Raw genomic sequence first — 1,096,601 nt, forward strand, 5'->3', positions numbered from 1 at the left:
CTGTGTTTTTTTAAGGGTTTTTGTCTCTATTTGCCACTGATTTTTGTTTCTTACAATAGAGGGTTGCTGCACCTCTATCTTTTTTGAGGGGTTCTCTCGCAGACCCGTGCAATAGTCCAGGACTAGATCTTTCAAACTGTCAAAGTTGATCTTTTCACAGTTTGCTACGTTCAGGGTAATACCTTTGACCTTCATACAAGCCTTTCCTCCCGACAGTTTGTACCCGTATGTTTTTGGGCCTGCCGACACAAACTCGGTGATGTGTTGATCTGGTGGGATCTCGCTCGTGAGGTCCCCTAAATAATCCCCCAGAGGGGGATTCCAGGCCCCCTCCCTTTTCACAAATATCACAGAGTCAGTGTCGTGGTACAGGCACCGCTCTTGCAATCCGTCTAGGAGGTTGTATAGTTCTAAGCGGGCATAAGCGGTGGTGAAACAGGCTATGAAAACATTGGTATTGCCAGAGACAGAATAACGGTCTTTTGCGTGCTTCCAAGATACGCACGCTGTTTCATCGTCGATAAACTCACAGGATGAAACCTCGTAGTTGGGGGAAAATAGGTACTGAAAGAGTTCGTCAGGGTCTCTCACGATGCTGGTATTGGGTAGGTTGGTTCTTTGGCCGAATTTACCCCACAGAGAATTTAAAAACAGTTTAGCAATTTGGCGTTTAGCGGGGTTTAGCCTGATCTCGTGTCGGCGTAAAAGCACGCCTTCTTTCTGGTAGAAATCGTTAACATACTTATTTTGTTTGTCTTCGTCTGTGCACCAGCTGGGATACCCTGAAGCCTCTTGTTTCTGGCGGAGGTGTAATTTTATGTACTCCGAAAAGAGTTTATCAGATTTTTCATTAAAATGCCAGATTTCATAGATTTTAGCCACCACGTACCCCTTCGCTATGGCTGCGTTCAATTCCACAGTGCACCAAGTCCCCAGGATGGCCCTCTCCTCGTCAGTGTGGGTGCACGTCTCCCGCTGCACGGTTTCCGCGCAGGTTCGGCATAGCGGGAACATAAGCTTGCCGCCCACTCTGACAGGTAACAATGGGAAAAAGAGGCCTCGTGGGGGGTACACTTTAACTTTTGCAATTCCAAAATAATTTGCAAGGGGTCCAAATTTGTCATAAACTATATTGGGGTGCCCGATAGGGTAGTCTTTCGTTTTGTTTACAGAAGGGTACAAGCTGGTAAAATCATAATAGTGGATTTCTTCCCCGGGCTTAGGTTTATAATATAGACGGATGGCGTTCGTCCTCCCCCCAAAAAGAGCATCCCTAGGCATGAGAGGCTGGGGTAACTGGGCTCGGTTTAAAAAGCTCGCAAGCTCCCTGTCTGTTTCTTTCATCAACACCCACTCGTGCTCCCAAAGAGTCCTCACTACAAAACCAAGCCGTTTTAGATAGTCGGTCTTGAGCTGCGTCTTGTAATAAAGAAACCCAAAAGTTGTCCCCGTCATAGGATTTTGTGCTTTTTCACAATGACAGGCGACACAGCCGTGAAAAAAACACCCATTAAACTCAAAGGCTGTGTGTACCCCGTCAATATTGGCATAACCGTCTAAAAAGTAGGGGCCTACCTGTAGTTCCCCACCCTGTAAAGCGTGCCATATTTGTATATGTTCTTTTTGAGAGATATACAACAGCCACTGGATAGATGGGGTCGAATATCTCTTTTTCTGTCTGTGATAGTTGTCTGGAGGGAGAAGAGCTACCGTGTTAGGCTCCAAAAACATAAACCTGTACATAGCCATGCAGACGGATGCCAGCGTTATGTACCGGAACGGATCTATACACAGTTTTATCTCAGTGAATTTACCGGGTTCTCTCTCTACTAGATCGACCTTCTCCGTCATATTCATAATTTCTTTTCTGTATAGGATACAAGCCTGTCTCAAAATTTTTACATCCTGCTGGCAGTAATACGCAAGCTCTTTCTGCAGGTCAAAAGTCTCAGAGCTGTGGTCTTGATACCAGTCGAGAAACTCTGCTTTTTCCCTGGGCATCATGCTTTCTACACCGTAGTGCTCCACACCGGGCATAGGCCCCACATAATTTTGATTTTCTAAAGTGTTAAAAAAATGTGGAAAATACCCTTTGCAACCTTCAAACCCCATCGCCTGTGGGAGCTTGCTAAGCTTCATGGGCAAGAAGTTTAAAGAGTCTATAAAACGAATGCCAAGGGCCTTAACTTCCACACACATTAGTTTATTGCCCTGAGTGATCAGTTCTATGCACATCTTTTCCTTCAGTAACTGTCTAACGCAGAAATACGCATCATAACCTTTGGAATTGTGTGCTAGGAACGTGTAGTCCCGGAACTCTTTGCCAATAAAGGTCTTAACAAACATAGAAAGACATTCGTCACCCTTAAATTCCCAGGATTTTTCCGGCTTTAGGGACATTGCAAAAATATAATTGGGAGTGTGCAACCCAGTCTCCTGCATGCATTCAAAATCATAAAAAATATACTTTTCTGATGATTCGGGCTTTCTAAGGCTGTCCATAAAACAGAGGTGAATGTCTACATCTCCAACGATCAAACCCTGACACTGCTTACAGCGCCTCCCTTTACACCTGTGCTGCTTGTCCACGTACGCCTGACACTTACCGCACAAAGTTTTAGACAGGCATTCAACTTGGTTTTTTGACGCACAGTTGACATGTCTGTCTAAACACTCTTTGGACTGACAATACAGTTTACAGCTAGGACACCTCAGCTGCACACCCATGTTGTCAGAGCATGTTGCGCTCAAGCAGAGACGGCAACGATACCTGCAAGAATGGTCGTGACAAAACTCACAGTAATTTTTTGCTCCGAACAACTTTTTCACATCCAGAACCCCATAGTAATGTTCATTGTGCAACAGGATGAAATAAGTCTTAGGGTACACGGGGCCCCCCGTTTTAAAAAAACCCCAGCCACCTTTCACCGCATACAGCACCACCTGTATGTTAACTCCTAAATGCTGTTCAAACTTTGCTACATCAGTGAGCATAACCTTTTTTTGATCTGACCACCCCAGTTTCTCGTGCAACTTTCTCGCCTCTGCTAACAATTCTGCATCTGTAGGTTTATGACCGGCCATGACAGCCAAGAGCCCTCCCGGAAAACATAGATTGGTACCGGTGTAAGTCAGGTCTACTAAACATTGTCTCTTTTTATGAATAATCTGACTACTAAGGATAGAATTTAAAACTCTTCGAGCGCCCCCACCCCTATTTTTTACAACTGTCACAACAAGGCGCAACGTCCCATCGAAATGCAATTCTCTATTGCTCTGAAGCAGCTTTGAGGTCTGGTTCAAGAAATCCTCAGCGGACAGCTCATCCCTAGTTCTTCTGACTGAAAACAAAGGGTTAGTTAAACGACGGCTCTCTAAACGTAACTGTACGTAATCATCAGGGCCTACCCTACCATTAACATCATCAAGAACTAGCTGTATCCCTCTGTGTATGGCTTCAACAGCCTGTTGAGCTGAATTTATTTGCTCAAGATGGACAAAACGAAACTCCTCACAATACACCGACCCCCCAAATCTAGGTAATTCACGTTGCCAACTTCTCACTCTCTCCATATACACCTCTGCATTTTCAGGGTTACTTGGGGGTTCCTCTACGGAACCATCAGTGGCATCTTCTACATCCGATACTAATTGAGAGTCAGACTCTGAGACGCCTCCGTGAGGGGCATTGGGAGTCGATGGGCCTCCGTCTAGATAGCACTCTGGGGAATTTTCTAAACCAGAGTCTGATTTCACCTCCCCATTTTCAGACATGCCAGTTTGAGAGCCTCTGGTAGGGGGCATCTCTTTTTGTTTTTTTTCCCTCATTACCTCTTTAGCCCTTTTTAAAATTTTTACAGCGACCCTGGCCTGGAATTTTTTGGCAGCCATCTGTTTATCCCCCAAGCGCCGTCCGCCCTTTTGTTTACACACGAGCTGATGTGCACCCTTGAGGGTACCCCTTTCCACACCTAGTCATGCCTGATCAGAGCCACCCTTTCCAGCCCCCCTTTCTTTTAGGCCCCCTGAGGATTCAGCGTCCATCAGTTTTCTGAACAAAGCGTCGTATTTTTTCCAAATCTTTTTAGAATGCCGTAGTTTTAGACTCCCCGAAGATACAGCGTCCATCAGTTTTCTGAATGAAGCATCAAACTCTTCCCAAAGACTAGAATATGGGGGATCTTTGTCAGTCCTTAGTTTTTTATTCACAACCCCTAGAGTGCCTGCTCTGGGTTTGTGAATGTGTGTGTTTCTGCACACATTCAGAGCCCCTAGAGTGCCTACTCCGGGTTTGTGAATGTGGACGTTTTCGCTCACAGTTTTCTCAGGGCTTGGTGCGGCGGTGGCCACTGAGGAACTGGAGTTGTGTTTGCATGGTTGCAATACCTTGGCATCGCAGGTGTTTTCAATCCTTGGTTTTTTATTCACAATCCCTAGAGCGCCTGTTCCGGGTTTGTGAATGTGGGCGTTTTCGCTCACAGTTTTCTCAGGGCTTGGCGTGGCGGTGGCCGCTGAGGAACTGGAGTTGTCTTTGCGTGGATGTTTTTTACCAGAGTGTTTTGTTTTGTCCTTGGGTTTGACGTAAATGAGGTTTGGACTGGGCTGATGCTTCATCTGCACTCTTGTGCTGTTTTGCGTTGATAAAGGTCTCAAAGCAGATTCCTGGTTCTTTGGTGGTTCTCGGGGAGGGGTCCTTGTAGCTCCCACTACAGCCTTGTCAGAAGGGCTGCATATGCCTGCTTGGGGCAGGAGGGGGGAAAAAAAGCATTTTACAAAAATGTAACTTTGCCAGCTTTCTCACCCACACCTATGTATGTACTTAAAATACAAAACCTCATAAATTAACCAGACTAATAAGCAAAATATATTTACCCGGCTTCATCCATCCATCTGTCACTGATACTTGTGAATTTTTCTTTTCAATTGTCTCTTTCCTTTTTCTTTTGAGCATTTTTACCCGCTCAAGTTTTGACCGTGCTGTAAAGCAAACAACATTCTAATAAAACACATGAAACTGTCTAGTAAACTTTAAAATAAAATAAAATAAAATAATATCCATTAGAGTGTTTTTTCTATTTAAAAAAGTCATAGCTTTAAAACAAAATAATCCATTTCAGGCTGTACAACAATCACAGGTTTTGAGTTTATTTCTACCACTTTGAAAACAACCCCCACAAATATTTTTTTTTTTTTAAAATACATCTCATTTTGCAAAGTAAAAACCCTGCTAATTGGAAACACACCATCACCATCAGTTTGTAGACATATACTTTTTAAAAACCACCTATGTTTTACACACACACACACACACACACAGAGTTTAAAACACTGTTTGCAACAAAATACTTTTCAATAAACCCACATGCTTTTAAAAAGATCCCTGGTTGTTCTGGCCCCCGCCCTGCCCCAGCCATGTGTGCTTGGGGTCTTTGGGGTAAGAAAAACAAGCCAAAATGTTAGTTAGTATTAGCTCCCAAATCCCTATTCAACCTATGTAATACCTGAAGTTATTAAGCACAACTACAGTTAAAAATGGTTTTTACCTTGGCCTGGTGATGAACTGCAACTTAAAGTTACTGGCTCTATGCTAAACAGATCACACTGCAATACAGATATGCACCATTATTTACTAAGATAGCATGGCCAAAAAATGGCATTATATAATATATATATATTTTCAGAGTTAAAAAAAAAACCAGGGAACATACCTCCACTTGCAGCCCAGCAGCAATTCAAGAGAGTTTCTGTTGAAAGAGACAGTCTCCAAGCTACCTGAGGTTTTGTTTTTTTTTTTTTTACACCATCCTAACTCTTTTGTTTCAAAATAGTTAGCAGGTTGATTGGATCACCCCTCCCTAGCATTCCCTTTTGTGATGGGGGGTGGGGAATAAGTTTTTCTGCACAATTGGGCTGCTTTTCTTTTTTAAGTTCAAATACTTTTTGTTCCCCCCACCCTGTAGGGCCTTCTTACAGTAACCATTTCAAGTGAGGGGCCCTTTGCAGATATCAATGAATGTCTTGGGGCTTGTTTTTGTTTTTAAAAACATGTTCTTTCATGCTTAAAGTTTGGTGGGACGGGGGGTGATTTCTAGAAAAAGTGCCCCGTGGCCTTCAACCAACTCCTGGGCCATATTTAGACTGGCCTATAGCGTTCCACCAACTCCAGGGGTTATATTTAAACTGCCCAATAGCATCTGCAAACTCCTGAGGTTTTATTTCATTTCATATTAATCAGAACTCACCATCCTCACCCACCCACCTCCCTTACTATGGGTGCACCCCCATCAAAATTAACCCTATGGCAACAAGGGTGAGTAATCACAGTCACCCTGGCTATTCAGTGAGGGGGGGGTGGTTAAACCCGTTCAGTTCAACAGAATAAGTCAACTCTATTGTACTCAACCACATGTCTGAACCATCCCCGTTTGTTTTACTGTAAACACATTTTTAGGGTATTTTTCCCCCTCCCACAACATACATTTCAGCTTTTTTTTTTTTTTGCTGTAAATGGGTCTCTCTTACACAAAAGACACAAGAGCTAGGTTCTCACAAACAATTTTTTTTTATTTAAAAGACATACAGCTCCTTCAAAACAAACCAAGATGCTCCATTAAAAAAAGAAAGAAAGAAAAAAAGACTTTAAGCTCCCTTAAGGGCCAGAGAACTTTTAACAGAAATACAAATAGTCACAAAGCCCTTTCAATAGATTTTTTTTTTAAATTTACAGCTACCAAGTTTTATATCGCATGTTTGGCACCTCACCATTTTCTAACTTAATCCTTTTAGATTTCTTACAAATAGCCTTTTTCTTAAGCAGGGTTCTGTAACTTTTTGTGCGGACCAGACGGTCAATATAACGCTCTAAGCAGGCATCTTCCGGTTTGGTCATTTTCTTTAAAACATGGTCAGGGTCTCCACTGAATTGCACAGCATTTATCAAGGTCACCCCTTGTGCTAAATGTTCTTGGGTTAGGCATAGACATTGCATAGCATAACCTATGGCAATCACAGTGTTTAATAAGCTTTCCAAACACAGCTCAGCACACAGGCCCCGGAGCTTGCAGTTTATATCCACTGAAGTCCAAGTCACACAGTCATGGTGCCGCTGGCCTGGTGCATCTATGACACAGCCCTCACAATCTTCAAAAAGCTTTTCCCTAAGACAGTGATTAAGAACAGAATAAACAGCAACGCGTACAATAGTCCGCATGACTTTGTTACGCTCACGACGTGGCACTGGCTCAGTCAGTTCCATGCCAAGCCTCCTCCTAAACTCCTCATAGCCGTCATCCTCGGAGTCCTCTTCAACATTTTGTATTGGCGTTGAGCAAAAACAAATGGGCCCGGTTCATCTTCGCTGCTTGGTGCAACGCTGTCCAGAATCTCCGGGTCCTCTAGAAAGGCATCATTGAGCTGTTGAGAGATTTTTTTCAAAAAAGAAACAGCGTAAGCACCCCACTGCTCGGTTTTTGATTTACACAATCCCTGGTTCCTAGCCCCGTTACAACCCCATCCCGACCGTCACTTCTTAAGCATTCATTTACCTGAGCGTTCATCTTGTCCACTAGTGACTTCCCCGAGCTGCGATCACCTTCCTCCTCCCGGGGGGTGGCCAACAAGAGGCCATCACGCTCATCGTGGGGCCCCACAAGCGGCTGGGTTTCAGGGTCCGGGGTATCCATCAATGGCTGGGCCAAAGGGCTCCCCTCAATTGCCCCCTCCTCCTCCTCGGAACTGTCGCTGATGTAGCGCTTTCTCCGCGGTTTGTTGAAGGCCCTCGGGGCTAAAACAAAGTCCGAAGTTCTCACGGGGGTGGTGAAGGAGTCCATGTTTCCACGATTTCTAAAACACGCGCTCTTGGTAAAAGACAGCCTCTTCTGCCCGACGCTGGGCCTTATGGGGTGATGGTGCTGCGCTCTGATTGGCAGAGGGGTCATACGCCCCTCTTCTGGGTGGTTCACCCCATCCCAGAACCTGCCCTATTTTGGTCAAATCTGCTCTCGGGCCGGCCTGATTGGTAGAGGTTGGTGGGAGGAGTTGTTAGAGGGGTCACACGAATCATTTCCGGACGGGTCACCCCGCCCCCGGAACTCATCCTAATTGGTCAAATCTCCTCTTGGTCCTATCGGAACAAAACCCCTCCTGATTGGTAGCGGGGTGGGAGGAGGAGTTGTTAGAGGGGTCACAAGACCCACTTCCAGAGAGGACACCCCCACCCCGGAACTCGCCCTGATTGGTCAAAGCTCCTCTCTGGGAGGTCCTACGGGGCAAAACCCATCCTGATTGGTAGGGGGGGGAGGGGGGGAGGAGTTGTTAGAGGGGTCACAAGACCCACTTCCGGAGAGGACACCCCGCTCCAGAACTCGCCCTGATTGGTCAAAGCTCCTCTTGGGGGGGAAGTCCTACGGGGCGAAACCCATCCTGATTGGTAGAGGGCAGTGGGAGGAGTTGTTAGAGGGTTCACATGACATACCTTGCTTCCGGTCACGTGGCAGCCTTGACCCTGGAAGTAATACCCCATGGGGCAGGACTTCCGGTGGGGGGGGGCAGAGGTCAAGGGGTGGGGTTAAAGGGGTCAAGGGGTGGGGTGGGTGTCACATGACACACCTTGCTTCCGGTCATGTGGCAGCCTTGACCCCGGAAGTAATAACCCATGGGGCGGGACTTCCGGTGGGTGGGACTAAGAGGTCAAGGGGCGGGGCTGAGGGGGTCAAGGGGGCGGGGCTAAGGGGTCAAGGGGCGGGGTCAGGGTTTGATTGATGGTAGGGCCCTTATACTACTTATCCATACAGAAATTAAACCAAAGATCAATAATCTAATACCCAATTATACTTGAAGGATTAGTCTCCATAAGGCAGAACCTCCCAGGTCTTTGTCTAGCACAGTATATCTCCACACTGCATTTTACTGAGTGCAATTGGCACAATGACATACAGATCTTTAGCCCCTGTTCCAGCTGCTATGTGCCCCTGTAGCTGGCAGGAGAGCAGCCAAAGGTTCCCTTTAACAGTGTGGAGAAGGAGTCAGGAGTAATGAGGGGGAATGCAAGGACACAAAGGGAAGGAGTGAAGCAAACAGCATTCTTCTTGATTCTCAGCCAGTGCCAAGTCCCTTATGGCAGCTCTAAGTTTTGGCCTCTAGCCAGCAAACGATTGGAAAAGCAAAAATGTACCTAAGAGCCATCTCACCCTCTCTCTTCAGCTGCACTGAGTGTTAAACTCAACACAACTGACACCCTGTCCCTACATCTGTGAATCATAAAAGAGGTACTTAGTGTACACACATCTATCATACACATTGAAAGTGGGTGAAATCTTTCAATACATATCAAAGTGTCAAACTATGTGACATAGACTCAAAAAATACATCTGCATCCTAGTGACTGCTGTCTATTATAAAATTAATCTATGTTATTTCTAGGAAGAAATGAGCAGGAATTTCACAGTTGGATTTTGCACATTTTTGATTAGCAATTTTTCTTTTAAATACTTGTGTTCCTAGTTTAATTTCAGTGTACTGCCATGGAGTAATTGTTTCTCTGATGAACATGCTGTTGTGTGCAGTTTGAGGATCTAAAAATAACCTATAGCAGAGGACTCATAGAGTTTACCACTTTCACAGATAATTTATGGAATGATTTTGCACTTCTGCGACACTCAGCTCACAATTCACGTTCCAATACATGAGGTATCATTTGGAATTTGCAACAGATTCTTAATGAAATTCTCTGAGTTTTACTTTCTAAGTGTTTTATTTTATGCTTGGCCAGAACATTGAAAGTGTGTTCACACAATACAAGTGGAAATAAATCTATTGTACAAACTTTAAATACACATTGACTTCGCAACATTCTGCCATCTAAAGTTAGTGAGGATAATACTGCCCTAAATGTACTATAAGAAGTATGTCCTTGCATTTATCTGCGAGAATTGCAATCTTCAGGAGTTCATTTCAACACATATGTGAAGCCTGAGGGAGAAACAATGTGACAACTCAGGCTGCAGTTCCATCTGCATGCTGATGACATTCAACACTGGTGGGTCCTCTCTTTTCTCCTCAGTTCCAGAGAAGTTTGGAATACATGGGGCAAAGATGAGAATGAGATAGATCACAGATGAGGGTGAACTGGCTAAAGATTAATCCAAACAAGAGGGGCTGTGAGTCTGATGGGGAGGAATCAACAACAAAGGCAATATCTGCATCCTTGGTGAAAGGAGGAGTGTTTTTCTTTTGTCTCTGAGGTTCACAATCTATGGGTCCTTTAAGATCCCTGGGTGCGTCTGTGCTTCCAGGTATCATCACTAGCCTGGAGAGCTACACACTTGTGAATTTTTGCTTCAGACATGATTAACCTTAACACAGTTGTCCATAACACTGAGTCCTCCATATTGGACTGCTTCAGTGGGATCAATTTTCAGAGTAGCAGCCGTGTTAGTCTGTATTCGCAAAAAGAAAAGGAGGACTTGTGGCACCTTAGAGACTAACCAATTTATTTGAGTTAGTCTCTAAGGTGCCACAAGTACTCCTTTTCTTTTAGTGGGATCAGTGTGGCTTTCCATTTGAAGAAAGCACACAGAAATTACAGGTAATGCAGAACACAGCTACTTCCTTGCATAGAGGTGATTACTATGTGGTTCACACTTACACATGGGTTCTGTAACCTGCATAAGCTACTGATCTCTTTCTAAAATTCAAGAAGCTGATTTGATCTATAGGTTTTAGCTTACTTTGGGTCAAAGGTAAATTAGGGACCTTCTTTTCTTAGGTATAGTCTTGACAGTTTAATACAGCTGGGGTGCTTTTGCGAGGGTGGCGATCTGTGGGTTGGAAGCAGGTTATTCTCAGTGGAGAGCCTTTGATTTTGGACTTAGGTTCCCTATTGGTCTGGCTACGCTTAAGTTTGTTGACCCTCAGGTTATGATACAAAGATCATCAGGCTTTTGCTAGAAGTGAGAGGGTGGCTTAGATGTAAAGGGCTGTTGATGTTATGGGAAGGAGAGATTTTGTTTGGGGCTGGCTTTAGTCAATTTGTTATTTGCAATATGATAATTTATGAATTTCTGTAATGTTTATTGATTGATTTATTTAGGTTTATACAAATACAGAAAACACCTATATTAAGAACACAGTGAACTAACAATGTAAACAGATGCAGCAGCTTCCTTGAAACCAAGAACAAATGAAGAAAGTAATAATAATTCCAGCTTCAGTCTTCCACCCACATTATACATATTCCAGCAGACACCTACATTCCCAGAAGCCTGGGGAAAAGATGAGAGTTGGGATTACAATGTATGTGTGTGTGTAAGAGACAGATTGCATATTTGAGGAAAGAAGCCTTGTATAATATTTTACATGTGTGCACTGTTTGTGAGTGTGTGTTTGATTCTCTTTTCCAAACTCTCTTTATTCTGACCATGTAAGCATTTTCTAGCAGTTTGTTTTGTAAATTTAGAGTGACAACTTTCAGTAAATTATCTGAAGAAGACCATAAAATTGAAATCTTTGGATTGCATTGTGAATGAATCAATGCTCTATTTCCAGGGTTATGATAATGAGTTTATTTTAAAGATGTATTGAGTGATTTGATTTTAATTCTGACATTAACATTTGCCTCATGTCTGGGCAGCAGTGAGGTTTGCTACAGTGCTTGAGAAGAAATCTGGGCTTCACAATGTAAATGAGACTCTCAACCCACAGTTTTGTGGTGACTGTGTAGAATGGTGAGGTGAAGTACTTATAGGCGGGAGGAATGGGCTTGCAGGACTGAATGGCTCAGAGGATTGACAACAGAATATGAATCCAGTATCTGTATGTAATGAGTTTGGTGTCTGAATCTAGTTCTCAGTGACAAGAATCCACATAATAAAAAGGACCTCCACAGCTTACATGCTTGTTGGAAGTCATAGCAGAGTGGCCAAGCTCTGAGGGCCACATTCTGCCTGACCTTCTATGGAAGCACAGGTTAGGTGGGGAGAGTGTAAGCTTCACCCTCAGACAGCCTGTGTAAGGGCCACGTCGAACTGCAGTGCCTGTGCTTAAGGGACCCCAAGGACTGTTCTTTCCATATCTCCCACAGGAGTATGGTGCTATGGTAGGGTGCACCAGGCATTTGTTGACCCTTGCCAGAGACACGTCTGCCTTTGCACACCCTGCTCTAGGAAACTGTTCTTTAAGAAGAGAAGCACAGTGAGTTTGGTCCTCCAGGTGTTCCCTAGAAAGGCCTGCCAGTGTCAGTTTCTCATAGAACCAGTGAGACTTGGTCCTCCAGTAACTAGAAGGATTGGGAGCAGGCAGAGACCAGTCAGGGCCCAGCATGCCAGATAAAAAGGCCTGGTGGCTGCTATCAAACATCAGTTCTGAAGAAAGCCAGGAGAGAGGGAGAAAGATAGATCCTCCCTCTGCATTAGCCCAAGAAGCCAAGCCTGGTCAGAGACCTAATTCTGACTAGGTCAATGAGAGACTTTTAATGTATTTTGTGGAATGTAAGGCCCAGGCGGGCCATCCTGAGTTAGATAGTATTTGGAGTGCTGAAATCGAGCATACCAGATAGCTACAGGAAGCATTCTGGGTCAGACTTGACCAAACTTGACCAGACTTGACCAGACTTGACTGGGCACTTGACCAAAATGACCAATGAGGAGACAAGATACTTTCAAAGCTGGAGGTGGGGAGGGACAAAGGGTTCTCTCTGTCTGTGTGTTGTTTTTGCTGGGACCAGAGCAGGAATGCCGGTCAGAACTCCTGTAAAAAGTCAGTAAGCAATCTAGTTAGATATGCTTTAGATTCTGTTTTGTTTAAATGGCTGATAAAATAAGTTGTGCTGAATGGAATGTATATTCCTGTTTTTGTGTCTTTTTGTAACTTAAGGTTTAGCCTAGAGGGATTCTCTATGTTTTGAATCTCATTACCCTGTAAGGTATTTACCATCCTGATTTTACAGAGGTGATGCTTTTACTTTTTCTTTAATTAAAATTCTTCTTTTAAGAACCTGATTGTTTTTTCCTTGTTCTTAAGATCCAAGGGTTTGGGTCTGTTTTCACCTATGCAAATTGGTGAGGATTTTTATCAAGCCTTCCCCAGGAAAGGGGGTGTAGGGCTTGCGGGGGGGGGGGGGGGGAGATGTTTCCAAGTGGGCTCTTTCCCTGTTGTATTTGTTAGAAGCTTGGTAGTGGCAGCAATAAAGTCCAGGGACAAAAGGTAAAATAGTTTGTACCTTGGGGAAGTTTTAACCTAAGCTGGTAAAAATAAGCTTAGGGGGGTTTTCATGCAGGTCCCCATATCTGTATCCTAGAGTTCAGAGTGGGGAAGGAACCTTGACACCACCCTCTGAAGGGGTTTCTCTGGGGCAGGGTTGAGACCTAGGCATAGCACATTTTACAAAACTTGTCTTGTTGCTGTCTGTTATGTACTCCAGCTACCTGCTGATCTTAACTCACCCTTCAGATCCATGCAAGAGGCAAAAAGTTATCTGCAGATGATTTCAGTGAAGACAATATTCCATTATATCATAAGGAAAGGGTTAATAGTGCAGAATCCCTCAACCACTGCTGCTACCGCTCTCACATGAACAGCGGCCGTTCCTTTTTTCCTGTTGCAGTGAGTTGGTGTACATTGACCGAAGTAGTTCTGTGGGCATTACTGCATTCACATCTGCAGCTATTAATGCCTCAAATCCCACACCACAAACAGTTTCCTCTAAAGATCAGAGAGATAATGTAAGTGATCCACTTCAGAAAGCTACTCCTTTCAATCTAATCAAGAGGGGGGAAGGTTCTGTTCTGCTCTCCTCCCCGAGTAGACCAGAAAAAAATCAAAAACAATTGTAGCAATGCAATACATGAAAGCACTTTCATGTGGCATTTTGTTACTTGTGATCATTTACTTCCAAACTACTGCATTTTCCAGTTTGGCACAGAGTTTAGCAATGCAGCATGGGATACAATTGTTTTCAGAAGAAAAGGTAGATAAAAGTTTGGTACATCATGTTAGCAGGCATTCTTATCTGCTTTTTTATAATGCACAGTGAGTAAGGATGTATGAAACCAGTGAAACAATTTGTCATGAGATTTCACACCAGGAGTATCACTAATTCATTTAGTACAATATTCAGATCCTTAAAATCTCTTTTCATAAAATGTAATGGAGGCTTTTGGGGGTTTTTTGGTTGTTTGTTTTTTCCCAAGATCCACTTGCCAGCATACACTTCTAGCTTGAAATTTAACATTTTCAGAATTTCACACTTTTAAATATTGACACCCCCCCATCCTGCCCTGAAAAGCCATCTTTGACAACTTTGCCTTGCAAATATGAGAAAAGGATAGGTGAAGCTACACATAAGCAGCAACACACAAATATATAGAATATTATGTTCGTAGACATGCACATGTAGACATAAGCCAATTTGGAGGGGGAAGGGTGGTGGAAGTAGCTAATAAGCACTCCAAGATACCCCACTGAGGGTAAGGTCTGCTGGCACCAAAATCACAAGGTACCAACAGCGGCAGATCTTACCACTGAGTGGAAATAAGCAGTATCCCATATGAGAGCTGTTCTCTATTGATTTAGTGCTGCTCTCACACAGCATGTCAGGCTTGACAAAGCCCTGGCTGGGATGATTTGATTGGGGATTGGTCCTGCTTTGAGCAGGGGGTTGGACTAGATGACCTCCTGAGGTCCCTTCCAACCCTGATATTCTATGATTCTATGATTCTATGTCCATGTACAGGAGGACCGTTTCCCCAACTAGGGAATTGGTTGCTAAACAGGAAACACAATCTTATCCTACCACTGTGCAGCTGACCCCAGAATGTCCTGCAACTGGTGTTGCAGGTGGCCAAGATGTTACTAGGGGAAAGGCAATGGAATCAGGTATGCCACTGGTAATGGGTTCCTTCTTTGGCCTTTCTGATGGTGTCGCCACTGTGAATTACTCTTCTCCAGTCCTTACAGCCCATAGAGAGTGGCATACTCCTGACAGCCAGTTGGGGAGACATGCAACTTAAGATCATTTTTGGGATCGTTGTAGCAAGGGAAGGGAATTTGAGGCAGCAGCTGAGGGCATAATAGTTGTTCTGGTGAGGCAGTAGAAAAGCCAGCCAGTTTCTCAGGAAAATCCCACAGTATATCCAAACATTACTGATTTTAACAGTAAACAGCAACAACAGGGGCAATAAAATAAACACCATGCAAACCCCCGCCTCATCACGGCAAAACTACATAGATCCTGGGAAATTGGATAGATAGTGTTATGGTATAGCTGGTGAGGAAAGGAGCGTACATATATGTATGTGGATGGGGAAGCCCAAATGGAGTCAATTCTTTCTCATTCCTCTGGAAGGTTGAGTTTAAAAGGAATAAAAGATGCTTTTGCATTATTGTCTCTTGACATTTCCTGGCCTGGGCAATCTTCTGCCTTTGTCTTCCTGTTGACGGACCTTACAGAAGAAAGAAAGGACAATAGATAGTAGTCACTAGTATCCCTCACAAATGACTACCTCAGTCTGTATGCACTATATCCTTCCTCATAAACATTTGTAGTCTTCATGCTCTACAGATCAAGTGTCCAGTACAGCTGATAGGTTGGTTTATTAACTCTGCTCTGTGTTAGCTTTATCATTTAAAAATGGCCCAGGTTTCCAATTACAAAGACAGTAGCAGATTAGCTAAGCGATAAATATATTTTTGCACAGTCATAAAGAGAGAGAAAAAATGTGGATACTCTGGGGAGGAAATCACCCACATTTTTTATTTTAGGTTTATTGTTATTATTTACTATTTTTATTAGTGTCGTGTCTAGGTGCCATCACCATGGACCAGGACCCTATTGAGCTTTTGAAATGCTTTTTGAGATTAATGATGTTCCTGTCTACAATGTTCTTGTGTTCCCTTTGGCAAATCATTTAAACTGATTGTGCCAGCCAATGAGATTATTTAGATGCTTAAAGTTACGTACATATCTTGCTGAACAGGGGTTTAAACTCTCTGTTCCTCAGTTCCCCTCAGTAAATTTGGGGAAAATAATATTTCCTTTTCTTCCACTCTTTATCTATCTTGCCTATTTAGATTCCATGCTCTTAGGTGCAGGGACTGTCTCTTATGATATGTATGTGCAATGCCTAATACAGTGGGGCCCCTTTCTCAGTTTAGATCATTGCGGACAGCAATAACACCAAAATAATAACTTTTAACACTGTAATGTGTACATTTTTAACATGTGTTTTAAGTTTATTAACATATAATATTTAAAAGATAATACTTACAGGCTGGTACCAATAGCACTTTACATGTTTCAAGGTGCTTCACAAATATGAAAGGAACTCTGTCTTGTTAAGTATTCAATATTTGAAAAGAAAATCATGACAGTTTTAGGTTACATTACTAAAAAAAAGTGATTTGTTGCAATGGATTCCTTTTTCACTATTTATGTTGCTTATTTACTTATTTTTTTGCCTTTCTGTCCTCTCAGAAGATGAAAAATACAACTCATTTCACTCCCCACCCAACATGTTTTTTAGTAAATGTCACATTCTCATATACCAGCCATACGCTTTTGAGTTTAGGTTGCAGACACTGGAGACAATTGTAACTTTGTTTTGTTTGTTTATTTAATAAGTTGCATGCTATAGTGTGCTACAGCCTGATTCTGATTTCATTCACAGCAGGGAGTCAGGTGTAACTGAGGTAATTGGAAATACTTCAGTGAAAAACCAGTGTAAGAACAGAACCAGGCCTTTTAAAAATATTTATTTATTTAATAGGAGCTTTGCCATGGACTTCAATGGAGCCAGGATTTCACTCAACGTTTCCAAAACCAGGCACTATTTAATACTCGCTTCCCTGAAGCACCTTCTGACAACCCAGTGCATTTGGTCTCTACCAGATCTCTCCCCTCATGTCCTGATGCAAGCATTTTAGATGACTCCAGTTCACTGAGTACATTTTGGTCTTAGATTCAGCGTTATAGCTTGGCTCCAATATTAATTGTGAACGGTATTTATTATATAACTAGGTATAAATATTAGATAGAACTATGTTGAATACGTCATGATGGAAAACCTGGGTCTGGATTTCCTTTCATTCCTGCATACAGGTTTGCCCATTCATTTTCTACTTAAAGGTGTAGCACTTAAGTGAAGAAGCTCCTACTCCATTGGGAGAACTTCTCCCATCGGCATAGTTAATCCATCTCTCTGAGAGGCGGCAGGGGTCTAGGTCGGTATAACTGTTGTTGCTCCGGGAAGTGGATGTAATTATACCAGTATAAGTCTGTGGTTTAGACCTGGCCTCAGTGTGTCACAGCTAAATATAAGATGGAACAAATTGTTCGGCATACATAGTTAACACATATTTCCTGGGACCATTCAAGGTGGAGTGGCTCACTAACACCCCTTCAGTCACAGAGAGGAAAGAAAGAGGGGTGAAACAGCTGGGGATGTTGTTAGATGGTTACAGATTGTGTCTCTATTAGGTTCATGATTTTTAGTGTCTAGCAAAATTATGAATTTAAGCTCTCAGGCTCATCTTTTGAAAGTGTTGGGCAGGTTTCCTTTGAGGATGAGGACTGATAGGTTAGATATAAAATGATCAGTTTGTGAAAAGTGTGCACACACAGGTGATGTGGTGTTTTTTGTCTTTGTGATTGTCTGTGCATTTAGTGCACCGAATGAGGTACACCACAAATTGTGGGATCTTGAAAGGTGTGTTGTGGGGAGGTGTTGATCATTGTATCAGTGGAAATATGTCTGCAGGTTTTGCAGCTGTTGTTCCGGCAGGGTCTGGTGCCCTTTGAGTTGGTGTGTCCTGCTTTGCGGGGAGCTTGGTTCTGATAATGAGATTGGAGAGGTTGGTGAGTTGTTTGAATGCCAGAAGAGGGGACGTTAGGAAAGATTTATTTCAGGATGGGGTCTCCATCGAGTATGGGTGTTTGATGATACCCCATTTGGGTTCCAGTGTGAGTTGCTAAGTCTAGTAGGAGGGGGGTTTATTCAGTATAGAAGCAAATTCTCTCAGGGAACTTGGGTGGCCCATTTCATGATGTTATCTACTTCTCTGTTGCAGTGTCCTTGTTTGGTGAAGGTGGTTTTGAGTTTGTTAAGATGCATACCCTGGATTTAGCTCCATCATTCCCAGAGGTACTATTTCTGAAAGACAGTATATGTGGAAACAAAGATTTGATGGTATGCTAATGTAAATTGTGAAGGCATTACTTTCATAAGTGGAACTTTCAAAAGCATTTCCACATTATTGAAAGTTAGTGCTAAAATTTTTTTTTTACTAATTTCTGTGTAAAGTTGCTGAGGCAATGGAAATATTTCCAGATTGGAAGTCAGACACTCTACAAATCTTTTGTTAGAAAATAGGGAACAATCTTTAAATTAATTGTTTAAAGTTTTTGTGGAAAACTTGTTTGTTAAAGGTCATTTCAGAAAGTCCTTTCTTAGACTGTCTTGCTGTGAAAGAATGTTCCTTTAGATTATGGTATAATAGATTATGCAGTACATAGCAATGTACCTAAATGGATATAGTTAAGCACCTAAGCCTGAGAAATGTTTTGAAGACTATGATTATGTAAAAAATGGCACATTACCATAACTGTCAAAGTAGCCATAAAGAAATGACAGAACAATATTAAGTGCCTAATTCTGCCACCCTCACTCATGTTGATTAGTACCTTACTCCATGAGCAGTCCCATTAAATTCAGATACTACTCAAAGTTAATAAGAGTGTCAGAATAAAAGCCTAAGATTATTTTAGAAGAGCCACTTTTTGTGAAGATACTTGCTCAAGTGTTTAGGGCTATTTGTTTTTATTGCATGTGTATGAAAATTCTGTGACCTAGCTGTTTCTAGCTGTAGGTATATACAGTCCTTAATCATGCAATAGCACGGGAGTGGGCAGACCGCTACACCCACTCGAAGCCATTATGAAGTCAATAACTCAGTGCCATAGTCCAGCCATGCAGATATTATTTCTGGATCAGTGCCATAAGTAGCCATGTTTAGAGATGGGTGCAATTAAAACAGGAATTATTTGTTTAGAAGTTGTCTTTTCCCCATTCTAATTAAAATGTACCGAACCAGCAGACAACAAAAATGCAGTATAATGGTAATAATGATTCATAATAATAACCGAGCTCATAGATAGCACTTTTCATTAGCAGATCTCAAACACTTTATACAAAGGTAAATATCATTATCCTTCTACAAGTGGGGAAACCGAGGCACCAAGCAGTGAAGTAACATGTCCAAAGTCACCAGGAGGCTAGTTGCAGAGCTAGGAACAGAACCCAAATTTCCTGAGCCCCATTTGAGTGCTCTACCCAGTAGGCCACACTATGTCCAGAAATGATCTATGAGAAAAATAAATTATGAAAATAACTCAAAACTCTGAGAAAACAAATTTTGATTTCAGGGTAGAATTTTATGAAATAGTAGATTAAAGGTGGTGGTGGTAGGGAGACTGGTAAATCACATTATTCTATAACTTGGATTCCAAGTTGTACTGGAATTGCTAAAAAAAGAAGAAGCTTTTCTGGCAGAATTTAAAGTGAATAATAATAGTAAAAGTACACATTCCACCTCTCACTCATGGGCAGCAGATGTAAGTGCAACTGATAAGCTAATTAAGCAAACAAACAAACAAACAACACACATCTCAACACTTTTGAATAGCTTGAAATCAAATGTGTGATTGCCTGGAAAATCCAGATTGCTCAATTTACTTTGATTCATGATTGTTTAAAAGCTGGAGTCAGTTGCCCCGTATGAAAGCTGCATACATTTTTTTCCTCTGTCGTGGCATTTTGTTACATTAATTTACAGCATGACCACAATGCTTTTTCATCACTGGAAACACCTTTAATCTCCATCTCAGTGCCTTAGAAAACAACAGATGACATTTAAAAGATCAGCCTCCTGATTGCTGATTAAATGTTCGAGCCATTTCTGTATCTGGTGTAACATAAGAGCTGGAAACTATATTTGAAGATGATAATTTGGCACATTAAGCTGGACTATTTGCGCAGTCTTACTTTTTTGTGGTATGGATTGTCCGAGTGAATTGGGTGTGCCTATGTCAATCTGAAAGCTAGAGATATGAGTCAATATAATCTGGTGACCAGTGCTTAATTTGCAGTGAAAGAGGTGCTGGGGCACAAACAATATTTTTACATTCAGAACTGATGCATCAAGCCAGAGGTGCCAGGCTTTCGAATTCCCAAGCCTAGACGTGCTGGGGCTCAGCCCTGGAAGGCCCTGGCACATATTAAGCACTGCATGTGACCCTTTTGGTATTACTCTTTTAGGTCCTGATTGAAGGCCCCCTGAAGAAAACGGCAATACTTCCACAGACTTCAGTGAGTTTTGAATCAGGCAGTTAATTCTATGATGGTTGTTTGGATGAGTGCGGTTGTAAGGGAAGGAGTGGCAAGAAGCTGTTGCTCATAGTAAGTGAAAACATAACTGCACAACAGAAATAAGATGTAATGGAATTGAAGTATTATAGATGCACGTCCAAAGATTTAGGAGTAGCTCATTCTAAGATGTTGAGACTTTCTGAATGCCAATAAATGCCGAACTCTCCAATATACCTCACATATTAATTTTATACAAAAATCATTTTAAAACTGATTTTACAAAAGACTTGCCATATAATTTAATTTTGAATTGACATTTACTCTGTTTTTATCAGCAAAACTGGAGTGTGTTTTGGTGAACTCAGAGTCCACTTAAGTTCAAATCATATCTCTAGAAATACAGTACAAAAGAAAAGCAGGATCACATGGAGGTAATTGGAGAGACTGGAAATGCAGATGATTGTCAATGTATTTGCATATGAGGCGGTTCTGTTTTGTTTTGTTGTAAGTGGAGAAAGGTTTATAACTGACCAAACAACACTCATTTCATGAGACTCAGTGGCATTTGCTACGTAGGATTCTGTGCTATTACAAAAAAGAATATTGAGTCTCGGAGCCATGGAACTGCACCCACTTACACAAGGGCTGTATCTAGCCCTTAGGGTTCACCTAGGATACATTATATAAAACCATTTCTTTATGCCCCAAACTTGACATGATTAGTAGGAAGTAGAAGAACTAATAAAAGTCATTCATTGTCCAGAGATTTTAGGTTGACAGATACTATGACAATGAGTGAAAATATAGAAACCTAGATAGATATTCTGCTGATACCATGCTCACTATAGCTGTTGCTTTGTGTATGCAGAATTTGTACCCAGGGCAATACTTTTGGCGACAGTAACGATTTTCACAAGCATTGCTTCTCATTCACTCTGTTCACATCTTCTCCCTAGTGTAGTTTTTGTCTAAGAAAATTCAGTACAAAACGCTATGCTTAAATAAACCCTAAAGTCATGTGTACCAACCCTTTGTAGTTCTGGAGAAGAATCCAGAGACACAAAGTTCCCCAGGCCAGCCTTATCATGGGAAGGAAACTAAGCCACCTCCCGAATGAATTCAAGCCTAGTAGAGGTTAAGAAGTAGTTGAATTTGCAGGCAGGTGTTCCTCCTTAGCCTGCGGGGAAGCCAGTGGGACATAACCTGCTGATTTGCTCAGGGGGTCACAGAAACTAACTGCAGACCCAGCAGACAGGATATCTGCAAAATAATCTAGGCAAGTTATCCTTAGCATTATTCTACAATGTGTTGATAGTGAACAACACCTCTGGCCTATGACCCTCGGTAAAAGAGATCTTTGTTGTTTTTCACTTATTTATTCTCTTGAACACTGAATTAATTTGAAACCAGGAAAGAGAGCTTTTGTTTCACCCATAACCCAGTGTAACTAGTGTCTGTTTCTACAGAGAGTCCCATTCTATATTGAAGCACCCTGATAAAAGCCAGGAACTTCCAAGTCAAGGGTGACACCTAGGTTTTCATTATAGTTTGCTGTTGTTTCAACCTAACATTAATGCTTACTTAAGACCTTAATTCTTTTCCTTCCAATCCCTGTACAAAGAAATGGTGAATGTCCTGTGCAGTCAGACATACTGAAGATTTGTTTTACAAAGTATATTAATCACTTTGCATATCCCTTGACCATCTGAACTAATCTAAAGCAAATTCTAGACACCCACAGACTGATTTATTTTAGGAACTTAAGTAGGAAAGAATGTAGCTAAAGTACCTAGTAATTTAAAGCATTAAAATTCACCATACTGTTATGTTATTCATCACAGCCTTTACAGGAAATGCATAGACATTCAGAATAGTTAACAGACAAACTAATAGATCTGTAGGCCACAATGCAATTGTAGCAATGAGGATTGAAATGATCATTTCCTGCTACCATTCTTTCATCTGGGCCAGATCCCCTACTGGGGTTAATGAGCACAGCTCCATTTGACTTCAAAGGTGCAGCATCCATCTATGTCAGCTGAGGATCTGGCTCATAATATCTACAGTTTTCTTATACTTCCACATTCCAAAAAGCATTTCAAGAATTATAGTAAAGAAAAACAGCAGTGTATTTTTATCGGAGTATTATAGAGATAAGGGCTAGAATCCAGGTCACATTGTGTAGTACTTGATCCCACAAGTAGTCTGATTAAAGTCAATGGAATGAGAATCTACAGTAGTATATGGATATCAGAATCTGCCTCTAAGAAATAAGATGTTAAAATAAAAATGTAATTCCTATTTTCAGCAGTTCTGCTTTAACCATCACTAGCATTTTCTTTTACAGCTAAATAGGTATTGCCTGTACAATCTACTCCCTTCTCATGCATATATGTAAATACCGGAATACATACCTGAAACTATTATCTACTTTTCAGGACTTCAAAGTTTTTTTTTACCATTTGATCTTTCTTTCTTTCTCTGTGTGCAACCTGACAGTTTTCCTAGCTAACCCCCAAAGAGTTTCATACCTTTTTTTTACTCTCTCATCTTTTTTTTTCCTGATTATATTAGTGTATCTTTTCTCCTCTTTCATTAGCCTTGTTATTTCTGTTTAACAACCTGACAAAGAACTCTTGGATAAAACATCTCCAGTTTCTAGTTTCTAGAAAACACAACTCTTTTATTTGTAATATCCCACACTAAAGCATCTTTTTTAAAAAGAAAATGTGACATCTTATTATTACAAAGATAATGTCACTACAGTACATTAGTAGTGTAGTGTCACTACACTTTAAGTTAAGGAAACGAAAGGCTCATGATATAGCCTGTATAAAGAGTTTACATTTTAATTAGACTGAGTTTTCTTTGTCCTTCTCACACTATCTAACATTAAAATGTAAGACAATATTCACGGAGACCTGTTGGTACTGACTGGCAATTGACTCTTTGGCTACATTCTTAGTGCAAAAAGAAAAGGAGGACTTGTGGCACCTTAGAGACTAACCAATTTATTTGAGCATAAGCTTTCGTGAGCTACAGCTCACTTCATTGAATGCAAGCTTATGCTCAAGTAAATTGGTTAGTCTCTAAGGTGCCACAAGTCCTCCTTTTCTTTTTGCGAATACAGACTAACATGGCTGCTACTCTGAAACCATTCTTAGTGCAATGAGTAGAAATTTAACAACATTATTGCTATCCATTTTAAAAGGACGTGACTAAAACCTGCAAAAGAAAAAAAAGTAGCCCTAAATGACAACAGAATTAGCTCTTCAAACAAACATTTTCAGTTTTAATTTATATATCATTTTTATTAATGTGCTGCTCTTGAGAATAGAGTTTTTAAAAATAGGATGTCAACAACTCTAAGGTCGTTCTCACTGTTTTCATAATCAGAGGGGGTATGGGTAGCACAAGAGAGTATCAAAGTTTTAAATGTGTTCTCTAAGTTGAAACGCAGAAAATAGCTCATCTAATATTTTGCATGTCTTAAAAGTTAGTGATGTGAAAAACTGAGAAGCAAGACACTTAAACAAGAGCTGTGCGCACAAATACTGTTGCAGGAGCAAGGTCTGTGTTTTTGTTTTTGTTGTGGTCTGTGAAGGCAGAATGCAAATGTGTACGTACCCGAGTGGTCATATGCAAATATTGTTTGCCCAAATTAGACAGTCCAATTTAGAAGTTGGATTGAGAGCATTTTTCAAAATTACTCAAGTCATCTAATACAAGAGTCATCATTTTCCAAATTCCTCATCACATTTGAAACGCTCACCCTGGTGAGTCACCCATTTTATTAAAGGTAAGTTGTTTAGGCCCACAACTCAGACACAATAGTGATGGAAGCTATGTTAAAAACCTCAGTAGATGGAAAGAAACATTGATTGATTTTTGAAGTGTGTGTCATGTTTAAGAAAGTCTTCACTAGGTAGCATGAATAGTGGTTTAAAAATATCTGCCCTATCCAAGGGGAGACATGACATTTATTATTATTAATTATTAGTATTATAATTATTTATTATTTATGAGGACTGTCAAGCAATTAAAATAATTAATCGTGATTAATCGCACTGTTAAACAATAATAGAATACCATTTATTTAAATATTTTTGGATGTTTTCTACATTTTCAGATATATTGATTTAAATTACAACATTGAATACAAAGTGTACAGTGCTCACTTTATATTTATTTTTAGTACAAATATTTGCACTGTAAAAAACAAAAGAAATAGTATTTTTCAATTCACCTCATACAAGTACTGTAGTGAAATTTCTCTATCATGAAAGTTGAACTTACCAGTGTAGAATTATGTACAAAACCCCCCCCTGCATTCAAAAATAAAACAATGTAAAATTTTAGAGCCTACAAGTCCACTCAATCCTACTTCTTGTTCAGCCAATTGCTCAGGCAAACAAGTTTGTTTACAGTTGCAGAAGATAATGCTGCCTGCTTCTTAATTATAACGTCACCTGAAAGTGAGAACAGGCATTTGCATGGCACTGTTGTTATACTTATAAGAAGCACACGAGATCTTTATAGGGAAGAAAACAGAAAGCCGCATTTATTGAGAATACAACAGTTAGCATATGCTTTCAATCTCTCTCTCACACACACACACACACACACAGAGTCCTGCCAGTTGATGTTTATAGTGACCAGTCCAGAGTCTGGATCAAAGTGACATCTTTGGTCCAAGTTTTAGTACACGTGTCTGGGAACCAAAGGTTTGAATTTCCATTAGGTATTGGACAGTATCCTACTATGACGGTTAGTATTGTTCCTGTCTTAACAGGCTCATCCCACTGATATGGTAATCATGGGTAACTGGCACTCCAGGTGGTGTCCCCGTAAGGTCCCTCTATTTTAACCCCTATTTCCCAGTGGTTTGGTATTCCTGTGATATTTGTAAGGTGAACCTTAAGTCCCACTTCCCCTTCCCAGGCATAAATATTGGTGTTTCCCAGCGGCCTCAGGATCCGATTTGTATTTTTATCATACCATTCTAAGAGAATTTTTGCAAAAAACTGCGTTACTTTGGCTCCTAAAGCAGATGATTAGCTAACTCTAGCTAATCAATCATGGAGATCCATGATTGATTAGCTAGAGTGGAATTATTCGTTATCAGGGGAGAAACAGCAATGGGCTTCTCCAAAATATCTCTAAATATCTGGGACATACAGGTCCCCAAGAACAGGGACTGCCAAACCTTATAACTGAGGTTTCATGGATTTAGAGGTAGTAGTGGTCGAGAGCAGCGTCTTATGTTCCAAATCCCAGGAGTCCTTTTCTGTAAAAAGTCCAAAACATTATTAATCATGCAAAAGGTTTAATTGTGAGACATGTACCCATTTCAATTTTCCATCTTTTTCAATACGATATACCAACGGGCTGAGGCGGTCCACTATGGAAATGGGTCATGTCCATTTTGATTCCAGGGAGTGGCCCCTTTTTTTCCCAATTTAAGGTATATAACTTGATCCCCAGTATGCTTCTGTGCATGAATTTTCTTATTCATTTGTTCAATAGCTTGAATGACCCTATACTGAAGAGTGGTTTTGTCTTCTTGCAGCCACTTAAGCCACTGTATATGTTCGTACTGTGTTATATTAGCGGTTCCCCCCCACATCTTGTGCCAGGAGGCTAGGGGGAATCATAAGGTGCATAGAGTATCCAAACATAATTTGGAATGGTGGATTTTGGTTTTTAATCTGTTGCTGCTGCGGATAGCTGCTAGAATTAGAGGCAGCTTGTCTGGCCAGTCTTTTCCGGTGTGGTTTACTACCTTCCACAGCGCTTCCTTAATGGTACGGTTCATACCCTCCACCTGACCTGAAGATTGGGGTCAGTATGAGGTATGAAACTTCTGTTTGATTCCTAAAGCTTGCAACATTAATGGGAAAATATCTCCCACAAAGGCCCCCCATTATCTGAGTCTATTATCTCAGGGGTGCCATATCTATATACCACCTCATTAAAAAACTTTTTAGACTCCACCTTGGTGCTGTTGGTTTTAGTAGGAAATGCCTCTACCCACCCTGAAAAAGAATCAATTATTACTAACAAGTATTGAAATCCTTCTTTACCTCTTGGCAATTTGTCAATAAAATCAATCTGGACCCTATGCTAGGGCCCGAGCCTCCATTGGTGCATTATGGGTTGCCAGTGAGGAGGCCGTGCTTTATCCTGTGCACACCAAATGCAATTCCTTACCCATGTTCTAACATCATCCTCCATGGTTTTCCATTCTGCAACTTGTTTTACCCTTCAAGGACCCCTTTACTCCCTCATGCATGAACTGATGGGCTACATTAATCAGTTCTTGTCTCTCCTCCTTTCCTGGAGTTTGGTGATTTACAGCATCATCCGTTGGTTCAGGGGCCTCAGTAGGGGCACCTTTAGCTTGGCTTCTAGTTACAACTGCTATACTGTGTTGCTGGGCTATGTTATCTGCCTGACTGTTCCAGATGGCTTCCTCGCTTGTTCCCTTGATATGGGCTTTTACAAGTCTGATTTTCAGGTGCCTAGGATTCTCTAGTACCCACTGATAAATCCATTTCCATTCTTCTAGATATGCAATATTTTTACCGTCCGCCACCCTCCACTCATTTCTTTTCCAGAACTGAATTCCCTTTACACAAAAGTTGCTATCAGCATAAATATACACTGGTCGTGGGGACTGCTCATATTGTTTCAGAACCTGATCCTATTGGGATCCAGGAAGTGGGCGGGCGTTTCAGAACCTGATAAATGGCATGTAATTCAGCATGTTGGGCTGACCCATGGTCCAGCTGGCCTGGAATAACTTCTTTATCTAAATTGATAGCTGCATACTTTACATACTTTTTCCCATTTATCACCATTGAACTTCCATCAGTGAATCAAATGTGCTTCTCTTGCTCTACTGTATCCAATTCCTTCAGTGGAGGTGTGTGGTGGGGCGATGCCCCACCCCCACGCCAGATTGGGCTACATCAGGCCAGAGTGGCTGCGCAAGGTGACAGCCAATCAGGGAGGGCCTGCTAGAGAGCCAATCAGGGCCAGTATTACAGTCAGCCGATCAGGGCTAGGCTAGGCCCTATATAAAGGCTTCCCAGGAAGGGAACAGGCAGTCTCTCCCAGGCCTTCATAGGGTGAAGGTCTATCTCCTGTGTAAGGAGACTAGCACTGGGGCAGCGCAGGCAGGGGGAGTAGAAGGGAACTCAAGCCTGGTACCTGCCAGGCTGCAGGCCCTGAGAAAAAGGGCCTACCTGGTGCAAAGGGGCCAAAGGGGAAACAGCCCAGGGAGAGAAGGAGGGCAGGCAGGAAGGCTGCCACCAAAGGGTCCCTGGGTTGGGACCCAGAGTAGAGGGCGGACCTGGGTCCCCCCCCTTGCACTTCCACCTGGCTGTTTGGAGTGGCCATCATGGACTGCACAGACCCCTGCCAAAAGGGGTTAGACTTTGGGATGTGGTTGGCCATTGTGGCTGGGGTGAAGAGAAGGACTGCTGATAACACCAAATCCCTGGAAGGCAGTGAGACCGGAGCAGTGGGCACTGCTGGAGGGCAGTGTCCTGAAGAGGATGCCGTGAGCTGGGAGCAACGCGGGTCGAGACACCAATCTAGGGCGAGAGACGGACGGGACACCACCAGCAGAGGGTGCACTGCATGAACTGAGCTAATTCCAAGACCAAACAGCAAGAGGCGCTGCAGTGGTGAGTCCCTACCCCGTCACAGGGTGCTTCTACTAAAGCAATTCTTTGTTCCAGAGTGATTTCTGGACAATTGAGTCAGTTTCCTTTCTCAATTTAAAGCATGTGTTAACATGTCTGGTTTAGATACCGTTTCTGTAGTTACTCCTCTGTTAATTAAAATTAGAGTCCATCGTGCCATTCGGGTGTTAGAGACTTGCCTTCCAGTTTTCCTGACAAAATGTATTTTAGTTGAGTATGGGTGCTCTGAATGGTGATTGGATCTGTGCCTGTGAGTAGCTCAAAAGATTGCACTGCCCAGACTGCTGCCAGGCATTCGCGTTCACAGGGATCAAAATTTATCTCAGCCCCATGTAACTTCCTGGATTCATATACCACTGGAACCAGCTTTCCCTCCTCATTATTCTGTAACAGTGTAGCGGTCAAGGCCATATGATTGGCAGTTAAGTGAATCACAAAAGGCTGCAATTCATCGGGGAAACACAGTGCTGGAGCTGTGAGAGCTTTTTGCTTTAAGAGCCTTAAAGCAGCGTCCTGCTCCTCTCCCCACTCCCATTTGGCCTTTTTCTTTAATAATCGTCACAAGGGGTGTGTTGTCGCAGCATACTTGTAAATGTGTGATCTCAGAAAATTAAAGCACCCCAACAGTACTCTCAGGGAATGAGCGTCAGTAGGAGCCGGCATTTCTACTAGGGCTCTCCCTGGTACTGATCTATTTGCCTCCTTTCTTGTCCAATAATTAGACCCAAATATGTGACTTGGGGCTGCACCAACTGAACTTTAACCAAGGCTACACTAAATCCTGTTTCTTGAATTAATGCTAACGCTTTTTCAGTTGTCATCTGTGTCTGTGCCTCAGTTTCCTACATATGCAAACACAAACAAAGGTCTATCTTGTGAGCTTAACCTATCCGACATATCTACCACATGCCTGTGTGTGACTGCTGGACTGTTGAGAGACCCTTGGGGTAATCAACAAAAAGTCCATTGCTGTTCTTTCATCGTAAAGGCAAACCGATCCTGTGAGTCAGGGTGTAAGGGAATAGCAAAGAAACAATTGGCTAAATCAATTACTGAAAAGTATTTCGATGTGGCTTGGACCTTTTGTATGACCTGTGTCATGTCTGTTACAATAGGAGCCGCGGATATTGTACCTTTGTTAATCCTCCTGTAGTCAATTGTTAGGCGTCTGCTTTTAGAACCGGCCAAACAGGAGAGTTAAAAGGTGAATTTGTTTTTCGGATTACTCCCTGCTGTTCCAGCTCCTGGATAGTTTGTACCAATTGGGCCTCTGCCTCCTTTGGATAAGAATATTGTTTCTGGGGATGCACTAATTCCCCAATTTTTACACAGGCATTAATTTTGCACAGTCTGTTTTCTTTTGAGTCCAGACTGAGGGGAATTTCTGGTGCCATTCTTTAATTTGCTGGGCTGATAATGCTGCGATTGGTCTCCCTCCCCCTTTTGCTAATAATATCTTTTGGTCAATTTTCCCAGAATGGGGAGGGGGAATATCAACTTTCCATAAGATACCCCTGGGCATATCTATTACTATATTATTGGTGAACAACCAATCTGAGCCCAAAATGATTTCATTAGTCATGTCAGAAGTTTGGATCAGGTTCCCAAAGGTTTTAAATCCTTGTACTGAAAAGGGGACCTGAGCCCATTCCTAACCAATGCTGGGACTGCCTTGGAAGGAGTTCAGGGTTACCTCTTTAACCTGTCTTCCTGCTTTTGGAGTGTTTTTGATGAAAGACACCACGGCTCCTGTGTCTATTAAAGCCAATGTAGGGGTGTGCTCACCCTACTGAACTTACACGCACAGTCTTCCTCCAGGGTCCCAATGGACCTTTCCTATGAACTTCCACCCTTGTGCCCCTACAGATAGTGGAAGTTCGTCATTCAGCGGGCCTCTCTATTTGTTTGCGGGATGGGGGTATGTATCGGGGAGAAGCTGCAGTGGTGTTGGTGGTGGAGGTGCACTGGGGGTTACACAGGCTACTCCCTTATGGGGATATTGTAACTTTGTAGCTTCTCTAACTAAGTCAGCTGTGGGTGCCCCATCCCACTGTGCACGGTTGGCTCTGTACTGCATCAGGGTTCGCCAGGCTAGTTGGCGAATCTCATTCTCAGTTACCTCTCTCTTCTCCCCCTTCCCTCTGTGTAGAGGGATCAGCCTGATATTGCCGGAGATCTGGGTATATCCGGTCCCCTTGCCAACCCCTATTCCCTCGTCCTCGGGATCGACCCCTAGCAGATCCTCCCTGGTTTCCACTGATCCCTTTCGTACTGCTCTCATTTGTGTATGTGACTGCTGGGTCTATTGCTGCCACATAAGAGACCCTTTTTCTTTCTAGTGGGTCGTGGTCCAGAGTGAGTGGTTATTTGTTGGACCATTCCCCTTAATTCCCACAGATTAGCTGGGTGATTATCCTGCCAAACTGCAAGTTGACCAGAGTAATATGGGGCCAAAGATGCTGCACAATTCCTAAGGACTGGACACTGAATGCTAAGTCATATATCGGGGTGGTACCATCGACTGCCATCAGGCCAGCCATTAGTTGTATCAGAGCCCATCAGGTTAAGTAATTCTCAGGGTCCTCGTTAGGCTCCTGGGTGGAGGCTACAGCTTGTGCTGTGAAGTTGCACCTGCCTATTCGTTTCCCAGATGTCAGGGCCAGGAGGCCGTCGTTGGTGGTGACTGCTATCCTATCCAGGGTGGCTCTAATCTCTGGGGCTGCACATATCCCCATGGGTAGATAGACTTCTGGGGTAGTTAGCCCTTCCCTTCCTGCAAGTAAGATGGTGTTAGTGCACCATTTAGAAAAGGTGTCTCGGTTTAGGGTCCCCAAATGATCAGCCATTGCTTTTAAATCGGTGGCTGATCCTGGAACTGTGGTAACAGTCGTGCTACCCTCACCATCTACGGGGGTTGTCACAGTGCATCGTTCGACAGCTACTACCGGGGCTATGGGAGTGGGGGTGCACCCGTCATGTAGACATTCTTGTGGATTATCACAAATGTCTCCCTCCCAGGTTTCCCCTGGACAGTGTTTGATCCCATTCCCCTGCTGTCACTGTTGCAACCTGGCAGGTTGCAAAGCCTAGCTTCTGCTTAAGCTGCTTGATAATTGATTTGCAGCGATTATGGCTTGCAGGAGCTCTGCCCTGCTCTGTTAGTTTCTTTACCATGCCCTGTAGGACCTGGTTTTCTCTTACAACTTTGTCTTTTTCTTCTACCTGTTCCAGTAATCCCTTTTCTTTTGTTTTCAGTTCCCTCACAGTGTCTTTAAGTACATCTAATTGGCGGTGAACCCCTGTAGCCATTATTTTCAGGTTTCTCTGCCTGCCGCTCACTAGTGCTGAGCTTTTCACACAGTACAGTGTTCTCTGCTTGGCAATTGGCCAGCCAGAGGAACGCCTCATTACAGGCTTCCCACAATAGCCAGAGTGCAGCTGAATCCTTTTTTGCTGAGTTTGAAGGTTTATAAATCAACAAATATTTTGCCAGTTTATCTTTTAAGTGGCCTATTGTGTGGACATTGGCTATTGCTTGTTCTGTCCGTGGGCTGTGGCCAAATTTCTGCAAGATTTGTTTAAAAGGAATGATCTCTGGCACGCACAGCAGCTTTTTTAGTTCTGCCTGAGTACTCGCCTTAGAGGACTCTTTTCGTCTGAACATTTTGTATCTAAGGTGTTTAGTTGTTTCTAATTACCTTAATTAAGATCTTATGTTTGCCCGTGCCAGTGCCGGGGCTGATGATTTTAACCCACTCTGGGCCAGAGGGAGAAACGCTAAGTCCCCGCCTGTATTGCTCGACCTTCTATCACCGACGGTTCATATACCAAATATAAAAACCCCTCCCAGGGGCAGAGCGAGAAACCCTAAGTTCTCCTCTTATGCTCGGTCTTGCTATGGCCGAGGGTGTATGCACCTATAGTTTTCCCTGACAAACAGGTCAGAGTGAGGACTCTAATCCTCCCCCTAATGCCCAGCACTTCTATGACTGGGGGTTTACCAACTTCCAATTATTTCCCCCCAGCAGTCCAGGGTGGAGGGAGGGATACTAAACCTCTCTCCTGTCTCTCAGCCCTTCTACGACCGAGGGTGTGTATACCACTTAATCATACAAACTCTCAATTTATAAAATACCAGCAGTGAATACAATATTAACCAAACTTGGTTCCCAGTATCTCTATGACCTGGGGTGTGCACACCTGAATGATCAATCAATTAGCAGTATTGTCAATAATTACAGTGCATATACTCTTTCCTGTTTCGCAATTCTCACCAAAAATCTTATACTTATAAGAAGCACACAGGATCTTTATAGGGAAGAAGGCAGCACACTCCACTTATTACAAATACAACAGTTAGCATATGCTTTTCAATCTCTCTGTCGCGCGCGCGCACACACACACACAGAGTCGTGCCAGTTGATGTTTATAGTTACCAGTCCAGAGTCTGGATCAATCTAGTGGCAAGCCAGATTGGTCACAGAGGGGAGCAGGGCTCTGTCAGTCACAATCCAATGCTCCTGGAGTGTGACAAGACAAACCCAAAGTCCCGTGGCAAAGCAACCTGTTCTTATAGTGCTTTTTCTCTGTTGAAGTCTATAGATTTTGCTGTGTCAGTTGCTGACCGGTTACTCCTTGATTGGTGTTAACATTCCAAAACACCTCTGAGAGGGTCACCCTGTCCTGGTTTCGATTTAATCAATTGTCTTTAGGGGTGCCAGCCTTCACCTCAGGGTTGTCAATTTGCCCTTCCTCAATCATGGATACACGTTGACGGTTCTTTGGCATCAACAAATCTCGATAAGTATCTTTGCTCCTCCTTTCTTGACCATCTGGTTAACAATGGCCTTCATACCTTATCTTTTCCTGATGCATGCATTCCTCATTCACACAAGTAGTCTCTTCAGAGACCAAACAGTCTTTTACAGAGACTTTGAGAATACAAATAGTAGTATTTTATATCGAGCAAAAAGATATTGCAAATTAAACCTTGCTAAGTTTTACAATCAATAACCAAGACAATTTACATTGTGACCCAGGCCTTCAATGTTCCTCTAATCTACTTAACATGGACACAGTACAGAATCCTGTCTCTTACTAACTAAACCTTAGAACAAAGAACTAAAGAGGGCCCAATTTGTAATGCATATGGGAAAACAGAATCTCATAGTCCCAGAGGGTCATTCCTTTCTGCCATTCAAATGGGGTGGCTAGCAGGATGAAATAAAATTATACATTAATTCTTATAGTGCAATTCTAAAATCCTGCTCCTACACTGTTGTAGGCGGCATCGCAAGATATTTACATGCCAGATGCGCTAAAGATTCATATGTCCCTTGATGCTTCAACCACCATTCCAGAAGACATGGTCCATGCTCATGACGGATTCTGCTCGATAACAATCCAAAGCAGTGTGGACCAATGCATGTTCATTTTTGTCATCTGAGTCAGATACCACCAGCAGAAGATAGATTTTCTTTTTTGGTGGTTTGGGTTCTGAAGTTTCTGTGTCAAAGTCTTCAAAGACTTCTGAAAGCATGCTCTACACCATATCCTTCTCAGATTTTGGATTTCACTTCAGATTCTTAAATCTTGGGTCGAGTGCTGTAGCATCTTTGGAAATTTCACATTGGTATCTTCTTTGCATTTTGTCAAATTTGCAGTGAACATCTGCTTAAAACAAACATGTGCTGGGTCATCATCCAAGACTGCTATAGCATGAAATATATGGCAGAATGCGGGTAAAACAGCGCAGTAGACATAAAATTTCCCCCCAAGGAGTTCAGTCACAAATGGAATTAACACATTATTGTTTAACGAGCATCATCAGCATGGAAGCATGTCCTCTGGAACAATGGCCGAAGCATGAAGAGGCATATAAATCATTAGCGCATCTGGAATGTAAATATCTTGCAATGCCAGCTACAACAGTGCCATGAGAACACCTGTTCTCACTTAATTATAATTAAGAAGTGGGCAGCATTACCTCCGGGAAATATAAACAAGCTTGTTTCTCTTAGTGATTGGCTGAAGAAGAAGTAGGTCTGAGTGGACTTGTAGGCTCTAAAGTTTTACATTATTTTGTTCTTGAGTGTAATTATATAACAAAAAAACTACATTTCTAAGTTGCACTTCCATGATAGAGAGTGCACTAAATACTTGTAGGAAGTTAATTGAAAAATACTATTTTGTTTTTTACAGTGCAAATATTTATAATATAAAGTGAGCACTGTCCACTTTGTATTCTGTGTTGTAATAGAAATTTATATATTTGAAAATGTAGAAAAGCATCCAAAAATATTTAATGAATTTCAATTGGTATTCTATTGTTTAACAATGCGATTAAAACTGTGGTTAATCACAATTTTTTTAAATCTCAATTAATTTTTGAGTTAATCATGTGAGTTAGCTGATTAATTGACAGCTCTATATTATTTACAAATATTTTGACTCAATTTTGCATACCACTTGTGCAACCTCTGATGTGAAACTGAAATATTTCTATTTGATGTTTAGTGAATAAGGTAGCAAATTTTCTCTACAGGAATTATTTTACTTGAGGGAAATTTTCTTATTTTCTGTGCCACTGTAGAAATGCAAACAATAATTGCTTTTCTAAGGCATTCTTAATCCCACTATGCATCTAGGTTGGTAACCAATATATTTTTAAAATTAATCTTAGACTATAGACCCTTAGCACTCAACCTGCACTGGAAAAAGTTTGTACTGTGTCAAAATTACCTTGTAGCTTGCACATGCAATTCCTTTTTCTCAACAATACTCCTTGTTCAAAGACTATGCAAATGCAAGTGATTTTTAATAGTACTTTGGAAATGTTTCTTGTTTAAATTTTGGCACAAGGATTCATTAATTTAATGTAACTAGATGCAATTATCAGACAAAATAAATACTATCCTTTGGTTTGAACAGAGTATATTCTTTGGTACTGTTTTGTGCATATCCTGCTAGATGATTATAGTGACATCATATAACTGACTGCAGTGGGTATTTTTCCATTTGTCCACAAAACTTGAGCGAAATTTTAAATTGAAGTATCACTAGAAAATGCATTGAAGCGATAGAATGGACTTCAGCAGCTAAGAGGAGGGATGTCTGCATTTCACATTTCAGGAGCGTTATCTGGAAAGTCACATCGATTCCTTGGAGAAGTTATGGTCCACAGCCAAAGATTTTGCAAGTATAAAGGGTAAGCAAATAACTATGAGAACAGAATGTGGAGCCGGTAATCTTCTTTCCCACAAATCAACAATCAATTTTAGCAACAAAAAAGTGCTGTAGTTTGCATTTATTTTGTCATTGTTAATCTAAATCCTGGAGTTCTTACCATTTTTACTCATGCAAAACTCCAACTGACTTCAAGGGATTTTTGACATAACAGGGACTCAGTAAGAACATCAGGATTTCAACCTTTAACTCCCCCCCCCCCCCGAAAGAATGGTATATTTTTCCCCAAAGAAAAACTGAAATATTAGTTATACAATAATGTCCTTAAAACACAGTACAGTGTGAGCATCAGTAGATAAGAGTAGGATAAAATATTTTATAGTCACCAGCCCCAGTATTTAAAAGGTAGATGTTTCTTACTGAGGGACAAAGGGTAGGATTTTCAAAAGTACCTAAGTGACTTTGGAAAACAAATCGCAGTCACTGGGACAACTTCTCCTCAGTCACACACAAACTGTCCCTGACTGCCCTCTAAACAAGCACATATTGATAATGCTACAGATTGTAGCCAGCCTCTGCAAGGAGAGATGGGAGGGTACAAAGAATATTTCCTAGGCATACTCCCTGAACAGGCCACAGCTGCATTTCTTGAGTATTTCTGAGTGTACGGACTGCTTCTGGCTAGTGCTTCTAGTGACATCACCAACCAAAATAAGGGTGGTTGGAAGGCAGTGAGATCACAGTTCCATTCCACTCAGTAATAGCCAGGTTAGACAGGGCTGGCTTCAAAGGGTGGTGTGTTGCTCCCTGTACACCCGGAAGCTCTGGGAAGCATTGGGCTACCATGTCTTCCAGAGGCTGCCCCAGCTGATCCTATCTCCACAACCTCTATAATGCAGGCTTATTATATGAAGATACAAGCGAGACTTTAATGTACACTTGTATTCAGGATAGCTAAAACCTCTTCTAACAGCCACATCAATTTTATAATTTGTTTTGTAGTTCATCTCTAAAGTTTCCCTACCACATATTATGCATATACCACAGTGCAGTATACTCCTGTTTACCACCCTGTAGCTGATGTAGGTATGGCAAATTACACTTACACTCAGAATGCAGTGTCATAGCCCAGATTTGTATGAATAGTCTCAGCATCAGATATATGATATACTGTACTCGGTTTGCTCAATTTTTGTGAAATGTAGGGACACACTGGAGTTGCCAAATGTTAAATAGTAGTGTCTGTGTAGAAGTTTTCATTTATGTTTCAGTGTAACGGCCATATTTTACAGTAGGCTACACTGACTGTTAATTTGGGCCCAATATGCAAGTATATTACATTGCAAATACCACTTAAAACAAAGTGCAACATGGCCTCCTATTCTACTGCATCATGAAGCATCCATTTCACAGAACTTCATCTGTTTACATCATGCTGCACTGACTTGCATCAAGCCAGGAATTCATAAGTGTAAATTTTCACATTTTTCTCCCCTTTATATAGGTGCAAAGTAAAACCACAGATTTGCTCTTGTATATGGTACATGAAGTTTGCTGGCTCAGATAAGTATTTGGTCTCTGTCAGATTATGGTGCAAACCATATGGTTTAGAGCCACTGAAACTCAGATTTGCTTCTGCAATCCGTTCTTCAAACAATAGAAGTAAAAGAAGTATGGGCATCTAAACAGATGCAATGTACCCTCTATACGTGTGCCTACCTATACCAATGCTATACATTTCCAGAGTTACTTTGAATTTAGCCAGGCACACCATACTACAGCCCAAAGGAATTGTGTGGCTAAGGCCCAGACAACACTTAATAAAGTAGGAGTTTATGGTATGTGTGTATTATAAGGCCCTGACCCTTCAAGATCCTTGTGTACTCCTGGAACACATCTGAGATCCACCTGAGTCTTGGCCCAGTAGGGACATTTTTAACAAGGTTCATATTTTTTTTAGTTTCTTTATAAAAGTGGAGTGAAAAATATAATAATGCTTTAATTGAAAATGCAGTATGTTCATCAGAAGAGAATCGCTTGGGTTGTGTCCATTACTAATAGACATATATCCTGTTTTATTATTTAACACACTCTAGAGTCTCCGTACATATAGTGGTGTGATGTGTGAACTGATGAAGTTCCATATAGCAGATGGTTAAGACACTGGATATAAATAAAAGAAAGAACATGTTACACTTCATTTTAAGTGACAGTTCTAGTGTACTGTATTTAAATTGTAGGTACTAAAATCAAAGCAATGAGCAACATGGCAAACGCACTGCAGAACATAAATTGTTACATGTATCATGTTACACTTCATTTTAATTAGGCTCTCGATTCAGACCCTTCCTTACTTTGAGTAGACTGAGCATATAAATATGGTGCAGTGTTTAGCACACACTAGATCTGCGTGCGCGATGACCTGGGTAACTATAGGTCAGTTAGCCTGTCATGAGTCTCAGGAAAAATAATGGAAAGCTTATACAGAATTCAATTAATAAGGAATTAAAGCACCGGTTTTAGGGGAAACAGGTATTATTAAACAAATATAATGTTGTTCTTTGAGATAAAAAATTTGTTTGATAAAGATAATTAAGTAGATGTAATATACTTAAACTTTTATAAGGCATTTGACTCAGTACCCTATGACATTCTCATGAAAAAAATAGCACTATACAATATCAATAAAGCGCATATCAAAGAATTAAGCAATTAGCAATTAAGAATTTAACATCTCAAAAGTAGTCATCAATGGAGAGTCATAATCAAATAAGGTTTCTAGAGGGGTTCTGAAGGGATCAGTACCAGGCTCAGTACTGATCAACATTTTATTAATGATATGCATTGAAGATAAAATCATCCCTAATAAAATTTGGAGGTGCCACAGACATTGATGAAGATGGGGCAATCCTACAGAGAGATCAAGATCGCTTGGTAAATTTAATCTATAGTTCTAATACAGCCAAATGCAAAGTTATCCTTTTAGGAAAAAGGAATGGAGGCCATACCTACAGAATGGGTTATTGTACCCTGGAAAGAAGTAACTCTGAAAAAGATCTAGGGGTCATAGTGGACAGGCAATGCAACAGGAGCTTCCAGGGCAGAGCTGCAGTAAAAGGGGTTAATGTGATCCTTGGATGTATAAATAGGGAAGTGATGAGTAGGGTTAAGGATATGACACTGGACTGGAATACTACATAAAGATCTGGTGCCCCCATTTTTAAAAGGATGTTGAAAACTTGGAGAAGGTGCAGAAAAGAGCTACAAAAAATGATTTTAGGGGTAGAGAAAATGCCCTATGATTAGAGATTTAAAGTGCTCAATCTGTGTAGTTTTTTTTAATAAAACTGAGAGATTACTTGATTACAGTGAATAAGTACCTTCATGGGGAGAAAATATTGGGTACTAAAGGGCTCTTTAATCTAGCAGAGGAAGGCATAACAAGAACTAGTGGTTGGAAGCAAAAGCCAGACAAATTTGAATATGAAATAAGGCACCATTTTTTTTTAACAGCGAGGGTAATTACCATTTGAAGAAATTACCAAGGGAAGTGGTGGGTTCTCCATCTCATGATGTCTTCAGATCAAGACTGGATGCCTTTCTGGAATATATGTTTCAGCCAAACACAGACACAAGTTATTGGATTCAGTACAGGGGAAACTGAGAAAATGTAAGGACCTCTGATATACAGGAAGTCAGACTAGATGATCCGGACTTAAACTGTATGAATCTATGGATATGATGCTTGGAATACATTGTAAATACCTTTCCTATATGTATTCATGACAAGTATATCAAGCAATCAAATTAATTATAGCATACTTTTATTAAGGAGTTATTCTTTTATTTGCATGTGCAGCAAAAAAATCTAGAAAAACAGCAGAACAGTCATAAAACAAAGGGAGGAAAGAGAGCAATGAAGACATCTTTTATAATGTCACACATAGATAAATTATTGGTAAATATGAGAAGCATCTGTCCAAGAACAAAAATGCCAAATTAATAATGCATCTTATTCCATTTATTCCTAGTCTAGATATGTATACCAGATACAGATGTTTTAAATGTGAATTTACTGCTGGTGTAAGGTTCTAGATGGACATTACTGGAGACTGCAGTCTTCTTTTGTGGCTTGATCTTGAGCAAGACTAGCTATGTGTCCCTCCTGTTTACTAGTAGTTGCAGATAGTCAACACTTCTCAGGGTCAGACTCATTGTGCATAGAATTAGTTCTCCATGGGCAATGACATTGCAGGCTTTATCACCCTGCCTGTACCCAAATGTATTCCTTTTCTAGCCAGGAGGAGCACTTTAAGGGGTGTACGACTGCAAGTTAGTTTTCTTGTCCATTCATACCTTGACCTCTCCTGAGATGGTCAAGAACAACAATAATAATAAATATTTAGCAGTTGTATAATATTTTTATAGCCTAATCATCAGAGGTGCAAATCTGTTTTAAACTGGGTGGACCAGATGCAACCAATTTATGCTGCTCATGAGGGTGCTGTGACAGCCAGCGAACACCAGGTCACTGGTAAGTGTTATCCATGCTCCTGTGCCGAAAGTTGGGAAGGAGTAACAACTAACTACCATTAGGTCTAACCCACCAGAATATTCTCCCACACCATGGTAATCCTCTATCAGCTGCTTTCAGCAGTTCTACATCAGCAATGCAGCCCAAAGCAGCAGCCCGGGATCTGACCTTATCTTTTCAAAGTTCTGTATAAATAATAGCTAAGGCTTCCATTTGTGATGGTGGCAAGTATCTACTAGGAACTGGATTGATATCACAATTCGTTCCTCATAGCCCATTGAGCATCTGTTCAATGGTCATAAATCTGGGTCAATACTGAGCTGTTCTGGAACTGAACCAGTGAGAGAAGAGTAAATAGCTCCATATACCATTGCCAGATAATGCACTTTCAATCAGGTTCATACAACTGGAATATTGTATTTATAGCTAACATTCAGGGATTTTTTTTAAAATGTCTATTGTTAATACACTACTTAGAAGCAAAGCACCATGAAAAATATGACAAACTTTCAGAATCTGTATAAAGCCTAATGGATGATTCAGGGTAAAATGTATGGGATGGTACTTCGTGGGCACTGAATTAATACAGAGAACAGAAGTTACTACAAGCCCATTTTACTCACATAGTTAAGCTTTCTTAAAGCTGCTGGAAAAAAGATTCACATGATATATACACTTTCAATACTTCCAGCTAAAACCTGTCATTTCCCTGTATGTGGAACAAGGACAGGATATAACGCTTAGTACTTTCAACTCATCAAACTCATTCTGCTCCTAGTTCAACATAGTAAATCAAGAATAAAACAACTGGGCCTTATTCTGCTCCCATTAATATCACTTTACCTAGAACAGGTTTGAGACCATTACCATTAGTAGAGTTGCTCTGAATTTACGCTGATGCAACTGAGAGCTGAGTTGGTCTAATTGTGTTTAAAACTTCAGCACTTTGAAAACAGAAATGAAGAAGTTCTTATAAAGAGTGAAAAGATGAGTGCATATACAGAGCAGGTGCATTTTGCCTATTTGTAGGCATTGTACAGCACATACACAATATTACAGCCACTGAGAAATGATCATACATTTTAATAAAGTAAAGTAATAATACTTTGCCCTTGTATCAAATATTTCATGCACAGGTAGCCAAATCACTTTACATGGGTTGAAGACTGTGCACCCTTTTTGAATATACAGTGGTTGGTTGCTTTTCCTATGGCTGCATTAGATTATAGTAGCAAAATGGAGTTTATAGTAATGAAACACCAGAACACCAGAATATTAGACAAATTATAGTGTCCCTTGCAAATGAGTTTCCTCAGACCTAAGGTACATATGTGTGAACCTCAAAGATCAGGAAATAGCTGCTGATATTACAATAAGTTATGCTTATTAAATAAAATGATACTGTCATGTAAACCCTTTTCCTTCTGAGAGTTATGCTCAGATTTCAGACCCTCCCTTACAGCACATATGATTATTTGACCTGCAGGTTATATTATCACTGAGGTTTTGTCAAAGGGGGGGGGGGTATGGTGGAGCAGAGGGGAAAGTACAAATGAGTCCAGATATTTTTCTGAACCTGTTTTGTCAAAGGTTCTTGTCACCCTTGTCACTTGTTTGAACTACAGATGGTCAGAGCAGCAACAACCTATCATCCTGGAACTCACGGGAGAATACCAATACCTACTGGAATCCCTTAAAGACATCCAACAGATACTGAATAGCTACAGTATTATTTACATTTCACTAGATAAGGGACACAGAGAGAGAAATGCTTGTCTTGTTACTTTCTATTTTTTTGCTCCCAGAATGCTGCATGCTGTCACAATCCTGTCCCTTTTTCTTTCATGGGGATACTAGTTAACTGGTTTCCTTCGAATTCTGCCAGTTGCAGTAAAATTGTACTTAATAAGATTGGCTTGGAAGACGATGTCCTCACAGTTCCTAAAGGCCCAGAATAGACTATTGTTAGTGGTTTGAACATATCCTAGAACTGTTAACATTTTGGAAAGTTTATTAAAGCCAACCTAGGGGATGTGGAAAGCAATACAGTTCAGGTGTTTTAATCGCTTAAGCATCTTTCAAAATCCCAGTATTAGCACATAAGTTTAAGAGTGTGAAGTTGACCATCAAATGTCAAACTACTCTGAACAGAATTTTCCATTTGACTTTTTTCTTTTCTTTTTTTTTTTTTTTGTATCTATAAATAGCCTCTCCTTGGCTTTGGATGAAAAGGTTAAGAGTCAGAGGAAAGGCGAGTACAGTATGTGCTTAGAGCGCAGTGGTTATTTTGTTGCCTAGGAAAATCATAACTACAGGTAGGTGTACAGCATTCTGCCTGTGAACTTTAAAATTGGCTTCAAATTGTATGTTATCTGACTTGTCAATTACCCGTTAAGAGTCTGTGGTGGAACATGCTCTTAACTCACTAGACTAAATTACAGCTATTCAATCCCCTCTCCCATCTTCCCTCTCCAGGCTAATTAGAAAATCTTTCTTTTTACATTACCCCTTTTGTCTGATGCTCCCATCATCGTCAGAAAACTCAAGAGACTTTCACCTTGACTTCATCTCTCTCTTTTCTTGTAATAGTCATATCTGCCTGGCCTCAGGAGTTCGGCCTGAGGCTTTGTGAGGATTTCTCAGACTATTAGAATGACTAACTGTGACGTTATTTGATTAAAATATGGTCATGTAGATCATTGTTTCTATCGCTGTTATATAATTGCAACAAATCTTGTACAAAGTATGTCAAGTAAGGTGTCTATGAAAAAGTTATGATTTGCTGAATGATTATGCTATTTGTATGCATGTACCATTTTTAAATCTGAAGTTATGAATACTAACTCTGCACCTGTATTTCAAATGTTTGCTCATATGGTAACACCCACAAGGTATTTAGCCTGCACATCATGAAGGGACTATTCATGTTAAATGGCCCATCAAAGAACACTTAATTCACAATGGACCATGGAAGACACCTGTCTACACTTAATGGACTTTCCTGAGAATGTTCTAACTAGAGTATGGGTAATGGCCTCTGCTCTGACTAAGCAAAGCCTGCGTGGACATGTGACTTGCCCATGTGACTCCAAACACCACCTTGTTACCTGTAATTTTCCACAAACTAGAACAATGGGTTTCCCTTCACTTGGCAAAAGCTATATAAGGCCCTGGAAAATGTTAATTTTGCCTCTTCCCTGCTCAAACCTCTGGACTATGAACTTATACTAATGGGAGCATTCTAACCAATGGATTGAGGACCTTCCAATGATTTGGAAGCAACCAGAGATTTAACAAGCCAGCAGTTTATTCCATCACTGCTACAAGCCTGATCCAAGAACTTTGCAATTATTGTATGTATTTGATTCCTTTAACCAATTTTAACTCTCACCTTTCTTTCTTCTTTTTAAATAAATCTCTAGATATTAGATACTAAAGGATTAGCAACAGCATGATTATTGGGTAAGATCTGAGTTTTATAGGGACCTGGATATGTGGCGGCTCCTTTAGGATGGAAGAACCCTTTTTTTTTTTGATGTAACTGGTTTTAAATAACCTCTCATCATTAAGTCTAGTTTCTGGGTGTTGAATCCAGGACTGAAATACCCAAGGAGGCTGCATTTCTGACCTCTTGTTAGCCACTGAAGTGAGACAGAAGTTTACTTTTGTTGCTGGTTTGGTATATCTCATGGAAGAATAACCACCAGCTTTGGGGTGTGTCTGCCCTTTTTCCCAGCAGCTTGTTCTGAATTTGGTAATCTCAGTTGTAACCCATGGAGGCAGGGTTACGCTAACTCCAAAATCTCAGGACTCACATTGAACCAGTTTTCATGGTTGCCACACAGATAGTCATTGTAAAACTGAAAGTGAAATTGAATGGGACAGAGATGATGGAATTGTTCTGGCGCTCCAATTAGAAAAAAATAGTCACAATTATTCTCATGTGATAGGAAATATAACATCAGAATTGAATGTAAATCAGCAGGAGCACTGGCAGGCAGAGGGTCCATATGACCCATCAAGCCTTGTCTATCATCCTCTACTTATCTGAGTGGTAGCTGCTCATAAACAAGAAAGTGAGGGGACAATTACATCTCAAAAGAGGAAGCCAAGAAAAATAATCTAATCCAGCAGTTTCCCAAACTTTATTGGTTCACATAACACCTTCTTAAAAAATTGTTGTGAGGTGAGTTGATGGAACATCAAGCTCTTGTACACATATCAGAGTTTGGGAACCCCTGGTCCAGACACTCGCTGACCTTCATCTAAAGAGTTAATAGGCAAGTCAAAAGAGTGGTCCAGGTAGCAAATTAAAAGGACCCCAATAAGTGGAATCTGAGAATTTAGTTCATCCCTTCCCGGCAATGTAGAATTGTTCCCTTCCATATGTCCACCATTCCCTTGTCAAATCTTGCTGTAATCGATTCAAGGAAATGTGGCTTCCAACCCTTCCACTGGAAAACTACTGCATTCCCAAAGCCGATAGGACTCATCAGGCCATTATATTCATGATGCTTACACTCAGTTTGCCTTTACTTATTTTCATGTCATGTCATGAGTTTTACAGTGCTGGCAAATTCTAATTAATTCCTTTCACCCTTTTGTGTTTATGTCCTTCAAATGATATAAATGGCTTTCACATCCCCACATAGTCTTTAATGGGCAAAATTCATACTATTTAGCTCATTTGATTTTCCTAGATACTATAAATCCAGTGTCACCAACCCCCTACTCCTTTCTAGTGTTCTCCCACCAGTTTTTAAACAAATCGTTATAATGCAGGTGTACTGGGAGCTCATGACTAGCTAGTCGTGAAGAAATGTCTACCGCAGGGATCAGCAACCTTTGGCATGTGGCCCATCAGGGAAAGCCGCTGGAGGGCCGGGATGGTTTGTTTACCTGCAGCGTGCGCAGGTTCAGCTCATTGCAGCTCCCACTGGCCACGGTTCGCCTTTCCAGGCCAATGTGAGCTGCGGGAAGTGGCACGGGCCCAGGGACGTGCTGGCCGCCGCTTCTCGCAGCCCCCATTGGCCTAGAACGGTGAACTGCAGCCAGTGGGAGCTGTGATCAGCCGAACCAGTGCACGCTGCAGGTAAACAAACCGTCCCGGCCTGCCAGTGGCTTTCCCTGATGGGCTGCGTGCCAAAGGTTGCCGATCTCTGGTCTACACTGTTTATTTGCACTGATCAGTGAAGTGACTTAATAATGAGGGTTTTTTGCTATTTAGTTTGCTAAAACTTGAAATGAATGATATCTAATAAACTAACTGGGTGGAAAAATAGCATTGTGGGCAACTGGAATATTTGCTTCTTAACATTTTCAAGAGGCTTCTTCTTCTTTTTTATTTTTAATTTAGTCTGTGTTCAGTTGATAAAACCACAACAGAAACTCTTTTATCACAGTGGGGAGTTTACCTCTCCCTTCAGATTTTGAGCAATAACAATTCTGTGGGGTAATAATTATTCCAAATGCAATGTACCATGTAAATTAATCTATTGCTTTGGTAGTACTGTTCCAAAAGCAATGCTGACTGTGAATGCTCAGAATGAGCAAATTAATTAGCCAAACTGTGAAATCAAATAAATCTCACAGTAGTGACCTCTGTGTCACTGAATAAAGAAAGACATTAAATTCCTACAGTCGCTTTAGTTGAAGTGAAACCAGAACTCTCCCAATATAAATGATGACGACTTTGGGCTAAATACAGCCCATGATGATACATTTTACATAGTAAGGAAAGGAGAGTTTGTAAGGCGGGTAAAGTCAGTACACAGGCATCAGCATGTGGATGTACAGATAGTGCTCAAAAATGCAGTAGCCAATATGTACTGCCACCATAATGGCCCAAGCAGCTTGGTAACATGGGTTGTGGTATGCAAGAAGAGGAACAAGGTTTGCTCAAAATTCTGTGAGCATGTCTGATTTTGTCTGCCATACAATGAATGCAAGGTGGTTCCGTTAGGCTTGAGTCTTTTGCTTCTGAAGACAGTAGGTATAAACAGTGCCCTTTTCTGGGCATCTCTAGCAATGTTCACTGACTTTGTGGCCTATTTCCAGAATTTGATGCTGAGCATTCACAAACAAGTGCCAAAGATTTAGTCAGATCTCTATTGTTGTGGATGAATGTCAAAGAGAACTGGAGGAGATTGTTGACTGGAGTTATGGACTTAGTGGCCGGGAGAGTCTTTAGCTGGAAAAAGAGTCTTGTAAAAAAGGCATTGTGGGGTTCCATGTCAATTGTCAGAAAGCCACTCATTTCTATATTAAACGTGATCAGTTTACAAGTAAAAAGATGGTTTTTTAGTCTGCAAACTCAACGTAAAGTTAGCCCTGGTCTACACTAGGACTTTAGGTTGAATTTAGCAGCGTTAAATCGATGTAAACCTGTACCCGTGCACACGATGAAGCCCTTTATTTCGACTTAAAGGGCTCTTAAAATCGATTTCCTTACTCCACCCCTGACAAGTGGATTAGCGCTTAAATCGGCCTTGCTGGGTCGAATTTGGGGTACTGTGGACACAATTCGATGGTATTGGCCTCCAGGAGCTACCCCAGAGTGCTCCATTGTGACCGCTCTGGACAGCACTCTCAACTCAGATGCACAATTGTTTGCCGTTGCTCTGACGCAGGGAGGGGCGACTGACGACACGGCTTACAGGGTTGGATTACAGGGAGTTAAAATCAACAAAGGGGGTGGCTTTACATCAAGGAGTATTTCAGGCAGGACTTCACGGAGGGTTCCAATAAGAAAGGTGCACCTAAGTTATTGTTCTTATTGGAACAAGGAGGTTAGTCTGGCCTCTGATTGATACATGGCTAGATTTACCTATCGGCACCTTCTTTGTGAGTGACTGCAGTGTGACCTAGAGGAATGAGTCCCCTAGACGGGGGGTGAGGGAGGGGGGTTTGCAAATGAGTACAAAACAAATCTGGTCTATTTCTTGTTTTGATACACTCCATCTATCTTTTACATCTTTGGCTGGCAGCAGACAGTGCAGAAGGACTGCATGCCATCCACATCTCACGGCTGCTCAGCAGAAGATTGCACAATAGGACTGCTAGCCATCCTTATCTCTTGCCTGCCCGGCAGAAGATGATGCAATAGGACTGCTAGCAATCTGTGTCACCTGCCTGCTCACCATAAGATGGTTCAATAGGACTGACTGCAGGACTAAAGAGTATGACCTGATCAGGTCACTCCAAATTTAGTCCCTGCGCCCATGTCTGCCCAGGCACTCCTGATCGACCTCACAGAAGTAACCAGGAGCACCTCGGACATGACGATGACGGCTACCAGTCCTATTGCACCGTCTGCTGCCACAAGGCAATGGGTTGCTGCTGCTGTGTAGCAATGCAGTACCACGTCTGCCAGCACCCAGGAGACGTACGGTGACGGTTACCTGAGCGGGCTCCATGCTTGCCGTGGTATGGCGTCTGCACAGGTAACTCAGGAAAAAAGGCACGAAACGATTGTCTGCCCTTGCTTTCACGGAGGGAGGGAGGGAACGGGGGACTGACGATATGTACTCAGAACCACCCGCGACAATGTTTTAGCCCCATCAGGCATTGGGATCTCAACCCAGAATTCCAATGGGCAGCAGAGACTGCGGGAACTGTGGGATAGCTACCCACAGTGCAACACTCCGGAAGTCGACTCTAGCCTCGGTACTGTGGAAGCACTCTGCCGAGTTAATGCACTTAATACACTTAGAGCATTTTCTGTGGGGACACACACACTCGAATATATAAAACCGATTTCTAAAAAAACGACTTCTATAAATTCGACCTAATTTTGTAGTGTAGACATACCCTTAGTGGAGTTAATGGCATGTCAAGTTGTTCTCTTTGTTTGTTTCTCAGGCAGATCAAATTAGGTATCAGTTATTCCTGGGCAACCCCAATGATGTCAGACTATGCCATCAGTGACAACTGGGAAACCCTTCAATTGATTTACATAGGCGTAACTGATAGATGCTTAGTTAGTATTCATATGGATGATGCACAAGATGGGAAAGATTCCATTGAGTTATAGATGTGTTGGATCTGCAAGCCTGCTAAGCAGTAAAGATCATTTCGGTGGGAGGTCACCAACAAAAGCAGATATGTCACAGGTCAAGTTTATATGGTCGTTTTTCATGGTCGAAGTGCACTTTAAGCAGTAGTAAACTCCAGGGTCGGTATTTCCTGGCTTGAGTACTTGTGGATCGTTGACCCAGCTGGTCATTAACTGCCAGGAACTGAATGACCCAAAGGTCTATATTTCTAATATAGACTGTGAGTATAGCTCTATACATTTAAAGCAAAAATAAATAAATGCATGAAAATTAAAAGTGTTGAAACGTCTGTGCTGAGAAATGAAGCTGAAGGCTGGCACAGGGTGTAATTCAGCACAGGACTCGGCAGCACTGGGAAGACAAAACCCAATACAGACCCCAGCAGGAAAGCAGCACTTCATTCTCAGCATTCCATTAGGTTTATAATATGGATTCTTTAAGCATCAAAGATTTTTTTCCATTAAAAGGAAGACTGTTCCTTTTTAAGGAATTTGTTGGTGATCATTTTCCTTTGGAGGCTTAATTTGTACTACATTCTCTTAGAAAAGAGTTCAGGTACTTTCTTGTGGAGCTTTATTTAATCTCTCCCAAGACCCTTCTTTGTTTAGGACTTTGCAAACTCCTAACAGAGTGAGATGCAGTCTATGGCCTGAGCAGAGTTGTTGGATCAAAAAAATCCTGTGTTTAAATCCTGGCAAATCATTTACATTCTCTTCCTCAGTTTTCTATCTATAAAATGGGGATAAATACTACTTGCATAATTATTTCCCAGGGGTAATATGAGGATTAATGTATTAATAATTAGAAAACACTTTGAAAATGAAAGGTCATATATAAGTGCTATTATCATATACATATTTTTAACATGGGACTAAAAGACTGCTTTTTTTAGATGCAGAGGAGATGAATCCAGAATAATCCCAGTTCATTTTCTGTTGATGTCTACTCAGATAAATGTCTTCTGGGGTTGAACACCTAGGGCCTCATCCTGTTCCTGTGGAAGTCAATGGAAGGATTGCTTCTCACTTCACTGGGCATAGAAAAGCACCTTTTTTTTTCAGGGACAGCTGTGGGCAATTAGCTGTCTGTCAGTGGCACAAATGTTCTCATGGTGTTTGATAAAGCAAATTTGCCATGTTTGGGTCCAGTTTGGCATAGTTCCATCCGAAACCATTTCCCTAGCTTTTTAGTTTCAAAACGTGCCCTGAATGTTCTTTTCAAGGTGTGGCATGTTTTTGATTTTCCTTTCCAGAATGATTGCTGAAATGAGGTAATTATGAGTATACACTACTGAATGTTATTTCAGTGTCTCATTTAAATATATAGAGCTTGCTTCTCCTTTTGCTTATTCCAGTACAACTCCATTTATTTACCCTTGATTTGCACCAACCTCAGTGAAGGAGAAATAAGCCCACAAAGAGTTCACCAGGACAGTGGGTTCTTCACAGGAGCATAATTTTAGAGCTAGTCAGGAACCTGAATTTCCCTTTCATGGAAAATCCTGACATTTCCAAAAATATATTGTTCTGAATTGGAATCAAAAGCGAAAATTTTTAAATTTCCCGCAAAACAAAATTTATGAAACATTTCAATTCAGGCCCGTTGAAATGTTTCATTTTGATCACGTCACATCATTTTCTTTCAATAATGTCAAATAATTGTATCTTGATAAGGTGAAACCAATTTGTTTCAATTTGATTTTCATTTCTACTCCTATTGTTTAGACTTTTATATTAGAAATAGTAAATGTACTATATAATATTAAATCTAATATACAATCATATAATATATTAAATGTACTAGTTTAATATAATATGCAAGTCTGAACAAAATGAATTGAAATAATAAAGTCAAAAAAATTCAGGAGAGCAGGCGGACTAGACCCTAAGTCTACCAGGTGAGTGATCTAACTACCAGTCTACAGAATCATTCTCATGCTTCTTTCTGTCTCGCCCAATGATTCTTTTATTATATATCCACAGTGCAACAGTTTCAACAGTTAGTACAAACAGAAGAATAACAAGCCAACTCATTTCATCCCTACTGCGATTTCCTCTGGGCTAATTAAAGTGTATTCTACTGATACCTCAACTGTGCAACTACAGGAGATTGAAAGATTTAAAGGGACAAATGCCAAATGAGTGCTGTGGTCTCCATAATGGATTGTTTTTGAAAACAGGGTTGAAGGGGTATAGATTAATATTTTGACTGAGAAGTATCTGTAAAACTTGTAGTAATAGATTTACTATCACAGATATGCAGAATGACCACCCTGCACCTTTAGGCAGGGGAGAGAGGGGGTATTTGGCTGGCTAGCTGAATGAAGGGAACAGTGCTTTATGGCTGGGGGGGAGATGAAAACTGTTGCAAAAGAGGACAGTGTGGTTGCTGACTCATCCCCTAGGAATTCAGATTTTAAAAGGGGCAGGCCTGCACCAGAAACCTCCCTTTTACATGGAGCAGTCTGAAGCATCGGGCAGTCAGTCTCCATTAATGTGTTGTGATTTCATTCCATGGAAGCAGTGCTGTGGATCTGTGGGCACAGGCTTCTTGGGTTTTTTTTTGCAGATAAGCAGATGTCCTAGTGGCCTTAAGGGTTGGCAACCAGGGTCCAGTGACGGGGCGAGTCTGTGTTGGCATGGAAGGAGAAGCATGTTATTGGACTAGCTGATGCCACTGCTGTGCGCTGAGGGGCCCATCAGCAGCCACTGTCATGATGCGGCACACATTGGAGAACATAAGGATTTAGGAATGTGTAAAGGGGTTCCATTACTGCCCAGAACAAGAAGGGAGTTGATGCAGGTCCATGTTGTCAGAATGCATTAACACAGGGTCTGGCTGGGAGCCATGGGGCGTCATCTGGGGGGCAAGGCTCGACAGATTCTAACAGGGAGGTGGCCAAATTCCTTGGGGTCATAAAAGGCTCAGCAATTTGGGCATCCTGGGGAACCAAATTATTCAGGGAGGATGGGGTTACATTTGGTGGAGGGAATTGGATGGAAGAAGACAGGGAACTGGTAGAAGTCCCCCCAAGTAGGATAAGGTCCCGGCAATAAATTTGCTGGCAGGACCTGGAGGGAAAAAGAGGGGGAGCTGGCAAAAGCCCCCCGTGTGATTATAGCATAAACATGGGGTTACCTGCACTGTACACTTTTATCTGCCAAATAGTCCCAGACATCTAATAACAAAGTTGTGGCCTAATTAAACCCATGTCAAATGTCTCCTGTCCTTCTTTTGGTATAGCCAGACAATAGGCTTTATCACTCTGAATAAAGAATTAGGACCAAATTCATCCCTGATAGAATTCATTCAGTGTACAGTACACTGCTGAACTATTGGTATAACTCTGATGTAGTGCCATGTATAATGATATGATGGATATATCTACTACTGCATTGTGATATCAGCAGTGTGTGTGTGTGGGGGGGGGAAGCATGCAGATAGTTTGGTTTTAATCCGAGTGGAAGTTTTACTTTAAATATATTAAATGATTAATGATTATCCAAATCATGATACATAATATGATATGTATTTTGGATAAAATGTAAATGTCTACAATGGTCAGAAAAATAACTAGTTAAAATTGTCACCACCTTATCCAACAGATTTGTAAAATGAGCTTAGTCTTATTTAGGCACCTAAAGGAAGTGGCCAGATTTTCAGAAGTGAGATCGGTGGGAGCTGCTGGTTGGTGAGCCCTTTTGAAAATCTGTCTACTTTATTTAGGTGCCTAAATAGGAAAATTACCTTTTTTAAAAAAAATCTGGCTCATTAGGCCAACTGTCATTAACTTTGTTTACATTGACATTTGCATTTTTAAGTAGCATGAATGGAAAATTCTCTCTATACCAACACATGTGGATGGTATTTTTCTTTTCTATTTCTAGAACTTCTTGCTTGTTGATGAGACTTCTATGCCAAAATTCAGTGGATATTCATTTTTACAACCTTTAAAGCTAGAATGGATATGCTAACAATCTCAGATCCTTAATTAGAGCTGTACTATCTTTCTCCAGTGTAAGAAGTAAGACAATTCACTCAAGCTATTTGAATCTATCCATTAAAACAGAGAAAACACCAGTGGTCTCCTGCAGTTTTTGTTTTCTCCAAATGTTAGTACTTGGCACAGTTAATTTTCTGTCGGCCATAAATAGTAAGGTTTTGATTATTTGTTTGTTTTTTACCATTCCTTATGCAGAAATGTCAGTAAGTCTTAAAAATTTTACAGACATTTTTCCCACAGGAAATGCCCAAGCAGTCATGTAGTCCAACTGTAGGTTTTATATGGGGACATGTGCTTCAAGGATATTTAATTGTGTTTCATGTTTGTTGTGGCTTTACTTTTTCTTTTCGTTTATAAATGCACATTTGTCCTTTGCAGTGGGTTTGCTTATTTGTAATTTCACTATTGCTCTTTGTCTTTTGGAAGTAACTGTAAGTCTAGAGCATAAGAAGGAAAAATATAACATAAGCATTTCCATGAGGGAACTTCTTTCATTTTATCCTCTTGCATTCCTCTTTTCATGGATTCATATTTCCTTATTTTTTTATTTTTACCTTCTAAAATCATTGGGTTTTTTTTTTCACTTTTAGTGTCAGGACAAGACTGGAACTAGAAAGGCCAAAATACCATGATATATGCTTTTCTCCCAATTTCTGGCCATAGCCTGAAGAGAAACTGCTGGAAATATGAGACAACATGTTCTCCTGAGGTTTTCAGAACAGTTTCTCAGAGCCATGAGGGGGTTGGTTAGTTTATGTAAGCTTTGGAGCAAACATTTGAGTAGATACAAACAACCTGATCTCTGAAACTTTTACGGGTTTACACATCACTTGAAAATTGCATCTCCAATATCTTTATTCAAGTGTTTACTGAAAAGACACTCATACTTTACAGTGTAGCAAAAGATCCCAGCAGTCAACTGGTTAACCCAGGTTGTAAAACACTGCTGTAAACAATATAAATCTTGCCATTGCTGCTGACAGAGAATAAAAGGTAATAGGAATTAAAAAAAAACAAACTTCTTAGTGGGAATTTTCCTTTTAAATATTCTAATCATAGCAGATCAGAGACTTACAAAATAATATGTTACTCCACGAGTGGTCTCATTTATTGAAGTCGATTAACTATTCATGGAGTAATGTTCTACTCAGCATGAGTAACGGAATTAGAATCTGGCCCAAAGAGATTTTTGGGAGTTAGGCATTGCTGTCTGTTTTGTTCTTAGCTTTATGTTTTTGAATGACTTATACAGAAGTTGTGCAGTCATCTATCTTGTCATTGAGCCTGCTGTGTTCCATCTGTATGAAAGGAAATCTTTGATCTAATATGGAAATTAATTTGGCTAATCATCTATTTGAGGCAATGAGACCAGCATTGGACTAGGACTTAGGAGACCTGGGTTATACTCCCAGCTCTGCCAGTGACCAGCTGGGTAACCTTAGGAAATGCTTTCCCATTCTGTGTCTCAGTTTCCCCATCTGTAAAATGGAGATAATGACACAGATGTTCTTTGGAAAGTGCTTTCAGAGGAACTGATAAAAAGCACTGTATAAGAGCTATGTATTTGTATTATTGTCATTCTTTTGTTTAATGTTAATAATGAGGGAGCTGATTGTACACGGTAGATGTCAACATACCAAGGTAAGGTACTCCATGATTAACGTTGAAGGCTACTATAAAATAATGAGCAAAGGATGTCTGGCAGAAAAAAATCTACCCTTGGCATGTGTGTGCTTTGTGTTTGTGTCTCTCCGTCCGTTCTTAAACAAATGCTGGGAGCTCAGTCAGAGTGTTGAATTGGTGTTATACATTTTCAAGGACAAGTACGATGTTTTTAGAATAACAGACACAGGACTGACTGAGAAAATAGAATTGGGGATTCAAAATACTAGAATACAGAATTTTCCAGAAGACTGGGCAAAATAAAAGAGGAAAGAGAAGCAGTAACACTGATAAGGGATGATACTGAATCTGCAATGGGAAATGATAGTTTGGCAGACAAAGCAAAGTTGTTTTGCTAGACCTTTAGGGTGACAAAGTTAGCTGTCATTTTTAATATTTCATATTTTACTGCATTGCTCCTTTTGCATGTGTCTTACAGCTCGTGATAGAACAGCAAATAATGGACTCAATCTTTTTCTGTGCTCAGTCACCACTGGGCACAGCAGAGATGGGAGAGCCAATAAGAAGCTGGAGGATGGTAGCCAAACATTATCCTACAGAGAGCCAGTTGCCTGTAGAGCCCCCCAAAGATCTAGGACAGCCTTAAGGCTGCTCTAAACTCCACCTCAACTTTAATGGCTCCCCAGGGGCCATCCATAGCTAGAGATTATTATAGCAGTTCACTCCAGCGTAATGTCCTCCTATTCCCAGCACACACAATGAACAGGGAGGGGAGTGTTGTAGTGGCAACTGTACTAGCTGCTGCCATTAGGAATTTGCCCCTACACCATACGAAGCCATAGAAGGTTGTTTAAGCCAGCTGTCTGACCCCTTTGGAGGAGACAATCATGATCAATGCAAATAAATGCAATAGATAAATTGACATTGAAGACATTTACAATAAAACCTGTGAAACTAAGATTTGATGTTAACGAATGTTTTAATGAATCACTATCACCACCTACATGCACACTATCTGTAATTATCAACAGCCTTTCTTTTAAGAAAAAAAGTTTCTTGAAAATAGTGTCATGACACTTTGATGTTTCTCATTGTGTTCACATGAAAAGTGTTTTAGAAGCTGTGACACTGCTGCTGTGAAAGGAAAATCCAAATGAAATAAGACTTACTTTCCTTTAATGTAATATGTTGGTGTACAGTAATTATATAATTGAAAGTAAAAAAACAAAAAGAGATTCTGATATCTGGATCTGTATACAAAAATGCACTGGCTTACATACTTTTAAAGCTTTGAGAAATTGATTTTGCATCCTTGCACAGGATTTAGCATCGTGAAAGCAAGTCCCATTTAATCATGTGCTATATAAATGCTCAAGAAAACAAAACCTGGAATGATATTCCATCTAGAGTAATACTGTAGCATTCAGCTCGTGACATGCTATGAACATGTGTCAAGGTTCTTTCCCCACGCTGAACTCTAGGGTACAGATATGGGGACCTGCATGAAAACCTCCTAAGCTTACTTTTACCAGCTTAGGTTAAAACTTCCCCAAGGTACAAACTATTTTACCTTTTGCCCTTGGACTTTATTGCTACCACCACCAACCATCTAACAAATATATAACAGGGAAAGAGCCCACTTGGAAACGTCTTTCCCCCCAAAATCCTCTCAAACTCTACACCCCCTTTCCTGGGGAAGGCTTGATAAAAATCCTCACCAATTTGCATAAGTGAACACAGACCCAAACCCTTGGATCTTAAGAACACGGAAAAAGCAAACAGGTTCTTAATAGAAGAATTTTAATTCAAGAAAAAATAAAAGAATCACCTCTGTAAAATCAGGGTGGTAAACACCTTACAGGGTAATCAGTTTCAAAACATAGAGAATCCCTCTAGGCAAAACCTTAAGTTACAAAAAGACACAAAAACAGGAATCTACATTCCATTTAGCACAGCTTATTTTATCAGCCATTTAAACAAAACAGAATCTAACGCATATCTAGTTAGATTACTTACTGAGTTCTAAGACTCCATTCCTTTTCTGTTCCCGGCAAAAACATCACACAGACAGAGAGAACCTTTGTTTCTCCCCCCTCCAGCTTTGAAAATATCTTGTCTCCTCATTGGTCATTTTGGTCAGGTGCCAGCGAGGTTATCCTAGCTTCTTAACCCTTTACAGGTGAAAGGGTTTTTCCTCTAGCCAGGAGGGATTTTAAAGGTGTTTACCCTTCCCTTTATATTTATGACAACATGTGACCTGGTAGTACACACACAAGCCTCTGAAATTTCATGGATCCTAGTCTGAGGGAGCTCAACCTATCCAACAAAGAGGTCATCTTGCCACAACAGCCTGTTAAAATCAAACAAATAGAAAAAGATTGTAAATAAAGCTACAGCTGAAAGGTACAAAGCCAACTATAAAGCGCAGAGCTTATGGAAATGCATTTGACTCTCTGCAACAGTCCTCAATTCCTGCCTTTCAATCACTTCATTCATCACTATGCTTCCCCACGTTAGCATGCCTTTTGGACTCAGCCATAGTGTTGAAGATCTACTGCAAAAAGATAGCTCAATCTTCATGGTATCATATTTGTGAAACCATTTCATACAGAAAAGGAGTACTTGTGGCACCTTAGAGACTAACCAATTTATTTGAGCATGAGCTTTCGTGAGCTACAGCTCACTGCATCCGATGAAGTGAGCTGTAGCTCACGAAAGCTCATGCTCAGATAAATTGGTTAGTCTCTAAGGTGCCACAAGTACTCCTTTTCTTTTTGCGAATACAGACTAACACGGCTGTTACTCTGAAATCTGTCATTTCATACAGGACATTAGATTAGAGTGATTTCAGTCAGTGCTGATCTGGGCATTAATATTCAATTTGATTAATATCAATTGCTGGCACCAACTTTATTAGTAAAACACTAGTGATAGAATTACCTGTATGCAAAGCAAAATGGAACCTCATTTATACTAAGAAATTGGCCCATTGTTGAAAAAAGTTATGGGAAACTTGTCCAAAAAGATGCAGGGAGAGAGTCAGAGCAGTGCTGGGTACACATGGGCACTGGAGATAAGGCCAGAGCTACAGGAACCTACACTGTGCCCTCTTACAAGTTATAACTGGTGTACTCCCCCCATACTTCAAGGATATTCTGCCTGCTCAATTTTCTGTTTCAGCAGCTCCTCACGCTTTGTCTTCGTCTGCACTGTTGTGAGCAGCTGTCTTGATTCCTTAGCTGTAATGCAGATTAACAGCCGATAGGTGGTTTGTTGTGCAGTGATCATCTTAGAAGGAGCAGACAGCCTAGAATCATAACCTGAAGCAGCTGTTCCACTCTCACTAAGTGCACAGGGTCTGGTTCCCGTACTGGGAGCGTATAATATCTCCGGCTGGTCTGGTACATTTCCATAACAGGCAATTGACCAATCACCCGCTGGCCAAATTCCAACTGCACGCACATGAGATCTCAAAAGTAAATTCAGCTCTGAATAGAAATAATGTACAGTATATCCTACTAACTCACACAGCTGTGTAAATCCAGATCTACATCCAGACCTCATTAACCGGCTTCTGATCTCCTTTACAACAGAGTTCATCAGGGGGTAACTCAACTGAGTAATGGAGGCATGCTAGGATATAAAGAGTGTGAAATCATCCTCTGGCCCGCTGGACCCAATTGTACCCTCTTTTGTTCCAAAGTAACTATTCTGACATTAGTGGAGTTACATTCCAATTGCACTAGCATAATGGAAAACAGAGTTTGCAAGCCCATTGTTTTTGGTTTATTCATATGATCTAGCTTCAAACTCCAGGACAGATTCTTTCAATCTTACTTGTGTTGAACAGTACGTTCTTGAACATTCCCATTGATATAAATTGCATAACTTATTGCATAAGTTGCTACTCAATGAGTGAAAACTTGTCCCCATTGGAGCAAATGGGAGATTTGTCTTCAGCTTGACTGGAGATGGGATTTCACTCAGTATGAGCCAGGGCATCATAATCTGGCTCTGCCATGGTTCTGGATTCAGAGGATCAGATTGCTGAAGTACTGTACTACACAAATCATCCCACTGAGATCAAAGGGCTGCCTGTGGGTATCAGGTGCTTTTCCAAGTGAATAAAGGATCAAAATCTGGCCCAAAGATCATGAGAAAACAGACAAAATAAAACCTGAACAAATGAGGTATCTGATTTTCTTTCAAATGTAATAACACAATTTTTTTTTACAAATCAATCATTATATCATCCACAAATATCATGAGATGAATGTGAAAAATACTGAGTTATATCCAAAGCTACTCTGATTTACAGCAGATGAGTATCTGTCTCACTACTTGTTATAAAGCATGTGTTATCTGCTTTAAAGCCCAATTTTGTGGTTTATGTCTGATAGCTTTACAAATATCTTTAGGTTTGCACAATGAAACCAAGTCTTTGACATTGAAAGGACAATTGTATTGGGTAGTGGTAATGAGTAATGACAGTAGATTTTATTCTTAAGAACAAGGTCTGGCTGCATCTGAAACCCTTTGTCTGAAAAGGAATTGGATAGAGAAAGCTTGACCACAACTAATGTAAGTGCAAAGAACAAAATCAGATGGTAACAGAAAATCAGAAATAAAAACAGGGGTCCTGATTCTGATCTCACTTACTCCATTTTTAACCTCACTTAGCTTCCATTGACTTCAATGGATCTCTTCCTGATTTACACTTCTACAAGACTGAAATCAGTCCTATGGGTAGAAATGCAACTTTATTCAGTTTTCTGCCCAACATTATCAATGAAGGAAATGGATTGAGTCCTGATAAGGTTATATGGACTGTCCTTTGTTACCTCTGTGGGCTCAGGTATGCTGAAATTAGGCTATATAGGCCAAATCTGTTCTCAGTTACACTGGTATAAATCCATAGGAACGCCTTTAAGCTAGATCCTGACTTGCACTGAGGAAGCTTGGTGTCACTCTGCAGATATATAGCTCTACAGCCAGCTAAACCAATTCCAAAAGGATCTTCCCTGTCTATGCAGATTGTTGATATGGATCCTCTATAGCAGCTTCTGAGACATTCACTATGAGGCCTAGACTATGAGTAACATCTGTTTACAACATAATGATGACTGTAGTGATTGAAACTGCCACTTTCTGTATTCTGCCTATTATAAGAACATATATTGCTCCTAAATGGTTCACAGGGTATAGGATTTCAGTCACCAGGAATGTCATTGTGATTTTTTATAAGAACTAAACTCACTTAAAAAAATTAAGAATCTCCACCCTTCACTATCCCCCCAACACCTCATGAAGATGAGTTACACGGTATTAATATTCTGAGGAGCTGATTTACAAGAAAAGGCCAACGCTTATTTTACTTTGCAAAGAAGAAAGAAATCTACAAGACCATATAGCTATCACATGGATATATATTGTATATCCACAATGCAAGACTAAATTATCCTCTAATTCTAATAAGAAGGCTACTTCACCCTGTCTAAATAGATTTTGAAAGCTTTGAAGACCTAGAAGGGAAGAATCCCAGGAACAGGTGTGACTAGAGAAGTATTATCTGCAGAAAGTTAAGACTATGGCTTTCATAGTGTTGTTTTTCAAAAAGAGCTTGAGTTAACCTTCGAGGGAATGAAGACCCCAGATACAGTAATTTTTGAAGGTGAAACATGAAAAGCTTCAATTTCACACCATGCAATATGTTAAACCTTCTTGACTTATTTGATACAGGTGTGTCTTCAAAAGCTAAATATTATTGGTACAAGCTGAGCTCTGCACACCCATCATTAGATCTCTAGAATATTTGTATTTTCAGGAAGGGTCTGTTCACTTGCCACATGAATTTGCCAAAGTTTTTGGTAAGATTTTTAAACACGGAATAAGACATATCCCTGGAAGTTATTTAAAATAAATATTTGGGGAGAGCTTGTTTTAATGGAGTTAATCCTCCCAGAAATGGATAACAGCAAGATATTTAAACCTGGCATATCCAGTTTAATCACATTTAGAGTCCTCTGGAAATTGAGTTTATACAACTTCTTTAATTTAGAGGCCAATATAATGCCTAAGTATTTAATCCTCTTAGAACTGATATTGGACTTAAGTCTTTTGTGGCATTTCATAGATAGGAATAACACTCATTTTAGGAAACTTCATGAGGAATTCAAATTAATAAATCAGCCACACCCAAGCTAATCCATGTAAAAATAAAGGGCTTGTTCTTTTTACCCCAAAGTTTGTTACAATCTGATGTTCCGTTGGATATTGACAACTATGACAACAATAGCACTGGCACTCTTGTTGGGTTGTGATTGGGGAATGGGTATTCCAGCGTGATGACTTCCTTCATTCGATCTAAGGCTGACTGAAAAACTTAGAGGAAAAGTGATGGGGTTAGAAATCCTCACTGCCCTCTGGAAAACCTGTACATTTTATAAATTGCTCTGGGACCTGTGTTCAACTCTGCTTTAAACTACCAGCTTACTCTAGCGAGCTATGGCTTAAATATCATTGGCCACAAGTAATATATCATCTATATTATTGATTTTCCAGATTTTCATGCAGATCTCAGTTTATCATATAGTGTTTCCAGAAACTTTTGTGTAGGATGACCAGATGCCAGTAATTTATTTCACAGCAGCCACAGAGCAACGCTCATCCTGCTTTGCCTTTATATCTATGCAATCCTATTAAAGTCAATGGGATTGTATAGAAATAAATGAGGGCAGAATTTTAGCTCTTGGTATCTATTATGATTCCTCAACCTTCTTTTTTGAGCAAGGAATGTCACTGATAAGCAATCCACTCTATTTTGTAGCACCTTAAATGGCACAGAACATAAATCTGCCTACTTCAGCAGAGGCTGAACCTCTTACCCACACTGGCCAGCATTTAATCATAGGAATAACCTATTGAAATCAATGAGACTAAACAGGGGAGTAACTATTCATAAGTGTGAGTAAAGAGTTCACAGTCTGGCTCTTAATTAAAAATAGTGTAGGTGAAGAGAACCAAAAATTGAAGTACCAAAAATAAAATTAATAAAGGCAGTTTTTAATGGTAACAAAAATAATTAGTAATATGTGCCTGTTTCCTAGGACATCCTTTATGAGTTCTGAGTAGTATCCCTAATAATAAGTAGCTCTTATCCATGGCTTTTGTTTTTTTATATCACTGAATATCTATGCAGTTCTATCTCAGCAAACAGAGTGACAGTTTGTCACAAAAGTGTTTTTATAGTGTTTGGACTTTATATCTAACAAGTTTGACCTTGCTAGGTTCATTGAATAGGAGGTTTCTGCACATTTAGTCTTTCACTAAAGAACACAAAATATTTTCCTCAAAAACTTTGTGACATAAAAGTGAAAGAGTAAATTCCAAAGCCATCCATGCAGGTAGTTTCAATTCTAAAGTGAATTCTTGGGCAGATTTACAATTAAAATCCTCATGGAATAGAAATAAAGATGCAATAGTAGTTTGTAGCATGGATTCAGCTAGGAAACATAAATCATATTCAGTTTCAATAAAGGCTTAACTCATGATATCTTCAAACATCTGAACAGAGTGCGTTAATTTAGAACAGTCTTCTAGAAATGGAAATCTGTATAAAATCAAATGTTTCTTCTGGCAGGAATGAAGCAAAACCAGAAAGGCCTTCTGGTGCTTTGCAGGAAAAATCCTGCAACTCCTGCATAGCTGCAGCACCTCCAGGTTTTGCACCCAGTGTCCCGGCTGTTGGCCCCATGCCCCTGCTGCCTGGGGTCCTGGCCACCGGCCCCACTGCTGCCCAGGGGCTCTGCTGCAGGCCCCGGGTCCTGGTTGGCCACCAGCCCTGCATCCGGGGGCCCTGGTCACCAGCCCTTGTCATAAATATAAAGGGAAGGCTAACCACTTTTAAATCCCTCCTGGCCAGAGGAAAAAACCCTTTCACCTGTAAAGGGTTAAGAAGCTAAAGATAACCTCGCTGGCACCTGGCCAAAATGACCAATGAGGAGACAAGATACTGTCAAAGCTGGAAGGGGGGGAAACAAAGGGTTCTCTCTGTCTGTGTTTTTTCTTTTGGCAGGACCAGAGCAGGAATGCAGGTCAGAACTCCTGTAAAAAGTCAGTAAGCAATCTAGCTAGATATGCATTAGATTCTGTTTGTTTAAATGGCTGATAAAATAAGTTGTGCTGAATGGAATGTAGATTCCTGCTTTTGTGTCTTTTTGTAACTTAACGTTTATCCTAGAGGGATTCTCTATGTTTTGAATCTGATTACCCTATAACGTATTTACCATCCTGATTTTACAGAGGTGATTCTTTTATTTTTTCTTCAATTAAAATTCTTCTTTTAAGAACCTGATTGTTTTTTCCTTGTTCTTAAGATCCAAGGGTTTGGGTCTGTGTTCACTTATGCAAATTGGTGAGGATTTTTATCAAGCCTTCCCCAGGAAAGGGGGTGTAGGGTTTGAGAGGATTTTGGGGGGAGAGACGTTTCCAAGTGGGCTCTTTCCCTGTTATATATTTGTTAGACGGTTGGTGGTGGCAGCAATAAAGTCCAAGGGCAAAAGGTAAAATAGTTTGTACCTTGGGGAAGTTTTAACCTAAGCTGGTAAAAGTAAGCTTAGGGGGTTTTCATGCAGGTCCCCACATCTATACCTTAGAGTTCAGAGTGGGGAAGGAACCTTGACACCCCACATGCAGGGTCCTGGCCTCATGCCCGGGGCTCCGCACCCACCCCTAGTTGTGGCCCCAGCCTCCACCGCTTTATCCCGTCCTCATCTCCCTGTCCCGGAGCCACGGCCCTGCTCCCAGCCCCAGCTGTGGGGGGTGGTGAGGTGCATGGACAGGGGTAAGAGGGGTGCAGCTCAGCACCCCCACTCCAAAAACTGTTCCAGCGTCACTGAACTCTTGCCATGTTTAGGTGAGACCAGATATCATTCTGCTGCAGGAGTTGAGACCATATACAGTCCCCCTAGCTCCTGAGGCCCAGTATTGAGACAGGATTGGCACCAGGGGTAGGACTGATAGATTCACAGTTGTATAGATTCACCATTTACTGCCCTCTGAAAGGTACTGATAGAGTACAAGCTACTGCAGCACTTGGGCTGTAATAATTTTTCCTGTGATGCTCTGTGGCCTGTGAGGGGAAGATTCCAGCCCCCTAATATCCTGTGGGACCGCCTTTGACCATCCCTGGCTCCTTATGTGTGTAATATAGATATATATTACATACATACACATATATATGTAATATATGCAACTCTTTGAGCACAGAAACCATCATCTTTTGCTTTGAAAGTGGTTTGTTGCTCAAGGCCGCAACCAGAAAATGTATCCAAGTTAGTCATAATGAAAATAAACCCCCAATATTAAGTCTTTAGGTCATTTTCATGATGCATACTCAAGCCACTGTATAATTTATAATTGTTAGGACTCCACAGCTTCTCCTCTTTATGTGCGGATCCAATGAAAAGGTTATTTTCTTTTTCTAATTCATAGCAAGTTTAGCCACTTTACAAGGTAAACTATCTACCATACCGCAATCGAGTACTGTACTTGAATGTTCCTTAATCTTTAGGGAGTTTGCTGTTAGCTGAAGCAGAATATCAGCAGTGTAATGAATAACTGACAGAAACAGCTTGTGAAATAATCTCTTTTTGCCTTGCCAATAACATATCATTTTGTTTCATATGATGCTCCCATCTCTCTCCACAATGTTTGATAAACATGGATGCAGTGAGTCAATAATTGATCTATGTAAATCTTTACCTAAATATTTAGACTTATAGGGACTATGGGTAGCTGAAATGTCTCCTATGAGGTGTTGAGCTTCATCAACTCCTAGAGATTGCACTGGGAATTGGAGATATTTAGGGCCAGCTCCTCTGCTGGGGTAAAATGGTGTAACTACACTGATCCACAATATTTTTGCATGATTGAACCTTTTGCTCTGAATTATTAGGGCTGGCATAATTTGTATGGCCTTTAAGTAAGATTACACCTTCCCAACTTGTTTCCATCCAATGACCCCAAATTTTGGTTACCCTTAGAGCTGTTAAAAAAATTCCGAAATTTCTAATGTAGATAATTTTTATAAATAAATGCCTGGAATTTTTTGTAATGGAAGTGTTTTGAAATTATTAATAGGTGTAGCCTTAAGAGATCACATTATATAAACTGAATTTGTACTTAGCAGGAACATTTTACATTTTACATGAGGCTTAAGTATAAGTTTTGCTTTGAAAACAGGTATCTCATTTTGAAAAGTGAGTGTCATACAGTAAAGAACTGCATGCTCATAACAAAATAGACACAAAGCCAACTACTCTTAAGGGGAGAAGTTTCACCTGTAGGTAGATGGGTACAGCTTCCACTGATAACCCATTAAAACCCTACGAGTGAATTCCTGACCCCCTTTAAGTCACTGGGAGATTTGCCATTAATTTCAATAGGGCCAAAATTTCACCACGTCTCTTCATCTGAATGACAAGTTTGACTCAAAGGATTTTACCTTAGCTCATTGATTTAAATAAAGATCATAATATTCATAAAGATAATCATAAAATGGGTTAAACTGAATTTATCATTTGCCAAATGAAAACTAAGGCTGATACCAATACCACACAATTAAATTTCAGTAAGATCACTTTGACTAGAGACATAACATAGCACATGGATCTATGAATGGCGGGACTCCTTCCTTCAATAGTTTACTCCTAGGTCGTGATAATGAGTACCTTATATCCAATATATTTTAAATGTGATTTCAGGACTATATTAGACATGTATCCATAACAGGAGCCAATACCTATAGTAAGTCTATACAAAGCCTAAATTAATTGCTTTATTACTAGTATATTTCTTATGCTTAGAAAATCTGAGGTAAATGTCTCCTGTGATTCCACATGCACCAGCAAAGGTTTAGTGGTGACTTTCACGTACAGTGGATAGAATTATTTGCTGGTTGCACCATTTCCTAAACACGAAGACGTTTGGGAACCATTTAATAAACTGATTTCTAACTGAAGAAGATATTAATATATGCAATTTTGTACATACTCATTATCCTCTTGTTACTATGTGAACCACTCTGATTTCATAAGTATAAACCTGTTTAACTATCACTGGGTACATTGTTAATGTTGTAATGGCTTTTGTTGATTTCATTCATTATTTTTCTGCTGCTATTTTTTCTTTTATCATCAGCCCTTTCAAACTATTGGGTTGAATGGCTCTTTCTGTTATAGGTGTCCCTGATATCTCTCTTTTTGTTTTTGGTTGTTCTGGGGGATAAAACATACCCATCCATTTTAAACAAGTTTTAAAATGGCTCACGATTGTGTGCCTCTATTTAAGATTCAAACCAATTAATTTCTTGTGTAAATAACCATTTATATATCTCACTTACCTGTCTGAACTTGCAACTAAGATAATTGAATGTCTAAAACCTGTTATTTGTGCCTACAGTTTATGTGGATTCAAACTTAGTGGCTGGATTGCGGCCTCTTTAAAAAATTGCTTCACTGAATATATGTACGTGTAAATAAAGATGACTATACAAACTCTTTATTATAAGGACAGGACAACATTGTCATTACCTTCGAGAAGGTACCTACTGAGAAGAGGAACCCAAGTCATTTCAAGGGCCCTGAGAACCCAAAATTGTCTATTCTCCTACAGCCTGGTTATCGTTGGCAGGAGGAGAAAGCACACAAGAATGTCATGTCATCGGAATAAAACTATAATGATTTACTAGTGAGCACTTCTTCCTTTAGCTTTCTTACCCCACATGCCAACAAGCAAATCTGAAGAAAACAGCTGTCTCAAGTACCTGCTGATGATGAATGTAAAGTTAGGAACATCATGATCTGATATTGGATGAAACACCAAACCCAATCTGCACCACCAAGACCTGGTTTAATGTCACTTTTACAGCTTAATCTGATCCGACAAGTTACTGAGTACAACTACAAATCAAGAAGTAGCCTTGAAGAAAATGCAGTGCATCAGTTGCATATACACTGAACCTTTCCTCAACTAATCCCTCAAGGTCCTGCCCATGGGTTCTGCCCACAAGGACATGGTCTTGCACTATATAGGATACAACCTTTCTGGAGTCCCTACATATCCTGCATAAGATGGTGAGATATAACTGTGTCTTATATGCTGCATGTGAGACCTTCTCCTCCTACAGAGGAAATGGGAGCCAGATTTGGCCAGTTATCAGCATTCGCTTCCTTCTTTAGGAAAGAAAAACATACACTCAAACAATATTTGGAAAACAAAAGTGAAAATCCCAAATGTCACATGGACAGCTATAAAATATCTCTTCAAATGACAAGGCAAACTCATTTATACAAGACAATGGGGTATTCTTACCGTGCTATCATTCAGCTATATCATTAGAGTTTTCAGAAAGCAGGAACACAAAAACATGCCTTTCATAATAACCCTATTGATATTTGAAGAAAGATCAAATACTATGGTTTTGTAGGGAAATGTGTCTCATCCTAAGTTATTGAAATGGAGATCAAACTGATCTTAGCTACAACGTCATTTTTCAGCCTATTTGTAAGACAGCTGTCAAATGGCAAAGGGATCTGTTGGCAGCATGACAACTTTTGAATTTGCTACAATATTCCCCTCTCTCTGTAATTTTACTTTTCACCTGACAAACCAATCCATTTATATGCTTATATCCTGCTATTATATAAAATCAGGGTGACAAATTGTATGTCTGCAACCCTCTTTGTTCCCATTCTACAGCCCAGTGAACATTTGTGGTGTACATCAATTTGATGGGAGTGTAGGATGTTTGGGGTTGGTGAAAAATGTTACTCTGTGTGATTCATTTCCCTGCAGCTAATGCCAGAAAAACTCTACTGAAAACAATAGTATGGTTCGGACTTTGGAAATATATTTCTTTTGTCCAGTTGTTCCTTTGTTTAAGCTGCTATCCAGATGGAATAATCAGGACTCTACAAGCAGAAACCTACCAGCAGTGGCATTATATATTATGATAGCTAAGCATCGGTAATATGTGTCATTATGTGAGTTGTTGGTGTTTTTTTTTCAGATATATGAAACTATGCCCATCACAGAGCCATTGGGCCAAACACAGCCCTGCTGTAAATAGGTATAACTCCATCCCCTTAATTCGATGGAGTCTCACCTGCTCACATCAAGATAAAAATTGGCCTTTTGGATGAATTTTGTACATGCAGACAAAGAAGATGCCAACAATGTCAGCACGCTCCTGCATAAATGCGTGTTTCAAGGAAATACCTGGGGTAAAACCTTGTCTCCATTGAAGTCAATGGAAAAACTCCCATTGACTTCAATGGGGACAGGATTTTCTCCATGACATTTATGGCATTTGATATACAATTTAAACAGAGCTGAGGGAAGCAGAGGAGAATCTCACCACCTTAAATATCATATGTTTGTGATTCTGGAAAATGATTAACTATTTTAGGATCATGTAAGATTTTCTGCTGGTAAATCTTCTTATACGTCAGTCCGTTGTAGGAAAGTCTCATTGAATATCCTGTGATAAGAATACAGAGGAGAAATTCAGTGGTGGGAGAGATTAGGGTTCATTTTAAAATTACAGCTGAAAAAAAAAACAGTTTTCCTGAGGCTCACTAGTTTTCCTACTTTAAAAGGGGGAAACTCAAAGACAGTGAAAATTAAAGTATGAGTTCATGTTAATTATGAATAAGCCAGGAAATGGACATGGGCTTTTGGTTCTAGGTGGTAAGGCCGGTGGCAGGAGTGGTGGTCAAAGCCAGACAGAGCCAGGAATGAGCTGAAACTGGGGTTCAGGGACAGCCTGTGGGTCAGAACCAGGGTCAGAATTCATAGGCAAGTCAAATGAGGATTGTAGTCAGAGTCCAGAAACAGACCAAATGTCAAAGCCAGGTTGAAGTTGGTCTAAGGATCTGGGGGTCAAGAGAGAGGTACAGTTCTGGAGCAGGTCAGGAACAGCACTGGAACAGGGTCAGAATATGGTACAGAGAAGGCTGAAGCAGGATGGAACAAAGCTTGGGCAAGGCTGGCACAGGGACAGGATTGAAAGCAGACTAGAAAACTAGGGAGCCAGTAATATTGCAAGGCAGCAGGAGGGTTCCTAGCCAAGTGGCACCGTTGCACAGATTAACTTGCAGCTCTGGCAGTGAAAGTGAAATACCTGTGCCCTGGGGTCATGACTTGAGCCCTGCCTAGGGATAGGCTGATGCAGCATGCCTGAGGGTTGAGACACTGCAGGTTTTGCTTGAGGGATGAGTTAGTGCAGCTGAGTTGCTGCAGCATGCCTAGGCAATGAGCCACTGCAGAGTCTACTGGAGGAGTGAGTTGTTGTAGCTGAGTGAGCAGCCCTTGTCCTGCTATGGATTTGTGTCACACGTGGGTGTAATCCTCTTCCTAAAGAAGTCAATGGTAAACCTTTGAAAGGACCCTTAATTGGTTAAAAAAATACACACTTATATTTTTTCCTTTGCCTACAGCGTCTTTTATCCTGGCCCTGTACCACTCCATGTTACATTACTTTAGGAAGCTCATCAGGAGATATATTTGACACTTGTAGTTTTGTAAATATCTTCCTTGTTGTTAATTCCTCAACTGAGGCCTGATCCAAAGACCACTGAATCATTAGGAGGACTTTCCATTGAATTCAATGGGAATTGGATCAGGCCCTTGAAGAATAAACTTAAAAATGACATTAATGCTCCTTTACTCCCCATTTTTTAAAAGTTTGTAATTGAAAATAACCCACTTTACATTGCCTTTGTTTCCTCTGTGAAGCTGCCATGTCATATACCAACTGTGCAGTTATCAGCAAAATACCATGCAGCATTTTGTGGTCACACAGTATATATCTCGTGTCACTTCTCTATGAGAGTTTAGCACAAAATATAACCCTATTAAAATTACAATTCATTTATCACCTAGCTCACTTCAAAGAACTCACAAGCTGCAAAGAATTTAATTAAAAAAACGATGATTTAATAGGCAGGCTCCATCTATTGTTTACTCTGGAGGTCGAGATTCTATTTAAAATTGGGTCCCACATTTAATTTAGGCTTCCACCAACCTTTTCATAGATATGACTGCTTTAGGGTGAAGCTGAATTGTAAATGTTTCATGGAGGGCCCTTTGCTTTTAGCCTACTTCAAGAATGGACCACAAAATTGAAGATGGCTTTTCATCTTCATGTTTGCAGCAATGGAGATGCAAAGTGAGTAATTACAGGTTAACCACGTCATATTCCAAGAGTGAAGAGGTGACAAGCTGAAGCAGCTGCCTGGAAAGGGTTAAGGGATCCCTGCCTGTCACATAGCTGGGCAGGATAAAAAAGGAAGAAGCAGCTGGCCTCAGGGTGTAGAGGGGAGGGTGTGTTCTCTTTTTCCTCTGGCTAGTAGAGGCTTGAGGCACTGTGGCCAGCTTTGGTAGTTGAATTGATTGATTTTGTTATTAATGTCTTCTTTTGCAAATAATAAATTGATCTCTGAGACTTTTAAAGGACTACGGTGTGATGTTTATTTCCCTTGCCAGGCTGGTGAAAGAGTCCCCCAACTTACAGAAGGGTTCCACAGAACGGTTCCACAAAAGGGCGTTAAAGATGCACAATACTGTAAATAGAATACTGTAATATTAATAGCAAAAGATAATGCAGAAGGAAATACAAAGTCCAGGGGGAACGTACAGTTCCATTTTGGGACAATTTTGAATACTTTAAACCAAGATGTTGGGGAAAGGTGTCGACAGACAAATGATTGGTGTAGGGCAAGACTGTGAAAATTATACCCGCAATGGGTAAGTAAACCCACTAGGGGCTACTTTCAGGAATATATGCATTGCAATATGACAAAGTTTAGCCCTTAATTTCATATCTTGCAATGCCACTGTATCTAAGGGACAAAATGCATTCCAGTGTGAACTCAAGTTACATTTTTGCTATCTTGCATGCCATCTTTGCAATTGCTTAGTATTACACTGCAGGGCTGATTTATCCTTTTTTTCTTTTAAACATATCGGGTGGCGATCCATTACCAAAGTTTCAAATGCACACTCTGCTTATCTAATCCACAGAGCAGCATGCACCCTTTGGTATCTATGACCTTCAGTTTTGAAGAACAGAGATTCTGGGGTCAGAGTTTTTGTCTGATTTTTTTCAAACCAGTATTACAAAATAAAAATGAAACATAAATATTGGATACTTGAGCTACTGTATTTGTTTTATTACTTTAAAAGTATAAATTAGATCAGTATAAAAATTGGATGTAACTCATTCTGAAGGAGGATATGTTAGAGGATTTCACTGATTTTCAATAATTTATTAATTATCTAGAATAACTACAACCAGCATAAGACAAGGTGTTTCTAATAGCAGTAAATTCTAAGTCACGACTGTCTGGATTACACATTTTTAAAGCTCTATCAGGAGGCAAATGAAACCCTGTTTGTACAGATGGATACTGGTGTGATTCAAAGAAGATCTTGTACATGCTTTCTATAAACAGAAAAATGTTAAACACTTGCCATCAAGAGCGTGATTTAATGTACAGATAAGGAAAGGCAATATGCCTATTTCTCACTTTTAATTGAAACTCTGATGGAAGATTTATTTATTTATTTTTTCTGCATTTGAGAAAGCTAAAAAGCTGTCCTGTCCAAATGCCATGTTTCTGTGTATTGGTTAAGCAGTAAATTTGAGTTATAGTAAAATGTTACCTAGGTTTTATGGTAAAAGACTTTTTTAAGCCATTTTTCTTTGAGATTCTATCTCAGCTGTTATAGTTATATCCAACTTTGTAATAAGGACATTTTTTGAAAAGTCTGTCCACACTGCAAAAGGTCTCAGGAAAATGTGTGCACACATGATTTAGATGTCCAAATCCATGATATGTGTATTGTTAATGCATGGCAACCCTGATCTGCTTTATCAAGAGATCTGTTTGTCTAAGTCAGTGATGTGCAAAACTATGTATGAATTTTTGTACACACACATTGGAAAATGTGTACCTATTGTGAATAGAAAGAAGTAAAGGGAAAGATGAGACTGTCTGAAGTCATTTTATATTACTGTTATACTATCTATCTGCTGAGCAGATAATGGGGATATCAGATTTTAAAGTTCGTGAGTCTTCATTCTCGGCATTTTAGATATTATTGGGAAGCAGTTAATAAAAAAGGGGAGGGATAGGAACTATTTTATGACATTTACAAACCATCAGGATAGTGGTTACTTCATTAAATCTCAATACAGAAATCAGAAACCTTGAGGAAATGTAATTAATTCACAAAACGTATTTCAATACCATGAAAGGCCAAATCTACCACTCCGATAAATGTGAACAGCATATTGACTTCAGTGCAGATGAGCCTGGTTACATTAATGTCGTACTTCATCAAAGAGCCCAGGTTAAACACAGAAACCTGAGTTAAAGCTGAAATTAAAGCTGAAATACCTGTTGTGTTTTGTATGTCAGTAATTCAGATCTCACATGGTGATATTCCTGTTTGTGCAGAGTGCTCTAATATCGCTTATGTCCCATTTGACTCCTGAAAATGGGATTAAAATGGTGAATATGCCCTTAGCACGGAGATTCATTTCACCCACAATTTTTAGAGATGGCAACAGTAACAGTACAAAGACAGAAAGTGAGGAAGAAAGAGCAGTTACCATCATTATTATTTTTTAATATTTATGTGCTTTGGTGTCCAGAGGCCCCAATCAGGATAGAGATCCTAAGTACACATCTAAACACGGGATCCCTATCCCATTTACAGTTTTAGAAAAAGATTACAATTCAAGACAATGGGGTTATTTCAAAATCATAAACAATTATTACAGAAGTTCACTAAATGAATGTGAGGCCATATTTTTGGAAATCATGTGTTTATATGATAAGATGGATAGAAGGGAATTTTCTCTGAGACACAACAAAGACCAACCTCAAATTATCAAACTAAAGATCTTACCTAGGGACAAATTTTATAACTCAAATTCACACAGAGACACCTTACTCTTGTGAATAGTCCTACTGGAATTCCAAGCTCTGTCACTGATTTTTTATAAGTCCCTTAGGAACATTGTTAAGGCCAAAATAGGACTACTTGCAGAATAAGGTACTACTCAACATGAACAGGGATCTAAGGCTATGTCTACACACTACCACGGTAAGTCGACCTATGCTATGCAACTCCAACTACGTGAATAACATAGGTGGAGTCGAAGTACCTTAGGTCGAGTTATTGCGGGGTCTACGCCACAGGGGATTGACAGGAGAAACTGTCCCATTGACTTACCTTACTCTTCTCATCGGGGATAGAGTACAGGGGTCTACTGGAAAGCAATCTGCTGTCTATTTGGCAGGTCTTCACTAGACTCACTAAATCGACCACCGGTGGATCGATCTCAAAGCTTCAATCCCAGCTGTAGTGTAGGCCTGCCCTAAGGCTAGATTTCCAAAGGTGTTTAGCTGCCTAGAGGGTTTTCAAAGGGGCTGAAGCTGGTTAGGCATGTAACTCCCCAGTGTTCATCTTCAGATGCCTAAATAACTTTAAAAATCAGATGTCTTCCCTTCCTGCCATAGCCTAGAAAATTTGAAAAACAATGCACCAAACTGATCCCTGGTGGAAATCCATTGATTTAAGCAGAATTATGCCAGGATGAATTTGGCCCTGTGAGTTGATGACCTAATTTAAATCCTGCCAAATTGCATCATCCATTACCTATCTGTAATAAAAAGAAAAACACTTTTTTTTTTACAGCCTCCCTCTCTCTCTCTCTCATCACTTCTTCCCACCTGCCAACTGCTAGTCAGTTAGAACGAAATAACTTTATGGTGAGTATTTTTTAAAAATTTCTTCTGCTTTTTTTATCTCTGTTATTCCTGTCTGTAATCCAGTCCTGCAAACTTTGCACATCTAAAACTCCCACTGACTTCATCGTGAGTTGTGGTTCTAAAAGGACTACAGGACCAAGCCCTAGATAGCTGCACATAGGAAGGTGTCATTTAAATGTGCTAATTTTGTTCTCATCAACATTTGACATGGAAGGTGATGCTGAAAAAAAGGGGTCAGATTCTAATAATGATCAGCACTTTATTCCCTGGGCGATCTCTGAGAGTCACAATCTCTTCCATGATTCCCTCTTGCTTCTAGAGGGCAAGCAACTTACTTCATCCCTTTACTGGGCGCAGATTATTTCCCCTCTTGCACTGACTCGGTTCTGCTGGTCAATGCGTTGGAGAAGGCTCCCCCGACACGCACACTTCATGACATTCCCAATCCACTTACTCAGGAGAGAGTACAGGGCTTGCAGCCCATACTGTGCCCCTGATGACTGGGAGTCAGGGTGAGCCGAGCTGTAACACGGATACACAAGGTCTTCTTAGCCTTTATTTACTCTGCACTGCTGCATATGGCTGTATCTCAATGCAGTCCCAATTCCATACATTAATTGCTCATTTAAGGGGCAAAAAAGGGGTCAAATTTCTGGAGGGAGAAGTAGAAGGACACTGGAACTGAATCTGGGGGTTGTGGTGGGGGGATGAACTGTTCAGGAAGGATAGGAGAAGGGAATGTAGTGGCCCAGATTCTCAGTCAGTATAAAACATCATATTCACTAAAGTCAATGGATCTACACTGATTTACCCCAGTTGAAGATCGGGCCTGATGTATTTAACTTTAAAATATAACTAACAATACATGGAATCATCATTACTCTGATCATCTTGCCATTACGCTGTATGCTGTTCCCCAATACCTTATCTAGCTTTATCTTTTAGACTTCACTTTCTTTGGGGCATGGGACTGTGTTGGAAATCACCTAGCACATTTTGTGCGCTACCCCGTATCTCAATGACAAGTAATGGCAAGGATTTACAAAACTACCCCCGCACAGTGCCTGACCTTACCAGGTTCTGAGTATCATTCCCTTCAGTGGGAGTTGAGAGCTCTCAGCACCTGGCAGGCTCAGACCCCTATTTAGCAGGAAACAGTTTCATGTCACTGGAGGTTTCCGTTGCTCAGCTGTCATGGAGTTTAATCGCGATTTGGAATTGCTTGTCTGGGTGCCTGTTCTATGGCTTCAGTGGGTTTCTGCAGTGCAAAAAGCTGCAGACCATTACCATTTCTGCTGAATAGATCCATAAATTATTTACATTACCTTCATATAGCATCTTATTGACTACAGCATTGTAAAGTACCCTATTAATGTTTTAAGCATTTCACTTTATTTTGATACAAGTAAATTATTTAGGAAATGTTAAAATGCTTTATGCTTTGACTAATGAGTAGAAAAAGTGTATACTGCATCTTATTTTAATTGGCTGTTTACCATATCCTGTGGAAATCAGGCATTTATTATTTCAGACTTAATTAACTATGCATACAATCCCTGATGGATATGCATCCAGTTCTTCCACTTGATTTAGTCATTAAGAGACATAAATGTGCAGATTGCTCTTATCTGGAAAAAAATCTATTTTGAGGGAACTAGGTTAGTATCTATGAAGTTCAACATTGATCATCCTGATGTATTCAGTTTACTAAATTAATTCAATACAATACGTTAAATTTGGGATAGTTTAAATTGATTCAAGTAGTGCAGAACATCCTCAACTTGAAGCTGATGATGTCTTTGATTCTCACTTTTATCTCCCATTAAAAGACAGAAATGTTCTTAAATTAATAGTAACCTGAAGATTACTTTCAATCACTGTTTATATGATGTTATATGTACATATATTTCTGGAATGTGTCAAAATACCTTCATAATATTAAAAGTCTAGATTTTCTTTTGCTTTAAGTTGCAGTGCAGGGGCCTAAGTGATGTAAAGATCTACATTATTCCCCTGCACCATTTATCCATATCACAGGTAGCAGTTTCCTCTCGTGCATAGGTGAGCAGGAAGGGGTTTAGGAGGCCAGTGCACCAGGGGAGGTCATCTGCATCAGATTTTGTATTCAGATACCAGACCAGGGTAGGAATCAGGAACCAGATTGTGAATCTCTCATAATATGGTGCCTGATCTGTTCTTGGGACAACACAACTACAAACTGTCTCTTACACTGGGCTTGTGGCAAAAACACAATTTAGCCCAATGTCATTATTCTTTGTTTTATTACTGTATTTACACAGTGTCATGGGTCTCCTGGGTGTCCTACTAACAAAAGTTAGCTGAGATCCCTGCTCTAAGCAGCTTACTCGAGGTCTGAGCAAGATTAGTGAAAGTCTGGAAGTCAATGGCAGTTAGATGCTCAGAGTGTTTGAAGGATAGGATCTTTGACAGAAAATACATGGGTCAAACAGCACATTAGACATTGCAAAACTGTAGGTGGGGAAGGAGAAAGACTTGGCTGACAAATACAGGGAAAGGAAATTGTAAACTGTGTAAAGTATTTTTTTTCCTTTTTACTGTATCCACAAGCTGCTGTCATTGAATTGTCTTACTTTTAATATTAGAATAAATAAATATTGTACAAGGGCCAGACAAGGGAGTGGCCATAGGTAGTGCCCAGGTAGGAATGAGCAGTTAACTAACCAACATCAGTGATGTTCATGACGTAGAAGAATGTATCAAGTAGAGGCTGTTGGTGTGGAAATGGCCCAGAGTCATGCATCGGTAGAAGTGATAAAGGATGTCTAAGGTAAGTTAGTAGAGCACTGGGTATAGGAGAGGTTGAATCTGAGTCAACAGACAAAAACCCAGTGACTCAAGATGAGGACATGGTTGCAGTGCCAGGAGAGGAAGATGACAGTGGCTATATGGACTTTTATGAGTGTGCATCTTTTTAACTACACAAACAGTATTAAACAGTAAGGACCTAATTCATGTAACCCTACTCACACTGAGTAGTACACTGATTTTAATGGGACTGCTCATAGAAGAGCATAGTCAACATCAGTAAGGGGGGCAGGATCTAGCATTAATGAACCAAACATTCAAATCTCTGTCTGATTCTCCAATACTCCACGCCATGAGTTGTAGTTTAGACTAGGACAACGTGGATGTAGAACACTATCAAATCAGAATGGCAGTGGTTTATACTCACTTTTCACTATGTGAATGACTACATAAGGTGTGGGGCAATGGAAAATCAGGTCACTTGTCTGTTATAGAAGTTGCACGGTATTGTGTTACATTATTCGAAACAAATTAGTCTTTCCCAGTCATAATGTTTTAGTAGTTTTCTTAAGACCATCCATTCAAGAATTACTTTCCAAATTACCACACATGCTTCATGGAACTATTGTAAGCAAGCAAGGCTACTATAGGAATCCGCATTAACAATAGGTGCACTCCAGATTGCATAATCAAACCTGTAAACTATTGTTTACAATTAAAATCAATTAATGAACTCTGGCACTGATGAGCTGTCCTATCAAAGAGCCAGAAAGTTTTATTTCATACCCCAGTTCAGGCTTTCTCTTCATAAGTGTAGTAGTGCATGGCAGGGACCCTTTGGCTCCTGCCTCTGCTAGGTCCATAAAGTCACTTTGAGACCTTGGGATTAGTAACCACTGGTGCAGTTTTATTCACAGGTTTGTTCCCACCACCATTTCACCATGTACAGTTGGACCTTCACCAGCTGCGGGAGGGAAGAGCTACCTCCCTGCTTCTACTCCATGCCTTTTCCCTTCCTTTCTGCTCCCCCTGGCTTCCTTCCTCTGAGGCTTTTACATAGCTCCAGGCTAATTAGGTGGCAGCTCGCTCTGCTTCCCTAATTAGTGACAGATTACCTCCAGGCAGCTCTAATTTATTCCCCTAAATGGGAGCTGGTGTGACAGAGGGCTGAATCAGCAACCCTTTGCCCAGTACCCTGTCACAATAAATCATGGAGCCTAAAGTCTGGTCTCAACACCCCACTCACTGACCCCTCCCTGATGGACCAGTCTCTACAGTCTGGAGAGACCAGGCTTCGCAAATTTCAACAAGCCAGGACCAAACCACATCCAGCCAGCCAGACTCTATACTAACCCCTCCAAGAGTCCTCAAACTGGCAACTTTTGAACAAATGATCTGAGGTTGCCCCTAGCAACCCAATGGGCCCTCACAAAGTCCTTAGGTTTCAAGCTACTATTTCACTTTTACCAGCATATTTTATATCCCACCTTCCTCATACCTAAAATAATACAGACATACATATGTCTCCACATATGTGAACATGGTTTTATCAGAATTTGCAGATTCGGTAACATTGGAAAATTTTGTGGAAACAATAAAATTTTGCTGAAGTTCCAACAGAATTTGCCTGGTTTCCTGCCAGCTTGCACACCCAGATTACCAGTAGCCACCTTGGGAGGGTGCTGGTCTCCCGGGGTTCATGAATCCAGGACAGCCTGCCCATGACTCAGGGTTCAATTCACTTTCACAGGGAATTTTTATATTTTTGTTTTTAGTCCTGACTGGAATGAAACCAGATTTCAAAATATTGATATCTTCCAGGATGTGAAATTACTTTTCTCCATACAGCTCTAGCCCACATCCTACCAACACGTGTGCAAGTCAGTAACACTGACACAGTAATTATGGTCTATTAACATTACTTACATACACAGCAGTAAAGGCTTGCAGAAACAGACCTAGGTTTGTTTGAAAAAATGGTTAAAAACTATCTACAGATCCATTAAAGAAGCAGTCCTTCACATTTAAATCTATCTATCTAAGGTACTTATATGGCCTCCATTACTGTAGTATTTGAGCGCTGCACAACCTTTAATACATTTTTCCTCACACCACTCCTGGAAAGTAGGGAAGTGCTATTATCCCCAGATTACAGATGGGGGACTGAGACACAGTTTGATTTCAATAGGAGATAGGTGCCTACATGCCTTTCAGGATGTGGGCCAAAGAGACTAGCTGACTTGCCTAAGGTCACACAAGAAGTCTGTGGTGCAGCAAAACCTTGAGCAGCACAACCCAGGTCTGTTAAGGCCTAGACTAGTGTCCTGATTACAGGACTATCCTCCCTCTCTAAATCACCTAATAACATCAATAGGAATGTTGGATGTATATTTGGAAATGAAGTTTAAGGGTGATATAGGGTAAAATCCCCTACTACAGGGTTAATTTCTTTCTCTTTTGTCTCTCTGTCTGCTTAGTATTCATTCAAAATACTACAGGAATGTTCTTATGATATTTCAAAAACAAAGTGCAGCAGGTAATGAAACCATTGGGGAACAAAACAGAGCAGGTTGGGCTAAATATAGTATGACTGGAATTCATCATTAATAATATTATAGTGACCTTAAAAAAGTGATAGCTTAAAGAAGAGAAAAGCAACTCAAATCACTCTGAAGAACCTACCTCAGAAGAAGCAGGTCCTCTGTGTTGCACTGACACACATTTGGATGGTGTGTTTTAGCAGTTATATCTAAAACTGCAGAAAGCTAAGTATTAGAAGCAAATGCTGTATGGGCTGCCAAAGCAGGACAGAGGGAAAGAATTTAATTTGAGGTTTTTTTATTTCTTTCGAAGAAAATCTATTTTCTCCTCTATGGGTTCATACAAGCGATGGCATTTGTGGTCAGATCCAATGCCATTTCTTCTGAACTTAAGTCTAGTTCATTTAAACCAATTAAGGAATGAATGTTTATTTATTTATTTGTCATATTTCCTTTGGCAGGTATATAAATTTTTAAGGAGCTGAATTTCAAGCACAGTGCATGTCTCTGGCTCTCTGATAAGACAAATATTGATGTATGTGTTAATTTGATGTAATAAAGGCTTTTTTTGGTCTATTTTCCACTTAACACTACTTTTGATCTTACACAAATAAAGTACAGATGGCTATAATATTATTATTATGTAACATTTTGCTCTATATTTATAATTAAGGTACTGCACATTAAGGTACTGCAGTCAGAATGAGATTTTCTGAGACAGAACAGATAATTATTTGGATCACTTCTTTATCGTAATCCTATACTTTTGTTAAAAGAACACTTTGAAGTTAAAAATTACATAAGTATGGGAAAATATTTTTTTAAAAATCTTACCTATGTTGCTAAAAACATCCTTATTATCCAAAATGATTTTTTTTACACCGTGATTTTACAGTTAGATCTATTAGTGTAGCTCCCTGCACCCCGAGGAATCCAAATGACTTCAAATAATGCTCTAGTATCTGAAATGTGTGGAATTTGGTAACTGTAAAATATAGGGTTTTTTATAGAGCTAGTTTGAGCCTTTAGTCTTAGCCCAGAGTAAAGGGCAGACTATAGTCAAGTCATTCCAGGAACGAATTGTGACCCAGAAAGCCACAATTTCTCAACTGTTGCTCTCATTCTCTGCGGAGGGATTACTTAATGCCCTTTCAGGATACTGTTTACTTCTCCCAGTTACTCTGAGTAGTACTTCTCCCATTCCTGGTCTTACTCTGCCCACTTTTTCTGCCAGGGCAGGGTGTTGGATGAGACCTTGCAGCTAAGCACCTGGACCTTAGACAAGAGAAATGCAGAGAGAGGTGTTATATGCACACACACATTTTCAATGATGAGAGAAAGACAAGTTCAAACTGGAATAGGTGTAGAGAAGAGCTACTACAATGATCTAAGGAATGCAAAACCTACCTTAGGAGAGGTTACTCAAAGAACTTGGCTTGTTACGCTTAACCAAAAGAAGGCTGATGGGACTCTGCCAGTGGTTAGGGGTCTATTACAGGAATGGGTGGGTCAGTTTCTGTGGCCTACAGTGTGCAGGAGGCCAGACTAGATGATCATGATGCTTCCTTCTCACCTTAAAGTCTATGGGTTTATGAGAAAGATGACTGAACACAGCTAAGACTCAGGATCAGGATCAATGTTAAATCATAGAATCATACAACTGGAAGGAACACAGAGAGATTTTCTAGTCCCTGTCCCCTGCACAACTAAGTATTATCTAGATCAGCGGTTCTCGAACTTTAGGAATCCAAGGACCCACATTTTTATTTAAAATTTTTCGCAGCCCCCCAAGGCCCTCGCTAAGCCCCAGGCCCTGCCCCCACTCCACCCCTTTCCCCAAGGCCTCATCTCACCCCACCTCTTCCCACCCTGCTCCACACCTGCCCCTCCTCTTCCCTCCTCTTTCCGCCCCTTCCCGCAAGCACGCCCCATCCCCACTCTGTCCCCTCCATCCCAGTGCCTCCTGCATGCTGCTGAACAGCTGTTCCCCACCATGCAGGAGGCACTGGGAGGGAGAGGGAGGAGTTGAGGGAGGGAGGAAGAGGAGTTGATCAGAAGGGCAGGCGGACACCCTGGAGTACCCCAGTTTGAGAAACACTGATCTAGCTCATCTCTGACAGAGGTTTGTGTAACCTGCTCTTAAAAATCTCCAGTGAAGGAGATTCCACAACTTCCCTAGGCAATTTATTCCAGTGCTTAATTACCCTGGCAGTTAGGAAAATTTTCCTAATGTCCAACCTAAACTGCCCTTTCTGAAACTTAAGCCCATTGCTTCTTGTCCTATCCTCAGAGGTTACCAAGAACAAATTTTCTCCCTCCTACTTGTAACAGCTTTTATGTACTTGAAAACTATTATCATGTCCCAACGTTCCCCTGTCTTCTCTTCTCCAGACTAAACAAACCCAGTTTTTTCAATCTTCCCTCATAGGTCATGTTTTCTAGACCTTTAATCATTTTTGTTGCTCTTCTCTGGACTTTCTCCAATTTTTCCATATCTTTCCTGAAATGTGGTGCCCAGAACTGGACACAATATTCCAGTTGAGGCCTAATCAGTGTGGAGTAGAGTGAAAGAATTACTTCTTGTGTCTCACTTACAACATTCCTGCTAATACATCCCACAATGTTGTTTGCTTTTATTGCTGTTGACTTATAGTTGACTTATACTATAAGTCAACTATACTGTTGACTTATACTGTTGACTTATAGTTAGCTTGTGATCCACTATGACCCCAGACTCCTTTCCACAGTACTCCTTCCTATACAGTCATTTCCCATTTTGTTTGTGTGCAACTGATTGTTCCTTCCTAACTGGAGTACTCTGAATTTGTCCTTATTGAATTTCATTCTATTTACTTTAGACCATTTCTCCAGTTTGTCCAGATCATTTTGAATTTTAATCCTATCCTCCAAAGCACTTGCAACCCCTCGGCACTTGGAATTGTCGCAAACTTTATAAGTGTACTCTCTGTGCCATTATCTAAAACATTGATGAGGATATTGAACAGAACCGGGCCCAGAACTGATCCCTATGGGACCTCACTTGATATGCTCTTCCAGCTTATCTGTCTACTCTCTGGGAATGGTTTTCCAACCAGTTATGCACCCACCATATAGTAGCTCCATCTAGGTTGTATTTCCCTAGTTTGTTTATGAGAAGATCATTCAAGATAGTATCAAAAGCCTTACTAAAGTCAAGGTATACCACACCTACAGCTTCCCACATTCAAAAGGCTTGTTACCCTGTGAAAGAAAGCTATTAGGTTGATTTCAAAGGATTTATTCTTGACAAATCCATGCTGACTGTTACTTATCATCTTATTACCTTCTACATGTTTGTAAACTGATTGCTTGATTATTTGCTCCATTATCTTTCCAACTATTGAAGTTAAGCTGACTGGTCTGTAATTGCCCAGGCTGTCCTGTCTTCCATGACTTTTCAAAGATAATCGCTAATGGTTCAGATATCTCTTCAGTCAGCTCCTTGAGTATTCTAGGATGTATTTCATCAGGCCGTGGTGAGTTGTCTAAGTATTTTTTAACTCATTCTTCCTATTTTAGTCTCTGATCCTACCTCATTTTCACGGGCATTCACTTTGTTAAATGTCCAATCACTACTAAATTTTTTGATGAAAACCGAAACAAAAAATTCCTTTAACACATCTACCATTTCCACATTTTCTGTTATTGTTTTTCTCCCCGCATTGAGTAATGGGCCTATCCTGTCCTTGGTCTTCCTCTTGCTTTTAATGTATTTGTAGAATGTTTTCTTGTTGTCTCTGCCTTTATGTCTCTATGTAGGTTAATCTTGTTTTGTGCCTTGGTCTTTGTAATGTTGTCTCTACATGCTTGTGTTATTTGTTTATATTCATCCTTTGTAATTTGACATAGTTTCCACTTTTTGTAGGACTCTCTTTTGAGCTTCAGATCATTGACGATCTCCTGGTTTAGTCAGGATGGTCTCTCGACTTACTTCATATCTTTCCTACTCAGTGGGATAGTTTGCTCTTGTGCCCGTTGTAATGTCTCTTTGAAAAACTGCCAACTCTCTTGAGCTGTTTTTCCCACAGACTTGCTTCCCTGGGATCTTACCTACAGACTCCCTGAATTTGCTAAAGTCTGCCTTCTTGAAATCCATTATCTTTATTGTGCTGTTTTCCCTCCTACCATTTCTTAGAATCACAAACTCTATCATTTCATGATCACTTTCACCCAAGCTGCCTTCCACTTTCAAATTCTCAACCAGTTCCTCCCTATTTGTCACAATCAAATGTAGGACAGCCTCTCCCCTGGGGGCTTTCTCCACATTAATGTGTGTATCCCTGTTCTCTTTTAACATATTAGAAGGCAGGGAAGTCTTATTGCTGCAAGTTACATTAAGTCTGCAATATCAAAACCAAAGCCAGGGTAGAAGAAGTTGGCAAGAATTCCTGATGTAACTGTCTATGATTTGAATGGCCACAGGGCCAGGACATAATACCAAGTACAAAAAAAGCACTCTGTGATACTAAGCACTTTACTACAGATGTTCTCAGGCTGGGAGAGTCTTGCTGTTATACAGACATTTTCCAAATCCCAGTGCAATAACCTGTAAGCCGTATTGTTTTTAAACAGTGCAGATGTGGTAGACATACTCTTTAGCCTTTTGTACACATTTTATTGTGTATGGTTGAAAAGAACGAGTAGACATATAATGCTGCCTTTTTCAAAGTAAGATTATATCTCCATATATAACTTTTTTACAGATCTTCTTGTTCAGTTGTGACTCAGCATTCATTAAGATATCCTCTTTCTAAGTGTAGTGCAACTTGTCCCAATGGATTTGCCTTGCAGCAGGCTGACTGGAGTTCTGCTGGAATGATAAAAAAGGAAAAGCACACAACTTTTACTCTAACAGCCTCTCTCTGTCTGCAGTTTCTTTGAACATTAGTAGATGCTTCGGGTCTTGATTATGAGGCTATCTAAGTCATGCTGAATCCCCAATAATATGCTCAGAATTAGCAATGGGAAAACTGGATGTGTGTTGACTATATAGAAGTGCAATAAAAGTCTGCTTCCAAAATGTAAATCTTTTATCATGAGAGACAAGATGGGTGAGATTTTATTGGACCACTTCATTTGGTGAGAGAGACAAACTTTCGAACCACACAGAGCTCGCCATTGCATAGACTCTTTTATCATAGCAGGTTACGAATCCATATAATGCCTAAATCCATTGAGGGCAATAGCAAAACTCTCAGGAACAACCATGATGTCCTAACTCCCACTGAGTAGAATCTTACTTGACAAGTGACCCCATTGACTTATCAGACAGCTGGTAGATCATTCAATGTGAATAAGTTGTTCAGAATCTTGCCTTTAGATTGTAAATGTTTTGGGATGGGGACTATCTTTTTGTTATGTGTGTACAGTGCCTAGCACTGTGAAGCTCCCATCCCGGATTGGGCCACTAGGCACTTCCACAATACAAACAATAATAATTAATACCATTCATTTAAACAAAAGTTGAATTTGTACTATAATATAGTATCTATATACATATATAGTATCTATATACATACTAACTTTTATATATGTACAAATCGGTCCACAATTTGGTAACAGCTGGGTATCAGTGATGGACTGAAATCAAAATATTCTGTGGAAACTGTCAAATAGCCACAATCTGATAAGCCACTGCTTCGGGGAAAGCTCTTCACAGTAATCCTCAATTTCTTTGGAGTGCTCACAGGTCACAGGGCACTCATACTACAGTGATGAGCACAGTTTAAGAATAGAATAGGTGAGGCAATACTCACCCCTACTTCCTGACAAAAAAATGTTTTCAACCTGGTTGGCACTTGGTTTATCTGAAAAGTTGCTTCCTTCATATTTTTTTTTCCTGCCTCAGCTCTTGCTTGTTGTCAGGGAGGGATTTATTGAGACTGTCATTACAGCTTGAATTGATGTCCATTATATGTTTAACATTCTAAGGGTCTGATGCTGCAAATAGCTTTTAGAAATGCCCACATTTAAATGTTTGCACTATCAGGCCCTTACCAGAGAGCAGCTATTTGAAATTTTAAAATGGTTAAAATGGCATTTGGTTATCCTATTTTATGAACAAAGTGCTCACAGAATATGTTTACAGCACAGGCCAGGTCCACTACATCTGGGGGAGACAAAACTCCCAATGAATGAAATGAGAATTTTGTTTATGTAAGACCCTCTGTTGTTATTCTGTGCAGCAGTAGCAAATGGTCACAGAAGTACAGAAATAACTGGGAATGTTTGCCTTTCAGCATTATTCATCTTGCAATTCAATATACAGAGATCAGCAACTGAATAAAAGCATTTAAAATACAGGGCCTGCTTCTAATCTCACTTATACTGGTGTAAATCAAGAATAATTCCACTGAAGGCAATGGAGTATAAAACTGGTGTAAATAAAATCAGAATTAGGACTATATACTATAACCTTACATTTGCATGAAATGTATTGCTAAAAATGTTTACGGATACCGCTATTATAGCTAGCTTATTTTCTTGCACATTTAATAGATCGAAGGTGTCCAAAGTAATCTTCTAACATGACTAAAATAAACAAGTATATTTATTGCCACATAACTTTCAGCGGGATTGATACCCTTGTTGAATCTGAATACAAAAATAGTGATTGATTTTTGTTCTTAGTTTAATAAAAGGAATCAGAAAACACTATAAAAACATGCATTCATTTAATTTGACTGACACCTTCAATTTTGGATATATATTCTAACTAATGGAATGAAAATTGCAATACATGAATCAATTATATTTGTTCAGTTGTCTGTTTGCAAAGTGAGAACAGTTCAAATTATCTATGATCCCACTGTCTATATATCATGGTATCTTAATTGACAACAATACCATCAATACATTTGTTTTTAATGAGGAGCTTATCAGCATGCATACATAGTTCATTTCTGATCTATTGTTATTTGTAGAAGCGATATGTTTGTATTTAAGTGTCTCGAAACACAGTCCCCACATTTTAAATTCAGGACAATAGGAAGAATTTGGTTGACATATACAAGGATTTACTGAGATAATTAGCAACCCTATTAATATGATATTATTATTGTGTCATTATTATGTTGCTATTAATAGAATTATAGCAGCATATTTTTGATTTAAGAATCCAGGCTGTATTATCAAAGCCCTTTCATGGCAATGATGGGCCCCAGCCCTGCAAACACTTCTGTGTTGACTTGACATTAAGCACACAAGGAATCTCACTAAAATCATGATGAAACATGTGTGTTTGCAGGACTAGGGCCATAGTTTTGGGGAGGTTATAGGAAACAGGTTACAATCTTTCATTGGGATTGGAAATATATTTCACAATAAATTAAAAAAAACAACACTTTGAACCTTTTGTTAGTGGTATGGGCTCTTCCTTACAGTACTTACCTATGGATTAACATTCTGTGTTTGTAAAGAGTAAATTTATTGAAGCTTTCTGAATTTCACATTTTGATGAAAAAAAGATATGCATTCTCCCCCTACCCCCCCCATTTTTGACCAGCTCTATAGTTTATCAATTTGATATTCTGTAATTATAAAGAACAAACTTTCATTATTCTTTATTAACCTATTTACTTGGTGTCTGTGATGGTGTTTATATCCCGCTCTGGCACTAAGAGAGTTCACTTGGAGTGATAGAGCTCAATTAAGGCACATGATTGCACCTGGATGGTGGATCAGGATGAACTCCAGCTGAGGGAAGAGCTGTTGGAGAGCATAAATGGAGAGGAAGCCCATATGAGAAGGGGGCTGTAGAGAGAGGGGGGAAGATCTCTGTAGTCCCTCTCTGCTTTGTTAGAGAGTGAAGGAAAGACCTAGAAGGAGGTAGATGTGCAATAAGCCTGGGGAGGAACTGTGGGAAAGGGCCTAGGCCCGAAGAAATCCAGGGAGGTAGCAAAGAGTCTAAGGGTATGTCTACACTACGAAATTAGGTCGATATTGTAGAAGTCGATTTTTAGATATCGATTTTATACAGTGGATTGCGTATGTCCACACTAAGTGCATTAAGTCGGCGGAGTGCATCCTCAGTACCATGGCTAGCATCGACTTACGGAGCGGTGCACTGTGGGTAGCTATCCCACAGTTCCCACAGTCTCCGCCACCCATTGGAATTCTGGGTTAAGCGCCCAATGCCTGATGGGGAAAAAACATTGTCACGGGTGGGTTTGGGTACATGTCGTCAGTGGCCCCTCCCTCTGTGAAAGCGACGGCAGACAATCGTTTCGTGCCTTTTTTCTGCGCAGATGCCATACCACGGCAAGCATGCAGCCCGCTCAGCTCAGCTCACTGACACCTCCGCTGTTGTGTCCTGGGTGCTACTGGCAGCAGATGGTGCAGTAGGACTGCTAACCATCGTCATTCACCGCTTCCGCTGCAACTCTGTTCTGCTGCTGTTGTCTCAATAGAGAATTTCTCCATGTTGTCTGTCATGGGATCCCAGGTATGTGTGTTCTTTCTCAGGAAATGTGTGCGGTACTAACTGTTGTCCTCCACCGCTTCTGCTGCAACTCTGCTCTCCAGCTCTCATGAATCCACCTCGCAGGTCCTCTCGTTGTTCTCTATAAATATCTATTCTTATGGCATCCGTCTTTAGCCACCGCTTCCGCTGCAACTCTGCTGTCCTGCAGACACCACACCAGGGCAAGCATGGAGTCTGCTCAGATCACCGCGGCAGTTATGAGCGTTGTAAACACCTCACGCATTACCCTGCAGTATGTGCAGAACCAGAACCTGCAAAACCAGGCGAGGAGGCGATGGCAGCGCAGTGATGAGAGTGATGAGGACATGGACACAGACTTCTATCAAAGCATGGGCCCTGGCAATTTGGACATTCTGGTGACAATGGGGCAGGCTCATGCCATGGAATGCTGATTCTGGGCCCGGGAAACAAGCACAGACTGATGGGACCGCATAGTGTTGCAGCTCTGGGATGATTCACATGCTTAAGGGCACTTTCATGGAACTTTGTGACTTGCTTTCCCCTGCCCTGAAGTGCAAGAATACCAAAATGAGAGCAGCCTTCACAGTTCAGAATCGAGTGGCAATAGCCCTCTGGAAGCTTGCAATTCCAGACAGCTACCGGTAAATCGGGAATCAATTTGGAGTGGGCAAATCTACTGTGGGGGCTGCTGTGATCCAAGTAGCCAACGCAATCACTGAGCTGCTGCTATCAAGGCTAGTGACTCTGGGAAATGTGCAGGTCATAGTGGATGGCTTTGCTGCAATGGGATTCCCTAACTGTGGTGGGGCGATAGATGGAAAGCATATCCCTATCTTGAGACTGGACCATATTGGCAGCTAGTACATAAACCGCAAGGGGTACTTTTCAATGGTGCTGCAAGCACTGGTGGATCACAAGGGCCGTTTCACCAACATCAACGTGGGATGGCTGGGAAAGGTACATGACACTTGCATCTTCAGGAAGGGATTTACTTCCCAGACCAAAAAATAACTGTTGGGGATGTTGAAATGCCAATAGTTAACCTTGGGGACCCAGCCTACCCCTTAATGTCATGGCTCATGAAGCCATACACAGGCACCCTGGACAGTAGTAAGGAGCTGTTCAACTATAGGCTGAGCAAGTGCAGAATGGTGGTAGAATGTGCATTTGGACATTTAAAAGCGCGCTGGTGCAGTTTACTGATTTGGCTAGACCTCAGCAAAACCAATATTCCCATTGTTATTGCTGCTTGCTGTGTGCTCCACAATATCTGTGAGAGTAAAGGGGAGACGTTTATAGCAGGGTGGGAGGTTAAGGCAAATCGTCTGGCCACTGATTAAATGCAGCCAGCCACCAGGGCGATTAGAAGAGCACAGCAGGTTGCGCTGCCCATCACAGAAGCTTTGAAAACCAGTTTCATGACTGGCCAGGCTACAGTGTGACAGTTCTGTTTGTTTCTCCTTGATGAAAACCCAACCCCTTGGTTCACTCTACTTCCCTGTAAGCCAACCGCCGTCCCCCCTTCGATCACCGCTTGCAGAGGCAATAAAGTCATTATTGTTTCAAAATCATGCATTCTTTATTAATTCATCACACAAATAGGGGGATAACTGCCAAGATAGCCTGGGAGGGATGAGGGAGGAGGGAAGCACCAGGTGGGGTGGGGGAGGAGGGGAGGAGGGAAGGACAAGGTCACACTGCACTTCAAAACTTATTGAATGCCAGCCTTCTGTTGCTTGGGCAGTCCTCTGAGGTGGAGCAGTTGAGTGCCCGGAGGGCCCCCTCCCCGCCGTGTCGTTGGGCGTCTGGGTGAGGAGGCTATGGAAGTTGGGGAGCAGGGCGGTTGGTTACACAGGGGCTGTAGCGGTGGTCTGTGCTCCTGCTGCCTTTTCTGCAGCTCCACCATACTCCAGGGCATATCAGTTTGATCCCCCAGTAGACTCAGCATTGCATCCTGCCTCCTCTCATCATGCTGCCGCCACCTCTCATCTTGCTCCTGCAACCTCTCATCTTGCTCGTCCCTCCTGTCCTCGCGTTCACTTTCTGCTTTCCTGGACTTTGACATTGTTTGCCTCCACGCATTCTGCTGGTCTCTTTCAGTGTGGAAGGACTGCATGAGTTCTGAGAACATTTCATCGTGAGTGTGTTTTTTTTGCCTTCTTATCTGCGCTAGCCTCTGGGATGGAGATGATGGGGGAGCGTTGAAACATTTGCAGCTGTGGGAGGAAGAAAGGGGAGAGTAGTATTTAAAGAGACACATTTTAGAGAACAGTGGGTAGACTCTTTCATGGTGAACCAAGCTGCTAACATTACATAGCACATGTGCTTTTGGTACAAGGTCACATTTGCCTCTTATATTGAGGGCCTGCCGGTTTGGTGTGAGAGATCACACACGCAGGGCCGGGCAACAGAATTCAGCTTGCAGGCAGCCATGGTAAGCCACAGTCTTTTGGCTTCTTCAACATTCATAACATGTGGAAATGGTTTCAAGCAGCAGCACCCTCCTTTCCCATACCAAGCACCTGTTGGGTTGGCCATTTAAAAGGAGGGGCTGTACTGGCCGCGAATGCATCCCAAGTCTTCAGGGCAAATTAATCATTAAACATGCTTGCTTTTAAACTATGTATTATATTTACAAAGGTACACTCACCAGAGGTGCCTTCTCCGGCTTCATGGTCCAGGAGCCTGTCTTGGGAGGGTTGGTAAGGTATTGGCTCCAGGGTGATGAACAGTTCCTGGCTGTTGGGGAGAATGGTTTTTCTGCTTGCCTGCTGTGCGCTATCCTCCTCCTCCTCATCCTCAAAATCCTCATGCCTGTTGCATGAGACTCCCCCCTTGCAGGTGTCCACGGACGGGGTGAGGTAGTAGTAAGGGGCCCCCCTAGAATTGCATGCAGCTCATCATAGAAGAGGCATGTCTGGGGCTCTGACCTAGAGTGGCCATTTGCCTCTTTGTTTTTTTGGTAGGCTTGCCTGAGCGCCTTAATTTTCACGCGGCACTGCTGGGGTCCCTGTTGTAGCCTCGGTCCATCATGCCCTTAGAGATTTTTGCAAATATTTTCACATTTCATCTTTTGGAACAGAGTTCTGATAGCACTGATGCATCTCCCCATACAGCGATCAGATCCAGTACCTCCCGTTCGGTCCATGCAGGAGCTCTTTTGCGATTCTGGGACTACATGGTCACCTGTGCTGATGAGTTCGCCATGCTGGCCAAACAGGAAATGAAGTTCAAAAGTTCCCGGGGCTTTTCCTGTGTACCTGGCTAGTGCATCTGAGTTGAAAGTGCTCTCCAGAGCGGTCACAATGGAGCACTCTGGGATAGCACCTGGAGGCAAATACTGTCGAATTGCGTCCACACTACCCCAAATTCGACCCGGCGATGTCAATTTCAGAGCTAATCCCCTCGTCGGGGAGTACAGAAATCGATTTTAAGAGCCCTTTAAGTTGATAGAAATGGCTTTGTCGTGTGGACGGATTCAGGGTTAAATCAATCTAACGCTGCTAAATTCGACCTAAACTTGTACTATAGACCAGGGCTAAGGAAGTAGACTTATCTGCTCACCACAGGGACCCTGGAATGGAACCCAAAGGTGATGCAGAAACACCTTGATGCAAGAGAGTGAAGAAGTTTAAAGTTGGAGCCAGACCTCTGAAGTGAAAGCCCTGAGAAGTATGTCTCTGCCCAAGAATGGAAGGACAGCCCTGCAGAGCCCAGGAAGGCATGAAGAGTCTGCAGAGGAGAGAGCCAGGGTAGGGTGAAGAGTTAGCTTTATTTGAGTTTAGTTTATTGGACTGTTTGGTTACCCCAAAACGGTTGGGACCAAATGTGACTTGGTCAGAGGGCTGAGTCATGAGAAAAGATGGGCAACAATGGGGCCAGAGAGAGTGGCTGTTGGCGAGGTGCTAGAAGAGGGGAGCCTGCTATGCCACACCCAGCCACAAGTGGGCATGCTAGCAGTGAGTCCATTTTTCTACAGTGCCTGCCACAGATTATATATGTATGCTAGAGGTCAAAAAGACCAAAGTGCAAAACTTTAAAAATCACTTAAAGAACCAACCAGCTCAAAAGAATAGCCAAGCAGAAATAAAAGGCCAAGTTTTGTGTCCGTTACCCCTCTGGAGTTACTTCAAATTTATATTTGAACAGTTAAGAGGTGAATCTGATACAAAAAGATTGGCACTCCGAAAAACTTAGTGACACACTGCAAATGTTAAAGTAGGGGGAGAAGGCGCAGAATAGACAGGAATAGGCCAACCAAACCAGTCTGGACTTACAGTGTGCCCTAAAGACAGGCTGTACAAGATTCTGATGAATCTCCTGTTGTAGAACCTAACCCAGTGCCCATCGAAGTCATTGGAAAGTCTCCCATTAACTTCAATGGGCTTTGGACCAGGTATAGTCTGTTAAAAGCCAAGACCTCTTTACTGAGCAACTTCAACCTCTCAATGTTGCTGAAAGAAACTGTAGATCAAGAATAGACCCACCTTGGTTAAAAGGCGGTTTCAGTTAGCATCATAAGGTGAGGAGGGTTTGTTCACATGCTTCACAGTTAGATTATTAAGGGATCATTCATCAACTATTATTATGATTTTCCTTATATACAAATAGAACCTAGAAGAGAAATATATTTACTAATGATGTGGGCAAAGAATACTTGACAATTTGAAGGAATTTAAAAATAGATGGAATACTGTATAGCGAGCATGACTGTTTCTTTCAACTAACCTCTAACAAGGAATCATGGCAGCTGATGGGTTTCATTTACTTTTTATAGGTTTTCCTGTGTGTGTGTGTGTGTGTATTGTCATGCAGTTTGGAAAATCAGCTTCTGCATTTTTAGAAGGATGCAGTGATGCACAGTGTGTCATGGAGGACAGGACTGAGTCCCTAGTGTGTAGGCACATCTGCTGCATTGACATGACAGACTATCATGTCTCCAAAGTATCCTTTGGCTTCTATTGGTACAGTGATCTGGGAACTAAAAAGGAGCAACATAACAGAGCATAACAGATGCGCATGATCCATTGCAGTCTACTGAGTAACTAATACCCTTTTTGGAAATTAGTAGGCAGACCAAAATAGATATTTACCTGATAAACTATAATACCATCAGTGTATTCAGTATATAATGTATATTGCTAAAAAAAAACCCTACATATTTTCCCAGTCCTATGGCTATGGCTACATGTCAGTTTCCATTCACTTCCAATTTGAAGTCTCTCTCTATATCTATATAGATATATAAATGGTTGCTAAATCAATAAAATATATGTAAATCAAGATCTTAGTAGGATTCGAAAAGAAATTGGACATTACAGAAAACAAAATATTCAAAATTACATAAAAAAGATCATCGTAAGTTATATATATCCTCATGCTTCACGCCATAAGGCTAGTTAATGGAATTTAGGAAGACTCTTTCTTGGTAGCCAGGTCATCCCATAATTGCCTGTGGGAGAGTTTTTTCTGCACCTTTCTTGGAGAAGCTTGTCCTGGCCTCCGTCAGAGACAGGTTAATAGACAAGATGGATGGCTGCTCTGAGTAAATGTAGCAATTCCATTGTTCCTGTAGTCATGACTGAGCCCCCTTTCTTCAGCTATGGCTGAGGACTGCCTACCACAGCTCAGGAAAGCAAAGATCCATGCTACCAATCTTGGAACTGCTGGGCATCAGGTTAGTCCTTAACAAAACTAGGAATAGCCTGAAGGGATAAATATTGAGGTCCAGTGCTACTGGCATAATGTAGAATTATCCTGCCCATACCCTTCTTCCCTGACCATGCCCTCTACAATGGATGCAGAGAGGATGGTTGGTGTACAATACTGGCTCTACACCATCAGAAGATCCTCCATAGGCTGAGTCTTCCCCCCCATTTCCCTCCCCCCCGAATCAGCACTGTAGGAGAGAATTGGCCCTTGATACTCAAGTCTTACTTTCCTTTGCTGTTCTTAGTTTCTTCCATCACACATAAAATATGATGGGTCAAATTCCTGGGGTAGTTCTATTGATTTAAATGGAGGGGTAGGTTGAATTTAGCCCCGTATGACTCAGTAATCTCACGTTCCAAAGCAAACCAGGATAAACTAGGCATCTTTTCTCACAGATGTTGTAGCTTTCTGGGGCTGGGAGGTCCTCTCTGCAAGCCTTTTCAGAAAACCTTTCCTAGCCAAGGACACAATTTCTTGAACCTCACAGACTTTTCAGTCCCCTCTGGCTTCTGTCTGCAAGAAGGAGAACGCTAGCCCTAAGTAACTGGGAATACCTGGAAGACTCCTGCTGAAGTCATGGATTTTACTGCTAATACAACATACTCTTTTCATTACTCTGAGGAGACTGAATGAACTATAATGATAGTTATCTGTCTGCAGGAGACTACGCACCGTGTGCTTACAAAACAGCCATCAAAAATCATTGTAAATCATTACTGGTATTCTTGGTACTTCAAGCCAAAATGCATAGAAATCAGTTTTTAATAAAATGAATTATGAAATGCTTATCAATCACCATGAAATCGCTGTGTGCACATGCAGCAAGGAGAATTAGCAATTTATTTATTTATAGGTTTGTCTGTTTTTTCCCCCTCCACCTTAAAGAGAAATCACAGGAAAGGATGAGTGGCATGTTTGTTTATGAAATTGGCCAGAAAGCATTATTCTCACTTTGATTTGCAGTGGCTAATGAGTTACATAATTTTTAATCATAGATTTTCAGGCTTGACACAATTGACAAGCACATCCTGCATGTGTTCTATCCTGCATGGCATAATGTAAGCTGTTGTGTATGTTAACAAGAGAACAAAGGCAATGTGAAAAAGATCAATGTGCCATGAGAGAATAAGACTTCTTTGGCAAACAAGCTGTGGTGTAAATATCTTTTGGTTTCAGGATTAGCACAGGGTTTTTTTATACAAACAGAAAGATTTTATTTGACTTGGAACACAGAAGAGATGGAGGGTGTGGGAGAGGAATGAAATCGGATCTCCTGTATTAGGGAATTGAATGCTAGCAATCATCTGAGGTACAGAAAACATAAGATCCTAAAATCCTATATTCCTTCAGGATGATTTTTAAGACACTGTGGATTGTACTGTACAGGGAGATGTCAGCAAACCAGTAAAGTGCCGATGTGCCTAACCACTATGGCTTATTGCTAAAAGCAACCAAGTCAGCAGTCTGTAAATTGGCCGTTCAGCAGGCTCAGCTTCGGGGCCGGTGCAAGGATGTTTCGCGCCATAGGCGAAACTTCCACCTTGTGCCCGCCCTGCCGCCTGGGAGCCCTGTGGCAGCTCCCCCCCAGCCCCGCCCTGAGGCACCCCCCCGCGGCAGCTCCCCGCTGCCCACTCTCTCCCTCCCTCCCCTCAGCCTGGCGAGCCGTGCGGAAACTCCCCGCTCCCCACTCTCTCCCCTCAGCCTTGGGAGCCATGCGGCAACTCCCCGCCACCGCCCCTCCTCCCCTCAGCCCGGGGAGCCAAGCGGCAACTCCCCGCTGCCCCCTCCCCTCGGCCCAGGCAGCTGTGCGGCAGCTCCCCGCCCCAGCTCACCTCTGCTCTGCCTCCTCCCCGAGCACGCCGCCGCTTCTCCCACCTCCCAGGCTTGCGGCGCCAATCAGCTGTTTGGCACGCAAGCCTGGGAGGGAGAGAAGCAGACCGGGGCAGCAAGCTCACGGGAGGAGGCGGAGCAGAAGTGAGCTGGGGCACGGAGCAGTTCCCATGCACCGCCGCCACCCCGTTACTTGCTGCAGGCGGCCCTCCCCGCGCCCCGCTGCCCCAGCTCACCTCCCCGGAGCATGCTTTTGGCCGCCCCCAACCACTTGGTGCCCTAGGCGACCGCCTAGTTCGCCTAGTGGTTGCACGGGCCCTGCTCAGCTTGACCAAGGCAGGAGGGGAGGGAGTTTTGGGTGCCACAGAAAGGGCAGCTTGACCCTGGTCCTTCCTGTTAAAAATTGTGTTGAAGTTGCTGATACATGCATTTTAGAAGACCAGGATGTGCGGCAGGAATGTTTATTGGGGCCTCAAGACTGCAAACTCTGGAAAAACCCACACTTGGTTAATAAATAATCAGAAGGAATCTCTTGTTTGACATTGAAACTGCTTATTTAACAAGTTTTCTTTAGGGGACATGTCATTCTATTACTAATGTATAAATAAGAGGGAAAAGTTTGAGGTATTTGGCCTCTTCTGGACTCTCCCTCTGGATGCATCTTGCAGTCCCCACCAGCAGACAGAAGATTTGGCCACCGGAAGCCTGCTGCTGTGCCACTCGAGAGCCACAGTCAGCTTTGGTAATTATCAAGGGTTGGGGGTGTTTTACTAACCTGTTGTGGACGTTTGTATAGGTGCTTGAGACTAAGTGAAGTTTAGCTTTAAGTGAAAGCCCTCTTGTGTAGTCCTGTTTGTGCCAGCCTTCTATCAGTTGGACGACCGTGTCTCCCCCGATTTATTTCCTGACACCACCTTGCACAGAGTAAAAGTTACTGAAAACTTTGGGTTGAAAGAACCCCGGGTAACAGCACATCAGGAAACATTAAAAAATGCACAGTGACAAACTTCCTGAAATTTATTTCCCCTCATTAGCCTATCAAGAGCATTTTTTTTCAATTATAATATAGAGCCAGATATTCAGAAGTTCCACAAATTTCCACTCACAGGGCCATATTCTCAACCGTACTTTACTCCAATTGCACTGTAAATATGATGGAAATCTACCCTAACAGGCTATGTGGGGGTTCCTCCCATCTATGGTTGTTGAGGACTGGAGGAGTTGCAGCTTGATCCTTGGTCCTTGCTCCCAGGGGACTGCTCCAACCTGGAGTTGCCCCCAGGATTGGAGGAGTGCAAATGTTCCATAAACCCACATTCCTTCATCCTCTCTGCCCCACCTTCCAGTGGGCCATTGGCAGTTATATTTTGCCCAGGAGCCCCTTCTGCTCCAGGAACTTCTAATAAGTGGCCCCTGTAATCACCACTCAAAGAACCAGGGCTTCTTTTGGATCTTGGAAGACCAGCAGAATTTGGGGGCAATACCACTACCATTTCATGAAGGGTGCAAAGCCTCCACCTTCTTTTCTATGTAGCTTTTGGTAAAGAGTCATCAGGAGGAGTTTCACAGTCCTGCCACCCCAACCCTCATACCCCTTCCATCCAAAGGATATTTCTGTGAAGAGGAACCTTTCATGCAGGAAGGTTTCTCTGTGCAGGGGGCACTCTGCACCTATATGATTTGCATCAGCTCACGGCCCAGAAAGGAGTGGTGTAACAGGAGCCAGGGACTCCTTATTTATAATCGCAGATCTGTCTCTGATTGTCAAGTCACTTATCTTCTTTGCCTCAGTAAAATGGGGATTATAATGCTTACTTACGTACATCACCAGGGTACCTTGTGGATTAGTTAGTTAATATCAGCAAAGCACTTTAAAAAAGAAAAATGCTATCAGTATCCAGAGTAAATGACTAAGTATATATTAGTATTCCCTGGACAACATCTTGCTTGATCATCAGGTTATGAAGTCAGATTTCTTTATAGTTTGCCTGTTAATACAAGACATACAAGAAGTCATTTTGGTCTGGAAAATGATCTTTGTCTCTATTGTCCCAACCACTCAGATCCAGTGTAAGTGGAATTGATGGTATGTGTTTCCCATAGCACTCACTCATAATGCCATTGACATGTGTTGGTGCAACTTCTGTAATTTATCTAGGTATTTAATTTTACTTATTCATTTTCAGCTGAGAACAGAGGAGGAGGGAGTGAGAATCTGCTTGTGTGGGTGAACAGCAAAGGTCAAGGTAAGTGAAATGTTTGAGAGGAAAAACAGGCCTGTTAAGTTTTTTGCTTTTGATTTAGCTTTGAAAGTTACTCAGCATCAGAATATCAACTTGCTTTGCATTTTAATCTCCATAAATCCTATCAGGATGTGGTAAGCGCTGCCAAGTGCTATCAGAAACTTGCTGCTCTGTTGCCACTATTTCTGAAATGACAGCGGAAGAAGGGGTGTGGGTTTCTGGCCACCTTTATCAAAAGAGACCACAGGCAGGTGTAATTTGTAAAAATTGAGAATTAAAGTATATTTCTAAGACCCAGCCAGCGACCTTAATACAACATAATAAAAGGGGCACTGACGGCAGTATGTGACGATAAAAAGATTGGGCATTTTTTGTTGTTGTTTTTACAGGTAGCCTAATGGAAATAGATCCTGATTACTTTTGACACATGTTAATGGTGCTTGTCACATTCTCTGTATTTTCATCATGACATGCATAATTTTTGATGACATGTGTCACCTTTTGTATATTTCTTAAATATATGTTATTTGCTAAAAATATACAAGATATTGGCAAAGTATGCATACCAACAATTGCATAAAAGCATCTCACAACAGCAAATGCACCAGTGATTGGCAGGAAGAAGATACGGTTTATTTTTTAAACTAAGTTACAAAACATTTCCCCCCCCAAACCCTTTTTTTAAAAAGGTGGCTTTTAAAGGTTATCTGGGGGGGGGGGGGGAAGGGAGGGGATGATACCAGGGAGAGAAAGAAATAGTTGGAGCTTTTCTGGCAGATATTTGCCTTTTCCTGCTGTGGAAAAGCTGTAAAATGCTGATACAATAATGTGGTAGTCATTGATTTATATGGTTTGGCAAAAGCTAGGCCAGCTCCTCCGAGGAGGAAAGGGAACAGGAGAGACACATTTCAGTCTGGCATTGAGAAATGGCTGTTCAGCATTCGGGATGTGACCTTCTGCCATTTGAAGTGTATGGTTGATATTATTCTTACTCTGGGAGAAGTAGTCGGGGATTACTGGATGTTTTAATATCCCACAATGCACATAAAAACTGGGGCACCTGGAGAAATGGCAGGTGACCCCTTTTGCATCAGAATGGATGACTCACTTTGACTGCTGTTCTCTTAAAAATACCTCTCAACAAATGTAACTGTCTTGTATACCTTGTACTGTATATATGTACATATAACTATAGGGACACATTGTCCAAATAAGATCCCATTTACTGGCTTGTACTGATTTTTGTTGTTGTTACAATCACTTTCTTACCATTGAACTACAAGCGGGACCAGAGATACAGAGACTAACCCCAGAATCAGATTACTGTCCAAACTCCCCCAAAGTTTAGAGGAATTTGGTGCTCCAGTTTGGTCCATTATAGAAAGAAGATCTAAAAAATGAAGGTGGGATCAAGACCCAATCTTTCCCAAAGTTTAGGTCCATTATTTCACTTAGCACGCATTGTTACTACCTGGCCCTGTAGTGCTCAATGCAGTCACCAGTCAGTGATGAGTGAGCCCAGTCGCTAGTGTTTCCAGGCCAACTGGGTCTCAGTAGATTCCAGGCACTATTTCCAGTTCTGAACTCTTAGGGCACACGCTTGGGCTCAGCCCTCCTGTCTGATGCCTTTCAAGAGGCACTGTCACCCTAGACCTTGAAACCAGTGTCTGAGACCTTCCTATGTCCCCCTGCCTTCACTGCTTATACACATTCCCCCAGAGCTCCACCGAGGCTGTGGTCACCCTGGAATTCTGGTTTAACCCTGTCAAGTACAATGTGGTAGGAAAGCAAGGAACACAAGTTTAGCAAAGGAATATCTTAACCATGGTGATTTTACTCTTAAAGCACCTGAGAGTTATCAATCTTTGAAAATAACAGAAGTCCTGAGTTGCACCCTCACCTCATCTGATCTCACCCTTCCTGTCAGTCTGAGATGCATTAGCATTTCAAGTTACGCAGAGTCCCTCCTTACCTCTTTCTCCTGCAGGTCCTTCTTACATGTTGTGATGGGCACCCCCTGCTCAGAGTAGCAGCTGGCTCTCAAGTAGAGTTTCTGGTCTCTGTGCCAGGTGCTCAGCTGAGACTCTCTAGCATTCTCCCCCACCCCCTTTTGTCATGCTTGCTCCACCTGCAGGCCCTTGTGTAGGAAAACTATTGTTCCATGAGAACAGGCCAGCAGGCAGAGACAATCAATGTCGATGGCCCAAGATTGCCATCTGGTCCTTCAACAAGTATCAAACACCTGTCCTCAGCAGGGCAACTGTCTGTAACAATAGGCAGAACCATAGGTTGTCTTTGGGCATGTCCAGGCTTGTATTCAATACATAGTACACAATGGAGTTCATAGTTTGATATTGACATATCCCACTCTGTCACCCCCATCTCCAGCTTTAAGCCTTGGAGGAATACTGACAGATTGTAAAAGAAATAAATTTTGCAGAAAACATATACAGAAGGGGTGTAATTTTCAGTCCCAAATAAGCACATATTTGACCAGTGAAAATCTCTATGGAAAACAAAGCTTAGTATTCAGTTGATACATTTCTGCTTTTCTTTATTGACTATACTGTATTATCCTTTTGTTTAACTGGCTAAATATGGAATCTGCAGGAAATTCTGATACATAGGGATGGGGAATCCACTTCAGATAAAAATAAGAACTTCTCTGAACCACTGCCCAAAACACAAGCTGAACTCCAGGAAAATACTTTTTCATTCAGAAAGTTGAGATAATATGTTGGTACTCATTACCTTTTATGTTAGGATTTTGTTGTACTCTGGGATATAGCCAGGATTGGAATGGAACGTACCAATAGTAAAGTAGCAAAGTTGAATGATCAGGAGTGTGGGCAAATGCTTTCAATCTAATGGATAAAAGGACCATTCTTTCCAAGTAACTGCGCTATAAAGATTAGATGGAATGACAATATTGACTATATTAATAGAAGCAAAGGTATACTTTACAAGATAGTAAATTCTAGCCATACAAACAAGATTTCTCCTTATGGGAAAGTACTATAGAATTTAGTAGCATATGAAAATCTTTCTGTAGAGCTTTTTTATCATGGATAAATATACTGTTACTTCCTCAAATCTGGTTTTAAAAGTCTATAGGGGTTTAGAGTGATTTCTGCAGAGCCCTTTTTCTTCTGTTCCTTTTCAGGTCCCAATTCAGCAAAGCACGTAAGTATATGCTTCACTTCATGCTTCTGAGTAATCCTATTCTTATGCAGCAAAGCACTTTAAACACGGGCTTAATTACTTTGACAAATAGGGATAGGATTACTCACATGTAAGTAATTTGCTGAACTAGAGCCTAAATTTTGTAGGACATTTTGATAAAACTTATGACAAAAACATGAGGATTTATTATAATTTGATTGGAAATATGTAGCTACTGTAGTTCTTCACATACACTTCACCAGTAATACCCATTTACTTATTGAATATTGAAAAATGGCAGTTATAGTGTACAGTAGGCTGCACATTATAAGTAGTTTTTGAATAGATGAGGTTTTAATACTTATTTTAAATACCTCCAAAATATTATTTTGATGTAGAGAACACATACAAGATCAATAGTTAGACTCTACATTTAATAGTCTGAGCATATGTTGTAATGCATACACATCTCCTTGTGAAATGAAACAAAGTCGTTGTGCACGTAGAGTAAGTGGCTGGATGATTGAATGGAGCTAGCAGAAGAAGTCATTGTATATTAGCCTTACAAATGAAAAAGAAATCTTATAATGAGTGAAACTGGAAAGGATCTATCAATTTGGTTGTTTGACAGGAAACAAGAACTCTGAAATTTACTTTGCTTCCTCCCAATGAGTGTAGGTCATGCAAGAAATTCATTTTGAAGGGATTCGGCACGTTCCCATTAATTATAGTCATGCTTATAAAATATATGATGCTTATAAAACAGAAATGTTTCTGGGGGGGAAGGGCACTCGTTTCATTGTTATGGACTTTAATTATATATAACTGAGGCTTCTAAAGACAGGACTGTATTAGTAGGTTGGAGCAGGAGGTGCACAGACCACATAGCAGCGCTTGGAGGCGTTACACCTGCGCAGAGTAAGAGGAAAGATAAAGGTCTTGATTCTCCTGTGTGATGGAGCTTTGCTCAGTGCACCAGGGAGTGCTCTCATGAAGCCACTTCAAGGTCTTTTGTTGTTAGGGCCTTCCCATCCCCAGTGTGACTTGATGCTTCTGTGTAGAGCTATGTGAATAGCTGAGTTTTCAGTTCACCATTTGCAATATTGTAGCCATGTTGGTCCCAGGATATTAGAGAGACAAGGTGGGGAAGGTTATATATTTCACTGGACCAAAGTTTGGTGACTGCAGAGGTGTTAACAGGCCACTTCACCTTGAATGGTCTCTTAGAATATGTGTTAACTACTTGTGCTAAACAATCTGTTCCACCTTGTATTCAGCTGTGACACTCTAAGGCCATGTCAACTCTAGCAAGCTTACAAAGGCACAGCTGTACTGTACCAGCTGTGTTGCTGTAAGAGTGCTCATGTAGCTGTCCTATGCTGACTGGAGAGAGCTCTCCTCTCAACATAATAAAACCACTTCAACAAGTGCACTACCACTTATGGTGGCAAAGCGTATGTCATTTTGGGGGTTTTTTTTCACACCCTTGAGCGACATAAGTTTTGCCGAAATAAGTGGTAATGTAGACATAGCATTAATACCTTTCCCAGACCTGAAGAAGAGCTCTATGTCACTTGGAAGCTTCTCTCTCTCACCAGCAGAAGTTGGTCCAACAAAAGATATTACCTCATCCAAGCTGTCTTTTTTTCAAGTCACTGGCAGGTCTGAAAAATTTGAAAAAGAAATTTGTTTGGGTCAACCCAAAATGGATTCTTTGATAAATCAGAAAGTCAGAAAAAAGTTTCAGGTGGAACAAAATGTTCAGTTCAACTTGAAATGAGACATTTTGCTTTGTTTCCAGGCATTTTAACTGTTTTTTTGTTTGTTTTTTTAAATAAATGCAAAGCGAACTTGGAAACCAAGGGCTAGTTTAAAAAAAAAAAAGAGGAGGAGAAGGTATGCCCCCATTATGCCAATGGCTGGGGCACTCACTTGGGATGTGGGAGATGCAGGTTTGAATCTTCACTCTGGAACAGACACTTAAACCCAGATCTCTTCCCTCCTCAGGTGAGTTCACTAAGCTATTGTGTGTTCTCCGGTGGTGTTTTTCTCCTGTTGGAACTGTATAGATAATTAAACATGCATTGTCTCAGAGCGTGAGAATGACTCTATGGCCTGGTGGTTAGGGTACTCACCTGGGTTCCAGTTTCAGTGAACAGATAAGTTAATAATACTGTGAGAAAGATTTTTCACAGCATGTTTGAGCAGTACACTGGATTATGTTACTACAAAACTGACTAGGGATTACACAGCTCAAGTCCTGATTCTTCTCTCATTTGCACCAGTGTAAATCAGGTGTAACGCTACTGAAAACAGTGGACGCATTCAGCTGTATAACTGGCATAACAGACAAGAGGATAAGGGCCTGAGTCATCTTGAAATTAATATGCAGATTTGGTCAGAACTACCATGTTGCTTAGGCCAACAGCTTCGAACAAAGTGTTGCTTTAAAAAAAAAAGCATGCAAGCATTCACACTTTAAAAATAGATACAAATATATAGGTACTGTATAGACTAAGTGCAAGGTAAGTTTATATTATAGAGCCATGAACACTGACTAAACAATAAATTATTTTTAAAGTTCCAATATTGAGCTCTAGAAGAAAATCAAAAGTGCTTTCCTGCTGTTCTTTTCAATATTCATGTCATGTTTTATTCTGAAGTTAGATTCATCCACACTCTAAAATGTACTCTACTTTTATCTTAAGTATTGCTATATCCAAAGGAACAAAGAATGTTTCTTATCAGCATCTTCCTGCTGGACTTCCTAATGCATTTGATTTCCAGCTATTAACCCAGGAGACCTATGTTCACAATCACTTTGTGGTTCTTAAGACCCTACAGGTTTAGTGGTGTATAGACATTCTTACAAAGATTATTACTTTATTTTGTACTGAACAATGTTTGCCAATATCCTCTTGGCTTGGGGCTGAAAGATGACTAGAAAATCAACCAGCTAAACCACTGGGGATCTAAATTTTTCTCTTGCCCTGCTATTTGCTTTCAATAAAACCCCAGAAACATGAATTTTCAACAGCATCTCACAATATTTTAAGTGGGAAATATCATGGTATCATCACACTCTGGCCAAAAATAGTTAGATGAGCTCGTTCAAGGCTTCTTGTAAAAATAAATGACAGACTCATCAGCGGGACACATTCTGTTCTCACTTATACCTGAATAAATCAGGAGTAACTCCATTGAAATTAATAGCCATGTTGGAGTAAAACTGACATATGTGAGATCAGAATTTAGCCATAGTGGGAGAAGTAGGGCCATTGCAACAGACAGGCTTTGCTAGAATATACTGTACAGAAATTCTACAGATCAGAATACATACCCAATTCTCAGCGACTACCTAAAATGTCCAAATACAGATATTAACCTACTAATAAAAAGCAATAACTACTTGTAATATTATTTTTTTAAACGTGCTTTAAAGATGAACCTTAGTTATAACAAACTCCCAAACTTCATACCAACATGGCATTGTTTTGTTTTTTTCTTATGATTGGTATTTACTTTAATTTTCTTAGCAGAAGGCCATGCCCTCCATCACAGGCATTTTGATCAATTTTGCATTACCCAATTTTATCCAAAGTCATAAGTCATATGTTAACTGTTTTTCTCCTGATGTGATTACAGAGATATTTTTTCCTGCCATTTACATTTATGAGATTTATGGGACAAACCCTTTTAACATGAATAGGAATGAAGCATTTAAGGACCTGATTGAGGAAAGGACACTTATTCAGAGAAACACTTAAACCTGTGTTTAAGTCCCATTGAAGTCACAGGCTTAAAGGTAAGCACAAGCTTAAATACTTTCCTGAACAGAGACTAAACATGGTTAATTACTTACCTATATCAGGAACTACCGGCCCTATGCTAGAAATATGAGTAATAAATCATTATGCTGGAGGATTATGCTTTCCTTTCCTGCCATTTACATTTATGAGATTTATGGGACAAACCCTTTTAACATGAATAGGAGAGGAAATATCATCTTACATTAATTGGTTCCTTCTAATCCTAAACTCTAATACCCATGGACTATAGCAACTCTGTGTCACAGAACTGGTTTATTTAATATACACACACATATACCAGCTCATTTTTGGTGTTGAGATCCACGTGTAGAACTTGGTGAATATATCCAACTGCTTCCAAAAGCTGAAATCACTTTATTCACATCCATTTTGTTCACTTTTTGCTCACTTGAGGTTTGCATTACTTTTTTCTGTGCAACCCTTGCACATGCTGTAGAAACACCAGTCCAGCTTGAGTGGGACAGGTGGCTCCAGAGCTCTTATAGAAGTACAAAGCCTTCGTATGGAAGGTCTTATGCCTCTAGCATGTGTCTCGAAATCTGTGCATCTTAATTGGGCACCTAGAGGTTGTTGGGCAGAACCTCCTGTTTGTTTCACAGAATAATCCTCTCCCCAGGGGCTGACTTGCTATTATTTGTATTGCAGTGGTTAGGAGCCCCAGTACTGTATCAGGACCCCACTGTATAAACAAACAAAAAAAGATGGTCCCTTCCACAAATTGCTTACAATATAAGTAAAAGAAAAAAGACAACAGGTACATACATACAGATATGTGGGAAGTGCATGGGAACAATAAAACAATACTAGTCAGCATCACAGAACACCAGCTGCCAAGCTACATAAAAAGATAGTAAGTAGTCATCTAAGCTCTACCTACAATATAAGCTCTACCCCATGAGAAGCCAAGAAGAGACATCATATCACTATGTACTGCTCCAATTTGAGCCCTGCATCCCCCAGGTTGTTTTTAGGAGAATCTCATAGGCATTTCCTTCCCATTCCCTCCCCTCTTTCATATTTTGGTTTCATTAGAAGAGAAGATTTTCTCATTGCACTACTTTTTCACAAACTACAGGGATATACCAACTGGATTCAAACAGCACATGCTTTGTCAACATTCATGTAATATCAGTAGCACACTCAGCTTGAAAAACTGCCTTCATATTTGGCTTTCAGATCTGATTTGGCAATCATATATATATATATATGGATTTCATTCCTATTAGGATCATAATTCTGACTGAGCCCAACATTTGTTTCCCGACATTTTCGGGGGGTGGGGGGAACCCTCAACTTTCATCTAAATATAGAGAAAAGCTATTCTTAATACATACATGGCATGTTCCTCTGCATAGTTTGCACTTGGTTATGAATGGCTTTTTGTGTTCTAACTGCATTACTGAAAACACTTTCAATGTGCTGCCATAAGATTAGTGGACATTTTACCCATTCTGTGAACTATACATAAATCCCAGAACAGCGGCAGGAAAAAAGCAACATAAGCTCAAGCAGAAGGTCTCCGTTTATTGGAACTCCACAAACTGCACGCTTGAATGGCTCCAGGGTAACAAACTGCCATACCTGCCTTTATAGACATGCAAAATCAGAAAAAGCAGATGTTGACCTGACCTCCATCCAATACATTTGTGTTGCTCTACTGATCTGTATTTATTTGTGCTCTAATTATGTTGCTATCTTTATTTTTGCTATTTGTATTGTTTCAGTTACTTGTAAGGCACTTATTACCCATGCTGCCTAGGTGTGTGTTATACCCACTAAAAAGAGCCAAGAGTTGGGGGCACATACTCTGCCACTTTTCAGGGCACCCAACTCAGTTTCCTTGAAGAAAACTGACGTGGGGACTCTTCAGTAGATTAAATCTCAGAGGAATCTAGCACCAATCATTGTTGGAAAACTTAGAGGAAGAGATGCATCTGGTATCTCAAACTTGAACCAGGCCAGGCTGGAGTTCAAATTTATTTCAAGTGGGATTGAGAGCATGCTACCAAGAACGTCTTACTATGATGCTCTTGGTGTTCACATTACTGATATCTAGTCAAAGCTTTTCTCTCTGAGCGGAATCCAATTTTTGAGATAGCTGGGTTCCAGAAATGAACTTGCAGCCAGTTAAGATTTTGAAGAACATATGTGATATGATGTCTTCAGTCTAACTAAACTGTGGGTAGTAGTTGATTGCAATACCTAAAGTTTCCAAGTGGCATTCAAAGCTAGAAGAGCACTGAGGTGATAAAAGTATGAATTGCTCTGGTGTGCTCTGCATCTGAGAGAAACCTCCTGGCCAGCTAGAGATTAAAGATGTTCCTGGTTGCTGCTGCCTTGTCTCCTAGGATCAACGCGGGCCACATTAAGTCCACAAGATTTTGAACTACCTTGGGAATAGGAAAACAAATGGAGGGAAGAGTCTTTACCAATTCCTCATAAAGCTTCCTTCAGCCAGCCAAGCATCATTTCCTTTTTATTTAGACTGAGCCTCAGCCATCTGGCTTTCAGCCAGGTCCTATATTACTCAGGCACTTAGAGAACAGGGAGACAGTTCTGTCAGGGTCCAGTGAAAAGGAGATGGAGAGCTGAATATAATCAATCTATTGATGACATAGTAGGCCATACTGTCTCACAATTTCCCCTGGTGGTTTCTCATAAACATTATTTGAGAGTAGTGGCAAGTTAAAGCCCTATAGTACTACACAGCTGAGAGAACAATTGTCCTGCACTGCTGTTTGCAGTCTCTCTGAAAGGTACCATGTCTCATAAGACGTAGTGACACATCAGGGTCAATGGTTTCAAAGCCATTGATGCCAATGCAGCATAGATGTCTGGCCTCTGTCAGTTGCCCTGAGGAGATCATGAACCATTGTAATTAATGCTGTGTCCCCATAGTATAATCTGGTTGGAAGCCTAACTGAAAGTAGCCCCGAAACATTGCAGAAATGCCAGGAGTAGCAAGAGAAGGCTAGCCATTCCTTTGTCATTGTACATACCTGGGAAGGGAAGGCTAGAGACTGGATGCTAACTAGTGAGGTTGTCGCTATCTAGCATCATTTCTATAAGCAAGGGTCAGAGCTCAGCATGTTTAAGAGTTGTGCTCCATTAGGAGGGAAACATGTAGCCATCAGTACAGGGCCCAGCAAAAAAGGACAAAGATCCATCTTATAGGTAGTTGTGTGAATCTCTTCTAGTGTATCGAGGACTTTGTATTGTGAGAACAAATGAAACGTAGTCAGTGAAGATGGGGAACTCCTTCCTTCTACCACTGGAACTGCTCCTGTGACTGTCAATATTGCCCTGAATCTTCTAACAGCTCCTCTCTCTCAAGTACCTTTAGAGTTCTTCACAGAATGAGACTCTCACCTCAGGGGCTTGCTGGACAGTTTGGGTTTGGGTTAATCAAGTAGTTCCACTTCCTCAAACAGTTCTGCTGGTCAGATCTTTGCAAGTGGAGGTGCAAATGAAAAGAAGGAACACTTAACCTATTCATTGACTTCAGTGAGAGGTTGAATGTACAAGAAATTGAGGATTGGGCCCAATGTTTTCAAATACTATTTACATAAAAGCAATGCTTCTTGTTGCTGGCTTAGCTAATCAACCCAACACATAAAAAAGACACTCTTAAAGGTAATATATTTCCAGTGAGCTGATTTTCTGTCACTGGGGTTTACTTTCTTTCTCTTTCTATAGTCTTAGTTACAAAGCCTATCTTATAATTACACCATTAGGGAAAAGTGGTTTTCTTTTTAAAGGTTTGAGTATATTTGGGTTTTGTTGTGATTAAAGGGGTGATTATATTTGGGAAAACTTTTGAATCTATTGTTAGTTTTCTTGGCCTGTGTGAAAATGGGATTGGGTTTTGTATTCATTTTACAGTTTTAAAACAAAGCAAGCAGGTGAAACTTACCAGGTAGTTAGGAGAAATAGAAGAGCCTGAAAGGATTATTATACTCATTTTGTGCAGAGGTTAGTGATAGTAAATAAAGAGCAGTGGAAGATTTATCCAACTTTGTGACTTTAGAACCAAATAACAACAAAGAAGGATTTAGTGAGACGATTGTGAGTAGGCAGAGGGAAAGTCTTTAGGTAGCACCATGAGCAGGTACAGTGTAGCTTCACACTTTGCACCTTGCCACCCTGGTTTCTTCACACACCTACTTCTAACTATGCACATGCTAGCATAATCATTCTATCCATGGCTAGCACTACACATTTTGATGCCCAAAGAGGCAAGCCTCCCCTGAAAGCTTTCTCTGGAGGGCGTCTTGCCCTCAGCACTAGTCCTGTTTTGATTTCTGCATGGCATTCTGCTTTGGAGAGAATATGTGCAGCTTCTCCTGCTAGGAAAGCACTATTCCTACAAGCTTCACACTTTTATCAGCTGTCCTACAGTGGCCTCCGTGCAGAGCTGTCTCTCCCAAATTTCTTAGCTCTGTAGTAAAAAAAGATAGCGAACATTGCACAGATACATATATCCATCCAAGTTCCCCTCACTTTCCCCCCCTTTTCATTTTATCCCAGTTAAGTTGATCTTTTTTTTTTTCATCCACCAAGAAAGCAAAAAATCATTTTGTGTTGCTGGGTTTCCTCACTTACTCTTGCTGGAGTTGCTCCCTTCAGCTTCCTCTCTGGTTGGCCCCACCTCTTTCTCCTCATCTTCTAGGCCACCAGTGGTTCATGGAAGATCAGAGATTTCAAGAGGTACAAAAGAGGCTAACGAAACATCAAGAAGACTGGCAGTTGATGAAGAAAAACCTGATAGTTTGCTAGGATCTTGATTCTTCTAAGAATTGGATAGGACAAATCAGGTAAAGTCAATCTATCCCTATTAACAGAAGGATAGACTTTTCTGAATGAAAAAGGAAACATTCTTCACTGCAGACTGAAGCAACAGCCAGAAGGCTCCTAGTTAGCTAACCTCTGATCAACAGCTCACTTTATAATAAAATAATAATAATAATATAATATGCAAAATACCCCAGACAGCTCCTTGCTCTCTTAAAACATACCCAACGGATTCTGCAGACCCTAGAAGAAGCAGTTATCTCAAAATAATATTAGGTAATAATCCACTTGGGTGAATGACACTATTTTTTTATGTCTATCAACTGTGCAGGATTTTTTTTTTCAGCCATTCCAACTTGGTGTGAAATATAAACTGCGTGCCAGATATGGGCAGATGCATTCATGCCAGTGTGTAAGCCATCTGTTGGCTAAAACTCCACTCCAACTGCTAGTTTTGTGATACCGATAAGAAGAGGGATCCAGGAAAAAAGGAGAACCCCACCCCCAATTTAAAGAATTTGTGTAATCTTCTGATTTTCTGTCCCATAAAGAAAACCATGGTCTAAGCATGGTAAGATCTTTTTGGGGACATCTTTCTCAAAGCAATCAAGACCTGTTCTAAACTTGTTTAGCCTCCCGTGAAGATCGGATTATGGCTCCCTTTTGATATTTTGGTAGTACAGCATTTCAGATTACCCAGGTGATCCAGTACGTTCATTCCTTTCATATTTTTCATATGAGCCCTTTTCTGGAAATGGGAAAGAGATCATTAAATGGGTCTTTCAAAACCTGGATGAATGTTCTGCTTTTGTAGTCTGTTTTACAGATAATCTGCAATATTTAAGAATAGTAGTTCTCTCCACTTTGATTTATTTTGCACTGCTTCTAAAGACAATTCTTTCAAAGGGAGAGTTACCTTCTAAATTAGCTTTGCAAAGATCATATCTATAACCCATTTAAAACAGACACTATTGTCTTTACCTGAACAAACAGAATTAGGTCACCAGATGCATTAAGTGCACACCACAAATGATTTTTCTTCTGCTCAAACACACAGAAGCCAAGAGAAATGTGAAATCCCACGTGGACATTTTGTGCTTAGCATAAATGAAATGAATGAATGCTTATTGTTGGAATGAGGGTCTGTGAAGCAGCAGTCTTAGCAGCAAAATAAATCACGGAAAAATGTTGAAGTTGTTCCCTGTAAAATTACAAAATGTAGTCAGCACAAAGAGAATGGAAAGTATTCATATTTTGCCTTAGCCTATCAGCATTAACACTTCAGAAAAATCTTGAAGCTCTGGGATTTAGTTGTGCTCCTACCAGTAGAGTGGCTGATTCTTCACCAGAACTATGAATCCCCCCAACCTGGCTTGTGGTAAAGGGACAACACAGAAAGGAAAGCTGACAATCCCACTACTAACTAGCCCAACGTGACATTTAAAATTGCTCACATCACAACTACCATTGTGATTACTGAGCCAAACACTTCTAAAAATGTCAGAGATGTAGGAACTTCTTTGTTTCATTTTGGGAATGCTGAAATATATCCAGGAGCTTTAATGTCTAGCCAATTTGAGTACAACTATAGAAAAGAAACTAATTCTTTTACAGCATTGTGCTGTTATCACTGATACCTGCGGGAAATAATCTTGTATGTATATACAATCTAATTTTTAACTCACTGATAAGGTGAGTGCCTCAGTTCCTCAGGCATTGTTGAAAGTCCCACCCAATATAAATACGTGGACAGTTAGAACCAACTATGTACTTGTTTGATGTTTGGCATTTTTTTTCCAATGAGACAGATAGCTGAATTATGGGCCCTGATTTTCAGAACCTGCACCAAAGTGAATGCATCATTTTGTGCATATTCAGCTAATGTGTGCAAACAATATATGAAATAATAAGTCATTTGGGGGTTAAACCCTAAGTGCCAAATTAGGAAGGTAGGAACACAGTGTGACAAATCAGGACCTGCAGCACAGCCAGTCTCCAGGTGCCCTAACAAACCCATCTGGCCTGTAGTAAGCTGCCTGATTGACTACAGTACATGATTGGTGGGAGGAGTCAGCAGACCTGCTCTTAGTCCCATTAGCAGCAGTTTAGTGGCTGCTTAAAGCGTTTGCCCATGGCTGTGATAGCCCATGCTTTAGATTCAGCCTTGGCGCTATCCTTGCCCCATGTAACCTAGCTCTGACCTTTGGCTTCAGTTTCTGACTTCCGATTTCAGATCTGTCATCTGGCCTCTGACCTGGGCTCCTATACCAGGCTACCAATGCCTGCTCTAACCACTGGGCTTGAAGCACAAGACACAAGTGCCCTTGTCCCGCTCACTGACACACAGGTATTTCCATTCTGCCATACATACCTATCATTTAGTGGCTGGCTCATGTATAAGTGTTCTTATCCCTTGTACATACTATGAAGAAGTTCTCATTATCTGTATAAATTCCTAACCCTTTTCTCAATCCTACCATGCTCTTGGTATCAATTATATTTAGTAGCAATAAGTTCCTACTAGTAACTTTAATGGGGTCAGAAAGGGTATCAGTAGGGAAAGAATCTGGTCCTACAGCAATAAAACAGCAGAAAAATAAAGACTATTTTTTTCTTCAGGTTATGACTTCGCTGCTTGTTTGGCTGAGCAGATTTTTAAAACGAGTGTGCAATCCAAAATATATTGGTTAAAAACAATTGCAAGACAAAAATAAAGTCATCTAAAACTTAGATTCTGTGCTGAAAATTGCAACGATTTGCCAGAGAGAAATCTCTCTATTTTTTTTTTGTTAATTACTGAAAAGTTAGGGACAGATTCTACAACTCTTACTGAGGCTGATGAGTACCTTACTCTGCATCTAACCCCATTGAAATCACAAGGCATAACTTTGATTGTGTCCTTCTCCCTCCACCCATTTTATGTCACTTGTCTTTGGAGACTATAACGCTGAGATCCACAAAGGGACTTAGGCATTGCAACACTGAGCATTGCAGTGCCTAACTTTTAGGTGCCTAATAAATCCCAGAACAACACTGTGATCCACAAAGCTGAGCAGATGCATAGAGTCACTATGCAATGAAGGGCGAGAGATAGGTACCTAAGATTGCAATCCATAAAAGCTAGCATCCTAGGTGGCTCCTTGCCTAAAATAGCCAAGATACCAATGAAAGGGGTATGTCCTAAGGCCAGCCCTCTCTCAGAGATAGGTGCCTATCTCTACTTAGTGATCCACAAACAGGAAACAGCTTCCTGAGATGCCTGAGATGTTTCCTGAGGGAATGAGTTAGGTGCCTCACTCCACACATAATGGCCAGAGGAGGAGGAACCCACCCTATAACTCTTAGCCCAGTGATAGAGCACTTGGGATACAGGAGGCCAAGATTCAATTCCCTGCTCTCTGCCAGAAAGGAAGAGAGGATGTGAAAACCCCCACCTTCTTCTCTGGAGAGGTGCAGGTTGGGCCCCACACACGAGATAGGCCTGTCTCCCCTGGTTTGTGGATCACTATGGGGCTTACCCAGCAGTTAGACATTCATATGCCTGAGTGAGGCAGCAGTACACAGGCCCACAGGAAGAAACTCATATACTTTAGGGAACTTTTATCCTGCAAACTTATGTGCTGAGTGAGTTTAGGAGCCTACAGGGTTCAATAGGAGTTTTATGGGCTACAGATGAGCTTAACACTGGGGTTTAGGCACCTAAATACTTTTGTGGTGTGGGGCATAAGTGCTTCAGTAAAAATGTGTTCGTATGAATTTCTACAGCACCTAACACAATGGGGCCCTTAGCCAGCGTTCAGAGTGGAGATTAATGAAACAAACTGCATTAGTGAATCAGCAGAGTTTAACATGCCTTTCCCTGTTAGCAGGTATATAACATTGCAGATTAACTCCTACTGATTCGCTGAGGTAAGTGTGATTCACTGAACTCTACCCTGGCTTGTCCTGCAGTGTTAGCTTGAGTTAACTCCTCTTGAGCTAGCCTCGCTCACGTAAGAGCGGCCTCACTGCAAAACTTGACCTTCATAGAGTGTTTCTATTAGCAACATAGAGTATCTGAGTCCCCTTTGCATTACTAGCACACGTGTCAACACTACTCAAGCTCCAACCAGCACCTCCTGATGGGGCAACTAGCTCAAGTTGAAAGCACCACTTAAGTTAAATTAGAGATCTTTGTGTCTGGATGGAGGTGGGTTACTGGCAACACTCGAGTTATATCTCAAGCTAACTAACACTGCAGTGAAGCCAAGCACTGAAGCTGAGAGTAGCCCTCCAGAAAGGAAGTTAGTGTCTAGGACAAACAGATCTGTAGTAATCTGTTGTAGGGCAGCCAAGACTAGGGAGAAGGGTTTAGATTGGAGTTTGTTATTTTTAGTTACTTTTGGGAACAAAGTCAAACATCTGAGCCATGAGATAGCGTAAGGACTCCACCACTTAAGATGAGCTACACTGGTTTCAAGAAACAAGGGTGGGAAAGGAGAATTTAATCTGCACAGGGTTTGGCTCAGGCACACAGTGGTCTGTGTGCATTATTATGAATAAATCTTTCTGTTATTGTAACACCCAGAATCCCCAAACAGGATTGGTGCCCCATGTGCTAGAGTCTTTACAAACATGCATGAAAATGGTGTCCATGTCCCCAAAGGCTTGAAATGTGGATGATCTACACTTTTATGCACATTGTACACACTTTCATCTTTTCCTTGGCAATTGTAAACATATGAAGAAAGTACTACCTAACTGTATGTCCACTCTAGAAAAGGTGGTCAGTGCAATCAATGACCTAAGGCTGGAGCAACATCAATGATTTTCCCAGATGTATAGCAGGCATTAAAGCTGCGAGAACTTTGAACAACCAGCAACAACAGTAGCAGTGTCTAATATAGGGCTTGATCCTGCCCAGGATTGGGTTGAAGTTAAGTGGAAGTTACTGCCTCTAGAGATGGCAGGAGCAGCTCTAAAGTTTATAAAATGGTGGGTTCATTTTTAAGGCAATAAAGAATTTTTAGAGAGGAAAAAAAGATACAGGATTTCTTACTGAGACCAGTAATAGGATAGTGTCTGTAGATTTTATGACTTGCTAATGGGTGGGAATCGCTACTTCTTTGGTGTTGAGATATGCCATCTGGGACCAATGTCCCACTTTACACTAAATAACCCAATTTCTGACTGGGGTTCCGGGTGGGAGAAGTATCAGGAGTAGAATCAGGAGGAGGCCGGTGATCTTCTTTGCACCGGAAGAAGAACAAAGAACTGGGGAAGGGAGTGAGGATTGTTATGTGTTGGCCACTGGAAGCAGGACAGGATTCTGTACTGGGACTCAGGATGGGTCCGAGGAGAGGGCCTCTGGGCTCAGGACTCGCCCAGATGGACGTCTCTGTGCTAACCTAGGGACTTTCTATGCTGTTAACTAACAAATCCTTCTGTTTTACAATGCTGGCTGTTTTGACTGACAGCTGCAGAATTCAATCCATACCTTATATATACGTTATCACTCTTGACCGTGTGGATTAGTATGGTTTTGTAATTAACAGGTGATTAAAAAATAACAGTGTGAAGGGAAATATAGAAAGCTGGGAACTCACTTTCTTCTATGTCACATGAACAGGACATGTCCCCTCCCCCCTTCTATTTAATTATAAGATCATACAATGAATGAAATGTCTGCAAAGGACTAGAACAAGGCCTATGCACTAGTTAAATCCCACAAGCCTTGTGTTGGCCCACTCTACACAAGGGTTAATTTTGCCCAGTCAGCGCTTGAAATTCATATAATGCATGAATTACTGAAAATTGCCAGTCCTTGTTAAACTCGATGTGCAAGATGTCTGTGCTTCATTGTACAGTATGATAGATATAACTGACTTTTCTGATGACCATAAGAAACTCTTGGGTGTAAATCCTTGGTGGTAGTACAAGCAAGAAGTCTGGGCTTATGTCTCTTCTTCACTTTTTCCTGTTGTGACTCTTTTCACCTAATGGGACTTAACAGAACTGATACGAGTCACAAAATTTCCATTGAGTTCAGTGGTGACAGGATTGGGCCCTTATGGTGCATTTTATGTAGACTCAGGCAGATTTACACTGGGCAAAATGGTGTTTGGAGGTCTCTTGGCTAAGTGTTTTAATGAAGAGTTAAAGAAAAAACCTGGCACACTTGCTCATCCTTTTTCTATTGGGAAAATGCTTCTTAAGTGGTGGTGTCAGGTCTAGTCCATTCATCCATCCAGGCTTTTGTTTTATTGTGTCTAGGTGCATTACAAATTCTAAAAATAAACACAGTGAAAGATACCTCTCTCTCTAATTAAATGTCCCTCCATCCATTCAAGCTATTTTGCCTGTTTGAACATTCTTTCACTTGAAAATTCATTGAAAGAAAATACTCTAGGAAGCACAAGCATGGCCAGAGCAAATTTATTTTTAAATTCCATTGACTAATATGGATTTTTTTCCCAACTCTACTATTTCATAGTAACAATGCAGCAGATAAACAGAAGCAATGGTAACTATTTAATAATTGATATTACAGCAGCCAAATTATACCCCGTGACTAGTGTCACTGTTTCAAGAAGGGTGTTTTCTCCTGGGAAGAGGGCCAAGTCAGGTATGGGAGTCCTGGACCACCTTTTGTTTCAGTAATATATATTAGTTTGATTAAAGTTAATAAAGCAAGAACAGATTTAGCAAACGGAACGAATGTTCAGAGATAATTTCAGTTATAATGAATGAACAAGAGATGGGGAGATGTAATTACAGGAATCTGCTAAAGTCCTCTAGGGTGAAATGAACATGACCACAGCACACTGTACGAGGAAACAGAACAAGCAACAAGACACAGTTAGTAATAAGATACTTTAATTACCCAGAAGTAAATTGGGAGCAGCCTGTGGTAATAGTGCCAATATGTTTATAACAATGTAGAGCTACGGCAGGATTTTCTAAAACCAGTTGGTAAGCAGTCAGCAACCGGGATGCAGAAAATATATAAGGCAAGTAGTAGTATACATTCTGCCACTCTTCCTCACATGGAATAATACCTTACTACATAAGGACAGGTTTCAGAGTAGCAGCCGTTTTAGTCTGTGTTCGCAAAAAGAAAAGGAGGACTTATGGCACCTTAGAGACTAACAAATGTATTTGAGCATAAGCTTTTGTGAGCTACAGCTCACTTCATCGGATGCATACGATGAAGTGAGCTGTAGCTCACCAAAGCTTATGCTCAAATAAATTTGTTAGTCTCTAAGGTGCCACAAGTACTCCTTTTCTTTTTACTACATAAGCATTACCTTTAATTTCAGTGGGACCGTTCATAGAGGTGCTACTCAGCATAAAGATATTCAAGATATGCAGGCCTTAAATGACAAGAAATTGCAGATCTTTAAATATTTTCTATAACTTTATGTTTACTTTGGACTAATAGTTTTAAGGTCAAACTTGGGAAGAAATCACAGCAATAGAGAGCACTAGTGGCCAGACATGGTTTTCAGCATTGGCAACTGTGGGAACACTTGGTCACCTATGACGAATTCTCACTTTTAAATGTTGCGACAACACTGAGTTGTGCTACTTTAATCAAAGACAGAAACCTTTGATCAATAAAAGGGAGGGTTTTAAAAATCATCAAACGTATTCATAATTTTTCAGCTTTTTCTCCTCCTAGCAGCACTTCTTTCCCCCCTTCCCCCGACGGAATGAAGTAATTTCACCATGACTGACACTCGTTAATTTTGCCATTGTAAGGATGTAAACTGATTCTTACAATACCAATTACTGAATAGTCACTATTCGTTCTGTTTTAAAACACCATAAACACTGGTAAACAGGTTATAGTTATTATATTATTGATTGTGTCTGTTTAAATGTTGTGCAATTATTATTCAAGGTGTTTGGGGGATGAGGTCACTTTCATTATATCAGTGTTAACTATCTAATCTCACAATGTCTCTTATATTATCTTCTGATGGAATATGCCCCAGTGCAACATATAATATTCAATCAATTCTTACTTTATATAGGACTCAATGTCTGGAACCCAGATTAAATGAAAAATGCTGCTCTATTCTGAATCATGTTTCTATGAAAACAGCACGGTGGAGTGGCATGTTTCTTGTCTCTCAAGGATGTCTGTATCAAATGTTTTCCATTTACAAATAAAGGGTTTTTTTTTGGTTGGTTGGGTTTGTTTGTTCATTTTCCTAAATGCTAGGCCTTCAAACACACCTTGGGCCCTGAGAGTCAAGCTGGGTTCTTTACATCTTGTGTATCATCACTAGCAATAAGGGTTCTGCAGCTTCTTGGTTGCGCCTGAACAACACATTGGTCCCAGAAGCGGATTAAGGTTTCCTGGGGCCCTGGGCCAGAGTAAGTGCCCCCCACTTCCTTCCACCTGTGATCCTGCCCCTGTTCTTCCCCCTACACATGTGACCCCATCCATGGCCCCACACCTTTCTTCCCCTTCTGCAGGCCATGTTCCACCCAGGGTCCCCCCCATTCCGTGCCCCCAAGACCAGAGAAGCTCTGTCCCACACACCATGGCCCCAGGCTCCCCCAGCCCTGAAGCCATGGCAGGTAGCTCCTCCAGTCCTGGGGCTGCAGCAGGGGACCTGGTGCTGGGGCTTCCCCTACTGCCCCCTGCTTCTGTTGGGGATGGGGTTGGGGGGACACTGGGCTGGGGGCTTCCCCTGCTGCCAGGGATGGAGTCCAGGGATGCTGGGGGCTTCTCCTGCGGCCCCCCAGATGCTGCCAGAGATGGCATCCGGGGGCACTGGGGGCTTCCCCCGCCACCACACCCAGTCACCTGGGGGGATGGGTCAATATCCCCATGCTGACCTGATCTGCAGCTGCAGCCGAAAGTCACTCCTTGGCTCCCTAGTCCTTAAAGGGGCACACACCTTTTCCACAGATTTCAGAGTAGCTGCCGTGTTAGTCTGTATCCGCAAAAAGAAAAGGAGGACTTGTGGCACCTTAGAGACTAACAAATTTATTTGAGCGTAAGCTTTCGTGGGCTACAGCTCACTTCATTGGATGCATACAGTGGAAAATACACCTTTTCCAGCAAGCCAGACTATGGCCCCCACCACTTAATGTGCGGTGAGGTCATTCTTTTAATAACTGAAATAAACTCCTATGTCAACCATGCACAACATATGGATTTAGTTCCTTTGTTCCCTTTGTTCAGAGTTTGTTCTGATGATGTTCAGATAATTTTACATTTAGAAAGAAACATCTCATGCCACTGGCTAAGTTCATGAACAAGGAACAACTGCAAAAACCTAATTATAGAAGCAGTTCATGTGGTGATACACCTTGACTGGTCTATCTCAGGTGTTTCTAATGTGCCTATCTCTACTCTAACCTAAGTCTGTTCTACAGCTAAGACTTAGGTCAACCTAGCTACGTTGGGGGGGGGGGGTGAAAAATTCACACCCCCAAGAGATGTGGTTAAGCCAACCTAAGCCCTGGTATAGACGCTGCTAGGTTGATGGAAGAATTCTTCTGTTGATCTAGCTACCACTTTTTGAGGGGGTGGATTAACTACAGTGATGCAAAAACCTCTTCTGCCACTCTAGCAAGTGTCCACATTACAACCACAGCAGCACAGCTGCAGAGCCGTAGCTGTGCTACTATAGCATCTGTAGTGCAGACAAGTATACAGTGTTTTTACTATAAATGGGGCACCCATAATTTCGATACGGGTCAGTCCTCAGAAGTACTTATTAACTTTTGAAGCATAAAATAACCAAATAACAGAAAAACTAAACAAATACAAGTACAGAAAACAATCGTTACCTGCAAATTGTCTTTTGCTTGTAACAATAATAGACACAATCTCATGTGTGAAAGGTGATTTTAATTTTTTAACAGCAAAAGTATTGTTCGCTTCTTTTGCTTTAACCTGCAACATTTTTCACCCACCTCTTAGCATAATGCCTTGTCTTTCCCTGGTGTGATCATATAATTAAGCCACAGTGCAGTGTTTTTGACACATCTCTGATTTCTATGACAGCAGATTAAAAAATCATATGTAGTGAGAAAGGGAGATGAAAACTAAGAAAAATGTTGGAGCTCAATGCAATTTTATTCAGTGGATGGAATAAAGGATGACAGAATGTAGGAGGGGAGTGCACAACAGAAGCATTCCTGTGTAGGAGGGATGTTTTTCAATTTACTTTGCTTCCCTCATATCAAATGGCACAGGGTACAGGTACCTCACATTCGAAGAAAGGAAAGGGCTAATAGCCCATTGTGGTAAAAAGAGAGGTTGTACCCTGAGGCAGACAATGGCCCTGATTCCACAAGGCACTTGAGCAGATGCCTATCTTTAAGGTCCATATGCTTAAAGATAGGCATATGCTTAAGAACCTGGCTGAATCAGAGCCAAATAGCCCTCCAGGTGGGACTCATAAAGGAGCATTAGTAGAAGAGGTGGCAGTAGGATACTGGCTATTTGGGGAAAGGAGGGCTAGAGTTGCAAAGATAAGTAGCTCTCATTTTTAGATGTCCTGCAATTTACTAAACTGCTCAGCTGCTGCCTAATCCTGTAGGTACCTAACCATTCTTAGCACATAAGGGCTTTATTCACAATGGGGCTTAGCTGCCTAACTGAGGCTTTAGACACCTAAATCCAGGATCAGGCACCACTGGTAAACACACAATCCCCACTCAGCTGCTAGTGAACCCTCTAGATGCCCCAAATCACTCAGTGCCTATGTTTTTTTGTAAAAGTTTCCTAGAGACCTCTACTTCTGCCTCTGGGCATGCATGATGCTGCTTCCCACTAGGCACCTTGTTGCCTATTTCCTGCCTGAGAGCAATTTGTGAGATGGGGGAAGATGCATGTTCCTCCCTGTAACTCATCAGGGGGACCTGATCTGGTAGGTGCCCTCAGAAGCCACGTAACCCCCCCACATACCAGCTGGGAAGAAGAGGAGGTGCTTCCTCAGAACTTTTTGCCCAGTGGCTAGGCTATACACCCAGGATGTGGGAGACCCCGCAGTTCAAGTCCCCCCTCTGCCTAATGAGGAGAAGGGATTTGAACAGGGATCTGCAACTTCTGAGATGAGTGCCCTAAACATTTGGCTATGGGATATTCTGATGTGGGGTTCCCTCTGTCTCTGCTGATGAAGCTCATCCACTGTGGATAAATAATTAAATATTAATTGAGCCTGAGCAACACTGAGAATGACTTTCTAGCCTAGTGGTTAGGGCACTCAGTTGGGTGGCCCAGGATCCGGTCCTCCTGCTTCAATGACACTTTAATTATTTATCCATACTGTGAAACAGCTTCAACTGGAGAGCCTGAGAAAGACCTTAGATGCCTAACTCCAGGAGAGGGTTCACAGCTGAGAGACACAAGCAGAAATAGGCATTTCCCTCCAGCCTAGGCTTAGGCACCTGTCTCTGTGAGAGTGGGTTTAGGACAGACTTCTGTAACTGGCCACTCCTAGGGGCTAGCTTAGGCAGCTTCCTGCCTAGCATACTGGCTTTGTGAGTTGCAATCTAAGGTGCCTATCTCTCCCCATTCCTTGTATAGGGAGCCTAGGTACCAAACTCAAGCTTTGTGGATTACATTTGCAGTGGACTGTTCCTGTGGTTTTCTGGGTGCCTTAATGGTAAGTGTTGCAACGCCTAAGTCCCTTCACGAATCTAACCTAGAACCTTCTTCATCCTCATGGAAGGAAAGTTCAGGCTTTGCTAGGCCCTGAAATGGAGGGCCAGTGGTTCTCTTTCTCTCCATGGTTAATCAGAGGCAGAGCTGCGTGGTAGAAGCAGTTGAAAAAGGGGTGAACAATAAGGTAGTGTGTCCCTTTAAGGTGAGCCTTGCACCAGTAAGCCCTGTTCTGAGGTACAGCCCTGTTAAGAACAGGTGTTTGGGCCTGGTAGAGGGACTGATTAGAACTAGCTGGGAAGGGGTCAGGTGATTGCCTCATGGGCACTGTTTGCTATAAAGGCTGAAAGAGCTCATTAGGGAGAGAAGCAATAAGAGCAATGGGAAATAGATTAGTGCCTGTGGCAAGGGAGCTTTTAGATAGATGATCTCTGGGATGATTGAGGAAAAGATGTCAGAAACAGGGAGGCTTTGGGGAGAAAGAGTTCTGTGTGAATCCAACAGATCTCTAATTCTGAGGTTTGCTGAAGGTTGTTGGTGCAAGCAATAAATGGTGCTGTGAAGGAAGGGCCTGATCAAACTCTGGGTGTGGTGTTTAATCCTTCCTGGTCTGAAGTAACAGGCCAGCAGCCTACAGGATGTTTCAGGCCCAACTAGAAATAAGATGTTAATAAAATCCTTGTTTAATGGTGTAACTATGAACATCTGTGTTCTCTGGCATTTTGTGCTGGAGACTCCCGGTATAACCACTGCCATTAAAATACTTTTTAACATGTTATTAAAGATAAAGAGGAAAAAGGAAAAACAGTTAAAGCATTTGAAATTCAAAGTATTAAGCCTTTCATTTTAACAGTCCCTTATTCTGTTTAGCTACAGAGAGTTTTAGAACTTCTTCCCCTACCCTCTCCTTTGAAGTCTTTTGGATGATAATAATTAGGTTTGGTTTTGGGGTGGGGATATTTTGGTGGTAGGGGTAGAGATGGTCCAGAGGAGTTGTTGCTGCTGTTAAAGTCTGCTTCTAAAGACCAAAAACAAGACAAAAACATACAAGAGGAGACAGAAAAAAAATATCAAAGTTAGAAAATACAGCTTCTGTCTCTGGTGCTGACTTTTACTTGCACCTTAGCAACTAGAGAAATGTTTTGGCACAGTGTAGTCTTATCAGCCATTCCAAGAAGTGGCAAATGTTGCCAGCATTGGGATGTTTAGTACATTGCTCTTAGCTGCGTCGCTGACCGTTGGCTCAAAGCAGTGTTGCAAAAGATAGTTTTAGCCAGTTAATCCAGATTCTTACTGAACAGAAGAGAAAAGGAGAAACAAGATGGAGAAAAACTGGGAGACTGGGGTTGGGGTGACAGCAGGAACCCACGACTCGCATCCCAGGTGATGTTCTGGATTTAGCTGAAGCCATTGGCCACCTCTGGTAATGTCATTGGTTCCCTCTCATTGTCTCAGCACTCTAAGGGTGCCTTTCAGGATCCGGATGATAAAGTCCTGCCAGTGTGATAGTGGGGTCCAATGAGACAGTCCGGGTGACAGCCATGATGATAAAACATGCTCCTTTTAATCTATGCTTCCCCCAGCTCCCATTAAGAGACACCTAGATACACAGTGTCCAAGAAGTGGTGGCCTCTATCCAACACCCTTAGCATGAGACACATAGCCAAACAACAACACTGGACTCCACACTAATTCAGAAAGGATGAGGCCTAATTAGGTTCTGCAGGCATGAGCAGAGTAGGCACAGAAACCTGACAGAGGGAGACAAAGTATGAAGTTGAAAGGAGAAGTCTGAGGTAATATTTAGACTCCATCTTACTATTACCAAAGGAAGTGACAGAATAATAATACTAAGGCTGACATTGTCTTTGGTTTCCCAAAGTTTCTTTTGATAATCCTTACAGTTTTGTATTTTTTTCTTGAGGATTTTTCTTTCAAAGGTAGAGGAAATTTCTAGACAATTCACCACAAATTTATCTGCACTGATTCACAGTGAAAACAATTCTCACATCATACACAGAGGAGCGCTTAGGAAGAAACACATAAGAATTTAAAAGGCTTGTGAATAGCTTTATCTCTAATATGCCCCTTACTGTGCAAAACTGTGAATTCCCTATAGTTATTTTTGCATCCCTAAGCCATGCAATATACATCCTATGCTGGCTCAGTGTGAATATTACATATGTGTGAAACACAAATAGATTTGAGCTACACTAAACCTAGATAAATCTAAACTTCAGCCTTATTGTAGGTGGAAATTAACGTTGTATAAAACAAAGCACTATTCACATAGCTTTTATATTGTACTTGTACAATGTCCCAGGAGAGAGAGAGCATAATTCACGTGTCTCCAGGGTTCTGTTGTCTGTAATAAATAATGCTAATTGAAATATTCATCACAAAAAATTAATCAAGGTTTATAACCTCTTGGAATTCATACAACTTGCTGTAAATGAAATATGAGAAGTTTTCCATCTGAGATCCAGACTGCCTCCCAAAAAATGTAAGACCTGGAACTATTGAAGAACTTAGATTTTTTTCCCCTTGTATGTTCATCGTGTACTTGATATTAGACAATAAGAAGTGCATTGGGTTGAGCTGATCATGATTTATTTTACAGTGATCTATAAAAATTTCCAAACAACACTGTAATTTGTAAATGATCTAGTTGGAAACTGCAGTAAACTCCTCATACACTCCACTCCCCATACACTTTTTTTTTTTTTAAAACAACTGGAGTGCAATATATTTTATCTGGGGAAAGGAGGAGCTTGTTGATGCAATATTAAAATCCACAAAGTGTGCTGAAACCAGATTAAAGTAGATAAAGGACCTGATACTGCACCCCTAGACTCAAGCAAAACTCCCATTAACTAGGCTTTTTCTCTAACCACTGGTCTACACTAAAAACTTCAGTATAACTATGTTGCTTAGTAGTGTGGAAAACCCACACCCCTGAGCAATGCAGTTATACTGACCAAACTCCAGGTGTAGACAGTGCTATGTCGACCGGCTACCATCTACGCTAAGCGCTACAGCAGCACAGTGAGTATAGACAAGCCCTCCGTCAAGGACTACAAAAGGAGGCCCACTATTAGTAAATTAGTTAGCCACAGATCTATTCTCTGAATGAAAGAAAAGGAGGACTTGTGGCACCTTAGAGACTAACAAATTTATTTGAGCATAAGCTTGATTATCCTATGAAGTGAGCTGTAGCTCACGAAAGCTTATGCTCAAATAAATTTGTTAGTCTCTAAGGTGCCACAAGTACTCCTGTTCTTTTTTGCGGATACAGACTAACACGACTGCTAGTCTGAAACCTGATCTCTGGATGAAGTTTTCAGATAAATAAAACATCTATCTATGTATCTTATACTATATCCATCACTGCAGTTATGGACATTCACAACATTTTCTTAAACTGTGAACTCCCTGTCTTACGTGCTTGCCCAGTTTCTTGATCTTGGGGATGGCACTGAAATATAAATATTAAAAGGGCCAGATCCTAAGGTGGTGTAAAATACTGTCCATGGAGCTACTTGAATCTACACCAGTTGAGGATCTGTCCTTCAATCATAATAAATTCCTTATAGCAAGCTTCAATATTATTTGGTGTAGCTGGCACTGTTCCCTCTAAGCTGTGCGCGTGCACACAGAACCTAAACCCCGCTCACACGGCGAAACACCGCCCGCACAACAATTTGCACAGGAGAAATTTTTTGCGTACACGGCCTGTCAAAAATTAGAGGGAACATTGGTAGCTGGTGTCTTTCAGGCAAACTGCATCAAAAATGTTCTATGGAGTTTTAAGTTAATATAAAGAGCAGATGGGGAGAAATTAAAAGGGATAATCAAGGAAGGAGAGATGAGAGATAAAAATAGATGGAGCTGGTGAAGCATGGAAGTTGCAAACAGGCTGTTCCAGATGCCAGGAGCTGTGGAGAAGAGACATGTCTTATCAGCACTGGTGCAGAGAGGGCTACAAGTGTGAATTTGAGTGGTGAGGGGATGTACATCTGAAATATCTCCACACCTGTTTTCCTTCGAGCCAATGCTTAAGTGGAGCACCCACTGGTGACAGAAAATGCAAGGCATAACAAGATCATTATTCCTCAGACTGCCATGCGTTAGCCTGGCTGATCTTTATATGATCAGAAGATAGGATGAATGATAATAGGGACATGGGTTATAAATGGTAAAATTTATTTCAGAGTATTAAGTCCACATTGGGTGAGACAAAAATCAAACACAATTTTAAATTCTTCTGTTCTTAGAAGTGACATGGTGAATTAAAAAGAGATGCATTTGTTCATGCCCCATATCATCATGTACTCTGAGGTCTACACCTTATTTACCTTTGACTTATCCTGGCTGTATTAAAAAGAAATGGATTGCTTAAAATGATATTTATATCCAGATAGCATGTTCACAATCTTGATAACAACTGAGGCATATTACATAGCTATGTAGGGCAATAAGCAGGCCACATGCTGCTAGACACCAGTAACTCATAGTTAAGGGTGTCTTTCAAAGGCCATCGAAGCCAGTTGAATTCTTTCCACTCACTTCAGTTGGCTTTGAATCAAGCCTGATCTACTCAGTGTCATCAAGTAGGGGCTACTGATCAGAAACTGTGGAATGGACTGCTAACTGCCCTACACCCTCCATGTGTGGAAACCATGTGTATAGCTCTGTCACCTCGTTTCTGTACTGTCATTAGTATCATTTGTTTAACTTCTTAAAATTCTGGGCAGATGTCCAGTTTTAGCTAAGCAGTCAGAACTCATTTACTGGCAAGCTGGTGTTGTTCATGTATTTTGGGGCTCTATTCTTCTGCTCTAGCTCCTGTTGAGTAGCCCCTTATTCTGACTGTAAGACGATCACTAAAATACTTCTGGCAAAATGTGGCTCTTGGATATTTTGGTTTTGCACAACAATTATTTTCTTTTGAATATTCTCTTATTTAAATACTACACTGGGGCAAAGTTCTCTCGTGAGGTAAGGCCATAAATCAAACCTAAAGAATATGTATTCACCTTGTGTCCTCCTTTGTAACCTAAGCAGATGTTTTTTTAGGAAAATGTTCATTTCTTGTAGCTTCACTCCTGCTAGTCCAGTGCTTGAAAAATTACCAGGTTAGGAAGAAATTCTTTCACTTATCTCTGATGAGGAGTTCTGCCTTTCTGAAATCCATGGCAAACGCTGGATACAAGTTTAATCTCCAAGTTACAGGCAATTCTACAGTAGATGGCATTTCTATTTCCCCTTGAGCATTCTCCATAGAACTATCCTCTGCCACCTACTTATTGTAAGTCATTATTATAAAGAAACAGTGTCATTGTCAGGTAAGTTGTCTTCTCATTATTAATTGTTCTCTCAGGATTGTTTTTAATTATAAAATGAGCCAATTTAATCTTCTTGTGGGTAATCCTGTTCACCAGATATTCAATCTAACTTTTGTCTTTCCTTCAAGTGTTTTGTTACCTTGGATTCAATTTGCAGCTAATTCTAGGTACAGATATCCCGACTCTTTATACTGAAAATACCTACTTTAAGTAGTAGGCAAAATATCTTCCTGGAGACATTTTAGACTGGAGAGACCTTTGATAGTATGAATAACTAAGTTTCCCTATCAATACAAAGTTTAGACAATGTATGAGTATAGCAATCAGATGACATTTTATGGCCATTGTCATTAATGTGAAGTATATTAATGATGTTATAAAGTAGCATTTCCTAGTATTTCCTCAAATTCTTGTTAGGTCTACCCATAAATTTCTCATAAGCTATAAATATTCAGGAAGGAAAGCCAGTTACCATATAATGACCTCTAATAGGCACTATGAATGAATTCTGTACTGTGTAATAGCCAGGCACCTGTGAAAAATGACAAGAGGATGTAATCTATATATTCTATATGAAGCAGCTTACTGTATCTGCAAAGAACACTAATTATTCTATGTAGTCAGAAAATTAAAATCAGAGTGCATCTACCAAAGATGTGGCTTGAACTAAGAAATGTACATTACTGGTACTTCTTACTCAGTAATCAGTATAGTAATTAGTTTTGCATTTAATCAAATTGTAAGACCTTCAAAAACTCAACTAGTAAGCAAAGAGGTTTTTTATTTAAAAAATATTTTCAATGCTTAAGTGATCAGAGTCAATGAATAATTTAAAGCAAAAAATAGTCTAAGAATATTAGAAAAACACTGTACCATATCTGCAATCAGTCAGAGAGAGGGAGTTATCTAAATGCAGCCATTGCTGAGCTGATAGAAGGAATATATATTTCAATAATTTGAGTGCCTATTTTTAATATGCAGTTAATGTACTCACAATAGTATTTTGAAAATTGTTATGTATTCTTAGGCTTTTTTTTCCCTTCCCTCTCACAAGTAACAAAAACGCAGCCAGATCCCGCTCCCATTGAATTCAATGAGAATTTTGTCATTGACTTTGATGAAAGCAGGTGTCTCAAATTAAGGGCCTGATTTTTCAAGTGTGCATTCCTGTACCTGAGCTCATGCCTAGGGATCAAGTGGGCCAACTCTGTGACAGAGCCACAAGGTTTACATAGCTATTTTTAATGCACTAACTTGAGCTGGCTAGCGTGAATCTGTTCAGTGGGCTGGGAGTAGGTGCTGTGGAGGGATGTTCCATGAGGTTAAGTGATTGTTTTATAGATGGTATCTAGGGTGACCAGACGGCAAAAAACCTAGAGCCGGCCCTGGTGGGGGGTTGAGCCTGTGGCTGTCCCCACCCCCACGTGTCCCGATATTTTGTTCTAGTCATCTGGTCACCCTAATGGCATCTCACTTGGCAGTGGTCTCCCTACATGTTCTTCTTAAACCTTCTCTCTCTTAACATAGATTCTGTATGCTACAGGGGGCAAACCCTCAACCCTGTTCCCAATCCACACACCTAGGCTTGGTGTATGGAAGTTGCAAAAATCCTGCCACTACCATGCTCCCTGGCCACTGCTTCAAGCTCAGTAATGCAGGGACCATTCTGGCAGTGAACTCCTCTTCTGGGGAAAAAACTGATTCCCAATTCCTGCTGTTCTGTGGAATTTAGAAGTTTCTCCCTGTGGATGCTGGGAAAATTTCTCCCTGTGGCTGCTGGGCACCAATTTGTCCTCAACTGATAATAGAAAGAAAATATGATCAGCATAGGAGTGATGAAAGTTCCATGCCTCGTGAATTCATCTCAGGGTGAACTATCATATATTTAGGGAGGTGAGGAGAACTTTTCAACTGTATTCTTGCAGTTAAGGAATCATCAACAGCTTAAAGACTATGGGCTAGAAACCTGCGATGGTGTGAATCAGCATCGATCCATTGATTTCAATGGACTCTATTGACTTACACCAGCTGAGAATCTAGCCCCATACATTAAAGGTTGGCCATGCAGAGGCATGTCAAGGCTGTAGAAAAAAGCTTACCGTGATTTGAATCAAAGTAATGAGCATTCTAGGGGGACTATAAAGAGAATTGAATTCTTTTTAAAATTTATGGGAGCCCTTTATCCTTCAAACACCACTGAAAGTGAATGCTTTAAAGATTGTAATATTCACACAGCATTCAGATGTTTTAGAGCCATGGAATGACTCTCTTAATCTTTATCACATTTTATTTTAAAATAAAATTTTAAAAACCTACAAACATAAGGTGTTTTTAATGGCAGGTTCATCCTCAACATTTTAGTCTGTGGACCACAGCTTCGTTTATTTCTGTTGATGTAAATTGTATCCTATATACATGGTAAAGCATTTGGGGCTAGATTGAGACACTGTTATTCAGACATGAATAATCTCCTGCTATGAGTTTGTACTGTGACTAGCACAATGAGATTCTCAGTCTCAACTGGGGACTTCTAGATGCTATTGTAATACAATAGCTTTCAGTAACTTTTACAACCCTGCAGGCTAATGTAGTGTTCATGTCATTATATGTTTTATTGTGAAACATGCCCAACACTGGTGAAGCGCAAAGATAAATACATACATATATACATACATATATACAGTCGATGGGACATGAACATTCCGAAGTATAGTAAGAAAATTAAGATCCTGTATTTCTTACTTGGGTAAAACTGCCTTAGCTTGGTGAATTGCACTGAATTGCAATAGCTTGGTGAATTGCCTTAATTTCAATGGGTAGTGTATAATGATCAATAATATGGACATTAATTGTCTAGTGAAGCATACAGTGTACATTTACCATCTGTTCAGGATAACTAGCCTCATACTTTTTAAAGTTGTAAATGAACATAAACTACTTTTTTTCCTTGCACACTGTCACATTTTGTAATAGAACAGAATTTTCCCCCAACCGCTGAATATAAACACGTTGCACTTCCTGAACTGTTAACCTTGCAAAGAATAGACAATCATTTCTGAGAATTATGAAGTGCTGAGGTGTTGATCAAACTGCTGGTAGGCTTGTGTAGCTGGGTATAATATCAAGGTTTAACGTATTTAATTGAAAAGTGCAAAGTTGCACTTGGATCTCTATCAGTAATGCACAAAAATCCACACTTAAGCAATGAATTGCCTTTTTGTGCACATTGTCATTACATAAGTCCTGAGTCAATATATCCTCTTATGAACTGTCTGTGCCCAGTACATTTTCTGATTTACTTGGGTGTTATGCATTGCTTATGTGCAGGGAAAGCCATAAAAATTGCGATTATTAGTCACTATTCTCCTTTTCTGTTGTGAGTCATTAACATCAATTACTAACCACTGCATTGTCAATTAAGACTATGGCATGCTGCTATTCACTGCTAATGTACTAATTGTTATCAATTTACTGCTCCAATTATGTGGTCATACACTTGCCTCAAGGTATATTGTCTTCCTATAGTGCTGCTGAGGAGAAAGAGTCTACTCTGTTTACAATGTAAAAAAAAAAAAATTTTTTTAAAAGACACTTTGAATGAAGCAAATATGTAGTATATGATTGCAATGTATTTTGAAAAAAATGCTTCACAGAATTTTATTGTATTAAAGATAACTGAATTTAAGAAAAGGAACTATATTTTTAAGTGAAGAATTTTAAGTCTTCCTAATCATGCTTGAGAATTCCAAGGAAATACAGGTTTTACCTACAATATAATTAAATTCATAAGTCCACTCAAACTATAGGGGTGTATGTGTGTATACACACACACACACACACACACAATGTGTGTGTATTTTGCTGACTCATTATATCTGATTGTCTAGTGCAGGCTAATAATCCTTGAATTATTAATGTTCTCTTGTTCTGACATGGCTGAGAAGGAATATGAATGGTCACTTTGAAATACAATGTACTGTAGTCCCTTTGCAAAGCAGTAACAGATTCTGACACTCTGCAGTTTCCTTTTGGTTAGAAATAGGGCCTTACCAAATTCAGGGTCAATTTTTGTCAGTTTCACGATCATAGGATTTTAAAATCAGAAAATTCATGATTTCAGCTATTTAAATCAGAAATTTCAGCGTGTTGTAATTATAGGGGTCCTGACCCAAAAAGGAGTTGAGTGTGTGTGTAGGGGAGGGTCGCAAGGTTATTGTAGAGGGGGTTGCAGTGCTGCTACCCTTACTTCTGTACTGCTGCTGGAGAGTGGCAGCTGCTGGCTGGGAGCCCAGCTCTGAAGGAAGAGAAGTGAGGATGGCACGGTATGGTATTGCCACCCTTACTTCTGCGCTGCTGCCTGCAGAGCTGGGCCCTTAGTCAGCAGCTGGCACTCTCCGGCCGCCCAGCTCTGAAGGCAGAAGTAAGGGTGGCATGGTATGGCATTGCCACTCTTACTCTTACTTCCATGCTGCTGCTGGTGGGGCACCGCCTTCAGAGCTGGGCACCCGGCCAACAGCTGCTGCTCTCTGGCCACCCAGCTCTAAAGGCAGCACAGAAGTAAGGGTGGCAATACTGTGATCCCCCTAAAATAACGTTGTGGACCCCCGCCCCCACAACACCCTTTTGGGTCAAGACCTCCAGTTTGAGAAACGCTGGTCTTCCCCCGTGAAATCTGTATAGTATTGGGTAAAAGCACACAAAAGACCAGATTTCACGGGGAGAGACCAGATTTCACAGTCCGTGGTGCATTTTTCATGGCTGTGAATTTGGTAGGGCCCTAGTTAGAAGAGAAACGTATTAATATTAATATTTTGGTTTTTCACACCCCTGAACGACATAGTAGACCAGACCTCAAACATGTATTTTTCATTCCTAGACTGAAATCACTACCCTTAGACTGCATAGACTAGTTTAGGTGTTAACCTTCCTTTTGGGCAGATGCCCAATAACACAAAGGAACCTTACACAGGTGTGACTACAACTAGTGTCCACTGGAGCCCACTCCTTTGCTAGTGCCCATAGATAAAAAAAGAGAATGTTTAACTCACACAATCTTCTTAAACATCTGAATATGGGTGCTGAACCCACCTCTCATGAGGTGAGAGTCAGGCTTCGTCTACTCTACAGAGTTAGGTTGACATAAGGCAGCTTACGTCGACCTAATTATGGCAGTGTACACACTACGGCCTTGCTCCCACCAATGTAAGTGCCCTTCTACACTGACATAATAACTCCACCTCCACGAGAGGCGTGGGGCTTATGTTGGTGTTGTCAGGGTGACGCAGTGTCGGTGTAGACTATGTTGCTGACACTGGCGGTTGGCTGTCTGTCTTGTCCGTGTTGGAGCCATGAAATTGACAAGAAAACTGGGTTGTCACCCCAGAGCAGGTGGGGGGCACCAGCTAGAGCCCAGCTGCCCCATAAACTCCTTGCTTCCAATTGGGCAGCACCCATTCTGTTCCCCATTGGGAGCCGGGCTGCCCCTGAGGTCCCAACTCCCCCAGCCCAGGTGCTGCCCGGGTCCCGTGCTCGCAGCTCCAAGCCATTACTGCAGTGATTAGTTTCTAGTGTAGTCTACTTTTAGTTTCTAGTGTAGACGGCCTCAGAGACACACCAACATGGCTCCAAGGATCTTTGATGTAACTTGATCCAAAAAGGACTAAAGCAACATTTAAGTACTTGTAGAATGCGATTTTAACACACATGGTTAGAATGAAATATTTAAAAACAGCATTGACTAGGTCTGGTCAAAAAAATTTCCATCATAACTACTTTTCAATGGCAAATCAGGTTTTGATTGAACATCATTTTTTGCAAAAAGTATTTTCCATTGAAAATGTTGATTTTTTTCATCAAAAACCCACCCAAAATATTTTCAGTAAAATTCAGAATATTTCAATGCTGATATGATTCCTCGTGGGGGTTGTAATATGAGTGCTTTGTATGCTCATTCTCCTCAGAGCTAGACTACGCAGCCAGACTTAATTTTTCATGTTGCACTCTGGCCGTGGGGCTCCCCTTGTAGCCTGTCTTCCCTCACGAAGAAAGGAAACGATGGTGCATCATAGGAGATGTAGTATGACCCGGGAGCCTTTCCATAAAGGAGAATGGGATCATGAAGCACCCAGAATACAACTCCTGTGGGACACTGTGGCAGGATTTCCAAATAGAAATATTTAAGTGGTCATCCAAAATATTTAATTCTTTGTTTTGTTTTTGCTGAAAAGTCAACTTTAACAGGAAAAGAACCCCTGCTTTCTAACCAGCTTCACTATCCAGACCTACACATTTCCTGTTTCCCACTGAAGCAAAGCGTTTTGTGACATTTAATGGCAATTTTTTAGTAAGCAGTAGCTCTCATTAATTGTTAGAGAGAGGTTTTTTTGCATTGTTCTTTATAAGGGGAGTTCAGAACAAAAGCAGAGGAGAGAAAGTGCTGTGGCCTTTCTTAGTGCTGTATACAATTACCCTATTCTATGCACCTCTAATGGTCCGTATACGTTAGATTTTACGATATATCTGTCTACTAGGCTTTAATTTATGTCTGGCTCTATAATTCTGCACCTGCTTCTAACTTTCTCATCTAATGACATTTTAACATGAGAGTTATTTTCCCATTAAGCAGCTCTTACAATAGGAAATGACCCTTATACTCCACACGCTACTTGAGGGAGACAGTGTTTACAGACCTGTGCCCTTTGGTAGCTGGCTTCTTCGCTTTCTGTTGACAAGTCCAGATCTAATTCCAGAGCTATTTTCCAGCTAAACAGGTGCAGCAAGTGCACTGTATTAATTTAAATTCTAATGAAGGGGAATGACATTAAAACCATTTGGTTTAAAATCAGCAAAGGACACCAGTATTATGTCTTCTCCCCCTCCGCTTGGGAATCAATAGCTTAGCATGGGAAAATTCAGAAAAGGGGGGTTGTTTTAAGATTTTTTAACCTGATGGGCCAAGCTCTGCTCTCAGTTGCAGCAGTGAATCTACATGGACTTCAGTGGAATTGCAGGGGTGAAATCAGAATAGGATTTGCTCCATTAACTCCAATTTTAGTTTCCTGTTTATCTGCCCTCTTAGCTATGTTGCTGGATATGAATTTCCTCAGGGGAAAGTCATGTACAGTGTAATAGAGATTAAACCTAAGGGGTTTTATAGATATTTAATATGTTTCTATAGAAATTTCTTTAATAAAAATATAGATTTCAATAGAGAATTCTGTCCTTACTCTAGATATATTAAGATATTGTATTAAATTCAACAGCACTGGTACAATTTGCTATTAAAAACCATAAGTTGATTTTAAAATTCTGTATTAAGGTTATAATTTTCTGTTAAAATCTACAGTATAGTCCTACACCAAAAGACTGGGCAAAGCACATTACTGTGCTGTGATTACCCTCCTGGCTCTGAAAGGGTTAGTGTGGGCCTGAGAGGTCAATTATGCCCCCTGGCTCCACCTGGAGGGTGGGCCAGGCTTAATTAAAGATGAAATCTAGCTGGGGAAGGAGCTGTGCTTTGACCTATTGAAAAGGGAAGTGCAGATTAGAAGCGGGCTGCAGGCATTCTATATTGCATGCAGTGCATTTATTACAACACCTGTGCATGTTACAGATAGCTTCTAGTGAAAGGACAGTTATGCTGTGAATGAAATTAGTGGATGTAACTGTCAGGGCCAATTGTAATGATGCAAGTACCAAACAAATATACGAGGATTTTGGTAGGCGAATTGTAGCAGGCAATGTTAGCACTCCATAGGTCATTTGAGTTAAAGTGTGCCTGCAAAAGTTGAAAGACCAGAGGAAAATGTCTGACATCATCAAAACTTTTAGTCATGGGAAAATTAGTTACGGATGGGAAGTCTCATATTCAAACGTGGCTTTAGATTTATTTTATAAACTTAAGGGTAACAAAGAGACCGTAGGTATTAAAAATGAAGTATACCAGTAGACAGATGAAAAGTGGAGACAGCTGTGGCAAATATATGCCGATGGGTCCAGCCCCTCCCTCCTCCTCCCCCCAAAGAGTGGGGGCAGCATATTGTATACCAAAATCTGGAATTAGTACATCGAGAGGATTAGTCCATTTTGTAGCTGTCATGACAGCCGAGCTAGCAGCAATTGTGTTAGCAGTAAATTGGCCCTGGGATGAATGCCCAGCAGTGGAGGTCATTTTTTCAGATTCAATCTTGAGCCTCATGGCGATACAAAAGGGTGTCTCAGGACATATAAGTAATTTAATCAATGAAATTATATTTCTCAGAAAGTTAGTGCAGATGGGGATACATGTAGCTCTAGCTTGGATGTTCGCACATATCGGGATAACAAGGAATGAAACGGTGGACAAAACAGCTAAACAGGCTGTAAGAAATGGAAAGATTGGCATAGAAATACCCTTGTGTAAACAGGAATGTAAAAACCTATGACACAAAAGTTTAAAAGAGGAATGGGGGGGCGGGAGGGAGGAAGAGGGTTTTTTTTAATTGTGCCCTAGAGTTGAGGATAATGACATACTTCAGGGCCTGGATAGGAAAACGAAGTGCTTTTGTTTAGAGTACTAACTGTCCATTGTGACTTACACAAAAATCATTTTTGAGACACAGACACAGCAGTGGACTATGTGAGCTCTCTAAGGTGGAAGAAACAACTGAACAACTTTTATGGCTATGCAAGCGTTTTGATAAAGAAAGGGAAAAGCTTTCTGATTAATTTAAATGCCTTAAGGTAATAAAAGTTACATTATGTGATTGAGTAAACAATATTGGGGAAATGGGGTCACATTAGACAGGTGGTGTTACATTACCTGAAGAGCACAGGGCAGAGTGAGAGTATATAAACTGCTAAGTATTTAGGAATAATAGTTAGTGGAGGCTATAAACTATTCATTCAAGTCTGCTTCACCATTAAAACAAATAGAAAAAGAAAGACGGGGGCTGGATCAAAATCATTGGAGTTGCTTTCTGGCACTAGAGAGATGGGCAGGATCAAGGAGGAAGCCCAGGGGAAGGTGGGCCTTGGGATCCTCTCCTGAGTGGTGAAGTCTGTTTGGAGGCCAGGAGATGCAGAGCTCACCCACCAGGAGCAACCAAGTTGATAATAGGGCATGATCTGAACTTCCAGGGAGAGAACCCTGAGAGACATTTAAATGAGGAACAGAGAAGGACAAAGGTCAAGCCTGAAGAGGGGAAAATGGGGGATTACATCTGGGATTTTCTTGGGGAATATCAGGGGAGATTCCTCTGAATCCTGTCTCTGAAAGAAGGAGGAACATAGAGAGGCTGTGGGAGAGGTCTGTTGGCAGATTATGGTAGGAAGAAGTTCAAGCAGGCAGCAGCATGGAGTCTGAAAGACCAAACCTTGGCTGCTCATTAGGGAGTCCCTGAAATGGAATCCAGTGTAGTGGATGGGCCTGCAGTCCCCAGCCACTGAGGAAGGTGGTTTGAGGCTCCTGAGAAGATGAGGACAACTCGGAACCTGAGTAAAGGGTACGAGGACTCGGGGGGGGGGGGGGGGGACCAAAGATCTTTTGTAAGTACACTGGACTGTGGTTTGTTGGACCTTGTTACTCTGGAAGGAGTGGGATAAAATGTGACCTGGCTGGACAGCCAAGTCACAGGAAGAAATGGACCACCATGCAAGTGGAGGAACAAGCAATGCAAGGGGAGGAAAGCCTGTTGTGTCACCCAGCCATGATAAGATGCTCTATCAGTTAGTCCACTCTTCTACACCTTCACAATATAACTGTAGGACTGTAGCATCAGCATACATGCACATTAGCTAGGCTTGGCAGAATTCTATTTTTATTTTTATAATTTTGATGGCTATCAATGTTTATTTGTAAGTATTTTGTAAAAAAATATTATCAATTTCAATGTTCACAGTGGTGGAAAATTATGGGGCAGTCAGAAATGGGGTGGTTAGACAATAATTATTTAATGACCGTAAATGTAGAGATTCAAAAAACTAAAACTTTATAATTGTTAAAACACAAATTTGTCAACATCACATCAAAATATATAAAGTAAATATTCTAAAATCAAACACTAAAGGAATTCTCAGGCAATGTAAGAAAAATGCTGCTTATATGTAAATCTCAATTACTATTGATGGAAACATTTTTTCTTGATTTGTGTGGGAATAGTGAACTCGACATTTACTACCAATAACAGATAAAAATCGTATCTTTCCAAGCCAACAAATAGCACCGGCTGAGTCCTAGCAAAAAGCACAATGATATAGGCTCAGCCCCAACAAATCACAATGAGAAGAACAATTCCTTTACTCTTGAATTTTCCTGTATATTATTTTAGATCACTCTACATATACTTCCAAGCTTACAGATCCATATAAATAGTCTTCTCCCAGGAAAAAGAGGCCAAAGGAAAAAATTGTCTGCAATCTCCCAGCCAGAACATGGGATCTCCTAATTTTCCAATACATTTAACTTTGACTCTGAGTCCCACATAATAGTTAACATTCTTCTGGGTGAAGAGTTAATGCAGCTCTTTGAAGGCTAGCTACTGAGTGATAGGAGATGCTCACTGCTACCCAGGAGCTGAGAGTGACACCTGTAATGTGCTCCATCTCATGCTGACGGAAGTAAAGATCAATGTCCAATCCTACAAAGACTTAAGCACAAGCTCAACTTTAAACTGTAATCCCATTGAGACCCATATGCTGTTCAAGTGCTTAAAGTTAAATTCAACAGGGACAGAAAGTCTCTCCCATGTGGCAACTTTTGGCTGACTTATGTGAAATGAGTTTATTTTTATTATCAGTATTACTGTCAGCCTAGGAACTCCAGTCATTGACCAGGACTCTGTTGAACTAGGCTCTGTACAAACATAGACCAAAAAGACAGTCCCTGCCCCAAAGAGCTTACAATCTTAGTATGAGACAAGAGACGACAGATGGCTACAGACCATAAATATGCACAGCACCTAAAGTGCCCTGAAGAGCTTCAAAACTACATTCATACCAGGGTTCACATTCCTCCTTTCTTGAGCTTCCTATCTTGGGTTTGCTTTCTCCACTCTGCATCGGAAGGTGGGTGAACAAAGAAACAACCACCTGTAACCTTTCTCAGAACACAAAGAAACTGTTCTTAAAGAGAGAAACTCTTTTTAACTTGAATTTCAGTATTTTAATGGTACAAAAATCTATCATTGATTCTGACTGTGACTTTCAAAGTGAAGAAGTATAGAAAAAAAGGGAGGAAAGAGAAGCAGAGAGACTATAATGAAGGGGAAGAGTAGTGGGGAAGGACTTTTCATTTTGTTCAGGTCAAAAATTGAAATAACTGTTGCAGTTCTCTGTTGTGATACTGAGGCTGCAACAATGGCACAAGTAGGCTGTAATACTAGTGTATCCTGCCACAGGGGAATCCTTGTGACTGCCATGTGACCCCTGCTTTGTCAGCAGCTTGTTAGCAAGGCAAGAATACTGCGGTGGTCCAGCTATTGCTGGGTCCTGGAGTGGCCCCTTTGGTCATGGCCAGCTGGGGAAAAGTGAGAGCAGCCCTGTAGAGGTCTGAAAATGGATTGGCCTCATCAGTAAATCTTGTGCAACACTACTGACTTTTGGGCAGTTACACTGGGAGCCCATGAGGTCTTTTCTTTTTACTTTAGTGGGAGATGAATATGTATTTGGGTGCCTAACGCCACTGAAGCATTTTTGCAAGTTGATTAATCCACAAAAAGCTTGTAATTATCTGAGTGTCTCCCTCTGGACTTCTGAGCATGTGTTTGTGTCTGGCTCTCTCTCCTCCAAGCATATGCTATCCATTTCCCAAACCTATTACAAACCGATAAAAAATGACTTTTGCAGAGTCATACAACAGGAATATATTCTTTCATAAGCAATGTGGTCTTTGCTTATCATGTTGTTCCTTACTTTACATGGGTAAAAATTCCATAGCAACACACTGATATAGTTAAGGGTAATGAAGTACTGTACTGATTACAAGAGAACCTAATTAAAGACACATTTAAACATAACTTCAACTCTTGTTGAATTATGGATGTGAGGGAAGAAAGCAGCATTTAGAATGATGTTATAAATATAATTGAGGAAATGTGTGGAAGAAAACCAACTGTGTGCTGACATTTTTGATGAGCAAATAAACAAGATGTTTTGTCTATTACTGTTGAGAGTAAATTGTGAAACACCTTTACCTTTGAGGATATAAAACTAATTAAATCTCAAGCAAATCTCTTGACCTATCAAATCTTCTAAACATATATTGCTCCCCATAAAGTGTACATGGTCACCTTTAAAATATCTACATTTGCCAACCAGTTCCCAAATTATGGTATCCGAGAGCTTGATTCAGTGCCTATTAAAGTCAAAAAGAGTTTTTCCGCTATCTTAAATGGGTGTTGGATCTTGGTCTGAGTTTGCAACTATGTACTATTTTAAGACACACTTTAATATGAGATGCCACATTGTGGTAACAGATTAGTAAATTATGATATATTTTTTTCAAATGACAACAAATGGAGTTCAATCAGTATCTTATCTCATTGCTATAGGAAGACCATGGATGCTATTCTCTTCTAGTCAGTTTCTTAGACCACAACCATCATTGTGGTATGTAAACACTTTCTAGACTTAGAAAATTAATCAAAGACACTAATGTCTATAGAATCTTTCCTCTCCATGTTTTCCCAGAGGGGAAGGGGAAAAGATATATGTACAGCATGTACATAGAGAGAGTGTCAGAGACTTATGGCTTTGGGGGTGGCTGGGGGTTTTTTTGGAAGCAGGGGGAAAGAAGAAGTGGAAAGTGAATAGAGTGTGCCTTACATTTAGACAGGAACCCAGTGAGGTTGTGGTATTTCCTAGCTCCTACAGGAAATCATTTTATCTTTTCCCTGTCTCTGTGTCATGTCCATCTGGCCTAATTACATTTAAAAACGAAGCTTTGAAACAGCAAAAAGTGTCACATCTCTGAATCAGATGTGGCAGGACCCTGCAGTCTTTCCAGAATGTTTATATCCCCTATGACAGAACTTTTTATTACAATAGCTGTAATAAGTGCATATTAGCTACCTCAAAAATGTTTGAAAATATTCAGTCAAATCAAATTTGAGCTCCTTTGTATGTGCTTTCTAGCAATATTTTAGCACCCATGATTAACAGCAGCAATGTTCACGGACACAGGAAATTTAAGCAAATTGGCGGAAGGTCAACATGGAAGAGGTCTCAGAGGCTACCGCTACATAGAGGTGCCATGACTCTGATTGGTTCCATGCATCTGGAGCAGGTAACTTATAGTTTATTATATGTGTAGCTTAATAGTCAAGAGTCAAAACCCAGCAGTTTAGCAATGGCACTGGCAGGGTTTAAATTTGAGGAGGTTTCCAGGGTGCTGGAGAAGTAGGTTAAATGTAAGGGTGGACCCAATTGACTCCCTAGAGAGATAGGACCAGGTGGAAACGGAGCGCCAATGAATAGTGCTGAATGAAAAATGCAAAAAAGAGATGCAAAAAACTTGTTATTGCAGGGATTAATCCTGGAAATAGAAGCCCTGTGTAAAGTAAAAGAGGTACACATTATGTAGGAAATCTTGAGAGAGAAAAGAATGGGCTGAACGAGCAAAAGGAAATATACGTGCCAGGCAGTCTAACAAGGCATTTTTAAAACAAAATGAAAGTTGTTAAAAATTAAAGAGGTACTTTAAATGCCTATGGAGAAAATACTTGGCAAAGCACACCAAAAGTTTAAGTGACACTAAAATGTTTAAAAAAAATAGGAACCCACTGGCATCCATAAAAAAAATCTAGAGGGATTTGTGTTGGGTTTTGGTTTTTTTTGTTTGTTTGTTTTATCCTCAAACAAACAAACAAACAAAAACCAAACAAATAAAGGCAGCAGTTTGGCAGGAAAGGAGAGCTGGTAACAATTACTCCCTGAATGCTTTTTCCCCCGAAAAGCCTTCACAGTCATTCTAAAGAAAATCGGCCCTTCCCCATAAATGTGTATATAAATAGTCAGTTGTTTTTGTACCTACAGTAGCATGCACAATCTAACTTAAATTGTCTAGATATAAACAATTTAGTTAAAATAACTAAAGGAAATAAATTTTTCTGTATGACTTGGCTGCTTCCAAATGTACTAGTAAAAATGTAATACAATCCCCCCTCCTCCCAAAGTAATAAATTGTCATGCTAAGTTAAAAAATAAATGAATAAAACAGCAGTTAAAACTGTCAGCAAAAGTTAGGTGTAATAGTAAGCTTACTAAAGTGTCAAATAACTAAAATACAAAAATAAAACAAAATAAAAAAAAGTTGTTAAAATAGAGCAATCATCAAAGCCCAAGTCAAAAAGTTATCTTGCCTGTAAAAAAAACTTACTGAAAGCTTAAATATACAAATAAAATTTGCAATTTAAAAGTGTAAGCAACTTAAATGTGTCATCTGCTTATAATTTGCAATTTACAAAAGGAAAACTTCAGGGCTGTAAAATGATTTAAAAAAAAAAAAGTTCAAAGGCTCTACTACCAAGGCTAAGCACAGCAAGCTGAAAATATTTATTCAGCCTCTCGTAATAAACTGTTTACAACATAGCGAGGGACTGCACATTTTTTTAAAAAACCTTTTTAAAAAATGTATGTGTCAAATAAATTCTCTTGTTTTAAAAAAAAAACAAAAAACCCACTAAAAACCCTCCAAATCTTTCATTCAAAGTTGTAAAGCTAACATAGACGCTCTTTGAGCAGCAGCCAACGGTTTCTGGCAGACTTAATTTTGTTAATTAACCATTCGGGTATCTCAATACTTTTACAAAGGTTAACTTTTTTTTTTTTAATTAAGTTATAAAATGTTAAATATAAATGAGTAAATAAAAATAAAAACCCAAAAGGTGGCCAAAACCAAAATAGTAAAAAACAAACAAAACCCCCTCTAAATTCCTTATCAGTAATAAAGCAACCGCTAAAAAGCTGCAATCATATTAATATGTCTTAATAGAGCAAATGTAATATTATTGCAAGTAAAAAGTAAATTATAAAATGTGTAGCCCTATGAATAGGGCCCTACCAAATTCACGGCCATGAAAAACGCGTCACAGACCGTGAAATCTGGTCTTTTGTGTGCTTTTACCCTATACTATACAGATTTCACAGGGAAGGGAGACCAGCCCTGAGTTGCAGGGGGAGGGAGGTCACAAGGCTATTTTAGGGTGGGGGGGCAGAATATTGCCACCCTTACTTCTGCCACCCTTACCCTTCAGATCTGGGCAGCTGGAGAGCAACAGCTGTTAGCCAGGCACCCAGCTCTGAAGGCGGTGCCCTGCCAGCAGCAGAACAGAAGGAAGGATGGTAATACCATACTGTGCCACTCTTACTTCTGCAGTGCTGCTGGCTGCAGCTCTGCCTTAAGAGCTGGGCTCCCGGCCAGCAGCCGCCGCTCTCTGGCCGCCCAGCTACGAAGGCAGCGCCGCCGCCAGCAGCAGCGCAGAAGTACAGGTAGCAGTCCTGCAACCCCTTCCACGATACCCTTGCAATGCCTTCCCCCCACCCACACACACACACACAACTCCTTTATGGGTCAGGACCCCTAAAATTACAACACTGTGAAATTTCAGATTTTAATAGCTGAAATCATGAAATTTACAATTGTAAAATCTTATGACCATGAAATAGACCAAAATGGACTGTGAATTTGGTAGGGCCCTACCTATGAACTATGTATACAGTAAAAGGTGGGGAAAGAAATGTAAACAAGACATCCTATTTAATAAAAATCCTATAATTGCTCAAAAAAGGACCACTATAGCTTGGGGGGGGGGGGTGGAGGGCAGGGTGTTTGTATTCAGATGGGTGTGTGCTTTGAAAGCAGAAACAACCCACCTACAAGGAAAATCAGTAAATATAAGGAGCAAAGTCCAACCACCAAAATCCTATTCAGAAGTTCTGTTTAACTGTGGTATAAAATAAATGGAACTAAGGAAATAAAAACTAAAACTATATGGTGGAGTTTTATAAATAAATAAAGAGATTAAAATATCCTAAATTGGAAATAAGTCCAAATGGTTTAGGGTTCAGACCTATTAAGGAAATACTGTGCAAAGATGTTCAATTTCTTTGTGTCAGTGTTATTAAATTGTACCAATCTGCAATTACCTGAGGTCTATGGCCATGACTTGGGTCTGAATTCTTTCTAATTTAGTTGTCCTAAAGAGAGGAAGGATGGTCTGGTGGTTAAGGCACAAACCTAGAAATTTGGGTTCAAATCCCTATTTTGCCACAAACTTCCGGTATGATCTTTAGGCAAATCACTTAGTCTCTCTGTATCTTAGTTCCCCATCTGTCAATGAGATGATAGTACTTCACAGGGGTGTTTGTGAGCTTAAATAGTGTGAGGTGCTCCAATATTGTGGTCATGTGGCCATTTAAGATAGACCAGTAGGTTAGACTAGTGGCTCTCAACCATTCCCGATTACTGTACCCCTTTCAAGAGTCTGATTTGTCTTGTGTAACCCCCCAAGTTTCACCACACTGAAAAACTTACCGAAGACATAAAGATACAAATGTGTCACAGCACACTGTTACTGAAAAATTGCTGACTTTCTCATTTTTACCAGATAATTATAAAATAAATCAATTGGAAAAAATATTGTACTTACATTTCAGTGTATAGCATACAGAGCAGTATAAAGAAATAATTGTCCATGAAATTTTAGTTTGTACTGACTTTGCTAGCGCTTTTTATGTAGCTTGTTCTAAGACTATGCAAATATCTAGATGAGTTGATGTACTCCCTGGAAGATCTCTGAGTACTTCTAGGGGCACATGTACCCCTGGTTGAAAACCACTGGTTTAGCCTAACTTGTTTTCCTTTCATCTCAGATGGTTGAGCACAGCTTAAAACTAGGGAAAATATTTACTAAATAAAAATTAGTACATAACTACACTGACACCAAAATATTTTTTTTTCCTTTTGCTAGTGCAGACTCTTGATTTCTATGTCATGACTCCATAACAGGTGTAACTAGCAAATAGCTTTGAGCTTGCAAAAAAACAACAACCCTGCACTATACTATTGTTGGTGGGGTGATGGTAGGAAAAAGAAGTGGAACTGAAAAAGTAAAATCCACTTTCCATGAGAGATTTCTTCCAAATGCATCTTGTCCTTGTAATCAGCTATATGCAAACTAATCAAGGGAGGTCTTGGAACCAAAAAGTCTCTAGAAGCCTCTGAGAAATACTCTCAGCAATCTCTAAAGGGGTAGTGTACTCAAGTCACCAACTGTTTGTGTGGTTTGCATTGTAATTACTTATCAGGTAACACTATGTTGCTTGTTACAAGGAAGGAAATCTAGCCAATAAGACATAGGCATCATTAAGACAAAATGCATCTGGTTCTATCAAACACGTTTGTTACATTTGTTAAGAGGATCTATTGGCCTCTGATCTGTTAAAAGATCTATCTATTTAAGCAACTAGATATGCAGATATGGAGGAAAATGTGCAGACAGAAAATTAAATTGTATAGATCATGAACATCTCTGAGTTGATTAAATTGAATGAGAGTGCATTTCCTCTTTCATATGGAAAGAAGCTTAACATAAAAAACTAATCCTTTCTAAGATAAAGTTCATTAACACAATGATTATTCATTTGGCTTTTATAATGATATTACTGCTTAATCACCAGAACATTGCTTCTTGTGCTCGATAGGAATCAGCAGGAAACATTTGAAGAGACAGTGCTGGTGTTAATGTGATGGCAGACGGAATGGAAATCTCACTGCTCTTCATTTCCAAAGCAGCAACGCATTCTTGATCAGGTTTCTAAAAATCTACCCATCAAACAGCATGAGCTTTAAACCCTCCGTTAAATGTGGAGTAAAGTTATACAGCTCCAAAGCCTCAGGTTTCCTGTTCTCCACAGTTAATGTGTAAGGTTTCTCTGGGGTGCATTTTCATTATTTATTATTATTTTTTGGTTTGAGCAGCACCCTAGATTAAGATTGTAATTAGAAATGAGGCCTTATTGGAGTAAGTGCAGTACAGTCATACAGGACATGATAAGGTCCCTTGAGTTTATAGTCTAAATAGATGAGATAGACAAACGGTAATAGACAGATGGATAAATAAAATGCCTGAGGTGCTTGTCTTGTTAGTTACTACTTTTTGGGTTGATTTCCCTGCACTGTCCCAAATAAATCCCTATGCCGAACTACCTCAGCTAATATGCTGCACCATTGCTTATGGAATTTCCCTTTCCTCCACTCCATAGATGTTTTTTTATTTTATCTTTATCTTAGTTTATTGTGTTCCGTTTTAATGTTTGGCTGTTAGCCGCTTTCATCTTTCATGGTAGTTTCAACTCCTAACTCAATGAATACCAGTGAAAATGAGGTAGGATCAGAGGCTAAAATAGGGAAAGAATGAATTAAAAATTACTTAGACAAGTTAGATGTCTTCAAGTCACCAGGGCCTGATGAAATACATCCTAGAACACTCAAGGAGCTGACTGAGGAGATATCTGAGCCATTCGTGATTATCTTTGAAAAGTCATGGAAGACGGGAGACATTCCAGAGGACTGGAAAAAGGCAAATATAGTGCCCATCTATAGAAATGGGAATAAGGACAACTTGGGGTATTATAGACCACTCAGCTTAACTTCAGTACCTGGAAAGATAATGAACAAATAATTAGGCAATCTATTTGCAAACCCTTAGAAGGTAATAAAGAGATAAGTAAGAGTCAGCATGGATTTGTCAAGAACAAATCATGCCAAATCAACCTAATAGCTTTCTTTGACAGGATAACAAACATTGTGGATAGAGGGGGAGTGATAGATGTGGTATATCTTGACTTTAGTAAGGTTTTTGGTACTGTGTTACATGACCTTCTCATAAACCAACTAGGGAATTACAACCTAGATGGAGCTACTATAAGGTGGATGCATAACTGGTTGGGAAACTGTTCCCAGAGAGTAGTTATCAGTGTTTCACAGACAAGCTGGAAGGGCATATCAGATCCGCAGGGATCAGTTCTGGATCCGGTTCTGTTCAATATGTTCAACAGTGATTTAGATAATGGCATACAGAGTACACATATAAAGTTTGTGGATGATAACAAGCTGGGAGGGGTGGCAAGTGTTTTGGAGGATAGGATTAAAATTCAAAATGATCTGGACAAGCTGGAGAAATGGTCTGAAGTAAATAGGGTGAAATTCAATAAGGACAAATGCAAAGTACTCCACTTAGGAAGGAACAATTAGCTATATACATACAAAATGGAAAATGATTGCCTAGGAAGGAGTACTGCAGAAAGGGTTCTGGGAGTCATAGCGGATCGCAAGCTAAGTATGAGTCAATACCGTAACCCTGTTACATCCCAGAACGATGTTTGCTTTTTTTGCATTAGCAGGAGCCTTGTAAGCAAGAAATGAGAAGTGATTCTTCTGCTCTATTCTGTGCATATTAGGCCTCAACTGGAGTATTTTGTCCAGTTCTGGTCGCATGTTAGGAAAGATGTGGACAAATTGGAGAAAGCCCAGAAAAGAGCAACAACAATGATTAATGGTCTAGAAAACATGACCGATGAGGGAAGATTGAAAATATTGGGTTTGTTTAGTCTGGAGAAGAGAAGACTGAGGGGGGACATGATAACATAAAAAGTTGTTACAAGGCAGAAGGAGAAAAATTGTTCTCCTTAACCTCTGAGGATAGGACAAGAAGCAATGGGCTTAATTTGCAGCAAGGGCTGTTTAAGTTGGACATTAGGAAAAACTTCCTAACTGTCAGCATAGATAAGTACTGGAATAAATTGCCTAGGGATCCTGTGGAATGTCTCTCATTGGAGATTTTTAAGAGCAGGCTAGACAAACGCCTATTAGGGATGGTCTAGACCCGGGGTCGGCAACCTTCGGCACGCGGCCCACCAGGGTAATCTGCTGGCAGGCCGTGAGATGTTTTGTTTATGTTGACCGTCTAAAGGCAAGCCTGCCCCCCTGCCTGCCCCTGGAGCTCCCAGTGGCTGCAGTTTGCTGTTCCTGGCCAACAGGAGTGGACAGTCAGCAAAAACAAAATGTCTCGCAGCCAGAAGTTAATTACCCTGATGGGCCGCCAAAGGTTCCCAACCCCTGGTCTAGGTAATACTTAGTCCTGCCTTGAGTGCAGGAGACTGGACTAGAAGACCTCTCAGGGTCCCTCCCACCCTTTAATTCTATGATTCTTTGTTTTGTGGGAACATATTGGGTTTGATGAACTCCTGATGACCACTAGGAAAGTTTCCTGCCAGTTCCTCTGGCAGCCTGCTGGGGAGCCCAGGCTTCCAGGGTTCATGGCTCTGGGACAGCACCACCATCATACAGATTGCCCCTGGGGTAAGGTCCGCAGATATTCTAGTGGCTGTAGCTTTGGGGCAGCCCCACCATGCAGACTACCACAGGGCTTCCCAGGCTGCCTGACTCCAGCAGTCTGGGGAGCCAGCTGGCCAGGGAGTTGGGCAGCAAGCTGGCCCAGGAGCCTGGAAACCCTGAAGTCCCCAGCCTAGGGCAGTCTGCATGATGGGGCTACTGATCCTGGAAGCCCTAACAGCTGGTGTCTGAAATTGGCATGGCATGACATGACAATGAACATTTTATGGAATAGTGGGTTGTGTTACAAAGAAAATGTTTTTGGTCCAACTCAAAATAAACTCAAATTTGAATTGTGAAATTTTCCCATCAAAGAGAGATCCTGAGTTTCAACCTGTTCAAATAGAGAAAACTAATGTGAGATCAAACTCAGATGAAAATTGTATTACATTTCCCTGTGTGTTATTTAAATTATAGACAGATTAATGCGAAAAACAAAGGTTCCCCCAATCCACCAAATTCATATATATCTACTTAGCTGTACATATGTGCCTGTTTGCTTGGCAGAGAAAAACGTATCTATGGTTTTTAACCCCCATCATTATCCTTAAATTGACCCCCCTGTCCTCAGGTAAACTGTGACAGGTGGCAGCTTTACTAGGGAGAAGTGCCTGGTCATGCAGGGTTGTGTGTGTATATATATATATATATATATATATATATGGTGGACTCTTGACCTTGAGATCCGGATTTCCTGTGGAAACAAAAGAAGGGAACACTGAAAATAAATTATCCAGCAAAAGCCCAGTACAGTACAAGACATAAGAAGTTATTACAGCCAGTCCAAGTCAATCATTACTGAGGGACCTATTCCACAGACCTGCAGCCAGATTTTGTAGCTTTGCTTCAATTGCGCTTCAGGGAGAGTGGGGGAGTTTCCATCATATCGCTCCTTCTCGAGTTGCCAAGTTGTGACATTCAGAGGCAAGGAATACATACAGTAGGGTAGATCATGCCAGCTATGTACTGCTTCTCAGCAAATTCTGTGACATGTCTAACAGCGCCATTTTATGATAGATATGAGAAGAAATGGAAAGTTGTCTATAGCTGTCCAGTAGGTCACATCCCAACAGTAAATACTAATCACAGATAAGTGTAAAGCAAAGCAAACGTACTTGAGTCTGTACAGACTCAATGCTTGAGGAAAAGTTGCTGGTTAAATGTCTACAAGTTAAAAACAACAGATATCAAGTTCCAACAGCATCATCTAGTGATGGGTGAATGTTCTTAATTAACAGGTTGGGGTTTTTTTACAGAGTTTAAAATAGCTTCATTTTTTGAAAGGGAATACTTGTGTTCTCTCCATAGATATATATTAGTGCACATAAAACCCAATAGATTTTGAGTGAGCAAAAGGGAATGTGTAGGAATTTGGAAGTGCTGTGCCTTTTAACTTTCATAGATTTCAAAGCCAGAAGGGACTGTTGTTATCATCTAGTCTGACCTCCTGTGTAACACAGGCCATAGAACTTCCCAAAAATAATTTCGAGAGCAGATATTTTAGAAAAACAATCCAGGCTTGATTTAAAAATTATCAGTGATGAAGAATCCACCATGATCCTTGATCAATTGTTCCAATGGTTAATTCTCCTCACTGATAAAAATGTATGCCTTATTTCTAGTCTGAACTTGTCTAGCTTCAACTTCCAGTCATTGGATTGTGTTCTAGCTTTGTCTGCTAGATTGAAGAGCCCATTTATTAAATATGTGTTCCCTTTGAAGGTACTTATAGAGTGTAATCAAATCACTCCTTAACCTTCCCTTTGTTAAGCTCGATAGACTCACAGAGCTTAATCTGCCACTATAAGGCATGTTTTCTAATCCGTTAATCATTCTCCTGGCTCTTATCTGAAACCTCTCCAATGTATCAACATCCTTTTATAATTGTATAGGCACCAGAACTGGACACAGTACACCAGCAGCAGTTGAACCAGTGCCAAATATAGAGGAAAACTACCTCTCTAGTCCTACTCAAGATTTCCCTGCTTATGTATCCCAGGATCAAATTATCTCTTTGGGGGACAGTGTCACATTAAGAGTTCATGTTTAGCTGATTATCCACTGCAACCCCCATGTCTTTTTCGTAGTCACTGCCTCCCAGGATGGAGTCCTCCATTCTCTCAGTATGACTGACATTCTTAGATGTGTATACATGTTCCTAGATGGATACACTTACATTTAGCTGTATTAAAACACATATTGTTTGCTTGCTCCCAGTTTACCAAGCGATCCAGATCACCTTGTATCAGTGACCTCTCCGCTTCATTATTTACCACTCCCCCAATTTTGTCAGCTGCAAGTTTAAGTTGCTTTAGCAAAATTCAAGATGCCTGTTGTTTTATTGGGAGGCAGTGTGGCCTCATGGTTGGAGCCCTGCAGTGGGATTTGAGAGACTTGGGTTCTATTCCTGGCTCACCGGCTAGGTGACCTACACAATTCACTTCACTTCCCTGTGCCTCCATCCCTCTCCGTAAAATGGGAGTTATGATACCAGCCACCCTGGTAAAGGACTTTGGGGAAAATTCTATTAATAAGAGTCAAGTATTATTAATATATTTTAATGTTCTGATCTTGTGCTGGGACGATCAAGGCATTGGATGTTTGTAGATGGCCTGTGTAGAACCCGGGTAGGTACAAAGGATAGCTCCTGGGTATCCATATTTAAAAGAGTCATTTAGCTATCAGGGTCTCTCATCACTAGCTTAAGCTCCAGATTGTTATGAATATCATAAGCCTTTTGTATTGGGTCACTTACCATCTGTATTGTGCTATTGAAACTGGAAACTGCACAAGACCATAGTTTTTCAAGGATCTTTTTTATTTAATAAACACAGGAGGGAGAGGGAAAGGAACCAGAAAATGGCCTGGTTCCTTTAAAAGGGCTTTCAATGGAATTCACCTTCTGCTCACACTGTCAGCTTTTAATTACAGTCTGTGTCACTTCCTGAAGTTCCTGTTCATGTTCCCTGTGGCTCATTTCATGGTTGCACGCAGCAGCAGGATGGTAAGTAGATTTGTTGCTCGTGTATGTTCACTGTTCCAGTGGGAATGTAGGATGCAAACAGTAAAGGAGATTGTTTGAAACAACACATTTTTGCTCTAATTGGAGCAGTCACTATCCAAATTAACCCATTAAAAATCATTCTAGAAAGCTATATGGCATTAAAGCAGGCAAAAATGAACAGCTAAAATAGAAACTAGAAGCCAGACCAGGTAGCAGTAATGAAGGTCCAGTAGTTAGGGCACTAGATGAGGTCTTAGAAGACCTGGGTTTAAGTCCTTATTCTTCACCAGACTTCTTGTGTGATCTTTGGCAACTCACTCAATCTCACTGTGCCTGAATTTACCATCTGTAAAATGCAGGTAATTGCAGTTCCTTAGCTCATAGGAGTATTGTGAGGATAAATGCCTTAAAGATTGCGGAGTGCTCTACTAATGTAATGGGAGCCAAATAAGTTCACTATATATGTAGTCCAATAGGGTTGTGCCTCTTTTCAAAGATTCCTCCCACACCTATCCACCTTATGCTTTTATTTCCCTTTTCTCGCACCCTCCATAAAACATACTTTTTAGAAGCTGCAGGGATCTTCAGAGAAGCTCCATACAGGCTACGTCCCTCAGTGAAGGAAATAGGAATTGGGAAATAGCTGTCCATTGTCTGATGGCCCCATTTTTTCTCCATAACCACACACTCTAGAGGATAAAGGAAATTTTATGCTGGGATATACCACCCAGGGCCTCTGCTTTTTATTATATCTTTGCTTATTTGGATTTATAAAAACACAGCTGTTGCCTGCCTTACATTCTGGGTACCCCTAACAATTAATTAGAAACAAAATCAATACCATACAATCAATGCAAACAAAACAAGACTGAAAAGCTTAACAATAGCTAAATGAACAGACGGAAGAATCCCATGTCCCGTGCACCGCTACAGACTAGGAACCGAATGGCTAGGTAGCAGTTCTGCAGAAAAGGACCTAGGGGTTACAGTGGATGAGAAGCTGGATATGAGTCAACAGTGTGCTCTTGTTGCCAAGAAAGCTAACAGCATTTTGGGCTGTATAAGTAGGGGCATTGCCAGCAGATCAAGGGACGTGATCGTTCCCTTCTATTCGACATTGGTGAGGCCTCATCTGGAGTACTGTGTCCAGTTTGGGGCCTCACGCTACAAGAAGGATGTGAAGAAATTGGAAAGCGTACAGCGGAGGGCAACAAAAATGATTAGGGGACTGGAACACGTGACTTATGAGGAGAGGCTGAGGGAACTGGGATTGTTTAGTCTGCAGAAGAGAAGAATGAGGGGGGATTTGATAGCTGCTTTCAACTACCTGAAAGGGGGTTCCAAAGAGGATGGATCTAGACTGTTCTCAGTGGTAGCAGATGACAGAACAAGGAGTAATGGTCTCAAGTTGCAGTGGGGAAGGTTTAGGTTGGCTATTAGGAAAAACTTTTTCACTAGGAGGGGGTGAAGCACTGGAATGCGTTACCTAGGGAGGTGGTGGAATCTCTTTCCTTAGAAGTTTTTAAGGTCAGGCTTGACAAAGCCGTGGCTGGGATGATTTAGTTGGGGATTGGTCCTGCTTTGAGCAGGGGGTTGGACTAGATGACCTCCTGAGGTCCCTTCCAACCCTGATATTCTGTGATTCTATGAACCATTACACCTGTCTTTGGTACTTGGAAAAGCACCAAACTGTGCAGGATTGGCAACTTTTCTGTGCTTGAATGGACTGGATAAAGATTTTTTTACTTCTGAAGAGAGAACGCTGATAGCAGGTGATATTCTACACTACAAATGTTCTTCAAATACAAACAGTTAACTATTGACATTGATGCTCATAGGCAACTTTCTTTCCCAGGACATTTCTAACATAAGCACAGTTCTTATGGCAGAAAAGACTCTTTAATCTTCAGTTTATAAGAAAATAAATGTTTTTTGTCTCCGTTCATTGCCCATCACTGATACCATGAAAGTGATGGTGCAGGTTATGTTTGTGTACATAAGGTCTTGAAGCACATATATGTTGTTTAAATTACAAATCTGGGAAAAAAACACATGTGTGTTAGTAGCTTTCCATCTCCTCTATGAAGAATTAAATAATAATGGCCAGAAGAAAGCGTCATTTCATGAGCGCCACTGTATTTTCCTCTTTTCACAAGTCAGCTTGTAACATCTGAAGAACTTACTCATGCATTACCATCCAGTTCATTTTTATTACAGCAATGGCTTTGCTATAGATAAGCTCGGAGGATGCAACTGCAATTTGGGTTTCTTCCATATTCCATGTATTTTTCCAGGTTTTAATCATTATATAACACAACATCAGGCTGCATGGTTGCACTTGCCAAAATAAAATTGCCAAATCCTGCTTGTCAAAGTTTTCAAAGATTTAAAATTCAGATAAGAGAGACTGAGATATTGAACAGGATCATCAGTCAGGATCATTTAAGTTTCACACAATAGAAAGGGGCTGGTTTATTCTTTTCTTTTAAAATTTAGTCTTTTTTCCTTTTTTTCTAACTTAATTCCAAGCATTAATATATCTTCTTTATAACTGATTAACCCCCTTTCCTCTTAGTTGTAAGTGAAAACTTTTCTGCCATAGGCTTGGGAATCTGTAGAAGAGAAAAGGCTGGAATGTGGTGATTTTTCCAGCTACAATAATCATTTTAAAAAATTGTTTTTTTAATTTTGAAAGGGCTATAAAAGTTAATCCTGCCATATGGCAGCTGCTGCATGCAGTAACAGAGCAATAGAGTGGATCTTTGATAAGTTTATTGAGATAGCCCGGGCCAAGAGTCTGGCCCTATGGCAACTTTGTACTGCTTGAGTAGTGCAAAGCAAATAGAAAGCTGCCCTAAAGCATCTCTGGATTCCCTTTGACAGTCTGCATATGATACAACAGATAGCTCCAAATATTTTACCCTTTTTCTTTCACAGTGTAGTTTTTCAGGACCACCCATTCATTAGTACCAGGGGGAGAACTGGTTATTTGTAATATAATTCAGTAGGATCTACATAATTTTAGGTGCTTAGAAGCTTTTCCACAGTTCTGTAATTTCATTTCCTAAAATAGATTGCTGTATCCAGTCCATATACAATTAAGCATCCATCAAAGACTGACATATTTTTAACTATCTATGTAATCCACTAAACTATATCGGTATGACATCAAGGGATAGTATAAATCAGGAAAATGTTGGATTATAGGATTTAATCAAAAGATACCTTAGTAACGTTAAGTCAGACAGTAGATGCATCTTCCACTGTATTGCTGGCACGAACAAAATTAACCCATCACATGTGCCATGTCATCAACTGTAGGATTGTCTCAGTCGGAGATTTGGGATGAGAGCATGCAGGAAAATTTGTGGGAGAACAGAAAGGAATTATCGCTTGTCTTGTGTCCATTGACATTAATGGCAAACTCTCATTGACTTCCCAGGCTCAGCAAGAGTGGGTTGGAATCAATAGATTGGACATAGAAGAGAGCACGTTTTCAGTGTCATGTATCTAAAATCCCATTTTCCTTCACTGTTAATAACACCGCCATCCTCTCTGTCATTTATACATTCATATTTACAGAGATTAAGACCAGAAGGGATCATCAGATCATCTAGTTAGACCTCCTAGATATATCAAGCCATTAAATGTCATCTAGTTATCCATATATTGAGCCCAATAATTTGTGTTGGGCTAAAACATATCTTCCAAACAGGCATCTAGTCTTGATTTGAAGATATGAAGAAGTGGAGAATCCACCACTTTCCTTGGGAGTTTGTTCCACTGTTAATCACTCTCACGGTTAAAAATGTGCGCCTAATTCCAATTTGAATTTGTCTGGCTTCAGTTTCCAGCAGGGGTGAAAGCAGGCCAGTATGGTGTACTGGTAAAAAGGGGCCACCAGTACCGTACGCAAAAAGGGGCCCATATGCAACTGACGTTAAAGTGCTGCCGTGACAGCGCTTTAATGTCGTTGCCCCTTTTGCCCCACCTGGGCTGCCAATGTGGGGGGCAAAAGGGGCAGCTGGCCCGGTTCTAGCAATTTAAAAGGACCATGGGCTCCCAGCGGTGGGCCAGGCAGCCCAGATGGGCTGGCTGGGGGAGGTTAACACCCCTCAGCCCCGCCCGAGGCCCTTCAGCCCAAGGCCCTGCTCCTTCTAGGGGCCCGTAGCCGGGCCACCGTACCAGTAAGTGCTTAATGTTACTTTCACCCTTGGCTTCCAGATATTGGTTCTTTCAATAGATCGCAGCGAGGTATCTAGTCTTATACACATGGAACCTTGACCCAAAATCAGGGCCAAATGTTGGGTTTTGTTGTACCTGTCTGCACTAGATGTAAGAACCTTTTAGCACATAGTAATTTTTCCCCTTGAAGGTACTTGTACACAGTAATTGAGTCACCTCTTAAAAAACATGTTAAACTAGACAAGATTGAGGTCCCTAAGTGTCTCATTATAAGACATTTTCTCCAGCCCATAAATCATTTTGTGTCTCTCTTCTTCATGTTCTCTGATTTTTCAACATGTTTTTTAAAATGGCAAAACAAGAAATGTACACAGTCTTCCAGTATTAGTTTCACCAGTGCCATATACAGAGGTAAAATCACCTCCTTACTCCTTCTCAATACCACTCTATTTATACACCCAAATATTGTATTAGCCCCTTTTTCCAGAGCATCACAATGGGATCTCAGGTGAGTTGCTTTTCCACAATGAACTCTAAATCCTTTTCACAGTCACTGCTTCCCATGATACAGAACCTCCTGCCTAGTCTGTGAGTGGGACATTTCTGGTTCCTAGGTGTATAACTTTGCATTTGGCTGTATTAAAACTTTTTTTTTAAAGAATGGGCCCATCTTACCAAATGATCCAGATCACTCTGTATGACTGCCCTGTCCTCATCATTATCACTCCACCAGTCTTCAGCATTCACGAATTTTATCAGCAGTGAATTTATATTTACTTCCAGATCACAGATGAAAACATTGAATGGTGTTAGGTCTAGTACAGAGCCCTGCTGCACTGCAATGGAAACACCCCCATTTCATGATGATTCCCCATTGACAACTACTTTTTGAGATCTGTCAGTTAGCCAGTTCTTAATACATTTAATGTGTGCTCTATTGATAGTGTACCGTGCTAAGTTTGTAGGGCATCTCACCATTGACTAATCCCTCTCACAATATATCCAGCAGCGTCCAAATCCTGCTGCTTTATTCTCTATAGCATTCTAAAAGCTGATCTGTTCTTTCGATTCGCACTAATGAAACTCGTGTCCAGGCCTTCATCGTCTAACATCATGAGTATTATAATCCCCTTTTTTTGGATTCCCTGTCATCCACATTATCCAACTCCAGTCCATACAAAACACAGAAGCTGAGATCATCTCTCTTGCCCATCTGTCTGATAACATCACCAGATCTTTGAATCCCTCCAGAAGCTCCATGCCTTTCAGTTATTATTATTATTTATTTTATTATATTTATCAACAATATATAAGGACCAACCTGCTTTCGTTGTGTATCCTAAACTCCTACTGAGTAGCCGACTAATAGCTGTAATTTTCTCTAAAACAAGAATAAGGTCTCATTTAACATTCCCTATTTTGTTCAAGTCAAGAGTTGGTGGTACTATCCTCCATTTTTGGCCGAGATGTGTTTTCTTCCATGAACAGGGCTCTAACTTGATTGCACTTCTTCAGAAAGTAGATAATGGGCTATAATCGTGTTAACCTCTCCTAAAGAGTACATTCTCAGCTGGTAAGTGGAAGATAAGGTGCACTATTTTAGAGGCATGACCCATAGAATTTGATCACAGAGGCACGATTTCAGTGTGAACCAGAGAAGAATCTGGCCCAATGTAGTCACAGTAAAACCAAAAAAGGTCTCCAGCAAATTCTGAATTTTTAACTCCTACTACCGTAGCTGACCTGCTCTACTGGTTGAGTGTGAGTGGAATACTCCTTTTTTAAAAGGTTAGAGAAACAATATTTATTCACTCATAAACAATCATCTAATCAATGCATATGCCTTAGAGAATAAAAACTTTATTCTGAAATAGAGAATATCAGAGTCCAATGAAGGAGAATTTATTCAAGTATAAAATGTAATGTCTCTCTCCTGCAAGCACTTATGCACATGCTTAACTTTATTCTCAGGATTAACCCCATTGATTTCTATGGGACTATTCATGGTAGTATAATTAAGCATTTGCCTAAGTGTTTGTGTAACGTGTCCTGTGTGTGGTTGTCTGTCCCATCTAGTGGCACCAAGACCGCTTACAGAGATATTAATGAGTCTGCTCTAGAGCCTTAGCGAAGAGTCATATGGCTTTTAGCTCATGCAGTAAATGTTCATACATTTAGCTCCAGAGGTCCCAGGTTCGATCCTGCCCACCGACGACCAGGGTCTGTCAGCACTATATTTGCAGGATCAGGGCCTAAGTAAATATAAAATCAATACAAGTATATTCATACTTTACTTTAAACAGTAATAAAAGCAATAATTTTAATGCACGAATGCTCAAAATTCATGGCAACAGGGATTAACACGAAAAGAATATATATAGTAAGTGCAAAAATATTGAAATCCAACTATATTATATATACATAGATAACATCTGTGACTCCAGTTGCAACAAATGTAAGTTATCAGTGGAGGATTTTGTTTGTGTAATGAAAAGTAAAAATATCATGAGTTCAAAAACTTTGAAATTAACATTTGTTTTCTAAGGCAGCTCAGATGGCATAGAAAAGAAAATTAAAATATTTTAGTGAGAAAGCTAAATATAATCCTCAGAACTACGGCTGTGTCATGTCCATGTGTTTCCTTCCTACAGCTGAATAGGTGTATAGTCTGTAAATCATTATCCCCCTCCATTTCTTCATAAAATAAAAAAAAGTGCCTGGGATGATAATACGTTTCATATACTAGTGCAGTCTCCAATGCGGCTCGCTGGTGGCCTTATTTAAGTCAACGGAAAAGACTCCTTTTGACTAAATGGGCTTTGGAGCAGCCCTTTTCTGGCCTGATCCTGTACCCACTGAATTCAGTGGCAACGTTCCTACTGACTACAGTGGTGCAAGACGAGGTCCTAGAAAGACAGGTTTGGTTTTATATTATCAAGCAGGAGAAATGCATCAACACAATGCATTCTTGATGTTGATACTCCTACTTAATCTACCCAGGATGCCTTTGAAGCTGTTTCACCCTTTCGGTGCCATTGAACATACTTAGGTAATATACCCTTGTGTATTATGTCATGAGATATTTCCTGGATCCTCAGATATAAAGACACAGAACATAGATTGCACAAATAATATAGACCTAATTCCAATGAACAAGGCACAACATTATTGAATGTTCCACAGTTATGATGCTTGTGTTGGGCCATATCTAATGCCAACCAAATGACTCACGTTGACATCAAAGGGCCTTTAGAGTCCTGCCAAAAGTACATACCATAATTTGGATCATGGTTCTCATTGTTCCAAAGCTTTGGAGTCTGCAGTTGTGCTTGTGGGCATGTGAGCAAGGAAAAGCAAACACACAGTGGAGCATTTTCCAATGGATTATGACAAATGGGCATCATTTTCTATTAGCAAAAAGTATTGTAAGAAAACTGGACTTTTTGTGACCATAATAAATGTTACAGTTATGGTGTTAGGGGACAGCAGGTTTGGGGTATAAAGATATCAAGTGCCTTAAAAAAAAACAAACAAACAAAAAAAAACAATGGGTGGGGGTGGCGGGAGCCTGAGAGAATGAAAAAGGAAAACAAGAAAGCAGTGGGGATTTTTGACTAGGCCCCAAACAGTGGGTATATGTGCTTCCCAAAATAGGTCACTTTTATTTCATATTTAAATTTCATCTCAAAGGTGGAGTATTCTTTCTTTGCATTCAGCTTTTTACATCTGATACCAGCCAGAAAGAAATTTCTGAATGAAAAACCCTTGGTACCTTAACACTGACAATCCTGACTTTTAATGAGTGGAATATGGCTGAATGAAAGGCCAGGAAGGACATAAATAGACTTCGTTAAATCCTGCTCATATTGACCATAAGACAACAATTTGGTTCACTGACTGTTTGTCAGCCCCCTCCCTCTCAACACAATCTCTTCTCTCCTGTTCTCTTCTCCCCCTTTCCTTTTTCGGGCAGGACAGACGGACAATGGATAAGGAAAGTCAGCATAGGGTCTCTAGCAACATCTTTTCCAAGAAACTTTGTAGGAATGATGGCCTGGATCCTCAAAGGTATTTAGGTGCCTCACTCCTATTGTAACTAATGGGAGTTAGGATCTCAGATGACACACACAGAATGAGTGTCCCATCCTTCTAACCTTAATCACATGCTTAGTGCTGTTGAAATGAATAGCACAGACAACTTATGTGTCAATAGGTAACAGGACTGTGCCTTAAAATTGCAATATATTATAAAAAGTACTATTTTCTGCATCCATTCCATTAATATCAATCTGCAATGGAAAATCTGTAATTAGCATGCTCTGCTGTTCCAGGGTAGATGGAATCAAATTTTATTTTTCCTCCCATTGCTCCCCCAACTCAGCTTTGCTTGGTAGCCACATGGCATTTCCTGTCATTAATGCAGAATGTGGAGATGAGTTCATGACAATTGACACCTGGCTACGCTGGAGTGCTTTTATGTCTTTGGGATTATTATTGAATATTATTAGTTTATTTCTTGCCACAAACCTATGGCCTCTAATGTTTTAAATACTCCCCTGAGTAGAATTGCTTGGATTCACAACATTCCTGAGCTCAGGGACATGGGGAAAAGGTTAGCTTGTTCATAAGACATGAAGTTCACTCCTAGGCCTGGGGTCAGTACAAGTTTATGTACCGCTTATGTCCTGTTTAAGCCCTATTTTTAGATCTCAAGTGAGACTTGAGTGGTGCATTCACCTTAGTTCTCGCTTTTGGCACTGGGGTGAATTTCACTCAGGGTGAATTTCACTCAAGGTGAATTGCACTGAATTTCCCAAATTATAATCAGGGTAAAAAGTAAAACATTACAGCAGAATATTAAAAATAAAGTGAGCCGCAAGGCTTGAATATTTGATGTTTTAATATTCATTAAAAAGCAGTAATTATCTGATTATATCTGTCAATTGTGGAACATTAGCTTGCTTCAGCCTTTAAACTTTACAATTAATTTTTGTACAGATTAATTAAAATAAAAAGAACTCCACTTTGTGTGGCTTTTTTATTCACAAACTTCTTTTTTACCTGAGTCTGTCTGTCTTTTTTCAAACAAGTTGCTATCATTTAAAGTAAACCAGACACCTCCCAAATGGAACAATCTCTTGAGAAATGAGATTCTACAAGAAAATGAAAATGTTTCATGTCTCGCTTTCATCTTCTGAAAGGTTACTTTAAAAAGTTAACTCCAGAGGAAAAACAGATGTGTCCTGAAATTAAGCATTCAAAGCATCACTAGGAAAAGCCCATTGCACTTACACAAATGATGAACGAAAACATGTCCTGAAAATAACATTCAATTCCACTATTTTAGGCATGAGACCAAGTATTGTTTTTTTTCTTGTTGAAACACAACAAGTTCAGCACTACTGAGATAATGTATTCATCAAACATAGGAATGACTTCTGAATTTAGAGTGTAGGGTCCAATCAAAATCCCATTGATGTGGTGACTTCCCATTGACACCACTGAGAGATGGATTGTGCTCTACATTAGGTCAAAGCAAAATTGTCCTTCCTTTTTGCCAAAGTCTTACAAAATATCTGTACATATATATTTTTAGTGAAACTGATTAGCTCATAAATCAGGGACAGAAATTTGGGGCCTGAATTTTCCCATTTGTCAAAGAGGGATAGTAATGCTTACCTGCTTTCTGTAAAGCACATTGAGCTCTGGCAATGGAAGCTGCCAAAGAAGTTTTAGATATTAGTATGTAGAAATCATCGCTATCACTGAAGTGCAGCCACCAAAGGGGTGGATGCACACCGGGCATTTATACCAAGAGGCATATACAACACTACTTCTCAGATAAAGACATGTACACTAATTTATCCAGGGTAAGCCTCCATAGGAAAACAGATAGACAGTCCTATGAAAATTATATAGACTGAAAACAATATGTAATTATCTGGTCTTGAATATGTCCATAATACTCGGGCTAATATCACTCGAATCCTAAGAAAAGAGTCAGGCTCTCTAATAATAACTAATCATAAAAATGTAGGGACCTCAAGAAGTCATCAAGTCCAGCGTTCAGGCAGGACCAAGTAAACCTAGGCCACCCCTGACAGGTATTTGTGCGGCCTGTTCTTAAAAACCTCCGATTATGGGGATTCCACAGTGTCCCTTGGAAACTTAATCCAGAGTTTAACTGCTCTTATACTTAGAAAGTTTTTTCCTAATCTAAATCTCCCTTGCTTCAGATGAAGTCCATTACTTCTTGTCCTACTTTTAGTGATTATGGAGAAAAATTGATCGCTGTACTCTTTGTAACAGCCCTTAACATATTTGAAGACTCTTATCAGGTCCCCCCTCAGTCCTCTTTTCTCAAGACTAAACATGCCCAGGTTTTTTTAACCTTTCCTCACCGGTCATGTTTTCTAAAGCTTTTATTGTTTTTATTGCTCTCATCTGAACACTCTCCAGTTTTTCCATATCTTTTCTGCAGCGTGGTGCCCAGAACTGGACATAGTACTCCAGCTAAGGCTTCACCATTGCTGAGTAGAGCAAGACCATTACCTCCCATTTTACATACAACATTGCTGCTAATGCACCCCGGCATGACATTAGCCTTTTCTACAACTGTATCACATTGTTGACTCATGTTCAGTTTATGATCCACTATAACCCCCAGGTCCTTTTCAGCAGTACTACCGCCTACTTGTCATTCCCCATCTTGTAGTTTTCCATTTGATTTTTCCTTCCTCAGTGAAGTGTTTTGCACTTATCTTTATTGAATTTCATCATACTGAATTGAGACCAATTTTCTGATGATTAGGCTTGGCAAAATTTGGTTTTCATTTTTTAATAATTTCAGCTGGAAACATCACTATAGGGTGGTGTTTATGTGACCATCGCTTATTAGCGCAGTAGTGTCCAGGAAATGGACCGCTTATGTGGATTGGTCTAGGCTGAGGGTGATGGTGGGATGGAAATTGTTGAAATCATGGTGGAATTCCTCAAGGGCTTCTTTTCCATGGGTCCAGACGATGAAGATGTCACCGATGTAGCACAAGTAGAGTAGGGGCATGAGGGGACGAGAGCTAAGAAAGCATTGTTCTAAGTCAGCCATAAAAATGTTGGCATACTGTGGGGCCATGTGAGTACCCATAGCAGTGCCGCTGACTTGAAGGTATATATTGTCCCCAAATGTGAAATTGTTGTGGGTGAGGACAAAGTCACAAAGGTCAGCCACCAGGTTTGCCATGACATTATCAAGGATACTGTTCCTGATAGCTTGTAGTCCATCTTTGTGTGGAATGTTGGTCTAGAGGGCTTCTACATCCATAGTGACCAGGAGGGTGTTTTCTGGAAGGTCACCGATGGATTGTAGTTTCCTCAGGAAGTCAGTGGTGTCTCAAAGATAGCTGGGAGTGCTGGTAGCGTAGGGCCTGAGGAGAGAGTCCACATAGCCAGACAATCCTGCTGTTAGGGTGCCAATGCCTGAGATGATGGGATGTGTGCTAATAAGCGATGGTCACATAAACACCACCCTATACCGGAAACCTACTGACCGCTATACTTACCTACATGCCTCCAGCTTCCATCCAGGACACACCACACGATCTACTGTCTACAGCCAAGCTCGAAGATACAACCGCATTTGCTCCAATCCCTCAGACAGAGACAAACACCTACAAGATCTCTATCAAGCATTCTTAAAACTACAATATCCACCTGCTGAAGTGAGAAAACAGATTGACAGAGCCAGAAGAGTACCCAGAAGTCACCTACTACAGGACAGGCCCAACAAAGAAAATAACAGAACGCCACTAGCTGTCACCTTCAGCCCCCAACTAAAACCTCTCCAGCGCACCATCAAAGATCTACAACCTATCCTGAAAAATGATCCCTCACTTTCACAGATCTTGGGAGACAGACCAGTCCTCGCTTACAGACATCCCCCCAACCTGAAGCAAATACTCTCCAGCAACCACAGACCACACAACAAAAACACTACCCCAGGAACCTATCCTTGCAACAAAGCCTGATGCCAACTTTGTCCAGATTTTTATTCAAGTGACACCATCATAGGAACTAATCACATTAGCCACCCCATCAGGGGCTCGTTCACCTGCACATCTACCAATGTGATATATGTAATCTTGTGCCAGCAATGCCCCTCTGCCATGTACATTGGCCAAACCAGACAGTCTCTATGCAAAAGAATAAATGGACACAAATCTGAGATCAGGAATCATAACATTCAAAAACCAGTAGGAGAACACTTTAACCTCTCTGGCCACTCAGTAACAGATTTAAATGTGGCAATTTTGCAACAGAAAAGCTCCAAAAACAGACTCCAATGAGAAACTGCTGAGCTTGAATTAATATGCAAACTAGATACCATTAACTTGGGTTTGAATAGAGACTGGGAGTGGCTGGGTCATTACACATATTGAATCTCTTTCCCTATGTTAAGTATCCTCACACCTTATTGTCAACTGGCTAAATGGGCCATCTTGATTATCACTACAAAAGGTTTTTTTCTCCTGCTGATAATAGCTCATCTTAATTAATTAGCCTCTTACTCCACCTTTTCATGTTCTCTGTACGAATATGTATATATCTTCCTACTATATGTTCCATTTTATGCATCCGATGAAGTGAGCTGTAGCCCACGAAAGCTTATGCTGAAATTAATTAGTTAGTCTCTAAGGTGCCACAAGTCCTCCTGTTCTTATTTCAAGCCTAGTGTTTTGGCCTATAGTTTAACATCTCAGCTGACAAACAACTCTGATGATACAATGCCCACTAGAACCATGCTGGGGCTGTGCTTTAGTACTGACTTAAAGGGCATTCATTCATTAACCCATGTACATTCAGCACAGAGATTTTCCAAGGAGTTTTGTCATCTAGGTACCAAATCAAACCAGACCCGGCTTAGATAATGAGATCTGACAAGATCAAAGCCAAGGGCGGTATGATTGGAGGCCAGTAGAGTACACAGAAGTATTTATACAATGCTAAAACTTGTTATTTGCACACCTTATTAAATTGTACCAGTAAAGAAAGCAATTTCTATTATTCTTTTATTCTTCATTAATTTGTTACATTAAATTACATTACATTAAATTTGTTACATTAGTTACATTAAATTTGACCGAAGTGTTTGGAAGTTCTGTTCATGTCAAGGCATATATTGGAAACCAAGATCTTGTTCTGACTGCAGTGCATTGATAGCATTGTCATGAACAATAGCATAATGCAAAGGAGAGGAGATGATATCTATTGTTGTTGCTCTTGGTGGCTAGGTCTTTATGCATTTTACTCCCACATTAAAAAAGGTAGCGATTCCAAAGTGAAATTTCTCCTGAACATAAACAGAGAGCAACAATTATGTACACATATAATGCAATAAACTATTTTCCCTTTTTGCTCTACTGTAGTTGTCGTATAGAATATAGGTAAAATGATACTTGATGATTTTTTTATATCCTTTTGGTTGAACAAGCTTTGTCAAATATTAGCAAGAGCGGACTACCTTGTTATCCGTACAATTGGTGATTTCTGCAAGCAGCTGGTTTTGTGTCATCTCATTATTTCAATAATTGCCCTGGTCTAATTCTTACACTTTTTGTTTCTGACTGACTTGTGGTAGAATAGCTACAGTATAATTTTGAGCTTGTTTTGAAGAAATAATGATGGGCCAGTTCTTCAGCTGATGTAAAGCCAACATAACTTAATTGGGCCATTCCTGATTATGTATGTTTAGCACAGAAGGTGCTCACCTCCTCCATAACCATCCAATAAAGTGCAAGCCCCTGCCTTATATGTTGTTTTTTACATAGACAGCTTTTCAAGTGATTTGTGGCATTTAAGCAGAAGCACAGTATCCACTTGAATTCTGGCAAACTTTCTCTTGAGCTGTCTATGACTTCATGCAACATGGAAAGAGAAGTAGTCAAGTCACCCCTTAAAATTGAGAGGGTTGTGAAAATAAAGTCTTATTTTAGCTGTCATGTATAGCCTCTTCCATTTACACTAATCATTTCTTCAGAAATTCTTTCCAATTCATTTGACATCTAACATGAAAACTAAAAATAAGACAAAAAGAAAAGGAGTACTTGTGGCATCTTAGAGACAAACAAAAGGTGCCACAAGTCCTCCTTTTCTTTTTGCGGATACAGACTAACACGGCTGCTACTCTGAAAAAAGTAAGACAGGGAGGTTAGGCATTCGGGATCTGCAAATAGAGGAAATGGCCAGAATGTAATATGAAGGTGGAACACTACTCATAATGGAAAGCAGGTTCATTCCTCCCTCTGCTCCTTGGTTTGTAGAGGCCAGCGATGTTCAATTTGTAACCCAATAATAAAGAAAAGCACCAATACCCTTAAATTATTCCTGAAATCTTTACAGAACCCCATTCAGAAATCAGGAATAAGTGTAGTCCATTGAGCCGAGAGAGAGACAGAGAGATCTGCTCATTCCTTTTCCTTCTGCTAAATGCCAAAATCTGCTGTAAAATGCTCTAATCCAAACTCAGCCCCTTTGTCATTACTTCCATTGTCTGTCTGACTGACTGTGAGTCGCACTGAAAGAGAACAGCTGTGCAACTACAAGTGAAACAAGCAGAGTGCGTATTTGCAGTGAAACAGATTGAGTAATCTGGCAAAAAAAAAAAAACCAATCGCGTGGCCAAATTCTGTTCCTAGCTGCATTTGGGGGTGTAAATCTTGTGATGCCAGTGGCTCCACTCTTGCTTCAGTCTGGTGTGAGAGCGGGATTTGGCCCAGGCACAGCAGAACAAGGCTTAGCTGGAGTGCAAAAGCCAGCACAATTGCTATACAGAAACAATAAGTAGGTTGGCAGACACTTTCTTTTTGCTTTCAATGATGAATTACATTGTCTGGTCCCTTTGTCATGCTTGTCATTCAGACTAACGCATGAATATTCACGTTTTCATTTGCTAGTGGGGTTGTGTGTAAAGGAGAAGTAAACTGCTTTTGTTCTGAGCTATTGAGCTAGAGCTCCGCTCACTTTCACAGGTCTGAAACCAGGGTAACTCTATTGACTTCAGGAGAGTTGTTCTTGGTTTATACCCAAGTTGTCGAAATCTGAGCCACCCCCACTGTGAGTTTCATTATTCGCAGAATAAATTATGGTTTTGGGACAAACATATGTGAGTTAATGATTATTTTATTATTATGACCATTGGGTGCATTTCTAAGCCTGCATTCTGTGCATTTGGGTACCTGCAAAATGAATACAAATCATCTCTCTAAAAAAGAAGCACCATCCCTTGTTCCTCCCTTTTTAAGACACTTTCATAAAGCTTTAGAGGCCATTGCATTTGCATTTCTGAGAATTTGTGCATGCTGAGTTGCCTCTTCATAGACTTTATAGCAAACAGAAAAAATAACAAAAGAGCGTTTAACTAGTACTACATGGAACTCAAAGGGCCAGATCCTCAAATCCACTGGAGTAGCTGCACGAATGTTAATCCTGGCTGGGATATGCTTCTGAAAATGCTAATGAAGCATTATGCAAATTATGCAGTAGCTGACATTGCTGTGCAGTTGTCTAAAGGAATGGTTCCTGGATACTGTACTGTATTCAATAGTCCCTTCCTGAACAGGACAGTCTAGTTCTGTTCAGGTCCAGGTTTCTGGAGCTAGAGAGCCATGGAGCTCCCTATGCCTGTATATTTACTGTGATGAGCCTGTTTCTGGTGACTCCTACATCATTTTGTTTCTTTAATGTGTATTATGGCCTTTTGAAATTTGACAAATAGTCAGCTATACATAATCAGATGAGATGAGAGAATAGCAAAATGTACCCTGATGTATGTGACAGCGAGAAGTGCAAATATAATGGCAAACATACAATTAAATAATTCAAATGACAAAGACGTTATGTAGTAATGGTGACTAGTAAAAATGCATATTATTTTTTTCTTCTGCTCCTCTCTCTTTGACTTTCTTTTAGCTCCCTTCGTGCACTGCCACGTGTAAATGCCTGTCGTCCTGCTGAAGTAAAAGATGGCTAACAGCTCTTTTTCTAGAATCTCAATTGATAACCTTGTAACATATTAATCTCTTAATATACCCTTTAAAATAATGGATCAAAAATGTGCAGCGTTTAATGTTTGCTATGCCCTCAGGAAAACCTTCTCTACAAGGTGTGTAAAGTAGCAACCTCATAAAACGAAATCACCATCCGTCTCTCTCTGCCTCTCTCTCTCTTAATGACAGATGCGTGTGCACACACACACACATAAACACATACTTTTTAGTGGTATAGGACTGAAGCCAGGAGAGTCCCCAGCTGCCTGTTTAGTACAGCTTTAACTCCTCCCTCCACTGGTGGAGAGGCATAAAAGAGAATTAATTTGGATTAAAGTGGTCACATGACTTGCCTTGGATCTCACTAGGCCTGATGCAGAGGCCCGTGAAGTCAGAGAATCTTTCCATTAATTGTCATGGGCTTTGGATCAAGCCCATTGTGAGTTTGACCGGGCAGGAACAAAATGCAAACAGGAGTTAATGTGATGACTATATAGGTCTCACTTATCATAGATTTTAGATGGGATGTGCCAAATTTTATTTCTGATGTTTACATAAAACCAGGTCATATTTTAAGGTCAAGTGGCAGATAAACATTTCATGAAACACATAAGGACAGGTCAGATCAGAATAAGACTAAACATGCATCTTTTAAATAAATATCTTCATTGCTTGTGATTTCCCCAGTTTATGTGAGAGTAGTTAAATACATGGATAAAATGCCAGTAAATAACTGTTGACAAATCAGAAAAAGAAACTTGCTAAAGAACAAGTGCATAATGGCTAGGACTAGACAAATGTCGTTGGAAGCAACGCAATAAAATGTTCCAGCCAGAGCCAAATGAAATAAAGATGAGCTGCCGAGCAACTAGTTATTTTTGCTAGGGGCTTGTGGGCTTCTGAAAAGTGATCTTATCTAGTGAACAATCAACTTCCCTCCCCAGGAATTCAGATTAATTTAATCAATTAATAGAGTTTCCATTTTAGCCAAACAGCAGCAAAGTAGAGTTTTATGTAAATTCCTCAAGCTTTCTTTTTACCCCTGGAGAAAAATAGGAAGTGACTAGATAATGGGCTCTTTTTTAAAAAAAAAAAAAAAGTTAACTAATATTTTTTAAAGGTACAAAAATGACCACATGTGAGGTATTTGATCTGCTTCAAATGATGTGTAGACATTGTTATCCTGAGGCTTAATATACTTGGACTGGACACGTCCAAGAATAAGGCTGAAGCTGGTAGATGCATGCCTTTAAACTAAGCACTTAATCTGTAGCTGAAGCAGTTCCTGCAACTGTACCCGCTGTTCTCTAAGGAATGTAATCTGAGCAATAAATGTGAGTACCATCTCCTGACATAATGACTGTTTCCTATTACCCCAGTGGGACAAGGCAAAGACACTACAGCCTGTAAAGTGTTAACAGGTCCCAGCTGGTCATACGGGTGCTCAGGGTAAAGTATAAAAAGAAGGGGAAGCTGAGCCAAAGGAGAAGGGTGTCTCCTCTCATTGGGGATTATTGCCAAGTGCATTTCAATGTATTTGCTTTTGTTGTCTGACCATTTGGGGGAGGGGAAATAAAAAATCCCTAAGGAAAGATCTATATAATAACTAGTGCTTGAAGCTTTATTTCCCTTTGCTGGCTATTGAAACTGTCCACCAGTATATATCCAGATTCCTAAGCCGGGAGAGAAGCACTAGCTTCATCATGCCTAGTCCTTTGAGTAAGAGGATTAGGGAGGTACAGTGTTTGATTTTATTCTTTTTCCCCTCTATCTCCCTGTATGTATATGTGTAAGATATCCCATTCAGATTCCTGAGCAGGCCACCTGTATGGAAGGGGCCCTCCATCCGTGGATCTGTGCCTTCTGCACAGAATGGACAGGGTCACCTGCCTCTGTAGCACCCCTATTTAAGTTCTGACAGGGCTCACCATGGTCTGCACCCCACACAGAACAGGAGGTAGAGCTGGGTAGCCTGGAGGGAAGAAAAGACTAAGCCATGGGTGGGGGTTGTATGTAGTTCTCTCCAGCTGCCATTACACAAAAAAGACAATACAGCTGTATTATCATTTCCATGAAGCTACCACATGCCTGTTTCTGGCTTCCCCAGGATCCACCAGGCTTGAGGGACAGTTCTATAGACTGTTTCATGAGCAGGAAAATTATACACTTCTGATAGAATGACTGGGGAGGAATCCCATATGGACGTCTTCATAGAGCTTTTTTTTTAAGGCTGGGACTTAAGAAAAACTAGAGGAAAGTCTGCTTTCATAGAATCCATCCAGTTTTACACTGAGCTGGGATAAGACTTTTAGAGTTTAGGCAGCGGTGTGTGCAGTGCAGATATCACCATGCTGTGCAGAAATCCACAAGAAGGTTAATGTAACCGTTTTTGTGCATCACTATCTAATTTCTTTGCCTTAAATTATGAAGCTGTCCAGTAACCTGGTACATAGGTTTACAATTTAGAACTATTCAAATTAGTGTATATGGACATATGACTTTGCCTTAAAAGCTGATGTTTTTATCTTTGCAAAATTGGAGAATTTCTTTTCACAGTGGTTCATTAGTGCCATTTCTTTCGATGCACATATTCACCCTTTCCCCTCTCTTCTTCCTACCTCCCTGCATAAGATTCTCATTGTGCTTTGGATTTAAAAAAAAAACAGTATGGCAACTTTTCAAGCAGCTTTTATATCAAAACTATGTGAAACTTTACATTTTCCTTTGTTTAAAAAATTATGATTTTGATACCATTCAAAACTGGCCCCAAAATTATGCAAAAGCTCATGTACATGAATGAATCTTTTAACGTCCCTTATCTGAGTTTCATGTTAGTAATAAAACCCCAATCCAGGGAAATTTCACTGCTTGCCATTTGTTGAGAACATTAGCTACAGCTGTAGTGATCATGAATGGCTTATACAATGTCAGTAGTTTTGGTCTGATTTCAACTGATTAACCCTGAATTCTCCATATTCTCCTTGTACTATAATTCTTTCACATCTCAGCCTGTTTGGTATTATGTGTGGTTGTGTTGTTTTTTTGATATTTTTTCCCACTAGTGTGTTGTACCGTTTATAACAACTCAATTAGATCATCTCAAAGTCTACTGTTTCTCAGTAAGGATCAAATCAATTTTCTTAGATTTTCTTCCACAACTACACTCTTTGTGATGTACTTTCTCTCTGCTTGTTCTAAACGATTCCTTTTCAAAATCCGCTATATTCTCCTCAAGGTATTTTGTAACGACCAATCCAATGCTTGCCCTAGGTGAGGTCAGACCGGTGAGATCAGGCCATCTCTGTTGATTTATATGCAGTTCCCCTAGCAAGATACCAAAAGCATTCGGCTGCCTTTTTTCATTGCTGCTATACTCGAGATTGCAAGGCTGTGAAATATCCCTTACATTATGGCTGTCAGCTTGCTTTCTCATTTATCAATTACCTGTACTAAATTTCCGCTTGAAGCTTTTAATCCAAGACATTTTTTTTGCATTAGAAAGGAGGTGGTCATGCAATCAAATGGTATATTCAGTGAAATCTTTGAGAAAGAAGCCAACTACCTTATTCATCACTGGTGAAAAGCTATTACCCAGATTACCTATGGTGAGACTGCTAGAGTCTGCTCCAAGAAGAATCAAATGGTAAAGGTTGGTTTTCTCAAATCACCAGTGGTAAGACACACCCAACACTTTCATTCAACGCTACACAATAAATCAACTTCATTTGATTTTGTACCCATTTTACCCTAATCACCAGTCAGCCAATTCAGTATCTGCCTTGTGATCAGATTACCCCCTTCGTATTGGAGCATTTATCTCAGGAAGTACAGGAGTTCAGCCCGGAAAGATTGGAGCTCCAATAAGCTGCAGGAAACTCTTATTCATGTTGTGAAGGAAAGGAGAAAGGGCTCCAAAGCATATTGCTTGTGGCTCAATTTATTGAATCAGATGTTGCTGGCACAGTTTATTGCTAGCAAAAGACTGATCAAGGGCAACTGTCAGTTGATGTCATGAATCCCTCCCCCTGAGTTCATCAGGCTCTGGGATTCTAGCGATTCTTTCTTATACGGCGGGGTTGGCCTGAAAGGAAAAGGCTTCCTGACCTTACCGTGGCTTTTCAAGGTTTCCGATCTATGCTCACTATGCCTTACAGTACCTCCTTCTGAGGCTCCAGGTGAATTAGGTATATTCTTCCTTATCACTATGCAACATGACCCATTCAGATTCAGTCCTTGTTCAGCTAGCAACATATCTGGGAAAAGCCCTGCCTAAACAGCAATCTTCTTAAAATATCAGTTGTTACATACCACACAGAGACTACGTGCTCATCACCCCCCAAAAGTGATTGAAATGAAGAACAGAAATCACTTCTGAAATGGCTAAAATAGTTTCCTCAGGGTGACAAGGTCTTAAAAGAAATCAACTTCTGAGCAGCTGGACTACAAGAATCTATATTCATAATAAAAAAAATCTACATCAGATCAACATTCATCCATATGCAAAAATAAAAATACATTTAAACATCTCATGACCAGTGGTCCCTATTGTGTTGCAAACAAAGCAGTTGAAATATTGTATTAGGACTGGGTGACAGGCCAAGCAATTCTTCCTTTGGAAATTTCTGCCCTTGACAGAAAAGTTCCTTTCAAATTTATCATAATAACAATGAAAATCATTTTTATATAGCATCTGTATCCATATAGGCAATTTTTCTCACAATAAGTATCCCAGTTCCTAGGTTAGTGACTTACCATTGGATTCACCCTTTCTCTGTGTGTCCTGTTGAAGCCCAAAGGAAGCTCTGCTGGTCACTTAGGAGTGGCTATTGTGTCTAGGACCAATTCCGAGAGGTGATTGTTCATGTTGGAGAGGTAGCCACTTGATACAGATGATTTATCATTGAAAAATACTTGAAAGCCAGGGTGGTTGCTGAGGGCAGATGATCTCTTAATAAAGCTTGGACCTTTAACACAAGCTTCACTGTAATATAAATTCCAAAGATGGTTGGAAAAAATCCAACAAAACATTTTTTGTCTAAATTTTCCAATTTGGTAAACTCAGATTGTTTTGCAGAGGTGGTTAGATTTCACAAAAGTTATGCAGAACCGAGGCAGGTTGCTAGGGAACTGCTGGGGAGCCTGCGTTTCCAGGATCCATGGGTTGGAAGTTGGGGCTGCATTCCCTTTCATGGAGAATTTCAAATTGTTTTGGCTTTTGTTCCAAACTGGATTAAACCAAATTTTGAAATATCATAATCCTTTGTGAAACGGAATTACCCTTCTCTGTCCAGCTCCAGCAAATTCTTTTTTATTTTAGTTTGTTGTTCTTAGATATAAAGTGCTGCATAAGTGCTCAGGTAGTTTTGCTTAAGGTTTATGGTGCCTTTAACCTCAAAACCACTGATTTCATTGTCGAGGTCCAGGTCCAAAATGGCTGCAACTTGTTAACAGCTGGACAGTGTTTGGGGGTTCATGTGAAATCAGTTGGTGATCTTAGTCCAGTTGTCTGTAGATGTGTCTACATCACGTAAACCCACAAAATGGGCTGCCTTGCCTTGCTGTATACAGTCTTGAAACTCAGAAGGGAGGGGAAGGACTGTATGGCCATGGAGCGTAAACTAACTTCTTCTTCTCCTAGAGTCTCGTCCATTCGAACTGGAATATAGGGCTATGTGGGAGAAGTTATCCATTTTGTACCTGTTCTGTGAGTGAACGGAGGGCTTCATTTTCCAGTGCGATTCATAGATTCCAAGGCCAGAAGGGACCATTGTAATCATCTAGTCTGACCTCCTGTATAACACAGGCCATAGACTTCCCTAAAATAATTCCTAGACTAGAGCTTTTAGAAAAACATCCCATCTTGACTTAAAAATTGTCATGTTGGAGGATCTGCCATAGCTCTTGGTAAATTGTTCCAATGGTTAGTGTTGCCATTTTGGCCCCTTTCTTACTGCTTACCTGTACCTTTTAATTAAAAACATGCCATTTTGTTCATTAAAATGCCAGAAAAATGCACATACAAAGCAAAATGACTGAATTACACCACTAGGAAATGAAATAGGGAGCAGGTAGAGTGTTATGATGTTGGCAACAACAAGGTTCCAGGATGCCAGACAATGAAGATAGGAAAGTTTAATTTTAAACAGTGGGAATAAGAGACTGAGTGACTCAGGGAAACAGGGACTGAAGAAGAAAAAAGGCCTGGAGAAAGCAGCTGCAACAAGCAGAGCTAGCGACGAGGGAGGAAGGAAGGGCATAGGTGCCCACATGCATTATTGCCAGTTTGACAAAGACTCCAACATCATCACAGTGGGATTTGTTCCCTTCTATATCAAAAAGACAGCTGCAATGCAATCTGCTGTTTGTGTAGGAAAAGTGTTAGTGGAGAGCAGGACTATGCACTCCTGGGAATATTTGCTCTAAGAAGACACTAAAACAATAATCATAAAAAAATGGAGGAAAAATGTGTGAAGCATGCAGCAGGCTACCAAATAGTGGGGAAGATAAGGGTACAGCTGTGAACCCTTCACTTCTAAAAAGATAGGGAGGAAGCACTAAGAACAAGCAGGCACAGGAAATCTGGGGGAACCAGATTGGAGCAGTCCCTCCTAGAACCTTTGAAAGGGACTGGATTTACCTCTTTTAACATAAAGAGTTAGCCCTAATGAATTAGCCTCTCAAATAGGGTATGAACCAACTCAGTGACGTCAGTGGAAAGATTCCCATTCACTGGAATGGGTCTAGGATGAAGCCCATCAATGAGCCTCTCAAATAGGGCATGAACCAACTTAGTGAAATCAATTAAAAATTCCCATTCACTGGAACGGGTCTAGGATGAAGTCCATCAAGGGCAATGCCAAAAAGGGGCATTGTTAAGGCTGACAGGCACAACATTTGATTTTTGACCTACTATGTTTTGGCTGCATATGAAAGGCCCTGGTAATATCTCTTTTTTCAAAGCAAACACTTTCCTAATCCTTTCCTCTAGGAAAAATAAAGATGTGAGCCCAGCTTCTGTGAGCTTCCTTATAAAAGAAAAAAAGACAGATAAAGAAAACGGTTTTGGTAGTAATAAAGTAATTATAATTATAATTAGCACATATTTAGTGCTTCACATTTTCAAAGCACTGTACAAACATTAGCTAATGAATATTTGGTAAGTAAACAGATTTCAAGCTTCCAGGAGAATTATTATAAACTGTGAGAAAAAATATTTTAAAACATTCAGGTGACTTGTTCTCATTGTTCCTATATTTATAAGAAGAAAAGGAGTACTTGTGGCACCTTAGAGACTAACCAATTTATTTGAGCATAAGCTTTCATGAGCTAAAGCTTATGCTCAAATAAATTGGTTAGTCTCTAAGGTGCCACAAGTACTCCTTTTCTTTTTGCGAATACAGACTAACACGGCTGTTACTCTGAAACCTATATTTACAAGGTGAGTAAGCATTGCTTCACCTGTATCTTAATTATAGTAAGAGATTTTTCTATTGCCTATTATATTACTTAAACTTTTCTGTCTTGAACAGGATCTTTTCAAAGTATATCATGTGGAGATAAGGTAAAGCTTTTTAAAGCCCTTTATTGTTGTGGGGAGCAAATATTGAAATAATGAAAAGCATTATAATGATCCTAATGATAATCATACTTTTCTGCACAATAGTGACTTTCATCTGAGCTTTTAATATGCATATTAAGACCACAATAATACAAGATGCTTTGTGGAAGCATAATCCTGCATTTGCAAAGAACTGACAGGATCAGCACCTAAGATTAAACTTCAGGACAAACTATGAGGTAAGTGAGGAATATTAGAAAGGTCACATCTCCTGACACTAAAATGCAGCCATTTAACAGCACATAGCAACACTACATGGAATGTGCCAGATGCTCAGCTGGTAGGTGTATCTCCATTCATTTTAATGGAGCTACTCCAATTTACACCATTTTAGGAACTAGTCCACGCTAGATCACCTGCCCAAATTGTGAGTCTGATCTGTATGTTTCAATGTGAACAGTAATACATGTGTTAAAGCTATGTGAGGGTTGGGGTGGAGTTCCCCTCTAATTATTGAAGACTTACCCAGCTCTGAAGTATCCAAATCTGAATGTTTTACCTCAAATTCATCTCAAGGAGCTGATCCTTCAGTCTGATACATGAGGGTGGACCCTCATATGAAACACTATTGACTTTAATAGGAATGTGAATGGATGGACCCTGACATCAATGTGTATTACTACTGAAGCCACTGAAGCTCCACACAGGCACAGGGGTCCACATGAGTGTCTTGGACTGCAGCATCAAGGTCTATGTTAGGAGGTTAAGAAGTACACAAGAGTAAGCTGCATTAAGAGCCAGACATGTTAATGCCCATAGTATTTTGTTGACCTCAGAACATACAGTATTTACCTTTCTTAGTGCTGGGACTACAGTAAGTACCATGGTAAGAACTGAAATGTGGTAAATATTCATTTTTAATGGTGCTCACTATATAACTAAATGAAACTGCAGAGGTAATGTAGGGGAGAGAAATGTAATAACTTGAGCTGCTATTTGGTCAAGTTACTGAGATTGGCACCATCACTCTTATGAAAGTTGCCCTGGGGTTTTAATCAACCACAGCAGGTTAGGAGGATTTTAATTTTACCTCTCAAACTCAGTACGTCCATTGGTTCAGCTACCCCTACCTTCTATTATGCTGACATGCTGGGCCTCATTCTCTTCCTACTTAAATCAGTGTAAGCGCATTGATTACAAGTAGAATTATTCTTACTTTACACTGCTGCAAGTGAGAGAAAAATTAGGCCCACTGACTCAGGAGGAATAGTGCCACAGACTGAATCTCCAACACACCTCTCTGAATCTCCAACACACCAAGTATTTACCTAGTCCAAATCCTCTTGGCATCAGAGTCTGAGGTAGGTAAAGACTTATTGTGGGGTAATTCTTGATGTGAGTCTCCAACCTCCTTTTTCTTCTGCTGCTGCTTGACTTCAATATTTTTTATCACATATAGTTTTTCTCCCAGTCCCTGACACACAATTCCATGCTAATGGTTCCTCTGATTCATTCGTATCCTAGTCTTCTTTTATTACTTGTACACGCTTACCTCTTCCTAATCAATTTTCTCCTTTCTAAATATCTTCAGCTTTGGCAACTATACAGTAAGCCTTTTTCACATGAAGTGATTAAAGCATTCAACTTGCTTGCTTTCTTCCTTCAACTTGTCTGATTCAGTTTATGCTCTGAGCAGTATCTGGGCAGTGTGTATTTCTTGTTAAATTCTCCCGATTATGGGTGATCTCTATATTTGTTTCTCTTCCAATTGTTTCTGCTTCACTATCCATGAACAATATGTAGTATTAACACGTGTTAGCAGTTTGCGGGAAACACTAAGCTACCCTCTAGCTGCTAATACATACGAAAATGACAACTGCCTCTCTTCTCAAGGATTTTACCTTGTGTTAGTTACCATGTGGTAACCAACATAAGGTAAGAACACATCTTTTTTTCCATATGCGTTTGTACAGTGTCGACCATAGTGAGTCCCTAAACTCATTTGAGAACTCCAGAAACTACTGTGATATAAATAACTAGTAATAATAATACGTACCTTTTGCATTTTTCAAAGGGTAATTTAATTATATCCGTGTCTCTTTTAGGCAGATAGAGCTAAACAAGTTCAAATAAAATAGCAACAACTAAAACCCTAAACAAATAAACTGAACTGACCTGAACAGCCTGGGTTTTTTTAGCTTTAAAATACTTAGTAAACAACTTTACCCACTATTTTTTTATTTTTGTTTCTTACCTGAGTATTTTTGCATGCCATCAAGGCCCAGGATGTAAAGAAAAAGTACTACAGTGTAATTTATAATAATAACAACAATAATAATGATAGTGTGCTCCGCTCACGCCAATCAAAAGAAGAAAGCACTGGACGTTTCATGCCAGTACTTGATCTTGGGGCTTCTCCAGCCTAATTTTGCCTCTAAACTTTGAGGGACTTTACCTGGTCTCTCAACCTTTTCACATCTGCCTGTCACAATTGTAAGGACAGAAGAGAGTGTGTTACATTATTGCCTGAAGTATTACAAAAGAGAAAAATCCCCAAAACTTAAAACTGAAGAAAAAAATGTACAGGGGGAGACAATCACATATATGTTGAGACTGAGTTTCAGTTTCAGCCCTTAGGCTTTACATAAGAATCTTCTTTTTTTTTAAAAAAAAAGAAGCCTGATTTTTATACCTACTGAAAAGATGCTAAACTTAGCTAGTAGGCATCTTCAGCCTGCCCTTCAGCAGGGAGCGCTGATTCATCAGCAGTGGGGTTTCCCCACTGCGTTCTGCCCAGATCTTCTCCTTAGCATTGTCAGGCCGACTGTCAGAGAAGAAAAGACTTCTGCCTCATGTCAAAGGGCTGGCACGCATCAAAGTGATAACACTTTTTTACCCAGAGAACCTTTTAGATGAGGTCCATGAAGCAATAAAGTAAAGGATGATAAAGAGGAAAATGTTGGAGGTGTTGGGGGCTTTTTGCACTAAAATTTGGCATTAGAAGGTTGTTATTTTATCATTTTTCCCCTTTTTACTTAATAAAAATTCCTTGAACTTCCATGAACTGGTTTGCTTTTTGGGTTTGAGCCAAAGCCCACTGAGGTCAACAGAAAAACTCTTACTAACTTCAGTGGGCTTTGAATCTGGCCCATAGAAGGCCTGAGGCTAAAAATTTAACATGATTCAAAACCCCAATGGGGGTTACATTTGTGTTTTTGTTTGTTTTTAATTAGTGAAATATATATGAAGTTACTGAAGGAAAAATAGAAGCTGAACTCATGAACAAATGCTCACCCAAGCAGTCCAATTGACTGCAATGGTTGAAATGTGCTTAATTTATACTTCAGTAGGACGACTCATATGAATAACTTTCCCAGTCTGGTTCTAAATGTGCATGAGCAGGCCCATTGCTTTTTTAAAAAAAGCTGATTTCATACTAATATAACCCAGAGAGTAAATAGATTTCAGAACATACAAGTGGCTACTCAGGTTGAAATTATACTGCACGTGAGTTGCAAAATGGTGATTTTTTAATGTCACAAATATATGTAGGTCTCTTTCTGCCTAATTCTTTTAAAATTATGACTATCTCAGCTTTGGTGGAATACTTGTGAATTGAAAGCTTACGTTTCATTGCAGTGAGTGTAGCTGATTTTCCTTCCTTTTTCTGAAAAGCTTAAAAATGTTTTAATAAGCCAATATACAGGACACATTTTGGTTTACAGATTAATATTCACTATAGAACACTCCCACTTTAATCACAGGTTCATTGCAACTGTAAAACTTGAGTGATACAAAATAAGAAAACAAAATATAATCTTTATCAAACGTGTCACAACCTAGAAAAAGCTAAGAACCAAGTTCCAGTGTTTTTTAGATTATAGAACTCCAGCACCATTTTCAGCTGTCAAACATTCAGAAAACTTCTCTTTAACAGCTTTGCACAGATATTTTCCCCTTCAATCAGGCATGAGGAATCCAATTACTTAACATTTGAGCTGTAAAACAACAATATTTATGTGATAAGGCAAAAAGGAAACCTTTAGCAAAAGGGTGGTTTTGTTGTGTGTTTGAATTACTTACATTTCATGAAGAACAAGAAAATGTAACAAGATGAGCAAAATCTCTAAGAAAAAGAATGGTGGATTAAAAAAAACAACAACCCAAGGTAAATCCATAAATTTACCATAATTTCTGCAGTAATTCCTTGTCCTTCCCTAAATTTACTATAGGAAATGCCTTAAATACGGCAAATATTGAGGTTATCTAACTGCAAATACTTAGTTATCCAAGGCAATTGGAAAGTGTTAATGGCCTATTATTTTGGTCAAAAATTAGAACTTATGTCATAATTTATTATACAAATTGCGTGATTCAAGGTGAATGTTTGGATACGGTCGTATTTGTTCACTAAGATGAAATTAAGTGAATTAAAAATAGAGGTAGGCTTGAATATAAATACCCTACTTCCTCTAAAATAAGCCAAACTACTGCTAGGAGTTTTCAGCAGCACTCATTTAGGGTGAATAGTGGCATCAAAGAGAGGTATAGTTAAAGTGCACATGAGTTGGATTCATTTCCAGGTGTTCATCTTAACAGATTTCCTCCTAAGACGAGTACATAAGCAGTGTATTTAACAACACTTCAGTTGAAATACACCTGAAGAATGGAAATTGAATACACTATAGGTAAGTTGTCTCTCTAATTTGCCCTCTGTAGGCATTATTGTATCTTTAGCTACTTCACTCAGGAGGGTCACTGCAGTGGAGAGGGTACCTAGGATCTGATCTTGCAAGATGCTGAATGCCTCCATGTTGTCATTATTATTCTTTCTGTTGCAGTAGAACGTAGAAGCCTAATCAGGAATTGGGGCCCTCTTGTGTTAGGTCCTGTACAAACAAGTAAAACAAAGACACTCTAGAATTAGGACAAGATTCAACAGGGGGCTAAACACAGGGTAAAATGTGAAATCCTGGAAGTAAATGGGATCAGGACTTCACCCATGGGTTTGGGATAGGGGACAAGGTACAGTAAAGATGACAGTGTCACCATGTGTCCAGGGAGGTTTGGAACTCCCTCGATACCCATGATTTCAAAAGGACTTGAAGGCACTAAACAACTTAAAGATCAGGCGCTTAAATCTATGTTTCTAGACTCACCTCATTTTGGGATGCACATGCCTCAAGGATCTCAGTCAGGAAGAAGAAAAACGCACCAGGGTCACTGCCTTACAAACACTGAAGAGCTTGACAACTTCTGGTCCAGCTGTAATTAACACAACTGGTACTTGTGCAAGTACTGTAAAACTTACCACAAGCCCCACAGAGAGCAATCTATTAAATCATGTCTAGGGAAAAGTTAAAATTATCCACCAAACCCTCTCCTAGTGTAACTTCATTGAAATCCAATAAGTCACTGTTATATTCCAAAGGGGACAAAAGATTACTGTTACTTTGAAGGGATAGCATTGCCAAGACATGCTGCTCTTTCTTCTCAGACTTAAGTGTCTGTTGGTTTAAATTTCATTAAATATGGAAGTCTTTATTTTTAATTAGCTGTTTCTCTGTGCTTACCAGTATTTATGGAGGTGCTTTCTGTTAAAGTCATGAAGAGTGAAATAAGAATAAGAAAACAAAATACTATTAATTTTGTTCAACCATGTCTAACAACTCAGTAAGGTTTCAGTTTCAGAAACTGAAACTGTTTTTCCCTTTTTCTTTTAAAATTAAAACTGCTATTTCTTGTGTTTCTTGACTGTTGAATATCAGATGAAGACAAGAGGCTGGTAAAAACACATGGTAAAACATGGTAAAAACACAAAAGGGGGCTAAGGTGAGGAAAATCCCCTGTGAGAATCCCCCAAAACTGCTCTGTTGAGGGTTTGTGCCTCCCTCCTCTCCCCCCCCCCCCCTCGCCCACCATGGGTCATGGAACCAGCCCTCTAACCCTGCAGCTCTTCTGGGGTGAGCAGAAGGCCAGAATCATCTATGCAGCATCCCTGCAGACACCAGAATCCTCCTGCCCCATAGCAGCATTGATCTGCTGGAGCTATGACACAGAGAATGTGCCCTGGAGGCTCCTACAAAATGGGGGTCTCCACGGTGGAAGGGATTCTGTGGAAAAAGACAATACACATGGGTCAATGAGGGGGTTGATATGCAACCCCCTGGTCCAGCCACTTGCCCTATTCTGATCCAAACCCAGAGATGACCCTCCACAGGGCATGGAGGAAAGAATATTCCATCTCTGTCAGCTCCATGTAGTCAGGATTCTGCAGGGTTTGAGTGGGAAATGGGAAAGTTGAGGAGCAGCATGGTACTCGTAGGAATATAATATTTGTATATCCATGCAAAAGTCAAATACTGTTTCAAGCAGCATTAACTTCTATTGCATGCCTTCATCCTTCTCACAGATAGGAATACTGCTTTCAGGAGAGTAAAAGAGGCCTGGCAACACTACAGAAAAGCCAGAAAATTGTCTGGAATTCCTTTCCCTATTAATGACAGGTTTCAGAGTAGCAGCCGTGTTAGTCTGTATCTGCAAAAAGAAAAGGAGTACTTGTGGCACCTTAGAGACTAGCAAATTTATTTGAGCATAAGCTTTCGTGGGCTAAAACCCACTTCATCAGATGCATTCAGTGGAAAATACAGTAGGAAGATATATATATACACAGAGAACATGAAACAATGGGTGTTATCATGCACACTATAACGAGAGTGATCAGATAAGGTGAGCTGTTACCAGCAGGAGATAAAAACAAACACACACCTTTTGTAGTGATAATCAAGATGGGCCATTTCCAGCAGTTGACAAGAACGTGTCAGGAACAGTAGGGGGGAAAGATAAACGTGGGGAAATAGTTTTACTTTGTGGAATGACACATCCACTCCCAGTCTTTATTCAAGCCTCATTTAATGGTGTCCAGTTTGCATATTAATTCCAATTCAACAGTCTCTCGTTGGAGTCTGTTTTTGAAGTTTTTTTGACCTGGTCACTCGATTACAGAACTAAAAGTCACAATATTACAACGAAAAAACTTCAAAAAAAGACTCCAACGAGAGGCCCAACTATTTTCCCATGTTTATTTTTCCCCCCTACTGTTCCTCACACATTCTTGTTAAATGCTGGAAATGACCCATCTTGATTATCACTACAAAAGGTTTTTTTCTCTCCTGCTGTTAATAGCTCACCTTATCCGATCACTCTCGTTATAGTGTGTATGATAACACCCATTGTTTCATGTTCTCTGTATTAATGTTATGGACCATTGTGGGCCCAAAATTGCATGTAATTTCATGGGGGAAGGTGACCACAGCTCCTCCAGAATCTAAGAACTGTGCGGGATGGTTAGGCAAATTCACTCAGGCTGTAACACCTCCAGAAAAGTACCACCACCTGGAGAGGCTTGCATATTCTAGTTAAAACTGGATTCTCCAGAGACCAACAGACAAGGAAGGGGATTTTGGATAAATAGCCTGAGTTTAAATGGACTCAGGTCCTTCTTTCTTAGCCGGCAAATGGACAGAGCACTCTGTCCGAAGGGAGCCCCAATCCTTCCTAAGAAGTATTAGAAGGACTCTGGCCTACTGAGGCCCCATAAGACTGATGTGTGACCTCTGGTAAGCTTTTAGCATGCATATAAGCTCTTTTATATGTTTTCTCTGTTATGTTTCCCCTTTTGCTTATAAAAGGTGGTGTGGTCATTTATAACTTCTGGCAAATTATAGCTCTTTGAAGGGCAAAGAGCAGAAAGCAAAGTACAGACGCTGTCCTGTTTAGGCAGCCTGGCATGCTGGGAATATCACAGCCTAGGAAAACCCTGCTCGAGAGAGAGAGAGAGAGACATGGGTCTCTACCTAAGAGAGGAGATGGCTGAGGAGCCAGGTGCTTAGAGTGAGTGCCCTGAAGGGAGAATGGAGGAGGAATACAGGCATAGTTGTCATAAACTGTGACATATATATTTTTTAAAAAGAAAAAAACACTCTACCAAAACAAAACATTCTGCTGCATACACTTCCACCCGTTCACCTATACCCCTCCCCTTGGGAGTGGATGAGAGAACAAACAATACGTGACAGACGTCCATCACATCACTTAACAAACTAAATGAAGGTGCTCAGATAAAAGTGTGGTATAAGAGGCTATATAAAATAAAATAGTGGCTGCAAGCAGAAGTGAGTGAGGAGCAAAGACTTATAATATTTAAAGGGGTTGCCTGCAAGTGTTTGGTGGCTAATTAAATTTTTGCTGTTGTTGCATTTGGGGGGTAAGATTTGTGTGACTATGGCACTGGTGAATTTCTAATATTCGTGCACTATTAGCTTTAATTTTGAGGAATCCAGACTTAAGAATTTGCAGGTATCAGTTATCACATGAAATCCAATTCAGGAGGGTACTAAAGCAGGTCCCTAATTATGGCCCCAATCCTACAAATATTTATGAATATGCTTAACATTTCTAACATAAGAAGTCCCATTGAAACCCATGGATCTACCCACAGTAGTACAATTAAGCATGCACTTAAGTGTCTGCAGGATCGGGACATATAAGCATGTGTGTAGCATTGACTTCAATGGGACTACTCATGTGCTAATCAGTACGAATATTTCTAAGTACCTTGCTGGATAAAATCTTTGTTCAGCATATCTCTGATACTGAGGTGCTATTTTTCATTCTCTTGATTTTATGTTAATAGTAACCTATTAGTAATAGATCCATTTTTAACTCAACTCATGCCTTAGCCAGAGTTTAAGTTGATGCGGGGGGTTAATTGTGCAGAAATTTTTTTTTAAAATTGCTTTCACTGGTTGAACAGATGGAGCTGTGAAGCCATGAGTGTTCTGTGTGATAATATATCTTGCTGCTGCCTGGCAAAGTTTTGTTTTTTAATTTTCTCATTTAACAATCCGCACACTTAAGAAAATAAGAACCTTGATTTTCTGGAAATTCTAACTCAGTTTCAGTGTTTAGTAACAGCTTTGGACAATAGCTAAAATCAAGGGAGGCGCTGCGCACCCACAATTCCAGCTACATTTATTGGGTCCTTTGGTTGATCAACATTTATAAAAATCATACCTCAAATTCATATAAAAGCATGTAAAATATAGATTTTGGTTCTCTGTCCACTTTAATATGCATGTGTCATTGCAACAATAGAGAACAAAGATTTAGAACACGGAGACGGGGGGGATATATCCTCAGCAGGTGTAAATTCCATTGACTTCAATAGACCAATGACAGTTTACAATGGCTGAAGATCTGCCCTTGTGTCGTTATCAATAAGAAATTTGCACACACATATTTATGTACCCCTTTGGACAGTGGTGGGCCCCCCAGAGGCCGCAGGTTGCCCACCACTGCCTTTGGACATTCACATACATTTTTTACATAAAACTTCATATCTATGTGGTATGCTACTGTTACTTCCAACACATGCCATTTGAAAAATAATGTCATGATATCAGGTGGTGTTTGAAAAATGTGTCTACATTACTAACAATCACGTTGCTTCTTGAACTAATGAATAACTCATGAATATATTTGATTTCTTTATAAATATTTTAAAATCATTTTTATTCTCATCAATAGAAATGAGCTGCATTGTTTGCAATGAAGTCAACACTGAAAACAAACATTATTTAATCATTTTCTAAAATAATATTGTATTTTTGCTGTCCTTTTTGCTCTTCAACTTTTCCAGTAGAGTTATATGCTGGGTTTCCTTTTTTATTCCTTCCAATTTATTAAAAGAAATGAAAGGAAACATAGATAATGTATCTGCAAACAAAATTCAGGATACTAGCTAAACTGAATGCAGCGATTATCATTGGAAAGTCAGCATTTATCAGAAGTTATCTGCCAATTATTTGAAGTATTTCATAATAGTTATTTCTTTTAAGTAAAGCTGAGTGAAATTTTTTCAGGAAATCAGTTATTTGCTCAAAAAGCATTTTCAGGTCTACTGAAACTGTAAAATGTTTTGTCCCAATGCAAAATGAAACTTTTTCAGTTTTTGTTTCAGTGAAGAAAAACTGAAAAATTGTCATTTTGGGTTGACCTGAAACTTTCTCCCTCCTTCTCCCCAGGTTTGGCCACTGAACTGAAAGATCATTGATTCATCCAGATCAGACTGTAAGTATAGGCAAATACTGCAGTATCTCAAGTATCCCAGTGTGGTAACTGTAGGAAAATGTTGATTTATTTATGGCAACCACTGTGCATATTAAGGACTGCTTAAATAAAACACTTTTGTGCACTAAACCAGACATATAAAGAAATACAGTGAATCTGAAAAAAACTTCACAGGAGGCAGAAGTAAACTGGTATAGAAAGTTGACCAGACTAACACAGATGGTACCTGTTTTAAACTTAATACACTTTGTGCGCAACAAATTTAAATCTATTTTAAAGAACAACAGGGTCCTTCAGTTAAAAGAAAATACATTAAAGGGAGGAAATTTGGAAATTCAGAATAAAGATGGTGTTACCAAGTAAACTGCAGACTTCCTCTACTGATTTCATTAAACCTCATTTGCTCGTAATCCTAGTAAACCTATGAATTATGTTTGGATTATGGCAATTGATTACAATGCAGCTGTGCATAGGAATAACAGTCTGCCTGAACATAAGATGGTTGGTTGGACAGGCAGGTTTTCCAAGTGTCACCTGATACTGGTTTTCATGTTTGAGAATATAGAAAGTTTTATTAATCGCTTTCAGTTGTGAGGACTTTACTAAGACTGTGAAATGGAATTTAGCTCGCTTGAACCTTTTTTTTTCCACTAACACGTCCCTAACGATGGGTCTTTGATAGATACCTTATTAATGAGCACTGGGTAACGTGGACACCAAGCATAGCACGCTCTAACGCTGGAAACAGACCAATTTCAGGCTACCCTTTCATAGTCTGATCATGCTTCTTCCGCTCTAATTCTTTGACTGGATAAAGGAACTACCCTATGAAGGAGTTTCTAGTATGCCACAAAGCAACAGATTGTCATGCATTAACAAGTCAGAGATCTACCAAAGAGATTTGTATTATTTTCCTTCCCAGAAAAAAACTTGTTTATGGGATCAGTACCTAGGCATTAATTGATGTTGATATTACATCTACAAATGAAATGTATCTTGATCCCATCATACAGACTTCAGAAATGGGAACAAATCTTCAGAAGACAAATTAGTAGTGAGGCCTAATTTAAGGAATAAAAGCACTGATTATTTAGCAGATGGATTCTGTTTTATTTTTAATTTTAGGGGGAAAATCCTATAGATAAATTTGTTTTGTTTCTCCCAGTGGAAATTTTTGACTATTTAATTAAAGGCCTCATTGCCCCATCATTAAATTCAAAGAAGCATATCTAATGCGAGCACTTAAACGTAATGTCATTCATTAGTCTTTAATGAAGAGAAACTTATTCTTTCTCTGAAGAACAGCTGTAAAAATAGTGCCTGTTTCATCCATAAAATTATGTATTATGAAGATTATTAATGTGTGTAAAATGACTATAAATTTCCCATGCATTGTGTAGATGCTCCCCTCACTCCTCCACTCCCCCCCCCACCTCCGCCCCACCCCGCCATCAGCTCCATTCATGAAAAAGGTTAATTAAAGCCAGGGCACCTGGAATTCTGCAAGACTTTGGTCAATATTCTGTAACAAGGGGTATAAGAATTCTATAAAATCTCAGTGACAGTGATAACATGAAGCTAGCTGTTCCACCACACTGCGGAGATCACTGGTCTGTCTTTTAACTTGGATCTAGCTTTCATGATTTAATGACCACGAAATCCACTATTAGAAATGGGATTTATCTAACCCTTTTTTCATACTATGCTCTTTTATATATACGTGGAAAGTGACCGATATGTTTACAGCATTACCGGGGGGGGGGAAGAGGGTTGGATATGAGGAGGGAAACTAAGTAGGATCTGGGATGTCTTTCCAGCCCCTGTGTTTTCTACAGAAATAATTCCAAACAAGTGCTAGTGTCTGTTATTCTGCCATTTCTAGAAACCACAGAGCCAAGATTTCCCACCTGCATTTGTGCATCAGTGTTATGACTATGGTGCTTAGTTATTTAAGCACCACTTTGCTACCATCTTGGTTGATGACACAAAATAAGAAGCTGTGACTCTTTTCATGGCACCCAGGGCTGTGGGTCATCTTGTCACCACTTGCTTCCAGTACAACGGAGTTTTGCCTGGGACTCGCTAACACAAGCAACCTATCAGCCACTGTCCTCTGAGCCACACCAGCCCTTGCAGGCTGACAGTAGACGCATCCCAGCCTCTGGGGTCCTTTCAAAGTGTCCCCTTTGATCACTGGATACCCTGAATCACTGATCCAGTCCTTGATCACTGGATACCCACAGAAATCGCAGATCCTCTGTTTCCAAAGGAACAGTGTACCACAGTTCACCAGTTTCACCTTAAACCACCACTCCTGTAATACACACAGAACTTGAGTTCAATTATAAAACAAACAGGAATGTTTTCAAGAAAGAATAGAGATTCAAATAAAAGCCAGTATAAGAGATGGGAACAAATGGTTACATATAACATCATAACAGGTACTTTGGAACCTAAACTTAAATAACAAGATAACCTCCTCTCTAGGGACGTTTTCCTCATCTATTAGCCCTGCAATGCTAACCCCTGGGCTGTGGAATCACTCTTTGGCCCAATGAATATTTAAGTATTTTGTACAAACTGGGACAGCTTCATCAGGTGAGAGTGAGAACGCCAGAATACCCTAGACAGGGGTGAAAGTAAGTCGAGTGACTTACCGGTACGCTGGGGCCAGCTCTGGCCCCCGGAAGGGGCGGGGCCTACGGTGGAAGGGGCGGGGCTGAGGGGTGTCAGAGCCAGCCCCAGCCCACCCTGTAAGGTAAGTGCCCCCCTTCCTTCTCCCCCCTCCCCCACTGGGGTAGCAGCAGCAGCAGCCCAGGGCTCCAGGGGCTATTTAAAGGGCCTGGGGCTCCCCTGTTTCTACCTCCCCTGTCCTTTAATTAGCCGCCGGAGCCCTGGGGAAGCAGTGGGGCTCCAGCGGCTATTTAAAGGACCAGGGCAGCAGAGGGAGCTAGAGCCCAGCCCTTTAAATAGCCCCCGGAGCCCCCGCTACCCCAGGGCTCTGGGGGCTATTTAAAGGGCCTGCGGCTCCCCTGCTTCTACTGCCCCGGTCCTTTAAGTAGCCCCTGGAGCAGCGGTGGCAGGGCTCCAGTGGCTATTTAAAGGGCCGGGCCAGTAGAAGCAGGGGAGCCCCGGGCCTTTAAATAGCCGCTGGAGCCCCACCACCGCTACCCCAGGGCTCCGGCAGCAGGGCTCTGGAGGCAATTTAAAGGGCCTGGGGCTCCACCCACTTCTGGGAGCCCCAGGCCCTTTAAATTGCCCCCTGGGGAAGCTGGGCTGCCCCAGTACGGTGCACCAGCTCTTGCAGATACGCCGTACTGGGGCGTACTGGCTTACTTTCACCTCTGACCCTAGAGCAGTGGTTCCCAAACTTGTTCCAGTGCTGGTGCAGGGAAAGCCTCTGCCGGGCCGGGCCGGTTTGTTTACCTGCTGTGTCTGCAGGTTCAGCCAATCGCGGCTCCCAGTGGCCGCAGTTCACTGCTCCAGGACGATGGGAGCTGCTGGAAGCAGCAGCCAGTAGTCCCTCGTGCCCAGTACAGCTACTGGAAAAGTCTGTTAACGAGTCTGGGGATGGAGCGGGAATCCTCCAGGGACATCTCCATGAAGCTCTCCTGGAGGTACTCTGAAAGCCTTTGCACAAGGCTTCTGGGGAGGGCTGCCTTTTTTCATCCCCCACGGTAGGACACTTTACCACGCCAAGCCAGTAGCAAGTAGTCTGGAATCATTGCAGTACAAAGCATGGCAGCGAATGGTCCTGGGTTTTGGTCGCATTCAAGCAACATTCGGTCTATATCTTTCAGTGTTAGCCTCAGGAAAGTGATATCATTCATGGTCACCTGGTTGAAATAGGGGAATTTTTGAAAGGGAACAGTAAAAGGACCCCGTTCATTCTGGGTTGTTGCGCTTGGCTAAAAGGGATCATCCTGGAGAATAGCCACACGGTGGGGGGAGGCATGAAGGGATCATCCGGGAGAACATCCATGTGGTGGGGTGGGGGGAGGTGTGTGCTGCACATCCACCCAAAAACCGCAGCCCCTCCTTTTAAATGTGAAACCCAACCAGCATTGCTTGCTATGGGAAAGGATGGTGCTGCAGTTTGAAACCATTCCCACATGTTATGAAGGCGTAAGAAGCCAACCCCGCGTACCAAAAGGTTTACCATGGCTGCCTGGAAACCGAATTCTATTGTCCAGCTGTTTGTGATGTGTCACCATGCTGGCAGGTGCTCAATATAAAAGGCAAAATGCGACCTTGTACCTAAAGCACATGTGCTGTCTGCTGTGAATTGCTTGATTCACTGTGAAAGAGTCTCCCTTTTGTTCTCAGAAATGTATCATCTTAAATTTTACTCTCCCTTTTTATCTCCCCCCAGGTGCAAATGTTTCTATGCTCCCCCTATCATCTCCATCCCTGAGGTTACAGCAGATTAGAATGTGAAAAAAACGCATTTGCGATGACATGTTTTCTGAGCTCATGCAGTCCTCCCACACTGATAGGGCACAGCTGAATGCATGGAGGCATTCAGTGGCAGAGGCCAGGAAAGCATTAAGTGAGCGCGAAGAGCAGAGGCAGGAGGTGATGCTGAGGCTAATGGGGGAGCAAACGGACATGATGAAGCATCTGTTGGAGCTGCAGGAAAGCCAACAAGAGCACAGACCCCCACTGCATCCATTGTATAACCACCTGCCCTCCTCCCCAAGTTCCATATCCTCCTCACTCAGACACCCAAAAACATGGTGGGGAGGAGGCTCCGGGCACCCAGATGGATGGCCCAAGCAACAAAAGGCTGTCATTCAAACAGTTTTGATTTGTAGTGTGGCTACAATAAGCAATGTGGCCTTGTCCTTCCCTCCTCCTGCACCCCACCCCACCCGGGCTACCTTGTCAGTTATCACAATTTTTTTTAATTAATAAAGAAAGAATTTATGGTTTCAAAACAATAGTTACTTTATTTCCTTTGCCAGCTGTGATCAAAGTGGGGGTGGTGGTTGGCTTACAGGGAATTAAAATCAACAGAGCGGGTGGGTTTGCAGCAAGGAGAAACACACACAACTGTCACACCATAGCCTGGCCAGTCATGAAACTGGTTTTCAAAGCCTCTCTGATGTGCAGCATGCCTAGCTGTGCTCTTCTAATCGTCCTGGTGTTTGGCTGCTCAAAATCAGCTGCCAGGCGATTTGCCTCAACCTCCCACCCCGCCATAAATGTCTCCCCCTTACTCTCACAGATATTATGGAGCACACAGCAAGCAGCAATAACAATGGGAATGTTGGTTGCGTGGAGGTCTAACCTACTCAGCAAACAGTGCCAGTGAGCTTTTAAACATCCAAAGGCACATTCTACCACCATTCTGCACTTGTTCAGCCTGTAGTTGAACTGCTCCTTACTACTGTCCAGGCTGCCTGTGTACGGCTTCATGAGCCATGGCATTAAGGGGTAGGCTGGGTCCCCAAGGATAAAAAGAATTTGGTAGCAGTTAGCCAAGTAGCTTCTGAAAGCATTGACACACCTTTACATATTGAGAGTCTGATTCTGATCTCACCCTGACATATATCGTGAGTAACTCCATTGAACTTGCTGGCAAAACACCACTGTAAAACCAGTGAAAGTGAGATCAGAATCAGTCCCCGAAGACCCAGTACAATACCAATTCTTCCTAGATCTAATCCCATATTACGTAACTCTCAATTTCTCTTTAATTGTATGACCCCAGTGTACCCTGCAGCACACCAACATTTATGATACTCTTTAAATAAATTCTATTTAGGGAAGATTGTGTGGTTCAGTGGACAGGACCCTGAACTAGGAGTCAGGAAGGGCTCTGGTCCCAAGTCTGCTTCTCAGCTGCTGTGTATTTGAGGCAAAGAGAATTGTCTATTTCCCAATCTGTAAAATGGGGGTGATACCACTTACCTTTGTAAAGAGCTTTGAGATGTATCAATGAAAAGTGCTAGATAGGAACCAAGTAATTACATCTCTGAATACAGATATGTATCTATACAGCCTGGAGATGAGAAGGATGACTAGAAACTGTGGGAGCACTTCTAAGATAAACATGGAATTATGTTTTCATTTACAAATAGCTGTGGTGCATTTGCTAAATACGTCCTGCTTTATAAGATTCTGAATACCAACTGGGTGTTTGTTTAGTTTGATGGAGGAGAGCTTGTTGAAAGCCTATGTTTTTTAATGTACTATCTGACACTCGTGAGGTTTCTTTTTTGTGTGTGTTTTAAGAATACTTCCCTTCCTATTTCACTATAAGATGTCAGGTACCATCACTCATGCTATTTTGCATTAAGGAATGGGGTGCAAATGTATTCACTGGCACACCTGATAAGTTATGTTTTTACTACATGAAGGCAAATCTATGTACTTTTCAAACAGCACTGGCAAAAAAAAAATAGGATTTAGAGCAGTTCTCATTTCATTTACACCCATAAAAGCTAGTCTGGGGTTACTAAGTGGATGTTGGTGTAAGACCAGAATCTGGCCCACTTACTTCTTTATAGCTTCTGAAGTAAAGAAGTCCTGCTTGTTTCAAGACCTATTCCTTACTACACAAATTACTTCAGTCTTATTGTCCTTCCCCTGCTGCACCTAGCTTGCCTTAAACCACCCACAGCTGAGCAAGAGAGAGCCTATGGTGATGCTTTTAGGGAGTGGTTGGTGTGGAAGGGAAATGCATTACAAATTCACTTTTCCTGGATCTGGCAGCATCTTTTCTTTCCTGGTACTAATCAAGTAAGGTACTTTCTATTTACTCAAAAATGTTGTATGTGGGATAATCAAAATAAATTTAAGCCTTTTAATCTTAACTCAGTTACAGCAGTATTACAAAAAGAAAAGGAGGACTTGTGGCACCTTAGAGACTAACAAATTTATTTGATGATAAGCTTTCATGAGCTACAGCTCACTTCATCGGATGTATTCAGTGGAAAATACAGTGTTTCCACTGAATGCAACCGATGAAGTGATCTGTAGCTCACGAAAGCTTATGCTCAAATAAATTTGTTAGTCTCTAAGGTGCCACAAGTCCTCCTTTTCTTTTTGCGGATACAGACTAACACGGCTGCTACTCTGAACCCTAGCAGTATTACAGTTACTTGTTAATTGAAGCTTCCTCTTTCGGTGTTCATTAGCTGGGAAGTTTTGTTTGGGGCTCAGCTCAGCTCCTGAGGAAAGAGCTTTTGTCCAGCTACACCTAAACACCAATTTCTCAGGAGCTCTGCTGGTCCTTTCAAGTTAAGGGAGAAAGTAAAGAAAAGGGACAAATTCTCCCTGCTTTAGGGATGGGTTAAGAGAACAGCACAATTTCTTTCAGAAGAAGGAAAAGGGGAATAGAGAATTATATAAATGATATGTATTGCTGATAGTTTGAGACAGAGGTCCCAGGTCTGGAAAGGGATTGTTAAAGGGAAATATTCATACATACAGGAGAGGAAGAAATTAGGGTTACTGTGCAGACCAGAGAGATCCTCATAAATTAACAGTAACACCACTAGAGAAGACCTGGCAATCGCGTAGAGACTTTACCAATTCCTCTGAAACTGTGGCTATCCTGGAAAGGAGGTGAGGGAGCAAGGAGTAGGATGCCATGTCTTGCCTAAAGCTTTGACCTTTTAAAGTCAGTTTTGTTATGCTAGATGTAACTAGCGCATGTGCTATCCTAGACTCTCTCCCCTCCTCCCCAACCCCTATTCACCACTATCCTACCATCCTTAATACAACCTATTAGTATCTCTGGAGACTCTTAAGTGAGCAAATAAAAGGAGAAGTTGATAAAGAGAATGGGAGAGACATAACAAGAAATATTGTTCTTTGGAAATAATGTGAGCCCTATCCCCATGAGACTTGCTGCTTAGTTTGGCAGCTGCAAAAGGATAGTAGTGAAGAGGTTTGGATTATTATCAAACTATTGTGTGCTAAACTACAATGAAGCTAAACTAGAGCTGGTGGGATTATTTGTGTTTGCAAATCAATGTAGAAAATGCCAGAATTCACACTGAATATTATTACAGAATAGCCATTACAAACAGTGATTGGGCCCTGATCTCGAAAACTGATCCACACAGTTCTATCTATTTCTCTCTCTATAACATTAGACCCTGGTGCCCATGCAGAGTCATGGAAGTCAATGGCTGCAGCAGTCTGCCCACGCGAATCAACTTTTAGGATGAGAACACTAGATCCTGTAGAGTAGGGTGCTACAGGTTTTCTATTTATTTATTTTTATTCAACCATATTTACATCGGCTCAAATAATTTAAAAGGTTATTCATAAATAGCTTGATGACAATATTGCCAAAATCCATGATGACTTGGGGTAACTCTAAGCTGAAACATTTGAGGTTTGACTTCAAAGGACTTAAGCAGGTGCCTAAATGCTTTTCTGAATCAGAGCTTAACGATTTAAATGTGTGAGTAAGTGCTTTGTTGGATCAAGCTTAGAGTTCTTGGCACCATACAGGACTGAGTCCTAAAACTATCTGGGCCAAGTCCTCAGCGAGTGTAAAGCAGCATATCTCCATTGACATCAGTGTTACTTTTTTATGGTTTCCAGCCATCATACTTGCGCATGAAACACCTTGTCTTTGGCTGGAAGTGATTGTTCACTTTTGTAACATCCTTCTTATTCTAGAAAGTTTATTTCAGACCTCTCACGTTCTGTAGATGATCATGATTTTCATCAGTTTCATACCTGGCCTTTCTGCCAGTCTGTTTCCTGGCATTTTTGGCCATTGCTCAATTCTCAATATTTGTGGGTTTTTTTCCTTTTGTTTAAATGAGTTCTCCGATGTTCTAACAGCTGTTTGTTTGTCATTTGGAACTTGTATCTAATTATTATGTTTGCTCTCTCGGTCTGCAGCTAACCTCTCAACACCTTTCCGTTCATAATCAAAGCAGTGTTAACTGACATTAGAAAGAAAATTTGTCTAGCATTCTGAACATTGTAAAATACAAAATTAGTTGATGGGGAAATTGTGTCTTGCATTGTGTAGCTGTTAATACAAGTAGCGTTAGTCGCTATGGAATATTCTAATTTATGGCTGTCTCTAAAGAATATATTTGCAATTAGTATCTTTATTAGGATACTTATTTTTATCTTTTGGAAATATCATTTTAACTGAAGCCAGCTATGCCCCAGAGAGGAAGATATGTTTATTAAATAAATGAATAAATTAAACCTCACTGTCTGTAACCATGAGGGGAACTGGCTCATACCACATGGGCATCTTTATAGATCTTATAATCTACTATCTCTCTTAAATTCATCCAATTATTGAGAAACACAATTTCAGTTAACATGATATTGTCTTGCTGTGAAACGTATGGACAGGATATTGGAATTTGCTTGTTTTTTAAAGCAAGTAGTTCATTAGGAATAATTAAGATAGAAGAAACTGGGGTATTAAATTTTCATGGTGTGCTGTCAGCTAGATAGCTCTACTAAAGGCAAAAGCAATACGGTCCCTCAATTAATACATTGATCAGTTGGTGTTTAACATAATGGAGATGCTGCTTTTGAGACTATTGCAGCTGATATGGGTTGGTTTTGGCATCTTTCATGAAAAACTTAGTAACTCTAGAAAAAATAAACCGCATAATAGGGTTGGAGGAATGCAAATCAGCCCAGAATGCAACTCAACTGACATTGTATCCATCAAAGGGCAGAACTAGGACAAAACCAGGCTGATTTTTTGGTAACACAGAAGGCCCATTCAACAGAAATGTCCCACAGCCAGATTGACTGAGTGTACCCATGCATCACGATGTTGCCATGATACACCCCTCCTCACGAGGGATGAGGAGACAGGGCAAAGCTACTATTATAAGTGGAGATTCTGTCACCCCACAAGTGTCTGCCTGCCCAGCCCTATATTTGAGAAGCCAGTACTGTGAGGGGGACCTGGAGTCCCTTCAGGGAGGAGTTCAGAGGAGTTGCACAGGGTGGAAATCGGGCTCCGTTCTATCTGAACAGAAACACTTCTTGCTCTACTGCTGGATAATTTCGGAATGATAAAAAAAGACCTTTACATCAAAATTGCATTCTTTTTTGGCCCTTGGATGCCATCTTGCACCACCATGGAACTAAAGCCAACGCTTTTAAATATACTTCTCCTCCAACCCCCATCAAAAAAAGAAATACATTTGAACTATGCTTGAAATAAAGACATGGAGTTTGCAGGCATTTTGGCAGCCACGAGGCCAGGTTGTGCTTCTGGAAAAAGATTTCTGGGAACCTATATTGCCTGAGATGTTAAAATTCTATGTGTATGAGTACACCAATCAGACACCTGTGAAGTCACAAACTCTGTCGTTAAAAAAGAATTCCTCATCTCATATGAAATGCAGAGAGATGGCAGCAGGGAAAAAGCCGAGCTACAAATGACTGAAGCTGATGGAGTTCAAAATATGTAGTGTTGCCAACTCTCATGATTTTGTCATGACTCCCAGGATTGTTTTCCTTAAAGCCCCAGCTCCTGGAGTCAAGTGGAGATGTGATAACTTCAGCCTTCATTCTTAGAAAAAAAGAAGCCCGGGTGGCTGAGGAGGAAGCTTTAAAATGAGACCCCAGTAAACCCTAAAGGCTCAAAAAACAGACGGCAAATTAAAAGAACACAATCTATTATTTTTACATCATCTCATTGTTTTAAAGCCATTCTCATGATTTTTGGTGAGCCTGACTCATGCTTTTTGAACATTTGGGGTTGGCAACACTGGATATGTCTTGATCACCCTGAGAAGTGAGGTATGTGATGTTAACTGGTCACTAGTATTAGGGCTTGTCTACACTTACCGGGGGATCGACACACGGCAGATCGCTTGCCTGTCAACTCCTGTACTCCACTGGATCGAGAAGAGTAAGGGGAGTCGATGGGAGAGCGTCTCCAGTCGACATCGCGTAGTATGGACCCTGCGGTAAGCCGATCTAAGCTACCTCAACTTGAGTTAGGCTACTCACATAACTCAAATTGAGTAGATTAGATCGACCTTTCCCTGTAGGGTAGACAAGGCCTTAGTGTTTCTTTATTCAGGTTATGAAAGAAAATAAACCTTGATACACACTTTACTAGCTTTAGTGAAGGCAATGACACGGTTATAGATCAGCTGGTCCTTGTCCACCTACACACTGTGAATCAGTAGAATTCAAACTGACTCAACTGGTTATTTTTATCAGCAGTTGGAGTCTGCAAATTCTCACTAGCAAAGTCTTGGCAGGTATAATCATGAAGTGTGGGTTTTTCTTTATGGGTGATCAAATGCAAGGCTGTTATTACCGTACCCCAGAGAACCCTCGCAGTGTGTAAGTCATTACTTAATTGGTTCGTGTCCTGTTTAGTCAGCAGCACATTATTATCATTAGGAGTATGGCCATCTGCCACGTATCGGCTTTTTGTGTAGGCTGGGGGGCATCTGCAAAGCCAGTCGTATGGTCACAGTTCTGCAGGTGTGGTGAGAAGATACTTAATGAATCACACTTTGGCTCTGAGCCAGCAAAGCAAAGAAGTCTCTTCAGCCTTCATAGCTGAAATGGCTTACCTTACACATTTTGCCATAGAAAACCCTAAGGTAGCAAATTATCCAACTTAATTCTAGCTTTAAAATAGCACAGACAGATACATATCTGTATGCATAACCACATGGTCTCCTGAATCTCCTCTGGTATTCCACTGCAAGGGAAGTTAAAATAACATCTGTAATGTTTTGTTATCCAATCTAATGAGATTTAATGTACAAATTGCTTCATAAACCTTTATGCAACAAAAGATTTAGGATTGCTTTGGTCTTCTGAATAGTATTTTGGGGCCTACAACTGAGTTCAGTCCTGCAAACTAAAGATCTCCCCCTCAGCCCACTGAATTTAAAGGAGATGATGGAATCTGAGGGGGGCTCAATATCTTAGATGATCAGGCCCACAGACTATAAAATTTCAGGAAACTGCATTTTTTTAATCTACTTTAAAAAATAGATAAGTTGGCAATTCCTTTGTAGAAAGTAAGTTTCCTAGATATACTGTGTGTGGACTCCCCTCAGGTTGGCATTCAATATTTGGCCACAAATAAATGTTTCTCTGACACACAACGTATATTTGTTTTTAATTAAATAAATAATACCAGGCAAATTAGATTACCAGTCAAGTCATCAAATCAGAGATGTTATATTCTCAGAACATAACATTGTGCCTCACAAATTATCTCCCAATCCCACCTGCTCTCAGATCTTTATAGCTTGGCTATCTGCTTTACTATGATTGCTCCATAGAAAATAAACAGATGGGGCTGAGAAAAATCCAAAAAAATAAATGGGGTAGAAACTGCCTCAGGCCTTTTGAACAGCATAAGAGTGTTTTTCAAGAAGGAGGGAATGGGGTAGGGTGGTGGGGGAACCTACACACCTGCTGAAACATTATATATAAGATTTAATTTTTAACCATATTAAAAAAGAGTTCTAGCTCATTTTAGAGAAAGGAATTCTGTTTTCTTTAGTTGTTGTTTTTTTTTAAATTGGATAATTGCATGATCAATATTGGTATTTGAAACCTATATTAAAATGAGTGAAAATCCTTCTAAAGCAGGAGACTGTATATATTCATTTTACTAAGTTTTTCAGTGTGGTGATCTCATTAATTAAATTGCTTTTCAAAAAAAGGCCAGTTCCACTGATACATGACAAAGATAAATTATGCCCTGGAATGGCTTATATTGTCCAGCATGTGCATGCCCTTTATGTGTTGACTTCCACTTAAAGAAAGCCTAGCTTAACCTGTTTTTTTCCCCTATGCTCCCATGATGCATCAGTATATTGTCTGAGGGAAGAATGCTCTTCCTCTGTCTCTGGCATTGTTTACTGACTCTGCATCAGAGGTGACCTTACTAGTGGCCTTTAGAGATGATTCTTCTCTTGTCAGTCTTTACCTATTTTTATTAACTAATTTACATAGGGGAAAGAAAAGAGAGAAGTAAAATTGTGATTATTTAGTGACTGACATCTCATATTTAGACCAAAAAGTAGGATGGAAAAATCAAACAAACCAGATGTAGAAAAGAATACTGTGTGGTGGATTTTTAGAGTGTTTTTGCTTTTTTACTTGGTGGGTGTCATTTTTACAGTTTATTCTGAATAACTACTTAGCTGTGATGGTGGGGAAAGGGTACAGGAGAAATAATATTAGCTATAATATGATTATTCCAGTAGGTAGGTTTCAGAGTAGCAGCCGTGTTAGTCTGTATTCGCAAAAAGAAAATGAGTACTTGTGGCACCTTAGAGACTAACAAATTTATTTGAGCATAAGCAACAGTGGTATCAGGCATGCACTGAAGCTTCCACCCCCATCGATTTGACGGAAACTATTGTTTTATTTCAAATAAGAAGCACATTGTGTTGGTGAAACTGCTTTAGTTAGGGTGAGATTAGTGCCCAAGGGTCAAAATCCACCCTCTGCACAGGCCCAACACCATGATTATGAACCTCTTTAGTCCTACTTAGAGGTTTTAAGTGGGAGTTAAGAACTTTGTCATTCTAGAAGCTCTGTTTGGCTCCCTTGACATTATGAATTGTTAAGATGCTCAAATAAATTTGTTAGTCTATAAGGTGCCACAAGTACTCCTTTTCTTTTTTCCAGTAGGTAGGTAAATCCCATCTTTGTCCGGGGCCTGGAATTCATAGACAGAAATAGCAAACGAGTGTTTGAGCTTAACAATTCATTCAAGGCCAAGTTTATCTCTGGTGCAAGAAGGTGTAACTCCATTGAGTTCAATGAAGCAATGCTTGTTTTTGTGAGGCCTGAAGTGGGGCTGTAGACTATGGCTTTTCAGTGTATTAAAGGTGAATCTTGCCCCTTTTCATAGAGTCCACACAATGCATATGCATCATTCTTTATGTGCAGCTTTTGTGGTGCCTTGGGCCTTGTGCTGGCCTCCTGTGAATGAATTTGTTCCTTAATGTTTAAATTTCACATACCAAAGTATCCTTGTGTTTCTCATAATTGAGAATAATTGCATTTCTCATCATTCTCTGAGTCAATCAAGCCAATATAATGTCAAGGGAGCCAAACAGAGCTTCCAGAATGACAAAGTTCTTAAGTCCTACTTAAAACATCTAAGTAGGAATAAAGAGGTTCATAATCATGGTGTTGGGCCTGTGCAGAGGGTGGATTTTGACCCTTGGGCACCAATCTCACCCTAACTAAAGCAGTTTCACCACCACAATGTGCTTCTTATTTGAAATAAAACAATAGTTTCTGTCAAATCGATGGGGGTGGAAGCTTCAGTGCATGCCTGATACCACTGTTGCAGATGCATGATAAATAGCTGAGATAGAACTGAAGATCAAATTAGTAATCTCAACATTATATTGCTTTATCTTGAGATATGAACCTCAGTCATGTGACCAGGACATCTTTGAGAGAGTGGAAAGACGCAGAGTATGTATGAGAGCTATGAATGTTTCAGGAAGTGAAATTTAAGGAGGGAAGTACTAAAGTTCCCCAACTTTCCTTCAGTGGTGGTGATCTAACATTTATATGCAGGACCATATACGTGCATGATACTTTACAAATGTAGCATGATGAGCAGAGCTAGAGAAAGAGGGTTTGGTTTCAGGAGGGACCTACTCTGGAGTAACACCAGGACTCCAGACCCCATGCTGGGGTGAGGTCGCTAACAGACAAACTCAAGAGCTTTAGTATGTAATACTGGTCTCTCAACACGTTTAATAAAGCTCTCTTTATTACAACTTGCCAGCTAGCCAGTAATCTCTGATTGCTAATGAAACATCAGTGAGAAAAAAGCCATGTTCCCTGCCCCTGACAGTCTACATGAAGGGAAGGCAGATATGATGGTTACACATCATACTTTTAGAACCAGAGCTTCTAGGTGCAATCATCACTGTCAAGAATCCACCAACGGGCACAGCATAACAATGAGGCCACAGAATCAGCTCCTATTTTATATTCCTTACATTCCTCTTGAAGAAAACCTCTCTTACCTGCTCTGAATTAGTGAAGCAATTTTATGTGGTCCTCAGTTAATGCAATGGTAAAGCATACGTTAGTTAACAAGCAGTCAGCATCCCGTGTGACAGCTTCATGTCATCCTTTGGCATAATTAAGCCATGATCGATCTCTGTGGTGACACTGAAATTGGAAGAGTACAGTAGCAATCATCCAGAGGGATTGAACCAAAGCACAAGGCTAGCTGTTGAGATTACAGATATGGGTGCCGTAGGCGATGAAGTGATCCAGAACTAAAATGTCAAGCCTGACACCCAAGGGAAGGAATTAAACAATACAGATAAAAAATGTGGGAACTAACCAAGCAGTCATATGTCCTCAAATGAAAGCGAGTGTATATTTATCTTGGTGCTGTTCTAACATTACTGTTTCATATAATCATGGTCTCTATTTGCTTCAGGGATGATGTGGTTGGTTGGGTGGGATTGGGTGCATAGAATGTTCTAGAAACGTGTCTCTAGGTTAAGAAATGGTCCACTCCATGGAAGAGTTTTAGAACTACTACTGTTGTTAATCAAAGTGGTAAAAAGGAGACACCAAGCACACATTTGACCTGGCATAGGGAGGGAGACCAAATGAACATGGTCATGGGTTTTGGGGGCACGAAAGATGACACCTATATAAGCATCACAAATCACTGATGTTAAAGCTTATTGCGTTCTTTGGCCTATATTAGGTCTCTTGGACACTGGCCCGCATTAAGGAAGCAATGAAGTGATGCACAGTGCCAAGAGGCGCTGCGAGAAAGCCCAGTTGCTCTATGGGCTGCACCATATTTCACACTGTACATGGTCTTGCTTGCAGGTTGGTGCAGACAAGGTGGCAGATCCATGGCACTGCCTACATGGATGAGCAAGAGGAGTAGTGGCTGCTGACAGGGACTGCAGTTTTCACAGACTCTTGCAAGGGGCATGCACAAAAGGGAGAGCGGGTTCTCAAGCACTCTCCCCATACCTGTGCACTCATGCAAGAGCCTGTCAGAATCAATGCCTTTGTCCCCTCCCTCAGTCTCTATATGAGAAATAGTAGCAGCCAGGAGAAGACAAATGCAGGACTCCTTGTGGAACTAATGAAGCAAGAGAGTAGACAGCAAGGTTTAAACTGAAGAGAGTGAGAGGATCTGGCTGAGAGTTAAGATGATATGGGGCTGAGTGGTATGATGCTGCTGATGAGGAAGGCTTCACGTGCCAGTTTGCATCATTATGGAGCCTGCAAGGAAAAACCAACATCACGAGTGTGCAACTTTTTTTCTCTTTAGGTCAAGAGGGCAGCTGCAGTGCAATCTGCTGTTTGTGTAGAAAGAGTGCCAGTAAAGATAAGATTGGGAACGTCTGCTCTAATATGCCACCTGCAAACTAGCTATAATGTGGCAGAGACATCTGCATGCAAAAATCCCCTGGCCAGTGTATGTTCAGAAGACAAATCACCAGCATGCTAAACTAATGTTCTTAATTGAGATGAGTGAAAATCAAAAAGTATCAGAGCATTTGAACCTGAGGTCTTAATTCAGTATGCCGTAGAGATAAGAGACAGTGATAAAATGCAGATCCAAATCCCAGTTGAGATGTAGGCCACAGAGTGGTCATGATGTGTATATACACAAATGTATGTACATGAATCTGTGTACATGTGTGTGAGAGATTATTTATACACACCCCAGTCTCTATTTGGTACTGTTATTTTATTTTTATATTTTTGTTGAATTTTTAGGTAGAATACAGTAATAAATTTACAACATTTCCCATATAGTAAGATACCTACTGACCCAAAAGGGAGCCTCCTGCATACACTAACTACTGTGAGTAGTAAATGTTTACAGGATCATGTTCAAAGACCACTGATAATGGTGACCACCGATAATGGTTGCAAGTCTTCAGTAGTCTATGATATTTCTGGGGTGCTGATTCCAGAATTTACACGTAACTCTTCTACTTTCCCTTCCCTGTTCAGATTCAGAATCTAGGTTTCCATTATTTATTTATTTATTTATTTATTTATTTATTGTATCTGAAGGCCACAGATGGATTGTACTGAATGTTTCATTTCTGGAAACAAAGGGAGCAAAGTTGAAAATTTGAGCATGACGAGGCCCAATTCTGCCACCCTTACTAATTGTGAGTAGTAGCACCTGACCAATCTGAGTAGTAACACGAATTGGAGCTGGTTAAAAAAGAGGGTTTTCTCCTCCCCATTAAAAATTTCTATAAAAACCATTTTATTTTTATCTCCATCTGCCATTTCCAGCTGAAATTCAAAAACCACACCCCAAAATATTTCCATTTGGAAATGCTGTCATTGTGCCACATGGGACTTGTAGTTTAGGTGACTCAAGCTCCCGTTCTCCCCTTTTTTCAGGTTTTCTTTGTTAGACTACATAGCCAATGATTCATCCTCTTCTCCCCTCTCAGCGAGAGGAGGGAGTACCTGGTTATGGCGCATAATGGGAGATATTGCCCAGATGGTGAGCCTACCCAGGAGAACAGATGAGGACATGAGCCATTGTGGCAGCATTTCCAAACTCAAATATTTTGCCTTTCAGCTGAGTTAGTTCAGTTTTGGGGCATTTGTTTTTTCAACAAAAAAATGAAATTTTCTGCAGAAAATATTTTGCCAAAAATCCAATATTCCATCAAAAACAGTTTCAATGGAAAACTTTTGACCACTCCTAATGTGGACTTCAATAGACTCTTTTTTGTACTATGGGCACCAGGGTTGGGAACAGCCATGCAATTTTGAGCTGGGTCAAAATTTCCCTTAAAATTAGATTTGTTCTGATCTGAGACTTGATATGGGTCTATCTCTAGTTTTTGATTAACATGTAAATTGTTCTGTCTGAACCGGAAAAAGATCTTAAATCAACAGATTTGCAAATATTCAAATTTAATTTGGGTTCAGTTCCAATACATATTCTCAGAAAAAAAAATCTATCCGTAAATTTCAATTTTACAATCACACTACCTAAAATCCTAGCAAAACTTCACATCACGTGTTTGTGACACACCAAAGGAAAGTCTATGGTATGAAGAAGTGTTCTAATTAATTGTAAATTAACAGATTTAAGGGTTTCTAAGACTATTCGGTATAATAGTGATACAATCAGTGCCTGGATTTAGTTCAGAAGCACTGAAGCTGCAATATTCATTGTTTCCCAAACCATTATTTTTGCTCTACTGAACAACAGCTGCTGTATGGCAGTATTTTAAGCTATCCTGTTAAAGATCCATTCACTGATGCAAATAGGAAATGTTATGTCTTCTATTACTTTTGATAGATCTCCTGTGGATTTTTTATTTACAGTTAAATATAAATCACATGTGAAATCCCTTCTTGTAAATATAGCATATGTACAAGGAGTAAATCAAGTCGATACAATCTATTCCATTGTCGTAACGCATCTCCTATGTGGAATACATAAGAGAGTGATAAATAATATTTCATATATTACTACACCTGTGTGATATTTCACTAGAAACTGACAGATCATGGGAAAGCAACTGCTGGAGAATTCTTAATGAAAGGTAAAGAAAACTAGTCATTTGGGGATTTTGTACTGTATTTAATACAGCTGAACATGTCGGTGTCATAAATATAAAGGGAAGGGTAACCACCTTTCTGTATACAGAACTATTAAAATCCCTCCTGGCCAGAGGCAAAACCCTTTCACCTGTAAAGGGTTAAGAAGCTAAGATAACCTCGCTGGCACCTGACCAAAATGACCAATGAGGAGACAAGATACTTTCAAAGCTCAGGGGGGGATGACACATAAAGAGTCTGTCTGTCTGTAGAGGCTTTTGCCAGGAACAGATCAGGAATGCTCTTCATAACTCCTCAGAACTTCTGTTAAGATAGTAAGTAATCTAGCTAGAAATGAGTTAGATTTCCTTTTGTTAAATGGCTGGTAAAATAGGTTGTGCTGAATGGAATGTATATTCCTGTTTTTGTGTCTTTTTGTAACTTAAGGTTTTGCCTAGAGGGATTCTCTATGTTTTGAATCTGATTACCCTGTAACGTATTTACCATCCTGATTTTACAGAGGTGATTCTTTTACTTTTTCTTTAATTAAAATTCTTCTTTTAAGATTGCTTTTTCATTGTTCTTAAGATCCAAAGGTTTGGGTCTGTGTTCACCTATGCAAATTGGTGATGATTTTTATCAAGCCTTCCCCAGGAAAGGGGGTGTAGGGCTTGGGGGGATATTTTGGGGGAAGACGTCTCCAAGAGGGCTCTTTTCCTGTTCTTTGTTTAACACGCTTGGTGGTGGCAGCATAGGGTTCAAGGACAAGGCAAAGTTTTTAACCTAAGCTGATAAGAATAAGCTTAGGGGGTCTTTCATGCAGGTCTCCACATCTGTAACCTAGAGTTCAGAGTGGGGAAGAAGCCTTGACAGTAAGGCTAAGTTATCTTTAGGCACATCCCTGGGTAATGGGTGGAACACTGGAAGAAACTGAGACGCATCCCTCAAACACAATTATTTCCAGGATTCCCCTGTTGCATTGGAGTAATTTGTGACATCCATTTCCCCTCCTTCTCCATGCAGCTGGCCAACTCTGTCCAGGAGGGGAACATTTGGATGAACTTCCTTCAGCACCTAGAGTTCACATCTAGGTAGCCCTAATGCCTCCCAGTAAGGGCATGGAGAGAGTATTAATCCTGTCCTTTTCCCCGCTACTCCTTTACATGACCGCACTAAGGCCATGTCTACAGTACAAAATTATGGTAACCCAATTTACATAGGCATATAGCGACCACGGTTATTAAGTCACTTGTGTGTGTGCACACTTGGCTCCTTGTGTCAGCGTCCTCACCAGGAGCGGTTGTACTGATTGTATTGTCAGCATGAGGGCATTGTGGGATGGCTCCTGAAGGCCAGTAACAGTTGACGTAAGCAACCCAGTGTCTACCCTAATGCTGCACTGACCTAATTGCATCAACTGTATCTCTACACCACACAGGGAGGGGATGTTACTAAATTGGCATAGAGAGGCACTTATGTTGGTGGGACCAAATATAAGTGAAGACACTTCCACAGCTAGGTTAACTCAAAGCAGCTTATGTCAACCTAACCATGTAGTGTAGACCAGGCCTAAGGTTATTCCAGCCTCAGCTCTGGATGCTGTAGGGAGCTCAGCCAGATGCTTCCCCCAAGGGGTGAGTGGATGAAGAATAGGCAGAGCCACAGATCACTTACTCCTCTTCTTCTCCACCTCCCTCTGTCCTACACACACACATACACACACATACATGTTAGTCAGTGGAGCTGGCTAGCTGCAAGGGGTGTGGAGAAAGTCTGCTAGATCCCAAAAAGGGTTTAACAAGTCTCTACTCTTCTCTGTCTCCTTCTTTACCCCATCCCACCGCCCCCCAAAAAAACACCTCACACAACAGCAAAAGGGTCTTGTGCAACAAATATAGAACAGAATGAGTTTTAAAAAACTCTGAAATTTATAAGTCACAATTAGAGGGGAAGAAACCCTGTTCTCTGAAAAGTCAAGCTCAGAAAACCAAGTGTACCAACTGAAACACAATATTTTGTGAGGATCTGAAAATGTATACATCTGTCCCCCTCCCTCCACACCCCCCACACATGTATTGTGCCCCTCTGTACTCTATATACAAAGATGCATAGTATAAACATAGGCCTACATTCTGAGAACAGCAATTTGACCTGGGTGAATTTTGAAGTGAGGTCAGTGTCCTATTGTACATACATGGCCAGGTTCTGCTGTTCCACTATTGGTTACAGATCGAAGTAGAGCTGGGCTGTCAGGTAGCTGGTTACAGCTCAAACCTACACCTCTGCCTACCACCAGTGCAGGTTAGAGCAGCTATGGGGCTGCTCTAAGGTGTGCTGACAAGCAACTCTCCACCAGCTGGGAGTAGCGGGAGAGCGGCATGTTCTGATCATGCCTCCTCCCTTAACCCTCCTTCTTGGGGCTATGGGGACCATAGTGTAGCACCTGGTTACGCTGCCTGTACACCTTCAAGAGGAATCTGTTTGAGGAGATGTTTGTAGCTTTTGTTCCCTTTGCTATATGGCAGTTGAACAGGCCAGGGAATGTGCCCCAGTAACTGGAAGCCATGGTGAAAAGAGTTTTAAAGTACATCCCTAAATGTTTGTTCATGGGGTAGGCTCCCTACCCCCACGCCCCTCTTTAAAGAAGGGCTTTTTAACTCAACTTGGAGTTCTAATTGTCAAATAGTGTGCAATATTTTAGTAGATTACAATAGGAAGGATGCATGTAGTGTAGTTGTAGCCATGTCAGTCCCAGGATACTAGGAGACAAAGTGAGTGAGGTAATATCTGTTATTGGATCTTCTGTTGGTGAGAGAGAGAAGTTTTCGAGCCACACAGAGCTCTCCTTTAGGTTGTTTTCCCAGTCCTGAAGAAGAACTGTGTGTAAACTCAAAAGCTTGTCTCTCTCACAAACAGAAGTTGGCCCAATAAAAGACATTACCTCTCCCACCTTGTCTCTCTAATAAGAAGCATGGTCTAGAGTGGGACTTAAGAACCCCGGGTTCAGATCCTGGCTTTGCCACAGGCTTCCTGTGTGATCACTGCAAGTCACTTAATCTCCCTCGTGTTTGTTTCCCCTTCTATAAATTAAGATTAATACTTCCCTGCTTCACAGGGGCATGGTGAGGATAAAATCTCTTTGTGATTGTGACGTGCTCAGATACTACGCTGGTGTTACGAATGCCTAGCTAGAAAAAAGAGGCAAAACGTATCTATTCACCAATTGCCTAAGTAACCAGGGGCACATCCAAACCACGCACAGGTGCCTTTGCCTGAGCATTTATTGGCATGCATGAGAACTCAACTTGTGTGCACAATTTTCTGTAACTGCAAACACAAACCGAGCCTGGGAGATGCAAGTGACACGCAGACCTCGCTTCATGAAAATCTCTTGGGTTACTGCTGCCGCTAAATGACACATCCTTTGCTTATTATATATTATTATTTCCAAATTTATTCTCAAACTATGTAGTGTGTCATTAGTATTCATGTATTTGTGCCTCCGTGCTGTATTTATTACTAATCTAAAATTAACCCACTGTTATATGACATATTTAAACACTTGCAAATATTCATTCAGTGGTAGATGTCCTCTCCCATAAAATATTGAGGTTCAGGGCTGTTCTTCTTGTAACATTAAATGGACACAAGTAATTATAAAAAAGTACATTAGAATAATGACTGGCTGTGCTTAAAGCTGGGATATTTTTCAGGTTTAGCCTTTTAACAATCACTTGTTCCGACCGTTCCCCAGAAATATTTTCATTAGTCTAATTAGGGCAGGCAGTGAAAAGATCAGCTTCCATTAATTTCAGAAACAAGAAAGGTCAGTGGAGAAAATTGTCATTTGAACTCGTCATTTTAGCTTTCCAGATTAGCACAGCCATTCTTTCTGCAAGTGCAAATGTCGATGCATCAACATTTATATTACAGGGTGCAGGTAAACAGATTATTACAGTTTTGGGCTTTCATAACGCACAATTGACACATGATTGCAGTTCCACAAAGAGGCCAGAACACAGCAGCACACAGGACCTGCTTGTATCCATGGGAAATGGGTAGTAGAACTATTGCCTCAACATTATCAATATACACAGGCTGTCAGGCTGGTATTCAAACAGCTGCCATCTCACGTCCCTTGCTGCCAGTGCCAGTGCGTGCTGTTGGAAGAGGAGAGAAGGGGTATACTGTGCACATACTTGTCCTCTTAAAAGGATGGATCTAGGGCTGACCAAGTAAGTGGCAAACTCTTCCAGTTGCTTTTCCTTTACATCCTTGGCGGGATGAGGAGAGTCGCAGAAAGTGAAGTTGCGAAAGGCTGCTGTTGAAAAAGAGCCTGTTTCTCATGCACCGAACAAACTGTTTCAAATTGGCTATCCATGCGACGTTATAACACCCACTATTCTGACAAGGCCAAGGAGACCTTTGATCATTTGCTAAGTAAATGCTGGTCAAGCAAATTAAAGTTGCCTGGGGTGGCTTTTCCATGTATACCGAATGTATCTTAGATTTCTGTTCTCTTTCCAAGTTTAGCTACATAGCCCCCTCTGGCAACTTTCCAGAAAAAGTTCGAGAAGGATTCTTACCAGTATGTGTGGACTGAGAGAGCCCACACAGATTTGGGGGCAAAGCTAGTGCGAAGCCAAGGGAATGCGTTGCAGTAGCAGCACAAGATACATTTTGAATATTGTGAATCCAGTGACCTAAGTAAACAGAAAATTGATAATCTCCTTCTAGCAAAGGAGACACAGGTAACGGAGGAAATTAGCAGTCCATTTGCCTTCCTGATAACTGTGGCTATAACACTGCCAGTAATGAGTCCTTACCAAATTTGGCCCTGGCAGGTAAAATTGTACTTGCACCACTTACCATTAAGAAAGGAGTTGATGCTAATTTTATCACCTGTTTCTGAAAAGCAGACAGATCCTTTGGTTTGTTTTAAATCCATCTGAAACTCTATGGAAGGGATGCTCTGAAAGTAAATGCTCTTCATAAATGTCCTACCATAAATGCCCTACCGTAAATGTCATGGTTCAGTGAACTACCTGGGTTATCAAATATAATGCCTGTGACACTACACACAGGATTGTAACCCCCAAGAGCTGCAGTACAATAGAACAGATCCTCAGCTTGGAGTATAGCCTTCAGTGAAGCTGCACCAGTTTACACCAGCTAAGTGCCTGGACCACTAATTTGTGCTTCACCCCAGCAAAGTACTACCCAGAACTCAGTCCAGAATCCAGTTTATAAGAGGTGGTATCAAGGATAAGAACCGGAAGGACGTGGTTGTTCCTACAGTTATGTAAAACTTCCATCCTGAAACCTGAATTCAGGTGCAATTCCTCTAATTTTGGGTCTAGTACCAGTAGCTTTAGTGGATGACAGCTGAATTTCGAGTGAGTTTGGCTCAAGTTTTGTTTGCTAAGGATTTATGGAAACCCGGTAAAACTCAGTGGTTTAGATTTTCTTTGAGATTTTTTTAGGTGTGTTTGATCCAAAACTCAATTTTTGGTGGGGGTGGAGTGGGGTTAGAACCAAAGCAAATGTTTGCCACATATCCCTGAAAAGTCACCTATCCAATTTCCCATAGTTCACGTTATCATCCTTTTATATCAGTGGATGCTAGAGATTTGCGGGGACATAAGTTGAATAATTTACACTTTGAGTGCACGTTGCTGGCAAAGATATAAGAAGCAAAACAGTGTGATTTGTACAAATATGTCATCTGTGGCTTTTCAAAACAAGAGCAATAAGCACAGATTTGGCATATTCTAAAAAAAATTCATCCCTGGTGTAAGTGAACACAAATCTTATTGAATGACTGTCCTGGGTCACGCAACATTAAGTCTGAAAGTGGGGTGGGGTGGGGAGAGGAGGAGGGAAGCAGGGTTGCTTTATTTCATATATTCCCATTAGCTGTTTTACCTACTTCACTGGCTCTTTGTTTAAATTACACTCATTTAGGACCAGGTTCTGATACCTTTACCCATGGGCATGTTATGTCATGATGATTGCATTGGCTCTTTGTTGAGTAAAGTAGTATTTCAGCATGAGTAAGGGTATCTGAATATAGTCCTTGAATGCCACAGTGCTGCAAGTTACACTACTTGTCACATAGGTCTGTTTTCTGACTAATTTATAACTAGAGCTGGGCAAATACTTTTGCACAAAACTTTGCATTTCTCAAAAAAAAAAAATCAGTGATACCAAAACTTTTGTGATTTCATGTCATTTTGCCAAATTGTTTTGGTCAATACAACAGCAAAATCTGGGGAAAAAATTCTGATCAATTTTTTTTCTATTTGTCACAATTGAAAAATCTATTTTTTGCTCAGCTCTACTTATTACTTACATGTATTCTACACCATTCTATTAATTGCAAGTGGATGGGCTCCTCTGACTTCCTTGGGAGTTGCACCCAACTCCTCCAGGCTGCTTTTATCCAAATTTCTGCTGCTGTTTGAAAAAAAAATGCACAGTATCTGCGAAAATATTTGATATTTTGCACCAAATTGGACTTAACGACCTTGGGTAATGCTAAGCATCATGTTTTGTTCTGTGCCATTTTTGTTTTTGTTTTGTTTTTTGGTTTTTTAATTTGCACACAGCAATATCCATTGTGCTCTGACCTAATCTCTCGTGTTGGCTCCAATTCCTTGCGGTTGCTTTAAACGTACACAAACTATTTCACCCATAGGAGGGACAAACATTGGAAATAGCTGGATCATGCAATCTTTTTTAGCAGGCATAAAATAGGAAATAAGCTTAAGGTTGTTTTTATTTGTTTTTAAAGCCTTCTTCTAAATTGCCATAAATTAAATAGATGTTGGACAGGTCTAAATTATCTCTCTCTAGCCATGCATATTTTTTAATGAGAAGATATTTCATAGGATGCAACAGACATATGGGATATTAAAATTTCTCATGGTCAGCTACTGGCTGTGGTCAGGAAGGGCCTTTTTATCTTTAAGAATAAGTGGATTGTGATGGGGTATATAGGCTCCATACTGAGAAGGAGGGATTAATGAAGGCCAGTGGACCTTGTCACCAGTAGCAGATGTCAGGAGTGGAGAGAGGAGTTAAAAGGAGGAGACCCAGCTCTTCTTCGCCAGGAAGGGGAGCATTTTCTCTTGCTGAAGGAAGTGTGGTTTCAGCCAAGAGACTGAGACAGCTTTCTGTCTAAATGAGTCTCCCATAGCATGGGATTGTGACAGGCTGCACCAACTGCACACTGGGCCAACCGGGACAGACCAATCACTGCGGGCCCGGGAGGCCACGCTCCCTTTCTCCTGCTTCGCATGCTCTAGGTGGAAGAGCCAGATAAAAGGAGGCATCCTAGCTCAGTCAGAGCTGGCTGCAAAGGAGGAAGGATGTGGACCTCAAGTTCCTGTAGAGGTGCTCGCGATGCTCCAGGCGGTAGAGCCCAAGGACGTGGACTACACTGTGGACGACTCACTGACTGTGGACAGGTTCACCGGGGGAAGGAGACCAAAGCCCTGAGGTAAGTGGGAAAGCGGGATACCGGGAGGAAGCACAGGCAGGAATGTCTGTGAGGGGAGGGCTCCTGCCTCATACTGGGAATGAGGGGCGATCAACAGGTTATCTCAAGTGCTTATATACAAATGCACAAAGCCTTGGAAACAAGCAGGGAGAACTGGAGGTCCTGGTGATGTCAAGGAACTATGACGTGATTGGAATAACAGAGACTTGGTGGGATAACTCACATGACTGGAGTACAGTCATGGATGGTTATAAACTGTTCAGGAAGGACAGGCAGGGCAGAAAAGGTGGGGGAGTAGCACTGTATGTAAGGGAGCAGTATGACTGCTCAGAGCTCCGGTACGAAACTGTGGAAAAACCTGAGTGTCTCTGGATTAAGTTTAGAAGTGTGTGCAACAAGAGTGATGTAGTGGTGGGAGTCTGCTATAGACCACCGGACCAGGGGGATGAGGTGGATGAGGCTTTCTTCCGGCAACTCACGGAAGCTACTAGATCGCATGCCCTGATTCTCATGGGTGACTTTAATTTTCCTGATATCTGCTGGGAGAGCAATACAGCGGTGCATAGACAATCCAGGAAGTTTTTGGAAAGCGTAGGGGACAATTTTCTGGCGCAAGTGCTAGGGGAGCCAACTAGGGGGGGCGCTTTTCTTGACCTGCTGCTCACAAACCGGGTAGAATTAGTGGGGGAAGCAAAAGTGGATGGGAATCTGGGAGGCAGTGACCATGAGTTGGTTGAGTTCAGGATCCTGACGCAGGGAAGAAAGGTAAGCAGCAGGATACGGACCCTGGACTTCAGGAAAGCAGACTTCGACTCCCTCAGGGAACGGATGGGTAGGATCCCCTGGGGGACTATCATGAAGGGGAAGGGAGTCCAGGAGAGCTGGCTGTATTTCAAGGAATCCCTGTTGAGGTTACAGGGACAAACCATCCCGATGAGTCGAAAGAATAGTAAACATGGCAAGCGACCAGCTTGGCTTAATGGTGAAATCCTAGCGGATCTTAAACATAAAAAAGAAGCTTACAAGAAGTGGAAGGTTTGACATATGACCAGGGAAGAGTATAAAAATATTGCTCGGGCATGTAGGAAAGATATAAGGAGGGCCAAATCGCACCTGGAGCTGCAGCTAGCAAGAGATGTCAAGAGTAACAAGAAGGGTTTCTTCAGGTATGTTGGCAACAAGAAGAAAGCCAAGGAAAGTGTGGGCCCCTTACTGAATGAGGGAGGCAACCTAGTGACAGAGGATGTGGAAAAAGCTAATGTACTCAATGCTTTTTTTGCCTCTGTTTTCACTAACAAGGTCAGCTCCCAGACTGCTGCGCTGGGCATCACAGAATGGGGAAGAGATGGCCAGCCCTCTGTGGAGATAGAGGTGGTTAGGGACTATTTAGAAAAGCTGGACGTGCACAAGTCCATGGGGCCGGACGAGTTACATCCGAGAGTGCTGAAGGAATTGGCGGCTGTGATTGCAGAGCCCTTGGCCATTATCTTTGAAAACTCGTGGCGAACGGGGGAAGTCCCGGATGACTGGAAAAAGGCTAATGTAGTGCCAATCTTTAAAAAAGGGAAGAAGGAGGATCCTGGGAACTACAGGCCGGTCAGCCTCACCTCAGTCCCTGGAAAAATCATGGAGCAGGTCCTCAAAGAATCAATCCTGAAGCACTTACATGAGAGGAAAGTGATCAGGAACAGTCAGCATGGATTCACCAAGGGAAGGTCATGCCTGACTAATCTAATCGCCTTTTATGATGAGATTACTGGTTCTGTGGATGAAGGGAAAGCAGTGGATGTATTGTTTCTTGACTTTAGCAAAGCTTTTGACACGGTCTCCCACAGTATTCTTGTCAGCAAGTTAAAGAAGTATGGGCTGGATGAATGAACTATAAGGTGGGTAGAAAGCTGGCTAGATTGTCGGGCTCAACGGGTAGTGATAAATGGCTCCATGTCTAGTTGGCAGCCGGTGTCAAGTGGAGTGCCCCAGGGGTCGGTCCTGGGGCCGGTTTTGTTCAATATCTTCATAAATGATCTGGAGGATGGTGTGGATTGCACTCTCAGCAAATTTGCAGATGATACTAAACTGGGAGGAGTGGTAGATACGCTGGAGGGGAGGGATAGGATACAGAAGGACCTAGACAAATTGGAGGATTGGGCCAAAAGAAATCTGATGAGGTTCAATAAGGATAAGTGCAGGGTCCTGCACTTAGGATGGAAGAATCCAATGCACCGCTACAGACTAGGGACCGAATGGCTAGGCAGCAGTTCTGCGGAAAAGGACCTAGGGGTGACAGTGGACGAGAAGCTGGATATGAGTCAACAGTGTGCCCTTGTTGCCAAGAAGGCCAATGGCATTTTGGGATGTATAAGTAGGGGCATAGCCAGCAGATCGAGGGATGTGATCGTTCCCCTCTATTCGACACTGGTGAGGCCTCATCTGGAGTACTGTGTCCAGTTTTGGGCCCCACACTACAAGAAGGATGTGGATAAATTGGAGAGTCCAGCGAAGGGCAACAAAAATGATTAGGGGTCTAGAGCACATGACTTATGAGGAGAGGCTGAAGGAGCTGGGATTGTTTAGTCTGCAGAAGAGAAGAATGAGGGGGGATTTGATAGCTGCTTTCAACTACCTGAAAGGGGGTTCCAAAGAGGATGGCTCTAGACTGTTCTCAATGGTAGCAGATGACAGAACGAGGAGTAATGGTCTCAAGTTGCAATGGGGGAGGTTTAGATTGGATATTAGGAAAAACTTTTTCACTAAGAGGGTGGTGAAACACTGGAATGCGTTACCTAGGGAGGTGGTAGAATCTCCTTCCTTAGAGGTTTTTAAGGTCAGGCTTGACAAAGCCCTGGCTGGGATGATTTAACTGGGAATTGGTCCTGCTTCGAGCAGGGGGTTGGACTAGATGACCTTCTGGGGTCCCTTCCAACCCTGATATTCTATGATTCTATGACACTGACGGGGAAGCCAAACCGCCGCCAGCTGAGGAGATGCCCCAAACGCAATTTGTGGTAGAAGCCGATGCCTGAATCCCTAACTGGGAGCTCCCTGGCTTCATAGGGCCCTGGATCAGAACCTGGTGGAGAGGGTGGGGCCGGGTTCCCCTATGACAGGCCACCAGGTGTGGCTACTGTCTGCTCTATATCCCAGTCCAGAGGTTTAGAGGCCTTAGACTGTTTGTTTGTTTTGCCCTGACCAGGGACTACCGACTGATTGTTGTTCTGCCCCATCCAGGGGGCCAGAACTCCAGTTTTGATTGTCGGCCCCAGCCTGGAGGCTCAGGGGACTGGAACCCTCCTTGCTGCAACTTCCCAAATTATAGGAAATCCTGACAACTGGGAGATATGATATACCAGCCCAATACTGGGCCAATGAGGCAGCCTGGCTTGGCACACGGAGCCCCCATCGCAGGGATGACCAGGTCTAGGAAGACTGATTAAAGGACTGGTTCCATGAAGACAAGAAGAATGGGCTTCTGCCAAAAGACTTCTCAGATAACCCTAGTTTTGAGTTTATAGTTTCTCTTTTGGGGGGGAGGGAAAGGGGGAAGCTTTAATACTTGGAAGGCGCCGACATAAATCATGACCTGGCCAGAGGGCAGACCATAGGGAGCGGTGTACCACCAGAAGACCAGAGCAATTGTCAGCAGGGAGACAGCCACTACCCCATGCTTATCTACAAGGTGCTCTTTCACATGGATCTTGCAGAAAATAAAAATTTTCCACCATTCAAACCCACTGGGTACATTTGGGTGAAGGAGGTACTTTCACTATAATCAAAATCCATTTCCCTTCGCTTACCTCCACTGCATTTCCAAAGCCTTTTAGGACTACGTGGTAAAGATTCCTAAGAGAAAATTCTTTTCATGCTGGTAAGATGTGTGCAGGCCAGATAGCCATCAGGTATTGCTTCCTGACTATGTCATAACATAAAAGGGAAATCTATGGGTCTCCCTCTTTGTATTCCAGGAAGACAAAAGAGCCTCAAACTGTAGAACAGCTACAGAGAAAGACAGGGCCTGCATGAATAAAACGAAATCAAAATGTAGCTGAGTAAGTTCATGTCACAGAAGTTAATTTATGACAAATTGTGGGATTCTTTAATGCCTCAGCATTTGGAGTTCCTTGGAAATTATGAGAAAGCATTGAATATTTGTATATGTAAACAAAAATTCTTTTAAAAGTGAATTCAGGTTGGCTAATTGTGACATTTCTTTTCCACCATCGCCAATACAGACTGTTAGAAAGAAGGAAATGTGAAATTATGGGATACCTCTTAACCTAATACAGTTCTACTGACTATGATAAGGGAATTTCTTCAGTCTCTAGCAGAGAAGGAAATGCATTGTACCCAACCACTTCACAGTATTACACACAACTCTAAGTACAGCCTCAGCAACAATTGCAAATATTCAGTTCTGACATACGTATGCAAGTTCAGTGTATGGTGTGATGCATATTTCTGAAGGAAGTATGATTTCAAAATTAAGTGTTTATATTCTATACTAAGCCATTCTGTAAAAATCAATTGAGACACACTGTTCCTATTTCCCATGATGGTCAGACAGGTAATGGATGAGAGATCTGTTGACCACTTGTCTCCAACCAGTGTATCATTTGGTAGCGTATGTGATTTCATTGGAAGTATTTGTACTGATATTTTGATATTCTGTAGTTCATGATCACAACACTTGAAGTTAAAAATGATTCACCACTTTAAAAAACTCCAAAAATATATGCACAAATGAATATGTTCTTAGCACTCCAGCAATTGAGGTTGGAAGGCCTGCAAAATTTAATTTTGCAACAGTCCAGATTGCACGATGAGTAATAAACTGTAACACTTGAGCCAAGACTGAGGAATTTGTCCCTGACTTGGAACAATGTCGTGTTTTCCATTGATCCAGTGTTGGTCTGACTGAAACTTTAGCTTTCCAAGGTCTTTTGCAAAACAGAGAGTTCCTACCATTACTGTTTTTAACAGTTATTATGCAGCCAAAGCAACATAGCTACACTTGCACATTATTTTATAAACATGAATAAGCCGAGTACCTCACTGCGTACATGTCAAGATCAAAATCTCTTCTTAACACACATAGGTGGTTGGGTAACAGTTGCAAATGTGCACAAGGCTGTCAGGGGTTGCCTTTGGAATTTATCGGGTATATACACACTTTTTTGTTACAAAGACTTTTTAATTTTCTTCTTTTTAAAATGATTTATACCAAAGCTGTGTGAACATTATGATGACTTATCTGCTTTAAACCTGTAACAAATCAGAGTTACAACTGAACTTGCATCTTCTATTGCCCTAGATATTGCAGGCCACATAATCTTCAGGGCTGGTAGTCCTCAAATCTATGGTAAAAGGCTGAAACATCCATGCTAGTACTGATAGTCCTACTGATAGCCTTCCACAAAGTTAATCATGAGACCTAGTTGATACACTCATGACCTACCAAGGGTGGATGCAGCCTTGTTGGTATTGCTCTGCTCCTTTTTATTGCAGAGATCAAATGGTGGGCCCTCTCTTGTGGCGTACTACATATCTCAATCTTATTTTCTCTCTCATGCAACTTATGGCATATGTGAAGCTGCTGGGGAAGACAATGTGGATTCTGGTGCTATTGATTCCCAAGTCCATCTCCTATTCCTTAAATCCACACAGTGTGGTGGTTCTGTTGTTGCAAAATTTGAAGGAAATAAAGATCTGGGGGAAAAAGCTAGCTCATATTCACATAGGCTAAAGTAGTGCTGACTGGAAGAGAGAACTACCTTGGAGTAACTAGCAGGAAACTTCAGTTCTCCTTCTATTAAGAATATCTCTCCTTATATTGGTTAAAAATCTTGGGGTCCTACTACACCAGTCCCAGCTCAAGAACACCTATATATTGCAGAAACAACAACCATAGATACTTTCTTCCGCATTTTGACAAGTCAGGAAGCTATACCCATTCCTTTAGGTGATTTGTGCTTTTGTCACTTTAAGGCTAGATTACTGAAATTTATTCTACATTGACCTGACCCAGAATGCCATCCATAAATTAAATTAATCCAAAATGCAAAAGACCATGTCAATTCTACCCCATGTAAAATTCAATCTCCTGGTCCTTATCTCAATATAATGATAAATCTTTCTAATCTCTTCTGTAGCCCGGTTCTCTGCAACCCCTAGGCATTTTGCAATGGATTAATGAAAGAAACTTCAGATTTAGCAATGAATCTTCTAAACTGCACTCTTAATTAGAGATGTGAAATATTCATAATGAAACCTGAAACCAATTAAACATTTGTCTGGTTTTAATTGGTTATAAACTCCAGTTTGACCTGGTTCCTAGAAAGGTGTGTCTAATGTGCCCCCAAAAGGTTTGTGAACTCATGGTTTTGCAGTGAAATCAATAACTCTCAGGATGCTATAGGTACATCCATATTTTACAGATAAGGAAACTGGGGCAAGACAAGATGATATCTGTAACCCCAGTGTCACACTGTGAATTTATGACAGAGCCAGCATTAGAATTCTAGTCTGACTTTGCGTTGAATGCTTGAGCCTCTGTGTCATGATGTCTCCCCGACATGGTATAATCATTTGAGCTGCTTGGAACATTTTTGACTCAATGAAATTTTGAGTTTTAAAGCTGTCCTCCAAAGTGCTTGCAACCGCTCCTTGCTTCGTATCATCTGCAAATTTTATAAGCATGCTCTCCACACCATTATCCAAGTCATTAATGAAAATATTGAACAGTACCAGACCCAGGGGGAATTCACTAGATAAACCTTTCCAATTTGACAACAAACCATTGATAACTAAAACAAGACACACCTGATACACATCTGGTTTTCAACATGTTACACTTTAAACAAGCATATTAATAGAAACTGGTAAATGGTTTTTTGAACAGTATAATGGCTTCTGTTTTCAAATATATTTACAGTAGGTTGAACATTCATTGTCATGCAAACATTTTGCCACTTGACAATACTAATACTTGTTAAAAACTATGTTTCAAGCACTATTATGCCATCTAAAGTATCAAAGTGCTGTGCTAATATTAGATTTAAATAGATTTACAATATCTCTATAAAGAAGGCAAGTGTTATTACATCCACTTTACAGATAGGCAAATGAAGGTACTCTTAACATCCATTGGTTTGATTATTTTTTTTGGTCAAACAAGAAGATACTTAGATGATCCCAGCAAGATGCATCCTTGCACCAGCTGAGAACAAGACAAATGCAATGGTGGGGTAATGTCCAACATTCAGAGGAAGGTATGCTTTTTCCTAAAGTCTGTACAGCTGAAGTAGAAGGAAGTAGATCAGGCGACTGACCATGAATGAGATTGGAAGATGCAATTTTGAGGAATGTAAGAAGCTTAAACCATACCATAATGGCTCTTGCCAAAGGTGGCTAGAAAGCTGGCTAGATTGTCAGGCTCAACGGGTAGTGATCAACGGCTTGATGTCTAGTTGGCAGCCGGTATCAAGCGGAGTGCCCCAGGGGTTGGTCCTGGGGCCAGTTTTGTTCAACATCTTTATCATCTTTATGATCTGGATAATGGAATGAATTGCACCCTCAGCAAGTTTGCAGATGACACTAAGCTGTGGGGGAGAGGTAGATAAGCTGGAGGGTAGGGATAGGGTCAGAGTGACCTAGACAAATTGGAGGATTGGGCCAAAAGAAATCTGATGAGGTTCAACAAGGACAAGTGCAGAGTCCTGCACTTAGGAAGGAAGAATCCCATGCACCTTACAGGCTGGGGACCGACTGGCTAAGCAGCAGTTCTGCAGAAAAGGACCTGGGGATTACAGTGGACAAGAAGCTGGATATGAGTCAGCAGTGTGCCCTTGCCGCCAAGAGGCCCAATGGCATATTGGGCTGTTTTAGTAGGACCATTGCCAGTAGATCGAGGGAAGTGATTATTTCCCTCTATTTGGCATTGGTGAGGCCACACCTGGAGTATTGTGTCCAGTTTTGGTCCCTCCACTACAGAATGGATATGGACAAATTGAAGAAAGTCCAGTGGAGGCCAACAGAAATGGTTAGGGGGCTGGGGCACATGACTTACGAGGAGAGGCTGAGGGAACTGGAGTTATTTAATCTGCAGAAGAGAAGAGTGAGGGGGGATTTGATAGCAGCCTTCAACTACCTGAAGGAGGGTTCCAAAGAGGATGGAGCTAGGCTGTTCTCAGTGGTGGCAGATGACAGAACAAGGAGCAATGGTCTCAAGTTACAGTGGGGGAGGTCTAGGTTGGATATTAGGAAACACTATTTCACTAGGAGGGTGGTGAAGCACTGGAATGCGTTACCTAGGGAGGTGGTGGAATCTCCTTCCTTAGAGGTTTTTAAGGCCCGGCTTGACAAAGCCCTGGCTGGGATGATTTAGTTGGTGTTGGTCCTGCTTTGAGCAGGGGATTGTGCTAGATGGCCTCCTGAGGTCTCTTCCAACCCTAATATTCTATGATTCTAAGAAGACTTCCGAAGAACTGTTCATGATGGAAATCCATTCTATGTGCCACCATGGCAACATCATAGCCACGTGCATCAGTCACTACTTCTGAAATGAAGGCACCCATAAAATCATAGAAATGTAAAGCTCAAGAGGTCAAACCCCCTCCACTGAGACAGGATTAAGTATACCAAACTATTCCTGACTGATGTTTGTATAACCTGTTCTTAAAAACCTCCAAGGACAGGGATTCCCCCGTCTCCTTAGGCAACATGTTCCAGTGCTTATTTATCTTGAGGGTTAGAAAGGGTTTTTTTCCCCTAATATCTAACCTGAATCTCCATTGCTGCAAACTAAGCTGATTACTACTTGTCTACTACTTGTCCTACCCTCAGTGGACATGGAGAACAATTGATCACCGTCTTCAAAACAGTTTACTTATTTGAAGACTGTTATCTCCCTGTTCAGCGTTCTCTTCTCCAGGCTAACATGCCCAATTCTTTTGACCTTTCCTCATTGGTCAGATTTTTGAAACCTCTTATCATACAGTGCATCAGTGGCAGAAAACAGAATAGTCCAGAAGGAGAGGGAGAGTAGATGGGGCAGCAGGGGGGAAGTCCGGGGACGGTCAGGGGAAGGGAGCAGGGGGTGGTGGATGGGGTAGGAGTCCTGGGGAGGGCTGTCGGGGGGTGAGAAGCGGGGGTCAGATAGGGGTCAGGGGCCGGACTACACCTGGCTGTTTGGGGAGGCACAGCCTCCCCTAACCGGCCCTCCATACAGTTTTGGAAACCCAATGTGGCCCTCAGGCCAAAAAGTTTGCCCGCCCCCTGGTCTAAAAGCTAACAAGTATTTCTCTCTTATGTAGACATTTCAATGAATATTTGCTGTTGATCATTCAAATTCCATTGCCATTCCCGTTTAGAGCAAATGGCATAAGCAAAGCTCTATCAGACACACAGTAAAAGTTGGTGGGCACAAAAATTTGACTCCTTTTGGTTTGGCTGTAGGTCAGACTGTGATGCCCTTACTCACACTTTCGAGCAGTCGCTCTTGTGATCTATCCCATTGAAATCAAGGTGATGGCTGAGGCCTCACTGCAGGCACTCTAGAACAGGTTTTGAGCAAATGGATTTTATTGCTTAGGAGCATAGATTCTACAGAACTCAAATAATTATAAATGCTCCCTTCCCCTTCCCCGCAACAGCTGCCTCTTTAAACTAATGCCCTCCTTTCCTTTGTAAGGACTTGGAGAACTTAAAGGAACAGTGATAGCTTGACATCTTCCCCTCCTCCCACCACTTTCTTTTCTACTTTTGAGAAGAGAAGCAAACAGCTCCCCATAACAAGCACTCAGGGGACCATAAAGTATAAGCCCCCGGTCTGGAGAACATAACATAAGAGTGGCCATACTGGGTCGACCAAAGGTCCATCTAGCCCAGTATCCTGTCTTCCGACAGCGGCCAATGCCAGGTGCCCCAGAGGGAATGAACAGAACAGGTAATCATCAAATGATCCATCCCCTGTTGCCCATTCCCAGCTTCTGGCAAACAGAGGCTAGGGACCCCATCCTAACTAAGATCATATTCTGAAGCTATTCTGAAGTGCATTGTAGAAAGCACCTACACTGCTGAGAAACACCCCTACTCTTGCCAGCCTTGTTCATGAATTCAATGACAACGTCATCTAATCTCCAGCAAGTGGCTGCTAGTATGCCCCTCCGGGGGTTTCACAAGAGATTATAGTGCATCTCTCCCCCAGCCACAGTACAGTGGGAGTTTTTCCTGGCAAGTGTGATTATGTAAGAATAAGTATTACTATGATAAGAAAACCTCCACAGGCTCAAAACCTGTGGGTGGAAGTGAAAATGTACAATGTGTTACTAGCAGGCTGTCTCATCTTTTTTTTTGTTTGTTTGTTTTTGCTCAGCCTCCACCACACAAACTCTATCCCATTTCTTTTTAATCATGCAGCTGAAAAAGACAAGTATAAGTGTGTGTGGAGGTGCTTTTCCCTAATTAGAAAGCAGGCAATGGTTGACTGGAAATATTGATGAGAGAAATTAATACAAGATGTACAAATTACTTCCTATACTTAAAGAAAATTGGAGTTGTGCTTCCAGCCCCCTTTGCTTCAGTTTTTTTTTTAAATTACTATTTCATCATGTTCCAACTGTGTAATTAGCACTTTATAAACAAATAAGGAAACAACATTCCTACTCCAAGAAGCTTATGCAAACTAACTCAGACACTGACAAAACAGAGCAGAGGCAAATAGCCATGTGGTATTCCTGAATGAGCTGATGGTGATTTAAAACTCGAAAGCTGAAGTTAAATATCTCTGTGAAGTTTTAATTACAGAATTGTTTAAAATACATTACCATTTAAAGATTCCATGTGAATTAATGTTATATATGTCTGCCTGTGGTTCGATATTATCCTAAAACTTGTGCTAAACTTGTGCTAAAACTGCAGAAGACTGTATTGGGGGTCTTAAAATACCTTGATGCACAAATGTGCAATGACTTTCTTTAGGCCTTTGTGAGCATGTTGCAGAAACGTGTTTATAAGCTACATACTTTCCTTATCCACATGTAATCTTCCTTTTAGAAGAAAACCTAGCATTTCAGTGATTTGTTCCAATGAACATCCTTTTGAAAGGAACACATTTAGCATAATACAGTCACTTATTTCCATAAAAATATCATTTCTGTGATATATTTTGATGCAAATCAACCTTTTCTGGATGTATTCAACTATTTAGAACAATTGGAAATCTGCGGATCAGTTGGGAGCATCTATAAAGCTCAACATGTTTGGATCCTCTTTTAGCAGACTGGGTCTACCTTACCCTCACTGGTGAGCAGTCACTCCTGTGAGCTATCCCATTGGAGCCAAGGTGGTGGTTGAGGCATTGCTGCGGGTGCTCAAGAACAGGGTAGATTTGAATTTTGAGAAGATAGATTTTATTGCTTAGAGGTATAGGTTCTACAGACCTCAAATCGTAATGAGCACACTCTTCCACCCCACCCCCCCACCTTTTTAGTTAGACTTACAAAGAATAAAATAATTGTTCAAAGATATTATTATTGCAGATTATCCACTTGGCTTTACTTGAATATAATAATGGGGTAACCCGCAATAAATGGTAACTTTTTAAAGATAACTATGATATTTATCTGGGGTAGAGGTTTAGTGGGTTTTTGTTTTGTGGAGTTTCTTTTGGAGTATGCATGTTTTCAATTGCACTTAGACTTACACACACACACATATATAAAATAAAGGCTGGCACAGGCAAAAAAAGGTCACTAATTAGGCATTATGGCCTCAAACTGTAGCCTGAATGGTACAACATATGACATGTAGATGGCTAATACAAGGTTTAAAAAATGATTGGCAAACGCCTGGGAAGAAACAACCACAGTAAGAAGGCAGCTAATTGCTGTACTTTCCACAGAACTAAAAATAAATCGTAAGGCAAGACAACAGTGAGACAGTCTGCATGCGGCTATACGGAGTACATGGTAGTGACACTTGCAGCAAATGCTGAACATTTAAAAAATCACTTAAATAGGCTGGATCGCTCCACCCCAGAAAAGACGACATTCCTTTTTATCTATAGTACCAGCCCCATATTTCCTCTCTCCCCTTTCAAAAAGCCATTATCTATAGTCTGTATTTTAAAATAAAGACCAAAATGAAGATGGTCCAAAAGTGACAAGGGGGCAGATTCTCTGCAGTTATCACTCTTCTCTGCCACTAAGTAGATGCTATGGGGATCATCATCAGGCAATGGATGTATGCTAGAGAATTCTCCTGTTGGAAGAAGAGAAAAACTCCCTGCTAATATGAGTGTGTAGGATCTGGGCCCTGACCCTGCAGTCTCCCCTGCACCCACACCCTGCCCAGTGGAATAGGGGGTATGCTGGGGGCACAACTATGTGGTAGAGCTCCATTTCACTTTGCCAGTCCTCCACTGGAATAGGCTATTAAGGACCCTATGCCAGTGGAATGATTTAGAGCAGCCTGGGAGCTGCTCTAAGGACATGTCTACATTTGAGATAGGAGGTGCGATTTCCAGCTTACATTGATGTACCTGTACTAGCTCAGCTTGAGCTAGTGCCTAAAAAGAGCCATCTGTCTTCAGTAGCATAGACAGCTGCTCATGCTAGCTGCCCAGAGTACAATCCTGTGCATTCCTTGGGCGGCTAGCCCAAGCTGCTGTCATGCTCACCCTGCTATTTCTAGGGGCTAACTCAAGCAGAGCTTAATGCAGGTGCCTATACGTGAGCTGGGAATCACGTGTCTCACCTCAAATGTAGATGTACCCTGCATCACGCTGTGGCCAGAATCAGGGAGCTTTCCACTAACACCCTGACAATATCCCATCCCCTCCCTCTTGGGCCCAGGTGAGATCGGGACCAGGAGAGTATCTAGTGCAGGGCTGCAATTCTGGGGGACAGTGAGTAAACTCAGTTTTCATTGGCAGTATTTCCCAGCTGGTCCTTGGCCTCTCACAGGATTGGGCCCTAAATTTATTCACACAAAACTAAGTTGAGTGCACACGTGAGCATTTAAAAACAGATGTGATGGATGATGGCACAGAGGAAAAATGCTACTCCTGCATCAGTATCTCTGAGAAACTGGCTTCCATGGGAACAAGGAATGTTAACAGGGGACAGATGGATAAATCAATTCCAGCACTCTCCTAACAGTTAGATATTCAACTTTTTCCCTATGCTTTTTCGCAGATTCTCATTTGCTAGATCAGGACACCTGGAGCATTTCTAAGAGCTCTTCTCCCCTTGTTCCACTAATAGCTAATGCCTATCGGAAGCATACTATTCACGAGATTGTCAACAAATGTTCTGACTTCCTTCTCATCTGTGTGGGATTCAATGTGTTTATTTTGGTCTCTTATGCCCAGCATGGCTTCAACCTTGGCTATCTGAGAACTAGCCTCTCTGCCTATGGAGTGCTGATGTGAATGAGTGTTGCTGTAGCCATGTCGGTCCCAGAATATTAGTAAGATAAGGTGGATGAGGTAATACTTTTAATGCACCAACTTTTGCTTGGTGAGCAAGAAAAACGTTTGAGCTACAAAAAGCTGAAGAAGAGCTCATATAAGAATGGCCATACTGGCAAAGAGCCATCGAGCCCAGTATCCTGTCTTCTGGCAATGGCCAACACCAGGTGCTTCAGAAGGAATGAACAGAACAGTTAATCTTAAGTGATCCGTCCCCTGTCGCCTATTCCCAGCTTCTGGCAAACAGAGGCTAGGGACACCATCACTGTCCATTCTGGCTAATAGCCATTGATGGAGCTATCCTCCATGAACTTATCTAGTTCTTTTTTGAACTCTGTGTGGCTGGTAGGCTTGTTTCTCTCACCAACAGAAGTTGATCCAATAAAAGATATTACCTCGCCCATCTTGTCTCTGATATGAATGAGGTCAGCTAACAGTCCTAAGACTGAAACATGAAAGGGCTGGTGACAGAGCATTCTCATGGAGGGAAGAGGTACTTCCTGGAAGTAGATACCCACACTGGATCTGAAAGATCTAAGTTTTTTCACTTGTGACAGGGTCCAGGTCCCCTGATTTTTATGGAAAGCCACATTTCATAAAATGCCATAAACAAAAACAATCTGAATCCAAAACATTCCCATTTTAGCATGCTCTTATCCTAACCAAGTGCCCTGTACTCAAGCCTAAAAAGATCAGTACAATTGCTTTCCCTGATACTTAGTGAGCCTTCTTCCCTGATATTTAGTAAGCCTTCTCTGTCCCCTGAATAGTTGTAATAGAAGTAGATTCTTCACTGACAAGAAAGCATGGGAAAAAACTATTGTTAAATGGGTAGTAGGTGCAAAATATGGCTCGTATGGCCATCTAAAGAGGCAGCTTCCAGCTGCTGTTCCCTTCTCCCCTTGCAACTAAACTAAGATAAGCTTCTCTGGTAGCTGATTCACTGCCCTGGCTCTAGCTCTAATTTCCTCAACATCTGATGAGTAGCAGCTCTAAATCTGTCAATATGAAGCACAAAAGGATCCTACTGATGGTCCAATACTATGCCTTTCATGGATGGTGCCATCAATCTCATGTCGTACACATCCATTATTGCTAACAATTTATATTGCATGTTCGGTAACTCCTACATGGTGCTTTGTGACTTTATGCTGCTGTCCAATATACCACCATCTTTGTGCTACATTTATCAGACTTAATATATGTCTGGAATACATTTTTGGGACACCATCTTTATCTCTAAAGTAGCTTGCTATGAGGTATTCTTTATTTTTCCGTATAAGTATTTTGGCACACCTTGAATTATTCCCCATAGTTTGATTCTCTTCCTGAGAAGCAGCATTGTTCATTAAGACTGTCATAAATGCTCACAAATCAATATAAGCTTTAGTGGAACAGCTCAGCATTGCTAAGGAAGCAATGCACTTCCTTAAAGCTTCAACAATGCACACTCCCTTCCTTTGACTGGGCTACATCTGGTTATCAAAGGTTCTTAGCTTCTGAAAGATCCCAACTGCACTTTTCTGTACCCTTTTGTAATAATGAAATATCAGCTGACCCCCACACTGATGTAGTGAGTATCCTAGCAGATTACACAAAGGTAGAGTTCAGGAGCAAGATGTGTGCATCTATTATATTAATTATACTCCCTACTAATACTAATGCTGCAAGGAGACTACTTTTTCTTTCTTGATCTGCCCGCATGGATCTGATTTGCAAAATGAATGCCTGGGTTAGGAATTTCAAAATGCGTGGTCTGCTCTACTGCCAGAACTTCTGGGGAAAAGCCTTTCGGCAGCTGTAATTCTCAGTTGCTGGTGGTGACATGGTAAAGTAATTGCATCTCTGAAATATTGTTTCAAGGTGGCAGGTAAGTCAATAAGATGGGACTTTGTGTAGATGTTAGTGGCATATATACCACATAGAATGCAAGCTAGCATGGTCTCATTGCTAGGGTAATGAACTGGAAGTACTGGGTTCTATTCCTGGCTCTTCCAGTGATCTGCTGCTTTATAACTGGGACAAGACACTTAACCTCTCGGTGTCTGTGTTTTCCATGCCATCCTTTGTGGGCTGTGTCTATTTGAATCGTAAGCTCTTTGCGGCAGGGACCATCTCTTGCTATGTGTTTGAACAATTGGGCCCCGATTCTGATTTAGGTCTCTAGTAATTCAAATAATAAATAATTTTAAAAATAAATAAATCTGTCCCTCCCTATAAGTCCCCATACAATTTCAATATCTCAGGTATTGTGTACTGTGTTTCATAAGGATGCAGAAAAGATGCAAATATTTAAACACAAATTTGAATATAATTTTCCAGACATTACATAATAGCTCCATTTACCTTTTTAATAAAAATTACAGTAACTCACATTACCATGTTATTCCTTATACTAACTAGTAGTAACATTAATTAAATAAAAGGTGAAACTGTGTAGATTTTAATGGCAACCACTATGTGTTTCATAGTATTGATACTGCAATATTTTGGACTATCATTGAGAAATATTTTTGTACTTCTGTGCTAGTTTGTCTTTAGTAGTTTTGGCACATACAGTATATACTTAATTTTTTACCATTAACAAATTTGACCCAAGGTGTTCAAAAATTTTTTTTCGTAGAATGTATACAATCAGAGACATTATTTTCAGAAAATGGCCTTAAATAGGAATGTTTATGTTCACTTATTGCTAATTGCCAAATATTAAAATATGTCTTTGTTAGCAAACCATTCCAGCACATCTGCAATGTATTATTTGAATGGTGTTACTGCTACATAACTCTGCAGCATACTTTTAGAGATGATTGTTAATAACTTGCTTATTAAATGTCCCTTATACTCCTTGGAAGACTGATGGGAGGAAAATGCATCTCTGAGTTTGTCTTCTAACAGCTACAAATGGATTTGTCTTTACCTTTAATATTGACATACTACTACACTTCAGCATCTAACTGTAACCTACCATTACCTGAATGAGGCTTATCGGTTATTCATAACCTGTAGAAGGATGTTTTCACTTACTACTTTATAATTTTCATTTTTTTTCTCTCTTTGTGGTTTGTAATGGCCTCTAGAGAAACCTTTCAAATAAAATTTCTTTCATTTTTTGCTTGGCACAAATGTATTTTTCCCTCTGTTTTTGAGCTGAAATAAACATGGTTCTATTTCTGTCCTTTTTTGTCTCTATATTGACAATAGACTTTCTTGCTCAAAATTGCCTTTGTGGCTGCTGGCCCTAGGGAAAGTCCAAGAGGTCTTACAGTTCAAGACTGTTCCCAATTCTGTAGGGATACATCACTCTTCCTAGCAACCACATAGGATGTGGTTTTACGTCACTAAGTCAATGGGAATTTTGCAGTTGACTTCAGTGGGAGCAAAATCAAGCCCACAATGCAAATGTTGGCTACTCACCTGTAAAATCACAGGGCCTACCTGTGACAGTGATCTATATCTGTGTGTGTGTGTGTGTGTGATCTGTGTGTGTGTGTGTGTGTGTAAGGTATGTAAATAGTTACGGTGCCAGCAGATGGTGCTCAAGAACAAGTAGCATAGTTTCTGGCTTCCTCTGTGCAGATTTTTACTTCAGCTCTTAACAAGGCCCAGTCCAATTGCCAGGCTAATGGCAATTATTTTCATTGGAATAATATTGAAGGGACACAACATTATCATTTCAAGAGGTGAACAGTGGGGTATCTCAAGATTCCATGGTAGGGCCAGTGCTTAATGCCTCTATTAATGATCTGCAAAGGGAATGAGCAGTGAGGTAGTGAAATTTGAGGATAACACACAGCTATGCAGGTTATTCAAGTCTAGGGAGAACTGTGATGAAAATTCAGAGGGTTTTAGCCAGACTGGGTCAATGGGCAACAATCTGGTAAATGGAAGTTCAATATTAATAAATGCAAAGCAGTTCATGTTGGAAGGAAACCTTTACAATTTTCTTGCACCTTGCAGGATTCAGACTCTTTGTATCAACTCAAGTATGGGACCTGACTGTCATTGTGGACAGCTCTATTTGCAGTTGTGGTCAAAAATGGAAGCAAGATGTAAGAAAGTAGAAGGGAGGAGATGGAGAGTAATATAGAAAATATTGTAATGCAATTATGTAAATCAAAATAGTCTCTCCTGGAATACAGTGTGCAATACTTGTCACCTGATCTTAAAAAGGGTATTGTAGAGTTAAAGATAGTTTAGAGAAGAGTCCTATATAGTGATAGACTCAAGGAGCTTAATCTATTTAGCTTAACAAACAGAAAGTTAAGGGGTGACTTGATCACAGTCTAAAAGAGCCTACTCGGTGAACAAATATTTGATAATGCTCTCTTCAATCTAGTAGACAAAGGTATAACAAGATCCAGTGGCTGGAAGGTGAAGCAAGACAAATTCATACTGGAAATAAGAGGTAATTTTTTAACAGTGAGGGTGAGTAACCATTGGAACAATTCACCAAGGGTTGTGGTGGATTCTCCATCATTGGTGATTTTTAAATCAAGATTGGATCTTTTTTAAAGAAATGTTCTAGTTCAAAAGGAATTATGTTGGCAGAGTTCTATGGCCTTTTTTTTTTTTTTATAGGAGGTCAGACTAGATACTCAGAATGTTTCCTTCTGGCCTTGGAATCTATGAATGGGGACTAATGATTAGGGGCCATGGGGAAAAAAACATATATGAAGACAGATTGAAAAGATCAAGATTTTGTAATCTTAGGAGATGATAAGAGTCTATAAAATAATGAATAGTCTAGACAAAGAAGATGGGGAAATTTTGTCCTTGTTTCATGTAGAAGAACTAGAGGAAATGCAATGAAATTTAAAATATGGCAAATTAACTGATACAAGGCAATACTTTTTCACACAATATGTAATAAGTTCCACAATCTAATTGCCACAAAATGACACTGAGGCCAGGAACTTAGCAAGATACAAAAAAGGGATTGGACCCTTAAATGGATGATAACAATATCCAGAATTATAATAGTGTTTGTTAGAGAGCTTATTCCTTCACTCTCCCACTTCCCTGGTCCTTCTCGCATGAACAGAGAGCAACAATACCCGAAGTCCGAAGGTGCAAACAATTCCATGTTTATTGGGGTGAACTTCCAGCAAGCTTAAATACAAGTTCCTTTTTCCTTATTTTCGAATCCCAACTTACTTCCTGTTTGCCCCTAATTTATATAGTAATATTCTTAGCTATACCTTAACCAATCATTCTACTGAAATTTAACTAACCAATCCTAACATATTGTAACATGATTAGCTAACCAATTATATCCCACCACCTTAATTAGATTACACCCAGCAAAATTAATTATACAGCTGACAGAAACAATCACAGAACCAGACAGAGATTATACAGACAAACAATAGCAAAGTGGGAACTATAATGACAAAACAATACAGAAGTGAGGATTTCACATCCCAGCTATTGATAAGTGAGTTCTTCCCAGACAGGATGCTATCAAACTAAGTTTCCTTTTACATTTTCTAGGCACTTCCCTTTCTCTGGAGGTGATAGGAATTATCAGGACAGGATTGTATTCAGGACAGGATTGTATTCAGGACAGCCCAATAGCACCTTCTTTCAATGTGACTAGTTTGGAATGTGAGGATGTGACTGTTCGCTTCCTGGCTTATGGCTGCCTCTGCTGCTTAGCCAAAGGCCTTAGCCTAAGCACAGGGCCTTAAACTGTCACAGTAAGAGAAGGCCCTTACACCAGCAGACAGTGATTTTGATTCTTTCTTTTATACCTCTAACTAGCCAAGTAATAAGAATACCCCTAAATTCTTAAAGTACAGGCCTTTACAGACAGGCCTGAATATCTATATCCTAACAGTGTTAATATAAATTTTATAGTGATATTAATCCCGATGGTTTAGGACTTCAACCTCTCCATAACTAGTAAGGGTTAAGAGGTTTTTTGCATTTTCCTCTGGAACATTCAGTGCTGGCCACTGTCAGAAGCTAGATAAAGGATTAGATGGACCACAAGTATGATCCAGTATGGCAAATCCTATGTCCTATGATTATCAATTCCCCTGTATCCTGACATCAGTTCTCCCTAACCAGTCATCCAGCACTCCATTGGCCTGAAGATCACATCTCCATGGTCGATCTCTCTTGGGAAGAGAAGCCATCCCTTCAGCTATACTCCTGCAACTGGATCCACATGAGACCACACAGAGATTGATTGAAGTCAATGGAACACCAAAAGGTTAGAGGCATGTGGATCAGATTGCAGACTTAGAGCCTAGACATGGAATACTAATGAATTTCTGGTGCAGCACTTAGGATGGAAAGTGACTTCAAGTACTTGGACATTTTAAACTTTTGCTGAAAAGGCAGCATGGCATTTTTGATGGATGGTTAAACAACCGTTTTTTCTTTCCTTCCCCAGTATCTACACCGTTTCCCCCCCCCCCCATCTGCCCATTTTTATTACCCACCCTCACTGTCTTTTTATCCCTGTACCAACATGCTTTCTGAATTTAACACAATGGCCACAGACAATGTTTTATTTTTCAGTGCAGTCCTGGATGTGCACAGTTAGTGCATGAAATTGATTTCCATCAATAGGCCCCACTAACCAACCTTTGGACAATCCATGACCACAATCACCTATGATAAGTGTTTCTTTAAATATATTAACAAAATATTTTGTTTTCCATTTAAAATGTTTACAAGTAGTAAAGTATTCCACTGGCACTAGACTGTATATTTATTAGTCAATAGCTGACTAATAGGTTTTATTATGCAATGATTTTGTATTTCTTCTTCACATGACATTTAGAAATGTCAGCACCTTATCATGCCAACACAGTCTGAATGTTGGGTGTGCCTGTGTTTAAACATATTTGCTTCTGATTTACATTTTTCCACACATGTTTTATAATTCAAAACTTCCCTTTTGTGCTGAACTCAAATGACTGTTGAACTTTTCTTTTATTAACTGAAATAATGAGGTGCATAGTGTTAAAATGTAATCTGAAAAGTTCACAGCAGATAATAGTTTTCTATATAAATGTGGTTCTTTAAGTACTAAGATCTAGAGGTAGGTGTCATCTTAGAATCTTAAACACAATTAAAAATAATTTACGGCACTTGAACTGAGAAGCTGCAGGGTTTTCCTGTGCTGTTTTTTTTTTAATGTGTTAATTTACAAATTACAATTATAATGGTACCATTTATTTGCAAATTACATAATTTCTATTATAAAACCCCTAATTTCAGGATTTGGAAATTCAGTGATAAAATTTAGCTTTGGACTCAGACATGGTATACAGGCATTTTTGTTCAAAGGGCTGGGAGGACATTTGGATGTCTTGGATGAATGCAACAAAAAAAAAAAACCAGGACTGGATTCAGATGCTGTGTTGCACATTTTAAGATTAAAAACAGTCTTTTGATTTTACAACTCTAGTTGAGTAAAATCCTGAACTTCTTAATTCAGGCAAAATTGCCACTGACTTCCCTGGAAGTTTTGCTGAGGTAAAGAATGAAGAATCAGTAGTGGATTTAGGTGTCTTCCAAAAAATTGGATCTTGAAAAGTGAGTGCAATCTACATACTTTTATCCATGAACAGTGGGAACATAAATATGAACATCTCAAGGCTGTATGGAGAGTCTAAGGATATTAAATGAATTGTTTGGTTTCCATCTGTGACAGATATGGCCATTTCCTGCCATATCCTTGGGAGACTTGACTGAATTAAGTTTAAATATCTTTTGGGATCCATTGTATTAAATAAATGGTTTATATATTATTCTTGGCCAGGATTGTATCTAATCTTGCAGGGGGCAGATCTGGCAAATGTGAGACCTGGGTATTCAATGGACTATAGTGAACAACATGCTCAACAATAATGGACTTTTGAAACAAAATATTTAAGTGCTTTTCTTGGAGAATATGTAAGGGGAGGTGAATGCAAATTCCCTACCTTAGGCTAGGCAAAAAACCCAGCCCTTTGAAGCTACATACTGAGGAGTGAGGCATTGTCTGCTGATCATCATTACCTAAGGCCAAGATCAAAGGCCGAAACCGTATAAAGGAAAGATTGAAATTTTCATGGTGGTTCTGATTCTGATTTGGAGAAAGTTATGAACACGTAAACATGGGGAAAACCCAGTTGTGAGTTTTGAAGGACTGACAACTACCGGAACTTGAGCTAAGAGTTGGGGGTGATCTCTGGTAAGCTTTATAGTATGTGTGTAGGGGTTTTCTTGGCTTTTAATATGTTTTCTTTGTAATGCTTTCACCTTAAGAATAAATATACTTGCTTATTAAGCTCAGTGTTGTAACTTGTAACTGTGGGCAATTAAAAGGTTCATAAAAAAACAAAGTGCAGATGCTGGCCTTTCAGATGGTCTGGTTTGCTGGGGATATCACAGTGTAGGCAAAGAACTGTGCAGCCTAGAAAATCCCCAGTCTGGAGGGAGAGAGATCAAGACAGGTGATGGCTGAGGAGCTGGGAACCTAAAAAGGGTTCCCTCATGGGACCATGGAGGAGAAATACATATGCTGTTGCCCTGAACTGTGAAACCATCCATCTCCTAATATATAAATGTCCACATTACATAAACCCTCCACCATAATTGGCATCTTTTTTTGGCCAGGGGCCAGAGATTGAATCTATCTGGAGAAAGGAAAACTCCTTAGCTTCTAGAGATGGTTTCTGAAATAAGGGTCAAAGCACATTGGCAGAATACCAAGGTGCTTCTTCCATTCCATCCCTTTTCATTTATGGGACTTCAGCCTCCAGGACTTTCAATCCAGCACCTCTTCATCAGCCCTAAAATTACTTAAAACATTGACTAAAAGATTTATACTCCCAGGATTCAGTGTATTAGTGTCATAGTCTTTGAAAACATTACCATTTATGTTGTCACTTATCTGTGAACTCTAGAATATTTACGCATTATGCTGCAGATAATGCTCCTGCAGAAGTTTGTTACAGTCTATTGCTTTTTAAATCTCCTTTGAAATGCATATTTGGAGTGTAATCTCTAAATGAGTGTGAATAATTATTTACATGAAAGGAGCTGCTATGGCCAGTATATGAGAATTGAAAATACATTTCCTTTATTTAGAGCACTGTTAAGAAAACCCACACACAGGATATTAACCTACATTGTACTAGGTAAGCAGAGTTGTAGAAAACTTGCTTTAAGAAACTGTGAACGAGCTAAATCTTGACCGGGTTTCAGGCTTTGTTACAAATGAAGAATTCACCCTTAGTCCATTGTAAGGTTTCTGAACCCAGAATTGGTTTCAAGCAAATCAGGTCTTTGTTTCAAACAAGAAATGAGGTAAAACCATGCGTTTGTGTGTGAAAATGCTGTTTTATCTGAGTTTTGCTTTGAGTTTTTTGGGATCATTTGAACCTGTGACTTAAAGTGAAACTCATGGGTTAGAAGCCCACACAGATCAAAACAGAAGAACATATCTGCACAAATCCCTGTTCACTGCAATCACTGCACTACAGGAAGTGCTAAAATTAAAAATCCCCTGAGCACCTAGCAAATACCCTTTGCCTACTAAAGATAGCCTTGGTATTTAATTAAAGGTCAAACTGAATTGTACTGCAAACCTGGAGGATACTCTGAAGTAGTTACTTAAAACAGGGTTACCTAATGAAGGCTTCAATATACAAGTAAAAGTCATTTTCAAGAGTGTCACAAGCGACAGGATAAAGAAGCCACTGCCAAGTGAAGTTGGGTGGTGGGTTCTGCATCCTTAATCCTGTGGCTTCACCCCAGCCCTCAGATATCTTGTCCTGACATTCTGTCATAGAATAAACCTCTCCAGAGCCATGCAATGCAGGAGATGTACATCTCCACATGCACGGTCACAACAGGATGCACGATGAAACTGCCATGGGAGGAGAGAACCGGATATGCAACATGGTACATATGTTTGCCAGACTCCGTAGGTCCTCGTTTATCATTTTATATGTGGACATGATAGAATGGTTAAGGATTATTCCAGCTTTTACATTTTACTTGGATTGGCTTGCCAGTGTGTGTTGCAACCTTTATGGTAATTAAACATAGGTTTTGTGTGTTTAATTACTATTATCACACTATGTACTGTTCTTGTTATGATGCTCTGAAACTGGCATTCTGATTGTCAATCATCTAGTACAATTACATAGCTTCTGAAGGTCGGTCTGTAAGGCACTGGCCAAAATGTCAGCCTTATTATTACAATTGATCTTAAAACAGTTTTGTAGCTGAATTTGTCATCCTCTCGATGAAATATTTTAGACTATTGTCTAAACAGAATGCATCTGAATTTTGAGCTAGGGCCTTTGATTTGTGACGACTTTTGTCCACCTTTAACTTTTTCATGAGTTTATTTAGAACAAAGCAGGTAGCCTTGTTAGTGATGGGTTATAAAATATGCACAGAAAATGTGCACGGGTGAAATGCTGTTTAAGCAAGTAATCTCTTTGCACAGATGTCCCATGATTTACCTATTGCACATTATTTGCTTTTGCTCACCACCCAACTGAGGGGAATGTGATGTATTTCACCAGTGTTTGCAAAGATGTTGCATGCTCAGCTGGGCTGTGGTGATGTATTCTACACATGTCCTTTCTGAAAAATTCGGAAGCATTTTCAGCGTTGATTTCCCTTAAGAGTTATTATACCCCACACAGATTGGCAGTGCAGTGCCACAATACCTGGATTTATGAGGCGACCTTGGAGACACAGGCACTCCCACACTGAAAGCACTCAGAGCTAAACCTGAAATATATAATCTATATATATTGGATTACTGAGCACACGTTACCATTGTATAAATCAGAATGAGATTATGCAAATAATAAATAACATTTATGGAACATCTCATGAAATACAGTACTAGAATTCAATCATGTACTGGTCAAATGCATCTACCAGATCTGGCTCTCATCCAATCTCATTTCTGGAGTTGATTTCAGTGGAAGCAGGATTGTGTCCCTTTTAAATCCACTGTGGGAGGCTGATTAATTTGATTATCGGGTTTGGAGTCTGTCTATTTAGATTATCCTCATAGATGCTGAGCAATGGCCACTCCCATCAAAGACCGTGGGGGATGCTGCTATTCAGCAGCTGTCAGGATTGGGCCCATAGCAGAGATTCGGGGGTAGGGGTGAACCCTAATACTGTGTGATTCTTTCTTAGGTACTGGGGAACTCACACGTGCTAATGTTTTCCCTCCCACGCTGCCTTTTGCAGTATCCCAGACTGTGAAGTCTGAGGACTGCAATTTGTCTGAAAGAGCTTCCTTGCTTTCTGACAGAAAACTGGTCAAGTTGTTGTTAGGATCCTCACTCTCCTAGCTGTTTGGGGAAAAGTCAATTGATTTGTTTTTAAAGTCAGGAGCTGTTCCAATAAGGAGGTGCTGATAAATGGCAATGAAACTGCAGAGCGGAAGCATGTGGCGTGCAGACCTAGGAACAGCAATAAATGCAAACCCAACCTGCACTAATGTTAATTGTCATTTGGTTTATATCAATGTGCAGATTATTAAGCCATAAAGCAAGGCAATGATCACAGAGGGCAGCACTGGAGATAATTAAATATATTCGGGGTTTCAGTTAATCCACCAAAACCCAGGGGATGCACAGTTAAGGTTAAACACCCTGTTTGCACTAATGACACTGCTTGCACAGTCATTAAGAACATGCACTGAACTTAGATTGCAACTCAGGTGTAAAGGCAGGTCCCCTACAGCTTTAAACACAAATTTCCTTCCTTTTTATGTCTTGAAATAACTTTGAATCTCCAAGTAGCTGTTGGCTTACTTATTTGCATTGCAGTAACAGCTAGAGGCTCTAATCAGGATTGATATCTTTATGGTATCAGATGACAGGACCTACACACAGGGAGAGACAGTCTTGCTCCAAAGAGCTAAATGTAGATAGAAAAGAGGGGCAAAGGGCAATGTAGAGGGATATACCATATCTGCAAAACAATCACAGTGATGGAAAACACCATGTATGTTCCACTTTTCTTGTCTGAGTTGATTTTTCTTGGGATTCTTTTTAAGCATGTGACGAGGGGTCAGGTTGGGGTGATGAAGAAGGAATGCAGGTAGGGATGGATTCATGGGAGTAAGGGAATGGGAAGGACAAAAGAAGAGGACAAGGGAGATTGAAGGTGACTGGAAGTAACGGGGAAGAAAGGCTGGTGAGAGGCATGGAGGGCAAAGGAAGTGAGGCTGGGAGCAGAGCAAATAGCCAGTAGGTAAAATAGAAAACCACATCCAGAGTTGTAATTTACGAAGTCAGTCTGATGACATCACTAATGTTCACAGGTGTAAAGCAGCAGGATGCTTTTTGGGGTTCATTCTCTGCTCCTTCTGAAGGGGATTGCTTCTGGCTCTTGAGGCTTGCTTAGACTGCAAGAGCTGCGGCTTATACTTCCACTGAGCCCAAGAGGGTGCGGGACGTGGGCTGCATGGGCAGAGCTGGTTGAAAAAAAATTGACACTTTTTCTATAAAACGGCCATTTTGAGTGTTTCATGGAAATGTATCTGTTCCAACAAAAAAATTAATTCGGAAGGGCTTCTCCCGTCCAGGGTGCAATTTCTCAAGACAGACACATACAGAGAAGAGGAAGAATCCATAGCCTGGCAGTTTGGGCACTGAATCCAGCAGAACAGGGACTTCAACCTGAGTCTCCCACTTCCCAGCCAAATGCCCTAATCACCAGACTATTGGTTATTCCTGTGCCTGTTGCTCTCTCTCACTTTCTCTTGTTTTCCCATTAAAATTTTTGAAATGTCTCATTTTTGTTTCTATGTAGGAAAAAAAAACAATCTTCAAAATGGAATTGTTGTTTTCTGGCCTCCCCTATGCCTAAGGCCTGGTGCCCAGGCATGTGCTCTCATGGTCATTAGGTCTTGGGGAGGGAGCGCAGGTGAGGGAAGGAGAGCCAGTTGGCCTCACCCCTTCCTCCTTCCCCCAACCAGTAGTGCTGCTGGTCATTTCGTTTTGGATAAACTTTAGGGTTTTTCAAGGTATATCTTATCTGAATAGAATCCAGGCCTTTTTTTCCCCAACATCAAAAGAAAAAAAATTCTTAATGTTCTGAAATGAAGCCTCTGAGTAAAAGTAAATAGAGAAATAAAATTTTGTTTTGTTTTTAATTAGGGTGGGAACATAGACTTGGAAGAACTTGATTTTTATTTTTTAAAAATTTCTCAGGGTACTGTATGTTCATTTTAAGCAGTTTTAAAAGATTTTTTTCTATTTAAATGTTCACGGTAGTGCAAAATTGTGGGTTTTAAGTATTTTTTAAAAATTTTAATTGATATAAATGTTCACAGTTGTGGGAAATTAAGGGTGTGCGTGCCAGGCAATCATTATTTTAATAGCAATAAACATTAAATAAACGTTAAAAGTTAAAGCTTTATAATCATTATAACACAAATTATCAACATCACACATCGAAATGTACAAAGTAAATATTTTAAGTCAAACTCTCATAAATTCTGAAGCAGCATTTTTCTTATTTTGCCTATCTGTAAATAGCACTTGTTAGCCATGGAAATTTTTTTTGTCCCTTTGTGTATGGTGAAATTGACATTGACTGATAAATATCTGAACCCATCCAACCCTAAACTTAGTCCAGTGGATTGGACATCAGCCTGGGGGTTTGGAGCACAGGTGTGTCTATTCCTAGCTCTGCCGCTGAGCTGCTGTGACTTTGGCTGTATGTCTGCACCGCAAAAACAAACCCTGCCACAGCCAGTCTCAGAACTTGGGTCTGTAGTTCTCAATATAGCCCTGTATATGCTCTGGCTCTTAAACCGGGCCAGGGATGGGTTTTAGAGTTCCAGCCCAAGCACATACAGCTACGTGGCTATTTTTAGAGTGAGCCAGAGTCTGTAGACCCAGGCCTCCAAGTCTTGTTGTTGGGGGTTTTGTTTGTTTGTTTGCTGTGTAGACGTACCCAGGTCACTTCCTCTCTCTAGTCCTCTTTCTCCTCTTTGTCTGCTGCGTTTAGACGGTAAGCTCTTTCGGGCAGCACCCAGCAGCCCCGGGTCCTGATCTGGGTTGCGCCCCCAGATGCTACTGTCACGTCACTAATAATCAGTGAGCTGGGAAACCTTCCAGAGTAACAGCCGTGTTAGTCTGTATTCGCAAAAAGAAAAGGAGGACTTGTGGCACCTTAGAGACTAACCAATTTATTTGAGCATAAGCTTTCGTGAGCTACAGCATCCGATGAAGTGAGCTGTAGCTCACGAAAGCTTATGCTCAAATAAATTGGTTAGTCTCTAAGGTGCCACAAGTCCTCCTTTTCTTTCTGTGAAACCTTGAAAGCCTTTTCTCTGCGAGGAGAGAGTGGAATGACTCCTTCTGCCGCAAAGTTGTAAACCCTGCAAGCAGTTGTAATGGCAACAGGGCCAGAAAGTGCGCTGGAGCCAAGCAAATCTGCCTCCCTCCCGTCAGGTGCATGTTAACATGCCCAGGGAGGAATCCCAGCCGAGAGCCCTTGCACCGTTCCCCCCACGGAGGGCACTGGAGTGGAGGAAGAGGAGGAAAGGGGTTAATGGAGGAGCCGCTTGTAGTTAGCGCACACGCCTGCTCTTTAATTCTCTCCTCTCCCCCCCACGCGGGCGGCCAAGGCTCAGGGTTTGGAGGGTGGGGTTTGCTCAGCGCTCCCAAATCTCTGACGTTCAATGTTACGGCCAAAGGCGGCTCGGTTTAACAACATACCTCCGGGCTGCAGGGCAAAGCGGGGAGGTAGCGCTCGGGCAAAGGACGCTCGGCTCTTCAGCGGCACAGAGCCGAGGTGTCTCGGAGCCGCCGCCAGGGCCGGGGCCGGGGCCGGGGCTGGGGCTGGGGGGCAGGAATCCGACTGCGGCTCACAGCCTGCCGGAGCCCGCTCTAAGGTAAGCCCAGGACTGGAGCCGGGATGCCGGCGAAGCTGGGAGTTCAAGGCGCCGCTGATCGCACAGGCGGCGGGGGGGCGGCGCTGGGGGAGCTGCTCCGAGAAGGGGGAGGGCGGTGTAAAAAGGCAGGCAGGCAGGCCGGCGGGTGCGTGCAGAGGGACCGGAGCGCTGGCTGCGATGGGCAGCGGCTGCCTGGCCCGCACGCGGATCGGAGCTCCTGGGGCCGGGCTGGGGCGTCCCGCGGGGGCCGGGCGCGCTCCGCAGACGCGGGGCTGTCCGCGGGCGCGCCGATTGCCCCCGGTTTTCGGAGGCGGCTCTAGCCCGTGCTCGTGGCAAGCGGGGTGGGGGACGGGCAGTAAGTTTGGTGGTTGTCCGGCCGCGCGGCTTCCTCCGCCCGGCCGGGGCTCGCCCGGGTGAAAACGGCCCCAGCCCACGTCGTGTAGGGTAGTAGTGCCCGCAGCTGCCCGCTCGCCCGTGGCCAGGCACCTCTCCTCGGGCAGTGATGCTGGACGCTAACGGTCAGGGCGATTTCCCTCTATCCCAGCTAGGAGACTTTTTGATTATTATTATTTTTGCCCACGAACAGGTTTGTTATGGGAGGGCAGCGAGGGGACCTGCCAGGGTTTGATCCTGCGGTTTCACGGCAGGGAGGCAACAGCGTGCGGGGTTCTGAAGTTGTGTATTCGCAACGGGACTTGTGAAATAGACCAAGGGCCCCCTTCCCGGTTGTCTCGTCTGTCATCCATCTCCCCAGCCCGATCCTACGCGGAGGGCTTACCCGGAGAAGTCAGGATTTTCCGATCAACTTTGCTAGATAGCGGCTATCTTTGCAATACAGCCAAGGCGGCAGGTCCCCATTTCCCCTCAGTCAATGTGATAAGAGACGGCGGAGCAGCGTGGTGGACCGCGGCGAAACAGACACTCGGATGATCAACCCTGAAGGGAATTGCCTCAGTTCTTCCTAACGCTTCAGGGCTTGGGACAGCACTTTGTTAGTCTCCAAGGTGCCCCAAGTACGCCTCTTCTTTTTTCGCTGTTAATTTATCTCCCTTGAAGCAACAAAAAGAAAGACAGACAGACAGACGCGCTAGATCCCTGACATGCCGCAGCAGCGCTGAGCAAACCCACTTAGGGACAGGAGCCGGGTGCAAGTTAATGTTTCGCAGAAAGCCAGGCTCTCTTCTCTGTTCTTCGCAAGTGCGAAACCAAATGCATGACAAAGATCGATCAAGCCGGTGTCCTTGGGAGATTTTTAGATACAGAGGGCAGCTATCCGAGCAATAGGAGGTGTACGAGGGGGGTGGAGGGACCAGCTATTTCGCTGTCTAGTGGAAACCTATGCATAACTTTTGCTTGTTGCAAACGAGGGTTTCTTGATGTTTAGGGGTTCAGGCTGCTCTTGCTTTCCAAGAGCTGGTGTTAGCTTTCCGTGTTATGAGCAACATAATGCAGCGTGTTGTTTTATTTATCCCAGACAAGAGTGACTTGCTCTCTAACCTACAAATTAGACGACGTTGCTTGCATAACAAGTGGATTTAGTTGGTATCTTACATACTAATTGTAGATCGCCTTTTAGAATAAGTGAAAGCAGATTTCTGCAGGAAGAGATAAAGGGAGGCTTGGGGTCTGCGGCAATGTATTTGGGGTTTTTCCTTAGTGGCTAAAAGAGGGTAAAATATTAAAGAGCTAGATGCCACAAGTATTCATATAAAATTATTTCCTCTCAATCTTTTTTTGGTATCTGTGCTCATTTTAAAAGTATCTATCCTTGATTTGGTCCATGATCTTTATGCTAACAGATAAGTTACTGGAGTTGTATGCAGTAGAAGTTGATGCAGGCTTCATATTAACACTCTCACGTTATTTTTGAAATCCTTTATTAAATAGTTATGGGGGGGGTGTTTCTCTTAAAAAAACAAACAAAACCTGTTTCCCCTACTGGGGATGCCACAGGGCATAAGATCAGAGCATGTTTAACCAGGCTAGTTTGCCATCTGAAATAATCCATTCATTTCTCTAGCTATCAGTAAGTCTTTCCAGCATATCTTTCTATGTTTAGATGTCGAACTCAAAACCACCAGTAAAATCTGGTGCTGGATTCAGGGGGAAGAGGGGTGCAGGGGAGAAAAATTCCCGATGCTTCTGCTACTTCACTCTGCAGGCAACTTTTTGTCTTCTTTCTGAGCTCATCAGAGCTTTTGTGTCCTTGCTTTGCATTTGGGAGTTACTGAATCTGCCTAAATAGCGTCTAAATAATTCCTTAAAGTCCCCCACCCCTTAAGTGTCAACCTATGCGGATACCCCCCCCCCCTTCTGTACTTCCTCATTTAGAGGTATGTAGGCAGCTAATTTCCCCCAAAACTCCTGATTCCTTTTCGGCAATGGCTTCCAGTAGCGAGTGCACTAGTATATTGGTTTCATCTTCACAGCGACTTTGTGCACACCAAAAGCAAACTAAGGGCACGATCCAAACACCACTGAAGTCAATGGGAAAGACTTCCATTGACTTCAGTAGGCTTTGGATCAGGTCCTAAGTGAACTGTTGGCAGGATGAATTCTAAATTTGTGGGAATTTGTAAATAATTGTGCATGTGCTTAGGTTGTTTGAAGATCATGCTTAAGTATTGCATAGCAAAATCATACACAAAATGCCTAGATTTCTTGAACAGTTTGATTTGGATGTATTCAGACCAGCTGGGATGGTTAGAACTGAAGAATTTGGAAATCTCTTGCAGTTTAACTTCAGAGCTCTGTTGTAGCCTCTTTCATTTTCCTGATGTTTAAGCTTTTCTTGGATCCCTGAATGTATCTGTTTTAGATGTGAATGGTAGGCGGTGAAAGAGCTTTCCCTGAACTAGAGGAAATCCAGGGAGCTTTGCTTTAGCATAGGGAAATTTAATGGTAAAATGACACTGAGTTCCTTTAACCATGAACTTGCATGAAAAATCTAGTCATGTGCTATTGATATTTGGAATTCTCTACTGGAATTGTGTGCAGCCATTCGGTGCCTATATATGTTGTGATGTGACACCAGTTACAACTGGTGGCCTCTAGTCCTCTTTCCCATGATTTGAAGGAAGGGTGTTTGACTCATATCTTTTCGTAATAACTCAGGACATCACTCTTTATGATGGGTAGTCTTTGAGATTTCCACCATCCTTTGCTGTGACTGGCTTATTTATATTTGCAGTCCCTCTATTGTTGGTTTTCTGAATGCTGATGTTTTACTGTCAGCTGAGAATCACTTGTGCTGGAGTCAGAAATAATAGCACTGCAAGCCACAAAACAAGTGGTGTTGCTGAGTTCAAACAACTCGCAGAGTGAGTGTGTGACCTCCATGACACATACGCCTCTCAGTCACCTGGAAGCAAGAACCTCTATTAGTTCCTGAACCTGAGTCTCCTAGGTGGATACAAATGTTTGCTGTTGATCTTCAGGATTACTTTTCAGTCTTTTTTTTTACACTTATGACACTGTTGGGTTAAAATTCCTATATTTTATTTTTTAAGAAGCAGACAGATTTCCTTATCTGTGTTATTAGTAACACCTGTGATATTAAAAAAGCAAAACTCATTTCTACCATAAACATAATGCTGTTAATGTTTTTTTCATTATTTTCAGCTGCATCCATTACACATGCCATTGTAGCTGTGTTCATGTTCTGGGTCCGTTTAGCTATCTTGATCTTGATGTAAACTCCTAGTGCAGCATGATGCTAGTGTAGGGATATGCCTATATGTGCTTACATTGAGATATATCTCAATAGATGCTCCTACATGGCACAGATAGTTTTTCCCCTCAATATAGCTAGTAGAGGTGAACTCCAGCAGGGTGGGGGCATAGTCTTGACTTCAACTAGTTACACTGAGGTGAAAACTATCTGTGCCATGTAGGAGCATCTATTGAGATATATCTCAATGTAAGCACATATAGGCATATCCCTACACTAGCATCATGCTGCAAAGTTTGGGTTTCAGACACTACTGGAGAATATTATTTCTTTAAAAATAAAATATTTTAATTAGAATAATAGAATCAAGGAAATGTAGGGCTGGAAGGGATCTTAGGAGGTGATCTAGACCAGCCCCCTGTGCTGAGGCAAGAACAAGTAAAACTAATTGAAATTAAGAATAATCATTGTCCTATTTCTGATGATTATGGATTTTGCAAAGTCTGGCTTTCTTACCACATCTGTACTGACCTGATAGTGTCCCTTTAAATATTGTTTCTAACTCACTTTCATGTTAGCTGTGATCTGCTACTTACAGCTATACACTAGGGTGGTGGTAATTTTGAGAAGTGTTTGGGGAACCAGATGGGAATTTTCCTTCAAACACAGGAATTGTATACTGTTTGTTGCTGCATGAGTGATGTCCAGCTCTGGTGCAAAGGTAATCACAAACACAGAAAAGTAACATGAATCACGGGAAATACACAGATGTCAGCTTTAAAACTCTAAATCAGCCAAAATATGAGTTGTACACATTCTTATTGTCATCTGTTACGATAGTTACTCAGATATAAACATAAATATGAATGTTGTGATGCTAGTGATTCATTCTTTTGATTATTCATTAGATAAATACCTAATGATGACTCCTAACAAATTTAATGAGTTACATGGCAGTATATAATCACTTTCCATTCCCTTAATAATACACCCCCTGCCCCCTCTAAAAAAAAAAAATAATTGGGGATTGTGATGAGGTGTTCACCCACACCAGTCTTGAAACGGTTAAGGTAGGCTAGATGGGCCAATTAACAGCATAGGCTGCACCTGGAGGGAAGCCAGGGCTCAGTAATAATTAAGGATGAAGCTAAGCTGGGCAGGAGCAGGTGGGGCTTCAATAAAGCTAAGAAGCTGAGAACAGAAGGGGAGTTGCTGGGGAGAGTAGTCTGCAGTCACTCCCTGACAGGAGAGAAGTTTGATGGCGATTACAGGGTCTGGCAAGAAGCCACAGGGAGTGGAGGAAGCTCAGATGTAGGAAAGAAGACTGCCTGGAATGGCAGAGGGACAGCTTGTTCAGAGAGGTATTTGCAGACCCCAGAACACGGGGACTGTAGGGACCTGGCCAGATGGTCAAGTCACAGAGAGTCCTGGCGGGTGAGATTGAGACAACAGGCTGAGTGACTGGTGGAAGAGGCATCCAATCTTTGGCAAACTAATCCCCAGATGAGCCACAAGGAGGTGCACCTGTGGTGAGTAGCAAACCTTGTTACAAGGATATAAAAACCTCAGATGCCAATGTTAGGATATGCAAGTTTCACATTTCCTGGCAGAACGTGGGCAACAATATTTCACACATGAGGCAATGGTTGCAAGACGGTCTATGCTGTACTGAGGTAGTAATTTTGTTCTTTGCTACTCCCTCGACCTAAGCACTATTTTTTTAATCTTAATCTGAGGAACTAAAACCTATTTTAATCTGATACCAACAAAATAAAGGCAGGGATTTTAGAATTGTTGGGTCACATTACTGAAATGGTGGCCTTTGTTATCAACCGATTCAAAACCTGTTAAACATTTAATGATTTAATAATTATGTATAGGTAGCGTACTACCCGCCTGGTCAAAATGAGCAGGCTCTGGCCCTAATAATATAGATTGGGATTTTGTAAGGAGCCTAATGCACCTACCCCCCCCCCCACACACACACACACAAACATCACAGTGTAGGTATAATTACTTGAAGGCTTTAAGTAGCATAAGATCATCACATTGCTACTCCATTTAAAGAAAAATTGGCTAATTTATTCTTAGCAATTATGGCCTATTTTCTTGAATACCTAATCTTTTAAGATCAATGTCTCAAAGGTAAATCAAATGATTGCATTAAATAGCTTGAAGGGGTAAGAACTTGGTCTTACAAAATTCATTGTTCTGTTAATTCTTCCATAAAGTCCCAGTGAGCCACAAGCTGAGACTAGTACTAGATAAAATTTCATTAAGAGCACAAGTTTTGGGGTAAAACAAAGTTTTTTGTTTTCTTCTTTTTTTTTAAAGAATACAGTGGATTCTATATCTCCATATTTATATTGTCAAAAACAAACAAACAAAGTGATGTTTAACAAGCAAGCAAAGCAAATATTCAGGGAGAATCCATTCAAATGTAACTTTTAGTTTAATTAAAGGTTAACACAAGAGTTTTTAGAAAAAGAAACACTCTTCAGTAATGACTTCATAGTTACCATAAATACGCTCAGTTGAAATGAACCTTATGTAGTAGAGCTCAATAAATAGAATGATACATTATGAATCCACATCAAACAGGTGTATGTTAAGGACCAGAAGCTGACTATTACTTAATCACCCTTTTCCCTTCCTCTCACTAGCCAGATCTGTTCCCCTTCTGACCTGACCCCCTGCCCACCTCAGAGAATTGGCCTTTTTCCACATTCTACTCCAGGAGTTCTAGAATGTATCCTATGATTGAAGCCAGAGCACCCAAGAGTTGAGGACAGTACCCAGGAAAGTAGAGATTGTCCTATGTGATTCCACAAGGGGCCAAGTCAAGCTAGCAAGGCCTCTGATGGGCAGAATAGATGTTATGCTGGAGAAGAGGTGTTCTTATTAAAATTGATTCAAACCTTCATTTGAGTTTGATGGCTGGTCTAGAAGGTTTAGGCCAATTCTACTTTATTAGTAACTCGAAGCTCATTTGCTCATCTGTGATAGGGTAGTCCACCATAGAGGGCAGTAGCTTCTAGTAGTCAGCCCACTCCACCACCTGACTTGAATCTTTAAGGCTTGAGAAGTGTCCAAAAGATACATGTAGAGACTGAGTCCTGGGAATGAATGAATGGAGCTCAGAAAAAGAATCAGGCTACTATCCCTTAAAGGGACTCAAATCCTGCAGAGCATGCAGGGAACGGAAAAGCTCCCCTCTAACCCAACCACCTGGGAAGAGGTTGGGAGAAGAGGAGCTGTATAAAGGCTGCCTCCTCCCTCACAGCAGGGTGATGCTGACAACAGAAGGCTGGCTTGCTGTACCCTCCAGAGTGGACAGCTAATTAGGCAGGGCATTCAGTGGAGGGGAGCTGGCACAAGGCCTTGCAACTGAGTAACCAAAGGCAAGAGGACTGAGAGGCACACTCCCAGCTCCAGGGAGATGGCTGAGAGAAACGTCTATTCAAAGGCGAGAGCTACTGACTGCTTTAAGGCAAGGCACAAAACTGCTAGCAGTACGGTCCATCCACTGAGAGAAATGGAGACTGGCTTGTAGGTGACATCTCCTGAGCTAGTCCCAAGAGAAGCTGTAGGGAACCACAGAGTATGTCTACACTGCAATTAAATGCCCACAGCTGGCTTATATCAGCTGAATCTGGGGCTCAGTCTGTGGAACTGTAAAGTTGCAGTTTAGATACTCAGGCTTGGGCTGGACCCTCTTCCCCACCCCACGGGATCCCGGAGCCTCATCCAGGCACTAGGGAGTGAGAGATTTGATGACACCGCCCCTAAATCATATACAGTACAAGGTAATTGTAGGCTTGAGACAATATATGCCATGGCATTTTATTTATATAAAATATTTAACTGGATTTATATATTTCCCATTTAAACCTGATATGCATAAGGCTTAACAAGTAATTTTAGTCTTAAATTAGAGGACTAAGATAATGAGCAAACAGTCAAGTTTATTTTGTTTCTAATAGAAAAAATTTGCATTACAAATGGTAATTAAACCTTCATGTACTGAGTGGCAGTAATATACAAGGGTTTTTTAAACCAAACTTTAATATCCGTCTTATTAAACACTTCTTATGTAGGTGATCACAGGGTATTATTGCCAATACTTACAAATAACATCAAAACTAGACAGTTGTTCACATTTCCATATATATGCTTCTAATAATATATGGGTGTAAAGACTTAAATAGCTATCTGTGAAAGTCCACAGAGCTTCTGAGTGTATGCTGCACGCATGTTTTTTCATGATATAGTTAGTTCATTGTTCTGTTCTCCAGCCTTTGTCTTTTATTATCTATAGCTTCAAAAAAAAAGTTTGACCAGGTGCCTTTCCCAACTTGGTCTGCGAGTGCAGCCCTCACTTTAGAGTCCAAACTCTCCTCCTCGAGTTTGGCTTTTATTAATAATCAACAGTATGATAAAGTTCAATTCAAGCTGTGTTTAGCTGTTGCCCTTCAAATGTGCTCAGCCCATTGCCTTGATCTTCATTCTCCAGATAGTCACTCCCACCTCCATTATACCCAGGTTAGATGGTGACTCGCTGCTCTCAGTGAGTCAACAAAACTTGCAAATGATGCCAAGAGGGTTATTGTCTGCAATGTATCTCGGCATTTGATTAATGTGATTAAATACTTAGGCCAAATTCTGAGCTGATTTAAACCTAATGCACTCCCACTCCAGTTAGTTACAACTTCTCTGGACATAACACTGTAAATCAGGGCAAGATGTGGCCTCTTAAATTTCTATTATTTTTAAGGTGAATTTACTCCTCCTGAAAAGTGACAGTCTAATGTCTCTGAAATGAAATCTTCTATCTAGCCACAGGACAGGCATAACAGAGTCATTGGGAAAAGCCATGTTGCTTCATCGCTGTGCTGGAGTGAATATCAGTAGGGTTCAGAAGTTATTTCTGTTGTCAAGCCTCTTAAAACCTTGGCTTTTTTGTGAGACAATCAAGGATGTAAATTTTGCTAGGGTAGAAGCTTGTCCACTCGGCACTGGAGTGAGACCACCACTGAACCCCTGTCATCAAATAATGATGTTTTATCACTACTGGACTGTTCCGGTCAATGGGGATGAACGCTCTTTATTCCAGTCTTTTGAAATGAACTCCTGAACAACACAGAACTCCTGGTTTATAAAAGAGTTGCTTGTTTAGCAGCAGAGCAGAACGCTTGCCTAAGATGGTTTTAGTCTTGTGAATGACTTCTCCTATTTAATTGTACGTGTATTGTTGTTGTTCAGCTAGGAGATATCTAATGCCCTCTGCTGTGCATGTATGGCTAGAAGTAGAAATCATCATGCACTGCAGGAGGAAAAAATATATTTCAAATAGCATCAACTCTTGGCACCATATGAAACAGGATTTCAAACCAGCCCTTGATATATGCATGTCAATAGGATTTTTGTAGATATAGCAGATTGGTAATTTGTGCATGTAAATTATTTTGAATTACAATATTTTTCATTATTCTGAACATATTTGAGTGACCATTTCTTCCAAATCATTATATAAACATGTTTTTAATCCAAAAGAACCTTTGCAATATTGTTCAGTGTTTGCAATTAACTGGAAGCAGCTTGTCAGGTTTTTTTTTTTCTTTGAATCATGTCACTACCTTCATTTTTAAAACACGTGTCCAATTCAGTGGGCAGTTACTTTTGCATGTAATCTCTGTTTGCACACACACAGTTACCCCTATTCCACTAGATGGTGACAGCCACTGCATAATTATGGCATCATCTAGTCATTGGCAACTGGATTATGGCATCATCTAGGCATTGGCAACTGGATTTGAGGCCATCATTATAGTGTGGTTATTTTACAAATCGTCCAGCTTTCGTGGGATTGTGCACATAGTGGGCAGTGCCCAGACATGGATACCAAATTTCGTATCTCTCATGGCATGCACAGTGCTCCAAGGAATCCATGAGCCACTGGGTACACACAGAAGTTTCTCTTTAGGGCAAGGTGCTAGGGGGAGAAACATTTTTTTGAGAAAAAGGACCTGAGGGGAAAGTAATACCATGTAAAGCAAACAGCATCCTCCTGTTGACCAGCAAATAACACAGACAATTCAGCTTTTCCTACACGCTGGCTGACTGTTTGCCCCATATTCTTGAAGCCTTGGAAGCAGACTTGTCTGCCTGGGCTCAGCCAAAAGCTCATGGCTAATTTACATATACATGCAAACTGTCTGCAAATTTGCATTTAATCCCTAACGGTGTATGTCACTACCCAACTCCTCCACCAGAATCCTTAACTTTCCCCAATATCTATCAGCTACCCACACACACATCCTTCCCCTTGCTCACATTCTATCAATTTCCCTATCAATTCTCCGTCAACCCACAAATCCACTCTCCTCCTTCATTACCCTTCAGTTCTCTGCCCCTGGTTGCCCCTCACCATTATCCTCCATTACTCACGACCTCCTGGGTGTTGAGCTAGTCTTCCCAACAGCAGACGCTTCTGTAGTGGTATGACTGATGGCTTAGATTTCCTCACACTGCCCCTGCCTTTGCTGGCTGTTCAGCATTCCTCTCTTTGCTCCTCCATAACTTTTTTTGGCTTTCATTGAGAGGGAAATGGGGGAGAACTCAGAGCAGGCAAAGAGGAAGTATTAGATACTAGCCCAGCCCACTCTTGTAGCTGGCAAAAAGAAAAAAACAACATGGAAGGATCAATGAGTCAGATGGGGCCGGAAGGCTAGAAGTTGAGCAGGCTGCTGTCAAGGTCACCCTAGCAGTCTTGCTGGAACACGAATGAACAGCTAACAGTTCCCAGAACTTGTTCTCTGGACCAAATGTTAGAACCCATATGAAATGGTGACAGCAAACTGGGTGCTTGTTATGAGTGCACATTCCTACACAGGGATCCTGTGCTGAAATGCTTAGTACTGAGTCCTGGATAGAGCATAGTGCTAGTACCCAGGCTCTGAACCTACCTTACTCACTAGCTAACTAGTTGTAGAGGCATCTCCTCCTGGGTACTCACAAATACACCCGTAGCGTATGTAAGGGCCAGCCAGGTATTTCAGAAATCGACGTGGGCATGGGAATACACTGCTCAATTCACAGGAGGCAGGTCACATCAGCTCTCCACAGGAGTTAAAGTGGCACCCAGTGTCCAAGCCATGAATCTCCCTCAGTAGACCAGGAGAAAGGTCTGTGGACTGGAACAACACATCTGTGCAAGGTCTATTGGGCAGTTTGTGGTGGAGGCTTCATAGCCTCTTCCCTTCCCTCAGTGTTGGCTGGAAGGTCCATAAGATAAAGCAAGGGGCTGCAGAGATTTCTCTATGTCTCTCTCTAAACTCTCCTTCCCCCCCCCCCCCCCCCGTTCTCTCCAAAACCTATTCTTTTGTGGTCTCCCTTTTAAAAAATAAAAAAGTTTTGCTCATCCTTTCCACACTCGGCTTCTTTACCTGGAAAATGGGGAAGATTGATGTGCCACAAGAGCAGATATTTCCACTTGCAATGGGCATTCTGTACTGGTATCCAGGACTTCTCAGTTAAGTACCTGCTATGAACGGATGTTTCTTGCAGGAGTAAACGACACCATAAGAGGAGCCTCACAGAAATACATCCAACTTTTTCACGCAATTGCTCTCCATTTCTGTTCCAAGTCAGGATAGTTCCCTGCTGTTTTTCCTAGTGTTTTGTGTACATTCTGCACAGTGAATATTAAATGTACATATTAGACATTTAACACATTTTACTGGGGGGAGTAGGCATAATGTTAAATCGCTTTTATATGATATGCTAATAATACACTTTTGAATGAAAATTGCTCAGGTGAATTTAAAGTTTGACATGCTGCTTGTAATTACAAATGTAGGGGAAAAACCACTCATCAAATAGATCTGAGAATGAGGGAGCACAGATGTAGAGTGACTCAATATTTTCTAAAGTCAAGGTGGGGCAGGGGGAAAAAGCTAGTACTAGAATCCTGCAAAGGTCAAAGTAATTTTTTACTCCTGTGACCATGGGTAATCCTTCTATCATTGATACAATGACTGCAAAATCTCTTTTCACCACTGATTTACTTGCTGATAATTTAGAGGAATTTTAAAAAACCCCAAACCTTTCCTCACCAATTTAATTTAGTTTCAGATCCCTTTGAAGAGCCAGAGGTTCTAAAGACTTTGAAAGTTGTTTTTCTGAACTATTACTGCTGCTAGGGTCTGACCAAAAGCCCACTGACATCAATGGGAGTCTTCTCACTGATTCCCTGGGCTCTGGATGGGGCCCATGATGAAGTTCCTAGAGTTTAAGTAACAGCATCACAGTTTTAACTCTTGTCATTTGATAAGAACAAAACAGAGAACAGAAAACTTGACCATAACTTGCTGTTTTCAATTACAAATGGTTTTTTTCTCTTTGTTCCTTTTGATGCAGCCTTTCTTGTGGGGTGAATAGTATAAACAGCCAATCATATACACGTGTGCTATTGAAGCAGGAAAAGGTATCCAGCGCCTCAGCTGACTTAATTAGCCATGCTCCTCCACAACACCCCCCTCTTCCCCCTGCCGGGTCTCTGATATCACTGCCTGATGTTTGTGAAGGCTCTGATTTCTCGCAGAAAAAGGTAATCATGGTGCATAATCACACCCAGTTCAGCTTTTCATTAATGGAATGCTATCACTAGACTCTTCTGTGGCATATGTAGTAAAATTTCTAGGCTATGTAGGAAATCATTTGCTAGGTTTATAGTTAGCCATTTAATGCTTTAGTATATAAATTTCTAGAGTTTGGGCTAACTGTAGCTGCATTCGTCATTGTTGCAGAACTCTGACAGTGAACAAAAGGTGCTGAAGGGAACTATAACTCATGCAATGAATTAATGGATCCCAAGTTTAATTTTTTTTTTTCAGCTAAAAGGGAGCTTGGAGCCATGTAGTACTTATACTAAAGACTGAAGATACTTGACAACAAGTTGTATTAAGCGCAGGGTTTTCCTGCCCTATATTTACAAAATAGGCGAATGTAGCATATGTTGCAAATGTGACTCTACTGGTGATTATGGCAACTTTTGAGCTATGTATTTTTAATGTTTTAAAGGCATCTTGCTATATATGACATTTTTAAAAGTGGAGTTTAATCATCTCCGATCAAAAGTTGATGCTGTAGCTTTGTGCGTGAAGGTATGTGTTCACTGACCTCTTTTAAAAAGAGGATTGCTGTTTAAACGATACCATGTGGCTGTAAAATTTTCTTCAAGGTAGATATATAGGTCCCAATCCTGTGAAATACTCAGCACCTCCCAGTAACTTCAGTGGGAGTTCAGCACCACACAGGAGAAATTTCGTATCCCACGGAATTAGGCACATAATTATCTACGCACTTAGTAAGAGGTTCACGCTTGATTCACCCTCTGAGATGCAGCAGTGAAACTTGCAGGACCTTCCATCCACAGAGGCAGCTATGTCCGAGAAAGCATTCTCACTGGTGGAAGGACAAGTCAATGGGGGATAGAGAGGAGTGGGGAGTAAGCATCTTTAAACTCTGGCTGAGGCTCCATGAGAGGTCAGCCAGTTAAAGCTCTTCTTACAGTGTGCACGGTTAGTGCATCTCCAGAATACTGTGGTTCTGCCCATTCCTGGCCAGCTCCACCTGTTCTAGTGAGCTATACCAGCTGGCTACAGACATGCACCTCTTCCTGCTCTTGGGAACTTGGCCCTCTTTCTCTAATGGGCCTGCAAATCAAGGAACATACCATAAGCTTGTCCTAAAAAGCATACAACCGACTTTTATAGCAACTTCGCAGGTCCATAGTCCTTGTGTGTGCGCTCATGAAACAAAAGCAATAGAGGTAATATGCTGTTCAGTTAAAAAGCACAATAACTTCTAAAAGTCAGAAATCCTAGAGCTTTATGCATGATTTCATATGTAAAACTTATACCCTAATTTGTGATCTAATCAGAATCACACTGTTAGGTAATGTTAGCAGCTATACCATTTTGTAAATTGACTTGATATAGAATAAGTGGTTTTGGCCTCTTTGATCCTCTGGCTTAATGTTATGTCCCTCCCCCACCTTTTTTAATTCTCAGTGAGTTTCAAGGTCAATCTGTATTTTGCTAGTACATAAAAGTATAAAGTCTGACTATACCATGTGAGGCAGAAACTGACAGTGTGCGCCAAAACCAGCTGATGATGGTTCAGGAATATATACTCTTTGATTTGTTCAGTCCAACATAAGAGGTTACAATGTAGCTGAATAGCACACCTCGGGGAATCTGGAACAGTGTAAACAGAGTACTTGGAGTAGATTAAGTGATACAGTATGGTTCCTGAGCAATGGTATATTAAGGACCCTGAAGAGACCATCTGCAATGACTGGCATAAATGGGCAAAAGTGCAATATTTGCATTGCTGTTTCTTTAATTATATTTAGATATCCTCCTTTTGTAAACACTTACCTGAATAAGCAAGTCTCTGAGCCTCTGGTTCCCTGTAGAGCTGTCTGCAAAGAGAGAAGTAAAGGAGCATGGAGGGTATGTGAAAAGAAAACGAAGCAACTAGAGACCCTCCTGATAGTGCTCCAGGAGAAGGAGAGACATGACAGCCGCAGGGAAGTGAAGAGATGGAGAAGGGATGATGAACATGGGACAGAGCAAGAGGCAGGGGGAGGAATGCAAATGAGTGATTAGGGATTGGTCAGTGGACTGAGAAAATCCCTACATTGTTGTTCTGCCATCACTGACACCTGTGTCCTCCCTGCTAATCCTTTATTTATTTAAATGGAGTATGAAGAGATCTGGTTGGAAGGGAAGCCCCAGTCCCACAGAGAATTGAACCATGGATGCTTGCCATCTGGCATCTCAGCTCTTAGGGGAGACTCCTGCAGAAAACTTCTCCATGAGGGTCTCGATGCCAAAGAGGGGATTGCTACTTCAAGCAGCATTAATGTAGGCTTAGAAATCTACATGGATGCACTACATCGGGAGGGGAGAATGATGATGATAGTCTCATCGCAGCCCAAGCCCACTCCCTCACCCCAGCACAGATTCACCCTTATTGACCTCTTCTGATGGGCTTCCACAGGGAAGGGGGGCCTGTGTGGCAGAGACATCCTCTTCCCTTACATAAGCTAAAGCAGTGGTTCCCAAACTTTTGTACTGGTGACCTCTTTCACATAGCAAGCCTCTGAGTGTGACACACACACCCCCCTCTTATAAATTAAAAACACTTTTTAATATATTTAACACCATTATAAATGCTGGAGGCAAAGCGGGGTTTGGGGTACAGGCTGACAGCTCATGACCCCACATGTAATAACCTCACAACCCCCTGAGGGGTCCCGACCCCCAGTTTGAGAACCCCTGAGCTAAAGAATATCAGCAAGTGCTCATGAACCCCAAACCAACAAAGTACTTAAAACATCTGCTTAACTTTAAGCATGTAAGTCATCCCATTGACGTTAAGTGCTTTGCTGGATTGGGAACTCATGCCATCTTACAAAATGAGGCTATTATTGTGCATCCTTTGGGGCGGGGGAACACACCAATATGATATTACTCAACTATAATTCAAAACTATATCCTGTACATTTAAAACATAAAAAGAGGGAAACTCCTTCAAATCCTGTTCAACTGCATTTCTAATGTGGAATCTGAGGGTATGTCTACACTACAAACCAAAACCCTCCCACCTTACAAAGTCCTAGAGCCTGGGCTCTAGCCCAAGCCTGGAAGTCTACGCTGCATTTAAACAGCCCCGAAGCTCTGCAATCCTGAGTCAGCTGGCAGGGGCCAGCCGTGGGTGTCTAGTTGCTGTGTAGACACCCCCTGAGTATACTCAGAATCCAAAATGTACTGAGGACCAAATGCTTGGCCAGTTCCTTCCATTTCTCTCCAAGTTCAGGGAAGTTCTTGGTGGCTCCACTAGAATTTTTGTTGTGAACACATAGTTTTCTGGCTGTTTTGTGGACCAACAACATCCCCAGACAATATTCACAGTATTTAGAGAAAGGATGGTTAGTTCTGATGGCCTGTTTGTTTGCTATTCAGTAGAGAATAAAAACCATTTAATATTATTTATTAGTGTATTTCAGTACTATTGCACGAAATATGGAATTGCTACCACTAGAAAAGTAGATTATCTTTTCCTGGATAGTTAATTTCATTTCATTCAGCAAAATTTGATTCATATTTCTGAAATACTGCTGCCAAACAGCTTTCTAAGCAAAGTTGCAGTGCAAGACAAAATGAGATCCGGGTAGGGAGAAGTGAGACGACATTGTTGCAATTGTCCAAAGGGGATGAATGTAAATAATCTCATAGATCAAACTTAAACTGAGTTCAGATAGTACAGAAATAACACAATCTGTCAACTTCAGGGTCACACTTCAGAATGGTACTTCTATTCCTGGATTATCCATCTTTTGTCTGTAACAGACATAAGATGTTAGATCCTTACATTACAGTGATAAAAATATGCAAACTACTTAAGGTTGTATTGGTCTTCCCACCAAAACCCCCCCAAACAAAAACAAAACCCCACACCTTCAAGGATTTATAAAATAGTTAAGCTGTTACAATTTTCCCTCACTCTGAAATGGCAGACACTGTCTTAGTCCAAAAGTGACTCTCTAAAAAAGACAATTATCAAAATTAGACTAGGTCATTTATTATGTTAAAAGATGGAAGTTCATAGTTCTGAAGTGGATTAAGAAACGGCTTATGTCTATATTATCTGTCTCCAACCCGAGCCTGAGAAGGAGTCAGAATTTACCAATGTACATTGCCAAAGAGCCACAATAATATGTCAGCAGTCCATCATCAGCTCCCCCACCCCACTCTCAGTGCCTCCCAGATAATGGCAGCCCCGCCAATCAGTGCCTTCCGCTCCCTCCCTTCCCAATCAGCTGTTTCATGGCATGGATGTTTCATGGGGGGAGGAGCGAGGGCACTGCAGGCTCAAGGGAGGGGGTGGGAAGGGGTGGAGTGGGGGCAGGGCCTGTGGCAGAACCAGGGGCTGAGCAGTGAGCACCCCCCAGCACATTGGAAAGTTGTTGGCGAAAGTTCCAGCCCTGGAGTCAGTGCCTATACAAGGAGCCACATATTAACTTCTGAAGAGCCACAGGTTGGCCACCCCTGACTTAACCTTTCAAAATGGGCAGAAAGGCACCTAATATTAACTTTTTAATTCGGCCATGAATAGCGTTATAAATCTATATCCTGCCTAATTAAAATAAGAGATGGTCTTGAGTTGCAAAGTTTTAGTGTCTTTGCATTTTTTTATTTTAATTTTTTTTTGCTTTGGACACATCTTTAGTATATTCCTCAAATTTTCAATTTTAGCCATTGGAATATGTAGGATAGATTATCTCTAATGAAGAGTCTTTTAAAATTCATTAATCTTCCTATATTTGAAGGACTAAATTAAACTTCAAAATTTAAGAATTGAGTACCTAATCAAATACTTGGGTTTCAAAATGTATTTTATTTTTCAAAAGCGGACTTACACATGAGGAGGAATAAACACCATAGGAAAACCTAATAATATACTATAATAATAACTAGACACTAACATATCACAAACTCTTACATTACAGTGGTATAAATCTGCAAACTACTTAAGGTTTTGCGTAAAACTTATTTTTTTATAATATCTCAATCCAAGTACAGCTCTCAAATCATTTAGATTGTTTCAGGCAGCCTTAATAATTAATTAAATTCCAAATAACACAAGACTGTAGTTCTCCATTGGAATTTACTCTGGTCATGAAAATTGTATCTGGCTCAGATCATCTCCTTTATACAATAGTGCAAAGAACTCTGTCCTGCAATTGAAAATTCTACCTCATGAACTGTATTTTTAAAAAAAGAAAAGGAGTACTTGTGGCACCTTAGAGACTAACCAATTTATTTGAGCATAAGCTTTCGTGAGCTACAGCTCACTACATCCGATGAAGTGAGCTGTAGCTCACGAAAGCTTATGCTCAAATAAATTGGTTAGTCTCTAAGGTGCCACAAGTCCTCCTTTTCTTTTTGCGAATACAGACTAACACGGCTGTTACTCTGAAACCTCTATTTTTAAAGTCACTTAAAGTGAACCATAAGTCTATGATTACAGGTAAAGCTAAGCACTTGTGTGTTTTCCGTATTGTGACAGAATGTACCCCTGTATTCAAACCCTACCCGTTATGGGAATAAGATTTGAACAAAATATGCCTTGTAGGGTATCATTTGAAAACTAATAACTTGCTGGTCAATAATACTGTGGTAAAATATATGTATCCAAGTTATAAAGTAGGTCTGCTTGACTGAGGACATTTTAAACAAAGGGATGTGTATTAACTTCAATTTATTTATAAGCTTTAAAAAGTCTTCAGACAGCAAGACAAAGAAAATCTGCATTTCATTATACAAAGGTGAAAAGAAACAGCATGAAGCCGCCTCCCTCTACTGGATTCCATGTCTCCTTGCTCTCAGCCGGAAAGAACTTCAACTAGAGGTCATGCTCAGGAAAATGCTTGTAAAGGGTGGCTAACTTATTAAAAATAAGTGACAAGAAAACCCCAAGTTATCTCCTCCTATCCATCTCTCTCTTTTCACCTAAGAAAACAACACACACAAAAATCCTAGCCATTGCACTTTGGGGACAGATTCTGGCCTGAAAGTTTGGTCAGTAATGTACTGAAAACATGTGGTAATTTTAAATCTATCTCTTTGTAGGTAAACTTGTTTTGTTCTTTAGTGAAAATTAATCTAGCATTGTGAATTATTGGGGTAACTTTATATTTTTTTTGCCACAAAGGTGGCAAGCCTTTGTGTACAGATTTCTTTAGTCCTCTAGAAAACACCTGTTTCTGCCAGTTTCTTTTCTTTGAGTTTTTGGGTTTGTTTTTGGGGGTCGGGGGGGGGGGAAATGTGGTGGCTGAAATCCTATAATTTAAATTTAGGGAGAAAAAAGCTTGGCAAATTTTCCTTCTCAGGGATTTACACAAGTCTCCCAAGGTCTCTATTACTGCAAAGTATATTTTGTGTATTAGTTATGTAAACAATGTGTATAAATGACTGGCACCACTTATGCAGGCTTTCTATGAACTTTATCATGGTTTCCAGTATACTCACCAATGCATTAGGCACAGTACAGAAAATGTACGAAGACGGTCACCGTCCCACAGACCATATAGTCCAAAAAGAGTCAGACAAAGGGTGGAGAGATAGGGATATAATATATAAGAGGAGGAGTCAGTGATATAGGGCCATGTCTTGAGTAATACAGTGGCTTGTTTTGTGGTCTTGTGGATGACATAGGAACATAAGACATAAACCTGGAAGGGAACTCTTGGGTCATCAAGTCCAATCCCCTGCTATCACACACAACACTATCATATAATCCTGTTCACAAATATATCAAGCTCCATCTTAAAATTAGTTTGGTTGTTTTCCCCCACTTACTCCTAGCTCACAGCTAAGATGTTCTTTGTGTAAACATGATGTGAAAAGAAGCACAGAGTTGATAGTTGAAGAACAAACAGTATACCCATGTCCACATCGCTGGCAGAGAAGAGGGGCCTGGAGGGACCATTTGAAAAAAAGACAGGAGGGAGGCTATAAAACAAGGATAAGAAGCTTGAAAATGTAGTGGGAGAAGAGGAGTAACAAGCATGGAAGAAGAAGAACTGGTTGGATAATTTCCAACCTAATATTTTTTTCTGTCAGAAAATGCCAATTTGTCAATCGAAACATTTTGCCTTTGACAAAAATTCATTTTGGAAGACAAATTGAAATATTAAGGTTTTGATAAGCTTGAAATGTTACAACTATTTTGAATGGCATATTTCAATTTTCCATTTCAAAATGACTGTCTTTTTTTTTATTGTGTTATACTACATCATTTTTTTTAAAGTCAAAAATTAGAATGAAGCAAAACTGAAATGTTCAACCCAAAATATAAATTTATTAATTTCTGTGCATGGGAAATTCCAATTTTTTTTTTGTTTTTCAACCATTCTGGAACAGAAGTAATTCTGAAATTACATAAATTACCCACAAAACAAAACAAAATCCAGATCCCGCACAGCTCTGCATGGAATTTAATCCTAGTGACTTTTTAGTATGGACTGAAAAGGACGGGTGAGTTTTACAAAGACTGAAGAAGGGGGGAAAACATCCTTTTTTTAAAAAAAAAAAATCACGAGAAGTAATCTCTTTGTGTTCCAACACACAACTGTAGAGGAAAGGATTAAAACCGTTTAAACGTTTCTTCTATCATCCTTATTGGTAGTTCAGAATCTATATCAAAATGAAACGTTCCCTTTCAATAAGGTCAAAACCGTTTCATAATTCCCTGGTAATCCATTTCTATGGAACATTTTGATTTTTGTCAAATCAGCATTTTCCAAAATATTTCATCAGGGAATTTTCTAGCTCTACTCAAAATGTTTCATTTCAAGAAGATGAACACATTTTGTTTTGACCTTATAATTTTGTTTATGCTTTTATATTAAAATATTTTAAGATGATTATATTATATAATTACATTTTAGAGAGAGAGAGAGAAATACTTTATATTATAATGGCTTGACATTATCAAAACAAAATGTTTCCACTTTTTTTTTAAAATTTCCATTCCATGGGAAACTTCTGACTTTCTCATTCACAATGAAAAGAGAAAACATTTTTGAAATTTGGATTGTCTAGCAAAATAAGAACATAAAAACAACTCTACTGGGTCAGACCAATGGTCCATCTAGTCCAGTATCCTGTCTTCTGACAGTGACCAGTGCAAGGGGCTTCAGAGGGAATGAACAGAACGGGGCAGTTAGCAAGTGATCAATCCCCTGTCTTCCAATCCCAGTTTCTGGCAATAAAAAATCCCTTTTCTGACCAGTTGCCATTATGACTCTTGGACTACGGCTGCGCTACAGAGCTTACAGCTGCACTGATGCAGCTGTAACGCTGTTAGTGAAGACGGTCTAAGTTGACGGGAGAGAGTTCTCCCATCAACTTAATTATTCCAGCCCCCATCAGCGGTGGTAGCTATGTGGGCAGGAGCAGAGCCGTCCCTTGGGTGGGGCAACCGCTCTGGGCCCCGTGCTTTGGGGGGGGCCCCGTGGGCTGGTGCTATTGGCCGGCGTGCTCAGTTCCAGAAGACATAGGCATGGGAACTAGGGGCGCAGGGGATGCTACAGCATCCATCCCTCCGTCCCAGCAGCTGATGCAAAGCAGGGGCCCCAAGCCGGCGGGGGCTGATTTGTCCCAGGCTCTGCACCCCTGGCCCCCCCATAGGGACAGCGCTGGGCGGGAGAAGCTCTCCTACTGACAGCCCTGTCCAGCTGGCGCTTAGGTCAGTATAACTTACATCGCTGTGGCATGGGTTATTCAGATCCCTGAGTGACTTAACTTATACCAACCTAAGCTGTAGTGTGAACATAGCTTCAGATAACACACTGAGTGTAATAATCTGACAGCAAATTCCTGCTTCTGAAGCAAACAAATATACAATTAACTCAAAGTTGAAACTGAGTTTGGACTGTACAACTTTTCAAAGAATAGTTACAGTGCATATTGTATAACTCTCTCTGTTTTTAGAAGTAGGAGTGAATTGATAACATAAGCTATATCAAGTCATAAAATATTTTCTACTGCTTTTACAGCTCTAGCCTTATCTCCCAACAGATCAGGGTAGAAGTGCTGGATTTGAAGCATGCACCCATTGGCATAGATTAATTAAAAAAAAAAAAAGACAAAGTTAAACCAAAAGCAAAGGTGAGCACTGTGACTGCAAGCTGGGATTACCTAATGGTTACCATTACTGGTCTTCATAAGATACTTTCAGATGTTAGCAACATCATTAACAGACATAACAGTAAAATGGAAGTTTCTTAGTGCCATCCCTTGGTACTGAGACATGCATTCACACTGGAATCACCCATTCTTCATTATGGTAATGATTAATGAAGGGAAATAATGTATTGAATATATGACCTTGTTCTGTTAAATTTCCTCCATCCCCCAAACCTACTGTCACTCTTTCCCTTCATTTTCAAACCTTATCATTTAGTATTCCAGGTATCAGGTTTGATCCATCCTTCAACTGTCACTAACCTGGCAGATACTCTAAACGTTTCCTGATATATATTCTTTGCAGCTGTCAAGGTTCCTTCCCCACTCTGAACTCTAGGGTACAAATGTGGGGACCTGCATGAAAAACCCCCTAAGCTTATTTTTACCAGCTTAGGTTAAAACTTCCCCAAGGTACAAACTATTTTACCTTTTGTCCCTGGACTTTTTTGCTGCCACTACCAAGCATCTAACAAATATAACGGGGAAAGAGCCCGCTTGGAAACGCCTTTCCCCCCCAAGCCCTACACCCCCTTTCCTGGGGAAGGCTTGATAAAAATCCTCACCAAATTTGCATAGGTGAACACAGACCCAAACCCTTGGATCTTAAGAACAAGGAAAAAACAGTCAGCTTCTTAAAAGAAGAATTTTAATTAAAGAAAAAGTAAAAGAATCACCTCTGTAAAATCAGGATGGTAAATACCTTACAGGGTAATCAGATTCAAAACATAGAGAATCCCTCTAGGCAAAACCTTAAGTTACAAAAAGACACAAAGACAGGAATATCCATTCCATTCAGCACAACTTATTTTATCAGCCATTTAAACAAAACAGATTCTAACACATATCTAACTAGATTGCTTACTGACTTTTTACAGGGGTTCTGACTTGCATTCCTGCTTTGGTCCCGGCAAAAACAACACAGACAGAGAGACCCCTTTGTCCCCCTCCCACTCCAGCTTTGAAAGTATCTTGTCTCCTCGTTGGTCATTTTGGTCATGTGCCAGCGAGGTTGTCTTAGCTTCTTAACCCTTTACAGGTTACAGGGTTTTGCCTCTGGCCAGGAGGGATTTAAAGGTGTTTACCCTTCCCTTTATATTTATGACAGCAGATCATGCAACAATATGAGAATCTCACTGTTAGAACTTGGCAAATCATTGATTTGATACGACTTTGTTCTTTCTATTTTGAGTTGTCTGCAAAAATTAGAATTTTTAAATGGGTTTGTTGTTTGAAATTTTTCAATGAATAATTCCTGGCCCATAGTTCATTTGTGAACAGGTATTTAAAATAAAAGTTATTTTGATAAGAGACATAAGGGGAAATTCTTCCCTCAATTACACAGGTGTAAATGCCTTTTTGATTTTTGTTAACTGTGGCATTCTGTTGACTTCATTTATTTCTGTGCCAGCAATGCCCCCTGCCATGTACATTGGCCAAACCAGATAGTCTCTATGTAAAAGAATAAATGGACACAAATCAGACGTCAAGAATTATAACATTCAAAAACCAGTTGGAGAACACTTCAGTCTCCCCGGTCACTCGATTACAGACCTAAAAGTTGCAATATTAAAAAACAAAAAAACAGACTCCCACGAGAGACTGCTGAATTGGAATTAATTTGCAAACTGGACACCATTAAATTAGGCTTGAATAAAGACTGGGAGTGGATGGGTCATTATACAAAGTAAAGCTATTTCCCCATGCTTATTTTCCCCCCTACTGTTACTCACACCTTCTTGTCAACTGTTGGAAATGGGCCATCCTGATTATCATGACAAAAGGTTTTTTCCTCCTCCTGATACTAGCTCACCTTAATTGATCACTCTCATTATAGTGTGTATGGCAACATCCATTTTTTTCATGTTTGTGTGTGTGTGTATCTATCTTCCTACTGTATTTTACACTGCATGCATCCGATGAAGTGGGTTTTAGCCCACGAAAGCTTATGTTCAAATAAATGTGTTGGTCTCTAGGGTGCCCCAAGTCCTCCTTGTTCTTTTTGACTTTTCTTAGTGATTCAAGTTGTATTTTATCTCCAAGCTCTTCTGCATAATAAATGGGCAACAGCAAACCAAGGTAGCCATTACCTCCCAAGATTTTGTTTCTATCACAAGATACTATATTCCTTCATTACATAACAAATTCTTTTCTAGGCCTTTACTCCATTTGTTCTTTCTTGATTAAAAAATAGAGCTGCATGGGAAACCGTTTTCTTTTCTTTGAAATTTCCTGTTCTGAACTGGACAACGTCAAAATCTCAAATATTTTCATGAACCAAAATTTAAAAATAAAATTAGTTCAGGTCAGCTGAAACATTTTCTTTCAGTTCAACCATTTAAAAAATACTGGAACTAGTGTACATTTTGAAACATGAAACCAGAATTTTTTTTCTTTTGAAAATGTCAAAAAAAAATTGACAATTTCAAAAGTAATTTCAAAATGTTTTCAAGTTGAGAACTTCATGAAAGCTGACTCTTTCCTGAGAAGAATTTCAGTGTCACTGTGAATCAGCATTTTCCAACAACAAAAAAAAAGTTTAGTTTAAAAATTCCTGACCAGGTCTAATAAATGGGCTAGATGGACCTTTGGTCTGACCCAGTATTGCCTTTCTTACGTTCTTTCTTAATTGAGGGCAGAAGCAATAACTGGATAAATATTTTAAAGGAAAGAACAATAATCAGTCCCAGGCCCATAGATCCAGGGATGCAGGTAGACTTCTGTAACTTGCATAGCTCCTTTGGGGCAGGAGCACTGGTAGTTATGATGTTGGTGGGAAGGATTTAATAATGGCAGGGGAGGCACTGTCATTAATGGGTGTGTAGAAAAGGCTTTTATTATATGCAGTTTGGCAAAAGGGATTGGATTTTTGCATTTTATCCTCCAAATGATTAAGTCATGATAAATTGTTGGGTGATAGGTGTCCTGGATTCAGGCCAGGGTTTATAACCTCATACTGGCACATGGTTTTAGGCGACAAATCTGAGGGACTATCCCAGATTGAAGTGGTAATAGAGAAGGTTTTGGAACAAATTGGTAAATTAAACAATAGGAAGTCACAAGGACTAGATGGCATTCACCCCAGAGTTCTAAAGGAACTCAAATGTGGTATTGCAAAATACTAATTTTGGTGTGTAATCTATCACTTAAATCTCAAGTACCACTTGACTGGAGGATAGCTAATGTAATGCTGATTTTTTTTTTTAAACGCTCCAGGGGTGATTCTACCAATTACACACAATAAGTCTAACCTCAGTACCAGGCAAATTGGCTGAAACTATACTAAAAAATAGAATTATCAGATGCATAGATGAACATTATATGTTGAGGAAGAGTCTTCACTGCTTTTGTAAAGAGAAATCATGTCTCACCAATCTATTAGAATTCTTTGATTGGTGTCAAGAAGCATGCAGACAAGAATGATCCAGCTGATATCTATTTGGACTTTCAGAAAGCCTTTGGCAAGGTCCCATACTAAAGGCTCTTAAGCAAACTAGTCTGTCATGAGATAAGAGTCTTCTCATGGGTCAGTAACTGTTTAAAAGACAGGAAACTATGTACAGGAATAAACAGTCTGTTTTCCCAGTGGAGTAAGGTAAATAGCAGGGTCTCACAAGGATCTGACTGGGATCAGTGCAGTTCAATATATTCATAAATGATCTAGAAGAGGGGGTAAACAGTGAGGCAAAGTTTCCAATGATGGAAAATTAGTTAAGTCCAAAGCTGACTGTGAAGAGTTACAAGGGGATCTCACAAAATTGGGTGACAGAGCAACAAAATGGCAGATGAAATTCAATGTTGATAATTGCAAAGCAATGCACATTGGAAACCAGAATCCTATCTATACAAATTAGTCTAAATTAGCTGTTACCACTCAAGAATGAGATCTTGGCATCATCATGGATAGTTCCCTGAAAACATCTGCTCAACATGCTGTGGATGTCAAAAATAGTGACAGTGTTGGGAATCATTAAGAAAGTGATAGATAATTAGACAAAAATATTATAATGGCACTATACAAACCCATGGTACACCCGTGCCTTGAATACTGTGTAGACATTTGGTCATGCCATCTCAAAAAAGATATATGAGAATTGGGGAAAAAAATGTTTAGAAATGGGTTTATAATCATGATTTGGAGTATGGAACATCTTCCATCTGAGGAAAGATTAAAAAGACTGGAACTCGTCAATTTAGAAAAGAGATGACTAAGGGGGATATGATAGAGATGGTAAGATCATAAATGGTATGGAGAATGACGGGATGGATCACTCAATAAATTACCCTGTTCAGTTCATTCCATCTGAAACACCTGGCACCAGCCACTATGGAAAGATAGGATACAGAGCTAGATGGAACATTGGTCTGACCCAGGATGGACTTTCTTATATTATGTTCTCCTTTTCCCCCACATATTTACAATTACTTTTATATACATTGTCAGTATAAAAGTAATAATGCATTATGTTGGTGTCATTTGTACTGGGACGGAAGAAAGAATTAAAGCACATCCAATATTTTTGGGTAGTTTATTTGTCACTCTGATAGAGCGACTCCTGTGCCCTCAATAGAAGGTTAGTTTGGCGGCAAATGCTTGTGGAGAGAGAGAGAAAAGAAGCAAAACTTCCTGAGCTCCAACCTTAAATGCAGAGGCAAATTGTCTCTTTATTTTTAAAAAATAATTAATTAATAAAATACAGCATGGTAAATATTCAGAAAACAATGTTCTCTCGAGACAACACAGACAAACTGATTTAGAAATCCTAATTGACAGAAACAGCTTGCACTATTAAAATATATAAGATATAAAATATCAATGCATCAGATGAAGTGAGCTGTAGCTCACGAAAGCTTATGCTCAAATAAATTGGTTAGTCTCTAAGGTGCCACAAGTCCTCCTGTTCTTATTAAAACATTGTGCACTATGTTTTTATTATGCAACATTAATATTTCATATATGAACAACATCTTGTTTGGAGGAGAGAGACTTCCAGAAAACCCCTTGAGACTCAATGAATCTTAGTTTCAGCTTTTCCTTGAGCAGCCTAGCAGCACAATAACTTTTGGATGCTTACTGAGTTACCCAACTGTTTCATCAAGCCTAAAGGCAAATGAAAAGTAGTATCAACACTCAAACAAAAAGGAAAGGAGGGCTGGACGCATCCGATGAAGTGAGCTATAGCTCAGGAAAGCTTATGCTCAAATAAATTTGGTCGTCTCTAAGGTGCCACAAGTACTCCTTTTCATTTTGCGACTACAGACTAACACGGCTGTTACTCTGAAACACTCAAACACTAATCATGTCTGCTCATAAGGAAAACTCATGATTCAAGCTTCTCTTCTTTAAAAATAAACATTAATATTAAACAGGTAGGGTTCCCTCCCCCCCCCAAACATACACTGTGCTTTAAATATTTCAATTTGCAGAACAATCTCCTAAACTAACAAGTTTATTGTTATGGTTGACTAATGAAACAGAAGTGTAGCAATATACTTTAAAAAAATCCCCTACAGACTAAAGGCATTCTTTTGTTAAAAAAGATATACATTGACAAATGAACAGACCAGGGCAAAACTAGCGGCTTAGTTCTCAAGGGTCCATGAGACCTTTTTCAGTTTGATTTGCATATGTTTGCAGTCAACTGAGTTTTGAGGTTCAAAAGTTAAACATAGCCAAAATGGTCAAATTTAACCCAGCGCTGTTTCAAAACCATACCAAAAAGAATTCCCTCTCAAACCATAAATTAGTCCAAGTTCAAGTTGAAAATCAAGCCAGGCTTGCTCAAAATCTGGACTAGCTTTGCTGAAGAGGTAGATAAGTGAGTTTTGCCTGGTTTTATTAAAAATCTGTCTGAAATGTTTGTAAATTACACAATAACTCCCAAACAAAAAATACAAGCACAGTGAATAGAATGTACATAATTTAAGTAGTGGTTAATATTCAGTAATGGTAATGACCTCAATATTGGAAGTGCTGTGATGTGTATTTCTGGGAAAATTACATTAGTCCTTGACCTTTGCTTACTCATTATTTTGTCTACACATAATTAACACATTCATAATACCACATAAATGCCACTTATTGATATTGTCCTAGGGGCAACTAGTTATCTGGAAGGAACATGGACACATTAACATTTACTGACTCATTTAGCTTGTCTTCCACTTTAAACTGAAGAAAGCCCTTTGTCAAATCCTATAAACATGTGTATTAATGAGGCAATATTGGCATAAGTATAGCAAGACAGTGTTTGGGATTTTGTCAGACTCAAGCAACATTAATTTAAATGTACAGCTAAACAGTGTGTGAGCCAGTACTGTACTTGTGGGGTATAATGATATTTGGTTTATCACTAATGGAGACAGATGGAGATTTAGCTGAGTTTGTGATCTGCCTATTAATAGGTCCCACATAATTGACTTATTGATCCAGATATTCTTAACAATCATCCTGGAGAAGAGAAACCAACAATATGATTAAAGAGACTTGCCACCTGTAAGTAGGCATATAGGGTTAGATCCTCATTTGGTGTAAATCGGGATAGCTACAGTGACTTAAATAGAGCTCTGCTGATTTATATCAGTAAAGAACCTGACCCATAAAGTTGAAAGGTGTGCCAGATTACTGACTTCCACTTTGAAATGACAGTGGTGCTTGGAATCATTCAGCAGCATAGATGCTTATTCAGGTTACCCATATCTTGAGTTGGGCACCTCCCAGTCTCAATGAATCAATAATAGCACTTCTCTTCTTCCTTCCCCTGAGCTAGGGCTCTAGTCCTGCACAAATCCTATTGTGGAAGGTTAGGTGATGTGGGGGAGAGTGTTTGCATCATCTCATAGGATTGGGCCCTTCTGTGACTGGTTTAAAAAATCAATTTGTAGAAAGGAGTAATAAGAGTGTGGAATCTCATGAGACCACAGCATCCATAATGAAATGCCAAAATAATAAACTGAACAAACACTTCTATTCAATAGCTGTAACAACTTGCAGTAAATTGTTAAGCCATGAAATCTTAAGAAAACTTGGCCTACTGCTTATTTTAATACGAGGTTTATGGACACCGAGAGCATGGAGTTGCATCCCTGATCGTCTTGGCTAATAGCCATTGATGGACTTATCCTCCATGAACGTATCTAATCATTTTTGAACCCAGTTGTACTTTTGGCCTGGGAAATGAGTACCAAAGGCTGACTGTGCGTTGTGTAACAAAGTACTTCCTTATATTTGTTTTAAAGCTTTCTGCCTATTAATTTATTGGGTAACTCCAGATTCTTGTGTTATGTGAAGGGGTAAATAACAAACTTTTTCTCCACACCATTTATGATTTTATAATCCTCTATCACAGCCTCACTTAGTCATCTATTTTCTAAAGTGAAGAGTCCTTGTCTTTTTAATCTCTCCTCAAATTGAGGCTGTTCCATATCTGTAATAATTTTTGGTGCACTTCTCTGTACTTTTTTCCAGTTCTAATATATCTCTTTTTTCAGATGGGGTAACCATAGCTGTATGCAGTGTTCAAGATGTGGGCATACCATGGATTTCTATAATGGCAATATGATATTTTCTATCTTATCGTCATCCTTTTCTTAATGTTTCCTAACATTCTGTTAGTTTCTTTGATTGCTGCTGCACATTGAGCAGATCTTTTCAGAGAACTATCCATGATGACCCCAAGATCTTTCTTGAGTGGTAACAGCTAATTTAGACCTCATCATTTTGTATGTATATTTGGGATTCTGTTTTTCCAATGTGTGTAACTTTGCGCTTATCAACATTGAATTTCATCTGCCATTTTGTTGCTCTGTCACCCAGTCTTGTGAGATCCCTTTGTGATATTCTATTCTATGAACTCTTCACAATCAGCTTTGGACTTAAGTATGTTGAGTAATTTTGTATCTTCTGCAAATTTTGTACCTTCACTGTTTAACCCCTTTCCAGATCGTTTATGATAAAGGGAAGGAAGAATGAAAATGGAAAGTGGCTCCTGCTTTTCAAAGAGTCACAAATTCATCAATATATTTTAACACAGGTTAGATGATTTCAAATGGCATAATGGTCCTCTAATTCTCTATTTAGATTTTAGGGATTTGATCCAATATCCACTTATGTCAACAGAAAGATTCTTGTTGACTTCTGTGGGGTTTGGATGACTTCATAAGCTCTCAGGGCAGAGACCTTGTCTTTATATCTGTGTAAATTGGATCACACTGTTGTCATGACACAGAAAACAAATAGCAATAACGATAATAGTCTCCTATAAACTGCTCGCTTGCATGCAAAAGCATCTGACAAGGCTGTGACCTATTCCTTTAAATCAGGAAGCGGGGGATGACCTTTCCGATCGCATTAAATCATTGTTTTTAACAACATATGTTTTTGACAAGGCTAAATAAGAATATTTATACAATGCAAATTAAACTGTCACTGTAAAGATCTCATAACCTTGGATTTGATGGTCCCCTCACTGATCCTCTACCATTCCTTGGGAATTTCCACCCAAAAGGGGGAAGATAGGTTGGAAAATGCCTAATCTTTTTGCTCAGCTTCTCCTGTTGTCTTGACTATGCTTGGAAATTGCCAGTTGCTGACAGTGGGGGTTGGCTACAAGTGCAGTTGATTATGTTGTAAGTACAGACAAGGACAGGCTATATCTAGCACAGGGTCAGAAAGCATAGTTAGGTCCTGCTCTGAGCAGATTCAATCTGGTGACCTGGGCTGGGGTCATTACATGTACATGGGCACCACCCCATGATTGCTATCAGGGGTGAAGCTGCATCAATGTTAACAATGGTATGGGATTTTTCAGAGGAAAAAGCTAATGTAGATGCAGCCATTGTGGAAGAGATTCTGTTCTAATGCTGGGGTGTGAATCTGGTGTAGCTCCACAGAACTCAAAGGAGTTACTCAGGTTTTGCATTGATGTTAATGATCACACCACATCTTAAGCAGTGGTTGGAGGGCATTGTCTGGCTTGCCGGGGAAAGGGGCCTATCGCTTTAATGGTGGGGAGTGAGAGCAGAGTGGGTCAGCTTGGTGACACTGACACATCCCCCAGGGACTGGAACGACTGAGGAGTTGATAAAGTGTAAGCCAGGTGGGAGAAGCCCCTTTTCCCTGAACCAAATGGAGCAGCACCCACCCTCCCACTCTTGGAAGTGGCAAAATAAAACACAGTCAGGACCCTTTGTGGTCATCACGCTAGCCGCTCCTCTCTAGGGGGGCTGGGAAGGAATTTTTCCTGTCACCACCAGATTGGCCAAGGTGGAGTGTGTGTGTGGGGGGGGGGCGGAGGGGGGGTTCATCTGCCCCGCAGCGGGTTCGGGGGGTGGGGGAGATTTTTACAGTGAGTAGGGAAAGGAGTTAGGCTATGATGTTGCAACTCATTATGTAAATGTGGGGTGGTTGTCCAGTGAAGGTACTGCATAGGGAAGGGATACAGTGATCAGATAAATGACTTGGAAAAGGACTTAAAGGAGCAATATGGTGGGGGGTGGAAGGGTTTGGAGCACCTATGACTGGCACAGAGGGAGCCAGCCCACCATCCCCTTCCTTTATAGCACACCTTAATCTTTGTTTGAGGGTGGGGATGGTAAGGTCCCAGCAATGGGTTGGCTGGGGACCAGGATGGAAAAGGGGTGGGGGGGGGGTGGAAGCCCATGGGAAAATATTGAAATGATCATGGAGTTACCTGCACTGTACACTTCTATCTGCCGAGTAATCCCAGACATCTCATAATAAAGCTGCAGGCTGATTAAACCATATCCTGCATCTCCTATCCTTCTTCCAGAATAGCCAGACAATGACTAGAGTCTGGTCCAGTGTCTTTGTGAATACTCCTCCAAACTAACTTCTAACATTTAATAATTCACTATATTGTATTTCGTGGCATGTTTTTCAATCAAACATAATTCTGGATTCCTTTTGGAGTCCTAGCAGTATCATGCCCAAGCAATATAGTATATTGCATCATAATCCCCAGATGACAAGATATCTGGCATTGTGGAAGTTTTATTCATGAGGCTGGGGTATTTATGCAGCATCTCCATCAAAGCCACATTACCTAGCATTTTGTTATTAGAAACCCCAGCTATTTGCATCTTAATGGCATGCACAGTTTAATTCCAGGAATACAGTCAATTGTATACCCTCAAAAATTGTTGTTCATTGTTTAGTTTACTTGCATTAGCATTTATCCCTGTGCCAGACGATCATTAAGCCAGAAATGTTAACCTTTCTTATTCTTTCCATTCTGGCAGTACCCTTGGTGTCCTGCTGATATTTTTAATGCAAAATGCCAGTACCTGGTGATTTCCCCAGAGGACAATATTCTTGGTCTTTTCACATAACTCCTCCTAATTACTGCTAATATATTTTGTAAATTATATGGCATATTTTGGTTGTTTCTGTTTCATTGAAATAAATATAATCAAGTCAAGTTTAGCAACCATATATAAACCAAGACATTTTTTCCTCAGGCCACTGTCCATATATGCAATAGAATAGAGCAAGTTAGAGAAACAGACGCCATAGAGACATACCTGTACAAAGCTTTCGCCCTTGTAACAAAGGGATTTGCTAGGCTGCAGTAGCTTGTCCTGCATTCCATCCTACTGAAGCATTGCCCATAATTTGTCTCTTGCTATCTGCCTTTATATCTTTTCAAAATCCATGAAGAGCATGTGTACCTTCTTGGCATGCTCCCAGTTGTTTTCAAGGACCTGCTTTTAAGATAAAATCAGGCCTGTAATGCTCTAACTTCCACACAAAAAGCATACTGCTCTTTCAGAAAAGTGATGCTTGTCAGCGATGAGCTTCTGTATTTTCCATTACTGTAGACTTTCCAAAGATTTTACATGATTTCCTGATAGCTGGCAATCTCCAGAATGACTTCTTAAAAAGAAGTTGCTCTTATAGGTGTCTTTCCCTGTAATAACTACCTAGCAAGCTTGGTTTGTCACCATAAGGCGACGCCGACTCATTTGCTTAGGAGGCAGTGTGGTCTAATGGACAGACTTCTGGACTAAGGCGTCAGGAGGCGTAGGTGCTATTCTTGGCTTTACAGTTGACCTGCTTTGTGATCATGGGCAAATCACTTCACATCTCTGTGTTTTTTTTCCAACATGCTTTGTTTCTTGTCTATTTAGATTCTAAACTCTTTGGGGGAAGGGACTGTCTTTCTCTGTATCTGTATAGCACCTAATCTAATGGGCAACTGATCTACATTGGGGCCTGAGGGAGATACCCATACTACAAAAAATAAATGGTTAATTCTGGAGATTGGTTTTAGGTTCAGCTAAGGTTGACAGCAGTGCACCTTGGAGTGTCCGACTGCTAGACTCAAATTTATTTCTGTAATTATATACGGAACAGATATTTTCTGTAAATCCTTCCCATGTTCTCAAGTTGTGGCCTTAGCTAGCTACATGACCCTGAATTTCTGTAAATAATTCCTGGGGGTGGCAGGGGTATGGGGGGACTATCTTTTTGTGGGCTCTGTGAAGAACTGTACTATCCCTTTAAGGGACAGGCTGGAACCTATGGTTAGGACAGCATGGGGTGTAATCAAGGAGGCCCTGTATCAGGGCTGAGATATATAAACAGGAAGAGGAAGCTAAGGGAGAGAGGAGTAGAAGCCTTTCAGGCTGCAGTGGTTTCTCCCATGCTCCAGGAGACTAACCTAATCAGACTCAGAGACTTGGTGTTATGGATGTTAAGTCTGGAGGCTCTGAACCAGTGTCCTGAAGTGAGAACCTTATCAATCATTTGCTGTAATTGCTCCTGTACTGGACTCTTATGAAAAAGGGGGCTTACTACTTTGTTAATGTGTGTTTGGCTTCTCCTTGTCCTGGGCTCATAAACTGAACCTGTTGCTGCCCCACCTGAGGAAAATTCAAGTGGCGCTCCCTCACAGTGCAACACCAGATCGCAAGGGGGTTCATAAGGACTGCCCACACCTTTACAGGGCTTGAAATTCTCATGTGGCTGCTTGATATATATAACATGCAGCAAATTCATCCACTCTGTGACCTTCATATGCATTAATTAATCATGCCTCGTGAACTTTCTTCCTCTCTTTTACAAACACCTGTTAAAATACAAGTACAATAAATACTGTTATTAGGATTCATAAGGTCTATCTGCTAACCAACTGTGAAAGGTCTCCATTTTATTTCCAAGGACCTTAGTGTATTCAGGATTCATGTGGACCCTGTTCAGCATAGTTTTGTGCTTTTTTTCCCCTCAAAATGTTTGTTTGATGTGCAGACTGCAGTTAGTCTGTCATCACCATTCAGCCTTTTCGTTTGGTTGTGCAATGCCTTCAAGTAGAATGGAAAAAAGTATCCCCTTACTTACCTTGAAATTGACTGTAATCTCCTTTCTCAGGTGCTCTTTTCTGTTTCTTCTAGGTGAATAGCTAGGAAAACAGCCAAACACATTTTAGACCCTTTTGTTTTGATTTCTTTTACTGAATGATTTCAGATATTTTCATATCTCACCATGACAGAGATCAATTCCTGGTTTTTGTATTTGATATTTTTGTCTCCCATGAAAATAATAGACTCCATAGATGAAGAATGATTAAGATGTACATTTTTAAAAAGAAACTTTAGCCTCCCCATAAACAAATAAATTGCAACCTGAATAATCCTACAGTGAGTTCAGTTGAGATTAAGTAAAAAAGCTACTTGTATGCTTTCCTCTGTTTCATTTCCTAGTAAATCTTGTCAGCTGGAGACATGTACACGTGGCTTATTCCCTTTTATGAAATAAGTCAGTTCAGTTCTGATGTAGTAAAGGTATCTCAAAAGAAGAAGAAGGTGGGAGCCAGTGCCTTCGCTATTAGAGACATCATATTCCTATGCCCTACTGATCTGATAGCAAGCAGGGAATGGCATGCATTTTAATGATCCTGCCTGTATACCATCTCTCAGAGGATTATTGTACAGCCTTCCCATGATGGGTGCCGTTAGGAGTGACTGCAGTGTGAAATATCTCTGCATGTTGGTAAAATGTCACGTTATCGGTGAAAGCTCTCTCGAAAGCTGTGGCTGTCATAGCTCAGTGTTGACCTTTTTTAATCTGGACAATAATAAGGTCAGTTTGGTGCAGCATGATGGTTCCATCAATTAGTTCAATCAGACTCCTAACAAGCCTTACAGCCATACATGTTCAACCTCTGGGTTACATGTATTTGCTAGTTAAATGACCTACAAATCAGGGTGCTGCCATTTCCTTCTTTATGATTGAACTCCATGTCGCCATCAGATTTCTCAGTCTCCCTCTCCCCTCCACCTTCATCTCACTCGCACATACAGTCCCTCTCCCAAGCTGGCCCATATGCTAGTACTCCTCTTGATTTGGTCCACCATGGCTCTGTTGTCTTCTCCCTTGTTTCTGCTTAAAACACCCCCTTCAAAAGACCTATCAATATTAACACCGTCTACCTGTTAGGGGATTTCTAATGCTGCTGTCGGTTTAATAACAGTGTGCTGCATACAGGGAGCACACTGGTTATGACTTTTGCCCCACATTCATAAGCACACGGGGCAGAGGGTTGCCTGTGGCCTACATTCTCCATGCAAAGGCACACTAGGCTGAATGCACTCTAGTCCGTCATAATTGTAATTGCTGAATCATGAAACTGAGGTTATGTATAAAGTTGTGCAAGCAATAAAAATTGATCCTGTATCATTTAAAGTGGGTTCTGATCATAAGTGAACTATGTAACAGTTGCATAAGTAAGCGTTAGTGTTAGCGTTGCAGAGCCAGCACCATTATAGGACAGTGAACTGGATTATTTTTGTCTTGCTATCAGTGGAATTGTTAGCTAAATTTTAGTTTAGTGTTGATAGAGCCCAAACAAACTCTTCTCTTGGCTTCAGGAACATAGGCTAAGTTTGCAGAGTTGGCAAGTTGAAAAATGTCCTGTTGCTTGTTCAGATTTGTTCTAAAACTCACTGACGGATAATGCACATGTGCCTCCGCTACGCGGTTTGTATAGAATGTCTTTTTGAACCGTAACTTAACTTTTGAAGATTTTATGGTGGCCTTCCATTTTCATTCTTGTTATGTTTGGGTTTTGGCAGGCAAGTTGCAAGCTGTTGTCACTTGGTACCAGTGGAATATTATATGATCAGGCACATTCATTCAGTATGTTGAATAAATAATAGCAATTTTGTTTTAGATAGATTTTTGGTGACAGGGAAATGAAATACAGTTAATGAAAGACATGGCTTTACAAAGGTGATGAAGTCCACTCGTGATAACTGAAAAATGTTCATACTCACTGGCAAACAATTTTTGAAGAGTTAGGTGGCCAAAAAAGAGTTCTCGGATATAAAGTCTTGAGTGCTACCTGCTGTCCTTGTTGATGTGGGCATTGAGTTTTAGCAAAAAAAATGCATAATTAAAACTGTGTAGTTGGTAGGGGAATAAGGAAGCTAGAAACTTAATCCAAGAAGCACCAATAATTAGCTTTACTAGTCTCATTCATTCAGCATGCACTGAGGGTCTAAAATAATTAGTGTTTTGGTTTCTGTTTTATAAGCATACAATAACGAAACACGAAAACATGTATTAATATGCAGAGGATTCAATATGATAGATCTTTACTTCAGTGTGATGCAGTTAAAGATCTGTGAAGCATTCCATTATTATATAAACTCCATACAGTTTAACAGAATGATCACCCCAGGTACAAAGCCTCTTGAATGCTTCAACTTGATATGAAAGTTTTGACTTAGGAAGAAGCTATCTAATAAACGCTGGGGGTGAAAGTTCATGTGGTGGAAAGTATTTCCAGAGGGTCTGGAGACCTTTGGTTTTTGTTTTTATACCAATTGTCTTTCCAAAGCTGATATGACATACTGCGTCAGTTAACCTGTACTGATTGCACATAATTTGTGCCTATTTTTAAGGAAAAGAAGATGCATACACCAAGAACTATACTTCTTAAGTTTAACTATACTTCTTAAGTCTAAGGTTACCACCCCAAAAATCCTAAGGATCAAATTACAAAAGCACTCAACATTAGCCTAAAAGGGAATTTTACCACTGAATTCAGTGGGAGCTGAGTTAAACCAATGCTGAATGCTTTTGATAACTTAACTATTTTATGTTTAAAATGTAGCCCCACCCCACAGCACAATTAGAGGTGAAGTCAATGTATCTTTATGTGGGTCTGTTTGAAGAATCAGGCCTTTATTTCTAATAGCTGGGGATACCTATAGTACCAGAAATATATATTTTTAAATGTTATTCATTGTGTACACTCAAGCTGTACACAGCTTGGAACATAACATTCTAGCTTCTGTTACGATAAACTGCTAAATATTCAGTGCATAATAAATGATCAAACAAGCACTAATTAGGCAATTCTTCACCACCTGCCATATAAAAATGCGTAAAAGTGCAGTTTTTGTTCTGTGTCTGTGCAGTGCCTAGCACAATGAGGGCCTGGTCCGTAACTAGGGATCTTAGGTGCTATGGTAATACAAATAATAAAAAGTAATAATGCTTAAAGACCAAATGACTTGATTGAGGATTACCAACGCTTTACATGGTAATGGGAAACTGAGTTTCAGTGTTGCCAACTCTCGCGATTTTATTACTAATCTCATTTTCTCCGGTATTTTGTGATATCTAAAGCCCCGGCTCCTGGAGGCATGCAGTTGCAGAAAGAACCTGAATAATATGAATTGAGTGCACCCTAAAGGCTGACAAACCAGAAGGCAAATAAAAAGAACCCGAAATTTACTATTCTTTTAAAATGCTCATGATTTTTGAACCAATCTCATGATTCTGGGGGAACCTGACTCGTGACTTTTCAACTCACAGGGTTTGCAATACAGTTCTTACTATGTAAATCAGTCAATATATTACTTTACCACATAGATGCAGGAAATCGTACATAAGTGCCCACTCACTGCATTATTATTTTTTAATCCAGACAAATGTTTAAGGCAAATGGAATCCCCCAAATAAACTATATCTTAAACTCCTAGTGATGACTATGCCAGGAGTTCCTTGCTGTAAAAAAAACATGTTCAGATTTCAGAAACTGAACAAACGCAGACTGGTATCCAGCACGTACTAGCTGTTTCATGTAATCCAAAAAGCAACAAAACCCAGGCATGGATTGAGTAATGAGAACTATGCTCAACATAGGCACTAATAAAAGAAGAAATAAACATCATTACAAGGTCAATGTAGCTAAATTGGTATCCTCACTGTATTATAAGAAAGTAATGAGAAACACCTTCAGCCACAAACAGAACTCAATAGAACATCAACAAGCAGCTACTGCAGGCATCCTTTATTTAGCAAGGATCTGCCACGACATGCAGAGATTCAAGAATAACACAGACACAAAGAAATGTTTAAAAGGAGGACAAACAACTTCTAGTAAGCAGCAAAAACAACCATCCACATTTTTATGCATAGATTGTACTTTTTTTCCCTGTAAGCTGGTGAAACAATGAAAGAAATACAAGTCAAAACAGCATTTTGGTGGCATGCCGTTGCAGACAATTGGTTGATAGCTGCAGACGGCCACACAAGCGAAATGAAATTGAGTACCAGATGAAGGAATCTGAAATGAAAGTTAAAGATAAGGTTGCAGAAATTTCTCTCTCCAAATGAAATTGCAACCGTCGCCTGTTGCCAGCAGCACTGAGAACGTAACAGATAATGACAGAAATTATGCAGGAAAATTATGGTGGAAATAATATCACAATGTGAATGTGTGAACTCAGAAAATATTGTCATTCTTCCCCTCCATATCACCCCAATACAGGGCACAAGCCATCATGTTTAATGCATAATGCAGTGATGTATTGAAATAAAGATAAGTGATTAACTATGCATTACACTTAACATCTAACATAGTACTCAAAGTGTAATCGCCCTAATTTGCAATTGTTAATCTCCTATCAGTTAATTTACACTGCACAAGTAACCATCTGATTATCTTTTTACATAACTGTATTTACACAGTAATTAAACTGTAAGTAATTAGCATGTAATTGCACATACTTATTTGCACCTTGTAAAGGGAATGGTGTATTTAGACATCATTAAATATTTGAATTTAAGGGAGTTGTCCACAAATCTTTCACCCTTCTTCCTTACCACGCTCTGTCAAACAGCGACTATAGAAAGATTGTTGTGGCTGATGTTTTGGGTGGGGCCCAGCTTGAGTACACGTCAAAATCAGGGCCCCTCAGACTGTCTCAAGATAGGCAGCCAAACATTAAGGCACCCAAAATCACTGGTCATGTATGAAAATCTTGGCCTGAACCTACATGCCATTTTAAAATAATTGCCATCCCTCACGGCACCCACCCCCTGCCTAAGAAGAGAGGTGAGACTGCTAGATCTGTTTGATAGAATTCCCAGTGTAACCCACGAGGAAGCCTGGATGCAATAATCTCTACTCTTGGCATGCAAGAACACTTTCCATGTAGCATCTATAACAAAAAATATTACCCCATTAAGATAATACCTACTAAGGGTACACTCTATGACTGTCATCAAGGGCAATGGTGGCTTTCATGTCCAATATTTCTAATGGGAATTTTATTCCCCACACACACACTTTTCATGCCGTCTACAATTATTCTGCTGGCAAGACTTTCTACAGGTGCACTGCTCCCTACCCAGGAGTGACATTTCAGAAAAATGGGGAGGGGGAGAGAGAAAGTTCTGTCAGCATAAAGAGCATTCTATGTAATTTATATTATATCCTGTGAAGTTGGCAGGAGCAGTGAGTGGGGCATATAGGTCTATGAAAAATTGGGGGGGGGATAAACTGAAGTCAGGGGAGGCAACTGCTCCCTTTGCCCGCTAGCAAATGCTGCCCCTCTTCCTACTCTCCCACACCCCGGTGACAGTGCCCTTGTAAAATTAGCATTTGCCAACAATTATTGTAAAACTATATCTGAGATCAATTTAATTTTTTCTTATGCTTAGAATAGGAAGGATCTGTGGTAACAGCTGGTATATATTGGCTTTATAATAACTTCTGGGCTAGGTTTCCCTCACTGTGGCTTCTGCAAGTTGCTGACTGTCCCCTGGTGGGAGTGCTGAGTACCTTCTGTTCCCATTGACTTCATGGAGAGTTAAGAGTGTCCGGTACCTTGGAGTTCAAATTCTGACTATGCCCCTACCTAAAGGCCAATTCAGATTAGAGATAGGCAAACACAATGAAGTTTGAGGTATTGAGAGAATACTTGGGATTCACAGAATGAGTTTGAGTGGCATGGAAAGCTGTACGACAATATTATCATTAGTACAGCCAGGTCTCCTACCAGGCTGGAGTTTTGTAATGAACGATTTTTCTCTGCTCTGCTGCATAGAAACCCCATGTATTTAATGAAGGATTTGCTCTCTACTCCTTAAAAATCATCTGTATGAAAGAAAATCTTTGTCAACCTCTTCCTGTTCCTTTTATCCCAGCAACAGGATTTCACTCAGCCATGACAGACTTTCATTGTCTGGAAATCTAGGGATGTAGTAATTGTCTTATTATTTATAGAAATGCTCTGAGGGCATTAATCCATATGCTCTAGGTGCCTTAGATGCAATTTAAAAATACATATTAAATGCAGCAGTAGATTTATAGATAACCTACCACCAGCCAAATTTAAAACTCAAATCATCTGCCCATCCAGCAGGTCCCATCACTTGTAATTCCTGGTATGGAAATAAATCCATTGTTGCCAACTCTTGCAATTTTATTGCAAAATCTTGAAATAATTGTCTTTCCCTAAAGCTCCAACTGTTGGAAGCAAGAAACTGCATGACAATCTGCTTTCATTTTTAAAAAAAGTAAGTTACTAGCCCTCGTATCTGCATCAGAAAAGAATGAAAATGTGAAGTGAGTATAGCCTAAAGGCTCAGGAACCAGAAGACAAATGAAAAGAGCTAAAAATGTATGTGTTTATTTTTTGTCTTATTTTTAAGCCAATCTCATAATCACTGGGGACCTAGCTATGATTTTTGAGCAATTGGGACTGGCAATATCAACCATGAGTTTGACTAGAAAGCAAATTTACATTTATTCAGGCCAAATGGAACTCTCCATTTTTAATGGGAGGCTTAAGTGAATCCAAAATTGGACATAACACATTGCCCTGCCCTATTTCAAATAGCTTTCCCATATGTATTCTTACACATTCTCTCTCTTTCTCTTTCACACACTCTTAAACATCACTTGTAGCAGGCAGCTACATTAGTATACATAAAGTATACAGAGACAAAGTGGGTGAGGTAATATCTTTTATCGGGCCAACTTCTGTTGGTGAGAGAGATACACGCAGCTCTTCTTCAGGTCCAGGAAAGATACTGAGAGTGTTGCAGCTAACTAAAAGATCAAACAGATCGTTTAGCGTAAGTAGTTAGCGCATATTCTAAGGCAGTGGTTCTCAAACAGGAGTACGTGTACCAGTGGGGATACACAGAGGTCTTCCAAGGGGTACGTCAGCTAATGTAGATATTTGCCTGGTTTTACAACAGGCTACATAAAAAGCATGAGCGAAGTCAGTACAAACTAAAATTTCGTACAGACAATAATACATTGTTTATACTGTTCTATATGCTATATACTGAAATGTAAGTACAATATTTATATTCCAATTGATTTATTTTATAATATGGTAAAAATGAGAGAGGAAGCAATTTTTCAGTAATAGTGTGCTGTGACACTTTTGTATTTTTAGGTCTGATTTTGTGAGCAAGTAGTTTTTAAGTGAGCTGAAACTTGGGGCCATGCAGGACAAATCAATCTCCTGAAAGGGGTACAGTAGTCTAGAAAGGTTGAGAGCCACTGTTCTAAGGGACCATTCAAATATGAAGTGACACATTAACACCCCTGTATTCATAGGACAAAAGAGGAGCTAGTGGATTCCAGATTATTGTAATAAACCATAAATCCAGTGTCTTTTTAAAACCATTTGAGTGTCTTTTTAGTGTCTGAATTTAAGCTTCCAGGCTCGTCTTTTGAAAGTATTGTTGTTGAGGTTTACCTTTGAGGATGAGGACTGATAGGTCAGGTACAAGTGATCTCTTTGCGAAAAGTGTTCACTCTCAGGTAATATTGTGGGTTTTGTCTTTTTATCATTTTTCTGTGTGAGTTCATTTGAGAGCGTAGTGAATGTCTGGTTGCACCCACATAGTTGTTGCTGGGGCATTTAGTGCACTGGATGTGGGACACCACATGCTGTGACAGGCAAGTGTAGGACCCATGGATCTTGAAAGGTGTGTTATGGTGCATGTTTATCATTGTATCAGTGGAGATATATCTGCAAGTTTTGCATCTGTTGTTCTGGAGCCTCTGACCCTGCCAGAACAACAGACCCTGCCTGACCCACATCTAGTTGGTGTGTCCTGGTCTGTGGGAAGTCTGCTTCTGATGATGAGATTGAGGGGGTTTTTGAAGACCAAAAGGGGGGGGTTCAGGAAAGATTTCTTTCAGGATGGGATCCCCATCGAGTATGGATTGTAGTTGTTGATACACAGTATGGTGTGGTAGGTGACAATTGGGGTGTGTGGTCAGAGGGGTTTTTATTTCTGTACTGAAGCTAATTCTCTTGGGGTATTTGGGTAGCCCGATCCATAATGCCATCTGCTTCTCTGGTGGAGTGTCCTGGTTTGGTGAAGGCAGTCTGAGTGTAAGGTGTATTTTCCAGACTTTCTCCTTAGAGCATATTCTGTGGTAGCTGAGTGCCTGGCTGTAGATAACAGATTTCTTGGTGTGTTTGGAATGGTTATTGGACCTATGATGGTAGGTGTAGTGATCCCTGGTTTCATATATAGTTGTCTGTAGGGTTCCATTTTTGAAGCTGATTGTGATATCCAGGAAGTTGATGTTAGTGTGGGAGTGTTCCAGAGAAAATTTGATTGATGGGTGGTGGAAATCTTGGAGGGAGATTAAGCCTTCAGTCCAGAGGGTGAAAATATAATGAATGTATCTCAGGTATTGGTTTTTTTCGTGCACTTGTCCAGAAATTCCTCTTCAAGGCGATACATGAAGAGATTGGAATACTGGGGAGCCATCCAAGTTCCCATGGTTTGGACAAAGTGTTTATTGCTGAATGTAAAATTGCTATGGATGAGGATGAAATGGATGACCTTGGAAATGTGTTTGGGGTGGCTAAGAGTTATCCATTGTCTTGTAAATATTTGAGGCAGGCAGCTATTCCATCATTGTGAGGGATGTTGGTGTATAGGGAAGAGACATCCATGGTGGCAAGGATGGCATTCTGAGGGAGGTTGTTAATGTTGCAGAGTTGGAGGAAGTTGGCTGTGTCCTGAAGGAAGCTGACAGTGTGTGCAGTGAATGGGTTTGAGGATGGTTTCTATGAGTTCTGATGATCCTTCAGTAATAGAGCTGTGGCCAGGTACGATGGGTCTGCCTGGGTTCCTTTGTTCGTGTATCTTGAGAAGCATGTCGCATTTCCTTGTGATGGGTTTCATAGTCCAGGTGTTAACTTGGCAGCTGTCAATGTTCCTAGACAGATGCAGTAGCAAATAGTTGTGCTATCACATGTAAAAATTTAAAAAATGTCAAAAGTCATGGATGTTGCTTTAAAAACAAAAATAAAATCAATGGATTCTGTAACAGTTGAAACAAAAGTACAGCCTTAATCATCGAACTATGGATAAAATGGCTGGAGAACCAGGTAAATTCATGGTAGTACTACAGTTGTCACATATAACATGAAATGTCATATTTGCTGTTTGATCACTGAACAATTTTACTACATACATGGTTAAATTGTAGATTTGTGACCTATATAAAATGTTTATTCAAACCACTATCTGCTAATCAGTTAGTATATTATGGAGTAAAACTCTTGAAGATGCAGATATTGGGCTCATTCCCATTTTCATAGAAGTCAATTACACAACTGTAATTGATTTCAACAAGTCCAGATTGAGACCATAATGACAGGTCCCATCTCTGATTCTACCTGGTTTTCCCCCCTAATTAAATGTAAGAGCAGCAGAGTTATACTTGCCTGTTTTTAAACAATGTAATGCATTTTTATTAGAGCTGGAATTATTGGAATTTTTTTTCCTGCAGAAATCTGTTACTTTTCCTCTATTTTTACACTTTAGATATGTTAGGTTTTTCATTTAAAAAAAAAAAAAACCCAAATTTTTTTCAAGGAAGGCAGACTTGACAAAATGAAAAGTTTCACAGAAAACAGCTGTCTGTTGAAAATTTTCCGTACATTTTTTTTAAACAGCCTTAATTTTAATCTTTCCCAAACATAAAGGTCACTCATTTTCACTGCAGTGAAATAAGGACTTCACAAAAAGGAGGGTTTGATTTTTAATTATAAAAATTAATGGGCAAAACTGAGCTCTATTTATTAAGCTGTACTAGTTTACTCCCAAGCTGAGTTTGACTTTAATTAGTATGCAATCATGTTATTAAAGATTGTCATAATGCATACATGCAAAGCAGCAGAATTAAGGTTTCACAAGTATTCTTAACTTTGTCACCTTCTAACTTTTCAGTACTTGATTTAGCAAAATTAATCTTCAACATATTTTATATATCTAGAATATAGATACAAATACAGACTGAATATAACACTGTGCAATATGCCTTCATAAACATACTTGCATACACTCAACTGACTGTATCTATAACATACACAATATCATCTTGATATATTACTAACATTATACCCTATGCACATATAAATGTAGGGCCTAGGAACACTGTAGGCAGATTATTCTTTATGCTTGCCCCCAAAATGTCTATATTTGAAATAGACTCTATGGCATCACTTGTGCTGTGAGAATAGAACATATTTTCACATAGCCAATCATTGCACCGTAGCCACAACAAATCTGTTCTAGTAATAATAAATGCTTGGAGAAACAATGTAATTAACCAACTGGCTATTTTGCCATTCAAGGCTGCAATCGAGTGACTAGCATTGCAGCTAGCATATCAAATATACACCAAACTGTCAGACCTCCTCAAGCATATGTTTATGCAGGTGACAGTCAACTATGACGCTCTTTCTAATCTCACTAGGAGGAACCTGCTACAACACGTAATAAAAGCAATAGGTATCATTCTAAATGAAGCCTGGGATGTTCATCACATCGCCCATAGCCTTCCTGCCTTTCATAGATATCCTTTTTTGGAGATCAAAGTCCCACAGCTTTATTGCAATACACTGTTGGTAACATAAACATGTTGTTTTATTCTAATAGGTTCGGAAATGTAACTCACTCACTAAATAAAACACAAATGCTGACGATCGGTTTGTAGCTGAGTAGGAGAGAGCCACAATAAATGTAAGTTCTTCCTTTCTGTAGCTTTAAACTGTAATTATGCCCCCAAACCCCTCATGATTACGCTGTGGAGCATGTTACAGTACTCTGCTGAAGAGGTAACATGTCTACTTGTAAAACTGCATCTCACCTCTTTCTCTAATGTCCTGTGGGTCCCCTCACACTTTAGGAAATAATTGAGAGTTTTTCCACAGGGGGGGAGAAACGCTTCTGAAGTGCAAATGATTATATATTTTTGTTACTTCAATAAAACAAAAGATCAGACTTATTTAAAACTATTTTTTACTGTACACTTGCCCCTGGGCTATACACCTGTGAGGCACTGAATGTGAAATTCTTCTGTGAACACCTGAAATGGAATTTCATGATTAGTGTCAATGGGATCAAAACCTAGTGTAGCAAAGTGTTCTAATATATGGAAAAAGAAAAGGAGGACTTGTGGCACCTTAGAGACTAGTTAGAAACCTCCTTTTCTTTTTGCGAATACAGACTAACATGGCTGCTACTCTGAAATCTAATATATGGAGTACACATTAGGATAGATATTCTGGGTACCCTGGATACATGGTTTAGATTCCTAACAGGGTTGGCTCAGCCCTTCTTCCTTCCAAAGAAGATGAAATTACTAGCAAGGAATTTACCCTGTGGGTAATTATCAGGTTAGACCTTAAAGAATTAGGTCATGTCTGATGTGCAGAGATATTAAAACTCCCAGGGCACTTCTTGTTGGGTTTGCCTTACAGTCCTAGCCTCTTCTCCTCCTCTCAATTGTTGTACAGTGTACTGTGTACCCTTGGGTGATTGTCTGGGTCTTCAGAAGGAGCTTGGTAATGATGTATATAGTTTGTGAAGCAATCTGTAATCTTTGTGACCTAAATCATTCTAGGTATTTATATGGTCCCTATAGCTGGTATCTGATAGCCTATTATTCTCTCATGGTTGAAAAATGTTGTGTTAATAAGAAATGTTTTTAGTTTAAAACATCATTAGTACATTTGAAATTTTAGCACTAACTTCTCAGCTGCAGCCTCTCTTTCTGCATGCCAGCTTTAGCATACAATCTTGCCCATTTTGCACAGAAGCAGACTGCATGTGCCTAGGTATTGTAAGCCGTACTGCACAGGCAAGAATAAAAATTTGGCTCACATCATCTAATGACATGAATTACTTTTATATACAAAGCACAGAATGAAGGGCTTGAATATGCTGTCACTAGATCAATGGCAGTAGGATCTTGCCCCAATAAAATACTGTATGTGCGGTTGACCCTATTAATGCCTTCTAGATTATCCAATGCAGATTAAGGGCTAAATGCTGCTTTCCCTATTCATACAGGCAATCCATTGATTTCAGCTATGCTAACTGTCTGTGTAAGCAGTGCAAGACTTAGTGGTAAATGGTGAAGAGGACATCAGGGCAAAACAGGTGAATCTGAGTAATATTCTTGCAATTGTAACCATTAAACCAGTTCTTCATTAGGAATAGATCTTGCAATCCATGGAGAGTGGGCAAGTATACAGAAATCCAGGAAGAGGTTTTAGCTAACTATGGGTTTAATATTTTTCTTTCCCCCCCCCCAATTTCCCCTAAAAACCCATACCATTTATTTGTGATGCTGTTACAATAATTGAACCAGTCTTGGAAACAGAAAAAATCCAACTTACCAATTACTACCCAAGACCTACTTTATTTTGACAGGTGTCATAGCTGGATAGCTTAGCTTGTTCTAATGTTTGAAATGGCATGGTATCACCAGGACACAGACTAATAGCTTTCTGCACCTCTGCACGTGGATAGATTACATTGCAGCAGGGTTCCCGTCCCCCAACCACTTTTCTTTTTTCCTAGTCATAACCAAGCAGTCTGAAGTTAGTGAATAAATTTGTAGAATATTCCCAGGTACTTTACGTGTCTTGTTAACGCAGCAGTTTCTCTTCTGGAAGTTGCTGGGGGAGGGGTGGGAGAGGGAGTAAAAGCAGAAAGATCATTTCCTACAGGAGTAGGTGCCTATGGTGATTTATGAAGCTCACAAAGAATTACAAAATTCATTCATCATAGTTTCTGATATTTCTCTGAAATAATCCAAATATAAAAATAGCTGAGATCTAAAATGAAAAGTTGTCTGCCTACCATATGTCCAGCCTTCCTACCAGGCTGTGATAATACTTTAGAATATATTTAGGAAACCTATCATGATCAGAGAGTCAGAGGGGCCATGTTCCCTGGAGAGACAGGGAATGCAGGGAGTGAGGCCAGAAACAATTTAGCCATATGGATAGAGCAGTCCACAGGGTTTAATGAAGTTCCACGGTTTAACCTGACTTCAGCAAATTCTTTGCAAATGAAACATGGTGGCAACATTGGAACGATCAGTTTTCTGCAGTGCAGCAGCGGTCAGAAGCCCTGCGGAGCCCTGGATTTTGCAGACACAGACCAAGCCCACTGATGGACCTTTTGGAAGGTAGAGTTTGATTTGTATGCAGACGTGACAGTGCAGTAGAAAAACAACAGCAGGAAAGTAAAACTATTATTTTACCTTATTGGGGAACACGTCCGAGTGGTATGCATCTCCTGAAGCTCACCACTGCCTCAAGTCTCACAGCAGCTATAGGAGCCCTGGGACCTATTCTTTTCCAAAGCAGAATAAAACTGTGGAGCATCACATGTTTTTCACTAGAGATGAGTCCAAAAGGGAAGGGATTAGACCCCTCTTTTCCTGCCTTATGCACACTGACTGCTACATGCAATTTTGGGGAATTGACAGAACTCCCTAATTTGGGACAGGATAGTCTGCAGCACTTGGGATCACCAGCTGCAGGAGTAGTTGCTCCAGGAAGGTAATCTTACATTAGACAGGTGCTTAGATGTAGGGCTTGCAGTGGAAACCAGAAGAGAGAAACTGAAAGCCCCAGGAGGCATCAGACCCCCAGTAGTCCATGCAGTGAAGCCACAGTAAAGAAGAACAGGGGGCCAGGTTTCCATACCCATAGTGAGATGCATTTACTGCAACAGACAGCATGAGCAGGTAAAGAAAAAGTGCCCCACACTAGGACAGCATTGCAAGGAATGTGGCAAGCTGAACCAGTTTAGCAGTACGTGCAAGAGCAGTGGAAGGTTTCAGAAAGATTTTTAGACTTGTGCACAAGGGGGATGGCACATCAGACAGCGGTGATGACGACACAACTCTCTCCTGGAGTCTGAGAGCATATCAGGTTCAGGTTGTTGGGATAGGAAAGCAACAAGGGACAACACCAATCTTTGTGCATGCAACAGTGTTTAATCAGGAACTGCCCTGTGCAATTTCACTTGGATAGCGGGGCTTCCTTCAATATGATTCCTTGGGTGAAATAGGCTTGAATGCACCCATTACAAAGAGCAGTCACAATCGAAAAATGTACAATAGGAGTGTAATGCATCTGTAGGAAAATGTGACCTCATAATAACTAACCTGAAAAATAACAGATGGTACCAACTGATGTTTGTGGTGGTTGGTGGTAAGCACACAGCTCCCTTTTGGGGACTATAGCCATGCAAGCCATGGATCTGATCAGGGCGTAGCATCAGAATTGTATAGCTGCAGTGCAAGAAACAACAAGGAAGGGCAGTCCCATACACAACAGACAATTAAAAAAATTCTGAATATATTTTTCAAAAGCAACAGGTGTGGCAGCTCATGAGATGGGATTCTGAGTGGGATTGGGCAAGTCCCCATCAACAAGCGTTTGACATCCTGAAACAAATGATGAGAGTGCCCTGTCCTGAAGTACTAGCAACCAGGAGAGATCCAGTTGTGATGCAATTGGGTAGAGCATTTTTTCAGGAGCAGCTGTCAGTTGCTTATGCCGGCAGAAGCCTGTCAGACTGAACACAGATACACCCAAATACTATGGCCACCCAGTAATAGTGCAATCAGACCAAAAACCTGTGCAGACAATCACAGCAAAGCTCCTGCTTAGTACACCAAAGAGCTGATGCATGTCCAGGGCAACCCGGTAGAGACTGGAGATTGTCCAGGATGTTTACTGGTGTGTGTTGACACCCTGAGCAGGGCACATATACTCAGCATCAGCGAGTTGGGAGGAGGTAATCAGGTGCAGCATGTTAATGGATTTAATCTCCCAGTTTCAACAGTGAAGCTCATAATCAAAGAGCCTGTGGGAAAGGATGTCCAGCTACAGGGATCAAGAGAGCAATACTAGCAGGGTGGCCAGAAAATATGTCCATATTTTCAAATAAAAGATGAGGGCAGAGTGCAGGATGAAATCATATTTTGAGGACAGAGAGAACCATTCGGAGGCCAACTCCACATGGAGGGAGGAGACTCCACAGATAGTTTTGCTAGACTTGGAGACAGGTGACAGGGAGTCAGAGAAAGGTCATTCCTAGTGTGGTCACCTGTTGAGGAAACCAAACAGACTCAGCTATTTTTTGAGATAATGTTTTAAAAACAAGATTCTAATTCAGCTTTAGGCTATTAACCTCTGGCTGAAGGGATATGGGGTGGAGGTCTGGGAGTCAATCATTTTTGTTTTTAATGCTTATAATAAAATATTTGTGAAACAGGGAAGATGTATCATGACCAGTGGAAATGGAGTAGAGGGGACCATGTTCCCTGGAGGGACTGTTATTGACAGGATACCAGGAAAACAGGATCATGGGGGAGTTAGGCTGGGAGCAACTCAGCCACATGGACAGAGCAGTCTGTCGGGTTTAATGAAGTTCCACTTATTTAGCTTAATCTGCATTCAGCGTCACTCTTCGTGAATGAAACACACATGTGCTTGTTTCAGATGATGTCAGTTTCAAGGATGCAACGCTGATGTGAATAAACAGCTATGCCTGCTAAATTCGTTTATTAGTTCTCTTTTAGCATGTGGGAGAGGTAGTGGGAACTAGAATTGACCTGAAGAAGAGCAGCAAAGTTAGGACTGTTATCTTCTGATATGGCCCTCACCACTGTAATATTGGAGTGTTTTACAGTCCTATCCTGACAACAACTCTGTGATGGGAACTGCTTTCCCAATTTACAAATGGGGAATTGAGTCTCGGAGAGGATTAAGCAACTTGCTGATGATGGCACAAGAAATTTGTGATTGAACCAAGAATTGACCTGTCTCCTAAGTTCTAGACCAGTGTCATATCCCCTATAACACCCATCCTACCCTATTGATATTGGAGCACATATAACTTACATAAAGAATGAGTGTGAATATAATACATAGTCTCACTGGAAATGAGAGACTTCCAACTTCTCTGTGAGCACTTGCTAAAAAACCATGAATATCTTGAGATATGAAACATTAAAATTGTGACTTTAAGTAGTGGAAAGCTAAAGGTTTTAAGAGTTTTATGAAAGTTTTTTTTTATGGCTTCATCTTAGCTCTCTACAGATGGTTACATATGGTAACCAAGGCACCTGCTTTACAGAAGAGAGAACCAAAAAAGTGTCTAAAAATTCCTGAAATAGTTTTTCTGGCATGTACAGAATGCACAAAGGCAAGGAATGATGTACAGGTTTTATCCCCAAATCATGTTTTATAAAACCTTAGTAGTACGCTTTTTAAAACATTGTTTATCAGGACAAGCATTCAAAAGTTAGGCAGAGGGCAACCTTAATTCTGGCATTTCCTACCTGGCTGGATTGTGATCAGTGCAGTTGGTATTTGTGGAGTTCTGTGAGTTTAGAGCATGCCAGTGCAGAGGGATGTTGGAGATTTTAGTAGTAAGCATCTGACAACAGGTGGCTCTCAGAGGCTTATGACTTCTGGGTGGATTTTGATGGAAAAAACAAAAGGTATCTCTTTGACACCAAGATGGAGGTGTTGCAGCTCTTCAAAAAAAATGGTTGGGAGAAAGCTTTAATGTTCACAAACCCTATCTTTTCCCTAAGCACCTTCTTAGAAAAGCCTCGACCACTTTTAGTGAAACTTGCCAAAACCAGTCAGCCAGCGGCAGAGAGGAAACATGGGAATTTTAGCCTGAATGGTTAAAGTTTAGCAAAATTATAAGCAACTGAAAACAGGAGTTTAGAATGGAAAGTGACGTAATACACATTTTGTCTTTTGCGTGTTGAACTCATATACAGCAGGATCTGTGCACAGAAACTACAAGCTCAATCCATGCATGTGAAAGGTATTATCCCACTATCTATTTATCTGAGCTATCTCTTCTCCGTTACTTTCCAGTATTGCATGAATCCTCCTGAAGGAACAGTATGACTGAAGTTGTAATCTCATAACATGAGGTTTCTGATTAGTGGCAGAATTGCACTGAGCAATAAATCCCAAATGCTGTCTCATAGGGAGTAAGATTTATTGTACATCAGTTGCTAATGACATTCTCCCTTGCTTTGGAAATTTTCATGAGGCCTTCACTGTCGCTTTGTGCACTATCAATTTTATTATCATTCATGATGAGTCTTATTTCCTTGCTTGCTTCCAGTGCACTGTTAAGGGAGACTGAACTTAGGAAAAATAAAGAGTATTCAGATAGAACTATATTAAATATTAGCTCAGAGTGAAAATTAATGTAAGATTTGACTGATGGTTAGAATGGGTGTTTACTGTTTTCCAACTCTTTTAGTCATGATAACTTTTGCAAAGTATTATTATCCGTCTGGCCCAAGCTGTTGCCCAGTATTTGGGGCCTTCCCTGTTGTTTCCTTTAAGAGGAGAAATTAATGACATGAGCTTGGTGCAACTGGTGTGGTGGGCTTTTTCTTTTTTTCTTTTTTTTCCAGTTCTGATTTTGTGTTTGCAAAGAGTATACACACAGTCATGTTTCCCTGAACAAAGTAGAAACTAACAGCAGGCAGTTTCCTTGCTCAGAAATCCAAGTCTGCCTTTCCAGCCACAACTGTGGCCAAAAAATCTGTGTCTCTGCTTCTTTCCAGAGCCATGCTCATGACTGCTTCCCTCAGTTTCTGTTGGCTTTCTTCATGCTTTCTGCCACTCACAAACATAGCTGCAATCAATCCCCTGTGTTCACTGGAACTAAGAGTAATGGGGGTGCTATCACAGCCCCTGACTTGAAGTGGTTTCCGTTATACACAAGGTTTACAGTTTCAATGGCTCCCAGCACCCCCACTATAAATATTGTTCCAGCACCTCTGTTTACAATCAGTCCCAGGGAAATCTTTCAGGGTATGTCTACACTGCCATTAGACATTCATTGCTGGTCTGGATCAGCTGACTTTTTGGCTCTCAGGGCTCAGGTTTTATTTTGGTGTAGACATTTAGGCTAAAGCTGAAACATGAGCTTTGGGGCCCTCCCACCTCACAGGGTCCTAGATCCTGGACTTCAGCCCGAGCCTGAATGTCTACACTGCAATTAAACAGCCTCTTAGCCTAAGACCTGTCTGGCCTGTGCCATATGGCTTGGGCTCACGTGAGTATTTAATGTGAATGTAGCCATACCCTCAGCTTAACTCTGTTCACACTTGGCTATGTAGCCTAGTGCCCTAGGCAATACCATTTTCTTGTTTTTGGTTATCGCTACAGAAAGAAGCATTTAATTGCTCCTTCCATTTAGCTTGAAAAGAGTGGTTAGCACACTAACCAGCTTTAGGCAGGTCTGTGACTGATGGCAGCCATTTACACCTTCCAGCATTACAATCTATAACAGTGTTTGTATTGTGCTCTCAAAGTTGGCAGACAGCACAATTCTAGTAATGCAAAACCAAGACAAGACATTTTTCCCCCTGGGATTATGTTCTGTGTCTTTAATTGGAGCTCTCTAGTTGCTGGTTGTTTCACATATATATATTGAATCGGGCATCACAGGTTCCACATGGAGTGGACAGAGCAGAGAAACTGCACTTCCCAAATACCCTGTAGGAAATGAGAAAATCCACTGAGCTAGGAGTCAAGATATGAGTTCCAATCTCACGTCTACTAACCGCTGTTTACATTACTGTACACTTCATAGCTCTTACTGAGCTAGGCCATATACCCTTGTCTTAGATGGTAGTCCAGTATTGTCTGCCGTTTTACAACAAGCCAACTGAGAAACTGCACAGTCATTCCAAGTGGAACTTGGAATATAACTCAATACCCCATGTGGAAAATGAAAGTGTTATCCTCTTATCCTTTTAGAATCAACGTGTCAATTTATGTGCCTGGCTGGTGCTCTAGCCCCTGGACCATGATCCTCTGTCAGAGCCAGGAATAGAAACTAGAATTCTTGATCCTCAATGTTCTATTCTCTAGTAAGTGTTGTGTAAGCCACTGGCAAAGTGTGGTATATCAGCTTTAGTGTCCGGTCCATAAAGAGGAAAAAACACTCTTTTTGATCAAATGATAGATGTTATCCTGTATTTTTTTTTAAAAAAAGTTTAGATAATTAACCTCCTTTGAAATGGGCTTCACAGTTTAAAAAAAAAATTGTAATATGTCACTTATGGGATGTCATGTAACAGAATCCAGGCATTCCATGTTTAATTTGTCATATTTGAATTACTTATATCGCACATTGGTAGGTTTTATGGTTGGCATGCTTCCCATACACACATGCAGCTCCCAGTGACATATATGGAAATTGGCCATGGGTACCAGAGACAGAATTTGACTCCAATCATAATCTTTGAACAAATAATATTTTTGGGTGATATAAATTAAAAATCCAAAAATGAAGTTAAATTGGTAACTTGGCCCCTATAATATTGAACACAAAAGGTAGTTCAGAAAATAATTCATTAGAGGGTGACTTTCTTAAGTCTTTCCAAAGTTTTGAAGTATTTGGTCCCAGGTTTTGCCTTGGCCTGTTAGAGCGATGGCGTTGAAATTTGGAGTTGCATCTGAATTTTGTCAGAAAGCAGAGTTATAGGGAAACAACATTTGATTGAGGTTTATCTGCAGGACAAATGTGATACTTAAGTTGAAATTTGTAGGGCTATTTTCACCACGTGCATATGAAAAGCAGTCTGATCATTTCAGGCATTGTTGTCAAGGTGCCCACATTTTTTTTAAATTATGCAGATTACCAAAGACACAGGTTTTTTTGTTTTCTGTCATTTCATGGCTGTTCCAATATTAGAGCCAAAGGCCCCGTGGGCTAAGTTCAACCCAGAGGACAGCTTTTGTTCAGAGCACAAAAATTAGCATGGAAGCTGAATCACTCTTGCACTCCAAGGGAAAAGCCTGAGCCCGTAGGTCATACGTCTCGTGGCCAAGAGATGTGGAAATGCTTCCACAAAACGTGTAAGTGCTGTAATTAGCCTACAGCATGAAAAGGTCTTTCATTGATCGTATTAACCCATAGTTCTTAGGGGCATTAATAAAGGAAAGAAACTACTGAAAGCAGTAAATGTTACTGCCTTTATGGATTGCTGGAGTCTATTGTCCTATTTTTTGTTTGTTTGTTTAGGAGCTGCTACAGTAGGTTCATACAAACTGTTACTTAAAAAACCAAAAGGGTCCTCTGTCTAGCACCATGGAGGCTTATCCGAAACAAACAAATCAGACTCAAAGATCGACTCTGCAGCTCTGATTTTCACCAGGGTCTCAACTTAGCCATAGATTTTTCTTTCTGTAATTATAGACCTGGAATTACCTGCAGGTGCAATTCCATGAGGGCATTTTAGAGCACACAGACTTGATTTGTTTGTGCAATAATACTATGGGTCAGATTGCAGTAAAAATCAACTAGCTCTCTCAATGTCGTGCAACATAACATCTCACACTCTGCTGTCTGGTGTACGAGGATGCTTCCAGAAATGGAGTAGAGGCATGGAGATTTTGGTGTGAACTAAAAGATGTTTGTTTCACCCAAAGCCAAAAACTGCCACCGAAGGACTGTACTCCTTTAATGACTTCCTTTAATATCAAGTGAGTCAAATGAAAGAACGTTTGCCTAAAGGAAGCATTAAATAAAGTTGAGCTATAAACTAGAGGGTTGCACGTTTAGGCACTGACTTTTATTTTTCTCCAAGGATGCTCCGCCTCTTTCCCCAAGGCTCATGCCTGCTGCTCTCCTCCCTCCCCAAAGCGCCTTTTTAGACACCAAACAGCTGATCAGTGGTTAAGTCCCTCGCCCACACTCACTTCTTATACAGTGATGGGAGGGACACTTATTTATTTTATTGGAGTGAACTTTTCAAATTTTGTAAGATTCGATGATGATTTTACACGTCTATGTCCCGTGACCCAGATATATGAGCTTGCAAAATTATTTGGTAAATTGGTGTAGAAAGCAAACTGTTCTTTGTTTTGTGGAAGAGAAGGCAGGTGTGTGGGAGAATGTGGGTGATCTGAGATTGCAGCCCCTACTTTGTAGCTTTGAAGCGTAGCTGAGAACAAATTCAAGAAGTCTTAAGAAGTAAAGAAACAGTATTTTTAAAAAAAAACAAAAAAACCCAACTCTAGACAAATTGAGAGAGATGGAGCTGTTGTGCCTGGCAGGCCAGAATGTGGGTGTGTATCCATCTGATCTTATCACAGAAAAGTGAGAGAGCCATGCTAAAATCTCAGTTACCAAGCTAGTCATTAGTGACAGTAGAACCTTGATAAAATGTTTAACTAGCATTAAATATTCAAGGCCTTCATTCAGAGTAATCGATGGACTGGGTGGATGAATATATTAGCTGGCAAAGAACCACAAAATCATCACTTCAAATAAGCAGAAGTTGAATTCTAAAGAAATGCAAAGTGGATGATACAGTGATGTCAATAATTACTACAGACGCTGTCATAAAACATAGATTGTTTAGGCATTCTCCTGAGTTCTTGACATCCAGTGTCCTGTTATACTGATCTTACTAAGAATCAAAATCAAATACACACACGTAGTCATGATCAGGAAAACGCTAAAAGATTCTTAACCACTTTTTTCCCCTAAAAACAAATTTGAAAATCAGAAAATTGTAGATGTTAGAAAAGGAAAAGATCTGATGGCCATCTAGCCAATTACCCTGCTATCTCAAGATTTTTGCCTACTGTATATCTTTCTTTCTGATGTGTTTTCCAAAGAAGATGTACTGACTTGCCATGAAAAATCTTCTTTGCATTGCATCTTTGTCTTAGTATGATATGTTTCTTGGGCAAAAGATGTAGAAATGCAACAGTTTGGAAATAGAAATACAGAATCACGAGAAACCCGCATTTGTTCATGAAAAGCTGTAGACATTTTGGACTTTTGGAAGTTGTGGATTTTTTCCCTCCTTTAACTACCAGTGGGTTGGCTGGAATTTTTCTTGCAGAAGGAAATAGGGCACTTCAGAGAATCGGTCAGCATTGTTCTTTCTTTGGCCAGAGGAGGCATTCTCTCTCCCCTTCCTTATAGGCCAATCATGGAGATGACAATGACTGTTTTGATGCTCTAGAGAGTGAAAGACTAGGATCAGGAACTGAACACTGATCCTCCTAGAGAGCAGAGCTCTACCACTTGCCACCAGGTTGGCTGCTACTTATTAGATATCTCATTAAAAATAAAGAAGAAAAAAATACATCAGCCGATTAAAATGATAGTGTATGAATTCTGACTGTTCACTGAAGACTGGCTACCACCTGATGCAATCCATAACCCTCTGTTTCTCAGAAAACCCATGACTATTGGAAGATGCTGCTAAAGTGACAAGAAAAAGTTAAAACAAGCAAAGCAGAACTAACTTAATCAGCAACAATTCTCCATTTTTACCATTGGAGTCTGGCATACTGTTAAATAATCTTTTATGATAAGTGACTGGGTTGATGTACTGTATGAAAATAAGTCAAGAATCACTTACCTAGCAGTTCAGAGATTAGTGTATCACTTAGAGGAAATACAAAATGATGTAATGCATTTAATTGCATTTAAAGTAGAAAGGAGATTAACCTAATTTGTTCTAATCCAGACTGCATTCTTTAGCAATCATTCATTTTTACTGACAGATATACTTTAACCTGTTTACACCCACACAGCAAAATGTTTCCCTAAGAACAGTTTTTCAGGTTCACGCCTCTCTCTCTTATTTTCAGTATATTGGTGTGTATTGAGCTTAGCTCAATGGAGAGTGAAAGCCCACTGTAAACAATAAAGGAGTTAAAAGTTCAAGATTATGTGGCTAATATCTTCAGTTTATGAATCAGCCTGTAAATCATGTCTACATTTCTTTTGACACTTTCTAAAGATGATTTTATTTGTCAACATGCAGTCAAGCAGCTCAATGTTCATTTCATTTGTGAAGCAAATGACATTGAGAAAATTTCATTTTAAAACCTGAAAATCAATAGAGATTTATAATACAGTTCTCAAGCTGATGATGTGTGTTCTACTACCTTTAAAAAAAACATTTTCAGCTATCGCATTTTCACGTTTAAGGAGTAACAAACCATCAGATCTTTGTTTTGACAGCATTTTTCTTCGAAGTTAAACAGATGAACGCTGGGAGAGCTACTGTGCCGATTGGACTTGGAGTCCTCTTTCCATGAGACAGATTGCACTTAGAGCGCTTTTAGAGGGAACAAGAAATGTGCTTATGACAAATACATATAGGATTTATATTTCACCTCTGAAATCATATCTCTTCAGTTTAGTTGTCATCATCAATCTATTGTGTTAATGACTATGTATGAATTCAGGCGTAGGAGGAAAGCCAGGGATTCAAATATCTGAGAAAAGTGTTCGTAATTTATCAGCTACAGCTGGTAGGTGAGTAAAACACGGTATTCCTTTTAGGCAAGATGATTGCTTGCTGTGTGCACCTGCACAGGGGAGTTAACCATGTCATTGTTCCCCTTTGATGGCTCGAAGGGCAAGGGTTAGGCAATGTTGTAGGTAATCAGGTAAGGGTAAAAAGAAAAGGAGTACTTGTGGCACCTTAGAGACTAACCAATTTATTTGAGCATAAGCTTTCGTGAGCTACAGCTCACTTCATCGGATGCATACTGTGGAAAGTGTAGAAGATTTTTTTATATACACACAAAGCATGAAAAAATACCTCCTCCCACCCCACTCTCCTGCTGGTAATAGCTTATCTAAAGTGTGTAATCACTGCTCTGTAACAGTAACAGATGGCTTTTTCCTGGAGCAAGAAGGCAACCAGGAAACAAATAGTGACTGCATCAAAATTCATGCCTTGGTCTGCTCTGGGGGCAGTGTGGCTACATGACTCACTTTATTCAGGGCGGGTAAAAAATATCACAATCTAGCCGTTTATTAGGGAAATAATTGACAAACGAATGGTTACAAAAATGAGTCACTTACTGCCATAAATCAACTCTCCTGAATCTAAGAAAAGAAAAATATAAGCCAGGGGATGCATACTGTGGATTAGAAGGCAAAAAATCACTAATGAATAGAGCTGAATTAAATCTTTTGGAAGAATGGCTTGTTCCTCCCAAAATGCAGTTTAGAGTCAACTGAAACAAATTTGCCAAATTGTTCTACCAATTTCTTGAATTTCACAAGGGAACTTAAATACCAGTCACAAAAGGAGATGGAGGTAGCACTGGCAGCCAATACCCACTGGTTAAGGCGCTCACTTGGAAGGCGGGAGATCCACGTTTTAATCCCACTGAGTCGCAATTCCTATCTAGTGCATCTCATGAGACTGTGGAGCTGTATTCCACCCCTGCACAGAACAAAGGCTCTGTCTACCCCTAAGTGTTGCATGCACTTTGTGAACTTGTTGGCATTTGTCTCATAACTTATTTATTTTTATTATGTTTGTTTTTTATAAATAAAGTGAAACAAACAAACACAACCTGTTCCAGGCTTCCTTCATGGAACTGAAAACTACAGTTCTTACAGTTTTTATGAGAAGGATGTATAGGGTCAAATTCTTGGCCTTGCTTTGGCCCATTTGCTTAAACAACACAATGGGGACTTAAAGTAATTGTGTCGAAAGGGGTGAGCTAGAAGGAGTGTCTTCAAGCTAGTTATTCCTGCTCTGTTCAATCTAGGGATTCATCAGATTCCTCTCACATGCCAGAAACTGAATCAGCCCTGGCATCAGTTGTATCCCACCCATAGGTACAGAGGGCTATTCCAGCACACTTGAGGATTCAGTCCCTATAGCCGAGTGACATCAGCATAGTAAAGATACAACAAATTGCTGGGGCAATGATTTTTATAACTTAACGTCTATAACAATAGCATGAACAATCTAGTATGTAATTAGCCATGACAGTAAACATACTAGTATAATTCCTAACAGTGCATGTTGTATGTGATAATCTGAACTGCTGGATTCAAAACTTCAGAAATGCCAGGGGGGCTATATTCTTTTCATTGTCGTCTGAGCCCCTCCTACAGCCCTAAGAAACTTTCTCTACTCATCCCATCACTCACAATCCATGTATGAGCAACTCCCTCAGGAGTCAGTCAGTGCCACTCTTAAGTTGGCCAAAGAATTGGTCTCTCTCCCTGGGCCAGAGCCTACTGCATTCACAGCATAACAATGGGCAAAAAGATTATATAAATTTTCTGATGCCGATTACCTCTAACTAAGTACTTTACAGTGAGAAATCACAAAAGAAGAGGGATAAAGAAGGATAAGCTAGTGAATATGGTGCCTGCCAAAGACCTGGGTTCAATTCCTTGCTCTACCACAGACTTCTGATATGAACTGAGGTAATTCTCTTCCTTTCTCTGTGCCTCAGTTCCTCATCTGTATAATGGGGGAAATAGCTGTTCTCTACCTCACAGAGGTGGTATGAGGATAAATGCAGTAAAGACTGGGGATTGGATGGTGACTGGGGACACACAAGTGCCTGAGATGTGAATGTGCATCTTTTGTGGTATGGCTTCCTGTTGTTGAAAAACTGCAATCTGAATAATGTCAATATAAACACAAATTGCAATCTACCAGAATTGAGCAGATGCAGAGTGCAGCGTAAAGATTTCTATTGCCAACTGATAACATCAAATGGTCTTTAGGCTGTCATCAGTAGCTCCCAGTAACTAGCCACCAAAAAGCTGCCTTCACCTGAAAAATAGATTTTATTTTTTGTGCAATTAAGCAGGGGTTCTGTGAAATGAAGCGGTGTCTTCCGTTTAATTTTTCCTCCTGAAGTAATTGTTCCTTTGGAGCCTGTGTTACTCTTTTATATAAAATGAGAATCACTTAAAAATGAATCTTTTTCGTTTCTTGGAAGAGACAACTGAGAGAACAGAATTTACAGGTGGTGACTGGGGAGCCACGTTAAAGAACTGTCATTCCCTTTAGCTTTTGGAACAATGTTATATCTGCATTCTGCAGCTCCTTGCAGTGATTTTGAGAGAAAGGCATACAGAAAATTCTGAGCAGCTTAAGAACTCCAGGATGTGTTTTGCGCATTATATAGTGGCATCTAGGAGAGTGTTATGTTTGTTTCACGGTAATTTCATAGTTATTAATTCCAGTGTGTTCGTCACCTGGGTATGAAGTGAGTGTTCGAGCTGATTGGAAGCTATGACTGATATTTAGTCTAAAGCAAAATTGCTTGGGGGTTGCTGGTTGTTAGTGGTAATGTATTAGGTTTTCAAGTGTGGAAATCTGCGTTCAGTGTGGATTGTGAGGATACAAGTACAATTACTTTAATCACCATCTCAAACATGTGTCTATGGCCACATCTACACTAGCCACCGGATTGGCGGGTAGTGATCGATCTATCAGGGATCGATTTATCGCATCTAATGTAGACGCGATAAATTGATCCCCAATCGCTCTGCCGTCGACTCCAGAACTCCACTAGGGCAAGAGGCGGAAGCGGAGTCGATGGGGGAGCGGCAGCCGTCAATCCCACGCTGTGAGGATGCGAAGTAAGTGATACTAAGTCGATCTAAGATATGTCGATTTCAGCTACGCTATTCTCGTAGCTGAAGTTGCGTATCTTAAATCAACCCCCCCCCCCCGCCCTAGGGTAGACCAGACCTACCAGAGCACTATACTGTTTGGGTTAGAGCGGGGTGAAATATTTGCAGTGAAATTAAAGCACTATAAACTTGCCCCTCTTCCCAGTTTTCGAGTTGCCGTTTCCATGTAAATGGCGTGCTTTGCATGAAATCATCCATAGAAGCAATGCTTCTGTTTTGAAGCTGAAAGTTCTTCGGCTTTGACTATTTCACACTGCTAATAATCTATTGGTAACACACAGGCCATCATGACAGGAAGAATGACTAGTTCCCTTCTCTTGCTCCACCTTGTATTTTGTGGCCTAGCTACAATGGCAAGTGCAATAAGAAGACAGTGTGTGGTGGCAGTTTTTGTCCATTCATTTCCTCAGCTTGTTTGTGAGGGGGAGATCCTTGAGCAAAGGGAATGTGGCTATGACACAGATAAAACATGCAGGTAGCTGAACAGAAAACTGTGTAATATACACAAAGGTCAATGGAATGCCTGAGAACTTACATGCTTGAAAGTGTCTATTGTTGTGTTTATAGACAGACACATACAAACACAGGTACATTAAAACATGTAGGTTCTAAGGTTTTCCTCTGACCTTTGTGTATTGTTTCATAAATAATATGAAATTAACAGTTGAATTCAGGGAGAGAGTGAGGGAAAAAGATTTTAAAAAAGAATAGGAGAACGGAGGGAAAAAGGAGAAATGGACAGAGACCACTCAAGACAATCTGCTGCGCTCGGCAAAATGTCAGGGTGCTGCCCCCCTTTTTATTGAGATTCTGAACTGCATCAGAATTTCTGTGGGGGCACAGTGAGCCTTTTTGGTAGTTCGGTGGTTATGGTGGAAGTGGCCCCGGGGGAGAGGCGCCTTGCAGCACCACTCCCTCACCTGCCTGGCTAGGTAGCCCAACCACCGCTGCCTGGCTAGGCAGAATCTGCCTCACTAGGCAATTACCTAATTTGCCTAAAGCTAGAGCAGCTCCTGGGAACAGATATTTAAGGAATTATAACACTTCGATCTAATAATTTTTCCTTCATGTAAATGTTTTCATTTCCAAGTATATCCTTGAAACTTAAAAAATTATTCTGGGCTCAAATCTGTCACCTTGAAAAATATTTCATTAAATGGACTCCGTTATGGCCAAATGCTTTTTTTTTGGCAATGAGCAAAATCACAATGCTCAGGAGTGAACCTCACCCCACTTTAACAAGCTCCTTTTAAGGAGCAAGTGGACCTATATGCTTTTCATCTCCTTCTTGTACGTCTAAAGCAACAATATGGCCTGGAATGGTGAGGAAGGATAATGACCCTAAGCCCAGAACAGACGGGTTTGAGAGGAAGATGAGTAATAGAGGATGACATGCCTGTATCCACAGCAGCACCATCCTGTGTTGGAGGGAGGCCAAGGAGGAGCCTCAATCTTCTATGGAAATCTCCCTGAGATACATTTCACCCCTGTCACCTGTTGCTCATATTAACTAATAAGTAATGAGATCAGGTAGTTAAAGACTGCTGCTATAGGAGAACGAAGAAGTGGGGCCAGTCTTAGGGTGTGGGCAATCAAGGCAATTGTTCTGGGCACCCATCTCTGACACCATCAACTCAGCATCTGCGGGGAGGGAAGGGAACATGTTGATCAGTCATTCAACCAGTCCACCTTAGCTAGGCTGAAAGGGCGATTCAGATAAAGTTTTCCATCCTGGGCAGCAAGCAACCTAGGGCCAGAGTTAAGTTTGTGTGATGTTTTCTAATTCCATTAGTTTTTGTATCTGATGTAGTGTTTTGTCATTCATCTCTTCTCCTCTCTGCTAAATGTAAATTTATGCTTGCACCTGGCCAGCAAGTTATCTGTTTGTCAGGCAGTCATTCATCTTTGCCCTCTAGGGTTGTGCTATGGAGAAGTGTATCTGTGGCGGAAACGAAATAAACATGACACCAATTAATGAAACAATAAGAGGATTTCAACTGTTAATATTTGAACATATACACCACAAAAAGTTTGTGAAACATATTCCTCAACAATGTGTATCTAGAGTGAAATGAGAAGTTCCTTGAGGGTGTTTTTTATTTTTTTAAGTTTAAGTACTAGTTAATGAAGCGTTCATATAACGGAAAATTGGTTGCAGGAACACTAGAAAAATTCAGGACCTATATGAATGCAAGACCTCAGCTCTCATCATTCAGAGCTACTTCAAAAGATTTTGTGGTTATTTTGGAACTTATTTGTGTTTTAAAGGGCACAAGCTTAGGGGAGATTTTTAAAGACACAAAGGGAACTTGGGCTTTCAGCTCACATTGACTTTCAACATCAATGTCTCTTTAGGCGATCTGTGTACCTTAGGGTGAAATGCTGGCAGATTCCTGTGAACCCAAGGTTATTTGAATACACAAGAATCTACACTTCAAATTCCAATAATGAATATCTGCACCTCTGGTTATAGCAACTCGTTCACATAGCCATATTGGATCTGGCTCTGACAAACACTCCTATGCTCTGGAATAATTTTCTTCTGACTGTGATGTAGTTGTACAATTTAAAGTTTCCATTGGCACGAGTGTGGGATGCCCTTGGCTTTACCACCAGTGAGTAATCCATTCATTCTAAATTCATGCTGATGGAAACTTTAGACCATGTACCATGCAATAATTTTGCCCTCTTTTTTCATATAGAGATAAGCAAATAAAGAATATCCTTTCAAAAGTTATTCTGAGGTCACAAAACTCTCTTAAGGAGTACCAGTTTATATGTGGATCCTAAGGAATGAAAGCTAATTCTCACTTGTATACTTTGACTCTAGTGTAAGTGTTGAACAATGAACACAGAATAGTGACACTGTTATTGCCTGAATCCCAGGAGAAATCCTTCTAAGAAATGTTTCAGGCTGCTACTGCAGATCAGTTTCAGAAGTATCCCAAAACCGTGAAATGAGGAGTGGACTAAGATCACTGTAGACTAAACTGATTTATGTGAAACCAAAAGGAAGTCTTAAGTAAACCAAGAGCAAAACCAAGTGCACAGTAGAAAATATAACTACAAAACGAAAACATGTAATGTCTGGGAATCAAAAGGTGTAAAAGATAGAACATCAGAACTGATTTGTGAGCTTAATCTGGCAGTTTTTATGCAGGAAAATTCTCATCCAAATCCAGGCTTGGCTGTCCCTTATAGGACATTACTTGAAATACAAGCTGTCATTTAGCATGTTGGTAAATATACAAATCTTGCAGAATCTAGCCGAAGAAGGCTACGAGATTTGCAGTTTGTTTTGATTAATTTTAAATCATTTTTAGATAACCCATAGGGTAGATTGATTTAAATCAAAGCAATTTTAATTACGATTAAAATCAGTGTTTACTGCTTCCTGATTTAAATCATGTTTTTTTCATTTGTACTTTTTAGTTATTTTCCTAAAGAAAGGTTGATTCTGACTGGTGGCTAACAATCAAAACATATTGATTTGTGACTAAATATAGCCTTTACACATTTGGTGCTTCCTTTTGTAAACCAGGAGGATATATTTATTTATATTTACATTTATTTAAGCAGTTGTATAACTTAAGTTACATTTATTCAGATTCTTAATGTTTACATTTTTATTATGTTAGAAAATGCTGAATGATGTATTTGTTTACTAGATTAATTTTTTACTTCTGATGTGTCTATTTGGTTGGAAATGTAAATCCAATTAAAATGCACAAAAACATTTATTTTTAAAACTAGTATTAAATAATTACCTAAAATGTCTTGGATACATAAGAAAAAAGTTTATTAAAGTTTTGCATTTAAAACTGATTTATCAGACAAAGGAAGTATTATTTGTGGTTAGTGCAATGAATTGATTGTTTCTGGTAACCATGTCCTTAAGTTCTTAGAACTAGTAGATCTCATTCTCTCACACCTAGTTTTTAGTTAATAGATTAGAAGAGGAAAACAAACTTTCCTGCTTTTGTCTCCCTTGGTTTCCTAACTTTGAATGAACTAGGACGTCACAACAGACTATTACTGAAAAAATGCTTAATTTCCCATTTTTAGCATATAATTATAAAATCAATTGTAATATAAATATTGTACTTACATTGCAGTGTATAGTTTATAGAGCAGTATAAACATGTCATTGTCTGTATGGAATTTAAGTTTGTATTGACTTCACTAGTGCTTTTTATGTAGCCTGTTGTAAAACTAGGCAAATATCTAGATGAGTTGATGTATCCCCTGGAAGACCTCTGTGTGTCCCTAGGGCTATGTGTACCACTGGTTGAGAACCACTGATCTAGATTTAAGACAGTGTAAGCAAGATCAGAATTTCCCCCTCTTGGGTATGGGAATATTTGGAATTCTACTCAAGCCATGAATTCTAAAAGAAATGTATTTTTAACTGCAGATTCTTTAAATAAATGACAGTCACAGTGAATAAATTGTACCATATACATGATTTCTTTCACCTTTAGTTATATGCATTCTTCTCAATGTCAAGGGATAGATTCCAAGATGCTATATATCTACATAGCTCCATTGACTTCAGTGGAGTTATGCTGACTCAAACACTGGCTGAGAAACTCTCAGTCAGTCCTCAAGAAAAAGTCTAAATGCATGTGCTGTGGTAGATATTTGTAAAATGTGCCCATTACATTTCAATAGAGAGTAGCAATGTATAATTCCCCCGCATGAAATTACAGCCAGCAAAATTGTTTAATAATCTAGGAATTTAGAGCTTGATCTTTTTTCCAATGAATTAAATGGAAGCGTTCTACCAGAGACTTCAACAGAAGCAGGAATGGGCACACATTCTGGTCACTATATTGTTGAAAGATATAAAATTCCTTATTTCTTTCCCCTTCAGTATTACGTCATGACATTAAATAATGCAACAAATGATACCTACCAGCCTCTATGTATCAAACTTTCATTTTACAAAATAAACAAGCAACATTTTCCGTATTCAAAGCAAAAATAGCAGACTTGGTTTGAAACTGAGTGAGGCACAGTGCATAGAGTGAAGGTGGTGATATCAGTAGCTCCAACTCCATTGATATCAATGGACTTATACTAGGGCTGAATTTGGCCAATGACTCTTAGTTTTCGGCTATCTTGGAGAGTCAGAGTTGACAGTAAAAAGGGGTCTGCACTTATTTCTAAATAAATACCCACCCAAATGTTGTGTATGACAATTCATATGACAATTTGATAAGCAACATTAAAGGTTAACATCCAAGTTTGCAATCCACTCTATGGCTTTTGATGAAACAGAATGAATCAAGGCTATTTCTCTGGAGAAGGCAGCAGTTCACTAGATGTTCCATGGTTTGGATGTCTTCTCCACATGTGCATACTGGCCTGTTCTTCATTTGTGTAGTAAGTAATTGCAGCACCCATGTGAGGTTCAAATGCAGGTTGCTGTGATCCATATTGTATGTGGCATGGTGAAACCAGGTGGTGGACTGTAGGATCTGTAATCAAGTCTTGATTCTTGACATCACCGTTTTCTCACAGCTTCTGACACTTGTCTTTTGGTGACAGTCCCAAAGCAATGAGAGTTTTAGCTGTTAACCAGAAGTAGGTTCCTGGACTTAAGGTGGCATCTCAGGGTTTCTTTGAGATCTTCATAAATGGGCAAGACTGAGTTCATTATCACAGAGATGTGTTTTCATATTAGTGCTGCTTCTCTTTGGAGGGATGGTGGTAAGATATGCATGAGGACAGGAAACCAGCCTGTGACTTCAGCAGTCTGACAATTCTCATAGCAGTGTTCAATTGCACATCGACAAATTTCATATGTTTGCTACCTGCCCATTCTGGCATGCAATATTCAGCTGTTCAGAAGATGAAGGCCAAAAGTGGCTGTCCACAAGGTGTGAGCTCTGCTTCCCAACTGATCCTGGCTAGTTTGTGGATTACATTGTTCCTTTATCTTGGCAGCCGTCCTCATCAGATGCTGTCAGCATGTGAGGCTATGACCCAGAATCACTCAGCTATTTGAGGAAGTCCTTGTGCCTGAGTGTAATGTTGAGGAAGATCACATTCAGGCACCTCTTTGCATGTTGGTTGCTCTGGTAGAAAATTGAGACACCGGGGGGTGGGGGTGGGGGTGGGGGGAGTTTAGGGTTCAGATCAGAGCTGCCATGACCAATAGTACTCCAGTTTTTTGTAGGTCTTCTGTGAAGATGTGTTCCACTTGGGTGAAAATGCTCGCTTGAGTCCTCCATGTATCCAAATTTCCGTAACTGGGTCAATGATGTGTCACTGATATAAATATTAAAAAGCAATGCTGAAAACATGGATCCCTGTGGGAGCCCATTGTTCTGTAGTTGAGGTCTGCTGTTCTGTTCCATTAATTATGTGTGAAACTTGCTGTTGGTGGCATGACTGTCAGTAGGTGCAGCGTTGTTCTGCAACACTGTTTTCAACACTTTTTTTTTTTTTAGAAGCAGGCCACTGAAGTTATACAAAAGCTGACTTTTGTTAAGCAACTGATATTTGCATGTCCCAGGGCTGGGTGCTATACTAAGTATATTAGAAACGTATTCTAAATCCTTATATTGAAATTGTTTCTGCATCTTCTACTTTCTACTTTTCAAAATGGTTTCCATATTTTCAAATGTTCCAATTATTTCCTGTCATGGGGTCCACTCACCGCATGTGGTGCCGCCTCCAGGTGATTCTGGGGATTAGCTCTTGCCAGGCACTGCCCTCCTCTGGTGGTGTCTCTACCCGTCTCTTTCACCCTGCTCACGTTCCTGTTTGTGGCTTGGCCCTCCGGCCAGGTCACTAAAGTTCGCCCCTTTTGGGGAATTCAAAATCCTTCCATACCAGCTGTCTGGCTAGTGTCTCCAAAGTTCTGTGACACTTTCCAATGGCTGGTCGGATTACGCAGCCCCGCCCTCTACACTGGGTTCCATCCCGAGGACCCTATAACAAGCAGCCAAGGTCTATACAATCCTACCCCTTACTGTTGTTTCCCTGGGCTTCTTCCTACCTATCTGGCTTCCCGCTCTTCCTGGGTTTGCCAGCTCAAACTCCCTCTCCCCAGGGAGTGAGTATAGATATTTCATAAAGCCCCCTGCTGCCTGCAGCTCGTGCACTTTATACAAGCCCCTCCTGTTCCTGCTCATTTCCAGTTCTTGCCCTTTTCCCTGTCTCCTTCTTCAGGTGCAGCCTGGGCAGTTAATTGGCCTGCCTAGCCACTTTAACCCCTCCTGGCCTTGTGTGGGGTGGGCACTCCATCACATTTACCCTAAACCAAAATTTGAGCAGATGGTCATTTGGGTTAACTGACTACCTGCAGAGTTAGAACTTCCTGGGACCCGCATGGGCTGCAAGGTAGAGTGATCTGACACCCAAACTTTAGGGAGTTGGGCCTACCCATTTTGGTGAGCTATAAGCTATGAGCTGTGATCTTGAGGAACTGTAAGTTCTATCCATGCAAGCAGTGGAAGTCTGCCAGTTTTGGCAGACTGAGAACGTTCGTGCAGCGAAGGAAGCTGGGTTTTACTGGGAGGACTTGGCAGGCTATAAGAGTGTGTTCAGTCGACAGTTAAGTCCAAAGCTTAAGTTCAAACAAGTAGAATTCTTGAACGTGAATGTAAGCTACTGAGTGCAGTGAGTGGTAGGTCTGAGAGTCATATGCCACCGCCGAGAGCTGTTCAAGAGAGAATTAACTCAAGTGGAAGGGAACTGTGAATCATAGGGTGGAAAAATCCAGTGGAGTACTTGGCCTAACCTACTTTTTAACTCCCTTTGTTACTTTGTTCAATTAACCCTTCGGTTTTCAAATTGTTCTTCTTCTTTTTTTTTTTTTTTTTTTTTTTAATTTTAACTTTCATAATCCAAGAACATAGATGTATTAGGAGAAATGCAGGAAGAGAGAGGTTAGTTTTTGGAATAGGGAAGGGGATGACTGCATTCAATTGTTTATGCTTGACTATTGTCATCACTGTATATATTTATTTGGTGCGTATGACAACTTACATTTACACTTTCACAGAACACTTTTTGCAGATTGGGTAACTTTGCTTCCCATCATACCTTTGTAAACTTATTTTCCAGCATTTCAGTTTTATATGGTATTTTCTCTAAAAACAGAAAAGCTATTTAGTACCAAATCCTGAAGTCTGTACTCAGTCCTGACTGAAGGCAAATTACTATTGACAACGAAAAGTTTAGCCCTGAGTAAAAATTAAGGACGTAGGGATCTGGCCCTTGTAATACTTTGTCTCAGCTGCATAGAGAGACATTTGGGCACCTGCATGCAATAAGTCCTGTATGGTATAGTCTCATCCTCCTTCATTAGCAGCACAGCACAAGTGTGTTCATTTAATTGTCCACTTGTCGTCTTATCTTCTGGTACAGTTTGAATTGCTAACCTGTAGGTTGCTGTTTCATGTTGTTGTAATAACTGTAGATTATATTCTGTTTTGTACTTGCAAATAGCTCTACCCATCCCTCCCCTCAGGTAAAAATGATGTAACACACACAATTAATCAGTTTACTGATAAAAATCACTATGTCTTATTTTTGTATGTATTTATTTTTTTCAGGTTATGGTGAATTGAATCAAGACTACATACCATGCACTGGAGTAGGTAGAGCATTTATATTTTAATATTTACTGTTGTCATCTCTTATAATTCCTCTTATACCCTGCGTTTCACCATAGATTCTCAGCTTTCGAACTACATTCATTTATTGAATGATAGTTTAATTGGTAGCAAAGGCCCTCTTTAACTTCTGAAAACTGAGTGGAGAAGTTTGCTTACTGTTTACCTAGTTAAATGACACAGGATCAGTAACATAGGTATAATTTTTGAGTTCTAGTTTATATTGCATAAATTAGGATTAGACAAAACATAGAGCACTCATGTAACTATTTTCATCTTAATTGCCTCCTTCCCCCTCATTTTTCCAAGAGTAACCTCGTTTGAGATTCCGTGTGTATATCTGATAGAATGGCCTTCTCACAGAAATTGTGTTTTATGTTCAGGTTATATTTTCTGTCCCTTCCTGTGGTTCTATCATAACATTTCTAAACCTGATGGTTAGTAACTCATTGAGAACGTAAATTAAGAGTGTGTTTATTTTAATCAACTTACTTTTAAATAGGTCATATGAGTGTAAAATGCTGGGTGCTCCGCAAAATTACATCACCTAGGTTTGAAAATTTACTAGTTTGAGATGAGATTTTGGCCTCTGTGTTTTGAGTTAGGTCTGGCACGCCAGACCACCCATTGATTTCAGTGGTGCAGGGTAAGGATTTAAATCTAAATTTCATTGTGAAAGAAGTTAGGGGCCCAAGTCTGCTCCCATTCAAATCAAGATTGGCAGAAATGAGCTCATTTTGGGTCAGATACTGTATCCTATTCTATAATCTATTTTTCACCTTTTCTAATATTGAGGTAGTCAATTTCCACTGTTAAATAGCTACGTACTAGGAGTACTCATGGTAGTAAGTATTGCATTCAGTAATTTTGTTGGATCTATATAAGCCTCTTCAAAAGTTGTTCTTTGAGTCATATTTTGGGAGATGGGTATGAATTTGCTTGTGGCATTCTTCTAATCTGAGATTTGATTACTCCATCTCTACTGGGTAGTTGCAGACAGCACATCATTAAAATATTTATTTTCTCAGTTGTTCTCCTTTTCTAGATTTGAATAATTTAAAATGTTTCTCCTGGGCAGCTTGCATGTTGTGTAGAATGCCAATTGAAGAATTTTGTGTATTTATTTGAATCAAAAGAGAATTCAAGTGACTTTGTGTAAACAATGTGGTCCTGTTGGAAATTGGATCCTCTTTCTTAAACTTGCAAAGTTATTTTTTTTCTCTTTTCTTTTTAAATATTGTTTGATAAATTTTGCTCCTGTGACACGTCAGTTTCTAATTGTCCAAAAGAAAGAGATAAAGGAAATTTAATCTGAAGGAACTATTAAATTTTGCCTGAATACGAACAGTAGGATCAAGATTTATTTTATGAAAAAGATATCCTAACTTTGCTAGGTCTGTGTTTTGCACTCTGAATTTTCAAAACATCAATTTAATACAAAGAAAAGTTCTGGAACAGTAATAGCTGTGCTACTAATGACCCACAAACATCAATAAAACAACTGCCCTATTTACTTACCTTCTGTTTAGCAGTGCTAAACTAGATATTTTTACACGAATGCTGTCGGTTTCAATTTGCATATAAAATGTGTTCCATTTGTATTAAATACGTCCTTAACCAACATATTTTTTTCCAAATTTAATATATGTGCCTAGTAATGTAGTTTAAAAACAAACATTTAGTCTCTAAGATCATTTGGCAACTGCTGAATATTTGTAGTCTAACACTTATATGTACACACGCTTGATGTATTCCCTTAATGTGACGTTATAGCTGGTTTGTGATAGAAGTGTGTTTTTCTGTGGTTCAGTACGTAAGCAAGATGCTCAGTATCAGGTTTTCATTTTCCAAAAAGGGCCCAATAAGTAAAGATTTGTAGGCAAATATTTATAAACATACAATTAAAATAATGTGGAATCTGTTCCTTTATTACTTGTTGAGGTCAATGGAACATCTGCCTGCAAACATTAATCTTCGAAAGCTTTTAGCTGCAATGCTTTGTATTCAACAACTAAGTTGTCAATGTAATTTAATTAGAAATATTACCAGCAAACATACTGTACTGTTGTACACGAGCTTCAGTGCCATCATTTCCTGCTTGGAAATGCAGGACAATAGCTCTAGGGTAGGAAACTGTAACGGATGCATATTCAGTTATATAGCATACATAGCAATCAGTTATTGAAAAGATCTGAGACTATTTTTTCCCCTCAGTATTTATTGGCAAAGTGATAATTCTGGGGTGAAGGAGCAATTGTGGCAGTTGACTATTAATAATTGTCACAGACTGACTAATATTGCATTCAGTTTGGAGATATTTCTCTATTAGTTCAATTAGTCAATGTCCTTAAATGGACTATTTAAGATCTAGATCTCCTATCTCTTTCTGTCTTCTTCAAAGGCACTGGGAGCTTTTGCTGTTCCTGTAGGCTTCTCAACCCCACTGAAGAGAATTATTCTCCTCCTAGGACTTCCTTGATCATTACTAGGCTCTTTCTTTCTCTCTCTCTCTCTCTCTTCCCTCTCCCCCTCCCCCCTGCAACATCCCCATCTCCTCTTATTTAGGGTCTTTTCTCTCTCCCCTACTTCCGTTCCCTCCTAGTTGTTTTCATTTCTCTTGCCAGCTCTCCCTAACGTTACCTTTAGGTACTTTTTTTCTCCTCACTATTCTTCTTGAAAATATTTGTTGGATTTCTGCTGCTACCATTACTCACTCACATGGCATTCTCATACCGGGGCTGTTCATGGAGGGTTAGTGTGAGGTTCTCAATATGCTGCTGTTAAAAATGCAACTTTCAATGTCTTAAACTTGTCAATAAATAAACACACGAGGCATTTCTTTGGCCTGGTTAGACAAACAATTTTTAAACCAATTGTTTTGAAGTAATGTCAAAAATCAGTAAAACTATTATCTGATCTTATAGCTGTGGAAGTTCTATCAGAGGAAGTGGGTTCTATAGTACTTCTTCTAGCTGTTAAATTAAAAGGTTATGCACTACTTTAAGCACTGTGTCATTTTAAGTCTTTCAAAGACAGGTACCATTAAATGAGACCCAAAGATGACCTATTACTGCAACGTGCTAAGTTTCTCTTGCAAGACAATGAGTTTTCTTTACTTCTCATGAAGTTGCATTTCAGAAGAGACCCAGAGGAAGCTTTCTGTGTCCACAGCATACCCGGATTGCATTCCTCTTGACATATACGCTTTGGACCACACTTGGTCACAGTACAACGGTGTTTAGCATTGGGGTTATTATGACTTGGAGAATGAGGGAAGGAGGAAATCTATCGGGGGCAATGCTCATTGTTTGGTGTTAATTCAGTAGTTTTATACCCACCATGGTCACGGGGTGAGATATTTGAAAGAGCTCTGTGACTAGTTTAAATTGAAAGATGCGGGTAGCTTTCCAAAACAGTGTATCTTGGAAGTTTTCTTATATTCCTTTGACTGTTTAACTGATTTGGGGCTGATTATTTCTTTTGCTGTTCATGCAGGCTTTTGCATTGATCGCTGCAAGCCTGGCTTTCAAAATGACTGCCCTTGAGTTATATGGTATTTACTGTCCTGATAAGAGTGCACAGTGCTCAAAATAACACCAAATATCTATTAAATTAGCAAGTGTACTTACATGTTTATGAAATCAGATGGAAAAACAGTTTCTACATCGGAGCGAATCCACTTTTCTTCACTTGGTTGATGTACAGAGAGATTATCATGGTCTTCCGAGAAGGTTAAGCTGTCATCTAGTTAAATATGTAGTGAAAATAAACAATGCTGTGAAAGCTGCTGCCACTTGTGATTGATACTGACGACGGATGGTCGTTTTAAATCGTGTGTGTGTGTGTGTAGATGCACACAAACTGCCCATTTGCCAGACATTTCAAGGTTCCTTCCTTAGATTATGATGTAAGCTGGGTTTCTAGTTGCATTAGACATCCCTTCTGTTTAAGGGGAAAGTAACCGCCATGCTGAAATAGCACTAACACTGGTGCTACAGGATAGGTTGTGGTGATTTATTGCCCACTTATTACATGACTGACAGTGTTATATTTTGGACAATAGGGGGTCACTCCTATGAGGATTGCTTTTCTGTGACAAACAGCTCGTGGCTCTGGTATGATAATGGTGGAGGCATATTGTTATACTTTTTTTTTTTAAAGCACTCATTACTGTGATAGATAAGCCCTTGAAGTGCATAATAAGGTTTAAGTAATTGTTAAAGGTGGTCTAGTCCTTCCAGCTTTATTTCTATAACATCACAGGACCCTGGCGCCAGCACACTCAACCCTTCTCTTCATGTGACACCAGCAGTCATTTTTCCAGTGTTGTTACTATGTGTGCTAAGCCCTGGTTGAATTTTAATTCCAATGCTTGAACAAGAGGGAGACTGAATAAAAAACAGTTTTAAAGAAAAGGCCAATAATGTTTATATCCATTCAGTAAACATTATCAATCAAAGTTCTCCCAGCTTTATACCGCTGTTTCCTTAACAAATACATGTATGCTATGGCTATTTATCAAATCTGGGAGTTTAGATGATGAGCTTGAGCACTCTCTCAGGGTAACAATAAAAACAGCCTGTCTGCAGTTTTGTTGAGTGAGCACTTGAAAATTGGCAGAATAAATGTGTTGCTCTGACATGAGGAAGAGCCTCTCAGAGCTTGTTTGTGTTTTAAGGTTGGTAGCGTGCTCCCACTGCAATCTCTGACTGATCTTTTGGAAAGTACCCTTTTGTAGTACGGAAGTCAGGTCTTGTTTGGGATTTTGAAGAAATGTACATCATGTCTACTATCGCCTACTAAAAGCCCTATAAGTAGAGAATCTTCCAATGGGTGTAAAGGTGGTTGGGGCTGAAAGCAAAGAGGTCTGTCTGAGATAAACTACATTTATTAAATGAAAGAGGGAGAGAGCCTTAAACAACAATGCTATAGGTAGCTGCTGTCATGGGCACTGTTTAAAGGGAATGAAAAACTGCTTCATGGAAAGAATTACTGTACTGAAAAATGAAATGTTGCATCACTGTAAGCAAGCATGTAGTATTGGTTCTAAAGGGCATGGCAAAACAATATGTCTGGTGCAATAAGAAAGATGAAAATTGCTACAGGAGCTGTTATTTCAGGTATTACATCCATCATCCCATGTCTCAGGACTGGAGATGACTCAAGGGACAGTTAAGTGAATTTAGTGCTCATGAAAGATGCCAGTCCTGGAAGTGAGGTTCTCTGTTTACTCACAGGACAGGTACAGCACGTGCAGCACAGATACAAGGGTTTGCCAGGCTAACTTGTACCTGACCAGAAAGGATACACTTTTAGGACTGAGGAAAGTGCAGTCTCTGGGTATCTTTTAAGACTTGCAAGCAGATTGCTAACTTATATTTATTGCCATAGTGATTTGGGGTGCCTTACGAACTGAAATGAGACTGCTATCTTATTTCCTGAAGCCTACCAAGTAATCAACAACTTTTAATGGTTTGTGACTTGGGATGAATGAACCCTAGGGACTTAGATACCAAACAGTATCAAAAGTACAATACCATACAATATCATACCATAGGCACATAGCTAGATACAGAGAGATTTAAGGTTTTGCATATCTCACAAACTAATTTCAGTTGCTCTTTTCCCTTGTACTTTAAATCCATTATTTATTTTTTTAAAAGAGAAGGTGCACTTTTCTAGCTAGCAGAGGTTAGGGGTCTATTACAGGAGTAGGTGGGTGAGGTTCCGTGGCCTGCAAGGTGTAGGAGGTCAAATAGATGATCATGATGATCCCTATGTATTAGGGGGAGAAAATCACCTCTTCCCAAAAGTTAGACTCAGTGGCTGGTTGGTATTTGGCGTAGACCAGGGATGGGCAACCTTTGGCACACGGCCCATCAGGGAAATCCGCTGCTGGGCCAGGCCAGTTTCTTTACCTGCAGCGTCCGCAGGTACGGCCGATTGCAGCTCCCACTGGCCGTGGTTCACCGTTCCAGGCCAATGGGGGCTGCAGGAAGCAGCACAGGCCAAGAGATGTGCTGGCCGCCGCTTCCCGCAGCCCCCATTGGTGAATTGGTGATCTTCATAAGAACGGTTCCATGTCTTACTATTCATCTGCTAAGTCAACTAGTTCCACTGCTCATTTTAATTTAATATTATTCAAACTACTACCTGTGAGTGCTTGTTATAGGTAAGAAGAGTCACTAAACTTTGTGAGTCAGAATGATAAATTCAGCCACTATTCCCATCTTAATAAGAATGAGGTAAAGGTAATGTCTGTATTCCACATTTCCGTAATTTAAATATTCTCAGAGTTAACCAGGGCAAAAAGCATTAGTAATCTACAAAGCCCTTTTCAGAATGAAAGAGAATTTAGAGGCAGCAGCAGCTTGATCAGAATCCTGCATCAAAATGAACATGAAAGAGCTTTCTTGGGTGTGAAAGGCAAGGCAGTCAGAATTGAACCATAGCAAATTTGAATGCAAAAACCTTGCTTGGTGCTGCAGAGTTGAAAGAGGAATCTCTTCTTTGGCTGAAGCAATGGCTGTCACAATTTTAAATATTAAAAGAAATAATTCTCTCAAGCTTCAGTACAGGAGAGAGAGGTTGTAGGCAAACTAATTGAAGAAGGTATGGAGCGCAAAGAAATGAAGGGCTAAAGAGGTAAGCCAAAGATTTATTAAGATTTATTGGCTCTTCAAACTAGTGACCAAATAAATCAAATGTTCCTAATATCTATTGTAAGAATTACCAGGCTGGATCATACAAATGATCCATCTGTGGTTAGATGTTGATAGATGTTTAGCTCTGTGTGTGTGTGTTCCCTCTGTTTGCCACCCCAGCCCTACGCAGACAGCTGACACAGCAGACCTTGAGCGAACCGCCCAATGGCTACAATATCTGTTAAGGGATGAGGCCACCCTGCCAGGTTTATTGTCAACGAAGCATGGTACTAGTATCCCACAGTCTCTACCGGACCACTAATACACGTATGCCCGAAACAGTGGACCAGCTCAGTAAACAGCGGGCCTTTTTGTTCCTCCTTAGGCTAGACAGAGATACTCCCTCTGAGATACATTTTTATCCCCTGATACAAACAAGTTAGTACTGCCCCTCTAACATAGTTAGTTACTGCCCCCTGATGTGGCTAGTTATCACTCATCACCTTGTACATTTTGGTTCAATCAAAACAACTCTATTACGTACTGTCATCCTGATCTTATCTTTTAGGAGGGGTCAGTGTGTTCCTGTTATCCTTGGGGAATGCTTTTGTACCATCCTTGATATTGGGATGTTCTGGTACCATATCGGGATGTATTTGTGTGAATACTCTGTGACTAGCACTTCTTAGGAATGTGTACTTCTGCAATATCAACCCTGTTCTTGCCAGATTCTGTGAGCAAGTCCTGCCTCATACCAGGCCCCTGATACAATGGCTTATGTCTCAGGCTCTCTTCCTACTACACCATCTAACCCAGTATCCTGTATTCTGACAGTGGCCAATGTCAGATGCTTCAGAGGGAATGAACAGGGCAATTATTGAGTGATCCATCCCCTGTTGTCCACTCCCAGCAGTTGTATGTATTATTTGTATTTGACCAGGATCCTACTGCTCTGGGCACTATACAAACAGAGAACCAAAAGACTGTCCCTACCACAAAGAGCTTAGGTTTCAGAGTAGCAGCCGTGTTAGTCTGTATTCGCAAAAAGAAAAGGAGTACTTGTGGCACCTTAGAGACTAACCAATTTATTTGAGCATAAGCTTTTGTGAGCTACAGCTCACTTCATCGAAAAGTACTCCTTTTCTTTTCACAAAGAGCTTACAGTCTAAGCAGACAATACTGTCTGAATCCTGTTCGCTAGGTAGCCTGCTTTCTTTTGTGTGTGATTACGTATTGCAGTATGAAGATACTGCTCATTCATAGATGGGAGGATAGAAAGGCAGAGTCATACTAGGAGGTGCCAATTAACTGTGGCAAGGTGATCAGCATCTCAACTCCTTAGTTAATGAGACGCCTGTCACCTCCCAGATTCAGGCCCAGAGCCAAATTAAAAGTAGCCGTACCTTGAAATGAAAAAGGGAAATCAGGTTTCTGAGATTAATAGTGTTTTCTGTCACTATAAATTAGATCGGCTTTACAAGCTTTTCAACAAGCTAAATAAGAATGAATGTTTTTTGCCACGGATAGTAAACCACCACCTTATCTGTCATTCTGACCAGTTATTAAAATAGTTTCCTTTTGCTATTAATTCTCCTGTTGTTAATTGCCTTGTACATCTTGACAATGCCACTGGCAGTTTGTAATAGCGTCAATTAACATTTAGGAAATTCAGCCCAGTCACCCATTTACTCCTAATAAACATTAAACAGTTAAACAAGGAATGCTGGTAAATGCTCAAGGAATGCTCAAGGAATGCTGGTAAAATGCATTGACATTGTGTTTTCCAGGTTACTCCAGAGTACCTTACTCTGCAGTAAATCTGATTTTGGAATAAGGTACTATTCAACAGGAAGAATAAGGGTAGCACAGTTGGAGCCTTTGCTATTAAGAATAGCAACAATAACAATGCTTGAGTAAATGACTTCACTTTGGTTTACAAGGGCAAAATTTGGTCCCAGTACATTTCAGCTAGTATGTTCTTAAACATCTCTAGTGCTGACTCCTCTACCATCCTCTTTGATTAAAACAAGGGAACAATGCATCAATCCATCAGTTTAAAACAACATACAAAAATCCTTAGTCAAATCTTGGAGTCTGTTCTCAGTGTTCTTTTTGAAGCCAAAGTTACCATTGCAGCTGACGGGAGTTTTGCTTGGGAAAGAACTTGAGGATTTGATCCTTTAGATCATGTTTAATTTTTTTTCCTTTTTCACGAACAGATTATTGATCTAGTTCTGCCACAGTAAGTTCTGTAAACAAACACCCTTCATTTCATATACTATTTGCTTTCAAGTAATTTTTCATTGCCCCACTTTTCCTTTTGCCTCTGATAAAAGTATATAATTACTTTATCTTCTGAAGTTCTATTTACCTCTTTCACTAACAATGACCCAATTCTCACTGACTAGGAGTAGCCATATTGATAGCAAGGTGCCACACGGCCTAAGAAAGGACATCAGAATCAGGCCCTTGTTTTGCCTGCAATATCTAATTGCTACCTTATACTCCTGCCTTGTTACTTCCTCCCTTTTCCGTTTAAGGTACAACTCCCTGTCACCCTTCAGATCTTTCAGAAGTTATCAGTACAGTCACATTGACCTTTCCATTTTCCTTCAATTTTATCTTGTAAAAGAATTGCTTTCCACTGATTGCCTTTGCTGTAGCATCTTGACTGTATTCCAGGCCTTCTCTATCTTTTTACTTCTTACTATTTCCACCCATAGAATGATGCACGCTAGTTCTTCTAAACTTGCTGAAATCAAGTGCAATATGTAAACTCCCCAATTTGAATATCTTAATGCAAGGCCTGATCATGCATCCAGTGAAGTATATTGCAAAACCCCACTGATTTCAGTAGTGCAAGATCGCACTCATGGTGTTCAGCTCATAAGCTCCTCTTCACCAGCAGCTCGAGGATCTCACTTATTTCCCCTTTAGTATGTAATCTAAAATTCCATTTGATCTCCTCACTCATTGACACATGAAGTTATCTTCTGTACTGTCCAATAACTTTCTTGATGACTTTACTCTTAACAATAGTTCGAGCATCCTAGAAGGTTCATTGCTTAGTTCGTATGTATTTTTGGCCAGTTTCAACTCTTGATAACTTAAATTTACACTGGAGTTAACTGCCCTGAGGCCAATGGAGTCACTCTGGATTTATAGCTTGTCTCCCCTCCGCCCCCCAGTTGGCTTTCCATTGTGATGTTTCCTGGGTTACTTATGGTTGTGAGGAAGCCTTGTCTATACCTGCCGGTGGTCAGCTCCCCAACCCCACCAGCCATGGGCAACAAAAGTACTCCCCTCTAGGCCAATGCAGGCCCTGCTCATTCTCTATAGGTTAGTGATAGGCACACTCTAACCCTTGAGCCCCCCGAGGGTGCTCCTGGAGTGATCAGCTGCTGGTCCACTAGACACACTCGAAGATCAGCAGCTCCCAAAGAGGCAGTACAACCCAGCTTACCAGTTTCCCTTCAGATCACTGCTCTGTGTAATACATGCTGAACTTAGATATGTTTGTCATGCTGTCTGGAGTGGCTCACAACTGTGAGTGCCTACCTCAGAGCAGACTGTTGGAAAACATGGGCAGACACCCCAAACTGTTGCTATGTTCCATAATTAGGTTTCACCAAGCCAGTAACAAATGTGACGTCCTGGATCACTATAGCAATTTTACCATGGTGTCACAATTCCCTTAGACTCTCCAGCCTATCTTGCCACCCAGACAAACGGGACTTAAACACCAAATCACACCACATCCAGTGTTTTCCCAGTCCCAGGAGACCAGTCACTTACCCCAGATCAGTTGGTCCTCTGGATCTTACAAGACAGTGCCGGTAGCTAATTCTATAAGAAACTAACTGAATGAGTATTAGCTAGGAAAAAAGAATGAGGGTTATTGAAAGGTTAAAGCTGGTAAAATATATGTACAGGTGAATCAGTTTGTAGCTCCAAATGGTGGCAGAGATGTAATAAACTGTGAGTTTCCCCAAAGTCTTCAGGGTACTCAGATTGTCTCTAGGGATCTCGACTGTGCATCTGGCACACTCCACTGTAAGAGTCCAGACAGTCAGAGATAAAGGATCTTTCTTTGAATCCATATTTATATCTTCTCACTGAAGACAAACTGACAGTCTCTCTATCCATGTGGGCTTTTCCTCTGATGACAGGGAGTGAGGAATGCACTTTGAGCCTCTGACCTCAGGTCATCATCACAATGGCCATTTACTTTGGAATTAACACCTTGGCTGACAAAGTCCTTCATTAGCATTCTCCCAGGCTTTTCTTGATGCCTGAGTTCTTTAGTTACAGGGGGATTTACAGTGTAAAAGTTTGATATTACATTCTGACAGGAACAGATATGTGAAAACAATGGATGTAACAGCCCATTAGTTTTGTGAAGTCTAAAAACCCAAAACACTAATCGCTTTGATCTATACTAATAGACATGTGAATTGACCTGAATACAGGTTTCAGAAAGAAAAGGAGTACTTGTGGCACCTTAGAGACTAACCAATTTATTTGAGCATAAGCTTTCGTGAGCTACAGCTCACTTCATCGGATGCATTCAGTGGAAAATACAGTGGGGAGATTTATATACACAGAGAACATGAAACAATGGGTGTTACCATACACACTGTAAGGAAGGTGATCAGGTAAGGTGAGCTGTTACCAGCAGGAGAGCGGGGGGTGGAGGGGGGAACACCTTTTGTAGTGATAATCAAGGTGAGCCATTTCCAGCAGTTGACAAGAATGTCTGAGGAACAGCGGGGGTGGGGGGGGCAAGGGGAGAATAAACATGGGGAAATAGTTTTACTTTGTGTAATGACCCATCCTCTCCCAGTCTTTATTCAAGCCTAAGTTAATTGTATCCAGTTTGCAATACAGTCTAGCATGACCTGGGTCAGCCAGCATCACAATGTTGATGGTGAAAACAAGTAAAAGTTTATTTAACAACGTATAGAGAGATGAAAAGTTACAAGTCAAATAGTGGAAACAAATGGTAATATGTAAAATAAAATCACAACATGCATCCTACAGCATAGACTTGATTAACAAAATATTGCCTTGTCTTAAAGAAGCTGAGCTCACCCAAAGTCTTTGCAGCATTTTCAAGGCAGGTTAGTTAGAATCATAGAACCGTCAGCTTAGGAGGGACTGCAAGGGTCATCTAGTCTACCCCCCTGCCAAGATGCAGGATTTTTTGTGTCTAAACCATCCAAGACAGATGGCTATCCAGCCTCCTTTTGAAGACCTCCAGTGAAGGAGAGTGCACGACCTCCCAAGGCAGTCTGTTCCATTGTCCTGCTGTTCTTACAGTTAAGATGTTAGTTTGACCCAGCTGTCTTAAAACAGAATACACTTGCAGTTTATCTCCTCATTATACTCCCAGTTATACCCCCCCAATTCCATTGTCTTTACCTAAAAATGGAATGCTCCCTGCTGTTTTTTTGTTTTTTGCTGCATATCTTCTCTCATGTGAATTCACAATCTCTTTGTTTAGCAATGCAAATAGGCTTACACTGTGAGACACACAATGATCAGCCAGAGAAGAGTCTACTACCCCCTGCCTACATAAAACCTGTTTATCACCTTATGACCTGTCATAACTCTCAGATCTTAAGTGTACAGTTTTCATAATAACTCCTTAAATACCATCTGTACATACATCTCACAATGATTAGGATGACTGGTGCATTATTGGCTGTTGGTAGAGACCTTATGTGGCCCTTTGGTGTACTGTTATATAGACATTTGACCCGGAAGGCCCCTATAAACCACCATGCACCCATTATGCCCTCTGCTAGTTGGCACTAATGGGTCCGTGGGTCAAACCTTTATTTTGTCTTTGTTTGCTACTCATTCCTGTTTTACTTTGTTTGATTGTGTAGCCCCACCTTCCTTGTCAGTTCATACGCTAAATCTCCTAGATAGACTTTAAAATTGGGAGAGCAGTTAATCCGAACCCACTTGAAAAGTAAGAAAAGAGGGAACGTCTGAGTTCTGCACCACGAGACCCCTGTCACAGGGGAGGAAGTCTGAGCCAAGGATGAACTTCATTATATGCAATCCTGGAACCAAAAATGCCATGGGCCCATTCAGGAGGGTGATGCCTGATTGAATTATTCAGTGACATTCACCCAGCTGGGCAGAAATGGCATGTGGCATTGCTAAGGCTCCCAGACTCATGTCTCATGTTTGACATGTCCTCTAATTGCATTACTCAATTATTTTCTTTCTTTCTGTGTTCAGAAGAAAAAAATGTCAGCACGGAATAAATTATTCTAGAAGAGTCTATACCAAGGCTCCAATCCTACAATAGAATTTCACGTGAATCATTTTTCCCCACTAAAAATGCAAATTCAGGGAGACTGTAATAATTCATGAATGTGAGTTGGTGTTAGTTGTGTTGGCTGGTAAATTGTTTCAGTTGAATAAAGAACGATACATTCAGAAATATTGAAAAGGTTCGTTTGGGCATTTCTGAAGAGAAATGTTTTGACTTTTTTTGTTTCAGAAAGAGGTTTCATTTCAAAATGTCACAGTTTTTATTTTAAAAAATGTAAAAGGTTAAAAATCTCAAAACATATTATTATATGGGGAAGGGGAACCACCAAACCAAAAAATCAGTTATTTGCACAGCTCTATCAAGAACCCAGTTTAAAGATAAGACTCCACACAGATGTAGCACTGCAAACAATTGCAGTATCTGAGCCCTAGACTCTATACTTTTGGTTGGTCATTGAGAATATGGAAAGCTGCAATTTATGATTTTCTATAGATGGCTCATGTTGACTTCGCCCCATTTTCCTGATAATCACCTACCAGTTTCCATTTGGTACTCGATACAACCCCGTGTTAATGTGGTTAGAATGTGTTTTAAACTGGGATCGGAGTGTCATGTCTATAAAGGTCTCTGATCTTATTTACCTTCTGACCCAGAAGTGTGTACGTCAGCCAGCTCTTCCAAGCTGCTCAGATACAGTTTGCAAGAGCTAGAAATAATTATGCAGTGTGTTGCAAGTAACATGAGGCAGGCGGTATTCTAGCTCTCTCCTTGCAATGGACAGTTGTGAGTCGGAAGTTAGTGGTTTAATTTCCAAACAAAACTGTTTACCTTGAAGATGTCTGGGTATTCTCTGTTTGTACAGTTTTTTATTATTGTCAGAACTGATCATCTAAATCTGCATCACTGTATGTGTGAGATGCATGCTAAAAGTGATTTTATTATTTGAATGAGTCTCCAACATGCTGTCGTCTTCATTTTATTTTCATTCCCTTCTCTTTAGTGCTTTCTGCAACTTACTGTAACTCACAAATCATATTGTCTCTGCTTATTACCCAAGCACATCTCCAGCTGGTGAAATGCAGTTTCTGCACTGCTATTTTCAGGTCCTTTTTCTTCATCATGTCCTGAGTTTACTCCATGCATTTTTTTTTAATATACCGGTTCCAAGTATTTTTATAACCCCCATATACAGCATATTCCATGAAATTGTTTGTACAAAATTCACACTCTAAACTAAAGTAATACACCCAGTGGTTGCTAAAAAAGGGATGCATTATATTTCTCTTCTGCTGCTACAGCCAGATATGTTTTTCACTTTAACTTCTATTCCAGCTTCCGCATATAATTTTGAATTCCAAAGCCATCTCTGTACCAAAGCATTCCTATCTTGTGTAGTATTTTGACTAATGAGGTGTGGCTAGTACCAGCTTGGAATTTCTTGTACATTGCAACCAAGTAAAGTTCCTGTTAAAGGGACAGAAGAGGCAGTGAACATAGCGCCAAAGAAGTAAAAAGCACATTCATTTTCATGTATTCATGTGTGAAAAGGATGAGAAGTGGCCTAGGACCAAATTAATTAACTGTTTCATTGAGTGAAAGATGTCAGTTAGGAATTGATAATACCTTCCATCTGAACTGCTTCATGAGTAAAGAACAACACCTCCATGTTAGCAAGTGGTTTCTGAATGATACTGAAATGTCAAAGTATTGGGCACAGTTTTAAGGTTTGGTCTTTTACTTTTGAATGTTATCTCTTAGCAGAGTTATCATTTCCAACTTTTCAATTAAGGACGGCAGCATCAGCAGACTGACAAGTTTTCTGCTTGAGATTACTGACACCAGAAGGACCAATGCCATAGAGTAAAAGGGAAACTTGTGATCGCTGTTCTAGTTCTTGGCTTTGGATGCGGAGACATGAATGAATGAGGCACTGTTCATTATTAGAGAACTTTAAGTGAACTAAAAGCATCTAACTGCATGGAGAATATTTAATGATCCTGTCCCTGCACCATGCAAAGGAGAAGGAGAAAATATTAAGAAAAACTGGGCTGGTGGAAGGATCTCGTAATGGTACTTGGTCAAAGTCAAGCTACAAAGTGAGTTGCAAGGCACCATTCAATGGTAAAGCACTTGGGGAAAAAGGAGGCTTTAATAATCAAATGTTTTTACTATTATTTCCCATAAGAGGCTTGAAAACAGCTCCGCTTCACTAATGTTTTATATCTGTGCCTTAAGCCAGTAAACTGTGTTATGTGTCCTTGTTCTGTAGAAATGCAATTTCACATACTGTAGATTAGGTAACTTCAGTAATCGTTTACTGATGTAATACTGCCCTCTGCTTAAGAAATGCCAAACTTCATTGAACAGTTATAAGCCTGTTTTTTTTTTTAAAAAAAAGGAAAGAAAATATCTGTAAGCAAAAAGTGAAATGTTTAGAGATGGGCATTTTTATCTGGAAATTTGACCCAGGCCCAGATGTGGAGTTTGGATTCTGGAATCCAGGTCTGCAACACAAAACAAAGTCCATAAATAGCATTACTGTCTGAATCTAATATATTAAAATTGGATCCTATTACTAATATTGTGTCATGTTCTTTTGCATGACTATAAAAGTATTAAATTTGTGTTTTACAGAGGCTTTATGCCAGAATAAATAACATAATTATGAGTCCATTAGGAGCTTCTTGATTGAGAAATGTCATTCTGCATAAGAAAGCAGGTAATTTACTTCTGTATGAATATCAGAAGGATTCATTGTGATTAATGTTGTTGAAATAAATACCAAAGGGACAAATTAATTTTTTTGCTACTCATCTGGGATGACCTAATGCACTTCTTGGTTCTGCCTCATTCTGAAACCGAGTAAAATGGCCATTTCAGAATAATGTACATAAATATTTTTCCCTTTTAACCACTGCAGGCATATTAATATAATGATAATAATATAGTATTAAAATGGCCCATGATAATATCCTGAAGTCTCATTTTTAGAGATCACTGGACTGTAGTTGTTACTGAGTCACTGGAAAGGAAGTTCACTCAACAGTGATCCCACTCTGGCTAATTAAAGTAACAGGTTCTGAAGAAACCTCCTTTTTTTCTTTCCTTAGTGGAAGGAAGGTGAATACACCAAAGATCAACAGGGTTGGGAGTGAAAATGGGGGCTGGGAGGAATGGAAGATCCTCCATGAACTGAGAGAATTGTATGTATGCACAGTGTCACCTTTTCAATGGCATCTCCAATTTGTTTACTGTGAGTGCAACTCTGCAGACAAATGATGATAGGTACTGTGGTTGATAAGCAGGTTGCTAGATCCTATAAGCCAGATTAACTCCTATACTCTGTAAATATTTTTCTCAATTCCAGCTGAAGGTGCAAAACCAGAAGCCATTTCTAAAAGTTAGTGCCAAGAGCACAGAAAGTACATGTGATCCAGTCACACTGATTATGTTAACACCATTTACACAAGGAGAAATTTAATCATATTTAAATATGTAAACTCCATTTGACCTTTTATCTTCATTGAATGTGACTTTCACATCATTATTGCTGGTACTTCTGCACTGACCTCATTTACATATACTGGTGTATCCCTGTCATTATTTTGATTTAGAAGGAACTAAAAAGGCACCAGTCCTAGGCTCTAGGCACCCATGATATTATTGTGGGAAACCAAAGATCTATCAGCAAATGCTACTGTATATTTAGGGCTCTACCAAATTCACAGTCCATTTTGCTTAATTTCATGGTCATAGGATTTTAAAAATCAGAAATTTCATGATTTCAGCTATTTAAATCTAAAATTTCACGGTGTTGTAATTGTAGGGGCCCTGACCCAAAAATGAGTTGTGGGGGTGTCACAAGGTTATTGTAGGGGGCAGAGTCACCACCAGCAGTAGTGCACAAGTAAGGATGGCCTGGTATGGTGTTGCCACCTTTACTTCTGCGCTGCTGCCTGCAGAGTGGGGCCCTCAGACAGCAGCCAGCACTCTCCGGCCGCCCAGCTCTGAAGGCAGCAGCGCAGAAGTAAAAGTGGCATGGCATGGTATTGCCTCCCTTACTTCTGGGCTGCTGCTGGCAGGGTGCTGCCTTCAAAGCTGGGTGCCTGGCCAAGAGCTGCTGCTCTCTGGCCCCCTAGCTCTGAAGGCAGCAAAGAAGTAAGGGTGGCAATACCACGACCCCCCTTAAATAACCTTGCAACATCCCTGCAACTCCCTTTTGGGTCAGGTCCCCCAGTTTCAGAATCGCTGGTCTCCCCCGGGAAAGTATACTGTATAGTATAGGGTAAAAAGCACATAAAAGACTAGATTTCACGGCGGAAGACCAGATTTCACGGTCCATGGTGCGTTTTTCATGGCCATGAACTCGGTAGGGCCCTACATATATACACCATTCCAAGATAGCCACAGTCGGGCATCAGCCTCCTCCACACAAGGCTTGGTAAAAAGGTGATCTTTGCATTGTGCCCTGAAGGTCAGCAGATAGAGGTTGTTTTGGACAAAGGGAGTACAAAGTCCAGGGTCCTTTATAGAAAAAGTTTCACCAGGAGCACCTTTCCTTTCAAACTGAAGGAGCTCCCTCTTGGGCATCTTTGTGAACCTCAGCTGTGGCAATGTGGCACAGGGAAATATGTGATCTCTGAAGTAACAAGATCCCAAGCCACTTAAGGTCAAAACTAACACCCTGAGCTACAGAAACCCACACGCAACCGCCAAAGACCTCAGAACAGCAATGTAATATACTTGCAATGAGAGATCCTGTTTGTCAGCAGGCTGTTGAATTCTGCATCAGGTTTGCTAAATTGATTTAAGATGTAGCCCCCAAGTAGAGCCTAACCTAGAGGTGACAGACTTATGAATCACTGTACTGAGGGCCATATCTGAAATAAAGGTCACAGATACACAGGAGAATTGTTCTGATATGTGGCTATGCAGCAATAACTAGAAATCTACTGAGACTTCCAGGTTGCAAACTCAGATGAAAAATGTCAGGCAAACGCGTGCAATCAGAGAGACAGATAAAATAATCTATTTGCAGCTTGGATTTGCTTTCTTCATTCCACCAGACCAACTCTTTTTTTATCTTGGCTGAGCCTCAGTTTGTTAGCTCTCGGTTGTACTTCAATCTCGGCAAGATACTGGACCAAGGCACTAATCTGCACCATTTAGGCTGGAAGAGAAAAGACATGTTAAAACAAGTGTCGTCAACGTACTGAATGCACCACAGCCCCTCTTCTTCACTTCATGATCTCATGCCTATTAAAGTGAATGGGAAGATTCCCACTGTATAAGCCCCTACGCATCCTAATGACCTTATACACATTTCTCCCTTGTTCAATAATATGGAACTTTGTAGAAACCCACATGTACAATATCCAGACACTTACAGAGCCAGGCCCTCAGCCAGTATAAATCAATGAAGCTCCGTTGGCTATTGCTTTATATTGATTTATCCTGCCTGAAGATCTGTCCCATGTTCTGTCAATGACTCCATGTGAAAAGCAAGCCAATTTCTAAGCTCTTTTTTATGTCTAACTGAAGAGAGTACAATGAGATGACAGAACTAAAACTGGGATGCATATGTATTATATATAAATATTAGATGCAATATTATGTTCTGCTTTTTTTTAAAAAAAAAAAATCTGTTTGGCACTCTGTGTTATGGAGGGCCTAATGAGGTCCATAGTAAGTGCATAAACTATCGCTGCCTTATGTGGTACTGCTAATTTATGCACATCAAGTTTTGAAAATGTTATAGAATTCTTCAGAAGAGAAAATTTGCAACTTTGGTAAGTTAACCCAACTCTTTACCCAATTCTGCCAGCTCCTCCACCAGACACATGCTGTAGTTTATTGAAAACTCTGTTAAAATTGTAGGCTGTCACTTTAAAATTAAGGGGTTTTCCTGATCTTGCTTGCAGGTTAAGGGGCTCTCTAGGGGTGTCTATAAACTGGGCCTTGGAACGGTCAGTCTGCAGACAGCCTTCCTGTAGTAAAGTTGTGTGAGTTGTGCCTCTCTGTTTTAGGGAGCAGCCTTCTGTGTCTCTCTCTGGAGTTCTTATATGTTATCGTTGTGAATTCTAAGAAATAAAGTAGTGCTACATTGCAACCTTCCAGCAAGAATATTTATATATTTATGTAACTTCTCTACATGTATGCTGTGAACATAACACACACTTGCGTGCAAGGGAGGAGGAGTAGAATGCCAGCTAGGAAAGGATCAAGGATAATTAATAAAACAATCATGTAGACCAAGTGGTCGAAATGCATAGGGGAAATGATTAGGAGAATGAGGCCTTTATTGCTTCTTACCTATTACTAGAGCTGACTGAAAATTCACCACCTGAAATTCATTGCATGAATGCAGCATCCATGTATTTCTAGCAAAATGTATGTGAGGATTCATCCCGCTAATTAATTTGTCCAAAATTATTCCATGAACATCTTTTCAGTATTGATGTGGAGAAGGAAGCAATGAGACATTAACCTTTCTCTGGTGTATGTTGAGGCTGCAACTTTATTAAACAATCAACCAATGAGGAACTGGTCCCCAAATTATCTGACAGGGCAGTAACAGTGCAGATTTTAACTGGTCACCAATGACCCTGGATTCTATACACCTGTGGAGAGGTATGAGGGCAATACTCCCTCAACATCCCCAAGCCCGCCTGGGGACCCTGGCAGGAACCAGAGTTCTCCCACACACCCAAAGAGTGGGGAGAGAAGGACAGGGTGGCACTTATGTTCCCACTGTTCCAGGTCCACAAATTACATGCCCCAGTTAATATGGTGAGTCTTTTTTTTATAAACTCTGCATTGATCATGAATATCTGACATTTCAGCTGTGCTGCTTAGCTGTGGTGATAAGTCAAACTATTGTTCCTGGATTGGATGCGCTGCAAACACTTCTGGTTTGAATCCCTGCATTTGCAAATCTAAAATTCATTTTCTGCAATATTTGCACACAGGGCATATTTAGCCCTAAGTCCTGGAGCTGACTGCACCTGCATGGAGCCCCACTGAAGACAGTTTATCCACCTGAACAGAGCCAGTTGCAGGATGAACACGTGCAAGTATTCAAAGTGTAAATTCTTACCGGTCATCCAATCAAAGAACAAAAATAATACCATGTGATTCGTTTGACCTGAGTGGAGTTCTGTGGGGGCACCCAATTCGTCCATGCAGATTGAAATGTAGAATCAGTGCCTAAGGGATTATTGGCCTCATCCAGCTGCCATTAAGTTAGCGGAAAGACTTTTTGATGTTAATGGGAGTTGGGTCAGGCCCTATCTCACTGACTCTAAATCAAACAGACTTGCAGGGACCCCCCTTCCTTCTCAGAGATAATATGTATCTAATACCTAAAGATAAATAGAAACTATCACCTCAGAGTTTCAGGAGAGCTATAACAAGTTTAGCTACACCGACCGCTGCCAACATTTTGGACACATTAGCTTCCCTACTCTACTGTAATAGGTTAAATTACATTGTTTTTCCTCTAGGTATTTATATAGCCCTCCATTATTGGTTATTGAAGTTATCCATTAGGGAAGTATTACTATCTCCATTTTACAGATGGTAAATTTAGTCAGAGAGAGATTACATGACTCTCTCAGGTTTACTTAAGAAGTCTGTGGCATAGCCATGAAGAGAATCCTCAGCTCCTGTGTCCCAATCTAATGCCTTCACCACAAGACCATAATTTGTTTTAGGAATTTAATCTAGATTTTTTTGAGCCATATTGTTCAGTAGCAAAGTGTTCAGAATTACACCCTTGTAATTAAAACAAAAGCATGAGAGGAAGTGAAATAAATAAATAAATAAACCCATAAAATGAGTACGTGCTTACAAAGCTTCCATTTAATCAGTAGTTATGTCACCGGTGATTGCAAAACTTTACCACATTAATTTAATCAGAGAGGTTTTTCCTGGCACGTGGGCGGCAAGCATACTGATTAAGTAATTTCTATTCCTGGAATGAGACAGCCTCCCAGCAGAGCAAATCTGAACAGTTTGGTGACAGTGCAATATGCAGTAAACATGTAAGCGGCCCCTTAGTTTGTTATCAGACCCAAGACAAAAACATAGCTACTGCTGCAGCTCATTAACAAAGAGAGCTAGTCCAAAACAGGAAGTGGCACAATTTAAGTGCATGTACGTGATAAAAAGGAAAAGAAATGAGAATATACCAGTACTTTCTTGCAAGGTGCTATGGGAGATTGTGGGGTTATTTTCTGGCTGGGAACATATTTTTTAAATAGTTTTTCAGTTTAGTGCTATCTTAGGATACACATCTTTCCTTTCTGATTTGTATAATATACCTTGGCTCCAATATTTTGCCCTTCCTAAATAAATGGAATTCCATTTGATGTTAAGGAGTTTTCTATGCAGATAAACAGAAGAGAGCATCAGAGACAAAATTTACTACATAGGTTGGACAGGACAATGTTTCTGGCTTAGCGGTTTTTTTCCAAATTGTCTAATGGATTTTGTCTTGATGTGCCTAAAGACTAACGTGCCTCACTCATGTAAATATAATGGACCAGATCTTCAGCTGGTGTAAATCAGTGTAGCCCTACTGACATCTCAGGTTCCAATCCTTCTCAAGTGCCGAGGTGATAGGTTTGGTTTAAGAACCTAGGTGGGCCTGAATGGGACAGTTCATGAGTTCAGTCCTGGGAAAGAATGTCTACAACATCTCAAGGTGGCAGTGCACAAGTCCTGTTCTCTGGCTGTCTGATCATCTCGATCGCCAGTGGAGTCCTAAATGTATAAAACCATGTAGGGATGTCTAGAGTGGAGTGTGTGTGTGTCTCAACAAAAGAGGTTGGTACAATAATAGATATTACCTCACCCGCCTTGTCTCTCTAAGGATCTATTGGTCATGTACTTCCTATAATTGTCTCTATTTGTCCCCAGAATACTGGGGCTTAGGGCAATTCCATCAGACATGAATGTACTCCCTCTAGCACGTGTCTGAAGCATTATTATAAATTCTATTTAAACTTCCTGGACTAAGCTTCCAATGATAGATATAGTACCTTTACAGTGATTTTGCTTCATTGTGTCCCAAAGAAAGAAAGTGGAAGCCCATTCACTCTTTCATAGTCAGTTCTTTATCTGTTATCTTCCATTTTTTCATGAATCCACATTTTACTTTTGTTTTCAAATTCAATACAAGGAGACCCAAAATGGGCAATGTAAATGATTAGAAACCTGGGAAAAAAACTTCTGTGTGAAGAGAGATGGAAACGATTGGAACTGTTTAGTGTGGAGATGAAGAATAAGTGGGGACGTGATGGAACAGTCAGAATAATGAATGCCATGGAGAAGGGACTCATATTCACCCTTTCTCATAATGGAAGATCAAGGGAGAGATTCACTTAAATGGATAAAACTGATAAATAGAATTAACTTGTGGCACTCACTGTCACAAGATACCACTGGGATGAAGAGCTGCCTAGGATTCAGAAAAAAAGGGTGCAGAAGTTATATGGACAATGAGACTACTGCAATCACATTAGATAATAGCACTTAAAAAAAGAGAAACTCCAAATACAAACTAACTACTTCTAATTGAAGAAACATCTCTATGGGCCGGTAACAACATAACTCCATAACTGTACTCTGCACAGTATCCTGCACCTTTCTCTGTAGCATCCAGTACTGGAGAGACATGATACTGGACTGGATGGACCACTGCTGTGGCCCAGTTTGGTAATTCCTCTGTTCCTGTGTTCATAGAGCCTCTCTATAAATGTCCTCATCCTTCAACATTTGCTGTATTATCTCAGTCTCTCAGGGAGCTATAAGAGTTGTTGGATTAAAAGTGGAGTTGTATCTAATAGGTGTTAAAGATGAAGGAGGGCAGCTACCTTTAGTTCCAACTGGTAAAGGTACTGACCTGGAAAATAAGTCTAACACAGGCAGTTAGGACATTTATTTGTTGTCCTCGTGGTTTTTTTCATAGAAAAATAAGTGACTCATAAAGTATTTTGGGGAAAATCCTGCTATTATTTGGATCTTCTTCATATGCTTCTCTGTAGTAGTTTAGCAATTTGGAGATTGTCAATGAATCTGTCAAGATGCGTATGATTTCAAAATGGTATATCAGTCCTTTCTATGGGATTGTTATTTGTATTGCCAGAGGTATTTTAGATTTAGGGCATGGCCAATCTGAGCAGTGGAGAAGCTCTTATCTATCATGCCATGCCTCCTGGGTTGTTGTCTGCAGCGGGGATGAGACCTGGGACCTCAGGTTCTAAAAGCATGAGCCTCTACTGCCTGAGGTAAGAGACCAGATCTGTTAGCTAAGGTTGTAATAGACTCATCGACCTCTCTAATATGGTCGAGCCACCACCAGAAGTAGATAGAATGCCACACGCTGAGTGGGTGCGGGTCACTTATCCAAATACATACAAACTGGTAATAGAATTCAGGACTTACTGCAGTTTAAAAACAAGCCTTTACCAGTTGTATGAACGGAGAGCCTCCATTGGGTGGTGTTATTAACTTCAAACTTATCCTCTGTGGAGGCCACCCCTTCAGAGTAGCACAGTCTCAGACACTTGGAGCAGGTCTGATTCCATCCAGCAGAACGCAGTGGCATACAACTGCTATTGCCAGCTAGACAGATTAGATCAATTGATTGTACATGCTATCTGTCATTCGATCTGTCTAATCATCTGGTAGTTTGGGAGGTCTTTTTATGTTCTAAAGGCCTGATTCTTATCTTCCTTACACTGGTGTAACTCCATGAAAATCAATGGACTTACAGTGCTGTAAAATGAGTCAATGGGACTACTCAAGGGCTTACACGTGCAATAAATCTTACACACAAAATTAGTGTTTCATGGAACTAGAATGTACTTTTAAGTTCTTAGATGGCAAATGCCAAATATGAAGTACACTTTTTGATGTGTTTTTTTTTATTGGACAGTTGAAATTTGCTCCTGCTTGAAATTCTTATTCTGTTTCTTAAAAAAATAAGTAGATGAAATATATGTCATGATCCACTAAGCTCTAAATGAACTGAAAGTACTTTCAGTAGGGAATGAAATTAATGTAGACTATAACTCAAGTTCCTTCTTCTACTGTTCTGTATATTGACAGGATGGTACACTGCACTTCTTTAGCATCCCATGAATTAAGGTAGTCCTGAAGAGGTATGAAAATTCCAATTTAGACACTTTTGAGTTTAATTTATATGCATGAGACAGTATGAATTCAGACTTGACTCTAGTATTCAAAGAATTAGAACAGTCAAATCATTCAACTGACCATGTTCAAAATTTCCATTAAGTATCACTGTCAGCACTGACTCTGAGAGCTGATTTCTGTCCACGTTCAAGGAAAAAACCTTTTTTACTCCCATCAAAATCAGACATTTCTGTCAACTCAAGACCACATATTATGGAGTTTTACAGAGGAAAATATGAACAGTCCAGCATGTCTTCTGCACCAGCCACCATAAAATTTGAACACTCCAATCTTATGAAAAGCAAAATTCTTATGAAAGCAAATGTCGTGCTGTTTGTAATGGAACTTCGGTCTTTATAAAAAAAAAAATTGTGACCGGATTTCAATATGGTACTTTGGGCTTCTTAAGTGTATGTGTCAATCTTTCCTCCAAGATAATTTTCCCTGAGCACTGTGCAAATTGTATTTAGGGCCTGATTCAAAGCCCATTGAAATCAGTTGTATCTTTTCATTGGCTTCAATGGGCTATGGATCGTGCCCTTAAAATCTTTGTTTTGTAAACGTTTCTAAAAAGTGAAATCTTCTAGAATTTAGATCCAATTCTTCAAAAGTGCGCCTGTCTAGTCCAGATGCATAAATTGGGTACATGCATTGCACATGCCTAATTTGGACACAAATAGATGCACAATTTGTTCATGCATATTTGAAAATTTAGCTCTGTTTTTCTTTTGTACTGAGATAAGGAGATGAAGTTGTGAAAGCTGATGTGGTTATAATTTGCTTAAATATAAAAGGGAGGTGTACTGTCGTGACACACAATATATATAATGGAGAATGTGAGTTGTATCAAACATATACTTGATAACATTGCTTCTTTTTTTGTTAAAAGAGATAAACATTATTAATGAGTGAATTGGATTAGATAAAATTAAAAGTAACACAATTTTTTGAAACCTTGAAATGGGCATTGTATGAAGTTTGGAAATAGTTTGATTTGGTTTTCTTCTTCCTTTGCATTATTTTTACCTCTGCTTTCCAGAGACAGAGAGAGCGAGAGAGCATAAAGGACATTTTTATTTGATGACTTACAAACTGGCTGCAACCTGGAAGGACCACAAATCTCACAAGAAAACATGTCCTTGAGATTTCCAGCCCAATTTTTTATAACCATAAGGTGTTGAATAATTCCCATAGATTGTGAATAAGTCTCTGAATTTTCTGGGTGTTCAGCTGGACTGAATCCTGAATTCCAAATCTTTAGGGTTTCATTCATCACTATTCATTACAGTATGTCATTCGGGTCAATAGCGAACAGAGAGAAATTTATGAATATTAAGGGAATTAATTATGTAAAAAGCAAATGAGGAAGTTTTTCAAAGTTATATCAAGGTTGCTCTCTCTGGTATGTATCTTATGCAGAGCTTAATATAAGTTTCACAGTTTGCAGACTTGTTGGAAAACATGCAGATGGAGTCTGAAGAGTGTCTGTGAACTCTACCAGTCTTCCATAAAGTTATTTTCATTTTCTCCAAGTTTTTAATTATTTTATGTCACTTTAAATAAGCAGCACATTACAACTTGTTGAATCAGATGCAGGAACCCTGGTTGGCTTCTGGGAATAGGGAGGCTGTAAGGAATAGGGATTGCTGTAATTGTGTCTCTGTTCATCTCAGACACCCAGCAAAATTTCAAGAGTAGTCCCTAGGGCCCTGATCTTGCAAATTACTGCACTTGAGAGTAGCAACACAGCCATACAGAGCCCTAATGAAGTAAATGCAAAGCATTAAATACACCAGTGTAACCAGCACATTTTTTTATCAAAATCATAGAAATGTAGGACTGAAAGGGCCCTCAGTAGGTCATCTAGTCCAGTCCCCTGCACTCAAGGCAGGATTATAGTAGAATCTCAGAGTTAGGAACACCTTGGGAATGGAGATTGTTTGTAACTCTGAAATGTTCATGACTCCGAACAAAACATTATGATTGTTCTTTCAAAAGTTTACAACTGAACATTGATTTAATACAGCTTTGAAACTTTACTATGCAGAAGAAAAATCTGCTTTCCCTTTATTTTCTTAGTAGTTTACATTTAACACAATACTGTACTATATTTGCTGGTTTTTTTTGTTGTTGTTGTTGTTGTTTTTTGTTTGTTGGGTTTTTTTTGTCTCTGCTACTGCCTGATTGTGTACTTCCAGTTCCAGATGAGGTTTGTTATTGACCGGTCAGTGTGTAACTCTGGTATTTGTACCTCTGAGGCTCTACTGTAAGTAATAACTAGAATATTCCTGATAGGTGTTTGTCGAACCTGCTCTTAAAAACCTCCAATGATGGAGATTCCACAGCCTCCCTAGGTAATTTGTTCCAGTGCTTAACCACCCTGACAGGAAGTTTTCTCCGAATGTCCAGTCTAAACCTCCCTTGCTGCCATTTATGCACGTTGCTTCTTGCCCTAGCCTCAGAAGTTAAGCAGCACCATTTTTTACCCTTCTCCTTGTAACAACATTTTACATAGTTGAAAACTGTTCTCATGTCCTCCATCACAAATACGCACAGGTTTGTGAAAATCCCAGTTTTCATTGGGAATAAAGAAATAAAATGACAGTAGAGAATTTTGGTCTGACATAACTAAAAGTATTTACATCATACTTCATGCTGTAATGCAATCAAAAGGTCTTGATGGAGGAATGACAAAAAGACTATGTATGGCTTGTGTTATGCAGGTGGTGAGATGATTATAATGGTCCCTTCTGCCCTTAAACACTGAATCTATGTTTTCTTGCGAAGGGCAGTAATTAAACTATACAAGTGAGAACATCATGTTACAGAAAAAAATATAAGGTTTGTTGTTTGGTTGTGTTTTTTGTTTTGTTTATATCAAAATAGAACCAAATGCACTTTGCTTTAAAGCTGAGAAAAGAAATAAGAAAAAAATGAATTATAGTTGAAGTCAACAGTCCAAGTTCCAGCCATTGCATCTTGCTCTACAGACTAATAGAGTAAAGTTCAGGGAAGAATTTGAGCTCCTGGCTTACAGGGATTGGATATAATGTGGGGGTTGCCTCATTTGACAGCTATTGGTATCAACAGCTATCTCATTTCTAGAGTGGTAGTGGCATCACTTCAGAAAGCTCTGAAATGCTGCTCTCCTCACAGAGCAAGGACTGTAATTTTCATGGAAGAACTATTATAATCAGTCTAGACAAGTTATTCCCTATAGCCCTTGTCTGTAGAGCTACAGAAAATTATTTTCTCAGACATGTGATATAAACATCTAGTTTTATTCTTTGTTTTAATGTAGGTGAGAATTTTCTGAGGCATCCCTCTTTATTTCTTCAGTGTGGAATATTCTTGGATCCATTTATTGTTTCTTTTAACTCCTCCAAACACCTAACTGTTCAACTTCAGCCTAATTACAAAAAAAAATATGAATCTCACATTGGTTAGAATGAGGGAAACTAGATGCCAACTACTGGAAATAGAAGGAACAGACTCAGAGGAAAGGACCTCAGAATATGAGAAGAGGCCACAAAGGAGGACTACTCCCTCAAATCACCAGGGACTATAGCGGCAGAGCTATGGCACCATAGCTATACTGGTAGGACCCCACAGAGTAGGCATTTTTCCATCCCCGTAGGAACTACACCTGCCTGAGCGACGGAAGCTAGGTTGATGGAAGCATTCTTTCTTTAACCTAGCTGTGTTTACATTAGGTGTTAGGTTAGCATAGCTATGTCACTTGGGGTGGGGGAGGATTTTTCACACCTCTGAGTGCTGTAGCTGTGTTGATCTCAGTTTTAAGTATAGATCAGGCCCTCGTCTCTGCCCAGACCTATTTAAAGACATGACCCACTTAAATCATCTTCTAGACAGAAGGCCTCAATAGTTGGGTGTTGTGGAAACATATTTAAAATAAAATAAAATGAGTCACCACCAACCCCCTTTTCTGTTTAAACCTGGTTGCTGTTCTCTTGACCACTTTTGCGAAGCTCATCAGCCAGTGTATCATGTGACAAGATGGGCTGGCTCAGAGGACTGGATTCTGCCTGACCCTTAGGCAGCTGCACTGCATATGTGATTGGAGGGGGAGAACAGAAGGAAGTCTTGCAGGCAGCATAAGGAACCTCCTCAGCTGTGAGCTAGGCAGAATAGCAGTTCCTGTACTCTAGGAAGCACAGGGATAATTTCCTCACTGATGCCCTGGAGGCAGGAAGGAAGAAATGTCCTTATTCTACCCCTTCCTAAATGCCAGTCAGCTCCACTGGCTGGCTGTTTGGAGGGCTAAGTGTAACCCGTTTAGCGGTGTAGGAGCAGGTATGCAATCTCTGTATATCTGGGGAGTGTTCTGGAATGGTATAATCCTTCCTTAAAATAGCATTTAAATAATTCAGGGCCTAATTCATGTGTTTAGTACCTGGGATGTTAAGTGGAATATTTTGCAGAGTAAAGCACTACTCAGCATGAGGCAGGTGGCAGAACTGAGCACCAACTACTGGCTAAGCAGACCATCACAAATCCTCATTGACTAAGGCTCTCGTGTTATCCCAAGAACAGAATTAGAGACACAACATGTGTAGGACTAAAGTCACTGCTGTGCAGGGGAACCATGGGTATTTTCTGCTTAAGGGTAAAGTTCATGCTGCCAAAGTACTGAACATGAAGAATAAGTGGTTGTCATCTGTGGCTGAGAGCCAGAAGCACCCTTTAATGCAGGGATTCTCCAGTGCTCTGTACATTACAGCTAAATTAAAGAAGACAAAATAATCATAATGAACATATTTTAAAATTAAAAACAAATGTATTTTTCATGCCTTCTGAGTGAGAGTCTGTAAGGGCCACATGGAGGGTCTTTTACCAGTGACCATTCATTATTATTCAAGGGACTTAGAGAGACAAGATGGTTGAGTTAATATATATTTTTTGACAAATAAACAATATTACCTCATCCATCTTGTCTCTTTAATATCCTGGGACCAACATGGATGCAACAACACTACATATTCAAGGCAAAGGCCGATTTAAAAAAAATACAGAAGTAGTAGTGTCAGGGTACGTCTACAGTACAAAATTATTTCAAAATTCTATTTGAATTTTCGGAAGCGATTTTATACATTCGGTCTTGTGTGTCCCACTAACACGCGTGAATTTGGTGGAGTGCATCCACAGTACCCAGGCTAGCATTGAATGTCAGAGTGGTGCACTGTGGGTAGCTATCCCACAGTTCCCGCAGTCCCCGCCGCCCATCGGAATTCTGGGTTAAGCTCCCTGTGCATGATGGGGCAAAACCATTCTCGTGGGTGTTTCTGGGTGTGTGTTGCCAGTAGCTCCTCCCTCCATGAAAGCTATGGAGATTGGTCTCCCCAACATGCGATGAGATCCAGTACCTCCCGTTTAGACCATGCTGGAGCTCGTCTGCAAATCCAGAACTGCATGGTCTCTTGTGATGGTGGACTCTGCATGGTCGCCTGTGATGGTGGACTGTGCCGATTGGTGACCAAACAGAAAATGAAATTCAAAAGTTCCCAGGGCTTTTACTGCCTACCTGGCTAGTGCATCGGACTTGAGAGTGTTGTCCAGAGCAGTCACAAGGGAGCATTCTGGGATCGCTCCTGGAGGCCAATAACATTGAATTGCGTCCACAGTACCTGTAACCCGGAACTGCTATCTCGATTTTAGAGCTACTCCACTTTCCGAGGTGGCGTACAGAAATCGGATTAAAGAGCCCTTTAAATTGGGGGGAAAAACGGTTTGGTCGTTTGGACGGAATCTGTTTTATTTCGAATTAACTCGGCTAATTCCGAAATAACCGCATACTGTAGACCAGGCCTCAGTGTCATTAAGAGTGTGTCTATGCTACAAAAAAGCTGTGTTCTTAATTTGGGTTAAATTAGCAGTGTAGACATACCAACTCAGCTTTTAACTCAGGTTAGCAGCTCGAATGCAAGCCCAGGCCCTGTAAGGTTTGTAACCTGAGTCAACTCCCACTTCGGGCTGGCACATGCTGCCAGCCTCCATCGGCCATTTGTTTGAAAATTTTACAAGCACAGTCATACTTTCTCCCATGCTCCTCCTCGTTCTTGAGAGGAGCTCTCCCTAAACAACTGCAAAGCTACCTCTTTGTCCTCCTTGAAATCCCTCCTTAAACCTTGCCTTTTCTATTATGTCTACAAAAAAACTTGGGAAGAATTAAGCCATTGTTGTACTGATACAACTGCAAATCATGCTGACCAGTATTGTCTCTGTTTCCATGAACTCCACTATCTGTGTGTATCCATCTCTTGTCTTGTACTTGGATTGTAGGCTGTATGGGGCAGAAATAGTCTTTTTGTTCTGTCTTTGTACAGCACCTAACACAAAATGATCCTGGTCCACAATTGGGGCTTCCAGGTGCTAAAGTAATACAAATTTATTAATAACAGAATAATAAATGTCAAATATCAACTGCCTGTTGTGATCAGTTCTCTGGAGGTTTAAAATATATATGTTCACAGAATGCTTTTCTGTTATCTAATAGTTTCTAGAAAATCTCCTCCTGGATATTCCACATGAAGAGAAAAGGTTGCATTCATCTGATGATGATGATTTCATTTGTGCAAATTGATTACTCAACTCTAGCATGTCTGGGCTGTGATTTGTAATGGCTGAAATCTTTCTTTGGTCATACAGTTGGAGCAATGTACCCTTTGATTCAAAGCACTTACCTATCTTTAGTTACCTATGGTAAGTCAGGAAATAGTTGTGAATACTCATTGCCTGTTGCTGCAGCTAATCTTGTCCTACTGCAGTTCTGGAACATTTTAATTTGTACTTCAGGCTCTGGATAAAATAGGACATAATGTTACCATATACAAACCCAAAGCGTGATTAATAGCATGGACATAAAATAAACCTTAATAGCTCATACCTTTAACTCCTGCTTTGTTTATAGATGTGCTTCTTGACTAGAGTAGTGTCTTGTTTTGCATAATTACAGTTACCTATTTAAATGAAGGCAGAATTAGGTTGCCATCTCATTGAATTCAATGGAAGTGCTCAGGCATAAATGAGACCTAAATTTCAGTCCGTGTGAATGTCCTAATGATACGTCTGTTGTCCATTACCTGTGACAATGTCATTTCCTCCATGATAATTAAAATAATATTGTGGCTCCTCTTCCACCCCAGTTCCCCACATCTGGCACCCATTATTCGTGCCATAACAACATCTAGAGCTTTATATGTAAATATTTAATTTAAATTTTTATTTATTGCTCCTCCCCCATACCCCAAATATTCGGAGAAGCCCCAGTGTACTTAGAGATCCCATTGTATGATAACTCTCCTTCTGAGCAAACTGGTTACCTAAGGAATCTCTCAGTGCCCCTTTATGGGATTGACTGTCCACAGTCTTGAATCTGTGCAGTCACTTTCTCCTTTGCAAAATGTAAACCACCACCATTCTGACATGCTAGCATTTTTCCATCCATTTTGCCCTGATGTAAATTTCGAAAAGAGGTGTGGAAAATCGAGCAAAAGGTGTTGATCAGTGCTGCACTAAAGCACAACCCTTCCTCAGTGGCTGAACATTCTGCTTTTGTGTATCTCTCTCAGTTCCTTCCAACCTCTGGGGGAAAAATTGAGTGCTGTCCAAAAGCCCTGAGTAGCAATAGATTCATCTGTTGGTATTGAAACTGGCCAGCCTCAAGCTTTGTTCTTTTGCTTGGAACTAAATTTGCATGGTGTCTCTTGCAACGTGCCTTCTACCGCTCTGTGGCCATTTAGTGTGAGATGAAGGCACTTAGCACACCCAAAGAGGTGCGCAGCACCTTGCAGGTTTAGTCCCTGAATGAAGTTTGGATCTTTGTGTCATGTCCTATGTTTTATACACTTTTATAAAAGAGAAATTAATTTTATGAAGTACAATTATGCATACAAATTTTATTGGAAAGTTTAAAAATAAAAAAAAAAACTATAGACACTGATACTAGAAACCATGCAATCAATGATTAAATGGAATAGGTAACTGCAACAACTTTGGAGCCAGAACTTTCAGCTGGTCAAGATGACAAAACTCACTTGTAAAGCAACAGGATTGTGCTTTCCCATTATGAGGCACTTCTTGCACTGCAACTAATAGGCCATCATCCTGTAACTTTGAAACTAGGCGCAATTTAAGCGTGGCAGTAGACTTTGCAGTCGACTTTGTTTTTTAATATAACTGGTCTGTGAACAGTGACAGACCTTAATTGGCTTGACATGAATTCATTAAAGAGAAAATTGTGCCAAGCCATGAAAGGTCAGTGAATGAGACCCATAAATATTGAGGTCAAACAGCAAAGGATACAGCTAATAACCATCTGTTAAAAAGTTTTCTCCGAAGAAAAATTATACAAGTTGAAAATTAGCATTTGTTTTTGAAAGACTATGACAGATAAACATCATCCTTGCACAATGTCACATAGTGAAGACCAAATTTGGATGCTTACAATTAATCATTTAAATCTGTGTTTACAATAGGGGCAAAACATTTAAGCCTGGCTGCCTATAATTAGGCACCTGAATCCATATTTATGTGTTTATTTAAGCAGCCTGAGTTTCTCAGAGGCACAAGTCTAGATGAAGCGAACGGGAGCGGTGAGGGCAGGCTAGGCTATTTTGGAACTGATCCAAAGTTCACTGAAGTCTATGGAAATACTCCCAGTGAGTTCTGTGGGGTTTGAATCCCAGACCATTGTTTGTGTTTACATATGGACGTAGGTGCCTAATATTAGGCTCTCACATGTGAAAATGTGGTTTTAGCACTAGAATAATACTGGTCTAAATTATTTTCCTAGTAGGGAAGGTACATATTTATTTATACCTATTTGGAATTGATACGATAGTGAAATTAACTGTAAATCTTCCATTTTCCTAGTTGCTGTTTTTAAAGTTCTTATTCAGTTTAACTTTATTGGTTCACTTAGATGCTAAAGATTTCTTTTTTATAATACATCTGTTCAAAAGTTGTATTAGTCATATGCTTTATAAAAAGCCAAGGTCTAATAAATTTCTTCAATATTTATTTAATCGTTTAGAGATGTTCTGAACTAAAAATTGTAATTAAATATTGATTAAACAGTATTAAATCTCTGTAAAAATATTTGAGGGTTGTTAAATATTGAAAAAGCTTCCCAGGAAACTTTTGCATCATCCGGCATTTATGTTTTTCATAGTGAGCGAGCTCCACCTCCAGCCACCAGAAAAGAGTACTGGGCTCCTCAGGGCTGTGCAAACCAGTCATGGTAAAATCCATCCCCATCTGGGACTTGTCTGGGTTATAAACTAGACACTCATGCTAAGCTCATGAAATAGTTCAGCCTTTTGAGTGAACCTACCCTGCTTTGTGATTTTTGCCTTGAAACTTGCAATAAAACTGAATTTTCACCAGTTTCATCTCACTTTTGATTTAACTTTTTTGGAACTCATTCAAACCCAAAATTCAGAGTGAAACTCAAAGGTTGTGCAGCCTCACAACCCAATTCGGAAGACAAGGTTTGAACTGTGCTCTGTACAGCAGAGCAGCAATTTTTTCAAAGCACCCTTCCTTTGTCACTGACTTTGTCGCACGAAGACCTTGGCATACAGCGTATAATCCAATGGCAGCTTTCAAAGGAAATCAAAGACATAAAAAACAAAGACCCTCTAGTCAAAAGTCTGAGAACCCTCCCGAAGTTCTACTTTCAGAAGTAATAAAAGCTTTCATCATTTCAAAATTGCAGCTACCGGTACACAGAATGAATGGCAAAAGAGTCATATGGCCTTCCATATTAGCTAGGGCTCAGGAAGTATTTAGGGTAGATAGGGAACATGCATATATTAACTTTCTGGGCAACTTGATCATAAATGTTTTTAACGTATTTTAGATTATTCATTTTGCATAAAAATGTCTAGGGGCTGTTCACCTGAAACTGTCAAAATGGCTGTGTGTGTGTGTGTGTGTATACAAAGTTTCTTGCTTTTAGAGCAAATTTAAAAAAAAATACAAATAGATTGAGTTTAGAAAGAAAAGTGTGTGCGTGTGTGTGTGTCTACACACACACACACACACACACACACACAAAACAAGAGGACCATATGGCATAATATATCCGTCCATCCATATATATTAGAGAGAAAGAGATTTTATGGTCCTCTTCTTGTACGTGTGTATACATACACACACACACACACACTTCTTTCTAAAGTTAATCTATTTGCACTTCATATATGTTTTTAAATTTTTGCACTAAAAGACATGAAACTTTCATAATGCTGATGAAATTTGAACAAATATCTTGTAAAAGTAAATTGGAACACCGATTATTTTAATTTTGTTTGTATTGCTTACTGAGATGTATTTTAGACAGTTTTAAAATAAAATATTCATTAATAGTATTAGAAACATGTAGTCCTTTAGTCTGGTATATCTAAATGTTCATTAAATGTATTTCAGATATAAATGGTACTGTGCCTGAATTCAGCTCAGAGCACTAATTAGACATAAAAGCTTTGGTTACGCTAATGTTCAAGTACTTGTTTAGAATGTAGTATTCTCCATCATCTTTACCGTGGATGTCATTAAAGAACATTAAAGTTTATCAGAAAGAAGTGCTGACACTGACTAGAAGTACTATTAGAGATCTAATAGTTATCTGAAGATGGAAGTAGGAAGGCTGAGCTTAAAAAGCTTTTGGGTAGTCAGCAAATTCTTATGACAAAGTTCAGTAAAATTGAAATGGCAAAACTAGCTTTGAGGTTTAGTAGGGGAGTTTAAAAAGAGGGAGAGAGGACTATTCAGCAATCCTAAGTGACAAATATTGTAAGCAGAACTGCTTTTGGTTAATACATGCTATCATTTTTCAGAAAGAAAATTTCACTGAACTAGAAAATTGGACATTAAGGACCGAATTCTTTTCTGAGATATGCACAGTGTACTCTGGATATTCTGTGTACCTGGACTCTGATCTTCTTCTTCGTTCCCTATATTCCTGGAACTTAGGAAATCTGAAAGGACAATTTTGTCCTGAAGATGTACAAAATGCTTGCAATTTGTGTTATAATCATCCCTCCCTCCTCTTGCAAGTCCTTTTTCATACCAGTTAACTTCAATAACAGTTTTGTCATTATAAATATCCGGTAGGCTGAATATTCTGAATTGCCTGTAATATTTTGCTGGGTTTGACATAACCATAGCAAGCCAGTAAACAGTTCCCAAATCAAGTGGTCTCCTTAAGAATTGCCAAATGGGTATAGGGAAAACTTAGGTTTAAAATAAACCCTATGTAGAAGCATAGATTTCTTTTGCACTTCTATTGCTTCGATCCATTTTAGAAAAGTATTCTGGAACCTGAAATACTAGTTTGAGGCCCCTAAAATAATTACAATAGCTTTAAAATGTTTGCTATTTGAAATCAGGCTTTTTTGCCTTCCCAAAGCCATCAAATATTTAACTCTTCACATAGCCTACATCCTATGCTGGGTCTCCCAAATCGATATGATCCAAATATAGCAAGGGATGCCACGCTTCACCTGCAATTGAGGGCAAGTGAGTGGAGAGCCCAGCTAGGGGGATTCTAAATGTGCTCGTGAAGACATCCATAATAGATTTTCTCCTCCTCCTCCTCCTCCTCTATAGGCAGAGGGAGAATTGGCCATGCTGAGAAGCTTGTTGAGTAGATTCATGTGTAGTATGAAAGGCTATTAGAACAGCAGGGTAGCTTCCCAGCCATGGCTTAGATGGGTCTGATGGACATTCTGATTCAGAGGATTTCTTCCTCTAACCCTGATGTGCTCCAAGCAGTTCCCTCAGAACTACATCCCGTTATTTGTCTTGGCTCCATTTTCAGGATATGGCCCATTCTGTCTTTAAGCAAGAACAGCAACAATGGCTTGGGGCTTAAGTTACAGCATGTAAACCCTGAATTAAGCACTGCAGGGAACTTGTTATAACAATTAAAAAAATACTTGTCAATGAAATCAAGCTGCTCAGAAATGGCTTTATGATCTGCAGGATGCCAAATAAGAATGGACCCCCAAGCTCCAAAATGGGCTTGGATAGTGTTTGGCTCACCACCCTCGCTCTCTAGTGGTACAGAGGCATGTTTAGTTGAATGTTGTCTTCTCCAGCACTGCCAGAGAAGGAGATTGTGCTCATCAGTTACCAAGTCCATGTGTGGCCCTCAGAAACATTAGACCCTATACAGTTGTGAGCTACTGGTCAGTGGGTTACACAGCAATATTACTTATACATAAAACTACTTACGGAAGGTGATGGAATCTCCAGTACTGACTATATTCAAGGCTAGACTAGACCACCATCAGAAAAGGTTAGTTACGGAAATAGTTAAACCTGCTGTGCTATGATGCAGTTGAATCAGCTGAGCTGATCCAGTAGCACTACTTCTAACTAAAACCACTCTCTGAAGATATTTGGCCTTTCATTGCACTACACGGTGACTTTGAAATAGCGCTAAGACTTCATTATTTTCATGTCATCCTATTTGCATTCTATACTTGCATTCTATAAATGGAAAAGAGCAAAATAGATTATGAATATCTCTAACAGTGTTTTTATTATTATTACTTAACAGTAAATTACAGTATAAAGAAGCGATTTCAGTGCATTGTAAGTTATCCAGAGGTCTTAGTTCTGGCACAGTTCCATCAACGAACTCATGTTTTTTTCTTAGATTCCTCTTTGTCTTTCCAGAAAAGCTTAATCATAAAACTAGTGCACAAATGTAGTTTATATCAAGTCAATGGTGTTCACCAAGTCAGGTACAGTATTCCACTCCTGACCTCTAACAAACTGAATAATTGTGTGGGGCTGTTTTTGTGAATAGTACAGGTGTTGGTCAGATTTCTGAGCGGATTGGGCTTGTGCGAAGGCATCCTTGCACCTTTGTCTCTGTGTCAGTCAATAAAAGTTCATAGTCAAGAAGAAAAAGCAAAATAAACACCATGAAGTTGACCACTGACTATGCGACATGGAGTCATGAAAGCAACCGGATGCTTTTTTAGTACCTGTTACTGTAAAATAAAATCTCTGTAAACAAACACTAATTTACCTCTGTGATGGAGAAGTAAACAAAAATCTATATCAATTTAAGATATTATGCACCATGTAGGTTGTGTTCATAAATAATCCAGTTTACGCATTTATTAAAGTATAAATACATTTTTTATAAATCTAGTTGACATTTAGGTATTTTATTAAACATGATAAATGCCAGAGAAAATTGAATTACGAAAGCTTGTAACATGCTTTACTACCAGTTTTGAAATTATGCCTAGTTGTAAATAGACCAGCTTTATATCAAGAATAAATCTGTTGAAGCCTGGGGAGTATTTTTTTCTTCTTTCATTGCCAGAGGCTTGACCTTTTTGTTGATGGCTAGTTTTTAACAGCTTCACCTTATAGTTTTATTCCTTTTGATTCACAAGAAATTTGATTATCTGCCCTGAGCCGTAGTCATAATCACAGCAACAAAGAGGCAAGCCATTTAGGGGATAATACAAAATGTCTTCAAATACTGATAGAGTGAGAGTTTGGAGGAATCTGAACAAAACTCTAAATCAGTTGTGATGCCATAAACATCTTGCAAAATGTAAGTGCTTCTCTAAACATATGCAATCCTTTCCCAATGTCCTTCAAGCCACTAATATCAAGAGCTCTGAACCTGTTCTGGGTTTCTCCCCCGCATGCCCACAAAAGAAGTGTCAATGAAATGATGTAATTACCTCCATGAGGTGTGGTCCTTTTGGTGCCAGCCCACAAGTTTCTCTATTACTACAAAACAAACTACACAATTTGTAATATACCTATTGTTTTAAACCTGTTGCCATGATCATTTTTCCTGCAGGAAGTTGATATCTTGTTTGGCTTATCAGGTTCTGGGTACCTAAAAATGTATCCTCTCCTTCCTTATGCCTTCCAACAAACACCGAGTTCGTAGTTTTTCTTATTTACATGTAAACCCTATAGGTTTTCATCCACAGAGAGAGAACTCATTTTTTCACGAGTGTATATTTTTCATTGTATACATTAGTGTGGAAGTGGTGGAGGTGGGAACTCTACAATTATTCTACTGAATAGGAGAATTTTCCTTTTGATGAGATACAGTTGCACTCCACGTGCACATTACATTTATGGTTACTTCCTGTTTCCATGGGGCTTTATCAAAAGCCCACTGAAATCAATAGAAAGACTCGCAGTCATTCAGTTGTCTTTGAATTATGACTGAATTTGCAAGAGCAATTCTATAGCTGAAATGAGACTAATTTTGTAAGGAAGTCTCACTCTATTCTAGGTGAAGCCCAAGAACGTTTCTCCAGAGAGTTGTAACTGAGAATGGCGTTTAGCCCTTAGTCTTTTAACATGCCATTCAGCAGTAGCAATATAAATCTGTGGAGTAAGAACGGTAAAAATCTCTAATTCTGCTGCTGAGTTTTCTTATTTAATTTAGTTGAAGTTCCAATTCAAGGAAGCATCCCTATCCAGGGCAGCACTTAAGCACATGTTTAATTTTAAGCACATTAACTGCTATCATAAATAAGGATGAACTTAAGCATGTACTTAACTGTTTTCCTGAATTGGGGCCCAGAGAGATGAGGTTTATGGAATATTGCAAAGACCTTTCTGCTTATTAGGAGGAGTATTAACCTAAAATACATTACAATGGTATAATGCACTATAAATGTGGGCCAGATCCTCAACTGGTGTAAATTGGTTTAGCTCCACTGGCTTCAATGGAGCTCTGCTGATGTTCACTATCTGTTGATATGACCCATTGTGTGTGTGTGTATGGGTGTTCATTCAACATTTTTCAAGCTTGAGAGTCTAAAGTTAGGCAGGTACATAAATGTCCAGAATGTTAGCGGTGCTGAGCACCTGCAGTTTTTGTTGGAAGTACAAGGATATAGAAGGTACCACTTAAAACCAAGCTACTTTTTATTTTGGTGCCTAAGATTTAGCTCACGATTTTGGAAGTGTTGGATATAGTTTTGAAATGATTCCATGTAAATTAAAATACCCATGTTACTTCTTGTCCCATCCCCCATATTAACCAGGGTAAGTAAGAGGGAAGGAAAGGGGCATTCATTTATTGACGTTGAAAACACTTACCATCTTTTCACTTCAGTTTACAGTGTAATTTAGATCTTGCACTGCTGGTCTCAGTAATTAGGAAAAATAATGAAGTGCAAAAGCCAGACTCCTCATATGACCTGACCCAGAAAATGAGATGACGTAATGTATAATATCTTGACATATAACACACCAAAATATTTGCGTGTGCATGTGAGAGACTGTGTAATTTACTCATTTAGATTTCAGTCTTCTGCAAGCTTCACAGCAAAGGGTGACCAAAGCTGTGGACAACGTTGGCACCTTCCCCTAATAAATAACAGATCACAGCAAAAAAACCCTTATGCAGCAGTGAGTGTCAGAGCCCAGATCAACTGACTCGGCTTTGGGGGGCTTGTGCTGCCAGGCTGAAAACTGCAGTGTAGACTTGGGGGCTGGGGCTGGGCTCGGGCTCTGAAACCTGGTGAGGATCTTGGAGCCCGGGCTGCTGCCTCAGCCCAAACTGCTACACTATTATTTTTAGTGCCACAGTGCAAGCCCCACAAGCCCAAGTCGGTTGCCCTGGTCTCTAAGAACCAATGCCGTGGGGGTTGTGGGTTGTGTAGACATACACAAAAACGGTTCTCACTTCATTATTTTGTGGGTGATCTGACTCATAATGCTGTCTGAGGTCCAATTCTGCCAGATTTTCTAAACATAGGGTACTGTCCTGGCACAGGGGAGTCAGGTTCCTCTCATTCCTCCACAGTCAATATCTTTAAAACTGAAAGTATCAAGGTGACAATGAGCCATGAAGATGACAAATGCAAAGTCCTTCTTTGGTTGCATGTGGCAGATATATTCTGGATAGGGTAGAATGCTAAGTATAAGATTTGTTTTTTATTTGTGGTTATTACATAAAAGTTTTTTTTAATCCATTGACCCTTTAGCTATCACTTCAACGTCATTATTGTTAGCTTTAGCTGTGAAATGATTCATCTGGTACTACCCTCATTTTTATTGGCTAGTAGCCATATCACCTCAGGCTGTGAACATATCAAACCTAAGCTAAAACGAGCCAATTCTGGTTAATCTTTAATGTAAAACCCTTGAGGAACACGCAGGCTGCTGTATGATGTAATGATGGTGATTCAGAACATGGCTGTCTTCGCTCTTGATACTTTCCCATTGCTCCCAATATGATTTTATGGGGCACTGTGCTGCTGGAGATGTTGTTTTTCAAATGAGTCCTAAAACAATGGCCCTGAATACTTGATCATTCAATATCCCATGACATTTGTTTCCAAGAAAAGAGGTATCTCAACCTTCTTACGTTTTACATAATTAAGCTCTACCTACATAAATCTCAATAGGTGGTTTCACTAGCACGTGGGATAAGTCTTCACATCTGCCATTAAAACATTATAGAGCAGTGGTTCTCATCCTGGGGTACATGTAACCCTGGGGGTATGCAGAGGTCTTCCAGGGTGTACATCAACTCATCTAGATATTTGCCTAGTTTTAAGAGGCTACACGAAAAGCACTAACGAAATCAGTACAAACTAAAATTTCATACATACAATGACTTATTTATACTGCTATATATACTATACACTGAAACATAAGTGCTATATTTATATTCCAAATGATTTATTTTATAATTATATGGTAAAAAATGAGAAAGTAAGTATTTTTTCAGTAATAGTCTGCTATGACTCTTTTTTGTATTTTTATGTCTGATTTTGTAACCGAGTAGTTTTTAAATGAGATGAAACTTGGGGTATGCAAGACAAATCAGACTCCGGAAAGGGGTACAGTAGTCTGGAAAGGTTGAGAGCCACTGTTATGGGGTATTGCTGCCCTGTGCTGTCAAGTACTTGCCAAATTTAATCTAAGGATCCACTACATTTTTGGCGGGGAGGTGGGGGTGAAGTGATTCTTATCGGCCGTGCACACAGATATGAACTGTACAAACAAAATATATTATGATTTATTATAGGTTCTCACAGTAAATTTAAGATATTGGTATAGGCACGGAATAGGGTGAATGGGCTGTCAAAGCAATGGTCTCCATTGATAAAGTGGAATCTCTAGTTATATTTTCAACATCTTCAAGTAAAAATGAGACTATAAGCCAGGCTTCCTTATTGTACATTAGGGACAAGCAAGTGATAGCAAGAGGTAGATTTCCCCGTCAGCTTAGGCCCTGATTGAATTGGGAAGACCTACAGATTCCAGCTGGATAAGTGTTTGTCAAAGCTCTAGGCAGCATATTTTCGACAGGCATGTCTACCACAGGTTCATTATCCACTTGGTTTGGTGTTTCTCTTTTGTTTGCTGCCATTTGTTGTTTTGTTTATGTGCCAAGATTCAAGGCTGTGTTGTCGAGAATTAATAAAATGGTGTCGTGAAGTTCCAAAAGCGAGAGAATGCTCTGGTTTAGTCGTGCGGAGGAGCACTGTGTTTATGCTTTTCAGTGAGTCAATTGACCTAGAATATTTTCCCAAGGAGGTAACTGTTAAGGGATGAGGAGAAAACAAATCTGGTATTAATTCCTTGTCACTTCCCCCCTCTTAGAAAATGAAAATGGGAGTACAAGTGGGTTTTCTGAAACTTGTTTTTTCTGGTGTCTTTGTCTTGGGCAACGGGGGAGGGGGGGGAGGAGAATAAAGTATATTTCTAGCTTCTTCTGGGATGCTGGTGATCACATGAGTGTGTCTAAGCCCTAAGCCTAACAATACTTTTTTATACTGTTCTGCTCATTGAAAGCTTCCCCTTGCAAATACCATAGATGTGATCAGCATATTCTCTTCAGCCCTTGTGCTTTTCAAAAGATCATGTTCAACAAAGGAATAGCCTTCGTTTCTCACATAATGTAAAATGCCTGTCACTCACTATTAGTATAAGTAATATCCTCCATGATTTAGGAAGCTACTGTGTAGACATGTATCCTAAAGGAACAATCAGCATGGCCACCTATTCACTGCACTGCACCAGAAATCAGCACGCATGCTGCATTTTCCTGTCATTTTCATTTTGATCGTGTAATTTTCAACTCACACAATGGCAAGACCTATCAGTGTTATCACTGTAAATTATGTTGCGCTTTCTTCTGACATAAGTTTCCTGTTTTAACCCCACTATTACCCCTCTACTGAGTGGCAATGTAACCCACACACCTCCTGGGTGTGGTGTTCTGTCCCCTCTAGTGGCACTGAGACCACTTAGAGAGAAATTAATGAGTCTGCTACAGCCTTAGCTAAGAGCCATGTGGCTTTGGGCTCATGCAGTAGAGGCTCATGCATTTAGCTCCAGAGGTCCCAGGTTTGATCCCGCCCACCGACAAGCGGGGTCTGTCAGTGTTACAAGTAGGAGTTCATCTGGGATCAAACCTGGGACCTCTTAGCTAAATGCATGAGCTTCTACTGCATGAAGCCAAAGCCACATGGCTCTTAGCTAAGGCTGTAGCAGACTCATTAATCTCTAAGTGGTCTCGGTGCTACTAGAGGGGACAGAACACCACACCCAGAAGGTGTGTGGGATAGAGCAGCACATGTTCAGGACCCTACAAGTTAGCTTCCTGTTGAAGAAGAAATCGGTGAAGTGTGGCCTGGGTATATTCTAAGTGGAACTGTCTTTATTTGCAAACAAACATCAGTCCTGAAATAAGATGATTAAACAGCATGCAAGACCATCCCTCCTTCCAGGAATCTGAGCCCAATACCAATGCCCAGTTCCCAGGGATAACCCTGCCTCAAGAATTTACTCATCTGTCCATTAGAGGTGAAAGTTGGTAACTTTGTTTCAGTGGGGTTGTGCAAACTTCCTTTAGTTTCAACCAATATATGTAGGCTCTCCAACCATTACTATTGCACGGTTTCACTCTCAAATACAAGTTTAAAGGGACATTCCTGCCTCCAAACTCACAAACTGAAAGAAAAACTCAGAGCAAACTGGCTTATTTCACAGCTAAGCCATGTGAAACCAGAAATCTTTCCAAATTCTCTTGAATGTGTGCGTAGGTATGCTCAGAACTGTGCCACTATATTTTAAATACCTGTTATACAGGGCTGGGTGAAAATTTTGTGTAAATATTCTTTGAAAAAACGGTCTGCAAATGTAAAATATTTTTATTTGGATATTCTGCTGTAGTGTTTCATGGAAGAGGTAGTTTGGTGTCCTCATATCCCCATTTGTTCTGGGTCGGGCTCTCCAGCTGGACTACATCTCCCATGATGAATCATGGCCGTGGATTCCCATGATGCATCATGTCTCCTTACAAAGAGGAGAGACCACAGTGCATCCTGGGTGGCAGAAGTCATGTGACAGGGGAATGGAAGCAGGAAGCATCTGAACTACAATTCCCATAAGGCACTGTGGCATTTGCAAATCAAACAATTTTGGTTTTGGATAGGGTGACCAGATGTCCCATTTTGAAAGAGACAGTCCCATTTTTGGGGACTTTTTCTTATATAGGTGCCTATTATCCCCCACCCCCGTCCCATTTTTTCACAGTTGCTATCTGGTCATCCTAGTTTTGGACAATATTTAGTTTGTCCTCAAGTCACTGAAAAATTGAAACTTTGTGCACTGGGGGGTACGTTTTCTGACCATCTCTACTCTCTGACTCTTTACCTAACTATACCATAGTGGTTGATGTTAGATCGCATCCTGAAAGCAGAACTTATAGGGAAAGATGCTGCTGCAGCAACCTTGTGAGTTAAGATGGACTTCTGCAGGTTAGTGCAGAGTACAGTCTTGTGAGTTAAGGTGGACTAATGGCAGATTATTACTGTTTGAAAGGGGTTTTAAAACTTCATGCTTATTCTCATAGAAATAATTGTCTCCTTTCTTTCTTTCTGTGAACTTTGTTACATTTTTTTCCTTGTATTTTCATTTTCCAGTTTCAAAAGCATATGAGAAAACTATGAACCAAATATTGGTAGTAATATAAACCACTTCTCTTGATGCTGTTTAAATGTAACTCTACTGAATTAATTGTATTGCAGTAAGTGATTGGTTGGTCTGGATTTACAGCAGTGCAGATGAGATCAGAATCTGGCCCACTGCATGACCTGTGGTAATGTTCTTTCTTTTATTTATGTTGCTACCTCATTAGAAAGTTGAAAGGAATAAGGAAAAAAACGTGTTACATGAATAAAGCCTTAGGTAAATATTAGTTGTTAACCATGTGGCCAATCCTTTCACAAGCAATAAGGCTGCTTTGCAATGGCCATACTTGATTTGTAAACAAAAATCATCATCTTCTCTGTTTGCATGGTTTTTGTAAATCATTTAAATTGTGAATAACCTAAAATGGAGCCAGGCTTTAATTTTTTTTTTTTAATCCTATGGAAGACCATAGCTTTGTTGTTATCATCTAACAATATATAGGCATTATCTCAATGTTCACCACCCACAAGCCCGTGGTAGCTGCAGTGTCTTCCTATGCTTGGGATATGAGACACTGTGATCTGCAATCACTGCAGAGTGGCAAACCTTTAGTTTATAATGGCTTACCCTGCAGTGCAGCAGGCCCTAAACAGAGAAAGAGAGAAATGGCAGGAATTTTCAAAAAAAACAAACAAACCCCAAAACCCAAAAAACTTATCTCCATTAAAATAGTATTAAGGGCTGATTGGAATTGATGAAAGAAAGGGGGTTCTAATTGCTGCCACTCTGTTCGTTACTTACCCTGTCTTGCCTGGCTATTCCAGCATGCATGAATCAGAAACCGTTTTAAGATTTAGCTACAATTGATTTAGTTAATAATGAATTGTCTGCTTTGATTTGAAATATGTTGCTCGTATCTTCTGAAATCAGCTTCTTAATATTATTTTTTATATCCGTTTTGTATTGGTTAGTTTGCTGCATTATTTTAATTGTATAACTGAAATAAAACATAAGAAAGAAAGTGCATTAAATTCTGCTTACACTAGAATTGCTAGGGGTTGTTTTTATTAAAGTGTTAGCAATTTCCTTAACATCATAGTACCTGTTAATGGCATTTTGTGTAATGAGAACCCTGCAGGTTGCATCTTATTCTGACAATGGAAAAGCTCATCACTTAGTGAGAATATTACACAAGATCCTGGTAAGACCGGAACATCATAAATGCTTGGAAGTGAATTGTTTTGTAAATCTTTGTACTCCAATTCAAACCAAATTTAATGTGATGTTTTCAGAATACCCATGAAGTAATTCATAGTATGGAATGGAATGTGTATGTGCATTATCATCTGTTATGAAAGTTGCTAAATGCAAGCAGTGCTACTCTCCAAATATAAATAAGCTTAGTTATAGTCTCATTTGGTTTCAAATGCTGAAAGAACTGAGACCACCACATGGTGAAATATGAGGCTATACATGTAAGTTCTAAAAAGGAAGTACAAGTTGATATCGATCTTGATATGCAGCACACAAGAATTCCCCTAATGTCTACAGATTGGTACTCACAGACCTTAAACCTGACTTAGGGGTCAGGAATATGTGTCAGTTGGGGCTGTAGAATATCCCCCCATACTCATGTACACAGGTGGACATAGTTGACACGTGACTGAATGTTCCATGTCCAAGTATTCCTGTAAACTAGAGTGGGCAACACATGTTGGGCCAAATTTTTTTCATGGGAAAATGCAGATTCAGTGTCATGAACCTCTGTCGAATTTGCTGAAGAGTTTTGGTTAAAAAAGATCTGAAAAATTGATATGTTTCAATTTTTCAATTCGAAATTACTTTTGTTTTGAATTTTATTTTGAAAGGGTTTAAAAAACTCAAAGCATTTTTTTTTAGTTGAACATTTTTTTTCTATCCCAAACTACTTTGTTTTTGACTTTTTAGTTTGCCTAAACATTTTAAATATTTATTTCTTTTTGTTTGGGTGAACCTGAGACAACCTTCCCCCCCCCCCGCCCCACCCAGTTTTTTGGTTTAACCAGAGAACCAAAAAAATCAGTTGTTTGCAAAACTCTGCTCTAAGCTTAATTTGCAAACTGGACACCATTAAATTAGGCTTGAATAAAGACTGGGAGTGGATGGGTCATTACACAAAGTAAAACTATTTCCCCATGTTTATTGCCCTCCCCCCCCCCAACTGTTCCTCACATGTTCTTCTCAACTGCTGGAAATGGCCCACCTTGATTATCACTACAAAAGGTGTGTGTTTGTTTTTCTCTCCTGCTGGTAACAGGTCACCTTAACTGATCACTCTCGTTATAGTCTGCATGGTAACATCCATTGTTTCATGTTCTCTGTGTATATAAAATCGTCCTACTGTATTTTCCACTGCATGCATCCGATGAAGTGGGCTGAAGCCCACGAAAGCTTATGCTCAAATAAATTTGTTAGTCTCTAAGGTGCCACAAGTACTCCTGTTCTTTTTGCGGATACAGATTAACACGGCTGCTACTCTGAAACCTACTCTAAGCTTGTTTCTCAGTTTGTTTTGGTTTTGTATTTGGCAGTGCCTTGTGTTGCCATTTTCACTGTTCTTATCCCCTCACCCAGCACAGTGAGCCAGCAAAACACTTAAGGCATGCTTAACTTTATATATATGAGTGGTCCCAGTGACTCCAGTTACTTCACTATTGGGATTCCCTTCTTTAAGGTCCATTCTTATGTTTATTGCCCCTTCATTCTGGAAGGGCTCCCTGTTTTGGCAGTCAACACAATCTTTCATATACACAGTATTAATCTCATTGCAACTTGTATAACAAACACAGTAAGGGTTGGTTGGTTAGCCAGAGGAGATCACCGAGGCAAAAAGAGGAATTACAAGAGTGGGACAAGAAGAGCATAGGGAATGAGATGGAGAGTCAGAGAAAGTGAGTGCAGCGATTTAGATGCCTTTAATGTTTGGATTGCAAACGAGAGGCCTGAGCCTCTGCCCCAGTGGCCTAATATGACCTCAAAGCTGTCTGGCAGAGGGGAATCCTCTGATGGCAAAGTGAGCTTCGGGGGATTGTCTAGGGTGGAAAGTGGGTCTGACGGGTCAGAGGCGGAGTGTTGATTTCTCATTGGTGGAATGGTAACTAGGGTACATGCTAGAACAGAACATACCTATGATTCCTCTTACTTGTGTAGGGGCTGATTTGGGTCCTAGACTTCCCAAGCATGGGATGAGGAGTGTTAAAGGGGGTTTAGAGAACTGGGGGATTGAGCCCATTGCTTTCTTTGTTTCACCAGCTAAATAATGCAGCCTATCTGGACATCAAAGAGTGTTCACCGACAATGTATAGATTTAATTTTTCACTTTGAAGCTCTACAGGTGGTGGATGCCTCATTAGACTATCCAGTTCCTTCTTCCTTTAAAAAGGGTGGAACATACAGAAGAATAGTTCAGCTACCTGGCCAAGCTTGTGGAATGGCTCAGAGGGGTGTAAAAGATTAGATTAAGGATAAACCTGCTCCTTTTGTAAGTCTGTGGAAGGAGCAAGCGCTTTCTCATGCTGGAGAGCTCCCAAAATGACACTTGAAACCATCTAAATTGTTTTATTTGTTCTTTAAAAAAGTGTGACTGCACAAATTGCACTGAAGTATTGTGTATCTAAAAGGAACACGCACACACACATGAAAAAGCACAAGATCAAATCCGCACAGACACACCCCTGGAACCCCGACCTGGGATATTCTATCTACTACCCAAGATCCATAAACCTGGAAATCCTGGGCGCCCCATCATCTCAGGCATTGGCACCCTGACAGCAGGATTGTCTGGCTATGTAGACTCCCTCCTCAGGCCCTACGCTACCAGCACTCCCAGTTACCTTTGAGACACCACTGACTTCCTGAGGAAACTACAATCCATCGGTGATCTTCCTGATAACACCATCCTGGCCACAATGGATGTAGAAGCACTCTACACCAACATTCCATACAAAGATGGACTACAAGCCGTCAAGAACACTATCCCTGATAATGTCACGGCTAACCTGGTGGCTGAACTTTGTGACTTCGTCCTTATCCATAACTATTTTACATTTGGGGACAATGTATACCTTCAGATCAGCGGCACTGCTATGGGTACCCGCATGGCCCTACAGTATGCCAACATTTTTATGGCTGACTTAGAACAACGCTTCCTCAGCTCTCGTCCCCTAACACCCCTACTCTACTTGGCGCTATATTGATGACATCTTCATCATCTGGACCCATGGAAAAGAAGCCCTTGAGGAATTCCACCCTGATTTCAACAATTTCCATCCCACCATCCTCCTCAGCCTGGGCCAGTCCACACAAGAGATCCACTTCCTGGACACTACAGTGCTAATAAACGATGGTCACATCAACACTACCCTATACCGGAAACCTACTGACCTCTATGCCTACCTACATGCCTCCAGCTTTCACCCTGACCACACCACACGATCCATTGTCTACAGCCAAGCTCTGCGATACAGCCGCATTTGCTCCAACCCCTCAGACAGAGACAAACACCTACAAGATCTCTATCAAGCATTCTTACAACTACAATACCCACCTGCGGAAGTGAAGAAACAGATTGATAGAGCCAGAAGAGTTCCCAGAAGTCACCTACTACAGAACAGGCCTAACAAAGAAAATAACAGAATGCCACTAGCCATCACCTTCAGCCCCCGACTAAAACCCCTCCAACGCATTATCAAGGATCTACAACCTATCCTGAAGGACGACCCAACACTCTCACAAATCTTGGGAGACAGGCCAGTCCTTGCCTACAGACAGCCCCCCAACCTGAAGCGACTACTCACCAGCAACCACATACCACACAACAGAACCACTAACCCAGGAACCTATCCTTGCAACAAAGCCCGTTGCCAACTGTGCCCACATATCTATTCAGGGGACACCATCACAGGGCCTAATCACATCAGCCACACTATCGGAGGCTCGTTCACCTGCACATCTACCAATGTGATATATGCCATCATGTGCCAGCAATGCCCCTCTGCCATGTACATTGGGCAAACTGTACAGTTTCTACGTAAAAGAATTAATGGACACAAATCAGATGTCAAGAATTATAACATTCATAAACCAGTTGGAAAACACTTCAATCTCTCTGGTCACTTGATTTCTGATCTCAAAGTGACTATCCTTCAACAAAAAAACTTCGAAAACAGACTCCAACGAGAGACTGCTGAATTGGAATTAATTTGCAAATTGGATACAATTAACTTAGGCTTGAATAGAGACTGGGAATGGTTGATTCATTATAAAAAGTAACCTATTTCCCCTTGTTTATTCCTCTCCCCCCCCCACCGTTCCTCAGGTGTTCTTGTTAAACCCTGGATTTGTGCTGGAAATGGTCCACCTTGATTATCATACACGTTCTAAGGAGAGTGATCACTTTAGATAAGCTATTACCAGCAGGAGAGTGGAGTGGGGGGAGAGAAAACCTTTTGTAGTGATAAACACCCATTTTTTTCAAGGTCTGTGTGTATAAAAACATCTTCTGTATTTTCCACAGTATGCATCCAATGAAGTGAGCTGTAGCTCACGAAAGCTTATGCTCAAATAAATTGGTTAGTCTCTAAGGTGCCACAAGTACTCCTTTTCTTTTTGCGAATACAGACTAACACGGCTGTTACTCTGAAATATGTATATATGTGCAAGTTTGGGAACATGCTGTTTCAAGCCTCTGCTTACTTGCTGATTTGAATGGCTGAATTATGAACTATTCAAAAATGAGATTTTAAATGGAATCTGTGATAGACTTCTGACTAAAGCTATGCTGTGAGGCAGTGCTCTATCCAGATTATAATGTGATGTCAGTTCAAGTAATAAACAATATAATAAAGTGTGTTTCATATCTTGTCTATCCAATAAGGTTAACATCATAACTGGCCTTTGAAGTTGAAAAGACTCATTCCGCAGTGTTTATAATTCTTTGGAAAGACAACATGAATTTAAAGTGTTTGTCGTACTAATTTATCCATTTAATATATTTAGATCAAGATAAATAACACATGTAGGCACATGTCACAAGCACTTAGTCCTGTGCATGTCACACTCGCTAAAGTAGCGAACTTCCAGTGTTTTGACTGGATTAACACTAATGTCTCCAGTGAAGTAGTAGGGATTTCATTTAGCTAGGCATCACCAATTTCAGATATTTAAAATTTTTTTTTTACTTGAAGGGCAGCTTGAGACTTCATCAAATTAAAACTACATATACTAAGAAAAATCAATAGGTACATTTCTGCTCTAGGTAGTGCTCCTCACCTGAAAATACTGTCAAGCAGAACACCAGAGGTTCCAATTGCTGGGTCCGGGTGTGTGTGTGTCTTTCTCCAAAAGCATTATAGTGCCACCAGCTCATGTTACATTTGAGCGCCAAAGCATTCCTTAACAGGTTATTCTGAGGAATATAATTCTGTTCTGTTGGGCAGCCATAGTTTACAGTTGCTTTCAAGGCTGCATTCTATTTAATTTGTCAATTTTTCTCAGACAGTGTAGCTGCTGTGAAAGAAATTGGAGCTGTTACACTGTGTGCTTTGATACACGTTGTAAAATGCAAGGTGGGAGACAGTAAACCAAACACAGCATGCCAGTAATTTCTTTAAAATTGCTGATGTTCCAGCAATGTGATTCCATATCCTAGTAAGCTGTCACTGCTTCCCCCCAAAAAGGATAGCACCGTTTAAATGTTTCCTTTTCATTTGCATTGACATTGTGGTACTGTATATTAAATGAAATCCTGGGCTGTGGTTGGGAGGTTTCACACAATTTCTTGTCTCTAATGAGACAAGTCTCTTTTGTATGTGATAATACAAGTCAAATCCCAATAACTAAATAACTAAGTTCGTTGATCTTTCCTGTATTTTATGAACATGCCTAGTAGTTGTGACACTTCTACATAAACAGGAAAATGCTCTACAGCAAAGGGATGGCCAATTCCAAGCTCTTTAGAATTTTCAAAGCATAGAGTGGGAATTCTCTTCTTTTTTTCAGACAGACAACTTTAATTCATGGTAGTAACAACAGGCAACAGATCCACAACTGGTTTAAATGTTCATTGTAGCCAGTACAAATGATAAAAAGACACTGGATGTCAAGCTTAAAAGCATGTCAGATGTTTCCCAGTTGCTGGGGTCAAACAGTCCCTGACAGAGCAAGGTGGTGACAGATTTGTCATATTGCCATTTACCATTTTGAAGCAAGGTGCATTAACACCTTATGTGAAAAATGTGAACAGTGCAAAGCAAGGATACAGTAGTCTGCAATGATCATTGACAATCTTATATGTCCCACAGGTAACCACGTTTGTGGTTCTGGGGTTGGTCTGACATAACACACACATATTTATCTATAGTATTTAGAACATGTGAACAGCCATACTGGGTCAGACCAAAGGTCCATCAAGCCCAGTGTCCTGTCCTCTGACAGTGGCCAATGGCAGGTGCCCCAAAGGGAATGAACAGACAGGTTATCATCAAGTGACCCATGCCCTGTCACCCAATCCCAGCTTCTGGCAAACAGAGGCTAGGGACACCATTCCTGCCCATCCTGGCTAATAGCCATTGATGGACCTGTCTTCCATGAATCTTTTTAGCTCCCTTTTGAACCCCATTATAGTATTGGCCTTCACAACCCCTCTGGCAAGGAGTTCCAGAGGTTGACAGTGCATTGCGTGAAAAAATACTGTCTTGTGTTTGTTTTAAACCTGCTATCTATTAATTTCATTTGGTGGCCCCTTGTTCTTGCATTATGAGAAGGAGTAAATAACACTTCCTTATTTACTTTCTCTATGCCACACATGATTTTATAAACCTCTATCACATCCCCCCATAGTCGCCTCTTTTCCAAGCTGAAAAGTCCCAGTCTTTTTAATCTCTCCTCATACGGAAGACGTTCTATACCCCTAATAATTTTTGTTGCCCTTTTCTGAACCTTTTCCAATTCCAATATGTCTTTTTTGAGATGGGGCGACCACATCTGCACACAGTATTCAAGGTGTGGGCGTACCACGGATTTATATAGAGGCAATATGATGTTTTCTGTCTTATTACCTATCCCTTTCTTGATGATTCCCAACAGTCTGTTCGTTTTTTGACTGCCACTGCACACTGAGTGGATGATTTCAGAGAACTATCCACAATGACTCCAAGATCTCTTTCTTGAGTGGTAACAGCTAATTTAGACCCCATCACTGTATATGTATAGTTAGGATAATGTTTTCCAATGTGCTTTACTTTGCATTTATCAGCATTAAATTTCATCTGCCATTTTGTTGCCCAGTCACTCAGTTTTGTGAGATCTTTTTGTAGCTCTTCACAGTCTGCCTGGGACTTAACTATCTTGAGTAGTTTTGTATCATCTGCAAATTTTGCCACCTCATTGTTTACCCCTTTTTTCCGATCATTTATAAATATGTTGAATAGGACTGGGCCCAGTACAGATCCCTGGGGGACACTACTATTTACCTCTCTCCATTCTGAAAACTGACCATTTATTCCTGTCCTTTGTTTCCTATCTTTTAACCAGTTACCAATCCATGAGAGAACCTTCCCTCTTTTCCCATGACTGCTTATTTTGGTTAAGAGCCTTTGGTGAGGGACCTTGTCAAAAGCTTTCTGAAAATCTAAATACACTATATCCACTGGATCTTCTTTGTCCGCATGCTTGTTGACCCCCTCAAATAATTCTAGCAGATTGGTGAGGCATGATTTCCCTTTACAAAAACCATGTTGACTATTTCCCAACAAATTATGTTCATCTATGTGTCTGACAATTTTGTTCTTTATGGTAGTTTCAATCAATTTCCCCGGTACTGAAATGAGGCTTACTGGCTTGTAGTTGCCAGGGTCACCTCTGGAGACCTTTTTAAAAATTGGTGTCACATTAGCTATCCTCCAGTCATTTGGTACAGAAGCTGATTTAAATGATAGGTTATAGATGACAGTTGGTAGTCCTGCAGTTTTACATTTGAGTTTCTTCAGAAATCTTGGGTGAATACCATCAGGTCCTGAAGATTTATTACTGTTTAGTTTATCAATTTGTTCCAAAACCTTCTGTAATGATACCTCAATTTGGGACAGTTCCTCAGATCTGTCACCCAAAAAGAATGGCTCAGGTTTGGGAATCTCCCTCACAATCCTCATCCATGAAGACCGATGCAAAAAATTCATTTAGTTTCTCCTCAATGACCTTATCGTCTGAGTGCTCCTTTAGCATCTCGATCGTCCAGTGGCCCCACTGGTTGTTTAGCAGGCTTTCTGCTTCTGATGTATTTAAAAAAATGTTTGCTATTACTTTTGGAGTCTTTGGCTAGCTGTTCTTCAAATTCTTTTTTGGTCTTTCTAATTATATTTGTACATTTCATTTGCCAGAGTTTATGCTCTTTTCTAGTTTCCTCATTAGGATTTATCTTCCACTTTTTAAAGGATGTCAAGTATCAGAGCGGTAGCCGTGTTAGTCGGGATCTGTAAAAGCGGCAAAGAGTCCTGTGGCACCTTATAGACTAACGTCTGTTAGTCTATAAGGTGCCACAGGACTCTTTGCCGTTTTTACAGGATGCCTTTTTGCCTCTCACTTCTTCGTTTACTTTGTTGTTTAACCACGGTAGCTCTTTTTTGGTTCTCTTATTATGTTTTTTAAAAATCGGGGCATACATTTAAGTTGAGCCTCTATTATGGTGTCTTTAAAAAGTTTCCACACAGCTTACAGGGATTTTACTTTTGGTGCTGTACCCTTTAATTTCTGTTTCACTAACCTCCTCATTTTTGTGTGGTTCCCCTTTCTGAAATTAAATGCTACAGTGCTGTCCTGCTGTGGAGTTTTCCCCGCCACAGGGATGTTAAATTTAATTATGTTATGGTCACTATTACCAAGCGGTCCAGCTCTTGGACCAGATCCTGTGCTTCACTTGGGACTAAATCAAGAATTGCCACTCCTCTGGTGGGTTCCGGAACTAGCTGCTCCAAGAAGCAGTCATTTAAGGTGTCAAGAAACTTTATCTCAGCATCCCTCCATTCCAAACCATTCAGGTTTGCCGAATCCTCATATGTTGACATTGACATAAGATTCCTTCATCAAATTGTCATAGTTCTATGGGAGTCAGTGAAGCTACAACTACTTATATGAGCTGAGGATCTGCCCCTAAGAATCTATGGGTAAACTCCAGAGTCAGGTGCCCTATTGTACTACCTGCTGACTCAGCTGTCTTTGGGGTGTGGGAAGATTATGCCTGGCATTGAAGAACTGAGGAGTTCCAGGCGGCTGGAGTGATAAATCGACTCAGGTGAAAGCAAACGCGACTTGGGCCTCCATTTCTCTGTCTTCCTTTCCCCAGACAAGCTGAATCTTTTATAGCAAATTTGTCAGATTTATAGAAAATATACTGTGTAATATTGATGAGCATTGAAAGTCCTCTTTAATATCTACAGTATTTGAGACTGCATACTTAGTTTGGTCTTTTGGGGTGGATCTTTTGTTAGGAAATTCTACTACAATCCATAGCGTAAAAATAACAAGCCAGGATGTATTTGGCAGCAATGCTTTCAAAACTCTATAGTGTGGATTTGAATAATACAGAGAGAGAGCATGTGGAATGCACACTGTTGAAAGAAAAGTGAAGTATGACTTCCATGAGTCAGATCAAGAGCTATGGAGATTTTCCTTATCAGACTATCCTTCCGAATTCATAGAGAGGAAATACATGGAATTCCAGAGAAATGGTAGTTGAACTTTTGAAATGTTACAGCACTAAAGAAAGGGATGTTCAATGAGCTCTAGTTATTATGTTAAAATACATTTTCTTAAGCCTTTGCTATACGGGTTTGGTTGTCTCCACTCTCAAATTCTCTGTCTCTGCGTAGATAAAGGAACGGGAAAAAAAAATCTGTTCACCACATCAGGTGTGATTATAAATCTTCTGTTACTAAAATTGCTGTATTCCAAACAAAGTGACTGGAAAGTACAGTCTGATAGTCTTCTAGAAACCATTTCCAACATGGACTCATGTGGGGACATATTATATTAGAGCCAGATCAGATAGTCCAAAATACGACAGATTGTATTTTCGTTCTGCTGCTTGTTAGGAAGTGCTGCTGTTGCTGATTCTGTGGCACACCTGCTACCTAATGTACCAGCTTGTGGAATGTGGATGATTGCACTATTTCCTCTTTAATTCCACTGTGACAGGGGTCCTGCTTGTTGATTTGGGGTGCCCCTGTTGGCCATGTGCGGGGTTGATACACCCCATCACCCAGTTTGTTGGAATTCCCTGTTAAGCAGATGATTTCAGTCAAATGGGTCCTGGCCCCCTGATGCGGTCACTTAAACAAATAGTCCGTGGGTCCCTGGGCGGGCAAAACAAACAGTCTGGAGCCCTTCAGCTTCCTGGCTGGGGCAAACAATAGTACTTAGCAGCAATCAGGCTGCAGCCCCTGGGCAGGGCAAAGCAAACAAACAGTCCGAAGCCCTGCAACCTGGCTGCGGCAAGCGATAGTCGTTGGGGGGTGTGGTAGGGGAACCCAACCCCTCCTGCTCCACTGAGTTCCGACCCAGGGCCCTGTGAAGCCAGGGACTCCCTAGTTAAGGGTTTAGGCAGCAGCTTCCACTATATCCCCTGGGTCACTTCCTACAAGCTGTATCTCAGGTGTCGCCTTGGCTGGTGGTGATCCAGCGTCCCCGTCAGTCTCTGTAGTCAGCAAGTTATCCACAGTGTACTCCGGGTCCATGGGCTCTGCTGCTTAGAGCATCACTGGTACCTCTTGAGGAGCCCCCAGGACATGTCCTTCCTCCTCCGCAGCCAGCCCCGACTAAGCGGGGCTGCCTCCTTTTATCTAGCTCTTCCACTTGGATCATGCACAGCAGGGGAAAGGGGGCCATGGTCTCCTGGGCCCACAATGATTGGTCAGTCCCCGTTGGCCCAGTGCGGGGTTGGAACACCCCATCACATCCACTTGTTTAGTTACTCTTCTGCTTTCTTCATTCATTTCTGCTTCTCTCCTTACGTTGTAAAAAGAGAAGTACAAAATTTGCACATTTCTATCATCCTATTTTATAGTTTACTATGAGGAACTTTCACCTACATGCCGATTAGTCTAAAAGTGTCCTGTATTCTGTATCATAATCTAGGATTAACAGAAAATGGTAAATTTTCTCTAAGTTTGTTGTAACCATCCTCATTGATTCTATCCTACTCTGTAGGATACTTCAAAAACCCAAAGGAGGTTGATCATTCTCTATGAAATTCTAGATTAATTTCTGTAGATGCTTGTTATATTTTTGAATTTCCAGAGAGCCTCCATAGTTTGATCCCAAATAATTCTAGAAGACTTTTCAATATGGAAATTAAAGCATAGAATCGAATTTATTGAGGGGATTGCTTCTGATGTTACTGCTTGTATGTACCTGTTTTTTCTGTTTTAATCCCTTGTACATTTTCTGTATGCCAGCACAGAGGCATTGATCATGGAATATGGAGCCTTTCACCTTGATAATACAGTTTCCAAACAGTCCCATATCAGGAGTGATGACTGCCCCCACCCCAAAGTTTAGCATCTAATGGTTGTTCAGTGGTTTGTTTTTAAATTAGTTGGTAGTTCTCAATTTACCTCCTAGCTATATTTACATCAAAGTAGCAATCATCACAACTGGCAGCAATTTGGCACCTTTACTGGCAGCCACATCAAAGAGACCAATTAACGAATAGTGCCTCAGAACAATTTTAACGCACCTAAAGATGATCCCTAGAGGGTTGCTTTGGTAGACCAGTGTGAGGAAATTTGCACTACTGCCCTATCTCTGGATATATAAGAAGACTTCAACCTCCAGGACTGTCATTCCAGCACCTTTCACAAGTACTACATTATCTTTAAAAAATGTATAAATGAAAAAAAAGAGGGAACATTACGTGGATGCTTGATGTTGAAGAAGAACTTGTTTCTAGTATAACGCACATTCTCAAAAGTTATCTTAAAGCAACTGTTGTTTCTCTAATGCTTTTGAATCCAAAGTCAGAATGCTTTTCTACCATATAAGTGAAAATGAGGCAACTTAAACCTGCCTGGAGGTTGGAGTAAATTCTGTACCCAAATCTGTGTGCATTATTTAGTATATCTTTTATAGTCTTGGTTCCAAATTCAGGACTGGTGGAAACAGATGCAACTCCTTTGAAGTTAATGGAATTGGACCAGGCCTGAATTTGTCTTATAGTCTTTTGTTTATGATCTCTTCCTCTCTTCTCTCTGTGAAATTTCCATACTGCAATTTCAGGTGACTATGCATCTGCCGGCAAATTGATGTGTATCCAGAGTTTGTTTATTTCTTGCTGTTAACCTTCATAGTGTACCTTTATTGATATAGATACGCTCAATGGTACATTAATTTTATACAAGTTATCAGTAACTGTTCCTTTTTAATTTACTATGGTAATATCTACTACAGTATTATGCTCCTTGTGTAGCACTTTACTGCAGTAAATTATCCTGTAGCAATTATCAATATGAATTCAGAAATGTGCATGCTGCCATGTTCTAAATCTATTAATGCTACTGCTCAGAACAAAGCACAAATCTATGGTTAGTTGGGTGTTTCTGTGGGATGTGATGAGTATATTCATAATAATGTTTGTTATCTTTTCACTGACTGGATAGGAACACCATATACATATTGGTCTGAAGGAGCATTTTAATGAATGATATGAGTTTGTTCCCTATTAAAATATTACAAAAGCTATGTTGAAAAAATTAAGGTTAAGCACTGAAAAGTTAGGAATGTCAAAATTAAGGTCACCCATGCAACCTTAATTCTGCCTCCCCTGCCTTATGTGTGTATTCATTACAATATACTCATTAATTACATGAAGACATGGTGTTTTTTCCACAAGTCTCCTGATCTCGGTCATCATCTGATCTCAGTCTTCTCCTCCACCCCAGGTTCCTTGTTCAAGTCTCTTTGGCCAGCCAGTGTGGATGAAGGTGTTTATGCTTCAAGCCCTGTCTACACTAAAAATTTTTTGCCCAACAGCTAGGCTACGTCATTTCCACAAGTGTTAACAACATTGAAGGTCTTAGTATATCTGGGCCACAGGCTGTGATTAAAATTTGCAGAATCTGGCTCTATGCGCCCTACTAGATGTCTTCAGTAACCTGTGATCAGCACATATGATTCAAACTATCAGTAACCTTTTATTTTAAGTCTGAAAATACTTGCATTTATATTCTGATACCCATATGTTTCAACTTGTTTTATTCACCTGCTTAAAGAACTAAAATCAAAGGAAAGTATGACTCAAAAGCTGAGGGCTGAGCACTGTACAGTATCACTGAAGCTTACAGTCGTGAGTTATATGGTTCAGCTCCCTCTGCTGCTATATGGGTCAGGAATTGTAACTCTGGCTGCACAGAGCTCAAAAGCCTCAGATTTATAAGCCAAAGCATTATTGGTCAAGGCAGCTCTTGCAAGAATCTTGAGTGATTTTCAGTATGAGCAAGTATACTCCCAAGGAATCAAACTGTCCCAGTTTAATTTCACGAGCATACATGCAACTCTGATTACTGCTAGTTGGAATCTACTGCTGGAAAGCCCTACAGTGGTATTAAAACTTAACTCTATTACATGGCCCCGGATCAGTATAAACAGGAAGGAGAAATACAAGAGCAAAGGAGAAAGAAAAATGTATAGTATGTGAGTCAGCCTCTTTATATGTGCAATGACCTCATCAATGGGACCTAATACATGAGATCTTCTGTAACCACTGTGACAAAGTTCCTCCTCTGCCGTGGTGGGTCCTGCGCTTATTGGCGGATTTTGCTCGCCTCAGAGGTTCACGGCATCCCCCAGTTTGGCCACTTTCATGGCTCAAATTTGCTGTTCACTCAGTTAGCCTCATCGCTGGCCAGGATGGGGAAAAGGAAGAAGAACAATCCCCGCAGTCTCTGCTGATCCACCTAGTGGATCAGGGAACAGGCCAGAGACCTTCCTCTCTGGTGGAACCCACAGTCCAGGTCAACTCTTCCGGTATCAAATAGGGAGCTGGGGGAATGGAGGGATGGGGAGAATAGGGGGAACCCGGGCCTGCCCTCTACTCTGGGTTCCAGCCCAGGGCCCTGTGGATTGCAGCTGTCTACAGTGGCTCCTGTAACAGCTGTGTGAAAGCTACAACTCCCTGGGCTACTTCCCCATGGCATCCTCCCAACACCTTCTTTATTCTCACCACAGGACCTTCTTCCTGATGTCTGATAATGCTTGTACTTCTCAGTCTTCCAGTAGTACGCCTTCTCACTCTCAACTTCTTGCACCTCTTGGTCCTAGCTCCTTGCACGCACACCACAAACTGAAGTGAGCTTCTTTTTAAACCCAGGTGCCCTGATTAGCCTGCCTGTTTTAATTGATTCTAGCAGCTTCTTGATTGGCTGCAGGTGTTCTAATCAGCCTGTCTGCCTTAATTGTTTCTAGAAAGTTCCTGATTGTTCTGGAACCTTCCCTGTTACCTTACCCAGGGAAAAGGGACCTACTTAACCTGGGGCTAATATATCTGCCTTCTATCACTCTCCTGTAGCCATCTGGCCTGACCCTGTCACTCCACTCAAAGCTTTGACATGACAGTCATTGCATCTCTCATCCTTTCCTTCTCAGCACTGTTCTTCTTGTGGCAAGGGGACACCAAGAGCCAACTCTCCCTCTCCTTATTGGAGGAGTTGGTCAACCTTTTTGACAGGTTTCAGAGTAACAGCCGTGTTAGTCTGTATTTGCAAAAAGAAAAGGAGTACTTGTGGCACCTTAGAGACTAACCAATTTATTTGAGCATAAGCTTTCGTGAGCTACAGCTCACTTCATCGGATGCATACTGTGGAAAGTACAGAAGACGTTTTTATACACACAAACCATGAAAAAATGGGTGATTATCACTACAAAAGGTTTTCTCTCCCCCCACCCCACTCTCCTGCTGGTAATAGCTTATCTAAAGTGATCACTCTCCTTACAATGTGTATGATAATCAAGATGGCCTACCTTGATTATCATACACATTGTAAGGAGAGTGATCACTTTACGTAAGCTATTACCAGCAGGAGAGTGGGGTGGGGGGAGAGAAAACCTTTTGTAGTGATGATCACGCATTTTTTCATGGTTTGTGTGTATAAAAACATCTTCTGTACTTTCCACAGTATGCATCCGATGAAGTGAGCTGTAGCTCACGAAAGCTTATGCTCAAATAAATTGGTTAGTCTCTAAGGTACCACAAGTACTCCTCAACCTTTTTGGGAACTTCTCCCCTTTCAGCCTCTTGGACAAGCTGCAAATGAATCTATCTTGACCGTTCTGACAGCCTAGCTCTGTGGCAGCATGTCACGCTTTGTAGTGGGTGTTTTTGCATATTCAGGCCCAATTTGTAGATATTACTGATAATAGATTCATAGAAGTGTATGGCCAGAAGGGACTTCGAGAGGTCATCTAGTCCAGCCCCCTGTGCTAAGGCAGGACCAAGTAAACCTGTGAGGTGTTTGTCTAACCTGTTCTTAAAATCCTCCAGTGACGGGGATTCCACAATCTCCTTTGGAAGCCAATTCCAGATCTTAACTATCTGTATAGTTAGAAAGTTTTTCCTAATATCTAAACTAAATCTCCTTGCTGCAGGTTAAGCCCATTACTTCTTGTCCTACCAGAAAACCAGAGAGGCAAACGGCTGCTCCGGGTCAGAGCCCCAAACATGCCGCTTCTATGATGAGCTGCATGCCATTTTAGGGGGTTCAGCCACCACTATCCCAACCGTGTTGTTTGACTCCTTCAATGGAGATGGAGGCAACACGAAAGCAGGTTTTGGGGACGAGGAAGATAGCTCACAGCAAGCAAGCGGAGAAACCGGTTTTCGCAACAGCCAGGAACTGTTTTCTCACCCTGGACCTGGAGCCAGTACCCCCCGAACATACCCAAGGCTGCCTCCTGGACCCGTCAGGTGGAGAAGGGACCTCTGGTGAGTGTACCTTTTTCAACAGTATACATAGTTTAAAAGCAAGCATGTTTAATGACTAATTTGCCCTGGCATTCGCGGCCAGTACATCTATTGGAAAAGTCTGTTAACGTATCTGGGGATGGAGCGGAAATCCTCCAGGGACATCTCCTTAAAGCTCTCCTGGATGTACTCCCAAAGCCTTTGCAAAAGGTCTCTGGGGAGGGCAGCCTTATTCTGTCCACCATGGTAGGACACTTTACCACGCCAGGCCAGTAGCACGTAGTCAGGAATCATTGCAGAACAAAGCATTGCTGCGTATGTTTGCTGGCATTCAAACAACATCCGTTCTTTATCTCTCTGTGATATCATTAGGATATCAGGAGAGTGATATCATTCATGGTCACCTGGTTGAAATAGGGGGGTGCTTTTCTTAAGGGGACATTCAGAGGTGCCCATTCCTGCTGGGCTGTTTGCCTGTGGCTGAACAGAAATGTTCCCTGCTGTTAGCCATGCGGTGGCGGGGAGAGGGCAGGGGTTAGCCATGCTGTGGGGGGAGGCAAATTGCAACCTTGTAATGAAAGCACATGTGCTATGTACGTAATGTTAACAGCAAGGTTTACTGTGAAAGAGTGTACCCATTGTTCTATAAAATGTGTCTTTTTAAATACCACTGTCCCTTTTTTTTCTCCACCAGCTGCATGTGTTTCAAGGATCACAGGATCTTCCCCTTCCCAGAGGCTAGCGAAGATTAGAAGGTGAAAAAAATGCACTCACGATGAAATGTTCTCTGACCTCATGCTGTCCTCCTACACTGACAGAGAACAGACGAATGCATGGAAGCAGACAATGTCAGAGTGCAGGAAAGCACAAAATAAACGTGAGGAGAGGTGGTGGGCTGAAGAGAGTAACTGGCGGGCTGAAGAGAGGGCTGAAGATGATAGGTGGCGGCAGCGTGATGAGAGAAGGCAGGATTCAATGCTGAGGCTGCTGGAGGATCAAACTAATTTGCTCCAGCGTATGGTTGAGCTGCAGGAAAGGCAGCTGGAGCACAGACCGCCGCTATAGCCCAAGCTGTGTAACCAACCACCCTCCTCCCCAAGTTCCATAGCCTCCTCACTCAGCCGCCCAAGAACGCGGTGGGGGGGCCTCCGGCCACCCAGCCACTCCACCCCAGAGGATTGCCCAAGCAACAGAAGACTGGCATTCAATAAGTTTTAAAGTGCTGTGTGGCCTTGTCCTTCCCTCCTCCACCACCCCTCCTGGGCTACCTTGGCAGTTATCCCCCTATTTGTGTGATGAATTAATAAAGAATGCATGAATGTGAAGCAACAATGAATTTATTGCCTCTGCAAGCAGTGATCAAAGTGGGGAGGGGAGGGTGGTTAGCTTTCAGGGAAGTAGAGTGAACCAAGGGGCGGGGGGTTTCATCAAGGAGAAACAAAGAGAACTTTCACACCGTAGCCTGGCCAGTCATGAAACTGGTTTTCAAAGTTTCTCCGATGCGCACCGCGCCCTCCTGTGCTCTTGTAATTGCCCTGGTGTCTGGCTGTGCATAACCAGGGGCCAGGCGATTTGCCTCAACCTCCCACCCCACCATAAACCTCTCCCCCTTACTCTCACAGATATTGTGGAGCGCACAGCAAGCAGTAATAACAATGGGAATATTGGTTTCGCTGAGGTCTAAGCAAGTCAGTAAACTGCACCAGCGCGCTTTTAAGTGTCCAAAGGCACATTCTACCACCATTCTGCACTTGCTCAGCCTGTAGTTGAACAGCTCCTTACTACTGTCCAGGGTGCCTGTGTATGGCTTCATGAGCCCTGGCATTAAGGGGTAGGCTGGGTCCCCAAGGATAACTATTGGCATTTCAACATCCCCAACAGTTATTTTCTAGTCTGGGAAGAAAGTCCCTTCCTGCAGCTTTTGAAACAGACCAGAGTTCCTGAAGATGCGAGTGTCATGTACCTTTCCCGGCCATCCCATGTTGATGTTGGTGAAATGTCCCTTGTGATCCACCAGAGCTTGCAGCACTATTGAAAAGTACCCCTTGCGGTTTATTACTCTCCGGCTTGGTGCTCTGGTGCCAAAATAGGGATATGGGTTCCGTCTATGGCCCCACCACAGTTAGGGAATCCCATTGCAGCAAAGCCATCCACTATGACCTGCACATTTCCCAGGGTCACTACCCTTGATATCAGCAGAGCTTTGATTGTGTTGGCTACTTCCATCACAGCAGCCCCCACAGTAGATTTGCCCGCTCCAAATTGATTTCCAACCAACCGGTAGCTGTCTGGCGTTGCAAGCTTCCAGAGGGCTGTTGCCACTCGCTAGTGAACTGTGAGGGCTGCTCTCATCTTGGTATTCTTGCGCTTCAGGGCAGGGGAAACGACTGTCGGCCATTGATTTCACAGAGGGGGGCGGGAGCAAATGAACAGAAAACAAATCTGGTCTATTTCTCGTTTTGATCCACTCCATCTATCTTTTACATCTTTGGCTGGCAGCAAACAGTGCAGTAGGACTGCTAGCCATCCACATCTCCTGGCTGCTCGGCAGAAGACTGTGCAATAGGACTGCTAGCCATCCTCATCTTCTGCCTGCTCAGTAGAAGATGGTGCAATAGGACTACTAGCCATCTTCATCTCCTGGCTGCTCGCCAGAAGACGGTGCAATACGACTGCCTGCAGGACTAAAGAGAATGACCTGGTCGAGTCACTCCTATTTCAGTCCCTGCGCCCATGTCTGCCCAGGTGCTCCTGACTGACCTTAATGAGGCGGCCAAGAGCACCAAGGACATGATGACGATGGTTATCAGGCCTGTTGCACCGTCTGCTGCCACAAGGCAATGAGCTGCTGCTGTGTAGCAATGCAGTACCGCATCTGCCAGCACCCAGGAGACATACAGTGACAGTGAGATGAGCAGGCTCCATGCTTGCTGTGGTATGGCGTCTGCACAGGTAACCCAGGAAAAAAGGTGTGAAACGATTGTCTGCCATTGCTTTAACGGAGGGAGAGAGGGCCTGATGACATGTACTCAGAACCACCCGCGACAATGTTTTTGCCCCATTAGGCATTGGGATCTCAACCTAGAATTCCAATGGGCGGCGGAGACTGCGGGAACTGTGAGATAGCTACCCACATTGCAACGCTCCGGAAGTCAACGCTTGCCTCGGTACTTTGGAAACACTCCACCGAGTTCATGCACTTAATGCACTTAGAGCATTTTGTGTGGGGACACACACTATCGACTATATAAAAATGATTTCTAAAAAAACAAATTCTATAAATTTGACCTAATTTCGTAATGTAGACATACCCTCAATATGCCCAGTTTTTTTAACCTTTTATCATATTTGTTGCTATGCTCTGGACTCTTCCCAGTTTGACCACATCTTTCCTAAATTTTGGTGCCCAGACTTCGACACAATGCTCCAACTGGGGCCTCACCAGTGCTGAGTAGAGCTGGACAATTACGGCCATGTTATGCATAAGACACCACTGCTAATACACCCCATAATAATTTTTTTTTTTGCAACTGCATCACACTGTTGACTCGTGTTCAGTTTGTGATCCACTATAACTCCCACCTCCTTTTCAGTAGCACTGCCACCTAGCCACTTATTCCCCATATTGTAGTTCTGTGTGCTAATATGACATCAAGGGATTTTTTAAGAGAACAGATAAGGTGCCATCTGATTTAGCACAGAAAGATACATATCAAGGCACCCAACTTGTTCCCCTTGCAATCTCCCTCCTTAATCTGTTTTACCAAACATGGCTTGATGAAATTCTGCTTGGTGGGTCAAAAAGTTGCCACAGGAAGACTATAGAGGATGTGGCTCTACAGATCTTTGTGCTCTCTTTGCCTGTCTTATTGGAACAGTGCAGCGGGAAACTAACAAAGCCATTTGGGAGAGGTACATTGGGCCGGTCTCATATAGATGTCAATAAGGTATAACACCATTGTCCAGAGAAGTACCTTGCATGTATGCTGAAAAAAGTTTTCACATTTGGAAACAGAGTGAATGTACCAAAGCAGTAAACAAGTATCTTAATTAAGGTTAATGCCTTGTTATATCAGAAAATAGAGACTTTAGAAAATGTTAGGAAAGTCTCCAACATCTACATATAAGGTACACCTTCAATGTCCAGAGGAAGGATCTTTTAAGTTATTGGAGCATCAATGCATCAGAGAGCACTCCATTAAAGTGAATGTGTTGCCATGTGGATGCTTGGACATGTTAATCTATTTGCAAGGCTTGCCCCTAATTCTGAATTGCTTTTTCTTATATTCTTTGCAAGTATTTTATCTTCCCCTTTAGTTACCTAAGGATATGTCTACACTGCAATTAAAAACCTGTGACTGGCCCATGCCAGCTAACTTGGGCTTGTAGGGCTTGGGAGAAGGGGCTGTTTAATAATGGTGTAGATGTTTTGGACTCAGGCTGAAGCCTGGGCTGTAAGACCCTGAGAGAGGTGGGAGGTTCTTTTCTTATCTTTGGTTATGAACTAAATCATTATTAGAAGTAGTAATGCTATTACAGTAGCATGAAGAATCTTCAAGTAATATTAGGGCCTCGTGCTGCGTACCATATGAACACATAGGCTTACATCTACACTACAAGCTAGGGGTGTGATTCCCATGCTTCTGTACATGTACTCACTTTAGCTCTCATAGAACTAGGGCAGTGGTTCTCAGCCTGTGGCCCATGGGCCGTTTGTGGCCCAATCGCCACACTGCTGCAGCCCATGTGACATCCTCAGGGCCATACAGATAATATTGAATGTGGCCCACAATGGTAAATAGGTTGAGAACCACTGAACTAGGAGGAGTATAAATAGCAGTGTAGCCATGGTAGCATGGGAAGTGCAGCAAAGATATGGAGTGGAGAGAATTCATTGTAATAGCCCTTAGTTCACTGAAATAGCCTGTTCTGTTTTATGTCATTTCTAAATCTAGATAATGTACTATGTGTTGGCTCTGAAAAGAACTCTGATTTTGATCAAGTTTGGACGTGCCTTGAAATGACCTTCATATATAGCTGAAACATCATTCAAATAAGAGAAGTATTGAATCATCCAGTACAGAATAGTGGCCAATGTGGGTAATTTAGTCTGTGTGCTTTATTACCTGTGCAGATATTCAAGTTAGCTACTTCCTACGTGAGATAGAGGGCACGTACCTGCAGGAAATACTATGTTTCGAATTTCCAGTATATTATTATATCACATCTCATAAAGTGACATATTAATCAGCTGTGATGTGACACAAATTGGCACAGAACCAGAAAATGCAGAATGACAGGTTTCCATTAGAGCTGTGCCAAGGGTTCTGCACTGTTGGTGAAATGGGCAGAAATTCATTTTCTTCACTGGATTTGTGAAAAGCCAAAAGCCTGGCAATTCCCCCCTATCTTTTCCGATGGGGAAAGCTGTTCCTTGCAGGCACAAAGCTTGTCTTTCTGGTTGCTGGAGTAGCCAGCTAACAACCTGGGCTAAATAAAGTAAAGCACCTTTTCCTAAGAATTATTCTCTCTCCACCAACACCTCTAGAGTTTTCCTGCTTTGGGGCTAAGTTGTGCCTTGAAGGCACCTCTTGTGTTAGGGATGGTGCAGAGATGAACTGGGAGTTCCTGTAGGCATCGTGTCTCAGGCAGCCACACAGCACTGTGACTCTTTGGCATGGTGAACTGTACAGTCTCCCTCGTATGGGGCCACCTTCACTGACTGGAGCTAGGGTGACCAGGTGTTCGGTTGGGTGGGGCAGGGTCGGGGCCTCGGGAAGGGGCAGGGCTAGGGTGTTCGGTTTTGTGTGACTAGGAAGTTGGCAACCCTAACTGGAGCAGAGGAGATCAGAGATCATGCCCCACTTCTCGCTCTTATTTTGGGGTTTTAGGTCCCACAGCCAGTAATAGAGACCCCAGCTTCTTGCACTCAGGGAACAGAAGGTCTGAGAGTATGTGGGTGTGCAGGATGAGGGATGGCTCTTTTCAGGCTGTCTCTCTCTCTCCTTCCTTGTGCACCCTTGCATGGCCAGGCCCAAATGAGTTATTACGAAGACTCTGACTCCTTGTAGAGTGAGTGGATTGTCCATAAACTAACCACAGTCCTTGGGTAGACTCAGAAAGAAGGTCTGATAGACCCACCTCCTCAATTCCAAATAAGTCTAGAGCGCAGCCACAGATGGATGAAGCTCCCTATCTTGTACTCTGAACAGGCTTCTAAAAAGGAGTGGGGGAGGGGTTCTCTACCAGGATGACTCTCCTAAGAGGAGCTTTAAGATTTCACAAAGCACCTCTTAGGCCTATGGTAGAATGAAGCAAATTAAGTCCTTCCCTCTCACAGGCAGCAAAGGAAAAGAAAACCCAGAATATATTGCAAAATAAACAGCAACCACAAACAACACTTCTCTCTGCCATGCAAGATAATTCTGAGGTGATTCTTAGTTCATTGCCACACACACCGGACCCTCGCTAGAATGCAGGATTTGGGATCCATGCGCAGTACCATGGGGACTGCGTTATAGTGGGGACCACGTTAAAATGAAATGCAATTAAAGTAATTAAATTTGGGATCCATGGTCATGACCGTGTTAAATGCGAATTTGCGCTATATATACACACGTTCTAGTGAGGGTCCAGTGTAATTAATTTACTACTAATTACAGGTAATCTACAGTCCCTTCTATATCATAAGAGAGTTAATGGCTTCAAGGCTATCCCTCGGGAGATGCGGGGCCCAGGAGATAGATGCTGAGTTTCTATCTGTCGGGGGGGGGGGTCCCCCTGAGGTCCTCCCCCACTCCACCCCTTCCCCCAAGGCCTGGCCCCACCCCACCTCTTCCCCGCCCAGTCCCACCCCCTCCCCCCAGTGAGCTGCAGCCTCTCTCCTTTCCCCTAACCCTCCAGTGCCTCCAGACACAGCGAAACAGCTAATAGGGGGTAGGCGCTGGGAGGGAGGGGGAGGTGCTGATCAGCGGTGCCTGCTGAAAGGCAGGAGGCGCTGAGGGGAAAAGGAGGTTGGTATGGGGGCTCCGCCTTGCCCCCCCCACCCGCCCATCCGCCATCTCACCTCCCCGCCCATCTCCTCATGAAGCGCGGGGTCCGGAGTGGTCACCCTGATTTGCCGTACCCTAGGGATGGCTCTAAATGGCTTAAATGGTCGCTTGGCCAGAGTCTAAGTAAATAAAAATATTTTGAGGGGAAAATATTTATAGACAACCCCTCCTCCCATTCATTAGTACTGAAGAAGGAACCTGTTTGGGATAGTTAGTTCTGCTGGTATAAACTTCTTGCTTGTGCCTCAGAAGACTGTAGCACCTGCCTGCAACTCAGCTAATCATAGAATTATAGGACTGGAAGGGACCTTGAGAGGTCATCTAGTCCAGTCCCCTGCACTCATGGCAGGACTACGTATTATCTAGACCATTCCTGACAGGTATTTGTCTCCAATCTCCAATGATTGAGATTCCACAACTTCCCTGTGCAATTTATTCCAGTGCTTAACCACCCTGACAGTGAGGAAGTTTTTCCTAATGTCCAACCTAAACTTCCCTTGCTGCAGTTTAAGCCCATTGCTTCTTTTCCTATCCCCAGAGGTTAAAAAGAACAATTCTTCTCCGTCCTCCTTGTAACAACCTTTTATGTACTTGAAAACTTTTATCATGTCCCCTAATGGGGGAAGAGAAACCCATTACACTCCTTCGTTGCTTGGAATGGTCTGTGGAAGTCTCTAGTTCTGTTTTATTTCCATTTGGCATTAACTTGCATGAGAATCCAGCTGGAGATAGATGCATATAAAATGAAGAAACCTAAGTCTTTAACATTCAGGGTTTTTTTTTTGTTTTTGGTTTGTTTTTGTTGTTGTTCTTTCTTAGACAAATTACTTGCATGACATTGTAATCAGACCAGTTCAGGATGTTTGCGGGGGGGGAGAGGGTCTAGATAAGGGACAACACATTCCAGGAGATACATTTAGAAAGAGAGGAATTCTTGCCTTTGGTGCACAGTGAGGCCTGAGGCCAAGTGCCTTCTGCTCTTGAGAAGAGAAGGTGTTATGCAAATAACACATGTCCTGATATGTATTTGTGCTTAGAACATGGCGTGTTTCACTTTTCTGAGTGAAAATAAAGAGTTGCTAGGGCTAAATAGCACTGGACCACATGATTGTTATCCTATAATGGGAAATTTGACTTCAGTGAGAAACGGAGGGTGCTTAAATAAACAATTAAGTAATGTCTTCTTTTCTATGCATTTGTTCTTCTCCCAGTCATCATAGTATCTGACCACCTCAAACCATAATGAGTTTATCAACACAAAACATCAGCCCTATGATGTAGGGGGGTATTAATATCTCCATCCCGAAGAAAGGGAAGTGAGGCAGAAAGATTAAGCAACTAGCGTAAGGTTTTATAGGAAGTTTGTGACAACAGGTCTCCTGAGACTCACTCCAGTACTTTTGCCACAGGAGCATCTAATTAATCTTGAGGTTCACATGCATTCTCATCCTCTGGACACACAACTTGTCCAACTGTCAGTTATTTCACTGAAGAGCTTCCAAGGGTTAGATCATGTAAGAACATAGCATGGCTTAGTTATAAAACTTCTTGGAATAATGAATAGTTTAAAGTGGCATGACTGGCTGGGTCACATTGACAGCTGGCTATGTGAAATGAGTATCGCAGGTAAAACTGCTGCTCAATAGTCTAAACTGGCAACTTCATGTTCACAAACAATAAATACCCATTTTCTTCCCTGTAATGAGTTTTTATGCAACAATGTGAAAACTCCAGGGACTCTTGTTATCAAGAGATAATCATATTCTGGCAGTGGCAGTTATCATACCCAGGTTTCAGAGTAGCAGCCGTGTTAGTCTGTATTCGCAAAAAGAAAAGGAGGACTTGTGGCACCTTAGAGACTAACCAATTTATTTGAGCATAAGCTTTTGTGAGCTACAGCTCAGTTCATCGGAAATAATTTGTTAGTCTCTAAGGTGCCACAAGTACTCCTTTTCTTTTTATCATACCCAGTAGATGTCCCAAGGATGTGATTATCTCCTGATAACTCTGTAGCCTGTTATGCTTTGTTGTTTACTTACAATGGAGAAAGTATCTGTAATCTTTGTATGTAGTTCATATTTATTCATTGTGATAATGATAAAGGAATAAAGTGACCATTTACTTGTTAGTGTCAGGCTTTGTGATTAGAAGCCCAAATATATTACATTTGTTATTGCAGAAAAGTAAATGCATTTAAATATAATTTCTGTCCTGGTCTTATTTCAATAACTCTCAGTGTTCATACGGTTTTTACCAAGCAAAATTAACAGGAATTCTGGAAACAAATAGATATTTTAATATCTGTATGACCTTTTGTTCCCACAGCAAATTCAGATTGGTTCTCAAATGCCTTTATAGCAAGCAATTGAAATTTCTGAGGCTTCCCGCAATTTATCATGTGCTAATAGAGTGTCTTAAGATTAAATATACCTAAAATAACATACTGGATTTCAATAAGAAAGGGAGAAAGCCATTTTGAAACTATATTGGTGTCTTTGTGAAAGGCAACGTGGACTGGGAGTGGATAGGTTACTGCACTGAAAGTGGGCAGACCAGAATTTTATTCCGGCCTCTGTCACTGCTGAATTTTTGTGACCTTAGGGAAATCACTTTCATAGAATCATAGAATATCAGGGTTGGAAGGGACCCCAGAAGGTCATCTAGTCCAACCCCCTGCTCGAAGCAGGACCAATTCCCAGTTAAATCATCCCAGCCAGGGCTTTGTCAAGCCTGACCTTAAAAACCTCTAAGGAAGGAGATTCTACCACCTCCCTAGGTAACGCATTCCAGTGTTTCACCACCCTCTTAGTGAAAAAGTTTTTCCTAATATCCAATCTAAACCTCCCCCATTGCAACTTGAGACCATTACTCCTCGTTCTGTCATCTGCTACCATTGAGAACAGTCTAGAGCCATCCTCTTTGGAACCCCCTTTCAGGTAGTTGAAAGCAGCTATCAAATCCCCCCTCATTCTTCTCTTCTGCAGACTAAACAATCCCAGCTCCCTCAGCCTCTCTTCATAAGTCATGTGCTCTAGACCCCTAATCATTTTTGTTGCCCTTCGCTGGACTCTCTCCAATTTATCCACATCCTTCTTGTAGTGTGGGGCCCAAAACTGGACACAGTACTCCAGATGAGGCCTCACCAGTGTCGAATAGAGGGGAACGATCACATCCCTCAATCTGCTCGCTATGCCCCTACTTATACATCCCAAAATGCCATTGGCCTTCTTGGCAACAAGGGCACACTGTTGACTCATATCCAGCTTCTCGTCCACTGTCACCCCTAGGTCCTTTTCCGCAGAACTGCTGCCTAGCCATTCGGTCCCTAGTCTGTAGCGGTGCATTGGATTCTTCCATCCTAAGTGCAGGACCCTGCACTTATCCTTATTGAACCTCATCAGATTTCTTTTGGCCCAATCCTCCAATTTGTCTAGGTCCTTCTGTATCCTATCCCTCCCCTCCAGCGTATCTACCACTCCTCCCAGTTTAGTATCATCTGCAAATTTGCTGAGAGTGCAATCCACACCATCCTCCAGATCATTTATGAAGATATTGAACAAAACCGGCCCCAGGACCGACCCCTGGGGCACTCCACTTGACACCGGCTGCCAACTAGACATGGAGCCATTTATCACTACCCGTTGAGCCCGACAATCTAGCCAGCTTTCTACCCACCTTATAGTGCATTCATCTAGCCCATACTTCCTTAACTTGCTGACAAGAATACTGTGGGAGACCGTGTCAAAAGCTTTGCTAAAGTCAAGAAACAATACATCCACTGCTTTCCTTTCATCCACAGAACCAGTAATCTCATCATAAAAGGCGCTCTCTGCCTTAGTTTTCCCATCTGTTAAATGGGAATAATAATGATACTAAGCCAACTTTGTGCAGGTCTATGACAAAAAGTAATACAGTATATACTTGATAATTGTTAGCAATCATTTATTGTTCGTACGTATACATTATATTTCAGACTGGAGACCAGCTGTATATTTTTAGGCAGCAGACACATAGCCTGTGTTTGTTCTCAAATTATTTCCACACCCAAAGAGATTATTATAATTGAGGCTCTGATAATCCTGCGCAGTTTGATCATACGGAAATTCACAGCCAGTTGCGGCCGTGAGCTCAGATTCATCCCCTCTTGCACAGCAGCTAGGGAATCCATGGGTGTTTCCTAGCTTCCAGGCAGTGGATTGGATGCCACATAAATTTGACTACATGGTTCCTGGGACTCCCTATTTCCCATATATATGCCTGTGCTCACTGCAGCAGTCACAGGCAGCATGAGCAAGAGTCTTTCTGCTGCTGTGAAGGGTAATCCCTGAGCATCCTGTCCCTTGAAGAATAACTAAGGATTGGGGCTCAGTGGTACTTATTTTTCCCTCTTCTTTCCTTCCCCCACTCCCCCTGAAGAATTTATCGAGGCAACTGACTGGCTGTCCCTGAAGACCTCAAGTAGCTTCATCCCACCAGCCTCAAGTTGGAGCAAGGAGGCAGTTCAGGCCAGAGGCTGCCCATAGGCAACAAAGTTAAGGTCTTGGGGCTTTCAGAAAAGGAATAAAGTGGAGGAGGAGGGGTGGGCTGTGCAAACAGCACTAGCTGAGATTCATTGCCTGCTTGTAAACCTGGGCTAATATTTGAGGTTGCAATCAAACACTAGTCTAAATAACCTCTGATACTTAAGCACAACAGGATCTTTCCCTAATCAGGGTAAAATCAATAGAGGTGCTACCAAGCTGCATTATAGAATATAATGGAGAACTCAGTACTTCCATACTTTTTAAAGACTACCTATAGAATTCTAAAGCAGGATGTAATTGACTATTATGTTATACTGTAGGGTTTAAAATCTATAGAAAGGTTATCATTTTCTGTTAAATTCTCAGAGGAATTTTCTGCTTTTCATCACCCTGTTCCTCTCCTCTTTTGGAGACCCCTGCTGCTTTCCCTTCAGTCCTTCCCCCTCTCTTTTCTTTTTTTTTTTTGAAAAGGAAAGAAATACTCCACCATTCTACCCCTTCAGGGATTTTACGGTACTAACGATCATTCACTACGTTTGTTAGGGACATCACGTGGAAAAAAAAATGCTACTTGAAGCAGAAAATATGTACCCTTTGGGAATTCTTAATGGGTGCACTTAGGGGTAAATCCTGCAGCAAAGATTAGCAGAGATGCTTCCTAGTACACTCTCTGCCATAGACATCTTGCCAGCCAGGGAGGATCCCGCAGGGCATTCTTGGGGATTATACAGCGGGGCACGTTTTTGTGCGACTTGAACACGAGCAGCCTGTATCCTTAACTAGTCCTTGCTGTTGATATGAGTATATGTATTAATCAGCCAAAGCCTGGAGAGCCTCTTCTCACTCAAACAGCACACAACATTTGCTTGTCATGCCTCTTTCAAGCACTAGAGATGGATCCTGCGCTGTTCTGCATGCATGGGGGTGAAGGTGAATGTGTTTGGAAAGAGCAGAGATTTAGTCCATAAGCACAAGTTATGCTCTGAATGAAGTCATATTCTGAAAAGACTGTCATCTTTTGGGCTATTTCAATGTGTAGCACTTGCTGCAGTTTTATCTACAATGTTCTTACTAAATAAAAAGAAAAACACAAGGGAAAAAAGTGGGGAAAAACCTACACCTCATTCATTCTATTACATGAATTGGCAAAAAATTAGAAAGGGGAATTTTTTAAAATTTGGTTTTAGTAAAATGAAATGAGACAAATTTCAGCTGGAAAGATCATTTTCTGGTTTCATCTTCAAATTTCCTGGGGAAAAAAATATTCAAAATATCCTCCCTTATATGTCCCTCCAACAATATTTCCCCCATTTTTTCGAAAGGAAAATGTTTTGGTCAGAAATTTTCAACCAGATCTAAAGAGAGCTCTTCTGATGTCAGGATTTCAAAACTGATGCTTAAGTGTCTAAATCCCACAGTTTATTCTGTTTGTTTTGCATAACTCAAATGCCATTTGAATTTCACTTAAGTGTTTGCAGAATGAGTTTTTGTGTGAAAATTTTTTATTCTGTCATTATAATGCCAAGCTTAACAGATTCTTAATAGCAGAAAGCCTGTACACTTGAGTAGCTAACAAATTACATTTTCAAATATCTTTGGGAAACAAAAAGACTAGATGTCACTGGAAGACTGCGATTAGTGCCGCTCCTTTAGCTAATGCCTGATGAAAAATGCTGATTCATTACCTTTAATCAAATTACTGAATTGGGTGTATAAATGTTACTATGTTTTCTTGTTGTTTTTTCAGTGTTTAAAAATTCTGTTTATCTTGTATATTCCTTTTTATCTTCTTCAAAAAGCATGTACATCACCTGTTTAGAACCACTTTTGCAGCCATTATATTTAGTGGGGCACTTTTAACCACGTTTCTGAGGAGTGCCTGCTAACCAAATTCGGCAGTGGGCTCCGAGAGCTCCACTTGGTCACTAAGAATGCTATTGTTTGGCTCAGTGAATATGCAAATACTAAACAAATAAATAAGCCACTTGGGGCCAAATTCTGTTTTTGGTTTCTCTGGTGTAAATCTGGTGGAACTGCACTGAAACCTGGAATTACTTCAGATTTAGTGCATCAGTGCAAATGAGAGCAGAATTTCACCCAGTACGTTTACCCTGGCCTGTTTATCATGCGCAATGTATATAGCAGAATATATTTCTATATATACATACATATATATATATATATATATGTATATATAGATTGGATGTACAATTTTCACAGATTACATAAATGTAATTGCGTGTAAAATTCAGCTGCAGCCAAGAAAAGATGAAGCTCTAAAGTAGTATAGGGAAAATATCTTTACACATAGGCTAATTACCATGGATTAGCAAAGGCACAACAAAAGCTGCAACTGTGAAGATGTTTAAAACAGGAATTAGACATGCACTTTAAAAGAAAAAGAAATTACTGGGTATTAACATTAGTAATATAGGTAGATGGATCATGACATAGTTTTAATCCGATATAAAACTGGTCCACGCTGTTTTGATCTAGATCCAAAATCATATTTTCCCTTGAGCTTTCAGGTGTCCAGATATACAGAGTTTTGACTGTGGCCAATCTCTAGTTGCAGACATAGACTTGTGCACATCAATAATAGAATCATGCAAGATCAGTGAGCTCAGAGAGCCGATGTTTTCATTCCTTTGAATAGTGCCCTGCACTTGCATGCTTGTGAAACAGAAGGGACCTCCAATGTCCAGTTAAATTGCCTTTGGGATGGCGCATGGATATATTTCAGTTGTGTTGTGTTTCCTAAGTTAAATATGGCTAGCTTGAAGTTAATCATTCATTCATCATTTGCCATGGGGCCCACCTTGAAGGACTCCCTGTGTGGTAAACAAGGGTTAATTGTAGATAATATTATAACCTATACAGGTTCACATTAAGGGCCAAATTCTGCTCCCCTTACTCATGCTAAACTTCTGTTGAAGACAGTCTCAGTCTACATCTGTATCCAGATGTCTATCTTAGAATATATATTGTGTTCATGACTCAGAGTTCATGACTGTCACTCCATCGTACACAACCAACAGTAGAACCTTAGTTCAGAGGCAGGCCCACAAGTGGAAAATGTTCAAATTATACAGATAACATGCTTGGTTATCAGATAGGAAAATGTCATCCACTTTCTCTTTGGGCCTTTACACAGAGTAAGACAAAATTTGTTTCCTATGAGACTCTGCATCTCTGATAACATTATTATACTCGGTGGTGATATGACAGGGATCATAAGGTGAAAAATAGACTCACTGACACAAAGTACCATACTGAGATTGTTTGTACTGTACTTGAAATGCAGCATCTGTACTAACTTGTTTCTAAAGAGGATGGCAGCAAAGCATGGTAATTGTGTGAAACAAAAGCCAATTGGTACCCTGTAAAAAAGGTGGTTTCAACATGAAGAAGACTCAAATGCCCTACACAGGACTTTACAGGGTAGGAGGTCTTAGCAACAAAACCAGACTGACCATCCATTGAATTGAGTCATAAAAGATTAAAGTTTTAAGGCTTTGTCAGGGATAAAGAAAAAATATGACTTGGTTCATTAAGCAAAGAAATTCATGAAGACAAGCTTTGGAGATAATGCTTGTGTTGCTGATTTCTGGGTGTCAGCTCAAAACCATTTTTCTCTTGATAAAAGATATAGAAAGTGAAATTAGATTCTAGACGCATGTGAAAGAGACAGATGGCATGAAAAAGCACTATTAAATCTGCCTAGACATTTAGGAAAAAAAATGTTACTCAATGGAAAGACATGCCCTTTCATTGGCAGAAAGTGAGTCTTATTACTTAATATGCAATGCATCAGAAGTCATCTGTTGCAGTTACAGCAGATAAAGAAGATACTGTACAGTCATTGATAGGATTTATGTTACGAGTAAATGAGACCTTATTATTTTAAGCCTCAATTCCATTATTGATTGTAACATCCTTATAATAAATCAGGTAAAAGCCTGTATTTAAATTTCAAAGACTGCAGATTCCTTTTATAATTATAATTTCTGTGTGGCATGCATCTTTTAATGAATGTTAAAAGGATATTGTTCCTCAGATAATAGCCACTTATTCATAATTGTCCAAGTAATTCAATTGTAAGTTTGGCATATCAGGTGTTGGATGAATGTGCATTTACCAGTTGTCAACATAGTGTGATGTTTTTCTGATGCCTTAAAATATGTCCCTTGTCTACACTCCTGTTATATAGAAATCCAAATCAAAATTTCATTATGTAATTATTTCTATTTGCATTCCTATGGCATTGGGACTCATTATAGATATTTTTAAACAATGGAGTCAATTAATCTGCCACAATTTCCCAATGTATACTTCCCCAGTCTCTCATAAGAATATTTTCCCAATTATGTTCCCCAGTCAAACACTTGAATAAAAAAGATAAATTTTATACCATGCCTTATTCTCTGAACAGCTTGGTTATTTGTCTATGCATCTTGAATAAGACCTATATTAGAGTATGTGATCAATCTTTTAAAGTATCCAAATATTCCTTGTGGCCAATATAGTTTCCCCTCCCCATCACTTAATGAAAATCAGAAAAAATATAAAAACAATTAACTGAAAAAAAAATGCTAGAAGTATTTTATGGCTAATACATACATATAACATGCATGCACAGTTTAAGAAAATAGGGAAAATCATAACCCTGTACTTTGGGGTACAAGCTGGGAATCATTTAAATGAATTTTTTAGGTTGGGTTTTTGGGGGAGTTTAGTCACATAGACTCCACTAACAGTGAATCTTTTATTCCAAACATGGAGTTATGGTCTTCTCATCTTTTCTAAACCAATTTTATTTTTCTTCATGATGGTGTTGAGATTTACCCTTACAATGACATTGGGGTTGCTTGATTTTGCTAAGATAGAGTATTTTAAACCACTTAGAATCCACATAAAATATTATTCAATATGTATTAGGCATACTTTGTGAAGTGACAATGCCTCCAATTTCTCCCAGTTCAAAATAGCTACTAGTTAATGAGGCAAAGAATTTCAGGGATACAGGTGAAGAACAAGCTTCCATAAGAGAAATCCTGACAATGATCACCATATTAAGAAAAGCTGCAGAAGCTTCCTATTTGATAAAGCCTTCCCACCATGACCAGAATGGCATTCACAACATCAATCACTCCTTCACCATCCCCCTTAAAATAAACCAGGAAAACATAAATAAACAAACACAAAGTAAAGCTTTCTATAACCTAAAAAGGGAGACGCGTCAGAGACTAAAATGTACTGGAGCTTCCCTACTTCCAGTTCCACAGAGAGCTCAGATACTGTGGTGATGGACAGCAGTACAAAACTCTAAGGGATTGTCTACACAGTGCTTTAATCCATACCAGAAGGGTATACCATTTAGTATGTGCTAACTGGCCCATGTGAACTCTGCTGGTACACAGTAAGAGTTCCCTAGTGCATATTCATGTAGTCCTGTTTCAAACATTATTATGTTAGTGCTCATTAGGGAACTTGGAGTGCACCCCAGCAGTATTCACATAGGTCAATGAGCATGTGACTAATGCACTATGTAGACCAGGCCTAGGACACTTGACTGATTAGATAGATGATGACTTGTTTTCACTTTTGATGCAAAAGGTATATCAACACTGTTTATTGTTGTTTTTGTTCACAGCTTTCTTCATTTGTTAATCCAAAAATAAAGTTGCATAATAGTTATTGAAAGTATTTTCAGAAACAGATGACAATATAAGGAAAAGACAACCTATGCTACACCTTTAATTATAACACGGGTTTCCAGATTAATATATAGCAGTTGAATTCATGCAGGAACAAGAGCCTATCCCACTTGACTAAATGCTCCCTCTGCCTCTAAAGAAGTTGCTCCAACTCAATTTTGTTTGTTCCTAAATAAATATATTACATTCAAAAATAATATGATGCTGTCATGGGAGAGTCCATTGATGATGAATGGCATTTAATGTGGATAAATCTGTTCAGGCAAGGCATGATTAAGTCTGTGATCAAGGGCTTGAGTGAGAATTTTTACAATTAGCATTGATTAGGAAGATTGCATGATAATTTATGCGTTATTCCCTATCTTTACCTGGGTGGAGAATCAAAGTGTTGAGAGCAGTTCTTAAACTAAAGGGGAAGACACTAATATTACAAGCAGATTTAAAGGTGTTTAGCAGCGATGATGTGATCTGATCCATACATTACGTATAAAATTCAGAAGGAAAGCCATCCAACTCTGAACTCCTAAAAGACTGCATGGATTTTATGGCCCCCTTTATCTCCCCTGCTGATACAGCTTCCTGTAATCCATCTCTCTGTTTGTTATTTAGCATGGGGACCTGAAATGCCATGAGGAAGAAGCTCAAATCTGCAGGCTCAGATATATTACTTTCAGAATATATATATATATATATATATATATATATATATATTCCTTATATATATAAGGTCTCAAAGGCTTCTTATTAAGTCAATTTATATTTCCTCTTTAGCATTTGGAAATACTTTGTATCTATTCCTTCTTTTCTAACCCTATCCCACAATAAACCTGTACACTCCCCAGACTGCCAGTGTTTTTGTTATGATTGCAAAACATCAATTCAGGGCTTACATTATATACCTTATTAATTCCATATTCTGTCTATGTAAACCTCATCAGAGTGGTATAATTTAGGTCGCTAGCATTGCCTTTATTCAGTTCAACTTTACCAATAAGTTTGAAAAGGATCTGGTCCAGTGTTCGCTGAAAACAATGGAAAGACAATACAAAAAGAGTAAAATACAGTCACTGCCTGAAAGAGTTTACAGGCTAAATATATTTTAAATACAGCGGTCAGAAAGTTTTCATTCTGCAGGAAAATCCAACTTTTTGAAAATTTTTCTTTCCAAATGAGAATAAAAAACAAAAATTTACCATGAATAAAAAAATCCACACAAAATAATAATAATTAAATATTTAAAACCATCAAATATGTTTATTTTTATGTCAGCCATTGCAGTATTCAAAAAATATTAAACATAATATGTAATCTACATATAATAAAATATCAATATAATAGTCAAAACTACATAAATTAAAATTGTAAAGGCCAAATGAAATGTTCTTCCTTTTTGAAATGAAAGGAGAGAGTCAAAGTCCAACAAAATGTTTAAATTTTGGTTAAATTTTGAGGTTTTGACAGAAAACCATTCTACGGAAAATGTTTTCAATCAGCTCTCATTTTCAGTTTACCCCTCCTAGAAGCCATATTTGGCTCAGCCACCCAGTCAGTGTCTTATTAAACCATTGCGTTTCTTTATTCAAAAACGTGTGAATAGGAATAGGAAGGAATTAAACCATCACTCAGGAGTTGTCTTCTGTACATTTCCTAGCTACTGTTAGGTGAATTGTTTTACTTCATTAAATTTAGGGAAACCCCACAGAAGTTTCATCTAAAATAAACATGGCAAACTTCAAAAAATAAAAATCTGTAATAGACTTTACCCAGCCCCTTGCTACTTGTATCCCCTCCTGCACACACAGAGGAACTCAGCATCATTACAGTCCCTGCATTCAGGTAAGCAAAAAGATTGTGGGTCCAGTCCTGCAAGGTGTTGAGTACTCCAGCCCTGATTATGTGCAACACAAAAGTGTGGGTTTAATTTTAAGCCTACATGTAACCCACTCACTTCAGGAACTTAAACATGTGCTTAAACTGGCTTTGTTGTTTTGAGACCAGCGTGCTCAGCATCTACCAGAATTCAACTATCAGCACTAACTCTCTCAAAGGGATCTCGGAAGGGGGCCAGGCCATGCTTCATTTCACTCCCCGTCTGCACCAGTCAGTAGCTTTGATGTAAAACTCCTGTAGAATTCAATAGAAAATAATAAACTTTTATTTAGCTGGTGGAGTTTTTTTCCTATTACTACTTGATAGACAATCCATTAGGGAATTATATCCCTGGTATAGAACTCTATAGAAGGTTCCAGAAACCTACAGAGGGGATTTCATTCCTTGTTCAATCCTACAGGATTTTTTAGCGTAATTTCTATAGAACCCAACTAGTTTCATCCGTCATTAATTCTATAAGACAGTAGCTCATGTTGCACCCCAATAAGGTGTGGTCATGTCTGTCTGTAACACTGTTTATGTACTGATAATCACCGTGATTTCTAAGAACCTTACAAATTCTGAAACCAAACCCATTAAGGATCCACCATATCTTTCTTTCCTCTCCTTGGCTGGTATGTGATGTCCATTTATCTTAGTGGGCGTAGGGAGGAGAGTCAAAAAGGTGGGCTTCATAGTTCAGTCTGACGATGGTGTGGCTTCTGCATTGTCAGGCAAGCTTCCCAGGAAGCTGAATCCCATGCAGAATCCCATTTACTCTTGTGACTGATTTGTTCCATTGAAACATACATGGGACCTTGATAATGGGATCTCAGGTGGCTCGGCTCAAACAAAGGAGGGCTGTGAAGATAAAGACCCAAATCTGTCACCTTTGTTTTTGAAAGGGAGCCAGTGCAGAGAGCAGAGCACCAGGGCAATGGGTTCTAAGCAATCTGTGTCTGAGTCCTTTCATCCACAGCAGGGCACACTGTCACCAAGGTGAGGTCATCCTTATAAGGCACTATTTTGCCAGTAGTTTCCTTCGATTGACATTGGTAGCCTCCAAAGATCAACCCAGTTTAAGACCATATACCTTATAATTACAGCACTCTTCATCAGGAATATCAGTATTTCTGAACTGCATATTTCTAGCTCTGCCTTCCCCCCTGTGGTTGTGTGCTTGATGTTCTAAAAATGTTCAAGTAACAAATAATGTTTTCAGAGGGCAAAAATAAAACGTTTTGAGGCAAATGAAGAGATAGATAATAATGCTGGTTCCTGAGATTACCTTATGCCCCTGCTTTGGGCTTTTGACAGCTTAGACATCTATAACCTGACATGTTTTACTCTCTGAGACATGGCAAAAATGAACGTGCTGTTGGATTTTCTACTTGCTCTTAATGAGCTTAAAAAGTTCTCATGGGGCCTTTGATATAGCAGAGAACTCCATTTTTTTTAAACTCATGTTTTTAGTTTTTCATATATTTCTCCTGATAGTAGAGTGACTTTCCCCCATTGACACAATATTAGCTGCCTTGCAAGAACAGCATTAACATGTCATAAGGGCAATGACTGAACTGATGGAATCTATGCTCCTTACCTCATTTTGGCATAGTTTGGTATAGTCAGTTCACAGATGAAAATAAGGCCTTTTCTGAGCAGCTTAGGACTAAAAAAAAAGTTTAATTTTTATTATCAGTTCTAATTCAAATCTGTAAATAATTCAATACCTTTATGATTCTATTTTGGGACTGGCAAATAATGTTAAAGGCACAGAAACAGAGCTGTAAAGCCTAATCAACAGGTTTTTTCCCCACGCTCCTTTTCTTTTCTCTCTTGAGACTTAAGAATTTGATTTTTCTCTGCAGCAGATTAGCTTCCTTCTGTATTTCTTCTATTTAAATACTGTATGAAAAAATTAAGACAATTATTTCAAGGAAACATGAAACAGAAATGTACCTGATCAAATTTGACAGATAAATTTGCCATATTTGTACATGCTTTCTGTGGATTCTTTTTTATGTGTACTTTTTCATTTGCAATCATACAACTGTATGAAATTAGGAATTGGTGTCATGTGCATTTTAATTAATTTTGATAATTAAAATGCCAACGTTTTAGTAGATAGCCAGTGAACTATAATCAATGGAAATATTGGATCAGAAATCTCTGATCTTACAGCAAATTTAAATGCAAACCTCTCTGTGCACAATTTATGCACAGGGTCAAGATTTTCTCTTGTTGGTACCTATTCAATCCTACTGAGACCAATAGAATAGCAGAGAGGTGTACATCAGGGCCAAGGAATTTATATCCGATAGCTTTCTGATCTTATAAACGTGCGTTGCCCTGATTATGGCTCGAAAGGTTCTTTCCCTTTAGCAGCAGGGAAAGCAGTTTTTCTACAGCAGTTGGGTGCAAGGAAACAGATGGGTCTCTTGTCTCCAAACCCCTCCTTCCAAAACTTTACCTAGATAGCCCCACAACACTGATTCAAGATGGAGGGCTGCCTATCCTCGTACCCTCTCTGATGCCTTCCCTTTGTCCTCACAGGATTGAGATGAGGGTTTAATGCACGGGGCCTGATTCTATGTTGCTTCATGCTTTGTGTAGTCATCTGCAGCAGTGCCAAGTGAGTGCAGAGTGTAATCTGTTACCATTCTGATATGATAACATTTTGTACCTCTTTGGTCTGGTGTAAACATACAGAGCAATAGAGACTCGGATCCACTAGTAAGGAGGCATATCCCTTAAAATGGAGGGATTGTGTTTAGAGATTAGGACCAGTTCAAGATAAACTGGGGCCCTTTGCTAAGTGATTCAGTTGTTCTAATATTCCTTTCCCACCCATCGGTATTAATTGTATAGTCTGCTAGACAGTGGGAAAGACTTATACAATAACTGCAGTTACACTAAATGGTTGTGAAGGGGAGAATAGATATTGTATCAAGAACTAGGTAGTATGCTCCTAAGAGAGTTAAGAGAAAATGTGAATGAAGGTTCCCTGTTTAAAGGACCCGAGGAGCCTGTCATATTCTCCTGCCAGGACTGGAATCAGAGAAGACATTCTGTTTTCCCCAGAGATTCAAGTTATAACTGTAGGTTTCCCAGTCAGGAAATAGCAATTCTCACTCAACACCACATGGCACTGAAACAAGAACAATGCATATCCCATTGGCAACTTTGCCCTGTGGGGATGGGGCACCTTGTAATAGCAGATCTGGAAGCATCTAAAACTAAACCAGTGTTCCAGGGAATGGCATACTGTGCGTCAAGAAATCCTGGAGGCTCTACAGGAGGGAGCTACGGGAGGAAATACAGCTGCATACACCGAGCTGAATGGTTTCCAATTACTATTTGAAAATGATTTTCTCCCAGTCCGAGTCAATATTTTGGCTAGTTGAGAATCTGTTATTTTGTTCACACAACTTTAACTATTACCAATACCAGGTGAAACAGCAAAATCAAACAGATGGATATAGCCTGAAAATCGATCGATTTCCCTGAAGTTTGAATGAATAAATTATCTATTCTAGCTAAGGAAGGAGCATAACCTGCAAATGTGTGATCTATATGATGCAGTCTGTACACATGGAAGCCATCTGGAGGCTGAGTGAAGTGCCAAAGGATTGGATAAATTGGATGGAGTTGATGCTTTTATACTAAAGCCTTGAAAGGGAACAGAAAAAAAAAAAAAGCTTCAGTTCATCCGACCCTATCTAAATTCTCCAAACGTGGGGTAAAGTAACAGACCTGGTAAAATGCTTCCTTTTCCAGAATCTATACTACCTGCTGATCAAATCCTCAGCAGCTGTAAGTTGGCATAACTCTATTGACTTTGAAAGAGTTATACTGACTTACACAAGCTGAGTATCTAGCCCAGTGGAGAGCAGAATCTCACAAGTGCAGTAAATGAATAGGATGAATTAAGGTTTCAGAGATCAGACTAGGAAAGTGTAGGTCTGTCTTGCTAGATTTCCAATTGATACGGTGTTCTTAATAATCTCTCTTAATTCCCAAAGCCCCATGAATTGTGTGAAAGACAGAGGGCATGATCACTCGAGGAAACCATAACAGATAATACCTGAGACCTCTGAATAGGTGCACTAATCAATACTGGGTTAATTTAGTTTGCATTAAAATGTAACAAATTGCTGCATCTATGACTGGATGTCTTACAATTATGCTAAACATCAAGTTGCTTCCTGAGTTCTGCAAGAACTGAATGGAATCAATGAGTATTATTAGCATGGATTTTCTACTGCAAATACAGAAGACTGAATGGCACCCTGTGGGGACATACAAATGCAGAACTAAATATGATCTCAGCTGGAGCTCTGGTGCCCCAGTGCAGCACATTGTGGAGGCTGAAGCAAATAGAATCATCCTCAATCTAGAACAGTACCTGGGAAACCAATACAAAAACATCCACGTGAGATAAAAGCAGGTAATAGCCAATATTATAAAAAGCATAAGAAAAATCCTTCAGTGGTAGGTTGTAAGTACCTGCTTGGTTAACAGATACATGAGGGCTGCTGAACCCTTGTGTCTCAGCCATGCTGTGGCCTGTTCAGAAGTTGGGCTAAAACTTACCATAAAAGGTCAAGCTCTCAAATATATTGCAGAGATTTCATCACTTCCTATTTTACTTTAGAGCTGCCTTTGAAATAAAAAGGCAGATTAGTCATTAGATGAAAGTTAGCTAGTTACTTGCTAAAAAGAACTGAGGCCTTATAAGATCCGTAATTGCAGTCATCTTCAAACAAGACGGAAAGGAGCCTTGAGGAAGGGAAAGATTAACGGTGTTGGTAAGAACTGAGCCCAAGGTATGTATACAATGTATCAAGAGTGGTGGAAGGATGAAGCTGCTGAATAATCTTCTTAATCTCATCAATACTTAATGGGGGGAGGGAAATGAGAAGGGTGGGGAAAAAACACAAGTTGCCAATGGCAGTGAAAGAAAAAAATATGAAAGCTACCAGGAGGGGCACCACTTAAAAGTAATTGTGCCCTGATTCTAGTAATTTTGTAACAGAAACTTACATCATACTGTGATTCTCTTTATTTATTTATTTATTTATAGTATAAAGTAATGAAATAAGAAAGAGATTTTGCATGAATATTTTGAGGAGTAAAATACTGGGACCATATTTACTTAAAAGCATTCAATCACTCCATAATATCAAAGAGCTCCAAGCAACTCTCCTCCTTTCCTTCTGCTCCGTAAAACACCTTGAGCAGTAGTGGCTAGCTCTCAGCTGTTTGGTTCCCAAAATCCTATCTCATCAGTGAAATAATAGTTGAGTTAAATTTTCTGTCAGCTGTCAATGTAGGGAAGAAAGGCAGAGTCACAATAAAAATGAGGTCAGGGAAGATACTATAGATCCCTATCTTTGTCCGTGGTTAAGTTATCTTCAGAAAGACCCGACTGATCAACCAAAAAACAGCAACAAACTCTACACACAGGTCTTTGCTGTAACATATGTTGTTCACTGTGGCCCCAATCCAACAGAAACTCACACTTCGTTGTCATTTTCTTTCTTGTTCATCTTGTGGGCCTTTGGGGGCATGACAGACCCGGGGCTGAATGCAAATCATGCACAGTTAGAATTGTACCAGCAAAACAAATAAATAAGTTATTTTAAAATGTTTTTTAAACAAATATTGGAAGCTATATTTCTACAATTTCCACTTTTTCCCAGCCCATTTTTTATAATTTATACCAATATAGGAAATTCCTCCAGGACCTCCATCTTCTTATACATGATATTTTAAGTCAAGAAACAACTTAGTCCAGCTCATAGCTTAGCTTCCTCCAGACCCGGGTCCACTTCAGTGGTGGTGTTCACAGCAGGTAGGCTGCAGGAGGAAGAGGCACCCTTGAAGCAGCAGTGCTTCAAAGGGAAACTATTGATTCTCTGAGCAGCCCAGGCTCAGAGCTCAGCTACCCAGAAATAGCTGGTCATCTTCAGAGTGGACTTTGACTGCAGGAAGCTGAACTAAGAGGCTCCTAATTCACTATCTTGACTTTAAAAGGTCCCATTTCAATGATGGTTGGGGAGAGAATGACTGAGGAGATATAGGCAACTGTCTACTTTCAAATCACCTCTTCCCTCCTCCCATGGCCCTAGCTCCTGTTTCTGCCCAGGTTGAAGTTCTCTATTCTAAAAACTAGATAGGAAAAGAAATCACAATTACTAAGATGATGAATAAGGGACCTAACCAGTGCTAATTATGCAGGCAAACCTCAAGGTAAATGCCAGCGCCCAAGACAAAGTACAAGCTCTTTTGTGAATACAATTCACTGTGACAAAATCATGAGGTTTAAAAAAATTATTAGATCTTTCAGAAAGTAGATGTTCAGGAACATCAACATGAATATTAATGTCTCCCATAAAAGAGCTTTTGTGCCTGAAGTCCATGTTCATACAATCAGCAGAAAATTCAAAATTAATCTTTGGTGTATGATAAAAGACCAAGATAGAACAAAAGAAAAGAAGAACCTAAAGGAAAAAAAGTTAGGCACAGAAAAAAATAATATCCTACAAAAATACCTTGTTCATCTATAGCCCCTTATGAAATAGGCTCTCCTCTCTTTACCCTGATGATCAGAGACTGTACCAAAAGAGAGATTTAAAAACACCTCTTATACAAGTCAGAGCAAGCCACCCATTCTCTGACTCCAAGGACCTGATCTGAATCCCGTTGAAGACAGCGAGAGCCTTCATGTTAACTTCAGTGGGCTTTGAATTAGGCCCTATGCGTCTAATTTATTTTCAAAAGCAAAGCCATAAATTATGGTGATAGTGATTCAGTACTTAGAGAATTTATATTATGATTTTAAAGCAGGGTTTTGTTTTTTTCATTTTGTACTGCAGACACCACCACTTGGTTGGGCATAAACCATTGATTGTGTACACAGATTTCTTTGTCATGTCAATCACCCTATCATGCTTGTGCTGCTTAAACACGTCAGGAGCTCCAGACAAGGTGAGATACCTCTCTTGCCCCACACCCCAGACAAATGGCCATAACCTATTCAGGGATAAATAAAAACTGAAAGGCTTGGCAGTGTGCAACAGCAGCATGATCAGGAAGTGTCCAGAGCTAGGACATCTGGGAATATGTTAACATGTGGTCCTGGAGAAGGTCCAGAAAACAGTCCTCATGTGAATAACACAATATGGTAAAGAAAAATGCAGTAACAGAACACACATCTCTGATTTTCATCTCAGCATTCCTCAGTCACAGCTCTCCAACCTGCAGATCGAGCCGACTTGCAGTTTGCCAACCCTCTCCACAAGCAGAACAGGGTCTTGCCCCTGCTTCGTGGGTCACTAGCAAGGGCTTGCCTCTCTTCGTTGGTGCTGTGACAAGGGCTCGTTTTGGCTTTCCAGCACAGCAGTCAGGTCTCTTTCCTGTTCCCTGGCCCTTAGACAAAGCATTAAGTAAGACACTACACTGTATTCCTACATAATACATAAGAAATTGAATGAAAATAACATTTCTTTATATTTTATTCTCATTCAAGACTTGATTAGTAAATCAGTATGTGAGAAGAGAACAGAATAACTGGATCCCGTGGTTTGTCATTGAAGCATTGAGATTAAAGTAGTTCAGGACCTCTATAATCAGAACACAGAACTCAACCCACACTAAGATTTGGACTGGGAAAAAAACAATGAACAGTACTGGGATTTTCTTCATAATCATCCTATGATTCTCAAGTACGGTAAGGCAGTAAAACTATATAAATGGAGTATGTCTACCCTGGGCCCGATTGTCGTCTTCCTGGTGTAAAAGAGGAGTAACTTCATTCAGTCTACTGGCGTCACAGTGGTGCAGACACTAAAAGAGGGAATCAGGGACTTAGGAGTGTGGATTTTTTTATTTTTCTACCCCAGTCAAGTCCTTTGCAGTAAATGTCAGGAAGCAGCAGTTATTTATGGATGTTAAAATTATGTTAATGAAGCAAATCTTTCAGTACTCAAGGGGCCACTGGGTACCATCCATCCTGGGCTGTCAACAGAAGCCAGGGAATGGAAAGTCCACCAATGCCGACTCAGGTCAAGGAATGAGGAAAGTGGTTGTGTTCCATGCTCCTCCACTTCGTTACAGCATTTGTTTGGGATTTTGTGGGTTTAGTGAGGTGTTATGGGGTTTTGAGAGCTGAGGTGGAGAACAATTGTTATGTGTGGCATGTTTCTAAATGGAAACATGTCAGCTGGACAGGAACTAATGGCTGGGTACCATCCCCCTCTGCAAGGCTTCAGTCTCTATCTGAGGGATGCATTCCTTGGAAACTCTGCAAATTCAGACCCCTTGAATTTTCTGAGCACGTCCCCTCCTTCCGTATAGAACAGCAGTATTTGCTTGGTGTAGTTAGTATTCCATTCCTTCGTTCAGTCAAGGATGTAAGGAGACCCCGTGTGGGTGACTTGGGACTCGCCAGGCTGAGTTAGTCTGCTAGGTAGAGACCCAATAGCTGTGGATCAGTCTGTGTCTAATAGCCTCAGTAAATAATCACTGCAATGCTGTATGGTCCTCTCAGCTCCCTTGTGCAAGACAACACTATTAGTAGTGAACACTGCTATATGGCAGAAGACCCACACCTTCCAAAAGTGGTAACTGCCCTTGCAATTACTTGTAAGATCAATAGGTCTAATATGCCTAGTAGAACAGAATTATATTATTTCCAGGATTGCATGATCAATCTATTGTAGCCCTTAATGACAACTGGGAAAGTGAGGGTGACTGTCAATGTAAAGTATGATGCCACACACAGAAGCAATCAGTTCTGTACCATTTAATTCAGTAATAGCCAGTAATTTACAGTGAGGCTGTATTGTTTTAACAAACAGGAATACTAATGAAATCTAGTGGCTTCTATCTGTTTGAATTTAGCAAGGTCACTGGTAAGAGTTCTTTTATTGTGTTTTAATTGTTTTTTTGTGTGTGTGTGTTGGGCAGGGCCTGGAATGTATTGTTAGTGTGGGAAAAAGTGCTAATACATAAAATTAATTATTTTGTTATTGGTCAATATTATTAATAGCTAAATATCAACATACATACATGAATATCTTCTATATTTTGTAAATTGCTGTAAGCTTGTAAAGATCTTTAGAACCCTTCAGAATGAAAAGTGACACGTAAATCTAAACTATTATTAATAATAGAGGCTCCCTAGCCTTCACTTTACACCAGCTGAGAATCTAATCTGTTGTTGTGAAAGTAATCCAGTTACACCATCTGTGACTCTAGTCCACATTACTGCTTCTGGTGCAGCCTGAAGCCAGGACCTATAGAAATGTGAAATTTACTTTCAAAATCTTATGAAAACAGAAATAGTATTTTTCAATTCACCTAATATAAGTACTATAGTGCAGTCTTTTTATCATGAAAACTGAATTTACAAATGTAGAATTATGCACAAATAAACCTGCATTCAAAAATAAAAGGATGTACAATTTTAGAGCCTGCAAGTCCACTCAGTCCTACTACTTGTTCAGCCAATCATTCATACAAACACATTTGTTTACATTTGCAGGAGATAATACTGCCAGGTTCTTGTTTACAATGTCACCTGACAGGCATTTTCATGTCAGTGTTGTAGCCAGAATCGCAAGATATTTATGTGCCAGATGCACTGAAGATTCATATGTCCCTTCCTGCTTCAACCGCCATTCCAGGGGACATGTGCCCATGCTGATGATGGGTTCTGCTCAATAAGAATCCAAAGCAGTGTGGACTGATGCATGTTCATTTTCATTATCTGAGTCAGATACCACCAGCGCAAGGTTGATTTTCTTTTTTGGTGGTTTGGATTCAGTAGTTTCCACATTGGAGTGTTGCTCTTTTAAGACTTCTGAAAGCATGCTCCACATCTCATCCTTCTCAGCTTTTGGACAGCACTTCAGATTCTTAAACCTTGGGTCGAGTGCTGTAGCTATCTTTAGAAATCTCACATTGGTACCTTCTTTGCGTTTCATTAAATCAGCATAGAAACTGTTCTTAAAATGAACAATATGTGCTGGGTCATCATCCGAGAGTACTATAACATGAAATATATGGCAGAATGCGGGTAAAACAGAGCAGGGCACATACAATTCTCCCCCAAGGAGTTCAATCACAAATTTAATTAATGCATTATGAATGTCATCAGCATGGAAGCATGTCCTCTGGAATGATGGCCGAAGCATGAAGAGGCATATGAATGTTTAGCATTTCTGGCATGTAAATACCTTGTGATGCTGGCTACAAAAGTACCATGCAAATGCCTGTTCTCACTTTCTGGTGACATTGTAAATAAGAAGAGGGCAGCATTATCTCCTGTAAATGTAAACAAACTTGTTTGTCTTAGCGATTGGCTGAACAAGAAGTAGGACTGAATGGACTTGTAGCTTCTGAAGTTTTACATTGTTTTGTTTTTGAGAACAGTTATATAACAAAAAAAAATCTACATTTATAAGTTACACTACAGTACTTGTTTGAGGTTGATTGAAAAATACTATTTCTTTTGTTTATCATTTTTACAGTGCAAATATTTGTAATAAAAATAATATACACTATGATTCCAGTTACGACACAGAATACAATATATATGAACATGTAGAAAAACATCAAAAATATTTAATACATTTCAATTGGTATTCTATTGTTTAACTGTGCAATTAAAACTGCAATTAATTAATTGTGATTATTTTTTTTTAGTTAATCCTGTGAGTTAACTGTGATTAATAGACAGCCCTAGTTGCTATGGCATTTTGTTTCTTTGTTCTGGATATCTTTTGAAAGGTTACTGTGTATAGAAATGATCATTTATAAGAGTAATAATAACCCAGAAGGTCTGTGGTTAGTGAAGTAAATTTTGCCACATTCTTGGGTAGCTGATGGGCTGTGGATTCACCTCAAGCTGCAAAGCCTACTTGAGTTACTTGAAAAGAGCTACATGGCACTTTGAGATGTCATATTCACTCAGCCTTTACTCTCAATTGACTCTTACATCTCAATTATTTCAATTTGCTTATGTACCTCTTACGTATAGGGACAAAGTAGATGTGTAGCGCGTTGTGTTGTGTAAGTTGCAAGTAAGGCAGAAATACCATAGTGCATCATTATTTTCTGGTAAATGAAACTCATGTTAGTGGTTCTAGCCACTATATATTATCCCCTACAATTTGTCCAGGACCAGACCAGCGAATCCAGGGCATTGCCATGACAATATAAAGCACTGGAACCTCATTCTTTTATATAATTTTGTTCAGACCTCCCTCCTTGTTGTAACATCGCAAACAGGGGGAACTGGTTTATTTTTAGGTGTACAAGTTAATAAGACAAATAGTAACTAAAATGTACCAAAAACCTCCATTTATTTTTCTTTTCTTTCCTTTTGGAAGCAATAACCAAAAACACTTTGCACTTCCTTTTACATGAGAATTTTAAAACACATTACAAACATTGCTTATGACTTGTAGTAGGTCCATGAGGTACCAACGGTTAGTCCTGTATTTTGACTGTAAGCTCTTTGGGACAGGGACCATCTTTTTGTTCTGTGTTTGTACAACACCCTAGATCAATGGGATCCTGGTTTCCGACTGAGGCTCTGAGGCACTGCCACAGCACAAATTATAAATAATTGTAATAAATCTCTGGAGCACGGACCATCTTGTCATTATGTGTACCAAGCCTAGCGTAATGGGTACCAAATCCTGGACTGGAGTATTGAGTGTTAATGTAATATAAATAATAAATACTGGAGTATTATATGTTAATGTAATATAAATAATAAATACTAATACTTTACTTATTTTGCAGATACATAAACTGAGACACAGAGAGGTTTGAGTAAGCTACCTAAATTCAAACAGCAAGTCCAAGCTAGGGCTGAGAGTAGAGTACAGCCATGTTGACTCAAAGTGCTGTTCTAATCACTGTACCAAACTCTTTTCCCCCTTAGACCAAACAGACAATGAATGAAGTATGGTGATTAATGATTTTTTTTCTTGAATGCACTTATTTTGTCAAACCAGAGATTGCACAAATTCTGTTGCTTTCCGATACAATTTTGTATTAATTTGCTTTGCAATACTCATTGATTCTGTTACATTAATGAAACAATATAAGTTCCATTTTGTTGGCTAAATTAGCACTTTCCAATCCCAGCACCCAGAACCAAAGACTGAGTTTCCCTAATTGAGAGATTCCCCAGTCTGGTCCACAGACAATTTGGTGGTGTCTATTAAGAGTAGGCTAGTCACCTGAAAAGTAGGCATGTCTTCCTTATTTCTAGCTGCTAAATTACATCAAAAGAAATAAAAATGCATTACATACTTTCCTAAATTTAGTTTCCCATGTACAGAGTTGCTGTAGTTCCCACGCAGGTATTATATCATCATGAATGAGAGTGGAGGTGGTAAACAGGACAATTTCTCTAGTGGGATATTGTTCACACAATAATAAATCATATAAATAATAATTAATATAATAAAAAAGTTTGAGAACCCCTGACTTAGATCATAAAGTGTTGAGGTTAGCACATCTGTGATGCCTGGAAAACATGAAAGATTAAATAGATGCACTGTACATTCTTGAGTGGAACTAATGCAATGTAGTGTGATTCAGGAAGCTAGCAATACGTCAGGATGCTGGGATTTTCTCTTCAGTGTGTTTATGTAGGATTTGCTACAACTGCAATATGCGGAGGGTGATGTATTGTGTTCATTTTGTATGCTGTGTATAAGTTTGCTATGGTAAAAGTTGAAGGAATACACTTGCTTGAGAAAGTGTCTGCCATATGTTAAGATTGTGTGAATTTAAATCCCGTTGGGATTATGGTTTGTTTTTTGGTTTTTTTTTTTTAAACACGTCTTTTTAAACTAACTTCTCACTCCCAATTGCCTTTAGCATCGCATCCTCAAATATGCTTCATTTCCTTAAAACACTTCAGTAGTTCCTTTTTGGTTGAAGAAGAAAAATAAACAGTACATTGTCTGATTTTTCATTAAATTAATGTGTGCATGTAGGTAGTCACATGACTAGAGAATCTTGGTATTTTGAGCTCTGTAATTGCTATGTATAAGGCTTAACTCTTCTGCTGCTGGGCACGACTGTGTGTCTGTGCTGTCATTGAAACAAGTTAGATGACAGGACAGTAGATATGGTTAGTCCCAATGGGCTAGATCATCCCCCACCATCCATATCATAGGTTCTCAAACTGTGGTCCGCGAGCTCCATTCAGGTGGTCGGTGGATAGTTCCCTCTATCCCTTTCAGCTGCACATGAGAGAATGAAGGGCCACCCACCTAATTAGTGGAGCTGTGCAGGCGTGGCTCCATTAATTAGGTGTCTGGACCGTGGAGAAGATGCACATGTAAGGTGAGGTGTGGCCTTGGGGGGAATAGGGAGTAGGTGGGAGGGGGCAGTGGGGTGAGAAAAGGGGCTGGGGGAAATTTGGGACATGCAGGCTGTGGCAGCCAGAGAAAGAGGCAACTTTCCCCAGCTCCAAGGCTGTGGCTGCCAGGGAGACATGGCCCTCCTTCCCAGCCTCAGCTATGTGGCTGCTGTGGTGGGGGAGAGACCCCCCCCTTCCCAGTCCCAGGTCAGGAGCTGCTGCAGTGGGGGAGAGAGGGAGAGACCTCCCCTACTTCCCAACCCCAGCTTGGGGGCTGCCGCGGCGGGGGGAGAGGGCACATCCATCGCATTAGAAAGGTAAGACTACTGATACTAAAATATGAGTTGTGTGCTTTTATTTGTAGAACAAAATAATGTTTATTATTATTAAGTTTGGTTTTTTTATATGGCACTTTTATCCAAAGCGTTTTACAATAGTTAGCTAACTGTACAAACAACATTTGGAAAGATCATTAAGTGATCCGCTGAGACCCTCAGCAATTTTCAAGTGGCCCATGAGAAAAAAAAGTTTGAGAACCACTGATCCATATGATTAGAGAGGATTCAGATCCGCCTCATCTACATGGGGTGATGGCTTTATGGCATCACTTCCTTCCATCCAATTTCCCTATGGAATGCACTCTGCGTGCTCTGTACAGATGGGGAAGATGAGGAGATAGGTAAGTTGGGCTCCTTATGCAGCCCCATCTCGCCAGAAATCATAAAGAAGGAGCAAGCAGGATTATGATGAGGATCTTGATGCTATGCGCAGAAGCCTTGAGACTAAATAGACTAAAATAATAAAATAAAAAAGCCCTAGATCTTCATCCTAACTGGTGTGACCACACTCACCCCCCCCCCCACCCCACACACACACACATTTCCCAGAGTGCGACAGGGACAGGTGCTAGCAAAAAAAGCCAGGAGTCTTCTTCTGAAAACTTATTGCCGTGGCTGGGAAGCATTGTGAAGGCACTGTGACTCCACAGAGAGACCTGCATGTTTGGAGGGGGCCAATCCCATCCCTGGCTGTGACAAAATGGTAGGAATTGAAATAATTCTTTCTCCCGGTTAGTAACAGCCAGATATCATGTTCTCATCAGATATCTGCTCTACTCCATGCGGATTAGGCCTCAACTGAAGTATTGTGTCCTGTTCTGGGCACCACATTTCAGGAAAGTTGTGGACAATTGGAGAAAGTCCAGAGAGGAGCAACAAAAATTATGAAAAGTCTAGAAAACATGACCTATGAGGGAAGATTGAAAAAAGTGGGTTTGTTTCATGTGGAAAAGAGAAGACTGAAGGGGGGGACATGATATCAGTTTTTAAGTACATAAAAGGTTGTTACAAGGAGGAGGGAGAAGAATTGTTCTTCTTAACCTTTGAGGATAGGACAAGAAGCAATGGTCTTAAATTGCTGCAAGAGTGGTTTAGGTTGGACATTAGGAAAAACATCCTAACTGTTAGGGTGGTTAACCACTGGAATAAATTGCCTAGGGAGGTTGTGGAATCTCTATCATTGGAGATTTTTAAGAGCAAGTTAGACAAACACCTGTCAGGAATGGTCTAGATAATACTTAGTCCTGCCATGAATGCAGTGGACTGTACCAGATGACCACTTGAGGTCCCTTCCAGTCCTATGATTTTAGGTTTGTGTGTGTTATATCTAAACTAGTTAGAGGGGCTTTCTCACTTCAAAGATTGCTAATTAAGATATTGTTGGGAATTATGTTTTTATCGGTGTTGCAAACAAGGCTAATTTTTCAGTGGGAAATTGGGTTTTTGGATAAATTAATTTTTTTTGCTAAAAACATTTGCTTTTCACAGAAAACTTTGATTTTTTTTAATGCAAATGCCTAAAACTAGGAGTAGACCTTGAAGCAGTGGTGGGCAACTTGTGGCCCATCAGAGTAATCCACTGGTGGGCTGCCAGACAGTTCATTTACATTTGCACGGCCGCCTGGAGCTCCCAGTGGCTGCGGTTTGCCGTTCCCGGCAAATAGGAGCTGTAGGAAGCGGCGGCCAGCACATCCCTGTGGCCCGCGCTACTTCCCGCAGCTCCCATTGGCCGTGCAACCACTGGGAGCTGTGGGCGGCCGTGCAAATGTAAATGAACTGTCTGGCATCCCACCAGCGGATTACCCTGATGGGCTGCGAGTGGCCTGTGGGCTGCAGGTTGCCCACCACTGCCTTGGAGCATCATGGAAAATGTAATCCAACCATGGAGCCCACCCCAAAGAGAAAAATGGGAGAAGGAGGCACCCATCCATACAACTCCCATGAGGCATGTGTTGAAAAGTCCCTAGGAAAAAAAACATATTTTTTGGCTAGTTCTAGTTACGACCTAATTCTATCATGTTAAATTTGGGCATTTTCAAAACATTTTGGCCTTATTAAATGTATGACCAAACATAATCTGCTGGATATCAAAATATAAACACACATGAAATGGAGAAAACACATAAAGAATTTGAAACACAAAAAATAGTAATACACTGCTAGTCACGTGAGATCAACATGATATTTTCTTAACATTTCGTTCCTTTTGATTAATTCCTTTCCTTTTGGCTTTTCTCATATTGATGTGTGATAGAGAACCATTTATCATATATATATTAGGTGTCTCTTTCCAACTTGGTTCTTGAATATTAACTTTAAAAATATCACCTCTTCATACAATCAACATTTTCTTTTTCTGACATGACTGGTTTGGAACATGTTTTAAGATTTTTAATCCAATATCTTCCTACTTCAAACACCATTCATTTTCCAAATACTCCATTTACTGTATCTATCAATAATCACACTGGGATTTTTTCCCTTTTAATTTGACTTTAAACCTGAAAACATTTCTTTGCAGGGTGGACACTAATGAGAACTGTATGGATGTATGCTGCATCTTCAATGAATGCTTTGTTGTCTATACAGAATGGATTGAAATGTGCTCCAATTTCAAGAACACTCCACTCATTTCATGGTGCTACATCACGAAGAACTGACAGGATTTATTGACATGCATGTGCAGATAATCCACATATAAATTCCCATGGTCAAGTTAATTTATCCTGAGTTCTGTTCTGAAATAGGAATGAGAAAAAGTGAGATACTTGGGCTCTGATTAAATCAACACAAGGTGAAAGGAGCATGTTTCATACCCTGATGGGATTCAGGAAAATGCTGGAAGGTTTAAAAAATGGAAAAACAATTATTTGCTTATGCTCTACCTGACTGTAACACCCTTTGAGAGAAAAGCTCTAGGATTTGGGAAGCTGTGATACAGTATAGTAATGCACTGCATCTTTGAAATGAAAATTAAGAGAAATGAGAGCCAATACATGGGGTGTCATCTTCTGTAGAGCCACAGACTTTCATAAACAACTGCCTTTTATTAAAGAAAATAACACTCTCTAAACAGTCACTCATTACTAGTTTAATCAGAAATGTAGGTCTGGAAGGCACCTCGAGAAGGCATCAAGTCCAGCCCCTTACTGTGATAGAACCAAGTAAACCTAGTCCGGGGGTCGGCAACCTGCGGCACGTGTGTCAAAGGCGGCACGCAAGCTGATTTTTAGTGGCACTCTGCTGCCAGCCAGGGTCCGGGCCACCGGCCCCGCTCAGCCCGCTGCTGGCTTGGATGGACGGAACCCAGGGCCGGCAGTGGGCTGAGTGGGGCCGGAGGATGGAACCCCAGACCGGCAGTGGGCTGAGCGGCTCAGCGCGCTGCCGGTCTGGGGTTCCATCCGCCGGCGCCTGCCAGCCGAGGTCCCAGCCGCCGGCCCCGCTCATCCCGCTGCCAGTCTGGGGTTCCATCGGGGGGGGGGGCCCTGTCAATGTAAAATTTATTACTGGCACGCAAAACCTTAAATTAATGAAGGCCTGGCACGCCACTTCTCAAAGGTTGCCGACCCCTGACCTAAACCATTCCTGACAGGTGTTTGTCCAACCTGTTCTTAAAAACCTCCAATAATGGGAGGTTGGAAGCCTTCCTTGGAAGTCTATTGCAGAGTTTAACTACTCTTATAGTTAGACAGATTTTTCCTCATAGCTAACCTAAATCTCCTTGCTGCAGATTAAGCCCATTACTTCTTTTCCTACCTTAGATGGACATAGTACAACTGATCATCGTCCTCTTTACAACAGCCTTTAACATATTTGAACATGATCATCAGGTTCCTCCTCTGTCTTTTTTTCTCATGACCAGGTTTTTTTTAACCTTTCCTCATAGGTCAGGTTTTCTAAACTTTTTATCATTATTTGTTGCTCTCCTCTGGACTCTTTCCAATTTGTCTGCATCTTTCCTAAAGTGCTTCCTAAAGCACCCAGACTGTGACACAGTACTCCAGCTGAGGCCTCACCTGTGCTGAGTAGAGTAGGACAGTTACCTCCTGTGCCTTACATATGTCACTCCTGTTAATACATCCCAGAATGCCATTAGCCTTTCACACAACTGCATCACATTGTTGACTCATATTCAATTTGTAATCCACTATAACCTCCAGATCCTGTTCAGCAGTAGTGCCGCCTAGCCAGTTACTCCCCATTTTGTAGTTGTGCAATTTATTTTCTTTCATAAGTGAACTACTCTGCACTTGTCTTTATCAAATTTAATCTTATTGATTTCAGACCAATTCTCCAATTTGTCAAGGTCATTTTGAATGTTAAACCTGTTCTTCAAAGTGCTTTCAACCCCTCCCAGCTTGGTGTCATCTGCAAATGTTATAAGCATATTCTCGATTGCAATATGCAAGTCATTAATGAAAATATTGAATAGTACCAGACCTATGACTCACTCCTGCAGGACCCCATTAGATACACACTCACAGTTTGACACTGAACCATTGATAACTGCTGTTTGAGTATGGTCCTTCCAACAGCTGTACACCCACCTTAGAGTAATTTCATCTAGACCAGTGGTTCTCAAAGCCGGTCTGCTGCTTGTTCAGGGAAAGCCCCTGGCGCGCCGGACCGGTTTATTTACCTGCCGCGTCCACAGATTCGGCCGATGGCGGCTCCCACTGGCCACCGTTCGCCGCTCCAGGCCAATGGGGGCTGCGGGAAGGGCGGCCAGCATGTCCCTTGGCCTGCGCCGCTTCCTGCAGCCCCTATTGGCCTGGAGCGGCGAACCGCAGGCAGTGGGAATCGCGATCGGCTGAACCTGTGGACATGGCAGGTAAACAAACCAGTCCGGCGCGCCGGGGCTTTCCCTGAACAAGCAGCGGACCGGCTTTGAGAACCACTGGTCTAGACCACATTTCCCTACTTTGCTAATTAGAATGTCATGGGACTGTGCCAAAAGCTATACTAAAATCAAGATGTATCATGTCTACAGCTTCTCTTCTGCATACTCGGCCAGTAACCCTGACAGAGAAGGAAATTAGGTTGGATTGACATGAGATCTGTTCTTGATATGCTGACTGTTCCTTATCCTATTATCCTCTAGGTGTTTACAAACTGATTGTTTAATAATTTATTCCAGAATTTTCCAGGATATTAAATTTATGCAGACTGGGCTGTAATTCTCCAGGTCCTCCTTGTTCCCCTGTATTTGCCCTATTCCAGTCCTCTGGGACCTCACCTGTCCTCCATAAATTCTCAAATTAATTACTAATAGTTCCAAGATTGCTTCAGCTCGTTCCTTATGTACCCTGGAATGAATTTTTTCAGGCCCTGTTGACTTGAATTCATCTATTTTTTCTAAATATTCTTTACCCATTCTTTCCCTGATTTGGCTTGCATTCCTTCCCCCTTGTTAATATTAATTGTGTTGAGCATCTGGTCACCATTAGCCATTAATCTCTATATTTGTCTTTTTTTTTTTTTTAACAAAGACCACTTCTTTTCTGGAATTTTCAGTATAGAGCAGAGACATCGAATGGCTGGGTAGCATAACTGCAGCTATATATCAATAAAAGGTGAGGGACAATTTTAATTGCTTGTGGAAGGGAAGATCAGCATTTTGTAATATAATTCAAACTGTACATACACAAAAAATGGAATTGAGGTTAAATGCTAAGAAGGAACATCTGCCTTGTAAATACAGAGCATACAAGTCTTCCAAATAACCTCAGAAATTCTCCTCTGTTTCTCTTTCTGAATGTGATCTCATCTCATGAAAACCATCTGCAACAGAGATGCTAGAGAGCAGTGATGCCTAATGGACAGAATATTGTACTGGTCTTTGGGGACCACAGTTCTACTTCCAGCTCCACCACTGGCCTGTGGGCTTATCTTGGACAAGTCACTTTAACCGCTTCGTGGCTCAGTTTCCCCATCTGTAAAAAAGAGGATAATGACACTGATTTCCTTGGTAAAGTGCTTTGAGACCTACCTATAAAAGCCCTTTATGAGAGCTAGGTATACTATTATTTGTTAACTTCTGGGTCACAGCTCGAGTGGCCTTCCATTGCTGTAGACTTACGCACTGATGTTAGACTAATATCAACCAAGCTTTTTGTGTGTTCAGGCAAGTGCCCAATATCAGTTGTATCAATTAGAACCAATAATCCCTTAATTAAAATAATGGTTTGAGTGAATAAAAACAAAGCTTTAAACTCTGTGGGTTCTCTCCTGAGATCCAAGATTTTTCTGATATTTATTTCCATGTATTAAGGAGAACCTACTGAAAACCTTAGGCTCTGGGACAAACTTTAAAACCTCCACATCTAATCCAAAAATATGATTGCCAGTTCATCCTGAACACATCTTAATGGAAGAAATAGAACCAGTGAACCAGATACCATGATGATGGGCATGGTATAAAAATCAGAATAGGTGGACTGTGAACTCTCTTCCTTTCCTAAAGCCGTGACCACCTCAGACCTCTCAAACCTCCTCAAAAAGTCTCCTGAAATCTTGGTCCTCCGCAGGAAGAAAATCAGATTATCTCAGAACACAGGTGAAATGAACTCCAAAGTTAAGGTCAGTGCATGGAACATGCCCTGCTACCAGTTTCTAACACTTTTTAACCAAGAGGCTTGTGCACTTGTCACTGTGGCAAATATCAAATGTATAGGCAGGTCCCAAACAATTTAGGGCTTTGTAAATCAAAATCAATATGGATTATGCAAAACCTTCATTGGAGTAATAGTGCAGCAGTTTTTCTTCAGGAGCTACCACAGTTTTTAGTCTATGACCCTGTGTGTGGTATATGAAAATAGATCTCTTCATGTACCTATTATATATGAATGTTAATTGTTGGTTATTACTCCTTTTATTATTAATTAATAATATGGGCCTGATCCATGGTTCCTTATTCAGGCCAGACTTCTACTGGCCTCAGTCGGGGGGTCAATGTGAGTTTTGTGTTAATGTATAAAATTGCAGCATCCAGACCTAACTTGGTAAATCTCCTTTGTATTTAATATTGGCCTGATTCTGTGAGGTGCTGCTGAGCAAAATCAGCTCTCTAAAGTTGATGAGAATTGAGGGTTGCCAGCACCTCACAGGATTGAGCCCCGTATGCTTTCCATGGATTGAGTGTATGCCAATGCTTTTTTTATAATCTTTGTGAGATCTTTTTATAGACATAAATACCATGGGTCAGGAAAAGCACAGATGCAGTGATCTTATGATATTTTCCAGTATAGTCAAGTTTAATGACATTTGAAAGAGCTAACTGGACTGAGGATAAGTATGATAGGGTGACATATGGCAAAGTAGATATGGGCTTACCTCCTACTGCTTGTATTCATGTTTGATCTAAGAAGTATAGAAGGAAATCTGCCTAATGAGAATATTTGATTCCGGCTTGTTTTGCATCTTTATTTCATCTGGGAGAGACCTTCTCTTGAGCAGCGAGTGGTTCTCCCAGCTGAAAATTGGTATCTATCACTTTATGAGTTTGTGAGAAGTAGGTGTTTTGAAAATACATTAATGTGCAAATAGTTATATGCATCTGTAGCACATAGGTGCATACTCTGCACCCTACTGACTTGACAGTTTAAATAAAAAAGCACGCCAATGTTCTATGAATAATAGTTCATTGGACAAAACATCTTTGCTAGTATTTGAATTACTATAGACCAGTTAAGGACTTAAAGTTTTGAGGAAGTTCTTATTTTGTATCTGGGTGCACTGGTGTTCTGTCAAATAGTGTGAATAAGCATCTGAATTTGTGTTAGCAGAGTGAATGAATGAATAAATAAGTAATACTGGAAAGGAAATGGATACCTTCTCTTGTGTATAATAGCTCACTATGTCTGATTGCATGGTTAGCTGTCAGTCTCCATTGATGAACACGTTTATGTAGTAAAGAGAACATTTACGCTATAAGGGCCAGGTCCTCAGCTGGTGGGAATTGTATAGTTCCTCTGCTGATAATGGAACTTAGCCAATTTATTGCTGGAAGAGGACCTGGCTAAAAAACTCTGTCCTGCACAGACCACTATGTAGAATATCCCACAAGCTTATCAAGAAGTTAGGAAGATTGTGAATCTGAGTGTCATGAGACACCCTTGATTTTTGTTTGGGCTTCCTTTCTATTTTTTCAGACACTGGACTGACATGCATGCTGGTATTCAGTTCCTTGTTTTCAGAATTTGAGGTGGGCCTGTGGGTGATTTCTTTTTGAACATATCCTACCAATGATTAGAAACTCTCCTGAGCAGTGGTGCCAGGATATCACAAACTCTCAGAGGGAAAAGCTGAGAGCTTCTAGAGGGAGAGTCATTTGTGCTATTACCTAGTTGGGAAATACAAAATGAAAAATGCTTTCGCTGGTATATTTCCATATATATATATATATGGAATTGACATATATATTAGGGCTGTCAATTAATCGCAGTTAACTTGCGCGATTAACTAAATAAAATTAACCGTGATTAAAAAAATTAATCGAGATTAACCGCACTTATAACAATAGAATTGAAATTTATTAAATTTTGGGGTTTTTTTTCCTACATTTTCAATACTGATTTCAATTACATCACAGAATAGAAAGTGCTCAGTGCTCACTTTATATAATTTTTTATTACAAATATATGCACTGTAAGAACGATAAACAAAAGAAATAGTAGTCTTCAATTCACCTCATACAAGTACTGTAGTGCAATCTCTTTATCGTGAAAGTGTAACTTACAAATGCAGATTTTTTTTTTATTACGTAACTGAGGTCAAAAACAAAACAGTGTAAAACTTTAGAGCCGACAAGTCCACTCAGTCCTCCTTCTCATTCTGACAATCGCTAAGACAAACAAGTTTGTTTACATTTACGGGAGATACTGCTGCCTGCTTCTTATTTACAATGTCACCTGAAAGTGAGAACAGGCGTTTGCATGGTACTTTTGTAGCTGGCATTGCAAGGTATTTACATGCCAGATATGCTAAACATTCATATGCCCCTTCATGCTTCTGCAACCATTCCAGAGGACATGCTTCCATGCTGATGATGCTCATAAAAAAATGTGTCAATTACATTTGTAACTGTACTCCTTGGGGGGAGAATTGTATGTCTCCTGCTCTGTTTTACCCGCATTCTGCCATATATTTCATGTTATAGCAGTCTCGGATGATAACCCAGCACATGTTCGTTTTAAGAACACTTTCACAGCAGATTTGACAAAACACAAAGAAAGTACCGATGTGAGATTTCTACAAACAGCTACAGCACTTGACTCAAAGTTTAAGAATCTGAAGTGCCATCCAAAATGTGAGAGGGACGAGGTGTAGCGCATGCTTCTAGAAGTCTTAAAAGAGCAATACTCTGATGCAGAAACTACAGAACCCAAACCATCAGAAAAGAAAATCAACCTTGTGCTGGTGACATCTGACTCAGATAATGAAAATAAACATGCATTAGTCTGCACTGCTTTGGATAGTTATCAAGCAGAACCCATCACAAGCATGGAAACACGTCCTGTGGAATGGTGGTTGAAGCATGAAGGGACATATGTATCTTAGCACATCTGGCAGGTAAATATCTTGCAACGCCAGCTACAACAGTGCCATGCGAATGCCTGTTCTCACTTTCAGGTGACATTTTAAACAAGAAGCAGGCAGCATTATCTCCTGCAAATTGTAACCAACCTTGTTTGTCTGAGTGATTGGCTGACCAAGAAGTAATCCTGAATGGACTTGTAGGCTCTAAAGTTTTACATTGTTTTATTTTTGAATGCAGGGGTTTTTTTGTACATAATTCTACATTTATAAGTTCAACTTTCATGATAAAGAGATTGCACTACAGTACTTGTATTCGGTGAATTGAAAAATACAATTTTTTTTGTTTTTTACAGTGCAAATATTTGTAATAAAAATAAAGTGAGCACTGTACACTTTGTATTCTTTGTTGTAATTGAAATTAATATATTTAAAAATGTAGAAAACATCCACAAATATTCAAAATAAGTGGTATTCTATTGTTGTTTAACAGCTCAATTAATAACGATTAATTTTTTTATTTGTGCGATTAATCACGATTAATTTTTTTAATCGCTTGACAGCCCTAATAAAAATAAAATATTGTGTGGTTTGACTATAGATGGATAAGCACTGAAACCAAGTGTGTACATACACAGACACACATTGTAATTATCCTTTTGTATTGCAGTAGCACCCAAATATGCCAGGTGCTGTACAAACACATAGAAAGTCACAGTTTCTGCCTCAGAGCCTGCATTTTAAAGGGGAAAGGAGAAGATTTTCAAAGGCACAAAGGGCAGTTAGGTGCCCAACTCCAATTCAAAATCACTGATAATTGGGCATCCTACTTTCTTAAATACTTTTGAAAATCCCCTCCAAAACACATCATCACAATGATTATCTTACTGCACACTTGCATAATAAGACTCTAGTCTAACTCATATACACACACCTTTCTTTGTAAGCTGCTTAACTTTGCTTCTTAAAGATTCTAAGCATGATACTGAAAAATATATTAGTGAGTTTGCCATAGACCCAGAGGTCTAATAAATAGGCTATACCATTTTCCTTCCATTCCCTGACTGATTTAAGAAACATGTTGTTCGCCTCACTGCTTTTCTTTTATCTCCCCTCTTTCTCATGTTTCTGCATTATGTTTCCTCCTTCAGTCTGTGGCAATAGCACTCGATGCTGATTAGACGGTAGTCAGTCCATCCCAAGGCAGAAATTTTAAGGTCATTTCCTCAGGTTCTTTATTGCCTGCCCTGCTCGTTTCCTTGTACTTGTGTTTCAGGTTAGCCAATTATATGCAGTTATTTTTATGATACTTGCCCAGCTTTACTAGCCTTAATTTCTTCTTCTCTTCATTTCCAGTAACATAAGCGGTCTCTGTAATCTAGTCAGAGCTGAAGTTCATAAAAGGAATCCCTTAAACTGACAGTGTGAAATGAACAATCAGCCACACTCACATGCAAAAGAAAAAGAAGAGGAATGTTTATGGGAACTAAGTAAAAGCAAGTCATCATGACTGGCGTGGTGATGCTGTTGCATTACATGCTGCTGCCAAGGGGGAAGTTACCAGGATTTGTATACAGTTTGGGCTCTCATTTCCATTTTTATATTTGTTGGGAATCCAAATTTTAGCTGCCTGGGCAGTGGGGAACAGAAATCTTAAAGAGAAGACTGGCCTGAGATGTGATCCTGTAAACCCAGGATCTGAAAGATCAGGCCCTTCATTTCCAATTGGGTGGGGGTGTGGCCACCAACTACCTAGGCCTACTCAACAACTTTTTCTGATTCGAGGATAATCCTGTTATTCTTCATCTTAGTGTTAGTTGTTTGTTAGTATAGTGCCAAATCATACAAACCTTTAATAAAGAGGAGTTTGCAGAATTTGGCCCACTATTATTTATAATTATGATTGTCTCCAAGTTGCTGCAATGGTGTTTTAGGAAAAGGAATGTAGAAAAAGATGACAAGTGCAGGAATTAAAACATGAGCTTTCCTATGCTCAACTGTTCGAGGTCCACACACTGTTAAAGGTCGCCATGACCAGCAAAATAAATTCCCTTATTATTTCAAATTCAGTTCCTGGTTCTAGTTTGTTACACTCCAAATAAATACTAAATTAGTGCCTGAAAGTTACAATTCAGAGTAAAGGAGCAGACCCTTATTATAGCTTTAGGAACAATAAAAAAATAAGAACGTTGAATATAATTTGAGTGTAATTTAAAATGGATGTTGGAAGGCAGCACCAGTCCACTGGAAGCATCTAATTGAACTTCATCTTCTAACAGCAGCAAGATGATGATATAGCATAGGAATACACTTTCTTAAAAGACCTTTCAGCAATGTTGAAAATGTATGAGATAAAGTGTTGATTTACAGTTTTCTTGCCTTGTTCTCTATAAGAGATTGTGAGGGATGAGTGGTATTTTATCAGAGCTTTGGAGCTGTGCTCCATCTCCACTCCAGCTCCAGGCAAAAACCTGCAGCTCCACTGCTCCGGAGCTGCTCTGGGCTCCAGCTCCGGGCTCCACTCCAAAACCCTGTATTTTATCATTATTTAATGAGACCTCAGTTCCAATCCCAATATTATGATAGCTCCTATGGGTTCCAGTCGGGATTGTAGCACCATTTTAGTACATGTTGTACAAACACACATAGGAAGGCCCAGTCCCTGCTCCAGAGAATTTAAAATCTGTGGCCCTGAGCCTGCAAGATTCTCTGTACAAATGCAGGAGTCTGCCCACATTGAATAATTTACAAATCCAGGGGTTAAATTAAGACAAGATGCAATCACTGAGCTGCCTCTGCACGGGGGAAATATGCTGTAGTAGTCTCTATGTTTCCCCACATAACAGAGAGCTCCAAAAGGCAGCCATTTTCCCTGGGACAGAATGCCCTGGCCATGCTGTGGTACCACCCTGTCCTAAACACAAGGCTGTGTCTGAATCTAGCCCTTAGGTTGCAGTTTATTGGCTTCGACATACTATACATAGAAAGCCCAGATAATAGTTAATACGTTTGTTGCTCCAAGGAGTCTGTGACAGCTATATATCTGTAAACAGTAGACCCAAGTAAGTTGTAGGTTGAATTTTCCCTCACTCACTTGGTCAGTAGGGATTTTAGTGAGGAGAAAGCATTAGAATCTCCTTGCATGGATGTCGAGTGGAAGCTGTGCTTTGCTATTTAAGTGGTTTGCCATGAGTTGGAGAGGTTGGGATCCAGGCTGTGTTATCAAACAGGCAGCATCTTTATGAGATACCAATTTGTCAGGTTCTCTAGATATTAGAAATGTTTTCAGAGGGACAATTTAAAGCTTGACTATCTTGTATTTTTCTGGCTGACAAAAACAATTTTAGTCCATGTAAATGAACACTTTGCATATCTGTGTACAAATGGTAATAGTCATGGATATTAAGGTCACAGAGTTTTTGTCCCCACACAAGCTAGGAGAATTGTATAAATGTGATCAGTGCCTCAATACCCCTCATGAGAATGATGGCATACTGTTCGTTTCCCTTTCACATCAAGGATAGACACTATAGGCGTTTAAACCTCAAAGGCTGAAACATCATGAGACAACTGATTTTTATGCATACTGAAAACAATAAAAGTCACTTCAGCATTTCAGGGACTGAAATATACTAAATAGGTAAAGGGCTTGCCTTCTAGAATTTCTTGTATTGATTTATTTCAATTTATTTAAAAAGTGCACCCAGAACCCACCATCCAGTGCTCTAGGCACATGCATGTTTATTATGAGAGCACAGCAGCAACTGAGACCAACAAACTGAATCCACCAGACCCCACCAAAAACCTTCATCCTTTCCTACCGCTCCCACCCACCTACTCATCCCTCCACCTCCCGGAAATGTCTGGGAGAATAAATGGGTCATGTAGCATGAGTGGTACACACTTTGCTGTTTAGTGCACTGCCCTGGCCCATGTACAGGGACATAAGGAGAGAAAGCTCCATGCCATCTGTCCTCACTCACGCAGGGGTGGGCATAAGCTAGCTCTCTCGCATGTGTACGACAGGCCTAATTTTCAAAGAACCATGACACAACTACAACTGGAGTTGTGGCTGCTCCGCATCTCTAAATCTGAGCCCTTCTGAGTGGCCCGTGAAGCCTACATAGGACACAGTAAATATATTCATAGAGTTTAAGGGAAGAAGAGACCACCAGATCATATAGTCTGATCTCCTATATATCACAGGCCATCAATGCCACCCAGCACTAAACCAAACAACCAAAATGTGAGACCAAAGTATTACAGCCCGCAGGAGAGAAGCCGATTGTGTACCACAGGCAGAGAATAGGAAGGGCCATCATGCACTAGTGCCTAAGGCCCCCACAATGGCAGGGAAATAATTGAGAGACACCCAGATAATCCTGACAAGTGACCTGCACCCACATACTGCAGAGGAAGGCAAAAAAAAACAATCAAACAAAAAAACACCTCTGAGGATTGGCTCACCCCGTCCAGTGTCCCATCTCCAGCCATGGCCATTCCTGATTCTTCTGAGGAAGGAAATTTAAAAACAACAACAACAAAAACAGAATACATTATGCATGGTTGGGGAGGGGCAGGGGTAAAGGGGCTGATACCCTGAAGCATGAGCTTTTAGGAACATAAGACATAAACTGGACGTGAGCCCCAAGGCCGTTGAGTCCAGCCCCCTACCATCACAAGCAACTCTGGTCATACAATCTGCAGTTAGCACATGGAACGACATATGTGGGTAAAGATAAGCACATGTGAACAGCTTTGCAGGACTGGGATCTTAGTGGCCTGATTTTCAAAAGTGCTTAGCACCCAGCAGCTCCTCTTAACTGGTCCTGCAAGTCCCATAGGAAATCAGCCAATCTATGAGGATAAATAGATAAAGTTCATTAGTTGATGAAGTTGCAGCCTCAAATGTGCCTTTAATTTTCCCCTTAGTTGTGGCCTTTTATCCACATCAGTTAAAACTTCACAGCTGCCCTCCAGCTGATCTGAAACCAATATCCGAAAACAGCTGATGCCCTGCCTTAGCAAACTTACTCCTCCAGCTTGGCAGTGCAACTAATCTTGTGCCAGAAACAGACATTTGAAAAAAAAAAAAAAAAAGTAGTCCAGTCATATTGAAATGTGTTTTCCTGTAGCAGCACTAGCTGTTAACAGCAATAGCTGTAATGTTTTGCTGGATGAAATGACACTAAAACGAGAGTCTGGGCAGCTTAAAACAATTCAATTAAAGTAAACAAATTGCATTACAAATATACACACAGCGGAAGAGATACACTCTCTCTTTAAACTCTAAACTGGAATTTGATAGGCAAATCTCTAGGCTCTCAGAGAGCATGTTCATATTCAACCCACATGCTATGGTGCATTTACTAGTGTGTCAACAGATATGTTACATCGGGCACAGACATCTGACAGAGACCTAGAATCAATTTTCATCCATTTCAGTTGATTATAGATGCCGGCTGTTGTGATTTCCAAATCTCAGGAGGTGGATTAAGGTGGGATCCGTGGATATACGTGGATCTGTTCTTGGTGGTGGGATGGATCAAACTTTGGATTCAGGGAGTCTTAGAGGGGAACACTGCCAGAGGGGACTGAGGAGCAGGAGGTACAGAGCAGGGAGCCAGGAATCCCACAGACACTTTAGCTGAGGGATTGTGAAAGAGCCTTTGGTTGCATTGCATCTGGACCCCAATCCAGCACTGACTCCATTCCATGTTTTCCAATTTACAGCTATATTTCCAACTTAATGAGGTGGGACAGACGTGTTCATGAGGTACCTTACAAAAGAAGTAAAGTACACGTCGCACCACATACAGATCACAAATGAAATATTTTACTGTATCCCATGTAAACATGTGCACATAGAATTTGCTGCAAGTATTCCAAAGTATATGAGAGATGAAATTCTAATATAAGGGAACCAAAATTGATCCCAGGCCTGACTCAGTTGACTTCAGCTGAGTTACACAAGGGATTGCATTGGCCCAAGAGGTGTGTGTTCAAAGCTTTTATAATTTTGTTTGAGCAGACAGGAATGTGAATGCATCGTATTTTAAAGAATTTAAAGTTCTCCAGTTCCTGAAAAGCTCTTTAAAGGTCAACCTAATTAAGACTAAGTTTGTCTGTACCAATATAAAGTAGATACTATTATTGGAAATTCATTGCAATCCAATATATGGCATTTTCACTTACAGCTTAAAGTTTTGCAAGCTTAATTTGGAAAGAGCAGAAATGATCCTTTTGGTTCCCTGATGTCTTACTTAAAATGACATTTTTATCTATTATCATGATTTTTTTTGTTAAGGTTGAAACAAGTTTAGCTGTACCTGATGTATAACAGGGTGCAATAATTAAGCAACTATATACATACTCTTGAAAATGGGGAGTGGACATACATAGACTGGAGCTCCATTATATTGGAAGCAATGGAAATTTTGAATCAACTATTGTCAACAGCTGTATTTACTTTCTCTGTGTATGTATAACATCTCACAATTCAGGGTACTCCCTAATAGCAATATTTCTTTTTTACATTTTTTAAAATTTCATGACACTTGGTATGAAGATATGTGAGCTCCGTAGCTCTTGTCAGAACTACAACACAATGAAGACCTGCAAATTCATGACACTATCTAAATGACAAGTCTATATATTTGTACATCAGTTCCTCCTTCGCTTAGCTGATAGCTACTGCATCTTCCCCAAACTAATGGTACCATCACAATTATACAATAAAGGGCGTACAGGAAAATGCTTCCTGCTTTGCTGCAGAGACAATAAAGAATTGTGATGTCAGGGCTTGGCAGATAAGCAAAGGAAGAGATGATGTTCAGATAGGGTTGGAACCAAAGGCCATTGATGGCAATGGGGAGTCTTTCTCTCACTTTAGTAGGCTTTAGATCAAGCCCATAGTTTGTGGTTTTGTTTTCTGTTTGGTTTTTTTAGGAAGTGGGTTTTGCATCTATCCCTCCCTGCAAACAAAACCAGAATAATTAGGCTTTGTGTAGAGGATGGAAGGAATGAGATCTATTTGAGCAGACCATGAGGTTGAAGAGCAGGCTGATCCATGACTCCAGTTCCAGCCTACAAACTGGAACAGTGGCTGCTACCATGCTGTTTCCAAAGCATGTGGGCTTTGAGCCTCTATATCCAAACAATTATGGCTCTCCCAGTCATGCTTCAGCTTGATTCTGCCAGCCTATTCAGAGCCCTCTTCTACCCTGCAGTATGCCAGCAATGCAGAAGGCCCACTTGTGTGGTACTAAAATAGCACTTCCGTGGCTTAAATAAGGCATCAAACAGGACCTTCATTCACCCCTCCTGAGATGGGATCTTAAAATATTATTTTCAGCTTTCTTAATTTTAAAAGGTATTAAATAATTCAGCTTAGCAATTTAATTTTCTGATTGTTTTCTTTGTAATGACCTGGCTCTGATTTCATGCTTGAGGGCAGGGTCTAAAAGATGCTTAGCCAGGAAGGAATCAGTAGCAGCCGCTAAGCAATATACAGAGTACTCCTGACCCAGTCTTGGATTGCTTACAGAGCAGCTCTAAGCTGGGTTGACTTTTTTATCACCACCTTTACACTATTTTTATGATACGAAACTGTAAGGATTTTTTGTTATCTAAATTCCATAAAGCGAGATGGCACTATAAAATGTAAAAACTATAAATCATCCATTTCACTGAGTTTCTTGGAAATATTAAATACTTTGGGTTTTGTCCAGATGTTCTCCTAGCTCTAGTTATGTCTGTCCTAAATATATCAACTGGAAAAGAACAGCTGTTCCTGCAATGCCAGAACTCCACTCTTTCAACATACTGTTCAATAGTTTTCGTTCTTCGGCTAACCTATTTTTGTGCCAGGCAAAATTGATCCCAAAACATTTGTACAACCTTACAGTAACAACCTCTCATTCCATACTTTTCAGGGCAAAGCATCCCTCCATATCAATGGATATAGAACACACGCAAACTCGGTTACTAAACAAACACAGTTAGAAATACAATAGCTGAGATGTCAAGAACAGCTGAATGTCAACAACAATAAATTACAGCACAGTATATATGGCTGAAGGTGGGGACAAGAGGGAAACCCCAGCCAGTGTGTCCTGTTCCCCTCCTCAGGAGCACTTGGAGAACATATCTCACTGGTACTCCACATCTTTTATTGGTTCCTGGTTACTTTTGGCATCAGATCAAACCCCTTAATCTTAAATGCTGCAGTAGTTTGGAGCTTGGCTGCATCAGGGTCATCGAGACAGCTGTACTTTTCTGGGAAAATGCAGATAAGGGTATAACTCTTGAGAACTAGAGATAAGGTGTTCTTGTCCAAGTGTGCTTGACTATGGAACAACCTATTGGAGGAGATAAGAGCTCAAGTGTGATTGTTAACGGGGCTTGATTTTCAGGTGTGCAGATTTTGATCAAAATTACTAGGAGCAGTGAGTGCTCAGCAGCTCTGTAAATGATACTGTCATCATTTTTTTGCAAATACATTCCTGCTAAAACTGGAGAGGAAAAATTAAAGTAAAGGAAGTGGCTGCCTCGAAGAGTTGTGCGAACAATATGGGCCACTCTCTATGAATCTTAATGACTGTATTTGAAGCTCAGACTATATTGTGATGGAAATCTTTGATACATAACTACAGTATCGCATCATTCCCATACATGACGTGGTTGGGGTTAATTTTTACTCTTTAAAAAAAATGATTCAACCAATTCATAAATCTTGTTGCTGTCTCCTTGTTGCATTGGGATTCTGTCCAGCTGTTGCTACCAGTGCTGTCCTTCAGCATGCTGCTAAGTTGTGTCATTGCACCTTTATCCCTACTTGACTACTGAGTTGTCTTTTATGATCGCACCCTCCTTTTGCCTGTCCATCCTTGTGAAATGCAGATGGAGAGTTACAGTACCAGTGTAACTAAAATAGAAAAATGTACCACTGTAATACTTGAATTCCTGATACACTGTCCAGTGGTTTTACATGCAGCAGATTAAGATTTTTACCCTGATAGCCTTGCTATCTGATAGGTACCAAATGGAGTGGCTTGTTCACTATCTAAGCATCTGTAATATAAATACCAAGTTGTGCCTTATGTAGAGTACATTAATTGGATGCTCAGCAGTGCCTGTCTGTCTCAGCCTCTCTCTATCTCCCTCTTACTCACACACACATGCCCTGTGGTGGCCACGCGGCTGTGTTTTTGCTGTGCAGTATTACGGCTTTTTCCTTCAGCGATGTGATGTCTGCCTGGGAAAGGTCAGGTTGGTGTCCTTGTTGTTCGCGGTGACTTTCTTTTTGATTTTCAGAAGAGAAAGCAAGATCAGTGTTGTGCTGAAAAGCGCAGCAGAAACACGAGTTGCAGCAAACAAAGAAATTACTCTCTGTATGGTAAAAAAAAATCTTGTAACACTTTGTTTATTGTTTTGTTTTGTGTTTTTAACAAATGCCAGGCTGGTGGAAAATTATATTTAATCAAAATTAGTATATCATGAGCTGCTAAGTATGGACCTATGATTTAGCAGAACCTGTTGGAGTGGCAGTGTGGTACAGTATATAGGGCATTGGAGTGGAAGTCAGGTCATCTAGGTTCTATCCCTGACTGTGCTAGTGATATCTTGGCATCTCATTCACTGCCTTGTGCCTTAGTGTCCCCACCTGCAAAGTAGGGATAATGATGTTTATCTTCTTTTGCAAAGCCCTTTTATTTATTTCAGTGTGCAAGTAAAGTTGGAGGGGTGCTCTGTGGCGGATATATTGTCTGTACTTGCCTGTCCATTATTTTTCCTAGTAAATGAAATATTTTCATTGCCGCTGGAGGGGCAGAATAGCTATGCCTGTAGTATCGGGTTTCAAATAGCTAGCCTTGCTGGATCCAGAGGTTTGTATACCCTCCGGGAGGAATATGCTCTTCATCCTTCCATAATAAAAAAAATTGACTTCCGTGCAATATACTATAGCAGGGTATTAAGAACCAAGAATCTGTCTGTTACGCATGAGTCTTAAAAATCTTATGGCACTTCTGGTAAGAGTAGCACTTTGCCCCGTTGCCTTTAGGTGCAGGTTATTTTTCTCTCCCCTTTTGTGCAGCATGCTGTGCATCGGTTGGTGCCATCTACCCTGGAGACAGATCAATTTTAAGGTTCACAGGTGTGTGCGTGTGTGTGTAACTGTAAGGTACTTTGGGATCCTTTTGAGATGAAAGGCCTTATACAAATGTAAAAATATATTATTTCTAGAATATACAATAATATTCAGTCGCCAGGGTAATTTCACCCAGGTGTGTGTTTTGCTGCATGTGCAGGGGATCTCTGTGAGGTTCTGCCATATCGAAGTGCTTTTATTCAGGGATTAAATGAACAGTCTCATACTGGGAAAGTTTTCTAGTGTCGGAAATGAAAATGTTCTTTAACTACAGTGTGTGGCGCAGTTCCGATGTGCAGACATATCTATCTTGGAGGCTTACTAATTTCAAATACGAACTTAGAACTCCCATGGAATCGAATGTAGACAAGACTGAAGCACAAACAAATATAGTACAGGAGCCAGATTTCCTGAGCATCCACAGGACCTATTTGGGCCTGGATCCACTTCTGAGAACCAAGCCCTAAATGTTTTTGTGTGTGTGTTAGTGCTCTCTGTTTACACTCTTCCATCCAGTATACTCTCTGCCCTTCCACAACATTCATTGCTTAACATGGCAAAATGATTACTTATTAACAGTACCTAGGCAGGAAAAGCTGGTCTTGTGGTTAAAGCACTGGACTAAGACTCAAAAGATCTGATTCAATTCTTTGTTCTACCAAAGACTACCTTTGTGACCTTGGCCAAATGACTTAATTCTCTGTATGACAATAATCCAGCTGCAAATTGAAAATGATAATCCTTCCTTTCCCTGTCTTCTCTATTTACACTGTAAGCTATTCGGGGCAGAGACTGACTCATGCGTGTACACAATGCCTACCATAATAGAGCTGCAATCTTGGTTAGACTTCTAGGCACTCCCATAAAACAACCTGAGAATACTGATAAATTGTTATATACACTTCAGGCAACCAAGGGATAAAAAGACATTCCTTTCCCCAAGTAATGTGTATTCTGTGCAGCTGAACTTAAATCTGTCTTGTACTGTGTCTATGACTATAGTGCATGTTGTATAAGAATAAATCATGTCAAATCAACCTATTATCTGTCTTTGACAGGGTAATAAGGATTGTGGTTATGGGGAAAACTGTAAATGTGGTATATCTTTAATTTAGGAAGGCTTTTGATATTGTCTCTCGTGACCTTCTCATAAACAAACTAGAGAAATACAGCCTAGATGGAGCTAATATAAGGTGGGTGGAAAACCAGTTCCCAGAGGGTAGTTATCGGTGGTTCATAGTCAAGGTGGAAGGACAAAGTGAGTGGTGTCCCCCAGCGACTGGTCCCAGGTCCGGTTGTGTTCAATACCTTCATAAATGATTGAGATAATGGCATAGAGATACACTCAAAGTTTGAGGATGATACCAAGCTGGGAGGGGTTGCAAGTGCTTTGGAGGATAGGATTAAAATTCAATATGATCTGGACAAACTGGAGAAATGGTCTGACGTAAATAGGATGAAATTCAATAAGGACAAACGCAAAGCACTCCACTTAGGAAGGGGCAATCAACTGCACACATACAAACTGAGAAATGACTGCCTAGGAAGGAGTCCTACAAAAAGGGATCTGGGGGATCACAAGCTAAATATAAGTCAACAGTGTAAAACTGTTGCAAAAAAATTGTCCAGGGATGTGTTAGCAGGAGTGTTGTAAGCAAAGACACAAGAAGTAATTCTTCTACTCTACTCCACACTGATTAGGCCTCAACCGGAGTACTGTGTCCAGTTCTGGGTGCCACATTTCAGGAAAGATATGGGCAAATTGGAGCAAGTCCAGAGGAGAGCAACAAAAATGATTGAAAGTAAACATGACCTATGAGGAAAGATTAAAAAAATGGGTTTGTTTAGTCTCAAGAAGAGAAGACAGAGGAACATTACAGTTTTCAAGAACATGAAAGGTTGTTAAGATCCTAAGAACAGCTATACTGGGTCAGACCAAGGGTCCATCTGTTCATTCCCTCTGAAGCACCAGTCCTACACTTCTATAATCAGATATTTAAAATATGTCATAGGTAACTATGATACAAGCCAATTTTTTTCTAGCTTTTGAAAGAATGTAAATACAACATATTTTGTATTACAGGGATAAGGCCACTATCAGGATAAATGTCTTTACAATTGCTAAGATGCTTGTTGCTAATTTATTTATATGCTCAGACAGCCATGATGAAGACATCTGAAGGAAAAACTTATTTCTGCATATCTTATTTCCTAGTGGGTATCAACAAGACACACGAGAAAGGAATGGCAATTTACATTTACTGCATCCGTGCTACCATGTCTCTCCCAAATGATCCCTAACAACATTATATTATTACACATAGATTGTAAACTATACAGCATTGCAGGAATCACTTTACCCAGTACAGAAATGCAGCTACCTCTAGGGTGAAAAGTGACATCTGTTGAACAGCACACGATGACTCTACATAATGCTTTAGGAGAGACAGGGAAGAATAGCTTATTCAACTGATATTACATGAGGAATTTAGGATGGCAGAGCGTAATTACTGAAACAGAAATTTGACTAGAACAATGGGGCTAAGACCTCTACTCTTGGGAAAAGAGCCAGGAGATATTTAATAATGACATTTGGTCAGTATTTCAGTTTTGTCTTATCGAAAGACTTGGAAAGAGCAGAGAGTTGATTTCTTGGTTCAGAGGTCCTAGTTTCCAAAACACCGTGCAGATACGACAAATTGATTTTAAATTGTTCTGGTAATAATGAATGAAGACTGAAGTATAATAAGGTCAGTCTCTTAAACATCTCAGTTCAGAAAAATCCACTTTTCTATTTGAACATACATTTCAGCTCAGCAGCATGGCACGGAAATAGTAAATGATATAAGGTAAGAAATATGATGCTGTTTAGAGGAAATGTAGATTATAAACAGATTAAATATTTAGCTGACAGAGAAAATTTCCAGGGTTAATTTCAAATTTAGCCTGGCATTTTGCCAATCTATCTAATGCTCTCTTAGCAATGTGAGGTTCAGTTGACACATCGCTCTCACTAGAGTTGAATATAATTTGAAGTTAATACTGGAGATATAGCAGTGCTTCATTATACTTTTTTTTAAAACTTGGCAGCAAAGACAATGCAGATGTAGTAATTACCAGCAATTTTCATAGATAACACAGTAAAAAAAAAAAAAAAGTCAGCTGAGCACATGAAGCAGTATAGATGTTCTTTAATTGGAGACATTGCATTTGCAGCTTTATTCATGAAGCACACATTGTCTGTTCCTAAGAATGGATGAACTTTGCTCAGCTCAGTATGTGTGTCCATTTTTTTAGTCTGAAGTTTAAATGACACAGCAGTGGAAGCCTATCATGAAAATCATTGGTATTTTCCAAGAAAAAAATCCACGCTGGTGACACACTGAACGCTTTTGATTAATTTAAATCCTCTTTAGCAACAGAATGGTATATTTGATGTGCACATGCACACTCTGCTGCACATGACCCTCATCCTTCAGTTTTCATGGAGGCTACTTCCCTTTTAAATCAACAAGAATTCTACCCATGTTAGGACTGTAGAACTTGACTATCTGTTAGGTGATAGGAATAGGGATGCATATATGTAAGTTGTGTATATGTGTATAGATACAGTACTTGCGCTTCTTTTTATATGCATGTGTAGCTGCATCATATTCACAATGAGGGGAGAAAACAACTCACAGGATTTTTTAATGGTTTCTGTAGGATGGCAGTTTCACAACTAGATATGAGAAAAATAAGGCAGTGGTTTAAAACTAATCTGTCAGTGGGGAAGGGTGATTTTGTCAGATGAAGGAAAAGATTAAATTATATTTAATTGGTTTAGACTTTACTTGAATAGAGTCTGTCTACTAAAGAACCACTAACTGTGTTTTCAAGCTCAAATCCTTGCGTATGTTCTATGTTCTCTGTTGTGGCTTTGCTTTTACCTTCTGACTGAAAATGTATATTATTGCTTTAATCATTTACTGTGCCAATTTAGCAATACACTAAGCAAGTGTTGTATTATTTATTCATTTATTTAAATACCTATTTTAGTAGTGCAAATGTAACATCTGAGTGTGGGATTTTCAATGCTGCTGGGAGGGGTGGGGTTTGAAAGTCTAATTCCCATTAAACATATTGGGATTTGTGGGTAAATCTTCAAAAGCATCTAAACCCCATTTTCAAAAGAGATTTAGGCACTCAGGAGCCTAATTCCAATTGACTTTCAATGATACTTAGGCTACCGCAGCACCTAAATCACTTTTTAAAATGAGGCTAAAACTCGTAAGTCACTAACGGCCAGATTTTCAAAGGCATTTAGGCACCTAGAGATGGAGAGAGATACCTAATAGACTTTTTCAAATGTGCCTAAGCAGGTTAGGTACCTAATTCCCATTGACTGCAATTCACTTCAATGGTATTGAGGTAGCTAACCTGCTTTTGTGAATTCCACCAAGTACCTATCCATATCTTTAGGCTAAATACCTTTGAAAATCTGGCCCTAAATCACTTTTGAAAATTTTACACTAGATGTCCAAGTCCTGTAAATGGTTTCAAAAAAATCTCAGCTTTAAAGTCTGAATTCAGGCAACACAAGCTTTCATTTGAATGAAGGGCTAAGAAATTGTACATAAAATGGCAGGATGCGTGCACATGACAGTCAGATTGAATTCCTACCAGAATCTTTGCAAATGGCATCCGTATCTTTTATCATATCGAGTGACAGGAAGTACAGATGCGCAGCTACTAATGACTGTGTGAATTCAAAAGCTACAAATTGACCTCAGGTTTCAGAGTAGCAGCCGTGTTAGTCTGTATCCGCAAAAAGAAAAGGAGTACTTGTGGCACCTTAGAAACTAACAAATTTATTTGAGCATAAGCTTTCGTGAGCTACAGCTCACTTCATCGGATGCATTTTGTTTAGAGGGGAACATTATTAAATCCACAGAAAAAAAATGTATCATAAATAGAATTGCTAGTGAAGATAAATAGTCTTTGATAAACTTAGACTTCTAAATTCACCTTAAATTTGTTTCTTTGAGGATGAGATTGCTATTTCTCACAGGAGGTTTTATGTTATGTTTCTGTCTTCCAAAAAGACGTAATGCTTCTGCTGAGGTCTCCTTTGCTGTTGCTCTCTATTGTTCTTGATGCCTCTCCCATTATATTGTACCTGCTCTGCGAGCCTCTCTAGAAGGCAGAAAACAATGTTTCTCAAGAACATAATGTGAACTGAATTGGTTTTAAAACTGGACTGTGCTAGATTAATACCCATGTTTTAAACCTACATAATCTTGTTCAAAATGAGGAGATTAGAATGCCATTTAGAAATTCTTAGTTCACATACAGTAATTTGATTTATAAAGCTTATACCAGGGTCTTTCTTAGAAGTCCCTCTTCCAAATGTATGGCCAGTCGTCCCCCCCCCCCCGGTGCTGAGTGGTTTCTTAGATGTGCTGAGCATTATCATCTCCTGTTAACTTTCTGTATATATAAATTATATATGTAGTGCCCCCTCTCCACCCGGTTACCTTCTTTAATGCCAATCTGCTTACAGGTTTTGATGGACAGGTCTGGGTTCTTCTGGATCCCGCCACCCACTCAGCAGGGTATATCTTCTTTATTTTTTCCTATGAATTTATTTGGCGGTGCCTCCACTCCCGTCGCTCCTTCCTGGCAGGGTCACCAGGGCAGCTTGGGAGGAAAATTCTAACCAAAGGTAATCCCCACTTGTCAGATAGTTGGAGACTTCCAAGAAATAACACAAACACATACAGTATATTCAGCACAATAATTATATTAAACAAATATAACTTAACAGGGTAAAACACTATTTCTAGGTTCACTGGTGCCCATGCTGCGAATACCTGTGACTTCCTCAATCACGTGACTTGACGTAGCAAATGTAAGATCAGTGTCCCGTTGGTACGCGTACTTTGTTGGGGGCCTTGATGACCTATGACCACAAAATTCTTCTCTGCAGTGGTTTAGCAGTGCGGCTGACTGGGTTCAGTACAGCCCAAAGGACTCACAAGTGGGAGAAGGTGGTAAATCCCTCTACAGGTTTAATATGCAGCAGGTTATAAAAATCCCCAAACCCTTACTCCCTGGCTTAAGGACAGAGTTCAGGGAGTAGGGGGGGGTCCCCAAAACAAATTCCCTGACTGACTGAAAGATGGTGTACCCACAAACTCCATGAATGATCCTCAGGTTCAGAGATGACTCTGGACTCCTCAGACACTGCAGAGGGGCTGATCTCTGCTGGCAGGGATCCCCGTCAGGCAGGAAATAGGCTGCTTCAGTCTCAGGATTTCCCCTCACCACGAAAAGGGGTGCAGGGTTCCAGGTGCAGATTACACAACTGTACTAAAATCCAAACTGTAGTCTCCTAGCCCAGTGTCCAGACACACACACAGCAGGCCTGGACTAGGAGACTGAGCAGAGCGGACCATGTGGCGACTGGTCTCACCTACGGAGCTGGAGGGCTAACTCAGCCTCGCTGGGGAAGTTTCCCAGCAAAACTCTACAAACTGGGAGTCATCAGTGGAGAGGGAAAAGCCCAGCTGAGGGATCTTGCTTTCAGGTCCCTAGAGGCCAGTTTTCAGGGGGAACCGTGCATGCAGGCCTGGGACTCACCAGCTCCCCACACAGCCAGTCCTGCCCTTGCTGCCCTAGCTGGCTCCAGACTGACTCAAAAATGGCTTCTCCCCTTTCCTGGACTCCCTGGGAAGGGCCTCTCACTCCCTATTGGTTGCCGGGCAGACTCTGAGTCTGCCTTGGCTCCCTCTCCCTACCAGGGACAGTGTGCCTCTCCCTCAGCTGCCAGCAGGTGGAGCCCCAGGAAGCTAGGTAATCCCCTTGAGGGTTACATACATAAAATAACCTATTTCATGGAACCATTTTTAGATCATGCTCACTGACATGTTTAGCACAGGATCCTTATTAATAACAGTTCAACTCTATTGGCCTAGTTACCTTACATTTAAAAACCAGATACAGATAATTAGGTATCAGTTGCCTGTTAATAGTCAACACATGCTTTCGATTGAATGAAACTCTCAAGATTGAAAAATGTTTCAGGCCTCCACTTACAAACATGCAGAATTGCACATGTATTTCCACTTTTCCCCCCAGATCATTCCCTGTGAAGTTATTCTCCTAAACTCTGCCTGTCTGAAATGCCAAACCACATGCCATTCATAGTGAATTGTGCAGACCTTCATCATATGATTGTCCCTGTCCTTTCTTGCATACTTTGCTCTGAAGTGAAACGGTATGGAGTGTTAACATTTAAATTATCATCGTTAAACTGCAGAGTTTAACATCCCTGTTAATCTAGGCTGTCAATAGCTCAGGCAGATACGACTGGTTTAAATTTGGTTAATTTAGAAAGCGCTGCGGACTTCTTAAGTTTTTCAATCCGAGCGCCCACCACAGAAACTACTGCCTCAGCCAGTTTGGCTGGTCACTTGAATCTGAAATGTGTAAACACTTGTGTGCACACTTTAAGATATATGGCACCCTGCAGGGCTTTACATTTTGAGCCTACAAAATCCAACATAATCTTTTCAAAACAGACTACATAAACAAATAAATAAATAAATATAAACAGAATTAGGACAAACTTTTCAAAAGCTCCTGATTGATTTAGGAGCCTAAGTCACATTTTCAAAAATGACTTAGCCCAATGTTAAGACTTAGGCACTTTTGAAAATTTTACCCCTACACAACATTCTCAAAATCCAAACAAGAAGTGTTTTCGTCTCAACAGCAGTTTCAATTTGTTTTTAAAAATGAATCAAACTGCTTGGGAGTGCTTTTGTGAGATTTGAACAATGCAAAATTAACTCTGAACAAATAACCTGGAATTCAGCAGGCCATTTTAATTTCTAAATCAGAGGTGGGCAAACTACGGCCGGCCCCTGAGCTCCCGGCTGGGGAGGCTAGTCCCCGTCCCCCCCTACCCCGCTGTCCCCCTCCCCTGTAGGTACACTGCTGTGCGGGCAGCGCAGCTTGCGCCCGCCCACCTCCTAGGCTTTCCAATAAGCCTGTCCTGCTGCTCTGAGCGGCATGGTAAGAGGGTGGGGGAAGGGGGGTTGGATAAGGGGCAGGAGATCCTGGGGGGCAGTCAGGGAAAGGGGGCGGTTGGATGGGGCGGAGGTTCAGATGGGGATGGGGGCGGTCAGGAGACAGGGAGCGGAGGGGGGGGTTGGATGGGGTGGGGTCCTGGGGGGGTAGTTCGGGATGGGGGTCCTGGGAGGGGGCGTCAGGGGACAAGGTGTGGGGGGGGTTGGATGGGTCGGGGGGTCCTGGGAGGAGGGGACAGGGAGCAGGAGGGGTTGGATAGAGGATTGGGTTCCGGGGGAGGGGGTGGCTAGGGGTAGGGGGGTCCCGGGAGGGGGCAGTCAGGGGACAAGGAGCAGGGGGGGTTGAATGGATTGGGGGTTCTGAGGGTGGCAGTCAGGGGGCAGGAAGTGGGAGGGGGCGGACAGGGAGCAGGGGCCAGGCTGTTTGCGGAGGCAGAGCCTTCCCTACCTGGCCCTCCATACTGTTTTGCAACCCCAATGTGGCCCTCTGGCCAAAATGTTTGCCCGCCCCTGTTCTAAATAATGGTTCCTCGTATATTGCTTAGAGTGGGAGATTTTGCTCGGAGTCTTGCCAAAACTCAGATTTCAAATGAATCCTTTTTAAATAGCATGAGTTCCAAGAGGCATTATGTTTTATGGAAAATATAGTGTTGTTCAAGCATATTTTGTGGCTTTGTAAAATATGAAGTGCCAATCAGAAGACTTAATGGCTGTTATCTGGCCTAAAACTTTAATAACAGGTGTTTCTTGCAGACTTTCAATAGCTAGTCTCTGATATAGATGGCAGCTTTATCTTTTTAAGGATTTAATTTTGGCTTTCATGGTAAAGTAGCAGTGGACATCATACTAGCATTATACAATAGTTACAATAGAAAGACTATCCTTATTTGGGTAATTGGATATCGGCCACCTATTCAAATAAAATAGCAGGTATCCAGTCCAAACATGCTAAGCAGATAAGAGAATGAACTAGAAGACACGATAAGAGGGTATAGAGTGGTTTAGTGTAGTCTTATGTCAACTCGTATTTTATTTTTCTCCCAGATTAAATCTACATGATAACACCCTCTATAACCGTTTATTCATATAATCCTAGTGTCCGTTATCAAAACATTAATTATTACTCATTAGTCCCTGTAAACACTGAAAATTAAAAATGGCTTTTAAAAAGAAATAGAAATTTCTCCATGTGAAAATATTGATCTGACATGGGTTTAGTTTAGACCAATGGTGGGCAACCTGTGGCCCGCGGGCCGCACACGGCCCGTCAGGGTCATCCACAGCTTCCATTGGTTGGGAACGGCGAACTGCGGCCACTGGGAGCTGCGAGCAGCCATGCAAATGTAAACAAACGGTCTGGCGGCCCGCCAGAGGATTACCCTGATGGGCCGCAGGTTGCCCACCACTGGTTTAGTCACTCTGAGCATGCCTCATTCAAGCAGGTTATAAGGCTGGTGGGCCTATTATTAAGGTTGCCTGATATCTCCTATTATAAGATCCAGGTTTCAGTTGCTTATAACTTAGCCCAGGGATCGGCAACCTTTGGCACGCCGCCCGCCAGGGTAAGCCCCCTGGCGGGCTGGGCCGGTTTGTTTACCTTCCACATCCACAGGTTTGGCCGATCGCAGCTCCCACTGGGCATAGTTCGCTGCTTCAGGCCAATGGGGGCTGCGGGAAGCGGCAGCCAGCACATCCCTCAGCACACACCGCTTCCTGCAGCCCCCCCTGGCCTGGAGCAGTGAACTGCAGCCAGTGGGAGCTGTGATCAGCCGAACCTGTGGATGCAGCAGGCAAACAAACTGGCCGGGCCCGCCAGAGGGCTGACCCTGCTGGGCCACAAGCCAAAGGTTGCTGATCCCTGACTTAGCCAAACTTTTACAGTTTGGGCTGAACCTTATCATGGTGGACATCTGCCTCAGGGTGAATTGTTTTGAAACATTTCAGCCAAAACAGTTCAGTGGTTTCCGAGAGTAAGGCTATGTGCTTTTAAAAATGCCACTATCTGTGTCTTCAGACACCTAAATACTTTTAAAAATCTGGCCTGTCACTTTTGAAAATGGGAATTATGCGCTTTTGAAAATCGCAACTAAGGTGTGCTTGAGAAACCAAGATGAAGTGGTTAGCCTACAAACCTCTTAGTCTGTCATTTTTCATTGTTTCCATGTTTGGGCTTCACATCAGAAGTCATGAAGAAAAGGAAGAAGAGGCTGGGGGCCAGACAGACTGGATTGGAAAATCAGTCCATGAAGGGACTGCATGTAAGACAGCAGGAAAAAGAGAGCATTGAGAAGAGGTTATGAAGACTAATGGATCATTGAATGGCCATACAGCATTTCTGGGATAAAAAAGAGAGATATTTGTGTTGAGGATTATTATCAGCCTTAACATCCAAATTTCTGAGTACCTGAGAAAGTTAATTTTTTATAAATTTAATTTATGTTCTGAGATTTCATTAATGGCACCTATATTTATTTTGACAGAAATGTCGTCGTATACCATACCTCTTCTGCAAGGACAGAAAAAGGAGTTAATTTTAAACCTAAAGTAGAAGTTTTAACTTTTTTCTTTGCTCAGGCTTCTCCACTGTCATACATAAATCAGTGGAATATGAAAGAACTAGTAAAAGTGACTGTATCCTTCTGGGGCTGTAATTTGGCTCCATGAATTATTAATTATTGGACCAGTATAGCATCAGCTCTTCGGAACTCAATATAAATGTAAAAGGCTCACCTTATCAGTCATAATCTAAGGAGCAGCAGTAATGTAATTCTTACCATTTAGCACTTTGTGGTATGTTGAAAAGGAATAGGATATTAGACCATTTAAAGTTTCTGAAATGTAACACAAAGTAAGGAAGTATTTTTTCTTACCTCTGTGAAATACTGTAAAAAGAGATGAATGTGCGTGGATTTCTCAAGGTTTTTGGACTTGTCCCAGTGATGAAGCTCTTTCATTTGTGAGACAGTCTGTGGTTGAAGGAAACTGTCTGAAAATAAAGGGTTGAAGCTACTTGTATCCACTTGTATGTGAGATGAAAAGAAGAAATACTCTGTCTTGAAATTAGGCTAATGAAAATGAGAGTACAAAGACATCTGATACTGTAAGTACAATTTTTCTCTATAAGAAATGTAGTTCTCTTCATTTTTAACATACAATATTGGAAGGGTGTGGTGTGCATTAATTTTGTTCAGTGTTATTTAATAGAGGCTTAAAATGTTGTTTCACTCTAGTACATATTGCCCATGTAATATTTAAACAGTCTGAAAAGAAATTAGAACTTAAAATTCTTCATTCTTTTTCTTATCACAAAATTATATTTGCATAGGACACTTACAAAAGGATCAAAATCTTGTCCTTCTCAAACATAACCTACCTTTGACAGTATCACATCTGAGTGAAATAGCTATTCATAAACTCTCAGCTTCAACATTTAAAGTGGATCTGGGTAAAAATTTCAATACTCCAGTTTTTATATTGTCAGTTGAGAACTAAAATTAAAAAAAAAAGGAAATATTTTTTTCTTCACATATGAAGATAATTTGTAATAAATTAACAAGGAAAGAGGCTTACATGTAAAATATTATAGTGTTGCCCCTTGTTTTAAATGTTTTGTTTTAATTTTAATAGAAGATAGAAATGGAATGAATGAGAAATTGGGTCAACATTTTTTTAAAATTACAACTCTTTCATCACCATAACAGTATAAAATGTACATATGGTGATATTATAGTGAAATTCGATTGTGAAATTTTAACAGGGACAGCTGAAAGAGTATAGCACATTGCATAGTTAGTACCATTTGTACCTTATTTTAAAAAAATGCTTCCATCTGTTGATTCAAGCAATTCAGACAACATTATTAAAGGAGTAGTTCAGGGTGGTGAAGAAAGTGCATATAAAATTGGTTCTCAGAAAATTAATTACTCCATACAAGATTTCAAAGGAAGTATGCAAGCGCCTACACTAATTATGGATTTTTTCATGATTACATAGAACAATGAGTCATTTGGTATGTGATACCATATTGGGAAAAAAAGTTGAAAATATTTTTTTAATCTTGTTAATTTTTTCTGACTTACTGTTATCCCCCAACTGCCTCTGAGAGTGTAGAGTCTGAAAAAAGAACTGATTTCCTGCTGGGAAATATATGAACATCATTAACAGCCATATTTCTAAAATATCTCTATTAAAAAAGATAATTTTCAACATAAGCAAACGTGGTAACAGATTTTGATTCACCATCTGCAGTCCCTAAGGCCCTGTCAGGTGCCTTGCTGCTATTTAGTATCATCTTGCAAGTACCCCCTTCAGAAAGCACTTCTTTCTGGAGTTCCATTTTCCTGCTGGAAAAGTTAAATCAGCCATTCTGTGATATTATACCTGGAACTACTGCCATTGTTTCATCATGTCAAATAATAATAATAAAAAAGTGGAGGGGGGGGAGGAGGAGAGGAACTGTGCAAGTATAGGTAGCTAGTCTTTTAAAACTCTGCATCTATATTAATTAAAGCTGTTCTGTAAAGTATCCATATTAGGACCACATGCAGGCAAAAATACATGGATCACAAACACGTGCTGCAGAGATTATGCATGCAATCTACAAGATAGAAGAGTGAATGTCTTAAATCAGACATGATCATTGCATTAAAGCAGCAGTTCTCAACTTTTCAGCGCTGAGAGCCCCTTTTATCTTAAAAAGACATCAGCTCCCATTTAGCCTGGATTTAGATGAGACCCTTCTCAAATTTAGCAACATTGGAAGGGCAGGATAGTTGTGACTCGTGACATCCATACATGACCAGCTGGGAGATCACAACGTCCAAACTGAGGATCCCCGTTTTCAGAGCTTTCGTTGCAAGCTGTCTGAAGATTCAGGCAGACAGCACCAAATTGGTGTATGTTCAGTTCATGTTTCCAACACCCAGGTTAAGAATGACTGCATTAATTCTTGAATAATTGATCTTGGCATGCCCTACACGACCCCTGTGTGATCCTTGCACTTTTGCTACTGTGGGACATATTCTGCCCTTAGTGTTAATCCGTATGTAACCTATTCTAATTGAAATCAAATCTGTCCCATTTACTTCAATGGGAGCTGCATTCGCTTATGTCAGGGCTGACATTGAACCTCAGTGCACCACTCTGATTGGAAGGAGATTAAATTAGTTCTTTGTCCATCTGTACTATGAAATGCTGCTTGCGGAATTGTGGAAGGAGAAGTTCTAAAGTTTGCTTTGCTCAGGCTGTGAAGCAGACGGTTTTTCTTTCATTATTAACTCAACACATAATTGTGCTGTGGTGAGGCACAACCTGTTAAAATAACTTCTGCATTTTATTTCCGCTATAGGCAGTGGAAGAGGGCATTTCATTAATTATAAAATCTTTCAAGGCAAGGTGCATTTGTATGCAGTGTGTTGAATAATTTAATGTGGCAAAGGTAATTAGGAATGATTTCTTCATGAAGTTAAACTTTTTTATTATATCAATTTCCACTATGTTAAAAAGTCTTGAGGGGCATACAATGTGTGATCTGAATATTGGGGGCCAAATAGCAGACCAGTCCTTGAGCTACTTCCAAATTAGCTGGTCTCGCTTGTTCAGTTGCAGCTTACGTCTCCCATAAGCCATTTATAATGACAGGTTTCAGAGTAGCAGCCGTGTTAGTCTGTATTTGCAAAAAGAAAAGGAGTACTTGTGGCACCTCAATGACTAACACATTTATTTAACAAATTTGCTAGTCTCTAAGGTGCCACAAGTACTCCTTTTCTATAAGCCATTTAGAACACCTTCATATTTACGTCAAAGTCAGATCAAGGAAATCAAAATGTTAAAGGAATGGGTCACTTCTTTTTTGTGTTGTATACCTTTATTTCCAGTCTTTGACTATATTCCTGGTCAAACCAAAATACCTACTATGTACCTATATTTCCACTGTTTTATATCTCTAATGGCAAAACGGTCCTGTTCAGCTGCTGTACAAATGCAGAAGCACTGTTGTGTGCCTACAGCCATTGCATAATGCTTGTGCAGGCGTGAAGCAGGCTGACCAGAGCACTTGAAGAGGGTCTGTTTCATGCCTGACATATGCCTGCAGCCATCATACTCCTCTGCCTATGAAAGCATGAAACTGGCCTGTGACAGTAGCTGAACAAGTCCTCCTTCATGCCTGTATGCTTTCAACTGCCATATTCTCCTTGTGTATTTGCAGTATCTCCAGCAACCCTGCAGATGAAAAGAAAGGCCAGAGTGTCACTACCATTGTGTCTCATTCACTCTTACTCAGAATAATAGAAGGTTCCTTCTGTCAGGCAGTTCTTTATTGTGGGGGAAATCCTGCCCTTACTTACCCACCTGAGTAACCCTGCTGAACTGAGTATACTCACAGGGGGAGAAAGCTAAGGCCAAATTTGGCCGTAAGACTAGAGGAGCATTTCAAACTCTATTTCCTGCTTTAGTTACCTGGGTTAGTGGCTCACATAATATTTTTAGCTCTCATGTGGGCTAAGTTAGAGTTCCAGAGTGTGTTACAGATGAAAGAAGCAAATAAATTGCTGTATTTTAAAGGATAAGTTTAAAGGTTCTCCGCAAATCATCCTTTTTAACATTTAGATGCTTTGGAATATTTTAAATCCAGTTTAAATCCCATTTTCAAAACAGAAGTAATCATTTAGAGTAATAGATTCCAAGGCCAGAAAGGGATCATTGTGATAATCTAGTCAGACCTCCTGTTTAACACAGGCCATAGAGTTCCCCCCCCCCCCCAAATTCCTAGTGCATATCTTTTAGAAAAACATCCAATCTTGATTTCAAAATTGTCGGTTATGGAGAATCCACCACGGCCCTTGGTAAATTGTTCCAATGGTTAATAACCCTCACTGGCAAAAATGTACACCTTATTCCCAGTCTGAATTTGTCTTGCTTTGACTTCCAGACTTTGGATCATGTTATACCTTCCTCTCCTAGACTGAAGAACCTGTTGCCGGCACAGAGTGCCCGAGGCAAGCAACAGCTGGGTTCGTTGCCCGGTATGCGTCGCGCCAATGACCACAACGGGGTAGAGAAGCAGAGGGATTTATTTGGAGCTCCAAATAGGGCGCAGGGAGACTGAGCTGTCTCAAATCCTGCTGCAGTGCAGCAGATTCCAGTATACATTTTATACCTTTGCCTATTTCACTACACAAGCTTATGCAACCAATTACCTGTTGCCCCGTACAATACCGTAGCCAATCAGCTAAAGCAGCCAGTTGTGTTTTTCCTCAGTAGCATTGCCCGAGCCTTGCCTTATTTGGTCCTATTTGTTACTGGTTTTTGCTAAACATTTCTGCCTTATCTATCTGTTTCCCAGGCCGAAGCTGGCCTTGGCTGGCGAGCCATGTGCAAACCTGTCTGTTTGTGTGCTAGCTTCCTCAGTGTTATGCAGGATCACAGAGGATTCAAGGAGCAAAGGGGCCTTGGTTTTTCTGGGCCTAGAGCAGGAGGGCTTCCTCGACACTCGTGGTCTTCCACCCTCCCGAGTTACCTAGTGTAGTGCCCAGTGTCCCCAACAAACCTATTATTAAATAGTTCCCCATGTACATACTTTATAGACTGTAATCAAGTCACCCCTTAACCTTCTCTTTGTTAAGCTAAATAGATTGAGCTCTTTGACTTTATCACTGTAAGGCATGTTTTCTCATCCTTTAATCATTCTCGTGGCCCTTCTCTGAACTATTTCCAGTTTATCAGCATCCTTCTTGAACTGTGTGTACTAGAATTGGACACAATATTCCAGCAGCTGTCACACTAGTGCCAAATACAGAGGTACTCCACTCCTACTCAAGATTCCCTTGTTTACTGGTACTCCTGGTACTTTTGGTAGTCCTCTGCCCCTACTCTAGATTCCCCTGTTTATGCATCCTAAAATCGCATTAGCTTATTTGGCTACAGCGTCATATTGAGAGCTCATGTTCAGTTGATTATCCACCATGACCCCCAAATCTTTTTCAGAGCCACTGCTTCCCAGGACAGATTCACTCATTCTGTAAGTATGACATACATTCTTTGTCCCTAGTCATATACATTTACATTTAGCCATATTAAAATGCCTATTGTTTGTGCCCAGTTTACCAAGTAAACTACTTCACTCTGAATCAGTGGCCTGTCCTCATTATTATTTACCAGTTCTCCTCTTCTTGTATCATCTACAGTCTTCATCAGTGATCATTTTATGTTTTCTTCCAGGTTATGAATAAAAATGTTAAACAGTGTAGGGCCAAGAACTGATCCTTGTGGGACCCCACTGGGAACACACCCATGCAATGATGATTTCCTATTTACAATTACATTCGGAGACTTATCAGTTAGACAGTTTTTAAGCCACATAGTATGTGCCATGTTAATTGTATATCGTTCTAGTTTTTAATAAAAATGTCATATGGTACCAACTTAATGCCTCACTGAAGCCTTAAGTACATTACATCTACACTACTACCTTTTATCAACCAACCTTTGTAATCTCATCAAAAGAGATATTGAATTAATTTGATAGGTTCTATTTTCCACAGACCCATGTTGATTTGCATTAATTACTTACTTTCCTTTAATTCTTTATTTATCGAGTTCCATTATCTCACCCAGGATTGATGTCAGGCTAAGAGGCCTATAACTACCTGGGTCATCCCATTTACCCTTTTTAAAAATTGACAGAACATTAGCTTTCTTCGAGTCTTCTGGAACATCTCCAGTGCTTACAAGAGTTATTGAAAATCAGTATTAGCAGTCCAGTGAGCTCGTTGGTCAGCTCTTTTAAAACTCTTGGGTACAAGTTATCTGGACCTGCTGACTTTAAAATGTCCAACTTTAGTAGCTTCTGTTTAACATCCTCCAGAGATACCAGAGGAATGGAAAGAGTTTTATCATCAACATATGATGAGACTATTTAATCTGTTTTCCCCCCACATACAGAACAGAAATATTTATTGAACACTTCTGCCTTTTCTGCATTATTACTGATAATTCTACCATTTCCATCTAATAGTGGATCAATACCATTGTCAGGATTACTTTTTTCACTAAAGACTTGGGAGCCCAAGTCTCATTGAAAGTCAATAGAGTTTAGGCTCCTAACTTCTTAAGTCACATTTGAAAATGTGACTTAGTCTCCTAAACTATTTAGGCACTTTGTAAAATTGTTCCCTAAGTCTCATTGAAAGTCAGTGGGTAAAATTGTAAATTGCTAAGGCTGTGGTTGACAGCCCATAGTCTCTTCCCTCCAAACTGTAAAGGGAAATCATACCTCACCAATCTATTAGAATTCTTTGAGGGGGGTCGACTAACGTGGACAAAGGTGACCCAGTAGATATAGTGTAGTTGGACTTCCCTCACCAAAGGCTCTTAAGTAACGTAAGCAGCCCTGGGATAGGAAGGAAAATCCTCTCATGAATCAGTAACTGCTTAAAAGACAGGAAACAAAGGGTAGGAATAAATTATCAGTTTTCAGAAAGGAGTGTGCATGTTCTTTTGGGGCACACATAGAAGCACACACACAGTTTCCCCAAATGTGCCTTTGAAAATGTACATCATTGTATGTAACTTCCCCTTTCAGCAGCTAGGCATTAATGCTTGATGGACTAAACTCCCCTTCTTGAATATCATTTAAATCTGTATATTTTTAAAAATATTTTTTAGTTGGGTCCAAAACAGATTTTCCCTAGTTTTCCCTTAGTCCTCTTAAAGGTAAATTGCACATGCCTGGATCATTTCTTTACCTGTATCCAGAACTAGCCCCACGGCCACAGAAAGCTTGGGAAATTTAATATTTTAATCCCTCAAAAGCAATTTTGTAGGGCTGCAAAATGGTAGCTAGATTTTCAGTTTTTCTGAGAGGAGACAGACTTTGAATGTAAAGTATGTTGGAACTCCTCAGGACAAAAAACAGCTGTGAGGCTGTAATCTAATAATACAGAATCAGCTGAAGATGAGGTCTTTGACATGTGCACTGCTTGTAACTACACCTGAGCAACCCCTGTATTTTTTTATACATATTGTTAAAAGGGACAGGCACACATGGCTGCCAGAGTAGCAGGAGGGACAAACATCTTTCCACCACTATTCTGTCTGAACTGAATCCCCTAGTGAATTGCAGGAATGGTGTTCAAAGCTAATGTGATTTATAGCCTCTCGTATTGTCCTGCCCTTAACTATAGTGGTGCTTAGTGGTTAGCCCACCCCTATCATGTGGCATTGCCCTTTAAGGTTTTAAGAGGTGCAATATGTACGTGTGTGTGTTTGTCTATAAAAGGATCTAGGGGATATTGACAGAGAGGAAGTGATCCTGGGAATAAGCGGTGTTTGGGAGATAATCCCATCATTGTATCTTTAAGGGCTCAAAGCCAGCAGCCTTGCAGAGGAGACAGGGCCAGGCTCAGCTCTTACCCAGACAATTAGGGATGAGCTGGGAGAAGGGAATCAGCATAAATGCTGACTCCTCCCTCTTTGCAGGGTGTAGACACCAGCAGGGGACAGTTGAGGGATAAAATGGGTAAGGCCCTGCAGCTGGCTAAATCACAACCCAGTGAGCTAGGGATTCCTGTTTAAGGAGAGACCATTTGGAGCACAAGTCCAGCTCCTCAAAGGTGGGGGAGGTCCAGAGAGGGATAAAAGATTTTGGGTAGCATTTAGCTTTGTTTGTAGTTTTGGATTTCTAGTGAGGGGCCAGGGAGAAGTAAAAGAAGAGTGTGATTCTGTTTGACTTGTAAGGACTTTGCTGCCAGCCCAGGAGAAGCTGGGTGAATGGACTGCTGGGGAAAGCCAGCTTGGGGCCTGGCCAGTTACAGCTGGACTTGGATACCTGAGAAAGGGAATGAATGTCTGAGTAACCTGGCTGGAGGGCTAGACCACAGAAGACTCAGACACAGGCAGCCAACAGGAGGTGACCAAGGGTTAAATACAACAAACTCACAGTCAGCCACAACGGGGCACCAGCCAGGGTGTTGCTTCTGTGCAGATGGGACTTTCTCTGGGGTGGGACCCCATCACACATATGTATTTCAAAGTTGGAGGGCCAAATTCTCTTCTCAGATTTACGCTGCAGATCCCTGAAATTTGGAGTTCGTTGTACTTCAGAGGAACTAATGGCAGCCTCATCTAGGCATATCTCACTAAATCATTTCCCTGACATTGCAGGGACCTCAGACATTGGTTTGCCTTGGTCTTTGTTGTACTCTGCCTGTGGTATACAATAGTTTAGTCTCCTGAGTGTTTCTATACTTTTCTCTAATTCTACTTGTTGATCTTGCTGGGGAGGCTTCGTGGGGGAGGGGGTGTTTATTGCCCTGCCATAGCCAGGAGGTCAGACTAGATGATATGGTTGTCCCTTCTGGCCTTAGAATCTAGGAATCTAATCCTATGGGAAGTACTAGTTTTCAGGTATCCTCCTAAATATGTTACTCCTCAGAGAGAAATATTTTCCTTGTCTGTGATGACAACTGTATCAAAGGGTGCCATCTTCCTGTATTGGAGAGTTTGATTTTCTTCAATTAATAAACTGTTCCTATGATTCTGCTTGGGAAAGGTGGGCCTGAAAAATTTACAAATTGACTTTGGAAAGAATAATTTATGCTGTCAGGCCTTTTTAGATACATAACCAATAGCGAACTAAAGCAGTGTTTATGCTTCTTTCATTTGAACAAGACATCTGAATGCAAATTTGAGCATTCAAAAACACTGAGTAGATTTAGAACGTAGTCTGGAGGATTTGGGTGCAGAAGACCAAGGGTTGGATCATGTTCATCCAGGAATGGAGCTATCTTTATTAGTGAAAATTATAACACTGAGAATGAATATAGTGAACGGTTTCATAAGCCCATGTGTAAGAGAGAAAGCAGAGATTGTCCCCGCATAAAAGGAGGTATTTGAAGCTTTGTGCATTTTTGGCATGTCATTCACCCAGTTCTCAGCTGTTGGATGCCACTTCATTTCAGCTTTCCTCCACCCCAGGTGCTCAAAGGCAGGGCTATAATAGTGGCAATAGAGGAGAGAGTGCAGCTGGACTCTGCACTTCGTGGAACAGGGTTGAATTTCAAACTGGGGAGTGTTTCTGTTTACTTTTCTACTATGTTAAATTATTTGCCTTCCTGGTTGTAAATATTACACTTGAAGAAGAGACCTTGCTGACTGTGACTGTTTTTATTCTGCTGAGACATTCCTTTAGCATACAGCAACCTGAACCATGAAATACTGCACAACAAAACATTGAAACGGCAACGTGCAAACATTTAAAGCTTTGCAAGCTTGGCTTGAACATGCATACAGAAGTTCAGACCCAAGTTTTTTCCAGAGCCTTATTGGGAAAGGGGCTGAACAGCTTGTGAAAACAGCTGTTCTGACAAGTTCCCCATTGATCGTTACTGCCTCCCCAGCTGATAGGGGCTGGAAGCACTCATTCAGCAGGTCCTAAGAATAGACATATTTTTAAGGTCTTGCGCTACCAGGATCCCAAAGCAACAGTTGCCCATGCTCACTTCTTCCTACCTCTGTTGAAAGTGATTTGGTCCAGAGTGAAAGAGAACACTCTGACCTGGCTCACTACAGACAGCAGCAGAAACTCCCCTACTCCTATCAAGGCAGAGTTGTTCTAAGTGTGGTGGAGTGAACTGCACCATCCTATATGTTTCAGTGGGGCCTCTGGGTCACAATTTTAATTTAAATATGAAATAATAGTAAGTGGGAATAACAACCAACGTACTTCAGGATTTAAAATGGTAGAAATACTAATACCATGAACAGGTAATCTGACAGATACGTAGCATTCCTAACAGGGTGCCCTTGGTAATAATTCCAGGCCATAAATAAGATCCTAGACATCCGACTAAGTGTTAGGATTTGAAGAAGATGAGAGGAATACAAACCCATAGAGTTAGGCATCTAAAGTAGATTACCCCCCCCCCCCCAGCAGATTATTGCGCAGTGAAATACATCTCTAAATGAAGACATTAAAAATAATTGTGCTTTGATGGCTTTTAGATCTCACAAATTAAATCCATTTAGAACGTCTTAGCTTTTCCCCATACCAAATTACACAGCAGAAAACTGTCTTATTCCATGTTCCAAGAAGTAGAGAGAAATATGTACTTTATGGGCCTAAGAACCTTATGGAAATGCATTTTGCTGGAATGGAAGTACATAAGAAAATGGATGGCTATTATCCAGCTGTAACTTCCACTATTTAAATGCAAACAAAACAGGAAAATGAAATGCAATTTTTAGTTTAATCTACTTTCATGAGTCTTCTGGGAAGCCCAGAAGTATCTGAAAAGAGCCTCTGGGACCTGCTGGGTTTAAATATGGATTTTGAAGTCTGTTCAGAAATAAGTGGTATGCTACATTTGGTCTAAAAATGAAGCTTAGCAAGTGACATCTGTGTTTAAATGAATATACAGGAAGCACTTTGGGAGTTGGGGGATGAGGGGAAGGAATGTGCCAAATTAACTGTTCACTTTAGTGATGTATTAACCCTTTCTGTTGCCCAGAGTTCAGACTAAATTTATCCTTGGCCCAATCCATTCTAAAAACAGCAAGTTAATATAAGTACTTAACTTCACACCCACTGTAGATTTCTTAAGTGAAGCTACTGTGATAGAAACCGTTAAAATATACAACCGAATGCATTGGACATTGGCCACATTATCAGAGATCATCCAGGAGGGCACAGTGAAACGTGATCAAGATGAACTGCAATGAAAGTGGTATATAATTGTCCTGCCAACAAAATAACTTCTAAGGAAAGAGATGTAAAAACAGGTACTTTATGCTATGCAAAGTCATACTTCTAAATGTCAAGTATGGTATATAAAGTGTGGTATATAACTGTCACACTTAATGCAATACTAAATGCTTCTCTAATCACAAATAACTTCCATTCTAAGAACAGAAGAGTATGAAATGGAGTCTGAAGTTAATATTTTCTATAATGTTAAGCACTAGATTGGCCTGGGACATCTCTGCATTGATGTCCTTAGAGTTACATTTCCCTTGAGACCAATTACAAAGGTTCACAAGGTTGTTTTTATTTTCCTTGATGCCTTTTTAATGAGGCCTCCTAGTAAACAGCACGCATTATTGCTTTCCTGTTGTATTCCTGTCTGCCGCCTTCAAACATTTATTACTAATACATCTGGGAAATGATTTATAAATTAAATATTAGGAAAATGTGTTTTAAAAAAACAGTAGTAGTATGGAGGTATAACTTATAATTCTCATATGGGGGGAATCATGCCAGCAGTTTGCTAATGGAAGTGCAGAGAAAGTCTCTGTTAAAGGACTGTCGTGGTTTTATTTAATAAATAGAGCTAATAGGCGGAGAGGATTTTTAGTGTATGTATTTGGACCTGTGGTTCATTTTAATAAAATGTGGATATGAGAGCTAATTTTTGTTTAGAGCGGCCCATGGATAATTAGGAATGAAGCTAGCATAAAACACACACACACACCCCTGAGAGACATTTACAGTGTCTCCTATTTGAATTTAGAATAACAGTATGATACTTTGCAAGTACATCATCTCCATTTTCTGAGAAACTGAAGTTAACCTTTTCCTTGGAGTCCTAAAAGTTAGCAGATAAACAGGTGCACCGATATTTACAATGTTGAGGCCCCTCAGCTCCACCTACTCCCACTAATGGGAGTTGTGAGTCTTCATTACCTCTGAAGATCACACCACATATTTAGTTAGGTGCCTAAACATGGATGTAGGTGGTCCCCAAGTCTGAAAATTTGTCATTAATTAATCTTCTTAAACACTGCTGCGTGGCAGCGTTGTTGTTCTCCAAAGAGTCCACCTGTGCAGGATTCTCACAGCTGACTCTTAGTGCTTTAGCGCGTGACTGACAGAATTCACTAGAGGGCAGCAGGACAAATAGCATTCCAAGTCACCTACTATCATCTGCTCTGGACAGTATAAAGTCCTAGCCGTGGAATGGTCCAACCAGCTGCTTCTTGATTGTGCTGCCTCTTCAGTCTCCAACACTTCTAGATTGCAGAGACATCTTCTGAGGTACCCTCCATTACCTGGCAGTTGGGTTTAATATGCGTGTATGCTCAGTGTTCAATCACAAGAAGACAAAGTGAGCCAAGACAGTGCAATATTCAGGCTTTTATTCCTTCCTTCACCTCTAAACTCCCTCCGATTCCTTTCATTTCTCCCTTGGTTTTTAGTGCTTTTGCAAGGGGAGGAAATCAGTTCAATCCACTCTGTGCCCTTAACAATAATATATTAATGACATTGGGAGTCTGCTATTACAAAATTTAAAGAGGTGTTGTCCATTTACTATGTCATTTAAAGGCATTATCAGAGGGCTTTATATGGTCTGTTCTTTTCTATTAATTGCATATTTTTGGTCATGCATCATTATACATTTACCCTATGTTTGATACAAGATGCTTCTCAATGTTATAAAGAATTGTACTTTATATTTATGTGGGAGCTCCAGTCATGTGATATACTACTTTGACCATTTTGATCATTTATATCTTAACTGGTTCATCCCATTCATTTGGCATATTTATGGCTATAATACCCTGTGATGAAAACAATAGGTTGGCTAGCTAATCAAGATGAAAATATTGAAAAGGTCAAAGTGAAACAGCATAGTGCCATAATTCACATAGTATAATAGGTACTACATTCTTATGAGCGCAGACCATTACCATAACATTAATCCATTCAAAGCAAAAAGAATTGCAGTAAGGAGGATTAACAATTTAGATTTAACCAAATCAAGTTGTCTTCCACAGATGTTGTCCAGGGAAGAATAAGAAGATTGAATAGCTCTGATAAATCTCTTGTGTGTCTTTTTTTTTTACTACAACTATATTGAAAACATAAGAGGTCCATAATTAAACCAGACTAATAGCTGTCTTTATATTATGAGGAGAACAGAATGTTAAAAATTCGCAAGACAAAAATTGGAATAATTGCACTATGGTGCAAAACTATTTTCTTCTTATAAAGATCTTTAAATTACACCATGTGAGTAAAGACAATGAAATTCATGTAACCCTTTCACATCAGGGAATGAAAACAGAAAATTATAACAAATTAATTCTTTCTTCTTACCAGTTTTAAGATTCTAATCCTCTATATTCATCCTCTCAAACCAAGTCTGAAGGTGCACGTCTTTAATTCTGCTATTTTTCAAATCCTCTCTCTTATGCTATTGTGAGCGGTATAACTGATTTCAAAGATGATTTTGTATGGAGGTTAAAACAAGAATGATTCATCCAATCCATTCTGTGATGAAGATGTTATTATCGGGGAAATTAGTGGACTGGTTTTCTTGAGGTTAGCCTCTCTTCTTAATTTTTGGAGTGAAAAGTGATTCATATCAAATTTTCAAATGGCAAATATTTTCCCCTCTGAGAAGCTGATGAACGGTGTGTGTGAATGTGGATGTGTATTAGAGGGTTATTATAATTAGTTGTAGGGGTATTTACATTAGAAGGCCAATAGTTTATTTTTTAACATAGTCTGTTTAATTGAGTGGCAGGTTCTATCAGTGTAATTCCATTGATTTGGGTGGAATTATGCCAGTGTAAAATTAGAGTAACACAGTGGTGAATCAGTGGAGTTTTGATTGATTTACAATTGCATAGATGGGATCATAAGGGGGGAGGGATAGATAGCTCAGTGGTTTGAGCACTGGCCTGCTAAAGCCAGGGTTGTGAATTCAGTCCTTGAGGGAGCCATTCAGGGATCCGGGGCAAAAATTGGGGATTGGTCCTGCTTTGAGCAGGGGGTTGGACTAGATGATCTCCTGAGGTCCCTTCCAACTCTGATATTCTATGATTCTATGATGATCAGTCACCAAGAATTTATGGTCACCCCAACACGTGGTATTATCACTTTAAGATGTTCAATTGACTTCATAAATCTGTGGCTAATTTGCTTGCTACTTTTGTCCCAAAGACTTCAGAATGGTGCAGCTGATCTATTCCATTTGTTCTCACTGTGTGGTTTGATTCTTGACACACATTTTGTTGCACTTTAGGATTCTCAGACTTTCCTTGTTCAGTATTATTTAGTATGTATTGCTGCATGAACACTGATTTTAATTTTACCAAAATAAGTACAGTAAAGTGTTTTCATATTATGATTTATTACCAACTCTCATGTTAGCAATGGGGATTGTGGTTTCCTTTATTTCCTGTGCATGGCATAATTAATTTTGTATGTTTATGTGGAGACCCCTTTGTCAGTTATTCATAGTTCGTCGGTGATATAATACAAGCACATACTGAAATGTTTCCTGATTTAGAATGAATAAACTGTCTTAGTATTTATTGCAATCCATTGAAGTGGAATGCAAGGCTCCTTTTTGCCCCGGACAGCATCAGTGGCATAATCAGGATGAGTTTCACCACGCATTTTGGCAGATCTGTGTGTGTGTGTGAGCGAGAGAGAGAGACCAAGTCAATCAAAAGGTAGACAACATTCTGATCTCTGATTTTCATGGATCTGTGTTCATGGATTTAGCCATCAATCTACTTTCATTCTGCACTTTTGCTAAATGAGGATAATGTTTAACTTAAGAACATAAGTGCAGATTTTTCCTCTGTGTGGGGGGGAAAAACCCTATTAACGGAAAAGAAATTCTGTGAAATCCTCCTCAAAGAGTTTCCACCGGATCATACAGTTGTCCATGTGTTTGTATCTCCCTGTCTTCTCTCCATGAAGTGGGCAGAGTTTGGACCCAATGAACCCAAAGAAGCCAGGGCTGCCTGTGTACAGATGTCATGGTAATCTGCAGCTCTTTTACCCCCTGACAGACGGAATGCCCCTCAAAGCTGCCTCCATTTCTTCCACTACCACCCTGGCCCCCTGCCAACACACAGAGGGCGGGATTAGTTTATAGACTTGGGTCGTATCTGCGCTTCTGTGAATTCCCTGCTGGTTTCTGGGGTGACAAATGACATGCATTGAAAACTTCATTACCATAGCCCCATGGCAAGCTCCTCCTCACACATAGACCCATGACCCTATGGAGGCCTCTCTATGGGGGTGCAGGATGAAGAGTATGATTGTTCAGAGGAAGCTGACTTCCCCCTTCCCTCCCCGTGCACACCCACCTTCTGCCTCCTAGCCAGAAATCTACTGGATTTTCATCCCCTTTGTCTATAGGGCAGTTTGGACAAATCTAGTCCAGAATACACTTCAACCACATTTGCTCAGTCCCAGAGGGAAAAATGGCATGTTCAATACATGAAATTCACTTATTATTCTGTATCTAAAATTCTCTGGTCAGTGTTTCAAATCTACACAGCAACTGTCCTGAGCAGAACTGGGCAGCTCCTGCAAAAAGTGTCCCTGACCCTTCATTTTAATTCTTAAATAAATTAACTTCAGTTGTGTTTGTGTCCATTTCATATTTGCTTTCTGAAAATATTCTTATGCATGGGGTTAATGGCAAGAATGTTCTGCAAACATTCAGTAACTATGAAGTGAACATTGAAGAATATTCCTGGAAAGCAACACAAAAATTAAGGATCCTGAGTATTTATCCAGGTAATCTTATACTGAGAGTTTTACACATCCAATCATGGAACAGCAACATTGCACCTTACCTATGGGTCTAATCAAAACTAACCAACACATTGTAATTCAAATATTGAATACTCACAGTCATGCATACTGCTCATGAATAGTCTGTAGACCACAGAGAATATTTGCTAAATGATTTAAATATTAAAGAAATCTGAGAAAATCATAAGATGTTTGTGGACAATTTGCAAACAAAATTATGAAATTTAGCTAATAAATTATTCACTATGAATAATTTGCACAGTACATGAGGATTATTCTATATCTGGCCAAAAATTGGATGTCAGATTTTTGTTGAAAGATGCCTAAAATCTAATTTAGATAGATAGCTATATTGATTACTTTCTTACTTAAGCAAAAGCATTATGTTGTTCCAACAAAAATCAGGAATAAATCATAGTCAATACATTGGCTCCATAATCCTAACATGAGGGGCCTCAGACGGTGTAAATTGGCATAGTTCCATTGACTATCATATCAGTGGAGCTACACTGATTTACGCTAGCTGGGGATCTTGCCCACAAGTTTTAGAAGGTAGTTTAGGAAGAACTTTAGGCATATCCCTTATTTTGAGATCTGCTGTTGTAGACATGTATGAGATGTGGAGTGAGAGTTCTCTCTGCTTTTGTGAGTTTAGCAGACTACTTGAGGGATCAGCACTTTAACATAGTTTTGCATGCCCCTCCAAAGCAAAAGGCCATTCCACACTCTGGAGATCAATAGAGTGGAACAGCAGGCAGCCCTAAGCCAGCCCTTAACGCTGGTATTTTTCAATTATTGAAAACCTAGCTCCTTGATTTGAGAGCACCGAGAGTCCTGAACTCCCTTTGATTTTACTGGATATTGGAGGATGCTCAACACCTTGTAGAACCAGTTCCTAAAGGAGAATTTATGAAATGTAAATAGAGACAATGATCAGCCATTTGAAGGAGAGGGGAATCACTAGAATAGCCATTTAATCATACATCATGTTATGCCTTATCACATTTCATGCTAGAGTGTTGACTCTTTCTTCTGGTTTCTGATCCCTAGCCTTCTCAGCGTGAGTGACCATGCCAGGAGCAAATATATTTGTACTGGTATTGATTGTGTTGCTTTGTAAAGGGTCCTTAATGTTCTACTCAAAGCAAAATAGAATTCTTTGAATGAAGGGAGCAGCATAGTTTGTGCCTCTGTTATATATGATTGCAATTTATACTTTAGTTTTGCAGTAGCCTGCAGTATTACACAATTTAATCAACTTATGCTCATATATACTGGGCATTTAGACTATTTCTTTATTTGTCAGGCTCATTGGATCTGGCTTCAAAGTTCTTCAACAGATCAAGAATATACGTACATATTTCACAGAGCATCTGGTTAGCAGAGCTACCAGCTTCAACCACCTCGGAAACTATAGCAGCCATTAACACATTCTAGCGAAACAATAATCCTCATTTTAGCTCTTTCCTCCCTCCCAATGTAGTGTAAAAATGCTGACATCTTGAAAGAGAGAAGAATAAGAACAGTGGGGGAAATAGGGAGGCATGGGATGAGGAAGGAGAGAAACTGGGAGTGCACCCAGAATCCCTGGAATAGGGGGGAGAATGGGGGGAAGGGGGGAATAAGGGACATACAGAACCTTTAGGATGGGGGGGGCACTCAGAACTCCCAACAGAGGGTGGACTAGGGAACATGCAGGAAGGGAGGCATGGGGGCACACACAGCCCCTGGTATTAAGGGAGAATGGGGGACACACAGAAATACCTGATGGGGGGAAATGGGGGGCACACAGAACCCCTTGTTAGAAGGGGGCAGAATGCTGAGGAAGAGAATGTGGCACACACAAAACCCTATGGGGAAGGGGGAAGAATGAGGGATGGGCATGGAGCGGGAGGGAGGACATACACACAAGCCCTGGCATTAAGGACGGAAGGTGAGGCATTGCTGGGAACTCTGATGGGAAGATGGGAGCATGGCACACAGGGACCTTGTTGGGGAGAATGGAAAGATGCAAGGAATCTCTGGGGCCTGTAATCTGCTCGCCTCACAGAAGCTACAAAGTGTGCGACACCCTTGTTGTGAATTCAGATACAACTCAGCATGAGAAAGGGAAACAGAAGCTGGCCAAAAAAGTTAACGAGATATTTGTGAACCTTATAAGTTTGACATCATTCAGTTCTAGCTGTGAGGATGGTTCCTTTATTATCCAAACATGCTAACACGTACATCTCTAATAATTAGTGTTGACATGGGGAAGGGAAGGAAACAACAGCTTGGAAGCAAGCCCTCAAACCATTTATTTCCTCAGACTCCTCTAACCAAAAAGCTGCAAGAGGCTTCTTAAACAGCAGGCGCTCAGCCTAAAGGCATTGAGTCTGGCAGGGCTACTGACACAGGGAGATTAAAAAAAAACTGAGAGGAACAGACACAGCTGTAGCAGTTGCTTTAGGTTATCTATGCCTACCACTTCACAGGAGTATTTGTAGCCAGAGCACCCAGTGTGGAGGATCAGATGCATCTCCTGCTGGGAGATGTCTATGCCTGTGCGCTGTGTTAGAGTTCCAAAGTAATTTGCTGTCTAGTAATAAGAAAGGAAGACTATGCAGCTAGGATTTACTCATCTTCTAATTGTGCCATTGCCAAAGTACCAGTTCCTCTAGACCTTTCCAGCTATAAGCAAAATTCAGTCCTCACTTTAAACTTCATGTGACCTCATTGAAATAATTGGGCTTCACTGGAGGATAAGTAGGGGCAGAAGCTGGCTCTGTGTTGAAAGCCATTCTGCAGCAGAAGACAACATCAGTATAATGTGACTGTTTGCCATTTGGTTGAGCACTGTACTCTGTGTTCATCATCCACAATGGCAGCTTTAGTATAAGCGGTGAAAGGTCAAAACACCTGCTGTAGATGTCTGATGTTAGTCCACATGGCTGCTCAGAAATGTGAATGATTTGGATAGTCTACCTAAATTTACCTGCGGAAATATACTCGATCTAAAACTTACTTGAGGAAATATGTAAGTATATGCTCCTACTATATTTAAAATAAACTTTGAACGTTTTTGGTAGTAAACTTCACCATGTATAATAAATAATTGATTCAGCCAAGATAAAGATTACTATTTGCAGGGGCATTTCTTCCTGGCATCTCATTTGTAACTGAATTTTAAAGCCTTTTTTTTTAAAGGGTTATTTTGATGAGTTTTTTTTTTCTCCAGATATACTAGTTTTGAAAAACTGATTCCTCCTAAGGGCAGTCAAGTGTCAAATGCAAAGTTATGGATGGTGCCAGCTGCATTTGGAAGCACACGCTCCATTTATTCATTATAGCTGTGAAAGCTTAGATGCGCAAACATCCAATGCTGTTTTGTGTACCTGTCACTTTAGTGCTTTTAATGAACATTGATCATGTTCATCCAGACATATATTTGAATAAAGCAAATAGGCAGCAGTTTCTGAAAACACTGCATGAACTTTTCTTTTTGCATAATATTTTAGAGAGCCCTCAAGAAGTACCTGGAAAGATGTTCTCTTTTTTTCGATAAATTATAGGCAAATATAAATCCCAGTAACATGCTTCCCTCTTAAATATATAAATAAATAAATAAATAATCATTTACAGAATGAGAAATAGGTTAGCACAGATGCACTTCAGTCTTCTTGCTAAAATTCATCAACAGTTTATTTTGTGATTCACTTGTACACGATGAGGATGGGTTTAATCCCCATGGAGTCACTTTATAGAGTAGCTTGCTGTGAAACAAATAAGTTAAAACAAAACACCTAGAACTACCCTTATAAATCCACACTGGTGCAAACATTACATAATATTCCCTTGAATTATTATTATTTTGCTTGAATTTGAGAATCTGAACTTCGTATTGGTAATTCCTTTCTTTTTGGTTCTGCTTACAGGAAGCACTCCTTAGCAGTGTTCATATATGTGAGGGTTCTGTAATTTTAGGCAAAAATTTCTACCTGTTCACTTATTTCATATAATATTTTGTCACACAGGAATTCCACTCTTCAGCATTAGACATAGTTTATCTCAAGATGCTAAAGATGCAGGTGTTTTGCTACTACATTTGTACTGGGATTTGTTGATCTATAGATTGTCTGTGCTCTGGGGCCAAAAAACTTGGAGACAGATGTGGAAATGTAGAACTACCCAATAAAACTATTTGCAGACAAACCTAACAAAGTGACTTATATTAGAGCAGGTGCTTGCTGATAACTCTAAATTACTACCTAAAAAGATTTCTCTTCCAGTGGTCAATAGCTGGAAATCAGTCAGTTATCCGGTCAACTGTTCAATCTCTCTGGCCCACTATAAGCAAAGAAACAGCATCTTTTGAGTATCAGCTTTGTTTGCTGGTATTCCAGGATAAAGGACAGAAATGACATGTATAAAAGAAGAAAGAGGGATAAAGAAAACAATAAACTTTTATTGGCAGGTTTGATTAGTGGCCCTTGCATGAAAATAATCATGCATCTTTCTTCTGCAATTGACCCATAAAACCTTAGCTGAAATGCCTTAGATAAGAATTCAGAAGGTAGGTGTGTTGAACATTGCTGTTGTGATAGTGCAATAAGTTTTGCTGACATTTAAATTTAAGGCTGGTCTTCCATTACAAACACAGAGTTGAACCCCTCCTCTGAGATGACCAGAAGTAAACCAGCCCCGACCACACTTTTTTTCTGGAAAGTTTCAGGTAAATTGGATGAGGTATTTGGGAGATATTGGACTTCAGAGTAACATATCTTGCTATACATTCTCCTAAATCTTCTTATTTTACTTGACAGACCTCCAAATGGCCCGGGAGTGCCAATAGTATTTTAATCTATTTTGCTTGGCAAAGACTGCTGCCTTTGTCTAGCTGTAGTGTGTTTCTTTATGTAATTATTTAATGAAGAGCAGGTTGTACAGAAGTACCACGCATGCCTTAGGAATGCTGCATAGTGTGGCTGATCCAAAATAGGACTTAGGAGGTAAAATTATTAAGGACCTGTGATGTAGACATGTACTGTACTCCAGGAAGCCTGTAATCAGCAAACAGAAGTTTTCTAAACCACACGTGCCCAGAAGATGAGCCACTTAAGTGGAGACCACATGGATTAGAGGAATGAGTACAGGACTGAGGGTGGCAGAGGCAGGTCAGCAGTGAAAGCTTTTCAAAAACCTACCTTTAAATATTATTTAGGGGCTGATCCTGTGAGTTCCTGAGCAGGACTGGGCCCTTAGAATTCACAGAAACCCTTTGATGTAGATAACTACCCTTCCTTACTTGTATAATTGGGTACCCTGAGACTGACAGAGTAAGGGACTCTGCATTCCCCTTGTTTACAATGCTTTCATCTTTTTTGTTTTTTTTTCCAAAGTATAACCTTTGAATTTCTTGCATTTGAAGAAATGTTGACGCAATATTTCTGAAACTGTATAGTTGAACTCCCTATTTCTGTAGATCTTGAAGACTGATTGATCACAGTCTACCCTACAATGGCTTCTGTTTTAACGACAGCTAATGCTGTCGTTTCCATTTAATTTTTTTTAGCAGAAAATGCAGCTGCTGCAAAATCAAAATTGATTTTTTTATTTATTTTACCATTGGGAAAAATGTAACAAAATATTTCATTTGGGTCAGGTCAAACTTGGTGAACAGTCCCCCAAAAGGGCCATAAGTCTAAGTCCATACTATCTTTTTTTGCAGTTACACATCACACTTTTGGGGTTCTGAATGAAAGATACATAAATATTAATTCTCCAAATGACTGCGTAAGAATGCATCAGAATTGGTGGAAAAGTGAACAACAAAAGGTTTTAATGATCAATTAGATATGAATCTAAGAGTTTGGATTTTTACACAAAGCATGTTAAAATGTATGTGTAAAGCTCTTAGGTCTAGAATTGGTATAGAAATCTCACAAAAATAGGCTGTCTTGAGATTTCTAATAATTTTAGATTCTGGCCAGTTTGAAAGTACTTTTTTCATTTACAGGTTCTGTTTCTGTTCCCAAATGAAACCAGGATATGGACAAGTGTGTGAGGAATAAAAGCAAATGTTAAATAATTTAAAATAAATAAAATTTGGGTGGGATTTGTTGGAATATAGACATTTTCACAGTGGAAAAGTCAGATGATCCTCCTAATTAGCTAACCTCTTGCTGACAGCTGAATTTTTAGCCTGATAGAACAAGTCAAATTATTCACTGTAAGTAATTGATCTGATGAATTTTGGCATTTTTGTTTGAAGAAATTATTTGACACTGCTTTTTTTTCATTATTTTAATCTGTGCTGTAGAGAGTCGACCAGCAATTAATTTATTCAATGAAAATCCCTGTCAATTTTTCAATACATTTTATGAGAATAAATATTTTTAACATTCTTCCAGAGGCCAGCACTCTGCTTTTAAATGGTTCATAATGACACTGATTTAAAATTTGATAGACAATATTTTTTCCAAGTGATTTGTCAGAAGAATTCCTTTTAATTTAAATAGCTTTTCCCCTTAAGCCTCATGTATTGTACTTTCTACTGATACCTAATACTCATGCTCAGATATACTGTCAGAGCACTGACTTTCTGGCTTGTCATCTCTAATAGGAAAAAAGGAGGAACTAGACTCCTCCTCAGAATAAGGATGCTTAATTGGCCAGCCATATGTTTATTCATTCCAGGAGTCATTTGAGCATAGCACAAGTAGATTTCAAATGAAATGGAATCCACTGTTTCACGAAATATTGTGGAAACTCATGTTCCTGCTTTTGCATAGTAGATAGTGCCTCCATAAATGTGTGTTATAATTTAGGGAATCTGTCTGTGTACAACTTGTGAATTCCAGCTTGATGATATGAACTCTCTGTATCCTTCTGTGTTACAACTGTAATGTGCTGTGCTCTGCCTCATACTGCTTGTGCTTTGGAGACAGGAAAGTGGTGCCTGCATGTCTGCCTATGGATAGGTCTGTCCTTAAAGACTATCAGCACCTGAATAGTTCTGGCCAGGAAAATAAAAAATAGCCAGGGCTATGTCTACACTACCGCGGTAAATCAACCTACGCTACGCAACTTCAGCTACATGAATAACATAGCTGGAATCGACGTACCTTAGGTCGAGTTACCGCGGGGTCTACACCGCAGGGAGTCAACGGGAGAAAATCTCCCGTTGACTTACCTTACTCTTCTCGTCGGGGGTAGAGTACTGGGGTTGACTGGAGAGCAATCTGCAGTGGATTTGACGGATCTTCAGTAGACCTGCTAAATCGACTGCCGGGGGATCGATCTCAGAGCGTCATTCCCAGATGTAGTGTAGACCTGCCCTAAGGGAGTAACTGAATCCTAGATAAAACCAGTTTTCTCCAACCTGTGTGTGTATGTGTGTAAGTGTTAATGGTAGCATTTAAAAACTCAGAGAGACTAAAGCAACCAGAGCATCTGGAGGAGTCTGCACTACTCACAAGACATAGCTCAGTGGTTCTCAAACTTTTGTACTACTGACCCCTTTCACATAGCAAGCCTCTGAGTGCGACCCCGCCCTTATAAATTTAAAACACTTTTTAATATATTTAACACCATTATAAATGCTGGATGCAAAGCCGGGTTTGGGGTGGAGGCTGACAGCTTGTGACCTCCCCCTTATAATAATCTTGTGACCCCCTTAGGGGTCCTGACCCCCAGTTTGAGAACACCTGGCATAGCTAGTTGGAGTGCAGGAGTGTGCCTATGGACTCTGCTCTGTCTCAGGAAGCTTAAAGCACATGGCTCCAGTCTTAGGACCTGGACACTGTAGTATGGTGAGTGTCCAGAGGTGGGAGCTCAGCAATGGCTGTGAGAGAGCCCTGCACACTAATGTCTCCGTACTTGTGAAAAAGAATCAGATTTTCACAGTTTCATGAAAAAGCCAAAGGATTATTTTTGGCAGTGCATTTGGTTTGTGTGTGCCTAACACGTTTTGTTGAAACAAAAGGTCATTTCTACAGGCAGAAAAGTTGTGGGTTTTTGTTTGTTTGTTTGTTTGGGGTTTTTCATTTTGTTTTGTTAGAGGAACTTTGTTTAAAAAAATAAAAATTGGCAAAATTTGCAGTGAGCATGGGATTTTTTTTCGGGGTGTAAATATCATTAAAATTTCAAGATTTTGTCCTCTTGGCAGAATTTTGGAATTTCATCATGAAAAGATAGATTTGAAATTGCCAACATTTCCTCCTGGTTCAATGCATAAATATTTGCAGGAACAGGATTTTCTCAAAATGTTGGGAGGGTTTTTTTTACAAGTGAACAACTTTAAAACAAAACAGTAGTTTGGAACAGCTTTAGTCTCCATCCTTGAGTTGAGGCAATTTGCTTAAAGTAAGCCAACATTTCATGCACTGCTCTTAACACAGTGTATGTTGGCTATCACTCAGATAGTGGTTGTTAGTAGCATGGCATGTTCCTGTGGCTGCCGTCATTTTAGCAAATAATTTGGAAATATTTTAGTATGTAATACAGGGATCTTGTCAGTTGATGGACTCTTCTAATGTCATGGACATGTGGGTAACCTTCAGAGCTTATCAACATTGGACATAGCAATGGTTTTCTTTCTTTCTTTCTTTCTTTCTTTGTGTAGCTGATGTCATTAATCTCTACAAGGTATTCTGACCTACTCAATACATCAGGCAAAATGCATTTCTAGTGCTGACTTCTGTAGTAGGTTGAAATGCAGAGTTTTTAAATGAAGGAAAACACTTCAAAGTAACTGTGCTGTATCCTGTGTCTATAAAGGAGGTCCAGCCAACATATATGGGGTCACTGAGAGAATTTATAGCTGCCTCAATGTCATTTTCCTGATGGTGGTATTTTATTTTAACATGTTCTCTCTTCCAAACACTTCAGTCTTGTTTTAATGACTTAATATATTCCCCTTTCCATTGAAATAAGTGCAGTATATGGCCTCTGGTAGAACTTTATGCACAACTTCTATGAATTGCTTCCACGAGCACTTTATTCCTTTGCAAACAATGACAAGTCTAAACACCTTTCATGCCCATTTTTCTCTTTCCTTTTGTAGTTCTTCCAAATTAAGAGCTGGTCTTTTCAGAAATTTATTTAACGGGGTATGAAAGCTATTATTTATAGCAACATCATACCAACAGGAGAGGCAGTAGAAGATGGATACTCTTTGTATTCAGTACTAATGGAACTGATTAGCGTTTTTTGTCATAGTGGAAGACCCCATAGGGCTTGGATTGACTGTAGCTGTGGTGTTCTGTATTCTGTTTCTCTGCAGTTTCAAATTGTTCCAATTGTTATAGTGAGAGACAGAAAGGAATATTAAACATAGATAAATGGAAGTTAAGTCACAGAGTGCTCAACACATGGCAGTCCCTTTTATAGTCCGCTTGTTATTATATGAAATAAAGGTATATATTCTATCCTGCTTCTCAAATTTCCCTATGTAGCTGGAAGAGAGAGAGATCAGTTAGTGATAAAGATAGCCTATGGCAGTAGGTTGATGAGACTGTCAAGTCAAGTAAGAAAGCAATAAAGCACACAAAAATATTAAAATATTTTGATTCTTAGTGGGTTCTATTTCTAATCTTTAGTTTCTGCTGCCTGAGGCTCCCACCTAATCTACAGGCTAAAGAGAAGACTCTGAGACCCTGCTGATACTCAATCTTTAATACAATATACCCTTTCCCAAGAACTTACATAGAGTGTATGTTAAACCTTTCAAATCTTTTATGACTACAGAGGGGAAGGGGGAAAGAATGACAACAAAAGCCTCAAATCAAGTAACTTCTCAAATCAACTAAAACTGTATTGAAAATTAAAATAATATACAATAATAATGAAGGTGCTATTGGTATTCAGTTGATAAGGTTCTGGTCAGCCAGTTAAGATGGAAATGTTTCAGGACACACAAATTTGCTCATCCAACATTCAATAGCATTTACAGCCAGTGCAGGGAAAAGAGAACTTGTGCACGTTTTTTCCTCTGTGTGGCTTTGAAAGAGTCACATGGAGAGACTGAAAAGCCAACTAAGGAGAAATGTATAACATTTTAAAGTTCTGTCTCTTAGTGACTAGTAAGCTATGAAGAGATCCTCAAAACCAAGTAATGCTCTGAGTGTGTGAGAAATAAATCATAACCTGTCTCACCAAAGACATGAATTTGGTAGAATGAGGCATACTTGTTGAGCTCTTCTCTGGAGGACAGTTGTATCTTATTTTTAGTATCCTATCACATGCCCCTTAGAGAGACACTGTTGCTTGTAGGGAGAGTTCAAGAAAAATGGGAAGATTTACCTTCTCTGAAATTATCTTGCAGGATTCAGACTCCTGGAATTTAGCTCCTTAGTGTGAGACGACCAAGAGGACATACCAAGTGAGCTTCCGCAGGGGTCTTTCCTTGGTCCAGTAATATTCAATAATATGGTTACAAAATTTGCAGATGACAACACACTAGAAAGACTTGCAAGCATTATGAAGGACAGTATTAGAATTCAAATGATTTTGATAAATCATAGAATTGGTCTGAAATCAGTAAGATGAAATTCAATAAAGACAAATGCAAAGTAGGAAAGAATCAAATGCACAACTACAAAATAGGGAATAACCGGCTAGGCAGTAATACTTGAGAAAATGATCTGGGGTTTACAGTGGATCACAAAATGAATGAGTCAACAGTGCAGTGCAATTGCAGAAAAGGCATATGTCATCCTGGGGTGTATTAACAGGAATGTCATATGTCAGATATGAAAGGTAGTTGTTCTGCTTTATTAGGCATTGACGGGACCTCAGCTGTAGTACAGTCTCCAATTCTGGGCACCATGCTTTAAGAAGAATGTGAACAAACTGGACAGAATCCAGAGGGGACTAACAACCAAATATGAAATTTCTTGGCTAGGTAGGGTAGCCTTGGGAAAGATGAATGTTCTCCCAAAGTTGTTGGTTTTGTTTCAGTGCATCCCCATTGGAATCCCTGACATGACATTAAAATTCATATGGACACAGAAAAGACAAAGGATGAGTTCTAAAGGTTCTATATAAACCTACGAAGTGGTAGTGGACTAGCTTTTCCTAATTTGACTTCTTATTATGTATCACAATTAAAAGATGTGATCAATTGGGTTAACAATAAACCATCCACACATTGGATAAAATGCAAAGAAGACTGGATCCCAAATATAGCTATTTATAGCAATTGTTAGGTTAAAAAGAAATTTAGGTCACTGAAAACGAAATTAAAAAAATCACCTTTTCATCCAGACCACCTTAGTAGCTTTGGGGTAATTTTTAAAATTCCTGTCACTCAGGCCCTCTCCCTTAGCTACTTCCATTCATAATCAGGAATTTAGCTCTAGAAAATAGCCAAATAGCCAAGCGACTATTAGTTTTTGGTAAGAGCTGAGATTATTCAATTTGGACAGCTGTTCCTGGGTCCTGATTTGAAATCATACCAAGATATCTATAATAATGTACATAATATAAAGATCCCGTATTTTCAATATTTATAAGTCAAACATTTTATTGTGAAATCTGAATACAAGTTGACTCTGCCTACACCTTTAATCACATCTGAAGATTTGACCCTAGGCAAGCTGGAACAAAGGGTTTAATTTGTAAGATAATATACAATTTTGACGGAAAAAAGATATTGATAGGAAAACAACCCACATGAAAATATGGGAGAGGGGTTTGGACAAAGAAATTGAAGGTGAGTGGATCTCAAAATGGGAAAAAGATATATATCTTTAAATTGTGTAGTTCACAAAGAAAATGTTTATAAATTACTGTGTAGATGGCATTTGACTCAAGTTAACAGCCATCATATTTTTGCTACTAGGGATGCACTCAGTTGGAGCCACTTGCATATGTGGTGGCTATGTCCAAGAATTAGACTATTTTATTATTATCATTAAAAAGATCATTTTATAACAAAATGCGAGCTTCAAAGAGAGTCCCAACCTACTTTCTTATTGCTCCAGTAAAGGATCAGCATTTTAATAGGACAAATTAATTCCTTTTTTTTTATTGTTAACAGCAAGATTTTGTATTTCATATGATTGGAAAAATGTGACTTCTCCTCCTGTGGAACTCTGGTATAATAAAATAGGGACTGTCCTTGTAATGGAAAAGCTTTCATACGAAGTATGTGTACACACGCGAACAAAAAAAGGATAGGTGTTTAAAAACTTGATCACTCTCTTTAGCATACTCAGAGGAAGAGGATGCTCCATCCAACAAGCCAGAATCTTTAGAAAAGTTTTTAGAATATTAACCTGATCCTGAATAAGTAATGTATGATATAGTCAAGTTTTTGTTGTAGCTATGTTTTAATAAAAGGGAGGGGGTTGTTGTTTTTTTAAAGAAGTTCAGAAGAATGACCTATGAGGAAAGATTTGAAAGAACTGGGCATGTTTAGTCCAGAGAGGAGAAAGAGAATCCCATTTGTACTGTATTGTTCTCTCTCTCTCTCTTTTTTTCTTTACTAGACAATATTACAGCCATTTCACCAGAGGTAAAGTTGGAAATTATTTTTTAAAAAGTAAATAAAATAAGTAGGTGATAGTTATGATCAGAGAATTAGCTTTAGCGTCCACAAGGCACCATTGAAGTCATAATGGGTTCCAAGATATATTTTCATTTAGAAGCTATATTGCTTTTCTTATAAAGTACTGCTTTAACCTTTCAATCAATTTATCTTTAACATTTCATCTAGAGGTAATTCTGAATTTGTTTTGCAGGTCAGACTATAGCAATAGCTTTGTTTTTGCACTTCGAAAGAATACCAGAGAGACCAACTTTGTATTGCCTTATGCAGTTTCATATTATGGTTCTGACAATATATTAGAACCAAGAAGGGAAACTCCTGACAACTTTTCGCTAGAGACTTTCCAAGATGCTGCTTTTGTGTTGATCCATGTCCCCATATGCGTCTACAAAATAATCTTGGTCCACACATGAAAGGAATTATCAATAATAATATGTTTTAAACTTAGGAGTGACTCAGAAGGTGGCACCCTTCCCTTTGAGTCGGCAATGTACCATTGACGCAGAAAGGTGTTAGTCGGCACAATGTTGCTTGGGGTGCCAGCTTCTGGATCAGATAAGGTGTCAAACTGGGGAAAGGTTGTGGATCCTTCCCTCCCCCAAGCAAAACACTGGTCCAGCTTTTTTCAAAACTTTTTTTTCTTCAAATAGAAGCAGTCAGATATGTGTGTATATGCTGCAACTATCTGTTTACCTCCCGCCCTGACACCAACTCATTCACATGAGTCAGACACAACGGCCTTAATCTGTGTCTGCACCCACATGTCAGCTTGCATGGGTCCAATTGCAGGACTGGAGCCTTATTTTATATGGGTTCATCCCAGGATCCTGGTATTGACAAATTTCAGTTTTTGTTAACTGCATAGAATCTCCCTCCTTTCTTCCCCCATTAATTTCATGTAAGTAAAATACAGTTCATCTACTGCCTTGCACTTGCATAATGTTGCTCTGTGCTGTTAATCAGTTGCTGCATTCCACCTGAGAGATGGCTACATTTGGGGTCCCCTCAAAGGAGTGATATAAGGAGAGTTCCCTCCCACACAATGTCCAGTATGGAAGAGGGGGAAACAACACTTTCTCCTTCCCAACTTTCACCCTCTTTTCTCCAACCTTGGAGTGGGACAGAGGGAGGAAGGTTGTGAGGGTGCTGGGGGAGAAAGGTTTCAGGCTGTTCAGTGCAGCTCAACACTTTCCTGTCTTCCCCATTGATCTACTGGCCAGATGATGGACTGAGCCAGGAGGGAGCAGCTGATACTGCAGTAATGTCATTGTGCTTGATAGGCAGGTGGCTGCTCTCTGGAGCCACAGCTCCCTTCCTTAACTCTTCCTTCTGCTGGTTGTGAGTGCAGCTGGGGCAGGTAGAAGGCTGATTTGGCCTCGGAGGAAAGACCAACCCTTCCCAGCAGCTCCAGCTTCTCCTCCTCCTTTCCACCTTCTGAAGGAGGTTCAGGATTAGAGCTGAAGGATGGGCACAGGCTGAAGGGAGGCACAGATAGCCACAGACTTAAGAATGTAGACAAGGGGAAGGATTGAGAGAGAAACCCTGGGGAGGAAGGATGTTGCAGGGAGCACAGGCTATGGGGGGAGGCCTGGGAAAATGAGGATGTGTGGGGAAAAGGGAGGAGAGAGTTGGAATTTGGAAGGAGGAGCAAGGTGAGCAATGTTTGGTTAGTGGTGGGGAGGGAACATGTATTGCTGGGGCTGTCTGTGATAGACTTGAATCACTGAATCTGTATTCCCCTCTCTCTTCTCCCTCCCACCCCTCACAACAAACTTTGCTGGTAAGATTTGGTCACTAGTGATTCCCGTAAACATAGAATCAGATTAGGCCCTCAGATAAACCTGTACAGCCTTGATCACTTCAATAGGGTTGAGACCATTTAAGTGAAAGCAGAACTTGTCCACCGTAGGTAAATCAGTTTGAAAGTTTTGCAACACCCTGGGGTACTCTGAATCAAAGGCATTACATACAGTAAATGTGCGGTATTTGTCCCATAATGAATCTGAAATGTGCCAATTTGCTAAAGGCCAGCAAGAAGGCGACTTTCTTAGAATACTTGCTGTTTTCAGCCAGACTGTGTTATCTATGTTTAGTGAGTCACAGTGGTCCAGAATAGCACAACGTATTACACACACATTCCCTCTGCTCCCGCTCAGATACCCACATTTAGATGTGAATTTCTGAATCTCAGAAGACAGTTCATATTTTTTTACCCCAAAACAGTCTTCAAAAACTAAATCTCAGCAAAAGTTGAAACAGGCATCTAAAGTGCAAGGCTTCAGTAATGCTTTTGTTTTGACATTTTCTGCCACTCAGTTATTGAAGCAATTTATTTAACAAATGTATAAAATACATCTGGAAAGACTAACTGTAAAAACAAACAGCCAGTCCCTGCTGCTGCAGAGCAAACAAAACATTGTTTGGAGGATTTGTCCATTTACTGTAATTGGTACACTGGCTCCCTCCCAGTTACCAGTGACCCATCCTAAAGAGAATAGGAAATGGTGCAAGAAATGGATATTATAGTCTAATTTGTCACCCAAAGTCTACAGTGTCTCTCAGTATATTCAGGCTCTTGTGTTTCTTGCCTCTTCCACCCACTCATGGCCATCCATCCTCGTCTCTTTGGTTGTCTTCCCCCCATTAACCACAGTAATGTAGCTGCCCTCTCAATAGTGTGGTAACACTAACTACCTTCAGGGTCCCTCAATCTCTCTATAAGTCTCAACCAAAGCTCTTGAAGCAGAGAATGCAATAACCAAGCAAGCTCAGCAATAGAATTAGAGAGGGTAAGAATCCTCACTGAGCTCTTTGGAAAGTTCTAGATGTAGCACAAAATATTTTTGGATGTTTTCCCTTTAAATACCTAGATCAGAGGTGGGCAAACTACGGCCCATGGGCCACATCCAGGCCGCGGGACTGTCCTGCCCGGCCCCTGAGCTATCGGCCAGGAAGGTTTGCCCCCGGCTCCTCCCCGGCTGTCTCCCGTCCCACGCAGCTGCGCAGCGGGGCTGCGAGCGCCTGCTGCCCTGAGCAGCATGGTAAGGGGACAGGGAGTGGGGGGGTTGGATAAGGAGCAGGGGATCCCAGGGGGCAGTCAGGGGATAGGGAGCAGGGGGTGTTGGATAGGGGGTGGGGTCTCGGGGGGCCTGTCAGGGGGCGGGGATGTGGATAGGGGTCGGGGCAGTCAGGGGACAAGGAGCAGGGGGGATTTGGATGGTTCAGGGGTTCTGAGGGGGCAGTCAGGGGGTGGATAGGGGGTGGGGGCCAGGCTGTTTGGGGAGGCACAGCCTTCCCTACCCAGCCCTCCATACAGTTTTGCAACCCCAATGTGGCCCTCGGGGCAAAAAGTTTGCCCACCCCTGACCTAGATCGACTTTTTTTTAAAAGTTTTGTTTAGCAGAGGCACGTACAGAGGATCCCAGATTCTGATCTCAGTTACATGTGTAAATCTGGAATAATTGCCTTGAAATCTCTGGTGTAAATCCCGAGCAGAATCTGGCCCAAAAAAGTTTTTTCTCACTAAACTGAGAAGTTTATATCTTAAAATATAAATGCAAACAGTCAGGCTGAAGACTTCTTTTTGGTCATTATATTCTAGGCTTGTGGGGTCCTTTAGTCTGGGCTTTCTCTCTTTGGAGCCTCCTCTTTCTGCTTCCAGGCCTCTTTTCTTTCTTCTCCGCACTCCTACCACACACACAGTGTTTCATCTGACAGGTCTTTTTCTGACACCCTCTTATGCACTCTACCCTAAGATGCCTCTGCTATTTCAGTGTTTCTGTTCCCATCACTTCTGGAACTGGCTGCTAGAAACACTTCTCATACTTCTTTCACTGCTTCCACCCCTCCTTTTCCCTGTGACACCATTTAACCAGCCTACAAAACTTTGGCTGGCTGAGTAGGTACAGGGAGCTAAGGGAACTATCACTCAAACTCTCACTTTCCCTTGCCAACCAGCCTTAAAAGGAAAATGTTATAAATAGAAGCTGAACTTCATAATATTCAGTTCTGTTGAGAAATTTTGAACCAACAATATTGAAGTGGTTTTTAAATTCCCCAAAGCAAGTTCTTACCATCCTTTGTAAGAATCAGTGTTGAAAAACAAACAAAAAATCCGTTTGCTAATGGAGATTTTCCTTTGTAGTATGCCTGTCAGCAAAATGGATTGCTTGGAGAAAATAACACTGCCTGAATATTTCTCTTTAGCTGGAAAAAGTCGTTAGGGTTTGTTGCTTAAAAATGAAAAAGCTGTCATGCAGCTATCTACTGACACCTGTCATTGTCCAAAGAGAGGATACTGATCTGTATGGACCATTGGTCTGACCCACTGTGGCCACTCTTATGTTGTGAGGTACTTTCTTTAAAACGATGTAGAAAAAAAATACAGAATGTTTCCCTTCCTGAGTTGATATTTCCTGTTGTGCGCTGTCTTTTGCTTGGTCACCTTTTGAAAAGGAACTCAGGGGAAAATACATAAATTAAAAATTAGTACATATTCTTGAACATACAAACTGAATGCTTAAAACAGTTTTTTTTTAAACCCAACTAACCAAAACTCTGCAAATTCACTAGAGATGACTGAACCAATCCTGAAAAATGTAGCTGTCCCCTACCTCTTCTCCCTCTACCCTATAAATTCCTGGGATTTTTTTCCCCAATTGTGGAACCAAACTTGAGTCAAAGTTCTCAGATGTTTGGCTTTTTCTTTTCTCCCTACTTCAGGGTTCCAGCCTGAATTAAAACCAGAAGTGATAAAATAATGTGGGAAGCTTTTTCACGATATTTTATCTAGGACTGTGATGTGTGTTTGATAACACCTTCAGCAAAGGACTTGTGGTGCAGGTGAGTTTTATCTTCAGTTGTGCCAAATTTTGCCCTCTTAAATCAAAGGAAGAACTTTAGACTATGGTCAGAATGTGGCCCTATGTTGCTATTCTGAGAGGCTTCTGGTACGTGCACAGTTCCAGTTATGTATGTTGGGCCAGATATGCTGCTGATGCGAGTAAGGGCAATCCACTGAAGTTGGAGCTATGGCTGCTTGTATTGTGGACATGCCCCACGTAATCAGTATCTGATGCACACAGTTGAATAAACATACTTTACCCAGTCACACATAATATCTGCACAAAAATTTCACAATCAGTCACAAACTGTAACTGGTAATCATTAGAGCTGCACAACTTGCCTCTTTTGCTTTACAAGGATCTGTGCAAACATTCATTTAAGTCTCAATCCACATAGCTGAGCTCAGCGTCCCACACCTCGATTCATCCTGTTGGGTGTAGTTTGACACACTCAGGCCAATACAGTCACGTTTATTAATTCAAAACTTTATTTGAATCAAAAGCGTTTTTGCAATGAACTACTATTAAAGCAGTAAGAGATACACAGAACAAAAGAGAATGATCAATTAACTTCTCCTGGGGCTTCAGAGGTTCATGGTGGATTTCTCCTACAATACTTCACCTACCCACATTCATTCTAGTATATATGTGTATATCCAAATTACATATTCATTAGGTCTCTTCCAATTGGCATTAAGCATTATATATCTTCCAATTAATATCAGGAATGTACACAAACTTTAGACATTAATTGTTTCATTGGTTAATTATCATCAGTCATATATAAACCATATATTAAAGAGACAAAGTAGATGAAGTTATATTTTTTTATTGGATTAAGTTCTGTTGGTGAAAGAGACAAGCTTTTGAGCTGACACGGAGCTCTTCTTCAGGTCTGGGAAATGTACTCAGAGTGTCACACTGGAACTGAAGGTTTAACATAAGTAGCTGACACCATGGAATATGGGAGTGGTGCTGCATACTCCAAGCTGTAGAGGAGGCAGGTATGTGGGTGAGGGCTCTGGCTGCATTTAAGGATTACTGGATTTAAAGACAGTATGGCCTCAATTCATTCCCAAAGATGTCCCTTGCACCATGAAAGAGCAAATAGCATGGTTCTGACACGGAGGCATCTCTTGGCCAAGGTTCATCAGTGCTTGATCCAGGCTTGTGACATCTATCGAACCTTTCATCCAGTATGATTCAGATTTCATGCTTTACAGTCAAACCCAAAAGCAGGTGAATGTTTGCAGCTTTCACTGAGAATATATTTCTCACAGCTCTAATCATAACTCAGAAAAGCAGAGACACTTGAGTCAAACATTTGAACACTCAGTTTGAACTAGAATTTTATTTTAACATCTGATTTCATAGCAGCAAATGTGCTTTCCATAAAAATTCCTTTCATGTTCACACTCCACTTTAGCTACAAACAGAATCTGTCTATGGCTTTTGAACCAGAAATCATCTCACCCTTTCTTCCTGTCTTTGGTTCCAAAATATAGTGTAATACACATAACATGTAAAAATTAGATTTTTTTTCCCTTGCTGACTCAGGCAGAAAACATAATAATATGACCTGTTGTCGATTTTATTTTGCTCATATATAGTGTTCTTTGGATTTTATTTTATTATTTTTAGAACGTGGCTATCCCATTAAACTGACACTTCTCGTAAAGGTCTGTTTGTCTTCATGCCAATTATTCTTTTATTCTCCTTCTGCTTCCCTTCACTAGGATTCCGCAAATGCACATCTTCCAGCACATTATTCTTATAGTTCATACCTTCATCCTCAGTTTCTTCAAATAGATTCAGTATCTGATGTTGAACTTTTCTCTGAATGTGAAACATCCTCTGCTATTAATAAATAGGGCAGAGTTATCCTTAGAGTTAATACCTGTACTGGTAATATAAGCATGTGTTCTGTTTCTTTCCATTAATGAAGTACATGGGGATCTGTATTTTCCTTTTTAAGCAAGACAATTATTAAATTTATCTTTGGACTCTAAAGAGCAGCAAATAACCCTTCCTCACATGTTAAAATGGATACTTATTTGGAGAGCTTCTTAGCTTCTACCATCGGAGGCACGAGATATATGGGTATTAGGAGTGCTAACAGAAATATTCCAACAGCTACAGCAGCAGCAGGCTTCTTAGCCTCTTTAGTTTGAGACACTGATGAATAGTTTAAAGCAAGCAGGAGACTAAATGAGCAGCCTAGCCACCGTGCCGGTGGATTGTACATGTGCAAATGATGTCTTGGGGGAAGGAAAGTCATTCAAAGGGATAGAGGGTGGAGTTGCATATGACACTGTCTAAAACACTCTACAGTCAGCCAGAGTACCTACACTGCAATTTTGTATGTGCAACAGCATTTATTTATTTTTATGGTCTCAAAGATGGGCACTTAGTTTAATATAGCTAATTAGGTATCTGTTGTATCTGAGGGACTGATGGAGCAACAACCAATATGACCTTTTGTTCTGCTTCCTAAGTAATAAGGAAGTTACTGTGGGTAGAGTTGGTTTAAACAATAGCCACCGAATAATTTATTCACCTAAGTTAAATATTTTAAATAAATATACTTCACTTTTTTATTACTCACCCCACTTACATCTCTATGGAAATAATTTGTGCATATTAATTATTAAGTAGAAAAATTATTAAAATTTTCACATCAAATGTTTGTATTTTTGCCATTATCTTCAAACTAGGAATGCCACCATGCTGGCGGATTGTATATGTGTATAGATTCTTGCCGGTGTTGTTTGAGGGAAAGGAAGATCATTCAAAGGAATAGAGGTTGGAGCTGCATATAGACCTGTGGTTGGAGTAACCTCTAGCGTGGTTTGGCTATAGCTTCGATCTCAGAATACAATCCCTGTCAATACTAATCAGAGAAACGAAGCTAGAATCAGGCAAGCTACAGTTTTGTTTGAATACAATCATAGTTAGCACAGTTTTAGCCCTAGTACAGAATGAAAGGAAAAGGTTCAGAGAGATAGAAATAAGGTAGAGAATCTGTACATGATCTACAATAATCTTTGGTTTTCAAACTACTTTTTGGTCCTTTCTGGCTTCCAAAGAAATTGCAATAAAAACATGAATAAATAAAAATGAAATCTTCCATCTCCTGGAAGCTATTCTAAAATAATCTTTGTAATTTGTTTTGTCATTTCGAATAAACCCTACTGGGGGAGAGATGTTATTTAAATGCACAATATCGTTTACTGTTCAAACTAAGAAAACTAAATAAAACCATTTGTTCACATCTGCAGGGAGAGCACATTAGAGACAGAAATAAACTGCAAATATCATTCGACAGTCCTATCAGCACAAGGCCAATCCAAGTAGTTAACATGCTTTAAAAAAAAAAAATCTTTTTCCTAAACAAGCAGAAAGTTCTCTCAACTGTCTTATAAAATCTCTGTGCTCTGTTTTTGTTCCCCTTCAGTTAGACAATACCTCCCTTTTAGATTACTGATTTGAATCCAGCTGAGGGGATGGCACGAAAAGCTGTCACTACCTAAAGAGTGTTCAGAGGCCTGTGTGATATCAGCTTTTTTTCCTTTAAAGATTTTTACATTTCATATTGGCACTGATCACCATTTTTGTTGCTCTCTAGATAAAGCAGCTGCTTCATAGCTGAAAGAAAATGTGGTAGTCTTAGCCTAACAGCATTTCTGGCAACTTCTAGCCCCCATAGTTAAAATTACTCCAAGGAACCCCAAAACACAAGAGAGCCACAGCCATGGGCTTCCGTCAGTCAGAAAGGCCATCCGTGGATGGCTTACTAGATTATGAATAACATGAATGTCAGGAAAAATCTGTGAGAAACTCTCACCCCTAAAGACCAGTTTACCCTTTCAAGTTCATTACCACAACAAACAAGAGCCAGAGACTTCCCCAGCTGAATCAGAGGTGTGTTTTTGAATCCCCCTTGGAATTTATCTATAACTGGTACAGCTGACTGGAAAACAGACTTTTCTTTCAATGGGAAATTAAAAAAAAAAGTTCCAAAATGAAATGAAAAATTGAAATTTTGCAATTTCCCATGGAACAGGAATTCAAAAAAGTTATTTAGAAAAAGTTATAATGGTCCTTTGTTTAACTTTTGACCTTTTTAACAAGGTTCTTAGTCTAGAAAAAGTTATAGTTAGGCTTGGAAGAATTAGAATTCTTTATCTATAAATGTCACTAGACGTCGATTTCTCCAACCCACACAAACTGACAAAAATATTCCCATTGATGGTCATTGAAATTTACAAATAGGCAATGTAAGAAAATGCTATTTGAGAACTTCTTAGCGTTTGATTTAGGGATATTTATTTTGTACATTTTCACATATGATCATGAAAATTTATGTTTTAACAGTTATAAACTTTTAACTTTTTGAATTCTCAGCATCTGTCATTAAATAATTATCTCATGGCCATGAAAATTTAAATTGATAAAAATAAAAAAGCATAAAACTCCTAATTTTGTGCAACTGTGATTTTATATTGATAAAAAATTAAAAATCCTTAAAATAAACATTGATATTATCTGTTGAAATTATAAAAAATAAAAACTGAATTCTGCCAGCCTAGTTATAATAATGCTTTGTTTCACTTTTGACCTTTTCAAAAAGGTTCTGAGGCTTCTCAAGCTAGCTGGAGCCATGGCAGATGGCCGGGCAGCTTTGGAGCCTGGATCAGTTGGCTGCCCAGGAGACCACCAGGCAGGCTGCCAAATAGCAGGAGAGCCACAGAGCCGGGAATGATTTTCCAACAGAAAATTAAAATTTCCTAGCAACATTTAAAATTTTCACATGGAAAATTTTGATTTTGTGGAAAGTGAGATTTACCTCAGAAAATCATTCCAATGGAAACTTCCTGACCAGCTCTAGCAACTGGTGATCTCTCCTCTGTTTGTTTACAGGTTTTTCTCTAGCTTTCATCTCAATATTAACTCTACACTGAGTCTAAGAGCTTGGAACCACCTCAGTGGTTGACTAAACTAGAATACCAATACAAAAACAAACAAACAAACAAACCCAAAAACCACTCCAGAACTTTGGGGCAGTTCTGATGCAGATTAAAACACTGTATGTAACTCACTCACATTCTTTGTGGCTGTGATGCTATCCAGATGAAAGAGCAAATTTATGAGTGCACTTCATTTTACTGACAGTGGCAAGACACATACTATAAGAACACTAATATTCACCATTGGTGTGTTAGGTAGTTGTTATCAGGTAATTGTTTGGCTTTTGTTTGCCATAGCGATTGCCAGTTATTGTGAGGCAAATTCAACCAAGACTGCATTTACTGCAATAAGAGAAAGCACAATGCTGTTTGCAAAACTGTACTTTATAGAAGCCTGGCATTGCAAAACCAACTTCTTTGTTATTCCATATCTCAGAACAGTTGGTGCATTATAATGTACCTGCAAGTACCAAATGCACTTTAGTGATTATTTTTCCATCAACTGTAAGCATCCTTAGCTCTAGGAAGAAATATCTCATTATAAATGCAACATTGCCAATCAGAAATGTGTAGTAGATACTAATTTTCAAGTGATGGCTCCTTACTTATTCATTCCCTTGCTGTGATGCATTTGGCATCAGTGCAGGCTGACACAGCTAGTCCCTCCTCTGTTTGTCAGTGAGAGGGGTCCCAACTAATGGGAGTGAACTGTGTAGCCCTCTTTCCCTCCTCTGAAGGTCAACCCCTCCCTCTTCTGACCAGGTTCAGAATGTGTACTGAAAGGTGGCTCGCTGCTTTGTGTGCTGCTAGGATTGTATGTTCTTTGTTAGCAGTCCTTTATTTTCAGCTCTTTTACCAATACTTATTCAGACCTGGAGCAAATGAGGAAAAGCCAGTACTGTTCCACTTGCAGTGTGGCATGGAAGAGCTAGGTCCATGGCTAGGTCTTTCTGCCCAGTGCTGAGGTAGTTTCTTCTTCCATGCATTTAGGTGAGTCTCCCACTCATCTGTGCTTTTGTCAGTGCTCAGCTACGCTACCCTTATGTCAACAGCCATTCACTTCCTAAAGTGTGTCGGGGAGGGAGGGGGATAGGTATGAAAGCTCTGATGAGCCTACTTTACATCACAATAGCAGCCAGATATGGAACCCCGACAAAGAAACCCAGGAACACATCACTCACCATCCCCGATCGTTTACATTCACAGGGAGGAGATTTTCTTACTTGATCATTCCTTGCTATGATTTGGTTTTACTGATGCCCTTGCCCTTTGGTAATGGTGAAGCATCCTTAGTTAATTTGTGTTGTGGCCTATCTTAAGAGCCTGATCCAAAGCCCATTTGACTCAATAGAAAGATTCCCATTGACTTCAGTGAAGTTTTGGATCATGGCCTGAGATTATTACAGCTCTGGATCATCTGGATCTGTTGGAGTACATAGGAAGGACTGGCCCTTCCTTAGGCACCAAAATCTCTATTGTCCTCTAAGTCACATTTGGTTGTCACCTGTCTACCTGATGAGCAGAAGATTACTGATAACTTTTTCCAGACCTGAAGATGAGCTCTGTGGAGCTTGAAAACATCTTTCTTGTACCAGCAGAAGTTGGTCCAAGCAGAAGAAGAAATATCCATTAGCTTTCTCAAATGGAAGTGCATCACAGAAGAAAATGACCAAAAGGTAATTGTACTTTTAAGATCCCTCGGTTGGCTAATAGGTTGGTAATGAGATATGAAACATTGCAGCTTGAGATCCACCCCAGGTGAGCAGTAACTGCTGTTTTTTTTTTTTATCTAATGTGAAATAAGTTGATGGTCTCAGTCCAGTTTTGAGTGGATAGAGCTGGTCAGGAATTTTCTATTTAATTTTTGTTTGTTTGTTTGTTTGTTTGTTTGTTTGTTTGTTTGTTTTGACAGAAAATGCAGCTTCTGCAAAGTCAAAATTTTCCATGGAAAATTTTAGTGAAATCTTTTGTTCTGGATTAGTTTAATCTGAATCAAGACATTTGGTTTCTTGAAATGAACTGAAACATTTTGTCATTTGGACATTAAAGTGTATCTGCCAATGGTGCTGCAGTGAATCATGAGATGATCATGCCCAACATTCTTTCTAAGACCACATTTCCCATAATGCATTATGGTCTCACCTCTGACTAAACCATTATTACTGAAGTGTATAATGGGACATGTAGTGCAACCAGGGATCCTAGCCTATAGGGAAGAATTACAACATTAGTCACCCAAACTGCAACTCCCATAAGGTACCATGGCACCTGAGGCAGATGGATCTATAAACTGCAAAGCCAGAAGGGATCACTGTAATAATCTATTCTGACCTCTTGTATTACAAAGGCCATATAACTCCCCCCAAATAGTTAATAGAGCACCTATTTTAGAAAAAAAAATCCAATCATGATTAAAAAATTGCCAACGATGGAGAGTCCATAACCCTTTGTAAATTGTTCCAACATTTAATTACTCTCACTGTTAAAAATTTACACTTTATTTCCAGACTAAATTTGTCTAGCCTCAGCGTCCAACCATGGGATCAAGTCACACCTTTCTGTTTTAGATTGAAGAGCCTGTTATCAACTATTTGTTTCCCAAGTACGTAATTATAGATTGTGGTCAAATCACCCCTTAACCTTCTCTTTTTTAAGCTGACTAGATTGAGCTCCTTGAGTCTATGACTATAAAACAGTTTTTCTAATCCCTTAATCATTATCATGGTTCTTCTCTGAACCCTCTCCAATTTATCAATTGACCCTCTCCAATTTATCAACATAGAATTCTAGAATTGTATACACTAGAACTGTACACAGTATTCCGGCAGCAGTCATGTCAGTGCCAAATACAGAGGAAAAATAATCTCTCTACTCCTACTCAAGATTCCCCTGTTCATGCATCTGAGTATTGCATTAGCCCTTTGGGCCACAGAGTCACACTGGGAGGTCACATTCAGCTGATTATCCGCCACAACCCTCATATCTTTTCAGAGTTACTGTTACAGGATATGGTTCCCTATCCTGTAAGTGTGGCCTACATTCTTTTTCCCTAGATGTATACATTTACAATGTAGCCGTATTAAAAGCATATTGTTTGCTTCTGTCCATCTTACCAAGTGCGCCAAACTACTCTTTGTCAGTGACCTGACCTCTTCGTTAGTTACGTCTGCCCCATTTTATTGTTATAGGCAAACTTTATCAGTGATGATTTAATGTTTTCTTCCAGATCATTCCAAAAATGTTAAATAACATGGAGCCAAGAACTGATCTCTGCAAAACCCCACTAAAAACACACCCATTTGATGATGATTCTTGGTTTACAATTATGATTTCAGATCTATCAGTTAGGCAGCTTTTAATCTATGTAATGTGTAGCATGTTAATTGTATACTGTTCTAATTTTTTAATCAAAATGTCAGGCGGTACCTAGTCAACTGCCTTCTAAAAGTCTATTACATCAACACTATTACCTTTGTCAGCCAAATTTATAATCTTATCAATAGAAGATATCAAGTTAGTTTGACAGGATATATTTTTCAAAAACTCACATTGTAAGTAATTTTATTACTCTCCTTTAATTCTTTATTAATCAAGTCCCATATCTGCCACTCCATTCCTTGATTGATGTCAGACTGGCAAGCACATAATTATCTGGTTTGGCCTGTTAATATTTTTTAAATATTGGCACAACATTAGCTTTTTTTCCTGTCTTCTGGAACTTTCCTGGTTTTTCAATACTTATTAATGGTGCAGTGAGTTCCTGAACCAAATCTTTTAAAACTCTTGGATGCAAGTTATTTGGACCTGCTGGTTTAAAAATATCTAACTTAATAGCCACTGTTTAACATCTTCCTGTGATACTAGAGGAATGGAAAGAATTTTATCATCACCATATGTAATCTGATCTTTTTCCTCCAAATACAGACCAGAAATACTTATTGGACTTATTCTGCTTTTTAATAATGCATTTTCTGCATTATTGATCATTCTACCATTTAAACATTTTGTTTCTATTCAATGTAATGAAATGAAACATTTCAATTCAGCAATGTTATAACATTTTGTTCCAATTGAAATGTCAAAACAAAGCATTTTGACATTTCCAAATTGAATTTTTTTTGTAACTTTTCATTCCATCAAAAAAATTAATATTTTGATTTTTCATCTTGAATCAGCACACAGACGCACCTGGACACACACATGCACAAAGTTTAAATACCTGAATTTCGCAAAGGATGGAAATTCTGATTTTTCACTCAGCTCTACTGAATAAATGTCCGCTTCTTCACAACTGCCACTAATCGATATCCTTGTTGGCAGAGAGACAAGGTTGAACACATACAGGAAAAAAGAAAAACAAAATAATAATGGAGTAATAAAAAGTGTACTATGACTAATTCTCTCCACCTCTATTCAAAATGTATGAATGTAAGTTTATGGGAGGGGGGAGTTGAATTATGTTGAAAAAAGTATAATGGGGGGTTAAGTTTAAGTAAGGGAAGAGAATGAGTAAGAAATTATAGTGACACTGCTAGGATCATCATCTGAAAGAGAGCTCAGTTTACTACCAGTAGATCCTGTTATCTGGAGATTAAAGGAAGAAACTACAGTACTGAGTGGGGGAAGGGGAGGAATACTGCAGAATACCAGCCTCAGAATACCAGCCTCGGAAAGAACTTTGGCCCCAAAGGATTTGGATATGGCCAGGGAGCAGGTGCCCTTGTTCATGCTCAGTGAAGGAGTAAAATCCAAGACTGACCATGATTCACCGAGACTGTTCCTCTGCAACAAGGCACAGGTTTAGCGTTACTAGTTACTGTGAAACTGACACAAGTCAATTATAATATTGCTTAGATCGAGCTTTTACCAAATACTAAAGCACTACTTATTTCTCTATTTTTCTTGCGCACCACATGTTAATGAACACTATATTAGCACTAAGAAAAGGAGTACTTGTGGCACCTTAGAGACTAACCAATTTATTTGAGCATGAGCTTTCGTGAGCTACAGCTCACTTCATCGGATGCATACTGTGGAAACTGCCAAAGACATTATATACACAGAGACCATGAAACAATACCTCCTCCCACCCCACTCTCCTGCTGGTAATAGCTTATCTTTAAGAGAGTGGTCACTTTGGATGGGCTATTACCAGCAGGAGAGTGAGTTTGTGTGTGTGGGGGGGGGAGGGGCAGAGGGTGAGAAAACCTGGATTTGTGCTGGAAATGGCCCAACTTGATGATCACTTTAGATAAGCTATTACCAGCAGGAGAGTGGGGTGGGAGGAGGTATTGTTTCATGGTCTCTGTGTATATAATGTCTTCTGCAGTTTCCACAGTATGCATCCGATGAAGTGAGCTGTAGCTCACGAAAGCTCATGCTCAAATAAATTGGTTAGTCTCTAAGGTGCCACAAGTACTCCTTTTCTTTTTGCGAATACAGACTAACACGGCTGCTACTCTGAAACCTATATTAGCACTGTCATTCCACTTCAATAAAGCTTTGCATAATGTGAAAAAAAACAAAACAAAACAGGGAAAGTGTTTATGCAACACAGGAAGTTTATGGAACACAGGAAAAGAGTTTATGGAAGAGAGACAGAAGGCATAAAGTAGAGAGAGGTTTAAAATCTGAAGCAGGGGGAGCAGAAGAAAGAGAGAAACAGGCACTAGACTTGCAGCAAAGTCAAGTATGAAGTAATAGTCATTTGTTCTAGAATAAAAGCGATACACTTAAAAATGAAGATGGACTCTAGAGGTATATTTAGAAATGCTCCCTAAAAATACCTGTTGCCTGTCGTGGCTTCTTGTTCTTTGATATGCTAGTAATAACCATAACACTATGGTCAAAGCATGAAAATAAATAAGTAAGAAAAAGAAATAATTGACTCATAATTTCTCTCTCAATGCTGTTCATTAGGAAAACAGGGTAGGGAAACAAATGAACATACATTTGGAATTTGATTAAATAATCAATAATATTTATAGCAACAATAAAGAAAAATACTGGAGTAAGGGAATTAAAGTGACCTTGAGTCCAGGTACATTATTGCTGTATAGGTATTGTTTGACTTTAATTTTTATTAATGTAGATAATGGCTTACACAGGCCTTATGCCTGCATTACTTGCGCTCTAAAATTTAATTAGATTTTTAGAGCGGCCGTTAATGTCTTCTCTAGGATTATATAATTCAGTGGCAATACCAGCAAACTTCATCCATTTCATTTCATTGTGCTCTGAAAAGAAGCAGAAATGATGTACTTTGTCTGCAGTACTGTTAAAGAGCCTTTCTTGTAAAGTAAGTAAATAAATATGGTCACAGTGATTGCTTGTTATCCTTGTGACACAGTTTGAATGGAAGCATGGAAGGCAAAAGGCCTTATTAAAAGAAAATATTTTAAAGAATGTTTTCAGAATTAGGATTTGCCCCCTGCCCCTTCTTTTAAATTCACATTTTAGCGCCTGATCCAAAGTCCATTGAAATCAATGGAAACAGGTCAATTGACTTCAGTTGACCTTGTATTGCAGTCCATATGTAACCCATGCCTGCTCGATGTGGTGCTCTGTCCCCCTCTAGTGGCGTGTAGAACATCTAGAGATTAAAGAGTCTGCTGCAGCCTTAGCTAAGAGGCATATGGCTCATGCAGTAGAGGCTCAAACACTAAGTTTCAGAGGTACCTAGGTTTGATCCCATCATGCCAAAGCTCGGGGCCTGTCAGTGTTACACATATACAGCAAAAATATAGAATTGTATGAATTGTCTGGGAAGGAATGAGGAAAATCAAATGAAATATATTCTTCCCATGTATTCTTCACTTACTGTGCCTTTTTGCAAGCATTTAAGTTATTTCAAATTTTACCAGCAGTTTTGTGCAATTATTTAATTTTTTAAAATTCGTTCTAACTACAGAAAGAGCATATTTTCCTCTGAAAATGGAAAAAAGGCATGGGATCTATATTTATTAATTTATTTTCAATTATTACAATAAGGATAAACTAAAAACATTTAAAAAAAAATCTTTTTCAAAATTGCTGAATGGCGGCATAAATGCAGATGTGGCCAAAAATGAATGTAGGATACATTTACACTGCAGATATCAAGCACTTCCTAGCACAGGTAGACAGACTGAACTAGTTCCACGCAAACTAGTGCGCTAAAGATAGCGGTGTAGCTGGGGTAGCATTGGCAGCAGTTCGGGCTAACAGCCCAAATGTGTACTTAGGAGTCCAGGCAGGTACTCGGGTGGCTAGCCCAAGCACAAACCTGCCTGGAGCCCCTATGTATGAACTTGAACAGTCATCCAGAGCTGCCCCCTGTGCTACTGTAACCCACACACCTCCTGGGTGTGATGTCCTGTCCCATTTAGTGGAACCGAGACCACTTAAAGAGAGAGATAAAATGAGTCTGCTCTACAGCCTTAGCTAACAGGGAGTTGGCTTTTAGCTCATGCAGTAGACGCTCATGTACCAAGCTCCAGAGGTCCTAGGTTTGATCCCACCCGACTGGGGTCTGTCGGTGTTACACTACCATAAGCTGTTAAAAAATACATGATGAGGAAAGGTATAGAGTAATTACTACTTCACATCTTTACTTAAAGACAGCCTAGACAATAGTGATATCACCCATCCAAGGTGACTTTAGACAGTGTCACTGCTGCAGTAATTGCTTAGAACTTCATCGGTATTAGAACAATATATTGGAAGATGTATAGAGCTGGCCATTAGCTGCTGTTATGCACCTTCTAATGAGGAAAATTAAACAGCGAGGGAAGGAGGGCATTTTTCAGGCTTTGTAAGATCTTGTCAGCTTAGTTCTTCTTCATCGTGTCACGGTAATTATCAAGAGTAGATATTAACTGGAAAAAAATGTGGCAGAGTAAAAATGAATGTTAACAGATCAAAAGAGTGGCTGTGTTAGGTAAAGAAATTATAATGATAAGTGACAGTGACCTAATTCCTGGAACAATTTTCCAGTATAAAATAATCTACTAATTTGTAATTATATGATTAACTCACCAAGAACAAAATCAATCATATCAAAATCATCAAATAATGTATCAACTTGCTACAAGTTTTTCCACAGTGCCGTGAGTGCTGTGGAACCTCCTCTGTTGCTTCCTTTGAATTCTCCTTTTGAATTCAGTGCTGAAGATTAAGATGCAAATTCAGAGGGCAGCAGCTCAATTGTTTGACATTAGAACTAAACAGGAAAGGGGCAAGGACAAATGCACCATCATGGACAAAATCATTTCTAAGCTTTGAAAGAGAAAGATTAAGGGCATGTTTGGTGAAGGGTATCCAAGGGTACTGTGGGTGCAGTTTGGAGCTAAAAGAAGAATATTCCACCATGATTTCAACAATTTCCATCCCACCATCAACCTCAGCCTGGACCAGTCCACACAAGAGATCCACTTCCTGGACACTACGGTGCTTATAAGCGATGGTCACATAAACACCACCCTATACCGAAAACCTACTGACTGCTATGCCTACCTACATACCTCCAGCTTTCATCCAGACGACACCACACGATCCATTGTCTACAGCCAAGCTCTATGATAGAACCGCATTTGCTCCAACCCCTCAGACAGAGACAAACACCTACAGGATCTCTATCAAGCATTCTTACAACTACAATACCCACCTGCTGAAGTGAAGAAACAGACTGACAGAGCCAGACAAGTTCCCAGAAGTTACCTACTACAGGACAGGCCCAACAAAGAAAATAACAGAACGCCACTAGCCATCACCTTCAGCCCCCAACTAAAACCTCTCCAACGCATCATCAAGGATCTACAACCTATCCTCAAGGACGACCCATCATTCTCACAGATCTTGGGAGACAGGCCAGTCCTTGCTTACAGACAGCCTCCCCAACCTGAAGCAAATACTCACCAGCAACCACACATCACACAACAGAACCACTAACCCAGGAACCTATCCTTGCAACAAAGCCCATTGCCAACTGTGTCCACATATCTATTCAGGGGACACCATCATAGGGCCTAATCACATCAGCCACACTATCAGAGGCTCGTTCACCTGCATATCTACAGGTCACTTTGGATAGGCTATTACCAGCAGGAGAGTGAGTTTGTGTGTGTATGGGGGTGGGGGGGGGTGAGAAAACCTGTATTTGTGCTGGAAATGGCCCACCTTGATTTTCATGCACGTTGTAAGGAGAGATTGTGTGTGTGGTTTTTGGAGGGGGGTGAGGGGGTGAGAGAACCTGGATTCCTGCAGGAAATGGCCCACCTTGATTATCATACACATTGTGAAGAGAGTGGTCACTTTGGATGGGCTATTACCAGCAAGAGAGTGAGTTTGTCTGTGGGGGGGCGGAGGGTGAGAAAACCTGGATTTGTGCTGGAAATGGCCCATCTTGATGATCACTTTAGATAAGCTATTACCAGCAGGAGAGTGGGGTGGGAGGAGGTATTGTTTCATGGTGTCTGTGTATATAATAATGTATTCTGCAATTTCCACAGTATGCATCCGATGAAGTGAGCTGTAGCTCACGAAAGCTCATGCTCAAATAAATTGGTTAGTCTCTAAGGTGCCACAAGTACTCCTTTTCTTTTTGCGATATCTACCAATGTGATATATGCCATCATGTGCCAGCAATGCCCCTCTGCCATGTACATTGGCCAAACTGGACAGTCTCTACGTAAAAGAATAAATGGACACAAATCAGATGTCAAGAATTATCACATTCAAAAATGAGTCGGAGAACACTTCAATCTCTTTGGTCACTCGATTACAGACTTAAAAGTGGCAATTCTTCAACAAAAAAACTTCAAAAACAGACTCCAATGAGAGACTGCTGAATTGGAATTAATTTGCAAACTGGATACAATTAACTTAGGCCTGAATAAAGACTGGGAGTGGATGGATCATTACACAAAGTAAAACTATTTCCCCATGTTGTTTCCCTCCCTCCCATCCCTGTTCCTCAGTCGTTCTTGTCAACTGCTGGAAATGGCCCACCTTGATTATCACTACAAAAGGTTTTCCCCCTCCCCCCGCTCTCCTGCTGGTAATAGCTCACCTTACCTGATCACTCTCCTTGCAGTGTGTATGGTAACCCCCATTGTTTCATGTTCTCTGTGTATATAAATCTCCCCACTGTATTTTCCACTGAATGCATCCGATGAAGTGAGCTGTAGCTCACGAAAGCTTTTGCTCAAATAAATTTGTTAGTCTCTAAGGTGCCACAAGTCCTCCTTTTCTTTTTACAGTTTGAAAGGCAGGTGAACCAGAGCTGGCTGTAAACACAGGCGGTGCAGCTGGTCATATTACAAATGCAAGGATAAGGGTAATAGGACTCAGAACCCTGAGGGGAAGCTGAGAAGGAGGCAAGAATGGGACTGAAATTCTTCCTACTGAGTCAAGAAGCTATGTGGCTCCCCCACTGTTGTTCTGCACCCCTAGAAGATAAACACACACAACAATCAGAGCACAATGTAAAAAAGAGCTAACAGTTGTCATGTTTGGAGTAGTGCTCTGCAGAAATCTTGAGCTAATTAGAAACTTCTTTCCCTGTAGAAATACAACCTTTAAAGAACTAAACCCCGCCCCCCAAAACTGGATTCACTTGAGTCAGAATATTACTGTTATTGCTATAATACTGTAATTAGACATACTGTAAGCCATTTAGAAATAGAAAACCAGACAGATTCAAGTGCACTTCACCATAAATATCTAAGAGCAGTGGCTAAATCACTAAACGTTAGATGCATTGTATCGGTCGGCAAGTGCAGAGACAAAAATAAAACCTGTAAATACAGCATGGAAACAACAAATCATTGTACAATTAAGTATATTTAGCAGACTGTAAAGCTGGTGGGTTCGTATTCTTCTACTCGAGGAAAAAGTATGTAGTTTCATCATGCTGAATACAGTGAACAATGGACTGTGCTAGACAAATTGTTTAGGAAACAACATGCTAATGACTGTACCGCACCTTTAAGCATGGGAGGGGGGAATTTGGTTGGCTGGCCGATTGAAGGGAACAGTGGTTTATAGCTGGGTGGGGGGAAAGAGAGAAAAACTGCTGCAAAAGGGGAGAAGGGGCCAGCGTGGCAACCCTAACTCAGCCCCTGAGAACCGGATGGGTGGAAAGGTTTAAAAGGGGCAGCTCAGTGCATGATGCCCCCTTTTACACGGAGCAGGCTGAGGAAGCACCTGCCCTCCTTCCCCTTTAGGTGGTGAAATACCAGGTTTGGTCAAGACCTGCTGTGGGCATTGCACTAGGTGCCCCTTTTTAGGAAGGCTGGGAAGGAATTTTTCCCTTACCACCAGATTAGCACAGGTGGAGTTGAGGTTTTTTTGCCTTCCCCACAGCGGGTTTCAGGAAGGGCTCTGTTCATGCATGGCATAAAGGGCGGTAGGCTATATGTCGCAAGTCATTATATAAGTATGTGGCAGATGTCCAGTGCAGGTACTCCAAAGGAAAGGTACACAGTGACTGGATAAATGGCTTGGAAAAGGACTTAAAAAGGAGGTGTTCATTAAAGGAACAGAACGGGGGTGAGGTCAGGGACTCTTATGATTGGTACGGCAGGGAGCCAACCCCCCTTGCTTATAGCCCAGCAGCCTATGAGGCAGGGGTGGGGGTGGATGATAACATCCCAGCAGTGGATTGGCTGTGGGGACACAGATGGGAAGAAAGGGAGAGCTGACAGAAGCCCCCTAGGTAATTATGGAATGAACACAGGGTTGTCTGCACTGTACTCTTTTATCTGCCAGGTAGTCCCAGACATCTAATAATAATGTTGTAGCTTGATTAAACCCATGTCAAATGTCTCCTGTCAAGAAGTTCTTAGTCATAAAGGCTAAGACACAGAATTAGTTACACCTAAGCAAGGGAAATACAAGGCAATAAGAACAGGTTCTTTAAATACATTAGCAGCAAGAGAGAAAGATGAAAGAAAGTGTTGGCCCTCTATTTAGCAGGGAGAGCTAAAAGTGATGAGATCAAAAAGGTTGAGGTGTTTAATCCTATTTGCTTCAGTCTGCACTAAAAAGGTTAATTATCACCAAATACTCAACACAATTAATATTATCAACAAGGGGAAAGGAATGAAAGCCCAAATAGGGCAAGAACAGGTTAAAGACTGTTTAGATAAATTATCTGTATTCAGGTTGGCAGGGCTTGATGAAGTTCATCCTAGAGTACTTAAGGAACTAGCTGAAGCAATCTTGGTGCTGTTAGCAATTATATTTGAGAACTCATAGAGGACGGGTGAAGTCCCAGAGGACTGGAAAAGGGCGAACATAGTATCTATCTTTGAAGAGGGAAACAAAGAGTGCCCAGGGAATTACAGCCTAACTTGGATATCTGGAAAGATACTGGAACAAATGACTTTAAAAATCAGTTTGTAAACACCCAGAGGATAATAGGATTATAAGGAATATCCAACATAAATTTCTCCAGAACAAATCATGCCAAACCAACTTACTTGACATGGTTTACTGGCCTAGTGGATGGGGAAATGTAATAGAGGTGATATATCTTGATTTTAGTAAGGATTTTGGCACAGTCCCCCATGATGTTCTCCTAAGCAAACAAGGGAAATGTGGTCAAGATAAAATTACAATAAAGTGGGTATACAACGGGTTGAAAGATCGTACTCAAAGAGCAGTTATCAATGGTTCGCTGTCCAACGGGGAGGGCATATCTAATGGGGTTCCACAGGGGTGAGTCCTGAGTCCGGTACTATTCAATATTTTCATTAATGACTTGGCTAACGCAGTGGAGAGAATGCTTATAAAATGTGTAGATGACACTAGCGTGGGAGCGCTTGTGTAGGACAGGATTAAAATTCAAAATAAACTTGGAAAATTAATCTGAATTCAACAAGATGAAATTCAGTAAAGACAAGTGTAAAGCACTTCACTTAGGAAGGAAAAATCAAATGCACAACTACAAACTATAGCATCACTGGCTAGGTGGGTAGTAATACTTAAAAGGATCTGGGGTTACGAATATGAGCCAAAATATGATGCCTCTGCAAAAAAGACTAATATCATTCTGGGGTGTATTACTGGGACTGTTGTATTTAAGTCACTGGAGGTAATTGTCCTACTCTACTTGGCACTGGTGAGACCCCATCTGGAATCCTGTGCTCAATTCTGGGCACCACACTTTAGGAGAGATCTGGTCAAATTGGAAAGAGTCCAGAGGAGAGCAACAAAAATGACAAAAGGTTTAGCAAAACCTGACCTACGAGGAAAAGTTAAAAAAACTGGGCATGTTTAGTCTTGAGAAAAAAAGACTGAGGTGGGGACCTGACAACAGTCTTCCAATATGCTAAGGATGGATATAAAAAGAACAGTGATCAAATGTTCTGCATGTTCACTGAAAGCAGGACAAGAAGTGACGGGCTTAATCTGCAGTAAGGCAGATTTAGTTTAGATATTAGGAAAAACTTTCCAATGATAAGGATAGTGAAGCACCGGAATAGGCTTCCAAGGGGGGTTGTGGAATCCTCATCATTGGAGGTTTTTAAAAATAAGTTGGACAAACACCTGTGGTCTAGGCCTCAGCACAGAGGATGGATCTTGATGACCTCTTGAGGTTCCTTCTAACCCTCATTTCTATGATTGTGTGATTAAGAAAGAACTTTATTAAACGGCTAAAATGTCCAAAGTGCTGTCAGAGAAGTGAAACAAAATCCTGAGATTGCTTTGAAATTGTTACAGCAATATGTGACCAGCCATTATTCATTTAGGAATTAAATGACGCAACAGTAGACAACCTCATTATTCAAAATAGAAACAAAGCTACTGTGCACTTACAAGAGTCGGTAAGAAGACTTCTTTAATTTTCAAATACTTCTAAATTTGGTAATACGATACTGTAAGATAGAAAGTGTCTGTCTTCCTTCCTCATCATTTTCACTCTCTGAAAGTTCTATGAAAGCAGCTTAACTTTACTGTCTATGTTGCTTCAGAATAAGATGCTCTTGCAATGAATCTGATACACTTTTTAGGAAAGCTTCCCTTCAGAGACTTTGTTATAGGTTTGAGGTCTAAATCAAAATTACTTTAAATTCAAAGATATCTAATCTGTAATTTGCAGACCTTTTAAAACCATGGTTGATGCAAAAGGGCTTTTCTAGTTGGTATTTAATAGAGCTGAGTTAATAATTCATAATTTCATAATGTATTTTATTAATTTTGCCTCTTTTTCCTGGAATGTTCTCAAAGGATCTAACAATTATCTCTAATGTATTTGTTGTCTGAATTTATTCAATGATGTTTTTCTTTTGTGAATATCATGGCTTGCTTTTTCAGCTGTATTGCTTTGTTTTAATTGTGTCTCTATTCCCTGATTGGGTGAGCGTAACTACAGCAATAAGGTTTTTCTTGTGAAGGTTTGCAGAAACTGAATTTAAAATTTGCTTCTGATGAGTATTTTAAGTGTGTAAGTTTAGCATGCACTTTCTGTGAGCATTCTTGTTAGCAATATCAATTGCACACAACATGTATGGAAAAAGGGTGCAGACCCTGCTGAGGTGAGTTTTGCTTAAACATTCAGATAAATATTGCAGCAAATGTATGCTATTGACACATCTGTATTATTTAAGTGAAACCAAGACCAGAGAACCCCAGTAACAGTCAAAATATTAAGAAAAGAAGATCTTACTGTACATACTGGTCATGGAGCTCTTTGACTTTCTGAACTGGAGAAGAAAAACACTGTAGGGAGGGGCTCTTTTCCAGTTGCAAACAGGAGCTTTACATGATCTCCCTGACACCAGGTTTCCTTGGTGAACAGCTGCTGGATTGTGATAGTTAGACACTATATATTAACACCTAGTTCATGATCATAACTCTCAAATAATCTAGTGAAGCCCCTCTGTTTTCTTGGAAAGACCCTTTGTCCCCTTTTCATTCATGCCTTTGATATATTTTCTTCCTGCCAACAGAGGAGATTTATATCAGTTAAACATATATATTTTTTAAAAGCTAGGAACTAACATGATGCTTACTGTATACCTAAGCAGCCCCATAGCCTTGGGGTTTTTTGTTTGTTTGTTTTTATCTTCTTCCCTCCATTGCCCTTCCCTCTTAGCTCCATCGCTGTCTGTGTCTTATCATGCTTAGATTGTAAACTGTTGGGGCAGGAAGCAGGTCTAGGCTTGTCTACTGTGCTATATTCAAATGTTAAAAGACTAATCATATTTAATACGTAATCTGTGTCCTATCACAAGTTTGGAGGAGTGTACGATACTGAGAACTTTCCAACTGTTCTTGTGTTTGCATCAGAAAGCAAGCACATTTACCTCACTATCTCAAATATTTTCCCTCTGGGAGAGTTCCCAAAGTGTTCAAAGTAAAACAAAATCTCTATAGTTATCATTTTAAGTGCTCTGGAACCATGCAATACTGGTCACGTATTGTTTTTGTTCTTATCTGTTTTGTGGAACCATTTTATTAAACTAGTTTTTTGCCCACACGTTTTGAACTGTCATTGTGACCTGAAATCAAGTTTGGTGATTCCTAGGCCACCTACCAGCAACCGATGCTTTCTTTACCCTCTGCCATCACCATTCTTCTTCCTGATGACCATGTTCCCTTGTGCCAGTTAACACTCCGTCTCTCAGCACAACCCTAACTTTTTCCATGCCACCACTCACACTTTGAGGGCACATTCACATACGATAATTCTTTTGTAATGATTAATTGTGTCTTTTAACTCACAAAGCCCTTACGGAATTTTAGAAATGAGTTCGAACAATCATTTATTCTGATATGTATTTACAAAGTAGATACTGGAAGCATGGGCTAAGGGTTAAATACAAATCGCTCACTCACCAAGTACCTTTTTCCACAAACTAGCGGTTAAGACTAGCCGTGCTGCATGCACACGGACAATGGTAGTAGTTGCAGAACACTCAAACACTGATCACCACCAGCTGACATAGAAAAGCTACTGCCATCTCTGTCGATACCAAGCATACCAAACCTGTTGATATCTTGATGTTATCAGATTCAGCACACTTTGTTGTCATCACAACAGCAACATCTCACACCATCTCTGTTGCTAAGTAATAGCTATACATACAGGGATACAGGGAGAGGGGCAGAGAAAGTGACCTCCATTTCCTTGTACTTTAAAGGGAAAATCTGGTTCCAGGCGCGTAACCCAAGCGGTTGGACTGGGCTCTGAAGAATTCTGTAGGTGTAACTTGGAAGGATCCTCTCTGAATTTATGATGGAGGTAGTAGTGGAGGGTTAGAGGAGCCACCATAGCTTCTGTGACATCACCTCCATGTAAGGATCAGCATAGTGTCAGAGCCACCGGCCCAACTCCACTCCAAACCCTGCTGCATATGGGCATGCAGAAATCGCCTGTAGAGCTCGGATCTGTGCTGCACAGAGGTGGGCTCTTGAACTCCTGCTCCTCTCAGTGAAGCAGAACTTCCGTGGTCCCACTGCCCTTTCACACATGCTGAAGAGGAACAGAATTTGGAGCCAGGGGTAGTATATGGATGATTTGAGGCAGAGGTGGAAGCAAGCCATAATATTAGAATATCTGTAGAAAAATTTGCATCCAAAATTCATAGCTAGTATAAAATACTGCTGGACTTCATGTCCTCATGGATACCACCAAAATTCATAGTGGTCTTACTTACAAAACTCAACATTCTGAAAGCGTTTGGAAATATATGTCAAAGTCTCAAAATCTGAGTGGGTAGGACATGTATCAGACTTTTTTTTTTAATGTGATGTACTCATTTTCCCTATTTATTTTTCCCTTTACTGAAATTCATGAAGTCCCAGGATGCTCTGGCTGAAATCAAACTACACAGACATGTTGTTCTGGGAACAGATAGCTCTTACCCAACTGATGAAAATCTAACCATACAAGTTGCTAATAAGCTAAGTCCACCATAGTGGCAGGTGCATTGAAATGTGCAGTGTTCTAACAAATAATTTAATTATATGGTATATACTATTGTATGCATATATTTGTTAAATTAAAAGTTCAGCTCATAGGCAGTGGAGTTACAGCAAGGCTGAATTTGGCCCAAGGATTGTGTGCATGCTTCTTATTATGTGGAAGTTATTTCTTTTAAAAGAAATGCATTAATGAAATAGAATGAAAAAACTATATATGGACTTAAAGTTTCATGGCTTCATTAAGTGTAAAGATATTAATTGGCCATTATCTTTTCTCCACCTCTTATGAGCAGTATATAGGGGTCATTTGGAGTGGAGGTGCTAGTGAAATTTGCATGCAATTTGCAGATTAATTTTTAAAGAATTAATTTTCTCTGCTAAGACAACACCAATAAATATTAGTGATTTCTTTTATGGTGGTCAGGGACAAAAGGACGTTTAATGACTTTCTTGTGATAATGAAGATCCTTACATGATTTTGCATAGTCAAAGGTATTTCTTGGCTGGTCTTTTTCATTAGTACTTTTTATACATTAATGCAAATGAAACAGTGACTATTAGAATAAATTGCTGGGTGAAGGATTATAACTTACTGTTTTGCTATATTAAATTCCTCCAACATACTGCCAATTTCCAGTGAATTTTATCAAATTGGACCTGGTTAGTATATTAAGGTTGCTTTTGGTTTTTATTCTTCGCCATATTTGATTTGAATAACCTTTTTTTAGAGTAACACACTTTCTTGCAGCTAAAGCAACTAGGAGGTGTCAGCAATAGATTTTCCCTTTAAGTATCAAATCTGATAAATGGATATCCCATGGTTAGGAAAATTACATACACTTAATACCTGAGGCAAGTGAGTTGCAATCTCAGCAAAAGCTTAAATGATAACCCTGCTTCTTGTAGATGCAAAAGGGAGCATTAACACTTTCCTAGCAGCATTCGTGGTAAGGAATTATTGTCATCTCCTTTGTATATTCATGGGGAATTTACAACAAAAAAACCATGGCTGGTGACTTTTAACAGAATGTTACAGGAATATATATTTTAAAGAAATAATGTAGCTATAATCTTATTAATCCCTGCACATATGCACAGAGAATTTGAAAATTGGAATTACTCAAGTTTTAGAGGTTTTTGATTACATTAATTAGTTGTATACCTTACCCCCACACATACATTACTCTAGTTGCATTAATACTGGCTTGAGAATGCCATATCCAAGGCAGATCACATCTTTCAAAGGAATGGCTATGGCATTTCCACTGACACCTTTATTTGAACTGTTGTGTAAAGGTCTTACACACTAGTGAGGTTGTATTATGCCTGAAGCTCTACATGCCCACGATGGGAACATGTAAGATCTCATAGGCGAAGCCTGTTCAGTAGTTGGATGGGAGATCTCTGTGGAACTCCTGAGATTCTCGATGAACTGCTGTTGGTGATTCTGTTGCTACTCTTTTCTCTGAGTCAGGACCATGCCAAAAATGTCTGATCTGGTGTTGGGGGCCGCAGTGCTATGAGAGCTATCCTCTTTCAAATGAGGCATAAAAGTGAGTTTATAATCACCTGTAGTCATTAAAGTTCTTGTGACACTTTTAGTACTAGTAAGTATGGGTGTGATCCTGCAAAGACTAGCACATGTTCTCACCTGTACCTGCTGCAACTAATTACGTTGGCCTCAGTCTGACTAGTCACAGTACATAAAGTTAAATGTGTGTTAGCCATTGCAGGATTGGGGCCCAAACTAACCTCAGTCTCCTAGGCAAAATTCAGTTTCAGTAACTACATGGTACTTACTAAATTCCCTCTGTGATTCAGATATGATATTGTTCACTTATCGTTCTAAACCCTTGAGTAATGCTTCTGTGTGCTGTTTAAACTGTCAAATACCACCCCAGCGCTTGCCACATGGTGAGTGCGAGTCCATTGTAGTTTGTAAAGACTTTACTGTCCTATGCCCTGAGACTCTAAATAAATGTTGTTTTAATTAAGAGCTTGATCATAAAGGGGGGAAAAAGAAACTCTCATTTTAAATGGCAACCTACAGTAGAAGACAATAAAAAGTCAACATCTGTCAGCAGTCTTCGTAGATATTTTTTCTAATCTAAGCATAGGGGAAAACGGTTGTATTTTCTAAACACTATTTAGTAAACACTGGAAAATACAGTGGCTGAAATTAAACTAACAATGTTAATAAATATTTTGTGTATTTTAATCATTTTTTTGTGTGATGAAGTCTCATGGGCTGTAAAGTAGACGCATACAATTAGAAAAGCAACATTCAGGCACATAATTTGCATGCGGCTGGGATGAGGATCTGTGCAAAGGCCCATTCACAGATATGCAAAGGAATGCCAATTGAAAACTGAATTCATTTAGGATATAACATCCAGAGAAGAACAGACACATTTTTAAGGAAGAATGAACAGAGACTGGGTGAAGATCAAGTTGTTTCCTATTCACACTAAAGTCTTTGTCAGAAGAATATATTAATGTTAACGTATTTCCTGTTCAGTGCACAGCTCAAGAATGCAGAATGTCTCTCCTATATCATAGGAATTACTGTAGTGGAACATGCTACTATGATCTTTTTCAATATTTAGCATTTCAGTTGTCTGTCTAAACTTCTTTTCTCCTATTACAGGCAACTCTGAGAGGCTGAGGTATATATTCATAATATAGAGGCAGCTCTGTACTGAGTGATGATAGACATCCAGAGTCTTGCAGGTCAGCACCCTGTTGTAGGAGAATCAGTGATGCAGAGTATATTATTAGTTTGCTTTACTTACAAATTGCCTATCCCTGGAGCAGAGGTGGTCAAACACCATGGAAATCTCTTCTTTCCAAAATTGCAGCCCAACAACAATGCCCACTTCTGAGGGAGAAACTCTGTCTCAAGAATTAACTCTACTCAGGTCTTGTGTACACTACAAAATTAAGTTGACTTAAGTTAGGTCGACACCACCAAAGTAATTACTGTGGTGGTTCATGTCCACACTATGCCCCCTCTGTCGGTCGTGTGCATCCTCACCAGGAGCCCTTCCACTGACTTAACTGTGTGGGGCATTGTGGGGCACTAACAACTGGAGCCCTCCCAGCCCTATGGCCACAGCCCAAGCTATCAGTCCCTCACAGGGCTCTCAGCTGGCGCCCCACTTCTCCAGGGCTGACAGCTGGAGCTGTGAGCCCCGTGTGGGGCAGGCTGTCAGCCCTGCGGTGGTGGGGCTCCAGCTGTGAGCCCCATGTGGGACTGACAGCCAACAAGCAATGTAAGTAATGCAGTGTCTACACAGACACTGTATCACCCTAACTACATTGACCAAAGCGCTACGCCTCTCACAGAGGTGGTTATTAGGTCGGGGTAGTGGGCAATTTATATCGGCGGGAGCAACCTTCTAACGTAGACATTTACAGAGTTAGGTCAGTGTAAGCTGCCTTACGTTGACCTACCTTTGTAGTGTAGACAAAGCCTAGTGTAGACAGATTGAGCCAAAAGTATATTCCTCCGCTGCTCGTTACAGCTTTCCCTACCCCAAAGAACCGGCAACAACAAAATTAACAGTACATTGTTGCTTGCAAGCAAACCAAAACAAAACACATGTGCACACACACCAAAACTTGTAAGACCATGCACAAGAGTGCCATCTGGTGAGTACTTCAACAACAGTATTAATTCCTTTTGTTCTGCTTAACTAGGCTTGATATTAAAGATGAAAATTGTAGCAAGAATATATCACAAATGTTTTTTGGACAACAGATGTGTAATAACATGTTAACTTCAAAGTCTTTAGTATTGACTCTCCAGTCCACATATGGGAGATTTGAAAATGCAACTCCCTTATATAGTATTTATTTTTCTATTGTGGTAGCATGTAAATAGGCTTGGAATCATTAGATTTTTATTGGTAAATGTTGGTAAACATTGATTTCACTGTACACACACAAGCTGATGAAAAATATTTCCATCAAAGATCATTGAAATGTACAGATAGGTAAAGTAAGAAAAATGCTGCTTGAGAGCTTATTAGAGTTGGATGTAAGGGTATACAAAATACTTTGTGTATTTTGACATGTGACACTGACCCTTTGCGTTTTAATGGTGATAAACCTTTCACTATTTGAATCTTAATGTCTATTGTCATTAAATAATTATTGTCTGATTTCCCACAGGTGTGAAAATTGAAATTGATAAAAACTAAAAAAAGCTTAAAACTCATAATTTTGTGCAACTGTCAAAATTGAAATAGATAAAAATGGAAAAAGTTCTTAAATATTGATATTGTCTGTTGAAACTATAAAATAAAATAAAATAAACTGCATTCTGCCAAGCCTAACATAAGGAACCCAAGCAGGGATCATGGCCTCATTTTTATTAGGCAACCTACAAATTACTAACACAAAGGTAAACCCTGCCCTATAGATCTCACAGAGTGAGTATTTTACCTGTGTAAATAGTCAGTGCATCTACAGAAGAACAGACCTTCTTAAGAATAAGTTGTTCTCAGAAGACACTTTCAACCAAGGCATATAATACACCTGAGTTTCATCCCAAAGTACTCAAAATAAACTCTCCCTTTTCACCTCAACAATTTTGGGAATTATAAATTGCTACATGTGGAGTAAATTCTATTAATAAATTTGTAATAGGAAGGGAAAGGAAACTAAGAAAATGGTTCACAAATAAACATTTAAGTTCAGCCTTTATAATTTTAATATTGGTCAATTCCCATCTTTGCCATTGATTCATCATAAGATCATGGGCAAATCACTTAGACACACTATGCACTATGCCTTAGTTTCCCTGTTCGTTAAATGCTATGACATCACCTATTGGGTTCTATTTCCTGTTCTGACATCAACGTTCTGCGTGACCTATCTTGAGTTTTTTTTCCACATCTGAAAGCTGAACTTATACACTCTCCCTCTAGGCTACTGGGGGGCCTTTTCTGAGAAATGTAATAGAAGAAATAATTTTACCAGGTCACATGGTTTCACTTTTGAACAGGAACCCAGTCTGATTGAGAGATTGACGATAACATTGTCCATAATCTGAGGGTTTTTTATATCAATGCTCCTGTTCACAGAGAATCCTGTCTAGTTTTCAAGTAATTGCAATTTCTTAAATAATTTACTATTCTTGCCCTTGAAACACTTCTCCACTGACCAGCGTCAAAAGGCTGTGCTACCCAACGGCTCTATAAGAGACATTGTTCCTTCTAGAGTAGCTGCTGGGTTGGTGAAATACCACGTTACACCCAAATCAGGAATGTGGCTATATATATTGTACAGCACAGTGTAAAGAATACTATGAGTGTAGCAGTTTGAAAATCCTAAATTTTTGGTAGGTAGGATGCTTATAAAACTTCACTTTCCTCAAAATTTGGGTTCTCAGTTTGGCCTTCAATTTTGAAGAAACAATGGTGATACAGTTTTTTCCTCTGATTTCCAATAAAGTAGGGAGAGCTGGAACAGTAAGATGTGTAGTAAACTTTGTCAATTTGAGAAATAAATTACAATAATCCTCCTATAAATCTGGAATACATTTTCCATTTTATAGTTTGAAAACTTTCGTTGGAAGGAGTTGTGTTCACTTTATTGCTCAAAAGTTTTATCATTTGAAAGTGACTCAGTACATCAATTCACATTTTGTTATGGACAAGGTCAAAAACATCAAGTGTGCAAGTACTTTGTAATTGGCTGTCTGTTGTAAACACCAGGGGACTCAATCTATTACATGCACTTCAGTGCACTAAACCAACACTACATGAAGCCATCAGAGCATAGAATAGGTTTGCTAATCTCTCATAGTAATTAATGCAGGTGATCCTGCTCATGTAAAATGGACAATCATCATATGATGGACTTTTAAAAAAATCACTGAAAGCATTCAATAATCAAACACATCTTGAACCCTCATCAGACATTAAGGAAAATAAATTTAAAGAAGAAAAATCTCTAAAGTGGAAATTCTGATCAATAGTAATGTTTCTCTGGACCATAAAAAATTACTGCAGACAAACATCATGGAGTTGATTTTTTTCACAAGCACTGTTATAACTCCAGTTGATATTCATGGAAGGTACATGTGCAAGGATAGAAAAAGAGACATCTCTGACCCTGTTTCAAACCACCTTTTCAAGTCAGTGGAAATTTTGGGTGCACAAGGAATGTAGGATCAAGCCCAATGTAGTATATATTTAAAAAGTTAAGGTCATTTTACACAAAATAACAAAAAATAGGGAATTCAAAGTTAAGACTGACACTGTTCTTAAGAGGTTAAGGGTGTGGGAAGGGCAAAAAGCACAAAATTATGGTCTAAAGAATGATTTGACAGCCTTCAGTTTGATTTTTTTCCCCTTGTTTGAAACATCGGACTATTGTCTCATTGTTTCCTTGTGCTCCCTCGTTTATCTTTCTGTACTTGCTTCTTGTCTCATGCCTTACTTTTAGATTGTAATTTCTTTGGGGGCTGGGACAGTCTTTTTTGCAATGAATTTGCACAGTGCCATGGACCAAGACTGGGGCTCCTACTTACTACTGCAGTACAAATAATTAATAAAAATAATACTAAGTGGTAACTACAGTGGATATTGCCTTTCTCTCTTATCTAGTTATAGTATTTTTAAATACCTGGTACATAAACTAATTCTAATGTATGTTGTTTTATGCCACAACTAACTTCTCGTTTGTATACATATTTCAATTAGTAATACATGATTTTGACATGTTTATTTTAAATGAATATTATTTAAATCTAATATTTTAAACTGATTATCATGCTTCAGTTATATCAATAATTATTTATGTCATGAACCATAGTGTCAGCAGAATTATCATATGTTATACATATTCCATTGTTTACAGGTTATTAGTTCAACACTCCATAAAAAGATCTATTGTGTTACTCAGCTACTGCAGATTTTCCTAAAATTAAAACATCCATATCCCATTACCAATCACTAAATCATCTGACACCTCATTTAAAGGTGCCAAAGTACTTAGTCGCTGTCTAATTTTAACCTTGACATTTGGACTAAATGCCAATCTTTCCTGTTTTAAGACTCAAATCACTGGTGATCTTTATATTTTGTTCTGTATCATTTATTACAGGCATATTAAAAATACCAAAAAGTTCATTGTATTAGGAAACTGCAACAACAAAAACTTATATATATATATATTATATGAGTGTGGCAGGGTGCTGCTACAGAAGCCCTTAATCAGCTCCTGCCACTCTAGCCCCAATCAGGGAGAATGGATTGGGGCAGGGTGAACCGCCCTATGTTTGCCTGATTAGCTGACCACACCTGCCAGCCTCATTAGCAGGAGCTCTAAGGCTGTCAGGAAGTGAGGGAAAGAGGGGTGGAGACTAAGAGTGGGAGGCCGGGCTCAGAGGGAGTAGGAGCCTCCTAGTCTGTTGCTGGCCAGGCCTGTGGTAGGCCAAGCAGTTGTAAAGCCTGTATATAGTTGGAAACTGGTGGTGGGAAACTGATCACGGATAAAGAATATGGGTGTTGCACCAGACTGAAAGGTCCCTGATTCACGGAGGAGAAGGGCCCAGGGGCCGAATCTGGAGGGGCCAGTGTGAACCCCATTACAATGAGAAACACTGATGATCCATCTGTTGTACCTTTCCCCTTTACATTTGTTCTGAACCAAAACTTTCTGGTGACAATGTTATGATTTTTAAATGCTGAATTCCCTGCAAACCTTTTTCAGTGATATAGTTAATCAAGTTGTTTGGATGTGTTGAAAGCTGTCATGTATTTTGGTTATCATGTAGACAAGATAATCCACTAGATCAAAGGTCATTTTGTTACGTATGACATGTCCAGTGATTTAATCTTCATCTAGTCTCCTACAGCCTGATCCAGCTCCCGTTTTAGTAAATGGGACTTTTCCAGTGAAATCCATTGGCAAAATCCTCATTGACCTCAGTGAGAATAGGATCAGGCCATAAAATATGGTAGGACTGCAGATTTTGAAAGCTCCTGTGAACCTGAAAATGCCCTCATTGTTTTGTGAAGTCTATCAGAAGAAGTAAACCCACCTCTGTATTCAAGAGCATTTGAAGCTGAGATGACATGTCCTCCATATCTTTATTTCTAAACATAGAGCTAAATTATCAAAGCATAGGGTGACCAAATAGCAACTGTGAAAAAATGGGACGGGGGTGGGGGGTAATAGGAGCCTATATAAGAAAAAGTCCCAAAAAACGGGGCTGTCCCTTTAAAAATGGGACATCCGGTCACCCTATCAAAGCATCATGTGCTGTTAGCCATGTAACTCCAATTAATAACAAAGAAATTTCAGCAAAAAGAAGTCAACACTACACTTTGAAAATTAACCTTATAACAAATTTTTTAAAAAACAGAAATCTGTCTACAAAGCTTAATGGATGGCTCTGTGTAGGCAGGTTTACTATTTTGTCAAATACTGCACTGCGATATATTCTCCTCACAACAAACATTTCCATCTACACTACCATAGCCCATAGCCAACCACACTTCCTCTTGAGAACTATAATCAAGATGTAGTGTAGAGAGTCAGTAAAGTAGAGGTTCTACTTACAGAGTAGGGTGACTAGACAGCAAATGTGAAAAATTGGGACGGGGTGGGGGCTAAAAGGAGCCTATATAAGAAAAAGCCCCAAAAATCGGGACTGTCCCTATAAAATCGGGACATCTGGTCATCCTACTGATAGACTCACACCAGACACATCTGTTCTGACTTGAACAGGTCTTAGTTTCACCTGCATTCATAAGCATAAATAGTCTCTTTTTACTGTCTTGCTTTTTCGGGATTTTTTTGTCAGTTGCCTTTTTCCTGTGTTCTTTTATTCTCTGTTCTTTTCTCTTTGTTTTGGGGAACTTTTCTTGCTTTTGTTATCCTTTCTGCTATGCTTGTTTTTAAAATCTGTTTTTTAATATATACTTTTTCTGTTGTCTACCCTTTCTTGTATATATTTTTTCTTCCAGGTCTTCATATTCTTATCAACCGTTTCCTTGCTTCCATTTGTCTGTTCTTTGTGCTGGCTGTTTTCATTCAAGCTTCCTCTTCCTGGCCACAAAGAACACAATAGGCCTTTCTTAATAATTTTCTTGCTTGAAAGTAATCCAATCATCTTTCTAACCTGGACCACTGCTATCTAAAGCACATTTCTGTGTGTGTTGAAAGACGAGAATCTTAATATATGAAGGGACACTGCCAACTGGAGTATTTTTAAACTTTTTTTTTTAAATAAAAAGAACTTATTTCTGAGAGGACACTCTCTAAATAGTGTTTCATTATTTTTATAAAGGTTTTGGGTGGGCCCTAGAACAAAACACATGAAGACCTACCAGACTCCCTATCTTGTCCTTGTTGTACGCTCTTGTCAAGGTTCCTTCCCCACTCTGAACTCTAGGGTACAGATGTGGGGACCTGCATGAAAACCTCCTAAGCTTACTTTTACCACTTAGGTTAAAACTTCCCCAAGGTACAAAATTATTTTACCCTTGGATTTCCACTGCCACCACCAAACTTTATCTGGGTTTACTGGGAAACGTGGTTTGGACACGTCTTTCCCCCCAAAATCCTCCCAACCCTTGCACTCCACTTCCTGGGGAAGGTTTAGTAAAAATCCTCACCAATTTGCATAGGTGACCACAGACCAAACCCTTGGATCTTAGAACAATGAAAAAGCATTCAGTTTTCTTACAAGAAGACTTTTAATAGAAGTAAAGGAATCACCTCTGTAAAATCAGGATGGTAGAAACCTTACAGGGTAATTAGATTCAAAACATAGAGAATCCCTTTAGGCAAATCCTTAAGTTGCAAAAAAGACACACAGACAGGGATAGTCATTCTATTCAGCACAGCTCTTTTCTCACCCATTTAAAGAAATCATAATCTAACACATACCTAGCTAGATTACTTACTAAAAGTTCTCCATTCCTGTTCTGTCCCCGGCAAAAGCAGCATACAGACAGACACAGACCCTTTGTTTTTCTCCCTCCTCCCAGCTTTTGAAAGTATCTTGTCTCCTCATTGGTCATTTTGGTCAGGTGCCAGCGAGGTTACCTTTAGCTTCTTAACCCTTTACAGGTAAGAGGATTTTTCCTTTGGCCAGGAGGGATTTTAAAGGGGTTTACCCTTCCCTTTATATTTATGACAGCTCTTATTTCAGTTTTATTGTTGCTCCTGCTGTAATTACTAAAACATCTTCTTGCAGGGCCTGTACAAATGAGCAGTGCATGAGACTGCACCAGAATAGTGAGTGATATCATGCTAGTACATGAGACAGGAAGTGTAACTGACCATCCTCAGAACAATGGAATGGACTTTTTACTGTTCAAATGCACAAAGTAAGCAAACTTGAGTGGGGGGGGGGGAAGGAGAGAACAATGTTTCCCTCTCTGATCTTGTTCAGTTATAGTAAGTTTAGGAGGTTGCTTATAACAATAGGCACAAAAATTACAGATTAAACTATGATTTTTTCCTTTCTTTTTTTTAAATCTAAAAACTTGTTCCGCGATCCAAGACATTTAGCAAAAATGTCACAAATAGTGTGGTATGTGGAGTTGCATAATATTCTAGGCACAAAATTATTGAGTACCTAGGACTGTAAAAACTTTACAGGGTACTTGTCACAACAGCACTATAGTGTCCTACCAGTATTTCAGTTTGAGTCTACCGGGATACTGTCAGACATTGAATGTTATAGTCTGGCAATTCAAGATACCTGTCTGGCATGTATGACCACTTCATGCAGCAGGGGTTGCAGAATTTTGTGATGTGGCGTATGCATAACATGTGCATGAGTGTTGGTTTTTGCAAGTTACCTAAACTGTGCAATGGCACTATTCATTTAAGACACAGCGTTGTATAAGAAAAGATAATTATTCATGCCATGTATGATGTGTGGCACAGTATTGTAATAACATATCACATTTTAAATAGGCATTTGTTTCTGTTGTGTTCTCTTACCCAAACAATTTAACTTCACCTACTCGTTGGTATGGCCATTCTCCTCTTTTATGAAAATTGACCAAGACAAACATATATATGTGTCATTCGTGGAAGCTCCCCTTTTTTGTGGGCTGGCATCATACCACACGAAACTAAATTTAGTACAGAGGCCATTGCCGTGTCCTTAAATGTACAAATAATGCCAAATTACAAAGCTCAGGAGTTTGGATCTGATAACACATGGATATTGTCTTTTTGGTCTTTATCCCATCTGTATTTATTTGCAGCATAAACTTCCACCTAGGTCATTTTCCCTCACTTAAATCCAATTTTTGTGGACCAGGATTTAACTGTGGATGGTTCCACTACAGGTGGGTTATAGTCTCTGCATCTTTTCTTATATTAGTATTTATTTGTATTGTTGCTACTAAAGGCCATAATCAAGAAGGGGTTCCACTGTGCTAGGTGGGCAAAAACCAAACCCAAAGAAGTTACAATCTAAGGCCTTCACCCTGCCAGTTTTTATCCATTTGCCTAACTTTAAGCACATGGTTAGTCTCACTGGGGCCTGAACTGATAAGCAGCGTAACAGGACAAACAGGGTGGGAAAGTGGTATGCAATTTTTAAAAGGGCACGCACTTTAAATGTAATTAAATAGGAATTGATTCATTAGGCAAATTTGACAATTAATATGAATTAGAGTGCCTGGGTTGTGCAACATTATGAACATATGCACTTTTTCAGCTTAAACAAAAATGCAAAACCAGTCTGATACTCTTCATTCATCCCTATCCTCCTCTTTAACACATTTTTCCTGATAAAATGCCCTTTGTTAAGGTTACTTGAGCATGGCTACCACTGCTGATGTATAAAAACTCTGATAACATTCTACATTTTTAGGTAATGTATTAATCGAGGTGCCATATACATCTCTCTACTCATAGTACTTTTGTTACCTGCGATGCCGATTATGTTGTGACTGTCTGACTCATACAGCAGCGATTGTTTGGGTTACTTTCATACAGTGAAATAATGCAGACCCTTCTTGCTGCTTTTCCTGCTGTGCTGGATTTATGCGGTAGCAAAGAAAGTGCACCAATGTGTTTCTGCTTGTTTCATCTCATCATCCCCGTCAGCTTTTGCTCAAGGTTTTTGTGCTTGGCTTTGTGCATTCTCAACATGTCATTCTGATTTTAAATACTCTTCACCACAACTAATACTTCATCTGTACTCCAATCCTATTTTTTATATATATTCTTAATTATTCTTTTTTTTAGACCAATGCCTCCTTTCATCAATGGAAAACTGCTAGTATTTCTTCCTCTTCTCGATGCCTCTCCACAATCTTCAGTGTCCTTTGATGTCACAGGTCCTACTACACACCTTCCAAACTTTTTGTGCTCCTTAAGTATATCTCCCTTTCTGTAATCTCTCTCTCTCTCTCTCTCTCTGTAGTCTATCATGTTTATCCTTCCTATACGTGTCCTTCAAGTAGCCATTAGTATATTCCTAACACAATACAAATTGTTTCTGTCCCCACAGTGGTCCTAAAACCCAATTGACATCAGTAGCTCTCTGTATTAGAATATTACTTCCCTAGCAGTGTTTGAACGGGGTGAAATTGAAGCCTGTACAGAGAGCCTGATGCCTCTGTGTCCCTCTAAAGACCTGAAAATAGGACTTAAGTGGTGGACAGGTTTACATGGGGTCAGAGACCTTGTCTGTATACTTGATGGTAAAGCGCGATACATATCAATGGTGCTGGATAGATCATGAGAAAACACGTCCCAGTGGTTAAAGCAAAGCATATGAATCGGGAGTTCTGGGGTATGTTCCTGCCCATATCACTGACTCACTGTGTCAGAAGAGCAACTTTTCTGAGGCTCTGTTTCCCCAGCTAGCAGGGACACTGATATTTATAGAGTAGTCTGTGACTTAATGAGCAGAAACCACTTTGAGAATCTTTGATGAAAGGTGCTTTAGAAGTGCAAAATGTTGTCATTTTGATGGGTTATTTTTAAACTAATAGAAAAGTACGGGCCCACAGTAAAGGACTCAGAGGGTCTGTGAAATCTTCCTGGGAAGCAAGAGACATCTCTATTACTTACAAGTGTTTCCTGTTCTGAGGGACCTGGCAGGAAGCCTTGTACTCTTCAGCTGTCTCCATTGTACATAACACTGCATTTTGTTTCTGAAGTAACACCACTTTTTAATCTGATATCCAATACCTTCAGGATGGAAGCTCTCACCTCAAACCACAACTCATGTATTTGAGCTGTCTTGTAAGTTTGACATTCTAGTAATATCACACGTTCCATCCTGTAGTTGTCCTCAGACAGTTTTAAGAATGTACAGTGAATCACTACCACTTTGTTCTCTTATAGGCAGAATTTAGCTATTGCAAATTAATGGTTATTATTTCCTTATCACGCCTGTCACGATAGGTCAAAAGATGTACCAGTTGCCCGGGCACCAGGTAACTAAAACAACAAAGATTCAAGCATACTTAATGAACAGGTTCCAAAGAAAGATAAGATCTTTGTGTGTACGGGACAGAGAGAGGCAGGCTAGGAGGCATGGTTGGGGGAGGGATACGTAGGGCTAAAATGAACAGCACTGCTCCCAGTCCTTGATTATAGCTATGGGACCAGTGCCTCTGGTGTATCTTGGAGAAACCCTTTGGCTGCTGTAAGTTATGCTGATAGACATCTTGGCCCCCAACAGCCCGTGGATCATGGAAGGCAGGAAGGTGATGAACAGCCACTTTCCCCATTCCTCAGATGCTCCAAATGTGAGCTGGGCACAGCTAAGAATTCAGCCTTCCACTCCATCTTCAGTTAATGTCCATGTTTTAATGATGTTTAGCCTGTTTTGCTACCATCATCCTTAAAGCATCAACATTTGCATCAGAGATGTGATAGCTTCAAGATGTCTGTAGTACACACAAAGATCCTTTCCATCACTGGGGAATGCCACTGAATTCAGTAAGCACAAGCAGATCAAAATGTGGGGAAATGAAATTCTTTCCTTTGCAGTCTTTAACGATAAGTAAAAGGTCTTTCCAAACTAAGGCGGTTGCAAAGCAGCTTTGTAAGCTCTTCAAATAGCTACACTTCTAAAAATGTAATATCAGAGTATGGTTCTGCTCTAAAAAGAGGTAGCAAAAGGGACAATGTGGAGTTCCAGGCTTATTGCATCTCAGTAAGTTCAGTTTACAAGTAAAAAGATGTTTTTCTTTTCTCCAACTGCTGGCTCTCTATGAGATCTGAAAGTCACGCTGTGCTCTTTCTGGCTTGTACATCTCCAACAGCAATAAAGAATCTGCAGGACAAATTCTGCCCTTAACTACACCTGTGGAACCCCATGGTTTTCCAGGATTTCACAGGTGTAACTGACAATAGAGTTGGCTCTGCAGTTCCTCTGAAAATCAAGAGTGTAAAGAACAAGAATAGCTGAAGGGAAAAGCTCCAACGAGGGAAAGGATCTAATTAAAGTTGTACAAAAAGTTGTGTAACTAGAAGTGAAAGGTGAAAAAATAATCAAGATAACATTTAAGCTGAAGAAATGTATTGAGCATGAGATGTATTGGACTGTAGAATATTCTCCCTAGGGATGTAGTGGAAGGCTCTTTACTTGAACATTTTAAATGAAATTGGCTAAACACTAGAAAACAGACTGTAGGGAACAATCCTGCATTGGCAGAGATGCCCCAATACACACTAAAGGGGAGAAGGTAAACGATACACTTAGCTGGATGTTTTACTGACTAATATGTTTACTAACTCCTAGGATTTAAAAACAACAGCAAAAGTAGCCGATCGCAGTTAGTGTGTTTATCATAGGATTTTTTTCTCAGGACACAATATTCCGAAATTCATAGGCTTTTCGAAGTAAGAGATGCATAAGACCATCTAATTCAACCAACTCATCTCTAGGCATTTGACGTAGTCCACCTAACATGCTGTCTCCATCTCTAACTTCTATGATTCCATGATCAACAGAAGCCATTTGAATGTAAGAGTCCTGAATCAAGCGGAGGGACTGAATGACACAGGTGACTGATAATGGGATAGAGGGCCTTTGTGCCACTGGATATGTGCTGTCCAGAGGTTAAAGCATGTGGATGAGACAGAATGGTGAGGCCTGTACTCTTCGATAGATCCCATTCTCTCTGACTACGCATTGCAACATACAAGGCCGTCAAACCAGGCATCTCTCCTGGGTACTATAGTCTCCCACTAACATACCCACATCTCTGGGGAATGGCTATTATCACACGTTTTTTCTTTATATAAAGGGAGAATAATTCTATTTTCTGAGAAGTTGACTATGAAGGTTATCCTAGCATCAAGGAGATAATAAGCAGGGAAGGTTGAGATTTGTCTGATTCTTAGGAATAGAGGGCTGGATGTCAGGCAAAACAATGTCTGGGTTTAATGAGAAAAATTGCCTTTAACCAAACCATCATGAGACATCAACATGGAAGCATTTAATTCATTTCACCCTCTTATTCTCATCAGACTGTTGAGAATACGAAGAAATATCAATCCCCCAGAACACAAAACTCATTGTTACCTCATCCTGTGGATTTAAAAAAGATGGAAGGCCCCAGCCTCTATGTGAGGACTACTATTAACAATAAGCAGGTAAAAAGATATGGTAACTATATTTTCATATTAACATTCTTACAACTCAGGGTATTTGTCCTAGGAAGTACTGTTCTGCAATACTAAACATTTTGAAATAGTTACTGTGCTCAGGAGATTGTTTCCAAGAGATTTACTGAGGTTTGAACTAGTTATTTCATAGCTATATTTATATATACGCATATTAAAAAGGATGATGGTAACGGCTCATTTTGCCCATATCAGTCTTATTTACTTTTAACAATCTCTGTAAAGCATTCACATTTTTAATATTCAGATTAATTTCCATGAGCAATTCATCATTGTGAAACCACATGCACCCCAGCCATTAACTCATGCAAAAATAAACACAAACTTAACCATAAACTTTTCAAAATGGTAGAGCTTTTAACATTAGAAATGTTGAGCCAATGAAAATACGCATGGAAGGATTTTGCTTGGTTTTTTTTTTTCCTTGTAGAAAAAAAGACTTAAATTTGCACCAAATTTTAAATTAAGGGTTCAGTTCATCACACATTTATGTCTATGTGACCAGTTGTGATTTAGGTGGTGGTGGCCCGGCTTTGAGCAGGAGATTGGACTAGATGACCTCCTGAGGTCTCTCCCAACCCTAATATTCTATGATTCTATGAGTTGGGTTTCCTTAGTGGAGAAATTGAACAGAAGGAAAATCACTTTTGCCACACAGACACATGCAGAACTAACATGCCAGCTACATATAAATGGGCTTTTACTGCGCCAAAATGAAAGCAAATAAATTCACTGTGGAATTTTAACCACTGTTAGGAGGGTGAAACACCAGCACCATTGCAGTCCCCTTTAATTATTTCCTTTATGCACTTTTGTGTGCCTCGGTGTTGGAGGCTTGCCCGTATCTAGGCTTTTACTCTTCTCCTTTCACAACTCACAAGTATAATACAATATTCGTTTACTGTAGTGGGGTGTGAGTGTGAGAGCAAGAGAGAGAATTTATGAAAATGCCATTTGCTGCACTGTTTTGATTCCCTCTCACAGGACAAACAAAATGGTGAATTGAAGACAGCTGCCACATCAAATTATCTGGCTCCCAGCCACCACTGCTCTCTTCTTTGAATCTCCCTCTCTTCCCTCCCCCCTTTTTGCCCTATGGTTCCCTTTCATAAGAAATACTTTACAAAACATGCCAAGAAGAATGGAGGCATTCTTAAAAACAAATTGCCAGAAATAAGGGAAATATGCCTATGAACCAGACATCCTTAAAACAAATACACTACCCATAACAGATTAAATGAGCTCAAAAGCAGTTACAGAAATTAATATAGAATTGAACAGCCTTTAAGATAGTCACATTTTAATTAAGTTGAATAGGTTTCTATAGATTACACAACAGATGATGCAGTCTCACCATATGGTGTAACACTCTTTCCATTCCATTAGTATCTCTGGAGGATGTTACACAGAAACTACTAATGTCAGAGATTTTTAAATCAGCATGGTCGGATAACTTGCATCCAAGAGTTTTAAAAGAGTTGGCTTTCTGGACCATTAATATTGATTTTCAATAAGTCTTGGAGCACTGTAGAAGTTTCAGAAGACTGGAAGAAAGTGAATATGCATATTTTAAAAGGTTAAATGATTATAGGCCTATTACCGTGACATAGATCCCAGGCAAGATAATGGAACAGCTAATATGGGACTTGATAAATAAAGAATAGAGGACGGTAATGTAATAATGCAAATCAACATGGTTTTGTGGAAAATAGATCCTGTCAAACTAACCTGATATCTTTTTTTTGATGAGATTAGAAGTTTGATTGATAAAGGTGATAGTATTGACATAATATACTTACACTTCTATAGGGTATTTGACTTAGTATCACACAACATTTTGATTAATAAACAGAATGATATAAAATTAACATGGCACAAATTACATTGATTATAAACTGGCTAACTGATAGGTCTCAGAATGTAATTGTAAACGGGGAATCATCAAGTGGGACTGTTTCCAGTGGTGTCCTTCAGGGATCAGTTCTTGGCCCTACATTATTTAACATTTTTACCAATAAAATCATCACTGATAAATTTTGCAGATGACACAAAGATTGGGGTAAATAATGAAGAGGACAGGTCACTGTTTCAAAGTGATCTAGATCAGTGGCTCTGAATCTTTCCAGACTACTGTACCCCTTTCAGGAGTTTGATTTGTCTTGCGTACCCCAAGTTTCATGACATTTAAAGCTATTTGCTTACAAAATCTGACATAAAAATACAAGTGTCACAGCACACTATTACTGAAAAATGACTATTGTCATTTTTATCATAACATTATAAAATAAATCAATTGGAATATAAATATTGTACTTACATTTCAGTGTGTAGTATGTAGAGCAGCATAAACAGGTCATTATATGACATTTTAGTTTGTACTGACTTCACTTTTCACATAGCCTGATGTAAAACTAGGCAAATATCTAGATAAGTTGATGTACCCCCTAGAAGACCTCTGCGTACACCCAGGAGTATGCATACCCCAGGTTGAGAACTACTGATCTAGATCACTTAGCAAACAATATGCATTTTAATATGTCTAAATGTAAATGTGTGTATCTAGGAATAAAGAATGTAGGTGATACTTGCAGGATAAGGGACTCTATCTTGGGAAGCACCCAAAAACTGGGTGACCGGGAAACAAATAGTAGATGTTGATAAATGCACTGTACTTGTAGACATGCCCTTATTCCTGCCTTGAGTGCTGGGAATGGACTAGATCGGGGTTCTCAAATTGGGGGTCAGGACCCCTCAGGGGGTCGTGAGCTGTCAGGCTCCACCCCAAACCTCGCTTTGCCTCCAGCATTTATAATGGTGTTACATTAAAAACACTTTTTTATATATTTATAAGGGGGGGGGTCGCACTCAGAGGCTTACTCTGTGAAAGGTTCACCAGTACAAAAAGTCTGAGAACCACTGGACTAGATGATCTATTGAAGTCCCTTCCAGGCCTGCCCTTTTGATTTTATGATATCCCCACTGCTACAGTGATCAACACCCCTCACAACACACCTTTCAAGATCCATGGATCCTACATGTGCCTATCACAATGTAGTAAATTATAACAGAAGAGACTAAATAACGTGTATAATGGGTCTATGGTAGATGACAGGCAGACAGACAGCCGGTCAGTGTGGTGCATGAAAGTTACAGAACAAGGAGGTAACTGCAGAGAGGAACTGCAATGAGGAACTGCAGAGAGGAAAATGGTTCAATTTTTTTGTGCATTAAAAAGGAGAACTACCCTAGAGCCACTGGAGGGGAATTCAGCAGGCAGGATTAAGGCAGATTTACAGGATAGAATGAAGGAAGCTTGCCCAGTTGCCTTCTGCTCTGGGGGTAAATAGAGGATTTAAGTTTTCATATCTGTCAATCTGACACATTTAACGAGCATGAAATGTCACTAATAATATTTGTGAAGTGGGGTTTACTGAGTTGTTGCAAACACTGGAGCAGACTTACACAAGTAGTGAAGACTACTTCACCGCATCTGCTGGCTGGGCTTGCTTCGTTGGTCAAATCCTGTAATCCTTAGTCAGTGGAAATTTAGGAAGCATAAAGACCACTGATTTTGGCTCTTCTGCATCTTAGCTCAGTTGAGGCTCAAACTCATGGTTTGAGCATCTTTCCAGGCTGAGGCAAAAAGAAACTCCCCAAAAGAAAGTTAGGCTTGCAGGAGATGGGCTGAGTCTGTCTCTGCATAATGTATATAACTGAAATAAACATAGTATTTGTAAGACCCTTGTGGCAGGCAAGCAAAATTATTTTTCAAAAGCAAGAGCTAAATACATACACGGGGCAGTAATAGTTTTCTCTGAAAAATAATTAGGTCTCCTTTGTCCTAGGAATGCTTGGGTCCTTGAAGGCTGTACCCCCAGTACATAAGATCAGCTCACCACTAGCAAATTTGGACACCTACATGGGCTAGCCAATCCTTTCAGTTTCATTCGGCCTCCCGTTGTCAATGTACTTTGCCAATTAAAACACCAAAAGCAATTAAACTGTCCATAATTATCCCTGATACCAAGTTGGCTTTCTGGGCATTAGCCACAGCATATTTTACAATCACTTACACTTCAAATACAGCAATCAGTAATTCTCTAAAATGCACAGGCTTAACAATTAACCATTCAAGTTCTTGTTTGCTGGAAAAAGCGAGCAAAGAAATTCCATACCATACACAATGAAACAATAGCTGGGAGCTAGCACAAATCCTAACTTTGGTATTAGTGCATTAACATCAGCCTCAGTTGAAGTGGCTTTTAGGAATGAGAGAAACAACTGACTGTCATAATATTATTTAAATTGAGGGTAGGTACCATTTCTGGTAATGGATAGTTTAGAATTCATAGATAAAAAGGCATGATAAATAATACAAAAGAGGCCGAATCATTCATCTTAGCATTGCCCTATAGAGACTTGCTGACTTGCATTAGCTTTCATTTGGCATACAGCCTTGTTTTGGTTTTGCAAATTATTTTTTTGTCTTTGGTTATGCAATGAAATGTAGTTGTTTCCTGATTTTTATTTATTTATTGATAAAATGAAGAAACTCTTTACCTACATCAGCTGTTCAAGGTTTGCTGATAGTCTACCTGGAAACTGTTAATTTGAAATAAAGGGATTTTTATTTTATTTTATTCTTTGACAATTGTCATTCATTTAGGAAGTCATTAAAGAGGTAAGAGAGAAAATATTCCCCTCCACAGGCTGATTCTTTCTAGTTTAAAACTGCATAGGATGATTTCCCCCCCATTTTATTGCCAAACTAAGTTCCATTTTGTGAGTCCTCCAGTATGATTTTCCACTTATGCAGAATATCCTTTCAGTAGGTAGTTATGATGTTTTGTGGAAGCATTTGCTGAAGTTCAGTAATTAATGTCATTCTTGACCTCTCATATTTACTGTAGGCAACTCAGCAGGATCATAGAAGACCATAAATAAGCAGAGTGCTTTGTTTGAATGGTTTCCTATATATATTGTTCCTGATGAGTAATGCTACAATGACATACACAAAAAAAAATAAAATAACTGGAATCTAACATTAAACAAAGTTTAAATGATACTTTTTCAGCACCCTCAGCTCCACTAATCCAGACTGGAAGATCTGTCTGTTTGATGATGCACAGCAGCAGGAAGTGCTTGTGACCAAAACTTTTAGTGCCCCTCTGCTTCTTTCCCTTATCTCATTCTACCATAAAGAGACAGTTCCAGTTGTTCCTTCTGTACCTCCCCGTTGCCCTTGTTTTCCTTTACAGAATGTTTCATGACTTAAGTAGACAAATGCAGTAGTGAAATAGTGATCTTCAACTCACTATAATTAAACCCATTTGCCTTTGTGGTGTACAAGACCCCAGTTCCCCATTGGCCTAGCATACAGGGCACCAGACACCATGCAGATTCAATTGCTACATCCCACAGTTAAAGTAGAATGCTGTAATGAGAGATGGTACTTTCACAACCCTAATCCCGTATTAGTAGACTGTGGTGTCACGGGGCCGCTCTCCTCCAAGATGTAATCCCTCACCTCTTTTCCCCCCTTTACTAGCCAGTCAATGATTACTTCTGGATCTACTGGAAATTGTGATGGTGACTCTTCTCCTTGTTAGGCTAAGACTCATCCACCCTGATTCCTATATCAGAGAAAGTGGAAGATAGCATGAGAGGTCTCCTAGTGTGAAATACTTTCTGGTAAGGGCAAGCCAGTCCCTTCTAGCTTTCCTATGTAGAAGAGAGGGTATGATTTACCCTAACAAGAATAAAAGAATTAGAGCTAGATTCCTTTTTATTTTCACCCCCCGCCCCCTCCCAAAGCCTGGTTCTTGGAGGCAGAGAAGAGAGAGAGAGTGCATTACCATCTTTTAACTCCTTGGCAGTGCTCAAAATACAGTGGTCCCGGCCACATTAGAATCTAGATGGCTGGGCCGATAGGAGTTTTAGCCTTTTGGAGACTTCCTGAACGCTCTCCCCACCTCCCAAAGAGATGCTTTGGTAAGCCTGCTAGTCGTACCCAGCATATGGCATCACAAGGTCCAAGAAGTGGCCAGTTCTTTTATGCAAAACAGCTTTCTATCCATCTAGATTGATATGTTGTGATATTCAGTAACAATGTTTAAAACATGACAGCAGAAAACATCCTTTTTACTATCTCCAGCCATGTGTAGCCTGTGCAGAATAATCAAGTGATCTTACTGTTGTTATCCCATCTTCCTTCCCGCCATATCATTAGTCCCCTCATATGTCATATGGTATATAGTTTGGGAAGAGATTATACCACCACCTTATTTTGGGAGGTGCCTAAAAAGCCTTTTGATGTTGACAGTAATTAATGAATATAATATTGATAGACTAGTTTAAGTTTATTTATATTTTATTGTCAAGTCAATCAATTTTACAGGAAAACATTGCAAAATACAGTGTCTGGGCATGTTGAGCTGTCCAGTTTTAATTGTATGAACATAAAAATTGATCACCCTGGAGCATTATAAACTATTTTTTATGGATTGGAAATATTTTCTGTGCATAAATACTAATTCTTGTAAACAAGTGTCTATCTTGCTTTTAATATTTTAAAGTCTTTTAATTGTAGGCATAACTGGTTATCCTCTGTGATAATTATGGCCTTTCCCAAAGGCATCAAGTGTGAGAATTAATTAAAATGGTGGCATTCTCTTTAATTTATTTGGAATGCCATCTTCTGCAGAGGTATAGAACTCAAGAGGGGGGAAAAAGATGTTTTGCTCAAAAAAATAGGAAACAAGCTGATGCAGACAAGGTGTATTCACTGGGGAATATAGATCAAATAGAAGATACGATGAGCTATTGATCTCTGTCTGGATCCCCCATAATACCCTTCCCATAAAGCTATGAAATATTGCAAAGTAGTGAAGACATCAAGAACCAGGAAAGTAAATGAAACACTTTCTTGGACCGATTTTCTTCTTCTGAAGTAGCGGTGGCATGCTTTGAGTTTTGTGGTGGAGAACATCAGCAGTTCTACAATCTTGTTGAAAGTCTTGGCAATGCAACGTCAGAAGCTAGAGTTACATGACAGCATTGGTGACGATGGTTTGCAAAGCAGCCTACTCCATTATGCATACTGCATTGTCAGCTTTGATGAAGTATGCCACATTTGCAGTTCAGGCCCCCCTGAAATTTTGTATTCTTTGGCCATTGATGAGGGGAGCCAAGTAGAATTCCAGTCATCAACTTGAAGAGAAGAAAGGTGACCCTTCTGAATTATACTGATACAATAAAAACAAATAAGGGTCAGGTGTGAGTGGAAGAGATGCCAAGCCAAACTCATCTTTAACAAAACAGCTGGCAAGTCCCATGTTCTTTAGCTGCATCAAAAGTGGCAAAAGTGATCAGAAACAGCAGACAAATTTTCAGGGAGATCATCGACAGCATATTTGACAGCAAAAGGGGGAAAGCAGTTTACCTCTCTTCTTCTTTATTTAATACTGGTATTGTGGTAACACACACAGTGACCATGGTCAGGATTGAGATCCCATTGTTCCAGTTGCTGTTCAAACACAGAGGTAAACATGCCCAACCAGCTATAAATAAATGTTTGCTGCCTCTCTAGGCACGTCTGCTGAAGTGTAATCTGACTACCCTGATATTTATTTGGCCATCATCATTTAAGTGCGTGAGCACTTGTAAGAGAGAAGGCACCTGGAAATAACTTTTCCAGTTTTCTTTTAAAATGCGAGGCTTTCGTCCTTGACTGCATTCAACTGGGTCTATGAAATGCCCCCAGCGTCACTTAAGATATACTTTGAGTACATGTTGGTGGTTATAATTTTTGCTAGAGGTGCTTGTAGTGTCTGTGTGCCTGTTATTCTTTCATTAGTTTCTTTGGCACTCCCAGACATCCAGGAAGATACTCTGTTTTATATGATATACCTGACATCTACATGGGACTTCAGGAGATGGACGAGGGTGAATGCTATGTCTTCTGGCAATTTGCTTATGAGAGCATCCTTCCAAAAATCAAAATCTGCCTGGGGAGGGATTTTTTTTCAATTCTTCCCAGGAGAGATGGAGAAGTAATGTTAACGGTACATAGTCTCCACTTTCAGACATGCCTGCTTTTCCCCTTGTCCCACTGCTGTTGCTGGTTCAGCAGGTGGAATCGATGTGCCTGTTTCTCCAATTTCTTTTGTCTTGTCCAACATTCTAAAAAAATGATGTGTTTTAAGATATATACCTGACACATGAGATCTAGGGAAATGGATATGGAGGATGTTGAAGATATAGCCTCCAGCATTTTGTTCACAAGAACATCCTTCAAAGCACTTTTATTTCTGTGTGGGGTTGAAGTATGGTAACCCTCTAGTATTTGAGATATAGACTAAGCATTGTTGACAATATCCCTTTTGAGAATATTTGATTCCTAAATCAGTTAACATCCTGAAATGGGGTTTCCTTCCACCTTTGTGGCTACATACAAGTGTTTTTCTTTAGTTTAAAAGTCACTTTGCATTTTTTTTAGTAGCAAAACTGGCAATATGAAGCAACGGTTCTATGGAATGAATGTTTAAGGAATAGATGAGTTTATGTCTCTGGTCAGATAATTTTAGAGCTCTTCACTCAATCAAAAGATTGAAGCTCAGTAATTACTGAGATTTTTGTTTCAAAATATGAGCTTCTCCATACAGAATTGGCCATATTCACTCTGGGTGAATGTAAGTGCTGGCCAATGAAATTGCCTCCACTTAACATCATAGGAAAAATTGGGCAAAATAATCTACTATCTTAAAATGAGCATAGCACCATGATCTTCAATGGACCTCTACCAATTTGCCATTGCATCTTTGGGAAGAGACATATGGGTGTAAATTTGCAACAAAACAACTTCATCCTTTTACTTATTTTCAGCAGTAGAATCTAAGAACCATTGTATCCAGACCAGTTATAAGCATTCCAAGAAGGATTCTGGAAGACTGGTTTACAGTGTATTCGTTTTATATGTGGCTCTTTTCAGCAGTTAGAGGTAACACTCGTTGCCAAACACGGGGTTACCACCAGCATCCAATTGACCTTTCTTTTATCAAGAATATCTGGAGGAAGGAATTCTGCCCAGTACATTCTTCAGAGTTGGCAGCTCTGAGTTGGCAATTGGAGGAGCAGTGCTATGATAGTTGTCTGCCTTCTCTGGTTGGAGGGTTTGATGCAGAATAATATGTTTAAAACCTACTTCTTATGCCTACAACACAGGGATAGATAAATGCCTTGCAGCTCCCCTGGTTTGAGAGTATTAGCTGAGAGTTTTCTCTCTCTCTTTCTCTTTTTTGTTTTGTTTTGTTTTGTTTTGTTTTATTTCTGCAGGAGCACCTCCCTTCTTTTTCTTTTAACCCATTTTGTTCCACCTGGCACACCTTGGGCCTCTCTGTTCCATTATGTCCCCTAACTGTCAATAAGAAGCTCAAAGACACTGAATATACATAGGATTCAAAGATAATCCGAATGCTTCCTTGCATGTAGAACCTGCTGCAAAGCCCACTGAGGTCAGGAGAAGGACTCTTATTGACTTTAGTGGACTTTGCATTAGTGCCAGACTTTGAATATACACTTCCACTCAGTAAGGCAAACTATTGGATTTGAACACTGGTCTGTTGACAATAAGGGTAGAGCAGTTGGTCTGAGGTGAGTGGCATATGCTATTAGATTAGGAATCAACCATGAGGAGAAATTTAATGTAGAATCTTGTTTCCGAATTACGTGGACTGGGAGTAAAAACAATAATGATGTGCATTTATATATGGCGCCTTTTGTCCAAGCATATCAAACTGCTTTATAAATATTAATTAAGCCTCAGAACACCTCTGTGGAGTAGGTAATTATCATTGGTGGAACCATTTTACATATAAGAAAGAGAGATTAATGGCCTTGTATTCCACGAACCTTTATTTTACCAAAATTAGACACATGACAGGATGCTTAATACTTTTTTTCATGCCGTTGCCATAGTTGCCTTTGAAAATTGCATATTTCTGCGTATTCATGGCACGTCGTGCATCTGTCTGTCCATTGGTACAGGCAGATACCTGACGTGTGCAGGCTGCTGACGTGCAGTCCTGAGCCTGACTTTTGGAATATCAGACCTGAAGTGATTTGCAAGGCCACATAGTAAGTCAATGGAAGAGGATCAGGAACAGGAGCCCTGATGCTGGTTTTCAGTTGTCTACTCATCAGACAACATTCGAGACAACTGACTGATTTATACAATGAGAAAAAGAGATCACTATCCAAGGTTCAAGGTGTGCCGGTGATAGGGTGGCCAACCCTCCCAGGAATTAAAGATTCATCTTTAATTAAAGATTATGTCGTGCGATGACCCTTCCAGGAATATGACCAACCAAAATTGGCAACCCTAGCCCGCAACAAATTACAAGAACAACAATAAAATTGAATAGCTGCTTTATTCCTGGCAGCCAGCAGAGCTCAACCCCTATCAAAAACACAGAACTCTTTTCCCTGTGGAAACCGAACCTCACTTTTGGAAGCATGCTGCACAAATAGACATGCTTGAAGATCAACAGACTTGGGCTTTTTCAGAGCAGGAGCCTAAGCTTGACTCGGATTTGAATGTTCATCCCTCAGAAGGCTTTACCACCCCCACCACCCGCTTTATTAAACAGATTGAGCACCTCCGCTGATCACAAGTTTGGCACTTCATCTCTAATAGGGAAGAGTCAGGTAGGAAGGTCCCAATCCATGTAAGTCCTTGTACATAAGCTCCTTGGGAAAGGATCCATTTTTTTTGTTCTTTGTTTATACAGCATCTGGCAAAGTGGCATCCTGGTCTCTGACTGGAGCTCCTAAGCATTACCACAGTATCAACCATATCACTTTCTAACTTCCTACAAAGCAATAAATGTAAAACATTACCAATTCAGCTAGCTCTTTTTATTATTTTTATTTATTTCAACCCATCTCTTTTAACAATACCTATGCACTTCTTGTTTGACAGCTTTCGATTGGAGGTCTGTCTGTTTTTTTCAACCTTTCCCTAAGTAAATTATAAAGATTCTAGATTTTATATTTATTATTTATTTTCTCATCAATGTTGGTATTCTACTTTCAATAAAGAAATAATTATTACATCACACAGTTGAAGGCTTTGTATGATTCTGCTCTATTTTTCTAATAATTTTCCTGCCAGGGGATTACACTAGTGATTGATGGAGTTTAAGAAAATTGTGGTTACTAATTATCACTTATATTTTGAAACAAGTGCAAATCACTGGGCACTACAGTGTATCCAACCCAAACAATAATCAAAAATGAATCGAAATAACTACCCAGCAAATAAGAATTGAATAGAACTTAAAATCAATTAAACCATTTATTTTCAACTTTATTACTGAGTAAATACTTCAGTATATATTAATTTGCTTCTCTTTTTATTTGCTCCTGTGGTCTGCTTACTAATATGACTGAGATGCACAATTGCTATTTAATTAACCTTTTTTACGGTCTGCATCTCACATACTCTCTGTGAAACACATGGGCTGAAGTTCCCATAATGCCAAGAATAAAAATAAGGGACTCGTAAGCATCAATCATTTAGCAAGTAAATTCCCATCAAGCCCAATATCTGAAATTTTGGGCCAGACCCTCTGTCTCTGTAAATCAGAATTCAGTTCAATTCACTGAATTCTGAGGAGCTATGCCAGTTTACATCAACTGAGAATACAGCCAAAACAATTTTCACCGAAGGTGTGGATTCAGATTATTGCATGTAAGTTGGACCAGTGTCATTTTCATTGTTTCACATTGAGCAAATGAAGAATTATTCACTACTTGACATGCAAGTGAAGGCTATTTCATAAAGCTGAGTTGTATATTCTACTCTTCATGTTAATAGGGGTACGTATACTCCCATACAACACAGCGATATTTTTAGCCTGTCTGGGAACAGGGAGTCATTTGTCTGTCACTGCAGAAAACCTTGGTCAAAATCCTGACTTGGGTCACAAATGAATGTTTTACTTCATCTTGGCTCACAGAAGACTCTTTCTGAGGCCCAAATCACTGATCCCACAAAACACTAAGAGACTTCAGTTGAAGTTGGTAGGACTCAGAGTCTCAAGAGATTGTGCCATTGGATAGCAGCATGACAATGAATAAGGTGTCCTGGGAGTTCTGTGAAGAAGTTTTCATGTGGTGGGCTCAGTTCTTGGCTGGTGTAAATTACTGTGTGCTGACCAATGTTTTCTGTTTACTTGTGCTCCCCGTCTGAATCCATCTCTTGTCTGCTGTCTTATTAATAGATTGTAAATTCTTTGGGGCAGAGGACCATCTCTTTGTTCTTGTGTTTCTACAGCATCTACCACAATGAGGTCCTGGTCCATGATCAGGACTCTGAGGCACTGTGGTAGTACAAATAATTTATAATAGTGTCTGCTATCACTCTGCCTTATCCTAACTGTTTTTCTCAACAAATAGAAAAGGGTTTTTTTAAAAAAACTAGTGTTCAGTAACCAAAACCACTCTCACGACAGCATACCTTACATATTGATGTGTGATGATGGAGAAAACACTTTCCAAGAGATGAATTTTACACCAACTTTGAGCACAGTCTTTAAATGGCTAGAATGGCTCACTTTCACAAAATGTGGCAACTGGATATACTACCCTTTTCCTACACAGCCTTCTTATGAACTAGTAGATTTGAAACTTAAATAAAACATGCCCCCCAAAATAAAACCACAGTATATTAACAAGAAAAATACAAGTACAATAGTGCTCTCGCTTTTTAAAGAAAACTAGGTCTGCTTCTGATTCTTGCTGCAGGACTGTTATCTTCAGTGAAAAGGCTCTTCCCCACTAGGGTCAGAATTCACCAAATCTCTGTTCCCCAAAGATTAAACCTGAAAAGGATATAAATATTATACAGAGAAGGGGTGAAAATGATACTGCAGTGTGTATGGCACCATATATTAGTTAAATAGGGCTGCAGAGAAGACCTGACACAGACTTGTTGGATTATAACAGCATAGTTTACTGTATATGTAAAGCATCCAGTTTAATTATAGGGATTTCTGTAATCATCTTTTATGTGGTCATAGCAGACATAAAGCCCTCATTGAAACCGGTGAACAAGTATATATATATATATATATATACACATGTATCTGTTTTTTTTAAGGTTTGACACACTTGATCAGTGAATAAAATTGATTCCCTAATCAGAATCTGTGTTAGGATATCCAGTTAAAGATGTGTGCAGCTCTCTCTCAGTATGCATCTTTGATTCATGTGCTAATTGTGTAGGTCCTTTGGGGGAATACAGCAGTGAAGCAGTGTACTTCCTGATTAATGCTGGGGAAGAGACATGCAGTGCTCAGTGGATAGCAGTTAAGCATCTCTAGTCCCAGCTGAGAATATGGTTCCATTATCTCCCAGCTGCATAGACAATCCATAAGGGCCTGTTCCGACTGGCTGATCAGCGTAGTGGAAGGAGTGACTTGCTGAGAGCTGAAATCTTTGTTTGATTTGCTGTAAAATGTAAAGAGAAGCTGGGACATTTTACTTTACAGTTCTGTAAGTACCAGTTTTTCCTCCATAGCTGCATGTGAATGTGACTTTGCCCGATGCATTTGATTTTCTATTCCACTGCTCTTTGTTGAATCTAACCGGTGAGACAGGGTATAATCTGTTTAGAGCTTGCAGTTTTCTTTGGCTCCTTTATACAGGCATGTAATTGATTCACTTAGGCAAATTAGTTGTCTTTTTTTCCAAAATGCTTTTTATGAACATTAAAGATCTTGTTACATAGGTAGTATTGTGTTGTTTCAAAGACTCGTGTGAGACCTCTTAAAGCAGGCATTTGAGTCTTTTACAGGTTTTCTGTATGACCAAAGATTATTTAGCTGAAACAGGTGCTTGTATTCTTTATTATAATGTAGAAAATACTTGTTGACAAAATAGTTCATTCAAGCTACCAGCTTTCGGTCTTCCCCACAAACTGTATGGGGAAAGAAGGGGAGTGAAGTGTTCAGTGAGTTGCAAAGTGCTTTAAAACTTTCTTTTTAAAATGTACGTGCATATGTATAATGGAATGTCTGTGGTATTGGTTAATTTCACTTAAATGTTGAGGATTGAGTTAAAATATAAGACAACCATGTGCTATATACAATAAGAATCTCATTTTGTTTGCAAGGCATATTGTGAACACAGATCTGACTAACTGAAATTTGGAGTAGGTGTTTTATTTATTTTTAGTAAAAGATGCAATATATCAACATGCTTTATATAGCCCAGATTACTGTAATATCTGAGCATCCATCATGTTAATATTTGTCATTTACAAAGGTGCATTAATCTAGCACTGTACTTGCAGAACAAATAAGTTTTTGTAGTGACTGGCAAATTATAAGTGACAGTAGTGGCATTAAAATTAATATCAGTATTAATATTATTTTTTCTGGCTTTCATGGGCTTTGTCTTCCAGTTCTATACATTTATATAACATGTGGCTTTACATACAGTGCCCTTGGACTTCTTGTGCAATAGGGCAAGCCCTGGAATAGATGAAAGTAATTCAAAATTGTTCTGATTTGAAGGGTAGAATAGTCAGACAAGTTGAATGAAATCCTATGATGCAGAAGGTACATAAGGAGTGCAAATATTTTTTTTCTGTATAGGCAATAAGTCTCAACACTGAGAAAACCATAGGCTGTGAAGTATGAAAGTGTCTTGCTGGTGAGGATAGAATATGTTCTCATTAGACTTGGTTGAGGGGAACAGCACAAGAAAGAGTAGAGTCACAATAGATGGCTATTTCTGGTAGTACAGATCTTCTCAGATCCTAGGGATCCTGGGAGAAAATAAGGAAAAAATAACATTTAGTAAGAGGAGATGCTAGAGAATGAACACAGTATTTCCATGTGCCTTCCATATGCTGGGATTTTAGTGTGGAGGTTTCTGCTTCCATGGAAAAGGGTAAGTCTGAATTAAGTATTGCAGAAAACATGTTTAAGGTTAATTGTTCTCAGCAACTGCCTCCTAAGCATTTTTTCCCCATAATTGAAAGAAGAACTTGTCCTCATTTCAAAATAGAAGGCATCTCCAAGAGCCCCGCTTTAAAAAACGCTACATGGGTGTTATGATAGTTTGTTTCTTTACTAATGGTGTTATTTCAGCATTTCTTCAATGATTATGAGCACATGCAGCATGAAATGTGATATTGCTCTGATATGCGTTAGCTAAACCAGTGTACTTAGTTATCTGTCAGCCTTTTGCAAATATGTATGTTTTCATAAAAATGAGAGCTATCATTTTCATTCATCTCAGGTTTTTACACTGGGAGATTTGTTTGCTTGAACTTGACCTCCTAGCCAAACTTCACTAGCACATTTAAAATTTATGCGGGAATGTTCACTATTATTATTTAGCCTCAAGACACAGATATTTTGAATATTAGTGAGCAGTGTTTGCCATTACTGATTTTTGTAATGTTTCTTATCCTTTTGGGAGATTTGAAACTTTAAGCATCTGACTGCAACGGTGATGGCGTCGTCCGAAGCAGCTTGCAAAATATTCCCAAAAGGAGCTGAAATGCACCCATGGAAGGCACAAGTTGAGTTACGGCACATTGTGCAGGATGTGGCATATGAGGCAACTAACAATACATAGTGCTAGCACACCTTGCAGGCAGGTGTGAATTTGAAACAAAAGGTTTTGATTTTGGTCCAGATTTGCTTAAAAATGTATACCAGGGAGAAGAGGGAATTAAAAGAAAACTGCAATGCCAGCAATGCTGCAGAACAACAACACAGCAATTATTATTATCCATACCGAGTGATCAAGTGCCGGGGGGTGGTTTTACTGGTCTTGTAAATAATAATGCTTAAGCTTACAGCCCTGGGTCAGCAAGATACTTTTAAACATGTGGGTGATTTTTAAGCAGATCGGTTGAAGTCAATGAGACGCCTTATGTGCTTAATGTTAAGTTCATGCTTAAGCACTTTGTTGAATCAGGGCCTTGTATAGCACTTTCCATACGCAATTCTCAAAGTGCTTCCCAAACTGATGAAATAAGCCTCCCAAGGCACCTGTGCTATGGCTCAGCATTATTATCCCTCTTCTACAGAAGTCGAAATTGAGGCACAGACTCACTTGGGAGAGACTTGCTCAAGGTCACAATACAGCAAGTCTGTGATGCAACCAGAAGTGTAAACCTTTGCATCCAGTTTCTAGTCTCCTGTTCTAGCTACTGGTCACTTCTGATGTCCAAAAACAAAACAAAACCACTTGTTGTAAGATTAGGAACAGTGCTTGTTACTTTGATCATCTATATTTTTAGTGTCTCTCCACAGCATTAATTTCCATATAAGACAAAAGAAACTTTAAAAAGTACTGATTATTGCAACTTAAAGATCTGGCATAAAATTGCCAGAACAATAATAGCATCCATCTTTTTCAGAGATACAGAACTTGCTGAATGCCAAATGAGTCATTATCCATTTGTTTCTCAGAAGTGGAGTTGTACATGGGGAATTTTATTTCTCTAATTTTAAGCTATTGACATGACAAAATTAGGTCAATGCAAATTATTTACTAAAAATGTGAATGTAACACATGATTTGTTGCATATTACAATCTCTAATCCTGTAGAAGTTTTAACTCTGAAGCAACTCAGATGGGCTAATATTACCCCCCTCCGACACCCATTACAGCCACCCCGGAAAATAATAACCCTGGGAAATACTTATGATGCATTGATTATGGATTTATAGTAACTACTTTCAAACCTGTGGTTCTTATAGGACCCTACTTTAAACATATAGTTACTGACCTCCAATTGTTGCTTCATCACATGAGGATATTTTAGAATGAGCATTTGTTAAGTAACTGCAAGAGGATCAGATTACTGTGATTTACTTTTCCACAGGCTAATTTGTTGAAAGAAAGAAAGAGCTAGCTAGTGGAGAGTGTACATTTGTTCATGTACTTTACACACAATTGGAGACCATAAGAAATTATTTAATGAGCGCTTCTTTAAATTATTTAATGAGCACTTATTTAATGGGCACTGATTCTCACTAACATTCAATGCTTGTATGTTAATGTGTATGTAATATAAAACAGGACAATGCAGTATTTTCTGGATGCTATGCATACAATTGTATGTAAATGTGCACAAACTTCTTGAGAGAGATTGGCATTATTTCAGGTTTGCTCTGCTGCACTTTAGGAATTCTAATTTCACCCCGATTAAACTTATATAGTGTAACATATTGAAGCAGGAAATAGTTAATTTTTTATGAGATCAATGCAGTATGTGAAAATCATTTGCTTTTGGTTTCCCAAGTATCAGTATGCTTGCTGGACAGCACAGAGCCAATTAAGCGAAAGCAGCTATGCAAGATTATTGTCATTGTATTCTTCCTCTCCATCCAGGCAATGAATTTCCATATTAAAGTATAATATATTCTTATCCACATAGTCTCTCTCTTATGCAGAATAGAATGGTGACAGACAGGATTTCTTTACACTGTTAATTCCTTAGCTGCAGTCTTATATATTTTCTTCAGTGGCATCATGCATTTGGGTTTAAACCAATGAATGAGAAGATTTTGAAAGTGCAGTTCAATATTGGTTAGTTAATAGTTCCAATGGTGTACCAGACAGTTTTATTGTATTGTATGAGAAAGCTATAAATCATAGATAAGACATGGCTGTATTTACACAAGGACCCTTCTGTTAGAGTCCTTTTTTTCTATAATTAAAAGGAACATATTCTCAAGGAATGAATAAAGTAGTAGTTTTGTTTATAAAGGAAAACAGATTAGCTTGTTTTTCAGCAAGGGAAAGCCAGTGATTTAATGTTAAGAGGAAAGCATCAGAAGAACTGCAAAGAAATAAAATATATCTTATGGCAAGATATAGAATGCAGTGCTGTAGATTTTAGAGGCGATGGCAGAATCTACAGAAGCTGACTATCTCAGGCAGTTGGCAGAAGGGACTAAAGAAGACAGAGTTAAGACTTGCCAGAAGGAAACCCTATCTCGGTGGGTAGATTCAAGTGCCCTGCAAAGGAAATGTAAATAAGGCAGTAGAATCTGAGAGTTCTGTAGTCAAGTGAAATGCACAGAAACAGCTTCAAGCTGAGGAGGGAAGATGTGGTGTATGTGGAAAAATATCAAATATAAGACCACTGGGACAAATTCAGAAACAGCTGCCGCACGCATTGGTAAGTTACTGTGTAAATGATTATGAAATTTGAACAGCGCGTAGTGAGATGTTCAAAAGTGTTGTTGCCTCTAGGTGCTTTTTGATGCCTTAGCGTGTTAATAAAATTACTGTGATATGCTTTTAAAAAGATTTTTTTAAAAATAAAAACTACTATTCTGTAGGAAGTAGTTAGAGTGATACTATAAGTGCCCTATGATTCTGCTTTAGAAACACGGAATCTCCCTGCAAGGTTGTGTGAATGTGGTTGCTAGATAGGCATTACTAAATAACAGTTTTCAGTGTTGCAATGCTGTAGCCATGTCATATGCTGTAGCCAGTATATTAGGGAGACAAGGTAGGGTAATATCTTTTATTGGACCAGCTTCTGTACATTTCCCAGACATGAAGAAGAGCTCTGTGTAAGCTCGAAAGCTTGTCTCTCTCACCAACAGAAGTTGGTCCAATAATAGGTATTACCTCATCCACCTTGTCTCACTAAATAATAGGAAATTTGTGTATATAAAGTACGCTTGGAGCATTTTATTGTGAATGAGTGATTCAAAGTGAAGTGTGTGTGTAGGTGTAACTATACCACAACTATGGAAAATGTGTTTAGTTAGCAAAAAGACAATTTCTAAACCATTTGTCTAAACCTTCTCTGAGTCTGAGAATCAAAACCATATCTGGATGCTATAGACGTAAAATATTGTTTGCCTTCTGGACATATTATTAATGAGCAAGGTCAGTCATTAGGCACAGTAATTTGGAAGTGGTTTTCTTGTTCTGCTTCTTTGGATTTTTGTACGTTCAGGCACCTTTTAGAATAGAAGAGCTGCTTGCACAGAAAGAATTTCATGACACGAAAAGAAATCCTTGGGGCGGCTCTCAGAACAGAGTAAATATTGTGATCGAATATGGTTTCAAGGGAGTGTAAGTGATGTATCGTGCAAAAGCAGATTCTGTAATTCAAAGTGTTCTGTTTTCATCTTCAACTATTGATACATGTATGGAGTGGGAAGATGCAATGGCTAAGAGATACTTCGGGGTCCCGCACAGTCCCTTCCCTGGCAGTACCTACTTTGGGAAAACCACTTTACCTCTCTTAGATTATTGTGTTTCTTGTTGAAACTATGTAGAATACAGTACACTTAAAACATTGCATATGCTAGATAACTCTATAACTACACTTATATGAGAGAAAATGCTATGTCACTATTTTACAGTAAATGTAGCCAAACTATTGAGGATAATATTTAACAAAATGTCCTATTTTGAAGGTTAATGCTTCCCTGCAAATTAGAAAACCTGTGTAAAAATACAAATGAAGTATTTTTTTTATCTTGGGAAGTTACCATATAGATGGAGTAATATGTTAAATGTGTAATAAAAGTGGTGTACAAATCTAGATTTTTCACCAAGTAGATTGACTTCAACGTATCTCACAATATCTTCTTTATATGTTTCATAAGATGAAATTGGTATCCTACTTGAAGGACTAGATAAACATAAGAACATAAGAATGGCCATACTGGGTCAGACCAAAGGTCCATCCAGCCCAGTATCCTGTCTACCGACAGTGGCCAATGCCAGGTGCCCCAGAGGGAGTGAACCTAACAGGTAATGATCAAGTGATCTCTCTCCTGCCATCCGTCTCCACCGTCTGACAAACAGAGGCTAGGGACAATATTCCTTATCCATCCTGGCTAATAGCCATTAATGGACTTAACCTCCATGAATTTATCCAGTTCTCTTTTAAACCCTGTTATAGTCCTAGCCTTCGCAACCTCCTCAGGCAAGGAGTTCCACAGGTTGACTGTGCGTGAGTGAAGAAGAAGGTCCTTTTATTTGTTTTAAACCTGCTGCCCATTAATTTAATTTGGTGGCCCCTAGTTCTTATATTATGGGAACAAGTAAATAACTTTTCCTTATTCACTTTCTCCACACCACTCATGATTTTATATACGTCTATCATATCCCCCCTTAGTCTCCTCTTTTCCAAGCTGAAAAGTCCTAGCCCCTTTCATCTCTCCTCATATGGGACCCGTTCCAAACCCCTAATCATTTAGTTGCCCTTTTCTGAACCTTTTCCAATGCCAGTATATCTTTTCTGAGATGAGGCGACCACATCTGTAGGCAGTATTCAAGATGTGGGCGTACCATGGATTTATATAAGGGCAATACGATATTCTAGGTCTTATTCTCTATCCCTTTTTTAATGATACCTAACATCCCATTTGCTTTTTTGACTGCCGCTGCACACTGTGTGGACATCTTCAGAGAACTATCCATGATGACTCCAAGATCTTTCTCCTGATTAGTTGTAGTTAAATTAGCCCCCATCATATTGTATAATTGGGGTTATTTTTTCCAATGTGCATTACTTTACATTTATCCACAAAGACTACAGACAGTTCCCTGAATTCTTTTTTCAAGTAAAACTAAGCAGCTACGGATAATGAAGAGCTAGTAGATTATCCCACATCTGTCAGGGAGTATTCACCCAACAGAGTGAAGAAATGACGTTAAAGATTAGGATAGTTGCTAAATTGAGCAGAATAAGCAGCATTGCACTGCACTAATAATAGAAATAGTGCAACAATTTTAATCTGTGAAAGATGTATAGTTTTAGAAAGAAAAGCAACATAGAATAAAACCAGGTAGCTTGTCTCATAATCATAGATTGGGCTACACTAAACTTTTCTTATGTGAGGTTGAAAATTATGAACCTAAATGTGGGAATTAGCAAATACTGGTGTAATGTGTTGGCATAACAAATTTAGGATAATATATTTGTACATTCATTAAAGCCAAATGCATTTTCTGATGAGCAAACAAAACCTCCTTCTCCTTCAACATGATTGTAAAGGCTGGGCTAGCTGGGTTTGTGGCTGATTTACTAAATTTTCAAGATAGTTTTACAAAGCTGAGTTTTATTAGAGATGGGCCTAAACTGTAAAGTTCAGCTCTGGGTCCACACTTCCCCAAGGTTCAAGGGTTTTTGGATGCAGGATTTCAGCTGAGACATCTAGACAGTTTATGCATTTTGGATTCGTTGCAAAAATGAACTAGGCGGGAAATTTGAAGAAGAGAGTTTGTGAAAACTCAAGGTTTAATAAAACGTTAGACCTAAGTCCCATTTTCAAAAGTGACTTCAGCACTTAAAAGCCTTATTCCCATGCACTTTCAATGACATATAAACTACTACCTGCCTAATGGCCAGATTTTTAAAGGTATTCAGGTGCAAAAAGATGCAGATAGGCATTAGTGGGCTTTTCAAAATCATTTAGGTGCCTAACTCCCATTGATTTCAATTTGTGTAAGGTACCTGTTTGCTTTTGAAAACCACACTAGATGTTCAAGTACATCTTTAGGTGTCTAAATACCTTTACTAATCTGGCAGTAAGACTCTGGAAAATGGGACTTGGGAGCCTAAATCTCTTAGGTACTTTTGGAAGTGTTACCCAGAATCTTTTATTGTATATTTATTGGCCTTACGGAGAGAAGAGTTAAAGTGTTTCAGTGAGTCTTATGAGTCAATTTCTTTCATGTATGATGTCCCTTGTTCTACTCTTAGGCTGAAGATTAGGTCCACTGTGTCCCTAGCTAAATTTGTGGCGATTGTTGGCATGAACTATGTTTCTGTGCAGAAAAAGAGTTCAGAGGCTACAGTATTATTGGTATTGCCTTTGTGATTGTTGCATTTGCCAGTCACAGTGGTTCTGGGGTTTCCCAGCACCACACTGCGCAGGAAATGCATTAGTTTCTCTAGTAATTCTCTAGTTCCTTCTCCTGGAGGTCTGCTAACCACTAGTGGGAGTTGTGCTTGCAGGGAGGTGGCAAGGTAGGGATGCTGTAGGTAGCAATCTGTGGTCTTGGGGTTGTATTATTCTTCATCTTGGGATGGTAGCTATCACTTTACAGGTTTCAGAGTAGCAGCCGTGTTAGTCTGTATTCGCAAAAAGAAAAGGAGTACTTGTGGCACCTTAGAGACTAACCAATTTATTTGAGCATAAGCTTTCGTGAGCTACAGCTCACTTTGAGCTGTAGCTCACGAAAGCTTATGCTCAAATAAATTGGTTAGTCTCTAAGGTGCCACAAGTACTCCTTTCCTTATCACTTTACAGAAGACAAGCTGCTGTTGTCATACTTATGTGACAGCTCTGCTGCCCCCTGGCGGACAAAGGCACTGGCCCCCAGATCAGTGGGTCTCCACTGCCCAGGCGGTATGCTGGTTAAAAATAGTAAGGCTGATAAGCACTAACGGATACAAACTATACTATTTCCAACAAAAGCAGAATTGATACTATACACTATAACCACCTTGATGCATATTTTATTCCACAACTTTTTGTTTTACCACTTCCTGAATTATTTTAACTGAGTAGCTTGAAGTCCTGCATGAGATTTGAGCTAGCCATTGAAAATGATTTATAGCTGACAGCTTTCTTTTTGCAATGCCCAGAAATCGAAGATTCATGTAAGATTAATAGTGATGGAAGGTGCTGACATTGTTTCTTCCAATGGTAGAAAAGTGGAGTTTGGTATCTTTATATAGAATGCACATCTGAATTCTCACTAAAAACCCCAAATTTTCACTGTCAAGGCTATTTTTAGCAGTTCCCAGTAAACAATCTGTTGAAACTGACAGCTTTGTTTAACACAGAAAGGACATGAGTGACAGAGTGGTCCCTGATATTAAAAGACTAGGTCACTGTAAAATATATATTTATTACATATTATGTATCTAATATTGTGGTCTAAAGTAAAGGGATGGTAGGTAGATTCTGATTCCCTAACTCACAGTAAAAAGAAACACTGCACTCCACAAATAGTCCCACTGAAATCAGTGGGATAACTCATGGGGTAATGTGCTATTATATGAGAGCAAGGCTATCTGCCCCTAAATGTGCACCTGCTATTTTGTGTTTTTGATCACTTGTGGTCTCTCAAGTATTCAGACTTAATTTTGCCCTCAGCTATGGAAATTAAGGACTAAATTTTCTCTATCATTTGTGCCTACCTGATCAGAATCTCCATTTCCTGACACATTCTGGCTTTTGTGGGCATATGCGCTTGTGATTACAGATTTTAAGCATAAATAGAAAACACTTAATGAGCCATTTTGAAAAAAATCAACAAACAAGGCAAAACCTTATGTGACAGGTAAAATTACAACGTTTATAATGTTTCCAAAATTGGTTTCTATCTCTATAGGGTCATATCCTCAGCTGGTATCAAATGGGATAGTCCATTTAAATCAAATGAGCTATGTCATTTTACACCAGCTGAGGATCTGACCCATATTCTTTAAAATAAAAACATACCATATAACTGTTTCTTAATAGCCTGGAAACTCCTTTTATGCTAAGTGGCAGATTGCCTGGTATCAAATTGATGTAGTATTTTAAAGGTAAAGATCTATACACAGAGTGTTAACAAGGTTGTTGCATTTTCCACAGAGACACTAACAAATGATGCAGTCTTAAATATCAATTGATTTAGAATATCTTTTAATCTTACATCAATATTAGGGCTTAGTATAACTCTTCCACAAGATATCTACGGTGTGATCTTTCAGAGTAGCAGCCGTGTTAGTCTGTATCCATAAAAAGAAAAGGAGTACTTGTGGCACCTTAGAGACTAACAAATTTATTAGAGCATAAGCTTTCATGAGCTACAGCTCACTTCATCGGATGCATGCGATCTTTGTACTTCATGTTAGAGTGCATCTTACATACATCCTATGTTATGTTAAATATCATCTCTTTCATAAATGATCAGAAATTTTTATCCATTTGATTGTATTGTTGTTGAGATTTTTCTAGTCAGAAACATGTATCTGTTGCACTGGTAACCAAATAGTCAAGCAGCCAGGACTTTAGAAACTTGCTTTTGTATTGTGTTTTTCAGTCTTACCACCAGCCATGCCTCCTATGCTATCAGTAAAGAACTATGTTCTTCTCAATTCTCACCAACCTATACCAGTTTCCATACCCAGATCAAGATTTTCAAGCTAGATTAGTGATTTTGGGTCCCCAATTTGGCATACCTTAAATGGGTCTGATTTTCACAAAGTGCTGAGAATCTACCCTCTGAAAATTAGTATCTTGGAAGGTGTGTCTTGTTAGGCACCAAGAATAGCTTAGTCACATCTGAACATCTTGTCCCAGTTTTTAGGTTCTACTTTTATACTGGGCCTGCACATTCTTGGAGGACACATGTATTATGAAAAATCCATTGTGCCTAGGGATGGCTAAACTCATGCTGAATTTCAAACCCACTCAGACCTTATAGGTTTAAAGGTCTTACTTGATTGTTTGTAGCTTATAATCCACTTATCAAAGACTGGTGGGGATGGAAAGAGCAGAGAAGAGTCTTAGGGGAAAATATAGGGAGAGTGATTTTTTTCTTTAAAAAAGAGGAGGAGATCGAATGGGGAGAAGAAAATGTAATGAAAAAACAAATACAGTAAACATCTTATAAATAGCATGTGGCAGTGAAAGCTGTGTGCTAAATTGTTTTTAACATTCACCTTTGACCACTTCACCTGCATGTTCTCACTAATCCATCTCTTTTGCTACTACAAAAACAACAAGGAGTCTGGTGGCACCTTAAAGACTAACAGATTTATTTGGGCATAAGCTTTCGTGGGTAAAACACCACTTCTTCAGATGCAACCTACAGGGTACTTCCAACATTCCAAACCTATGAGAAGCCTGTAACAACAACAAAAACTTCTTCTTTTCATGTAGTAGAGAAATGTTTCCTTTCCCTCAAATGTGCCAGTCCATCATACCCCTTTAAAAAAGAATTACACTGGTCTGAGGGCCAATTCAGATAATGTGCTGGACCAGTGTGAGGGTTAAAATCCGATTTCTCACATCGTATCAGGACTAGAAACAGGAGGTTTTTTACCATGAGAATGAGGATGTTTCCAGCTTTCCCTTGAGTTGTACGGCACTTGATTCTCGGGTGTGAATTCCCAAAATATCAAACCTTAAACTTATAATAATAATAATAATAATAATAATTAATAATTAATATATACACAAAAGACATTTTCTATTCCACATTTTCCTCTCCTGCAAAGTCCTGTACAGTTGAACCCTATAATAACCAAAGCACTTTGAACGTGGAGGAATCTGACAAATCGTACTGCTACAAATTTACTAACTCTCTCTAATTTTTTTCCTGTAAAATATGTGGCACATACAGAAGACAGGATGATGTGACAGATTTTACTGGCAGTCACGCAGGCCCTTCCCAAATAACTCACTCCAAGCTTCACCACTTGTGTGTAACCCTTCCATCTCAAACGGCTGCCTGAGTCTCCCGCCCCACAGTGACATATTTTGCTATATATGGAAGGCCAAAACAGCTTAATACATAGCACAGATTTCCTTTTCACTAGAAAACTGAGTTGCTTTTTCAGTTGACCCACCCGCAGATTTAAACTACCAGAGAGAAAGGTGTGCAAACTCAAGCAAGTTGGAGCTGTTTTCAACTCGCTGGATCTCCTACCGTGAATTATGATTGTTCATAAAAAGCTCAGTTAATGAGATCTCATGGCTTTTAGGCAGGTTCAGGCTGCCATCAGATTTACTGGAATATTTCTTTAGTCTTACTGTAGGGGGAGAACAATTTCTCTCTCTTAGAGATGGAAACAACAAACTCTGACTTTGGAATGTATTGTGTATGCTCTTGGTCTGGAGTATGTTTCTTACGGGAAACTTTATTTTCCCCTACACAGTATGTTGTGTGAGCTGACCAGGGTCTGTTTGGAGCTTTACATCCTGTGGCTCCCAATAAAAATGTTTATTTTTCTTCTGCATATTACATGACTCATTGCTGCTAGTAACAACTCTAGGGATAGAGAGACACTTACTTCTCCCTGCAATAGTGACATGATGACAGCTGCATGGGAAGGGGTAAAAATAAAGTGAGTTTTCAAAGTTCTTCAGATGAAGGTATGTTCAATGCGATAGTTTAATGAGAGTTGCTTCAGGTGACAGATTTTGGAGCTCTTAGGGCATATCTACACTGCAATTAAAAACCCACGGCTGGCCTGTGCCTGCTTCCTCAGGCTAGGGGGCTGTTTAATTGCAGTGTAGACATTTGGGCACAGTCCAGAGCCCAGGCTTTAGGATCCTGCGAGGTGGGAGAGACCCAGAGCTCAGTCTGCAGCCCAAGTCCAAATGTCTACACCACAATGAAACAGCCCCATAACCTGAGCCTCACAAGCCCGAGTCTGCTGGCACAGGCCAGCTGTGGGTGTCTCCTTGCAGTGTAGCCATACCCTTAGTGGTGTGAAGATGAAGGGTCCTTTTTGGACCACACACAGGGCTATGGAATGTGACTTTCTTATCTAATGTGTTAAAGGTCATTTTTCGCTATCTTCGATGGTTCATGTTGCAATAAAATACTCATCTGACATATGAAAGGGGCTTGTATGAGTCCAGAAGTGTGTGTGTGTGTGAGAGAATGTGCAAAAAATGGAGGAGCAGTCCTAAGTCAGCCTTAATTTATGCAGAGCACAACACAGAGTGTCACAAATCTTGGCAGAATTAAGGGGGTGTCTTTAAGATGAATGATTCTTTGTAAAGGTTTCCGAAGAGCAATATTCCACACCAAATATTTTTAGTACCAGGAACTTGTGTTTCCTTTTCTACAGGGAAATGTTTTCATTGTGGTGAGTGTAAGAAGATTCCTCTTCCGATTTCCACTGAGTCTCTCCACTTCCCCCAATTAAGACAAAACTAATAAGAGCAAGTGAGGCAGGAAGAACTCAAAATCTTGGGAGAGCTCTCCAGAAAGAAAAGTTCTGTAAAGTTCTGCTCCAGTTATTACCAGTGTCCAATGCAATGGTATCAATTTGTGTTTTTCAGTAGAGCACTCAGTAAAATGGGAGCCATTGGGTGCTCAGCGATTTTCAAAATCTGGTCACTTCATGTAGGCACCTAAATAGGAATTAAGCGCTTTAGAAAAATTGTTTCCAGAGGTGGTTCTTGAAAATCATATAGTGAATGCATTTGTGCTGCTGCATAAAACAACAGTGAGAAAAAGAGTGTGTGATCCACGTATGTATCCAGAGAACAGTATAAGAATGGAACTGCTCAAAACAGGCTAAAATAAGAACGGCATAAAACTTCACCCTAAATTCAAACCAGATTTTAAGACTTGAATGTATTTTCTTTAACAACTTGGTTCTGGCATGGTCCAGACATGCTATTGTGAGAATACAAAATGATTAACTTTATGAAGGCGGGGATACCCTGGGTATTAAGAAGTTCTGATTAAAATAACTTTCTATTTTATGGTCTCAATCACAAAAATGGCTTTCCACTTTGTTTATAATTCTCCTCATGATTGCATTATAACTATGAGCTAACAGTTACTAGTTTAATTGTGATGGGACTGGAGGCAGGACATTTCAGTAAGAGGTTCTTGACCATGGAACTCTCTTTCGTTCACCAAAGGCCAGATCTTGTTCTTTCAGGTAACACTGCAAGGCCATTCTCTGGCTACCCCAAAAGAAGGACAGGAGACATCTGACATGGGTTTAATCAGGTCGCAACTTTATTATTAGATGTCTGGGACTACCCACCAGATAAAAGTGTACAGTGCAAGTAACCCCATGTTTATTACTGAAGTACCCAGGAGTTCTTACCAGTTCCCCCTCTTTTTCCCTCCAGGGCCCTCCAACAAATGGATTGCCGGGACCTTACCATCCACCCCCCTCATAGGAGGGTTACGGTTGGCTATACTAATGGGGGGTTGGCTCCCTGACGTACCAATCATAGGAATCCCCAACCACCCCCCATTCGCTCCTTTAATGAACACCTCTTTTAAGTCCTTTTCCAAGCCATTTATCCGGGCACTGTATACCTTTCCTATGGAGTACCTGCACTGGACATCCACCACAAAGAGACACCAGCAATTAGCTTGGCTGACACCCCTCCCCCAAATCCAGTTGGGTTCCCAGACATCTCTTACTGCCCCCCTTTTATATTGGCCAAACAAATGGGCTCCGAGGCTTTACAAGGGAACCCCATTGTAGTGGGGTGACCCTTTTGCAGCAGTTTTCATTCCCTCACCCCCCAGCCATAAAGCACTGCTCCCTTCATTTGGCCAGCCAGCCAATTACCTCCCTGCTTAAAGGTGCAGGGCAGTCATTTGTTCTTCCAGACTGTTCTTCCAGAAGAAAACAAGTTGATGGTTTGGATGTCAAGAGGAGTTTTCTTAAGAGGGCTTTTCGGGAGAGGCCATTTGTTGACCCTAACTATTATTTTGACATCGATCATACATGAGCCCAAAGCACTGAATACACATTTGCCTATAAAATGAAAGAGAAAAACATTAGTGAAACTAAAAGATATTAGATTTCACATGACTTTTCAACTGTACAACACACTATGTGGTTATTCAATACAAATATATACCTATATCTATATCTGTCGGTCTGTCTCTATATATTGATGCTTCTAAGCATTTATCCCTTTGGGTATATATGTGCACTTTTGTTTTCCTCCGGTTGCTAAGAGATATTTTTCTTACAAGATTTGTCACTATTTTTTATGATCTGAAAATGGAATTGGAAGAACTGCCTTTCTGTCTATGACGTTTGAAGGACTATTGAAAAGAGGAATTGTTAAAGATTTAATGATTTGGTACTCAAAATACCATAGTAAATTAATTTGAGGGTGTTTTGGTCTATATTTTTTAAAAATGTTGGATGAGATGAGAAAATATTTTGCCAATCTGTGTTATTTCTGTACCGTGGAATAATTCCCACTACTGTACATCTGTACTGGGGTGATTTCATTTTAAATTCCAGCAGTTTGATTAATATTTGCTCAATTCACATGTAGCAAGGCTCATCAAGTGAGCTTCAAAACGTAATAATGTATTGCAGAAGAACTACCTCCAGTTTCCTCTTTCATGACACTTCTCTTAGGAAAAAGTGATAAATTGTCCCGTTAGGAGCAAAATTCTGACTAACTGGGCCCTTTGGTCCTTCGGATTCACAGATTCTACTCTTCAGGCCCTCTGCTACCAGACGCGCATTCCCATGGTGATGGCTTGCATCTTTCAGGGAATATAACCACAGACTCAGCGATGGGCCTTCAGCATGTATTTCATCTTTTGGCAGGTAGCAGTACTGGCAGACTATGCAGGGGGGCTTGGTTTGCCAAAGTGCAAGCACACATTAATGATACTTTCATAATAGTGTCTATATATGCTGGTTTGGGGGATGATCTGGCTCAGCATTTATTACTTGCTATGAGTGTAGCCATTTCTGTGTTTGCTTCTCCAATAAATTTAAAATATTTCTGCTTGTAAGTGGGTGTGGCCTCCCATAGTGCCCCTGCTGGACAAGTGTTGCACTGCAAGGGATCCCTGCATCAGTTTTCCTTCCTGAGGTGGGTTTGCTCTCCACACGCCAGTCAGTTCTGGAGAGGTGTCTTAACCCTCCAGCCAACTCACAAAACAAGTCTAAACTAAAAAGATCTAACAAACAGAAATGTTCTTCTGCCCTTTGGGGCTTATCTTCAGGCTATGCTCTGGGCCCTATTCCTAGCTCCCTTCTGTGCTACTTCTGAGAGTCTTTCTCTGGTCTGGGCTAAAGTGCTGGCCCCAGGCTGGTTCCCCTGGAGTAACCTTTCCCCTCCGAATCCTGGCTCAGTGCCTTCCACAGAAGCCTACCTGCCTGCTCTCTGTGGTTCCAACTCCCAGACAGATCTCACTGTCAGTCCTTTTACAAGGCCCAGGTATCCATTAAGCTACCATCTGGCTCCCCTTAGTCCTTCCCTCTTAGGCTGGAAGCAGCTGCTGAAGTCACAGGTGTGGCTGGCCCCATCTCCCCGTAAAGAGGCCAGTCACCCTGTGACACTGCTGCATTGATTGAAGCTGAGACCTTTTCAGTGAATTTCAGGGTCTTTCAATTGTAAAAGTCAGAGTGAGAGCTGCTGCAAAAGAAACCAGAAAAATCTGGTAAGCATTTTGAAACCAAGCATCTGCCCATCTCTAACACTGACACACTTCAGCCCATGTGATTATCACTGAACAGAGTTGCCTGCTGTGAGTTCACTGTCATTTTCATTCTCGTGTGCAGTGACTTTAAAAAAAGAAATAGGATTCTTCCTTATACCTTTGTAACCTTATGCCAGTTCTGCTCCTTTGCCATAGGTCTGTGAATTCTTCTCAGGGCGGCCATATCCCCCGACACTCTTCCACTGCAGAAATTGAACACAGCATATCTGCAATACATATAACATCTCTCGCGCGTGCGTTCTCTGAAAACCCTGAATCTTATCCCAACTTACTTCCTGCTGCTCAGTGCCTGACTCATGTAACACAACTGATCTGGCTATGTTACAAGCATCATTTTTATTGAAATATTTATCTTACTCCTAGATTATCTGTGAGTTTTCTGGTTCTCTTCTAGTAATACTTTGAGTTCCCTCTGAAGAGATAGTATAGCCATGAAATATTGAGTGGGGGGTTGTTCTGGGAATTCCTTTGGATGCTGCCTTAATTTAATAAAAAAAGTGGATAATAAAGGTGCTTATTTAATTTAATTGTAGAGTTTACCATCTCTCTGTGTTTGGTCCATTTCCTCTCTGTATATTATCTGCACACACAGCAGCAGTTTAGCTGATAGACTGTTATTTATCTCATGGCAATATTTTTTCCCACTAAATGCAGATAATATAACTGTTTTCACTATGGGTCTGATTGTAGTAAATGGTTTTCCATTAACATCAGTGGTCTTTGGATCAAGCCTTAAAATGGGTTACTCCTACCCCCATTCCTACTGCACGATATAGCTACTTATGGTGGTTGTAACTATTTTAAGAGGAGAGAAATTAAAATACTATCACTGTGATTTTAAATAGCTGGATTGAAGTTTACTATATGCAGTAAATTCTTATCTGGCTACTCAAAAGATCACTTTAATGTTATAAAATGAAAAAGCAAGAAATACAAAGAAATAAAGATAATCAGAATCACAACCCCCATAGTGAAATGAATTCCCCTACGCTGGATTCCCAAGCCTTCCGCTTTAGCCTTGGCTCTCTTTCATTTTAGAGCCTCTTCTTTCCATTGTAAAGGTCACTTTGTTTCTTGTGTCACGGCTTCCAACACCCACACTCTCTCATTCATTCCCTTCCTCCCTCTCCCACCAAGTGTGTATTTTTATCTCGGGTCCAAGGTCTCCTTCTATCTCCCACAGGTTTCTGTTTTGCTTCTAGGTTTCTCCCTGTGTCTGCACTTCCTGCTTCATGTGCTTATTCCTGTCTTCCCTAATATTGATTCTTGTCCATGCTGTCCAGTCACTCTTAATGATTTTTGACATATTTAAGGGAGGAGTGCTTCCTTGTGCAGTCTACTCTGATTCTCCCCTGGCAGGATACAAGTAATTCTCATCACAGTCAATGAGTTATAGCTGTATCCTGCGAGGGGCCCACCTGAAGAATCCTTTTGCGTTTAACCTGATTCAGCTCTGGTTTCATAACTGATGTGCCCTACTAAGAGGATTCTGTATGAAGAATTTCCTTAATGAATGCATTGAAAAATCTCCCCATTTGATTATATTGAAACATTTGACCTTTCCAGCTGAAGACTTTTCCTCCAATGGGCTCAAGGAATTATTCACCTCTCAGAGACTGTTTTAGAAGGGATTATATAACCAAAGTAAAAACTTACTTGAGGCATGAGGTGACACTACCGAGGTCAGGCATTAAGAACATTCTGTCTCTTTCATGCTGCAAAACCAAGAACAGAACCATGAGCTTCTAAATAGTCTTACTTTATAGCTTGCCTTTACTCTTGCTGTTGTGATAATTTTTGGAAAGGTTAAAGCCAGATCTTCAATTGATGTGAGTTGAGCTACGCTGATTTACACGAGGGGGGCATCTGGCCCTGAGACTTTAAGGTGATTCAGGGAAGCTTCAGGTCAATGAGTTTCAAACCTATAAAGATGAAGTGGGTGAAATGATTAAACAAATGTATCTTTTCATTCCCTTTTTTAATTCTTAATTGTCTGGCTCCAAGTTTGAGGTTTGAATCCCATGTCTAAAATCATTATTATACTTCCCTGATGAGTTGGTATTTGGACCCTTACGGCTTTTTTTTTAAAAAAAAAGAAATTAAGTAGTTTTAAAATATTTGGTCCTTAAACCACTAAGGAGTTATGTCAAATGTTGAAAATATTCAGTCTGGGTTGACAAATATATCTACACAGGATGAGCCATAGAAACTATTGACCATGTCAGGAATTGAATTGGTACTTAAGGCCTGTAGATAAAGAACAGATGAATGCTGAAATGTTAAAAATTAGCACTCATAGATCATATTAAACCAGAACTTTGATGGGCAATAGAGAGGAGCATTTCTACTACAACATCACAGACATAATCTGATAGATTGTTGGAGCACTCTGTGTTTGCAAACAATGGCCACTTTAGTCCCTCTATAGGGAAGTAGCCTACGTTTTAGAATGGAAACCCCATGAGTTTGCACCCACCAAATTTCCTCGTAGACTTTAAGGCCAGAAGGGACCATCATGATCAACTCATGACCTCCTGCACATCACAGGCTACGCAAGCTCACCGATCCACTTTGTAATAGGTCCATAACCTGTGGCTGAGTTACTGAAGTCCTCATATCTTGTTCTAAAAGCTTCAAGTTACAGAGAACCCACCATTTACTCTAGTTAAAACCAGCGAGTGACTTGTGCCTCATGCTGCAGAGGAAGATCAAATAAACCCCAGGGTCTCTGCCAATCTGACTTGGGGGAAAATTCCTTCCTAACTGCAGATATGGCAATCAGTTAGACCCTGAGCATGTAGATGAGACCCACCAACCAAGATACCCAGGGCAAATTTTCTGTAGTAACTCAGAGCCCTCCCCATCTGTGGCTGTTGGAGATACTTGCTCATAGCAGATGCAGATGCATCATATGCCACTGTAGGCAATCTCATCATACCATCCCTTCCATAAATTTAGCAAACTCAATCTTGAAACAAGTTAGGTTTTTGCCTCCTCTACTCTCGTTGGAAGGCTGTTACAGACCTTCACTCATAAGCATTTCACCTGTGGAAGATGGGGGAAGGGTTTGCCACTCCACAGTGTGTTTAACCCACCAAACCTGGGAATCCATTGAAATTCAGAGGGACTTGCCTCTTGCCTCCATACTAAGCCCTTATGCCTGTCAGCTCTGCCCCTTTCCTCCTGTGTCTTCCCCACCATCACTTTGCTGTCTCCCCACCTGAACAGCTGGAACCCAACTCCTCCAGCCACTCTGAGCTTGTCTTCACTGCAACTCTGAGCTCAAGGGAGAGCAATCACATTGGGCAACAGCTGGAGTTACACAGAGTGATTTGATTAGCAGCACAGAGTCACTGGGCTAGCAGAGTGATTGGATTAGCTCTTAATGAACTGTTGCTGTTACATCCAGTCTGTCAGTTTGCAGATGACACTAAACTGGGAGGAGAGGTAGATACGCTGGAAGGTAGGGTTAGGATACAGAGGGCCCTAGACAAATTAGAGGATTGGGCCAAAAGAAATCTGATGTGGTTCAACAAGGACAAGTGCAGAGTCCTGCACTTAGGACAGAAGAATCCCATGCACCGCTACAGACTAGGGACCGAATGGCTAGGCAGCAGTTCTGCAGAAAAGGACCTAGGGGTTACAGTGCATGAGAAGCTGGATATGAGTCAATAGTGTGCCCTTGTTGCCAAGAAGGCCAATGGCATTTTGGGACATATAAGTAGGGGCATTGCCAGCAGATGGAGGGACATGATTGTCCCCCTCTATTTGACATTGGTGAGGCCTCATCTAGAGTACTGTGTCCAGTTTTGGGCCCCACACTACAAGAAGGATGTGGAAAAATTGGAAAATGTCCAGCGGAGGGCAACAAAAATTATTAGGGGACTGGAACACATGACTTATGAGGAGAGGTTGAGGGAACTGGGATGTTTAGTCTGCGGAAGAGAAGAATGAGGGGGGATTTGATAGCTGCTTTCAACTACCTGAAAGAGGGTTCCAAAGAGGATGGCTCTAGACTGTTCTCAGTGGTAGCAGATGACAGAACGAGGAATAATGGTCTCAAGTTGCAGTGGGAGAGGTTTAGGTTGGATATCAGGAGAAACTTTTTCAATAGGAGGGTGGTGAAACACTGGAATGCGTTACCTAGGGAGGTGGTGGCATCTCCTTCCTTAGAAGTTTTTAAGGTCAGGCTCGACAAAGCCCTGGCTGGGATGATTTAGTTGGGGATTGGTCCTGCTTTGAACAGGGGGTTGGACTAGATGACCTCCTGAGGTCCCTTCCAACCCTGATATTCTATGATTCTATGATCTCTAGCTTGAGCATCAGCGTCCCTGGAGCTTCAACCCACTCTTCCCAATGGGCCAGCTGGCTCAAGCTTAAAGCCCCACTTAACTCAAGCTAGAGGTTTTTTGTGTGTGGACAGGAGTCAAGGAAGGGGTAACACCCAAGTTATAACTTTGAGCTAACTGTGCTATGAAGAGACACCCTGTGAGTGACTGGGGTGGGGCGGGGGGGGGGGGGCGGAGGGAAGGCAGGGTTCAGGAGAGCTCTGGAGCATGTCAAAGATGTAGGACTTCCTCCAGCCAGGAGCCACACATTGTCGCTCAAGGAGAGAAGGGGAACATGGAGCCCGAAGCTAGGGATAACAGAAGTGTATATTTCTCTTCTTGCACCCAGAATCTATTATACATAAATCAATGATGCATTCAGGTTTGCTTTCCTTTATTTCCTTTCATCTGCTGCACATGACAAGAAAACCAAGGGATTAATGTGACATCTCAACAAATCCTCACACTGCCATCCAGCCATTCCTGAAATTCCATGCCGTTCAGATCATTTGACATTAAGTTCTCCGCTGCAGAAATACTTATCCGGCCACGGGGTTGCTCCCTCCAATAATTGATACTCCAGAATGGGAAACAAAACAGTCTTCGATGCCCCCTGCTTTAGCATACCACAGCTGGCTGCAGTGCACTTACCAGCTTGACAGCCTGTGGCTATGAGGGAGCATGCAGACAGTCTTTTTTTTTTTTTTTTCCTAGCAGGAGCCAGCGCTTTGTGCAAGGATGTCTTTAAACAAATAAATTTCTTCTGTGAAAAATGAAAGAGGCAGAAAAAAGCAATAATATCACATAATCTGCATAGTCAATATGTGCAACTGCAAGCATGTTTTCAGCCCTCTAATAGACCATCATAAACATGCAGGATTTTATGGCATTCAGCTAAAGAATAGCTTACATAAATCAGATGAAATGCAATTTCTTTGTTTGCATTCTGAAGTTTATTTCCTTTTATGTTAGTAATTAAATCAGGGGGGAAATACTGCATCGTGGAATGTACCAAAGCATAGCCATGATTGCATGAGGATACCATAGGAATGACCTCCTTTTGCTCTGGACACTGTGTAGATTGCATCTTTGGACTGCCAAGCAAGACTCGCATAGCTGAGACAGGGTCATCCAGTCGAAAACAGTTTGGCATGGTTGCCCTCCCAACTCATCCAAGGGGCTTGGTGCCAAAAGAACTATTGACTGGCTAGTCAGGACTCAGTTGTGCTTTTGAAGTCATGGGCCTTCATTAGGGTGTGTGCAGAGGTTTATTGCCCCAGTGGGATGCATGTTACAGGAGGAAAACATTTCCTGGAGCTCCAGGTGCACACAGGAGCCTCCATCCCTAAAAGGGCTGCTGGCCTCTCCTTTATGGTTGGCCAGCTACTGTAGCTAGTGGGGAAATAGGATATTGGTGGTCCCATTCCTCTGAGGTGGCTGGGTACCTATTGCTATAGGGAATGGCAGTTACTTTCAAATAGGTATTTTAAAAATGTGTATAGATTTGAAATGCTAATGTTACTCCTATGTCTAGACAGACCAGTATGCTGTTGTTACTACTGCCCAATTCAATCCCCAAACCTCTAACAGTAACATGACTCCTATGGTTGTCACCTGAGAAGCAGGGTTCTCTTCCCTCTATATATTGTGCCACAAGGGATTTGCTTCTTAAGCAAGGTTAAATCAGCTAACAACACAGAGCATGGCTAAGCAATTCCTATCGGGAAAGGATGAAGGTCCTTTTTGCTCTTCAGTTCAAAGATACTGAAAGTTCTTTAAGCCATGTTGTAAATGTGGGAGATTTGTCCTTGATCTGCCGCAGGGGATTTGAGTCCTAACAATCTAATGATTTCTAAGACAGTGAGCTAGTCCTTTCTGTGCCGACAACGTTCAGGACTGGATCTCCACACAATTGTTTACCTAGAGGTCAACCAAACACATTGAGAGGAAAAAATATGCCTTTCCTGGTAGGATTTTGACACATTTGCTACTTAATTGTTTTAGATTTCCTAGGCAAGTAAGTATCCCACAATCTCTGAAGTATACAAAATGGCAAATATTCACATTTATTGCAAACAGGGATATGATGGCTATGCTTTGAATTCTATGTGTGTAATCCTAGCCCCATTAAACTCAATGGCAATATTCCCACTGGTTTCAGTGGGCCGAGGATTTAACCCTGTCATTCTATTACTTTGCCATACCATCATCTCTGCTAATGTTATTTAATTCCATATTAAAAGAAACTCAGAATTGCATTAGGGCAATTTATAATTGAGAAATCAGTAGTCAGAAATTGGTGCGTTTAAATAACAACTTCAGTGTTTATTTTGCCCTCATGCATAAACATAATATTTTAATAGCATAAAATGAGTTGAATATAATGTTAGGTTTAATAAAAGTACAAATAATTGTATTATATTAGACTTTAATTTTATATTAATAAATATTTTATGTAATCACTGACAGGAAATGTAGCCAATAATACAAACTGGAATTTCTTTTGCAGTCTCAAACTGTTAGTTTCAGTCCAAGAAATAGTCTTCAAACTTGTCTGCTTTCATAAGTCTTAATGAGATTTGCAATGTTAGTTCACAAGTTAATTTTAATTTTTGTATTAGAAATTCCATTGTTGCTTCTTGGATCTACAGAAGTATCCCACAATATATTGTGCATTTCTATACAGAAATTAGTTTTTTGAACTAATTGAAGGTTGAGTAGTTCATAAAATTGAACATCTCAAAGTTACAGCAGGTCGGGTGCATAAGCTGCAGTATGGCACACTGCATCTATTTCTTCAAATCACTGTAAAGTGATTTCCAGTGCACCGAAGGCATCAGAATGTGAAGGGATGTTGGCTTGTTCTTCATCACTTCCATTGCACGAGCTTTTTTTTTTTTTTTAATTGTCAGGAAAAATGGTTCGTATGACTGGTCGGGTTTAAGATTGGCATTCATAAAATCGAGGTTCTACTGTACACAAGTACAAAATTTATAGGAACACTCCTCTGACTGATATGTCTTAAGTCATTGATATGTCATTGTTATGTATATAACATTAAAATATTTGGGGGATGAAAAGTATTAGAGAATGCAAAAAAAAAACAACAACCAGTAATAAGGTACATGAGCCCTTGCTACAAAACAAAATTCAGTAGATGAAGGTTCATACTTTGCCATTTTTCCTTCTTTAGTACATCAGCTAGATACAATTTGCAGGGGGGGGGAAATCTGTATCTTTCCTACCAGGAGTATTTATATTTAGAGTGGTGGTAACATATGAGTTAAAGGGACACAATGGACACAAGTATCCCTCTGCTACCTGAATTTTGTACCTGCTATTGTTATAACAACAAACACCAAATAAGCTTACTACCACAAAAGAGATTAGAGAGAAAATAAAAAAAACAACAAACTTTTTTCTCAGTTTATTTATATGCATTTGATGGCAGTTCTTATGTAGTCAGTTTCAGCATTTCCCCTGTATAGTAATTCTGTGCAAACTCAGGCACACACAAATAAGGTGACTCACTTGAGTAGTCGCAGTGAAACGGATAAAAATTCCTCAGTGAGACCCACCCATGTCTGTAACTGATGGGAGCGAGACTGGTTTAACTTGTGTGCCCACTACATGGAACAGTTTCGCTCTGCAAGATTTGACAGATGCTGAGGTGAAAATGAATGTACCATTTTTGTCTCCTGCTCAGGTCTGACACACGACTTTAAGAATTCTTTATTTAATTTACATGGCAATCAATTGGATTTGATTGGTTCCATTAGCTGAAGCCAATGGAACTACTGACATGAGTAAAATGACTTCTATGAATGTGTGTTTGTAGGGTCAAGCTTTAGTCAATTCCTGTGCTGTGTGGCTTTTTCACACAACACTGAGATGAGAAAAATATTTTTAACATAAAAATATAATGGGATTGTTAAATCACAAAACTTGGCTGGGGGATTGAGGGTCTGCTGTAGCAGCTGGAACTCAATTTCTCACTTTTTTTTTTTAAGTGACTAATTTCAGAGTTGGCTATGCCCTTTTACAATACAATTGGCCTCATTTCTGACAAAATTAAAAAAAAAAAACCAACAAAGTTAAAAGACATGATTGTAATGTAAAGTGTTTCCTACTAATATTAGGAAATTTACTGTAAATGTCAAAATTATAAGGATCACAGATAATACTGACAACTCTTCAGGAAAAAAAGATGTACATATTGAAAACTTTGAACTTGTCGGGCTTAACCTTTTCGACACCTGTTGTCAAACCTTTGTCAGTAATAACCTGTTTGGAATATTTAAAAAAAAATGTCTTAAAGACATTTGTTATAAATTAATTGACAGCCAATGACAGAGGATGTAGTAGCCAAGATGTTTCAAACAAGCACAGAAAAATTCACTGTAAATAGAACCATGCACTAAGGGATTCTGAATTGATGCCATGCAGAGTTAAAGGACTCCTTTAATCTGCTAATTAACTTGGAATGAGAAGGAGCAGCTTTTACTTGAGATTTGTGCCCATGTGAAATATACGCTAGCTACATTATGCATCAGAGATCTTGCAATGCAATTCTTCACTATTTTTAAATAAAATGTTGAGACCATAAATGTGCTAGTTACAGTATATGATTTTAGACTTTTGTTTTAAGCTTAATCGTGGCTGAAGAAAATATTTGGTGCAAAGTTTAGACTGATAACATTACCCCTGCCATGCTAAGTTGAGGTGAATGTTAAAGCTGTAAAGAACTGGAACAATAGTTGTGATGTCTCTCTCTATGCTGTCCTCTGGAGCTGCAATAAATTGGTTATAAGATTCTGAGAATATCCAAAATGTATTTAAAACAAAAAAGTACAGTTACCTTTTTTGGAATTTGAACAACATTAATACACAGGCCATGATAAGAGGTTGACCAAACATGAATGGGTCTTTTAAAGGTAACTACAGAGTAGGAATAAGATGTTTTAATTCTTGTATGGAAAATTCAGGTATGTTAATCATGATACTATATTAAAATCCTTTACCAGAGCAAGGTTAAAGTTTGATGTTTTAAGGTAACCTGAACAGTTATGTAAAATGCTAAGACTAGTGGTCATAAAAATCATAGAAATTATAGATGGAAGAAACAACAAATGTATGGAGCCAGATTTTTAGCCCCTCTATTTTCAAGTGCCAATTTTAACAGATGTGGCTCACCACATCTGAAACATTGAACATAGTCCCAATTTTTGCCTGGAAACAGCTCTCTGTGTGCACAATTTAGGAAATGATGATTTTATGTATGTGGCAGAAGGGTGGCCAAGGGCTAGGGCGTTAGGGTGCTTGCCTGGGCTGTGGCTCAACTTCCTTCTCTGCCACAGGCTTCCTGGATGACCCTGGGCAGGTCACTTAGTCTCTCTGTGCCTCAGTGCCCCATCTGTAAAATGGGGATAATAGTTCCTTAGCTCACAGGGGTGTTGTGAGGATAAATAAATTTAATATTGCAAGGTGATCCAATGCTGTGTACTATATCAATAGATGAAACAGGTGTGCCTGCTTTTGAGATTGCAATTTATGTAGAAAAGCAGAAATGAAGGCCAGTTTGAGTTTGACTGATTATTTTGTACCATTAGTTCATGTCCATCACTCTGCCACTGCAGGATGTTTGCTACAGTACTTTGTGCAGACTAATTTCTTATATTGCTGTTCAAGGAGTGGTCTCTTTGAAGAACCCAACGTCTTAGGGTATAGTTCTTTTTCAGTCACTTGCTGATTTGACTTCAAACCATGTGTGACTTGAAACAAAACTCCCTTTCTCAGAATGGAAATTTGGATGTCACCAAGCATGCTGTTCATTGTGAAGATTGAGGCACAAATAGTTGCAGATTAGTTCTAGGACAGTGAAATAATTTCACGGTATAAGAAACCTATTGTGCCTGATTTGCTTTTAGGTGGTTTGGATGGATTTTGTTGTAAATATTGCCAGAATAGTGTGGAAGTTCTGCGTTATTAGATAAATTGGAAAAACAGAGCTTGGTGACTCATTGGCAGATTGAAAGCAGAGCAAGCTGTCATGTGGAGACACCTGCGTTCTGAACCACACGCAGCAATTACAGCACCAGCTTTTGTTCCTGATTTCAGGAATATCAATTTTATCATGAAAGGAGTGATGGTGCTTTGTGCTTTGACTTCCCATTGGTGGTAGATGTACTGCAGAGTTGGCGTACCTCTTGAAGGAGAACATTTTCCTGCATTTCCAGCTTGATTACTGCAGAGTTTGAGGCAAATCCTGTGTAGGTGTATTGTCTGTTGTAAGGGAACAGGAGAAGCACCAACTAGATATGACACATTTTGCAACTTTTCCTGTTATGAATTGTGCCCGGACAAATTATTTTCATGCATGTATTAATTATCCATAATTATTTGTTGGATAATTACTTCAAATCATTTTAAGCCTGTTTTGTTGCTGTTGTGAGTATTCAAGTGGTTTTGATTAGATTTATAGGTCACCTGGTATATTTCTGTTCTCTGACTGAATAAATGTAAGTGTCAGAATCACATTTCTGGTGGGTGGGAGAGGGGAGAGAAGCCTAGAGGATTCTGATTTGGAGATATGATTTCTGCAAATATCCTGCCAGGTCTCCTTAAAACTAATTGATTCGAAGGATGTTCCTGCCAGTAAACTCATCCATTAGAATTTTCCTAAAATGTAATCACAGAAGAGTTGAATTTGTTTAATACTTTGAACAAATTCAATTTTTTTTTCAGTGTTCACCCAACTTTGAACTCAAACAATGTTAATTTTATGAAAGGTCGCACACAGCTAAAATTTTGGGCATGGCTGTGTCAGAGGATGCTGAGAGATAAATCCCTCACTATTTACTTCTGTTTCCAATTGCTCTGAGAAGCCTATTTTTGTCAGTCAGAGAAAATATATGGCTCACCAGATGCCATTAGTTTGAAAAATAAGGAGGATGTCTTTTTGTCTGAAAGGAGTAGAACTTTAATGGCATCACAGCAGTAATGAAGAGCTAAGCTGCTAACCTTATCTTTGAAAAAGTCTTAGGGTGAAGACACTGCTATTCACTTACAGCCATTCAGATTCAGAAACAACCTTTTACAGTAAACTCAGAGGGAAAAAAAATTCCATAAGGAAATAGTAAGAGTTACCAGGAAGTGAGATTTTTGTTCCCCCCTGTAGCAGGGTTAAAAGCAGCCCTTGAGAGGGCTGCGGCTGGGAAAAGCTGAGTGAGGAGCTGACCACAGCTGTGGCCAGCTGAATCCGGGCCCAGATGGCCCTTATAAGAGGACTGAGGGCCAGAAGCTGGGGGAGTCTCAGTCTAGCCCTGGAGTGGGAAAGGCTAGCTGCTGGGGAGCAAGGTACCTGAGGTGGAGCAGTGCTAGGGAAGGGCAAAGGGAGCTGGGGAGCTCCAGCCTGGTAAACCCCCAGGCTGCAGGCCTCGGTGAAGGCCTACAAAAGGTAGTGGGGCTGCAGAGGGGCAGCCTGAGGACAGGCAGAGGCAGCTGGTCCTACCCCTTGCCCAATGATGAGTGGCCATTACAGACTGCAGTCTGCCCCAGTGAGCGGGGGCTAGATGGCGACTGGCAGTAGCTGCTGACGCAAGGTGGGGTTAGAGGGTTGGGGTTACTGCTGGGGCAGAACCCCGAGGGAAAGGGGCACCAGGGTCTGGAAGGGACATGGGGCCAGCGTCAGGTGAGACACCGGCCTGCAGAGGGCGCTCCAGGCTGGAAGAGCTAATTCCCAAGACTACCAGCAGGAGGCGCTACACTGGTGAGTCATCGCCTCGCTACACCCCCTCCATGGGAATAGGCACTTTTAACAAAATAGTATAAAATATTTTGACCCACAAAACTTAATTTTTATGTTTGAGGACCTTTGCTGGCTACGCATGATCTTGTGTAAATAGACTACATTGACAAGGAATATAGAGTATAATGTAAGCTGCAAGACTTGAACTTCTTAGAAAAGTTTAAAGAGAGAAAAATCATCAGTAAAATTAAGTGAATTTTATACTCACCGGAGGTGTCAGGATTATAGCACTGAGGGTACAAAATAGGCAATGCATGCTTCACGTGCCATCACCTTAATATGCCACATTCCTAGTGAGAAGGAGCCACTGCCAGCAGAGACAACCTGTAACTCTTGATGGTAAGGGTGCAGAATTTAAAGGGGGGGGGCAAGTGACTGCCCCACAAGTTGCCTCTGGCTCCTTTCTCACTCCCCCTGCACTTCCCACACCCGCTCCAAGCCGGCACCACCTTGCTTCCACTTTCCTCACAGCTCTTTCCACACTTACTTCTCCCATAGCCTCCCTGCTGCGGGCACAGTGCAGGCTGGAGCAGGCTCCGGATACCTACTACCAAGCAGGTAACTGCGGCTGTGGGCGAGGAAGGGACAGGATTTGGAGGGCTTCCCCATGCCCCCTTTGGCAGAGCTGTGCTGCCAGCCCTGTCTCTCTTCCCTGCTCCTAGCAGAGCTCAGCAGGAGCACTAGCTGCTGGAGCCTTTCCCAGGCATGTCTCCCCCCCTGCAGCCACACACCGCCTGACTCCCACCCAGCAGAAATCTGGGGGACCAAGTGACCCCGCGTGCCCCTGCCACGCATCACCTCTGACTGCCAGAGATGGTCTAGCTCAGCATCCATGACCATTCAATTTCTTCACCGACAAGATCGCTGTTTTTGGTGATGGCATATTTTGTGGTGTGGACTTAGTAGAAACTTTTTTTCCTACAGGCTGTTGAACACCCACTGCATAATAACTTTGTATACAACTTACCTCTCTTGGTCCAATATCGCAGATGTATAAATATCTTTGTCACTGTCAGTCCCTTGAGCCATCTTTCCTAGGGAAAGAATTCAGTGGAATTAGCCACTGAGATACTGGTAATTTAACTCCCACTACTTAAAAAAAAAACCCAATCCTTGGGAAAAGTAGGGCAATAGGCAAAGCTAAACTCCACTCCCACTGCCGAGTTGTATCTTTCATTAAACATTAAACACCAGTTCTTGACACAGAACAGCAACTCTATGGAAAGACCTCCAAAAATCTCTCATCTACTGTATTGTACAGCACCTGATGGACTATTTTGAATTATTGGTGGAGGGGAGACAAAACAGTTTGGAATATACCTGCTTGTGTTGAGGTGACTTTGGGACAAACCTCTCCTGATTTCTGCTGTACTCTCCTGATTTCCTGTACTGTTTCATGTGCAGAATTCCCGTTGGCATCCATGAGAATGCTACCTGAGAATATGCTTCCGTTACCTCCTCTGTGGATACAAGATCTGCTGTATGGCAAGAAGAGGTCCATTTTATTTCTTGAATATAGAGCCTAACCTCTTCCATGTGGTACTGTGCTCCAAGGTTATAAGGAATAAAGCTTGCTGTCTCTAAAATCACCTTCTTTAGCGTGTTTTACTGTTAATTCCTTGGGTATACAAAATATTTATTTATTTTAAATTTGCCAAACAACTAAAGGGATAATCTTATTATGCATGCAGCTGGGAATTGTTTGGAGGCTAAGGAAAAGGTTGGACTGTCATTCCATAAGAACACTGTTTTTTCCAGGGACTATAATGTAATTTATAGAAAATGCTAGGCTATGAAATTCCACTCCTGCGCAGCGGGACGCTTCTGAATTCAGCACGAAGTTGTAGTGGATGCTGACGTGCAGGTGGTGTGCAGAAATGGCTGTCTTACATAGGAGGAAACACTGTTTTCTCGGTGTAAGAAGAGTGGCATGTTAACTGATGGTGTAGCCTTGGCAGAGCACTCCATCTCTAGCCGCATATGGGCATGTTTCAAAGTTGAACCTTGATTAAGTCCCATTGATGGATCCAGAGGCAACTACATTAGTCACCCAATTGTTCTTGCCGTGGGAGGATTCTTGCTACAATGTTGGACCTTACCACTGAAAGTAAGCAAGCAGGAGCAGTGAAAATGGAGGGATCTGCGGTGGTGTGTGGGTCCCTTAAAAGGCTTTAATTAGTGGGATTTTCTCAGTGGTACCTGCACTCTGATCTGAAGTGTGTAAAAGGAAAAGTTGTACAGCTGGGAATATTCAGCTTCTCTGAGGCATACTGCTGCTTTGTATCATGTTTTTCTTTGCAGGCAATGACAATAGGGAATACTACACCAAGCAGAACTGTTAGCAGATAATGATGATGATGATTTGGTATTTTTGTTACAGTGGTGGCCAGGGCTCAGATCAGGATTTGGACCCTTTTAAGATAGGTGCTGTACAGCAACAGAGACAGATTCTATCACTGCAAAGATCAGATTGTTTATAATCAAAGAAGATACATACAAAGTGATGCGGGCAGGAAGCCTTAGAATATATACACATATTTCTCCCTCTTTTAAAAGTTGGTAGTTACATGGCTTAAAAGAGTTTTCTTAACTGCCCCTGCACCAAACCACTGTACAACAGGAGTATATAATATGAGGCCTCTGTGTTCCACAGAAGCAAGCAAGAACAAATTATGCTCACATTCTGTGGATCGCAATGCACCAGACTGGACATCATCTTGGTTACCAGACCATCCTTTCGGTGAGCTATGCTGCTGTTAGTTGGAAGCATGTTTATTCTCTTAATCTATTTTGAATAGTCTAGTTGTTTATATAGCCATTGAGGAGCAAGTTTAAGCATGATTCTGTTTCTATAACTGGTGCCACCATGCGGAATTCCCCGCAATATTTTGACATCATCATCTGATAAATTGTTTCTTTGTAAACCACCATAAATTTAAAATGAATAAATTCATCCTGACATATGGAGAGCATTGCATGCAGATGGAGCTGAATGTACCACAAGACTGTTTGTTTTTTATATGTTCACTCGCTTTCCTCGGTCTTCTAATAGTTCAATTAGTGAATGAAGAAGAGTTGTAGGAAGTGATGGTCTATTTTCTTCAGTAATATGACTGAGTTTGTGGTAGTGTTACTTAGCCCAATCCTGAGAGATGCTGTGTGACTCAGTAAACTCAGTCAAATTTGATGGCAATCGGAACCTCAAAGGATTTGGATCCATTGTGCTGTTCTTCTGGGAATATTCTTTTCCTGGGCTGTATCCCCATGGTACAGAATAGTAGAAATGATACTAAGTATCTCTAGCTTGGATTTGTTTGAGGTGGTGCAATCGAACAGGAGCCAGCTTACTTTCTGGCAGTTGCACACCTTTTCATTTTCTTCAGATTATGATGACTGAGCTTTGTGACAGCCTATGGCAGATGTGCAACTGTGAGATGAGACTTCATATACAACGCATGACAAAGACCGAAAAGGTCTGACAAATATAAATGACTATGGTGAGTTGGAAACTCGTTTGTTGAGGTGTTAAAACTTCTTGAGATGCAATGAAATGAAGTCTCTATCTAGCCACTAAAAATAAATGCCCAGAGGAGAAAACTAGACAGCAAATTTGAGGGTTTTTTTTAAGATATTCAAATTTATGTTAAAAAGAGCATCTCTCTTCCATTTATGATGAACACATTCTGTAAATGGGTTACATATAAAGTTGTATATCGTTTGCTTTATCAACCACCAGATATTAAAATGCATTTTATAATGGAGTTTTGAAGAGGATAATTTCAGCAAATGAACTTGAGATATTTCAGTATCTGACAAACATGCCGTGAGAATAACAAGAGCGCGTAGAATACAGTGAGAGATGTCACTGGTACTCTCCCATTACCTTCTTCTCTCCTAACTATCTCTCTTTTTTATTTATTTTATTGATTGATTGATTTTTGTGATGTGAAAGGGCTGTCTCTAAAAAAACAAATTTTGCATAACTTTTTTACATCAAGATTCACAGCAACACCTACAACAGTGAGAGGGTTAAAATCAAGTCCTAGGTTTTAAAAAAAGATTTAGGCACTGTATATCAAGAACATAGATTTCTGTAAAGACTTGGATGTTGTGGGACATACATTGTAGGCAGCTTCTATTTTGGTACATCAGGTTTTGTGTGGGTCAGTGATTCCACCTGTGAAAATGAGTATGTACCATTTAGTGACACACAGTCTACATTTTCAGAGTAGCAGCCATGTTAGTCTGTATTCGCAAAAAGAAAAGGAATACTTGTGGCACCTTAGAGACTAACAAATTTATTTGAGCATGTAGTGTCCAGGAAGTGGATCTCTTGTGTGGACTGGTCCAGGCTGAGGTTGATGGTGGGATGGAAATTGTTGAAATCATGGTGGAATTCCTCAAGGGCTTCTTTTCCATGGGTCCAGATGATGAAGATGTCATCAATATAGCGCAAGTAGAGTAGGGGCATTAGGGGATGAGAGCTGAGAAAGCGTTGTTCTAAGTCAGAATATGAACAAGAGGCTGCTAGGCAGCTCTCCAACACCACTTTCTACAAGCCATTTCCCTCTGATCCCACTGAGGGTTACCAAAAGCAAAATACCATTTGCTCAAGAAACTCTGCACAGACAGACCCCTAGAATCCCGACCTGGGCTATTCTATCTGCTACCCAAGATCCATAAACCTGGAAATCCTGGACACCCCATCATCTCGGGCATTGGCACCCTGACAGCAGGATTGTCTGGCTATGTAGACTCCCTCCTCAGGCCCTACGCTACCAGCACTCCCAGCTATCTTCGAGACACCACTGACTTCCTGAGGAAACTACAATCCATCGGTGATCTTCCTGAAAACACCATCCTGCCCACTATGGATGTAGAAGCCCTCTACACCAACATTCCACACAAAGATGGACTACAAGCCGTCAGGAACAGTATCCCCGATAATGTCACGGCAAACCTGGTGGCTGAACTTTGTGACTTTGTCCTCACCCATAACTATTTCACATTTGGGGACAATGTATACCTTCAAATCAGCGGCACTGCTATGGGTACCCGCATGGCCCCACAGTATGCCAACATTTTTATGGCCCTCAGCTCTCGTCCCCTAATGCCCCTACTCTACTTGCGCGATACTGATGACATCTTCATCATCTGGACCCATGGAAAAGAAGCCCTTGAGGAATTCCACCATGATTTCAACAATTTCCATCCCACCATCAACCTCAGCCTGGACCAGTCCACACAAGAGATCCACTTCCTGGACACTACATGCTCAAATAAATTTGTTAGTCTCTAAGGTGCCACAAGTCCTCCTTTTCTTTTTACAGTCTACATTTGTGGCCTACTCCTTAAAACTATTGGGAAATTGTGGCTCCCTACTTACAGTGTGTTTCATGAAGAGAGGATCATGTTAACGCTCTGTGAACTACACAGAATGCCAGTCAATACCTGAATGAAACACAGGCCCTGAAAAGCCTTGCATTGTTTAAATCGTGGACAGTTTTGAAGCCACCTAAACCACCTCTTCCATTGTTACCAATTCTTACTAATTATTCCTGAGTGACATTATTTTGGCCTCTGTTGCCAATGTGCTCACAAAGTTGTCTAGCCTTCACACAATCTTGATGAAGGAAAATGAGACAGACAGACTCTCCCTCACACAATACCTTGTAGTCTAGGGGAATGTACACTAACCTGACTTCTGGACACATCTTTTCCACTAATATTTGTTAATATTTCTGGGATCTTCATAACTTTATTATGAATCAAAGCCTTGTGCTACTTTGACGGTAACCATCTTCCACCCATTTCACAGATCAGAGTGCTCCCACAAGGATACTTCAGGCATAGTTAGGAGTAGGACCCACGTGTCTATATAAGAGCTAAGTCTCATTTGCTTTGGCATACAGCCTTTCAGAAGGAATGTGCCAAATTTGGTGCTTCTGTAATTGAGAACAACACAGTATTGACCTTCTATTGTACCATTTATAGATGTTTGGCTGCTATCTCTGATGCTAGCAGATATGATTAAGTGGCAGGGGCTCATTTTTTTTATATCCAGAGGTCCCAAGTTCATTTTCTTCTCACAACCCAAACCGAGGTCGTGTTACATTTGGTTATGATATTCTGTCTATAACCATTAAATCACACTCTGCTTCCAGAGCCAGGAACAGGAACACTGATGCCCAAAATTTTTCTGCTGACTTGCAAATAGTAGTGTATCCCATTGGCAAAGTATATGTTGTGTTTCCTTGTACTGGTGATCCACATATAAGAAATCAGCATGTTTTTATCCCACCACTTATGTCTCTAGTGAAAGTAGATGTGGTATGTGCTGTGGATCTGAAGGTTGTGAGCTTAAGCCTTATGGAGGACCTACATGGACTTTAAAAAATTATACTCATAAATTTAAATGTTAGTACAAGGACCAAAGAGTAATAGCTGAGATTATTATGTCTGCCAAACATTGACTTAAGAAATGATTTTGAATGTTGTGTTAATATTTGTTTTGTTCTTGCAATTTTATTGTTTGTCTTTTGATTAATGAAAGCTGTCCCTTTAAGATCCTGTATTTGAGATTGAGAACAGTGTGTAGGAGATTATCTCTGTGTGTCCAGAGATTGGAAAACCCAATCTATGCAGGATACATTGTCAGAACTTGATTTAGTAAAGGTCACACCTTTGAGAATGTGGCTTGCTTTCTGGAAAGTTACATTAATACTTCCAGGGGACTGGATGCCTCAGTATGCTGATAACACACTCTAGAACCTTTCACCTGAAGTTCACTAGTTTGTATTCTGCTTAATTAAGCAGGAATGCAAAGTTGTTTCCAACTAATGGGTCTTTGGTGGTCAAAAATTAGATCAGTTTTGTGGTTCCGAGTTCCAGCTCTCTCATCACAAATTCACCACTGTATTTTGAACTATACTGCAAGCTCTTCAGGGCAAAGACCCTCTCTCACTATGTGTTTGTACAGTACCTGACAAAATGGGGCCACAATCTTGGTTGGGTCTTCTAGCAAGAGCTCCTGCAGGCCAAAACTGCCTTATGCTAAATTTGCAATTTGGCACCACTGTAATTGTTACATACTTTCAGGGTGGACAGAGTGAGTTCAAAAATCAGAAGATAAATTTTTAAAAACAATTTGTTTACAAAATCTCATGATTTTGAGACAAACTCATGATTTTTTGGATTCAGACTCTCATGGGGGGATGTGGCAATTGTGAGCAACTAAAGTGCTTGTGGTGACAACAATTTAAATGAAAGGGTAGGTTTGGGGTGACAGGGTATGCCCAGAAAGGAGGCCTTGACTCTGGAATTCACTTACTTCCCTTGGTTTGACAGAGCCTAGATTTGTGACCTTCAGGAAACTCTGAAAAGATTATCTATTTCCCCCAGGGTTTTCCAGGGATGTGCATGGAGTTCAAGGAGGCAAGGGAAAGAAAAATAATGATTTGTGGGGACTTTGCTGAATTTTTGAACGTTTGTAGTGATTCTACAGCACTAACATGCATAGTCCACACTTCTTTAGTTGGGAATAAATGCTGTTATGTGTACAAATGAGGAGAGAGTGCCTGCACCCTACAAGCCAAATTGAAGGTTTATGTAAAACAATGTCTTTCAGATTCAGTTCTGACTAATATTCTGAAATATTAAACCAGGAAGGATCAGATAAAGTGTCTATAGGAAGTAAAGTACTCTCTCTTAAGGTCTGATCTGACATGAGCGGTCTTTATACACACAAGCAGCAGTGGGACAAATTGGGTAAGTAAGAACTACTAATTGGAGTAAGGATTTAGACCCTCAATAATTATCACAGCAACTGAATGCTTCTGAAATAACTTAGTTCATTTGTTCCTTTCTCCCTCATTTCTTTTCTCAGCAAATTAGCAAAAATAAATACAAAATTAAAACAGCACAGGACATTTGATTACAGAACTCAGAAACAACTCAAACTAATGAGGTCTTTATTCTCAAAAGTGATTGGTTGGGTTTTTTGCGTAATTCAGCCATTTGTTATTCTCAACAGGTAACCAGAACTACTGAAATTACTTGCCCACACAACATGTCCACAATGCTAATTAAGGAGCTAGGTTTATGTCCTGATACAAACTGAAACTGCGACCGTGCAATGGTGCTGATTGTTCCTACATTTTTATAATGATAATTGTATCATGCTCTGTGTAATAGTGTGTCTTTGGAACAATCACACGTTTCCAAAGACAAGGTTTTTTTTTAATCTCCGAAATCCTACACACGTTTATTTTCAGCCTTTTTCATGAAAACAGGATGAATTTGTATCTGTTCGTGGTCTATTTTGAACAGTCAGCAATATTTTTAATTTAATTGCCAACCAGCTACAACATTTGACAATATTGATTGTATCATGTGAATATTTCACTATTTTTTTCTCTAACCGTTTTGGCAGCAAGTAGCTATTGAATAATCTATGGAAGCTGATAGAATCAGGAGGGTAAATATTAAATTTATCCCACAAATTCTAAGTGTCTGTCACATTAATGTTTGTTTTAAGTTTGTGTCAAACAGAGGAAGAAGGCGGCATGGAGTCTGCTGTTGGGAAGGACCTTGCCACTAAAGCAGGGGCGGGCAAACTTTTTGGCCTGAGGGCCACATTGGGTTTCCAAAATTGTACGGAGGGCCGGTTAGGGAAGGCTGAGCCTCCCCAAACAGCCAGGCGTGGCCCAGCCCCACCCCCTATCTGACCCTCCCTCCCCCCACTTCTCACCCCCTGACAGCCCCCCAGGACTCCTGCCCCATCCACCCCACCTTGCTCCCTGTCCCCTGACTGCCCCCTGTCACCTCATCCAACCCCTCCTCTCATTCCTGACTGCCCTCCCCAGGACCCCTTCCCCATCCAACCACCCCTTCTTCCTCCCAGTCCCCTGACAGCCCCCGGAAACCCTGCCCCTCACTGCCCCCCACCTCCCCATCCAACCCCACCCCTTCCTGACTGCCCCTTCCCCCATTCAATCCCCCTGTTCCCCACCCTCTGATTGCCCCGACCCCTATCCACACCCCCGCCCCCTGACCACTCTCCCCGAACTCCCCTGCCCTCGATCCAGCCTGCCCTGCTCCCTGCCCTTACCGCGCTGCCTGGAGCACCGGTGGCTGGCGGCGCTACAGCAGCACCACCCAGAGCACCAGGACAGGCAGCCCAGGCTCTGCAGCCCCGCCACCCATAGCATTACGCCAGCCGCACAGTGAGCTGAGGCTGCGGGAGAGGAGCCGGGGGCTAGCCTTCTGGGCCAGGAGCTCAGGGGCTGGGCAGGAGGGTCCCGTGGGCCATGGTTTGCCCACCTCTGCACTAAAGGCATATAGCCAACACCTATAAAGACAGGAAGACTGTACAAGGCTGAGCAAAGTACCAAAGGAGGCACTGTGATCTAGCAGCTAGAGAAGGGGATTGGGAGCCAGCTTTCCTGGGTGCTGCTTTGGTGTGTGATCTTGGGCAAGTCTGTTAAACTCTCTGTGCCTCAGTTTCCTTACCTTTAAAATGCTAATATTAAATCACCGTTGCAAAGAACCTTTAGTTCCTTGGATGCAAGTACAAATTGTAATAACTACTTTCTCATTTATTAGTACAGCATTATAAAAAGGAACATAAACCGTTTTTAAAAGCCGTTGGTAAGTATCACGGTGAAATGCACTATTTACATGTCTTGCAACATAATGCTCAAAGGACTGAATCCAGACGCTCCATCCTTTTGACATGGAGGGCTCTGAAGGCAGCATAACCAATGCAATTCTATAGGATAGAAGGGTTGACATGCCAAGAATCTGCACAAGGTGCCTTCACAGCCCTGTGCTCCTTGGGGTTGTGCTCTACAGGACCCTTTCCATACCTGTAGGGTGATTATGTTTGAAGGAAGAATGGGACCAGACCAGGTCGCTCTGTGACTGCACAGATGCTAGCCATTTACCTGTGTGTGGTGAACAGTCCACAGAACACTGAGGCTGCAGTAGTCGCTATTGAGAGGGTCTCTTTCTTCTCTTCAGTTTGTATGGGAGGAATCTTCACTCCTAATAGAGCATTGCTGCACCAAGCCTTTGTATTCCTGTTTGGTGGGGACCAGTATTTGACTCGTGTTGCATCCTGAATTTCTGAGTTTGAAAATGACTGTATTTCTGACCAAAAAGACGCCTGGCTTTAAGGGGTTACGGGTATGTGGCTTGAAAGCTAGTATGGAAAATGACACTTCAGTCTTTGTGCTCCTAACTGCACTCAGGTGAGAGCTGTGAAAATCATAGCGTACTTGCCACTTTAAATCTGACAACTCATATATTAGGTTTTGGAGTGTTTTGTGCTTACCTTTAGCTCTTCTTTTGTTTAGGTGATTAAAAAATGCCTGTTGCTGTCTGTATGTGCACCATGCTTCATTACCAGTGATTTATTTTGGAGTTCAGAGGAATTGGCACTCTGTAGCACACCAATGGGTAGAAGAAAAACAAACGTGAGATGATTGCTAAGAAACCTTTCTTGCTACTACTACTTCAGCTGAGAGCCTGAGGGCGTTTTGCAAATTTTATTTCTGAATGTCTGCAAAAGTGGAGGGTCTGTATGCTGGACTCTGGGCACTAACATTTTCATCAAAGATTACAATGCTTTCCTTTACACTGGAGGGAAAAAGGGAGTTCCCTCTATTGGTGTTCTCTTTCGGTACAATGTGAACTCACCAGCCCAAGTGCCCTGAAGGCTAAAGTCCTGTTTTGTTTTGTTTTCAGAAGCATTAAGCACTCACAACTACAGTTGAAATTAATGAGAACAATGTGTGCTCAGCATCTCTGGAAAACCAACTCCTAAATGCCTCAACAACTATGCACATCCTGTTTCTTCTAATACCTTATGCTCAAAGCTTGTACAGTCAACTTTCTTTGTCAAAATCCAATTAGGAAAAAGGTGCCTTTCAAAACAAATTGCTACTGATGGTGGCATTACCAAAAGTAAGGATAGAAAAGCATCTGCACAAGTGTTTCGAGGTGGGGTGTTTCAGAGGGGATATAATTAGAGTTTAAATCATGAGGCTCTCATTTTTATATCTTTAAAAAAATTGCACGCTACTTTGACTCCATTGATATTTCCTCTTAAGAATAAGAATTCCTTTTATGAGTGTTCAGGTTTGTTGCATTCCTTTGCAAAAGTAATACCAAAGGCTTTTACTCAGCCAGAAAACATAGAAATTTGAGATGGGAAGGATCTTTTCAATTATCAAATTCGTTGCCCAGGCTTGGTTGTTTCCTGTTCTAAGGTGGTAGTCATAAAACATGTACCAACACTTTCAGCACAAACACAGCTGTTGGCAATGGGCCTACTGGCATAAATAATAACTACACATGTGAGAAAAGGTTTTCAGGCTCAGGCTCATTGATATGTGAAATGGGAGAAGAATCTGCGATTCTAAGTATAGGAAAATAAAGCAGTATCTAAGATACCACCATATTGTGAATATCGATGAATATTAATTCTAATGGTGTGCTCACGCCTCCCCTCCCCCCTTACTTTTTACTTCCTCTCATGATGGGGCTTGCATTATTTCTATTGGAAGATTTTCCCACAGCCCATTAGATGTCACATTTAGGGACCAGGATAGGTACTTTATCACGCAATGCCAATGTTGGGCTGGCATGCCAATAATCCAAGTGCCTGTTTGCAATGGGACTTCTGGGAAAGCTGTTATATAGTATCAGGAAGATAATGCTTCTAAAACTGTAATATCATTCCAGGAAATAATTGCTTTCAGCAACGGTATTTCTGGGAATGACATCAAAACACGGTACTGGTCCAATAGAAATTCAATATCTGCAAGCACATCCTCAAGGAATGTATTCTAAAGTAATTGCTAAACCTGATGTACCCCCCACCCCCCGTACATGCATAAAATTTTCTTTGAGGTTCGAGGAAGTCCTGAAGGAGACAAGTGCCATATGTAGGCTGGTCCTTAATGTCACAAATGATGAGAATTTCAACTTTGATTATAAAAAGAAAAGGAGTACTTGTGGCACTTTAGAGACTAACCAATTTATTTGAGCATAAGCTTTTGTGAGCTACAGCTCACTTCATCGGATGCTGTAGCTCACGAAAGCTTATGCTCAAATAAATTGGTTAGTCTCTAAGGTGCCACAAGTCCTCCTTTTCTTTTTGCGAATACAGACTAACATGGCTGCTACTCTGAACTTTGATTATGTCATGCTGGCTGGAGTGGTTCATGGCATTGAGTGCCAAACTCAGGGCAGACACACCACACTGCTTGTATATTCTATAATTAGATGTCACCAACCCAGTAACAAATGTGAACTCTGAAGCACTCTAACAGTCTTACCACAGAGTCATACAGTCCCCTTGGGCATTCCAGTTTGTCATGCCACCCAGGTATGCTGAACTAGTGATTATTGATCTTTACTGTATGGCAATCAACTAAGATTAAGGTTGTATCCAGTCCCAAGAGCCCAGTCACTTACCCCAGGTCAATTTGTACCTCAGATCTCACACCAAAGACAATGGTTGTAGAAAATGAAAGAGTTATTTACAGGTTAAAACAGACAACATACATAAACAAATCAGTTGCAGATATGGTTCCAAAAGGTGACAGACATGTAGTAATCCGTCAACACTCCATGTGTTTTAGGGTTAACCCAGGTTGATCTTTGGGATCTCTGCTTCTGTTTCCTAGCTGCAGCAAACAACAAAGAGATGAAGAATTTTCATGCCAGGTATCTTTATTTCCAGAATTCAAAATGATGGGACAAGCTTCCTTGCACATAGCACCTTCACCCCTGTGAGAAGGCCATTAACCCAGTCTTTGTATTGTGATGTGTTACTACCCCCCACTTAGTATTGATAATCTTCCTCCGTCTGCCCGGGCTCACAAATTCAGAGCAGCAACGTACAAGTATTTTATAGTTTAAACACTACACTAAACATTAAATACGTCTTTGCAATACGTATCTTGAACACGCAGATGAGCTGGTCTGGTTTCTAGCTATGAATTTGTCCGTGCTCAGCTGAAGCCTACAGCCTTGGCAAGAGCTGGCACCTGGTCTACCATCATCAGAGATTACTTCAAAATACCTCTTCTTTAAAGCAGATGATCTCCCTTTGAAGTCTTCTGATTACATTGAAAATGTTGAAATAAGCAGAATTTTAGGGAGTTTTTCACATTTTCCATTGTATTTGATAAATAACTGTGCTGAATACTAATAAATATCTGTCTCATTATTTTGTTTTCAGCTAAAACCAGGACAGGTAGTTGTGGTGTTAAAATGATTTTATAGAAGGGAAAGAAGCTGCCATCTTGAATGCCCTTCTTAAATGTTTAGAAGAAATTTATGGTAATAACGTCATGTCAGTCAATGATCTACTTTTCTCTTTCTTTTTCCTGTATACTGAAAGTTTCTATGCAAGTTTTGAAAATGTGAACAGAGATATATCTGCATGTTGTGGTATAATATATACTTGGAAGCCACCTTAATACTTCATCCCGTTAAGACCAGACACAGCACAAATATGAAAGGTCCCAGTTACTCCCCTGTGTGTGAGCACCCCCAATTTCTGGAAGTAGGATGGCAGTACTTGTGACTGCCCTGGCACATTCTGGGGTTTCTACCTCAAGAGGAGGAGTAGAAATTGCAATATGAGCCACATGAATGACAGAGTGCTATTTGGCTGCTTTCTGATGCCTATGGAAAAATAGGGAAGAAAGCAAGCCAGATCTCCAGGCATATAGTTCCAGTTCTGTCAGTGACTTGCTTAGCTATCAATTTGATCGAGTTACCTACAAACAGATCCCCAAAGTCCATTAAATCAATGGAAATCCTTCAGTAGGCTTTTTGGATGACACTTCTAGCCTCTATTCTCAGTTCTTCATCTGTAAAATGGATGCTATAATACTTCCTTACCTGACAGGGATGTATGCAAACCACTTGGAGAGTTTTTTGGCTTGAAATTGGTACTGTTGTTGTTAACCTTTCTAATAAAATGTGACTGGTGAATGTGATCCAGGAACCACTTTGTGCCAACTAGCATGGGGCACGGAAGTGGGTGTATAGGGTACACGGATCTCCTGGGTCTGGTATGTCCACTCTAGGTCACCAAAGAATGTCATGTGAGGTCTCAAATAAAAGCCACTCTCACACTGGTTGTCATTTCGAAATGCATGTACAGATGTTGTGTAAGGAGTTATGTATATACAGTGAAAATTATGTTCTAAAGTCTCAGTGTCTAGGGAATGATCACCAGCAAAGATGAACAAGTTTTCTGTCAGATATATATATATTTTTAATCTAGGGGGCTTTTTACATGTAAATTAAGTATTGTCAAAAAGAAAAAGAGGACTTGTGGCACCTTAGAGACTAACCAATTTATTTGAGCATGAGCTTTCGTGAGCTACAGCTCACTTCATCGGATGCATACTGTGGAAATTGCAGAAGACATTATATACACAGACACCATGAAACAATACCTCCTCCCACCCCACTCTCCTGCTGGTAATAGCTTATCTAAAGTGATCATTAAGTTGGGCCATTTCCAGCACAAATCCAGCCCCAGGATTCTGGAGTTGGTGTGTGCCTATTGCTACCTGTGCTGAGAGAGTGAGGTGCTTATGTCACCAGGGGCTGGTGGTTTCAGGGAGAGGATCCACAGCAGGCACAGACCAGACTTCTCATGCTAAAGCCAGGTGTTGGTGAGGTGTCTCATAAATCTCAGTACCCCTGGGGATCATCATAGTTAGTCTTTCTATATGCTAGTAGCTGTGTTTTTTGTGGCATGTGTCTGTGGGCATTGGAGATATTTTTCTGGCAGTATATTAAGTTAATTATAAGTGTTATCCTACCGCTTGCGTTCTTAATTAGGTATCAAAGGAAATACTACATGTAAATTACTATTCTGCTCAAGTTCCACTAAGCTTATTCCATGAAGTGAGAAGAATAATCCTAAACCATTGAACGGCCCCAGTATAGTACAAGTTTTACAAATAATACCTTATACATAAGGATCTCTGCTTATTGGTGAGAATACGTTGTTGGAAAGCCAGAATGCTAAGAAGAAATTCACAACATGATGTTGAGCGTAGGGCAAAATTCTACTCTCAGTTGCACAGATGTAAATTGAAAATATCTGCCTTGAGTTCTGTGGAGTTACCCTGTACTTCTGTTACTGTAACTGAGAGCACAGTTTGGCACATAGAGCATAACTAGTTTTTTTAACCTAATATGAAATCTGTATTACGAAATTGGATACTTTTCCTCATTAATTGCTGCAAGAGAGAAACGGCTTAACATTGTAGATCAATTCAGAGGTCAGTCACGACATTTTTTTAAATACAATTAATTATTAATGCCCTAATAATTCACTTAAGATGTTATTCATTTCATTGATCAGCCCTTCCTGCTTATCTACAACCAGTCTAATCATCATGCATGTCAGAATATCTGAATATATTCAGTTAGTCTTCACCCTCTTCGAATTACATCTTCAGATCAGAAGATAAGGGTTCTTAGTCTTCTCAGCACATTGAACCTGACTTTATGAGAAGAATCTTATCAATTTTAACTCACAAAAGCAACCAGAGACCTCTAATGATACCACTTCCCTTTCTATTAGTCATGCAGTTTGTCTTGTAAACATGAAGGCCCCTTAACTTCCAGACATCAGTGATATGAATAAATGATAAGAATGTATGATTGGGTGAAATTATGTATGTATTTTTAGTATTTAAATGCCTCCTGTGGTTATTTCTGGAGAGGGGCCCTTTGTAGAAAAGGGGTATTTTCTCCTCCTAATTTGTAATGGAGATTAGAGTGCCAGGAAAAGATCAGGTTTCATTTGGAAATACTTAGATGATAATTCCATTGAAGGTTTCCAGTGTGTTTCAGGTTCCTTATCTGAGCATCGGTAATTGTGCGGATGCTTCAGAAAAACTTCCCAGAGGAGGGGCGGGAAGAACAAAGTCGTGCTCTACTGAAAATATATTGCCTTGATACAAATTGATGTGACTCTCAAATGTTTTACAGCACTGTAATCCTTAGCTGGCCTGATGGTCTAGTGCGGGGTGGGTAAACTATGGCCCAGGGGCCATATCTGGCCCTTCACATGTTTTAATCCGACCCTCAATTTCCCACCAGGGAGTGGGATCCGGGGCTTGCCCCGCTCCGGTGCTTCAGCTGGGGGCTTGCCCCGCTCCATGTGTGCCGTGGCTCCGCATGGCTCCCAGAAACAGTGGCATGTCTCCCTCCACCTCCTACATGTAGGGACAACCAGGGGGCTCCGCATGCTGCCCCCACCCCAAGCATCGCCCCTGCAGTTCTCATTGGAACCACAGCCAATGGGAGATGCAGGGGCAGCATCTACAGACAGGGCAGTGCACTGAGCCACCTGGCTGTGCCTCCGCATAGGAGCTGGAGTGGGGACATGCCGCTGCTTCTGGGAGCTGCTTGCGGAAATCACTGCCTGGAGCCTGCATCTCGACCCTCTCCTGTGCCCTAACCCCCTGCCCCAGTCCTGATTCCCCTCCTGCCCTTCAAACCTCTTGGTCCCAGCCCAGAACACCCTCCTGCACCCCCAACCCCTCATCTCCAGCCCTACCCGAGAGCCCATACCCTCAGCTGGAGCCCTCACCCCCCCTGCACCCCAACATCCTGCCCCAGCCCAGAGCCCTCTCCCGCACCCTGAACTCCTCATTTCTGGCCCCACCCCAGAGCCCACACCCCGAGCCGGAGCCCTCACCCCCTCCCGCACCCCAACCCCCAATTTTGTTAGCATTCATGGCTCTCCATACAATTTCCATACCCAGATGTGGCCCTCGGGCCAAAAAGTTTGTCCACCCCGGTCTAGTGGTAACACGACATGCTGCCATGCAGAAAATCTAAGCTACAGTGTGGAAATTAGTCCAAAGCTGACCATGTCACTGCAGGGTCATGAGGAGGAGAGGGAGTGTCCTGGCTCAATAGGTAGAGAGAAGGCCTCACTACCTCTGGAGACAGTCTCCTTTGTACAGAGTGATATTTATGATTTCTGGAGGTAGCTACATTTTGCTTTGTTCAGTTCAGTTGCTGAAGTACTTTAAAGTTGTCAGTCAGTAAAGAGGGATAATAGTAATACTTTCATCTTCAAAGTGTTTTACACAATTAACTAACTAATAACAGCACCCCCATGAGGCAAACAGGTGAGTTTACAGATGGGAAAAGTGAAGTAGAGAAGTTCAGATGACTTGCCCAAGGTAACAGAGAAAGAGGTGGATGCAGAACCAAGATTATGTCACAGGAGTCTGCCTTCCAGTCCTATGCTCAGATCACTTAGACCGCACATCTCACAGATATAGTGCTCCTCTGCAAATACGGAAACACACTCTGTAAATCCTCTTCTTTGTTCTTCAGATCCATAATTTCTAATTCCTGCTCCCCACCCCCAACCCACCTGGACTGACTTTATAAAACAACAATTTCTGTTTCCCTCCAGGTGTCAATTTCATTTAGCTCACATGGAAAGATACTCTCATAGTATGAAGAGCTGTAATCCTAAATCTCATTGTAATGTGTCTCTCTTTTTTCCCCCCCACAGATTAAAGGTTGTGTAAAACTTAAAAGAAGCAGCATTTTATTCACTAGTTATTGGACGCGATCCTCCTTTGACCTCGGAAACTGAAAATGAGGTTGCTATGGGAACTGCTCGTGCTGCAATCATTCATGTTGTGCCTTGCAGGTAAAGTGTCACTTTAAAACTTTTTGATTTAAAAATGCCACTGTATTTCACACTAATTCAAAAGTACACCAAGTTTTATATGTCAATGATAAACCAGCAAAGTAAGACTCCACTCTGTGAACTGCATTAGCAAAGGCTGCTGAACAGACCAAAGCAACACTCTCAACCTGCTCCTTTAATATTGATTAGTATCTCCAAAGCTAGACCCTGCTATTTCAGATACCACTTCTACCCATTTTTAATTGAGTTGCTGTTGACGAAAGCTATCATTTTGCCCATGTTCCATGCTAAGCAGTTCAGTGCTCAATTAAACACTGGTATAGTATAACATTAAATCCTTTGAGAACAATATTGAGAGGAATGATCCAAATAATTTGAATAATATGATGCAACACTGTACTCATCTTTTTAACTGCTACAGCACTGTTGTGAGTGAACTGCAGAGTTGTCGGTATTTCAGTCCTCCTTCCTCCCTTAATGCAATCTAACACTCCTTCAAATGCTTGATCCCTGCCCACCATAGTCCAGATCCTCTCCCACCTATATTGTCATCATCTTGTTTTTCCAACACCAAGGTTGGGTAGGCCTGAGGTTATGAACAGACCCCATCCACATCTTTTTGAGGCATAATTTGAGCCTGTTTGGTGTTGCCTGGATGGTTTTATGTTATACCACTGTCTCCTTGGACATTCTCAGCCTCTCTCTCTTCCATTGACTCGTCCTGAAAGAACAATTTTAGGCAGTGGGTAATGGGATGTTTTACCAACATGGCCAACCCGTTGTAGTTGGCACCTTTTGATGATTATAGTCATGCACTGCACTTTTAGTCTTCCACGGATGTCATCGTTTCTTGATCTGTCTAGCCTTGTGACACTTAAGATATGGCACAGGCACTTCATCTCAATTGTTTGCAAATTTTGCTCCAGGTATTTTTTCAGTACCCATGTTTCACAAACAAAAAGTAATGTGGGTACAACGAGTGTTGTATGTAGTCAGGTTGTAGCTCATATGGACGCTCGTTTTAAGATCCACACACTTTTATTCAGGCATGTGAACATTGTGTTGGTAATAGCTACCCGCTTGTTGATGTCATCTTCACAGCAGTTGTCATACAATGAAGCCCAGCTAGCAGAAACTCTACTTGTTCAATGTCTACACCATTTTAATGACAAGTTTAGCCTGTTTCTTGATGTTATCATTGGTTTTGACTTTTGTTCCTTCATTTCTAAGCCCCATTCTATGGCTGTTCTGTACAGGTTACTTGCTGCTTCTTGGTTGTATTCCTCTATAAACACAATAACTATGATATCTTCTGCAAAGTCAAGGTGATTGATAATTTTCCCCACTGCAGGCTCAACGAGTGTTGCTGAGGGAGTTGAATAAGATGTTTTCTAAGTGTACAGTAAAATTATTGGACTTTATATGCATCCCTGTCTGACTCCAGTTTTCACTTCAAACCACTCTGTCAGCTTGCCGCTGACTCATACTGTATGCCAAGCTATGTTATACAGACTCTGCAATATTTAAATCAACTTGCTGCTAAAACCATACCACTTGATTACTTGCCACAGAGCCTCTCTGTTAAGACTTGAATACTTAGGCATTCGTTGACCTCTGTGTAACTCCAACATTTGATGAAAAACAAGTATCTGGTATGTCATAGAACATCCAGATCAAAAGCCATCTTATGATTCAAAGGATTTCCTCTGCTCTTTTTTTCGTTTGGTCAAGAATCACTCTACAGCAGTGGTGGGCAACCTGCAGCCTGTCATGGTAATCCGCTGGTGGGCCGTGAGACAGTTTGTTTACATTGACTGACTGTCCACAGGCACAGCCGCCCACAGCTACCAGTGGCCGTGGTTCGTCTTTCCCGGCTAATGGCAGCTGCAGGAAGCGATGGCCAGTATGGCCCTACGGCCTGCCACTTCCTGCAGCTCCCATTGTCCGGGAACAGCAAAGTACGGCCACTGGGAGCTGCGGGCAGCCGTGCCTATGGATGGTCAATGTAAACAAACTGTCTCACGGCCCACCAGCGGATTACCCTGTGGGGCCGCAGGTTGGCCACCAATGGCTTAGATTGTATTATGGTAGCAGGGTCGTGTTTCCCTTGTAGTTTAATGCTCATTATGCGTGATGAGACACATCTAAAGATTTTAAAAGAGCTGTAAATATTTTCTGATAGTATGAAGGCATCTCCTTCATTCTGGGCATTGTCTGTGCTTCCACAGTAGATGGTTTTATGGTGCTTTATGGAAAGTTCACCACTTCCAGTCCAGTGTGTCTCACAGATGCCAAAAATGTCTATGGAAAAAGACGTCTCTCTAGTTATGAGTTCTGCAATTAAAATTCTGACTTTGTCTCATTCATCCACCTATTTAGAACTATAATCCTCCCCAGCAAAGAGGGATAAATTGATTTCCCTTCCCTGTCTCCCAACCTTCTCTGCCCTGTTTCAATGTTTTTCCTGCCTGCATCTGTGCAGTCTGTTCTCAGCTGACCTTCTGACCCAGTGCTGTTTTCTGGTTTGATTGTCTGCTCAACAATATGTAACTGGGAAATGAGTGCTTTGCGGAGTGTAGGCCTCAACTAAGTGAGAGTTTCTGGGATATGACTTCTTCCCAGCAAGAGTGCTATACACCCTAAACCCCTTCAGTGGGAAAATCTCCAAATCCCACACTCTGATCCCTAATTCTCCCCTCCACACCTTTAAAACAGCTAGTCTCCTAGGTATTATCCACTTGGGACCTATCCAATTTCTTAAACATTAATCTTCAAAATCACTTTGTACACTGTATTTTTGCAAAATACAAGCCCTACTAAATTTCATATTTTTTTCTAGAATGGAGGCCTGCTTTTCCACCCCCCTCTCTCCAGAGATATGTAACTTGCCTGAGAAGCAAAAGCACTAAGGCAATACAGCCAAGCATGCACTCTAATTCAATCAAACAAGCCACTACTTTGCAAACAATGGATCTGATTCTGATCTTGTTTACACAGATGTAAAATAGGAATAGCTAAATTTGCATTATACTACTAAAAGCAGTGTGAGTGAAATCAGAATCAGACCCAAAATTGTGATGAAAAACACATTTAGAGGTAGAACAAAGGATTGCTCATGAATGATAAAGAAATACAGTAAGGTCATTTTGAATCTTCCTCCTCCCTCATTAAGTCTTCATTGATAGGTTTCTCATTACACAGTATTAATATTCTTAAACACGTGCTTTGTTCTGAATGGGGGTAGTTAGGTTTTAATTAATGCTTTTTGTCATCTTGTTGTTCATCTTGATTGCTCTAATTTATTCACTGCTTGATATTCAGAATTCTTAAGTGTTTTCTTCGTTAACTTGTGTTTTCCTCCCTTTTTATATTTTTATGTTTCTGTGTTACTTTTGAGTATTCTCTAAAAGCCAGTTGGAAATATGTTTATTCTCTTATACTCAGGACCACTGAACATTAGGCCACTTTGTCTAGGTGCCTAAATATTGATTTAGGTACCTAACTTCAGGTACCCACATTTGAAACTTTTGGCCCAAGTCTCTTAAATGTACTATGACAATTTCAGAGTAGGATGAAAACTAGTTACAAAGTGTTATACTATTCCATAGATGGTACTAGAAATTCTAACTCTAACAGTGTGTCTTAGGTATAGATCTAGTATAATTTAGTGTAGGTATAGATCTAGTATAATTTAACTGCTACAGCACTGCTGTGAGTGAACTGCAGAGTTGTGGGTATTTCTGTCCTCCCTCCTCCCTAAATGCAATCTATGTTGTTTATAAATAATAATAATAAATTCACCCAATCTCACAAACCACAAGAATGCATGTTTATTTGCTATCATTTCCATCCCAAAAACTCATAAATAAAGAATCTGTTTCTCCATGAAATATAAAGCAATTCAGTAAAATAATATTTCAGAGGACTGTGTTTGGGTTTTTAGGCCTGATGTTTTTTCCATTCCTACTTTTCCCATTTAAGATCTAATTTAAATGAAAACTGGCCTTAACACAGATTGTTCTGCAGCAGCAGTTTTTCCCTCTTCTCTGCTTTGCAGTGAATTTCCCAATGACATGGTGTCACATTCTGTGTTCCAGTTAAGTTGCACTCACCCCAGGAATGGAGTGGGTGATCTCAAGTTTTGGGCACGTTTTATTTCAGGTGACGAATATATGAGGCTTGGTTTTATGGCAAGAGAGAGAGGTGCTGCTGCTTTGAGAGAATATTTGTAACTCCTGCATTATTGTGTCTTTAATTGTTTGCCAAAGATGGCCAAAGCTTTGGATAGGGACATCCTTTGATGTGGAATTTCCCCTTAGAGTGAAATCGAAAATAAATAAAATTGTACTGTCCTGGGACTGTTCTAACTTAATCTCAGCTGTAATGGCCCCCTGTGGGCCATTCTGCGACAGAGAATAGCCACAGCCTGGTTTGCTCAGGCCATGACCCCATGATCCCCATAAGGGGGGAAATATGACAAAAATGTAAAATATGACATGGTTAATTAAAAATTGTTAATTAGTATGACAGTGGTTAATTACTAGTTCTACAGCTCCCTTACTGTATGATGTACATTACAATACATAAAATACGCTAAAAAACCCACCACCTATCTCAAAAAGCTTGCAGTCTTTATTTTATTTGATGTATTTTTAGAGCACCAACCATGTCTAGGCACCAAAATAAAGTAGTTAAAATATAAAAGTACTGTACTCTCCTGTTCCTAGGGAAAGGTATACATGATTCAGGTTCCCTTCAAAGTATCTCTCAGTAAAACTGAGATTTTCCCAAAAATATGTCCTAATTAGAAACTAACAAGGCTCCCCAGTTCCTAATTCCTTTAATTGATTGATTGGGATTTAGTCTCTTGGTTTTATGGATAAGCCTTCTTCATCACTACAGAGGGGGAAGGAAAACTTACCTTCCAAATGTGGCCTGGACCAAACGTCATTACTCTCCTTTTCTGGAACTCCTTGTGATCTCAGAACATTGTTTTTACCTGTGAAAACTTGTAAGACTCTGCATAGAAAGACATATAGGAAGAAAGAGTGGTGTCAGGGAATCCCACTATGGAATTAGCACCATGAATCAAATCAGACTTTTTGCGTTAGTTTAAATTTTCAAAGATTGTGTATCGTTTTGTTGGGCTCAAAAGAAAGTATTTTTTAAAAGTCCCATGGTGTTAGCTAGAAAGCTTTGTTGACTCCATCCCTTCAAAAAAAAAAAGTTCAATCAAATCAAAAGAATATAATGAGGTAATTTTCAGTTTTCATAAAAATTATGTTTAGTACTGTAGTAGTCTGAGATTAATCCAACCTCAAAGTCTAAATCTGAACACTCCTGAATCTTACTGTTCAGAATACAACTTTGGAGCTAAATTTTGAAGCCTTTTCCCGTCTCTTAAAAGTAATTAATTCATTCCAATTTCCAGAAACCATCTTTTTAGCACATTGCCAATTGTCATTTTAGCTATCCAGTTAGGAAATCAGCTACTTACCTACCTTTCTGGTCATTACTATGAGCTATAAAGGTCAGAATTCTTAGCTCTTCTCTCACACTGGGGAGCAGTTGCTCGCATGAGCAGTGTCACTGAAGTCAGTGGGACTATTTGTGTGAGTAGTCATCAGTGTAAGAGGCTCACAGTCTACTTTAATATTAACTCTAATGATGCAATGAGGAGTGTTGGAAAAAAATAAATTATATATAGACCAATCCTGGACTGTATTTAAATGTTAGCTACAGGTGAAAGTCTATTAATTCCTTGAGCTATCTAGTCTCCCTCATATCCTGCACTGCTGAAGGTCCACCTAGAATGAAATAAAACTCCCAACATATCCTGTTCATATACATATGAACTTGAACATATACAATATAACCTTGGATCAGTCTTCAAAGTTCATTTTTACTTTGATCATTCCAAGATCTTGTTCTTGATCACTGATGGCATTTTCCCTGGACATCATAACTAATGCCAATTGTGACCTCTAACCTGGGGTGCCCTTTACAATGCTTTGCTGCTGTAGCTTCCAGCCTGGACTGCTCACAAACATCCCCCAGCATGTAAATCACTCCCAGTTAGGTCTCTGTGTGTGCTGCAACCAGCCAGCCACACCTTGGCTCTTACCAGCCTTGGTTATGCTGCCAGGTGACCCCCAATCCCTGCCCCAGTCTCAGAATTTTCCCCAGAAACGTATGTAATGTTCTGCCCAGCCCTCTTCTGGACAACACAAATATTTTAAGTCCGTTATTCCTTTCAGGGAATAATGTGCCAGTTTATTATTTCAAATAGTTATTCAGACACCTCAGTTTAAATACACTGTATTAGATAAAACAGCAAAACTAATTTATTAACTACACACAGAGATTTTAAGCGAGTACAAGTAATGAGGCATAAAAGTCAGAAATGGTTACAAGAAAAATAAAGATAAGATGCTTACTAATGGCTAACTTAATAAACTATATTCGATTCAAGCAAAGTTTCTTACCTCATGCTGCAGCAAATTACTGACCAAACTCTCATATCAGGATCCCTTCCCCAGAGTTGAACACCTGCTTCCTTTGTCTCTGCAGGTATAGTGAATGAGATAGCCAGACAAAGAGAAAGAGGTGTCTTAGGGTATCTGTCCCTCTTTTTATCGTTTTATCCCCCCTCCCTTGAAAAACATTTCCAAGTGAGAACCAGTTTATGTGGAAGGATATTCCCTGCTGGTTTTTTCACCTGTTTGAACTTCCTTTGCTTTCCTTTCCTGCTGGATGACTCTGTTTACTGCTTAAGTGCAAATTAAGGCAACCACACATTCCTTTGTTTAGGAGAGACATGTTGCCAACTTCTGTTTGGGCAGGGCTGTGAGGTTAGGAACCATACAAAGGAATCTTAAAACTTCACATATAATGTTGCCACAGATATTTTACAAGGACAGTCCTGACCAGGAAATTATGAGTTTTCAAATGAGACCTTACAAGGCATATTTTGTACAAAGATTATTTTAATAGTGTGTAGGATGTGAATACAAGGGTGTATTCTGTCACACCAATATTCTTAAAGACTCTGCTATATTTTCTAGAATCTTTCCTTGAATTGCCAACTTTGCAGAACTGCACTCCTCATAATTATATTAATACTACAATGCCAAACAATCCTTTATGCTAATAATTGTAACCCAAGGGGGAATGGCCCATAAAAAAACATTTATCAGGCTTTAGCAAAGATCCAACAATCTCTTTCTTGGAAAGTATGATATAGCCATATGTCACAGAATAAAATATATGTGGATAGGGATGGGAAACTGAAGCTATGGTATAGAATGGGCCATGTGAAGGCAAAGAGATGATACCAGGAATGTATATGGTCCAGTATATCTGCCACGTATGGCAATTCTCCATGCAGAAAATATCTCCCGCACATCCCCCAGAATTTTCTAAGCATTAATGCACAAAACTAAAGCAGAAGAATGAACTAAGGAAAAAATTGATTGTGTGTTGACTGAAACTTTGTAGTAATATACGGCTGTAAATCCTGCATATAAAAATGACACATTCTACTTGGAGATGATATTCAGATGACATGTGACCTTGAAGAACTAAAACCAGCCCACAAAGCAAAATCTTCCAAACCCCATTGCAATTTAATTAAAATGATCAAAGCATAAACAAATGATAAATTCCACTCATGAGACTAAACTGAACCCAAGTCAACCAAAACAGTAGTAATAAAGAACGACTAATATGAACCATAAGAGAATCTAGGGAAGTGTTGTGATGATAAACAAAATACATCAAGACCTCACAGACGTAGCCTATAAAGCTGAGGTAGCAAGATGAATAATCAAAATGCAAAGCCACCGATTAAAGTGTAATACTCCAATGTAAATGACACCAACACCAGAAATAAATTAACACACCAGAAAAGCACTCCCATTGCTACAAAAGAAATGAATGTCAAGACAACCAACTAAGCATAAACTTGTGATTCAGGAGCAAAGCACTGTAATAATTTTCAGGGAGCATGAAGATTAAACTTTACAGAAAAAAAAATCAGTTACATCAGATAGGTTCTGATTTGAGTGAAATGATCAGACTAATTTTTACATATGGTACCAGGCCCTTCTGACCTTAGGTGAAGCCCCACAATTCATGGGGGCATAAAAGATAAAATCAAGTTCATCAATCATTTGGATCGTTAGTATTCAGATTAATATGAAGAGTAAGGAGAATGAGAGTTGATAGCTCTACTCGTGGAGTGGTGGGGTCTGTGTTACTTTAGTTGATTCACTCAGCTTTTCTAGGAATGGTACTTTTGCTTACTGGGTGGCATATTGTCTAAAGTTGAATCCTTTTAATGCAGTTTTATTTATTTTGTTAGCTTCTATCATTTAATGTTTTGAAAATTCTTGGTTGCCACCAGCAAGGGACTTTCCTAAAAGGTCATTTACCTCTCAGATGGTTGCTATGACTCATGCAGCATGTAGAACAAAGCAAAACTCCCATTGATTATATTGGGGCTGGGATTTCACCAGAGACTTTTTTTTTTCCTTGAGATGAATTTGTGTGCTCATGAAGGATGCTGGATTGACAGCATTGAATACGGAGGCCATCTAATTTATCCATAAAGGAAATAATACAGGGCAAACTTCCCCTCCCCTGTCCCAGTAATGGACTGTATCCTCAGGTGGTGTAAATTGCTTGATTGCCTTCTCTAGAAGCAAAGGCACAGATTCACTATCTTCTATAGAGCAATGACAATTTACACCATCTGAGGATCTGGCGCAACCTGCCTAAAATCTGACTAGAAGAGGCTAGTACTACATATGGTAGTTCTTCTCCATGCGTAATGTATACTTGACCTCAAGTTCTCAACAAAGGTGCTTCTTGAGGCGGTGGATTGTGTGATTGTTGTCTACCAGTTCATTTAACATAGGCCACCAAGGAACCAACAGACAGTAGAAGCTTTAAGTCTGTCTTCCTTTCCAGGAGAGTATCGTCATGGATTATGGCAAAGGGGAAACTAGGGGAAGTGTATTTGCAAACATGCTTGCCAATTGCAGTACAATTTTGTACATGCACTTTTTCTTTTCTTTTTCTTTTCTTTTTCTTTTCCTTTCTGTTTCACAAAAGAAACATAGGCATTGCCAAACTAGATCAGCTATGAGGTCCATCTAGTTCTCTATCCTGTCTCTGACAGTGGCCGGTACCAGATGCTTCAGAAGAATCATAGAATCATAGAATCATAGAATATCAGGGTTGGAAGGGACCCCAGAAGGTCATCTAGTCCAACCCCCTGCTCGAAGCAGGACCAATTCCCAGTTAAATCATCCCAGCCAGGGCTTTGTCAAGCCTGACCTTAAAAACCTCTAAGGAAGGAGATTCTACCACCTCCCTAGGTAACGCATTCCAGTGTTTCACCACCCTCTTAGTGAAAAAGTTTTTCCTAATATCCAATCTAAACCTCCCCCATTGCAACTTGAGACCATTACTCCTCGTTCTGTCATCTGCTACCATTGAGAACAGTCTAGAGCCATCCTCTTTGGAACCCCCTTTCAGGTAGTTGAAAGCAGCTATCAAATCCCCCCTCATTCTTCTCTTCTGCAGACTAAACAATCCCAGCTCCCTCAGCCTCTCTTCATAAGTCATGTGCTCTAGACCCCTAATCATTTTTGTTGCCCTTCGCTGGACTCTCTCCAATTTATCCACATCCTTCTTGTAGTGTGGGGCCCAAAACTGGACACAGTACTCCAGATGAGGCCTCACCAGTGTCGAATAGAGGGGAACGATCACGTCCCTCGATCTGCTCGCTATGCCCCTACTTATACATCCCAAAATGCCATTGGCCTTCTTGGCAACAAGGGGTATAAGAAGGTATAAGCACCCCTCCGCAAGCAGATGTGGGATAATCTGCCTCCCATATTAAGTCTCATCCTGCTCTCTAATAATTCCAGACTGCCTTAAACTCTGAAGCATGAGGATTAATATCAATGTCTAAATTATTACCATTAATTGTAACTCTGGATATTCTTGTTGTTCATATAAATGTCCAATCCCTTCCTGAATATTGCTGAGTTCTTGTCATCATTGACCTACAGTAGCAAAGAGTTCCACAGTCTAATTACACATTGTGTGAAAAGTGTTTTCTTTTATCAGTTTTGGACTTGCCACCTTTTAATTTCATTGACTGTCCCTCTGCTCTTGTGTTATTAGGCAGCCAGAGAGAACAGAAATTCATGATCTACTTCCTCTGTGCTAGTTATTATTTATATGCTTTTATCATGTTGCTGCTTATTGATATCCTGTTTAAGGAAGTCAGGTCTTTATTCATACATTTGGAGTAGGACCTTTTTTGTGTGCAAATATGAGTATTCTACATGTGACCAAGCATATTCACCTGAAAGTTTTGCGATTGAGCTCCCTCTCTCCTCCCCACCCTTCCACGCCCCATTTTATAAAATACACAGATATTGTGTGTTTGGCAGTGAGGATGTTAGACCACATGGAGAAAGAGAATAAGGAAACCAATAACTTCTAAGAAGAATTTGTTCGTTCCTGTAATTTCTCCCTCTCTAGTTCTTCTGGGACATTTGGGTTTCTAGACTTGTTCATAACATTTACTCAGAGCACTTTGCAAAGCAAAACTTGTCAAGTAAAATTGTTTGCCTTCCTTTCTTTTTTAGAATAAAGCTCATAAACTTATGCCCAAATAAAAGAATCCAAAAGAGACAACTTATTATGCAGTTTTATGATAATGCTTTTGTTTTTACTAAGTGTGTTTTGTCATAGGGAAAATGCTATAAAGAGTTTATCCATTTAGTATTTCTGAGTGATCGGTTTTAAAATTAAAGTGGCCATTTAACAGACTTCAAAGTGTGCAGGCCAAAATACAAAGACTTGATGTGTCGCATCATGAGATTTATATTTGCTCTATTGATTAAAATGCACGCAGAATTTTATTTTTACTCTCCAACAAAATAGCTTGGTAATGAAACCTATTGGATTGTCTGTGTAAGTCTTTGGTTTATAATCAATGAAGTGATATGTATAAAGATGAGTTTGTTGTCATTGGTTTGTTGTATGATAGGGCCTGATCCTGATAGGTGCTGAGCACTGCTGCTAGCTCCCAGAATCGTTTGTATATATAAAAGGAAAAGAATAGCTGAAACTTGCGGGGAGAATGGCAGGGATAGGGAAATTATGTTGGAACCCTGCTAAGAATTGTGCCTAACATGAAGGTGGCCGTATAGGGGAGTAAAGGAGAGTTAGGATTCCCCCTCCCCTTTTGAGCTTCCCAGATCCTAGCTCCTGGCGCTGAGGAGCAGAGGGGTTGTTCCAGAGGTGCTCCTTCCTTGAGAAAGTGTGTGGTCAGAAGGCAGAACCATGGCACCCAGCCCCCTATATGCACTGGTGAGTGGAGGTGGTTAGATGCATGGAAGAGAGTATTTTATACCCCGTAAAGGGGTGTCACAAATTACTTCCCCATTAGTACAACATGAGAGCCCTGGAAGGAATACTGTCCGGCTGAGCAGTGTCACTGCCTGCCCTACAGATTGTAGAGGGCAGGGATTAAACTGAATAGATGCAATAATTATGAAAGCTAGAGAAGATGAGGGGGATACATAGTTAAAACAAGGCTACTGCAGAGAAGGAGAAAATGATACCAACGTAAAACAAAATAAGAGAATTGTAGTGAACTCTTACTACAAAATGAGAACCTCTTCCTCCTGTCACACCCTAACTCCATGTTGGCAGTTTTTAGTGGGTGTCTGCTGGGTTGTGTTGTGTGTTCTCACACTGTGGTTGTGTGAAGCATTATGAACACTTTCCTTGCAGTGCATTTTCCTTTCTCTTGATGCATGTATTTTCTTTCAAGGCATGAAGTGGCACCTTTACTCTTATGCAATACTTGAGATTAAAAATCCTGTTGCGCTATTCAATTTTTTCAGTTAAAAATCTTTGCCTGTCACCCAGAACATAGCTAGTATTTTTGCAGCACTCCAGACCATTTTCAGGGTCGCATTCTCAGTAGTAAAGTCAGTGGAGTTATGCTCATTGACACCAGCTAATGTTCTGTTCCTCCAATTCTAATTTCGGTAGCGATTTCCCTTCTTCTACCTGTACGTCTAGTAAAATTGTCTTCTGTAAACTTGGGTTTCTGAAGATAACCAATCTCCCAACTCTGGGGACACTTTGATACATAGATCTCCGGGTATCTCTCAGACGTAAAATTAATGTGTCCTCACAACACTCCTGTTAAAACTGTTGTACTAGAAGGAGACTACCCGTATACAGATGGATAAGGTGTGGCCCGTATTTTCAAAAAGGTGTGTGTAGACGTGTGCACATTTAGTATTTTGCCCCTGATCACACAACAATTCACACTCAGCAAAGTGAAGGTGTGATTATAGCATGAGTAGATTTACCCATGATAGCTTTAATCTATCTAACACTGGTAACAATAGTAGGGAAGATGTGCTGGCACAGGCTTTAGCATGGGCTAGCAACCCATGTACGTACCCAGGGTCCCCAGTGGGTTTGTACTTGGGGGTCTAGCCCACACTGAAACCTGATCTACTTTATCTTCACTATTATTATTATTTGTGCTAGCTAGATTAAAGCTAATATAGATATGCCTACCTCTGCTGCAACCACACCTACACCAGACTCACCCTCAATGGCAGAGCCAGGAATTGAATCCAGGAATCCTGACTCTTCACTCCCAGATCTAACCTCTCTTCAGAACTCCATCCTCAGGAACAGAACAAAACAATCCCACCCCACCCCAAACCAGTGGCAGATTAGCCACTGTGTCCAAGGGCCCCAGCCAATTGGGGGACCCCAGAAAAATAGGCGCCCCCATGACCTGACCCCACTCCCCCCCCCCCCCAGCAGGAGCACCAGGCAGGCAGAGCGCTCCAACCCTGTGCTCCAACCCTGTTCCCCCCAGGCAGAGTGCCAGCGAGGGAGTGGGGAGGGACTGCAGGCAGAAGCAGTGGGAGGGTCTGGCCCAGGGTCCCACAAAACCCTAATCCGCCAGTGCCCAAAACACAAGCAACCAAAATGCCTACAACTTTTCATTTTATCATAACATGTGCATTCTTTCACACTGGTTAATAGCAGTTTGAGAGCAGATATCCGTTATTCTCCACCATGAAAAAAAAATCGGAGGCCTACACACAATAAGTCACATATGGCCAGGTTTTCAAAAAGCCTCATCACCAGATTTTTCAAATATGCGGCACCATTTGGGCGGGGGAAGACAGATTTTCCAAAGTGCTCAGCTCCCATCAGTTCCTATTATGACACTTAGGGCCAGATTTTAAAAACGGATTAGCACTCTAAGTGCAAAGCTCTTTCAGAAATCTAGACCCCTCTTCTGGTGTCTAAATGTGAGCTCTTGAAAATGTGGCCTACAGTATCTCATGCCTATGTTGTTCTGTTACTTTATGAAGCATATGCTATTTTGTACAAAGGGTGTTTATTTAACATTTGAAACATAACTGTTAATGGTGATTTTGTTGCTTATCACGGCACTGTGTCCTGTCTCTGTATTGACCTGAGTTTCTGCAAGATGTCTGACTACAACTTCTTGGGTTTGTGTCCCTTTCTCTGCTTATGCATTAGTTCATTAGCATACACAGCATACCCTTTTTATTAACACCAAATGAACAAAACAATATTGCAGTTCTTCATAAAATGGTGAGATGTGATTTCCCTGCTGCTCAGCAGCTTTCAATTAGTCTCTTTGGGTTTCAGTTCTGCCACAATGTCTCCACTGGAAGTCTTGGGACAGCATCAGTTTCCTGTGGCTATGGCAGTGAGTTTCACGGGTAATCGGCCTGGTTATCTGATGATCTTGTGTCTGATAAGTCCACATCCTTAGTCGTCTCGGCAGGCGGTATCATTTTGGTGTGTCTTGGTGTGACTACTGGGATGTGCCCAGTTTGATAGGTAGGTGGTTTTGCTGATAAGTCCTGCACTGTGTGTGGAGGTAGCTCATCTGGGATGCTTATCACTGGTACTGGTAAGAGATGCTTACGGTTCCATCTCAACAAAAATTCCTGTTTTGTTTTGATCTCATATGATCTTGGAGCAACCAGCTTAATAACCTCAGCCTAATCTCCCTGGGAACCGTTATTCTAAATTTTAACAGCTTCTCCAGGGTGTAGTTACCTCAGGCACATGGAGGTTTTGCCACAGTGGAACTTTTTAATACCTTTACGTCTTTCCCCGTCCTTGTGCACTCAATTGTGCATCTGTTCCTTAACTGCACCTTGTTTCATCTTCAGATGAGGAAGTTTAGTTCTTATCTGATGTCCTAGCAAAAGCTCTGCAGGTGACTTACCACATTGTAATGGTACTGCTCTGTGATTCAGCAAGGCAAGAGGAGGGTCTTCTATCACGTGTTGCATTTTTAAACAGCCACCTAATCATTTTTATGCCACATTTTGCAAGCTCATTACCCATGTGGCACAGCTATTTACAATGTCAGTGATGTCATCATTCATGCCTGGCCAATAGAGTGCTTACCGTGCCCTTCTTTTGCACTTCTCTATACCCAAGTGCCCTTCGTGAATGGTCTTTAGCGCATTTTTTCTGAGTTCAAATGGAATCACAATGCTCTTACTTATGACAAGGACATTTTCAACCATAAACAGCTTGTGCGTGAAAGAACATACTGTTTAGGCATGAATTGTGTTTTCCCTCCAAAGTGTAGAGCATGAATAATGAACTGCAGCATCTCATCCTTCACTGTAGCACTTTTTAGCTGTGCCCATGTGTGAGGTAAAATGGCTTCTGAATATTTTGTCATGTTGATGGGAATATCTCTCTGTTTCAGTTTCTGGATCCACAGCTCTCTGAGATTCATCTCAGATCCTGGATACCATACCTACCATGATTAAATGATTTCCCAGAGTGAATTCAATGACATAGTCATATTTTAGAAGCTTCATTAGAAGTCTCTGAATTCTAGGCAGTTCCTTCTTGAAATGGTTATCAACAGTTTATGATCTGTTTCAATTACAAAAGCTATTCTATAAATGTAGTTGTAAAAAATATTACAGCCAAATACTATTCCTAGTATTTCCAGTATTCCCTTTTCAATCTGTGCTCTGTATTTGTGAAAGCTCTCAATGCATACGCTGTAGGATTACAGCACAGCCTTTCTTTTGAAGTAGCACTGCACCTAATCCATCCTTAGGAGAATCTGTGGATAACTTTGCAAGGCATGAGATGCCAAAATATTGTCGGGTGGGAGCACCTGCAAGTAATCTTTTCAGTGTGTTGTATTCATTTTCACGCTCTCTAGTCCAGTTCCTATACACACCATTAAGTCACAGTTTTCTCACATTTTCTGTTTTATCAGCCAGGTTATCTATGAATTTGCTGAGTCAATCACAATACCTACACACCTTTGTCAGTCTTTTTGCTTTGGGCTTGGCATCCTATAGATGGCTTGTACTTTTGCTGGATCTGGACTGACACCACTTTCTGACAGGATTTACCCAAAATAGAGAAGTTCTGTCTTCATGAACTGGCACTTCTTTGTGCTCAACTTCAATCCTTCCTCTCTGGCAATCTGCAGAACTTTTGCCTACCATGTATTGTGTGCCTGTTCTCTAGTGCCCCAGATGAGGATATCATCTATTACACTTTAACACTTTCAGTGTCATCCAGTAAATGTTGCATTGTTCTATGGAATACTTCAGGTGCAGAGCAAATGCCACAAGGTTTGAAGCAGTATCTGTTGAAAGGAGTGTTAAAAGTACACAGCTGTGAGATCTCAGCGGTCAAGGACATTTGCCAAAACCCATTAGACGCATCTAGAATCATGAAAAAATTGGTGCCTGCCATCTCTCCCAAGATTTAATGTTTGTTGGGTTTCAGAGTAGCAGCTGTGTTAGTCTGTATTGGCAAAAAGACAAGGAGTACTTGTGGCACCTTAGAGACCAGCAAATTTATTTGAGCATAAGCTTTTGTGAGCTACAGATGAAGTGAGCTGTAGCTCACAGAAGCTTATGCTCAGATAAATTTGTTAGTCTCTAAGGTGGGTGACACAAGTACTCCTTTTCTTTTTAATGTTTGGTGGGTAAGTGATAATGCTCCCTTATTATGTTAGTGTTTCATTCCTTGGGATGGAGACACAAGCACTAAGATCTAGATCTCTTTTGTATAATCACCAGCGAGGGCACCCAAGCTGTTGGTTCCTCAACTCTTTCTATTACTTCCATGGGTAGGAGACATTGCAGTTCTTGCTGGAATCTGCCTCTCCTGGCTGCGTGTATAACAAGGTTCCTATCCTTCTTCAAAGTAATTTTAGGTATGACTAGCAGCTTTCTCAAGCCTTTGAACACATCCGTATATTTCTCTACTAAGGTTTTGATGCCTTAAGACAAGTTATGTTCTATATTAAACAGCTGGCATACCAGTCCCCACTGTTGAGATGATTCCAGGCCCAATATAGATGTTTTGTCTCATGTAACAATAACAAAGGTGTGCCTAGTCTTTTCTTTCTTGTGTATCAGATTGAGCTGGCATCTGCCCATCACTGGAATAGGGAGTCCATTGTACACTGTCAGGATGCTTGCCTCATTCTCCAGTGGGGGCTTGTATTTTAAAGTTTGCCACGGTGTCAGCCCCTGTATCTACTTTATATGTGATCTGTGAATCATTACTATTAAGAGTAATGAGCCAGTTCTTGTCTACTGGCAGTCATTGCCGCATGGCATCAACATATACTGCCTCCTCACTGGAGCTATCACCATATTCCCGCATTGCAGCCCTGGTTTTCTGTGGGCTGCATTGGTGAGCAAAATGGTTGTACTTGTGATGCACTCTGCACTTTTGTCCAGATGATGGGCATTGTCTGTTCCCGTGTTTGGTTCCACACTTCCAACACATTTATTTGGGCTAGCCCTGCTATAAAATGTGGTGGTGTTGGGTTTTTTGCCCTTTCTTATATTGACTGTTGTCAGTGTACCACTTTTTTGTGTATGTTTCCTTCTTGTCCTCCTGTAGAGTGACTTCTTGCAAAGTCTCCCTGGTATCCTCTTTGCTTAAAGCCTGCATTTGCAGTTTTGCCTGCTCTGCTGCTTTGCAGATATTTATGTTTTTCCAAAGGTAAATCACAGTCTTTCAGGAGATGCTCCTGCAGCACTGCATCATTGTAGACTCCCACCAGCCTATCTCTAATTAAGCAATTGTTTAGGGGCCCAAAATTGCAAGATTGGCTCTTGTGCTTCAAGTCTGTGATGTAATCGTCAGTGCCTTTTTGTTTTCCTTTTCTACTTTTGTGTGGAAAAAGGAGTCTTTCATGAGTTTCAGTCTTTCTAGGTGTGCCGTGTGTCTCAAATTGTCCTCAGACTTTATCAAAATTTGCACTGTCTTCTGGGGAGAGCTGGAAGCTGTAAAAATATCTAGAGCTTCCCACACCAGCTATGGTTAGCAGTAAGGCTACTTTCCAGGTTCAGCTCAAAAAGCCTGCATCTATTGCTGTCATATAAGCAAAAAAAAAAAAAAAAACCCACTGTTTAAGCCTCTTCCAAGATTCCTCCATGTTCCAGCGGTGGCTTTAGGCTATCAATTTTTTTTTTCCGTCTGTGTTGCAGAGGAGGTGGGTTTCTGGAGCAGGGAGGGGAGTTCCTCTGATCTGTTCTTTAGTGTAATGGCTGCTTGAAACAGTCCCTCTCTCCTTTATATGCTGACTTTAGATGTTTTCCGAACAGTGTTCTCCCATCAAGTTCTCTCCCACTTCCGGTACCATGTGAAGTTCTGCTACTTTATGAAGTGTACACTCTTTTATACAAAGGATTTTTGTTTACCATTTCAGAGTAACAGCCGTGTTAGTCTGTATTCGCAAAAAGAAAAGGAGTACTTGTGGCACCTTAGAGACTAACCAATTTTACGATGTCCATCTGTTTACATTTGGCAAGGAAGATGATGTCTGTCTGTATTACGATGTCCATCTGTTTGCATTTGGAAAGGAAGATGATGTCTGTCTGTATATAAAAATTGGTTAGTCTCTAAGGTGCCACAAGTACTCCTTTTCTGTTTACCATTTGAAACATAACCGTTAGTGATTGCTGATCACTGCACTGTGTCCTGACTCTGAGTTTCTTCAAGATGTCTGACTATCACTTCCTGGGTTTGTGACCCTTTCCCTGCATGTGCATTTGTTCGTGAGCACAATGGGCACAATACCTTCTCTCATCTGAAATTGTAGTGAAATTCACAGAGCACCAGTGCAAGGCCTATACACCACTCAGGCAATCAAAATAGGGTTTAAGTGGGACTTAAGCACTGCAGTCCTTGTGCTGGTCTTCTAGACATGGGAGAATGTCAGCATTAGGGAATAGTGTACCATCAGCACCTGTCCAGATTTAATAAATCCAGCTTCAGACATTCGGTAGGATGATATCTTTCACAAAGTTAAAAATATGCAGCTCTGCATAATCATTTATCCCACCCACACTGGATTTTTTAACATTGAAACATGTACGTGAGAACAGAGATTCTGAAACTGGAGACAGACTTTTAAGAGGTTATATTTTCAATGTAATTTTCAATACTGTTTTTCAAACATGAAAATATTCTGTCAACATCATCTCTGGACATTCTCTCTGACATGATGGTACAATATAGCCAAAGACCTCAACCATATATTTCTCAACCCAACAATAAAAAATGATGCAGACCAATATTTTTCAAACATACTTCTGTGCTTCACAGAAAAACTCCAGTGTATTTTCTAGAATCCTGTATTTTCATACCAAAAATCAATGTAACCAGATCAATGAATTCAACATGTAAAGGGATTGATTCTGCCTTTAGATGTATGGCCATGACCCACTGAGAACATTGTATATGAGCAAATGCACATGCTTGTATCGGAAAAGTTTCCAAAGTGAGTAAATTAATTTAAGGCAATGATTTTAGATGGGTACAAAGTCCATGATGCAGTATGTGCATAACAAAATATAAGAATATGTTGCTTAGGTACATAAGCCAAATGTTTCAGAAGAGTGCAATATTTAAACTAATGTAAGCACAAATTACATGAGGAGGAATCAGACAAAATGTATATACAGTATTTTCGGTGTACCCCAATATACCAAATAAAATATAAGGAGATTTTAAAAGGCACAAATGGAAGTTAAGTGCCCAACTCCCATTGAATTTTAGTAAAATTGGAGTGCCTAACTCCCTCAAATGCCTTTGAAAATCCAGATGAATGCTTACGGAACCTAGTGGAATTTATGTTTCAGTACAAATGGAGACTACAAATATAAGAGAAATTCTGCTTGTGCCTTTAGATAAGTATGAACCACTAACCCATGAAGTACTGTTGTACTAGTGCTACGTAGTTTCCACACCTCCTCCTTCAGTGTTGACAGTAAATAGGAAATGATCAGTTTTAATTATAGGTTTCAGAGTAGCAGCCCTGTTAGTCTGTATCTGCAAAAAGAAAAGGAGGACTTGTGGCGTCTTAGAGACTAACAAATTTATTTGAGCATAAGCTTTCGTGAGCTACGGCTCACTTCATCAGGAATGCATCCGATGAAGTGAACTGTAGCTCATGAAAGCTTATGCTCAAATGAATTTGTTAGTTTTAATTATATAATTATTTTAATTTATGTATTTCCAGTAACTCCAGTACCTGACTGCCTAGTTAATATTTGTATAGCACTTTGAACAGGTAAAGCATGGTATAACTGTTTTCATCATCATTAGTTGTCTAGCATAACAGCACCCCATTGTATCAAAACACCAATGGCTTTGCGATGCATAATCAGGTCTCACAAATATCAACGAGAGCTGCTTTTATGAGTTGAGATCATGATGTGGCCCTTAATAGTCAATGTTTTCCTGAAGTGACTTGTCATTTCTACTCAACAGCAAAGGGTGACTTCCATAAAACAATGTATTTTTAAAAGTAAAAGTGAGGCAAAATAATGCATGAACACCTACAGAAACAATGGCATATTTAATATGTGATTGCAGTTTTGCCACAAAAACTAATAAAAAAATACCCATATTTCCCACCCAGCACTATCTGGAGAAACTATAGAAGTTAAAGAATATTGTCACAAGTACAGCACGCTCTGCTTTGGGTAAGGTATAAAAATTGGTGCCTAAAAATATGCCTAAAGTTGCCTCCAATGGAAGATGCTAAGTGCTTAGCACTTTTGAAAATTGGGCTAGTTATTTAAGCATTTAAATAAGGACTGAGGACCCTAACTTTTTTCGGAAAATTTTGACTTTTTAGGTACAATCAATATAATTTTTTTAAAAGACTTTAGAAATGAACCATTATGTCTTACTCAAATAAGTACCATCACTTTAATTATTTGTTTCATCTTGGAAACGGAAGGTAGGCTTTATTACTTTTACATCTCCTACTTAGGTTCTATTTTTTTTCCCTCACCAACATTTCTTGTAGCTGTACGTATTTGAACAGGCAGGCTGCTAAAATATTATTCATGTCTTGGTTACCTCAGGAATTGATTTTGGTAATTCACTTTTTATGGCCTTTCTTACGAGGCTATTTCTAGGTTGCAATGTGCCCACAGTCCAGCAGCTTCTATTCTGCCCCTTTTTGGGGTAGCAGGCAATTTATTTACCTCTCTTTGATCAGGTCTCCATTGACTCCCGGTTTTAACCCAGATTGTCAAGTATTTTTACGTTAATATCACCAAACGGGCTATGGGTGTGTGCATGTACATCATATCATAAATAGTGATATTATTAAAAAAGTATGATCACACATTCTGGAACACCTTGTTCTGATAAAACATGTCCTGTGGTGTATAACTAATAAGGGGGGGGGTGGAATCAAAGTATTTCTCTGAGGCTTTTTAATATTCTAATCACAGTGGCGTTGACTTTTCAGGGACAATTTTAATCTCACTATTTGGCACATCTCTATTTTAAATTAAAGTTGGAAGGTGAAAATGTGTGTAATATTTTGGGCTGCAATAAAGCCAGAGTGCATGACCTGTCTATAATTATTATTTTTCATGGTTCAAATAAACCAAAGAGACTTGAACGGGAATTCAATGTAACTAGACTTGGAAGCTGAATAGAAAGGTTGCTAGCAGCTACTGTAATGTATATTAGTTAAATTAGTTCATATATTTATGCATGTAGTGATTTGAAATTTGTACAAACATATGCACAAAGGATATTCAGTGGTTCTCAACCAAGGATACGTGTGCCCCTGGGGATATGCAGAGGTATTCCAGGGGGTACATCAACTCATCTAGATATTTGCCTAGTTTTACAAAATGCTACATAAAAAGTATTAGCGAAGTCAGTACAAACTAAAATTTCATGCAGACAATAACTTGTTTATACTGCACTGTATAATGTAAGCACAGTAAAATGAAATGTAAGTACAGTAAAAGTTGTAACGTAAGTACAGTAAAAGTTGTTCTATCCGGCATGTTGGGGAAATGTGGGGTGGGGCGGTAAGTGAAAAATACTGGTTAACTAAGAAGGAGGGAATTTGGATGTAGGAGGAGGTGTGGGTCGCAGGCCCTGAGAGGGAGTTTGGGTGTGGGAGGGGGCTCGGGTTGGTGGCACGGGATGCCAGATCTGGGGGGCACTCACCTCGGGCAGCTCCTCACAAGCGGTGACCTGTCCTGGCTCCTAGGCGCAGGCGCAGCAGGTGGCTCTGCACACTGCCCCTGCCCCGCCCTGAGTGCTAGCTCCGCAGTTCCCGTTGGTTGGGAACTGCGTCCAGTGGGAGCTGCGGGGGCGGCACCTGCTGGCAGAGGCAGCGTACCAACCGGATTATAAACCGGAATTTCAATGAAGATAAGAAATGTCAATTTATAGAGCTTTCCGGGTGGTGAAGTGCCAGAAAAATCAGCTTTTACTGTACAATATTTATATTCCAGTTGACGTATTTTATAATTATAAGCCATTTTTCAGTAGTAAGGTGCTGTGACACTTTTTGTATTTTTGTGTCTGATTTTGTAAGCAAATAGTTTTTAGGTAAGGTAAAACTTGGGGGTACGCAAGACACATGAGATTCCTGAAAAAGGTACAGTAGTTTGTAAAGGTTGAGAGCCACTTATCTAGATAATTAAAAAGAATGTGCATGTTTTTCTGTGTCATTGAGTTGCATAGTTAACATACTCTAGGATTTCAAGGCAGAAGTAATAAATACTTTAAGGTGAAATTCACATGCTGGCCCACTATCAGCCATATGGAGGTCAGCAACTGGGCAGGCCAGGGGATGGTTCATGGAATTTATATTTATGTGGATTGGCCCCAACACACTGCACAAGTGATAGGGAGAGAAAGCAACCTTTACTGTAGCTCATAGGCTACAATGGCAGGTTGCCCAGGGTTGGATGAGTATATTTAACTTCCCAGCCCACTTGTAAAAATCCTGGTTATTTGTTGTTTATGCGGGTAAAGTAATTTTGCCCTTAATGTGTTCGTGTGTGATATTTTGGGCTTTTTCCCCCCCCAGAATATTATATTCCTTAATTCCTTGGTGTTAGTTTACAAACACTTCCATTTCCATGGAAACTGCAGTTGTGTTGCGTGCACCTCAGAGCTTTTATCTTCACAAACTTACAGTTGAACATGGACACACAATGAATATAAGACTTACTATTGCTATGTGTTGTTCCTTGAGCACCATACACGTGGGTGACACAATACAAACGTAGAAATCCCTGCCCCAAAGGAGCTTCCAGTCAAATCAGCCGCAATTAATACAGCGGTCAGGCAAAAACCTCACGTAAGTTAGGGCACAGATTTTCAAACAGTGGGACACACCAAGGAATATTCGGGGGGGAGAGGAGAGGTGACGCCAGGCGGCTCGAGCTTCAGTCTATTCTGGTGGGGCTCACGCTTCAGCCTGCAAGGACTTGGAGATGGAGTACCACCTCCACCCCCTGACTTGCCTCTTTTTGTCTGGGTTGGGGGGAGGCACAACCAAAAATTGTAACTCAAAGAGGGGGCTTAGCTCAAAAAGTTTGAAAACTGCTGAGTCAGGGCAAAAGTAAGCTTTGTTAAATGAAAGATCATTATCCAGTTGACACTTGTTGAAAGTTGTTGTGGAAGGAGTGAGCTAAAGAGGAAATTGTGGAGAGGAAAGAAGAAAGTGTGGCTGATTCCCACACAAGGGGTCAGAGATAATTTCAAGCATAAAGAGGGGCATGGAAAAAATTTAAAGTCAGGAGTTGGAAAAGAGGTAAAATATCACTTCCCAGAATAATAAAATATATCAATCGACATGTGACCCAGGTCACAGATGAGTTTAGCCCCAGTAGTATTCCCTGTTTGTTGGCGGGGGTTTTCATTGGTTAACAAACTTTATTTTTTGTCTCGTTGGCAAGGTCTGGTCATCTTTTAACTTTCAATCATGCTTCATCTCTCAGCCCTCTCCCAGTAGACCCCAGGAATATAAAGAGCCTGCATATACCACAAAAAGAGTGTTGGGGGTAACTGTTCTGTTACCCCCAATGCAGTTAAGACATGGGTCTGACTTTTAGCATAGACTCAACCTGTGTCCCAAACTATGTTACAGCCTGTTAAACACGGTTAGATCCCATCAACATTTTAAGTTTGTTTTCACTATGTCTGGGGACAATTCTGTTATAAACAAGGGAGGTTGTCGTGATGATAAGACTTGCTACTGTAAAAGTAATTGCTTGTGGCAAGAAGAACTATGGGTGATCAAACAAAGGAGGCCAAACATCGCAATTTGCAGCTGACAACATGTAGCAATTTGAGATCAAATCACATAGTGGTTCCACCAATATGAAGCATTTTATAAGATTTAAAGACCTCCCAGGATTAGAGTTACTCCCCTTATTAGTATAGAAAGCTTTTTTTGAGGGGTTTTCAGATGCAGTACAAAATACTGTGCAGAGACAACTGCCTAAGGAAAGCTACGCCTGCATGCTGCTGATCATTGTCTGAATAAAACAAATTAGGGGAAAGTGAGAATGAACATAAACATTAAATATTCCCCAAAAATGATGATAAATGCTTATTAATAGTGCTCACCATTCCTTATTGCTGTGGAAAGGCATTTGTTTCTTTTTCACAAAGAGTTTTCTAAATTACAACGGTAAACTTGGTAGCTATAATTTTAAAAAGTGCCAGCATCCTTAGATAAAACACACATTAAACATTTTCATACCAAACATGCTTCTAAATTTACAGTCATAACAGATTTGTCTTTCTTTTAATTCCTTTTAAAATGGGGCCAGAAATTTTATTTTCTATATAGAAAGTTCCAGTGGAAAAAAACCATGCCCACCCCTGCAGTCTTTTTTCCCCCTTCAATGAGGAAAGAGAGCAGTATCAGGCCCATCATGAAAAAAAGATACATGGCTTCCTATATGAACTTGAGCAAGTCCTATCCATTTTACAGGGGGTACTCTAATAGCTAGGTCAGTTACAAGAACAGATAGGCATATCTCAAAAGGTTCTGGCAGTTCCGTTCAGAAAATTACCCTGAATCCATATGCTTATCTGGTTGGCCTCTTGAATCCTCAAAACTGGGCTAGTAATCTCATGAGAACAGACAGACTTTTTTTTAAAATCTAATTTGCTTTACATTCTGCTTCTGATCAGGACCCAAATACTTCATTTTCTAGTGCTGTTCAGAAACCAGGAAGTACACACATGTAATATGGCAGGAAAGTTATCCAGCCTTTATAGATTTTGTACAATTTCCATTTCAATTTGGGGCTAAAATTCAGGAATTATACTCAACTCTGTTAGACCATCTGTTGACAGCTCTGTCTCAGGGTTCTCTGGTCCTCGTCTATCAGCAGCTTGCTGTATGACCTTGAAGAAGTGCTATCCACTTTACAAGAGTACTGAGAGTCATAATTAATTAATGTTTGTGAAGTGCATTGGTTTGGATGTAAGGCCCTGTAAAGGTATCACCGCTAATAATAAATATTATGAGTCATTGTGCCGCATTCTCTGGTATTCCTGATACACAGAGGGGGGAAAGATGATATGCAATGCTAGCATGAAGCACCCATTTGATCACATATCATTTAATGCAATCCTAACCAGGCTATTTACTAACACAGCATCAGGGCTTCACTAAACTATGCTGGTTTGTAACAGCCACTCACGGCAGAATACATAACCCAGGATTGGTGTAGAGGAGTGTTCATTCCAGTCAAAACCCTCTTTCAGATGGTGTCACCCCCTTTTCCATTAAGCCAGCAACAATGTGTGTGTGTGACCTACATCAAGTAACTCCATTGCATTAAAGTGATCATTCATACAACTTCAATGGCCAAAATCCTCCAGTGGTTTAGCACAAAGTCTCTGACCCATAATTTCCAGCTTGTGATTAATGCAACACGTATGAAAGTACCTATAGAGAGAGGCAACAGCATTATAATTTGCCCGGCTTTGTTTTCCACACAAACTGCTAAGTATTTTGTGGTTCTCTCCTATCGGTCCCAAATCTATCTGGACGTGATTAATGACATCTTCTAAGAAAAAAGTATTGATCATGATAAAAATATACAGAAGATCTTTTGTAAGAAAATGTTCACACTATTTGGTTGCATATTGATCCCTTGTGTATTATATATGATGCCTCTTTTCATTTTAGTTTCCTTGCTTTGAAAATTAGTTGTGTGGAGATTGAAATTAAATCTGTTAGGGAACCATAACATAGCCTCCTCTCAAATTAGGTGAGAATAAAGATGCAAAGTATCACTCTACTGTTAGTAAGTACCAAGTGCCATAGCATAGGCATTGTTGATTGCTATACTCTTAGGTAGTTTAAAAGTTCGGTGTTCCCTGGAAAATCTGAATTGTGTGATGGGATAGGAAACCATCCTGTAATCCTTACCCAGTCATTGAAGTAAATGGTAGTGCTGAGAGAGAACATGGTCCAGGAGATGCAGGACTGAGAATCATGAAATCTGGTTAATTCCTGGCTCCAACACTGAGCATCTGTGTGACCCTGGAGAATACCCTATCTCTTATTGATTTATATTATTAGCTCTTTGGGGCAGGGCTGTTGCCTAAATACAGATTAAGGACTGCAGGATTGGATCCATAATTTGGTCTCTCTAGAAAAAGTACCATTTAAATTCATTGCATGTTATAATGCAAAGTGTTGCCAGCTCTATTGCCGGTTTATTTAATGTGGATAATTAAGCTTTGTGAGCCTTTTGGTCCCTACCCCCATCTTGAACTGCTAGGGAAAAAAACAGTACTCCTAATCAGAGTATCTATGGCTGTGTCATGGCCACTTTAACTTTGTCTGATTTCCCTCACACATAAAGGGAATTACTTTACTTGTTCTTTCCATTTTTTTTAAGTCCACCATTTATAATAGTAACAATAATCACCAAGGGCACTTAATTTCAGTTAATAACTATTTGGGTTCAGGTCCCTTGACTTAGGCTCATGCACTGGTCTCCTCCAGCTTATCATTAACTGTCAAGGAATGCAATTGCCATTGGTCATTATAGCTTAAATAAAGATCTTTCAGCCATGCAGTCAATGGATGTGTCACTTCCAAGGAGGATGGAATGAAATGGGAAAAGGGGCATTTCAACCCTGATAATTAATGATACTGTAAGTGTGAGGAATGATAGAATTGTCCTTTTTCTGACACTATAAAGTGTAAATTTATATCAGCAGAATATGGCTGGCTAATATTATCTCATGGGGAAAGCAAGTGTTTCCTCATATTCTTTATTTAGTTGTTGAGGGGCCTTAGACCTTATACTGACTACAACTAGGAGTTTTACATTAGTTGGGATTGCATGATTTTTTCTGTTTGTCGAAAGAAAGAAAGAAAGAAAGAAAGAAAGAAAGAAAGAAAGAGAAAATAAATCCATTCCATCTTCATTGGCCCTCTTTGTGGCTGGAGGAGACTGGAGAACCTTGGAGCCATTGAGCAGGACTGCTGTACAGCTCCTCATAGTAGATGTCGTTCCATCCTATCAGCTAGAAGAACAGCCACAGCCATTGTGCTGGAGTTTGGGGCTACCGAGTCCACAAAATCATAGATTCTGTGGTCTCTCTCTTGGCCCACCCTCATTGTTGTCTTTCACGCCAGCCTAAGTGGGTGTATGACTGCTGAATGACTGCTCCCCTCATATTTATGGCATGTAGCCTGCTATGAGAGTTTGCTGGCACTCTGCATCATGGGCTGGATTCACTGCCACTTTTGGTGCTTAAATCTCAGAATCAGACCCCACTGGGATTCACAAAACCCCCCACTCTGCTGTCCCTGGACTCTGTAGGTGCCTAAAATCACTCTGCACCTAAATTTGTGCAGTAGAATTTCCTTGTCTATATTTCAGCCTCTGAACATGTACACTGCAGCCCACACCAGCATCTGGAGGCCTAAGCCCTAGAGCAGGGGTAGGCAACCTATGACACGCGTACCAAAGGCAGCACAGAAGCTGATTTTCAGTGGCACTCACACACCCGGGTCCTGGCCACCGGTCCGGGGGGCTCTGCATTTTAATTTAATTTTAAATGAATCTTCTTAAACATTTTAAAAACTGATTTACTTTACATACAACAATAGTTTAGTTATATATTATAGACTTATAAAAAGAGACTTTCTAAAAACATTAAAATGTATTACTGGCACGCAAAACCTTAAATTAGAGTGAATAAATGAAGACCTGGCACACCACTTCTGAAAGGTTGCCAATCCCTGCCCTAGAGTGATTCACGTACTGAGGAAAATAGGCATTCCTTTGCCTAACTCACCAAGGGTTCCCTGTCCAGTAAGCGTGCTCTGACTTCACCTACCAGATCAGGCCCCTATAAGTGAACTTACACACAGAGGCTTAGCCCTGGTCTACACTAGGACTTTAGGTCAAATTTAGCAGCATTAAATCGATGTAAACCTGCACCCGTCCACACGATGAAGCCCTTTATTTCGACTTAAAGGGCTCTTAAAATTGATTTCCTTACTCCACCCCTGACAAGTGGATTAGCGCTTAAATCGGCCTTGCCGGGTCGAATTTGGGGTACTGTGGACACAATTCGACGGTATTGGCCTCCGGGAGCTATCCCAGAGTGCTCCATTTTGACCGCTCTGGACAGCACTCTCAACTCAGATGCACTGGCCAGGTAGACAGGAAAAGAACCACGAACTTTTGAATCTCATTTCCTGTTTGGCCAGCGTGGCAAGCTGCAGGTGACCATGCAGAGCTCATCAGCAGAGGTGACCATGATGGAGTCCCAGAATCGCAAAAGAGCTCCAGCATGGACCGAATGGGAGGTACAGGATCTGATCGCTGTATGGGGAGAGGAATCCGTGCTATCAGAACTCCGTTCCAGTTTTCGAAATGCCAAAACCTTTGTCAAAATCTCCCAGGGCATGAAGGACAGAGGCCATAACAGGGACCCGAAGCAGTGCCGCGTGAAACTGAAGGAGCTGAGGCAAGCCTACCAGAAAACCAGAGAGGCGAACAGCCGCTCCGGGTCAGAGCCCCAAACATGCCGCTTCTATGATGAGCTGCATGCCATTTTAGGGGGTTCAGCCACCACTACCCCAGCCGTGTTGTTTGACTCCTTCAATGGAGATGGAGGCAATACGGAAGCAGGTTTTGGGGACGAAGAAGATGATGATGATGATGAGGTTGTAGATAGCTCACAGCAAGCAAGCGGAGAAACCGGTTTTCCCGACAGCCAGGAACTGTTTCTCACCCTGGACCTGGAGCCAGTACCCCCCGAACCCACCCAAGGCTGCCTCCTGGACCCAGCAGGCGGAGAAGGGACCTCCGGTGAGTGTACCTTTTAAAATACTATACATGGTTTAAAAGCAAGCATGTGAAAGGATTACTTTGCCCTGGCATTCGCGGCTCTCCTGGATATACTCCCAAAGCCTTTGCAAAAGGTTTCTGGGGAAGGCAGCCTTATTGCGTCCTTCATGGTAGGACACTTTACCACTCCAGGCCAGTAACACGTACTCGGGAATCATTGTACAACAAAGCATTGCAGCGTATGTTTGCTGGCGTTCAAACAACATCCGTTCTTTATCTCTCTGTGTTATCCTCAGGAGAGTGAGATATAATCCATGGTCACCTGGTTGAAATAGGGTGCTTTTCTTCAGGGGACACTCAGAGGAGCCCATTTCTGCTGGGCTGTTTGCCTGCGGCTGAACAGAAATGTTCCCCGCTGTTAGCCACAGGGAGGGGGAGGGTTGAGGGGGTAGCCACGCGGTGGGGGGAGGCAAAATGCGACCTTGTAACAAAAGCACATGTGCTATGTATGTAATGTTAACAGCAAGGTTTACCCTGAAAGAGTGTAGCCAGTGTTTTATAAAATGTGTCTTTTTAAATACCGCTGTCCCTTTTTTTTTCTCCACCAGCTGCATGTGTTTCAATGATCACAGGATCTTCTCCTTCCCAGAGGCTAGTGAAGATTAGAAAGAAAAAAAAACGCACTTGAGATGAAATGTTCTCCGAGCTCATGCTGTCCTCCCACACTGACAGAGCACAGACGAATGCGTGGAGGCAAATAATGTCAGAGTGCAGGAAAGCACAAAATGACCGGGAGGAGAGGTGGCGGGCTGAAGAGAGTAAGTGGTGGGCTGAAGAGAGGGCTGAAGCTGAAAGGTGGCGGCAGCGTGATGAGAGGAGGCAGGATTCAATGCTGAGGCTGCTGGAGGATCAAACCAATATGCTCCAGTGTATGGTTGAGCTGCAGCAAAGGCAGCTGGAGCACAGACTGCCACTACAGCCCCTGTGTAACCAACCGCCCTCCTCCCCAAGTTCCATAGCCTCCACACCCAGACGCCCAAGAACGCGGTGGGGGGGCCACCGGCCAACCAGCCACTCCGCCACAGAGGATTGCCCAAAAAACAGAAGACTGGCATTCAATAAATTTTAAAGTTGTAAACTTTTAAAGTGCTGTGTGGCATTTTCCTTCCCTCCTCCACCACCCCTCCTGGGCTACCCTGGTAGTCATCCCCCTATTTGTGTGATGAATGAATAAAGAATGCATGAATGTGAAGCAACAATGACTTTATTGCCTCTGCAAGCGGTGATTGAAGGGAGGAGGAGAGGGTGGTTAGCTTACAGGGAAGTAGAGTGAACCAAGGGGCGGGGGGTTTCATCAAGGAGAAACAAACAGAACTTTCACACTGTAGCCTGGCCAGTCATGAAACTGATTTTCAAAGCTTCTCTGATGCGTACCGCGCCCTCCTGTGCTCTTCTAACTGCCCTGGTGTCTGGCTGCGCGTAACCAGCAGCCAGGCGATTTGCCTCAACCTCCCACCCCGCCATAAACGTCTCCCCCTTACTCTCACAGATATTGTGGAGCACACAGCAAGCAGTAATAACAGTGGGAATATTGGTTTCGCTGAGGTCTAAGCAAGTCAGTAAACTGCGCCAGCGCGCCTTTAAATGTCCAAATGCACATTCTACCACCATTCTGCACTTGCTCAGCCTGTAGTTGAACAGCTCCTGACTACTGTCCAGGCTGCCTGTGTACGGCTTCATGAGCCATGGCATTAAGGGGTAGGCTGGGTCCCCAAGGATACATATAGGCATTTCAACATCCCCAACAGTTATTTTCTGGTCTGGGAATAAAGTCCCTTCTTGCAGCTTTTGAAACAGACCAGAGTTCCTGAAGATGCAAGTGTCATGTACCTTTCCTGGCCATCCCACGTTGATGTTGGTGAAACGTCCCTTGTGATCCACCAGAGCTTGCAGCACTATTGAAAAGTACCCCTTGCGGTTTATGTACTCGGCGGCTTGGTGCTCTGGTGCCAAGATAGGGATATGGGTTCCGTCTATGGCCCCACCACAGTTAGGGAATCCCATTGCAGCAAAGCCATCCACTATGACCTGCACATTTCCCAGGGTCACTACCCTTGATATCAGCAGATCTTTGATTGTGTGGGCTACTTGCATCACAGCAGCCCCCACAGTAGATTTGCCCACTCCAAATTGATTCCCAACTGACCGGTAGCTGTCTGGCGTTGCAAGCTTCCACAGGGCTATCGCCACTCGCTTCTCAACTGTGAGGGCTGCTCTCATCTTGGTATTCATGCGCTTCAGGGCAGGGGAAAGCAAGTCACAAAGTTCCATGAAAGTGCCCTTACGCATGCGAAAGTTTCGCAGCCACTGGGAATCGTCCCAGACCTGCAACACTATGCGGTCCCACCAGTCTGTGCTTGTTTCCCGAGTCCAGAATCGGTGTTCCACAGCATGAACCTGCCCCATTAGCACCATGATGCATGCATTGGCAGGGCCCATGCTTTCAGAGAAATCTGTGTCCATGTCCTGATCAGTCACGTGACCGCACTGACGTCGCCTCCTCGCCCGGTATCGCTTTGCCAGGTTCTGGTGCTGCATATACTGCTGGATAATGTGTGTGGTGTTCAATGTGCTCCTAATTGCCAAAGTGAGCTGAGCGGCCTCCATGCTTGCCTTGGTATGGCGTCCGCACAGAAAAAAGGTGCGGAATGATTGTCTGCCGTTGCTCTGACGGAGGGAGGGGCTACTGATGACATGGCTTACAGGGTTGGCTTCAGGGAGCTAAAATCAACAAAGGGGGTGGCTTTACATCAAGGAGTATTTCAGGCAGGACTTCACGGAGGGTTCCAATAAGAAATGGTGCACCTAAGTTATTGTTCTTATTGGAACAAGGAGGTTAGCCTGGCCTCTGATTGATACATGGCTAGATTTACCTCACTGCACCTTCTCTGTGAGTGACTGCAGTGTGACCTAGAGGAATGAGTCCCCTAGACGGGGGAGGAGGCAAATGAGTACAAAACAAATCTGGTCTATTTCTTGTTTTGATCCACTCCATCTATCTTTTACATCTTTGGCTGGCAGCAGACGGTGCAGAAGGACTGCATGCCATCCACATCTCATGGCTGCTCGGCAGAAGGCGGTACAATAGGACTGCTAGCAATCCATATTGCCTGCCTGCTCACCATAAGACGGTTCAATAGGACTGACTGCAGGACTAAAGAGAATGACCTGGTCAAGTCACTCCAAATTTAGTCCCTGCGCCCATGTCTGCCCAGGCGCTCCCAGCCGATGCGGCCAGGAGCACCTCGGACATGACGAGGACGGCTACCAGTCGTATTGTACCGTCTGCTGCAACAAGGCAATGGGTTGCTGCTACTGTGTAGCAATGCAGTACCGCGTCTGCCAGCACCCAGGAGACATACGGTGACGGTTACCTGAGCGGGCTCCATGCTTGCGGTGGTATGGCGTCCGCACAGGTAACTCAGGAAAAAAGGCCCGAAACGATTGTCTGCCCTTGCTTTCACGGAGGGAGGGAGGGAGGGAACGGGGGCCTGACAATATGTACCCAGAACCACCCGTGACAATGTTTTAGCCCCATCAGGCATTGGGATCTCAACCCAGAATTCCAATGGGCAGCGGAGACTGCGGGAACTGTGGGATAGCTACCCACAGTGCAACGCTCCGGAAGTCGACGCTAGCCTCGGTACTGTGGAAGCACTCCGCCGAGTTAATGCACTTAATGCACTTAGAGCATTTTCTGTGGGGACACACACACTCGAATATATAAAACCGATTTCTAAAAAACCGACTTCTATAAATTCGACCTTATTCCGTAGTGTAGACATACCCTTAGGAGTGAAGGGAGGACCTCCCTCAGAACCTTTAGCTCAGTGGTTAGGGTATTCATCTGATGTGGGAGACCCCCAATTCAAGTCTCCCCCTCATCTGAGGAGGAGAAGATATTTGAATGGGGATCTACCTCCTTTCACTGAGTGCCTTAGCCACTGGACTATGGGATATGCGGATGTGGGACTCTCTCCTGTTGAAGCTGTGAACACATAAGGAAAGAATCATGGGGGAGTGGAAAAGAGAGGAGAGCAAGAGTATGACACTGAAACCGGATGGCTAGAGCACTCCCCTGGGAAGCAGGAGACCAAGGATCAAGTCCCTCTGTTCCAGTTTTTTTAATATATTATCCACAGTTGAACAGCTTCAGCAGGAGAGACTGAGGGAGCCCACATAAGACTAAACCATACCTAATGGTTAGAGCGCTCGCCTGGGGTAGCAGAACGCACTTCAAGTCCCTTCTCCCTCTCAGGTGGGGCTTGAACCTTGGATTTCCTACATTCCAGAGGAGTACCCTAACCACTGGGTTAAAAGTGATGAGGGAGGTCCCTCCTCCTCTTTTTCCCCACCCCCAGCTTCTTGCTAAAATAGTGTAGATGCCTTAATGCCAAGAGAAGATTGGCAGCTGAGAATCCCAAGCAGAGGTAGGCATCTCCCTGTAGCCCAGGCTTGGGGGCCTATCTCTGAGAGAGGGGTGGGGTTTTGTGCACACCCCTCAGCTTGAAATGTCCCATTGGCTAGTTTAGTCAAAGAACTTCACAGTGTGCTGGCTTTAATGAATCCCATTCTAAAGCACCTATCCACATTCATTGTATACGGAGTCAAAGCACTGAACTCAGGCTTTGTGAATCTCAGTGATTTTTCTAAGCACCTAAAATTAGTCATGGCAACACTCAGCATCACCACAGACAAGTTCCTTTGTGAATCCAGCCCCATGTGTAGATTTTACCCAAAAGCCTGAATCTGAGAGGGTGCTTGGGTGCCCTCACTGGCTGCTGAGGGTTTTTAGCCTCTATCAGGATTAAGCCCTTAACATGAAATGAGATCCTTATGTATTCGTGCAAAGGAATGTTATCTCCCAAAATGGCAGATATGAGGGTTGTTCACAATAAATATTATTTTTCATGAATACACCACAAAATGATATACTGTAACTCAGTCATTTGAACGTTGTTTAATGCTGGTTTATTGAAGCATTTGTCAAGTATTGTGACAACTTGCACACTGAAATTTATTTACCCATGACAGGCTGCACTGAGTCATTATTGCAAGTTTAGAAAAGTTTTCTTATAAATTATGATGAAAAAACAAAACTTGTAAGTTATCACCTCAGTGCTTCAGTTTGTTTCTTTATTTTTTCTTGTGCATTATTTTTATTTAGCAATAAAGTATACAGATTTAGCATCATAAATCAAACTAAGACACAACTGTTAAATAGTCTATATCATATTAATTAGGCACTGAAACAAGGCAAGCATTACAACCATTTATAATCGAGTACTATACAAGTGGCTAATCAATGAGAAAGGCAACTAATTAACAAGCCGGCAGTCAGCATCTTGAGCAGAAGTTGGTGACTTTCAACTTAATTAAACTTTTCAGGTGCCAAGTGGAACGGGTCCCATATGAGATTAAAGAGGCTAGGACTTTTCAGCTTGGAAAAGGGAGACTAAGGGGGGGGATATGATAGAGGTATATAAAATCATGAGTGGTGTGGAGAAAGTGAATAAGGAAAAGTTATTTACTTGTTCCCATAATATAAAAACTAGTGGCCACCAAATGAAATTAAGGGGCAGCAGGTTTAAAACAAATAAAAGGAAGTTCTTCTTCACTCACGCACAGTCAACCTGTGGAACTCCTTGCCTGAGGAGGTTGTGAAGGCTAGGACTATAACAGGCTTTAAAAGAGAACTGGATACATTCATGGAGGTTAAGTCCATTAATGGCTATTAGCCAGGATGGATAAGGAATGTTGTCCCTAGTCTCTGTTTGTCAGAGAGTGGAGATGATGGCAGGAGAGAGATCACTAGATCATTACCTGTTAGGTTCTCTCCCTCTGGGGCACCTGGCATTGGCCACTGTCGGTAGACAGGCTACTGGGCTGGATGGACCTTTGGTCTGACCCAGTATGGCCATTCTTATGTTCTTGTTACTGGGATTAAAAAGCAAACATATAGGAGGATGATCATTCTGTTTCTGAGTTCAGTTGGTCACAGTGATATTATAATGTTAGCTTGATGTCTCAATTCTTACGGATCTGTGATCTTCTTGAGCATGTAATGCAGACCCAATGCCTATAGTTTACCAGTAAGAATGTTTCCAGCTTCATTTTTGATTGGCACACACAGTATGCCCCTTGCCAGAGAGAGCAAATAAAAATAGTTCTCTCTGTAATTGAAGACTCATGGGTAGATTCATAGATTCCAAGACTAGAGGGGACCATTGTGATCCTCTAGTCTGGCTTCATGTATTACACAGGCCGTTGAACTTCCGCAAAATAATTCCTACATATCTTTTAGAAAAAAATCCAATCTTGATTTAAAAGGGAGGATGCTGGATTGTCCGTGGAAATGGAGAGGAAGGAACAGGGGTTTAAGATATGAGGGGCTCGGTTCTTGCCGTGTGAAGCTTTCACTAGCAATGGTAGATCTGGGATAATACATTAGAAAGCGAGTCAGAGATGTGAGACAGGATGGTAGGGGAAAGACTGGGGATGAAGAGAGAGATTTATGAGATGTTCATATAGAGGCATTAGCGATAGGTGAGCTCAATAGGTGAGCTCCTTAAAGCCTAAAGTATGAAGGAACAGTGAAGATGACCAAAGACAAAATCCAGATGGACACCAATAGATAGGGAGCCATGAGAGGAGATAGTTAAAGAGCAGCTGGATAGGTTTGAGGATAAACAGGATAGCTGGGGTCCTTGAAACCAAAAGAGAGTAGAGAATTATTAGCAGAACCATGCATAAATATATGCAGAGTGGCTGACTCCAGACCATGAAGGTTAGGTACATCCAAGTGCTTGTGGAGAAATAGCAAGTCTAATACATGGTGGAGGAGAAAACTGAACTTTGTTGACAATGGCTTTCGTAATGTGTGCTCCTAAATTGGTATTGAAAATGCTTGCAGTGTTAATGTAGAGAAGACTAAACTGCTTTCTGTTCTGCTTCAGAAAGACTGACTGAAACTTTGTGGATCCATTGCTGAGAGCCATTATCAGTAATAGTTCAGTTCTCTAGTGTAGCCAGGGCTGAAATGTTTTTTGTAAAGTGGAGCAGAACGGATGAACATTTAACTACTTGTTGATTTAACTCTAGTCTCACACCTAGGTTAATGGGAGTTTTACCAGTGACTTTGGTGTAAGCAAAGTTAGGCCAATGCTGAGAGCTTTTGAAAATCCCCTTCTCTCCATTTACATTTGTAGATTCCTACTGCATGCTCAGTTGGAGTTGCATGTTTTCTCTTCTGTCTCTTTAATCCTAAATTGACAGCGTAGCATATGCGTGTTACCTTCTAATGAGTGCCTATATAGTGATACGTCATCAGCTTGCTTGGAGAGACACAATATATCATTTCCCCATCAAAATTCTGTGAATTTTGGATGTGAGCCAGGCATTCATGTGGTTGGAATGGGGTTCAATAACTTAATAGGGTCAATGACAATTACTTTAAGTTATATTTTATTGCTCATCTAATATGTGTCTCTCACAAACTTTTGGAAACTTGGAAGTGGCTTTGTAATAAGATAGGTTTCAGAGTAACAGCCGTGTTAGTCTGTATTCGCAAAAAGAAAAGGAGTACTTGTGGCACCTTAGAGACTAACCAATTTATTTGAGCATGAGCTTTCGTGAGCTACAGCTCACTTCATCGGATGTATCTGATGAAGTGAGCTGTAGCTCACGAAAGCTCATGCTCAAATAAATTGGTTAGTCTCTAAGGTGCCACAAGTACTCCTTTTCTTTTTGTAATAAGAGTTGTCATGTATAATTTGTAAAAGGTAGATGTTGAGCCTTTTCCATAGTGTCAATTCTTTGCCACTATACTACAAGAAAACAGAGGTGTGGACTCCTCTCAGGATATCAACTTAATTGGGGTAAATCAGAAATCTTAGGCATTAACAAATATGCCCACAAAACACCTTTTCTCAAATTGGGACTTTCAGTGGCAATCCTCTTATATGAAATACTTAGGAATACTGAGTCCCAAAAATATTCAGAACATCCCTAAGATAAATATGGAACAAATTATTATGCATGCAGCTAACAATTTGGGGAGATGGAGTTCGTTAACCCTCAGTTTGTGGGGTAAAATGAATACGTTGAAAATGAATGTCCTTCCCAGAATGTTGAATGTCTGGGATCTCTCTATTTCTATTCCTCAAACTTATTTTAAGAAATTCAGTATTATTTTCAGAACATTTTGGGGGGTACAGGTAAGAAACATAGCCTGGCTCTGAACAAATTACAGTTCCCCCTGTCTCTGGGAGGATTTTGTTTTCACAACTTGGAAAATATCATATCTCCTTTTTATTAAACCAGGCATCTAAGTGGCTGTTAGATATGACCACACAGACCCCACCTTGGGTTCAGATTCAACAAGAATTGGTAGACTCTTGTCTCCTTTCAGGCATTATAAAGTCAAATTATTATAGATGTGATGGCTCCAGAGCTCCCACAATAATGTCTGTGAGGCAAGCTTTGTCAAACTTGGCTAGAAAGTTCTGCTCCCATTCATTTTTCCATGTAGAGGTGGTCCCATGGTACAATCCTATCCTGGAAATCAGTGGCAAAACCTTGATGTGGAGGGATGAGGATGGACAGAGGAATTATGACTATGTCACAGCAAATTGACTATAATAAATTGTAAACAATTTGTAGGTCTTCAGCAACAATTTATCTTGGCCTGCTCTGGAGCATGGACATATCTTCAGCTAAAGTATTTACTTACAAATGTATTTGGACTGGATGCATTGGGAACCCAGAACCTCGAGAACTTTTATTTTTGAGGAAACTTGCATTTTCTTGGCCATCAGTATCCTTTTACACTTTTATGGCCCAAAAACCTGTCCCAAAGATTGATCATTTGAGAATTGCTTGGAATAGAGATTTGGATACACATTTTATAGCCAACCCATTGAAATACAATTGTATCTAATGTTTTAAAAAAAACATTTATAGACCTGAGACTACAGTTTATTCATCAAAAGACACTTGTTTGAATATAATGGCCCCCACATAGACTAACGGTAATGGGCCTCATAAATGCTAACCACTCTTGGACATGTAACTCCCTTTGTGCTACGTTAGCTATTATGCTTTGGAAGTGCCCTTGTATCAAGAATTTCTGATATGTGGTGGGTCAAAGGATTGAGTCGATATTGGCTGCTAAGTTGGAGCCCTCCCCTAAAGTTTCATTCTTGTATATATTCCTGGTAACAAGGTGGCAAGGTTCCAACGTGCAGCTTTGGTCTCCAAAAAATGAATCCCGCAAAAATGGAGAAGTCGATCTCCACCAATTATGGATGCCTGGCTCCATGATATGGCTGACCTTGCAGCTGACAAATGACTATCATTGCACAGAAAAGAAATGCCTGAAAAACGCAAAGCAATTTGGTCTGACCTTTTAGAAGTATATAATGAACATAGATTCTGAAGATAGATATGCCGCTTCCCCTCCCCTCCCTTTATCCAAACTCTATTTATTTATTTTGTGTATTATGATGAATTTGGTGTTTTGGAATATTTGTTATATTTGGAAAAAAATACAATTAGAAATAAATTAAAAAGAAAACAGATCTGTGTGCTTATATGTGCAATATAACCTGTTTATCTAGGGATCTGTATAAGCAAGCACTTGGAATAAGCAAGATTTAATTTTTTGAAAATATGTGAATGGGTGAAATAGGAAAACTTGAGTTAGCAAACTTTCCCTTCTGAAAAAAAACCCCACCCAGTTTGTTGCAAGTGGAAGGAAAAATAAATGAGCACGCACACAAAAACCTCTATAACGATCACATGTGATGTGGAAAGAAACAAAATCATTGGGTTGATCAGAAAACTCTAAACTTAGAATGACAGTATGTGCTTGGATCTTCAAATCAGGGCATTGACTTCTATCAAGTTGTGCCAGTTTATACTGGCTGAGGATCTGGCCCATACTTTTATAATGACATCACCTTACATTTCTACTTTCTATTGTCTTGCTTCTTATCAGTTTTCTATGCCTTAGGCCTGGGCTACACTGGGCAGGTGGGTGGGGGGAGGTTTCAAACTAAGATACACAACTTAGTATCTTAGTTCGACTTACCTGGCCATCCTCACGGCAGTGAGTCAACCGCGGCGGCTCCCCCGTCGACTCAGTTTACTCCTCCTGCTGAGGTGGAGTGCAGGCATCAATTCGGGGATCGATAAATTGATCCCCGATAGATTGATCACTACCCGCCAATCGTAGTGAAGATATACCCTTAGTTTAGTTATGCAATAGATGGATCATATTGTACATCTATCTATTGTATTCACCTCACAGCCTGAAATGCCCCAGTCTTTTCTATATTTTACAGATTACTGGATAAATAATCTCTATTAGTTAGTTACCACTACCTTTCTGTTTTAGGTGTAATAAACTGCAGGGTAATTCAGGTCACCCATCTGCAGTGGTAGTTATCAAAATGTGAATGGGGGAGAAAGGTCAAAGGGAAAGTAAACACTGATGTGTGCAAACAAGCATGGTGGATGTTAGTTTCCAAAAGTGTTCTTTCTTTTGTGCAACTTCTACTTCATTAACAAGAACAGGGGGTATGAATGATAAATCACAGAAGCTTTCCCTGGTGAAATGGCAACAATAGAAACAGCAACAATAACAAGGTCTCTGGGTTACATCATGGGAACTGGGAGTAGAGAACAAAATGCAATAATACGGTATCAGCACTGATGAAACATGAAATTACTGCACCCAGCAACTGAACAAAAAACAAATTGCACTAGGAGCAGAGTTGAATAAGAAAATGCAGAACATGACAACAGTGTGTTATAAACCAGTACGGAAGCTTTTAAGACTTCAATCATGATGACTGAAAACAGGCATAGATAGAAGCATTCTGAGCTCTTCGCTGCTACAACACTGGAAACCTGACCACATTCTGCTTTAAGTGCAAGGTGCATTTTTGTCATTGCATTCTCTCTAGTGGTATGTACTTTTTTTTTTTTTAAAGTCTCTACCAAAACACTTCACTAGGTACACAGTTCTCCACTTGGGGAGAGGATGACAGAGAGAATGAACCACGTGACACAGGCCAGTCACATCAATTAGTGCACTATCAGGATTTGGTCAGATTCTACAGTGAAGAGGGAGGTATAAGAACCTATATAGAATCGAAAAGAATGTATCCACATTGCAAAAATACACTGTCATCTATTGCGGATGCAAGTAATTCACCTTATTAGTAATCTTGGCACTGAGCCCAAGAAATGGATGAGACAAGAGACTGTACTTTTCTCCTCTAGAAGTAGTAAATCCTGCTCTGCAGGGGGAATATCGTTTAATAAGACTGAGTTCTTGTTAAAATGAAAGCAAAATACTCCCTTCCTGCAGGACAGGTAGAATCCAAGGTGCCAAAATCTATGCTATGTGTCTCAGGAATCAAAGCACAGAAAACACAAGTCAGTCTGTTGGGATCCTGGAGATGGGCGGGCAGAGCCTAAGGGGAGAATCCACAAGGTCCGGGATCTCAATTAAGTACGGGGCACAACTAAAGATAGAACAGGAATGGGAGTGAGGTCACAGGGCTAAACTAAGGGAACAGGACGGGGACTCTGAGCAGACAACCCCGGACAGCACCCACTGCTCCTCAAAGGCGTCAAGGGAGCCAGCGGACGCCGCTCAGAGGAACTCTGCCCGAATGCCTGAGACCAGGGAGAAGCGGAAGTAGGCCCCACAGTCACAGAGCAAAGGTGGCTTCTGACCATGTTTGCATTTCCCATATTCTGGTCTGATTCAGAGGCCAGTGCAGCCACTGGAATAAGTTAGAGCATCTGTGAACTGGAGCACATAACCCTTGAGCCACTTCCCCACCCCACCCACAATCCTCCCCTTCCTACCTCTAGTATGGCCCTGTACGAGGGGGGGGGGTCTGCCTCTGAGGGCCCAACGCTTGATGTTATGCCCCCTTTACAGAAGTGTAATAAAAGGGCCACAATCAGGTCCAGTATTGTGCCACAGAGCTCTGGGATGAAGAATAGATTTTATTCTTCAGGGATGTCAATCTTTCATGTTTAATTCTTTCAACCTTTTAATGACTGCTAACATTACACACACACACACACACACACACACACACACACACACACACACACACACACACACACACACACACACACACACACACACACACACACACACAACTCTATTTTAACATTTTATGCTGACCTAGAAAGAAATCGTGGCACTTCTATGACAAAGATGTTCTCGCTGAAATGATCATTACAACCAATAATAAAGTTTGCTTAATTTTTCATAAGTGTATTACTGTTTTCTCATTTAAATTTGTTCTGAATCCTGTGGAACCAAATGTACCTTAAATTACATTTTTTAAACTTAGTTGGAAGCTCTCTGTTTTAGTTTATTCTGAGAACCATCAAAATCAGTGTGTGTGTGCGTGCGCGCGCGTGCTCGCGCTTCTTTTGAAATAACCTTGCTATGCATAAAATATACTTATAGTTTCACTTTTTCATAGTGATGCAACGTTAAAATCTGTCTATCAGATGTTTGCAGATTGATGTGTGAAAGGTTGTTAACCTTCTGTTAGGTCTTACACATTTGAGTCAGCAGCAGAATTTGCAGTTCATGTGTAAGGTGCTGTTGTTAAAAACTATCACACAGCCTTTCAACACAATTTTTTTTAGCATTTCTTAATGCGGCACCCAATTACTGGTAACAAATACCTCAAGCCCCTGTCACAGTGGAATTTAGAGATTATTTGGAATCTTTAACTGCTTGTTTCTAAAATTATTGCCTTTTGAATATAAGAGAGAGGGAGAGATACACATGAACAAACATAGCAATTAATGAGTATTTTGCAAAAATTGATAGAAGCTGCAACATTCCTGTAAGAAACAAAATAAAGAACATTTTTAATATTTATCAACTGATAAAATGTGGCCCTACAATTGATGGGATTATTCACATAAATAAAGATCTGCACATGCTTAGAGGTTTGGAGGACTGGGACTATGGTGAACACATTTCAGATTGTTCATCTTGGGTTTTAAACTTTAAAATATAACAGTGAATACTTTGGCAATGAATACTTTTGCATTCTTATGTAATTGGATGTATTACGTATGTGTTAGAGGTACTCCAGTGATGGCCAGGATATAAATGGGACATTAGACAGGGAGGTCCAGGACTCTGAGGTGGGACTGAGCATTCTCTGAGATGCTTGGCTGGCTGGTTCTTGCTCATATGCTCAGGGTCTAACTGATCACCATATGTGGGGTTGGGAAGGAATTTCCTCCAGGTTAAATTGGCAGTGACTGGGGGGAGGGCACCTTCCTCTGTAGTGTGTGAGTGTAGATCATTTGCCAGGATTGTCTGGGAATTTCCCACTTAATCATTTCTCTGCTATCGTGAGAACCTCAGACACTGGTGCACCATGTCATCCCTATTCTCTTCTTGTGGCACATAATAATTTAGTCTCCTGGGGCTGTAATACTTTGGTCTCATTTCAGTTCTTGGCTATAGTGTGTGGGTGCTGGGTAGGATTGGAGGCCTGTGATATACGGGAAGTATGACTAGATGATCTGCTGGTGCCTTCTGGCCTCAGACTATATGACTCCCACACTAAATGAAATATGGCTCATCCAAATCATTTGGAGAATGTCTTCATAAGGTGTCTTCAGCCCCAGCCCTCTCTGGTGAAATCCAACAGTGAACGAAGCGAGTGTGGCTCCCATGGGTTTCATTTGTTGGTGTCGTCACTTACTCTGTGGCTGAATGTGGCTGTTTTTGTTCAGGGTTAAGAACCTCACCACATCTGGCTTCCCTAGTTGATCAGAGTCTGATCTGATTAAAGCCAAACAGATCTTTAAGTTTCATATATTTTAAGGCCAGAAGGGACCAATATGATTATCTCATCTGATCTCCCAGATAAAACAGGCCATTAAATTTCAATCAATAACATGTGCATCAAGCCCTTAACTTCCTAGCTGAGATAGAGCATATCTTTCCTGCTGAATTAACCCCCAGAAAGCTTGGTCTGGGGCTATGGTCTCTGCTCTTGGTGTTGCTCAGATTTGGGTTTTTTGGTCCAACTTGTTATCGTTGATTCACTGAATGAGTCAAGTGTTGTCAGTGAAACAGGATATGTTTGTGGGGTAAAAAAGAAGAAAAATGTTATCCTAGGGATACAATTAAATCTGTTTGGTATGATGGGTAACATGGCACCAGGGTTGTTTCTAGGCCTAAGGTCATTAGACATTCCTGGCTCACTCCCTTTATCAATTTGTCCCCTTCTCTTTCTCTCCCCTCTTGTTCCGCTTCTACCTCATCCCTCTATTTTCTCCCTCTGAATTTTTTTTAAGTCAAATATGTTGTGGATGCCTAGATCGATGAATGGTCTTACTCCACCAGGGCATGGTGATTAGAGAGCTATTGGTGAGTTCTCCAGTGGCACCACCAGGCTTCTCCTCCAGGGATGTATTTTATCGATGTTCTACTCTGGAGACAATAGAATGGAGACAAGGATATGCCTGACAGTTCTTCCAGGACTGCAGTTAGTATAGAGAGATTTGGGACCTAAGTACCTTCTCTTTGCTTGAGTGGTCTGTCTGATGATTACGGAATTTGTTTCCTGCTTTTATTCAGACAGGATCCTGAACTGTGGCTTAGTGGATAGATTCATATACTGGCCGTCAGAAGCCCTGGGTTCTATCCCTTGCTGTGCTGTATGTGTACAAGGATGTTGGGCAATTAACTTTACCCACCTGTGACTCTGTTTCCTTTCCTCCCACTTCTCTGTGTGTCCTCTTTAGATTGTCAAATCTGTGAGGCAGAGGTTGTCTCATTTTGTGTTTGTACAGCACCTACGACAATGGAGCTCCTGTCTCCATCAAGGCCCCAAGATGCTACTGTGTTATAAATAATAATAATAATCAGAAATCTGGCACAATTTTATTTTAAATTGAAGATTTCAAACATTTAATATGTGTTTGATCCTGATTTTAATTGTTTTTGTATTCTAAAATAATTTGAGATGATATTTAATGATAATAGTATCAGAAACTTCACAACAGAATATCTTCTCAAATTGTTCTATATGGCAAATGGGCCCTGGGAAATATCCCAGTCCAACTGTGCAGCCCTCACCTAGAAGTCCTGGTACTGGCATCCATGGAGGCATTAACATTGTCTTCTGACCTCTAACTTTCTCTTAGTCACCACTCCTGGAGGAATTCTGCTCCAAAAAATTAAAAATTCTGCTCACAATATTTTAAAATTCTGCATATTTTATTTGTCAAAATAGCACAATATAATCACACTGGTTTCAATTATTTTGGTATTTTTTTAAACTACAAACGCTCCCCGGGTTACGCAAGTCCCGCCTTACTCAAATCCGCACTTACAGAAAAAGTTCCGTAAACTAGAAATAGGAGGATTTTTTTTGTTGTTGTTTTGGTTTGGTTTGGGGTTTTTTTGCGTAATGGTCAGGTATATGTTTCTGACTTACGCAAAATTCGAGTTACACAAGGTGTTCCAGAACGGAATGATCGCGTAAGTGGGGGAGCATCTGTACAATACAATGGATGGGGAATGGGAGTGGGGAGCTTTAGAGGAAAACCCCAAACCCCTTTGGTCTAATAGTAACGTAGCTAGGTTTGACCATTTATTTCTAGTTATTAGTCAACAAATATATGCAGCCATATGTTCAGTGTTACACCATAGGCAAGTGAAGAGCATGTGAGGTCTGGTGAATCAAACTCACAATTTATATTGGCTACTGACCATCTCCAGAAAAGTCAGTAGCAAACAGTTCATGGAGCATATTTTGATAAGAAATGTTTTCAGTCCAAAAATTTAGACCAGTTCTAATCACTAAAGCACCATAAGCATTTATAAGCCATACTGTCCTTACAATAAGACTCCTCTACACCACAGAAGTCATTTTTCTGCAGGGAAGCAAATAAATCTACAGGGGGCATGAATTCTGCACACACACAGTGACACAGAATTCCCCCAGGAGTAAGTCACTATATTAACAGCTCTCAGTGGGAGGCAGATATCATGAAGAAACATGGAGAAAACATGCGTTTTTGGTTACTATGGGCTTTTTGTTACTATGGGGAGGGATAGCTCAGTGGTTCGAGCATTGGCCTGCTAAACCCAGGGTTGTGAGTTCAATCTTTGAGGGGGCCATTTAGGGATCTAGGGCAAAAATTGGGGATTGGTCCTGCTTTGTGCAGGGGGTTCGACTAGATGACCTCCTGAGGTCCCTTCCAACCCTGATATTCTATGATTCTTTAGTCCTAGTTGATAGTGGAAATAAATATGCTGACACACTCTGTACAAATGATATCCTACTCATTACCATCGTTGCTTTTTGTGAACAAGAGAATACAGTGGTTTAAAAATGATTTAAATTGTTTCTGAGGTCTTTGGAGGATCTCATGTAAATTCATTAGTAACTCTGTAGTTGCCCACATTGCATTTAAAGTAATGAAAAATGTATTAGTTTCACTATACAAATGTATTGGCATCCACTGTGTAGTTAAATGAAAAATGTATTAGCTGAACTATACAAGTGTATTACCAGCCTCTCCTTAGATTGATATATGATGCTTAACTTCAGCTAGTCCTTCAAGTATAAATATTATTTAAAATATACAATAAATACTGGATTATAAACTGCTTCCTTTGGTTTCTTTTAAGTGGTCGAAACTATTTGTTCATAGAATATTTGCATATGACAGTCAATATAGTTATCTCCCATCTTAAAGATGGTTGAATAGCAAACCTCCCCAAAAAACAAACAGTCTCTGATTTGTGAATATTCTTGTGAGCAAAAGTACAGTTTGCTTTGATATGACTGATGAGGTCTTTTTTTGCTGAAGAGGAGAGGTATCTGTGAGTATTCAGAGGTATTTGTGAGTATCCATAATCCTGAAAATGCTTGTGGATCCCAGAAGTTTCATGAATTAGTGTTGCAAGTGTTTGTTTGTACATTTGAATTAGACGTTTATTCATTCTTCATAAATTATTTTTCCATTTCACTTATCCAGTCAGTGAGCAGAAACAACACCATGTGAGTTAGGTGAACAATAACAAATAAGCTAAAGTTAACAGTTTGTGGACATCTCCTAGGCTAAAAATTATTTGTTGAAATAGTTATGAATAGCAGTTAGATTTTCAGAACCCAGGACTAGTTCACAACTAAAGGAAGAACTTGTCTGTATGAACAGTCTTAGTTTGTCTCCTACGTCACATCTAAATTCTATACAGTATATGTCAAAAAGTGGATTTTCATTTTTACATAAGGTCCAATCTGGAGAGATTTTAGATTAGTCCAGATTCGAGGTGAGGAGACCTAGCAGGTGCAGAGTATGTGTGAAGGGAGTTTTCAATACAATGCACCCACAAACTACCCTCTCCTCCCTTATGTGATGAAAGTCGTGTGTAATTTAATAGAATATGAAAACTTCCTCTTGGTATTTTGGACTATCCTATATATTTTAATGAATAATTATATCCTTGCTACACATTGAAAAACATGTAGAGAAGATGTCACTCTCTAATAAATTGTATAGGTTTTATGAATAATTTCTATAAAACCCTATTAAGGGTTCTATCCTGTCAAGATGCTGAACACTCTCAACTCCCACTGAAGTAGGCAGGAGCTGAAGATACTGAACAACCTTTCAGGAGTGTTCAGCACCATGCAGGACAAAGACTTTATAGTTTCCTATTGGTTTCATCCCAATTAAAAATTTTCAGGACTTTTTCCATAAGGCCCACTCTGCCAGGGAGCTTGCAGCCAACTAGGGCCGCCCAAAAAGTGGGTGTTGCTGGTAGAGAGGGAGGATTGGCCAAATCAGTCCATTGGAGTGCTGATTTGGAACAGCTTCTCCAAGCAATGCTGCTGTGGAGTCCTGAGTTTCCACAGTATGAAGATGTTCTTCACCTGTGCAATTCCTGGGAGAGGGCAATGTGAAAATGCCAGCTGGAGTGGGGGAGGTGGGGAATCCCCCAAGGACACACTGACTCTGCCTGGCTCAGGGAACGCAGCTTGCCTCACTTCCTTGTGTCAGCTGGAAGGATCAAGCCCTGATGTCTTATGGTAACTTCACTGTGTTTACACTGGTTCAGTGGGTTGTCATGTGGCCCTAATAGTTCTCATCAATGTGGTCATTTCAGCTTAACAGCACACATATCCTTACTGTCCTGAGAATTTTTTAACAGTAGCCTGCCTTTCATGTAGACATTCCTCCAAGGGAATTTGCTCCCTGGTCAGTGGGTAGTTTTCTGCCCTTGTCAGTCTATATGGTTTTACCTGCTTGATATGAGTCTCTTGTAGTGACAGCTTTACAAAAAATTGGCTAGTTTACTTTCTGAACCAGCAAAGGCCACTGATAAAGTAAACTTGGGATTAGTAGGGTTTCATCTATGGTGAGGCATGTGGAGATGATACCTTTTGATATGCGGTCCAAAATTTAATTCCCAGGACCACTTAGGTAGTAGCTTTAGCAGGATCATCTGCATGTGTCAACTGAGCAGGATTTGGCCCTACGCGAGTTAAATTGCCTTGCTAAAACAGTGGTTCAGATAAATATGATCTATGGAACAACAGCTTCCTGGGATGCAGCCTTTGTGTGAGAAACTTGCATTCATGGATGTGAAAGTGCACATATCCTGAATTTCTGCCTTGTGCAGCTTCTGTGTATTATGAAGCTGAAGGTGACTAAACTGTAAAAGTCACTGAGGAATGTTACTGAGGATATGAGCCCTATTACTGTGCCAACCAAGGTGCATAGTTACACTATACTGTGTCTGAGTTTTACTTCTGCAGTAAGCTGCATTGAGATGATCACTGTACAATATGGTATAATCTTCGTTATTACAAGCCAAACTTAAATGAAAGCCTTAAACCCAGAGCTAATTGGCCCGTGTAAACACGCCTTTGTGGTATGTAGCACTGACATAGATCCTGAGAATACTAGTGTAGCTGTATGATTATGTAGAACAGTGGTTCTCAACCAAGGGTAGATGTACCCCTGGGGGTACACAGAGGCCTTCCCAGGGGGTACATCAACTCATCTAGATATTTGCCAAGTTTTAAAACAGGCTACATGAAAAGCACAAGTGAAGTCAGTTCAAACTAAAATTTCACACAGACAATGACTTGTTTATACTGCTCTATATACTATATCTGTGTTTCTCAACCAGGGGGTCATGATTTATTTTATAATTACATGGTAAAAATGAGAAAGTAAGCAATTTTTCAGTGACTGTGTGCTGTGACAATTTTGTGTTCTTATGTCTGATTTTGTAAGCTAGTAGTTTTTGAGTGAGGTGAAACTTGTGGTATGCAAGACAAATCAGCCTCCTAAAAGGGGGAAAGGTTGGGAAACATTGGTGTAGAACATTTCATTCAAGGACTCCAAAGGTCACTCAGACTATAAATGAAGCTTCACTGCATCCACTTTGTAGTGACACCTCACAGAAGTGTAGAGTTGGGGGGCGGGGGAGTTGTATTTTCTTTGTTAATTTCTGTGGTTTCTAAAAGGAGTCCCAACACATACAATTGGTTGCAACTTGGAGAATCTAGGGTTCAATTTCCTCTTACTTCTCCAGCTGTTCCCCAATTAATCCTCGCTTCTTTCTGCCCTGACCTTCCTTGGCATGTAGCTGAGTTTATCTGGGCCGTTGTCATTACAGTACTGAAAGTGGTATGGGGAGGAGGGAGAAAATGGAGCACTCGGTATCACACATCTCAGCCAACACCTGCTCCTTAATTTAGCAAAACTGACTTTTATTTTTTCTATACTTTGATAGCAACCCAGGATACAGAAAATATGGGTCAAGTATGGAATCATTTCTAAGAACACCTGTGGAATGAGAACTAGCTTTAGCACCAGCATCCTACCCTGAACAGTGAAGGCAGCTATGCAGGGAAGAAGATGGGAGGGTTTTGGAAATGCCTGTTGTGAAGAAAATTCATCTTCTTTAGAGGAAACTCACATACAAATATTGAAAATGAATGCAAAAAAATGAGCTGATCAACAAGCAAAGACATTGTTTATGCATTCATTAGCCCATCTGTCCAAAGGTGCTGCATCATGTCCTGCAGTGATTCATTCAGTAAAGTATTATCCCATATATCGTATGCCCTTTTAGTTAATGGGAATCAGCTAATAAATGGTTCTGACACAGGAAAATAAAACTGAAGGATGTTCTTATGCAGCATGTTACAGGTTATTTTGTTGTGTAGTTCCGTGTCTAATAAAAGAAACTCCCTCTTCTTTGGTAGAGGTGGGTGTGTTGCAGCCATGAACTGCAAGACTGGGGCACCATTTTTCCTCATGCAGGAATTGCCCTCATATGTGAGAGGACACTTTGTGAGTTTCAAGTCATGGTATTTTCTTTGAATTTTTATATTCAGGTGGTATGGTTCTCTCTGCACGCACACAACAGGGGATCTGCCCTTAACCTACAAGCTGTACTTCCAGCAATCTTTCTTGCCCTGTCTGGCCCAGAAGTTTCTCCATGGCTTGGAAGGGAAGCAGCAAAAGTTAATATACAGGCCATAGGCCTGTGTGTTGAGGAGGAGAAGATCCAGTGCCCTGCCCCCTTCAGTCCATGGTGCTTATGTAGGTGGGGGAGAATGGAGTGAGCTGCTCCTGGGACAGAACCCTTCTCTTTTCAATCTGTCCTCTACATGTAATCAAATGAGGGGACCTGGAGGCAGTTAGCTTTTCAAGGATAGTTAACTGTGTCCACTGGAGCAAAAATGTATATCATAAATCCCAGCATTTCTCTGTAAAATGAAATCTGTTTTTCTATAGGGTGAAGAAAATCCAGCCAGAGGCAAGGGTTTGCAAATGAGTAAGGGAACATTTTCACCATTTTTTTTGTTCTCTCTCTCTCTTTTACCTCCAAAAAAATCCTTTAAATCTCTCTAAACTTAGCAGAAAAAAACTAGTGTTTGGGAATCTTTCCTTCAACTGAAAGCAAGGCAGGCAATAAAGAGGTGAAGAATTATGACTGTTTCAATAAACTAAAACTTTATCCCATTGGAAAACTGACAAGAATATTCATGAGAAAGATCAACTAGAACCATAATCTGCCTGGCTGCTAATGTGACTTGGGGTTAAATGTTTACATTCAACACATACATTCAAAGCAGGAGTGTAGGTGTGTGGGCTGGCTAATTAGGATGCTGTCATCTTTCATTAAAGAAGTGACGCTTTAGTCATAACAACTTAATGCATTGTGGTGCTCCTCTTTTGGTTGGCGGATCAACAGTATCAAAGATCATGTTAGATTTTCCTCAAAGTAATGGTGCAGTGATTATTTAACTTTTCAGCAATGAACAGTGACATGTTACCTACAGAGATGAAACAAGAAATGCCTGTAAAGTGACTGTAATGTGTTTGGGTACAACTGCTGCTTTCAATCTCCAGATGTGCAAGATGACACTAGATTGCCTTTTCCACTGATGCACATACAGTGGAACCTTTTCTTAGTCACGTTGGATACAGTGAAACTCTGTGTAAAGGAGCATCTTTCCCATAGGAGTAGTGGGGGCAAACTAGTTTTAAAATGGAGATTGATACATTTGTGAATGGGATTATATGACAGGGTGGCCTGTGATAGCAGGGAACTGGACTGGATGCCCCAGAAGTCCCTTGTAGTCCTCTGTTCCTTAATACAATTTAAAAGTCAAAAGTTATTCCATTACAAAACAATCTGTAAATTCACAGTTCCTTTTATAGTTCACTACCATGCAGAATGTTGTGTATGGGGAAGGAGTTCAGGAGGAAAGGCATCTCCATAAAATGGACTGGATGTTTTAGGAGAATTGAGAATAGGCCTTTCACTTCAGGTGGTGACTGAGAGGGAATTTGCTCACCAGTTGTCACTTGAGTTCTCATTTTAGGGCCTGATTCCCATCTGCTTTCAGGTTATCAGATAGCAGGTATGACCAAGAGAGGATTTTTATTCATGCTCAGTGGTTTACAACAAAGGGTGTAGATCTGACCCTCGCTACCTTGATCTGTGCCTTTGTCACCTCAACACTAGACCACTGCAAAGAGCTCTATGGGGCTCTTTGCCTTGTCCATTTGGGATCGGAAGCTAGTGCAAAATGCAGCAGCCCCCCCTTGTTAACTAACTGAAGTTCATCAGATCTGGCATGGAAGAATAATAAATGTTTTCCCTCCTCCTCCCCTAAACAACAGCAGCCCTACTCACTATTCCCGTTTCCCTTTTCTCCGTCCAATTGGGCCCATCCAAGGGAGCTACTCCAGGGGTAGTGGGGTCTCAAAGTGGGAGGAAGAACAAAACCCCTTGCTGTGGGTATTTCCATTCTGTTTAATGAAGAGAGCATGCCGGTGGCAGAGTAGAATGGGACCTATTGAACTCCAAAATGTTAATTTGAGGCCATTGAAGGAACATCTCTTGCTTTGTAATGGGGAGGAGCTCACAGGACTGGAGGTAGGTCTGACAAGGAGGTGATGAAAGGGGGTCAATTGTACTGGGGTGCTGAGCTTGGGGGTGGGGGTCAAAATGTCTGTAACATCCAAGTAAATAAAGTGAAATAGGAGAGGTGGGGGGCCCAGTGAACATGATGTACACCGGCACCAAGTTTCTCTCAACTGGCATAGCTCGAGGTCTCTATCCCATCCCAGCTTCTGGGTGGAAGCATGGTTGTGTTTCTGTCCTTAATCTGCTGCCTGTCGCTATAGAGTTGTCCTCCTCAGAGTGCAGTTATAGTCAACTTCGCTATGAAAGAAGTCTCACTTCCTTGTCCCAGTACTCACTGGAGTTAGAGAAATCTTTGTGCCAGAAGGACCTTTCTCTTCTCTTCAGGCAAGCTAGTTTATCCCACAGCTGTAAGCCAGGAAGACCCACTTAAAGCCTATTTGAGTGGTAGGTTTCACCTACAAAGAGCAGCAATTCTGGTATTTCAAGGGGAGGGAAGCGAGGGGCTTCAGGGGAGTTCTCTGTGTTTCCCTCACTCTCTTTGCACTCCATCCTCTGATCACATACTGGCCCTGGAGCAATTATTTTTTTATCTTGTTGATTTCTTGATTTATTTTTCTCATATATTTACTGTTTTAATTTTTTAAAAATAGGTGAAATGTATGTTAGTGAATTGTTTCTCTACTGTATTGTACTAAATTTTATTGTATTTTTATTAGAAATGAACAATTTGTAGCAAATAATTTATTTGATGGATTTCACCCTGTTTCTGTTCATGAATTGTCTGAAAACAGATTGGGACATTCTCAATTGTTTAATTATTTGTTTTTGTTAATTGTTTTCCCAGTAATTTCTGCCGTTTGTTCATGAGCTGTTTATTGTAAATATTTGCTGTTGGGTAGTTGAGTTTTATTGCTTAGTGTTGATTGGAAACACAGGTCATGTGGTCTGTTTCTGGTAGGATCAGTAGAACGCTTAGTAACAGGTTTCTGCTTTGAACAGTAAAGTTTGAGTTCAAATTCATTAATCTGGAATATTCTCTTTAGATGTGGTTTCCTTGACCTTCATGCAGGGAAACTCATTTGCTAAAGTATTTGTGAAAAGGATGCACACATACAGTCAAATCAGATTGGTTTAGAAATACTGATGAAACCACAGACAACTTTCAGCAGTATTCACCCATCTCTGACTGTTACTTTTTTACTAAATGGGTAAAACTTATTTTAGATTGTTATATTTTAATTTTCTATAATTAGCAGCCCTGCTCTCTCCCAGTATCTCCTCTGTTACCAGTGAAAAGGCCATTTCCATTCTTCTGACTGTGGACAGTATATTTTGTTGACCATCATCATATATGTAAAAAGAAAAAAGAAAAGGAGGACTTGTGGCACCTTAGAGACTAACCAGTTTATTTGAGCATGAGCTTTCGTGAGCTACAGCTCACTTCATCGGATGCATAGCATATCGTGGAAACTGCAGAAGACATTATATACACACAGAGACCATGAAACAAAACTTCCTCCCACCCCACTGTCCTGCTGGTAACAGCTTATCTAAAGTGATCATCAAGGAGGGCCATTTCCAGCACAAATCCAGGTTTTCTCACCCTTCCCCCCCCCCCCCACAGACACACATACAAACTCACTCTCCTGCTGGTAATAGCCCATCCCTCTTTGAAACCTCTCTTTATAATGCGCATGATAATCAAGGTGGGTCATTTCCAGCACTAATCCAGGTTTTCTCACCACCACCACCCCCCCCCACACACACACACCCCCCTCCAAAAACCACACACACAAACTCACTCTAAGTTATTTAAATGCCAGATTTTAAACTACTTACTCCCGTTAATGAACAGTATGTTGAACAAGAAGTCCTTTGATTGCAAGAGGCTTCTTGTGCCAGTACCAGTTCCACAGTTGGAATAGGAGAGTTATAAGCTGGCCCAAAGTTATCAGAAGTGTCTCTCTCTAAGGAATTGTTTTCTCATTTTTTCTTTGCATTCTGTTAAAATTCTCCTGCACCCTTTTGTTTTATCAGCTGTGCAACAATAACAGTTAAAACGTAAGCTGATTTTCCTAACGGGATCATCTAATATACTGTACTGGTAGCTGTTTCAGGATCACTGAGCTTACTGTAAATGTCAGATTACTAAGGATGTGTGCAGTGTCTCATGTCTCATTCAAATGTGTTCTTTTTTATGTTCCTGGATTTTCTAAAGTCAGATAAGGAAAAACAAAGTTTTCTGCTGAAAGTCTGGTTTTGTCTCTGAAAGCACAGAATGTTTTAAAGATCAGTGTGTTTTGTTTACATATTGTCTATAGCTGACATAAAAAACTGGACAAGTTGTGACAGTGTTTTAGTATATACTAGGAGACTAATAATGCAATATTGTAAATCAGAAGTGTAAGCAGGATTCCTCTTTAGAAGGTACTCTTGACAAGATCTTTGAAGAGCATTGTATTATTAATGCTGACAATGACTGCCTATAAAATATACCTTTTGCCTGGCACTTTATTGTGCTACAGGTGGTTATTTAAGACAATCAATTTACAAAGAACAATTTATTCTTTTTTCATGCTGTTAATGCAAATTGGTATGTAATTAGATTTATATACTGAATAATCTCATTTGCATATCCAATTAATTCTTTCTGTTTTAATTTGCTAGGGTTGAATTCACATTAGTAGAAAAAATAACACTTAAATTATCAAGGACTCAAATTTTCCTTTGCTATAATTTGTTCAAGATGTTTCATTAAAAGTTAGTCCCGAGCATCCTTTTTCTTTTTAGGAGGCTACTAAATAAAATAAAATTAAAAAATCCAACCAAACAAAAACAAAAAACCAACCCTATGTTATAAAAACATTAAAGTTCTCTTTTATGCTGACCAAAGCAAATACATTTTGAGTTGAGGTTATTTAAACAACCCCACTGTAGCTTGTAGGTATAATAGCTATGGATCTGAGCCTTCACCCTTGAGGTTAATGATAAAACTCCCAGTGATTTCAGAGGGGGCTCAAGCATCGTTTTTCTAAAGCAGTCTTTTCAAATCACGAATTTCTAAATCTGTACTTAGAAATCTAAATAAAAATGGCCTGATTTGCAGGGATGCTGAGCATCCACAGATTCCCCTGGCTTTAACAAGACATGAAAATGCTCATTACCTGTGAAAATTATGTGACTTTTGCTTAGGTGCCTATATATATTTTTAGGTGCCAAACCTTAGGACCCTGTTTGAAAATACTGGCCGAAGATTTGTTCCCCACACCCTTATTACAGTATTGAAACATTGTGAAAAAGAAAAGTATCTTCCTCTGAGTTGCTTTGGATTGGTAGGTCATTTATTAAGACTGGAAACCTTATAATTCAAGAGACTATGATATCAGCCTAACGTTGTGATATTCCATAGTAAATAATGTTGTTTTGTAACCAAATATATTAATCTAGTTTAAAGCATTTTAGAACTCTATCGTATTTGCATTAAAAGCACCTGAAATATTCTGAGTTTTAAGGCTGGTTTTGTGCTTTTATTTAAGATCAATTTTAAAAAACAACACTTTTTTATATTATAATGTCAATAAAATAAGTATCAAGCTACCGAGGTTATTGGAAATAGCTGTAAGGAGAGTTTTGTTTCAGAAAACATTATCTGATTTTTATAGTTCAAGATTTTTAATGGAAATATTGTTCAACCCTGAATGAAAGTAGCAAGGGTATTATTCTGCTGTAGGTACCAACCATTGCCTCCTCCCAAATCAGAGAATACTGTAAAGAATGAAAAGGTGTTCGCCTTTTTCATTTGTCTCTTACACTGACAATACATGCACTTCATGCAGTGTCTTGATGGCTTCTGGGTATTGTAGGAAGTGTGTGATTTTTATAGTTGCTTATATTGGTGAAAGACAGAGTACTGAAATACTCCAAGAAACATTCTTAACACAATGTTTCTGGTCTGGACGGAGTCAGGAAATACCTGAAATGTCATGATAGTCTGTACTTGTGAGATTTCTGGCAGTCAGCATTTGTTGCTTACTATTCTATTTCCTCCTTGCCACAGGTTCTAATCCCCCCAGCTGAGTGGAATGCTGCAGGAGAATCTTGGGCTGTTTGTGCGTAGAGGCCAGAGCAAAAGTAGGGAGGGAGGGTGAGTGCTTTCCAGAAGCCAGTGCCCTCTTTATCTGAAGATGCATCAGCACATCATGTTTTCGATGTGTAGATACGAAGTTCTGCTTCCAAGTTACTCTTAGTAGCTTGTTTATTTAGGTTGGGGAACATGGACCTAATGGGCCTATAAATAAAAAACAATTCTATTCTCTGTGACATGACTAACCACCATGAGAGGTGAATGGATTGAGTTTTGTTATAGAACAGATTTTTATTTCATAGTACTTTTCATACACAGAGTATCTCAAATTAATGGGATACTTGTAATGCAGTGAAAGTGTAGGTAATTAAAGTTGTGTCTAAATTCTCGTCCAGACTAGGATGTTAGAACCTATTGTACTGAGATTGGGAATGATGGTCCGGACAATGTAACCTAGTTGTTTCAAAAGTGACTTGATGCGTTTAACATCTACGTGGGCAAAAGGGATATCACTGAGCATCTCATCTGAAGAAAAACACCTGTACCATGCTGTAGTAATAGCATGTCAGTGTTATATACAGTCTAAACTTTGGTGTGCAACTTGAGCCTCTGACCTTTTGTCTGAGAGGTGAGTGAGCTACACTGATTTTGTGGATTGAGCGCTGTCACCACTGAACTCTTACCATGCATAGGTTAATGGGATCGGAAATGTTACAACTTTCATGCTTCTCTGAGTTGCTGTAAATGTGTTCTTTAAAAATAATGAACTTTCACAAATAAGGGTGAGATGTGGGAAGTGGGGAAAGAATAGGGAGGGGCAACACTTAGTGATTGGGAAAATATAAATGCAGGGGAGAGGAAAGGAAAAGAAGAAAAAGTGAGGGAGAGATGAAAGGGAGGGATGGAACCGAACTCAAGGCACAAAATGGGTAGGTACAGTGGCTGAGAGTGGAAGAAGAAGCCGGACACAGTGGGGAAAGGAAATGGAAAAGGGAGGGGAATGCGTTGAGGGGGGCACAGACACTGGGAGGGAATGAGTCCTCTTGAGGGTAAGCCGGGCTTCACATCATACTTCACATGATGATACTTCTGGGGGTTGTATGCTATGCTTTTGCTGCTATGTCACACCTCATGTAGATCCTGGCTATGGCCCTGCTACAGCATATGTCTCAAGAACAAGAATGTAGTCGCACCAGTACTGTTAATTACTAGGCTGGAAAATGCTTGGAGTTTAAATAGTAGGCTAAATTATATTGAATGTGTGCAAAAATGCATCTTGTGTTCCAGATTTCTTATGACAGGAGTACTGAAATGTAGCTTAAAGAAAAAAAGGCACCACTTTTCATTTCAAAATCCCCCTCTGTTTTCAAAGGGAAGTTTGGATGTATAACTGCAGCTGTTGGATCTGAAAGAATCCCCCAGTATTTGAGGTGCTGGATGACTAGTGCTCACCTGATGTACTCTAAGGAAGCTTTCTATTTTTAACTTTTTTTAATGGCAAGTTGATTCCTCACCTCTGAGTGCCCTTCACCTTTGTTAGACTGAGATTGATGGGGAAAAGTATCGCTACTGTTCTCATAGAAGTTGAATTGAGTCTTAATTTCCATTTAATGCACTACAGTATTCTCACATTTGTCTGACATTCTCTCTCCCTTTTTATTTGCTTCTAGCACGTAGAATACAGAATATTAACTGTTCTAGAGGAGAAAAAACGCCTCTGTAAGTTTTGGGGGGGGGGGGTATTTTACCAACTCTTGACTTCCAGTTTTGCCTGCATATGGGCCCTGATTGAATGCCCACTGAAATGAATGGAAAGACTCCCATTGACTTCAGTGGGCTTTGGATCTGTCCCATGAAGAGAAAGCTCATTTTAATACATGTAACTCCCAATGGTACTAACTTTGTACCCATTGAAGGGAGAATAAGCTTTAGGGCACTGATCCTGAAATCAGATACTCATACACAGATTCTTTGGGTTTGTCTAGGTGGTGGGGAAGTTCACATCAATGGAGTCTCAATACTAATGCACACTAATGTGTCACACACGAATTGGGCCGTGAACATACTGCTGGAATGCATTAAAAGTTCCCTACTGTTTGTTAACATAGCACTGTTAGAAACGGGACTAGGTTATTGTGCACTAGAGAACTTTTAATGAGCACCGGCAGGGTGTATACGGGCCAGTTAGTGAGGTATTGGTGCGCATTAGAATTCACACCCCACTGAAGCGTACTGCTGCGCTGTGTAGACAAGCCCTTAGTCCCCCATGGAACCCCTGGAAGATAAGAAGGTCTCCCACATTATTCTGATTGCAGGATCAGAGTTTAAGATTGTAACGGTTTGTACAGATTGGAAAAAAATAATAAAGCATCTTAAATAACAATCCAAGAAAAAAGGTAGCATAGTAATATTTAATTGATTCCAAATATTTCCTAAGGTAAATTACAATGGATAGCAATTAGCAATTAATTAATTAAATTAATGGCAAAGATATCTCATGTGGTTAGCTACATCCAGTGCACAGAAATAAAAACTGCTAAAGAGGACCATGTGTTTTACTATTGCCTGCATCTCCTACCACTGCATCCATTCAATGACATTGTGCTGTTTCCACTAACACAAAAGGTGAAGTAACTGCTGGAGTGTTCCTGCCTTGCAGGGAACAAGGAATACCTTATTTGTGTTCCAGCAAGACAACAGGAAATCGGTGACAGCTATGAATAGTACAGAACAATTTCTGTATGCCAGTCTTATTTGATGTGAAACACTTCACCTATTCCTACTTAGTAATAAAAAATAAATTACATAATGGGACCAGCAACTGTATTAGCTTTGGAGGTAGACACAAGAAAGGAATGTATATAGATAAATGTTGTAAAGTACTTGACCAAACTACAAACACAGCTTTCAGAGTCTAAAGAATAGAAAAGACTATAAACATTTCTACGTGTCAGAAAACTAAGCAAAAATGACCTCTAGCTCTGAGGCACTTATTGAAAACCTATTTTAAATTGAATACACAAGCCAACATAATACAGGCTATTTGATAAGAAACATTAGAGAAATCCATAACATGAGGCTTTTTATTATAGGTTTATTACATCAATCTCTCCAGTGGGTAATGGAACTTGTAAATATACTCTTATGTAGGAGTCTCCTTGCGGGCTTTTTATTCATGCTGAAGTAAGCACAGCAAACTTATTTGCTGTCAGGGTACATTGAATTTAAGATTAGTATTTATTTTGGTTCTAAAGAGGTTTTGTTTTTGTGAATTGAAAGTTGGAACAGCTACATGAAAGGAAGATAGAACTACAGGGAATGCAGGAAGTAAAATAGTTTTCTAAGTGTTCTGTAATCCACGGTTGCACACAGGGTGTTGGTGTATATATGCAGCATTTGTGTGGTTGTGTATGCAGCCTCGCTTTTTAATATTCTTCCGGTTCTGCAGGAAGAAAATATTTTATTGTTGTTTTTGTTCTTTAGGAACTCAATGCTTTTCAATGGAATTCACCCAGCAGGTGAGGAAATCACATGTGGGATTGGAAAAATTTTAAAGAGCAGGACTGTGTGTGTGTGTGTACATACATCTGTACTGTTATTAATGGAGCAGCAATGATGCTTATAGTGACAATTTCCAAATACTTTTAGTTAAAGTTGTAATGGAAAATATTTCAGCTGCTGCTAGCTTTAACAAACTATAATCTTTCAAGTTGAAATTTTCCTGGTTGGGCTCAAAGAATCATATTTTTCATCTAGTCTGACCATCTGTGTATGACAGGCCACCAATGCTTGTTTTTCAAACATTAAAGAAGCCTAACCATTTTAAAGAGTTCTAGCACATCCATAGTTTCAAGTAGGAAACAGTAATTTGGTAGGGAGATATTTCTGAGGTCAAATCAGTGTCTTTCTTTGTCCCTATGAAAACATGGCGAGTTTGAGTTATAAGCCACAGAAAATTGCCATTTGGACACACACAGTCAAAATCTCTATAGTTTCCTATTTTTTTCGTTCCTTATTTTTGCTGTTCCTTATTTTTGCTGAACATTCTAACTGTACTGAATATGCTCCCTGAGCTCCAAGTGTCTCCTACAACCTACATAATAGGTAAATGATACCTATAGAGCTTAAGCTCAAAAGAGCCTCTCCTGTTTTTTCTCCATCAGAATATATTTTGGCCTGGGGGAGATGTACTGGTCTGGGAGCCAAGAAACCATGTATTGGGGGTTAGACTAGATGACCCTTGAGGTCTCTTCAGACCCTATGATTCTATTATTCTAATTTTAGTCTTGACTCTCCCAGTGGCTGGTGTTAATAATTCTATGCATGTCATAGTCCTTATTATTGAACAAATCTTCACGCCCTACTTCGGCAAGCAGGCAGGCATAATTTCCTCCCTTTTACAGATGAGTTGAAGATTTTCAAAAGTGACTAGTGATTTTAGGTGCCTCTGTTTTTGGGTGGCCACCTTCAGGCATTTTAAAGGGGTGGTTTTCAGAAAGCACCGAGCATCCACTGTCTAAAGAGTCAGGCTCCTTTAAGGTGCCTCTATTTGGACACTCACATTTTGAGGAGCTTTTTATGATAGATAAATAAATAAATAAATAAATATGATAATTTATAGCTCGAATTATTATCGTTTGTGAAAGCTAACAATTATTAGTCGCCTTTCGAAATTTTGGCTAAGGTCTGAGAGATTGTATAAGGTCACTTCTGACAGAACTGGCAGTAGAACCCAGCACCTTAGCATGGTAGACCCAAGTCTCAAACTACCTTTCATAATTAATATTTCAAATCTATTTCTTGGGCAATAATGTCTGTAAAATAGGATACTCTTGCCTATCTTGCAACCATTAAGAACTATGCACAAACAGGCATCATGTAAATGCAAAGCATTAGTAACAAACTAATAGCACCCACGTGCTCTAATTCCTGGTTCCTTGCTCTTACTACTAGAATATACAGCCTCCTTAGCAGGAACAGAATACTGGAATCCTAATTTCTAGCACGTAGTTGTGTATCTGACTGGCAAATTAGGTGTCAAATTCCACTTTCGGTGACTGGTGCACAAGGATGACAGGTTTCTAGTGACACCGCTAACTGATATCAATTAACCTTTTAGTTCAAGTGGTAGAGACCTGCAGTGTGAAATAAAGATCCTGGATTCACGCTTTTCTGATAACCCGTGTTATTGCAATGATTTTTTTTCAGATTTATTTATTTAGTTAGTTAGTTTATTTATTAAAGGCCCCTGTGAAATTCCATACAAAAATTCCATTAAATGAACACTCAAGCACTTTAACGTAAGGATATGCCAGAAGTAAGGTTGCCATGCAACCTTGATTTTATTCCTTTATGTAGATCATAGTTATTAATTATGTCATCACATACTATTTTTTTCCTTGGGAACTTTGCCTCATTGAGTGTACAGGATGGATGGGGAATGAAACAAGGTTGTGTAATTTATGGGGCCTTAGGACTGTTGTGTAATTGCCTTTGGACAAGGTTGTGTAATTAATGAGGCCTTAGGACCTCTGCCTCGTTCATTGCAGAAAGAGAAAATATGGCATTGTTATTAAGATACTGGTCTAGGAATTAGAATCACCAGAAAGGTGCTGGGCAGCTCTCAGGATTTGGGTTTTATTTCACTTTATTGTCATGTAGAACCAGATCCTGCGCTGAAGTGAACAGAGCTTAATAGATTCACATCAGCTGAGGATACACATCTTTTGTGTATGCTACATGTACTGCTCAGGTAGCCATTAAGAAAATCAACATTTACAACATGTTAGTATCTGAGAGGCATCAGTTATTTCTTCTTCTAGGTTATTTTCCTATGTTATTTCTCAGAAATCACAATGAAGTATCTATTAGTAAATGCTCATTTTATTTAAATTGTAACTATTGGACGTATATTTGCATTTTAATATATATGAAATTCCTCTGAGATGATATTATGTGTATATTGATATAATAAAAAGGTTGACTAAAACCTTATAAATTTCCTCTGAAAGTTTATGTAGATGTGTAAAGGAGAAAAAAAGAGAGAGAAGCAAATTAAAATTAATCAAAAACACTAAACCGAAATTGTTTCTCCACAAAATTTAAGTCATTTTATTAGAGGATGAATCAATTTATTTGCAGTTAATTTAGTCTGTGGACAAAACTGCTTAACTGCGGGATGTTAATTGTTAAAGGGTCAAGAGACATGATAAATAAAGTGTCAGCAAAGTTAACAAAAAGAAAAGGAGTACTTGTGGCACCTTAGAGACTAACCAATTTATTTGAGCATAAGCTTTCGTGAGCTACAGCTCACTTCATCGGATGCATACTGTGGAAAGTGTAGAAGATCTTTTTATACACACAAAGCATGAAAAAATACCTCCCCCCACCCCACTCTCCCGCTGGCAATAGTCCATCTAAAGTGATCACTCTCCTTACAATGTGTATGATAATCAAGTTGGGCCATTTCCAGCACAAATCCAGGTTTTCTCTCTCCCCCCCTCCTCCAACCCCCCCCCCCACAAACCCACTCTCCTGTTGGTAGAGTGGGTTTGTGTGTGTTGGGGGGGGGAGAGAAAACCTGGATTTGTGCTGGAAATGGCCCAACTTGATTATCATACACATTGTAAGGAGAAAAGAAAAGGAGTACTTGTGGCACCTTAGAGACTAACCAATTTATTTGAGCATAAGCTTTCGTGAGCTACAGCTCACTTAGTGATCACTTTAGATGGGCTATTGCCAGCGGGAGAGTGGGGTGGGGGGAGGTATTTTGTCATGCTTTGTGTGTATAAAAAGATCTTCTACACTTTCCACAGTATGCATCCGATGAAGTGAGCTGTAGCTCACGAAAGCTCATGCTCAAATAAATTGGTTAGTCTCTAAGGTGCCACAAGTCCTCCTTTTCTTTTTGCGAATACAGACTAACACAGCTGTTACTCTGAAACCAGCAAAGTTAACACTTACCACATTGTGGCAACTTGGCTATTGCAGTTAATTCCTAATATAGGGTAATGCTATAACACATGTACTCTGCAATAACTTGGTAAATATTTGTTTTGTTTTTATTTTTATTGGAATATACTTGAATATTCTGCACTTAGCATGATGTCACATATGCCTTGCAACCTTCTTCATTCATCATGTTTTCTGAATGCTGTTTGAAGTCCTTTATATTTGTCTTATCTACAGAACTGAAGTTTCTCAGATCTAGTTTTCATTTGTAGTCAGCAGAAGATGTAAGGTTCTTAATAACCACTTAGCATTAATATTGTTCTAGATACAGACTTCCCACAACCCCTCCCAAGAGCTCCTTTTGAGGGAAAAGTAGCTGATTGCTACTTCCACATTAGGGCAATGGCTGAATGCTACACTCTGGCCTTAGTTGAAGTTTGTGGGGGGCATGAAGAGTGTTGCCCCTCCATTATGGAAACCTCGGGTAGGGGTGGAATTTGCCTCACCCCCACATGTGGCCCCATTGGCAGGACTGGAGCTGCCCGCCCTAAATATAGATGTCAAATTACATCTATGCTGAAGCTGTAGTGGTTCACACTTTTAGTTCAATCCCCAGTGTATCAGCCAAAATGGCAGCGGTCACACAAATTGGGGCTTGTCCAATATCCGAGCTCCTGTGGCCTCAGTGCCACAGGATGAGCTTTCTCTGACTGTTGGTGTGTGTGTGTGTGTGCGCGCGCCCCACGTTCCCCTCAATGACTGATCCACATAAAATCACAGAATCCTAGAATATCAGGGTTGGAAGGGACCTCAGGAGGTCATCTAGTCCAACCCCCTGCTCAAAGCAGGACCAATCCCCAATTAAATCATCCCAGCCAGGGCTTTGTCAAGCCTGACCTTAAAAACTTCTAAGGAAGGAGATGCCACCACCTCCCTAGGTAACGCATTCCAGTGCTTCACCACCCTCCCAGTGAAAAAGTTTTTCCTACTAGCCAACCTAAACCTCCCCCACTGCAACTTGAGACCACTACTCCTTGTTCTATCATCTGCTACCACTGAGAACAGTCTAGGTCCATCTTCTTTGGAACCCCCTTTCAGGTAGTTGAAAGCAGCTATCAAATCCCCCCTCATTCTTCTCTTCCGCAGACTAAATAATCCCAGTTCCCTCAGCCTCTCCTCATACGTCATGTGTTCCAATCTCCTAATCATTTTTGATGCCCTTCGCTGGACTCTTTCCAATTTTTCCACATCCTTCTTGTAGTGATGTGAGTCTGTCACAGCCCCCTACTAAGGAGCATGGCTCTTTAGTTCAGGCTGTAGAGACTCATGGCTTTCAGCTCCGGAGATCCCCAGTTCAATCTTCTATGTTGGCCAAAATGGTGGCCATCACATTTTCATACTGTTAGGAATGTCAGTACTTTCTTCTATTTACTCATATTCATTTGTATACTGTCTTTCAAGTGGATGTCCCCACCACCACAGTGCAAACCTCCAGAAGCAAAGATATAACAAGTCATAGGTAGGCCATCATTAAGCCATATATTTATACCCAAAGCACAGTTGCACTGACAGTAACAAGACTTCACATTGTCACAAGAGAGTGTCTGCAACTGATAAGGAAACATGCTACCCACAACATAATCTCTCTCTCTCAGTATAATACAAATCTTAATTACAGTCTCAGCAACATTAGCAAATATGCAGGGTTGACATGTATAAACAAGTTATGCCTGGAGTGGGCTATAAGTTTACGTGGGAAGCATGAGTCCAAAACTTAGGTTTGCCTCTACAATACATAAATCAGTTCATAAAGCACTGAAATGCAGCTCCTTTTTTGATGGAACCTGATAGTAAAGTAGGTAATTAGTGTTCAGCACACTGCAGAACAATGTGCATGTATGTGGGAGAAGGAGTGGAGCTGAAGGTGGAGGCATTTTTTGGCAGGGATCCTAGTAAAAAACCCCTATTTCACAAAAGGGACATCATTTATGTCAATAGAAAAGACAGGACTGGATAGTCTCAACGATCATTTCCATTTTCCATGAGACTCTTGCTGTTTTAAAATATTTTATCTGAAAGATCACTCGTGAATGAAGCAGAGAGGTGTGTCGCTATCCTCATTGCATTTTGTGGTTGTAAGAAGTCTGTTTATGTCAAACCTGATGTTTAGACCACTAACCCACCCATGTACACCAAAGTCATGTTCAGCTAGCCCTCCATTCTATTTAGAATATGCTTATGAACTTTTTTTCAGCTATAGTACTGATGCCATATCTTTGCTCTGTGTTCATTGCCTCTTTACTGAGAAATCTTAGGAGATCTCTGTACGAAGATGTATTCTAGAAACAGTGGCTGTAGCAAAATTAATGAGCGTTGAGGTGTTAAAAACACCATGTGTTTATGTGATAATGCTGATGATGATGTGGGTCACAAGTACTATAGTAGTATTTTCGTTAACATTTAATGAGATATCATCATTACAGCCCATTCAGCTTTCACAAGTTAAATGATTTTTTTAAAATAATTAAAAATGTATTAATTCTCTTGACTTTGAACTAGTTGTTGACGATCCTCTAAGTGCGTTACAGACTTTTCTTCTGCTAACAACCAAAATATTAATGGCTCTGATACCTTTCATTTTAAATTCTGTTTCATATACAGCAGGTTGTGAAACCAACAGGTCAAGAAAAACCCTTCTGAACATCTTTAATTTTCTGCTGTTTTCTGAACATTGTTCTAATGAGAAAACAGAGTGCAACCAAAGCAATCTATACACAGTTATTCTTATTTTAATTACTTTGTTTGAATATTCCTCATTATGACATGGAATGGCTTACTTTTTAAAAAAAGTACAGTATAAAGTTAAAACTAAAGCACTCAGACTAAATAAAAGACTACTTAGAAAAGTTCTTATTGTCTTCGAGGCATTTGAAAAAAATAATCTATAGACTCTGTGTAGTGCAGTTCTCAATCCAGTATAATCCTAATTTCAATATAGAGAAACCTATTATTTAAATTGTAATTAAAAAAACTTGCTGAAGCAGTGCATACATTTTGATTACCCACTGAGCACTTTACTCACTGAATAGGAAATTATATTTTTCTTTAATAGTCTTTCTTTTAGCTTCTATGACTTGTAATTTAAAAAGAAAAATAAATGAGACACACCACTCTCCAATTGGCATGTGACCACCTGATAAAATACTGCAGGTAGTCATAAACTCTCTGACTAGCAGCGTAGGTGTATTAAGATTCTTCAGCTTTAGTGCCTCATGAATGTTTTGTTTCTTGTGTTAATCCCAGTAAAATATGTCAAAGGGTAACATTTGTTACTTTCCATTGAAATTCTAATCCATGACTTTGATGATTTCCTAAGATCTGCCAAATTACCACAAATATACGGTATTTAGAACTAGTTTACTTTAGAAGGACCACACCAACCCAATAGAAATAGCATTCCTTATTATACAATAAAACAAATATGTTTGTTGTAAGGTAATAGAAATTTCTGACTGAAACTTTTCTTCTGAAGATATACATATCATCTCCCTTGCATTTCATTTGTTAGTGTGCTGCCTTCATTAATATTTGATCTGATTTTTATCTGTGTATCAATTTTATTGTGATACATTTCTTCAGAGATTTTCCTTCATTACAACATCAAAACAAGAGCTTCCACAGGGGGCAACTAGCTGTGTTCCATCTCTTGAGATACAATTATTTTGTGTTTATCCTTAATGCCTTGGGGGTATGATGATGTAGGAAATCCTCTATGCAGCATATAAAAGAACCTCCTTATTTGTTAGTGCTGAAAATAGCCTTGCATCATACCTAGGTATCAGTTATTAATTGTACTGTACAAAAGTTCTACTTTGTGATTAACCTGGTGCAAAGATTTCTGTAGATTTGATAGAAAGTTCTACTTTGTGATTAACCTGGTTCAAAGATTTTTGTAGATTTGATAGACCGCTGTACATCTGTTACTCTTATGCTTGTTTGTAAATAGTTTAGATAGGAAGACACCTTTTCTCTTTCCTGGCTTTAAGTATCTAAAGCAATTGTTCAGGTACTGCTGGATTAAGTTTGAAGTGTAACTTGAAGTATGTATTTGAAGTATCAGCATTAACATTAATAGTCTTTCCACTGGATGTGTGTCCCCTGTGACAAGAATGACCATGAATGGGATCCAACTTGTTGGCTACCTGAACAGAGAGGTCAAGGTTTGAATGGACCACTGAAAATGAACAACTCTTTCACCTCTACAGGTGATACCACCGGGTTAGAGTTGAAGCACATTAGCAAGACAGCATTAGGAAGTTTAAATTGCCAATGCTATACCAGTTGTATGGATGACATCACTTTCCATGTCATACATCTTGACAGCTTTTATGAGCTACATTATACTGAAAAAAGGGGGTAATAGTGATCACGTTTCTATATTACACAGAGGTATTGTGAAGATTAATTACAGTTTATAAACCCTTTTGAAGATTAAAATATTTATATTATATGTGCAGAAGGGATCCTAAGCATTCAGATACATTTTAAATTTATACCAGTAACTCCATGGAAAACTGAATATTCTGAATTTACACTGGTGTAACTCAGAACATTAAATTAAATGTTGTGTTTGTGTGGGATGATTTTGTGTGCGTGTGTTTACATTTAGGTGGGTCCAGGTTCTCCAGTCCCTCTACAATGGAACAGCGATTAAAGTAAGTGGGCATGTGAAAGGGTCTGCAAGACTGGAGTCCATAAAAGAAAGAAATGGTTGATGGAATATTACTGGACAGTGTTGTGAAAACTTTCCTGTGCCTAAAGCTACTTTGCTCATACTAAGCAGACATAAAGAAAGAGTGCGTGAATATGCCCCCAATCCCAAATAGGGTATTGTAAAGTGAAAAATCCAGAGAGAATGCTAAAGAAAGTCCTCTTAAGATCTAGTGTTCATAGGTTGACCACAAATGATTCAGCATTGTTTGTAACCATTCCAAAGGTTGTCCTGGCAATGTGCATTAATTATTGTACATCTGAGGAAAACTGAAGTGCCTTATAGCTGCTTCAGTTTTAGGTCACAGTAACTTTCTTAAGATTGAGGCCTGCTCCTCAGACCGTGTACATTTGTGTAACTCCAATTACTTCAGTGGAGGTACGCAGATTTACCTCAGCTGAGAATCTGGCCCCATGTCCAAACAACATATATCAAATAACATAAATCCATTTATACATCTTAGCAACTTGGAGATTATAACACTGGATCCTGTTTAGAGGATTGAACATTCGGGAGAAGTGGGAAAAGCTCGTGAAACTTTCACAATCACCCACAACCACACGCCATCAGTTTTTGAAGCTATGCTGCGATATATGTTGGCCAGAGCATCTGAACAGGGAACTTGATATAGTGAAGAACAAAATCACACAAACTTTGCTTTGATATGGCACTTGGCATAAGAGATATTTTTTGTCTTTCCAAATCACTTCTCTTTAAATTCCAAGCAGACGGCTAGGGTCTTTGTGGTGGTAGGCAGACATTCTAATCAATGAAAAATCAAAGAGATAATTGAAAACTGCTGATGCCTAGTTTTGCACCAATGAATGAATGAATAAAGATGAAGAGGTTGCCTGGCAATTCTTCCAAATGTGTTGAAATCTGTGCATAAAAATATTTCTTTATTGTGCCTGCTTTTGTTGGGCGGTAGACTATAAATGCTGTAAATAATAATAGAGGGCAGGATGCATGGTTTACTTTAGGGTGTAATATATCAGCCTGATTTGTGTTATGAAGCAAGCGTTTAGAAGCTGAATTTCTCTAGCATTAGAATATAATAGAATGGACATAAACAGTAGAGCTGGCTGGAAAACAAGAATCAGGCAGAGTAGAGACTTTAACCTCAGTCTCCCACCTCCCAGGTAAGTGCCTTAACCACTGGACTGTTCTAGAGTGAATGAGAGAGAGAGATTCCATCCTGGACCTGGGGAACCTTCTCAATGAAATTTTTGTCAAAACCAATGGTGAACTGGCATTTTTTAATGAATAAAGTTTTGTAAAAAAATTCCCAGTTAGCTCTAATAAATAGATACACTTCACCCTCCAAGTTCTCTGGTGGGTATCTCCCTCTCCTCTGATGATTTTCCCCACAGCTTATTACAGAAGCTTTTCCAATCTGAAAAAAATTTACTCCTGGGCTCAGACCTGGAACATCATGTTTAATTTGTAGTACAGGCATACGCTGAGTTACATACATCCCAAGTGAGGGAGTTATAATCAAACTATTGACAGGCCTATTGACAGGCCTCTCCCTCCAAAGCATAAGCATATTGGTCCCACTGGTAACTTAAGTATATAAAAATATATTAATATTATCCAAAGTAATTGTAAATTCAAATAAATCTTGGGAAAGACCGTGCTTATCTCCCTTGTGAGCCTTCCTTATTCTCCCCTTTATTGAAATTCAGTAGGAAAAATGCAAATCCCAAACTCTATTTTTGGGGAATCTGTTTACAATTTAATTCAATGGCAGTCTTTCTATAAAAGCAGCTGTAATGTCAATAAAAGGGGTCTGTTAAAAGTGTGACTGGTTTTACAATGATCTGTATAGTTTTAAAGGATTAAAACATGAGGTAAATTGATTTATACAGGGAAAAGCAAAGTGCTTTTTCTTCAACCTACTTCTTTTAATCTTTGCTTTGGTTGATCAGATCGTTGCTGTTTTTCTCAGCATATTAAAACTGGCTGTTTTAAGCATGATCTAGGACAGCCAACATGAAAATAGTGGGTTTAAGACAGGTCAGGTGAAATCAGTGAAGACGACCTGACTTTCCAGGTATTGCCATGTATTATTCCAAAACTGTGATTGTGGCTCAAATAATTAGAAACAGTCCACTTAATATAGCATTTACTTGAGTGATTAAACCCCAGTATTCAATGGAGAGATTAACCTGTGTGAAATAAGGAGAGAAGAATCTAATCTAAATGGTGAGCCCCTGAAATCATTTGAATCTGTATTCCTCCCTATCATCTCAACAGGGCCTGTCCCACTCTGCTCCCTCTTTGGACTTTAACAGTCTTACCCCTCTCTGCAACCCTAACTCCTCAACCAACCTACCTGTCCTTAAAAGAGCTTCTTTATACAACACAGTAGGTGGCCACCTGTGAACCAAGCTTGGCCAGTCAACCCATTTAAATTTGGTATGCTTCCTTTTCAGAAGTGTCTCCAGTTTAGTCGGCTGACCTATTTAACAGCTAGTGCTACATTGCTTACTAGTCTGACCTCCTCCCCTCCCCTCTCTTTTTGTTTTAAAATTAAACAATACATTTTTCTGTAAAAAAAAATAAATAAATCATCTTTCCATTCCATCCATTACATTTTCGAGGATGTGACTATAACACTAACATGTAAACATCAAAGCAACTATATAAGAACAGACATACAACAGCCAAAGGGTGAGATTTTCAAAAGAGCCTAAGTGAGTTAGGCACCTGCCTCTCTTTGAATTTTCAATGATGCGTAGGTGCCTAAATCACCCCGACTCTTTTGAAAAATACCACCCAGGCCTGATTCTCCCGCCACAGGATACAAGTTGCCTATTACCCCTATTTTCCAATGACCACTCCTGCAGAATCAATTTAACTGAATTAACCTGAGTTCCTTTAAAAAATAACACTCTCCCTGCTGAAAAAGAGAAATTTCAAAGACCCATGACTGTACAGTTATTATCTTATTATAATTATTTATTATTTGTAAAACAATACCACCTAGGAGCCATTATGGCTCTGGAGTGTATTGTGCCAGGTGCTGGTACAAAAATGGTCTCTGTCCCAAAGAGTTTACAAACTCAGTATAAAATAGTTATACATTTAACTTGAATAATATACATTTAATTCATATATGGCTGTAGTTACCTATCAATAATTGAAGCACCACTCAGTTTTGGAGAGGAAAACCAATAGGGGATCCCTGGAACAGTTACATTGGTTAGCCTTGAGCCATGAAAGATGCAATCAAAACAGAGTGGTAAAGGCAGGGAGTTATAGAACTTGGGTCCGCCCCCAGGGGCCCAGAATGAGAGAGACAAAGTATTTATACCCATCACAAAGCAGCCATGTGTCTTAAAGTCTCTCTGTTTTTGTGGGGGTGGGGGAATCAGGGTTACCAGAAGTCAGAATACAGTTCATTGGTAGATCTGTGGGAGTGTTAGCACAGAATTACCGTCAAGTACTTTTAACCAAATCTGGAAGAGAGAGAGAGAGCAAGAGAGAAGATGAAGACGAAGAACCCAAGTCAATCAATCAATCAGACACTACATGCTTCTTTAATCATAAAATGAAATAGAGCCAAAGAAAACACTTCCTTTTTGACAGGTGGGTATGATGAAATTTCATCACACTCACTCACTGGTATCCTGTTATGGTGTCCTCCCAAGAACACTGTTTTAAGTGCTCCTATTGTTGTCAAGGCAAAACATGCAGGTAGAACTACATGGATTTTTATTGAATTGGTTAACTACCATTTTACTTTTCACTGTGTATAAATTTAAAAACCTGCTTTTACCATTAAAACATGCATGTTAAAATTAACAACACTCTCCTTTTAAAAAAATATTCCCAAGATTTCCATAATTGCGCCGCAGCCTTCCTTATACTGGATACAGCCAAGTATATTTTTATACCAGTCACCAGCTCACAATTCTTACATGTAAGCACTAGTCCTCTTAATATTTTACAAGTATAAACATCCAGGGCCTAAAGCACTCCTGGCGTATCCTGTTGCCTTATTTGAAGCAAGACCAGTAATGCTGTAACTCCGCAGTATTGTGTCATGTTTTCCTGCTATATTTACAAAATATGCAACTATAACATAGAAAAATATATTTTGGCTGCTCTGTTAGGTAACAGAATACAGCACAATTGCAATCCAGTGAGTGCAAATTAGGTTCCACATCCTTCCGTGTTAAAGAAACGTGCCAGACAGATTATCTAGTACTTGCTCCTACCCAGGAGAAGTATTAAATTACTCATTGGTAATTTTATCTGCTTATTCACAAATATTTGAGAACTGAATCCCTTGGCTAAACCTTTCTGTAAATAGCAGGATACAAAGTTGGCAGGAATCAGCTTTATTTCTGATGGTGCCTGATGTACTTCCACCTGACAACAAAAGCATCAGGCTCTCCACTGAAGTGATTGAAAGAGAATTCCTTTCCCCTTGAGGATTTCTGCAAAAAGTTGTTCCCTTCAATTAGTTTAGAACCTGTGCATATATTTTAAGAATTCAATTTAGCTTTCTAACCATTAGATGATACAGGGATTAATGGTTACTCCAGTCTCCAGTATTTTACAGCCTTGTAAGATGGTTATTCCATAACTTTTATTGACTAATGTTTTCTTTAGTGGAAAAATAGTATCTGTAGTCTGGCTTTTGTTTCATCTGTCAAGAGAATACTTTCCTTAAGAACCCTCATGTTTATTATCTAGAGATTTTTAGTTTAAGGAGCTCAGATGACCTAAATTGTCATGAAAGCACATAAAGAGAGATGAAGACTCTCAGCTAGACAGGAAGCTGTTACATCAAAGGTAACACCTTGAATTGTACCCCAAAATGAATAGGAAACCAGGACAGTCCCTGGAGAAAATCGATAATTTATCTAACAACATTCTGCACTGGAGGAAGCTCCTGAGCGATCTTCTAGAGTAGCTCCAAGTAAAGTTCAGTGCAATAATGCAGCATGGAAGTTACATGGATTGCTGTGGAGAGAGCCAGATCAGATAGGAAAGGCCACATGCCAATGAAAAAGATGTTCTTGGTTATCAGTCCCAAATGATACTTTGGTAACAGAAGTCTCCAAGGGTGCCCACAAAATCAAAACTCTTTGACAAAGAACGAACATACTTTCTCAAAAATAGAGGCAGGAGCTACTTGTAAGCCCACAAGCGTGCCGTCACTCTTGTTAAGACTGAACCACAGCCAGTTTGCCCCAATCCAAGTTCCAGTCCCCTAGTGGAGGAGGAGCTCATGAGAAACTTGTTAATAGAATAATTTCTGGTGTATACAAGCAATAAGCTTTGAGTGACAAAAACTCAAAGCCACAATTCATCAGATATGGAACATGACTTGCACCTCAGTGTAGTATCTACAGACCATCAGTGTGACCCGTGAGGATGAAGAATAGACAGAAGATGGTTAGAAGCCACTGCGTAAATGATTGAGAACAATGACAGTCTTGGAGCAGGCTACTAGCAGCAGAAAAATCTCCCTTAAAAAAATAATGAATCCCAACTGGATCCCACTGTTCATTGACTGACCTCCGCAACTTGAACTATAAAAAGCCCTGACCTGGAAGAATTAACTATAAAATGTGCAGTAATTTACTTGAAACTCTATTTTCACTAGAGATGTGCCTGAACTCTGATGCTAAAATAAATGTACAATATTATTCAAAACCAAATGAAACAACTGACCCCTTTTTAGTTTTAATATGTTAGGCAAAGATATCAATTTGATGAAGTCCGACTACAACTGGTAAAATTTACAGCGAAGAGTAGTACATGAATGGGCACATATACTTTGGAACAACTTCTAACTTGACCTTCTCTTCCTCCTCCCCACAAATATGATGGAGTTTAAATAAGCCTTGGCATAAAATTGCTATAATACTGTATCTGTTTAGTTTGGTACTATATATGTTAGTGGAAGAGGAGCTCATGAGACACTTAATAGTGTATATAAGCAATAAGCTTTGAATTAATTAGGTAGATAGCATAATACCCTCAATTTTTACTGTATGTATGTTTGGGAGAGTGAAGAAGGTCAAAAGGGAAGGAATAACCAGCAATTGAAGAACCAAGTTTCAGAGTGTGGGTTTGGCTTGGTTCTGATCAGCCCCAAAAGTGTGGATGTAATGTCCAAACTCCAATGATGTTATGACAGTCATGGGAACAACCCAAACTGATAAGAAGAGGCACATGTAAAAGAAAAATAATAGATTAAAAAAACTTTTAAAACTTCTAGATCCAACATCTTTAATTTGCGAAATAAGCAAAGGTTTCAGTGGAGTTTTTGACTTTGACTTAATTCACCTATTGCTAGCTGTAAAACTCATACAGCTCAGCTGAATAATAGATACATTCATTCTCCAGCTGCTTTGGAAGTTGCTGCAGAAACTGCTGTATAATTTTGCTTCTATAAACATAATCCATATTTATGTCTGTTTCTCTTCCTGAAGTTCTTTGTATTTTTTCTTCATCCTATAGTACCACTAGAGGTATTGCTATAGTTAAGGGTTTGTATTTGGAAGTTCCCATTATACTCCTGTATTTCCAAGGATGTGCAGCTTTACTCTAATGATTTCCTCTAGGCTCAAACTTAACTAATAAGACATCAGCACAGGACTGATTTTGTTTTTTAAACTACTTTTCAGAAATGTCCCTTGAGCAATTCCTAACTTTCAGAAATTGAAAACAACAAATGACTTGGTCATTAATAAATATGCTGTGGGGCCTGTCTCTCCTTGATAACTTATCTCATGTTAAGGGACTTAGAGATGTCTCCTTGTGTTTTATGTATTCTTAATATGCAGTGTATTTATGCATTTTATCATTGTATCATGCATTGTATTGGGCTAATATAAGTAATCCTAATGGAGTAGTGTGAATATATCTGCTTATTAGCTGTGGTCAGCTGCGGTGTGCTGACTATATGGATGTTTGGTGTCAGAACATTTGTGTCAGTAATCCATAAACTCTGTGCTCTTGTCCTGTACTGAAGCGAAAGCATCTGTGATCATGATCATAGTGTGGAACTATAGGGATGACACATGTTACAGTCTAATAAAAAAGTGTGTGTTGCGGGGTAGAAAATGTTGATATGGTTCATTTGACATTTTAAAAATGAAACATTTTGATTTCTCAGGCTCGATTCCCAGGGAGACTGAGGCACCAATCTCAAAATGAAGGAGGAGGAGGAGCAGATGGTGGTGTAGTGGTGACCCTCTATAACCAATAGCCCAGTGGTTAGGGAACTCACCTGGGATGTGGCAGACCCACAACTGAAGCAGGGACTTGAAGTCAAGTGTTCCTTCTCCCAGGCTACTGGCTTTTCTGGGGTGGGGCACTCTCAGTACCTGTTGAAGACATTCCACTTTGTATAAATAGTTAAAGATTAATTGGAGTAAGGACTGTCATTGCCACCCCCAGGTGAGTACCCAACTCCAAGGCTATAGAGTCATACTCATTCTCCCTGGCTCAGTGAATGATGGACTCTGCTCCGTGACCTTTGAGTAAAGCCCATTTCTATTGGGCTGGATGTATGTTTTGCCTTGTCTTTGACTTTGATTCAAATATTTCAGACACTTAATTTACTCTCATACAGTGGTCTATCCATTCCCACATCCATTTCAGTGCCGGAACTCTTCCACAGCTAAATTAACACTGGAATAGCTTTATTTGCTCGCATCCTCAGAGGCTAAGGAAAACTATGGATTTTTTGTGGTCCTGTTACTGATGGCAAGGTATATCTGACAAAGTGTCAACTGGCTCAATGACGTACATCACTTGTTAGACAGTTCTCGCCACTCCACAGCTGCTTGGACTCAGCATAACCGTGATCTGTGGAAAGTGAAGGAGAGACAAGAGAGGAGATAACTGGGGGAGCTTCTTGGAGTATGGTCTTCTGTAGGCCTTTGTTCAGAGTTGCAGAAGTGATGTGACTGACGTCAAGAGGAATTGCTTGTCCTAACCTACAGAAACCACCAGCAACCACCCATCCACCTGTTTGCCATTTTACTAAGCCGAGTGTCTCAGCTTCGTAATACTCCCTTCAATTATCTGTGATGAATTTATTCTATTCTCCATGGCTAAGATATATCAGCTGTGGGTTGGTGTCGCCAGACCCTTTGTCTTTGAGATCTGTGGGGTACGATGATATTGATCAAATATCAAAGGATTCAAATTGGTTTTTGATGAGAATGCTCATGGTTGCATGTCTGATCTTGACCATCTTGGTTTCTTAAAAGCAAGTGGTGTGGCTGTGGTGCAGGCATTATCCGCAGTTCTGTTAGCAAGGGAAGCATGCAAAGCATCCATAAGCATGCAAAGGTTGGAAAGCCTCCCCCATAAAACAGCTCTTTATGCAGGAGTGTTTCCATCCATTTTCAAATATAATTTCATTTTTTTTACTGCACTGCATCACCCCAAAAATGCCTGGTGCAACTTGTTTATAAAAAACACCCCGATTATTATTTATTTATTTATTGTATTAGAAATGTCGTATGTGAAATCTCATTCTTATCAGTTAAATATTATTAGCAAGATATGTTTGTGCATTTGATGTAATGAAGGTAATTGAAGTGATAGGCAAAAAAAAAATAGAGAGAAATTGAGAGTTTTAGATCTTTTCTGCTCTGGAAGTCTTACTACAGCTGACTCACCTTGAAGAGCATTATGTTGTGTTAATCAGTGATGCCCTTCAGCTGTCCAATCTATCTGGTTTTTTATTTTCCTGAAAAGAGTTACTATTCCCAAGGCACAATTTTGTCTTGCAGAAATACCGATTTGTAACTGTATGAAAATACACTGGCATAGGTAGTTAAAACCAATTCCCTAGGAAGAAAATAAGGAAAGGGTTTTTATCATTTAAACTGGATATATTCCAAGAATTCTCTCTTCAATTTTATTAGCTTTCCCTACAGTATGAAATATTCAATTAAACTGTCTCTCAAATTGGCCATAATTTTCAATGGAAATTTTAAAAGTTCCACTTAGCTAACAATATCAATCACTGAGTATAATGTTCAGAGAGAATAAGAACGGCTTCCACCTGTTCATTTGAAATAAAATGTTTAACCTCAGTTTGCTCTAAACTCCCTTCAAGTTTCATTTTAATAAATGTACAGACAGACAACAAGTGCTTAGTGCTTAGCAGCCTCCTGAATGCTTTCTTATTTTGCCTTGGGTTTTGACTGCTGGATACAAAAAATGTACTATAGATAAAAAAAACAAAAAGTTTGCAGGATCTTCATGGTTTCTTTTAACCAAATGTTGTATTAGATTTTTGTGAAATTGAGGAAACCTCTAGCTTTAAAATTGGAGTGGACCACCCCATGTGTAAAGGAAATATGAGTTTCATATACCTAAAGAGTATATAATATCTTTTCATACAATGCATTAGTGACTCAGTAACATATGAAATAGTACACTTTCCTATAACTTAAAATATCTGAATATGATTTATTTATGATTGAACATAAAACGGAGATGTCAAATATAAGTTCCATTATAGCATTTGCATATAATTTCAATACCACATGGTATTTCCACATGGAAAATATTCTAAAGAGCCTCCTAAAGTGTATCTTTAAAATATATGTGCATATCCATTTGAGTCTGTAAATTCCTATGCTTACTCTCATGAAATGGGTAATTGTATTCATAAATGTAAGATTTTGCACAGGCAAATAAGTGCACTTGCAATTTTACAGGTACATATTAGGAGGATATAGAAAATTTGCCCCAAACAGGTTTGCTTCTACCATATTTCCTGCTATTTGTACACTGTTTATGGCAAAGCAAGTAGAGGGAGGGTCAGACAAAATTGACCTGAAAGTTTAAATAAATAAATAAAGGTTGGAGGAGAAGTGAGAGCTGTAGGGATATCACAGCTGACTTCAATATTCTTATTAGATCTTACAAACTAACAAATAGCCAGCCTATAATGGGTGACTTAAACCAAAACAAAATGAGGTTATTATGATGCCATTAAACCAGTATCTATGCTTTAAACTCATTACTGAACTCCTTGTGACTTGGCATCAGAGTCAACTTTTTCGGGACATGGCCTGATGGGGATCACACTTAGATCCCCCTAAGTTCAATTTTTTTGATCTGTGTGATAGATTTATGGCATAATCAGAGGAAGCCAAGTCCAGCACTTGGAAGGTTGCCCTGATGCTGATGATGTCAACAGGACTCAAATGTATATATCCTTGGGCAGATCCCTGTCTGAGTAAAATATCCGAGTCTTTCTGTGCTTTCTGTGCTTATTCTGTGCATTTTTGCAGAAAATTATACAATATTAACTCAGGTTTCTTCCATAACAAGGAGTAATGAAGCTTCAATAAAAGTAGCTGAGGTGAATTAAATATAGAGTGGTGGAGATGGGTGGAAGAAAACAGGGAAAGGGCTTTGCATAAATGGAAGACTTAGGTACATAAGAGGGGAGGATCGTTTGAGTACAGTACATTGAAGATGTTATAATGCTAAGGGAACATTAAAGGCATTTCTCTACATAAGATTAAGTTACATCTCAAAGATAGTGTGAATAAAGTTAGGCTAGAAGATCACTGGGGTGAAACATCAAGTTGTAATAAATCCATGAAACAATGAGATGAAAAATTCTGACTACAAAAAAGTAAGGACTTAATATGCATGGTATAAAAGTTTATTTTTCAGTCCATGTGGGTCCGCTAATCAAAAGGGAGGATCAAATGGTTATAAAGTGTCTTAAAGCTCAGAAGAGGTTTGATTCTGAGTAGCACTTAATTCATCTGTGCTTTTCCAGTCCCTCAAAATGCCACTTTCCACAAACAGCCCTGCCACAGTAGTTGGGGGACTTTCAGTCATGCAAAAGACAGATCTGTGAGCAAAGCATCCAGAAACCAGTGTGTGTTTTAGGGAGGGAATAACAGATGTCAGTTTTCTATTAAACAAGAGGGCAAAACCTGTGATGCGCTCCAACAAACGTTGAGATGGGGTGGAGCTATCCTCATTTTCCAGGCAGCTTAGCTATTCTTTCCACAGAGCACTCAGCCACCAGGTAGCAGTTTGTGAGTCAAGTCACGTGGCACTAGAATTATCACACAAGTGAATCTTGCTCCTGATGGTGACAGAAGACTTCTGGCTTGGGTCCCCTGTAGTTGTAGGTTAAGCGATCTTTCTGGGCCAGACTTGTAAACATAAATTCAGCTCCTCTGCAGAGAAGTAATCACTTTGTTGGGACTCCCCTAGCGCTGGTTGGAATTTTTCTGATGGAACCGTTTTCCATCCGAAAATGCTGATATATCAAAAGTTGAACATTTTGCAGAAACATGTCAATATCAACAAAATTTCATTTTGAGGACAAAATGAAAAAAAAATTGTGATAAGGTTGGAACTTCCTGTTCTGACATTTTCAAAATGGAACATTTCAATTTTTCACCTCAAATTGATTGATCCAAGAGGATTTTTTTGTTTTTGGTGGGGGGGTTGTTTTTTTTTGGTCCCATTTTGGAACAGAATTGGTTTCCCAAAATTGTGAAATTTCCCTGAAACAGAAAACCCAGTTCCTGCCCAACTCTAGACACCGGTGACATGGGTAAAACTTTGTACATTCAAAAAACTGAAAGTAGGCAACGTAGGACAAGATTTTTTTAAAATTCAGATAAAGAAATTCTTTTTGATAGAATAAACTGAAATTAGTAAAGAAATTTCCAGATGGGTTTTCCAATTACTTCATTTACTTTTTTATAGTGAATTTAGTGTTTCTGAAAGTTGATGGGTTGACAGCCCAAGAAAACCATGGCTTCTGGGTATCTATGGAACAGACAGTGGCTCTGGACTGGGCTCTCCTGCAGTGCCCAGCGAGTATGTTGGAACCCAGACATGAAGGGTGAAAATGTAGATACTTTCCTATGTCCACTGTGTACCTGGGACCTGATTCTCAACTATTTCTAAGCCGTGCTTGACTTAGTAGACAATGTGGCTGCAGGGGGCAAATTGCTGCTCACTGATCCACAGCTGTCCGTCCCAGTAGAAATAGAAGAGCAAGGGACTTTCCTCTGCAATATTTATTTCTGTACACCGTCAAAGACAGGATATTGGACTCGATCCAGCCTGGCAGTTCCTGTACTACTGTGTTTAAAAGATAGTTTTTCTCCTAAAATTCAATGTAATTTTGTGTGTGTTGGATGAAAGCCTCACAAGCATTAAAAAGCATGCTCCTTTCAAAGGAGTCAAAACCTTGATCTTCGCTTCTGTTTATTTTTGCTGATAGAAGAAGAGATGTCTTTTGGAGGTGAATCACTGTTTGCAACTGGCCTTAAGCTTAAGCTTGCTCCATGTTCATTTTGGGTCAGCTGTCTCTGTCTTGAGTAACAGATGCAACTCAAAAGGAATCTATTATTGTGAAAATACATAAACAGAAAGCATAGCTTACACATGAAGGGTATTTCTTGTATTTTCACAGAAAAGTAATAGATCTGTAAAGACTAACACAGACCAGACAGTAGATGCTGGAAAGTAAAGGATCAAAGAGAGCACCATGAATCATATGGTAGTAGATCTTTGTAAACTTAGGTACTTTGAATCATCATTTTATAGGCATAAAAGCCTAAAAGAAAGTATAATTAAAATAATCTTATAAATGTTCTCCCCACTTAGGGCTAGATGTAAAGCTCACTGAACTCAACAGAAGGACTTCCATTGATGTCAAGGCTCTCAACCAGTAAACCATGTCCCATGGCCACTACTGATATTTAATATTATTTTAATGATACCCACCACGTGGTCTGATAGTCTTTACAGATCTACCCATCTGTCAATCTTTCAGCCAGGCCTCTATCAAAATATATAGATCTATAAAAACTAACACTATCTTTTTCATTATCTTTATTTTAACAATTGCATCTAGTAAACATATACTTAGATAAGTAAGCCTTTTTGGTGTATGTTTGTACAGTGACTAGCCCAATGGGGCTCGAATCTGTGATTGAGATCTCTTGCCATTATGGCAATATAAATAATCATCATTTTTGTGGTGAATTTAAATGCCCTTGACTATTTTACAATAACAAGCATCGTGTAACAAACCTCTTCCTGCAAAAGTCATAGTATAGTAAAATAAAATGTATTTGCCTCATGATATACTAGATACTGTATATATTAAATTCATTTTTTAACCAGCAATATTGTAATTTAATCAAGACTATCATATTTATGGTGCAAATAGTAGTTTCCACATACAAGAGACAAGACAGCAATTTTGTTCTGTTTATTAATTGCTGAGTATTTAGAATTCTTTGGCCCAGATCCTCATCTGGTATAAATCAGCGTAGCACATTTGTTACCAGATACAATCAGAGGATCATGTCCTGGTTTCAATAATACATTGGATCGTGGCAACAAGACTATGTAGGCTATGGACTAAACAGTTTGGACTTGCTTATCTTGGCTACCCACAGGCAGTAATTGGCAAGAGAAAGAAGAAGGAAGAATAGCCACTCAGAAATAAATTTGAGAAATAAATTTAATTGTGCATCGTTGTAATTTTTCTCTCTCCCTTTTGTTCTACTTTTATGCTGACAGCTGCTCCCAGAGTTTCTCATTTATTTTGCTTAACCAATGCAATTTTCTCTTTTGAAAGCCAAGTAGTATTTTTAGCTGTGTCTGTTGTTGTTGTTAGGTAGCAGAAAAGTTGTTGTTGGTGGGGTGGAGTGGGGATTGGGGGTAAAAGACAAATGTTAAAAGGTGTCAAGTGCATGTATTTTGGTATGTGGAAAGCAACTTGATCTCATGATCTGTAATCAACTTACACTTGATGTCATTTTGTTCTCAGCTCCCATGGGTTTGATACAAATTAATTACATCAATTAACAAAATTATTTTACCTAACTGAGGCCATTACTGCCTTTGAATTCTGTATCTTTTGTGTGTTGTGACTAGTTTTCTAACTACCCAGTACAGTGCTTGCAAATGATGTAAATAGGCTGCACTTATTTCTTAGCAATACAGTGCCAAATCAAATGTCTCTAGACATTTATGAACCAGTATGGTTGAAGCTTGAAAACTGCTGTCTCGTCTGCTTTTCAAAATTGGTTCACTGGCAGAGGATGAAAGAGCAAATTATTTAGGCATCAGTCCTACAATCAGGTCCGTGCAATAACATCCTCTTCTATGGACCCTCTCCAGCCGTGCTGCATTGCTGTTGAACATTTGCACAGTGAGGTATTTATGACTCTCTGGCACACTGTGGTTACTTGCCCCACCTTTCATACCAGAACCACATCAGTTCCTCTGTAGGAATAAGCCACTAAACAGCCTTAAAAATTACACTTTGGCATCAGCCATCATATGTCCCTGGGGTCTGACAAAGACCAGCAATAAAGAGACAAGTTTGCTGTGTGCCTTTTTTATTAGTTTGAGTATCTGAGCTTAATGGCAACAATCCCCTTTTAAACATGAGGTATATTTTCTTGTGATCTTGTGACCTTTAGTATGATGTGATGCAATGTAAACTGACACACCACACTTGAAATAATGTGAAACAACAAGACAATGTGACTCAAGTACCTCGATGTGGTGTAACATAGATAATGTAGTCGATACAGTAGATATCTGCATCAGCATGGTTCACTGACTAATAGAATTATGAGGGGATAGTTTGTCTTTTCCCTATTCCAGCATGATTGATCAGTCTGTCTATGATATTTCTAGGCACCCATCACTACACTATCTGAGCATCAGGACAACACATCTATTGAAATTAGATGCTTAAAAATGCTCATTTCTGTATTTGACTATTTGGGACATTGGAGAAATTAAAATGTCCTTTAATTTTTGTTGTAAATCCAATCAGTATAAAAATTGAAGCTGTAATCCCTATGGGCCAGATTGCAATTCCCTTCCTCATGCTGCATAATTTACCCCCTTTGAAGCCTATACAACTACTCCAGGAGTAAAGTACCTATGCATATCAGAAATGAGTAAGGATATCCCAATCTCATCCTGACGTGGTGGTGATTATTATTAGTTGTTGTTACTATCTTTCTTTTTCTGCCAGCAACAGTGAGCTGCACACAGCTATAATTGAAGGTAGAGATTATGTGAAATGTGTTTTGAATAATATATGAATCAGTCGGACATATTTAATATGTATTTAAAAATAAAGATAAATACAACAGGTATTTGCTTAGAGCATCCCCTTTTGTGTTGAGGAGAGGAGATTTGGGAAATGTAGCTCCTTGATAATCTTTGCACAGTCTCTCTCAAATCATTACATAACACAGGCAGAGTTTTCTTTCTGAGGTACTTGCTATATGGTTCTTCTGACACCCCTCAAAACAATTCAGTAGAGTTCCTGAATATATGCTAGAATTATTGGTTACCCCCACCAGCTCTATGCTCTCCCAGCTGCCTGGCCATGAGTGCCATGCATCCACTGAGATACATCTTCCTCACATATGATTGCTTCAGAGTATTATATCATAGTATTATAGTTCCTCTGCTCATTTCCAGCCTCGTTGTCACTCCTTTATGTGACTCCTTTTCTCCCACTCTCTCCAATTCTCCTGAGAGTTCATTGAGGAGGTAGTAGGGAGTCAGAACAAGGTGGAGGGGTAATACCAGGAAGACTGGTCACCTAACCTCATGTAAAAATTATTTAAATTGTTAATTGAGTTGAGAATCCTCATCCTTAATTAGGGGATTAGCGCCTCTTAGGAGGCTTCAAGTTAAATCCATACTTAGGTCACAATCAGTAGTGTAGTTGAGAGTAAACGTGTGTAAACAGAGTCTACCTCACTTCTCATTTGTGGAATACGGAGATTAGGTTATCTTCTTTTCTTTTCTTTTTTCTTTTTTTCTTATTCCCCAATGCAACAGGAGCTCTCCAGGTTCTTGTGCGTGAGAGTAGTAGTGTAGTAGAGTGGCCTGTGAAGATCCCTATTGACTTAGAGGGAGAGATCAAACTCCTTTTAAGGTCAATGAAAAGCCTCTCTGACTTAAAATGGAGTCAGACTGGGCTTTGTGACATCTAGCAAGGAACCAGTATTTATGATACTGAATAGCAAAATTAAAAACAACAACAACTGCTTGACAAAAGCAAGAAGATGAATTATTTTTGAGAGAGAAAAAATCAGAGTTTACTTTATGTTACAGTTATTCTAAAGATAATATGAAATCACTCAGAGACATGATCTATGATGGTAATAAATTTATGTTATAATACAAACTGTGTGTGTATATATCATAAACAACATTGGTGTTACTTTTTGAAATACTGTTTTATGTTTAATTATGACACAGTGCTGGTGATCCCACAAGAAGTTCCTATTAATGTCTCATAAGAATTTAAGAAGCTCAGAAATTGTCTGGATCATTGTAAAAATATGAGTCCTTTACAACATTTTTAAAAAGTCCAGTTAGGTCACAATGGGAGTTTGCCCTAATTAGTAGTTTTAAAATATATTTGTAGCCTGATTTAGTAACTACTGGTCTGTATGTTTGTGAGAAACACGAGCCGTATTTGGCGTTTCCTATCAGCTATATCTAACATAACTCCTAGAAAACAATAGAAGGAATTGTGGGTAACAATGAGTCCAACAATATACTGATAGATTTTTAACTCAGACATTGACTATGAAATCAGGACATTGTGTGGTTCAGATAAGCATGCAGAATTCAAGTGCTTTTCCAGTTCCTATCCAGGCTTATCCATCAAAGCTCTTAGGTAAGGTAATTAGACCGGAAATCTTGTGATAACTTTTTTGTGAGTTTTTTTCTTTTATACTTTCAAGTTGAACTTAGGTCAGAAGTACCACCTGCATTTTCTCCCTCACACAACTTAAATTCTGCTGCCAATTTTAGTTTAGGAGCACAGAAGCCTGAAAGCAGAAGGTGGGGGATGAAAAGTTAACTGAACTTTTTTAGCTCTTCTGAAAGGTCTAGCAGTCAACGTTTGGCTAAAGGTTTGGGTTGCTTTTTAGTTTCATTGAACCAGTTCACCTATATCTCTTAGCAATGCTCACCTTTAGCTCCATGCATAATAAAGATTAAAAAAAAGAAGATGGAGAAGGTTAGGAGAGCTCCTGTTGCATCGGGGAATAAGAAGAAAAGAAAAGAAGGAAAGGGCCGGGGGGAATGAAAGGATTAACAGAAGATAATAGCATGGAGAGTAGAATAAATACAACCCTAGCTAGGTTTTCATCCACACTCTCCCTCCCTAATTTACTGTAGAATATTAAGAGGCTACAGCATTCTTTGTATTTCATATCGGGATGTTTTGATAAAATATCTTCACTCGTATACACCAATTTAGGACATTTTTAGTTTACATTTCGGGGGGGGCAGAGGGAAAACCATACATTTATTTCTGAAAAGTTCAGAGCCCATTTGCCATGAGCTGCACTCAGCCATTTCTGAGTAGCTAACCATACAGGCACTCGTTCTGCAATAAACTTGGGCCTGGTCTACACTACAAACTTAAATCGACTTAACTACCACACTCAGAGGTGTGAAAAATCCACACACCCCTGAGCAGCATAGTTAAACTGATCTAATCCCTGGTGTAGACAGCACTAGGTCAATGGAAGAATTCTCCGGTTGAACGAGCTATCATCTTTCAGGGAGGTGGATTACCTATACCTATGGGAGAAACCCTCCCATCAGTATAGGTAGTGTCTACACTTAGGTGGTGCAGCTGTGCTGCTTCAGAATGTTAAGTGTAGAGATGCCCTTACCGTGGGTGAAGAGGTCTGTCCATGTGGAGTTCATTGCACGATCAGGACCATAGAAAGAAGCAGTATATGGATCTTCTACTTAGCTCTTTCACTGCTGTGTTGTATACCAGGTACATGAAACAAAATGATCTTATGGTAATTGTTGAATGCTTATGATAATAATGATGAAAATATCATAACAGTTGATGATAATAACATAAATAAGGCTACATCAGATGGCAACTGTTTGCTTGGAGCTGTACAAGACAACAAATAAATAGAGACAGTGTCTATGTCAAGGATCTGATAATATGAAAAGTATTTTACAATAAATACTGTGTGGCCAAAGAACCCCTTTGAAATGCCAGTATTTTAGTGAACTCTTTCAGTACAAAGGGGTTTCAGTACACAGTGGGTTAACAGTACCCAATTATCATGCAGGATTTTATCAGACCCTGTAAATACCTATGAACCTACAACTCACATTATTTTAAATATTGCATTTAAAAATGGTTTCAAAATAAAATGTTTCTTAAAGATAATGTCTACATCAAAGCATGTAAACCACACACACAAGAATAATACATTCTAATTTTAATAGAAGTATGTGTGGGCCTGGAGGGATGGGCCAGCTCACAGTCAGTTGCAGAACTGGGGCCTATGTGAAATTCAGATCTTTCTGCTGGTTATGTTTGTGATCCCTTTCGTGAAAGTCCAACAGTCTGTGAAAAGACAGCAGTAAAAGAGATTGTATGATTGTAGAATAAATCTTTTGACTTCTTTTTCCAGTAAAAGTGTTGTTGCATGGTCATTTTTAGGGTGAATGATATACCAGATGCACCTCTCTTTAAGACTTTTCTTTATATTTGTTATATTAAGATATTGTACAATACCTGTCACATTTTTGTTCCATGTAACACAGATGACAGCACGCTGCATGGTCCAGTTTTCATTCAGGAACCAAACAATGTGATTTTTCCACTGGATTCTGAGGAAAAGAAAGTGAAGTTGAGCTGTGACGTAAAGGGAAATCCTAAACCAACTATCAGGTTTGTTACATATTTTGCTATTCTTTAGCATGCCTTCTCCATGATCGTGTCTCTCCAAGACACATGTCTGCATGCATCCCACCCAGACAAGCTCTATCAGAATTTGGGGTGTGATGCATCTTTATCTGCTGTGTGTTTTGATTTTGAATTGATACAATAGTTTACCCTTTTGTATCACTTTTAAAATCCATGAAACACACCAAATACAATAATGTAGTTAATTTGAATCCTATTCATTTATTGCTAAGGCTTCTTAAGACTTGCTTTGACACATTAAATGAGATATTTGGGATTAAAATCTTTATGCAATACATTGAATCTACCTAAAATCCCCTGAACTTTAATATGTTTAAAAATCTGGTCCTTACGCCTTCTTTTTTGCCACAAAAATTGCACATTAATGCTGTGTGCAAATGAGCAGTGTGAGGTCTAACTTTCTGTGCACAGTCATGATAATTTCACAGTAAAATCTGTCCCTTAAGATCTATGTGCTTAACTATCTTAAAAATCTGTAAAATTTCAATAATGCTACTTATGGTTCCTAGCTTTATAATGTGCTTTGAGAACCTTGGATGAAAGAAGCTATATATATGAAAATATGCTGTTCTGGTGATGCTGTTGTTATTACATAGAATTAATCTGGTTGTCTTAACCAATTTAACCTGGTGTCTACCTCCCCGCCCCCACCCCCCATTTTGCTCTCTAGTGTAAATGCCCACTTTGAAACTGATTAAACTCATAAGACCCCAATCCTGTTGCTGTCTTCTGGCAATACTTAGCATTTAATGCAGTAGAATATGTTGATTCTCTCATGCAAATATATTCAAATTCCTTCCCCTAAGTTCCAATACAGGGAACTGCTCTAAGGATCTAATCCTTTATATGTTCCATCATGGGCTGCTAGAAATGGCAGTTGTAATTGGCGAGAGTTTTTTAGAAAATTTTGATGCCCCAGTTTGTTAAAACATCTGCTGTGAGTGAGTTTTCTTAAATTTAAAAGCAAACAAACAACTAAGGCAGAAAAAGAAAAGAAGTTGAGTGGTTCAAAAATTCTGTTTCTGGGGCTTCCCCTTGCAAAATGATTACTTCCAAAGACTAACAACATCAATAACAACAGCCAAAACAATAAGAACATTAATCAAATCAGTGACTGAAATATATGTTAAAGATGTTGCTCTATAAGTGAAATATTAGAACATTTCAATGTGGTGCAGGAAACATGCATTTTCATGCTGGGTTTAAAAATAAGAAATCATGGGTTGTAATTTTTTTCTGTATTTACTTTTCATGTTGCTTTAGAAACGTACAGAAATATTGGTTAATGTTAGGAGAATTCAACTCCTGGAATTTTTATACTGTAGGTGGAAGTTAAATGGAACCAGCGTTGACGTCGGTATGGATTACCGCTACAGTGTGGTGGGAGGCAGCTTGTTGATCAATAACCTCAATAAAACCCAAGATATTGGAATGTACCAGTGCATAGCAACAAACTCATTTGGAACCATTGTTAGCAGAGAGGCAAAACTTCAGTTTGCTTGTAAGTAGCGATTACAACCCATGGCAAATACTGAATTCTTGCAATATAATGCTGGAAAAATGGTAAGATGATGGCTTTTTTTTTAACCTCATCTAATTTGTTATTCATTATTCTTTGTCATGGTGCTTGTTTTGTTGAGAATATATCTTGACTAAATCTGAGTGAGGATTGGAAATGTTCTATTTTGTGACTAGTTAACTAAATGGGCGTACAGCACAGAATGTGTATATCTGCCTAGCGATAAGAGACAGTGGATGTGTGAGTATGTGGCAGTAGGAAACATGCTACTAACACTTTTTACAAGTGAATAATAGAAATGTTCAAAAGTGATTTTTCCCTCCAATGGAAAACAAAGATTTTAAAGCTTCAAAAGTACCCAAAGGGACATGTCCTTCAGAAGCAGCAGTTCCATAATGGCAATTTTTATCACTCCTGTGATAGAAGATCTAGTGGGAGGTACATATCTGACAGAGTTTTTAAGTGCTGATGTAACACACCTCCTGGGTGTGGTATTCTGTCCCACTTGTAACACCGATGGACCCCGGACCTCTGGAGCTAAATGCATGAGGTTCTACTGCATGAGCTAAAAGCCATATGGCCCTTAGCTAAAGCTGTAAAGCAGACTCATTAATCTCTAAGTGGTCTCGGTGCCACTACATGGGACAGAACTCTACACCCAGGAGGTGTGTGGGTTACACTGACACTGTGTACGGGTGTATATATACACAATATTGAAATTAATATAAAGGTGATGTGCAATACTAAGTTCTTTATATGTGCTATTTATGTATCATGTACATTGATTTATTTGATCATTTTAGAACCACCAAAGTTGCTTTTGATTTTTTTAAAGGCTGCTTTATAATATTTATTTAAGGCCTATTCAGCACTTTTGACACACCTTCATAGATGAGGAGAGCTAAATAGGTTTTTATGGGCTTGAACCTGCATTGTTTGAAGCCAGTAAGAATTCTGCATTTGCCTTCATAGAGTGCAGGATGGGGGTCCTTTGAAAGGAAGACCATGGATAATAAAGAGCCATGGCCAACCTCCTTGGCTAGCAGGCATAATAGCACTGAGGGCAAGTCCCTCCTCCTTCATACCTGTAAGCTCTGAGGGTATGTCTACACAGCAGCTACACACCCGCAGCTGGCCCAGGCCAGCAAATTTGATTCATTGGTGGGTAGGCTTCCTGGCTTGGGCTCAGGCCCAGGCTCTAGGACCCTGCAAAGTGGGAGGCTCCCAGAGCTTGAGCTCCAGCCCAAAAGTCTACACAGCAGTGAAACAGTGCTGGAGCCCGAGTCTCGCGAGTCCAAGTCAGCTGTCACAGGCCAGCAGTGGGGCCTTGCTACTTGCTGTGTCTACTTGCTGTGTAGACGTACCCTGAGAGACTTTGTGCTGTGAAAGGTGCAAGCTATACCTTAACAATAATTTTCTTCATGTGCATTTTTGGTCAGATCTTAGTATTTCTTAAGCATAATTTACCTGGTAAGGGAAAGCTAGACTTTTAATATAATGCAATATGTTTAATGGACTGTCTAATATCTACAATTAATGTGATCCTATTCTGCAAGTAAAAGGGGTAAGATGCCAAATTTGTGCCAGATTCGCTGCACATAAAAAGGTGATTTGTAATGAGAAACAGAGCTGTGGGAAGCTAAAGTCTTCCCTCTCCCAGAGTAGTTAACAATATGTTATTAGTTTTTCTTATGATCTGCTTGTGTTTTTCCATGACTGAAGATGCTCTTTCACTGTAGAGCGCTAATGAACTGCTTCCTCAAAACTCATCTAATAACGTTAGATTTCAGTATGTCAAGGGGATTGTTTCATAAATATTGTTTTGGGCCTGCTTCTCTGCATATCACTTGCTTCACAGCAGCCCAAATCTTACAAATCAAGGACTTCCAATATCCATCAGGCTAAGCCTTTGCAATGTCATTATTCATAGCTAAGCACTTGAAAACAGTTTGTGCTATAATCGTATCATTTATGAAAGTCAATAATGATTCAGCTTCTAACTACCTAGAGGGTGAGAGCAGGTGTAGTAAGTTAAGAGTTCAGTGATGTAAGGCAAGGTCCTGCTCCCATCAAAATCAATTGTCAGACTCCCACTGACTACATGAATGGGAGCAGGATATGCCACTATATTCATTAAGCCATTTTGTATCAAATGACCATTAGCTGGTAATCACAAAAACAAGGCTGTATTTTAAAAAACCAACCAATCATAACATTGCATATTTATTTTCAAACATGGAACCTTAATGTCTATTATATTTATAATTAATTGATTTATCTTTCTTGACAATAATAAATCTGGACTGTACTTGGAGTTTTGATAGATGACCAAGCATAAGATAGGCTTGACTGATTCTTAATTAAGAAGGTTGCTTTAAGATGCGAAGTTTGTTTCTTAGCACTTAAAATGGTGATGGATGAGTGTTTGGATAAATAAATTGCTCAAATTTAGATCAATTAGATTTTAATCATGTTAGGAACATTTGGATTGGAGATGGGGAGAAAAACAAGCATTTGTTAAGTCAGACTCCGCTCTTCAGCAAAACAGTAAGTCATTCCGAGTTATATGAGCAAAGAGATTGCAACCAGAACTGGCTGAATTCTGAAATACCCACTGTAGTTTTAATTTTATTACACACGCTCTGCCTCTGAGAAGTGTGAATCTGTTTTAATAATGCATGTTTTTGAACACTGACATTCCAAGATATGTGGATGTGCCAGTGCTATTTAATACAACAAAATCAACAATAAGAGGCACTTGTTGCAGGAACTGGAAGTCCTAGCTAATTCAGAGCACGTAACCTCTTTCCCTTATACTTTTTTCTGACATTATCATTTTTGAATTGCCCTCTGTAGGTTTTTTATGGAATAATCTAAAATTATTTCCTAGCAAGAATCCGTTCTAGCAGTTTGAAGTGTCTCAGTAAAGTCCATTTGCCCTCAATCCCTCTCTCTGGATTTTTTCTTTTTACCAGGGTCATTTACCCTGAATTTAACCCCTTTGTGTGGCATTTGGAGACCAAGAAACTTGCTATTATTGCACTTGCAATCTCTGCCCTACCTGCAGCTCCAGCAATTCAACTGTGGTCTCTCAAGCATTGTTACCGTTACATGTTATGACATTTTTAGCTGTGGAATACCATTTTGTTATAGAGTCCAAGACTCAGTTGTTTTACCAGCCAGCACCTTTCACTGCTTTGTCTTTAAAATGAACAATCCATTTTTCTCTGGGCTGCTCTGTATTTATGCTGTTTGTTATCTCGTTCTTATTTGAGAGCTAAGTTATTGCCAGCCCTTTTGAGACTAATACTCGCTTTTAAGTGCAAGGGTTAAATTCTGAATCCAGGGGCATCATTAAAAGATGTTCATTCTTATTTCAAGGGCTAAATTATTCTTCTCTAGCCTTTTCACTGCAGATTAAACTCTGAAATAGCTATTCAGCCTCTTGTGGAGGTCAGAGAGGGTCAGCAATTTATTCTTGAAATATGTATTTAGGTTACAAACTAATTATGATGAAAGTGCTAATATATGCCCCCAAATACTTGCTTTGTTATACATCATTAACATTTCAAATTTGTTCCTTTTTTTCCTGACATGCTAGTTGTCTCTTAAATTGAACACATTTTCAAAAAGTAAGGAGTCTGCTACACCACACTAATGGAATATGGATTAATGATTCTTTAAACCCTGTGTTTGTAGCAGTACAGATTCACAGGGGGGGGAAAAGCCTTAAACTCTTAATATGAGACCCAACAATTGCTTTTCAAAATGATATATGAAAATACACTTAAACTAAATTGAATTGTGTGTTTTCTCTTTTGTGGAGGAGGGATAGTTTGACAATTTTATTTGCTGTACAGTAACTTGTGTTCAGAAATAAAGGGCCTGAAATCGATAGGGAGTCTTGCCTAGGTAAGAAATGCAGCCCCTGTGCTGTGTTTTAAATGTATTCACCTATTCAAAGATAACATTACAAATTTTAACTATGGCCCCAGTCGCGCTTTCATGGAAGTCAATGGTAAAACTGCTATTGACTTCAGTGGCGTCGGATCAGGCCCTGCTAGCACATGACTGCATCACAAAGTGCCTTATCCTTCAAGGTACTGAGCATGGATTACACCTGAAATTCTTAACTCCGCAAGTATTGTGCCTGATCCAACTCCCACTGACGGCAATAGAAGTCTCGCCGCTGATTTTATGGAGAGTTGGATCAAGGCCATATGGCCGAGTTTAGGAGTGAGCCCTTTGAGAAGTATTGTGAAGGGGGAACACTGTTCAGACTGTCCCTGGGTTTAGGAATCAGTAGGACCAACCTATGGTTGAGCAGATATTTGGAGGGAGAGTGGGTGTCTCAAGACAGGAGCCTGAGGAAGTCCTTGGGCAAGATGTGCTTCCTCCATGTATACGTCACAAGATATTTCTATTAATTTTTAAATCCAGCCACATTCAGAAGTGTATTTGTAAACTGATCATCTACTTTCTGCTTTAGAGTGCCATAATGTATGTGTATGAATGTGTGTGTATGAATTTTCATTTAAACTAAGGCTTCTTTCAGGAAAGCTCCGCTTGGGGAAAAAGTACAGGGAACTTTGAAGCTTGCCTCCCCCATGTAAAGCCTATGGTGTGGCCAATCACCACATACACCAAAGAAATTCCACTTAAAGAAACACAGTTATACCTATGCCTTGACACTGCAAACCCTTTTTTGATGTGTAATAAGGAGCACAAGGCTGTACTCTGGTGCACATGGGAGCAGAAGTTACACATGGGCACAAGTAACATTGAATACAGGGGGCTTGATCCTGCACAACACAGGTGCAGAGTGTTGTACATATAAGTGTAAAGTAATAGGTAATGGGCTTGGACAGGAAAGTAATAGGTAATGGGCTTACACAGGGAGTGTGATCCTAGCACTGCTGCATGGCACCAAGTAATTCCTAGATACTAGCAAAAGTAAGATGGAAGAGGGAAGTATGTAACAAAACATCTCATTTCCATGCTGAGGATTGTCCTGTCAGTCATGGCCATTTTTTATCCTCACCTCAGGTTGTGTGTATGCTATTAACAGTAATAACAGCAAGGTGACACTTGGGCTTAAGATTTATTTCCACTTATCTGGGGACTCTGCTAGTTCCTAACCTTACCTGTACATAGTTACCCCTACTCAGACTTGTCCTGGAGTGCACCAGCCTTGTGCTGTGTGCTTTGACTTGCAAGATCAAGGCTTAAATGTTGTCCACAACTTTTCTAGAAGTAGGTCTCAAGCCCCCTAGCATGCATGCTCCCTTATTCTCAAGAGCATGGGGTACAAAATACTTGGACCAGTCTGAGCGCTTAATTGCTGTTCTGAGCATAAAAATTAGGTGCTCAGCTAGCCACTCCTCTCAATGGCCTTTGAATGGGGTAGCACCTGTGTGACTGAGAGAAGAATATAGGCCCCGATACCAGTTATAAAGAGACAATTGTTTCAGGATGCAGGTCTCCTACTGCTACATAAACACTGAAGGAACATTCTGGGGCACGTGTGCAAACTACTATAGATGTGAAGACAAAGAGGAGACATTTGCTTTGTAAGAAGGTGATATTGATTCCGTGGAAAGATTCTTTAACAATGACTTCATTATTGTATCAAATGATTGACATCAGTTTTATCATTACATCAGATGGATATGCAGTAGAGTGACGGTTGTTCACTGTAATATTATTAAGTTGCCATATTGTGATTGATTTGAAAAACTGAAAAAAGCAACAGCTCTGTTGTATGTTTCAACTAATTGGAGCCTAGCTCATATGAGAGGCTAAACCTACTCTTGGTTTATTGACCTGTTGGCGTCCCAGAAATCTCCAACAACTCATGCTTTGTGACCCCTTCCTAGCAGAAACCGTACTGTTGTAGAGAGAAACCTTCACGACAGAGCTGACGACCCAGGGATAAACCCCATATCTATCCCCTGGAAGAATCCCAACTATCACATACGTTTTGTCGAGTCTCTTTCGATCCAGCCATCACTAACCAAAGAATGACGATGAAACAAATTCAGTTGCCTTTATTTACCCTGAGTAGAGTCTGGGATGACTTGCAAAATAAGATACCATTCAAAATGAGTAAAAGGATTGCAGAATCAGTCCCAAAAAAGAGGGTAGCTTAGAAGGGTTGGTAAAAAGCTGTGATATTATTTCAGTTCCTTTGCTTTTGTTCACAAACCTTTGTTAAATTACTTTTTTTTTAAATTAAATCTGTTGTTTTAAAATCCATTTGAGTTAGTGAAACGGAGGTGGAGGATGACAGTAATATCTCTGTCTCAAACACACACTGACACACACACTCTGGCATGTATAATATAATATAATCTTACATTTCAGATAGCTCACTTTATTTTCTGTGAAGCACACAGTCTCCTAATATGATAAACTTAATATCATATTTTATTTCATTAAATGCTCAACCGTGACTTTACCACCAGGCCCGAGTAAGGTGCAGTGCATCTTAGCGCTGCCTCAGGAGCAGCCCAGGAAGGAGATTCTGACTCACTCTCATAGTCTCCCTCCTGCTTGAGCTGCTACTCTGGGGAGGCAGTAAACTGCAACCAGTCTATACCCAAGCCACTGTATGTTGCCTGGCACAATGAGGATGTGCAGCCAAGGCTCTGCCCCGTTCTGCTGCCTCCCACCTGCCTGTGCAAGGGGTGGGATTTAGCCTACTCCCTCACTGCTACCCAGGATGCTAGTAGCCAGCAGCGGGATGCAAGGGAGGAAGGGGGCCCTGATGTTGCTATGGTAGCCAGGGTAAAATTTGGCCTGAAGTACCTGAATTCTTCAACAAGATGTACAGCTAGACATGGAAAGATACAAAGGCAGTAGCTATATGCAGTAGCTTTGATTTAAAAATAAATAAATAGACTACCCACAAATTGGGATTTATTATAAACTGGCCATAAGGTGAGCCAGATGAATACATTTATTACAAACTGCAGGTTCTCATCACATGATGATGATTATGCAATAAAAATCTAGAGGGACAAAAACAGCATACAGTTCATTAATCGTGTAATAGTTTTGCTTCCTTTAGTTATGAGTAATACTTTTAAGGTTGATGTGACTGAAAGATGAGATTGTATTTAAATGCATGTTTCTCTATTTTTGTCCTGTTTGTTTTAGCTTTGGAATATTAATATATCCCACTCTGTGTGAACAGCCAGTGCCACTGGTCCTGCTGCACTATCATTTAAGTCCCAATTGAGTCCCTCTGAAATCAACACGATTTATTTAATCTGAGTCTTACTTAGTCATTTTCCCTTTTGTTTCTGAGAGTCTTCCACATGGCAGCAGGGCAGGGGGAAAAACACTTTGAAAAAGAGAAGAAAAGCAAAGAAGATGTAATTGCAAAAACACCTAAATTAGCAGGAGAACTCGGATGGGTGTAGTGCCTCTGAACTCACTTTTTGTTAAACTGACTAGATTTCATGTTGATGCATCCCTTTAAATGTCAATCCATAATATTTCTGGGACTGAAGTCTAAGGCTTTGCATCCTTGCATCCCTTCTTTTGGTAGAACTACTAAAAGACTCAGGATATTAAACCTATGTCATTCTTTATGCTTGTGTGTCATTAAGATTCTGCCTGTCGCTTACCCAGGTTTGCAGTGCAGGGAAGTATGGAGGGTTGGGAGGGTAAGAGGAGTCTCGCTTACCCTTTGGCAGTCCATATATGAAGACTTTTCAGTCCCTGTCTTCAGGATAACTGGGATTGCTCACTCTCTGTTTCTCCAAAGATGCCTGGCACCCCTGAAGGGACTGGAAGGAAGTGAGGTTGTGTCTGCCCTGTACTACACACCAGCCATTGGAAATCAGTCATGAAAGGGGGTAGCAGCAAGTGCTCTGACTCTGCATATCTGGAAGCTCTTCCTTGAACCAGAATGTCTCCCAGTGCTCTCCCTGGGGTAGTGCAGCACTGCACGGCAGGGCTGTGCCTACAAGGAACCCATAGTGAGGGACCAGACTGACTCCTCTTGGAATCAGTGAGGGATTATTATTTTCTCTTAGAGCCCAATCTCTGCTCTCATTGATGTCAGTGGGAGTTCTGCTATTGATTTCAAGCCTCTAATGAATTCCATTGTATATTACATTTTACCTTTGTTGCAGTGTAAAACAGGAAAATGTATGCTAATTTGTTGCATAGTACGTTTTTCACTCAAATTATACGTGTCCTTCATTGGGGGGAGGAGGTATTCTCCAACCAATGGAGTCTTTTCTGGGTGCACTTTACCTACCTAGTTCTGCATCAGATACACTGTAATCTTTACTTGATGTTTTAAATGTAGTTCTCAGCACATCTTTTTCACCAGCTCCTATATCCAATGACCGTCTCCTCTCTCTCAAGCAGTTGTTTTCCACATATACAACCTACCCCAAGCAGGACAAGAGAGCTCCTCAAAATAATGTTTGGCTAGTTCTGATTGAAGAATGTGGAGAGACAGGTTGGAGGATGCCTCACGAGATTGTGCAATTCGACACACACCCCATCACCAGCCATGGCCAAGTCAGTCAGCTCTTCAGAGCACTTGTACTCTAATCTTGTTAATAGCAAAATTCTCATTGATCTCAATGGGAGCAGGATAGGCCTAGATGTGTAGTCATGTTGCTTAATGCACTACTGGAAAGCATTCAGATTAGTACTATGATGAATGCGGTATCTGAACCTGGATAGAATAGAATAGCTTCTACCAATCGAAGACCCAGTCCTGCTCTCCTTAAAATCAATAGCAAACTCCCATTGACATCAAAGGGAGCAGAATTGGGCCCTTGAAGGGAAATAATCCTCAAAAATTTGCCTACCAGCTGAAGCTAACAAATGTAAAATGATTTGCAGATGTTTATGGTAAATGTTTTAGTATAAACTCTCCAAGATGTGTTCATTCATTATTCATATATCGTCACACCAAGTACCTTAAAGATGAGAATGGGCGGGGCGGGACAAGAGAGAGAAAGCAAAGCTCATGATACTGCAGATGGTACAGGTGAAATGTGCACAGCAAAGGAGTTGTTAAGAGCAAGTACAGTGTTATGTGAGAATGAATTGCATTTGGAAAACCTGGTGCACTGGGAATAGCAAGAGTCCAAAACTAACACTTAGTTAATAGCACAATGCCAAGAGAGACCTACGTTGCCAGCCGTGCTTGGCAACAGTGAACACGCATAGTCACAAATATACTAGATGCAGACAGACAGATAAAGCCAAGTTTTATTTTGCTGCTGAGCCGTAGGTAACAGGCAAATTCAGAAGAGGTTTATTTAACAAAGGGGGTGAGGGGGAAATCACATATTGGGCCCTCCACTATGCTCCCCTCCACTGCATAGTTCAGGAAAGAGAAGGAGACAGAGATGGAAGGGAGATGAAAATTGTGGGAAGAGGAGTGGAGCAGAACTGATGGATGCGCTCTCTTTGAACTGCCAGCGTCACTGTAAAGTGCCCCCACATGACTGGGTCCCCTGTGAGTTTGGGGAGTATGGCTGGCAGAAGGAGGAAAGCACAAATAGGAATAATAGGATTGAAAAACAAAAAGAATATTAGAAGTGCAACATGTTAGGCTGTGGAATAGTCCCCCAAGGAGAACTCAGGAGGCTTTCTTGCTGTGGATAGCTGAAACAAGACTGGACAAAATCCTAGTCGTACAGCAGGGAACAATCTTGTATTGGCCTCGAGGTGATGGACGGGATGGGTCTTTGGATCTAACGAGTCTTTTCTCTAATTTCTGTTGTACTATGAGCCACGTACAGCTATCCTAGGCAGTTTGATTTCTTTGGAAAAGCACAGATTTCCTGTCAGACTGTAATGCTTCTTCCACCCTGATGTGTAGAAACTGAGGAACAGAGTGAATGGAACACTGCTAGGAAGTGAGATGTGCAGCTCAGGGAGTGACAGGGCCAGGATAGCATACAGAGGAATATGTTCCCCAGGCAGCTGACCTGAGATATACTTACTTGAGGCTAGGATTCCCCACAGATCTTTGGAGTCCCCACAGTTCACCGGAGAAGGTGTCCATTGTGCACACTGGGGATATTTCTTCATAACCCCTGTCAGTTAACCGAGAAATGTTCCCTGGATCAAGAGGGCTTATCTCCTGAGTGCATATTTATACTGTCTGTTGTAAATATGGATGCTCTTACTGGAATTGATTCTGACTTCATTTATACTGGTGTAAATCGGCAGGGTTAAATGAGGTCAGAATCAGACCTATTTTTCCTATAAAAGTTTAATCCTTTTAAAAACACTACTAAGTTAATTGCCTCAGTCTCCCGGCAGTGAATGCCACAGGTTTTCCACAGTTTTAAATCTGTTGTCTTTAATTTATTTGGGCATCCCCTTTTTCTAGTATTGTGAGAGAGAAAAAATAGTAATGCCTTGCCCATCGTCTCAATGGCGTTCATTGTTTTATAACGTTATGGTAGGCTACCTCTTATTGTTTTCTTTTCTAAGCTGAAATAGTTCTCATCTTCTAAATATTTAGTACAGAATTCATTGTCTGCTCACTTTCCTTATCCTCTTCAGATTTTTTTCTACTTTTCATTATAACTTTTTTGACATTGGGAGAATAACATGAGGGGGAAAGGAGTCCAGGAGAGCTGGCTGTATTTTAAAGAATCCTTATTGAGGTTACAGGGACAAACCATCCCGATGTGTAGAAAGAATAGTAAATATGGCAGGCGACCAGCTTGGCTCCACAGTGAAATCCTTGCTGATCTTAAATTCAAAAAAGAAGCTTGCAAGAAGTGGAAGATTGGACAAATGACCAGGGATGAGTATAAAAATGTTGCTCGGGCATGCAGGAGTGAAATCAGGAAGGCCAAATCACACCTGGAATTGCAGCTAGCAAGAGATGTTAAGAGTAACCAGAAGGGTTTCTTCAGGTATGTTAGCAACAAGAAGAAAGTCAAGGAAAGTGTGAGCCCCTTACTGAATGAGGGAGGCAACCTAGTGACAGAGGATGTGGAAAAAGCTAATGTACTTAATGCTTTTTTTGCCTCTGTCTTCACGAAGAAGGTCAGCTCCTAGACCACTGCACTGGGCAGCACAGCATGGGGAGGAGTTGACCAGCCCTCTGTGAAGAAAGAAGTGGTTCGGGATTATTTAGAAAAGCTGGTCGTGCACAAGTCCATGGGGCCGGATGCGTTGCATCCGAGAGTGCTAAAGGAGTTAGCGGATGTGATTGCAGAGCCATTGTCCATTATCTTTGAAAACTCATGGCGATCGGGGGAAGTCCCGGACGACTGGAAAAAGGCTAATGTAGTGCCCATCTTTAAAAAAGGGAAGAAGGAGGATCCTGGGAACTACAGGCCAGTCAGCCTTACCTCAGTCCCTGGAAAAATCATGCAGCAGGTCTTCAAGGAATCAATTCTGAAGCACTTAGAGGAGAGGAAAGTGATCAGGAACAGTCAGCATGGATTCACCGAGGGCAAGTCATGCCTGGCTAATCCAATTGCCTTCTATGACGAGATAACTAGTTCTGTGGATGAAGGGAAAACAGTGGACGTGTTGTTCCTTGACTTTAGCAAAGCTTTTGACACGGTCTCCCACAGTATTCTTGCCAGCAAGTTAAAGAAGTATGGGCTGGGTGAATGGACTATAAGGTGAATAGAAAGCTGGCTAGATTGTCGGGCTCAACGGGTAGTGATCAATGGCTCCATGTCTAGTTGGCAGCCGGTATCAAGTGGAGTGCCCCAAGGGTCGGTCCTGGGGCCGGTTTTGTTCAATATCTTCATAAATGATCTGGAGGATGGTGTGGATTGCACCCTCAGCAAGTTTTCAGATGACACTAAACTGGGAGGAGAGGTAGATATGCTGGAGGGTAGGGGTAGGATACAGAGGGACCTAGACAAATTGGAGGATTGGGCCAAAAGAAATCTGATGAGGTTCAACAAGGACAAGTGCAGAGTCCTGCACTTAGGACGGAAGAATCCAATGCACTGCTACAGACTAGGGACCGAATGGCTCGGCAGCAGTTCTGCAGAAAAGGACCTAGGGGTTACAGTGGACGAGAAGCTGGATATGAGTCAACAGTGTGCCCCTTGTTGCCAAGAAGGCCAATGGCATTTTGGGATGTATAAGTAGGGGCATTGCCAGCAGATCGAGGGACGTGATCGTTCCCCTCTATTCGACACTGGAGAGGCCTCATCTGGAGTACTGTGTCCAGTTTTGGGCCCCACACTACAAGAAGGATGTGGAAAAATTGGAAAGAGTCCAGCGGAGGGCAACAAAAATGATTAGGGGACTGGAACACATGAGTTATGAGGAGAGGCTGAGGGAACTGGGATGTTTAGTCTACGGAAGAGAAGAATGAGGAGGGATTTGATAGCTGCTTTCAACTACCTGAAAGGGGGTTCCAAAGAGGATGGCTCTAGACTGTTCTCAGTGGTAGCAGATGACAGAACAAGGAGTAATGGTCTCAAGTTGCAGTGGGGGAGATTTAGGTTGGATATTAGGAAAAACTTTTTCACTAGGAGGGTGGTGAAACACCGGAATGCGTTACCTAGGGAGGTGGTGGCATCTCCTTCCTTAGAAGTTTTTAAGGTCAGGCTTGACAAAGCCCTGGCTGGGATGATTTAATTGGGGATTGGTCCTGCTTTGAGCAGGGGGTTGGACTAGATGACCTCCTGAGGTCCCTTCCAACCCTGATATTCTATGATTCTATGACATGAGGTAATGCTAAGCACGGCATCTGGTCTTTATTGCTCACTCATCATATACTGCTTCACTGCAGGCCCATAAGGGCTCTTCCACAGACACAGACGGTGGTTTGTTTCTGTTCCTAACAATGTAAATCACATACTGTGTAACCGTGGTCCACGAACTGTGTTCGCTCAGGACGTCTGACCACTAAAATGTAGGAAGTTTGGGGACTTTACTTATTAATAAATATAGTATTGAGTCAAAGCCTATCCCTTCCTGGACTGGTGTGATGGACTGTACCTGCAGAAGAGCCAAGCAAGGTCTGCTTAGAAGCCAGGATCATCGCTTCTGGGACTATTTTGGCAGAGGCCATTGCTGCAGTGGCTCCTTCCATGCCATTCCAGAAAGTTAAGGTTGTAGGTGAAGAGAGACAGGCTGGGGAGGAAGCCGGGATGGAACCTGTATAAATCCTCAAGTTAGTTGCACAGCAAGGGCTGGGGACAAACAGCCAATGAAGCTACATTACTGAGTTAGGGTTACCTTAATGGTTGTGGAGCACCTGGAGGGGAGGTTTCCCTCCCTCATAGATCTCAGCCCAGTTATCTGAGTTGTTTGCCTGTGGCAGCATTTACCCCTTAGTACTTATATTTTGCAAGGGACTGCATAAACATGAGCTAATTAATCATCAGAATTTATCCATGGGGCAAGTGATATTATTAGCCCCATTTTACAATTGGGGACACTGCGACACAGGTCTAGCTCCCCCCACCCCCCAAATAATTAGATTGGGTTAAAAATCATGAGATTTTTAAAAAAATCAAATACAGTGATTCTTTGGTCTGCTTTCTGATTTTTGAGCCTAAGGAAAACCTTCAGTCCAATTAGTATGTAATAATTTCATTTTGAAAATTTAGTTGTGGATGCACCAAAAATGTAGGTGTCACCCTTTGTATTTAGAGGAGGGAGATTCCACTTACACACTTCTAATGTTTTGGGTTTGAGGATCTACCATGCTGTCATTCTTCATCTTCCCCCAAGCCATCTCCCACACACATTTGTCTCTCTCCCAGCTATCCCCAGCCTGGGTCATGGAGAATTAAGGGAAGCCATCACCGTATACTTCTTAAGGGTGAGATTGTTTAGACTGTAGAAAAGCTGTTGAAGCCCTCCCATTTGAAACATTTAAAACTAAAATGGACAAAGCACGAAAAGAATAATTCTTCACTGGCATGGTGATGAAGTAAATTACCTAATAGGGTCCATCTTTGACATCTATGAACCAAATAATTTCTAATGGAAGTTTTAACCCTCCATTTTAACATCTCTTGGGTGTATTCTCTAATTAGATACAACTTTAATACAGAAATGTATATGCTTCTGTTGCTTGGCTTGTATGCTTATTATTCATACTTAACTCTCAGAACTGATTTTGATATTCAAAGGTATGTGTTCAGCCACACAGCCTCTCTGTGGTGGATGCAATTTGTGCCAGCAACACTTCTGCCAGCAACTGAACAGTGTGCACCAACAGGAGTATTTGCACTTTGTACCACCTGATTGTGAGCACAAACTAGGGAGTTAGAGATGCAAGTATTCAAACTTGCACCTGCACTTCATTTCTGATGGAGCCAAAATGGTGATCCTCGCATCCACCAAACAGAGGTTGTTCCTAGGGCTGGCTAAATATTTGCTACACAACATATATATTTCCTAAAAAAAAAATTAGTAACATTTTATGGGGGGATGGAAGGGTTTCTTGAAAAATCTATATTTTGGTGTGATTTTTGTTTTGATGAAAGTGTGGGCCACAGGTCTGATATCTTTATGGAAACTGCTGAACTGTAAATTCCCCGGACAGTTTAATCTAACGGATCCACTCAAATTTTGTGGGCATTTTCTCTATTCTCTAGCGTGGCTCCTTTCTTTAAAATCCTTTTTGATTTCATTCAGATCCATTATAGAAATTTTAATTTGCTTTAACCAACAGGATGTTTTTTTAAGTGCAGGAAATAGCTAGAGACCTATTTCTCCCCTCCCCCCGCCATACACACACACACACACGCACACACAGAGTTTATTAAAGGAATTTGTTTTATAGAAATGCTACTTTGAAAATTATTACTATGCGTGACTTAACAGATAGTGTGCAGCACAGCACAATGCAATGGCAGTAGCAAAAACAATAATAATACACTTGTAATGAGACTACTTTTGGGGTTTGACCTACCAGTCCCAAAATAATTTCACTATGATAGTTGAAAACGAAAATTACTCCCAGCATTATACAATAAAGGATTTTCGCAATATTCCCAAAGCTGTAATGATTCCTGTAATATTTGGTGGTAGACCAAATCCCATAATTTTTGCTATTAGTTGCTAAGAAACAAATTATAATTGCTGCTCAAATTTTTTATTGTTGTAGCCTCTTATTGCCCTGAAGTGGATTCATTTGCTTTCTGAAGATTAAATGATCAATGAAGTAATTCTTTCAAGAACAATTAATAATGAAAACATTTGCAGAAAGCCACCAACGCCTCTGCATTTTTCAGGACAAAAATAAATAAATATATAAATAAAAAGCACAACAACAAAACTCCCTAATTAATTTATTGACATTACCGTATGAAACTGAACGAAGCTTTTGGCACATCTGAATGAAATCAGTTCCAAGGTGGTAACTGTAATTTCTGGCTGCTGAGAAAAGATGGTGCCTTTAATAAGCAGTAATTTAATTATCAAACCTCTTGGAAGTCGTTATATTGGGTGAAAAAATAAAATCTGGAAATTAAGACCTTGTGAGCTGGTGGTTCTCTCACTGGCCCAGAAAAGTTTGGCAAATGATTGCCTGAATTAATCTCAACCTTGAACTTTTTTTTTTCCAGATCTGCCAGCAAGGGGTAGAAATCTAGTTCTCCAGGTTCCTCCCTATCTCTTTTCCTTTTTTCAGTTGTTTTCTGTGGCGGTTCTTCTCAGTATCCGTGTTTTTCACCCAGGCATTGAGATCCCACCCCACCACCAAATATGAACTGATGGATTTACTGGCCCAGGAAGTTTGGCAGACAGTTGCCCAGATCACCTCAGCAACCAGATGGTGAGGGAAGCAAGTCATTTTAGAGACCTGGCTATACTGAACGTTGACTGAGAGAATGCAGTTCATATGCAACTCCCAGATAGATGGCCAGTGGAGCCTAATCCTGTAGGGATCAGTCAGGAGGAAGGGCAAAGAGCTGAGTGGAGTGAATAGGGAGGTGTTAAGGAGTAAATTGTGTCCAGAGCCAAGGGCCTGAGGTGAACTCAGGTGATCGTCTGCCAGACTTCCTGGGCCTGTGAGTGTCCATTGGCTCAGGAGCTCTGCTACCCAAATGGCCAAATTTTATAACAGTTCATGGTCCACATAAGATTAATGTATCTCATTAAGATGTGCATCATAGTTTCCTTGGAAGGTTTGTGAAAGAAACAGAATCTTTGGAGAGCTAGCTGTATGACCCTCAACATACATAGCTAGCCCACATAGTGATCTAGTCATGAACTCAATTCAAAATCTAGTTCATCAGGATGAACAGCTGATACAACACTTAGTGCTATTTTTTTTCAGTCATGGGTTGGCTTTTAGCCCCCTCTCCCTAATTCACATTGACTTTCATGGGATTGTGGGGCTAAAACCTTTGCAGTTCTATGAAAATGTTGGGGTGTTATATTTTTGATTTTCTGCGCCAGCATTTAGACTGTGCATATAACCACTGCACCAATGCACATAACCAATGCACCTTTGCCCCCTGCTCATAGTCTCCATTTTTTCACAAAATCAAAACATGTTCTTTGAGCTACAGACTCCTCCAGGAAATAAAACATCACATGCATTTTCTAAACTGCAGAAGCTGTTTTCTTTCTTTCACTAGCCATTGCCCAACAGAAGGCTGATCCACCCATCTTACAGCTCAAGAGACATCCCTTCCTTGGTGACTAATGTCTTTGACCCACAGCCAATAAAAAGCTGCTTATAAACATTCAGTCACGCCTGTTTCCAAGCAATAATCAGGCAATCAGTCACTGTGATATACATGGTGCATTTTGTACCATCAATAAGACACTGTGAGGTGAGGCCCCTTAAAAATAAACTTCATTTTTTGTACAGTTTGTCCTTTAGTTGTTTGAAAACCCAGATGGACGCTTACATTGTTCACATGCTGACTGCCTGACCAAGGCAATCTCACAGCTGAGCACAGTTTAGATGATCCAATTTGAATGGCCTCAGCATTTCCATGTTCTTGCTGATCACTCAGTGCCTAAGCTGTTCACAGGGTAATTTCATGAACTAGGCTTCAGATGAATTAAGAATAAAGACCAGAAGGTTAGAGACAGCAAACCCTGGTATCCCTGCACATGGCCGAAGAATTGCATTATTGCAGCATCAATGCATTCTTGAGCAGCAGCAGCAGCATATGCAGAAACAGCTCCCCTCTCTCAGCAGTATCTCTAAGCCAAGCACAGTTGTATACAGCCTGGCTACAACTCAGGAACCCGACATTCACTTCCACAAAGCTGACATCTACCGCCCCAATACTCCCAGGCCCACACTGATTACATGCCATTGGGATGTAGGTCCAGTCTGTCGAATGCAGTGGAGCATGTTAGGGTCTTTACTGGTTCCTTAATCAATACGAAAGCATCAGTGTTGTGAAGATGGGTCTGGGCCTGGTTTACAGCTCTCCACTATGGTACGTGCAGGGCCAAAGCCGGGGGCGGGAGGAGAGGGAAGCTGCAGCATCTGACACAATTTTGAAAGAGCAGATCTCCTCCTTGCACTGTAAGCTCCGTGGAACAGGGAGCTGTGTCTTCCTATCTCTGGGTGTACTCAACACTTAACAGAGTAGGGCCCTGATCTTTTTTTTTAATTGCTATTGTTTGTATTACAGTAGGACTTTGGTGTTCATCCAGAATTGGAGTCCCATTGTGCTAGGTCCCGTGTGATCGTGTTTGCTATGATGCAGGAGAGTATGTTCTGTAAAAGATGACTTGCAAACTCCTCCCCTGAATTTCTGCTCATGCAAATGCTTCCAAATACACATTTTCTTCTTTGCTTACATCATCATTTCACACACAGCTGTAATAGGCACATTACTAGTCTTTCTGGTATCGGCTGTACAAACTCTGCACCTTTTCAAGCACATACTCTGATGAGTAGGAAGACATTCTAAGCACCATCAGCTTTTTTGGATGAATAGAACTAATATGCAGTACATTACAGAGGTTTGTTTTATAACCTTAATGAACAAGAAACAGAGGTGTAAGGATTAATATCCAGTTTGTTTCTACTTGAGGGTTATAAATAAGATAACTGTGTTATTACTTAAAACAGTGGCAGGATGTTGGTAAATAATCGGCTCACCCTATCTCAAAGCTAGTACTTTTGTAGGCCCCCTTTGATATTCAGGAAATGGTTTTCAATTTATATCACACAGAGAGGCTACTATTGAAACAAGAAAACAATGCACAAGGGAGTGTTATGTCCTAATATAGATGCAGTCTAAAGGGACAATCACAGAAGTAGCTACTCAAAATGTATTGGATAACTGCCATCAATGTCTTTCTTGTACCTGACAGAGCGATATGTTAAATAACCATGGGCCAATGTAAGCTAACCAGTTTGTTAAAATATGTGCTTTAGAAGTATAGCCAGAGATGCTGCAAAATGGAATATAACATTCGTCTGTCCGAGCTATCTTGGTGTTTATAAATTACATCTATAATCTGTGAATGCTGTAGTGCCCACATTTCAAAAGTGGCCTCAAATTCTAGAGGCCTCCATTTCTGGCTGCCAGACTCTCAACTGCTGTAAATTGAGGTAGCTCCACGGAAGCCAATAAAGACAAGTTAGCTGCCCTGATTTACACCATTTGAGGATTTAGGCCCCAAGTGGGCATCCAAAGGTGGAAGCACCCAAAACTGAAGGCAAGTTTTGAAAATTTGGACCTAAACGCTTATCCTGTTGGATCCCTAACATAGCACTTGAAATATGCATTAGATCGGGGGTGGGCAAACTTTTTGGCCCGAGGGCCACATCAGCATTCCAAAACTGTATGGAGGGCAGGGTAGGGAAGGCTGTGCCTCCCCAAACAGCCTGGCTCCTGCCCCCTATCCACCTCCTCCCACTTCCCACCCCCTGACTGCTTCACTCAGAACCCCTGACCCATCCAACCCCCCCCTTGTCCCCTGACTGACCCCTCCCGGGAACCCCCACCCCTAACTGCCCCACCAGGACCGCACCCCTATCCAACCCTCCCGCTCCCTGACCCCTGACTGCCCCGACCCCTATCCACACCTCAACCCCTGACAGCCCCCCCCCCGGGACTCCCACGCCTATCCAACCCCCCTGTTCCCCATCCCCTGATTGCCCCCCTGGTTTCCCTGCCCCTTATCCCACCCCCACACACACACTCCCCGCCCCCTTACCATGCCGCTCAGAGCACCAGGACTGGCAGCTGCGCCGCCTGGCTGGAGCCAGCCACGTCGCTGCTCAGTCTAGAGCACTGGGGCAGGCCAGCGGCCCTTGCAGCCATGCTGCCTGGCAGGAGCTCGCAGCCCCGCTGCCCAGATCGCTGGCAGCGCAGTGAGCTGAGGCTGTGAGGGAGGGGGAACAGCAGGGGAGGGGCTGGGGGCTAGCCTCCCCAGCCGGGAGCTCAAGGGCTGGGCAGGACAGTCCCACGGGCCGGATGTGGCCCACGGGCCGTAGTTTGCCCACCTCTGCATTAGATTGTTTTATAGACAGCACAGAGCAGATGGTCTCAAACCTATGAGGGGCCAGCTTTATCCTTTCACACTTGTTACTCAAAAATTCTATTAATCTTTCCTTTAGTGAAAAATAGCCAGATGCAATAGCAAGTCCAAAAATAAATAAATAAAATCCGTGACCTGTCTGAAGTTAGAATTGAAAGAAGACTACAAGTAAAATAGGAGTGAGGGAGATTGCATTGATGGTTAATGACAAATGTTATAGTTAGCAGAGATTTTACAGTATACTGAGAGATAATGGACTGTGAAGTGAGTTCCCCTACCTGAGCTTTAATCACATTGTCTCTTGAAAGTGCCTGTTACAAAGAGAACTATTGTTATTGGAGCACTTTCTTTCAAAAAAGCTGTAGTCATTCTTAATATCTAAAATGACTGGCTCTTCTGAAGACAAGGTGAGGTGGGGTGAAGTAATATTTTTTATTGGACCATCTTCTGTTGGTGAGAGAGACGAGTTTATAAGCTTACACAGAGCTCTTCTTCTACTCAGAGGCTATGTTTTAGTCATGGGTATTTTTAGTAAAAGTCATGGACAGGTTACAGGCAGTAAACAAAAATTCTCAGCCCGTGGCCTTTTCATGAGTTGTAGTATATACCCCTGAGTAAGTCTTGGGGAGGGGACTGTCCTCGGGGTGCTGAGGAGGGCTGGGACCCCTGCTGGGGCTGGGGGGGATAGACAGTGTGGGTGGCCCAGGACCCGCATTGGTGCTGGGGAAGTGAGGGGGGCACTTGGCAAGGCTGGCTGGCTCCCTACCCGGCTCTGTGCCTTCCTGGAAGGGGCGACATCCCTCAGCTCCTAGACGGAGATGCAGCCACACAGCTCTGCTTTCTGCCTTCTCTGCAAGTGCTGGCTCTGCAGCTCTCATTGGCCAGGAACCGCGGACAACGGGAGCTGCAGAGGTGGTGTGTGCAGGCGGCGGCAGCATGCAGAGCCCCCTGACCGTGGCTCCCCCTAGGAGCTGAGGGAAGTCGCTACTTCCAAAGCACCACCCAGAGCCCTCACCCCGTCCAATACCCCAGCCCTAAGCCCCCAACCCAAACTCCTGCTCCTGCTGGCGGGGGCAGTGGCCATTGCAGAGGTCACGGAAAGTCACAAAATCCATGATTTCCAGACCTCCATGACAAACTCGCAGCCTTTGTCATAGCTAAATACAAGATGGAACAGATTATTTAGCATAAGTAGTTAACACATATTTCAAGGGACCATTCAAGGTGAAGTGGCTCGTTAAAATCTGTCCAGTCATAGGGGGGAAAGGTTGGGGCAGGGCCCGGGAGGACCAACTGGGGAGTTGTTAATGAGTTATAGATCATTGTAATAAGACATAACTCCAGTGTCTCTATTCAGTCCATGATTTTTAGTGTCTAGCAAAGTTATGAATTTAAGCTCTCTGGCTCTTCTAAAGTTTACTTTAAAACCTGGCATACCATTGAAATTTAGATATACTAGAAGCCTCAGTAAAAGACTTGAACATTTCAATGGCATTCTAAGGTGGAATCTGACCTGATTACATTTTGTGGTGATTGTTTTCACATGCGTTAGACCCAGTTCTGAATTGTAAAAAATCTCAGGGGAAAAAAATCAGAGGCTTTTTTCCAGCCTCATTCATCTGCCATACTTACTTGAATCAATGTGATCTCCGGAACTGATATCACTTCTTTTTTTCTGGTTGTTTATTCTTTTTATTAAAACAAGTGAAGTGCCATTTCTAAGTAGAAAATAAACCAAAGAAATTAAGATACAAATTACTTTTTTACCTATGTTTAGATCTTTAGTCAGTGTAAATCCCTTTAATTAATTAAATTAATTGGGTTGCACAGGGTATATGAGTCAGGATACAATTTGGAAGGGTTTCCAAAATTCTGTTCTTTGAGAACATAGATTTGTCAGTTACTTCCATATTTATTTATTTATTTATAATTGTTAATGAAGTTAAGGCCTCAAACATTTTTTCTGCCCAATGAAGTCCATGGAAAGGCTGCCAGCAACTTCAGAGAGCTGTGGATTGGACTCGTGTTGCTTATTAAACTGACGGTAAAATAGCACTCATTTGAGCACAGCATAGCTAGGGCTGGAAATGTGAAAAAAAAAATTTGCAAAGCTCTGCTAATAGACTTTATGAGTTGCAAAGCCTGTTGCTATTTTCAGTTGCTAGCCACACTATACATTGTGTTGAATTGTGACAAAGTATTATGATTTACTCAGATTGCTGCTAGATTGAAGTGAATATAAAACTTTCCATTTTTTTCTGTTATTTCTGAAGCACAGATTTGATCCCAGATATTCAGGACAGTTTTCACTTTAAAATAAACCAGCTGTCTGTGTTTTTAAAGGTCATTTGGTCACCACAGCCTTAATCAACCAGTTACAAATTCACTAACATTAACTAATGACTTCCTGCTCCAGTTGTATATACATATATATATTACACACACGCACAATTATATGTAAAAATATGCTAATCATAAAGAAGCCAATATAAAACTTCAATAGTAAGACTGAGGAAGGTCAAGGTGATTTTTACCTTTTGCCTGTTTACCACAACCTTGCAGAGAATCTCATATTGTACTATTATCAGTGAAATTTCCTGTTCTCTTCTGTCTCATTCCCAAAGCCTATCTGTATTACCACCAAGTTAGTTCCAGTTCATGGCCCATTTGGCTGTTTACTCCTAGATTATTAGAGACTCAGTGACGTTTGTCTGAAATCTAGCCCAGTCTTTGAAGGAAAAAATAAAGAAATAAAAAAATGGGTCCCTTAAAGATAAGTAGCCTGTTGTGAATATTAATGTCTCCTTAGCTGTGGTGTTAATCCTCTGAGCATGACTATATTTACCAAATATTTTTCTTAGCCTTTTTGTTTGTTTGTTTATAATTCAAAATACAGGAGTAATTGAGTAATATAGATTGGTAAGTAGCTTTTATTAGATTGCTCATCTTTGTATACATGGAAAAATTTGTGTTATATTTATTGACTACAGTACATACTCGGTTTATTTATTTTTGCAGTAAAATAGCAGGGATACCTAAACAGAAGTAGCAAATATATATACCATCAAATGAAGTTATTTTTTCAACAATAAATAGAATAGTCGAGAAATGCAGATGATACTGTAAAATACAGTGTCCCCAGACTGCAGTAACTATTCAGGGATCCTGATTATTCAAAAGGAGAAAACTGAGATGTGTCCTAACTGAAGGGTACTGACTTTTCAAGGAAATGGAGACTAGTGATGCTGGAAAACCATCTGAGCTATTGTGTGTCAAATATAAGACCAAAATGATATGGCTCAGGAACATTGTTGCTAAATGAATATACCGGTAATTCTTTTAATTCTTGGAATGTCTTTAAACATGATGAGTATTCAGAAAGGTACACGAAAGTCAGCAATCAGAACAGTTGGTGTAAGTAATTTCATCAGGAAAAAAATATTGTGGGTTACAATAGGTCTCTCAAAAGAGAGCATAATGACCTTAGAAAAGCCCTGTCTTCCTTCCATCCTACAGAATTTTACTTAGTATAACTGTTTTGTTATATAAATAGCTGTTGTTTAAAATGCCTGCAAGCTTCTTTAACATGAATAGAATGAAGTTTAGTACTGATGGAAATATATATATATATATACACACACACACCTATATAAATGATGTGTGTGTATGTATAAAATACACACACATTTATCCATAATGATTTGATTTGACTTGAATTGATAGCTAAGAAAATCGTTGATATTTCTAAGGCTTAAAAAAAATGAGACCTTTCCTTGTCATATGTCATTATTATAGTGTTGCCAAGTCTCCAGGATTGTCCTGGAGTCTCCAGGAATTAATCTTTAATTAAAGATAATGTCTTGTGATGAAACCTACAGGAATATGTCCAACCAAAACTGTCAACCCTGGTTATGAAGGAGAAAAAAAGAACACAAAATCATTGAAAAAAATCTTTTGCAGATCATCTTTATGACCTACATATTAGCACATTCCATTCTAATTTTCTAGAACCATATTATCAACCTTGATTTCTATGTACAGCTGTTGCTAGCATCAGTGAAAGTTATACATAAAGATCAAAGAGATTGGATGGCCCTTAATATTTAGTCAAAACAAGCCAGAATTCAGTTACCCTTACTATGTCTGTGCAAATTATATTATCTTTGTGTATCTGCATTTTCATTTTGTATATATCCATTGTTTTCAATTTTCCATTTTCAATGTTGATAAATGCAAAGTAGTGCACACTGGAAAATATAATCTCAACTGTACATATAAAATGATGGGGTCTAAATTGGCTGTTACCACTCAAGAAAGAGATCTAGGAGTCATTGTGGATAGTTAACTGAAAACATCCGTTCAATGTGCAGCGGCAGTCAAAAAAGCAAACAGAATGTGGGAATAATTAAGAAAGGGATAGATAATAAGACAGAAAATATCATACTGCCTCTATATACATCTATGGTACGCCCACATCTTGAATACTGCATGCAGCTGTGGTCCCCCATCTCAAAAAAGGATATATTGGAATTGGAAAAGGTTCAGCAAAGAGCAACAAAAATGATTAGAGGTATGGAACAGCTGCCTATGAGGAGAGATTATTAAGACTGGAAAAAGAGATGACTAAGGGGGATATGATAGAGGTCTATAAAATCATGACTGGTGTGGAGAAATTAAATAAGGAAGTGTTATTTACTCCTTCTCATAACACAAGAACTAGGGGTCACCAAATGAAATTAATAGGCAGCAGGTTTAAAACCAACAAAAGGAAGTATTTTTTCACACAACGAACAGTAAACCTGTGGAACTCCTTGCCAGAGGATGTTGTGAAGGCTAAGACTATAATAGGGTTCAAAAAAGAACTAGATAAGTTCGTGGAGGATAGGTCCATCAGTGGCATGATGTCCCTAGCCTCTGTTTGCCAGAAGCTTGAATGGGCAACAGAGGATGGATCACTTGGTGATTACCTGTTCTGTTTGTTTCCTCTGGGGCACCTAGCATTGGCCACTGTGGGAAGACAGGATACCGGGCTCAGTGGACCTTTGGTCTGACACTGTATGGCCATTCTTATGTTCTTATTTTTCCAACAAGGGAAGAATAATAGAACTATATACAATTTTCATAATGAAACCTTAAGTAAACAAAATTTGTCAGGTCTTTTCATTACAAAACTAAAGCTTTAGTCAGATTTGTGAACTTTTTGGTTTTAACATGTGTTTCATCTAAAGCCACACAAATTTCTGTGGTTTCAGTTGTGATTTGGATTGGTTCAGTTTCTTTCAGATCTTAAACTGAAATTAAAATTCAGGCCTGTGAACTCACCTGAACCAAAACTTACACAAACCCCTGGTGAAAAGCAGTCACCATCTTTCTTAGAGATCAAGTGGGCAATGTATATAACTTTAAAACTGTTGGGATGGAATACACAACGCCAAATGTGTGTATATTGCATTCAGCTATTTAATTTTTATTCAGCTCTGTCTAGTGAATCGAGCACAGGACAGGGATCCAGGATTCAACTCTTAAGATGACTTGCTGTGACCCCTTTGTTAGGTCATATCACCTCTTGGAGCCTCAATTTCTCCATTTTTCAAATGAGGATAATACTACTTGTCCATATTTTAAAAGTACTTTCCAGTTGTATTTGCATTAGTTAAAAGATAGCTTGTGTTGGACCAGGCTATCTCTGAAGTATAGAACCCACCTGCATCTTTTGAATCTGTCTCTCCAGGATTTTAGACAGTGCCCACCAACATAGTATCGAAGTGCCTCCATGAGCATTTAGGGCTATATCTTGCCAGATAGTTGAGTGGTGGTTTTGAAAGTTCTCAGCTCCCTTTGATATCAGTGGGAGCTGAGGACCCTCAGCACCTTGTAGGATGGTGCCTTGTGGATTGCGGGTTTTATTAGGACATTCTAATGAATTGAAAACAAACAATGTAATTTCAGTGCATGAACTTTCTTTCCTTCCTTTCCCATTTTATTTTCTGGGAGGGGAAAATATAAAAGAATGACATAAATTGTAAGTTAGGGACAGTGAGACTCTAAACACATGTTTGTCAGGATGTCTCTTGCCAGTTCCTTTTGCCCATCTGCAACAAAACATGACTACTACTTTATCATTCACTAGAATAGAAATAGGAGCAGAAAGAATGAAATGTCTGCTATTGAAATCTGGTCTTGGGTTGGGCCAGCAGCAGCCCAAAGTAACAAGGTGTGGTACCACACAATCCAAAAGGTTTGGTGTGCTGAAGGAGTTCTCAGAGGACCCTTAATAATGTGGTGTAATCAAGCAGAAGAGAGGGTTTGAGTGCTTTTCCCTGCCTCTGATGAACTCTTCTCTCTTTAGATACTGCTAAATAATCTTTGCTAGAAATGATCTTTCAATGAAGGTCATGAAGATACCTCTGAAGAATAGTTTGATTTTTAAATGCATTAAATTGCACTAAAATAAAAACCTAGGGAAGGTAATGTCCAGTACTCCACAAACATGCATGGTCCTCACTCAACGTCCCTTAAACCCCAATGAAGCAAAGCACTTAAACCCATGCTTAAATCTCATTGAAATCTATGGGAGTTAAGTGCATGCTTAAAAGTTTTTCTGGCAGGATTGTTCATGTGCTCAAAATTAAAGAATATGCATAACTGCTTTGCTGAATGAGAGCCATAGTTCAGATTACACATGTTGAACACTACACTATACTTTAACAGAAACAAAGGAGAATCATTTCCAGCAGATACATTTAGCATGCACCTGTATGTGTATTTGTCAGCTTGTGCCTCCTTGTATCCTGGTTATAATAAAGCATTTTGCTTCCATGAGTAAGCAAATGAATGAATAAATTTGCAAGGCCCTCAACCTTGCTGTTTGCAAACACACTTACTCCTTGTCATGGGGAAGAGGGTGTCAGGAATATTGTTAGATGCCCTTGTTCCATCCTCAGTGCAAGAGAGTGTTATAATACAAGCATTTCTGTACAGTATATTATTATTGTTATTATTTATTTGTATTTGGATTACCATAGGGCCTAGTAGCACTAGTCATGGACCAGGACCTCACTGTGCTAGATGCTGTATAAATACAGAACAAAAAGATGGTCCCCAAGGAGATTATAATTTAAGTATAAAACAAGAGATGGATTCAGATGTACCTGGGAACAATGAGACAATACTGATGATAGACAGTTATACTATTGTCAAGTTATACTATTGTTAAGTATTTTTTTGGAGGCATCAAGGCAAAGGAGAATTTTCTAGAGGGATTTGAAGGAGGATAATGGGGTAGTTCTGTGGTTGTTTGTGAGGATCTCCTCCCAAGAGTGTAGGAAAGGATAGTAGAAAGCAGAAAAGTGCCCGTCTGAAAACTTAACAAGTGGGTGGTGGAGGCTGACATCATGGGATGATTGAAGGTGACCATCGACAGCTCACTGAAAGACAGGGTGGGGAAAGACCAGGAAGGGCCTTAAAAATGTTGACCAGCAACTTATGACTGATGGGATAGAGAATAGGGAGCCAAAGGAGGGATGCAAAGAGAGGGATGACATGGTCAAAACGATGGGCTAGGAGAATGGTCTTTACAGCAGTGTTCTTAAGGGGTATGAGCATAATTGCTTTTATCAAGACTAGAGAAAAGGATGTTGTAGTAAATGAGATGTGAGATGAACAAGAGTTTTAGCTATGTGGATAAGAAAGGTCATATGTTACAGATATTATGCAGAAAGACTCTGCAAAATTTAGACATAGTCTGGATGTGAGAATCAAGAGAGAGATTTGAGTAGAAGTCGACACACAGTAACAGGCCACAGGAATAGACCGCTGATGTTGTCCACAGTGATCGAGAAAGGAGAGGTAGCGGGGAAGGCTTGGGAGGAAAGATTAAGATCTCTGTTTAAATTTTATATACATTTTGATTTTATCCCTCTCACTAACCCTTCATATATTGCTTGCTTCTTAGGACCTGATCCTGAAAAGTCATAAGTATGTGCTTAACTTTAACCATGTGCTTAAGTTCCATTAACTTCAATGGAGCTAACATGATCAAGTTAATTCATTGTGGGTCTTAGATTGCAAGTTTCTTAGGTCAGGGACTTCCTTTATGATTGTATAGATCTTAGCACAATGAACCCTTGACACAGATTGAATTTTCTGCATATTATTGCAATAAAAATATAATGGTTAATAATAGAAATATTTTACAGAAATATTAATTACCCTAGAACAATTAAACAAGAAATTACATATTCAGTTTAGTAATTAGCATGTTTGGTATTCAATTAAGTAAAATCCCCAGTATTTACTGAAAGGCACCAATGCTTTCATTTAATAAAACGGAGTTTAATAAAAACAAATCTGTAACAGAAAATAAAAGTGTTCAACCTAGAATCATAGAATATCAGGGTTGGAAGGGACCTCAGGAGGTCATCTAGTCCAACCCCCTGCTCAAAGCAATCCCCAATTTTTGCCACAGATCCCTAAATGGCCCCCTCAAGGATTGAACTCATGACCCTGGCTTTAGCAGGCCAGTGCTCAAACCACTGAGTTATCCCTCCCATCTTATACTGCCTCTTGTTTAATGCACACAGTAAAAATCTCATAACAACAGTATTTTCATAGGGGGTAGGGGAGTTGGGGGCCTACCCTCTTGAAACTTCTCCTCCCCCCCACACACCCCCAATTAAATTCAAATCCCAGTGAAATTTCTACTCCGAAGGTCAAATTAGAAAGCATCCATCCTAAGACTTGTAAACTATTTCTCAAATCAGTGACTCTAAAAATTATTCATTAAAACACAAGCTTTTAAACTAAAACACTATTAAGCCCTGTATCAACAGAGCTTTTTTTCTGAACTACACAGGCAGCTGTACAGTCCTGACACCACAGCAAGGACACAGGCAGAAGCACTTAATCTTTATGTATTTGTGAAAGGGATGACATAAAACCCTGCTTTTAAGAAGTCAGCCACAGGTTTTGTAGAGACAGTGTTTAGCAATATTAGATCCATAAATATCGAGAGGCAAGTCTTGTCTAGTGTTTTGAGAGCAAAAAGCTTTAATGTTTTTGGGTGCTAGTCATCAGTTAAAGTGCTTTCAGCCCACTTTCTTGTAGACAGGCTATGATTTCCTTTAAGCTATGTCCTCTAAACTCTACAGCTTATTAAGATGGCCTGGAGTATGCTATTTTTTGTATTTTTTGCGAATACAGACTAACACGGCTACTACTCTGAAACCTGCTTTTTAAAGGCTGTGTTATGAGCCAAATTAGAAGATTTGATAGTCTACATCTAGTGAAGTCACATTACTCCATATGCACCAATGCAAATGGCTTCTTTCTCCATCTGTTTGTGTATTTGTGTCCAGGATATGAAAGCATGGGTCTGTTGTGTGTATTAGAGCTATGCAAATCTGGTGAAAGCAATTTGGAAGACTGTGTATGAGCAATCTCTTGATAGAACATGCTTTATCCAATCTAAAATGAGCAGATATGCCAACCTCTTTGGTCTGTGCTTTCAATAATATGGCATTTCTGACTTACTCATAATCACTTGGGGCTGCATTCTGTGGTCCTTAATCAAGCAAAATGTCCATTGATTTTGTTAAGGACACCTGAATTTTGCCTTAAAATTCATACTTCATCATAGATCCAAGATATTTTACATCTGAAAAGGTTATACACTATTGGAAACATTTAAAAAAAAATAGCGGGTATACAAACACAAACCATTGAATATCAATGGGACTTGTGCTTCTAAATCTTAGGCAGTTTTCAAAATCCCCTTGTGTTTCTTGGCTATTATATACCTGAAAATGTAGCTAGGTAAAGTACTATAATTTAGCCTTTGCCTAGTTTAGTAAATTGCCATATTAATTAAGGCTACATTCCCAGGAAGTCAGGAACAATTGTACTTGGGCAGCTAGACTGAGCCGTTGTCCATGCGATCATAACCATACTGCTATTTTTAGCATGTAACTGGAGCAGAACTAGCATGTGTCTGTCTACCCCTGCTGGGAACCAGCCTCCCAGATACTGTGTAGACATACCTTTGAGCCAAGTATAGCAGAATAATAGCGTCCAATATTTTGCTGTAAGCCCTGAATCATGTTAAATCGGGATTTAACAATGTATAAAGAATTTATTTATTGATCAACTTTTGATCAAACTAGCCAGAGACATAAAGGGTAACAAGAAAATATTCTACAAATACATTAGAAGCAAGAGGAAGACCAAGGACAGGAAAGACCCATTACTCAAAGCGGCGGGGGGGGGGGGGGAATAATAACAGAAAATGTGGAAATGGCAGCGGTGCTTAATGATTTCTTTGTTTCAGTTTTCACCAAGAAGGTTGGTGGTGATTGGACGTCTAACGTAGTGAATGCCAGTGAAAATGAGATAAGATCAGAGGAGGCTAAAATAGGGAAAGAACAAGTTAAAAATTACTTAGACAAATTAGATGTCTTCAAGTCACCAGGGCCTGATGAAATGCATCCTAGAATACTCAAGGAGCTGATTGAGAAGATATCTGAGCCATTAGCGATTATCTTTGAGAAGTCATGAAAGATGGGAGAGATTCCAGAAGCCTGGAAAAGGGCAAATATAGTGCCCATCTATAAAAAGGGGAAAAAGGACAACCCAGGGAATTACAGACCAGTCAGCTTAACTTCTGTACCTGGAAAGATAATGAAGCAAATAATTAAGCAATCAATTTGCAAACATCTAGAAGATAATAAGGTGATAAGTAACAGTCAGCATGGACTTGTCAAAAACAAATCATGTCAAATCAACCTGATAGCTTTCTTTGATAGGGTAACAAGCCTTGTAGATAGTGGGGAAGCGGTAGACATGGTATATCTTGACTTTAGTAAAGCTTTTGATACTGTCTTGCATGACCTTCTCATAAACAAACTAGGGAAATGCAACCTAGATGGAGCTACGATAAGGTGGGTGCAAAACTGGTTGGAAAACCATTCCCAAAGAGGAGTTATCAGGTTCACAGTCATGCTGAAAGGGCATAATGAGTGGGGTCCTGCAGGGATCAATTCTATGTCCGGTTCTGTTCAATAGCTGCATCAATTATTTAGATAATGGCATAAAGAGTATACTTATAAAGTTTGTGGACGATACAAAGCTGGGAGGGGTTGCAAGTGCTTTGGAGGATAGGATTAAAATTCAAAATGATCTGGACAAACTGGAGAAATGGTCTGAAGTAAATAGGATGAAATTCAATAAGGACAAATGCAAAGTACTCCATTTAGGAAGAAACAATCAGTTGCACACATACAAAATGGGAAATGACTGCCTAGGAAGGTGTACTGCAGAAAGGGACCTGGGAGTCATAGTGGACCACAAGCTAAATATGAATCAAAGGTGTAACGCTGTTGCAAAAAAAGCTAACATCATTCTGGGATGTGTTAGCAGAAGTGTTGTAAACAAGACACAAGAAGTAATTCTTCTGCTCTACTCTGCCCTGATTAGGCCTCAACTGGAGAATTGAATCCAGTTCTGGGCACCACATTTCAGGAAGCATGTGGACAAATTGGAGAGAGTCCACAGAAGAGCAACAAAAATGATTAAAGGTCTAGAAAACATGACCTATGAGAGAAGATTGAAAAAATTGTGTTTGTTTAGTCTGGAAAAGAGAAGACTGAGAGGGGACATGATAACAGTTTTCAAGTATGTAAAAGGTTGTTACAAGGAGGAGGAAGAAAAATTGTTTTTCTTAACCTCTGAGACTAGGACAAGAAGAAATGGGCTTAAATTGCTGCAATGGAGGTTTAGGTTGGACATTAGGAAAAATTTCGTGTCACGGTAGTTAAGCACTGGAACAAATTACCTAGGGAGGTTGTGGAATCTCCATCATTGGAGATTTTTAAGAGCAGATTAGACAAACACCTGTCAGGAATGGTCTAGATCAGTGATGGGCAACCTGCGGCCCACGGGCCACATGCGGCCCATCAAGGTAATCTGATTGCGGGTCATGAGACATTTTGCTGGTGTCGACCGTCCGCAGGCACGGCCCTCCACAGCTCCCAGTGGCCACAGTTCGCCATTCCAGGCCAATGGGAGCTGCGGGAAGTGGCAAGCCGCAGGGATTTACTGGCCGCCGCTTCCCACTGTGGCCACTGGGAGCTGCGGGGGGCTGTGCCTGCGGATGGTCAATGTCAGCAAAATATCTTGTGGCCCGCAATCAGAGTACCCTAATGGGCTGTACGTTGCCCACAACTGGTCTAGATAATTAGTCCTGTCACGAGTGCAGGGGACTGGACTAGATGACTTCTCGGGGTCCCTTCCAGTTCTATGATTGATTTAAGCATCTGCTGCTCTTACGATATATCAGAATGAATAATTATTTTTCATATAAGCTGTAAATTTAAAAAAAGGAGGTAGAAGTGTAGTAGATAAGAAATAACATTGAAACTTCATGTCCCAATCATTATAAAATGCTTTAAACTTAATAAAAAAGAGTTAACCAATGGAGTATGATGTTTTGACAGTGCATCATTCAACCAAATGCACAACTGTGCTTATTTCTGCAAGATACAGTCACATAAATTGGCTTTCTAAAAGACATGTAGACACCTGTCACAACCAATTTGAATCATTTTTCTACTATATTTTTTATTTTGTTTAGTAGTTAAGAAATATTCCTCGAGTGTGTAACACTCTTAGTTTCGGAAGTGGAATAATTACAAAAAGCATTCTGGATTCTAAAGATATGCTAAGCATTTTTTTATACAAGCTTAAGGAGAAACAACCATGGAAACACTCCCCTGGCAAACAAAGAAATGCAAACCAGAGCTTAGCTTTCATAAAAGATAGGAAGCTCTTTGTCAAATCACCAATGACCTGAGACATGCAGCCTCCTTAGGGAAGTCTTATTGTTTTCATTCTTGTTTCCAGGGTGTCTGGAGTTCAGTAGTTGAATTATTTCCACATTGCAGCCAACAACAGGAAGCAAGTGGACCTAGTATACAAATGCTGTAAACATGCCTGACTTCAGATTTTCAAAATTAAGCAATTAGGTGAGCAGTAAATGAAAATGGGTTTAAATACTAACAATAGAGGTCAAACATTACATTATCTGTGTCTCATTCTACCCATGAATTCTTAGTAAAGAGTGATCATCTTGCCTTTTGCTTGCTATTTGGTGCATTTCTGATCTCTGCTATTAACTGATGTGACATTGGCATAAAAGATCAAATTGTGATTTTCAAGACCTCTCTGGAGGTAAAAGTTATATGCTAGAGTTTCCAGATTTTATATTGCTTTAATCCCTGGCCATGTGGACCCTAGTCATTCATAATTAAGGACAAATACAGCAACCCTGGTTTGCTTATCATTTAATCTTCTTAGCCTATAAATATTGATGATTGTGCTTTCTGTGAATGTTAAAATATGGAGAAAATATTACCTACCCCGGCCAAAGTTGGATAATTATAACCATCAAATGCCATATGTTCCAAGTTAACATCTCTGTATGAAGTTTACTGAGTAAACTACAGAGGCTTGTGAGGTTTTTTAGGGGCGTTTTGTTTGGAGCAGGGGGACTTTTATTCCATCACATATGATGTTTCAGAAGTGAATCATGCAGTACCCTATATTAAATGATAAACTAGAAGGAAAAGTTAAATGTGTTGCGATATCATACTAGCTGCAGCTGGCAAGTTTGACTGACCTTGGACATTTTTCAGAGGGTTAGTATAGTCTAATAATCTACTCCAGACTGTCATCACTTCATTCTACCAAAATAGGGTGCATTCATAAAAGTAAGAAGTTTCAATATGGCATGTTAATAAAGGTCACAGAAAAAGCTAGTATTGCACTAAAAAGAAATTCAAGTTTGTACTAAAGGAAGGTTGTTAATGCACGCATGCTAATAATATCTTGCACGTATCTGGTATGTTTCATCCGAGGATATCAAATCTCTTTGCATATATTAATTAATTAAGCCTCTTTTGAGGTATATAGTTCAAGTTTTATTATAACCATCTTTACAGATGAATAAACTTTGACCCTGAGAAGTTAAGTGACTTGCCGAAGGTCGCACAGTGAGCCAGTGACACAAATCAACATTTTCTTCACGGACTAAATATATCACAAATTTTCTTACAGTCGCATGGGTTCAATGACGGTTGATTAAGGGTGACAGTATTATAGAGATGATGTAGTCTAAGCAGTGTTCCTCAATTTTTATAGGTTGTTTCTTCATGTTTTGAGACTTATCCAAAGTAACGGTGGTGTGCCTGTGACTAATTTTTATTAATTTTTGTAAAGAAACCAACAGTAAAAAGTACAAGAGGTAAATGACCTACAGCACACATTATCAAATACCGCATTTTCACAGGATAGCCAATAAAATTATGCAATTATGCAATTTTACAACTTGTCAAAACCGCAAGACCAGACCACACAAAATCAGACAGTATGACACAGACATAACAGGTTAAGAGTCTAACTGGAACAGATGCAGAGAAGGGCTACTAGGATGATCCAAGGAATCCTTATAAGAGGAAACTCAAAGAACTTGACTCGTTTAGCCTAACCAAAAGAAGGCTGTGGGAAGATATGATTGCTCTCTATAAATACATCAGAAGGATAAATACCAGGAAGGGAGAAGAGTTATTTAAGTACCAATGTGGACACAAGAACAAATGGCTATAAATTGGCCATCAACAAGTTTAGGCTCGAAATTAGGTGAAGGTTTGTAATCATCAGAGTAGTGAAGTTTTGGAATAGTCTTCCAAGGGGAGCACTGGGGGGAAAAAACCTAACTGATTTCAAGGCTCAGCTTGATAAATTTATGAAGGGAATGGTATGATGAGACTGCCTACAATGGCATGTGGCCCATCCTTGACTGCCAATAGCAAAAATTCCCCGCGACCAGAGATGGGACACTAGATGGGGGAGGGCTCTGAGTTATTACAGAGAATTCTTTCCCAGGTATCCACCTGATTTATCTTGATCGCATGCTCAGGGTCTAACTGATTGCCACATTTGGGATTGTGAAGGAATTTTCCCTTAGGAGATTGGCAGAGACCTTGGGTATTTTTCACATCTGCAGTATATGGGGCACAGGTCACTTGCAGGTTTAAACTAGTGTAAATGGTGAATTCTCTGTAACTTGAAATCTTTAAAGCATGATTTGAGGACTTCAGTAACTCAGCCAGAGGTTATGGGTCTATTACAGGAGTGAGTGGGTGAGGTTCTGTGGCCTTCAGTGTGCAGGAAGTCAGACTAGATGATCACGATGGTCCCTTCTGATCTTAAAGTTTATGAGTCATAGGTAACAATATATATATGCAGTGATGAGCTGCCAAAATCTTAACAACGGGTTCCCTCCTCACATCACGAGGGGGTCGTTGCCCTCCCCCGCTCCCCAGGACCCCTGCCCCATCCACCCCTCTCCCCTGTCCCCTGACTGCCCCCAGAACCAGGCAGGAGGGTCTCGTGGGCCACCGTACTGGGTGCCAACCCCTAAGAGCCAGAGGCACCTGCCAGGGGGAGAGGTGGGGAGTCCTGGAGGTGCTTACCTGGGACAGCTCCCAGGAAGCATCCGGCAGGTCCCTCTGGCTCCTAGGGGCGGGGGAGCGTAGCTAGGGGGGGAGCAGGGGGAGTGGCCGCTCCCCCACTGATCACATCAAAAGTGGCGCCTTAGGCGCCAACTCCCTGGGTGCTCCGGGGCTGGAGCACCCACAGGGAAAATTTAGTGGGTGCAGGGCACCCACTGGCAGCTCCCCGCCCGGCCCCAGATCACCTCACCTCTGCTCCGCCTCCTCCACTGAACGCGCTGCCCCCCTCAGCTTCTTCGCGCCCCACCCCGGCTTCCCGCGAATCAGCTGTTCAGCGGAAAGCCGGGGAGGGCTAAGAAGCAGGCGGCGGCTTCCCACTCAGGCCAAGGGTGGCGGAGGTGAGCTGGGGTGGGGAGCAGTTCCCCTGCGCGCCTCCCCCCACCCCCGGGTTACCTGCTGCGGCGCGGGCAGCCCTCCTTGCGCCCCTCCGCCCCAGCTCATCTCCGCCTCCCTGTGCCTGAGCCTCCCTGGGCCTGAGCGGGAAGCTGATTCACGGGAAGCCTTGGGGGGAGGAGAAGCAGGGCGGGGCGGCACGTTCAGGGGAGGAAGCAGAGGTGGAGCGGAGGTGAGCTGGGGCTGGGGGTGAGGCGGGGCGGGGAGCTGCCGGTGGGTGCTCTGCACCCACCAAATTTTCCCCTTGGGTGCTCCAGGGCTGGAGCACCCATGGAGTCGGCGCCTAAGGCACCACTTTTGGCCGGTTAAATTTAGAAGCCCTTTTAGAACCAGTTGTCCCTCACAGAACAACCGGTTCTAAAAGGGCTTCTAAATTTAACAACTGGTTCCAGTGAACCGGTCCGAACCAGCTCCAGCTCACCACTGTATATATGTACACACACACACACACATGACATACACAAATAGGCAAAAAAGAGAAGGAGGGGACCAGGGAGAGTGAAGGGGCAGGAAGAGGAAGGGAAAAGGCTGAGGTGGAATGGAAGTCTGTTTTGTTTGAGCTATCTCAGCATTCTTTATCAAAATATACAAAGAAACAGGATCCAATTTCTTTTCAGATTTATATAATTGCTCTTTACATCAATAAGTTATTATATTGCTGCTAACTCAGACAGGACTGGATACAACTGCTCTCGTCTGGGCATATGTCTAGTCCATTTTTGTAAAATCATGCCTTTTGTAATCATTATGCCCTCCAAGAACCTTTGTGGTGGAATTAAACCCATTTTAGTAGATCGGTACATAATCTAGGATATAATTTTCAGATGAGATTTGGTTGCTGAAAGCCATGCTCTCTTTTCACCCTTGTGTCCACCTCTTTCCATAGCTGCCTGACCATTGAACAGTCCCACAGCATATGCCTCACAGTTCCTTTTTCTCTATTACAGCGCCGGCAGATGTCGGAGGGGAAGGCCCCCATCACGCACAGCCTCTCTGGTGTCCAATACATTTAAAACAGCACCTCTTGCTGTTTTAGTTGTAGTCTTAGGTCTGCACAATGTAATTCTTCTTAATATATATTATGTAAGGCAATGGACCAAATTTGAAGGAGATGTATCAGACCACCTTGCACTAACTTAGATTCCCTTATGCTCACTTAGTTGGTGTTAGAGCTGATTAAATCCATTTTACTGATATCTAAGGGAGTCTAAGTCAGTGTAAATTACACACCAAAGAACTGGAAGAAGGTATAGTTAAAGTAGTGTGGTGGCTACTTTAACTTATACCTCTTTACACCCTCAACTGGGCCATAGATGTATGTGCAACAATCACTCACCCTCCCTTAGACATCAGTGGAGTGAGAGAAAGTAGCTCTAAGGGAGTTGAAGTCAGTCTAATGGGATCATAGTTATTGTAAGGGAATTTAAATTACACTTCACCCCTGAATCTGGCCCTATGAATGAATAGCCAAGGCCTGAATAGTTAATTCTTGATGGAATCTACATTGGCATAACATACACATTGAGGGGAACTTAATTAGACTCCCTTTAGGCTTTCTTAGGGTTATGATTCAAATCTGAATTTGTAACATTTGTGAGTTCCATGTCTACATCATGGAAGACCTAAAGTATTCTCCAGCTTTCCTCTTGCTGATATTTAATAACATCAAAGGTTTTGAATTGTTAGATCAAATTCTGCTCTTGGTTACTCTTGATATGCATCCGTTTAACTTGGAGCAGAATTTGGCACAATCAAGAAATGCTATTTTAATTGGTGTTGCTTGATTTTATTTTAATCTGTGTTCCTCATTTTTGTAATTTGCATCACATAATAAATTAAAGCTCCTCACTAAAGGCAAATAAGTTTATTTTTAAAAAATAAACTATATTTTCCATTGCATGCATCCGATGAAGTGGGTTTTAGCCCACGAAAGCTTATGCTCAAATAAATTCATTCGTCTCTAAGGTGCCACAAGTACTCCTCGTTCTTTTTGCTGATACAGACTAACACGGCTACCACTCTTAAAATACATGGTTCATCTTTTCCTCCACTATTTCCTTAGGAATTTTAGATGCAAAGTCAGGGCATGCCTTATTTATAGGTATAATTATAGATAAGTTTTGATCTCTACTATGCAACACAAAAATGCAACATAATCAGCAAAAATATATCTCCAAATGAACAGCAAAGCCAAAGAATGCCAAAAGATGCAATTTGCAGACAGAATCAAGATTCATAACACAATAATTTTCTAATGATCAAGTCATCTTTCTTTCAACCATTCTACTTTACCATTATTCTTTCAACCAGCTATACGACTAGACGTGGTCCTGTCAGCACACTCCCATCCTAAGCAAGAACAGGCTGAAACAATACATGAAAGGGAAAACCTTTATGGAAAACCAGAAAGTGGTGCTTTCAGCATGTGATACAATATTTTGAATCAGCACTGGGTCAAAGCTGCTGTGTTTCTGGACATATGTTCTGGAGAGAGACAAAAACAGGTCTTGGACAATCATGGTCATTGCAGATCCTGTGGCACTTTTGCTAAGATTGACTATGTTAATCCTGGTGGCATACCGATATTCTGGTTATTTACTGCCTAATAATCTCCCCTCTGCAGTGTCAGTTGGAAAATTTACTGTTTGCTTCTTAATAGGAATGTGATATCTCCGTGCCCTGTTAAATATTTGGTACCTTCCAATGGCTGATGAAGCGATCCTCTGTCTGGTTTGTATAGCCCTTTTGGTTGTTATGAAATGAATGTAAACTCATAATAATTTCCCTGTAGTATAGCTTTCACCCACCAATATTATCATTTCTTAACAACAAATTTGTGCTATTTTGGAACGCTCAGATTAAATAGAACCAAAATTCATATATGCATATTGATGTTAATTTGGTTTTTTTAAGCAAATTATAAAAAAGAAACTCTGTCTTATTTAGTTTGTTATCAAAGCTCTAAAATAAAAACCTGATTTGAAAGTAGGTCCCTGATTCAACCCTTTCTTCTTCATCTTCTTCATTTTTTGCAATCATTAAATAATCACAAATTATGGAACAAGACAGTGCATAAGTTACTGATGCTCAAGGGCCATAGAAATTTACACACAGTGTAATTTATGCAGATTTTATGTACCTACTTGATTTGTATTTCTTTATTCCCTACATTTTAATGCTAACATAAAAATTTTATTCTCAGGAGTAATTTTCAATTACCAGTTCTTTTTATTCCATTAAAATGTCCACTTAGTGGAATTGTGCAGACACACAACAGTTGTACATGTGAGGGCTCGTTTTTGGGTTTTTTTTTCCCCCCAATACAGTAGTTGATTTTTTGTTGATATTTGGTTTGATGAAAACAAAAATATATGATAATTAATACTCATTTGAACAAAATACAGCATAAATTGTAGTTGCTGATCATGCAAGCAATCTGTGATGAGTAGGGCATGGGATTTTGTACACATATTCAGGCCATCAGTCCATCAAGTTAAATATCCTGCTTTTGACAGTGGTCAGTATCTGAGAATAAGTATTATATTCAGAATGAGTTCCCACTTATTTTTTATCATCTGCTAAACCAACCGTGAAATGCAGTGTCAGGGTATAAAGCTTCTCCCTTGATCACGTGACTAGAAAGGGTATTTCCTACTCCTCACACATGACCCTGCTGCCACAAAAAAATCTGGATTATCCTGGGATACCTCGATTGAGGGCCTGATCTAATGAAGTGCTTGAACACACACACAGCCTAATATGGTATGATTTTTTTAATCATATCGGGGTCCCCAATTTTAGTCACATCGTATTTGTCTTACATATAAATATTCTTATTGACTGGACGTACAAATATAAAGTTGACTCCCTTCTTCCACAATAATGGTAAATAAATAAATGAAACAAAAATATACTCAACCCTTTTAGTTAAATCCCCAAGCAGCAGCATTCCAGTATTGGTCTCACAAATGTAAAATCACCTTCCTGTTCACTTCTGCCCTGGGTATACATCCAAGGATCACATTAGCCTTTTTTTTGCCACAATATTGCACTTGGAGCTCAGGGTCAGTTGTTTCACCACTATGACCCCTAAATCCTTTTCAGATTCACTGCTTTCCAGGATACCGTCTCCTATTCTGTCATTATGGCTTGCATTCTTTGTTTCTAGATACGTAACTTTGCATTTGGCTTTATTAAAATGCACTTTTGTGATGAAGTGGCAAGTACCTCGATGGCATCATAGTCTTATTGATGAAGACGTTTGGGCAAATCGTAGGGGCTGGTTGTATTCCCAAAAATATGTGTGTCTCCTGACTTCTGATTAGTGGATTGGGGGAACCACATGTACTTACCCATAATGAAGGATGACATAGCACACCTTGCACTGAGCTGATCTCTTATTACATTACCAATATCTTATTGGGTGTGGAAGGATTGTACTGTATAGAAGGTGGCTTTCTATTATCTGTGGATCTCAATATCCAGTACTACCAATACGTTACACGGAGAAGGTGCTGTCTTGTAGAGATATTACTTTCATATAGTACAATGTACCCAGGTGGGTTTGTAAGCAGATGAGCTAAAGATGGTGCCTATCCATGGGCAGTCAAGGGCATCACAGAACAATATGACAGGTTTCAGAGTAGCAGCCGTGTTAGTCTGTATTCGCAAAAAGAAAAGCAGTACTAGTGGCACCTTAATTGGTTAGTCTCTAAGGTGCCAGTAGAACAATATGAGTCACTAATATATATCTCCTCTTGATACTATAACTTACAAATTTGAAGTAGATTGTGGTCCTGATTCTGATCGCAAACCAATGTAAATCAAGGGTAATCACACTATGAAGTCTGTGGATTTAAATCTGTGTGATCAATGTCATTGAGGTCAGAATCAATCCGTAAACCTTTTCTTGTAGCCTGAATGTTTTTTCCCCCAGTCTTCAAATAAAGCATTTTTTCTGTTCAGTTGTTTGCAAAGCCTCATTTAAATTTATTTAATTTCACCTTCACTATTGTTGATTTCTGTTATGTGAAGACATCTTTTATTTGTTTAAACAAAGAAAATTGTTTAGAAACCAATATAATCAAGAATTCATTGGAGATTTATACCGTATAATGATTGAAGCCTATTTCTTATATAAAGCTCACATAACCCTTTGCGGTTGTGATATATAGTTTAATTCTCAATGTCATGCTTGGTAGCCTATTAAGTTATAAAACTCCCATGGTAAATGAAGACCAAATAATTGTATGATACATCACTGACAGCGTGGTGAAAGTACTACACCACTGGTAACCATATCTGTATATTTTCATGATGCTTAATGTTTTATTCATCTCAGTCACTTCACATAATTTGAGTTCTTCTCACTGGGAAGTTCATTTGTTTAAGACATTGGGAGCATTAACATTTCTTGTATCTCAGAATTTTCATTTTAAGCGGAGTTAATTATCCAAAGTCTTTTTATAAAGAATATTTACAGAAAGTTAGGACCGTGCCTTTTCTCTATCAACACAGCTGATCTAAGCCCATCCAACTTGTGTACGTCTTCATGCCCATATTACCAAAGCTCTACTGTTACCTGCTATCTAAGTGCTGTAGGAACCTGGGCATTATATTCTGTTTGGTAGCCTGCTTTCTTAGAAGGGGAAGGAGTTATCTTGTGTTGCTGCGGGGCTGCTGGCTGAATCATTTTCTTTGCTTGCCACCTTCTGGCCCCTGTACTGTGAGTGTGTGTCTTGCTGTGCAAAGTCGAAGAACCTATGATGCACTGTCCAAAAATGAGTCAACTGATGTCCCCTTCCTTCAGTGTGGGTTTCAAAGAAAGGGAGATGATGTCATCATGGGAAGGGGATGCTGTGGATTGGTGAAGTCTGTACAACTTATGAACACTGATTAATATTGTGGAGTTGTACTATGAAAAAGTGCTTTATTATGAGTGCCTATATGTATATGGGTCCACCATTGCTGACAGCGCCTGTAGCATGTAGAAAATGAAGGATATTTGTGGTTTTAGATGTTTATTGTTTTGTATGATCTGTAGTCTCCTGTGCTTTGCATCATTAAGTATAGAAGAGGATAGTAGTATTAGACTGTACTCTCTGTGTGTGTGGACTGCTTCTGCATGCCCCTGAGAGAGTTAAACTGTAAACAAAATCTTCACATCTTTGGGGTGGAGTTCTGGGAAAGGGGTGTGCTTAGGTTGCTGGGGATCTTGGGTGTCAGTGCTGGTCCTGGAGGCCCCAAGCAGGTGGGCTGAGGATCCTCATTTCCAAGAAGGGGTAGCAGACTGGGAGTCAATGCCCAGAAAATGTGCCAGAGAGGCCAGCCAAGGCCTTCACAAACACACCTCAGGGGATCCAGAGCACAGAGGCCTGGCTTCCCCTCACAGCTGTCTAGTGTGTGTGGCTGGCAGGAGGCACTTGCTAGGATCTGTGACGGGGGAAAGAAAAGAAATGGGATATTTGAAATTAGTTTAAATTTTAGGAGCAATAGGAAAAAAAGAAGATGGTGGAGAAGAAAAAGTTGAAGAGATGAGAGATAGGAAACTTGGGTCAATGGCAGACAGAAAGGCAGAGCACAGGCGGATCTTGGCAATAGGAGAGTGAAGCATATGGAGAGCGTCAGCAACAGAAAGGTGCGGACGGGAACCAGACAACAGAAAATGGGCCGCAAGAGTGAAGAGATGTAAGAGAGAGAGAGAAATAGGTTGAGAAAGAGTGGAGCAACAGGGGCTGAACAAGCAACATAAGGAGCAAGACAGGAGAAGAAAGTGAATTATATTTGGCATGGCAAACTGCTGCAGATCATGTATACCCACTTGCTCCTAATTTAGAAAATGCCCCAGTATGCAATATATATACTATCACCTCACTCAGTGTAGATCTAAGAACTAGCTCTCATGAATCATGCAGTTCTGGTTGCCCTATCTCAAAAAAGGTATATCAGAAATTGGTACAGAGTAGGGCAACAAAAAATGATTAGGGGTATGGAACAGCTTCCATATGAAAAAGAGATTAAAAAGACTGGGAATATTCAGCTCTGAAAAGGGACGACAAACGGCAGATCTGATTGAGGTCTATAAAACCATGAATGATATGTAGAAAGTGAATAGGGAAGTGTTATTTACCCTCTTTACATAGCATTAGAATCAGGGGTCAGCCAATGAAATTAATAGACACCAAGTTTAAAACAAACATTTGGAAGTACTTCTTCAGAGAATGCACTGTTAACCTGTGGAGCTCATTGCCAGGGGATTGTGAAGGTCGAAAATATAGCTGGGTTCAAAAAAGAACTAGATAAGTTCATGGAGGATATATCCATAAATGGCTATTAACCAAAAGAGTGAGGGATACAACCCCCTGCCCTGGGTATTCCTAAATCTCTGACTTCCAGAAGCTGGAACTGAGTGATAAGGGATGGATCTCCTGAAAATTGCTCAATTCTGTTCATTCCCTGTGAAGTATCTGGCACTGGTTACAGTTGGAAGGTGCAATATTGGGCTAGATGGACCATTGACCTGACCCAGTATGGCCATTCTTATGTTATTATGCATTGTGGCAGAGCCGTTGCGACTCCATAGTTAAGCAATGGTTCGGTTTTGCACTCGATGCAGGACTTCACCCTCTGTTTTTGTTTGAAAACCACAGCATAACCACCTCAAATTTTCAGCACGTTATCTCAGAGTGAAGCTTGAATTTTCTAAGGAGTTTCAAGTAAATCTGTTAATTACTTTCCTAGTTCTAACTAATTAAAAATTGGCTAAAAAAGTTCATGTTCTGAGTCTCATGACTTTTAAGGGCTCATCTAGTTTACAAAGCACAAACTAGAAAGTCAGAATACTGTAGCAAGAGCTCTTTTAGAGTTATGTAATTATTTTTTTAATTAACTAAAAGAAAGATAAAATCTTCCTTATGTTATCTAGAATCTGAGAATTTGTGGGCAAGCCAGACTGTAGCGAATACGTGACAGGTTAGGAGTGATAGTCACTCTGGGAAATATACATAGCTGCACCATTTGCACTGTAATTCACAGTAATCTGAAGTTGCAAAGGCTTATTTTCATTTCTTCTCCGATGCCATCCCATTGATCTTTATGGTAAAAAGTAAAGAGAATAGTTTCCCACCTACTCTTCATGGAGGGGTGGAGAGGCACTAGAAAGGTGTGTTGCCACTGATTGAGGATAGCATAAATCAAAGGAATAAAATGTATGAGTGCCACTTATGCAATAAAGCTGCTTCTGGGGAAATTTTCAGCAAGTGCATTTAACTTTTGTATGGCAAGTGGTCTTGCTTCCATGTATTGATTGTTCAATTGTGCAGAATTTAATTCTGAAATGGAACATTTTGTAACTATTTGAATACAAGTTTCTAGGCAGTGTCTCCACATTGCACAGCATCAAGAGTAAAGCAGAACCTCTTTAATTAGCACTTCACTAATCCATATATTTGTATAAATAAGTCAAAAAAAGCCAAAATTTATCCTCACTTCTCACAAAAAAATGTAATAGCAAGATACTATGTACCACAGTAAATCCATATGTATACTGTGGAGATGCATAAATAAAACAAAACTATGCACTTCAAAATAAGGGAATGAAATATGTTTTGTGATGCATCAGCCTTTAAGTTTTATTCATGTTTGTTCACTTAGGACTAGATTGAAAATCCTTCTTACACACATTAGTGAAAAGTTACTCACAATTGAAGCCAATTGGACTACTCATGTGAGTAACAGATTCACAGTAGGGCCCTTATTTACAGTGTAAGGCTGAGTAATGCATGAGCATTTGCAGGACACAGGCCTAATTTACAAAATAGTAATTTGTAATGTTAGCGTGAGTGATGAATGATCGTCTATATTCATAACCTGAAACTTACCCGGAAATGAGCTCTGGCCACTATTCTGTCATCTCTCCGCAGCTCACTCAAGTGGAGACATTTTTTCCCCTGGTTATAATCATTTTCTTGTCATAAATAGATTACTGGCTGTTTTGCCAACAAACTGATGTCCTCTGAGTGATTTTCTCACACCCACAAAGAAGCTAGAAGACCAGCTCTGGGTTTAAACTTACCATTATGTTGTGTACTTTTTTCCCATGCTGAAAGAACTAGAGTTACCGGTGTCATGACAAATGACCTAAGAACTTTTTTCTAAACCATCCTTACCAGCAAAATCGCCAAGAGCAGTAAATCAGAATATTAAAAAAAATTCTCCCTTTGCAGCCAGTTTTAAAATTAAACACCCACAGAAGTGTTTGCAGGATCGGGGCCTGAAAACTGTATTATGTACAGTCTGTACCGTGCCTTTTTATATAATGCAAAATTAAATACTTCAGTCTATGGTGGAGGAATAATTGAATAGCTGAGTCACAGCTTAAAAAGTCTATTACTACATATCTGCAGGACTTTGACATTATAATACTTTTAAAATTTTCTTTCCAGATAGATGGACACATTTTAAATACATACATCTCCCTTGATGAGTGGAACCATGATGCCTTTTCCTTGGATTTTTTATCATCAGTACTAATCATTACATTTTTCTCCAAATGGTTTCATTTGTGCAGTTTTAACTTTGTATTTCCCAGATGATGATATTAATTGGTAGTAAAAGTGGTTGTGGTAGTGTCATTATTATTTGTTAAATACATGTGTATGTATACATATGCACACACACAGTTTTTGCTTATTAAATGCCCCATTGTACAACCCTTACACATGTTGGTGACCATTACTCGTGCAAATAGTCCCACTGCGGCCAATAGGACTATTTCAATGATTAAGTTCTCATCGATATGAGTAAGGGTTGAAGAGCTAGCCCCGGCTGTACAGTATTGGTAACTGCAAATGTTGAAGCCTGGCAAAAAAAAACAAACCTGATATTGGCTTAAAAATCATGAGATTTTTTCAAAGGGGTTCTTTTTATTTGCCTTCTGGTTTCTGAGCCTCTGGTTTGTCCTTGCTTCATGTTTTCAAACTTTTCTCCACAACCACAAAGGCTAGAAACTTACTTTAAAATAAAATAAAAATGAGATAATGTTAAAGCTTTACTTGTTGACTTGAAGAGAAGTGATGTTGGTGAAGTCTTATACCTGAGCAAAGATGTCTGTGTGGATGAATGAAATCACAATGAAGTGAACTGACTGAAAAAGATCTCCTGAGTCATCTAGTCCAATGACTCTCAACCTTTCCAGACTACTGTATCCCTTTCAGGAGTCTGATTTGTCTTGTGTACCCCCCAAGTTTCACCTCACTTAAAAACTACTTGCTTACAAAATCAGACATAAAAATACAAAAGGGTCACAGCACACTATTAGTGAAAAATTGCTTCCTTTCTCATTTTACCATATAATATAAAATAAATCAATTGGAATATAAATATTGTACTTGCATTTCAATATATAGAGCAGTATAAATAAGTCATTGTCTGTATGGACTTTTAGCTTGTACTGACTTCGCTAGTGCTTTCCATGTAGCCTGTTATAAAACTAGGCAAATAGCTAGATGAGTTGATGTATCCCCAGAAGACCTCTGAGTACCCCCAAGGGGTACGCACACCACTGATTGAGAACCACTGATCTAGTTAGTCCCCCTGCTCTGGGGAACTGATCCTGCAACCCCTACCCACATGAGGAGCCCTAGTGGACTACCTCACATGTTTAAACCTGCAGTTCAAGCCCCTGGGGCAGAATTGCCTTGCAACAATCTCTTGAGTCTGTTTTGAAAATCACTAGTGCTTTTGTTATTATGTATGCAAACCTCCCTTGGCAGATTATTCCATTGTCAGACTGGTTCTACGGTTAAAAAAATCCTAATATTTAATTTATTTTCTCCCGACTTTGGTTTCAGGCCATTAGTTCTTATGTTACCATCCTCAGCAAGAATGAAGTTCAATCATACATTCTTTGCACAGTCATAACTAGTCAGTGGGAGTTTTGGGGAGGATGAGGAATGCAGGACTTGACCTTTAAAAGCACCACTTTCCCATTTGTGTATTATTAATTTTAAAGGTATATTTTTGCCTGCTTGACAAGACATCACCATTGTTTTTTTCTCTAGGCTACAACCAAAGTAATGGAGTGTGAAGGCATTCTCTTCACCCACAACTGTCTGTTGCTTGATTCTCAGCATTCAGTAACTTCCCAGTTAAGGAATATGACTCCGTTTTTTCTTCCTTATTTATGCATGGTTTTGTATTCTGCATTGTTTTTGCTACGTATGTTCCCAATCTTTAATCCGGGTTGCCAGTATGAACCTCTTTCTCCCTGTGGAGTCCTACCGCAATGGCCCAAATTATGATGACACATTATTTAATTTGGATCATAGCTTTGAGACTTATATGTTACTTTGATCTTCCCTAAGGGTCTGATCATGTAAAGGGCTTAGCCAATTGCTGACTGGCCTCAATTTACTTATCATTGCCTCAGTCTACTGACTCCAAAAGGAACTGAGACGTGTTGATATTTTGGACTGTTATAATTTTTACAACTCATTCACAGTGTTAGAGGGCTTTCCCTTCACCCCCTTCCCTGGTTCTTGTTATGCAGACGGAAAGCAGAAGACCAGAAGTCCAAAGTGCAGGCAATGTGATGTTTATTGGGGTTTAGTTCCAAGCAAACATATTTTGAAGCCCTTCACACCAGTCAGGCTTATCGCTATACGCCGAGAGAGTTTTCCCTTCACCCCCCCAACTACAGTTCTATACGCCAATAGAAACCCTTCTTCTAACCCCTAGCTACGCACACCGATGGAGCTCCCTCGTCCCAGTGTTCTGTTTCCAGCTCTGATGCCACAGAGCATTTACCCAGTGTCCCCCTTCCCAGTTCTGAAGCTGCAGAGCCTTACCTGTGTCCCTGTTCCTCATTGCCCTGTTCCCAGTCCCCCATTCTCCCATTCTGCCATTACCATTCTCATTCCCCTTCCCACTCCCCATTCCCACTCCTTCTTCTTAGCAGGCCCAAATATACCTGCAACACACGACCCTAGTCACACCCCTTATAACTTATGGTCATTTTCCATTCTGGAGGGTCATGAGTCGGGGTCTTCATCCCATCCATTTTGTACCCCATGGAAGGGGTAAGGAGTGAGGTTGTGCTCCTTTTAGGGGCAGGCATTCCTCTGGTCTTTCAGTATTTTACCTTCCGCCCCAATCTCCCCTTGCGCCTCCCGACTAGTTGCTTGACCTTGCTTTGAGATAAGGAGTTGAGGCAGATGTCAAGTGTGCGCTCATATAGTACACTCCCACCATACCCTGTAACACTTTCAGCTCCATCCCTTATCTGTCTCATTGTACTAAAAGCCCCATCTGGTTTTGGGAAATGCAACACACAGCATCACTGTCCTTTGTTCTTCGCACATATTAGTAAGGATGTAAGAGTATTAAAAGTCAAACCCAAAATTCTCTCTCAGGCTAACAAACAGGTTTATATACTAACCCACAGCAGTGCACAAATTTACTTTATCTCCCTTCACAAGCCATATACCTTCTGAATATTGTGCAATGTTATTCAGTCATTTAAAAAATAGTAAAATGTATAGCATAAGGACACAGCAGAACTGTGCTAAAATCTGTATAAACCTTATAATTAATTGTTGCCCATTATTTGCCTTCTGATTACTGTTTTTACTTAGGTTGTAAACTCTTTGGTGTCGGGGCTGTCTTTTTGTTCTGAATTTGTACAGTACCTAGCACAATGGCGTCCTGGACCATAGAATCATAGAACTGGAAAGGACCTCGAGAGGTCATCTAGTCCAGTCCCCTGCACTCGTGGCAGGGCTAAGTATTATCTAGACCATTCCTGACAGGTGTTTGTCTAACCTGCTCTTAAAAACCTCCAATGATTGAGATTCCACAACCTCCCTAGGCAATTTATTCCAGTGCTTAACCACCCTGACAGTTAGGAACATGGCTGGGCTCCTAGGTGCTACCACAATACAAAGAATAATAAACCCTTGCCTTGTCCCCAAAAAGTCTCTTTGTGATCGGGCATAGCACTCATCCCAAGGCGTAAGAGAGAACGAGGCCCCAACCCTGCAAACAGTTTGCACATTGTGTAGCTTTACACCGGAGGGTAAAGGTATGTGTATCCATAACTGTTTTGCAGGTTCAGAATCTACGACACTACTGTGAGATTAATACCTGAACAGCACTGTGGTTAAAATGAAAAATGGAGTCGTCTTAATAGCAAAGAGCACTATCTATGGACCTGTTTTAACTCTTCCGTAGCAAAAAGATCTAAAGGGGATAAAAATTAAGTATAATTGTTTTCACTTTCTAACAGTATAATGACATTCCTGTTGTTCACTTATCTCAGGTGTATTTTCTGTGTTTTTCTGCTGCGCCAAACAGCAATTTTGAGATCAGCAAACAATGGCTCAGCTGCACCGAAAGGAAAAACAGAATGGAAATTTAAAAGCAAGCCACTGTATAAGATAAAAAGGCTACTGGGGTGACTCAATATACTAGAGCTCTTGCATAGAATTCCCATGGCAGCTGATGCTGCTGATCAATATTTGGTGCTGCTAGTTCGGTCACAAATTGTAACCTCAACAATTAATAGTAACTTTCTCAAGCTCACTGTGCAAGACAGGGAGAGGGGGGGCACATTTTCACAGTGTCTAATACCTCCAGGAAAGGACAGGAGAGAAATGAACTGAGGAATTTAGTGCAATAAAGCACTGTACAGCTAACATACGTTGGTGGATTAATGTCAGTGTTAGCAGGGAGCTTCACCATGGTGAATCTTTCCATGTTCCGAACTGCAGATTTGCATCCACATGTGGGTTGCATGGGACATGGATAACAAAGACTCATCCAAAAGGGAAAGAATCATAATCTGTGGGGAAACAGACATGGATTATAAAATAAATGAGGATAAATAGCAATTTATGGCAATAATTTCTTTCATTGTGTGTTATAACGTTATCTGCAAAGCATAATACATTGTCAGTGTTATCTCAAAGAGTTTACTTTGCCCGAGGTGAATGTCCACCAGTACCAGTCCACAATCACCCAAATATTTACTGAACCTTTTGCTTCCTCCAATGTTTTGCTACGCTAGGCAACAGCCTGTTCTGCCTGTGTCTTAGGAGCAGACTTCTACAAATATCTTTTCCAAACTGATGTTCATTTTGTATCTCCCTCAGAAAATAAAATAAACAGCCCTAACATATGCAGTCCTTCCAGAAGAGAATACTAATGCCATTTCTTGCACTCTTTCTTGCTAACAGACCTTGAAAACTTCAAGACAAGAACAAGAAGTACAGTGTCAGTCCGACAGGGTCAGGGAATGGTACTGCTGTGTGGACCACCACCGCATTCTGGAGGTAAATCATATTAATAATACTATTTTCAATATTCAATGGCAATTTGCAAGTTTCTCTGTCTCTTGCTCCAGAATAGGGTTTCAAGAGTTCTTAAAGTTTCCATCCAGGGAAGAAGCAGGTGATAGTGTTGGACTGAGAGAATGATCCATCCTGAATGGTTCTTGCTGGGCATACAGACACCTGGGTAAATCTGCTAAGAACTTGGTGTGATAAACCCAGACAAAGGAAAAAGTTTTATCATCTAAATGCATGCATGGAGGGAAAGAAACTAATGCAAATACCAGTGTGTGCCAAAGTGGAGCAGATGAACCTAGATTACATGGAGCCCATAGAAGCCCATGCTCTGTATGTTTGGTCTTCTGCAAATTTTCAGTAGGCAGAGAGGGTAACCAGGTAGAAAGAGGGTGGATCACATGTTGAGCCTCTTTCCATTGCATTATTATTTCATTCACAATAATGAATTTCACCCTCAGTGCAAGAGAATTTATATCCTGTGCACCAAGTTTAGCCCTGAGGTGCAAATCCCATTGAAGTCAATGAGATTTGCAACTACCTATTCCAGAGCTAAATTTGACCCTGCATTATGTGGTTCTAAGGCTTTAAATAATGTGGGGAGACATGAAAGGATGTTATCAAGTTAGTGTAACTTCCAAATATGAATTACCTTAAAACATGGTACATAACATCCCCTATATTCTAAATATATTCCTTTTATAAAGAAATATTCAACAGTCTTTAACAGGGAAATGAAAAAGAACACACCACAGTAGCCCAAGTGATTTGTTCTCTTCTGACAGTGTTTGATAGCTATCAAATCCTCGTCCATGATGGGAATCAGCATCATCGATGCTGCTGTTCAGACAAGTTAACAGGGACATTTCAATAAAAACTCAGTGTTTCCTCCGTGGCCAAGAAAGTGGTAGATGGTCCCAAAAAAATCAAGTTTCTAAATGGATTTTATAAACTATGAAGACTATAGCAATTACTTTACTACAACGTCGCTTTAAAAGGGGATGATAAAAAAAAGTTTAGAAAATTCAAAGCAATCATTTTCAACTAAAATTTTATAAAGATCTCTGGTTATATCCTATGTAGATATGTAACGAGCGGTGCCAAAACTATCTTGGTTGGCTGGGTGTTTATACATGTGTGTTTCTGTGTTGCGATTCTCACAAATCAAGCATTGGAAAGATAATTAGTTAGTTGTCTATTATATCAATTGATTTGATATTGGACTTGATTGCAGGCAATGCATTGTGTGCCCAATAGTCAATGAAGTGTGTCATACAACTTCAGTGTATTGTCACTAATCACTATGATCAACAACCGTCTATTTTGGCTGGGTATACACCTAAGTGGTATTTCCAGTAATCCACATATAAATTTTCAGGTAATTTCTCTCTCTCTCTCTCTCTTTTTTTTTTTTAAATTGTAATCTTGTTTTTAAATCTATGTGCCATTTGCGTCCTCACTCATCAGCTAAAAATTGCCTAGCAAACCATTTGCCACTGTGGTGTTTTTACTGCTCAGACACAATGAGGCAAGTATTTACTGAGCCCATTTGCTTTTGCCCAGCTGTCACGAAAGCTTAACAAGTCTGCCAGCCTCCTTTGGCCCCTGGGCTTCACAATCCCCACCTAGACTGACACTTGAAAGAAACAAAATTAAAAAAAAATAGTTTGGAAGGCCCCTGGGTCTGATACTTTAATGACCTGTGTGATCTGCTACTGCTCACAAATCAAGAGAGATTTTAATTCTGAATATCATCTGTAAGCCTTGACCAAACCTTTTGAATCAGGATAAACCCCAGGCAGAAATCCCACTGACCTCTATTGAGAAGAGTAAATATTTTTTGCACCAATGACATTGTTCTGCATTTTAACTTGTGGGGCGCTCTGAAGATTTTCTTCACCAAAGGTACATTCAATGCTGTCACTGTATGGGAGAGGGGGAATGCCATGACAAGGATAACCATCTACCTAGTTTCTGTAACTAGGACACCTTTCGCCTTCATTTTTTTAGGCATTATGCTTTTCCTTCAGTGTATAATATTATCATCAGAATTACAACTTCTGGAATCTCCATGGAAGTACCCATTACAGGGACATGGTTGTTACATCTGCAATCTAAGGCACTTTGTTCCTACCTTAAAGGTTACATTTGGGACCTACCTGCACCTGGACTGTGCCCCATTGGGGCATCTGCATTTATTAACTGCTAAGTACTCAAGTATATAATGGAAGGATTGGCTCTTGTCAGCTCATGTAATCTGGTGTGCCTAAGGTTTTATAGAGATCCCACATTCCAATGCATACCAGCTTACCCAACTTTTCAGTAGAGATGTGGGGCCCAACACAGATGAAACGAAACCTGCAATTTTAAGGTAGAGGGGCTGTTACTGGAGGGTTCTGCAAGGAAAAAGACCCTGAGGTTGTAGTGGTTGGCATTTGAAAGGTCAGAACTAAGTGTAAGAGGTTGAAGGGTCCGGTAGGAACTTTTCAGTAAAATGTACCCTGAGCTGACTTCTATATTACAAGCCTGTTACCCAATTCATATCCCGAGGTGCACAAAGCCTCCGTCACCTGCCACCCACTACCAACTGCTTCAACTTTTCTCTCCCCCCAGCTACAAAAACCTTGTCTCCCTCCCTGTGACAAGTTTCCTGACTTGATTTCCCCAACTGCAGGTTACACCTCCCCTACCCCTATGATGAGTCCCCTTTAATTTAAAACAAACAAAAAGAATTATTTTTTCACACAACACACAGTCAACCTGTGGAACTCCTTGTCAGAGGATGTTGTCAAGGCCAAGACTATAACAGGGTTAAAAAAGAATTAGATAAGTTCATGGAGGATAGGTTCATCAATGGCTATTATCCGAGATGGACAGGGATGGTGTCCCTGGTCTCTGTTTGCCAGAAGCAGGGAATGGATGACAGGGGATGGATCACTTGATGATCACCTGTTCTGTTCATTCCCTATGAGGCACTTGGCATTGGCCACTGTCGAAAGACAAGATACTGGGCTAGATGGACCTTTGGTCTCACCCAGTAGGGTCGTTCTTTGTTCTTATGTTTACTTTGAATTTAGCTCTTGACAATGTGACATAAATTGTTTTGCTCCTCTTTTGGTCACTGTTATTTAGCCCTAGCCTCCCAGGTGCTCAGAAACCCCTTCATCCCAATTTTGGTGCAGTAGTCTTGGGAGGAGTTTTTTGTTTTGTTTATTTTGATGGGGTTTCTTTCTCTTCTGGACCGTTTTAGTGTTATGATCATGTTTATTGCCATGCTGAAATCAAAGATGCGCTGAACTTTGCAGGAGGCTGATACTTGATCTGCATTCAAATCTCTGCTTTTTTCTAGAGAAATGGGATTTAAACAGATATGCTGAGATACTCATAAGAATTACGCATCTATTATAACCGTACCAGTAACTGGTCAGTCTTTGAACCCATTGCTTTGTAAAATTGCTTTGAACAAACATTACTCTAATACTTAAAATTGGCTTCTTAAAGATATAATAGTTTCAGATAGTTTCAAGATGTATGTATGCAAATGCCTCTATCAATTTATTTATAATGAGTTCACCATCATAGAGAGAGGCACTGTATACCAAAAATAAGAACAGCATATTACTGTCTGAAGGCACCATCTTCCCCCATTATACCCCATTCTCTCCTCCCTCCTTCCTCTCCCCGTGCTTTCTGTGTGCTCTATGCAGTTAGTTTCTGTGGCTGTATATTGGTTACCTAGGAAACGGCTGTAGGCTGGAATTTGATTGAAAATGCTACTGGACTGAGTGTCAGAATTGTGGCCTGTGTTTCAAGTAATGCATGAGCGCATGTAAAATCTTGACAATTTTATTATTATTTGTAACATAAAATAACGTTAAGCACTGGTGCCAAATCCATCCATGGTGTAACTACATTGGTGAATTTGGCCCACTCTCCCTGCATACACCCAATGCACACTCTCCCATAAAACCAATGCTATCATCCAGTCTCTCTCCTCACATCATGAACCCTCACAAATTATCACCCACCCCTACCCTGACAATATCATCACCAAGTAAAGGGGCTGCCATTTCCCATTAGGGGCAGGTAATGGGGAAACTTATAAACAAGAGATAAGACACAAATAATGCTATTCCCAATTACTCTCTCCAATCCATCAATTAATTCAGCTGCCTTAAAATCAAACCATGCTCCTTCCATACCACCCCAATGAGTCCCATCTCACCCTTACAGAGAATTGGTCTACATACCAACTCCTCTGCCACGAAGATTAAATGTGTAAATTAATTTAGCGTGAGCAATGGGAGGGTGAGGGGAATTCCAGGTTATGTGCTGAGGTGGGGTTTTTTTTATTTTTTATTTGTTTTTTATTTTTTTTTTGCAGTGAGGAATTTTGTTGCTATTTTGCAGAAAAAATGGCTGAGATCCAGATTGAACTGTCAGGTGGATGTGTTGTGTGTAAGTGACTCAAAGACCTTCTAATGTAAATGTATTCAGTGATGACAGTAACACTCTAAAGAGCTGATAAAGTTATTTCCCATTACTCGGGTCTGAATATATACAGCATGTAAGGAAAGGCATGTTTTGGTGCCCGTGAGATAAGGACACTCGCTTCTGGTGCCCATCAAGTCAGAAGACTGAAGGTATTATTACTAGATTCACTGTTAGTTTAAATTGGCACAGCTCCGTTGTCATCAGTTGGCCTGTGCCAGCGTACAGAAGCTGATGTTCTAAACCGCTTTCAATAAGAAGAAACGTTATGAAAGGCAAAGTAATTCCAGTCTCTTCTGATCTGGATCCTGGTAATCTCACTTGCCCTGCATGAAGAAAATGTCATCTTCTTTTTTTTTTTAACAGGACCTAATTTGTATTTAATATAATTCACCCTGATCAGCAGGAAATAACCTGAAGGAATGGTAGAATTTTTAGGCTGCCAATTGCACATTGTTTCCCAATTGCACTTTAGTTAGCCAACTAGCTTGCTCACAATATACATTGGAAACCTATTAATGATTACTGCACAATTACTGCAGATATCTCCTTTTCCAACTGTGGAGAGATAGAAATGAGTATGAGAATATCTGATGTTCCTGGTGGATACTCTTTCTAGGGATGTTTTATTAGTGAAAAATTATAGCAGCTTCCATCCCAAGGGATCCCAAAGTAGTTTTTACAAACTAAAACTATAGAGATCACTTCATCCAACACTGTAGTTCTGCCATCTCTGGGATGTAACACAGCAATTGTTTAATGCTTTACTACAGCAATACACAGCAGTTTTAGGCAAGACGTGAAGAATACTATATGTAATTGAAAATACAAGAGCAATTTAGAGAGAGAAAATACAATTATCTGATTTGGAATTTGATTAGGACACTGTGCTTAATGCCATAGCCTGGCAAATAGTGCCATGGACCTTTGATTTACCTGCTGAGGACTAGGGCTGGCCAGAAAACAAGAAATCTGTTTCATGAAAAATCTTGAGATGTCAACATTTGTTTTCCTTTCACGTCTAACTATAGACATTTTGTATTTTTTCTCAAAAAAAAAAAAATAACCCACAAGAGAGAGACACCCCAGAATGCCCAATGGTGCAGTAGTTAGGAAGTGGGAGACCCAGGTTCAAGTGCTTGTTCTACCTCATTCAAAATAGGGAGTTGCATCTGGACTTCCTAAGGTAAGTGCCTTAATCACTGCCCTATTGCCTATTTTGAGGTGAGTCTCTCTCCAAAAAGCTTTGGTTTTGACAGATTGGCATTTAATGACAAAAAAACATTTTGTCCAAAAAATCCCAACTACCTCTACTCAGGACAATGGTTTTACATATCATAAAAAAGACCACAGTGCCCCTTAGCACTGTGATTTAGATGGAATAGCACCATCTAGTGAATCATTACCACTAGCACATCCTCAGCTATTCCTTGGAGAAAACTCAGCCATGTAGTGGCCCAGCCCAACCCTCCTTCACTTGGGAGATCAGACAGGGTGAAAGCAGTAGATGTATGGCACCGGGACAATTTTTTCCCCTTTGTTTTATCGTTAAGAAAAACTATTAATGGTTCATCCTTTTTAAAAAAAACAAACCCCAAATGGTTCTACTTCTTTGCTTTCTCCCCTACCCTCATTCCTTTCAGCTGTAGTTTGCTACATGTATGTAAACAGAAGTTTGGTCTTTGGGATATATCTGTTTTTTAAAGGGATTGTAGCTGAGAGCAAAATTATGTTGGATTTCTTGTGCTAGTTGAGCTTTGAGCCATTTTCTACCTTAGAGATGCTAAAAAAAAAGTCAGCTGTCTCTGATTAAAATGCTAGCAGTAATTTATCTTAATGTGAGGCAAATGATTAACAAGTATTTTCAGCTTCTTAAAGGGGACCAAATACAGTTCATACATAGTCATTTGGACTTTCCAGTGCAAGATGCATTGCAACAATTCTTATTTTAATACAAGCTGGAAATTCACTGAATGAATCCAGTCCTTTTTTCCCCTCCAGCTGAAAAAAAAAATGTGTATTTCTTAGGATACATTTTCAGCAGGGAGTCAGTATTTTGTCAGGTCAGTGTATCATAGTGTTATATTGTGTTAAGCAGCATAATGATGCGACATGCTGAAATGCTAAAATGCTGGCTGAGTGCTGGAAATTTGGAAATAGACACCTATTTGGAGGTGAGGAATAAGGGCAGGAATGGATGTAAATCAAACATTTGGCACTGTCAGATGTTCAGCTCTTGAAACATTACATAAATGGGCACAGAAGATTAGCTTGCCATATTTATAGGACCCTGTCTTTTAGAAGTTCCCTTTTTTTCCCTTTCCCCATTTATTCACTCATACCTATTAAACGAGTATAAAATAGGGAAGTAGTAAAACTAAGAATAATAAAAAGCTACCCAAGTCGTCATCTTTGTTCCTTAGCCATTTATCCTATCACATTCATGTATTTCTTCCCAATACTTCTCAGTTCTCTCATCATTAATAAGTCCATTTCTAATAATTCCTTCATTCATACCACCACACCTAGATCCACTGATATTGCTGACAAAGTGCTTTTTAAAGATGGACATTAACAATGGCAACGGCGCCAGTAACTTCCATTCTCCGGAGGGGAATCACAGTGTTGAATACACTCTAGGAAAGAGCAGGATTGTAGTAACTACTTCAATCATTTTACATGGTAAACACTTCAGACAAAAGACTACATCTACCTCTGTTTTCACAGCACCTAACAACACTGAGTTCTGATTGCAGCCTCTGTGTGCTACCATCAAATTAACTAGTCAATAATAATAAATCGTAGTGTCTCCTGCTAAGTACATTAAAAACCAGTGGCCGTTTTAGGAAATGTTTGGGTGGCTTTTTTGATGAGACAGGTTGTGGGTATTCAGCATTTCTTGGGATCAGCCCTATAATTTGGAGGTAGCAAAAATAGTACTTATAGTGCTTTACATTTTCAAAGTACTGCTAGATCAATACCCTCTGAAGATGAGTACACTCCATAGGGGATGAGACCCCCTTGGAAATATTTGAGGGATTCTTTCCCTTTAAATGAATTCCAGTACAAATCTCCATATTTAATATCTTTTCACTAATTCATGTCGAATCAGTGCTAATACACTGGTACTTTATTCTGTGCATTTATGGAAATTGGGACATTTAACTGTCACATTTACCAGATGTATGTTGTTGCTGAGTGCTGCATTACCTACTATACAAATAGTAATTTAATTTTTGAATACTTGCTAACAATATCTCTGCCATTTCATTATGAGTCTATAGATTAAACAGTGACATTGAACTGTTTAAATTTGAGCCAGCTTCAATTGCACTGAACACTAACAGCCTCTTTTTGTAACTCTTGCAGCCTGTAAAATGTAATAACTGCAGGGACACAGGACAAACACTTGTAGTAAAACCCACAGGAGTGGGATGGAGGGCCCAGGAAAGTTCATGAGGTTGTCCTTTTGGTGTTCTTGATGTATGATCTCCTTTCGGGGCAGTGCACATAGGAAGATGGGACAGGCAGCTTGCCAACATCAATGACCCATGGGGGAGTGTAAATTCCGCCACCTGCTTCTCTGACCTGTTCTGTTTTGGGGTGACTCCCTTCCTTCTGGAATCAAAGCACTGCAAGAATCAGATCTGCATTGCCTGCCCCACCTGTATCTGTGCTATTCTTCGTCTCCATGAGGAGAGGACAGTGTGGAATTTAAATACATATCAAAGCATCAGTTCTGGTTGATTTTGCCATCAGTGTTCCTGCCATCTGCAAATCCTGTCAGAGAAAGTAATTATTGTGTGCCCTTGATATGTTCCTCCCATCATCGAGTCCTGACAGAGAAGAGTTAGCTGCTGCTGTTGTTGTTGTTATTTATTACATGCAAAAGAACTATATTAAAAATTATGAAGGTTGCAAAGTCAAGCACTCAAAAATTAGGAAATGCCAGAATTAAGGTTGCCTGTGCAACTTTAATTCACCCCCTTATCTGCATGCATTATGATACTGTCTTTAATTACATGATCATATACAACTTTTTTCCACAGGACCCCAGCCTCATTTCCTATACAGGATTGCTGAATGCTGTGTAGTGAAGGGGGCTGTTGTCTGGAGTACCCCTACATTATTTGTTTGAGAAGTTGGAAGGTGTGTAGTGAATGAGGCAGGGTACTGCAGAAAGAGAAAAGACAGTTGCATGGTTGAGGCAGTTGAATGATGCCCTGGAGAACTGGGTTCTGTCCCTGCCTTTTCCATAGAGTTCCTGTGAGATACCAGTCAAGTTACTTAAACTGGTCTTTTTAGGGGTGATCACTAGTTGTATGTTCCTCATATTCTGAATGCCTGACTTCAGACCCTGGGCGTGATTTGCAGGAGTGCTGACGACTGCAACTGAACTCAGCGGGAACTCGGCTGTGAGTGTAAATAGTGCTATATAATCCAAAGTACTCTGCAAAATCAGGTCCTACGTGTATCAAATTGGGCACCCAAAATTAGTGAATACATTTTACCTTTCTCTCTCTGTGCCTCCATTCACCATCTGTACTAAGGATATAAAAGGTTAATCGGTTAACCAGTTAACCAATAAACATTAGGTTTACCATTAACCGGATCTTAACCGTTTACCCTGGTGGCCAGCCAGAACTGTGTTGGGCCGGTGGACCAGAGGAACCCTAGCCTCGACAGGACCCCAGCCCCGGCTGCTGCGGGCGGGCTGGCATGGACCCAGCCACCACGGGCGGGCTGGCGGGCCGGACGGGCTGCGCAGCGGGACTCCAGCTGCAGTAGGCTGGGGCAGCCCCGGCTGCAGCAGGTGAGCTGGGGTGAGAGCCTGGCCGCGGTGGGCCAGGTGGGTTCTTGCGGGATCCCAGCCTCAATGAGCCGGGCAGGCTGGGACGGCCCCAGCTCCAACCGCACCAGGCCATGCTGGAGCGGCCCCAGCCACAGTGGGCTGGGCAGGCGGGACCCCATCCCCAGCTGCGTGGGGCCATCGCAGCCCACAGCGGGACCCCAGCCAGGCCCAAGCCCCAGCCAGGCCAGCGGGACTCCAGCCTCTGCCACCCCGCACCGTCCCACCTGAGTGACCTCGGTTAATGGTTAACCGGTTAAACGATGTAATTTAAATCATTTAGTCGGTTAACATTTTTAACCGACATTTACATCCCTAATCTGTACGGTGGGAGTATGAAAATAATTTTCATTATTGTGCGTGAAGCACTCATATTCTATAGTGATGAGCACCACAGGAAAGCCCATGAGGAAATTAATAGTTCTGTCTTCAGAGCCAGGCTTGAATAATGTGACGTAAATAAGGCATGAGGCCATGCATTGAGCAACATGGAGAGTACAAAATACGGACTGTCTGTTCTGTGCACTGAATGAGGCAGTGTTGCTGCACAAATACACAGTATGAGATCAAATTAATCTATACCCATAAAGGGGCCAAAGTAAGGTTGCACAGCCAACTTTAATTCTGGCAGTTCCTAACTTCAGAGTGCTTGACTTTGCAACCCTAATAATCTTTTAACATGGGGTTTTATGTGTGATTTCGTGCCTCTTAAAAAAACCAGAAAATTATGTCGTGTGGCATCATATTGATACCCACGTAGATCATTAGCAGGGGTGAAGTCTTTAGATCTGCCACACCGACCTCTGCCGCTTAAACTAATGGAATAACTGATAGCAGTAGTAGGTAGTTATTCTCCATGTAGGCCAGCTCTAGAGGGAGATGGGACATTTTGCCAGTGGGTTTCACAAATATCTGCTGACAGAGGAGGGTGTAATTCAAGACTCTAGAAATGTGTGCATTCTAGTGGGCACAGACTCTTCTGACCACAGGCATTGACTTTTATTTTTCCCTGTGGGTGCTCCACCCCCACTCCACCCTGAGGCCCCACCCTTGCTCCGCCTTTTCCTGCCCCCACTCTGGCCCCTCCCCAGAGATCCCACCCTTGCTCTGCCTCTTCCCACCTACCCTGAGGCCCCTCGCTGCTCTTCGTCCTTCCACCAGCTGCCCAACAGCTGATCTGTGGCACAGCTGAACAGTTGATCGGTGGCCCCACCCCTATTTTTTTTCTGTGGGTGGTTGAGCCCTGGAGCACCCCGGGGTCGGCGCCTATGCTTCTGACCATTGCCCACAAGCTTGGCCCTTCCGCCCTATTCCCCTTAACATTTCCATATCCCAGTCTTGTCTCTACCCTACCACTAGCTCCTCATCACATTCCTATTCTCCTTGCCTACCCAGGCCCAGTCTTCACTCCTCAGGCTTCTGATCCCAGTCCCTGTCTCCTTGCCCAGAAAATCCTAGTCTTACCCCTGCACACCTCCCATCCCATTCTTCCCCAAACTCCCACTCCCAGTATCCTTGCCCAGCCAGTCCCATTTCTCTTCCCTACTCCCTGATGTGTTTCTGTTTCCCTCCAGTTTCCCATCCCCCCTGCCCCACATTCCCCATGCCCACTAGTTCCCAGTCCCAGTCTCCCTCCCCAGGTTTCTCATCCAATTTGTGTCCTCGCCACCCTCAGTTCCTTACCCCAGGCTATGCCCAGCCAGTGCCTATTCTCCCCTTGTATCTCCTGGCTCCTTGGCAGTTCTATTTTCCCTCCTTCTCCACACCCCACTGGCTCCCAGACCCATCCCCCACCTGTTTTTTCATCTGATCTCAGTTTCTCCCCTACCCCATTGCATTCCCTGGTTTCTCAATCTCTGCACCATGCAACCCTCCAGTCCCAGGCTCCTTGTTCCAATCCACTATCCCAGTCCTCCCCCACAACAGCCTAGATCTGTCTCTTGCCTCCCCCTGAATTTGAAGCAGATGGTTTCTTTCTCCATGCTACCTAGGTACCAGAAGGAATTTACTGAAGACACAGGAGAGACAGGCTTCCTGCTCTCAGCCCTTGTGCCCAGCCGCATCCCGGCCCAGAACAGCTGTTACGGGGGAAGGCTGGCTCCATCCCCATATCCCTGGGCTGGAGCACGCCTCAGTCATTCTGTGAATACGGCGCATGTGCTGTCCAGTCATGTGCAGGAAACCTGAGGGGATACAGCATGATCGGTCACTCTCTGAGGATGGTGTGTACACAGTCTGGTCACATACAGGAGCTGTGAGGGGTGGAGCAGGCTCAGTGAGGTTTGCAGCTTCAAAGCTTTTAGCTGTTAGGCTCTAGAAAGTCTCTACTGAGCATGTGCGAATTGTGATTTTTTTTCAAAGGCTTATAACTTTACCAGGTCTGGACAGATTTTCATGGGGATGGCAAGCAGCACATCTGTGGCACAAAGGCCACCCACATGACAGATTTCATGTGGCTGCTGCAAAGTATGGGGGTACTAGAGCTTTCCAAAGAAAGGATAGCCGGGTTTTTTTTATTTTTAATATTGAAAACATTATTTTCCCTAGCCTCATTCTCATAAACAGCAATACTCTTTGGGCTGAAATTTTCCAGAAAGAGTCAGCCCAAGGTAGACAATTGGCATGGAAAGTTTCAGCCCAAATAATTCAAGTCTGGTAAAATTATAAGCAATGGAAAACAGGAGTTTATAATTGAAAGTAGAACCCCACCTATAATTATTTGTATTGCGGTAGCACCTCATAGACCCAGTTGCAGATCAGCATCTCATTGTGCTAGACACTGTACAAACACAGAACAAAGAGAGTTCCTGCCTCAAACATTGTGTAGGGAGCTCCCACTACAGGCTTTTGAGGAGACTGTGGCTGAGCCACAATGAGTCATTCTCCCCCTCTTTTGCCTTTAGGGCTTTTCTTCCCCATTTTTGTTTCATTTGCTCACCTCCATGCCTCTTGATAAGAGGAGCCACATAGGCCTATTCCCAACACTTGTGGGAACATCCTATAAAATAATAAAGATGAGGCTTCTAAGATGTTATAAATATTACTTTAATCCAGCTGTAGAATTCAATAGCAAATTCCATAGATTGGTTTATATGTTCTCTCTCTGTTTTATTTATGTGGTTTCCCATGGCCATAGCACCTCACAATATTAAAGGATTTAGCCTCATAACACCCAGCTTAGATTCAGGAGTGTTGTTATGCCCATTTTATACATGGAGAACTGAGGCACAGAGCAATTAAGTAACTTGGGCAGCATCACACAGGAAGTCTGTGGCCGAGCTGGGAATTGAACCCAGGTTCAGTACACCCAAAGCACTGAACTATCCTTCCCCTCCCATCATTTCTTTAGAAATTATACCAGATTATCAAACAGCTTCAGTGGAGTTATGCAGATTTACACCAACGAGAGGATCTGGCGTAGTATTTTCGGTTAAATGCTATAGTATTTACCCATCAAAGAGACTTTAAAAAGATCATTCTAAATTTGTATCCAGAATCTCAGAGGAATTTCAGTGCAACACAACCCTGAGCTAAACCTGATCATTTCATAGATTGATTGGTGTTGTCTGAACATTGACAGAATTCAGCTATTTTTATTCCACCTTGTTCTGTTAGAACTATAAAAGAGGTACGTTCTACTAATTAAAATAGAAATATGCACTCATGTGTTCAGTTCCGGATGCTGGAAATGAAGCTCATACATTCGTATGTAGTCACTTATTTTCCATTTAGGAGCCTAGCTTTAGGTACCGAATTTTAAAACATTGGGGTTGATTAGTAGGGCTTTATTTGGAAAAACAAGATTTAAAGGAAAATGAGTTGACACCTTGTCCTTCGGAATTATTGTATGCATACATGTTACGAAGATCCACTTGCATATTTCCATCTTCCCAAGGGGAAGGGAGTTATTAAAGATCAACCTGTTCAAAGAACTCTTAACTATCTCAGAACATTACTTTTGATGGAATTGCATTTGTAAGCTCTGTGCCTTTGAGCTGATATGTTGACAGGGAATTATTTTCACATCTTTTTCACATAATGGATGAGCTGCTAAAGGTTCTCTCTTTTTTTGTTCTCTCCTGACTTTTTCAATAGCTGAGAGAACTTTTGGTTCTGTTGCACAGCTTAATCAAGTAGAACCACCTAAATTTTAGCGTTTGACAGAAGAGATGGCAATTTTGATTTCATCTCAATCTCAGCCTTTCATGCTATATGGTAGGTAGTGAAGTGCAGCTGCCAGCCCTGTTTTCAAAATACACTGTGAATTACAGCAACAAAGTTCTGCAGAAAAGTCCTCAGCACAGGGTGTCATTGGTTGGGGAAACACACAGAGCTGGCCTTACAAGTGGCTGACGTGGGTGACTGCCCAGGGCACCATGGTCAGGGGGGAGCCGTGGTCAAGAGGATGCTGGCACACGGGCAGGGCAAGAGGCAAGTGCACACCGGCCAGGTTCCACTCCCCACTTGTGGATGGCTTTGTTGGCGCACACAAGGTCTTGCTTGGCAGAGGGAGTGAGTAGGCTGGGACAGCTCCCACATAGGGGAGGAGCTGAAGTTGTGAGGGGTGTTGTTACAACTTGTGGTTGGGAACGGTCTGTCCCAGGGTTGAGCTGTGGGAGCCCCAGGAGGCCTGGGGGAGCACCTTGCAGGGCAGGATGGGGCCAGGACTGGCCATGTGCCGGTCTGCACTGGACTGGGGGGTGAGGAGAGCACCCGGGGGAGAGATACTTCCACCCTGTGTCTCCTGCACTCACCCCAGGCTGCCTGGCACACCTAGGGTGAACAGATAGCAAGTGTGAAAAATTGGGACAGAGGTGGGGTGTAATAGGTGCCTATAAAAGAAATCCCCCGAATATCAGGACTGTCTCTATTAAATTGGGACATCTGGTCACACTAGACACAGCCTGCATGCCAGGGTAGCTGCTCACTCGCTCCCAAAAGCCCGTGGATCAGGGGAGGATGAGGTGTGCCCAGGCTAGTGGTAAGCGCTCCTGGGGGCACACAGCAGTGTCTGAAGTTGGGCAGCACTGAGGAACAGAGGCAGCGGGGCTCCCTGGGCAAGTTTATGGCAGTTCAGGGAAACAGACCCTGTGCCAGGTGCGTGCTGTGCTAGGCTTCAATTCGTCCCTCGCAGCCCTGCCATCCCTCCAGCGCTTCACACGGTCACCAGCCTGATGTTCTTGCCAGGGGTGCCCGTGCAATGGTCTCTGCTGAAGGGTACACACAGTCCCGACTGTAACTTAAAGCTTCTCCAGTAAATTCAGGTGTGTGACCATACTGTGTATCTGTACTTGACTCAAAGAAAGGGTGCCAAAATACAAGTTCGCCCAGGGCACCATTTTCCCTAAGGCCAGGCCTGAAAACACATTTGTCCTCACCTGAACTTTTTGGAAAACAACGACAGTCATTTCACGGGCTGAAACCAATACAATGTTTTTGGTTGTAATCATGAGGACGATGAACTGTTGTGTGAAATGAATTATTTTTTGCCTGTGCAATCATCTCTGCATGGATCATGTCCCAGAGTTCTCCCTCACTTACCCAACTCTGCTGAGGAGGAAGTAGGGCGGGGAAGGAAAGCAGGAAAGTTGAGCAGGACTGTTCAGTTGGACTCCCTGCAGACAAGGGTAAGGTACCACTCAAAATAAGAAGGGGTATCACAGTCTAGCCCTTTGTCCCTGGGACAAATCCTGGGTATCACACTCTGGCACCAAATATTTGCCTACCATTCATTACCTCTCTCCCATCCACCAAAAATAATGGTCACACAAGGTGCCATTTATAAAGGATTTATAAATTATTAATAGCCGTCTCAACAAATGTTAGAGTCCAACCGATCAAAAAGTTGTTTATAACAATGGCTAATAACCATTTGTAACACCTTGTTCTGATAACGTTTATAACCATCTGTTCATATGCTGCTGATGTCTGTAACATCTCGTCGTCATTGTTAACCCTTTGTTAACCATTTATACATGGAATCTTAATATAATGTGTGGCCCAAAAAACCCAAGGTAGTCAAAGAGAATGGGCCAAGGAAGTAAGAAGTAGAGTGAGGAAATAGCCCCTCTAGTCAATATGGAAGATCAAACATGCCAGTCAGTGTCCACGGGGAAATGAGAGATTGTTTAAGTGTACTCAGAGTGGCATTAATTTATCCTCCTTTCTCTGAAACCCTCATGCAGGGAACATGGAGAAGAGCTTGGAAGAATAGGTCCAGCCATGGTTCGCTGTGACCTGACCTGGGATTCCTACCATGTTATTTCTAGCAGTCATGGAGGAGTGGGATGCTGTATTCGGAAAAGTGCTATTTTTTTATGTCAGTTGGGATCAGAATTCTGCTTATTTCCTTTGTTTACATAGAGAGGATCACAGGATGTCCATACATTTTCTATTTTTGTGGCTCTCATCTCCCCTAACAAAAGTTTTTGAAAAGGAATTTTTTCTGCAGGAAAAAATCTGTATATGTCCAAAAAGGGACTTTGCAATGAGCAAAGTCATTAGAATGGGCCAATTTAGAACAGACAAAACCAAAGCAGCCTGCATCAATTACCTGAGTTTAATATTAAAAGTTATGCTAAAAAATCACAGTGTTCTATTCGGTCAAATTAATGGAGAGGCTTGATTAGCTGGTTTAACTGCTGAATCTGTGAAAAATCCATTGTTGACTATGGAGGAGATTGGAATGAAAATGTGATCATTCCTTGGTGCCTGGGGGAAAAAGCAGCTATCACTAAAACTGCTTGAATTAGCACTAATGAGAGAGCTGCTGCCTTGAAACATTTAGGATCTCAAAAGGTGAACTTTCATCTGTGCCATTGAGACATGTGTTTACTGAGGTGCATGAAAGATGCAGTGAGGGAAGACAGAACAGAACTGGAGTTGAAATAGCTAAACAAATCCTAGCCAAATGGCAGTGTGGCCTATTTCAGAGATCTACATGGGGACAAATGAGCTATCTTGTGACAAGAGGACCACTTCGCACACCCACACACACTCCACATTAAACTAGCACTCCCACACCCATAAGTTTAATATTGTCATTCTGGGTTACACTTCCTGGAAGCTGGTGGGCAAAACCCTAACCTTCATTCAGAATAAATGTAAGAAAACAGTCAGGCTCTTTTATACAATAGATAGCCGAAACAGTAGAAGACACTGCCCAAAACAAGTCATGCTGAGCTGGTCAGAGGCAGAGCTATGTTGGTAGAGGTTTTTCGCTGGTAATCATTTGTTGGAGGTAGGGGTGTGTGTGAGAGAGAGAGAGAGTGAGAGAATGAGAGAGAAGATGCAACCAGAAAGACCACTGAAGGAGACCGAGACGGCACCAAGGAAGCATCAGAAACGGATGCAGAAGAATTGGTACCATGACCCTGAGAAAAAGCTAAGAGAAAGAACTTTGGGCTAAGTGCAGGCTGGAAAGGGGCTTGGAACTGTGAGCAAAAAACCTGTCTCCTCATGTTCCAACTGTGTTTAGGGAAACAGGATTTTGTGTTCATTCTTTGTAATGAAACATGATTTGATCCATCATGGATTCTCCCCCACCCCCCAACGAAAACAACCCACAAGATCCTACATTTTGTCCAACTGCATGGATCAAAAATAGTTACAATATTAGAGACTGCACCCAACACAATAGAATCCTGGTCCATGACTGAGATTCCTAGGTGCTATGACAATACAAATAACTAATACAAAAAAGTGCTCTCTAGTCTGGGGAAAACATATTTGGCTCTGAAAGCCATCAAGTGACATATTTCAGGCAGAGAACCTGCTGCAGGATTTGCTGCTCCAAATCCTGCACGCTTCACTATGAATTTTTGGGCCAAATCCTCAGCTGCTGTGAATTAATGTAGCTGCATTGAAGCCAGTGGTTGAAATCCTGTGTACCAGGTGCAATCATTTATCAACAGAACAAAATTAATGTAAGTTATCTCATTAGATACTAGTATTACAGATTAGCCTGTAAACAATGAGTCAGAATCAAGAATCCATTGCTGGACAGTCCTGCAGCATTTGCATCAGGGCAGTATTTGGAAACAAATACAAGCTATAAATCATTTACCTTTTTGTACTTTTCATTGTCTGTTCCTTTATGAAAATCAGTTTAAAAAAAATTACAGAAAAAGAAGGCCATTGCTGAATGAAATATGACATTACAGGGTTAGGAAACCGTACCATCGAGCATAATTCTATATTCTCTCTGATTCAGCATGTTGAAGAAGTGTCCTGATCTGCCAGACAGGTTTCTTGAAACTTAAAATCACTCATAAAAAAACTCTACTCTAATTTAAATTGGACGGGTTGAAAGTTGTAACTTCCATTTAAAGTATATGGTCCATCATTTATGTTTTATATGCAGTGTGTTTAAATTATTAAGATCAAGAAGTAAAAAGCTTCTCAGGAGATAGACATGGATGAGATTAAAATTAATCCTCTATAATCCTTGTTTTAAAACTGCTCATTCAGTGTGTTTACATGTTTATCAATTTATTTAAAGGTGGGAGGGAAATAGATTAATTTTTTTTGGTTTTGGAACTTCTTTTTTAAATGTCCCATCACATATGTGTCCTTTAGCATTTTACTGGTCTATCACCTGTTCAATTCTGACAACATTACAGTTAAGATTGTTTTGTTGTTGTTTTGTTTTAATTGGGAATTCTAAGAAATTGTAAAACTCTACTCTTGTTTACACTGGTGTAAATACAGTTTACTTTGGATTTACACTTCTTTAACCGTTCGATCTTACAACCCTTACCAAAGTAAGTAATTCTGATTTCAGTGGGGTCAACTTTTGTGAGCTGGAGTTGCAGAACTGGGCCATAACTGAGAGTAGAATTTAGCTCAGATGTTTGGAGCCAGTTGGTGTAATTGAGTAGCACCTTTGACTTCAATGGAGCTACACAGATTTATACCATCTGAGGATTTAAAAATTTCTATTTATGAAAGGAGGGAGTACATTTGCTTACAGTTTCCTCTTACAGCTGCCCTATACCTCTGCAGGTTTAATATATATGATGTTTTGGTAGTGTAACCCCGCTATGTATAATTTATGCATGATTCTTGTAGATTTTTACCCTTCAGTCACTTAGGAGCTGCAACTCTTCATGCAGACTAATGATCTCCTGCTGACTGACTGCCCACTTGCAGTTTTGTCTTCAGCACATCTGTCAGTGCAGCTTCCCCAGGGATCTGTATTCAAGTTTGAAACTCTGACACATGTGCATTAACAACCCAGTGACTTTTCTTGTTAATAACTGACTAAATCTTTGAAAACAGCAAGTTTCCTACTGAACACTTACTATTTTCCTTTATATGCCAGTTGGGCTGTTGGACTGTCACAAGATAGACAGCAAGGGAAAAGACATCTGGCATATGTAACTCATGCTGCATTCACAAAAACTAAAACATAAGTGATTCATCTCCCAGGTAAAGACCCTGGACAATATTGAAATAATAAGGAACAAGACATTAATGGATTTTTTTATTCTTTTTTGGTGATGGTTCATGACAGGGTTTAAAAACAAACAAATATTCTGAAAGTTGGGCATGTGCTTAACTACCTTGCTAAACTGGGGTCTATACTGAATGAATATTGAAGGGAGGCGACTAATGGCTGAAACCTTTCACCGCTGAGTAAATAGACGCAGTAAGTTATGTTAAGTTATGACCATTTTGTGGTCTATATACAATATATTAGAGACCTGAGTCCAGTTACTAGTGTACTTTTGGTCACATCACAACCACACACCTCCTCCCATAATAATTTGAACTTTGCTTGGCAGTCTCCCACAGAGATGTCAAAAAAGGGCAGAGACTGTGAGCAACCTTCAGGTCCTCAGAAGCAGTCCTTACAGAACACAAAGCACATGAGTGGGACAGTTGTCTGTGTACATGTACCCACATATTATATATGCAAAACACTACACTGGTGCATCTCCAATCTTGCAATTAGATCTGCTTGCTCCTGTAGAGTCCCATTTAAGTTAACGGATCTGACAGTACAGTCGTTTATGCACATAGAGGTAGTGTGTTAATCCATGTGGAATAAGACGAAGGCAAAATCTGACCTCAATTAAAAAGCAAAATCATGAGCAAGGTCATGGCACTGTGAAAACCCGAACTTTTACATTCCCTCTGTGTGTAAATGTGTAATCTTAATATTGTATGAACATGAGATAATTTCCATGATTTTTTAAAAAGAAAACAGAGAAACTGCCCAGCTTAAAAATAAATAAAGTTTTAACCCCCAAATGCAGAGTTTTTTCAGAAAACAATGTGTCTTAGTAAAGTCTAAATGTAACTTTACTTACAGCAATTAAATCCAGCTCATCGATATAATGTTATTTTAGCATGCACGTTACAGTAGCATCAAAAATGTAATGCAATAATAATATCTATACAGATATCAAATATTTTTGGTAGTCTGATATTTCCTAAAAAGGACATCTCTCCCATACTGTTTTGCTAAATATTTCAGCCTTAGAGTTGATATTAATACACTTCAGTAAGAAAATTCTCCACAAGCAACTTTCTTTTAAAGGTTTGATCTAATCTCTTATAGCTACAATAAGAGGCTGATCAAAGGTAGTGAAAGCGTGGTATTAAAGGATTAGCTAGGTCACATTGAAATATGTTTTAAAACAAGAATGGGGCCTTTAGATCAGGCTCAGCTCGAACAAGCATACAAAAGTAGGGCTTTAAGCTAACTCTCCATGACTTTTAATAGAAAACAAACTGACTGATTAAATCTGTGAATCACTCTTTAAAGTGATATTATTTATAGTTTATATAGTACACATAATAAGCTTGGGAAATATAAGTAATGGTTGAATTATGTAAAGGACAAATATATTCTAGAGTTAAAAATCAATTTCAGTATCATTTAAGTACATAACTAACTTGAGGCATCTGGACTCTCTTTTGACTTAAGGCCACAGGTAATTAGCAGCCACGGTCTGGTCCTCCTAATCATTTAGTCTGTCCTATCTTTATTCTTGTTCTCTCCTCTTCCTATTTACTACTGACAAGATCTACCATTGATACACCTTATCTCTGCTTGGCAGAATGGGATGAGTGGTTTCTTTCTATGCCACTCTGTGGACCATATCATGCTATTATTCTTTTAAGGAAAATTTCCTGACTAAAATTAATGAGGAAGTGCAGATCAAAAACAGAGAGAACCATATGGCCCCATGTATAGTTCAATAGGAAGTGCTGTGAAACCATCTTGGCTTGAATAGAAGAGCAAGTATTTTCACATAGAATGTAATTGCTAATATAGGGGTTTTGATCCACTCATGAATGCCCTGTGCTGGTTTTGTGGCCATGACTGGATGAAGCTGTATGACACTGTACAGTCCCCATGCAGTAAGGTTTGCCTGAAATCATTATTTTAACATTAAGAGACAGTTTCACACGGAAAGACACAAGGGGTGCAATTTGCAACACTTGTGCCCATTGTAGTAGCCGTGCTATGTGGGGTTTGGCTCGAGGGATACCTACCCCCAGAAGTTCTGTTAAAGGAGATCAGCTTTAAATTCCACAGACCTCTCTACAGAGTACATCTGCTGACTGGGCCTGTCCCATCCTCTCCCAACTTTGGGGTCTCTGTTCCACCCAGATACAGTCCCCTCCTCAACAGAGTAGGGTTTTGGACAGTATTAATAATTATATCTCCACTCTAGGGGAGACCCATTGGTCTAGTGCCAGGAGCAAACTGAGCCTAGCTGAAACTAGACCTGCAAAATATGTGCGTAATGAAACCGGCAACCATTTTTTAAATTTTTTAAAAAATTTTATAACAATCCAAACATTGGGACTGGATCATCAAATGTTTCCGAAATCTTTTTTTTTACAAAATCGGGTTGATTTTTCAAACAAACTTCAAGCAAACAAATTCTGAGAATCTGAGACAATTCATGGTTATGACCCAGAGTCAGACCAAAAACTGGTGTCAACTTTGGTGTGAATTGACACTGGAAAAAACGTTTGCTAATTGAAATTACCAACCAGGCTTTTCACAGCTATAGAATTACTTATCTTCTGGGCCACTGACCTTCCTCTCCCCTCCAGTTGGCCCCAGAAATTAAGTAAAGAAATTAAGTTGAAAACCCAGAGAGTTAGATTAATTGAGGCTGAGACAATGTTCCCAGAAGATACAGGTTCTGGAGGCAATTTCTGGTTTGTTAGGTCAGCGTACCTGTGACAGACTGACAATATCCTGTGTTATCCTGAATAAACCTTATGGAATTAAGTTAAACTTTGGTAAATTAAATTTAACATCTTTGGAGTTCATTGTATTAGAAATACAAATGTTTATGTACTACTGTGAGATTGTATAGAATTGCTTTAGCAGGAAGACAAGATTAATTCTATCTCTGGCTGGTAGTAGGAACTTCAGAAGTCTTTTTTGGAACAATATGTATGAGGTGGACTTCTAAGGAAGTATTCTGGGGGAAGGGAAATGCAAGTTCTCCCCCCAGAAACCAACTTTTGGAAGAGAGAGACCCATTGTGTACTAATTACCTCTTCTGAAAACTCCAGATTAAAGACCCCTGAAATGTATAAAGAATGAAGTGAACAGGTTATGAATAAGGCCATGATTTAGTCACAGAGGTCATGGCAGTCACAGATTCCATGACTTTGCCGGAGCTCTGTGACTTCTAGGGCTTCAAGAGGAGGAGGCGGGACTGTGCGCCCCTGCCCTGCAACTGGGGCTGGCTGGAATCAGGAATGCAGCTTCCCGGGCTTGGTAGGGTCCACGTGCCCCAGCCCCGTGGCTTTCACCGGAGGCTGCAGCTGGGGTCACATGCCCCCCATGCGGCTTCCCAGGGCCATGTGCCTCCCCTCTCCCCACACTGTGGCTGGGGCTGCAGTCGGGCGTGTACCTCTGTCCCGCAGCTGGGCCAGCGCTGGAGCAAGGGCTGTGTGTCACCCATGGCTGTGACCCCTGCTGCGGCCACTGGAGTCGGAGCTTTGCCCCCTGCCATGGCCCGGGACTCAGCCTGTTAGTCTCCCCCCATATGGGACTCCGTTCCTCCCCCTACCTAGCCCTGCCCCTGGTTATTTTTAGTAAAGTAACGGACAAGTCATGTGCTCCATGGATTTTTGTTTATTGCCCATCACCTGTTTGTGACTTTTACTAAAAATAACGGTGAAAAAATCTCAGCCTTAGTTATGAGCGTGCTTGTTCTGAGCTGAAGCTATGATGAACTGGTAACCACAAGGACACTCCTAAGGTGCAGGGTTGGAGGACTTATCCTGTCAGAATCCATGTTAGAGTTTGGGTTAACTCTGGTAAGCTTATTAGCATGCATGCAGATTCTTTTATTGTTTTAATACATTTTCTCTGTGATGCTTTTACCTTAAGAATAAAGTATGCTTGCATAGGAAGCCTGTGTGGGTACATATCTGTAGCCCTTACACTTGGTATCTGTCTCTAAAGAAAAAGCAAGCCGTTGTCCTTGGGCAACCCGGCTGTGATGGGAAATACACGGAGAAGTCAGGGACCTGTGCAGCCTGGGAATACCCCAGTCAGAAGAGAGAGGGATGCAGGTCTCCACCCAAGAGAGGCAACAGATGGGGACCTAGAAGCCTGAGGGTAGGTTCCCTTGTTGGGCCACTGAAGGGTGCAGTTGCCCTGAACTGTGACAGTACCCATGCAGTTCTTATCCATACAGTTTACTCCCAAGACCTATCTGCCTGTATGCTAGGCTGGCAGGGAAAAAAATCTGCTACCCATGAGAAGTTTCTGCAATAGGTTTGTGTATTTAGCTGTAATAAATACTGTACAGAGGACTTTCAGTCTCGTAATATTTTCCATTTGGTCGTAGATGGAGGCGACTGGTGATTTTTCTCCCTGAGGGAACTTTTAAGTTAAGACTGTGTCAAAATCCCCAATGGGATGTTGGGGTAATAATCGTTAATGTTTATAGTTGCTATAGCAACTAGGATAGCAACCTGTTTGTAGGAGATAAGCTAGGTCAATTATTGAACAACTGTCAAATATTTAACCATTTTAGAGATATAGAAAAGCAGAGATAAGGAATGGGTCAAACTGATTATTGACCAGAATTCATGTAATACCGAAGTTCTTACACAGTCTTAGTTCCTTAATGAAAATATAATTAATCTGTGTATTCAAATTATTGCAAGTGGGAAAAGATAGGTTTAAATGCAGGAACACATTATAAGAAAAATGTGTGTGTGTGCATTTGTGTGTGCATAATATGTCTCTCTCTATATATAATATACATATATTATGGTATAGCATCTCTTCTATCACTTATTACTGTGAACTTATGATACACACATGATTAGTCCCGCTGAAGTCAAAGGGGCTACTCAGGGGGTAAATTTAAGCATGTGCATAAGTGTTTGCAGGACTTGGGCCTATGATATTTATATAGATCTTTATTATAAATGTTTCCCATCACATAGGCCTTCATCTTGCAATTTTAATTCCTTTAAAGTACATTCCAAATTTCCTAATTATTTAATTCCCTGTTTTGCCTCCTGAAACCCTCAGGTATGAGGCAAGTCCATAAAGAGGTAGCAATTATTTTTTAAATATGTTGCATAAGTGCTACATTCCTATTGGAATACACCTTGTATCAGTCACCAAAAATCTTCTGATGTTTTACTTATTGAGGACCACATCATATCCTTTTACATAGAACTGGTCAAATACAGTAGTACAAAAAGGTGATTCCTGGATTTTTTTAGGCTAAAAGTAGTATATTTTCTCTACTGCTGTTGTGGGTTCTTATTATTTGTTGTTGCAAATAGTCAGATGGCCGCTGAGTATCTGTGAAAATATTCACACATCCTGAAAGTTGTATAAACTTTAGCTCAAGTAATTATTCTTCTGAAAATGTGTTATTTTAATTTGTCATCCTATTAGGGGCCAGAAACCTGGAATGTGGCTTAGTGACCAATCACACAGCATGGTTAGTGCATAGCAAATAGTCCAAGTGAAGAATAAGTGAATAAATTGATGGTGTTAAATTTGGTTCCTCTAAATTATTAAGCAGATCACTTCCCTTCACTTCTTGACTCCTTTTTCCATTTACCTGGGGTCACAGGTGCCCATAGTTCTTTGCCACTCCTTTCAGTCCCTGTCATGTTTTCAAAGGTTTTGGAGTTCCACCCCTTTTGTCTTCAAACTTCTCCTGACAGTGTCTTTCCAGTGTATCCTCAGTCTTCCACATTGTTTCTTGCTGTCTTCTTCGTCCCATGCTTTCTTTGCTGGTCATTCTTCTCCCATTTATATCACGTCCCACCCAATTCAAACATGCACTCTCCAGCCTATCACTCAGATTCCCAAGTTGATCTTCCATGTGCCCTGATTTCTTCCATGCATGCTCTGTCTACCCTTCACTTACCTACCATATTCCTCATTATGTTGTTTTTCCCTGTGTCGTCTTCGTTCATCTCTGCAAGATCCACCATTTCCAAACCATAGAGCAGGCAGGCACAAACACATGCAGCATATGCTTTTCCTTTCACTTTGTTACTTAATTGCCACCTTTTTCACTACTGCCCATGCACATTTGGTTCTTCTTTTAAGGTTCTCCAGATCTCTCTCTAATGGCACTGAATGTACTTCAGAAGTGCACAGATTCTTTCTTATGATCAGCTTCTTTCCTCAAACATCAGCCAGCAGGTTTGTCTACCTTCCCTAACTGAATAACGTCAGTTTTCCTTGTGTTTACCTTCAAACCATGATCTTCAAACACCAATGCCCACTCTGATACTGTATTTACCAATTCCTCTTTGCTGTCAGCCAAAAGGGACAGATCATCAGCAGACATTATTTTCCTCTGTGTCTCCACAGGCTTGTTTCTCCTACTAATTAAGTCCATAGCCAGGATGAAGAGAAGCGGATTCAGCACACTGCCTTGTCTCAGTTCCATGGTTATCTCAAAAACTCTCTGAAATTCCACATATTGTTACACCTTAGCTCTTGACCCTCTATCATCTCCAATTCTTGCAGGCCCCCTCCCATCCAGCTCACTGCTCCAAACACCAATTGCTGCAGAACCAAGTGATATGCTTTCTTGAGATCAATAACTGCTACATAGCAGTTATGGCCTCCATTTATCATGCTTTCAAACTTCTGTCTCATTGCATATATTGTATCTATAGTACTCTTTCCCTTCCTAAAGCTATGTTGCTCGTCTCCTAAATTTTCCTCCATCTTGCACCTCAATCTTGCCTCCAGAACTCTCTCAAGGACTTTGAGAGGCTGACTTAACAGGGTGATGCCCCAATAGGTGTTAAAATCATTTGGATCACACTTACTGTTCAAGAGAGGCACCATCAACCCCATTCTCCAGTCATCAGGGTTGATCCCAGTAAACACATAATAATCTATGAAGACACTCTACTCCAGTATCTCCAGTTGCCTTGATCATATCAACAGTTATCTCACTTTCACCATCTACTTTACTATTCTTCATTTTATTCTATCTCCTCTAGAGCAATCTTTTGAGTTGTGTAGAGAGAGTTGTGAGTGCAAGCACCACTGACAATTAAATGATTAAGCAGCTATTTTTAAAAGTTAATACATGGATAGAAATTGGGGGAATCAGCTAATGAATAATCTGTGAAAATAGAAATGGGCTAAGCTCACAACAAATATTATTCACAACTAATAATATAGCTAGCTTTATTGCCACAGAACAGTTCACCGGAGAGAGGCAGAGAAGCCAGAACACTCTACAGCAGCAGTTCTCAAACTGGGGGTCGGGACCCCTCAGGGGGACACGAGGTTATTACATGAGGGGATCATGAGTTGTCAGCCTCCACCCCAAATGCTGCTTTGCATCCAGCATGTATAATGGTATTAAATATATTTTAAAGTGTTTTTAATTAATAAGTGGGGGGGATCACACAGAGGCTTGCTATGTGAAAGGGGTCACCAGTACAAAGGGTTGAGAACCACTGCCCTCCAACAACCCTTGCAGAATTCCAGACAAACACTCCACTCAAGTGAGAAGGAGCTTGGGAGGCTGGAGACAGGGCAGAAGTGTGTTCTCCAAACCTCACAGATTGGTAGCTCTAACCCCACGATGAAGCCTTGTCTTTTCTTCTCCTTTAGTTACATTGTGCCAGCAGTTGCCATACTGCCCTTGGGTCAACCCTGTCTTTATCTAGAGAAGTACTAATTCATCTGCCTGGCTGAGAAGAGAGTATTCCCTGGACAATGCTCCCAGACTTCGGTCCCCCTCCTTCTGCCCTAGAACTGCAGAGCCCCATCTGTACAGTGGAAAACAGAAGGATTTCTGCAGGCTCCCTGAGTAGGACCAAATGAAGGGAAACATCACTGCTTTCCTGTCCTGCTCCTTTTATGGTTTCTCTGACAGCTTCACTACTCATGTCTCTCTTCTCTGAGGAGTATACTGGTACTAGATCAGCAGTGTATCTTTTTTTTTTAACCTGTGAATGCAAGTTGTAGCAGATTCTTTGAAAATTCAGTGATAATAAAGTAAGAGATTGTCCTTTTATTAAGGGTCTGATCCTATGAGATACTAAGCCTCCTCAATTTGTGCTGAAGTTAATGGAAGCCCAGCTTTTTGCAAGATCTCCTCTTTTATTTTAAAATTGAATGAACATCAATAGTGAAGGCCAGTTAAGAGAGAGAGAGAGAAGGCGTTAGTGCTTTAAAGTGTGGATTGAAACAACCTCAGAATAGGTCACATTCGTCCCCACACCATATGCTTTGGAGTTTGTCTGGTTGTAATAACAAGTGAATATTGACAGCTGCCATATTTGTAACTTTGGGTATGAGCTTTGTGAGACTGTGTTGTGTGACTTGGTATGCAGTGTTTGTTCAGGGTAATATCTGGCAGTAAACAGCTATATTCCAATCCTCTTCAGGTCCCCTCCCTCCCAGAGCCTCTGAACTTTTTATGTTACAAAATAGATGATAGTGTAAAGAAATAAAAGTGAAGAATAGCAACATTTGGGAGAGGGAATGGAATGGTAGATACCAGAAACAGCTGGGATGTATGTGATGTGTCAGTTCTGTATTCTTGTTACCTCTGTTTGTTGCTGCTAGGGGAAATGCAGCAAAATACCGGCTCCTGTTACTTTGTTACTTTGTTAGTAAGTCTCCATGGAAATTACTATGGAAATTCAAGCAAGCATATTAAATATAATGTTAAGAGTCTGCTTTCAACCCTCCATAGCCAAGAAATTTTCAGATAAATCTGCAATGGGCCCTTTTGCTTGGTATCCTTGAGGCTTTGCCATGATAGCTTACAGCACAATATATGGTCTTCTGTCACAAGCTGCTGTATTATATGAATGGCAATAACATATTTTTATCCATTACCTATAGCTTAGCAATAATCATCATTTATGAAGACAAATGCAAATCTGTTCTCTAGCCCCAATACCACCCAACTAATATCAAATATAATTCCTATGTATATGGTTACATACACATGCTTGATATATCACTAGTGTGTGTGTGTGTGAAAAACAAATGTGATCTGTGATATAGAGTTCAGTACTTCACAGGAGCAAAGGGAGTTGTTCTTAGGATCACTAGTCTCAGCGCAACATGAGCTGTTCTCTCTCCTGGAAGACAGGAGTGCAGTACTAAAGCAGCGGGTGTGCTGCTGGTCTTAGGAAGCCAGTGGGAATGAAGGGAACTGAGAACCTTGCACAGCATCGAGCTTCAGGAGCAGGCCTACAATTTACAGTGGAGGGGGACAGAAGAGATGACTCCCTTCATATTCAATGAAGACATTAAAAAAGCCTTCACTTCCTCCTCCTCCCAGCCCACACTCTGTTTAAGAGCCCAGTTTTGCAGCATCTTCATGCTTGGAGTTCTGCTAACGACGTCCCTGCCGACTGGGGCTGGAACTTCTTATCCACAGGGAACGACTGCATTTAAGGGGTTTGAGTGTTCATGTAATGTGAACATGTTTGGGTTGGAGGAGGGATTTCTGCAGGAGAGTTCCACTCATGCCCCTTTACTCCAGCTAATCTGCTTCTCCTCTTCCAGTTCCTGAACCTGCCATTAGGTTTGCACTGGCAATGGGGAGTGAGAGTGAGATCCCCCTTCCCCCTGGCCATGTGTTCCTGTACAGGCAGAGACCCAGAACGGAAGCAGGCAGATGAGGGAGAAAGGGAACACAGACACAAGTGGGAGGCACCCCATTAGGGCACTTTCAGGAAGGCTGCAGAGAGTGTAAGGCTATGTACACACTACAGCTTAGGTTGGCGTAAGTTACATCGCTCAGGGTGTGAATGAGCCACCCCACTGAGGAATGTAGGTTACACTGACCTAAGCGCCAATGTGGACAGCGCTATGTTGGCGGGAGAGCTTCTCTCACCCACATAGCTACCAGCGCTCACGGGGGCTGAAGTAATTAAGTTGGCAGGAGAGCTCTCTCTCATTGGCTTAGAGTATCTGCATTAGCAGTGCGACAGTGGCACCGCTGTAAGCTCTGTAGGGCAGCCATAGCCTAACAAAACTTGACTGTGTTGTGGGAAAGGAAGCTTCAACCATCTCTACAGTGGGAAGAAGTCTGAGTGCCTGTTGCAAGGGTAGAGGGGAGTATGTATCTGCATCCCTCTTCAGGGGGAGGCTTCAAAGCCAATAATTGTTAATTTGTTTTCAGCATTGTAAAATAATTTGTATTATTTATATGACGCGCCATCTCTAACTGAAGGGTGGGTGGAGTGGTTTGCTAATCTGATTGGTGAAGAGGCTGTGCAGTCGTGATAGGTGCCGGAGACAATTATTCAGGTTGAAAGCCTTTTTCTGTCTGTCATACAACAGCTTTAATCTAAGACACTTTAAGGAGAGAGAAATACATTATTTGACATTTTTTCCCCTCAATTTGATCACATGCTCACTATTGCAGCAGCTTGGAGACTTAGCCTGCTTTCCAAAGAGTAAAGATATTTTTGTGTACAATGAAGACAGCCAAAAGAATTGTCTCTTTCTGCAGAATTCAGCAGGGAGAGATTACGTATTTTGCAGACTAATGTAGTGAACTCTGTTACAATGGTATGCCCTACAGTGCGATCAGTGTCCAGACGCTGTGTGAATGGGAGCATTAGAAATGCACAGATAAGATACATGGAGATAGAGCTTTTGGGTACTGCCATAATATGAATATTTCATAACAATCTCTAAGCTTAAGTGAAGTCCCTAGTGGGGTAAAAAGTCTTTTTAGGGTGGGCTTTTTTGTTTTGTTTTATGTTTTTAATTATATTAATTTTAAGTTTGATTTATTTCAGGAGTTTTTGCTTGTTTGTTTGCTATACTAGCAATAATAATAAGGTAGATATTTTCCATTTAAAGTTCATAGCTCGAGCCATATACTATCTGAAGATAAAAATAAATAAAGATATTTCATACTGAGGCCTGACCCCTGTTGAAATTAATGGGAGTCCTTCATTGACTCCACTGGTAGCTGGATAAGCCTTCCCATACCATTCTCATCCCAGCGTTAAAGATAGTTTTTAAAAGGTGGTTAAGGTATAAATATCCCCATTCTACCAATGATAAACTAATCACAAACAGCCTAAATGATTTCCCCAAGATCATACAGTGAATTTGTAGCATATATATCTTTTAAGATCTGTATACATTCTTCGTCTATATTAGATTTTACAGCAAATGTTGCAAGCTCTGTGATTAAAAGGGAGTCCCAATTTTTACCCACTTGTTGAGGATGAAATATTAGGTGATACTATATAAATTAGGGGAATTATTAATGATCTATCTTTGTAACTTTCAGTAAAGCCTGTAAAATCTAACGTTGCATATTATATATAGCACACTGTTCGTATTAAAAATGATAAACATTCCCCATTTTGTTGTTAATATTCATTTACATTTTTTCCTCTTCCATTTAGCTTTATGGTAAATGAAATCTTGATGTTTTAATAGCTTTTTTCATAATCACTATATAGACCTTTTAAATTTGCTCAGTGGCAGACCTCTCTTAATGGAAAATGTATATTTTGTCTAAAAGCAATACCAGAAAGAAAGCTGTTTTTGTATGAGACATGAAATGTGCATTTTGTGTTCACTAAGAGAAAAAAAAAAGGTTTAAATTACATGGGAGCTTGAGAGAACATTATTCTGGCAAATCATCTGTCTAATTAAAATTGTAATTCAAAGCATAAGTTCCTATTCAGCTTTCAGTAACATTTTTGACAACTTTGTAAAAGTTATTATTTGAGAATATTTTGCAATTAACAGTAACGTCCTTTAAGTGTGTATCTTTTCCTAAAGTAGAATGTATGCTGCCGTGTTGTCCTGGGGATGTACTGGGGATTACGCTCTGTTTCATATAGATTCTCATCAATTAATTAGAAATGCAATCTGCCAGGGCTTTGGGCCATGCCCCATATGCTGGGCCATGCCACATAAACAGGGAGTAATGGAAATGTGAAAGGGGAAGAATATATACAAAAATGGGGAGACACCTTTTTAACTGTTCAAGGTTTATATATTCAGTGATGTGCTCTAAGCCAAAAAGTGCCACGCACTACACGATGGGAAAGTTCAATGCAAAGAATATATTTCCCAAATGCTCTTTGAAAATATTGTGGGCCAAATTCTGCTCTCATTCACACCAAAGTAAATGCAGAATAGACACTGAAAACCATAGAGATAATCCGTATTTAATGGTGTAACTGAGAGCCACTTTGGCAGAGCCAGGCAAAAATTTTTCGATCCATAGTTTATTCTCTAAAAGTTCAGTTTCAGTCAACCCAAAACTATCTCTGAATTTGACCCACGTGGGTGAGGTAATATAATTTATTGGACCAACTTCTGCTGGTGAGAGAGACAAACTTTCGAGCCATACAGAGCTCTTCTTCAGGTCTGGGAAAGGAACTCCCAGCCTCACAGCAAAATGCAAGGTGGAACAGATAGTTTAGCATAAGTAGTTAGCTCAGATTGTAAGGGACCATTCAAGATAGAGTGGCCTGTTAACACCTCTGCAGTCAAAGGACAAAAAGAGGGGGTTAATGGTAATAAATCATAAATCCTGTGTCTCTGTTCAGTACAGGTGGTCTTTGGTTCTAGCAGAGTAATAAGAAAAGGAGTACTTGTGGCACCATAGAGACTAACCAATTTATTTGAGCATAAGCTTTCGTGAGCTACAGCTTATGCTCAAATAAATTGGTTAGTCTCTAAGGTGCCACAAGTACTCCTTTTTTTTTTGCGAATACAGACTAACACGGCTGTTACTTTGAAACCTAGCAGAGTAATGAATTTAAGCTCCCAGGCTTGTCTTTTGAAAGTGTTGTGCGTGTTTCCTTTGAGGATGATGACTGATAGGTCAGATATAGAGTAACCCACTTAGTTTCAGTTGGAAAAAAGTTTTTCAGGGTCAGCTTCAGAAATGAGAGAGAGACAGTATGTCTATGTGTCCATTCCTTTCCTCCCCCATAACCTTTAGCCCAGTGGTTAGGGCACTTGCCTGAGATGTCATGTGGGAGCCCTAGGTTTGAATCCCCATCCGAGAGCTCAGATCTTCTCCCTCCTGGTGAACATCCTAACCAATGGGCAATAGTCTCTCCTATTGAAGCTGTTCTACTTTGTATTCATACTTATATATACATTAAGCCAGAGAGAGCAAGTAAGAACAACTCTATAGCCTGGTGATTAAAAGCACTCACCTGGGAAGTAGGGTATGTGGATTCAGCTCTTCTCTCTGCCTGATTCATAAGTAGGGATTTGCTATATTTCTAGTATGACTGAAAGTAATTCTCAGTTTGGGCAGAGATTTGAGTTTCTGGAGAGGAATGTGGAGCCTGAGGTATTCCTCAGGTAGATATGCTTGATTATGTGCCTGCCTTTCAGGAGAACTGAATACTATGGAGAAGTGCATGATGATACTCATGGGAACAGTACTTGTCACAGAGTAAAGAGAATCCATGGTTGCTTACCTAGTAGCACACCCTTGAACCAAATTGAGAAAATAATTGGGTGACTCCATCCCTAAGTTCTCATGCACAATGACAGGACCCAAGTATCAGAGGGGTAGCCATGTTAATCTGTATCCACAAAAACAATGAGGAGTCCAGTGGCACCTTAAAGACTAACAGATTTATTTAAGGTGCCACCGGACTCCTCATTGTTTTAATGACAGGACCATTTGTCCACTGGCATCCCAGGCACCTTGCTGCACCTATAGATAACAAGAATATCTAATAGAAGACATATATACACATATAGAGGCACTGGACTTGGACTCAGAAGACCTTGGTTCAGTTCCTGGCTCTGCCACTGCTTTGCTGGGTGACCTTGGGCAAGTCAAGTCATTGTGCCTCAGTTTCCCCATCTGTAAAACAGGATAAATAATAATGACCACCTTTGTAAAGCACCGTGAGATCTACTGATGAAGAGTGCTCTATAAGAGTGACCCATCATTATTTATTTATTATTTGCATGTACAGAAGGTTTTTGTTGTCCAGGGTATTATGAGTGTCCTAGCAAAGTAACTAGTCTTGGCTACAATGCGTATATTTTCAGGTCATCCTGGCTCAGCTGGCTTCTGAAATCCAGAGCCATGGACTTAAGATGGTTATTTAAGTCAATCTAGCATGCAACAAGATGCAAGACATTTAAGAGAGTATGAGGAATGTTAAATTACGTATTCATAAGTCATATAGTTATAATTCAAGGATTACATTTAAAGAGGAAATTGGCCAGTCTCAGTTCTCAGACAGATATAACAAGAGTCACAGAGAACCAGGCCAGTGACCAAGAGAACCTTTGCCAGCCTGAAGATCACTACAGTGCTTTAGCTTGCACCATGGAAAGAGCATCAGGTGTTCACAGTAACATCCAAACTATATAAAAGAGCAAGAATGGGGTAATCCATTTTTCATCAGATTTAGCTCTGTCAGAGAATGAAGACTGAGCACACCAGCAGCAAAACTGTTCTCTCACATATACAAATGTTCCTAAAGAAACTGCACTTTCTACTTATATTATAAAACCTCTGTGAGTTGAACGAGATGATACTAGTAGCAAACTAAGCATGCATCTGAATGTAAGGTACTCTAGAGTAGCCAGACAGGAAATAATGACACACATGATAAATCGAATAAAAGGCACAGACATCCCAGTATGAGAGAGCAAGTGGATGCTGCTAGCAGAAAGAATACACGGGCAGACAGATTGATGAGGCTGCTGATTTCTTCTGTCCTCCACCATTGCCCATTGCTGTGGTAAAAGATGCCATTTTGCACTGTGTCTGTATCATGCTTTACACATCTTTCTGTAATTCTGCATCTCTACACCTCCATCTGCCGTCATTCCATGGAGATCACACTCAGGCCATGTCTAGTGATACTGTTTCTGGTGACAGGTTTCAGAGTAGCAGCCGTGTTAGTCTGTATTCACAAAAAAAAAAGGAGTACTTGTGGCACCTTAGAGACTAACCAATTTATTTGAGCACAAGCTTTCGTGAGCTACAGCTCACTTCATCGGATGCATTCAGTGGAAAATACAGTGGGGAGATTTATGTATAGAGAGAACATGAAACAGTGGGTGTTACCATACACACTGTAACGAGAGTGATCACTTAAGGTGAGCTATTACTCCCCACTCTCCTGCTGGTAATAGCTCACCTTAAGTGATCACTCTCGTTACAGTGTGTATGGTAACACCCATTGTTTCATGTTCTCTCTGTATATAAATCTCCCCACTGTATTTTCCACTGAATGCATCCGATGAAGTGAGCTGTAGCTCACGAAAGCTTATGCTCAAATAAATTGGTTAGTCTCTAAGGTGCCACAAGTCCTCCTTTTGTTTCTGGTGCGGAGTGATTGCCTTTGTCTGCTTGTCTCTGTAGATTCTCTAGTGGCAACTTGTGTGAGAGAGTTCTTCAGCAAAACTACAGGTATATCACAGGCCAGAAGAGACAGTATCTGGGACAAGATTTTCAAAAATGAGTGTCTTACATTGGGTTCCAAAATCTTTATTTAAGTAGCTTAAATAAGTGGTCAGTTTACAAAAGTGTTAAGTGAAGTAAATGGGAGTTATTGGATGTTCCAAACTTTGGAAAATCAGGCCATTTATTTAGCCATCTAGGAATGAATGCAAGAGCCTAAAACTTCTTGTTTTTAAATCCTGGCTGAGATTTGTTAATGGGTTATTTTTGTTTGTTTCTTATAGTGTATAATATGGATTTGTGATCAATATACTCGATTCTGAAATGCAGACATAGTCCAAGCTGATGTGGAGCGAAATTGTCACGCTCAGGCAGGTAGTGAGGGAATCTATGAAGGTGATGAAAGAATTGAAGTAAAGGGTTCCTATCTTTTGATATTGCGCCTGAGTAGAAGCCAAGAATGTTCACAGGGCTTTGAACTGGGATAAAGGTTAATGTCCCTTAGATCGGGGGTTGTCAAACTGGGGATCGGGACCCCTCAGGGGTTCACAAGGTTATTACATAGGGAGCTGCGAGCTGTCAGCCTCCACCCCAAACCCCGATTTGCCTCCAGCATTTATAATGGTGTTAAATATATAAAAAAGTGTTTTTAATTTATAAGAGGGGGGTCGCACTCAGAGGCTAGCTATGTGAAAAGGGTCACCAGTTCAAAAGTTTGACAGCCACTGCCTTAGATGGATGTGTTTAAAATGTATATTCCACCTGTATCATGCAGTCTATCACATTCCAGTGCTGATCACTAATCCATAACATAAAATTAAATATGTTAATACTAATAATGTTAATATGTTCTCTGTTATTGCTGTGTGCCCAAGCTTTCCCTAAAAACTTATGGTATTTCCGGTTGTCGGTGAATTTTGATGGCTAACTAAATGAAGTAGATTCTTAGGTACTACTGTGTGGTACATTTCTCTGTGATATGTTTATGTGACTTCCATTTCTGTGACTATATGTCTCTGCACTTCTCTTCCACCATTTATTTTAGCTGTTAGAGAGCTTATTCCTTCACTCTCCCACTTCCCTGGTCCTTCTCGCATGAACAGAGAGCAACAATACCCGAAGTCTGAAGGTGCAAACAATTCGATGTTTATTGGGGTGAACTTCCAGCAAGCTTAAATACAAGTTCCTTTTTCCTTATTTTCGAATCCCAACTTACTTCCTGTTTGCCCCTAATTTATATAGTAATATTCTTAGCTATACCTTAACCAATCATTCTACTGAAATTTAACTAACCAATCCTAACATATTGTAACATGATTAGCTAACCAATTATATCCCACCACCTTAATTAGATTACACCCAGCAAAATTAATTATACAGCAGACAGAAACAATCACAGAACCAGACAGAGATTATACAGACAAACAATAGCAAAGTTGGAACTCTAATGACAAAACAATACAGAAGTGAGGATTTCACATCCCAGCTATTGATAAGTGAGTTCTTGCCAGACAGGATGCTATCAAACTAAGTTTCTTTTTACATTTTCTAGGCACTTCCCTTTCTCTGGAGGTGATAGGAATTATCAGGACAGGATTGTATTCAGGACAGGATTGTATTCCTAACAGCCCAATAGCACCTTCTTTCAATGTGACTAGTTTGGAATGTGAGGATGTGACTGTTCGCTTCCTAGCTTATGGCTGCCTCTGCTGCTTAGCCAAAGGCCTTAGCCTAAGAACAGGGCCTCAAACAGTCACAGTAAGAGAGGGCCCTTACACCAGCAGACAGTGATTTTGATTCTTTCTTTTATACCTCTAGAACTAGCCAAGTGATAAGAATACCCCTAAATTCTTAAAGTACAGGCTTTTGCAGACAGGCCTGAATATCTATATCCTAACATTAGCCAGAGTGAGACCAAGCTTCTCTCAACAACCTAATGTATTCCCCACCTTTCGCTTCACCAGTCTTTACTTGTGCTTGAATTTACCAAGGGCTCCCTTGAATTCTGAGGGATATTATAGAGTTTTAACATGCTGTTCCATATCTGTATTATCTTTGCTTCATTGCTCCAGAGCCTTAGAGCAGATCCTAGTATCTTGTGACCTTGTGCACAAAGAAGTTCATTCTTTGACAAAAGGAAATCTGCTTTCCTTCTCTTGGAATGCGATAAGCTTACTGCTGTTGCACTGAGCATCCCAAGTATGTACAGAAGCACGAACAGCAGAGTAAGCTGAAGTCACCAGTTTTCCTAAATCAGCAGCATACATGTGTATATATAAGGAAAAGTTCTTAACATGAACAGTATAGTGAAAAAAGTTTCTTATTTAATGTCCTGAATCCAGTGAATTTTAAAAAGTTGTGGAAGCCTGTGATCATGCCTTAAAAGTTCAAAAATAGCAGTTTTCCTCTGTCCAGTCTTGAAATCCTTGCCAAAGTGTGAATTTGCCAGCAGTCTTAAATTTTTTTGACAAACCTTTCTCTCTTTTGGAAATGCGTGCAGTCAAAGCACTCCCCGCATGGAAAGTGCATCTCCCTAGGAAAAGAAAGATATATAATGTATAAAGGGTCAGCTTCTCGGCTGGTATCAATTGACTAAAAACCAATCAAGCTTCATAGATTTTCACCAGTTGCAAATCTGGGTCAAAATGTATAAAATAGTGCACCACATTTAAGAGATCTAGCTTAATGTATTTTAAAAAGGCAAATAAAACATTGTATGCAGTGTAGTAAAACATTGTCTGTTACCCAAAATTACATGAGAAGGGACCCAAGTTAGAAAACAGCACATCACATTCAGTCCTGAAAGGATACCTGGTATAGTCTGTGAGAAACCATGAACTACTCTGGATACAATCTTTACACTGTAAGGCACCTTGTTATAACCCACATAAGTGTTTCAATCACCCACCAGAATCACCAAATGCTATCTCGTACTGTATTTTAAGTGTCTGTTTACTCAGATGTTACAAATTGCCTACGGCACAGGAACTGTCTGTCACTTCCAGAGCAATTAGTATGTGAAACCTTATCAAAAGAAATCTGTCAAGTTTGAAAAGACATAAATATTGCGCAGGGATCTCTAAGGAAATCAAAGTGAGTATTGTACAATATATATGTATTGCTACAGAAGGAAATGTACTTAAGGCTTCTCCAGTCTGCTTTATTTCCCATCCTTTTTATTATATCACTTGATTCAAACTCACTGTAATTCTACAATAATAAAAAGTCCCCAGTTATTTTAGAACAATAAAATTAGAACTCTTAATAGTATCACCCAGTTATTTTCAATACTACACAGCACATCTGACTTGATAATGCTGCCTCATGCCTTATCACTACAGCAGTTATTAGTTATACAGCTGTAGTACTGTGCAGTGTAACTGTGTTAGAATCAGCATAAGGCAGAGATACTAAATCATTAGATCTTTAGTAAGGCTGAGATTTTCAAAGGTGGCTAGTGATTTGGGGTTCCTCTTTTTGTATTTTGAGGGTGGGGGAGGGAAACCCAACTTGAGACAACTTAAAGGAACCTGATTTTCAGAAAGTGCTGAGCATCCAGCCTCTGAAAATTTGTCCACTTTGCCTCAAGATGGGCTCCCAATAATTGAAGTACTCAAAATCACTAGTTGGTTTTTAAATCAGTCTTCCCCATTGCATACAACATCCACACAGTCTTCTTCACTCTTGTATCTGCTTGCCTAGGGTTTCTAAACTCACACTGAATTGGAGTCAAACAAAGTGCTGAGTATCTTATTCATTGACTGTGCTGTAGTTACTACATAACATTTTTGTCTTAGACTTTTCCTTATTTTGCGGGGGGGACCATGGTCTGTGGAGATTCACTCAAACCTAAAAGCTGCTGTTTGCATTCTAGAGCAGAAATGTTTGTCTGTTGTTGGATGCTTCTGGGGGAAACGAGTTAATTGTTCACCATGAGTAAATTAAAAAAAAAATCTAAATACTTGCAGGAAATAATAAGCCTGCTGAGAAGTGCTACCTTGTTTATTCGAAGTATCCTCTTGACATCAGCATGGGGTTACTTATAATTAGATGCACATGTGTAAATACAATGATTAGATATTCCCACATAAACGTAATTATATCTTCCAAGAGGTCGAAGCAGATATTTTATAATCCTGTCATTAAATAAATAAATAACTAAAATGAAAACCACAACAAACTGCATACCCCCTCCTATGTGTGTAAACACTGGAACATTAGGACAGAATGTATTTCCTAAAGTACATAACAGTACTTGAGGTCAATTACAATTATGGCTCATTAGAGTATTAAACTAAGAATATGCTGTTTACTATAATTAATGTTCCCTTTACAAAGCTACAGTGATCTTTCCTTACTGTAATTTCTCAAACATTTTCAATGTTTAGGTATCAGTCTTAGACAAATATAATGGGGTTATATTACATTAACCTAACTTATAAACTCTGCAATCACTTGCAGTATGTCTCTCACTGTTTTTTCTTTTGCAAATAACTTCCAAAGACATGTTACAAATTAAAGTATTATCGAATTAGTCACACTGAAGATTATAGCTACTTAATTTAGTGTATTAAAAAATTCCAAAGTATAAAACCGTACAGTTCACAAGAACAGAGTAAGGCAGATTCCACCATAATTTATCTTGAAAGGAAAGAATAAATAAAGTTCAGAGTATTCTTCATGACTCAGGAAAAATGAGATTGTCACGGGGTGGTCCCTTGTGAGTCCTTTTAGGCCTTTATCACAGATCACAACTTCTTCAGGTCTCCTTCTCCACCACCTTTATTTATCGTATTCTTCCAGCAGGCCACAGCATATAGTGTTGCTCACATATATTTACTGTTCATAGCCAGCTTCCCCACTTGCTTCTAGCAAAGGGAACCCTACTAGCAGCAGCAGCAGTCAGTCCTGCCTACTTCTGCCTTCCTTCCGGCTACCAACCCTTCCCACGACCCTTCCTTCCTGTCTGCTTATGTGGGCCCAGTTGTTGGGCCTGCTTCTACCCACTTAGCCACTCAGCTGTATCCCCATTCAGTTGATTATCCTCTTCTGTCAACTGCCTGTCTTTTAATCAGAACTCAGTTAGCGTAAACAGATGGGGATTTGAGTGACGGAGTGCTGAGTTAGTTCCTGAGTCAGCACACCCTGTTACAGATATGTTCTTGGTGACAAAGGCATAACAATTGTTCCACACTTAGTTTCCATGTGATAAAACGTCCTGACCTGTCAAACCATTAAGCCTGAATTCTCTGCGATATGGTGGATGATAAATTCAAATAAATGGAGGTGGATCCCAATGAGTTATGTGCACATACAAACATAGTCACCCACAATTTTGATGCGCCGTTTTGGAAGCGAAGATGTAGAATTTGCTTGTGAAAGCTGGTTCACAACAGTTCTTAAAGGTGAACTACAAAGTAAGTTTCCCTGCCAAAGACAATGGTTCATGATAGTTCTCTATTTCATTTGCATAATGGTGGAAGGCCTGATCCTGGTAAGTGATCAATGCAGAAAGACATTTGTGGGGCCTTGACTTGGGAATTCTACATGGGCATGAAAGTCAGCCAGCAAGGTAACTTTGCAAGATTGGGACCAAATGCTATGGCAGCAGCTGTATTATTCCCTGTTATGCTTTGTGTCTAAAGTTTTCAACACTTGCAAGAGAAAAATAGAAGCCTGGACATAGGTCAGTATAGGAGGAAAATATATTCAGTTTTAACCAGTTTCTTTTTAAATGTGTTAATGTATAAATTTTTAAGACTACACACATGTTTTATTGTAGGTACAGGATATCATGGTTCTTAAATTTGTAAAAAAAAATTCAGATTGCTTTTAATTGATGCTGTGACATACAAAGCTGATATTTTTTGATGAAATTCTTTAAAAACTGAACCTTTGGGTATAAATCAAAGAAGTCTCACAAAAATCAACATTTCAATTGATGTAAAAGTCCACTAAACAAGACCAACATTATCTATACCCAAATGTAACAGGTTTTCTTACTATTTTTTTCCCAAATTAATGACTAGTCCAGAAAAAAGAAGCGAGATACTGAGACACCTTTATTCTATACGGTACTGTCTATCTGCATTTCTGCTTCTTTACAGTTTATGCAAGGCTGCTCTTGAGTCATCTTTGCCATAAATAGCTCCAGTGCCTGCCTCTGCTACAGCTCATCACTTTTCTAAGCCATGTGAAATTGGCATGATTCTTGACAGTTTCAGAATAGAATTAGAGAAATTCTCGTTAATTTCATTTTGTTCTGGTTTGGAAAAGTTGAGGGGCAACAGAGGCATTGGAGCTATAAGCTGTCTGGCTGAAGACTCAGAAAGACAGCACTGCACCAGTACACGTATGGAAGATTATATTCATAATTGTACAAACAAGACATTTTCATTTCATTATGAGTTACTGTACCCTTACTATAAGTACAAGAGACAGGGAGAAATTCATTTTCAGAGTTTCAGTTCTGCCCTGGGATGGAACCATATTTTAAAATTAAAAAAGCATTATGTTAATAATACCTTTTACTTCTAGAACTGACTTATGCATGGATCTTCAATGAATATCCATCATTTGTGCACCAGGATAATCGTCGCTTTGTTTCTCAAGAGACTGGGAATTTGTACATAGCAAAGGTGGAAACATCTGATGTGGGCAACTACACATGCGTGGTGACAAACACTGTAACAAATAATAAAGTGCTGGGCCCCCCAACTCCTTTGATACTGAGAAATGATGGTAAGATATCTGGGTTTTGTTGTTGTTGTTTGTTTGTTTGTTTGTTTTTTTGAAGCAATCATTCTGCAAATATTAAGAAATGGCCTGAATTTTTATTCAGAGTAAAGATAAATAATTAGTCTCAACTTTCTAAAGTTCCACTGAGAATTTGAAGAATGCACAGACTCAGTTTGCAGTTCTATGTCATAGAAATCAGTATTTTTTAAAGCTGTTGTTGTGAAAGATACTTTGTCACTGGAAGATGCCACAATAGCAGGGGATTGTTGTAAAATAAAATACAAACTTGGAGACACTTGAGCAAGGACAGGGAAGAAAACAGATTTTAGTGGATATGCTGCAGTTTTGCTCATTTTATACTGGCCAAAAATGATCACACAAACACTTTGCTGTTTTGGAAGCTATTAGCTTAGGCAATAGTTCCCAGTAGAATGAATGCTATTTTTAGTAGTCAGAGGAGTGGTACAAGAAGGGGAAAATAAGTAAAGATTTCTAAGTTTATACCACAAATAGACCTGTATCACATTAAGTTTTTGAGTAGATACGTAAATCATATTTTCATGATTGCTTGCAGTGTTTAAATGATCAAGTTAGCCTTAGGAAGTCAATAGAGTAATGGATAGCAGAATTTGGCCCTTAGCTCCCATATAGGTTACCACAGTGCACGAAAGAAAAAGATGAAAGCTTAAAGCTTCCATTAGCATCTGCTCCATATGAGGAATAAAAATAGCCTGTATGTTATTTAAGATCTTCAGTAACAATATTTTACACAGATCATACAATGCTCTGCTTCCAGTGACTTCAGCGGAAGTAAGATTGGGCCCTGTATATGCTGCTGTTCTTGAAATGGAGCATAATGTTATGATGCTTACTAGTGGTACTGACTATGAAGCACATCGCCAAGGGCTTTGCCTTAGCAAATCATTCCTCTGCACACTCACACTAACATATTTACAGGGTCCAATTGCCTTCCTAAACATACTCCAACTCCTTTGAGGTGTACTCGAGAGTTTATTATGGACTTGAAATTTTAATTGAACTGCTGAGGAGCCCTGGAAAACATTGCATTAAACAGGAAAGGTGCTATAATGTCCATTTAGCAAAATATGGTTAGATTTCCCCAGGCGCAAAAGTTAGTATCTTTAAGATGTGCTAAATTTTGTATTTTGAAACTAAGCTTGTCACTAACATTGTGTGCAACGTCTAAAATCATTTACAACTTGGTTTCTAATACAACAGTTAGTGATGCAATAAAATCTGGACTTAACATGCTATGATGCATCAAAAGAAAGAACACAGCACATTTCAGAAATATAAAGAGCACAAATGAATGAAATAGAAACCACAGAATAGCCACATTGTATTTAAACTGGCAAATATGTCTTCCTTGTCTTTTGGATTTATGCCGACATGTCCAGCACATCTTAATATAGGACATATTATTCTCATTAGACTGCTGTATCATTAAATTAGCAGGCTAAGAGGCCTATTCATCAACAATTAATGTCCCAGTTACATCTAATTTCAATTAGAATTACATGGGAAAATTTCACAATGTACCTCTCCCACTTTACTTAAAATATACTAAACTGTTATTTATCTATTTACTGTACATTATATATGATTAAACATGCAACCATGTAGCAGAATTCCTGTCTATGGTGAGGTGGAATAGGAAGCCTCCCCTCCACACACACATCCGAAAAGGAAGGTTTGGGGTTTTTTCCCCAAAAAATATAGGCTAAGTAGGGATGAAATGCTCTCCACCTGTAGAAAACCTGAGGTGGAGATCCTTTCCACCACTTTGGCTCTTTTACGCTGGGTTGAAGGGCCTTAGCAGCATAAAGAGGGCCTTAAAAACCCCAGTTCTGCCTCGGGAGGATTCCCCCGGCACAGGCGTTGTGGAAGACAGGCGTAAGATTGTCTCCTGAGGCTCCCCTTGCAAACCCTGGTGTAGGGTGTGGGTCAGGAGTGGAGGTTGGGAGAGCGTGTCTGGGACAGGGCTACAGCACACTTTACAGCAGAGACTCCAGGTAGCACTGCATCCTGGGACAACAGTGCAGCCCCCTGGGGCTGTCTAATTTATGCCAAGGGTCTCACCAGCTCCTGGAGCAGCCCAGGATCTCGGGGCAAAAATGTGGCCTAAAGACACCTTAGCCCCTTCTGCCCCAGGGCTACCAGTTCTGTGCAGTGGCTCCCATTCTCCCCCTACACTGGATCTTAGTTCCAGTCACCTTATCCAGCCATTCCCAGCCTCCCTTTTTCCCTCCAGCTCCTTGTCCAATCTCAGTGTTTTTCCTCAGGCCAACTGGCTCCCAGTCCTGCTCATTTCTATCACCGGCTCCCAGTCCCGGTTTTCTTGCCCAACCAGCCTGAGCCTCTCCTCCCTAGTTCCCAGGCCCAGTCTCCTTTGGCAGATATTTTCAACAAACACAACAAAATCATCCTGAGGCAGACACCCAGAATAGAAAATTTCAGTCCAAACAGTTGAAGTTTCGCCAAGTTTTAAGCAACTGAAAACAGGGTCTTATGTTGGAAACTGTCAGGCAGCCTTAAAATGGACAGCACTATCAGCTCCATCCATATTATAATCTCCAAAGGCTGAAAACTATTGGGCCTAATAATTCAAACTGAAATGCCTAGTTTAGTGACATTCACTTGTGAGTTCCCTGATACTTTTATGTGTCTTGTTTTGGTAGTAAGTGTTGTGTATTTGTATTGTTAACAAACATACTTTGTTCAGATGACTGATTTCATGTGGCAGTTGCTTTTTATATAATGTAGAGACAATGCTCATTTAAGCAAATGGATTGAAGGAAGGTGATGTAACCTGTTGTTGTATCAGAACAGATAATATATAGGTCAAGAAGTAAAAATGGATTTGATGTAAGTCTTAGCCCACACACACACTTACCCTGGGCATTTTTGATATAAAACAATCCCACTGTGAAAAAGCAAAGCAAATAGCCTCTCCGGCTTCTTCTTGCTGTCATTAAACTTGCACCATGCAGTACTTTTTATAAAGCAATGACACACATGGCAATACAGCAAATACGAAAAAAAGACCACCAGAACTACTTCAGTATATTTGATTTACTCATCAGAATTAACTCTGTGGGAACCTGTGCTGCCCAAATTCTGAATCAGTGTGTATTGGTAGCAGTCATTTTTCTTCATCAGGTGTGCTGTTCCCTATCTCCAAAACTGCAGGACTGCCCCCATTCTTAAACCCCAGTCCTGCATGGTGGCCTCCCAGAGAGAAACAGTTAAGATTTAAATTACGATCATCATTTCGTTTATAATCACTATCGGTGAAATTATATGTACCAGTTTTAAGACTCTGCAGTCAGTAGAAATCTGGCAATTTATCATAAATTTAATGGCTTTTTTATGTGCACAAATTTTTAAACACAATTTCATAAAAATCCTGCCATGTTACATTATTTAATAAGGCAGTTAAAGATCAAGAAATTACTAGTACAGTATACGATCTCTAAGCATCTAAATCCTTGAAGTTAATAGGAGCCCTGATTAGCCCCCACTGCTTTTAAAACTTTTTCTAGTGGCTATTTGTTCCACATTACATTATTCAAAAGATGGTGATCCTACTTTATTATCTCTTTCCGTATTTTACAAGATACCTGAAAAAGAACTAAATATTCAAAAGCAGAAAAGTAATGGAACCATGAAGAAATTTAATCTTAAACAGATGGAGGGGAGCTGTGATGCAGATTTTCCTCTGGCAGTAAATGGGAAGAGAGCCCACAGTACTAGGCTGTTAGAGACAGGCCCTGTTTTAAATGAGCAGATTAACTGGGCAAGTAATGATGTATAGAATGGCTCTGTGATAATGCAAGAACACTTGAGAATGTATTACAAAAATTCAGCCACACTTTAGCATCTATGATGTGTTCACAGGGGTGATGGGTGAATATGAGCCAAAAATAGAAGTGCAGTTCCCAGAAAATGTTCCATCTGCAAAAGGAACAACTGTGAAACTGGAATGCTTTGCCTTGGGAAAGTAAGTTTTGGTTCATTATTATTACTTTAGCTTACCCGGGTATAATAGTAGTGTATGTTAGAGTATGCTTTTTTAAATCACTTGCTTTATTTGTAGTATAGATATTTGCTGACTTCCTTTACATGGAAGAGATTTGTCTTAGCTTAACCCGCCATGAAAAATGTGATTGGTAAGGAGAAGAAAAGAGACAATTTATTTTGTAAAGTTGCATCTAGGTATATTCTGTTACTAAGGTTCTTTTGGCACCTGAGAGGCTCTGAAAAGTGTCACATGTTGCAATTACCATACATTTTCAGCACATATATGGGGAAGATGGGAAAGTGGAGTTGTTGGCACTCATTCACGGACTCCTGCTCACCAGGCCAGTGCAGACAATGTGAATGATGGGCTAGCTGGTAAACCGATTAAAAAATAAATTATGGAATCAGTGACCAAACTACTCCAGTTCCTCGGCAGAGTATTCACCCTGTGGAAAGAGAGGTCATCGTATATGAAACAGAGGGAACTGATCAGAGAAACAGTTATCTTAATCAGGCCAATACTATACCAATATGGGGCTCAAACCTGCTCCCTCTGAATTTCAGTGGGAGTTAAGCTTAGGCCCAGGAAGACATAAAATCAAAAGAATAGCATTGTTCACTTTCCAAGAGAAGTATCAGGAATACACAATTGAGATTTTGGTGATCAAATCAAATAATTAAAATTAAGCCTGTGAAGTGCTTGTTGAAATGTTTTCAAGTGGGTAAGCAGCTCTCACTTAGCAACATGCATAATATATCAAGATGGGTGGATGTGTTTGTGTAATCACCCTCTAGTGACTGACCCACAGAGAGAATAAAGGACCTATTATTGTAACCAGCGATTGAACATGCTCTTCACCTCAAATGAAACACACCTGTGTTTTTGGAGTTAATGGATCAAAGTTCTAGTCCTGATTCCCAAAGTCAGAAGGGAAGGTGGGGAGAGGTTTATCTAGGGATTGTGTCTGTTGCTTGCAGTTTGGATTCACAGCACACTATACTTAGTATATGAACAAAACTATTGCTTTTAGGGAAACAGAACTTCTACTGGTTCTACTTTTTAAAATATGAATTAATAACCCAGTAATGGGATGTAGCTTTTACTATGAGGCTCTTTTGCTTTATTCTTATTATCAGCCCAGTTCCTACTATTAGCTGGAGAAGAGCAGATGGTAAACAAATACCCAGGAAAGCCAGGAGACAAAAATCGAGTGGAGTTCTCGAAATCCCAAACTTTCAGCAGGAAGATGCTGGTCTGTATGAGTGTGTGGCTGAAAATGTGAGAGGAAAGAACATGGCACGAGGGCAGCTTACATTTTATGGTAAGCAGCATGACAGCTTTCCTGTTTTTTTATTGCCGCACAAGCAATGTGTTGTAAACATCTTGTCAGGATGTCATTGGGTTTTTTTATGGTTTTTTAATTATTTTATTTTGCCAGCAGTAGTGCTCAACAAGTACAATTTGAAATAAAATAAAATCTTTCTGAGTAGGGCATATTGATTGTGACTAAAGAAGTGAGGGAAATGAAAACATGCATTGTGGAAAGGAGACTGGCATGGTAACACACAGAAAGCAATTGCAAAGCAATTTATTTGCCTTTCCCTACAAATAGCTGCAAACCTAACAGTCCTATGAGGCATTCTGGTGGTTATGATTTGTGATTTATTATGAGAGCTGTGTGCTGCCCTTCATTAATCATTGGTAATTGCTCTTAACTGGGCTGTTTTTAGAAGGGGTTTTGGTGGTAACACTACACAGACTGAAAACTGTTGGTGATTAACCAAGTCAGTGCTTGATTAATCCTTCCCACTCCAAAGATTGTCTGTATCTGCTCCTGTTAGAGTCAAATCATGGGTATTGATCTGAGCATGATATAAATGTCAAATTTCAAATGCATGGGCCTAGGATGACCAGATGTCCCGATTTTATAGGGACAGTCCCGATTTTTGGGTCTTTTTCTTATATAGGCTCCTAATACCCCCCACCGCCATCCCAATTTTTCACACTTGCTGTCTGGTCACCCTACATGGGCCTCCGATTAAGCTTGTATTGGTGCCTCTAATCCTAATAGAAGTGTCTGCAGATACATGATCATCTATTGGAAACTCAGCCCCAAATTGTGTCAGCCTTTAGGAAATGAACTGAGCTTGCAATTGCAAAGTTTGAGTTGGTCTAAGTTACATTAGATTTGCTCATTTTGGATACAAGGGCAAATCATGTCGTGTTTTTTAAAGGTAAGAAAGCACTGGCTAAAAATGTTCATGGTTTTGGATTTATTTTCATTTTGGTTATTTTTTTGGAACCTGCAGAATATGCAAGTGTGTGCGCACACACACACACACCAGCGCACACACACAGAGAGTTGTCCTTGCTTTACACTCCCAACAAGCTTCAAAAATCCCTGTGTCATAGTTACCACTCTATTTCCAGACACAGCTTCTTCTGGAGCACGTTGGTGTCCTCCACTGAGGGACCAGTTGTTCAAGCGTGACCCAATATTCTCTCTCTTGCACTGGTACTGAGCACAGTTATTCTTTAGAGTGCCGAGCTCTGTCAGCCTGGGAGGCTGGATTGAACTCAAGACCAAATCTATAAAAGAAAAGGAGCAGTTGTGGCACCTTAGAGACTAACCAATTTATTTGAGCATAAGCTTTCGTAAGCTACAGCTCACTTCATCGGATGCATACTGTGGAACGTGTAGAAGATCTTATTATATACACAGAAAGCATGAAAAAATACCTCCTCCCACCTCACTCTCCTGCTGGTAATAGCTTATCTAAAGTGACCACTCTCCTTACAATGTGTATGATAATTAAGGTGGGCCATTTCCAACACAAATCCAGAGATCCAGAAATAGAGACTGGGAGTGGCTTAGTCATTATGCAAGGTAGCCTATTTCCCCTTGTTTTTTCCTACCCTCCCCCCCCCGACGTTCTTGTTAAACCCTGGATTTGTGCTGGAAATGGCCCACCTTGATTATCATACACAATGTAAGGAGAGGTTTCAGAGTAACAGCCGTGTTAGTCTGTATTCGCAAAAAGAAAAGGAGTACTTGTGGCATCTTGGAGACTAACCAATTTATTTGAGCATAAGCTTTCGTGAGCTACAGCTCACTTCATCGGATGCAAGGAGAGTGGTCACTTTGGATAAGCTATTACCAGCAGGAGAGTGAGTTTGTGTTGGGGGGTGGGGGGGTGAGAAAACCTGGATTTGTGTTGGAAATGGCCCACCTTGATTATCATACACATTGTAAAGAGAGTGGTCACTTTAGATAAGCTATTACCAGCAGGAGAGTGAATTTGTGTGTGTGGCAGGGGGGTTTCATGTGTCACCCTACATGGGCCTCCAATTAAGCTTGTATTGGTGCCTCTAATCCTAATAGAAGTGTCTGCAGATACATGATCATCTATTGGAAACTCAGCCCCAAATTGTGAGGGGGGGGAGGGCGGGGGCGGGCGGTGGCGGCGGTGAGAAAACCTGGATTTGTGCTGGAAATGGCCCAACTTAATTATCATACACATTGTAAGGAGAGTGATCACTTTAGATAAGCTATTACCAGCAGGAGAGTGGGGTGGGAGGAGGTATTTTTTCATGCTTTCTGTGTATATAATAAGATCTTCTACGCATTCCACAGTATGCATCCGATGAAGTGAGCTGTAGCTCACGAAAGCTTATGCTCAAATAAATTGGTTAGTCTCTAAGGTGCCACAAGTCCTCCTTTTCTTTTTGCGAATACAGACTAACACGGCTGCTACTCTGAGACCAAATCTATGTTCCCCACCACGACAGTACAGCATGTCTCCACTGCATTGCTGGCACAACCTCTGTTAGATTATAAGCAGTAAGCATCATGAATTTGGTGACCTCAATCCAATTCCCAGTGGACAATTGTCCACATCACAAAAGCCACCACCACAATTGCTGTCACTTGTCATACTTATCAGCAGTCTTGGCAGAGAAGGTCAGGATTTTATGGGATGACGGAGACTGAGCTACCCGCTTATCCCTAAAACCCTGTTCCTCCAGGTCGGGGTTGAAGCACATGGCAGTGCAATGCTGGGAGGCTTGTTCTACTCCTGCCTGTGCGCCTGCCTTTTCTCTGGGCAAATAGAGGCATTCAGTCTCCAGAACTGTTCCTCCGTGACCAGTGACCAGTGCAAATTCCACTGTTTATTTGGAAGATATTAAATTAAAATATTATCTTTTTTTTTTATCCCTAGTAATGTCATTTTGAGGCTGGCATAATCTTTCCAGTTTTCAAGGACACCTTTTTTTGTTGGCACCCATTTAACGCTGAAAATGTAGACCGTTTTCACAACATGGGCCCTGAAACTTGACCCTGAGTTTCATATAAAGGCTAAAATTTTCATCCTGAAAGCAACTTTATGTAAATACCTCATATGAGTGGTGCATGAATGAATGAAAGCATAGTCCTTTAATCCTTTTTCTTTTTAAAGATGGGAAATGTTATATCTTTATGGAAATATAACTAAGGTTGTTACAGCTTTTCAAGTTGGTTCTAGTGGGACAAACGTTCACAGCCTAAAAAGAGAAACACTCCAGAGTATTTGATATGGAAAATCAGACTTGTCACTTACTTGCAGCATTGCTCAGGGAAATGTTTTATCGCAATGCATGTCCTCAGAGATTAAAATCTGGCTCTAACAGTGTTACTCTTTTAAACTGAGTTATCTACGTCTGTGAACAGGTGGAAAAAAAGAAAATGAAATTTAAATTTGCCTGCTTGCTGTAGATAACCCAGGCATACCTCCTTTGTCAACCACTTTTGGTGCTTCAGAAAGTTGTCAGGAAAGGCTGACTTTTATTGTATTTCACTCTTGTATCAATGTTTATTCTTTTGTGTGACTTTTCCCTTTGTTAGCATATCAGTGACACCAAAGTTGTTTGGCATTCTCATTGCTGCAGGAAAGAATAATTAAACATGACAGATGTATTCTTCCATAGATTCCTCTGTTTTGAGACACTAAAATATGTTGTGTTGTTGTTTTCCAAAGGCATTCCTGTTATCCAGGTGTCCTACTTCATTATTAGAAAATGTACCAAATTAATATAATTATAAGTACTCGTATTTCTCGACCAAAAGTATATGGCAAACCCTGACTTAAACATTGCTTTCCTTGTTTTTTTTTACCATAAGAGGCTATCATAACACACACACACAATACCTAACCAGGTGTTTTGTGTCTGAGATTAACTCCTGAATACGAGTGAATTAAGTTTGGAGATGTACCTCTCTCTTTTTTTTTTTTTTTTTTTAGCCCTTATGTGTTGCTTGTCCATACAACACCACAGTAGCAGTCACAGGTATGTTGTATGGTGTACCTGGCTTTGCAATCTGCTCCCTATTGAGCTGAAAAAATGAGCTTTCATAACAAGATCTAGTTTTAACCTCTGCTGCTGAAGAAGGTGTACAAATTCCCTCTGCAATGCAGTGAGCCTTTAAACTTGAGCCTATTACCAGATCCAGGGCTCCCAGATGGTAGGAATGCATTATTGCCATATCATTTGGACTGGCTCCTGGGCTTCTAGCTTCTGCTTTCTCATTGAACTGATTGAACTTGGACGTAAGGTTCCTCAGAAGTCAGAGCAATATGTTTTGACCAAAACATTTATGAAGTATTCACTTTAACCTGAATTCCATTTTTAATCTGACGGCTCAGAAATTTTAAACTTGATAACCTTACATGAAGCAAAGATTTATATATTATGCAGAGGTAAAAACCCAACACTTTTAGGGTTTTCCAAGGAGACTCTTCTGAGCTAATTCTAAGAGAGAGCTGCTTTTCCTTTCACAAAACTGGCATCAAGATAACTTTTTTATTTATTATTATTTTTTATTATTTGCCATGGCTCCTGGGATGCACAGTCATGAGCCAGGACTACACTGTACAAACACGGAACAAAAAGCAGTCTCTGTCCCAAAGAGCTTATAGTCTAAATATAAAACAGGAGACAACTTTGGACAGAGACTGATGGGAGAACACAAAGAAACAATGGTGCTGCCTTTTCAACTACTATGATTAAAAACATTCCTAGGAAAAATGGGCCAACTACGTCCCTGCTATAATTCTACTGAAATCAGTGAGCATGATTCTCCTCTGTCTTGCACCTAGTGGGAGCAAAATGCTACCACATCATAACATTACATTCCTTAGAAGTGTAAGTGACTAGAGCTGGGCATAATTTTTTAACTGAAACTGTTTTCAACAAAAAAAGCTATTCAGTGACACTGAAATGTGCCCTAAGTTTGTGCCAGTTTTGACGAATTGGGTCGAAAAAACAACAACAAAAAAAATGAAAAAGTCACAGTGTTTTGTTTTAACATTTCTTAAAAGAAATGTTTTGAATTTTTGATTCAGAATGACTTTTTGTTTTAGAATTTCCTTTAATATTATTTTTTTAAAAGTTAAAAACTGCTTAAAAAACAAAACAATATTTTTTCTGTTTTTCTATTTGCTAAAGATTTCAGTTTTGCGTTGATCTGAAACAATTTTTTTTATTTTTAGAATTGCCAGCAAACTTAAAAATCAGTTATTAGCAAGCTCTATAAATGACAGAAGTCTAAGTTTATTACACCAATGCTATTACCTTTGGTGGATACAGATAATAGTGCTGGCATAATATACTTCGACTTCCATATCGCATGATATTTTGATTAAAAAAACAAGAACGCTACAAAATTAACATGCTACAATTAAAGGTATTAAAAGCTGGCTAACCGATAGGACTCAAAGTTTACGTAAACAAGGAATCATCATTGAGTAGGAATGTGTCTGGTGGAGTCCTGCAGGGGTTGGTTCCTGGCCCTCTGCTAGTTAATTTTTTTATCAGTGACCTCGAAGAAAACATAAAATCATTGCAGATAAACTTTTGAGATTACACAAACATTGGGAGAGTGGTTAATAATGAAGAGGACAGGTCACTGATACACAGTGATTTGGATTGCCACAATGATTTGGATCGCCTGGTAAGCGGAGCACAAGCAAACAATATGTGTTTTAATAACCCAAAAGGGCTTATCATAGAATCATAAGACTGGAAGTTGACCTGGAGAGGTCATCTGCTCCAGTCCCCCATGCTGAGGCAGGAGCAAGTAAATCTAGACTATCCCTGACAAGTGTTTTTCTAACCTGTTCTTAAAACCCTCCAATGACAAGGATTCCATTTCCACAACCTCCCTTAGTGACCTATTCCAGTACTTACATATCCTTATAATTAGAAAGTTTTTCCTAATATCTAACCTAAATGTCTTTTGCTGCAGATTAAGGTCTTTTCCTATGGTCAGTGGACATGGAGAACAATTGATCACCATCTTCTTTATAACAGCCCCCCTCAGTCTTCTTTTCTCAAAATTAAACATACCCAATTCTTTTAACCTTTCCTCATAGGTCATGTTTCCTAAACCTTTTATCATTGTTCTTGCTCTCCACTGGACCCTCTCCAATATGTCCTCATCTTTCTTAAAGTGTGGTGCGCAAAACTAGAACACAGCTCCAGTTGAGGCTTCACAGTGCTTAGTAGTGAAGAACAATAACTTCCCATGTTTTTGATATGACACTCCTATTAATACACGTACGCTTGATATTTCTCTTTTTTGCAACTGCATCACATTGTTGGCTCATATTCAAATTGTGATCCATTGTAACCCCCAGATCTTTTTCTACAGTACTACCACTTAGCAAATTATTCCCCATTTTGTATTTCTGACCAATTCTCCATGTTATCAAGGTCATTTTGAATTCTAATCCTGTCCTCCAAAGTGCATGCAATCCCTCCTGCTTGGTGCCATCCACACATTTTGTAAGCATATCCTATTACCCAAGTCATTAATGAATATATTGATTAGTACAGCACCCTGGACACAACCTTGAGGGAACCTACTAGATACATCCTCCTAGTTTGACAGTAAACTCTTGGTAACTACTCTTTGAGTCTTTTACTCAAGGAGCTGAATCTATTCAGCTTAACAAAGGTAAGGTTAGGGGGTGAGTACCAGTCTGTAAGTATCTACAAATATTTGATAATGGGCTCTTCAGTCTATCAGACAAAGGTATTACACAATGCGATGTCTGGAAGTTGAAGCTAGACAATTTTTGACTAGTAATAAGGTGTAATATTTTAACAGTGAAGGTAATTAACCATTGGAACAGTTTACTAAGAGTCATGGTGGATGCTTTATCACTGGCAATCTTAAAATGAAGACTGAATGTTTTTTTTAAATCAGGTGCTCTAGTTCAAAAGGAAGTATTTGGGGGAAGTTATATGGCCTGTGTTTTGCCAGAGGTCAGACTAGATATCACAGTGGTCACTTCTGGCCTTGGAATCTATGAAGCTATGACTATTCAAGGTGCAAAACATGTTTTCAGCTCTGATTTTTACTTCCACACTGCGGTGTAGTCCTGAATGGACAACTACCAGCATGCCCCCGCCACTCTGACCTGACACACATGTTGGGCGGTGGACACCATTTTGCTCTGCATCCTCCATGTAGTTTGAGGTCATGCTGTGTGGAGGATGCCATTTTGAGAACAAAATGTCATCCTCCACATGGCAAACGTCCCAGTAAGCTGTTCCAGTGCGAACTGGCCCCACGCCAGCTGAGCAAATGCACTCAGCTTTGCCATGCACCTCTTTTACAAGTCCCATGTAAAACAAGTTTTCATGGATAGCAAATAATGTAAAATACAGAAAACAAATGGCTACATGATGTCTTTAAAAGGACTTTTGCAAGTGAAATCAATTTTCAGAAGTGCCAACTCCCATTTTTAAAAAGTGATGTTAGCACTTGAGCACCTAAACCCTATTGACGTTCAGTGAGACTACGTGTTTTTTGAAAAATTTACCCAAAAGTGGCTTAAGAGCCTAAATCATTTTCAAAAGTGAGTTAGGCATTTCAGAGCCCCGCCACCCGGAGCATTGCGCTGGCAGCGCAGTGAGCTGAGGCTGCGGGGGAAGAGGGGACAGCATGGGAGGGGCCCGAGGCTAGCCTCCCAGGCCAGGAACTCAGGGACCGGGCAGGAGGGTCCCACGAGCCAGATGTGGCCCACGGGCCGTAGTTTGCCCACCTCTGCCCTACTGTAACTGTGGTTCTTTGAGATTGAAACAGGGTGGCTTGCCTCATGGGCTGGAGAGGCTGGGGATAAGCCAACCTCCATTACAGGATGATCTCCACCTGAGAGGAATCAGGTAATTCAAGTACAAAAAGGAGCAGAGGTTGCAGTGAAGGTGGGAGCCCCAGGAAACTCTGGCTATATTTGTACACACTGCAGGGAACAGAAAGTCTCTGAGTCAGCAGGGGAAAGCTCAAGAAGCAGGAAAGAGTGCAGAAAGCTCTTGAGGCAAAGAGGCCTGAGAGAGACCCTGTCCAAGCTGGGGAGAGACTCCAAAGGCCCAGCTGGGAAGACCTGTGAAGGAGGACAATTTCTAGGCAGGAGATGCTGCAGGAGAAGCAGAAAGGCAGTCCCGCAGGGAGCTGGGTTTGTGCCCAACTGAATATGGGATGAAGACTGTGTGTGAGTTTGTGTTCTACGTTTGAAAGCGTTATTTTGATACTGAACTGGGTTTGAGGCCCAGAGGGCCCGTACGTGCCTAAGAACTCAATAAATAGGATCTTAGGAAGGGATTGTTTGAACTACCTTTAAACTGAGTTTTTTAAAGGATCCTGAAGAGAGTAGGTAGTTGAGGCAGGGTGCTGTAGAGTGACCTCTGGCCACTGGGGGGTGCTTGGGTTACAGAGATTGTTGTCAATGCAGATTCCATGATCATCCTCCATCCCCACTTTTCAGTGTTCTCAGTGACATGGTCTTTGGATTGTGAGGGATCTGAGGGCCCTGCACCATCCTTTATGCCCTCATATGGGAGCACTGGGAGGCTTGGGGCATATATGTGACCCTGATGGTAAAAAGACTCCAATTTTGTGAGCATAAGGTACATGCAGTCCTATAATGGAATCCACACTGATGACATGATGAATAACCACAGTTATTGTAGGGTAAGAAACTGTTCTTTATAGACTGCCCCTTTCTCAGAGAACTTACAAATGAAAGCCATGATCCTGCAAACCCTTATGCATATCCTTAACTTAAGCACATGTGTAGGCCTATTAGCTTCAATGTGAATAAAATTAAGTTAATTTAAGTAAATGCTTGCAAGTCTGGGGGCCTGAATGTGCATGACAGACAAAGGGAGTGTTAAGCTGTGTCTACAGTAGAGACCTCACAGCGGCATTGCTGTACTTATGCCGCTGCACTGCTGTAAGATCTCCATTTTGGCCACTTTATGCCGACAGGAGAGAGCTCTCCCGTCAACATAATTAAACCATCCCCAATGAGCAACTGTAGCTATGCTAGTGGGAGAGCGTCTCCTGCCAGCGGAGGGAAGCAGCGGCCAGCACATCCCTCGGCCCATGCCGCTTCCTGCAGCCCCCATTGGCCTGGAGCGGCAAACTACTATTTCTACTTCTGTGATATTATAGTATTGACCAAAAGGTCCCAGTCAGGATTGTGCTGGTGCTGTACAAACAGAGAAAAGACAATCCCTTTCCAGAATGGGTTACTTTCTCCAGACACAAACAGCTAAAAGGGTAGGTGATGAGGATACAGCATTCAAGCCAATGAACCTGCTGAAGTTTTGTTAGACAGCTTTGTTAGATAAGTGGATTATCATTTGTTTTTTATTGAGGGTAGAGAAAAGGAAACAGCTTGTCATCTGCCTTCACATGGCCACTAAGAATTCTAACAGATTAGGGATGTATAAATTAGCGAGACTACGTTCTTCTTTGTCCCATATAACAGGTGTGCTTAATTGTCCCTCATAGGGGGCAAACATCATTCACTGTGTAGTGCTTCAGAACAAAAAAATGCTTTATTGTTAATTATTTTTTTCAACTGGTTTAGTTAGTAGTAGTGTTCAGCTCTCTGCTCTGATTCCCAGGTTCACTTTTAGCGTCTTCATAAAGAATAGATACAACAATAGGCAGTCTTCTAGCCCTTCAGTAGAGTATCTGCTGTTCATGATGAATTACACAGCCTGGGCCAGGTCCTCTGCTGCTATAAATTGGCTTAGCTCCACTGAAGTCTATATATAGCAATTGTGAATCTAACAATATGTGTATTAGTCGCTCTTTTGCTCCAGACACATCTTTGCTAGTTTTGTCTATTTCATCTTCAAACTTGCTTTTAACCCTTTTAGTGCAGGTCCAGCCTTAGCTGGGTCTCCTTTTTGGCACTTGCAATTTGTGCAAAAATTGCAAACTCAGCTTAGACTATTTAGACATATAAGTGCCAGACTATATTATTTGGGTTAAGGTGACCAGGTACCTGGCTTTTGACCGGAAAGTCTGGTCAAAAAGGGGACCTGACAGTGTCCGGTCAGCTCTACTGCCAGAACACCCAGAGTCCAGTTACCGTGGGTGGGGGAGGCAGGGTGGCGCTGGGTCATCACCCACACCAGCCCCTAGTCACCTAGGACCCCCTCCTACCTGCGTCAGGCAGCTGTAGCTCCCAAGCCCGGCAAAGCAGGTGAGTCCCTCCTGATCTGGGCGGGGAAAAGCAGCAAGTGAGGGGAAGGAGGGGGGAAGATGCATGGATAGACGTGGGGCCTTGGGAGAAGAGGTGGGGCAAGGGTGTGGCCTTGAGAGGAAGAGGCAGGACGAGGGAGGTTCCAGCACAGCTGCTGGAATGTCTGGTTTTTAAATATTACCAAGTTGGCAGCCCTAATCTGAGTATAGTTACTCACTTAGCTGTCTAAATGTCCTAAACTAAACCTTTAAACCTTTGAATGTGGTAAAAGGTAAGCAGGGCTTTGGAAATGTGTCCCTTAATCTCTACTTTACATTGTACCTGCCAGAGACTGAGCTCCAGGCCCTGATTCCATCACTTGAGATGGATTTCTTTTCTTTAAAGAATACTCGTATCCATTCAACCGTTTTTGTATTTTTTCTTGCCTTTTTTTCCTTTCTCTCAGAGATGTGACATATGCCAATTTCTTGTGATGTTAATATTATTCTTAAATTAGCTTCCATGCTGCTTTTATGACGTCTAATGACCTAGCTTTTCCCCTTCCGGAGTTTTCAGGGGTTTGGAAGAAGCTCTACCAACAAAGAAGCAGCTTTTTCAATATAGCTGCCTTTAAACTAGCAGCTGTTGCCAGCACAGCCCCATGTCAGTCACAAATCAAACCTCATCACACCCCAGACCTACATAGCTATGACATTAAAAGTTTGTAATGCACACCTGGCCTTACACCCTTATTCTTTTTTAAAAAAAAAAAATTAGCCTGTTTGAAGCTTTGTCTCACTTTACTGCTTCTTTGTATGATCCCCAATGGGAGGATGTCAAAATTTCATTATATTATGGTAGCTGGTGCTGATGGCTCAAACACACCTACTTCATGAACCAGCCCTGGTGTTTTACATAAGACTAAATTAGGAGAATGTCTTGTATTCTCTAGAACAAGTGGTTCAATGGAGAGTTTGACCTAATTAAAAATGTCTCCCAAAGAGAACCACAGAACTGCATTCCTGTGAAACAATGGGCCCTGCTGTTGTCACTGAGATTTATTATTGACCTACTAAGCTTTCACAATAGCTGTCTGCATCATAAATAGCATTACGTTAAAAAGTTTAACCAGTTCACATAACTAGAATGGATGAACACTGGGGTATCATTCAAGTCTGTGGCTCACGGGTGCTGCACAAGAGATTGAAATGAATAGCTTCTGTAGCTGATTGGATCATTTCCAGCATCAGAAGTTTGAGTCTCGATGCAGTTATTTGCATTAGGATTTAAGATTTTGTAACCCGAATAAAATAAAGACTGGAATGTTCTAAAAGTAGGGATCTGATTGCTCCTTCCAGTTCATAAACACTGGCTCAGTCCTTCAGTCTAGGACTGGACAGGCAAAAAGCTGCCATTTGCATGGGTGAAATCTTTGCTTATGCAAGGAATGTAAGATTGATAGCCACAAAAGGAAAAAGAAAGATCTAAAATCTCACCTATTATAGAATTTGAGTTCTTATAATTTCACTTGAGACAATTTATATATGACATTCCAATATAACTATGCCACAGAACAGACTGTACAGATTATGTAGATTTTCTTCATTTGATTATTTTGTCTATTTTTTTTAAAAGAGCAATTTGGGGTTTTTTTGGGAAATGGGAAATGAACAAAACAAAAAGGAGGTTTTATAGAGTCCTTTCATAACAAAGGGTATCCTAAGGCTTTCTTCAAAGTTATGAGTTAGATGCTAATAGTAATAGTAGCCATGTAGACAAATTGTGCAGTCAGCTGTAACTTGCAAATAGCATTAAATCTTGGAACCTGTTGCACCGAGAGAAGGAATGTGTGCCGGAACTCATTACTTCATGTCTTATTCAATACAGTGCTAGCAGTTGCCACCCATCTTGCTATGTTTCACGACCTCCCCTTTTTATGACTCTTGGGATGCATGTAATGAACAAGCCTAAAGTATAACAGTAGGAAAGGTAGGAAGGGGTAAGCCTTGTCCACCTCTCCATTTTTGGTTGTGAGGTCTGTTTAAGTTCTACATTAACATTGTTTCACCATATTAAGTTTGCCTTTCTGCTTTTGTAATCCCCACTGAGTATTTCTGTGGTGTATTTAAAATTCTATGCAAATTTCTGTGTTTTTTTCTCTTTGATTTGTTGTTTATAGACACAGTGGGAGGGGAAATATTCAATGTGGCACATGTGGAATTAGGTGCATATCTGTTATGAACAGCAACATCATTTGAGACAAATTCCCCAGGCAGAACATTAAAAAAGCATCCCAGCTCTTTGAGGTTTCTTGCGTCTATCAGCAGGAACACATAAAGACAGACACAGCAGTATTTAAAGTGTAGTGATGTCAAATTTCCATTCAATTTAACATTTGGTGTTTGTTATCAAATTTGTTTTTTTCATCTATTCTGTCAAACCTTTCTCTGTTCCCTCATCTCAGGCTAAACGGGATTTATAAAGCTGTTGTCTTTTGTTTGAGAAATCCTAATGGTTTTATCTGATTATTGAGGGAAAGTATCGAAAAATATTATTCAGGTTCTTGGAGACCTCTGCTGGTAATATTTTTTTAAATCCTTTCAGGTTGTGTTTGTTATTTTAAAGTAGGGCAAATCTACCTTTAAGAAAACCTGAAACACATCTGATTTTAGTACAGTCCTGAAGCTCAGACTGAGTTTTTTGAAACGTTCACTGGGGTTTTGTGCCATGGACTAGAGACAAACCTATGTCAATGTGGTTTTGTGGAGATAACATAAACTCAGTGGTTTTTCAAGGTTTCAAGGAAAACTTGAGAGTTACAGCAGAAATTTGCTCTCAGTTTTGAATATGGATAATATAAGGGTGTGAAAACCTACCTAACACAAAACTAGAAAAAGGTTTTCAGACACCTGCAAACAACAAATGCCAGTTTTCACAGAGATCTATTTAGAAGATTAAGTATGTGAAGTGAGTACTTTAAACGCTACTGTATTAAGGTCCCGATCCTCTGAACTCTTATTGACATGAGATGCTTTTTTCTACACATGTATCCTTTATTCACGAGTAGCTCGGGTTTTGCAGGATCTGTCCCTAAACTAGCAAGGGGCCAAGATGTGGTGTTAGGATCTGAACTTAGATCTGAATAGTGCTTGAATATGGCTCCTAACGCTCCCAAAGCTTAAAGGGTTTTGATCGAGAGCTGTGACCCAGCAAGCCACTTAGGCCCAGTTTGTGAAAACATCAGGAAAGCACTAACTTCAGGCATGCCAGCAGTCCCATTTATTTCAATGGCACTTCTCATGTGCTGAAGTACTTCATTTCTGAAGATGCAATTTTTTTTATTTAATACTTATATTAAAAATAAAAGTTGGGAAACGAGGTCCTGATCCTGTTCCCATTAATTTCAAAAGGAGCAGAATTGGACCCCTAGGGAAAAAATCCCCAAAGCAAATCCAATGGTATTAAATATGTGATTCTTTGAGGAAAGCTATTTGGGGGGTTTGCTGGCATCTAGAAAATGGACTCTTGTTTACAAACATGTGATTTTATTCATTACTTTCTGCACTGCAGCACCACCTAACTGGATTCAGAAAATAAGTGATGCTCACAAAGCTATAGAAGAAAGCATCTTTTGGGAGTGTAAAGCAAATGGGAGACCAAAGCCTTCATACAGCTGGCTAAAGGATGGTGAGCCATTGATGCCTCGGGTAAGACTATTGCTGAAGTCTAATGCCTTTGTTCTTTGAACGAGGTGGCCTTTTGCAGAATGTTCTACAAGGATTCTGCTGATTTGGCAGCTTTCTCATGTCTGCATAGTTCACTGCCTTTGAAATAGAAGTGCAAACAGTGACTGAGCCTTAAAATTCAAGCTAGAGCATATTTTCTACCTTCATGGGTCAATGCCATTATATGACATTGAGTTCCTGTATTGAAGAAAAATAGTCCCTTACTTTCTGTAGGATGATGGGGAAGGCTTCAGGACAGGTTCAGAAGAGTTTTATATTAGGGAAAATAGGGTATATGAAGCAATTATACTTTTTCAACTGTTTATAGCTCTGTGGAACGAGTAATTCATAATACTAATCTGATGGTTGAGAGGCCCCAGTAAAATCAGGTACCATGGGGTTTTAGGACATAAAATGATTTTCATTTGATAGTTTTCAGCTGAACTTCAAATGTTAATGAAACTTTGGCATTTCCTCCAGTCTCTAAACAATAATCCAATTTCTCTTGTTTAGAGTTGTTCCTGTATAGGCGACCAGAGACTTGACCTGCCATTAGCAGTGCCATGAAGAACTGCCTACAGATTAGCAATCCACAGAAGTGGGGGATAAAGCTCACTCTCCCACCGCCCCCTCCTTTTCTCACTAGAGGGCAACTTTGAGTCCCATTATTGTCTCAATTATACAGCAAAACTAAAGCAAATTACTAAAGGGTTATCAGGGTAGCCTGCATTTTTCTCCCTCCACTTAATGTGAAAGGACATGGCTGCCTAGATTTGATCAAGTCCTAATAAAGATTGCACAAACATTAAATTGCCACCCTGCAGCCAAGTAGAAAGCCAATAGCTCTTTATATTACTTATTTTTTAAAAATGGCAGAACTCCCGGGGGGAGGGAACATTTTGCTGTACTTATTAAAACTGATAATATGAGTGCCATATCCTTAGGCTGACAAATGATACCATGGTCTTTTGTTCCACATGCTAATTTTACTTCATGCTGGTCACTAGCAGATGGTCTTGTTCTTAAATCACGTTAGTGGCAGAAATAAAGTAAAGGATCATTAAATTATTAACATCTACATTTTTTTCCAGTAAACTGTAGCTGATTTTAAATGTTTCTCTCTGCACTACCTAAGATGATTACTATTCCTATTAACCTTCAGAGGGCTACAGGCTAATAACTCAACTGTTTTAAATGTTCTCAAGAATGTATTTGACCATGATACACTACCTTAAAACAGAAGTGCATTTTTAGATTCAAGTTTATCTCTTTGAAGGGGATATTAATCTGAATGGTTTAGGTATTAAATCAATGAGAACTCAAGGGAGAGTCCTCCCATTTAAATTGCATTTACCAACTACAGTATTGGTTTTTCCATTTAACGTCTAACCTGATATAAATTTAGTTGACAGACAAATAGATTGTAGCATGTAAATTGTTCATATTACTATTTTTTTCTTGTCCCCTGTGATATAAGAGATGACACAGCTGCTGTAACATAAATTCTAAGGTGGGGTTTCCTTATTTATTTTGTTGTTCTACAGGACAGAATTCAGATAGAACATGGAGCACTTACAATAACAAATGTGAATCTGTCAGATGCAGGCATGTATCAGTGTGTAGCAGAAAACAGACATGGAGTCATTTTCACCAGTGCGGAGTTGAGTGTAATTGGTGAGTTTCCTTTCCTAAAAACCGAAAATCTCTTGTTACCTATACCAATGTTGCTAAGCTTAAATGTCTGAGCCAAGAGTACATCAGTATACCTCTGGCACCAAGGAAACAAGTGTAATAACAATTATTGAGGCAGATGGTTATACACGGAACAAAGAATTCCTCACATCACTCCATCTTGTTGTTAATACAGGTACCTGAGCATGGAAAATTGGTGGCCTACTACCCACCTCTTGGTGTTTAGAAGCTCCTATATCAGCCTTTTAATAAGACAGTGGGAACCAGTGATAGTGCAGTTGGGAACTGATCCATGTTGAACTCAATAAGTCTGTCTATTGAATACAGAGTCTGAATTTAATCCTCTTTAGGAAACTTTGCAAAACTTTCCTCTTTGAATAGCCTTTTCACCCTAAGAATGACACTCACAACGCTGACACCCTTTTCAACCCCTAAATCCCTAAAACACCTCTACCTTACACAGAGCTTTGACACCACAAAAAGGGAAGTGCCAGAGACTCCATAACATCCAGTAGGGACTTCATTATTGCTACTGATTTTATGTGGAAAGCAGTATAAAACCCTCAGACAGAACGAGACAGACTGACTTCAGTGGGTCATGCCCATGTTATATATCCATTTCAGTGAGCATAATGACAGCTATAAATTGTGTCAATGTATTGCAATAGTAAAACTGCACTTCTTCCTGTATATCTGCTTACAGTCAAATTGTTCTATGACTACACCACAAGAGGGTTCCACTGTATGCATTTTTGTTTTGCGACAATCTGCTATGAGTACGCACTGAGCAGCTCATTTGCCAAATGATTGTCAATCCACACATAAAAAGTGTTATGCACTCTGAGGTCCATTCAGTAAGTAAACCCATTGGGCCTGATATATTGACCTCTATTGCACTGGAGTACATTAAGAGTAACTCACTGAAGTGGAGTTACTCCTGGTAAAACTGAAGTAAGCAAGAGGAAAATCAGGGTCATTTTGTGTAATGCTAGAGCAAGTCCAGAATAGAGACAGGCTGGTTGTTGGTCTTGCATATTATACAATTCCATTTAACCAGGGATTTTGGCTATCCCTTCATACCATGCGATAAAAAGAGTTTCAAATAATGAGGAGCCAACCAGTCAGTTTTACAAGGATCCATGGACTGAGCCTCAGACCATCACTTTGAACTAGAAATCTTGTCTCCTTATCTTATCTGCAGAGGGGGAAGCTGGAGCACAGAGAGACTAATTCTGATTCTCCTCTCACTTATCCTGTTGATAATCAGGAGTAGCCCCACAGTATTCATTGGCAGCATAAAACTGGTGGGAGATCAGGATCACCTCTAAAGGGACTTCCAGGAGGTGTATGTCAGAGTCAGGGATAGAACTCATGTCTCCAGACTCCTAGTTCTGCACTGAATTAGAAAGCTGCCCTTCCTTCCTTCCTTCCTTCAGCATAAGCTTGTGAGTAGCTAATTTGCTCTCTTACAATGCTGGGAAAGTTCTTTCCATCAGAGAGAAAAGAGGGAACCAGTAAAGAGGTCAGATTACATGCAGCATTTCCAAGGGGAAACTAGAGTTTCTGATTAAACAATCTAGTCTTAGGAGTTTTCAAAGAGAATGTGCAGTACCGTTGTTTGATTTGCTTTGTCCTTAAGAACAAGGCATGAGGTATGTTCTGCACATCACATTTCAATGTAGGTCATCCTTTTATCAACCTGAGAGATGCCTACATAGAAAAAAACATTTTCATCTGGAAGTTTGCTGCTCGAGGAAAGTACAATCATGTTCAACAAATTAGGCTTCACAGTGATAAGATTTATTGGGCATGTTGCCTACTGTATAAAAGAAATCCAGATAAACCTACTGATGCTTTTCCAGTCTATTCAGAACTATTATAAAATGAGCCTTGTAAGGTAGGCAGAAACTAGCATAAGATAAAGACCCAGATTCTTCCCTGCATGCAGGCTGCACTTGGTATAGGGGGCATGTCTAGGGCTTACCTGTGCCCCAATAATCTCTGGATGATAGAATGGCCTCTTGGAGCTGTTGGCAGCTGAAGTCATTTAGAGTAGCCCTGAAACTGCTCTCTCATTCCTGTGGACTGGACAAATTCACAACAGCCCTAAGATCAGGAGTACAAAAACATGGCTGAAAGTCACTTTTACTTTTCCAGTGTTTGGCTGCAGCCGAGGCTCTAGGCCAGTATATTGTGGAGTTGGTGGGTGATCCTAACAATAGCCCCCAGAGAGGAAAGAGTATAGTGCAGTGGCTTCCCATATCGACACAGGAAACATGAGGAAATGGGCCAGAGCAATAGCTTCCCATATCCACACAGGAAACAGGGATGGATTTTAGATAGCTTTTACCCTGATGCTTCACCTCTAAGAAAATCCAGATCTTCAAGGTCAGCATCTCTTAAAGCAGCAAACAAAATCCCTGTTTCTCTATTCTGTCTGCCTCTTCAATAAATCCCTGTGCTGGTATGACACTCTGCCTGTCTGATAGCAGTCCTATTCTGCATTATACCCCATTTCATCAGGGCCTGTGCAAATGTAATGGGTAAGAAAGGAGTGCCCGGGGTCTTTACATACAGTGTTTTACATCTTCATCAAGCTCAAATATAGAACAAGTCTAAGAGAGCTGCTCATGCATAACTAGCAAAGATCTTAAAGAGTTAGCCTTAAAAACCTTCAGATTGAGAGAAAGATATGGTTAATTCTAGATTTGCTTTGTTCACATTAAGGTTGCAATGACTCTGTGCTGTTAAGGAACTGATCCTCCTTCTATATTAAGACCAGTTCTTTGTTCCAGATAAATGCTTGAAATAGAAGGACTAGTAGAATACTGAAAAACCTGCTTTACAAATATATTGGTAACTCCAAGACCTGAGTTCAATTTTCTGTGATTCCTAGGGTTATATTATCTCTTCACAAATAATTAGCCTGTTGCTCAGTATTCGGTATCTTATATGTAAATCATAGTAGTTTCTGTGTGGTTGTCTCTCTCTCCCCGCCTCCCCCCCCCCCCCCCCCCCAAAATGACAAGAATGATGATTCTGCAATGAATGTGGTGTTCATTATTTTCCAGTTTAGAAAGTTACAGCCATCTCATACCATCCGGGAGCAAATGCTAGTACTGTGTGTCTCAGGCTACTATACATAGAACACATGTATGCGAGTAACAAAAGTGAATGGTCAATGCAAATACTTTGCAAGCAACCCATATTCTGAAAATTAGTTGTCTAAACTGTTCAGTAAACATTTATAAGTAACTGATCTACCCAAAGATTGATTTCCAAATTATTTGTCCCCTGGGGGACTAACATGAAGGGGAAAGGAGTCCAGGAGAGCTGGCTGTATTTCAAGGAATCCCTGTTGAGGTTACAGGGACAAACCATCCCGATGAGTCGAAAGAATAGTAAATATGGCAGGCGACCAGCTTGGCTTAATGGTGAAATCCTTGCGGATCTTAAACATAAAAAAGAAGCTCACAAGAAGTGGAAGGTTGGACATATGACCAGGGAAGAGTATAAAAATATTGCTCGGGCATGTAGGAATGAAATCAGGAGGGCCAAATCGCACCTGGAGCTGCAGCTAGCAAGAGATGTCAAGAGTAACAAGAAGGGTTTCTTCAGGTATGTTGGCAACAAGAAGAAAGCCAAGGAAAGTGTGGGCCCCTTACTGAATGAGGGAGGCAACCTAGTGGCAGAGGATGTGGAAAAAGCTAATGTGCTCAATGCTTTTTTTGCCTCTGTCTTCACTAACAAGGACAGCTCCCAGAGTGCTGCGCTGGGCATCGCAACATGGGGAGTAGATGGCCAGCCCTCTGTGGAGAAAGAGGTGGTTAGGGACTATTTAGAAAAGCTGGACGTGCACAAGTCCATGGGGCCGGACGAGTTGCATCCGAGAGTGCTAAAGGAATTGGCGGATGTAATTGCAGAGCCATTGGCCATTATCTTTGAAAACTCGTGGCGAACGGGGGAAGTCCCGGATGACTGGAAAAAGGCTAATGTAGTGCCAATCTTTAAAAAAGGGAAGAAGGAGGATCCTGGGAACTACAGGCCAGTCAGCCTCACCTCAGTCCCCGGAAAAATCATGGAGCAGGTCCTCAAGGAATCAATCCTGAAGCACTTACACGAAAGTAAAGTGATCAGGAACAGTCAACATGGATTCACCAAGGGAAGGTCATGCCTGACTAATCTAATCGCCTTCTATGATGAGATTACTGGTTCTGTGGATGAAGGGAAAGCAGTGGATGTATTGTTTCTTGACTTTAGCAAAGCTTTTGACACGGTCTCCCACAGTATTCTTGTCAGCAAGTTAAAGAAGTATGGGCTGGATGAATGTACTATAAGGTGGGTAGAAAGTTGGCTAGATTGTCGGGCTCAACGGGTAGTGATCAATGGCTCCATGTCTAGTTGGCAGCCGGTGTCAAGTGGAGTGCCCCAGGGGTCGGTCCTGGGGCTGGTTTTGTTCAATATCTTCATAAATGATCTGGAGGATGGTGTGGATTGCACTCTCAGCAAATTTGCAGATGATACTAAACTGGGAGGAGTGGTAGATACATTGGAGGGCAGAGATAGGATACAGAGGGACCTAGACAAATTGGAGGATTGGGCCAAAAGAAACCTGATGAGGTTCAATAAGGATAAGTGCAGGGTCCTGCACTTAGGACGGAAGAACCCAATGCACAGCTACAGACTAGGGACCGAATGGCTAGGCAGCAGTTCTGCGGAAAAGGACCTAGGGGTTACAGTGGACGAGAAGCTGGATATGAGTCAGCAGTGTGCCCTTGTTGCCAAGAAGGCCAATGGCATTTTGGGATGTATAAGTAGGGGCATAGCGAGCAGATCGAGGGACGTGATCGTTCCCCTCTATTCGACATTGGTGAGGCCTCATCTGGAGTACTGTGTCCAGTTTTGGGCCCCACACTACAAGAAGGATGTGGATAAATTGGAGAGAGTCCAGCAAAGGGCAACAAAAATTATTAGGGGTCTGGAACACATGACTTATGAGGAGAGGCTGAGGGAACTGGGATTGTTTAGTCTGCAGAAGAGAAGAATGAGGGGGGATTTGATAGCTGCTTTCAACTACCTGAGAGGTGGTTCCAAAGAGGACTAGACTATTCTAGACTATTCTCAGTGGTAGAAGATGACAGGACAAGGAGTAATGGTCTCAAGTTGCAGTGGGGGAGGTTTAGGTTGGATATTAGGAAAAACTTTTTCACTAGGAGGGTGGTGAAACACTGGAATGCGTTACCTAGGGAGGTGGTAGAATCTCCTTCCTTAGAAGTTTTTAAGGTCAGGCTTGACAAAGCCGTGGCTGGGATGATTTAATTGGGGATTGGTCCTGCTTTGAGCAGGGGGTTGGACTAGATGACCTCCTGAGGTCCCTTCCAACCCTGATATTCTATGATTCTATGATTCTATGATTCTATTTTTCAATAGAAAAAAAGTGGCACGTTTCATTTTAAAATCGGTAATTAATATTGTTCTCAAAGAGCAATGTGACCAACTCTGATATATATAGTATATTAATATGTAGAGGTCCTTACTGTGTGTCTTCTATTTTGAAAGGTTTTTTGGCACCAGTGTTGTTTTTCTGGTTCTTTGATCGTCTCCTATATAACGTATTGTACTTTCCTCTATGCCAAAATGAAACAATCCATCTATGATCACACATAAAAGGCAAGACAGCTCAGATGTTAGTTGACTCACTGATTCACAGAAATTGGAGATAGAAGAGTTGTCTTAGGCCATATAGTCCATCCCCTAATCAGCATGAAGTTATTCCTTATCCTATATTCTTTTTGCACTGAAGGCAGAGTGGATGGCAGAAAATTGAGTGGCAGAGAAGTGAGCTGTAGCTCACGAAAGCTTATGCTCAAATAAATTGATTAGTCTCTAAGGTGCCACAAGTACTCCTTTTCTTTTTTCAAGAAAACTGAATTTCTCCTGGGTTCCACTATCCAGTTTTGTGCCACCCTATTGCTTCAGGAGCATTGTAGACATAGGCCTAGTTTGACTTCTATATTTGGGGGGGGAGCTCCATTCCAGACAATGGGGCTATGCATGGGTGAGGGGGGGGGAATTCCGTGCCTACCCGAGGCTTGCAGTTTCAGGGATGGAGGGGGGCAATACCTCCCCCCTCTCATCCCTCCCCAAACTACAGCCATTATTTTAGCCATTATGTGTAACATCTACTTGATCTACAAACAGTGAATTAAAACTCTCCTGAAGTAGCGGAGTGACATAAAACTGGAGAGCCAAGCCAAATCTTTGGGCTCACTTCTAGAATTATATGCCATAACATGAAAACGTTTTTAATTTTTGCCACAAAGCATTCTGGCGGCCAAGTTCGATATATTATCAAGCAGGAATTATTTGCCAAAACAAATAAGCAAACAAAAAACCTGCATCCGAGAAGGGAGTTGTGAGGACCATCATGCATTGGAACAACAGCAATAGATTTGAAAATAGAATGCAAAATGAATGTCATAACTCTTAAAAGCCAAACATGGTGCCAAAGCGTTGTATTCAAAAGTATAACTGTATGAAATGTACTGTGAAATGAGCTCTAATGTGATTAGTACACATGTAAAATAATCATATTGAATTAGTATACTGCATCGTATCTTAGCTAATACAGTAAGACATGTAAGATGTAAAAGTAACTTTTTTGTAGTTACAAAAGTAGCAAATTTAGTATGTTATCAGTTGTGGGGGAGATGAGGTCTTTTCTAATTTGTCCCATTTTGTAGGTGTCACATTTATAGGGCTGACTATTTTTTAAACTTGGATTTGTGCATACATGTTAATTATAGTCAATATAGTATGTACTCCATAATTCAGTTTAATTCTGGAAGTTTGTTGAAGACATTTTAGCAAACAAAATTTACTGTATGCTTAAAGATAATTCAAATCACAAACTCTGGGCTTGGCACTCTGTATTAAGTCCTACTACTTTCCATTATACTGCACAAACTTTCCATATTAGGCCCAGCTGACAGGCTATACAGTGAGCATGGAGAGAATAGATCATTGTTCCAGGTGGTCTGTGGATATGTGAATGAAGTCTTCCGGGGACACCTACAAAATGTGTTTTTTGTTTGGTTTGGTTTTTCCACGCCTGTGGTTTGAATTATAAAACATTTTTTTAAATAAAACTTGAATTTCTACTGAAATGGACCAAACTTTCAGCAAGCTTCCTTGCATCTTCCAAATTTCCAGACACTTCAGTTTGTATATGCCGGTGTAGGTGATTGTTCATGCAAATGGGTGCATCGGTAAAATGTGCAGATGTATTTAAGGAGGCCTGAAGTAAATGTTGCTGTGTAACAAGATTTTTGTTCCCCAAAGCCTAGAAGGCTTACAGATCGAGGGGGAGGGGGAAAGTGGGAGCACCAAATTCAATCAAAAAGCTTCATTTTGGGTTTGAGACAGGTTGACAAAGATGTATTTGGTCAGCTGAAAAATATTTATCAAACCCTTTAACTGTCACTGTGGGTGTTAAGTTTGATTCTGAACACAATGAACATATTTATATACTATGGGGCTTATTCTGACCTAAAATTCGCTTTATACAAATGTAATTCCTCTGACTTCATAGTACTTCTAGCTTATTTAGTGTAAAAGGAGAATCGGTTCTTGTATCTATACAAAACTATGCACCTTATTTGAATATAAATGTTACTTTTTCTGACCCTTTAAATTATACTATTAGCATGTCAACATCTGCCAAGAGCTCCAACATGATGGAAACCGAGATATCACTTTTATTTGGCATTCTTTTAAGTATAAAGTAAATTGTGCTATCTCAGAAGCCGCTCTGGAGTAATTGTTTACAAATGCTGACAGTTTAATGCTGATCACGGTATCTACAATAAAAAGTGTTAGAACAAGAAACATTTATGTAAAAAAAAAAAAAGCTGAGAACCTAACATAAATGTCCCACTAAATTCCCTGAGTCACTCAACCCCTCTTCAAACCACAGCATTTATTGTCCTTTGTTATGTGTTCCATTCCATAATTATGGCAACAGTCACCTCCCTGCATACTATTGTGTTATGCACACACAGTACTGGGGAAGAAATCTGTAATCTCCTGTGTACTGTTAGGCATCTTAGCATACTTTCATCATCACCACACACTGTTATATTATGTACATGGAAGACTGACACCCACTGCACATATAAGTATTTCTGATGTGAGCTTCTCCAAATTGCACTATATAAATGGAGCCTGATTCCTAGCTGGTGTAAATCAGCAAGGTTCCATTGACTTTATTAGGGCTACACTGATTTACACCAGCTGAATATTTGGTCCATGATCTTTAGGTTTCATTACCAATAAGTTTTGCTATTAAATATATCTTTCTAAATAAATTAAGCTTTTAAGCACAAAAGTATCTATTTTCCTAAGCAATCTGCATGTGTAGCTCCTGATGTTGATAATTACGGAAGTTACAAATGTTAAATTGGTGAGAGGATACACCAAAATATTCTAATGTTAAAAGAAACCCGATTGGTTCTTTCCAGAGTGAATTCTAAGTTGCTTCTACTTTTCTTTTTCAGCTTTGGGTCCAGACTTTTCCAAAACCCTCTTGAAAAGATTAACTCTTGTTAAAGTGGGCGGTGAAGTAATCATAGAGTGTAAGCCAAAAGCTTCCCCCAGACCTACTTATACTTGGAAGAAAGGAAAAGAGATCCTAAGAGAAAACGAGAGGTAAACTCTTAAAGTAACCATTACTTTTGTTAGCTTGCTCCAACCCAAGGGCTTTCAGCAATGAAAGCTAAAATGGTCATTAGTAGCTTCCTGGAAATGAATTGCAAATAAATGTAAAAACACCTAGCCCTGGTCTACACTAGGACTTTAGGTCGAATTAAGCAGTGTTAAATCGATGTAAACCTGCACCCGTCCACATGATGAAGCCCTTTTTTTTTTTTTTACTTAAAGGGCTCTTAAAATTGATTTCCTTACTCCACCCCGACAAGAGGATTAGTACTTAAATCGTTAAATCGGCCTTGCCGGGTCGAATTTGGGGTACTGTGGACACAATTTGACGGTATTGGCCTCCGGGAGCTATCCCAGAGTGCTCCATTGTGACTGCTCTGGACAGCACTCTCAACTCAGATACACTGGCCAGGTAGACAGGAAAAGAACCGCAAACTTTTGAATCTCATTTCTGGAGACTGCAGGAACTGTGGGATAGCTACCCACAGTGCAACGCTCTGGAAGTCGACGCTTGCCTCAGTACTGTGGAAGCACTCCTCTGAGTTAATGCACTTAATGCAGTTAGAGCATTTTCTGTGGGGACATACACACTCAAATATATAAAAACGATTTCTAAAAAACCGACTTCTATAAATTCGACCTAATTTCGTAGTGTAGACATACCCCTAGTTTTCAATCTGTGGTATTTGGGGTGGGAGAGCTGCTCCTCTTGTGTTCATCCCAAGCTCTGTATAGAGTTTAAAAAAAAAAAAAAAGCCCTGCCAAGAAGCTTATCCACTAAAGATATAGTCTAAAGAGCAAATATTTTGCCTTTGGATTGCTCCAAATAGCCATAGTTCTTCAAAAAGATTTCCCAGAAGATCCTCTCCCTGAAACTCTCAACTGCAAATTATTATCCCCTTGTAAATTATTCAGTCTCCCAGCAAACAGCAATTATTTGGGGTAAGTAACTAGTTTGGCAATTGTAATGTCTGACTTGGAGACAGTACTTTCTGAGTGGCCAAGTCACATTTATTTTATACCAAGGATGATATTTGCAACTGGCCTCAACATGGCCTCTAAATTTGCACATGCACATTTCGCACATGCAGTCAGGTGTTGGTACTGAATGTTTTTATATCTGATGGCTTTATCTACCCAATTTGTGCAACAGTTGTGCTTGCAATTATGCACAGGAAAAAAATTGAAACCATTCTTTGAAAATTGGTCTCAAGGAATTTATGAGATAGTGTTACATGCCAATTTTGGTGGCATTCGCTCAATGAGCAGATTCCTGTACTGCTAGCAGATAGCTGAATTTTATAGCTCTTAAAATTAATGCACATAATTCTATGTGTTTATTAAAATATTGTCAATGAAAATATACTTAACATTCAAGACTTCTGGTACTGTTGGCTTTTCACCTGCCCACAAGGATGATTTTATCCTTCATCCTTCAATTAGGCATGGACGAAATCAGCAAATGCAGAAGTGCCCAAATACTACTTTTAAAATATGTACCAACCTTTTTCACAGCTTAGACTGGCTCAGGTTTGGTTCACCTGAAAGTCTAGCCTCATGCTTTGTTTTATCTGAACTGCTTACCTGTAATAACCCCATTCTCATTGCAAACATTAGAATGGTATGTCAAAATTTAGGCTCATTTATGGCCAGATGCTAAAACAAGCGTGCTCATTGCCGTGCAATAAAACAAGGGTGTTCATTGCGTTGCAATATCTGACATTTATTTATTAAGCTATTGCATTATGTGCTGTTTGCTTTGAACTCTCAAGATGCCATTTTCAATAGACCAGTCATTTTGCCCCACTCCCTCTTTAAAGTCGGCTAGACTGCACATTTAACCCATTGAAGTAAGTGCAAGTTGTTCCTGGATGAGCCCAGCAGAATTTCATTCAGTCTTATCCTGTGGATAAAGTATAGAGCTACCTCCACCAACTAGAATCTGAGGCAAGTCTAGATTAAAATTATAAAAAAGTGTTTAGGACTCACAATGTATTGGGTTTTAAAACGGAGATATCTTGTTCTTCAGACAAAAGACTTTAAAGAGAATAGAAAATGTTGAACAATTAAGCTTTTACTGTCTCAGAATTGTGAGCTCACTGTTCTCCTTGCATTCTGCACTAGCCAAACTCTGTATCTGAAGTTTGTATAAGCATCACCTGTGCACATTTTCTCATGTGTGCTGATGGTGGGGTGACTGAGGATTGGTTTATTTGGACAAAGGGCTACTATCTAGAAGGGAAAATATACGAATATATATTTCTCATCTAAATATATACTCTCACTGTGATACAATGCTGACCAAACACAATTCTTTGGACTTTAACCTTTCCTCCCAGAAGAAAATATGAACTAAAACATGAAAACTATACTTTAACTCCTATAGTTACTATTAGAAAAAGTTTAGATACAGAACAGTTGGAGTTGGAAGGTAATAGATACCATCTGAATTTAAGCAAGGGTGGCTCACCAAAATATTTCATGAAGGTGAGATCATTTTGGCTTCTAATGGGAAAAAAATAATCAAATACATGAACAGTTCAGCAGGACACATTAACTATAGTATATTAACTACTCATTCATAAAAGCCTTAGCAAATCACAGTATCACATCTGTTCCATGTAACTAACTCATATTCACCAGAGAGAGCCAGATGCAATTGTCGAAAAAATAGCAAAGAAGATAATGATGACTAATGCAAGATCTGAAGCATGATATCACTACATTCTTTCATATGGACCCAAATAGAATTACTGTTCTTCCAATTATTTCTCCCAGCCCTAATGCCTTAATAAGACATTTTTCCTTCTAAGTTTCCCATACTGTATTTATTATTATAAATACATGATAGCCTACCTGTCCAGATGTAAAACTGGGTACCATTGGGGATGCTGGCTGCTTGGAAATATAAAAAAGTCTCTCCTCTGCAATATTTCATTTATTGTTAGAATGAAATTCAAACTCAAACTTTTTAAAGTCACTTAAAAACTTTTGGGGGGAGGGATAGCTCAGTGGTTTGAGCATTGGCCTGCTAAACCCAGGGTTGTGAGTTTAATCCTTGAAGGGGCCATTTAGGCCATTAGGGATCTGGGGCAAAAATTGGGGATTGGTCCTGCTTTGAGCAGGGCATTGGACTAGATGACCTCCTGAGGTCCCTTCCAACCCTGATATTCTATTTTGGGGGGAGGGATAGCTCAGTGGCTTGAGCACTCGCCTGCTAAACCCAGGCTTGTGAGTTCAATCCCTGAAGGGGCCATTTAGGGATCTGGGGCAAAAAGTGGGGATTGGTCCGGCTTTGAGCAGGGGGTTGGATTAGATGACCTCCTAACGTCCCTTCCAACCCTGATATTCTAGGATTCTATGAAAATGTTGAGATGTTTTTTTCCCCTGCACCCACTTTTCATTTTTCCATACCATGGGCTGTGGTCCTGTCCCCTTCCTGGTGTTTCTGAATGCATGCAGATCAGATCTCGAGTCTTGCAATTACTTGCTTTGGGGTGGAAATATGCAGTTCTCTACACAGTGAGTTAGTGTGCAGCAAGCCAGGGTGTGAATCTACAGTGCACTATCCTGCTGCATGCTAACTGACCACATGGACCCTGCTACTGTGCACTAACAGTTCTGTAGTATGCTTTAAGAATGAGGAGTACTTGTGGCACCTCAGAGATTAACAAATGTATTTGAGCATAAGCTTTCTTGGGCTAAAACCCACTTCATTGGATGCATGCAGTGGAAAATACAGTAGGAAGATATAGATACAGATATATACACACACAGAGAACATGAAAAAATGGGTGTTGCCATACATACTATATCTTCCTACTGTTAGTCTCTAAGGTGCCACAAGTACTCCTCGTTCTTTTTGCTGATTCAGACTAACACGGCTACCACTCTGAAACCTGTAGTATGCTTTGACATACTAGCCATGTAGACAAGCCTTTAGACCAGGTCCTGAGTTCACTATCCCATATATACTAACCATTTATCACTCTGCAGGTCCAAATAGATTTGTGGACATCTGCTTGATCCTCCCTTCAGGAACCCATGGCCAGTGATATTGAACAACAGCCTTCTTCACACAAAGTACTCTTATTTAGCAGCTGGAACAGTATGTCAGAGAAAAATAGATCTTAAAACAACCAACAGTCTGCACGGGTATTTAGTCTTATCTAACCTTATGCTTCCCCTCAAGCTATGTTAGATAGGCTTTCCCTATAAGGTACAGGAACAGAGACAATCCAGCTTTCATTCTTCTAGCAAAGCTCAGATCCTCCAGTGTGTCTCTCTTTGACTGGTTCAAGAAAGCTCCATCCCCTTTCTGTGTAGGGTTCGGAGCCCACTTACCATATTGGTCAATAGTTTTTCTGCTCACAAGCCAAGATGTGGCATCTTCTGGTGTTTCAACCTGGGTTTTTCCAGGCAGCTGGATCTCACACTGAAAGGCCACCTCCAGTTCACCCAGCTGCAAAATGGGTACCTTATGCATCAGGTTACGGCAGTCAAAGACAGTTGGATGAGGTGCTGGCCACATCACTCCCTTGTGTGCTATTGGCTGTGAAACTGATGTGCCTTAACCCTGTCAGCTTGATGAGCCATTGGCTCAGGGGAAATTTGACTTCTGACTTTGGATCTTTCAGCAGGGCCTGTCCAGGAGAATGTCCCTGCACTGGCTTCTGCTCCATTGTTTGGGAAATGAAACCCATTCATTCTCAATGGGTTATAATCAGAGGCCTGATTGCTGTCTCCCCCTTGCGGGAGGGTGTTGAAACTGCCTGATCCCCAGCTTAGTCTAACATTCCATCTTAGAAGTCAAGCACACAGACCGCATTTTAGATACAGATCAAAATAGGCAATTTAATACAGAAGCCTTATGGTCATATTTGATTACAGGGCACACCAAGGGTGAGATTGTTTGCTTTGCCTCTCAGAGACTCAGCACAGAACTCACAGCCCCAGAGGAGGGGGAGGCTAAAGTGGCTTTAAGCCATCTTTGCATCTTCACAATCCAGTTGCTAGATCACCTCTTCCCCCCTATGTAATTTAGACAGCTTTAGGGGCCTAAGTTACAGCAGCCACCCTGGCTGCCCTCTCAGCAGCAGCAGTGCTCAGAATCTGTACAGCCCTGCCATGCCCATCCTGCCTCAGCTCATCCCTATGCCAGGGTTTGCAAGGGGATCGTCATAGCACAGTCTTATGGATATCTCCTGTAGTGCCTGTGCCAAGAGAATCCTTTGGCAGGAACCAGGGCATCGTAAATCCCTTTATGTCACTGCAGCTGTCTTATCAGGCCCAAAGGGGCCAGAGCAGGAGTGAGTCCTGGGTTCAGACTGAAACTGAAAATACTAAAGGTCCAAAGGCTTGTGGTAAATCTTCCATCAACTGGAGCCTTTAAATCAGGGATGGATGTCTTTCTCAAAGATATGTTCCTGTTCAACCACAATTTATTGGACTTGATGCAGGACTCATTGGGTGAAATTCTCTGACTTGTGTTATGCAGGTCAAAGTAGTTGATCATGACGGTCCTTTCTGGTCTTAAATATATTGAAATCTATGGAAAAAAGAGCATAAAGAGTAGCTGTTGCTGAGATATTTTCATCTGGGCTGGAAGCAGAAGTTTTGGGTAGCATGTGAGAAAAGCTGTTCCCACAAAATTTCTAGCCTAGTCAACACTGAAGATTTGTGAACTTTGGACGAGCATCTGAACTTCTGGATACTTCTCCTAGCTGAACCTCAGCTCTGATGCTGTGGAGGTTCATTGGTGTGGATAGTCCTTCCAATTCCAAGAGGAATTAAAAACAATGTTAATGTGCCAGTTCCCTGGGATGCTTTGAATTCTGCCATATCATGGCAATTGTTCAAGTTCCTACCTTGGGGCTCTTGTGACTTTGTAGACAGAGTGTAATATTAGGGAATAACGTCCAGAGGCAGAAATAACATGCATCACGTGCTGCTAGGAATCCTGTTCTGGGGGCTACTGCTGTCCAGGAGGAAGAACTAAATGTAATGCTTAGTGTTTGCCCAGAAGGCACAGCCTATCTTGAAAAAGAGAGCTTTATTGCTTTAGGTTTTGTATTCTTCTCTGGAGGCAGAACTACTGTGTTCTGTGTCTTAATGAACAACCTGCCCTGGAGGTATCTCTGAGTGGTGTTTGAGAGCTCTACCATTGTGTTATTAGGAATTCTGCCCTGGGGTACAATTATATTATTGCAATCATTAAAGGCAGTTCATCTCCATAATAATGGAAATCCTGCCTTGGAGGCATAACTGCATCAAAGTAATGTTAGCAGCCTGGCTCCAGAACCTAAATTATATATAGCTATAGCATAGATATAGAAATGTTGCAAAATCAGCTCTGGAAATAAAGACCGCTCCTACGTAGCTATGGATCCAGAGTTCATTACCCGTTCGTGGTGCTACATAAACATCCAAACACATTATTCACAGCCCAGAGCCTATTATGTTCTATGGGCAACACATAACGTAATCCTTGTGCCTAACCACATTACATATGGCTGAAGCATCCCAGTAGAGGATTTCCCTAACCTGGGGTAACTCTTAGTAATTCAGTGCTACCACAGCAGCTCCCATCCTCCAAGCGTTCGGCGTAAGGGTTATGGCCAGACATCCTAGATTCTGGCAATTTGTGGTTCTCAGAGTAGACCCTTGAGACTCTGCGCACCTGGCAAAATGTAGAGTAGGCTTGCTGCTCTACCTTATGCTAGATAGGTCTGTGGATCGGGAAGAGGAGGTTGCAAACTTTTGCACCACCACCTTCCTGAGCTCTGCCAAGCAATTTGGCCCTATAGTTTTTCAAAAGTACAAGTAGACTAGCAGCAGGGTCTGAACCAGATCGACAGATCCCAACACCGTGCGGGGGAGAGAGCAGACGTGGGCCCTACCTTTCTTCTCCCTTCCCTACCCTTTTGGAAACAGAGCCGGGGCTCTAAACATTGAACAGTTAATGAGAGCTTTGGTCAGAAGAAAATGCTAAATGAATCGTGGTAACTATGGAAACTGAGCCATGTTCAGTCGCAGGGCCTGATACTGCTCTCAGTTACACCAGTGTAAATCAGGAACAACTTCACTGGACTGAATAGTTACCCCAGTGGGAGGCTGGTATAAATGAGAGGAGATTCATATTCTTAGGGAAAACTCTTCTCTTAAACTCTTGCACCTTTCATGCAAGTTTTTGATTAAGCATTTTATGTTTCACCATATTCCCTATTTGTGACAATCATTTCTTAGCATTAAATGCCATATACAGTGTTAGGATATAGATATTCAGGCCTGTCTGTAAAGGCCTATACTCTAAGAATTTAGGTATATTCTTATCACTTGGCTAGTTATAGAGGTATAAAGAAAGAATCAAAATCACTGTCTGCCGGTGTAAGGTCCTTCTCTTACTGTGACAGTCTGAGGCCCTGTTCTTAGGCTAAGGCCCTTGGCTAAGCAGCAGAGGCAGCCATAAGCTGGGAAGCAAACTGTCACATCCTCACATTCCAAACTAGTCACATTGAAATAAGGTGCTATTGGGCTGTTAGGAATACAGTCCTGTCCTGATAATGCCTATCGCCTCCAGAGAAAGGGAAGTGCCTAGAAAATGTAAAAGGAAACTTAGTTTGATGAGCATCCTGTCTGGCAAGAACTCACTTATCAATAGCTGGGATGTGAAATCCTCATTTCTGTGTTTGTTCTATCACTGTAGTCCCCATTTCCCTATTGTTTGTCTGCATACTCTCTGTCTGGTTCTGTGATTGTTCCTGTCTGCTGTATAATTAATTTTGCTGGGTGTAAACTAATTAAGGTGGTGGGATATAATTGGTTACATAATCATGTTACAATATGTTAGGATTGGTTAGTTAAATTTCAGGAAAATGATTGGTTAAGGTATAGCTAAGCAGAACTCAAGTTTTACTATATAGTCTGCAGTCAATCAGGAAGTGTGGGGGTGGGGTGGGAAAATGGGAACAGGGAATGGGGGTAGGGAATTGGAATCATGTTTTGCTAAGGGGGGGAATGGGAACAGGGACATAGGTAAGGCTCTGTGGTGTCAGAGCTGGGAAGGGGGACACTAAGGAAGGAAATTGGAATCATGCTTGCTGGAAGTTCACCCCAATAAACATCAAATTGTTTGCACCTTTGGACTTCGGGTATTGTTGCTCTCTGTTCATGCGAGAAGGACCAGGGAAGTAAGTGGGTGACGGAATAAGCCCCCTAACATACAGGAAGACAGGGTTGGGGTAGTCATGACAGACTTGTTCCTACAGGGTTTCTGAATCCTCTCATAATAATTCAGTTACAATGTTAGATAGATTTGTTACCTAAATTTGTGTTTTAAAACCTTTATTTTTCAGGTGATCTTATTATAGAAAGATTTACATTTATTTATAATTACAGTATGGTTCCTGCAGGGAACTTACTCTGTTATAGATGGAATGCCTGTTCTGGCTCTAGCATACATGGGTGTAAATCAGAAGTAACTCCACTAAAGTCAGTGACTATAGTGGTTACTCTTGGTTTACAATATAAGAAAGAGAGAATCAGGCCCTGGGTGACTACAGATAAATCCAGGTGGTCTATAGAGTGCTGTCAACTAAAGCTATGATGTTCAGGCACAACCATGCCCATATTTCAAATTGAGTAAGAAAACCCTATAATTTAGGTAACTACCCACCTGAGCTATGTAATTATATCAGAAAGCATATTTTTAAATATTTGTAAATATATATTCCCCTTCATTATAGTATAATCCTCCATCGTCCAAATAATTATAACGTTGCACAGGCCAAAGAGCTTGCAAGCAGTACCATATATGCTAAATGGATAAAGTTTGGCACCTTCAGCCAAAGGAGCATTGCAGTTAGTACAATATGATTTATTAATCTGCATTACCAAACTCACTGAAGCCTCACGGTTGGGTTTTCTTTCAATACCTTATTGCATTTGTGTGTGTTTGTAATATATGGAAAGAATATTTGTCTGAACTGATCTTATTCCCCAGCATGTACCTCGCTGTTGATGGGAAATCATGTCGCTGTTGAGGAGTGTTGGGCAAGGATTAGAACATAGGTCTTGCATCCAGAAGTTATGCGTTCCTTTTCCTGCTCCATCATGGATGGCCTGTCACTATCTCTCTCTTTCCCCCTCAATTTACACCCTTATATATTGGGGATAATCACACTTATGTACTTCACACGGGGGCAGGGGTTTATGGGACTAAATGAAAGTTTGCAAAGCACTGGCAGTCTTCAGATGAAAGGCACTGTTTTAAGTGGTAGGTATTCATTTTAAAATATCGGTCTCTCTGTACACACATCAAAGCTTATTACTTTTCCATGACCAGACACAAAAAAAAGAATTTTTAGTAACTGTCTAAATGCCAAATTCTACTCCCCACACATTTCTGCATAGCTCCAGTAAATAGCCTTTGTAGGGATAATCCAAGAAGGGTTTAGTTGAAGGAAATCTTCCCAAAAGCCCCAGAGCTTGTTGTGGGGGTGCTGTGCAGCCATTCCACTGATGTTTCTATAGCCTAAGGACAATAATGGCACATGAGAGCCCTGTACACCCCCCTATCTGAAAGAATTTAGCACTATGGAACTGCATAATGATGAATCCGCTCACTGCTCTCCACCCCCTAACTCCTGCTGTGTACTGCTTCTTAAGATAGGCACTGTAAAGCAAATCTCCACAGCACAAAGGGTGTACTCGATCTGCTTTCATGGCAGCTCACAGCTAGTAGTCCCCACCCCCGCCCCCGCTGCAGAACCATAGTGAATCAGTTGTGATTTAACACCTTCCATCCCCATGAAGGAGATGACCGCATTTGGCCCTTACGCAGGCTAGGATTTGGACGTGCTTTCTTTCTCCAGGTGTAGGTAAGTGAGAAATCTTGTCTTCCCTTTTCAGACTTAGAGCTGTGCAATATGCAAAGATGACAAGAGACCCTATCTTATGTCTTGCCTTCAGATTCAGTCATTCATCCTTTTCCCCTTCCATCACACATTGAGCCCCATGGTCTATTGTCAGTTATCCAGTTTGCCAGCTCATATCAAAACCAGAGCTTGAGCGTTTCCAAACCAGTTAATATTCTGTTAAAATAATTAATATTTGAAATCCACAAATGGGGGGCTGGTGTTCCTAATGTTTTCCTGAAAGACACTGAATATTAAACTGATGCTGCTACCAGACACACACGCACAGTGGCACAGAAAACTAACTTTCCTTTTATGCCAAAAAAGATTACTCTCCTCCCATTCTGGCTCATGTTAAGCTCCTTTACCATTAGAATACTCTCCTTTGTATGAACATACAGTGTGTGAATTGTTTATTCGGTTCATTTGTAAGGGGGAAAAAAATCATAAAAAGTAAATGATGTTCAGGACTGCTGGCAAAGAATGTGAAAGTGTCCAATTAAACAGCCGCTCACAAGGACTTGTATAATAACAACATCTGTTATCTTAATTAAACAAGTTTCTTTATAAAGGGGCCTTCACGGTGTGCTTTGTTACAGCACGATCTGACCTAGATACTCTAGGTGTGCTTGCTATCTTCATGGGAATTTTCCCAGTTGGTCCCATTTATGTTGCAGCCTTGACAAGCTTGGTGATATATGAGCGCACAGACACAAAACTGTATTGTTTAAGTCCAGAAGGTTTTCTTTTTTATGAAATCTAGTAAAAACAAAGAAATGCAACATTCAAACTGGTCTTCTTCTGAGCGTAGGTAATGCAGTGCTTGGAGGTCTGGCGCATCGCTCCTTAAATTTATACTTCTGCCATATGAAGGCTTGAGGGGACAAGCTAAGGTGATACAGTAGTATTTTCAAATATGCCTGAGGACCAGATTTTTAAAGATATTGGGAATTAGGCATCTATCCCTAAGTCCAATTTTCAAAAGTAGCTAAGGAGGCTACATCTCACTGAAAGTCACTTAGGCTCCTGACTCGCTTAGCTTGGCTTTTAACTTTTACTGATAGTGCCAGCACTGACATTTGGATTTCTTTGCATTGTCGCCTTTGTGTCACAGACCATCTTTACTTAACACTGAAGACCACAAATTGTATATGAGTCAACACTGTGATGCAGTGGCAAGAAAGGGAAATGTCACTGTGGGATATATTAACAGGAGTGCCATATGTAAGACATGAGTGGTGACTGTTCCACTGTACTCTGCAATAGTGAGGCCTCAGCTGGAGTCAGCCCCAGCAGAGCCTTCCCAAAAATGTGGGGCCAGGGGCTCTGCCCCCTCCATGCCCTACCCCTCCCCTTCTACCCGAGGACCTGCCCTTGGCCAAGCCAGAAGCTGGAGCAGACCGTGAGCCACAGACCCTCCACCTGCCTGGGATGGGAGGGGGGCAAACATCAGCCCCCAGTCCGTGTCCCCACCCTGCGAGTCCCCCGCCTAGGGCAGGTGGAGGGTTCATGGCTCCCAACAGCTGTCTGCACGGCTCTTACCCCGACCCAGCTCTGGCTGGGGTACGGGGCCTTGGAACCGCAACCCGGCCATGTTAAGAGCTATTATTTTCCTTGTTGGGCCTGTCCTATAGTAGGACCTACCACAGGACAGGCCCAACAAGGAAAGTAGGCCCTACTACGGGACAGGCCCAACAAAGAAAATAACAGAACACCACTGGCCATCACATACAGCCCCCCAGCTAAAACCTCTCCAGCACATCATCGGCAATCTACAACCTATCCTGGAAAACGATTCCTCACTCTCACAGACCTTGGGAGGCAGGCCAGTCATCACTTACAGACAGCCCCCACAACCTGAAGCAAATACTCACCAGCAACTACATACCACACCACAGAAACACTAACCCAGGAACCAATCCCTGTTACAAACCTCGTTGCCTACTCTGTCCCCATATCTACTCTAGCGACACCATCAGAGGACCCAACCACAATAGCCACACCATCAGGAACTCATTCACCTGCACATCTACTAATGTTATATATGCTATCATGTGCCAGCAATGCCCCTCTGCCATGTACATTGGCCAAACCGGACAGTCTCTATGTAAAAGAATAAATGGACACAAATCGGACATCAGGAATGGTAACATACAAAAGCCAGTAGGAGAACACTTCAATCTTCCTGGACATTCTATAACAGATTTAAAAGTAGCCATACTTGAACAAAAAAACCTCAAAAACAGACTTCAAACAGAAACCGCAGAAATAAAATTCATTTTCAAATTTAACACTATCAATTTGGGCTTGAATAGGGACTAGGAGTGGCTGGCTCACTACAAAAGCAGCTTTGCCTCTCCTGGAATTGACACCTCTTCATCAATTATTGGGAGTGGACTACATCCACCCTGATCAAATTGGCCTTGTCAACACTGGTTCTCCACTTGTGAGGTAACTCCCTTCTCTTCATGTGTCAGTATAATAATGCCTGCTTCTGTAATTTTCTCTCCATGCATCTGAAGAAGTGGGTTTTCTACCCACGGAAGCTTATGCCCAAATAAATCTGTTAGTCTTTAAGGTGCCACTGGACTCCCTGTTGTTTTTGTGGATACAGACGAACACGGTTACCCCCTGATAAGGGGACATAAGTCTTCAAATAAGTAAAAGATAATTATAAAGAGGACGGTGATCAATTGTTCTGCTTGTCGTCTGAGGGTAAGACAAGAAGCAATTGGCTTAGTTTGCCACAAGGGAGATTTAGGTTGGATATTACAAAAAACTTTCTAACTATAAGGATAGTTACACCCTGGAACAGATTACCTAGGGAGGTTTGATGGTTGTAAGAACAGGTTAGACAAATAACTGTCAGATCTAGTTTCAGAGTAGCAGTCGTGTTAGGCTTCCACTGAATGCATCCGATGAAGTGAGCTGTAGCTCACGAAAGCTTATGCTCAAATAAATTTGTTAGTCTCTAAGGTGCCACAAGTACTCCTTTTCTTTTTGTCAGATCTAGGTATCCTTTATGCTGCCTCAGCATGAGGGGATGGTCTTAGAGGACTTTTTGAGGTCCCTTCCAGGCCTACATTTCTATGATTCTGTAGTTGTTTCAAGGCGTCCTACTCTCTGCTATAGTTATAGGGTTTGAGTAAAAAGGCTAGAGTTTATTGAGCATTTCAAATAAACAAGAATCCCAGCACTTTAAATCATTTAGCATTTACATTTTGTCGACACCATTAATAGCACATCAGTCACATACTGAGGATGAAGTAGTATTGGATATTTCAGCTCTCTTGGTATCCTTACTTCATTGATTCACCAGTGAAATGACTTGCCCAGATTACCTCATTAGCTGGGAGCTGAGAAAGGAATTCAGTCCTTCTGCATAAGCACAGCAACCCTGAGAATACTGCATAGTCAAAACAAGTCAAGGACCGGAAAGAGACTCTTTTTGTCACTTGGATGGAGTCTTTCTGTAAAGAAAAATATTGCTTATTGCAATACATAAAAATGACAGTATCATGTAAATTAAAGTTATCTTGTCAAAACATGTATTTCTTGATTTCAGATTTCTTGCTGTCTAAAAATACATGGCTGATTTCTCTTGCCTTGATTCAGGAAAGTGCTTAAGCACATGCTTACATCCATGCTTAATCATATAGCACTTATGCCTGTGATGAATTGCTGGTCCTGAAGGATGCTGCTCTAAATTTGGGCTTCTAATTGTGTCAATTTCACTAATGTAGCGTGAAACCTTGACCCTATTGAAGTCCAGTGGGGCCAGGATTTCATCCTTGATATATGTGCACTTAGATCCTAATTCTGCAAATGTAGCAGTCTGCCATGTGGAGCTCCTTGCAGGATCATGGCCTCTGTGCACTCAGATCTGTGACAGGAGAGAACGCAAAAGCTCCAGAAGAGTCCATTCATCTCGGCACCGCTACAACCCAGGAGGTGTCGGCCAGAAGCCAAGTGTTCAAACTGAGAATTTCAAAGTAGTGTGTGCAGTTCAGACACACGTTTTGCTGCAAAAATGATATAATGTGAATCAGACTCCCCTACTCTGCTTTGAAAATGTCAACCGACATGCTCAGTTGGCACTCTTCTAACTAAAGTTAGTTTGTGGAGAATTAGCCATAAGGTATGTTTGTGATTTTTAAATGATAGCAGTTCTTGGGCTCACTAGCATTACTTAACCGTCAAATTGGACTTTTAGAATTGTCTCTGAATAGCCTGGATTTTATGGACTTAATTCATCCCCATTGTGCTACTACATTAGTTTTATCCTACTGCAATTCACCTTATTCACAATAATGGCCATATTGACTACTTATATTAGAAGAATTTGGCCTGTTATTTGAAATCTAACTTATTTTTATTTTGACAGTGTAATGTATACAACCCCCTTTTAAAAAAAACTAGAGCTTCTAAAAACTCCCAAATAACTAGTAGCACTACTCCAAAATAGGAAGTTATCTGCCAGTTAGCCAAACTGTTGTTTTTGTGTTCATTACTTTGCTTACTCAATTGAATGTATTTTCTTCGCAGAATTGGGTATTTTAAGTTAAGCAAGTAGGTCCATATTCTGTAGTGATTTACCAAAACAGTTTAAAATTTGGCCCATAACTTTAAATAAACATATATACACACCACTTTCTGCTTTCTCTGCAAGGGGTAAACTGAATTAAGTGATAGAAAGGTAGAGATTTTTCTGTTCAACTTTTATTTTTTGGAACTTTTGATCCTTAAAGAGGTTTAACAACTTTGCTTTTCTAGGGGGAAAATATATTAATCAATGTTTGCTCCCAGGCTGTCATTTTGCATGCCAAGAACCGTGTTTAAAAAATAAAATTTTAGGACTTCCTCACAAGCCACTAAAACTAGAAGGATTTTGTGTAATGGAAATTCTGACATTATATTAACTACAGTTCTATATAACTGTACCATTTTAGTAAGGAAAAAATGCAAAGCCAGATAAGAAAGAGAATGCAAATTGGTTTTCCCTAGCAGTTTAGATGTTTCTTGAGTTAAAGAGTATTAATACAGATTTGGGGGAGAGGGGTTGGTTGCCTTGAACCTACTTAATTATTTCTTAACTGCTCTGAACATCAAAAAGAAAATGACAGTAGGATAGAAAACACATATTAGCCACACAGTGCCTGTATGCAAACAGAGATGATATTAGTTTCATATTGATAACTTGACAGATGTAGTGTAAGAATTTGTTTTGGACATGTAGTCTAGTGGCATTCCAGAGAAGACCAAAACCCCAAAGGAAGTTTCCAACCATTGTCTTGCATTGATTGCGTTGGCTATTTTTTTTAATAAAGCACCTATGCAATTTCTTTTAGGCAGGCAGGTAGCCAAATCATCAATAACTTGTCGGTTTTTCATTACATCCTGCCTTGGTAGAGTGAAAAATGACACTGTGTAAATAGCTTTCTGAGCTTTGAATTGGCATTACAGCATTTATCTTAGTTCTCAAAGAGGTGGCTTTACCTTGTTTGAACATGTGAAATAACTGGCCTGTCAACTTATTTTAACCCATTTACTGCAAAAGAGAGCTAAAATAAAGAATTTAACTACTTGATTGGACAGAGAGAGGTCCAAAATTACTGGGTATCCTGTTCTTAAAAGGAATCATTTTAATTGATTATTTCTCAGCAGAACCTGTGCTTCTCTGTATTTTGTTCAGGGAAGGATCAAAGTGTAATGTCACACAAGCTCATGGATATGTGTTCAACACTTTCAATGTAATTTGTGGCTTTGTGGAGTTTCTTTGGTAAAACACCTTGGCTGCCTTTTGTACTGGTTTAGCTCAGTTGGCATTTGGAGGTGACTCTGAACCACTGCTCTGATGAGCAGCCAGAAGTGAACCACACAGGCTGATCCATGAGATTCCTGGCCTTGGCAGTTGCCAAGACTGCTCAGAGTTCTGAGGAATCAGAACTTGTCCAAGAGTAGGTCCTGCAGTTCCACACGAGACATTTGTGACACTGTAGCTGCCCATTCCTAGGGGCAGATTCCATGGGCCAAATTCTGCCATCAGTTACAGCCATGCAATTGAACGGAGTCAAATGGAACTTTGTGCATTTAACCTAAGGGCAGTATTCAAACCTCTCATTCCACTTTGCCTTATCATACTTGTGACAGTTGAACCATTGTAAAGGCTATCAAGAGGCTATCAATAACTGAATATTTGGCTCCAGCATAGGTCTGGGGGAAAATGTTTTGGATCAACCCAAAATGAAAATGTTTCAAAATTTTGATGAACCACAATGTCTAAAAAACTGTGTTGATTTTGGGGTTTTAAAAACATTTAAAATGCTTATGAAATAAATTAGGGGGAAAGCCAAAACAAAATGTTTCAGAAATGTGGAAACAAACTGTTCTGACATTTCCAAATTTCTTATTTTTTTTTACCAAAACAATTCACCCAAACCAACCTGAACTTGCAGATTGTTTCAGTGGACCTGTATCTGCATTTTTCAGCAAAATAAAGTTTTTTTGCATGAAAAATTTCACCCAGCTCTACAAGAGTCTGAGCTCACTTTATTAGTGAATTGAATGAGTTCCAAGATTTCCTAACATGGAGTCAGGTTTTGCTTCGCAAGCTGATTGAAGATCACTGGTTTATGGAATTACTTTAAAGAGGTTGGAGTCTAAAGGCCAGACTCTCTGCTGGTGTAAATCAGCATAGCTCCATTGAAGTCAGTGGAGCTATGCTGGTTACGTCAGCTAAGAATTTGGCTCTAAGAATCCACCCCCACTTACAGAAAAATGTATGTTTTATTGGTTTTAAAGATTCAGTTTTAATCCTCGGATTCAATCCATTTCACTCACCCGAAGCAGCACATGATTATTACTCTGAGTTTAGGACAGAGAGGCTACAAATCAGTGCTTTATTTATGCAATTGTTTTCAATTATCACAGTATAGATCTTCATTACATTGAGCCCTCAGTGGACAGGTTGGATGGTATGCAGAGAATGAGGCAGAAAATGAGGTGTTGGGTACATCTTATCTCTCTCTTACACTTCCATTGACCGCTTGTGGGTGAGACACGTTTCTCTTTGCTTTAGTCTTCTGTGTTGCAAGTATTCAAAAAAAAAGTAACCATTTTGTTCTAGGATTTGATTTAGTGATATCTTGAGCACTTCCTAAGGGGTTGTTCAGCATCCTTCACTCTTGATTAATGCCCCAGTTCAACAAGTTACTAAGAACATGCCTAACTTTAAACGTGTTTTTGCTTCAATACCTTGCTAATTTGGGGCCCAAGGCAATGAGAATTGAAGGCGCTTAGCGCCTCTCCAGAGGAGCTCACGGTATCAAGCACCTAATGATTTGCACTTGTAGGATCATAGAAACATGGAATCCCGTTTTGAAATTATGAGTGTGTTCTATAGTCCACTATAAAACCAACACCATTTGGTGCTGCGTCCACTGGAACCTTAAATTATTACAATACCAATTTCACTTTTCTCCTGTGAAGGGCATCTCCACAAAGGCTAGAATTTGAAAAGCAGATAAAAATTCACTGCATTAAAAGTTGTCAAGATTTGTGTTTCGCCATAGGTAGGGTTTTAAGCTTCCTGTGAAACAGGGTGTGGCTCCCTCCTATCTGTTATTTAAGCTTGCCGTAGCACTTGCTACAATGAAGGTCTCCTTCTACTCTTAATAAAGCTAATTTCCCAGTGAAGCCTCTTCCTAGAATTACTTTAACATTATCTGAACTCTTCATTTAGTGCCATTCTCTCCTCCCTCCTCCCTTTGTAAAATAGTTGCAGTGGTCACAAAAATGAGCTCGATCTGTCACCTCATCTCACCTAGCACGAGGAAATGGTTTATCGTAATCATCCACAAATTCCATAGAGAATTATGAACACGATCAATTTCTATGAGGGGACTGAGGTCTAGACCTCCCCATATTAAATTGTCACAATGTCAGAAGTCTGATCATCAAAAAGGATATTGCAAAGAAATTGCAATGATATTTATCAGGTTTTTTCATTGACCCTTGAATTCAGTTCTCCATCCCCATGGTAGAATTTCAGAACATGCTATCAAAATCAATCGGACTGAAGTAGGCTTACTTCATACCCTCATAATAAGAGCTTATCTACAGGGGAACGCTCAGGAAAGTTAAGCCTAACTAACCCAGGGCTGGACTACACTGGGAATTTACCTCAGCATACCTTCGTCGCTCAGGGGGTGAAAAATTCACCCCCCTGAATGACATTGTTTAGCTAATCTAACTCCTGGTGTAGACAGCGCTAGGTCAACAGAAAAATTTTTCCATTGACCTAGCACTGTCTACACCAGAGATTAAGTTGGCATAGCTATGTCTCTCGGGGTTGTCACACCCCTAAGAGATGAAGCTAAGTTGACATAAATTCTTAGAGTAGACAACCACCCAGAATTAAAGTGGCCTTAATTTAGTTGAGTTTAAATCACTTCCAGAGGTTTAAAGTGAATTAAACTAAGCTAAATTAAGGCCATTATAATTATGAATGAGTGTGTCCACACAGGAATTTAATGCGTTTTAACAAATCCACTTTAAATATCCACCTTTAGCTAATTTGGATTAATTTTTCTGAGTGTCCCCATGTTGACAAGCCCAAAATGTTCTTTGCATAGGACAGTGGTTTGTTTTCATTATAACTTAACCATCCCACAAACTATACAATTAATTATTTCCTCAAATTTCATAACTTTATGGATATGGATATTTGAACCTTATATGCACTTTTTTGATGTAGCATTTTGTGTGTATCCTTTTGTGGTCATTTTTCCATTCTTTGAAATTCTGATCCATATGTAGTTTTCAATAATTTTTATGCCAAACTTGCTACAGTTAGTTGGAAAGTAAGAAAATATAATAAATATACTTAGCTTTTATGAACACATACAAGTTCAACGAAAGCTAATGGGAGTTGTGTACATATGTTACTAGAGCAATACAATTTCCTTTTGAAATTTTTTAAGTAAAAGAAAAGACATTCTAAAAATAATTTGAATATATTGTTAATCAACATCTCTGCAGTTTTACAAACGCCACATGTATCCATAAAGACCTGCTTGCCTCTTTCTTGTTCATTATATCGAACAGTCATTTTGTGTCAAGTCATTGTCATCAACACTGGACTTTAGAAACATGTCTATTAAATAGTGCAAAAAATGGATACTTGCCCTACCAAAAATAAAAAAGAAAGAAAAATAAAAATTAGAAAACTGCTCTTTGGAAGCAAAGGTGCTTTCTGCTTTTTTTATTATTATTATTATTTTATTTTATTAATGCTTAAATGCCCTGAAATTGTGTGTTCAAAACTTACCTTTCTTTTTAATTGGAGAATGTAGTGTTTTTAAAAGGGGCTGGATTGATAGCCCTGGAGAATGAGGTCCTCACTTTATCCCCAGAAGAGTTATAACACTAGGAATAGCAGTGCAACCTTTGCCATCAAATGCTCGACTGCTCAACTGGAAGGTCCATCTGTAAGTGTCATGGAAAAGTTCAATGTCCAGGCCTCTAAAGTCTAGTGAGAACATAAGAACAGTCATACCGGAGCAGACCAGTGGTCCATCTAGCCCAGTATCCTGTCTTCTGACAGTGGCCAGTGCCAGATGCTTCAGAAGGAATTACTAGAATAGGGCAGTTATCGAGTGATCCATCCTCTGTCGTCCAGTTGGAGGTGGGCAGTTGAATTTTAGGGACACCCAGAGCAGGAGTTCCATCCTTAACCATCTTGGCTAATAGCCGTTGATGGACTCTCTGGTTTCCAACTAATGCTTATTTAGGGACAGATTGTAATTATACAATTTACCCTGAGTAAAGGGCAGTGTGTGGTTCCATACAAACAAGTCTGAGTCGAAGTTCAGTCTTTGGCTCCACCTTGCTCCATGGAGGAAGTAATCTACCCCAGTCCTATGCCAGCTGAATCAAGATTTGCACACTTCCCACTCCTGCCTGTGCCTTCTGTGTGAGAGGAAGAGTGGCAGCCGCAAGGAGGTGCTTTCCTTTGGATATCCCACCTACTGGAGTAAGCAGGCATCTTCTACTCTTATTCCCATGATCTTGTCCTTAGTACGATCACTTATTGTCTAGGAATGGCACTCCTCAGTTCATTTTACAGAGGTCACCTAGCACATTCAGACAATAATGAATTTGTTAATACCAGCCTAAGCCATATTTCAACCAGTGACCTGGAGCTGACAGGCTCCATAGCCACTTGACCTATGCAGTGCTCTGTATTGTCAGAGATGTTTTAGTATTGAGCGTTTCATGTATATTATTCTCACGAAATGAGAGGAAAAAGTACTAAAACAGTGGCCTCCAACCTTTTTACGCACAAGATCACTTTTTGAACTTAAGATCAACCCAGGATCTACCCCACCCCTTCCCCATGGCCCCGCCCCACTCACTCCATTCCCCCGACCCTCTGTCACTCACTTTCCCCTACCCTCACTCACTTTCACCGGGCTGGGGCAAGGGGTTGGGGTGCAGGAGGGGGTGCAGGCTCTGGGCTGGGGGGTGGGTCCAAGAGGTTCGGAGTGTGGAAGGGGGCTCCAGGCTAAGCCTGGGGCAGGGGGTTGGGGTGTAGGCATGAGGGGTGCAAGCTCTGGGAGGGAGTTCGGGTGCAGAGGTCATATGGTCACATTGCACCTAATCTCATAGAATCCACTGGACATTTTATGAATTTTACTTTTTATTAGTGTCATTTGTGGTTTATAGATCCAAAATCCTTCAGGGATTGTCACAAATCAGTGTAACATTCTCAACTGTGGGATGTGCATTGGCTGAGCCTGGGGCGGGGGGTTGGGGTGCAGGAGTGAGGAGTGCAAGCTCTGGGAGGGAGTTTGGGTGCAGGAGGGGGCTGCAGGCTGGGGCAGGGGGTTGGGGTATAGGAGGGGGTATGGGTGCAGGCTCTGGGCTGGGAGGCACTGACCACAGGCGGCTCCCGGCCGGCAGCGCAGCAGGTCTCAGGCAGGCTCCACTCCCGGAAACGGCTGGCTGCTGGCACATCTCCGCAGCCCCTGGTGGGAGGCGGGCAACGGGTCTCCCTGCGCTGCCCATGCCCACAAGCGCTGCCCCCACAGCTCCCATTGGCCTGTTCTGGAGGCAGTGGCAGTGCGTGGCACCACCTCCTCCCCCAGCAGTCGCAGAGATGTACCAGCAGCCAGCTGCTTCCAGGAGCGGCACGGGGCCAGGGCAGGCAGCCTGCCAGAGCCTTGCTGCATTACCAGACTTTTAGCAGCCCGGAGAATGTGATCGACGGGTTGGTGACCACTGTACTAAAATATTTGCTCATCATGCAAGTGTTGAGTGTTCTGTCCTCCTCCTCATCATCATTACACACACACACACACAAGTTGGATGCGAGTTAAGTCTGCCTAGTCAAAGTAATGACTAACCTTCTAGCGGCAGTTTCACCTAAAGAACCCAAAGCTGTCAACAGACTTCTTAACATTGGGCTCAATTGTGACATTTCTCAGGTGGTGTTTGGTGGGTCACAAGGGGGTGGAGGGCAGAGAGAGGAACTGGGGCCTACAGACAGTATTGCCTCTGACAGGCAGCATGCCTCCTGGATGCAGTCAGAGGCACTATGTGCTTACACCTTCCTAAGAAATAGTGTCATTTTCTCTGGGCTGTTAAACAGCTGTTGCTTTCCACACTGGCAATGGCTACATTTCAGTGACTATTAAAATTATCCCAGTGTACTGTACATAAGGCTAAATTATTCCTCTCACCCTGTGAGTGCACTATAGCGAAAGATAAGAGTTATCCCCTGCAGTGAAACTACGCAGGAGACGGGTATAATCTGTCTCCAAGTAGCAGAGAACTTTTCTTAGGGGAGGGCTTAACACCCCCACACCCGCACACACATACACCCCAAAATTTTCAAAAATGCTAAAATTAGATTCCTAAATGCAAGTGTAGATTCATTCATTCATTCACATACACACAGTATTCCCCTAATCCAAAGAAACTGATTTCAGTAACTTCTATGCATTTTAAAGGAAAACATTATTTATTGTCAAGTGTTTCTTTTCTACAATGTTTTCATAATTAAAAAAAACAAGATACTGATTCTACATTCAAGGCTCAGCTTTAAGAAATTCATGTAATGAGTTTAAAATCTGAGGAAATAACTATATGTCTGGGGAGGGGGGAAAGGATTTCTAAAGTACTTTTCTCAGATATTCTAGCATGTTATCATAGTATTTTTGATGAGTAATTAAATATTATGTTTATGTAGTTTAAAATGTGTCTTTGGAACTTTAAAATCCATGTTAATGTCAATTATAAGTGAAGTGGGTAATCTGTCTTTGTACCGTGGACATTTTTCATTGAAACTAACAAAAAGAATGGCTTGTATTTGAAAGACTATGCCTTTGGGCTTCTGTTCAGATGGTATCAGCTGGAACAATAAGCTGAGAATGCATTTACTGCTTCTTTTCTAATCTCATGAATGGTTCCAAAAATGGGTTGTGTCAGCAGCTGATTCACATAGAAAATCTGTATGAATGTACATATTTTTCCACAGAGAGGACTAGAGCTTGTCATTCCAATTGGTAGAGCTGTTAGAGCAGGAGGCTGGAAGTCGCAATTCTTGGGGTCTCTTTAGTGCTTCCACTGAGTCTGAGTCACCTTGGGAAAGTCACTTAACCACCGTGACTCGGGTTACAATTACTTTTGTGTAAAAATGGGCTTCCTAAAGTACCTCAACTGGACTTTGGATAGGCTGAATGAATTAGTTTTTGTAAAGCACCTTGAGATACTTGTGTGGAATTCACTTCACCTGCATAAATCCTGAGTTTATTGGGCTTATATAGTAACAATGTGATATGTGTGAACTCTTCTCCCCAAACCATGGCCTGTCTGCTGCTCCTGCTAAAAGCTAGAGTAGTAACTGTAGCTCTTCCTCCCCATTGAAAATGTGTTTTGTGGTGATTATAGCTACATAAATGTGGATCTTGTAGACCTTCCGCTGGCTAGTTTCCAAGCCCCTTTCCTCCCACCTGCTGCCCACCTCTCACCAGTCTGTGTGAGGCCAGCACAGAGATCTTTTCTAGTGAATAGGAAGAGTGTGAAGCAATCCTGTGCAGCTTCTCTGCTCACAGCCCCCAGCACCGAGCCTTAGCTGTGCCAATGACTCTGCACTGGCCCTCCACATGTGGGTAAATTTTGCCGATTTAAATGTAAACCATTGCTGTTGTATATTAAACTCTAGTGTCAGAAACATAACCAGAAGGTATACTTTTAAATGGATGGCTCCCACACAAGAACCCAGTTTTAAGAACAGACAAACTCAACAGGCCAGTGAAGGGAAAATGGGGAGTGGTATTGATGATACAGTTAGTGCCACAAACAGTCATACCTTGGTCCATGCTTACATCCCCCATCCCAATGCAGGCTGTGTGCCACTCCCTATCCCCAAAGAGCCACAGTGACACCTCAGGGCCAGTCTGGGGACATGTAGCTGTTTTTAACCCTTTCTACTATAAAAATAAAATGAGGAGCTGGAGAATTTTGCCATAAGAGCTCGATTTCAGTAGGGACTGAGAATTCCTATGTGTTTGTCATGCCCTCATGTCCCACTGGGTTCAACGGGAAATGGGTGAACTCAGCATCTTGCAGCATTAGTCCCTTCCAACCTTAGATAATCCTCCCAATTCAACACAAAGGGCCCCATTTAACACCAAACATGCTTATATTATGAACAGTGGAAGCTATGAAAAATTAGTTTTCCATGGCTTTGCATGCACATTGGCTACCCAAACACTTATTTTCATGAATTGGTCTCCCCAAATTTATTTTTTTAATTATTTGAATCACCAGAGATGGTGTAGTGTCACCATTGTAGTGTCATTGTAGGGCCTCCAATGGGTGGCTGAGTCTCCGGGGTGTGTGTGAATTGTGCAGCTTGTACCTCTAGTGCAGGGGTGGGCAAACTACGGCCCGCGGGCCAGATCCGGCCCCTCAGGGCTTTGGATCTGGCCTGTGGGATTGTCCCCCGTGGTGCCGCGGGCACCACGCCTCAGAACCACGCCTCAGAACGTCCCTGGGGTCTGGGGGCGGGGGGCAGAGGACTCCATGCATTGCCCTTGCCTCCAGGCACTGCTCCCCACCCCCCGCAGCTCCCATTGGCCGGGAACAGGGAACTGTGGCCAATGGGAGCTTTGGGGGAGGTACCTGGAGGCGTGGCAAGGGCAGCGCGTAGAGCCCTGTGCCCCCTGTTCCCCAGGGGCCGCGCAGGGATGTGGTGCCGGCCACTTCCAGGAGCCGTGCTGCATGGGGCCAGGGCAGGCAGGCAGGAAGCCTGCCCTGGTCCCGGTGCACACTGCTGCCACCCCGGAACTGCTTTAGGTAAGCGGCGCCAGGCCGGAGCCCGAACCCCTCCTGCACCCCTGCACCCCTGCCCCCCAACTCCCTGCCCTAAGCCCCCTGCCTGCACCTCGCACCCCAGCTCCCTGCCCTGAGCCCCCTGTCTCATCATGCACCCCAACTCCCTGCCCTGAGCCCCCTGTCACACCCTGCACCCGTCCTGCACCCCAACCCCCTTCCCTGAGCCCCCCATACACCCCACACCCCTCCTCTGCCCCAATCCCTTGCCCTGAGCCTGTTCCTGCACACCGCACCCCTTCCCACACCCCGCACTCCCTCCCGCACCCCAACCCTCTGCCCCAGCCCTGCATACAATTTCCCCAACCAGATGTGGCCCTTGGCCAAAAAATTTTGCCCACCCCTTCTCTAGTGGATCCTCTGAGACTTGTGCAGTTCTCTGGGAATCTGTGGCTTCTGGCCTGGTGGCTGAGCATCTGTGGGGAAAATGCCTCCCTCCCAATGGAAAAACTTCTATGAGGCAAAGGACTTTTTTTTAAGTATTTGGTAAAATTAAACCAATTCCCTAATGCATCTGAGTGACAGTGAGGGGTGTCTTTCACTCTGAACCAAAGGCATTTTCATTGGGGAGGGGAATCTAAATTTGAAATTTTATTTTGACTAATATTAGCTTTCGCAGCAAAACATGAGAAATGTCATGCTTCATGGGGGAAGCTGCATTTGGCAACATATTGAGGAAGAGTGTCTTGTACAATTTGTACTTATGAAGTACAATCACCTGGAACATTGATTCAGTTATGTAGGTGGTAAATTGGTTAGAAAACTCTGAGGTAAACTGAACCCTGCATGATTCAATGTAGCTGGCTTCGGGAGTGCTCTGAGACCACAGACGGAAACCAGAGTTAAAATAAAATGAAACTTCCAGGAGGTCTTTCTAATTAACAATCACATAGGGTTGCACTGAAAAAACCGGCAATCAGACTTTTTTAATATAACCAGTTCATCGCTAATTCCTGATACGTATCTCCTGCAGAACACAAAATGGACTTCCTTCAATGAAGTGAATTGTGATTTAGGAACTTATTTCCACTTTAATTATACGATTGTCAGTAGAGACAGTCTAGTTAAGACTGAGGAAGATATAAGCTATAATTTTTCCAGGTTATTGTTGAGAAGAATTGCAAATATTATTCTAAAAGGAAAAGAAAACCTTTTTACTGAGAAGGAGGATCTGCAGCAGATCCTCAGATGACATAAATCAGCATAGTATCACAGACAACTGCATCAATTTACACCTGCTAAGAATCTGTCCTCTTCCTTTTTTTTATAATGAGAATAACTAATGGTTTAAGTCACTATTATAGAATACTTTAGCATGGTTTGTAACTTGAACCTGAGAAAAGTTACATGTGAATATTCCCAGTGATTTCACAGGGTACGCTCACTGATTTCATATGTATTTCGGTTATTGGGAATACAAAAAGCTCTTTGTTATCATCATCTCCTTAGAATTATGGAAGGGCCTTTGTCATTCTGGAATATTTAAATTTTCCAGAAAATGCAACTCTTTAGCAAAATGTCCGGTCAACAGATTTAATTAGTCATTATAGCCAATTACTTGGGTGATTTCACAGTTCTTTCCAGATTGGTTGCCCATCAGGTTCTGAGGTTCTACGGTACAAAAAATAACTGTCACCTGGGAAGGAGATGATAAGAGGTGACCAATTAAACATGGGATTTTTCACATGATGGTTGGTTTGTCTTCTGTTTACAAAATAGCAGCTATCCATTTCACTGTGAACAACTATACATGTAATTCCCTAAGGGAAAAGCACATACTCTCTTTGCATCTATCAGACTCAAATGAGAAGTGAAATCCTGACCCCGCTGAAGTCAATGGCCGTTTTTCTGTTGACCTTGATAAGGTCAGCATTTTACCTGAGGAGTTTTTTTTTTTTAGCAAATGTAAACTCTGAGATTTAGTTACAGTGGTCACTATTAAAAGACCTGTCAATTGTCATAGACAAGTAAGTGCAACATCCAGTGCCCATTGAAATCAATGGAAAAATTCCCAGTGATTTAAATGGCTTTCGATCAGTCACTAAATAACATTACCTTAGTATTTGCAGTAATCCCTGACTATTTCCCACACTATATATAGGGAAGTGTGTGCTGAGGTAACTATCTGCTTAACTAAAGCAAAACTAACAAGTCTTTAAGACAGGTTTCTGAGAGGCAATTGCGTGTGCACAATGCAGGACTTAGCCATCTATTGCCTAGTTTTTCATTCAATTCTGAGTTTAGTTTGATAATGAAATTGAAATACATTCTAACGCAGTGCTAACAACAACTGGCTGTCTTCCCTGTGGTCCTATCTAATGTAATGACTGGATTACATAACTGTGAATATTGTTCAGGTCCCTCATTTCTATTTCTCAGTTAATAATTAATATGATATTCAAGTGGTGCTCAGTGACTCCCACAACCGTAGTAGCATGGATTTTCCGCATACCACAGATTTTAAAATGGGCAGAAATGTCATATGGTATCCAATCATCCTGTCAGAATGATTTGATCAGACCAGTCTATAAGACTATTTTCTTCCCATGCATTCCCAATCTTAGGCTTTTATACTGCCATCAGTGTCTGAGCCATCTTCCATGTAAAATCAGTAGCAATAGTGAAGTTTCTAGTGGAATTCATGAAGTCTCTGGCATTTGTCCCTTTATGGGGTAAAAACCTTGCTTGGGGGATTTGTTTGTTTGTTTCGGGTGGAGAACTATACTGTGGTAATAATTTTTGACCCCTGTTCTGCATATACAGTTTTGTATCAATGTCTTATCTGCCACTTGTTAGGGTCTGATCTGGGAGATGGTCATCACTGCTTGTGAGATGGTGAGCACTTTAAACTTCCATTGATTTAGCGTGTGATCCACTTTCCATAAAAGTAAATGGAACTGAGGTAAATGGTATCTAGATTGGGCCATTAGGGCAAAACTCTGCTACCAGCTTTGTACAATTAAGGGTGCAGAATTTTGCCTTCTGCCTTCGCTTTGTTAGTGATTAATTTCACAACCATGGTAAAGAATGGGCATAAATGCAATATTTGATCATTGTTGTTTATTTATTTATATAGAATGCAGGGTACTAGGAACTTTACACTCAAGTATGAAGACAAGGTCCCTGTACCAAAGCATTTACAGTATGTGTGTCATATTCTGAACCAACCCCTTTCACAATATGTTGAGCAGTCACTCACAGTCTCACAGAGTTCAGTAGCAACACATTTGTGAGTCATTACTCATCACTGCGAGTAAGGGATTCACAATCTGCCCTGTAAGCATTTTGCAATCTCTGCTTATTTTACTGAAATAGATTAATGGCTAATACTTGTGTTATGGGATCACTTTAATAATCTCAACCTTCTGCTCAGTTCAATGGCAAGAAATAGAAAAGGGTAACAAACTTTGACAAGGCTATTAGATAGAAATAAATTAAGAGAGATAATATGGTAAATAATAAAATGCACCAGAATCATACCAGATGCTGAGCACCTCCAAAGAGGTGCTCAACACCCTCACCCTTCCATTGAATTCATGGCAGAATTGGGTCATGAGTTAGGTTAAATAAGCTCTTAAAATGCTTTAGGGCCTGATTCTGTCTGTAGAATTATGGCTAGAGACTGAACAGATAAATTGCTAGGAATACAGTCTGGTCTGTCTGATCAGCCCTTCTTTTTTTTTCCCATAAGGTTCAGAGGATGGCCAGTGAGCCATTTATCATACAGGCTGAAACACAGGTGCATTTAACCTAAATCTTCCCAGAGAAGACAGATTACCTTTTAGAAGAATTCTGTCACCACAGTCTCTTTTCAATAGCCATGTCAACCACTGCCACAAAGGCTGTACATGAAGGGATCAATGGTAGTTTTATCTGAAATTGCACTCTGTGTGTGTTTCTTCCAACTGACATTCATTTAAATTCTTGCTCGAAGACATCTTTTCTCCCTGTAATAGAAAAAAGATCAGACATTCTAAAAATTGTTTCTTGGGGAACTAAAATTTAAAACATTCACTTGGCTAAGCAGGAAATATTTCTGATTTATGTGTTTAATCAACAGCCAAAGCAAGTAAAGATCTGCTTGTAATTCATAAATTGCAATACTAATATTATCACATAAGCAGCAACATAACTGATTTAATTGCAGAAGAACTAATATGCCCAATGTGGACAAAAGCCACCATATAATTGTGAGTAGTTTGCTCTAAAGAAACCATCCTACAAGTCAATAATGATAGCCCAGAAGTCCTGTAGCCTGTGTCCATATCACTTCTTTATAGAAGGTAAAAGTGTTAATGTTGCACACTTGGCCCACCATATGCACTGCCCCCATCCCACCCCCGTTCATCTCACAGAGCAGTAAAAAGAGGAATGTTGAGAGTCGTATAAGCATAAATACCTGCAATATCATCACTCTGGGTAAAATCTAATTTTTCAAATATTGTTCCATGTACTTTGCAGGTTAGTAAATAAATCAAAGTGAACTGTGTTAGCATTTTGCATGCCAGCAGAGCACCTACATGCACATGTACAAGGGCATCCTTCTCCCTAATCGTTGCAAGGTAGGGATGATGCTGTCAATCCCTGGCCAGCAAAGGTGTTAGATTTAGTGTTTGGATCCCTTATAGATTTTTTTTTAATTAAACATACAGCTTGGGACAGGTTTTTACAGTAAATAATGCAAGGTTGGGATTTCTAAGTGAATACCAGATTGAAATAGGAGTTTGAAACTGAAGAACAGATCGATGGCATGTTTTGGTCAAAATGCATATCTTCAGACACACAAAAGATCTGTCAGATTTCCTCTGAGGTTTGGTAAGGGGTTAGCACTGATTTCCAGGTTTGTGATGAGTTTAGGAGGTCCTTTTCCTGTGTAACTTTGGGTCATCAGACAAATGATGCCAGAGAGCCACTCCTACCTCCTGAGGTGTGGCTCAGGAGGCAGGCTGCCCATTTATATAACCTGATCCTGTTTCCATAAAGTCAATGATAAAAACTCTCATGGACTTCAGTGGGGCAGAATCTGGTTCTAAATTTGTTACTCATTGAAAAATATAACTCCTACTGAAAATTCTGCTTTCAATATTTACATTTTTCTTTCTTACATTCTTCTTTCATAATTCTCCTTTGTGTGTTCTCCTTCCCAAGGTCCATGCCAGCCAAATGAACAAATGCCTTAAGACACTTTCTTCTCTTGCTTCAAAGACAGTTAAGGGCATTTGCTCTCACATGGGCTATACAGCATCAATGAGGAGCTGTCATGAAAACTGTGTATGACTCAGTTTTGGGATAGACCTCTTCCTTAGGGTGACAGGATGTGTGCAGGTTTTGTCATTTGCTCCTGCTGTAGGGGAAGAAAAATCTGCATTTTTACCATCTCCCCAAGCTGGTTTTGATTTACAAGAAGAACAAGGTCAACTCTTCAATGGTTAGAACCCAAAGCCTCATTTTAAGAAATAGAGATTCAATTTATCTCATAAGTCCAGATATGTTCCTACTCTCGATGGATCTGAATCTCTAGTTGACAGCCAAGACCAGCAGCTTCTGTACATTACAGATAATGTAATATGTTGCAATTAAGATGACCTATCTTTATAAAGGGGTGCTGAAGTACTTGTCTCTTCTTTATTTTTCCACCTTGATACTTTTATCTTCTTTGACTTTTCTATGATATTGTCAGTGATTAAAAGGCAGCCTACAGGTCGGTCAGTTTCACTAGCCTATGCAAGAGTAGAAGCAGATATACATTTTCAGTTCTTATCTAATGTTACCAGGATTCATGGGAATTAGTAGGGAACCCGATGCTCAGAATCAGATTAATAGTTGCAAGTCAGTCACTTGTTTAAAATTTGGAGGCCTTGAAGTATATCAAACCCAGAACCTGGAAAATCCAACCTGGACAACAAACTGACTTAAAAATTAAAAATCATATGAGCATGAACAAGGACAGTTTAACTAGCCTCAGTGGAATCTTTCAATCTCCCTGATACTCATGGAAAGAGCAAGTAAATGTGGTTAATCTGCCTAACCAATTATTTGCGTATAGTCATTATCCTTTAATCAAATAATATTATATTATTTACACAGATAGTAAGCATCATGCAATCCTAAATATTGGGTAAAGGCAGGATTGAAGTAGATTCTAAGGGTCCAATTCTGAAAACACGTTAGATTAATGAGAATACTCTGTGAAATCATTGGGAGTATTCACATGTAACTTTTCTCAGGTTCAAGTTACAAACCATGCTAACGTATTCTGTAATAGTGGCTTAAGCCATTAGTTAAAAAAATTACTGTGTCCAGTCCTTTTTAAGAGGACACTAAATATGGGTATTTCAGATATGAATTATTCATTGTTAGGATGAAAGTGCTCTGCAGCCTGCTTCCTGTGACGGTTACCTTCACAAAACTCTCTGCATAGGCCTGATTTCACTGAGAGTATGAGTGTCTTCTACCAGAGGAGTTAGAAATACAGGTTTTCACAAATATGGAGCATTTGAAAAAAGTTAATAACTGAAATGCTTCTCTCAATGGGCGAGACCTGACTTTTAAAGGGTGCTAAATTCTTCATTGCAGAAAACCCAGAAAATCAGCTTCAACTCTGACAAGCCCAACCTCTTTTTGGTTGAATCAGGCCCAAAGTTACCAATTTTTGTCTTTTGCAGTCATGGGCAGTGGGTAACATAGGCAGGGGAAGGCTGTGCCTCTCCAAACATATAAATAACTAGCCATGCAAGGGGAAAGTCCGATGTCTAATCCTACAGCATGTAGTAATACCCATATTTAAGAGCTATGTGCCCGATCAAAAGCCCATTGAAGTCAATAGAAAGGATCTCCTTGATTTGAAGGGTTTTGGATCAATTTTAAAGATTATTATTCTGAGCCTAAGTAACATCCTAATGTATGTATTGGCTTTGCCTAATAACTTATGGTCACTATACAAATAAAACTTCAGCTTTTGCCACTCAGCTGTCCAATATCACTGCTGCCAGGTTGCCATGCTGCTGCTGAAGCATTCTTCTTAAATTCATTCTTCTGAAATATCTGGCTTCTGCTGACTTTAGATGCTGCGGGGAATTACACGTTTCATAAATACCTGCTTAGCACTTTGCAGATGATGGGAGAAAAGAATAGGAGAAGAGAGGGAAATGAAGAATGGTGAATAAGATAAGGCTGGCAGGCCTTTCCAAGAGGTGAAGTTATGATGAGCCTGGTGGTTTCAGTAGCATTATACTTGCTTGATGTCAGCAAAGTGATTATTGCCTGTTGAGTCTGGATAGATATTTCTATAGCCCTAATCTGTCCCTTGTGGATCTTTAGGATAAGAGTAACTCTTAGGGGCCTAATCCAGAGCCTATTGAAGTCAATGGAAGTCTATTACAGAATAATATTTAGATAATACTGTGCTTATATGGCTCTGTATAAATAATAATGATTGACAGAGACTGAAAAAACCATGCACATTGAGTTGCAATAAACAAGGCAAACTTTGTGGAAACTTTTTACATTTTCTGACCATGTTGCTAGACACCTATAACTGTAAATTAATTGCAGATGGTAGTACTGTTAACACACTCTCCAGGGAAAACTACTGTTTTTTTCTTACTTTCAAGTTTGAAGCAGTTTTAAAGGACTATTTAATTTGGAAAAAAAATGTACTCAGCAATTGACATTTGATTCTCCGCTAAAGTAATACATGCATTTATGGAAAATGTTGCTTTAGTTAACATCGTTCCTGGCAACTAATTAGAAAATGTGTTGGTGGGTATATTTTAGAACAAAAAGTATGCTGAGCAAAGCTTCATTTAATTTGAACTTCTCATCTTGAAAGAACGTTTTTAACCAAACTGCTGAAAGTGGTTGATGAAGACATGTTTTCTTTCAACGCAGTTAGAGAGCCTTCAAAGGCCTACAATGAGCTTTTTCCCTTGTTTTAATGTGGCTACATCTACAAAGAAAACTTGTGAAGCAGTGGAAGTCATTCCTACTTTTTGAACTCTCTCTAACTAATTTCAAAGTGCTGAAATAATTGTTCCTGTTAACTTCCACCACGTGAGCCTCATGTTAAGGGGCAAAATGTATAGGTTAGAAGAGTACTTTCAGCAAAATGGACCATGAGGCCCACTTAATCAATGAGTCACAGTTTAAACAGTAAGCTTAAGGATCTGATTTATTTAAAATACATTTGTCTTACATAGGTATTTGTCTGTTTTAATGTAAATCCTTAGCTTGAAAGTAAAAGGGATTACTTACTGGAGTATGGTTTCAGAATTAAGAAGGGTGTATTTACAGCTATTAAAATGCAGGTGGAGCGGTGTATGTAGGTACTTAGTGGACTGTTGGCACTTTCATATCATCATTAAGAGACACCGTCAGTTTTGAGAGCTACCCACATGAACCTCAAAATTGGAAACAGAAGTGACATAGATCCTCATTCAGTAAAGCCGCATTAACATCCCCCTCCCCACGAGTGTGCACAAAGCTGATATTAGACTCACTGGCATCATCCAAAGGTCACTTCTTTGGAAGCTGAAATCCAAAATTCTTTTCAAGTGATCAGCAAACTAAATTTATGCCATGAAGGAAGCTCATACAAAAAGAGAAAGGGTAGCATTTGGAAGCCAGAGAGAGAGAATTAGACAAAACTCAAAATTAGAGCCATTTGAACACTGGATAAAATTAAAATGCATTATTCATGAAATACATTATCTGATAAATAGCTTCCAACTAGCTCTATGCGAAATAAAGATCTATGATCCATCCCCTTAGGAGCATTATGCCAGTACTTAATAGCACTTATCTAGCACTTTTCATCCACAGACCTCAAAGGGTTTTCCAGCATACATCTGGGGAAACAAATACTGAGAGGGTAATTGACTTACCAACTGTAACAAAGCAGGTCAGTGGCAAAGCTAGGAGGAAAACCCAGGTTTCCTGACATACTGTTTGTGCCCTATGGACTAGGCAGCACTGCCTCCTGAATTCAGTCCTATTCTGCACTTAAAGGAGTCCCATCAGACTCTCTTGTTCACCCTTGAACTTGCCTCATGCCTTTTTTAAATCGAATAATCACCTTTTAAATAAATTTGCTCCATCTGTTCTGCCCCCTGAGCCACACTTGGCTCTTTTCAGCCACGGTCTCAGCTCATGTTGCCCCCGGATGCCTTTTCCAGCAGACTCAAGAGCTTCATTCTCCTGTCTGTACAGCTTTGGCTTCTGTTGAAAAAGTGAAACAATGAACACTGACACACAAGGTTTTTTTTTTTTTCCAACATATTTTTTTTAATTCTAAAAAAATTAATTGAAATACACAATCATTTTCCCTTTTTGGTTTCAAAAATGTGATATTTTTAATAATGTTCCTTTCATCCCTTTCTTTGAGTTCTGAAAACCAAAAATAAAATATAAGATTATCAGCTTTTTGGGGCTTTTGTGTAGAGCAGGGGTGCTGCGGGCTGGGTTAGGTGGGGGGAGGGATGTATGCTGTGGCTGGAGTGAGTGGGTGGGATTCTCTTTTGGGGGCTGGAGAATATTTTTTGTTCTTTGCATTTGTTTCTTTATGTCTATTTGGAAGTTTTAATGCATGCCCAGGGCATCTTCAGCTTTCAGAAAAACACTTCTAGCTCTGTTCTTAAGACTTGAAGTGGATAATAGCACCAAGTGCTTCCTTTGAAACAGCTGGTGCTGGCCTCTGCTGGATTTAAGATATTGCACAAGATGGACCGTTGGTCCAATCCAGTATGGCAATCTCTATGTTCCAATATACAGTTCACGTCACACGTACATTGATATGTGGCAGTATACAAGTAAAGACATGCGCTGGGGCTTATAGTGGATTGCAGATTGAACATGAGTCAAAAGTGTGATGCAGTCACTAAAAAGGCTAACGTCATTCTGGAGTGTATTAACTGGAGTATCGTATGTAAGACATGGGAGGTTATTGCCCCACTCTACTCAGCACTCGTGAGGCCTCAGCTGGAGTATTATGTCTAATTTGGGTTGCCACACTTTAAAAAAGATGTGGACAAATTGGAGAGTCCAGAGAAAAGCAACAAAAATGATAAAAGGTTTAGAAAAGCTGACCTGTTAACATTCAGTTCTCCAGATGCCCCGTGCTGTGCAAGCAAGGTATAACACTGCATGGTGCAGGAATTCTTTTGCAAAGGAGAGAAAGTTTACAGGACTTCTCAAACCATGATTGTACAGGCCAGTGCTGCCGGACATGCCATGAAATGAGAGTGCAATGAAAACATCCAGGTAGTAGGTTTTCAATAAGCAGAAAATTCACCCTGATTTTTGGTAAATTTTGTACCCTTATTTTAGAAGCCACAAAGTGTCTTACAGAAAAATCAAAGAAAGCAAGTCAAATTTTGTAATAACACTGTTTTGCAGTATTAAGTAATTGACTCTAGACTTTTGGGTGTAGCATGTGCACCACATGCTGCAAGAGTTGTTCCGGTGAGCACTGACTATCAAAGGGCAGATTCACATAAAACCTACACGTGCTCCTAGTGTGTAAATTAAAGTTGCTCTCAGGTAAAGACACAGAAAACTCAAGTAAATGATGCATGCAGTATTTATGAATTGGGCCCTAAGAGATTTCTGTCAATTGAACTCCCTCTGTAACTGGCAATGGACTGTGTACTGTTCAAAATGCAAATAATTGATACAGACTTAAAAGAATATTATGCTATCTTAAAAAAAAACCCTTCATGCCTGATTGTCTTTCCAGAATCAATATTATGGATGATGGAAGCCTCCGAATTGTCAATGTCACTAAGGCAGATGCTGGAAGTTATTCATGTATAGCAACAAACCACTTTGGTACGGCTAGCAGCACTGGAAGTTTGGTGGTGAAAGGTAACAGCCCTTATTACACAATACTGATACCTCCTCCTTCATCTCTGATAGAGAAAGAAGAAGCCACACATGTTCCACACTTCTTAATGTCTCCGATCCTGCGTGGTACTGACTCCCAGCAGCTCCCACGAGTCAATGGGAGCAGTTGCTACACATTCCCTTCTGCTGTATGGCTCTGTGGAGTATACAGAGATTGCTGATTTTCAAATATCAAAGCTTACCTAATGCCGTTCAGTATCAGTGAGGCCAAAGATATGTTAACAGTAAAATCTGTTTGATGTCTTGAATAATATTTATTGCAAGTTGGTACTATGTTTTGTGATATATATAAGATTAAACTGAATGAAATATAGGAACATAAGAATTGCTGCCTGGATCAGACGAATGTTCCATTAAGTCCACTGTCCTGTCTCTGACAGTCACCAGCACTAGACCCTTCAGAAGAAGTTGCCTCCCTAATGACTAATTATGAACAGTTATGCACTATTGCCCTGATCCAGCAAAGTTTTTGAACTACATGCTTAACTTGAAACCCATTAAAGCAGGGGCGGGCAAACTTTTTGGCCTGAGGCCACATCAGGTTTCCAAATTGTATGGAGGGCCAGTTAGGGGAGGCTGTGTCTCCCCAAACAGCCAGGTGTGGCCCGGCCCCCGGCTCCTATCCGACCCCCCCACTTCTCGCCCCCTGATGGCTCCCCCGGGACTCCTGCCCCATCCACCACCCCCTGCTCCCTACCCCCTGACCCCCCGACCCCTATGCACACCCCCACCCCCGATCACCACCCCGAACTCCCCTGCCCCCTATCCACACCCCGCCCCCACCACCACCTTACCGCGCTGCCTGGAGCACCGGTGGCTGGAGGCACTACAGCCGTGCCGCCCAGAGCACCGGGTCAGGCCACGGCTCTGCAACTGCGCTGCCCAGCTGCCCAGAGCGTGGCGCAGCGCACTGAGGTGGAGGCAGAGGGGGAACAGCAGGGGAGGGGCCGGGGGCAAGCCTCCCGGGCCAGGCGCTCAGGGGCCAGCCCACCTCTGCATTAAAGTCAGAATATCCATGGAGGAAGTTTTTTTACCCTAGGCAGTTAATGGCTAGTTGATGTCCTTTAAAAATGTTTATCTAATCTAATGAAACTGCAGATGTCTAATTCTTTTAAAAGTCCTGGTAAACTCTTAATACATGCAGGCTTACAAAATAATATGCAACTTTTGCCCGTGCAATACAGCTTTTTATTTTCCAAAATATAATCAGTGTGATTTAACACGATTTATTAATTCTTGCCACTGGGTGATATTCTTTATACATCCCACGAATCCCAAGTGTATGCCCAGAAATTCTCTCTCAACAAATTTTTAAAAAAAGTAAACATAAAATGTTTGATCAAAGGATTTAAAGTTCAAATCTGTTAAATGCAGTGACACTGACAAATGTTTTAAAGTTATGCACTGTTATGAGAAGTTGCATGTCTGATGAATTATTATAGGCAACAGGTATATAGATTATTACACTGATAAACACTCTCCATCTCTCTCTTATTTGTGGAAAATGCTATGCTGGATAACAGATCAGGAGAGATTGATTTATTATTTTGTAATCAATCACAGAGCTCTAATGCTGTCAGTTTTAATTCTCCCATATATTGGCATTGATGGACAGTATTGGTTTAGAGGCTCTCCCTATCAATTATTTCTATAGTATACAGAGACTTCTTAAAAATGCTTTTAATGCAAGTTTAAACGGGTGCTTTTTATAATCAGAGTGGGTTTAAGCAATGAATCCCAGGACAGCTGGCCCTAAGAAACACAGTGATCCCCCATGTTGCTTTACCTGCTACAAACCTATGTGTCAGGTTTCAGAGTAACAGCCGTGTTAGTCTGTATTCGAAAAAAGAAAAGGAGTACTCGTGGCACCTTAGTCTCTAAGGTGCCACAAGTACGCTTTTTCTTTTTGCAGACCTATGTGTGTGTGTGTGATGCAGCACCAGCATGTTCATGGAGCAAAATCGTCCCTAAAATGCTGGGTGTGCACCTGTGTGTGAGAATAGGAACTTTCCCAATTATATTATTAGATCTTCTCTCTATCTTTAATTTTACATGCTTCTCTTTATATTAGAAAAGTTTTTAGGTATATTGGGGCGATCTTCAGCTGGTGTAAATTGACATAGCTCCAGTGAAGTCAATGGGCTTCATGGAATAACACCAGCTGAAAATCTGTCCCTTTGTGTTTTGTGCTTGATACCCTTCACTTTTTCCCCTTGGAACCTCTAGATGTTCAGTGTAACATTCTGTCACTTCTGCGATACCATCTCAAAATTCAGCAGTCCTTTCCCAGGTAGAACTCCCATTGATGAGGCTGGTACATATTTAGGAATTGAAGAGTCAGGCCCCACAGTAGGACAGCACCTGCATAATGCATATTTCTTCTCTTTCGTTCATGTACCTTTGTGCAATTTTTATTTTAAAATGAAGGCTCTAGGGGGACTATATTATGTCTTAGAAATAAATTGGACTTAACATAGTCACTTCCAGTTTGTGCAGCTTGTACAGCATGTGCCTCAGCAGATATTAGTCTCTTTGAACAGGAAGTCCCTAAGGTTAGCAGTAGGTCTGTGTTTAAGATGACTCTGGCTGTCAGAGTCATGTTAAACATTAATCCCTGTTTTCCTCAAGCTGAGGCATAACAAATAAGTGTGATTGAAATTCTGGAAGTTCCCAAGAACAGGACAGCAGGAATAGTCTTGCCCAAGGTTCTGAGCACCTCCTGTAAGGGGCAGAAGGCTTTGTGCCCCACCACTGAAGTCAGCGGGAGCTTAACACTTCAGCAGGCACAGGAGATAGCCCTGAGTGACCTCTGCTCCTTTTGATTTTAATAGAAGCTGAGGGTGCTCAGCCCCTTGTAGATTTGGGTCCCAATAGCTTTTCCTTAAGGAAAAGTCTAACTGTGAATCCTTTGTAAATTAATGTACTAATTTAAATACATTATTATTGCATGGAAAACATAAACAACAGAATATAACAACCGACCTTTTATTGGCACACAGGGATACAGTTCTTAAGTCCATTATGTTAGTACAAGAAAGCAGATAGGCTAGGAATATGACTGGGTGGCGCAATGGCCCTTCCATGAACTATGACGAAGTTGCACTCACTTATATCAGCAGTGAAATTGACCCTGGGCTCAGATCTTAAAGATGGTAGCACCAAATAAGTGTGAATCCCAGTGTGTGTGAACCCTCATTTGTGCACATCTCAAAACCACCATACAATTTGACACAACTAACCCTGGCGTCAATCTCAGGTCAGGAGAGGGGCAGGGCTAGACTTGAGACATTTGTCAGGCATTGTGGTGGCTATATGTGAGAACAACGCTTGCCCAAAGCATAGCCAGGTCAAGTGGGACACAGAATTTTCTTGGGGGCCAGTCCAAGACTGTGGAATGAACTCTCCCAAGAACAAAGGACCATCATAAACCTCACCACTTCTGCTCCTAGTGCAAGGTTCATTTCTTTGCCTTTGCCTTCTCTAAAATAATGTTGCCCCTTTTCGACCAAAGCAGCTGGTCAAAGTTCAGGGCCTTAAAGATGTTTCAGTTGCAAGTAGAAATCGATGGAGTCTGATATTTTCTTTGATGCAGTTTTGGTTATTTATAAGGAAGGTTCAAAGTCCTGTGTCTCTGAATGCAGAAGGAGCCAATAACAAAAGGAGCAGTTTCTTAGTTTATCATAAAAAGAAAAAAGAAAAAAGAAAAGGAGTACTTGTGGCACCTTAGAGACTAACCAGTTTATTTGAGCATGAGGTTAGTCTCTAAGGTGCCACAAGTACTCCTTTTCTTTTTTCTTTTTTCTTTTTACGAATACAGACTAACACGGCTGTTACTCTGAAACCTGTTAGTTTATCATGCCAACAGTAGATCTTAGCTTTGTCCATGGTCACACTGTGCTTACAGGCTCCTGCTTGGCTTTCTTGCCTCTTCTGTCTCTGTTCTTGTCTGGTCTCAGTTTCTGTGTGATATCTTTTCCCCCTTCCCCTCCCCCCAGACATCCCCACCCAAAACAATACTCAGTCAAAAGCTCTTGGGTGGGTTCACACACATCTTTTGTCTGACACAGGGGCTTATGGTAACAGTTATGTTAATTGAAGGGTGGTTTCACACCTATCCGTCTCGGTGGGGTTTTAATTCGACCCATAACAATAAACAGGGCAATATGTATATTTATCAAAAACAACCAACCCCCCTACCAAAACAAGACACTCCACTATATGTGCTTCACCCCCCGGGGAGCAGATGAGAGAACAATCCATGACAGATGTCAGTCACGTTGCTCCATGCACTAGTAGAAGGTGCCCAGATACTACGGTAATGAGAGTGGTATTAGAACCTATATACATAGGTGCTGGAACCAGCGCTGCTGGGGGCACCACCACACTCCCTGGCTTGAAGTGGGGTTTTCATGATATACAGGGTTTCCAGTTTGGTTCAATGGCTCTCAGCACCCCGACTATACAAATTGTTCCAGCACTCCTGCCTCTAGAAATATAGAAGCACACTTTCCTCACCTCTGTGGGAATTGTAACATACTGTTTTAAATAATAATAATAATTAAGAGCTCTGTGTTTGAGGACCAATTTGACTCTAGTCAGCCCTAATGAGGGGTTACATAGATGTAAATGGAGGCAGAATTTGCCCTTAAGTTATGTCTACACTGCAGCTGCGCACATACTTCTCCGCATGGGTAGACAGACACGAGCTAGCTTGCTAAAACTAGCCGTGTGGCTGCAGCGGCATGTGCTGTCGTTCGGGCTAGCCACCCAAGTTCAAACCCGCCCAGCCCTCTGGGTACATACTTGGTGGATAGTCCAAGCCACACGCCATGGCCATACTGCTATTTTTAGCATAAGCTAGCAGAGCTAGCACATGTCTGTCTGTCTGCCTGCGCTGGGAAGCATGCTCCCAGCTGGTGTCCAGACAAACCCTTAGGGACTGATTCTGATCTTACGTGATGTATATCAGAACTAACTCTATTGAAGTCAAGAGGGTTACACAGGTGTAAAACCAGCATAAGTAAGATAAGACCCATACCCTGGGTCTTTAGTTTAAATATAATTGATACAAGGTCTGATTTTCAGAAATGCTAAGACCCATATTTCCAATTGAAGTCAGGTGCACCTCCACAAATCAGGCCCTGACTGTACATCCATAAAAGGTTAATATTTAAAAATATTACTTTGTTTAGCTGATGCTGTTGAAAAGTAGTAATTTTGTAATTTAAGAATTATCTAATTCTTCCTTCTTATTATTATTAGAGACAGCCTGTTTGCTACTTAGTGCAAGTGTATATATTGCATCTGGTCATTGTTTATTGGTCACATGGTTTAAGTATCGCTTCACATTGTGTTAAGGTTATAAGAGATTAGCAAGTATTATTTTTTCATCGTCAGTGCTCATTAGCAACTTGATCCTATTAACATTAATAGGACCTACACATATGTAATAGTTGGGGGGGAAATATTTCTGAATGCCATATTTTAATTCAATTTTGTGGTCTACAAAAGGGCTAATTTGTCAGCTGATGTGTTCTCTGACCTTAAGATATGTTTTTATTCTTTTTGATCTCATCATATGTCATTCATTAAAAAACCGTGAAGGTCATACATCAGAAGACATCTTTTCTAACCTTTCTGGTTTCTTCCATTAACAATAAGCATTTCTCTTTTTTAAATCCTATTTCCTTCTTTCCTCCTCCCCCACCAAATTTGAAGAGAGATGCCAATAGTGTCACATATAGGGTGAGCAAGGACGGAGGATTTGGAGGGGGAGGGGAGGAAGGATAATATCTGTTACACCAGATACATGGAGGCTTAAAATAATCTCTGGTAAACAACCAGAGAGATGAATAAATATTTGTATTATGCATCAGTAGATGTCTTAAAAATATAACATTCTGACAGGTGCCCATAGGGCTGTTTATTAACATGCCATTGTCAGAAATTCTGAACTTCAGTGGTTTCCCAGACCAATCAGAATACATTTTTGGTTTGTTCTGTTAGTTCAAAGTGAAAACTGTCCTGGCTTTTGAGACTCAAATTCTTGCAAACCTTGCATGTACAATTTGACCTTTACATTAAAAACCAGGGATTGCATCTATACGGATAGGGAACAATTCAGCGATATTATTAGGAGATGTGTAGAACACCGGTTGTGTTTACATGCAGCATATACATATTAATTTTCAGTCATTTTTCCATTTTTGCTGTACCTGAGGCTAAATGTTCCAATTCTTCCATGACATAAAAAGACTTAGTACTAGAGTGTTTACATGACGAATAGAGTAAACAGTGTTAGGCATATACTGTCGAATGCTGGCTTATTTGTACTTTAATGCAGTCACATAAGTGGCTTTTTATAGAGGCAGCTCTGAGCTGCTGGAGGACTAATTCAGATTTTAATGGCAACGCTGAATACATTAACTATAGAGAGACTCTGGGAAAGGGAGCTTCTCTAGCTACTACAGTAGCAACTTATTTCCAATGAGGTAGCTCCCCTGCGCACCACAACTACCAATCCTGACTCCTGTCTTCTGCCTCTTTCAACTTCACATTATCAGAGTGGGTGCAAGCAGCCTGCTGGAATGGTTCCCGTGAGCCTTGCATTGTCAATGGCTAAGGGAGGACCAGCTTCCTTCATCTTCCCTGAAGTGTTATTTTGTGTCTTGTTTATGTGCACAAGTCGGATACCATTTTCTTGCAGAATGGCTTAATTACCAACAGTTCCCTTCTCACTGGGATAGCAATAACTAATACACAAATGAAGTTTCTCTGGCAGGCAGGGGTTCAGGAGGGAGCCGTGTAAACAAGCTAATAATAACATAAATGCAAATGATATTGCTACTGCTCCCTTCCCAAAATAAGACAATCCTTCCCATACAGCTTGGTGCTTATGAGTTACACTAAATACTTATGTGAGTTTGTGGCAAAATTACTTTGACGTACATGATCCTCTTAATATGATTTAGTCTTGTAGCTTTGGAGAAATGGAATGATCATATCAGTTCTTAACACTCAAACTATGTAAACACATGCAGTGTATATCTGTTTTGGTATAGCCCTCTGTATCATATCAAATCGCTTCTGAGTCTGAAACAATATTGGTTTGATTGTCTGGCCAAGTTTGGTGGTATATGGCTTCACAGCAGAGGCCTTTTCACTGTTCTAGCTGGAAATAGTGATGCTGCAAGTATTATTGTTCTAATGGTTCATAAACTGTGATTACGTTGGGGAGATAGGGTCAGGTTCCTCACTGTACTGCACCTCGTACTACTCAGTGTATGTAAAACACTACACGTTCCCAATGGTAATGATTTGCATCCACTTTTCCCTGGTGTAAATAGCTAGATAAAGTTCAGGACAGGGGAGAATCTATGGGGTTTGTAAGTAACAGTCTGGTGGGAGTGGCTTTATCACTTTCTGGTGTCCGATATCACAGTAGGTAGGGGATAAAGTCAGTATGTTTTGTAGACTGATAATCCAGAGCAGATTATAACAATGGTTCCAGTACTTACATGCAACTAGGGCAAGGACAAGTTCTAATTACCTTATTTACCTGTTTCATTTTAGGAGTAGGTTTCCAGCTACCATCATGCCAGCGCTCAAAGCAGTGAATGGCTTAACAGATTTAAACCGTTGTTTATTTTTGTTTGTGTCTCAGACTAGCTTGCATCCATCTCATATTGGCTGCTTTCGTTTTCAGCTATTTACCTCCACACAGGAGTAGTGAGCAACGATATTGCCAATAGGTGTATTCCCACCCTGGAATAGACTGAGATAGAGGTCTTTGTCAACAGCCTCAGCTTTCTCCAGCAGCTCGGGTTTGGATTCTTTTCTTCCACCTGCAGCAAGAACATTACTTTGCGGATACACTGATTTAATGACCTATTTTTAAAATCATGTGGTTTGGCAAAATTCAGCAAATTCCTCTGAGGAATATTTACCTCCATGGTCTGAGAGCTTTTCAGGGATTCCGTATCTGACAATTCATGGATTATTGTAATACCTTTGGTAATGTTCAGACTTGTAGTTCAAAGAGCATTGTATTAATCAGTATTGATACAGACTTTATTATCCCACATAAACCATATCCCTGGTCTGGAATGGTCTTACAGACATTAACTTGCAATCTATGACTCTTTTGTATTTCACATGCACCTTTTGTTTGAACACTTTGAAGTAAGTGGTCAACTTGCTGCCATGTGCCAGGCCGAGAGAATATGTCCCTGCCTCGCATTTTATACGTCCCTGCCTCGTATTATACCCATAGGACCAGTGTGGATTTGCACTATTATATCTTGTTTTAGTGGATGTGAAATAACTATTTTCTCACCTTCAAAAATTAAGAATATGCCATCCAAGACGGAGCTGAAAAGAACTTAACTGTCTTGTTCCAAAACTTTGCTACACTAGAAAAATATTGCTTTCTAATGTCTGGCCATCTATCCAATATTGCATGTTTCAGAAATTTTGTTCTGAAAGTGATTGGCGCTGGAGAATTTAGTGTTTCTTCAAGTGATTTAATTTTTCTATAATAGGGTGATTGGGCCAATACTAATGATCACACTTGCAATCAGATGTAATTTCTTTTCTGCGTGTGCATAATGCTCTTCAGATTGGTCTGAGTGACTTTGTTACATTCAGTAGTAATCAGCCTTTCTGAGGCTCTATTGCACCAAGGCCGTTCATAGAAGCATCTGCTTTGCAAGGTCAACTTTTCAAATAAAAACTCAGGAAAACACTGAACCGGGTTGGATTGCGAAAAGGTCCATCATATTATGGAAAACAGTGTCATGTTCTTTATCTTAAATGGAATTCATTGACTTGTTTTAGTATGGCCATGGGGGTGCATTAATTTCAAACAGTCTGGTGCAAACTTTGCCAGCCACAGTAGTTAACTACAAGAACATGATGTAACTCTGCTCCTTTATGTGGTTGTTTCATGTTCTTTATTGGAATGATTTAAACTGGATCGGTTTGATCCCATTTCCATCAAACAATGTTCCGACTAGTTTACCTCCAGTACACACAGCAATCTTTTTTCCTGGGTTCAGCCATACCACCAAGGCTGCTTAAAAGAAGGAGCCTCTTCTGCATTGCATTGCAGTAGAGTTTTTAGACCCTTGCAAATTCTTCATAGGTCTCATCACTCTTGCATTGTAATTCTTCTCATTGTGGGATGATGCTTAGAGTGTCAGAGTTACATGTTGTCAACTGGATCTACAGATATCCCCAGTTTAATAACTGCAAGATTTAAACATGAAGCAATGGTCTCAAGTTGCAGTGGGGGAAGTCTAGGTTGGATATTAGGAAAAACTATTTCACTAGGAGGGTGGTGCAGCACTGGAATGGGTTTACCTAGGGAGGTGGTGGAATCTCCATCCTTAGACCCAGCTTGACAAAGCCCTGGCTGGGATGATTTATTTGGGGTTGGTCCTGCTTTGAACAGGGGGTTGGATTAGATGACCTCCTAGGTCTCTTCCAACCCTAATCTTCTATGATTCCAGGTCCATAATTGAAGATGCTTGAGTGTTCATAACAAAAATCTCAGTCCTCAGCATGTCTGCATTTCTGCTTATATTTGTACCTTGTACTTTGTCATTTAGTTCTATAGCCATAGAAACTCTTACTTGTACAATGCAATGGAACCAAAAGGCTGAATTTGCCAAATACATCATGTACTTTGATATAACGTTTCTTTGGGCTCTCCAGTGTCAAGTTTAAATCTAACAGTAAGAGATCAGCAAATGCTTGGCCTGTGCATGACTGATCTATTTCTCAAACATTAATGCTGACTATATCAATACAAATGTGTTGTGTTCATTAACTGTCCTTTATCATGTATTGGTCAAAAATATACGTGGCTTGGTTTGTGTCATATCTACATGGCTTTCCCAAGTTTTTCAATGTATTACATTTAGAACAGTGACCACCATTTTCTGGGTATATTATTTCATTGGTGGGGCATTAACTACAACATTTCTTTGCCTTACGGATATACAAAGTGCAGATTTTCTGCAAGAGTTTGGGCTGTCTTTCTGTAGCCCTTGTTTTTTCTTTTTCTTTTTCTTTTTCTTTTTTCATCACTGACTGCACATGCATTTTATCACTATGCATTTCACTAGCTATTGTTTCCAGTTATGATTGAGGTACTTCCAGGGACACATCTATATCAATTGTTTTTCACTTAGGGGGAGCTTGAGTCCTTGATCAAGAAGATATTCCCCAGGAGAGAATTTGCATCGAATACTTTACTACCTCTAACCATTTCATTGCTGTCTGCATAGTATTAGCTACAATGTTTGACTTAAGAATTCTAAATCCTGGTCAAATGTCTCTTTGCATTATTCCCCATAAAATATTTGTCTGAAGACATAAGGTATATTTCATATTTACAAGGTATATTTCATATTTACCAGAATAAGATTTTAGAACCTTAGCATCTTCTTCACACATGCTCTGTGAGTTATGACCCAGTTTTTCACCATATCAATATAATAAATTGCTGCTTTTTTCTTTTCTCTGAGATCTGTTTTGAGGTGGTGGTGCTTTGTGACATGCAGTTACTTTACATTTCTTTCCCAGCTGACTGATGTACATCATCCAATTTTAAACTCCTAAAAAAGTTCATCCTAGCACCAGCCAGGAAGTCTGCTTTGAACTGTGAAAGTTAGTATGGTCAGACTGTCATTTCCAGGAGCCTTGATAGTTATCTCTGACTCTGCCATTGAGAGGAGAGCAAGTTTCAATGGCAACTTAATGTTGAAATAGAGGGGGATAGGCCTGTCATGCTGCCTGGTATGGCTCACCACTGAGAATGCCACATTCAGGGCAGACACACCCCAAAACTGGTGGTTATTCCAACATTAGAGTTCACCAAGATGGTAAAAAAACTGAACTCTTGTATCACCACAATGGTTAACAAGAAGCTAAAAACACAGTCCCCTTAGGCATCCCAGTCCCTAGCTTACCACCCAGACAACTGGACTTCTGCGATTATTAAAACCAGAAATCACATATAAAGTTCTTCCAATCTGAAAGGATCAGACATGCACCTCAGGTCAAAATATACTTCAGATCTTACCCAAAAATCACACTGATAGCCAATCCTTTAGGAACTAAAAACTAAAGGTTTAATAATATAAAAGAAAAGGAAAGATAATTATTAAGAGGGTAAATGAATCATGTAAATTACAGTTGATTTCAGAGTTTGTAGATCTGGTTAATACCAGTGATGTTAAATCTGGTAGGTTGCAAATAAATTTCTTTAGATCATCCAAAAGATTAGAGTCCAAATGACATTTTAGCTGTAGTCTGTTAGAGTCCTTGCATGAATTATTCAGGGCAATCCAAGAAGTTACTTGGACATCTCTGTCCAATGGCCTAAACTCTCCCTGTTTAAAGTTCAACAGACTAGAGATGGCAGGATCTTGCCCAAGGTCCAGTATTTATAGCTCTCCGGCAGGCTGACAAGCCTTCTGACAGAAATTGTCACAACAAGTTGGATCTTCATTGTTAAACTAGAACCCTTCTTTGAAGTTAACCTTCTGCTTCCCATGCATAAACAAACAAACCAGTTACTGTACATTGATTTACATAAGGTAATTGCTGACCATTCATTATAACAGGCATGGATAATTGATGACCATCAGTTATTATCATTAGTCTCGTGCATTATATACACATCTTTGGTTTTAAGGCTGATTGAGTACAGTCACATACATCACGTAAAGAGACATGAAAATGATTTAGCATCTACAAGCTGATGTGGTGACATTGGTAAAGTTCTAACAAGATATAGGTAAACACGGACAAATACATTTAGCATTTGCTCTTGAGTCTTATCACTACACATGAACAAGTTAGTGATTGCTAGTCTAATTAACATTTCTTTGGTACCCACACACAAGTGAATTATCCTGATTACAATGCCTATAAGGGTCATACACAGGTTAGCTGGTTTGCCAGTGTCACAATACCCATTGAGAAAAAAGCATAGCTTCCATAGACCAGCAATCAAAGAGAGGCAATTTGGGCTGCCCGTGGTTTGGTTTTTGGTAATTATATTTGATGGCACACTGTGTGTTGTCAACTAGTATCAGAGCCAAAACTATTCAGTTACCCATCATCAAGAACTTTGAAAAGGTCAAAAGAGGGGGGGAAAGACAATTTCAAAATATTTTGTTAAGTAATGGAGGACCATTTTTATGGGGACTCATCATACATATGTAAGATCTGAGTATTCCATAAAAATTAATACTAGTTTAAAGAAATAATTTTGGGGAGAGAAATCCCAATTTTGGCTTAATAATGGTTTAAAAAAAGCCCCACAATTGATCTCACGTTTCAGCAAATCCAGATTTTTAAAATTCTATGGGGAAAAATACAGGGGATATAGAGACATTTGACCTCTGATTTATTCCTGGTGTTTTTTGTGTGTGGTGTTCTTGTTTAGTTTTGGAGTAGAAAAATAAAATTGATCTCCACTTTGTTTGTCAGTAGAGAGACCATCTCTGTGCATTTCTTTCTAAAGAAAACTGTAATAGTGTTCACATAGTCTGTTGAAACTAACCAATATGTGTAAGTATTGAAAAATGTGTCCTGTCTTCTGACTCACAAACAGTTAGAAATCAGTAATGAACACTAAATTTTAGCAATTAACAAAAGCAATAACGTTTGGCCATAAAACTGCAACTGAGTACATTCTCCCTAATTGGACTGTTTCCAATGGCACCAATTATTTTCTAGGATACAATTAAGTGTCTTCTAGTGGGATTAAATATGATCCAATGCATACACTGTATGAAAGAAAAGTTTTTAAATGAGAAAGTTATTCATTTCACTGATCCTTCTTTGTCACCTCCCCAAATTGTTGTAGCCATACCCCTTGGGGCTGTCGTGCTGGTAGTGGATCTTCTAAGGCAGTGGTTTTCAACCGTTTTTCAATTGCGGACCCCTACAAATTTTTGAATGGAGGTGTGGACCCCTTTGGAAATCTTAGACATAATTTGTGGACCCCCAGGGATCCATGTCTGTGGTAACAACAACCTTTCGTGGACCCTCAGACATAGTCTGCGGCCCTCCAGCCGTCTACGGACCACTGGTTGAAAATCACTGTTCTAAGCTAAGCCTGGTCAGTAGTTGGATAGAAGTGAAAAATGTGTTGTTGATGTCCAGTAGGTATCATTTTGCAAGAGCAGTTTTACAATTTCAAGCAGAATTCCAGTGTGTTGCCTAACTGCATTTCCCACATAGTTTTAATTGGGGTAAGTTATTCTTCACATCTTCTCCTAAATACAGTAGGTTGAATAGTCTCATTGTAGACCACTTTGGGATCGTCATTGTGAGACAAAAGTCATTTCCATTCCAAATCACATATGTAGGGTCAAATATTCAGAAATCGTCTTCAGAAATCAAAATTTGTGGGGGTATGCATTTTATGCATGCAAAACTTGCATTTAATAATACTTAGAACTTAGACATCTCCTTTCACCTGAGGATCTAAAAAAGTACTTTGGAAACATTGACTATGGTTCAGAGAACACCCTTCTGAGGTAAAATAAATTGCATTTTTTCAGTATCTCCATTTTTCAAATGAGTAAATTAAAGCACAGAGATTGCAAATTGTCCAAGGTCACACAGCAGAGCCAGGATAGAACCCAGGATCCATGCTATAACCTTTGAATCATATTCCCTTCCCCCCTCAAATTTTGCAAACACTGTTAAGGAGGACTGCTGAAAATGTGGCCCACGGAGTATAAAATGTGTGCGTGCCATGGAATGTATGATCCTTACCATCCTCATGGTTCTTGTGAGAAGGTCTTTTACTTTTGGTTTTCTTAATGCCAACATGACAAGCAGTACAGCCATGGACCATTAGCACTGTGTTGTAGTAGAGAAAGGTCAGTAACTTTCCATAACATTTGATAAAGATTATAGCAAGCATAATGGCTTACTGAACATTGCCCTCTTTTAGGGCCCCATCCAACTACAACCGAGCTTTTCCATTGACCTCACTGGGAGCTGCTTCAGTCCCATAATTGGTTAAGTGTATATTGTTATAAAACTGCATTCCTTTAATTTATGATCATTGCTGAACACAAAGTGCTTTGTGAAAAAAATGTTTGTTTCTTGCCCTTTTTACATTTAAGTTCAACTCCGATACCTAAAGGATTTAAAAAGTGAATAGAACACACTCAGGCAGCTAAATTGAAGCGTAAAGTATAATACTTTTCACTTAGGAAAGGCTGCTCACATGAAATAGATTCCTTTTTTTCTTGTAAACACTTACTGATCATAACAAATAAAACTTGTCAACATAATATGACTGTTTAGCCTCATTAAACTTGTAGCAGACACTTATTTTTTTCAGGCAATTCAAATGGTCTTCCGTAGTACTGATTCAGTTTAATTGAACATATTACCATGAGCAGATAATAAGAAATATATTGAAGATATCCATCTGGCTTGCATTGAAAACCTTGTGCATTTAATTCTCCATGGCTGTCACAGGCCTTACTAATTGCTTCATTTTGGCTGTTTTACAATCAGTATGATTTAGCCATTAATGTGATAAAAGTCTTACTGGAGAAAAGCTAGATATTAAAAAGCATAGATCTCTGACCTACCTCACTTGCCAGTTTTGGACTTATTTCTAGCATTATTAAAGTTATATTTTTAACAGCAGAAATAAAAATATATTGACCCCTTCTGAGCTTCTTTTTTCAGTTCAGTTTCTTATTTTGCCTATCCCACTCTGATTTAGAGAAAGCTGGGTGCTGTGAAATGTCTGTTCTATTAAATGTTAAATTCAGAAGGATTTTCCTCCCCCATTTACTTTTTTAGTCAATTAGTGGTTTTAAATGAGGTAATTGCACAGATAAATAAGCATGTCAAGACAGGAGCAAGTGTCTTGTGTTTCTAAATATTTCTATGTCAGTATGTAAAACTTGTGGGGAAATGACTTTAAAGAGGTCAGCCATTTTTCTACATTCCCTGTAGAAAAGGAGAGGTTTTTCCATTTGACACCCTGTATTTTCAGCTTAAGGCATAGCTGACAAATTTAAACAAGCTCACATGTTAAGACTAAGAATTATTACAACCTCTTCTACCATAAAAAACCCCATTAAAATAATTCATGAAAAGGTTCATTTTAGGAATTTACTTACCCTTGCAGAGAAAGGAAGAGGTTCAAGAGTTCTCACTTAATTTCACTGTCAATAGATGATTCAGTCGATTTGCCTGTCGTTGAAGATCAAATCCATACAGCAGTTCAAAAAGGAGATGACCTGTAGGTTAAACACAAATGCTCAATGAGATGAAAGAAGGTTAATTAACACTTTTTCATCAACTTGTTCCAATTTAGTTTAACATGATCCATTTCAGAAAGGTTACAATATTTTGCAGTTTTCTGAATACAAATGAAAGTTCAATGTTGTTAAAATGAAAGCATTCTCAAAGCACACATAGTGGTTTTTTGATATATATCTGATGCCTACTTACATCTGCATCTGAGCGTGTATGTGTATGAGCACAAAATATCAAGAATAAGTTACTTTGAACCTGGCCAGATGGAAGCTGTTTTAATTTCATAGCTAGGGAAGTCATGTAAAGAGCAGCAAGGGCCAGTTAACTGAAAATTATCAACATGGTGAGTGTGTTTACAGTAAAGCGGATACATTTGGTTTATCATCCTACCCACTTCCCTCAGCTATCAGTAATAGAAAGTAGCTCAACTTTTGATTCTGACTTAGGGAAATGAGAATGTTTGTAACTTATAGCATATGAGAGAATCTTCGAATCCAGCAAGTCAGGCAGCGACATCGTGGGAAGAAGGCCACAGATGCGTTTGACAGATTTAGTCAGTTGGAGGTAGCTGCAGGGTTAGAACAGGAGTGATGAGCTGGCTAACCTTTCCTGCATCACTAAGCTCTGACAGTTAATGATTTGTACTGCTAACACCAATGTCTGCAACATAAGAATAAAAAGAAGAGTCCATTTCTAATTGGATGCAGTAGGCCAGATTCTTAGTAGTGTAAATTTGAGTAGCTTCATGGTCTTAATGGAGCTACATCAATTTACACCTGCTGAAGATCTGGCTCAGTGAGTTTTTATGTTTGTTTGTTCCTTTGACCGTTTTGATTCTTATAAAGTTAAATGTGACAGTTGTGCTGCCATGGCTTAAAATTCCTACTGTCCCAGAACACCCCAGTGCAGGAAAAACCCTCATCATAGAGGCTAGTCAAATGATGTGAATTTCAACTCTTAGCATGTCTTCCTACTCATCCACTCTAAGGGGTGTGGTTTGTCTCTTTCCAGAGCAGGCAGGGAATGGACCTCCAAATGCATCACCTCTACAGGAATCCCACAGATCTGGGGAGGGGGCAGGGTAGAGAAGGCAGGGACTCTGCAGTATTGCCTCATATCTCCTTTGCCAAGGCAGCATGACTTTCACAGGAGGGAGAAATTGCAGACAGGGTCACCATTATCTTATGCTGCTATTTCCCTGATATTCTAATGGGAAAGGACACCACAGAGAACAGTACAAACCCTCCCTGAATATGCAACCCTGTCTTGGAGGAAAGGGAAAGCTTGTCATAGAGTCAATGGCTGTCAAAGTGTGGGGAGCAATCTGACTCCCATCCATTCATGTTATTGAAGGAGACTGGAGACCTAAACCTAGATGTTACACACATTGAAAATGTGACTGATTATCTCAGTGCCTGGTGATAAGCCAAAGGGAGCAATATGGGGGCGGGATGGGGGAGTGAAACGGACAGCAGTGGCAAGAATTTTTCAGTGCTGAAAATTGTACACAGTGAAATTTGAAAACAGTGACTCTGAAATCAGAGTAGCAGGAAGTCTCTTTCCAACATCTACATTACTGATCTAATGAGAAGCATTATGTAAGAGCTGGGTATTATTATTATTATTATTATTATTGTATTTACTAGTAAAAAATAGAGAGACAGATGTGATATAGTGATTCACTTGCATCTCAACACTGGAGACCTGAATTAATATCCTGGCTTAGGTACAATAGAAAGTGATCTTAATGATTTAAGGCTAGACATAAGTTGTCCGGATAACCAAACTGTCTGATATATTTCAAGATGACTGATCTTCTCTCAAGAGCACCATGAATGTGAATGGCAAGGAGTGGTGTTGCAGCTAATGATTAAAGGGCATCAGCAGGGGTAGGTAGGATAGCTATTATGGTAGCTACCAGCACTGGGCCAAATTCACCCATGGTTTAACTGCATTGAAGTCGAGATGAATGCCCCAGTATGTCTTGGAGCAGGTGCCATCTTCTCTTTATATATTTATACAGTGCCTAGCACAGCTGAGCTCAGATCCCTTATCATTATATATACCCAATGCAAATAATAAGTAGTTTCAGCCAAACCTAGTGCCTTTAGTTTCTCACTTTTATGAACACTAAACCCACTCTTAAATTTAATCATTGAAAAAAATCTTGAAAATAAAGTTTGAAATACGAAAATTATTTTACATGTTGGCACACTATATGTTTCTCTCTCATTGTATATCTTTATAAGTTAGCTCTTGAGTCATATTATGAAGTGATCTACATAAGGAAACCTGTGATTGATTTGGAGTAAAAATTCTGTGAAAGGAGAGCAACATTAGAGATGCTTTCTAATAATGCTTCATATTGTACTTCTAGTCAGGAGTGGGAACCAGAGATTTTCTGCAACCTCTGAAGAAGAGATGATCTTGAGAGTTTTTTATTCTACACATGATTCTTCATTGATCCTTCCACTTTTCTCTCACATCAATGCCAGGAAGTTATCAGTAATAGAAGAAAAGCTCAGCTATCAAAATAAAAGTTTGCTGTCTCAAGATCTGTCAATGGGACAAGGAAACATTAATCAGTACCGTGCAGGATTCCCAAGTAAATTGAGAAGAGGTTATCATCTTCACCAGAAAAGAAATTAGTCTCTTCTGAGCATGGAATTTTTTTAAAAGAGGTTTGTTTTGGAGGGTTTCGTTTGGTTGGGCTTCTTTCAATTCTTGGCATTTGGTCCTTTTAGAAAGATGTGTTTTGTCTCCTGTGTTGCGTGCAGTAATAGGGCAAAGGATCAACAGAATATAGGATAAAGATGTATTTCAAAATAAGAATTATCTACATTTATATGATGGTATTTCCCTCTATTACGCAGTCATGTCTCAGGGCCTGCTTGCCATTCTCCGCTTGGTCCATATACAGGCAGAATTTAACTTTACATGGAAGGCCTGATCCCAAACTTCTTATCTTTTTGTGCAAGTCCAAAATACATTGGGTTGGAACTAAACAAAGTGAGCTGTAACAGCCACAGGTTGTGTTATGACCTACACTTCTGCATATATAACAGTAAGTTAATATATCCTGCAGTCTAGTTTGTCTCTTTATTGTACTGCAAAAGCACAGCATAGCTGATTTCTCTTTTTAGTGTGGTTTCTAAAAAGCTTAAGGGTCTTAGACTTGGCACTTGTGTTGAAGAATCATTTCTCTCAGGGAGCTATTTGCTAACACTTCTACTAATTTTCTTCTAATTATAAAATAGTGGCAGCAGATGCTGTTTAGAGGAATACTCTGGTTGAAGTCATCTGCGAGATTGACTCAACAACCCAACCTGCAGAGAAACCATTGCAATAACTACAGGCTGTTGCCACTCATTGCTGAAAACTGAGGTGGTCATTTTTCTGGAGAAATAACTGTAGGTCCCAGTGTGAAACTCTTTGCTTTGTTCTTCTTTTACACTGTCCTTTGTGTTCCTTCACAGATTCCAATATACGATAATAGAGAGAATTTGGCTTCCAGTAACATCATCAATAAGCTCTGATGGTCCACTTCCTGTCCAAAACCATTTTAAGGTGGGAACAGGGTTTTTCATATACAAAGATGAGGATGAGGGAAGGAGAGGGAAATTGTGCATCGAGAGAGAGATAAAAGATTTGATTTTCAGTTAGAGCTAAGCAGTGTAGCTCTCTTGAAGTCGAAGAAGCTAAGTCAATTTACACCGGCTGAAAATCTGCCCGTCTGTGTTTTTAGTTTCAGTGTAGGGCTGTGAGTTTTGTTCAACTTGCTAAATAGAATAAATTGAGACTAGGAGTCCACCCCAGTGATAGTTCTGTTTAAAAAAATTAATGTTTTGTGGCATTCAGTACGCTGCATCACTGAGGGAATCACAAATAGAGAAAATAAATGAAAATTGTTTAACTAGTATGAAAATACTTACTGTTCTTTATTTTTGGAAAGTTTTTCTTTATCCCCTTCATCCTCAGGTTGCTGAATTGAGGGCAGCATTAGCTAATTTCACCCTCAGACATTTACGACACTGAATTTCTGCTGGACATTTTCAGCATATTCCTTTGATTCACATACTATGGCCGAGACTTTCAAAAGTGCCTGGTGATCTTGGGTGCCTAGCTTGTGACACTGCCTAGGGGTCTGGATTTTAGAAAGGGATGATAAGACACCCTTTGAAAATCAGGTACCTCATTGATACTTCCAGTGGGGTACCCAAAAAAGTGAGGCATTAAGAATTACTAATCACCCCTGTAAATGAAAGACAATATGTAACTGTATTTAGGTATGTCAGCAGGTGGCACTGTTACATAGTCCTGGATGTTCTTCTTCTTAGTGTGCAAGCACTATTCAGTCTTGGAAAAAATGATTGTATTATTGTTATGTAGTTTCTTCTTGTGGGACCTACGGCAAGCAATAAGATGGAGCTGCTCTCTGCCTTAATCTTGCTAGTTAAGGTCAATTCTTGTGGCAGAGTTGCCCCTTGGGAGCCAGACATTGGTGTTCAGAGTGAGATGCCGGAAAGTGGATTGCTTGTGTGCTGTTTGTGACCATGGCTGTTCAAGGACTGATGTATCTAGTGTAAAATAAAAAAGTTGCACTAAGACAATATCTAGACTCCACATCACTGATGTCTCCTCCACCAGGAAACCAAACTTCAAGTCCCTGATATCTGCTTCTGCCCAACAGAGGACGATAGATAGAATTTTGTCTTTCACACCTTGAAAAAGTTTGTAAAACTTGCAACAAATTGGCATGAAATCAGGAATGTTTTATTTTTTTAAATGTGCAACAGATGTCCTTCAGTAACCCAGTACAGTTCAAATGAAATGTTATGACCAGTAATTGCGTTATTCTGGGGCAAAACATGAATTTTTATGAAATAAACATTAGGACTTGACTCTTAGCCAAATGGAAGAAAAAGGATATGTTTTCCTGTGGCTTTATTTGCAACATGAATTGAGATCTAAAAGGCAGGTGTGTGGACTTTATATTTTTTACTATAACATCTGAGAGACAAAATACTTGTCCATTGAGTATAATCCCCTGTTGTCACCCCCTAAGACATGTACAGTCAAAATAATGGTACCAGGATTTGGGCAGCTAAAAACCGGGATAATGCTCCCCACCCGCTCCCCATCTACTAAAACAGAGGTGAGCAAACTACGGCCCGCGGGCCACATCCGGCTTGCCCCTGGCCCCTCTCCTGTTGTCCCCCCTCCCCTGCAGGTACGCTGTCGCATGGGCAGCAGGGCTGCGAGCTCCTGCTGCTCTGAGCGGCATGGTAAGGGGCCAGTAGTGGCATGCGGCAGTGGGGGGGTTGGGTAGGGGGTTCTGGGGGGCAGTTAGGGGACAGGGAATGGTTGGATGGGGCAGAGGTTCTGGGACAGTTGGGGACGGGGAACAAGGGGGGTTGGATGGGAGTCCTGGGGGGCCTGTCAGGGGATGGGGCAGTGGATAGGGGTCAGGGGACGGGGAGCAGGGGGAGTTGGATGGGTCGGGAGTTCTGAGGGGGGAGGTCAGGGGGTGGGAAGTGGGAGGGGACAGATAGGGGGCAGGGGCCAGGCTGTTTGGGGGGGCACAGCCTTCCCTACCAGGCCCTCCATAAAGTTTCACACCCCGATGTGGCCCTTGGGCCAAAAAGTTTGCCCACCCCGTACTAAAAATTACATTAATAATTATATATGTCTTACAAAATAATACAAAGTACAGATTTATAAAGAAACTTCATTACAAAATATAATACCTAAGAGTTTTGTCTTAATGAATAAAACTGACACAAAGCACAGCTCGAGGTTTTTATCCATTTCAAGGAGCCAGGTACAACGGTTAATATTTTACATCAGATTAAGATAGCACAACATCTGAGCAGGTAGAGAAGGAAATGAGTGAGAGAAGATGGGGAAAGGGAGATACAAAAGAACTGAATAGGGAAAAAGCAGAAGAGAGGGGTATCCCGTTTTGTCTCATTATTATCTTGTGCCCTCTCCCCCTCCCCAGTCATATCTACATCTTGTCTAAGACCAGGTCTACACTAGGAAATTAGGTTGATATAGCTACATTGCTCGGGGTTGTGAAAAATCCACACACGCCCCACCCCTGAGTGACACAGTTAAACTGACCTAATCCCTGATGCAAACAGCGCTAAGGTGACAGGAGAAGTCTCCGTTGACACAGCTACCTCCTCTCGGGGAGGTGGAGTGCCTAGACCAACAGGAGAAGCCTTCCTGTCGGCATAGGTACTGTCTTCACTGAAACACTACAGGGGTGCAGGTGCAGCATTTAAAGTATTGAGCTGCCCTAATCCCTAGACTGTAAGCTCCATGAGGCCGTGGATATCTGTTCTGTTTTTACAGCGCCAAGCACAGTGGGGCTCCGGTCTATGACTGGGGCCTTCTGTGGCTACCATCATACAAATAATAAGTAATAATAAATTCTCCAACTTCTTTTGAGATTATTGGTATAGCAATATATATAGTGATTGGTTCCAGCAACTTCAGCTTTCTGGGGAATGGTCATCAGAAAAAAGGATAGTGGCCATAAGTGGCTGAAAGTACCATAGTCTGTATAGTAAATGTCCTGGAAGGCCTAGATATTTGCCTATCCCTTCAGCCCAGTGACCAATTCATGGTATGACATCCATGATACTAAGGATTAGAAACTAATGCTATACCATGTTTGCTGGAAATCCTGGTTTTCCATTGATGTCTAATGGTATTCTCTAGCTTTGGTGAGCCCGGAGTTATTAGACTTTAAAAATGGTTTATTTTGATGTTACTGTTGCATGTTCACTAAATCCTGAGCTTTAGAATAACTTCTTGGCCTGCACCCTGGGTATGGAGGTAGCAGAGCAGAGATAAATGTTGGGGCGTGATGGGCATGTAGAGAAATGTAAGAATACATACAGCTCCATACAAATGCGCAAACTATATCAATCACCTTATAGCTGATGTGTTTGAGTGCAGGCATATTAGTTATATTTTATTGCTCGCCTGTAGTGCCTTGAAAATTTAAGCCAGCACTTCTCTATATTTACGATCATTATCATTCTAAACATATTTTAAAACGCCACAAATCAACAATCTCAGCAGGCTACATTGTTCAAAATGGCAAAATTCTTTTGGATGCTGTGCATGTGACAGTAGAACACACTGCATGTCATCACATTTCTGCCGTAACAAGGGCTTGTTTCAGGGGGGACCGATGATTGATCTTTGAGTGACTTGTAATTTATCAAAGACCAGATATGATTGCGTCTGTATCTGATTAACCTTCCTTGTAAGATGGCCATCATTTTTTTAATGACAGTAGATTATTCCATACTTGCAAAGATGGATATCAGCTAGTATTAATCAATAGCCCACAAAAGGTGACACCTTGAATTCACTGGATTATCTGTAAAGTCTGTCACAAATGGTACAATCATTTGTCAAATATACCGATTTCATATAAGGTACTTCTGAAGTGAAGTGCCTTTTATTTTAGTGCAAAATACAAAGCGATACATGTATAGCAAAGTGTATGCTTTGTTTTCCTACTGTAATCAGGCACCAACGCTGACTGCTATAAAAGAGCAAGTAAAAATTTCTCTGAGTGACAGATTTGATTGTCATTTTCAGACCCCATTACATAAGATTTTCTTTGTCACATTTGTACGGAGAGAGCTTGATTTAATAAGATAGCATTGCACAGGATAAAATGGAGGTTAAAATGAAGTATTGTTCCCTGTTCTTACTTAAGAAACACTCTTTGTGCTCTCTTTCTGGACCAGATATATTTTAATTTGTTTTGTCTTTATAGTGCTATAATGGTGCATCCCTTCCCGGTATTCTTTGATCCAATTCCATTTTTAATTTGTTTTCAGATTTAAATTAACCTTCATTTACTATTCAGCCACACAAAGAGTGTGTATTTCAGTATGCAGAAATGCTTGTCTGCTGATTGACTGGCTGGTCCCTTTCTTGGAGATGGGAGGCATTAATTCCTGGGAGGGGAACTCTTACATCATGTTTAGACAGTTTTCAATCTATGGGAAACTTTTTTTCAATGTCATTTTAAGAAATGCGTTAATATGTTGTACCAAAACTGCCGTTCAGGTATGAATGGAGCCAAGAAGAAAACTGCCACTTTTAAAAGTGAACAGATGGACAGCTTAGTAGGAAAAGCAATGGAACGGTATTTTGCTCACATTTTACTTAAAAGGAAAAATTGCCCACGTTAAAATGAAATGGATGCTTCCTAACAGAAAATGGCTCAGGAGACACTGTAACATATATCTAAAAAGCTATACAAGCTTTCCGTTTATAAAATGTGGTTCTAATGTAGCAAAGACTAAACATGTTAAAGTTGCCAGGGTTGTAATCATGCAGACCCCTCTCAGGAAAGCATTTAAGCATGTGTTTGATTGTGGAATTGGGGATGAATTGCTGAATCAGGACCTTTGCTCCTTCAGGAAAGACCGCATTTCTCCCCCTCCAAGCCTCACTCCCAATTATATACATCGCTATAAATCACTGACATCCATTATTACAGAAAAGTATGGCAGAAGTATATAGCAACACTATGGGTTAACTTTTCAAAAGCATCTAAGTCCTATTTTCAAAAGTGACTCAGGCACTTAGGAGGTTAAGTCCCACTGACCTGTCATGAGAAATTTTACTCTATATCTAGCAATATCATACTACTGCAGAAAATAATCAATACAGTAAAATGCTATACATTTTCTTATACGGGACATGCCTTACAAATCAATTCCTTTGCTTGTGAATACACACGTACAGTGGTTCATTGTACAGAACACATGGAAACATATACTGGTATATGAAAAGAGCCAGCCTCAGTCTTACTGATTATATGTGGACCATTATGTGCTGTTGCCTTCCTGTAAGATTAACAGCATATAAGTGAAAGCAATGCAAGTGGATGCTGTGATATTGTAAAGCGGAAGATTTTGTTTAACCACTCACCTTTGCTCTGACCTTTCCCTGTTCCTTACTAAAATTAATTTTGGCCATGCCCCATAAACTACTCAAACAATCCATTAGCATAGCTGTAGAAATTAGCATAGCAAACTACCACATGTTAGTTTAGCTATTCACCGGTTATTAATCTTCTCAGTTCAGGGTCACATTATCCTGTCTTCAGCATTTTTCACAGTGTCTGAAGATGTCTAGAATGTTAAGAGGTCCCAGAAGTTTGATAGTCACCAAGCTTCAGATGCTTTTGACTTTAAGTCAATTTGCAGTTCTTGTATAAATGTTGCATTAGCAAATACAAAAAGGCGGGGGGGAGGGGGGGAAATGTTGCCGCTTGTCTGAATATTTAGTGTATTCCTATGGGTGATTTCTAATCTTTGGTCACATATCAAAAGCAGAGTGATTTAAATGCTACTGTTGATTTATATTGTCTCTAATATAATATAGATCTTGTCCTGCAAGGTCTTTCATAGAAGAGAAGAGACCATTATGACCATCTAGTCTGACCTCATACATAACAAAGGCTATAAAATGTCACCCATTAAGAGACCTGCATTATGTCCAATAATTCTTGGTTGAGCTAGAACATTCTATTGTAGAAAGTCATCCAATCTTGATTTGAAGACTCTAAATAATGGAGCACATACCACATCCCTTGCTAAACTGTTCCAATGGTTAATTATCCGTGCTGTTGAGAATTTGCATTTTGTTATGTCTTTGTGGGATGCAGGCATATGCTAGGGGACTGGATGATGCTTATAGATTTTTAGGGCCAAATTCAGAGGTAACATAAATGGCAGCATAAGTTTACATGTCACCTCATCGTTGTAAATGGGTGAATTTGGTTCAATCATTGGAATTTACACTTTCATTGTGTTTTCATTGTGTCGTTATCCTGGTCCTATTTACCTGAATGGGTAGGTATTCTGCCTGTGTTACATGGATGCCTTAGGCTTTTAATACTTCAGTTTAATCTGTATCTGCTATCTCACATTGCCACTCTTAAGGCAGTCATTATTTTCTTCAAAAGTTTGACAAATTTTATGATGACACCAAGACTATTGTTGAGCATATTTGCATGATAACCCAAGCTTTTTTTCTGCCTGATCAAAAAGGACAGTGTGGCATTCGACCTTCACTGTCTGCACAGGCAAAAATGTCACCTACTTGTGCATGTTTGAAAAAACCAAATCAGTGTGTCTTTTTACTCTCTCTTTGCTGTCACGGTGCTGACTGTTATCGGTCTGCTTCTGGTGGCTTTTCAAACCACTTCATGTGGTTCCCCATCTGCTTAATCTCTCTCCTTGTTTGTCAATATGCCCTTTTGTCACCAGCATCCTGCTTCTGGACCAAACTACAACTGCAAGTACTTCTGGTTCCATCACATTGTCACCTATAGAAACAGCAGAAGACATTATCTAATTTATATCCTAGCTAATTTATATCTAAACCCTGGCAGACACCCAAATAATCCTTTCCCAGAGAATTAGTCAGTTTGTACAAACTAACATGACAAGGGAAAAGGCCACTGAATTATTTACATAATGCAATAATTTAGTCACAAACCAAGAATGACCATAAACACCACTCATAAAATAGATCACCACTGACTCCAAATAATTTCATTTTCTCTCTTTTCCTCCTTTATTCTACAGTCCAGAACTCAGGTGGAGGTGTACCCAAGCCGTTACAACTTTGTAATCCTCTGGTCCTTTTTTGAAAAATTCTGACTTCCTTTTTGCCTAGAACAAACCTTGAAAATATGTTTTGAAATCACACACACCCTTCATGTTAGGTTTCCTATTAAACTTACATTCAGGTACCAGGTGTGGTTTAGTACCAATATTATGCAATTAAAATATTCCTGGAAAATGGTGAGATCATCTCTTATCTTACTGGTATTTTGTTACCCTTACAAGACAACCTAACTTCTTAACCCCTGATGTTGAAGCCAAAAGTCAGCAAGCAAAATTTCAACAACAATACCAGAATGACCTAAATCTGAAGGTGAGAACATCTGCTCACTCAGGTGAGATACACATGCTAGGAACACTTTAAAATTCTGCAACTTACACAAAGGAAGATAAGACTCAGTCTTACTTGAAACCAACATAATGCTCTACAATGCAGGGCAAAATCTAGGGCATACTGGTTTGGTATGCTGCCCATTATCTCCCTTCATAATGGATTTCCAAAGTCACACACATCCAAGGCCAAAATGAATTGCCTAGGAGCAGTTTCTGCTATATCCATCTAATCACTGGTCCTTGCCAATTGAAACTAAGTAATGGAGATCTTTGAACAGCTACTTATGGCAAAAATAAATAAACCAAACAAAAATATTTCAAAAATCATCCCCAAAATTCTGGGGTTATAATTTATCTTTAAAAATTGAATTTAAATCTAAATCCTTGTAAAGTTGCATGAGTGCCTGTGCATAAAATAAAAGATATATGGCCCAGAACTTTGAAAGTTAACTCTGATGTTTGCATCACAAAATCAGGTAGTTAAATGGGTGGGGATGAATATTTGCAGTTGAAAATCATTCCAGGTCCACAATTGCAAGCACAAGCGTTTGTATCTACAAAAATGGATGCGGAATGGAGGCCACAGAAAAAATATAGCCCTGTATCTGCTTTTGCTGTGGGGGCATCTTGTATGTACATCAGGGTCAATTGGGGCACAAAAATGACTCAATATAATTTCCTGAACCAGCCTTTCAGTATTGTTAATCAAAGTAAATTCCTCCGGAATCAACCAATCAAAAGTGATACCTTTATGCATTTGGGTGGAGTTTAGTAAAAACTGTGGTCTATTATTCTTCCTATTTGCACGGGGGAAGGAAGGGGAGGTGTTCCTAACATTGTTAAATACCTGAGGCCATAGAATGGCTGGCCTCAAATTTATAGCTACTGCATAAATCCCCTGACCCACACAAAGGATGCTAAAACTTTAGTGAACCTTTTACCTAACCCTGTTGTGTCTTATCTGATTACTGTACATCAACAGCAAAGGCAACATTCTGTCCATTTTCAATAGTGTTGAACTTGACCCTTTGTGCTTGGCATTGCTTTCCTTTGTCTTAGCTGCTTGCTTGAAGCATCTGGTAATTGAACATAAACCCCTGCACTTGATCATTCATGCTTGAACCTGAAATTACCTTGTCATCCACACTGGCTTTCATTAAAAATCTAACAATGACGATACACAGTATCGGAAGTCAGCACCTTGTGTGCTGAAATGGCCTTGGCCTATACGGCATCCTTCTTTCCAGCTCAGAACAAAATCTTCTTCATTGCATTCTCCAGCAGCCACTTTGGCCATTCTGTGCCAGAGCTCCTCGGGCTCTCTAACTCAGGCATTGCCTCCAAGTCTATTGCTAATATGTGGGTACCAAATGGTACCAAGGAGCTTGAAGAAAATGTACATGAGTTACCTGAGCAAAGACTCACTTTCTTTCTTCCAGGTAAAGAGCCAGACCAGGTTTGTTCTCCCTCCATGAGCTAGCTTCAATTCTTATGTATGTAAAACACAGGAGTTAACTGTCCCACTCTGTTTGGCACTGGTGAGGCCTCAGCTGGAGTACAGTGTCCAGTCTACTCTAAGAAACACGGGTACAAACTGGAGAGTTTTAAGAGGCAAAATACAAGCTGTCTAACTATAAGGGTAATTAAGAACAGCAATAGGCTTCCAGGGAAAGCTGTGGAATCCCCGACACTGCAGGTTTTAAAGAACAGCTTAGACAAACACCTGTCAGGGATGGTCTAGGTATACTTGGTCCTGCCTCAGCACAGGAGGCTGGACTTGATGACCTCTCAAGGTCCTTTCTGGCCTTTCATTTTGTGATAATAGTCTAGTCTCCTGAAGTTTATAATACTTTGATCTAAGTTTGGATATTGGGTTTAGTGTGTGGATGCTGGGTGGTGTTGATGGCATGTGATATGTAGAAGGTCAGGCTAGATGATCTCGTGGTCCTTTCTGGTCTAACCTCTGACTCTATGAAGCATTTTGGGGATCTGGGTCTTAAAATATACTTATACGGTGCTAAGCATAATGCTATTCTTCTGGAGATGTTTAATAACAGCGGGGAGCAGAGAGAGACCAGACTCCTTATGAACCCTGTCTGTGCCATTCTTTACATCAGTCCAATGGGGCTGTATGACGAAAGCATGTGATCAAGTGCAGCGTTGTTCTCAAACTGTGGGTCGGGACCTGTTTTAATGGGGTTGCCAGGGCTGGCTTAGACTTGCTGGGGCCCGGGGCCAAAGCCCGAACCCCACCATCTATGGCTGAAGCCCAAGCCCCGCCTCCCAGGGTCAAAGCCCAAGGGCTTCAGCCCTGGGCAGTGGGGCTCATGTTATAGGTCCCCTTCCTGGGGCTGAAGCTGCTGGGGTTTGGCTTTGCCCATCCCCTCCTCCCCCCGCCCCCTACCCCACCCAGGACAGTGGGGCTTGTGCTTTGCTTTTGCCACCCACCCACCCACCTAGTGCAGTGAGGACTCAGGTGGGCTCAGGCTTCGGTTCCCCATTCCTGGGGTCATGTAGTGATTTTTGTTGTCCGAACGGGGTCGCAGTACAATGAAGTTTGAGAACCCCTGATCTAGTGATTACAATATAGGAAGGGGGGCCATGGCTCCTGGGTTGTTTTTTTGTTGAGCACTTCCAGTGACTTGTGTAACCTTGAGAAAGTCATTTTGGCAAAAAATGTAAACGTAGGGACTTGAAGCTAAGCATTTACATCTGTATTTAGGCATCTAAATAAGCTGTCTGGTGCTCGAGGTGCTAAAGCAATGGAAATGGTAGGTGCCCATTGTTATGATGGGGGACGTTTGTACAATGCACCCCACATACAGAGGAGAGAGAGAGAGTCCCCACCCTGAAGAGTTTATAGTCCAAATAGACAAGGGTGGGGAAAGGGAAGTGCTATTATCCCCATTTTACAGATGTGGAACTGAGGCACACAGAGACTGATTTGTCCAAGTGTTGCAGGGAGTTTGTAACAAAGCCAAGAAGTGAACCCCCAGCTCACAGGTCCCAGTCCTGTGTCAATATCACAAGGCTTGTCTTCTTCAGCCCAGTACCTCTGAAAATCAGATCACTTGTTTAGATGACTAAATACATATTTCGGTCCCTAACTTTAGAGACCCACATATGAAAACATTGGCCCTACGTCTCTTTGGGACCAATCATTTGAGATGCTCAACTCCCACTGAATCACAACTTCTTTTGTTCGTCTCAAGTCCTGAGCATGTTGCAAACAGTATTCAGCCTTCTGGAGTTTAAAATACTCTATCCTCCCACCTCATTCAGGACTTAGGATGCTTCATCCTTTGTTTGCTAAGCACTTTGATGTCCTTGAATGAAAGACATTATGGTTATTAACATTATAGCATTCCCATCCCTTCACAGTCTAAGCACACAACATTGCCAGGTTGGAAGTGAACACACTTGAAATGGGACCCTGTGTGGCGGTGCAATGCAATGGACCAGCAAACCAGCCTAGCTCTAGTTAGAAATCCCCAATTCATTTGAAGTCTTTTTGGTCACTAGGGATAAACTGTTATTCACTGTGGTGTCATTCATTACTCTGTTGTTGCTCACTCGTTTCATTCAGCAGCTGACACTCTCACATTGGGCATTGACTTTAAAACAATGCATCCGTCTCTGACTGTCTGCCTCTGATTTATTTATGTTGCTTATTTTGTGCCACAGCAGATTGTGTCCCACTGTGTCATGTATTCTAGATCAACGTGACACAACACAGCACTGCGTGATCTACAACAAGCAAATATGGCAATATGGAGCTGTTTATTCTCAACAAACAATCCCTCCTAATGGACACAGAATCAATTAAAAAAAATCAGGGCAAGCTGGTTTCTTTTCAAATTGGATAATTTGTTCCCCTCAAATATCGGTGATATATACAGCTGGGCGGTTTGTAACTATAAAATGTGTAGCAACTTCCCGAAATGAGACATGAAAACCAAATAGTGCAAACAGCCAGAGAAGATTTTCTTCTGGTAGAATACAAGTGACAAAAGCAACAGTTACAGCAGGCACATTGATGACAAATGCTACCCACATCTTCTCACTTTGAAGGTTAACAGGTAAACTCTTGCTAAAAATATAGTCCAACATAAGCAAACTAAACTAATGAGAAATACAGCAGATTCTGGTAGCCTGCAATCAACAGTAAAACGAAGAGAAACAATGCAGATCAAAAGATAGGTCAGGAAAGCTTGAATACTCTCTGAGGGTTCTTTTGTATGTATTATGGGCCAGATCCTTTGCTGGTGTCAATTGGCATAACTTCACTGAAATCAATGGAATAGTGCTGATTTACACTAGTTGAGGATCTGGCCCTGTAAGCATATTCTCTTCTCAAAAGATCTAAGCTTTCAAAACATAAATGATCTCTCAGATATAGTTGACATGCAAAGAAATATTGTATGTAAAATAGGAAAATGAAGTTTCCTTGACATGATAAGCACTAAAACTGTGGTCCTGAAAATTGCTGACTTGAGGGGAAGAAAAGAAAAAAGCAGCTTTCCTCTTCTACTAAGCTTTCAGTGACACCTACAGACAAGAGTGTTAACTACTCATTGACCGTATTTGTAGCAGTGAGTCAGATCAAACTGTAAATCTCATCATTTACTCCCTGTCCTCTCAATACTTATCTAGGAAAGCCTTTTTATTAATTATGGTTGAACTCCATCCCTCTGCAATGGGAATTGAACTCTTTCATTGTACGCCAAGGCTGCATTTGGCCCTATGTATATTAATCTATGATATATACTTACATATATGCATACAAAACATGCTATTTCACTCAGTTGCCCTTTTTTCTTAATCTGTCATTAGTTCCTTTTCACAACTGGAAAGTGGGGAGGTTTTTTTAGCCATTTGGTGTTTGAAGAAAATAAAAACCTCTAGAGAAACTGAACATTACCTTTTTCAATTTAATATGCAGCTGTATTTCCAATAGTATCCGTGCAGTAATGCTAGCTGAACTTTCTCAGAACTCCCATTCAACAACTTTGATTGCTCTTATGTTTAAAGCCATACCAAAGTGCACAAGAAGGCTTCCAAAAGCAAATGTTCACTTGAATCGCAAATAAAAAAACCTTTCCGTTTGACCACTTTTTAAAAACAATTAGCTGCCCTTGGAAATCTTCCTCTGTGTAAAGGTTACTTAACAAAGATAGCTGAGGAAAATAATCTGTAGTTAGGAGAACATCATGGTGGAAAAACAAAAAAACCCCGCTCTGCTGTAGTATATAGGTAAATGGTTCATTCGTCTTTCTTGTATAGTAGCTAAGAGCAATAGAGAATGAATAACTAAATAGTTATTTCATAGCAAATTTTGACTAGCTCATAAAAATCCTTGTTGTAGCTAACTTTGAAATATGGAGGCTAACCAGAACAAATTTGTTGTCATTGACACACTCTCTTTGATTAAATAGGTGCTTCAAACTATGACTTTTAACAATGCAAATCAAATAACTTTGATTACCATTTGGCCTCATATTGCCAAGGTCTGCCACTTGACTGTCCTCAACTGGCTTGTGCATAACACTTTCCATTTGCTGCTGCAACTAGGACTATTAAATAGAACTTTTTTTTACTTCTCCAGTCTTTGAACACAGATTGGTAACCATTCTCCCCAGAGTGATTTGTAAATTGCATCACAGAGGGCTCACATTCATGCTAAATATGACTAGGGTCAAAGTCTTGCCTGTATTCCACTCAGGTGTGATTTGTCATCAGGCTGTATCAGCCGTTCAGTGAAAAACTGTATGTTAAAATATAACATCACTGTGCTTCTCGACACTAAGGGATTAGGAACCTGAGGCAAGGGCACCTGTAGCTCCTATCGATTTCCACTGGGATTATGTTTAGCATCTCTGAAAGCGTGTGTGTGTGTGTGTATATCAGCAACCAGTCCGTGCCCTTCCCTTCCCTTTTGTAGTGATGACCTCTTGCATTTTTGCAGGATGTCACAGGGAAGTGCAGACTAGACTCAGCAAAAACTAGCCACTAATACTTGTGTAGGGCCCAATCCTGCAAGATAAATTGTAGGACTCTAGTAGAAGCTGAAGGTGATCAGGACAAAAGCTGGGTGGGCAAAAGAGATTTTTCAGTTTGTTAAAAGAACAGGAGTACTTGTGGCACCTTAGAGATTAACAAATTTATTAGAGCATAAGCTTTTGTGGGCTACAGCCCACTTCATTGGATGTTAGCAATTCCAAAAAGTTAAAAAAAGAAAACAAAAACAGTTCAGGTCCACTGAAATATTTTGTTTTGATAAAACAAACATTTTATTTTGATTTTGAGCATTTTAAACCTTTTAGATTTTTTTAAATAAAATTACTGGAAATTTTGAAATGAAAATATGTTTCTAACTGAAAAACTAATCATTTTAACTGGCCATTTCAACATTTTTGGAAAATTTTATTGACTTTTTTCCAAAATAAGAAAATTCAGCAAAATCAACACAAATTCAAGAAATATTTTGGTGTCACCAAATCTGCATTTTTTAAACTAAGTAAAAAGGTTAGTGCAAAAAAAATTTGCCCAACTCTGCTCATAAACTTGTAGGAGACACTCATTTCTTCTCAGGATCACACCCTTAAACATTTTATAGGATTTTTGGAGAGGGCTGAGGGAGTTCCTGTCTAAACGATTATTGTAATCCTGATAGGATTTTATTGTAGCATTAATGATGTGTTAGGACATGTAGAGCCTTTGATAGGTGGGTTTTTTATCATTATTATTATTTGAAATTATTCGGTGGATGGGTGGACAGAAATGGTAAATTAGGATTTCCTTTGAAATGCTAAGTGCCCTCAATTTCCATTAACTTTACTTCACAGGATCAGGCCCACAGGGAATTTTGCATGAGTGTAGCAACACCAATGTAACCCTCACTGGTACAAACCCTAGAGTAACATGCTTGATTGCTGTAAAGAGTAGCTTGAATCATGTCTGTCTTAATCCATTCCAGGGGGTTGGGTGGAAACCAATGTACTCAATCCTTTAGACTCTGAACCTCTAGCTAACATATAACATTTATAATGAAACACAATAGTCAGTACAGATGTTGTAGGCTTACTTATGGTAACACTACACCTGAGTTGAGAGGCACCATACTGTATTTCCTTACCTGTTCTGCTAATTTTCCTGCTACACATTGTGGAAATCTGTATTACCCAAGTCTTCTATTCTTTGTATTTATGTAGTTAGTGAACCAACAACAGTCCAACTTCATTCTAAAGTCCATAGGGTTTGAAAGCATGCCTAACAAAGTCAGTGGGATTCTTTTTCTCTTGACTTCAGTGGGGTTTGAATCAAGCCCTAAATGCCCAGGTTTTAAACGTTTACCTTTGGATTAGATACATCATGTAGGAGATGCCTAAACAATAATTTTATCATCCTACTGCGGGAGGCCAACCCAGTTATCCCAGCAATCTGCCAAGCTACAGTGCTCTCAGACCCTATTAGATTGGGCTCCTCAGGTGAGTTAGGTGGCCAGATGCCTATTTTCCCCAGCTTGTGAATCACTTTGGGGCATAGGCAGATGAGCACCCAGACACCCACAGTAGGGCAGCAATGTGCATGCTCAGAGACAGAAGCAAAAACAATTTGGGAACATTTACTGCAAAAACTTAGGTGCCGAGTGAGTTTAGGCGTCTACAGGGTTTCAGTGGAAGTTTTGTGCATCCCAGCCCCTGAAACTGGGACTTAGATGCCTAAAACAGACAGATGCATAACTTCTTTTGTACATTCAGGTCCTTGTCCCCTGGCCTTGTCTTTTAACAAGTTGTAAAATGTTCAGCAGTGTTTATGCATAACGTTTGCGTCAATGCCATGATGATAAATATTCCTTAATATCATTACATTAGTGATTATTTAGTCTTTGACAATTAGGTATATGGTGGAATATTTGCTTTGTTGTATCTCTGGAAATGCCTCTTGGATTCTGTTACCTAAGTATTGAAACATCTGATATCTTAAGACAGAATGAGAAATCCTTCATAAAGAGCTGTTTGGGAGGAAGAGTCACTGCTATTTTAAAGCCAAAATAATTTTTTTAGCTTCAAAGGCATGTAAATCAAGGGCGGGTTGAGAGGAAGTATCTGTTGAGAGCAGTATAAGCTTTGAAATTTTAATAATGGTAAAATTCATCCTTGTGCAAGGAGCCAGCATACGGCTTATGCATCACTTAAACTCTCCCATTTAAGAGGAATGTGGTGCATAGACCTTGTGTGGGCCCTCTTCAAAACAAAGAATTTCACCCAAAATGAATGGACTTAAGAGCATCAGAATTTGGAAGATGGTAAACAGATGTACCAAACAAATACACAGTTTGTGATAAGAGCCATGAATAAAGGAGATTCTGAATGTATTTAGTTTAATTTTAGTATGTTCTTGCTTCACTTTGATTGCTGCTGCTTTAGCACTCTGGATGATTCAGGCAAGAAGTGCATGTTAGTCCATGAATGAATGGTATCAAGGTAGTGCTCCGTTTGGGGAATACTCGCAACTTTTTTTGATAACGCTCGTGAACCAATACATTCGCTGATAAACCTTGCAGCATGTATTCCCAGATAAAAGGAAAGTGATCAACTGACAATGGTTATAATAAAGGGAGGATAAACAGGTTCTGATGAAATATTCTCTGATCTTTGGCCCCTCCCCTAAATTTGAACCAAGCCTTTCAAATTTGATACCCCTTCTCCCCGCCCCCTCTCCACATCTGGTCATTACCTTTTTATTTTCATACACTTCTCCCTACACTTCCAGGGTGCAGATGGAAGCAGACATCCTGAAAGATTTGCAGGTGGTATTTTCAACTCAGCTGAAAACAGAGGGCTCAAGGGCCTGTTCTTACAAAATTCCCAGCCCACTTTTACAAACTTAATAGTTCAATTGTTCCTTTAAGCATCCTCCTAACTCTTAAGTTCTTCTCCTAATTGAACCTCTTAACTTTTTAAAAGTTCACTCACCAGTAAAGAGGTTGCAACAAGCTGCCTAGTGTTGTAATCAGCTCTTGAAATCTGTGTATTTCTAAAGGAGAAGGGAGTCATTCTTCTTTTTTGTATTCTCTGTTTGTTGTATACAGATCCAACACGGGTTGTGGTACCACCTTCCAGCACAGATGTCACTGTTGGAGAAAGTATTGTCCTGCCTTGCCAGGTATCTCATGATCACTCGCTAGATATTATGTTTACTTGGTCGTTTAATGGACACCTGATAGACTTTGAGAAAGACGGGGATCACTTTGAAAGAGTTGGAGGGGTAAGTATTAATATTAACTACCCCCAAAAGCCATGCATATGTTATACTGAGACACAGTAATGACCATGGATAACTGAGAAAAGGACTGTCTACACAGAATCAAACTTAAAGGGAAAGATAAAGTAGTGATATATCCCTGCTAATAGTGAGAACTGTATCTTGCGTTTTACTGACTATTAAGCAAAGCATTAAATAGGTACTGTATCCCAGTTTGTAGTAATTCATATATAGCCCAATATGACTGGTATTTCTCAAGGTCTATTTTTCTGTGGATTCTTGAGGGACATATTTTATGCCAATAAATCCCACTAATGCTAAAGAGCCCTACAATACATTGGCAATTCCCTTTGCGTAGAATAGATTTCTTAATCTGCCCCAAGGTGAATAAATTGCTTAGCGTTCTCCTCCTTGCTGAAACAGCAAAGTATAAATTGAATGTAATTGTAAAACTCTATATTCACATAAAAAGTAGAAAGAATTTGGGGAACACACTTTTCTGGAGCTCTGTAACCTGTTTGATTAGTCTTTGTCATTGTCAGTATATTTCTGTGCCCTCATAAATCAATGTTTGCTCACCCTTGTGCCAGTTTACATCTGCAAAATAAGTATCCCCCTCTCCTGCAAACTACAACAGTGTTGCCTCTGGGATCAGGTTTTCTTTCAATGTTTTACCATCTGATTTTTCTGTTGTTGTGATATGGCTGGCTGGTATTAGCACCACTTAATACTACTTTGTTTATCTGAAATCTAAACTGTGACACCAGATAATGCAAATATTTTCAATGACCAAAGAATATGATACTCGTAGGTTAGAAAGATTGTGTCCATGAAAACATGGTATTGAGTAAAAGAGCAGGTTTGATAAGAGTTTTTTAACCATTTTGTTCACATTCAAAATGTAAAGTATCTCATTACAGAATAGACTATGGGATTAGGAAAGCATCCATAAAAATTCTCTCTGCCTTATGAGTTACATTATTTCATTTCAAATTCAAATTGAATTGACCCCACACCTTTCACCTCTAGGTCACTAGTCAAATGCAGCTCCCAAAGTTGTTACTTTCTGATCACTGCCTAGCAGCCTGTGTGAAATGTATCCATTTTCTTCTAGAGTTGTTTGGAGCACATCAGAAAACAACTGCCATAATCGGCACTAATTAACACTTTTGTTAGCAGCCCCCATGGAGAGTCTTCAAGCTAAATGGGCATAGGGCATGAACCACCCTCTCCTGTCTGCTGAGGCGTGGTAAATTGGTGTGACAGTGTGGGGAAGTTTGCCCAACTGCTATCTGTGCCAAACCTCTTCTGTCTGTCAGTAGAAGGCTTCTGTCTCCATGGCTGTGAATCTAGTACCCTTGTGGCCATTAAACTCACTGAAAAGACCTCCATGCCTTAACCTTATCATTTTCTTTTGTTTTTAAAACAAAAGACGTTGGGCCCATTCCTGGTCCCATTGAAATCAATGGGAATTTTCACATTTAGTTGAATGGAATCAAGATTTGGCCATTTTTATAGTATTAACGGGTCATACTGTCTTTTCTCTTCAAGGATCCACTGCATGGCAGACAGTGCAGCAGGAAGAACACCATGAGGCAGCCAATCTTTCTGCATGGTACCTTGTCTGTGACAGTATGTTTGAGGTTTAACTTAATAGATGTAGGTTGGTATTTTCAAAGGAACCTAAAGGAGTTAATGCATCCATTCAATGGAAGTCGGGTGCTGTTTAGGGATGGGCCCTTTTGAAGATCCCAGCTGCAGAGAATATAATAATTGTCAAAGTCACTAAGTTGAAGTCATTTCTCAAAGGCTAAAGCCGTAAATATACTTTTGCAGTCAAGGTCCTCTGTATGAAGATGACAACCTCATGGTGCTTTTGGTATTCCTGCAGTGGTCACAAGCAGGTTTCCTCATGGGCCCTGTAGGAAAGAAAAGTGCTTACTACTTCAGTACAAAGTCCTAGAGTTGCCTTTGAAAAGAAAACAAGGGAGCAAGGCAGGAATAGAGTCCATTTCATTAATCACATCAGTACTTGGCCTCTCTACTGAGATTATTGACATAGGTATCTCATTTGAAAGAGGATTTAGTAATGTGAATCCACACCCAATTAGAATGAGATCTCATTATATGTGGACTCATGAACAGCCATCCTGAGGTAATAACTTTCAGTCACTAGTGAGGATCAAACTGTTGACCTAGAGGTGAAAAGAGCCCCTGAGTCATCCAATGCACCTTAACATCTAAGTTCTTAACAGTCATTGAGGCAATCTAAGGCACTGTTGTCAGTAGTTTGAAATATGAATAATACACTCGCTGCTTTAATGTGTTTTCACCTGTAATTGTTTTAATTTTCACACTTTTTTGTAATACCAACCATCTCTGGAAGTCCTTACAGATTGGGTGCTATAAAATGTATGTGATTAAGTCAGGGCCGTCCCTAGGGAGGTGCAGGGCCTGGGGCGGAAGTGACAAATCCATCACTTTCGGGACTGACCCATCACTTCCGGGACTGACCGCACTGGCCCACGGGGCCCCCCAAAGCATGGGCGCCCGGAGTGGTCGCCCCGATTCACCATACCCCAGGGACAGCCCTGGATTAAGTCATTATAAAGGAGGTTTAAAATAGGAATAACAGATCCATGATTCTCTCCCAACAACCAACCAAACTTTTGGATGTTATTATTCTGATTGAAAAGAATTGATAACACAGATGAAAAGTTTTCACCCCTTAAATTTTCAGAGGGGTAGAGCATGGGTTGAGTTGTTGTGTGTGACTTCTTTTGAGGTCATTTGGACCCACAGGACCAAAATCCCTCGCAGTTCACTGAAAATATAAGGTTTAGGTTCACTCGTGTTTCATTTGAATAAAAAATTTGAGAACTGGGTTGTGTGCAGTATTTCATACAGAGATGGAATCCATCTATGCTATTTTTCACATTTCCTATTTCATCTAGTTGTACCCACTCCATTTTGTGCGGGTCTGTTGAGGGTTTAATCTAACCTAGTTGCAACAGAAAAAAAATATTTAATTTCATTTTTTCCCCTTGTCTGCTTGCATTCAATGTAGCTAACAGAAAAGATGGAAGAAACCAAATATGTATTCACTAGAAATAGTGGAGGGAAAGAAAAAGGTTTCCACATGTGGCTTTCATGGACATTTCACAAAGTTAGAGCCTCTTCTAGACTTTAAACAGAGTAATGGTCTCCATTTACATTTGTCAGATGTGAAATTTAGTGCTGCAGGGAAAAGCAAATGCAATTTATGAGCCTTGTTGTTATCATTTTGAGGGGTGGTGAACAAAATGAATTTGAAGATGCAACGTATCACTCAAAGATCTGCATTCTAGGGTACACAGCAACAGAGACAGCTGTTTCTAGTGATTACACTTGACAGGGCTACAAAATTTCAAACTTTTTATTAATATTCTTCACTGAAGATACCATAATCACAATCTTAAATTGAGATTTCTAATGTACTGAAAGCATTGTGTCTGGTGAAGAGTATAGAAATATTGAGATACATATACGTACATAAACATAATTAGTTCTATTCAACTGTTAATCAGACATGCATTAGTGTTGTTCCATGCTAGGTGAAGCAAGATTTCCTTAGAGAGTGCTGTTCTCATGATCTTTAATATATAAATGGCGGGCAGTCAAAATGCTGGCTGTAAGACAAGGTTGTCAAACTATATGCCTCCTAATTTAGGCTGGTTTTCACCTATGAAATGGCTGTAGGCGGAACATAGGTATCTGAATACCAATTAAGTCTATAAATTGGATGGCTGGAGAGATAAATAAGGAATCATAGAGAACCTGCCTCACATAAGTTTTGTCACATCATTTTAATGGTAAACTGTCTACCTGACCCACCAGACTCCCCCATCCCTTGTAGAAACTATAATTTTAGAAATGCTACTGCTCTTATCTTCAAGGCAGGTTCACATATTTGTAATAGGCCACACAGCTTCCATTACTAATGTTTTCATCAGCCGGTGTAAAATAAATCCATTAGTCACAGTGTCCTTCATGTGGTAATGATGTTTAGAGCTCATTAAAAAGTAATTGTAACCACTTTTCCCTACTTTATCAGCAGGATTCAGCTGGTGATTTGATGATCAGAAGCATCCAGCTGAAGCATGCTGGGAAATACGTCTGCATGGTGCAAACAACTGTGGACAAGCTATCGGCTACTGCAGACCTGATTGTAAGAGGTATTTGAATTTTGTTGTTGTTGTAAAACTACTTTTTACACTGTCTGCTGTTCTTAGTAATACAATGCATGGTCTCAGAGAAATTCCCAGCACCTTATCATTATTGTAAGAAATAAGCTACGAGGTACCACACAGTACATTTTCCAAATACTGCACACAAAAATCCTTCTATGTGTGTTTATATAGCCATCACAAAACTTTCATAACTTGCAGAAACAAGATTTTGTATTGAGTTACTTCTGCAGCTGAAATACTGTAATGTTAATTTACTAAATTCTTTGCTGTCAATACTGCATTGCTTCTCCAGATTAATCATGATCTAGTAAAACGACCGTCATGGTTAACTTTGAGATCAAATCTTTAGTGTGCTTAGATGATCTGTGAATCTGGCCTTTAATTTGAATGTATTAAATCTCTATTCTGGGTCATTGGCATGAATATAGCCTGGATTCAGTGTACAGTTGCTGTGTGGGGAAAAATAATTGTTAGTTTCAACCAAACCAGTTTCTAAAATGCCCATTCTGCTCATGCAAGGTGCTGAGCAATCTCAGTTCCTACCAATTTCAGCGGCAGTTGAGGATGCTCAGTTCCTCATAGGAAAGGACACTGTCCCAAAACCCAGACCTGCAACTTGCTCTAGTTGCCTTTGTTAGGTTGCCTCAGCAAAGCAGTTATGAATGGGATTGGAATTGAGATCCAGTTGGACTCTCTCCCCACTGAAGATGTCCCTCTGGGTCAAGATAAAGGCACATACATTTTGGGCAGCGTGAGGAGAAGCTTGCATTCTTATCTGCCAATGGAAGACTTCAGTTTTTATTGCTGTCTACCCAATGTATTCCACAAGCTTTCATTTCACTCCAAAAGGAAAAAGAGAAAACTGTGTAGCAAGGGCTAAATCCTGCACCCCTCACCTATCGGCAGTGGCAGTTTTGTCAGAGTAAAACATACAAGATTAGGCCATAAACCTACCGTCACAAATGCACCCCTGTGTATAGATGGGAATTCCTGAAATCAACATCCTATTTTATGAGTTTAAATATGTTTACTACTTTAGGAGGTGAATGCTGAAATTCTTAACCACAGGCAAGCTGTCAGAGTCTAGCAGAGGAGAAATTATTACTGTCCATTTAAGAAGACAACCATGGTTTTTCAGTCCTTCCCTGGTAGGATAAAAGACACTATTGCTGTTCTGAATGTTTTCTCTATTTAATGAGGATGATGCTCACATCAGCACTTAAATGCCAATAAATTAAACTACTAAGTATTTAAATTAGTAGTATGTGAAGTTCTTAAGTGATATTGCGTACTTCATTTTACAGGAGACAAATTCTGCTAGGAATTTGTCAACACCATTCTTAGAAGAAAACATATTCTAAAAAGCCCAGTGAACACAATGAATGATTTAGGTCTTTTGTTCCTAACTCCGAATTTCTCTTTATTCAATTGGCAAAATAGTTGAGAAAAGCTACACCTATGGGAGGAATGACTGTGACATTCATGTTTTCTCCTCATGAATCTATCAACACATACTGATGAAAGCTGTTGATGAAATGGCATGTGCCAGATCATCAAATCATTGTTTGTGACGGCATGTGTGAAGCAAAAACTCATTAATTGCTATACCCAACATCCCCTGTCCAATAAGGAAAGCTATTACCCCGTATCCCCAGAGAGCTCAAGTACTACAATTACATTGCTGTTTCATATTTTTTGTCTTTTATTGTTTCAGATAAATATTTTTCATAAACATTTCAAAACAGTCTGCTGGTGGGAACATGAGTTAGGTAACTTCCCGTAAACCAGCTCTGTAAGCAGTCAACAAGAACATGATTCTTACAACAAAATGACCACAAAGATAGCAGAAATAGTGACCTTGCCACCACAGAAAACACCAGTCTGAACTAGGGTGACCAGGTGTCCTGATTTTATAGGGACAGTCCTGATTTTGGGGGTCTTTTTCTCACATAGGCACCTATTACCCCCCACCTCCTGTCCCAATTTTTGACACTTGCTATCTGGCCAGCCTAGTCTGAACCTTTTCCTAAAAGATTGTTGTCCCATGACAACTATGCACACTCTTGTTGATTCTGCCTCCTCGATTGAAAAGTAGTGCCATTTTTGTTGCTAATTGTACTGATCTTACCAAAATAAAGAAATCATTCAAACTTAAGTGAAGGGGGAAAAAAGGCTAGGGAAACTATGGGAACTTTCTGTGTCAGGATGGGTGAAACAAAAAGCAGGTAACTTATTGATAAGGGTTTATGCATGCCACAAAGGCAGATAAATGTATTGACTAAACATTAGGATGTGCGACTAGGAGCCATAGCTCCCGAGCTTCACTTTTAGTTCTGCCACTGACCCTTATGAGTAGTCATGTATGTCCTCAGCTTCCATATCCATTATTAGGCTGAAAAATACCTATTGCACCATTGTGAGGCCATACTGAGGGCCGTCCTTACTAGTAGATCTGGCAAAAGTTTCTCAGACTAATAGTTTATTAGACCACTGTCAAGGTTCCTCCCCCACTCTGAACTCTAGGGTACAGATGTGGGGACCTGCATGAAAAACCTCCTAAGCTTATCTTTACCAGCTTAGGTCAAAACTTCCCCAAGGTACAAAATATTCCACCCTTTTGTCCTTGGATTGGCCGCTACCACCACCAAACAAATACTGGTTACTGGGGAAGAGCTGTTTGGACACGTCTTTCCCCCCAAAATACTTCCCAAAACCTTGCACCCCACTTCCTGGACAAGGTTTGGTAAAAAGCCTCACCAATTTGCCTAGGTGACTACAGACCCAGACCCTTGGATCTTAAGAGCAATGAACAATCCTCCCAACACTTGCACCCCCCCTTTCCAGGGAAATGTTGGATAAAAAGCCTCACCAATTTGCATAGGTGACCACAGACCCAAACCCTTGGATCTGAGAACAATGAAAAAGCATTCAGTTTTCTTACAAAAAGACTTTTAATAGAAATAGAAGTAAATAGAAATAATAAAAAAAAAATCCCCCCTGTAAAGTCAGGATGGTAGATACCTTACAGGGTAATTAGATTCAAAACATAGAGAACCCCTCTAGGCAAAAACCTTAAGTTACAAAAAAGATACACAGACAGAAATAGTTATTCTATTCAGCACAATTCTTTTCTCAGCCATTTAAAGAAATTATAATCTAACACGTACCTAGCTAGATTACTTACTAAAAGTTCTAAGGCTTCATTCCTGGTCTATCCCCGGCAAAGACAAAATATAGACAGACCCACATACCCTTTGTTTCTCTCCCTCCTACCAGCTTTTGAAAGTATCTTGTCTCCTCATTGGTCATTTTGGTCAGGTGCCAGCGAGGTTACCTTTAGCTTCTTAACCCTTTACAGGTGAGAGGAGATTTCCTCTGGCCAGGAGGGATTTTAAAGGGGTTTACCCTTCCCTTTATATTTATGACAACCACCAAAAAAAAACCAGTTTCAGCTTAACCTGTAACTATTCATAAACTATTGGTATAGTTTTGCCTATTCCCAAACAGACAGAGAATGAGGAAGAGGTAGTGGTGATGCTATTCCCCACCTGACAACCATTAGCCCAGTGGTTAGGGCACACATCTGGGATGTGGGTTCAAATCCCTGGTCTGAAACAGACTTTCTTTTTATTCACCAAAATATTTCTGATTCAGTTCAACCCAAACGAAAAATATTTTGGGTTTTTTTTTCTTGAACTGCCACCAAACTGACAAATCAGTTATTTGCCAAGCTCTACTTACTAGAGGTTTATGTGGAGTCACACCACCACAGAGGAAGCTGTTTGTGATGACCGGGGCATGGGTGGTCAAACCGCTTGATTCGAAGCCAGGATCAGAGTCATAGGTGTTGTAAGATGCCACCAGTATGGTACTCTGCTCTGTTCAATGATGATAACAGTTGGTTGTGTGCATGTTCCCTCTGTGTACTGCCCCGGCTCTGCGCAGATAGTTGACACAGCAGATCCTGAGAGAACTGCCCACGGCCCCCTAGGCCAGACAAAGACATCCACTCAGGGATGCATTCTTATACACAGGTACAAACAAGTTACACATCACTCCTGACACATCAAGGTACAACCCCTCTACGTATTGGGGTGCTGCCTCTCTCCTGGTACATGTTGGTTCAAACAAGCAACTCTATCCATCATATTACCCTTTTGACCCTGTCTTTTAGGATGGGTCAGCCTGTTCCTCATTATTTCTGTAGAATGTGTTCGTACTGGACTGTTCGGGTGCCATCCCGGCACCTGTTTATCCTGTTAGTACTTGATACCCTTTAGATATGTGAATACGTCCAATTAACTGCCTTCTTCTTGCCAACTTTTGTGAGCAGGGCCTGCCTTTGGCTCACAGATTAACTTTGCTTTATGTTAGCAAAGTCTTGACCATTACTTTACTTCAGGCCTCAGTTCTCATACCGAGCCTCTGATACCAAGGGTTTATGTTTCAGGTCCTCATCTTACTACAGTAGGTAGAGCAAAAGAGCAGGAAGCTGGAGTGAGGTAGGAAAACAGAAATTGAGAGCAGAGGAAGATCTGGGATAAGGAGGACAGGAACCAGGAATTAGGCAGGGTCCAAAGTGGCAGCCAGCCAGGGATTCACCTAGTTGCTCAGATAATTTCTTGGGCCTCCTGATGGCTTAAATTGCGCATCTGAGCCAATCTGTGGGGCCAGACATCTCCCCCAGTCAGTAGATTTTGTGGGCGTGGCCCTGAGTGAGCTAAAGCTCTGCTAGTCCTCTTCTACACTGGTTTCAGTAAGCTGCCAGAAGGCCACTGCAGTCTGGGCACTACCAGGGGACCTGTAGGCCCATGTTCAGGCCCTCATGCTGTTAAAGATCTATATATCTTCCAGAAGAGGGGAGTCATCCTTTGGAAGGTTATGGTCTATACTCTCATAACAGCAGGAGGGTCATGGCTCTGTTACTTTCCGCCCTTCCATACTTATGTTGGAGAGGCTACCTCCCAAAACGACAGCATCCCTGCATGGTCAAGAATGCTGGCTCTTTCAAGACCTCCTTGAATGATCACATGGTCTGTGCTTTGTCTAGATGAGTTTCCTTCTCACTACACTGCCATTTTGTTCATTTTTTTTTCCTTTGCATAATAGGCAGAATGACCCTTACCACACAGACGCCACCCTATACCTCCCAAAAATAAAAATAAAATATAAAAACCTATAACAAACAAATAAAACAAAAAACACCAAACCATAGTTTGAGCTCCAAAAAGGAGGTAAGCCAGAGACTCCATGAAGCCTACTAAGGACTTATAGCTACCAATTTTCAAGCAAGACACTCAGATACTATTATCGTGGGTGAGAGTATAAAAACATAAGATAGATTTTTCTGTTCTTCCCTCTCCCCCTTTACTGGGGCATACAAAAAATTTTCCTGTGGAGAGAGCCACAAAGATACTATGGGGATAGGCATGGAGAAAGAGAATACATCCCATAAAAGTGTGTTAATAAATGCAAAGAAATAAAATTTTAATAAATGTACAATATAGCCATTCAAATTAGGTTATATTAATAACACAGATTAGATATGGTGTGTTATTCACATCTAGAATTCAAATAAATTAGGTACCTTATGTCAGAGGATACAAAACAAGAAAAACTGACAAGATAATACTGAACAAGCATACCCATGGCATTGTATAAATAACAAAGAAGCTACCCATCACAGGCTTAGAGTTCCATTCTGAAGCCACGTAATGATAGCGTCTCTTGTCTGTGCATGCTGGCAGCTAAAACAAGCACACATTGCTGAAGTGATGGTGGATCAATATCTTAATTTCATTTTCTCTTCTCTCCCTTCTCTCCCAGCTGTGTCTCTAGTTTTCAATAGATTTAATTAGTATAACATGGAAGAACGTCTACAATGTTATCAAACTATCTTGTCTAAGGAGAACTGTATTCTCCCAGAGTCTTGGAAGTAAAAAGTACCGCAGCAGTTGCTTTAAAGTTTGTGTTATTGGGGAGGGTTTGTTGTCTAATTTGTAAGACACTTGACCAGGCTGGTTGCGAAAGAAGCAAGTCTTACAGCAGGTAATCGAAAGTGATATTATATTGTGTATTTGAATAAGGTACGAGGTGAGAGGCCTGAATCTGTGCAGTGTTGGTCTAAATCATCTAGATTTAAAAGCTGGAAAATCTTGTAATTCAATTTCTACTGAATTTTGAAATTTGAAACACATCCACCAATCTTACAAGTCGGCAAAAATGAGGTGGGAGAGAGGGAAGAGGATTGTGAAAATGTAGTATGGGGTTTTTTTTTTATTTAAGAATTTTGAAATGTCATTGAATTTTTAAAAATTTCAACCAGCTCTAGTAAAGCCTTCTCTTAACCAGATTTTAAATAGGTCTCTATCTGTATCATACTTCTGCCTTCCTTCTTTATAGAAAGAAATCAGAAGTTTGGGGTCTTTGGCCTTTCCTGTGCACATACACTCTCAGCCTATCCAAATCATGGCTTGAGTTTGCAGGAAAGCTGTCTGTTTTATCACCAGAGGAAACCCACATGGTTATCAAGCAAAGATTTTCCAACTTCAGTAGTTAGTAGAGAGGAGGAGTCTGACTTCTTGGAATTAGGAGACCAAACTTTTGTGTTTCTTCTTTTGGACATTTGGTTCTTTAGGTTATTTCTTTTCAGGTCATTGCTATTGAATACTTTGTGATAATAGCTGTTTCACACAGAGCGCTGTACAAATTCTAAACTAATTGCATTGGATTATTACTACAGGGAAATGATTGAACTAGATATACCATCACTTTAAAGCCCTGATTCTGCAAATCATTTAAGCATGAGTTTAAGTTGTCTAGAAAGCACTTAAGCACATTCTTATGTGTTTTTCTAATTAAATTCTCCCCTGTAAAGTCTACTTCAGCTGTAGCAATTCTCTTCTATATGAGCTACACTGCCCATGCGCTGCACTGCTGGTCTGCCACTAAGGTCATTGGTAGGTCTGTGTGGGGCTGGTTCTGGGGCTGGGCAAACTGGGCGGTAGCCCTGGGCACCAACTTCCTTGGGGCTCCACCATGCCACTGGGTGCTTCTTTTCCCCTCTGCTCTGACAGGCTGTTTTTGCTCCACTCTGATTAGCCAGCTGTTTTTGCTCTGCTCTGATTGGCCAGCCTTTGTTTTGCTCTGCTGATTGGACAGTTGTTTGGCTGTTGTGGGTTTTTTCTTAGTTTTGGGGGAGTTTTTTTGCTATACCTCTGCAAAGGGGCATGTGCCAAACACATTTTTCACCCTGGGCAGCAAAACAGCTAGGGCTGCTCCTAGATCTATGTGCTAGAGGCAAAAACCACAGAGCCATACCATTCTAAGGCTGAACTTTCTGTTTCTGAATCTTAAATGAAGAATAGAACATTTCTTCCTTCACATGCTATATTGTGTCATCTCAGTAATTTCAGCTGAAATGTTTTGTATGTATTTTATAACAGGTCCACCAGGCCCACCTGAAGCCGTGACAATAGATGAAATCACTGACACTACAGCTCAGTTATCCTGGAGGCCAGGAGCAGATAATCACAGCCCCATTACTATGTATGTCATTCAAGCAAGGACCCCATTTTCTGTGGGATGGCAAGCAGTGAACACAGGTAAATGCAGAAGTCAGTAGTAACTAAAGCTGGCCGCGAAAGAATTCTGTACATGTAAAAACTGATCCATCATTACACAAACATACAGGATGAGTAAAGTTAGCTATGCAGCCAGAATAACTCATGCCTCCAGCACAGTGATTACAACTGTTTGGGAATTTTTCACCAAAACTGTTTTGTCTGAAAACGCCTATTCAGTGAAACTGAAACTTTTTCCAGGAACCTATCCATTTAGATACAACTTGTGTCAGAAAAGGTTCCTCAAGTCTGGGAGGGAGAGAGAAACAGACAGATACAGACCCACCCACCTGTTCCAGGATAGCCAATAGCCTGGTGGTTAGGGCACTTGCCTGAGATGTGGAAGATACAGGTTCAAGTTCCTGGCCTGAATCAGGAATTCTCACCTGGGTCTCCCACATCCTAGGTGAGTGCCCTGACCACCTGGCTATTATGAGGTAGTGTCTCTCTCATTTTTCACAGAAAAACTTCAGAAGATCTTGGGTTTGTCTCAAGGTGGAATGGGAAAAATGGCTGAAATCTCAAAAAGTTTCATGGAATGGGAAAACCACTTCCTGTCCAGCTCTAATAGCATTACATTCGGTCTTTCTTAATCCTTTCCATGATTTGCCAACCTTGCAGTGGTATTACTCAACCAGTTTTTCTCATCAGTTTTTTTGCACTGTATTTTCGGGGAAATATTTCTTTCCATTATTTCATATATTACACAGTGCTACGCTGGTGATGTACAATCATGACGACAACAATGGTACTCTAAAGACATCTTTCAGGTGACAGACAGCGTCATCCGGAGTACCGTCTCTTTTGGCGGAATTACTTTCCCAACAGAGGAAGAACAAAATTCCACTGTATATTTGCTCATTCTTCAATATGTTCATTTGATTCAGCAAATTCTTGTGAAAGACACAATTTATAATAATTGTTTCAACTGTTGTAAGCAAAAAGTTCAGAATGCTACAGTATGTATGGAAAGCCTTCTCTACACATGAAAGTTGTACTGTTTTAACCAAGCCCATATAGTTAAAACTATACAACCTAGAGTGAACATAGTTACACTGATATAAATATGCTTATACCAGTATACCTATTGCTGCATGGGAGGGGAAATAAGCTATAATGCTATAAGGCACCTTCTTATATAATGCTATAAGGCATCCACACTAGGGTTTGTGTCAGTATATCTCTATTAGTTAAACCAATAACCACCTAAACAAAATAATCATATGGTACAAAAACTGTGTGTAGATCAGGACTAAGTTGTGTTACCTTTTAATGAGACTATATAAGGATACGGTGGTATTTCTGTGAGGATGAAAAGTCAATTTCTAAAGCATAGATTTCCTTAATGCCTGCATATTGTTTGTATACATCCTGCTTTGCTTCCCCATACTAAGCATTGACAAAAGAATAAAATGGGAAAACACACTAAGGGCCCAGATTCATAGTCCTTAACTGTTCTGCTCTCAAGGTGATCTTCCATTGTTTAATAGGTTTCAGAGTAACAGCCGTGTTAGTCTGTATTCGCAAAAAGAAAAGGAGTACTTGTGGCACCTTAGAGACTAACCAATTTATTTGAGCATAAGCTTTCGTGAGCTACAGCTCACTTCATCGGATGCATACTGTGGAAAGTGTAGAAGATCTTTTTATACACACACAAAGCATGAAAAAATACCTCCTCCCACCCCACTCTCCTGCTGATAATAGCTTATCTAAAGTGATCACTCTCCTTACAATGTGTATGATAATCAAGTTGGGCCATTTCCAGCACAAATCCGGGGGGGGTGAGAAAACCTGGATTTGTGCTGGAAATGGCCCAACTTGATTATCATACACATTGTAAGGAGAGTGATCACTTTAGATAAGCTATTACCAGCAGGAGAGTGGGGTGGGAGGAGGTATTTTTTCATGCTTTGTGTGTATATAAAAAGATCTTCTGCACTTCCCACAGTATGCATCCGATGAAGTGAGCTGTAGCTCACGAAAGCTTATGCTCAAATAAATTGGTTAGTCTCTAAGGTGCCACAAGTACTCCCATTGTTTAATAGTTTCAAGACTGCGCCTATAGATCAAGAGGCTACTGTTATTCAATGACTGAATAAGTGTAATTGCTCTTAATGTCCAACTCTCACTCTCCTAACCTGAGGGTATATTTCAGTTCCAGATATCATTGATGGCAAGACATTCACTGCAACCGTGGTGAGTTTAAACCCTTGGGTTGAGTATGAATTTCGAGCAGTTGCAGCCAACCTCATTGGGATTGGGGAACCAAGCAGACCCTCAGAGAAAAGAAGAACTGAAGAAGCTCGTAAGTAGTAGAAAGGAAGCCCAATAAAGTCTTTTTTAAAAAGCACCTTGCCATAAGCAGTAGGTTACCTCGAACAAGATTAAGAAGTATTTTCTATATGACAGTTTCTATAAACTATATTATCTAGTTTCTCCTCTGCCTCATGGTATAACATTCACAAAGAGCACACAGAAATAGAGTAGAATAGAATTAATAGAAAAAATGAGGCCCAAGATGGGCTTTATTCCATGCTTTCTAGAAGTACATGACTGGGAACACTTCACCCAATTCCCCCCATGTCCTGTATAGCCCAGCTGACAAAGGGCATTTGAGGAGAGGTGAATTCAGCTTCCTCTGAAGATACGATGGATCACTGATGTGAACCAGTCTAGTAATTCCTGCGTTGTCCCACATTTGTGCTGAGGAAACACTAGTAGAGTACAGTATGATTACTTTTTTCTACAGATCAGAGGTGAGTTTCTGGTCTACTCCTCTCAGGTACATCTACACTTCACACTCCTTACGGTGGAGTGTAGAGGACATACGTTTCACACCCTTCCAGCATGGGTATAAATGGCAGTATATACTGAGGCACTGCTTAGGCCCCTGAACTCTTACATTAGGGTATGTAATCTATACAGCACTGTACACATCCAAGCAGTGCCTCTCCCAGCAGTGTCGTGTCTCACTGCCAGAGTCTTTCCCTGTCACAGAGAAAGGCTCCAGCAACATGGAAAGGCTCTGGCAGTGGGGGGAAGGCAGCCAGGAAAGGCTCTGACAGCTCCCCACTGCTGGAGCCTTTCCCCACTGGAGTGTGGAGGCAGCTTGTTTTTTACTGTGGTGTGTAGCTACGCTACCTCTACACACTGTCACTAGTGGTGTGCAGTGTAGATGTAGTTTAAGAGGCAGAGCACAGAATTTGCAGTGCAGAGACAAAGAAGAGACTTAGGTAGCTTTAAGTCATCCTGAGGCCGCCTTGGTCCTGGGCCACTCCATGTTCAGACAGCTCTGGGGCATCTGTGAGAGTTATAGTGAGGGCTGGCCAGAAAAAATCAATTCCGTTTCACAAAAAATTTCAAGGTTTCTTTTCATTTTGATAAGGAACAAAAATAAGACCTTTTGAAATGTTTTTCACAAAAAAACACAAGAGACAGAGAGCTGTGCTTGCATGTCAGAATAGCCAATGGGCTGGTGGTTAGGGCGCTCACCTGGGATATGGCAGAACAAAGACTGAAACCTGAGTCTCCCACATCTTAGGAGACAACTTTCACCACTAGGCTTTTGGCTACTCTGGGGTGGGTCTGTCTTGAAATTCTCACTGAAACCAATATATTTCCATGAAACATTCTGGGTTAGACAATATGGTATTTCCAACAGAAATAATTTTTGTCAAAAAAACTTCAACCGGCCTTCGTTACTGCAGCCTCTGTGGATTGTCCTCTACGCCACAGCACTGCCCATAATCTCTGCAGCACAATGTGCTATGATCTCGTTCCTGACAAGCCACACTCCCTGACACCTTTAAAACTAGTGCTCATGAGGAGAGCCTTAAAAGGCAGCCTTATAGCCGTCTTCTACAGTGTCTGCGCCAAGGGGCTTTCAGAGCCCCTTTATGCCGCTCTGGCCCTTTGACCTGCCCTAAAGGTCTTGGAGCAGGGTTGGAGACATCACCCCAGGCAATTGTCACGAGGACTGTTCATTATGCATCCAATCTTGTAGTTCTTGCTCTGTCTTAACTCAGGAAAAATTCCTACTGACTGCAGGATTTGGCTCTAAATTGAAAAGCAGGAATCAATATTGTGAAAATAAATGGACCTTGTTATATGGAAAATAAATATTTAAAACAAGCAATTAGCAACTAGATACATGGATAATAGTCTATCTCACTTACAAAAAACTAAAAGTGTTCTCTGTGCTCCTTTCGATAGTCAGGCTCATGGTCCCAAAAGGGAAAAGTCACAAGATGCCAGTACTACATGTGCCTCTTTGTTTCTCTGTTTAAAATGAATCAAACTTCTAGCTTCAAAATTAATCACTTGTGCTTCCATGCCACCTCCTGTAACATTTCTTTTACACAGTTCCTGAAATCACCCCGGCTAACGTCAGTGGCGGTGGAGGGAGCAAGTCGGAGCTGGTCATTACCTGGGAGGTAAATGAAGTATAAATCAACGGGAGAATTAATGCATCTGTTTTATAAGGCTGGACGATCGAGGTGCTAAAGGAGCACTCAAGGACGATAAGGCCATTGCGGAGAAACTAAACGAATTCTTTGCATCAGTCTTCACGGCTGAGGATATGGGGGAGATTCCCAAACCTGAGCCATTCCTTTTAGGTGACAGATCTGAGGAATTGTCCCAGACTGAGGTATCATTAGAGGAGGTTTTGGAACAAATTAATAAATTAAACAGCAATAGGTCACCAGGATCAGATGGTATTCACCCAAGAGTTCTGAAGGAACTCAAATGTGAAATTGCAGAACCACTAACTGTAGTCTGTAACCTGTCATTTAAATCAGCTTCTGTACCAGATGACTGAAGGATAGCTAATGTGATGCCAATTTTTAAAAAGGGTTCCAGAGGTGATCCCGGCAATTACAGGCCTGTAAACCTGACTTCAGTACCGAGCAAACTGGTTGAAACTATAATAAAGAACAATATTGTCAGACATACAGATGAAAATAATTTGTTGAGGAAAAGTCAACACGGTTTTAGTAAAGGGAAATCATGCCTCAACAATCTACTAGAATTCTTTGAGGAAGTCAACAATCATGTGGACCAAGGGGATCCAGTGGATATAGTGTACTTAGATTTTAAGAAAGCCTTTGACAAGGTCCCTCACCAAAGGCTCTTACGCAAAGTAAACTGCCACGGGATAAGAGGGAAGGTGCTCTCATGGATTGGTAACTGGTTTAAAGATAGGAAACAAAGGGTAGGTATAAATGGTCAGTTTTCAAAATGGAGAGAGGTAAATAGTGGTGTCCCCCAGGGATCTGTTCTGGGACAAGTCCTATTCAACATGTTCATAAATGATCTGGAAAAAGGGGTGAGGTGGTAAAATTTGCAGATGATACAAAATTACTAAATATTGTTAAAACCCAGGCAGACTGCAAAGAGCTACAAAAGGATCTCTCAAAACTGGGTGACTGGGCAACAAAATGGCAGATGAAGTTTAATATTGATAAATGCAAAGTAATTGGAAAACATAATCCCAACTATACATACAAAATGATGGGGTCTAAATTGGCTGTTACCACTCAAGAAAGAGATCTTGGACTCATTGTGGATAGTTCTCTGAAAACATCCACTTAATGTGCAGTGGCAGTCAAAAAAGCAAACAGAATGCTGGGAATAATTAAGAAAGGGTTAGATAATAGGACAGAAAATATCAAGTTGCCTCTATATAAATCCATGGTATGCCCATATCTTGAATACTGTGCGCAGATGTGGTTGCCCCATCTCAAAAAAGATATATTGGATTGGAAAAGGTTCAGAAAAGGGCAACACAAATTATTAGGGGTATGGAACAGTTTCCTTATGAGGAGAGATTAATAAGACTGGGACTTTTCAGCTTGGAAAAGAGACGGCTAAGGAGAGATATGATTAAGGTCTATAAAATCGTGATTGGTGTAGAGAAAGTAGATAAGGAAGTGTTGTTTACTACTTCTCATAACACAAGAACTAGGGGCCACCAAATTAAATTAATAGGCAGCAGGTTTAAAACAAATAAAAGGAAGTATTTCTTCACACAACGCACAGTCAACCTGTGGAACTCCTTGCGAGAGGATGTTGTGAAGGCCAAGACCATAACAGGGTTCAAAAAGAACTAGATAAATTCATGGAGGATAGGTCCATCAATGGCTATTAGCCAGGATGGGCAGGAATGGTGTCCCTAGCCTCTGTTTGCCAGAAGCTGGGAATGAGCGACAGGGGATGGATCACTTGATGATGATTACCTATTCTGTTCATTCCCTCTGGGGCACCGGGCACTGGCCACTGTCAGAAGACAGGATACTGGGCTAGATGGACCCTTGGTCTGACCCAGTAGGGCCATTCTTATATAGTGTGCAGCACATGACTGATGATGATCTGCTCACACCGATTTTATCCCATTGTATTTCCATTCTCCAGTGGAGATACTGCTGATTTACACCTGTGTATGTGAGCACAAGACCACATTTATTGAAAAAGTTCCTGCCTTTGATTCAATTAGACTAAAATCCAGCCTGTTCTTCCATGGAGGCTCTCTAAGCAATGGAACTAATGCATATTTTTTGTTCAAGGGGGGTGGAGCTGGCTGTGGGTCGGCGGTGCAGGATGTGTGCACTACAGTGTGTCAGTGAGCTCCACGATGATCCCTGCACATCAGCACAGACAATGGCAGAACATGGATGGGCTGGGCTAGGGGGTGGAGAGAGAGAAAGGATCCTCTTGTCCCCCATCCCAGGAAGCAGCTCCGTGGCCTGGGAAGCGGAGGCAGGATTCCTCCACTCTTGCTCCTCTGCACACCTGCCCATCATCTGATCTGGTTACTCAGGCCAGCCACTCCACAGAGAATTAACCTTGGTGTATAAAATAAGTTTCAAGAGGCCAAATCCTGAGAGGTGCTGATTTGCTTGATGAGTTGTAGGTGATTAGCGCCAGGCTATTTTTGTTGAATAACAGTAAATGATCTGAAGGTGGCTCTAATGATAGTGCATCATACAGAACTTGCATTAGCGGTTGATTTCAGTCTATCACAAAGCCTAGAGAAGAAGAAAGCACAGATGAAAAATTCTTGAAGGCAATTGAGGGTGAAATATTCATTGTTTTGACTGCTCTTATTTTCATATTGGGGTGTGATGGAGTGAGTTAAACTAGCCATTAATATAACTAGATTTGATACTGCCCACACTCAGCACTTCTTTTGAGCAACCTGGCAGCCGAGAGTCACCAGAGGTATTTTTGAAGATTATTAAAAATCTGCAAATGTGTTTTTATCCTCACTGCATGGCTCAGTGTGTTGAACCTTATCTTCCCTTGGACTAATTAGTTTCACTGAATCCCTTAAAGACACTCAATATAAGTTTTTTAAAAAAAAATATTAGAGAGATATCAAAACCATCATCCATGACTTTGAATCATGCTTTGAAAGTATCTTAGTTTAGGCTCCTCTAAAATGATCAACACACAGTCATTTTCTTTTCTTTTTTTAAAAATCCATATAACACTGATTATGGAACACTCACTTCAAGTTAAGGAGTACTTGTGGCACCTTGGAGACTAACAAATGTATTTGAGCATAAGCTTTCGTGAGCTACAGCTCACTTCATCGGATGCTTATGCTCAAATACATTTGTTAGTCTCTAAGGTGCCACAAGTACTCCTTTTCTTTTTGCGAATACAGACTAACACGGTTGCTACTCTGAAACCTGTCACTTTAAGTTGTTTTATTTTTACTCTGATACTCAGAAAAATCACATAAGCACACACTTAAGATCCATTGGCTTTAGTGAGACTAAAGCACGTAATTGTACTGACTTGGGGCTTTTATTGCTTATGTTCCTTTTCTAAGGTTAAAAATATGAAGCTAGGCAATTGCAGCACGTACAAAAGTGACCTGAAGGGGACAAATCTCTTCATCTTATGTGATACATCATTTGCCTGCCAGTCTCCATCACTTTTATGACATGTCACTCACTGCTATCTTACAGCTATTAGTATACTTCACGTTATGCTCTTTGCCTGAAAACAAGCTACGTACCATGACCAGGAATTTGGAAACTGCACAGAGAGTAGCCAGAGGAGCATACAAGCTAAAGGCTTTGATGGTTATAAAGTCAGAGATCTGAATAATAAATACACATGGTTGATGTCAGTTTGTATAAACAATGGAGCCACATGTTAACTTAGATATGCAGATGAGAAACTCACTGAAACCAAACAGGAGCTGATCTGCAGATTTAGTTTACCTGGGATATGCTACAGAGAAAGGTGCTATCACCGGGCTGCAGACAGCCCTAAGATGGGTAGACAGTTGTGTCTGCAGGTATGATGTGACTCAGAATGTTTTATACAGGAATTTCTATATGAATTTGAGGAGCTGCCTTGCAGATCTTTGGCGAAAAGATGCTCTGGCGTAATTATTAGCTGCACCTACTGGAGAACTACAATTGTTTCCTGTTTGGAATATGCCATTTATGAGAGGTTTCAGAGAGGGTTTCTTAAAGGGAGCAAACTGAGAATGGAAAGCATGCGAGAAGGAGAAATAAATCCAGGGAATACCTGACACTACTGATTATTCTGTGTATGATCTGCCCTCCTTATAGACAGTGCCTGAAGAATTACAGAATGGAGGTGGCTTTGGTTACGTGGTGGCATTCCGACCCTTGGGCACAGTAAGCTGGATGCAGACTGTAGTAGCTTCTTCTGATGCCTCCAGATACGTGTTTCGAAATGAGAGCTTGCCGCCATTCACTCCCTATGAAGTTAAAGTGGGAGTGTACAACAATAAAGGGGAAGGTTCTTTTAGCGCTGTGACAGTTGTATATTCTGCAGAAGAAGGTACAGTATGCTGTGCACTGCACTTCCTTCCTTTGCACTGTCTTGAAATCTGATGCATGAGGCATGCTGCTAACTGTTTTTGAAAGGGTTTAGTATCCCAGGTGGACACATCCGTTGATTTCTAATCCTTGCTCTGATTTATTATAAATGGTGAGTCACAACTAATTCTTTTGATAGTCATTAAAATAACATTAGTCACAGTGAAATCTTTTGATATTAATGGGAACGTAATATGTAATTTTGAAAGAATTCAACTGAGATTTAACAGGAATTAACGTTCACTGGTTAGAAAATGTTTCTCTTGTCTTAATACCAATACGTCGTGTCCTGGTTTAAGTGCCCCAATGACATCTGATTATTTATTACACATTGGCATAATGAATTCATTCCTAGGTCTGATGGATCACCATTTTGAATTTGAAACAGTATTTTTAGCTGCTTAACCCCACTCTCTTCTAGTTAGTGGAGTAAACCCTGAAGTTTGTAGCAAAGTTAACCATAGAACCTACATTGAGACCTTTGTTTCCCCCCCATCTATACATATAGAACCCACCAGAGCTCCAGCCAGCGTCTTTGCCAAAAGCCTTTCTGCTTCAGACATTGAAGTTTATTGGGCCTCTCCACGTGAGAATCAGAGTAAAGGAAGGATACAGGGTTATGAGGTATGAGAATAAAATATGATATCAGGCTGGAACTGACTTAATACTGTTCAATGAGGAGATCATAGCAATATATAATTGAAGGTCACCTAAACACTGCTTCTTCCAAGGGTATCTGCTGGCCGATGATGACCCAAAGCAGTGCTTGCTCACTGTTTTCTCCCTGTACACGGGATGTCTCTTTTTAAGGTACAAAGGAAAATATATATGTCATCCATGATGAAAATGGGTAGCAGTCTGTTGCAGGGTGGGGGGGGGGAACCTGTCTTTTCTAGGGACTTGTGGAGACTATAATAGCCCACAGTAAGTGCTGTTCAGTTGAAAATTGAGATCTATAAATTGTTTCATTTTCTCCATCTCAGAGTCCACTGCAGGTCAGAAGCACTGACCTCTGGGTTTATGAACATTTCCAGTTGTGGTCTTCTCTAAGATGGAGAGAATGGCAAGATTTACAGAGTGGAGCAGGAACACTGTCTTAATATGATTCTCACTTTCAGGATGGTGAATGACCCTGTTCCATTTGACAGTAGTTAAGGGCGTGTTAACCATAGAGATAAATTTTACATTATTAATCTCGGGATTTCGCTTACTGCAGTACCATGGCTATGGAGAATTAAGACATGGATAGGCTCAATTACGCTGACTTAAGTAGGTAAATGTACATATTCTGTTTTTTCAGGTTAGATGTTGGAGACATGAAGATAAGGAAGAAAATGCTAGAAAAATCAGGACTCTTGGTAATCGAACATCTACAAAAATCACTAATTTGAAAGGCAATGCATTATATCACTTAGCCGTCAAGGCATACAACACCGCAGGGACAGGACCCTCCAGTGCTCCAGTCAATGTCACTACCAAAAAGCCCCGTGAGTATTCATTGTGATAGATCATGGTCTAACACTGGGATGCCAACAAGCACTTTCCTTGTTGGCATTTTCCAGGTCTCTCTCTAGTTTGAAGGTGCTGTGAGATTTTTTTCTGTAGCCATGTTCTTCCTGCAAGAGCTTTGTGGGGTTGAGGTGGTGGTTTGGGTTTTTTTAAACAACTCTACTGAAATTATTGCTATGCAAGAAAGCTAAACATTCATATCATCATTCAAGGTGGTGCTCTCTCTTCTGGTCATACTCATGTCGAGCAAGCAACTGAGTCCCTTTTCATTTATACCACTGTGTTGTGTAAGACCTGCTCTGACCTAGAACACATACCTTGCTGCAACAGCTCATTAACTTACCAGAGCATTCGGGTTTTGTGGATGTTCAGCTACTGTGGTGAGGGAAGCCATAGAAGTATTTAGATGGATTAAGCCAGAAAACATTGCTACATAACCATATAATACTTTGTATATTTTAATATAGCACCGAGTCAACCCCCTGGAAACATCATATGGAATTCATCTGACTCCAAGATTATACTGAATTGGGATCAAGTTAAAGCACTGGATAATGAATCAGAAGTGAAAGGATACAAAGTGGGTAACTTCTTAGCATGGGTACATAAGACTGGTTATTTATCTGTATTAACTGCCTCTTGACAGTAGGCCTGTGATGAACTCATCAGATTCAACTCCCCTGGGATTTTCACATTGACTTTTGGGTTAAAGTGAACTATCCATGAATCCGGAGCTAAATTTAGAGTTTGGAATAAAATCAGAACTCAAGAGTAGGGTGAACATACGTCCCGGTTTGACCGGAACAGTCCTTTTTTTAAACCCTGTCCTGATCATCCGTTGGCAAGAGCAAAAGAGACAAATACCCAGTTTTGCAAAAAAAAAGTGGGGTGTGACCACTAGTGGGGCACGGAGGAACATCCAGGGATGATGTCCTGGGTGAGCGGCTCCAGCCAAGCCAGCCCCACACAGGCGGGGAGTGGGGGAGTGGCTCAGATGAGCGGCAGGGGCCAAGGGGGGTGAGCAGCATGGTCTGAGGGGGGTGAGCCGTGCAGGCCAGCCCTGAGTGGGCAGGCAGCTCAGGCTGGTCCTGCATGAGCTGGAGGAGGGGGGTGAGAGGCTCGGCAGGGGGGTGGGGTCAACAGCGCAGGCTGAGGGGGTGAGCAGCATGGGTTGGCGGCTCATGGCCCGTGGGGGGTAGGGCAGGGGGTTGGCCAGGTGCCTGATGCCAGCCCCACATAGATGTGGGGGCAGGGATTGGCCAGCCCCATCGGGAGAGGGAGGGCACTTTGGGCTAGCCCCAGGCAGTGTCCCTTTTTCGCTTTTGGGAAATATGGTCACCCTAGCCAAGAGACTTTTGTGTTATTTGCACAGCTATCCTGACCCAAGCAGGAACAACGATGTACACAGTTACATAGCCCATTATAACTATGTAAGGACATTCAGAAATAGATACAAAATCAACACGTAGTGGGCTTGTTCTGTAATTAGTAAAGGGCATTCACCTCCAGAGATTCCTATCTGTGCCAGAAGGAAAGCGATTTAAACTCTAGCCAAGGCTCTATGGGAGCCCCTCTGGCAGAAGTGGTGAATTTTCTGGGCTGTACTGGCCAAAGCCAACATGCCAATTAGGGGTTGTGGGCAGCTTGCACCACTGTACCCCTGCCCTTGACAGACTTGCTTACTGGGGCCCACCAGTGCCTGAAATAAGCCCACTAATTGCAGCAGACAAGATTAAAGTGCTTGTTTGATGGTTCAGCTTTGTTCATAAAGCAGAAGGAAGGAGGGCATGACATACCAGTTAGTAGCAATTTTGGTCCGGTACAAATTATAAGGAGAAAAATCTTGGGTAGAATTCAGTCCTGGAACTATGCCATGCTACACGAGACCTTACTTTGGCCTGAGGAAGCAGCAAGTTACATTGAGTTTCAAGCTCTGCAAACCTTTTGCAATGGAACCTGAAACTACAGAAAATTTTACAAAGTTTCAGGTTTTGTTAGGAACATGAAACTCAAGACAGATTCACTTACCTTCATGAATCTGGGCCAAGTTTCATGCATGTCTGTGCTAATATTTGACCCAATCTAGACCACATTTTTATATGGGCAAAACTCATTTCCATCCAAACCCAGCAAATCTCAGCAGTTTTGGCCACATTTTTGAGTTCAAAATTCAACCAAAAGTCAGCCTGAAATGGTGGAAGAGAGGCCCTCGTGACCTTTCCAAAGCCTTCTCATCTAGTAGTGTGTCTTTTTTGTATCTCCTCTTTTTCTTTTGTGTTACAGTCGTACAGCCACATTATTGCACTTATATGCAGAGAGCAAAACCACTTCTTTTTTTCTGGAAATATGCTATTTTGTGGCAGGGTTTATAGTCTAAATAAGTAGAATTTCCAGATCTTAGGAAAAGACAGAAGGTAAATCAAAGAAGCAATTTATTCTGTGAAGCTGCTTGTGACACTACATCAAATACGCCAGTCCAGTTTTCTGAAGCACTATAATAAGATGTTATGACATCTCTAAATAAGCCAAAGGATTTATTTTAGTTTGATCCTTAGTAAGGACTAAGGTGATACTGAATTTGATGTCTCTGGTGCCCAGAATTTAGAAAGGAGGCTTAGGGATCTTTCTAATTTAAGGAAAATCATATTCAGCTCCTTGCATTTACAAAGTATAAATTAAGGTGTCCAAATGCTACATTAGAGGAGAGGGAAGGAAGTATCTGCAGAGGAACTCAGTGATTCTGAATAAAGTTGGCATGTGCCTGGTTAGCTCTTTGAATGGAAGGGTGATTTATGCCAGGCTCATCTGATCACAAGCCACAGCAGGATCGCTTTTGTTTTTTATTTTCCAGTCGAAGTGCTCTTCCCTGCTACTCCCAACAACCTAGTGAATAAAGAGCCCAGCAGCAGCACCTGTTCAGAACGATTTCTGATGGCTGACCCATAAATTAGATGGCCCTTTTGAAGCACACCCACCTGGCTAAAGCTGGCTGTGCTGGAGAGCTTCTGAAATTGCTCCAGCTGATGGGAAAATGAAGTTTAATCAAGCTGACAGGCAGAGGTGCTCTGCCAGTGACAAGGGCCTCTGCTGCGTGTCATGTGGCATTATGACAGGTCTACCCATCAGAATTCCAGCAAGAACCGTGTTCTGCAAGCTCCCTCCGTAGTTAGCCCTCAGTGCCCAGTGGCTTCACATCAGCACAAAGTGAAGTATTCACAAACGTTGCTTCCTAAAGCACCGATCAGGTTCAGATCAACACATCTGTGAAATCTGTCATGCTTCTGGTGATAACAGAGACAATTCTGTGGTACTCTAGGAAGGGAAAGAGCAATAGTAAATCTTCAGGTTGTTATGGAGATGATCAGTTCTGCTATTTCTCTTTCCCCCTCCCACCCCCATTCTCCGCTCCAATGTTTTGCAGGTTTTATACAGATGGAACAGACAGAGCAGCACATCTGTAATCGAAACGAATAAAACATCTGTTGAGCTTTCTTTGCCTTTTAATGAAGACTACATCATAGAAATAAAGCCATTTAGTGATGGAGGCGATGGTAGCAGCAGTGAACAAATCCGAATTCCAAAGATATCAAGTAAGAATGTTGTCATTTGGGGGTTTGTGCTTGTGTTTCCAGACCATGGAGCATGGATTCTTAATGGATCAAGGGCCCAAATTTTCAGATGGCATCCCATTGCTTGCACGCTAAAATTGAGCTCTTGCAGGCACTGTGGCCCACTTGGCATATGCAGATTATCAGCTGCAGCCACAAAGAAAGGTTTTGTGCAAGCAACCCGGAGCGTTCAATCATAATGAAGGCAGGCTTCAAATTTGCCCAATTCCACACGTACGCAGGTAGGTATGCTGAGAAACAATAAACCAGAGAGGAGACTGAGCTTCAGTGCTCATATTCAGACCTGAACTTTCCCAGAATTTGGGGGCATTCAAACCCAAGGTTTAGGTTTGGCCCCAACTCAAGAATAAACTACATGCAACAGCATAGTAAAAAGGGTTATATTTTACTGAGCATTTCTAGACTGACACGCTCATGTTTTTTTCATTTGCTATTACAGGTTTTGATAGTCTCTTCAATATCAATATATTGAATCTGTTGTTTCACGTCAATTTATGATCAGAAAGTGTCCAGTATGATGTGCAAAAATGTATTAATTTATACTGTCACCTTATATCAGTACTTCACTGTATGTTGTGTGCATATTTACTTATTTAGGGAAGTGAGGCTTTATCTCCATGTAGAAGCTGATATTTTCATTTTAAGTAGAGAAAGGAGTAGTTATTACAATGCACTGGTCTTATAAAATGCCTATGTTCCGCCTTCCCAAGTGATTTCAATGAGTGATGCTGCAGTTGGCAAACTGATTTAATCAGGTGGCTGGGGGAGTTTATGGCCATGGGCCAAATCCTGACATCATTACTCAGTCAAAACTCCCACTGAAATAGGGATGGCAGGATTTGACACATACCATGGGAAAGTCCGGAGAAAAGCCCCAATCCACCTGAGATGGCTGAAATTCTCCAAGCAGGATCAGAGCTGATAGGGCAAGACATCAAGCTGAAAGTTTAGGGAGGTATTGCTAGGCTGACTGTTTTTGCAGGTTCTTTAAGCCTGACCCTGGCATAAATTTGTCAGAGGGGAGTGTGTTTATGGATGTTCTGAAGGGAATTTTTAAGGCTGTGTCACTTTTGCTTGTGGTGTTTGACTAGGTTTGAATTTAAATCCAGATTGGTGGTTTTACTGGGAATCTTTAATATTTCTCAGAGTTCTGGATGCTATACTGTACTCATTCTAAGCCATTCTAAGGGCCTGATTTTGCCCTTACTTACAGAGTAACTCCACCGCAGTCAGTAGAGTTACAGCAGTGTAAAAGATAATAGGCTACGATTCCGATCTTACCTATGTAGATATGTACCTTACTCATACAAACGAGTCAGGAATCTAAGTGTCGGTCACAGAAAATCGTAAGATCAAAAGCCAGTAACGTGCATGCTATTTTTCTCTGATCTAATATGGGAGTCACAAAATATATCAGACCAGATTCCAAGCTGGTATAAATCAGCTAGTTACATGAGGATCTGGCCCATCATGCCATGTTGGTATAGTGTTTGGTAACTTGAACTTTGTTCTATTCTAAAGAGATATTCCCTAAAGTAATAGAATTTTGAATGTACCTGGAATACAAAAGGCTGGGGGAATTCAAGTACACTCCATAATGCAGAATGGCTAATGAAAGTAGTAGGTCCCACTAAATAAACAGAATCTAGAAGGGGAGAAGAGGTTGGTTAGGTCCAAGAAAGAGAAATTCCATCCCATCTTCCCCATGTTCCTCAGACTGGGACTGTGAGATTTACAAATCTTGGGCATTCAATATGCTTGGATTGATTTATTTGGGAGTTTGACCAACCCTGTGCCTGTACTCATGATGTCTCATCAGAAGGCTGTTGTAGTAAGATCCCTAGCCCAATCTGCAAACATACAGTTTGGCTAACCTTTGAAGGAACTCTTGGGTCCGTAGCCAAATTTACTTTGAACTCTGGACCTTCGGAGGTCACCACCTCCTCATTTGTGGTTTGTTACCCATTTTGCTGTCAAATGCATTTTGGGTTCATCGTGGCAGGATTTAATAGCTGCGGGGTGAATCCTGCTCTCCTTACTGTTACTTTTTTCTCTCCTTTTCTCAGATGCATATGCGAGAGGATCTGGTACTTCTACTTCAAATGCGTGTACGTTGTCAGCCATCAGCACAATAATGATATCCCTCACAGCTAGATCAAGTTTATGACAAAAATTACATAAAGGACTTCCTGTTTATAATATAAGCAACATTTAGCTAGTTGTTTTGAAGACACCCAGTACTAAGTAATATTGTTGTTCAAGTACATCTTACTACTGGAAAAAAAATGTTTTATGCTTCTTTAGGAATGGCATTATACAGTACTTCCTCAAAGCAAATATAGCTTTGTTTGAAGTTTCCTTGGAAACTCTGCAATGCACTGAAAACATCTGTAATATGATGTTACCAAAGCAGTTTACATATGTCCTTATATGCATATTTTTTATTATATATTTAGTGTTTTATAGAATTTTTTAAAGTTAACATATGATGTAGATATTAATTTTTCCTCTGCTATAAAATGCTACAGATAACACTATCATAAAAAATATTGTTTGGAATTTTTTCCTTTAGAACTGAGAGTTCAAAGTTGTTCTTAGTAAATTGGTTACAAATTGATTGTACAGTTTTACAAGGGTACACATTGGGAGAACTGTTTAGGACTTGGTTCGTAACTCAAGGCAGCTGTATTTAAACGGCAGTTATGATGGTTCCTATGTTAAATCAAGTGCTTATGATATTTATTCATTTTGGATCAGATGAGTAAACAAGATAAACTTGAGCTAACCTTCAAGAACAGCTACAATCTTCAAAAATAAGTATACAGATTTTTGTTCCTAGCCAATAATTTAACATCATATATTAAGCTTTCATTTTATTGTATTTAAGTAGCTCTGTCTTGATCATAATTAACATTAAATTGAACATTAAAGTTGATATTACTTAGTCGCAATCTCTTCCTATAGTAACATAGACCAAAAGTTACTGCAGCAAAAGAAGGATCAGATTCTGACCTTAGTTATCTTGGTGTAAATCCAAAGTAATGCCAGTTTAAATCAATTATTTTACTCTGGACTTACACCAAGGAAATTATAATCATAATATGCATGTCTTTAAGATTTAAAACTAATTCTGGGTTCCACTGTCTGAATATGTATTTCTTTTCAGTGTACATTTTAAATATAATTCATAAATCTTCATAATTTAATTCCAAAGTTATGTTTGTTTTTATAATCTCTTTTGAGTGTAGATCATAAACTGAATCTGACAGATGTATCATGTTTCTAGTGAATAACTCTCTAAAGTATAATTTTCATATTCATTTGCAAAGAATCTTTGTGTGTATGGTCCCTCAACCGTTCTGTGCTAGGAAGTCTTTGTTTCTTTACAAACTCGTCATGCAAATATAAAGTCTAAGTAGAATCATATTGGAAAATGACAATATCAACAGAAAAATAACTCTTCTTGAGAAAAGGACTGTTTGTTACTACGGGAGAATTTTGTAAGTCCACTCAGAGGGATCAATGCTGGTAAAAAGGCAATGGAATTTTCTATACAAATTTTCAACTTTAAATGCGCTGCAGTGCTTTATTTTTTTCCTGATAGCTTAAATTTGCCTGTAACTTGTCTTTTTTGCTTACAAAATACTACAAGTTAACTTTTCAACCTTCTAAATATATTTATTCAGTAACTCATCATTGGGATTCCACTTGTGTAAAAGTCAGGGGTGTTAACCAGAGAAATATTGTCAATATTTCCAGCTGTGTTCCTTTCTTAGTTTGATATGGTTACTTCTATGTAAACAGAAAAACAAAAAAACCCACAAAAACAAGAAAATGAAACAAAAAAAAGCCGATGTAGTTTTCTCCCCAGTGTAAATGATATTTATCAGTGATCTAGCAGATGTAATCTTTTTTTAAAGGTATTGGTAATAAATATTCTGTCATTTGTAAAGATACTGGTCTTCCAGGAGCATTTTTCCTAAATACCTGTTTATAATTTGAGACAAACTTCAGCACTGGTTATCTCGGATTGCCACTGACTTAAAAGTGGGAAGCAGTCCAACCCAGAACTAAGGGGAGGCAGAGAAATCAAATTACATGAAGTCTCTAGGCTTATTCTGCTTCCTACACTATAAAAAAGAGTATCTGATGAATTTTGGATGATTCCAAACTCTTGTGTTGCTCTGTGACCTTTCAAAGCTTATGTGAACTAGTATCATAGAGTGTTTACTGATGGAGAACCTCAGTTAGCATCTCATTTAGATATGGAAAAAAGAAACAGATGAAATGTTTATCTTCACAAACCCATTTAACACTTCTGACATTTTTTGAGGAAGGACACAAGCTACAAAAGTTCAGCAGGTAGGAAGGAACTGCAGTCAGAACAAGTACAGATGCCCAATTTGCTGATAACGTTTGCAGATAGCACAAATACAGTCCAGAGGATGAGAGGACCTTTTTTCTGGTGCCTGTGGGGATATTAATTCTGTACATAAGGATATATAACCTTGATCAAGATTCCTGCTGACTCTTGGTATTACTGATGAAATTTTCTTCTAAACGTTCATCCAGTTGTAAGTTATACACAATTCCAATGAACCTTCACCAGGAAGGCTATTGCTTTGTGGTTTACAATGTACATCAGGGTAGTCAATAGGTGGACTGCGGGCCAAATCCGCTTTTGAACAGACCCTAAAATCTTTTTATTTACTTATTATTATCATTATGCTTTTTTTTTTCCTGGACCTTGACTGTACCTTTCCCAAGAAATTTGAACCTTAACAATTGACTACCCCTGAATTTGATGCGCAGAGTGTCAAGAATGTATATGTCATCATCTGTACTGTGAGGGTTCTCTTCAATTCAACACTAGAGAGGCTAACAGTTTCTTTGATATCAGTAGTATCCTCAGTTTGTCAGTGCTGCTGGATTTATGGTAATGGTAAATTGAAAATGGCATTAAAGTCATGAGTTGGCTTTTATATGGCCCATACTGCAGTTTCATAAACTCAGTGTTCTGCTTGTGAACATGATCTCTGGATCTGGATACGTGCTCTCACTGGATGCTGTGTGTTAAATTTACTAGTAAACAGACACTCCTCAAAAGGGTGTGGAGGGGAGTTAATTGCAGCCCTTATGTGGATTTAAAGAGGAGTCTCTATTGAACGGACCAAGCAAGAGGCCCAGGCAGAGCAACAGGCTACATAAGCAAAGGTGCAAGATTTCCAAGCAGATCTTCCCAGTTTGATGCTAGCTGGTTTGCCACTCAGTCCAACACAGCTCTTCTTACAGACTCCAACTTTCCAGTGCTCAGTGAACAAGCAAGCAAGGGGAGAACTCGATATGCACAAGCTTCCCACCATCACATATTTCCAGCAGAATGGGGTGGGGTATGAATATCCTGCTGTATTACATTTCTAACATTGAATTTCGGGTGCACCAGTGTGTGAAGGCAATATAATTATAGCAGTCCAATGACGCTGTACATTTTCAAAGGAGCCAGGCTCCACTTTGTGACCAAGGGAGCTTAAAAATCAAATGGCCTGGTAACTCAATTTTAAATTTGCAATATTCAGTCAAGGTCAGTATTTAGTGGTAGGCATTCCCTATGCTGACTCTCCACCTGATGTTATCTCAGATATTTTTGTGTTGATGTATATGATGAATGTATTGGGTTTGTGCATCCTAATTGAAGGCAAAATCTGTGTGAAGTATTCACTTGGGTGTCTAGCACAAATGTACTGAACCTATTTGTAATCCAGATCTAAAAACCCTGGTATAAACAGGCCCAATATTTGCTTCAGCACAGTTGCAGCCACCACGCCACTGGTAAATTTGGCCCATCATCTCTGCCACATTACACTGTAACGAGGCAATAATCACTAAATGACGATAGTTCAATTAACCATGAGGGTTATGAGTGTATTAGAAATTTTTCAGTGACTCAGATTACTGTCCTGTGGCTTAAATTGCTAAATGACAGTAAGGAATGACTTGCTAGAGAGTTGTTTTATTGTTCTTTTTAAATAAATAGCTAGTCCCTTTAAGCCACAAGCAAAGCCTCCCAATTTACATCTGCATGAGATAGGCAGTACTGTGATGTCAACAACAGCAAATACAATGGGCTAGATCCTCAGCTGGTAAAGTTCATGATGCTATGTTGATTTATATCAGGTTAGGATCTCATCCCATTACAAGAATAAACCCAGTATAAATCGGTGCTGTAAGGAGGGGAAAATAGTGATTGCCTTGAAAACTACTTAGTTCCTATCATCCGATACACACAAACATTTTGTCTTCAAAGGGAAATTTACATCTTGAATATCTTTGACCATGTAATAATAATATTTAGCTCTTTCCTACTGCTGTTCATCTGCAATTCTCAAAGCATTTTACAAAGGGATGTGAGGTCATGATGCCCTTTTTTACAGAGGGGGAAACTGAGGCACGGAGAGGCACAGTCACACAGTTAGGCATCTTGATTCTCAGTCCAGTGCCTTATACACCGACCACACTGTCTCTTTCAATTATATTTACAAACTTGCCTGATGAGACTTTATTGCTAGAATCTTACTGGAAATTGTGTGGTTTAGACAAGACAACAACTCTCTGGAGACGGGTTTCAGACTGGTAGCTGTGTTAATCTGTATCAGCAAAAAGAATGAGGAGGACTTGTGGCACCTTAGAGACTAACAAATTTATTTGAGCATAAGCTTTCGTGGGCTAAAACCCACTTCATCGGATACATGCAGTGGAAAATACAGGAGGAAGAGATATGTATACACAGAGAACATGAAACAATGGGTGTTGTCATACACACCATAATAAGAGTGATCAAAACACCCATTGTTTTAGCCCACGAAAGCTTATGCTCAAATAAATTTGTTAGTCTCTAAGGTGCCACAAGTACTCCTCGTTCTTTCTCTAGAGATGGGATACCTGGATTTCAGAAGAGCGCATACCAGTGTAGATACATGGATATGCAGTATTGCTCACCTATGGGCAGAACGAACAAATCTAGATGCCAGACCCTAACAGTTTGTTGCTGGACATATATCTTTCATGTTATATTTTATTTAAGTGCATTTTTCCAAGAGCAAGGCAATGGCTGTTGTCCCCACACAGCATTTATATTCTATGGGATAGATTATGATACCCTTACTCACACTGCATAATACCTTGCACCACAACTAGTGTTGTGAGTAAGGTTTTTGCAATCTGGCCTCTCTTGAGCAAGCGAGTCATTTCTAGAAGTACTAAGCATCTGGAGCATTGTTTCTGGCTTTATGAAAATCTGTACACATTCTTGTATGTTTTCATCAAATCTTTCAAAATGTTTGTGTAATTTCCTCATGCACCATCCATCTGGCTCTTGTCAATAACACTAAAACTTGAAAGATTGTCTTTCGTTTTTATTTGAGACATTAATCAGAAACACAAATATTTGTCCAAGTACGCCAGCCTAATATACCTGTCTTTTATGTTTGATCACATTTTTTGGCTACATCACTAGCTTGGCTGGTAAATTCTGAGCATTCCAGACAGTTTCTAATCACTGAACCTATAGTAATACAATGCAAAAATTATTTAAATACACTGCATAATCCCTGCTGTAGCCTTCTGTTAAAAAGGGCTTAATAAATGAGAGAGAACTAGATTTAGCATTTTTATAAATTAGGATAGTTGACAGCATAAAACAAATAAAATACGTCAATAGCCAATGTATTCTCCTCTGTTTCCATTTTAAGCTTCTGTTGATCTAATACACTCTGCTTTTAGGCTGTTATATCTTGGCTCCTCAGATCCATTAAAATCACCTGAAGGGAGATTTTTAGGCACAAAAATTCAAAGGAGTCATACCAATTTACACCAGTTTGGGAACTGGCTAATTAAAGTAAAAAAAAATGGGGAATCCTTGTGGCACCTTAGAGACTAACAAATTTATTTGGGCATAAGCTTTTGGGGGCTACAATCCACTTCATCAGATGCATGGAGAGGAAAATACAGTAGAGAGGTATAAATACACAGCGTGTGAAAATATGGGAGTTGCCTTACCAAGCACCTATTTAACAACAGCACCGGACAGTGGTGGCACTAACTTCCTGATAGTATTAGGAGAAACTCTGCACGTCACCACACCTCATGAGCATCAGCAAAACAAGTTCCCTTTCAAGACAAAGTTGCCTGCGTGGTTCTGAGACGCAGGTTTATTTTACAGTGTGCTCTGTGGATTACACAAGGCAAGCATACAGATTGCAAGGGAGGCAACAAGATTAAACTAAAAGAACAAACACTGGCTTAAACTCTGCTTCATTGGGGTTGGACTGGTGCAACTGAGAGCTGAAATGTGTAGTGTACAATGTAGGCAATACCAGAACACCCTATTGATTAAGGCTGGAATTCTCAAGGATCCTAAGGGAGCTGAAATTAATGGGGAGTTGGGGGCCTAATTCCGTTTGGCTTGTTCAGAAATCCCAGCCAAGAACAATAATATTTCTCTGCGGGTTTCCTTTCACCTTGTCACAGGGTGGCTGGCTGCCGTAAATTAAATAGATCCAGCTTCCCTGTGCCAGAACAGATGCTCCCAGGCTGGCTAGTTAAGAGGGCAGCGCAACACTTGGGGCTATAAAGGCTCAGGGAGAATCTAAGAGGAAGAAAGACCTGGTGAGTCGAGGTTGGCGGAGTCAGTCAGGAAAATGCAGGTGAGAACTGCCAAGTGTTTCCTGAAGGGGGCTGAAGGCAGGAGGAGCATCGGAGGGAGGTGCTGGCTGGTTCTAAGCTGAAGAGCCAAAGCTGAGGGATGAAAGCAGGGGAACAGCAGTGGTGCTCACCCATTGATGTCTCCACTCTGCAGAGCTGGACCCAGGGGAACAGTGAGAAGGCTGGGGGAGCAAGCAGGGCTCCCTGGGTGAGGATGCTCTCCCAGCAGAGAGACTGTGGAAGTTTCCAGTGGGAAGAGCAGGGTTGCACTTCAGTGGAAGATGCTGGGGTAGCTGTCCTGGAAGAGGGACTAAAAAGGACTGACAAGGAGCCTAGGTGTGGTGGAAGATGCCAGAATGTGGTATGTGTTACGCTAAAGGCCAAGAGGATGTGTGATTTTTTTTTAAGAACTATATGCACTGATTGTGATAAAGGGACTTTGTGGGACTTATGTTTTGGACTATTTGTGTTACATTTTGTAATAAACAGACCCCCAGAGGGGTATTATTCAACCAAGAGAGCCTAGCATGGAGTCCCTGGTTTACCTGAGTGGACAAACTGTGATGGGTACACATGTTGTACCACGGCCTGCCACAAGAGGGCACTCTAGTCAGGACGACTTTATGAAACATCCATATCTATTTGGGAACAAATTTTCCCATGCCCTCTACTTTTCCATGCCAACCTTTTGCAAGTGCAACTGACTAAGACCACAGAAATGGGCATGATCCTGTTTTATGCACAGAGATCCGTTTGTCCAAAGTTCACTGTCTGTGGCTACAGAATGGATGTGCTCCTATTATTACAGGTGCATTCAACTGTTCTCACAAAAATGAGCATGTGAAAACAGAGACTGGGGCTGAAAACATAGTAACTGAAGGTCTTTGTTTCCCTCGCTCTTTTCGGGATATCTTCTATCTTCACATATTTATAGCCTAGGAAGTGTGCCAATGTGCCTAGAGACAGGATCTCACGAAACTTACTGCTCCAAACAGGGTTCCTTTTCAGAGTGGAAAATTATTTGGTCAGGTGAGAAACACCATTTTCACCATTTACTCTAACACTCAGTTTTTGGTTTGGGCAAATGGCCAGTCCTCAGATTAAAGGCATTCCTAGCACAACAGGACATTGCTGAAGATATCTGGCACTCAAGCACAGAAATTGTGAAGAACATGCTCGAGAAGAAGCCATGAGAGGGCACAGGACATGCTCCAGAGAGGTGCTGAGTGCCTGCCACTCCCACTGACTTTGTCACTTAGGCCTAGAATTTGTTTCATCTGCACAAGCAGCATTTTCAAAGTAATTCTGACAATTTAAGTGCTGACAATGTGCTCGGCCCTGTCTGCACACGGCACGTAGTACAGATGGGCTTGATGCTGATAGACTAACCATTTCATAATGTTTGAAAGGGCAGCTACCAAGAATCTGTTGGCTTCCTGTTTACGTGTGAATGTGTGACTTTTGTTAGTTTTCTGTTGAACTTTATAGATGTTGTGCTAAATGCTTTTCAGTATGAAGTCACTCAGTGTTTGAATTTGGCACACTGATAGCATTGCAGCGCACAAAAGCTATAATCCTGATGCATAACATCCGAGGTCGCATTGATTGCAGAAGCAATGAATTATCTGAATGCACATGATCGCTTGTAAGTCTGACTAGTTGTGCATGCAAAAAGATAATTTGCATGTGCAGTTATCAATTGCATATGCAAAGTAAGCAGCTTATTTGGATGCCGCAGAAGGTAACTAACCTCTTCAAAATCAGTCTCTCATGACCTAACAGTTTACAAGCTCTTGTAATTGTAATTAAGGAAGACCAGATGAGCCTGAGCTGCCATATCCTGCACCTTGTTCAGTCTGAGCCTGATCTGCCATTATTCTGCACCTGTTTAATCAATTACAGCAGTGCAAAAAGAATGCAAATACAAAGTTTTACACCCATTTTGCAGTACTGTAACTAACTGCACAAGGTAATGGAGAATCAGGCCCTCATGTTTGACCTCTGGTTAAATACTATGAAACAGAGTTCTGCACATCAAATCTCACACACCATTAAAGCAGTTCTAATTACACCTCCTCCCCCCCCCCCCCCAAAAAGAAGAAAATCCACATTTTAAATTAAATCTCCGGGTAGTTTGCCTAATTAGGTAGTTTGGATGTTCCCTTATCCATAAGTTGTTAGTATTTGCTTATACTTCCACTGATATTAATTACACTTTTTACATATATTAAGACACAGGTCTTGCAAACTGAGAAGCTTACAACCGAAGATGAGTTCAACAAACATAGGATGCTAAGGGAATGAATATTAAAAAAGGGAAGGCCGGAGGGAGGATGGATTTCATAGTACCAGATATTAGAACAGCTACGGCAACAAAGGATGTATCATAATTTAGTTCCATGTCGGGGGTTGTTTGTCTGGGAAAAGAGTTTTTAAAAAGGGAGTGGAGGGCAAGGAACTTGCGTAACAAAACACAGATTGAGCCACCACCTCTTGAAAAAGTTCTTTCACTGTATTTTGATTTTTGAGTCTTTCTGGCCCTGTCCCACCTGAGCTCACAAAGAGCAAAGACTCAAATGTGATTTGTATCAGAGTGATAGCTCCCTAGCCCCTTTCTCAGAACATATGGTCCTGGGAACAAAAATATGCCAGTTATCGGAGAACAAAAGCAGCAATAGGAGACGAGTTCTTCAGCCCACTCTTACAGGAGTAGTTCCACTTGGCCAAATTCAGCTTCGATGTAAGTAGAAGTAGCTTCACTGAGGTTACTGGAGTTCTATCTCTTAGCTGCCAAGCAGAAGAGGTCTTTGGCTCCCACAGAAAGGAATTTATTTTTTCATGCTTTGATAAGAAATGCTTACAGAATGTGTGACGTTCCCCTCTGGTGTTGTCTGGACCAGTGATCTGCTAGGCCACTCCAATCCTTGACTCTGGGAGCCAGCCTTACCCTGTTCTGCTGTGAGAGCCCCCACGCCTGGGCTGTTCACGCACAGCCCCTGGCATGTAAGCTGCTCCTTGGATTGTGCAGCTGAATGACACTAGCCAATATCTCCGGTTCCAGAAACTGGGCCGGCTCTACGTTTTTTGCCGCCCCAAGCAGCAAAAAAAAAAAAAAAAAGCCCTGCCGAATACGCCGCTGCCGGAGAGAACAGGACCATCGGAGGGAGCTGCCGCCGAATTGCCGCCCACGGCGAGACCTGAGTCAGAAGAGTTGCCGCTGAATTACCGCCGCGGGAAACAACGGAGAGGGGCTGCCACTGAATTACCACCGGGGCTGCTGCCGGAGTGCCGCCCCTTCAGCAGCGCCTCCCTAGGCACCAGCTTGCTTAGCTGGTGCCGAGAGCTGGCCCTGCCCAGAAACAACCCTCGGAGCATCCGTCTTGCAGTGTCCAGTTATGCCCACTGGACGCTGCAAGCTTATATAAGTTTGTCTATTTAACAAATAAATTGATACGTACCAGGCTTGTTCTCCCAAGGAGGTCTCTGACACATTGCAAACCAAACGCACTGCTTCAGGTAGAATAAACAAACAGATTTATTAACTATAAAGTTAGATTTAAGTGATTATAAGTCAAAGCGTAACAAGTCAGATTTGGTCAAATGAAATAAAAGCAAAACGCATTCTAAGCTGATCTTAACACTTTCAGTGTCCTTAAAAACTTAGATGCTCTTCAGCCAGGCTCTCCCCTTTGATCAGCGCTTCAGTTGCTTGGTGATGGTGGTGTCTGTAGGTGTAGGTGGAAGAGAGAAAGCATGGCACAATATCTCTCCCTTTTATCGTGTCCTTTCTTTCCTCTTGGCTTTGCCTACCCGTCCCCCCTTCAGAGTCAGGTGAGCATTATCTCATCGCAGTCCCAGACTGCCCAAAGAAGGGGGTGACTCCCTCGAGGGTCTAACAGATTCTTTTGTTGCTGCCTGAGCCAGTGTCCATTGTTCCTGTGAGGCTGGGCTGTCCCATCCATGCCCTGACGAGGTGTGAACTGCCTCCCTGTTCTTGGAGAGTTTCTGTCTGGGCTTGCTTTCAGCCACGAGGACACATTTTCAGCCTCGTAACTATATACATGAAGTGATAACCTACAACATCACTGTAACAATTACTATAACATCACTATAACAACCATGCTCAGTGCATTATGAGGCTTCTGAAGACACCCGACATGAGAAACTTTGCACTGGATACCACGCAATCGTTTTATAAAGATGAACATGGGGGTGTTGAGTGCCCCCCCGAGGCACAGAGCGTCACAGACTGTACTCACTTTTTTCTTAAAAAGTGACATATTCGTATGTGTTAGTTTGTAATTAAGCAACTTAACCGCTTGGAAGCAACACATTTCTCTATCTTTGAAGCGCTGATGATGGCGTGGCCTGAAGGTCCATCCACTCTAAGCTGTTGTCACCTGCAGTAACACTCCTGTTAATTTCAAGATCAGGAATGGAGTAATATTTCAGATTATGAATCTTCGAGGACCTCGAAATAAAGGTCTTCAGTATAACTTCCAAGATCTTCAAAGCAACTTCCGACTTCTGTTTCCGTTTCACTGGTATAGGTACGTGCTCTCTGAAACACAAACACTGCTTTTAGCTACCAAATGGTAGGTGAAAAATGCTTTTGAGCTCCAGTTCATGACAGTTCAAAGTTCACTATGATTAAAAACACACAATTCAAAAATATATATTTATGCTTGAGATTTAACCTCTGAAACTGGTGTATTCCAGGAGCAATGCACCCATTAACTCACCCAAGCAGTATGAAATTTTGCAGGGTGCGAAGTATGTCTCAGCAGGGGATAAATTGTGTAAAAGTTTGTATCACAATTAACCCCGTTGCTGGTTGTGGCCATTTTGCTGAGGCATGTCACTTTTGTCACTGGCAATGTGAGATCCATTGACAAAGGTCACAAATCCAGCTTTGTATAATATCGCCTTAACTGGCAGAAGAAACATGCTAAAGCACGGGCTGTGGGGAAAATGGCACTATCTTACTCCACAGATCTGCCCCAGGTGTATTTGGTGTCCTACCTAATTATTTTCGTTGCAAAATCAATGCTTGACTACCATTTTTAACTCTGTCCTGTTAGCACTGCAGAGCTAATAAGGCTCCGAGAGGAGCAGTGTGGTGCACCGTACCAGCATACAAAAGACTTGGGGTTCTATTCCTGGCTTGGCCACTGGCCTGCCGTAACCGTGGACAAGTCCTGTACAATCCTGGTCTCACTGACTTCATTGGGGATTTTGCCATAACTTCAGTGGGACCAGATTTTCACCCTTTTGTAAAGTGACAATGATACTTTCCCTCCTTGGTAAAATGCATTGAGATCTATGGAGGAAAAGCAGGATGAATAGTATTAGGAGAGAGTGAGCGGGCTATCCATTATTTAAGAATTCTCTATATAAGAATGGTGGTGCCAAATTCTGACCTCTGAACCCCAAATGGACTTTCACAGGTGTAATTATGGATAGAATGTGGCCTTCAGAACCTTGATACATGAACCAGAAAGAACACAGTTGGACTTTCATGATCCCAAGCTAAGTTTATAGGGCTGGCAGAGAGATAAAATATCTGTTTACTTGTAAGTTGAACAAAGTTGCCTTGGAGTCATTGAAACACAATAAATATGGAAACTGTGAATTGCCATTTTTACACAGGCCCCTTTCTGAGTTGAACCACACCCTAGTGTTAAATATTTAAGAACTGAGGGGCAACACTATAATTGCACCCATTCTGGCAATCTCAGCAGAGACACCAAAATTGATCTGGTCCCATCAGAACAAACTAAGGCATGTCAGTGGGGTGGGAGGAAATTTGCACTGCTAGCTGCTCAGGTTGTATTGTAGTCTATTGCTGAACACCGGCCTTCTGCCTCTAGGGCTCTCAATCTGGTTTCGTTCACCTGCATTAAATGTACTTTAAATAAAAAGATTGCTAAATAAACCCCAGTGCTGCTCTCAGTAATGTAAAATGCTCTTTGTCTCAGTTCACTTTTTCTAAAGATTGCTTAGCTGCTATGTTAATATTTGCTATTTCTCTTATTCTAAAATCAGTTTGTCATACCCAGTCATGTTATTTTCCACAGTTGACTTTACTTTAATTAAAAACAAACTGAAAGCTTATACAATAATCTCTTAAGCCTGTTTCCTTGATCAGACTGTGGAATAACAAAGGAAAACTTTTCAGAGGGCGGGGGGAAATTAGAAGCAAGTTACTATACAAAATTCTCCATGAAAAGCCAAGGCCAAGTTACATCTTATCTGTAAGGCAATTACATTTTTTCAGGAATAGCAAACATAAGAAGGCATAAAAACTGCTTAATATTAAGTCCAAAGAATCTCTCATCAGTTTTCACAAAGTAAATCAGGTCAGAAGACAGAAGTTACATGGTGTTTGCATCCGTGCCAACACAGGGCTATCTATCTATGGTACTTCCATATCCCACATTAGTGTAATATCTGAGTGCTCACAATCTATAATGCACTTATTCTCACAACATCCTTGAGAGGCCATTATCCCTATTTTACAGGCGGGGAACTGAAACACAGAGAGACTAAGGGTACGTACATTGCAATCAGGGGTGTGATTGCAGCTGGAGTAGACATATCTGAACTAGCTTTACTCTGGCTAGCTTGGGTACCAACGGCAGGTTGCAGCCCAGGCCCAGAACCCTGGGTACCTACTCGGACAGCTAGCTCATGCTGCAGTCCACGCTGCCACTAGTACTAATAAGAAAAGGAGGATTTGTGGCACCTTAGAGGCTAACCAATTCATTTGAGCATAAGCTTTCGTGAGCTACAGCTCACTTCATCGGATGCATACTGTGGAAAATACATCAGATGTTTTTATACACACAAACCATGAAAAAATGGGTGTTTATCACTACAAAAGGTTTTCTCTCCCCCCCCCCCCCACCAGCACTCTCCTGCTGGTAATAGCTTATCTAAGGTGATCACTCTCCTTACAATGTGTGTGATAATCAAGGTGGGCCATTACTCTGAAACTAGTACTAATGGTTCACTGCCATTAGTACCCGAGCTGGCTGGATTAAAGCTATTCAGGCATGTAACGTACTACGCTCATACCTCCGATTGCAGTGCCCTGTTTGACTTGCCCAAGAAGTCGGTGGCAGAGCAAGCAATTAAACCTAGAGTTCCCAGCTAGGACCATAACCACTGGATCATCCTTCCTCCCTAGAATGTTACCTGGAATACGTTCTTTAGTGCTTTGTCCATTCAGGTTTTAAGTTTCCTATGGGATGGACTTTTCCAGCACTTCGCATCATTCCTCCACCACATACATCTTGCTGTCAGCAAATGTTTCCAGATAAATCTGCCTAGGTTTTCCCTTTCTTCATTTCATCAGATTAGTCCTAGTTACATCACTTGTACTATCCTGAACAAAGCTGCCACTTGAACTCCACTTCACTGTTCAGGAGACAGCTCCTTTCCCCACTGAAGCTATGGCATCATCTGTAGCAATCTGGGCTCACACTGGAACACAGTAAATGGACTTTGTGGGCACAGCTTCCAAAAGTGAATTCTAAATCGTAAGTGCAAATCCTACAGCTGACTAGGCAAGCTGGCGCTCTGGCCTTCCAATGGGTAACTTGCTAGGCATCTAAGTGCCTGTTTGCCTGAGCAAATGTGTGATTTGGGTGCACATTTACCTTGAAAATCTGGCTATTTCTCTCAAATCCGGAAGGAATGTATATGGCTTCCCCTGTGCTACCCAGAAGGAGACACTGCAGCAGTTTTCCATTCTGCCTCACATTAGAAGGTAGTAGCAGGCCACATCCACTGCTCTTCCCCCCCACACCCACCCACACACATACACAACTGCAGCCAGCCCTAGTCTAGCTACAGATATTTCTTCAAGCAAGCAAAGTCTTCTACCCAGGCATGGTTCTTTTACCAGGATTTGGCCTTATACCTTTAACTTTGTGGCTTATTTTTAGTGTGTATTTAATATAGTAGAGCTATGTAATACATAGGGCCACCCTTTAGGATTTCACACAAATATACAATGCACAAACAGGGCTCGGTCACAAGTCTTCTCTAAAGTCAACAGATCTTTGCTAATTTAAACCAGTTTGAGAGTCTGGCCACAGTTGCCATAATTGCACACCCAAACTCACCAACTGCAGGTGCAAATGGCTCATTCCGTTTCTAGCTCGGCTTTTTGTGCTTGCAGTTAGGATTGTCTGAGTTATTGCATTAATTGCACACACAAATTATGTGCACACATTTCTGCATGCACTAGTCTGGAAATGTGGCTCACAAGTAATATTTACATGGGAAGTTATGAACAGCAGGAAGGGAGTTCTTAATCAGAGCAATGTTAGTTGCTCTCCAGGAGGACAATACAAAAGAAAGACATACTTAACATATGTCTAGGAAAGAGGCAGCAGCCAAAGACTGTTAATTGTCTTCTCTGTGCAAATAACGTAAATACATTTCTTTTACCTGATAGCTTTTATTTAAAAACATATTTTTTAAACTGTTTTGGGGTGTTGGAATTGGTGGAAATAGTCTGCTCCATACGTGATACCTGTGGAAACAGTAAAGCAGGTTTATGAAAGAAATCAGTTGGTTTCTTCACTCTACCATGATCAACAATGGTTTGATTCCCAGGGACTCTATTGTCACATACACTCAACTCACCTGCCCCAAGTCCTACTCAGATTGTGACTCCTGCCCCAGGGAGGAGAGCTGGGGGGCTACTCACCTGCTAGTAAATGGCTGAGGCCAGAGCAATGAGGGAGGAGACTCCACTCACCCCTAATGACTGGCCAGAGCAGCTGGCCTAGCATGCTGTGGGTAGTGAAGTGCCACTCAGTGGAAAAGAATGCAATAACTTACGCTTTCCCCAGGGCAAAGGGGAGGGAATGTGACTCGGTGCCAATAATCTGTTCTCTGAGGTGCTGGGATGGTGCCACTGTAACCTATGTGCCTAATAGAGAGAGATCTCTTTAAGAGATCTATAGAGGAGGGGGGACAGGGTGGGGGTTTAGGAATAACTGGGTCATTGGTGCTTGATAAATGCAAAATTAGCAAGCCACACCCAGAAGTTCCTGAAATTGGGTGTAGTTTGGGGTATGCTCAATAGGTTCCTTGTAGCTGGACTCCATTGCGGGTAAGTAGTCAGGGTTTCTGCTTTGCAAAAGCCCATGTGGCCCGTATGCCGTGTACCCTTTGGGTGGACTTCACTTCCCTTCTCCAGTGCCTCAAAAAACCCATCTCCCCTAGGAAAGCATATGGAGACCTAGAATTCAGTTGCTGAAGATTTTCAGCAAGGCTTGCACAGGGTCAACCTCCCCAAACCAAGTCTAAAAGGAATGAACTTAATTCTCAAGTACTAACTTTATATAATCTTATAATGCTAAAGAAACATAAGAAGAACAATTTCTGCATTATAACAAGGTTACTTTAATCTTCACAGTTATACACAAACATAAATAAAACAAAGTAAGGCTAAACAGGTCAGTCCCCACAGAAACACAGTGAGAAGTAACTCAAAAGCTTAGGTTGAGTTTATCAGAGGCTCAGTTACAGTCTTTGATCACCAAAATGAAAATCTACAGTATCTGCTGAGAAAAAAGCACTATCTTGCTTTCCTAATCAAATACGAGGATCCCACTGCACTATGACTTGCAGAGCCCGCCAAAGATGAGATTAAAATCCCGCAACCCCCTATGGAACAGTATCAAGATCCTTACACCCAACTTTGATGCTGAGGCTCAATGTTCCACTTTCACCCAGCCTGGTAATCCACCCACTCTGCAATATGGACACAGGCTCACTCACTTGAGTGCTGATAGTCCTCCACTACCTTCCCACAATTCCCCTTTTCTGCCCAGGACAGACATGATCCTGTGATCTCCGTGACAAAATTATATCCTTAATATACATGATCCAATTGTCCGTTCCATCACATGCTGATATGATTTAAGTGAAATGACACTGGTTTAAAACCAGTGCAACAATTAGTGTAGTCTCTGTTGATTAGATGCTCAGCTAGCATTACATCTGCACCACTTTCATCTGTGTTGGTCGGGGTCAAGGTGAGAACTGCCTGTTTCTGTTTCACTCTGTTATGTGCTGCTTAAGGAAGAGGCAGTCCTGTACCTTTCCCACTAAGCTACTGATCGTTTTATTTTATCACCACTGTCTCAGTTCATCTGGTTGGTTGAACTCTTCCATGACCATCACTTTGCCCTTTTCAAAAGCCTCTTTGGTTCCTGCCAAGCTCTTATTATCTCATTATTCCTTCTGAGCAAATTATCTACAGTAAATTCCTGCTACTAACTTATTCCCTTTCATGTCGTCCACTTGGGCACTTAATTATACCCCACAGATAGCTCCTTCAAAGTCTTCCATGACTATCATGCGATATTGTAGTTGGTAGACAGGCCCTGGCTAAAACGGCCACTGCCTCAGTAGGTAAATGTTACAACACGTATTTGTGCTTAGCTAATTATTTAGTGATGTGATGATGAAAATTACAAGTCACAAAAGGGAAGACTTGGAATATTGAAAACACAATGAAGTCTTTTCACTGTTGTACAAGCTATAACTTATGCCTGAGGTGTGTGGCCAAGGAATCATTGGGAATGTGGGAGAAAGAGGGTTTCCTAAGAAAGAGATTTCTAAGGGGACCTAGGCACTTCCTCTTCCTTACCAAGGAGAAAAGATGGAACATTCTGCAACCTATTTTGAACACGGCGTCACAAAATGATTTGGAATGTGCATGTCGACCCCTGAAGTGTGGCTCAGCTGGAGTCACTCGGGGGGGCAGCTGCAGCTGGGGATCCAGCTAAGGGATGGGACACAGCTGACTGGAGATAGTACTGTTGTACATCCTGCTATCATTTCAGCTCTTGGCAGATGAGTTACTTGTACCACAAAGGGAATATCATCACAGCACAGTTAACTCGGGAGATTGGCAGCCGGTCTGAGCACTTATGTGGTCCCAGCCCAGGTGTGAGCAGCCATGCTGCAAAGCCCCCTACCCTAGTTCCTGGGTATGTCTACATTGCAATGAAAGACCTGTGGCACGGCCACAGCTGGCCTGGGTGGGTTGACTTAGGCTGCAGGGCTATAAAATTTGCAGTGTAGATGTTGGGGCTCAGGCTTAACCCTCCCACCTCATGGGGGGTCTCAGAACCTGGGCTCCAGCCCAAGCTCAAACATGCTATTTTTCAGCTGACCTGGACTCTGACACTCGGAGCCACGGGGTTTTTTTATCACAGCGTAGACATACCTCACTGGTGCTGCACTCATGCGTGTGTGGCTAGGACTTCAGAGACCTATCCCATGTTCACTGAGCTGAAGTAAGCTGACCTGCTCTATAATTCCTCCCCAGTGAATTGTGAGAGAACATGTCTGTCCTGGGCACAAAATGGGAATTGTGGGAAGGTAGTGGAGGACTATCAGCATTCAAATGAGGGAGCCGGTGTCCATATTGCAGAGTGGGTGGATTACCAGCCTGGGTGAAAGTGGAACTGGAGTTCTAACCCATACCTCTAACCATACCAGCTAGCCCAGGTTTAAGTCCCCATGAAATTTGGATTGGAGGGTTTTGTGTGTGGCTAGGAGGGAAATTAGGGCCAACTCCCAAGTTAACTCTGTACTGGGAATATACAATGAAAAAACACCCCCCTGAGCGGTCCAAGTTTCAGCACTGTAAAGTGGCAGTGTAGACAGTGCTACAGAGCTGGACCCGTGCTCCCAGTGTTGGGATCTATTCCCCCCGTAGAAGTGGCTTTTTTACAGCACTGGGCTCTTTCCCAGCACTGGAGCTGCTATGGCAGCGCTTTAACATCGGCTGTGTAGACATACCCAAAGTGATTCTTTTTACAACCTGTGCTTTTAGTTTGACAAAAAAAACTTTGGGGGAAGGAAGTCAGCTGAAGACTCATCAGGTGAGCAACTAATTTAGGAGCCATTAAAGAAATTAACAGGCAGTTAGTGGATTCAAGGACAGTGCTTGAATTACTGGGAGCATTTTTATTGTGAACCTAATGGTTGCTGCTTGATATATCTCTTAGGGAGAAGAGTTTGTAATTACATTATTGATTCTTTGAATCATCATTGATGAACTGACTTCATCATTGATTTATGATTCTCTTCCTTGATTTCTGAATACTGTCACTGAAATCCAAACTATTTCTGGCTTTGTTCACACAATGTCTTTGGAAGGTTGGCTACAAGGGCATCCATGGGCCCTAATATTAAAAAGAAGCTGCTATAAAATACTTGCCAAACCAGTCCTAGAGAATAGTTAAATGATAATGGGTATAAGTCCATACTGGCTTGGTTTTCTGGTGGTGTTGAGCACCTTTGCCACCCAGCGAAGTCAGTGAAAATCAGGCCACATGTACAGGTGCCTAAATATGGATTTCAGGTGCCTGGTTTTCGACCACAAGTTTGAAAATATTGGCCTTTGTCTTTAACCATGAAAGATGGTTTCTCTGAGCAGCTTTTGTTGGGTCTCAAGGTGGCATTCTTCTATGGAGATAAATGGCCACCAGGGTCCATCTTACTGAGGACTGAGCAAAGTAGATAAGGTAGCTTCCCAACAGTCCATCTCACACTGAGACAGTTTCAGTCCCTCTTTCAACACATGGCTTTGGAATTTGAGATTAAATTGTTCATTCTCCTAAACTTCCTCAAATTCACTGAACAACTATTATTATTTAATCAATATTCTTGATATGTATTAATCATGTTTAATACCAAAATAAAAGCCCTTTGAGTACCGAATAATGCATTTAAGGATTCCTCATGCAAATGTAATCTAGGCGAATTAGTTATTGCCTAAGCAAAAATACTTACTTTCTGCATATTATAGCAATAAGCAATGCCATGGAACATATGGATACTATAAGCGCAATGAGAACCGTGTAGGTCTTGGAGTCTACAGGAGTCCTTGGCTGGTTTTTTCCTGGATTTAAAAAAAAAAAAAGGATGATTTTTTCCCTTTGAAGAAAACACATTGGGAAAAATTCTTCCAGTAGATAAGCCCTTGGAACCAAGCTTACTTCATTCAGTGGGTTTACATGGATGTATCTGAGATCACAATTTATATCTCTCCATATAAAATCTTTTATACCTATGACTGGGGAACAATCTGTAGCAAATTAAGCATTAAGAACTTCTTCCACATGGCTAGGTTTCAATTTATGCATAGAAGAAAGCAAGCAAGCTAAGAATTGGCATGAATCAGGGCCACAGTCATTATCAGTGCAGTGCACCCTGCTTTGTTAACATACTGAGTTGTGCAATTCCACACAACAGGCAAATATGTCTGAGGCTGCAATAAAGAGACAGTTTGCTTATAATCGTGGTCACAAAGAACTTGTTTTCCGTTAAACCACCCTTCAGTTATTTATTTTAATCCTTTCAAGCCAGGAGTTGGATTTTCCTGGCTTAATAGCGAGGGCCAATAAAACACGCAGTGAGACCACCAATTTTTCTTTGAAGTCTGTTGTTTATCCTCCCTCAGGAAGAATGTCACTGCTCCAACTGCCTGGGGGCAGAAACACCTATTGTATTAAGGACAATGTGCCTATTTGACAAAGGTGTTCCTAATGTCACATTTCACCACTCTGAGCTATATAAAGAAAACATTTACCTTTGAACATTTAGATTTTAAAGTTCTCCCACTCCCCGTATGCCTACGAGAACGGCACGCAGCCGATATCAAGGTGACAGAATGACTGTCACTGAATAATTGAAAGGATATAAATTGGTCAGCAGCACAATACTCAGGTTTCAAGAAGAAATAATATTCACCTTTGGAACAGATTCTTTTCTGTGCAATGAAGGCCTAAGTGTCTAAGCCTGCAGATCTTATGGGAGGAGTCACCCTGTAGTCATTGTAACAGCCGTGTTAGTCTGTATTCGCAAAAAGAAAAGGAGGACTTGTGGCACCTTAGAGACTAACCAATTTATCTGAGCATAAGCTTTCGTGAGTTACAGCTCACTTCATCACTTCAGTATGCATCCGATGAAGTGAGCTGTCGCTCACGAAAGCTTATGCTCAAATAAATTGGTTAGTCTCTAAGGTGCCACAAGTACTCCTTTCCTGTAGTCATTGGGACTATTTTTGTGGGTATGGAGTGCTCACATGAGAAACGATTGCAGGATTGGGGCCTGTGCCATTGCAGCTTGTCGACCTGGGCAAATGTGCATATTAATTACTGCCATTGATTTAAATAGTTTTTTTTTAAATTTTGGTTACAATTATACTTCCAAGAAAATGAGGTCTAAGGACAAGCTGTGCTCGGTGCAAGTCTGGGAGGGTGGGGTGGAAAGTGACACTAAGATGCATTTACATTTTCTTAGTCCTAAAACTGGAGTGAGCTACTCCTGGTTCCCAGCACATAGTAGAGTAGTCCTGAAGCTTCTGTGTCTTTTTTTGGCTGCCTGTGATCCTAAAGAGCCATCAGATAAGGCAGGAATCAGGAATGCAAATTTCTGTTTGTAAACAAGAAAAACCTAGCAACCTTAACAGACACTGAATTAAGTTTGTTTTGGGGAATTTCCTTGGGTTTTTTTAGGTTTTAAATGAATAATCCTGGTGAGACATCTGGGTACATTTTTAGTTTTTTCATCAGTTTGAATATGTTTCATGTTTGCAATTAGTGATGCAACATATGAGGTTGCAAGTTCAAGTTCTGCAAAAAACATGTGAAACCAGCTCTCCGCGGACTCACTTGGCGCATAAACAGTTCATTGACGTAGGCTAGTTCATGTCTAATAAGTTCTCCACAGACAAGCAGACTAAAATTTACCCAGTTATCCTCTGCAGATCCAATATTTGCCAAAGTTACCAGTGTGCTACCTGAGACAAGGCAGTATTTCCTCATACTTCAAATAAGAAGTAAGGGCCCAGCTAATGGCAGGTGAAAGAACTTAACACAGGGCCTTAACCATGGCAACTCAGATACTGTGCATGTGGAAATTGTAGGGCCAATTTTGACCCTTGCTCCAGTAGGTTCTCAAACTGGGAGGGCATGGAATGTATTCGGTGGGGGGCGGGGAGAAGTTTTAGGAGAGCAGTGGCTGGGCAGTGCAGAAATAAGGGTGGCATGGTGTAGTATTGTCATCCTTACTTCTGCTTTGCTGGTGGTGGTGGTGCTGCCTTCAGAGCTGGACGCCCCACCAGCAGCCACTGCTCCCCGCTCTGTCCTAAGAGCTAGGGTGGCCATATATGTATTTGTGGGCCAGGAACAGGGTGTGTGTGGGGGGGGGGGGGTTTAAACTACTACAGACACAAAAAATGGGGGGTGCAATCAAATAAGTTTAAGAACCATTGGCTTATAGGACCTATAAATGAGTCACAAAGGGCTGAGCCCCAGAATGGAAACAGATTAGGGCTGATGTAAGCAACCCTATACTGACTTCCTTCATTTTGTGAGCACAGCTTGGTCAGCACCAGAGCATGAATTGTAGTTGCATAGCACTGCTATGGCCCCATTTCTGAAGGACACTCTGTTATCAGGAGCTGGGTGAAGGTACCCAGTGAATTCATTAGAGCCAAGTAGGCAGATTAACACATTAATGTTCATTAGATAATAGGTGTAAAGGCATTGAAGAGTTTGGTAAACAGGAGAGAGCAAAGTGAAGAACATTTTTTTAAAAAGAAAATCAGGAAGTAAAGAAATATAACTCCAAAGATAAGAGAGCGAGGGGATGGCTGAGAACAAACAGTCGATAATGTGTTATGATATGATAACTGCTACTTCTATGAGAATATGTTCAGCAATCAGGAAATGCAGTATCAAGTGGATCCGATCTAGACAAATTAATGCCTTCCAAAGATACTAACCTTCACAGACTCCCATGGGAGTTCAGGTAACTTCTAATAAGGAGTACCTGACCTCACCATTCGCTTTGACTTTTGGCATTAGCACACCAGCACCCACATCACTGGGCGGGGGGAAGGGGCGGGGGAGGCAAGTATGTGTCAAATTTAAAGAATTAAACAGCTAGCAGGACATGCTGATTTCTTCCTGTGTGACACATGTCAGATCCAGCTGTGCCAGCTCAGGCTAGGATCTTGTCATATTTCACTTGGAGAGCAAAACTGCCCCAGGCTAGTAATTATATGGAGACACCTAAGGAAACTGCAGGTTACTACAACAGGTAGATTCAGGAGGTGGCATTAGTTTCTCTGAAATAGTATTGCACCAATCATGTCTACACTTGCCATTTAAAGCAGAAAAAGTCCCTTTTTTGCGCAAAAACCGTGGGAGCATCTACACTTGCCAAAGACTTTTTGCAGTAAAAATCAGAAGTTTCACCGCAAAGAGAAAAACATCTCCACGAGAGGCATGCAGCTCTTACTGGTGATGCTTTTGCGGTGATGTGCAAGTGAAGACACGTTCTTCCTGTTTACACAGCTTTTAGCCTCCGCAGGATATCCCACAATGCTAGGTGACCACTGTGGCAGCAGCTCTGCTGCTGTGATGCCAGGTAAACAGACATCCACTCCTCCCCCTGTAAAGCCCCGGGAACTTTGAAACTCCCCTTCCTGTTTTATTGCAAGTGCTCATTTATCTTCTGGCCAGGTGACAATGCCTGCTCCACTGAGCAAACGATCCCCTGCTTGGAGCAATGCTGAGCTACTGGAGCTGATCAGTGTTTGGGGAGAGGAGGCTGTGCAGGGACCCTGGGTGCCCCGTGATCACCTCCCACCCTTCCCACAAGACCCATCGTCAAAATGGAGAGAGCTGCACTGTGGGATAGCTGCCCTGATCCGCGATGGAAGTGCTGCAAATGTAAAAACTCTGACGCCTTTGGAAGTAAGTGAGTACACAAACCAGTGCTTTTCTTTCACTGGTTCACTATCACCATTGAAACTGATAGTGCAAAAACTATGCAAGTGTAGACCCAGCCAATGCGCCAACATTGTATCAGTAGGCAGGAAGGAGCGCTATACACTCCCCTAGGACCATGATTTCAGAGGTGCCAAGCATGCACAGCCCTCATTGACTTCAAAAAGAGTTGTGGGTGTAGTTCAATGAATCCTTTTCAACCAGCTCTAAAATTTGAACCAGTCAGTTTCACTTTCTGGTTCTCATGTATTAGCAATACAATAGCATTTGTGTTCACTGCACCATGTTTATTTTTAGTAAGCTGTTTTTATTGATTCTTTTAATTAAAACCTGAATTTGGGATCTACACTATTTTCAAGTGTTCTTTCAAACAAATTTTTCATTTATCCACAAATATCTTTATGAATGGAACCCATATTCTGGACTATCCAGACGTAGCAAGGAGTAGCAACAATTAAAGGGTCAATGTACGTCCTCAGATACACTTGCATGGCTTCCACTGAAGTTAATGGTAGCTGTACATGTGCATGATTAAACAGAATTTGGCCTTCAATAACATATGTATTAAAGTAACTATTAGACAACAAAGACAGTTTGATTCTTACCAATATAACGAGGTTCAGTCCAATCACTCCAAAATCCTTCGGTACACCATGATTGATGATTAGCTCTAATCTGTATGGAGTATCTGCAGGTGTCATCAATCCTTAAACTGAAACTATTTAACTCGGTTTCCAATATCTGTTAAAAACAACACAACTCTGTCATAGATTTCTTAAGACTAATAAGGTCAAGAGAGCAACATTTAAATTGCTCCAGTTACTAAACTTCAGAAGTAAATTTACAATATTTGCTTTAGGCATAGATATAAGCATTGTTACAAATTGATTATTGTGTTTGTTCTTCTTTTAAATTAGTTTTAATAGCCTAGAGGTTGATGTCAAAGACATGATTTTCACACAAAATCTCCATATTTGTGGGCACAATTTTGTACCCACAATTAATTACATCCACCATTTTCCCCCTGCAATTCATTCAGGCCAAAATTTTCAAAAGTAGTCACTAGTTTTGGGGGGTCCAATTTAAGACCCTTACTGTTGGATTTTCAGAGTTGCTGAGCACCTGTACCTTTGACAGAATGGACCTGGATGCGTCAAGATGAACATCCAAAACTGATGTACATTTTAAATTGTTCTATTGGTGTTTTCCAAGCTAAAATGTGGGTATAATTCATTGTAGGCAAAAAAAAAAAGTGCTCCATAAAAGAAAGCTGATTTAAAAATTAGGGGTGAAATCCTAGCCCCATTAAAGTCAGTGGGAGTTTTGTCATTGATTTCAGTGGGACTAAGATTTGACGCTAGATCTGTAGATTTTAGAGGATGGTAGTTGGAGTGCTGGTTACATGCATAATTTGAAACTCAAAAGATATCCATGAACCAGAAGACTTTTTCACTAGATTACATATGAGACATATTCTAGACATATAAGAAAGACAATTCATAGGTAAGTTCTATATAGAATACCTCAACTTTCAACAAGCAGTTACCTGTTTGTAAGCCATCTTCCAGTTGTAGATGTTAAGTTCATATTTAAAACATTCCTTTAGGAAAGAAGAAGCTGGCATTTCCCACTTGACCAGAAGGTTGTTTTGTTTTAAAGACATGGTGACATTTCTAGGAGGATTTACTTTCTCTAGAAAATGAATAAGATACCAGTGTATTACCCATAAAACAATTCTCTTGGCAGGAGGTTGTTCAAAAGTTTGGCTATGGTTTGGATCTGGTTGAATTTACAGCCCACGAATTTCACTTTGAGTTTGTTGTATGATAGGAAGGGGTTTAAGAGAACTGAATATATCAGTGGAAAAACAAACATTGAAAAGTTGGTAAAGCCACTGATATATTAACAATTACTGAGTAACTGACCTCCTTTATTAAAATCCTTTACAAGATTTTAAAAAACAACAACTTTCAATTATTTCATGCCTTGTAAGATTCATTATTGACAAAGAGAAGGTAAGGAGATTTTTTTCATGCAAAATAGGTCTTGTTGCTATAACCTTTTCCCCCTTTTCTCCTTAGCCTCCACCAGCTTTTGTCACCATATATCATTTCATGTTGCCTTATTTTAGGGGTTGGATGATGACCCCTAGAATTGTGTAAATGGAGGCTGCCCTCCACACACAAATCTTGCCTCTACCATGCCAAAGGTGCTTCTATATGTCCTGCTGAGTCTATCTGTGTTGTAAGACCTTCCTGTTTTCCAACATCCTTTTGGTAATATGGTGACCGGAATACAATACTTCAGTGTATTCCAGGCACCATGCTGCCATAAAGTTTCTGAAAAATTGCAAGAAGTTCAGAGAAGAGCATTGAAACTGAATATGTGGATACCTCTAAGAAGTAAGTTTAAAAAGTTCAATATGTTTCTCTTAGTTAAGCAACATATGAAAGGAGATGTGATAAGTCTATAAATAAGTGAAGGTTGTACAAACTAAGATGGGAAGGGAATTATATAAGAAGATCCAGGGAGTATAAACTAGAGTAAAGGGATGACATTAAGAAAAGGAAAAATAACCTATCAGGAAAAGCTTCCTTCCGATGAAATGTGTTAAACTGTACATTAAAAACTGCTAAAAGCTGCATTGCTTGGGACATTTAAAGCTAGACTGGATAAAGCAGTAAAAAAATACTGTGGGAAACCATACTTTGGCAGGTTTCAGAGTAGCAGCCGTGTTAGTCTGTATCTGCAAAAAGAACAGGAGTACTTGTGGCACCTTAGAGACTAACAAATTTATTAGAGCATAAGCTTTCGTGGGCTACAGCCCACTTCATCGGATGCATAGAATGGAACATATTGTAAGAAGATATATATACACATACAGAGAAGGTGGAAGTTGCCATACAAGCTATAAGAGGCTAATTAATTAAGATGAGCTATTATCAGCAAGAGAAAAATCGTTTATAGTGATATTCAGGATGGCCCATTTAGACAGTTGACAAGAAGGTGTGAGGATATTTAACTTAGGGAAATAGATTCAGCATGTGTAATGACCTAGCCACTCCCAGTCTCTATTCAAACCCAAGTTAATGGTATCTAGTTTGCATATTAATTCAAGCTCAGCAGTTTCTTAGTGGAGACTGTTTTTGAAGCTTTTCTGTTGCAAAATTGCCACCCTTAAATCTTTTACTGAGTGGCCAGAGAGGTTGAAGTGTTCTCCTACCGGTTTTTGAATGTTATGATTCCTGATGTCAGATTTGTGTCCATTTATTCTTTTGCATAGAGACTGTCCGGTTTGGCCGACGTACATGGCAGAGGGGCATTGCTGGCACATGATAGCATATATCACATTGGTAGATGTGCAGGTGAACGAGCCCCTGATGGCATGGCTAATGTGATTAGTTCCTATGATGGTGTCACTTGAATAAAAATCTGGACAAAGTTGGCATCAGGCTTTGTTGCAAGGATAGGTTCCTGGGGTAGTGTTTTTGTTGTGTGGTGTGTGGTTGCTGGAGAGTATTTGCTTCAGGTTGGGGGGCTGTCTGTAAGCGAGGACTGGTCTGTCTCCCAAGATCTATGAGAGTGAGGGATCATTTTTCAGGATAGGTTGTAGATCTTTGATGATGTGCTGGAAAGGCTTTAGTTGGGGGCTGAAGGTGACAGCTAGTGGCGTTCTGTTATTTTCTTTGTTGGACCTGTCCTGTAGTAGGTGACTTCTGGGTACTCTTCTGGCTCTGTCACTCTGTTTTTTCACTTCAGCAGGTGGGTATTGTAGTTTTAAGAATGCTTGATAGACATCTTGTAGGTGTTTGTCTCCATCTGAGGGATTGGAGCAAATGCGGTTGTATCTTAGAGCTTGGCTGTAGACAACGGATCCTGTGGTGTGTCCTGGATGGAAGCTGGAGGCATGTAGGTAAGTATAGCGGTCAGTAGGTTTCCGGTATAGGGTGGTGTTTATGTGACCATTGTTTATTAGCACAGTAGTGTCCAGGAAATGGACCGCTTGTGTGGATTGGTCTAGGCTCAGGTTGATGGTGGGATGGAAATTGTTGAAATCATGGTGGAATTCCTCAAGGGCTTCTTTTCCATGGTCCAGATGATGAAGATGTCATCAATGTAGTGCAAGTAGAGTAGGGGCGTTAGGGGACAAGACCTTTGGCAGACAGATAAATTAGGGGAACTAATAGGTTATTTCCATCTTTTAGTTTTATTGTCCTTAAATTTAAACCTATTAAAATCACACTGTTAAAATCATCGTATTTCCCCTAGTTCCACACTAACACCTCCAGTTTCAGAAAACATCCATGCTAACCCTTAAACTAGCCCACATCTTAAACTGGACCATGTATCATTCAAACCACCAATGAACTTCAGCAAATCTTTAAACCAAAATGCAGAGCACGTTTGAGTTTTACACCAGATTTTTTTAAGATTTCACTGCAAACATTTCACCAAGATCTAAGAAGCTATAGATATTTTAATGTGTAAAAAATAAACATATTTACTCACGAATGGCATTTTGATTAAATATCTGTTCAAAAGGTTTGATTGCAGTGCCATTGCTTGACCCATTAATGTGTATTACGATGACTTCGTCAGTTTCACTAGTCTTTATGTAAGTGTTTGAAAATCGGCAACCAATATTTCTCTCCCATTTGTCTTTACTATATTCTTGGCATTCTTCAGTGTAGTTGTTATACCTAAATTAGATTAGTTTGTAAGACATTATTATCTTAAGGAAACCTACAAGGGTCAAAAATAGAAGCAGGCACTTACCTGTAAAATAGAAAGTATTTGGTATCTTCTGGCGCCACTTTGCCAGCGATCCAGGCGCAATGAAGAGATGCAGTATTATTAATGGCAGTGTAAATCACACAGGACAAGTTAGTGACTGATGTCTCAACAGCACCTATAGCATCAGTAATACATAAAAGGTTGCACTTGTAAGGTAATACGTGCTAAATATTTACTAGCATGTTCTTACTACTCATGATTATAAAATAACATAAAATACAATTGATTACAGTCTTTGGTTCCTTGTATATGTATATATTCTATCTAATCTGTCTATATAAGAATATTTCTCTGTCTATATATCAAATCTCTCTCATGAGTGGTGAAGCAGTTCATCCCAAACATTACAAATGTTCTCTTTATACCACAGGACATCACCACGTATTCTGTGTATGCCCCTCAATTACGGGAAACAATGTTTAGAAATGTTTTAGAAAGTTTTAAAATATTTTCTCTTAGTCCCATTCACTTGAAGCAATTTCTTTAAACCCCATTCCAGCAAAACCCATAAGCACATGTTATACTATATTTAATGGTCTATATGAGGACAGCCCTACTTCATTCGTGATATTACGGAAATTGCAGATCTTGCAGCTTCCACTCCAATTTGTATTTTAATTGGCTTACTTTGCACAGTCCACAATTTTGCATACATTTTGATTATGCAATTAGCACTGCACTAACATTCAATGCCTGTAAAAGGCTAACGTGACTGCACTCAATTTCTACAGCAGTTGTGTTAAGACTTTTAGTCTTCTGAGTTTTATATTGTACCTGTCACTGGTTTAAAATGAATGTAATATAGTTGCAGCAAAAAAGGTTGTTATCAAAACAATGAGCAGGCATAACATAATACTTCAGTGTTGATATCGTTCCAGTAATTTTTTCATAAACAAATAGGTCTACTTTGGCTTTTCCAAATTACTGCTATTAATAAAGGTCCATTATTACTTTTCCACGATTTTCCATGTCTTGTTCGCAACTCAGCCGCAATTATTTAAAGTTCGTCCCACAATTCAAGTAGGGCCTTATATACCAACCCAAAGAGTTAAAGGTGTTAACATGACCCTGTAACTTTCCAACATGAAACAGTTTTAAGCAACCTTTAACATTTGGTAAACAAAGACCTCAGCCTGCTAAGTACCATGGCAAATACATCATTAAAAACACCTTTTAACCTGTTACTAAAGATAGAAAAAAGAAGGGAAAACAGTTAAAGCATTTAAAATGTAAGGTATTAAGCAAGACTTTCATTTTAACAGCATCCCTTGTTCCCTTTTCATTTACCTATAGAGAGTCTTTAGAAGGAAAACAATCTTTGTTTGACAGTCTCTTAAATGGTCCTTTTTGGGGAAAAGAAAAAAAGTTAGTTGAGAAGGGCTGGAGCTGCTGCTGCTGTTCTTTTTAAAGTCTGATCCCATTTCCTAGAACACAAAACAAGACATATACACACAAGGGGAGAGACAAGAACAGGAAAGATAGAAAATGCAAATTTGTCACTGGTGTTAACTCTCATTTGCAGCATTACTGCTGGAGAAACACAGGCATAGCAGTCTTATCAGCCACTCCAAGACGCGGCAAACTTGTACCAGTGTTGGACTAATTAGGCATTGCTTTTATCTGCCTCTCTGGGCACAGGCTCACAGACATATTGGAAAAATATGCAGTCTTGGCTAGCTAAGCCTGACGTCTATTAAACAGAAGGCAAACGAAGAGATAGGGTAAGAGATAGGAAAGAGAAGAAATAAGGTGGGACGAGCAAAAGATACACAGGCGGGGAAGAAAACAACACAGTCTCAGACCCCAGACGGTGTCCGGGGTTTAGCCAGAGCAGTGGGGGTAGTGATATCATCTGGGTCCCTCCCTTTGGCCAAGTCTGTTCAGAACATCTCTTGGTAGTAGGATGACAAAGACCCACGGTGGATCCCAGAGTTCCAGTAGGCGGGGGAGGGAGGAAAGCCATGGTGGTGAAGTTTGCTTGTTCCTGTTCTCCCATCTTTCAGTCACCGGTTGTTGGCAAACAGCTGCTGCTTGATTTTTTTTTTATCCTAAAGACTTTTCTTTTAAGGCGCCCAAAAGGGAATGATGGGCAGAATAGCCCATTTCCTCATTATTTTGCTTGCCAATTAGGCCTAATTTCCAAAACACCAATTTTGGTTCCCTGAGTTCTGGTCCCTGACTTTACCAGGCATGAGCTTAACACAGTGCTTGAGTTATAACAGTAGGCTTTTTAACTAATTCTGTCTCCCTTTTGTACCTTTCCCCATCAACATTTATTGTTATAGGCTACTGTGACATTTTCTGAACTTTCACTCACTTCTTACAATTGAGCTCACAATTAGGGTGAATTTGTAGGCCCAATTATTACTACACATAATGCATAATTTTAAGCCTCTCAGTGGTCCCATTGACTTGTAAGGGCTTTGAATCAGGCCCCAAGAGTATAAGGCTTTCTCAGGCAGTTTGCATGATGTCTGACAAGTATACATACATACATACATATGTAAACAAACCTATCTATCTCTAAATAAACATTTCAAAAATCAAAAGATTCTTAAAATCACTTCCATTTCCTTCTTTCCCAGAATTGGTTGAACCTGTTTGCATAAAGGAAGTCAGACTAGAACAGACACAACACTGCCCTTCAGGCTTTGTGATGTAATCGGCGCATTTAGACTTGAGCTGTCCTAAACTGTCTCTAGAGCAGAAGTGAACTAAATTATTAAATAAGGGGGGATTAGATGATCTCAGCTACTGTCTTTCAAGAACTCTGTTGTAAGGATTATCAAAGTTGTACAGCTGCAGAACGTATTCCAGGCTTGGGGGCTTCCAAGAGTGAGTCTGGCTAGCACAGACATGACAAGAGCTGCAGAGAGATTGAAATCAGATACGGATTGGAAAGGAGATGGAAAAAGCAATGGAGATAACTATGATTCTCTGGGGCCTGTTTGCTTAGCTTTTTTGTAACACAAGGCTCTGATTGCTGATATTGCTAGATACCAGGCCAACAATGAAAACAATGCAGGATAGAGATGAGGACAATTGGGAAAATGAAAAGTCTGTAGGAGACGAGTACAACAGACTTCTCTCATGGAGAATTCAAAATCCTAAAACAGGAGTATGTTTTCTAAAACAAAGGATGGATGGTTAGATTTGATTTAGAAGAATGCAAGTCCATTTACAGGATCAAATCTTACAACAGCAGTGTAACCTTCTACATGCATCCCTACCATCTAAAGTGCCTCTACCTTGATCTGTAGGGATCGTTTCTAAGGCTGAGAAATAGTGCCCATCTCCATTCAGTCCTGTCAGCATAGATGGACAATTAGTTAAAACTGTGATGAGGAACCAACTCTACTAGAAACCAAACAGGGTTCCCCAACTTATTTCACGCAGACCCCTGACCAGTTGTTAAGTAGTAGTAATTAAAAGTCAGCCAGTAACCTCCAGGTGAAAAAGGTTGTTATTCTGTTACCAGTCCCCTGAGCCAATGAGTCTTCCAGGATAGGCATCTTTCTGTTCTTTTCATTTCAGGATCTTACACATTCTCATGATATCTCTGCACACTCCCTGATCTAACAAAACCACTACTCCACCTCCTCTTTATCAATTATATTAGCCAAACCAGGCCTATCTTAACTGATACCCTAAATCTCAGCCATCTTCTGCTCCTTGGGACCGTTGTCCCTCCTGAGGGCCTAATTCTGATACCCATACTCAGATCAAATAGCATCTTGCTCCACAAGTAGTGCCGCTGACAAAATGAAGTCATGGAGTTATAATCAGGAGTAAGATGCTATTCAGTGTGAAAAATGATACTGGAATCTGGACCAAAACTATTGTATAAGAACAATGCCATGTAGAGTAGGAGATGTGTCTTCCTTCTGAAATTTTTAACCTGTCATCCTTTTCATGCTTTCTTGTCTACAGACTACAACATAACATAAAATTACATTTGTAACACATCTTACCTGGTGGGGCTTGGAGTTTAGCTGTAACCCAGTTACTTTTTATTTGTGAGTTGGTATAGAGAAGCAATGTCCGTATACGTGCAGAAAAACCATTATGAAGCACAGCCATACGGGTACTGCAAGTTTTCTTTGTATCATACTTGAAAAATAAACAATTTATTAGTATCAAATGCACTGAAACCTGACCTAGGTTCTCACGCAGAGGACCAGCAAAGGTAGGTCTCCTAACAAAGGTGGTCTTTTACTAAAGTTCAAATCATATGGTATTTGAAGGTACTTCAAATGTGTTGCTTAAGATGGGGGATTGCCTACTGGAAATGGGTTAAATGAAGGTTTCCAGGTACAGAATTTTGGTGAAACATGGATCCAAATACTAGCTATATACTGGCGTCAATCTGCAATAAATGCAGTAACATCAGTGGTGGACTATACCATCCAGGAGCAGTGCTGATTCAACACCTCTCCCGGACAGCCTCCATTGAGCCAAAAATTAAAACTACCCTCACTTAGTAGAATTCCTTGGGAATCGTGACAGAAGTACTGACACCTGCTATTTCCTGGGGTTAATCTCCCTTGCAACAGAGTTGTTCCCACAGACAGAGAGAGAGATGGATCTGGTCAACGGCTAATATATTTGTTTACGACACTAAACCAAAAGTAAATCTGATGAGCCAATGTATCTGAAAGTCATATCTTAATCAGTAAATCTTGGGTTTGAATTTAATATAGCACATTTAATCCAGCATGTATTAGCAATACTTTACACTTACCACTTCCCTCTCAGGAGTCATAATTTCCACATCATATCTAATAGTGTAGTTCTTTTCTTCTTGATCAGGGTTTGGTTTCCATTGCAAAAGTACTTCTGCTAGAGCAGAGACTGTGAGAGTGAAGTTAACAGGTGGGAGAACCTGAACTGTTCATTAAGGGAAAAAACAAAATAATTAATGATATACTAATGAATAAACTAATAATAGTGAATAGTGAGTAGTTCAGAGCAATAGCTACTTACAAGTAACTATCAATACAGGAAAATGGTTACAGACTTCACTTAAACGTTAGACTTTATTTATTCAATAGCTTCTTATAAAACATGTTTCTTATACTTGGGCAAAAGGCTGAGAGATAGGAGCAAATAGATTATTGAATAGGAATTTAATTGAAACCTAACCAAGATAAAACTATTATGAAAACCAGATTACTTTAAATTCACAAAGGTGAGTAACCTACTATCACAGCTAGTTTGTTTAAAAAAATATAGTTTTGGATCCTTCAGGATGGATGGATTCCCTGGATGGATGGATCCCTGAGGTCCATTTGTGTTGGCCCAGGGTTATCACCCACAGATCAGTTTGCACAATCAGGGCCTTACAAACAAGATGGAATTGAGTTTTGTCCCTAGGAAAAATGTATATTAAAGCATACAGAGAGATTTAATTTAAAACACAAGAATTTATATGTATAGGCTTTCCAGGATTAGATTTTTATTGGTAAATGTCCGTATACACCGCTTTCACTGTACGCACACACAAACCGACGAAAAATATTTCCATCGGTAATCAAAATTTACAAATACGCAAAGTAAGAGAAATGCTGCTTGAGAACTTATTCTTGTTTGGTTTAAGGACATTTACTTTGTGTATTTTGACATGTGATGTTGACAGTTAGTGTTTTAAAGTGTATTAAAGCTTTAACTTTAATAACAACACCTGCTGTCATTAAATAATTGTCTGATACACACACCCATAATTTTGCCCAACTGTGAAAATTAGAATCAATAAAAATTGGAAAAAATGCTTGAAATAAAGATTGGTATTATCCATTGAAGAAATTAAAAAAATTGAATTCTGCCAATCCTACATATATGTGTGGAACATATTTATGCTGAACAAGGAAATAAGGCATAAATATTAGCAAAGATAGAGGAAGGATGGGACTGACAATTTAGAAGAACAAGGTGACAGAGACCTCGGGAGAACAAATCATGATGGGAGAAAAATGTAAGCATATAAATGGCAAAAGAACAAAAGCTTCAAGTATCACTAGGAGAAAATTACTTACTTCCTTTAGCTTGCAATAAGTTTGCCTGAAATGCCATCATTGTCCAAAGGAGAACTGGAAAAATGCTCACCAGGATGGCCATATCCTTTTGGTAATAAGTGATAATGGTTAGTTATCATACAAGATGTAGCCCCTTACCTATAAATTAACACACACAAAGTTTGTAGTGTAACATCTGAGGTGGCTACATGCAAATAAACAAAATTAAGGAAATTAAGTTGTCACCTTATAGTGCCTATCCTCCACTCCTTCCCCTGCAGACAGGGCCATCCCTACCCATACACAAAATATGCAACTGCGTGCTGCTCCAGCCCCTGCTCCGCATCTTCCCCATGCCCCCCCACTCTGCCCCAGCCCTGCCCCCACTCCACCCTTTCCCCAAAGCCCCCGCCCTGCTCCATGCCCGCCCTGCCTCTTCCCGCCCCCCGCTCTTCCCCAGCCCCACCCCCATGCCACCCCTTCCCCTGAGGACTGCAGCAGGGGTCAGGCACACCGTGCATTCACTGTGTGGCAGGAAGTTTAGCGACCCAGCCCCAAACCGCTTCATTCCACTGGCTCATGCTGGGGGGTGGTTCCCCTTTGCCCCCCAAGCCTGTTCCTGCCCCCCCATGGAGGCCTGAGGCCCCACACTCCGCCCCCTACCCCCCCGCAGGGGGGCTGAGTAGGGCACCAAAATGGCTAGGGATGGCCCTGCCTGCAGGTACACATCTTGCCATTACTAAATTTCTGTCCCCCTTCCCTGTGCAGCAGCTGCTGGCATCAGTGTGCTGCGAGCTGCACCCCACAGGGAGAGGCAGGGGCAAAATCTGGAAGCTTAGGGAGGGGCTACTGCTTTCCGGAGTGGGAGACTGAGGGTAAAGGTTGCCTCTGCACACACCACAACCTTCATTCTACCCTCTTTCCCTTCCACGTACACTATTTTACTAACTTACCCCATCAACACTGTTATTGCTAGATGTGCCTGAACCGTTACTTCTATGTTCTTGCGGTTTCTAATAAAACAAGCTAGCAGGCTAGCCCTAAAGGTTACGTTCTCCAGGGACCTACATGTCTGTGTTTATTACTGGGTGTAAGAGAAGCCATTTTTGTTTGCATGAGACTGAAAGAGTGATTACTTTTAATGTTTAGTAAACAGCATGGTGTGCTGAGGTTAAACTTGGTTTTTGTGTGTGAAGTACAGAAAATCTGTTCGACTGATCATTCACACATAACCCAGTAAACAACAAGGCAGTACTGACCAGCAGGTTCCCAAACTTTCATATGATGGACTGCATCTTAAGAGAGAGACTGTCTCACTAAGAACATCCTCAGGCATGACTGCATTCCCTCCCAGTCCGACTCACATAACTTGTCTACGGCAACTACAGCAATTCCTTACATGGAAAAATAACACTGTGAAAGTATTTAGTGTATTTTAGCTTCTGTAAAGTGATTTAGCAGCTGGAAGTGAAAAGAGCTAGCATCCTGCGACCTATCAGTTTTCCATGACCCATCAGCAAGTACTCTGCAGATCCCCAGTGATCCAGCAAGTGCAGGTTTGGAAACTTCTGCTGCAGAGTAACTATTTTTAATTTTGAGTTCATGAAAACAAGGTGTTGTGTAACATCCAAGTCCCATTCCATTCTCTATGTTTATATCCTGTGGGGAGCTACTTATTTGCTGGTCAGAAAAGTGAATGAGTCTGGTTGGACCTGTGGCATTTCTAACTGATCAGTCTCAGGGGAGCCAAGCTTGGCCTCCATCTGCTACTATGGAGTTGGAAGCAGATTTGGCCTGATACGTGATGCCCTTCTGAGATCCATGGGAATTTCAAAGAATCATGCCATGGCCATCCACATGCCGGCACAATATCTCCAAGACCACTTGCCCTCGATGGCAATATAGCTCCTGAAAAGCCATGCATCTGTTGATTTCACCATTGGCTGTAATTAGTGTGGTGCCTGTAAGTCAACCTAACATAGGTTGACTTAGGGCTGTAGTGTAGACATGCCCTAAAATGGGCTATTTAATTGTTGCCTAATCTGTATGTAAAGACACAGAAATCATACCAATAAAAAAGTTTTTATGTAAGAAAAGACCCAGTGGGTCTTGCAAAAATATGAAATATAGCATTTCTTTAAAATTCCATTTGCAAGCCTCATACAGATTTTCAGTTTTTCTTCTTCCATAAACATTACTAAAGATACAAAAATCTACAAACAATGGCTAGATCATATTTCTTCTAAAACGCATTCAAATTACTGAAAAATCACATACAAATCCTAACAGGGAGGTCTGAGCCTCCCAGAGGCAATGCAAGAGTACTTACTGTTTAGTTCTGGTATTATTGAAGCCGATGTAATCAGAGTATTGAACTGGATTTCACTTATGATTAAACTTTTTAGCTATGGGAGGTGCTTTATTATTGCTTCATAGCTGCAGCAGTACCCTTATGTAAGGTTTTAAAGAGAGCTTTATATTTCTCTGAGTAAATGGGGAGCACAACGCTGGCAATCAAATTTTTCAACCGTAGGTGCCTAAAGTTAGGCACCTGAGTTCATCTCTAGATTTCTAAAATGCCCAGCTTGTCAGATGTGCTGAAGACCCACCTCTTGTACTGACTTCAGTAATTTCAGAACATTGACTTGGACGGAGGCTGCTGGTACTTAGCATGCCTGCAAATCAAGCCATCTATTTAGTAGCTGAAAGATGGGTGCCTAACACCCAAGTTTGTAAATTTTTACCTTGGAGTCAAGAGATCTGGTTTCTAATTCTTCTTCCACCACATACTTTCCCTGGGACCTTGGAAGGACACTAGGCCCTGGTCTACAATACAGAATTACTTCAGTATAAGTACATCTCTCAGGAGTATGCATAATCCAGCACTATGTCGGCAGGAGAGCTTCTCCCACTGACATAGCTACCCTCTCTCCCAGAGGTGGATTAACTAAGCCGACAGGAGTTTTCTCCCATCGGCTTAGAGTGTTTTCATTAAAGAGCTATAGCAGTGCAGTTGCATTGGTGCAGCTGTGCCAAGCAGCGTTTTAAGTGTAGACCTGCCCTAAGATTCCTGGACCCTCAATTTCCCATTTGAAAAATGGGAGAAAAATATTATACTAATGCAGATCAGTTTACCTTGACTGAATCTTATGTTGTTTTATCCTTGAATCCTTGTGATTTTAGCTCCAAATCTTTTCCTTCCTCATTTCTTTTTATTTTATACTTTATTTTTCCATCACCCCAGTAGAGAAAAATTAATTCTTTAAAGAGGCATTTCCATACTCACGTGATACTACAAACTTTTCAGATATGTTTATCATTGTACTTCATCATTTACTGGTCGGTGTGTATGTGAAATTACTGAAAATGTAATCAAACGAAAATGTATGCAGTGTAGTTGTAGCCGTGTTGGTCCCAGGATATTTCAGAGACAGGGTGAGCGAGGTAAAATCTTCTATTGGTGTTAACAGGCCACTCTACCTTAAATGGTCCCTTATACTATGTGCTAACTATTTATGCTAAGTTTCAGAGTAGCAACCGTGTTAGTCTGTGTTCTCAAAAAGAAAAGGAGTAGTTGTGGCACTTTAGAGACTAAGATGCCACAAGTACTCCTTTTCTATTTATGCTAAGCAATCCATTCCATGTTGCATTTTGCTATGACATTGGAAGTACCTTTCCCAGACCTGAAGAAGAGCTCTGTGTGCCTCCAAAGCTTTTCTCGCTCACCAGCAGAAGTTGGTCCAATAAAAGATATTACCTCACCCACCTTGTCTCTCTGATCAAACAAAAGTGTCATTTTAAATAATTAGACAAGGTGATTAGATATCCACAATAGCATTAACAGCCTATTCACTAATAAGCATAAGTATTCACACTGAAATAAGAGGCAAGCAAATTTTGATTATGAATGGTATAAAATAAATACTGTAGAAAATGATAAATAATATCTTCCGTCTTAAAAGACAGCAAAAAGCCACAGTTGCAGAAAACATCTGCTAGAAGTTAAGGTTTTTCTTACTTATTAGCACAGCTGCAGTCTAGTCCACTGTCAAGAATTTACTGACTGGGAGCAGGTTCCAGACTCTCATTTCCCAGTGCACGAAAGACAAGGCAATCTGTAAAAGGGATACCCATTCGCTCCTCCAAAAAATGTTCCTTGAGGTTCCCAGCAGAATCCTAAGGGTTCCTTTCAGATTCTTAGCTCTGTTTCTGAAAACTGGCCTCTGGGCAGCTCTCTTCGTGTTTCTTTTATAACTCTGCTCTGTGTTTAAACGCAACTCTGAGACGTACGTTAGAAATGATGACGGATGATTAATTAGGAGACTGCAGAAAAAAAGGGAACTGTGCATATAACCACAGAATGAAGAGCTTTCCTAAGCAATGAAATGGCTTTACTTCTACCTGTGTTGGCTTAATTATATACCATAATATGGACTATAAATAATTTGGCATATAGCAATATGATACAACACACCACAATGATTTTTGTCTTTCATACAAACTGCATCCCGAAATGCTCTGCGGGGTTAAAGAATTCTGGCACAAAGTTACAATTAAAAGTGACAGCAGAGGAAATGAGAAATTAAGAAGCAAAGGAAAAAACAAATGTAAAGAATTGATTTATAGGGAAGGCAACTCTGTCATTATCAATAGAAAGTTTCTGTAAAGGAGTAAAAAGGAGGCTAGTTTTAGGGCTGGTCTACGCTTAAAACTTATACTGGAATAGCTATGTTGACAAACCCACCCAGTATAGATGCAGCTACACCAACAGAAGAGTCCTTCTGTTGCCAAACCTAATATTATTTGAGCAGGTAGTGTTCCTGCATTGGCAGAAAAAACTTCTCCATAGCTATGCCACATCAGCCTGGTCTACACTTAAAAGTTAGGTTGGTATAACTATGGCACTCAGGGGTGTGACAAATGCATGCCCCTGAGAGCTGTAGCCTGTAGTTATGCTGACCTATCCCAGGTGTAAATGTGGATTGGATAGGTCGATGACAGAATCCTTCCATTAGCCTAGCTATCGCCACTCAGGGACAGATTCTTAGTCTTCTTACCATCTTAGACAAGTCTGACTGAAGGCCATTATATATATCAGATTTTTTGGAAGAGTTCATTTATACTTGCAGGCATTCACTCTTGCAATGTCTTTTAAGTGTTCAATGCCAGGAAAATCTTTCCACAGCAAAATGCTACTGTGTCAGCTGGCTTTGCGTAAAATGTGAGACAAAAGAGTCCATTTATATGTAACAGTGCCTCCCATTTGCAATGATCATTTCAACACCCTTGCTGCTGAGACTGAGCTTTACTCACAAAGGAAGCCAGGCAGCCATCTCCCAATGACTTTCAATGAATTTTGGATGTGTAACTCCTTCCGGCTCCTTTGAAAACCCCAGCCTGCCTTCATGTTCTAATGAGCCAAATTTGTCCCTTTACCTCAGTCAGGAGTGTCTTTCTAAATTTCTAAGAGGAAATGTAGCCATTTTTGAATCATTCCCTCTCAGTAAAGGTACACCAGATACCCAAACTATTATGCAATGTCACAGATCATTGTTGAACAGCTCTCAAGTTTAACACCAGAAGTGGCTCCAGTTCGTTACCTGAAGTGATCTCTGTAGTTGATGTATGAGTTATAGACCCATTAAGGTCTATATAGACCCCACAAGGCTCTGTGTGGGTGGACACATTTTGCAGAATTGGGGCCTATGTTTGTAAAATATTTCAGAATTGTAAACATTAGTTACATTTCAGATAGAGTTCTATTAATATTAAAGCGGCCTGAAGATTAGTATGAACTTGTATTTAATGAGGGAATTTTTCTGAACACAATTATAAATGTATTCTTTTGTAACCTTAAGAGGGAGGTCACATGCTACATTTGCCAGAAATCAGAACATTTGCATTATGATGGTTCAGTGAATAAGAAACAAGCAGGGCCAGGGTAGGTACTAAGCAAACTCCTGCGGTACTTTTCTTTGTGATTGTCTTAAATGCACCAGAGGATGGACCAACACCAGCATCTTCCCAAGCTGATTATGGCTTAACGACAAAATTTTTCAATGGACCCAAACAAGGTCCCACTACACCGGTATATTCCATCTAAAGCCTTAATGAATGGTTTAAGTGAGGCATAGTGCCCTCTGCACTGGAAAACATAGGACCATCAGGTTTGCAATACTAGGACCAGTAGCCTCACTACTGTCATTATTTCACAGGAAAGCAGAATGTCCATCACCTAATGCACCTCAGAAATTGTGAAATGCTTTTCAGGGGAAGAGATCCTTCTGACCTTGGGGCTAACATTTAATACCTGGAGTATCAAATTCAATGGGCTCTAACATTGCCTTTGTAGCTATAATTTTGTTTTTCTGGTCACAGAATTATCCAAGCCATTATTAAAGCCAGCTACAGCATATAATGTTCTGACCTCCTGTATTAGTGAATTCAGCTCACTGACTAAACACACTGTGAAGGATTATTTTGCTTTATATTAAAAGTACCGGCCATTAATTTCAAGTGACCCCTTGCTCTTGAGATCAAAGGTAAGGAGTACACTGGAAAGCTACTTAGCTAACAACAGGAAATGAATCCATGAATTTGTGGACTCTGAACTGACAGGGCCAGATGCCTTATATTCTTTTATAAGGGACCACATAAAAAAACCAGGACTGATATTTAATTTTAAATACCTCAACTAAGTGCGTATATATCTTTCACAGTATTTCTAATGTACCCGTCCCCACAGTCTAGGCTATATGACACTCAAAGCTGTTACAGTGTTTACATTTTCAAAGTTTTGTTCAAATAGTAATTAATCATCAAAATTATATCATTTGGTAGGTAATATGCAGATGAAGAAACTGAGGCAGCAAGGTTAGGTGACTTGCCCAAGGCAAACAATGAGTTACAAACAGAGCTGAGATTAGAACTCAGGGAGCTCCTGGCTTCCCATCCTGTGTTCAGAGTACTAGCTCATTATGCTTTGTAGTTTACTGTTCTATCGCTTTTCAGTCTCTTTCTATACACATATCCTCATAAAAGACTTCTAACCATCTTTACTGTCCTTCAATGAACCTTTTGAATCTCAGCTAGATCTTCAAATTGAGATACCAAAACTGAAAACAACATTCCAAATGGGAATGTGCTACTTTATTCTTTGTATTTGTGATGTATTGAAAGCTGTATTAAAATAAGATGCTATCATTGTAATTTTTAAAGGGTTTACTGGTCCTGCTTGCAGGTTTGAGGGCTGTACAGGGAAGCATGTAATCCGGGTCTTTCTCAGAAGACAGTCTGCAGAAAGCCAGCTTTAAGTGAGTTGTGTCTCTCTGTTTTAGGGAGTCACCCACTTTGTGTATCTCTGTTTTTAAGTTTTTGTGTGTATTGTTCTGAATTCTAAGAAATAAAGTAGTGTTACACTGCAACTGTCCAGCAATAGTATTTTATGTTTTTATATAACTTCTATATGTCATATAAAAAATATGTTCAGTACCTAGAGGCTCCAAATGAGATTGAAGTTCCATTTTGCTACGCACATATAGTAGGAGATAGTCCCTGTCCCAAAGAGCTTACAATTAACAGTTAAACTATGTTCTGCATTATTTCTATCCATAATGCATCCAGGCATGCTGCACACAGGACCTCTGTTCTGCTTGGGCTCTCTCTACTGAAATGTAAGGACTAAAGACATCGGAAATTTGATCCAACTGCATACATCTCTACATCCAGGCAGGGCTCCGCCAAAGGTAAGCAGCTGCAACCAGGCCAATCTAGCTGGAATTCTAGTCCTAAGACTTTACCACAGAATACTCGTCATGTTTACAGCTCATCAGCAGCGTGGCCAGCTCTGGTGATATTGTTGTGAGACCTGCAGTACTTTTTCTTAAAGTTCAGGCTGCTGGAATCAGGGGACTGTATGTGAATCTCAGCTTTGATTTTTTTTTTAAATGTAAATTTCTAGCCCTTATAGTTGCATAGTAAAGCACCCTAAAGGCTCAGAAAGTCCAAGGCAAATAAACACATTTTTTTTTAATCTCATTATTTCTAAACCAGCTAGTCATGAGTTTGCGGGACCTGAGTCATGATCTTTGAACTCTAGGGGTGGGCAACAGTGCATCTGTATGAATTAAAAGACAGTATGGAGTCCCTCATCGGAAGTTTTTAAGAACGGGTTGGACAAGAATCTGTCAGAGCCAGGGATGGCCCAGGACGATGAGGCAGGATGATGGACTAGACCTCGTGAAGTCCCCTCCAGCCACTACATTTCTCTGTTTGGCAATATACTGTAGTAAGATGAGGCTCTGAAACATAAACCCTTGTATCAGAGGCCCAGTATGAGGCCTAAGGCCTGAACTAAACTAATGATCAAGACTTTGTTAACATAAAGCAAAGCTAAACTGTGAGCCAGAGGCAGACCCTGCTCACAGACGCTGGCAAGAAAAGGGCTGATGTTGCAAAAATACACATACCCAAAAGGTACCAGAATACTTAGATACTTGCAGATTCCACACAGATAACAAGGAACAGTCTGACCCATCCTAAAGATGGGCAAAAGGGTAATATGATGGATAGAGTTGTTTTGTTCGAACCAACATGTACAAGGTGAGAGGCAGCACCCTACTATTACATTGTAGACAAACTTAGTTAAATTTTGAATTAAGTTTGGGTTATTGAAAACAAACAAAAAACTTTACTATGTTAACTAACAAAAGTTGTTTAAGTCGCATCCCACAGACCAAAGAAACCAGAAAATATCACACCCTGAAGACACCAGAAAATATCAGTATACAGTGAAGAAACTACCAAGCATCAAGAAAAGAAAAATGAAGTGCTTTATAAATAAGAGACTGGTCAAATACACCTCTATCTACCATATATGGACAATTAAGTTAACTATCAGCTAAAAAGCACTAGCTGGACCAGGATAAACTGTCATTTAATTTCAACTTGGTTACTGTGTAAAAACAGCTGTATTATTGCTGTACTACCATATTATCGTTGTACTGTGGTATTATTTCTGTATTGCGTTATTGCTGTACAACATTTACAAGGCTCATAACCTTGCTAAACTGCTTAACCAACACACAGGTAAAAATCATCAAATGAATGGCAGCAAACAACATGAAGGCAAGGAAAAAACAAATTGGTAAAGAAATTAAGTTGCAATGTAACTACAAATTGGGTAAACAAATTCCCCGTTAGTACCATTCATAATGTGCGTTACTGACACTGCATCCTAACTAACATGTTATTCGAAACAATCTTATTCAGTGTCTGGATATCAATACTACATCCTGACACCGCAATATTTGATAAATTGGTTACCATCCATTCAGTAGGTTATCTGGAAGACAGCATCCACAAGAAACAAGTGGATCTAGGTCAAGTACTGGTGTATCACAGAGCAGTTCAACCAATAGAACAGAGAAGTTAGCCACTTCTGTTTCCTGCCCAGTGAAGCTTACCAAAGGGTGACAGCCAGTAGTAAGGGTAATCTATAACAAGGATGGACAGTACTGTGTACGGGTTTCAGAGTAGCAGCTGTGTTAGTATGTAGCCGCAAAAAGAACAGGAGGACTTGTGGCATCTTAGAGACTAACAAATTTATTTGAGCATGAGCTTTCGTGAGCTACAGTTACTACTACTGTGTAGTAACTAATTACAATATATTTATATAGAAAGGCCTCAGTGGTAGCATCACTACTTCGAATTTCTGTTTTACTTCTCATATACATAGCACTGTGGGACACATCACAATCCCTGCCCCAGTATTTCAAAACACTCAGCCGACTACTAATAATGATACAAATGGTAACTGTAATTGCCCTAATAAAAGTGGGTTGCTACCTGCAGTACCACAAGGGCCAAATTATAACACCAGATTGGAAAAGAATTGTTATGCTTGGATATAAACTGCTGTTATATGTACATATACATACATATATGCCCGTATACACCACAAATATATACACCATATCCATATTATTCACATATATTAATTATTTGGGAGTGCCTCTAATGCTCAATCATAATACTACATTCCTCAGTCATGGTCCCGGGCCTAACATTCCCAGGCATTGTCAGGGAGCACATATGTACTAGCAGAGCTATAGACATCTGATCCGGGGAGCTAGAGACTGTGTTTCATTTGGCAGTAAACCTGGCCGGGTGCCTTCGTACCTTATCTGAGTCTGTGGTCATTGGGTGGTTCTTCTCGAGATCCGTTGTGCCAGCTGATCTGCGAAGAGCTGGGACAGCACACAGGGAGAACACACATGCACGCAGATGACTGTTATCAACATTGGATAGAGCAGAGCACCACACTGGTGACGTCTGACAACACATACCTATTAGCGTACAATGTATGTTTCTTCTGCCCACCTTACCCAAGAGTGTATGGAGGTTCTCATGCTACTCTGCGGGCTGGCTTCTGATTTTCTAGTGCGACGGATGAATGCCCCAATTAAAAAAAACGAAATCAGTGAATATCTAAAGAGAAAGCCACAACCCCCCCCTTTTATGGACAGCTACATAAAACTCAAACGCTGCTGAAAATAACCCCACCCCCAAATGAAATTAATAAATGCCAAAAAACAGAAGCACTGTCTGTGGGTTAGTGACAGGATCGGTCAAGGTGCCCTATACAGGTGAATAGGGCAAGTGACCAGCTGTGGGGTCCCTCAGACTAGCCCGGGGGCACTTTTGCGTGGGGATTTATTTCACCCACAACAGGGATGCTCACAGGAGTGGGAGGCTCATCGTGACCTCCCCCAGCCTGGCCCACGGGACGCTGAGGCGATCGGGGGCGGACGACAGCGTGGAGCTGGTGCAGGTTGAAAGCTCGATGCTGGCTGTCGAGGGGCTGGGGGGTGAGATGGTCTAAGTGCACTAGGACACTGGGATGCAGGGCCCACAGTCCCGCGGCCTTCGCCTTTAGGGGGCGCTGGAGTCCCCAAGCCCGCACCTTCCCCAGGGGCCGGCAGGGGCGCAGAGCTCAGCAGCCCGCACCTCCCCCAGGGGCCGGCAGGGGCGCAGAGCCCAGCAGCCCGCACCTCCCCCAAGGGCCGGCAGGGGGCGCAGAACCCAGCAGCCCGCACCTCCCCCAGGGGCCGGCAGGGGGCGCTGGGCCTGTCATCCTCCCGCCCCGCGACTGGCTCCTCCCCGCTCACGCGCCCTTCCCGGAAGAGGCGGCCTCGGCGGGGGAGCTCGGCACGGCGGCCGCAGGCTGGGTAAGGCCGCCGCCTCTCCCCGCCCCCGCGCGGTCCAAGCGCCGGGCGTGCTGGGGCCGCTCCCTTCAGGCCGGACCCCGCGGCGCCGGCCCCGGGCCCAGCGACGCCCCCCACCTTGCGGCGGGCACCGGGCAGGGGAGGGGCGATGGGTCCCGGGGGCAGCGGCTGCCCGGGCTCCTGCCGAGCCTCGGCCTGGGGAGGCAGATCCCGGCGCCGTTTGCACGGGGCCGAGCCTTTCGCTCGGGGCTGCCCCGCTGCGATGCCGGCCCCGCGCGGGGGTGGCAGACCCGACCTGGGGCCGCCAGTGCGGCCTGTGGGCAGCCGGCCCCCTCGGAGCCCTGCCTGGGGGGGGTCCGGAACCCCGGACTCAGGGGGTCTTGGGGTGCAAGGAGAGTCCCCCCCCCCCGCACTGCGCGCCGGGCCGGGGCGGGCCGGGGTCCGGACTCGGAGTAGCTCTGTGTGTGTGTGGACGCTCTAGTTCTGGAATCAACCTGTCAGAGTCGGTTGAGCGAAGCCGGAGCAAGGCACCGTTCGTCTGGCCTGAGCGCCATTTAGTTTCCCATTTGTAAAACAAAGGGGGTGATGCTTCCTTATCTCCCCCTGAGCAGACCTGCCTTGAAGTTCTGGAGGCGCTCCGGTGCTGTGGCGGTTGAGGGGCGTATTCACGTCAAGATCAGTCGTTTGCCCCTTCCCACCTTGTGGAGAAGCTGCAGAGAAGGGGAGCTTGGCTTTTCCCCCCTCAGCTATGGGCTCTGTCCCCACTTATACTGGGTCCGTTCCTTCTCCTTAGATGTGGTGCCAGCTGTTCCTGCCGCGCTGCAGGGCGGGTCTCCACCGCTTCCCCCTCACCCAGAGAGGGGTCCGGGTCCAGGGACGGCACCTGGTCACCATGAAGCTGGAGTCTCCGGAATTCCAGTCTCTCTTCACCCCAGGGCTGAAGAGTGTGGCAGGTGAGAGATGCTTACACTTCCAAAAAGAAGAGGACTTGTGGCACCGTAGAGACTAACAAATTTATTTGAGCATAAGCTTTTGTGAGCTACATCCGATGAAGTGAGCTGTAGCTCACGAAAGCTTATGCTCAAATAAATTTGTTAGTCTCTAAGGTGCCACAAGTACTCCTTTTCTTTTGGCGAATACAGACTAACACGGCTGCTACTCTGAAACCAGCTTATACTTCCATCCTCAGAGGTGACTTCTGGTCAAGCAAACCTCTGGCAGTGGAGTTCGCTGCAGCACAGGAAACTTAGGGGAGCGGGGAGCTGATACGGGGGCTGCTGGTCCACCCTGGTTCCAAGCCCCCACCAGCTAGCTCCAACGGGCTGCTCTTTCTGCAAGCAGTGGACAAAGCAGACCGCTGCCAAACAACGTTATAAGGGAGCATTGTGCAACTTTAAACGCGCATGTTCTCTAATTGATCAGCAACAAAACAACGTTAACCGGGATGACTTTAAGTGAGGAGTTACTTATGTTGTTTCCTTGTTTGCATTTCATTCAGCTAGAACAGTATAATTGGCACATTGGTCAAAGCCATTTCAGTCAGTTTTTAGTCCATTTGACATTTTGGTTCTCATGTGCAGGTATTGTTAAGGATTTCAACTCTACAAGGGAATATTTATCCTCAAAACTCTTTTAATTGAAATAATAAATGAAAACATTTTTATTCACAGTAGGTTTATAAACAATGAAAAAATCAACAATTTTGTTCCTAAATTAGTATGTATTCTTGTTTCTTCTGTCTTCATTTTACAATGAAGCGGTCTAAAAAAACCCTGCCTCACTTTAGCAAACTTGGACATTTGAACACATTTTTATGTATAATACGCTCTTTGTGTGTTTCTCTTTTCTTTATAGTTGAAAACAAATCTCCCTTCTTGAGTCTGACTTTTTCTTTTAAACTTGGGGTGGAACAGCTGATTTTGGCACCACTGAATAAATATGGTATTGTAGTTACACCTCTTACCTTGAATTGAGATTGCATCAGTAAATCTGTCAAGAAAACATGGGAGATTGGGAAAACTGCACTGTAATAATATTTACATAAATTTTAATGTGTCACATGCTGGAGTGTGGTAGTAATGTACTGACCATGCCTCTCAACTTTAAAGAGGGTGTCTTTTGAAACCTTATTTCAAAAAATATTTTAAATTCTAGTAAAATTAACATATAGCCTGAAAGAAAATAAATATTTTGTTTCTAACTCACAAATCTTGCAGATACTTTTATTTCAGTGTATTGCAAGGCTTGCAGGGACCACTTTTCTAAATTAATTGAGGAAGTTGGCCCTTCTTGGTAAAATATTAAGACTACAGGGAGATCTGTACTTTGCCATATATTCTTTTTTTACCAATTTCAAATATGACAATCATTTGTATAAATTCCAAAGAAGACAGTGCTCCTCATAATTTATGTCAAGAAGCTGCTGAAGGCAGCAGATTAAGTTCTTTAGTTCTTCAAGATCATATCGGCATTTCTTCACATTCTGTGTCCAGTGACAACAGAAGTCACTACTGAACCATTACTAGCAGTAATCTTCAAACCAGTGATACTGACTGAGTCTCGCAAGTCAGAAGTGGCTCTTTAATGTGTCTCCTGAAGCTCTCATTTTGCTGTGAGACAATGAATTCATGCTACTGTAGCTCTTTTGGGTAATGTTGATCGCTAATTTGGGTTCTGAACCACTGAGATCTGGGTATCGCTGCTTTAAACTGTTGTTCGCATGTTTTAATTTCACATGGACCCAATGGTAGAGGTGTGCATGTTCAGGCACTTGCACAATTATTCTTGTTTAGGTCCTCTTGTGCTATTCAAACTTTATAGCAAGTATAACCTTATGCAAATTTCAGTAATCTAAATATTTATTTGTTGAATGCACAAGGCCTATATTGTCTTTCTTTGTCTTTTATGCAAAACAAGCCTCTGTTAACGTGATGTACTGGGCTAGATTTTTCAAATGTGTGCATGCGATGTCATGAATGCAAACATATTTGCATCCATACATGGTCAGTTAGGCAATCAGCTGGCTTGGTTTTATGCGCACATGACTAGTTGTTTTGGTTTTTGGGGTTTTTTTTATATGCAATCCTGGTATTTGTGCGTATTTAACATTTGCAATATCTTTGAAAATCTGCCCCAATATGCGTGAGTCAAATCTACAGCTGGTTAAAGAGGGATATTACATTTTTAAAAGAAAATATTCTTACCATGATTTTTTCCCCTCCCAGAGTTATTTGAAAAGGAAAAGTATGAATTAAGAATAGCGGGAGGTGCTGTCAGAGATTTATTAAATGGAATGAAACCACAAGATGTGGACTTTGCCACCATTGCTACACCTACTCAGATGAAGGAAATGTTCCAGTCTGCTGGTGTTCGTATGATCAATAACAAAGGAGAAAAACATGGAACCATTACTGCCAGGGTAATCACAAACTAGGTTTATGAATCTTGTAGGCTCTTAGTAGTTAGAAAAAATCTGTTAGATAGTCCATCCCCATATAAAAGCAGGATATATTTTCCCCAATACAGGGCTTATCCAATAGTAAACTGCTGCTATGCTTGATCTTAGCCAAAGTACCATTGCAGTTATTTCCTCCAAGATTTGTATAATTATTTGGCTTCTGTTTTCTGAACAAAAGTATAGCACCCCAAGTAGCATGAGAAAATTAAAAAGGAAACCTTATCGAACGAACCTTACCTAAAGGCAATGAACGTATTCTGATTTTTCTGTTCATTGTACCTTTGTATAGAAGGTGGATATGCACAAAGAAAATTTAACTCTTGTACATTGATTCCTTTTCCCTATTGTGTTTGAAGATAAAACAACAATATTGTGTGAATTGCAGCTCCATGAACAGAACTTTGAAATTACCACACTTAGAATTGATGTTGTCACTGATGGACGACATGCAGAGGTGGAATTCACAACGGACTGGGAAAAAGATGCTGAAAGAAGAGATCTTACAATCAACTCTATGTTTTTAGGTAACTTCTTCCAAAAATAAAATACCATTTCTGTCTTAATGTTGAAGGCAGTGTTTCATCTAGGCTTTTGCCCAAAACCAGAATTTGCCTCCATAGCTAATTTGGGGGTTGCACAAATGGGGGAGGTCTGACCGATCAGAGGATATCTTGGCTTTCATGTCTTCTGACGTGAACGTTTTCTTCATAGAATCATAGGACTGGAAGGGACCTCGAGGTCATCTAGTCCAGTCCCCTGCACTCGTGGTAGGACTCAGTATTATCTAGACCATTCCTGACGGGTGTTTGTCTAACCTGCTCTTAAAAATCTCCAATGATGGAGATTGCACAACCTCCCTGTGCAATTTATTCCAGTGCTTAACCACCCTGACAGTTAGGAAGTTTTTCCTAATGTCCAACCTTAATCTCCCTTGCTGCAATTTAATCATTTACCCAGTAATAGAGTATTGTGTTAAAACTAAGTGTATAATTTCTGCTGCTTTAAATCAACTAAAATTGTAGGCTGTTTTTACATGTACTTAAGTACACCTTTTAAAAACACTTTTTCTTTACTAGGTTTGGATGGCACGCTTTTTGATTATTTCAGGGGTTACGAAGACTTAAAAAACAAGAAAGTAAGATTTGTAGGACATGCAAGCCAGAGAATACAAGAGGATTATTTACGAATACTGAGATATTTCAGGTAATATTTTGCTTTTCTAAATAAAGAAATGAATAACATTATAGTTATTTTCAAACAAAATCTTCACAAGAGTGTTATATTCCACAGCCAGTTGGATAAATAGAAGCTTAGTGTGTCATGAAAAACACACAGGCCAAACTCATATAGTGCCTTGTCCTCAGTAAGATGCTGAAAATAGGGACTCATGTAATTTTGGTAATGATTTTCCTTCTGCCGTGATAAATAGGGTGATGGGTCTTACCACACTTGTTTCTGCAACCTCATGTCCCAGTTATTAACAAAACATGAAGATGGAGAAACAAGACTAAGTCAGCTTTAGAACTGTGGAGTTAATTAATAACATGAAGCTCAATTTACTGGTTACTCAATGCATCTAATGTTACCATGCCTAGAAATTTTCAGTGATCAATCAGCTTTTCTTTTGTGATCGTCTCTGATTCTGGACATCTGCTGCCAAGTTCACTACAGTGGCTGGGAAGGTTAGTGTGTGTGTAATATGATTCTTCTGTTGAGGAATGGGGAATGTTGCCATCTGTTACAGGGGAAGTAAGAGTAGAGCCAACATGGCATTAAGCTCTCGGGAATGGTTTATGAATGACACGTTATCTGAGAACATGCAGAGAGAAAAGGAAAGCGGTATTCTGAAGACACAAAAATTGGATAATCATTACAAGTTTAGAAACTGCTTGGTTCACTGGGAGTAGGTCATAGCAGTCAACAGCCAGCTTTTCAAAGGTATTTATTTAGCTATCTAAAGATGCAAAGAGGGACCTAGTGGAATTTTCAAAAGTGCCTAAACAGATCAGGTGCCCGACTCTTGTTAGGCTCCTAATCTATTTAGGTGCTTTTGAAAAACCCACTAGACACCTAAATACCTTTTGAAAATCTGGCCCTAAGAGACTTCAGTTCTGTCCCAAGATCTGCCACCAACTTTCTGTAAGACCTTTTGCAACTGCACCTCAGTTTCATTTGTAGAATGAAGTGATGATGCCTTTGAAAGTGTGGTGTGCTTTGACATCTGTGGATATATAAAGCACTCCAGAAGTTCTAATTATGTAAGATCAGTTGCACTTTAATACTCCATGAATACTTTAAGATTAGGACAATTAATATTGCCCTGAGGTAATTTTCTGAAGAGAAGTAATAAACAGGAGAATCGTTAAATGTAGTAAGATTTAGAATTTCTTATTTTGTAGGTTTTATGGAAGAGTAGCAGAAAAGCCTGGTGACCATGAACCTAATACTCTGGAAGCAATTAAGAAAAATGCCAGAGGTTTGGCTGGAATATCGGGAGAGAGGATTTGGGTGGAACTGAAAAAAATTCTTGTTGGAAACCACGTAAATCATTTGGTTCGACTTATGTATGAGCTCGATGTTGCCCATTATATAGGTAAAGTACAATGAGGGTTACATAAGAATTGTATAACACAAATAACTGCAGACCAGCATATTAAGATGGCAGTAGTCTCCATAGTCATTTGTGTCATCGTGCAGTACTTGATTAGACCATTTCTTCTGCTGATTTGCTAGTTCTTTTGTAACACTATTTCATGATACTTTTTGTGTGTCCCCCTTCAGGATTACCTGTTAATGGGAGTTTAGAGGAATTTGACAAAGTCAGTAAAAATGTTCAGAATCTGTTTCCAAAACCAATGACCGTTCTGACATCACTGTTCAAGGTGCAGGATGATGTCATAAAACTCGATTTGAGGCTGAAAATCTCAAAAGAAGAGAAAAACCTTGGCCTTTTTATAGTGAAGCATAGAAGAGACTTAATCAAAGCTACAGATAGTCCAGAACCACTTAAACCATATCAAGACTTCATTATAGATGTAAGTGCATTTCACGTCACTGTCTATTTTATTTCTCATATTAAACTCAAAGCTCTCACTTAAGACAGACAGGAAAAGAGGCAGCATCGTCCAACGCAGAGGACCCTGGACAGGGAATCAGGACTCTTGCGTTCTATGCCCAGACATTTTACTGACCTGCTTTGTGATTTTGGGTTAGTTACTTCACCTCTATACACCAAAGTTTCCCCACCTGTAATAGAGGGATCATGATACTTTCCTTCCTTTCAAAAGTACTTTGAGGTTTGTGGATGAAAAGTGCTATACAGAGTTAACTATAGTTTACTCGTGAGGGAATTCTGCGTCAAAAATTAAAAATTCTGCACATAATATTTTAAAATTCTGCATATTTTATTTGTCAAAATAACACCATTATAATCACACCAGTTTCAGTTATTTTGGTAATTTGTTTCAAAATACCTGTCAGCAAGTATGGCAGTAATAATACAGCCAAAAAAAAAATTATTCAGGAAATGTGTTTTTGGCAAATAGATTCCTTACTAGGCAAATTAATACAGAACTTTTTGGAGTAATTCATTTAAACTACAATATAGAAACATATTTCTCATACCCCCCAGAAGCCGTGCAACAGCTTGGGGGAGTCAGGGGCAACGGAGGAGCTGAAGAAGAGGGAAGCAGCCTGGGAGTGAACCTGGAGGGTTGTTGAGTGTGGGTGGGAGAAGTATGGAACTGAGGTGGGGAGGTTTGGGGGTCAGAGGAGGAGTTGTTAGGAAGTTAATTACTATAATAAATCTATCACTTGCAACATAAAACACCAAGGTTTGATATTTTGAGACCCCCTTCAGAGCTGCCATTCGCATGGGCACCTGTATCACACTTTGATACCTAAAAAAGCCAAAATTTCCAAATTTGATGGTTTGTGTTAGGCTCCTAAAATCCATATGTATGCGCCTTCTTAGAAGTAATATCATTTTTAGCAGTGCTGAGCTGCCCCAACTCCGTAAGGTAGCAGCTTTTGCATGGGCCTATCGGTCTAACTTTAAGGCAGCCAGGTTTGAAATGTTGGAGTTAAACATCTGAAAGAAAAGTTTGAGTCAATGCTACACAATTCCTTGTAAACATATCTGGGGAATGGTTTGTTAGTTTGGCTGTGGCTGTCCCAGCTGATCTCTTCTGCTGTATCAAAACAGAAGAAAAAAGGTTGACTTCAAGGGACCCTAACCATAAAGAGCTTTATAGATCAAATTCAACCATTTGAATTGTGCACAAAATGAACTGGAAGCTGGTGCAGTCTCTGAAAGACAAGTATAATATGTTCCTTGTGAGAAGTACTATTAAGTAGGCAGCCAGTCCCATTCTGCTACAGCTGAAGCTTGAATAATTTTCAAGTGTAGCCCCATGTTGAGTACACTGCAGTACTCTAGGGTGGAGGTGAGCAAGGCATGGATCACTCTGGTAATAGCCTCTTTGCCAATTATATACCGGAAATAATGGCCACTACTACTACTATCTGGGTTTCCAGAAGCCTCCAAGGATCTGCCAAAATCCCCAGGTTGCAAACCTAAGTAATAAAAGACAGGCTCACTCACTTGGGATGAAAAATATCTTCTGATTTGTTCCACCTTCCCCAAAATGCTAAATCCAGCTACTTATCTGAGCCAGTCTGGTAGCTACAGTGGCACTATTGCAAGTGCCAATCTTGGTTAGATGTTGGGGAAAGCTAATCAACTGCACAGTCAAAATGGAGATGTTATGTATATATTAACTTGTCCATTAGGGCCTTACAGGCTGTCAAACGAGTGCCAGTTGTGGTGTCAGTTTGTGATGTTGAGTAGGAACAACATCAGCTGATCTGAGACTAAGCTGTTTTCTGACACTTAATAATTGTTGTGTGTTTTTTGTTTTGTTTAAGTCTAGGGAACCTGATATGAACTCCAGGATCTGTGAGCTTCTAAAATACCAAGGAGAGGAGCATCTTCTAAAGGAAATGCAAGAGTGGTCTGTCCCTTCTTTTCCTGTCAGTGGCCATGATTTAAGAAAAATGGGAATTTCTTCTGGAAAGGAAATTGGAACAATGTTACAGCAGTTAAGGGATCAGTGGAAGAAGAGTGGTTACCAAATGGATAAAGAAGAACTCTTAAGTTGTGTAAAGAAGGTGTAAAATGTACGAGTGGTAGGGTTTGATGATTTAGTAATACACATAATTGTATTTACCTTCTTACAGGAAGAATCAAAATATTTGTAAATATAATGCTACTACCAACCAATATTGCATTTGAGTTCCAAGACTTTGACACTGAATTGTTTCATGTTCAAAATTCATACTATGCTCTGAATGCAGGAGTTTAGCTCTGCAGTAACATGGGACTTTATTTCTGCCAATCTGACTGAAAACTCTACCTCTGTTTATGTTTAAATGGTAAATAATTAATACCTGGGTTTTTTTTATCTCCAGTGTTCCTAATGGCAAGTAGAGGTGACACAAGGATTTTTGATATTCTGACTTAGCTACAGACAAGGTGAATGACTTCTGTGCTCCAGATAAAAACCTCTTTAATGCATTATTTTTGCCTGGGGGAGTCTCATATTCCTAGACTAATGAGATCTAAATATTTTTTGTAGTCAAAGCTGAGTATCAGCTTGAAAGTTCACTTCAGCAGTTCCCAAACAAATGATATCCTATCATGTGAAACAACCCTGTTTTCCTAAAGCTTTTAGTTTTTATCTTAATTCCGAAATCAACTTTAGATTAAACGGATGACTAGTCTAAATTGATATCATAAATATCTACTTGGGTATAAGTACTTTTTATATCTTCTGATTTTTCAGTCATTTGTTTCTCATTTTACAAGTATACAAATTTTTGGAGCCCCTCTGTCCTTTTTCCTAACGTATATTTTAGTTTTTATACATGAAATGAGGAATATTAAAGTGTAACATGTAACCACTGAAAACTAAAGCAGATCCAGAGCAGCTAGTCCAGATTTCTCCTCCCAGTGTCAGGTAATCACATTTTGTCACAGTAAAAGAGAACCACCTCCTATTCTCCTTACTGATTAGAAGTAATTCCCTTCTTACCTTTCCCTAGAGTCACAGATATCAAAGGGAGTAAAAGGGTTAGGGTGTGTTTCCTTGACATACCCTAGGCAAAGTGAACCTGAACCGCGTACAGGGGTGTATATGTAAAAAATGTCTAGCATTTGAGGGGATAAGAAACTGACTGTAAAAATATATTTACTACCATAATCCCCCCACACCTCTCAAAATAACTGACTTAGGGTCGAGTTCCTGCCACCCTTACTTATGTTTAGTGTCATTCAATGAATAGTTGAATTGAAATTAGTGGGATTAGTTCAGGAAAATAGACAATGACTCTAACATTAGATGGCAGTAAAATCAGAGCAGTTTTACAGCAGGACGTGTATTTGTGTACTTTTATGTAGCTAATTATTATGGGGCGGGTTGGAATTCCAGTTACTTACACAGTCAAGACATGATACATTGTTCTGTAGGTATTTAGGGCCAATGATCAGAAACTGAGGAGAAAACATAAATCCTTGAGTACTGTATTTTCATACTAATAAGAGCATGGTTGTATTTTATTAGTCTGTTGATATGCTTGCAAGCGTTCTACCTGTACAATTTATTAAAGTATTTTTTTTAATTTTGCCTGGGAAAACAGGATACAATTTAGCACTGAAGTAGATTCTTCCTTCTAAGGAACTTAGAACACTTTACAAACTTGAATTAATCCTTAAAGCAGCCCCTTGAGGTAGCAACTCAGTGCGGCAGCTTTGAAAATTCTCTTTTCAGGATGAAACTCTGAGGGAGGGTTTGGCATCTTTGACTTTTCCATCCTTAAACTTCACACTCTCAGCAGATGGAGAAGCAAGTTGCTTTGAAAGTAGTGTGATTAAATACAATCACTCTGTTTTTTATTGCAGCCTGATTAGCATCTCAGATCAAATAGCCCAGTTAAAATTCTTATTAAATTTATGGTCCCTACCTCAGGTTCATTGAATGCTCAACATTACTGTTTCACAGAATTTGGAAGAAATTAAATTAAAAGATGTGAAACTGTGAGACATCAATTTTCATATCTGTAAGTGACTATATAACATTTTAAACAAACTGTATTCTATTAAACTCTACAAAACATTAAAAGCTGCTGTTAATAGCTCTATTCAGTATGAAATTTTATTATTTTCAATTCCACAATTAAGCAACAAAGCTGTTGCAGAGATCATGGTCAAATTTACTTTAAGTAGTGCATTCCATAATAGTGGCTTAATTAAGTTATATATTACTATATTCATAATTTGTATTAATTTGTAAAGTTTCATATAAGTCACATTAAATCGGGTTTGGTGCACTGTGGGCCATCCCTGTTCCCAAATACGGTGCCCCTTTCTCTGAGGTGGCTGCCACCATGATGGTTGAATGGATTATTTCTCATGTTTCTGTAAAGCTGGAGTAACTAAGCAAATTCAGGCCTGGTCTATACTACATGGTTAGGGTGACATAAACCGCCTTGTGTCAATCTAGCTGAGGCAGTGTCTTCACTTACATTTGGCTCCTACTGACGTAAGTGTCTCTCTAAGACTATTGTAACACCACCTCTCTGAGCAGCTTAGAGTCACAGTCTATCTAATTTGGTCAACACGCTGTCAGTGTACACACTGTTAATTATGTTGACTGTTACTGGCCTTCAGAAGCCATCCCACAACGCCCCACTCTGATGATACAAGCGCTCCTGGTGAGGACACACACTGCTTTCACAAGGAGTCAAGTGTGCATACACACAAGCAGTTTAATAACTGCAGGGGCTTTCTGCCAATGTAAGTTAAGTCGATGTAATTTTGTAGTGTAGATATCCTCAGATTTTTCATACCCGGCCCCACCCCCACCCCACGGTGTGGAGACAGGCGTCTTCATTTGTTGTCCTGTGTCACTGAAAGCAACTGATGGTTCTGTTCTAATACACCATATTCCTTTTATCCTTCAAAAGAGCTCCCAACCACCACGCAGCAGAGGTAGATTCCTCATGGAGAAAACCGGGAGGAAGAGTTGAAAGTGCCCTTCCACTGTCTCTTCCCTGCAACTTTTCTGCTTTCTGTCCCTTCTGTTTTTTCTTGCAAAGAGTCAGTGCTGCCGGGCTTAAGCAGGGGTGGGAGTAGCTATAAACAAGGCAATGATACTCTGCTTCTGTAGTCTTCCAGCGTCTTGGTAGGCGATGACTAACCATCCCGGGATGTCCATTAATGGGATGCTTAGAAAAGGACTAATATTTAGAATATGTTACCAAGGATATCATGCTGAGGTAGCAACCATCATCTCAGGGAGAAGGGAGTTCTTTCACTCAGGATCCATAGCACAGCACAACAAGATGGATTCAGCCTCGCTTGGTGCAGAACTTCGAGGGGGCTCCTGCCCTCAGCAATCAGCTCATCTGCCCTCCATCTTCTCCAGATACCTGTTCTCCCCACACCCCCAAGGGACAAGAAAAGACTACCTATATGCCACCACCTCAGATAAGGAACTGCCTGAGGAGGGCAAAATGGAGAATAATACTAATTACGTATCACCAAGGTGAGTTGTGAGGTTTATTGAATGTATTTACTGTGCTTTGTGTAAATATCATTAATGTCCCAAATGGGCCTGAACGCATCTCAAAAGGAAAGGGCAGAGCCAGCAGGCTGGGAGCAGTATTATCACTACATGGGGCTTTTTATGCCCCCTGAGAACTCTAAATGTAAAGGCTTACTGGAGGGAGGTTAGTAGGAAAATAACTGTAAGGACCTGAGGCTTCTTGGAGTACATAGAATATAGGGTTTGATTTCTTTAGAAAACACATAGCACATTGAGAGCCAGGTATCATTGGTTGAGTCCAGCACTCAAGCCAGTGACATCAGTACTGAGCAGAGGATGAGCAGGGCAGCTGAGGCCTGGCTTGAGTGGGAGTGTTCACAAGCATGCATGAGTGGCTTCCAGGTAGGGTTGCCAAATTTGGTTGGCAGTGTTCCTGGAGATTTCATCACATGACATAATCTTTAATTAAAGATTCATCTTTAATTCCTGCCGACTCCAGGACAATCCGGGAGGCTTGGCAACCCCCACTTCCAGGGCATTCTTGTGTCATCCCCCCCCCCCCACCACCTTTCTTATTCACTTTATAGCAATACTTAGTACTTACATAGGGTTTTACATTTCGAAGTACTGTACAGACATTAGCTAAACATTTCAGACTTGCTAAATTGCCTGTTAACAACCCATGCAATTCACACCTCTAAATCCTGACATCAAAATGACCTGCTCAACTCCAGGAGCTTCCAACTGGAGCTGAAGTTTTACACATAAGGCTAACACCAGCCCATAAAACCAGTTTTCCAAACTTTTGCCTTAATATTTGTAATCTGAGCCCAGATGATTTTTTTAAAATCAAGAACATATTGCTCAAATCGTGTTTGAGTTTTAGAGCTGTGGCATTTGAAAAAAACCTCAGATACATTTTTTTCCAGTTCAAACTTTTTCCCCCCCCCACCAAGTTTCATTTTAGTTCAAACAGCCCATGTTGTTCTTAAAGTCTAGTGCGGGGATCGGCAACCTTTGGCCCGCAACCCGCCAGGGAAAGCCCCGTGGCAGGCCAGGCTGGTTTGTTTATCAGCCGCGTCCGCAGGTTTGGCCGATCGCGGCTCCCGCTGGCCGTGGTTCGCCATCCCAGGCCAATGGGGGCTGCAGGAAGCAGCGCAGGCCAAGGAACGTGCTGGCTGCTGGTTCCCGCAGCCCCCATTGGCCTGGAACGGCGAGCCGCGGCCAATGGGAGCCGCGATCGGCCAAACCTGCAGACGTGGCAGGGTAAACAAACCGGCCCAGCTGGCCAGGGGGCTCTACCCTGGCGGGACGTGTGCCAAAAGTTTCTGATCCCTGGTCTAGTGCTAAAATAGGCTTCATTAAACAAGGGGATATATTTCAAAGGCACAAATGCCATTTATGTGCCTAACTGCCACTTAAAGTCACCCCGCTTTGTAAGGAGGTAGCTGTACACAGCCCCGTTTCTTGCAAGGAATGGGCGACTGATGCCAAGAGAGGGGCCATAGTTGTGAAGACTCCCACGTGGTGATAAATGCCACCTGGCAGCACTGCCTTAGGCACCTACATCTCTTTGAGGGATGGGGTTTAGGACACACACCCCTCTCTCGGCAGCTGCTTTAGCTTAAGCCAGAGGTTCCTAAACTGCCCCCGCCCCCCGCACGCACTACCCTGGCCCATCCCCAGCCTCAGCCCAGCTCCACACCCATCACAGTCTGACTGCAGCTTCACGCCAGCCCGAGCCTTGACCCTGTCGTGGCTCCATTCCTGGCCCCGGGGGGCAGAGGCTGCGGGCGGGCGGAGGTGGGAGCAGAGCCACACCAGTTGTGGGCCTGGCTGCATCTATGCTCCACCCCCAGCCTCAGGCCCTGGCCCTGCTTTCGCTCCCAGCTCCAGCCTCAGCCCCCTTACCTCTGTCTACCTCGTGTCTCCCACCCCCCCACTCTCCGCTCCTTGCCCCGGCTCTGGAGTGGGGGGGGCAGAGATGGGTGTGGTAAGGGGACGGGGAGTCCACAACACTCAAAGTTTGGGGACCAGGGGCTTAAGCAGCTCCCTGAGAATCATGTTGGTTTTCATGAATCCCAGTCTTAGGCACCGCCCAATGTATTATGTAGGCACCTAATTCAGGGTTGTGGATTTCACCAGGTGAAAGGGCACCTAAAAGGGAAGCATGCAACACCCAAGGCGCCATGGTGCATCTAGCCCTAAATTCCCATATTTTTCGCCTGATAAACAATACGAAAATTGATATTATGTACACGCGTGAGTGACAAGGCCACGCAGAACACAACCTTGGTTGTCTTCAGCCTGAATGTGAAGTGTAGCACTGTTCGCTAGTCACATGCTGTACCTAAGGAGCATATGGCCCCCTATTATGGCCCTGCAATGTAGGACAGTGTAGTAGGGTTGCTTCATGCTTCAGAGTCAGTCAGTGGGCCAATTAATGTATTGAAACAAATATTTTCCACAATCTCCATTATCTTGCATGTTTCTTGGTGAAGCTGTTACTTGTAATCAGGGTTTGGCTGGTCTTCTGAGCTCAGCAGGTTCTGACCAGGTCTACAGCAGGGTGGGCACAGACTCTTTACAAACCAGGAAATTTCACTAATATATGTACCACATTATGAGGCAGCAGGCATGGTGAAACGGTTTCAGTGGGACATGCCTATTGACAAACCCTCCCAAGAGTACATGGAAGGCCAGTATCTGTAAACTCAGCACAGCAGCTAATATGGCCCATTATCAGTCACTGCATCCATCCAGTTCCCCTTTAGTAATCTCTGTGTCACGTGACAATCCATATGGATTTGTAATCAGTAAATCAAGTTTCAAGTTGGGCCTTTAATTTAAAATAAACTTTTGTTGCTCTTGACTGTACCATGGGGGTTGAGCAACCTGAGGTGGTTAGTCCCTCTGCAGTCCAAATAACATTTAGGGTGCCCTAATGCCTATATTAGACTACTCCTTTCCATTTCAAAATAGCCGGTCTTATTGCTGTAGCTTTGTAACAAGAGACTAGGCATGAAAGCTCTTTTTGCCTTATTGCTAATAGATGAAGGATGCAGAGAAAGACATGAAGTCACACTTGCCCTTTTTTGTACTCGCTGAAGTAAAAAGTCTGTTGCTTGTACCTTGCTTTGTCTGTTTGCAGTGACAAATAGGCTGCTTATAATAGATTCAAAGCACCCCAGTGCTGCTGAGCAATTGCTCCACCCTCCAGATTAGTTTTATAGATGAGGGTGACCACAGAAAAGCAAACACTTAAGTAAAATTTACACTCCAGGCCAACCCTTTCTTTCAGCCAGCAGGCAGTGAGTGCAGTCGCCTGCTGCCTGTTTCCGCATATAGGTAAGGAAAGGAAGACGCAACCAGTAGTAAGTATTTTTATGCAGTCTTTTCATGGACAATAAACCCGTCTTTTTAGAAGCCTAGCTGTAACAAGCTTTTATTTGGGCATGTGTGCTATTAAGAGCTCTACTAGGAACATTGCCCCCAAGGAGAGGGAGAGAGAGTGTGTTTTGGGGGTTGGGGGAGGTTCCAGCGCTCAGTGTCCACGTTTCACAAACGAGAAAGTTGGCCACCCTAGTTGCTGGGGCTTGTTTTGACATCCTTTCCAGGGGAAGAAAAGTTTCAGGGGATCTGTATTCCACAAAGGAGGGTCTGCTGAGCAAGAGGCAGCACAATCAGTTTGACTGCGCATCCTACGCTGAAGTGCACGGTGAATTTTACCACACTGTACTCCAAAGCTGTGTTTTCAGAAAGATGTGTTACAACAGCAGTTGCCCAGCCACAATTCATTAGAGCTCGGCATTTATGCCACATGCATTACTGTAGTGTTTCAGTGATACCAGCCATCAATCTGCAAACCAGCTAGTGTCAAACATGCCTGCCAACTCGCTGCAAAGGCCTTGAGGCGTGAGCACAGCGGAGTCAGGGGCTCTATACAGTGCAAGGGCCTGGGTTCACTAACCAGTGGCGACAAAGCAGCACTTACACATGCAGTTACGTCATTTTGTTTGTTTTCAGGCCTGTAATTCATTTGCTTATGTGTGTGTCTGTTAGGCTTTAAATGTTAACTAAATCCCTTCTTACGGGTTAGGCCCACATAGCAACCTGTAGCTTAAGAGCTTGGCTAATGGTATTGATTCACATTTTTAATGGGCAAACAATGTGCTTGGTGCTGGAAGAGACAAGGAACGAGTGGAGCTTTTATAATAGTCATTATGCTAAGTGGAAAAGTATACCACTGAGAAATGAATTATTGGGCGGTGGGAATCAGGGCATAAAGGAGGTTAAACAAGTTATCAGGTTGCATAAGGAAAATAAACTCCATGTGCAAGCTGAGATGTCGCTTTCCGAATAGGTTAACCCCTAATCTGACTTAGTGACAGCTAATATTTAGGAGTTGAGCTGAAGGAAGGCAATATAATCTATTTCACTCACAGAAATTGAGCCTAGTCCCTCTTGTAGCCTCATTTTCTCTCTGATAATATTTCTGCACAAGGGCTGCATTAATGAGGATTAGAGTTGTTCTTCTGATGAGTTTCTGGCAATGATATTAATTTACTTTTTAAGCATAACTCACAGCGATGAGTGTTTCTTCGATTTAACATTTTTATCCTTTTCCATTACTGAGGGAGAGAGGAGCAGCTCTGGCTAACAATGCACAACGAGATGGCCGTTATTGCCTCAGCTTTCTGTTGGGCACAAATCACAAAGAGAGCAAAAAATACATACAGAGCCAGCTTTCTATATATGTGCACGCACACACACACTCTCTCGCTCAGGTAAAAGTAAAGTCCCTCTGAAGTAATTTCAGATAACTGAGCAAACAGCGTCTGGTAGGCATCATACATGCCTTTCTTTCAAGACACATATTGCAGTCAACCAGCAACCCTTCTATTTTGGGTAGACAATCTCAGCCAACATCATCCAATCCTCTACCCTGTGTAGTTAATGGGAAAGAAAATTTTCTGCCCATCCTGATATGCCGGGACCAAGGAAAGCTATCAAGTCATGTGATGTCATCATTATCTCCCCAACAAGGGCAGGTTAAAGAGAGGCCCATGACTGGTGAGATTATTGGAGGTGAATTTGAGCAAGTGCTTAACAGCATGTTTTGTATTTACACTGGTTGTGATTATGGCCATACATTTTATTGACAAATCACTTAACCTTTCTGTGCCTCAGTTCCCCATCTGCAAAATGGTGATAATAGTTCCTGTGCCCGCAAGGGCTGGGGGGTGGGCAGGGGGAAGATACCAGCAAAAGGAGGACACTCAGGCCTAAGAATAGTAAACTATGCTTTATTGACGGAAGGAAGAACTTATGCTCCAATCTGCGCGGGGAGCCCCTAGGACGCACAGAGGGGGTGCAGGGGACTCTGGCCGTTCGGGACAGCTGACCAGGCAGGACTCCGCCCTGGGAGGGGAGTCCTCTGCGGCGCTATATTCTCCACACTTATCTCGGGATTACATGGGGTCAACAGCTGGCTAGATTTTTATATGTACGATTTATGTTTATTGCATAAAGTGACTCATTTACAGGCAAAAATATGCTGAGCTATGCCACAATGTCTTTTGGCAGGGTCTGTCGGACAAAGTTCATTGAAACTGCCTGCATCCTTCGCTTACATCCAGTCACATACTCAGTCCACCACTTAGCTCCTTGCCAATCTTCCGCAACCTTGCCCCTACACTTCCCTACCATGCAGAGGAATTGGGAAGATAAATGCCTTTCACACCCACCGACACCATGGCAATGGGATGGCCTAACACGTACCTACAATAAGGTGTTAAACTCATTCGTTGCAGAGACTGAATTCCATTTTTAATATAGTTTACAGGCTGGGATATAAATTCAGGAGTTCATATTGCCCTCAGCCCACAAAAGATCTCCTGCCGCTGGCAATGAGAAGTTAGTGCAAAGATCAAGGATAGAATGCATTTTGTGTGTGGTGAATTAACTTTAGTTACTACCATTATTTGTGTGTTCAGTACCCTATAGTCACAGTATCACTCACCAGAGAGAAAATCTATTCTACATTAGGACCATTGCTATTTCTCTTTCCCCGCCATCTTCCGTTCTCTGCTCCTCTCCCTTGCTTTCTCTCTCTCAACCTTTTACACCATTGCACTGCTTTCACTGCAGCAATTCCCCTTGCCCCAGGCTATCCGCTAAAATGCTAAGCAATTAAATAGTTAGTGCTGGTATTGTTGATAAATTGTAGAGTCAATTACTTAACCACAGGTTGGTTTGTTAGTTCTTTATGAAATATATGTAAGAGACCAAATAACCAATGCCAGTCTGATTTATTAATATGGTACAGGAAAACGGTTCTATAATGATACCATTCTCTGAAGAGCAGACTCGTGCAGCGAAGTTACATTCACCTTATGCAGAAGGTGTGCTCCCCAAGTTACACATTTCAGCTGGTATTATTTAGATAGTTTTACAAGTTACACATTTCTTTACACGTCACTAAAATCCAACCAATCAGTTTGTTCCAGTTCCCTAAGCTGTTGTTCTGTTCCTTCCTTATCTTTGTTTTGGATACTAGCATTCCATCTGTGAAGATCCTTCCCTAGCTTGTACTAAGACATAGAATGAATATATCTTGATTTTGACAAGTTTCCTATCTGCCTGCACCATGTGCTTACTTCAGCAAATACAAGGTGTTATGGGATACTTAGCATGAGTGAACAGGATTATGATATAGACCAGTTTAGGCTATATCACCGTTACAATATTTGGGCTTAATGTTATTGGTGCTTAATGCAAATATATATATGTATATACATATAGTGCAGATAATAACATCATTGGGCTCCAGGGTTGACATTCCAATGAGAGTTGGGGTGAGTTCACACATCTGTCATTGTTTCAGGCTATCTAACAGACTGGGGTTAGAAACTTATTTGTCTCAGCGTGTGGATGACGAAAGGGGAAAGCCTCCTGCGTACTATTCCTGACTTTGCCATTGACTCACTCTGTGACCTTCCTCAAATCATGTCACATTGCTTTGCCTCAGTTCACCTGACTCACATCACATAATACCTATCTTGCTTTCAGGAGTGGTGTAGCTTTATTGCTTTGAATATCTTGAGATTCTATGGCATTTGGTGCGATAGAAGTGCAAGGTAAAGTCTTTTAGGGTAGCAACCATCTTTTGTTGTTGTATGTTTGTACAGGACCTAGCACAACAGGGTCCTGGTCCATTACTACAGATCCTAGGTGCTATTGCAAGACAAATAAGAATAATATTATGACTGTATTGTTTGGCTTCCTAAATTGCAAATGTTCTTTTGAAGAAAAACATACTCTAAGACATCAAGGGTTAAATCATTACCATTTTGAATTAATAAGGTATGTTTGCAGCTACCCAGACTGCAGGCTAGTGACAAAAGCAGCATTTTAATTTTTTCCCCTACTCTTCAAAGTCTTATCTCTATTCCAAGCATAGACTTCAGCAATGAACAGACACAATTTGATTTATGAAGGGACTTATGCTGCATTTGCAATAAGATGACGGTTTCTTTTTACAGACAAATCTGTTGCTCCTACATGAGAAAATGATTATTTAAACCTAATTTTATTTTATGTTTATTTCAAACTTCATGCTCACTGAAAGCGAACAGTATTCCCCAGGTATTGGGCAGAATCATTTTACAACAAATACATTTCTAATGCAATTGTAGTTTATTTTATCACAAGGACCACACCGTACATATTCAAACTTACTGAGACTGTGCTAACATGGCCCCAGTACATTACAGCTCAAGTGACACATGAATACAAAGTATCAGATGAAGGCAAGTTACAATTGGCAGGCATGTGATGGTTACATTTTGTGTTAATCTCACTTTTCTCCCAGCATTTGTTCTCAGCGAGATGCGTATAGTTGGATTTGTTGGTCTGCTGCAGCCATTTTGCACAAGATGGTTTTAAAACAGCTAGTAGAGAATTTCCCTTCTCTAGGGTAACCAGAGCTAATATGGAGTGTGTGTGTGTGTGTGGGGGGGGGACTGTCAGGTACTTGCAAGGGCAGGAGGGAGAACAGTGGAATGTGGTGGTCCATTATGGACCTTATGCCACTGACTCAGCTAGAGTAGGCCCACCTTCTTGTTCTAACTTCCACCAGAGCCAGGTGTCAAAGAATGAGAAGGCTGCAAACAACTCTCTGCAACTCCCACTCTCCTCTACATCCCAAGCACAGGTGGAGAATCAAGGTCATGGTACTGATTGGTACGCTCAGTGAATGAAAATAAAGACGCGGTTTGCAAGTTTGGTATTGATTATTGCTCATTGTGTGACGGACAGCCTCCCTCACTGCAAGGTAGTTTCTATGGGGTTTTTCTTACCTATGGCTGCATTCCACTGCAAACAAACAATATAATGAATGCATAACACTTATGTTTGCCTCAGAGCTCAGATTTTTGAGCTGTATTTTTAAAGGCTATGGGTCAGATCTTCAGCTGGTATAAATTGCTGTAGCTCCATGAACTTCAGTGGAGATTTATCAATTTACAGGATCTCAGGCTCTGGCCCTATTTGTCCAGTTAGTTGAATTCTTTTATTTACTTTTTGTATTTTTTTAAATTGAAAGTCTATGGGATTTGGCTTCTCAATAACTTGAGCACTTTTGGAAAATTTTACCCATTGTCTTTTCGATGAAATGTAGAACATGGCCCTCATTATTTATGGTCAGTGCGGATGCTATGAAAATTTTCACAGAAGGGCTAATCCCTCTTTTTATCTTGGGTAATTATACTTTTCCTATATAGGTATGCCAAATAGCTCATAGACAGGTCTCTTGCCTCTGTCCTGGGCCCTGAGTGCTAATCCTAGTTTCTTACTGAATCATTCGACTACCTTAAGTAAGTCACTTCCCATTTCCCCATCCATCAAAAGGAAATAATGATACATTAGCCGTGTTTTAAAAGCAGACAGAGGTCTACACCTGAATAAACACTACATCACTGAGTACTAAAATCTCCCACGTGCTTTCGTTTCTGTAAATTATTCTTTACTTCCTAAACTTTTGTGAAGTCCTGCTGTGCTCTGTTAGAATTTGTTGTGTTTCATCTCAAACGCTGTTATACTTCAATTTGGAGTAAGAGTGATTCCTCTATAGCTTGCACAATCAATGTTTGTGCACTGGGATCCATTTGGCTGAATGTGAAGGCAGAACATTATCCTTATTTTACTTGCCCATCTGGTATAGACATGAAGGCTCATTAACTTCTGTAGGATTCTCATAGTCTCAGTTGATAGTTTTTATGACAATACTAACCTTTTTGTTCCTATATATTACAAATGGAATTACTAGTAGGTGAAGAAAATGTGCACAGAGAATAAAATACAGATTACAGCCCTTTATAGACAAGTGCTACCGTATTCAGACATAGATGAAGCTTTTCAATCAGGTTGTCCTCTAAGTCCTCTAAAAGTCATATTTATTTATTTTTTAAAAGTCACACAAACATTAAAGAAGTCATATAACACGCTGCCGTTCCAAACCCTTTGTAATTTCTCTATGGATTAAGTAAAGCCTGTGATCATATCTTTATCCTTATCTAGTATTTTATCACTGATTTTATTCAGGTAGTTGACCTTTCTTATGAGCTTCAATAAATCAGCAAATCCTATAGAATACTGTGAAGCATGACTGGTTATTGTCTAATAAGTCTACCCTCTCTTCCTCCCCCTCCCCACAAAATCCTCTTCGAATTCCAATGGGATAGTAAAGATTGTTGCTTTAATAGAATGTTAGTGCTAAAGGAGCTATCAGTGCCCTTCATTATCAATGTGTGTAAAAGGACAAGGATTTAAAGTCTTGACATTTTAGGTAATTTCTTCATAACACAATAGCTCTTTGAAAGTCTGAAATTCAATTCAACATGCTCCCCTACCTGCATATAACCTTAAGTACAAGTTGAACAGCCTCATTTAGTCATAATATCTTTAGACAACAAGCTCAGGATCTGTCCTCTTCATATGGTACATGCTTACATTTCTATGCAGAATCTATCAACCCATGCCCAACATAATAGCTATGCATTTGTCACTAGCCCCTAGCGGATTTGCACAATGCTGAAAAACGTGGGATCTCCCAAGGAAGAGGGGCAGACATCTTAAATTTGTATGGAGTCAAGCATCTGGTAAGGCAATCAACGGCAACTTGTTTATGAGAAAATGCATACACAGGTTTTCTTGCATGCTAGATCTTGTGTGGGTGGGGAGAAGTTAGAAATGCATATAATATGTAGCACTGAATAGCTTTTCAGCCATGTGATTATAAACTGCTAGAATATACTAAAAATAGCAAACACTTTCAGTCTACATTCAAAGTATGACCTGAAAAGCCTCTGCAGAAACTTAGTCATACACCAGCATTGGTGAAAACATTAACAAACAGGAACTGGGCATGATTTACATTTCAGACTTACTGGTATTTGGCAGTAATACTAACCACGCTCCATTATAATTCTTGCCAGGTAACTGGAGAAAACTCTTCCCACTATACATCAAGTCCAGGGGTAAAATTTTCAGAAATGCCTAAGCAAGATACATGCATGCCTCAGAGCCATTTTCAAGCGACTTCAGCCCTTAGCTCAGTGGCGCCCAAACGTTTCCTGTCTCCCCTCCCACCTTCATTACTGCACAGCTGGTTCAGCAGTGGAGCTTGGGCTGAAGGCGGAGCTGGGGGCAGAACTGGAGATGCTTTCTGACAGAAAATTAGTTCCTGGCCTGTACTTAGAACAAAAATGTCAACAGCTAAACCAAGTTACTCTATTTCTTTAGGTAACCTAGCCCAGAGCATAGAACATTAGAGGTGAAAAAGCTCAGATTAGACAAGGTCCAAATGCTCCTGGTTCATGTGGTAGCACACATTTATGAGCATACTGGTGGGTTCATATCTAAGCTGAGAGTCTTTGCTCTGGCTCAGTTGCACTTGATGCAGGACTTGAGCAAGAGGTGGAGCAATGGTGGCTTTACATCATTTTTATATTTCTTCCCATCCTGGAGCTGGCTAGTCCCTGTGCTTATCTTAGACATTCAAGATGCTTGTAACAGTTTTTAAGGCTCTACATTGGGATTTATCAAACTTCATTGCACTGAGACCCCCCCCCCCCCAACAACAAAAATTACTACACCACTCCAGGAGGGGGAACTGAGCTTGTCCAAGCCCTGCTGCGCTGGGGTCAGGGTTGGGGAGGCCTAAAGCCCGAGCCCCACCACTCCAGGCAGGGGAGGCCTAAAGCCCGAGCCCCACCACCCCAGGCAGGGGAGGGACGCAAAGCCAAAACCCAAGGCCTTCACCTTGTAACTGAACCCTGATGCCCAGGACTGAAGCTGTTGGGTTTCATCTCTGGCCCCGGGGAAGCTGGGCTCAGGCTTCAGCTTCGGCCCTAGGCAGTGGAGCTCAGGCTTTGGCCCCAGGAAGTCTAAACCAGCCCTGATGACCTCATTAAACGGGGTCGCGACCCACAGTTTGAGAACCCTGCCCGACAATTTTGCCTCATCTTCCCTGGTCTTATCATATCCTCATTCCCCTCCTCTCTGCTAATTCTGCCAGGCTCAACATACCATTTGTCCGCCTTTCCCATATTTGTCTCTGAGCCTTTTTCCACACAACTCCCCGTAGATGGCTCACTTTTCCTGAACTTGTCATAGCTACCCTCTCCTCAAAACTCACTTCTTCCATGATGCCTCTCGAAAACTAGCTGCCTAAGTTATCTACTTATTTATCTAAACTCTCTGTTAATGAAGGATTTACTCATTTAAATGAAGATAAACGGTGGAACGCTAGAAGAGAGATAAAAATTGGAATTGAAGCTAGGGATTGCTTGGGTGGGTGGAAGTAAAGGGCTTAGAGGGACCATCTTTTCAAAAAGGCAAAAGTGGGACCCATGTAGGAGCCCTGCCCCCAAGGCCCCACCTCTTCCCCCAACCTCCTGCCTCTCCTCTCCTCTTGAGGCCCTTCCCCCTGGCCAGGCCAGAAGCTAGAACCAGGCAGTGGTAAGAGCTGCCCAGGATCCTGGGCTGCTGTGGAGAGACCTGGACCCTCCACCTCCCCTGGGCAGAGGTCTGGCATGCTCGAGATGCTTGTGTCCCTGCCCCCTAGGGAGCACCGCCCAGGGCAGGTAGAGGGTCTGGGGCTCCCGAAAGCGACCTGGAAGGCTCTTGCTACTGCCCAGCTCCGGCTTTTGGCTTGGCCAGGGGTGGGCCCTTTAGGGGAGGGGGGAGGGGAAGAGGAGCAAGGGCAGGGCCTCATGGCGAGGGGGGCTAAGGCTGCTGGGAAGAGGCTGGTGCCACCCCGAGCCTCAGGCAGGCACTGGAGGGAATCTGGGCCAAATGCTGTCTGGAGTCATTCAACCCAGGACCAGGACTTGAACTCTGCATTTCAGAACCGTCCCACCCAATTCAGGATGGGTGATCACCCTAAAAGGGCTGATGGGGGAGGGGAAGGGAGGAGGGACTTTAGTGTTTCATTTAGCCCCCCCTTCAAAAAACAAAACAAAAACAAAAACCCAGTAGAATTACCGAGCCATGTGTGTACCATTTTGCTTATATATTGTATGACTATCTTACACCTTTTGTCCTTCTGTGCCTTTCCAGTCTGCATGCTCTTTGAAGTGGAAACAGTGTCCTCTGTATTTTGGAATACACCTAGGGCACTTTGAATAACACCACAATCTAAATAATAATACAAAACCAAATGCTATCTTTCCTTCCCAGCCCAAGCACCACCCAAAAACATGATCCTAGGCATTTGTTTTGAAATATATTTGAAAGAGTTTTATTTTTCGCAAATGTTTGCAAGCAATGAGATTTTCTGAAAACTTGTTTAAAAAGGCAGACAAAGGAACAGTTAAAGAGAGCGTGTTACCCTACCTTCAACTTTACAAAGAAGTTTTAAAAGTCAGATGAAAAACAGGTGGATGAACAAAATGTTTCATGTACAAAAATAGCATTATAAAATAAAATAAGAGATATAGAACTCCAAAACACTCTAGAACAGAAATAGCTACATGCAACAGAAAACATTTTATTATGGTTCTGTTTATGCATCTAAATTTAACAGAAATTATTTTGAAATTTTGATATTTGTTAGTGAAATGGACTTTCAGATCAATGTGGTGTCTTAGTGCTACCGCAATAATGACTTTAAAAGAAGCAACTGAATGAAGCTGGAACAACTGTTTTCATGATGTTTACTGATTTGTTTAGTACTTGGTTCTCAGAAGTATGTAATCTCTGTATTTGAATAACTTACTGATAACAGCTGACAATCCTAACATTGCAGTAATTTTTCCTCAGAAAAGAAAACCCATTTTTCTAAGCATAGAAAATTCTAACTAATGTACAGAACCTTTTACAATTCTACATCCATACTATAAAAGACCTACTGTACATATTAAGGATCCCTACAGTTGTAGTTTTTTAATGGCGAGGTGTCCCACAACAGAGTTTACCTTCTTTGCAATTAACCTGAATCACATGTTTTCAACTTAGAAAATGTCATGAACTTTGTAATGGCAAACATTACACAGAATTTTAGGCAGAGTGAAAAACAACAACATTAAGTTACTGCTAAATTAACTTCTTAGTGATCTCACTCGATTATATTAGTTTTACATTTTTATATATGCACAATACCAAAAATATGCCTATTTCATGCTAAAATATTGTCTCACAATGTTATTCTGATCCTTTTACTTGAGGCAAACTGATACAGACCTAGCCAAAAATAAAAGCACACTATTAGGTTTGATGATAGCCGAAGACAACATCCTTTTTGAAAAAAATCACTCACCACAATTCAGTGAATATTAACAGTGAATGACATGATTTTCAAAAGTGCTAGGCATCCACAAAGCTCAGTAATGTCAATAGGAACTTCAGGTGCTTAGTACCTTAGGAAAAAAAAAATAATCAAACTAAGTTAGAAAAAACACCCTCAATATAATTTGAATGACTATAGTACAGATAATTCACAGACTCTTGCTCCTTTCACACGAGTGCTTAACATTTAATCTTTTTGAAAGCTGATTCTAAAAATACAAATAAAATCTAGAATGCTTTAAGAAAATGAATCATCTTTCACCCTCTATTTGTTCAGAATTTTGTTTAAACTAATATTGCTTTTCACCGCTCACTGATAAGTTAAGAATGTTGCAGAATAAAGTAAAATTTGATTTTACAGATGTATATGTGATAACTAAAAACATCACAGAAGCACAGAGGTAGAAGGCTTCAAGGAATTAAACCTGAGTTACACCATCATTACTCTCTAGATATCTAACATAATAAAGTTTTCTAATACCCTTTCAGCATATAACATCTTGTATCACTTGAAAATCTTTTTTTGGCTTCAGTACAACACACCATGTCAACATCAGTAAAGTCAGTTGCTTATCTCTTAAAGATATTTGTCCTTATTCCTTTACTGGAGTAACATATTAATGCTACATACAATAAACAAACATGGTATGTGGGGATGGATGAAGCATTTCATAAATATAATCTTAAACATTTTAGTATAATTTTTCTTTAACAATACAAGTAACCGCACATACAGGATCTCTAAGATTTACTTTGAACAAATAAAGAGTGAACAGAAGAGGGGAATATATATATATATTTATAGAAGAAATCTGTCATCTTCAGATTCTACCATCAAAGTGCATTCTGAAAAAACAGCAAAAGCTGCACCCTTTTTGGCACCCTTTTCTGTAGCACAGTGTCTCATAAAAACAAACCTGCCTTTGATTTCTGCTTTATTTAGAAACATTACTCCTTTATCAGGAAAGAATGATGATAAATGCACAGCCTTTCACTTATGATATGCAAACATAAAAAGCAGTAAAGGTATGCTGCCTCTCCCTAGTCAAAATACAGATGTGAGCAATTTCCAGTGTGAAGTATTTCACAGATTACATCACCAAACTTTAGGCATGTATACAAGGTAAATTAATTTCAGAGGGATATTGTTTAAAAAAATGTAAAACTATTTAATTTTATTGACTGAAATTTACTAATGTATTATGCAAACAAATGACAATGTATTTTATGCACTGGAATCAACCTGTACATTTTATATTCATAATTTAGTTTTTATACGATTGCTAATCAACATGTCAAACATGCTAAGTATATGAAATAACTGATAAGGACAAAACAAGTAATACAGGATTCCTTTAAAAAGGAATTTTATACAGTAGTTGCTTTAGCAGCAGATATCAGTAAGTGCTTGGCTTCTACCATTTACAGCATCACTACAAGGATGACATTAACCAATGCAACATCAACCAGTACAGAGGTTTGGACCTGACACACTCTTTGATACTTGTTTAGGCAAACATTTGAAAAAAAGACTGTGTGAACGTGGAGTATTTCATATAATTGGAAACAAGGATTTCTCAGCAAAATATACTTGAAGTATACTAGTAGCCAATATCCCACAAACAAAATTTGATATTTACCATCATACATAAATTGTATGAATCAAATACTGTTTAATCGTGCTTTTTTTTGCATATCTTTTAACCTTACTTCAATTGCAGTAATCATCTTCTTAAATTATACAGTGGCAAGTTTGAGTAATCTGTTTCAGCATCTATCTGACATTCCTAGAATCAGATGCATTTTCTGGTCTCTCACTGTACTTCTCTTCCCAGTGTCAAATTTAAGACACAACCTTCAATTCCCAGTATATCTGGAAACAACAGTACCTTGTCTGTGCACCAAACCCAAAATGTAATGATGCTTGTCTTTTTCTTTGCTTTCATTTAAAAAAAAAAAAACGTATTTAAGCAAGCATCAGAAGCCGCATTGACCATGTTCAATTGAGAGATACTGGCGGCTGCTTATTCACTCCAAAAACAGGTTTACTAGATTACAGGCAAAGTAATGGTGTTCTATCGTGGCCTGATCCATCTTCTGGAATTCTAGGCAGGAGAGCAGATCGGGTCAATCCCCAGAATCTTTGAGGAGACAGATCTTTTTTAGCAGCTGTGAACTTCCACCCCATGTGATTCCCACAAATTCTGCACTGGGCTATAGTCCATGCATACCTAAAAAAAAAAAAAAGGAAGTGTTTTGGCAGGAGTCACATCATTCATGAGAACATTTTAATGGAACTGGAACAGTTAAATAACTCAGTAAGAAAAAAATATCAGTTTTAGTTTGGGATTTTCAAATGGGTTTATGGGATTCAGGGACCCAATTCTCATTGATTTTTCAATAGGACTTGGGCACCAAACTCCCTAGGTCTCTTTGAAAATCTCAGCCTTTAAGATTATTATATTGTCCACAAAAGTACAATAATAAAAGCATTTTATTTCACTATATATTTCAGTAATATGATTAATTATTGTGTGCCAATACAGGAGTGTCAAAAATGCTTATCATAATAAACTTAAGACATAAGGGATGGTTTTAAGGATATATTTAAAGGAGAATGATTTTTTTGAGTTGCTGATGGATTTAATAAAGAATGAGGCATCTAGTTGATAGAGCAATGGAATCTTTCTTTTTAATAGCTTCAAAAGGAAGAAAACCAAAATTCTGCTGCCTCCAGAGGAGAAAATCTGAGAGTGAGAAGTAAGGACTAACTTCAGAACAGATAATATGAGTCACTAGATGCCTTCTGTGATGAATGCATGAAAGAAAAAAGGTCCTCTGAGACAGAGGTTCTCAACCTCTTTCTTTCTGAGGCCTCCCCAACATGCTATAAAAACTCCACGGCCCACCTGTGCCGCAATAACTGGTTTTCTGCGTATAAAAGCCAGGGCCAGCGTTAGGGGGTAGCAAACAGGACAACTGCCTAGGGCTCCATGCCACAGGGCCCCCCGCAAAGCTACATTGCTCAGGCTTCAGCCCTGGGTGATGGGGCTCAGGTCCCTGGGCTTCAGCCCCATGCCGTAGGCTTTGGCTTTCTGCCCTGGGCCCCAGCGAGTCTAATGCTGACCATGCTTGGAGGACCCCTGAAACCTGCTTACGGCCCCTCAGGGAGACCTGGACCCCTGGTTGAGAACCACTGCTCTGAAAGATCAGTCAGTGAACTGGTTTTTCCATATATCCTGATGACCGCCCATCTACATCACTCACCACTGACAGGTGGACTTGTGTTCAAAGGAGAAGCAGGCAGCAAGGTGAGAAATGGCAAATTTAAATGTGTGCAAATTAGTCAAGTACCCTGGAATGGCTATTGTGGTAGCTATCCATTTGTTTAAGTCAGCAAGTGAATGCAAAAACAGGGTCCAATTCCTTTAGGAGACAACAGATTACCATGGAGAGACAGACTGGTTTAAGGTGATTTAAATTTTTATGAGCAAATTATTTCTGATAGTATTGTACAGAAAGAGGCAGAAAACAATTTATGGTTTAAAGTTAAGGACAGAGTTGTAGAACACAACCTACATTTCAAATTGTATGTGAATTATGACAAGCTTACAAGTGCAAGTTGTTTTTTTTTTTTTTTTTTTTTTTTTTTTTAATTATTCTAAAATACGCTTGTCTATTCAAACCAAAAACTTAAATGGTTCTGGGAGGGATGGGCGGCAACTTTAAGGGAACCTAAACTTCAGTTGGAAGAAAGGATCATAGTGGTTGCTTAAGAAAATAACAGATAAAGGACAGAAAAAAACCCCCAAAATCGCACCACACCCAAAATGTTATATCCCGAAGTTTTTTAGGGGAGAGCTCAGGACAAGGCTGTGGGTAATGGGGGGAACCCTTTGATGTAGGAATCCAATTACTCAGATGCAACTCTTACTGGTTGCAGAAGCTGAGATCAACCTTTCAAACAATGTGCACTATCTAAAAGAATTCATTACTGTAATTTTATTTGAGAAATTGATCTGTATCACTTTACCTTACCAAGACTTGTTCTGTGGAATAACCTTTTGAAAATAAAAGTCCATGGATAAACCATGAACAACTCTGACTGCTCTAAATTTGTTCAGTTTCCCCTTTGATTCTTGGCAGGATCTGAGACAGTTCCTGCACCTGTACATTTTGTTTTCCTCCTTGCCCTCTATCTCCTTCAAGTTAGAAAAACAGGATTTATTCGCATCTTTCACCTGCTGAAGCGTACACACTTTTTAAGTGTTCAGAACTCAAATAGCTTCAAAATTAGGTTATTATTCCAGCAGTGCTACAGGTGCTAAAGAGTTTATTTAAAAAATGATTCAGGAATAAACACCTTTGTTATTTTGAAAAGTAAGTACCTTCCTTCCTCAAACAGCAGAATTATATCACTACACATTTAAATCAGTCTCTGGATAAGGTAATATTTCTATTTTTCGATTATTATTAAAGCATAGCTGACGGTTTGTGGATTTTTCTAAATATTCTATATAGGAACAATTCCACTTATGCATCACGTTTTCTGTATTTGCCTCTAAATTTTTTTATCACCAAAGATATCTGCAGAGAAACAATATGGCTTTTTTCAGAATTCATCTGTTTATGCTGTACAATTCCCTGTTTAAAATTTTTGTAGGGACAAGACTGGTCCCTACAGAAATAATTATAATATGTTTTCCATAAACTTGTCTATGTCACAGACAGAGAAACTCTTAGGAAATAAATATCCCACTTATCTGCTCCAGAAGCTGGATTGTGTTTAAATATATTATTTAAAGTTTTCTATTTTATTTTAAAAGCTGGGTATTCAAAATCTCCAACCTACTTAAGAAGCTACTAGTCCAGTTATATGATTTATATATGAGATTTTCCTTGTAATTTTTTTAGACAAGATGAGTAACATGACATGGTCTGAAATGACCAATACGCTAAATATTCTGCTTGGCATTTTGCATCAACTACACTTGTAGGGAGGGTGGTGATGGAGCATCAAAGATAAACGGAGGAGATTGAGGGAGAACAGAAGTAAATTACACTTAATCCTTTTCAGTGATCTATCAGATATTTGATAGTGAGGAATCAGTAGTCAGGATTAAAGTGTGCACCACTTAAAGTTTCTAATATGAATAAAATAAATACAAATCTATACATTTTAGTCCATGAAAGACAGAATTCCCAACCATAAGCAATATAAACAACCAAAATAGTTTAAAACAAGGTCCTCAGATTTGTAAATAATCTCTAGTCATAATGAGAGACTGTCACAGTTTACTATGTGGAAAGTTCTAGGGTTGGAGATTACATACTGAAGACAATTCAAACTGGGGATGGAGGGAGGGAGGGAAGAAGTAACAGTAGTATCATTCTGGAGACTGAAATGTTTTTAAAAAGAATGAAAGACATGATCCTACAGCTAACAGATTTTAAGATGACAGTTAATGTCACCTGACACTTTAGCTGCTGGTTCTTTCGCCATCTGCGTGAAAGACTGTAAGCCCTTTGGGGACAGAGTATCTATTTTACAATGAGGCCCTGATACCTACCTGACTGGGGTCATTTGGTACTACTACAATACAAATTATAACACTCCCTATTATATATAGTTATTTATCAAGATGCGGGTTGGGTAATTAAAAGAGAATTATTCAAAAACAACTTTTAAAATGTGGCAAAATGTATGCACAATTTTAAAGGTACAAGAGAATTTTCAATACGTTTTGTCTAACTTGTCCAATTTATTTTAGATTAAGAAGGAATACTAAATTTACTTTTTTCTTCATTTACAGTAGTTAAATCATCATTTTTAAAGAGTTTAGAAAATAATGTAATGTCTGCTTCTCAGCGTTTGAAGGCCAGAATGCATTTAAATCAGAATTATAAATTTCTATTATTTGCTAATAAGATTTCTGAACTGTATTTTGTAATACTGGAGTACATTATTAGTAGAAAGAAATACTGTTTTACCCAGGAAACCAACTGTGCTCTGTAGAAGGTCGGCCACTCAGACTCAAGTTGCAGGCTTTGTACACTGTAAGGGTCTCATGGACATATCCATGAGGATTTACATATGCTGCCATGGGTCCACACAGGGATAAACTACAATGGATAAATAAGAGCCAGTTATGTACTTTGATAGTTTCCCAAGACATATATCAAAAAGGAAAACAGGGCTGAAAAGTGTTCATAAAATTAAAACAACTCTAATTAGAAAATGAATAGAGGAAGGAAATTGCCAAATGCTTAAAAATATTTTGCATAAAAAGCAGTCTAATATGCTTGTAGACAAAATTTATTGAGTTACAGTATTAAAAGATGGAATAAAAATAGGTATGTGCACCTTCATTACATGAGAGAACATTACCTGCCTCCACTGAGTAAAAACTTACAACAAATAGCAACACTACTCATCCTCTTAATTCTGCCTTTAAAATTGAGCAGTCAGCAAAAATAAGCATTTACCACACTAATGTCTCAATTTCAAAAAAGTAGTTAAAAAAGACACCCCACAAATGAACACAGCAGCAGCTAAGCGTTCCAAAATCTATCGTTTAGATAATTATTACAGCTGCTTATCACACGGACAAAAACAAAACAAAAAAACCACTATGAAGAACCTTTGTTAAGCCAAGAAATCTTTTAACCTTCAAATCATCATAGGTGATAGACAGATATTAGTTATCCTGGGTGAAGCTGGAGACAAGGCCACCAGCAGTGGTAACTGTTTTCAAGAAATACTATATTGACATACCTATTAATAAGGACAATGCATAGGTCATGCATATAAGAATGAATTGCCTACTACAACTCTTAGAATGATTTTTAGACTGTTTGACATCACGTCATATCCAATGATACATGTCTTCCTTGCTTCACAACATACTAATAGCACATCTATGATACTCAAATCACATACGGTAATCTGAAATCAGTGCTTGTTAAAATGTGGAAGTATTATGCACAACTGAGATTTTTTTCCCTATTACTTTTGAATTAGGTTAATCAGATCTGAAATATTACAGTGATATACAAGAATTTAGACTCCAAAATTCACCATAAGAGTACAACCCTACAGTGGCTGGGTGCTGGGCCAGATAATATAACATGGACTTTCAAACTCCAACTTCTATTATTCTAAAGTCATCATAAATAACCCTTTTGTTAGATGTCTGTGGACTGGATGATGTCTGAGTTTATTTTATCTATATTGTTTTACACAGAGAATTTCCTGTGAATATTTATTGATCAGCTCAGAACAATCTCAGAAGAATAAAATGCAAAGAGAAAATGAGAGTTGTAGGAAGAGCAAAACTATTAATACATATCCAATTTTCATTTATTGTAATGTTGACAAAGTACAGGAATTGCGTGTCTTCCAAAGAAGAGACTAAACTAATTAAAAACTCACCTGAATATTTCATTCTTAGTTGTTATTTCTGTGTCTTGACATTGCTTACAACAAAGAGATGTACACTTCAAAAGAAAAACAAATACACTATCATTAGGACAACTTTACTCACTTCTGCATGTTTGTCATCAAAGTAACATAATCACAAGCTTTTTTGTTTTTGTTTTTTAGAAGAAAAGGTCTCTGACTATGTAACTGTAATAAATTAGGAAAAGGTCTATTCTTTCAAGAGCTTTTGAAAAACTAATACTTCTAGAGAAATAAAAAGATGTTGCTATTTAATATGTAACACAGAAAAGGAGGACAAGTATAAACATGAGCTTTTAATTTCGGCAAAATGTATTAAGTTCTGAAATACTGGGAGAGAGTGCTTTTAACTTCTTCAAGAAAAAATATTTTTAAAATTAAATGGATTGATTCCCTCACCATCCTTCTTCTTATTACCCCCTCTGAAGTACTGTAACAGATTAATCTACCACTTAAAATTACTAGAAAGTAAGCTGGAACAGAACAAAATTATTGACCTTTCCCAGAAACTAAACCTGCAAAAATCAGTTCATAATAATACTTTATTCCCAGTATAAATTTTTGGGATGTAAAATATTTCCTATCTTTTTTAAAAAAAGAATAATACTTTTGAAATTGTCAGTGAAACAATTTAATAAGTTTATGAAACAAAATGTTGTTCTAACAATATTCACTTAAAACAATTTATGTAAATCACAGTTCGTACTTTTGGTTCCAACTAAGTTCTGACCCCTATTCCTCATGTCCTGCTCACCTCAGCATGTTCTCCTTTTGTTTCCTCTTACTTATGCCTTTTGGGGGGCTTTTTGGTGATGTGCACTATACCCTGAATGACTTCCCTCTAATAATATGCCAACTGTCATTACTTTCCTTCCTGTCCCTCAACACCCACTTCTTTTTGCCTGACTTCCCCACCACTAACCCATTCCTGTGTGCCATCTTCTATTGTTCTTTCATTCTACCGCACTTATCTTAAAATTATCAGAATTTAAGCATCAGACATCACCCATATTCTACTTTATTTTATTCTTTGTCCATCCTTCCCCTCTTTACCTGGTGTTTCAATCATTAGGACTGTCTGATTTATAATGTAAACTCTCTGGGGAAGGAATCATGTATGTATTATTTCTGTATAGTGCTATGCACATTTTTAGCGCTATATAAATAAACTGTTTATTTTATAAATAAACTGTTTATTGCACTCATAAGAGCAGTGCAAGTTTTATTCACAAAACGCATTACTAAGGCAATATATTTCACATGCATTAAGGCAACAGGCCAGATTCTGACCTCAGTTACAACACTAAATCAAAAATAAATCAGAATTTGGCTGATTCCATATGTAATCAATTTAGTGGCCTTATATTATATATTACTCCAACAGTTAGAGAGATTTATATAATATATTTTTACAGCTGGATCTTTACATGTACACTTGTGTCCTATATTGTTGGGCAAGGAAAGACTATAGACTAAAGTCAATGCTCTATAGTTCATAAGGGCAGTTCAGGTCTCCTAGTCTCTTTCAGGATTTATAAAAAGATGTACCTAATGCTGTAGATGAGCAGTTCTTGGAATTACATGAGTGTTAACATTAGAACATTTTATAATTTCAGCAACAGGAAAGGGGTGGCTAATCTCCTAAATGATTAGAGAAATCCCATCTGAAAATTTTCCCAATGCAGCCCTAAAAATCACAGAAATGAAGGGCTGGAAGGTATCACAGGAGACGATCTAGTCAATCCTCCCATGCTGTGGCAGACCAAGAATGCCTAGACCATCCCTTGCATAATGACAGGTTTCAGAGTAACAGCCATGTTAGTCTGCATCCGATGAAGTGAGCTGTAGCTCACGAAAGCTTATGCTCAAATAAATTGGTTAGTCTCTAAGGTGCCACAAATACTCCTTTCCTTTAGACCATCCCTGTTTGTGGAATCCCCATCACTGGAGGTTTTTAAGAACAGGTTAGACAATCTTTCTTGGTAACCTATTCCAGTATTTAACTATTATTATAGTTAAAAAGTTTTTCCTAATATTTAACCTAAATCTGCCTCACTGCAGATTAAGCCCATTACTTCTTGACCTATCTTCAGTGGACATGGAGAACAGTTGATCACCGTCCTCTTTATGACACCCCGATGAGCCATGGGCTCAAGGGAACTTTGACTTAACATATTTGACAACTGTTATCAGGTCCCTCTCAGTCTTCTTTCTCAAGATTAAACGTACCCAGTTTTTTTTTTAACCTGTCCTCATAAGTCAGGTTTTTTAAAAGGTTTTATCATTTTTGTTGCTGTCTCCAATTTGTCCACATCTTTCCTATACTTCACCTGAGGCCTCACCAGTGCCAGGTAGAGAGAAAAATTACCTCCCCTGTCTTACATATGATACTACTCTTAATGTACCCGAGAATGATATTGGCAGTTTACACAACTGCAGCACATTATTGGCACATATTCAGTTTGTGATCCACTATAACCCTCAGATCCTTTTCTGAAGTATTACTGCATAGCCAGTTATTCCCCATATTATAGTTGTGATTTTTCCTTCACAAGGGAAATACTTTGCACTTGTCTTTACTGATTCATCTTGATTTCAAACCAATTTATCAAGCTCATTTCGAATTCTAATGGTCTTCTCCAAAGTGCTTTCAACCACCTCCGAATTTAGCGTCAGCCACAAGTTTATAAGCCTACTCTCCACCCCATCATCCAAGTCATTAATGAAAATATTGACTAATACTGGCCCCAGGACAGAGCCCTGTGGGACTCCACTAGGTGCGGCCTCCCAGTTTCACAGAGAACTACTGATAACTACCCTTTGCGTATGGTCCTTCAACCAGTTGTGCACTCACCTTATAGTAATTTCATCTGTATCACATTTCCCTAGTTTGCTTATGAGAATGTCATGCTGAACCATGTCAGGAGCCTTACTGAAAATCAAGATATACTATAGCTACTGCTTCCCCACCAGTAACCCTTGTCAAAGAAGAAAATTAGGTTAGTCTGGCATGATTTGTTCTTGACAAATCCATGTTAGCAATTACTTATTACCCTATTTTCCCTAGTTGCTTACGATTTGATTGTTTAGTAATTTGTTCCACTTTCTAAGTTAAGCTGGTTGGTGTTTAATTTTCCAGGTCCTTTTTGTTCCCGTTTTAAAAGATAGGTACTACGTGTGTCTTTCTGCAGTCCTCTCGGACCTCACCCATCCTCCATGAGTTCTCAAAGATAATTGCTAATGGTTCCGATATTGCTTCAGTTAGTTCCTTAAGTACCCTAGCGTGAATTAAGTATCCTAGCCTGCTGCACTGAATCTCTCTAACATCTAAACATTCTTTAACTAATTCTTTCCCTATTCTGGTTTGTGTTCCTTCCCCCTTGTTAATATTGATTGTGTTACGCATCTGATCACCATTAACCTCTTTAGTGAAGACTGAAACAAAATAGGCCTTAAATACCTCAGCTTTCTGTCATCTGTTATTAACTCTCAAATGCTCCTCTGTGCATTTCTCATAGCTCTTTCATGTGAAGTTAGTACATGTACACTAGATTGACAGCCCATCTGAACACACAGCTATTGTAATTCCTGCGTTAGATAGTCTTGGTTAATTTTTAGTTCCAGAAAACCCATGTAAAAGGGCAACAAAAGACAAGTTTTAAAGCATCTTGGAATCCTGCTGCTTATCAGGGTAGTAGATGTTTGAATGTAAAAATCCTTTTAGTCCAATATTTATATAGTCTTATCATTGTAGGGATATATCACACTTTAAAAAGCACCAAAATCCACTCCACTTATCATGGCACAGCAATATTTCATTAATGTATGTTTTACTGTAAATGCTTTCTGATTTTTGAAAGAATGGTACTAACTGCATCAGGCTTCTAGCACCATCTCTTGGCTGGCAACGTACAATGAAGTGTTGGAACATCATTTTAAAAATATGATTGTCATTCTTTCAAGATGAAAAAAAAGCCAGCAAGTACTTTAGCGCTAGGAAAAAAAAAGGATAAAATGCACTGCGAGTCTGCTGCTAAATATAATGGGCCAGCCACTATCAGTGGAGCACATATTCTATCAAAGTTAAAAATAAATAGGAAAAATAAAAAAAGTTCTAAAAAATACCACCTCTTAAAAAAAAAATGCTGCCATTTCCAAGTTATATTTTGTTATAGATTATACAAACTCTACTCTTATTACCTGGTGACACTACATCAAAGTACCGTAAATTAAACATAAATAAGATACTTACTTTGTTCATAATATCTAATTCACACCGCAGTCGCTGAATAGCGCTCCCTATTTTAAGCAGCTGAATACGTAATGAATCATCAATTGGCAGGCAAGCAGCAACTCTGTAAGAAAAATCTGGAGAAAAGCACCATGCCTGTTACAATGTAAGAAATAAAAAAATAAAATACAGATGCCTTTTATTCAGTTCTCTATGTCTGCACAATGCTTTTCTAAACAAGATTGTACTAGCAAAAATATACACTTTTCACACACTGTATCCAAGTGGCAATGCAGGCTCTAATATCAACGTTTGCTTAAGTGTTATATCATGGGAAGGATAAGCATTTTCTGTGTGCATTCATTTCCGAAGGTCCCCTCCACCAGATTTGTAAACAGAACAAAAACATACTCAACAACAGTCACACGTTTCAGTCTTGATATACTCAACTGAGTTTTATTTTTAAAAATTATATAAAAATCAGCTGCCTTTAACCAGACCTTGGAATTTATGCTGTCATAAGGTAATGGACTTTACTGTATTCATTCTTGTTCTTATGTCATCAAAAGCACCGTTAGACCACAGGACAAGCACAGGCCTGATATACTACTACAGTCCCATCTCATGGTCAGTCAGAAAATTCAAAAGCTGGACTTTCCAGCTTTAAACATTAATTTCTAGCAGGTCAGGAAACAAGTGCTAAAAGTGTGTTGGAAAATTTTTGGTAAAGGGGCTTTGTTAATGGACTAGTATGTGCTTTCACTACACAATCTCTTCCCAGTAGTAGTCGTGGGCTAGCCAGCAAGAAAAAAAAAAAAGATCATTACCTTTAACAAAATACGAGGGGAGAAAATACAAATTTGCTGAAAACCAAGCAACATAATTTTACAATACCTATTGGATTTGATGGAAGAGATTCATCTTTAAGATTTTCATCCCACTCATGTAGTTGCCTCTTGACTCTTTCCATTAAGGTTTCCTTTCATTAGAAGAAAAGCGTAATTTAAATACACATTTTTTCCCCTTTAAAATAAAAGCAAAATGGGGAGTGAGCTATTGGCCTCTAGTGGACATTAGCTTTTAAAAAGCTTAGCACAAAGACAGTTTATCTACATGTCTACATATTTTAAGCTAATAAATTAAAAATCAGCCTAGGTTTCCCATCAGGCAAGGTGGGGATACTTCTCAGAAACAAGAGATCTGATCAGTTTTGGAAAATAAATTAACTACCTTTAAAGGATTTCTATGCTATGGTAGTATCAGGGTGGTTGGCAGCAGAACTTCCCCCCTCGCTCCCCTTGTGACCAGATGCATAGTCCACTTTCCCTCCACAGGACACAAGGAGTGAAATCCTGGCCTCACTGAAGTCAGTTTCAAAACTTCCACTGACTTCAGTGGGACCACAAGATTTCACAGACGAGGTAATACACTAACAGCCAGGGCTGGTACTGCTAAAGTTCTTCACAGGATGCATATTCTGTTTTGTTTATAATGATTGTGGTAAAGATTGAGCAGACTTTATTGGGAGGGAGGGGAACAGCTGATTAATTTAGTGCTGATTAAGGATTCTAAATGTGTATTTTTTTTTTTTTTTTAAACTACACTGAACCTTTCAGTACTGGATCAACTATTAGGGTAGGTCACATTTGGTGGGGATTCACAGTTTCTACTAAAGTCACGTACACAGACTATAAGGTAGCAAATAAAAATCCAAGCTACTGATTTGGAAATAAAAACAAAAATTGTTATTGTGTTGAGTATTTCTGCAGCAAATATGTGTAAGTTTGTTGAAGATATTTTAAAATGTGTGTCATTTTGGCTAATGTTTTGATAATGCCGCAGTCAGTACTTAAAAACACAAAATAAAAACAGATTATATGGTTTTGTGCCACTTAATAATGAAATACCCAAAAACATAAAATTGATTACAGATATCTGGGTAAGATCTGGTTTATACTTACAGCATCATATAAGGAGTAGAGCCACGGAGGCCAAGAAGTCAAACTAGCACAGTGGAACTTCCGCTGAAACAGAAAACATAACATTTACTTTTGAATCATAACATTTCTGTAGATCTTGTTCAAACAGATATGGGGGAGGGAGAGGAGAAAATAATCTGGGAAGACATCTACTTATTTAAAAATGCCACGAATTGTCAATCAACATAACACCACTGGGGACTTGTTAGCACATTCAATCCAAAAAAAATCTCAAAATATTTTGCAAATGCATTAAGATACACAGTACCCACATTGCAGATTTACAAACAAACAAACAGAGATTAAATCTCATTTAATGACAAATAATCAACACACAGATGTGGCCTTTAAAGGTACATAATCACCTTCAAATCTAGTCAGTTTTATAAAAAGTTATCAGTAGTTTCAGGTAGTTTGCCTGCCCATTAGTCCACTGTTAATTTTTGTGGGTTTTACAATCACTTTTTTTGTAGTTTAAACATATTTATCCCTCTCCTGTTGTATATGAATGATCCCCTCCAGCAATGGGGGTTAGGAGGGGAAACTGACTGACTACACAGGGTAAACAATGAAATTATAATAATGAAATGCACATGCAAACTAAAAAAAATTGAGAACAATGGGCCAGATAATTAGCTGGTGTAAACTGTCTCCCTTACTTCAGAAGAATACTTTTTAAAGAATTAGCAATGGTAAGTGTTGCTTGTAAAAACAGCAGGTAGAAGTACTCACATAGATGTTTGATTTTTAAGTTCCCAGTGTCCCCAAATGACAAGTTAAAACACACACAAAAAATATCTGTGGACAAGCCAGAAACAGAATCCAGATCACCTGAGTCTCAGCTCTGTAGTAGTCTAGTAAGTAGATCCAAAGAGTGCTTCCTCATAGTAAAACAGTTGTTGAGTAAGGACATTTCATATTAAGTACAAAACTGTGGTCAAGTCACAAGTCCATTGCTATCTAACTGAAGGTATAATGAGTAACATTACTGAAGTGTCTTTTTTAAAATCAAATAATAGTTGCATTATTGATACCATGAGTGTGGTACAAGACCCTAAAAAACAAACAGAATACAGGTTTCAGAGTGGCATCAGCAAAAAAACCGAGGAGTACTTGTGGCGCCTTAGAGACTAACAAATTTATTTGGGCATAAGCTTTTGTGGGCTAAAACCCACTTCATTGGATGCATGCAGTAGGAAATACAGTGGGACAGTGGTTCTACAATGGGAGCTGCTGGAAGCGGCTCGGGCTGAGGGATGTATTGGCCGCCGCTTCCAGCAGCTCCCATTGGCCTGGAGCAGCGAACCGCGGCCACTGGGAGCCGCGATTGGCCAAACCTGAGGATGCAGCAGGGAAACAAACCGGACCGGCCCGCCAGGGGCTTTCCCTGCGCAAGCGGTGGAACAAATTTGGGAACCACTGCAGAGGGAAGATATACACAGAGAACATGAAAAAATGGGTGTTGCTATACCAACTGTAATGAGACCAATTAATTAAGGTGGGCTATTATCAGCAGGAGAAATAGATGTGTGTGTGTGTGTGTGTGTGTGTGTGTGTGTGTATATATATATACATACATACACATACATATACACACACACACATATATATATATTTGGGCATAAGCTTTCATGGGCTAAAACCCACTTCATCGGATGCATGCAGTAGAAAATACAGTAGGACAATGGATCCCAAACTTGTTCCGCTGCTTGTGCAGGGAAAGCCCCTGGTGGACCGGGCCAGTTCGTTTACCTGCCCACATACACATACACACACACAGTTTGAGATGTAGAACAAATCATAACCACAATGATTACAGTAAAATTCTACAAAAAGAAAAGGAGTACTTGTGGCATCTTAGAGATGAACAAATTTATTTGAGCTGTCAAGAGTGACCTGAATTAGCTGAGTTGTTCTCAAATATGAAAACGAGTAACATGATCACTTGATTTCTGCTCTAAAGAAACAGCACTACGACATACAGAGTGGATTCAGAGAAACAGCATGAAAGGGAAAAGGCTCAGCGACATCATCTCTCTATGTTCAACCTGTCCAACAGTAACACACTTTTTTCAGTTGTTCAAAAAACAAATCAAATCTCTGCAGTGAATGCTTGTTTCAAAGAATTAACAAGAGAATGAGAGAGATTAAGATATTAGCAATACTGAGGAAGACACAGGCTACTTCCTGGGAATTAATGATTCTCTATGAAGGCTGATGCCCCAACAAAAAACAAGGACCTCTATTATGACTGATTTCTGCAGTGAAAATGCTTTGGTCATTACACACTTAGGGACCTTTTACTGAGATATTGAACTCAAGTACACAAGACTGGCATTTTATTTTATTTCTTTATTTAAAGGAACTAGTGTGGGTGTCTTAACAGTTGCACCTACTGCAATGGTCTAGCTAAAAATCTGTCAGCATTTAAGTATAAGCCCTTATTTTCAGGATATTACTAGGTCAAATAATCTTCCTTCAGAAATCTTGGCATGTGAAGGTACCAATGCAAGAATTCCTTGTTTGTTTTTATTCTAATAATTTGAAAACTTTATATTGTTCACTAGCATATGAGAAATGAGTACGGTGGGTCTCTGTCCATTTGCCAACAGACAGAGGTTTACACGCCAAAAAACAAACACCACAACCAGTCCTAACTGGTACCTTTGGCCTCGTCTACACTAGAAAGTTTGGTCGACACAAGCCACTTGCATCTACCTAGCTCTGCATGTCTACATTTCAATTTGTCTTCATTAACATATGCTCTCTATTAAGCCAACACAGTAACACCACCTGCCTGAGCAGCGTTGAGCCATGGTCAACATACTGAGGTCGATGCAGCATGAGTGTAGACACTGTGTTGCCTATGTTGACCCTGACAGTCCTTCCAGCAGCTGTCCCACAATCCCAGACACTAACTACTCTGGTCACAACTGTGAACTTCACTGCCCAGGGGTCATGAAGAACAGAAGCCAAAACCCCCTTTAAAACCACACAAATTTTTGAAATGCCTTTTCCCGATTGTCCATCGGGGCAAGCACATCTAGCAGCTATCTGTTGTTCGGTGCAGCTGCCCAGATGACCATGTCAGCTACATGTTCTAGACATTCTCCAGCTTGGAGCAGACAGGACTTATTGGCGTCCTGGGCAAAGAGGCTGTGCAAGCACAGCTATAGTAACATGGACATCTACAAGCAGATTGCAGGGGGATGCAGGAGAAGGAGTACAACTGAGATCAATACCAGTGCTGTGTGAAAAACAAAGGAACTGTGGCAGGCATATCAGAAGAGGCCAACAGTCGATCCAGTGCTGAGCTACAGACCTGCTGCTTTTACAAAGAGCTGTATACCATATTGGCGGAGACCCCACCACCACCCCACACACCACTGCGGATACCTTTTAGGAGCCCAAATCACAGTCCCCGGACATGAACAGCAAGAATAAAGATGGGGGACTTGCAACTGCAGGTGGGAGGGGGGAGTCGAGCTATGCCGCAAGCCAGGACCTGTTTGAGATTCTACCGACGTCCAGTTAGTTACGGTAGTCAAGCATGGGAGAGCCTAATGCAGGGGAAGGAATCTCCGGTAATTATGTAAATTTATTTCCCATTACAGTGATGGTGCCCCCATCAATAGAGTTTTCAATAATCTGACTGATAAATGGACCATAATTTAAAAAGAAAAAAAAAAGTGATAGGTATGACATTTTGAGCCGGAGTATGCGAGTATACAATGGATTGAGGCCATTGTAGGGGACATTGTTATTATTACAGTATTATCTGCACACATTGTGAACCTTTAATTATAACATTTTCTAGTAGATCCTTTCCTAGAGTTCTCTAACACACTCAGAACAGCAGTGGAACAAGATAGTTCGAGGTCAGTTAAAAACCCATTGTCCTAATGCTCTGGTGGTGAGAGCTCAGATCTGGATGACAGACTTGATCATCTTTTAGAGTCAGCAAATCTGGAACAAGAGGTAGTCTCTCATAGATCCCTGCTGAAAAACATAGAAGGTCTGTGAGCCACTGCTATGTGGGAGCCATTAAAATGATCTTTGCCTTGTCCTGTTTTTTTTTCCCCCCCCTTTGAATCCAGCATATTAGGTTTATAGCAGAAAAGGCACAGAAGAGACACTGGCTCCAGGACATGAGGAATGCATCCAAAATATGTCTCACTGCTTTCAAACAAGGCTTTTGACATTTTGCATTCTATTTGGCTGTAAAGAAGTGGGGGTGTCCCTAGTGTGTGGAGATTTCCTGTATCACTGATGTTTTCAGTAACCACTCATTGATATCTACTGTGATTTGCATAGCTAGTCCATCAGATTCTTGTTCTTCCCTGAGAGATGCGTAACTGGAGGGTCTGCAGAGAATGCACCATTCCCACAAAACCATTGCTTTCCTGCAAAGATGAGTAAAACTGAAAAGCCCTGCTTGTTTATATAAAGGATTGCAGTGATGTTTCCATAATTACATGGACAACTTTGTGCTGGAGATGAATAAAAAATGATCGTAATGTCCAATGAATGGCTCTGAGCTTCAGAAGGTATATGTGTATTTCTGTCTAAGGGGAATTGCAACAATCCCACACTGTGAACCTGCTGCAGTGAACACCCCATTTTATGTTGCATGCATCTGTAGCACTTGTTATAAATGGAACAGGAAGACTGAACAGCAAAGATGTTGCAAGATTGAGTTCACCAATTTAAAGATATTAGCATTTTCTTTAGAATGGAAAGCTTTTGATTCACCGTGTCTGTACCCTGTCTGTAATTTTTTGACAGTCAATATTGTAAAGTACTAATACTGAGATGTACGCATGACGCTAGCAGGCCAACGCTAGTTCTTGCCCAGGCTGCAGGCATTAGCTAAGAACTGACAGCCTCGCAGCTGGGGACCAGACCAGGTCACCAATGTGTTAGTTTTGCTCAAAATACATATTACTCTTACAAGAACGTACAGTAGAACTTCAGAGTTACAAACTGACTGGTCACATGCAGTCAGGCAGTAGCAGACACACACAGTGAATACAGTACAGTGCTGTGTTAAAGGTAAACTACTAAAAAGAATAAAGGGAAAATTTCTGTGCTTGTTTCATTTAAATTTAGATGGTTATAAGCAGCATTTTTCTTCTGCATAATACAGCTTTGAAAGTTTACTAAGTCAATGTTCAGTTGTAAACTTTTGAAAGAACAACCACAATGTTTTATTCAGAGTTACGAACAAACTCCATTCCTGAGGTGTCGTAACTCTGAGGTTCTACCCTATATTAAATTGATATATTCTCCCAAATTTTTTTATAGTGTTAGCAAAGTGCATTTGACTAGTAAGGCCAGAATATTGGTCCATAACTTGTGAGTGACTTATATGCAGGAATTTCTTACGATTGAGTATTAGGGCTTGGCTATACTTGCAAGTTACAGCACAATAAAGGAGCCCCAGGTGCACTAGCTCACTACCCGCCCACACTGGCAAGGCGGGTAGAGCGCTCTGACCCCGCGGCTACAACTCTGCTGGTACTCCACTTCGGCGAGTGGAATAACGTTTGCTGCGCCCCCGCTGGAGCGCCACAGCGTCGGTGTGAATGAGGTGTTGCATTACTGTGCTCTGATCAGCCTCTGGAAACGTCCCATAATCCCCTTAAGTCAAGTGGCCACTCTTCTCATTGTTTTTAAACTCGCTGTAGGAATGCGGATATGCTCTTTGAAAGCTCCGTTTCTGACAGCTGGCTGCTTATCTGCTCCAAGACAAAGCAAGCTGTTACTGTGGAATGCTGTGCGTGTGAGAGAGAGGCGTGGGATAAGGGGTGTCAGCATGCTGTCTTGCAAGTTCAGACAGCAGCAGACATGTTCTCAGTCCCCCAAAACCCACTCTCTCTCCCCCCACATACACACAACACACTCCCTGTCACACTCCACCCCCCCCCCATTTGAAAAGAACATTGCAGCCACTTGCATGCTGGGATAGCTACCACAATGCACTGCTCTCTGTGGCCATTGCAAGAGCTGCTAATGTGGCGACGACAGTGCGCTTGAAGCTGTCAGTGTGGACAGACTGCAGCGCTTTCTCTACTGCGCTCTGTGAAGGCTGGTTTAACTCAAAGCACTCTACATCTGCAAGCGTAGCCATACCCTTAGACTATAAGCCATCCAACTCTGTGAGAAAACAGATGTCCAGGAAAAAGACCCCCTCAAACTACCAAAAGAGTCTACAGAGATATAAGCAGGACTGTTTGGTAAGGAACAATTATTATTGCAGATACTTTCTGCAATGATGAAATGGGGATCCATTAAAAGAGGTCTTGGGGATTGCCAGTTGTCAGGAATAGTGATCTGGTTAGAATTCCCTTTTTGCTTATCCATCATGTAGCCTACAGATACCATAAAGGAAATTCCATAAGTAATGAGGTAAACAAAAACATTAAAAAACATAACATATGGCAAAAATCAATCATAGGAAAATATTTTTTCCATCCACAGAAGGGGTTTCTCTTTGTTTCATACCCCATAGAAAAGACAGACATATTGGGAATTAGGTAGGGAAATGAAATCTGCCATCAACACACCAGTTACACTGGGGAGAGACACAAAGGCCAGCTCTTTAACTTACACCAAGGGTGGTAATATATCTTTTCTTTCTGGATGGTGTTGAACTAATCTCTGATTAAATCTTTGATCAAATAATTCCATTTGAGCCTGTTATTTGACAATCTCAAATGGTTATTAAATTCAAACATGCAGCAACAGCACAGACTGATTGGATTAGCAAAGTGATTGGATTAGCTACTGTAACTTGAGCTCTTGCATTATTAGCTTGAGCACCAGCATCACTCAAGCTTCAACTCACTTCCCTGATAGGCCAGCTAGGTTGATCTTAAAACACCTCTTAATTTAAGGAAGAGGTTTTTGTACATGGATGAGAATTGAGTTAGTGGCAAGACTTGAGTCACAAACTGAAATGTTAGGTTCTTTTGAAATGTTTACATTGTAGATTATCCCCAATTTCAGCCATTGGCAAAACTGCAATGGTGCAACTCTGCAGCACAGGGAAGGAGACAGGATTTTCCCCAGTGGAGCATACTCTGGGGAAATGAGTGAAATTGAAGTTAAATTCCTGTCAGTCAAGACCAACACCTTATTAAAGTGCAATAGCAGCTTCTCCTCTCCTCTTTTTTTTAAAAAGTGAATTAAATTCTAAAAGCTACATTACAGCAGCATAAAGGTGCATCTTTAAAAAGGAGAGAAGGAAATAAAATAGTTAAGATTCTCATAGAAACACTTATTCATATATATTATGCTTTCACTAGTTATTAGAACTTACAAATAGAGCACATGCAACACAGAAACCTTTATTTGCCTACGTTAACTTTATGTTTTGCATCTCCTGACTTAAATATGTAACCTTAATGTTGCATTAAATCAAATTAATTTTCTAAATTTAAATTTCAAAATACGTAATCAAAAATTATATACTAGCTCTTCTGAAAATGAAATATTTGTGTTGAACATATGCCAAGAACAATGAAGCAGCATTAAAAATATAGAGAGTTTGTCCAAAACAAATGGATTAAATACAAATATTGTAGTTCTCTGGTAGACATAACTTACTGGGCAGGTTATTAGGCACTGAAGTATGCAGAAATATTTTGTATATAATTACAGTCATGGGTATCCTATTGAGAACATATGAAGAGATATGTAATTACAACATGAACGTGCTTTATTTCAGCTTCTTAGGTTTAACTACCAGCTTCTCAGGTGGGAGAATCGAGATGCAAGGAATCTTAGGAGCACTACACACCTGATTTCTTTTGATTCCTGCAGAGGTTTGGTCTTCAGAAAGTCTGGATTTGCATTTTCTGTTGATGAGTTACTTTCTCCAGGTGATGAACTCTGGCCATAAAGCACATTTTTTCACTGCAAAAGTGTGGGGCAACCTGATTAGCATATGCAGGGAGGGAGGGACTTGCAATCAGCTATGCCCTGCCTTCTTTCTGATTCATTTCAATACTGAAAGCGAAACAGGATAATATTTAAGCAAAAACGTGTTAAGCAAATATCAGTTTGGGATATTCAGGATTCTTGAAAAAAGAAAAGGAGTACTTGTGGCACCTTAGAGACTAACAAATTTATTTGAGCATAAGCTTTTGTGAGCTATAGCTCACTTCACTGGATGCATGCTCACGAAAGCTTATGCTCAAATAAATTTGTTAGTCTCTAAGGTGCCACAAGTCCTCCTTTTCTTTTTGCGAATACAGACTAACACGGCTGGTACTCTGAAACCTGTCAGGATTCTTGAGTTATTCAGCAAGGGGCATATCATCATCATTTGTATTGGATTAACACTTAGGGGCCTCTGATCTTAAAACATGACACTCAATTTATTTAAAAAGACCAAGAAACTTCTATTTCTTGTATTATATATTCAGCCTGTGAATTAACCTCATTTATAAAATTTCCTTTACAGTATTTAGTAGAAGCCAGTAAAATGCATTCAGCCTATGAGATTGTCATCTATGGTCTAGGACACGGATTGGCAACCTTTGGCACGCAGCCTGCCAGGGCAAGCCCCCTGGCGGGCCGGGCCAGTTTGTTTACCTGCAGCGTCTGCAGGTTTGGCCCATCGCAGCTCCCACTGGCCATGGTTCGCCACTCCAGGCCAATAGGGCGCAGGCCGAGAGATGTGCTGGCCGCCGCTTCCCGCAGCCCCCATTGGTCTGGAACGGCGAACCGCGGCCAGTGGGCACTGCGATCAGCTGAACCTGCAGATGCGACAGGTAAACAAACCGGCCCGGCTCACCAGGGGGCTTACCCTGGCGGACTGTGTGCCAAAGGTTGCCGATCCCTGGTCTAGGATCACCACTCCTAACATGAGCGGAACAACTGTGTATTTAAATACAAAAAATTAAGCACAATGGAACCTCACTGATTTGCACTTTGTTAAACTGCACAGCTGCAAAGGGAAAGTAGACGTCTAAATTTGCTCTTCAGTGAGGAAGTAAACACAGAGGTTCTGATGTTGGGGAAGTCGCCTCCCTGTGGATAACTACAGGAACACAGTGTCACCCATGGATTACCTCTCACCCACATATCAAATGCCTGGAAGAAGATTCGACCACGAGCAGATGCTGCTCATGTTCTTCCACTGGTGCGTGTTCTCAGTGTTCCCATAGATCAATAAAGCCACCAAAAAAAGCCACCTCTGCCCTTCAGCTGAATTTACCCAACCACAGAGAAAAGACAGGAAATGATGGCACTCTAAAATTTTCCACTACAAATCAGCTACCACGTCCCTCTTCTCTCCGACAGCCAAACCAAAGCCATGGCAGTAGCACCCAGGCAGCAGCAGAAGCAGTAGAAGCAGCACTGATGGCCAACAGTTTTCAAGTCAAAGCTAAACCCAGGGCACGTCAAGAAGCCCTTCTATTTGCCCACAAAGATCATCATATCAACTTGCTGGCCCTATCCCCAGCTCTCAGTATTCTACAAACCTCACTAATCAGTGTTAGATTAGTGAGGTTCAATTATGTACATGATAAAGAGTCCAGTTTAGAAAAAACAAACCAGGTACACTTACAGAAATCGCCAGAAAAACAATGCAGAACATTAACATGAGCAAACTAGCAAATGTTTATGTCATGTGGGATCGTTTCTAAAGCGTTACTAAAATCAAGATACATCACAGGTACTGCTTCCCCCATCCAGTAGGCTAGTAATCCTGTCAAAGACGGAAACTAGGTTGGTTTGACATGATTTTTCTTGACAAACCCATACTGGCTATTTTGTTTAGCCCTATTATGCTGTAGGTGCTTACAAACTGATTGTTCAATTATTTGTTTCAGTACCTTTCCAGGTATCTAAGTTAGGCTGACTGGTCTATAATTCACCTGAAGTACTAGAAGTCAGGGTGATAATGAAAGAGGAAAGAAACTGATGGATGAAAGGAACTGATATGAGAAAAAAAAGTAAATGTTAGAGAGAGGAACTAGAAATCAAGCCCTTAGATTTAATTCTCATTATGTAGCAATCACCACAAGCTCCTAACACTGACCATCCCAATAAATAGAATGCATTTGTAAATATGTCTTGGGAGCCTGGGATTCTTAGCTTACATTTAAAAAAAAAAAAAAAAAAAAAAAAAGGTTTATGTGCCACTATAAACATTAATAGATTTCATATGGACTTAGCCACATAAGCTATGCAAAAAAAAAAATAAGAGTGCCCACATGGGGAGTTATGCCAGTAGAATTATAGCAGAATAACTGTAATAGTATAGTTCTGCTGGTGAATTTCTACGTGTAGGCAATCCTTATACCTTCCCAGCAATTTAGCAAGATATACATATACAACATTACTTCCCCCAAAGCAATGACATGGTAATTAAAATAAGACATAACTAATCTAATACAAAATGTGTATCTGCCCACTGCTGTCCGCTGATAAACAACCCACACAATCTGCAGCAACAGCAGAAGGTTGACATATAGGGTCCCAGTTTGTGCATTTTTCTTTAAAGACACACAGATAGAACTTATTGATTTTTGAAATGCCATCAAAAATAAAATTAAAAAAACAATTAGCTTCTGACCTTTTGATATTTCTGCCACCATTGATGTATATGTTGGTCCTGCCACGCTGTAGGTTTGGAAGAAGGAATTATGTGGCATCTGTTCAGGGATTCCAGCTGTACTGCTGACATAGTTGAAGGCAGCACTCGCTCAGGAAGGATTTGTACTTTAGCCTGCTGGATTCTGATAAAGAAAAAAAATTATATATAAAAAATTTAGAAGAGCAACAGTTTGGATTCCACCGCCTATGTAAATATGTGCAGAAGAACCAACCTCGATGCAGCAATGTAAATCTTCAAACATGAAGCCATCTCATTAGATTTTTAAAGTTACTTAAATCTCACTTGTACAAATTGAACTATTGTTGTGACTACATAGCATAGAACTTATGTACAGTAACTCCTCACTTAACATTGTAGTTATGTTCCTGAAAAATGCAACTTTAAGTGAAACGATATTAAATGAATCCAATTTTTCCATAAGATTTAATATAAATGCGGGGGTGGGGTGGGGGTTAGGTTCCAAGGAATTTTTTGGGGGGCAGACAAAAGGCATTATATATATACTGTACTGTGGTTGGGAGGTGCCCCTGGCTTACCCCACACAGGCACAGCGCACTGCAGGCAAGGACGCTAGGAAGCACTTTGCGCAGCAGCAGCTTCCCCCCTAGAAGAACAGGCGCCAACTTTGCCAGCGGATCCTTCAGGCCCGCCTCTTCCTGTCCCCGCTCCACTCCAGACCCACTTCTTCCCACCCCCACTCCACCTCCTCTCCGGAGCACGCTGCATCCCCGCTTCTCCCCCTCCCTCCCAGAGCTTCCCTGCCACCAAACAGCTGTTTGGCGGTGCTTAGGACATTCTGGGAGGGACGGGGAGGAATGGAGATGTGGCACCTCCCCGCACCTCCCCCTCCCTCCCAGAAAGTCCTAAGCGCCGCCAAACAGCTGTTTGGCAGCGGGGAAAGCTCTGGGAGGGAGGGGGAGGAGGCGGAGAAGAGGAACTTGTGCAATGGTCCCTTGTAAAGTCGCTGATCTTCCACAGAATCTTACAAGCAGTGGACAGAGCAGGCAGCCAAACGACATTATAAGGGAGCATTGCACAACTTTAAAGGAGCATGTTCCCTAATGGAGCAGCGACGTAACTTCGAAACAACATTAAGTGGGAGGACATTAAGTGAGGAGTTACTGTATTTGAAAGCAAACAGAACATAGATTAGGGTATCTTACATCTTTGCTATTTTCAAGAAGTGCAGTCCACTGAAATTTGTTCCAGTTAATAAACAAACCACCAGAAGCACTTTTAGGTGCTGAGTGTATCTGACATTTTCAAAACATGCTGAATAAAGTATCACTGTTTAAAAATAGTTAGATTTCTTAATCTCTATTTTTTATTTTTCTTTAAACTTAATGAATATTCCTTTAACACATCTTTTTATGCAGGAATGTGGAAACTACCATCTAAAACTGTCAGCATGGTTACTTTCTTCCTTTCCGAGTTAGCTTCCTTTATCATGAGATACAAAATAAGTGTCATCTACATTTTTAAGGGCATAGTTTATGTATCAGAATTGTGATCAGAACTGAAGTCAGTTTGGAAGTAGAGTCACAGCAGAACATTCTACCATCTCAGCATTATATTTTTAGTTTTTTGTCTCCAAGTTAATTTTGGTATTAAAATAACTGTCAGATAATACATATCAAACTCTCAGAAAGGAAGTTTAGCTGAAAAGCAGTTTCCTTTCTTTAAACCCTAAACGTTATGTGATTAGCTAGAGTTCAAAATCAGCAGAAATAGGATACAGATGGTAATCATCTTTTAGTACCCCACCTATACACTAGGTCACCTACTCCCCAAAAAGGCCACTGTACTTTAAAAAAAACAAAAACCAAACCACCTACCAGGAGTACTGTTTAGTAGGAAAGTATTTTATATGTTCTGTTCTCTTAACAGTATAATGCACCAAGAATGCTAAAATACTAAAATGAATTTGTCAGCTTGAAAGTGTGATTCCACATGTTGTTTCAATTCAACAACAAAAAAAAAAAAGCATCAGACCTAGATTTCTGCTTCTTTTTCTGGTATATTTAATGAGTACTTTCCCATTGCATATTTTTAGAAGTGCTGCCTTGACCCACAAATGCAGATCATATTGTAAAGTGGTATTTTAATATTTACTGAAGATAAAGAATAGGATGAAGGTGAGCAATAAAAAATAAAAAAAGAATGGCACCCTTCAGTTTTTGATAGTCACTTCATGTGACTTAAATACAGTAATAAAAAGGTTTTAAAAGGTTCAACATAAATATACGTAAGTAACCATTGATTTTTAACTGTGGTTCAAAGGTCACACTAGGGAAGCTGAATACAGCACACTGGAGTTATTAACTATGTTGGAGTTACATCTATGTTGTACAAGCTGTAAATGCAGGCAACAGTTTCAAATATGAGAATGCCTCCCGAACCATGCAATAAAGCTGAACATATGTTGGAGACGATATTACAAGATCTGAAGCACCCCAATAAATTCAATCTTATTTTTAAATAATTTTTCAACCCTACCTTGAGTTAGTTCTAAAAACCTAAAAAACAAGTTCCTTAAGATTTCACATTTTCTTGATTAATATTTTGCTGTGCGATAATGAACTTTCTAAATCACATGTAGAATGTAATTGCCATAGTAAAATATTCTAGCAGCAGAATAAAACAGCTGTATCTTTGCCACCTCCAGATATTCAATTTTCATAACAGATGTGGTTGCTACCTTTGTTAACTATGTACTGCCATCTTGTGTTCAAACAATAAAACTTTCTTGTTTCAAAACTGAAGTGATCAGTGACAGAAGCAAAAAAATTAGATGGTTAGGGACAGCAGAGCAGTACTGGCCTTTGTAAACGGCAACACATTATTTAATCTTTTACTTAAGTTTACTCTAAAGTAACAGAATGATTAGTTAATCAGATTGCTCAATTAGCTGATATTCTAATGCCTCTTTTTAAAAAGAATGTTGCTGTGCTGAACAATGAATGCAAATATTTATGTTGTTCCTTTTAAGTGGGTGGACAGGAAATCTCATCTCTAAATATAAATTTTTTAACCAAAATATTATTTGTATTTTGCTACCACGCACAGCCCTCAGTAGGGCCTGTGCAGCACTCTGTACAAATATATAACAAAATACAGTCTCTAACCCAGAGTGGTTACATTTTAAATAGAGACAAGCTCCAACAAGGTGTAGAACATAACTGGAGACATAAATGCTGGAACTAGCGGTGTGGGGGTGCTGCTGCTGCACCCTCTGGCTTGAAGTGGCTTCCATTGTACACAGGGTTTACAGTTTGGTTCAATGGCTCTCAGTACCCCCACTATACAAATTGTTCCAGCATCCCTGATAGGAGGAGAAATACATGGGTTACAGCAGGTGGAATACGGATGTTGCATATATTCTCAATTGAGTGTACAATTTAGAAGTGTCTATTTTTTTATTTTTTTTTTTTAATAAGCAGACAAGAGGTCTTAATGAATCACCACCACAGGCCACCAACCTAGCCAATATCATTACATAGTTTACCATAGGCATCATAATAAAGGACAGAGAACTTCCTTGCAAATTGATTAGGGAATAGTGTTTAATGCATAATGGGCAGCATTGAAGAAGGTGAGAAGTGATTATGGGAGAAATGACAAGCTGGTAAAAGGCTGACATGATTGGTGGAGTGAAGGAGATGGATCACAAAGCAGTGAGATAAGATAAGAAATGGATTAAGTTCTGGGAAAGCTAAACTGTGAACTGGTGAAGTAAAGGAACAGAAGTTAGTGTTTGATGCAATAGAAAAGGAGGTGCCAACGGAGTAATTTCACACTAAATGCCCAGAAATGAGACTCTGACGCAGAGGGGATGCAGGGTGGGTCGTGAAATACAGTCTGCATCACGTCTGTAAGATCCACAGTTACAACAAATACCTGTTTCTTCTTTGAGTAGATGCAGCTGTGTATTCCAATTAGGTGACACAAGCGGAAGTGTCATGTCCCCCAGCTGCAGCAGGCAGGGCTCAGAGTCTACCTAAACTCAGACCTCACTACCAAAGCTTGCATCCGCTGTGAAATATGAGGTTATGGGGTAATGGTTCATGAACGAATGTATCAGTGATCACATAGCACCCTTGCATATGTCCAATATGGAAACGTCACTGAGGAACGCTATGGACATTGCTTGAATCCTCATAGAATGAGCTCCCACCCACTGAGGGGACGTATGCCATCTTGATGCAGGATGTTATCCATTTGGAGATAGTCTGCGAAGATATTGCTTGAACCCTCATGTGGTCTGCATATGACACAAATTAATGATGCAAAGCATGAAATGGTTTAGTCCTGTCCAGATAAAAGGCTAAACATTGCCTGACATCTAAGGTATGGAGACACTGCTCCTCTGGAGCTGAATGCAGTTTAGGAAAAAAACACAAAAAACAACAAAAAACAGGTAAATATACTGACTAGCTCAAATGAAACTGAAACCACTTTAGACAAAAAAATTGGGTGTGGTCATAAAGTCACCTTGTCTTTGGAGAAAATTGTGCATAAAAAGGATCTTCCATTGGAGCCTGCAACTCACACAATCTCCTTTGTGGATTTTATTGCTACCAGAAAAGTCATTTTCTGACAAGAGTGGAAAGGGACAAGATGCTAGGGGCTCGAAAGAAGGACCGATCAGACCTGTTAGGACTGTGTTTAGGTCCCACAGGGGAACACGCTCTTGGATGAGAGGATGTAGACAAAGGATCCCTTTTAAGAATCTTGTTCCCATGGCACTGGAGAAGACTGATCTTCCCTGAACAGGGAGATGAAATGCCAACATCACTGCCTAATGCACTTTCAGCCAGGCACCTCCATCCCGATTGCAAGATGGGCACCAATCCTAGTACCCATAATGCTCCATCAACTGCCCTCGATGCAGGTCAGACGCTGGAGAGAGGGAGGATGATGACCCCGACTCAGATGCAGAGGAGCCTGCAGACCCCAGAGATAAGGATGAACGGAGACCAGAGGCAGCGAGTACCCTGTCTGACTCATCCGTCATCCAGAACGAAGCGATGCTGCCAATGGAAGTGGTACTATTAGTATCAAGTATACCGGTGTCGGTCCCGAAGTGAACAGTGGTACCATAGTGTTTGACAGTACCGACACGGAGGGTGGTGAAAGTCACCATGGTAGCATTTGTGGTGCCAACTTAAGCGGTACCAAGGCCCCCTGTACCGATACCTGTACTGGCACTGCTTCCACAACCTGTGGAAGGGGAACACTGGGGTGCGGTGCTAACAGCGGCTCATTCAATCTCCAGGGCTATCGTTGACACGGCCCTGACAGAGTCCTGGACCAAAAGGCAGAGGAGGTACGTACCTGCCGGATTCACCACCACTGTGGAACAGTTGATACTAGCATCTCCCTCATCAGCACTGGACTCAATGGACACCTGGAGGCCAGAACCGGAGTCAACCGGTATTGATCACTGAGCAGTGGAGATACGTCTGCAGGTTTTGCATCTGTTGTTCTGGCAGGGTCTGATGTCGCTTTGAGTTACTGTGTCCTGTTCTGTGGGGAGCTTGCTTCTGTTGATGAGCTTAAAGAAGCTGAGATACCCTGTATGGTATGGGTTCCAGTGTCTGGTGGTAGGTGATACCTAGGGGTGTGCGGTCAGAGAGGGTTTTATTTCTGTATTGAAGCAGGTTCTCTCAGGGTATTTGGGTGGGCCGTTCTACCACGCAATCTACTTCTCTGGTGGAGTGTCCTTGTTTGGTGAAGGCGGTTTTAGTGTGTTAAGGTGCATGTCCCGGACTTTCTCCTCTGAACATAATCTGTGGTATCCGAGTGCCTGGCTGTAGATAACAGATTTCTTGGTGTGTTTGGGGTGGATCTATGATGGTAGGTGTGGTGATCCATGGGTTTCTTGTATCTAGTTGTTTGTAGGGTTCCACTGTTAAAGCTGACTGTGGTGTCCAGGAAGTTGATGCTAGTGTGGGAGTGTTCCAGAGAAAATTTAATGGACAGTAGTGGTTGTTAAAGTTGCGATGGAAATCTATGCGGGAGTTTAAGCCATGTGTCCCTAACTTAAAGCATAGCTATTGTTTAAAAAAAGATCACTATAAATATAGCACCTTCTTACTCAACCAATCTGAGCCCTGTGAATATGCCAAATAATATGGGCTTACTTTAATGCTAAAAACAACTTTTTACTACTTTTCACTCATGTTGGCTGTATTGGCTCTGCACTGCTATCGGAGTGAAACAAAACCGATCACTAAATTCTGAATGGAGAATGTTTGTTTTTGATAAAGGTATATTAGCCAACGTGCCAGAGATGTGATTTTGCAGAGTTACTGGCCAGAAAAATAACCCCACCATTTCAAAAATCATATGTCAGAATTTAAAATTCTCAATTAGAACGGTTAGCACAAAATTTTAAGAACATTTAAAATGCAAATGAGAAAAAGCAAAAATTATTAGAAAAAGTATGTAGATACATAAGAAACAACATTAAATCAACATTAAGGTTGCAAAGTCAAGCACTCAAAAGTTAGGAAATGCCAGAATGAAGGTTGCCTGTGCAATTTTAATTTTTCTTGTGAGTATGTGATACAGTCTTTAATTACATGATCACATACAGTGGAGTAGCATCTTAAGCAGGGGTTAGGTTCTAAAGTCAGTGTGCAAGGCGAAAATCACGTATAGTCAAAATTACCCTTGAAAATCTCTTAAATCGCCCATAAAGTACAGTATACTGTACATGGTTTTGTGTATACAACCTGTACAGTAATATGTATAAATGTATACAGTAATGTACCGTGTATAATAAAGAGTACATATGCAAAATATAATTTTACAATACTGTATTTTTAATTACAAGGGGTAATTACAGGGGGGTTGTCAGGGCTTGATGTTGATCCAGGAGACGGAGGTGACGGAGAGCAAGTTGTAGATGAAATGGTTCGCTCTGGTTCAGCTCGAGAAGTTGATTGCGTAGGCTCATCTGCTACCGGTTGTTTTTCCTTGAAAAACATGGTGATCGGCAACTGTTGCTGTTGTCTCTCGAGCTGCTCAAACATTTCTTGATACTGTCTCAAACTGTCCGTAATACGACGTGTGATTTTGAGGCTTCGTTCCATAGAGCGATCGTATTCAGAAATTAAATCATTCAAATGTTTCGCTGCTTGGAACACTTCAGCAAATTTTTGAAGATTCCAACTTGCTGGCTCTTCCTGTTCATCATCATCTTCTGTAGATGATTTTATCAGTTCCTCTAACTCTTCGTTAGTCAATGTTTCTCTATGGCTCTCAATTAATTCTTCAATTTCTTCCTCAAGGATGTCGACGAAGCCATCACCACCAACTTGCCTGGCCACCTGAACAATGCATTTCACTTCTTTGTCAATGGTCGGGAAACCCTTAAAATCATTCACACATTCTTTCCATAGGTTTCGCCAACATGCATTGACTGTTTCAGGCTTGATTGCATCCATTGCCTGTTTAATAAAAGTGATGCAATCGGCAATGTTGAAGGACTTCCAACATTCTATCACATTAAGATTGTGATCGGCATCCATTGCACTACGTATCCGTGAGAACATAAGCCTCGTGTACGTGGCCTTGAAACAGCGAATCACGCCTTGGTCGAGAGGTTGGAGGATGGAGGTAGTATTGGGCGGGAGAAACACTACTTCTACGTCATTATGCGCAAACCGGAGTGCCGCAGGGTAGCCAGGAGCACTGTCTATGATCAACAACACTTTAAAGTCAAGTCCTTTCTCTTCGAGGTACTGCTTGACCTCTGGAATGAAACACTTGTGGAACCAATCCAGAAATAATGCTGCCGTCACCCAAGCCTTTTTATTTGATTGCCAGAACACAGGCAGGAGATTTTTGTTCTTGCCTTTTAGGGCACGGGGATTTGCAGCCCTGTAGAGCAAGCCTGGCTTTATTAAATGCCCAGCTGCATTGCCACAAAACAACACAGTCACACGGCCTTTAGCTGCTTTGAAGCCAGGGGCTTGTCTTTCTGATTTCGAAATGTAAGTGCGGTTGGGCATTTTTTTTCCAGAAGAGCCCAGTCTCGTCAGCATTAAAAACTTGTTCCAGAAGATAGCCCTTTTCTTTTATGATTTTCTTTAATTGTGTGGGGTAGGCTTTTGCTGCCTCTTCATTGGCAGATGCAGCTTCACCAGTAGTCTGCACATTTTTGAGGTTGAAGCAGTTCCTAAAACTGTTAAGCCAACCTTGGCTGGCTTTGAATTCCTTCTCATCAGAAGGCTGTCTCTCTTCGGCGGGAAGTTTGAACAGCGCATAGGGGCTAAGAGCCTTTTCTCACAACGTGTTGCCATCGATAGGCACACGTTTACAGTTCATGTCCTCCAGCCATAAGTTTAATGCCTTTTCAGTCTTCACTGAAGTCTTATCACGTACCTGGCTCGTCACCTTAGCAGTTATTGGAGCACTTTTTGCCATGGCTTGACAAATTTCTCTCTCTCGAATCTTGATGGCACAGATGCTAGATTCGTTGCAACCATATTTACACACCACATCGGAGACCGACATACCGTCTCTCAATAAGTCCAACACAGCCAGTTTTTCCTCCAGTGTTGGAGCAGATCACTGTTTCTTCGGTTGAGCACCAGATGAAGTAGTTGGCTTGCATTTAGAGGCCATGTTGTACGTAAAATACATAGAGTATCTTTAAACATGAGAATCACACTCAGTGCGGCGAGATGCTCACACTATGAGAGGCACGCAGGAACTGAGACTGACTGAGGGAACAGCAGATTCACGTCTCCCATCTCATGCTCACTCTGGGGCATACGCTCATTGAGTGGAATGGTGGGCGGAACTGCCTGCACTATTTACAGGTATCTTGTTATTTTTCTTTTTTTTTGGCCGAGTGCATATAGTTGAATTCGTGTAAGTTAAATGCACGTATGATGCGACTCACCTGTAGTACTTTTTCCACAGGACCTCTGCCTAATTCAGTGCACAGGATGGATGTGCTCACTTATTGAGCAGCTATTCAACATTTTATTTTCTCCTCACTGTTCATCGAGTAGCCTCAGGCCTTATTTATTGCGCACTAATTCCTCCCTGCTCTGAAGACAGAATTAAACTTCCTCATTGGCTTTTCTATGGTGTTCATCATTATAGTGTCTAAGTGCTTCATAAACATTAATGAATCTATTTCCTCAATACCTGTGTGAGATGAAGGCATATCATCATCAACATTTTACAGATAGAGAAACTGAGACACAGAGATTAAGGTCAACAGTATCCACTAATTTTTGGGTACCCCATTTGAGATTTTTTTTTCCCCCAGAGTATTTACCATTATATAGCACTTCATATGTTCAAAGCATGGGCCCCCATTAACATCAGTTGTAGCTAAGAGTCCTCAGCACCTTCTGCAAATCAGACCCCAGAGACTTAGTCAGGAGGACAATGAGGAACTCACAATCAGTAACCAAGTTTTGTTTAAGTGACTTGAGTAACATCACACAAACTCCGTCAGAGGCAGGGATAGAAACCAATTCTCCAGGGCAACACTCAGCTGACTTAATCATGATATCATTCTTTTTCTTCCTGAAATCCCTGCCTCATTCACTATAAACCTTCAAACATCTGCCACAAAGCAGAGGTGCTACAGACAATAGTCTCCTTCAACCCTGATTCACCCTCAACGCAGGCCCATTCTCTGCATTGAAAAAGGCAGGGGTCCTCTGGAAGAAATAGTCTATAATTACATTATCACATACTATTTTATAACATATGTGCACAATGGGGATATGTGCAGAGATGGAATTTAGCTGCTAAAATCTAAGAAATTGCTACTGAACAAGTGAGAACTGCGATTTTGCAAGGGCTCACAACTTGACCAAATCTGGGTGTGTTTTCATGGGGATGGCAAAAAGCACATTCCTGACACAAAGGCCATGCCCTTGGCCAAATTTCAAGTCCTTGTTCCAAAGCAGCAGTGGGTAAATCTTTTAAAAGAAGAAGTTGCCAAAAAATGTTAACACAGCAGATCAATATATTTTTCCTTAGCCTCATTTCAGAAAATGGATGAATCATTTTGTGGTAAACATTTTGTAAAGTTCTAGTTTACTGAAAACAGGGTCTTATAACAGGCAGCGTCAGGCAACCTTAAAAATACAGCCTGATCCATAATGACTGATCAGTTCAGTGACCCTTAGAGGCATGATTTCCCAGCACTACAGTTAAAAGTGTTGCATTGGGAAGAGCAAATTTTCTTCAGAGGGAAAATTTCTTCAGAGTCATATTTTACCAACCAATTATAAAAAGTGCTGGAAGTCACTAGTTTTGCTGAACACAGAGATGCATATATTATCTACTTTCTTACCCATCTGACTGAGTTCTTATTTCAAGCACCTTGAACCTCTGTCTTCCTACTGCTTTCACTTTGACTGTTTCAATTCCAAACTCCTGTTCTTCTCGGTAGGCATATATTTCAGCTGTTGTTCCAAAATGTGCTTCCCTTTCACGTACATTGCTAAAAAAGAGAAGAAGATACACATTACCTACCATACAGGTTACAGTGTTCACTCAACTTAACCCTCCCACTTCCATTTTTCACTCATTCATCACTTTCTGAAAAAGTCTCCTTTAGGGCTGAAATTATCCATGCTTTGTCTTAGCCTAAAATTGTTTTGTTTGGTCTTAACTTTGAGGAGGAAAATCTCTTCAACTATCTGAATTATTACAAAGGGGAAGCAATATTTGTTTTCATTTGAAAAAATAAAGTCTGTTTTTGTTAATTGTGCGTTTACCAATGATTCAAAAATTACTTAGCAAAAACCCCTTCAGACTCAGCACACAGCTGATCTGTGAGAATGATTCCTCCAAGACATAATGGTAAGAAAACAAACAATTCTGTGTTTAAATTTTTGCTAATGAACATACTAACAAATTCTTAAGACTGTATGGTTCTGAAAATAGCTTCTCTTGCCCCCAGTATGATCTAGTAACATCTCTAGTGGATAGGGGGGAAAACCTGCACTTTCTTAACCAGTCTCGGCAATCCCTAGGCAGGGATACCACACGGTGGAAGAAAAAGAAGAACTTGATTCTGAAGTGAGGAACCTTGGTTAACACTCCCAAGATCTGACCAAGATGGCTGGAGTTGGAGAAGACCTTTAGATATTGAGGGGCTGCAGTGGCTTCTCCCCACATCAGCTACTGCACAGAAAGCAAACCATACTTCTACTCCTTTCTACTCCCTTGTGGAACATCTCTTTGGCTGGTGCAGGTGGGGGTGAAAGAGGGAAGGAAGGAGGAGTGATTGCAATTTGACCGTTTTAACTAGGTCTCATGGGGACTCCCTCAGCTCTCAAATGGAGGTGGGGCAAATGGCAAGGAGAGCATCTCTTCAGAGTACACTGCCTATGACAGGGGAAGGGGGAAACAAGGGAGAAACTGATGAGGAGCCAGTTAGGAGTAAGGGGGGAAAAAAAGAAAAGGGACAGCTAAAAACCAAAGCAGTGAGAAAAGCCTGACATCTTGGCAGTCACAGGAAGCTTCTTTCTCTCTTTTACACACCCACACCCACCCACCCACATAGTAGCTCCAATATCTCCTCATTTGCCGTAGCTCTATTTGAATCATGTGTCTAAGTATGTTACATATAAGTTATGCAGTACTCAATTTGGGGAAAAGCGAATCAGAAATACATTCTTTTGATTACACAGGCAAAAGACACTTTTAAATAAATAAAGTTCTAGAAAATAAGAAGCTAACCTCTGGTTTGTGTCCTTATGTTCCAGACCCTGAGACTTTTATTTTAAGCAAAGAGGGGCACTGCATTCAAACATCTAATGAAATCAATAAAACAGTCACATAAAAAACCCCCAAAATGTATTTCCCCACCTATTTCAAAGGGGATTATGTTTGTGATGATGTCATGAAACAAACTAATTAAATCTTTACATAATTAGGCAAACTTGGTTTTCTAATACACAACTCTATAAGCCATTAAAGCATGGAATATATTGCAGAAGTGTTTCAGCCATCTGTTTTTAATATTCTGCCCAAAGAAATCAGTGATAAAACATAAGCTCCATAGTATCAGTAACTACTGAGTATTTTACCTGTATGCAAGAACAGCAAAGGTTCTGTCTTTCTGAATTAAATTCCGCACCATGCTAACCTCTTGGGGGCGAAAAAGCTGAAGAGGCAAGGTTTGTCCAGGAATCAACATCACCACCACATGGGGCAACACTGGAATCACTTGACAGCTGTCGTCATCATGCACCGTTCTCCCGTGAAACTCTTCCATATCAGAACCCAAATACTGTAAAGCAAAAAATAAATATCACAGCATATTACTTTTGAGAGCTATAAGAAGTTATGGTACTTAGTAGGTATAAAGCAAGACCAAATGTCTAGCCTGAGGAGATGACAACATAATAGTATTTGCAAAGTTTCTAAAAATATTGAACAATGCAGGAATAAAGATTATGAAAAAACTGGTTCTAATGTACTAATACAGGGGGTCTTTGTGGACTGCATCTTAATATTAATAAGGCACCTTCCCTCACACTCACAATCATGTATACCCATCTTACATTTGAGATCATGGAACATTTCTGTGGCAACTATACCAATTGCTTAAATGGAAAAGTAATATTAGGAAAATATATAATGATTTACCAGGTAGAAATGAGCAAGAGAACCACGGCCAAATGATCAGTCAGTTCCTTGCAGCTCATCAGCAAGCACTCCATAAGGAGCTTCTGGCCTGCAAACTGCACTTAATTTACAAAAACGCCCATGGATTTAGTAACATGCTAAGACAAGTGGAAGGGATAGGAATAATATATGTAAACCATGTTAGCTGCTATGATTTTAAACCTCATGTAGCACCTAATGTAGACCTGGTTTAATACCTTTAAAAACTTCACTGGTTTTCGTCAACCCCAGACTACTGACATCCACAATCAGTTAGTATGTTTTAAAGGTATTAAACACAGTCAGCACCAAGATGCTAAGTAACATTTAAGATCAGTTGGCTAACATGTTTCTTTTTTAAAAGCACCTTTTTCCTTAGTCTAGACAAGGCCTAAAGGGTACTTAGGGACTATTCATGGTAGTAAAGCCCTACACTCAGTAATTAACATTTACATGATCAAGTACCTATAAAGGACAACAGTGCAGGAATCCTGTAACATTTTAACGTCAAAGGAATATTTTACAGGTTGTTCTGCTGGCCTTATAATAAACATAATTTTGCATTTTGCTATCTAGAGATGATGCCCATTCAAGTTTATGAAAACTTGAGTTTTTACTGTGTTTGATTTTTTTTAAAATGCCTGGCCCTTTTTAGCATGTAAAAACTTTGAACTATACTTAAACTGAAGATTTTTCAATTAGTTCTGCGACTCTGATATACTTTTGCTGGATGTGTGAAGTCTGTTATTTTCAGACAGAACTGGCACACCAGAAGCTACAGCTGTGAACACTTACTCTTACTGGTTTGTCAAAATGCCTCAACCTTACTCTGGAAGACCCACTTATGCATGAGAAGGTGGTGGCTTCAAGTAGCCATTCGATTCTATGCTGAAAATAAGGGTGACAACTGCAGCCTTTCATAATTCTTAGGATATAATCCCTGATCCACTAAGAATATGATGGAGATCACCAACTGGAACTGCGCTAAATTAAATACCCACCATTTGTTTCTTCTAGAAGTTCAAGTTAGTCATATGTACCTCCTGCCTCTATTCCATTACTACCAGAACTAAAAGGAGGGATTTCTAGGACAATATTTGAAAGAATAATCTATGTAACCTGACAACACTAGGAAAGCCACTGCATCTATTCAGAGCCTTTATTTAAATCCAAGCCTGTACATTTACATACAACTGGATCAAAACCTCTTCACAAGGATGCTTAAGATGCTGTGGGAGGCACATAGAAAAACCACATACCATATGTGATGTTGGCAGACTGGTGTCAAAATTAATATTTGGCTTTTCAGCTTCTTTACTATCTTGATCTTCAACTTCCATTTCAAGGTCATCATCTTCCTCACTCTCTGCTAGCAAGCAGGAAACAGAACGTCAAGAAGAAACATCATCCAGCAAGTGTTAAGCTGCCTCGAAAACTCAAAGCATTAGGAAAAAGAGGATACATAGCATCCCTTGAATATATCCTTCCATAGGCAAATAGTCTTCATATTTATAAATTGGTGAAAAACAAATGTGTTTTACTTTTATGGGAAACTATTTTCCTGCTGTTGCACAGAATCACATTTTCACAGAAACAGTCAAGTGCTGGTAACATGTTTTCAAGGTGCCAAACAGAAAAAGGCACAGCAATTATTACGTGAACCAATATCATCATCAAAGATGTCCAACTATAATACAAAGTAGTACTTTACCTTAATTCCAAATTTTTACTCACATTATGTAAGGAAATGAATTGAGGGGACCTACAAAACTAGGCTAGTTTATTACATTTATAGTACTTTGAAATTTAGACAATTGCACAATAAAAGTTAGTAGTAGTATCTACACAAAATGAGTTAAAAGAAATATCAAGTACTACACCCATTTGAAGCCCTCAGACAATATTTCTGGCCAAGTTTTTTTTGTTGTTGTTAACCTCTCTCATCATTGTGTGAAACACCCACACAAATCAGCAAGCAAAACTAAGTTACTATGAAGGGAAGCAATTAACCTGATTCTTTAGAAATTGCTGTCAAATACAACAGTAAACAACATGTAAAACTGGAGGAAAGTAGTAATCTCTTGCATTACAGTAATTATAAGATGTTACTTCGAAAATATTTTCAGACAAAAGTGTGACTTTTAAGTTTGCAATGTCCTTTTTAATCCTTCACTTTCATAATTTATATGCAGTAAATACATCTCCTATATAAGAAAAGTATTTAGTGATTCGGTGCTCAGAATAGCTACTTCACTTACATAGAAAACGTGTTTAAAAATTTAAATATTTTTCTACTGTAATAAATGTAAGAGCCTACAGTGCAGAAAATCAAAGTAATAAATGTCTCTATAAACTGCCAACTAGTGATCACTCTAGGCATGACCACTGACTACATAATTGCTACTGTTAGTTTATATCCATATAGTGCAATGAGCTAATTACACAACACTTCTCTTTTAGTTGCATGACACTCAGACTTTTTCTTCAGAAGAAATGAAAATGACCTTTACATGATATAGTCATGCCTAGCTTTCATGTAAGCTTTCTAAAATAGATTTGCAGGATTCTAGCAATAAATGATGAGTAGTGAATCGATTGTAATGGTGCTGAAATACATCACTCAGATCTTGAAACACAACACTGTATAACACAAAGGACCTAATATAAGGGTTATGACAGATATTTCTTGCTCAGCTTTCTTCTTTATAATTGATATGTTCTTTAAAACAAAGAAAACAAAACCAAGTAACAAATACAAACCACAAATATTAACAAAGATCAGCAACTGCATCTTATTTCGAAATCACAATAAGAGGTCAGACTTATAAAAGTAAGGTGTCTCAGGATGAACAATTCTATTCTCAGCAATGGAAGTGTAGGCTACATAAACCTTCCCTTACCAAGACTCTATTTGTTTTCAAAACTAGAGGTAAAGGGGCACAATTGGAAAGAAACCAACAGCCTTTCCAGGACTCTCATGATGCATGACACCCTGTATGTCTTTTAAAATGTGTGTCTGTAAATGATCTTAACATAAAGTAAATATTGAACAGATTGCAAAACACTGAACATGGCATTTCTCAAGTTCTCCTCTTCATCCATCACAAGTGAATGCCACAGATGCAAGCTTTTCCAAGGGCTTGGTTGATAGTTTTCTATATGTTCCACTGGACAATTACTACTCCTGGGGGAAATCTGCGCTACGGCATGTGCGCATAATTAATGAACCACGCATACTTTTAATTTTTTATGCAGAAAAAAGCTTCTGCCGAAATTTTGCTGCAGTTCCGCCTGTTGCTTACCACGGGGCACTGGGGCGCAAGAACAGCAGCAGCTCCCAGCAGAAAATAACTTCCACAGTTCTGCCTTTTGCCCACCTGAGGGCGCTGTGGCGATAGATCACAGCAGCAGCTCCCAGCCAGCTAGAGAAGAGAAAGAGCCTGCCTTTTTTACAGCACCGGTCAGGTCAGGTCAGGAGATAGGGGCTATGGGGAGACTGACAACATGGGGTGCTGGGGAGGGATCAGACAGGGGCTTATAAGGGCTGGTGGGGGAGGACAGACTGCAGCAGGGGCTGAATGGGAGTGGAGGCGCAGGGCCACATGGTGACGGGAGCGGGTGCAGAGCTACATAGGTACAGAGGGTGGCTGAGTGGGGGCACATAGACACCCACTCCCCATCCCCATGTGGCCCTGCACCCTTTCCCTGTCCCTATGTGTCTGAATGGGGGTGGAGGGACATGTGGACAGGGGGTATAAGGACATCTAGGGGTGCAGGAACATATGGAGACAGGGGCAAATGTGCCTGACTGAATGGGAGAGGCTAGGGGTCAACCAGGGTCTGCATGGGGAAGCTCCCTACAATCCCGCCCCTCCACCCCCAAAATCCTGTTCCATACTTTTCCCACCCATACCCAAAAACCCTCCAAATTCACACCCACGCTCCTTCCCAGCAATTTACTTCCCTCTCCCTCAGCTCCTCCATTACCCTTGACTCCACCAAGCCTTTGCACTGCTTCTGAGGGGCGTGGGAAATACAGTTCTGTATTGTAGTTTAAATTAATTATTACTCTGAGTTCTGTATTAATATGCCTAGTAAGGAATCTATTTGTCAAAAAACATTTCCTGAATCTTTTTTTTGTTGTCTGTATTGTTACAGACATACTCGCTGGCAGGTATTTTGAAATAAATAACCAAAAATAATTGAAACTGGTGTGATTATATTGTATTATTTTGACAAACAAAATATGCATAATTTTAAAACATTGTGTGCAAAATTTTCATTTTTTTTGGTGCAGAATTCCCCCAAGAGTAAACTACATTTGAAAATGTTGTGCTAAATATATTTTACATAACTTTCCACATAGGAGGACATGATCTGATTTGTCTGTGTTATGAACCCTGCACATATCACATTTCTCCCTCTCATATGAATATTTTAACATGCTGGCTCAATTCTAGGTGCAGAATGCATACTAATAGGAAATGACCAGGTCTGACAACCCCCTAATCTCATTTCCTATATTGTTTTAACCATATTTTGGAGCTCTAAACACTTTGAACAATAACTGGGAAGATGTCTAACACATTTAATTTCTACTTAGAGTTGTCTCCCACTGTCTCCAGGGAGAAATCTTGTATATATTATAAAATCAATTGTATTCAAGTCAGCAATAAGCCCACCTTTTTTAAAACTTCATACCCAAAAGATATTTGCTAGTTGATGCCTTCCATCTAAAGATGATATTCTGGTTTAAATGAACTCTCATTCAGTTATATCACTAAGTAATGGGTTTTTGTGGGTTTTTTGTTTTTTTTTTTAATTATAAAAGAGGCAGGGAGAAAAGGAGGAGATGCTTTGTTTGTTTGAAACAGAGACTAGAAAGCAACATTTGTAGATTAAAAATCAGTTGTGCCCTGCAAAGTTTTGCATAGCATTGCCAAAATATATATCAACTGCAGTGTGCTGGCCGAACGAGCCTGGAAGCCTATGAGGAATGATGACTCATTTTACTGCAGTAGCATAATGTGAACATTGAAAGAGCATCAGTGTCTTTATTTTTCTACAAAATTTTATCACAAAAAAGTGAGAGGGAAGGCAGAAAGAGCACATCTTGCCTTCTCTTACCTAAAAGAAACTATTTAATTTTTCAGTTGAAAGTAAAATGTGACCTTGGCATAGTTTTAATACACTAAAAGTCAGGGCAAGCACCCAAGATAACATTCAAACCATATGGCAGACCTTACAGTTACTTGGTAGAAGGCAGATCACCAACCTAGGTACTCAAACATATCTCATCAATCACAAATATTAATGAATTTACTCTCAATGCCTTTGTGAGGTAAGAAAGTACCTCATTTTATAGCTGGGAAAAGGAGGTACAGGGAAAAGATTAAAGTAGGCATTTTCAAAGGAGTCTAAGGGAGTAAGACACCTCACTCACTGAATTTAAATGGCAATTAAGCACCTAATTCTCTGGGCTTATCCACAATAGGAAATTTACTATTATAACTATATCAGTCTGGCTCCCCATGTGGAATGCCTTTCTCTAGATTAATTTATACCACTTCCAAACCAACATAAACTAACCTGGTGAAAGGTTTCAGAGTAGCAGCCATGTTAGTCTGTATCCGCAAAAAGAAAAGGAGGACTTGTGGCACCTTAGAGACCAACCAATTTATTTGAGCATAAGCTTTCGTGAGCTACAGCTCACTTCATCGGATGCATGCAGTGGAAAATACAGTGGGGAGATTTATATACACAGAGAACATGAAACAATGGGTGTTACCATACACACTGTAACAAGAGTGATCAGGTAAGATCCAGCAGGAGAGCGGGGGGGAGAGGGAGAAGGCACACCTTTTGTAGTGATAATCAAGGTGGGCCGTTTCCAGCAGTTGACAAGAACGTTGACTAAAATGTCTCCAACGCATCATCAAGGATCTACAACCTATCCTGAAGGACGACCCATCATTCTCACAGATCTTGGGAGACAGGTCAGTCCTTGCTTACAGACAGCCATCCAACCTGAAGCAAATACTCACCAGCAACCACACAACAGAACCACTAACCCAGGAACCTATCCTTGCAACAAAGCTCGTTGCCAACTGTGTCCACATATCTATTCAGGGGACACCATCATAGGGCCTAATCACATCAACCACACTATCAGAGGCTCGTTCACCTGCACATCTACCAATGTGATATATGCCATCATGTGCCAGCAATGCCCCTCTGCCATGTACATTGGTCAAACTGGACAGTCTCTATGTAAAAGAATAAATGGACACAAATCAGATGTCAAGAATTATAACATTCAAAAACCAGTTGGAGAACACTTCAATCTCTTTGGTCACTCGATTACAGACCTAAAAGTTGCAATTCTTCAACAAAAAAACTTCAAAAACAGACTCCAGTGAGAGACAGCTGAATTGGAATTAATTTGCAAACTGGATACAATTAACTTAGGCTTGAATAGAGACTGGGAGTGAATGGGTCATTACACAAAGTAAAACTATTTCCCCATGTTTACTGCGCCCCCCACCCACCCACTGTTCCTCAGATTTTCTTGTCAACTGCTGGAAATGGCCCACCTTGATTATCACTATAAAAGGTCCCGCCCCCCGCTCTCCTGCTGGTAATAGCTCACCTTAAGTGATCACTTTCGTTACAGTGTGTATGGTAACACCCATTGTTTCATGTTCTCTGTGTATATAAATCTCCCCACTGTATTTTCCACTGAATGCATTTGATGAAGTGAGCTGTAGCTCACGAAAGCTTATACTCAAATAAATTTGTTAGTTTCTGAGGTGCCACAAGTACTCCTTTTCTTTTAACATGGTGAAAGGCATTCATTCCACAATGTGTGTCCTCACATGGTGCCACAAGTACTCCTTTTCTTCCCACATGGGGAGTTATAGCACTATAATTATAGTGGTTTCCTTATGTTCGCAAATTACCCCATGTAGACAAGCCCTTAGGCTGCTTTAAAATTACTATCTTGAGTGGGTCAAGGTCACACAGGAAGTCTGTAGCAGGAGGAGGAATTGACTCTCCAGTTTTGGGCCCCACACTACAAGAAGGATGTGGAAAAATTGGAGACAGTCCAGCGGAGGGCAACAAAAATGATTAGGGGTCTGGAACACATGACTTATGAAGAGAGGCTGTGGGGATGTTTAGTCTACGGAAGAGAAGAATGAGGGGGGATTTGATAGCTGCTTTCAACTACCTGAAAGGTGGTTCCAAAGAGGATGGCTCTAGACTGTTCTCAGTGGTACCAGATGACAGAACAAGGAGTAATGGTTTCAAGTTGCAGTGGGGGAGATTTAGATTGATATTAGGAAAAACTTTTTCACTAGGAGGGTGGTGAAACACTGGAATGCATTACCTAGGGAGGTGGTGGAATCTCCTTCCTTAGAAGTTTTTAAGGTCAGGCTTGACAAAGCCCTGGCTGGGATGATTTAATTGGGGATCGGTCCTGCTTTGAGCAGGGGTTTGGACTAGATGACCTCCTGAGGTCCCTTCCAACCCTGATATTCTATGATTCTATGATGACTCTAGATCTCTTGAGTTCAGTGGTTTAATCACAGACCATCCCAGCTTCACTGCTTATTAGTGGGATTTACAGTGTTCAAACTGAAAGTTTCTTCTTGGACTTCAAACTAATACAGTAACTCTTGAGCTACTGATAAAGGTACTTGCAGTTCTCCTTGAATCAGTGCTCAGCACCCCTGTAAATCATATCTATGATTTACATAAATCATATATTGAATATCCGATTCTCCTTTTACATGGGTATGGACTTGATCTAAAAGATAAAGTTTCCATTCCTAACTTCTAACACACATTCAATATTTAATTATTTTGCCCTTCTGTGCTGCCTGGCTGATGTTTAACTTCTGCACAGTCCCTGCTGTAAGCAAGCAGCAAGCCAATACTAGACAAGTACATGACATATGAAGGTTTAAAGATTGCAGCTTCATTTGTAAAACATTGTTTCCTCTGCATATCTTACTCCCTGCTTAAATACTGATTGCAACTACATGAGCAGCAATTAAAAAAAAAAAATCAGAGAACGCCTCCCATTTCTGTCTAAGCTTCCTCAATACACACAAACAGAAGTTAAAACAGTAGTAGATGCTGCCACTGCTCCTTCTTCTACCCAAGAGCAGCCCTCTGCTGGGGCTATTCTCCTGGAGGCAGATTCAGAGCACCCCTGAAAGCAGGAGGGATAGCAGTACATTAGCATTCATAAACACCACATCCTAACACAGCCTGTCTTCCTTCCCTGCCTCCACACCTCACCCTCCACCAAAGAACCTGTTCTCTCCTACTTTCCCCTAATCTGATCATGCCTGGTCCCCCACTGAAAAACACCTCTTTTAATATCATGTCCCTCTATTAATTATTAAAAAGAAAAGGAGTACTTGCCGCACCTTAGAGACTAACAAATTTATTTGAGTGATAAAGTGAGCTGTAGCTCACGAAAGCTTATGCTCAAATAAATTGGTTAGTCTCTAAGGTGCCACAAGTATTCCTTTTCTTTTTGCGAATACAGACTAACACGGCTGCTACTCTGAAACCTGTCATTAATTATTATTATTATTTGTATACTATCCTGAGCCCAATATACAGCAATCCCTCCTCCACTGCCTAAGTCCTCAGGTTCCCTTCCTAGTTCTCCCTCCTCTGCTCCCGGAGTCCAAGACCCTTCCCTAGATCTCTCACTTGCTTCCCCACCATACCAGTGCCGTAGCATTCCACTACCTAGCCCCGCTCCCTATTCCCCAATGTTGTCCCAGGCTTCTGGACCTTGGTGGCATTTCCAGAGGCCCAAAACAAACGGTACCCCTCTTTATTCTTCCCCTCCCTGCGCCAGTCTCCTGCCCCCTGCTCCTCATTGCAGCTCCATACCCCGCCATGCCACAGACTCCTGCCCCCTCACCATATCCCCCTTTCCCTCTGTGCCACAGGCTCCAACAGCCCCCTCACAGGCCCCTGCCCCCCACTGCAGCCCCCTGCTCCCTCATGTCACAGACCCCTACCCCCCACCACAGCCTCATGCCACAGTTCCCTGCCCCGCATCCCACAGGGCCCTGCCACTCCCTGCAGCCCCTTGCCCCCCCCAATCCCACGGGGCCCTGTCCCCCCCGCAGCCCCTTGCTCCCCCAATCCCACGGGGCCCTGTCCCCCCCGCAGCCCCTTGCTCCCCCAATCCCACGGGGCCCTGTCCCCCCCACAGCCCCTTGCTCCCCCAATCCCACGGGGCCCTGTCCCCCCCGCAGCCCCTTGCTCCCCCAATCCCACGGGGCCCTGTCCCCCCCGCAGCCCCTTGCTCCCCCAATCCCACGGGGCCCTGTCCCCCCCGCAGCCCCTTGCTCCCCCAATCCCACGGGGCCCTGTCCCCCCCGCAGCCCCTTGCTCCCCCAATCCCACGGGGCCCTGTCCCCCCCGCAGCCCCTTGCTCCCCCAATCCCACGGGGCCCTGTCCCCCCCGCAGCCCCTTGCTCCCCCAATCCCACGGGGCCCTGTCCCCCCCGCAGCCCCTTGCTCCCCCAATCCCACAGGGCCCTGTCCCCCCCGCAGCCCCTTGCTCCCCCAATCCCACGGGGCCCTGTCCCCCCCGCAGCCCCTTGCTCCCCCAATCCCACGGGGCCCTGTCCCCCCCGCAGCCCCTTGCTCCCCCAATCCCACGGGGCCCTGGCCCCTTGCGCCCCCCCATCCCACGGGGCCCTGGCCCCCCCCCGCAGCCCCTTGCGCCCCCCCATCCCACGGGGCCCTGGCCCCCCCCCGCAGCCCCTTGCGCCCCCCCATCCCACGGGGCCCTGGCCCCCCCCCCGCAGCCCCTTGCGCCCCCCCATCCCACGGGGCCCTGCCCCCCCCCCCCGCAGCCCCTTGCGCCCCCCCATCCCACGGGGCCCTGGCTCCCCCCGCAGCCCCTTGCGCCCCCCCATCCCACGGGGCCCTGGCTCCCCCCGCAGCCCCTTGCGCCCCCCCATCCCACGGGGCCCTGCCCCTTACCCCTCGCGCCCCCCTCCAGCCGAGCTCCTCTTCTCCACCCCGCTCGCCCAGCCCGCCCCTCGCTCTCCCCCCGCGCAGGGAGCCGGCCCGGGGCGGCGGCGGCAGCGGCCACTACCGGGTAGGAGCTGCAGGTGATTCCCCATGTTGTTGTCGGGCTCTCCGCCTCCTTCCTCAGCGGCCATCGCTGTTTACCCGCAGAGGAGCCTGGGACGCCGCCGGGGAATCTCTCCGACCCGCCGCCGCGCCACAGCGACCCCTAGCGCCCAGCGGGGCGGGAGCCGCGGGCCGGGCCGGGCCGGGCCGGGGCCCTTCCTAGCGCTGCCGGCGGCGGCGGCGGGGTTAAAACGGATCCGGCGCGAGGATCCCGCTCAGAGCGCGTGGCCGGCGGGGCCCCTTCCCGGCAGCCGGGCCGGGGAGGTCCATGCCGCCTGCGCGGGCGCGCTGCAGGCCGCAAACAGCAGCAGCCCCGCGCAGGGGGAAGCAGCTCTCTCCCGTCAGGGCTGCAGGTTCCCGGCGCCCCCGAGCACCCTGGACTTGGGAAGAGAGACGGACGGAGCCCGCCACAGGCAGCCTGCGGCGAGCACGGCTGCTTTTGGCATCAGGTGGTTCCTAGCGCTTCCACGACGGAGATTCTCTCCTCTGTGCTGAGGGGTTATTTGCTTCAACCGCAGCCAGCCCTTCCCCTCGGTCTCGTTATCGTGGCTTCACTCCATCTGCTGCCTTCCCTCGCCCCCTTACTTCCCCCCCTTTCCTTGCTTTGGCTTTCCACTGAGCTAATCCACTCTTTGCAAAAACACCATCCACCACCAAAATCCACCCTCCCCATGGGGAGAAAAATTGTGGCACTAATAAGATTTGGGCAACCCATCACTGTATGTTAGATCCCTCTAGGGTGACGACACAGCAAATGTGAAAAATTAGGACAGAGGGTAGGGGATAATAAGAGCCTATATAAGAAAAAGACCCACAAATCGGGACTGTCCCTATAAAATTGGGACATCTCGTCACCGTAGATCCCCCTCTCCTACCCTTCCTCATTCCTGGCGCTTTTGATTGTAAATTCCTCAGGGCAAGGACTGTTTGTTATTTTGTGCTGTGTGTTTAGCACACTGCAGCCCCAATCCCAGCTGGCCTCCAGGCATTGCAGTAATACAAATTACTGGTCTAGCTGAGCAGAAGGCCTAAAGCAAACAAACTGCAGGGAGCAAAGTGAAAATGTGGGAAGCCATGCTGGCCTGCTAATTCTTTGTAATGTTCCAAAATAAGCCCCTTTTTCTCTCCACAGCTAAAACTCTCATCTCCGATCTTGATTTCCATCACTTCCTTCTTTTAGTCCTTCGGGATACCCATCTCCCTGCCACAATTTCAGGGTAACTGAACTTGTATCATCCCTTTGCAGTCCACTCCTGGAGTCCCCAGTCAAGTCTCAGGCCTCTAGCTGTCAACTATCTCTGTACAGGGACCTGTGTCCCACTCCCTTCTGACCAGGGGTTTTAAGACTGCATAGTTCCCTGCCATACACTGAAATATCTGCCACAAGCCAATTTGGAATGTGCTGTACTTCCTGTCCCAGGACTATGACCAGAAAATGCCGGCAGTTATAAGTTACCACAGAGCTCTTTCTTTCTCAGCAGAGTAATTTATTCAGGATAGAAAACCATACAGAGAAAACAAAAGTCCTATATGCTCATTAAATGTATCAGAAATTGCCCACTGGTCTTATGCAGCCCTCGTAGGCCAAAGTCCTTACACCATCCAGGGTTGAGGTCACCTTAGGACCAAAAAAAGGGCCTATTTGCTGACTCAGAAAGAAGACCCTGAGTTGTTAAACTCAGCCTTTTATACAAAAAGTCTTGCTTTGTCTCCCAGCCTCTTGAAAACAGATAGCCCTCGTCCCATAGTCCCCAGGTGGTCAAGCTTCAAAGCCAGCCTTGTGATTTTGCATTAGTCACCCCCTAGTGATTCCCAGAACACACAAATAAACATCACTTGCATTCTAGCAAGAGCTATGAATACTCTATAGCTCATACTGTCTGGCCCAGTCAGTATAGTGGCTTTTTGAGCTTTTCATGCTTTCAACATAAAATACAATATGGTCTCCAATAATACCGCACATGGTTGCAATATGTGTCACGCTCTCCACTTTGGGTTCATCCGAATGCTGCTGTTAAATCATTTTCCTGACCCTTCAGGCTATCATGTCACTGCTGCTTTGGTTTCTGCCCCTGACTTTCCCTTACTGCATCAAATACAAATATCTTGTTCTTTTCTTTAAGGCCCTAACCCCTTCTTCCTTACTTGCTCTGGTGTTTAATCATATTGCTCCTCTACACACACACATGCACACTTAACCAAGGATATCAGCCTTGATCACCCATTTGTCTACTTCCACAAGTACATTTGCACTTTATTCCATGCTAACCCTTATGTTTAATGTGCCTTCCCTTCCCCTTAACAACGTATTTATTTACAACACAATGCTTTAATTTTTTTAAAAACACTCTGTGAGAAAACACCAGTGAGAATTATCTTCCAAAACGTGAGATGGGATTACAGTATCTAATGGCCTATGTATACAAAACTGTGCTCTCAAGAAATACTGTTGGCTCATATTTGTAATATGGGACCTTTTGGTCAAATGCATGTCCAAGTTAATTCATCATGGAACAAACAAAACTCTGGTCTTTTATACAAAAAACTGCTTTGGATAATGATATTTGTCATTAGGAACAGGATTGATGTATTTTCAAGTAAGAAACTTAATAGGGAGCCCACTGTGCTTCAGGCCAGATCTTACAAAACTAGAGATGGAACTAAACTGAAACCCCAGACATGAACATGCTAACCCTGCCTGAGGTTGTGGGATGTTTGAAAAGTGAATCCAGGTTAGTATTTTGTGGGCCAAATTCTCAGATGGTTTAAACATATTGGCTTTAGTATATCTATATTGATTTACACAAGTCGAATATGTGGTCCTACAAATGGCCCATACTTTATAATGGGCCAACTCCAAAATGCAGATCTTAACACCTCAAAGCTTTGATGCGTTTGAAGCCTGTTTTTTTTAATCCAAATTTTTCAGTACAAGGATCTCTACTCAGCACTCTTTATGCAGCTCCAGATATGATGCTCATTGCTGTATGAACACTGACAAATACTTTAGAAATAACATTCTTCAAACTAGTTCAAAAACTAGATCCTCATCCCAGGATATGTTTTTGAAGTAGTAGAATCTGAAAGGAAGTTTGGCAGCCCTCGGAGAATAGATCTTTTCAACTCACTTTTACTTACAAAAGAGTATGACGTAGCCCAAAGTGTTTCCCAGTACTGCTAAAAGATTTTTCAGAATCAATAACAACAAAAAGACAGTTTATTTTAATGGGCATCTGTTGGTATCATCAAATACCAGTGATCCATAATGTGGAACAGTCTACATTTTGGACCCAGATATATGTTTGTTACATACTACAAAAAAGAAAAAAAAATCAAATCAACGTGAGTGTACTGGTATTGCCAACCTCAAGCATTCAAAAGTCATGAGTTAGCACCCACAAAAATCATAAGTTTGGCTTAAAAACTCAAGATATTTTAAAAAAAATACATGCTGAGTTGTTGGGTTTTTTTGCCTTTCGGTTTTTGCATCTTGGGTACATGCATGCTTGGGTCACATGTTCAGCTTTTCTCCTCAATCATTAGGGCTAGGGTATAGGAACCATTTAAACCATTTGGGAGCCTTTTAGTTGACCTGTTTGTCTTTTGTTTAGAAGCCATTCAGACCCCTGCTGGAGCAGCAGTGCACATAAGTAGCTATGTCTTGTATATTTGTATTTAATTAATAAACATAGTTTTTTGAAATCCAACCATGCTATTGCAGTTTTAAAAAAAAATTAATATTGTATAGAAAGCAAAGACAAAACTAGAAATATTATTTTTAAATGAAAGCTGAGATCTCAACTCAAGGAGCTGGGATATTAAGAAAAATCACTAAATATTGTTTGGCTCATGATAAAATTGTGAGCGCTGAGAACGCAGACTGGGAGACAAGAACTCTTGAGTTCTAATCCTGCCTTTGACACGGACTCCTCCTGTGGCTTGGATATGTCATTAGACACTCCTAAAACCTATTTATGAACGTGCTGAGCATCCATAACTCCAGTTGGTGTCTAAGAATAGAAACCAAGAATTAGACCATTCAAAATTTGAAAATTAGGCCTTAACCTCTAACTCAGTTTCTTGCTGTGTAAAATATGGATGATAATTTCTACCAGCCTTCTGCACAGTGGCTCTGTCTGCAGTTATATTATGTTAAGGAGTATTGTTACTTATTTTGTTCTTATTTTTGCTAAGTTATATTTTGTTTCAATTTTTGAACATTGTTAAATGTAATTTCTAACGGGTTTTTAAATTGATAGATTAATATCGGCTTTTGTACCACATCAGGCAATCACTAGGCTGAAAGGTCTGATATCACAAGGTTTCATTCTTTAATCCATCCCAGCAGAGATTAGGCTGCTCCAGAGTTCATACCAGAGTTAACAGAAGTCAATTTAATTTGTACACTTACTGTTGTACTAACCTGGGTTCTGATAGAGGAGGGCAAGCACCAACAAGAGGGTAGGTTGTCAGAGACCAGAAAGCTACTATAAAAAACTCAAAACTATTTTAGTTAATCTGGTCTGAGCCAGTGAGTGTGAATGTATATCCCAAGCTATTTTAGTTAATCTGGTTAGTGCCAGTCTGTCTGTGAACAGCTTAAATTATTGTAATTTTAAACTAAGTCAATGCACTTGAAGGGGCCCTTATCTCTCTTCCTTCATTTTTCCTTTGCATCTGTCTATTGGAGACAGCTGCAGTGAATTTGCATTTTATTATTTCAGGAGTACTGTGTTTTAGAACACTGGGATATGAGAATACACTTTACATACTTTTCTCCCTGAGTCTGTAGAGCACAGCATGCAAATGCATGTTATCTGCCTGTGTCCTAGAAGACAGTGTTATAGTCGGGGGTTAATGGCCATATGCTACTTGCAAGACTACTGATGGCTAATTTCAGAGTTGCTTTGGTGTCATAGGAAGGTAATCACCTTCCCAGAGGAAAACAACAGAAGAGGCGCAGCAATATAAAGGAAGTAAAAAAATCGGTAAATTAGGAATCCAAAGATTAGTTTGGCAGTGGCAGAGAGTGACACTAGTGATACAGAAAATAAAGACCCTGGGTCTGAGTACACAGTACATGCACATTAACATCATGAGGACTTGTGGCACCTTAGAGACTAACAAATGCTCAAATAAATTTGTTAGTCTCTAAGGCGCCACAAGTCCTCCTTTTCTCTTTGTGGATACAGATTAACACGGCTGCTACTCTGAAACCTATTAATATCATGTGCAGTTTGCAGTGTTCCATAGCTGCAAACATACACCAACACCACACTCAACAGCAAATTATATACATGAAACAGAATTTACATTCTTTGGCTACTAAAAATAAAGGCCTCTACCCAGAAAGCAAAAGAAAGAATTCCACTTCTGTAACTATTCTGGTAGAGGGAGTTGATATATTCAGTCAGGGCCTCATTTATGATTTAATTATTCAATCACAGAAATTGTCCTATAATTTACCTATTGGTCAAGTTGCTTCTCGCCCCCTTCCCATTCTCTCCCCCTTTGTTCAGCATTTCTTTCAGAATGTGGTAGATTTCATGTGCTTGCCCCCAGCCTGTACTCATGAGGGGAAACTGTGTTGGTTAAGGGATGGAAAGTGGCAGCCACGAGCAGCAACAGTTGCACTGGAGAGGGCTTACTGCCATGTGAAACTCCAGAGTTCTTTTAGAGCTATTTGCCCCCTACTCCTCAGCATTGATTGAGAGAATACAGTCTCTAAAAACCAGTCTTCAAAAATGTAGCAAATATGAGCTCCCTCTGCCTAACATATATCCCCAAGTGAAGTGTAAACTTGTGCATTTAAGATTAATGTACTTTATTGCTATGATTGGAGTCAACAGATGTCATTGTTACAAACAGATTTGCAAGTTCTTTTTCATAGCATGTGATCACTGGTTGGTCTTTGACGAAATGGTTCATTGTTAGTTTTGTGATGTATTTTTTTTGGGGGGGGGGAGGCGCTGTGGCAAGCAGGAGGGGAGTTTGCTCTCTACCTTAATCTTTCAATTCTTGGGGCAGTGTTGCTCCTCGGGAACCAGACGTTGCTATCTTGGCACAGCAGGCAAGCCCATTGTAGAAATCTCAGCCGTTTGTGATCACTTCTGTTCAAGAACTGGTGTGTACAGATAGTGTAAATAAAACAAGTAATATTAAGAAAATACCCAGATGAGGTACTGAACTCTGCTACCACTAGGCACAAGAGTAACACTATATTTATATATTTAAATTTAAAAAGTGACTCCCAGCCTCTAGGTGACTTGATAAATAATTGAAAATACAGTATCTATAGCAAAAACAATAAATCAGGACATGACATATTTATGACTCTCATTTTATATTTGTTGACCAGGCATATGATGGGGCCAGGCATCTCAGTGAGTGAGCATCTCATTGGACATGGAAAAATGTTTTTTAGACAGAGAGACCATTACTAAACATGCCCAAACTCTCATGCCAGTAAACTCTGGCCAATGCATTCCCATGCAGCAAACTATTTGGCTTGTGTGCAAAACTTGTATTCAACTTTAGTGATACACAGCATGGGAGAGAAAGTGAATGTGGTTATAAAGTGAAATGTGATAAAGACAGTAGAAAATGAAGTCATAGATTTAGGTAACATTGGGCTAATTGGGGAAAAGGAGTATGCAAACCAGCCCAAGAAAAATCCAACCCTGCCCCTTCCCCAAACTGGTTCTATGCTGTCCCATCCACTGCTGTCCTTGAGGTAGAGGGAGGGTTACCTCTTCACAATCTAGTTGTTGCCCATAGCAGATGATTCTGTTGTAGTGAGAACAGGACAAGGAGCCCCTTCCCAGCTAAATCTATGGGTCTAATGCTGCTCTCATGAACACCTGTGTAAATCAGGAGTAACTTAACTGAAGTGGTTCAGGTTACACTGTTGTAAAACTAGTATAAGTAAGAGCAGAATCAGGCCCTAGGGTCAGATCCCCAGGCGCACTAGGGTCGTTCTTAGTGCACCTATGAAAGTGAGACAGCATAGGTGGGGGTGCTTTTACTTGTACCAGAAGAAAGCAGCTCTCAGGGGAGCATTACACTCTGGTCCTGTCTCCCGCAACCTTGAAACTTCCCCATTGTTAGAGTCTGGGGGTTGGCACAGGGTTGGGGTATCCTCAGCTGCTGCCTTAAAGTTCAAAGAGCACGTACCAGAAACTGGATCTGGCTCTTAGATTTTTGCAGTCAAATAAAAATGAATAATATTGCTATTTTCCTTTATTGTTTAATTATTTTGTATTACTGGATAATGGTCATATAGGGCCAGATACTCAGCGGGTGTAAACTGGAGTAACTGTTGAATTAAACAGCTACTTTCATTTATACCTGAATCTGGCCTATACAGGTAGTTTTAAAATGTGATTTTCACTTCTCTCTCTGTCACCACAGCTCTTATTTGACTTGGTGGCACCTGTCTCAGCAGAAGGAACAACGCATAGTTTTGGACAGTGCTGGTGCTGCAGTGGAGTCTCTGAACAGCTCTATCTGAATGGAAAATTAAGTTAATTTAGGGCTCACTGCTGCCATCTCTGCTCACAGTGAAATGAGGGGGAACTATTGGCAAAATAAGGCACTGCTCCACATTAACTTGGGCAGGAGAATTGGGCCCCTAGTGAGCAAACTGAATGAAATGTGATGTAAACAGTCAATTTACAAAGCTTATCTTGGATGTGTAAATGTTTCCAAACAACAATTCAAGGGAATACAATATTTAAACAAGGCATAGTAAATCATTGGGTAATGGCGCATTAATGTTAGGTTTACACATGTATATATTAACCAGAAAAGTCAAAGATTAAATTATTTCCATACATTATGCAGCTAATTTAAAATCATTGTTTACACACATCTATACAGAGAACTAATTCATAAATTAGACTCAAGTCTAAAGCATAAATCAGTTGAAACCACTAGTTTACATGCACAGTTTATACTACATTATCTCTGTTTCTCATACAAAGTCATTCAACAGTGAACAAACTTCAGAAAACTTAATGCAAGCACATCATTTCCAACAGTAGTTGGCATTAATTTTAGGGATACTCCCTGATTTGGTTTAAGGATTGCTTCAGATTTTACTGGCTTCACAGTGGAAGGAGCGAGTTTTGAGGAAAGGGAATATGTAATCTCAGCAGACTACAGAATTTAAAATGTATTACCCAGTCATATTTAACACTGAGAAGGGACTGTAAGAGGAGCAGTAATGGTTTTGAAACCAAGACCTTCACAGGTTTTTTTCTATGCTGATGTACTGAAATGTACATGCAAACATTGCATCTTCCCTTTGAAGGGCTAGTGGGGACACATCAACATTATATTCAGTATATACCACTAGCAAGTCTTTCAAAAGGTTAAAACCCACTGGTTTACTTATGCTATGGTACTGTATATAGCTCAGTGAAGTACTATTGCACATCCCATGCTAGATAGTACTTGCTTTTGTGAGGGATTATTTTTAGGGATTGGAAGTATACTTATGAAATAGTAGCACATGTGGCCATGCAACTTTTGCCATAAAGGGTGAAGCAACTAAAATCTATCCTATGTAAGGTTTCAGAGTAGCAGCCGTGTTAGTCTGTATCCGCAAAAAGAACAGGAGTACTTGTGGCACCTTAGAGACTAACAAATTTATTAGAGCATAAGCTTTCATGGGCTACAGCCCACTTCATCGGATGCATAGAATGGAACATATAGTAAGATATAGAGATATATATACATATACATATACAGATAAGTTGGAAGTTACCATACAAACTGTGAGGGGATAATTAGTTAAGGTGAGCTATTATCAGCAGGAGAAAAAAACTTTTGTAGTGATAATCAAGATGGCCCATTTAGACAGTTGACAAGAAGGTGTGAGGATACTTATAATTCAAAGATTTGCTAAGCAAACCATTTGGCCAATCATCTGCCAACTTGCAGGTGCACCGTGCTTGCCCCATTCTGCTCCTTTACCTTAATGCTTTTGAAAAATTAAAAACCAAGTTCTGCTGTCAGTTTCATGAGTGCAACTTTTATTATCTTTATTGTGAGATTGAGCTATGTTGCTGATAGCAGAATTTCTGTTCTGTGAAGACAAGACGGTTCTATATTTTAATCTTTCTTATGTTCTAGATTTAGGAGATTTGTGATAAGATTATTCTCCCTCCTGCTCTCCCCTGGGGCACAACTAGCTCAAAAAGCGTCTTGCATATGAAGCTCTTGATTGGGAGAGATGTCTAGCCCTACTGTTTGGCTGGGACACACTTCTTAAGCCAGAAAAAGGCACAGGCCTGCGGCTGGTTAGGGACTCGCTGCCCCAGGCAGCTCAGCGCTGGGCGGGCGCCCCTGGTCCGCCCCCCTCCCCGCGGCTGACCCGCCCCCCAGCCGCTCTGTCGGTTACTGTCCCCTCTGCGGGGGTGGGGCCGGGTCTGAGATCGGGCTGGGGGCCCACGGGCAGGATGTAAAGCCCCGAGCACCTCACTCCAAACACTGCTATAGCATTACGCATTCTTTTAACATTACCAGTATCAGTGGCTTCTGGTGAGCGCAGTTTCTCAAAACTGAAATTACTAAAAAATTATTTGAGGTCCACCATGTCTCAATCGTTTGTCAGGACTCGCATTAATTTCAGTTGAAAGTACCATTGCAAAAAAATTTAGATTTCACTGAATTATTAAAAGACTACGCAAGTATAAAAACCAGAAAAATTCAGTTCATATAAATTCTTTTAATTTATGAGAAACGGGGCGCACCAGAAGACACTAATGTTTTTCATTACAGTGTATAGTTGCACCCAAATTGTTTGTAATTGTGATTTTGTTAAAATTAAATGAGTACACTAGTAGGAAATTGTTTTATTTCACTAACTACAAAGTCTCTGTTTTCATTTTTTTTAAATTTTAAACAGTCAGAAAAACCCAAAACAAACCAAAAAAACATTGCAAAGTGCAAACATGTGTAAAAGCTCCCCCCCCCAAAAGGGGGAGGGTGACCAAATTTTTTTTTGCTGGGGTGGCAAAAAAACTAAAGTCAGCCCTGCTTGTCGGGAGCCTATCAAAAAAATTGAAGCAACAAGCTACAACAAACAACAATCTACAAGCCAAAAACTAGCCAACAAGCAACTCACAAGCCAATTAAGCCAAAAACAAGCCCAATTTTTGTGGGTTTTGTTTGCCGGTTTGGCATGTCTCTTCAGAATATGTTTCTGTGTTCAGGTAAGAGGTGTTTGAGTGCTGTATTTTCATTTTCATTGGTTTGATGAATAGGGTCAGATAATGAAATGGCAAAAACTGACCATTTTGTGGAAGGCAAAACTGATTCATTCTCTTTTTATGTCCTGTTTATAAGGAGCTGTAAAAAAGGAAAAGCTGTTTCCCTTGAGTTCATGGAGCTCATCTAATTATATTCAGTTCAGACTAGCCATGACAGCTAGGGTGAACGAGCAACCAGAATCAATAAGCCTTCCCTGGTAAGGTTGATAGGTTTACCATCCTTGAGACAGAGATATTTTCTGCACAAGTAGTCCACAGATAGAACAGGATTTTTACACTGACGAGCAAGCATATAGTCTGAGAAAGTTGATTATAACTTATGGGGGTGCTGTCTATTTAGAAGAATCCCAAAGAGCATTGCAAACTGACTTACTATGTGTCAAACACCTCACACACTGCAGCAGAAACTGGACTTTTAGGGTAGGACTCAGCACTTCTGAAATTCTTAACCTTGTTTACTACCTCCAGTCACCTGATCTGGATCAGAGTTTCAAAGATTAATAAGTGACACTATCCAGGGTCGTGAGGCTCCTTGCTACCACCCATACTTAGCATGAGGAAGCCTTGTCTGTGTCTGACCAACTCCAGTGGCTACAGGAACACAAGCACTCCCTTCTAGGCCTATGCAGACCCCACTGTCTCTCTCCAGTTCAGCAATATGCACACTCCAATCCCCAAACCCTCCAACTGTCTGCCTGGAATATCCAGTCCCTGTTCCACTGAACAATAACAGTACTCAGATTCATTGCTTCCAAGGCAGCAGTACACTCCAGCTTACTAGTGTCACCTAAGATCACTCCATTTGACACACAACACTTAGATATTTTTATAGTGAAAACAATTAAAAGTTTAGTGTTGGGAACCAATGGTTACATATAAAATAAAATCATAAGATGCATTCTAGAATCTAGACTTGCTAAGCTAGATACATTCATGTCTTACAGAGCAATTCTTACCCAAAAGTCCTTCTAGCCAGACTTGACTGTGATCTACTATTCATGAGACAAGTCACGCCATCGCTTGCCTCCTCAGAGAAAGATCCAAGGTGTCTGTTTGCACTCCCTGATATATCAGAACAATCCATTGTCCTTAATTATAAACAGGACCATCTCCCCACTCCACCCTACCCTACATCCCCAGCACTGCTGGTTGTTTTTTCCTGTATATTCCTTTCTTGTAGATTTCACAATCTCTTAATTGATATCTGGCTCAGTGTGCAAATAGGCATACATTGTGAGACACACAATACAAAATGACCAGATACGGAAATAGGTGTCTGCTACCCCCTGCCTGAAAAAACCTGTCTGAGACATGCCACCTCCTGGTTACGGGGCTCAAGAACAAAATTTTCAGTATAGACTCATAACTCCTTAACTAGTATCTATACATATATTTCACAATGATTCTGATGACCAGTTGGCCATTGGCTCTCAGCACAGACTTCCCATTAGTGAATTATTATGCGTATAGCTGATCCAGGGGATCCCTATAAAACCCTCCTGTGCCCTCCACAAGCTGACACCAAGTTATACCTGGGTCACATACCATTGCCAAAGTGCAGCTTCCTGAGGGATTAAATCTGTGGCCGTGTCTGCACTCAGGATTGGACTGTTTGTAACTGAACCTATTGTAGTAAACTAATTTAAGCATAAATGCCAGTGTCTTCACTTGAGCCATGGTGAACTTCTTTAAGAACAGCTTCAGGTTCCCTTGCACTCATATTCCTGCTGTTCCAAACCATTTCAGTTGCAGTGCTTTCTGGGTACCTATCCTGAAAGTAGTGGATCCTGGGAGATATCTAGAGGGGATTGCTTTAAATTTACAACAACTTATTACAGTTCCTAAAGGCCAGTATACCAACTGTGAACTGACAAAGCAAAGCTGTGTTCCACCCCATGCTTCCCAGCCCCTAAAAACTGTCTTAGGCTGAGGGCCATTGTCATAGATACAAGCTTTGCTGGCTTTACAGCAGCTGAGAACTACCCCGCCTTCCACCAAGGCAATTTTCAGCTAGGTAGCTACAGCCATATTCTGGTCCTCTATACATCTCAGATGGTGCAAAAGGGATGGAAACAAGCCAGAGAATCTGGCCCAGTATCTTTTGAATCTAACACTAATAAATGAGTGAATTCAACAAATATCTAAACACATTCTTTCATCATTCATTTTCATTTACTTAGAAATCTAGCAATCACTGCTTGCAAATTAACTCTGTACTTAGAAACAATAGTTTGCACAAGTCATGTTTGTTCAAACAAGAAAAAAAAATTTGCTATGCTAATTTTGCTAATGAGCAGACCTCATGCTAACAGATTGTATTTTCAGACATAAGGAATCCCTGATGCTTATTGTCCATAACTACATAACTGATTTGCAAGCCATTCTCTTCTTGAGTAGATTAGATGGCCATGTTTATGATTTAGTTAATTATAAAAGAACATCATTCAACAGAGACATTAATTTAAATTATTGCAATGCATTTCCACAGTCAAGTTCTTCCAAGCTGTTAGACAAACTTTACTTTCCATAAAGAAGACAATGTTCATGGAGAGATGCATTTCAGTCACCCTTGGCAATTAGATTTCTCATTATTAAGTCCATTCCCCCCCCCACACACACACACAGGTACCCTTTTGTACACATTACACACAACTCTTGGTGTGCACAAAACTTGAGGGAGCAATTACAGAGACCAACATTCAGACTGGCTGAAAATGTGGTCCAGAAGTTTTAATAGCATATAAGTTCCCATACCAATGTCAACACAGTCCTCTTATGCTTCCCTATTACAAAAGGGTCTTTGACTATATGATCATTCAACACAATTCAAAATGCATCTAGGCAGTAAAGGTTATAGAAATATCAGTTATTTTCCATTAGTTAATATGGTATAATTTGTCAGATGATGGAAGAACAGCTGCAGTCTGGTGCCCTAATGATACACAAATTCCTTTTTACCTTGTAAATTTCCATTTTAAGTACTTACTAGGTCCACCTTGCTTAGTTTGCGAGATTTGGCAAGATCACAGCCCGTGATTGTGGCATGATTGCTCTAGGTTAGTGATTGTTTTGTTGAGGTTGGATTCATTGAAGCTCTTAGATCTGTACAAAATCAACATTTTTGAGGCCTGCAAGACCAGTGAAGTGAGAACCGCTCCCCCCGCCCCAGTTCAACGATAAATTCCCTGATATCCAAAGATGAACATTATACCAACAGAATTTTTAAACAAGATCCTGCCTGAGAGCTACAGATCTTAACTGGGAGCACAAGATTAGGTCCCAATACAAATCCTGGAACAAATGAGGTCAAAAGTAACCCTTTTCACCCTGGTCTGGGTCAGTGGATACCCAGCCGCTCAGAGCTAGGCCATCTATGTCTCCTAGCAAAAGTATCCAAAATAAATACTAGGCCAAATTCATGAACACAGCATAGAGTTTCGTGGTCTTACACTCCATCATCCTAGAGAGATAAGGTGGTTGAGGTAATATCTTTTATTGAACCAGCTTCTGTGGGTAAGAGAGACAAGCCTTCAAGCTACAGAAAGCTCTTTTTCAGCTCTGGGAAAGCTACTCTGAGCATTTGGACGCTCAGAGTAGCTTTCCCAGACCTGAAGAAGGCAGGGCAGTGGGCCAGGAGCAGACACTCTCTCTCTGCCTTTACAGGGAGAAGGGCTTGGCTGCTGGGGAGTGTAACTGGGTACCTAAGGTGGAGCAGGGCTGGGGGAAGGCCAGAGGAGCTGGGGATCTCTGGCCTGGAAACCCCGCAGGCTGCAGGCCTAGTGTAAGGCCAAAAGGGGTACTGGAGTTTCAGGGGCAGCCCACAGGTAGGCAGAGGCAGCAGGTCCAAACCCCCCTTGCCTGTGATGATTGGCTTATACACTGTAGTCCACCCCAGCTAAGACTGAGCTAAAGACTGAGGCGAGGTGGGGATAGTGGGTGGGGGTTCCCTGGGGAGGGGAGACCCAGAGACTGTGGGGGTACTGCCAGGGGGCAACACCCTGGGTAAAAGGGGCACTGGGGTCCGGAAGGGACATGGAGCCAGCGGCAAGTAGGACACCAGCCCGCAGAGGGCGCTCTGGAGGTTGGAAGAGCTAATTCCCTGAGAGACCAGCCGGAGGTGCCGCAGGGATGAATCCCGCCCCATGACATGGTACAATAAAAGATATTACCTCAACCACCTTATCTCTCTATTATCCTGGTACCGACTCAACTACAACTACATTGGATACTCCATCATCCTGGCATTTAACGTCACTCTGAGAGTGACATTTGTTCATTCAACAGCCCAGCCAATGGAAAGAATGTACAAAATAGGAACGTGAGGGATCAAAACCAGCTGGCATAAATGGGAAGCCAATTGAAACACAATATCAAACACTTTCCCCTCCCCTCAAAAAATTCCAAAAGCGTCTGTGTTTTGGTAGAATACAGATTAAAGCAAAAAAGCGTTCACATGCTTCTGAAGATTAACCCATGTTCTGTAACTCACCATTATGATCTTCATCCCAGTAACAGTAGTAGAGATGGACACATAGGATCACATTCTATTCTGCATGAGGGATGTGTTGTGCTGCTAATGCAAAACAGCTTCTCAGCTAGTGTAGCCAGCCCTGAAAGCATCTTCCCAGTGGTGGAGAGTCATTGTGGCAGCTCCTATGCCATTCCTCTCCTGGCTGCCAGGAGAGGGAGTGTGGCTGGAAGAAGGAGATGTGGCCTAAGCTTCCCTATGCCCTTATGATTCTTGGCTGTTGTATTGGGCCCTTGGACCAAATGGCATCCTCTGCAAATTAAAGCAACCTCCAAACCTAGGACTGAGGACTAGAAAGGCCTGAAAGCCACCTTTACACGTCCTTCTCTTGAGATGCACTGTGTGCCACTCAGCTGCAGCCTAAAGGGGTTATGCATGGGATAGGAAGCCAGATAGCATGCCCTGGGCATGGTTCTGGGTAGAGGTATATACCCGTCTGGTAATGTTTTCCTGAAAAAAACTCCACCTTGTCAGCAGGCGTTAATCATGCTGAGAATGGGCAAAGTGAGTTCTGCTGACTAAGAGACAGGTGTCTCATTAAATCGCTCAGCTGTGAAGGAGGTGGGATTGGTGGTGGCGGTGAGATGATCAGGAGTGGTCCTGACACAGGAACTCTAGGCCCAACCAAGAAGGTATGAGCTAAACTTTATGTAATATTATTCTCAATTTGTGTAATAAAACCAGGCTCCCAGGAAGGGGGGTATATTTGGACTTTATAGCGTCTATATTGAAGAACAGGTTGATGGGCACACTGCAAATCAAAAGTTACTTTCTTACAACTCCAAAAACACTTTATCAGTGAGTATTGGATCCACAAAGGTCTATTGAGATTAGGCTCATGTAAATTCACTTAGGTATCATGACATGACATCAAAAGGGATTGTGCTTATTTGATCATCAATGAAGAACTGTTTTGTGAGAAATTTCAAAACTTTTAATTCCAATTTGGAACAAAAACAAACTTCGAAATGTCAGAATTTCCTGTGGAACGTCTGTTTTCTGACCAACTCTAATCTTGACTTGCCTGGGTAAGGAATGCAGTATTGGACCCAATGACAATATATTGGAAGCATTGCTCCATTTCTCTGATACAGAATCAAACGCAAAGAATCAGTTCCTTCAACCAAAGAGTGAAATTATTTCAGGTAACTCTGAATGTATACTAGTGCAGAGCTGATTGATTAAAAGGTTAATGTTAATTAACTTTAGTTAATGTCTGTACCCTGCTTTTAAAATCATAATATACTACATAAGCGCTAAGTATTATTATTTGAAACTACCCTACAAGATTTTACTAAAATGGATATTTTAGTATTATTGTACTGTTTATTCAGAACAAATACCACCATGGGGAATAGCACATGCTACTCCAGAGTTTTCAGGGGTATGAATTTTCCATTAAGAGATAGAAAAAGAAAATAATTATTTACTCCAATGAAACACCATATAAATTAGCTACAACAAGCCAGTCAATACGGATCAAATGTGTTATTTTTAAACAACAGTGTTGCTTTCTATATTATTATTGATTCCAGCATAAATTGATTAAAGCAAGAGTATGAGTAAGTATAGAGAGGAAAAAGAGACAGATATTAATGTCATCTTCCATCTTCTTATGAGCTAATATGACTGGAAAGTATTGATTACTTTAAAAGCTCCAAGTAACCCAAGACCCGTTGACTTAGTACTTACCTACCATTTGCTCTACTGCTCCATGGAATTTTACAGTAAATCCTGGTGTATTTTCTGTTAAGGGTCTTAGAGTTGAAGTATATCACATACTTATTTGAATCTGCAGCTGGTGTTATACTTGATCACAGCTTTGTTAAGCAGAGGTAGAAGCAATCATAATTCAAAAGGTACATATTTATTGGTTTTAGAGCTATTTAGAAATGGATAAGCCTTGCATTCAGTTTATGGATTTATTTAGTTCTATAAACATGTGCTTTTTAAATAGATTCATAGATACTAAGGTCAGAAGGGACCATTATGATCATCTAGTCCGACCTTCTGCACAACGCAGGCCACAGAATCTCACCCACCCACTCCTGCGAAAAACCTCACCTATGTCTGAGCTATTGAAGTCCTCAAATCGTGGTTTAAAGACTTTAAGGAGCAGAGAATCCTCCAGCAAGTGACCCGTGCCCCATGCTACAGAGGAAGGTGAAAAACCTCCAGGGCCTCTTCCAATCTGCCCTGGAGGAAAATTCCTTCCTGACCCCAAATATGGCGATCAGCTAAACCCTGAGCATATGGGCAAGATTCACCAGCCAGAAAATTTTTTCCTGGGTAACTCAGATCCCACCCCATCTAACATCCCATCACAGGCCATTAGGCCTATTTACCATGAATATTTAAAGATCAATTAATTACCAAAATCATGTTATGCCATCATATCATCTCCTCCATAAACTTATCGAGTTTAATCTTAAAGCCAGATAGATCTTTTGCCCCCACTGCTTCCCTTGGAAGGCTATTCCAAAACTTCACTCCTCTGATGGTTAGAAACCTTCGTCTAATTTCAAGTCTAAACTTCCTGGTGGCCAGTTTATATCCATTTGTTCTTGTGTCCACATTGGTACTGAGCTTAAATAATTCCTCTCCCTCTCCAGTATTTATCCCTCTGATATATTTATAGAGAGCAATCATATCTCCCCTCAACCTTCTCTTAGTTAGGCTAAACAAGCAAAGCTCTTTGAGTCTCCTTTCATAAGACAAGTTTTCCATTCCTCGGATCATCCTAGTAGCCCTTCTCTGTACCTGTTCCAGTTTGAATTCATCCTTCTTAAACATGGGAGACCACAACTGCACACAGTATTCCAGGTGAGGTCTCACCAGTGCCTTGTATAACGGTACTAAAACCTCCTTATCCCTACTGGAAATACCTCCCCTGATGCATCCCAAGACCGCATTAGCTTTTTTCACAGCCATATCACATTGGCGGCTCATAGTCCTCCTATGATCAACCAGTACTCCAAGGTCCTTCTCCTCCTCCGTTACTTCTAATTGATGCATCCCCAGCATTCTTAAAATTCTTGTTATTAATCCCTAAATGCATAACCTTACACTTCTCACTATTAAATTTCATCCTATTACTATTACTCCACTTTACAAGGTCATCCAGATCCTCCTGTATGATATCCCGGTCCTTCTCTAAATTGGCATTACCTCCCAGCTTTGTATCATCCGCAAACTTTATTAGCACACTCCCACTTTTTGTGCCGAGGTCAGTAATGAAAAAATTAAATAAGAGTGGTCCCAAAACTGATCCTTGAGGAACTCCACTGGTAACCTCACTCCAGCCTGACAGTTTACCTTTCAGTAGGACCCGTTGTAGTCTCCCCTTTAACCAATTCCTTATCCACCTTTCAATTTTCCTATTGATCCCCATCTTTTCCAATTTAACTAATAATTCCCCATGTGGCACAGTATCAAATGCCTTACTGAAATTTAGGTAAATTAGATCCACTGCATTTCCTTTGTCTAAAAAATCTGTTACTTTCTCAAAGAAGGAGATCAGGTTGGTTTGGCACGATCTACCTTTTGTAAAACCATGTTGTATTTTGTTCCATTTACCATTGACTTCAATGTCCTTAACTACTTTCTCCTTCAAAATTTTTTCCAAGACCTTGCATACTACAGATGTCAAACTAACAGGTCTGTAGTTACCCGGATCACTTTTTTTCCCTTTCTTAAAAATAGGAACTATGTTAGCAATTCTCCAATCATATGGTACAACTCCTGAGTTTACAGATTCATTAAAAATTCTTGCTGATGGGCTTGCAATTTTGGGGGCCAATTCCTTTAACATTCTTAGATGAAGATTATCTGGGCCCCCCGATTTAGTCCCATTAAGCTGTTTGAGTTTCGCTTCTACCTCAGATATGGTAATGTCTACTTCCATATCCTCATTCCCATTTGTCATGCTACCATTATCCCTAAGATCCTCTTTAGCCTTATTAAAGACTGAGGCAAAGTATTTGTTTAGATATTGGGCCATGCCTAGATTATCCTTAACCTCCACTCCATCCTCAGTGTTTAGCGGTCCCACTTCTTCTTTCTTTGTTTTCTTCTTATTTATATGACTATAGAACCTTTTACTATTGGTTTTAATTCCCTTTGCAAGGTCCAACTCAGCTTGATTTTTAGCCTGTCTCACTTTATCCCTACATGTTCTGACCTCAATAAGGTAGCTTTCCTTGCTGATCTCTCCCATCTTCCACTCCCTGTATGCTTTCTGCTTTTTCTTAATCACCTTTCTGAGATGCTTGCTCATCCAGCTTGGTCTACAAGTCCTGCCTATGAATTTTTTTCCCTTTCTTGGGATGCAGGCTTCCGATAGCTTCTTCAGCTTTGATTTAAAGTAATCCCAGGCCTCCTCTACCTTTAGATCCATAAATTCTTCAGTCCAATCCACTTCTCTAACTAATTTCCTTAATTTTTGAAAGTCAGCCCTTTTGAAATCAAAAACCCTAGTTGCAGATTTATTTTTGTTAATCCTTCCATTCATTTTGAACTGAATTAGCTCATGATCACGTGAGCCAAGACTATCCCCTACAACCATTTCTTCTATGAGGTCCTCAATACTCACCAAAACCAAAATCTAAAATGGCATCCCCTCTAGTTGGTTCAGCAACTACTTGATGAAGGAATCCATCAGCTATCGCATCTAGGAAAATCTGAGCCCTATTATTATTACTAGCACTCGTCCTCCAGTCTATATCTGGGAAGCTAAAGTCTCCCATGATCACGCAGTTTCCATTAGTATTTACTTTATTAAAAACATTAAAAAGGGCTCTATCCATATCCAAATTAGATCCCGGCGGTCTATAGCACACCCCAAGCACTATCCCAGGGGAGGCTCTAATAGTTTTCTTCCCCAATGTGATTTTTGCCCAGACAGACTCTGTCTTATCCATTCCATCGCTTCTTATTTCTTTACATTCTACCTCATCATTGATATACAATGCTACTCCACCACCTTTACCTTTATTTTGGTCTTTCCTAAACAGCACATACCCTTCAATATCTGTAGTCCAGTCATGACTACTATTCCACCATATTTCTGTTATCCCTATAATATCTGGTTTCACTTCCTGCACCAGTAGCTCTAGTTCCTCCATTTTGTTACCTAGGCTCCTCGCATTAGTGTACAAACATCTTAATTTTTGCTGTTTGGCCTTGCTGACATTCTGTACCCTATTAGGCACGGTCATTCTACAGCCAGTATAACCTATTAGACTGGTATCCACACTGTCCTAAGTATTTTTATATTTATTATTATTATGATTAATCATTGCATAATCTGTTAAAGTTATTTTCAGTGGAAACTTTAGTTCAGTCATAATTATTGACAGCTTCCTCATCACAACACATTCAGAGTCCAAAGGTCTTGTTGATAGTCATGGCTGATTGCCCCTGAATGTCTAGTCCATCACAGCCAGATAGCATGGCCTCTAAACACCTGCAATACTCCAATAACCAGATATTGATCAGAAAACTACAGTCAAAAGGTTCTCAAAGCTGCAGACCCAGGTAAAGGATAAATAATTATTAAAGCACACTGGGAAATGATATTTTCTTTGAAATTTTTAGGGTTTCCCCTTTAAAAAACAACCTTCCCCCTCAAAATGTCATTTGGGGGATTTTTGATTTTTCAGTGAAAACCCCTAAATTGATGAAAATGGATTTTTTCTCAAAAATGTCAGTTGAATAAAAAAACCTAACTTTCCATCAAAAGTATTTAGACGACAATTTTTCAACCAGCTGTGGTAATTGTACATTTATGAAATGATAGTACAAACCACAGAAAATATATCGAACAGAAGTGGATAGATTAATTATTGGCAGAGAAATGATTAAATGTTTAGAGATGGAAGCAATGAGAGGGAGGAGATTTTCCTGGCTACCCTGTAACTAATAAATAATTGGATAGTTAGCTTTGACGATATCAGGCAAAACAAAAATGTGATCTGCTCAGAAAGTCTGACGTCACTGGCATTATGTTGCATTCTAAGCCGATCCATATACCATTTTTAATTAAGGGAATGTCATTTTGTTATAGGTTTCAGAACAGCAGCCACAGAGACTTATGCCTTCTGTCTTCTGCACTGGCACATCATAGCAGAGGCTATCTGAAGTTTCCCCATCCAGCCTTACCACTATTAACGCTGAGGGGCTCCAACCAAAGATTAGGGCCCCATTGTACAATGCCTAGCACAATCAACTAACAAATGGACAGTCCCCACCTCAGATAGTTCACAGTCAGCTTTGTGACTAAACACAAACACTTGGATCAATCAGAGAAGAGGAATGGGGTGGAAGGGTTGGAAAGATGTGCTAACAATACAAGTAAGGTTTGGCATAATAAGTTCGAGCCTTAGTTCTCCACCCACTTCAGTCTTTCTGTACAGAGAAAAACACAAGAGGTCAGAGAATCAGTTTTGGTACCCTATTAACTCTTGGTCCCTGCACTAAGACTTTCAACACAAGGCCCAAGTGCAAGGGCATCCACTGTGAATTGGCTTGAGCCCATAACTCATTTTACACAAGTCACAGAACAGCCATGAGCTAGCAATGACTTGGAGTTTGTCTGCACACGAATTGTACCACTTTCAGTATACCACTGTAATTAAAGTGGTTCAAGCCCTGCCCCTCACAGTGGGGTTTTTATGGGAAAGGGAATAAGTTATACCACTATAAAACACTTTTATAACTACATCCACACTAGAGGTTGTATTGATTTAAGCATTTCTGTAAAATATCACACCTCTACCATTTATAGAAAAATTGTGTGTTGTCTAGACCTTTCAGCACCTCCCGCCTGGCCTGAATTCAATCTCCTAACACAGACATAACAGGTTCTGCATGCCTTCAGAACTCCCCTGAGCCATACAATCCCTTTCAGAGCCACGTTCAACAATGCCAACCTCATCACAAGACGTTGCCACCTAACACCAGAATTATGAGAATAGAGTTGTTGTGTTTTTTTTGGGGGGGGGGGGAGGGAGGCAGAGGTTGTTTTAAAAATGTACTAAGAGAAAATCAGTTGAGATTTTTTAATTGATTAAGAGGAAATAATTGAAATATTATATCTATATGGGCCAGACTGATTTACACAAAGATTCCTTTACATCCCTTTGGCAATGTAAAGGGATCTCAAAGTGAGCATATATTACATTTACAAAAAGTCCCTTTAAATTGTAAGGCTGATATAGAGGGGTATAATGTAAATTTAAAAAAAAAAAAGACCATCTATATTTAAATTGCTCTTTACTCCAATATCTCTTAGGACTATTCTTGATTACCTGAATAATATCTACCTTTGTTATAATGACTTATGACCCAAACCTACAGACATTTATTCATGAAAGTAACTTTATTTGTATGAGAAGCCCCATTAAAGTCAATGGGACCACATGAGTAAAACTGGGCTTTTGCAGGACTTAGATCTTGGTAGAATAGTTAATGTAAAGCTTGGCTTTAATCACTTTGTGGTAAACTTACCACACAGCATTTAATTATTCTTTTTTTAATCACTGGAAATGAACTGTGAATTTCTTAAGATCCATTGCAGCAAAATGTTTTCAGTCAATCTAACCACATTAATCACGGATCTTTAGAGATTGCTTATATTTTTAAAACATTGAAATGTATCTGCAATGCTTCACTGGTTAGTACTAGCCCAAACATGAAAGTATCAAGCATTAAGGCTTGTTTGTCTTCCATGAAATAAAAGCAGAGAACACTGCATCCCCCACAAGGTCTACCCTCTTAGTCAGATTCAATGGGACTACTTGTGCAGTAATGTGTTATTCAGAGAAAAGATATCAGAATGTGCCCCTCTAAAAGCAGGATTAGAGATCTATCTTTGGAGGCTGCTCTGGTGAGGTAGTGAGTCAGTTACTCTCACACCCACTTGGACCCAGGATAGGCCAGCCCTGGATAGGCCAGCATTTTGTGGGCTACATCAACCAATTCTGGGCCAGCAGCTGGAATGGAGATTGCACACCCTTCTGACTCCATTTTTGATCAACTTTCTGCTGCCAAAGGCCTGAAGGTTCCACATGTGTATCTGGCCCATAATGTTTTCATTATACTCCCATCCAATAGTTGGATGAAGTATAATGAACCAGCCCTGGTTCAGCTATTCTTACTTTGACTAGGCTATCCAGTGGGGTTCCCCCCTGCCATAAAGCCAAGAAAAGAAAAGAAGAAAACAGAATGTATTTTTGCATTATTCAAAATCTGCATGGGTTGCCATTTTTCCTGTAATCCTGATTTCCCCTCTTGCTGGTATTATTATTACTACTATTTGTATTCCAGCACCTGAAGATGCAACATAAAGAAGAAATAATCCCAATGAAGTCAAAAGGAGAATCAGACCGCCATGACCAAGATTTTCAAAATGGTTCAGGGATTCTGGGTGCCCAACTTGAGACGCTCAACTTGAGACACCTTCTGGGGCCTGACTTTCAGAAAGTGCTGAGCTCCTGCCCTCTGAAAGTTAGGCCGTCTCAAGGCACCTAAAGTCACTAGTCATTTCTGAAAATCTTGGCCATGCTTGAATCTATTATGTAGTAAAGATTTTTAGCCATCATTAACTGGGAAGTTTTCATTCTCGTCACAGATGATGACATATGAATTTGATGTACACAAACATATACCATCACATTGCCCTTGGTACTCAACATTGTTCAGATTAACATCTCTTTCTTGGAAGCTCCAGAATCATTGTGGAGATCACTGCTGGTCAATCAGTGGATTCTGCAGGAGTGTCACTAAAACCCAGGACAGAAAGTGGCCCAAATGCTATAAACTGCCTTTTCAAGAGGTTGTCAGGGTAGCTACCTCTTTGCAGAATAGAGCACAAAAGGTTGCAAAAGGAATAGTGCTTAAACATTGGCTTTTAATGGATCTGAAAACATGTATATTTGAAAACAACACTAGAGTAATAAAAGCTCTGTATAATATGGGCCACATTTTCAAAAGTGGCCTATACATTTTCAGCTGTGCTGTTCCATGTGCTAAAACTCACATTTATGCCCACAAATTGGGTGTAAAGAGACTTGCTTGTGAAGCTCAAATGTAGATTTTTGTGCTTGTGCGAAAAAAAAGGAGTGGGAGTTTAGCAAGCATGTTTTGGATGCATGTGACTACAATTAGAGCTGAGCAAATAATTTGCAATGGAAAATTTATTCAAGGAATCTAGTTTTTTTGATTTTCTGTTCATGGAATAACTGCAAGCAAATCACACTTTCCTCAGATTTGTTCATCATGTGAATTTATTCAACAATCATCTTTTCAAATTCTCTACTCTATGGCAGGATCACAGATATTCAAATTTCAAGCGGCGCTGCTCACCTGTGATTAGTCAGGTAAATCACATAGTACTGTCTCTCTCCCCTTTTAGATAGATGCTCAAACTCTTCTGGCATGAATACTTGCAAGGCAAAGTTATAGAGACTTGCTTACCATTAAATGAAAACATAGGTCTCTTAGAATCACTTGAGAAACTTTTAAAGTCTGCTGGGAGCTGATGGAGCATTCATACTTTCCTACAGAAAAGGATGATGGTCTTGTGGTTAAGGAATTGGACTGAGGCTTAAGAGCAGCATTCAATGCCTGACTCTGATGTAGGCTTCCGGGATGACACGTAGAAACTGAAATGCACAGGACTGTCCCGAAATCAGTGGAGTGACACCAGCAGAGAATTTGTTCCTATAGTATAGGGAATCCTTATCAAAGATATCAATGGGAAACCGTATCAACTTTATAATAAAGACTAAATGGAGCAAAACTTTGCTGAAACATGTTGACTTTTTTCTCTAACTTGATCATTATTTGTATTACAGCAGTACTTACAGGACTGGGGCCGCATGATTGCAGCCATTATACTGTCCTCAGACTCTAAGCATAGTATAGTTCATTTGCTTATTATTATTACTAAAATTACTATTGTTGAAGTCCTAGCATATTTCTTTATTGCTTAAACTTGGATTGGGCAGCACTTTAGGTGTATATACTGTGACAGAGTCAGGCCGGACATCTGCAAGAAGGTCTGGGAAAACAGGTATGTTAGCCCTAGAATGCTAAATGCCCTTTTTCCTACAAGCTGGAAAGGGGTTACTTCAGGTCAGTTAGGGACACCTGAGTCCAATTAAGGGCTGCCTGAAACCTGTTCAAATCTCTCTTCTGGTGAGAGCCTGGAGGAGGGAGAGACAAACTGCTGCAAGGCTGGAGATGGCAGGGCTTTTCCAGTGTGGGAGATTGCGCTCCTCCCCATAGGGGAGACACCCAAACCCAGTGCCTGTTTAGGGGAAGGACTGATGCCCTGGGGCCAGTGACAGGACAACACCTGCCCCAGTGAGGGGGCCAGGGAAAGGTATTCCCCTTTTGTTTTGGTGCGTTATAGACTTGTTTCCCTTTGTCTGGCGGAAGAGCACTTCTCAAGCCTGCCCCGAGGCCTACCAGGAAGGCTCTGAGAAATAAACCCCGAAGGGGGAAGACAGGCACACTCCAGAGTGGACGCTGATTTACCCCGGGCCCCCTCCCTGCCAGAGAAGGGAGCGCTAAGTCCGGTGAGGCAGAACGGGTGCCTTGCCACAATACATATACACACACCCATACAGTTAGTTTCAACTTCTGCTTGAAGTTGTCCACCAGTGATGTGGTATCTCCTTAACATGCCGCCTGGAAGGTAACAATCAAGGCTGAGGGTCATGACAGTACTCGGGTATCCAAGGATGTTGCTAAGCACCGACTCCGATCCCCATTATGCCTTTGGTTAGGCAGACAAAAATTCAGTTTGCAATACTTTAGATTCTTAACTACAAATAATTAAGTCTGTAAGACAGTGAAGGCAAGTTAATGTTCTAATTGCCATCATTCAAACTGTATCTTTTCTTTAAACTGATAAACCAAGGAGCTAAAATGAATTTTATGCCAGTAATTTTCCTTTTGCCCATTACCGCTTGTACAATAAAACACAACTGCACATTTCTTTCTGCCTCAGAAATAAAGAATTGTTTAGATGTTTAAATAACAGAGTTAAATTAAATTAGTCACATTATATTGTTTGGGGTGTGAGAGTTAATTGGAAGACACAATGATTTACTAAAGTTTGAAATACCAAATATGTTTCCAAGTAAGTTAATGACAACTAGAATCAAAATTTGCATTTTCCACAGTTACATTCTATTTTCATTCTTACTAAAGTACTTTTGTAAATGAGTTTGCTTTTGGCTCATTGAAAGAGGTTGATCACAACTCACTTTGCTGAGTCTTCCATATTTAAATGTCATCTAAGGATATTTTAAATAAGGTGACCAAATCACATTCATAATAATATACTGAGTTGTGTTTGAACATTTCTAAATCAATACATGGAAGAAGTAACTGGAGTAGCTTTAAGGACTTTTATTTCCCAGGCAGGAGATACCAGGAGATACTCAAAGTCATGCTATTGGATAGTATGAAGATGAGGAGGATGGAGATGGGAGAATCTAGTCTCAGAGATGGCACTGATATTGGCCTCAGAAGACTATCTGTGCATCCTACATGAAACTAAATCCTGCAGTTCTTAGATAAGAAAAACTTACATAACAAACTTCAGTGGGAACTTTGCTTGGATGATAAGGAATGCAGGATTTGCCCCTGTTGTGTAGGAGGGTATACTGTAGCAATTCTAACCAGCAAACCAAATGGGGCGGATAAAAGAAAAAGTATCTGAGTCAGTGCCTGGGTTCCACTGATTTTCACCAGAGTGGAAACTCCTTCAGCAGGGGATAACAGTGGTACAAGCCACATAACCTCTGCTCTGCTGGGTGGGCCTGAAGCCAGTTGGTGCAGTCCAGAATGTCAGAGTAAGATCATTCAGGGAGTGATGAAGGCTGTCATTGCAGGCTTAGGGGACTTAACCAACTGCCAGTTTTGCCAGTGTTTGGGGGACAAACCTGGCCCTCTCAGAACATTTAGGAAGGAACTCCTGTGCACTGGAAAGCCCTTTACTCAGTTAGGTCTGGCTGTTACTACTACCCACTTGTTGAGAAGTGTCAAAAGTGGGCAATCAGATACATCTCTGCAATTTTCAGTGTCTGATTCTGCCTCCCTTGGGCATCTCCCTGCTTTACATGGTACCATCTGAGGAAAACACAACTCTGCATGAGTAAGGGAGGCAAAATTGGACCCCTAGTACTTAGGGCCAGAGCACAGCTTGCATTACGTGGGTGCGCAAGAATCAGGAGGGATTGTAAGGCAGGAGCACACACTGTGCTCTTCCAAAGTGTGATGGAGCTGCCTCGCTAGAATACTCTCCCCAGATCCACAGAAAGAATTTAGTCAGCCAGAATCGCTCCTGGGAGTTCTGCTGCATTTTCAGTCATATCCACAATGCAAGTCCTGGCTCAAAGCCAGCCTAGCCCTTTTGTCCTTTGTACACATTTACATCCATTTGTCAGTGTCATACCTAGCTAAGAGTCCAAGCTTTACTTTTCGAAACATGTACAGTATTTATGATGATTTACATAGGAAACGTCAACACCATTATTTCAGAGAATCAGCATGACATGCTTAGAATGTATTTCTTTTTAAATCCTTAGTGCAGTCAAATTTTTTGTTGTAGAAGCATATCTGAAAAACTGTCTGCATATTTGTACCCTAATATACATACAAGTAACAGAAAGGGATCCAAATTCTCTCAGTGACGTGAGTAACTCCATTGAAGCCAGTGGACGCCAATGAACACAATGCAAAGCTTAAGATGGAGTTACATTGTAAATAATTGAGAGCAAAATTTGTGCCATTAAAAATAAAGACTAAAGTCAATGGGAGAAGGATGCATTGTTTTCAATCTTAATATTCAGCAAGGCTGCAAAGCCTGAGAAATACAAATCCAATGCACGTAAAGCACTCAGCCACCAGATGGTGCAGGTGGCACTTGGCCTGTTTGGTGGGGGCCTCTGTACTGATATGGACAGATGTTTGAGCTTCCTTTTAGAAAAGTTAAGTAAATGAGAATGGTAAACAGGAGAGGAGAAATGAAAGCTGTTAGGGGAAGAAATGCTATTTATTTTCCATATCCTACGAATATTTCAAATGGTGGAGAGTAAGAATAATAAAAAAAGCAAAAAAATAAAAAAGTGTTGCTGTAGAATCACTGCTCTGCCATTTTCCAGAGTCACAGCCATGTTAGTCTGTATCCGCAGAAAGAACAAGAGGACTTGTGGCACCTTAGAGACTAACCAATTTATTTGAGCATAAGCTTTCGTGGGCTACAGCTCACTGCATCAGATGCATGCGGTGCCATTGCTTATGATATGTCTGAGTAGCGATGTGTTTTAAAACAATGGTGCTAACTACTGTGCTTTGCAGCCATCAGGAATCTGAACTCTCTTCCAAAGACTACATTACATTTTAGTGTGGGGCTAAATTCTCTTGACTTCATTTACTGTGAGAGCATCTAATCTCATTTTTGTTGTTATCTAGAGACTATCAGATTCCCCCATTGCATCACACCAGGAAATATAATCTTTTGTCCTCAGCAGTTTTCCATCCTTATCCTCCTCTCTAAAGGCAGGAGCCAGCTGGCTGGTAACAGACAAAAAATCCTGCCATTTCTTCATCTCCTTCTCCCCACCAGCATGAGTCAATGGACTTATTTTCACTTTTACTTCCGTTTTCTGCAACTAGTTTTGAAAATTCTTTCATGGTACCTAAATACTTGCAGCCGATGAAGTGGGTTGTAGCCCACGAAAGCTTATGCTCTAATAAATTTGTTAGTCTCTAAGGTGCCACAAGTACTCCTGTTCTTTTTGTAAATACCCTCTGCAATTTGCCATTCAGGGACAGATTCTCAGCTGGTGTAAACTGACTTCAAGGAAGCAAAGCTGATTTATACCAGCTGAGGACCTGACCCTGTCAGTATTTTATTTTCTGCTCCTTTTTTTCCTCATCTTCATTCTCCTTCTCACTCATCGATCTTTTAATCATTCTCCCCAGAAGTCCGTTTATTGTTTTCCTAAATGCCTCCTACCTTTTGCTTGTTCTCCTTTATATAGGGTGACCAGATAGCAAGTGTGAAAAATCGGGACAGAGGGTGGGGGGTATTAGGAGCCTATATAAGAAAAAGCCGCAAATATCGGGACTGTCCCTATAAAATTGGGACATCTGGTCACCCTACCTTTATAGCCCAGTTTAAACATATTGCTTCTGTTGCCCTTTCTTGGTGAAAAATGGACCAGGATGAAGTTCCATTGAAGCCGTTCCATCCATTTGAGTTAACCCTTCCTTCCCCCCCCCCCCATTTCCTGTATTCCCCAGTTGATCCTCCACATAGTATAAAATTTCAGAAGAAATAATTAAGGGCAAAAAGTCTCTCGATTCCAGCATTCTACTTTCCTTACAAGTGTGGCGCTTCCATTGATGTCCATGGAGATCTAAGTTCTGACTGTGAAGTTCTGAGAGGTGGATGCACCTTTAGAGCAGCACTAGCCAGCTAAACTACGAGAAATTAGAGTCATTGAATTTTTTTTATAAATTTTTTCAGTGAAAAATTGGGTATTGTTGAAAGAAAAAAAATTCATGAAAAATTTCAGTTGTAATGGTTTGGGGTTTAAAATTTGAAATTAAAAATAAAAAGCCTGACTTTTGTTTTGTATTTTTGAAATGTGTTGGTTTAAACTGTTGTACAAGTCCAAACCCCCTCTCCATTTTTATTTCCTTTTCCTCTTTTTTTCCCCCCAGTGGAAAGCATGAAAAAAAGAAAGAGTGAAAAAGCATTTTCCTCACACTTAACTGCATATTTCTCATGGAAAAAAGTTTAAAAGCATGTTAAAAGTGAGAGAAGTAACACTTTCTCTTTTTTTATTTAATAAGAGGAAGGGGGAAAAAACCAGGAAGTTTGAAAAATGGTCTTTTCATTAAAAAATCATTGATAAGTTTTTCACTGGAAAAACAAAAAGTGAAAAATTTCAAAGGAAGCAAAATTGTTTGCTTTCTTCTGAAATTATTCATGATCTCACCTGCTCAAATTTTTCAAGACACCACACTGCACCCTCAGATTTCCACCAGCTATACTGGTAATGCATTTACAGTGTGCAAGAGACTGGTTCAGCCAGTTTTTGGTTACTAGGGTTTGCAAGTGGCTTAATCTGGTGTAGTGCCAATGCCCGCAGCCACGGAAAGAAAGAGAAATTATCACACTGAATTATTTAAGTATCCCCTGCAAGTGCCCAATCCAACTCTCATTAAAGACACTGGAAAGAATCTAATTGAATTGGACTGTGTCCCAGCTGATCAAGGAGCATCTTATATGGATTCATGTCCTCTCTAGTAAAAATGATGGGTGTAAGTATAGGAACTCAAAGATTGGAAGGAAGTAAAGAGGGAGTAAAGGTTCTACAGGGATCTGGAGGACTCTTGAAATAATATCTAAAGCATTTAAAACGCCATTCACTAAAGTTAGTATTTGTGAGCTTTTGTCTAGCACTCACCCCCATTAACACTGCAGGTTTAATGACACTGTAAGCTTATCTATTTATGGTTGGTTCACTGCCAAGCAGGAAATTTGAAATAGCTTATAACTATGCTAAATGTGTTAATAAACACACACAATGAAAGGTGGCCTTGTTACTGTAAACGTCCCCTCATAACTACTTGAATACTTGTTATCTCAGTCAATAGCTGAGGAATTACAAATAACCTCCATACATTCCATCCTTCTTACGGGCATCATTTTATCTACAAAAATGCTTGCCAATCTGCCTCCTCTAGCTGCCCTGAAAGAATATATCAAGATCTAAGAATCCTCAGCCTTTAAAATCCTTAATTTAGCTTCAAACTATGTTACTATAAGGCAACCAAAATGTGTGCACTAATGCAAATGATAGCTGGTAATTGGAATCTGAATGCAAGACGCCAAAGGAAACAATTCACAGAACTTTGTAGGATGATAATCCACTAGAGAGAGCTAAAGAGTAACTTGTTGCCAGGGGGACTGTGTAAGACATTCAAACAGAAACAGTGGTTATCTGTGTGGAGGTAGTGTACATAGGGGTTCCTGTTTGGCTATAAACTCCCCAATTCCACCTGCTGGAGCTTGTGGCAGATGCAGAGCTGCTATGTAATAATTTTCATGAATCCTGTATGTGAGAAGATCAGTGAGGTAGTTATGGTATATTAGCCTTTCCTGTATGAATGTATTGATCTAGGAAGGGTACTGTTGGAAAAACAAAGCCAGAAGGCAACACACTGGCTCTTGATAAGAATACCAAGGCACACGCTTGAAAGACAATGAGGAAACCTTTTAACTTCAATAATCCTATATGCTGTCTCCATCAAGTCAAAAGACTTGTTTGCCAGGACTGGGAACTAACAGAACAAAAGGCCACAAACAGTTAAAAACAGAAGGTGGGTGATCAGAAGGACTAAGCAGCTTTAAAGAATGCTCTCTGAAGCAGAGAGGAATGAACTGAGTTATGAGGTCAGATTGTACCGTCTACACCCTGGCGGTCTTGATGGGGGGTATATGGGAAGTGTAGACCTACCAGGATTGCTGTGTGGAAGATGGATAACCTGGTAAGCTAGACATGTATATAGTCTGTTTATTGTTTTAAGACCTGTTTTCTCTTAAATGCTTCTGTTCTAAATAAATAATACTTTGCTTTAAGCTATTTGGTAACTGTACTGACCACTGGCCACTGCCCCCATAGGGAACAGAACTGCAGAGTCTGAGCCTAAGTCTGACCTACTGAGACAATCATAGTTAGTACCTGGGCATTGTAGACCAAGGCTCAGTCTTAGAGTGGCAGAACTGTGCGATTACACCTCAAGAAAGGAAGGGTGGCTTGAGGCTCAACACTTGAGAGGAGTGCATTGAAAAAGACCCAGAAGGGTCAGAGTTGCAGTCAGCCCTGTCACTGTGACAGAGTTGCCATCTGGAATTGTCACTGTGCAAGCTTCCAGATGGACTAAATCTGTTCCCTTCTTGTTTACCTCCAATAGCATGTATGTTAGAACCTGCTTTGGGCCTTCACAGTGTCATTTTACTGATATTGGGAAGCTTAGCTGCTGATCAACTAACCCAACAATATATGTCTCTCAATAGTTACATTAGTCATTTGTTTTATAAAATGAGGAAATAATAATAAGAAAGTGTTATTTAACATGAACTAAATGTTGACAACCCCTGTATTTGTGCCTTGGAAGAACAGTTTTACTTGCTTTTCAGGCTACATATTCAAGAAAGGAAATAAGAATGCATATACAAAATACCATTTTTTCCAATAAGTGCAGTTTTTCTATCCTAAAATATAGCACTATATAGAAAATAAAAAGCAGTAGGGCCACTACAAACCCATCTCTATACTTCTAATTAATCCTATAATACATTTTATCAGTACACCGCTTAGGGCAAATATGTATTTGCCTGTAAAATCATGCCAGTTTTAAGAAATACCGAATGGGAAATTAGGATCTTGCAGGATAGTTTGTCACTCAACACATTTTGCTTTGTATGAAAGGACAGTTGCTGTATAATCTTGTTTCTCAGAGCATGGAAAAGTATGATGGCTGTTACCCATGAAGTAAGTTCCTTGCAATTTACAGCTCTTTTCTTTTCAATTTGCTCTACTAAATGATTCTGCTCGTGACAGCTCTCAGTTGTCCAAGTTGGATTGTTCAGCATAAAAGCAAAATGACAGAGTGGTCCCAGTCAATACGTACTCATAGTAAATTGTGAATATGTGTCTCCCGAATTAGGCTATACAGTGTAAGTCTCTCCTCTACCACATTCAGATGTTTGTATGTAGTTCCTATGTGACAGCAGATGGAGACATTGCGAAGGGAAACAGTGTAGTAAGCCATGATATCCTCATCTAACCTCCAGAGGGTAGTAGGCACTGTGTCCTCATTTAACTCCAAATACAGTTAGGACCCCTTTGAACACAAACAATTGGCATGTTAACCTAGAGACAAAACCATCACACACATTTGTCTACTGATCTCTCTCTTCTCTTTCTGACACTCCGTTCACTCTCAATCTTCCTTTGTCTCACCTCCCCACAATCTATTCCCTAAAAGCAGGCTCTCTTTTGCCCTCCAATACTCTGCCACAACCTGGAAGTGAGGAGAATCTGGATGCCAGCTCAGTCTAGATGAGTAGCCCCTGTATCTCTTGGATGTGCAGCTCAGCTGACTGTTACCTTGCCACTTATAGCATTGCCTGGAGTAACTCTAACTCCACGTGACTACGTGCAGGGTAAGACTAGCTCAAGGACTCATGCAGAGTAGGCTCACTGGGAGACCTATAGGGGAAAGGCAGAGTGTATTCATGTGTCAGGCCAGGTGGGGGATGGTCCCTGGGACACACAGTTCTCAGCCTGTCTGCTGTCATTTGAAACAATGCAGGTGGCTGGTTGCTCTTTCAGGTACAGTCCCTAGGAGGAAACAAAAACCATAACAAAACCATCAGTTTTTGTATAATCAGACACAGCACGACCAGCCCTGAAACCAGAAGCTTCACAGCTTTAGGACTCTCATGCTTACGTACAGCAAGACAGCTCTTTCACTGGGCTGTGCAGCATGGCAGACAAGAACAAGAGCCAGAACGGGGCATGTATCTGACTCTGCAAAGTCCCACCTCAGCTCAAAGGCCTCTTTACTTCTCTGATTCAACTACTCAAAAATATCCAATAAGAGTCTCTCTTATTTTATGAAGAGCCAATGACTGTTCTTGAGTGAGTAAAAGAAAACCAAAAAGTTACCTACCACAATGGGGTCCTGGTCCATAACTAGGACTCCCGAGTGCTATCGTAATACAGAAAATAAATGATAATAAAGTTTGTAGAAAAGTCAGAATAAATAGAATAGGGACAATGTTAATAGGGCAATTCAGAACTTATTGCAAAAAAACCCATAAAGCCTTTTATGAAGAATTATAACCCTTCAGTAGATGTTTTGCACCATCCCAGAGCAGGGATACCATTCTCTATCTAATTCTGTAAGATGGTCCAACCCTTTCTCCCCCAAAAACTATAAAAAAAACCCCAGTTTCTATTCAATTCTGTGGGACTTTTCCAGCCAGAAAGCAAAGCTCTGTCATTGTCCACCAAAGCCTTGTAAAGGTTCTGACTCCGTTACTACAGAACAGACTTCAAAGAGGGGTCAAAAATATGGGAGGAGGAACACAATTATAAATATGTTAATGATTCAGTACTCTGTTGATACCATCTCACCATCCCTATTCAATTTTAAAATCAAAATAGTTTATACTAATGCAGTGAACTAGCATCTTAGTGAGGCAGGTAGCAGTTGTATGTCACCCACAGGTTATTAAAAACACAACTACATATGAGTAGTCATTTCAGCTGCTTTTTTCAGAATTAGGGCTATTTAAATGAGAAAATAGCTGACAACCTTTATTGTTATCCAGCCCAGCACAGAGCAGGCCAGGACTCTGTTTCAATATTTACAATGAATCCACTGCTTCTGTGCTTTGAGATTGCAAAGCATCCCTGACACTTATACAAACGTACCGTCTTTGTTGATGTCTTCTCTGCCTGCAAGGCCCATGTAAAAAAAGTCTGCACTATTGTGACATACCAGGGCACAATCCAGACTGGGGGAGAGGCTGTGTCACCCCTGCCCTGCAACCTCGGGTGCCTTACAATGCCTTGCTATAGTAACTCCCACCTGGGATATTCACAAACAGCATTCCAGCATGCAAGCCACACCCTGTGTATGTGTGTAACTGCAGCTGGCCAGCTCTACCGTGGCTCTCACCAGCTTTGGTTACACTTCAGGGTGACACCAGTCCAGGAATCTTCTCCAAGAAATTTATGTCCTGTACTTCCCAGCCCTCTCCTGGCCAGTACAAATATATTAAATCCATTATTTATTTCAGGAAGTAATATGACAGCTTATTACCTTAAACAGTTATCCAGACACTTCAAATTAAACACACTGGATTAGGTAAAACAGTAAAACAAGTTTATTAACTACAAAGAGATAGACTGTAAATGAGTATAATTAAGGAGGCATAAAAGTCAGAAATGGTTACCAAGAAAAACAATATAGAATGCTTATTAGCATCTACTTAAGAAGCTAACTTAGTTGCAAAGGAAATTTTCTCACCACATGTTTCCAGCAAGGTTACTGACCAAACTCGTCAGGTCAGGATCCTTCCCCCAGAGTCCAATGGCTGTTTCCTTTTGTCTTCTCAGGTGTGGAGAATGAAGTGGGAAGGACAGGAGGGGAATGCCTAGGGATGTTTGTCCTTCCTTTTTATAGTTTCAGTCCCCCTCTTGAAAAACATTTCCAGCTGAGACCCAGGAGACAAAGAGTCTATGTGGAAGGATATTCCCTGCTGGTTTTTTTCACCTGTTTGAACTTCCTTTGTTTTCCCTTCCTGGTTGATGACTCTGTTTATGGATTAAATGCAAATTAAGGCAAGCACACATTACTTCCTTTGTTTAAGACAGACCTGACTTCTGCCTGGCCCAGGCTGCATGGTTTGGAACATGCGTTAATAACATCGTAAAGGGGAATCTTACAACTTCACATATAATGTTGCCACACATTTTACCAGGACAATACTGACCAGCAAATTATGAGTTTTCAAATGATACCTTAACTAGGCATACTTCTTACTAAGATTATTACAGTAGTGTGTAGGAGCATATTCCACCACAAATACCAAGAGTATTTATCAGGCATAACTCATTTTTTCTCTGATGTTTCTACAGCTGCATCCACATTCTCTGGATCTGTAGTAATCAACACAAGGTCAGGGGGTGGGAGCAAAGCAAGTTTTTGGCCACCTTTGGGTGGCTCAGCACTAGGTTTTTCTCTAGGGTCAGATGCTGTAAACTGACCTGCTGATAAAAAGCCCCTAGGGCAATTACAAATGTGGCTGCAAGAACTATTTATGTCAAGAGGGATAGAACTAGAATGTTCTGCCTCATGAGACCAGCACCTACCATTTGAACAAGAGAAGAATCCCCATTAGCTGCAGTAGTATGAGTGCATACATATTAGAACCAAGCCACTAGAAAGCAATGGGACACATTTACATGAGTAGGTCTGATATTTCATGCCAGCTTTGTATAATGCCAATTGCTACCAGATGTAAAGAGCCAGATTTTCAAAAGAGGGCTCTGCAGTTGAACATGCAAAGTGCAATTTGCATGCACAAACTACATAACTGCATGCTTAGCTTTTGTGGCCATGCATTTGCCAAATATGTTCGTGCAAATTCTAGTTTATGGTGGCACGACAGGTGTATGCATACTCATACAGCCATATCTACGGGGTACAGTGTGGTGGATAAAAATATCCAAAGGATTGACGTAAAAGACTATGTAGAAACCAGAAACAAACATTCATTTAAAAATGGATGAAAGAAATATTTATTTTAGCTCAGAGCCTCAAATGAATCATTAACAAATCTAGACATCTAAATACCTGTTTGACCTGTACCTTTTGCTATTTTAGCTACATTTCAATCTGGAATGTACTTTGTACTCTGACTGTTGACTGCAGGCTTGTCCCTGAGGTGCCACACTGCAGAGAAACAGTCCCAAGACAGAGGTTATTATAATGTTCGGATGTATTGAGGTTTCTGTGGGGAAACCAGACCCAAAGCACATTCCAAAGGGTATTTTGAAAGAAGTGTCAATCAAACCAAACTAGAAATGCTCCAGTTGTCTGGTGCAGGGGAATGTTAAAAACAGGGGTCGATTAGGACAGAAACTTGAGGCATGTGAGCCTTTAAAAAAAAGATTTCTACTGTATAGTTTGGTAGCACTCAACTCAGCAGTTTCATGAAGCTCATTGCCAGTCGACACAACCCATTCCTGAACTTAACTTCAGAACGTCAGAACAGCCATTCCTAAATTATAGGCAGTCCTGAAAAGGTTTCACAGAAGAGTGCAGACCCCCTATGACACACAATGTCAGGTTTCCCTTTATCTTACTGATAATAGAGAAAACATAAGTTTCAGACTTCTCCCCTTCGGGGTCAAAGACCCTGAACAACTCCACCCTCACCTGCACCTCCGCTCTCATTTCATCCTATAGCTTTCTTGTTCCTATGTATCCTCTCTCATAAATGCTCCCTTTGCCTCCATGATGCTTAGAACAACCTCCCATGCACCCTGCCAACTCTGTCTCCATCAAACCCCACCTTCAAACCCATTTCTCTTGCAGAGCTTTCTTGTTCTAGCTCTCGTTAGTTATGGGTTTGACTCTCTTCCCCCAGTACCTCGTGATGTCATTCACACCTATGCAATCTGACTGCAAAGTGGTAAATTCTGATCCGGTGGTGTTATACCTGGCACAAGGCAGTGCAGTATTAGGACTTGTCTCTCCTTTCTACCTCTTGCATCTAAACCAATGCCCCATGCCTCATAGTTGTATTATACTGTAATGTCCTCGTGTGTTTTTGTGTGTTTTGCAAGGTGCCATGAACACTTATGGGGCTCTAGGTAACACCTGAAGGTCAAATAAAATAAGGTAGGGGAAAATGCAACTAGACTGAATATTTTGGCACCTGGCAGAGAGTAAAACTGAACCACAGATTTTGGGATGTATATTTCAGTGAAAGAAATACACATACTAATAACATGACATCTTTGAAACTTCTAGGGTGAAACTGGGGGTGAAATCCTGGCCCTATTAAAGGCAATAAGAGTTTTACCATTGAGTTTAATGGGCCAGGATTTCATTCCATAGCAAAATTTGTACCTTAATAATACCATACAATCTAGATCTATTCAGAATCATGTGGAGATCAGTGTAAGCAATATCATAGTAAGCTACTGTGACAGGGATTCACTCACCAGAGCAGCTCCACCTGCTGGTTGTCTCAGGGATTAGCGCCCAGCTGGCGTGTCCTCTCCTGGTGGTGCCTCTCTGTCCACTTTCTATGCTTGTAGACCCATCTCAGCCCAGGAACTGCAGTGTCCTTTTCATGACTCGGCCCTCTGGCCATGTCACCATCTGTGTCTTCCCCCTTTCCGGGGAGGTTAAGAATCTCCCAGTTCTATAGTCCAGCCACTTCCCCAGTGTGAGTGGAGGGGATCCGGGCCCGCCCATTACCCTGGGTCTTGGCCCAGGGACACTGTAGATAGAAGCCTCCTGCTGCCTCTCCTTAACTTCGCCAATACTGCTTCACTTTCCCCAATGCCCCAGCACCTTCTTCACCCTCTTCTCAGAGCCTCCAGCCCACAAGTCCCAGCAGCCAGTCAGGAGCTCCCTCTTGCGCCTCTGGTCCCTGCCAGCAACTGCTCTGTCCAAGGTGCTACCTTCCCACCAAGAACACAGTCCTCTTTCCTTGGGTCCCCGCAGCCACTGACTATCTGTGGCCCTGCAGCTCCCTTTAATGTTAGCCTGCTGGGCCCTGACTGGATGCTCCGTGCAGCCTCTCTCCAATTGGCTGCTCTCTGCACAGCCTCCCTAGGCTACTTTCAACCCCTTCATTTCTGGTGTGGGGTGAACACCCTATCACACATTGGAAAAGATTAATGTTTTTTAAATCTAGAAGGTCTCATTATGGTCATCTAAGGTGACTTTCTGCATAAGACAGGCCAGAGACTTTCACCCAGTAACTCCTGCATCAAACTCATAATTTCTGGTTGGACTAGGGCAGGGGTAAAATTTTCAGAAGTAGCTAAGTAACTAAGTACCATTTCCAAAAGTGACAGGCACTTAGAGTATGTCTACACAGGGATAAAAATAGCACTGCTAGCCTTGGTCAGCTGACTAAGGCTCAGGCTCCAGGGCTGAAAAATTGCTGTGTAGACATTTGGTGGAGGGTTCCAGAGCTCGGGCTCCAGCCTGAGCACAAATGTCTACACAGCAATTTGGAGGAAGATAGGCGCCTAAAAGTGGGAGTCACAAAAGCCAGCATTCTGAGTGGAGAGCCACCTACATTAGCCAGTGGGAAATGCCAAGGAAAGGGATGTGTCCTAAGTCTGACCTCTGTCAGGGAGTTTCATGCTTAAGTCCAGGCTGGAGGGAAATGCCTATCCCTGCTTGAGATTCTCAGCTGTGAACCCTCTCCTGGAGGTAAACGCCTAAGGCGTTTCTTGCATTAAGCAGAGGAGGAAGGGGTCCTTCAAAACTTGTGGTGAGATGTAACAGATCCCTGGTTCAAGTCCTCCCTCCACCTGATGAGGAGAAAGGATTTGAACAGGGATCTGTCACCTGTGCGTCTTAACCACTGGGGTATGGGATATTCTGATGTGCGGCTCCCCCATTCTCTCTTATTGGTGCTGTTACACTGTGGATGAAAGTAAGTGAAGGAAGGGGCCTGGATCTTGGGTCTCCCATAGCTTGGGTAAGTACTCTAACCACAAGGCTATCGAGTCATTTTCATGCTTTCTCTGACTCTAACCCCCCTCCCATTCAGCTGTTTTGTGAGGAGGTAGGCTACTCAGAGAATGCTTGCTGTATTGGGCCCTGCAGGTGAATTAGGCAAGAGTTTATGCATCATACTGGGGCTTAGGCATCCAAACACTTAGTGTGAGACAGCAGTGTGCATGCCCAGAGCCAGACACACAAGTGCCTAGGGAACTTTCACAGCACAAATTTAGGTGCCAAGTGATTTTAGGTACCTACAGGGTTTGGTGGCAGCTGAGCACAATTCATGGGATGAATACAGGTGGCACCTGAATCTGGGACTGAGGTACCTGAAGTGTCAGTTAGGTGCCGAAGTTGCTTTGTGAATCCAGCCCCAAGTGACTTCCCAAGGTCATATAGGAAGTCTACAACAGAGCAGGGATTTGAACACAGGTTTTTCAAGCCACAGGCTATCACTGTAATTACTGGACCATCCTTTGTCTCACTGGTAAAAATCAGTGTATACTTCTAGCGTAGGATTTACTATATAACCCATTCCTTGTACTAACTAAACACATACATATAATTCTTACATTTAACAGTCTTAGTATGAGATTTAATAAATGATAAATGATATATCTGTAAGTCATCAAGCCCTTACAATTTTGGAGACACTAGGAGAATTTGTATTCAAGAAAACACTAAAACTGAGGTCCTGATCCTCCACCCTTTAAAACCAGTTTTATTCCATGGCTACTCCAGCGTAAAACAGATGTAACAACGTGGAAAATTGGGACCTAAGCTTCCATTTCATCCAGAGTTGCAGTATATATACAAAGGGAATAATTTGACGCACTCTTCATGTTTGAGAGTTATGGATTGGAAAAATAGTCCCAGCAACTTTAATTAATGTGACCGTCACAGAAAAAATGTGGACCATTTTCTCCCAATTACTGGCCCTTTGCTGAGAATTGCATTTATCTTTCTTTTAAGATAAGAAAAAAAAAGTGTGAGATACAATATTAATTACTTGTTTGTTGGCAGTTTAAGCTCCTTATACAGCAAATTAAGTTAGAAGTAAATTCTGAGTCACTATCATTCATGTGAAAATGTAGATGTTCTGTATTGTACTAGTGGTACGCAGTGAAGACCCAGTGCCATCATCTATAATCTATGAATTGATTTGATCATCACTCACCCTTATATGTGAATTGCCCACTGATACCATTAGTTATGCATAAGTATGAGCTGCTGTAGGAGTTGATTGGAATGTTGCTGTAAACAAGAGAACTAGAGCCAGTGGGAAATACCTTGGACAGTGTGTCCTGGGTTATTGCTATGTTGCCCTAATGACTTTGCAAGGCCAGATTTCCAAAATGCATCAAAGCACTCAGCATTTCCCATTGCTCTTAATGGGAGCTGCTGGTTGAGGAGCACTTTTGAAAATCTGACCACTGCATTTAGATATCTAAATGAGAACGGAGGTCTTTTGAAAAATCAGATCCAGTTGCAAGTGCTGAGCACTTTGAAAATCTGGCCTGAAATGTTTTTGTTCTTTAGAACATATTAATATGTTCTTTGTTTAGGAAAGCTAAATGGGCGGCAAGAGTTCTCAGCACCATACAGGAAATGCTCAACAGCCTGCAGGATCGGGCCCTTAAACGATTTTCATCACATTGAATGTTAGAGTTGTGCAATTAGAATAGAAAATTCTCTCCTCCTCCATCGCAGCGCTTCCCGATGCTGTCACGCCAGGGTGGTAAGTCTGGTTTAGGGGGATTGACGTTTCTCAATGGGTACACATCTGCCATTAGTATTAACAGGAGTTGCATGCATGCACTGAAAGGAACGTGTACCCCTTTGTGGCTAGTTTGGCTTAACTACAAATAGCACAGAAGTAAATGATGTGATTTTTAAAGATCATTAACAAGTCTTTATTCCCATTTCAGTGTAACTGTTAAATCACCCCTGCGGTTAGTCGAAATATTAGCCGTGGCTTCATTTTACAGGGCACAGATAACACTTGATTATGTTCAGCAAATTGTGTAACAATTATCTCAGAAATTAGTATGTACACTAGGGATTGAACTGGCTTAGAAAATTCAAGAACTCCTCCATCAATTCCTGCACCTTTGCCCATTTTTAGATACAACTGATTCTTTCTTGGATGTTTGAAAATGTCCATTCACATTTGTACCTCCTATTACTTCTCATTTTTGTGTGGTTCAACATTTCCAGATTCCAAATAAGATAAAAAGCCCCAAAATATTGTGAGAAAGTCTATTCTAATATGATCAGCTGGGCAAATCTGAAGACCCAGCCTCTGAGTTGAACTATGACACTGTAGATGTTTGTACATCAATACCATGCAGTAACTCAGTAAAATCACCCTGTTGTGCACATGTGGATAGTGCTTTAGTTCATGGGGCAAATATAACAAATTATGCATTACAATGAAAGCTTGTCTCTCTTAATAACAAAAGCTGGTCCAATAAAAGATATTACCTCACCTCTCTCTGTAATATCCTGGGACCAACACGGTTATAACACTACTGCATACACATTACAATGGCTGCATCATAGAATCATAGGACTGGAAAGGACCTCAAGAGGTCATCTAGTCCAGTCCCCTGAACCCATGCCAGGACTAAGTATTATCTAGACCATTCCTGATCAACTGTTGTCTAGTGGATCGAGCATAAAGGTTGGGAATTAGGAGACCTGAGTGGTAATTCAAAAATTTCCCTGACTGGCTGTGTTAACTTGGGCAAGTCACTTCACCTCCCTGGACTTCAGTTTCCCCATCTATAAAATGGGGATAAGGATGCTTACCCACCTGTGGATGAAAAGTGCTGAGTATCACTACTTCTGGGGACCCAGTTTTACAAAAGTGCTCAACATCCAGTAGCACCCAGGGCTTTCAAGTCCTATGCTTAAAGTTAAGCATGTGCTTAAGTGCTTTGCTGGATTACGGCCAGAGTGGCCAGCACCTTGCAGGGCAAGCCCTGAGACTTTACAGTATAAAGGGAATCACATATATTGGTCTTAAAGACTAATTGGGTGCCATTCTAATGCTTTACTTTTCTCAAATCATTCAGGTAATTGGGCATTCTGAAAGAGGACATTGCACAATGGATTTAGAGGATTACACTGAATGCACATTTCTCCAAAACCTTTCATACCATTGTATATCACCAAGTGTAAGCCTTCAAGCAATTGGGAAAATTGCATGTTCACTGAATGCTCTCGTCTTCCACCTTTCTTCTTAACCGGGGTGAGGCTGGGGGGGCGTGAGATGATCAGATTGCTGCTGACAACAGTAGAAAGACAGATGATGAAAAATTCTGATCAGTCACTTAAAATGGGGATAGGGGGTTGTGCTCAAATAAATATTTTTGATAGAAAGGCAGTGAGAGTTTAAATAGTTGCAGGAATTAAACTATAACTTTAACTGGTGCTGAAACTGAAACTTTTGATTCCACAATTATTTTACTTAAGGGAATAAAATCTAATCTTGCAGCTATTGCATGGAAGATATAACCCATTTTGCTTTGGTGAAAAGTGCATTGCATCAACTGCTGATCAAATACAGATCTTCCAAAAGTGGACTTGGAACGTGCATTAAACATTGATATAAAATTCTCTCACCAAGAGATATTCCCCTGGACAAAATGAAGCTAAAAACTATTAGACTTTCACACAGTAAAATTATTGCTAAAACAGAATTTTATTAAAACTAGGCAGATGCTAAAATAAGATTAGATTTTTTAGAAAAATAATGGAATAAAGCAAATTTTTTACACAATTGCAGTATCTTATACTGCCACAATCAAAGTAAATTATGGAGCAAACACATCCAAAATACACATATTATCTGACCCCTGCCCACAGAAGGTACTCTTGCTACCCATCTCTATACAAACCTATAGTTTATATGTAGTATCACATCAATGACAGGTTTTCACTTGCAAACTGCATCTGGGTTGGCTGGCAGCCAGTGTGGGAAGCAGCTTTCTTCAATGAGGTTAACCTGTTTATGGATGGAAATTACATATTAAATTACCAAAAAAAAAAAAAAGAGGTTAATATTTCAGACAAGAACAAGAGAGCTGTTTGGTGGGGTTTTAACAGGAAACTCATAGGATTCATTATAGGCTGCAATTATACCAACTTGGCTTGCAGTTTCAGCACTTCTGACAAGATAAGCTGTATAAGGGCCTGTCCAGAACACGTTTATGTGTGTGTGTGTATATATATATATATGTATAACATCCAGCATGAACTTCCAACAGGGTTTGATAATTCAGGAGGTGGCCCTCTTCCTTCTGAGCTGTGTACTGAGCCAATTCCTAACATCGTGTAAAGGGGCAGTGTTTTCTTGGAAATACCATCTTTCAGATGAGTACATTGGAGATCTTGACAACATGTAGGGATTTGGACTTACAATTACAGGGCCAGATGTCAAATGGAGTTGAGGTCATTAGACTCACAGAATGTTGGTCTAAAGTCTTCCATTTCCCTTGCTCCCAAAATGATCATGTGGTACCTGGCCCCTGTAAAACAATAGCTGCATTCCACCCCAACGATGGCTGCATTTCAGTGGCGGGTGAAGTGATATCTCTCCACAGAAGGAGAATTCCTTCCTCTGTGAGAGCCAGAAAAGAGTGAGGTGCACACTGGACGGTGTTCCTCCTTCCTTTGACCCAGTGGATGTTCTGCAAGTGAAATGAATCGGGACTGAGACATGGCTACTTCTGGTGGCATTGTAGCTACAGGGAACCATTAAGTATGATAATGCCAATGGTGTCTGCATTATTACATGCTCAGTCCCCCTGCAATAAACGAAATTTCACCCCAGGGTACAGTTCAAGGACAGTAGCAAGATGAACAGCTGTGCAAGATTTCTTCCCAAACCCACTAGCTCATTCCCACCCTGCCCCCAACAATGCTGACTTTCCATCTGATCTCACCTTTCAGGTAATAAAGCCTTTACTAGTTAAGGATGCTAGCAGCAGGCTTTCTAACTCTGGGCTGAGGCTTTTTGCTAATACCGGTGACATTCTCAGATGACTTTACATGCTTACTTCTAAATTCATCTTTTAAATGAAGATATTCTTTTGTAATTCTCAGCTAGGGAAATCCTCTCCTGCCGGGAGCCTGACAGGTTTTCACACCAAATAGGTTTCTTGCAAACAGGTTTAAACTTTTTGACATCCCTCCTCATTTTGACAGATAAACTTGTATCAAATGCTAGGTAAAAAATAGATATATTTCGTAAGGCAATTGGCTTCTAAGCGTCACCACTTAGAGAATCTTTACTTTAGGGGAAAAAAATCAATCTTCAAATATTTTCCCAACTGTGTTAACAGTTTGGATTATTAAATTGAATTTAAGAGAATGTCGCTTCCATGCAACCATTTGTGCTATATGAATCTTATTGAGCTTGGGCAGCATCACGAGACCACTTTGTTCTTGTCAACAGGCATGTGACAAATGTCCTTTCCTCACCATTTGGGTGTAGGTCAAACAGTAGCAGTTTGCAATGGCTGAATGTGGGACCATGCATGTGAATAATCTGTAATCCCCACTAGGTCTCTAGCTGTTTTTTGCTGGAAAATTAGATTTTCAAAACACTAACGTTTTAAAGTGTGCTTTACATAAGAAATGCCATATGTTCATCAAAAACCTTCCAACCAAAGTTTTGGATTTTTTTCAGTTTTTCAATGAAAAGTCAAAATTTTCCCAGGATATTTTTTGATTAAAAATATATTTTTAATTTTTTTTGTCAAGATTTCCCACATCTTTCCCCCCAACCAGCCCTGCTTATGAGCTGCCTTGGCAGTTCCAATAAATGGCTACCACAGGCTGAACTTGGCAGCACCCTCCACCCTGGCAGTAAGGAGGGAAAGGATGATACCTGAGAAACTGCAACCTTTCACCATTGAAAACACTTGAATTAATTCAGCCACTCTATAAAGGGCAGCCTGTGAATTAATACCAGGGGGAAAGTTTCAAATAGTCCCAAAGGGACTTAGGCTCCTAAGTGACTTAACTTGCATTGGCTTTCAAAGGGATTTAGGCTCCTGAATGATTTAGGCCCTTTTAGAAACATTACCCTTAGGCCCTTTCGAAATTTTATCAGAAGAGACTAAAATAATGTGCACAGCCTTGAAATGGGTGCAGGGCCAGGGAGGGAGATAGGGTACATCTACACAGGGATAAAAGACCCGGGTCACGGCCACGGCTGGCCTGGGTCAGCCCACTCAGGTGTGCGGAGCATGGGCTGCAGGGTTGAAAAATCGCCATGTAGATGTTCAGGGCTTGGTCTGGAGCCCAAGGTCTGGGACCCTCCACCCTCACGGAGTCCCAGAGCTTGGGCTCCAGACCAAGCCTGAACATCTACACGGCAATTTTTCAACTCCGGAGCCCAACCCAGGCAGGCCTGAGTAAGCTGACCCGAGCCAGCTGCAGGTTGTTTATCCTCATGCAGACATACCCACAGAGACAAATAAGGGAAGGCAAAGTTAGATGCCCAACTCCCATTGAATTTCAGTGGCATTTGGGTGCCTAAACCCATCTGGTAGGGATGGGAGCGGCAGAGGAATGGGGAAACTAGCCAAATACCTTAACTGTTCATATCCAGACTTCCTAACATTTGCTTTTTTATTTTGTAAATGCTTTTTGGATGGTAGTGAGACTCCACTGAAATACACTTTTAACATTAATTTTTGGTTAAAGGTTTCTGTTTGGGAACAGAATAATAATGCGTGAGAACTAACTATATCCATGAAAAAAGAAAAGGAGTACTTGTGGCACTTTAGAGACTAACAAATTATTTGAGCATAAGCTTTCGTGAGCTACAGCTCACTTCATCGGATGCATTCAGTGGAAAATACAGTGGGGAGATTTATATACACAGAGAACATGAAACAATGGGTGTTACCATACACACTGTAACAAAAGTGATCACTTAAGGTGAGCTATTACCAGCAGGAGAGCGGGGCTGGGGGGGAAAACTTTTTGTAGTGATAATCAAGGTGGGCCAGTTCCGGCTGAGGAACAATGCGGGGGGGCGGGAGGGGGAATAAACGTGGGGAAATAGTTTTACTTTGTGTAATGACCCACCCACTCCCAGTCTTTATTCAAGCCTAAGTTAATTGTATCCAGTTTGCAAATTAATTCCAATTCAGCAGTCTCTCATTGGAGTCTGTTTCTGAAGTTTTTTTTGTTGAAGAATTGCCACTTTTAGGTCTGTAATCAAGTGACCAAAGAGATTGAAGTGTTCTCCAACTGGTTTTTGAATGTTATAATTCTTGACATCTGGTTTGTGTCCATTTATTCTTTTACGTAGAGACTGTCCAGTTTGGCCAATGTACCTGGCAGAGGGGCATTGCTGGCACATGATGGCATATATCACATTGGTAGATGTGCAGGTGAACGAGCCTCTGATAGTGTGGCTGATGTGATTAGGCCCTATGATGGTGTCCCCTGAATAGATATGTGGACACAGTTGGCAACGGGCTTTGTTGCAAGGATAGGTTCCTGGGTTAGTGGCTCTGTTGTGTGGTTGCTGGTGAGTATTTGCTTCAGGTTGGGCGGCTGTCTGTAAGCAAGGACTGGCCTGTCTCCCAAGATCTGTGAGAGTGATGGGTCGTCCTTCAGGATAGATTGTAGATCCTTGATGATGCATTGGAGAGGTTTTAGTTGGGGGCTGACGGTGATGGCTAGTGGCGTTCTGTTATTTTCTTTGTTGGGCCTGTCCTGTAGTAGGTAACTTCTGGTACTCTTCTGGCTCTGTCAATCTGTTTCTTCACTTCAGCAGGTAGGTATTGTAGTTGTAAGAATGCTTGATAGAGATCTTGTAGGTGTTTGTCTCTGTCTGAGGGGTTGGAGCAAATGCGGTTGTATCGTAGAGCTTGGCTGTAGACAATGGATCGTGTGGTGTGGTCTGGATGAAAGCTGGAGGCATGTAGGTAGACATAGCGGTCAGTAGGTTTCCGGTAGGGTGGTGTTTATGTGACCATCACTTATTAGCACTGTAGTATTGAGGAAGTGAATCTCTTGTGTGGACTGGTCCAGGCTGAGGTTGATGGTGGTATGGAAATTGTTGAAATCATGAGTTATATGGGCCCCATTAGTTTAGTATCTGAGTGCCCCACAATATCCCTTTGCCTGCCCCATTTAAACAGATGGGGAACTGAGGCACAGCAAGACTAAATGACCTCCCCAGGGTTACACAGGAAGTCTGTAGAACAGCAAGGAATTAAACACAGATTTCCCAAATTCCAAGCTAGCACCCTAACCATTGGATCATCGTTCCATTCGTGGCCATACTCTTTAAGCACTCCAGATGCAGAATTCCCATCGACTTCAAGGTGGGTTTTGCATTCTATGACATTTGCAACATTAGCACTTTTTTGTGCAGCACAAATTCAGCATTCAGCTTTAATGGAAATTGTGCTGCAAAAAAATGTTAAAAACGAAAACTAAAAACTCTCCTTTGCACAGCTACAAAATGGAACAAATACTAAAGTGCTCCGCATAGATCTAAGCAAATGCGTCAGTCAGTATTTTGCTTCATGGGAGAATGTATTTCAATGCTTTCAGGATTCTGGAATCATGTATCAACTGAATATAAATAAAAAATTCCCCTCTTCTCTCCTTGTCAGTTTCTGGTTTTTATGTATGAAACACAAGGTTCTTGTATTTGGGTTGCAAAACACCAAAGAAGGAATGCTTAAATTTACAAAACAATTATACAGTTGTCACTGAGGTTGTTTTAGAAAAATCTACAAACACTGATTTTAAATTTTGGATTTTGCAAAAAATATATATTGTAATAAAACCTAATTTTGGGGCCTAGATGTCTTGATAGTTTCCCTTTCAGCGTCTTTCAGTTGTTAAAACCCTTTAAAATTCATAAAGCACTGGTTTCAATTTTAGATTTTTGTAAGTTTTCTTCTTTAAAATAACTCCAATGTTTTGGGCCTTGATGATCTCAAAGCTTCCCTTTCAGGGTCTTTCAAACATTAAATCCCCCATACAGAAGGAATGGAATTTTAATGCCTGAAGACACACCCAATACACTGAAGAGGATGAAAATAAAGGAATATATAATAAGAAACAGGAAACTTCACTTACCAACATTAAGGGAAAACAACATGAAAACACTCCACAAGATGAACCCAGCATATTTCCTTGGCAACTCAGCAGAAAACAAGTAACCTGTTACGTAATAAAAAGAGGCATATTTAAACACTAACCTGATTGTAAAACAACAATGGAATATACAGTGCAACACTTTCAAACCCATTAAGCACAAAGGATATTAGCTGCAACAGTAAATTTGATGTTTTAGTATTTTGTTTTTAATATCGTTTAGCATTTCCACGGTAACTGTCATCTAAGGACCTCAAAGTGTTTTACAAACCTCATTTAAGCCTCATAAAAGTTCCTTTCCAAAGGGAAGCTCACCCAATTTATGGGACTTTTCTGTAGTGACACAGATGGGAATAGAACTCAATTCCCTGGGAGCAGTTATTATAGGTAGAGCTCAGAGCGATACTCATTCAAGCCTTCACAACTCAGCCTGATTCTGATACATTTTTACAAATGTGTAGAGAATGTTTATATGATAGGAAACAGCCAAAACCCCTCTGAAAACATCCCCTGCTAGCCAGAGTCCCTTCCCACCTCCCACTTTCTCAGTAAATCCAGTGAGCTTCCGAATGACCATTCCTGCGTTCTTACTTGTGTATCTTTGTGAGCCAGCCAGTTGGGACCACTACCCACTCCAAATTTGCTGGATTTTCTAGGAGGAGGCCTGGATGTAGTCTCAAGCTCCTTTCTTCTACTTAACCTCCTTCTCTTCCACAAATACAGAGAACAGAACGAGAGGGAAACATCCTCTTCCAATGCAGACTGCTAAATTAAAACCAGGGAGCATCCTAGTGTGCTTACTGGAAATTAAGGATTTTGGGGCTTCTCTTTCTGGAAGGTAGCTGCTAGAGATGCCTTTGGATTCCTAAGTTACTTTGCCTTACTAAGCCTTATGGTGAATGTGACAGTTCAGGACAACTGCACCTGTATTGCCCCTGTGTGGTCTAGCAAGGGCACGCACTCTTAGGTTCCTGGATCCCCAGCCATCACCTCTCTCAGACAGAGACATGCATCTTTCTCTACCTCCTGACAGGAGTATTTCCAGGCTGCACAGATCCCTGGCTAAACTGTGTATTCCCCAGCAAAGTCAGATTGCCTCAGCAGGCTTGTTCACTTTTCTCCTCAGAGAATTGAACAATGTAATTGCCACAGTTAAGTTACCACACAGCTCTTTCTAAGCAAGTGCATTTATTCTTAAGGTAAAAGCATTACAGCAACAACATATTCAAACGATAAAAGAACCTACACACATGCTAATAAGCGTCCCAGAGATCACTCTGGCCAGTCAACTGTCCTTCAAATCCTACCAACCATTTTTTTCCTGTGGTCATAAGTTTATAACAGCTGTTAGTTCAGAACAAGCACATGGACTGGGTCATGTCCATCCAACCCTTACTAGGAAGGCCTGAGGCCATCCTTGGATAGAAGGTCCTGATTGCTGCTGGATCAGAAAGAAGGCCCTGAGTCTGTTTTAACTTAGGCTATTTAACCAAAAGTCCTTTCTTTGTCTATTGGTCACTGGAGAGTCTAGTTCGAACCAGTATATGGGAGCCTTTCTCCAGGTGGTGTTAGCTCTCTGAAGGTGTTATAACCTGAGTGAATTTGCCTAACTACCCACTACTATTCTTAGTTCCTAGAGGGCTATGGTCCCCCTACCCCATGGAACTGCATACAATCCCTGGCCCACAATGATACAGGAACTTAATTCAATAAGCTATGTCCAGGATATTGCAGGAAACTGTATGACACCAACCACCTGGCTACTCCCAAAAGACCCAGGAAGTGGCCCATCCCAGCTCAAGAAGCATCACAAAGTACCAGATGGTCACCAGTTTTCCCAGAGACAGGAAGAGTGGCACGGGTCCCTGCAGGAAGTAAGATAGAGAACAGCTTGGGGAAAGAGAGAGGTAAGGAAGCAGTTGGGTGCTTCTTTGGAGGCTTTCATAGAATATCAGGGTTGGAAGGGACCTCAGGAGGTCATCTAGTCTAACCCCTGCTCCAAGCAGGACCAATCCCCAATTTTTGCCCCAGATCCCTAAATGGCCCCCTCAAGGATTGAACTCACAACCTTGAATTTAGCAGGCCAATGCTGAAACCACTGAGCTATCCCTCCCCCTCAAAAACCTCTCAACATTTTTCATAGAATCATAGAATATCAGTGTTGGAAGGGACCTCAGGAGGTCATCTAGTCCAACCCCCTGCTCAAAGCAGGACCAATCCCCAATTTTTGCCCCAGATCCCTAAATGGCCCCTTCAAGGATTGAACTCACAACCCTGGGTTTAGCAGGCCAATGCTCAAACCTCTGAGCTATCCCTCCAAAAAAACCCAAACAAAACAAACAAACAAACAAAAACACCTTTGCATAGCGCCAGATTACAGAAATTGAAAGAATTCCAGACTAAAACAAGGTACTGAAAAAATGCACTCGGCAGTGGGGCCCCAGGCAGCTGCCCCCCCCCGCGCGCATGCGGACCCCGCCCCCACCGCCAGAGGCCACGCTTTGTACAGTTCTCTCCTCCAAGGAAGCATGAAGGCATTTGTTCATTTACAACCCCTTGTAATCCAAACCCTGTAGTTTTCACATAAGCGGATAATTGAAGCTGTCCAAGCTAACTATGTAGCAAAGGCCATGGAACTGAGCATTCCACTAGATCAATAAAACTGCATTTGTAAGAATTAGCATTTTCATTTCGCACTTCACAGGTCATAGCTTAATTAGCAGGAAAATGTCTGGAAGTCCCAGAACAATTCATGAGTTTATCTCAACTTTATTTTTTGAGCAAGTGAAAAAAACTAAAATTCATTTGGAACTCATAGTTTTCTTCCCCTGTTCTCATATCCCTGGTAGGAGCTGTAGGTATTTCAGTTTGGCATGTACATATTTTAAAACTGACTGGGGGTATGATAACTATCATGCAGCCATTGAGATGGAGAGGAGTGATTTAGCATTTTGGAGGCATTTGTCATGTTTGATGAATGTGTCTGGTGATGAAGGGCAATGAAGATATCCAGCTGCTGTGAGATAAAGGGTGTTTCCTGATGTGTAGAGTAGAAGTAGTTCTACATACATTTTATTTGTTTCTCATTTACAAGTCTAAGGGAAGGTGAGGAAGCAGGACTCTCCCAGAGTCAGCTCTCCCAGATAATATGTAGAAAGTTCTAATGCTTTGACAGTAATAGAGCTGGTGAGCTGACTGATATTGTTTCCTGGTGTTCTCCTGTCTGTCTGTCTCCTACTGTTGTCTCTTGTCTCATACTTAGACCAGGTCTACACTACAGAGTTAGGCTGATGTAAGGCAGCTTCTGTTGACCTAACTTTGTAGATGTCTACATACAGTGTTGCTCCCACCGACATAAGTCCCCCACTACACTGACCTAATAACTCCACTCCACGAGAGGCCTAGTGCTTAGGTCGATGTAGTTTGGGTGGCGTAGCGTCCGTGTAGATACTTGTAGCGGAGCGAGACTCATCCCTGCGGCGCCTCCTGCTGGTCGTCCAGGAAATTAGCATTCCAGCCTCCAGAGCGCCCTCTACAGGCTGGTGTCCCGCTTGCCGCTGGGCCCCGAGTCTCTTCTGGACCTCAGTGCCCCCTTTCATGCCAGGGTGCTGCCACCTGCAGTACCCTGCAAAGATCTGGGTCTCCCCTCCCCGGGGAACCCCCAACCCTCTACGCCCACCTCGCCTCAGCCTATGGCCACTGCCAGTCATCACCTAGCCCCGGTTCTCTGGGGCCAACTGCAGTGTAAGTGCCACTCATCATAGGCGAGGGGGGTTGGACTTGCTGCCTCTGCCTACCCCTTGGGCTGCCCTCTGCAACCCCAGTACCTATTTGGCCTTCCACTAGGCCTGCAGTCTGGGGGGTTTCCAGGCCAGAGCTCCCCAGCTCCTCTGGCCTTCTCCCAGCCCTGCTCTACCTCAGGTACCTTGGTATGCTTCCAGCAGCCAGGTCCCTCCCTCTCAACAGGCTAGAGAGAGAGTTCTGCTCCTGGCTTCACTGGCTTTTATAGAACCAGCTGGGACTGTTTGGGAGGCAGCCTCAGCTGTGGCCACACTCCAATCAGCCCCGCTTTTCCTCTGCCCCAGCCCTCTCTGAGGGCTGTTTTAAGCCCTTCCAGGCAGGAGCGGGTGACCACCCTGCTACAATACTGCATTACTTACATAACCTGTCAGCACTGCATTTCTCTGTGCTGAGAGGCTGCTGTCAGCCCCCCACACTGCTCCACTTAAGTTGGGCCCCACACTACAAGAAGGATGTGGAAAAATTGGAAAGAGTCCAGCGGAGGGCAACAAAAATGATTAGGGGGGCTGGAGTACATGACTTATGAGGAGAGGCTAAGGGAACTTGGATTATTTAGTCTGCAGAAGAGAAGAATGAGGAGGGATTTGATAGCTGCTTTCAACTACTTGAAAGGGGGTTCCAAAGAAGATGGATCTAGACTGTTCTCAATGGTACCAGATGACAGAACAAGGAATAATGGTCTCAAGTTGCAGTGGGGGAGTTTAGGTTGGATATTAGGAAAAACTTTTTCACTAGGAGGGTGGTGAAGCACTGGAATGGGTTACCTAGGGAGGTAAGGGAATCTCTTTCCTTAAAAAGAAAAGAAGTACTTGTGGCACCTTAGAGACTAACAAATTTATCTGAGCATAAGCTTTCATGAGCTACAGCTTACTTCATCGGAGTGCATCCGATGAAGTGAGCTGTAGCTCACGAAAGCTTATGCTCAAATAAATTTGTTAGTCTCTAAGGTGCTACAAGTACTCCTTTTCTTTTTGCGAATACAGACTAACACGGCTGCTACTCTGAAACCTCTCCTTCCTTAGAGGTTTTTAAGGTCAGGCTTGACAAAGCCCTGGCTGGGATGATTTAGTTGGGGATTGGTCCTGGTTTGAGCAGGGTGTTGGACTCACTAGATGACCTCCTGAGGTCCCTTCCAACCCTGATATTCTATGACTCTATTCTAAGCGCTCTTGGTGAGGACATGCACCACTGGCAGGGGGAGGATAGTGTGGATATGAAAAACCACAGTAATTACTGCAATGGCTGTATATTGACCTAACATAGGTTGACTTAATTGTATAGTGAATACAAGGCCTTAGACAGTAAGCTCTTTGGGGCTGGGATTTTTTGTTGTTGTTTGTACACCACAATGAGATCCTGAGCCATGCCTGAGGCTCTGAGACACTATTGAAAAATAATAAACAACAAGAATGCTGTGCATTTCTACAGTGTTTGAGAAGCCTAATGTACTTGCTGAACTATATTACAATAAGTTGTGCAAATATTTTCATTTCTTTCTCTCCCACACATTTTCTTTTCCCTCCATGGAAGACAAGTCCTGACAAACCTCACCAATACTACTTGGTCTTCTGAGGCAAAGGGCCTTCAGCTCCTCTGGTGACATTGGTGGATAGCAGTCATCCTCCTCAGTCCAGGATGATGGTCTTCAGAATTTAGAAGACAAAAGCAGTCCCCTCTTCCTTCACTGCTGCTGGGAGCAATAGACAGATGCTTCCAGCTGCTACAGGCACTCAGAGAACTCTTGAACCCTTGTGAATAGCTCAAAGAAATTCCAGGGTTCAGGCCCCTGGAAAAGTAACTTTGTTTTTGGTTGACCTGAAAAGAGCACACAAAGAGTCTGATCCAATTGAGTCAATTGTTTTACATCAGGCACCAAATGCTGGCATTCCCTCCGAGAAAACAAGTCAAATTGCTTCTCCTGAGGTAGGCTTGGCCAATCAAGAGACGAGAAGAAATGCCTTGTGACTTCACCTATTCCACTTCTACCAAGTAGTAACCAATCTCCACTGGAAATTCAAAGAGACACTGTCCACATGCTTTGAGAATACTCTGTGGAAAGCTGCCTCAGAAGCGTGGTGGACATACAGACAGCACACAATATTTTATGTCCCCTTTAGATGAAAATTTCACTGATGCAAAAAAAAATTATGAACTTGAAAAACAAAGTATTTTGGAATGTGTTTAGTATTTTGCTTCTATAATGCACATACAGGAATCACCACACCCACTATGAAATTCAGACCTTGCCCTCTGGAACACAGCAATTGCCAAGTCAGGTCATTACATTGTGCCTGGCTAAATTGCCCATTGTAGTTTCAACTGTAAGGTATTCATCATTTCCAAGCCTAAATAGTTGTCTAGCAGAACCATGTGCTTTTCACACAAGAGGAGGCTGTATTCTAGTTTACCAAATTTGTAAATCCTTTTGGGATCCTATGGAATGAAAAGCACCACGTAAATGCAAAATATTATCCCACAGAAATCAACACAGCCACTCATGAAGTAAGATGCCATGTGAATAGGAATCAGAATCTGATCCTTTAACTATAAGTATTTATCAATGACAATTAGTATAATTGAGCTCCTGCCTCTTCATGATTTTGGACATGAGACAGGAAGAAAATTTCATTTCCGAGTTTGCTGAAATTTCTACTATGAGCAAGAAAGGCATTTTTTCATGCCTCAATAGAAGGTTTACACCCAACCATACATTTGTTGAAAGCTTCTCTAGAAGTATTATGTGTCCAAGCAATCTCATTTGCTTTTCAGTGGTGCACTAATACACACTTCAACTTCCATCTATAAGATCCACTGAGAAATAATGTCCACTAAATCCTCTTTTTATCAGCTAGGCATGGCTGGTATACTGTCCCAATGTCATCAGTCAGTGAGAGAGTTCTGAAAATTTAATAACTGCATTCAGCTGTCAAAATGAGTTCTTACTTGAAAGAAAGGTCGATATGAGGGTTCTCCCCTCCCCCCCCCCAAGATTTCTTCTACTTTGGATTTCTATGAGGTTGAAAAACATGTGCCTTTCTAGATGCTAATGCACATAATACAGTGGACTGTAATGGACTGATTATTGGCTATTCCTAAAGTCCTTACCCAGGCAAAACTCCCAGTGACTTCAAAGGTCCTGGTCCTCAAAGGTATTGAGTGTCAGCATCAAAAGAAGAGCTGTCTTGGGCTTTTTGGTAGCTAAAAGTCACCAGCTGTTAGTGCTGTTTTCTTTAATGGGATAATGCAGTGATCCAGCTCATTTACTGTATTTTAAAATAACACTGAATTAGAACCAGATTCTGCCAATTTTGCTTCCATTGAATAGTATTTTACTCCACAAATAGCCCCATTGAAAATCAATGGGACAACTGAGTCATTGGGAGTAAAGGTGGCAGAATCTGGCCCATAAGGAATCAATATTTTGTATATTGGCTTCAATCACCATCAGTTTTTGAATGTAAGGTTTTACAGTTTTGCATGTACAAAACTCCAAATGCATGGTTTGCATGCAAAATTGCTGCTGTTGTAATCATTACATGCAGAAATAACCAACCGGCTGTCTGTTTATTTCTACAAGAACTGTGCAAATAATTGGTGGCTGAAATGACCCGAAACATTTTTTCCCCCCAGTTTGTTTCATTTTTTTAGGTTTTTGGTTGTTTTATTTTTTTTACCGTTTACATTTTTTAATAAAAAAAAAAGTCTAGCTAAATTTCTAAATAAAATATTGTTTCAAAATGAAAAATTGGAATGTTGAGTGCTGAAAATTTCAAAACGCCTGGTTTCGACTTTTTTATTTTTTTTTTAATTTTATCTTTTATTCAATCAAACGACTTGCTGAATTCAAACCAAATTGGTCACCTTGAAACTGCGTTTTCGGCAATTTCTTTTTTTTTTTTTTTGCCCAGCTCTGTTGTACATTTACTGCAACTGTGCATCTAACTGTGCTAGCTACGTATACCGTACGAAACATTTGGCCCTTTAACTCTAAAATATGCCTTCTGTTATTGAGTCATTACTGAATATAGTTCACCATGGACATTTCCTATCCGACATTTATTCCTAGTTATCAATCTTAGGTACTTCTGTGGCCCCCAATAAATTTAGAATTGGAGTGCCTTACATTCTTTAATGTATTTATCCTCACAGCAACCCTGTGTGATCTGGAAGTGCTATTATCCTTCTTTTACAAACGGGGAACTAAGAGACAGAGACTCAGACTTGCCCAAGCTTGCACAGTAAGTCAGTGATAGAAAAACAAATCAAATCCGAGTATCCTAAATCCCAAACTAGTACCTTAACCCCAGGACACTCTCCTCTAATCCCAAAATTTTGATATCTGTAACAGAAATACAAGCCAGAGATAAATAAAGTCCCAAGAAGTCAGGTAAGTCAGGTTCAAAGTTTTTCATCAAGGCAGGAGAGAGGAAATCAAGGAAGACATTTAACAAGAGGACTAGATAAATTATAGGAGAGAAAAATAAAAATAAAAACTAATCCACTTACCGCACGGAGACATTTGTAAGTAGAATCTAGATTTAATGAGGCCAAGACCACCTTTTTTATTTCTTTTGATTTCACATACAATTATCCTGAAACATGCCATGTATTTTGTAATCTTAACTTTGATTGTTTGTGGTTTTAAAAGAAACCATTTTGTTAGTTTTCATCTGATGACCAATCACAGAACCCTACAGTCTCTGCACTGAGAAAGGTTTATATGCTGATGCCAGCTGCACCCTAACTGAAATTGAAGTGTTCACTCAGCATAGCTAGTTATAGACCCATACTGAAAGTGTCAAGACACACAGTAATGCTTATGATGAATAAATTGATTTTCTCACTGTTGTATGTTGGGTGAAAAATGATTTGATTATGTATTTAGCTACTAATGGAAACTCATTAGCAGAATTTCATTTCATGCTTATTTGCACCTGCAATCCGTTTTTTCTTGTCCTAAGGACTGTTTCATTTAGTTTGCATGTGATAAATTCTGTTTCTTGCATTTAAACAGTTATCGTCAGCCAAAAGTCAGTATTGGTGGTCTGAAATAGCTCTAGGCCACATGTCTGAAAATATAATCATCAAAGCATCAGATTTACTCCTACACATTTTAAAAAAAACCAACAACTTACCTCTTCGTTTATTGTTTAATTTTCTTTGTGTATTTACCTTAGCCAGGGACAGGTCTGATATCTTGCTCAGTAGTTGCCCACAAGTTCCTTCATGGAACACCACAAGTCTTCTCGTCCATCCTCGTTAGCCGGGAGGCAGGAGCCATAATTTCATCTCAGCCACCAATTTTATCGGCCATTAGTGGGGTAAAACAGCTTCTTTATGGCACAGGCAACCTAGGAAAACAGAAAGCGATGGGACCCGCACAATTTTCCCCTGGGGTCTGACTCTCACATTTCAGGAGCAAGCTTCCAGTCTCCACTCATGCAAGTCAAAGGGCACAAAGCTGCTCAGCTCCACTGATTTCGAGAAAGCTATGCCAATGTACACCAGCTGAGGATCAGGCCCAGTGAGAATATTTGTCTGAATACAGACAGCAAGGATTATATCACTGCCATTACTATAATAATTATTCTAGTAAATAACCCCTGTTGCTTAATAAAACACAGGTAAAACATATGTCTGATAGTCAGTTGTTTTCTTTGCAGGGATATATTATTTGTTCTTCAATTATTCTAATACAAACATAATTTAGTTGCAATACCATCTGCTTCTGTTTATTTTTAAAACAATTTTTGTGTGTATATATTTTATAGCCCAGAGGAATGAATTATTGGCCTTAAGAGTATTAAAAAAGAAAATCAACTAATGGTCTCAGTTCTACACCTATTGAAGTTAATGCCATTTCACGTCAATGGAAACAGGATCCGGCCTAATACTTGGACCAAGACCAAAGCAAATCACCCATTCATGTCTTGGTGCACTTTGGTTCCCGTTCAAATAAGAATAAGTGGCTGCAGCAGCTCCAACCTCAGGGGTGACAAAATCGAGAGGGGAGTGTTATGAGGCAACACGTTTGGATTTTGGACACTGTAGCAGGCTCCAGCAATAGACAAAAAGCCATAATTCTGAAACCATTCTGCAGAGTATGAACAGCTCAATGGACAGCTGCATCTATGGAACAGCCATCTCATGGCATGCTTATTTTGGAAAGATGATGCCTAAGACATCTTAAAGTTTATTTATCATGGTATGGAAAGGAAGGGATGAAAACACCTGTGTAGCACCCTGACTCTCATGTCTAAGAGCTCACTGGAATCTAGGAAGATAGGAATTGCCAAATTGGATTAGAGTGGTGGTCCAAGTTGTCCCTTCTCCATATGTGGACAATACCTTAGATGCTTCAGAGGACAGTGCAAGAAACTTTTGAAATGAACAGTTCTGGAATAATGTGTTCCTAGGGGAAATGTCTTCCTGACCCCTTCAGTTAGTGGTTGGTATGAGACTTTCTTTAATTCATGACTTTCTGAGAGAAGATAATCCATATAAAAGCATATTTAACTTCTTTAATGTATACACCTGAGTAGCGGATTTTGATTTGTTTGTTGTGCTTTCATCTTAGTAATGTAATAACATTTCTGTAGACTTACACTGATGTTGTAACATGGGCTACAATAGTACTGAGCCCAATTCTGTTCCCACTGAGCTTAGTGACAAACTCCTGCTGACTTCTGGAGGGAGAGAATTGGGCCTATTGTCGTGCTATTGTAACCTAGTTTCCCCATGACATACCAGTCATAATATCTTTACCCACATTTTGTTTTCTATTTTAAATGTTTTTAAAACTATTAATTAAAAAACCCAACACCAACACCAAGCAAAGCAAAATGCCAAGGTATTTTAATGGAAATCTCACTGTTCCCAAATCACACCTCAGAGGGAGGTACCATGTAGGTATCTACCAGAGTGGCACATCCAGTCTCAGCACCTGGCTGAGTAGGTGGACTAGACGCTGGAGAAGGGGGCAGAAACCCTTCTTTGCAGATAGTCCTGCTGTACAGGGGCCTTCTTTCTGCAGCTGGTGTGAAAGATGATGGATTTGGTCCTTAGCTTCTGGTTTTTTTCTTCAAGAGAAGAACCAAACTGACACAGGACACTGCTGCATTATGAGATCACATCGTATTAGTTACAAATATGATACCGTGTGCATAGCCAAGAGCAATGGCTTTCTTATAATGTCTGAACTAATGTTTCCTGCCAACACAGCTCCTTGTAGCTCATCTTTTTGATGTGTCTATACCAAAGGCCTCTAAGGCAGATGCAGCAGCAGGACGTCTGGTTCTAGGTGAAGTGAACAGTATGCAGTTTATTTTGCAGAGTGCTGCTGGCTATACCCACATCTCATCTACAGTAGCATTCCGCAGTATGTTCTAGAGATAGCAATGTTTTCCTTCCTATTCTTTCACTTCCCTCTTGTCTTGCCTCTGGGAAATGGAAAACTAGGCTCAGGCTGGCCCAAAGAACTACAAGGAAAATTTCTGGGAGCATTCAACACCCTTGCAACCATTTGCAGCTTAGGCACAGATCCCATTGATCTATGTGTCTGAGTCCTGGCTGTCAAGGGACCCTGGGACCAACTTAAAGCCAGTGATTCATTGGTGGGGGACCTGTATCTCATAAAAAGTGGAGGTAGGAGGCACAGAGTTTAGAGATTCTGGTAGGGACAATGGATGATCCCAGCTGAACTCTCATGCCTTTTGTGTTTGATTTTAGTTGTTGGATATATTCATTTATTTGCCAGATTATGAAGCAGTGGGCCAGAATCTGATCTCATTTGGACCCATGTAAATCAATGGAGTCCCTCTGAATTTACTCTGATATAGCATAGATCTGAATCAGTGACTTCCTGGTGGATTAATAATATCCTTGCTCTACAAACACTTTTCCTATCGACAGGCTTCATTAGCTGAGGGTCTGATTCCACTCCCACTGGAGGCAGAAGCAGATCGTGAATGTGTTTGTTAAATGTTCATGATCAGTAAAATGAATTTTTCATTTAAACAGAGGATGCTGGGTGTACAGGTACTGCCTCCAGGCCAGAAAAGATTCAAATGAAACCAGATATTGAAATATAAAAATTGTGCGATTTTTGCTCTCTCTTAAATCAGACCTACCAGCATGCAATTGCAGTTCTTGTGAACTCTGTGGATTAAATTTCTTTGCTGTAATGACCGCTAGGAATTAGTGAAATGTTAATCTTCCTTCCACCTGCTGTGTGTGTGGTTATACACAAGTCTAATCAACCTGGTTCTGAAAGAAAGCAATTTCTGTTTTTATATTGAATTTCTTTTTTGCCTGCTTTAGTTCTTTTTTTGGACTGTAAAACTCCTTACCCTACATTTTAAAAGTAGAAATAATAATTCAATTAAAATGTGTAAAGGAAAGTGATGGAGGCTGATAGTAATTGCTTTACAGGAGATACCATAATTGATGCTCTGAGGATTTATTTCAAAGCACAGAAGTCAAATTAGAAAGCTAGCTTTATCTGGATTTGAGTTGCTTTGATGAAGTCACTATGTCTTTATGTGTTTTGGTTTTTAGCTAAACTGTTTTTAATGAGAATGCTAATAATTATGTTAACACTAAATCATTTTATGGAAGCAAGAGGATGAAATGAAAGTTCTGCCTTTCACTTAAAGATGTACCACAGATGCATCCACCCTTTTGCTATAAACTATTTGCAAAGAACCTAAAACACATTACTAGGGAAAAGAGGAGAATTTATCCGTTGTGCTAATAGTGGATACCACACATTATCAAATTCAAAGACCGCTATTTAATATATTAAAGGCAAACTAAGAGGGGCTAAAAAGACTGTGTTTAATGGTATTTTCCCTGCTGGATGTCTTAGCCCTGGTCTACACTAGGACTTTAGGTTGAATTTAGCAGCGTTAAATCGATGTAAACCTGCACCCGTCCACACGATGAAGCCCATTTTTTCGACTTAAAGGGCTCTTAAAATCGATTTCCTTACTCCACCTCTGACAAGTGGATTAGCGCTTAAATCGGCCTTGCCGGGTCGAATTTGGGGTACTGTGGACACAATTTGACAGTATTGGCCTCTGGGAGCTATCCCAGAGTGCTCCATTGTGACCGCTCTGGATAGCACTCTCAACTCAGATGCACTGGCCAGGTAGACAGGAAAAGAACCTCAAACTTTTGAATCTCATTTCCTGTTTGGCCAGCGTGACAAGCTGCAGGTGACCATGCAGAGCTCATCAGCAGAGGTGACCATGCAGAGCTCATCAGCAGAGGTGACCATGTTGGAGTCCCAGAATCACAAAAGAGCTCCAGCATGGACTGAATGGGAGGTATGGGATCTGATCGCTGTATGGGGAGAGGAATCCGTGCTATCAAAACTCCGTTCCAGTTTTCGAAATGCCAAAACCTTTGTCAAAATCTCCCAGGGCATGAAGGACAGAGGCCATAACAGGGACCCGAAGCAGTGCCGCATGAAACTTAAGGAGCTGAGGCATGTCTACCAGAAAACCAGAGAGGCGAACGGCCGCTCCGGGTCAGAGCCCAAACATGCCGCTTCTATGATGAGCTGCATGCCATTTTAGGGGGTTCAGCCACCACTACCCCAGCCATGTTGTTTGACTCCTTCAATGGAGATGGAGGCAACATGGAAGCAGGTTTTGGGGACGAAGAAGAAGATGATGATGATGATGAGGTTGTAGATAGCTCACAGCAAGCAAGCGGAGAAACCGGTTTTCCCGACAGCCAGGAACTGTTTCTCACCCTGGACCTGGAGCCAGTACCCCCCGAACCCACCCAAGGCTGCCTCCTGGACCCGGCAGGTGGAGAAGGGACCTCCAGTGAGTGTACCTTTTAAAATACTATACATGGTTTAAAAGCAAGCATGTGAAAGGATTACTTTGCCCTGGCATTCGTGGCTCTCCTGGATGTACTCCCAAAGCCTTTGCAAAAGGTTTCTGGGGAGGGCAGCCTTATTGCGTCCTTCATGGTAGGACACTTTACCACTCCAGGCCAGTAACACGTACTCGGGAATCATTGTACAACAAAGCATTGCAGTGTATGTTTGCTGGCGTTCAAACAACAATCGTTCTTTATCTCTCTGTGTTATCCTCAGGAGAGTGAGATATCATTCATGGTCACCTGGTTGAAATAGGGGGGTGCTTTTCTTCAGGGGACACTCAGAGGTGCCCGTTCCTGCTGGGCTGTTTGCCTGTGGCTGAACAGAAATGTTCCCCCCTGTTAGCCACGGGGATGGGGGAGGGTTGAGGGGGTAGCCACGCGGTGGGGGGAGGCAAAATGTGACCTTGTAACAAAAGCACATGTGCTATGTATGTAATGTTAACAGCAAGGTTTACCCTGAAAGAGTGTAGCCACTGTTTTATAAAATGTGTCTTTTTAAATACTGCTGTCCCGTTTTTTTTCCTCCACCAGCTGCATGTGATCAGGTCACAGGATCTTCTCCTCCCCAGAGGCTAGTGAAGATTAGAAAGAAAATAAAACACACTTGTGATGAAAGATTAGAAAGAAAATAAAACACACTTGTGATGAAATGTTCTCTGAGTTCATGCTGTCCTCCCACACTGACAGAGCACAGACGAATGCGTGGAGGCAAATAATGTCAGAGTGCAGGAAAGCACAAAATGACCGGGCGGAGAGGTGGCGGGCTGGAGAGAGTAAGTGGTGGGCTGAAGAGAGGGCTGAAGCTCAAATGTGGCGGCAGCGTGATGAGAGGAGGCAGGATTCAATGCTGAGGCTGCTGGAGGATCAAACCAGTATGCTCCAGTGTATGGTTGAGCTGCAGCAAAGGCAGCTGGAGCACAGACTGCCACTACAGCCCCTGTGTAACCAACCGCCCTCCTCCCCAAGTTCCATAGCCTCCACACCCAGACACCTTCACCACCCCTCCTGGGCTACCTTGGTAGTCATCCCCCTATTTGTGTGATGAATGAATAAAGAATGCATGAATGTGAAGCAACAATGACTTTATTGCCTCTGCAAGCAGTGATAGAAGGGAGGAGGGGAGGCTGGTTAGCTTACAGGGAAGTAGAGTGAACCAAGGGGCGGGGGGTTTCATCAAGGAGAAACAAAGAGAACTTTCACACCGTAGCCTGGCCAGTCATGAAACTGGTTTTCAAAGCTTCTCTGATGCGTACCGCGCCCTCCTGTGCTCTTCTAACCGCCCTGGTGTCTGGCTGCGCGTAACCAGCAGCCAGGTGATTTGCCTCAACCTCCCACCCCGCCATAAACCTCTCCCCCCTTACTTTCACAGATATTGTGGAGCGCACAGCAAGCAGTAACAACAGTGGGAATACTGGTTTCGCTGAGGTCTAAGCGAGTCAGTAAACTGCGCCAGCACGCCTTTAAACGTCCAAATGCACATTCTACCCCCATTCTGCACTTGCTCAGCCTGTAGTTGAACAGCTCCTGACTACTGTCCAGGCTGCCTGTGTACGGCTTCATGAGCCATGTTATTAAGGGGTAGGCTGGGTCCCCAAGGATAACTATAGGCATTTCAACATCCCCAACAGTTACTTTCTGGTCCGGGAATAAAGTCCCTTCCTGCAGCTTTTGAAACAGACCAGAGTTCCTGAAGATGCGAGCGTCATGAACCTTTCCCGGCCATCCCACGTTGATGTTGGTGAAACGTCCCTTGTGATGCACCAGAGCTTGCAGCACTATTGAAAAGTACCCCTTGCGGTTTATGTACTCGCCGGCTTGGTGCTCTGGTGCCAAGATAGGGATGTGGGTTCCGTCTATGGCCCCACCACAGTTAGGGAATCACATTGCAGCAAAGCCATCCACTATGACCTGCACATTTCCCATGGTCACTACCCTTGATATCAGCAGATCTTTGATTGCGTGGGCTACTTGCATCCCCCACAGTATGCAGCATACAGCAGCCCCCACAGTAGAGTTGCCCACTCCAAATTGATTCCCAACTGACCGGTAGCTGTCTGGCGTTGCAAGCTTCCACAGGGCTATCGCCACTTGCTTCTCAACTGTGAGGGCTGCTCTCATCTTGGTATTCATGCGCTTCAGGGCAGGGGAAAGCAAGTCACAAAGTTCCATGAAAGTGCCCTTACGCATGCGAAAGTTTTGCAGCCACTGGGAATCGTCCCAGACCTGCAACACTATGCGGTCCCACCAGTCTGTGCTTGTTTCGCGAGCCCAGAATCGGCATTCCACAGCATGAACCTGCCCCATTAGCACCATGATGCATGCATTGCCAGGGCCCATGCTTTCAGAGAAATCTGTGTCCATGTCCTGATCACTTACGTGACCGCGCTGATGTCGCCTCCTCGCCCGGTATCGCTCTGCCAGGTTCTGGTGCTGCATATACTGCTGGATAATGCGTGTGGTGTTTAATGTGCTCCTAATTGCCAAAGTGAGCTGAGTGGCCTCCAGGTTTGCCTTGGTATGGCGTCCGCACAGAAAAAAGGCGCGGAACGATTGTCTGCTGTTGATCTGACGGAGGGAGGGGCGACTGATGACATGGCTTACAGGGTTGGCTTACAGGGAATTAAAATCCACAAAGGGGGTGGCTTTACATCAATGAGTATTTCAGGCAGGACTTCACGGAGGGTTCCAATAAGAAATGGTGCACCTAAGTTATTGTTCTTATTGGAACAAGGAGGTTAGCCTGGCCTCTGATTGATACATGGCTAGATTTACCTCGCTGCACCTTCTCTGTGAGTGACTGCAGTGTGACCTAGAGGAATGAGTCCCCTAGACAGGGGAGGAGGCAAATGAGTACAAAACAAATCTGGTCTATTTCTTGTTTTGATCCACTCCATCTATCTTTTACATCTTTGGCTGGCAGCAGATGGTGCAGAAGGACTGCAAGCCATCCACATCTCATGGCTGCTCGGCAGAAGATGGTACAGTAGGACTGCTAGCCATCCTCATCTCTTGCCTGCCTGGCAGAAGATGGTACAGTAGGACTGCTAGCAATCCGTATCGCCTGCCTGCTCACCATAAGATGGTTCAATAGGACTGACTGCAGGACTAAAGAGAATGACTTGGTCAAGTCACTCCAAATTTAGTCCCTGTGCCCATGTCTGCCCAGGCGCTCCTGGCCGACGTGGCCAGGAGCACCTCGGACATGACGATGACAGCTACCAGTCCTATTGCACCGTCTGCTGCCACAAGGCAATGGGTTGCTGCTGCTGTGTAGCAATGCAGTACCACGTCTGCCAGCACCCAGGAGACATACGGTGACGGTTACCTGAGCGGGCTCCATGCTTGCCGTGGTATGGCATCTGCACAGGTAACTCAAGAAAAAAGGCGCGAAACGATTGTCTGCTGCTGCTTTCACGGAGGGAGGGAGAGAACGGGGGCCTGACGATATGTACCCAGAACCACCCGCGACAATGTTTTAGCCCCATCAGGCATTGAGATCTCAACCCAGAATTCCAATGGGCAGCGGAGACTGCGGGAACTGTGGGATGGTTACCCACAGTGCAACACTCCGGAAGTCAACGCTTGCCTCGGTACTGTGGAAGCACTCTGCCGAGTTAATGCACTTAATGCACTTAGAGCATTTTCTGTGGGGACACACACACTCGAATATATAAAAACGATTTCTAAAAAAACGACTTCTATAAATTCGACCTAATTTTGTAGTGTAGACATACCCTAATAAGTGTATGGAATTTCCACATGAAACTGAAGGTGAATTGAAGGTTGCAGGCACATAATTGTGTGTGTGTTAGTTTGCAAGAATAGTAGAGTTCCTTTTAAAAATGTATGTTAGAACCTTAGGAAATTCAGAGTTAAGGTAACAAGAAAGCCAAGCCTTTGAAAGTATGGGAATTCACATTGCCCCTCCCCCCCAGCAATGCCCTGAAACCACTGGAGAGTCACACTACCTTGCCTTATGACCTGTTTTATGATTATATACAATACACATTCAAGAATTTTACAACCCTCTGATTAAACGATATACTATCAGATCGTCTGATTCTCTGTGGCTGCCAATTATTATAGTGTCATTAGACACAGAACTAATATTACTCCATGTACAAACCTAATAAGCCCAGAGATGTAGGAAGCACATTATAAAACTAATGTTCTGTGGTGCACATTTTCGATACTCTGCACACAAACAACAGATGGTATGCTGGGATCTGCAGGGAGCCGAGTTAAGGTAGTTGAGCTACCTGAAGTGCGAATTTCTTTGCTTTCAATAGTCTGGGTTTTTTAAGCTTTAGCCTGAAGTCTGAATTTCCTACATTTCTAATTTTTTTTTGGTTTTTAAGTCTAATGTTATTTTTTAAAAGTACCCGCTGAGTTCTCTAATATATTTCTGCAACTTTATTTCACTTTAAAATAAAACAACTTCGTGTGGGGATTTCCTTATTTGCTTTTAAATTGTCCCAAATTGGACTGGGGGGGGGATTCCTGATGAATGTGGGAGAGGTACCTCACTAACAAACACCTCCTAAGATCCTTAGAAGGACAGCTTGTTTTCTGTGGAAACCAGGTGTGCACAGGAATAGAGTTCTGTGTGGGTAAATCCAGCAATCCAATGGCAAACCTTTCTGGTCCACAGACCTCCCCACTTCTCCTCTTTCGGCTTTAGCAGTGTAGTGGACCAAATCCAGAGCCTTTGGAGGGTCTCAGAGGCCTCCCAGATCACTATCCCCTAAGCTACAGCCCTAACCCCATTTGGGCTCTAAATCTCAGATAGGGCATCCTGGAAACGAGGTTTTGTCTCTCTTTTTTTCTATTTTCTGTTGGAAAATTAAATGTGTGTGGATACTTAGGGCATCATAATTTGTAAAGCCCTCGTCCAAGTCACTTCAAATTTTTTAGACAAATTCTACCTAGACCCCAGAAGTAATATATCACTTTGGAGACCACTGATTTCAGAAGGGGATGTTGCAGTTGGACTTATAATGAAAAGTCAGCTGTAACCTTAACTCTGGAGTGGCTACCACCTCTCGATATCACTGCATTCTTCAAATGAAAAATCCATTAGCAAAGCAGAACACTTTTCATTTTTGTTCATTAAACTCTTTAATTAGATAAACATTGTCTCTATGCCGTTTGAGGTTCCATGGGAATATCTTTTAAAGAGGAATCACAAATCTGTCAAAGGAATCACAGAGCTTGTGGATTTAACCAATATTCTAGATTTAAGCAGCTTCAGCAGAGCAACTCATTTAAGTAGTCTTAATAGCATGGGGCCAACTTTGGGCAGGAGAAAGTGCAGGGCTGGCCTTACGAGTGGGTGACATGGGTGACCATTCAGGGTGTCGTGGTCAGGGGGGCACTATAATTGAGAGGCAAGAAGCGGGGTGGGCCTGGGGTGCGAGGCCGCAGAAGGGAGCAGCAGCGGGGAGCAGGGGTGCCAAAATACAAGTTTGCCCAGGGTGCTATTTTCCCTAAGGCTGGCCCTGAGACAGTGGCATCACCAATACCCATCGGAGCAAATATTCATGCTGCAAAAGCTGCAGTAACATGTGTTCAGATTTTGGCCAACACCAGTTCCACATCCTGCACTCCCTCTTTATATTTCCTCCTTTCTTCCCTCTAACATCTCAGGGCAGATTACTCTTGCCAGATGCCTGAATAAATTCTCTCTGAGGCTGTGCACAAGAGTCACTGGCAGGTCAGGGGCCATATCAGCTAACATATGGATTACCTGTTTGTCTCCTGATGCCATACCCATTCCATGTGTGAGCTCCCATTGTTTTAAATTCGAGCTCCATGCTCATTAAATGACAAATGATCTTCAGTTGCATTTATAAGCTTTGTAGATGATTAAGTGCCATAAACTATGCTTGATCCACATTCAAAACTCCTGCTGAGGTCAGTTGGAGTTTAGCACAGAGGTAAAGAGATCTGATTCTGCCATCCTTACTCAGGCAAAACTCCCATGGAAGGATTGTGAGACTGGGCTCCCAAGACTGAAATGGAAATAGTGCTCCTTCTCAGACAGGTCCCAGGGATGAAATACCTGCTCCATTGAAGTCAACGGAAAAACACTCCCACTGACTTCAGTTGGGCCAGGTTTCATTCTGACACTAGTTTAATTTTCTTGCTTATTCCCTTCACAGTTTTTGAAAGGTGCAAGGCCTTGTCAGAATTCTCTCATTTCCTCTGGTTGGCGTGGGCAATAAGAAGCTTGGTGGCACAGCTGCATGCTATTACTCATGCCTGTCACATTGACAGTTTGGCTGCTTCCCCTAACTTCAGAGAGAGCGAGGGGGGGGGGCAGATGACAATCATGGCACAATCATCCAGTTAATTTGTACATTTCATTTTTCAATCTACTTCTGCTTATTGGCAAAATAAACACAAAAGATCATTAATGACGCTTCTCCTAATGATACACAATCTCCATTTTTCCCTTTAAGACAATTATTCACTATAGCAAGGAGATTTAAAAGGACTGTATTTGTCTAAATTCACACATCAGTGCTAAAAATAGCTTTTTTTTAAGGTAATAATTCCTGATCAACCTCTAATAAAAGGGCACGTATAGAATCTAAGGGGTACTTTCTCCCCTCATTTGAAACAAATGGGAGTCATGCAAGGACAATATAAGCTATAGGTAGGATTCAAAACATTCAATAAACATTGCAGGCAGAGGCCAAGCTGAGCTCAGTGCAGAAATGTGAGGGGCCAAATTAGATTTAACCCCATTGATCTCATAGTAGGCAGCCCTGAATTTGGCTTACTGGGCTGTATGGCCATTGATGTGAATGCAAAGTGTGTGGGTTCAGCCCTGCAGGAACAGCATAGACCTTGCAGGTCAGACTTGAGAGGCGTGCAGAGGAGTTTGCAATGCCTCTGTCTCCCTCTGTAGCCTGTTTATATAAGCCCCCAAATTAAAAAGAACCTTTGAATGTTAAAATGCAGTGAAATATCCTCACTTTCAGTCTCAGCCTGTCACTGTCACATTGGCAGCATTCTCACCAAAATTCCTGTAGATGGGCCCAAATTACGGGCACATTGTGCGACCAGTAAATCAGAATTGTTTCTTGAGCTACAAATAACCGGATGCTCAAGACAGCTGTATTAAATATGAGGCTATCTAATCCCCCAAAGCAAATTTCTGGGATTCATTTCAGGAGTCTGTCTGTCTATCTGTAACTGTGTCCCAGAATATTTCAATTCTTAGACATGACCACAAAAAACACAGCTATGCAGCCTTTCCTCATTTAACAGACATTTCTTTGCTTTGAAGACCTCCTACATCTGCCATCCTGTAATGAGCTAATGCAAAACCTTTAAGTGAGTTTCCCTAATTGGATTTCAAGCTTCTTCCAAGTTGCTCCCATATATTCCATCTTCTAAAATAACCGCCACATGTTCTGCCTTTCCTATAGTCCTTTAAATTTAGAAAATGCTGATATGGGCTAAATTCTGCTTTCAAAAACTTGTGTGTCAGTCCTGCTGACTTCAGTGGTCTTTGTGCACAAGTATCTGAGGACAGAATTTGGCTCTTCATCTGTTAGAAATCCTATGTGGGATTTATAAAAACAGTGTTACACGAATACTTTATTTCTATAAATATATTTATATATTATATTTATATATCTATAAATATATTTCTATATTTATGCAAATAGTTAATAGATGAAGTGGCAATAGATGGAGCTCAAGACTATCTAGCATTGTTCATGGATTTGATAGGTGCCATAAAACTTGGTATTGTGAACTGCAAAAACCTGCCTGTGTAACTCTCTGCCCAGAACTCATAACAGTCTTGTATGTTCTCAAGTTTGTCCCTTGAAACGTACAATGACAACACAGCTCAGTGCAAGCACAGAGTCTGTGGATTTCTAAGAACTTTTTCTCTCTCCTTTCCCTGAAGACTATCAGCTGTGCAAGCTGTAGTTCATTAACAGAAATTAAAATAACTCCTTAATTTCCCAGCTGCTTTACCTATTATCTATAACATTTTAGACAATGAATAATATAGTACAAAAAACAATTTGTAAGGATGTCCTTAGGTAATAAATGCACAAAAAGGGTTACAAATGTAATGGGAAGGGGGAAGCATGAACATGATTCAAGACCCGCTAGCCTTTAATTCTGAAAGCTTTAGCTTTGCCAGTTGGACAATACCTTTTACTTGCCCTTTAGATGTAAAATATCCTCTTTCACCACATAATTTCTATGAAACACCTGTATATCTGTGGGCACTCCTCAGTGCACAGAAACTGCTCTTATTATGATGTAGTATTTATATTGCAGGCACACTTAGAGGATCAAATCAAGATCCCAAAACTCAATGGGAGTTTTGCCTGAGTAAGAATTAAGAAAATATTCCAAGAAATGGCGCAGTGGGAATATAAGGGTGTGGACATCCTTAGCAATACTGCATCACTGTTATATTAGAGAACATAACTATATGCACATTAAGGTTCTCAGCTTTACCTTAGAGTCCACAGGAATTTCAGGGAAGAGGCGGTGCCCCCTTCTCTGCAGGCTGGATTTGTTGTGTCTTTTGCTCTTAGTCTTTACACAAAAACAAGAAAGTGAAGGTGCCACACGGTCAGAGCTGGTTGCCAGATAATTGTATATGCTAACTGCATACAAACATGCAAGGCCAAGCTGTATACATACTGCTGCTCTGATCAGTTCCTGGCATCTGCTAAAAGAGAAGATGTTGGGTGCCATTAGAGGGCTCACAACTATTTATACACAATGGAATGCTTTTCACTGCAGTGAAAATCTTCAGAGAACAACACACACACTTGCTGGGATCTCTGCATTGTCCCTTCAACTAGTACAGCTGCACTAGTCATCAGTTTGTCGATACATTATTCATAGCGATGGATTAGAAGTGAGACACACATGTGGATTTAAATAATCTCACACAAAGAACTGAGATGAAGTTTTACATGGAGGTGCCACAGTGCCTTACAAATATATGGACATAGATGAAAATAAAAAATCCTTCTGTTGAGAATTTATCATCATGTCACCTGGTCCACTTCCTTCCCCCAACCCCACTTCTAAGTAACTGAGGAAACAGTTGTTGACATATCAGTATGTTCAGAAGAAGTCAGGCATTGATTGTCATTCATGTGCTGAATCGACAAAGGAGTTTTGACATACCCATACAATAGAGGGACTTCTTCTGCTATAATCACACTGTCATTTCTATTGTATGCAACTTATAGATTCATAGATATTTAGGTCAGAAGGGACCATTATGATCATCTAGTCTGACCTCCTGCACAACGCAGGCCACAGAATTTCACCCACCACTCCTGCAAAAAACCTCACGCCTATATCTGTGCTATTGAAGTCCTCAAATTGTAGTTTAAAGACTTCAAGGAGCAGAGAATCCTCCAGCAAGTGACCCGTTGCCCCATGCTACAGAGGAAGGCGAAAAACCTCCAGGGCCTCTTCCAATCTGCCCTGGAGGAAAATTCCTTCCCGACCCCAAATATGGCGATCAGCGAAACCCTGAGCATATGGGCCAGATTCATCAGCCAGATACTACAGAAAATTCTTTCCTGGGTAACTCGGATCCCACCCCATCTAATATCCCATCACAGGCCATTGGGCCTATTTACCTTGAATATTTAATTACCAAAACTATGTTATCCCATCATACCATCTCCTCCATAAACTTATCGAGTTTAATCTTAAAGCCAGATAGATCTTTTGCCCCCACTGCTTCCCTTGGAAGGCTATTCCAAAACTTCACTCCTCTGATGGTTAGAAACCTCCGTCTAATTTCTAGTCTAAATTTCCTGGTGGCCAGGAAGAGACTCAGTTTTGTACCTCATATTAAAATCAGTCAGGATGAGGTTAAAACTGACCTCCCACTGGAGTGTCAGCAATATTTTCAAATGTGAAATTTGCACTGGTGAAGCAATAACAAAATATACTGCAGATATTATCACCCAGGACAAATGTATTAAGATATTTAAAGTGGCATAGCTAGCTAACACCACAAACTTTGTATTGATTAGAGCTGGCTGAAAAAAGGGGCACTTTTTTGTGCAAGTTCCACATTTTACAAATTCAAGATTTGGAATTGAATTTTTCTTTTAACAAAATCTGAAAAAAAGTGGCCCCTTTTTTTGAAATTTCAAAATTTGAAATTTTCCAAAATAGCTCTACATTCCACACCAGACAGTCTGGCTCAAGTACGCTAGCTCTTTCTGAACCTTGGTCCATAGTAAGTAAGACTGAGATAAATACACTGTATCAGCTTCTGTGAACAAAATAAAAGTGATTGAAGGAAAACATGTGAGTAGCTACAAGACTGGCATTTGGATATGGCAAGCACAGATTGGTGATGAAAGAGGGCCCAGTCCAATTCCCACTGAAGTTAATGAGAATCTTTCAACTGGCTTCAGTTGGAGTTAGATGAGGTACTAAATACCATCTCATGGCTTTTTAGCAGCCCCATAGCTAGCCTGAAAATAGTAGGGTGATTGTGTGGGTACAATGAAGAGATGAGGGGAAAAAATTAGGGCTGTTGATTAATTGCAGTTAATGCACATGATTAACTAAAAAAATTAAAATTAATCGCAAATTAAAAAATTAATTGCGATTAATCTCAATTTTAATCGCACGGTTAAACTATAGAATACCAACTGAAATTTATTAAATATTTGTGGATGTTTTTCTACATTTTCTAATATATTGATTTAAATTACAATATTGAATACAAAGTGTACAGTGCTCACTTTATATTATTATTTTAATTACAAATATTTGCACTGTAAAAATGATAAACAAAAGAAATTGTATTTTTTAATTCACCTCATTCAAGTATGATAACGCAATCTATCGTGAAAGTGCAACTTACAAATGTAGATTGTTTTTGGTTATAACACTACACTCAAAAATAAAATAATGTAAAATTGTAGCGCCTACAAGTCCACTCAGTCCCACTTCTTATTCAGCAAATTGCTAAGACAAACAAGTTTGTTTACGTTTGCGGGAGATAATGCTGCCCGCTTCTTATTTACAATGTCACCTGAAAGTGAGAACAGATGTTCACGTGGCACTTTTGTAGCCAGCATTGCAAGGTATTTACGTGCCAGATATGCTAAACATTCGTATGCCCCTTCATGCTTTGGCCACCATTCCGGAGGATATGCTTCCATGCTGATGATGCTCATTAAAAAAAAAAAAAAAAAAGAGTTAATTAAATTTTGACTGAATTCCTTGCGGAAGAATAGTATGTCTCCTGCTCTGTTTTATCCGCATTCTGCAATGTATTTCATATTATAGCAGTCTCGGATGATGACCCAGCACATATTCATTTTAAAAACACTTTCACTGCAGATTTTAGAAGAAGCAAAGAAGGTACCAATGTGAGATTTCTAAAGATAGCTATAGCACTTGACCCAAGGTTTAAGAATCTGAAGTGCTTTCCAAAATCTGAGAGGGACGAGGTGTAGAGCTTGCTTTCAGAAGTCTTAAAAGAGCAACACTCTGATGCAGAAACTACGGAACCTGAACCACCAAAAAAGAAAATCAACCTTCTGCTGGTAGCATCTGACTCAGATAATGAAAATGAACACGCGTCGGTCCATAGTGCTTTGGATCGTTATCCAGCAGAACCCACCATCAGCATGGATGTATGTCGTATGTCCTCTGGAATGGTGGTTGAAGATGAAGGGACATATGAATCTTCAGTGCATCTGGCACGTAAATATCTTGCGACACTAGCTACAACAGTGCCATGCGAATGTCTATTCTCACTTTCAAGTGACACTGTAAACAAGAAGCGGGCAGCATTATCTCCTGCAAATGTAAACAAACTTGTTTGTGTGAGTGACTGGCTGAACAAGAAGTAGGACTGAATGGACTTGTAGGCTCTAAAGTTTTACACTGTTTTATTTTTAATGCAGTTAAACACCGACAGGTCCCAGTTGTTGTCGGGCAGAATCGAATCTGGACCTCAGTGCACGATCCTCTACTGTATGAGCTAAAAGCCAATTGGCTGTTAGCTAAGGCTGTAGAGCAGACTCATAATCTCTCTCTCTCCAAGTGGTCTTGGTGCTCCTAGATGGGACAGAACACCACACACAGAAGGTGTGTGGGTTACATACATAATTCTACATTTGTAAGTTCAACTTTCATGATAAAGAGATTGCATTACAGTCCTTGTATGAATTGAAAAATACTATTTCTTTTGTTTTTTACAGCACAAATATTTGTAATAAAAATATAAAGTGAGCACTATACACTTTGTGTTCTGTGTTGTAATTGAGATCAATGTATATAGAAAACATCCAAAAATATTTAAATAAATGGTATTGTATTAAACAGTGCAATTAATTGCATGATTAATAGCGACAAATTTTTTTAATGGCTTGACAGTCCTAAAAAAAAAAAAAAATGAACGGGGAGATCTGTGCAGATCCTCCCCAGCACATTTTGAAACAACAGCATTTTAGACAAAGTTTTCAGGTGAAAAGCAAATTAACACCCTCCAAGGCCTACCTGCTATTTGTTTAGAATCCCAAAGTAAGTAGTCAGTGGTAAAGTATGTTCTATGAAAACACCAGCTAGTAAGCATTTACACCCTTGAGCCCCAAATTATCACGTTTTTCCCATCAGACACCAGAAGTATATTAAAACATTGTAAAAACACAGTGTTGGCATTTTGTGTGTGTGTTTTAAGATACTGTGAAGCAGGTTACTCTCTTCTCAATATGTACTGTTGGACCACTAGCTACTCCTGGCCTTCTCTCTCCTTACCTCTTCCACATGCGAGGTGGTCCACCAAATGCCCCCCTCTATGGCAATACGCCTGCTGTGTGGTGACCTGCTGGTTGAGCCTGTAGAGAATGAGTTAATGTTTTCAGTCATGGTACACAGATGTCTATGTTACCAGTAGCCCATCTTGACATCTCAGCCGAAAGGCCAAGGAAGAAATGGCCTCCAAGAGTGGACATAAAGCACATAGCTCATTTCCCAAGCTTTTTGTAAATCATTTGTATTTGCTGGAGCTTCATTTTACACCTTCAGAACTTTTCAGTTGTTTTTGGAACTGAATAGCTTTGTCCATCTAGACACTCTATAGTCTAGGTGTATAGTGAATAGTATGGCAATGTTATCTACTTATCAGTGGCAGCTATATTATTATTAATTTGAATTGCAGGAGTGCCTAGAGATCAGGACTCCATTGTGCTAAGCATTCTACAAACACTCAACAGAAAGATGGTCTCTGCCCAATGGAGTTTATAATCTATAAAGTTTTTATGGGTAACAACGTCTTGAGGTCTTGGTTAAGAATAGTAGTATCTCAATCCTGCTCCCACTGAAACTTAATGGCAAAACCCTCATTCATTTTTGCTGAGACCAGGAAAAGAAGCCAGGTATATATTTTTATTGAATGTCCTCATGCGCTGAATACTAATACTAATGCTCATACTAGACAGATGTGGCCTCCTCATTCACTGGATTGCGCTACACTAAACTGCTGAGGGGGCACTGACTACCCACAGCCGCACACTCTGCCTTGGCACTGCAACCCTAATCCCCCCTCTCCCCCAGCCTGCCCTGCACTCACCCCACAATGGCAGCTCCTGTCCCATGGAGTTGGGTCCAGCTGCCCTCTCTAGGAATTGTGACCTGATACATGGCGTCACAATGCCACTCACTCAAATTTGGTCCAGCCCTCCCACCATCACAGAATTATAGAAATGTAGGGCTGGAAGGGACCTTAAGAAGTCATGAAGTGCAGCCCCCAGCACTGAGGCAGGACCAAGTAAACCTTGACTACCCCTGACAGACCTGAGATAGGGGCCCTGTTGAAGTGCTCCCAGTGCCCACTGGTTAATCCAGCCTGATTTCTGCATCTGCAGTTGCACCCAGGTACCCTTGCTAAAGCTGCCCCGGCATACTATTTAAATACATATTTATGATTTTTAAACAGATATCTTCAGTTTATTAGGATGTGGGACCTCAGAGACAAGTGCAGAAGGTTATCTAGCAGCAAGAAAAGCCACATGACATTTCTTAGAGGGAAAACCGAGTTTAGGAATTATTCATAGCCTTACACACACTCCTGTGAACAGCCAAGTTGACTGAAGCTAATTGGGTTTATGGTAGAATGAAGCTCTGATTGAAGTACCTAGTTTTTTTTAAAATGAGTTATATACACACACACACACACACATACACCCCCCAGATAATATTACTCATAAGCATGTACAACAACCATCCCATAGATTACAAAAGCACAAGTGTAGGGTTTTGCTAGTGTTTTTACAAACCAGAGCCCCACAACTATTTTGACTGAATAATTTCTAAATGTTTGCTGTAGTGCATTGGATCCATAATTTAGCGGTTGCAGAAAGGCTGCATGTGGCTGACATTTCAGTTTGCTTTTGTAATTCATGAAGCCCCTGCAGTTCCGAGGTGGTGACACCCTACTCAGGAAAGGGTGGCCAGAGTCTCGAGAGTTAACGCACAAGTTACAAAAACCTGGAGACTGGAAATTAACATTGCCCCAGGTTTACAAACTAAATTATTCAAATTCTACTCTGGTGATTTATAAAAATAAAAGACTTATTTAGCAAGCCACCATGCAGTAGGTGTTTCCATTTTTGCACTTTAACAGCAACAAGAAAAGGGCATGGGAATCTTCTTTGTCTGGGCTGTTTTTTCCACTTTGCATTTATAGTTTAAAGAAGAAGTGTTCCAATGTGTGATGGGGCTGTGAGTTGTACAGCAAATTTGCTACTCAGGAGGACATACAAACATTTTCTTCAGTGTTTACCCCCACTAGTTTGGGCTTCCATCCCATCAAGTGGAGTTTCACTTATGGCAAAGACCTAGAGAAGCAGAAATGTTTAATAGAGTTCTATGGAAATGACTTAAAAAACCTATGCCTTTTAATAGAAGATGGGATCTGTGCTATAGTCCTGTTCAGGACAGCACTTAAGCACATGCTCAAAAATTAAGCATATGCTTAAGTGATTTTCTGAATCAATGCCTAAAGGTTTTTTAACCTATTCTATGGGATTCTATGCAAGGCTGTAATTCTTTATTAAAAATTCTGTGGAAAGATCCAAAACATCTATGCAACAGTTATTTTCTATAACGCAATGTAGGGAAGATGGGGAGAAAGAAAAACATGAAAAAAGGGAATGGGAGCTTGACAGAGGACAGGAATGGGAAGGGGGGAGGAGGGATATAAAGAGGATGAGTGGGAGATGGAAAAAATATGGGTGAGAGAGGAATGGGTAAAAGGAAAAATAACAGAAAAGGGAAATAACAAGTGCAAATGGATCCCATAAGAACGGCCATACTGGGTCAGACCAAAAGTCCATCTAGCCCAGTATCCTGCCTTCCGACAGTGGCCAATGCCAGGTACCTCAGAGGGAATGAACAGAACAAATCATCAGGTGACCCATCCCCTGTCACCCATTCCCAGCTTCTGGCAAACAGAGATGAGGGACACAATTCCTGCTCATCCTGCCTAATAGGCATTGATAACTATCCCAGACAGGAGGAAAGCAAGAGTATAGGGGACAGGGCACAACAAAGCAATCAGGGATGGGAAATAGGATAGGTTGTGATCTAAGACAAAAATGTCAAGTGAGTTCATTTCATATGATTCAAGGTCTCATATTTTATAGCATTCCCATAGGAAACAGATTTTTTAAAATAAAACAATGGTGATGAATTGACTTTGAAGCCATGTCAGGGAACCATCCAGGAATTTTTCTGCCACAGCAGGAGTTGCAATTGAAATGCAGCCACTTTGAGGGTGTAAAGAGGCAGCTGGTGATAGCAAAAACATGCTTGGAGAATCAGAGAGAGAGGGAAACACTGAAGCGGAGTCCCCAGTGACAGGAGCAGCCTTCGGCTATGTAGTGAAGAGACATGCTTCACTTTGATTTCCCTATTGGGTTCCTTTCCTTATTTGTCTGGTGAGTTTAAAAAAAAAAACCTTCCCCTGTTAAAAATCCAATCTTCAAAGCCAATCATCTACCCTTCTGCCAATTTTATCAATCAGTAAACACTTACCTAGTCTGCTGCATGTGATCATCCTGGAAAGACACAAAAAATCATCTTCCTAATTGATTCTCATATGGTTCATTGTAGGAAAATGCCTAATTAAGAGAGAAGATGACATTTTTGAAAGTAAACCTTATGATACTCACTGCTAAAAAAAATTCTAGTGATGCAAAGGAGAGCGAGATAGGCATGAGGTACACATCACAAGAGATGGACAAGCACACACAGGAGGAGAACTTTGAATGGAAAGTGGTGCCTATGAGCATCTTGAATTAGAAGAAGTTTAGACTTTAAAACTACACATTTCACGTTTCATAGGTTTGCTGCCTGACAGCAGGATTCCCCGAGAGAGGTCGAAGAACGATCCTTGCAATACTCCCCACAATGCAGTGTCAGATCAAAAAATCTGCTAGACAGTGATTGCAGATCAGAGATGCTCAGAACTATTAAAGCTAGCAATTTGCCACTATCCAGATGCAAACAAGGATAACTCACTCCCCATACATTCATGAATGAAGCTGCCCTTTGAAGGCTACACCACATGTGATGGCATGGAAATTCAGAATTTTTTTCCTTGTAATTACATACAAAACAGTATATGAAAAGACTTTCACAATTACATAAAGTATTCTGCTTAACAATTATAAAAGGCCCCAGCAGCCCTACATCAGCTAGTTAATACCAAAACTCTATCAAAAAATTCTGTCATCAAGTGAACTAATGACCTTACATCATAACCTTGGGGACATCACTGCTGAAGAAATCCTAGAAACCAGTTGCAATGCTGCCCAAATTCCCACTGCCACAAAATGACAGACTAGGAATGAGAGCCAGGGGTATAAGATTAAGGCCCCGATCCACTTAAGCACATGCTTAACTTTAAGCATGTGAGTGGTCCCATGGAAGTCAATATGCTGGATCAGGCCATAACTGAACTACCCCAAACTGCTGGAAAATGACTGCTTTTGGTTCAGTTCAAGGGATGGGAAAAGATTTGTCTGGTTTTTACTCAACTTGTTTGCCTTTCCATAAATAATTTACCATAATCTCTGCATTTAATAAGTCCTGCTTTGACAAATATATAGTGCTTTTATGCCTATTTTGTATAACACTGAGCACACTAATTACCCTCAACTACCTTTATATGTGATAAAATAAATAATATATTATAATAATAATAATAATAATATAATAATAAGGAAGAAGAAGAAGAAGGTAGGAGCTAATATGCCTTTCCTATTGAATTTAACAGTGAAATCCTTTCTATAGAATTTTTAAACCGACCTATGTAATCATGTAGGATGGGTTAAAAATTCTATAGAAAGGATCTAAATTCAGTGGACCAACTTCTCTACTGGTGTAAATTAACACAGCTCCATTGATTTCAGTGGAGCTGTGTCACTTTACATCAGTGGAGAATTTGGCCTGACAGGCTTTTACAGTGATGTCTAGCACCCTATTTTGGCCCCAGTTCAGTGTGGCATTCAACAAGACAACGCACATGCTCATGTTAGGCACTCATATAAGCATCTTGCTTGCAGATTTGGGTCTAAATGTCCATTCCAGATGGGTGTGAAGATAGATTTCCTTAAACAAGGATATTACCAATGCTCTGTCATCTGTACCTGGGCAGTTGAGTTACCTATGTAAAGAAAAAGATTCCTATCACCAGAACAGCACAATAATCTTTTGATACATACTCTAAGCACAGTACAAACCAACGGGGCTTTTATAGAGAGTTTAGTGATAGAATTTCAGTCACCAACAGATGTTGCTGTGGCAATTGAAAATCATTTGGCTAGCACTAAAAATATATTTAAAAAAAAGATTTTTATTACAAAAAGCATAAAATGCCTGGTTGCTGCTGGTAATCTAAATTTGGAATGTTCAGTTAATTTGATTGGATGTTATGAGTGAGGGGATGATTTGAAACTATGAGTCATTTTTCTCCCTGGAAGAGTGGATAACCGAGTCTATTAATCTGACAATACATTTAAACTGAGTTATTGTGACAAGGGACTTCCATTATCCATTTCATCTTGTTGCAAACTATCAGAATAAATCTCAGAGGGTTAGGGAAAAAAGCTGCCTTCCTTTGTTTGCAGTTTTTATATGCCACAACCGTTTAGATTTGGTTCACTTTAACTCATGATACTGTACGACTGTACAAGATGGAGAAAAGTTTACAGTTATGGGAGAGTTTGCACTAAATAGTTCTGAGATTTTTTTCCTTTAAGATATTTTTTATTATTTATTTGTATTAGCACTTACCAGATACATATATAATACCCAACTTCTAAGTGACAGTTCCTGCTCTGAAGAGCTTACAATTTAATTACACAAGATAGACAAAGGGTGGGAGACAGGTAACACAGGTCCACCTAACTGACTGTCCAAGATTACACAGGAAGTCCATGTCAGAGCCAAGAAATTAAGCCCATCTTGAGGTCTTAACCACAGCAACATCCTTCCTCTTTTGGGCCTTAATTTGGTTCATTTCTGTTCGGACAAGTTTTTAATCTTTAAACCAACTTGCTGTACAAGCCAGATAAAAGTAGAGCAGTGCAGCTTTGGGAAAAACACACTTTTTCATTTTGAAATGATTTATTAATTGGTTCCAAAGGGAGGAAAAAAAGAAGCGATAGCGGACATGCAGACATATTTTCTAACAAACAGTAACTGAAATCACAGTCCAGATAAACCAAGAATAAAGGTTCAGATTCTGTCATCCTTACTCATTTTGAGGAATATCTTACTCCTTGGATTCCCATGGAAATCAATCAGTGGGGCTACTTGCAGAGCAAGATACTGCTTCAAGATTTTATTAAAACAGGAGCTTAAAATGAGTCTCCTGAATCCATCTGAAGCACCTGCCTGATTTTCAAAGAGATAAGCTCTCAGTGAAATCAACAAGAAACATAGAAATAAACAAAACATCCAAACAAAGGACCAAATTTTGGCCTCAGATCCATGAACCGGGCTCCCAGTAAAGTCCGCTGACCAGAATAATGCAATGTTTAATAGGAAACTACCAAAATACCCTTAGTACAGTACAGTACAGTACACACACACCCAGAGCGAGCCCAACCTCGAAGTGCAACTCTAATATGTATGTGTGTGCATGCATACACCCCCACCCCCAACAAATATCTTGAAGGAGAAATCTCAGAAGTATTTAGAGCAAACTCCCTCATAACTACAAACTTTTTTGCTCTCCTAGGCTTGCAGCAAAACTCCATTTTGAGAAGGTGCAAATTAGTTCCCAAAGGGAGAGCACTGGATCCGCTGAGCCAGATTCTCAGCCCTGCTATGACAGCTGCCCCTTACTCTAGCAGCACTCAGCTCTTCTAAAGCTAGTTCACCCAGACCCCCAGGCATGAGAGAACCACCCTAGCAATTCCTAGTGTGTCCTTCCAGCTCCTAACACAGGCCGCATGGCTGTGACATCCTAGTGATCTAGCAAATAGAGCCAAGGATTTTAAAAAATAAATTAATACATTCACCAAAAAGTGCCGTTTGGGGGCCACTGAATCTATTTGCAAATTTGGGTCAAATTCAGAGTATAGTTTTGGCTAAAAATAAATAGGTGAAAAAGATCAGAATTATCTCAACATGTTTTGACTTATTTCAAAATGTTTTCATTTAGAAAATTGCCATTTTTTTTTAAAAAAAGGGCAAAACCTCAAAATGTCAGGAAATGTGTTTTAGCTGAATGAACTTTTAGTCTGACCCATGACAAGCATCCCTGGCTGCTGGAATGGCCCCTTTTTGGCCACCAGCACAGTTTGCAGCAGGCTTTAGGCTGCTTGAACCTAACCCAGTGAATAGTTTAGTGAACAGTGGGCAAATGAGATAGCACTAGTGGCTTCTTTATAGCCCCAACGATGTGCTACACTGAATGCTCCGTGGCTGCATCTCCACCAGAGGTACAACAGAGGAAGCCGAGTGCAGACAACAGTCAGGTGTTTTTATCAGCACTGTGTTGTCCATGTATAGACAACATGATGGGGGTAAAAGCAACTGAGGCCTATCTACACTACAGTTTCCACAGTTGCTACTACTGGTAGAGCTATACTTGGTGAAGTTTGGTTATGATATTTGTCCTGGCGATATACTCTGAGGGCTTGATAGTGCCATCTGTAGTCATTTAAAAACAGTACTTGGCAACAGGAGTGGTCCTACTGATTTCAACATGATTGCTCACAGAGTAAGCTGCTACGAAGTGTGAGTAAAGGTGGCAGAATCCGACCTAAAGTACGTCTCCTCAGGGCTATTGCAACAGCTATCCGTTTTTACCCGTGCTATGGTTTGCATTTTCAGTATCCTCCTAATATGAACCATAAACCCAATGTTCCTTCTGCCTAGAACTTATAAATGTTCCAGCCAGCACTCCCATGGGATTGTGCTCAATTTGGGAAGGCCACGTAGGGTTTAGACTTGCAGTCTGCACATGGTAAACACCATTGAATTCAAGCAAATCTTCTTTGTTTAAAAAAAAAAAAAGTAGCTAACAGCTTGCAAAGCCCCATGAGCCTGCTTAGAGAGCTTGTTTTTCACCAGTCCCAAAGGACTGTATTACTTGAGCCAGCCCTCGCTGGTCCTCGACTGAATTGGAGCTTTGAAGGTTGCTTCTTGCGGTAATGACACTTTCACCCCCACCAGGCACTCAGTTGTCAATTACCCACCTCAAGCTCATTTCAAAGCCTTTGTAGACAATCTGAGGAACGGCAGATATAATGGGCTGCAAATCCACTTGTTTACATTATTTATAGATAAATATTAATGTTTAACAGTGAACCAGAATGGTTTAAAAGAAATTCTAAAAACTGACTGAGATCTCCACTGAAACACATGCATAGGCTTAGAAGACTCAGTGCATTTGTGAAATATGAAAAAAATAAAGCTTTAGGATGGTAAGTAAAGCATACATTTAAATAAAAGAGGGGTGGAGTCTTCACAACTATTGTTTGAAATAGGTTAGCCAGGTCTAATGTGAAATATTGAGAAAGGAAGATAGCAGAGGAAAGATACCTGTGGCCATTGTAAAATCTTCTGCATAACATTATCTTCCAGTAGGGAATAAGCATCAAAGATGACTCCAGTAGGAAATAAACTCCACGTTTACTCATGTTAATTCTACCATCTCTGTACAGTTCTTAGAGTAGCAGCCGTGTTTGTATTCGCAAAAAGAAAAGGAGTACTTGTGGCACCCGAGAGACTCACAAATTTATTTGAGCATAAGCAAAACTCTAATTCATGACTATCCCCCAAGTCAACATTTGGTCTCGGTGGGTGGTCAGAACGCTAAATACAAAACATTACAACTTCCCAGCACCACACTTTCCTTTGATCAGACTTGGGAGCAGAGCTAGGATGCAATATGCTCACTGCTTTACTGCCACTGCAGAGGATTCATTCATTTTAATTATTTTTTTTAAGTTCTAAAGGGAACCATTAAAAAAATTAATCATGAATGGAAGGAAAGGCAGCATTACGTGACATAAAGAACAAACCATTTTAGGATATATACGCTTCTAATTTATATTCAAGAGGATTGAAGTAACATGGCAACTGTCATAAAGTAACATTTACTATAAAAACCACGGAGATTCATGGCAAAGCTCAGCTAAGTTGTTATATGTAAGAAGTTCCATTTACTTTCACTCATTCAGCTTTTTGCCATAATACCAAAATTTTGTCCATTTCTATGGGCCAGGCCCTGACCCAGCTGAGCACTTAAGCAGGTGCTTCATTTTACGCAGGTGTGTAATTTACTTCAGTTGGATTACTCGTGTGCTTAAATTCACACACACGCTTAAGTGCTTGGCTGGAACAGGTCCCAAATCTTACAGTCCGTACTCAGGCAACAGGCTGATTGAATGGCAGTGGGAGTTTTGCTTAAGTAAAAGACAGCAGGATTTTATCCTATACTTTTTTTGGCCTCATGGTGCTCTCGTTGTAATTAATGGGACTTCTACCATGGAGTAGGGTCAGGCCTATTATCTCATTATTATGCATCACTAAATGAGGATGAAAATGTAAAGAGACAAAGAGTCTGAAGGGTACGGATTTAACCAGATTGACCATCACAGGAGACATGTAATACTAGATTGAAGCACTAGAAGATGAACTGTAAGAATAATTCTCCCTAGAAGGGGGATGGGTGTATAACCTAATGGGTGTTTTCTGTTTTTACTTGGAGGACTCCATTGTTCTCACATGTAACTTCCATTAACATTTATATCCCTGCCAAATTTCCAGATGCAAGAGGAACTTTGCCACCGTGTTCCTCGTTAGATGGCTTTGGGGGTGGGGGGGGGGAGAATAAATAGATATTTGGCAGCTCTCCGTTTTTCCAATTTAGAATAAGCATTGACTCTTCTTTGTCAGCTATGGCACTTCTTTTCCTCCAGTATTTGCTTTTACCAAAATATCCAAGTTCAAGGGCTAGCCAGGCAACCCTTACTCAGACACATGGTCCTTATGGCACATGATATAGACACAACTTATTTTGGGCACTTGACTGACACAGGCCTTGCGTGGATAGGGTGACCAGATAGCATGTGTGAAAAATTGGGATGGGGGTGGTGGGGGGGTAATAGGAGCCTATATAAGAAAAAGCCCCAAATATCGGGACTGTCCCTATAAAATCGGGACATCTGGTCACCCTATGCATGGATCATCTGGAAAGGGGCAAATTTCACACTATATGAAGTAGTCCCATTGTCTTCAAGAGGTCTGTATGCAAGTAAGGACTATTCAACTGAGTGAAGATTTTCAGGATCAGACCTTTGCTGTGGCTTCAGCACCTCAGACCTGATTTCAAAGTTGAATATTTATCATAACTAAAGGGAAACAGGATTTAAAGCCAGTACCATTTTTAACTTTCATTCACTGATTAAACCCATCATATGGCTGGGAGAGAAACATCAGAAAAAGCAAAGATTCATAGGAGTGAAATCTTTCCAAGAAGAAGGCACTAATATTATGAAGTATTCCTAGTAAAATCTGGAAATCATAAAACTTTAATATAAATTTTATAGCTTCTTCACTGTATGTCTTGAGGACTATGACATGATATACACTGTAATTATGTGAGGAGAGGAAGCAGAGATAGCTCTGTATCCTCTACAGTCTTGTTAGAGGAGATCATATTAATTGAACTGGGTAGTACAAAGCAAACTGGGGCTTCTCCAAATTTCTGCTCCAGGCTCCTCTACCACTATTTGTGATTGCCACTGATTTATGATAGTTTCTATTTGGCACTTAAAATCAATATGGATTATACAAGTTCATGCTTGATTATTATAATTAAATACACTTAAGGCCTGATTCAAAAGTCCATTAAAGTCAGTCAGTGGAAAGATTCCCATTGACTTCAGTGGGCTTTGGCTTAGCTCCCTAATACATTTTTATTATAGTGCTGGATGAATGGGTTAAATATCCTACGCTAGGAGTGGCCAACCTGAGCCTGAGAAGGAGCCAGAATTTACCAGTGTACATTGCCAAAGAGCCACAGGAATACATCAGCAGCCCCCCCACCCCCGCCATCAGCTTCCCAGCGCCTCCCGCCCACCAGCAGCCCCAACAATCAGCGCCTCCCCCTCTCTCCCCGCACCTCCCAATCAGCTGTTTCGTGGCATGTAGGAGGTTCTGGGGGGGGTAGGAGGGAGGAGCGAGGGCATGGCAGGCTCAGGAGAGGGGAGTGGAGGGGGCCAGGGCCTCTGGCAGAGCCAGGGGTTGAGCAGTGAGCACCCCCCAGCACAGTGGAAAGTTGGCGCCTGTAGCTCCAGCCCCGGAGTCGGGAGCCGCATGTTAACTTCTGAAGAGCCGTCTGTGGCTCCGGAGCCACAGGTTGGCCACCCCGTCCTACACTAAGTCGTCAAGCACTCTTCCAGGTTACAGAAACGAGAATATATATAGGAGCATAAACTACAGGAGGCAACATTTTAAAATAAAATCCCCCGGAAATGTACAGTGTTGGATTCTTAATGATAATGATTCTTTCTTTGGCACCAATGTGCTTCATGCTGTACAATACACAAAAATAAAGACTGTCCTTGCCACAAAGAGTTTAGGGTGGGATCTTAATGCTAATTATTTGTCTTACTCTGTTCTCAGTGAAATCCATGGGAGTTAAGAACATAAGAACGGCCATGCTGGGTCAGACCAACGGTCCATCCAGCCCAGTATCCTGTCTTCTGACAGTGGCCGACGCCAGAGGCTTCAGTGGGAATGAACAGACCAGGCAATCATCGAGTGATCCATCCTCGCTCGTCCACTCCCAGCTTTTAGCAGGCAAAGGCTAGGGACACCCAGAGCATGGGATTGTAGGCCTGACCATCTTGGCTAATAGCTGTTCATGCAGGATAGGTCCATCAATTTCTCGAATTCTTTTTTGTACCCCGTTAATAGTTTTGGCCTTCACAACATCCCCTAGCAATGAGTCCCAGAGGTTGACTGTGCAATGTGTGAAGAAGAACTTCTTTTTCTTTGTTTTAAACCCACTGCCTATTAATTTCATTGTGTGACCCCTGGTTCTTGTGCGTGCAGTATTAAAGGTGTGGGCATATCATGAATTTTATAGTGGCATTATATTGTCTATCTTCTTATCTATCCCTTTCCTAATGGTTCCTAACATTCTGTTAGCTTTTTTGACTGCTGAGTTTTACCTAATTAATGTCAACGGGAGCAGAGCTCGGTCATCAGTCTGTATTTTTGAAGACCTTACCATAATGTTTAGAGGCTCAGTTCTGCAAACACTCATATGTGTGAGTAACTTTACTTACTGGAGTAATCCTGTTGACTCAAAATAGAGTTTAGATTGGTATTTAGGAGATTGTAGAGGACTTGTGCTAGAGATATTCACACAGGTAATTTTCACCCAAAATAATAAAGATTTTTTTAAAGAATGAAGTTTAAACTGGGGAAGCTAAAATATTATTAATTCCTGCAGTTAATCTCCCTGGGCCAAATCAGTCCTGATATAACCTTATTACAGTGAAGATGAATTTAGCCTATTCGCTTTGAGAGCTAATAAACATCTAGGACAAATACTGACTTATCACACATTACTATCTGATGTAAATATTCAAACACATCAGCTGAAAGAAATTAAGGGAGGAAAAAGCCATGCAACCAGCTTGTGCTTGTGAGTTTATAAAAGCTACAAAAGAACAATGTTTATTTCTGCTTTCTGCTGTTAAAGGACAAAATCAAGCTTTCTTTACAAATGGTCAGTAGAAATTAGCAAATGATGAAATGTTGGATGGTCAAGATTTTTAAATGCCCCAAGAGGTCCTTTTTTCGTCTCCTCATTTATTAAATGTCTAATTCAATATATTTAATTCCAAAATTCAACTCAAAACAGCATAAACTGACAAGCTCTAATGTCTGAGCAAAGCACCAGGAAGCATGTGAGCTGGGCTCCAAGACTTGCCTTCCTCTGGGGAAAGACACTGGCTTGAGAAATGCAAAAATGAGCAGAGCTCAGAGCAGTGACACAGGCAGGTGCTTCTCATTTCACAACTCCAAGCAACACAAGAAATAAAGGTCACTGGGTGCACAGGAAAAAAATGAACATCCACTCAGCTGGGACTGGAAACAGAATATACCTAAAGGGCCTTGGGCTTTAAAACTCAGTATGAAGGCCTCATTTCCATCAGTTGAATATTTATAAAAAACTTAGTTTTAGACCTGCTTATAGAAAGGTACCACTGCCTTAAACTACATACTGTACTGACACCATGACGTTACTCATTGCAGATTGTTCTAATTTACACTGAGGCCTCTCTACACCTCTTTGGAAGCACTAAAAGCTTTAAAGTGGATGCAAGTGTAATTTATACCCACTCTATATCCCCATTACACAGACTATGTGGTGTTTATTGTCAATGAGTATTAAGAGAGACATTGTGGGTGAGGTTCATCTTTTATTGGACCAGCTTCCTTTGGTGAGATACAAGTTTTTGAGGTTACACAGAACTTTTCTTCAGGTCTGCATAAGCTTGTCTCTCTCACCAACAGAAGTTGGTCCAAGAAGAGATATTACCTCACCCACCTTGTCTCTCTGATATCTTGAGACCAACACGGGTACAACTACACTGCATATGAGTTCCAAGGTCTCTAGGCTTTTGAGAAACAGATATATGCCATCATGTCTGACACTGATTAAAAATGACACCAGTACTAAGTGTGGAGCAATCCTCAAATGTATACTCTATTCTCTTCCTCCAAAGCAAGCTGATGGTGTTTGAACCCTAGCATGGGCAAGTGTTCAAAGATTTACAGTTCCCATTGGCTCCTCCTCATCAACCTCTCCATGGCGAAGATGAATTAAAAAGGTATAATTTAAAGCTATCTAAATGACAGGGAATCATTTAACTCACCAAGAGGCAGGACTAAAGCACTGATCTACCAAGCCCTTTGCATCTTGGTAAAGGCACCATTTCCACTGATCTTGTCTTCTCTCTTTAAGAGTTGGGAAAAGATGACTAACCTCTAAGTTTCTTTCTGCTAGATCTTGCTTAGATCTGCTATGAAGGCTTCAAAAAAGTGCTAATGGACCTGGAAAACCAGCTCATTAAGCCTCCCAGCATTAATTCTTCCCCCTCCTCCCCCCACCCCAAGATATCCCTCCCTTGCAGCTGGCCACATTTCCATTTCTCTTCAGCATGACGCAATACAATTAAGATGGCTCTAAGAACCTATTTCACAAAGAGTGAGGAAGTTAATGGGTTCCCAGGATATTCCATACTCCTTTAGAAAAGTGTTGTAGATGATCAGCACAGATGAGGACCTCATTTAAAATGTTTGGGCCAGAACCTCAGCTGGTGTAAATCAGTATAGTTGGTGTAAATCCAGTGACTTCAATGGAGCTATGGTAATTTACACCAGCTAAGGATCTGACCCGGCATGTGAAGGATGGCACCTTTAATAGAGCATCAACTTGATTTTACTACACTGCATTCACACTTTTCCAGGACACAGTTTCATCTTAATCAGGTGAGGTTATAGTTCCACCTGCATTTCTTAGTGGTCAGGTGGACCACTTATCCTGCTGATTGGATACAATTGGGATGAACTCACCAATCAGCAGAATAGCCTGGGTAGCTATTATTATGTCACGTCCAAAATGAATAGAAACATTTACTTTCACACTGAATGTGTCATCTGTAAAAAACAACACAGTTGTTGGGACTAATTTGATTCAACAGACATTGCACTGAATAGATAAATTTATTTAGAAGATTTAAATGAAGGCAAGCCATAAATATATTTCTGTAATGCAGGTTCAAATAACTCTGCTCAGATCAGTGTGTTATTTTTTGCTTATGATATAGTTGTAGCCACCTTTAGAAAATGTTGCCATTTCATTCAAAAGTGATTAATTTATTTCAGTAAAGTAACAAAGCATCAGATCCATTCGGGCTATAATCAAAGAATCAGGCTATTTATAATGATTCTATATTAGAATTGCACGGGATCCTTAGCTCTGTATTGTAGTCAGACATTACATGAAATTAGGCACAATAGGGAGAAAGAATCAAATCAGTCCTAGCTAAGGAATTGAAATAATAATGACTCATTTGACTGGATTGCTTTAGAAAATTAATAATGACAGAGGTAATTACTAACCTGGGATACGGCAGTGCTCATTATTCTCCTCTTATTCTATTGAATATTAAGTATTATGAAGACATTTGTTGGAAATGCAGGCCTATCTCCAGGCTTTGAATCAGTGAAAGGATTCCTTCCACAAGTGGTCTGAAAGCTAGGCTTCTTTTTGTACTTAACAGCACAAAATCTTAAATCAATTGTAATGTTTGAAATATACCATGCACAAGGTAACAAAGAACACACTGCTGAAGTATGAAAGCAGGCCAGTAGGGTTCTTGCAGCAGTGTGTTAGAGAGGTATTGGGCCAAATCAGCATAGCTTCATTGTCTTCGATTTACATCAACTGATAGTTTTCTCCGGTAGGAGAAGGATCTCTGCTTTTCTTGGAAGATCCCATCATTTCATTAACAGTTTTATCCCCTGCACTGCAGCCGCCACATCCTTCTAGCTGAAGATGACAGAATGTGGCTCCCTTTACAGTCCATCAGCCTGACTCCTTACGCAGCTAGACAGGACAATGTCAAAGGATTCAAGGCGCTCCCTCGCCCCAGGGGCTATGTACACTTTCTCTGCAGTGGTCTCAGCCTCTTCCAGCCTGGGGGCATGAATGCCAGGGCTAGGAATCAGACCTAGATTGACTGCAGACTCCTAAACACTCCATCCTTAAGATGGCCTGGTGCACATTTACAGCTGAAAATAGTCTTTAATACAACTGTAGAAGGAGATCAGATTATAAAAAACTGAAGGTGACTAAAAAACCCGAACATCCAACAGATGTGCTTTCAAACATCTGTTTTATGCACCACAAAGTGCATTAAACTACTTATTTATATCTTAAGTGGATCAGCTGAGTGTTTACCTTATGTTGAACAGCAAGCATAGAAAGTAAATATCCTGCCCATATGCAGAAAATTTGAATCAACTTCTTAACAATTTAAAACAGAAACAAATTTCTAATTCTATAAAAGATCAGATATCCATCTTCTTCCCATTATTTGTCTATTTGACCATTTCTCCTTAGAATAATCTATGTCTTAAACACAAATGTCTCCCCTCTCCAGCATCAATGCTTTCCCCACTAGAGTTAAGAGGGGAGAGCATGTGTGAGTTGTCAGCAGTGAGAAGCAAACCTGTGACCTTCTAGATCATCTTCACTTATAAAGCCAGAAGGCAGCATTGTGACCACTTCCTCCCCAACACAGGCCATAAGACATCCCTGAATTAATTCCTGTTTGAACTAGAGCATATCTTTTAGCAAAACAGCCACTCTATATTTAGAAATTTCCTGTGATGGAGACTTCACTCCAAGTCTTGATAAATTGTTCTACTGGTTAATTACCCTGTAATTCTCACTTTGTTTTACATCTGAATTTGTATAGTGTCAGCTTCCAGACTTTGGACTTTGTTATGCTTCATCTGCTAAATTGAAAAGCCCTCCATTATCAAATTTCTGCTGCCCATGTAGGTACTTAGACTATGATCAAGCCACATCTTATCTTTTTTTTCAATCCTTAAATAGATTGAGTTCCTTGAGTCTATCACTGGAAGGCCTGTTTTTCAAATCTTTTATCATTTACATGGCTCTTCTCTAAACCCCATCCAATTTTTCTGACATCCTTCTTGAATTGTGGACAACAGAACTGGATACAATATACAGTAGTGGACATGTAGGTGCTAAATACAAAGGTAATCTCCCTACTCCTACTTCATATTCCCCTTTGAGATGTTCAAGGATAGCATGAGCCCTTTGACTGGGAGCTCATGTTCAGCTGATTATTCACCATGACTCCCAAGAGTTTTTCATAATCCTCTGGAAATTTCCCCCCCCAAAAAAAGAAAAGGAGTACTTGTGGCACCTTAGAGACTAACCAGTTTATTTGAGCATGAGCTTTCGTGAGCTACAGCTCACTATGCATCCGATGAAGTGAGCTGTAGCTCACGAAAGCTCATGCTCAAATAAACTGGTTAGTCTCTAAGGTGCCACAAGTACTCCTTTTCTTTTTTCTTTTTACGAATACAGACTAACACGGCTGTTACTCTGAAACCTGGAAATTTCCCAGTATTCCAAGACTTATTGAAAATCAACATTAATGCTCCAGAGAGCTACTTGGCCATTTCTTTTAACTCTCTCAGATGCAAGTTATCAAAGTATACTAATTTTAAAAAGTTTAACTTTAGTAGCTACTATTTAATATCCTCCTGAGTTACCGATGAAATAATTTCCATTCCAACAGCATCATATGATATCAATAGTCATTGATTTCCCCCCCAAATACAGAACAAAACTATGTAATGAACACTTTCGCCTTTTCTTCATTATTATTAGGCTCGGAAAGATTAGATTTTCATCAGTAAATGTCAGTATATGTTGGTTTCACCATACACACACAAACTGACAAAGAAATATTTCCATTGACAATAATCTAAATGTATAGATTGGCAAAATAAGAAAAATGTTGCTTTAGGACTTAATAGAGTTTGATTTAAGGATATTTAATTCGTTTATTCTGACGTGATGTTGACAATTTGTGTTTTAACAGTACAAAGCTCTAACTCTTTGAAGCTCCACATATCCTGTCATTAAATAGTGATTAACTACCCTCATAATTTCTTGCAACTGTGAAAATTTGAAATGATGAAAATGGAAAAAAATGCTTAAAAACAAACACCACTATTTGTCGAAATTACAAATTCTACCAAGCCTAATTATTATTGACTATTCTACCATTACACATAGTAATAGTCTAATACCACTGTTAGCATCCTTTTTGTTCTTAATATACTTTAAAATAACTCATTCTTATTGTCCTTAACTCTGCTAGCCATTTGGTTCTCCTTGTGTGATTTTGCTTCTTTTATCAATATTCTATAATTCCTAGCTTCTAATTTCTATTCATTACTATCAACTTCCACTTTTCCCATAGAATTTTTAGAAATTTATAGCTGCTTTTGCTACCCCTTTAAGCCAGGTTGTTTTTTAATTCAGAACAGTCTTTTCTCAGTTATGAGATTGTGGATTTGGGAACTTTTAGAAATTCAGAGGGTGTTTTAGGACTGACAGCATGAGATTCCAGCATATGTCATTCAGGGTTTGTCTACAATAAAAACGTAAGTAAACCTATACTAGCTTGACTTGTACCACTGCAGTAATTACTGCGGTGGTACATGTCCAGGCTACCCTCCTGGGACTGGTTATCCTGTTATCTAGTGTGATTTGATGATCTGTAGCAGACACCAGCTAGTACCCCATCTTAAAGCAAGGATGTAGCAGGTTCATCACGTCTGTTTGTAGCCCACCCACCCCTAGGATAACAGAGCACCCACCAAATTGGTTGCACATGTATGTCTGATGGCAGCATTTAGGACTACTTGATCTTTGCAGTGTATTGATATCACAGGGATTTCCCCACATACAGAACCAGTACAAGAGGCATCCAGTGGGCATTCTCCCGTGTAATTCTTAAATCCCAGTGAGCAACTAATGTAAAGAGTCAAGGCTTTTATATGAACGCCGTGGTATCGTTAACATTACTTAGGTTTCTGAATTAGCTCCATTATTGTTAAGTTAAATGGTTCTCAAATAAACCAAGAAGATTCCATCTATGTCTTCACTGAGTACGTGGTAATTTCATGAAATGTCAAGAACAGTGACATGAGTTCTGCTGGCGTAAATGAATATTTTAATTTTTAACTAGAGCCAAAGTTTTAAAGCTTCTTGCTTAGCTGCATGACAAACCCTTATAAATGCTGTTACCCAGTCATATGGGAGACTGGTTGCTACACAATGCACACATCCAATTATTCTGTTGCTGACAGCCTGGCATGACAAAACAAACAAAACCCCTTCTCTAGGAGTAGGAGGAGCAGATTTTCAATTTATATCTGCCTCCTTCTACCTCAAAAATCAATAATAAAACTCCCATTGGCAGAATCAAATTCTTGGTGACACTATGCTGTTGATTAAAGATTAAGAATGATTTAAGACCATTGCTATCCCATTGGTAGAACCAGGTATATCATTGATTTTTGACAATGATTTGTATGGGATCATAAAATGGACAAATTGGCCAAATGCAGATAAGCAAAATCTGAAAATCTGGCCCTTATTTAATTGTCCAAATGGGAACTCAGCTGTTTTGAAAATTTGGCTTTGAATGTGGGTGCTGAGCCCTTGACCATCTGGCCCAAGTATACGGCAAGTCAGCAATTTGGAAGCCTGGGGATCCTGAAGGCAGGATGAACACATTCGTTTTGCAGAACGAGCACTGCAGAGCTCATCAGAACTGTAGAAACTTGTCAAGTTCTCCATCTCCACCTGCAGCTGTCCTTAGCTTACACACATACAGTGATGTATACAGCTAGTTCTGTTTTCGCAAGCAAGCTCAAGTTTAGTAAACCCATGATCATTACCGATTATAATATTTTCAGTGAGCCATGTCTGTTCTGTGCATTTCCTTTTTCAGCACTGATAAAAGTACCTAATTTCTGTTCAAAAGTGCATGCAAACTCAGGGAGTTAATTACTGAAATTATCAACTGAACAGAATGCTAATCCATTATAAAGTGGACTGTTAATTGGTGTTAAACTGCCATTTCCCATAAACTGACCTGGAGCACAGTGGTGTTGGAAAGCCAACCTGCCTATAATTTCTGGTAAACACGGATTACAAACTTTAGGAGGGAAAAATAAAATACACACACACACTTAATTGAGACTATGTTGAGAACATGCTAAGAATAAACCAGAATATGATCCCGTTGGTTTAAATGACAGTACTTCTATCTGATGCATATTGTACTGTACTTTCTATTAATGTCTTCTTACAGTAATTAAATGCTATTACATTAAGACGAAAAAATGAAGTAATTACAATGCCAGAATCTGATACTCTTAGTCACATTGAGGGACTTCAGGGAGTCTTGCGGATTTCACTGGAAATGCCCATGGACTGCAGAGCTATTCAACATGAAGCTGGGTATTAGAATGGGTCCCACAGGACACAGAATATGTCATACTCAATGCTCTGCTTTGAAAAAATGAAATGAGTGGTAATTGCTCTAATTTATGCATTGTGCATGGCCATACTCTGACCATTTTTTAAATTAAAACACACACACAGAGACACAGACAAAAAAGTTAATGAGAAAAGTTTAAGGACAAAAAGAAAAGTGTTAATCACAACTCAATCATCACAGCAGCAATTCACCATCAGATCACGCCCCGCCCCTCAAATTCCTTCCCCGAAGCAGTCAGGACTAGCTATGATGAGGACACAAGGGGTAAGTCAAGTCTTACCAGCCCCTTTCCCCACCCTATTCAGAGCAACCCAACAAGTAAACTGGGCTCTGCAGCCTCCTTTCTCCTCTTGCCTTCCCATAAGGTGCCCAGCACATTTTAGTGCTTTGAAAAATAAATAATCCCAGTTTGGTTCATTGTGCACTACCATAACAGACAATAAAAACAATACTACTAATAGAAAACTGGCCCAAGAAGAAGCATTACTTCTGGTTAGAGCAGGAGGCTGGATGTCAAGACTGCTAGGGCCTATCCTTGTCTCTGCTACTTACTTGCTGTGTGGTCTTGAGCAAGTCACCTTATCTTTCTGCCCTGTAAAATAGGGATAATCCTCAGACACCTCTGAGACGTAGGGAACAGGAAAACAGCCTGAAAATTATTTGGGGCTGGAAATCACGTCTTATTACATCTATCTGCCTATCTTAGATGTTTTTACAGTGCCCATAAGGACTGTATCTAAGCACATCTCCTAAGTGCCTACAACAATTATGCACTCCATGGGCTTTATTGTAGATTAAAAAGCAAACAATACACTTTGGAAGGTCAGCAAACACAATGCAAATGTAACCCTACAGACCCTATTTTCAAACACTCTCTACTATTGCACCTGCAGTTGATTTAGCTTGCAAGTTAGAGGCCAGGCTGAAGCTGCTTTGACAATCTGAATTGAAATCTTGACCCTACACCTTTAATTTATAAGCAAGAAGGTAGAAAGAGGATTTCAGTTTAGCCTTCTGTGATATTTCAATTCTAGTCAAAAGTATCTGGACTGGGGAAGGGAAAGGAAGCTCCATTTAATTATACTGCAAGAAAGAAGAGAGATGGCATTTAAATTATTACCATCAATAGGTACACAGCTGACTACTGTCCCAAAAGTGATTTTTGAAGGGTCAAAACCCGCTCGGGTGTTTCCCAGTGTAATTCTGGTGAGTGACATTTATCTGACTAGTCTTTCATTTTGCTTAAATGGCCTTTCCAAAGTCCACCAATGGTTCTTTACATGATATCATTTCATTATAGGGCAGATTGTAATATCCTTAATCACCCGAGTACTAGCTTATTCCATGCATATTCCACTGAATAATAATAATACTAATCTTAAAAATATCTAGCAGATTGCAAAGCCCTGTACATAAGAGGGCAGTATCATTATCCCCATTTTACAGATGAGGAGACTGAGGCACAAAGAGGGGAAGTGACTTGCCCAAGGTGATCCAGCAGTCCAGTGGCAGAGCTGGGAAAAGAACTCAGGCTCTAAAGTCCCAGGCCAGGTCCCAGGTCTGACTACTTGAGGAATAAGGGCCAGATTTTTAAAGATATTTAGGCACCTAGTGAGATTTGCAGAAATGTCTAGGTGCTTAACTCCCATTGATTTCAATGGGATTTTAATCCAGCCTATTGATTTCAATGGGTGTTAGCTGCCTCTGCACTCCTGAAAATCCCCTGAGGCTCCTATCTGCAACTTTAGGCACCTAAAGTGGCCCTAAGACACTACGTAAGTGAGTATCTGACAATAAGCAATTCAGATAGCCTACAAAAACAAAGTATTGCCATTTTCTGACTTACTCTTATGAAAATTGTCCCCCCAGATTTCACTATACCCAGGAGATCAAAATCTCCAGAATTTAGTATTACACCTAATTCTTCTTGCTTTTCCCCAGGCTTCTTTCAATCGTACAAACATTGCTCTAGCCCATTTATGTTCTATTCTTCTTTGAATCCTTCTGTCTTCTCCTTTGTATGCCAAAAGTACAAACTCGGTCATCTGAGTTAAATGAAAGCTTCTCTAGGCACTTGATTTTTCTTTTTAAAGGAGGACCTTCTTATTGAAATAGGTTGCCGTTACTAAAGGCATTCCAATGGTCCTCACACACCACACCTTCCTACATCACCAGTGCCTCTATAGGTATGTCTACACTACGGAATAAGGTTGAATTTATAGAAGTCGGTTTTTTAGAAATCGGTTTTATATATTCGAGTGTGTGTGTCCCCACAGAAGTGCATTAAGTGCATTAACTCGGCGGAGTGCTTCCACAGTACCGAGGCTAGAGTCGACTTCCGGAGCGTTGCACAGTTCCCGCAGTCTCCGCTGCCCATTGGAATTCTGGGTTGAGATCCCAATGCCTGATGGGGCTAAAACATTGTCGCGGGTGGTTCTGGGTACATATCGTCAGTCCCCCCTTCCCTCCCTCCCTCCCTCCGTGAAAGCAAGGGCAGACAATCGTTTCGCGCCTTTTTTCCTGAGTTACCTCTGTGGATGCCATACCACCGCAAGCATGGAGCCCGCTCAGGTAACCGTCACCGTATGTCTCCTGGGTGCTGGCAGACGTGGTACTGCATTGCTACACAGTAGCAGCAACCCATTGCCTTGTGGCAGCAGACGGTACAATACAACTGGTAGCCGTCATCGTCATGTCCAAGGTGCTCCTGGCCGCGTCGGCTGGGAGCGCCTGGGCAGACATGGGTGCAGGGACTAAATTTTTAGTGACTTGACCAGGTCATTCTCTTAAGTCCGGCAGTCAGTCCTATTGAACCGTCTTATAGTGAGCAGGCAGGCAATATGGATTGCTAGCAGTCCTATTGTACCGTCCTCTGCCGAGCAGCCATGAGATGTGGATGGCTTGCAGTCCTTCTGCACCGTCTGCTGCCAGCCAAAGATGTAAAAGATAGATGGAGTGGATCAAAACAAGAAATAGACCAGATTTGTTTTGTACTCATTTGCCTCCTCCCCTGTCTAGGGGACTCATTCCTCTAGGTCACACTGCAGTCACTCACAGAGAAGGTGCAGCGAGGTAAATCTAGCCATGTATCAATCAGAGGCCAGGCTAACCTCCTTGTTCCAATAAGAACAATAACTTAGGTGCACCATTTCTTATTGGAACCCTCCGTGAAGTCCTGCCTGAAATACTCCTGGATGTAAAGCCACCCCCTTTGTTGATTTTAGCTCCCTGAAGCCAACCCTGTAAGCCGTGTCCTCAGTCGCCCCTCCCTGCGTCAGAGCAACGGCAAACAATCGTGCATCTGAGTTGAGAGTGCTGTCCAGAGCAGTCACAATGGAGCACTCTGATTGAGCTAAAACATTGTCGCGGGTGGTTCTGGGTACATATTTTCAGGCCCCCGTTCCCTTCCTCCCTCCGTGAAGGCAAGGGCAGACAATCGTTTCGCGCCTTTTTTCCAGAGTTACCTGTGCAGACGCCATACCACGGCAAGCATGGAACCCACTCAGGTAACCGTCACCGTATGTCTCCTGGGTGCTGGCAGACGTGGTACGGCATTGCTACACAGCAGCAGCAACCCATTGCCTTCTGGCAGCAGACGGTGCAGTATGACTGGTAGCCGTCCTCGTCATGTCCGAGGTGCTCCTGGCCATGTCGGCTGGGAGCACCTGGGCAGACATGGGCGCAGGGACTAAATTTTTAGTGACTTGACCAGGTCATTCTCTTTAGTCCTGCAGTCAGTCCTATTGAACCATCTTATGGTGAGCAGGCAGGCAATACGGATTGCTAGCAGTCGTACTGTACCATCTTCTGCCGGGCAGGCAAGAGATGATGATGGCTAGCAGTCGTACTGTACCATCTTCTGCCGAGCAGCCATGAGATGTGGATGGCATGCAGTCCTTCTGCACCGTCTGCTGCCAGCCAAAGATGTAAAAGATAGATGGAGTGGATCAAAACAAGAAATAGACCAGATTTGTTTTGTACTCATTTGCCTCCTCCCCCATCTAGGGGACTCATTTCTCTAGGTCACACTGCAGTCACTCACAGAGAAGGTGCAGCGAGGTAAATCTAGCCATGTATCAATCAGAGGCCAGGCTAACCTCCTTGTTCCAATAAGAACAATAACTTAGGTGCACCATTTCTTATTGGAACCCTCCGTGAAGTCCTGCCTGAAATACTCCTTGATGTAAAGCCACCCCCTTTGTTGATTTTAGCTCCCTGAAGCCAACCCTGTAAGCCGTGTTGTCAGTCGCCCCTCCCTCCGTCAGAGCAACGGCAGACAATCATTCCGCGCCTTTTTTCTGTGCGGACGCCATACCAAGGCAAGCATGGAGGCCTCTCAGCTCACTTTGGCAATTAGGAGCACATTAAACACCACACGCATTATCCAGCAGTATATGCAGCACCAGAACCTGGCAAAGCGATACCGGGCGAGGAGGCGACGTCAGCGCGGTCACGTGAGTGATCAGGACGTGGACACAGATTTCTCTGAAAGCATGGGCCCTGCCAATGCATGCATCATGGTGCTAATGGGGCAGGTTCATGCTGTGGAATGCCGATTCTGGGCTCGCGAAACAAGCACAGACTGGTGGGACCACATAGTGTTGCAGGTCTGGGACGATTCCCAGTGGCTGCGAAACTTTCGCATGCGTAAGGGCACTTTCATGGAACTTTGTGACTTGCTTTCCCCTGCCCTGAAGCGCATGAATACCAAGATGAGAGCAGCCCTCACAGTTGAGAAGCGAGTGGCGATAGCCCTGTGGAAGCTTGCAACGCCAGACAGCTACCGGTCAGTTGGGAATCAATTTGGAGTGGGCAAATCTACTGTTGGGGCTGCTGTGATGCAAGTAGCCCACGCAATCAAAGATCTGCTGATATCAAGGGTAGTGACCCTGGGAAATGTGCAGGTCATAGTGGATGGCTTTGCTGCAATGGGATTCCCTAACTGTGGTGGGGCCATAGACGGAACCCATATCCCTATCTTGGCACCGGAGCACCAAGCCGGCGAGTACATAAACCGCAAGGGGTAATTTTCAATAGTGCTGCAAGCTCTGGTGGATCACAAGGGACGTTTCACCAACATCAACGTGGGATGGCCGGGAAAGGTACATGACGCTCGCATCTTCAGGAACTCTGGTCTGTTTCAAAAGCTGCAAGAAGGAACTTTATTCCCAGACCAGAAAATAACTGTTGGGGATGTTGAAATGCCTATAGTTATCCTTGGAGACCCAGCCTACCCCTTAATGCCATGGCTCATGAAGCCGTACACAGGCAGCCTGGACAGTAGTCAGGAGCTGTTCAACTACAGGCTGAGCAAGTGCAGAATGGGGGTAGAATGTGCATTTGGACGTTTAAAGGCGCGCTGGCGCAGTTTACTGACTCGCTTAGACCTCAGCGAAACCAATATTCCCACTGTTATTACTGCTTGCTGTGTGCTCCACAATATCTGTGAGAGTAAAGGGGAGACGTTTATGGCGGGGTGGGAGGTTGAGGCAAATTGCCTGGCTTCTGGTTACGCGCAGCCAGACACCAGGGCGGTTAGAACAGCACAGGAGGGCGCGGTGCGCATCAGAGAAGCTTTGAAAACCAGTTTCATGACTGGACAGGCTACGGTGTGAAAGTTCTCTTTGTTTCTCCTTGATGAAACCCCCCGCCCCTTGGTTCACTCTACTTCCCTGTAAGCTAACCACCCTCTCCTCCTCCCTTCGATCACCGCTTGCAGAGGCAATAAAGTCATTGTTGCTTCACATTCATGCATTCTTTATTCATTCATCACACAAATAGGGGGATGACTACCAAGGTAGCCCAGGAGGGGTGGTGGAGGAGGGAAGGAAAATGCCACACAGCACTTTAAAAGTTTACAACTTTAAAATTTATTGAATGACAGCCTTCTTTTTTTTGGGCAATCCTCTGTGGCGGAGTGGCTGGTTGGCCGGTGGCCCCCTCACCGCATTCTTGGGCGTCTGGGTGTGGAGGCTATGGAACTTGGGGAGGAGGGCGGTTGGTTACACAGGGGCTGTAGCGGCAGTCTGTGCTCCAGCTGCCTTTGCTGCAGCTCAACCATACACTGGAGCATACTGGTTTGGTCCTCCAGCAGCCTCAGCATTGAATCCTGCCTCCTCTCATCACGCTGCCGCCACATTCGAGCTTCAGCCCTCTCTTCAGCCCACCACTTACTCTCTTCAGCCCGCCACCTCTCCTCCTGGTCATTTTGTGCTTTCCTGCAGTCTGACATTATTTGCCTCCACGCATTCGTCTGTGCTCTGTCAGTGTGGGAGGACAGCATGAGCTCGGAGAACATTTCATCTTGAGTGCGTTTTTTTTTCTTTCTAATCTTCACTAGCCTCTGGGAAGGAGAAGATCCTTTGATCATTGAAACACATGCAGCTGGTGGAGAAAAAAAAAGGGACAGCGGTATTTAAAAAGACACATTTTATAAAACACTGGCTACACTCCTTCAGGGTAAACCTTGCTGTTAACATTACATACATAGCACATGTGCTTTTGTTACAAGGTCGCATTTTGCCTCCCCCCACCGCGTGGCTACCCCCTCAACCCTCCCTCCTCCCTGTGGCTAACAGCGGGGAACATTTCTGTTCAGCCGCAGGCAAACAGCCCAGCAGGAATGGGCTCCTCTGAGTGTCCCCTGAAGAAAAGCACCCTATTTCAACCAGGTGACCATGGATTATATCTCACTCTCCTGAGGATAACACAGAGAGATAAAGAACGGATGTTGTTTGAACGCCAGCAAACATACACTGCAATGCTTTGTTGTACAATGATTCCCGAGTACGTGTTACTGGCCTGGAGTGGTAAAGTGTCCTACCATGAAGGACGCAATAAGTCTGCCCTCCCCAGAAACCTTTTGCAAAGGCTTTGGGAGTATATCCAGGAGAGCCACGAATGCCAGGGCAAAGTAATCCTTTCACATGCTTGCTTTTAAATCATGTATAGTATTTTAAAAGGTACACTCACCGGAGGTCCCTTCTCTGCCTGCTGGGTCCAGGAGGCAGCCTTGGGTGGGTTCGGGGGTACTGGCTCCAGGTCCAGGGTGAGAAACAGTTCCTGGCTGTCGGGAAAACCGGTTTCTCTGCTTGCTTGCTGTGAGCTATCTACAACCTCATCATCATCATCATCTTCTTCGTCCCCAAAACCTGCTTCCGTATTGCCTCCATCTCCATTGAAGGAGTCAAACAACACGGCTGGGGTAGTGGTGGCTGAACCCCCTAAAATGGCATGCAGCTCATCATAGAAGCGGCATGTTTGGGGCTCTGACCCGGAGCGGCCGTTCGCCTCTCTGGTTTTCTGGTAGGCTTGCCTCAGCTCCTTCAGTTTCACGCGGCACTGCTTCGGGTCCCTGTTATGGCCTCTGTCCTTCATGCCCTGGGAGATTTTGACAAAGGTTTTGGCATTTCGAAAACTGGAACGGAGTTCTGATAGCACGGATTCCTCTCCCCATACAGCGATCAGATCCCGTACCTCCCGTTCGGTCCATGCTGGAGCTCTTTTGCGATTCTGAGACTCCATCACGGTCACCTCTGCTGATGAGCTCTGCATGGTCACCTGCAGCTTGCCACGCTGGCCAAACAGGAAATGAGATTCAAAAGTTCGCGGTTCTTTTCCTGTCTACCTGGCCAGTGCATCTGAGTTGAGAGTGCTGTCCAGAGCGGTCAAAATGGAGCACTCTGGGATAGCTCCTGGAGGCCAATACCGTCGAATTGTGTCCACAGTACCCCAAATTCGACCCGGCAAGGCCGATTTAAGCGCTAATCCACTTGTCAGGGGTGGAGTAAGGAAATCGATTTTAAGAGCCCTTTAAGTCGAAATAAAGGGCTTCATCGTGTGGACGGGTGCAGGTTTACATCGATTTAATAAAGCTAAATTTGACCTAAAGTCCTAGTGTAGACCAGGGCTATCAATGAGTCTCCAGTACTACTCTTCCCCTTTCTTCCCTTGTATTCTGCACTGAGAGGGCCCTTGAGAGATTACCTGCATCACTACCATGTTTATTTATCTTCCCAGATCATGGCTATATTGACTCCTTCTTAGTTGGCATCATTTATTTCACATGGATTATCATCATTAGGAAACCCCAGTACATTTTAGGTCAATTTGATATGGCTGATCCACGTGCTGGATGGTAGCATACCATCCAGTTTACTTTTTCTGGGTACGAGATGTATTCAAATATTTCAGTGATTGATTGTTATGCAAAAATGTCTAGATGGACAGAGAGATATTTTTGCCAGCATACTCCATTACATTTAGATTTCCTGGTAGTCACCAGCTGGCACCATCAGAGTCTTGTAAATTATGTTTATCTGATGGTATAATTATGTTTATCTGCTGTCAGCTGTGAAGCAGTCTTTTTTTATAAAGTGGTATCTTCGCTACAGTAAAGGTTCAGTCTCCCAGGACCAAAAAGACAGCACATTAGCTGTGGAAAACAAAGCAAAGATAAAAGTCCTGCACCAGGCCTATCTGCCCCAAGGAATCTCTGGCATCTAGCAGTCTTTGGATTTCTTTCAGGAGTCTCTGAATGTCCCCAGACCCCAGCCTAGCCTTTCTTTAGGCAGTCTCTAGAAAGGCCCTGGCCCCAGCCAGGCCATCTTTCAAGGAACTAGCACAACGGTTCTACTTCCTCTCCCAATCAGCCACTACTGAGGTGGGCTTTCTCCCTTTTAACCCCTCCCTCCAGGCTTCACACCTCTCACAGGTGTAGTGGGGCAGTGCTGATTGAGCCCACAGGCTGTCATTAATCCCTTCTTGACCAGTATGTAATCTGTATACCCCTTCACACGTCTTTGATTCTGGTCAGTGGTTAGGATACTGTCAGTCCTTGCCTTTTCTCAGGCTACCCGCTCACAATCAGAACATACTGTTGGTGACTAGGTTGAAAGACACATTGGACATTTATCCTCTGCTCATCTTACTAGCCTTTCAAGTTCCACATCCTCCCACCTCTTCACTTGTTCCTTTACCACTATTCCATTCATTGTTTCTACTTGCAAAGTCTCCAACGGTTCCTTCCTGTGTGTTTCATCTGATCTAGCTGCCTTATTTTCTGCCACTGACTTCAGCTTTCATCTAGCCCCGGCACATCTTCCTTCAGAAAGGAAAACAGCTGGTGCATGACACAAACATAGCTCTTTTTTCGTTCAAGAAACTGAGCACTGCAAAATTTCCACCAGAAAGAGAGAGAACAATCACTTTATAGGTCGGGAAATGCTTGATGAGCGTGTTATGTCAAAGGCAGCTGGGAGAGTGCTGTCAAAATGTGAGATCTGCCCAGTATATCTTACTTTGTGCTTCAGATACTTATATTTGTTTTTAACCTCATTTTGCTCATATAAGCTGATATGCTTCAGGCTGGATGTAGGCACTGCGATGGCAAAAAGAAATTGTAACTATCCCTATACACTATCACTTGTGAGAACAGCAACATACATAATTAGTACGGCACATACAAATTATTTTGCAGTATGATAAGACAGCCCTCAAAATACAAAATCCTTAATAGGATAAAACATTTTAATTTCCCAGGTTTACCTAAACATAGATAAGGGTATAAAGTTGGATGTCTCTCAACAGAGATTGTTGACAAAATACTGCAGCAGTATTGCGTGATTCCTCATCCATTACTGAGTACAATGCCAGTTGGGTGCTGAGCTGAGCCAGCCATCGAAACAAGATATAGGATGGCTTTTGCATTTTCCCCGTAAGCGCAAATGGTTTAATTTCATGATTTGATTTGGTTTGGTGGTCAGAATAACCAGTTCCACAGTCTCTCTCTTTCATTCTCTGAACGATTGTTTTTATATTGGATAAAATTGCTTGAGCACGCATGCCTCTAAATTGCCAAACAATAAATGCAATCCAATGCATGGGAGTATGTCTACACATTCACACAACGTTGGGTGGCCTATCTTAGGCCACCCACAAAGCTAGGAAATGAAGTTCTAACAGAAAAGTTAACCGGGCCACATTGCCCATCTGAGTCATCCATTTGCACATTTCACAAGACAAATGTGGAAATAAATACAAATAGAGGGCTGCATTCTGGCACTGGTGCACAAGGGGGTAGAGGAGACAGGGTGCAAGAAGTACAGTACATCTCCCTGATCCATACTCCCGCACAGGGGCTGTGGAAAACCCTGTTGGGGAACACCACTGCTGCTCCTTGCTAGTGCTCGCTAGTGCCTCGTAGTGGTCACATGCTGGTAGCTGTTTGAAAGGGAAAATGAGTAGACAAAGCTGGCTGAACATGGTGTACTCTGCGCAAATGTGGTAAACCTATCACTCTCCTATGTGCACCTCTCACTCCCAGAAGCCAGAATTTCTCCTGGGGACTCCAGATGCCATGCAATGTTTCTGTAACCGCCCCCCACCCAGCATGACTATACCTGCCTTGCTCAAAGACAACTGCTGATCAGAATGGGAGGAAGGGACAGACAAGTAAGGAATTGAGAATGAAAGTTGATGAGTGGATGAAAACCTTGAGTCTAGATTCCAGAATTTCCCAGGTAGGCTGGGAAATTCTTGATACCCTTATTAAAATCTCCTTCACTTTAATGTCTCCATTTTACTTGTCAGGTGTGGCAATGGGGAAGGTCAGGAGCTGGGGGCAGGGTGCTGTTTGGGTGATCTGAACTAGCAGTGATCAGGTGAATTGAGTGTGTTTTAGAAAGAAATAAAATGCTCACTTAAGGGTCTTTCCTTCCTAAGTAATGTGTAGCTTTGCAACCTTCATGCCAGATTATCAAAATGGTTTGGTCTGTTTTGTTGAAAACAGACTTTAATCAATACTGCCAACCTCAAGGATTCAAAAATCACCCCCTCAAACAATCATGAGAATGGATTCAAAATCATGTAATTATTTTACAGTAATATACATTAGGTTCTTTTTTGTCTTTTGGTTTTGAGCTTGTGGGGAGCACTCAGGTCACATTTTCAAACTTTTCTCTGCAACCATGAGAGCGAGAAACTTATGGTTTAATTTAAATGAAGGTTGAAATTCTCACCTAATCCCATGACTACAGGAACTAAGGCATTATGAAAAACACCAGATACCATAAAACGCCCAATAAAATTGCAGGAGTTGGTAATACTGTTAAATATCTACAAATTTATCCACTAGGACTTACATTAGTCAGCCTTTAACTTAATACTTATTTTTCCCATTGCAACTTTATGATATTTGTGTAACAGACACGCTACAGGATAATGTTTCATTTGCGTTCTAATTATTCATTTCCATATCACACCAGTGATTCAGATTTTCTTTGTATTCTGTATATCATTGTCTTACAGCCAGAAGCCCTAGTGAGTGCAGTGAACCATTCTGCTGTGGATAGAGGTATCCATAGGGTGTAGCGGTGAAATTTGTTTAGCATTTATTAGCACTTCTCATAGACAGGTTTTAAGATCTTTGTGCTGTTTAATGGGAATGAAGGATGATTCAAAATACATAAAGGGAAGTGGCTCTCACATCTAGATATCACTCTTTTAGAGCATGAATAGTGAATAGAAAATCTTGTTGAACTGAGCTTTTAATTCATATTTGATCACTTTAATATTGACATTTGAATGAACTGATTTCACTGGGACCCCTCATGGAGGTAGGAGCTATTCCATTGTGAAGAAGGGTATCAAAATCTGGCCTTTTGTGTTTTCGGGCAGGCAGAATTCATTGCAAGTTGCATCTCAGATACTTGTAAAAGATAATACGGAAGGGAAAAAAAAGAAAATCCAGGAAGCACTTTAAAATACAATGTTGTAAGATTTCTTCTGTTTCCTAAACCTGCCACTCAAAGATCTGCACTCCTGCTTTAGCAAAGGTCTTGAAAGAATGTTCAGTTCCATTGAGAAATGGAATACTTAGGCAAAACTTACATTTTAGAAGATGCCTGTGAGACAAATCATTTTTCGGCAATGGCTGAATATCCTTCTTCACAAGCATTTGTTTCTGGTAAGCAGCTGAAAAATGTCTGTTCAGAGCTGGGAGGAGGAGAAACTTGGATCACTATATTTTTATTTTTTCCTTTGACTAGTGATTGGCTATGGCTCTTTTGCCAATTTAAAAATAAAGATTTGGGTAGGATGTTTTTGTTTTTGTGTGTGCACATGCATTGGAATCCTTATGTTCCTAGAGCCCATATAAACCAACGATTCTTGAGCTCAGTGCACAATTCTCTTTTTCCATCCATATAAAATGGTGCATAAAAGTTTCCTACTAACGTGTGTGACTCGGGTCTGGCTTCCATTGAAGACGACTGCTAAACCCATATTGGCTGCAATAGGAATAGGCTACTCTCCATAGCTTTCACAATTCTAATTAACTGGCAATATTACAGTAAACAAAGGAACTGCTGTTGAAGCAGACCAGTCAGGCAAAGATGGGAGTTATCATATGGTTACTTATTTTGACTGTTCTATTTGCATTCCCATGATTTTAATGGGTCCCATGGCTTTTCTTTGATATATATTGATTAAAATGATGTATTTAGTAAATGTTTTGAGAAGCTGAGAGAGCATCTGAATTTTAAATCATTCCCTTCAACCTCAGTCTTTTTATTGTGATACTGAGCCTGATTCTGCAAATGTTACCTCATGTGAGCAAATCCTCTCTCACATAAGGCTAGATTGCTACATTCCTTATTCAAGACACACAGTAGGCATCCCCTTACTCCGTTGCTCAGATTGGGACTCTGGCTCTCGGGGTGGGGAGAACAGGGCTATTTGCTTGATATACTCTCCACGGGGCTGGGCAGGGGTGAAGAGGGGGAAATTCCCTAGCTCCGCACCCGCCAAGTGCCAACTAGAATAGGTGCAAATCCCCTTAGAGCAACAAGGGAGGATGTGGGACTCTCTGAGTCCCAATTCATTCTTGTGTCTCCTCTTGTGACAGTGGGTGCTACACCCTCACTCAGGGCAGGTTATAAAGTAACGGCTTCACCCATAAGAATGAAGGGCTGCCCCCCGCCCCAATGTTTCTTTTTTCCATGTAGTAATTTCCTAATTAACACTCTCTGCTCTTTGAAGGCTCACACAAGGAAATTGCTTTTGTATTAAAGTGTTTTTCTCCAAGGTAGCAAAATTATTTATCACATTTCCTAAAATGAAGGCTCATTTTATGCTCAAATATATGTTGGTAAAAATGGAGCAATAAAAAGAAATACACAAAGCTACCTCCCTCCCCAGCTCAAAGGGAAATTTCTTATCTTTGGCACCTGCTGGCAATTAATCCTGTACATGCCTGAACTTACAATGAGCAATGCTACTGTAATGTTACTCAATTATACAGTTCCGTGTTCCGTTCCCAGCAATGTCTTCTCTTGGCATTTCTGCTCTGTGCTAATCATTGGAGTACTATGAATTTCTCTAGGCACTTGTTCCAATGAACGCGAACTGCAGCAACGTCTGACTTAACCCATAGCAGCTTCCTGTGGTAATCAGCCATTAGAAAACACATTTGACACTTTTGGTTAGATCCTGTCTTGAGAATGGTAAGTGAGAGACACGTTGGTTTATGAGGTTCAGATATCTGATGAGGGGGCAGAAGATGCCTCCTATGACACTTCCTGGGGTCCCCAGGGTTGTGAGGCACCTTGCTACGATCTGCCCTTAGAGTGATGAAGCCTTGGCTGTGCCTGCCAGGTGTCAGCTCCCAACACCACCAGCCACGGGCAATACCAGCGCTCCCCTCTAGGCCTATGCAGACCCCACTGTCCTTCTGCAGGTTAGTAACGGGCACAGTCCAACCTCTGAGCCCTCCACAATCCAATGCGAATTAAGCTAAATCAAATTAAGGCCCATTTAATTCTGAATAAGAGTCCACACAAATGGATTACTGTGATTTAACTATCTGACTTCAAATTTGCACCTTTAGTTATTTTGAATTAGTCTTCCTGGAGGTGTCCATGCAGACCAGCCCCAAGACACACTACCTAGGATGTTACTTGAGCAGCTCCCTTATTAAGTTTACACACACCTTGGAGTCTTTTCCGCAGCAGCTTAATTATCAGAAAGAACATTAAACCACACATTCCAAGAAGCTGGTTTCTGATTGTTCTCTGCTAACAGCCTATTGTACCTCTTAATTTCCTCTAGCAACCTTAGCTGCTGGCTTATTAATTAACACAAGTAACAATAGATCCATATTTGCATGAACAATTCCATGGTAAAGCAACCCCACTAGAGACAAGCTGCGTGTTTTCCAATGCTCCTGCCTGCAGCATGGACAAAAGTATAAAGCATCTTTGACAGGTTTCAGAGTAGCAGCTGTGTGAGTCTGTATTCGCAAAAAGAAAAGGAGTACTTGTGGCACCTTAGAGACTAACAAATTAGTCTCTAAGGTGCCACAAGTACTCCTTTTCTTAAAGCATCTTTGTAATTCTTGCAGAATAAATATACTTTCTTTACACAAGGCTTCTGAAAATACAGATGTTTCTGCATCTGTGTTTAATCTAGACCTATTCCATCCCATGAAGTGAGCTGTAGCTCACGAAAGCTTATGCTCAAATAAATTGGTTAGTCTCTAAGGTGCCCCAGTACTCCTTTTCTTATTAGTATGATAGTTAAGTTCTGGGGGGGAGAGGGGGGAGTTGTACAACGTAGATGGGGAAAATAGACCATTTAATGTTTACAATAACAGCACCAATCTGGCATAATTATAATGTAGTAAGCATCTCACAGATTGCAGGAACATTTGGCCTACTGTAGAGAAAAAATATATACCTAAGAACACCATTGTCTCATTTCTTATCATTATTTTCTCAAGGCAAGCGTCTTTTGTCTGTTCTCAATTATGCTTCATTTGTTTTTATCACAAAATTTAATTTGAAGCAGTTGCTTTGCAGATGGGTTTAAAGCAATTTAGATGATCCAGGCAAAAGGAGACAAAACGATTACTGGTATTATATATAAAATTAAAAGCTATTATAGTGTAAAGAGGGGAAATGAGCATGTTGGGAAAAGTTCAGGTATATGGGGAGTAGCTGTGTGTGTATGCATGTACTTTATCTTCATGCCAGTGGGTCAGGTTCCTGTCTGATTTGTCCTGACAAGCCCTAGAGGTATTTCAGCTGGAGTGAAATCTTCCCTTAGCCTTAGAAACCATTCACTTTGATGGAATCTCTTTGTGATTGTCTCAAGTCATTGCAGTTTGCCTCTGACTGTGAGATAGTGACATTTAGCAGCTGTGGCACCAGATTTGGGTGGGAAGAGATGGTCCCAAATTTTGCAATCTTGCTAAAATGGTAAAACTTTTTTTTTTAAATCACAAAATGTAAACTATTGGCAGGAGAGGGAAAGCAGATTTGATGGTATGGTTTACAGAGGGAAGATTGTCTCTCCAGCAAACTCCATTGAGCTAACTGTCAGGAAGGAGCAGAGGGCCAGCTAGGAAGGAAATCAGTGAGAACCAGTATAGTCTGGGGGATAAGGCACAGGACTGGAACCCAGGTGACCTGACTTCTATTTCCATTTCTTCTACTCACCTGCTGTGTGACCTTAGACAAGTCACTTCACCTCTCAGTGTTTTTGTTTCCCTTTCCATTCTATCTCTGTCTTCTCTGTTTAGAGAGTAAGCTCTTTGGGATAGGCACTACCTCTTATTGTATGTCTGTACACTGCACAGCACCGTGGGGAACAGTCTCATTTGGGGCCCCTAGACACGACCGTAATACATATTTTAAATAGATTCAGACTCAGGTCTGAAGCAGTCTTGTGCCCCCTCCATGTGTGAACAATGGCTAAGAGGTGGATTTGCTGGCCCTGCATTTGTCCATTCCCTCAGCCAACTCTGCAAATATCTGTGCACTGGGATACACCCAGGAATCCCCTAACACTGTGCAGAGGCATGTGCCACAGGTCACCATTTCATTAGACCATCACAAGCTCCAACCACTGGAGTGACACATCCATTCCAAAACCAGATTCAGAAATAGGCTGCACATACTGAGTGATGAGCTTCCACGCTCTGAAATTAACATGCAAGAACTGACTGCTCAGCCCACATCATTCTCCATGCTATCTTTGGTAAAAATGCAGAAATATTCAGCCACCAACTCCCTCCCTAGCCATTAAATTACTTGCGTAGTCACACAAGAAAACAACAACTGTCTGCTGGTGGTGATCATGTGCTATGGTCATCCTGGTTGCCATGAGATG

At 40.6% G+C, this 1,096,601-nt stretch overlaps 5 protein-coding genes across 13 annotated transcripts; 2 read left to right on the forward strand and 3 right to left on the reverse strand.

Annotated features, from left to right (window-relative positions):
• Nucleotides 1–3,573: 3,573 nt before the first annotated feature.
• Nucleotides 3,574–31,474, reverse strand: LOC141991294 (uncharacterized). The gene is made up of 5 exons (XM_074959604.1): nucleotides 31,238–31,474; nucleotides 26,638–26,985; nucleotides 5,544–5,601; nucleotides 4,873–4,977; nucleotides 3,574–4,736 (listed from the first exon to the last, which is right to left on the reverse strand). Exons 1-5 carry the CDS (start codon nucleotides 31,472–31,474, stop codon nucleotides 3,976–3,978), a joined length of 1,509 nt encoding a protein of 502 aa, XP_074815705.1. The 3' UTR covers nucleotides 3,574–3,975.
• A 204,788-nt stretch (nucleotides 31,475–236,262) lies between these two features.
• Nucleotides 236,263–869,166, forward strand: CNTN4 (contactin 4). Of its 7 annotated transcripts, none has more exons than XM_074957521.1 (24): nucleotides 236,263–236,305; nucleotides 305,453–305,493; nucleotides 560,620–560,760; nucleotides 646,440–646,566; nucleotides 647,928–648,103; nucleotides 697,752–697,847; nucleotides 738,618–738,821; nucleotides 742,737–742,839; nucleotides 743,997–744,181; nucleotides 757,950–758,086; nucleotides 759,649–759,778; nucleotides 768,352–768,502; nucleotides 803,555–803,682; nucleotides 839,128–839,303; nucleotides 843,397–843,514; nucleotides 850,975–851,133; nucleotides 853,307–853,456; nucleotides 855,514–855,584; nucleotides 859,740–859,974; nucleotides 860,521–860,636; nucleotides 861,313–861,499; nucleotides 861,989–862,101; nucleotides 864,943–865,111; nucleotides 867,217–869,166. In XM_074957521.1, exons 3-24 carry the CDS (start codon nucleotides 560,706–560,708, stop codon nucleotides 867,315–867,317), a joined length of 3,087 nt encoding a protein of 1,028 aa, XP_074813622.1. In that variant the 5' UTR covers nucleotides 236,263–236,305; nucleotides 305,453–305,493; nucleotides 560,620–560,705; the 3' UTR covers nucleotides 867,318–869,166. The 7 variants fall into 7 exon arrangements, with proteins under 7 accessions (XP_074813622.1, XP_074813616.1, XP_074813618.1 ...); XM_074957515.1 differs by having other exon boundaries at nucleotides 236,264–236,305; nucleotides 843,394–843,514; XM_074957517.1 differs by lacking the exon at nucleotides 236,263–236,305 and having other exon boundaries at nucleotides 305,479–305,497; nucleotides 843,394–843,514.
• A 9,137-nt stretch (nucleotides 869,167–878,303) lies between these two features.
• Nucleotides 878,304–911,827, reverse strand: IL5RA (interleukin 5 receptor subunit alpha). Its single transcript, XM_074957526.1, has 11 exons — nucleotides 911,670–911,827; nucleotides 901,512–901,596; nucleotides 900,221–900,366; nucleotides 899,451–899,589; nucleotides 895,462–895,594; nucleotides 895,195–895,385; nucleotides 892,232–892,377; nucleotides 891,291–891,426; nucleotides 886,679–886,787; nucleotides 882,308–882,392; nucleotides 878,304–878,411 (listed from the first exon to the last, which is right to left on the reverse strand). The coding sequence occupies exons 1-11, from the start codon at nucleotides 911,688–911,690 to the stop codon at nucleotides 878,304–878,306; spliced, it is 1,299 nt and encodes a 432-aa protein (XP_074813627.1). The 5' UTR covers nucleotides 911,691–911,827.
• A 782-nt stretch (nucleotides 911,828–912,609) lies between these two features.
• Nucleotides 912,610–923,336, forward strand: TRNT1 (tRNA nucleotidyl transferase 1). The gene is made up of 8 exons (XM_074957525.1): nucleotides 912,610–912,718; nucleotides 913,509–913,668; nucleotides 915,940–916,133; nucleotides 916,558–916,696; nucleotides 917,249–917,375; nucleotides 918,572–918,765; nucleotides 918,954–919,207; nucleotides 921,099–923,336. The coding sequence occupies exons 2-8, from the start codon at nucleotides 913,509–913,511 to the stop codon at nucleotides 921,345–921,347; spliced, it is 1,317 nt and encodes a 438-aa protein (XP_074813626.1). The 5' UTR covers nucleotides 912,610–912,718; the 3' UTR covers nucleotides 921,348–923,336.
• Nucleotides 923,337–940,572: 17,236 nt separating this feature from the next.
• CRBN (cereblon) lies at nucleotides 940,573–985,857 on the reverse strand. 3 transcript variants are annotated; one of them, XM_074957530.1, is made up of 12 exons: nucleotides 985,712–985,792; nucleotides 978,879–978,998; nucleotides 976,836–976,945; nucleotides 974,997–975,199; nucleotides 973,253–973,402; nucleotides 962,881–963,043; nucleotides 952,275–952,337; nucleotides 951,208–951,292; nucleotides 950,335–950,450; nucleotides 946,056–946,120; nucleotides 944,615–944,746; nucleotides 940,573–940,854 (listed from the first exon to the last, which is right to left on the reverse strand). In XM_074957530.1, exons 3-12 carry the CDS (start codon nucleotides 976,914–976,916, stop codon nucleotides 940,677–940,679), a joined length of 1,236 nt encoding a protein of 411 aa, XP_074813631.1. In that variant the 5' UTR covers nucleotides 976,917–976,945; nucleotides 978,879–978,998; nucleotides 985,712–985,792; the 3' UTR covers nucleotides 940,573–940,676. The 3 variants fall into 3 exon arrangements, with proteins under 3 accessions (XP_074813631.1, XP_074813630.1, XP_074813629.1); XM_074957529.1 differs by lacking the exon at nucleotides 978,879–978,998 and having other exon boundaries at nucleotides 976,836–976,942; nucleotides 985,712–985,857; XM_074957528.1 differs by lacking the exon at nucleotides 978,879–978,998 and having other exon boundaries at nucleotides 985,712–985,857.
• Between the last annotated feature and the right edge of the window lie 110,744 nt (nucleotides 985,858–1,096,601).

The sequence above is a fragment of the Natator depressus genome, chromosome 7 (genome assembly GCF_965152275.1).
Source record: "Natator depressus isolate rNatDep1 chromosome 7, rNatDep2.hap1, whole genome shotgun sequence".
In the NCBI taxonomy this organism is placed as follows: domain Eukaryota; kingdom Metazoa; phylum Chordata; order Testudines; family Cheloniidae; genus Natator; species Natator depressus.

Excerpts from the sequence above, each read along its gene's own strand:
- LOC141991294 (XM_074959604.1), bottom strand. The coding sequence starts at position 31,474 with ATGAGGCGTTCCTCTGGCTGGCCAATTGCCAAGCAGAGAACACTGTAC. Across the intron at positions 5,602-26,637 it reads ATCAGTTCATGCATGAGGGA|TGTGATCTGTTTAGCATAGA; the intron begins GTAAAGGGGTCC and ends TCTGTATTGCAG. Across the intron at positions 4,978-5,543 it reads CAGTTCATCACCAGGCCAAG|CACGGTCAAAACTTGAGCGG; the intron begins GTAAAAACCATT and ends TTTGCTTTACAG.
- CNTN4 (XM_074957515.1), top strand. The coding sequence starts at position 560,706 with ATGAGGTTGCTATGGGAACTGCTCGTGCTGCAATCATTCATGTTGTGC. Across the intron at positions 738,822-742,736 it reads TTTGATACTGAGAAATGATG|GGGTGATGGGTGAATATGAG; the intron begins GTAAGATATCTG and ends ATGTGTTCACAG. Across the intron at positions 843,515-850,974 it reads TGCAGACCTGATTGTAAGAG|GTCCACCAGGCCCACCTGAA; the intron begins GTATTTGAATTT and ends ATTTTATAACAG.
- IL5RA (XM_074957526.1), bottom strand. The coding sequence starts at position 911,690 with ATGACCACAGACTCAGATAAG. Across the intron at positions 900,367-901,511 it reads CTTATTGCAAGCTAAAGGAA|TTCAGGTTCTCCCACCTGTT; the intron begins GTAAGTAATTTT and ends CTTAATGAACAG. Across the intron at positions 892,378-895,194 it reads ATTTAATCAAAATGCCATTC|AGAAAGTAAATCCTCCTAGA; the intron begins GTGAGTAAATAT and ends TTCATTTTCTAG.
- CRBN (XM_074957528.1), bottom strand. The coding sequence starts at position 985,778 with ATGGCCGCTGAGGAAGGAGGCGGAGAGCCCGACAACAACATGGGGAAT. Across the intron at positions 973,403-974,996 it reads TTTGCTGTTCTTGCATACAG|CAATGTACGTGAAAGGGAAG; the intron begins GTAAAATACTCA and ends TCTCTTTTTTAG. Across the intron at positions 944,747-946,055 it reads ACTAAGAATGAAATATTCAG|TTTATCCCTGTGTGGACCCA; the intron begins GTGAGTTTTTAA and ends TATCCATTGTAG.
- TRNT1 (XM_074957525.1), top strand. The coding sequence starts at position 913,509 with ATGTGGTGCCAGCTGTTCCTGCCGCGCTGCAGGGCGGGTCTCCACCGC. Across the intron at positions 918,766-918,953 it reads CGATGTTGCCCATTATATAG|GATTACCTGTTAATGGGAGT; the intron begins GTAAAGTACAAT and ends GTCCCCCTTCAG. Across the intron at positions 919,208-921,098 it reads ATCAAGACTTCATTATAGAT|TCTAGGGAACCTGATATGAA; the intron begins GTAAGTGCATTT and ends GTTTTGTTTAAG.